The sequence below is a fragment of the Camelus bactrianus genome, chromosome 12, assembly GCF_048773025.1.
Source record: "Camelus bactrianus isolate YW-2024 breed Bactrian camel chromosome 12, ASM4877302v1, whole genome shotgun sequence".
NCBI classification, from domain to species: domain Eukaryota; kingdom Metazoa; phylum Chordata; class Mammalia; order Artiodactyla; family Camelidae; genus Camelus; species Camelus bactrianus.
This window is the reverse complement of record NC_133550.1, coordinates 13,375,417-14,503,594: the sequence shown is the minus strand read 5'-3', so window position 1 is coordinate 14,503,594 and position 1,128,178 is coordinate 13,375,417. Positions and strand designations below refer to the sequence as shown.

Sequence of the window (1,128,178 nt, the reverse complement as noted above, 5' to 3'; positions counted from 1 at the left end):
ACAGCTGAGGTCCTATGCCACTAAAGCTCTGTGGTTGCAGATACGTTGAGCATCTCCCAGGACCTACCATTGTCTTCTGGACCAAAAGACAAATTATTCCAAAAATCTCTCTCTCTTTCTTTTTTTTTTTTTTTAATTCCCAATCTATCGTGGACCAATGCTTTTATAAAATAGAATTTCAAAAATTACCCTTATAGGGAGATTTTTTTTAAGATATACAAAATACCAGTCTCAATTTTATTATTTTAAACTTAACAGACACAAAACTGTTCCATTGCTAAAAGGAATAATTTTCTAAACAGTTATTCTCATATTTTGTTTATATGTCTTTTCAAACCAGTAGCAAACCACGTGTGAGCCAGCACTGCTGAGTGGGCCCTCGTTCTAGGAAGCACTACACTGCTCAGCAACCATGGGCAAAGCTCATTCAACGAGCAGCCTGAGAACTCAGAAAAGTTAAGAATGCAGAGATGAGTGGCCTAAAAAGTAACATAGGAAGTAAGTTGATTTATTGAGGCTGTAGGAGGGTTTTTTCCTAGTGCCCATGCTCCTTTGTTTTTGTGCAATAAAGTTGGAGCCGAAATCCCAGCTGCCAACAGCTGTGTGGTGGGAAAGAGCAAGAGAGGTGCTGGGGAGCAGCAGTGAGGAGTGTCCCGGGGCTGGGAGGGGCTCTGCGGGCAGCCTCCATGCCTCCACACCTTCCCAGCTGCTCAGCAACTGTCTAGTGGGCCATCTCCAGAAGCCACCGTGGGACAGAAGAGAGAGTGAGCTTGAAAGTCAGTCACAAGAGCTGGTTTCAGCTCCCAGCCTGCTTCTACCCACCTGTGATCTCACCTCCTCCAGAGGCTTGGGTACTTAAAGTAATCGGAGTGTCTGCTTCTCCAGGAGTCAATACTATAAGGCATTGGAAAAAGCCCAGAACACATTAATAATTAAACACGCATAGATAAAGCTACTCTTAGATCCTGCTGGGATGACCAATGGTCCCACCTGGCCTGGACTTTCAGTGCTTAAACAGGACAGTCCCAGGCAAGTCAGGACAATTGCCAGCCTAGTCCAGGCATCTCAGGTCTGCACAGCCCTGTCCTGACCCTAACCCCCTCAGGGAGCTCTTGGTAAGAGAAGGAAGCCAAGCCTCAGCCCCTAAACACAGGAGGCACAAGGAGAAAACCAGGAGAACCAGAAGAAGAAAAGGAAAGTGGAGCCAGGGATTGAGATAGGTCAGTGAGACAGAGTTGCCTGAAGGCATGGATACTGAGTCAGGTCTGGGCAGAGAAAACAAAGGGTATATGGAGAAGGGACAATGGGGTCCAGGCAGGAAGCAGCAATGGTGTGGGAAAGATCCTTGGGTTGGGCATCTCAAAACCCAGCTTTGAATCCTGCGTCTGCCCCTTCCCGGCCTCATGGCTTGGACACTTAGCTCCCTGAGCCTCAGTTTCCTGGCCTGTGAAACAAGGCCAATAATCCTAGCTTCACAGGCTGACTCTAGTGGATAGCTGACCCAATATGCAAACTCCAGAGAGCCATGCAAGTGGAGTTCCCGCCCCCGCCACCCTCACGTCGTCTTCCCTGGAGGCTCTGGACCACGTGAGCTGAGCTCTCACCTGCTGCGATGCTTTTTACATCACTCACTTTCAACTCTTGGTATGAAGGATGCCCATAATTAAACCCTTCATGTGTGTCTCTACTGCCAATGAAATAAACAAGAATCTTCCCCAGGTTTATTTTACTCCCAGGCTGAATAGGGAGAAGTATTCAATTGGGATGAAATAAAAGAGTTTAGGAAACCCAGACAGCAGAGTTTAGGAAACCTCTTTGATCTCTGGCTGTGACTATCCCAGCACCCAGTGCCCACACCCCGATCTAACTCGTCAGGTGGTGACTCCCATGAAGCTCTGGGACAAGGGGGTGCCCAGCAAATGCTGCTAACTGAGCCTTTGGTGGAGGCCGATAGCTGTTCTCTCTTCCCTCCACACAAGAGAAAGTTGGCTTAAAGTGAGGCAAGAGAGATTTCACTTGTACTGAAGGAGTTGCTTAACCTCAGGTCAGTATTAGACAGTGGGTGGGGTTTCTAGGTCAAAATGCTATTCCTAAAGAAAACCCTTCAATTGGTTGGATGGCATGGAGCAGCAGTTTCGAAACTTGCTACATGTTGGAATCATCTGGAGAGCTTCAAAAACTTCGGGTGCCCGTGCCCATCCCTAGAGACCGGGATTTCACTCATCTGGGGGGCAGGCTGGGCTTTGGAATTTTTTAAAAGGTTCCAGGGGTTTTAATGGGCAGACAAGTTTGGGAATCCCCTGCCTGGAGGAAGCAGGGGGATGAATGAAATGGCATCTTGAGATTCCATTCAGTCTGAGAACAAAAGAATGATAGTGATCATTGTACTAACAGTTAACCTCTTACCAAGTGCTTCCTTTTTTTTTTTTTTTTAAATTGAAGTATAGTCAGTACAATGTGTCAATTTTCTGGTGTACAGCATAATAGTTCAGTCATACTTATACAGACATAGATTCATCTTCATTTTGTTTTTCATAGGTTGCTACCCGAGTGTTTTCAGCGGCCCATGCACTGTGCTGGGTCTACAGCATGGAGAGTCTCATTGAATCTAAAAACTAACATTGTAAGGAAGGGATTCTTATTCTTACCCTTACTTTACAGATGGGAGAGAGGAGACTTGGAGAGATAAAAGAAATTGTCCAAGAACCCACAGACGAAAGTGGTGGAATGGAAACGAGAACCCAGGCACTCCCACTCCGGAACCACATGTATTGCAGAAGAGGTGGAGTCTCTGGAGAGACAGGCGCCCCTTCCCTCATCTCCATGTCTCTTCACACCTGCCACCCATGCTGTCCTTAAAAGGTAAGTGCGAAGTCAGTTGAGGGCTCCAACTTGCCCTGCCTGCCTCCCAGGTACTGAAACCCAGAGCTGCCAAGAGGGTGAGGCCCAGGACAGCTATCAGCCACCAGATCACAGTCTCTGGCAGCAGTGGGAGGCAGAGTTCGAGAGGAGTTGCTGGTGTGACTGGCAGGGGCAGCTCCTGCATATCTGCTCCCCATCTCACCCTGTGTCGCCCACGTCTGGAGGAGGATAACACCGGGCAGCATAGAAGAGTGGCAGGGCACGGGGACAGGGGCAGGACCCCTTGGGCAGAGAAAGGGAGGGAGGGATAATTTCCCTACCAGCCCCCACCTGGGGAGGAGGGGAGAGCTACAGCCCTGGTGTAGGTATGGGGGCCTTTAATCTCCTTGAAATGGGAGCTTTTGGACCCCTGGGCCCAAAGGGAGGTGATGATGTGACAGGGATGAAGGAGAAGAGCCACAGGGGTGGAATCGAAGCTCCCAGCCTTGGCCACCCACACCCTCAGATCACTGTTCTCCCTGCGGAGTGTCAGACCCGGACAGGTGACAGACACCATCAGCCCAGTGCCTTCATTTTATGAGAAGGAAATGGATACAAAGAGAAGAAAGGACTGGGTCAAGGTCACGAGGAAAAGCTGGTGGAGTAGCTAGAACGAGAGCTTCAGTATCCTCCCTGCCCATCCAAAGGAGGACTGGAGGCCTAGGAGGAATTCCTGGCAGCCTCTGTGCCCTGGGAGGGATGGGTACCTGGGGAGCTCCACCTCCAGTTCCTGCAGGGTGGGAAGATGGTGCTGGGCTCGCAGGAACACCCCTGCTGAATCCTTGTCTTGATTTCTGGATTAGAGTGAGTGTGGATATTTGGGGCAATAACTAAGACTTCAGTCTCCTCCTCAGGCCCCAAACCAGCCAGGACCCTACCTCCGATATCCTTTTGACTAGAATCCCAGCCCACACCCTGGAAACCAAGGATCAGGCAGCATCTCTCACATCAAATCTAAGAGGGGCTCTTGGACTGGAAGTCCTCACAAGGTGTCAGAGCAGCCATGTGCGTTCTCATGGCCAAGGTCCAAAGATCCCCCACACCCACTGCTAACCCCCCACCCCCATAAAAACCCAGCTGCTCTCCTGAGCTGCCTCTTGGGGAGAGAAACAGTGTGTGCTGCTGGCCAGGTAATTAGCCCAGATGGGCCTTTTTAGGAGGTGAAGGCACAGGGATCCCAGGAGAGACACAGGCCTGCACCCGCTCCTCTGCCACGGCCATGGCTTTGCCCCCAGGCCAGCACCATGACCGATGCACCTCTGCTCTGGGGAAGCTGGGGCCTCATTGGGGAAATGAGGGAGGCAGAGGAGCAATTCCTCCTGCCCGTGGGCAGGCCCAGCTTCTCTGGGGAGCCAGGCACTTAGATGTGGGTGCTCAGGGTTAAGGAGAGACTTGACAACGCGTGGCCCAGTAGCTGACATATGCTGCTGGGCCGGGGACAGCATGTGGGAAAGAGATAAAGAGGGAGAAGCATGTGGGGCTGCATCAGGTTGCAGGACCCGGGCCAGGAGGCCTTGGCAGGGAGGGCCAGGTGAAGGGCTCAGCTCTGGTGCTCTGGGCAGAGTCTTCCCCGTGGCCTGCAGTTGGAGGGAATGCTGGCTGCCCCATGAAGACCCGTTCCTCGACACCAGGTGAGCTCTGAGCCGAGTCTCACCAAGGAGAGGCCAGCCCCCTGGCATCTGGGACTCAGCAAAGAAGGTCTTGGGCAGGGCAGCTGCAGCCTTGAACTGGGCTCAGCCCTGAAGGAGACTACTCTGAGGGACAGGGCAGCCTCCCCAAAGTGCCCTGACCCTCCCACCCAGGGAGCCATCAGAGCGGTGTCCTGGGAAGCACCCTGGCCAGAAGCAGGAGGCCCTGGCTCCAGGCTCCCGACACTCTGGGCCTCCATTTAGTCAGTCATGAAATGAAAGTAATGACTCTCTGCTCTGCCTATTGAAGAGAGAGGTTGGGAGGTGATTTAAGTAGAGGAAAAGACTTTATAAACAGGAGAGCAGAAGCACTGTGTGAACTGAGGGGCTACTACAGCAGGAGAAAGGCAAGTCAGGGGCGCTGGCTGCCGGCAGGCTCTGTAATTAACATCGGACAGACCTCTTCCCGTAGGGGAGGTTCACAGCTCTGTTTTACAGATGAGTGAAAAATAGAGCTTGGAAGTTAAGTCGCTTGTCCAAGGCCATGTGTGGCAGAGCCAAGCCTCCAACTCAGTTCTGTCCCAGTCTGGAGCCCAGGCTTGTGGCCCCACGGGCCATCCTGTGTCTGTTCCTGCCCAGAGCTCAGCACGTGGAGGAAGCCCTGACTTTGAACAGTTGACTCAGACTTGATCACATTTGGGAAATGGCAGGTGAAAACAGAGTGTGGAATCAGGAGCAAAGTCACAGATGCCACCACACATTGGTGCAAGCATGGTCCCCGGGAGGGCACTTTGCATCAGGTCCCCAGCCGAGGGGATGGTTTGTGCTGCACCATCTCCTTCCTTCCTGGTCAAGGTCATGGGCCTGATTTTGCAAGCTGGTGGGCCACAGTCTGGAGCCATGGACCACTGGGACACTAAGAAGTGCACAGTTGGTGACTTTTGCCTCCCCTGGCCTCTAAATGAGGCCCAAGTGTGAGGCCCCTCTGCCCCTCCCCTCATCCATCTCCTGGCCACCCCTTCCTGCCAGGCACTGCACTGACCTCTTCTGGCTGGCTCTGCCTCTGTCCCAGAGACCATGAAGAGTCCTCGGACTTAAACCCCCTTCCCTCTTCCCTTTATAGCCCAAATGGGCCCATCATTGAGGAACCAAAGAGCAGCCCAGCCCCACCGTCATGCCTCTGATGATCAGCCTGGCCCCTTGGCCTCTCCTGTCCCATAGCACCTGGGACACTCGTTGCCCCTACCACACTCATAAATCAAACAAGAACATCTTCCCTCCATTCAACCTGTGTGGAGGCCCTTGGAGGGCCGGCCTCACACCTGGGACAGCCCCCTACCTCCCCAGCACCCAGTCAGCCATGTACAACTCAGGAAGTCCGCTCTTGGTTCCTCTAAAAAGCCAAGCCACAGCCTGACAATCATACATGCCGATACTTGATAATACCTGACACCTGTGGACTGTCTTCAACTTTTTAAAACCCTTTCACTTATCTGACCCGACAGACAAATGGGCAAACGCACTGCCCGCAGACACACATCCCCCTGTGACTCACAGACAAAATACTTTCGTACAACCCATGACTCCAGATGGAAATGACACAAGCATTAAGCGTGAACTAGATTTGAAGACTGATGCAGTCAGAACCTGTCTGCTATCCCAGCCTAACCGTTGACTCTGCTTTCTGCTAAAAGGCGTGAAAACTAGAGCAGGAAGTGAGGTCCGGCACAGTGTCCAGAGGACCCAGCAGCAGTGCCCGGCCCTTGTTTTCCTACGACTTCATTCTCTCCAACGGATCCAGCATGGACCACTACCCATTCAGTCATCTCTCCAAACATCCATTCATTCTCTCAGCAATCATTAGCCAAGTCCCCACTTATGTCAGGCACCAGGCTACCCAAGAGGAATGCAGTGATGCACAAGACAGGGTCCATGGTCTAGAGAAACTCACAGATGTACTGAAGGAGGGGTCAGTTGTGTAAACAATGCCTTAGAGTACATTGGGATCAGTGTTTTTGACAGAAGATCAAAGGACTAGGGGCAGAAGAGGAAGAAAGGCATCAGAGAGGTCATTTTGAGCGGGCTATTGAGGGATGAGTAGGAGTGGGCCCAGTGGGTAGACAATAGGAGACAGGCACCCCCAATAGACAGGAAAACATTTCAAATATGGGTGAGGGAGTGTTGGTGACAGATCCCATCTGCTTGCAGAACAGGGGACATGGAGGAGGAAGACAGGTGATAAGGAGATGAAGTTGTGGGTTGAAACTGATGGTGGTCTCTGCGTGCTGTGCTGCAGTACTGAGCCTTCACTCTATGCGCATCGGCCCTCAGTGCTGACGGCAACTCAGGCCCACTGGACAGCTTTTACAAATCCAGAGCCTGAAGCCCCATTCTTGACTCCTGACCTCCGGAATCAGAATCTTAGGGAAAGTGGCCCAGGCACCTGTATTTTTTTAAAGCTCCAGTTTGCTTTAATTCTGATGGACTAATTTTTATAAAACAAGGAACTTCTTAAAGGACGAAAATTCTACATTTTTATGAAAGGCTGGGGGAACAAGGAGAGTCAGTCACTTGCTCTGTCTTCAGACCAGATGTCAAGTTTCATCTAGTCCAAGAGACTGGGCCCACCATTCAGCCTTTAGATGCAGGTGCCGATGGTTGCGAAGCACCACCAGAGCGATTCAAAGGGGACGGGGAGCTTCGAAACACATGACTGAGAACAATAAAAGGCAAAACCAGAGCCTGGGGCAAAATGTTCACAATACATAAATCTGATGGATCTCAAAAACATCCTGATGAACGAAAGAAGCCAGACACAAAAAGAATATGCTCTGTATGATTCCGTTTGTATGAAATTCTAGAAGAGGCAAAACTAAGCTGTAGTGACAGAAGGCAAGCCCAGCCTGGGCCTGAGGGCTGGTGGGCGACTGACTGCAAAGGGGCGGGAGAGCATTTTGGAAGATGGTCTAGATTTTGATTGTGGTTGTAGTCACACAGGTATGTATATTTGTCAAAACTCACTGAAACAGTCCTCCGAAAATGGACGCGTTGTTACTGTATGCAAATTACACCTCAATGAAGTTGATTTTAAAAAGGGGACAGGAAGAGGGGACAGGAGGACAGAATACTTATGTTGAAGACAATATGAGCTCTGGGCTGTTCTTTGGAATAGCTATTCCAAGGAACTTTACTGTATTGATTTGTCCCTATGTATACCAGGCCATCGTCCCCTATGGGAAGAGCCATGTTATTTGCATCTCTGTAACTAGCAACCTCATGCTACATGGATGAATTGGTGCTCGAAGAAATTTAAATAAATGAATAAAAGAAAGCTGGCCAACTCACCCAGGGAAGAATAGGTAACATGAAAAGAACAGCAGATTAAAGAAGGAACTCAGGAGAACATCAGTGCTTAAATATTTTATTTTTAATTATAAAATATTAAAATAATACAGAAAACAATAGAACAAACACCTGTGTGCTCACCACCAAGGTTAACCAGATGTACATCTCTCTTTCAATCATTTAAGTGTTATAGAGATCTCAATTTGATGACCATGGGAGAAAAAAAAAAAAAAACAGACACAGAAATCAACTGCAGATCTAAATGTGAATGATAAAACAGTACACCTTTTAGAAAACACCAAGAACACTGTCATGACCTTAAAGTATACGGCAAGGTATAGAACACAAAAAGCACCACACAAAATAAAAATAAAATACATAAAAAATAAAATACAAAAAAATAAAAAAACATTAAAAATAAAAATGCGTCATTAGCCATTATGGGGCATGCAAATTATAACCACAGAGCTATACAATGGTACCCCTTCCAAAAAAGCTAAAACAAAAGAAAGAAATTACCAAGCGTTAACAAGAGTGTGGAGCAACCGGAACTCTCCTACACCGCTAACATGGCCACCTTGGGAAAGTGTTTGGAGCAACTCCTGTAGCTCAGCACACCCATACCCTATGGACCCAGCAATCTCACTACTAGATAGACACAGAGCCGTTGAGGGCACACATGTTTTCACCAAAAGACATGGACTAGAATATTCACTGCAGCACTGTTCATAAGCGCTGAAAACCAGAATCAAGTCCATGTCCATCACAGTAAAGTATGCAAATAAATTGGGGTTTAGACACACAATGACGTACTAATGAGAATGAATTATCTACACCTGCACAGCTTGTTTGATAATTCTCACTATATTGTATTAAGCAAAATTGTATTAAGCCACAACCTGTATGCTTCTATTTATGTAAAGTACAAAAATATTTAAAACCAACCTATGCTGTTAGAAATCAGCATAGCAGTTTCTTGGGATGAGAAGTGGTTAGAAGGGAGCCTGGGGTGGGGGCTTCTGGGGATCATGGGAATGGATGCTGAAGGGGCTTCACATAACTGGTGGGAGAAGGGGCTTAAATGGTATAGAACAGCCCCTCAGCCAAGAATCATCCTATTTGGCTTTGGAGCCACCCACACATCCATCCTCAGCCTCTGGGATCTAGGTCCTGAGCACTCAACCCCTCACTCCAGCCTAAATCCTTCTGATGGCGATCTGGTACCCACTGGGGTGACAGGCAAGCAGATGGCAAAGGGTAAGCAGGAGGTACCAGCGTGGCCCCCACATCATGTTGCAGGAAAACCACTTAGATAACAAAGACCTAGAAGAGACCTGTGTCCAGCCATCTCCTAGGAACAAGGCCAGGCAGGGTGTCGTGTTGCAGTAAGCATGTCTTAGGTTGCATTTTAGGGAGGATTTCTGGCAGAGAAAGCAGATGTGGAGAGGGAATACTAAGGAAGGCTTTGCAGTTGAGTTCTCTATGGCTTTTAACACAAGGTAAGAGAAAATGGGTTGACAGCAATCAAAATCTCTGGTCAGGGGATGCTAACTTTTAATGTCCAGATACAAAACGCAGTTCAGAATCAGAAGGTCTCAGAAAGCATGACTTTCTGTGCATATCTTCAGATAAGAGGAGTCTGGGGACAAGTGGAACCATGACATAGGCAGGAAATCACAAGCAATTTAATGTGACTAGAGCACAGGATTTGAGAAAGGAGACTCGGAAGATGAGGCTGGACAGGTGACTAAGGGTGGGACCATGAGGAACCTGATCTGCATGCCAGGACCTTGGACTTCACCCTGAACCTTGGACTTCACCCTGACAAGTGTCAGGGCCACTGAAGGACTTGGGCAGAAGAGTGGCACCATCAGACCTATGCTTTGGAAAGAATACTTCGATTCAGAATATAAACTGGATTAGAAGGAGGCTCTTTGAAGTTCATTTAAAAAGAGAATTTAAATCCAGGAGAACTTAGATGTTTTCTATTCCCCAAGCTGCCGCCTAGTTTTGACACATTCTCAAACTCGGCAGCATATTAGAATCACCTAGTGAACTTTAAAGATATCTGTGCCAGATTCCACCCCTTGAGACCTTGATCGGATTGGACTATGCCTGACATCAGAAATTTTGAAAGCTCCGCAATGATTCTTGTGTTAAGTTGAAAGCTAGAATGTGCAAAGTTTAGAGGAAGTAAAGTTGCTGTTGCGCTCTTGGTGCAAGGAGGAAGGTATGGAGAAACTTAAAAAAAAAAAAAGAACAGAACTGTGGCTCAGCCACTCCTCGCCAAACACAAAGTGAATGGCTTCAAAGGCTCAGCATGCAGCTTGGGCTTGAGGGCATGTTGGGAGACCCAGCTCTTACATTCAAAGTATTTTAGCCCATCAGGTGAAGCAAGACTTATGGCCCAGAGCAGCGCAAGGTCTGGTGTGACAAACTCTGGTCAGAGGGCAAGAGAAGGGGGCCAAGCTCAAGGTAGGTCACAGAGGTTGGCAGAGAAGACAGAAACGTGTGACCCTGAAGGATGGATGAGTGGGCTATGTGGAGGAGGGAGAGTGGGCTATGTGTTCTTCCTTATTCTGTAAGGCCAGCAGCACTTGGTCAAGCAGTTACCTTGGAAAAGATGATATTAAATGAGGCGGACCAAGGCCATAGCTATCCTATATGTGCCTTTGTGCAGGTTAGATCAAGGTGCCCCCTCTGAAAAGATGCAGCCCCAGGGGAGACTTGGTGAGCACAGGGTGGGCTGAATCTCTGCCCCCCACCTCACCCCCTCAGCTGGAAGTCTTGGCAGTAAAGCTGCACAAACATTTGCCCCTGATGGGAATGCAAAATGGCACAATCACTCTTAAAAACAGTTCGGCAATTTTTTATAAAGTTAAAAACACCATATGGCCAGAGCTCCCAGCCCTGGGTTTTTACCTTAGAGAAATGAGAACTTAGATTCACCCAAAAACCTGTATATGAATGCTTACAGCAACTCTGTTTATAATCACAAAAACTGGTAACAAGCCAAATGTTCTTCAAGAAGTGAAGACATAAACAAACCACGGTATATCCACACAATGAAATATTCTCAACAATGAAAAGCAGCAAATGTTTGAGACACAAAACAGCTTGGATGAATCTCCGAGGCATTGTGCTGAGCGAAAAAAAGTCAATCTCAAAAGGTTACCCACTGTGTGATTCTGTCATATGACAGTCTCAAAAAGACTATAAAAAGACTCAGAGGGGGAGGGTATAGCTCAGTGGTAGAGCACATGCTTAGCATGCACAAGGTCCTGGGTTCAATCCCCAGTACTTCGATTTAAAAAAAAAAAAAAAAAAGATTGTAAAAAGACTTAAAAAAATCTATAGTGACAGAAAAAAAATCAGTGGCTGCCTGTAGTTAGAGGTGGATGGAGTGTGTGACTATAAAAGAATAACAAGAGAGTTTAGGTGGGGTGATGGAACTGTTCTGTGCTTGTGGCTTCACGAATCTATACATGTATAACTTAAAATTTGTAGACTAGAACATACCAAAATCCCCATTTTAATGTATGATAATTTAAAATATGGATAAAGAAAAGAGGAACATTTTAAACAATATCACATTTGAGGGGAGCGGGGGAGACACAAACTTAATAGGGCACTAACTCTACAAGACAAATGACCAGGTTTCTTCAACAAATAAATTATAAGGGATAAAAAAAGAGGAGTGGGAATCTATACCTATGAACCAAATGCAATGCATGAACATTACTTAGACTCTGATTTTAATGAAAACATTCATGAGACATTATGGGAAATGTGAACTCAGGTTGGATAGTTGATCATATTAAAGAATTAATGATTATCCTGTTAAGAGTGATAATATTATGGTTATATTACTTGAAGACTTTTTATCTTTTAGAGAAACTTATGAAAAATTATGAATAAAATGATATGATGTCTGGGATTTGCTTCAACACAATCTGGAGGGGAAGGAGGAGTGGGTAGATTAGAGATAAAACAAGAGAATGAGTTGGTTTGTAGAGCTGGGTGATGGGTACAGAGGCATTGAGTACACTGTTCTACTTTCATACTGGTTTGAAATTTTCCATAATAAAAACATTTATAAAGAGCCACTTTCCCTAAGACTGAATGTGACACCTTTCTTCTCTATTATAAATAAGGAGTTTTTGTTTTAAATAGCAGTTTTTCCTTCCAGTACACCCAAGTGAAGATATCTTTGCATATAGCTCAAATTTCTAAGTGGCTGGAGCCAAGTCAGAGTAACAGGAAGTTGGGTGGCAGGATCAGAATCCAAAAATAATTTGACGGTTTGGCACCTGAGCCAAAATTAACAAGATTTAACAGAGATTAATGTAAATCAAAACTCTACTTCTGTTGAAACAAAACAAGCCCTGCAGTTCGGCACGGGGAGACACAGACTCACAATGGCTTGTATAAAATGGCACCAACTCAGGATGGGTCAGCTGCAGGAAGGGGCTGCCAAACTCACCTGCAGGGCTGGAGGATGCACACCAAGAAGCCTCATGCCCACCCTGCTCCTGAGCTAGTCAGACCTCCTTTGGAGGGTTGGATTGGGTCCCAGAAGTCCAGAGTACGTCTATGAGAGAGCATGCAAGATGGCAGGGGCATGCCAAAGCAGAGAAGGAAATGGAAGTGTTCAACCTGGAGAAGGAATTTGATAAAAGGAAAACCATCCTCAAACATTTGGAGGCTCTCAAGCACAAGAGGACTTAGGGCTGCTCCCTTGGCCACAGAGAGGAATAACTTGGACCAATGAGTGCAGTCAGCTCAGTATCCTCTGTGAGAGAGAGAGCGGTTGTCCCCCGGGGGGACTGCCAGTTGTAGAACGGTGTTTCAGAGAGGACTCCAGTGTCTAAAACGGGAGCTGCTCTTCGTGGCTCCTGAAGTCATTTCTACCCTTAAGAGTCTGACTCCTCAGAAATCAATAAACACCGGTAACCCTAGAAACGACAGAAATATCTTTCATTTATTGAGTACTTATCTTGTTCTGGGAGCTGTGCTAAGCTCTGCTATGCAATATATTATTTAATCAGTCCATCGGTCAACAAGTGCTATGGAGGGCACATTCTCTGTCCAGTATTGTGCAACATACAAACAGCACATGACATAATCCCTCTCTTTAAAGAATTTGTCATCTAGTTGCTAATCAAAATTTTCAAACATATAGTGCAATATCTGTATGAATAGTTTTCATTTTATAAAGCACTTTTCATGTATATTATTTCATGTATTCCTTGAAACATCCCTGAGAGGCAGATATTATTTTTATTACATTAATGAATACTAATAGCTCATATTTTAAATCACTCTCTTCCTCTGTGAGTGTCCAGTTTCCAGTGTTGTTCAGTATAAGCCTAGCCTCAACCAAGAGAAGACTAGCTTTTTGATTGAAGTATAGCTGATTTATAATATTGTGTTAATTTCAAGACTAGCTTTTTAATTTTCTTTGTTTCTATGCCCCTCTTGTCCCAATAATGAGTTAAATTTAAAATAATAACCCATGTTTTCTAAAAGGAAGCAAATATTCTAGTCATCCAATAATAAATACTCCCTACCAGGTAAGACAAAAAACAAAATGTGTTAAATTATATAAGTTTAATTATCCATAAAGACTAAGAGAGAGAAAGAGGGATTTTTTTTATTTTTTGGTCTTGATTTTCAAGGAAACACAATAAGATGGACAAAGTCTGGTCCTATTTTAAAGTTGAGCTTTGGAACAAATGTTTACTTGATCTGAAGCAGGAAACCTTTGAACAAATCAGAGACAGAGGAGGAACGGGGAGAAATCCAGCTTAGAGGGAGCAATGGTGAGAATCAGTCTCCTGAAACAGAAGAGTCCCACAGACATCCAGACTGCAGCACCAAGGACAGGGATGGGCTCGGAATAAAAGTAGTCCTCCGCCATCAAATACCTTACCCCCTAGCAAAACTACACATGTGTTATTAGCAAAATATGGAGGTTATAAGCAGGGATTCTGGGGTCCAACTACCCTTATCCAAACCCTGTCTCCACCACGTGCTGTGACCTTTGCCACAGTGTGATCTTTACCTCTCTGTGCCCTATTTTCCTCTATGTAAAATGGGGATAATCATACCTAATTTATAGGATCATTGTGAAGACTAAATGAGTTACATGTGAAATTCTCAAAACAATGTCTGGGCAGGTGGTGATTACTAAATAAAACTTTGCTTCAAATAATAATTTTTAAAAGAATAAAAAAAAAAACTTTGCTTCATTTATTGATTTCCCAGAACCTTGACATCTCAGGATATGAGGGGAAAAGGGAAGTGGAGTGCTATAGACAAAGTCTTGTGGGGGAGAGTTGGCTGCCATTGAATCACAAGGAATAAGGATATAGAGGCAGCTTTTGACCACATTGTCTCACCACTGTGGCCCAAAGACCCAATAGGGGAGGTAAGGGAAAGCTGCCTCGGAGATGAGCCAGGCTGGGCACTGTAGTTAGCCAACTAGCTATCACTGAGCCATTTGGAATTCTTGGCAAGGACCCCTGAAGCCAGTGTGCCAGCCCCAGGGTGTGGCCTGCCCTGGGACAGATCCAGAAAGAGTGAAGCATATCATGGCAGTTGGGCAGATTATAAAGTCTGACACAGTTGGCTTAACCCCAGAGGTCCCCTCAGCACTCCATTCTGTGCTCACCTCTCACCCACTTCACACCTGCCTGCGAAGATAACTCCCTGCAGGCCCCATTTCCAGCGTGCTGCCCTCTGATTCAGCAAGCACCGTGGGTCCCTGTTATTCTATGAAACTCATGGAGCCAAATGCATTGTTACATACTGCAGTTTAGTGAAGAAAAGAATCTGGGTCTGTTCCTTGGCTTGGGTCTTCACCTCCCAAATCTAGGGATCAATCCCCATGTTCAAGGGCTGCAGGAGTCTCTGAATGACAGTTACCTCCTGGAGGCCTGAGTTCAAACCCTGGTCCTCCAACTCCTAGTGACATGATCTTTGGCAAACCGTTTAACATACTGTGTCTTGATTTCCATCAATAGGATGAAGATAATAATATTATCTATCTCATAGGCTTGTTGTGAGGATTATGTTATTTTACAACAGGTCTTGGTGCCTAACAAGCACTCAGGACACATTAGCGCTCAGCTAATAGGGTCATCCTTAAGTACAATGGCAGAAACTCATCTCTCACATCAACTAAACAATGTGCCCTCTTATCACCACGGTCTTCATTCTCCAAAGTTCCTGTGATATGTGTTAGTGGGGAGGTAGGGGGAGTGCATGTGTGTGTGTCTAGCTATGTGGTTGGTGAGGCAGGGCCATCGGGCATGTGCAGATGGGAAAACTGGGCAGACTGATTCAGCCCTATATTATAAATTGTATTTAATTCTAACTGAACAGCAATAATTATGCAAAGCTGGAAAGAACTGACAGAAACCTAGCCTCAAGCCCTAGGTTTCCTTTATACGTCCATCGCAAAGGATTACTATTGGCTGGCTAAGACCCTGCATCTTAATTACCAGTTTTTCAGGGGAAAAGGTACATGAAATAAATTTATAGGTATCCAAATACAGACTGCATTGACCTTGACTGTGAGTAACCGCATCTTTAATAAGGCAGAAGTCCTGGCTTGAAACAACCAAATAACTAGTCTTAACAGTGAAAGTTGGTAAGGCGCTCTAACACATGCATTTGCCAATTGCTCTCCCCTGTTGCTGGTGAGAGTGGATCGGGAGAGGTCAGCCTAGCAGCCTGGAGGCGGAGAAAACGTTTAGGCAGCTAACAGGAGTCATTATTTCAGTGATCTTAGGCACCAGAGTGTGGTGCTCAGAAACTCAGCCAGTGGGAGAAAGAATGTCTAGAAGAGACAGAGAAGGCAGGAAAGGGGATGGAGAGACTGGCCCAATTAGCACATCAACCCCTGGCCCCCACCACAGTCCAGCTTTTCTGAATGTCCCAGGAAAGAGTTTACAGCTAATCAGGCGGCAGCAAGCCAAGGAAACCCACTCCCCTCTGAATCCCTGCAGAATTTTCTAAAGAAATCTTCAGTATATGCCATGGGCTACCCACTGCCCTGGTCTTTCCTTTCCAGGGTCTTCAAGGGTCTCAAGGTCTTCAAGGGTTTCAAGGTCTTCCCTACTCTCCCCAAGGCATTAGCTCTTACTGGAAGAGAGGCATCCTCTCCATCCAAATCCCAGTCAAGCAGACAGCTGGCCAATCCCTCTGCCCATCTCAGGTCAGATTCCTGGGAAACAGACTGTGAGATGGAGATTTGTGGGCAGAAAATGTATGAGGAAGTGCTCTTAGGATCAAAGCTATGAGGGAGTGAATAAAGCAGGATTGGGGTGGAGGGCCATCCACTAGACACCCCTAATCCCTGCAAGACTGATCCTGCTTATTGCTCTTAGCCTCGCCCCACTCCATCATCGCATCTACAACTGCAGGCATGATTCTGGAGGTGGGTTCTCCCCCAACTTGGCCCGATTTTCCTTCAATGCTGTTAGCTCCCTCTGGCCCCCTTCACCCTGGGCTAAATTCTGTGTTACTCCCCACCCCAGCTATTCATAGCATCCCTACAGGACACTGATTCTGGTCCAATGATGAATGTTTCTGGGATTCTGGACTCCTAAGGAGCTCAAGTACTATTGGAATCCTTGCCTCAGACAAGCAGATTAATAAGAAAAACAAAATGCCCACCCGAAGAGAAAATGGACTAAACAAATGAAGAAACAATTTCCAGAAAATGAAAATTAAATCGCTAATAAGCATATTTACAATGATCAACATCATTAGGAATCAAAGAAATACAAATAAAACCTTAAAAATTGTCAAAAATTCAAAAAAAACAACACAATGTGTTCATAAGATGAGAAAAACAGAAGGTCATACATCACTTGGAAAAGTATCAATTGGTACAATCTCTCTGGATAGCAGTTTGATGAGGTAAATCAAAATTGCAAAGTGGCCTTGCAATTCCACATCTGAAAAGTCATCGTAAAGAATGAACAGGACAAGTGTTCAGAGATATGTTTTGACTGCAGCAGTGCTTATTAGACTGGAGAAAAACAGAAATAACATTTGCATCAAAACACTATGCTACGTCCATATAACGAAATATTGTGTAGTCATTAAGAATGATGAGCTCAGCCATGGTGACAGGAGGCAGGGTGCGGCTCCTGGAGGTCAATAGTGGGAGCCCGATGCAGAGTGGCAGACTCCGCTGGGCCCCAGGCGGCAGGATGGATGCTGCAGAGGTGACGGAAGTCTCCGAGGAGAGCTTCGCACTGTCTGCCATGGAAGCTGAGTTTGATGTTGTGGTTGGATCTCTGGAGGACATTATCATGGATGCCGAGTTCCAAGAACTGCAGAGAAATTTCATGGACAAATACTACCAGGAGTTTGAAGACTCAGAAGAGAATAAACTCACCTACACGGTAATTTTTAATGAATACCTTTCACTGAGAGAAAAGTATATTGAAGAACAGATAGTGGAGCAGATACCCGCATTCAACACGGCAGCTTTCACAACAACGTTAAAGCATCATCAAGATGAAGTGACTCATGACATATTCAATGTGCTGCTCACATTTACGGACTTCCTGGCCTTTAAAGAGATGTTTCTAGAGTATTGAGCAGAAAACAAAAGGCTGAGGACTGGACTTCAGCAGTGGTTTAGTGGTGACTTCCTTGTGCAAATCACCTGTACCAGCTTCCCAGAACAATCTGGGGCACTAGCTCCCACGTCCAGGCAAGGGAAGCCCTCTGATGTCATGGGCCCTGTAGTTGGGAAGAGGCTTCTGCTCCTGATGATGAGAGAATACACCTTGGGAAGACTGGCTCTGTCGTGCAGCTTTTTATTAGTGTTAAGCATTGATAGGTCAAAAAGATAACTTACTTGACCCTCCCAGGACTTCTGCTTTTTTCTGAAACACCTTCTTCTATTCAATAATCCCTGCCGAAGTAGACACCTCTCCAAGGTGCTTCTGAGAGTCTGGCTGCTCTGGGGCAAGACTGTGTCAAGAATTCCACCTGGAAGGCCCCTACCCCAGCATCTATGTTCTGTGTGATGGAATAACACCCTCACAAGCCCTCCCTGTCCCAAATGCCACAGGCGGCTTTGCCTGAATCTTCCGTGCGCTCACAGCTCCTTCTCCTGGGCAAGCACTTCGGTCCTTCAAACACAGCGGCCGACCCATGTGGAGTTTTTTACGATTTGGGGAGCACTTACCTAGGGTGTTAAAACAGCTGCTTCTGTCTTCAGACTTCTGAAACTCCTACTTACTGCACACCATTATGGGAAAGTCAGAACTAGTCTTGTCTATGGGAATAGACGAGAAAAGATGTCCTTAACCCAAAAGCTATGTGTGAAAATCAACTCCTCGTCTTGGGTTTGCAGGTCTTATCTGTCTTCTACTCCTGACCCTAGTCTTTTGAAAGAAGCCTATTTCTTTTTTAGTATCATTTTTGAAAAAAAAAATTGTAAATGAATACTCTAATGCATCTAGTAGATTTAATCTTAGAATTTCTATGATTAACCACTTTAAAATCTAAGTATTAAAGGGCTGTAATTTTTAGTTGTTAGTGCTATGGTGGCAAAAATACTTCACTAAAGTTACTAGTTTACTGGGCACAGTGAATATATGCTTTATATACTGTAAGAAGACTAAAAGGTACCCTTTTCTTATGGCATATTAAGTGTATTTGTGCAAGTTTGTTTAAAATCCTTTCTGGATAGATTAGTTGGTTATTTCTGGACTGGGGTGGGGGTGAGTTTGGTTAATATGTGATTCTTCAAGCTCTGTAATTCCAACTCTATTCTTCGTCCTGTCAAAATGGTGCCGCACTGCTCTACCTCAGCCTGAGGACGGAGGGGGAGCAGAGAGGTTTGGTAATGATGATCTTGTCTGGCTCTGGTCTAGGAAAATGTTTGGTAGAACATTACAGACCAAAAAACATGAATATGACACCTGTAGATAGAAGAAAAAATAATATTTTAATTCCCAATGTGTACGTTTGATTTTTTCCATGTAAAAATTAAAATCTGCACTGTAAAAGAAAATAATGATCTCCATCTATATTTGTTGTATGGAAAGATGTTATTTGGTAAATTTCTTCCCAGCTAAACTAAATTCTGTGAGAGCGGAGGCTAAATGTGTTTTCCACTCTATTTCTGGGCCTGGTACCGTGTCTGGAAAACAGTAATCACTCAGTCCAGTTGTTGAATGACTGAATGGGTCAATCCCACAATAGATAATGCAGCAACCTGTGTTAATGAAAGTTGCTTTCAATCTTAGGAAGTTCTCTTTGGCATCAAAGGGAAACACACATCATTATCAACATACTTCCCCTAGTCAGTCTCCCTGACTCTTCCGCTGGAGATCAGAACTCTCCAGAGCTGAAGGTGGGCCCACCCATGTCAGAAACCTAAAGAAACCTCTCTTACTAATACAGGAGCTTCAGGTTTGGTTTCTGGCTCCTCAAGACTCCAGAGAGCTGTTAGCAGCACATGCCAGAGCGGGGGCAAGGGAGGGCAAACAGGAGACCGAGAGCAAGTCAGCCGGCCCCGGCCGGCAGCACAGCACGGGGGTCACGAGTGCAGACTTTGGATCTGAGGCCCAGATCTGCTGCTTCCATGGCTAACGCAGGCATGGTCCTCTGCCTCTCTAACCCCCGCTTCCTCATCAGGAAAGTGAGGATAATTACCACCTGCCTCCCGTGGTAGTTAGAAGGATTACATGAAACAACAGGTACAAAATGCCCAGCGTATGACTCGCACCAGTAAGTACGGAACAAAAGCTAATTGTTTAATCGTGTTGTTTTTGTTAGTATGTCAGGACAGCAGCTGCATTTCAGAGTCCACCCTGTCCTCTTCAGGTGAGCCACTAGCTCACTGAAAGTCACAGTGCCTCGTACGTGCCCAGCAAGGAGAGGCACAGAGAAGAAGGTGGCACATTTGTCCCTCCAGGGAATTTCCATTCTCGTGCGGAGCGCAGGTGCTGAAACGAGTGCTGAAAACAGGACAAGTGATGAAAACGGGTTAACAGGGTCCTATGGGAGCCGAAACAGACATTCAGTGCCATGTGGCAGTCCGGGAGAGCTTTCAGGGGGCAGTGCCTGAGAGATCTATGATGAGAAGTAAGGCCTAGCCAAGTAATTGAAGGTGAAATGAGCATTCCTGGCAAGGAAGACAGATTATCAAAGGCACAGAGGCCTGAAGCAATAGGCTTGCAATGGAACTGCCCGCACCCCACAGACCATCGGCGCGGGTCTTGAAAGTCCCCACATAAGGCTACACCGTTTGCCTGGCTTGTTTCCTGTGTCTTTGCCCAAAATTAAAGGGCATTTCAAAATCAAATGAACTTCTAAAAATATGTGCTTTCCTGAAATTCAGAATGATCTCTGTCTGGCTCAGCAACTACCAATATGACTCTAGCCAAGCAGCCTTTCCCAAGGAGAGGGCTGAACGAGATGGCCTCTCGCTTGGGCACAGGGTTTCTTAATGGCAGTTCTACTGATATTTAGGTTGGATAATTCTTTGTTATGGGACCTGTCCTGTGCATTTTAGGATGTCTAGTAGCCACCAGGCTTCTACCCGCTAGATGCCAGTAGCATCTCCTCCAGTTGTGACAGCTAACAATGTTATCAGACGTTGCCAAATGTTCTAGGGGGGCAAGGGGAGGGATGGGATTGCCCCCATTGAGAATCACTGCTTTACTGACACCTAGAACCCTCCTTTCCTGCCACCCATCTTCTCCAGGAGTTGATAAAGCTGCCACCATTTAGTGATGCCACCATGGATTCCAAGGGTACAGATTGCTCCCACCATAACTTCATCAGTGGTTTCCTAGGAGAACCAACTAGCCTTCAGCGTTCAACCTGGGCTGGGCTGGAAGTGTTGGTGGAGATGAGTTTAACTTTAGCCACAGCAGAGATGTGCATTTGTGCAGTTTGCAGGCCAGAACTGCAAGGAGGGATGGAGATAAAATATGTGAAGAAGTATTTTCGGAACCCAAATGAGTTTTTCTCCGTCATCCAGAGATTATCGCAAGGTGTCCACATTTCTGGTCTTGGCAGCAGAGTATGTACCTGGGCTAAGGTGCTAAGAAGGCAGAGGGAAGGGGCAGTCCAAATCCCAAAAGATGAGATCTCTGGTGATTGGCTAACAGAAACCCCACCCAGCTCAAAGTCAAAACAGGAAGAGTCCTACAGAGTTTTACCTACAAAGTACCCACATTTTATATGCAAACTTGATCATCAGAAATCGAGTCTGGATTATCCACAGGCAGATTTTTCTGGGAAACAATCCCCTGATTTCCTTAGCTGAGCATTTTTTTGCAGCTGTTGATACTTTCTCTGGCGTGTAGCCTCCATCCCAGGAGGAGACAGAAGGAAATCATCTGAAATCTAAAAACACATCTTGGTCTCTTTAACATCAAGGGGTGAGTCAACAGGCTCTGAGAACAGGAAGGTGCTGTTTTGAGCATTCTTTCCAATTGAGACATAAGGGGAACAGGCAGAGAGGAATGGATGGGGACAGGATTGTGGTGGGGGGATAGAAGTAAGTCCTCTGTGTCATCACAGGAGGATGTACCACTCCACACCCAGGACAAGAGACGCTGAGCAAAGCAGAGCGAGCAAAAGAAATATTTGACCATTGATTCATGGCCCCACATCTCAGTTTAGGGTTCAGGCACACAAGTCTGTATTATTCAACAATCTCTATGAGCTCCCCTATGGGCAGAAAAAGAAAATGCCTTAGAGAATAGGAAAAGAATGGACAACACAGCACCAACTGACTGTCTACTCGAAAAATAAAAAGTCAAGTGCAAGCAAGCCCAAGCCCAGCAACTTAGGAGCGCTCAAAAACCAACAGAGAACTCCGCAAAGAAGTTATGTAATTGCTGAGGGGGCAGGAAGCGGGAGAGCAGGCAGGATGGGGTGAAGTTCCCTAGAGGTGCTGTCAGTCTGGATTAGAAGCAGTTAGGGCCGGGCTGAGAATATCCAGCCAAGCGTGGGATTAACTCCTTAAGCTCAGGTCCTGGCCTCAAGCTCACCTGCCTGGCTGTTCCTCCACAACCACCCAGCAGAGAAATAGCCCTCTCCATGGTGCCCTTCCTCCTGAGCCAGGTTACCCTCTCCTCTAAGAAGCTGCATGAGCCAAGACATGGAAGCAACCTAAATGCCAATTGACAGATGATTGGATAAAGAAGTGGTGGTATAGATATACAATGGAATACTACTCAGCCATAAAAAAAATAAAATAATGCCATTTGCAGCAAAATAGATGGACCTGGAGATTGTCATACTAAGTGAAGTAAGTCAGACAGAGAAAGACAAATACCATATGATATCACTTATATGTGGGATCTAAAAAATGAGACAAATGAACTTATTTACGAAACTGAAATAGACTCACAAACATAGAAAACAAACTGGTTATCAGAGGGGAAAGTGGGGTGAGGGGGATAAACTGGGAGTTCAGGATTTGCAGAAACTAACTACTACGTATAAAATAAACAGCAAGTTCCTACTATATAGCACAAGGAACTATATACAATATCTTGTAATAGCCTATAATGAAAAAGAATATGAAAAGGAATATATATGTATAACTGAATCAGTATGCTGTACGCCAGAAATTAACACAGCATTGTAAACCAATTATACTTCAATAATATATATTTTTTAAAGGATCTGTATGGATCCCCCCCTGCCTGTAGGTAGTGGGGTGGGGTGAGGTGGTGGTCTCCCCCACAAACAAAGACCTTCAGGTATAAGCCAGAGGCCGGGGAGTAGCAGCAAACGCAAGCATCCACTGTCTGAATATGAGCCTTGAGACCCCTGGACAGTATCCCAAAGAAGACTGAGCCTGTTCAGGGCCCGTGGTGGAGAGATTTTGGAAAACCTGGACCAGGCTCTGTAGCCTGGCTCGCTGCCTTCCCCTCCCTGATTCTGAATGCCGGGCTTCCTGGGAGCCCTTCTGGGCCCCCTCTCATCAGCTCCCATGGCTTAGAAACCACCCTAACTGACCTTATGCTGACGCCGTCCAAATGTGAGTCCCCAGCCCTGACAGACCTCCGTCTGAATCCACACTCACAACTCCAAGTGTAGCATGGATAGCTCCCCTCGGCTGTCTTGTGAGTAACTCAAAATCATCTAAAGCAGAGCTCCCGAAGTTCCTCCTCAGACCCATCCCACCCCTCACCCCCCACCCCCCACCTCAGTAGGTGGCATCACCAGCCCCCCAATAGCTCAGGCTAGAAAACCGGGCACCTTGGTTGAAACTCCCCTCTCCTTTACCTCCAGATCTCATCCATTCACAGGTCCTGTGGTTTCTCCAGCTCAGCCCCCAGTTTCTTCTCTTCATATTCTTATCACAACTTTAAGTTATTTGTTTGTCTGTTTACTTCTTCGTTGGTGTTGGGCTTTCTATGAACACGAGAAATAATATTCACTCACCAGTGCATCTCCAACATTTAGCCCAGTGCAGGAGAGTAAACACTTAATGAACAAAGATTGAATGAAGGAAGGAAAGAATTCATTATTAATGATTTCATCCGGGGTGAAGCATCTATCTCATTACTGGCCTGACACATTCCCAGATGGCCAGCCCTCTGAGCTGGGGCAGGCACTGAGCCTCCTCACCTGTCTCTCTTCCTTTTTCACAGTGGGGTACCAACCAGGAAAGGTACCTTCCTGCCCCCAAAATGAAGCAACAACTGCTAAGTCCCACCTCCTTCAAAGAGCCTTCCTGGGAGATCAGAGTAGGACCACCACAGTATTGCTCGACCAAGCCTGGATGTGGGATTTCCATACAAATCTCTTCAAGCCCCAGTAGCTGGTTTTCTTTGTTTATTTAACTGTCATTTCCCTTCTCTGAAATAAATTCAGCTTTGGCCTAAGATGAAAATACTGCCTCCCTGGCCTGGCCTGGCCTGGCCTGGCCAACCCTTCTCCATCATGTCTGTGTTTCCTGGGTACGCAGGCAGCCCGCCATGCCTGGAGGGCGTGGCTGCAGCCTCAGGGACAGTGTGGGTAAGCGGAGGAGCTCCAGGCCTGGGATCCTCAGATGTGCTCCTGGCTCAGACCCTCAGATGCTCTACAGCCCTAGGCAGGCCACTCCACCTCTCTGAGCTCAGTCTTCTCATTGGCAAATGAAGTTCTTGGCTTCCTGTGCCTGAGTCCCTTCCAGCCATGACCTTCTGGACAGCACTCCCAAGGCCAAATAACACTTGGGCGTCCTGGTGCAGGGCAGATGCTGGGAGCTTCCATGGCTGCCACACACACCCAGGGGCCCAGACTGCATGCAGACAGTGCTCAGGAGCAGGATGTTTCCTGAAGGATGTTAATCCTTGCCGATATGGGGAGGCCAGGAAGGTACAGCTCAGTGGCAGAGCGCTGGCTTAGCATGCATAAGGTCCTGGGTTCAATCCCCAGTACCTCTGTTTAAAAGTAAATAAACAAACAAACCTAATTACCTCCCCCCCTCAAAAAAAATAATTGTTGACCAGAAACAAGGAGCCTCTGTGGAAAATGTTAGGTTACATACAGATAGCTAACAGGTAATCTTTCCTACAAGGCTTCTCAGAACCTCTAATATGTTCTCCACAGAGGGAAGATTCAATGAACACGGAACCCCTTTTTGCAGAGTTCCCTAGCAGACCGGGGCTTGTGGGTCAGACTTTGAGACAGGTGACTATTGAGAAATCCCTGCAGCTCTAGGGTTCCGTCAGTTCACACTTTCCCAGGAAAACCTTGATGAGGGAAGAGCTTTCAAGATGTCAGCAGGAGTGGGGACCAGCACCAGGGCAAGAAATCCTCTGTCCCCAACCCCTCGGCACCTCAAGGGCCCCTCTGAGTTTCCCCCAAATAAGAAAAATCAAGGAAAGGGATGTCTGCGTGGTCCCGCTTTCCCCACTAAGAACTGCCCCCGCCCCGGCTCCTGGAGTGTGCCCCCCGCCCTCCCCCCAGTGCTCACGGAATAAATGAACAACCAGAGCTTGCTTGCCCACTTAGACCCCATACAATGGACAGTAGAGAGTAACCGCCTCAGTTTCAGAGGACTAGCCCTCAGTTTTCCTGTGGGCCGCACAGCCCACGTGGGACAGGACAGAGGAAGGCAGTCTAGTGGGGAGAAAGGCTCCAGAGAGACTCAGAGGCCTGATGTGAAACACAATGCACTTTATTGGCAACAGAACAGATGGGCAGAGGGGCCTGTGTGTTATGTACATCAGAACAGTGGTGACCATTCCACCCAGGGAGGGGACCCCAAGAGCAGCAGAAGGTGGTAGCTGTGGCCACACATGGACAATCACAGGGAACAGGCTGGAGCCAGAGCGAGAGCCTGAAATTCTCGTGGCTGATTTTGGCCGGGGATCCTGATGGAGAAGCGAGAGGCCACGGTCTTCTAGCCCCAAAGAGCGGGCCTGGAGGGGGCTGGAGTGGGGATGGAGAAAGGTGCTGAGGGTGTCGCTGATGTCGGAGCGGAGAAGCGGATGCGGATGTGGATGCGAGATGCCAGCGTGGCTGCCTTGCCCATGCGCGGTATTTATCTGGAGCTGAGCTGCGAGCGCTGGGAGATCGTGACGCTGCCTCCACGGGTGCTGCCAGAGCTGAAGCCTCCACCACTGACCCCTCCGCGAACCCCGGAGCCAGAGCCAAAGCCGCTGCCGCCGCCGAAGCCGCCGCTGCCGCCGCCAAATCCGCTGCCACCAGCCCGGCCGAAACCGCTGCCTGCGCCGCCTCCCAAACTGAGGCCACCGCCGTAACCGCCTCCGTAACCCCCCGCCGAGGCCGCCGCCGTGCTGCTGCCGGTGACCACGGCTGCGGAGGAGAGAACAGCGCAGCGTCAGCACCCGCGCCTACCTCCCTGTGTTGTAGTTAACGATCCCCGGGCCCAGGACGATTGGAAGGCGATCAAGGCAACTTTGCACCTGATGATCATTGTGATACGCTCTGACGTCATAAGGTGTTCCCCCCCACAGTGTTAAGTCATTATGAATTTTCCAATGGTTCCTTCTACGTACGGTCAACACTTGATGACCCCCTAGGAGATTATCCAGGATTTCTCTTCTGATTAACAGGCTCCCTATTCAGTATTCTCCATCCACCATATAGACCTATTAACAGTGCCCTGAACCCAGAACAATTACAAAAGCATGTCTACTGCCCTTTCCAACCCCAGAAAACCCCCTCCAACCTCTACAGAAAATTTTTTTAATTAGTTGCTTTCACCCTGTGTTAGGACAGATATTTCAGACTCAGTTCTCACGGTCATGGTTGCTTTGGCTACTTACAGATGCTGACAGCACTCTGGCACTCTCCAGACATCCTGTGTGAGAGAGAAGGATAGCTCCATCACAAAGCAAATTTCCAACAAGCCCATTGATGACGGTAACATATAGCAACCAAAGTAGGATTCTCTGGCCTGGCAAATCAGTACCCTCTCTCTACCCTTCCACTGGCCGGAACAGAGCTCCTGTGCACACAGGTTCCATGTGCGCTTTGGCCGCCCATGGAGGGAAAGAACTGGCCAAGGCAAGTGCTTCCCAGCAAGGCCCGTGCAAGGCGGGGGCCTCTTTCATACAGCAGGCCTCTGCTCCATTCACTTGGTCACTTATCTGGCCCTCAGCATGTGACTTGGATCAGGGAAGGTGGGGAGATGGACGCGGAGGCTCACCGGCACTCCTCGCCCTCCAGCAGCTTGCGGTAGGTGGCGATCTCCACGTCCAGGGCCAGCTTGACGTTCATCAGCTCCTGGTAGTCACGCAGCAGCCGGGCCAGGTCATCCTTGGCCTGCTGTAGGGCAGCCTGCAGCTCTTGGAGTTTGGCATTGGCATCCTTGAGGGCCAGCTCCCCACGCTGCTCAGCTTCGGCAATGGCGGACTGCAGTTTAGCATTCTGGAGCAGAGGGAGGTGGGAGAGGAGGGGTGAGCTCAGTGGAAGGGTCCCAGGGTCTCTGGGTCTTCGAATAGATTATCCCAAAGCAAGTCAGGCAACCTTACCTCCTCCTAGCACCTCTGTCTTCATCCAGGGAGATATTTCCCCTGGGGATTACCAGCCATCTAGACTAGCTTGGTCTTTGAACTCCTTGGAGGCCAATGCTACCTGAGAGGACCCAAAAGTCCCCTCCAGACCAGGAGTTCTGAAATCCTAGCCCCTACCCCTCACAATCAGCCTAAGCACCAGCATCCCTGGTCAGCCCACCTGCTTCTTGATGTTCTCAATCTCTGCCCGCAGCCGCTGGATCAGCCTGTTGAGCTCCGAGATCTCACTCTTGGTGTTCTTCAGATCATCCCCATGCCTGCCAGCCGTGGTCTGCAGCTCACCCAACTGGAGAATAGAAGGAGGGTGCGATGTTAATGCAGCTTTGCCTGACTTGTTTCTCTGTCCCTAACATCTACCCTGCCTCGAGGTACTTAGCAAGCACTTGTTTAAATGACATCAAGTGATGTTTCTGCAGGGACACCTCTGAGGCAGCAGGGTTGTGGTGGCAGAAGATTCTCTCCCTTCTAGTCTCTGAGCAAGCTGGAGTTGGTCCCATGTGGTCTGGCAGGGGACAGTGGAGCCACCTCCCCCAGGGGACAGCACTTTCTGCAACTGATGCTGCAGATGTTTCTAGATGTCTCCAGAAAGGACAACCAAGAGGGATCCACCCAATGGCCACCACCCAGCCATCCCATGGGCCACAGCCTCCCCAAGACCCTCAGTGGGTCCTCTGAGAGGTGGCTAACTCCCACCTTGGTCTGGTACCAGGCCTCGGCCTCGGCCCGGCTGCGGTTGGCGATCTCCTCATACTGGGCCTTGACCTCGGCGATGATGCTGTCCAGGTCCAGGGAGCGGTTGTTGTCCATGGACAGGACCACGGACGTGTCACTGACGTGGCTCTGCATCTGGGACAGTTCCTGCCAACACAGAGGGGACTGTTCATTCTCAGGCCCTCGGCAACAAGCACACAGAGGCCCAGAGAGGCTCCTGATCAACAGACCCATGCACTGCTTTGGCTCTGAATGTGCGTCTGCCTCACCTTGTCCCTCTTCCCAGCCCCTCAGAGAACCCCATGTTTGTAGTTCCTCCTGTAGAACCCCGACAAGGGGCCTTCTCTCTCGGCTCAGTCTTCCTGGGATCTACATATCCACTCTAAAAACATCTCACCCTCCCTCTCTCCCCTTCTTAGCAGGAAACATCCTCACCATATCATAGAGGGTCGTCAAGAAATTGATCTCGTCCATTAAGGCATCCACCTTGGCCTGAAGCTCCACCTTGTTCATGTAGGCAGCATCCACGTCCTGAGAAAGACAAAAGCATAAAGGCCTTATTCCCCCAAATAACAAATAACACACTGCAACCGCAGCAACAAAGAGTCAGGAGGACCAGGGCTGCGATGGCTCAGTCCTTTTCCGAGGCGAGTCTCCATGTAAAGGAATGATTCACGTCTCACTGGGATGGTAGAAGTTCAGTCCTACTCCAAAACTAGTAATGAATGATCTGGCTCCCTTAGAGATCTCTCCAGACTTAAATGCGCCTGGCTTCAGTTTTTTTGCTCCAAGTACCTGAACTTGGCAGCACCATGACAGTGCAATAAGAAGATTACCCCAACCCAGATGGAAGTCTGTGCCGGCAAGCCCCGGGAACCTCACACACAGCCCTTACCTTCTTCAGGGTCACAAAATCATTCTCAGCAGCCGTACGCTTGTTGATTTCATCCTCATATCTGTATGTTAAAAAGAAACCGCTGAGTTTGGGGCATGAGGTAGTCGTAAACACCACTGTTCTTTGAAACTCTGAAACTGCTTCTCATCCATCTTCTGTCCCTCTCCTATCCCTCTTAGATGAACTCATCCTTTCACCATCTTCCTGTTAGTTAAGAGGACTGACCATTCCCATATATTCAGGCACATGGTCCAGTTTTAGTACTAAAAATCCCGAGTCCTAGGAAACCCCTCAGTCCTGGGCAAACTGAGATGCTCGGTCACGACACCTTGAGTTGTCCCAGCATCCTTCAGATCCCAGAACCTGGACATTCCCCAGCCTGGCTCTGAGGAAGTGCTTCTTCAACTCTAAACTTACAATTGTATTTGTAAAGGACTATGCTTCAGGAAGGAAGGGGAAGGGGAAATCCAATGAATGAAGCCGTCCTCCATGAAGATAAAGAGAGGAAAGCAGACTCAGTGACAGCACTGCCCAGTGGGCAGGAGGAAGGCAGTGAGGGCTGGGACTCCCAGACAGGGTAGCCCACGGCATTTTTCTACCCATGCCCCTGTCACTCACTTCTTCTTGAAGTCCTCCACCAGGTCCTGCATGTTCCTCAGCTCTGAGTCCAGGCGGCCTCTCTCTGCCAGGATGCTGTCCAGGTAGTTCCGCTGAGAGTTGATATAGTTCTCAAAAATGGGGTCAAGGTTGTTGGTGCCTGTGATGGAATTTGTGCCCTGCTGCTGGAGCAGGCTCCATTTGGTTTCCAGGACCTTGTTCTGTTGCTCCAGGAACCGCACCTGCAATGCGTTGAGGGAAGCAACATCAGGTAACACTTGAAGTGGAGGTGCGGAGGGGCCTTGACTCAGGCCGGACTGGGTGTCAGTCTCTCCCCATCCTCCGGCACAAAGACCTAGAAAGCTTCTACTGTAGCTGGAGAGGGTACGGTTAGACAGTCACATCAGGCAGACCACTAAAGATGCAGCATGGCTTGGAAAGTTACAGAAGAAGGAGAAATGGACGGGGAAATTGGAAATCACCCCTGCCTGAAAGCAGAGGAATTGTAAAGGTGACCCCTTGGTGTTTCTGGGGATTTCATGACTCTACCCCAACTTCCAAAAATACAGTACTTGCTGCAGAAAGGTGCTTAAACCTCAAGGCATCGTTTCCATCTAAGGCACCCCTGACACTCCAGCCCCTCAAAGGATGGGAATCACTGGGAACTGATACTGTTGAAATGCTGTCATTGTCACAATGGGAGAGGCTGCTGGTGTGAGCTATCCTGGTCTGGAGCTCACAAGCACCCTTCCCTTGCTGACGAGGTTGACTAGGGATACAGATAGAGTTGCCAGCTCCTCTGCAGTCCCCTGACCCTCTTTAATCTCTTCTCTAGGGTGCCCACCTCTTTTGATGGGCACGGCGACATAGAGAGAACATGCTTTTTGGAAAGCCCCAGAGGGCAGCTTGTGTTTGAAAAGCCCCTAGATCTAGGTCAGACCCTTCCCTGCCAGAGGTTACGGCCCTCGCCCTGTGCTGCCAGCGCTGCCTGCACAGGCTCAGTGAGGCAGCAGGTGGGAAACTTGAGCAGAGCATCAGAAAAGCGGAACTTGAGAGTGTCCAGGTCCAAATAGGAAACCGCTGTCTTTCCCACTCACATAGCCAGGTGGACAAGCTCGTCAGCCCTGAGCATCTTCACAGACCCCAGAATGCTGCCTAACCCCTGCCCCTCCAGGCTGGCCCACTCAAGAGTGATCTTGCACATCTAAATCTCAAAGGCCCCTGCCTAGAAATGGGAGGCACAAGTCAAGTTCCCTCACCTTGTCGATGAAGGAGGCGAACTTGTTGTTGAGGGTCTTGATCTGCTCCCGCTCCTGGGCCTTTACTTGCCCAATCTGGGGGTCGATCTCCACATTGAGGGGCTGCAGGAGGCTCTGGTTGACAGTCACTTCCTGGATTCCCCCAGGGAATCCACCAGGGCCAAAGCCACCAGGCCCACCAAAACCACCAGGCCCACCAAAACCACCTGCTCCTCCAAAGCCACCAGCCCCTCCAAAGCCACCTCCCAGTCCTCTGCCACCACCAAAGCCACCACCAAATCCACCTCCGTAGCCACCTCCAAAGCCACTGACACAGCTGCTGCGCCCTCCCCCAAAGCCACCAGCCCGGGATCCACCAGCCACACTGATGGAGATGCTCTTGCTGCCACCCAGGTTGTAGAGGCTGCGACTGCCAAAGCCGCCGGCTCCGCTCCGGAACCCAAAGGCCCCTCCTCCGGCTCCCGCCATGCGGGCCACACAGCTCAGCCTGCTGCTGCCGGAGACCACGGCGGAGCGGCCAGAGAAGCCCTGGCTCCCGCCGCCAGATGTCTTGCTGACTTGTCTATTCATGGTGAGAGAGCTTGGCGAAGGGAAAATGCAAGAGTTAAGCAGGGCCCTGAGAGCCAGAGGAAGAGAGAGGCGAACTGAAGACCTGTGCAGAATAAATCCCTTTATATACACATAGGAGGCTGCTGGGCTTAAACAAAGGAGAGATAATTAATCTCAAGTAGTCATGGGTTGGGTTTGCCTTCAAGGCAATAAGTTTATTCCAAGCTACTAAACACACCTTAAAAATAATCTGAAATAGTAAAAGTGCTAAGGTGGCAGGCTTACCTGGCAGGGGTGGTGCCTGGCATGGCCCCGCGTTGGGCACGGCCACCTCCTAGCTTTGTCTGCCAGGATCCAGGAAGCATGCGCACCTGTCCACAGGTCAGCTGTCCCCAGCCCCGTCAGAGCTGGGCTCGGCTCTAGAAAGGATAGAGGGGAAGGTGGGGGGAGAGGGGGTTCTGGTTGTCAGAGTGATGGACTCAGGGAAGTATCTCAGTAGGAGGGGTGGTACATTTCACTCCAAAAGCCCACACTTGGCCACTGAGCGCCCACTGTGTGCCCAGCTCTGTGCTGGGTGCAAGGATAAGGTGATGACCCCTCTTTCTCCTTTCCTGGAAACAAAGCCCCGAACCATCACACAGCTGCCTGCTGGCATCCTCCCTCTCTCCCCAGGTGGAGTTCAGGAGGCTGCAAGTACTCAGGTTCATGACTATGTTCTGAGAAAAGAGGAGCGAACACTCTGAGCTTTAATGAGACAATGGCAAAGTTCAACACACCAAATGATTTGTTTGTTTTTTAAAATTCCCAGAGAAATTACACACTATTCTCAACTTTGAGACATCTCTCCAGCTTCCTTCCTTGTTCCGCCCATTTTTGGCACCTCTCTGGTTTCAGCCTAGGGTGCTGCAAATCCAAACGCCAATTCTACCTCCAGTGCAGTGAATATTTGCAGGTCACCTCACTCAGGCCAGGCCTGGAGTGTGTAGGAGGCACTGGAGACTCGGTTGTGAACAAGACACGGTGGGGGAGGGTGCCTGTGGGACCATCCTCTGTTGGAGGAGAATGCATGCTCCCCAGGGGGGTCTGTGGCCTCGATTTCCAGACACCACCCCACCCCCACCCCCACCCCTCAGCCTCAGGAGGCAGACGTGGTAGGGCCGGCCGCACTGCTGCACGTGTCTAACTCTGAAAGCCTGAGAATCTGCCAGTCTGAAGTTTTTTCAGAGGCTTAGGGACTGGGCTTGGCTTGTCCAAGAAGAAAGCCTTTCTGCGCTGCTCTGGAGCCGCCGAGTCAGTCACTTACCTCTCCAGGACAAGGCTTTCTCTTTCTGTCTGATGCACAGTAGCCCCTGCCAAGGGCGTGGCCTGTGTGACCTCCTCAGAGTAGGGGAACAGGAGGGAAGGACAGTGGATTCTTCGGTGCTCACTGGACAAGGCTGGGGATGACCCAGCACGGAGGAAGTGAAATTCTGTTCAGTGCCCTGGTTCTCACATTGTGCCCCCTCCCCTAGTTGTTACCCCGAAGCTCTGCCACATCACAGTCCCTTCCCCAGAATAAAACCATCAACTTTCCAGAAGTTTACAGTTTTGTTAATATACTGGATCCCTTGGTCCTTAGCACAGCCTTTGCCAATAATAGATGCCCGTAAAGACTGAAGGCACGAATTGATCAATCAATCAATTAATAAATTAATGAATGAATTTAGTCTTTCTATTGGATGACAACCAAATAAAACTAGGCAAAATCTAATTCAAATCCTGTGACATAAGGTAGTCAAGGTCATGAGGTTATCTCAACATAAGGAATCCAGACCTCTCAAACTTTGTGTTCAGATTTAAGAAAATATCCATGCAAAGTGAGTGTCATCTCCTCTCCAATGGAAAAAATGTAGGATCACAGTATCAAGAATCATTCAAGAATCCATGGGAGCAATCTAAATGTCCATCGACAGATGACTGGATAAAAAGTTGTAGTATATATATATACAATGGAATGCTACTGAGCCATAAAAAAAGAATAAAATAATATCATTTGCTACAACACGGATGGACCTGGAGATTGTCGTTCTAAGTGAAGTAAGCCAGAAAGAGAAAGAAAAATACCATGTGATATGCATATGTGGAATCTTAAAAAAAAAACGACACGAATTTATTTACAAAACAGAAACAGATTCACAGACATAGAAAACAAACTTATGCTTATCGGGGGGAAATGGGATAAGAAGGGATAAATTTGGAGTTTGGGATTAGCAGATACTAACTACTACATATAATATAGATAAGCAACGAGTTCATACTGTATGGCACAGGGAACTATATCCAATATCTTGTAGTAACCTACAACAAAAAAGAATATGAAAATGAATATATGTATGTTCCTGTATGACTGAAGCATTGTGCTGTACACCAGAAATTGACACAACATTGTAAACTGACTATACTTCAATTTAAAAAAAAAAAGAATCAGTCAAGAATCAATCAGTTGAGGGGTGGGGTATAGATCAGTGTTAGAGCACATGCTAAGCATTTGCAAGGTCCTGGGTTCCATCCCCAGTATCTCCATTAAAAAAAAAAAAAGCGTCAATCAATCACAGAATCAACTTGAAGCTGACTGGGCATTTGAGGTCACAAAATCAGCCACTGACCAGTACTGGGATCCCCTCTCTAGCACGTCTGACTAATACCTCTGATCTTCCACAACTGCTACCCAGAGATTATTGGCATGTGAACTTAGCCCAAGGCCCAGAGGCTGGCTATACACAGACACCTTCCTCAGCTTTTCTCCCTCAGAGGAACCAGAGTTTAAAGAATGAACCAAACCCAGAGCCGGACCAGCCCCTCCCCGTGACTAACTCCCTATCACCAAGTCTGTTTAAATACTCTGGGTTTCAGCCTCATTAACCATTGAAGATGGTCAGTCATCTCTGCTCCTCTGGTTCTCACAGAAGCATAGCTGGACGAGTGAAATCTCTGTCAAGTGTTTCAAGAAACATATCCCAGAAATTAGGTCATATTTTTTTCTCCTGGTATTTAAGTTTGTGCACTTTGGAGCCAAACAGACCCAGCTTTTACATCTCAGCTTTGTCACTGCATGTCCATGAGGGAGTTCTTTAACCTCTCTGTGCCTCACTTTCCTCATCTGCAAAATTAAGTTATTAAAGATACCTCTGTCAGAGAGTCACGGTCGTGCCCAGAAAGCACCCAGCACAGTGTAAGTGTTCAGTGTTCACTATTATTTTTCACTATTTTTATTTACAAATCACATGGAGAATTTCAGCTTTCATATCTGTCAAAAGAATGGATGCAATCAAGTGATGATTCTACTGAGAAATTAGCCACTGAGGCCTCCCAGAGAAAGTGAATGCAGCGGGGTGCTGGATAGAGGGAAATCTTGTCAGCTCCACGACTTGGGATGAGGAGAAGCAAGCCTCAGCTTCCGGCCCAACGAAGAGAAATCCACAAACAAATATAAGGAGTATTTACCTTGCGTGGATGTAATCTGTCGCTATGTGGTGGAGAGAATGGTTTTCAAGGCGCTCACGGTGCAGACAAGCCAAACAGTACAAGAGTTTGTAAAACTAAGTGCCGAGTTAGAAAAGCCATGAGAGAGGGGAATCACACGTGGAGGCTTCGTGAAGAATGAGCCAAACTTTTAAGAAGAGCAGAATTTGGATATTTAGAAGAAAAGGCATTTCAGCCAAGGCTCAGCATAGGGGAGGGTATAGCTCAGTGGTAGAGCGTGTGCTTAGCATGCACAAGGTCCTGGTTTCAGTCAGCAGCACCTCCTTTAAATTCAAAAATTAAAAAAAAAAATTAAAAGGCTCAGCATAAACAGGCACAGTTGGGTTCAGGACATGGAGACCGGGGAAGGCTTCTGTCATCTGTGGTGGCACCACATCTTTGAACACCTCTCCTTCCTTTTGGTTATTTCCCACATTGAGATCCCCACGTTTCTAGGGTAAAATCCAGAAAACACCTTCCCAGACTCCTTTGCAGTGAGAAGCCAGGCCCGTGACCAAGAATCTTCCAATAAGAGAGACCCTTGTGAGACCTGGATTCTGATGGAGACGATGTAAGATGGCCACAGAGACGACAGTCGATCTTTCTAGAGAGCGTAACGCGGGGTCGCCACGGGTAGAGATGGAGTTCTGTCATTTCGCCCCAAGCATCACATCACAGCAGCCATGGTCACTACCAGAGCAGCCCCCAGGGGTGGCTGGGGGTGCTTCCAAGCTGCACAGCCCCCAGAGATGCCATGAGCAACAATGTGTTTACTCAATTATTTTCTGTTTACATCAGACAGAACGGGTGTTCATATTTGCAAGTATGGGCGCTGATCCATGCAGTGATGGGGATCCATGCAGTGATGCAGTGATGAGGTGGGCCTGGCTAGAGCAGAAAGGAATTGTAGGAGAAGACGCTGGAGAAGTGGGTGAGAACAGGATGGAGGGCCTGCCTTTTGTGCCAGACGGAATGAGGCTGCTGCATGGCCACTTGTGGGGCCTGAAGTCCAGGGCAGTGGGTCTCTGGGATTTTGTTGTTGTTGGGGGGTGGGGGTAATTAGGTTTATTTATTTGATGGAGGTACTGGGAATTGAACCTAGGACCCTGCTAGGCATGCACTCTACCATGAGCTATACCCTTGCACTCCCACCCTCCACCCTCGTCTCTAAGAATTGTTAAACACATAGTAAAGCAAGATACATTTCTGCCCCACACTGGGGCAGAGCCCAGCCACTGCCAAAGCCCACAGATCCTCAGCCACACTTGTCATTCTTTTAGAGGGAATTTACTTGGAGAGAAATCTTTGAAAAGCAAAGTCACAACCATTGTTGTCATCAGCTGAACCTAGATCTGGGACCTTCCCAGCAGGTGGTGGAAGGAGTTGGGGGGAGAAAGTGCTTAATCTATTCTTATTCTGAAGCCAGATTGCAGAGAAGACATTGTCCACTAGGGGATAGGAAGCAAAATAGGGATTGGGAGTGCATTAGCAGGACTAGAGTGTCAATTCTGATTGGAGAGTCACTAGGGGTGCAAATGATGGAAGAGGAGGAAGCAATCCGTGAGTTGAAATCCTTGATAGTTGAGCCCAGCCCTCCAGGCTTGGGGGACCCAGTAGATATTTTGAGAAAACATAGCTTGCTTACACTCACTTTCAACACCTGGATTATTTGAAGCTTAATTAAATAACCTAAGTACCTTCTCCTTAGAGAAAAGAGTGAGTCACTGTGTTGCAGTGTGTACAATCAGAGCCTCATAGGGCGCTGGAGCCAAGAGGCTAGCCAGCCTATTCAGCTTCAAGGAAGTTACACACACACAAACACATACATACACACACAAAGCCTCTCCTATTTTTCAGGATCCTCATGGAAGGCAATTCATCAAAACTTCTGGCTTGCCCAGGCCAGCAAGGCACCACCCTGACCCCTAGTAAGATCCTCTGGGACCTAGTTTTAATGCATATGCTCCAGTGGGAGCCGGACTTCTCTTCATGGGATCAGAGAAGTTGGGTTGACCTGTCCACACATCACCATGGCACCCAACCCTCTCTGGATCTGGAGACCCCTTCTAACACCAGAAAATTATATTGTTCTTTACATAAGTCAGAACCTATACTTTCAGTGTCTTTTGAGAAGATATCTTTACTATGACTTCAGCAATACTTTTAAATAGAACTATCTTATAATCACAACCATTTGGAAATGGTAATAAATATACATGAAAGACATGCCGTTTATTCAGTCCCCAGACATTTGTACACGTTTGGACACTTAGAACCCTCACATAACACAGCAGCCACCCTCAATGAGGCCTGTCAGCCTCAGGTCTCAAACTCCTGCCAGCCGGCCTCTTCCACTGCTGGGCAGCACTGTCCCTTAGACAGGGCTCGCTGTCCCCAGCTGAGATTCCCTGCTGGACCACTACCCTGTGAGTGCTGTCACCCGCCAGTCTTCTTGCCTCTGTGTCCATTAGCATCTGGTCTTGGCAGGCCGTCAGTGGACGTGACCTGAACCCAAGTGGACTTGCTCTTGTCTGGCCTTTTGGAGTAACACACACCAACTTCCCTGGCTTCTGTGTGGCAACTCTTCTGACATTAGAAAATACCGTTGAATTTCCAGGAGCTGTTCTCTGGGTGAAACATACCCAGTTGCTTCTCCCAGCCTTCAGTACACATGGCTTCTCTTCACTCCATTTTGTTAATATACCTCTTAAAATCACAGTGCCTAATTAAAATAAAATGATCAGAGGTGGTGTAATGTCCACCAAAACTAGGAGGACCCTTACTGCCTTTGGTGTGGACCCTGTGCTTCTTCCAATGCAGGGGAGATTCTCTCCCCTTCTTTACCTGTTGGCTCACAACAACCCAGAGGGCAGAGGGGGTGGGAAGGCTAGACGTGGGCTTTACCCCTGTAAGCCCGGCAGTCCTGGGTTTGAATCTCGGCTCTGCCTCTTACTTACTGTGTGGTTTGGGGCAGTTGCTAAACCTCTCCAAGCCTAAGTTCCCTACTCTGTAAAATGGAAACAATAGCAGAGTAACCTTTCATAGTGAGAACTGAGTTAAATTATGCATGGCTGACACTAGGAATGGTACCTAGACATAATCAGTACTCAGGAAACACAAGTTACCATTTTTTTATCTCACTAATAATTTTTGTTTTTATTACATATTGAAATAATATTTTGATATATTAGTTAAATATAATATATTAAGTTAAATTCACCTGTTTCCTCTACCTTTTGCCATGTGGCTTCAACGGACCTGAAGAAGAGAAATTTATAAACTTCGTATGTGGTTCACATACTAGCTATTATTTTGTATTTGTCATTTTGTGTCGCTTTGGGATGTGCTTATGTCCTAACGTGACAATAGAGCCTCTTCTGTTGCTCTGGACAAACCACAGTTTAATTTAATGAATTCATTGCTCCTGTATTGACCCAAGCGCTTCATTTTCTCTATCATATTCTTAATGTCCTTCTTCCTCAGATGCAAAACATCGGCCCCGATCAGTCTGCCCTGCTTTCTCTCTATGTATGCAATGAATAGTTATTGAGTGCTTACTGTTTACCGATCACTGTTTCAGGCCCCAGGAATGCAGCGATGAAGTTCCTGCTCTTCTAGTGCTCACATCTCACAGTGGGGAACAGACAATAAAGAAATAAATACATGTTATGCCAGGCTGTGAAAGGCGCTATAAAATAAATGCAGCAGGAAAATGGAGGCAGACACGACAAGGGTGCTGTTTCATTGATGGTGGTCTGAGCGGACCTGAGCAGATACCTGAATGCAGTGAGGGAGCAAGGTATGCAGACATCTGAGTAAAGGGAGTGCTGAGCAGAGGAAACCAGAAGTGCAAAGGCCCTGAGGCTGACAGATGAGGTGTGTTTGGGGAGCAGCATGGGGACAGCAGAGCTGAAGCAGAGTGAGGGAGGGAGACAGGTGTCAGAGATGAGGTAGCTGGGAGACTGATCACACGGGACTTTGTGACACTGACTAAGGCTGGCTTTTACTCTGAGAGACAAAGCCATTGAAGGGTTTCAGCAAAGGCGAGCTACCAGCTGACCTATAGGCATATGAGTCTGGCTACGGTGTGAGGATGGATCCTAGGAGTCAAGGGGGAAACATGTGAGACCCAATCCACTGTTCTTAGCTTCCAGGACAGAAACTTACCTTCTGGTTTTAAATAACTCAATTCTACCTCCTGCTGCAAGAATAAACTGAAGGAACAGCAACCACAGAGCATTCCAGAGAAGATAAAGATAAACTAGACAATAAAACTGAACACGAAGTTTGCCCTGAGTAACCTTTTATTATAAAAGATTCTTCTGCGCTACAGGAGTTCTCCACCATATTTGTGCTAGAAATCCACATATTGTCCTTGCTGAGAAATTTATAATTTAAAAAAAAAAAACAGGAAGCTATTAAATAAGTCGCTAGAAACAAAAGGTAAAAGGGGAGGAGCAAAAGTTGTTAAGCAATTATCCAACCTGGGGAAGAGAAAGTTAAGAGGAAATTCAAATTTATTTTTTAGTGCAATGATTTTTAAAAGCATGGCTTTCTCTGCACTACAGAATGTAAGAGGGTCCAGCTGGACCTAAAGCAGAAAATGTGATCGTGGGAGGGAACAGGGTGACCATGAGATATCGTGTAAGTAACCTAAGGAGATTTAGAACCGATGTTTCATAGCCCCTAGCATAAGGCAGGTACTCAACAAATATTAAAAGAATGAGTATTACTGTGGAGAAGATGATCCTGCCAGGAAACGAAAGAATGACAGCAAACCTCTTAGTCCCTGGACCATTTCCTCCTGGTGAACAAGACTGGGAAAGGAGGCATAGCATTGCAATAAGCCTTAGCATGACAGCCACCTGGAAGGGCAGTGAGGTGCAGATGTGGCGGTTCCCAGACACCAGGCCAAAGCACATCATGGACCTAAAGGCCACTCCCTGAAGGCAGGTGGCCCAGAGTTTCCTCTTCATCTCTTTCAGACCTGTTCTCTCAGACACACCTCGTTCTGAGATTGTCTAGTTTCGGAACACAAAACCCAAGCCCCGCACAAATTGGATGATGGGAGAAGCCACGGTCTTGCCTCAACCCCCATCTCCAGCCTCCTTTCCACCACTCCCTGCTCTTAACCTAGCGTGATGCCCAGCTGCTGTGGCTTCGTATACACGCTGCGTGGTGCCACACTTCCCTGCTCTGGTACTCTTGCTGCCAAGAGCACCCTTCTCATCTGTGCCCCTGCACCCCTCGCCCCAACTCCAGGTCCACGCCCTTTTCACCTGGCTGACTCCTTCTCAAGCCTCATAAGTCCCCTTTGACAGGCCAGCCAACTCCAAACCCATGGACAATGGCCAGGATCCACTCCCCTGGACTGTTCTGGAAACTGAGGCCAACATGATGGTTTTCCCTCTTTTTACGTAAAACAAGAGTCCTCCTATCTAAACAAAAAGCAAACACATTCACGAAGCCACTTGCCTACAAATCCAAACACATTTATTCTAAGACACACGCGCATGTATATAATCTACAATCTAGCTTTGTGTGTAAATCATTAAATTCAACTGAGGAGGCTCTAAGAGACCTGGCAGTGACACTTGGGCTGGCCCCTCCCGCAGCCGCCTGCTCAGAGGGCCTGAGAAAGGCATTAACCTGCCCCGCCCTCTTGGCTTCTCGGTGTGGCCCATCCCAAGCTGCAACTTCCTGGTGGGTGAACTTGAGAAACCCCTCCCCAGCTTCCAGCCCTTGACTCCTCCTCTCCACCCTAGAAACTCAGAAAAGAGCCCATTCAGCATTTTCCCAGGGAAGGGGTGCAGTGGTGGGAAGTCAAAGATTTCCTGCTCTGACACACAGGGTGAGCCCCAGGACAATGGGGAGATTAGCGCTGGGGCTTGTGAAGGCCCAGGGAGGCTGCTCCTGGCAGAAGGCCCCCTGCCAGGAGCACAAACCCCTGAGATTAACCCTTCGCTGCTTTGCCCTGCTGCCTGTAGGAGACTGCCTGTACGAAGGCCCGGTGGGCAGGGACTGGCCTTGGGCAAACCAGGTATCCTTCAGTCTACACACAATCAGGGCCCGTGGGCACTGCCTTGGGGGGAACTGAAGTCTGAATGAACTCCCTGGGCAGTCGAGGGTGGGAGGCACCAACTGATGCCAGAGAAGCCAGGATAGTCTGCACCCGCAGGAGGAGGGATTTAGGTCAGACTGCATGAAGGGAGCTGCGCAGACTTCCTCTGAACAAGGAAAGATCACACTGCTCCAGGTATCTTGGAATAAGCCCAGTACAGGAACAGGCTGTTTACAAAGGCTATACCCAGACCCCCAGCTCTGACTGTCCAACCAGAATCTGCAGGGCTGGCCCAGTCAGGCAGCCACACCCTCCACTGCCCCAAAGACCTGCTCGCTCCCTGACTCTCCCACCACTCAGGGGCAGCAGCTCAGATGTCACCCCTGAGAGAATCACCTGAGGACATGAACTAGTGAGCACAGCACGAAAGCTCCATGAGAACGATGTGCTTTCACTTCTCCATCCAATATTCCTGACCTTGGTGATTCTGTGAACAATTCCTGAAAAGCTTGCGGTCTGGTGGGAAAACCCATGCCTGGAGTTCTGTGAAGACAGGGAGGCCTTGCTCGACCCTGTGTATAAATGCTCCGCTCCGTAAGCTCAGTAACCTCTTGCTCTGTATTCAGTAGAGACCCCTGACTGCCTCTCTGGTAGCTACCCTGCGCCCGCCCCTCCAGACTTGCACCCCTCCCCACCAGGTGCGCTGCAGCCTCAGCGCTGAGATGGCCCCGCGCTGATCGCCTGCACTGGGCCATCTTTGTGTAATTGTTGGTTACATGTTTCTGTTCTATAGACAGCCTCAGGCTCCGCACACAGCCCTTCTTTCCCAATAATCTGGGCAACTTAGAAGTAGAGACCTGAGAAAATAGCCAATGACTGTGATCTGGACAGACAGATCCCTCAGGCCCCAGCCTCCTTCACTGCCACCTGAATTCTGGAGACTTCTCCCCAGGGAACAAACACAATTGCTCAAAGTGAATGACAAAAGCGTTTATTGAAGATTCACCCGAAGATGGAGCGAGGGAAGGGAAAGAGTTGGACGGGACACTGAGTGGTTCTTGTCCTGACCTGATAGGGCCAGTTGCTGCCAAGTGATGGAGTTTGGTCCTGATGGAGAGGGATATCCGGGGTCTGGTAGGAGACGGCATTGGACTGGGCGGGGGCATGTGTGACCCTGATGATTCTGGAGATGAAGCTCCTGGTTATATTCTCCTCTGTCCATGGGAGGTGAAGAGTCAGCTGACACCTCTCCTGTTCCAGCTGGGTCCCCAAGCCCCAGTCAGGAAGAAGCTACCAAACTCTAAGAAGGCAGAGTCCACACCCTGGTACTGAGGAGACACTGGTAAGATGAGCCCCAGGAAGGGAGGATGGAGGTGGGGGTGAAGGAAGCAGAGACACCAGGGCTGGGCCGGGCTGGCCTCAGGGGCGGCAGAGACCTCGTCTCCTCTATCGGTAGGATCTCTTGCTCAGGGTGCTGGTAGAGATGATCTTGCCGCCGGAACTGCCACAGACACCACCACCAAATCCAAAGCCACTTCCGGAGCCAGAGCCAAAGCCGCTGCCCAGGCCAAATCCAGAGCCGCTTCCTAGCCCTCCACCGATGCCTCCTGCACCGGCAGCACCACCGACCACAGCTGCGGGAGAAAGGCAAGGACAAGGTTATTCCAACAGTGCTGGCAACTGGGAGTCTCACCCCAAACCAGGGTGAACGAATGTCCACAGCAGGGGCAGATGGTACTTACAGATGCTCACGGCACTCTGGCATTCTCCAGACATTCTGTGGGGGACAGAAAGAGCAATGAGTCACAGCCAGCCTGGAGCCATGCTTCATTCAATAAGCAGGTGGCAAGCACTTTGCCATCCTTCAGCAGCCCCTTTTAAGGCCTGAATGTGCACTTTTTTTCTAACACTGTCCTGGCTCGTAATGCACCAGCCCAGCCCCGAAGCAAGCGGTCTGGCTGAGGCGCCTTGGACCTCCTGTGGCCCTGAACTTCATTCCTCCTGTCCCCGCCCTGCCTCCTCCCCCTCACCGGCACTCCTCGCCCTCCAGCAGCTTGCGATAGGTGGCAATCTCAATGTCCAAGGCCAACTTCACGCTCATGAGCTCCTGGTATTCACGCAGCATCCGGGCCAGCTCCTCCTTGGCCTTCTGCAGGGCGGTTTCCAGCTCTGTGCGCTTGCTGTAGGCATCTTTCAGGGCCACCTCCCCACGCTGCTCTGCATCGGCCACGGATGCCTGCAGAGTCTGGCACTGCAGACAACAGCATGGGTCAGGCAGTCATCAGGGTCTTGTCCTCAAGACCTCTAAATCTGCCCCCTCTCCTGTAGCTACTTTGCTTGGGTTAAGATGTCAGGATTCTGTCTGTCCTTTTCCCCTGACTCATGCATTTCATTCACTCCAGTTGGCGTCCACCAATGCCCCCACCAGACTGATTAGATGAAAATGAGCGAAACCAATGAAAAAGAGCCAAGAGACCTTATTTATTGAGGTGTCATGTTATGTTAACTAGGATATCGCTGAAAAGATCTGGGCATGCTTATGTAAAGAGCTACAAATCCCCCGCAGACAAGCTCAGGCCCTTCTGGCCTGATGTCTGATCTGTTTGTCCACTGCGGAGACAGCTGTCTTGGGCCCCGGCCCTGTACTGAGACTGGGAGGTGATGCCTACCTGCTTCTTGATGTTCTCGATCTCAGCCCGCAGCCTCTGGATCATCCTGTTGAGCTCTGCGATCTCACTCTTGGTGTTCTTCAGGTTGTCCCCATATTGGTCAACTGAGATCTGGAGCTGCTGGACCTAATACCCCAGAGATATAAGGAAGTAGGTGTCGGGGTGTTTGGGTGGGGTCTATTCTCAAGTCAACTTAGCAAGAATAGCCACAGGTGGCAGGGATAACACAAAATGTCATGTAGTCTCAAGGCCAAACAGGACCACTGATGCCCAGAAGAATCAGTTGAGCTCTGACTTCTCTTGGGCTCGAGCTGGTGGTCGTCTGCCCACAGACATCAAAAGTAAAGTCCCAGGAGCCACTCCCAACTCCTGAGACATCCCTGACACCCACCTTGGTCTGGTACAGCGCCTCAGCTTCAGCCTTGCTCCTCTGGGCGATCTCCTCATACTGTGCACGGACCTCGGCAATGATGCTGTCCAGGTCCAAGTTCCGGTTGTTGTCCATACACAGGACCACAGACGTGTCGCTGACATGGGTCTGCATCTGGGACAGCTCCTGCAAGAAAAAAGTCTCATGTCAGGCCTCCTGAAGTCTTCTCTAATCTCTGACACCAGAAATCTGCTATCATCGTGGAAATGGCCATGCCACAGACTCAGATGGAAACAGACTTGTCATTCCCAATGTGTAGGGAGAAGAGAGAGGGGTAAATATCTATATAGAAGTCAAGTGGTTGGTGATGTCTCTAGACAGAGAAGTAATGCTTCTAGTCTTTACTGCTCCCTGGGAATCACAAGCCACTTAAGGTTGGTGGGCACTCGGTATGTTGTGTGGAAGGAAAAGAAATGGACCTAATTCACTAGAGAAATACTAGATGGCCCTATATTCTATCCCATGCACTCTTTAGCTCTAATCTTCTAAGACAGCTTCTGGTTTTGAGAACCTTTCAGTTGAATCCCTCACTTTGACTCTTTCTATCCATGACCTTGAAAGAGCCCACTGCCCTGAAGTAAGGGAGCTGGGGTCCTTTCAAAGAACTGCGAATTCCAACCAGCAGCCTCACAGATGGAAGAGTCCTTTCCCTGAATGGAGATGTGGGGATGGAGTCCTCACCGCAGCATAGAGGACCCTCAGGAAGTTGATCTCGTCATTAAGGGCGTCCACCTTGGCGTCCAACTCCACTTTGCTCATGTAGGCGGCGTCCACATCCTGCAGACGAGGGGGGAGGATAAGAGACAAGGTCCAGGCATTACAATAGGGAGCAGGGGGTGTGATGGGACACTCAAAGGTAGCACCAGATGAGGTGGTCAGGGACTAATCATTTGGCCTAGTCTGTCCCTAAAGCCACCCGCAAACATGGAAGTTAATTATCCAAGTGAGCTATTTTCACAGCCTTAATTCCTGGTTCGGTTAGATCTAGGCAGTACCCAGTTAGGTGGAGATGAGACACAGATAGACCAAACCCATGATTCAAGCACAAGACCACTCCTGGGGAAGCGGTGTGCTCACAGCAGAGCCCTACCCTCCTTCAGCCCTTACCTTCTTGAGGACCACAAAGTCATTTTCAGCAGCTGTGCGTTTGTTGATCTCATCTTCATACCTGGGGGTAGGGGTGACAAGAAAAGACAAAATCCCTGCAGTGAACTACTGTTTCTTGGCTCTCTCTGTCTATTTGGAAGAAATCCATCTAATTGGCCACATCTTCCCATGTGCAGACAGATATTCTTTCAACCTACATGTATTGAGTAAGTCCCACATATGAGGTACTAGCTAGGTCCTGATTTACTCAGAGAAGTGAAAACCAAACTTCAGAAAGACTGTTTTCAAGAGGTAAGACATGAAGAGGAAACCAGCAGTGATCTGGTTGATTTTATTTCCACAGAAGGGCTGTCCTTAGGCCAGTGGGTGCATCAGATTCTCAGGAGGGTTGCCAATACTCCGGTTCTCTTCCTTTGGTGTGAGAGTGACTTGGGACAGAGGGTTGGTCTTTTCTCAGCTCCATCCCATAGTAAGTATAATAAGAACTGCTATGCACGACACTGCAAATGAATGCCCCTCTGAGCCTTGATATTCTCACTTGTAAAAATTAGGGCTTGATGTGATGTCATAATGGGAAAAGATATACGTGAACAAAGGCTTTATCTCCGAGATCCCCCTTTATGTTTGTTTGTTTGTTTATTGAAATATAGTTGATTTACAATGTTATGTTAGTTTGGTGTTAGCAGGTACAAACTACTATATATAAAATAGATAAACAACAAGAGACCCTTGTTTTTAACTAATTAAAAAGAAAGGAGAAGATAATAAATCAGAAGTATTTTGGTGGGGGGACAGTGTAGCTCGTGGTAGAGCACGTGCTTAGTGTGCAAGAGGTCCTGGCTTCAATCCCCAGTACCTCCATTAAAATAAATAAATAAAAACTTAATTACCTCCTCCTTTCCAAAACAAACAAAAAGGAAGTATTTTTGTTTGAAAAACATAGTAAGAGCTACCATGTATTCAAGGTTCATTACATGTTCAGCCCTATGCTACCTGCTGTCTCTACCTCATTTAATTTCATTTAATTCTTACAACCTATAAGGTAGGACTATTATCCCCATTTTAAAGATGAAGAAAACTAAGGTTAGAGAGGTAAGCAAGTCAGCGAAGATCACACTAGTAAGTGGAGGAATCGGTCTGAAAACCAGATCCACCTAACTCTCCAGCCCGAATTCTTCTGATGCTGCTAAACTACTCTTCATCTGTTTGGTTTCTGATCTGAGTTGTGTGTGGAAAGCCCAGGTTTTCTGTTTGGGGCAACTTAGGATTACTAGACCTCATCCCATTAAAGAGTGACCATGTAGATAAAGAGGGCAGACTGGAGGTCCTTCCTGACCCCTTTAGGATCTCTTCAGAGCCTGGGGTTTTAAATGACTGGAGAGGAGCCCGGGGGGACCTGGGGCATGGCCGGGCAGATTTGTCAGGTGCTATCCCCTCCCCACGTACTTGGTCTTGAAGTCCTCCACGCTGTCCTGCATGATCTTCAGCTCAGACTGCAGGCGTCCTTTGTCATTGGCCAAGCTATCTAACTGCTTCCTCAGGGCACTGATGTAGGTCTCAAAGAAGGGCTCGAGGTTTTTGCTGGACGTGGTGGTCGTCTGCTGCTGAAGGAGTTTCCACTTGGTCTCCAGCACCTTATTCTGCTGCTCTAAGAACCGCACCTGTGTTTAACAAAGGCACCGACCAACTGATGAGAACCTGAAGCTTTGGCAGGAGGGCTGGCCAACACCAACCCAGTCATTCCAAGCCAATCAGGCAGCCCAAGAGCCATCTGAGTAGGGCTACCATGTTACAACTCCAGGCGCCATCCACTGGAGTCAACACGGTGGCCCCACTCCATAGCAGCAAATGGGCCACGTGTGTTGTAAAGAACAGAGCATGGCGGGAGCAGTGGGACCCAACTGTGCAGCAAGAACAACTTCCCAACCACAGGGATCCAGAGGCCCTGGGATGAGTTGCTGAGAATACTGAACTTCTATCAAATAATAAAAGAAAACAAAATTGGGAGATACAACCACATTCCGGGGGCTACTTCAAAGTGATCCTGACCCAAGGCAAAGGAATGATAAATTCACTGAAGATTTTTTAAACAAGCATACTTATAAATGGACCTAGTATGTCCCTGCGAACCTGTGCACAACTGAGTATATTTAAGATCAAACCCTAGACATATTCTGAGTCTCACTAGACTCACTCCTGCAAGGGGACTTCCCTGAACTTTCCTTCTAGGAAGGGATTTAGCCAGATAAACCAAGGTAGCAGCTTAGCATGACATTTTCACTGTAAGTGCTTCAGAATTGGAAGGAAAGCAGATAAGGGTGACCGATCACAGATTGAACTTAAAAGAGGAGATGAGGGGAGGTGAAACAAGGAATCACCAAACCCTTGATCTTGCTTTTACATCTATAGGTCCTAGAGTCACAATAAAGCCCCTTTAAGCTTCTATGGGTTTAATCAGACTAGCAAGAAGAGAAAATATTCCCACTCATCTACTCCAAGGTTGTTCATTCTTGCCCCATTCATCTAAGAAGACTCAGATTTTCATGCACAGAGAACCAGAGCGTCCTTGGCCAAATGTGCTGGACTCCTCCATTCAGTCATTCATCTATGGATTTATGACAGATCTGGTTACTGTCATCCATCACATATAAGCACAGAATACAGCACAAATGACTTGCATGGAGAAGGAAATGGACTACAAAAAAGAGAAGGAGAGACCCATCCCTTCCTCTCTTCAACCAGACCCAGAAATAAGCAATTTTGCCCAGAGTCATGAGGATGAACACGATGACCTGTGGAGATCCTGTTGGGACCTAGAATCGGCCATTGGAATTGGTCCCTTTCTCATTTGGAAAACCAACCTGGTTTTCTTCTGCTCCAGCAATGGAAGTGCCAACAATTAAATTATTATATTAACTCTAAGTTAACTATTAGATTAGTAACCACATTATTTCTGAAATCAAAATCTGAAAAAAAGCAGGGAAACAATGAACCCACTTTGTAGCTGGGGTGACTGGAACCAGAAAAGTTGAATGATTTGCCCAGTAACACACAGCACATCTAGGAAATCCAAATATTGAACTGCTTTGAGCAAGCCGTTTTCCCACCAGCCATGGGACAAAAGAGAAAGAGTGATGACTCTCCTTAACTAGGTGGAAAACAGAGACCCAGAGAAGTACACTGGTTTTCCCAAGGCTTGTGGCAGCGTCAGGTCTGAAATGCTGGGACCCAGAAGCCCTGGCTTCTACCACCTTGTCTGGCCAAGGGGCCACCTCACCTTGTCGATGAAGGCAGCAAACTTGTTGTTGAGAGTCTTGATCTGCTCCCGCTCCTCAGTCCGGACCTTCTGGATCTCAGGATCGATCTCCACGTGGAGTGGGGTCAGCAGGCTCTGGTTGATGGTGACCTCCTGAATCCCGCCAGCAGGGCAGACCGGGAAGCCAGCACCACCACGTCCACCGAAGGAGCCCCCGAATCCACCACCAAAGCTGCCGGTGCCAAAACCGCCGGTGCCAAAACCAGCACCAAAGCCATAAGCCCCCAAACCTCCAGCAGCCCCGAAGCCCACACCTTGCCGGGACCCGGCCACGCTGATGGAGATGCTCTTGTTCCCCCCGAGGTTGTAGAGGCTTCTGCTGCCGAAGCCCCCGGAGGAGCAGCGGCCCGCACCCCCAGACATGGAGATGGAACTGAAAGCAGCCTTCCTGCCCCCTCCTACGATGGCCGAGCCACAGCTAAAGCCTCGGGACCCGCCTCGGACACCCTGCTGTCTGGCAATCATGGCTGGAGAGAGTAGTGCAAGCTCAGAGTTGTCACAGAGAAGCGAGAGCGACCAGGCCACTGAATGCTGCAGCCCTAGCCTGGGTCTCTTATATGTGCTGGAGAGCAGGGCTTGGTTGCAGGGGCATAAAGGGAAAAATCTGAAACATCTCTGGGCTTGGCCTTTGGCACTGGCCCATCCTTCCTGCACCTGCTGAACGTGTCACAAACACACCTACAGAAGTCATTCGGAGGACACTCTCCCCCGGGGAGAAGCTGAACCGGTGTCCCAGGGCCTCCTGGGTCACAGCCCACCCCACCCCCCACCACCTGCACTTCCATCTCACCAGCCTCCAGGGGCCTCTCTGCTCCAGACAAATGCTCTGTCTCTCACTCTGCAGAATTTGGAAACCCAGGGCCTGGCTTCAAGTGCACAGCCTGCCCTTACCAGCTCTGCAAACCTACAGCAGGTCATTCTCTGGGGCTCGGTTGCTATAAATTGGAAATAATACAAATATTTGCCTTTGCCTCCTCTCAAGATGCACTGAGATTATGATGAATGAGTGCTTTGTAAACTGTCAGAGGCCGCACGTATATTTGTCATTATTACCATGACTATTCACTCCTCCATGTGCACTTGGCCCCAAGTACACATACAAAAAGGGAAATCCATATTCCAGCCTTCTAGCCTTCCAAACCTAGGTGAAGACTCTCTTCAACTTGGCACACAGTTATTGAGAACCTACCATGTGCCAGCTTCAGACTGAATAGAGGTGACTTGGCCTCAGACCTTCAAGACACGTTCCTTCTCTGAGGACCCCCATCTGTGTGTGCAGGATTCCAGGTCCGCGTTCCCCAGGCTGGGTCCTTACTGTGTGCATCCCGCTTCTGTTTGTTTGGCTCCACCGGGACAGAGCATGTTCTGTTTTCCCATAATGGTCCCAGCAATCAGGGCAGAAGCTTGTAAATGTCTTGGTGCTGGGGACCCCTTTGGCAGAATGGTGAAATCAATGAGCCCCTTCTCAAAGCAGGGTTTTCAAATGCAAAATTCTTAGTTTTAAGCCCTAGCTTAAATTCTTCCCCACTGAGGGCAGTGTTTCTGTGTTCAAATCCCACCTGCTGCCATAACTAGCTATGCAGTCTTGGGCAGGTCAGCTAACCTCTGTGAACCTATTCAACCCCTCCTCTCATCTATAATATGGGACGCCTGCCTAATAGATCATGAGAGGATGTTCCTATAGTGCCTGGCATTCTAAGCCTTTGCCATCACCATTTTTTAATTCTTTTGTTTGGTTGGTTGGTTTGGACTGCGGAGGGGGCAATAATTAGATTTTTTTAATGGAGATACTGGGGATTGAACCCAGGACCTTGTGCACGCTAAGCACATACTCCACCACTGAGCTATACCCTCCCCCCTGCCATCGCCACTTAGAGGAGAAATCGGATGACTCTGCATCCCTCCTCCTCTTCTCAATCCCTGATGAGACTGCTGTTCCAATCTGGGGGAAAGCAGTGATAAGAGTCTGCAGAATTCCCACAGGCCCAAGCTGACCCTGACGGAATGAAAGCTGGCCATGGCCAAAATGAGCAGCTCCTTCCATGCAAAGAGAGAGAGCAGGGTGGGCCCCTGGGGTGAGAAGAGGGTGGTCATTGGATCCAGGCCTTGGGGACTGGGCTGCAGGGAAAGCTGAGCTGGCGGGGAGCTCTCCCTCTGGCCATCTCCTCTCTTCCTACCTCCACCCGCATCCTCTTTCCCTGCTGTCCTCTCCCTTCTACCTCTGATCTGAACCCCTCCCCCTGTCCCCATCCATCTCGGTCTTTGCTGAGCTCTCCTTGCCCCTGCCCAAGTGGTCTCTAAGTAAACAGAGAGTGGGGGGCACTGTGGCAGGGAGGACAGGAGGCGCCGGGGCTCCATCAAAGGACCACGGGAGAAAGCCCGAGGGATGGTCCGACCACCTGTCATAAGCGAGCATTCTAGAGCCAGGACCATCTCCTGCAAAGGACAGGGTTGAACATCCTCTCATCCTTTCAGTGAGTATCTCCCAAGTGCCAGCTTCATGCCAGGCACTGTGCTGGATGCTTTTTATACATGTGATCGTGTAATCTTCCCAAAGCTCTCTGCAGTCAGTATCGTAGTCGTGTTCACAAACGATGACTTGGAAGACCCAGGAAGTAAAGTAACCCCCAGGGTCACACAGCAGGATGTGGTGGAGCCTGAACCCACAGCAGTCTGGTCCCAGAGGCTCTGCCCTCCCTGGCCTCTCACCCAGACCATCCTGCCTGGTATGGAGTCAGTCTGTCTACCGTATGCAGTGGCCAGTCCAGAAGTGGGCACCTGAACAAACCCGACTGAACTGACTGTTTTCGTCAGGTGGGCTCCAAGCGCACACACTTCTGGGATCTACCAATTTCCACCCTAACCACAGGGATGGGCACGGCTGGTGCAGCAGCTGCAGGAGCAGAGGGCACCTAGAGCCACTCCCTGGGGGAGCTGAGTCTTTGCTTTGCTGCCCCGAGAGGCGGTGGGAGGGTAGCCAGGACCGTAGCCTGAGCCGGGGCCCAGAGCGCAGACCCCTGGCTACCTCACCTGGGTCTCTGCACCTCTCACTCACAGCTCCATTCTCCTGGCTGCCCCGGGGGTCGATGAGGACTTTCATGGGCTGGGAGGAGGGTTCGCATCCACAGCTCCAAGGAGTCTCATGATGTGCCCATTGTGTCTTGTAATCTGCAGCTGTGACACTCCAACATGAGGAGAAAACAGTGTGTTGAGGTACTTCTCATCAAGTTAACTCTAAGCTGAGGGAGACGCCCCAGATGCCTGAGACAAAAAGTAAGATGAAGGAAAGGGAAGGGGGAGGGTGTAGCTCAGCGGCACGAGGTCCTGGTTCAGCCCTCAGTATCTCCATTTTAAAAATAATAATAAATTAATTAAAACTAAATAAAGAAACCTAATTATCCCCCCCATAAAAATTTTAAAAATTATAAAGAAAAAAAGAAGTAGGAAAGGCTACTTTGCTCTCCAGGTAGCAGGGCTCTCGTGTAGAGCTGCCGTTACATGCCGGACACTGGGTGCTTTTCTTGTAAAAGGTCCCTTCCTCACAACAACCCTGCCAAAGAAGGGCTGCTCTGCTCAGTTTAGAGCCATAGACCCTGAGGCTCAGAGAGGTTTTGTAACTTGCCTGAGATCACACAGCTGGGAAGCAGTGGAGGTAGGTGGCCAGTCCTGCCTGACTTCACAGCTTGTGACCTTAAGCTCTGCACCACAAGGCTTTATGTCAGAATCTGCAGGGGCGGAATTACACAGCCACTTAGACCCCGCAGCTTCTGGCCCATGAGAGCAGCAAAGGGGTCTCGGCCGGCACGCTGCATGCTCTGGCCTTGCTTTTGTCACGTGACTGGTTGTCTGGCTCAAGTGACCCTGGCCTTACAAGTACCCAGTAAGATGTGACACCACCCTGAGGGGCCAGTTCTGTGGCCTCCAACTCCCTAAATCCAAACTAACTAAATTACAAATCCTACAATAAACCCAAAGCAAAACAGGAATAAAGCTCTGGACTAGAGCCATGTTCTAGGACCCTGTTATGAAGTGAGAATTGCCAGAAGTTCACAAAATGCTCAAATTAACTGTAGCCTGAGAAAGTGAAGGGAGGCAGGTTCTCAGTGTGCAAGAGAGCGTTGACCGCCGCCGAGTGAGAGAGGCCAACAAGGGTTTCCTTCCCCAGGAAAGGGGAGGACGCCTCCTGCAGCACCGGGCCAGAGGCAGGGGATTGGACGAGGTGACTCTGCCTGGCAGCAGCGACAGCTAAAAGCTGGATCCCGCCCCACCCCCACAGCCTCAGCTCTCGTCCTCTATGACCCTTCCTCCCTCCACTGGCAGCCGTTCCCCCATCTTGTCAAAGAGGGATGAACCACCTGACGAGGGTGTGGAGTGGGGCGGAGGGTGTGTTTGCTTGGGGCTTGCTGGGTGAGGGCGGCAAGCCCTTGCATTCAGCCTTGGGATTACGGGGAGCCCAAGTCCTCTCTCGCTCTCAGCCCCAAACCTGTGTGTGCTGTGGGAAAGCACCCCCCCCCCGCCCTGACCCCATCCATGCCCTCTCTCCGGCCTTCGCCACCCTTGAGTCACTCCATGGGGAGCCAGAGCCAACTTGGGGATCAGAGATTCTGCAGAAAAGGATCAGTCAGCATGTCGGGAAGGGGACAGTGAGGGCAGAGGGAGGGTGGGGAGCCCTTAGAATGGCAAGGAGGTCTGTGCCCAGGGTCCCCCCTTTCCCAGGGGTGGAGAGCACTCCTGGTCTCCTACCGTGGGCCTGTGCGAGCAGGGTGGACCCAACATGTTTTGGCAGCAAAGCCATTCTTGTCAACGAAAAATGTTTGCCACTCCGGTCCCACAACTAGTAAGTGAAGCTGCAAATTCAAACCTAGGAAGTGAGTACATTCTAGAATGCTGTGCAGTTCTCCCCCCGGGAAAGGGAAGGATGCCTCCTTGCCACTGCTTTACCCAGAGTTGGTTGTGCTTGATATCAAATGTGTTTATTCCGATTGTGTGTTATTGTAATTTGTAACTTAGTTAAACATTCTATAAATTGACGAAAAATATATGCACAGCTCCATTTGTGAAACAGGTAACAGGGGAGATGCTCTGATTGGTGCAGAGGAGGGGACCATGAGCCTTCTCACCTGCTAGCCTCTCCCTGGACCCCCTGAGAGCAGCCCCTGGGTCCTGAGGCTCCAGGAATTCAACGTGGAAACCCCTGTGGGAATGCCCAGCGTTACACAAGTATTTCTAATTAACACGTTGTTAGTGAATCTTCCTGACCTATGATACAGTCTTTGAGTTTTGTGACATGATCATTAAAACTGTGTCTATTTAGTTTTTATATAGTATATAAATTGAAATATATATTGAAATATAATTCCAATAAAATTGCATCTTTGTTTTACTCTGACATCAGCAATTTTTTGTGCTCTCTCAGCTCATTTTCTCACCTATATAATGAAATGTTTGGAGTAAATTGCCTCCAATGTCTCTTCAGCTCCAACACTCTTACTTCTCAATTTCTTTTTCTATGAAGGCAGCATAACCCAGTTGTTAAGAACTTGGGCTCTGGAACCAAACGGCTTGGAGTCCACACCCAACTCTGCTATTTACTAGCTGTGTGACCTTAGAGAAGTTACTTAATCACTCTGTGCCTCAGTTTCCTCATCTGAAAGATGGGGATGATAATAGCACTTCTCCCACAGGCTGCTGTGAAGAGCGATCAGTTAGAGGGTGGACAGCAGTGCAGTGCAAAGTGAGCACTCACTAAATGCTAGCTGTTATTCCTATAAGGTGTTGTGCACCAGGCATGCTCTGCACTCCATCCCTACAGGACGAGAAGCATCATTCTGAAGCTATGACTGCCTCCCAAAGCCAAGGGTCGCCCCAGTTACTGAGGTGGAGCTGATTTTGATAAGTGCTAGGCCTTTGGATTTCTAAGCTGTGGTTTAGGGTTCAAAATCCCTCTGCTGGCATTCCCACAACACTAGTGGAAGTTTCGTGGGGCTTGTCTGAGCTCTTTGAGGGAGACTGAGTAACCAGGCTCAGAGTGGAGAGGACATCAAAAAGGGTCTATTCCACAAATCAAAACTTCTATGAGTTATTGCCTCACACCAGTCAGAATGGCCATCATTAAAAAGTCCACAAACAATAAATGCTGGAGAGGCTGTGGAGAAAAGGGAACCTTCTTACACTGTTGGTGGGAATGTAACTTAGTGCTGCCACTGTGGAAAGCACTATGGAGATTCCTTAAAAAACTAAATATAGTTACCCTATGACCCAGCAATCCTACTCCTGGTTATATATCTGGGGAAAAAACTCTAATTCAAAAAGATACATGCACCCCAATGTTCATAGCAGCACTATTTACAATAGCCAAGACATGGAAGCAACCTAAATGTCCATCAACAGAAAACTTGACTCTCTTGTCAAATATTAGTTGACTGTATATGATTGGGCGTATTTCTGAGCTCTACTGCATTGGTCAATGTATCTGTTTTTAATGACAGGACCATACTGTTTTGATGATTATAGCTTTATAATGTAGTTTGAAATCAGGAATTGTGGTGCCTCCAGCTTTCTTCTTCTTTCTCAAGATTTCTTTGGCTATTTTGGTACTTTTGTGCTTCCACAATAATTTTAGGACTGTTTTTCTATTTCTGTATTGGAATCTTGATAAGGATTGCATTGAACCTATAAGTGGTTTTGGGTAGCATAGATATTTTAACAATATTAATTCTTCCAATCTATGAGGACAGTGTATCTTTCCATTTATACATTTATTGAAGAAATCTTCTTCAATTTCTTTCATGAATGTCTTATAGTTTTCAATGTAGAGCTCCTTCACCTCCTTGGTTATGTTTATTCCTAAGTATTTTATTGTTTTTGATGCTATTGTAGATGAGATCATTTTCTTTGTTTCTTGTTAGTGTATAGAAACACTATAGATTTTTGTATGTTACTTTTGTATCCTGTCACTTTACTGAATTCACTGATTAGATCTAACAGGTTTTTGGTGGAGTCTTTAGGATTCACGATCATGTTACTTACAAATGGAAACAGTTTTATTTTTTCCTTTCCAATTCTGATGCCTTTTTTTTTTTTTTTTTTCTTGCCTGATTGCTCTGGCTAGGGCTTCCAGTACTAGTGAGTAGGAGCTGTGAAATTGGGCATCTTTGTCTTGTTCCTGATTTTGGAGGGAAAGCTTGTGACCTTTTACCATTTAGTACAATGCTAGCTGTGGGCTTGTCATATATGGCCTTTATTATGTTGAGGTGTATTCTTTCTATACATAGTTTGTTGATAGTTTTTATGATGAATGGATGTTGAATTTTGTCAGATGCTTTTTCTGCATCTATTGAGATATTGTTTGATTTTTTTTTTTTTTTTTATCTTTCATTCTACTACTGTGATGTATCACACTGATTGATTTGTGTATGTTGAACTACCCTTGCATTCCAGGGATGAATCCCACTAGATCATGGTGTATGGTCCTTTGAACGTGCTGCTGAATTCAACTTTCTAGCATTTTGGAGGGAATTTTTTGCATCTGTATTCACTGGGGATATTGGCCTATAGTTTTCTTTTCTTGTAGTGTCCTTATTTGGCTTTGATGCTGACCCCATAAAATGAGTTAGGGAGTTTTCCCTCCACTTTGGGTTTTGGAAGAGTTCAAGAAGGATTGGCATTAATTCTTCTTTAAATGGTTGGTGAAAATTTACTAGTGAAGCCATCTGGTCCCCAGATTTTCTTTGTTGGGAGATTTTTGATTATTGATTCCATCTCCTTATTGGGAATTGATCTTTCAGATTTCTAATTTCTTCCTGATTCACTCTTGGTAGGTTGTGTGTTTCTAGGAATTTATCCATTTCTTCTAGGTTGTCCATTTATTGGCAGATGGTTGTTCAGAGTAGCCTCTTTTGATCCTCTATATTTCTCTGGAATCAGTTGTAATGTCTCCTCTTTCATTTATGATTTTATTGATTTGGGCCTTCTCTCTTTTTTCCACAGTTAGTCTAGCTAAAGATTTGTTAATTTTGTTTATCTTTTCAAAGAACCAACATGTAGAGTTTTTTATCTTTTCTATGATTTTTCTGTTCCCTATTTAATTTATTTCTGCTTTAATCTTTATTATTTCCTTCCCTTTGCTAAATTTGGGCTTAATTTTTTCTCCTTTTTCTAGTTCCTTGAGGTGTAAAGTTAAGTTGTTTATTTGGGATCATTCTGTTTTCTTGATAAATGTGTTCATAGCTATCAACTTCCCTCATAGAACTGCTTTTGCTGCATCCCTTAAGTTTTGGTATGTTGTGTTTCTATTTTCTTTTGTCTCAAGATACTTTTTTATTTTCCTTTTAATTTGTTCTTTGATCCACTGGTTCAAGAGAGTGTCATTTAATTTCCATGTATTCATGACTTTTCCAGGTTTCCTCCTATTATTGAGTTCTAGTTTCATACTATTGTGGTCAGCAAAGATACTTGATATGATTTCAACCTTCTTGAATTTGCTAAGACTTGTTTTGTGGCCTAACATAGGATCTATCCTAGAAAATGTGCCCTGTGCACTTGAGAAGAATGTGTATTCTGTTATTGTCAGGGAAATGTGGATTTTTATTGATGACTGGATGTGAGGGCTGAGAGAGAAATCATCTGACTCCAAGGTGATGAGCTGGGAAACCAGAATCCAGGAGGAAGGGAAACAAAGGGAAGTAATTCTTGTTAAGGCCCTTCTAAGTCAGATGCTTTATGCATATTCTCATCACACCCTGCTTTTACAAAGGAAGAAACTGGGGCTCAAAGAGGTTAAGTAATTGGCCCAAGTTCACAAAGCTAGTAAGTGGTAGAGCTGGGATTTAAACCAAGGTCTATCTAGTTCTGAAGCACAAGATCTCTCCACTGAACACTCATCCTGCCCGCCCACAGAATTAACAGAGGGCTCAATAACATCAGGGGACGGGCTGACTCACAGGCAGCTGCTCAGTTGCTGGGTCCTACCATGAGCAATTTACATATTCCCTCCAGCCTTCTCCTTTGAACTCTGCAAAGGGGAGAGAACAGCCAAGGCCTAGAATGGTGATGGTCTCCATCTAGTGTGCTTTCAGCATGACTGAGGCATAATGAGTGCATGGTTGCTGCTGCCTCAACCATTGGGGAGCTAAACAAGGACAGTTTTCAGTTCCCTGGGCAGGACAGACTGGAGACACCGACAGCTAGCTGCAGTTGCCATTTATTGAGACACATCACAGGTACAGACAGGGGAGGTGGGTGTAGGTAGATTCAGGAATTGGGTGGGTCTGGTAGGAGACTGGGGAGGTTGAAGTGCCTCTGGGTACCACTCGTGACTTCTCTCCCTCCTCCCTCAGCCTGATCTGAGCCCAGAGTAGATGAGTAGAAGAGGTGCGGGAAGCTGGGAAATCCAACTTCCTCTCAGTGGTCAGAAAATCACCCCCAAATCACCCAAACACATCACTCAAGCTGGTGGCCTTAACCTCCACTCCCATCCTATTGTATAACCAGAGAAGCTGGGTAGATTTGAGACCTCCCCAAAATGCAGATTATATGCAAATACTCTGAATCTGTGGTCCCAGGGCTATTCCTGCTCCTAAAGAGGTAGGTGAGGAGGACAGCAGAGGTCGGGTAAGGGAGTGGGGACTAAAGGGGCCTTGGCTTGCAAGACAGCAGCTAATACCTCCGGCTGGACGTCTTGACCGTGGTGGTCTTCTGCAGGATGGAGGTGCCCCCAGGGGCGGGCCCTCCCTTGGCAGTGCTATAGCCCACATTGGTGCTGAATCCAGCCTTACTGGCTCCCCGACTCCCACCCAGGGAGATGCCACCCCCAAAGCCAGCTGCGCCGCCTCCGCACACAGTGGTGGAGTTGCCCGTCACCGCTGGAAGGGAAAGGATCTGGGTGAGGCGGGGCAGCCATGCTGGGAGAGGGCGGGGGCTTCCAGAAATCGGTGAGGGATGAGAACAAAATCAGACAGGGGAGCCTTGGAAAAATGGGGGCAGGGAGCTCATTCTCTGGGACCCTCTGAACCTGTCCCCAGGACTCAAGTGGGAGGAACGTGTGCTCTGGCCAAGGACAGATTGGGTGGACTGAGCATAACTGGGGCTGGGCCTGAGGCAACAAAATACTCACAGATGCTAACGGCACTGGGACATTCTCCAGACATCCTGGGGGAAAGAGAAAGGCCAGGAGAAGGGTCAGTGGTCCCAGAAGCCCAAGTAAAAACCCTCCCTCCCCCTCCCTCTGCCTTTACAGTAGATCAATTCGGTGGGCCTTGAGACTCTCGGGAGCCAGAGCCCGCATGACAAGACCAGGAGACACGCGAAGTTTGTGCATGTGGCCACCCTGGGCCAAGGGGCCCTTTCACCAGGTCCTAAAGCCAGTGCAGCAGAGAAAACAGAGCCGCAGCAGGTCGTGCAGCCCCATCCCCCTGCCCCTTTCCTCCACACATGGACCATAGGGTTCATCCTTGCTCAGGTGGAATGGGAAACAAAACTTATGCCAAAACAGAGCTGGCCGTTTTCTGGCTAAGGTGACATCCTTTACATCTCGCGCCTTCCCAAAGACAGAGATGATGAATTTTTTTCAAAGCTTCCACTGATGGTGGAGTCTGATGTTGGAAGAGAGAGTCTTGCTCCTATAGGCCTGCCAGACACCAGCAGGATTACTGATGGTCATGCCAGCCCAGGGGCCACATAGCAGAGGCAGCGAACACAAGTGGGAAAGTCTCCCACAGGTGACGAATTAGAAGCCCAGCTCCCCGGTTCCTCCCTTGTCCCCTTGTACCAGCACCAGAGCAGACTACACGGGATCTCCCACAGGGCAGGAGAGCCCTCTGAATCCGGGCAGGAGGGGCACCCACCGGCTCTCCTCGCTCTCCAGCAGCTTGCGGTAAGTGGCGATCTCCACGTCCAGAGCCAGCTTGATGTTCATGAGAGCCTGGTAGTCGCGCAGTAGCCGGGCCAGGTCCTCCTTGGCCTGGTGCAGGGCTGTGTCCAGGTCCCCAAGCTTTTTCTGAGCATCCTTTAATGCCAGGTCCCCACACCGCTCCGCTTCCACAATGGCAGTCTGCAGCTGCTGGCACTGCTCAGGGGATGAGAGATTTGGGGAACACTCTCCAGGGCCATTACCTTCATCTCTCTACCCTTAAGCCAGGCATCACCATACCCCCTTCCACTTCCCCCACCCCAACAAACTGGGAAAGAAGGAAAAGAGAAACATTCATCTGAGAGAAGAAATGTTATTACACAAACAAGATCACGTAGCACCGTTGGGAAAGTCCTTACTGAAGTCTAATCTTAGTCCCTCCTGTAGCTCAAACCACTGCCTCAAAAAGATAAAATAAATAATATAAATTTGCCATTAACCAAATGCTTTACTCTGATTTCGGGAGGAGCCCAGGCTTTTTAGTTATGCCTTGGATGGAGTCAGCAACTGTGACCTGGACTCCTGAACCCTCAGCCTCCTGCTCTGACCTCTTAGAGACGGGCTCAATCTCCCTGGGGAGGTTGCCCCACCTGCTTCACCACTAATATGCTGTGTGATCTTGGGCAAGTCCCCTCCCCTCTCTGGGCCTCAGTTTCCCCCCTGTAAAAGGAGCATGTTGATCTTGATGGCCCAGCATTTGAGTGTGCCCTGTCTATGAGAAGAACAGGTCTCACCCTCAACATGACAATGAGAAGGCCTCTCACCTCTGCCAACACCCAGACCTGACTCTCAGGCCCACTTCCAGAGGCTCACCTGCTTCTTGGCTGCATCCACCTCCCCCTGCAGCCTCTGGACAGTGCGGGTGAGCTCAGAGATCTCATTCTTGGTGTCCCGCAGGTTATCCCCGTGTTTCCCAGCTGTCACCTGCAACTCCTCGTACTGGAGGCCAAAGAAGTGGTAGTGAGCTATCAAATAGTTATAGGCCCACGTGGGTAAACACTGGCCCCTGGGCCCAACCCTCACAACTGGAGGCTGGGTGTGTCTGGCCCCAGGCCTCCAAGGAGCCCAGAGGCCCAGGCCTCTCACAACGGGGGAAGGTCTCTGTCCGGTCCCCGCCCACATCCCGGAGCCAGCCACCTTGATCTGGTACCAGGCCTCGGCCTCAGCCCTGCTCTTCTGGGCGATCAGCTCGTACTGGGCCTTGACCTCGGCGATGATGCTGTCCAGGTCCAGGCTGCGGTTATTGTCCATGGAGAGGACGACATTGGTGTCAGACACGTGAGTCTGCACTTGGCTCAGCTCCTGCAGAAACAGAAGTCGCTGCTGTCACCAGCGCCCCTGCCCCAGGGCTCCCAGGAGGCAGCCCAAGGATGAAGGACCAGAGCCCCAGGTGGCATCAGGAGGCCCGTGTCTTCCCAGTTTCCACCCTCAAAGGAAACTACAACTCCCAGGAAAGCTTTAAGTCTCTCCTGGAAAAGGGACTCCCAGGGTGATAGACATCTTTCTTTGTGTGGATTTGTGAGACATTAAAGAAGGGGAAAAGGAAGGTGCACTCAAGCTGGCGCTGGGCCCTGAACCAGCACTTTTACCAACTCTTTAATCCTGAGAACACCCTGTGAGGTTTGCAGGGCTGCAGCCAGCCCACGGAATGCTTCTGTGCAAATTGGGAAACAACTCTCCTCTGGGCGGAGGCAGCTGGGAGGAGGCAGCTGGGAGGTCCTGGAGAGCCTAGCATGGGTCTGATTCAAACCCCACTCTCCACTCAGCCATTAACAACCTGCACCACCATTTACAGTGGTCCTGACGTAGGTAGGTGAGGAACGAGGCTTGGAGTAGTGACACATCACCAGATTCAAGGTCATCCAGTCTGACTGAGCGGGGCCCAGACTGGGACCAGCCAGCTGAGCCAAAGCCCAAGTGAATTCTTCTACAAGACATTGGTGTTTATAGACCATGGTCATGTTCTCAGACACTCCCTGTGTTTCTGGGAACATCAGCTTTCACACCTAAACAGGTGTTTAAAGATGCCATGAACAGCAGGTTGGGTTTAAGTGTTCTGGCTTTGAGACTGGCTTTGAGACCAACTCCATCACTCGGTCACGAATGCATTGCTTCCCAGTTGGGCTCTGCCTCCATCTCTCTCCCGTGGTCCTTCCTGCCCTGGGCTGCAGACTAACAGCCCTAAACCCCAGCTCCAGTCGAACCCCTCATTCACTCAGTGCTCCTCAGTGGCTCCCAAAGGGAAGAGAATCTTCCTCCTAAGTCAACACCTTCCAGCACGTTGCGGTCTTGTCCACAGCTTTGCTCACTGCTGCCAGCGGGATTACAGCAGATACAGATAGAATAGTAGCAGCAACAACCCTCACGTAGGGCTGTTTCCTGTGGTCAGGCACTGGGCTGGGCACTTGGCAGGACCAACTCTTACCTGCCCTTTCCCAACGGCACAGAGAGTAACTCACCCAAAATCACAAACTATTAAGCAGGGAGCCCAGTCTCAAATCTAGGGAGACTGACACCAGAACTTAAGCTGAAAAGGACTCAAGTGGAGATAGAAATAAAGAGAGAAAGAATTACCTCTTGTAATAAACTATAATGGAAAAGAATTGGAAAAAAAGAGTACAGAGGCATACACATATATATGTGTACTAAATCACTTTGCTGCACACTTGAAACTAACATAGTATTGTAAATCAACAATACTCCAATAAAAAATAAAATTTAAAAAAAGAACTACCAAAGCCAAAACTGATAGCCTACTGACATAGAGTTAAATTCTCAAATTAAGTTGTCTCTAAAAAGGCGGAATGAGTTGGGAGGACAGCAGTGATGGTAGAAACCCAATCACTAAAACATCTGTGGTTTAGTGAAAAGACACGAGCTCTGAAAGCAGGCAAAGCTAAGTTCAAGTCCCCAGGGTGACATTCACCGGCTGAAGGACCAAGGGAATGAGCCACACGAGGCCTCAGCCTTCTTTTCCATAAAATGGCCAGGATAATACCTTCCTCACGCAGTTGATCTGAGGTTCAGATTCGTACACGTCCCATGGCGGGTGCTCAATAAAATGCATTATTTGCCTAGACTTCTCTGCAGGTCGGTCCAGAGGCAGGTGCCACAGATAAAACCATTTTGTCACAGCCCTGCACTGCCAACATCATCTTGCAGCGTCACCCCTCATCTCCCCAGCTCAGGGTCCCTCTATAGTCCTGTGCCAGAGCATGATCCTGAGCAAAACTAACTCAGAATTTCTAAGACAAAGAGGCAAATACTGTCTACCAGACATCACCAAGAGTGGATGAGCGTCTTCTGTCTAGGACAAGGGGACAAAGATACCCAAGTTAAACTTGATATCAATCTCCTATGAACCACTAGAATGAACTCTAAAACGTGTGTGAGAGGCATGGGGCCAGCCAGACTTCCTTAAGGAAAAGTCAAACCAAATAGATTTTCTTCTGTGGCTGTGTTATCCAACTACTAAAGGATGTCACAGATGTTATCTGACCAAGTCTTTTTTGGGGAAGTCCTTTTTATTCCCTCTTTTTGAAATTGCTTTTTTTCTGGCATTCTTAAAAATAAGAGAGAAAATGTGGGCCAGGTGATGCCACAGTTCACTGGATTTTAAAATAGCTGAGCCACTTGAAACCCAAATTATCTACCGGGGGGGGATGAGATCAGCCTGGTGGGAAGGTACCAGTGAAGATCTAGTTCTTGGGGCAGTGGGTATAGCTCAGCAGTAGAGCACATGTTTAGCATGCATGAGATCCTGGGTTCAATTCCCAGAACCTCTGTTTAAAGAAAAAAATCTAGTTCTTGGACTAAGGCCCTTTTCTTGGCTCTGTATGCCTTCATGTGTTTATCAGTGTTTTACCCTGAAATGTTATCAAATAACTAAACGGAAAGCTTACCAGTTCTGCGGATATCTCAAAGTTTGAGCACCACTAATACACCCACTTATCCAATTGGGCATCTCCAATCTATGGATAGACAATTAAGTTTCAAAGCATCCACACGGGGTAGGGTATAGCTCAGTGGTAGAGTGCATGCTTGGCATGCACAGGGTCCTGGGTTCAATCCCCAGTCCCTCCATTAAATAAATAAACAAACAAACAAGCATACCTAATTATGCCCCCCCAAAAAAAACAAGCAAAGCACCCACAATGACCTAAAATGATGGGATGAAGCCATAATAATATTTCATAGGAAAAAGGGAAATCATTAACTCTTGTATTCAGTTTCAAAAATTCAGCTGCCCAAACATAGGAAGCTGGAAGACAGTGGAGGCACTTGAAAGCATTCATGAGAAAAAATCCAGAGGACTTTTAAGGGCCAAACATTGCGAAATGGCTTCTAAAAATAGCACATAAACTAGTACAATACTAGTCTGCATGAACAGAAGCCTGTATCTGTACCCTTCCTCCCCATCTCTCTGCCTTCTGAATTCTGCACTAGGAACCCTACTTCCTCAACTTCCTCACATGCCACAGATGTCAGTTCCCTAATCATCCTAACCTCTAAATTGTTGTCGTACGAAGGACACATGTTACTTGGAAGACAGTTGGATATGTGCAGCCCAGACGGCAGAATCAGGGCCAACAAGAGAAGAAGTCACGGGAAGAAGTCAGTTTTGCAATAAAGTTGTTCAACAATGGAAGTGCCTGCACTGAAAAATAGTGAGCTCCCTCTCACCAGAAGTATTCAAGTCGAGGCTACACGCCCCCCTTTCTTGGATGTTAGAGAAAGGGCTCTTACACTGAGTGGAAGGTTGGCCTTGAGGTCCCTACCAAGTTTAAGAGTCTATGATTCTATGATCAAGTCACGTCAAGTTCAACTCCTCGCCCTAGTCTTCAAAGCCCCCTTGTTTCCTGGGACCCCTCTTGGAGTCCATGATGTACCCACTACCCACTCCTCACCTCCTATTCAACCTGGAATCTCAGTCCCCACTCTCTGCCCATCTCTGTTCCTTCATCCCTCACTCCATTGCAAACTGGGCAAGAAAGGGAAGAGTGTATCACGGTAGCAAGAGTCAGACCTTGAAGCCCAAGGATCAGGCTTTAATTCCAGTGCTGCCTCTTACTAGCTCGGTGACTGTGGGCAAGTTACTTGAAGCCTCAGGGGCCCTGACTATGAAATAGAGGCAATAAGAGTATCTGTATTACGGAGTGGTTGAGAGGATTATGTCAAAAGCTTAGCCCGGTGCCTGGCCATTAAAAGCACGTAATACATGGAAGCTAGCATTGGTTAAAAGTGCAGGCGCTCTCTTCTATCAAGTAAGTTGCACTGGTGAATTCAGATCAGACTTCCAGACGGGATCCCCAACGCTGTCTGTAAATGTAAGTGTCCCTGTGCATTGGCTATCTCACCATCTCATAGAGGTGACTCAGGAAGTCAATCTCCTCAGTCAGGAGGCCCACTCTGCCGTGCAGATCCATTCGGCCCATGTATGCGGCATCCACATCCTGGGGGTGAGGGAGGGGGCAGTTGGCTCAGCCCCCAGGGCTCTTGCCTCTGTCTGAGTCAGCCCAGCACCCTCACAGCCAAACCACCTGCCCCACCCCCTGCACCCTGCTCACCTTCTTGAGCACTACAAACTCATTCTCCGCACCAGTGCGCTTGTTGATTTCATCCTCATACCTGTTACACAGGGAAGACTCAGCCCAGTTCTGCCTTTTAAGACGCTGAACCCACTTGGCTTTATGAAATCCCTGATTGGTTTCACACAGGCCAAGAACACCTTTGGGGAGCAGTTCTGCAATGCAGCCAACCAATGAAGAAACTGCGGGTACAGTCTTTAAATATGTCTCCCACCCACTCTGAGGAAATGGGCACAGAATTTGTGCAATAATATGGCAATTGAGAGCAGCCATCCCTTCGGCTCAGAGCCCTTGGGAGGCTTTGCAGGAACAGGTGAAGATGTGTCAACCATGGTTAACCTTTGCATTCACTTTCGATAACAGGATGTCATTGAAAATAATTAACTTCTCTCCAGCTGCTTTTGCGTAGACTGTAAGGTTGGTATTTGCCAGTGTCAAGCAACTGGAAAAGTTATGAAAGTTTCGACCTTAAACATATAAATACATGTATCAACCAGTCATAATATGTGAAACTTATTTGCATCTTGATTCAAGAAAACCATATTTTTAAAACTTATGGCACCATGGAACAATTAGAAATTCAGTTGTTGATTGGATAGTTGATGATATTGAGGATTATTGTTTTAAAAGATTTAGGTGTTCTTATGACATTGTGTTTCTGTGTTATTAAGTTACGCAGATGAACAATGTGAATATATCCACTAAGATATTTGTGAATGAAATGACAAAATGGCTGAGATTTGCTTCAAGACAATAAGGGAAGAAAAGTGAGTAAGGGTACAGATGAAACAAATGAGTAAGGGTATAGATGGCTGTGAGCTGATGATTATTAAAGCTAGGTAATGAGAACATAGAGGTTCATTACACAGTTCTCCCTACCTTACGATAGTTTTGTAAATTACAAAAAAATACACAGTGCGACAATCTTCCAGGAAGCAATGGGCCAGGGCCTGAGCCCCAAAAGGAGGCAGCTGTATCTGGGCACGCCCCCAGGTGGGTCCCAGGATGTGGGAATGGGGGCCCCCTCTCGGGAGATTTCCTGCGCTGCCCCCTCCACATCTCCACATGGCCCCACACCGTCCAGCCCTCCTCACTTGTTCTTGAAGTCCTCGACGACATCCCGCACATTCCTCAGCTCTGAGTCCAGCCTCCCCCGCTCACTCAGGAGGCTGTCCAGGTTCCTCTGCAGGTTTCTGATGTAATTCTCAAAGAGGGGCTCCAGATTGTTCCTGATGACACCTGAGTTCTGGCCCTGCTCCTGCAGCAGCGCCCACTTGGTCTCCAGCACCTTGTTCTGCTGCTCCAGGAACCGCACCTGAGCCAGAGCAAGAAGGGTGGGCCAGCGCCATCCCAGCCCCAGGAGAGACCAAGGAGCGGGCCCACCATTAGCATCCATTCCCGACCAGAACATCACGGGGCAGCGCAGCCCCCCTGCTGTAGGGAGGAGTTTCTGAGAGAGCCATCGTTGCCGGGAAAGACAGTCCAATCCGATGACAAGGACTCAAGAGTTAATAAATATAAAAGCCCCAGCCCTGTCATGTACTAGTTAGTGACAGTCCAGTCACCTCTCTGGGTCTCCCACTCTCATGTGTCCTGGGTAAACTGAATGAGATCAATGTTTCTGAACCTTAATTCTGCACCAAAATCAATTTTTAAAAATGCAGGTGCATATAAAATATATGTGAATATAAATACACATATATACAGGCAAATATACATACAGAGAAAAAGAAAGCAAATGTGGCAAAACGCTAAAAACTGGTGAACCTGGGAGGAACGATATACAGGAATATGTTGTATTATTATTGCAACGTTTCTGTAAATCTGACATTTTTTTATTTTTAAAATATGAATGTGCAGCCCTATCTCTGTAGACTCAGAAGGATGCTCATGGTGTAAGTTTAACAGACCCCAGTGGGTTCTCTGCCCAGCCAGGGTTCCAAGACACAAGACATGGACAACCTGTCAGGCCCCCAGCTCCCAGGCCCTGATTTTGAGAGGCTGAAAGAGGGCTTTGCTTGTGTGACCTCTGGGACAGTCTCACAGAAGAACCAAAAGTCACTAGGGAGAAGGTAAGGAGGTGGGTGGAACAATTTGCTTCACCCTTTGCCATCCAGTTTCTCCAGATCCCACCTCCACAGCACCCCAGGATCACAGTCACATGGCCCCGGGGCACCATGCAGCAGGTGCACCAGCCAGGAGCAGTGACAAGACGTCTTAGAGCCACAAACTTGAGTCCCAGACTCACCTCTGCTTCTAAGTACCTGTATGATTCTGGACAAATCACTTGCCCCCTCCAGACCTCAATTTTCTCTTCTCAAAAATGGACACACTATCACCTAGTCTAATTTCCCCTGGGACACTGTGGGTGTCACATGAGAATGGGGACATGAATGCCCTCTGGAAACCCATTGAATCAATGTATAGTCATCCACCGGGATTTTCCTCATCATGGTCCCCGCTGCCTGGGAGCTTGGGGTGGAGGTAGACATTGCAGCAAAATGGACCTGGAAATGCCAGAGACTAGTACAAGAGCTGGCCCAGTTGGCCTGGAGGCCAGAGAAAGAATCAGGACACGCCCAATACAGAATAGATCGAACTCCCTACCCCGGGGTCAGAGTGACCCGGTGACCGCCATCCTAATTGTCCACCCCAAACGGAGCTTCATGGCTGGAACAGTGAAGAGGAATCAAAGAAGCAAAAAGGAGATTTCCCTAGGACCGCCCCCCCACCACCACTGCGTCCTGATCACATCTTTGTCCTTAGACCTCCTCCAAGACTGAGAGAACCGGGAGCAGATGGGGCTCCCTGGGGACTTGACACTCAAGCCTGTTTCCCCAGCTGTAAAATGACAAGAGGCAGTAAGGGCCACCCAACCCAGAGAAGCAATGAGGACAATCTGCTTGATTTAATTGTGCAGTAAAGCTGCTGTGTAACCGCACTAATGATGACCGAAGGAAAGGCTGCAACCCGGTCAAGCAGGGCGGAGCCAACAGGCCTCATGAGTGGATCAGAAATTCACCATCAACTACAGTAAAGACTGTCCAGCCATCCACATCCAGGCATCCCAGGCTCAGGCCAGAATTGTTCCAAAAGTCATTCCGAGGGCACATGTGCCGCAACAGCGTCCACCCGGCCCATCCTCTCTTGGGGGCCCGGCTCCTCCTCCACAGCCCCCCCCCCGCCTCCTTCCACCTCAGCCCACCTTGTCGATGAAGGAAGCAAACTTGTTGTTCAGCACTTTGATCTGCTCCCGCTCCTGGGTGCGCACCCGCTGGATCTCCGGGTCTATCTCCACGTTGAGGGGGGTCAGCAGGCTCTGGTTGACAGTGACCTGCTGGATGCCACCCGGAGGACAGGCAGGCCTGAATGTCTGCCTCCCAGCTCCCAGGCCCATATAGGCCCCACCACCAAGGCCAAAGCCTCCCGGGCCCCGCCCTGACGAGGCCCCTCCAGCCACACTGACAGAGATGCTCTTGCTGCCCCCCAAGTTATGGAGGCTCCGGCTGCCAAAGCCACCCGTTCTGGGGCCACAGCGGGCCCCCTCACTGCTGCCACTGCTCTGGGACACCGTCACTGAGCTAAAGCTCGTGTGGGCCTGGGACCTGCCCCCACCACTGGCAGAGCTGGAGCTGAAGCCCCCGTTGGTGGAGAACATCCGCCGAGACACGGAGGACTTCATGGTTGCAGAGGGGCAGGAACGCAGACCAGCAGAGCTGGGAGGGCTTGCAGTGAGCTGCTGGGCCACTGATGGGCTTTTTATCTTTTCCCAGCTGGGCTGGCTCCTGGGCTCTGCAGACACTCCTGCCCCATCACCCCAGGAAGAGAGGGAGGGGCCCTGCGGGCCGGGGGAGGGCCGGCTGCTCCCGGTTATCACCTGTGCTCCGGCACTGCGGCTAAGCCGAGACTGATGGGAGGGATGTCACCTTCTGCTCCCCCCTGGGGCACTCCTGACTTGGAACAGGATGACACAGTCTCCTACAGCCACCCCCACCGCCCAGTGGCTGGTTACTCTCCTCCCATCCAGCCCTGGTGGCCGCCATCAATGGGGCTCTGTTCTGTGGGGTTTGTTCACGGCCCCGGTCGTAAGCCAAGGCCCCAGGGCCCGGGGCTGTGCAGGTGGTAAGGGAGGAAGTGTTGGGCAATGGATGGTGGTGAGAGTGCCCAGACCTGCTCCCGTCCTACCTCCCCAGCCCACAGCCTCGTTGCCTCCTGACAGGTCCAGGGTGCGGGGGGCACAGGTGACAGCGTAAGGTGGGGGTAGTCTGTTCTTTTGTCATACGCTGGCAGACTGCTCGGCAGAGATCCTGTGCTGGGCAAAGTGGATACCAGGATAGAAAGAGGGTCCCTGCCCAACCTTGGGACCTGGGCACTTAATAAGCGGGTAGAAGGGCCTGGGTGCCCAGGCAGTGCCCCAAAGCCAGGAGAGGAGGAGGCAAAACACACTTTTTGGGGCCCTGAAGAGAGACAGGGAGGAGGGCCTCGACCATCGCCTGAGACCCCAACCCTCTGCCCCATGGCAGGGCCACCCTAGAAGGGCCCAGCCACTCTGGAGGGAGCTGGAAGTGGGCGGAGGACACACCCCATCCTGGCTGGACGTACGAACAGATCCAAGAAGCATGTGTTCAACAGAAGCCCAGAGAGGCCCCAAAACATTTCCATCTTCTCAGCCCACGGAGCCCGAGGGTCAATGCTAGTCAAGTGTTAGAACAAGGTCGTGTTGAGGAGGTGACTTTAGCAGTTGTCCCTCCTCACTGTCCTCAGCTTTCAGCAAGCAGATGGGCCCAGAGCGGAGACATGTGCCTGAGGGAAGGAGCAGAAACAGCGCTCTCTGTGGTCCTCACACAGCTGCCAGGCTAGAACTGGGACTCACATCGACTGTCTCCCCAGGATCCCAAAGGAGAGGACATGGGGCCATCCCCACCGCCCAAGGAAGGCCGGCAGAGAGCACGCCCGCTCCAGGCCCAGAGGAGCCTGTGGGACCCTCTCCTAGGGCCCCTGGGAGGACGTAAGTGGCTCCCAGTTGCCTGAAGAAGTTGAACCCCGCCTCCCTTTACGTGATGGAGTTGAGGGCACTCAACAGAACTAGTCCCTTAATGCCCATAGGGATTTTCCTCCCTGCTTGGAGTTAGGACACCAGACATTGGGGGAGCCGGGCTGGGAGATGAATTCCCACTGAGCTGTGTGTCCAAGGGCAACACTCAGCCTCTCTGGGCCTCCTCGCCTCTGCCTACAAGCAAGGCCATCCAGAGAAGCCCTTTCAAAAAACACTGGCCCAAGATCCCAGGACTGAGCCGTCACTTCCCACTGACTTTTGTCTCCGGTCCCTGAGGCTGTAATCACTTTCTCAGCCTCCCTTATCTCTCCCCACATGGCATGCGACGGAGAGACAGTGGTGAGTGGGGTCCCCCTGGGGAAGGGGGTGATGTCAGCCATCTGAGTCAGGCATAGCCAGCTTGGTGGGAGTTGAGTCGGCTGCAAACACACACTCCACTCCTCCCCAGAGACTGATACCCTCCTGTATTTACCTGGTGCTCTGTGCCAGGCTTTGAGCCAGGAGCTGGTGATAGCCGCGCAGGCAGCCCAGGACCGGCTCTCACGTTTACTGCTTAGAGACAGCCTCTGTCCCACCGAGCCCAGACAGCGCAGGAGCCACTGTGCCTTCTCGGGCCCGACTCTCTAATCCACCTTCATACCGGCCACCCAAACTCATACCTTTCTATAGCCAAGCAGTCACGCTTCCCTCCCCTGCTGCTGCCTGGACCAAGGGCTCCATCTCTGGACAGACGTTCCTCTGCCCAGGGTCCCTCCCTGCACAGGACACAAGGACAGAGAGGATAGAGCGTTGCTGCTGCTATAGAAGGGATGGGGTGAGATGGCTGATGGCATCAACCAAGCACCCAGTACGGATCAGGCTGGGTGCTGAGCCCAAGACAGAAAAGATGCAGCGGTGAAGAAAACAGCCAATGCGCTTGAGGAACCACCCAGTGCAGGGCTTTCTCACCCAATAGGAATGACTGTTAGAGTCGGCGTTTATTAAGCACTTACTATACGGCAGATGCTTTCCATGCAAATATTGCAACCAGTCTCCACACTAAGGATGCTCCTTTTGCCTCTTTCCCACCCCAGACCCATTCACCGACCTCCTTGACCCCTGTGGGCTGCTCCCTGGCTCTTTGGCTTCTGGAGAGATGGGGTGAGTTTGGCCAAGGGGGAGACACTAGCAGGAGATCTGGAGGGGGGCATTTCTCCTCTATGCCCTCCCTACTCGAGGGGTGGCAGCCTTCCTCCATGATTACAGCTTCTTCCAGTCCCCACGCCTCTATCACCTAGTCAGTCACCACTCTTCCTCTGTCTCTTCAGCTCTACACAGAGCCACTACCTCGTCCTGATTTTCCCAGGACTGTCCCACTTTAGCCCTGAAAGTCTCACACCCTGGAAAACCCCTCAGCCCTGGATAAAACGGAGGTTGGCCGCCCCGGGTTCTGGGGTGGCCATGGCTTCCCACTGCTGGCCGCCCCTGGCCTGTGTTCCGTCCCTTAGACACACCCACACCTCTGTAAGGGGTCCTTTCATTGAAGTCCATCTAGCTGAACTGTCTTGGGTGAACTGGTTTCCTTCCAGGACCCTGAATGGTCTCACCCCCACATGGCCCTGTGAGGTGGGTGTTATCATTATTAGTATCTTTTCACAGACAAGAGAACTGAAGCATGGAGAGGTCAAGTACTCGGTCAGAGTCACACCACCAGCAAATGGCAGAGCTGGAATTCAAGCCCAGGAAGTCTACTCCAGGGCCGTGTGCTGACCCACTTATGTCTCCTTCACAGAAGGCAAAGGCTGAAAAGCTTCTCCTTGGATACTTTTGATGGAGAGACCCATGGGTCTGAGAAAAGGGCTGGCCTCCCCCTAAAGCAGGGGGCAATGGCGTGACCTCCTGCAGCTCAGGTCCTGGTGCTGGGGGTGGACCCGGTGGAGAGGGGAAGAGGGACGGAGCAGTGCAGGAGCCGATGGGCTGCTGCGAGGGAGGGGGAGAAGGTGACCCAGCCCACAGTCCTGGCTTTCAGTAGAGCTTCCTGCAGAAGAGAGAAGGAGGAGGAGTTTCCACGGTCATGTTCAGACGGGACCAGTGATAGGATGAGAGCGAAGGGGCAGGGGGATGGGACATAGTTCCGATCCCAAGTCCCCATCAGAGCCCCCGGGCACAAGCTGAGCTGCTGAGCCCCATCCTGGATGCAGGAGAATAACCTGCCCAGAGGTCCCAGGCTAATAGGGAAGTTGAGTTCGAGACCAGAACTGGACAGAAGCAGAGCCAGGGATAGCAACAGGTGCAGCCAGGCTGTTCCAGGGACAGGGAGGCTCTGGTACCTTCTGACACGGGGAATTGGGGAAGTTTTCCAGGGAGAGGAAATTCTGGTGCAGACTTGGGAAGAAGGAAGAGTGGATGGAGGAGGCTGTCCTGGGTCAAGAATAGAGCATGCTGTGGGCAGTTAACCAGGAGGAAGCTACGAGAGATACTAGAAGTTCGGTGGGGTTGGAGGAGTTGGAGGGCATCCCAGGGAGTATAGAGGAAGGCAAAGGGGATCCCTTGATGAGCTGACTGGGGTGAGGAGTGAGATGCCCACAGGAGGTACCCAAACAGCCATAGATATTCCACAGATGGCCTCCTGAGGAGAGTGAGCTGGGCAGCTGCACAGCTTTTGCTTTGCTGGGTGAGCCATGCAAGCCTGGGCAGAGCTGAATTGCTAGAAGCAGTGGCAGAGAAGCTGCACGTTGTCATGGGGAACCTTCGTCTCTGCCCTTCAGCCTGTCCTCTAAATGCCCTTTGAACACATATTTAAGGCTACGGCTTAACGTCAGTGCTGAATAATTAACCTGCCTGGCAGAAGGCCAGTTTAAAGCTCAGAAGTGAGAGATGGAGGCTTACCACCCTGGGTAGAGCTGGAGCCAGAGCATCATCGGAAGAAGGGTCAGAGCACAAAAGGACCTCTCCACAAATCCCCATCTCCCAACCCAGGGTGACTGAATTAGCTGCAGGAGGCCAGCCTCTGGCCCTGGAAACCAAGAGCTTCAGAAAGGAAGAGCTGGCTCTCATGCATGGAAGAGGTTACGCCGGAGACACAAGAAACAGAAAGGGTGACCGAGGCACCGAACCCAGGAGGAGGGCACGATGGGTTTGGTCTTGTTTGTCAGAGTAGACCCAGTCCTGGCACAGTGTCTGGGGTATGGTTTGCACTCAGTAAAATTTACAGGAGGGGAAGGAGGGGTGGCAAGGAGAAAGGAAGACCCAGTGCAGGGATAACTGGATGCTGCTTTTATTTCACAGGAAATAAATGGACAGAAATACATAAATGGAGGCTCAGAGGCAGGTCAAGAGGATGAGGGCAGTACCCCTCGGTTCCAGCCCCCAGGCTCTGGTCAGTGGGCCTCAGGCCTCTCCCTTGGGATGGGGATGCAGTCTGACCAACCGAACCAGGAGCTTTCCCAGCCCAGTGGAAGGCTGTGGAGAGAGGAGAGGACGAGGCTGGCTGACTGGAGGACCGGGCGCTATCAAATCAGTATGCAGAGCAAGGCTGGAACAGCAGGCAGGTGGAATCCGGCTGACTTCTGCAGAGTCCCCTGTGGGCTGGCTCGGGCTATGGGCAGTGGACACAGAGCCAGCCCTGCAGGGATGGGGCTGATGAGGATGGGGGAGGCCAGGGGGAGCAAGGGACCTCTGAGCCACTCAGTAGGTGATGGATGTCTTCAGACTTGACTCAACCGTCTTCTTCAGGATGGTGTGGCAGGTGGAGCCGGAGCCGGAGCCAGAGCCAGACACAGAGCAGGAGCCAAAAACAGGGCCCTGCCCAGAGTCCAGGATAACATTGGAGCCTCCAGTCATGATGCTGGAGCCTCCAGTCACAATGCTGGAGCCTCCAGTCACGATGCTAGAGCCTCCGGTCACGACACTGGAGCAGCTGGACCCAAAGCTGCCTTTCCCACCTCCGAGTCCACAAGTGCCCGCCAGGCCACCACCTGCTCCTCCAGACACAGCAGTGCTGCCTCCTCCAATGGCTGCCAAGAAAGACACCAAAGTCATAGCAGAGTCCTCGACTCCTTGTGGGGACCCCTCTCCTGAAGTTCCCCGATACTCACAGATAATGACCTGACTGGTGCACTCCCCAGACATCCTGGGAGAAAAAGAACGAGAGGAAGAAACACTAAGAAGGGCTGCAGGGAATGTGTCCCCAGTTGTTTTAAGCCTCTAGAGCAGTTCACTACCCTCGGAGCAGATAAAACCCCCAGTCCCCAATTTAAAATCCCTCCGAACAAAATAGGTGCCCCTCAGGGGCTCCGAGCATCGGGAAATCTTTCAGCATCCCCTGCAGCAAGGAGAGTGCTTGTTGACCTTGCATCCTCCTCCCCCACCTCGGTGACATCCCCGGGGGCCCTCTGACCGGCCCTCACCGGCTCTCCTCGCCCTCCAGCAGCTTGCGGTAGGTGGCGATCTCGATGTCCAGGGCCAGCTTCGAGCTCATCAGCTCCTGGTACTCGCGCAGCAGCCGCGCCATGTCCTGCTTGGCGGTTCTCAGAGCAGCCTCCATCTCGGCCACCTTGGCCTGAGCATCCTTGACGGCCAGCTCCCCAAGCTGCTCAGCATCAGCGACGGTGGCCTCCAGGTTGGCGTTCTGGATGGGGTGTAGCAGCGAGGCTGAAAGCGGCTGTAAGCCCGCGCAGCCTCCCAAAGCACCTACTGTGGATCTAACTCCAAGGCTGAGATGAACCATAATCTCATGAGCTCAGAATTATTCCTGGCCACCTCTAGCTCCTCTAGGTCTGAGGGAAGATACTGCCTCTCCTGCTTCCTAAACGCCTGGAGTGGGTTGAATAGTGTCCCCAAAATTGTCATGTTCATCTAGAACTTCAGCGCCTGATCTTATTTGGAAAGAGGGTCTTTGCAGACGTAATTGGTTACAGCTCTCAAGCTGATACCATCCTGCATTCACAGTGAGCCCTCAATCCAGTGACTGGTGTCCCAGAAAACAATGAGAGGACGCAGAGACAGACACAGAGACGATGCTGTATGAAGATGGAGGCAGACGGGGTGGGAAGGGATAAATTGGGAGCTGGAGATTTGCAGATACTAGCTACCATGTACAAAATCGATAAACAGCAAGTTGATACAGTATAGCACAGGGAACTATATTCAATACCTTGTAGTACCCTATAATGAAAAATAAAAATGAAAAAGAATATATGTTTGTATATGTATGACTGAAACATTATGCTGAGCACCGGAAACTGACATAACATTGTAAACTGACTATACTTCAATTAAAAAAAAAAAAGATGGAGGCAGAGATTGGAGTGACACAGTGACCATACGCGGAAGAAAGCCCCCCAGTTCCCTCAGAGCGAGCATGGCCCACCTATACCTGAGTTCAGACTTCTAGCCTCCAGAACTGAGAGAATAATTTCTGTCGTTTCAAGCCGCCGGGTTTATGGTACTTCGTGACAGTAGTCACAGGAAACGAGGCCACCTCCTTTGCCACTTCCTCCCGTGATCGTCCCTGTTTCTTTCCATCCCCAACCTCAGCACCTTCCCTGAGGCACCTTCTCTCTCCCAGGGTTCTTGAAGCTCCTCCTGTCCTGTATGGGTCATTAGCTACAAGTCTCCTCTCGAGGGCCACGAGGTCCTTGATGTTGAACAGCCCCTCATCACATACTTTGTCCTGCTGTTGTCAGAGTCTATCAAACCGTGGACCTCAGTTTTAGATTTGAAAAATCCATCCTCTGCGCACGTCTCCAATCTGATAGAAAACTCCCAGAGGAAGGACAACATCCCTGTCTAATCCGCCGCTGAGCTGATTCAGCCTCATGTTGGGTTCAGGAGAGAAGGCGTCCCCTAAAGGCTCACACTGAGGTGTAGTCGGTTTACAATGTTGCGTCAGTTTCTGGTGTACGGCGTAGTGATTCAGCCATACATATGTATAAATTTCAATTAAAATTTTTTAAATAAAAATTTTTAAAAATAAGCTCTCATTACTCACTTCCCATGCCAGCACCCTATGAATGGGAACACGGTCTCCATTCCACAGATGAAGAAACTGTGACTAAGAAAGGAGGTAAGTGACAGAGCTGGGACCTTAACCCAGAGCAGCTGACGTCCAGTCCACCGTTCTTACCGTAGCCCCAGTTCAACAGGCTTGAGCACGAAAAGGAGGAGTAGGTCGGGGCTGGGTCCCCAAGAGGGATTCTCCCAGGAAAGGCACCCTGCTATGTGGGGGGACTGTGGTTCCCAGTCGTGGGGACATAGCGACTCTCCTAGGTACTGGCCGCTGGGCTCTGAGACTCCACACTCTTCACCATCACCGGGATGAACTTGGTTGAGAGAACAGGTTTCTGGGCTCCACACTTAGAGACAGATTCCCTCTTTCTGCCGGGAAACCCAGGAATCTGCATCTTATCAGACACCCCAGAAAATTCCGAAGGAAAAAATCTAAATTTATGAGCAAAACACTGTGGCAGCAAATTGAGTAATAGGACCTGGTCACCTTCATCTCAGGTGCTGCCTCATACTCCAAAGAAGAGCAGGTCAGGTTGGACAGGGACGGAGTCTGGCCTTTGAATGAAAGTTCTCTGTGCTCCGAGAACTTTCCCTGGGGGGCCCTGCTTGGGAGTGGCTTGGGGGTCAGGCCGAAGTGCTTGAGGAAACCACCTGACTCTGTGGTCTCAGCTCTCGACCCTCTGTTGATCCCAAAAAAACGATTCTTTGGCTTTTGGGAAAGTAAGCATAAAGGCACTTGAAAACTTAAAAATCATAATCTTCACATCTAAAGTAGGTTCTCCAGGAGGAGCTGGAAACCACCTCGCTGCCTTGCCGTCCTCTTCCTCCACCTCTCCCTGCTCCTCCCACGCAGGCACCACAGCATCACCTCCACCCCGACCCAAGGGGGCCTCGGTGCCCCACCGTACTGCCCGTGTCTCCTGCTCCCTGAGGTCCTGGCTCTCACCCTCCCCAGCAGGGGACCAGGAATTTCAGCACACAGCCTTAGAATCCCTGCTGGGCTTAAGGAGTAAGTGTCAAAAGAAGAGATGAAAAAAGAGAGAAATTAACACTGTTCCCCAAGTTGCCGAAAGCAAGAAGCACACCAGGACACATGTACACAGAATGCGGCATGAGGGCTGGGGCCGGGGCTGGCTGTGCGGAGCCAGTGCAGCTGGAGTCCACAGGAGGAGGGCTGGACTCCTCTTAAGTGGGGCTTGAAGTTCTCTCCCCACCAAATTAGCCAAAGTTCCAGCCAGTTATCAAGGTTTCACACAAACCCAGCAGTGACCCTGGCATGAAGCAGTGAGACGGAGGCCTTGGGGGCTCTGGGACCCTCACCTGCTTCTTGAGGTTCTCAATCTGACTCTGCAGCTTCTGAATCGTCTGCTGTAGCTGAGTGATCTGGGCTTTGATTTCCTTCATGTTGTCCCCGTGAAGCTGGGCAGACGCCTGAAGCTCCTGGTACTGAGGGGGGACAGAGGTGATACCATCACTGGGGAGGACCCTCACCTTTGACCCCAAGACAATAAGAAACACCATGGCCCCAGTTCTCAGCCTCCTCACATTTGGGCTGTGGGTTAAATGCTGAGACCAGAACATGGTGGGATATGCTTGAGGAAGTCCGGGCTTGTCGCCCGTGGTTTCCCTGCATTGCCTCCCTCCAGGAGAAGGGAAGCATAGTGCCCACCCAGCCCTGGAGCTGCAGGGAGGTTATCAGAACAGCCCAGTGGGGCTGAGGTGGATGACCACCCTGCGGGCGGGAGGGAGACCCAGCCTTCCCCAGCACGGTGCTTGCCCATAGCCCTGGCACCTTGGTCTGGTACAGCATCTCGGCCTCGGCTTTGCTGGTCTGGGCAATCTCCTCATACCGGGCTCGGACCTCGGCGATGATGTCTCTGAAGTCTAGGCAGCGACTGTTGTCCATGGACAGCACCACGGACAGGTCACCAGCCTGGGTCTGGAGCTGGCTTAGCTCCTGCCAGAAAGACTGACTCAGTGTCCGCCACCCCACCGCTTCCTTTCCCCTTTCCCCCAGGCAGGTGGGCAGAGTGCCTGACATCCTGCCCCCTCCTCTGGGGGCAGCCCTCACTCACGCAGGGTGGCACTGAGCATGCCCTGCCCTCTGCAGGGCTGTGTCCTTATCTGAAAGTAGGAACTGTCCAATGACTCCCGGACAATAAAGGAATATGTCCTGCAGGGCCCAAAGTCACCTGGTCCCCATCACTCTCTGATCACACTCCCCTCCCTCTCACTCCCACTGCTCCAGCCACAGTGGCCTCCTTACATTTTCTCAAAGACACCAGCAGGCTCCTGGCTCCCTTTACCTGGAATCTCCATTTCCCTGCTGTGTGGCTTTCTCACCTCCTTCAGATCTTTGTTCAAATTTTATCTTCTAAATAAGACCACCCTGACCACCCTATTTGAAATTGCCACCTGCCCTACCCCTTACATTTCCAATCCTCATTTTCTGTTCTAATTTTCCTCTTTTCCATTGCATTTGTCACCTTCTAACATACTATGTAATTTACTTATTCACTAAGTCTATTTTTTATTGTCTGTCTCCCAGTAGAAAGCAAGCTTCACAATTTTGTCTGGTTATTAGCTGCTACATCCCAATACCTAGCAATTCACATGGTAAATTCTCAGTAATTCTTTGTCAAATGACTGAATGACCGGGATCTAAGTCACATTAACCAGGCTTCACCTCTTGGCCACTCCCACTGTAGCCACCGGGAGCCTGCCCACCCTGTTCCTGTCCCTCGCTCCCTCCAGTTCTTGGCAGACCATCACTTCTGCCCTTGAAGAATGCTCACTTCTTCATATAGACGCCTCAAGAAGCAGATGTACTCGCTCAAAGCCTTCAGCTTGCCCTCCAACTCCATCTTGCTCAGGAAAACCTCGTCCACATCCTGGGGACAAGAAGACAGAAATCATATACCCCTACTTCTTTCAGGGTCCTATTCTGGTTCAGGAGTTCAGTTTACACACCGCCCAACATCCACCCCCACACTCATCTCTGAAGACCTATTTCTTCCTCCTCCAGCCCTGACCTGCCCTGCCCCCTTTTTAGCCTGACACTGGCCCACACCACCTTCAGGAAGCCTTCCCTGATTCATCCCAACCAGTTCTACTTCTTCCACTACCTCCCCACCCTCTACCGCAATGACATCCAGAGCTTGTCACACAACCCCTCAATCAGATCTTGTCCTGGGGTCTCTGTGTCTACACAGATGTCCCATTTCCCCAGGGGGTCCCTGAAGGCAGTGTAATAGCATGTTGTGCATGAGGATTCCCACCCACGGCCCTCCCAGCCCAGAACCGGCTCCATGAACTGTGGATGCTTAGGATTCAGGCAGAGTAGCTGACCCCACCCTCACCTTTTTGAGGACCACAAAGTCATTCTCCACCGTGGCGTGCTTGTGAGCCTCCCGTTCATATCTGCCAAGTAAGCATAGAAGAGTCCTGCCTGAGGTCCCGAGATCGGAGCCCGTGCCCCTCCTCCAAGCATGACCTCCCTGAAAATGCCAGTCTGCCTTTAGATGCTCTAAGGCAGGACACATGACCAGCCTGCTTCTTTTCCATCTGGAAGTTTTATCATGTCTTATGTCCCTTACTCTTTCAGCCCACGTCCCCTTAATGACATAAGGCCACCCTACGTCACATTTATAAGGCGTATTCAAACACTTCTCACTTCCCACTCACAATCATCATCTGAAGCAGGTATTTTGGATTGTATCAGAGAGATCACATGATGTGCCCAAGTCATAGATAACGAGGTGGCCCAAGCAGATCTAAAACCCAGGTGTCCCAGCCCCAATCCTGGGCTCTTCCGAGGGCCTGCTCCACCTCACATCGCATCCTCCCAATGGCTCTGGGAGGTAAGAAAGGCAGGTGACATTTTCCTGGTCTACAGATATGGAAACTGAAGCTGGGAAAGGTAGAAATCCCTGCCCAAGGCCACACAGCTATTCTGTGCTCACGGTCGCCAAACCCAACCCTCCTGTTGGTCCAGGGCTCTCTCTATACCACCAGGTGACCTGGAAGGGGAGCCCAGAACCACAGCCCAGCTGTGAATCACGCCACAGACCAGGGGATGGTCCCACTAAGTGGATTCCCTTCCACCTTTGACCAGAGAATATCTGAGTCACTGTAGCCCACAGCCTGCTCAACAGGAATTTCTCAAGAAAAAACCCACAGAGGCATTGTTTCAGTAAGCTCCTCCCAGCCTTGACCAGAGTTGTGGTCCTCGCAGCTGGGGCCTGCTAGAACCAAGGCTCTCTGGCCGGGCACCAGGGCCTGCGGGGCGTCTCACCTGCAGCAGGTGGGCGCCCAGACTCAGAGGGGATGCACAGGGGCTGGCGGGGAGGCCAGGCCTGTGTCTCTGGGAGCCAAGCAGTGGGAGACCCTCTGGCTGACAGCCTGATCCAAGCCTTCCCGGACCCCACCCAGGCCCGCGGGGACGTGATGGTTTGCCTACTTGGCCTTATACTCCTCCTCCTGGTCCTGGCAGGACTTCAGCTCGGCGTCCAGAGCCTCTCGGTCTCTCTGCAGCTGCTCCAGCCACTTCCTGAGCTGGGCCACATAGGCCTCGAAGAAAGACTCCAGGCCCTGGGGGCTGTCACTCACCCGCTGCTGCTGCAGCAAGTGCCACTTGGTGTCCAGGACCTTGTTCTGCTGCTCCAGGAACCGCACCTGCAGCACAGACAGAGGGGCCCTGAGGTTCCCGCCGGGCTCCCTGGGCACAGCCTCTGGGAAGCAAATCCTCAGCAACCCTCCAGCCAGCCTGGAGCCTTTTAGGCCTTTAATAAATATTTGCAACCACACTAAGTGAATTAGAATAACATTTGTATAAAGGGAATTTCAAATAGCACAGGGAACTATATTCAATATCTTGTAGTAACTTACAATGAAAAAGAATATGAAAACGAATATATGTAGCTACAGGTATGATTGAAACATTATGCTACACACCAGACATTGACACAACATTCTAAACTGACTCTATTTCAATTAAAAATCAATAAAAATAAAAAATAAATTTAAAAAGGAATTTCAAAATAATTAAATAGGGCCTTGGCATAACCAGAGGGAGTCCAGTTAGACCACAGGAGGGACTTCCTTGCTGCAGAAGTGATCAGAAAAGTGGTAGGAGATCAGACTCCCCCATTCCCAAGTCCATCGAGAACAGCTCTTCCAAGGGAGGCGCAGAGACAGAAGCTTAGCTGAGTTGACCCTCACCTTGTCAATGAAAGAAGCAAACTGATTGTTGAGGGTTCTGATCTGCTGGGTCTCCTGAGTTCGTACCACCTGGAACTGGGGGTCGATCTCAATCTTCAGTGGAGTCAGCAGATTCTGGTTGATGGTCACTTCCTGGATGCCTCCGGGAGGGCACAGAGAAAGTCCTGGCCCAGCGCTCCCCTCCCTAAACCGTACCCCTAGCCTTGCCCCTGACCCCCAGGCCCTCCCACGAGAGCCTCCTCGGCAGCCCCCAGAGGAACTGAGGCTCCTACTGCTGAAGCCACCCCTGCCTCGGCCCCCTGAGCGAGCAGAACAGGCTGAGTGAGCACTGAAGCCCCTCCGGACCCGGCAGGGAGAGAGAGACATGGCAGAGATTGATGGTCTCACAGCTGCAGACAGTCAAGGTGTGTGAGTTCCTGCCCCGAGGCCCCAGCACAAGACTTTTATCCCCTCCCGTGCCTGGGCTGGGCCTTGGAGAGCAAGATGCTGTTGACCTGACTGTGTCTGTCACTGGCTCCAGCTGACCTCTTCTGACACGCCTAAAGAATAGGTGCCCAGCACGTGCAGAGCCCAAGGAGGAGACCCAGACACTGCCCTCAAAGCACCCAGGCTACGGGAGGGATGGGCACTTCCCAAAGACCAGGAAGCAGCCAGAGACTGGGACTTCAGTGCTGGGGGATGGGGAGGGACAGCCCTGAGCAAAGTCTTGGAGGGTCATTCAAGGAAGGCTTCCTGGAGGAGGAGATAGGGAAGAAGAAGGGAGGCACATTCAAGGGGAGAAGAAGATGAAGAGGGTTCAGTTGGAGCACTTGAGCGCCCTGCTGATGATGGACAGAGGAGTGAAGCTTCTCAAGAGAGGATCTACGTACAAGAGGAGGAGAAGGAAGAGCCATTGCAGCACTGCAGAAGGTTAACAGAGGTGTTATTGTCCTCGTTGGCTAAAAGACACTCCAGGATTTGGAAATGAAACAGAAAAACAGGGTATCCAAGTCCCTCCTCTTGCCCAACCCAGCAATTATCCATGGGGCGCCACCCCACTCAGAGCAGGCATCTCCATCTAGAATCGTGGTGAATGGAGCATTTCTAAGCCCAGCCTGTGTCCCTTTCCACAAACACACAGCACCAGGCCCATCCACTTGGGTCCAACACTGCATTTGTCAGCTCACCCATCAGAAGCTCCCAGGCTCCGAAATAAAATGTACATTTAAAAACATACTCCTCCCTGGGGACTGGGAGCAGAAACAGGAGTTTTGAGGTTCCCCACAGGATAGATTCCGTCTCTGCCCTGGGAGTCTACCAATTAGAGGAGCTCCAGGTTCATGTAGTATTTAGTAAGCCTCCCACCAGCCGCCTCCACTGATGCCCTCCCTCTGCTGGCAAGGACGGTTGGCAGCTCTGATTTTTAGAAATTTCTAAGATTTTTCCTTACATGGAGGGATGGCTATTTCTTCCTGTCCCTCCCCCGTCTTTCTTAGAGCCTGATACACTATGAAGCTGGGATACTGGGACTTTTGATAATTCAGCTCAAAGCCAGGACAAACAGACTCGTCATAATAAACACTCAAGAGATGTGCTATGAGGAAGTCAGTCCTAGCAATGTGAACAGTCCCACAGATACTCCACCGCCCAGGCCAGGCAATGGTGAGCGCATCTCCCCTCCCTCCAGAGGATTAGAAGCCCCTTCCTCCTTCCCCTAGCCTCATCCAGCAGCATCCCAGAATGAAACTGAATGACAGATGACCTCAAGGAGAAAAGGCCAAGCCTTCTGTGGGAAGAATAAAGGTGATCGAGGATTAACAGACCCACGTGACTATATATAAAACAGATAAACAACAAAGAACTATTGTAGAAGAACTATCTTCAATTTCTTATAGTAAGATATAATGGAAAAGAATCTGAAAAGAAAATAAATATATGTATGTGTATATATAATTGAATCACTTTGCTGTACACCTGAAACTAACATTGTAGATCAACTACACTCCAATTTAAAAATTTAATTAATTACTTAAGTAATTGATTTTTTTGCTGAAGTACATTGAAATTAAAAAAAAAAAAAAAGCCAATCAAGGGACTGAAGGCCCAGGTGAGGAAGAAAGGAAAGAAAGGATCCTAGCAGAGATTTAGTTACACCATGGAGAGGGAAGGCAGCACAGAGCAGCCTCGGAGTCCAGAAAGAGAATCTGGGAAACGGGTTGAACCCCATCGAGGACCCACCTCCAGACTCTACCCTCTGGGGACAACTTTGCAGAGGCAAGGAGGGCCAGATGCCTTCCTTCCTTAAATGTTCTTGAGAAAGATCTCCATGGACTGGACTCCACCATCCCACTGCCCCCATCAGTACTGAGGTTGGAAGGCAGAGGTCACACTTGGAACAGGGCCTAATCTACCTCCCTGGAACTTCCTCATATTTGTAATATTATAGAATATTAGAGCCAGAGAGCTTCAAGGCCCTCTGGTCCAATGCCTTCATTTCACACTTGAGAACTCTGAGAACCCACAGGACATAGGGCAGGGTGCAAAGTCTGTGCTCCCTTGAGTAATTTCAGATTGCACCAGATGAGCTCTAAGCCTGCTTTGACCCAGCACTCTGTGGTTTCAGTGACTTGCTCAATGCCACCAATACAGCTGATCAGGCTGGAGCCAGGGCCCCCAGCTAGCTCAGATCACTGCCCCACAGAGCAGTCCACTAGACAAACCTTTGATCATGTCTCCGCAATGTCTGTCTTATCCACCCCTCCATCCAACTCAGGGTCTGGCTTACTCTAGGCACCCATAAGTACTTGTTCTAAGAGATGAATTCTTTTCCATGACAGTTACACCCAAGGACCTTCTTGAATTCCTGAGTTCTCAAACACTGCTGTAACATATGTCTTCCCCAATTTAAAAAAAAATAAAATCATGCAGTGATGGAGAAAATGACAAAAAGGTTTCGAGATTTGAATGCTAGGCCCCTCACAGCCTCAGTGATTTGTTCCTGCACACAAAGTTACACCAAGGGATCCTAATCGTGCAGCAGAAAAAGTACCAAGGTTTGCAAAGTGCAATAGAATGGGTTCTATTGAATGGGTCACACCCCCTGCTCCAAGTCAACCATCCTCAATCACACCTCATGTTCTGCAGCCCCTGCCCACCCTGGTCCCACCTTCAAGAATGCCCCTGGCCAGCGCAGCTTCTTGTCGCTCCCCGGCAGCCCCTTCCCTTACTGCCCTATCCTAAGTTCACCCCTGGCCACAGCTACGACTTTTCAACCTCTTTCTCTCTAATTGCTCTCAAGCCTGTTCTGCTCGTGCAGTTGATTTTTTGATCCAGAAGCCCTTTTATTCATTGACTCACCAAAATGCAATTGAACACCTTCTGGGCGCAAGGGCCTGTGCTGAGAGTTAAGAATTTAACAGAGAACAAGACCCAGCCCCTGCACCAAGAAAGCTTAGGGTCTAGTAGAGAAACAGACACTGAACAGGTAATCAGACAAGTATTTAACTGCAATTATGACAAGGAGAGAAAAGTACAAAGCATGAAAGGGGCCTAAACTAGTTTAACCCCTAATTTATTCTCAAACATGCCAAGGACACTCCTGCCTCAGGGCCTTTGCACTTGCTGTTCCCGCTTCCTGGAATGCTCCTTCCCAGACCCCCATGTAGCTGCAAGTCACCTCCCTGGGCTGCCCCAAACCAAAATTGCAGCACTGAGGCCATCCCTCCTCTGACACTTCTTATCACTTTCCCTGCTTTGTCTCTTTCCACTTAGCACTTGGCACTTCCTAATATACCATATACCTCACTTACCCGTTTTGTTTGTCATTCTCTCTGCACTAGGATGTCAGCTCCACAAAGGCAGGGGTTTGGTCTCTTTGTTCACTTCTGTATCCTCTGCACTCAGAACAGTGCCTATCATACAGTAGGTGCTCAGTAAATACTTGATAAGTGAATGATTCCCCATTCAATTCCATCTTGTTGATTTCCTTCCATTTTCAACCTCTGGAGATCCTCGTAACTCTCAATTCTGTTCTCCAAAGCATTGATCACTCCCCATCCCATGCCCCCCGCCCCAGGGTTGGGAGCATGCAAATACGGTCGTGTGTGTGTGTGTGTGTGTGTGTGTGTGTGCGTGCGCGTGTGTGTTATTGAGCTCCTGCTGTGGGCTGAGCACTGAACTAAATGATAAAGGAACTATAAGATGGATAAGGCTCCATCCCCACCCTGAAAGAATACACAGTCCCATGAAGAATACACAGAACAGGGGGAAGAATAGAGGGATTGCCCTGGTTGCAGATGTGAATGTTAGTGCAATAGTGAGAGAGTCTTCTATTCAACTTGATCCATTGTCTTGGAGGAAAAGAAGGACAGAGCCCTGTGGCATGCCACCAGAAACCCTCCCTCTGCAGTTTGACGTCGTCCCAGTGTATGTCCTTTGGATGCTATTGCTCAGCTGTTGGGGAATCCACCTGGCTGTACTTTCATCTAAGAACCTTACATATAGTACATATTTGATTGTAACAACTCTATGAGCCCTATTATTACCACCACCTTACAGAGGGAGGCTCTGAGGGAAAAAATAATTTGCCCAAGGCCACACAGCCAGTAAGCAGCCGGGCCAGGATTTGCACAGAGGCAGTTGGGCTCCAGAGTCTTACATTCAACTCCCTCACTGTGTTCCTCCCAGAGACCTAGGAATGTCAGTGTTGAAAGACACCTTAACCCAGAGACATAGAATGACTTACCCAAGGTCACACAGCAGATCCAAAAGTGAAACCCTTTCCTCAATATTCATCCCTGATCAATGTTAATTAAGCACTACCATAATTAAGCCAGACACCGCGCCAGCCCAGGTTAAACAAAATTTAATAGAAGTCCCTGCCTTTGAGGTATCTGCAGTCTGGAAGGGGAGCCAGGGAGAGGTGAGGAATCTGTGTGAAAACCAGCCAGTGCAATAAAGTGTTGGAGGCGCCACCGTAGATACAGGTACAGGTCTCATGGGTCCAGGTGTCTTCTTCAAGCAGGAGCAACAGGCATTCGTTTTGGCACTCCAGGGACAACTGAAGTCATCTCTTGGGGTCAAGACGAGGCTGGGCTATTTACACCCCTTCGGATCTTCCTGGCTATCACACGGGCAACGAAGGGGTTGGTCACCGTCCTGCCGTTTGAGGGCAATTGGACAGAAAAGGCTCAAGTAGTCTCTGCCTTCGTCAGCCTCCCCTCCCCCACCACGGACCGCCCATGATGTCCCCTGACGAGGCACCAGGGAAGCTTTCCTCAGCTCGGAATTTGCAGCTGAAAGTACATGCCAAATTCAGACCAGCATCTCCCGAATCTCTCAAACATCAGCCATTCCATTCAGCCTCCACCACCTGCCATTCTGTAATGCTGTAGGTACAATGAAGTACTTAATATTTTTCTTTAAATTGATTCAAAACCAATTTCTCTTTTTACTGAAGTACACTATACAATATTTTTGATTTTCTGTAATCAACAATGATATGACACAACATTGTAAAATGATTATAAATCAATAAAAATGTTAATAAAAAATAAAATAATTTTTTAAAAAATATATACAATGTGTTATTTTCTGGTGTACTGCATAGTGATTCATTTATATATTTTATACAGATATATTCATTTTCATATTCTTTTTCATAATAGGCCATACAAGGTATTGAACATAGTTCCCTGTGCTATACAGTAGGTCCTTGTTGTTTATCTATTTTATATGTAGGAGTTAGTATCTGCAAATCCCCAGCTCCTAATTTATCCCTCCACTTTGCTAATAGCCACAAGTTTGTTTTCTGTGTCTGTGAGTCTGTCTCTATTTTGTAAATAAGTTCCTTTGTGTCCTTTTTTTTTTTTTAAGATTCCACATATAAGTGATCAATTCACTTTTTTCTTATCTTGACCGTAAGCAATAATATCCTTAAAGATGTAGCTTTTGTGTGCTGGTTCTAAGTTTTCAAATTCACATTCAAATAAAACATAATTATAAAAAGGTCCAGCGTTCTTCCATGTGCTGATGGTTTACACAGAACACAGATCAATCCTGACCCTGTTCAAAACTCCCCAAAGCCAGTGAAGGCAAGGAGGGAGCAGCACCTATCAGACGTGGCCAGTTTCTATCTCGCCTGGATTACACCCCTCTTGGCCAGATGGGGCAGAAGGCGAGGGAGGGGATGAAAGGACTGCCCCTCACTCCGCCCCAGGCCAGACAGAGCACACCTACTGTGGCCTGCTCTGCCTGGTACCCTCCTGCCTGCTGAGCTGGGGGCGGGTCCTGCCCTCCTCACTGCACTGGTGATGCAGGAAGGTGGTGCCCATCCAGAGAATGGGCTTATTGCGACAGGGAAGGGGGGTCCCATAGGTGAGCCAAGCTGCTGCCTCCACAGCCCCTCCTTGCCCAGAGGCCCCCAAACCCCCAAGAAGGGCATTCCCAAGACAGAGGCCTTGGAGAGGAAGCATTTGCAAAACTCTGCCTGGGAATTCAGAATGTAAATGTTTGTTTTCAAGTTCCAGGTTGAGGTGAGAGCGCGGAGGGACAATGCCAAACTCTAACTTTGGAGTCATCGCCGTTTCCCATGTATAATGTGCTCACATTTTATGAAGCACTTTTCAAAATGCTATTGAGGACCCTCTGAGTGCCATTCACTCTGCCAGGCCCTGTAGATCCTTCATCCTCTTTAATCCTCACCACAATCTGAGAAGTGGGTATTATTCTTGTTCAGTCTACAGATGCAGAAACAAAAGCAACTGCCCAGGGTGGTGGATGCAGCTCAGTGACAGAGCGCATGCTTAGCATGCATGAGGTCATGAGTTCAATCCCCAGGACCTCCATTTAAAAAAAGAAAAAAGCAACTGCCCAGGATCTCAAAGACAGGAAGAGGCCCAGCCAAGACAAGGACCCAGATCGTCTAATGCATCCTGTCGTCTTCTCGCTCCTCTGAGACTCCTTCTGGCAATTTGCCTGTATACGTGTTTCCCTATTCAATGGAGAACCAGAAGCTTCCCCTCTGCTGGGTGCGGGGGAGAGAGGCCGGGGAGGGGACTCGCTGGGCCCCAGCGCTGGGCAGCAGGTGCTCCTGCTGTAACAGCTGACCATCCGCCGGGTTGGGACAACACCTCTCTGTTTTGTCATGTTTGCCATTTCCTGGGGTGTAAATAACTCCCGCCATGGCTGATTTCAAGCTACTGACATGATGTCACTGACTGCAGAGTCGGGCAGAGGTGAGGACGATTAGCTCTGGCGAGTTTGCACGATGAGCTGGCTCCAGCACCAGTTGGCCGAGGGTGAGGAAGCTGGAGGCCTCCCCGTGGAGGGAACAGTCTCAGACTGTGAGAGCCAGGAACACACCTCTAGGGGCAAACTGATGGTGCCTGGGAGAGGGAAGAGGGCTAGACTGAGAGGGAAGGGGGAAGTGTTCAGACCAGAAACCCAAGAGTCCAGACTTGCTCATCAGCAGTCACTGCACTCTGACGCAGTCAGTTTCAGTGGGTTTCCCGCTGCAGGCAACCAATCTTGATTTGGCAAATATTTATGAGACACGTTACTAAGGACAGCCTCCCCACACGCCAGAGGGTCAAAAGCCCATGGGGCAACTTTGAGGGGAAAGTTCCCAGAATTCCAACAACCCTGGGAAAATAAGGTCCAGGCCCCAGCAGGAGCTCTCGGACTGGGAGGTGGGGTTTACCTGGACCAGCTCCCTGACCTTTCTCAGCCTCTCTCCCCAGCATCCCACCCATGGCCATCTAAGGAGCTAAGCCCTGGGCATGGGGCGTGGGGCGGGGCTTGGATCTCTGCCCCCATCCCCAAGGAACCTCAGCCGGAGAGAATAGTATTTTCAAAACTGCAAGTTACAACCCAGGAGTGTGCAGTGAAATCAATTTAATGGGTCTCGAGCAGAGTGCTTCACAGGGGATAAGGCCTAATACTACACCACAACATTGTGTTCCCTATGTGTGTATGTCTGTGTAAGCGTGCCTGAACTGTGATACCAAACACATCTGTAACTAGGAGTCATTGTCTCAAAAAGAGGAGATGGTCCCAATCCCGAACACACACATACCCAGAAATAAAATGAGAACAGCATTCACTGTCAGGACTGGGAGATGGGAAAATAGAGGTTTAACCTCTTTTCCAGAAAAGAGAAGTAATGAAAGCAGGGTTGGGAGGGGGAACACGGAGAGTGGGCATCTCTCTCAATCTATCCTGAGAGTTATCCTCCTAATGTCCAATCTATCTCTAAGCCCACTGATGCCTCTGCCCTGCAGCCCACCAGCTCCCCAAAAGGAAAAACCATGGCCCCCTCCTCCACGTAACTACTGAGTCACAGCGGTGACAAGGACAGGAACCACTGGCTGGGTCCAGGTTAGGGGAAGGTCACTGGGCCAAGGAACACAGACAGCAGCATGCCGAGTGCCAGCAAGGCAGGGCAAGGCGGGACAGCCTGTGTGGCATGTGCCGTGGAGACACAGACTGAGTCTTAAGGAATGTAGACTCTAGCTAAGAAAATCTCAATACCACACAACTGGAGATTGACCTGACAGCAAAAGGACCCCACGTGTGCATAATACTTGCCAGTTGTTACAGGAGATCAGAGCAGAGATATGAACGGTTATATTATCCAACACTCTTGTTTCATAGCACAAGAAACTGAGGCCCAGAGAAAGCAAGCAACTTGCCAGGGCACACAGCAAAGGTAGGACTAGAACCCACTAAGCCAGGACTCATTTTATCCTGCAGTACAGAGCCATGAGACTAGGACAGAGACCCAAAAAGAGGACCCCAAGCCCCCACCCACACACCCCCACCATCCCAACAAGCTCATACATGCTATCATCCACCAGTAATATTTACTGGGCACTTCTAAGCGTCAAGCACTGCGCTTAGTATGCAGAGATACACGGAATAATCCCCTGCAGGTGAGAAGGGAGTGCACCTGCCGCCTTCCAGAAAAGGAAACTGGCTCTGTGACCTCCCTGACCCGCTCCAGACACTTATTACTGGCAGGAAGTTCTCAGGTCTAACCTCACTTCTTCCTGCTACAACATTAGCCCAGCTCCTCTTGGCCCCAGAGTCGCCTGCTTGCAGCCCTGGCTTACCCAGTGGGGAGGATGCTGGGGGCTACCCAGCACCTTCTCCTGGCTCCTGCATCAGCCCCTCCATTGTTCTGCGACTCCACCTGCTAAGGTGGCACAAAAGCTCAGGGAGCTGTGCCAGCAGAAACTTATGGGCAGGGAGGGGGCAGAGAGAGGAGAGGACCGGCAGGAAGATGTTGGGTGGGCGACTGGAGGGGAAAGAAAAGTCCCATCCCACCTACTGCCTGGCTTCTTAAAGTCTAGGCTCCTGTTTTCAAGATGTGGAGGACAGAAAAGATCCCAAGGCTGGTGGCACTTCCTTTTCTTTATGCAAATAACACAAATTCATTACTGAAACATTTAAAACAACAGATAATAAAATAAAGGTAGAAAAAATAAAAGTCTTCCAAAATACTACCACCTAGAAGTCGTTGCTATTAACATTTTGGTGTATAATCTTCCAGATTTTTCCATATGTAAATACCTTTCATTATTTATTCAACCCATATTTACTGGACACTTTCTACATGCCAAGTATTGTTCCAGCACTAGGCATAAAGTAGTAAACGAAAAAGATAAAAAGCTACACCCTTATGTAGTTTGCATCTTATGATTACATATATATGTGTGTGTGTGTCTATATATATATATATTCATATGTCTAGTACAGTGCTAAATTCTACCATAATGTGAACACCATTTATTCCTATAAATATGTATTTCCCAGAAGTGAGATCATATTACACTTACAGATTTCTAGCCAGCTTCACCCTGTCTGTGTCAATAAATAGACCCTTAATCGAAGGATTCATGTCGAGAATGACCCAGAGTATTCCCTCGCATGGATTCTCAGGACTTCTCATCAAGTCCACTGATGAGAAGTCTGGAAACCGCGTCTGCAAGTGCTCACGCGCGCACCCCGTAGACGCGGGAGCCAGCCGGCCGTTCGGTGGACGGTATAGTCTAATCCAGTCCTGATCCCAGACGTGTTTCCAGGATTTTCCAGGCACAGATCCGTTCCCGGCGTTCCCTTCCAGGCAGGAGCCCGGCTTCTCCCACTCTTGACTCCCCCTGCAGGCGGCCGGCGCTCTCGCAACTGGAACGGGACCTGGGGCCGGCAAGAGCCAGCGTGGCAGCAGTAGGTGGATCAGAAGCAGGGGCTGATGGTGATCTCCCTGAAGTCCTTTCTCTGCCACCGCCTCCCTGGCGCCTGGTGGGGATGTAAGGCCAGAGACCCCCCAAACAGGTCCCCAAATGGGGACCTAAAGCCCTAGTGATTTCTGGGCATTTTTCTAGACTTTAAGAAGTCTTGAGGGGGTGGATATAGCTCAGTAGTAGAGCACGTGCTTAGCATGCACAAGGCCCTGGGTTCAGTCCTCAGCACCTCCATTAAAAATAAATAAATAAATAAACCTGATTACCTCCCCCTACATAAAAATAAAAATAAGATCTTCATTTAAAAAAAAGAAGGAGTCCCAGCGGGCTTAAACTGCCTGGGTTCAGATGCTGTCTCCAATGCTGACTAGCTGTGTGGCTTCAGGCAAGTGACTTAACCTCTCTGTGCTTCTGCATTCTCAACTATAGCAAGGGGATAATCGTCCCTATTTCATAGGGTTTCTGTGTATGTCAAACAAGATGATACCCATAGAATGCTCAGAACAGCACTTAGCACAGGGTGGTACGCACTAACTATTAGCTTTTTTTTAATTACTATCATTCTGAGTCCCCAGTCACGAGCTGGCCTAGCCTACTAAAGGCTGATTTTCCTGGGACTCTTGCTCTGACTGTTGTCTGAGGACAACTGCCCTTCTGACCTGGGGCAAAAGAGAGCAGGGACACGTGTGTGAACATGTGTGCAAATACATGCCGGTTAGTGTATTGCAGGGAGCTGGTCATGAATGTGAGGGAATGAGAGTGAATGCGAAAAGAGGTACATGATCGTAGGTCTCCGTGTGTATGCGTACAAGTAAAAGTGAAAGTAGAGTTTGTGTGTGAACGTGTGAGCCAGCTCTGTGTGTGTGTGTGTGTAAGGGTGGGAGTGTGAATACATAGCTTCTATGAATGTGCTTCGTAGAAGACATTTGTGTACATCAGTGTGTAAAGAGGACGAAGGGAGAGGGGTGTGAATATGTTGTGAGATTGTGTGTTACGATGTGTGTGTGAGGGTTGCTGTGAAGGTCCACAGCCCCCAGCCCCAGCCCCACCCCAGGCACACGTCTGCTGGAGAGGGTGCTCCATCAGAGACAAAAATCCCCCCTACTGAAGGGTCAGTGCCCCTGACTTGATGGGGAACAGACTTGTTTTTCTCTCTTCAAGGCTCTCAAGTTTCCTAAAGAAAAGCTGCTGGCTCAACAGAGCCCAGCCTTAAACCCGCCCCACTGATCGAAACTCAGGAAGGAAACTAGCCCCAGCCATCCGCACACTGCACCCCACCCCCCTCCCCCGAGAATGCTCCAGTGGGACCCACACCTTGCCCCCCACCTCCTACTGGCTGCTCAGGCCCACACCCTCTGCCCGTTCCCCTAGCCTCTCCAAGGGCAGGGCACCCGGGGAGGCTCCCAGCCACTGAGAAGAACACTTAAGCCCCAGTGCTGGCTTTCAGAGCACTGTGCTTACCTGCCCAGGCAGGCCCTACCAGGGGCAGCTGGCGAATCCTTGCAGAGGGGAACTGGGGCTGATGGGGAGGGAGACAGATTCAGAGCCCACAACCAACCCCAGGGACACCCAGCTTTTGGAAGCAGGGGTTGAACATCAAGAGGGGTCTTTCCCTACTTTGAGGGGTTCCAGAGAAGACCTCTCTTCCAGGAAGTTGTCTCAATTGTTGATACTATTACATGTATCGAGAATCATTATCGCTTAATACACAACGACTACGTGCCAGGTGCTTTACATACTGTGCCCTTAATTAACCCCATTTTATAGATGGGGAAACCGAGATGCAGTCAAGTGAAATTACTTGTCCTAGGTCACACAACTAGGGGTGGCAGAGTCAGGATATGAACCAGGTCTGTCCGTCAAACCTGGACCCTTTCTCACATCTGTGCCTGCATCTGCCCATCTGTTCTCAGCCCGAATCAGCACCTCTGTTCCCCCTCTACTGGGTGGGGCGGGGATCTAAAGACAGAGACATGATCAGACCACACAGAACAACTCGGGGGCACTGTGGGCTGGGGCACTTGGCAGCCCCTTCCAGAGGAGGGGGTCATGGAGGGGCCCCAGGAAGCAAGCGGGAGAGACTGCTGAGTGGAGGGGATGAGGAGGGGGCCTCTGTGACACCTGGTTGCGGAGGCTGCATGTGGTTGCCTGAGGTGTGGCAGAGTGGGGAGTGGACGTGGTAGAATGAGGCCCGCCGGGACTGAGCCCCCAAAGTACCTGTTCCTCTGTGCCATCACTACCCCCAGGAGGCCTAGGCCAGGGGACTCAGATGCCAGGGAGCCCTAGTGCTCGGATGAGCACCTCCAAACTCTGGAATGTGCCAGAGCTTCATTCCTCAAGCCACCTCATTCCCAGCAACAGGGAGGAACACTCAAGGCCCCGGGGAAGAGAAACCCAGTGGGACTCCGGAGTGACCAGCCGAGGTGCCCAAGCAGCCAGCACAGAGAATGGGCACTTGGCTCAAGACCCAGGAGAGAAGAGATGAGCAGGGGCTGGGGATGGGGTAGGAGGTGGGAATGACAGCAGGACAGGGTAAAGGAAGGAGAGTGTCGGGCAGGGACTGGATTAAGGAGGGTAGGGAGCGGGGAGATTCTTTCCTGAGCCCAGGCTGCAGCAGAGTCCTTGGAGGAGAAGGCAGGGAAAACCTCCCCTGGCCCCAGTCCCAGTCCCCTCCCAGCTTCCCCAGGCCCAGCCAAGTGCCAGGTAAAGTTTGTGTCAAACCTCCTGAGGAAGCAGGGCTTCAGTACAGGGCTTCAGTTTTGGGGACTCTACTCCAGGAAAGTGACCAGTGTCACCCTCAACACCCCCCCTCCAGGCCTCCTGAAGGCCTTTTGCAAGAGGGAGGCACAGAAACTGCATCAAAGCCCCCTTTAAAAGTTCCTGGGAAAGCCTGGCCCCCCACCAGGGCGATGGGCGAGTGCTCCAGCAAGGGGGACTGAAGTCAGACCGCTGACACCAGTGAGGAAAGGACAAAGTACACGAGCAGGGGGCCTTGGTCAAGGACACCCAGGTCCGGCAGGGCGAGGCCGCCCCGCAGAGGCAGGGGAAGGCTCCAGGTGACTTTTTCAGAGTCCTCCCCATGCTCAACCCCCAGGAGTCCTTTTGTGCCAAACTGCAGACCAGAGCCCCCACTCTCAGGGACTTCTCAGGAGGACTCTGCTCTACAGAGGCTGGAGTGGAGGGTCTTGTTTCTGTTCAAGCCCATTTGCTACCTGGCCATTTTTTTCCCTCTAAGAGAAAAAGGGACTGGGAAACATTAATCCAACCCCGCGGGAGCCATGTGCAAATGAGGATAATGGTCCCAGCCAGTGGCTTATCGTGACAATTAAGTGAGGTTTCTAAAGGATTCAACACAGGCCTGGCACTGTTACTTGGAGGGAGGGAGCAGAACAGATGGGATCCTTATGACCATGGACGAAAACAAGCGACAAGGTCTCTGGGTGCCCCGAGGCTACGGAAGAGGGACTGGGTCAAAATGCCTTCAGCTCTGGCCAGGGCGGACTAGCTGGGCTCATTTGCATGTCATTTGCATGTGCCATCTGGCCACCGACGTTTGTCACTCCTGTCGCTTCAGAGCTTCTGGGCCCCACGTTGTCTCTGTCCCTCCCTCGTGGTCTATCCTAGACTCCTGAGGGCTGGAGGACCCCGGACGGAGAACAGAGTCCGAGCTGGGGGCCTGGGATCCGAGATGGGACCAGGCTTCTGCAGAGGGCCCCTACCGCAGCCGCCATACGGGAAGGCTGGCTTAGGGCGACCCCTGCAGGGCATTCCCAGAACGGAGGAGGAGGAACAAGCCAGCCTGCTCCTCCCCGCTCCACGTGGGGCGCGGCCGCCCAGCCCCTTTGCCTGTGACTTGCAGCGCTGGTCCCGGGCACCACGGAGCGTGGGGGTAGACCCCCCCCCCCGCCACCGCGCACCCATCCTGACAGAATCTAGAAAGTCACATCCCGTCCCGCCTCCAGATTAGCCAAGACCTAGGGGTCCACGGGGGTTGCAGCAAGCACCAAAGCGGGAATTTGGGAGCTCTGGGCTGTCAGCAGCACTCCAGCAACTCTCCTCCAGATACCGCTGGATCTGAACCAGGGACCCCCTGGTGTGTGATGACACGCTCAACCTGCAGCCCAAGATGGAAGGGAGCCTGGTTTTACTTTTGGAAGAATTTAGGAAACAGAGAATTGTGAAGAAATGGGAAGAAACTCTCACAGCCTGTACTGAAGGTGGACCCACCAAGGGGCCTCACCTCACAGGGCTGCAGCTACCTGGACTGAGGCCAGGACAAGGGAGGATCTCCCCTGAGTGGGGCTATTTGGGGGCCCCTGGGAGAAACCTAGGTCCCTGCCCATCCACATCAGTTCTGCCCACCCAGTTCAGCCAGGAGAACAACAGGGGAAATGCAGCGACTGCAACATTTGACTGGGGGGGAAAAAATGTCAAAAATGTTCTGAGCCTGCAGTTTGCTTGTTGACAGCCACGTAAGCTCCCAATCCCTGCTCTCCCCATGGGGCTCCCTCGGTTGGCCCCAGCGCCCCTGCCTTGGCTGGGCGTGTGAATGGGAGCAGAGGAGAGGGCAGGGCAGAAGGGTGTGTGTGTGAACAAGTGAAGTCATTCTCTCTGGGTGGCTCCTTTTAATTAGCACCTGAAAAACTCCCAGCCAGCAAAATTGGGTCTTGCCAACTGGGAGCCCCACCCTTCTGGCTCATCCAGGCCCCAGGAGGGGCAAAAGGGGGCAGGAAATCTGAGAGCAGGGGTCTCCTGAAGGCCGGGGCATTTGGGAAGCCTTCCCAGTCCTCTAAGGACCCACTGGCAGGACACGGCCACACTCAAGGGCCGGCTAGCCTCTGGGAAGCCTGGACTGAGTTGTTCAGAAACAGGCAAGTGGAGTTTGGCAAGGCATTGGTGAAATCATCCCCTCACCCCCAGCTCCCCCAGGGATCCAGCCCCTGAAGGTGACCAGCGTTCCAGCCCTGGAAGTTACATTATAGGACATTACATCCAGGTCCAGGCCTGGGCAAGACATTCTGGTCTCCCTCTGGCCATTTTGCAACATTTAAAGCAGAGTCACCTGGTCAAACCCCAGAATCCATTCCCCATGGTGGGAAGCAGAAGTTTACTCCATGAAGGGGACAGAGCAAGCCTCATCCATCTTCCCTCAGGACCTCCAGCCCCACGTCCAGAGGCCACCCTCTGACTTGTCCGTGTCTCTCCTCTCCCTCAAAACCCTCCTTCTGGCCACGGCCTGCTAACCTATCTGAGTCTGTGAGACCCTTCCAGTCTGGTGTGTTCAGGTCCCACGTGTGGCATGCGTCTCTCTGTTCCCTGGATCTGACACCCTCCTCCCCTATCAGGCTGGAGTCCCTAAGGACAGGGCCTGAGTCGCCTCCTTGCTCAAGTGTCCAACCCCAGCTCCTAGGATCAGACAACACACTGGAGGGATGCAAACCTGTGAAAATGGACATGGGGGCTGGAGGGGTGGGGAAGCTGGCACTGAGACCCGGGCTTCTCTGCATGAGGAGACAGGAGCACCAGGTTTGATCCAACTGCCACTTCTACAGAATCACTGTGGCCTCAGACATGGGATCCTCCATCTCAGGTCTTGATTCAGTAACCTTGGGGGTCCCTTCCAGCTTTGGCAGCCTAAGGTGCTAAAAGTATTCCCCTATGTTAATGGGGGGAGGGGACTCGAGGGCAACGGGAATCTGCTAAGTAGAAGACCAGCCGGCTGTGGCCATGGCTTCTCAGAAAAGGACTCTCCCTCCCAGAGCGCGGAGCTAGTTCCTTCTTGCTTCCCCAAAGACTAGAGAACCATTTCAAATATTCCCAGCTCCAGGGAGGGCTGAGGGTCTGGCAAGAGCTGGGAATGAAAAGCACAAGACGAAGTAGAGGGCAGCCCAGTTGTGTCAGATGAGTGAGTTCCCGATGCTACCAACATGGTGCCTGTAGCTGGTACTATATTATACATGTAAAATTTAAGAGGGTAGATCTCATATTAAGCATTCTCACCACAATAAAAATAAAATAAAAAGTAGAGAGAAGCTGCCTGAAAACTGTCCAGAGCCCAGGAGGATCTAAGCCCAGAGGGTTACCCCCAGCTCCAGGTGGTCCCCTTCTGGTTGCTTCCAGGGCTACCAGCCAAATCCTCACACCCACTGCCCTCCAGGATCCACCAGGCCAGAGAAGTGGTGTGGACAGGGCGGTCCTGCCGACCTCCTAACCCTCCCCAGAAAGCCAGGCCATCACGACCCCCCAAACACACGGAGCACAAATCCTTGAGGCTCAGGCTGTTGGGAGAGGGTGGGGCCCAATTTCAGGTAACAGTGGAGAAAGGATGGGGTGACTGCTCTCGGGGGACAGGGAGAGGCGTGTTGGAAGAATGAAAGCGTCCTCTCCCTGGGGCTGAGTGGGAGCCTGAGCAGAGTGGGCACCGCCCGACGCGGAGGCCTCCGCCCCCCACCCAGCTGGGCTGGCTGTTCCCATCACACCCTGGGCAGTAAAACTTGCTTTTACAGTTGTTGCGGGGGTTGCTGTTTTTCTGGGGGGTGCTGTTTGTGTCTGTGTTTCTATATGCAAACACACCTGGTCCTTGCATACGTACTGATGTCTGAAGATTGGTGTGTGTATGTGTATGTGTATCAGTGTGGGTCCAAGAGTGTGTTTGTGTGGGTATATTTATTCTTCTGGGTCTAGATCATTGTCGCTACTGTTTATTGAGTGATTACAATGTCCCAGGCACTTTCCAGGGTTTTTTTTTTTTTTTCCTTTAATCCTCACAACAACCCTGAAAGGAAAGGATTCTAGCTATTTCCATTTTACAGATAAACAGTTGGAGAGATTCGATGATAGACTCAAAGTCAGGAAAGTGCTAAGGGACAGAGCTGGGATGCTTGCCTTTCTGAAAATTGCTGATAATGTCTCTGTGTGTTCCACATATATGAGAATTTGTGCGTAAGATCCACAGGTCTGTCTCTATGTGTCTGTGTGTCTGTATAACCCCTACCTGCTCAGGTAAGTCTGCATATGTATGTGTAGGTCTGTATCACGGCCCAGGCCCTCGCCAGGCCAGTCTCAGTAGCTGGGGGTCACCAGAGTCTTAGGAACAATGACCCTCCCAAGAATAGTGACTGTATTTTCTGAAGCAGAAATCCCAGCTTGTGGTGCAGCTGACTCTGGGCAGAGAAATTTTGCCATCAAGACCGTGCAGGAAAAAACAGTGTGAGGCCAGCCCAGTCCCTGAGCCTGAGAAGCAAGGCAGGTTGTCTCCTTTGAGGAGGGGACAATCTGGGAAGAGCTCGGAGGGCAGCAAGGAGACAATCCCCCAACCCCGTCACTGTCACTCCTGCCCCTAACCAGCAGGTGGGAGTCCCGGAGAGAGGGGCTCTCTTCCCTGGGAGCCCCGTGCTCCGTCCCCTGCAGCCTCCCACCCCAGGCAGGGACCACGGGCTCTCTCTGGCCGGGCGCCAGGTCGGCGGGCAAGGGGGCCCTGGGAACTGAGGAGCCCGCGGCCCGCGGCGGGGGCGGGGGCGGGGCCAGAGCGCTAGGCCGGGTGGCGGCCGCTGATTGGCTGGGCCCTCGCGCTCCCACGGCCGCCGGGGGCCCAGGGCGGCTCCGGCTGGGCCGCTGGGTGACTCACCCTCCGCCCCACCCCTGGAGCTGGAGCGGCGCCCGGCCGCTCCCGCCCAGCACCCGCGGGCTGAGCCGGGACAGCCTGACTCAGCAGGAGGGACTGGGCCTGCCGGCCGCCCTCTTCGCGTCCTCCCCAGGGGCGAGGGGGTGGGGCACGTGTGTCCATCCTCCTGGGAGAATCGGGAATGGGAACCTGGTGCCTGTTCTTCTGGGGGATCTGAGTGTCTGTCCTTGGGTGGTCGGGACTTCTGTCCCTCTGAAATTGGAGGCTGTGTGCCTGTCCTTCGGACGGTGTCTCTTTTTTCCTCTCCTGGATCTTTGTGAGTCCCCCACAGATGGACTGTAGTCTTTCGGAGTCTGCATGTTGGCTTTTTTGGGGTGTCACTCCACGACCACCATTTCGAGATCATCTCGTACCCCACCCCCACCCCCTCCACACACACCCTGGACATCATCTCTGTGCCTCTGTCTGAGAGGGTGAAAGGCCTGGGCCTCTCTTAGTGCAAGGTCGGAACGGACCTGTCAGGGGCTACATCTGGAGAATTCTCCAGCTCAGGCTTTGCCCACGTCCACACTGCAGAGCCCCCGAAGGTCAGAGACCAGATGCTACCCTGAGATCCGGCTCCAGGTGCCCCCTCCAACTCCTATGGCCCGTTTCTGCAAAATCTCACAGTGATCTTGAAGTGTTCTCGAAGTGATCTTGATGTGTTCTCAGAGTGATTCCTTAAACAGTAAAGGACCCATATTTGTCCAGAGACTACTACGTGCCAAGCCCTATGCCAGGGGTGTTATGTTCACCTATGGATCCTTATAGCAACTCCAAAAATAAACAGGAGAAACTGAGGCAGAGACTGTGTCCAAGGTCATGCAGGTGTAGTGTATGAGAGTCTAAATTTGAACCCAGTTCAGCCTGGCTCTAAACATGTGCCACTGGCTGTGGCTGCCCCCTGAGCCCCTAGCTGATGTGGCCTCTCCCTGGCTCCATTATACTAACGCACACTGTGGGGAACCCGCCAGCTCCACAGGAGGCCCAGTTCTCAACCTCTCAGCCCAGGGTTTCTGGTCCCCAGGGAGGATCCCTGAGGGTGGTGAGAAGAGGTGGGGTTGGGAGCAGAAAGAAGCTGAGTGTCAGCACATGCGGGCTTTGGAGGAGGCAGCAGGGTGTATGCACCAGGGCCCCAGCAGGGAGAAGGCTGGGGAGGCGCAACCTTAGCCCGACACACACACATGCACGGGGATCGTGGGACCCCTACACATGAAGGCACGTACCCAGTGGCTTGTAGGTACAGACACACACACAGCAGTGTGTCACACTTAGCCGTGCCCATTTCACATGCTGCACACATGGTCTTTAGGATTGCCACAAACACAAACTCACTGTAAGGAATCAATGGAATAGTTACACACAGAGTTGCAGTGGTTTGTGGGTCATGTCTCACACACACACACACACACACACACACACACACACTATGAAAACCATCAGAAGGGACGTGATGGAGGAGTGGGAAGAGCATGTGAATTTGCTGCAGGAACAGAGTGGTCCCAGGGCCTGGCCAAGCCCCAAACCAGGAAGCCCAGACCCATCTCCCTCTGCTCTCTGGGCCCAAGACCTGAATTCACATACACACATACAGACCTGCACACACACACACGCACCTTGCAGAAGGCCTGCCCTGGCTCACATAGGTGTCTGTCACAAACATGACAGAAACCATGTAGGGTTCCCATAAGGGTGCACACACGGCCGGCACGCAGGCACGCAGGCACTCAGCCCTCTCATACACACATCCAGGCAAGACTCTCACGCAAACATCCCTGGGTACCAGTCACGCACACCCGGGACTACCCGAGGCCCCATGGATACGTGCATCCGACAAGAGAGAAATACAAGCGCATAAGCAGATCAATTGCACAGGTCATAACAGGCGTAATCGTGCACAGACACACGTCCCCTGTCACAAAAGGGATACCCCGACCTGCCCCTCAACCTTCCATCTTGGTAAAACAAGGCCCAGGCTTGCCCCCTCAACTCCATCCCCTCCCTCGCCCCAGACAGACCGTGCCCGGCCTGCCCTGGCCTGCTTGGGCGGTGCCCCGCCCGCTCCCAGCGCCAGCTGCCAGCTCAGCACAGGGCAGAGTGCCCCAGACTGATGGCTGCCGCTCTGGCTTGTCACCGGCCCCACCCCCTCCTCCCAGTCCTGCCTGCCACCTCAGCATCTGGGCCCCAGCCTGGGCTCTACCCAGCCCATTTCTGCAGGCGGTGGGCAGGGTGAATGGTCCGCAGAGCTGGGAGCCAGGAGGAGGGGGCCCACTGGCAAGACCCTAGGGGGAAGGGACAGCTCATCCGCAGCTTCCCCCCACCACCCCCCTGTTTCCTTCTCCTTCTCCAGAGTGACCTGCCCGCACCAGTACAGGGAACCTCCTGATGGCAGCGAGCAAAGACACTCAGAGCAAAACTCTCCCCACACGCTCCCTCACCCGCAGACATCTGTGCGCGCACAAACGGGCTCCCAAGCACGGACACACCAGCACTTCTCACAGTCCCACGACACACAACCCTGCGCGCACAACCACGCAGTGATCCACTCCCAGCCTGTCACATTCAGCGTCCCAGCACCACCAGACACACAAAACCCCTGCCACACACACAGCGTTGTGTGCAATCTCCGTAAGATATGCAGTCGGAAGCAGGGTTCCTGTGCATGTCCGGTCACACAGCCCTGCACAGCGTCACTAGGCATTTCTGACTGTCCCCGATACACTCGTGCCAGCTCCGCTCTGGGAGCGCTGGTTTTAGGGGGCGTATCTTTGCACGTCCCCCGCCTTGTGTTTGCAGTTCTAAGACATTGGGGTGGGCTTCATTTTAGCCCTGTTCTGTCCCTCTTCTGGAGCTACGACAAGCCTGGCTGGGGGCGATGTCACCCCGGCAGCCATGCTCTCCCACAGTCTGGCCCCTTGGGCGTGGGGAGAAATACACAAATTGGCCGTCAGCTGATTTGAGCCCAGGACTGCGGGATGCTGCTGCTCCTGAGGTGGATGAGGGGGTGGGTGGACAGGCCCTGGGCCAGCCAAGGAGGGGTCTGTGCCCGGGCCGGGCAGACCGGGTGCTGGGGGTGGCGGGCAGGGAAAACGGAGGCGTCGGGGAGGGGGCCTGGGTTTGAAAAGCAGCAAATCTCATAGAGCAGCCCAGACCCTGGAGGGGAGACAGGCTGAGGTCTGAAGCCCCCAGACGCCCTCTTCCCACACCCCCCCCCTTGGCCTCCCTCTCCCAGCTTCAGAGTCAAGCCACAGGCCTTTATTTTTTCTTCAATTGAAGTATAGTTGATTTACAATGTAGTATTAATTTCTCTTTTTTTTAATTTTTATTCATTTTTAAATGGAGGGACTGGGGATTGAACCTAGGACCTTATGCACGCCAAGCACACACTCTACCACTAAGCTGTCCCCTCCCCCATGTTGTATTAACTTCTGATGTACAGCAAGCTCAGTGACCCATTTGTACATGTGTAGATATTCCTTTTCATGTTCTTTTTCATTATAGGACGTTACAAGGTATTGAATATAGTTCCCTGTGCTGTACAGTAGGACCTTGCTGTTTACAGCAACAGGCTTTTTAAAAGCTCCCACTGTGGGCTGTGTGGGGGTTGGGGGGCTCCCCCTGCTCCTTCTTGATCTGCATGCTGGTAGCATGATGTGTTCAGTTTGTGAAAACTCATCAAGCTGCATACTTTTGACATGAGTACTTCTCTGTATGTGTTATCTGTACTTCAATGAATGTATTTTTTAAAACATAGATCCCCCACTGCGTACAGAGCTGTCTTTCCAGCTTGATGTAAACAGTCTGTCTGTTCCTGTCTGTGCCTGTCTGTGCCTGCGCACATACAATCTCCCACGTGAATTAGTTCTTGTCTCTGATGCCTGCAGTCTCTGTATGTGCGCTACCGCACACACGCACACACATGCACACACACACGTGCGCACGCACACGTGCACAAGGCTGGCTCCCCGCCTGTCTTCTCTCTGTGATAGTGAGGCTGCAACTGGAGGGGAGGGAGTGGGGATGTGTTCAGGCCTTCCTTTCAGTTAAACAACATATACTTATGATCACCTGCTCTGTGCCAGACACAGAGATACAGGATGCACTCCAGGCAGACTCGGGGACCCTCACCAAGCTTGCCGTCTGCTGGGGGTACTATAACGCAGAGAAAAGAGCCATAGCGTACAGGGGAGCCAGGGACCCAGCCTCAGAAGGGCCAGGAAGACTTACAGATGGGCCAGATGGGAGATGTGCATTGCTGGCAGGGGAGAGCACACACACAGACAGGGACATATGAAGGTGTGTGGCTTCCTCCAGATACCTGCAAGGAGCTGAGCTGTGGGGTTGGAGGGGGCGTAGGGGGAGTGGGTTGGGGCTGCAGAGGTGATCTTCAGCCAGGGCAGGCAGGGCCTTGAGTGCCAAGCTCAGGGGCTTGGGTGACTCCAAGGAAGGGATTTGGGCTGGGGTGTGACACAATCAGAACCAACCCAAAGGAGCCCCAAGGAGGAAGGAGCACTGACTGGGAGCAAAGATCCTGGCTCTGCCTGGACACACAGTGACTTCCCTCTCTGAGCCTCCACAACAGGGCACCAGGCCTCTGTGCTGCTGAACTAGGTGCCAGCTGAGTTCTGATGGGGCAGGGTGTCCCCTCCTCCAGAGCCAGGAATCCCACCCACCCCCAACACCTGCTGTGCTGCTCTTCCAGGATCCTGCCGATCCCACCCCACCCCACCCCAGCTCCACCTGCCAGCTGCCCTCGACAGCACAGCCCTCCCATCCTGACCTCAGCCAGCCCTGCTGTTGCAGCCTGGAGCCTGCCACCTGCTGGAAAGGTGGGAGCCAGCAACTGGCACCTGGCAGTGTGCTAGGGGAGCCCCTGCTGCCTCTTGCCTGGAACTCCGTGCAGAGGAGCAGAAGACACACACCTTCAGGAACAGGGCTGCCCCGCTACAGTCCCGGTGCCCTCAGCCCCAACTCCCCCACCACTGCAGCCACACCACAGCCACCGCAACCATGGCCCCTGGGTTGCCAGGTGTGTAGGGCATAGGTGGATGGGGACTAACATCCACTCCCAGCTCCACCGACCTAGCCATTCCCTGGCCCAGGGCTGCATCCCCCAGGAGGATGGGAGCTCCCTCCGATTTGCAGGAAAGCACCCTGTGGACTTCTGGTGGCCTGCAACCCGCCTCAGGTACCCCGGGAACAGGGAGGATGCTCTAAGGAGCCTGCAGAGCTGCTTCTCCCTGCTCCCCTGCTGCCCTCCAGTGGACACTTCATGTACCTCGTTTGCTCAACTCCAACCTCCTTCCTTCTGAGCGTAGCTTAGTCTGAATGCCCATCCTTCAGAGGTCCAGCTGCAGGGAAAAATGAAAATCTAGGGTTCTCTGTGTCCTTTGAGCCCCCATCACTAATACCAATGGTGCATTGAGGTGGGATCTGGTGGTGATTTTACAGCGCCTTTCATCTATTTCCTCTCAGTCCCTTCTGTGGTGGTGCAGGGTGGTGCTGTGGGAACCAAGTTAAGCTTTGTCTCTCTGACCTCAGTCTCCCTACTTTGAACCAGAGCCCAAGGATATGTATTCTGTGGCTTGTGTGGTCTTGGCCAGGCCAGTGTTTTTTCCTAAATATCTGAATTAACTGCCAACATTTTTAAATCAGGTGATCTCCGGTAAAAATCCAGATTTCCCATTTCTTTTGCAAAGATGAAAATTCTGGACATTGCTGCATGTCTACAGCTGGCAGGGGCTGAGTAAAGAGGCCGCCCCAGCCTGGGTCCAATATCTGGGGAGCCAGGACAGGGAGTAAAGGGAAGCCCACAATCCCCTTCTCTTCTCACCCAGCTGCATTTGGAATATCACCCCACATTTGAAGAGCCCTCATGCACTGGCCTGTGGACACCCCAACAGCTCTTCCCTGGGCCATCTGTACCAGCCCAATAGAAATATAATGTGAGCTACAAATGCCAGCCACTAATGGAATGTTAAGTTTTCCAGCAACCACATTCATAAAGTAAAAAGAAGTAGGTGGAGGAGGGAGGGTATAGCTCAGTGGTAGAGTGCATGCTTAGCATCCACAATGTCCTGGGTTCAATCCCCAATACTTCCATTTAAAAGTAATTAATTAATTAATTAATTAATTAATTAATTAATTAAAAATAATAATAAATTAATTACTAATCTATTACCTCCCCTCAAAAAAACAAGCAAAACTCAAACAAACAAAAATAAATAGGTGGAATTCATTTTAATAGTACATATATTTGATCCAATAAATCCAAAATGTTATTTCAACATTTAATCAATATTTCAAATTATTAATATTTTATATTCATTTTTTTCTCATACTGCCTTCAAGATGTGTCTTTTAACCTTATACCCAATTCAGCCTAGTCACATGTCAAGTCCTCCATGGCCACATGTGGCTGGGGGCTGCCTGATGGAATGGAGAAGCTCTACACACCCCCCAAGCCCAAACCAGCCACCCCTCCACCACAGTCAGAACCAGAGGCTTGCAGGAGGTGGAGCCCAGGGAAGATCCCAGCAGTTCCTGGAAGTGAGCCCAGGGCCATCTGGACAGGAGGACACAGCTCTGTCTGGGAGGGCACCTCCTTGGCCCCTTGGGCTCCTCACCAGGGGTCAAAAGGCACAGCCAGAAGGTAACAGAGCAGGACCTGCTAAAACAAGAGTCCCAGGGCAGGGGTGCCTCTGGCCCGAGGATTATCAGTAATTCTATTTGGTCATAATCCTCACCATTCCCTTTTACTGTCCCAACAATGAAACAGAGTGTCACATGCCTTTTTTATAATTGACACATCTTATTGTAGTGTAAAAGAAAATTAAACCACCCCGGGCCTATCTTAGATCTACAGTGAAAAAATAAAAGGCCAGCAGGCTTCAAAAACAGGACAGGGAAAGCACAATTCTCTGTGCGCAGGAAGAATATTCCAGCATTTTTCATGTGCAAACAGCATATATCTATCCAGCTTCTTATCCCAAACCCACCTTTTTTTTTTACCTTAGCGGCCTGGCCCTTGTGGTCATTTGAATTTGGACCTCCTAAATCAAAAACAAAATCTACGTCCTCTGTTCCAATAAGCCCGCAAAATAGACCAGTAGCTGGAAGGTAAGGGAGTGTCTGGGGAAATATCCAGAAACCAGGAGCAGGCTACAGTGAAGGCGTTTGGCTGCACCCCCAAAATCGCCCTCCAGGTGGCGCCTGAAGCCTGAGTAAAGTGACCCAGGGGCAGCAGCGTGCCGTCGAACTACCTCTGTTTCCTCCAACCCAAACCCACCGCGCGCCCACCGATATGGTACGCTCCTTTAATTCTGCAACTTTCCTTGAGGTTAAAAGGGTCTGGGCAGGTAAAATAATCCGGGAATAAAACATCTTCAGTCACGTATCCCAATCAGGAGAGGCCAGATTCGTCTCCCTAAAGCACTGCCTCCATCGATTCACTTCCTTGCACCCCACCAAAAAAAAATCTCCAGTGACACCAGAAATCAAGTACGAAATTCTGATATCTTGTACAGATTTCTGAAATCAAGTACAAATTTCTCAGCTCTTCATTCCGGGCCTTCATGTTTCACCATGATGTCCAGAAGCTAAAATAGCAGGGCTAGAAGATCTAGGGCTAGCAACCCTAGAGTCCAGCCCTCTTTGTTCAAGAAGAGGGAACAGAGAGGGGAGGGCTTTCCCAAACATCCCAGAGCAAGTCAAGGGCGGGATGCAGGCGTGGGTTGGAAGCCAGTTTGCTTATCCCAGTCCGTGCTCTCTGTGCTTGGCCTCCAGTCTCCTCTGGCAACTACACCCCTGAGACAGGCTGAATTAGCTCAGCTGAGAGTAACAGAAAAACCCAAAATAACAGTGGCTCAATCCAGACAGAAGCTTATTTCTGTCTCAATTTTCCAGTCATGTGGAAATAATCTGTCCAAGGCTAGTATGGCATTTCACGGTGCTGTGGACCCAGGTCCCAAATCTTTGCTCTGAGGAGGATGGCTTCCACTCCCCAGGTCACCTCATGGTCCAGTATAGCTGCTGAACTGCAGCCATTACATATGCATTCTTGCCAGCGGGAAAGTGGGCTGATAGCAGCTCACGCTCTCTCCCTTTAAGGACGCTTCTCAGAAGTTGCATCCTCCACCTTCTATCCCTTGGTCACATGGCCACAATTACTCCAAAGAAGGCAGAAAAATGTAGTATTTTTTTCTGGGTAGCCAGGTGCCCAACTCAAAAGTGGAGTGCTAACTACTGAGGGAAAGAAGGGGAACAGGGATCGGAGGACCACCAGAAGTCAACGCACTAAATCACCGCTGAGTCCACAGTGTACCGCAGCTCCTTACTCTGCCATGTATCAAGTGTCTAGACCTTCTTCCAGTGTCTGGCTCACCCCAGATGACCAATGAATGCTTGCATGCCCGAACACACCAAGTTGGCTTTTCTGAGATGTATGTTGTTTTTCCAGGTAAGCCGGAAGTAGTTGAAAGTCAAGGACTCTGTCTTAGGCATCTTGTATTCACATCTGCCATCCTCCTCCCCACCGTCTGGACACCGGGCACCGGCTGCTGGGCATATTTAGGCCAAGCCCAGCCCTAACTCTGCTCTTTCCACTCCTTTCCTGTCCCTTACAGAGGGGTGCCTAGGGTGACGTGGGCTAAGTCCTTTTGGCAGGGAGACGCTTTGAAAGAACAATACATCTGCTGTTCCTAGACTGAGCAAACCATTCTCTTCCCCAAAAGGAAGGCGTTTAAAAGGATTAAAATGGCAGAAAATAAATTTAAAAACAGCTGACCGTCAATTTGGAAATGGTTGATTCATTCTTTTATTGAATAAATTATTTCTTGATCACCTTCCATGTGCCTGATGCTCTGCTAGGTACTGAAGAGTCAGTTGAGAGGCAGGCAGACGTGAAGTAGTCCCTGACCCCAAGGAGCTTAGTCCATCGGGTAAGGCTGGTGCTGGTAAAATACCACCACAGATGGACAAATGACTACAACCTGCAAGGAGAAAATACAGGATGCTTTGAAAACTTATTCTAGAAATACCGTACCTGGCCTGTGGAGTCCAGAAGCTTTCCTGCAGAAGCTGCATTAGAGCTGCACTCTGCAGAATGATTAGAAAGCTCCTAAGCTTGCCGAGAGAAGGCATCGTGTTCTAAGCAGAGAACAGCATGTGCCGAGGCCCTGCGAGGAAGGAAGGTGATATGAGTGCCACAGAGCCATACCCTGAGGCCGAGGGAGCGCAGGAGAGGTAGTCAGGGAGGCCTGGGGCAGGCAAGTCTGAGCCTGGCCAGGCTCTGGGCCAAGGCAAGGCTTGGGGCTTCATCCTGGGCCTCATTAGGAAATTTAAGTAGGAGAGTCACTGAATGTGATTTGCATTTTTAAAAGCTCTCTTTGGCAAGGGGCCCAAAGGAATCTTCTGTGATGCAGGAAGTGTACTATATTCCAGGGGTGAACATAAATAGAAATCTGTCCAGCCCTTCTTGCATTTTATTGCATTTATATTATACCTCAGCAAGAAAAGAACAAAGAGGTCTATAAAAAGGAACGAAATTGTGCCGTTTGCAGCAACATGGATGGACTTGGAGGGCACTATGCTAAGTGAAATAAGTCAGACAAATAGTGTATGATATCACTTATATGTGGAATCTAAAAATATACAACAAACTAGGAGTAGAACAAAAAAGAAGCAGATTCACAGATATAGAGAACAAACTAGTGATCACCAATGGAGGGGGCAATCTGGGGTGGGAGAGTGGGAGGCACAAACTACTGTGTGTAAGAGAGGCTACAGGGATGTATTGTACAGCACATGGAGTAGAGCCAATATTTTGTAATAACTGTAAATGGAGTGTAACTTTTTTAAATTGTATAAAAAATGCAAAAAAATTTAAAATTTAAAAAAAAGAAAGAAGCAAAAAAAAAAAAAAAAAGCAAAGGGGCCTGTGACTGGCCAAGGCCAGCTCCCAGCCCCATTATGGCCCCAGAGAAGAGGTGTTGTGACCAGCAGGCCCACCAGGACCGCGGGGTTGGAGCTGGAAGAACAGTTCCTGAAAGAAGGGGGACGTGGGGGGAGGGGGTGTGTTCTGTTACCGGAAGCGGAAGGGACGCTGGACCAACAAAGCCACTCCCACCAGTGAGATCTGTGAAGAGGCGGCACAATGGCTGGCCCAGGGCCGCACCTACTCAGCCCGGCTGGTCCCGGTACCACCCCCCCGCCCCTCCTCACTGGGTCCTGCTCCAGCAGCCTCCTCCCTGCCCAACCCCTGACACTCTCATCTGTCTGGCCCTCATCCTGAGCCCACTTTAGAACCTCCTCTGCTAAGTTGATCGCTGACTATCTTAGCCCAGATCACCTCGGGTGGGCGGGCAGAGCAAACCTTGGAGTGACAACGTGTGAACAGTAGTCACAAATGCTTGGAAGACTCTTCCTCTCATTCCTGGAGGGAAGGAAGTGAGGGATAAGGCCTGGGTTCAATCCCCAGTACCTCCTCTAATAATAATAATAATTAATAATAATAATAATAATAATAATAATAATAATAATAATAATAATAATAATAATAAACCTAATTACCTCCCCCTGGAAAAATATTTTAATAAATAAATATTTTTTAAAAAAAGAAAAAGAAAACAAGCCATTTTGTTAATGTCTGTCACTAATTTAAATGTACATATACTTGGACTCAGTAATTCCAGGAATTATTCAGATATCTTCACCATGTTTGAGATGACATGTCTCCATGGTTATTAACTGCAGCATTGTTGTCATAGCAGAAGATTGAGAAAACCCACCAGCTGAGGACTGGTTAAATAAATTGTGATGGATAACTGCATAAGTGGAATATTACACTGCTATGAAAAAGAGTGAGCCAACAGGTCATATGTTGACATAGAAGGAATAGGTGTTGAGTGAATGTCAAAGCAAGACGTATAATACCATATAGAGTATAATGCTTTTTTTTAATTGAAGTATAGTCAGTTTACAATGTATCAGTTTCTGGGGTAGAGCATAATGTTTCAGTCATACATATACATACATATATTCCTTTCCATATTCTTTTTCATTATAGATTACTACAAGATATTGAATATAGTTCTCTGTGCTACACAGTAAAAACTTGTTTATTCATTTTGTATATATAGTAGTTAGTACTGCAAATCTCAAACTCCCAGTTTATCCCTTCCCACCTTCTTTCCCCCAAGCCCCCACTGTAACCGTTAGTTTTCTATGTCTACAAGTCTTTCTGTTTTGCAAATAAATTCATTGTGTCTTTTTTTTTTTTTTTTTTTTGGATTCCACATATAAGTGGCATCATATGGTATTTTTCTTTCTCTTTCTGGCTTACTTCACTTAGTATGGCTGTCTCCGGGTCCATCCATGTTGCTGCAAGTGGCATTATTTTATTATTTTTTATGGCTGAGTAGTATTCCATTATATATATCACAATGTCTTTATCCATTCATCTGTCAATGGGCATTTAGGTTGTTTCCACATCTTGACTATTGTAAATAGTGCTGCTATATAAATATTGGAGTGCATGTATCTTTTCAAATTAGAGTTCCTTCCAGCCATATAACCACGAGTGGGATTGCTGGATCATATGATGTCTATTTTTAGTTTTTTAAGGGATCTCCACACTGTTTTCCATAGTGGCTACACCAAACTACATTCTCACCAACAGTGTAGGAGGGTTCCTTTTTCTCCACACTCTCCAGCATTTACTGTTTGTGGACTTCGTAATGATGGCCATTCTGACCTCACTGTAGTTTTGATTTGCATTTCTCTGTAACTCTGTATAAGCTAAGTCTACCTGTACACGAGTATGTACCAAAGGAATTCTGTATATAGAAACTGTACCTGGAATGAATTACAAGAAACAGGTAACATTAGTCACCCCCTGGGAAAGAAACCAGGTGACTGGTGAGGAAGGAGGCCCTTTTGTACTTTAGAATTACATACAAGGGAACACTTACTAACTATTCAAAAACAGAAACAAGGTTAGAATCTCTGCGCTACATGTGATGTACGGACATATGACAAAAATCCAGTATTGTCAGAAAAGCACTGGCCAAAATGGCAGGACCCCACTTCTATCCCTTATGGTGAAACTCTACCCCAAATCTGCAAGCCTAAGGAGTGGATTTTAACATCTGCCTCGCAGGATCATCAGGAGGGTTGGAATGTGACGAAGCACAAGCTCTACCATCAAACCAGTATTAAAGAAACGTTCACGTTCCTCCCTCCTCGGTGTCCTCATCTACATGAGAATTGACGACCAGCTCCTTTACGTGTTTAAATACCAAAAGGTAAATGGGATGGTGTCACCTGAACATTGAATGTCCTCAATCACAAAGGAGATACACAGTAACCTGCAAGGGAGGAGAGAGGAAGGGAAAGGGAACTCTCCTTGGGGCTTTCCTGCCTTTCCTAGAGCCAACAGCCAGGGCGTGGAAGCTCCAGAACGTTGTTGGGGCCCTTGGCTGCCCTCCGTGTGCCCACTGCCCGGAGGCAGGGCCCGATAAGACAGGTGACTGGCTTCCAGATCGGGTGGGGCGGAGTTGAAAATATTGACTTGGGGCCTCAGTGGGCAAGAGGTCTCTCTCACTGGGTGCTGCGCCTGCTCTGAATTTGAACACCACCCTCCTGGCTCAGGTCACACACACGGAACAGAGGGCAGAAGGTTGGGATTATTCTATGCAGATCGTGGTAAAAATGAATTTCAAACTGAGAGGGGCTGCAGCAAAAGTTAAAGTCACTGCGCTAAATAACAGTGCGGTTAAGTTTTACCATCAAAGAGTGAGGCCCTTTATTGTGACAGAGTCCAGAACCCTGGCCCTGGTCCGGGGATTGGATTGGATGGAGCGGGTGGAGGAGGAAGAAGGCCTGGGCTCAGTCTGGAAGCAGCTCCATTGAGGTGGGCAGCTAGGGAGGTAGTGACATGGGCCCCAGAGCCCTGGGACACCCCCCAGCAGGACCAGAACCTGAGCTTCCTACCAGGACCAGGCTGTCCCTACTACTGAACCCTCTATAGATGTTTATTCTCCCTGGGTGTTTGGGAAAGTCTGACAAGGCCCCACCTCAGATGTGCTAAGGGCTTGTCCACACTCAGTCCAGCACTAAGGGGCCAGCGTGACTGCCTGGAACTCCATGGGTGGTGGCAGTGGAGCCAAGAGCCAGGGATGCTCTGCTCCACCCAGCTCTGCTCCTGCCCTAAACCCTGCAGACTGTTTCAGCAAGTAGGCAAGACCCCTCCTGTGAGGTCTGCGGGGAAAGAAATTAACTCCCTCCGGATATGCCATCTAAAACCTGCTCTGCCTCCCTCATGGGATCTGTTACACAGATAGAATGAAATGGCGTATTTGAGATCAGCTGGCTTCCAGCAAACAAGTCTCTCTGGGAACAGCCTGGAGGAGGCCAGACTCTTCCTCGGTGCCCCGCCACTTCCCAGCCCCGCCCCCAGCTTCTGATTCCCAGGGAGAGGAATCCTGACCACCTCTCTCCCACCCCATGGACAGACAAGGGCTGCACACAGCATGTGGGTTGGCAGAGCCAGCTGGGGCTTTATTCTGAAAAAGACACTTGATTTGGATTTATTCTGAAAAAGACATTTGAATTGGCCTTTAACTGGGGTCATGGGCAGGAGAGGGGAGCCCGAGAAGTCAACCCTCACCAAGGATGGGTTGAGGACCTGGGCTGAGCCTCAGGTCTCCCGTGCCAATGCCCCCCCTGCATGGCTCCTTCTGCAGGAGACTTTCACTTGGACAGGACATCAGATGACTCAGACACCAGCTTCCCATCGCGGGTCTCAATCTTCTTCACAACCACAGCCTTGGAGGAACTGGTGCGGCTGAAGGAGCCGGGCCCGACGGAGCCCAGGGAGCTCAGGCCGTAGGGGGCCCCATAGGTCAGCCCACCTGGTCAGGGACAGAGGCAGCCATGTGAGCGCAGGAGCCTATGGACAACTCAGGCACCATGCCCCCTTCCCCCTGCCACTCCCTACATGGTCCCCAGGGATGGGGAACTGTCCTGCTTCACTCCTCCAAGGAAGACCAGGAGCAGGGTGGGACAGAGCTTTGCTATTAGCTATGAGATTTTGGACAGGACTTTAACTGGGCCCCAGCTTCCTCAGCTGTACCAGAGGGAACTGTGTAGGAGCTGCTATGTAAAAAGCCCTGCCCTGCACCCCAGGACCAGGACACTCACCTGAGTAGCCACTGGTGGTCTTGGTATGGATACTCATGTTCTGCATCCCAGATTCCAGCCTGTACCCAGAAGACACATGGGGTATCAGGACCAATGCCTGGCCCCGTCCCAGGACAACAGAACCCAAGTCCTGCCTCTCCGCATCCCAGGTCCCAGGGGATGGGGCACCAGGGCCAGTCAAAGGACCCTCCACACCCACCGGCTCTCCTCGCCCTCCAGCAGCTTGCGGTAGGTGGCGATCTCCACATCCAGGGCCAGCTTGACGTTCATCAGCTCCTGGTACTCGCGCAGCTGACGCGCCATGTCCTGCTTGGCGGTTCTCAGAGCAGCCTCCAGCTCAGCCACCTTGGCCTGAGCATCCTTGACAGCCATCTCCCCACGCTGCTCAGCATCGGCAATGGCGGCCTCCAGGGAAGCCCTCTGTCGGGGGACGGGGGCAGGTAAGCAGGTGGAGTAGAGGCTGGTGGCCTCCCCCTGCACCCACCCTCCCTTTCCCCTCTTTTAGGGTCCCCCTTCCTTAATCTGGACTAATCAACTCCACCAGGCTCAATCAAAGAAAATGCTACAGGGGAGTGAGACTCAGGAAGCAGAATGGGGAAACATGAGCAGCGTCCAGGCACCTTCTCCGGCTCACACTTCTCACCTGGGACCCTGTAAGGTATTATCCCCACCCCCAACTGGACTAGATGTCAGCTTTCTAGACTTCCTTAAAGCACCAGAGCCCAATCTTACCCTGATATAAGACAGATATAATAAAGCAGGCTTGGGGGAGCCATCTTGGACCCCCAATCTATCTGCCCAACCTCCTTTGACCCCTGTTCATGGCCCCAGGGACATTCTCAGCCTCCCAGGGGCAGCAATCTGGACTGTAGCTGCCCCTCCGGCTCCCGACTCTGGTCTGGGATTCCTTCCCCAAACCCCAGTCTCCTCATCCTTTCTGCATTCTCTTCTCTCACCCCCGGACGTGGCCCAACACCCACTACCACACCCAGCCCAGCCCCTACCTGGCCTTTGAGGCCCTCAATCTCAGCCTGGAGTCGGCTGATGTTCCGGTTCATCTCAGAAATCTCCGTCTTTGTGCGACGGAGGTCATCCCCATGCTTCCCAGCCAGTGTCTGCAGCTCCTCGTACTGCAGGGGTAAAACAAGGAGTGAGGTTGAGAGGGGCCTGCCTGATCCATCCGAGGGGGAGTGCCCTCTCAGCCAAGCCACCAGAACTCAGGTCATCTCGCCCCCCTCCCCTCTGCACACACCACGGAAGGCCTTCCTCCAGACCTCCGGGCACGGGGACATCCCTGTCCCCCAGAACTACTCGGCAGCCCAGCTCACAGCAGGCAGAGTAGAGTCTGAAATCCTGTTTCCTCCGCAAGAACTAGGGCACAGAACTGGCCAGAAAAGGAGCGCCAGCCTAGAGACCCTGATCTCACCTTGATCTGGTACATGGTCTCGGCCTCGGCCCGGCTGCGGTTGGCGATGTCCTCGTACTGGGCCTTGACCTCGGCGATGATGCCGTCCAGGTCCAGGGAGCGGCTGTTGTCCATGGACAGGACCACAGACGTGTCCGAAATCTGCGACTGCATCTCACGGATCTCCTGTGGTGGGGAGGGAAGGTGGTGAGGCCCCAGCCCTGCACATGAGGAGCCCCCTTTTGCAGAAAGGCTTTCCGTACAGGACAAGACGGGGGCCCACAACAGAGGAGAAGCAGTGGGGAGTGAGGGCCAGGAAGAAGGTAAAGTTCCCGAAGGAGGAAGATGGGTCAAAGACCTGAAACCTGGAGAGAAGTAAAGATGAATTGAGGCCAGAATAAGAGGAAACCCGGCTTGGGGTGAGTAACCAGAGGGGCAGAGCCCTTCCACCGTCTCAGCTACCAGTATGGCACCCTATGGCACCCACAGAGGGCTCCCACACAGCCCAAAACCTCGGAACGAAGGCCTCGAGGACAGAGAAGGCCAGAACCGGCCTGTGTCACCACTCCAGTGACCGTGGACAGGCCATTTCAGTTCTTTGAGCCCATTTTCTTCTCTCTGAAATGGGGTAAAAAACCCTCCCTCCTCACGCAGGGGCCAGAACACATAGAACAACCACGCTGGGTTAATATTGGCGACTCTAATTATTCAGTGGTGGCCCTCATCTGTGGGTGCACTGGGGGCTGGGAGGAGCCTCTGACGGGACAGGGGAACCTCGGTCACCAGCACCAAGAACGTACCTCTTCATACAGCTGCCTGTAGAAGTTGATTTCATCAGTCAGCCCTTCCAGGCGGGACTCCAGCTCCACCTTGTTCATGTAAGCTTCATCCACATCCTGCGGGGCAGTGGGGACAGGAGCCCGAGTGAGTGCCCACACCTGACCCCAACCCAGGGACACCCGATGGCCTGGACTTAGAACCTCCTAACTAATTGCCCACCTCACTTTGTGGCCTGGTCCAGTCCAGTCTCTGCCCCATCACACACACATCCCCAGCCTAGATACCTTTTCCCCTCTTCCTCCTCCAGGAAGCCTTCTGGAGCCAGACACCCAAATCTACTCCATTTCCTTAACCATGTCCCAACAGCAATGTCCAGAGTTCTGTCCAAATGCACCCAACTACTTCTCTGTCCTTGTCTACCTTTCTATGCCAGATACTTAGGAGGTACCCAAATGTTGTCCCATTACTTAGTATTTCAGGACAGAACCCAGAAAGCCTCCAGTGTCTGGTGGGGGTAGAGGTACCTCCTCACCTTCTTGATGATGACAAATTCATTCTCCATGTCTGTACGCTTTTGGATCTCGTCCTCATACCTGGGGAGGGAGAGACTTAGAATCAGAGGATGAAGGCAAAGGTGAGCTTACCGTGAGTCTTTGGAGGGGAGCAAGAATATCTAGAAAATTCGGTTAATGGAAATGCAAGAAGATATGAGATGGCTGGTCTGCTGCCCCAGCCAGCTACTCTCTCCCCATCCTTACCCCCATACTATCATCAGCCAGTGGGGAGGCCTGGAGCAGGAACTCTCTCTCCAAAGCCATGAATACACATTGCTCTAGGCATAATAGTCATATTAGAGGGTTAGCAAGAGGGACTGACATGAGACCTCAAAACAGAAATTTCTGGAATGAGCTGGAAATCAGGGGTAAGGAAGAAATAGGGGCCAGGGCTGTTAGTATACAACAGAGGCCTGTTGGCTACCTCTCACTCCCATCTTAGGTTTACTACGTAAACATTAATAGATAATTTGTTGTCCAAATTTGGACAGTTCTGAGATTGAAGGGGGAGGGGAGGTGCTACTAACAGTTACACTGGGACAATGGGTGTAAACCTAGACTGTCCTGAGAAAGCCTTGTCCTGCGGTCACCTTAGTTATATAGGACTGCACTGCCCAACAAGCAGAGGGCCCTTGGGGCTTCGGACTCTGGTCCCAAGGGGTGGGTGTGGGGCAGGGCAGGATGCCTCCAGGTGGGGAGATGGCAGTGGGGAGGAGGCGGTGGGGAGAAGGGAGGCTCACTTGTTCTTGAAGTCCTCCACCAGCCCCTGCATGTTGCCAAGCTCCACCTCCAGCTTCAGTTTCTCCTGGCCCAGAGTGTCCAGCTGCCGCCGAAGGTTATTGATGTAACTCTCGAACATGTTGTCTATGTTGCTCCGGGCTGTCTTCTGCTGCTGCAGGAGGTTCCATTTGGTCTCCAGAATCTTGTTCTGCTGCTCCAGGTGCCGCACCTGCATGAGGAAGTGGGTAGCACAAAGGTCCACATCAGGCCAGGGCTCAGGGTCTGGGGTGAAGCCAGTGCTGTCTTTTCCCCTCATCCACTCCCCAAGCACTGGGGGCTCCAGAACCCAGGGGCCTGGTTAGCCGTTCTGGAAGGATCACCTATGATCTGAGAGAGACAGCATGGTAAGTAGGGTCCATGTCCCTACTAGCCATGTCCCTCTAGTGCTGGGCTTGGGGGGAGACAAGGGGTATACATGGTTGGAAAGGGATAGCTAAGAGTTATGTGGAAGCAAATGGGTCTTACTGACTTAGATTGTATATTACAGGTCAATAAAAATAGCCAGGTTTTGATTAATACTTGATATATAATTGAAAAAGAAAATGTAGATTGTTCATATCCAATAGTATTATCATCATCACTATTATCTGGAGTGGCTTTGAGGGACTCGTAGCTTAAAGGGAAACTTTAGCCCTACAGCCTGGAGAGCCTTGGCCAGAAGACCTAGGATTTAGCCAAACACTTCTACTGACCTGCGCTGCATAACTTTGAGTTGCTTCCCTTCTCCAAGCCCGAGACTCCTCAACCCTGCAATGGCCTGGAGGAACTCAGGCAGGCCTTATCAGGAGGCCCATCTCTGGGCAGAAGTCACTTTTCGCCCAGAAGAGGTAAGAGAGAGGTACATCTGTCTGCAGACTCCCTCTTCCCCACCTTTGAGATTCTCAACATCCCACCCCCACCCCAAATCCACAACCCTCTCCTCTTGCCCCAAACACAAAGGTCCTAGGTTCCTTGGGTTCGAGGAATCCAGATTTTAGGATGAAATGAAGGCATGTTGGAAGGGAAGTTTTTAAACAAAAGACTACACCAGTTCCAAGAAGAGTAATACATTTTTCTTTATCAACCCAAAGTTGCAGATTCTTTTATTTCCCCCTTCCCCCTTAATGGAGGCACTGAGGATTGAACCCGGGACCTCATGCATGCCAACCATGCTCTATACCCACTACTTCCCCATGAAATTTCTTTTAAATTGAAAGGACTCAGAAGGAAAGTGTGTTTTAAGGGTCTGGTCTAGATCCAGTAAATCCCTCTGTAAGTTGGTTTCTTCTCCAGCTCATTCTGCCTCAAGATTATTTTTTTAAAAATATTAAGTGGTTGTAACATTTAGCCTGATTAGACTGCTTAATGTGGGCCAAGCACTGCTAAGCTCTTTACATGCATTATATGCTTGAATAGGGGAGACCTCTTGGATTTAGGGATTAGCATGCCCATTTTATAGATGAGGAAATCAGATTTAGCAGGTAGTCCAAAGAAAAGGCAGAGCACTGGGAACCAGGACATCAGACACAGCCTGTGCTGAGCTACTCACTGGGAGGACCCCAGAGCTAGGAAAACGCAGTCAAGAAGTCAAGTCAAGGGTGTTTAAAGCCAAGGAACCAGCAAGCCCTCTCCAAAGAACAGAGGGCGGGTTTCCTGGTGGACTCCAATTCCCGAGGGCACTAATCTGCCCCAGAATTTCCCTACTTCCGCTCCCGCAACACCTCCCAGGAGCCAGTCAGCAGGCAGGGACCTGATCCTCCAGCGCTGGGGGCCCCCCGGGGCCCCTAAGGCAGCAAAACCCCAAAGCTGCAAAACCCGGCCTGGCTCCTTCCCTGGTAAAGTGCAGCCAAGCCTTTGGGGCAGGGCCAGGGTAGGGAAGGGGGACCAGGGCCGAGAGGGGAGAGGGGCGTTGGCCGATGGATGCCTTATCTGAAGTCATAAACTCTGGGGTTTAACAGGACACCAAACTCCGGGTGGGGTGTCCCACGCCCGCAGACTTTGAATCCTGGATAGGCTTTCCTGAAGCCAGCACTGGCGTCCCCGACCCCACCCTACCCCACCCCACCCCCCTCACCCCACCCCGACACACATCCCCTCCAACCCCAGATGCGAAGAGCTCCCCAGGTAGAAGAGCGGGTGGCCAAGACGGCAGGCCTCAGCCCCTCACCCCACAGCTCGGCCCCGCCCACCCCGCCGGCTCCCGGGGCCCCCCCTCCACCCCGCCCAAGTTATGACTCATCGCGATGCCCCCCACACTCTGGCCCTGGGACGCCAAAGGCCTGGATCGGTATTTGCCTGTTTGGATCAAGACACCCATTACCTTCTCCCACAATCCTATCAAACCCTAACTTTAAAAAAAAACTTTCTGAAGCCCAGGAGCACCATTGGGAAGCGCTTGGGGCAGGGCTAAGGGTGAAGGGTGACCCTGAAGCAGGAACTCCCCTCCCACCCGACAACCTAAACAGCTGGGACTCTTCCAGGCAGAAAGCTTTACAGATGTCAGAACTCAGGTTGGAGTGAGATGGGCAAGGGAGGGAGGGAGCGCCAAGATTTAGAGTCAGAAACCCCCCAGACGGCCCCCCTCATCCCTACCCCAGTGCAAGGGGAGAGTTGGAAAGGAGAGTGTCGCCAGAGCAGGTGGGGCCCAGCAGCAGGCCCAGTGGAGGCTGGAGATGAGCCCACGAGGGTGGGGTGACCAAGAGGAAGGGCTGGGATCCTGGTCCCGCCCGGGCACAGCCAGCCACGCAGGGGGAGACCTCACCTTGTCGATGAAGGAGGCAAACTTATTGTTGAGGGTCTTGATCTGCTCCTTCTCCTGGGTGCGCACGGCCTGGATGGTGGGGTCCACCTCCAGCTTAAGGGGGCTCAGCAGGCTCTGGTTCACCGTGACAGGTGTGATGCCCCCCATACCTGGGGCCACACCATAACCTCCAGCCAGGCTGGTGCCCAGGCCGCCCCGGAAGCTGCTGCTGCTGCTGCCCACCCGGGAGAAGGCCGAGGAGCTGATGCGAGAGCCCGGCCCGCTGGTGTAGGAGCGGCTGCTGAAGGACCGCGGGGCAGAGCTGGACACCTTGTAGGTCTTCTGGGTCACCCGGATGGACATGGTGGAGACTGGAAAGGAGGCGAGGAGGCCGAAGCAGGCAGAGATTCGGAGTCGAGAAGAGGCTTCTCGGTGAGGGACAGCTCCTCGAATGGCCTTTTATAAAAGAGAGCCCAGCCCAGGAGGAGGGGATTGGCCTTGTATCTGAGTGGCTAGGCCCTGAGGGGGCAGGGCCTAACCTGACACCTGCCACCTACAGGCCGGTCTCAGGTGGGGGCAGCAGAGAGCTGCTCCCACCCAGGAGCCCAGGCCAGCACTACCACCCCCAACCCCCAACCCCTGAGCCCAGGAAAGGGCAATTCAGTGAATGTGAAAGTAGGAAGACTACCAGCCTTGCACAAGCTCCCTGTAACAAAGAGACATGCCCCAGGTCCCCCCAGCCATTGCACCCGGACTCCTGGGTCCTGTCTCCTTCCCTCCGGTGGGAAACGAATGCACGGACTGGGAAGCTTAGCAAGAAAGGGGTCCCTGGCGTTTGGGTCTCCTCTGAGCAGCTGATACCCCAGAGACACAACCCCTCGTTCTTTGTGTTCTTCTTTCCACTTTATTACGAGGATCTGCCCAGGGTGGAGGACAGGACACCTGGGTTCCAAGTCCTTGAACCTGAGGTCAACCATTTGCCTGATCTCTCCTCAGTTATTGCTGTACAGTGTCAAGAGGGGCTGCATGAATATTTGCGGAATGAATGAATGAATGAATGAATGAGAGCCCGCACGTGCACACGTGCGCGCGCGCGCGCACACACACACACCGGCACGCACGCACGCACTGGCTGCCTTCCCCTCTGGGGCTGTAGGTGCAGGTTAAAGTGAGATCCAACACAGCACTTTTCCTGGACGCAACCCAGTGTCTTCCTCTCCTCCCAAGATCACAGGATTCCCCGGGCCAGGCTGAACACTGTGGGCCTTGCTGAAAGGCACAAAGGATGATAAATAAGGGCTAAAGAGGTAGGGAGGGGTTAGGAGAGCTCAGGAGAGAGGGCAGCCGCGTGGGGTCTTCATCTCATCACTCTCATTGCTGCTTGGGGAGTCTTTCCCAGAGCTCCCAGTATGTGAATCACAGGAAGGAAGGCAGGACTGTGGGGTGAGAGGGGGAATGTATGGGGGGACACTGATGTGAGTCAACCTGCAGCCACCTTGGCCCTCCTTCTGTTTCTCTTCCCAGGCCCCCAGCTGGCCCACAGAGATGGAGGAAGAGTCCCTGCACCTGTCTCCCTGAATCCATTATGAGAATGAGTCAGGAGAGCAGGTTGGGACACTGCTTGCACCTGCAGAAGACTGGAGAATGGGGCGCTGAGTAAGGCACCCCAGGCCTGGGTGGGGCCAGCTGGGGCAGGCTGTGGGTGGAAAGCAGGAGGTTTGGGTCCCCGAGGCAGAGATTCCAGCTGCAATTACCTAATGGCTAGGGCTGGATTCTCTGATAGATCCCGCAGGGCATGAAATGGGGATTAGGTGGCTCTTAACTGGAGAGACCAACAGGTCCCCTGAGGGAGAGGGAGGGGCGGCCCCCGGCCCCCAGCCCCCATCCCCCAGCCCACGGAAGGCAGAAGTGCACCTTCCTCCCCAGCCTTTTCCAGCACAGACACCCAGGGTTCCAGAGGACAAGAAGAGACACCCCTACAAAGGGACAATGAGACCCAGAAGCCCCCATAAATCCAAAGACAGACACACAGATAAGCTCCCTTCAGATCACACACATACACACACACAAAAGGACACACTTTGAAGTCCCTTCCAGAAAGACAAGCCCAGAGACTCTCAGAGGGGACATGATGACCACATCCCTTCCTCCCCTCCCCTCTTTTCTCCTCCCCACCGTCCCCAGGCTCTGGCCTCCTGCCACGCTGAACCAGGCAGAGGGAAATCCAGCTAGTACCTGTTTGCACCAGGCCCAGGCCGTCTCTCAGCCCCTTTAAACAATGCTTACTTTTCCAAGGAGTGATTTGAATGCAAGCTACCCTCTCCCCAACAGACACCCACACCGTGCAGGGCAGAGAGAGCTCACCCTCCGGAGACCAAAGGGGCCAAAGGGAGGGGTATGGGCCCGATGCCAAGCCAGGCACAGAGAAGGCGGAAGGAGAGAGGCAGGGGCTGGTCAGACAGGTATGACAGCCCTGGGGAGGGAGGACAACCAGCTCCCCACTTCTCCCCCACACTGTTGTCGAGCTGACCAGGGCCCCAGGGCAGACTGAGAGGGGAGAGACCTTGCCTGAAGTCCTGAGCACAGAGCTGTGACCCAGAGCACCCCCTGAAATCTCAGCCTCTCCACCCCCACCCACCTGGTTCCCTGGTTCCAGGAGTGTCTTTTGTTTAAGATGAGGACAAAGGGACCCTGTGGTTTTCAGGCTGTAGGGCCAGCCCAGATCTCACCCAGGGGGAGTCTCTCTTTGCTGGGCAGCCCAGAATATTCCAGGGCCAGAAGTGTTAGTGTCTCACTTGTCAGCTCCCTCTTGCCCAGAGACCCCCGGCCCCATGGGGCATGGGGCCCCCCATGCCCCAAGCTCGGTGCAAGAGAACAGGCGGGAGCTGCCCTCTCCAATGGCCCCTGCCTGGGATTCCGGGGTGGAGGCAGGAGGAAGGGGAGGCCCTGGGACGAAGACCAAGTGGTGAGGGAAGAGAAAAGCAGACTGGGGTGGCAGTGTTCTCAGGGACAACTCCCTGTAAGGCTGTCTCTGGCCACTGTGGTCGGCACACTGCTGCCCACTGCTGCCCACCCATCAAAAGAGAAAGTGTTTGGGGAGAGTATATAGCTCAAGTGATAGAGTGCACACTTAGCACTCACAAGGTCCTGGGTTCAAGCCCCATTACTGCCTCTAACAGTAAATAGATAGAGGGGGGAGGGTATAGCTCAGAGGTAGAGTGCTTGCCTAGCATGCATGAGATCCTGGGTTCAATTCCTAGTACCTCTGTTTAAAAAACTAAAAACAAATAAATAAACCTAAAATTACCTTCCCCCATTTAAAAAAAAAAAAAAAAGCAAAGTAAGTAGATAAATAAGCCTAATTACCTAACCCACCCCAAGAAAAAAGAAAGTCTTTTCGGTGACTGCCCAACCCAGATGACTCTGCCCCAAACTGCTTTTCCTGGAGATTAGAATAAAGGAGGAGACGCTTGCCCCCTCCTCCTCCATGGTGATGGTACAGGGTGACCCCAGGGGGCCCTGAAGCCCTGAGCTCCTGTGTCAAGGCTGAGGGCAGAGACGGGTGAGCGGGGTAGCTCTGATCACTACATCCCTCACAATCGTCGGAAAAAATGGTCTGAACCAGTTCTTCTCAGTGATCAGGACCCCGGACACAAAGCCAGGACATGCATAGCAGCTCTGTTCACTAGAGCCAGAAGGGAAACAACGCAAGTGTCCGCCAATCAATGAATGGAGAAGCAAAATGTGACATATCTGTATGATGGTGTATATTCTCGGTAAAAAAGAAGAAGCGCTGATACGGGCTACAACCTTGAAAACATGCAGAGTGAAGGAGGCCAGACACAGAAGATCACATAGTGCCTGATTCTATTTACATGAAATGTCCAGAACAGGCAAATAAATCTCTAGAGACAGAAAGCAGATCCCTGGTGGCCAAACCACTTCCAGGCTGGGCTGGTGGGTGGAGGGGGAAGGTAATTCTAAAAGTATGTAATTTCCTAGGTGGGTGATGAAAATGTTCTACCTTCAATTATGGTGATGGTTGCACAAGCGTATGAAAATAGTCAAAATTTTTGAATTGTACACTTTAAATGATCGAATTGGATGGCATGTGAATGAAAGCTCGATAAAGCTGTTACAAAAAAGAAAACCCACAAAAGCATAAATTAGCCACATATATAAAGCGGGGACTTTGTGGGCCAGCATAGGGCTCAGGGGATAGATGAGAAGATTTTGTTGAGATGCTGAAGGTAAGGTCCCCTGCCTCTAGCTTAGTAACCAGGGCAGTGTCCTCAGAGCACTGAAATCACTTTAGAAGATGAATAACTTAAAATCTTGTTGGCATGGAAATACCTGGGTTTAGCATCGAGGCAGCAAGAACAAATCGTTGAAGTGGGAAGCCACAGATGGTGGGAACACCCATCAGTAAGCCACATCATGAATAATAAAGGTGATTTGATTGTTGATTTTTGTGCCCTGTGCCTCAAGGCCAAAATTGTTCCTAGTCAACACTCAGTAAATGGTGACTGTTTGTCTTCATGATAAACACGGCTCTGATGACTAAAGCCAGTAGGGAAGAGCATGACCTGCCGAGAAAGGCAGCAAGCTCCCATCCCTAGAGGTCTCAAGGCCGAGGCGTGCTGACCAGCTGTCTGCTGGGTTCACTGTAGATGGATTCCAAAGTCAGGTAGGAGTTTGGACTAGAACTTCCAAACCCTCCCCGCTCCGAGAGCCTTGATCTGCCACCGCAGAGCCTTGCACTTAGATTAGACATCCACAAATGTTCCCTGAGCTGAAATTTTGATTTTGATAGAAGATGTGGTTAGAAGTTATTAGAACAAGCGCAGGGGAAAAGGCAGCAAGATAAGCCTTCTTGCAGAGGGAAGGAGACAAGCTTAACAGCCTGGAGATGATGAGGTGTCCTACCCGCCTTCTCATCCTCACACACTCATCTCCACTGATACCAAACCAGAAGAGGCCATCCGTCGGATCAGCAGGCAAGCCTAGCTCAGCTGTTGGAAGCCTTCCCTTAATTCTGGTTCTCCATCTAGAGCATGAACACCAAAAATCGCTCAGCCTGCATTCCACCTGCATTTTTTGAAAGCTTCTTTGGTGCAGCCAGAGCTTTGCACCAGGCTTTGGTTCTGCTATCCCACGAAGACCTCCAAGAATACACTCTTCTCCCCCCTACCCCACCCCCACCAGGAGGAAACAGCCAGAGTCCAAGTCCAGAGCACTGCAGGGTCCCTGCTCAGAAGGGGCAATAGGATGGCAAGTTCCCAGAGCCTGACACTCCACTGCCGTGGCCAGAGACACAGATGGAGACTGAAAGAGGACCCAAATGGGTCCCACCCATGGCAGTGAGGACAGCAGACAGGAGACCTGAGTGATGGGCAGTGGAAGGCGGGGAGGATGGGTCCCTCAGGAGGGAGTCACACAGCCCACCCCCCAACCCCCCCCCACACACACACACACAGCTCCACTGCAAGAAAAAAGCTTCCCTAAAGATGCCTTCAGGTTACCAGACTGGAGCGCAGGAGGGAGCAAGAAACAGGAGGGACCCGGGGTTCAGCTACAGCCCCCACCCTCACCCCCCCCACCCCCCAGCCCTGAGAACACCTGTGGCCTGAGCAGCTTGGCAATGGAGCTACTGTCCAGAGGTCTTTTGTTTTGAGTTTCCTGCCTGGCAACCTGAGGACCAAGGTGAGGAGTGAGGGGCAGGGGCCCAAGGCCTTTATTCCCGTCTGTTTTTGTTAACTCATTCATTCTTTCATCCATTCATTTGCTTATCAGGCACTAGCCTAAAAAGTTTGGGGAGATAACTTTTTGCTTCCTTTCCCACCAGTTAGGTATGGGTAGGAGCCTCCTGTGACTAAGCGAGGTGTATCCTGAAGGTTCCCATTGAAAGGTGACTGTTAGGAGCCCTTAGTCGTTAACTCAGTATATTGATGGCTGACTCTACACAGGGCACATGCTGGGGAGGCACTGAGGGAACTGGGTCCTCGGTGGCCTTCACTGTGTGCAGGGAGAAACAGATACGTAACGCCACTTACTGTAACACTGTGATAATACTTACATGGTCCAAAAATGGCTTCCAAATATTAATTCACTTAATCTTCATAATAATCCTCTAAAGTAGGTGCCATAATGCCATTTTTACCCATTGAGGCACAGAGAGGTTAAGAAACATGCCCAGATTTACCCAGCAGTGGGGTTCTTTCTCCATGCTCCTAACCACTGTATCATACTTCCAGGATCATGACGAGGAGCCAGAAAAGTGGCACGGCAGGTTAGCAGCCCAGGGACTGTCCTTAGATCAGCAAACTGGTACTGTCAGGGGCAGGGCCTGAGAGCGGGGAACTGAGGACAGCCCACTTTGACAGGAAGGGGAGCAGAGCATCAGCATGGGGTCCGAGGGCCCCCCCCCCCGAGAAGGCTGGAGGGCTTGGGGGGGAGTGGAGAAGGGTACCGAGGTGAGCTCCCTCAGTGCTATGTTGCCTGAAGTCAGTCTTGTCTGGAATGAACTTCTACATCTACATTTTTCAGCCTGTTCCCCCCAGCCCCAGTTCCTCAGAAAAATCTAGGACTTTGCTTAAAAAGGGAGCCCTCTGTGGCCTGAAAAATATCCCCCAAGCACCCCCTTAAAAACCCGTAACTAGTGGGTTTGGACCAGAACTTTTGAATGCCCTGATGCTTGCCAAAGAGTCCCAGGTGAGGGCTCACTCTAAAACACTAGCCCAGGCACCCACCCCGGCCCTAGATGAAGAAGAGGGCCCCCTCTTGCCCTCCTAAGACACAGGAGCAGTGACTTTTCCATGCCTGGTACAGAAGAGAACGTTGCACAATGTTAGTGGGGTCATGAAAAGTCATGGGCAAGGTGTGGTCCTCTAAGAGGAGTTCTCTTGTTCTTCAGATCTCATTCTGCTCCTTAGACCATTCCACGGGCAACGGTCACAGCCTACAGGAAATGAGCATTTGTGTATGGCAGGCTGCGGTACTTGAAAAGGTCTGCCTGGTATCAGAGGTGGTCAGGCCAGAGGCTGTGGGCGCCCAAGGCCACACTCAGACACTCAGAGGGCTGGTGGGCCCCAGGTATCACACAGGTATAGCCCACTCTTGGCACAGCCAGCAAGACCAGGCACCCTGGCTGGGAAGCTCTGGCTAGGGGAGAGCCATCTGTTCTGGTGAAGTGAGGAACTGAGGGAGGAAGGAAGGAATGGAATGCAAACAGCCAAGGCCCAGCCCACCTTGGAGAGAAGGCTCAGAGATGGAGACTCAGCCATCAGAGCTGGAAGCCGTAAATTCCCGTGTATTCTGTTGTAAATATCCAGCCTGACGTTACTCAACTGCCATAAAAGCAGCCACAGCCCACGGAGAGGCAGGACTGGTGGGGGGGTCTCCTCAAAAGGGCCCAAGGCCAGCCCTGCCAGCCCTGTCCCCACCTGCTGGAGAAGAAGGAAGTAAGGGCTCCGCCTGGTGAAATCTGGCTACACCTCAAACAAATCACACCCCTCTGGGGCTCGGCATCCTCCCTTGTTTTTAGGGGTTGGTATAATCAGCCGTCAACACTAGTTTTATGATTCTATATATCACTCAAAGAGTCTAAGGAATTTGGCTTCAATCTGCAAACAGTGGGGATTTTCTCCAAAGGGTAGAGGCTAATGATGATAAGCACTGTTTTCTGAGTATCTGCTAGGTCCTCCCTGGGTGCATGTAATTCACAGTCAGCCCCTGCCCTCAGGGCACACAGGCGCCAGGAACAGACAACTCCTCACAAGCCCACACTGTGCGCAGGCACCCGCTCTGACCCTACATGTGCCCTCACAGCTGGTCAGTCCCTTCCCTTCCCCCACTTACATACACACACACGAGTACATGCCACCCCCTCCTCTCCCACCCATCACAGCCACGTACACTCTTCAATGCGCATCGCACATGCCCCTGCGCACACACAGCCAAATCATTCAAACCCAAACACACGGATACTCATTGCTCAGGGCTCTTGATTGCAAGTGACTGAGACCCAACTCAAATGGACTTAAGCATGAAGTACTGTTTATTTGCTCACGCAACTGGGGACTTTGAGGGTAAATCTGGATTTTGGCACAGCAGGATGTGGAGCTTGGTAATGCCATCCAGACTATCTTACTCGCCTTCCCTGGACTCTCCTTCCCTCTGTGTCAGCATCCTTCTTGGTAAACCATGTCCATCTGTGCTCCAGCAAAGATGGTAACCGAAGGAGCACCTCTTTGCCCATCCTTCCAGCTGAAGTTCTGAGGCTGACTCTCACTGGACTGAGTTAGGTCACATGCTCCTCCCAGAACCAATTACGGTAGCCAGGGGACTAGGATACCAGACCATGAGCGAGGCCCCAGACAGGGGTGGTCCACCCCACCCATACTCTACAGAAGGGGGCAGAACGAGGTGATTCACCAAAAGAAAACGAAGAGATGTTGTACAGGTAAAAACAGCAGATGTTCGCTACTTACACTAATCCAAATGTACACAAGAAGATATGGAAATATGGAAGGCTGTAAGGTATAAAGATATTGGTGTACTTGCTGAGCCCTTGTATAAATATAAATACTGCCTGACCAAAGTCTACCCTCTACACTTATCAAGTGTAGAAATATTGAGCTCAGATAAATGAGTGATTCAGACATAGGTTATAGGACTTCAGAGGAAGACAAGAGCTGTTTAAAATAAGTTTGGCTTTCAGATTTTGGAAATAAAATGATCCTTAACTTACAAGAAGAAAAAAATTCGAAAAAAAAAATGAGTTTGGGCTCAATGGAGTTGAGCTTAGGAAAGAAAGATATGGAAATGCAATGAGTTATTGGGCAAGAACAGGATTCCTACGGAACAGAGCAGCAAAGGCAGGTGGCGGGGGGTGAGGCTAAGACTGAGGGTTTCAAAGAGCAGTGGAGTTTATCCTGTAGGTCACAGGGGCCAAGGAAGGTGTGGAGCAGAGGGATACGTGATTAAAGTGGTGCTTTAGGCAGATTCAGGGTGCTGCGATACGCAGGTTAAAGGCAGGGGCAAAAACTGGCAGGCGACTAGAAAGGGGGCTGTTGCAGCATACAGGTGGGAAGTCTTGTGGTGTGCCAGGAGCCGCACAGTGGGAAGACGGTAAGAAGGAAGAGCCAACAGGATATAGCAGTTGATTGCATAGATGAGTCCAAATGAAGGGAAGCAAGAAGGTGATTCAGAAACACTTCCAGTAGCTCCCTTCTGAACCCTAACACCTTCTGATCCCGCCAGACTGGTGCACACACTTGTCATGAACCACCGGACCTTCCCCTGCCATCACATTCATCCCAGCAGCATCAAGCCATAGCTCCTTGCGGACAGGACAGCATCATCTAGGATCTCTGTCTGGTTCCCATCTCTGTGCCAGCCTCTGCCTGGCAGGGTACCTACCCAAAGTGGATGTCGCCAAGTGAAGGTATAGCCCCTCCCCTGAACAGGCAGCTTACACCTGCCACCTTAAATTTGTTCATCACACATGCATGCACACACACACCTTCACGCCAGCAACCACAATGATGAGGCTGCCATGAAACCCTCCGTGGTCCTCAGCAGGGAATCCAAGCACGGGAGAACCCGTTTTCTCCCCTTTATCCTGCTGTGCTTGGAGAATGGGCTCTTGTCTGACTCTTTCAAGGGACCTGGACAAACGGGAGCCAAAGCAAGGAGGTGTCTGGGATAAAGAGATGAATGGGAACCACACTCCACAGACCTCTTAGATAGTTGTCTTTTCAGCTGGAGCTGAGAGTGTGAGCCCTGCAGAAAAGGCAGCGACTGCCAGGAGGAGGAAGGGACGTTCATCTGCGGGGCCCAAGGGATACGACTAAAACCAGCAGGAAGAAGCCCCCAGAGAGAGGCTTCTGCTCGCTGTAGTACGGAGCTCCCAAAAGTTCGAGCGCCGTACAAGTGCAGTCTGCATTGTCATCTGGGTAGTTGTGGCAGAAGGTCAACAGATGGGTTGTCAGGGCCCCAGACACGCATCCTGAGGCCCTATTATGTGCACTCCACACTTCCCCTCATTGAAACTCACGAAGACCCGACCAGGCAGGATGGGTAAGTGCCCAAGTCCACACAGCTGTGAAGAAAACTGGAATCTGAACCCCATGGACCCCTCACTAGCAGAGCTGACCCCCAAGGCTGTTGATTCTACTGCTGTACATCCAGGTATGACTGAAAGCCAAGGGCCAGTGAATGCAATCAAAAGAATCTTGGAGCCACTTCCTAACTGTATGAAACTGGCACTCTGCTTAATCTCTCTGAGGTTCCTTTCCCTCAGCTGAAAATGCAGCGACCTAAGATGACTGGTATGAACGTCAGGTACGGCGACAGTGCCTGACAGTTGTAGGTTTTCAATCAATGTCGGCTCGATTCTCACGGCCCCGCCTCTGTGTGCAGCCTCCCCCATCCCTTCACCATCTTCAAGACCACCCCATGGAACTTGTGTTCACACTCGCTTTGACTCATTTGCCTTGTGAGAACTGAAGTCCTAGCATTGTCTCTGCAGGATGGAACCGTGTCTCATGCATCTCTGCGTCCCCTGCGGGAGGTGCTCAGGTAGGGGAAAGCACTCATTCAGAAGGGTTGAGGGTAACTAGAGAGAAGTGGCAATTGGGGCCATAAGGAGGAGTCTATGGGATAGTAATAAAAGGACAGCATGCAAAACTCCGCCACCATGCAAAACAGAAGCTTGCAAATCCAGTTCCCAGGGAACCAGCCATGCAAACTGAGCCCTGCCTTTTGACACCCCCTTCTCTTCCCCAGCTGTGAACCCCAGCTCCTCTCCCTGTCGACCATGATGGTGGTGACAGTTGTGGTACTGGTGGAAATGATGGTGATAATAATGGCAGCTTTCATTTGTTGGGTACCCACTAAGGGTCAAGGTCAAATCTCTTACATATATTATTTGCAATCCTGAAATAATCTATGAGAAAGGTAACATTACCCCCATTTTACAGATAAGAAAACTAAAAGTTCTTTAAGATCTGACCTCAGATATGGGGTAAACCCAAAGCCTGAGCATGCTCTTTCCAGTGAAGCTCCTATAGAGTCAGTGTCCAGTCATCGACAAGGGAGGCAGTAATGTGGATAACCCAGAAGAAATGACCCCAAAACATTTTTCTTGTTTTATTTAGCAATCCAAAAAAGATATGTTACATTCATTCAAATAGTATTTGTTGAACAGCTAAATTACCTCTTCTACTTAGTGACTCAGACCGACTCAGAGCACACTTTCCCACTGTAAGGGAAGTTCTGTGAGAACAGGGACCTTGACTGTCTCACTAACTACGGTATCTACAGCACTAGGAAGTGCTTAGCAGGTACTCCACCAACATATGATGAATGAATTCACTAATGATTGACTTAGCCTGCGCCAGTGTGTGTGTGTGTGTGTGTGTGTGTTTGTGTCCATAAGAGAGGAAGTAAAAGGGAGAGTGGGAATGCAGCTCAGGTCAGGGGAAGCCCTGCTACCTACCACCCAATAACCAACATACTTCCTGGGATTCCCTCATGTCTAAGGGCTAAGATAACCTCAAAGCGGGACACGGTGACATAGTCATAGGTCTTATGACAAAGCTGCTGATCTGGAAGGTGGGAACCGACTCAGTCTTGGTCAGCCTGAGCCAGTTTAGCCCCAAGGTAGTGTCAGGCGAGCTCCCATGGCAACACAACTAGGTGTCTGTTTCTGCATTCCCAACAGAATTCCAGGCTGAGGCCAGGATTCCCCAAGGCATGGAGGAGGGAGTGCATGCTGCTCTGTCCTCCCCTGCCTCCCAGGTCTCCCAGGTGATTCACTCCAGAAGCCAGGAGAAGCTTGAGCTGCAGAAACAGCCTCCAGAACATGGGAGGCAGAGGAGAGAAAGCCCCACCAGGGAGAGGGCCGATTCCCTACCAGACCAGAGCTTCTGCTTCAGAAGTGTTTTGCTGCAGAAGTCAAACTCCCCAGACATCCACCTAAACCCATGGGGCCATGGCTCCCATGGCTCCCATGTGCATCCACATGAACCCTCCACTCCCAGTCACCCCTCCCCACCCTGGCCCTGTTCCACTTGGCAGCCAGCTCCTACACAAAATCTCTTTCCACCTGGTCTCTTCACCAGACTCGACCCTCCTCCTCTCTGTCCCTCCAGCCTGGCTCCACTCCAAACACCTCCTTCAGGAAGCCCTCCCAGATTTTCCCTTCCAGGCTTCTCCCTCCCTCAGTCCTCCAGGCTTCAGCCTGGGCTCTGACTCAGCATCCACAGTTCTGACCTGGTCTCCCAGAGCTGGGCAAGGGTCCAAGTACCCGCAATGGCCATTACCCTTAAGGTGGTAATGACAGCTTTTAATCCTTACGGAAACTGTGAAATAAGCATTATCTCCATTTTAGAGTTAAGAATACTGAGCAACAGTGTTCAGAATAGTTTGTGCTCTACAGTAGCAGATGGGAGAGGCAGAACAGGGCCCTACCTGCCTCCGAGGCCGCCTCCCCCTCCGGGTCTCACACCTCCCTCTCTCCCGATCCCTTCAGGATAGTACCATATGCCAGGCACTCCCTGAACCACAGACTTTTTATAACCCATTTAATCCTCACAATTAAACCTATGAGGAAAGTACAGTGAGCCTTATTTTTACATTAGGACACGGAAGTTTAGAAACTTTTAATACATTTTGTAAAGTCACATAGCACGTTAAGTGTCAAGATCAGAATTCAGCCCAACTCTTGTAGCTCCAAAACCCAGTTAGGTGCCCCAGTCCTGAATCTAACCAGAGACAGACTGAAGCTACAGGGGATAGGAACTCAGCTTCTTCAGGCTGGCATGAAAGCTCTGACTCCCATCAGCCAGCACCTCTGATAAAGGAAGATGACTTCCAGAAGGCCCGCAGAAGTTGCCCCTGCTGATCTGGGGTGGGCCCAGGAATCCCAGGGCAGCTGAGAGCTGGCTGGCTAGCTAGCTGACCTCCCTGCTCCCCACCCTTTCCACTCATCTGTGAGCTGACACACCCTCAAGTCCTTTCACTTCTGCAAATTCCTTCCACCACCTCCAAAGTGCTCAAGGTTTTGCAATGAAAATTAGCTTTCATTTTGAGAATTGTTTTCGACATTTCTTGGAACAACATAGAATTGCAGGAAAACATCAATCAGGGAATCAAATAACCTTGTTCTTTGTGTTCTAGTCTCAACTCAATCTCTAAATTGCTGGGTGACCTTGGACAGGTCGCTTCCCTTCCCAGAGCTACAGTTGTCTCATCTGGACAGTGAAGGAACAGAAACATTTATTTCTAAAATTCCTTGAAATTATGTTTTATTATTAATGACACTTAAATTAATTTAGTTTTTTTAATTGAAGTATCACTATTTACAATGTTGTGTTAGTTTGTGGTGTACAGCATAGTGACTCAGTTATATGTATTTTTTTCATATTCTTTTTCATTACAGGTTACTGAATGTAGTTCCCTGTACTATATAGTAGGTCCTTGTTGTTTATCTACTTTATATATAGTAGTTTATATCTGCTAATCCCAAACTCCTAATTTATCCCTCCCTTTCCCTTTCCCCTTTGGTAACAATAAGTTTGTTTTCTGTGTCTGTGAGTCTCTTTCTGTTTTGTCAGTAAGTTCATTTGTGCTTTTTTTTTAAAGATTCCACATATAAGTGATATGATATTTGTATTTCTCTGATTTACTTCACTTAGTAGAATAACCTCTAGGTACATCCATGTTGCTGCAAATGGCATAATTTAGTTTTTAGAACTTTGAATTTCCCAAAGCGGTTGCCATGTCATGGGGAAAGCATTAAGATTGAAATCACAGCTGATATGGACACTCAGCTTTTGTTTTTTCCTATATAAAATCAATTATGTGATGATAATGTTTGCAGGAGATTTTCTTTGCCCCTGTACAGTCCCTGTATGGGACTCCTGCTGTGGTGAGAGAATTCACCCTTCCCCCTGTCTTTTTCCCCCCTCTCCTCTGTTAAAGGGCGCCTGTGGCAAGTACACCCTCACCTGCCCTCCCGAGCCTACCTCAACTGCAGTACCAACCAGCGAACAGGGCAGCGTCTGCTCCTTTAAGGAACGCTTTTCTCCCATTTAAAGGAGCATCCCCCCTTCCCTAAATTTACTCCTGCTGTTCCTTGGATTAGATGGTCCTTCCTTCAGTCTAGCCTTTTCTCCCTTTCAGTGTGGCACCAGTGATTGCATCTGAAAGCTTCAGCCTTCTCATGCCTCCTCCTTCCCTCTGCAAGCCCAGCTGTCTTCTACGTGCTTCTGACACATCTACTGTTTGGTCTCTTTGTGTTCTTTGTTACTTCCGTGCCATGACATCCTCTCCACGCATTCCATCTTTCAAGGTGTGTCAAGTTCTTCACTTTTTTCTCTGACGGTATAGGAGGTGGGGGGAGTCAGCATGATTATATTTTTTTCCCAAAATCCAAATTTTTTTCAAAGTCCAGGAAGTTTTTTCTAATTGAAATCTAGCTGCTGTACAATATTATCTAAGTTACAGGCGTACAGTATAGTGAGTCACAATTTTTAAAAGTGTTACTCCATTTAGAGTTATTATATGATTATCTTTTAATGTAGAAAATGTGACCTGGACACAAAATGAAAAGAAATATTAAATTCAGTGAAAGTTTAATTTAAACATCGAAAGGAAGAAAAGGCTAGATGGAAGGAAGGACTGGCCAATGCAAGGAGTAGTGGGAGTAGAAATGAGGGGAGAGGCAAGGAGGGGATGCTCTTTTGCAAAAGGAGCTGTGCTGGGGCTTTTCACTCAGGCCTAGACTGGGTCAGGAGGGCCCAGGAGCCAAGACCCAAGGTAAGCGGGAGCAGCAGGCCTGGGGGGAGGAGGCAGACAAGAGCCAGGCAAGGCTCAGGTGTTGAGGAGATCCTCCCCGGGGGGGGGGGGGGGGGGGGAGGTCCCCAGGAGGAGCAAAGTTCTGAAAATCGTGCCCTGGGACGGCCTGAAATTCCTGGGAAAAGACTGAGTAAGGCAGGGTCAGGCCTCGGAGGAATGCAATTAGAGGTATGTATGCACAGCCCACCACCTCACGGAGAGTGAGCCATAAACCTTATCTCCCCACCTCCGGAGGGCCGGGATGGCTATCTCAGCATTCCCAGAGCTCGGGCTGAGTCAGCGCTGGGGGCTGGGAGGACTGTGGGCCCAGCATGTGCCTGAGTCAGCCCAGCGTGTGAGGTCCATCCGGAAGTGAGGCGGGAGCACAGGGGGGCGGTCAGGATCACCGGTGCCCACAAAGGCTGGGGGGCTCGGCTTCCAGAAGTTTCCCTCCCAAGAAAGTTAGGTCCCAGGGCTGGACTATGGTCCTCCTAAGTGGCCCTCTGGGGTTCATGACAGTGAATTTTCTGGGGCCTGTGGGTTCTCACTCTTTCTGTCACCATGAACTATTTCTCCAGTTTTAAAACCCGCAGTTGACTCACCCTCTCTCTTAGAAGACAGGAGGACCTGCAAAACCAAAGGGACCTGGATCCCAGTTCCAGCCCTGTCCCCCTCTCCCCTCCCACCTTGATACTCTGAGCCAGCCCCTGGATCCCGTGGAGGGAGGAGGAGAAAGGAGGCAGCGTTCCCTTGCTCTCTGTGTCCCTGAGAAATTCCCCACCTCCCTGCAATGTTCTCCCCCTTCTGGCAACCAGGTGAGATGCTCCCCCTCCCAGACGGGGATGTGCTGCTGTGAACGCCCCCCTCCCTGCAGAGCGGAGGGGGAGGTGACCTCATCCCCTGCCTGAGGCTCCCAGACACGTCCACTCTCTCCCTCCCGCCCCCTGGCCCTGCCCCCCTCCACCTCCGCACTCACTTTGTTCCAAGATGTCCTCTCCCAGGGCCCAGCCAGACTGATCTTCTACAAACACCACTTTGATCCTGACACTCCCCAGCTCAGAACTTCCCGTTGCCTTCAGAATAAAGGTCAAACTCCTCACCGAGGACCGAGCTAGCCTTTCCTGACTGGCACTAGCTGCCCCAGCCCCAGGGCTCTGCCCGTCCCTCCCTGGCACCAGCACCTGCTGAAACCTTACCCTACCTGCAGGCCCTGGCTGCAGCACACCCCATTCATTCTGCAAACATTTACTGAATGAAAATCACACACCAGGCACCTCCCCATGCAGCCTGCTGTAGTCACCACCGTTGGAAGTGGCCTCTCCCACAGAGACCCCAAGAACTGGCCTTTGTTACACCCTGGGCTGGGTTACACTTGCCTGAGCGCCCCTCCCTGATTGTAAACCTGATCCACTGGCATCGAACAGGCGTTGAAATCAGGCGAATGAGGTACTCTTCCATATTTCTTTCATTTGATCTTTGCAGTGATCTTGGGAGTTAAGTATCATTATCCTTATTTACAGATGAGGAACCCAAGGTTTAGAGAAGTGTCTTGTCCATCAAGTGGCAGTCCGGGCTCAAACCAGGGTCCCTGGGTCCTCACTCCAGCACCAAGTCACCTCCTCAGAGCAGGGTTGTGTCTTACACAGTTATGTTTCCCTCAGTACGCAGCGTGGGAATACATTTGATTCACGGAATGAATGAATGAATGAATGAATCTAAGATTCATTTCTACCCAGATGAATCATATTCTCCACTCTGATCCCTATTTTCTCTCCCCCACATTTGTTTTTCCTATCTTTTCCTCTCCCTCATGCTGGGCCCCCAGGAATCCAGGAGGAAAGAAGCTGTAATCATTCTCACTGATTCCAGGGACTGGACCTTGGACCCCAGGAAGGACCCCAGAGCCTTCCTGGAAACAGCCTGAAGGAGGACAGGGAGGCTCTTCCCTGCATCTCACTACCCAGCTTGATAGTCAGTCCCTCTCTCCATCCACGGCCCCAATCCTAGCAGGACTTAGGTGGGGCAGGAGGGAGCAGCAGGGCTCGCTGGAGAGCAGAGAGGGGGCGGAAAGGGGCTTAAAGTCAGTGATTCACCGCCCTGTGCCTTCCAGGCAGGGGAGTGGGGAGCACCTGGACACTCGAAATTCCAGTTCCTCCCCAGAGAGACACTTAGGTGTCAGTAAGCTGGACGGGGGAGGAAGAGCTGTTTATCCCAAACTACATGGTAACCATGGCAACAGAGGCCAGGGCCATCTGGGTAGGGAGCAAAGTCCTTGTCAAGGTGAGGGCCCTGCTGCCAGCCTGCCAATTGGGCCGGTTGCCCAGATCATGCCAGCCAGGCCTTCTCTGGCCGAGCACCCCCTTGTGGGCACAGCCCGCCCTTAAAGCTGGGGAGGGGGCCATCCTGAGGGAGAAGCCACCCATTTTACAGAAACACATGTTCCCATCCTCTCCTCACAAATCCTTCCTTGAGCTTCCTCTCTGGAGACCAGAGACAGACAAACACTGAGACACAAAACCAGGGGGAGCTCTTGGCCTCTGCAGTGAGGCAGAGAGGGAATGAACGGGGTACTGAGCCAGCTGCTGGGAAGGAGCAAAGTAGAGGTATCAGTCAAGGAAGGCTTCCTGGAGGAGGATAAGACAAGATATAAGAAGGAAGATGTCCTGCACTAAGGAAAAGACATTGTCTCCTCAGATACTGTGAGACCAGATGTACCATTGTTCTTTCTCCTCTGCTAGTCATCAGAATCATAAACTCTTGGTGCCCAAAGGGGCCCCCATGGCTGCCACCACCATCATTAACAATGTCTCCTGCACCCTTTGTCTGTATCCATTCCCACCCTTACCTCCCTCCTGGAGATGGAGGGGACACTCACAGTGCTCAGAGCCCGGCTCTCCACCTGCACTCTGACTTCTGCCCCCTTAGAACCTTCCTGTGTCACCCACCAGGCACCTCTCTGGTCCTGCTCCCCCCACCGCCATCCCAGAAGGGATTTTTCCCCTCTACCTGTGTCCATGCTCAAGTCCCTTCCTTCCTAAAGCAAAAAGAAAGGGAGAAAGGAGAGAAAGGAGGGAGGGAGGGGAGGAAGGAGGGGAGGAGGGAGGGAAGGAGGGAGGGAAATCATCCTTGACCCTTAATCCCTCTCTCTCTTCTTCCCAAAAGAAGAAGCCATATTAATTCCCAATTTCCATCTCATCCTATTACTCCCACCCCAGCCACCATCCATGGAAATGATTAAAACCACCCACGATCAACTAAGAGCCAAATTGGGTAGACCTTTTCAAACTTTCTCTTAGCTGATCTCCCTGCATGTTGGACCAGATGCCACAGACTACTCCTTTTTTTTAAAGATGATTTCCTTGACCTCCTGACATCTCCTGAATTTCTTACTATCTCCCTGGCCACTCCTTTGCAATCTTCATTCCTGAACACTGTTTATCTACCCACCACCTGGATCCGTAGTTCTTCATCTTTTTGGTGGGCCGTGCACCCCTTTGAGAATCTAAGGTGCAGTCAGAGATTGTCAGCATCTCCCAAGTAACTCAAGGGATTCATGTACTCAAGAAACCATTACAGAGGTCAGATTAAGAGGCTCGGCCATGAATGTTAGGATCCCCGGGACTGTGCTTCAACCTCTTCTGGCCAATCCCATCCACTCCCGGGGATGATGGCTCCTGGACCCACATCTCCGGACTCTCAGGAGAGTTTCAGACCCATGTTTCCAACAGCTGCCTGTAAGTTTCACTCAAGTGTCAAATTCAATAGATTTCAAAATGAAGTCATTATCTAACGCCGCCTTCCTGGGCTTCCTTCCTCTTGTAATTCCTGTCTGGTGGACAGCATCACTGCCTCCAAAGCAAGAAAACTGGGAGTCACTTGAAGTCCCAGAGACAGTATTATAACCTGCCTCATTCAGTTCTCATGAGACTAAACAATGTGATTTGTGTAACGCATGAAGGATCGTGCCTGGCCCATCATAGGTACTCAATAATTGTTAGTTACTATTAGTGCTATTCTTATTTCTTCTTTCCCCTTATATCTAATTAGACACTAAGACTTGCCAATTTTAACTTCTAAATTTCCTTTTAATCTATTTGTTTCCGTGTATTTCCACTGATTCTCCCTTACTTCAGGCATTCATTATCACTTGCCTAGATGATTGCAGTAATCTCCCATTTCCCTTCCTGTCTTTCCAAAACAGCAGCTAGAATGGTCTTGCCAAAATGCGATTCTGACCGTGACGCTTCCTTACTTTTAAGCTTGAGTGTCTCCCCAGATCCTGAAAGAGCAGCCCCAGCCTTTGGTGCCCCTCTAGGGAGCTTGCTATAAATAGAAGCTCAGACATCAACCCCAAAGAGTGTTATTATGCAAGGGTGGGGTGGTACCTTGGCACATGCATTCATAACACATTCCCTAGTGTAGCTGGTGCAAAATAAAATTGAGAGGCAAGGAAGGGCAAACTACAAGGCTTACAAAGCCCTCCTTGACCTCGCCATCACCAACCTTTCCCACTTCATCTTCTACCTCTTCCTTTTCTTTGCTACCGGCTAGCTTCCCATATATTCAACAAATATTTATGGAGCACCTAATAAGTGCAGGCACTAAGGACACAAGAGTGAGCAAAACATACATGGCCCCTGGAGCCTACTATTTAGTTAGAGAAAAAGACAGTAGCCTAACAATCACAATAATGAAAAAGTAAATATAAACTGCTATAAATTATTTTAGTGAGAGGAACAATGACCCTACAAGTGTATATTGCAAAGGAACCTGACCTAAATTTGAAGGAGTTAGGGAAACTTCCGTGAGGAAGCAGAACTTGAGCTGAGATATGAAAGATGAGTGAGTTAATAGAAAAGGCTGAGTAAGGGGAAGAGAATGATCTAGCTATAGAGAATTGCATGTGCAAAGGCCCTGGGTAATCAGGAGCACAATAGGTTCCACAAACAGAAAGATGGCCAGCGTAGCCATATTAGGAGGGAGAAAAGGTACAGGAGGAGACTGGAGAGGGAGGGAGGGCCAGACCACATAGGGCTTCATCCGCCACCTTAAGGTTTGTGGCTTTTACCCTGAGAATAACAGGACCTAATTAGATCTCATTAGATTGAGAGGGGTGACTTCATTTGTGTTGCTGGGTTTGTGTGTGTGCGTGTTTTCCAATCCTGCCTGCTTGCAGAGTAGAGAGCAGATTAGACCAGAGTGTATTCAAGGAGATCTGTTAGTAAACTAAGAGAGTAGCCACACAAGAGATAATACAATGATAACTTGGACTAGGGTGATAACTGTAGGTAGAGAGGAGCCTAAGGATTCAGGAGTCAGTTAGGAGGTAAAATGGACAGGATCTGATAATGGGTTGATATGGTGGTGGAGGGTGGGAGGTGTCAAGGATGACAACTCAGTTTCCCCACTAGATACCTCTTTGGATGGTGATGCCATTCCCTGAGAAGGGGAAAACCAGAAGAAAGTCGCATGAGTATCAGACAAAATGGACTTCAAAGAATATGACTGGGGTAAAGAGGAACGTCACATAATGACAAAAGGGCCAATTCACCAGGAAGCTATAACACTCCTAAAATGCATGCCCAACTATAGAATTTTTTAAAATATAGTATAGAAATTGAAAAAACTAAAAGGAGAAATAGATAAATCTAAAATTATACTTACAGACTTCAAGAAAGACTTCCTTTCTCAGTAATTAATAAGACAAGCAGACAGAACATCAGTAAAAATATAAAAGACCTGAAAAACACCATCAACCAATGTGATCTAACTAATAGTCTTAAAATTTCACCCAACAACAGCATAATATGCATTCTTTTCAAGTGCACATGGCACATTCATCAAGACAGATCATATTCTGTGCCAAAAAACAAAGCTCAACAAATTTAAAAGAAATGAATTCATGTAATCTATGTTATTTTACCGTAAGAGGCTTAAAATAGAAATTAACAACAGAATGATATCTGGAAAATCTCCAAATATTTGGGAATTAATCCATATATTTCTAAATAACCCATGGTGAAAAGAATAACTCACAAGGAAATTTAGAAAATATTTTAAATTACTTAGACATTTTGAGACATAGATAAAGCAGGGGATAGAGGGAACTTATAGCATTAAATACCTAATTTTTTTTTAAAGTCTTGAAATAAAAATCTAAGCTTCCAAGTTAAGAAAAAGAAAGGCAAATTAAAACCAAAGCAAGAAGCAAGCAACAGACAGGAAATAATAAACATAAGAGCAGAAATCAATGACCTTAAAAGTAGAAAAACAGTAGAGGAAACCAATGACACCAAAAGCTGATTATTTGGAGCATCAAAAATATTGATAAACCCTATGCCAGGAAAAAGAGAGAGAGAAGACGCAAACTACCTAGACCAGCAATGAAGGAGGGGATGACAGGTCCTACAGTTGTTAAGAGGATAATAAAGGAATATTGCTGCCTATGAATTTGACAACTTAGATGAAATGGACAAGTTCCTTTAAAAATGTAAACTACCAAAGCTCATGCAGAAAGAATTAGAAAATCAAAATAATTCTTTATCTATTAAAGAAATTGAATTCTTAGTTGAAAACTTTCCCACAAAGAAAATTCTAGACCCAGATTGCTTCATTAATGGATTCAAACACTTAAGGATGAAATAATATCAATTCTACACAAATTCTTCCAGAAAATAGAAGAGGAGGAAACAGTTCCTAACTCATTTTATAAGATCAGCGTTACTCTGATGCTAATGTCAGGCAAAAATGATACAAGAAAGCTATAGACCGATATCCTCCATAAACATTAATGCAAAATCCTTCCCAAAATATTAACAAACCAAATCCAGCAATAAATAAGAATAACACATCATAATCAAATAGGGTTTCTCCAGGAATGCAAGATTGGTTGAATATTTGAAAACAAATAATGTAATTCACTTTCTTGATCGACTAAATAAGAAAAATCATATGACCATCTCAATCAATGCAGAAAAACCATTTGACAAAACTCAACATCCTTTTATGATTAAGAACCCTTAGCAAACTACGAATAGAAGGGAATTTCTTTGACCTGATGAAGAGCCTCTACAAAAAAACCTATGGCTAATATCACTCTTAACAGTGAAAGAATGAATGCTCTCCCCACAATATCAGGAACCAAACGAAGATATTTGCTCTCTCATCATTTCTATTTAACGTTGTAATGGAAGTGTTAGCCAGTACAATAAGTCTAGAAGAAGAAATAAAAGGCATACAAATTGGAAAAGAAGAAATAAAGCTGCCTTCATTCATGAATGAAATTATATTCTATGTAAAAAATTCCAGAGAATCTCAAAAAAGCTACTGGAATAAAAGTTTAGCAAGGCTGCAAGATAAATGATCAATATACAGAATCAGTTGTATTTCTATATACTAGGAATGAACAATTGGAAATTGTAGTTGGAAACACAATATCATTTATACTTAGATTTAAAACATAAAATACCTTCCAGTCATACAGAATATGAGCAAATTTGTGTGCTGAAACCCACAAAACATTAATAAGAGAAATTACAGAAGATCTAGAATGGTAAGCTATACCAAGTTCGTAGATTTAATAATGCAGTCCAAATCGAAATCCCAGTAAGCTTTTATTTAGAGACTGAAAAGTTGATTCTATACATTTATATTAAAAAAAGCAAAGGGCCTAGAATAACCAAAACAATTTAGAAAAAGAAGAAAATTGGAGAACTCACACTACCTGGTTTCAAGGCCTACCATAAAGCTACAGTAATCAAGACAGTGAGGTATCAGAATAAGGATAAATATATACATCAGTGGAACGTAATCAAGTCCAGAAATAGACTTACACATCACAGATCATTAGAGAAAAAAAATAGCCTTTTCAGCAAACAGTGCCAGAACAATGCACAACCTCATGCAAAAAAAAAGAATTAACCTCAACCCATACTTCATGTCATAAGCAAGAATCAACTCAAAAATGTAAAACCTAAAAATATACAACTTCTAGAAGAAAACATAAGAAAAAAATCTTAATGATCTTAGGTTAAGTAAAGATTTCTTAGAGCACAAAAACCCATAGAAGTAAATTTTGATAATGGAATTATACCAAAATAAAAAATTTATCTCTTCTAATGGCATTGTTAAGAAAATATAAAGATATGCCACAGAGAGGGAAAAAATATTTGCCAAATACATTAACTCAAATGAATCATAGACCAAAATATAAAATCAAAAACCATAAAACTTCTAGAAGAAAACTGAAAAAAAAAATCTTTGTGACTTTCAGATAAGCAAATATTTCTCAAATACAGCACCAGGGCATGATCCTTAAAGTAAAAACTTCATAAATTGGACTTCTTCAAAGTTAACAACTTCTCCGCCAAAGACACCATTGAGAAAATGGAAAGACAAGGGGAGGTTATAGCTCAATGGTAGAGTGCATGCTTAGCATTCAAGATGTCCTGGGTTCAATCCCCAGTGCCGCTGCTTAAAAAATAATAATAAAAAATAAATAAATAAACCTAATCCCCCCACCAAAAAGGAAAATGGAAAGACAACCACAAACTAGGAGAAAATAGTTGTAAATCATATATATGATAAAGAACTTAAATCTAGATATATTTAAAACTCTCAAAATTTAATAATAAAAAAACCAGACAACCCAATATTTTTTTATGGGCAAAAGATTTGGACAGACACTTCATCCAAGAAGAGATACAGGTGGCAACAAGGCACATAAAAATGATGCTCAATATCATTAGTCATTACAAAAATGCAAATTAAAGCCACAGTGAGATGTCAATAAGCACCCACCATAAAAACAATAATGATAATAATAATAATAACAATAATAATAATAAAAGACAATACAAAGTGTTGGTGAGGATGCAGAGCAATTGGAGCTCTCATACATTACCAGTGGGAATGCAGAATGGTACAACTACTTTAGAAAACCATTTGGACACGACATTGTAAATTAACTATACTTCAGTGAAAAGAAAGAATAGTTTGGCAGTTTCCTACAAAATTAAACATATATTAATCATACAGTGCAGCATCCCATTCCTGGGTATTTGATCCAAGAGAAATGAAAACATAGATCCATACAAAGAACTCTACATAAGAATTTATAACAGCTTTATTTATAATTACTAAAAACTGGAACCAACTTAAATATCCACGTACTGGTGAATGAATAAACAACTTGGGGTACCTCCGTACAACACTGTGGAGAATACTCCACAGCAACAAACCACTGATACTTGCAATAACATGGATGAAACACAAAAACATTATGCTAAGTGAAAGAAGTCAGACACAAAAATGATTCAATTCACATGGCATTGTGAAAAAGGAAAAAGGATAGGGGCAGGCTGATGATCCCCAGGGCTAGGGGTGGGTGAGGGAGACTGACTCTGAAGGAATACAGCAGGACTTTTTGAGGTGATTAAACGTTTTACATCTTGATTGATGATGGCAATCCTACAACTGTATCCATTTGTCAAATCCATCAAATTGCATCCCTAAAAAAGGGTGACCATTACTGTATGCAAATTGTATTTCAATAAATCTGCATTTTTTAAAAACAAAAGAAAAAAAAATAGATGCAAGAAGATCCTAAGTTCAGCCTTAGATCTGACAAGTTAAAGATTTCCTTGAAACTTCCAGCTAGGGACAATATCCAACAAGCAGCCGGAGACAAAGATGTGAAACTCAGGGGAGGACTCTAGGATACTGTACCAGGTCACAGTGCCAGTAGTTCTATCTGGAAAGCCTTCTCCTTGACCCTTTGTCTCTCTAGAAGTTCTTGTTCTTTTGGGGGGGAGGGGGCAAGGAAGTTAGGCATTTTATTTATTTGTTTTTAATGGAGGTACTGAGGACTGGAACCAGTACCCCATGCATGCTAAGCACACGCTCTACCACTGAGCTATCCCCTCCCCACTCCTGTTCATTTTCTGAAACTCTGCCAGAGCATTCCTTCCTTCATGAAGCTCTCCATGACCCCAATCTTTCAACACCTACAATATGAACTCTCTATGAGCAGCAACTTTTTCTGGCTTTTCTTTGCTGGGTCCCGAGAGCCTAGAACATGGTTGAGACATGGCAGTTGCCTTACAAATAGTTAATGTGATACATGAATTATTCCTTCCTCTGATAACACTTCGGAACTTTTCATAGCACCTATCACGTTGTAATTTTTTTTGCCCAGTTATCTGTCCCTTCTAATAATCATCTCCTTGATTGTTACTGTGTATTAGTATTTATCGCTGTATACTCAGCTCACTGGGGAGCAGAACCAAGCTGGGAGACTTGAACCTCCATGCTGACGATTATTCCAGGAGGAAGCCTGCTATGCTCCAGGCCCGATCATGCACATTTAATTCCTGCAACAACACACGAGGAAACTGTAGGTCAGACAAGCTCACTGACTTGGGTACCTGATGTGAACAAGGTCATTCAGCAGACACACAACAGAGTTAGGACACAAATTCAGATCTGTCTGACTCCAAAATCTAGGCTCTTTTCCAATCCTTTCTCTTCCTTAAGATCCTAAACTCCATTATTTTCAGCACTTTCAGCCACCCTCGAATGACATTACCTGCTCTGACCCCAAGCTCTGACAGCCCCCTCTCTGACATGCCACATCTCAAGCTCTCTTGTCTTCTGGATGGCTTCTCCATCTGTCAGGTCAGCTCCCAATCCCTGGAATCCTTTTGCTTGGAGGTCTTCTGATTGCTTTTGTTTTCCTACTCAACCCACCCGAAGAGCCTGTCATTTCAGCAATGTTGTAAATCAAGATTCCTTTGCCCCTGAGTTCGCACCACACCTTCCCTCTCATCTCTCAGCAAGAGTCCCCCCAGATACATTCTTATGTGGTTAGTCTCATCATAAAGCCATGCGGTGTAGCCTTCACTGGGACCTCGAAACTATTCACATAGCTTCACGCACCATGGGTAGACCATGTGTTCCGTCACATGTGCCGCAAGCTCCTTCTGCTTCTGTCCGACTCCTCCGGTTGGTAGAGAAGCAGAAGCATATAGAGATCACAGATGCCAGATCCCAGCTCTGCTGCCTACTACTACTAGCACTTTTCAGGTTTCAGCTGTAATGTCAGTGTCACTTCCCCCAGATCTTAGGCTGGGTTAGTGGTTGCTGCTATGGGCTTCCGTCGCGCCCTGGACTTGCCCTGACGTAGCACCAAGCACACTCCACTGTCATTGCTTACTTAATTGTTGATCAGCCTGGCTAAACTGTACTATCCTAAGGACACCTTCCATCAACCTTGCTTCCTACAATAGGGTAGCATCACATTTTCTCCTTTTCTTCCAAGACAAACTTCTTGAAAGAAAAGTCTACGTTCTGGCTCTACATAGCACTAACCACTTACTCCTTGGCCTTTCCCCACTCAGCTTTGGTCTCCATCACTTTACCGGAAGTGCTCTGCTTGTCCCCAGCCTGATCTCTGTATGTATCTGCCCCTCCATGAAACTCCTCCTTGGCTTTCATGACAGCCATCTCTCCTGGTCTCTTCTGGGAGCTGGCAGGAGTCTGGACCTCCTCTCCTTTCTCTTCTCTTTTCCCTCTGTCTCTTCCTCCTCTTCTTGCCTCCCGTCCCTCTGGGCAGACTTTGCCCACTTCTTTCGTCTGATCTTTTCCCTTAGGCGTTCTCATCCACACCAGGGTTTTCCCCAAATCCTCCAGGTGTGTGGCTCCAGACAGGGCTACCACAGCAGGCTGTGCAGGTCGCTCAGTGCACCAGGGCATCAGGTTAATGAGGCAAGGAGGAGGCTTTCTCTGTCCAGCCTGTGCAAGGACCCCGAGGGCTAGCCTTGGCCCCACAAGCTGCATCCCATACCCCGCGCCTCTCTCAAGCTGCAGCCTGGTTTTCCTAGCTGTTCCCAGGACAGTCCTCCCAGACCCTGCTGGAAGGGCTGCCAAGTCCAGAGCCAAAGGGAGAGAGACAAAAAGAGACAAGGCCACTGATGGGATGATTTTGAGATGGGTTCTCAGCCACTCTGCTTTTCCACTTCACCCCCTTTTCCATAGACTCAGTTTCAGTTGTCCCTGTCCCATGCCCAGGACGAAAGTGAAGAAATAGTGATGGGCAGGGAGCCCAAGGCTAGAGGGTAGAGGGCAAAATAAGGGATCTGAGAAGAAAAAGAATGGTTGGGGGCACCCCAGACAAGAAATGATACCAGCTGGCTTCTTCAGCTATCAAAGCTCTTCCAGGCAGATTGTCCCATTTGATCCTCATGCAAACTCTCGGAGTAGGTATAATTTTAACCTTATTCTACAGTAAATTTGCCCAAGATCAGCCAGCCAGCATTGGGACCCTGAACCTAGGTCTTTTGACACCAAGTGCCAGGCTCATCCCTGTGCCCCACTCACCTCTCAGTAGATTGGAAAGAGGTGACAGACTGGGGGGTGGCATTGAGGTAATGGGGTTGTACCTGAGGAGAGACCAGGGGCACCAGGGGCGGTAGGGGAAGGGGAAGAGGTCCTAAGAAGAGGGGCGGCCATCCCTGGTGGGTGAGAGCCGGCTTTGCCAGAGGAGGCTGCAGGGGAGCCCAGGGAGCTGAGGGGGCTCTGGAGGGGACAGGTTTCCTGGAATCCTCTCTGAGCTTTCTCGCTGGAGATTCCTGGGCAGCTATGTGCTCCTCAGAGCCAATCTTTCCTTCCCCTATCCCTGGGGAATAATCTAAGGTACAAACCCAACTAAACAATGATATAAAAGTACCAGAGCATACTTTGACCTTCCCAACTTTGAGGGAAAGGGCCTGGCCGAACTCTCAGAACCCCTCCCTGACTCCACATTAGATTGGCAGATCCTAGGCCTCCAAATGGGGCAGGGGCACTAACTCAGAAATTCCCAGAGTCCTAAGAGATTCAGATGGAGTCCTGCTCTTACCCCAGCTGCAACCCCCATCACCCTATCTGCCTCCATAGCCTTTCTAACCACATTCCTTGGTCCCGTCTCTCTCCCAGAACCCCCTTTTCATTCATTGCTTAAGTTAAAATCATCTACAGAGCTCCCCCTGCATGCCAGACTCAGGCTGAGCAAGAGGGATTCCCACTCGGCCCCAGACCCCTTGTCTCGGGCCGCCCCATTCTGCCCCATTCCGTTCTCTTCCTCTAACGCTCTGCCCCTAACTCAGTAGCCCTTGGGGTCCTCCCGTGGCATGCCCGCTGGCACACTGGGCCCTCCACTGTGGGGAGCTGAGGGGAGCCTCCCAGGCTGCCCCTCACCGCTTTGCTGCCCCCAACAATCCCCACTGCAAGGACCTCTCATTGCCTCCAACACATTCTGGAAAGCCCTTTCTGGAGTCGTTCATAGTCCTTCCAGAAGATGATGGCAATCAGCCCTCTGTCCCCACCCCTCCACTTCCGCTTATCTGGGCTGTAGACCCCCACACTCACATCTAAACAACCCGCTCCTCAGGGTTGAGTACAAAATTTACAGCCTAAATGATAAAGCAAAGCCTAAAGGGCTCCAGGACTTCAGGATCCCCCAATCCCTTAATCCCCCCCACTATCTAGTCCCCAGGGCTGTGACTCCAGCTCTCCACAGGAGCGTGTGGGCAGGGGAGGAGAGAGCTGACTGCTCCCCTTTAGCGGGGTCATCTCTGAGTTTACTCAGGTGTTAAAACCTGTCTCTCCGGTTCCCAGCTCCCCCTCGGCAGGACACCGGAATGCAGGGGCGGGGGAGGGGAACCATTTCCCCTCCTTCAGGACCCCCCTGTGCTGAGCCTCTTTATTTGCCTTCTGTCTTTGTTCCGGCGGCCTCTCTCTCGGGATTCTGTTCCACCACCTCCCAGGACCCACCTCACCATCACCCATTCCCCTTCCCATTTTGCCTCCCACCACCCCAGAGCCCCATGACTGCCAACTTGGGGGCCTTGATCCTCAATCACACCCCTTCCCCAGTGCTCCCAGAGGCTCTCAGATGGAGTGAAAAGGCCCCAGCCACAGAGGAATCTGGTTGTGGTTGAAAAGGGCAGGCTGGTGCGGGAAGCCTGAGGTCGGTATTTGCCCCATGCTGCAAGAGGTCAGGAATGTGGCCACTAACATCAGAGATAAGACCTGGCTGGCACTCTGTTCCTCTGGCCCCAGGACAGAGCCTCCCCAGGCTTCCAAAGGTCCCAAGCAGTTGGAGTGGGGCAGGGATCTGAGAAAGATCTGGAGAGGAGCTTAGATAAGAATCCTGCAATCTGGGCTTTATCTCTGGTGGAATTCAAAGTCCCCCAGGGGTCTTAAGTGACTTAAGAAGAGATTTTATATCATGGAGGCATCTTTACAATTAAATTGCACTCGCCCAGCCTCCCCACAACTGCCTCTTGGATGCGTTGGAGATTTACTCCGCAGTAAGCAGCATTTGTTCAAGGAATAAGTGAGTGATAATTAACATTCACATCCACTGCCACCTAGGGAGACAGACTGGGCAGGCTTTATTCTCCTTTTACAAGTGAAGAAACTGAAGTTCGGAGTTAAGTGACTTCCCCAAGGTCACACAGCTAGCAAAGTACCCAAACTGGCTGACTCCAAACCTAGCAAAAATAGCAAAGGCAACACATCGCAGTTTTAATCTCTATACCTTATTGTGCAATTCTGCACAGCATGACAATTCTGGGGAAAGGTAAAGGTGAAAGCAGGAGAAACCTCTTTGACTGGCTAGCACCTCTAAGCTCCCAGAAACCTTCCATACAAAACTAGTAGGCATTCATTTGTGTGCTGATTTGTATGCCATTTTCATTTTGACCTTCAGCAGGCCCTGACCCCCTCCCCTGGCTAGCTCCCATCATGACCTGCCCCTGTCCCACTCCCTCTGGGTGCTGGGGGTTTTCCCCACCAAATGGTGCCAGGCCTGGGATGATTCAGGGCCAAGCCCCTCATCTGAGCTGTGCCTCCCCCCGGCTGGTCCACTGACTCAGCTACTCCCGGGGCAGGGCCCCTTTACCTCCCAGGCCTCCTCTCCTGTCTGCCCCCACTTCTTCAGTTCAGGTGGCAGCTCGATAAGAATCAATAGGTCCACTCCAGGGCAAAGAACACAGACAGGTGTGTAATGCCAGGCCCCGCCGGACAAACAAGCTGCTGGTGGTGACACACTTGAGGGCCCAGTATCTCAGGATTCCTTCAGCTCATTCAGCAGGGGGAGGGGGTTGCCATCCAACTTCAGGGGTGAAGGGAGAAGTGGGAACCTCCCTACCCCCATCCTTCTCACCCACATCCTGATATATGCTTCCTGTGGAGGAGACAGCCCCTGGGGACAGGTTTGGGATTCAGAGAGCCTTTGGAGGAGAGGCAGAGCAAGGAGGGGGCTCTAGAAAAGTCCCAGTAAGGAGGGGGAGAGGGCTGAGCCTCACTAGAGTGTTTCTAGGTGTGCATGTCTGTCCTCTCAGGCCCCATACTATGCATGACACATCACAATCTCCATTAGGGATTATTGGCCTCTTTTTACTGCTGCTCTCCCAGCAACTAGAACAGGGCCTGTCACACATATATTTGTTGAACTGTAAGTGCTCAGAAGTTATCTGTTTACCCAAGGGTGTAGGTAAGGCTGATACGCAGGTGTTCAGAAGGGAGGGCGCATCCCCTCTTCAAATCACAAAGTGCTTTGCTGAGGCCAGGCCTCCAAGGGAGCAAGTTGAGGGAAGGAGAGGAGGTTCAGAGAGTGAGTTTGTTTTCTGGAGCCTGAAAACAACTGGTGTGTGACTGTGTCTGTGGACAGTCCGCGCCTGTAGGATACGGGTGTGCAGGGCTGAGGGCAGGTGACAGTGTTTGGGAACCAATTGTGGTGGGAGTCGAGGGTAAACCAGCAGACTTGAGGCTCAGGATCGCGTTTCTCTTCCTCTCCTCCAGCCCCCAACTTTTTTTCACCAAGACTTCTGAGGCTCCAGGATTCGGCAAGATGCCCTCTGCAGGTGGGACCTGGGGCTGCAGGCTGAGGACAGCTACGGAGACTCACCCCCGACTCCACTGACACATTCCCCAAATTCTCAACCCGACTGTACCTCCTCTACCTGGGAGAGGGGGTACAATAACGTCATTTCCTGCCCTGAATCACAGCTGCAAGAGCCAACTTCACCTGCTGCCCTTGTCCGTCCCGGACCCGCTCCCTCACTCCCTTTCTCAGGAGGGGAGGGTGACCTTGGCAGGGCTGTGCTGAGAGGGCGGGGGGAGGCTGAGGAGGGCCGGGAAGCGAGGCCGCTGAGCCCCGCCGTCCACCTGTGACCCAGGCTTCCGCGGCGACGCTGGTGGCGGGGGCGGGGCCCGTCCGGGCCAGTCCCCACCCCCTCCCTCGGAGCTATAACTGGAGTTGCCGACCGGACTCACTCCACGGCCCAGCACCTGAGTCCTGGCCTCCCGCTGTCCTCGCGGAACAGACACCATGAGCTTCAGCACCCAGTCCAGCTTCTCCAACTACCGGTCCACCGGCTCCGTGCAGTCGAGCTACGCGCCGCGACCAGTCAGCAGCGCGGCCAGCGTCTATGCAGGCGCCGGGGGCTCGGGATCTCGGATCTCCGTGTCCCGCTCCACCAGCTCCCGGGGCGGCTGGGGTTCCGGGAACCTGGGCACGCGGATGGTCGGGTGTGTGGTGGGCGTGGGGGGCATCCAGGGCGAAAAGGAGACCATGCAAGACCTGAATGACCGCCTGGCCTCCTACCTGGAGAAGGTGAGGAGCCTGGAGGCTGACAATCGGAGACTGGAGATCAAAATTCGGGAACACCTGGAGAAGAAGGGACCCCAGGTCCGAGACTGGGGGCATTACTTGAAGACCATTGAGGATCTGAGGGCTCAGGTAAGGAGGTGTGGAGGCAGCAGCCCCCATTCCCAACTCCCACGTTTGACCCTCCAAGTTATCCACTCCCTCCCCTCTTCCCCTTCCCCCAAGGACGGGAATTTTAGGGTGAGGTGCATTCACTCCTCCCTCCTAGCTATCTCCTGCCCCGCCCCCAATTCCACCCGGAGGAGATTAGGAATGCCCTGGATTCCGCACGTTCCCCAGGCCACAGGGACCCCAAAGGTGGTGACTGGGCACTATAGGCCCTTCCGCAGGGGGAAGCTTTGCAGAGGAGTGGACAGCATGGAGAGGGTTGAAACAAGGCCCATAAAGAGGACCTAGACACACTGGCTTCTAGGGGAGAGGGGACAGTTGGAGGGGTTAAGCGGATGTGGCTAAGGCTGAGTCATCTAGGAGTAAACAGGAGGCCAACCTGTGGGAGAGGCCAGTGGTGGGGCGGAGGGGAGGGGGAGCTGAGCAGGTGCACTAGGGAAAAATTGCCAGGAGAGGCCTAGGGACAGGACTTCTGAGTAGCTGCTCACTTCCAGGCAGGCCAGCCAGCAGGGGCCTGGAAGGAGGGGCAGCTGGAGACTGGCAGCGTGGGAATTTGGGGCTGGGGAAAAGGAGGGAACAGTATGAGGTGGCACAGGTGGAAGGGGGTAGGCATACAAGGAGAGCCCCTAGTTAATCTGGGGACCAGGAAGGTTGTTTTACTTGAGACACATGACACCTTCCGCATACCCAGCCCGCCCCATCATTGACTTCCCATTCATGGAGCTTCCTCTCTCCACAATTCCCCCAGATCTTTGCAAATTCTGTGGACAACGCCCGCATCGTTCTGCAGATTGACAATGCCCGTCTTGCTGCTGATGACTTCAGAGTCAAGTAAGGCTGGGGGGCTAGGAAGCTGGGGTTAGGTGGGGGTTCGCAGTGGGATGTTTTTCAGCTGTGGGTGGAGTTCGGTGGAAGAGAGGCTCCATCAAATTAGTTCATTCATGGAGTGCAATTTAAGAGCACTGTCCCCAAGTGCCAAGAACAGTGCTCAGAGGATTGCCACCTTGGTGGCTTGCAGTGGGCATGGAGCTGCTCTTAGTGGGTGGCATGGGCTCAGAAGGTGCTGGGTCAGAGACGGGGCCCTTCTGATCGCCTCCACTCCCACAGGTATGAGACAGAGCTGGCTATGCGCCAGTCTGTGGAGAGTGACATCCACGGGCTCCGCAAGGTCATTGATGACACCAATGTCACTCGCCTGCAGCTGGAGACAGAGATCGAGGCCCTCAAAGAGGAGCTGCTCTTTATGAAGAAGAATCACGAGGAGGCAAGCAGGGGCCCCTAGCCAGGCCAGGAACCAGGGAGCCAAGACAAGTCTGGGGGGCAGGAGAGAGAGAGCAGCAGACCACCTGCAAGAAGACTTGCAGGGAAGTTTAGAACTACCAGCCTGAATGCTTCTTAATCAGACTGTTGCCATGCTCAGCGGGTCACCTGAATTAGAGCCTGGTGAGGTCGAAAGGAGGTGAGTGTGAGGATGAGATGAGGACAAAGGTGGAAACAGAAGTGAGAAACTTTGACTAGGAGTGAGAGGTGATGGAAGAGTGATGGAGGAAGGTAGAAGGAGCAGGTCTATAGATGAGGGACGGGTAGAGGAAAGGGAAACCACCTGTGAGTGATAGGCATGGGCAGTGATGGCTGGCATTTTCCCATCCGGAGCAGAAGACCCAGAACTGGCATTGCCCAGAGTACAAAGCCAAGAGCTTCCTCTGTTCTGTTCTCCAACCGAGCCTGTAGGCCTCCTAGAAGAGGCAGCCACAGATGAAGAGCCTTTCTGGAGCTCTGACACGGAGTCCCACCTCACTTTCGCACCCCTCTCCTTTTTAGGAAGTAAAGGGTCTACAAAACCAGATTGCCAACTCTGGGTTGACCGTGGAGTTGGATGCCCCCAAGTCTCAGGACCTGAGCAAGATCATGGCAGACATCCGGGCTCAGTATGACGAGCTGGCTCGGAAGAACCGAGAGGAGCTGGACAAGTACTGGTCCCATCAGGTAAAAGGGAAGGGATGGATGCCAGGCAAGGCACAGACGTCACTAAGGGGGTGCGGGAGGGAGGCCGACAGAAGGAGGGACCTGAGGACCATCTTATCCACCCTACAGATTGAGGAGAGCACCACAGTGGTCACCTCGCAGACCGCTGAGATTGGAGCTGCCGAGACAACCCTCACAGAGCTGAGACGAACCGTGCAGTCCCTGGAGATCGACCTGGACTCCATGAGAAACCTGGTGAGAGCCCTCATTCTTTCCACCTGCCCCAACCACACTTGGCCTTGACCTCTGTTGACCAATCTGGTCTCAACCCAAATTCTATCCTTTACATCCAAGTTCCTTTCACTCAGAGTTGTTTCTCGTTGCATTTCCCACTGCTCTGACCTATTACCCTAGTACCTAGCACATCCATAGGTGCTCAAAAAAGTTTCAGAGAGTTCAGGAAGTTGCAGACACTCCCTCCACTCTGTCTCACCTGACCCTCCTCCCTGTGCCTCTATAGAAGGCCAGCTTGGAGAACAGCCTGAGGGAGGTGGAGGCCCGCTACGCCATGCAGATGGAGCAGCTCAATGGGGTTCTGCTGCACCTGGAGTCGGAGCTGGCCCAGACCCGGGCAGAGGGGCAACGCCAGAACCAGGAGTACGAGGCCCTGCTGAACGTCAAGGTCAAGCTGGAGGCTGAGATCAACACCTACCGCCGCCTGCTGGAAGATGGGGATGACTTCAAGTGAGTGGGGCTCTCCTTCCCATACAAGCTGGGGTCAAGCTGCCACTTCTCCCCAAAGTCTGAGCTTTGGTAAGCTCCCAATAGGCCTGTTCATTGGTATCCACTGAGCACTGAACTGATGCTCTGTACACAGCCCAAGAAGAGAACAGACTAAGTATTGTCCCTAGCCCTTCTTAGAGCACAAGTGTAATTTGGCCTTCGGTTTCCCTTTGATGGAGGAAGGAGCCAAGGGGAATTTAGAAATACAGGCAGAGATCAGGAGGCTTTTTTTTTTTTTCTCTCTCTCTCCACTCTCCTTGTTTCCCTTCTCTCTGCGAGGCTGTTTAATAACTGGGGCTTGGTCTTCTGTTACAGTCTTAGTGACGCCGTGGACAGCAGCAACTCCAGGCAAACCATCCAGAAGACCACCACCCTCAGGCTTGTGGATGGCAAAGTGGTGTCTGAGACCTCGGACACCAAAGTTCTGAGGCATTAAGAAGGCAGAATTGATGCCCTCTGGGGAGTGAGGGGCCAATAAAAGTTCAGACGTTATTGCATACTACTTTGTGTCTTTGGCTGTTTTCATCCTGCGGACAAATGCCCTGACCCAATCATCCTATCTCTGATCAGGTAGAAATCACCTCTGAGCCCAGCGGTTTCATACGGGTGGGGAGTGGGCAGAGGAAGGGCCTGCGTTCTTGGAAACACCTTCTCAGAAAAAGGAGGGAGCCATCTTAGATGGGATGGGCCGAGGGCAGTGGGGAAACTACAATAGGATTGCAGAATCTTAGCTTCACAGAGATCTGGTGATCATAGGGCCCCCAACTAACAGGTGCTCCTTAGTAGAAATCTGAGCCTGAGAAGGTAGCGGAGCCAAGGACAGAGAGCAAAGGAAAGAGGAAGAGGGGAGACCAGAGCACACAGCTTGCCCTCCCCATCCCCGCTAATCTGTATGCTTGACCCACTGCCCAGGGCTTCTCCCCAGACCTCCCTCCCCTCCCACATTCAGTCCCCAAACCGATGGTTCCCTATGCTCTGCTCAATTAGGATATGATTTTGAGTGCTAGAGGTCTGGTTAGAAATGGAGTAAATGCAATCACCTCAGGGGAAGGAATAGTCTAATCAGTGGTTCCCATCTAAGTAAGTGGTGTCTCTAAGTAAGCAACCACTTAGGTAAAAACGGGCACCTTTAAGCCAACTGAAATGTCCCAGGTGTGTGCTTTTGATTGGAAGTGTGTCATCTAGTAGTGAAAACAATGGATGTCTAAAACTAATATCCTTTGACTGCTTTGATAATTTATCTTTTTACATTAAAAAATATAAAAGCATGCACAAAATCCAAAAGGAAAGAATAAGAAAAATATTTCCCATCCCAGTCCCGAGAGGTAACCATTGTAAAACGGTGTCTTAAACTAGACATACAAACATTTCATTTTCTTCTATAAAAAAGGTAGTGCTTGAAACACACAAGAATGGTGACCGTAATAGGATAGGTTTAACTTCTTTATTTTAATAATGAAAATTAACATATATGGGCCCTTTGTGTCTTTTATGAATTAGGTGTCAGTTTATAAAATATACACAAGAACTTGTGCTCACCTGGACAAAGATCATAGGGCCCCCAACTAACAGATGAAAGATCATTCTGTTCTACACCTTGATTTCATAAACTCTGCTTTCTTTCACAATATATCTTGGACACCTCTCTGAATCAATGTGTGTCTCTTTTTTCACTCGAGTGAATTTGGAACCTCTTCTACCTTTATTTCCTCTGCCTATTCCATTTACTAAAAGGAAATTCTTAGGCTAACATTGAGGGAGGAAAGTACAGAATTTGCAGTGACTATGCATTTGCAGTGACTATGCATACAGTTTTGATGACTTTTTTCCTATCCCATTGTCCAGATGAATGTTTATATCACAGAAATCTGCTCTTAATCTGCAATAAAGAATAACTACTACACTCCAAAGTCTTTCTAAAACTCAGAACCTTGATCTGTGTAATCTCCAATCACACTCAACAGACCAATTTGAGAAACGATGTTGAGGTATTTATTGACCTTTGCCTGACTAATTTGTCATCCTAGTCTGAGAAACATCCTACAAAATATGATATCATTTTGTAAAACTTTTATTGCATCTGAATAGGAATGATGTTGGGACCATTATTTCAGAAAGACTCAAGAATTTTCTCTCAGGTCTAACAACAAAACTATTGTTTGGTGGGGAAGGGGCTATTATATTTAATCTCCTGAACATCATACACCTCATTCTTTCGAATAAGCTACCTGGTACTCTAGTGTGTGGAGTATCAGTTTACCTAACCCAGGTATTCTAGTGCTGAATACCTTGGTCTCCAGTAGTTTTGCTTTTTCAAAAATGCTGCAATTCCTGTTAATTAATATGCAATTAATAGCTAATTAATATGTACAACATGAGCATATCTACAGGATAAATTCCTAGAAGCGATATGCTGAGCTGCCATATTACCAAATATTTATGAAGTGCCTACTTTGTGCCAGGCCCTGTGAGTATAGATGGTAAATAAAATGGATATTGCCCTCACTTCATGGAGCTCACAGCCTAATGGTCAAAAGTATTTTCATTTGTATTCATTCTTCCGGCGAATACTTCCTGACTACCTACTGTGTACCTACCAGCTGCTCTCCTAGGCACTAGAGACGCATCAGTGAACAAAACAGACAAAATCTCTATCCTCGTGGAGTTTATATTCTGGTGATGGGAGGTAGATAATAACTGTGATGGAGCATGTTAAGCAGGAGATAAGTGTTACAGGCCAGGATAGAGCTGGCAAGGCGGACTACAGTCAGGAAAGTGAAAAGGTGATGATCCTTGGATAATGAATCTCCCACTAAAATGGAAAACTTGAGGTTTTACCTAAGAAATACAGTGTGTTTACTCTGCAGTCTCTAACAATATGGGATCCTTGGAGAAAAGCTAAAGACAGCACCATTCGAGGCAGCCCTATGTCCTTGAGAGGCTCAGAGGACAACGGCAGGACAGGCAGCCCCTCAGGGTGCAGGGAAGCCCCCGGAGAGAGAGGGGGGCCCACCGAGGAAGCCCTGCTTCATCTGGGTTCCTGGGTACAAGCACCCAGAGGAAAACATGCTACCTGAAAGCAAGGCGCCCTAGTGAGGTGTTTCTCACCCTTCTTAAACCTTCCTTCCCTGAATAAACAAAATAATCACCTACCCCACTTCTTCCCTCCCATTGTCTCTCCAACCCCTACTTTGTCCCCCTGCTCCCATCTTTGCAGGAGTCTGCAGAAGATGAATCCTTGGGGCAAGGTAGCTGAGCTTCACCTTCTGAGATCTGTTTTAGGAAAGCCATCGGGGTCGTTTTCTTGCCCCGCTTGCCCCACCATTTTCCAAATGTGTAAGTGGGATATGGAATGTGCGTCCTCTGACCACACAGGTGCCCCCAGAGCTCTGATGAGCCCACAAGGGGTTGCACTACCTGGCTGGCCATCACTGGAATTTAGTCAGGAGGAATCTAGCTTTCCTCGGGCTCCTACGAAGGAGAGACTGATGTGGGATGGAGAGCAGACAGTCCTGAGAACACACTGACCCCGGCAAACAGTATGCGAAGTGTACCTGCCTGAGAGTAAAGCAGAAAGTCCCTGGCAGACCCCGAGCAGCGCTTGCCATTGAGTCAAGCTGATCAGAGAAATCTGAGATGATGCATCTGACTACCCCTCCCACCGGACAATGTCTCACAGTTCTCAGGGTGCTTATGCATTTGATCCTCACTTCAATCCTGTGAGGTATGCGAGGCAGTGGTTATTACTGGCTCTGGCCCAGGGAGGTGGGCACTGAGGTTCACAGAGATCAGGGATGTCCGAGGCCACAGAGCTGGAAGCTTAAAGCAGGAAACCACATCTCCAGATCAGTCCCAAGCTCTTTCCTCTGTGCATTACAACTTAACCCAGGGTTCTCAGCCCTGCACGCACCTTCGATTCACCTGGTGAGATTTACAAACAATACCAAGGACAGGTCCCATGTTTAGAGATTCTGACTCAGTTGTTCTGAGGTTGGGGCGCAGGCCTCCAGGCAAATGTTAAAAGAGCTCCCTAGGTGATTCCATTAGATGAGTTAAGGTTGAGTGTCAGACCCAAGCTGTACTGAGGGTCAGCACCATGGCCTTCCCTCCTGAAGCGGGAGGGAAAAGGAGGTCAATGGCCCTGGTGCAGTCTGGCTGCTTTGGCTCTATTAATGAGCTTAAGGAAGGGAAACAGCAAGTTCGACGTTTTAAATTCTTGGCTCAAGAGGACCAGGCTGCTTCTAAGACTTCCTAAATGAAGCTCTCAACTCCTGTAGCCATAGGGCTGAGGTAGGTGAGGACTGATTCTGCAAGCTGTTGAATTACAGGTTGAAATCACAACCTTGCCAGGTCTTATGGGCAAGCCAAGGGAGGGAGGAGGAATCCTAAGAATGGGCAAAGGGGCTTTGGGATATATTTGAGGATGCTGAATGCCCAGACCCCACTAAACCTCACTGGCTGGCAGAAGCAGCCCCTCCTTCTCTGTCTAATCAGGCTTGGAGACTCTGTAACAGCCTCACCTGAAGCAGGTAATGTGCAGTGGATGCCACAGACACCTAACGAGAGGGACAAGCACAAAATCTGACCCTAGAGGAGAAGACTCACAAGAATTGCAGAGATTGTGTTAGTTTACACAGACACAAACTTGGGGGATGTGGGTGGGGTGGGATTCTAAGGGTGCTAAACCAGAAAGAATAGAACGCAGGCTTAGATTGGGCTGAATTTCTCTATCTGGATTCAGAGATTCCAAACTCGGTGTGCTAACTCCAGCAGCTAGGAATGATTTTATCTCTTTCCTTAGTTAATTGGTTAAAACCTGGATTCAGGAGAGGTGTACAAGAAATGAAGCTGCAATACGAGAAATCCTATTGCATAACGCAGAGAAAGGAATCCGAACACTTAAGGAGAGAGGAATGTTGGAGCGGATTTATCATGCACTATCCATTCACTTACCCCTAAATAATTCCCCCAAGAGGGCCTAGGGGACAGGCCCTTCACTGAGGCATTGAGAAATATACTGATGGGAGAAGGGCTGTGCTGATTTCCCTCTACATGCTCAGGAATGAAGATGGACAGGCTGCTATGGACACGGGCTTCGTGATTTTGATAGCAATGATGGATCTCAGCATGAAGAGGCCAGGGGCAGCAGCTGACCACTAGAGGCAAGATGGGTTTGTTACCTTAAAAGGCAACAGGGTCAGAGCAATAATCAGAATGATCTGATCCACAGGAATCTTCGGCAGTAATTACCTGGTCATAGGGTTCTAGTTCTAAAAAAAATGGGAAGTCTATCAAAGTCACCTTTTATTTTTCTCTTATAAATGTGTCTACAAGAAACTCACTTCCAGTCAATGACGTAAGCATGTTGAACGTAAAAGAATGAAAAAAAAAAAAAAGATACACCATGAAACATTAATCAAGAGAAAGCAGAAGTGGCTATGTTAGTATCAAAGTAGACTTCAGAGCAAAGAAAATTGCCAGAGATGGAAAGACATTAATTAATGATTTAAAAAATAAAAAGAGTCAGGAGCAGTCCTAATGTGTATGCACCAAGCAGCTGAGCTGTAAAATATGTGAAGAAAAAAACTGATTGAACTGAAAGGAGAAATAGACAAATCCACAACTTTAGTTGGAGACCTCAACACCCTCTCTTACTAACTGATAGAACAACTAGACAGAAATCAGCTAAGCCATAGAGGAACTCAAAAACACCATCAACCAACAGGACCTCATTGACATTTATAGAACACGCCACCACCAACAGCAGAATAAACATTCTTTTCAAGTGCCCACTGGACATATATCAAGACAGGCCATATCCTGGGCCACAAAACAAACCTCAAAAAATTGAAAAGAATTTAAATCATACAGAATGTTTTCTCTGACCACAATGGACTAAAACTAGAAATCAACAACAGGAAAATCTCGACACTTGGAAACTAAACAACACACTTCTAAGTAATCCATGGGTCAAAGAAGTCCCAAAAGAAATGTAAAAACACATTGAGCTGAGTGTAAATTAAAATATAGCATATCATAGGTTATGGGATACGTATGAAGCAGTGTTAAGAAGGGAATGTATGCTCAGCTTCCACTTCAAGAACCCAGAAAAAACCCCAGCAAAATAAAGCTTAATCGATCAGAAAGAAGGAGATAAAAAGAGCAGAAAATTTGAAAACAGAAAAACAATAAAGAAAATCAACGAAACAGAACTATTTCTTTGAAAAGATGAATAAAATTGACATACCTCTAGCAAGTCTGACAAATTTTTAAAGAGTGAAGAAACAAATCACCAACATCTGCAATGAAATGGGAATTTTTTTGGAGATATAGACAAGATTATTCTAAAACTTATATGGAAAAGCAAAGGAACAAAATAGCTAAAACGGTTATGTAAAAGCAGGAAAAATCAGTCTCGATGATTTGACAACACCATATAGCTACAGTAATCAAGATTGTGTGCTATTGGTGGAGGGAAAGATACATAAATCAATGGAACACTGTAGATCAACGGAACACAAAATCAGGTGGACATATTGTGTGGATCTATTTCTGGTTACATACTGTATGACTTCATTTATATTCCATTATTGAAATGACAGAATTATAGAAATGGAGAACAGCTTAGTGATTGCCCAGAGGTTAGGGAGGAAATGGGGCCAGAGGGAAGAGGGTGTGGCCATACAAGGATGACACCAGGAATCCTGGTGGTGAGGAAAAATGTTTTCTATCTTTATCAGTGTCAGTATCTTGTCTGTAACATAGTACTGTAGTTTTGCAAGATGCTACCATTGGGTAAAGGGTACATTGGATTTCTGTTATTTCTGACAACTGCAGGTGAGTCCACAATTATCTCAAAATTTCAAAGTTTAATTTTAAAAAAAAACGGGTATGTAAAATGTGTTCCACTTCTTTGCAGTAAAAAATAAAATAAAATTAAGGTTGCTTTGTAATATTCAATCCTTACCCTAAACATGCTGGCGCACAACACACACACACACACACACAGATACACACGAACGCGCGCGCGCGCACACACACACACACATTTTTCCCTTGAGCCTTAAGATAGGAAAGTGCCCCCTTCTTATTTTAGGAGACTGGCTGTTGTTCGCAGGTGCCCCGGGAACCAACCGCGGGGCACTCGGCAGCCCTGGCCTGGATGCGGACCCAGACTCGGTGGAGCCAAGGGTCGGGCAGACGGTCCTGAGCCCCAGCAGGTGGGGACACCCAGGCGCCCCCAGCTGACTCCACCTGGTCGGACGAAGGTGTTAGGACGCAGCCCAGACAATGGAGGGCGCGGGCCAGAATGCGGCTTCCCGACGCAGTTTGCTCGGGGAAATGAGCCGAGACGGCGGGCGGCGCAGAGCCTGGAAACAGCTCTCCCAGCTCTAGAATGTCCTTTAAGGAGAGTTTCTGCGACCTAGGGTCCCGCTTCCTGCCCGTTCCCACTCGGACTGAGTCAACCTCCGCGTAGTCTCGGGCTTTGGCGCCTTCTCTCGGTCCCTCCCCGGACTCCAGTAGGCTCTCGCTTTGGCTGCGCCTTTCAGGGGAATCCCACCCCGACACAAAGCTTCTTTTTGTTCTGCCAGTTCCTCTTTGCCCCTCAGCCCCGCCCACGAGGGCTGTGGCCTTGCAGGAGTCCTCGGATGTGGTCAGGTTTGAGCAGGTGCCCGGGCAGCGGGTTGGCCAGGTGCTCGCTGCGGGAGATGGGGAGGGAAGACAGCTCCCGACCCAGGAGTGGCCGAGGCCAGTGCCTCTGAGAGGCAGCCCTCTAGCCAGACTGGCCAGCCTAAAACCCCAGGAGAACCACTCACTCTCTAGGTGACTCTAGACAGGTTCCTTACCTGTCAGTACCTTAGTTTTCCTTGTTTCTAAAATAGGGCTAAAGATAGTGCCTGCTTTTTGGGGTTGTTGGGAGGGATTAAACAAATTAACACATGTAAAGTTTTTAGGACCCTGTCTAGCTCACAGTAAGTGCTATATATACAAGGCTTGATATTACTCTAAGTAATTGAGCACCAGAATTGCCATGGCTTCTTCCCTGGTTCCATAAATTGCCCCTGCCCTCCCCTCTCTGGAAGGCCTGTCACAATCTGGTTATGCCCACTGGTCACCAGGAATGAGGTGTACAGACCCCCCCCCACACACACACACACAGCCAGTCCCCTCACCCTAGCTCCGGTGTCTCTCCCCTCCCCACCCTGGGGAAAGCTTCAGCTCTCCTTGGTGAAGAGGGAGAAGCAGAGGGATGTTCTGGCCCGACCTGGACTGGGTCCCCTGCCCAGAGTGTGAAAAGCTGGGGAGCTCCAATATCTGAATCCTTGTCCCAGCCCTGTCACTATTTCCATGACCTTGAGCCAGCCACCTTCTGGGACCAGTTTTTTCATGAGGGGGAAAAAAGATACTGCTTTCAGGAGCACACATTTATCAGGTGTAAGACACAGGCCTGGCCTGGCCTGGCCTGGCTACTTTAAGAGTTGGTGTGAGGATCGCCTGAAATAATGCAGGTAGAAGTGAGTCATGAAATTCCAGACAGTTCCATGCATTCTGTGGTCCTGTAGTTATAGGAGGCCTGCCAGGTCACTCCGTGCCTGTCTTCCCACTCCTCCCATCCCCCACCCAAGTCAGCTCCAGGAGATTATGGATTTTTTTCTGCTTTGTCCGCAGCACCTAGCGCAGTGCAGGGAATAGGTGGCCAGTGACTATGCTGAATGAATGAATGGTTCAGATTTGGCCTCTCAGGGAAGGAATCTTCTTTGTAGCCCTCCTGACATCTGACCTCTGTGTGAAAACTTTAAGATAGCCTGGAAGTATCTGAAAATATACATAGGTATAGAACAGAATCATTTTGCTGCTTACCTGAAACTAACACAATATTGTAAATCAACTATATTAGAGAATTAAAAAAAAAAAAAGATAGCCTGTAAGTGACTTTAAGATAGTGCCCCCATTTGGGCACTCTAGTTACTAGAACGTTACTGCTAGTTCCACTGGCTGAAATCTGCCTCTTTCTAACCTTCTAGATGCAGCTCTGCCCAGGAGAGTTACACAGAACTCCCTCCTCTGTAAGGTTTCATCTTACAGGGAGTGATTATTATTCTCCTAACCTATTTAGAGGGAGCCCCAAGAACTGTGTATGGATTTAGCTCCACCGCTGGCCCAGCCCCACCTGCCTGGGCTGAGCTGGGGAAGCACTGCTCTACATAGGAACATCTCAAAGGAATTTGAATGAATGAATGAGTGAATGAATGAATGTTTTCAGTGATCCTCTGGTCTTGAGGGGGCTGCCTCTCCCAAAGGTCCTGATCAGAGCAGCATGAAGTGGCTGGTGCTGCACTGTAGGAGGGATTCAGGGTGAACTTCGAGGGATTCTAAGGTGTTGCAATGCCCTGGGCCTAAAGCACACAGAGTTCTCCCCCACTCCACCCCAGGCAGCAGGGCCCAGTGGGCCCCAGCCAAATTAGCTGACCTTTCTCCATCAGCCAGCCCCTCAGAGTCTGAAGACATTCATTTACATTGTTGAGCTTCCTCCAGGCCCCTCCCACACATACCTGTGTTAGAGTCCTGCTTTGTGTCCTCTGCTGGAGCTAATGATTTACACTCAGGGCCAGATGAAAGGGGAGGGAGGAGGGCAGGCAGAGGGCAGAGGCTCTGAAGCCACCCTGGTGGGAGGAGTGAATTTTAGTCCCTTGTGGCCCATGTCCTCCACCCCAGGTTAGTTCCCCTTCACCAGACTTACAGTGCTCCTCTCCCTCTTCTTCCAAAAGCCACCTCAGTCTCCTCCAGGAAGACTTCCTGGCTCTTCCATTACTCTTCTCTTCTCTATGCCCATTACCCCGCCCTACCCTCCCTAATGTCTAAAGCACTATTTTTCCAACAGAGGGATATGAACAGAAGAGTTGACTAACCAGCATGTAAATATATTTTTTAAATAAAATGAACAGACTAGGGTAAAAGAAACTAAATCAGAGTGCATCCCATGTGGTAAAGAGGAACACTGTTATTTATACTGTTCCATGAAACTTGATATACATGTGGAAAGAGAAAGAGATCTGTTATATAGATTACAGTGGATTTTAATCAAAAAAGTTTAGAAGCCACAGTCTAGAGCACTTGGCCTTCTCCGGGTCTGAATACATATATGTGCCTTACCCATTCCTCTTCTTCTTTCTCCTGCCTCTGGACAGCATCCAAGAGAACTTTCTGCAGTAACAAAAGTATACTACATTCTATGTTGTCCAGTATGGTAGCCACTGACCACATGGGGCTCCTGAGCACTTGAAATACAGCTACTGTGACTGAGGAAATTATTTTTGATTATATTTAATTTCAATTAATTTAAATTTAAATAGCCACAGTAGTGGCTAGTGGCTAAAGACTACTATATTGCACAGTGAAGTTCTAGACTGTAAGCTCCCTGTGGGCAGACTAGGTTGTCTGGCTTACTCTTGTACCCCTGGGACCTAGCACAGTTCCAGCACATGGTAAGACACCAATAAACGGTGTGCAGGGGGATGTTTTTGCTTCTGAGACAAAATAAAAGTAGCCCCAACCTGTAGCATTTGCCAATTTCCATGATGTAAATATTCCCACCCTGGTCAATTTCAAGCTATTCGGTTTAATTCTGGTAAGCTAAATTCCTGAAGTTAGCAATCAGCTCTCACTAGCTTTTGAGTGAATGAGTGAATTAATGAACAAATAAACGAGTGAACAACCTACCAGGATGGGACTCTGCAGGCAGAAAACCAAGGGAAGGAGTAATAAGGAGAGTAGGGGGGTCTTGTAAGCTGTTAACAGTCATCTTTCTCCCTTTGTAGCTCCTCTTTGTACCAAGAAATAGAACCCAGAGGGAGAATGGTTGGATCAGCCTGTGGCCCCACTTCACAGCCACACATAACTTTAAGAAACCCCAAGGGCTTTCCAGCAGGCTCCAACTTAAGCCATTCTAGCTGGAGGAAAGTTCTATATGTTACAAGTTATTGAATGAATATTAAAGCACATGAAATGAATACTGAGCTCAGATAAGGCAGTTGCTACCATTGTTTAAAATTTCCAGGTACAGAAATCACACAGCCTCCCTCAATCACTTAAACAGCCTTTGTAATGGGAAGGTGCTAAAACTATAAATCTTGTTGTCATTTAGGAATGCTCAGTGCAAATGTTCATAGGCCCCAGGCACCATTTTCCACCTCCCTTTTGAAGGGCTTTTTACTCCTCCCCTGGGGTCACTCCTGCATTCCACACATGTTCAAGGAAGGAGGGGCAGGTCCCTACTTTGGGGAGAGCTTGAACCCAGGTCAAGACCTTTGCCCTAACTGATTTGAAAGACAGAGCATTCAAATAAAAATTCAAGCAACAAGATGTGAGACAAGGATACAAGAAAAGTCATGAGGTGAATTCAGAGCCAAGGAATGGCAGGGCAGTAAACGCTACAGGCATGTGGAGAAAGGATGGTGACTGTGATTCACGCAGAAGTGGAATCTGAGGGATGCTAGGGCTTGTGCACTGGGAGAGGTGTGCATTCCAGATGAGATAATGAGAACACAGTCCCCAAGATCAACTGTGTGCCTAGCACACAGTAGGTATTCAGTAAATGCATGTTCATAGGATCCCAGAGAATCTGAGTCTGCTCTTGGCTGTAGCAATGGCAATCCGAGAGAAAGGGTGGGCAAATGCCAGGTCGCAGGCAGTGAGTCCATCACCAGGGAGATAACCTTGGCCTGGCAGGAACAGCCAGGGCAAACAGTGGGGCTGAGCTGAGCCAAAAGCACAGACAAAAGAGTCTTGTCCCTGCAGCTACTACTATCTAGGGTGCCAACCCTCCAGCTGCCCCAAGACCTTGGGCCTAAATAAGGAGGTGACATCTGGCCTGCCGAACATGGCTCTGCCCAGCCAGGGTCTCAAAGGCCTGCTGCCCACCTAAGCGCTGACTGGCCCCTGGCCCAGCCGTACTCTGCTCCTCAGAGCTCTCAGATCCCTCAGTTGACAGAGCTAAGGGTGGCTGGGCAGTCACAGCCCCGGGCAAATCTAAACCTTCCTGGGGTCCCCTGGAGCTGTCTTCCAGGCCTCTATCACCTCGCCCCAGCCCTCTCCAGCAAGTTCTCTGGCTTATTCAAGCTCCCACCGGGCAGCACACATCCAAGAAGGCAGTACCATGTTGTTCAGTCCTTACCCAATAATTCTAAACTCCAGAAGGCGCTGAAGACCAAAAGTCCTTTGTAATTCACGTACCTGCAAAACCTGACACGAGGCTGTTTCTAGGTTTTATTTAGCCCATCTAGGGTGAAAGTTCGTACCTCTCACTGCAGAAACAGTAAATCACCTGATTCCATCATTCAAGATGCCACCTCAAACCCCACCATGGTTTTCCTAATACATCATAGACCGTACATTGCCTTTGTAAAGTCTCTCAAAGATTCTGAATCCCCATCTGGACCTCAGGGTTAGGTTAAGGGCTTGTGGACTTGCAGCCCAGACTTGAACTTAAAGGGAAGAGATTCCAAGCTTGAGTGCCTGCTGCTTAGAGCTGATGTGGCGACGGATCCTAGGAAGACAGTACAGGATGGGGGGACTTGGACAGCTCAGGCAGTGACTATTAACTCTCTGGGACACAAGTGCAGGGCTCCAGTGCTTTAACAACCACGCAGCAGCCTGGCGTAACACCTGCTGTCCAGCAGCCGTGGCCTCACCCTTTCCAGTGGTCAGACCTTGAGCAACATACTCATCCCCTCACCTGGGTTTTTTCATCGTTTAGGTGAACCCACCTTGGAGGAGCACCGAGCGGGAAAGAAAGGAACTGAAACACGTATCACACTGAAGGAACCCGGTGGGCATCAGCTACTTGGATTGTTCCTTCATCAGGTAAAGTCTTCCTTGACCGCCCTGTACGTGCTTGGCCCCTATGGGCAAGACAATGAATAAATTACAAGGTGAACCCAAGGAAAGACAGAACGTGCACGTACAATTATAAGTGAAATTGGACTGAGCAGATCAAAGTAAGATCTCAAGTGCTTGGCCTGGAGAAAAGGAAGCTTGGGAGGTAAGAAAGGTGCCCTGGGCAGTGTCAGGACTCCTGGGTTGGGTCAGGCTAACTCACCCTGCAAGTCTAAGGTCACTCTTTCCCCTCTAGGCCATTCTCCTTACTGACAAAATGGAGATTTAGCCTTCAGTCTCCTCTGAGTTCCCTTCTACTTTCTCTGATGTCGAATATCTGAAGGACTGTCATGGAGGAGAAGAGAAATTAGACCTGGTCTTTGTAACTGCCAGGGAGACAACCAGAGCGAAGCGTGGAAGGCAGGAGGCAGATCTCTGCTCCCCGGGAGACCTGGACATCCCATCCCCACCCCAGTGAGGCAGCCTGGGGTTTGGGCTTCGGGCAGGGAGTCACAGAAGGGGGCCATGCATCCCTGCCTGCCCAGAGGGTCTCGGATTCCACAGCTCAGCCTCAAGGGTGGCTTGGGGTGTGCAGAGTGTTTGCCAGATTACCAAATGGGCCCATCTGATCCCATCCCTGCAGCAGGCCTAGAAGACAGCGGGGCGGGAGCTCCCATTCCGGTCCTCAGGGAGGTGTGGGACTGAGGACTCTGGGTGGAGAGAGAAACATCCTCTGGGACTCCTGGATCAGGTATACATTACACGTGAAGGGAGGGGAACTTAGTTATCGTCGCTACACATAATACACAACATGCAAATTATACACCAAAGAGCAGATGATAATGACTGTTGCGGGGGTGGTTAGTGGTGACAAGGGCTGGGAGGGAGTTAGGGGAGAAGTCTGTGCCTCACTCCCCTCTCCACTGGGCATTTCTGTCCCCTGTTCTCTCAGTCTCTCATACACACACACACACACACACTCACACACACACACCTCTTTCCTCCTCTCCCCTCTGCATCCTCTCACCAGCTCCCCTCCCTGCCCAGCCCAGCAGGAGGTGCAGCTGCTGCCCTGCCCTGCTGCTGGGAAATGTAAAGTGTAGCAGGGCAAACACCTGACTCATCCACAGGGAACCACAAGGGTCCAGCCAGTTGGGCTCTGCTTTGTCACCAGAGAGGAGAGGCACAGCAAGGATTACAAAGAAGGAAGGAGGACAAAGGAAGGAGCAGGAGAAGGCACTTCCAGGAGGCGGTGGGCACCTGGCTGATAGGCAAGGATGAGTGGAATGTAGGTGTACAGAGAGGATGGGGGCCCGCGAGTGGCAATGGGAGCACCATGGAGAGTCATCTGCCTTCGTCCGTGGAAAACTCCCCTTCTAGAAGTAAAGCAACAGCCATTTTTGGAGGGGACCCAGGGATCATGGAGGTGGGGCATTGACTTAATATGAAAATGTCTCCTCCTCCCCCACATTTGGGAGAAAAATCTTTTATTTTTTTAAACTTTAATTTTATTGGGGTTTTGTTGTTGTTGTTTATTGTTGTTGTTGTTTGGGGGGGAGGTAATTAGGTTTATTTACTTATTTTTTGTTTTTAATGGAGGTACTGGGGATTGAACCCAGGACCTCATGCATGCTAAACAGGTACTCTATCAATTGAGCTATACACTACCCCCTGTTTTTTTTTAAACCCATCCATTTTCATTTTTTTCTTAAACTTCCACTTTAGACTCTACTCTTTATTTATTTATTTTTTTTGTGGGGGAGGATTAGCTTTATTTATTTATTATTTATTTAAATCTATTTATTCATTTATTCATTCTATTTATTCATTTAAATTATTTATATTATTAATTAATTAATTTATTTTAATGCTGGGGGTTGAACCCAGGACCTCGTGCATGCTAAGCATGTGCTCTACCACTGAGCTCTACCCTCCTGCCCCACATCGGGAGCACGTTAAAGCAGGCATCTCTGGTTCCTGTGCCACAGAGGAGCAAGGCTACCCCTTCACCTCAACACTGAAGGGCCTGCAGACAGTGTCCCTGCACCAAGTTCAGAGCTGAGTCCGGCGTCCCCACCCTTCCAGGCCTGTCCTGAAGGAGAAATGGGATGGGTAGGGGGAACCAGGACACAAAGAAAGGCAAGTGGCCTGCCCTGGGACAGAGAGAGGGATGAATGAAAATTCAAGGATCTGGAATCCCAGCATGCTTGCCCAAAGTTCTCTCCCTTTCTTCCTGTAACAGCAGCTTCAATGATCCAGGCCCAGATTCCCAGAAAGATATCTCTGGATGCCAGTCCAAGAGCCTGGCCAATGCCCCCATAGTTACAATCCTGGAAGGTCACTGCCTCCATTCCGTGTTTCATGGAGACATTCTCCCAGACCCGGAATCGGCATTCCAGTGAATTCCTCTCTTCCCAGGATTTGATTTCTAGAGGTCAGTAAAGCCTGGGTCTGGGAGTCACAAGAGAGAAAGGAGACATTCTGGGGAGCCTCTGTGAGTGCACTGAGCCTCTGGGATGTCGCCCCAGACCCAGTGAGCTTGTCTCAAATTATCCTCTTGCTCTTGAATTTCTGTGATCTGCTTTTCCATTCCCCACTCCCACCCTGTCCAGTGGGTTGAGGCCAGAGCAGGCAGAAGCCAGGTGGCACACAATGAACTGGACCCTTCCCTGCACGGTGCCAGGCCCTCTGGTCCAAAACAGTTCTTCCTGTACTGTGCCACCCAGGAGGCATGGAAGGCTTTGCAGTCCAAGCTCCACTGTGGACAGAACCACTGGCCAAGCATGGATCCAAGGTCCGGAGGATCCCGGAACTGGGAGCTGGGGAGGGGGGCATGTCTCTCCTGGCTTGCTCAGTCCCAGGCATCCTGGATCTTCACTCCAGGCATACTCGGGCCCCTGGGACAGTGGCAACAGCAGAGGGGGAGGAGTAGGGGAGATCAGAGAGCATGGGATCCTTACCTCTCTCCCCTGAACAACAGTCCATACTTTGCTTCCAGAATAATCTTTAAATCCACATCTGTCCTCCTCTCACCACTCCCTCCCCCAACCAACCCTTTCATGGCTTCCCATTGTTGAAAGCATAAAATCCGATCTCCTTTTTCCCACATTCCATCTCTCCTGCCAGCCTGTATTTGGTGTTTGTCTCTCTACTTAACTCTCCAGTCTCCTCCTCTAAACCCTTTGCTCCTTGACAGTGTTTCCTCAGCTGCCTCCTGCCCACCACTGTATTTCCCCCTACTCTTCTATTTCCTACATCCCACACTTCCTTCAAGGCTCAGCTCTAATGACACCGCCTCCCTGAAGCCTTCCCCATAACTCTGGCACAGGATGCTGGCACCTCTCTATGGACGCCTCTCATGAGGACCACGCATCAAGGTTGTTCTTTTAGTACTTGGGGTGCCTGGACCCATATGTCAGCTGGAATTGATTATTTGAATGAGTAATCGATTATTCCAAAGATGGTGCCTGCTCTACCCTCCTAGAAGAGAGGGGATAGAGCTGCCCACAGCCATAGTCAGTGACCCCCAGCGCAAACCCAAGAGACGTTCATGTTCATATAATGATTAAAGTGAGAACTTCTCCTCCAGGTACAGAAAGCACAGGACTTGTATAAGATGAGGAAGCCATAAGGGACACAAAGAGAGACCCAAAGATGGAGACCAGGGCTGAGGTAGGGGCATGGAAAGCACTTGGGAGGCAAAGACTCGTTCCTCTCAGGGGGGAGAATAACTTGCAGGGACTAAAGGGTGCAGAACCTAGTTCCTGGGAAAGAATGTGTTATTCATCCTAGAAGAAAGAAAATGGAACTTCCTGAAGGGGAGGGGGCGCTGATCTTATCTGACATTCACATTCCGGAGGGGCCCTGCTGCTGCTTCCATCTTAATTAGAAAATACCTGAGGATCCCCGCTAAGTGCTGGGAGAAAGGAATTCAGGCGCCTCCCCGGACCCCCACCCCAGTCCGCCTCCCTGCACCTCTGACCTCCAGGCCTGCTGGGTGGGTGGACTGGTGGGAGCCGGGGGCTCTGTCTGCGTTTCTGCTTCCTCATCTACATTAGGCAGAACCTTTAAGCTGGATTCCTTGAGAGATAAAGTGAGAGGATCTGGGAACTGTCAGGACTCCACTCCTGCGGGGGGAAAAAGAAATCAGAAATAGCCCCTGATTTCGGGATTTGCAGATACTAACTACTATATTTAAAGTAGAGAAACAAGAAAGTCCTACTGTACAGCACAGGGAACTACATTCAATATCTTGTAATAACCTATAATGAAAAAGAATGTGAAAAGGAATGTGGATATGTATGTATAACCGAATCACCATACTGTACACTAGAAACTAACAACTTTGTAAACCATTGTCAATAAAAAAAATTTAAAAATAATAATTAAAAAAAGAAATAGCCCCTGAGAAAACAGGCAATTCTCTGTCAGTCTACGCCCCCACATCGCCCTTCCCCCACCACAGCATCCTGGGTGCCGACACTTCACCCATTCGTCCATCCAGCTGTCCATTCAAAGTCACTTATTAGGTCCTACTATATGTGTGCCAGACACAGTGCTGGGATACAGATATGTCTGCGGCAGTCTCTGTCTTTGATAATATATGATAAAATCTAGCTATAAACCTGCTGTGAGTGGGTGGAGATGAAACTTTGTCTTGCAGATGTCCCAGAAGCTGTGACATCTGAGCTGGTCCTTGAAGGATCCATACAAGGTGAGCTGGTGCTTAGTAAGGCAAGGAAGAGCACTGCAGGCCGAGGAAAGAGCATGAGCCAAGGTCTGGACCCCACCCCCTCCCACGCATCCTCAGCTGACCTTCCTCTCTCTCCTCCATCAGATTTCTTTCTCACTTTGCTCGATCCTTCCCTTGGCATTCAAACATGTTCTAGTGTTGTCCACCTTAAGACAAACTCCCAGGACCACTACTCTCTTCACTAGCTCTCTGCTCCTTTTCATAGGCGCTCCCCTCCTTTACACCCCCACCAACTCCTCAGCCCATACCAGGCTGTCCAGGGCTCCCATCAGTGCAGGGAAGCTGCACTAGCCAAGGTTCCCAGAGACCCCACATTGTTAAAACCAGTGGGCACTTGATATTCCTTCTATTCCTTGACCTCTTAGCTTTCAGCAGCTGAACGTGAATGTTCCCTCCATGGAACACTCTCCTTCCCTGGTCTCCTAGATGCCTCCCTTCAGGTTTTCCTCCAGGTGTGGCTTCTCAGCCTCCTTCCTCAGCTCACTCCCTTTATCTGCTCTATAAATGTTGACATTCCTTCGCTTTGATTACTATGCCCTGTTTCCTTGAGTAATCGCATACAATGCCATAGCTTTAGTTGCATCTCCTACAGACCAAAGACTTCCAACTTTAGACGTCCAACCCAGATCCTCCTTCCGAGCTCCTGATTACTCTGTGGAACTTCCTAGTTGATGCCTCCTTTCAGATGTCCCTTAGGCATCTCAGATTTAACCTGTTCAAAACTGAAAACTGAATTATTCATCTTAGCCCTGCTCCAGCTCTTCTTAATTATTGCTCGTCTAAGTAAATGACATTCCATCCATCCAACTGCTCACACCCAAAACCTGGGATCCTATTTGACCCCTCCTTCTCTCTTACCCCATTCCTTTGCGTCTAATGAATTACTAAGTCTGCTTCCATCTACACATGGCGTCCAGGCTACAATACCTCCCTAATGTCAGGTCTCATGCACATATGACCCCTTCCCCTTCCTGCACACACCATCCAGTGTGGTCTTCTTCAAATACAAATCTCATCATGTCCCTCTCCTACTTGGAATCCTTCAGTGGTCTCACAAACATGCAAATGACATTTCCTGACTCTCCAGTCTCCACCATGTTCACCAGACTGCAGTGATGCTAGGCTTCACCTGGTTCTTCTAAACAGACACACTTTTCCAGCCAAGGGTCTGGGAGTGTGGTCCTCTCTGCCAGTCACATTTTCACACACCCACTCTATGCACATTCATTGCCCCTCACTTAGCTCCCTCCTATCTCATCCTTGAGGTATCTCTCAAGCTCTGACTTCCTCCCAAGGCTCTGGCTAAATGCTCTGGTACCCAGAAGCTGCTCAGTGAATCTGGAGAAGGGAGGTAGGACTGAGGGAAGAAAAGAAAATGCCTGGTGAGAGGGTGAGGCTCACAGCAAGGAGGTGTATGTGGGAGCAGGGGTGGGTTCAGTTCTCAGGTTGGAAAAGCACTTGGAGCTGCCTTTGGGCATTTAGTTTAGAGATCTGCTGTTGAGTTATTCTGTTTTGTCCCTGGCACTTCATTGTTATAAAGACTTGCTTTATTGAACGACAGCTGATGGCATTGTAGACCTGACTCCCGCTGGCCCTCCAGAAGCAGCACTCTTAAACATCAGCTTCTTCTGCCCCCCGGTGGCCTTCCAGGAGATGGCTGGAATCCGGACGGCAGTGCAGTTCTCTGATTCTCTGCCTTATAGCACCACCATCTGGCCAGAGCTGCTAATAGCTTCTTCACCTGCATTCACCACTCTTTTCAACTTTTCTGTTGGGCAGGGATCATAAAATCACGGCCTCTTGGAGTACAAGCGACCTCAGTGGAAAAAGTCCCATTCAGAGCTTATCTACGCTTGAAGTCCATCCTGGAGGACCATGCTAGAGATGTGGACGGAGTGGCAAGTGACCATGGCCCAGCAGTCAAGTAACTGGCAATATGAATGGCAGGTGTGGGGCCCCAATCCCTGACATCTCCCTTGTGCCCAAGCTCTCCCAGGTTTCCTGGTCCTGCTCCCTATCTTCCCCTCCCACCCGACACACCTCTCACCCTCCTTTATCTTGGATGGAAAGTCATCGGTCTTCTACTGGGTTCTCCTTACTGAGTTAGCTCAGTCCTATTAACCTATTAACACAATCTTTGATCTCTATACACCTGTCTCTCACCATGCTTTAAAAAAAGAAATATGTTTTTTTCCATATTACCAGAGCAAGATGTGCTCATTGTAGAAAATTAGAAAACAGAGATGAGCAGAAATGAGAAAATTGTTAAACCTCTAGAATACTGCCACCTAGCGGTAGCCATTGTTAATACCTTGATGTGTATTCAAAATCTTTTAACAGACACTTGTCTCTGTTTCACAAAAGTGAAATTGGATTGTACCCACTGTTTTGTAATCTCCTTTTTACACATTACATATATATAATGGGAATTTCTTCTTTTATTGAAGTATAGTCAATTACAATGTGTCAATCTCTGGTGTACAGCACAGTGTCCCAGTCATGCATATACATACATACATATAGTCATTTTCAGATTTTTTTCATTAAAGGTTATTACAAGATATTGAACATAGTTCCCTGTGCTATACAAAAGAAACTTTTTTAAAATATATTTTTATATATAGTGGCTAACATTTGTAAATCTCAAACTTCTTAATTTATCCTCTCCCACCCCCTTTCCCCGGTAACCATAAGATCATTTACTAAGACTGCAAGTCTGTTTCTGTTTTGCAGATGAGTTCATAGTGTCCTTTTTTTTTTTTCCAAGATTCCACATGAGTGATATTATATGGTATTTTTCTTTCTCTTTCTGGCTTACTTCACTTAGAATAACGATCTCCAGGTCAATCCATGTTGCTGCAAATGGCATTATTTTCTTCTTCTTTATGGCAGAGTAGTTTTCCATTGTATAAATATACCACAACTTCTTTATCCAGTCATTTATCAATAGACATTTAGGTTGTTCCATGTCTTGGCTATTGTATATAGTGCTGCCATGAACATTGGGGTGCAGAGTTCTCTCCAGATACATATCCAGAAATGGAATTGCTGAATCATATAGTAAGCCTATTTTCAGTTTTTGGAGGAATCTCCATACTGTTTTCCATAATGGTTGCACCAAACTACATTCCCACCAGCAGTGAAAGGATTTCTTTTTCTCCTTAGCAGTAGGAAGGCTCCCTTTTCTCCATACCCTCTCCAGCATTTCCACACCCTCTCCAACATTAAAATGGGAATTTCTTGCCTTGTCAATAAATATTCGTCTATCACGGTCACAGAAAACAAACTGTGGTTACCAGTGGAAGGGGTGGGGAGGGGTAGATTAGCAGTTTGGGACTAACAGATACACATTACTATATATAAAATAGATAAACAACAAGGACCTGCTGTATAGCACAGGGAACTATATTCAATTTCTTGTAATGATCTGTCATGGAAAAGAATCTGAATATACATATGTATGTATATGCATGTCTGAATCACTTTGCTGTACACCTGAATCTAACATTGTGAATCGAGTTTACTTCAATAAAAAATAAGAATTATAAATAAATAAATATCCACCTATGTAGATTCTAATAACATTATTTTTAAGGATTGACTAGTATCTCCTCAATGAATGGATATAGCATAATTTATTTAACCAGTCCCCAAATTTTGGATATTTACATTGCTTTTACTTTTCTGCTCTCATATACAGAATTGCAATAAACATCCCTCTGGACATTTAAAAACTTTTTTTGCATTGTAAGTGTTCAACTGTGAGGCCCCATAGATAGAACAGCCCTGCACCTTTTTCCCTCATGCAGAGACACACTTGCAGTCACTACAGTCCATCCCCTTCTCTCCTCCTGTAAGCAAGGGGCCAGTAGACTCACTTCTCGTCTAAACCCACCCACGTCCACTCTCAACTTCTCCAGGGCTCCCCTGTTTCTCCCTTTTCTTACGTAGGACATAAATCAGTATCCATCTGTGAATTCATTTAAAGTAAGGTGGTATTTTTACCATGGCTAGGAAGTCAGCCCGGACCTAAGCTTGAGTTTATTAGTCGTGAGTGTCACCGGGCTGTCAGCCTACCCCATGGGTGTGTCTGGGAAAGGGAAACTGTGAACGCCTCCAGGCAGGGCACGCCCTCCTCTGTCTTCCATGGAGTGTACCGCTCTCTGTGAATTACATCCCTTCACCTATGTGCCTCTCTGAATTCTGCAGCATTTGAATTTGAGACTCCCAAAGATACTATGCCGTTTGATCCTTAACAAGGACCTTGTAAGGAGGGCAGGGCAGTAGTCCACTCTGAGTTAGGTAATAAGGGGGAGCGTCGTCTGTAGAGAATTTAAAAACAACAATAAAACTGACCAAAAGTCTAACTGCTTTTATGATCTTCATGTGTGGACAATTCTAAAACCAGGTCAGTGATAAAATACCCACTGAGAAACTCTTTTGTTGGTCTAAGCGCTAAACAATTGCTGTGACGACTGTTGAGTTTTGATAATAAATGTGTTAAGTTTCAAGTGAAGACACTTTCATTACTTATCTTTCAGTAAACATAATAATATATATGTGGCGAATACCCAGTGTTTTCCATACCACCATTCATTGTGAGAGAAGTTTGTAACAGTTCAGAATTGTCCAAGCCCTGGCCCAGCCAGCCTTTGTGGTAACACATCTCCTAGGGTTTAAACAGTAGATGAGAAATAGACAACCACCACAGACAGCGATTGTAAAGAAACAGTCTTGGACTTACTCCAATTCTGCCATTCTGTGTGGACATTTAGAATTTTTACTTGTGTTTAAAATTTAAAATAATGACAGTGCAAACTGCAAGGTAAAGTTTTTTTGCTTGGTAACTTTAGTCCATATCTGAACCATCTTACTGGATTTGAATAATATCTTTTAAGATAATATTGTAAGTTGTTCATTGTTCTGAAGCTGAAGAGTGAATTGAGAAAAGAGTGAGTCTTTCTAAACATAATTTTGTCCTTTAGAGGAAGGAGTGTCCAGTATGCCGCTGGAGAAAGATATCATTTTACTTTTTTAGATATGTTTATTTATTGGCTAGTTCGAATTATTGTAAACTAATAATTTATTTCTTGGTTAATTAGTATTGTTATGGAATAATGTTTGCCCTATGTTTACTGCGTCAGAGTTCTCCAGAGAAATAGAACCAACAGAATATACAGACATATATAAGAGGAGGTTTACGGTAGGAATTGGCCATATAGTTACAGAGACCAAGAAGTCCCACAGTCTGCTGTCTGCAAGCTGGAGACCCAGGAAGGCCAGTAGTGTTATTCAGTCTGAGTCCAAAGGCCTGAGAATTGGAGCCTCGTGGTGTAAGTCCTGGTCTAAATGCAAAAGCCCAAGAATCAGGAGCGCCCGTGTCCGAGGGCGGAAGACAGGTGCCTCAGCTCAAGCAGAGAGAGCAAATTCGCGCTTTCTACACCTTTTTGTTCTATTCAGCCCCCCAGCAGATTGGGTTATGCTCACCTAAATCGATGAGGATGTTTGTTACTCAGTCTACTGACTCAAACGCTAATCTCTTTCTGGAGACATTCTCACAGACACACCCAGAAATAATGTTTTACTACAGGATCTGGGCGTGTCTCAGCTCAGTCACGTTTACATAAAATCAATCATCACAATGACAATTTTGAATAGTACAAAAGATATACAATGAAAAGTAAGTCTTACCGTATGATCCAGCAATTCTACTCCTGGGTATATATCCAAAGAAAACGAAAACACTAATTTGAAAAGATACATGCACCCCAATGTTCATAGCAGCATTATTTACAATTGCCAAGATATGGAAGCCACCTAAGTGTCCATCAACAGAAGAACAGATAAAAAAGATGTGGTGTATATATGTATACAATGAATACGACTCAGCTATAAAAAAGAATGAAATTTTGCCATTTGTAACAACATGGATGGACTTGGAGGGTATTATGCTAAGTGAAATCAGTCAGACAGAAAAAGACAAATACTGTATATTATCACTTATATGTAGAATCTAAAAAATACAACCACCTAGTGAATATAACAAAAGGAAGAAGAAAAATAAGTCTTCCTCCTGTCCCAGATGCCCAGCCCCAGATGCGATCACTATTTGCAGGTTTTTGAAGTATAGATGGATATAATTTAAATCCATTTTACAAATGAGGAAACTGAGACTGAGGGAGGTTGAGTGGCTGCCTGAGTTCACCCAGATGATGGAGCTAACAGGACTGAACAGAGCTTTTCCTGGACACCACACTGCAACCCTGACATCATTCCAAGTTCCTATGTATGGCCTGGATGTACAGGTTGGATTGGGGGCCCTCAGAGAGACAGGGCTGCACATGGAACCAGCCTGGCACAGTACCCAGCATTGGGCCACTGGGCACTACACCAGGAGACCTGGGATCTGGCCCACGCACGATTAAGCTGTGGTATGGTACTGGGCAAATCTCTTGATTTCCTCTCCTGTACTTCTCGGTCACTGGGCTATGTTGGGACTGAAACAAGCCAAGAAGAAAGATGTTTAGAAGGTAAAAGTGTTGTATGACTCATATGAGGAAGGGAGGAAGCAGATATTGGCGACAGGGTTAACTGTGTACTTTATACTGGACACGTGTCCTTGTTAAGCGTAAAGTTCCTAGAAGAGACTTGCTTCTCTTCTTTTGAAGAGAATGGACTCCCGATGCTCTAATGGGTCACCATCCCAGGGCAGATAATGCACCTGTCAAAGTGGCTCTGCGGACACCTAGAGGTTTGGGGCCAAACAACATACCCAGGTAGTGATGTTTCCTTCAAGGAGCAGCACAGGGGTCCCAGCCAGCTGGGGCACAGGACGGCTGAGCCAGGAAATTCAATCATGGAGAGCAGCCTATCTCCCCAAAGAATAAACACTTGTCCCCTGTCTCCCACTGACATTCTATGACTGCGCAGACAGCTCTGCATCAGCTTAGTCACTGCTGCATGACAAAACACCCCAAGACTTAGAGGCTTAAAACAACAACCATTTATAAGATCACATCTGTGCAATTTTAGCTGGGCTCAGCTGGCCAGTTCTTCTGCTGGTCTCACCTGGAGTTGCTCATGTGGCTGCAGTCACCTGGACCAGGATGGTCCAAGATGGCCTCACTCACATATACTACAGCTAGCTGGGGCTGTCAGCCAGGGCGCCTCAGTTCTCTTCCATGTGGCTCTCCAACAGAAGAGCCTGGGTTTCTCACCTGGCAATGTCAGGTTCCAAGAGAGTGATAGTGGAAGTTGCAAGGTCTCTGGAAGTCTAGGCTCCAGAGGTCACACATTGTCACTTCTGACATATTTGTTGTGTGCCAAAGCAAGTCACAAGGCAATTCCAGACCCAAGGAGTAGGCAGGAGATGCAAAATATTTTGGTCATGGTTTTCAACCTATCACAAGCTTCATAATCCATCATCCAACAATTCTCATCAATCAACCAGCTTGCACCTATTGAACGCCTAATATGCACTAGGTGTTGTGCACCATACTGAAGTATGAAAGAATTCTAAGACCCAGTCAGTCTATGTAAGAAAAATTGTGAAAGACTGAAGTGGATAAAAGATTACTAGGAGACTTTCACTGAAATGTTAGGCTTTGTCTAGGGACCCTTCAGTGTTACTTGATTTTGTAGGGGTCTACGCCTTTGATTTTTTTTTTTTTTTAATTATAAAAGTAGTTTATTTTAAAGACTCTAAATAGGACTTCAACATCTTGTTTTGGGATTACCAAGAAGATAATGTGTTCAGTCTAACCTTTGATTGTTATTGACTAGATTCATTTATAACTCTGCAAGTTGCAAAAACAGGTAGTAATACAAAGGATTTGGGGCCATAGAAATGCAAATGAATGTTGTCCAGTGAGATCAAACTGGTCTCTGCACAGTAGAAAAGATGATTCCAAAATTGCATTTTAATACGTATAGGATATTAACCAGTTGAGCCTATTAGCAACTTCATTTCAGCATCCTGATTGCCTATGTCTGCTTTTCAGACTCTCCTTTCAGTTGCTTTCAACAAACGGCAGGTTTTCTCCTTAATTAATGAGTTAAATAAAATCTTTGATGTGTGTCCACTTCATGTTTGTGTGAGAGTCATTACCTTTTTGAAAATTATCCTATAATACAGCTTCCTCAACTGTAAAATGATAATAATAATAGTACCTCCCCATAGGGTTGTTAGGCTGATGGAATTAGATAAGATATATAGATATATTATCAAAGTACCAAGCTCATAATAAATGCTTAATAATTAGCTGCTTTATTGTTATTATTATTATTATTTAAATTAGTTATCATTTAGTTGGGAAATCACACAAAACAACAGCAAAGAGTTTAAGCACATCACTGAGCTCTAAACTGTGTGGCAAAGGTTATTAATCCTGGTGTTCAAAACAGGTTAATGGAGTCTGGAGTCATCCAGGAAGGCTTCCTGGAGGAGGAGTGATCTAACTGGTCCTTGAAGGATGGGCAAGATTTGGAGAAGGAAAGAGAAGGCAGAGGATACCGGTCCAGGCAAGGCAAGGTCAAGGTAGGAAAGAGTATAACTTGATCAGGATCCATGATGGGTTCATCCTTCCCTCCTTCCCCTACTGCAGGTAACTTTGATTTGTCTACTAGAGAATATTTCACTATTCATTTCTCATTTATCCACAGACATAAATAATAAAAATATTAATCAGCTGAATTATTTTCTTGCCAATACCTGTCAAGTGCACACAACTACAGACTTGTAAACTATCCAGGGGCAGGGGTCAGGCCTTTAGCTGCTTCTCAAACATGCTTCAGTATTAAAAAGTCTGAACAGGTAGGTCAGGAGGAAAAGAAGGGGAGCTTGAGCCTGCTGCTGTCAAACAAGCCTGTCCTAAGGAGCAACCTGCCTGCTTTGCTAACTAAGTGCAGGGTTTGGGTTTGAAACACTGAGACGGGCTGGGACCTGAGACCTGGGACTCTGGCTGCAATGCTTGCATGGGAGGGAGCAACAGACTACAAAGGAACTCTAAAGGTCTAAAAATAACTGTGTGCATGCTTGGGGTGAGTTACCAACAACAAGATACAAAAAGACCCAAATCCCAAATGCCACTCCTGAGGTGTCAGGAGCAGAAGCAGGGGACTGTGCACACAGCACCACCAAGAGGGTCGGTAGACCCCCTAACCCACCCCTCCGGCCCAACCCCTGGGCCTGCCCCTACCCTCACCCCATTTAAGGGACGAGCTCACCCCTCCTCAGGAACTGAGCAAGGGAACCTGTTACTTGTTTTCATTCTCTCGTCCTACACCATGAGTCCCAATAAAGCCTTGCCCGAATTTCTCATCTGGCCTCTTACCAATTTCTATTGATTAAGGAGGCCAAGAACCCTAAGAACCCTGGTCGATAACAACACTACGTGGCAAATTTCTAGCCATAGTCTTCACCAGTCCCTCCCTTTGCTAACAGTCTCTAACCAGGAAGTGGAACGATGGCATCTTTGGTGGCAGAGGTTGGATTTGGGCAAGAAAAAGCCCACCCACACTCCTCAAGCAGAAATCCTCGTCAAAAAGAACACTTACAGTCGCTCTCGCTCGCTCTGTCGCTTGCCTTCTGAGACGGCCCGCACTCTGTCTATGGAGTGTGTATCTGCTTTTACTTTAAACTAAACACCCCACACTTCTCAGCTTCTGTCCCTCTCACCTTTCTGAGTTGGCCCACATTCTGCCTAAGCCATTTTCCCTTCTGAGACAGACTGCACTCTGTCTATGGAGTGTGTATCTCTCTAAACTTGCTTTCACTTTACCATGCAAAAAAAAAACATTTACCAGGCATAAGGCCTTGGAGGAGAGGAAAAACAAACATGTAAAATACCTCCTGGAGTCAATCATCTAATGCAGAGGATAGAATCAGCCCAGTACGTAACTAAATGGGAAGCCAGGCCAAAAAAAAGTCTTGGGACGATGTCTTGGAGTGGGTAGGGGTGCTCCTGCAAAGAATTTAGCAAGACTGAGAAGGCAGAGGCTACTCTAGGTGAAGAGAATAGTGAGGAGCAGTGGGAAAGCCCAGCAGCTGCTCTGGGCGAGGCAGAAGCTGGGGGCAACAGATAAGGCTGGAGCAGCAAGCTGAAGGCCGATTACACAGTGCTTTCAGCGCTCAGGAGTCGTGCCCTGGAAAGAGACAGGATGTGTATTATTAGAGTTCTCCAGAGAAAAAGGAACCAATAGGGTATATAGAGATCTATAGAATATATAGAGATAAATGTGGGAGCAGGTTTATTATAGGAATTGGCTCACATGATTATGGAGGCTGAGAAGTCCCATGATTTGCTGCCTGCAAACTGGAAAGCCAGGGTGGTGTAATTCAGTCCCAGGCCAAAGGTCTGAGAACCAGAAGCACAGATGTCCAAGGTCAGAAGAAGATGGATGTCTCAGCACAAATTCGTCTTTTCTCTGCCTTTCGGTTCTACTCAAGCCTTCAGTGGATGAAACGATGCCCACCGGGATTGGTGAAGGCTATCTCCACTCAAATGCTAATCTCGTCCAGAGGTCCCTTCACAGAAACAACAAGAAATAATGTTTTACCAGCTATCTGGGCATCCCTTAGCCCCGTCAAGTTGACACACAAAATTAACCATCACAGAGCCTAGCTTTTAGGAAGATTGATCCAGGTACCATGTGCTGGGTAGACTGGTTGGAGATAAAGTGGAATGGGACAATGCCTGAAGCAGTCCAGAGGGGAAAGGAGAGTCACAGCGAGAGCAGAGGTAAAAGGGGTGGAGTGAAAGGCATGGATGGGAGATTGGTAACCACCCCATTACCTTCTCCCTTGCTCACCAAGTTCTAGCCACCATGGTCTCCTTGTTGGATCTCAAACATGCCAGGAATGCCTCCACCTCAGAGTACTTGCCTTTGCAACCCTCTTCCCCAAATGGCTGTAAGCCTCACTCCCTCATTTCCTTCATCTCTACTCAATTCCCCTTGACCACTAAATATAAAACAGCACCTTTCTGCCATCATGGCACTCCCTATTTCTGTTACCTTGCTTTGTTTTTCTCCATGGCACTCATCACTGTCTGACCTAATATATATTTGCTTATTGTCTGCCCATTCTCTATAGGACTGTAAGCTCCAAGAGGGCACAGATTTTTTTTTTTTTTAGTTTACCATTGTATCCCCAGCACCTAGAACAGGACACACAGTATGAGTACTCAGTGAATAACTGGGTTGTTTTAGATGGGGAGGTTAGTATGACACCAAAGGTTTGAGACAGTGACATGGAATATAGTGGTACCATTAACAGAGATAGTTAAATTGGGATAGAAAAAAAGAGTTTGTTCAACACGGAACATGTTGAATTTGAGACTATGAGATTAATTGAAAATTCAGGACTAGTCCCAAGCAAACCCACAAGGAGGTGGAAGGCAGAATCCAAATCTCCAGAGTAAAAAAACTGAAAGGAAAAATGTTTAAAGGAGGAGCAGGACTGAGAGTCAGGTAAAAGGGGCATACCCATAAATGGACAAGGCCATAAATGGGAAAGTAAATCCCTAGGTCAGAAACAACAAAGAAACATTACGATATGAAACCGAATATATGTACGTATATGCATGACTGGGACATTGTGCTGTATACCAGAGATTGATACATTGTAACTGACTGTACTTCAATTTTTTTTTAATTAAAACAAAAATTCCGGTTGAATATAACACACACCAGGAAAAGGAGATCCGGGGTCAGGGCCATGAGGAAGAACCATTAGGCCCCTTACAGGCTGCAATTCTGTGCTGGCTGCAGGGAGCCAGGTAGGACTCAGCTTTAGCGAGCAGTCAGGAGCTGCCCTCCACAATTTAGGCCAGGGAGAGAAATCTAGTGTTGGAGGCATCTACTGAGCTCATCAGGAGCTGAGATATAAAGAGTGGTCATTTTTCTTCTGGCACTCTAAAAATCTTGTTTCTCTGTCTTCAGGCCTCCATAGTTCATGGTAAGCCCATGGTCATCCAAATGATCTTTCCCCTATATATGAAGTGTCACTTTTTTCTGAATGCTTTCAAGACTTTCTTGTTATCATTGGTTTTCAGCATGTTGACTATGATAAGCCAGTGAGGTTTCTTCCCCCAATATTTATGCTGTTTAGGGTTTTCTGAGTTTCTTGAATCAATCAAATGTGGAAAGTTCGGGGGTATTATTTCTTCTAATATTTTTCTACCCCATCTTTCTCTCTCCACTCCTTTCAAAACGTAGTATGTTATTATCTTTAGGTACTGTCCACAGGTCCTTGGGCTCTGTTCACTTTTTTCCCAATCTTTTCCCCCTCTTCCTTAGATATAATCATTTTGATTGATCTACCTTCAAGTATAGAGAGACTCCTTTCTAACACCTTTATTCTGTTCTTAAACCCATCTCATGAAATGTATTTCAGATACTGTACTTTTCAATTCTAAAATTTCCACTTGGCTCCACGCTACTGTATAGCACAGGGAACTATATTCAGTGGCTTGTAGTAGCTTGTAATGAAAAAGAATATGAGAAACAATATATATGTGTACAATGGAATCAGTATGCTGTACACCAGAAACTAGTGACACTGTAAATCAGCTATATTTCAATTTTTTTTAAAAGGTTAAAGAAAAAAAAAAAGAAAATTTCCATTTGGTTCTTTTTATTTTTTCTATTGTTCTGCTGAAATTTCCTAGCTTTGCATTCACGACAAGCTTATTTTAATTTAATTCAGTGAGCACAGTTATAATAGCTGCATTAAAATCCTTGTCTGATCATTTCAACATCTGGCTTATATCAGGGTTGGCCTCTGTTTTCTTCTCTCTTGAGGATAGGTCACATTTTCCAAGTTCTTCACATGTTGAATAACTTTGATTGTATCCTGTACATTGTGAACGTTATGTTGTGGAGACTCTAGATTCTGTTATAACCCTCTGTGGTGAGCAGAATAATGCCCCCCTCAAGGATATCCACATTCACACCCCTGGAACCTGTGACATGTTATATTGTACGACAAAAGGGAATTAAGGTTGCAGATGGAATTAAGGTTGCTAACCGGATGACCTTAAAATAGGAGGATTATACCAGATTATCCAGGTGGGCCCAATGTATCACAGGGGTCCTTAAAAGTAAGAGACTGTGGTAGAAAGAAAAGTCAGAGTCAAAGTGATCAATATAAAGATTCAGCACAATGTTTTTGGCTCTGAAAATGGAGGAAGGGGATCATGAGTCAAGGAGCATGAGCATTATACAGAAGCTGGAAAAGGCAAGGAAACAGAATCTCCCATAGAGCCTCCGGAAGGAATGCAGTCCTCCCAACACTTTGATTTTAGCCTAGTGAAACCCATTTCAGATTTCTGACCCAGAGCTCTAAGAAAATAAATTTCTGTTGTTTTAAGCTACTAAATTTGCAGGAATTTCTTACAGCAGGAACAGGGAACTAATGCATCCTCCAAAGATGTTCATGTTTTTATTTTAGCAAGCAATTAAACTGGTAGGACCCAAACTACAAACTCTCTCAATAGCAGACAGCAACTCAGATCTCAGATCTCAGTTCAAGTCTTTGTTTTTTTTTTTCCTCATCTGTGTGTGGCCTGCTTCATGCATTCACGCTTCAAGGACCAGCCAGAGGCTTGGGCAGAGTTGACACCAGAATTCTAGCTCTCTTCTTTATAGGATCCCCCCACTTTCGGAGAGCAGAGACTAAGTAGTGGCATCACCCAAGTATTCATGCCAAAAACTTGAAATAGCTCCCCTTCCTGTGCCCTTCACATCAAATCAATCACCAAGTCTACTTTCAGAATATATCTGCATCTATCTGTTTTCAATTCTACACTCGTATCTAAAGCCCCATCTTCTCTCCCCAAGATGACAGCAGTCAGGGTTGACTTATTCAGTAGGCACAGCAAGCACAGTGTCTGGGCCCCATCATAGTTTTAGTGGTCCACACAAATGTTTTAGTTTACTTATTTATTTATTTTATTTTTTATCAATTTTTTAACATAAGCATTGGTTGAAGGATGAGACAGATTTGTGGACCAAATTAAAGCACACGTTTTTGTCTTGTTTGTTTTATGAGGGGGATGTAATTAGGTTTCTTCACTGATTTCTGCTTGAAGGACATACTGGGGATTGAACCCATGACCTCTTGGGTGTTGAGCATGTGCTCTACCACTTATCTATACCCTTCCTCCTAGTTTATTTTTAAATTACAATAAAAAATAAATGTTTTAATGTATAATATTAATATATTGGTCTTTATACTAGGACAATCATAAAATATAAATTTTAATATCATTTTTATGGAGAAAAGGGTCTATGAAGGCAAAAGTGTCTAGAGTCCATGAAAAGTCACTATGGGGCTCTGGCAGGAACAACTTTTTAACTAGTCTTTTTCTTTCATTGGTGCATCCATATAATCCACTCTCTATTCAGTAAACCAAGTAATCTTGTTTTTTAAATTAAAGTATGACTTCTATACACTAAAGTGCACAAATCTTAAGTGTACTGGGGTGGAGGGTGGGAAGGGATAGACTGGGATTTCAAAATTGTAGAATAGACTACACTGTATAGCACAGGGAAATATACACAAAATGTTATGATAACTCACAGAGAAAAAAATGTGACAATGAGTGTATATATGTCCATGAATAACTGAAAAATTGTGCTGAACACTGGAATTTGACACAACATTGTAAAATGATTATAAATCAATAAAAAATGTTAAAAAAATCTTAAGTGTACTATCTGATGAATTTTCACACAAATATACATTCAACCTACCACCACCCACATCAAGATACTTAGTAATCCTTTTCAAAATTTTATTTCAAGTCATGACATTCCCTTGTATAAAATCCTTCCATGCTTTTCCAACCCATTTGGAATAAAATCAAACCCCCTAAACTTGGTTCACAGAGCCTCGCATGATCCAACCCCTACCTATTTCTCAAACTTCATCTTGTTCCGCTCTTCCCCCTCCTTCACCAAACTCCAGCTATCAACTCTTATTTATTTATTTATTTATTTTTTATTTATTTATTTATTTATTTATTTATTTATTTATTTATTTATTTATTTATTTATTTATTTATTTTTTCCAGCTATCAGCTTTTAAATTCCTCAACTTACCAACATGTTCCTGCCCTGGAGTTTGTAATATAGCTGTGAGTCCTCTACCTTCTCCGAAAGCTCTTCCTAAAGACATTCACAGGGCTTGTAATTCAGATCTGTTTAAGCGCCACTTACTCAGAGGCTTTCCCTGACCAGGCAGTCTAAAGTTGCACAAAATTACTCTTATCAAGTCACCTTAATTACCTGCAGTGCTTATCATCTTTAATATTTTATTTATTCACTGCTTAAATCGTTTATCTTTTCCTCACTGGGCTGTAACATCCTTTGGAGCAGTTCTGTCTTCTGTTGTACCAAAAAATGCCAACAGTGCCTGACACGTGGTAGGTGCTGAATGAAATTTTTCATTGAATGAAATATTATATATGATAAAATGTAGCATTAGCGAGAGAAAGCGTGGATAGCACTCGGCTGTGAAATCCCAAGGGCCAAGGTTCCATTGAACCTAGTCAGTAAAATGACAGATTGAGTTTAAGCCCATGGCAAGTAAGGATTCAGTATTTGTTACTTCCTTATTCTTTCTAAACATGCCCAATTAAAACCATCCTCATGCAATATTGGGTTTGTTTTGCTTTAACAAACAGCAATTTACAAAGAAACTCAGAATCCTCCCGTTCAGATAACTAATTGTGGCACGCCCGTTCTGAGTTCCAGCCCGCCTCCATTTGGTCCCAGAGAGGTGGAACCCGCAGGCGCAGCCCCGCCCCTTCCGCTGACTCCACCGGCCGGAAGTCTGCGGATCAGGAGACCCCGCCCCGAGCTCAGACCCTGCCCTTCGTCCACGCGTATCCTTACGTAAAGCGTGAGGGGGTTCGCGACAGCCTAGGCTCCACCCCTTTGGCCACATGTCGCGCAGGTCTTCCCGTCGGACGCCGCGCCACCTCGCGCTGCTTTACGAACCTAGAACAGCGCCGCCCCGCCTCCTGTGTCCCTCCTCACCTCCCCGCCCCCTCCCAGTTTCGCGTCTCCTAGCCCGACGCGATCGCTGTAATCACGTGACTGCCTCATCCGGGTCCTTTGCGTTCTCTCTCCCTCTCCCAACATGGCGGCCTCAGGTGAGTGAGCGGCCGAGCGCGGCCAAGGACCGGGTTCCCAGGGCACTCTCGGAACCTGATCCACTGATTCTGTGGAGTTAGCGGGCGGGTGGCACCGCTCCCTTTCGGATTTTAGGGCTGCGGCAGGCTGGCGGCTGAGCCATGTTAGGTTATCGCCTCGGGATGTTTGGGGGGAGGGGAAGGTGTCTTTCCCCTCCCCCCTCACACCCTTTTCACCCCGTCTGCGCGAGGTTGGAGTGGGGAGTAATGGTGGACTCTGGCTTGAGTTGGAGTGAGGAGGAAGCGCAGAAAGATACGCGGGAAACGTGAGGCCTTCTCATAGACGTGAAGCACTTTGCCCGCGTGGAGGAAGGAGGGAGGCGGTTGGCGCGCGGACGGGTGCACACTAGACCGGGTCTACAGGCGCGAGGCCGTTGCGGACGGGAGTGGGGGCAGGGAAATAAAGGGGGGGCAGTTAGAACGCGAGCGCGAGTCGGTGGAGGGCGGGGGGGAAGGCAGTGGTGCGCGTGCGCTGTAGGAGAGAGGAGGGTAGTGGAGACGGGCGCGCCTTAAAAGCACACGCGAGAGCCCAGATGGGAAGGTTTTACACGCCTGTGTTGCTCTCTTAAGTCCTTCCAGTTTCTGCTCTTCCCCTTTTAGAGTGTGGCCCGGCCTTTATATTCTTCCAAGGGTAAATGTGTTAGGTTTGGAGGTTGAAGCTACTAGAGGTAGGTGGGGGTGGGGAACCCAGTGTGTTTCGCCCACGTGTTGGAGGAGAGGAAGCCAGGGTGGAGACCTAGATTCCTTCTAGGCTTTTTTCTTATTCAGTCAACACTTTACTGAGTAAACTATATATGTGCCAGGCACTGTTCTGGGTATTGGAGCTACAGTAGTGAACAAGCTCAGGTCTCTGACAGCTTCCATTTTGGTTAAATTTTGATAGCTCCAATGTTGGGCTCTTTTTTTCCTCTTATTTTAAATAACTGTATAACTACTGGGGGGTGCTTTTAAAATGCTAGTGGCTGGAGTCGGTTTCTTTTTTAGACTTTGGGGGCGGGAATATCAGTAACACGCAAGTCTACTTGAATTACTAACGGACTTAGTACCATTCATTTTAGTTTGAGAGAGAGTCTTTTCCCTGGCATGACCCTGCATTCTACAAAACATCCACTGAACAACTTTTATCTCTGGACACTTATTTCTCACCAAGAATTTCTCTTTAGTATTACATAGAGATGTTTTTGAAAAATGTTGAAGGGATTGAGGCGCATTTCAACATAATACCTCTCATTAGTATAGCACTTGACAGTTGACCTAGCACTTTTGTGTATATCTGATGTTCTGTGAAATAATGTGGGCAGATGGTGGTATCTTCATCTGAGGAAGATGAAATTATTTGTCCAAGGTCACACTACATGCTGATGGCAGACTAAGGTCGAAATCTTTGAGATTTCTGACTCTTCTCCATTATCAACTTGGAAGTAACAAAATTGACTTCCATGTCATAAGTTTGGGGTGCCGCCTCAGAGCTCCATCTAAAGTAAAGTACTTACTTGGCCTGAGTTTGCCATCTTGATGGCCTGGTGTCATCGTTAAGTGAAAAGCCTATATTCCCTTTCTCTAACTTTTGTAGAAGTTTCAGAGGTGGAAAACATGTTAGCATTCGTGTCCTTAATTTTAGAGTTGATTGAAATCCAGACTGATTAAACGGATTTGCTTAGTGATGGTTACTCCACCCCCTTTGGAGCCCTCATCTCCTCTAATTCCATTCCATAAATGTTTTTAGCTTGTGTAGTATGCATAAGGGACAGTCTGCCCTTGAGAAATTTGGGATTTATCAAATTTCTCTACTATGAATCTTTTCCCATTGCATTGAGTTTGTTGAGTGACCAATATTCCTAGATGTGGCTGTATTAATGAGTCTAAAAAATTAGTGTTTTCTCAGTGTACTTCTTGATGATATCTGATGTCTTGTTGAACAAAACAGATCTTATTTTTGTGTGTGTGAAAATATATGATAAAATTTCATAGGCTTCTTGAGACCAAAATTCTTTGCAGTGATACCAGTATCCATTGTGACCCATTGTTAATCTTCAAGAGCTGGAAGTGTCCCAGAGCTGACTTGTATCTCTTCTTACCTATAGGGGATCAAATGTATTTGATATGAGTTAACGTTTTTTGAGACTAAAATGCTTTAAAATTGGAAATAATGTACTTATGCCCACACAAGGCCTTTCATTTGCCTAACACTTTTCAGAATGACAATATATGTTGTGTCTTGTTTGATTATTTTTGTAAAGGGGAGAGGATTCATGTCCAGTGGTTGTTTTCATACAATGCTGACCCTTATAGGTAAAAATAGTTTCAATGGTTGCCATTATATGCTTTCACATATTACCTGTTTTCCTATTCCATTCTCTACCATATGTTTGTTATTTTGGGAGTAAAATACCCAGATTCAGAAAGCCAAGGCTAAAACTTAGGAAAATTCAAGTACAGGTAGAAATACTAAGGTAAAACATAATATTTTTAATAATATCACTTGAGAAAAACAGCCTTGAGGTATATAATTCACATACTATGTATGTATGGCTTGAGATAGAGGAATATCCTACGACATTGTGTTAGTTTCAAAGCATCCTAGAATTTATTGTTTTCCTGATAGTGGGGGAAAGAATTGACTTCACGGTTTTGTTGTTTCTAACGAAGTGCTTGTTTTGATTAAACATGTTTATGTACATTTATAAGTACACATACCAAAGTCAGTTTCTTAGATTTGTAATGTATATTGCTATGGTTTATAATCGTAGGAGAATGCCCAAAGCAAGAAGTTATTTTTGAATTTTTATAGCTCCTCATAGAAGAAGTCGAAGTACTTTTTGTAGTGATCAGCATGATGTGTATTGGGGATTTATTTTGTATATTTTTATGTAAATGATCAAATTGAGGATGTGTGGAGACATGAGGAAAAGGAGATGAGGCATTTTCCTCAGATTGTGTCAAAATAAATTAGACCGAGAAGTTGAGTTCCAGTAACAACTGAGCGTGGGGGTGGAGGTGGTGGAGCTTATTAGTTCTGACTTACTCTTTATTATCTACTGTGTTCAGCAATAGTGCGGTAAAGGATGAGGCCTCTCAGTGTCATGACACTGCATTGTATGAAGCTTCTTTTCACGCTGGGCTCTAAACAGCAGTGGGTTAGTCTAGTTCTAGGCACCCTGATATTTGGATGGATTACATTTATATAATACTGTTTCTTTAAGGAAACGTTTGCTTAACATTAGTTTTTAATTCTGGACACCTTGGCAGGATTCTTTTCCAGAAACACCTATAGTAGGTGGACTTTTGTTGGCTGGCTAGCTCCTTTCACTCAGCATGTTTTCAGGGTTAATCCATATTGTAGGATGCATGGGTAATCATTCCTTTTTATTGCCAAATCCATTGTATCGACATCTGTATCTTATCAAGTCATCAGTTGGTGGGCACTTGGATTATATCCAGTTTTTTTGCCTTTTATGAATAATGCTACTATGATCTTATACTTGTTTTTGTGACACTTTCTGACATTCTTAGTCTGTAGTTTCTAAAACATTCAGAAGAGTTGATAACTATAAAATAAGTGACTTAGTCTGGCAAGATCTAAAATTAAGAAACTTGATTTTTGACAAAGCCTTATCTGAATGTTAAGAGCTCTGAATTCCTCTTCCTAAATAGGAGATAGTAGTTTAAGAAAGATCCAGAAGGATGGCTGCATTGTACAACAATTAGCTTTATTGCTTGAAGTACTTTAAGGTGTTTTCTGTTTTGTTTAAAGAACTAGCCGCCCATCCATAGATTTTATCACTCCAGTATTTGTCAGTTGTTGCTTTTATTACTAATACAGTGGAGTTGTAACAGGAAAACATTCTGAGAAAAATAAAGGAAGCGTATTTTTACATGCCTGATAATCCTAAAGACTTGGTTTATTGCAGTCACTTTTCTGCTAGTATACTTTGTATAGGGCTAACATTTTTGTTTGGCCACTTATTTATTGGTGTGAAAACAACACTTAAACAATGGTTCTCAACCATGGGCAGTTTTGTCTCAGCCACCCAGGGGACATTTGGCAATGTATGGAGGCATTTTTGATTGTCACACTGGTGTTCCCCCCCTGCCCCCCACATCTACTGGATAGAGCCTGGAGATGCTGTTAAACATACAGTGCACAGCACAGCACTGCTCCCCCAAAGAATTACTCAGCCTAAAATGTCAATGGTGCAGAAATTGAGAAACTAAGAGTTAAGCAGATTAGTTATAGCATTTGTGTATATATATATATGTATATATACACACACACACAACCCTGTTTATTGTTTCTGACCTAGGGATTTACTTTCCCATTTATGGCCTTGTCCATTTATGGGTATGCCCTGTTTTTGTATTTTAAGATCTTTTCTTTAACCTATTTGAGTATGTAAAGAGCTTCACTAGTATCTACTACTTAGTCAATAAATTACGATTGTAATGAGGCAAACAGGCAGTTAGAGGATTTAATAAAATTTTGGAGACTTTTTTTTTCCCTCTTAGTCCATGTGGATTAGGGCTTAAATAATTGGAATATGTTTTGTTTGTTTTATTAGGTGATTGGTTTAACTTTAATCAAGTCACATAAGATTTTTTAAAGTTCAATAAGAGTTGGACCGGTTTGATCATCTGTGTCAAAGGATTGATACCCCTAGAGCACTGAATGATACTTTAGTTATACAGAAGAGAACACTGTTGATATCCTAAACATGGAATGGACCTAGATGTTGCAGGAGCAAAAGAACATGGAGGATTTAGATAGCATCGTTTCTCAGTTACTGGAATAAAATGGAGCAAACATTTAGGTTTATTAATTTTACTTTTTAACGGCTTGTTTCTTTAAATCTTTTGCTTATACTGTGATTGAGCCGATGCTGCTGCTAGATTCGAAGAAACTTAAGTTAGGGATCTTGTGAAAGACTTTTAGCCTGTCTTTAAATGAAGACTATTCCCTCATCCGAGTGATTTCTCAACCAGAGGTTTTTGGAGCAGGTGGTCACAGAATCTGAGGGGAAAGAGAGCTGTGTTATTTGAAAAGACAGTCTAAAACAGTGCTTTAGTTTTTTTGGGTTTTTTGTTTGTTTTGGTCATATTTGATTTATTATTTTGAAATTACAAATAACATTAGAGGAGAGTATAAGGCTTGTTTATCAAGAGTCAAGGGGTAAAAGTTGAGAAACCCTGATTTAGAAAATTGATTTAAGTCAAAATCAGACCAAAGGGCATATTGAGTCCAGATTCTGCTATTTGGGTATTAGATACATATATAAAATAAAGGGGAAAGAGACACCTCAAAGTTTTAGTATTATGTTGAACTTGATCTCATTGTATGGACTGATTTTTCTCAGTGACCAGACAGATTAATGATTGAGTATAGCTGATGATACTAGGTTAAGCCCCATGAAAGTAAAGATCTCTAGCTAGCATCATACTAGTCCTAGACACTATTTTTGAATTGGACAACTGAAATAGCCTGTACACTATAAGCATTCTATCTCAGAGCTATGTGTTATGTCTTGTTCAAATTAACTTAATAAAATTTCCCCTAGGCCTTTGCATATGAGCTACAAGCAATATCAGTACTGTAGGACTCAACCTTTGCATAACTGCTTTCTTTTGAAGCATAGAATTGATCCAAAATATAACCTACTTGATCATAAGTGATCGTTTAGGAGCAGGGTTAGTATTAAGTCACTTGAGAGAAGCATGGAAACTTCACATTCAAGACCATCTTTTCTCTGTATAATTGTAGCCAAGTTCATCTGGTTTGTGCATTGAGACTTCAGGTTCATATTGTGTCTCGAAGTTTCATGATATTGAGAGCAAACAAGTCTTTATTTCCTAAAAATTGTATTTTAAAATAAAGGCAGGTACCACATGAGAAAGCAACCTTGATTCAGTTAAGCACATGGTGCATCAAGTTACAGATTCTTTATCCTCTTGGATTGAAAATTTGTTGAGAATTGGAACATGAGGAAACTCATGATTGTAAAAGCCATGAAATTGATCTTTGTTACAACAAAGCTGCTTGTTTTTTTCTTACCACGTAGTAGCTGCTCTCAGCAGCCAGTTCTAGAACTTTACTTAGTCTTTTCAGCTCTTCTGCATAAGCTGCTGATTGGTGCCGTCTTAGAAGCAGTTCTGAGGACAAGATAGTTAAAGAGCTGAGGTCAGTCCACTAAGTGGAGCCATTTAGAGGTTCCTAAAGATTTCATAATCAGGGAAAACATTTAAATGTGTTGATTCCTACGGATTTCTTATGTTTTCCCTTTTGTATAATATCTTCATATGTTAAGGTAGGGAAGGAGATCTTTTTTTCCCTAGATGGCAGAGAGATTGAACTGTGTATATGTCTTACCACTTCAGCACTTTCAAATGACAGTGAGTACAGCATTTGCCCTGGTTATGATAACCTGCCATAGAACTAATAAGCTTCTTAGAGACTGGTGCTTCTGTGGGAAGAGCCCTAGACTTGGTATCCAAAACCCCGGGTTTAGTTCTACCTCCACCATCTAGTATCACTGTAACTTAAGGATAGTCATTTAACCTCTCTGAGACTTGGTTTCCTTATCTGTAAATTGATAGGAATGATTCCTACCTCATGTGGTTATTTTACAAGTATGAAACAACTCTCAAAAGTGTCATATAAAGTATGTTATTAGGGATAGGGGTTTTGTTTTATTTGTGTCCCAGAAGCAATGAATGTAGTAACCTGTCTTAAACAGAAATAGTTGTTAAATTAAAAATTTCAAATGATAAACAAGTGAGTATAGTAGAAAATAAAAGTTTGCCCTGACCCGTTTCATTCCCCAGAATAAGTTTGAAAATCCTACTAGACTCTAAGCATAATGTGTATTTAAACAAGAGAGATTCACATTGTATGTATCCTGCAACTTTTTATCTTTTCACTTCTCATTGAACTTTCTGTGCTAGTGTATTGTGGTTTCTCCGTGTCTGCATGGAATTCTTTCATATAAATGTGCCATAATCTAAACCTTTGATGGGCCTTTATTGTTGCTTTCTCTGTAAATGTTTAACAATAGTACGTTGTACACTGAAGATATCCAAGTATTGATGAATAATCTTTCTCCTGCCTTTTTTAAAACAGCAAAAAAGAAGAATAAGAAGGGGAAGACTATCTCCCTAACAGACTTTCTGGCTGAGGATGGAGGGACTGGTGGAGGAAGCACCTATGTCCCCAAACCTGTCAGCTGGGCTGATGAAACAGATGACCTGGAAGGAGATGGTAATTTTTCTTTTGTTTTCCATCATGCTTGGAATTTTCATTACCTTCTAGGTAAAACCTATTCCATAATAATGGTTCCATTTGTAACTTGGAAGGAACTTACCAATTTATAGAGCCTGAAATCTTATGTTTATGAATTTTATAGAATTTTAGGTTTAGGCTATAAGAGTTTGTGATGGGGCTAAAGTTGGTGATTCAAGAGAGCTGAGTGGTAGTTGTGGCTATTTCAGTAACAGACTTTTCTCAGGGTACTATCCTTTTAAACCTTATTGTCCTTATTTGGAAGGCAAGGAATAGATTATTTCATTTTATGCTTAAGATATCTTCATGAAGTTATATTGCAATATAATCTATAAGCTGTTTGTTTATATGCAAGAGTCAAGGAATAATTTGTTCTAGGAGCTATCAGTGTGAAGTCACGTTGTCCCTGGGTAAACAAAAATAGTCTGAAGGAAAGGAATAGGAATAGGAATTATGGTGGGAAAATAGGGAAGAGTCATTGGGGTATCATTTGGATAAGTTCTGTGCCTTCAAGGAATAGCCAGGTTCAGGCAGGAACTGTAAAAGTCATTGAATATGATGTAAATCTGATCACCCATCATTTTTTTCTAAAAGCTTTCATTGCAGACTGAAGAATACTTTTTCTTATGTGACCTATTTTCATAATAAGAAATTTCATGTGGATCATACCTTCCATAAGTGTTGATACCTGGCGTTTTAATAAAGTGGGGAGGATAAACCTTGAAGAAAACACTTTGTCTAGCCAAAAAGTAGGAATATGTGAGTTGTTAGTAGTGGTTAAATATATTTGGAATGAAGGGGATCCAGATTTGAATCTTAGCTCTCCTTGGATTACCATCCTACTGGTTTACCATCTGTGTGACCTTGGGCAAATTACAGAAACTTCCTGAAATCTTAGTTCCCTTTTCTGTAAAGTTGGGAACAAACTCACAGGATTATTAAAAAGGTGGGATGTAATGAATATGAAGTTCCTGTTACATGGTAACTTCCCATAAACAGTAGTTGATATTTTCTCATTCTTTTGCTGCATAAAGAATGAGTTACCATGATTCTGTTAACAAAAGTCTGGGTCTCAAAAGGCCTTGGAATACTTAGAAACAAAGAGACAATAAATACTGGGTCTTGCATGGCTATTCTGATGCATGGCTTTTCAGAAGCATTTTTCTGATAAAGTACCCTTATTGCTGAACCCCTATGCTTTTTATTTGTTTCTTTCCTGATACAGCTTATTTAATACTTGGCACTTAGCAAAGATCCTCTTATTCTACAGTGGCTGTGAGGAAAATTTCTTCTAATTTCTTGTGTCCACTTTTCTATCCTAGTTTCAACCACTTGGCATAGTAATGATGACGACGTGTATAGGGCACCTCCAATTGACCGGTCCATCCTGCCCACTGCTCCACGGGCTGCTCGGGAACCCAATATCGACCGGAGCCGTCTTCCCAAATCACCACCCTACACTGCTTTTCTAGGGAACCTGCCCTATGATGTGACAGAAGACTCCATTAAGGAATTCTTTAGAGGGTTAAATGTAAGTGTAAGGGTTTTAGGCCATTAACTAGATATGGAGGTGACTGTCTCTGAATTTCTATGTTGAGAAAGATTCTGAGGTTGTGTCTAAACTTGGAAGAAATAGATATGTAATTAAGAGGTATATAAATTTATAAATTAAGTGGTGTATAGGTGTATAAATTAATGGGTATATAATTAAGTGAAGAATATTCTCATCCAATACCAGTCTTATCAGCAAAATTAATAATACCATATTGATAACAGAGAATTTCTCAAAAACATACACCCTTTCTTACTAAGAAACTTAAAGGTGGTATACCCAGTTAAATGTTGAAAGGTGGAAAGAAAGTTTCTCTGAACTCATCCAGTCTGTTAATGACATTCAGACTTATAACAAAAATACCCTTTAATATTTTATATGAATACATTTGACAGAGTGGATGTATAGTTCATATTAAGTCTGTTGACGTATAATAGAATTCCAGTGTTTATAGACTTGCTTAAAAAGCCTAAGGCAGGATATTTGGAAACACTGACCCTAGAAGTTTCCAGAAAGATGAAAATGATTATGAGATGCTCAGAAGTCCTTTTCCTAAACTTTGATTAAAAAATATTTAGGACTTTAAAAATGAAAGAATGAGTAATTCCAATTCTGTGGGGTTTTTCTCCAGTCTTTGCTGATGAGAAGACATTAAAAAGTAGATTTCTTCTAAGAATCTGCCCTCTCCTTCATTCTTGCTATGTTTTTTTGACTCCCTACATCCTGTTCTCTACAGTCAACTTTTATAGCTGGCTTTTCTCATGATTATTTTTGACCACTACTTACAAATCTTACTCTCTTTTTAATTCTGTACATCTAGAAGGCTGACCTGTTTTGAATTCCTTTCTAGTGACCTTTCTGTTGTAGAATGTTGAATAACCTTTAGCCTGTTCCGGCTTTTCACCTTCATGCTCTAGAGTTGGTCTGTAGCTACTTTCCTCTTTTTATTTTGTTCCTTTCCGTACCGTACTCATCAGTTGAGTTGAACTAGAATTTAGAAGCTACTGTAACAAAATCTGTATTTCAGGAGCCCAGAATAAAAGATCAAGTTAGTGATACAGAAGATAAACTTGAATATATGAAAAATATTGAAGAAATGAAGAAGTAAATGAAAGGGGTTGGAAAACAGATGTAAAAGATGGCAAGAAAATAGTCAAAAGTATATATAATTCAGTGGTTGACCGTCTCAGAATTCAGCAGAGGTGGGTACGGTAGGTGAGGGTTTACAATCCAATGTCTGACTTAGCAAAGCTATTAATACATGAAGACAGTAATGTTTTTCAGGTAAGTCGGGTTGCCAAAAAATACACTACCCAGAAAACTTGGGCAAAAATGGAGTAAATTTCTGAGAGAGAAATATTGGAAATTAACTAATTGTGGAACAGGCAGTTGCTCTTAATTGAAAAACAACTAAAAACTAGGAATGTAGAATGAGGCAGAAGTCAGGGGTACAAGGAATACACTGAACTTGGGTTAAATGCATATTGTTTGAGTTGAAAAGGTTTATTGGCGTATATAGCAAAGTCTCTCTTCCATCCCTGTGCATCAGTTTTCCTCCTGGAGACAGGTTCTTCTGTATTCTTCAGAGGAATCTATTGTATACACAGTGGTCAAAAAAAGAAAAAAAATGAACAAGAACATTGAATTGAGAAACATTTTTTGTTTCTTTACTCCTTCAGATCAGTGCAGTGCGTTTACCACGTGAGCCCAGCAATCCTGAGAGGTTGAAAGGTTTTGGTTATGCTGAGTTTGAGGACCTGGATTCCTTGCTTAGTGCCCTGAGCCTCAATGAAGAGGTAAATAAAATGGGTGAGGGGTCTGGGGCTGGGAGTTACAACTCTTGTGTTTATCAAATGGATATTTTTTAGGTTGGGTCAGTAGCTGTTTCACAGATTCCCATAATATCTACCAAGAAAGGTCTGGATTAATTTATCAATGAAACGTTAAACATTCAACATTTGCAAGTCACATTATCCACAGGGCCCAATAATTCAGGATGGTGTTTAGGTGGGAAATTGTGAAGAAATCCACTGTACCAAGACCTTAATAAAATCTCACATTAGTTCACTCACAGTTCTGCTTCAACTCCTGTGATTATGCTTTTTCATAATAAATAATATGATCAGATCAAGACAAATATAAAAATCATGTTATTTTAGTACCTATTTAGTCATGTTATTTAGTATTATCTCATTTTCAGGTAAGTAATGATGTCTGCTTTTTTTGTTTTTCTATTTTTAATTATAAGAGGGTTCAGAAACATTTCTCACCAAGATGTCATTTGTAATACATACTCAGGAATTTTTTACGGGAGAATGACAGTAAACATTCAGTCCTGCTGTTTTTTAACATTGAACATAGATGTTTTTCTATCCAGACACACTAGAGATTCAATAGGGAGAGGAGACTCAGCTGTTACTACATGAGGGAGAAATGGAAATTAAGTCTAATTGTAATAGTTATTTGAGTAATTGGTGAGGTGTATAGATTCGTAGGAGTCCAAGCTGGATATTGAAGCATTTAGATACCTGATAGTGGTGGAAGTTTCTAATCCAGGAGCTACTTATTTATCTCTAGTGACTTTAGAAATCAAACTAATTATATCTGGAAAGAAAAAGGGGCTCTTTTAATTCCAGAAACTCCTCATTATTTGTTGAGAAGGCACTTTCCAATGCCATTTGTGCCATAATTCTGTGGTCCATATTTACCATTGGACATGATTGAAAGCACCACCTCAAAATATTTTTCCTGTCTCATAATTGAGTACCACAGTGATAATTTGAAGCAAATGTTAAATAGGAATAAAAATTCATTTATTTGGTTAAATATATGAAAACCTAAAGTTGTTCCAAAGTTTTTCTTCTTGGGTCATTTTTAGATTTTTTTTTTTTTTAATGGAGGTCCTGGGGATTGAACCCAGGACCTCATGCATGCTATGCATGCATTCTACCACTTAGCTATATTCCCTCCTTTTTAGATTTTATTAACATTACTAATTTTTAACTTCTCAGTCTGGATAAGAGAAAGAATACCATACAATTGTTACTGTCTGAAGTTTGCTAGATTGACTGTTACGTGAAATGTTGTCATGGTCCAGACTTAGGAATTACTTGGTATTTAGAGAGTTCATCATAGTGGTATTTAATGTAATTTCAGCTATTCCTAACTAAAAATTCATTGTTAACCTTCTTCAACTGTAGATTCTAATATGAAATGAGGAAAAATCAGTAGAATTAATCGTGTTCAAAGTATGTAAATAATGATGAGAGAAAGGCAAATTGGGATATCGTGAAGGAACTGGTTTATCCAAAGATAATATTGAGTGAAAGACTTGAGATTATAAACAGAGCCCATGCTTAGTGCAGCTTTGCCAGGGCATAGTGGCATAGTAAGAGCTCTGTGAATGTTTGAATGCACAATTGCTCTGGACCCACATATGCTTTTTATTTCGATAGTTGTATGGAAATTGTTTTTAATTTAATACACTTGACAAATTGCCTTTGGTGGTTAAAAAGTTAAGTCTGTTCTGTGAGATTTGACTTGAAAAATAGTAAGGGTAGTTGACCTGACATTCATTTAAGTCCAACTTTTAAATGTTACTTCAAAGGGATTATTTCATATTCAAGTTTTTATAAAGGATTCTTTAGCCAACAAATTGTGGTGTTGGCTAGATTACAGTGTTTTTCCTTTATCTTCCTTCCCCCAGTGCTTCTGCTATGCCCAGACGTTCAAGGTCACTCATGGGATTTGTGCATAATTGGGCAAAAGGTTGGTTAATATGGTCCTATGCTCTCAGTCTCTAGGTAACAGGAGAATTCGAGTGGACGTTGCTGATCAAGCACAGGATAAAGGTAAGAAAGCTGCTGAGAATGTCTCCTGTTTTGTCATGGTCCTAGGATGACAAAGCAGAGGTGCCCTCACCAGAAATTTTTAATAGAGGTAGATAGTGGAGATCTCCCTTAATCTGGAGCAGTAGTTCTCAACTGAGGATGATTTTGCTTCACAGGGGACAGTTGTCAGTGTTAGACATTTTGGGTTGTCACAACTGTGGGAAGGGCTACTGACATTTAAAAGATAGAATCCAGGGACTAGTCCTGTAATGCATAGGACAGCCCCCCACAACAAAGAATTATGTAGCCCACATGTTAGTAGTGTTGAGAGATTGAGAAACCTTCATTAACCTAGATGAACATTAAATATATAATAAGTAGATGAGGTACCTAGCGGCACACTGGGCACAAGAGGAGCCTGGTTCATGTACATTCCAGGGGCTCCTGGCCTATGCAGAAGATGTGACAGATAAGCATTAAACCAGTAGGGAGAAATGTGAGGAAAGGAATCACTTGGTGGAGTTGGATGGAGAGTGCACTAATGAAGCCTGGGGCGAATTCATGATGACGCTGTGGTATGAGCCAGAAGTACAGTATACTGAGGGAAGGTTCTATGCATGTGAGAAATTCGGGCAAACGTTTCTGTGAGCTAACCTGTAGTTTTTTTATTTATATATCTGTAGACAGGGATGATCGTTCTTTTGGCCGAGATAGAAATCGGGATTCTGACAAAACAGATACAGACTGGAGGGCCCGTCCTGCTACAGACAGCTTTGATGACTACCCACCTAGAAGAGGTGATGATAGCTTTGGAGACAGTAAGTTCATTTATATCAAGTTAGTTTCTTCTGTTTTCCTGGGGGGGTTGTTTTGTAATAGAAGAAACGTGTTAGTGTAGCTGATTACATTAGCAGATGGCAAGTGTCTGGGAATAGTAGGTAGACATTTTTTAAGATGACTTTTAAAATAACAAAGTTCGTTTACTTCAAAAATACTAAATGTCTACCATGTACCAGATATTGTTGTAAGTAAGCTCAGGATATAGCTGTAAACAAAACAAAACCAAAAAATCCTGTTTTTGTCGAACATTATACCAGGGGAGAGAAAAATAGGCAAATAGATAAAATGCAGTCTAGAGAAGGAGAGTAAACAATGTCACGGGGTAGGAGTTGGAAAGAATTACAACTTTTACACCACCTAAATCCAACAAAGGTTTTGTAAAGCTTTTATGGGGAAACTGGTACAACTTTATTGAAATACATGAAGGAAGATTCAACACTGCCTTTATTTTTCAAATGGAAAGAAACTACTTTTCAATAAAGAAATGACTAAGGAGTAGTTTCTTCATATAATGGAATACATGATAGCATAATATGTAATGTTGGGAATAAAATTCAAATCCTACTATGTTGAGGGAGAAAAGGAAAAATATGTAAAAATTTGAAAACAGTATCATACAGTGTTGATTAATACATAAGTTGTAAAGATGTGTGTGGCAATGTAACCACCCTCATGACTACGGATGGAAGGTTGAGGGAATCCTTTAGCTGCGTCTATAACATACTGCTTTTAGATTTAAAAACTGAAATAAACATGGCAAAATGTTGACATCCACTAAACCTAAGTAATAGGTTCATAAGTCTGTTAAGATCATTTCTGTAGTTCCTGTATGTTTGGAATATCTGGTAAGGTTTTAAAAAATGGAAAGAACAACCTAAGTTCACAGACAATTTGATTTTGTGAGACACCTTGTGAGCTCTGTACCAAATATAATGGAGGAATCAGTGAGAGATTCTTGAAGAGAGTCCTCTTTAACCTAGTGAGATGTGGGAGAAGGAAGGAGTCAGGTTTATATCTGACTTTTAGATAAAGTCTTTGTGACCCAACAAAGCCTTGGAGAGAACTACCTGAAGTACTTTTACTTCAGCATTTATGCAAGAGGTTCTGTTATTAACAGGAAGAAATGGCTCTTGAAAGGAAAAGCAGACATTCAGACCAAGGGGTCCTGTTTTGAATCAAGGAACATGACTATTTTCTCACCTCAGCCCTTGAATTTAGAGCAAGCAAGATGGATAACAAGAAAGAGTGAGAGTGCAGTTGTTATCCAAAGCTGCCAAATTTGTAAGGCTAGGTTATGGCCCCCAAGGTTAGTTCTGACAACATGTTAGAGATCCCATGTTACACCAAGAAGGCAGTGATACCCATCCCAGGTGTTGAGCCCATAAAAGACATGTTGGGGTTGGGGACGGGGGTCGAGGTATTATGCTAAAGATCAGTGTAAAAGCTCAGCAAACACTTGTGTATTTCCTGACTAACTCAGTAACAGCATGCTAATGTGCTGCTTGTCTTCACTGGATTAATGAATGTCTGTTCATATAGACAAAATGATGTCTTTTGCAAAATGAAATCATTGTTTAAAAGGAAGCCATCATAAAAATAGGATCCTTCTTTGGCTTACATAAATTATTAAACTCAGAATGTTTTTCCGTTTTTTCAATTAGTTGATTTATGTTTAGAAATTGGGGGGTGGCTTCATGTAAAAATCTGGGTTTCTGACATGTCACCTGAAGCTAAATAGCATGCAACGATTTTAGTATTATAAACAACATTGCAGAGAACCTTCTTGAACTTGTCTTTATGGTATGTCCAGCTATTTGCTCAGGATAAATTCCTAGAAATTGAATTACTGGCCCAGAGGGTATACATATTTTTAAATCTTTGAATACATAGTTCTGAAACAACTTTCAGGGTATTTGTACTATTAAACCTCAGCACAAGAGTAGGAGTTGGCTTATTCCACTAAACTTTGCCAGTACAAGATACATCATTTATTTTAACCTTTCCGTTTGGGTGGTGGGAAACAATGTTCCATTTTAGTTTCTGTTACTGGTAATAGATAATTAACCAGTTGTCATGTGTTGCATTTATTTTTCTCATTTTGTTTGCCTCGATTTGTGGTATGTGTTTGGTACTCCCATACTAAACTTTTTAAGTGGTTTTTCTTTGGTATCAAGCATAAAAGATTCTACCTATATTTTCTTGTGTTTTGTGCCTACATTTTTTAATATTTAAGTCTTTAATCCTAGATGGTCATTATAGTATATACAGTAGTCCTCCCTTATCTGTAGAAGATACATTCCCAGGACCTTCCCCCGCCATGGAAGCCTGAAACCTCAGTACCGAACCCTGTGTATACTATGTTTTTTCCTATACGTACACCCCTATGGTAAAGTTTAATTTATAAGTTAGGCATAGTAAGAGATTGACAATGATGACTAATAGTAAAATAGAACAGTTATAACAATATACTGTAATAAAAGTTATATGAATGTGATCTCTCTGTCTCTTTCAAAATGTCTGATTGCACTATACTGTGCGGCATGGATATGCTGAACAAAGGGGTGATTCACGTCTGGAGCAGGTCAGACGGTGCAAGATTTCATCATGCTATTCAGAACAGCATGCAATTTAAAACTTAAGAATTGTTTATATCTGGAATTTTCCATTTAAAATGTTTGGACTGTGGTTGACACAGGTAATTGAAACTTTGGAAAGCGAAGCCATGAGTAAAGGGGGACTACTGTAGAGGGATTTTTCTCTAACTCCCTCCTAAGTTAGCCTGGCAACATTTATTGAATCACCAGAAAAGATTTTTAAAATAAATATCAAGAAAACTTTAATTCAATACAAATTTTTCCACCTTGGATACAATGTTATTTTTTTTTCAAGTAACAGACACAGCGGTAAATATGAACTCATGAAACCAAACTAACCAAATGGGCTGTCAGATTTCTTTCTGCTAATAGTGTCAAAGAAAAAGGAATGATGTTGCCTGTCGCTTTTCTCTCTATAGAGTATCGAGATCGTTACGATTCAGACCGATACCGTGATGGGTATCGGGACAGTTACCGGGACGGCCCGCGCCGGGACATGGATCGCTACGGGGGCCGAGATCGCTATGACGACCGAGGCAGCAGAGACTATGACAGAGGTCATTATAGAACAGAATTAAGTTAAATTGTTTTCTTTTTAAGAATTCTTTTCTTGCCTTTTCTTCTCTCCAGTATGATGATTGCAATTTGGGATATATTTACAGGCTACGATTCCAGGATAGGCAGTGGCAGAAGAGCATTTGGTAGTGGGTACCGTAGGGATGACGACTACAGAGGAGGAGGGGACCGCTACGAAGACAGATATGACAGACGAGATGATCGGTCATGGAGCTCCAGAGATGATTACTCTCGGGATGATTACAGGCGTGATGATAGAGGTAATTGTTTTCTTTTGCTTGCTTGATGAGCATACCACTAGAGAAACTAATTGGAAATTGTTCAATTATGTTTCAGACCCCTTAAATGGGCACAGATAGAATCTGCACATAGTAAAGGATGCATCAGAACATAACAGAGCATTGTTTACTATGACATAATGGAAGTAAAGCAAAGTCTAGTTCTCACCTGTCTTAGCATGTAGATTTTTCAATTAAAATTTAATTGAATAAACAAAGTAAAAAAGATAAAAACATTTGCCAGACATTCTTACAGTATGATCTTACTTAAAATAGGCAGTGTTAGCCCATCTTTCAAGTGAAGGAAATGAGACTGAAACACAGTCTCATAGCCAATAATTGGTTGTCACTCTAGGTTAAAAATCAAATGTTGCTTATTTCAGTGCCATTATAACAAGTAGTTGATATCATTAATTAATGGTGTGATGTCAGTGTACCTGTTCTAAAATTACTCCTCCAGTGTTATTTATGTAAAACATGTGTTAACAAATAATGACCTCTCAAAAAGTATTATAAATGGCCACCATTTGTGTTCTGATTTTAGTGATGTCATTTAAAAAGTAAGGTATCTGGCTCAGAATTTTTCTCTTTAATTATGTTTAGACAGCATATCTGGCCTTTTAATATCCCTGTCTTAGCCCTGACTTTGTGCCAAGTCTATATACATCACCTCTTATCCCCTGAGTAAAGAAGGTAGACATAGATGGCTAATAAAACAGTGAGGTGACAAAAGTCATCAGAGCCATATTGAAATTATGCAGTGAAGTCTTTTCCTCCTCCTCCAGACAAAAATTTTTACCGTTTCCAGTTTTTTAAACAAAACTTAAAATTGATTCTTAAATTCATTCCTGTTATCTATTTCCTTTATTTCCATGCAAGAAACCTAGAAATGATAGGTAACATACTTTGAAGCATTTGCTCTGCACCAACAGTTAGCTGAGTGCTCATAAAAGTATTTAGTCCTAAGTCTTCTGTCTGGTAGAGGTACATCTGTCATCTCCATTTTACTAGTGAGAAAAGCAGCGGATCAGATGTTGTCCTCATTGACTACTGATCTTTGCCTCTCGTGCCATTTCTTGCCTCCCCTAATAGCTGCACACCTGAATTTTTTTTTTTTCCTTTTTTTTCCTGGTGATCCTAACCCCAGCTCCCTCTTAAGATTTGCCCCCTTGTCTGTCCAGAATCCTGCCACTACTTCTGTTGACTTTATTGCTACTCCCAAGTTACTGACATTTCCCTGCCTCGCTCTGTTCTCACATTGGCCCAAGTTCTCTTTCTGGAACAGTATCTTACTAGGTTATTTTCCTCCTTTTAAAACCTCATCTCTTCATGACCTGAAAGATAGCCCTTTGTACCTCAGACATACAAAGGCCTTCTCTGCTCTGCCTCTTCAGTGTTGTCTCCCTTCCCTTCTACATTTATCCTGTCAGGAGCATGCTGAGCTTTCAAAGCCTTCACTGGCTTCCCCAAACACAGTGCCAGTCTTACAACTTTCATATGGGTAAATCTGTTTTGTAGAACTTAGCATGCTGTATTCTTTTTTACTCTGAGCCTCTCACTGAATTGCCGGCAGGAACTTTAAATGAGTTACTCATTCTGACCCCAGTTGTACCCTGTGTGAAAGTAATGGCCCCTTCACAGAGTTATATAGGTCAAAAATGTATCTCAGAAGTTATATAAACTGCCAACTTAAAACCTTATAGAAAATTCAAATATTCCTGAACATTACTTTCTTTGCTTGCAGGTGCATAGATATGTAGTTAAAGACACGCATGGGAATGATAAATACAAATTCAGCATAGTAGTTAGAAAACAGCACAGCCAAGCATGTTTTCATGGGAAGAATACTCAAGAGGCTTTGAAAGTTTTTGTGAGGTTTTACCACTTAAGCCAGGTGGTTGGTACACACAGGCTTCCTTTATAGCTTCTGTATCTTTTTTGTATATCTGAAAATATTTAGGATAAACACTGGTTTTGGAAGATACAGTTTCCTTGAAGCACTTGGGTTTATTTTGAGATATTCCGACAGCTTGGACCCAGGAAAAAATCAGACTCCCTTAGAGTTTGTATTCTGATGTTGTGTTGCATGCTTTACCCTATGAATCACCATCAAATTTATATTATACACAGAGATAAGAATATAAGAACTAGAGTCTTCTCCATCGTACTATTACAAGGTCTTTTTTAGCAAGATACTTCATCCAATAGTTTGTCAAAATTTTTTCCCCAGATACATAGTTCTCATGATAAAGGATTCCTTTACCTTTCACATTTTTATTCTTTCTAGTCTTTCCCTCGGTCTGAACTGCACCATGGATGTGGTAGTGGAAGGATTAATTAGACTTGGTTCTTTGGGCCTCCCATTCCCTAATCTCCCTTCCTGTCTTTGCTGGATTGGCTAGGCCACTCACTAGCCTAGAGTCCCCAGTAGCATTTCATCAGAGCTGTGTCTGGAAATCTGGCTTTCAGCCATTGGCTTCTGATGATTTTGAACTATTACTTAGAGTTTTATTTAACTTAGGTCCCCCCCAAAGACCCAAACTGAACCTAAAGCCTCGGAGTACTCCTAAGGAAGATGATTCCTCTGCTAGCACCTCCCAGTCCAGTCGAGCAGCCTCCATCTTTGGAGGGGCGAAGCCTGTTGACACAGCTGCTAGAGAACGAGAAGTGGAAGAGCGGCTCCAGAAGGAGCAGGAGAAATTGCAGCGTCAGCTGGATGAGCCAAAGCTGGAACGACGGCCTCGGGAGAGGTGAGGTTGTCTTCAGTTACAGGTTTCCCATCCTCACGTCCAGTGATGCTTAACCAGGAGAATTACGTTCCGAGGGGGCACTTGGGAAATTTGTGTGGCTGTTCTTGGTTGTCACTTACTGGCACTTATTAAGCATGGGCTGGGGCTGCTGGCTGGTCTGCAGTGTGTGGGACAGCTTCACCCAGAAAAGAGTTACTGCCTGTCCCTCACAATTTTCAAAAAGCCTCTTGGGCTTAAATTGTTTTCCACTTACTTTTATTTGTATATATGTTGGCGATATTATCTATGTGTTATTTCAGGATAGTAAAGGAGTGTTTATTATTAGAAGGTGGCATTGAATCCAATAGGAAGGAAGCCTTCTATAACAATGTTCTGAAAAACTTAGTTTTTCAGTTTTTAACGACTCGCAGGATTGTGCTACCTGTAAGGGAGGGGAGAGTTATAGATTATATAGGAGAATGTTCTTAACCCTAGCTGACTTGACTCCTGCTGAAATGCGGATTTCTCTGCTATCTAAAAGCAGAGCATTCCTCTGAAACCTTTTATAAGCCGAAATGGCATAAAGTGAAGAACCAATTATTTTAGGACACATCTTACTAACAGATAACAGCTTGCTGTGAAACAAACACTGAACCACTATTTTCACTCTTCATCTTTTCTTTTTTTTTTTTTTTTGGTGTAAAAGCAAAAATCTTCGGATTTCTTTTGGTTAGCAGCAGCAGGTACTAACGTAGGCTTTTTTCATGAAAGTGAAGTGGCATAAAGGAAACTTAGAAAAAAGCAGGCGATACCTGTATTTAGAGCCAGTGTCTTAATGTCTGCCACTCTCAGATGGTTTGAGGCACAGAGGTAAGTGTATTCACCCACCCATAGATAAACAGGATAAAATATTGATAAGCAGTGGTTCTTGAGGGGTTAGCATGGGTCCAAGGTGGCCTTCACAGAGTGGGACATAATGCATTTGTACATCTTTTGTACAGACATCCAAGCTGGCGAAGTGAAGAAACTCAGGAACGGGAACGGTCAAGGACAGGAAGTGAATCATCACAGACTGGGACCTCAGCCACATCTGGCAGAAGTAAGTCAGACCAGGGTGGGTATCATATTACTGCCCTTTTCTATAACCTACCCATAACCAAATTATGCCAAAACTTGGGCGTTTTTTATTTAGTTATGGACTCTTATTTGGGTTAGCATAGATTGATCTGAGTTTCATATCTCCTGCTCTGAAAAATCTGAGAAATGGGTACCAGAAGAGATTCAGATGATCTGTTTAATAATCTTCCACTAAAAGGTATACTTGATTACTAAATTTGTCCCTCTATTTAGGTCTTGACATTGGTTGGGGGGGTGTTTTTTATTTTGTTTATTGTTAACACCCCTCTCGCCTAGTGATTTTTAGGCTTTCTTCTCCCATGTCTAAATTAATTTGTACTTAAGCAATTCACCCAAGTGTTGTAGTTTTCTGGAAATTTTTCATACTGGAGGAGCCTCTTAGTAATAGGATGGTAATGCCTTTTTGTAGCCAGGTAGGAGGGTGATGGTTGGGTAGATTTGTATACCTACTGCTGAAGAGCTTACACTTAAATGTAGAAAGAAATCTCCTAATTTTAAGGTGACATTGAAAGCCCTAAAACATGCATATGCTCTGCTTTTCATAAATGTGATTGTATCACCGTTAGGGGTGTGTGTTGAGCCTCTGCATTACGGTTGATCAGTGCTTCATTACAGAAATTCCTTCATGTAATACTCATACCTTTTTTTTTTTTTCCTCAAATGGAGGAACTTGGTTCAAAGTACCCGCTGCATGCTCAGCGTGTGCTCTACCAACTGAGCTCTATCCCCCACCCCCCAATACTCCTTCTTAGGAGAGGTCAGTTGGCTATCCTTGGAGTGTCATTATTTTTCATATTTCTCTTGCATCAGTAAAACATTGTCTCCAGAGGACATTTGGACACCACTGGTTTAGTGATAATTTTATCTATTGGGAGCCAGATTGGGTCTGTTTTTTAAGAAGAATGATGGAAACTTGGGTGTGGGTCATTTTCCACTCTGTTGAGGCCCTGATCGATTGTTGTACAGTAAGCCTTTTTTCCTGATGCTTCGACTTTCCCATTCTGACTTCACAGATGCACGAAGGAGAGAGAGTGAGAAGTCTCTAGAAAATGAAACACCCAATAAAGAGGAAGACTGTCAGTCTCCAACTTCTAAGCCTCCCAAACCTGAACAGCCTCTAAAGGTAATGCCAGCCCCTCCACCAAAGGAGAATGCTTGGGTGAAGCGAAGTTCTAACCCTCCTGCTCGATCTCAGAGCTCAGACACAGAGCAGCAGTCCCCTACAAGGTGAGTCAGCTTGGAAACATAGCAGTTGATTGGCTATAGATTCTTCAGTGCTGTGTTATCATGGTGGAAAGCACCCTGTGGAGTGCTGGCCTCAGAAAGCATCTGATTAGTTCTGCTGTCTTTGCTCTTGGTTCAGATTGTACAGTGTGCTGGAGCTGGCGCATAAGAGCCAGTTCAGTTTTCTGGAGTTTTGATAGCTGGTTGACATCACTTTGGTGACTCAGTCTGCAAACACTATAAATCAGAACCCACCAGTGCCACATTTTGGCAGTCTGGTCTTGGGGGTCACTTCACTTCCCTTAGGATCCTCATTTTTAAAATACCAAGGATAAAATTAAACTGGCCTGATTGTGATGATTCTAAAGGACATGACACCTGGTGTTCAAATAATTGCTTTCATTATTATCTTTTACATATTTTAAAGTACAGCATTGAGTATGTATTTTGGATCTCTAAAACTTACACTGTACTTGAACAATGATTGTAAGTTTCTTACCTGTTCCTTCCCTAAGACAGCTGATGAATGTGATTACATGTTTTTCTTCTAGTGGTGTAGGGAAAGTAGTTCCAGCTCAGCCATCTGAGGAAGGACCAGCAAGGAAAGGTAAGACCAGAGAGAATAGGTTTTTCACCTAGATTGAGGCCAAAATTAAAAGGCCTCCATGAAGGAGTCACAAAATATTGAACTTCAGTGTTACTTTGCACTCATTTTGTGTTAAAGCTTCTTTGACTATCTACCTTTTCTTGCCACTAGAGGGCAGGAGTGGCCTCTTTGGAGAAAGATTAGTGCCCTGCCCTTTCCTGGTAGAACATTTCTTTGAAAGGGAAAAAAAGTACCGGAAGGAAATCAGCATGCTCAGTCCAGATTAGAAATGTCACCATCTGCAAGGCCAAGGTCACCACACAGCGTCATAGTCCTTATTTCCACTTTGCTTTTTGTGATGGCATAGCCCTGCAGTGGAACTTTTTAGTGGAGTTCATTCGGTGTGTGTCTGATGTCGAGGACGTGGGAAGAAGGGCTTAGGAAGGAAGTCTGGATTGGGGGGAGTTTTAATTTCCCTCAGTACTTATGGGCACACTTTTTTTCAGCTTAGGAGAAACCTGGGAGAGGGAGAGTGTTTGTTTTATTTGACTTGTTTCTTTTTGCATCTCGGCTCAAGCAGATGAAAATAAAGTAGATGGGGTGAGTGTCCCAAAAGGCCAAAGTGGGAACTCCAGCCGTGGTCCAGGAGATGGAGGGAACAAAGACCACTGGAAGGAGTCAGACAGGTATGCCCATTCTCTGTCTCTGCCTCCCTCCCCACCCCCTCCCTCTCCCTCCCTCCCTCACTCGCTTGCCATTTATAGTCTTTTATCTAATGCTAGATACCCATGTCTTTGTAAGTGAGAAGTTCTTGGTTTGCCAGGCATTGCCAAATGTTGCACTGTGCACCGGTTAAGTTAGCCAATACAGTCAGTTTCAAGTCCAAGAATCTAGAAATTACGAAATGTCCAGATAGCCAGGACTGTTGACCAAAGGTGCCTATTCTGTACCTCAAAACTGCTTGTGGGTGTTGGGAGAGTCCTCTCTTAAAGTTGCTCACTTCTGTGCAGGAAAGATGGCAGAAAGGATCAAGACTCTAGATCTGTACCTGAGCCAAAGAAAGCTGAAGAAAATCCAGCCTCTGTGAGTGTCAGACTTGCCCTCAACTTCTCTTAGTTCACTTTTGCCTTTGAAATCTTGTACATTTGGAGCTGCAAACAGAATGGTTGGGAATAAGCATCAAATTGCTTGTTTGAAGTATTGAAAGAAGCTTAGATTAGTTGTTTGTTGTTGTTGTTGTTTGTTTGTTTTTTTCCCTGATTCTACCTTTGACTACTGTGATCCCTTCTTCAAGATAAAAGGTGGTGTTTGCATTTCCTAAGAAACATGTGTCTCTGGCCGGCTCTCCCAAGCTACTCTCTAGTGGAGAAGCTAATGAGCAAGCAAGCAGATGTGGTCTGGAAAACCACCTTCAGTTTCCTGTTCCTCGGTTTTTGAGGTGAGAATTCAGGGGCTTCATTATCTTACCGCTCTTTTCTATTACAGAAGTTCAGTTCTGCAAGCAAGTATGCTGCTCTCTCCATTGATGGTGAAGATGAAAATGAGGGAGAAGATTACACCGAATAGACCTCTTCATTCTGTGCTTTCTCCTAGTCTCTCTACCCTGGAACATTCGAGAGCAAATCAAACCTCTCTCCAGACAAGACAAAATAAAACTCACCATCTCTTGGAGACCTTTCTTAACTTTTTTTTTAAAAAAACAAAACAAAACAAAATGAAATGAAATTCTTTTGCATGCTGCTGCAGCCTTTAAAGTATTGAACTGTGTAGCCAGAGAGACTTACAGCTTTTGATGGAAAAGTTGTGGTGCATTTTTATGACCCATGCAGTTGCTTGTGATTAGTGCCTAGGGGCCTCCATTTAGCAAAATGTCAATGACAGTGTCTGGAATCTGGTTGGGCAGTAGGGCAGGTGTAAGGAAAAGCGTGAGGTTTCTACCTTCAATTCTTACTATCCTATTGTGGCATACATGAATTCTCAAACACTGAATAAATTATCCATCCTTGGCTAGGTAGGTTTAATCTCTGATGTTTTAGTCTCCAGGAGGCTGCCAGCCCCTCCTCTTACTCAATTCTGAGTCACTGGGGCCAGCCTAGGGGGAGTTCCTTCATTTGTACCCCCCAGGGGGGTAGGTCGGAGCGAATCTGCGGGCCACTGAAGAATAGGGCTGTTTGGTGACCAAAATAAATGGGGAAATCGTGGTTTGAAAAGAAGCTTTGGAGGCTTGATGAATTATTTTGCACCAGTAATAGGGAAAATGGTATAATCTCCAGTAAACACATGAATGGTTTACTTCCTGGAGCAGGAAGCACTTAGGGGTCATGGGAATTCCAGTGTCTTTTATGTGTCCTAGTTTTACCCTTTCTTAAAAACTATCCCTTCTGAAAGTTCAAATATCTCCACATTCTCTTGAAATCTTGAAGCTTTAAAAATTGAGATTCTTGTCATCGTCCCATGTTCCTCCTGCTACTCTTTCCTATCCCTTCCCAGAGGCAGCTCCTACTTAGGTAGATCAGCCACTCCATCTCCTAGGCTTTCTCTACAGCCCCTGGGAGCTGTCCAAGGAGGATTCACTGCTTTTCCCAAGCACATCTTGGCTCCTTCATGTCTTGACTTTCCTTCATCCATTCCTGCTTCTGTGACCCCTTTCACACCTCAGAAAACTTTAGAATTACTGGTCTTAGGTGATGAGCGAGGGTGGGTAGAGAGGGGCAGTTAAATTGGGAGCCTTTCTTAACAACCTTGATTGGGCTTTCGGGGCTTTTTTTTAAACAGGTTTCCTTCTCTCCACTGAAATCCCTCACCAGTGTTTGGATTTATAATGTGGCCTAGACCAGTGTGTGGGGTTTGGGGGGGTTTTTTAGTGTCCCTTGAGAGAATAAATGATAACGGAGAGAACAATTTAACAAAAGTCCTGGCTTCTCTTGCAACACAATAGCTTTACTTGCCTGCTATTACGTGCACCTTTGTACTGTCAGCTCAGTAGATGGTGTCCTTACGGGCAACATTGGTACCTACAGAGAAGAGACACCTTGGTCTCTTGTTTGCAAGCCCTTCTCCCATCAGTCCTAGGTTAGACCCTGTCCAGCCACGCACGGGTGTTGGTTTGAGTGCTGCAGCAGTGAGCATAATGAATCACTTACCCAGTGGACATAGACACACCAAGTGAAGTAACTAAGTAATTGGCTTGGATTTCGCTAGTAGCTAGGAAATGGCTTCTAGAGATACCCAAGGTTGAAAGGGTATTTTTTTAAACCATTTGCTATAGGTGATGAAAAGGTAGGGTTTGCCCTCTTCATGTCTACTTCCAAATAGTTGTATCCAAAAAAGCTGTTTTTCCCCCATTCCTCTACCCTGCCACCCTGTTAAAACAGGGATTTATGACCTGCTTCTCAATACATGTAAAATTTGTACAAAAATATCTTCTATGAAAATGATTTGTAATCTGTAGACTTAATACCTGGGAGATGTCTTGAGATGTAAAATCCCATCCTTTGGGTTGTGGGTTTTTTGTTTTCTCCAAATAAATCCGATCTTTAAAGTTCATTTTAATGCTGACGTTTTTTGACGTGCACTCCACATTCCCAGTGTTTTTTTATTGGTCTTAACTTTGGATACTGTTAAATGCAAGTAGAGGGTGGTTTTACAAGAGGAACCTGTTTATTGAGACTAAAAGCCTAGGAATTTACATCAGCTCCCTTCCATCATATTTGCCTAGTGCTAACCTTTAATATTACTTGAGAATATTTCCTACACTTTATTTTAATCACATGAAGTGGGAGCTCCAGGGTAAATCCTCACGTCGTCCTTAAACTTGCACCCTTCGATCTGGAGAGGTGCTGTGTCTGCTTTCCCAGGCTGCACCGCACAGCTGGAGTGGAGTTACAGTTGACAAGGTGGTCTGGATTACGGCTGAGGCCACTTTCCTCATTTTAATCAGCACAGATATAGTGGGAATTTTCCAAACAGCTAAGGACAGGCTGTTCATTGTTGCAAGGCAGGAAAGAGGTTAGGTTAAAACAGTGGCAGAGAAGCCTTAAGGTCACAAGGGGGTGGAGCACAGAAAGCCACAGAAGCCTCAGTGGACAGCTTGGGGGACTCGGAGCCAAGAGGAAGTGTGGTGCAGAGATGGAGGGAGGTGGGAGCAGAGTTACAAAGGGGGCTTTCCTGGGCCAACCGCAGCGGCAGCTGCTCACGGGGTTTCATGCTGTTGAGGGATGGGAAGCTCTGTCCTGTGAGGGTTCGAAAGCTTTTCCATGTGGGTAAACAAAGTCTCCTGCCAGGCTGCCTGTACAGCCAAGGCAGTGCTAGGCTCACTGCAGCTCCCCCGCAGGAATCGGCCTCACTCACATTCTCCAAGCCTTCGTTTCAAGCCACTGCCCTCATTGTGTAATGCCGAGGGCTGGATAAATGATGATGGAAAAGAAAACGGTGGGAAAGGCTGACTGGAAAGAGGTTCACGTTGGTTGTGCACAGAAAGGGCAGGGAGGAAGGAACTCCCTGTATTATGCCCCAGCAGGTACTCTACATTCAAGGGAAAGGTAGGTGCCAGTATGCCCCCCATCCTCAGTCATAGTGCAGTGACTCTGAAGCCGAACTGTGGCAACAGATCCCAGGACTGGGCAGCCCTGTCAACCCACTGTACATCCTGAGCAACCAGAAGGGTACAGGTGCGGCATCAACTGGAGTCTGATTGGATCCACGTGTGTCCCAGTCCACACAGCCTAGTTTCTCCTAAGCAGAAGCAAACACTAGGCTCTGGATCCCAAGGCAGTGGGGGTCCCAGTTAGTGCTGAGGGCGTCGCCTCAAGTGCTAAGCGAGCTCACAGCATCTGGCTTCTCAGGAAGTGGGAGAGCTACACATCTGCTGCTGGGAAGCATTATTTCTCAAAAAAAACCTTGTTTCTCAGCAACCATCATAGCCCCCAGGGCCACATGTATGGAAGAGGGACTTGCCTTCCCTCACCCCCCAACCTCACCAAAAAGAAAGAGTTTGGAAGAGGCGAGCTGTGCTGTTCCCCGCCCAGCTGCAGCAACCTCCCGGTTGGACAATATACCCTCTGTCCTCAGCCAGGAGATCCGCCTCTGGAGGCAGCGCTGCCCCTCCCCCACCCTTCCTGGTTCCCAGAGCCCAAACCCTCCGCTGAAGTTCCCCTGACCTCTTCCAGCCAGATGAGCCCACACCCTCAATGCCTTCCTCCTAGTGTCCCCCACCCCAAGGATCTGAACACACTCGGTCACAGACATGGGATCACCCCAGAACATGGAAGGAGAGATTCAGCCTGCCATGCCAAGGTGGGCTGCCCTCTGCATAGTCAAGGTAAGAAAACCTGCAGGGAGGGCCTAGGGTGTTCCTTAAGGTGTTGCTTCACCTTCACTAACACCATCCTGGTTTTCTCCCTCCTTTCCCCCACTTCCTTTCTAAAGTTCCTTCTGCTCTGAGCTGGAAATCAGGATGCCTGGCTGGCCCCATGGGCCACATTATCTCACCCCCACCAAGCCACCTCCTGTATTTTTCACTCTCAACCTTCCTCATCAGCTTCCCTCCTGCCTCCTTTCCCCACCACCCTCCACCATCCCCACATTAAGAGCTAGAAGCAGGTCTGAGCTGGAAGTTCAGCTACCCATCTTAGGACCCTTTCCCAATTCCTTGGAACCTCAAAAGTTCCTCTTAGGGGCAGCAAAACTGGCATGAGTCTGAGGCTCTAGCCCTGCCCACTGCTCTGGGATCCAATCAAGTGCCCCTTCTCTGAGTCCCAGTCTCTCCCCTGGTACCTTTAGAGATCAGGACCTACCCCTTTGGCATGCATCCCAGGGCCCAGCCAAAGTCCCTAATGAACTCTGGGAAGGGCAAGATGTTAAAAGAGCTAGCCATAGTCTCCAAAGAAGTGAAAAAACTTTCATACCTCGGGTGCTTCGATTATAAAATCAAATCTTGCCAAAATACACAGGATGACCTTCAGCCCTGCCCCTTCCCCAGGAGACTCTGATCCCTGTCGCTCTCCTCAGGTCTTCTCCCAACTCCTGCCTTTCCCCTCCTCCCAGTGCCTCTTTACCTCTTCCCTTCCCAGCTCCACTCCAATCCCCCAGCCCTTCCTCCAGACCCCAGTGACTCCCGCTGCTCTAATTTCTGAAATTGCCTATTGGACACCAACTCAGTCAAGAGCAGTAAGATCAAGGCTCCCCAGTCTCCACCACACCCACCCCTCCCAAATGCCAGTCTCTGGGGGACCTGTATTGTAACCATCTGCAGCTTCACAGTCTCTTCCCTGCTGCCGGATTAGAATCAGGTGCTCCACCCCCTGGTAATCAGAACCAGACTTCCCAGTTTTTGCCAGAGGCTAGATGAGCACAGAAAGGACCTGGTTGAGAAATGAGACAGGGAGGGACAGAGGGCCTCAGTGCTGGCGGTACTGGCTGCCTTGAGCAGGCATTGAGCATTAGGCCTGGGCACTGGCTCCTTAGAATCCGCCTGCTACCACCCCACGCCCCTAGTTTTCATCATGGAAAAGCCAGTGGGAGGGTGAGGGAGGGAGAAAGGTTCAGGAAGTATTCACTGCTAAAGAACATTGGGAATCTTGGGAATGGGAGGAGACTGAGTTTCTACAAAGACATCTCTTCCCTCTACCTTCCCCGCCAGGGTGGTACAAGTCAAACCAGCCCCACAACCCATAGCTCAATTCCAGGAAGTTCCTATCCAGTACCAGATCCAGATACTGCAAAAGAAGTGAATGAGGTTAGACCACAGAATGAACTTCCATGTCCATTGGGAAGCCTGGGACTTGGGTTAAATGTGAGGAAGACTTTCTTCATAAAATTCTCCTAGGGAACGGGAATGACAATCTAGCCCCAAAGCAGGGCGGTAGATGGGCTGACTGGAGCGGCTTAGGAGTGGGGGTGAGAGGTTGAACTTGACGTGAAGGTCCTCAGCTGTAAGTTCCCTGGGGAGAATAGGTGGCACCTGAGAAGTCTCCTGTGATGGGTGCCCAGCAACTTGGGACACAAGTAACACCTGGTGTCTTCGTCTGAAGCCGCGATGGGTAGGTGGCGCTAGCTCCACTAGGCCAGGCGGTGGGTGGCCCCTGATTTGGGGGTCAGGCCCAATCCCAAATACACTTCGGTGAAGGGGCCGAGTGCCTTCTGGAACTATGTCCACCTTTTCTTCTGTCTGGCTCGTAAGTTTTTTCGCCTGTGTCCCTCCGGGTCGGTCTCTCCCCAACTCTGAGATTTTCCTGTCCCTATGTTCTGCGTGTCCATCTCTCTCGAAATCGTCCCCCATTTCTGTCTCCTCCTGTCTCCGAGGGTCTCTGCCAGTCTCTGCATCCCTCGTTCCTCCCAGCTCTTGGGCTCGTGGCTTCGTGAGAGAAGGTGGGGAGGAGAGGAGGGAGGAGGACGGGGGCGGGGAGCGGGCGGCACGTGGGGATTGGTGCCCGGGAAGGAGGGAAGGGGGAAGGAGGGAAGGAGGGAGGAGAGGGCGGGCGCGGGGAGCAGCGAGGGCGAGCGTGGCGCGCCCGTCCCGCCTCCTCCGCCTCCTCCGCCTCCTCCGCCTCCTCCGCCTCCTCCGCGTCCCCTCGGCGCGGGCCCGGACGGGATGGGCTGGCCCGGGGGCTCCCGCTGCTGCTGCCCCGCCCCGCCGCGCCCCCGCCAAGCCGGGCGCCCCCCGCAGGTGAGTGGCCGCGCCGCGCCGGGCGGGAGGGCGGTGGCCAGTGCGTCACGGCCCGGCGGGCAGTGCCGGGGGCGGTCGCCAGGGGGCGCGGGGCGCGTGCCTGCAGGCTCGGGCCGGGGGCGTGAGGGGCGCCAGGGTTCGGGGGGCCGCGGCGGGAAGGGCAGTTGGAGGCCAAGAAGGTGACCAGGCGGTGGGGCCGGCTCGCGGTCACTCCCCGGCCCAGGCGTCTCGCCTTCGCGCGTCCCGGGCGCACACACCGCCGGCCCGGCGCTGCTTCGTCCCGCCACGCACGCGCGCGCCGCCCCTCGCTGGCCCGGAACCTGGGCGGGAACTGGTGGGAGAGGGTGCGTGGGGGGGGCTTTCCTTTTCCACTTCACATCGCGGGAAACTGGGGCTGACCCCACTTCCAGCCCGGCCCCTCCGGCTTCTACCGTCAGTCCTCCAGATCCCCCTGGGCACACTCGCACACCCCGCCTTCCTTCCCTCTCTCCTTCCTTGGGCCTCAGCCCTCCTCCGCGGCTGGGCTCCCAGCCGCTCATCCAGCCACAGCTATTTCCAGGAAGGGGGAGTGTGGGTGGAGGGGTTTCTCCAAACAAACCCAAGGCTTCGGAGTGAGAGGGGGCCAGGCTGGGGAGAGGCTGACAGGCTCCGGAAAGTCCCAGGAAGGAGGAGGGTGAGGGTCCCAGGGGTCTGGCCGGGCCTTCCCAGGCCTGTCCCAGGGAGCTGCTTTTCCTGTCAGCACCGGCTGAGGGCTCAGAGCTCTCCCATCTCCATCTCACTTAAGAGGTGCTTCACAGGATGGGGAGGGACTCAAAGCCATGCTCCCCTGGCTTCCCAACACAGGGGCTAGTGAGCCATCCGCAAGGACAAGAGCGAGGGTCGAGGGTCGGAAAATGTTTGGGGCCTGTTGCCAGGTGAGGGCACTTTCAGCCCCTTAGGAAGCAGCAGTAGAAAGAAGTGTGCTAGAGGGGACCTGGTCAGGGTACCTGCAACAGGAGCGGAGACAGGGCCCCCACCACCACCACACCCCTCCTGCCCTCAGGGACTGGACCAGGCCAGGTCCAGTTGCCCACACTGGCCAGGGGCCTGGAATGTCCTGGGACCCAGCCAGGGCTGGTGGGGTGGGAGTGGGTTGCAGAGCAGTGCCCCTCTCCAGTTACAGGCTAGGCATCCCTCTGGCCAGGGTACTCTGGGAGAGACTTCCTGACCTGGGAGGAGAATCAGGGCTTCAAAGAAGCTTCAGGGTAGGCCTAGCCCAGACAGGTGGAAGGAAGTACCCTGAGTGGGCACATCCCAGAGGAGGCAGGGTGAGACCAACCCAGACGGGCACGAGGGAGGGAGGGAGCGAGCAAGAGGAAAATCTAAGGACCTGGTGGGAGAAGCCAGAGCTGGGGGAGCTGCCAGAGCCCTGGGACATTCAGTAAATACCCTGCAAATGGGGGGGCGGAGCACAATTGCACAGTCTCTCAAGCAACTGGACTGCTCGGTGGAGTTGCTGTCCAAGGCTTGGGGCTGAGGACCCCTAGGCTATTAACCCCTTATACTTCTGGAAGATTACTCCCCTCTTTCCAAGGCCCCAATCCAACTCCTTCCCTTGACTCCCGGGACAGGAAGTTGGCCATGTTCCCAGGAGGGAGGCAGGAGGCCCGCAGAGGCGGGTGTAGTATGTGTTGGGAGGGGGGCCTCCTGTCCAGTCCTTGGGCCCTGGGACAGCTGCTGAGGAAGGAGGGCCGAGCTGCGAGAGCCATGAAGGTACTACTCAGGCTTGGGGGGCCCGGGGGGGGGTGGTTAGATAGGCTCAGCCCAAGGGTCTGGGGCGGAGGGCCTAAGTGGCAGGGCTCAAGAGGGTCTAGAGACCAGAGAGGTGGGCTGAAATGAGCCAGGGAATAGGTGAGTGGAGGACTGTCAGGAGCAGAGCAGCTGGGGAGCTCTCAGGAGATGGGCCTCAAATGCCTAGGGCTGGGGTGGGAGAATGGATCACTCCTGTGGGCAGAGCAGTCTCTGGCTGGAATGTGGCCTTCCAGTGCTGGTGGTGGGGCCAGGGGGGCAAGGCATGTTGTCCTTTTCCTACTTCTTTGCTACCAGTGAAACTGAGGCAGGAAGCTGGCCCTCAGTCCCATTTTCCCTGACCCTCAGGATGCACTCCAGATCCTGGGCTGGGCTGGGGTAGTGATTCTCAGCTCTCCCTCCCTCCCTCAGAACTCCCCAGAGAGCCTGGGAGGCTGGCCTGGCAGGACGTGGTGTTCCCCACTGGCCCTTGAGTCCTGCACTGAGACCTAAATTCCCACCCCGCCCCTGCCCCGCCCCACCGGGGACTGGATCTCAGGATCCCACAGATCCCTCGATAGGGTCTATCCCTGGACATGGGGCAGCTCCAGTGCAGGGTTGGGTTGGGGGCAAAAGATCCTGGGCTGACACTCCCAGCAGGGTAGATCCTGGGAATCTGATCTCCTGGCCTCCCCCACATCCTCCCCCCCCTCCCACTTCCTGGAGCAACGACCTGCCCCCTTCCCGCCTGCACTCCCCTCCACTTCCAGGGCTGGGCTTCTCACACCAGCCAGACAGCCTACTCTCCACCCAGGGGAAGTGGCTGCCTCCGCCAAGCCGCTTCCAGGAAGCCCCGGGCCAGGCCCCAGCATTGTTTGGGCCCCCCAGCCGGCACCCCAGGCAGCCGGACACCATGAAGTCCAGCGGCCCCGTGGAGAGGCTGCTCAGAGCCCTGGGGAGGAGGGACAGCAGCCGGGCCACCAGCAGGGTAGGAGTGCCCGTTGGCTGGGCAGAAGAGGGGCAGGGGTGGAGGTGTGGGCAGCGGGGGAGGGGGCCAGCACTCAGGCCAGACCCTCTTCCCAATTTCAGCTTCCTCAGTCTTCTCCCCTTGTCCCATGTCCCCTCGTTACTTTACCACTTTGGAGTGGCCAGGGCTGTGGCCTGAGTGGCAGAAGTTTGGGTTAAAGCAGAACCTGGTGTCCCGTTTGGCTCCCCTGTCACATTCCCTGCCCTAGCCCTGGCCAGCCCTGCATCCAGGCAGCTCTACATCATTGTAGGACCTTTTTGGGTACTATTCTGGAAACCCAGAGGGCTTCCCTGGGCTGAGAAGTTTGTGGGAAATGGGGGAGGGGTGATAATGGAAGGGAGGGAGGTCGCCAGGTCTCAGGAGTGCTTTAGACATGGGTGGGGTGGGTGCTTTCCAGTGACATCATCTGTGTGTGCCATTAATGCCAAAATGCACCCAAATCTCCTAGTGGGTCTGGCAAAGTTGGTCCAGCCCAGAAGAATTCAGGTTAGGTTTAATCCAGCTGCTTCAGGGACAGCCAAGAGACCCAGGCTGGGGGCCCTGTAGGCCTCATCACTGCCTTTCCCCACATTTTCTCAGCCTTACCCCAAAAGAAGCCTCTCAGGGCTACATGAGACAATACTGTAGGGGTGGGAGGCAGGAACTGGAACACGGGAGGAGAAAAATGGGTAGAAGAGAGGAGGCAAGGAGGCAAATGGTCTCCAGAAATAGGATGGGAGGAATGGGACTGAGGTAGGCTTGAGCCACAGAGGGCATCTCAGCCTCCTTGCTCACTGCACTCTCAGAGGGGGTTTGGGGGAAGGGCCCAGGAGCATCTGGTCCACCCTCTCCCCCATTCAATGCTGGAATCCCACTTGAACCTCCTCAAGTGACAGGGTGCTTACTACATCCCGGAGCAGTAAGGCAACTAAATATTTCCCCCATGTCATGCCTTTCCCTCCAGCATCACCGCCCCCTCCTTACACAATTGCTGCCTGCCGCCTGGGTGCACAATGAGTAAACATGTTGTTCTGACAGTGGGGGGAGGAGGGAGTGTCAGCTGCCTGGAGCACGGGGACAGCAGGAGCCAGGGGAGCAGGCCTGGCCCAGGCCCCTCCTGCTGCCGGGTCAGTCTGGGTGCTGCATGACTGACACACTTCATTCTGGTCTGGACCCCCTCCCTGCTCACTCTTCACGGGGACCTCCAGCTGGGGAGGGCAAGATGGGAGGAGAAACAGGTGGGTGGCCTTCCTAGAGGAGTCAGAGAGCACTGCCCCGGCCAGGACGGAAGCTCTAGGGCTTGGATGGCAGTGACCACAGGGGTAATCACACTCCAGGGCCACGTGAGGGGCCCTTGGGGAGGAGCTGACCCAGCCAGGGTACGGCAAGGGTCAGGTTCCATGCACTGTTGAGGACAGGCCCTACAACTGCCCGGAAACAGCTGTGGCCAAGTGCATCCTATGAGTTTGGGAGCTTTATCAGGATGGAGAAAGAGAGAAACCATACAGTGCTCAGACCCCGGCCCAGTCCTGGAGATGGACCCACTGGGAACTGACACCTCTGTCTGTCTGTCCCTCCACCCCCAGCCTAGGAAAGCTGAGCCACACAGCTTCCGGGAGAAGGTCTTCCGGAAGAAACCGCCAGTCTGTGCAGTTTGTAAGGTGACCATCGATGGGACAGGCATCTCATGCCGAGGTGAGGGACCCTATGCTGTGACTCTGAGAGCGTCGCCTAGTGCCAGCAGGCAAACTGCAGAACAGAAACTGTACTGCATGTGCTGCCCCTGGACTGGGCAACATGGGAGCCGAGGGGAACTGCCTCCCCTCCAAACAGCCCTTGCTCCCCAAGACATGCACCCCCAGCAGCCCAGAGACCCAGGACTCTCCATCACCTTCCCACGTGACCTGTGACTAGGGCTTCCCTCCCTCCCTTCCCTGTCACCCCTACGCACCCTAGAACATTACCCCTGCTCCCCTGCTCCTGGCCTGAGCAGTAGTGCATCACTGCTATGTGCTTCCCTTGAACTCTGCCTCTGCTCCCCTACTCCAGCCAGCTCAGTACAGTTGGAGTCCCAGAAGTCCCAGGGTCTAGTTCCAGGGCCTGGAGAGATGGGAGAGGGCCATCCCTTCCACTGCCCTGGTAGGCCCCTGCTAACTTCTCTCTTCCCCTCCAATCCCCCTCTAGTCTGCAAGGTGGCAACACACAGAAAATGTGAAGCAAAGGTGGGTACCTGATGGGCAGAGGGAAACTGGGGTCCCTTCCTCCCCTGAAACAGGCTTCTCCAGCCAACTGGCATCAACCCTCCACCCTTCTCATCATTGGGGAACCCCTGCTGGGGTGGGAGAGGGTGCTGTTCTGGGCCCTTTAAGAACCACCCTACTCCACCCCCTGGAGGCCTGGCCCAGGCGGGTGGACAGCAAGACAGCGTTTGTCTTGGTGCTGTGCCCAGGCTGCAGCTGGCGAAAGGATGGGGGGTGGGGAAGAGGAGGAGAATAAGGAGGAGGAAGGGTGGGGTGGGTGGGTGGGGGAGTAGGATTTCAGAGACTGGGCAGCCGGATGGGCTGTGCCTTCCCTCTGGGGAAGGGTCCTCAGGATGCCTGAGTGGTTCTTGTCCTGGGCCCTGGAAAGGCTGGGCAGAAGGTGCAAGGTGTAGATAGCACTCACTGTCTACTGGGGACCTGAGACAGCCGCATCCCTGGGGAGGTGCCCTGGTCCTCCTCCTGCGGGGCGGAGGGTCCCAGCCTCTGGAGCTGGCTTGGGGGAGCTGTGTGCCCAAGGGCGGGGTCTCCCGGTGAAAGAGGCCAGTGTCCGTCCCTGGCCATGGCCTGCCTGCATGGCTCTATATATAACTCCTGCCCTGCAGCTGGATGAATGGGGGTCTGTGTGGGCAGGGGGCTGAGAGCCAAGAGCAACAAGTGGGGGGCCCGGGGGTGGGGGACCGAGAGGCCAGAGGGGAGGCTCCCTTAAATAGAGGAACCTCAGCTGCAGCCTGCGCCCATCTGCTAACAGCCCCTCCACCTTCTTGCTGAAGCTGAGGGATGGCCCCTTCCTTAAGCCCGGGAGAGCCCATTTCACGAGCAGCTTAGCCTCTCATTTGAGTCTCCTTCTAGGTGACTTCGTCCTGTCAGTCCTTGCCTCCCGCGGAGCTGGTGAGTGTGTTCTGGGGTGGGGTGGGGGAGGCAAGGAACCTGGCTTCAGTGTCCAGAGGTCTGGTAGCCACAGAGAGGGCCCCCAGGAGGTTACCTTGAATGGACTGCTGTGGACAGTGGTCATATTGAGGCAGTGGAAAAAATTTTGAGCCCTCTGCTCCTGTCCTCTTGAGCCTGCTGGGGGCTAGGACTCCTCCCTCTCCTCCTGCCCAGTACAGCCCTCACAGGGCCACGGGCAAGCCCGCCCCACTGCTCCCCTGCCTAGACTAGTCCTTGCTCCTTTCCTAACCACTCCCTTTTCCTCTCCTATCTCCCTCTAGCGGAGAAACACGGCCCCTGTGAGGCGCATAGAGCACCTGGTAAGGGGATGCTGGAGTGGGAGCGGGGCGGCGGCCGAAGCAGATAGCTCTGGGAATAAGGATCTAGGTTTCTTCTGAGGACAAAAGTTCATGGAACTCTGGAGTGGGGAGCCTAGAGTGAGGCACACACAAAGACGTGCATCATCTCATCTCATCCACCAGGGATCTACCAAGTCTTTGAACCATTCAAAGCAGCGCAGCACTCTGCCCAGGTGAGAGGTGCAGGGTGTGACCCCACATCTCATCAGCCCATGGTAGTGCCCCAGCAAAGCTCTCCAGGACAGCTCCACGCACCTAAGCAGTGCCACCCACCCTCAGGACCCAGGAGGCCTCACCTGTAGTCGGCCAGATACCCTTCCATCACACCAGCCTCCTGCGCCCACCCTCTCTCCTCTCTCCCCTCCTTCCCTTCTCCCTTCTCCCCTCAACCCCCGCCCCCGTTCTTACGCAGGCTTCGCCCCCTCCCCAGGAGCTTCAGCCTGGACCCGCTCATGGAGCGTCGCTGGGACTTGGACCTCACCTACGTGACAGAACGGATCCTGGCCGCCGCTTTCCCCGCGCGGCCGGATGAGCAGCGACACCGGGGCCACCTGCGCGAGCTGGCTCACGTGCTGCAATCCAAACACCTCGACAAGTACCTGGTGAGGGGCGGGGGCTGCCGCATTCAGCCAATGAGAGGGCTGGGAGGTCCAGATGGGCCAGGCTGCTCCCTGACGTCACACCAGCGGGGCGGGGCCCGAGTGGGCGGGGCCCAGGGTGCAGCCAAAGCAAACCTGGAACCCAGACGACTGACCGGCCTGTCAAAGCTAGTCTGGGCCTTGGTGACCTCCTCATTTTGGAGAAAGACCCTTACTTAAGGTCACAGCGGGTGACACTACCTCCACGTATCACCACATCTCACTGCCTGGGGTCACTTTCTCCTAACACCCCCGCTTTATTTGCAGCTCTTCAACCTTTCAGAGAAAAGACATGACCTGACCCGCCTAAACCCCAAGGTAGGAGGGCATTAAAACCATTAAACAGAGCCTCCCCCAGCCTCGTTATTAATAGTAGCAGTTGGCATCTACTTCTCTCTGAAGCACCTTCCCATATGACATGTCACTTGGAACACCCCAAAGCATGGTATCAACCCACTGCCTGGGTGAGGAAGGTGTTAAGGCTGTCATGGACAATCAACAGGCCCCTGACCTTGTCGCCAGGTCCCTACACCCTGTCCCTCTTCCACCCCCGCCCACCTCTCTTTGGTGACCACCAGCCCCAGTTCCACCCCTGCACCCGTCAGGTCCAGGACTTCGGCTGGCCTGAGCTGCATGCGCCCCCGCTGGACAAGCTGTGCTCCATCTGCAAAGCCATGGAGACGTGGCTCAGCGCCGACCCGCAGCATGTAGTCGTACTGTACTGCAAGGTGGGCTGGGATCCTGGGTTTGCAGAGCTGGAGTGCCCTCAGTCTGGGGCCCCAGCAGGCCCTCCATCCCTGTCTCTTTGTCCTCAGGGGAGCAAGGGCAAGCTTGGCGTCATCGTCTCTGCCTATATGCACTACAGCAAGATCTCTGCAGGGTGAGGCTCCCCAGCCCCAGAGTGCCCCTTTCCAATGACCTTTCCTCCAGCTGCCCCGTGATGAGCCCATCTCCTCTGAAGCCCACCTTGGTGTTCAGAGTGTCATTTACTCTAAACTTGACCTCTCCACCTCCTTTTTCTCACTTATACTTTACCACAGTTCTCAGCAGATGGTCTGTATGGGTGTCCTAGGGCTGCTGTAACAAAGTGCCACAAACTGTGTGGCTTCAGACAGCAGAAATGGGGGAGAGGGTATAGCTCCGTGGTAGAGTGCATGCTTAGCATGCATGAGGTCCTGGGTTCAATCCCCAGTACCTCCTCTAAAAATAAATAAATAAATAAATAAATCTAGCCACCCCTCACCATAAATAATTTTTTTAAAAGGCAGTAGAAATGTAATGTCTTAGTTCTAGAGGCTAGAAGTCTAGGACTGAGGTGTTAGCAGGGCCACACTCCCACCGAGACCCTGGGTAGAGTCCTTCCCAGCCTCTTCCCAGCTCCTGGTGGTGGCCAGCAATCCTTGGTGCTCCTTGGCTTGTAGATGCATCACTCCCATCTCTGCCTCCGTCATCACCTGGCCTTCTTCTGTGTGTCTGTGTGTCTGTCTCTCTTCTCTTCTTCTAAGGACACCACTCATATTGGATTAAGGGCTCGCCCTACTCCAGTATAACATCCTAACTTATTACATCTGCAGCGGCCCTATTTCCAAATAAGGTCACATTCTGAGGTACATATCTTTTTTTTGGGGGGGGGACACAATTCAACCCATAACATGGTCTTACTGTCCCATTTTACAGAGGAGGAAACTAAAACTCAGGGAACAATTGCCTGAGGTCCAACAACTAGTAAAGTGACTGTAGGTGGGGTGTCTAGTTCTCTTTGCCACCACTCTGGGCTTCCTCTAGACTTGGGGGCATCACACCTCTCTTCCCTCCCCTGGGGCTTAGACATGGGAGACCAGGATGGAGACCAGCCCCTAAGCCCCCACACTGGCCCCGCTCTCCCCAGGGCGGACCAGGCGCTGGCTACTCTTACCATGCGGAAGTTCTGTGAGGACAAGGTGGCCGCGGAGCTGCAGCCCTCCCAGCGCCGGTGAGCAGCCTGGGTGGGGGATGGGCTAGAGAAGCAGCTCCCTTCTGGCTACCAAGGCCAAGGTTCTGGCATTCATGCAGCACACCTTAATGGGGCGTTCACTTTGTGCCAGAGATTTTGCCAAGTGCTGAGAATGCAAAACCAACAAGATCACTGCTCTTGTGGGGCTTATTTACATACTAGTGGGGTCGAAGGCAATAAATCTGTGAATAAATAGACAAGATCATTTTGGATAATGACAAGTGCTATGCAGAAAATATAGCTGAGTCTTGTGATAAAGAGAGACTTGCAGGACAGTCAAATCCCACCTCTATAGCGTGAGGCAAAGATCTGGGGGAAAAGCAGTCTGGGCCGAGGGAACAGCAAGTACAAAACCTTGCTGAGACAGCAAGAAGGATTGAGGTTAGATGCAAGGAAGAACTTTCTGGTGAGCTGGAAGTTGGGAGGGAAGTGCTGAGGAGAAGGTGGGTGGGGTGTGCAGAGCTGAAATGGCACAAGAGGATCTCCAGAAGAAGGGGCTTATGTTCTCCTTGACCAGGTACATCAGCTACTTCAGTGGTCTGCTGTCCGGCTCCATCAGAATGAACAGCAGCCCTCTCTTCCTGCACTATGTGCTCGTGCCCATGCTGCCAGCCTTTGAACCTGGCACAGGTGCGTCCGTCTGGGATGTATTCCATGGGAATGATCTCCCGAACCCCCTCCACTTGGCACCCCTCACCCACCTTCTCCTTCTTGCCCCTCCAGGCTTCCAGCCCTTCCTGAAGATCTACCAGTCCATGCAGCTTGTCTACACATCAGGAATCTAGTGAGTGCTCTGTTCCAAGGCCCCTGTTTCTCCAGCCTCCCCAGACACCTGGCCTCTAGCTCCAGCCACTGCACCTGAAAACTAATACCATCACAGAATCCATTTTACAGATGGGGAAGCTGATGCTTACAGGTCTCTCACTAAGGCAGGGCTCGGTCTCCAATCTCCCAGCTCCCTCCTGACTCCTCACAGCCACCCCTGCGCCTGGACGCCTTGATTCAGCTCTGCCCTCTCTCTCTTCCCCAGTCACGTTGCAGGCCCAGGTCCCCAGCAGCTTTGCATTAGCCTGGAGCCAGCCCTCCTCCTGAAAGGCGATGTCATGGTGAGGGGATCTTGGTGACAGGGAGAGTCCTGGGGGTGGGGCAGGGAATGTAACCTGCCAGCTGCACGGTCTCTGGGAAACCATGGATTCAAAGCAGATTGGAGGCCAAAAGGGACATCCCCTTGATGGGGAGGTAACCTTGAGGTTGAGGCCGGGCAGAGCCATGACCAGATAGTCCCCCCAAGGTGGAAGCACAGAGGAGACGTAAGTGGACATGAGGGCCTGAAGTCCAGTCTCCCTCCCCTTACCTAGGTGACATGCTATCACAAGGCTAGCCGGGGGACAGACCGGACCCTTGTGTTCCGAGTCCAGTTCCACACATGCACCATCCATGGACCACGGCTCGCCTTCCCCAAGGATCAGCTGGACGAGGCCTGGACTGGTGAGTGGGAGACAAGTGGTGTGGGGGCTGGAGCCCGGGTGAGGGCAGGCAGGCGGGTGAGGGCAGGCAGGCAGGGGCCTGGCTCCTCACCGTCCACTCCCCACAGACGAGAGGTTCCCCTTCCAAGCATCCGTGGAGTTTGTCTTCTCCTCCAGCCCAGAGAAGATCAAAGGTAAGAGCCGCATCTTGAGGGGGTTGGCTGAAGGTCGTGTCTCCCTGCTCCTCACCCCCCACCCTCGGGCGCCGTTCCACAGGCAGCACCCCACGGAATGACCCTTCAGTCTCTGTTGACTACAACACTGCGGAGCCCGCTGTGCGCTGGGACTCCTATGAGAACTTCAACCAGCACCATGAGGACAGCGTGGACGGTGTGTGGGGCATACCTGGGGGTGGCTGGAGGTGTGGTTTTGTGGGGGCATACTCCTTCCTCCCCAGGCAGATCCCCCTCCCAGGAGACATCCCCTGAGCTGGAGTCTCCAGCACTGTCCCCTCATTTAACACACTTCATCTCTCTCCCTTTTTTGTCCGTTTGACCGCCCTCTCTCCCTGATCCTCTCCCCGCTCAGACTCCCCCACCCATACCCTGGGACCCCTGGATGGCAGTCCATATGCCCAGGTGCAGCGGGCCCCCCGCCAGGCTCTGCCGGCGCCCTCTCCGGAACCACCTCCACCCCCGCTGCTCTCTGTCAGCAGCGACTCTGGCCACTCATCCACGCTGACCACGGAGCCGGCCACCGAGTCCCCTGGCCGGCCGCCCCCGACGGCTGCTGAACGGCAGGAGCTCGATCGCCTCCTGGGAGGCTGCGGAGTGGCCAGTGGGGGCCGGGGAGCTGGGCGCGAGACGGCCATCCTCGATGACGAAGAGCAGCCCCCCGCGGGTGGAGGCCCCCACCTCGGAATGTACGCAGGCCACAGACCTGGCCTTAGCCGCCACTGCTCCTGCCGCCAGGGCTACCGGGAACCCTGCGGGGTCCCCAATGGGGGCTACTATCGGCCAGAGGGAACCCTGGAGAGGCGGCGGCTGGCCTATGCAGGCTATGAGGGCCCCCCCCAGGGCTATGCTGAGGCCTCCGTGGAGAAGAGGCGCCTCTGCCGATCGCTGTCCGAGGGGCCCTACCCCTACCCACCTGAGCTGGGGAAACCAGCCAACGGGGACTTTGGCTACCGCTCCCCAGGCTACCGGGAGGTGGTGATCCTGGAGGACCCCGGGCTGCCTGCCCTGTGCTCATGCCCCGCTTGCGAGGAGAAGCTGGCAGTGCCCACAGCAGCCCTCTATGGGCTGCGGCTGGAGAGGGAGGCCGGAGAGGGGTGGGCGACTGAGGCTGGCAAGCCTCTCTTACACCCGGTGCGGCCTGGGCACCCGCTGCCCCTGCTGGTGCCTGCCTGCGGGCATCACCATGCCCCGATGCCTGACTACAGCTGCCTGAAGCCACCCAAAGCAGGCGAGGAAGGGCATGAGGGCTGCTCCTACACCATGTGCCCTGAAGGCAGGTATGGGCATCCAGGGTACCCTGCCCTGGTGACATACGGCTATGGAGGAGCAGTTCCCAGTTACTGCCCGGCCTACGGCCGGGTGCCTCACAGCTGCGGGTCTCCAGGCGAGGGCAGAGGGTATCCCAGCTCCGGTGCCCACTCCCCACGGGCTGGCTCCATTTCCCCGGGCAGCCCGCCCTACCCCCAATCCAGGAAGCTGAGCTACGAGATCCCTGCAGAGGAGGGAGGGAACAGGTATCCGCTGCCCGGGCACCTGGCCCCAGCAGGACCCTTGGCATCTGCAGGTGAGGGCGCTGGGGCAGGGGGTGCCCAGGGCAGAGGAGGGTTCTGGAAGATGGTGGGGAAGGCACAGGGGTAAAGAGCTAAGCCAGACAGAAGAGACTTTTCCTGGCTCACAGCCCTTCTCACCTTCCCTGCAGAGTCGCCTGAGCCAGTGTCCTGGAGGGAGGGCCCCAGCGGACACAGCACCCTGCCTCGGTCTCCCCGAGATGCCCAGGGCAGTGCCTCTTCTGAGTTGTCTGGTCCCTCCACGCCCCTGCACACCAGCAGCCCAGTCCAGGGCAAGGAGAGGTACGCCGTGGGGCTGGGCTGCTCAGACGCCTCTTCGTCTGAGCAGACACTGAAGGCTGGGGGTGGGGGGCAGCTCACCCAGGGCCCTGCGTCCCTACTAACCACCCTCCCTCCCACCCTACAGCACCCGACGGCAGGACACCCGGTCCCCGACCTTGGCGCCCACTCAGAGACTGAGTCCTGGTGAGGCTGTGCCATCTGTTTCCCAGGGAGGCGCTGAAAAGGCTCCAGAGCTGCCGGCAAGAAGTGGGCCTGAGCCTCCAGCCCCTGGCCCCTTCTCGCCAGCCTCCCCACCCAGCTCACCCAATGACTGGCCTCAAGAGAAAAGCCCAGGGTGCCACTCGGACAGTGCCAGTCCAAGGGGCTCTGTGCCCACCACACTGCCCGGCCTCCGCCATGCCCCTTGGCAGGGACTTCGAGACCCCCCAGACAGCCCGGATGGGTCCCCACTCACTCCTGTGCCTACCCAGATGCCCTGGCTTGTGGCCAGCCCAGAGCCACCTCAGAGCTCACCTACACCTGCCTTCCCACTGGCTGCATCTTATGACATCAATGGCCCCACCCAGCCCCCACTTCCCGAGAAACGCCACCTGTTGGGGCCTGGGCAACAGCCAGGACCCTGGGGCCCAGAGCAGGCATCACCACCAGCCAGAGGCACCAGTCACCATGTCACCTTTGCACCTCTGCTCCTGGATAATGCCCCCCAACCCCCAGGTATAAAGGCCTTCAGGGGGTGGGGCCACTTCAGGAGAACCCTGTCTCACAGGGAGGGGCATGGCCTGGAAACCGGGGAGCCCCAGGGCCAAGCTCAGTCCCTCACTGTCCTAGAGCCCCCTATGCAAGAGAGCCAGAGCAACGTCAAGTTTGTCCAGGATACGTCCAAGTTCTGGTACAAACCACACCTGTCCCGTGACCAAGGTAAGAAGCCAGCCTGCCCCTGCATGCCCTCCAGGGCTCTGTCTCAGCTTTGGAGTCCATCCTTCCCTGTCTTCACCGGGCCCACTCTGGGCTGAGCCTCTCTCTAACAGCTGATTCTGGGCTTCTGGCCCAAGGTCTAACGCTGTCAATGCGCTGTTAACCCCCCAGCGGCATCCCAGGTGCTGGCACCACCTCTGTTAGGGCTAGAGGCCTGGGGAGCTTGGGTAGCAGAGTGGAGGGGCTACCTGGGGCTCAGTCAGCCACTGTGAAAACTTCTCCCGCCTCCCCCAGCCATCGCCCTGCTGAAGGACAAGGACCCTGGGGCATTCCTGATCAGGGACAGTCATTCATTCCAAGGAGCCTACGGACTGGCTCTCAAGGTGGCTACACCCCCACCCAGCGCCCAGCCCTGGAAAGGTACAGAATGGCCGAACCTGAGGGAGAAAGGGAGGAGGTGGGAGGGGTCCCAGAGGCAAGACAACGTGGGGTCACTTCTTAGTGGGGAGAAGCAGGAAGTGACCTTTCCTGCTCTGGGAAGAATCCCAGCAGGGGAGAAGCAGAACCTGGAATCTGATAAAGCCTTTCTCCCTCAGGGGATCCCTTGGAACAGCTGGTCCGCCATTTTCTCATTGAGACTGGGCCCAAGGGGGTGAAGATCAAGGGCTGCCCCAGCGAGCCCTACTTTGGTGAGAAGCAGGGGCTGGGAAGGCTGTGTCAGGTTGGTTCAGGGGGGCCAAGGGGTGTCAGGAGGGAGGAATAGACTAGGGGTTTCTGTGGGCGCCTCAGTTATCCTCTTGCCTCTCCCCTGCAGGCAGCCTGTCGGCCCTGGTCTCCCAGCACTCCATCTCCCCGCTGTCCCTGCCCTGCTGCCTGCGCATTCCCAGCAAAGGTGGGTGTCTTATCATCTGCCCACCCACCTCTCCCCGCCCACTGCAGCCAAAGGCAGAATCTCCGGGGCCTGGCTCCCCGCCTGCCTTCCTTCCCTCGGGACGGCAGAGGGCGCTCTCCAGCTCCCAGGAAATGCCCCTGCCCGCTGCTCACTCTCATCTCCCTCAGATCCTCTGGAGGAGGCCCCAGAGGCCCCAGTGCCCAGCAACATGAGCACAGCGGCAGACCTCCTGCGTCAGGGCGCCGGTACGGGCCTCTCCCTCCCTCCCTCCCCCTGGGCACCAAGGAGGGCATTGTTGACACAGGCACAGGGCACTGAAGGGCCTTGAGGTGGGTGGGCCCTGGCAGAGGCATCTGGGGAGCCCTGTACTGGGGGGGTGCTCCATGGGGAGGGACCTGTTAGGATGCAGATTCTTGAGCCTCCTTCCAGTATCTCTGACTGGGGCAGTCACAGAATCTGCCTTTTTAAGCCCCCTCCTCGCCCCCACAGCCTGCAGCGTGCTCTACCTGACCTCAGTGGAGACCGAGTCACTGACAGGCCCCCAGGCGGTGGCGCGGGCCAGCTCCGCAGCTCTGAGCTGCAGTCCCCGCCCGACACCTGCCGTTGTCCACTTCAAGGTCTCAGCCCAGGGCATCACGCTGACGGACAACCAAAGGAAGTATGTGTGCCTGGCCCCTGGGAACCCTAGGCGTGGGCTCGGGGGCCCTAGTTTCTGGGTGTGACCTTCCCCACCCTCCTCCTCACAGGCTCTTCTTTCGCCGCCATTATCCAGTGAACAGCATCACCTTCTCCAGCACTGACCCTCAGGACCGGAGGTGACCCTCCCTCCCAGCCCTTTCGCCCCACAGTCCCCAGCCCAGCTCCTCCTTCAGTAGCTACTTCCCGGGGCCATTCCTTCACAGTTCTTCTCCTCCTTCTGCAGATGGACCAACCCTGACGGGACCACCTCCAAGTAAGCCTCCCGGGACTGCGGTCTCCCCTGCCCAGCATGGCGTCCAGGCGCCTCCTTCCTCCCCAGTCCTGGCATTGCAGCCCCTGGGGTGATGCTGAGCCCCTCCCTGCTGTGCCTGTGTACCCCTAGGATCTTTGGTTTCGTGGCCAAGAAGCCAGGAAGCCCCTGGGAGAATGTGTGTCACCTCTTCGCAGAGCTTGACCCAGATCAGCCTGCAGGCGCCATCGTCACCTTCATCACCAAAGTTCTACTGGGCCAGAGAAAATGAAGGAAGGCCACAAGCTCCGAGCCCACGTTGACACTGCACCCCTCGCAGCACCCCACAGCCCTCACTTCCCTGGACCCAGGAGACCCAGGAGCCGGCCTCTCCCCTAGGAATGGGGAGCGGACATCGGCTTAGGACGCTGCCCTCCTTCCCTGCCCCCAGCCTGCTAAGCCAAGTGGACGGGCCCATGAGATGACCTTGCACGTGAGCAGATGGCAGAGATGGGTGTGTGAAGGGTGAGGAGGCATCAGCAGTGCAGCCCTGGAGGGGATCAGGATAGCCCCACCTGCACAAGAACATCAGCCCTGGAGGGGAGACAGGCCTTGCCAGCTCCACACAGCTGCAGGTCCCAGCATGGTGGGGGAGAGGGGTGGGGAGCAAGGCACTCCCTGCTCTGCCTCCCCTCTGAGCAGAGAGATCAGAGTGGGATCACATGAAAAGGGGGGAAAAAGAGTCTATTTTTGTCTAATAAAGAGTTTCTATAACATTTAGTTGGAACTGGAGTCATGCCTTGTTCCCAGGAAGGTCAAAGCCTCAGGTCTCTCAGGGGCACACCTTTGCCTCTTGGGGCATCCAGGCTCAAGCCCGGTCCATGGAACATACACAGCCCCCCACCCCCAGCCTAACACTAGTCCAGAAGCTCCCCCCGGTTATCAAACTCCCTCAGCTGCCCCCTCCTCCAGGCCTATCCCTAGACCCACGCACTAGAAAGGATTCTCCTGTCCTGGCCGTACTGATAAATATGGAAACTCCATCTTTATTGGCTGTATAAACATCTCTGGTCTGTACATACATTTCATACATCATAGTGCAGGGCCGGAAGGGAGGGCCGAAGAGGAGGCCCCAGCAGCACAACAGCTCCCCCCTCCCCCCAAAGCCCTGCCCACTCTGTGCAAACCAAGGCCAACAGCTCCTGCTCCCTCTCCCTCCCAGGAATCACTGTGTGGGAGGGGTCAGGGGTCAAGTGGGTAGGAGACCGGAGGGCTTGGGGGGGGAGGACACACCTAAGTGCTAGAATCAAACACTGAAGCAAAACAGGCAACTGGCACAGGCAGCAAGCGGGGGCAGGGGGCAGGCAAGGGAGTGCGGGGCCAGCCCTCTGGGCTCTCCCAGGGCTCTGGGGTCTTGCCCTCACCGCGCGGGAGAGACAGCCCTCCCCGGAAAATAGGGACAAGGGTGCCCGGGTGAGCCGAGGAGGGCAAGGGCAGAGAGGAGCACAGGCCCCAGTCCCCCCACCTGACAGCCCCTCTCTCACTCCATCAAACACGTCATGGGCACCATCTACGTGTGTATGGCTGGGGAGAGCCGGAGACTCGGATTCTCGGCGGGGCTGTGGTGCCTGAGCAGGTAGTGAGGGAGGAGGTGGGCTCTCTGAGGAAAGAGCAGAGACCCTCGAGTAGTCTTCTTGGGACAGCAGTCAGTGGAAGGAGAGAGAGGCCCGGGGAGCCCCCCTAGCCCAGCCAGGGGGGATGACAGCAGCAACTGGTTCACACGATGAGGACAGGGAACAAAAAATTCGAGGAGAAATACTGTGGTAAACGGGAGGAGCTGTCCTTCTCCACCCTCTGCCGAGCCTCAGGCCCCAGAGCAGCTGAAACAGTCACTCACTCCTCTCCCTTCATGTGGGCCAGTGGGCTGGGGGGGGGGGGAGCCTTGGAAGCCCACTGGACAAAGCCAGGGGGACCCACCAAGAGAGCAACACCATTCTTTGGGCCCGTTCCTGTCCAAGCAGGGACTTGAGCCCAGGGACTGACGACAGGGGCAGCACCAGGTCAGAAATGTGGGCACACAGGAGCTTGACAGGGGCCTGATCTGGTAGGGGCAGAGTGACTTCACACCCTCTGAATCCTCAGGGAAGTAAGGAACTGGTACCTGGTTCTGCAAACGGCGAGTAGAGGGAGAAGGGGCAGGTCCAGGGGAGAAGGCCCTAGCCACTCAATGGGTGCAGATCCACTTTGACCTTCTCCCCACAACTCAGCATCCCAATGGTGGGGAAGAAGCCCCCAGAAGGTACAACAGCATCCTTCTTCCCAATGATCTTGCCATTCCGGGTGAAGAAAACCTGTGGGTGGAGGTGGGGGAAAGAGTGGGGCGGGCAGGCTCTGGCCTCTCCCTTGAGGATGCTAGAGCTACTCTGGCCTCAACCCCATCACTCCCAACTCCCACCACCGCTGGAGAGAGACAGAGGGTGATGCAGGAGGTGACCACAAGAGGGCATCCTGAGGCTGGAAACCAGCCTCCCAAGCAGTCTCCCCAACTCCTGTGCCCACAACAGCACCAGGCCTTCCCCTCTTCCCTGGCTATTCCACCCTAACACCAGCCCTCGCCCACGCCCAGGACCCCTAGTCCAACCCCAGACCCACCCCACTCACCACCACCTTCTTGCCCTCGTGCTCCTGCTCTATCTCTTCCCCATCATCTTCCTCTTCCTCTTCCTCCTCTTCCTCTTCCCCTTCCTGGTGCAGGTACATGACATTCCGGACGTTCCGGACAGCTCGGGCAGTCGGGGACAGGATCACTGTGTCACAACTGTCATCACTGTCACCTAGGAAGCCAGGAAACAGGAGCGCCTGTGGCACTGCCCCCACCCTCTGCCCGGCCAGACTGGTTGGCCACAGCCACCCCACTTACCCTCACTGTCCAGAATGTAGTCCCGGGGGAACATGATTCCACAGCCCATAATGTCCCCTTTGTAACAGCGTGGCCCAAAGGGGTCCCCCACACCACTGCCATGGAAGATCTTCCCGTCATCTGTTGGAGGGAGGGGAGAGGACACACACTTGAAGGAGGGGCTGATGCCCTACAGCTCCCAGCACGGCCCCGGCTCCAGGCTGAAGCATCCCCTCCATCTCTGGCTCTGGGGAAGGGAGGAGGCAAGGTGAAACAAAGATGGAGGGGTGGGGGGAGGCCACAGTCAGTGGTAGAGCATGTGCTTAGTTAGCATGCACGAGGTCCTGGGGTCAATCCCCAGTAACACCACACAAATAAATAAATATGTAATTCTCCCCCCAAAAATAATAAATAAAATAAAATTTTTAAAAGATGGAGAAAGAAGCAGGACAAGGGCACTAGATTAAAGAGACACCTGTCCATCCACTCAAGGGGCTAAAGGGGAGGCTCCCGCAGGGAGTCAGAGAGGGGAAGGGGCTGAGGAGGGGAAGGAGAGGTGGGTCCAGGAACCCACAGCTGGCAGGCTTGTCCTTTCAAAAGAAAGCCCTAAAGGAAATCAAGCGGACCATAAAAAGAAAATGCAGAATCTGCAGGAAGGGTGCAGAGGGAGCCAACTCAGAGGCCTGGAATGTCCAGCTCGGGCCCAGATTCCCCCGCCCCTGCTCTGCTCCCCTGGCTTTTAGGGCTGGGAGGGAAAACACAGACAAGGAGAAAGTGCTAGCAGCTTGGGAAGGGGAGAGCGGACAGCAGCAGAGGGAAGTCTCTGCAGCCAGATGCTGGAGGAGAGGCCCTTCGTGTGGAGTCAGGAAAATGCTCCAGTGCCCCTGTATCCCCACCACCCGGCTTCCCCAGGGCAACCCCTCGCATACCCGCATGATAAGCCACAGATCCTCTGCTCCAGCCGGGGTGCCTGTTCTTGGGATAATCCTGTACCAATATGAAAACAGAAAATCCACGGTAGCACACACAAAGAGAGGATGGCGAGTGGCACCTGAACCCTCAATCTCCTGGAACAAGCTACAGCCCAGAGGGCTGCTCCCAACCCCACAGCCTCACTCCTTTAGGCCCTGGAGCTTGCAGGGGAAGCAGGGAAGGTGGGAAGGGTGTGTGGCTTTCCCGGCCAGGGCTGCAGGCTGCCCCCACCCCACATCCAGGCTTCAGTGTGCATGGTGCGGTCACGACACTCAGCTCCAAGGTCACTCAGGGTCTGTATCCTTACACAGCAGACACATACGACCGTGTCCTGTCTCAGGTTAAGACCTCTCTCTACAGCCCAGCCCCTGATCTCCCCAAGAGCTCCCAGAGCTAAGCAGCTCCACAGGCAAAAAGCCAGCACTAGCGCCCACCTTCCGGGCCAGTCCCAAGGCGATATAGCATTTCTCTCCAGGGTCCACGATCTCCACCTCAAAGTAGTGGCTCCGGGTGCTCAGCGGGTGCCGGGCTTGGGCCAGCCCCACATCCACAATGCTCTTGCCCTTGCCCAAGTACTCCAGCAGCTGTGGGGGGAGAGTGGGGGAGTGGGGGGCAGGCTGACATCCACCCCAGAAACCTGGGCCCAAGCCCAGAGAACCAGTTTCCTGGGTCTGAGTGTCCAGGGAAGGCCGGGGAGAACAGAGCTAAGGTGGGCCGGGGGAAGAGGAGGAGGCAGCACAAGCAAAAGAGCTGAGCTCCTTGTTCAACGTGGTGCCCACCTGCCTACTGAGCCGGAGACCCTCCCCTTGCTGTGGGGAGACGGGGAGTGCAGCACTGCGGACTGGATGGCTGAGCGCCGGGCCCACACGGGGCCCTGCACACTTGGCCATCACTCCCCCCCAGTCACCCTGCCGGAAAAGGTCCACCCAGGGGCCCTGAACACAGAGCAGAGGAGGAGGGAAGACCAGGCTGAGGAAAGGGCGCCTTAATGGGGATGAGGAGGACGCAGAGGTCAGGGGCCAACTCCAGACGTCGGTGGGGAGAGGGGGTGAGCTCAGAAGCCAGTGCTGCCTGGGATGGGGCTGACACAGTTTCTCAAGGTCTTTGTTTTACTTGGCTTTGAACAGAGCTGTTTGCAGCAGGGTCAGGGAGGTGCTGAGGGAAGCCAGGGAACCCAGAACGACCAGCTCTGCTCCCTCATCTAATGTGAGGAAGGGGAGTAGGCAGAATGAAGCTAGGAAGGCAGGCTTCCCTGCTCCCAGCCCCTCGTGGATCCTTCAAGCTGGAGCAGGGGTGTGGAGGGGAGATGGCTGATGGGCTCTTGGGGCTCTTCAGCCCCACAGTGATCCTGCCTGGGCATGACGGGGCGGCAACCCCCAGTCTGGGAGGATTTATTTATCAGTTGTCATGGTAATAGTGGGGCTGTGACTCAACCCTATCCCCTTTCCCCCACCCTCAGCATCACCTGGGATTCCTTAATCCCTTTTTAATTAGCCAAACTGCCCCTCAAGACTTTCTTCTACCCTCCCACCCCTCCAGCCCTGAAGAAAACTCACTCCCTGGGGACCTCCTCCACTTCTCCCTGGCGAGCGTTGGATGCTGGCCTCTCACCCCACAAAGAACTCTTGCCTGAACAGGAAAGGCATTATGCTCTCCTGCCGAAACCTCCGTGTCTTCAGCAGAGGCAGGGGCTGCATCCTCACCACCCACTTCGGAGAGGCCACAGAGGGACTCGGCCCCCTTCTCAGCCCTGCCACCTTAAATCTATCATACCCTCCTCACCAGAGAACTGATGGCAGGGGACCAGGGGGGGGCCAGGAGAAAAGCCAGAGCTGTACAGGAGACTACCTAAACCTTTCTCCTCTCCTTCCTCCAGCCAGGACCTTACACATTTCGTGCTCTTTGACACTCTGAGCCCAAGTCTTCATTGTCTCACACTGCTTTCTTTCATCAGAAAGGGGTCCTCTGCAGATGGTCTTCTGATTTACTGAATATTATTACGGTCCATGCTGTCAGAATTGTTTATGGTCCTGTGTGTTCGTCGCTCGGCCTGGGTTGCTCCTCTGTGTCTCCCCACAAAGCCGGGAGGGGTGAGGTCTCATGCACATTAACTAGCTGACACTCCACCCAGTCCAAGCAGCCCCCAGCCCACCCTCTCCATTCCACATTGCAGAACTGGGTGGGGGACCCCACAGCTGCCCTTGACCCACTCCATCCAACTGGCCTCGGCATAGGAAACACAGCGTTCTCTGCTTCCAGAGCCAAGAGACAGAGGATCCAGACCCTGATCCTTGGGAAAAACCCGCCCAACTATTCCCTCTGCCTCAGCCCGGAGGAGGGGAGGCGGCAGTGCTGTCTACGGACAGGGTGGGGAAGCTTCCTTGAGCTAGACGGCCAGGAGAATGAGACACACTAGTGTGGGGCTCTAAAACCCACCCCCCACCCTACAGAGCAGCTCAGACAGGCTGCTGAAACAGACTGCTGACCACCTGGAAGACTAGGTCACTGCACAATCTGCCCTCTTCATGAGAAGACTCACTCGCCCCTCAGGGTGTAAACCACCCCAATTCTTCTGATCCTCACCGGTCCACTCTCCTGCCCCTGGGCACAGCCCTCCAGATCCTTCTCAGAGCACTTAGAGCAGCAGGGTCGCAGGATGTTTGCCATCTAGATACAGCCTTGCTTGAGTACTCTCCTCCCCTCCTTAGACTCGAGCTGTCAGGAGCCCAGAGGAGATGGGAGGTTTAGCCCCTAGTCTGAATTGCTAGAATCTAGATGGTGGTCCCTCAATCTGCACCTCAGATGCCTCTTAGTTTGAAAGAGAATCAAACAGACCTGGGTTCAAATCCTGACCCCTATTAATTCCTGGCCACTAAACTCAAGCAAGGGACCTTCATTTATTTAAGCCTCAGTTTCTTCATCAATAAAATAGGGATGCCAAGACCTGCATCTCCCAAATCAGGTGAGAAGATAAAATGGAGTGTCAAGGGCTTAGCCTGGAGCCTGACCCCCAGCAGATGATAAATGCATGTGTCGGCCTCTCCCTAAATCAGAAAGTGGGGGTTATGCTGGACTACCCCAACGTTCCAAGGCTCCCTAAACATTAACAGTCACCCCAAAGCTACAAGAGATCGGAAGTGCCAGTCACAAAGATGGAAATGATCTTTCATCTCAGCCCTTACCTCCATCTAGAATGGCCCCTTGGGCCCCCGGAACTGGTCACTGTTTCCCTGGGACACATGACCACTCCCCAGATGACTCCACCCCAACTGACCAATTGTATTCCTCCCAGTGTTTCTCCTCAAACAATGCCCCATCAACAGGCATGTTCCTTTACATCTTTGGTGGCCACAGGAAGAACTCTTTCCTTAAGGCTCTCAAGACACCCCGTCCGCCCCCTCCACCTCTTTCCACATACAACCAAAGTCTTGAGAGGCCAAACAGGTAGACTGGCTGCCACAGCGCAGAAGCTGCAGACCAGAGTGCAGACAGCCTCCTGTGCTCCACCCCCACCCTCATGCCAGGAGTGCCTCCTCAGCCTCTTCTCTCCTGCTGGTATCCACCCTCCTCCTCTTGCCAGCAGAGACCCTAATCCCTCTTGACAGGAGCAAGGGAGGGCTCAGTGCCTTGAGGGCCTAGAAGCAGCTGAAACATGAACCAAGAACATGCTCCCCACCGGCCAGCTCAGGCCCCAACATGGTCTCCTCCTGGGTTGGGTCCCCGGAGGACCCCTGGGAAGGTGGGGCCTCATTCACTCCACTCTGTGTACCAAAGCTGTTGTTGCCCTGTCACCAAGGAGTTGTCAGAGGAGCTGTGACCAGGGAAACAAAGACAGAATGAGTTTAATCCCCCAGCACTATCTACTGCCCCCAACCCACAACACTGTACCTCACTTTGCAAGGCCTAGGGGCAGGGATGAGGGGCACTCCCATCCCTGAGCAAATGCAGCAGCAATTCAAGCACCCCCAGAGCTGTGGGGAGGGGGCCCTCTTTAGGAGGGGAAAGTGAGACCACAGGAAGCAGAAAAAGACTTCCCTCTGGAAATTAGCCAGGTCTGCTACACACAGATCCTCAGATCAAACAAACACAACTCAATGTTAACAACTGTTGACTCTGGGAATTCAGGGGAGGTTCACCGTGCTAACTCTAGAAATTTTTCAGTGAAAGGTTGGAGGGAAGAAAGATCAGGAGTTGAATTCACTCTTCTTCATGGGAAGAACCAGTGAGAAGGGAGAAGAGAGGATCACTGAGACTTCAAAACAGAGAGAGGGCGAGGAGTAAGAGAATTCCACAGCAGCCGAGGAGGCCCCTGGCTAGAGACACCAGACAGAAGCCCAGGGGAAGAAGGAACCGAAGCCCAGGAACACTGGGTTCACCTTATGAGAAGCAGGCAGGAAAGGAGATGTCTGGGTACAGAAGAGCAGACTAGCAGCATGCTTCTGACAGAGGGAAAGGCGGGGGGAGGGGCTAAAGAATTAATATCTGGGCTTAGTTTTTGCTACCCATTCGTTGTTTGACATTTGATCAAGTCTCTTCACTTTCCTGTCTGACTGTCTGCTCATCAGCAGTACAAGAGGACACGTGGGAGTGTGCGGGCAGTCCCAACAACTAGTGGGGGAGCTACCAGCACCCTGGGCCTGGGACCCAGGGATACTAAAGGTCCTATATATCAAGCAACTGTCTCACCTAAGGTGCCGACAGCCTCAGCACTGAGAAACCTGGACGGGATGGTGCAAAAGCCTCCCCCAAACCTTCACGGTTCCACAGGGTGCTCTACTGGGAACCTCACTCAGGGCAGGAGAAACAGGCAGCAACAATGGCAGAGGTCTGAGGTCCCAGGGAAGGGCTCCCCACCGAGGGGGACGTGAAAACAGGAAGGGCAGAGAGGAAAAACAGCTGTGCTAGACATCTTTAGAAGTAGGAGGCACAGGCATGGCCCAAAGACCTCTCCCAGGCTTCTCCAGGCTGACACCATTCTGACTGCTGGGTCAGAAATACAGTGGATGGTCAGAAGGGACACGAAGCAGGAGGCCAGGAGACCCACGGGGATGGCAGGGGCCGAGGGGCTGGAAGAAACTGGGTAAGTCACCCTCGTTTGAAAGATGGGGTAGTCGGCAAGCCGAGAAGAGAAGCAAAAGTCCTTCAGGAGGCACGTGTCCCAGTCTGCCCCAGAGGAGCAAGTGCTCAGGGAGTAGTGTGCCCACCCGACCAGTGGTCCCCAGCTGGGGTGGGGATCTGAGAGGAGAGCCAAGCGCAACAGCTTATGTCTAAGACAGAAACAATTCTTAAACATGTGGCCTGAGGGCATTGGGGGAAGGGCAGGGAGGAAGGAAGGCTATTTATAAATGTCTACAGGATTCTGCATCAATTAGAAAGGATTGCCTGGGAGGAGCAGGGAGCAGAGTGGGGACAGGTCCAGGCACGGAAAGGATGCCAGGAAAAAACTCTTGAGGAGAGGTCAGGGATGAGAGCTGGAACATCGCCCTGGCTCAGGCCCAAGTTCAACTCTGTAGATGTTGTCAAAATGATGGTGGAAGGGGAAAGGAAAGGAGAGGTGAAGGTCAAAGAGTGGGCACCTGAGGCAGCCACGGCAGTCCTGGGACCCCAATGCCAGAAGTGGGTGCAGAGCATTAGAAGCCGCAGGAGGGCACGCTTTATGCCATTTTCCTTGTGTTTGACTCACCTTGAACTCCAGAAGTGGAGAGCCTTGCTCAGAACCCTCTCCCACCCCCTGCTGCTTCTGTTTTGCTATCGAAGGCGGAGTTGAAAACAGCCCGGGTCGCGGTGAGAAGGCCAGAGAGTGGAGGGAGAGGTTGAGCCAGGAGCGAGAGGGCAGCAGAGGGACAATTCCAAGCGGGAGGCCTGAGCAGCCCACTGGAGGTCAGGCCCAGACCCCTGACTCAGCATCCATTCACTCCCAACCCAGTGTGAGGCACAGAGGGTAGGTAGGAAGAACTTCCCTCTCTCAAGGTCCATACGCTGCCCAAGAAAGTTAAAATCCAGGGAGGGGGCTAGAGCGGGTAGGATGAGATGTATAAAAAAGCCAGCTTTGGCGGGTCACTGAATCATCACCTGCCTCTACTCTTATCCTCTATAAAATGTAGGGGAAAGACACTGACGCTTATTCAAAAAAGGTCTCGAAGACCCTTCCTGCACCTGATCGGGACTCGTGACCACACCCGCCCCACAGCACGGTGAACTGAAAGCTGGGCCGCCTGGGCTGGGATCAAGCCAACAGGGAAGCCCAGGCAACCTGCTTCCAAGTCAGCCCAGCCTCTCACAGGCTGGCATGCAGGGCAGCAGGGGACACTACAGGCTGAAGGAACGAAGGAAAGTGAAGGAGGGCTAGTGCTTGTTCCCAGGGTAAAGCTACTAGCCTGAGCTCTCAGATGAAGGGGAACCAATGGTAAGGAGAACGCAGATCTGAACTTGAGAGTCAGGTCAGGGTGCCAGACTCTCCTGCCAAAATTCCCGCTTTCCAAAACCCTACAAAAGACACTGTCCTCACTCCCCATTCTAAACAACCCTGACCTGCTGATGTGGTCCTTGCGTGTTCCGCCCAGGCCTCCCTGCCCGCCCCCTACCACCCCCCGCCCCTTACTTACAGTTCCGCAGACCCGGACGTCGTGCAGCCGGCCCCACTCATCCTCGTAACTGTCCACCATCATGACGCTGTCGTCCTCGCGGCCCAGCTCGGCGTTGAGGTGCAGCCTCACCTCCTCCCCCAGGGAGTGCATGCCCACGGCTGGGAACAGCCCATCTGGGGACATGGGCATAATGGTGGAGCCCACCTGCAGCACGGGGAGGGAGAGAGTCGTCTCCTGGCTCACTTCTCCACAGCTCATCTAATTCTCACAAGGGGAATTTTGAGATGATGCAACCAATCATTATCACACACGCTGACAGACAGCAAAACAGAGGTGCAGAAAAGTTTAAAAAGCTGCCAAGCAGTCCTTGCCTTCTAGCTCGGGGGGTACCTTGCTCAGCTAGCACGAGTCTCCTGTCATGTTGCCAAGTGCTTGTGATATGTGTGAGTGTGTTCCGGAGCAGGAAAGTGCTGAGGCACAGATGCTAAGGGAAGGGGACCTCTTGGTCAAGGCCTGAGAAGGCAACTTTCCCAGGGTGGGAGATGGAGCTGGGTGGGGGAAGAGAGAGAACTGGGGTCTCTCCTACTTGCTCTTCTCCCAGCCCTTCACCATCACTGGCCTCTTGCTGAAGAGGGAAGGAAAGGAGAAGTGAAACGAGAAACACAAAGCACAGAAAGGACATGTCCTCAAAAGCATTTAGGTCAAAAACCCAAAGGGGACCTCCGGCGTGTGTAGTCAGGCCATAATCTCCCTCCCTTTTTTTCTGCTCAAAACCTTTCCCCAAATCACTCAATTTTGCCCATAATTTCTGCTCATCCTCTACTGTACTGCTTGGCCCTCTGCATCTATGACCTGATGAGTGTCCCAGCTTCCCCCAGGTAGGGGAAATGTCTTCTCCTACAGGCAGGAAACCTCAGGAGACCCTGAGGCTGGACTGAAGAAGATGGAAAACAAGCCTCCAGGACCCTGGGCAAGCCCCAGCCCGCAGACTCTTTCTTATCACTCACACAAACCCCTGGACAGCTACAAGCCACTTAAATCCCACTCAGAATGTTCCACTCACCCGCTTCCCATTTTTGGTGAAGAAGATCTGGGCAGTCTGCACATCAAAGGACACTGGCTCAATGCCACAACCAATCCGGTCCCCAGAGTTGCACTTTGATCCAAACTGGCGGCCCTTGGCTCGGCCATTGTACAGCCTGTGGACAGAGCAGCACCGACACAGAACCCGAGCCTGGCCTCCCAACTTCTCCCCAGTGCCAACAGCTGGGGCCTTGTCTCACTGCTCCCAGTCACTCTGCAATGGCATCTACCTATGTCCCCGCTCCATCCTCCCCTCTACATCTACAAACCTCCAAGGATAGCCATCAGGCCACCTTCCTGTCCTGATCAGAAATGTCTATGAAAACACCCCGAGACAGGTGAAGGAATGGACAAAGCCACCCTGAGGTAGACCATTATATCTAAGATCCCCAAATCCATAGGAAAGGGGTCGGGTTCCACAAGAGGCAACTCACTTGCCATCGTCAGCATGGTAGGCTACAGAGTCGGGCAACCAGCCAGGCTGGTGATCCAAGCTGTAGTACTGAGGGACCAGTCCCACAGCAATGGTGCCCCGGACCCCGCTGTCCACAATAGACACCTGGAGGGAGGAGAGCAGGGCACAGTTAGCAAGGATGGGAGTTAGACATCAAAAAGGGCTGAGGCTCAAAAAGACAAAAGACAGGGGAATCAGAGAAAAAGGGCACTGAGGGAGAACCAGGGAGGGTGGGGGCCCGCATTACCACGATTACTTAGAAAATAATTTCCAAGATATGGAAAAAGATAGGAGATGGAGTAGACGCCAGGCTTGGGTTAGGGGGTGGGAAAGGACATGGGTCAAAGTCTACCTAGATGAAGGGCAGGAAAGCAGAAGGGACAGGGTGATAGGACCCCAGGGTCCCTGTCAGATTAGGCACCATGCTATCCTATGCCCTTTTCCCAACCAACAGTATAATCCTGATGGAAAATTTGAAGGCCTAGATCAAGAATCTAGTAAAGGAGCTCCTTGGGGCTTAACCAACTCACCCCCTGCTCTGCCCACCCATTGCCTTGATCACCTCAAAATAATTGCTGTCCTTGGTCAGAGGTCGAGAAGCGACGTAGCAGCCAACTTCACCAGAGTTTCCATGGTAACTAGAGGAGGAAGGAAGGGGGAGTTCCATTAGCAGCCTAGCTCAGGAGTTGAGGGAAGGGCCTCAGCAACCCCAACCCCCATCCCAAGAGGGCCAGCACAGAGGAGAATCCGTCATGTTTCAGGACATCTGCGCAAACACCACAAGAAGATACTTGAGGTTGCCCACCCTTCCAGCTGCCTCCAGCCAGGGTCCAACCCACACCAGACCAACACAAGCCTGGCTTCTTCATTGCCAGTAGGGAAGAGAATATGGAGTCTCCCTCAGTTGCCTGTTAGGGTCTCACAACCCTGTCTAACCTCAATCCCTCATGCTGCAGCTTCGGCCCTTTTCCTCTGGCTCTGTCCTCAGGGAGCTGGAGAACGGCTAGTCTCTATCCTCTGTACAAAAGCCCTCCTAGACTGAAAGACAGTTATCCAGTGTCCCCTCCTCAGCTTTCTAGTCTCCAGGCTAAATAGCACTACTTGCTTCCTCCCTATGGTGACAACTTTTGTGAGAGAATGAGGCTCTGAAGGAGTCAGGGAAGGCATTCAAGCCAGAAAACGGAGAGAAAACAAACATAAACACAAACCAGGGTGTTGGAAGGTGGTAAGCAAGATGCGCTACAGGACTGTCCTTCCCAAAACAGGAAATCCACTGCCTCTGACATGGCCACTCTTCACCAGCCCGACCCCACAGACACAGGCAGGAGAGCCAGGCATTGCCCAGGCTCACTACAGTCCTCTCAAGAAGGCACTTGGGCAACTCCTGAGACCAGTAGCCTACAGTCTCTGATATGACTGCTTTCAGTGTGGACCAGGACAGAGGGACCCAGACAGCAGCGAGGCAGGTACAGCAGCAAGCACTGCTCCATTCAGAAAGCCTCCAGGGTCCACGGCACCCCACTCCCAGTACAGTCCTCTGCCTCTGAAAGAGCCCCTTTTCATCTCAAAGATCTAGCACAGAAAGGAAAATGTGGACGCACTTCCTGAAACTCACCTCAGAGTGTCTCCATCCACAAGAATGTGCTTGAACCTCTCCTGATATCGGAAAGCCCGGACCTCTCGGATCTCCCGGATCCGCCGGCGCCAATTCAGAAACCGGTAGTGCAGGTTGAGGTCATCCATCTTGTTCATGAGAACAAACCTGCCAGGGAAGATGGGGATTGAGGAGGAGGTAGCAGGGCCCTGAGCAAAGCACCTCGGCCTGCTCCGCCCAGAATGCAGAGAGGACACTGGACTGGAAGCCAGTGGCCCAGGTTGACCTCAACAGTCCCCATCTTCATCTTTTCATTCAGCAAACATTTACTGAGCTCCTACTATGTGCTTCTACTGTTCTAGATGCTACGGAGACAGCTGTGAACAAGAGGGAAGCTTCCATCCTAGTGTGGGAGGCCTAACAAACAATAAACAGACATGACAGGGTTAGAGAAGGAAAGAGCAGAGTAATGTGATAAATAATGGGGTAAACTCTGTCTCAAGAGTACCTTGGACAGAGGGCACAGAGAAGCCCTCTCTGAGGAGGTCACATCTGAGTTGAAAAGAAAAGGAGCCAGGCATGCGTCAAGCCCAAGAAAGAGCATCCCAGGCAGAGGGGATAGCCAAGACACAGGTCCTGAGAAGCAAGGCAGCTGGCAAGGTAGGAAAACAGAAAGGCCAGGTGGCTGGTGTGTAGGCAGTGTGAGGGAGGGAGAAGGTACAAGAAGAAGATGGGAGGAAGGTAGGGGTCAGACTGACGCCCTACAGACCATGTTAAGGAGTTTGAATTTTATTCCAAGTGTGATGGGAAACCTCTGGAGGGTCTGAAGAAATGATATGATTTTAAGGTTTATCAGATCATAAAGATCATTCAGGCGGCTGGTTGGAGACTAAATAATCATAAGATCAAGAACAGAAGTGGTGAACAGTTAATTAGGAGGTTGCTGTAGCTGCTCCAATGAGAGATGGCATCCCCCAAGATGGTAGCAGTGAAGATGGAGAGGAGTAGGATGACCCAGGTGTTTAATACACTAACAGCGCTAACATATGAATTAATGAATGAATGAATTTTTCCTGGGAACCAAAAGTGACTCTACTCCTCCCATCCCCCAAAAGGGTTCCATCAAGGCCTGACAGTGCCTTGCACACAGTAGGTGCTTAGGAAGCCTTGGCTGGGCCACATTCAATCCCAATGCGCATATTACACCCTTCTGCAGTTGCTACAAGCCACCACGTGGCCCAGAAAGATAGGCACCTGCGGGGCAGCCCTAGGACTGGCCTCCTGGGCACTCGGCCAGGGCTAGACCCCAGGTGGAGGCTGCCGCCCCAGACCGAGGGGCATCTGCTTGCCTAGAAGCCCACAGCTTTGGCACCGGCGAGTGGCGGCCGCCCCGGGCCCCGCCTCCACCCTGGGCACAGCCCGACCACTCAGACGAGACCGGGGAAAAGGGCCCTGGCTCGGCAGTGTGACTACGCCCTGTCTCCCCAGGCCCAGCACTGGGCCGAGAAGGGTCCCCAGGGAGGAAGCCAGTGACCAGAGCGCAAGGCCCCGCCCCTGACTCCGAAGCCTCCGCCCAGGACCCCCGCCTCCCGCCTCAGGCTCCGTGGAGACCGACCCGAGGCCTCCGGGACCCCGCCCCCGATCCCCGCCTACCGGGGCCGCCGCGTCCTCCTCATCCATAGGCCTCTCAGCTCCGCACTCTAGCTCTTCGGCCGCCGCCAACACACACATCCGGGTCCCCGCCCTTCCTACTCTCCCCGAGACCCGCCTCTTTCCACCGACCCCGGCCAATCTGCAGCTGCCGAGGATGACAGGCACCTGCAGCAGCCAATCGGAGTACATAGGCCGGGTCGGGCGCGGCCCGGTGTACCGGGTACCTAGGGCCGGGTAGGGGCTGATAAACCCGGGTGCCGAGAGGGTGGGAGGCGGCGACGTGGCGGCGCGGACGCCGTGCTGGGCGCCCCGGGCGCTGACTGGCTGGTCAAGGGGCGGATCCCGCGCCAGGCGGGGCGGGCGGGGAAGGTCACTACGCACCCACAAATACTGCGACTATTTCCGCACCGCTCAGTCGTTTTGTGTCAGACGTGATGCTAAAAGCGTGGTAGGAATGCCCTTTGAATCCATCAGCAACCTTATGACACGACTCTTACTGTTATCTCCTTTTTGCAGATGCAGAGCCTGAGGCTGCCTTCCAGAACTCGTGCGCCTGTTACCATATGCTTTGTATTCTCCCAAATTCTATCATTACCATGTGCTTGATAATCTCCCGAGCTCCATTTCGTGTCACCTTTAGTTCTTTCTGGGCAGAGCATTCCCTTCCCGGAGGAGAGAACTGCACCTTCAAGACTCAACGAACGCATCACCTCCTCTGTGAAGCCTTCTCTGATTCTTCCAGGCAAACTTAAGTTCTCCTTCGTCTGTTCACTTGGCCCTTGATCCCTTTTATTCTTACGTAGTATCATTGTTGGTTTGCTAGTCTGTTTTCCCCAGACCGTGACCTCCTTGGGATCAGAGTGAACAGACGATTCAGTTTCACCCAGAGCTTGATAATAAAAATTAGAGGATACACAGAGAAGAAGGGGAAAGTTAGGAGCATGATTATGAGTTCAGAGGTATGAATTCAAAGAGTATATTTGGTCAAGGGGTGGGTGGTTCTTCTAAGGTAATAATAGGGCTGGTAGAACTAGTGGATTCAAAACCAAGGATTTGGTCCTGATACTGGAGTTAATAGGAAGTTATTGAAAGTTTCTGAGCAGAGGAATTATATGCTCTATTTTCATTCCAGAAAGGATAGTCTGGATACAGAGCAAAGTCTGAAAACGAGGCAGTCCGTAAGAAACTATCACGGACTATCAGTGGTCCAAATAAAAGACCATTAGAACCCAAAACATCAACATGGCCATGGAAATGAAAACACTTTAAGACCAAATTGGGGGAACCACTAGGAAAGACTGACTAACAAGAATAGGTAATTTCATGAGAAAAGAGAAAAGAGTGGAGGACCACTAGGAAATTGCGAGAGTGATGAGACCACTGGCAAAAATAGAAAAGCTGAGGAATTGTTTGTGAGGGGAGATAGTAAGTGTGGTTTTAGATGTGTTGAGTCTGAAATGATGACAGGGGGAAAGTTCCCTTAGGCCCCTAGGGTAGGTCTTCTGGTTTATTTCCTGTATACTTCCTTGTGATACCTAATATTTTGATAGCCCTGGTGGTCATGGCAACATATTATGGGCTCGGAATTTAACCACAGATGCTCTGTGAAATGGCCCTTTTCTTAGTCCAAGTGATCATGCTTAAAAGTCCTTGAGAGTGACAACCCACAGCCCATGAAGAGGCCTTTTGGAGATGGATTTGCCCAGCAAAGGGTTCTAAGCAAAGACCTCCAACAACATTCTCAAAGATGACTAGGACATTGGTGACAGTGAGGCATGTCATAGAGGGCTTAAGTGAGATCTGGGTTCAAATCTGTGCTCCATCACTTCTCTTTGAAGCCTTGGTGCTCTCCTTTGGGAAGAACAATGAGAATAATAATATCACCCACTTTATAAACTTACAGTGGGGATTAAATGTAAAGTACTTGGCACAGTTCTTGGCATATAGAAAGTATTAGATAATGTAAGCTATTATTATTATTTTTATTATTATTATTATTATTATTATTATTATTATTATTATTATTATTATTATCCTCATTATCAGTAGTTCATGTGGCCATCCTCTACTAGACTGTGATCTCTTTGGAAGCAGGAGCCATGTCTTATTTATAACTATATCTTCAGCTCATATCATGAGACACACAAAGTTTTTGTTTATTTAGAAACTGAGGTCAAGCCACTACTATGATACATTTATACATATATGTATATACGATTTTAAAATAAGCTCTTTATATTGAAATACTTTTAGATTTCCTGAAATACTTACAGGAAAGTTGCAAAGACAGTATGGAGAGTTCCCAAATAACCCTTACCCAGTTCCTCCCATTAATAATATTTTACATGTCCATAGTACATTTGCCAAAACTAAGAATCAACATTGGTACATTACTATTAACTAAACTCCAGACTTTATTTGGATTTAATCATTTTCCATTGATCTCCTCTTTCTGTTCTGGGATGCAATCCAGGGTACCACACTGCTTTTGTTGTCATCTGTCTCCAGTCTCCCCTGGTCTGAGGCAGTTTCTCAGTCTTTCTTTGTTTTCCATAACTTTGACAGTCTTGAGGAGTACAGACCAGGTATTCTGTAAAATATCTCTTGATTTGGATTTGCCTGATGTTTCTCACATGATTAGATTGGAAGTATGGGTTTGTGGAAAGAAATCCCTAGAGGTGAAGTGCTTCTCACCTCATCATATCAGGGGGCACATGACACCCACAAGACATCACTGGTGAAGTTAACTTTAGTCATGTGGTTCAGCTGATGTTTGCCAGGTGTCTCCCCTGCAAAGTTACTATTTTTCCCTCCTGTCCTCTAGTCTTTGGGAACAAGGCACCAATTCTAGCCCAAGGGGGCAAGAGGTATTAAGCTCCACCTTCTGGAAAGGAGATTATCCACATAAGTTATTTGGAAATCTTCTGGAAGGAAGATTTGTCTCCTCTTCCCCACATATTTATATATTTATTCAATCAGTTTTTTGTATCAGTGTTATGGGTTGAATTGTATCCCTCAAAAGAAGAAATGTTGAAGTCCTAACCCCCAATACATCAGAATGTGACCTCATTTGGAAATAGGGCTCTTGCATATTTAACCAAAGTAAAATGAGATGATTGGTGGTGGGCCCTAATCTAATATGACTGGTGTCTTTATAAAAAGGAGAAATTTGGACAGATATGCACAGAAAGAAGACAATGTGAGGATGTGATGGCAGAGGCAGATATTGGACTCATGCATCTGCAAGCCAAGGAATGCCAAAGATAGATGGCCACCACCAGAAGCTAGGAAGAGGCAAGAAAGAAGTTTCAATGGAAACATGACCCTGCTAGTACCTTGATTTTGGACTTCAAACCACCAGATGTGTGAAATAATAAATACATCTCTATTATTTTAAGCCACCCTATTTATGGTACTTTGTTACAGCAGCCTTAGCAAACTAATATAATCAGTATGTACTGAAGGATATTTATTTTATAGCTTAGTTTATAATCAAATAGTGTATTAGTTATTGTGTTGCACAAATTGCTTTGACCATTGAGAGCTCTTTCAGGTCGGTTCTTTTTTTTTTTTTTTTTTTCAGGTCGGTTCTTATGTCCCTTGGGTAAGCTCCCACTCTTTTGTTTTTTGAGCATGTCTGTCCTTTCTGGGACTATAAGATACTTCAGCTCGGGTGTAGCTCGATTGGCAAAGTGCATGCTTAGCATGCATGAGGTCCTGGGTTCAATCCCCAGTACCTCCTCCAAAAATAAATAAACCTGATTACCTCCCCCTCCCCACCTCAGCCAAAATAAAATAATTAAATAATATGATGATAAATAAATTAAAAATGTTTAAAAAAAAAAAAAAAGATACTCTAGCTCATTTTGTATTTTCCCTTCTCCAGACCCAGAATCAGCCATTTTTAGAAGGAGTTCTGCTTCCTTTTATTGGAGAATGGTATTTAGAAATTAAGATCTGGGTGCTAGGTATGCTCCCTGCTGTCGGAGTGGCATCGCTCCTAGGCCCTCTCGGTGAGCAGAGGTAGGTAATATTTACATGTATACTCGCCCGTGTATGCACACACATTGACAGTTGTTTCTGTATCTACCCATGTTTATATATGCTAAACGTGAGTTCACACCGATGTCTCCTACTCTACTCCAATACCACAGGGTTCACTCTAGCCTTCCCCCGTTGCTTACCTGTAACTTCTCTCTCCGGCAGTGAGAAACTTGGCTTCCAATGTCCACTACTTATTTGCTGATCCCCAGTATACATGTAAAGCAGTTTCAAAAATTTTAACCCATAAGCCCACAAGTACCAAATTTATCAACTTGAGTACAGCGTTTATGTAGAATGTAGAGTACATCATTCATTTTATCTTTAGCCTTACAGTTTCCAGTCAAAACACTATTTTCCAAAGTTACTTAGGTCAGCATATTTTTCTCACCCCTTCAGTATGTTTATGTCATACATGTGTAATACAGATAGATTCATTGATCACAGTCTGCATTCGATCCTGGAATAACCTAGCATCCTGGTTGATTTTTAGGTGTTAAGTGTGTGTTGGGTGGACAGATATTAACTCTAAGCTCCCTGGGAGCACAATTCCTCCCTCTTTGTGTCCATATAATCTAGTTACATCCACATAAATAGATGCTCTATGAATCTATTGGTACTTTTGTTCATGTAATTACCCCCAAAAAGGCAAATCTCAGACCCCCAGTCATTCCTTCTTTCCCACTAACGATTCCCAGCTCCCAACCATCTGGCTGATTCCAGCCCAGTCTAGAAAACTGCTCTGCTCCTGTCCCAGTTCTCCTTTCTCTGATATCACTGGGACACTGGGAATCCAGGCAGAACACACATCATGCACGCACATACACACACATGCACTATTCTGCTCCCCTGCCCCTTTATCTTCATAGCTGTTACACAAAGATGTACTTTCCTATCTGAGATGCCCTCCACCCTCCCCTCTTCAACCAAACCCATCTCTTCTCCTAAAGTCTAATGTAAAGCCCTATTATTCTCCCGGAAGCCCTCTTTGATTTATCCTGCGGCCACATTTCCCTCTCTTATTGAACCCTGACTACACTCTGGGCCTCTCAGTCTCTCCAGCCTTTACTCTGAGAGCAAGGGGAGAAAGAGGAAAGGAGAGAGGAGGGGCCGAAGGAGAGAGAGAGCCAAGAGAGCCCCTGGGGTGGCCTGGGCTAGCTCAGAAGTACAGGAGCACTGGTGGAGCCTCCAGAAGCGTTACAATACTCCCCCATCACCTCTCCAGGCCATCCCCCAGGACTGCCTTTGCTCCCACCCAAAATGACAGCCTTTAGTTGTATGGATTCCAAACTCCTTATATGGGCTGGGAGCTGAGGGTTAAGAGATGAAGAGGGTATACGGCTCCTGTTCTCAAAGCACTCAGAATCTAACTGGGAAAATAAGACATAAGAAAAAATAAGCAAGATTTTAAGACAGCAACGCAATAATGTAGATGAATTCAGAGAAAGACAGATAGCTGGCCAAGCAGGTAGGGAAGAGGTGGTGGAATTTGGTTTGCAGGGAGTCGGGGAAGGGGGAGAATTTCATCTGTGTGAGCTGAAAACTTGGAGTGCAAGGGATGAAATCCCCTCTGAGCACCACAACCTCACTTCCCCTCAGACCCAGAGATGGAAAACTGCCAAACTGGTCCCCACCAGCTGGCTGAACCAGAGGGTACTTCCAGGGCCATTGTCCACAGGGCCATGGATGCCATATGGGGTGGGGACGGGGACATGGAGTACCACCAAGGGCTTTCGAGGAGGAGAGAGTCACAGGAGCCAGTACCGCATCTCAGCAGGACCAACGGGGAGGCTATGTGTGGGACAGATGGCAGCAACCTGAGGCTGGAGACCAGCTGAGGTTATCACAACAGTTCCCATCAGGCCCACACCAGACTTAGGCCACGTCATGATGTGGTCACTGAGCCTCCTCTCTGGGGCTTTCTGTCTGTGAATTGTGCCACCACTTGTCTTTCCTCAAATCTCAAAACGATCCAGGCAGATCCTCCCCCTTTTACCCCTGGTTCTCAACAGGAAGTCAGCACCTGAGGTTGCCATGGACTTGGAGGGACGGGCTGGGTGTAGAGATGCAGAGCATCAGAGACCAGGAGAACAGAGTGTAACCTGAGAAAGGAGGAGGAAGTTCTGTCAAAGTTAAGTGATAACACCTAAGTAACAGCCCTAGCTATTTAGCCTTTCCACAGCCCTGGCAGAAGCTTTCAGCAAACTTTCCTATCCACAGAGGCCGGAGTCCCCAGGATTTGTCTGCTTCTCAACCCACACTCCATCCTGAGCATCCATCATGTGCTTCAGATCCCTGCTCTGGGTGCTGAGGTGAAGGGTATCCCAAAGGAAGGAAAAGCAGAATTTAAGAGTCTCAGTCTGCAAGGCTGGTTAGACCCCAGGACTGACAGCACACCGTTCTGGACATCTGGGCTGGAGGCTTGGGGAAGAGGGGAGAGCAGGGCTGGGGTGGCAGGGGTGAGGCAGTACTGGGCGGTGCAGCCTGCTTAGACCACTTATACTGCAGCCAGGGACCAAACTGGGCAGGGGGGAGCAGTAACCAGGGGGAATGTGTAGGAGTGGCGGTGGTGATGTGGGAGGAGGGAAGGCAGAATTTGAGAAGAGGGTATTGAGAAGGCAGTGGTGGATGTAAGAGGCTAGCAGGGTACTGGGCTTCTTTGCAATATAACCTAAAAAAAGGAGTATAAACGCATTTAAAAAGCCACCTTTGGGATCTTGCAGGGAGCATGGCCATCTCTTCTCCATCCCAACTTCCCACAGGACTTTCCATCTTATTCAGGAGCAACCAGCTAGAGCCGAGGAGAAAAGCCCTAGTCAGAACCATGTGCAGGGCAAAATAAATAGTAATAAGGACAGGGAGGGGTGGGGGGGCAACAGGATGGAGTTCTCTGCTCTGCGGTCAGAGCTTGGGGCAGGGGGTCCCAGATCCTCCCAGAGAGGAGGATAGCTGCCCACTCCCACTCCCCCAGCACCCCTCCCTCCCCACCTGCCCAATCTGTCACTGTCTCAGGGCCACTGGAAGACACTGCTCCCCAAATGCTGGTCCCAGGGTAGCCCTGGGGGCAGGGCTGGGAGTGAAATTCTTTCTATTTTATATTTACTTAAAAGTTCAGGAAGCCCTTGCTGACATTCTTGCTTGGGGGCCCAGAATTTAAACTTAGTCACTGCCCAGAGCCCTTGTTTTAGGAAAGAATGAGATGGCCGTGGTTGCATAACCCAGAGCTGGGTGGGTGTGGGTTGCAGAAGGAAACGGTCCTTCTTCCTCCCTCTGAGAAGGAAGGCTCAGCGAGAAGTGCTGGGGATGGGCGGGGCACTGCCTGGAGAAGGGCGCTGAGGGTTGGGGGTAGACAGACCCATGCAGGGAAAGCCCGGGCAGCAGGCACTGAAACACTCAGACCAGACACTGTCCAATGCCCCCTGGACACAGCACAGCCAGAATAATCCAGAAAACCCAATGGATGATACTGGGTGGGGGTGGAGTAGGGGACAGATTCTGGGAAAGGAGAGGAATGGAGGGGTGGCCTGACCTGGATAAAGGACAGGGGTGGGGTGGGGTCTGCTCTCTGGACACTGTCCCTAAGAGCACCCAGAGTATGGGTTCCTCTGCCCACCCCCACCCCATAATTTCAGCAGACCGATTTCCGTCCCTACCTCTGAGGTGTTCAGACAGTTCTGCTCCTGCAACTCAGCCCCTCTGCAATCCTTCCGGACTCCCACAGTCCCAGACAGCGCTAGGATTTCTGACAGTTCATTCAAAATGTACCTTCCCCACCCACTCCCCATCTCACCCCTTGCTTACCCCAGCCCCTTCTGTCATTTTACCCCAGTCTAGTCCCCAACACCCACCTTCCCCTCAGTCACATCTCAGGGAGACCTTCTCTTGCCCCTCCCTCAGTTTTGTTCTTTCTCACCTCTTCCTTGGTTTATTTTCTCCCATCAGCAGTCAGTTCTCTGAAAACCCCACTCTCCATCATCTCCCCCTTTTCTCTCTTTCCACTGGCCCACATCCCTCCCATGACCGCTTCACCATCCCTTGTCCATCCACTTAAGTACTGTAACTTCTCCCTCCCCTGTGGAGTCTCACTCACCACACATACACCCGAAGTGGATTTCAGGTTTTCCCCTTCATCTCAACTCCCGACCTTTTCTTCTTCTCCCCCTCCCCACCCTCCAGTGCCTCCAGCCAGCTGTCCAGCTCCCAAATTCCGGGCGAGATTCCCAGGAACAAAGCAAGAAAAATCAGAGTAATTTGGGAAGTAAACAGAAACTGGGAAGGGAGGAAGTAGAGAAAAGTGGGGAGGACCCAGGTGGAGGGGGGGCCTCTCCAGTCCCACCCAGTTTAGGGAATGCCCCTGCCTTCTCCACCGCCCCCCTTCACCTGGCTCTTAAAGGGCCGGGCCCCTGCCGGCAGCTACTTAAGGCAGAGGGGCGGCGGCGGGCAACAGCTGCGCTACGACTGCTCTGGGAGGAGTGGACGGGGCAAAAATCCTAACCATGACCCCCCACAGGCTGCTGCCGCCACTGCTCTTAACTCTGCTGGTCGCTGCCTGCCCAGGAGGCGCCCTGGCACGGTGCCCAGGCTGCGGGCAGGGGGTGCAGGCAGGATGTCCAGGGGGCTGCGTGGAGGAGGAGAATGGGGGGCCTCCCGCGGAGGGCTGTGCGGAAGCTGGGGGCTGTCTCAGGAGGGAGGGGCAGCAGTGCGGGGTCTACACTCCTAACTGCACCCCAGGACTGCAGTGCCGGCCGCCGGAGGAAGACGAGGCGCCTTTGCGGGCTCTGCTGCTGGGCCGGGGCCGCTGCCGGGCGCGCGTGCCCTCGGGTGAGTCCGCGCCCCGCCCCTGCCCCGCCCACGTGAGACCCGCAAATCTGCCAGCGGGGTCCTGAAGGGATGCGCGCGGGCAGCCCTGCCAGCCTCTGGGTCCTGCGATTGACGCTTCCTCCTCCCCAACTCTGGGGGACAAATTTTGGGGGGTGAAGGGGCAAGTGCGGGAGCTTCTAGAAGTCTGGGGTGCGTCTGGGGGCCCTGGGGATAAAGCAGGGAGGTATCTGACCTCGCAACCTTTTCTGCCCCTCTGCCTATTTTCTCTTGAAGGGAAAGGGAGGAACGGAAGGGTTTAGGGACATGCCGTTTGCCACAGCGGCCCAGCTCTCTTAGCTCCCGCAGCTAAAGAAAGGACGTAGACATTGTTCCCAGCTTCCACTTGGAGAACGAGGGAAGAGAACTCCAGATTCCCAAATCCTGCGCATGTTGAGAAATATCTCCTGTTCTCCTATCAGGGTGTCCAAAGCACCTGAACATGGCGTGGAGAATAGACCATGGCCCATATCCAGAGTTCTTTCAGACTAGACTAGGGTTATGGGGCAGGGGCTGGGGCCCCCCCTCGGGAGGGAGGGATAGAGGTGGGAAAATAAGGAATCTGCCAAATCAGGATTATGATTTAAAGATTCTCAGAACCCTCCACCCATCCCACCCCACCCCACCCTAACCCAGAGAGGAGACTAGAAGACTGAGTCATTGGGTGGGTGGGACAGAAGTGAGTCAGAACCTGAAAGCTGGGGGGCAGCAGGAAGATGGGGAGAGCAGGAGATGCAAATGGCCCCCACTGGAGGCCATCTGAACTCCTGGTTTCTTTCTCAGGAAGGGATGGGAAATCAACTGGGAGTTTCTTTCAGTCCCAAATGCCTGGGTCCAGGCTGCTAGTGGTCCTCCTGGAAAGGGGTGGTCTAGGTCAGAGGAGGCAGCTGGGAGAATGGTCACAGTAGGATGCTGAATAGAGGGAATGAGGGGCAAGGTCTGAGGAGTGTGGAGGAGGAAGGATCAGATTCAGGACTGCAAAGGAAATGGTTATTCGGTTTGGGGTAGTAGGCAGATAGGAGCAGCTGGCTAGGTTGAGAGCTGGGGACTGAGCAGAGCTTGTCTCTGGACGTGGAGAGAAAGAGATGATCACTTCAGAGCTCATAATATCTCACTTTACAGCTGGGGCAAATTCCAAGCAGTGCCTGCTCTCCTCCCTGTCTTTTCTTTGCCCTGACACCCTGACTTTCCCCTCCCGTCCTGAGGTCTCCTCCAAGTCCCTCAGTACCTTTTGTGAAATTTTCTCCAGAGCAAAGAGCACCCTGCAGGTCGGAAGCAGGTCATTCTTGTACCTTTGCAACCTGTTCCCCCCTCCCCTGCCAGCGCCCTGATTAAAGACTGAATAGCGCCGGGTCCTGGATCCACTGAGTTTAAGCTGGGCTGAGCCTCAGGGAAGGGAGAGGTCCCCACTGCAGTGCCCCCAAAGTAACCATGTCTGAGGCCTGGGAGGAGTGGGCTGAGTCACAGCAGGGTCACAGCGGGGACACGCATTCCACTTGGGTCCCAGCTAACCCCCTCGAACCGCCATTGCTCTTCAGCCCCATCTCCCTGGCTTGGTGCACCCCCTGCTGGCCTCTGACGGAAAAGCCAGGTCTTTTCAGCCAAAGCCCAAGACCTCGGGATCAATGAATGTATTGATGTTTGCTTTCCAAAGTGCTTCTCTCTTATAAGCCTTAAAACTAGTCTAACGTCAGGAAAGGTAGTATCACCATATGTCAGAGAGTGAAACTGAGGCCAGGAAGGCAATGGTGGAGCCAGGTTCTAAACTCCCTCCCTACTCTAAAAGCCCTGCTAGTTTCCACTTGGCTCGGGCCTTTGAAATCTGGTCAATTTCTGGCCTCTCTTTCCCCCATTTTTCTTGTGGCTGTAGGGGAGAATCCTAAGGAGAGCAAGCCCCAGGCAGGGAGCACTCGCCCACAGGACGTGAACCACAGAGACCAACAGAAAAATTCGGGAACCTCTACCACTGCTTCCCGGTCCAATCATGGGGGCATTCAAGACACTGAGATGGTGCGTTTGGGGCTGGAAGCGGGCAGGAAGGGTGGGGATCCCTGGAGTTTCCCATCTGAGACTGCTCCCTTGGGCTTGGAGAAGACTCCCACATCAGTCCTGGATGCCTGGCTGGCGGGGCCAGCGGGCTTTGCAGCAGAGCTATACCTCCCCCCAGGGCCCCTGCCGCAGACATCTGGACTCAGTGCTGCAGCAACTCCAGACCGAGATCTACCGCGGGTCTCAAACCCTCTATGTGCCTAATTGTGACCATCGTGGCTTCTACCGGAAGCGACAGGTAAGGCCATTCCTCTCCTCCCTTGGTCTGTCAGTCAGTACAAGGGTCCTACCAGGGACTGGGAGAGGGGGACTTACAAAGTTGCATAAATAAGACCCTGCCCCTGCCTTTAAGGATCTCCCAACTTTAGGGCCTACACAAATACAGAGAATAACCAACCACAGCAAGGGAGAGGAGTTTGACTATCTCAGCAATGCCTAACTCAGAGGTTCACAAACATGAGGAGCATCAGAATCAGCGAGAGGGATCTATACGTGGGTGGCTGAGCCCTGCCTGCAGAGCCTGAGAATCTGCATGTTTAACATGGTCCCTAGTGATGCTGATGTTGTTGGTTTGGGAACCATACTTTGAAAGCTACGGTTCTGGCTTAGAGGGATGGGCACAATTTGGTGGGTGAAGAAAAGAAGCCATGGAAGGGAACCCAGCGGGCCTCACTGTCCTGAGAACACTCAGATGTTGCTGCATACTTAGACTACACACTCAGACTCAGGAGTTCACAACCTGTCCCCGACCCACGGGGCCCCTCTCATCTCCTGCTGGAGTCTTGGGCCGCACCTCTGATCCGTGTTCCTCTCTCCCCAGTGCCGCTCCTCCCAGGGGCAGCGCCGAGGTCCCTGCTGGTGTGTGGATCGCATGGGCCAGCCTCTGCCCGGGTCCTCAGACGGCAATGGAAACTCCCCCTGTCCCACCGGAAGCAGTGGCTAAGGCTGGGTGGGGGGCTGCAGGGCGCTGGCAGGAGCGTGGGGCTGTCATCTTGGGTTATTTGTTGAGTGATGAGTAACTCAGGAACCCAGAGCCCCACACTTCACCTTCAGGCCTTGCCCCATTGTCCTCCTCACCTCTGGGACCTCACACATGGAAAGATTGCTGGTGTTGTCTTGGAGTGTTAATAAAGCTGTGTTGGGGGTCTCTGGCCTACATCTCTGTGTTCACCTCTCACATTTCTGGAGTCCCTGGCCCTTCTCTCTACTCCTTGTCCAGCCCCTCATAGCAGCTCTCTTCTGCGGACTACCTTCAGTCCTGCCCACCACACTCAGAATGACGGAGACAGCCCCTGGTGGATGTTTCACACCCTCAAGCCTCACCCAACTACCCACCAGGGAGGGGGAGGCGGGGGTGGGGGCGGGGAGACAGAGGCCATGGCCTGAGTCTGAGGCTGTGACCTTGTTTCTAATACTGATCTTTGGACACAAAGGGAGAGGAAGGATTGACAGTTAATCCCCAGCGGGAACCCAACAAAGAGGAACTCTCAAGGCACTCTTCTGTTACTTCCTACTAAAAAGGGAAGGAAACTATTATTTACTGAGCTCTTACCACGGGCTAGGCCCTGGACCATGTGCTTTTACCTGGACTACCTCATTTTGGGCTTACAGTAACCTCATGAGGTAGGGACTTTCGCCCCTGTTTTTCAGAGGAGGAAACTGTAGCTTAAAATATTTGGGTCATTTGCCTGAAATTCCACAGCCAGTAAATGATCCAGGGAGGATTTAAATCTGGTTCTTCTGTATGTGACAATGACTGGCATTCCTCAGGTGCTGAATGTTTGTTTTCCCTCCTTTCTGCCTCCCTGCTAACCCACACCGGTGTGGGGGAGAGTTGGTGTTCAGGGGCGCTGGCGCCTAGCACTTCCTGGAGGGGCCACAGCACCACAGTCGTCACAGGTGCCAACCTCCTCAGACTAACGATCACACGCACACAGAGCTTTCAAGATGACAAGGCTCTTTCACGTTCCTTATCGTGGTTTAAGGGAGCTGAGTGCCCTGATACCTGAGGATGTTTCTGACTCCTCCCTAACCTTCAGCCTACTGGGAATGAGACTGGAAGGCAGCCACACCAGGTGACAGGCCTCAGAGAGGCAGAGTCCCCCTCCCCACGACCTGTATAGGTACAGAGCCACCATTCCTGCGGGAGGGAGCTAGGCATCTGGGTGGTGGCTGGGCCGTTTGTTGGGGGGTTGCGTTCATCCCTGCGACAGCCAGGAGAGCCTGTAGCCTGTAGCTGAGATGGCGCTGCCTGCTGGATGGTGACTGGATAACCTATAACCCCTCCTCCTGAAAGGACTTTGGTGTTTGGAGTTGTCAGAAGAGCTCAGTGAGATAAGAGCTCAGCCAGGCAAACCTGAAGGGAGGGAGGGAACACTCATTGGCCACCACTACCCAGTCAGGACTCACATCATGGAGCCAAGGGCGGCCCGGCGGCTGCGGAGGAGAGAAAGGCTGGGAGGAGATCAGAAGGACCAACCCTCCAGAGAAGGGGAACCCCGCTCTGGGAGTGCAGCCGGAGGTGGGGATGTGCTGTCGAGAGGGGGCTCCTGTTACCTTCAGTCCTTCCGGCTGTCCTGGGAGGCCAGCCTCTGCCCCTAACTACCCAGCTGCGGGAGGGAGGAGAGAAGAGCTATTCAGTGCCATAGCCTTGCCTTATCTTTATGACTTACCTGAGGGGGTGATTAGCGTAGCTTCCTGTCTCCTGGGTACCCTGTTTCCAGTAATGTCATCAGGCTCCCTGCTTGCCAGTGGCCTCCTCACCCCCTGCAAAAATAACTTCCCCTCTGATTCCCACCCCCTACCGCACCCCCCAGCCATGTTACTAGATCTTGACTGGTTGCGGGGCGGGGAGGCTACTGAGTACACAGAAAGCACTTCCTGGACAGAGAATGCCTCTGGGCCTGCATGAAGTGGCAGAACCTTAACTCCTCCCCTTTGACCCCTTCTCCTAGGAAACACTGAGACACACAGAGGCCCAGACTTGGTGCAATGGACCCGACATATGCAGGTGAGGGATGTCAGAGGTCAGAGATAAAAACAGACAGGTCCTAGAGAAGAGGGAAGGAGGGGCGAGGACTGGCTTGGTGATAAAGACAATTTGTCCTTGGGTTCAAACCCCACAGATCTGGTTAGAGCTAAGGGTTAAAGTGGAAGGGTTTGAAACACAGGTTATCAGGGTAGAGGCCAAAGACTGGCCAGTGAACAGTCTTCTGTTAATGGAGCTAGAGGTCAGGAGAGGAAGGCTGGGGTCAGGGAGGAGAGAATGCGGTCAGAGATGATGAGGTGGTTGGGGTTCAGACCTGGGGATGGGAAGGATATTTCCTGGATCCTCACTGCTGCCCTGGGAAGCCAGAGGGAATTAAGTTTGGGGGGAACCTCTGGGCAGGAACCCTGCTTGTTCATCTTTCCATCCCTAGCACTTAGCAGTGTGCCTGGCATAGAGAGAGGCTCCATAAATGTGTGGTGAATGAGAGGGTGACTGGCTGGAGGGATGTGGGCCCCGCCCCGCTTTGTCCTGTAGGCTGTGAAGGCACAGTTGCTGGAGCAGGCGCAGGGCCAGCTGACGGAGCTGCTGGACCGGGCCATACGGGAAGCCGTTCAATCCTACCCACCACAAGACCGCCCAGTGCCCTCCATCCCTTCAGATTCCTTGAGCAGGTAAGCGTCTGAGGAGACAGGGGCTGGGGCATGACTGAGCAGCCTCTCCATCCTAAGGACTGTGAGCTGCAGACATTATTTCACATGCCCTTTGCCAGCACTGCTGTGACCCTTACTTCAGCCTTCCCTCTTCTCCCCTTATTGCCTCTGCCTCCCTGACCCTGACCTTCCACCCGGTCCTGCCCTCTGGCCTTAACCCTGACATTCCCATACCGTACTACTGCCCTTGGCTCCCAAGTATTGACCTTCTGCAAGGCGCCCTGCCTTCTGCCCACTGCCTTCTTCCTTTGTGTCCTGACCCAGAACAACTGTCTCAATTCAGGACTCGGGAGCCATCCCTGGGGAAACGGAAAGTTTTCATCATCCGCAAGTCTCTGCTTGAGTAAGTCAGGGGTGAGGACATGGAATGGGAAGAAAAGAAAGTGCTTTGGCCAGGGGTCCAGAACGCCTCATTTCTCATCTTCAGGCTCTAGGTGGTTTGGGGGAGGACTTCGAGACAGTTTCTAAGGTTCCGTTTCTCCATTTGCCCTGGGTATGATTGTGGAAGAAAGGCCACTAGGATAAGTGTCTGGGCTGGAAAGGGCTTTGGACAGAAGTCCCAGCCATATTTCAGCCTTTAGCTGCAAGTTGCCAATCACTACGCCCCATCTCCACATGCGTACAGTGCCTGAGCTAGTCTGCACGGCCTTGCAGACTCTTCCACTGACATTCACGCCCCGTCCCTCTAGTGAGCTGATGGAGGTGCAGCACTTCCGTACCATCTACCACATGTTCATCGCTGGCCTGTGTGTCTTCATCATCACCACCCTGGCCATAGACTTCATCGATGAGGGCAGGTAGGCATCCCTCCCGCCCGGGATAAGCACACAGATCAGATCAGACCTCTGGGTCCCCAAGTGCTTCACCTGACACCAGCCTGAGCACAGGGCCTCTCTGATTATTGGACACATGTCAACATTGCTTCCGACAACCTTCCCGCCCAAAATACCCTCTTAGACTTCTTCCTTCTATAGCCTTGGGTGGCCTTTGGTCTGGCTTCCCAGGGTCAGCCCTCTGGAGACACTACGCCCCTACTCAAATAATTCCCAATTGGACCGTTGTCCTGAAGCAGACATAATGTGTATATACACACACACAAGCACACACTCCTTTCCATGGCAGTGCTGTTCAGTTCAGATAACCTCCACTGAGCCCCTTCTAAGTACCAGCCCCTGGGGCCAGAGAGATGAGAGACCAACTCCAGCCCTGTCTGCAAGGCACTCCCAGTCTTGTGGGAAAGACAGACACACACACCCAAGTGCCTTGGAGGGTCGCTTCCCCTACAGAGCCCCTCCCCACTCTGGGGAAGAGCCTCAGAGGGCTGGAAACCCCTGTGGGTGTCTGGATTTGCATGACCCTCGCCTCACCCTACACATGGCTTGGGAAGCAGTAAAAGGAAGAGAACCAAGGATCTGCATGTTCAGCAACAGCACTGCCTTTTGGTAAAATTGTTGTTGTTAATTACATGAGTATTACAAGGATCAGAAAAAGTTTCAAATATATGGAAGTGACAGTTCCCCCCCACCATCTCAGACTGCCCCCAAGAGGTAACATTGTTAATGGTTTTGAGAGTTTCCCTCCAGAGCATTTTTCATGAGTTCAAGTCCAGATATGTATAAGAACCAAGGAGATGTATTTTGTAGGGGGTTACATTAATGAGATACTTACTGCACCTATTGTCTCCTTTTCATTTCCAAATGACCTGTCTTAGAGATCTTTCTATGTCAGTCCATTGTTTTTAATGACTGCAGAGTCTGGAAGTGCCTGCTTTTGTTCATTTAATCCTTTACTAATGGGCATTAAGGTTGTTCCTAATTTTTCATCATTACAAACCACTCCTAACCTAAGCAAACAAAACATTCAACAACCTTTCTATTAACTCAAGTCTACAGCTCCAGCACTCCAAAATGACAAAAGTTTCAAAAATCAGAGTTAAACTTTAAAACCTCATATCTTAACACCAGTGACCTGTGAAGTACTGAACCCTTCTGCAACGCCATACAATTCACAAAGGGCTCTACAGGTCATTTGGAAGTAAAGCCATCCCACGACTGAGTCTCCTTGGGCAACACGCTGTGCTAGAAGTCCTGAGCAGCAGAGGTGGGGACCTCACCTTGAACACCTTCAGAGATGGGGAGCTCACAACCTTGGCAAGATGCCTCAGTTTATCTTCTAAGAGCTCCGGCTGCAGAGGAAGGGGACAAGGATGGGCCTCACATTTGTCTACTTTGTCTCTCCATCCCCACTCCAAGGCTGATGCTGGAGTTTGACCTACTGATCTTCAGCTTCGGACAGCTGCCCTTGGCGCTGGTGACATGGGTTCCCATGTTCCTGTCCACTCTGCTGGCGCCCTACCAGGCGCTGCGGCTGTGGGTGAGGTCTCAGGCCGGAGTGGCCTGGACGCTACGGGTGGGCCTCGGCTGCTTGCTGCTGGCCGCGCACACCGCGGTGCTCGGCATCCTCCCGGTCCACGTAGCGGTGGAGTATGAGCTCCCGCCAGCCTCCCGCTGTGTCCTAGTCTTTGAGCAGGTGATGGGCGGGACCAATGGTGGGGCGGGGCCGCTGGGAAGGAGGGCATTTGATAATGTATTGGTGGGGGCGGAGCTAGTTACTGGGGCGGAGTTCTTTGCAAGGGACTTGAGTGAACAAGCAGGCTTCAAAGAAATGTAAATGAAAGGATGAATGCTACACAAATAGAATCAGACTCCGCAGAGACACAAGGGGTTGGCTGGCTGGAAGCTCCACCCTTTCCAGTACCCCTCTACCCTCGATTCATGCCAGCAGCCATTTGTGTTAGACTATAAGACCGCCTGACTAAATGATAAAGTATGGGCTTTGACCGTACAGATTTTACAATCTGCCCGCCCCTCTCCCCTTCTCGAGAACACAGAGAGGTTAAGTGATCTGCTCAAAGCAACACAGCACCTTACCCTCTTTTCCATTCCATCTCAGGTCAGGTTCCTGATGAAAAGCTACTCCTTCCTTAGAGAGACGGTGCCTGCGACGCTTCGCGCCACAGGTGAGGCCTTTGGCTGGCCCGGATGGGAACTCAGTCCTCTTGGTTGGTTGAATGAAGCCAGCAGGTGCAAGATCCTCATAGAAGCTCCAACTTTCTAAGACCATCTTGCCCTCGGGGCACAGCTTTGGCATTCTCTTAGGTCCTACCTCGGAGAGATGGCAACTCTGCTGCCCAGGACTTCTGGCACATACTTATTTCCAGGTCTAGCCTGGAAAGACCCAGGGTATGAGAGCCTTGGATTAGGAAGTCAAAACAGGAGGAAAGAGTGAATGGGTGATGCAATTTGTGGGTGCCAAATGAAACTCTGGCAACCGCAGGTCCTGCGCCACCAAATGTGCTGCCTGGAATGGAAGCAAAAGAGGGGTATTAGCAGGTCCAGCTCTTGCTAGGTTTCATATCCCCTACCCGACCTCCATTCCATCTCTAGCTTCTCATCCATCTCCCCAACCTCTGTCCTACCCGCTCTATTCACCAGCCCCACTCCCTACGCCCAGCGTCCCTCCCACCTGTGTCCTCTCTCCTTTCCCCATTCACTGATGGACTCCTCTTACTCCTCCCCAGGTGAGGGCATCCGGGCCCCTAGTTTCTCCAGCTACCTCTATTTCCTCTTCTGCCCCACACTCATCTACAGGGAGACTTACCCCAGGTAAGACCCTGCACCCCCTTCCCCAAATGCCCAGGCCCATCAGGGACCTAGCCCTTCTACCCTCCTCTCCCTGAGATCTTTAGCCTCATCCCAGCCCCTGGCCACTCCCTCAGGAAGCATCCCATAATAAAGATGCGGAAGAAGTGGCAGGTAGACTACCCCTCCTCCTTCCCCAGGCCATGGTGACACAAGGGTGACTGACTGTCCTGGTTCACCCAGGACTGCCCCAATTTTAGCGCTAAAAATCCTACATCCCGGGAAACCCCTGAGCCTGGGGCAAACTCCAGGTGGTCGGTCACCTTAGTGGACACTCAAGCTTAAAATCCATTTGTCATCTTTGTTATGGAAGGTCCAGAGCGTTCTAGACCCCCACCTCCCCAGATAATCCTCCCAGGCCCTAGCAATTGAGGGAGTTGTGGAGAGAGGGCCCCAGATCCTGGGCCCCAGCCTGGGCAAGAACAAGATAAAAGGATGAAATACATACTATCCCCATTGCTGCTGCAGGACACCCAGCATCAGGTGGAATTATGTGGCCAAGAACTTTGCCCAGGTCAGAAGGTGGGATTGAAGGGTGGACTACTCGTGACTCATGGTGGCTGAGGGGCATCTCTGGGAGTGAAGTAGGGGAGGCTGGGGAAGAGGTCAGAGGGTGGTGCTCAGGGAAGAGGAGGCAGATGCTGGGCCAGAGTCTAATTCTAGAAGGAAAGGGCAGCTGCCAGTGACTCTTTTCAAAGTTTTGTCCTCCATCCCCTCCCCAGGCCCTGGGCTGCGTGCTCTATGCGTGCTTCATCCTGAGCCGCCTCTGTGTTCCCATCTTTGCCAACATGAGCCGGGAGCCCTTTAGCACCCGTGCCCTGGTGCTCTCCATCATGCACGCCACCTTGCCAGGTACACCCACCAGAGGCAGGGCTGCACCCTGGGGAAGGCTTAGCAGGGAACTCCTCCCTTCCCTCACTCTTAGTTTCAACACCTCACTCTGACTCTCCCCTGACATCTGTCCCCTCCTACAGTTGCTCATTGTCAGGGTCTCAGTTCAGATTGCCATCCACTCCCCACCTTCCAACCACTCTATCAACTCCCAATGGCCAGTGGCTTTGACATTCATCGTTATATCCCCAACAGCTGGCACGGGCTTCAGGAGCAAATGGATTGAATGAATGAATGCATCAGTTGGTGCATGATTAACAAATGATAGGAACCAGGGCCCTGGTTGCTGGGTGAGAGCTTCCTGAGGGGGCTCTCAGAGCTTCGTGGGGACCCAGGGGGGCCAGTCTGACCTGCAGCCCCTTGTCTCCACTCACCAGGCATTTTCATGCTGCTGCTCATCTTCTTTGCCTTCCTCCACTGCTGGCTCAACGCCTTCGCAGAGATGCTACGATTTGGAGACAGGATGTTCTATCGGGTGAGGCCTGGACCTGGACCACTTGAGAGCTGGATACAGCAAGGGCTAGGGAAGGATGTGGGGAGGATGGTGGCTATGTAGGCTGTCACCTTGTCACCAAACCAGGCGCAACCGCCCAACATGCCAAACACTGAGACGCCAAGGTTTGCAGCAGAGAAAGTGAGGAGGCAGCCAAGTGAGGAGGAGAGAGAACAGTATCAGATTTGCCTCCCCAAAGGCCAGAGGCTTGAGTTACTTATGAGATGAAGAAGCAAGGTGGTCTCAGGTGTGGGGAAAAGTGATTGAAGTGGAGAAAAGGTGAGGTCATCAGTGGTCTGAGTCACATGCTTCTTCATGGGATGTGTGTTAAAAAACAGAGGCACGTATCAGGTGGAGTTTTCAGCCCTCTGATGTCAAAAGGTCGTTCATCAGACACCTGCATAGGCCCAGTTTTAGGGTCAGTGGCTCCAACCAGTCTTAGCTGACTTGAACTAGACAGGAGCCAACTCCAAGTTTCCAGAAAACGTATGCCCCGTTACTATAGTGACACATACATCTGAGGGGTTATCTATAGGGGCCGGTTAAGGAGTTGGAAAAAAAATAAAGGCAAGCTTGGTCAGTGAAGGGAGGTTATCAGCAGAAGGGTTTTCAACAAGCTGTTCCCTCATCTGCTGTTCTGTAAGACAAGCTAGGAATCTCCCTCAGTCACCAGTTTCTGTTAACCCTATGGGGCATGGTTTCAACCTCAGCTGTGCTGTCAAGTCTCTCACAATGAGAAATGTGCTCCCCTGAGTGTGGTTATAATATCACCCAGCCACCTGGCCGGCCAGGACTAACTGCTTTTGTGGGGATGGTAATTTAGAATCTTCTTTTCCTGAGAGGGAGAGTCGGAGGGATGGTGGGGACCCCAGGTCCCGAAGAGGGAGTTAGGAGGGTGCTTGCTGTCTCTCTCCTGCCAGGAGCCAGCCCTTGTAGAGACGGGGTGCAGGAAGCAGGGGGGAGAAGCTGGGGCCTGGGCACAGATGGCCCTGAGGCTCACCTCCCCCTCCCCTGGCCCCACCCCTTCCCAGGACTGGTGGAACTCGACATCCTTCTCCAACTACTACCGCACTTGGAATGTCGTGGTCCATGACTGGCTGTACAGCTACGTGTATCAGGACGGGCTGTGGGTATGGGCTCTGCCGACCCCCTCAGCGCCCACAGTTAACGGAACCTCTCCACCTCTCTGGGACGTCCTCTCCTTCCCTTTTCCAGACCTAGAAGCCCCTTTGACTTCTGTCTGCCCTCATTCTACACAACCCAATGGGCAGAAAGTCCTTCTTATGATCTAACTTCCCTTTTTCCTTATCCTCAACTACACCCCCCCCCATAGGGCATTTCTCCCCTTCTTAGCCTTCTAAGGAACATGCCTATAGCAATTTTCAGTTACCAGGAATTCTCACATGCTACGCAATCTGCACAGTAACCCTGAGAAGTAAGTATTATCATATCCCCTTTTAAAAATTGCATCTAGTGGGGAGAGTGTAGCTCAGTGCTAGAGCACGTGCTTAGCTGCACAAGGTCCTGGGTTCAATCCCCAGTACCTCCGTTAAAAAAATTAAATTCAAACAAATAAATATGTAAATAAATAAACCTAATTACCTTCCCCCCCCCAAAAAACAAAAAACAAACCAAAAAACTGCATCTAAGGCCCAATGGACTAATAAAATGCTCTTAAATAAGACATGTCAGCCCTTCTGGCCCCAAATCCCATGTTCTTTCTGTTGTACTACACACACCCCTGGCTCCCTTATGGAGGGGGCTTTTTTGTGCCGGGAGCTTAGGGACACTCACTCCACCCTCCTCCCCTGGCCCCTGCCAGCTCCTTAGTGGCCGGGCCCGAGGGGCAGCCATGCTGGGCGTGTTCCTGGTCTCTGCAGTGGTCCATGAGTACATCTTCTGCTTCGTCCTGGGATTCTTCTACCCCGTCATGCTGATGCTGTTCCTTGTCATTGGAGGTAAGCCTGGCCTCTGTCTGCCACTGGAGAGGGGAGACTCCAGAGGGAGGAGGCCTGGAGTCCTGCTCCTGCAGATTCTAGACTGATGGCGGAGGCTGTGTGCCCAAGACAGAAGGGGGTTGTACGTGCCTTCTGGAGGAAGGCGTGAGAGTTGGGGGCCGGGAGGTAGGGGAGACTTGGGAGCAGGGAGGGAGGCAGAATCAGGAGGCAGCCAGGAGGTATCCTGGGGGATGTGGGAAAAGATTTCTGGCCAGAGAGGAGCATCTGAGCAGGGCACACACAGAAGGAGACAAAAGGGTGAAAACTGGTGTGAGGCTGGGAGGTTTAGTATGAGATCCAGGATACTGACATGTAAACTGAGGAATCCTGGTTTTACATGAGCCACCTGAGACCTCTGTGGGTTTCTGGAGCTGGGTTCAAGATCTTCCCCGATGGTGCCTTCCTGTTCCAACTCTTCCTTGTGCCGAGATGGGAAGGCAGCCAGGAAGACAAGATACAGGTATCTGGAGCTGGCATCCTTTCCTTCTGCATCAGGGTTGCTGAACTTCATGATGCATGACCAGCACACGGGCCCAGCGTGGAACGTGCTCATGTGGACCATGCTCTTTCTGGGCCAGGGCATCCAAGTCAGCCTGTACTGCCAGGAGTGGTACGCACGGCGTCACTGCCCCCTGACCCAGGTAAGGGACCATGACCCTTGTTCAGCTCCCCACCCAAGAGGACATGCCTTCGCTTCCCAACAGCCAGCCCCCTATTGTTGCCCAATTCAACAGCCATAATCAGGGGCCAGGGCCTGGTTTGGGGGTGAGGGGCTCCCATGTCTTAGATGTGCGGGATGGGCCCTGAGAGGGAACTTACTCACAATTCACCTTTCTCTGGCACAGACAACCTTCTGGGCGCTGATGACACCTCGATCTTGGTCCTGCCATATCTAGAGATCAGGGTACCCTTGCTGCCCAGATGACACCACCAAGTTCTCTGCCTGCAAAGCCTGGGACCAGGGCTCCTCTCCCCACATTCCCAGACATAGTTCTGAGTCAAGGGGTCCTGACATGCATGTCCCCAGCAGGGAACTCCACGGACTGAGATCTGCAGACCTGTGGGCAGGTGAGCACAGACTCAGAATGGCAGTGGCTCTGTCTTGAGCCCGCATCCCCAGAGATTGGGCCAAGGGCCCCCTCTCCCTCCATGGCTGTTCAGACCTGGGGAGACCTGAAGGACCTTCCAGATTTGTTGAATGTAGTGTAACTGAGAGCAGCTGAGGCCATCAAGGTCCGAGAAGGACTTGTTTCTTTCTTTGTACTCTTTCCAATACAATAATAAATTCCTTGTGTCTCTTTTTATTCATTCGTTTATTCACCCATTCATCATTTGTTGAAGACCCACTTTTGACAGGCATGATTGAAGAGTTGTGTCTACAGAGGCAAGACTTTGTGGGGGCAGGGGCTGTGGGTCTTGGGGGACATGCTCCCTTACCTTTTCTATGCCACCCCCATCTCCCCAAAATCCAGCCTTACCTCCTCTTCCACCTCTACTCCTTCAGCTCACATTCCCACAACCCTTTAATCCTTCTACTCCCGGCTACCTCAATATTTTAATTTCACGAGCCTCAGTTTCCACAGCTATAAAATGGACATTTAACTTTGGAGTGTCTCGACTGTACGGGGACATACCGTTCCCTCAGGCCCCTTTCCAGTCTACTCCTCAACCAAAGGCAACCACTTTCTGATTTTACTCTCATACATTAGTTTTGTTTGTTTTGCAAGTTCACATAAATAGAGCTCTACACTATGTACTACTGTATGAACGGCTTGTTTTGCTGAATATAATGTTTTTTAAGATTATTCCATGTTTTGCACATATCAATTATTTGTACTTTCCTCTTGCTCAGCAGTATTCCATTTATGACTATATCACAATATTTATCCATTCACCTATTGATGGACATTTCAGTTGGGTTAGTATGAATAAGGCTGCCATGAAGATTCATGTACAAATCATTTTGTAGGTACATTTTTTTCATTTCTTTTGGATACATACCAAGATGCAGAACAGCTGGGTCATAGAGGAGATTTTTGCTTGACTTTCTAAGAAACTGTGAAATGTTTTTCCAACATGATTGTATCATTTTACATTCCCACCAGCAATGTATGAGAATTCTAGCTGGGCATAGGACTTCTCACCAATGTTTGATTTTGCTAGACCATTAAAAAAAAATGTTTTTCATTTTGTTTTAGGGGGGAGGTAATTAGGTTTACTTACTTATTTATTTATTTATTTATTTTAGAAGCGGTACTGGGGATTGAACCCAGGACCTCGTGTATGCTAAGCATGAGCTCTACCACTTGAACTATACCCTACTCCCTCTTTGCTAGTCTATTTTAATTTTAGTCTTTGTAATGGAGGGTAATTTTAATTTACATTTCTCTGATAATCAGAGGCATTGAACATTTTTTCATGTGCTTACTGACCATTAGTGTATCTTTTATTATGAAGAGTCTGTTTGGAATCTGAAAAAAAGGATACTATGAACTCATCTACTAAACAGAAACAGACTTGCAGACTTAGTAAACAATCTTATGGTTACTGGGGAAAGTGGGTAGGAGGGGATAAATTTGGGAGTTTGAGATTTATAAATGTTAGCCACTATATATAAAAATAGACTTTTTAAAAAAGTTTCTTTTGTATAGCACAGGAAACTATGTTCAGTATCTTGTAATAACCTTTAATGGAAAAAAATATGAAAACAAATATATGTATGTATGTGCATGACTGGGACATCGTGCTGTACACCAGAGACTGACACACTGTAATTGTACTTCAATAGAAAGAAAGAAAGAAAGAAAGAAAGAAAGAAAGAAAGAAAGAAAGAAAGAAAGAAAGAAAGAAAGAAAGGAAGGAAGGAAGGAAGGAAGGAAGGAAGGAAGGAAGGAAGGAAGGAAGGAAGGAAGGAAGGAAGGAAGAAGGAAAGAAAGAAAACCATGGGGAAAAAAAAGTCTATTTAGGTCATTTGCCCACGTAAAAAATTATACTGTCTTTCTGTTGATTTGTAAGAATTACTCATATTGTCTGGTTGGGTCTTTTATCGGAAATATGTAATATAAATATTTTTCCTAGCTTGTACCTTATTTGTTTACTTTCTTAATGGTGTGTTTTGTTTTGTTTTGCTTTCCCCTTAACAGAGGCACTGGGGAACCCAGGACCTCCTGCACACCGAGCATGCGCTCTACCACTGAGCTATACCCCCACCCTCAATGGTGTCTTTTGATATTTATGCTTATTTTTATATTCTTAGAAGGATGGACAAGAGCCTTGTTACATAGTTTGTCTCTATGGAGGGACACAGTGCTGCTAGGGAATACGGAAGGTTGACAGGCAAACTTTTCACCCTTTTGTATTTTGGGCCATACAAAATAATATTTTGAGTATTATGTACTCAAAAAAGAAAATAAAAATAAAAGAGTTTAGGAGTATCTACACCTGGGTTGCTGCAGGCATGGCTATTTTTAAGCTTTGTAAATCAGAAATTTGTTACCTAAAAATAATTCTCACATACACTGACATCTATTCAAAGATTCTATATTACATCCACTGATCTATTTTTAGTCCAATGCCATAGTGTTTAATTACATTAGCTGTAGAGGACATTCTGGTATCTGGCATGCCAAATCTCCCTTCTGCTTTTCTTTTTCGTGTTTTTTCTTTGATATTCCTACGGACATATTTTTTCATATGGAGTTTAACATAATTTGATCCTTTTTTTTTTTTAAATCACTGTTGGCCTCTTCCTTATGACCTTGAAGAAATGAAGGAACACATGATGGCTGATGTCTGTATCATCAACAAGCTTAAAGAGTTTGGGTAACTTAGACCTCAGGATTGATGCTTGTCATGTAATAAGGGTTCATATTGAGTATTTCAAGATCATAGAAATAACTGTGGTCAGTCTTTTAAAAAATGGATTTGACAACGTATGTTTACATTTAGTTATTGTGTAATAAATTTTAACAGTTTTATTGAGATGTAATTAATATATATAAACTGCATATGTTTAAAGTTTACATTTTTCTAAGTTTTGAATAGGTATACACCCGTGAGATCATCACTACTCACTACAATCAAGATAATGAATAAATTACCCCTGAAAATTTCCTTGTGTCCATTTTATAATCTCTTCCTTCTGTCCATCTCTATCCACCCCCACCATTCCCAGGCAATCACTGATTTGCTTTCTGTTGGCATTAAATTAGTTTGCATTTTCTAAAATTTTGCATAAATGGAATCATACAGTAAGTATTCTTTTCTATCTGGCTTCTTCCATTCAGCATAGCTGTTTTTAGATTCATTCATGTGACATTCGTTCCTTTTTATTACCAAGTATCACATCACAGTTTATTCATTTAACTGTCAATGAACATTTGGGTTGTTTTCAAATAACACCATTACAAATGAAGCTACTGGGAACATTTATGTGTAAGTCCTTTGTGGACATGTGTTCATTTCTCTTGGGTAAATATCTAGAAGTAGAATGGCTGGATCCTAAGGTAGGTAGTACATTTAACTTTCGAAGAAAGTGCCAGATTGTTTTTCCAGGTGGTTGTACCATTATATATTCCCACCAGCAGTTCCTGAGAACTTCAGTTCTTCCACATTCCTATCAACTCTTGGAATGGTCAGTTTTTCTAAGTTTAGCCATTCTAATAGGTATGCAGAAGTATCTCACTGGGGTTTTCATCGCATTTGACTTTGAAATTATAGTTCTACTTCTGAACTTTCTATCCTGTTCCACTGATTTTTTTTTTCTTTTTGGTCTTTATACCAACACCACACTGTCTTGATTACTGTACCTATACAATAAGTCTTAAAAACAGGTAGTACGACCTTGTTCTTTTTCAAAGTTTAGGCTATTTGAAGTCCTTTAAGTTTCCATTATAAATGTTAGAATCAGCTTGTAAACTTCTTTTTTAAAAAAGGGAAAGAAAAGTCTGCTGGGATGTTGACTGAGATCGCACACTGTATCTGTAGATCAGTTTGTATAGGATTGACATCTTAATAAAATTGTGTCTTCCTACCCATTAACACACTATATCTCTCCATTTATTTAGGTTTTCTCTAGTCTACTTTATTAAGATTTTGTAGTTTTTAGTGCACAGGATTTGCACATCTTTTGTCAGACTTGTCCTAAGTATTTCATATGTTTTAATAATGATTTTAAATTTCAACTTTTGATTGTTCATTGCAGTGTACTGAAAACAACTGATTTTTGTACATTGTCTGTGTATCTTTAAACCTTGTTAAATGTACTAATTATTTCTAGGAGTTGTTTGTTTTTGAGGATTCCATAGGATTTTCTACATAGACGATCACATCATCCTCAAATAAAAACAGTTTTATTTCTTCCTTTCCAATCTTGATGCCTTTTATTTATTTATTTATTTTTTGCCTTATTTCACTGCTTAGATCCTCCAATACAACGTTGAATAGACATAATGAGAGCAGACATCTTTGCCTTGACTTTAAGGAGAAAGCATTCAGACAATATTGCCTGTAGGTTTTTCATGGATGCTCTTTATCAAGTTGAAAAAGTTCCTTTCTGTTTCTAGTTTGTTAAGAGTTTTTATCAGAAATGGATTTTTAATTTTGTGAAATGCTTTCTCTGCATCTATTGAGATGATCTTTTTTTTTCTTTTTTAATCTTTTAGTATATAAATTACATTGATTTAACATTCTGGAATAAATTCTACTTAGTGATGGTGTGTTAATCTTTTTATGTATCATTTGTTTCTATTCACTAAATTTTCAAAATGATTTTGCATGTCTGTTCATAGGGGCTATTGGTCTATAATTTTCTCATAATTCTTTTGTCTGACTTGGATATGAGTATAATGCTGGCCTCAGAATGGGTTGGGAAATATTCCCTTCTCTGATTTTCTGAAAGAGTTTATGTAGAATTGGAATTATTGTTTTTTTATTAAATGTATGGTACAGTTCATCAGTGAAGTCACCTGGGGTCATAGTTTTCTTTAGAGAAAGGTTTTTAATTTAAAATTTGAGGGTTTTTTTTTTTAGTACATACAGGATTATTCAGGCTACCTATTTCCTCTTGCATGAGCTCTAGCAGTTTAGGCTTCCAAGGAAGTTATCTAGTTCATCTACATTGTCAAATTTATGGGCAAAAGTTGTTCATAGTATTCCTTTACCATTTTCATATCTGTAACATTTGTCCACTCTCTCATTTCTATTGGTAATTGTGTGTTCCCTTTTTTTCCTGATATGTATTACTCAAGTTTATCAATTTTATTCATCTTCTCAAAAAATCAGCTTTTGGGTTCACTGAGTTCTCTATTGCTTTTCTGTTTTCCCCTTCATTGATTTCTGCCCTGATCTTTTAAACTTCCTTTCTTCTTCTTCCTTTGAGTTTAATTTTCTCTTCTTTTTACAATGTCTTATAGTGGAAGCTGAGGTCCTTCATTTGGGACCTTTTTTCTTTTATAATATAGGTGTTTAGTGCTATAAATTTCCCTCTAAGCACTGCTTTAAGTGCCTTCTGCACACACTGATGTATTTCATTCAGTTCAAAATACTTTCCATTTTCACTTTTGATTTCTTCTTTGTCCTGTGGTGGTTTCAAAGTATGTTATTTAGTTTCCTAATATTTGGGGGACTTTCCAGATAGCCTTCTGTTTTAGATTTCTAACTAAAGCCATTTTGATCAGAGAAAATACTTTGTATAATTGGCATCGTTTTAAGTGTATTGAGACTTGTTTTTTGTCCAGAATGTGGTCTATCTTGTAAATAGTGGGCACTTGAAAAGAAGGTGTATTCGATCTGTTGGGTGTTGGTTACAGTGTTCTAGAAATACCAATTAGGTCAGGTTTTTTGATGGTATTGTTCAAACTTCTGTGTCACTACTGACTTTCTACTTGTTCTCTCAATTATTAAAAGACAGATGATAAAATAACTGTGGATTTTTATATTTGGCTTTAGTTTCACATATTTTTGAAGCTCTTTTTTTAAGTTCATAAACATTTAGGTTATGCCCTCTTAATGAACTGACCTCTTTATCATTATAAAACAGCCCTTTTTATCTCTGGTAAAATACTTTGCTTTGAAATCTACTTTGTCTGATATTAATATATATCACTCTGCCTGTATTTCAATTAGTGCTAGCATGCTATAGCTTCTTCCATCATTTTGTTTTTAACCTATAGGTGTCTTTATATTTAAAAAGGAATTCTTGTAAGAAGAATACAGTTGGGTCTTGCTTTTTTATCCCATGCAATAATATTTCCCTTTTACTTGGGATATTTAAACCATTTACACTTAATATGATTGTGTGTATGGTTTAAATCTACCACCTTTCTATTGTTTTCTATTTGTCCCAACTGTTCTTTGTTCCCTTTTCCCTCTTTTATGTCTTCTTTTGAATTAATTATGACTCCACAGGTGGAATGAATGGCACATTTGACTTCTTGTATTTTATTGTATGTCCTTTCATCATTCTACGTTTTTGCTGTTTTGAGCAAGTCATAGATTCCATTCCCCCTCCTCTCTTGCTGTTTTGGATGTTCTACTATGCTTTTCCATTCCCTTGATAGTAATCTTCCTTCCCAGCACTGATAATCAAATACATATTTCTTCATCATTATTTGAAAATACACCAATTATTTCTTTCACTAAGATGTCTTGCATGACTGGGACATTGTGCTGTACACCAGAAACAGACACATTGTAACCGACGTACCTCAATTTAAAAAAAATCCATTAAAAAAAAAAGATATCTTATTTCCTGCCACTTCCACCTCAGTAAAAGAGATCTGTAGAATATTTTTACTTACCTCTCTCACTCTGCTTCCAATTCCTAGGTTTTGCTGAAATAGTATACTATTTATGGTTCTAGATATAATTAGATGCTTATCAATCTCCATAAACACTCAACAGGATAATATCTTGCCAGGTTTGTTGTTCACAGCTTGTTCTTTCTCCTTTTCATCTTCCTCTATCTTGACTTCTCTGTCATCGAGCCAAAGTTTTCTTGAGTATTTTCCTCAGGTGATATACAGGGTTGATACACTTTCTGAAACCTTTCTATCTCCATTATCTTTCTTTTGCCCTAACAGGTGAACACTTCCTCAGCTGGGTATGAGGTTCCGGGGTAACCATTCTTTTCTCAGTATCCCTACTTCTAGCTTCCAGTGTTACAGATGAAAAGTCCTGTGTCAATCTGATTCCTTTCCCTTTGTAGATAACTTGCTCTTTCTGTCTAGACACTTGAAAATATCTTTCTTTAACCTTGGAATTCAGGAGTTCCATGCTTTGATGTATGCCTTCTCTTTTTGTATCTTCCTGTGTCCTTTCAGCCTGCAAGCTCAGAACTTTCTTCAGATCAGCAAAATAGTCTTCTGTTTCAAAATTATTGCCTCTCTTCCATTTATGCCTTTTCTTTCTTTTGGAACTAATATATTTGAATGTTAGGACTACTGGATCTATTCTCCAAGTCTCATATTTTCCTCATTATTTCCATCTCGTATTATTTGCTCTGTGCTTTGAAATATTTTTCCACTTATTCTTCCAAGCCACTAATTTGAGTCCCGGCAGTGACCAGACTTCTTTCTTTCAATAAATATACTGATTTTTGTTGAAAATAAGACTTTTTAGTTCCAGGAAGTATTTTTTGGTACACTAATTTAATCTCTTTAACTGCTCCTAGTATTTTCCTAAGTTGTCACATACCTCTTCAGTGGTTCCTGTGCTGTCTGGCAGGCAGCAAAACCAACTATAATGACTTCATCCCTGAAGGGCCAAGGCCCTCTGAGTCATACTCTTCCAGAATCCCCACAGTCCTGACCTCTGCTCAGGCACTCTCCAAAGCTGGTCCCCAGGCTCCTGTGGGGTGAGAATGAGGACGCTCCTTATGCTAGCTCCACACCAGGCCTTCCCCATACAATCCCAGGTCCAGGAGCCCACTGGCCCCCGCCGCAATATGGCTAAAGAGAGGTAAGTGTTTGGAGAAGGGAGTGAAAATTCCCTTAGAACAGTGGTTCTCAAACTCAAGCATGCATTAGAATTAGCTCCGGGGCTTGTGAATATGGATGATTGAACAGGAGTTTCTGATTCATTAGGCCTGGGGTGGGGCCGGAGAATTTGTATTACTAACCAGTCCCAGGAAATGCTGATGCTGCTGATCCAGGAACCACACTTTAGATTCCCTGCATTAGAACACACCAAACCAAGCCCTCCTCCTCCTTCTTCAAAATTTTACCTTTTTTTCATGGTAAGGAAATGAATCCAATAGCAGGGAGGTATTGAATCTTCATTTTACTTTGGGTTCTTCAGTTTGTTCACAGTACGACTGAGCTCCATCCAGGGCCCCTCCTCCATCAAAGCCCTCACTGGCCCTTGGAGACCCTGACTCCCCATCTGAGAAGGGCACCCAGGGCAGGATGCCTGTAGGCTGGGCTGAACTGGAACAGAGATGTCAGAGGAAAAGCCTCCTTTGCGCAGGCTCAGGACCCCTTTCACCTGGCCGCACTCTAGTACCCAGAGGGCAGCACTGGAGCTGCCCCAGCCCTCCATCCAGGACCCCTGGGGTCAGTGGGGACATAGGGTAGGAAGTGCCTGGAAAGGGGGTGCACTGCAAGGCAGAGTGACCTGTGGCCATCCTCCTGCAGGCTGTGGGACTTCTAAGCCTCCATAACCAGGTGAATCAATTACTATATCTCTTCTTATATATATCTACATATATCGCATTATTCTGTTTCCCTGGAGAACCCTGACCAGTACAATGGTCATTTAGGTTGTTTCTACTTTATAGCTATTATGAATAATGCTGCTATAAACATTTGTGTGCACATTTTTGTGTAGATGTATGTTTTCATTTCTCCTGGGTATATACCTGGGAGTGGATTGACTGGGTCATATGATAACTCTATATTTAACCTTTGAGGAACTGCCAGACTATTTTCCAAAGTGGCTGCACCAGGTTACAATCCCACCAGCAGTGTATGAAGTTCCAACTTCTCCACATCCTCACCAACACTTGGCTATTTCTCTTATCATAGCCATCTTAGTAGGTACAAAACGCTATACGGCTGTGGTTTTGATTTGCATTTCCCTGATGACTAATGATGTTGGGCTTACTGTCGTGTGCTTATTGGCCATCTGTGTATCTTCTTTGGAGAAATGTCTATTCAGATCCCTTGTCCACTTCCAACTGGGTTGTTTGTTTTTTTTTATTATTGAGTTGTAAGAGTTCTTCATCTACTCTAGATGTAAGTCCCTTATGAGATACATGATTTGCAAATATCTTCTTCCATTCTTTAGGTTGTCTTTTCACCTCCTTGATGGTGTCTTTTGAAGCACAGAAGTTTTAAACTTTGATGAGGTCCAACTTACCTATTTTTTTCCTTCGGTTGCTTATGCTTTGGATATGTAAGAAGATTTTGCCTAACCCAAGCTCACAAAGGTTTACTCCTCTATTTTATTCCAAGAATTTTATAGTTTCAGCTTACATGTAGTTCTATGATTTATTATGAGTTCATTTTTGTGTATAATATGACAAAGAAGTTCAACTTCATTTTACATGTGAATATCCAGTTGTCCCAGCATCACTTGTTGAAAAGACTATTCTTCCCTCTAATGAATTGTCTTGGCATCCTTGTTCAAAACCAATTAAGTGTAAATGTGAGGGTTTATTGCTGGATTCTCAATTTATTCCACTGATCTGTACGTCTATTCTGTAGACCACATTGTCTTGATTACTATAGCTTTATAGTAATCAAAGCTTCCATTGTAATCAAAGTTCCGTCAGGACATGCTACTGTCTCAGCACTGATGTATGACAGTATGCACTGAATACTGCCAATTCAGGAAACTCACTAAAGCTTTGGTGTCCCAGGTTTTTATTGGAGCTTCATTATATAGCCCATGTGGTTGAACTCAGTCCCCTGTCCGCCTCACTCCCCTAACCCATGGAGGTCAGGCTGACATAATGTGGTCTAAGGAACCCAGCATGAGTCACCTTGTTAGCATAAACTATCAGGTGTGGTCTGAGGGGCCCACCTCCTATTCCTAGGCTGCAGAGAACTTTTGTCAGGAATGGATATTGGATCTTATGTCTTTTCAGAATCTATTGAGATGATAGTATTGTTTTTCTTTTTCAGTCTGTTAATATATTGAATTGCACTGATTAATTTTTGAAAATTAAGCCAACCATGAATTCTGGGGGTAAACCCTACATAATCATGGCATAATAATATTTTTCTATATTGTTAGATTCAATTTGCTGTACTTGTTTTAAGAATTTTTGTATCTATGTCATAATGGATATTGTTCTATAAATTTTTTCTTATATTTATATGGTTTTCATATCATATTCATATTTGGTGCCACATTCTAGGTAACCAGACACATCTCAATAAATTTTAAAGAATTCAAATTATGAAAAGTATATTTTCTGACTATAATACTTAAAATTAGAAATTGGTAAGAGAGATTTGGACAGTCCCCAAATGTACAGAATTTAAAAAACACACTTCTTTATAACCCTTGGATCAAAGTATAAATGAAAAGGGAAAATAAAAACATTTTGAACTAAATGAAAATAAAAACATATCAAAATTTATGAGACAAAGCTGAAGTGGTACTTAGTAATTTACATCACTGAACACCTATATCTGAAAAGAAGAAACATCTAAAATCAATGTCCTTTATAAACTGGAAAAAGAAGAGCACATTTTACCCAAAGGAGTTAGAAGAGAAAATAGTAAAGATTAGGGGAGAAATCAATTAAGTAGGAAACAATTAAGAAACTCAGTGAAAAATAATACAAGTTTTTAAAATTTTAAAAATAAATTTTAAAATCTTTAATATTTTTTAAGTTAATAAATTTTAAAAAAAAGAAAGAAAAAGAAACTCAGTGAAACCAAAGCTGGTTCTTCGAGAAGATTGATAGCAATAAACTTTTAACTAAACTCAACAGGAAAAAGAGAGAAGACACAAATCATCTGTATCAGGAATGAGAGACGTAACAATACTACAGATTCTACAGTTACTAAAAGGATAAAAAAGAAAACATGTTTATATCAATAAATCCTACAATTTAGATGAAAATAGACAATTTTTTGAAAGACGAAAGCTACCAAAGTTTAGTCAAGAAGAAATAACCCTTATCTACAAGATAATTGAATATGTAGCTTAAAATCTTCCCCAAAAGAAATCCCAGTGTCGTTACCTGGAAAGCACCACCCTCAGGTATCTCTTCCCTGGCAGAAGGGCACAGCACCACACCACCTCCGATTGACAGTAGAAACATTTAAACCTCTGAGCCAATTTTAAAATGTATGTGGGTATAAGATAAAGCTAAAAAAAAAAAAAAAAAGCTACAAACTAAGGAAATGTGCAAGTTAATTATGTTGGCACCAGAGAATTTGCTAAAAATGCACTTCAGGAATTTTTCAAAACTAGGCCATTAGACTACTGGATTCCTCTAACATGTGGAAACTGGATCTCGAGAACTAAAAAAGTCTCAGTCTAGGAAAGAAAGCACAGAACTGTTGCATTTGGGGGATAAAATTAAAGAGATGGTGGCTTGTGCAAACAAATGGTATTCCTCTTTAGAATAAAGTACGTCTTTTGCTTAAGAGACAGACACTTTTATTTATTTTTTTAAAGTTTTCTTTAAAAATTTTTTTTTCTTTTTTAAATTTTATTTTATTTTATAATTTTTTGGGGGGGAGGGTTTACTTATTTATTTATTTATTTTTAGAGGAGGTACTGGGGATTGAACCCAGGACCTTGTGTATACTAAGTATGCGCTCTACCATTTGAGCTATATCCTCCCCCAACAGACACTTTTATGACCTTGTCAAGAACTTTAGCTTTGCCCAGCCTCAGCTGCCTTATTTGTAAAATACGGGTTAAAAAAATCTGTCTAAAGGCCAAGGTTGTACCAGATGAGTACTTGTGCTGGCCTTTCAACTCCAAGACCTAAAATTCAGGGTCTGTAAAAGCATTGCCATCTTTATACAAAACCCAATCTGCAGGGTTCCTCTTCTCCACTTAACATAAAAAAAAAAAAAAAAAAAAAAAAAAAAAAACTCTCTAGAAAAAGAGATAAATCAAACAAGCACCCCAACTCTGTACCTTACCCCCACCTACCATCCCAGGTTATCAATCCATTCTTTCTACTGCCCCTGTGCTAGCTCCCAGGGGAACATCATTTTCTCCTTTGATGCTCTGGCCCTTTGTTTCCCTTCGCACAGTAAAGGTGGGCTGGGAGATGCAAAGGGATGTTAGTTTAAATTTTTAAAGTACACAAATATATCCAGTAGCAATGAACACACCTGGTGCCTAGACTGTGTTTTCTAACTACCATTCTCCACTAAAAGGAATCAGGGCTCCCTGAAGACACGGCTGATTGCAAGACTGGGGCAGAGAAGGGACAAGATAAGCCTGGAAGATTTTTGTTGTGCCAGAAAGAAAGAAAGACAGTGCTTTAAAAAAAAAAAAAAAAAAGTCATGTCAAAAAGACATGGGAGGGGGAGGGAGAGGGTATAGCTCAGTGGTAGAGTGCGTGTGTAGCCTGCACGAGGTCCTGGGTTCAATCCCTGGTGCCTCCACTAAAAATAGCAAATAAATAAACCTAATTACCCACCCCCAAAATTAAGATAAAAAAATAAAAGGACATGGGAGCCAGATAAAATGGGCTCTCTATGGTCAAAACTAGGACAACTGAGCATTACAAATAAGTTAAGGATAGAAATGGATTATAAGTTACTGAATAAAACAAGGGTCCATATTGACAATAAATATATGACTAGATGAATAACGAGAAAGGAAGGCTCTTCTTTATAGCTGAATGCCAACTGATAAAAGAGAGAGAAGGTTCGGGTTAGAAAACCACCATTTTGCAACCATCATGATAAACACTGTCTTGGGCAAGAATCGTGAGTGGATACTAAATCTAGGTAGGGAAAATATGAAGAGGAACAGAACATTTGCAAAATCTCAAAATGCCTCCTCACAGATTATTAGTTGCAAAGGGCATAATAATGAAAATGCTGGGGAGAAATCAGACACCGCCTTGACCACTTTTGACCGTGATCAGAATTACATCACCAGGAAGGAGCAGATGGACACTGTGGACCTTGTGATGTGCTCCTCTGAAAAGGACACACATGACTTAAGTCATATTCCAGCTTGGAATGCGCACCCTACATCCAGTCAAAAGGAAGCATCAGGAGAAAACAAACTGATGAACATTCTATAAAATAACTGGCCTGTATTCTTTAAAAATGTCAATGTCATCAATGACAAAGGAAGGCTGAGGAACTATTTTAGATCAAAGGAGACAAAAAGACATGACAACAAAATGCAGTACGTGATCCTAGACTGGGATCTCGTACTGGAGAAGGGGAAAATGCCATAAAGAGCATTGTTGGGACAATCAACAACTTTGGAATATGGACTTTAGATGAAAGTGTAGCATGGGGGGGGGGAGGTGAGGATATAGCCTGGATTCAATTCCCAAGACCTCCATTTAAAAAAAAAAAATGTAGTGTCAATGTTAAATTTCCCAAATCTGATCAATGTACCATGGTTAAGATAATAGTCTTGTTCTTAGGAAATATGCACTAGAGCATTAACACATACAGGGGCAGACTGCATGCAAACAACTCTCAAATGGCTCAGAAAAAAACTAAGTTATAGTACATAACTAATTATAAAGAAAACTTGTCAAAATGTGAAAGTTGATAAATTAAGGTAAAGAGTATATAGAAATTCCCTGTAACTTTTTTTGCAATTTTTCTATAAGTTTCAAATTATTTCAAAATAAAAAGTTTTTTTTAAGGTACATCAACAGAAGAGAAATAGTCAAATGAGGACCTAGGGCGCATTAGAACAGTCCCAAGTGTCCAGTCAAATTCTGACTTTCCTGCAGCTTGCTCCCTTTCACCCACTCTCCTAAAAAGACTCTCCCTCTAGCCTCCAGTGCTGCCACCTCAGAGGTGCTCCACCCAGCTTTTAGCGCCCCAGTCCTTGGTTTACCACCCTTGAAGGCATTGTCTTCCTTCCCTAGCCATGTGGAGGCTGGCCTCTTGAATATTTTGACCTTTTTAAACAAAAACAGAAACAAAAAGCCCATTCCAACGTTGTAACCCACCCAGGTGTTCCCAACATCCTTGTTTCCTATTTGATGGAAATATGATTTCCCCAGACCAAGGGCAAGATGGGTGACCGAACCTGTGGCGGCCTTCGCCCTTCCTGCAAGCGGTAGGTCCACAGCATATGGTTAATACCATGGCCTGATACTCACACACCTGTGAGTTATGTACACCTGTCAACAGAAGCAGGCTAGGCCCATGGTTAAGAGACAGAGGAAGATGGTCTGAAGCTGGCTGTAACTCCACCACATAAAAGTTACGCGACTAAGAGCAAGTCAACAAGTACCTGGAGCTCATTAACCACTCACTCAGCATTACCCACCTAGTCAGTACCAGACGCCATTCTGGGAGGCAGCAATAGAAAATCTCTGCTCTGAGCTTACATTCTAGTTGGGCGAGACAGGGAGAGGAAAAGTAAGTAAGTAAATAAGTGAGTGAGTAGGGATAACTAACTAAATCATACACAAACAAATACAGAGTATGCCAGATGCTTATTACATGCCATGGAGAAAAACAGGGCAGGTAAGGGAACAGCAAGGGCAAGAACAGAGGGTGAAAATGTAATTTTAAATCAAAAATTCAAGGAAGGCTTCACTAAGGTGGTGACATCTACACAAAAATCTAAAGACAATGAGGGAGTGACCATGTAGATGGATGAACACTGAGGCCAAAGGGGACAGCAGGTGCAAAGGCCCTGGGGCAAGGCCAGGCCTCGGATGAGGGATGACTGCTTCAATCAGATAGGCTCTCTGAAGGCAGGGAAAGGAATTACACACAGCAGGAGCTCAGTAAAAGTTGATAGGAGAGAGGAAGCAAGAAAGAGACTACCATGTTGGATTAAAAGATTTTGAGGCTGAATTTTGGGGTTGGAGGAAAAGAAGCATCAGTTCGATAAAGCTGGGGAAGAATAGGACATGAACTGACTTTATGTCCTGTCTTTCTAGCCTTCTCTTAAAAATAATCTCATCTCAGATGGAGATGACTCAAGGAATTTGAAGATTTCATTTTGGTTTTTGCTTTCCGGCTTTGCTTTGAGTTGAAAATAGGATTTTTTTTTTTTTTTTTTTTTTTTTTTTTTTTTTAGTTTGCCTTTTTTACTATGTTTAAGATATTTCTCAGATAAATGGAACTCTTAAAGATTAGGGCCTGGCATTCAAATTATTAATACTCTCAAAACAAATTTATTATTTGGAAGAAATCAGATACTATTTCTAACAAGAATAACAAGTTCATAGGGGAACTATTAGTAATTTATGAGTAGAAAACCTTTTTTCCCCCAAATGGTCAAGAGAACTGGGTTTGAGATTTAGATGTTCTTTTGCTATGGTTTATACAGTCTGTGTTGGCCTCTTCAAATAACTTTGGATGACTTTTACATGACCATGTTATTGTTTTCATAAATGGTATTTTTAGGAATTGGAAATAACAAAAAGTTCTGGTTAGACTTGCTACTTGTCCTGAATAACTTGTGTAGCTAAATGCCTCTTTCCTAAAAAGTGACTGAGAAGCAACACCAGCCCAGGACTGTAAGTGTCAGACAGATGGTTTTATGTAAGACAGCAGCAAGAACAGAAGATTGACAGTGGTTGGTTTGGTTGCAGGGCTTTTTTTTAAATTTTTTAACTTGGTTTCTGGTGTTTAAATTACAGAGGGAAAATTCTTATTTTTTTGATGTATGTGTGAAGATTTTTCAAGACAAAGTTCTGGTCTTAAGATACAATCAGTGCCCATTTTGTTTTCAGTGTCATTAAATTATGATTAATTTTAGAATGACTCCACTTTTGGTCTTTTTCCTCCTGCTAAAGATTTTGAGGAATTTTCCCCTCCTATTTTTAGCCTCTCTTACACCTGGCTTAATTTTTTTGTTTGGAGGGAAGGAGGTAATGAGGTTTGTTGGTTTGTTTATTTAGTGGAGGTACTGGGGATTGAACCCAGGACCTTGCGCATACTAAGCATGCACTCCACCACTGACTATACCCTCCCCTACCCATACCTGCCTTCAAAAGAAGAAGAAGAAATTTGCATTCTCTACATTTTGGTTGAAAGGCAACAAACTTCAAAATGTACCAAAATAATATAGCTGAAATTTTAACTTTATTATTTTCCTATTATAACTAACAGATAATCATTTTATAATAAAAGAAGGGAGCAAAAAATGTATAAAGAAGTTAATTTTTAAATTGCCTTTAATCCCATCCCAGAGAAAACTATTAATATTTGGGCATCTTTCCTTGCATCAGTCTTTTCCTATGTATTTTTGAATACGGCTCTCAAACATTACTATATATAAAGTCTTATATGCAGCTTTTTCAACATAACATTATATTAAAATTATTTTTCTCATATCTATAAAAACTCTCTTTGTAAACATAATTTTAGTGGCAGAGTAATACTCTATCATATGGATAGACCATCATTTATTTAAACATTATCCTAACATCAAATATTTAAAGAAGTGGGTTGAAGCACATAACTAAGATATTTTTGTTTTCTAGAAAGGCTGTTCTTAAGAACACAGGGAGGGGAATACACGGAGATGGTGAGGGTAGGGGGTGTCCAGGCCAGCATGGATACGGGGAGGCTCAGAGGTCCTGGCCCAGCCGTTCCAGCTCGTTCAGCAGGAAGTCCATATCAGCCCGCGTCAGCGCAGGGTTGGCCACGACCATGCGAAAGAAGTTGCCGCAGGAGCCGTGGGGCTGGTAGCCAATCATCATGGAGCCCTTCCTCACCATGCGCTCCTTGAGAACCGGGGCCACCTGTGGGAGGCGAGCTTCCCGCTGCAGCTGGGGGCCGGGTGAAGGGGCAGGCATCTCCCTCCCCCTAGCTACCTTGCAGAGGTAGCACTCCTTGCTCAGATCCAGCCGGCTGCCCCCTGCTCTACCTGCTGTATTCTCTCCCACCTCCTCGTCTCCAAGTTGTCACATGGGCCATTTTCTGCTAAATCCTGACTTTTCACTGATTCTCAACACTGCTTTTTCAGGTTAAATTCAAGCCTTCATCATCCTTAACACCTTCTTCTCCCCTTTGAATCCCTGTAATATTTTTGCTCTGTACCCTGTGATCTAATATAGAATTTCCAAGATTGCAATGAACACAGTTTTCAAATAGGTAACTCTTATTTTCTAAAATAATGACTTCTTAAAGGCAAAAACATTCTTGTCCTTTTGGATAACTGAAGCACCTTGTACCAATCTATCCTTAGGGACCAAGAAACATCTCCTGGCCTGACAGGGTTGTTTCTGACCCCAGTATCAGTGAGTAAAACTTCTATGATCCTTCTGCCTCACATCTCTGTCCTGGGCCTCAGCTCCCAGAAGAACGCCCTACACAGGGTCTAGGTACTGCACACTGGTGACTTCTCCTGTAATGCCCCTCTCTGACTCTTCTTACTTTCCAGCAGCACACCTCATTCCTCATCCCCACACTCACGGAAATGAGGACAAATGGGTATCGTCTTCCAGTTCACGTCCGCGCCTCAGGAGCAAGACTAGCAAAAGGACCTGCCAAACCACTCACAGCCAGCAGGGGGCAGAAGCGCACCAGCTGCATCGGTTCCCCAACCCGTCAACCAGCGCCGGGAGGAGAAAGCCTACCTTAGCCAGCCTTTCACTGTAATCCGGACTCCCCTTCTTACCCCGCAGACTGGGGGGCACGAACCAGAAACACACGTTGACAAATTCAGGCTGGGAGGAATGAGGGAGGGGAAGGTATAAGCTGACGAAGGAGATCCGTTCCCCTCTCATCACCCCTCTTCCCCATCAGGGCTTTGTGTGTGAGACAGGCTGGGGGTGGGTGGGCATGGGGATGCAAAAGGGCACAAGAATGGTCATACCTCCATGACCAGCTCAAACCCTTCCCGCTTCTTCAATTCCTCCACCAAGTACCTGCGAACAGAGTGAGAAATCACAGGTGGAAGAGGTAAGACAGAGATTCAGAAACAAGAGCGACCCAGAAACTGAGCCGAGAGATTCAGGAAAGGGGAACAGGGGATGGACCCCGGGGGAGGGGAACTGGGACCACCCCTACTCCTACCGGGCAAGAGCAAAGGCCTGGTCGACACGCCGCTCCAGCCCCTGCCCGCCCTGTGCCTTCCACATGAGCCACAGCTTCAGACAGTCCACACGGCGGCCACACTGCACCACCTTGTCTCCAGTATCCAGAGCCACATCGTAGAACTTGTCCTGCTGGAAGAGGTAGCTGGCCTGGGACCCGTGGCAGCGCTTGAGTAGGTTCTGTGGAGGGTAGGGAGACAGTCAGACCCCACCCTCTCCACAGAGGTTTCCTCCAGGGCTGCACTGGGGGACTCAGCTCAGCCCACGAGTGTCTTTCCCTGGAACCAGGCAGCACTGATGGGATGGCTGCCAGCTGATGGAAACTCCTTTCTCTGGGTTTTCTCCCAAAACTCAGAGTTCTTCCCAAATGACCCAGGATCCCTCTGATTACAACTTAAGCTGGGAAATTTTAAACTTGCATGAAGACAGCGGGAGGGAGGGAGCCCACTCCAGGGGATTAGAGGGGTCACAGATACTTGGCTTCAGATGGATGGTAAGAAGAACACAGTAAGGCCAGAAGCCCCTGTCAGGTGGAACAGAAGGGAAGACAGAGATCCAGGGTGGGAGGTGGGGCCAGGGCGGGGCAGGGGCAGACCCACCGAGGTGTCCCGGAGAAGAAGAGCTGAGCACTGCAGGCCTGCGGAGAGGAGCTTGTGGGGATTCCAGGCTACGGAGTCAGCCCTAGGGTGGGCACAGCAAAGCTGGGTCAGCTGGTTCCCCCTTGAGGTGCCCAGGCAGAACGCCCCACTCTTTCCAAATATCCAGGAAAAGAGGTTTTAGTCTCACTCAGCTCGGCAGTCAGGAAGAATTCCCAAATATAATGTCTGACCTCCCAGCCCTAGTTAACCATCTCTCCAATCCCCCTCCCGCCAGCCTCCCTCCCCTACTCCCAGCCGAGCTCCCCAGGCCATGACTACTCTCTGGATCAAGGATTTGAAGGGTGAGATTCAGGGAGTAGGGGGCCGTACACACCTCTGGATCCCATTCAGGAGATGTCTGTGTGTCTGTGACAGCAGGACGCTCCCACCCCAGGCAGCCTGTGGAGCAGAAGGAACAATGTGCGCCTTGGCCTTGGCCTCAGCCCAGCCCACCCCACCCTCAGGACCAAGTCCCACTCACATCCACGTGCAGCCACAGCCCATGACGCTGGCACACATCAGCAATTGCCTCCAGGGGGTCAAAGGCCCCCAGCACAGTAGTGCCAGAGGTGGCACTGACCAGGAAGGGCACAGCACCCTGTGACAAAAATGCAGAGGGAGAAAGAGGCAGTGAAGTTATCTCAAAAGCTACCCAGAGCCTGGTGCTGAGACCCAGCTCTACACTCTTTGTGTGCCTGACCTGGGCCCTTTAAACTTTACAATGTGTTATTGTCCCCTTTAATTTGCAAGTGAGGACACAGAGTCAAAGCTGCTAAGACAGTTGCCCCTAAGCAGAAGCTGCAGGGATGGAATTCAAACCCAGGTCTGTCTGATGGTCTATTTCCAAAGCTCATACTCTTTCAAAAAAATGGAATGCCTCACTGGAAGATCAAAATGCTATTTAAAGTATCCTAAATGTATAAAAGTTCATGAAGAAATTGAATTAGTGTTGAAAAAACTACCACAAAGGAAAGCGCAGGCCCAGATGGCTTCCCTGATGAATTCTACAAACATTTAAAAAAGAATTGATACCAGCTCTTCATGAACTTCCAAAAAACAGAGGAGGGAGCACTTCCGACTTTCCATAAGGTGAGTACTACCCTGATACCAAAACCGGACAAAACGTCACAAGAAAACTACAGAATATATCTCTCATAAATAAAGACATAAACATCTACAAAACACTAGCAAACCAAAATCAGCAACACATAAAAAGAATTATATACCATGACAAAGTGGGATTTGTTCCAAGAGTGCAAGTTTGGTTTAACATCCAAAAATCAATGAATGTAATACATCCCATCGATAGAATAAATGGGGAAAAACACATCTCAATGTAGTCTATTGGTCATCTCAATAGACAAAGAAAAACATTCAGCAAAATCCAACATTCTTTCATAATAAAAACACTCAACAAAGTAGGAATTGAAAGGAACTTCCTCAACCTGATAAAGAGCAAAACAAAAAACCCACAGCTAACATCATAACGGTGAGAGACTGAAAGCCTTCCGCCTAAGATCAGGAATAAGACAAGGGTGTTCACTCTTCCCACTTCGACTCAACACTGTGCTGAGGTTCTAGAAGGGCAAATTGGTTTAAAAAAATAAAATAAGAGGCATCCAGCTTGGAAAAGAAAAAAGCAAAATTATTTCTATTTACAGATAACATGATACTTTACTTAGAAGATCCCAAGGAATCCACTAACAAAACTATTAGAATTAAACGAATTCAACAAGTTTGTAGGTACAAGACCCATATTCAAAAATCAGTTGTGGGGGTAGGGTATAGCTCAGTGGCAGAGCACATGCTTAGCGTGCACAAGGTCCTGGGTTCAATCCCCAGTACCTCCACTAAAAAATAATAAATAAACCTAATTACCTCTCCTCCACACACACACAAAAAAAGTCAGTTGTATTTCTATACATTAGCAGTGAACAATCCAAAAATGGAATTAAGAAAACAATTTCATTTACAAGAACATCAAAAAGAATAAAATACTTACGAATAAATTTAACAAAAGACGTTCAAAACATACATTCTGAAAACTACAAAGCATTGTTGAAAGTAATCAGTGAAGACCTAAATAAATGGAGACATTCCATGTTCGTGGACCTGCACACTGAACACAATCCCTATCAAAATCCCAATTGGCTTCTTTGCAGAAACTGACAAGCTGATCCTAAAATTCAAATGGAAATTTAAGGGACCCAGAACAGCCAAAACCATCCTGAGAGAGAACAGTTGGAGGACTCACAGTTCCTGATTTCAAAATTTACTACCAAGCTACATTAAGACAATGTGGTCTATAGGACAGGCCTGCAGATCAATGGAACAGACTGAAGAATCCAGAAATAAATCCTCACACTTACTTACTCAACGGATTTTAACAAGGATGCCAAGACAACTCATTGGGGAAAGAAAAGTCTTCAAAAAATAGTATTGTGACCATCTGCATGTGAAGATACACACACACACACACGTGTATATATACACACATATGTACACACACATTTACACCTAAATACATAATGGAGGTATTTTCATACTAATAAATATATTCCCACCTTACTGTTTTAAATGGCTACATACTCCTCCAGTAGCAGCAGCAGAGGCAGCTAATATTTATATAGTGCTTCACTGTCCTAGGAACCTCATATATAATTCACTTAAGCCTTAAAACAACCCTATACGATCAATTCTCTATTATGCTCATTTTACAACGGAAGAAACTGAGACACACAGATACACCATCATTTATCTACTGATGGATAATAAAAGGTTTTTTTAATTTTACACTTTGCTCCAGTGCACACAATTCTAAGCACTTGTGCTGATAATTTATAGACTAAATCCTAGCAGTAGAACTCTGACAGTGGCTAGATACATTTTAAAATTGGACAGAAGGTGCTGGGACGCCCTCTAGATGGCTGTAGCGGTTCCCATGTCCCCCAGCGCGGAGGGGTGTGGACGCGCCTCCATGTTCCCACTGCTCCAAGCCCACACTCCTCACCACGGGCCCCTGCTTCCTCCTGAGCTTCTCCCTACACAGACCCTCCCTGCTTTCGGAAATCTTCCACGCTACACTTCAGGCACCCACTCCCTGTGGTGCCCTCTGGGACTCAGTGACTCAATCCTGTCCCCCTGCCTCAGGGTCCGAAGCTGCCCGTGGGTCTCAGCATAGTCCAAGGGAACCGCAGTGTCCTCACTCCCCCGGCTCCCCAGGGATCACTTCAGCCCACGGGGAAGACATGCACGGAGATCAAGAGGAGGGATGGGGGGAGGTTTGAGCAGGGACAGGGCTAAGAACCCTCCAAGAAAGGGACAGAGGGGTCCTGCTCCACTGCCACCGAGCCTCTCACTCACCTCGGCCTCAGCCAGACTGATCTGCCTCTCCAGATCCTCAGGGATCATTTTCCCTCTGGAAAAGAAAACTGAGTAGGTAGAGAAGTACTAGGTTCTCTAGGATAGGCGGCAGAACTCTTGAGAGCAGGGTAATGTGCAGTTAGCAATGCAGAGGCCACAGTGTTGATTTTTCCCAAAGAGGGGTAAACAGATCTCAGGGGACAGGATGGAGACTCTAGCAGGCACTGGTAGACAGAAGCGGCAATTCTGCGGGAACAGTAGGGAGAGAAGTCCACCGGGGCGTGGGCCTGAGGCCTGAGCCTCTGACAGCAGGAAGGTACGCTGCACCAGGCTGGGTCTGAGCCAGGCGGACAGAAGGACTTTCACCTCTCATCTGCCTTGACCATTCGGACACTGTCGGTGCCAAGTCCCAGAAAAGCAGCTCCCTTCTTGATGGAGTAATGACACTGTGGAGGAAGGCAGAGAGCAGGAAGGATGGGGAGGAGAGAGATAGGTAAAAGCTCAACAGATGAGACCCTGGAGACCAGGGCTAGGTAGGTAAAAGCTGCAACAGATGAGACCCTGGAGACCAGGGCTTCTCAAACATTCATGTGCCAAGAATCACCAGTGCATCTGGCTAAAATGCAGGTTCAGATTCAGTAGATCTGGGGTGGGGCCCAAACATTTCTAACAAGCTCCCGGGTGAAATTGATGCCACTGGTCCGTGGACCACACTCTGAGTAGAAACGGTATGGACCATGTCCACTGCACTGGTTGCCCCTCTGCTACCCCCAGGCACAAGACCGGGTGAACATGAGCATTTACTCAGCCCCCTTGGTTACAAGGAAGCACACCTGCCTGTGGCCAGGCTGGCCTTGGATGGGTCTGGGCAGGCACAAGACCTAACAAGTCTTGACTCATCTGGCTGGAGATTAGAATCAGGAGCCCAGAGTAGGTAGGCCTGTGCCTCTTCCCACCTCCTTTGATGTGAAGAGGGCCAGGGGTGGCAGTGCCCGGAGGCCCCTCTGTTTGCAGTCCGGGTAGCGCTGGTAGCGGGCCAGGTTCACAGCATACATGTTGGAGATAGAGCCACCTGTTACACGGAAGGGGTGTTGGCAAGAGGGAGGGGCAGTGGGTCAAAACTGGAGCTGGGCTCTCAGGATCTCTCCACCCAGAAGAACTGATCAAAGAAGCATGACTGGCTACAAAGCCACGAGTTCTGAGGACTGGACAAGTGGCATGCAGGTAACCCAGAGCAGCGGGATCTGCAGATCCCCTGACTGCCCTCCTCCTTATCCTGGGCTGATCCCAGGATCCACCCCCACCCCCACCAAGAGAGCAAGCACTGGAGCGCTGATCCCATGGACTGTTTGGCAAACACGAGGATACAGAGGACTGGGCAGTTTCTCTCTGGTTTGGCCAGAGCCCAGCTGGAGAAGTAACAAAGGAAGCCCTGCCGGCTTAGGGCAAGAGAATGGCAGGGGAGGAGGAACCCTTGAAAAGGCCAAAGAAAGGCCTCCTACCAGGGCAGAAGACCCCGTCCCCAGAGCTCCAGCCCACCAGGGCCCGGAGTTTCCTCAGCACTTCTTCTTCCATGAGGACAAACACGGGGGCAATTTCGTACGTGTACCTGCCAGGAGACGCAATGATGAGAACGGGAAAGAGACAGGGAGGGACACAGGACAGATTCTCAGGGGAGTCAGAGAGAAGAAGTGGAGAGAGTGAATGAGGGGAGGGTCCAAAGAGAGGACAGAGCTGGTGACAAAGAACCAAGGAAGGAAGGATGAGAAAAAATGAGGGAGGAGGCATGGGAAAGCTTGGAAAAGGGAGCCCGAAGGGCACAAGGGGAAAGACTTTGCCAGCAGAGCTTCCCAGAAAAGAGAGGGGGGCAAACACCATTCTCCTCCCCTCCCGTTGGGGTGTGTCTCCCACCAACCCAAATCCTCTATGGGGTGGTGGGAGGGGCCCTGGGACGGCTCACTGGCTGGTGTTGAGGCTCTCGGTGATGATGCGCCCAGCCAGGGCGTGGGGATCCAGCCCTGAGAAGAGCTGATTGAAGAACCGAGGGTGACCTGCGACAGGGGGCAGGGGGCTCAGAGTGGAGCTGAGGTCAAACTCCTGACACTCCTCCCTCCAGAGCCCAGCACCCACAGGTCTTCACGCTGTAGTGGATCACGGCCCGGCACCGCTCCAGGATCTGCTGCTGTGACTCCCCCTCGCCGCGCAGCTCCAGGTCCAGCAGCTGCTTCAGCTCCTCCGGCTCCTTCCACTCACAGACCTAGAAGGAGGATCAGGAGATCCTGGGGTCTCTGGGACATCCCACTGACCAGCCACCCAAATCACATCTCAACAGACACAAGACACCACCAACCTGCACTGAAAACAGCTCAGGGACAAGGGTAAATCAACACAGCCTCACCCAGTATGGAATCCCTGAGGCACACAGTGAGAGAGCGTTGACTTCTGGGGAGAAGCCTGGACAGAGGAGGAAAGTTCTGAGCCAGATTTGATGGGCAGGAGGAGGAGGGAGAAAATACCCACCTTTTCTGAGGCACTAGTCCCTTTCCGAACGACCTCATCCACCACAATCCCAAACACATCCTGGAGCAAGGCTTCTGCAGCCATGGGATCCCCATCAAGGGAGAGGAGTGGTTTCGAGTCAGCCATCAGGATAAAATCTATGAGTAAAGCAGGAGTTATTCCCTACTCAGCCTGTGGACCCCGCCCAGACCGAACCAGCAAGAACCTCAATTCCCTTAACGAGCCAAAGGCCCAGTCCTGTGGCTCAGGCCCAGCCTTCACCGTACAGACAAGGGCAAGTGAGAGCGTCCAGGGAGAGAGCCAGCAGAAGCAGGTGGGAAAGAAAAAGGCAGTTAGTGCTGAGCAGGTGGAATCCAGTAGCCACTGCCCACCTAAGGCAAAGATGAGAGGTTCACCTCTCTGCTCAGGTCTCTATCCAGGTGAGCTGGAGGCCAGGGACACAATTAGCTTTGTAGAATGTCAGGACCAGGGCAGCAGAGGGAGCGAGGTATAGGCAGCAGTCACGTGACCGTGACATCACGCTCATGACCCTTGCCCTAAAGATTTGGGATAGGGCCAGCAGGTTGAGATAAGTTTCCTGAATAATCATTAGCTGACATGAAGATGTAAGGCAAAAATATGTGCCACGTCCACTTCAGGCTGGAGAGGAGCAGACAGGAGAGCCAGCAGGAAGAGACGCTTCCTGCCATGAACCAAAGGGCCTGGAGTAGGGATGTGAGGGACCTCTGGCAGAGAGACAGGAGCGGTGGGGGGCAGAAGCAGGAAACTGCGACAGGTGACCCTGGAGACTTGGGGGAAGGGAGCCTGTGCAAGACAAGGGAGGTGAAACGGCTTAGGCAGGCCTCAGAGGCCAATCTCTTTGCATCCCAGCCCCCAGAGTCTTATCAGAACTGTCCTGATTTCAAAAGCCCTCTCCTCTAAAGAGCAGGAAGGAAAGGAGGTCACACTGAGGAAGCAGCTTGTTAAACAAGTATAATCCTGTGCCTCGTAGGCTAAGAGTACTCAAGAAACAGGGAGTGGCTGATCAAGGGAGTGCCAGCTGTGTTTCCGCCAGGGTGCTGGGGATAAGACACCACTTGTCCTACTGGGAGCACACAGATGCTCGTGCAATAGTTACAGCCCACAGCACGGCTGGATGCTGGTCCCAAGCTCAATTCAGAAGAGGAGATGGATGAAGGCTGAAGACTGGAGAAGACCTGCGGTGGGACTGGGGCTGAATCCTGAAAGCAGACAGGAGGAAGGGGTTGATGAAATGGAGGAAGAGAGGCATTCAGGGGCATGCGCTTCTGTTGGAAATGAGTGCGGCTGGTTCTGAGGTCAGTGAAGATGCCTGACTGGCTGGGGAAGAGGTCCGCAAGCATAATCTGGGAGCAAAGAAAGGCAGGGCAGGCAGAGCTGCACAAGACTATGGGGAGCCTGAGTGCCAACCAGGCCAAGAATCTAAATTTTATCCTGCAGAGAATCGAAAGTCACGTAGATTCTCTGGCAAGCAATGATGTGATGAAAATGATGCCCTCGGAAGACCAGTGTATAGCAGCAGGAGGCAGAAGAATAAACAGGCCGCTGCCGTAAGCCAGGCAGGAGGTGATCCACACGTGAATTAGAGTGGTGTTGGTAGGAAAGAACAGGCAGAGGAATCTGCAGGCTTAACTACTCACTGGATTACACTGAATTCAACCCCTCATCTGTGCTCACTCTGGCTTCCCTGACTGGTGGCAGCAGTGGGGCATTCATTGTAGGCGGAGAGGCTTGAAGGAGAGAGGCTAATAAAAACAGATACCATTCAAGTACTTGCCAAATGCCTCACTCTGTACTTAATATGCATTATTCTAATCTTCACGACCACTGAGGGTAAGTTTATTACCCACGTTTAAAGATGAGGAAACTGGGGGCAGGAGGGTATAGCTCAGGGGCAGAGCATGTGCTTAGCATGCACAAGGTCCAGGGTTCGATTTAAAAAATCTAAATTGCCTTCATTTAAAAAAAATTTTTAACAAATAAACCCAATTACTCCCCCCAAAAAATAAAGAAGCAGAAAGATAATAAAGATGAGGAAACTGAAATTTCTAAGACACTGTGTAGTGCATCCATTTAAACATTTTTTAAATAAATAAACCCAATTACCCCCCCCCCCAAAAAAAGATGAGGAAACAGATTTCTAAGACACTATGTATGTCCAGGTCACACAGCTGGCTCCTCATCACCAGGCTCAACCCCCTCGCTCGGGGCTCCTTCAGGCACTGAGCTTGCTCTGGTGCAAAGACCTCTGGGCCAGGATGAGGACACCTCGGGCCCTCAGTTTCTGTAAAATAAGGGGTTTTAAGAGAGAATCTCCAGGGCATCTGCTGGTGTTCATTAGCTCAGGCTGTTGGATGTGGCAAGCAGGCCAGGGGAGTGGAAAGCAGAGAGAATGACTGGTGAAGAGAGACCCCAGCTGTTCCCAAAGCTCTGAAGAGAGGTCTGCAGGGAAGACCCTGGCTCTGTCCGCCCGGCCCTTCTTTAGCCATCCCACCTAAGTCACTGCTCGGGAGTGAGATGTGGAGGCAAGGGCTCTGAACAGCCCGGGTTTCCTCCAGGGGTAAACAGGGAGGCGAGGCATCACCACCCTCACTCCCCATGGAATCCTGTCCTGGGACCTGAGAAAGGGAACAGCCCCTGCCCACAGAGAGTTTTCTTTTTTAAAAGCAAGAGAGACATTAACCCACAAGACAGAATAATAAAGCAAAGAAACATGAATAAACAGAAACAGCACTTTAGCCCCTGGTTGAAGAGATGCTAGAAGGACCAAGTAGGATTTGTTTAAAAATTCACAAGTTTTTCTGACTTCATGGGATCTCTAGTCCATAAACTCCTCTAACCATCAACTCACTCATATCTTTCTTTCCTTCACTTACACAACCTAGATTGTATGGTCTGTTTCAACCACTCTTTGTCCAAAATCCTCAACTCCCTGGCCCTACTGTCCTTCCACCAAATCACCTGGCAAAATCCCAATCCAACTGGCCAGTCCTTCTCTTAACAAATCCACCAAGACGGCTGGATTCTGCTAGTGAAAACCACTTAACCATTCACATTGGTTTTTGCCATAAATTCATGGTTTCTGTGCTCAATCCAATCAAACACAGCAGATTAAACACTTATGTTTACCACTACTCCTTCCTGAAACCCCACTAAAATTACATCAGTGAAATTTTAAATCCAGAAGAATAAAGCAAATGAGAAGAGAGACAAGAGGTGAGAGATGTCAGTAATTGCAGGAGGTAGAAAGCAGATGAGAAGTGGTAACTGGGTTAGCCAACAGCAGCAAGTCAACACCAGGCTGTCTACAGAGGGCTACACCAATCAGATACAAGCTGGTTCTTAGGGCGGAAGCCCAGAAAGGCTCAGGAATTTACAGCACGCGCTATCGTGGAAGACAGGAGGGAGAGGCACAGCTGTAAGCTTGGACACGACATGAAAATTTATATAAGGAACATTTAGACCCTCACTCTCCTCCCCCTGCTTATTCAGCAAGGCAACTACCCTCTCCTTTACTGACTTTTGAACAATCAGGAAGTCTGTTTTCTAGAGAGAGTGAAACAGAGGCTGGGACGTAGGGATGCCAGGCACAGCAGAAGATGAGGAAGAGGCACTGTACTGATTACAGGAGGATTAGAAGGAAGTTACTGATCATGTCAACCCCTTTCTCCCAGTCAGCATGCAGAATCAATGGCCAGGGGTAAACCCTCCAGGGCAGGAGACTGAAAGATTCTTCTCTGGAGAAACTGACCTCAATAGCCCCAGAGAAGGACCTGACATTTTTATTTTAGTCATCACCCAATCACCCAATCACCCAATCAGTGATGCCCACAAGTCAATAAACATCTATACACTTCGGCTTTCCAATATGTCTTAGCACCTCACTCTTAAATGTGAACCAACAGCCAGCCAGGGATTACTACACACTTCAGTAAAGCCCCTCACGTGAACCATAGATGTAAAAACAGACCAACTGAAAAAAGGCATTTGATGGAGGAGGAGAAGTTCAGGGAGCAGAAGAAAGCCTCACAAATTTGGAGAATATTGCATCCATAAAAAAAAAATAGGTTGCTCTCAAAAAGGAATACTCAGAGAACAAGGAGCTCTAGGATTTTAAAAATACGACAACTGAAATGAAAAGTATGACAAGTGAAATGAAAAAATTAGAAACAAAAATGATGTCAAGAAAATCACACAGAAAGATAAAAATATAAAGAGATGGACAATAAAAAAGAACTTTAGAAGAACAGAAGAATAGATTGAAAGTATCCACTGAATGACTACAAGACAGACTATAATACTATTTCAGAACAATGGAGGATCCAAAGACCTCCAGAGACAAAACTAGACAAACAAGCAAACCAAAACCAGGTCATAGACAAAGGACAGAGAATCTGACAACATCAAATCTCTTCCAACACCGGAGAGAGGTGAAGGGAATTATTCCCAGGACTGTCGTGAAGGTAGTGACCAACTTCAGAGGCAAAAAGCAGCGGTGACTACTCCACTGGACACGCCACACTGCCTGGCCACATCACTATTCTTCTATCGTCAGCTCTATCTCCAATTCTCTGCAGAAAGTACTTCACAAATTTCCCACACTTCTCAAATTACTGACCTATCAAACTTCTGTTTCCCTCTCTCATTTCAAATTTCTCATAGAAAATAGAAGCCATCCAAACTCACTCAAATTTTTGTCACCTGCACTCTGAATCCCCCCATCCCTTCCTTGCTTCCTTCCATATTTATTCAGTATCTAGTATGTATGCGCCAAGCACTTTGGTGGCCACTAGAGGTCACAATGGAGAGCCAAAGACCACAGCCCTGCCCTCCTGAGGGTCACAGGTCACAAACTGGAAGACCCAGGGTCAACTTCTACCCAGAGACATGGTTTTGTTTGGCTTGCATGGTACATTTTAAAACTTTAAAAAATAATTGTCAACACTGAAACTTCCAGCTTCTTGTGAGAAAAATCAGAAGATCTAGCAACACTAGGCCTGAATAAACAGCAAAAATTTTGTGTGGTTGGAGTTGCTCCTTTATTATTATATATTTGCATTCATTGTTTTCTTTTCAATTTTTAAATTTTTGGTTAAGCAACACATTCAGGTAGTTCAAAAAACAAAATACATAAAAATATTAGTAATAAAAAATCTAATTTCCACCCCATTCCATATGCTCTATTCCAGGTAATCATTTTTATCAGCTTCTTCGGTAACCTTTCAGAGTTTTTAACGCAAATACTAACAAATGTGAATATATATTATTTTCTCTTTTTTTACATAAAATATAGTATATAATCACTGTTGTGCATCTTGCTTTTCTATAGTTTACAATACATGGGCGATCTTAGAACATATAGAAGTTCCTCATTCTTTTTTTTTTAATATAACAGCTTTATTGAGGTAATTTATATATTCTAAAACATATTCTTTTAAATTGTACAATTCAGTGGTTTTTTTGTATAGTAACAAAATTGTGCAACCATCATCACTATCTAATTCCAGACCGTTTTCATCACCTCAAAAAGAAACCCATTAGCAGTTGCTCCCCATTCTCTTCTCCCCTAACCCTGGCAACTACTAATTTCTGCCTGTAAAGATCTGCCTATTCCGGACATTTCACATGAGTGGAAACACACAGTGTGTGTAAACTTCTGTGACTGGTTTCTGTTACTTAGCATGTTTTCAAGGATCATCCATGTTGTAGTGTGTATCAGTGCTTCATTCCCTTTTACGGCCTGATAAGGTTCCATTATATGGATACACCACATTTTAATTATGGTATTTTTCACCATCTGATGGACATTTAAGTTGCTTCCACTTTTTGGCTATTGTGAACAATGCTGCTATGAACGTTAATACACAACTTTTTGTGTGGACATATGTTTCCAATTCTCTTGAGTATGTACCTGGCAGTGGAATTCTAGGTCATACGGTAACTGTACATTTAACTTTTTGAGGAACTGGAAACTGTTTTCCAAAGTGGCTACACCACTTCATATTCCCATCAACAATGTATGAGGGTGTTGATTTCTTCACACCCTTGTCAGACTTGGTACTGTCTTTTTGATCACAGCCACCTGCATTTGTAACTTTGATAAGGATGGCCAACCTCCCTAGAGGTTGTACCAATGTATGAAAGTCCCTGTGTTCTCAGTCACAGAGCATGTAGTCAAACTTCCGAATCTTTTTAATTTGAGGAGGGAAAAATACCTTAGTATGGTTTTATTTTAGTTGAACCCCAGTATGAGTCAGTTTTGTTGTGGCAGCTGATGACTTCAAAACCCCATTGGCTTACAACAATGGAGGTTTCTTTCTTTCTCCATGGTTGACATTGGTGGTGGGGTTGGTTATAGCTCTGATTTGTGTGCCTTCATTCCAAGACCCAGGCTGAAGGAATAGCCCCTAAATGGGACACCACATTCTCAAGGCAGAGAAAAAATAGCAAAAGGCAGAGAAAACCATGCACCAACTCCTCAAGCTTCTGCTCAGACCTAGCATATGGCACATCTGCTCCTATGCGGTTGACCAACGCAAGCCCTGGTGCAGTAGGGGGAGGATGTACATTCCTCCCACAAGAGGGCACTGCAAAGCCCATGGCAATGGGTGAAGAGGGAGAACCCTATCACAGGAGGATTGGTCACAGGCCCTTAGAATTTTGCGTTCTGTTTCACCTCAGCTCACACTAGCCCATCTCACTCATCTCCTTAACTTTCTGGCTCTGCAGACACCTGAGTTGGAACTACCGACTAAAGGTTTCCTCTCCTTCTCCCTCAGGGACACCCTCTTGATTATCGCCCCTCATTTCTTCAACTCTCCTTCCCACTACCTCTTTCTCACAGCGTTGTGAATTGTCCAAACCTCTCACAACATGTTCTCACTCCAGCCGCCACCTCTTCACAGCCAACCTTCTAAAAGGAGTTGTCTCCACTCCACCTTCACTTCCTCTCCTCTCACACTTTCCTCAGCCCATCACCATGTAGCTTCCATCTTCAAGGCCACCAGGAAAGTCCTTGCCTCCAAATTCAATGGACACATATCATCCTTACCCTGCTTGACCCCTCTAGAGTCATCACACATAGTTTGCCATCCCATCTTAAAACATTTTCTTTCGCTGGCTTCCAGATGACTACCCCTGACCATTTCTTAGTTTCCTTTGCATTTTCACCTTCCTCTGGCCCTCCCTCAGATGCTAAAGTCCCTCAGGGGTCTATTCCAGGGCCTCTTTCATTTGTATTCTGCAACTCTCCCTGGACAATCTCACCGTTTCCAAGGCTACATGTTGCTGACTCCTCCATCCCAGACCTCTCTCCTGAGCCCAGATCCATGCAACCACCTGCCTAATCTGGAAGTCTCACAGGACTTCACACTCAACAGGTCCAAAACTCAACAGGTCATGATCAGCCTCTCAAATGAGCTTTTCTTGTGTTCCCTGACTAGGTGAATGGCACCATCTCCTCAAACCTGATTCTAACTGATCTCCTGCCTCCTCATTCTTGATTTCTTGACTGATTTTTCTCCTTTTTATTTAATCTTCAAATGCTGTTACATCTTTCTCTCTCACTCTAAAACATCAGCACAACACTAAAATCTGGATAAAGCTTCACTTTTTTCCTCTGGGCTATGTTGTAAAATTCTTTTCCTTAAAAACACTTTTAAGGGGAAGTGGTATCTTTACAATGGAGAAACAAAGTGGATACCATCTTACTCAAGTGCTCAAAGCTAACATCACCAGTAATGGGGCAGACAGATATTGTGGGCCTCCTGACATGAGGCATGGAAAAGAGCTCAACATCACTTATGTGATATTTCTACCCAAAATGCATAACCGGAATTTAATCGTGAGGAAAAGATACACCTAAATTGAGGATCATTCTACAAAACCGTGTAACCTGTCATTTTTTAAAATGTCAGTGTCAGAAAATTAAACAAAGACCAAGAAACTGTTCCAGACTGAAGGAAACTAGAGACATTATATCCAAAAGGAACATGTGAACTCAAATTGGTTCCAGGATACAGAAGAAAAAAACCTGCTACGAAGAACGTTATTGGAAGAACTGGTGTAATCTGACCATGAATGGCCTCGCAAACACTAGAATTCTTCTATCAGTGCTACAATTCCCAAATCTGAGCATCGCTTCATAGTTATATAAGAGGATGTTCTTATTCTTAGAAAACCTATGCTGAAACATTTAGCAGTAAAGCAGCATGATATATGCACTCACTCTCAGCCAGAAGACAAGACGGTCTGTACCCATGAGCATTTTTAGAAAAATAACAGCTTTATTGAGGTATGATTCACATACCACAAAGCTCACCCTTTTAAAGTGTACAATTCAGTGGTTTTTAGTATCTTCATGAAGTTGTGCATCGATCATAGTATTTAATTCCAGCACATTTTCATCACTCCAAAAAGAAACCTGTACCTATTTGCAGTCACACCCCTTGCAGTTTTTTAAAAACTGGAAAAGATGAAAAAAGTCTTCAAAATATTAAATGTGGTTATTTCTGGGTATTGGAATTATAGATGATTTTCACTTTCTTACTTATATACTTCCATATTTTTATAATTGTATATAATTCCACTGACTCACGTAATTAAAATAAAGGTTATTTTCAAGCAACATAAAAGATTAAGGAGGAATGAAGGGGCAACAAGAACTCCAAATTACAAATCGCCAGGTTTAAGGAATGACCCTATTACATCCCATGGTTTTGCAAGGTCTCAATCCACCAACATCTAACAGGTTCTACCAGGTGACAAAGGTAGTCACAGACTGCTCATTTCTACCATGCAACCCAGTTGGCCCTCAGAGAAAGGAACTGGTTCGGTGAGTTCAGCACACACTGACCAGTAGCTGTTGCCTGGCACTACCCCACATGCTGTGTCTGACTTGTGAGCTCCAGCTAACAGGCCAGGAGGGAGGCCGGCATGTTAAATAAAGGCTAGTTAACTCTGCTCAACTGGCCCAGGGCAGCCTTCAAAGACAAAACACTCCAGATCTCCTTAAGGAGATACAGAGCTGGTGCAGGAAAAGACTAATCAGTAATCATTGCAATACTTTCTGAAGAAGTGATGGGGTGGGCCTGAGGGAAAAGTGTGCCTAGGAAACCCAGGAAGGTCACACAGGAGGAGGCCTGCCTGAGGGCAAAGGGATTAGGGCAGTCACTTCTTAAAGCACTTCCAGCCAGGCTTATTGTTAGAAAGGGAAAATACTGACCTCCATGCTGTCTACCTATTAACAAACCCCACTGACTCACGATGAAAATATTTTCCCATAGGGCATAACTTTTGCTCTAAAAAAAGTTGAACAATAAATGAAAAACTAAGAGAAAGTATTTCAAAAGCATATGACAAGTGGAAAGTTAATATAACATAAAGATTTCTATCAATCAAAACAGACAAATGATCTACTTTTTTCCTTAACAGGCAAAAGATGTGAACAGGCAGTTTATGAAAACAATTAAAATGGTCAAAAAGCAAGAGATGCTCAACTTCACTATTAATGACATGCAAATTAAAATGATGAAATTACTATTTTTCACCTATCAAATTGGCAACTGTATAAAAAATTCATGGCATCCAGTATTGCCAAGGTTGTAGGAAATGGGGACATTCACACATGGCTCTGAGTGTGTAAATTGTTACAAACTTTAGAAATCAGATTTCAAAAAATCTATCAAAATTTAAAATGTATACATCCTATCTACAACTCTATATAAATACAAAAAGATAACTATATGAGGATGTTCATTACAGCATTGTTTATGAAACAAACAAAAAAAACCCTGGAATTAACCTAAATGTTCATGAGGATGGGTCTAGATAAATTAAAATACAATAGATGGAATACCATACAACGATTTTTTAAACGTGAAATGACTTAGAAGATGTATAAAATACACTTGTGATATGCGCTGCTCAAAAATACGTTCTGGATGAAAAAAAATTTTTTAATGAACACAGAAAAAAGCCTGGAGGTATATACACCAAACTGATAAAAGTGAGGTATGATTCACTTCAGGAGCACGGAATAATAGATGGGGGAACTAAACATTTTTTGCTTATTCTTTTGTATTGTATGGATTTATTAAAAATAAGCATGAGCTAATTTTTTTAATTAAAGATTTCTGATGCTCTGTCTCCATTTCCTCTGTTCAAGGACGATCTTAAGAGCACAAGGAATTACTGTCAACTGCTCAAAAAATGGAGTGTTCAGGGAAATGAAATCTATGTACAAAAAGTGGCTGCGAATTCTTGTCTTCTTTCATAAATAAAGATTGTTTTTCTTTTGGTATCTCCATTAATCCCCTCAAACAACCTGACAGCACCAACAGAAGATGGAACCTAAATAGAATAGACATCTCTTTCCATCGAGTGCACTAATGTACATCCCATCATAAGCAGTACCCCTCCTTAATAGCTAAAGTTGAGAACAGAATTTAAAGAAAGGCTCAATTTAAAGAAAGGTGATGCAGCGTAGCCGGGCCCACGGGCCACGCTGCATCACCAAGTCTCCAATGAGACTAGTCTCCTACTGAGGGGAGTCCTATGGCTGTTTCCAGGCAAGGAGACCAACATTAGATGCTGGACTGTCTGGAAAAACAGCTGAAGCGACATCAAGAAACCAGATGGCTTCAGGGTACGCGGACCATGTCAGGGCATCTGTTTCCAGACTAGGGTTGAGTGGACACGGCAGGACCGTGCAAAAAAAGTTAACTCCCCTCCCCACGGACGCGGCGGCCCTCGCGCTCCGCAGATCTGGGCCGATGGGAAAAGTCGGGTGAAGATGACCTCGACCGTTACGTGAAAAGGCCTGGTACGAACTGTTCTGGCTCTATTTAGGGCTCCAGGCTAGAAGCGACAGGGAGAACATCTGGGAGGAACGGAGAGTGACGGCGCTTCTTCGGGTAGTCCTAACCAGCTCACATAGCAAAATTGGTCACCGAACGTTCAGCCTAGAAACATAGGGCCCTAGTTCCTGCCCTCAACCAAGATGGCCGCTGGGGCGCGCGCGCATCATGGCGCAGGCGCCATGCCGCCGGCTTCCCCCCGCCCCCATCCCATCCTTCCGCGCGCCGGACCGCCCACTCACCAGCTGCACTCCCTTGCTGCGCCCTCAGCCTCACCCCCTCCGAGTCTAGGTGCCCCCGCCCGTCCAGGCTCCCGAGCCCGGAAGTGGATAGTACTGCTCAGCCGAGAGGGCTAGGGGGGGAGGGGGAAGTGCTTCCGGGGAAACGGGCCCCGGGTTGGTGTTTGTAAACTTGCCTCGGTCCCGGCGGGGGCAGCGGTGGCCACGGGGTTGGCACGGCGTGCTGGGGCCTGGAGGAGTCGCCGCGCGGCGAGAGAGACAGCGGAAGGCCGCGCCTGGCAGGTAGGAGCACGCCCCAGGGAGCGCAGCGTCGTCCGGGCAGACGGCAGCGCTTCAGCAGCCAGCAGGCCGTGGGGCGCCGAGCGGGAAGGGGGAGGGGAGGGGAGGAGGGGCTCGTGGCCAAGAGAAGGGGCTCGCGGGGAGGGGTAGGGGCCGCGCGCGCACCGCGGCCTGGCCGCGTCACCAGCAGGGTAGAGGGGGACTTGCTCGGAGGCGACGCGGGCGCGAGCACGCACCTTGCGCGCTCCTCTGCTCTCTCAGGGTGCGTGTGCGGCGGGCGCAGGGGCTGGCTGGCTGGCTGGCGGGCGGGCGGGAGGGAAGGTGGGAGGGAACGCGCAACGCTGGGCTTCGCCTGTCTGCCTTCCACCTCCGGAGCGAGTTTACGTACCTTCGGGCGGACTTGGAGAACGCGCACGTGTGGGCTGGCCCGGGCGCGTACTGCCAGTGCGGTTTCTGTCAGCTGCCCAAGCACCAGGCGATAGCTCCTGAGCTTTTCTCCACCCTACTTCTGGCATTCTTAATAGAGTGCGAGCTTCGCGGGCCGGCCCACTGGACACAAAAGCTCCAAAGGGCCTCCGCCCCCTTCCAGTTCTAAGATGGCATACCCAAGCAGTTGGCCTGGTGCGGTTCCTCCACCAGAGGCCCCAGTTACTTTTGCTCCTGTTGGCTACCTTGAGACGTTTCTTCTCTTGACCTAGAAAGAAAACTCTACAGGACTGACGTCTTCTTTCTGAGTGGCACAGAGAGCTCCTGGCAAAAAGAAAAAAAGTTCAGCCCACTACAGGTTGTATGGCCTGAGGATGTTACATCTAACAGCCCCGTCTCCCTTTCTAGTTTCAGGTTTCCGAAACAGATCGTGAACTACATCCAGAGAATTCAGCTGGAAAACCAAGACTGGCAGACTCTTTCTTTGAACAATAGGCAGGAGCCAGGCAGAGTCCAAGGATTCTTGGAACATCTATCTTACCTTTGGAGGACACTAAGTTCTATTTGAAGACAAAGGCAGTTCAATATGGCAGCAGGACTGAAAGGACACGAAGGAGTTGTTGCGTTGATTTGGTGACAGTTCTTCAAACAACAGTGTCTTAAGGAAAGGTGGATCAAGAAACTCCTGAACTTTTGGGTTGCATTAAGTGAGAAGTCAGCATGGCTCAGGTAAAAAGCTCTAGAGTCCTCCTTCAAGATCACTGGGAAGCGTGTTTGCAGTTTCACTCTTGAATGCTGCCTTAGTCAACATATTGACCAACCCAGGGAGCCAAGCTCTGTATTAAGCACCAGGGGGAGATCTAGAGGAAGGCAAGGAGACAGGCCACAGCCCCTGCCTTCAGGGAGCTTCCAGTCAAATGAAGGAGGTAGGCTTTACTGCATCACAGGCCCTGATGGGACATTTGCAAAGCAACATGTACTCAGTTTACATTTGGTACATTCACTCAGTGACGGTCATGAGGGAGTGAACAGTTTGGTGAATGCTTCATTTGTTTTTTTCAACAGGAATTTATTGAGCTCCTGTTATCTGCAAGGCATTGTGCTGGGGATACAAAGATGAATAAAATTGTCCCTGTCCCCAGCAAGCTTCCAGGCTAGTTGGGGTGGAGTGGGGGGAGATGGAGAAACAGTCTATTATTTATCTTTATATTCAGAACACTTTGTGTAGTGTAGTGGCTGGCCAGTAGTAGAGACTCAGTGAATCTGCTGATTGAAAGAATGTGCAATAATAGAGGTATGTATACATGTCAGAGGAGGGGATGAGCCTTCTGCCTGGACGAAAAAAGAAGATGAAATTTGGAAGGGTGCACAGGATTCTGCTAGATAACCAAGCAGAACAGAGAATTTGGACAAAAGAACTGCATAGGCAGAGGCTTAGGCATGGGAGAATGATGAGGTTAGGAGTACTGCAGGTAGTTTGCTAGTTAAGGAGGAAAGGATTTAAATAGGGGATGGTTAGGGGAATGTGATAGGTAATAATAGATGGGAACGTTAGGCTGAGGGAGTTGTTTCCTGGAGAAGTAAGCAGAGTGTGACTCAAGAACCTTTTATGCCTTGATGAGGAATTAGACTTTCTTCTATAGGGAATGGGAACTTTCTGAAGAATCTTAAGCAGTTGAGTGACGTCAGAACAGTGTATTTGGATGGTAATTACCATTGTCGGGATACAGGATGGATTGGAGAGACAGGACAACTTGATAGATTATTGTAGTCATCTGGGTAAAAGAGCTATATGCATACATCCGCAGAACTTCTCCCAGCTTTCTTCCAGGGACCTTCCCCTACCAGTCTCACCAGGATGGCAGCTTGATTACAGTAGAACTGGCTTTCTTCCAGCTGCATGCATAGCTTCCTTCTTTCCAGGCAGAGTAGGAGCCCTTCAGTTTCTTCTTCCTTTATCTGTTTGCAACCCACTTCACAGCATCATGTTCACTCTTGCTCTGAGAAGATTGCCTTTTACTAATTGCTAACTTTGTACTGGACACTGCTAAGCATTTTATAATCTTAGTTTCATTTTCATCAATCCTATGGGCATAGATACCATGATAAACATTTTGCATATGAGGAAACTGAGGCTTAAAGAGGTGATGTAATTTGCCCAAGGTTATACAATGCAAACAGCAGAATTAAGTTTTTTATCTGCAGACCTTTCAGTCCAAAGTTCTGGAAGGTGAGAGAGGGGGCCCCAGGGGTCCCAGGATATACTGATCCCCTAAAAGGCATTTTTTTTATAAATTGCTTATGGAAGTTTGCTCACCAACTGTTTCTTAAAAGTGTTGTTTTTTTCAGCAAGAAAATTATATTTTATAGTGCTGGCTAAACCAAGTCAGTTTGAAGAATGTAGCAGTGAAAAGAGGAAATTTTCCTAAAATCCCTTGCTTAAGTAATTTTTAAATTATGGAGCAGGGAATGTGGAAAAAGATGGGTATGCACATATATAAATGGCTGGGGGGAGAGAGTGTCAAAGAAAAATTGTATATTCAACTCCAGAATCCTTCGAAGTGGTTTAATTTTTATATCTTATAATTGACAACACTTAGGGAATTTAAAATCTAAAGGGAGAAGTGACCTAATTTTACTGATAAACATATTTATGGGACGTGGTAGAATATACATTTAGCACCAGTGAGGTCTGGCAACCAGAAGTGGGCTCTGTGATGCTGAGTGCCATTAAGAGAGGAAGAAGGAAGTTCCCCTGGAAATCTCCCATTTCAGTAGTTCAACAGGACAGACCCTTGTGCCTGCATACAAGACCTAGAAATACTTCAGAGTAATATGTAGACACACACTCTGTAACTAGCACAGTGCTAATGACAAAAGTGTCAATGACATTTGATTATTCACTTGATCTATATTTGAATGCTGACAGATGACAAAATGAGTAACTAGTTCCTGGTGAGATGAGTTGGAGAGGACTCTTGAAGGAAACAGGGTTTTTTGGTGAGGAGGGATGCTCCCTAGAGAGAAGCATTGTGTTCAAGCTGGGTGTGAAAGGTCGTTCTATGGAGGATGGCAGTCTGTTTTTGCCCTGCCCTGCCAGGTGACCTGACACCTCATCTCCTTTCAACTTAGGCAAGTCTCCTGGCTTGTGAAGGCCTAGCAGGTGTGAGTTTGGTTCCCACTGCAGCCAGCAAGAAGATGATGCTGAGCCAGATTGCCAGCAAGCAGGCCGAGAATGGAGAGCGGGCAGGTAGCCCTGATGTGCTGAGGTGCTCAAGTCAGGTACAGCGCTGGAGTCCATTGCGGCACCTGGGGGTCGGGTGGCCCGAGCTCGCTGCCAGGAGATGCCAAGCTTTGATTCCTCAGTGCTTCTGTTTAGGGATGTGGGAAAAGGGGATCCAGCTGGGGAATGAATGAATGAATGAATGTGGGTCTTTTAGAGAATACAGAAAATACTTCAACTCCTTAAAATCAGGGTACTTGAAGAGGAAATGGCTGAGTATTTTCTCTAAACCTTTGGGCAGGTGGTTTATTCTCATTTATAAGTTGTCGCAAAGCAGCTTTCGGCCTCCTGTCTTGTGTTTGGAGATGGACTGGGAATTTAGGTTTGATTTGTATTCAAAGGGCCACCGAAAGGACAGCGATAAGTCCCGGAGCCGCAAAGACGATGACAGCTTGGCTGAGGCCTCTCATTCAAAAAAGACTGTTAAAAAGGCAGGTAATGGGGTAATCCCCAAACTGGTACAGATTGGTAATAGGGTAATCCTCCTCTTTCTTTCTTCTCTGGCCCAACTGGAGTTTTCCCTAGATGTTTTGCTCCCTCATAGCCATGAGTGTGTCACCCTTATTCCACTCAGAAACCACTTTGGTAATTCATCTCTGCTCTCTCTGGAACATCCTTGTTAAGGGAAGGAGGGTTAGGGGAGCGTGAGGTCCTGTGGCAAAGGGGCAGGCAGACTACCTCTCAGGTGTATTCATAGTGTTGAGTTTGACACAGCAGACAGCTTACTCACCCCACCTCCTTCCTCAGAAGGTCTCTTAACTCGAAGAGATATGGGAGATGATAGCAAAAGAGAGGTTAATTTGTCCAGCAGCTGAAAATAGACCCAGAGGAGAATGGGGCAAGAAGGAGCAGAGGGATGGCCTCATGACATACCTGACTCTTGCCCCCTAGGTGGTGGTAGTGGAACAAAATGGTTCCTTTCAAGTAAAGATTCCCAAAAATTTTGTTTGTGAACACTGCTTTGGAGCCTTTAGGAGCAGTTACCACCTCAAGAGGCACATCCTTATTCATACTGGTAAGTCTTGCTTACATTCAAAGGGGGAGGATAGTCTATAGTTTGTATTATGTCTGTATAGCTCTTATTGGGTTTATTTTAAGGGATAAATACTGGAAATAGAGGAAGAAGGTAAGTGAATGAGGCAGAGAGAGTGTATGTATCTATTGTCACTGAGACCAGCAGCTTTGGGGACCCTTCCTCATTAGGTGTCTGCGCATTGCAAAAAGTTCCAAATTTCTGCAAAAATACTTGGAATGAGATCCCTGCCGTGTATACTCCCTGACGTTAGCTTCTCTCTGCGCCTGGGCCAGGTGAGAAGCCGTTTGAGTGTGATATATGTGATATGCGCTTCATCCAGAAGTATCACCTGGAGCGTCACAAGCGTGTGCACAGTGGTGAAAAGCCCTACCAGTGTGAACGGTGTCATCAGGTAAGCTCACATGTCATCCACTCACACCCACACACAAACTTTCTTCCCTGAGAACCAGGGCCTGGCCCCACTCCCTGCCTGACGAGGGGCCGCCCTGCATTTCTGACCATGATGGAGTTAGTACTTCAGGGTGACATGTATGTCTCTGGCCTTGTGCAGTTGATCATGGAGAGGGGCCATTAGAATAATTGTAATAATGATAACAGCATTTCTTGAGTACTTACTCTGTGCCAGGCACAGTGAGAGCACATTTGACATTATTTTATTTCACCTTCACATTAACTCCATAAGGTAGCTGTGTTGTCCTCATTTCACACATGGGGAAATGGAGATTCAGAGAGGTTAAGTTTCCCAAGGACACAGCAGATCAGGGGCAGACGAGATTCAGTTGAACATCAGAGCAGGTGCACTTTGGAGGAAGAGATACAATCTCTGCCCTGGGGGTCAGTATCTGATCTGATGAAAGTGTGAGAGCCAGGACCAAAACAAGACAAGAACAAGAGATGAGAAGTGATAATAACTAACACTTCCTGGATGCTTTGCTCTGTGCTCGTACATTGAATCTGCAAAACATTAGAATGAATGCTCCGTGAGACAGAGACTTTGTCCCTCTGGTCCTCCACTCCATCCTGCGCCTCAGGAACTGTACCTGTCTTGAGATAGATACTTAATAAACGTGTGATGAATGAAGCAGCCACTCTGTGAGTGGGTACTTTAGCCCGTTTTACAGATGAGCATACAGATTCAGGACTGTTAGATAACTTGCTTAAGATCGCATAGCTACTCAGCACTTGAGCCAGGATTCAGACTTCAGAGCTTGCATTCTTAGCCCCTGTGCACTCATGTCATCTGTGTCCATGCCAAGGGGATGTAGGATGGACATGTACCTCTCCTGTGTGAGGAAGACAGATCTAGTCAGTAGGTAACAGTTTCTCCTTTCAGGCACTTAACCCTCCCTTTCTTCTCAGTGTTTTTCTCGGACAGATCGATTACTCAGACACAAACGGATGTGCCAAGGTTGCCAGTCCAAGACTTCCGACGGGCAGTTTTCTCTATAGGCGCAAGGGGCCCTGGGTGGTGGGAGTGATCAGAAGAATCTACCGAAGAGCGCACCCCCTCTGGTCTGATGGTCCCACCACCACCCCGTCTGTACCTGTCCCCCTCCTGGAGGAGTGGACCCAGGAAACCAGAAGAGTGCATCAGGGGACAGCGGGCCCTAGAGCTTCAGCTCTGTAAATAATCTGAGACTATGAGTATCTCGGGGAAGTTCCTCCAGCATTCCTGGGTAGGGAAGTTAGTCCCTGGACCCTTGGCTGAGGTCATAGGTGGGGACTCAAGGTACAGGACCAAGACTGAAGTGTGGCTCCCACAACCTTGGACTCCAGCTGGCAGCTGAAATGGGAAAGATTGGGGAGAGGGATTTCTTTGTTCTGTTCTTGTTTTTGTTTATCCAAAAGCAGTTTCAGCAGGTGCAGTGTAGAAACAGGTAATATGGAAGTGTAGAGTCCTGGTCAAAGCAGGAGCTATGGCTGGTCCAGCCCTCCCCAAAATTGAGTTTTTAGTTGCAGTTGATCCTCAATGTTCCACAGCCCTGTACCTCACCTCCTGTTTGAAGGAGACTGGGATCAGGGATGGCAGCTGAGCTTACTTTGGCCTCCTTATACACTGAAGGGATAAAAAGAAGAACAGTGGGAGGAGCAGACAAGGGCTGGATCCAAGGAGAGTGGACAGGTACCTCTTATTTCCTTCGGGGAAGAGCAGGAGTTGTGGCCCTGGGTATTGTAATGGCCCATGCCACACTGGTACCTAATGGGGTCAGCTCAAGTGCCTTTTGGAGGAAACTTGGGTGTACATGGCCCATGAAGCCCCTTTCCTTTCTCTCTCTGGGCAGTTGATCTTGGAGATAGTTTTTTGGCTACCTCGCTGATGACTCCTAAGCTAGACAGAGATGTTGAGCAGGGAGTCATGGATGTCAAAGTGGGTTCTCTCCTTGTGCCCTCTTAGGAACAACCCAAGACTAGTCCCAAGCTGAGTAACAGCTGTTCAAGAAGCAAAGGAATTTGGTGTCCCCTGACATGACTGTTGAGCAGTGTGAGCTGTTCTCCCTGTCCAAGTCCTATCACTGTATTCAGGTAGAGGAGGTAGGGGTTTGGCCTTTGGTCCCAAAGAACAAGGTCTTGGCTTCCGTCTTGATGGCTGCCCCTACCCAACAAAGAACTGTTGGGGGCAGATGTGGGGGTGTGCTGCAGAGAAAAAACTGAGGAAGAAACCTAACATAGGTTTTATTCTTAACCAGATTCTTTGCTCCTCTCTGTTCCAACACCACCACCCTATCCGCCCCCAAGAAAGTGATCAGGGGTGTGTGTGTGTGTGTGTGTATATGTGTGTATGGTATGGTATGGTATGTGAGTGTTCACGTTTGTTTGCTTGAAGATGGCATATTATTGAGCCAAACCCTTCTCCAGCCCTCAACTCGGGAGGATGAGCATACAACAGCTTCTTCCCACACCCCCAAACCTGAAGGGTGCTTGAAGTCCCAGCAGGAGCAGAAGAACTCAGTTTAGGGGACAAGCGGGCTTTGTTTTGGAGTGGTTTTTTAGATTGATTCGACAGGCCAGTGGCTGAGATGTTTCTAACCTAAGCCCCTACGAATTTTCTATAGTGAAATAAAAACCTTGTTTCTCCTGCTAAGGAAAGGATCCTCATGAGAGGGTCTGGGGTTTGGTTGATCCCCAGGTTGTGGCCGGCCCCAACCTAGAGGGCGTGAGTAATCATGGAGTAATCATGGAGACTTGGTGAACCTGACCAAGCTGTCAGTGGGGGTCTGAGATGTGATTTCATTTTCCAGAAGATGTAGGGAATAGCAGCAGCAGACTCCTAGCTGCTACCTACTCTAGAGGTGATAACGGGGTGGGAGTGAGGGCAGGGGGGTCTCCATACCTCTTGGGTGTGAGGATTTCAGGGAAAAAGAAAACAGGTGTAGCACCCTTTAGATCTTCCCTGACCGCATTGCATCGGAGATCCTGTGGGGGAGATGCTGGGAATGTGTGTGCTGCCTGTGCTCTTCTGGTTTTATGTTGGCACTCCCATTTGATGGTCCAGAGACCAGACCTCAAGTCCTTGGACATATCCTTGGTCCCTGCAAGTAGGGCATCTTTCTGCATGTGAGCCAGCCCCCTCCCTGTTAGAGGGCTCTGCTGGGGGCTGGGCTTTGTCTGGATACATTTAGAAAACTCTTGTCTTTTCAAGAGCGCTTTGGAAAATGGGAGGCTTTGCTCCCTGCCACTTGCCGCTAATTTGTTTAGGGTTGGGGTGGGTTGGGAGTATGTGTGGAGAGAATCACACGAGTGATCTGTGCCCCTGCATGTACGAATGTGTGTTTAGGTCAGAATGTGCCCTGGCCTGCTGCAGGCCTAGGCATCCTGCCTGGGTGGGTGTGAGAAAGGGAATTTCTAAGTGTATGTGCAGAGAGCTATACCAGAACCACCCCTGCTGAGGGTGGGTGAGGGGGAAACTTGGGACCGATGGTTAGCTCAGTTGTCCAGGTGCAGATGATCGGGGGCCATGGACGTGTAAGGAGAGGAGCAAAGATGTGAAAGGAGTGATTTAGCACCCAGAGGGCCCAGGAGTCTCACACCCCAGGGAAACCACAGACTAAGACCGCTGCAAAGGCTTCTGGACCCAGTGTCCCACCCCTTCTGTGCGGGGGTGGGGGTGGGGGCGTCTAGCACTGGAAAGATGCCTCAGGTGTGTTTGGAGTGAAGGGAAAGGGAGGTAGGGCCGGCTCTCTGAGACCAGGACGTGGGATTTGGGGACCTGGGAAAGAGTAGCACCAGTTCCTGGGTGGGTTGCTGTTCCAGGCCCCACCAGCCCTGCCCTTCCCAGCACCCCAGATCTTTTCCGTCCACCCCCCAACAGCCTCTTGTCATCACTTAGCTACTGATTGTGCCCCATGGCTTGACTTAGGAGGGTTACTTGAGGTGCGGAGTCCCGCCACAGCTTTTAATCCTCTCCCCAGATGTTCTTTGCCTCTGTGTGGCCCTGGGGCTTTTATCATAACAACCCCTCCTACCCTTCCTCTCCACCCTTTTTTTTTTTTTTAATATACTTATTTTGCTATTGGGGGAGGGGATATCAAATGAACAAGATCACTTTTAAATGGTAGTTTTTATAAGATGTTATAAACTTGTATCTTTTTACCATTAAAGTGCAGTGTATGTTCCTTCGTGATATATTTAGGATATTTAAATAAAAAGAAAATGGGGCTTTTGTACATACTATCTCCTCCTTGGGAAGAATATCCTTGCAGGGAAGGTTTTCATGCGGCCAAAATGGTTTTCCTTTTTTTCCACCAACTGTAACCACCCTACAACTTCTAGCATCATATAAACTCCTCCTCTCCACAGAGTAGCAACCAGTAGAAGTAAAACACGATTATCAGTTCTGAATAAGAAAAACACACATGGCAGGACAGAAGGAGGTTAGACACTAGCAAAGACAGCGTTTCTCCTGCGTCAGCATCACCTGCAGATTCACTAGTCCACCCCAGGCAGCTGCTTCCCAGGTGGTGCATACTGACTTCTGCACTTTCAAGTTTGAGAACCTCTCCCTACCCTCAGGTGGCAGAATGTGGGACGCATGTGAGCTTTCCTGAGGCCCAGGCTCCACAACCTGCTTTGGCCTTGGGGTAAAGCAAACTGACAGCTGTGCTCTAAGGTAAGGCACTTTATTGTACACCTGGGTGGGATAGCCCGGCTCCTTGTGAGGTAGGGAAGCAAGGTTGCAGCCATAGGCCGCCCACTAAGTTGTCACTCTGAGAGTGAAGTTGACTGCGACCGTTCAGCAGTGGATTAACACCCTACCAGGCTGCTGCCTGATAGACCCCTGGCTTCAGTTCCCTCCATCCCAGAGAAGAGCCCTGCGGTGAGCATCCCTCCCCACTTCAGAGAGGGGAACTGTCTGTCTCTTGAAAGCGGGGGTTGACAGTGGTAGTGATGGCGCTTTTGTAGAGAGGATTGCTGTCCTGGGGAAAGAAATTGGTAATGATGAGGAAAAGTTCCAGGACTCCTCTTTTATCTAGTCCTAGGAGGCCGGCCTAGAACTTGGGCAGGCCCCCAGGAGCTGATGAAGTAGCAGAGGAACCAGGGTACGAGAGCGGAGGAGGCGCAGACCTAGTGAGGGGGCGTGGCCTGGGTGGGGTGGGGGTGAGGGCAGGAGGGTGAAGCTGAAAGCTGAGCCCACGTAGTAGCTCGGGACGGAAGGAAAGCCCCGCCCAGTGGGGTAGGAGGCGGAGTACCCTCACCTGCTTCCAGCTGAGCTGCTGCCGCTCTTTCTCAAAACGTCTGTATTCTCGGCGGTCGTAGATTTCTACTGAGAGTCGATACGCCAGGACCAACCCCAGTCCCACTGCCACGATGCCCCCAACGCAGCCCAGCACAATGATTTGGGTGTGGTCTGCTCCCTCTGTGGGGAAGAAACAACAGACTTCTGGGGGCTGGGGCCTGGGGATTGATCATTGGTCGCCCACAAGGCGTCCAGTGGCATCTAGCCTCCCCAGCCCTGCCTATCATTGAAAACAAAGGGACCTGCACAGAGTCCAAGGTTATCCTGGGTGCCTACGGCCTTAACCTTGTCCACTTGGTCCAGCACCTGCATTTTGCCTGCATTCATAGCTCTGCTTCAACCCACTGCGTGGTTTCCCACTTCCTTTACGTTGCAGCCCCAGAGTTCTGAGGCCCTACCCATCAAACTTCAGGGCTTCATTTGGCACACCCACAGCATTGCTGCCCACTTACTCTCTGGGGGTTTCACTCTCAACACGACCCTGCCTTCAGCTTCATCCTCTGCTAAGAAGAAGAAGAGCCGGTTGTCTTGGGTCCTCTCTTTGCACCAGCCGTCATCCAGGATAGGGGCCAGAGCCAGAGTCACGTTGGCATGGGCACAAGCCATGCTGCAATTCGTGGCCAGGGGACCAGTCCCAAAAGCCCCACACTCTGCACAGTCCCTGTCCAACGGGTGCCAACAAGTTACCAGCTGGGCAGTTGTCACCCACACCACAGGAAAGAAAGAGCAGGTGGTGGGAGTGGCTCAGCAAGCCCCGCTGTGCCCCTGTTCCCAAAGTGCAAGGCCTGAGAACTCACCTGTGTCTCTCGCAAGGCGTCTTGCAGCCTGAGCACTGATCACAGAGGGTGCCGTAGTAGCCGTCCGAGCACTGGCAGCGGTTGCATTTGCAGCGTCCATGCCCACTGCAGAGCCCTCCCTCGGGGCTGACACAGCCGTCCGTGTCCCCACTGCATTCGCATGCTCTGCCCGTGCGGTTAGCATGACAGTGACACACTCCACATTGGCAGCGGCCAAAGCCTGAGGCAGAGCCACACACATGGTGATAACCATATGCAGCGGACATCACATGCCACCACAGGCTAACCTGTTCCTCTGCATCCAGTTCCCTTCCCTGTGTACCAGACACCCTCCCAGCCCTACACTTGAATCTTTGATTCTTGCCCTTAGTGCCATGAGGTTTCTAGAGCCTAGATACCTTGGGGGAGCCACTCTAACCCCGTCCTTCTCCCCAAAGTCCCCAGGTACCTCCACAGAGGATGCCTTCATGTCGCTCACAGCTGGCATCATCACACTCGCACAGACGCCCAGAGCTCTGTCCACTGCAGGTGCAGCGTCCACACTGGCACCGTCCCCTCCCGCTGCACAGGGGCCATGTGCCATTGGGGGCCCGGCACCCAGATTCCAGATCTGGGGAGGACAGCTCAGCCTCAGAGCACTCACAGAGTCGACCCAGGCGGCCGGGGACACAGCTGGGAGGGGAAGGCGGGGAAGGAAAGGGGTGTCAGAGAGCTTGACCATCCCTTAAGCTGTCTTTCCCAGAATCCTATAAACCCAAGATCTTGTGAGAGTTGGAGAGAGATGAGTGGCTGAAAGGAGGCCAGAGTACAATGGAGCATGGAGGAGTAGGAGAGCAGAGGGAGGGTTTGGTATACCTAGGAAGCTTCAGGAGGTGAAAATCAGGGTGGAGTCTCGGGATGTCTATGAAAAAGATGTCTAGGGACACCAGTGGGAGGATGGAAGGCAAGAGAGGAGGAATACAGAGGCTGGCCATTTGTGGGGAGCCACATGGGTGAGGGGGAGCAGGAGGCCCTCACCTGCACACCCCACATTGTAGGTGCCCCCTGTCACTGCAGTGAGGAGCTTGGAGCTGGGTGTCAGTGCAATTACAATCACACAGTGTGTGCAACTCCACAGTCAGCTCCTCTGAGAAGCCACGGGCTCGGAACCTCAGCAGATGGGGCTCTGGGAGGCAGTGGGTAGCTTGGAGAGTAACCAAAAAATTCACCTGTGGACAGGGTGGGCAGAAATCAGATGAAGATCATTTGCATGTTCGTACACACCAAACCCACTGGTCACCCAGAACCTTACTCCTTAGTAAATTAAGGGATAGGGTCATGTTAACACCCATCTCCTAAAAACACGCTTGAGGAAGCTGCTCATTAAACCTCCTCAGAAAGGATGGATGGAGAGCTACCCATGATTTTTACATTGTTTCCTGTGCCTGCCCTTGTCTCCTGCTACCTGCTCAATTTCCCACTGCCACCCCACGCCCTTCCTTCTGCCTATCCCAGCTGGCTCTCACCGTCTGGTTGATTCGGACATGGTTGCACTGGCCCCGGTCACCTGCCTCACCCTCTGTCTTCTCAGGACCTCCACACTGAGATTCGTAGGAGATGTGGACCCCAGAAGGAAGTAGAGAGTGTTCGTGTTCAAGGGTCACAGTGGATGACAGGCTCTGTGGAAAAAGAGAGCAAGTAACCACATGAAGGCAGGACTCCAACCCTGCCCTCTCCAGCTGTTCCAAATTCTGCCAGAACCCTGCCCTCAGCCCACCTGGGAGCTCCTTCCATTCTGCCTGGCCCAGAGGAGTTTCTGCAGGAAGGACCGGTGATAACCTTGAGTGAGAACACATGATCCAGAGGCCTCTAACCCTGCATCTCAATGCAGCTGCAGCGAGGGCCTGCCAGGGGTCAGGGGCTGGCCAGGTGCTGTAAATAGCCAGTGCTGTTGTTCAAAACCCAAATCAGGACATGCAACCTGTGTGCATACAAGTTCTAAAGGAGGGTGGATTCTTTCAACTAAGTTTGTCCTGGGAAATTTGATATTGTCTCACATTTTCTCACCATGAGTTTAGACCATGATCCCTGTCACCAAAAAGCCTTTAGTCTAGTGGCAGAAATAAAACCTAAACCCAAGAAACACTTCAAAATTTGTGTGGTTGCTTCTACCTGTAAAATTCTACGGCTCCTGTGAAGAATATCTCTGAATTATTTATAAGCTTAGTGAAAGCAGGCTCCAGATGTCACACGCTTTATGTCCAGACTGACTGGAGGACAAGTGCCAGCCCTTCCATCTGTTATCTGTGAGACCTTGAGCAAGTCACTTAGCCTTCCTGGGTCTGTATCCCCATTAATAAAATAGGAATAATAGTTTCCAAGTAGGGGTTTTAGTGGAGTAAATGAGACAGCACACAGTACGTGTACTCGGGACAGTACTTGGCATGAAATAAAAGCTCAATCAATGTTCATTCCCTTCCTTGCCCAGAGCAGGGCTCCATGCTCTGCACAAATCAGGCACTTAAGGTTTATGAATGAAGGACTGAAGAAATGAGCTGTTAATGATGGCCAAAAGCAACATGTAGGTAGGAGCTGTGCAGTGTTACACCAAAAAGTGATCATTCCCTTAGTTCTGCCACCCCACCTGAGGGTCCCTTTCCACCTTTCCCCAATGCCCACCCTCAATCCTCTCCCCCAGCCCTGGCCCCTCACATTATAAGCGTCCATGATGAGCTGTACCACATTGCTGGAGTCCTCGCTCAGCTCCCCCACCGCGGACTTGGGAATCAGCTTACTCAGCTCCTGCGAGGTGAGGAGTTGAGGGGACTGGTGGGTCACAGCTCTAGGGAAATAGCTTCTAGGGGTCCAGAAGAGGGGTGCACATGGGGGAGGAGACTGTGTCTTTGAGGAAATTGAGAAAGGTTGGGGGTTGGAGACTGCATTCAGGTAGCTCTCACCTGGTAGACAGGCAGCGTGGCACTGGTGACAGCAAAGATGGGCTGGATGTTTGCTGCAGAAAGGGCCTGGGCTACCTGACCCACAGAGGGGTAGTCCTGGAGCAGGGAGTGGGGACAAGGTGAGCGCCCCAGGCCCCCTTCACAACATTGCAAGGGGCCCTCATCCCAGGAAATGCAGGAACCAGGGTTCCACCAGCTAGAGGGAGGGGTTGGGGAGTGGAGCGACCTGGGATTGTCTGAGTGGTGGGAGGACATGGAGAGGAGGAACTGCTGGGGAAGATGGCAGGGTGGTCTCTGGTCAGGATAGTGAGGCTGGGGGTGGGGTCCTGGGAGGAGAGGAGGTGTGGCGCCAATGGGGCGGGCGGGTGAGAGTGGCAACTTACAAACTCCGGGCTTCGGCTATAGAGGCCATTGCTGTCCAAGTGGCAGTGCCCATCACTGGGCATGAAAATGCCACCCAGCTTCCCATCCCCAGCTGTGTGGAATGTGTCATCTGAAGTGAACACCAGTAGCCGGGACACATTTCTCCAGCCAATCTGCTCCTGGAGTGGGGTGGGGGGCTAGGCTGTGCATCCAGGCTTGGATGGCCCTTGAGCCACCCCAGCCAGATCTATGAATCAAGGATTTGGCCAGCCTTGTTCTGAGTCAGTTTGTCCATCCCCCTGTCTCCAGCTCTCTGCTTCTCCCTAGCCCCCTAAACCGGGTTGCCCTAAACACATGGAGGCTTTCTTGTGAATTAGGAAAAAAAAAACACTTCTTCCTCAAGACATTTTACTCCAATGTACCAGGAAGTTGTCAAAATAAATATGCAGACTACAGGGACTATGATACAAAGGGCACCCCCTAGAATTGTGCACTGCACAACCACAGATGGCTGTTCTGGCCCTAAGCAGCCCTTCTGACTCAGAGCCTATCCCCGCCCCCTCACCTGGCAGAGGGCAGCCTGCAGAATGGCATCGAAGCCACCTTCGGGCAAGTCCAGGTTGCCAGACACACTCTGACGGCCCACCTCCTGCTCGAAGGCTTTAGCATCCCCGGTGAGGGACAGCACATGGTGAAAGCTGAAGGGCGGCTGGCAGCGCTCCAGCCGGGTGGGGCAGGGGTGGCGAAGCTTGGAGGGCACTGTGCTCACAAAGGGCAGCACTGTTTTGTCCACGAAGGAGCCAAAGCCTGGGAAGGGGGAGGCATGAAGGCGGTGCCAGAAGTCACTGGACAGCAGCAGGATGTGGGGAGTGGGGGCCACTGCCGAGGACTCAGGAGGGGAGTCCAAGGGAAGTGGGGGGGAGGACAGTCATAGAGGCAATGAAAGAGGGTGCTCCCAGAGGGCAGGGACCCAGGACCCAGGGGGGGGCAAAGGAGTGAGACCACTGACTCAGGGAAGTAGGGGATGGAGATAAAGAGGAGGACACAGTGGTGGGCAGGCAGGGGTTTCTAGAAGGCTGGGGAAGAAAGCACGGCTGTGCACAGTATAGCAGCAGCATAAGATGAAAGGGGATCTTGAACAGGGGAGGGATGAGAGAAGAACGTGCAGCAGGGATGATGGCATTTTGACCTTGTCCAGGGGACACAGGCCTGAGACAATGGCATTAGAGCAGTGTCCGGGTGGCTAGGTCTATCTGACCCTGGGAGCTGTCTGAACATGGCCTCTCCAGACTCTGGGCCTCAGTTGGCCTTCGTGAGAAATGAGTGGTCTTACTGGACAGTCTCTTAAACACCCTCCAGCTCTGACCTAAAAGATAGATGTCTTGGGGGAGATAAGCCAGGAACCTGTGGCCTGGTCAAGCCCATTAAAAACCGGGAGAGGGCAGGTGGGGCTCATGTGCGTCCAGGATATCGGCAGAGGCAGGGCGGCGGCTGGTTAGAGGCGGAGGGCCGGCAGGTGCTCTGCTCGCTCACCGATGCGCACGGAGTGGGTGACCTCCTGCAGCCGCACCAGCAGCGCGTGCCCGAGCTGGCGCACGCGCTCCAGGTCGTCCTTCATGGAGTAGCTCAGGTCCATAAGGTAGTACAGATCCACCGGATATCCCTCGGCTCGGAGGAAGCGGACCCGGAGTTTCTGGGGCTCCCCTGGAGGGGTGGGGGTGGCGGCGGGATCAGCGGGACGGGGTGGAATCCCAGCCCCCAGCCCAGACCCCCCGGCCCGCCGCCCCGTCACTCACCCGGCCGAAGTGTGACCCGGACCCGCTGCGGCGCGAGCTGGGTGGCCCCCTCGCCGCGGGTGCCCTGGCTGAGCGGCTCATCCTGCAGCACCTCCTGCCGACCGCGGGGCTCCTCCAGCTCCCCCGGCGGGCAGCCCCGGGCCAGCAGCTCCTCTCGCCGGGCGCAGCGCCGCGCCTCCGCCTCCCCCGTCGCCGTGAAGTTCTGCGCCGCAAGGCCAGGAGCGTCGGGACCCTAGCCGCCCAGACTCCTCGGCCCTGCTCCCAGAACCACCCTGCCCACCCAGGACACTCCCAAGCCCTTCCCCCGCAAGTCAGCCCCCTGAGCCCCTCTGGTTCCCTCCCCTCCCCCCTTCCACAGCACACTTGAACATCGTCCTTTCTTCCTTGGCAGAGCCCACTTCCTAGAGCACCCCTCCATCTCCTCCCCTATCTCGACGCCCCCTTTCCTCAGACACCTACCTCTCCCCTCCCCCTAGCGCCGCAGACTTCCTGCTGAGATCTCAGGGACCTCACCACCACTGAAAAAGGAGGAGCCTGACCTCCTAGCCCAACCCCCTCTATGTGTTCAGGCCAAAATCGGAAGGGGTCAGACTAAGCCCCACAGCTCCTGGAAAGGGGAAAAATAGGGACAGAAGTGGAGACGCTCCCCCCCCCCACAACGTGTGTCTAGTACCCCTGGGACTGGCTAGGAAGCCACAGGGGAAGGAAATGGTTAGAGTGGCTGTTCAGCTGGCCCAGGTGCCAGCCTCTCGTCTGGAGATTGGAGGAGATACACCTATACCCAATTGTCCCAAGAGCCCCGCCCAGCACCTCTGGCCTAGCACCTCCACTCTATGCCTCTAGCTGACTCTGAGTCTTCCCTTCCATCCGCCAGATTCACTATGTGCCTTTCTCCTGGATCCACTTAGCTCTAGAGCTCTGCCTCCTAGTGCCTTTGCCCTCATTTCTTATCTCATCTAACTCTCCATCTTCCTGTGAGAGAGACAGTTCTGCCCCCACCCCCAGCTCAGGCACCCCTAATGTTCTGCCACACCATGAGCCCTGTCTCTTTAAGGCATAAACAAAGAACAGCCTTGTTTGACCAGCCAGGGAGACCCCTGCTCCCCAGCATCCTTCTTGCCACTTAAAGGGTAGCTCAAGCCTTACCCCCAAAGCCCACTGATTTCCAACTCCTTCCCTTCTACCCTTCCAGCCACAGGCTGCTACATTCCTAGGAAGATACCCCCAACCCCAACAGACTCAGAAACCCAATCACACACATTCTGCAGTGGACTGACCCCCACCATGATAGTGTTTGGACATGGGGCCTTTGGGAAGGAATTGGGATTAGATGAGGTCATAAGGGTAGAACCCTCATGATGGGATTAGGGCCCTAGAAGAAGAGAAGCCCACCAGAGAGCTTGTCTGCAGCCCATCTGCAAGCCAGGAAGAGACCTCTCACCAGGAACTGAATCAGCTGGCCCCTTGACCTTGGATTTCACAACCTCCAGAACTGTGACAAATGAACTCTTGTTTAAACCACCCAGTCTATGGTATTTTGTTATGGCAGCCCAAGCTGACAAATACATCTTCTCACATGTGTACACCCACAATAGATCCCTCTCCCTATATACAAGGATGAGTTCCAACAAGAATGTACTTCCTCCAAATTCCTGGGCATGAGTCTTCTCCATATATACACAAACACACAAATGCAGACATAAACTTACATGCACAGGAGCAGCCTTGTGTGCATATATATGCACACACACATATATATGCACAAGCACAGACAGGAGTCCTACGTGCACAAACTCAGTCACACAAAGGACCGCAGAGTGCACGCAGAAATCACACATGTCCTCACATAGTCACACACATAGATCCAGGCTGCGCATACACAATCGCATGGTTCAAAGGCCACAGGCCCATCTTTACCAGTTGCTTGCACCAGGCACAGCTTGGGTGTGAGAGGATGCACTTCTGGCAGGAGGGAGCTGGCTGGCAGGACCCTGGCAAGGACAGATCAGGATCCCCCCATCCTGCGGCCTCCGGCGGAGATGAGGTCTTGGCGTCCAACTCACTCTCACCTCTGCTCAGGGCCAGCAGGAAAACAAGGGCCATTGACAAAGCCACCATGGTCTGTAATAGGATATAAAGGGGGACATGTGGGTCCTCAGAGAGGGTCCTCAAGTTTTTGACCCTCTGATCTTAGCCTGTGGTTGTCCCTCTCAAAACTCTACCCCAACTCTATCTCCCCGTGCAGTTTTACTTCCCCCTGTGGATTCAGCAGTTTCTTCAAAATGGCAGGAAGGGGCAGATGCCAGGCTTGGGTAGGGGTCTTGGAGAAGAGCTGTCCCTCCTGTGTGCAGACTTCATAAGGCCAGAGTGGGCAAAATGGCCTAACCAAGAGTCTGGAGAGTAGACCTGGAGGCACTATGGTCTGCACACAGGTCTATTCACCAAGGTTCCAAGCCACAGTGGAGAGAGCCAAACAGGAAGCAGACTATGTCTGGTCCTGCCTCAGTCACTTACTGGCTGGTATCAAGTCAGACTTTCTGGGCCTTAGTCACCACAACTGTAAAGTAAGGGGGTTGAAAGAATAATCTGACAGCCCTTGTAGCTTTCATAATCTTGGACTCGAAATAAGGGAAGAGAATCAGGGGCCCTAAATAAAGGGGGAAATCAGGGATTAGGAATGAGAGGAAAGAAAGCTGGAGCAGATGAGGGAGTGTGTGAAACAGGCAGGGAAAGTTAGCTGTACTTGATTGACCTGGTAGCAAGAGGAATAAAGATTAGACCATAAGAATAACTGTCTAAAGGTCTAGGATAATAGAGGAAGGAAAGTCAGGGTTGGTAAAATTTTCTCTTTCCTGTACTTTACACAAAGGGGTTCTAGATTGGAGAAAGAGCCTGAAGTCAGGGTAATTCCTGGAATGGCCTCTAGGGAACCCCAGGCAAATCTCAGAATTTTTAAAACTTATTAATTAAAAATGTGAATAGGCAACCCATTACCATATTTCAAAAACCAAAAAGTTAAATCCCAATGGCCTTTTTTACACAAATAGAAAAGCTGATCCTAAAATTTATACGGAATTGCATGTAGCCAAAACAATCTTGAAAAAGAACAAAGTTGGAAGACTCACAATTCTCACTTTCAAAACTTACTACAAAGCTGCAGTAATCAAGACAGTGTGGTATTGGCATAGGATAGGCGTATAGATCAATGGAAAAGAATTGAGAGTCCAGAAATAAATCCATCCCTTGATGGCCAATTGATTTTCAACAAAGATGCCAAACCATTCAACAGTGGAAGGAATAGTCTTCAACAAATGGTTCTGGGCTGACTGGCTATCCACATACAAGAGAATGAAGTTAGACTCCTACCTCACAACATGTACAAAAGTTAGCTGAAAATGGACCAAAGACCTAAATATAAGTTCTTAAACTGTTAACTCTTAGAAGAAAATATAGGTATAAATCTTCATGATTTTGGATTTGAATTCTTAGCTATGATGTCAAAAGCACAAGCAATGAAAGAAAATAGATAAATTGAACTTCATCAAAATTAAAAACTTTTGTACATTAAAGGACACTATGAAGAGACTGAAAAGACAGGCCACAGGATGGGAGAAAATATTTGTAAATCATGTATCTGTCAGGTACACAAAATACATAAAGAAACCTTCCAACTCAACAACAAAAAAAGAAACAACACAATTTTTAAATGGGCAAAGGATCTAAATAGACGTTTCTTTAAAGAAGATAGACAAGTGGCTAACAACGGATAAAAAGATGCTCAGCACAATTAGTCATCAGGGAAATGCAAATCAAAACCACAGTGAGATACCACTTCACACCCACGGGGATGGCTAGAATCAAAACAGAAAACAAGTGTTGATGAGGATGTAGAGAGAATGGACTCTTCATACATTGTTGGCGGGAATGTAAAATGGTACAATCACTATGGAAAACAGTTTGGTGATTCTTTAAGAGGTTAAAACACAGAATGACCCTAGGAAAATTTCACCTCTAGGTATATCCCTAAAAGAATTGAAAACAGGTGTTTAAACAAACACAAACTTGGGCAGGAATGTTCTCAGCAGGACCATTCACAATATCTAAAAGTTAGAAACAACCCAAAAGTCCACCAACTGATGAAAGAATAAACAGAATGTGGCACATACATACAATGAAATATTATTTGGCCGTAAAAAGGAATGAAGTACCGATACATGCTACAGCATCAATGAACCTTGAAAACATTATGTTAAACGAACAAAACCAGTCATGAACAATCACATATTATACAATTCCACCGATATGAAATAGCCTGACTAGACAACTCCATAGAGACAGAAAGTGGATTAGTGGTTGCTGGCAGTTGGGAAGGAAGGTAGGATGAGTGACTACTTAACGGGCAGTTTTCTTTTGGGGTGAAGAAACAGTTCTGGAACCTGGTAGTGGTTATGGTTGCACAACATTGTGTGTGAATGTGCTTAATACTACTGAACTGTACACTTAAAGTGGTGTAAAATGATAAATTTGATGTGCATTTCACCACAATAAAAAAAATCAAAAAGTTAAATAAGAGTGAGAAATCTCTCGTTCCCATCCACCCATCCACCCCAGTTTCCACACCTACTTGAAATAACCACTGTTTATTATTATCTTTTGTTGCTTATCATCTTTCTAGAGATTTTTTATGTATATACAAACTAATAGAAACACATACATACTCTTCAAAAGATAGAATCAAATGATAGAATTCTACAAATGATAGAAAACTTCACACCCAGTTTTGCATCTTGTTTTAACTACTTTTCTTGGAGAACCTGCTACCCAAGAAAATAAAGAACTCCCTTGTTCATTTTTACAGCCATACAGATTTCCATTGCATGGATGCATCACGTTATAGTTAGTCTCTTAGGATGGGAATTTACGTTGTTTCCAATTGTTCACTATTAGAAACAGTGCTGCAATGAAAATTCAGGTATTTATCATTTCACGTGCTTGCAAGTGAATCTGCAGGATAAATTCCTGGAAGAGGATTTGTAGAGTTAATAAATAGGTATTATCTCTAATACTGGCAAGCAGTGTCGACATAACCTCTTGAGGGGCTGCACCAGTTTACATCCTCATCAGCAGGGAATCTGAAAGGCCAGCTGACTCGTTGTCGGGAAGCATCTGCATCCTTCTCAGCCTGAGACTCAGTTTTAGATGCTCTGCGTGGAGTGAAGGGGTGGGGTGCCGAGTCGCTGACCACCGCCATCCTGCTCCCCACCATCTGTGACCCCAGGCTAAGTAGATCTATATTTAACGGAGCCTCCACCCTCCTGCGAGAGTCTGGCCCAGGGCTCAGCCTCTGCGTAACCTCAGCCTTGCTCGCTCTGCACGCCGGTGGTCAGGGGGGCTGGGGATGCCACAGCACAAAGCCCAGTTTGACTCATCTCTCACAGGTGGGGCTCTAGGCCACACTGCTTCCCCAGGATGCGACAGTCCCAGAGAGTCACTCAGCTCCCCTAAAGGGGGCCCTTGGTCTCCCCTCCCCAAACCCCTTCTCCCAGCTCTCTCACGTCTCCTCTCCTCGAGATACATGACCTACCACTTGCTTCTCTTAATCTGTCTCACCCTCTGTCTCCCTTGCTATTCAAAAATCTGATTACATCTCTTGGCGGCTTTTCTCTCCTCCCTTTCTTGACTGTTCTTTGTTTTACTTCCTTTCCCCCTCTGACCCTAACCATAGAATGGCAGAATCTTCCATTCCAGCCCCTTATTTTTGCAAATGGAAACCTGAATCCCAGAGAGGTGAGTGACTTGCTCAAGGGCCCCCAGCGAACTAAAGCAGAGTAGGGGCGGATGCAGGCCAGGCCTCTTCCTCTGTTCCAACCCAGGCACTATCTCCATGGAAAGCTGTGCCTTCTCCTCATTAGCCCCAGCGGGCTCTGCGTAATCCCCTTCTCTTTCCTCTGAGTCTGCTCCAGTCTTCCCTTCTCTCCCTCTGGGGGTGTCCATTTTCCTGGACTTAATTCTGACTTCAACACACACTTTATTGCCCCCTCAGCAGCTGAGGAACAGAGCATCTTCCCAACCCATCCAGATCTCCCAAGAGGTGGAACTCTTTGCTGCCCACTCAGAGTCACAAGGAGGGGACAGAACTGAGCTGCTGGGCCACAGGCTCCCAGGAGTGTAGGGTCTGTGGGAGAGGTTGGTGCCAGGCACAAGGCATTTAGCAGCGATAAAGCTAGGGATTAATATTGGGAGACCCCTACCTTGTCATAATCCTTGGCACCTGGCTGGCAAGCAAATGACAGCACTCACACATCCCCCACCTGCTTTTTCTCTCTCCAGACCCACTCTTGGGAAAGTGATGCAAGAAAGATGGGTGGGGGAAGGGAGGGCTTGTGAAACGGGAAAAGGGACAGGGGATCTTGGGAATGCAGAAAGGACTTCAGAGCCTTTCTCAAGTCTCAACTGAACCCTGGGTGTCTTCAGGTCAGAGCCCTCTTCCCAGGAGGTTGGGACCAGGTAGGGCCTGGGCCGGTAAAAAGAGGAGGCGGGAGGGCTGCTGCCCTGGTACTCACAGGTGCGTGCGGAGCAGCCTTTCCTTCCTCCGGCGGTAGCAGCAGTAGCAGCAGCCTTTGTGTACTGATCTGGGAGGCTGCAGAGGAGGAAGTGACACGCCCCGGGGTGGGGGAGACTTGGGGGTGGTGGGGGTGACTGATCTAGGAGAAGGTGGAGCAGATAAGGGTGAAACTGGGCCAAGGAAGTTGATGCTACAGGGACCTGGAAGAAGGAAGCAACGGAGCTCATCTATTGAGTCCCTGTTACAGGCTGGGTGTGTCATGTTAAAATTAATTCTCACAACAACCTCAAGACACAGGTGTTAACATTCCCCCCAGCCCTCTGATTTTAGAGATGGAGAGGCTTTGGGGTAAGAAGTAAAGAATTTTGCCCAAGGTCACATAATTAGCAACTAGCTCTTCCAGGTTGAAATCCAGGTCTGCCTGCCTCCCAAATTGATGAGCTCTCCACTTCCTCATAGAAGAACATGATAGAAAGACATATGGAGGCAATAAGTACTGGAGAGAGGAGGGAATTCGTGACTTGCTGATAACCCAGTGCCCACTGTATTACAGTAGGTGCTTAACTACATGGACTCTGGAGCCAGACTGCCCACGTTCAAATCCCAGCTCTGTTGCTTACTAGTAGTGCGACCCTAGGGTAAGTTACTTACTCTTCCCGTGGCTGTTTTCTCATCTGTTAAGTGGAACTCCTAGGATTGCCGTGAGCATTAAATGAGATTATTTCTACCAGTTGCTTAGAAGAGGACGGGCACTTACTAAGAGCTGGATAAGAGAATCAGTGGATGAGAAGTCCTGGGGGTGGAGAGGCTTTGAGAATTCAAGGTCCAGGAGTAGAGAGTATAGCTCAAGTGATAGAGCACATGCTTGGCATACACAAGGTCCTGGGTTCAATCCCCAGTACCTCCTCTAAAAATAAATAAATAAATAAACCTAATTCCCACCCCACCCCACCCCCAAAAAAAGAAATTCAAGGTCCAGAGAGCTGAGAATTTGGAGAGAGAGGCACAGGGCAAGGCTCAGAGGATGAGACTAGGAGGCCAGGGAGCCTGGGACAGGGGTAGAGGACACAAAATGGGCGAAGCTGGAGCAGGGCAAAAACGAGGCCCTCCGGCAGGGAGAAGAAGTTGAGGCCCACACTTGACCACAGGGATTTTTGAGAAGGAACTGGTTGTGATGTCTGTGTTCACAGGTCTGTCTTCTCTACAGGGACTGACTGAAGCCACAGTGCCTGTCTCCGAGCAGGTGTCCAGTGAACATCAGATGGGTTGGAGGAGTCCAGTTGCTGGAGGAGCAACTGGGGAGAAGAGGGCTCCTCTTCTGGGTGGGCTTCAGCTGGCTGAGACCTCTTGCCCTTCCCCCACAACCATGGTTGCCATGGCAATGACCCCTCCTTCCCCATAGGCCCTGCGGTTTCCTCTAGAGCTTCTTTCACTTTCTTCTTCTGCTTTTCCTCTCTCCTCTCCTCCCCTACTCCCACATCCTCAACCTCTCCCCCATATGCACAGGTCATTGGTGAAGACAGCCAGGCTCGAGGTAAGCAAGGCCCTGGGCAGGGGGTGGCTGTTGAGGAGGTCACAGAGGGCAAGGGGAAGAGTCCAGGGGCGCAGTGATAGAGGCCAAAGGAAGCGGGGCTGAGGCTGGGGTGTTGCAGGGGTTAAGGCATGCAGGGGCATGGAGAGATATTAGGACAGATGGTAACAGAGGGGGTCCTGGAGGGCAATTGGGTCATGGGGAGGGGGCGGGGTCAGAAGGAGCAGGGGCAGTGACTCAGAAGGTAACAGTGGGGTCACAGAGGGTGGGCGCCTCATGGGGTGAGGGGTTGGCACCAAACAGAAACACTGTAACTTAGATGCACATTGTGGTTCTTGTCTTCTGGGGCCAGGGACCCTCATGAGAACCAAATGAAACTTCAATGACCACCCCCCCACCCCACCTCCCAAGAGAAGGGCAGATATGCAGAATACATAACTGGGGTTGGGACAGCCGAAAGACCTTTGAGGCCCAGTCATACCTTCCCAGAGGTCCACAGGGTCCAATCCAAGCACCCATACCTGGTGGCTGTGGGAGGCCCAAACACTCAGGGTGGGCCCGTGTGGGCTCCTTTCCCCGACCCAGGTACGTTTCATCCTATTTCTTTAGTTCCCCTAAACTAAAAAAGCTGCAAAACCCACCCTCCTCACCCAGTCCCTCTCCAGGTCAGCTGGTCATTTCCACTACTTCCTCCTAGAGGGAGCCACATGATGTGAGTTTCCATCACTTTATTTTGCAAAAATAGAAAACTCAGCAATATGCAATACAGCGGGGTGGAGGGGCGATGTAAACAGAGGGGAGGGGACAGCACCCTGACCCCCCCAGAGAAAAAGGGGAGCCAGTGGGAATCTTATTTGGCAGCTAAATACAAACTGGGGATTGGAGGAAGAAGGGAGGGGTCATAGGGGCCCTGGGCTCCCCCTCCCAAGACCCCTGGAGGAAGGGGTCAATTCCAGGGTGTAAACAAAAGCTAATAAATAAATAGAGGCTTCCTCTGGGTCAGGGTGGGATCAGCTAAGCAGTGCCCACCCCCCTCTCCCTGGGCCAAGCTGCTCTGGGGGTCAAGGGGGGAAGGCACTAGGGGGAGAGGGATCCCTTGGCCCCTCTGTAGTGTAAGAGGGTCCCTGCCCCATGGCTGAGATGAGGGGCAGGGGGAGCCCAAGGCACATGACAGGGCTGGGGGCAGGGCCTGTAACGCAGGGCAGAGGGTAAACTCTGGGCCCAAGCAAAGAGGTGCAGAATGGACCTACATCTGTCCCTTTCACCCTCTGACCCCCCCCCCCCACAGAAATGCAGGGCCCAGCCTGCCCCACTCTGACCTGGCACGAGAATGGGGCACAGTGGGCAGCGTGCACCTGGCTGGTGCCTTACGCAGCATGAGGCACCAAGGGCGGGGGCAAGAGGGTGGGCTCAGCCCTCCCGCTATGCCCCACTTTTGGTCTCTAGTGTTCCTGTTTGCTCCCAGAAGCCTAAGCACCGGGCAGAGGAAGGGGCTGTGGAAGGGCAGGGTTTTCCTCCTGTCCTGGGGAGCCTGGGACCCTGGTATCTAGGGGCAGTGCTGAGGTTTTAGAGTCCAAACCCAGGCTCACCCCTCTGCCCTCTGTCCTGGAAGGAACAGGGTAGGCCCCCAAGACTGGGGAGGGAGCCGGTTAGAGCAGGAAGGGGATGAACACAGAGGCACCCCTGGAAACTTTGGCAAAAACAAGGAGCTCATTGGAAGGGATGGGGAGAGGGCAGAGCAGGTCCTCCCCCAGTCACTGGTGGTGTCTGAGAGATGGTCAGTCTGCTGCCTGGAACCCCAACCCCCACAGCAGGGGAAGTCAGGGGCCTTGGTCAGAGTGGGGGCTACGGCCCCCTTTGCCTTGGCCCCCCGGAACTTCGTCCTCGCTGGAGGCCTTGGGGTGGGGGCCAGGCTGCGAGGAGTCGTCCTCAAACATTTCTGGGTTCTCCAGCATCTCTCGGATCAGGGGAGGCATCGGGCCCGGAATCTCCATCTTCAGGGTAATGGCCCTTTCCGCTCCTGCAATTGAAGGGCAAGGAGGTTCACGGGGGCAGAGGCACAGACCCTTAAGGCCATCTCCCTAATCTTTCTCTGACTCCCCTCTGGGGGCTCCCAGCACAGGCCTGCCGCCTCTCTGTCACCGTCTCTCTACTCTAGGGTTGCCGGGGACCACCCCTCTCCCTGGAGCCCCTACCTATTTTCTCTGCTAAGCCTGCTGCCCATTTGTCCCATCCTTTCAGTCTGTCTCCTCAAAGATCACAGTGCTCAACTTCTAGTCCCAATGCCTAGACACCACCACCCCTCCTCATAATGTCTATAGCTTGCCAGTTGTTCCTAGGGCTGTTGTGTTCTCTTTTGGGGGGCTTTTGGGGGGGGTAATTAGGTTTATTTAATTTATTTATTTGTTTTTTATTTTAACAGGTACTGCAGATTGAACCCAGGACCTCGTGCATGCTTAGCTAAGACTAAGCTACACCCTTCCCCTGTCCCAGGGCTGTTCTTAATAACATTTACAACTATAACTAATATTTATCAAACATGATCTGCCAGGCGTCCTTCTAAACCAGTACTGTCCAATAGAATTTTTGCAATGATAGAAATATCTCCACTCTCCAGTGCACTAGGCACTGGTCACACATGGCTACTGAGAACTGGAAGTGTCATCACTGCACTGGAGGAACTGAATTTGTAATTCAGCACAGCTCTAAGCCTGCTGTGTGTTAACTCGTTTCATCCTCACAAAACTTAGGAGGTAGGTTTAAGTACCGCCCAGTTTGCAAACAGGAAAATGAGATACAATAAAAAAGGCATTTGCCCATACTGTCCACACTAGTGTGTGGCAGACCTAGGATGCCCATGTAGGCTGCCTGGTTCTCACCCATTCTGTTCTTGTCTCTGCCTGACCCTGGAGACCAGCAGCTCCAGGAAGAGAGAGGGGAGATTCGCTTCCGACTAACCCTTGGTGCTGATGCCCCGGAGGTCGGTGATCTTCATGAGCATCCTCGGGAACATGTAGGGCTGGCTGGGCCGCCGCCGCCGGGCATAGAGCCTCAGGGCTTCCAGCAGCGGTTCCTGTAGCTTGTCCACTTTTTCAGGTTCCTCCAGGTCCATGCGGTCTGTAGGGACGAGCCCAGGGGAGTGAGAGAGGAAGAGATGGGAAAGACAGTGACAAGCGACTGATCCCAAGTGGCCCTGCCCAATGGCCCTCCAGGTCCCAAACTCAGACCAGGAGCCCCACCCAGACCATGTCCCCTGCTCCACACTCTGTACAGTCACCCCTTCAGCAAGAGGCTTTCTCTAGTAAATCACTCTTGCCCAGACCTCTATGTCAGCACTAGTATCTGGGTCTCTTCAGCTCCCCCTAGCTCTGCCCCTCTTTTTGTCCTATGTCCCAGGCTGCCAGGGAGTCTGTACTGGAACTGAGGAGTCTGTGAATAAGGGCAAGGTCTGGGCCTGGTGGGAGATTAGGTATGGGGTGTGGCGAGAAAGTAGCCGAGCAAACACCAGAGGGCGCTCCCGCACCTCCGCAGATGAGGCAGATGGCACTAAGCAGCCCTGTCTCTGTGTCATCCATCTCCAGTGGCAGGAGCTGCCCAGCAAAGGCAAAGACGAGGTCTGTGAGGGGCCCAAAGCCGGCGTTGTGCATCTGGGTCCGGTTCAGGGTCAGCCCGTCGGAGAAGGTCATGGTGTCCTGCTCTGGGGTGTACCTTGTGCAGATCCGCAGCATCTGGTGGTGGGCGGGGGGAGGGTGAGTGATGTCTCTGGGGAGGAGCACGTAGAGGGGTGGGGAAAAGAGGGAATGAGGGGCAGGTGGAAGGTTAGGTTAGGTCCAGAAGGAGGGCCACCTGAAGCAGACAGGGGGAGGAAGGCAGGGAGGAGGAGGGTCTGAAGCTTGGAGGGAAGATAAGTCAGAAGGAGGCAAGGCATCCAGAAGTCTAGGATCAGATCTAAGAGGCAGAGGTTAAGACAAAAAGAGCTTGGATTCTGAGGAGATCTAGGGAGTCCTAGATTGGGAGAGAGAATGAAATCTATGTGGGTCAATTCCTTGGTCTCATATGAGGGTCAGGCTGCGGTGGGAGACAGGCCACAGGGCTTAACCTACCAGGATGTCCAGGCAGGCAGCCTTGAGCAGAGTGATCTGGTCAGCAATGCTGAGCCCTGTAAATCCAGGCAGCCGCTTGGCAAACTCCACAATCTTGATGATGCACTTGGTGGCCAGCTCGCTGAACTTGTCCCAGAGCCCCAGATCCAGCTGCACCCGGTGGTCCGCACTGGAGTTCTGTGGGAAGGACAGATGAGAATACAAGCTAAGGCCCACCTCAGGCTGGGGAGGCTGTCTTCTTTCTGCCAATCTCCCAAGCTCTCCCTTCTGCATTCAGATGCCCTCCTTGTCATCAGCCCCACCAGACCACGGCCTCCCACACAACCCCTACCCATTCTCCAAAGCCAATGGTCCCCTGCCCTCACTGGGGCCCTACCCACTCCTCACCGTGGTGTATTTGCCCAGCTGGCAGAGCGAGGGGAAGGTCTCCTGATGGGCTTTGCTGACCTTGGTGATGAGCTCTTCTAACTGGGGGCTCAGCTCATAGCTATCAAGTGACCCTTCTTCCTTCACCTCTTTCTTTTTCTTGTTCCGATCATTCCGCACAGCTTGGGAGGAGGCACAAGGAGAGGGTCAGGACCCTCAGAACCTCCCTCTGAATATCCCCTCTCACCCTAATTTAGCTCAGTCCTCATCAGGAACATCCATTCCCTGGGACCCCAGTTTGGACCTCAGTCTCCTCGTCTCCTACACTAGCTCCCATTCCCAGGCTGGCTCTCCCCAGCCCCACCCAGGGCCTGCAGCCCCTGCTCCCTCCCCAGGCCATTCGGCTCCATCCTGCCCTTCCTGTCACCCTGCAGGAGCTGGGGAGGGGGGGCAGGATATGCAGGCAGCAGGATATCCACTTATAGCCTTGGCAGCACAATGGCGCAGGGGGGGGGTACCCCAGATCCACCTCAGGCTCAGTCCTGGGAGAAGGGGAGGGGACTGCCAAGCCCCACCACCTTCCCCAAGAAACAGGGAATGTGCAGTGGTAAGCCCCATTCACTCATTCGGAGGAAGGAAGGGAGAATGGGAAGGGGTGGGGTCTCCTGGGTGAATGGAGCTAATCAAACAGGACTGGAGGGGAGGAGGCGGTACTCCAGGGCAGGCTGGATTTCAGAGGTCAGGGAAGTGGGGGTGGCCAGTGGGAAAAGGGTGGCAACCACAGGCTAGGACAGACTGCTCCTGCCCAGGCAGGCCACGGAGCCTACCTTCCTTGGACATGCCGACTTCAAAGCACTTCTGTAGCCGGCAGTACTGGCAACGATTCCGGGTCACCTTGTTGATGATACAGTTTTTGTCGCGGTGACATGTGTACACCATGTTCTTCTGGATGCTACGGCGGAAGAAGCCCTGGAGTTGGGAGTAAGGGAGGGTCAGTGAAGCAGGAGGCTGGGTGTACTAGCCCCTCACAGGCCTTGCAGGTTACCCCAGGTCTGACCCAATCAATTAACCACCTCTGCGCAAAGCAGCCCCCTCCCACCCCAGAGGGATACCCACTCACACACAGTGAGTCTCTGACCTCACTCAGTGAACTCTGGATGCCTGATGCACTTGCCCCCACCACGTACACACCTTGCAGCCTTCACAAGAGCTGACCCCGTAGTGGTAGCCAGAGGACTTGTCATTGCACACGAAGCACGGCTTGTAGACCCGAGGAGGTGGAGGGGGTGAGGGCGAGCTGGGCACCATCTCCTCGGAGCTAGTGCTCTGTGTCTCCACCGCTGGGGGGAAGCAGTGATGTGAGGGTCAGGGGAGAAGGACCCTTCAGATTTCTAGGCATCCTCATCAGACACCTACCCACCCATTCCTACTTCTTCCTCCGGCTCAGAGGTGCCAACACCCTCGCCACCACGGTCATTAAAAGTCCCAACAACCCATATCCAGTCCCCTAGTAAACACTTCCAGAAATTCCAAACAATCACTATAACTTTACCTCCCAGTCTGGCCATCTCCCCCTACAATGATGCCCTACATGAACTGCTCAACTCAAAGTCCAGGTCCAGGCCATTCTGGAAGTTAACCTCTCTGGGCCTCAGTTTCCACAGCTATAAAGTGGGTGTGTGGAGGGGTTATGGCCCATGGCTCTGAACTCCCCAGTCACTCCCTGTCATATCAGGCCCCTGTCAGGCAGCCTACCTCCTACCACTCTCCTCCACATGAGGCAATAGATCTGGGGTCAGTAGGCAAGTCAAGGCCACCTGTAACTAGCACTGGGCTAAATGACCCGCTGGCACACTCAGTAGTCTAGAACCTCATTTTTCTCTCAAGCAGTACAGGGTAGACAATCCTTGGGCTTATCCCTCTCACACCACCCCGCAAACAGCTGCCAATGTCCTTTCCCCCAGAACCCGCCAAGACAGTGGAGCAAATGGGACACAGGTATTAGGAAAGTAGGTTAAGGCACGTGCAAGAGCCTTATTTTACACCTGAAGAAACAGATCGAAAGAGGGAAGTGACCAGCCCAGTGCCACACCGCACTGCCAGCTAATGATGGAGCCAAGGTTCTTGGCTCTTCTGACCAGATCTCCATGGCCTCACCAGGAGTTAGAGAAGCTGGAAGAAGGGAGACAGGTATTTGCTCCGATTCTCAGGTCTAGAAGCTGTTGGGGGTGTAGCAAACCGGAGAAAAGTCAGGTGACAGTGGGTAAACAGGGCCGGTGGGGGAGGGGAGCCATCTCTGGACCCTCTCTGAGGGATGTTTTCACTCCTAAACTTCCCCGCAAGTACTCAATCACAGCTCCAAAGAGATCTCAGCCCACGCCACGCAGAGTGTGTGTGGGGAGGACACCCTCTGTTTGCGAGGCTGCTGAATAAATGTTTTTTGGCTGTGTGGTTGATCTTCAGAGGCTGGAAAAATCTAGAAATTAAATTATTCAACCGGTAAGACCTGTTGCCCAAACCTGGAGGGCCCAAGTTAACACAAGAAAACCCTAAGACCCTCCCTAAGGAGTGCCCCTTGCTTGCACCCACCTCACGAACACCTTTTTCCTTCTAACCCGCTGCAGCCAGCCCACCTGGTCAGAAGTCCACCCAGGCCACCAAAAGGGCAGAGGAATGCCCAGGATGTCCGGGTTCCGGGCCAGCTCCACCCTCCCCATGGGAGGGAAGCCCTCCCTGCCCCCCAACACACACAGACACTCGATTAGCATAAGAATCCAGCTGGAGAGAGATTCCCCAATGAACAAGGAGAGAGGAGGGGAGGGGAGGGGAGGGAAGAAGGGTGCCTGGAGTCTATTCAGCATGGAGCGGGAGATCCAAGGGGGCTGGTGCTGAGAGATGGGGGGCAGGCTGGTATGCCGGAAAGGCCAGTCCCAGTGTCCTCTGAGGGCACACGTGCTGCCCACAGGCCACTGCGTGGGCTGGTGCTCACTCGGCGCTGATGCCCTCCCTGCCCGCAGAGCGCTGCCTCATTTCCTCTCTTGCGAAAGGGCCTGGGTGCGGTCAGACTGGCATGGGCCTGTGCCAGCCAATTATGAGACTGGGGGCGTCAGGGAGACAGGCCCCCTGGGGGCAGCTTTTCTTGTCTACGTGGTACTGTCAACCCTTCTCAGCACCCTTCTGGCACACCCCTGCCCCTGAAGCCTAAAGCGCAGACTAGTGGCTCTGGTCAAGCTGGGGGCGAGTGCGCAGGAGGCTAATTGGGTCAACTCTGCTCAGATCCCCTTCTCAGCCCTGAGACCCCACCGTCGGGATGCCTGCCGCTTCTTGGCTAGGCAGGGGCCCCTGCTGGGGAGGAGGGGGGTGGGCTCTGGGTTTTTCTCCTTTTAAAGCCCAAATTGCTGAAATTGAGGAAATTCCTGGCCAGGCTGAGCGGAGCTTCAAACAAACTCTTTATAACCGGCTGTAAACACTCCCAGCTGCGAGGCCCAGGGCTGAGAAGCCTGGACTCACAATCTGACACACACCTCCTTGGAGGCACTCTCACACATCAACAACACACAGGGCACAAAGCAGGCACATTACCAGTGGGCTCCTGTACCCCAACTGGACCCTGGCACAGAAGAACCCCGAGGCAGACACAGAGGCACACTCACTCCAGCCACACCGCGGGAGGTGGATGCACAAGTGAGAGAGCGGACACACGACACCCATCACTCACTTCACAGTTGCAAGGGAGCAGCTCTGCCACCAGACAAACACCCACAGCCTGCCAACGCAGCACCAGGACACCAAAGCCACCAAACACAAACACACCGAGTGGTCCTCCCCTCAAAGGACATCTTTCCTCCCCAGGTTTAGGCACACAGGTCTAAATTAACTTTCTCTCTGAAAATGTGTGGAGCAGGTCTGAAGGCCACCAAGACCCTAGAGGCCAAAACTGTTGGTCCAAACTGAAATGCAAAAGCATATTGCCAGCCAAGTCCCACGGGCTTCTGTGGGCCCCGGAAAAAAAAAAAAGGGCCCCTGCCCAGCCCCCACTAAAACCCTTCCTGGGAGAGTCTTTCTGCCTCAGCACCCCTCCCAACAGCCCCAGTTCCCCATCCTATTGGGCCGAGAGAGGAAGGTGAAGAATTACAAGGATTTGGTGCAAGGCAGTAGTTCATGCTTTCTCCGCCCTTTAAATGCTACGTTTTTCACTCTTGCCCCACCCCACCCCACAGTACGGTCTCCTGTTTGCCACCTCCTCCTTCCAGTTTCCCAGTTGTTGAATCTGAGCAGCTCTACCCTGGAACTAAAAGACCAAAAAAAAAAAAAAAAAAAAAGTCGATCTCGTAAACAGCGCTGCCGAGTGCCAAGGAGCGAGGCGCGTTGGCGGGGGCTCGGTGACCCCGCGCACGCACTCCCCGGGCGCCCGCCCCTTCCCAGCGTGCCCCCCAGCTCCGCGTCCCCAGGCTACTAGCGCCATCCTAGCCCCCGGGAAATTCGGGGGTGTTCCAGGCTTCTCTCCCGGCCCCTCCCCAACCCCCACCCCCGCCAGGCACTTCGGCCCGGGCTTCAAAGCCGCCTCTCATCTGGACTTCATTTTTACTGCCTCTCAGTCCCCGGCTTTTTATTACCGCTCTGGAAAGGGGTTCCAGGGCCCCAGGCCTGGCATCTCCCATTTCACAGAGAAGGGAAGATGTATATTTGGGGACCCAGGACTCGTGTTCCTCGGCCGCTGCCACCTCCAGGCCACCCTTCACCATACACAGACTTTGCTTGAAACTTTTTGCTACCTACTGAAGTTGCAGGTTGGAGCCATAGGAAAAAGTGTACACAATCCTACACACATTTCCTAAGATTTCTTTTTTCAAAGGGGGTGGGGGCGCCAGAACCCAGCCTGGTCCCGCTGTGTGCACAACCCCTTCCACCCCGCACGCAGCACACACAGGATGCACGCTCAAGCACAGCACTTTCCAAAACCGCCCCCGCAGCCACGAAGGGCACACGCCCTCCCGGCCTCAAGCCACAAACATGTGGACCTGCCAACGTTGGCGGAGGGCGACGCTGCGTGGAGACCCCTACCTCCACACCCGCACCTCCTGGCCTTGGCGCTGCACACTCCAAGGATGCACACGCTCTGCAAATAATTTTTTTACACTTCCAGCTGCCCACATGGAAGCTACAAACGCCACCCACGGTCCTGGGTGCCATAGCCCCCCGGGGCCACTGGACATGCCGGCACAAACTACAAACGCACCTTGGCCTCTCCCTATTCCCGGGAACTCTGGAGTGGCATCAACCACAGGTCCTATCTATACACCCACCGTAAAAACACACACACACACTCCAACATACTACTGCACACACCCAAAGGAGTCGCTGAGGCCCCCACGTTTAAAGGGCCAGTACCTCTCTTTCCTACACACCCAGCTCGCACATGGAAAGGTTCAGAATCTACGCTTGCACCCCAGGTCCACCTTGTACACACGAAAAGAGCGAGCTGCTGCCTGTCCTGCACCCACCCCGCCACCCCCGGGCTCGGGTACCTACATTGCAGACTGGCTGGTTGCGGCCAGGCAAAAGACTCGAGTCCGGCGAAACAGGAGCTGCCGGTGGCTCTGCGCAGCAAGCCGGCCCCGGGTCCCGCCGCCCCGTACAGCCGTCGCGGACCCGGGGCAAACGTTTCCATGCAGTCGTACATCGCGACCCGGCTTGGAGGGAAGCTGGGTGCTAGAACACCGAGGACCCGCAGCCGATTCCCCCTCCTCCCCCGGCGGCGCCCCGCTCCTGGAGGGGGGGAGGGGGAGGGCTAGCATAGGGCGCCGGGCTGCATGGGGGGTAAGGGGTGGGCGGGGAAGAGGGGTATCCCCAGCAGGGGAAAGGGACTGGGCGGGGCGCAGAGCCGGGGCTGCCGCTCCAGCCGCGGTCCGGCTCTCTCTGGGCGCCTCGGCGGCTAGCACTGGGGAGACCTTTTGTAAAAGCGAAGCCCGGAGGGGTGGGGGGTGGGGCTTGGAGAGCGAAGGGGGCCGGGCACCAAGATGAGCAGAGCTGGGAGTGGAGCACGCACATACACACACTCGCATCTCGGCGCGCGCGCTTGCTTAGAGACACATCTGTGCATGCATTTATCTTGGCAGGCACCACGCATTTGCAAATATGCAATAGTGCACATGCATGTCTGCACGCGCATAAAATCAGAGGTGCACACACGTTTGTGCAAGCACACCTGGCTCGGGAGAATGCTTGCAAGGATTCTCCCTCCACAGCCCCGAGGCTTTGCAAGCTTTTGCACTTAGGCGCGTGCCCGGGTCTGGGATGGGGGAAGGAGTGGAGAAACCGAGCACACGCATTTCCCTTCTAGTTTCCCCCTCCCCCTAAACACTCCCTTTTTCGTACAAGTCAATACAGGCAGGGGTGTCAAGGAGGACCAGGGAGAGAACATGGAGATTCCCTGCGCAAGGCAGTTCTCCTGATCCCGGGGACCTGCACTACCTCCACCCCCTCATTCCCAGGCCTGGCTCCTCCCTCTCCCTCCGCGCGCGCGCTACAGGCCCGAACAGCACATTCCTGCGGCTCGGCGCGCGCGGCCTGCTCCTTCCTTCCCGTCCTCCCCACCCCCGGTTGGAGGGCCGGAGCGCGCTCCCGCCATGAACTCTCCGGGAACCCCCCTCGGGGCGGGTGGCCGGGCGCGCTCACCTCCTCCTGACCCGGCCCCGCCCCACCCCGCCCAGGCCGTCGCCAGCGCCGCGGCGGAGTCCCCCCGCCCCTCCAGCGCAGACCGAGTCTGCCCCTCCTAGCCGGAACGGTCCTCCCTCCGCCGCGGCCCGGGCCGCCTCCCTTCGAGTCCCCTAAACCCCATCCCGCGGCTGACACTCCCGGAGCGCCTCCGCTGTCTCTCCCAGGGCCCCTTCCTCGAACCTGACTTCACTTTTAGAGCACAAGACTCCCACCCCAAACTGTTCCTGCCGTGCCAACTGCGCCTCGGACGACACTGCCCTCCAGAGTGCCAACTCCCCTCCCCCAGAGTCGCTACCGTGCCAACCGCCCCAAAGTGCCAGGTACCCCTCTCAGAATAACTGCGAGTCTGGTCGGTAACTGCGCTCAAAGCCATCAAATACCGCCGCCCCCCACCCCAACCCAGAGGCACACTGCCCCTTCTCCCCTTCAATGCCACACTTAGTGCCCTTCGGATCTCCGAGGGCCGCCCCACTCTTCCCTTGCGGGCCCCTTCCGGGCACTGAGCGCCCTCGCCCGGCCGAGAAGCGGGTGAGGGGGGCGGGGGCTTGGCCACGTCAAGAGTTTGCCCTCGCCGGGCCGGGCCGGATCGGGGACCCTGGCCCGGGGACAGCGCCAGCGGCGGCGACTCCCGGAAACCGCCCCCTCCCCCCGGGCCCCGCCCGCCGTCCGCCGCCCGGCCGCCCGGCGGGCCGGCCCAGCCGGCTCTGTCAGCGCCGCTCACACGGGGAGCGCCGGGGGAGCGGGAGCGGCGCCCGGCCCGGCCCCTTCCCCCGCCCGGCAGCGGTGGCTGGGCCAGGGCGGGGCGCGCTTTTCTAAGAATCTGTTGTACCGGCTGAGGGGCGCACTGGGGTGCCGCAGGAGTGGGGCGCCAGTTTGGAAGAATAAAGAGCAGGAAGGGGTGCCAGAGTAGGCGAGGGAAAGGAAGGCAGGCGCGGAGGAGGGGCCGGGGTGGCTCCTGGGGACCGAGGGGGGCAGGGCTGGGAAGGAGGGCCTGGCTGGCGGATGAGGGGGCGCGGGGTGGCAGGGCCGACCGGGGGGCTCGATGCAGGGATGCAGAGGGAATGCAGTGCTCTTTGCAATCCTGCCTGAGCATCCTGTACTTACCCCCAGCCCCAAATACCCTATTCTGAATCCAGCCATCCCCCACAAAAAGAAAAAAGGGGCGATAGATTTCTGAATGGAACCTGGCTAGTGGCAAAAAAGTCACTTAAGTGCAAAATAAAGAGTACCCCCAAAACAAGGGGGAAAGAGTCCTGATCAGTCAACTCTAGGATGTCATTCCACCCCCCTACTCTCCCACCCCCGCCACCCTTCCCCCCCTTCGAAATCTGAAAGGTCCCAATTAAGTCAGGCCTGCCTGGTTGGTAATTAGAACCAGAAGTGGCCAGGCCACAGGGAGGGGGGTTGGGAGTGGGGCACAGGAGGAGTTGGGGGAGGGCTCCAGGAAGTCATGAGTCCTCAATAGCCCCCCTTTCTCTTTACCAGATGCACCCCACTCCTCATCACGCCATCTGTGTGTGCTTCCCAGGCACTGCAGGGAGAGGGGCCCTTAGAAGGGACCAGGCTTTGGAGTGTCAAACTCACCCTAACCCCCAAACCTCAAGACCCCATTCTAGACAGTCTTTGTACAGCCTTGAGGAGAAGGTAAGAGGATGGGGGAATCTAGTGCCCCCTCTTTCCCCCAAAGTCCCCCCAGCCCTTATTGCAGCAATTAGACCCATTAGCCTTCTAGCATTTCATGGGAACCAGATGTTCTCCACCAGCCTGGTGGGAGTATGAGGGGGGGCTGCTGCCTGACTCACCTCCTTCCCTATGATCCCCACCACCACGGCACACCCCTCCCAGCTAGAGCCCCACAAAGGTATGGCCCCAGTGGCAAAGAAGAGTTCTACCCCTCCCCCACTGATGAGGCTATTCACACTGAGTCTGGCGAGGTTACCCCTCAGAACTTCCACCACCCTGGCAAGGATGAGTTTGGCCAACTAGGGGCTGTGGTGGGTAGGGACAGCTAACTCCTTCAGCATCCCTCCTTTGCTTCCCTCCTGCCACCTTCTGGAAGGGGCTGGAGGATACCTGACTCAGAATTCCTCATGCTAAATTCTCCTTTTCCTTCATAACCTTCCCTCAAAAAACTGAAGATGGATATTTCAAAGCAAAGAAGGCCCCACCCCAAGGGTATGCCCTAACTTAGGAGTCCCACCTGAAGGGTGATGGGAAGGGTCTCTGGTGGAGGGGGCAACAGTGGAGCAGAGGAATAGGGAGGTGTGAAGGAGGGACGGGGCCCAAAGCAGGGCTGAGGAGTGCTGGGCAGGGTGGGGGCTGGGACCGGGTAGGGGGCCAGGAGAGGGGGGTGCAGCCTGGGCCCCAGTGGCGGCGGCTTGCCCAGCTCCCCCCGCCGGAGAGGTTTCCTGTTGCAATCAAAGCCCCGTTTGTGTCGGCCTGGAGCTGGAGCCCGAGCCCAAGCAGGAGAGACCAGGAGGGGAGGGGAGGGAGGCAGTCGGCTGGGGTTTTTTCCTGAAGGAGGCCTCGCTGCCGCCTGCTCACCACCGGGCCCGCCGGCTCACTCTCCTTGCCTCTCCCAGCGGCTGGATTCTCTCTGTGTCTGCGCCTTTTAGCCTTTGTAGTTCCCTCTCATCTTGCTTATGTCTCTGAGTCTCTCTTTTTCAGTTTCTTCTAAGTAATCTCTTTCTCTTCCTGTGCCAGCCTGCCCTGTTTTTCCATGTGACTGAGTAGGGGGCAGCCTGGGCTCCTTGCCGCAGAGACACTGTCCCCAAGTTCGGAGGACTAGCAGGGAAAGGTCCTCAGGACCACAGCTATCTCCTCAAGATGGGGAGGGGGGCAAAGCTTCCCTTCCCTCTCATCATTCTCTGTTCCCTGCAGTCTTGATAAAGCAAATATACAACGCACCAGTGTCACAAACACAGAGCTCCAAGGGGACACAGACACCAGGGTTTCATGCACGTGTGAGCAAGCACACCCGAACCTGCGCACACACACACACACACACACACACACACACACACACACACACACCCCTCTGCTCTCCCATGCACGCACTCAGGCCTGCGCTTGCCCGGGCAGCACATGCTCCCCTTCCCGCTCCCCTCCTCCACCATACGGTGGATCTGAGATGCCTGCCTTACCCACTCAGGCCCCTGGAGCACCCCCCAAGAGGTGGAGCAAGACTGCCCTTCCCAACATGAATGTCTCCAAGGTGCTAGGGACCCAGCAGCAGGAGCCAGGAGCCAATCCCAGGGAGAAGTTCCAGACTCCATCTCGGACCACACTCCCTCCCACAGACCAGGGGGGAGAGAGATTGAAGAGAGACCCAGACTCCAGGTGAGTGTGGCTTTGGCATCAGACTCCAGCCTCCAATTTCCCTCCATTAGACAGCCCAGCCAAGAAGGTACAGCAGGTCAGAGAAATGGGAGACTACTCTTTCCCCCTTCCACTGCTTTCCTGCGATGGGAGGTCTCTTAGACTCTGGGATCCCTTCCTCTCCCCCTTGCCTCCCTCTTATTCACCACTAGGTGCTGCATGCCCCACTCCCAGGCAAGCTGTCTGGACCCGGGCCTTTTCTGCCTCCCCACCCCACCGCCACCTCTCTGCCCAGGCCTGTCCCCCCGCTGCCAGCCACACCCTCCCCAGCTACCTGCCCTGGTTCTGGCTCCTTCCTTGGATTTCTTCTTTCAGCCCCCCCTCCTTCAAGGCAGGCTTTGGGGTTAAAGCCTAGTCTGACCCCTTTGCCTACCTTGACCTCACTTTGAACCATGACCTTGATCTCAAAGTGTCCAGGGCAAAGGGGCACACGGAGAACTTCACTGGGGCCTAGCTGCTGGCCCTCGGCATTCTCTCCCGCTCCCTCCTCACACCCGCTCCCTTGGTTGCCTAGGCCGGAACTTGGGAAAATCAAGTCCCAAGGGATTGAGTTGTACGATTCTCTGCAAGAAGTACATTCATGTAGGGAGGGTGGTTCCTTCCCACCTCCCAGACCCTGGGACAGATTCATGGAGTGTCAGTGAGGTAGGGGAAGCCCAGCTGAGGTTTCCAAAAAGGGGGGCTTTGTACTCTCCTGTTCACCTGCATGCCACCCAAATAACCCCTGATGAACTACAGACAGGCCACCGGCAGGCCTCACCAAACACCAGACACACCGTCAGCAGCCCTATTAAACACTGCCTCACTCCTTACACTGATTCTTTGTTGCACACACTGGAATTCTGTGTATGAGCCGCGTCTCAGGGACATGCTGTGCACACACAACTGCCTATGGCCCTAGCACACATGCACATGCCTCCTCCAGATGAACACACTCTTTCCAGTAGAGCTGCCAGCCCCATCCAGTCACCCCTTTACACACACACACACACACACACACACACACACACACACACACACACACAACCCTCTGAGTGCCCGCTCCTAAAGGCAGGGCCCCTTCTCTCCGCCTCTCTCTGAGCTTGTGCAGCTATAAAGGATGTGTCTTTGTCTTTCGGTCTTTTCTTCTCTGTCTCTGTTTCTGTCTCTCTGGGACTGTGCCTCTGCCCTGCTTTCCAGGCCTTCTCTATACCAGCTCTTATGCTGATCCTCTACCCTGCAGAGGCCAGCATCCCAGCCCTCCAGCTCACAGGCACCCACGCCTGGAATGGCATAGTGAGGAAGGACAGCTACCAAGTGGGAGGAGAGAGGATCCAGAGGGAAGAGGAGAGGGCTGAGGCTTGCCTGCTGTCAGCACTCAAAGGCTTCACCCAAAGATGGCAGGCCTGAGGGACAAGTAGGGATCTGCACAGCCTGTGGGCACCAGGCCAGACCTAGAGAGAGGGGAGGAGTCCAGACCCACATGGCTGGAGGAGAGGATGCTTCTGGAACACCCCCCCCTCCACCTCCCCAGGATTACTTATGGTACACGGGCTACGTTCTTTGTGGCTGTCTTCACCTTCTCCAGAACTAAGAGCGAAATTTCCTAACCTCACACATCCTTGGACACCTGGCACTTGATTCTTTTCCTCTTTTTTTGTTTTGTTTTGCTAGGGGGGGAGGTAATTAGATTTATTTACTTACTTATTTATTTTAGTGGAGATACTGGAGATTGAACCCAGGACCTCATGCATGCTAAGCATGCACTCTACCACTAAGCTACACCCTCCCCTCCTTTCCTTTCCTCTTTTTGCAGCCTCCCCCTAATTCAGAACAATGTCACCTCTTGACATCAGAGTCAGCTGACTGGCCTCCCAGACCCTTCACTTCCCAGCCTGGCTCCCCATATCCCCAGCTGCAAGCTGGCAGAAGCTTCTAATGTCACCAGACCCACGCCTGCCTGCCCCTGCGAAGGTGTTCCTGCTAGTTGACTCACCCAGGAGGCAATTTCAGAGCCCCAGATTTTCGGCATGTCACTTTCCCATCCTGTTTGCACAGAACTCTCATTTGCAAACATTTCCATTTGCTCCACATCCAAACCCTCTCTGAGCCACCTCTGTCACCTACTCTATTAGATCAACCCCCCAGCTCTGCCTGCCTTCCTAACTGGGGTGCTTTTCTCTATCATCCACCCACCAAGTGCCCTCCTGTTACCACCTGCCCTCATCCCCCAAGATCCCTGAGACTCACACAGAGAGGCCATCTCCTTGGGGAGGTCAGGCTGGCCCAGGCCCCGGAAGCTAGGGCTCAACATCTCGAAAGGTGGAGACCCCCTGAGTGCCCCTGGGAAGGCGAAGGGGAAGCCGGCCCCTGGGTAGCCAGAGCCAGGCCCCAGGGCACCAGCCACAAAGAGTCGCTCCTTATTGGTGGCCATGGCAGCTGCAGTGTGGGAGGCTGAATTCCCTGGGGTCTGCAGTGGGCGGGGGACTTCTTCAGCCACAGCCCCCGCCCATGCCCACTGCCCTGGCCTGGGAGGCTCCGTGCCCGCCCTGCCTGGCCTGCTCACTGGGTCTCCAAGAGTCCTAAGGAGAAAGAGAGGAAAAGGAGGGATCAGAGAACGATCACGCTGAGGTTCCAAGCCCCATTGCCCTCTCCCAGGTGCAGTCTTTTTCCTCTTTGCTGCTGGGGTCTGGACTGCCCAGGCTCAGGCCTGTAGGGGAGGCAGGACAGATGCTTATGCAGGCTCAGAGAAACTTTCCCCGAAGGGTAAATTGAGTTTCTAAGGTGAATGATAGTCTTCAGACTCCTGGCAGATAGGACTCCTAAGCTGAGAAGTGATCATTAAGTATCACCATGGGGCTGGACAACTGATTTAACCCTGACATCAATCCTGTGAAGTTGGAATTATGATCCCATTTCACAGATGAGTAAACTGAGGTTAAGTGACTGGTTTAAGGTTGCATGGCTGTAAATGGTGGAGCCAAGTTTCACACTCTATCAACCTGGAGAAAGCAAACATATCTCTGTTGTAGCTTGAGGGCACTACACCTCTCTGAAACACAGGCTCTGGAGCCAGATGACCTGAATTGATCCCCACCACTCGCCAGCTGCAGGACCTTGGGCATATTAATCTCTCTGTGCCTCAATTCCCTCATTTGTCAGTTGGGAATAATAATAGGGGCACCTCCTAAGGTTGTTTTGAGGATTAAATAATTTAACATATGTAAAATGTCTAGGATAATATAGGGCACGTGCTAAATGCTATATGTGTTTCACCCTATTTGTCTTGGTACCTTCTCTTCCTCCATACTTCTCTTTTTTTCATTTTTAATTAATTAATTAATTAATTTTTAAACGGAGGTACTGGGGATTGAACCCAGGACCTTGCACATGCTAAGCATGCGCTCTACCGCTGAGCTATACCCTCCCCACAATACCTTTCTTAATTTGCATTTCCTTCTGTTTCCATCTTCTTCAGTACTCCCTCTACCAGTTTCCTTTTCCAATTCTGTCTGTCTCCAATTACCTCTCTTCAAATCCACAGATGTTGATGGAAGCCCCTCTGTGTGCCAGGTAGGAAGGATGCTAGGAAACTCCTCTCCCTGTCCTCTGCTTACTTTGCTTCTCCATTTCTTCTGTCTCTTCTAGGAAGCCCTCCTGCATCCTGCCTGCCCTCAAATGTAGCATGCCACCAGGGATTTTTAACCTGAGTTTAGGGGAATGGGAGGGGGAGGGGAAGGAAGAAGGAAGGAAGAAGATAGGAAGTGGGAATCCTAGAGCCAGGCAGGAGGTCTCTCTCCTGATGCTCTGACAAGGGAAAGGTTGGCTTTCCCAGGAGCCTCAGAACCACCCAGCACTCTAGGAAGTTAGGGGCTGGGGAAGGAGAGTCACCCCAGCCTGGGCACCTCCTCTACCCACCAGAACCTTAATGGACTGAGATGAAAAAGGTCAGAAAAGAACCAAGAGAAAGTGAAACACATAGTGTCCTGGGGGTGGGCAGGCCCAGAGGTAGGTAATGGGTATTTCTGCATCTCTTTCCATCAGTCTTTGCTTCTAAGATCAGTATCTCTCAATCTTTGTACCTCTGCTTTTTTTTTCTTCCTTTCTTTTCTATCTCTCATCTTCCTTGGCCTTCAAGCTCCTGAGGGTAAATTGTCCTGCAGGTTACAGGAACTCTGACACCAAACCACCATCCTTCACCCAGTCCCAATGCATGAAATAGCCCCTGCCCCTCACTAGGCACCACCCACATCCACAGCACCCTGACTCTTCAGCCCAGTGTCTCCCCAAGCCCTAAAAGCTTCAGCTCCGAGCCCCCAGGGTCCCTCTCCTTTTCCTTCCCCTATTCCCTAAAGTCCTCATCCCTGGTTAAACCCAGGTAGAGCCAGGAGTTCGGGGCCCCTGAGGCCCCTGGGCCATAGCTCAACAGGCTGGGCCACATTCCAGGTGGATTAACCCCTCCAATGCCAAGGGTGAGAAGCTACTAGAGGTCCCCCCCATCCTCCCCAGACTGGCTTAGACTGGGAACCTGGCTCTGCACTCCAGCATTTATTGTCTTTGCTTCTCACCTGTAGGTGGGAAACAGAGACCTGAGGGTGGGGCAGGAGTACTTTGGGGGTCCCAGAAAAGGATGCTCAGGCTCCTGGTCCTTACCGAGGAATGAAGTTGGAAGTGAGCAAAGGACAGCCCAGGTCTCTCTGGCCTTCCTCCTATTTTGCCTCAGAGAAGGGACTTGAGAATTGAGTGAAGAGAGAAAGGGGACAGATTCATCCCAGTTCTGAGCCTTGGTTTCTCTGCCTTGGCTGTGAAGGGGACAGTCTGAAGTCCAGATTAGAGGAAGGGACCAAGTAATTGAACACAATGGCACAGAGAGTAAAAGAAAATCCTAAAGTAGGGACACAGAGGCCTGGGTTCTTTAGGGGACCTATGGAAGGGAGAATACACTTCTCTACTCTCAAGATGCCCCCTCAGATGGAGGGGGGCTGACTGGGGGAAAGGGGCCCTTACAAAGCTGTCTCTTAGAGCTGAGGTGGAGTTGAGGGGAAGGCATGGATGAAGGGGGCTGCCGGATGGGGGGGCGTCTCTCTGCACCCTGCCCGCTCCAGAGCCTGGAACAAAGCTGCTCTTGTCGGCTGCTCTCCACCCGCTGCCCCCCTCCCCTCTGTATAAACACGACCACCTTTTTCCATGACCCCATCCCCAGCCTGGGCGGAGAACCCAGGCATCCTCTGCTCTAGCCTGGGCCCCCAGCCGGCTCCCCAGGAGGTAGTGGTGGGCCCGGTTTTCCTGGCCTTGTGCCACCCTTGGGGGAGTCCAGACCCTTGAGTCTCCACCTCCCATCCCCAGGTGCCCTCCCTCTACCTCACTGGCCCCAGGGAGGGGCAGTGCCCAGGAGGTAGGCAGGCAGGCAGGCAGTGCCAGTGGAATGTGTGTGGGCATCAGAGGGCACGGGTAGGGTGGGGCAGAGGGGGGAACTGGAGGTGCCAGTTAGGTGGCTTTCTGAGCCAGGGGTGGGGGTGTGTGCCCTGTGCTGCCTACTAGGCTCTAAGCCACAGCATGTGTATGCATGTGTGTGTGTGTTTCTCTATTTGGGATACCCAGGCTCCAGGCACCCTGCACACACTGCCTCCTGCCCCCTCCCCTGCCCTGTCTTTTCTTGCCTCAAAGATATGGGACACCACCTGTGGTCATCAACCCCAAGTCAGCATCTGAGGAGTGACAGAAGTAAGGGCAGGAGCCTCAGACTTGAAGACCGGGATTGCAGCTGCCCTTGGACGTGGGCCTTGAAGGGGCACAGTCATCTCAGCTTCTTGTCCTACAGACCCCTCCTCAGGCTCCCCTGCTCCCCTAACCTTGCACACTCTTACTCCCTGGCCACCTGCAGAGATTCCCTCCTACACACTGAGTCAGGCTGAGGGAACTGAACTGTAAGTGCTGGAGGCAGAGAGGCAGCGTCCGCGGGGCTCCGGGACTGGGACTCCTGGATCCCCGCCCCAGTCTCCCTGATCTTCTTTTGTTGCATTCAGACTCCCCTCAAGAATACTCCCGAGGAGCCCCCCACCTTGGCTGGAGGGAGCCAAGACTCACACCCAAGGTTGGGGATATGAGAGAGGGAATCCTGACTGCGCTTCAAGGGAACTTCATAGACCCCTATCCTATCCACTTGTCTCTCCAAACTTCTGGACCCAGAGGGCCAGGATCACTTGCCTCTTGGACCTTTTCCTTGCCCTTTTGATGTCCGAGCTGTGCCATTCCACTAGAGAAGGAGGAACTTGAACCAGCGTGGACCAAAAATCCTCCCCTCAGATTCTCCAGGGGAAGCCTGAAGAAAGGCGAGTGGTAGACTTTCCCCGCAGGAGGAAACCCTGTCTCCCCTCCCACTCCAGGCACAAAAGTAGGGTAGAAGCCCCCTGGCTGAAGACTTCCCCCACAGCTCTTCCCCGACTCCTCACCGCAAAAAAAAAGGGTGGATAAAGCCCAGCTCTGGCCAGTCTGTCTAAAATCTTCCCCATTCCCTTCCCACATCAGGGCTGACCCCCAAGTCGGGGCCAGGAAGCCCCCCTCCACCCCCGCGGACGGCCGGACCAGTCCGGGGAGGGACTGACCCGCGTCGCTCCCCGGCGCCCCCGCCCCCGGCCCATCTCACCGGAGGACCCGGGCGTCCGCGGCGGCCGAGCCTGCTTCCCCGCCTGACTCACCTGGAGGGGGAGGGAGGGGGAAGGGAGGCCGCCGAGCCCCGAGGTCCCGGCGTCGGGCGGTCGCGGGGATGGAGCGTCGCAGTGGCAGGGGCTGGCGGTGATGGGGGGCTCTGGGGGGGCACGGGCTCTAGGCTGGGACGGTCCCGGGGCCTCTCGGAGCCCGCCCGCCCACGTGACCGCCCCAAAATATCCGACACATTTTCTCCCAAACCGCACACTGACTCTGCAGGCGGGGACACGGAAAATATTTTCTTTCTTTTTCTCCCTCCCCACCCCCCCACCTCCCTCCCAGCCTGGCTCCCTCCTCCCCCTCCCGCCCTCGCTCCTCCCTCCCCTGCCGCCTGCCCCTGCCCGGCTCCCTCCTCGGTGCCCTGGGGCTGGGGGGCGGGGGGTGAGGGTTGGGGGGTGGACTGGGCGGGGCGGCCCAGGACGCCTGGGTCTCTGCCCCTCCCATTCGCTGGGCTTCCGTGGCTCCGTACCCGGGAGGCCGGGCAAGGATGGCAGAAGAGGTCAGTGTCCTGGGCCCATGATGCCACCCTTTCTGTCTGGCACTTTTCCCTGTCTTGCCATTCGGGGGCACTGGTTGAGTTCTCCAGCCAGGCTGTGGTTCAGGGAGGCCAGTCTCTGTACCTCCCCAGGGTAGGCAGTGGGGGCTGTATCCACGTCCTCCCCGGGGTGGAGTGACTGCGCAGGGATAAGCCAGGGCAGATGCGACTGCCTTTACCCTTCGCTTAGCCTTCACCTGCAAGTCAAAGTAGTATCTACTTCCCCTTGCCTACCCAGGGAGCTCCTTTGGTCCCAGGAGCAAACTGGTTTAACTAGTGGAGTTTGTCGGGGGTGTTAAGGCCTGCGTTTAAGGACCTCCTCCCTCTCACCCTGCCTTGAGTAAGCTGTGGGAGTTAGGGCTCCTGGGTCCCTGGCTGACGATGCCGTCCCCACCTTTAGGCTTGGGTCTGGAGGGGAGAGGCTGGAGAGGAGGGCAGGAGGAACTGTAGCTGGGAGTGGGAGGAGCCTTGGGCTGGGTGTGAGGGAGAAAGCCCCAGCCCAGGGTGTGTGTCTGCCTTAACTAGCGCCTGCCTGCCTGCCTGCCTGCCTGCCTGCCTGGTGGATGCGCCACGAATGTTGTTGACTCTGGGTCTGTGTAAATATGTGCATGCGTGCGCCCAGAGTGTCAGTGTCTGATGGGGACATTCTCTGACTTCAACGTGACTGCTGCAGAGTGGGAACCCTGGGGTGTCAGTGTCCATTCTACTGGGGACAGAGAGAGAAGAGAAGGAGCCTGAAGTACAAATTCTGTGCACCCACAGGGACTAGGTGGGAGTGAGAAAGTGAAGGGCAGCAGGAGTAGAGGGGGCTGGGCTAGGCTGGAGAGATGCACCCAAAGGACCTTCCCCAGCAACAGTCCCGGGACAGCCAGCACTGGGGACACCAGCTCCTGGTCATGTCACATTTTCCATACTGGAGAATACCACCCTGGGGGCTAGGTATCCTCCTCCCGGGAATGGCCACTTTGGGTAGCCAGAGTCAGGTGAAGGGGAGGGGGAAAGAAGCGGCATGCTGTGGCTCTCTCTGGAGAACAGGAGATGTTGATGGGGTGCAGACAAGGCCCTCCCTTTCACTCTAGGGGTGGGAAGAGCTGGGAATAGGTACTCCAGGGTCCCGTCCCCAGGTGGCCTGGCTGCTGTTGACTTAGCTTGGTTACCCTGGGAGCAGTTCTCAGCAGTGTGGGAGGGGCGGGTGTCGGGGAGTTGGACCCAGGCGTCCAGGCTGGGGTGGGATGGCACTCTGCCTGTGTGGCAGGGATCCTGCCAGGAGACTGCCAAGTTAACCCCTCCTTCCCTGGTGGTGGTGGCTGGCGGAAGAAGGGCGGGCCCCGCTGTGGTTTGTGAATGTGGCCCTAATTCCCCCTCCCCCTCCCAGCACATCTGTACTTGGTTTACAGTGAATGAGTCTCCTGTCCTCATGAACCGGGCGAGGGCACCACTCCCTCCCTGGGCCCTGGCTGGGCATCCTGACACAGAACCAGACACCACCCACCCCTGAAATGCTCCCCCTGCTGGGTTGCCCTTTCTCAGCTCTTCGCCTTCTCCTTAGAGGGGCTCAGGGGCTGGCCCCCAGAGCTAAAGCTCTAAGACTGTGCAGCTAAGGTAGCAGATGGGGACAGAGAGGCTAAAACGGAGAACAAAGTCTTGAGTAACCTGGAAAGAAAGAGTGGGTCTGTCTCTGCCCTCTTTGTCTTGGTTTGTCTGTCTGTCTTTGTCTCTGCTGGGTGTTTGTCCATCCATCTGTCTTCGTAACTGTGGCTCCGCCCTTCTGGCAGCCTCTAAGGTCCCCAGCCAACGACAGCAGCCAGGGGGCGATGCCCAGGAAGATCCGCCCCATGCCGGCCCTTCCCCTTGGGATTGCCGCGCCTCCGCCCCCGCCCCTCCCCAGGACCCAATGACTGGGGTCTGTTGGCTGCAGTGGTTTGGAAGTCAAACCAAACAGCCCAGGCAGATTAGGGAGCAGAGAAGAGAGGCATTGTGAGGGATTCAGATGCTTCTCCTCTCCGTCTTGCATCCGAGCCTGTGTTCTGTCCAAAGATTCCAGGAGGAAGCTTGAGAAGGGGGTCTCCCACTCTGGAAACTGGTGGCGAGAGCTCCCCTCATTTCTCTTTCTCTTGGGTCATCTCTCCTTCTAGGCTCTGCTCTGTTTTGTAGTTGCTCCCCTTAGCCACCCGGGCAACTTGGAGAAATGATGTCTTGGGAGCCTGAGGACCAGGCTTCCCTTGCTCCCTTCATCACGAAGACCAAAAGGACAGGAAAAGGATCCAGACCTGTCTCACCTACCCCGACTTTGCTTTATCACCCACCTTTAATTGTCACTCTTGCCCCCTCCCCACCAGCATCCAGACATAGAATAGGTAATTTCCCCATACCCAGTCCAGTATTGGGGGGTGTCCTATGCCAGGCTCAGAGGTGGCTAGCAGATGTCTGCAGGAGGTGGAGGAGCTATGTTACAACCCCCAAGGACATCATTAAGGCACGGAAGTGCCATCGGGGCTTGGAGACCAGGGCACCCAGGGAGAGCATGATGAAAACATGTTTTGTACAACACGTGTCTTCTTCCCCTTCCTCCCCTAATCTTCCACTTCCTCCCCCTCAGCCTTCTCTGTGATGAGGCTGGTGCCAACCTTGCCCCGGGTGCTTGCTCAATTCTACCCCTAGTATCAGGCCTATTCTGCTGCCTGCTGGCTTGTTGGCTTTCCTGGTGAGTGAGTTTGTGTGTGGAAGGTCCTTACCAGCCTCAGAGCTGCCCAGGTCCTCGCATAGAATAAGGCCTTGATTTTGAAACACAGGATTTGAGGATTAGCCTAAACAACTCTAGGAATTTCTCCCCTGAACATGCACTACTCACCTGTTCAACAAGTCTTTATTAAGCATCCACTGTGTGCCAAGCACTGTGCTGGGCCATAGGAATCCCAAGGTGTGGTCCCTGCTCATAGTCTGTGGAGGAGTCAGATACTAACCACATAACCCACAAAAGCACAAGTGATAACCAATGTGGAGAGGCATAAAGTACTGTGAGAAGGGATAGTAGGAGGATTTCCCCTCTAGCCAAGGAGATCAGGAAAGGCTTTTGGGGGAAAGAGTGAGAAGGAGAATGGAGAGAAGGGAGGGCAGCAGAAAAGTATGTGCAAAGGCCCTGGAATCAGGGTCCTGGCTCCCAGCCACCCTGCTCCCCCAGAAAGAAGAGGTTCCCTCCATTCCTGCTTCTCACCTGGATTTGATATGCTGCAAGGGAGGGACGGTAAGTACCTCTTAATGGCCCAAGGGGGACCCTGGGACACCTGGTGACCCTTCCCTGGAATGATTCCACCCATGTTTTCATCTCTTCCTCCAGAAAGGGAAACAGAGGCACAGATAGGGAAGAGGAGTCCACAGGCTTAGGCCTGGGATTATACACAGAAGACAAGGCCTCACGTTGTTGGCAAATCCCTCAGGGGGAGGGATTCCTGAGTTTGCCCAGCTGGAGCCACGCCAGACAGAAAAGCCTTCTCCTCTATGCTGTTTGACCATGCACCCTTCCTCTCTCCGATCCAGCCCTGACCTGTCCCGGTCCCTGGAACGAGGAGCATGTCTGCCTCCACGGTTGCCCGAAGTGTGTGTGAGGTCAGTGCTCCAGGTGTCTGCCAGTCCCTGTGTGGGTGGGTGGAGCCGTCTGTTCTGTATCGAACCTCCATCAGGGATTACGGTGTTATCTCTCCTCTGTCCACTGGGAGGCTTCCAGCTTCTCCTGCCCAGACACCAAGGTTCCAAGTTTCTTCCTTTCTGAAGAAAAGGGATGGAGGGTCCTTTGGAGGAGGGAGCAGGCTTCTTTGGGGCTGTGCCTCCTCCAGAGCTGGCAAAGAGGTCATGGGACCAATGGGGTTATGTTCCAGCCCTGCTCTGACCCATTTTCCTCCCTGAGCCCACATCCCCTGGGGCCAGGGTGTTGGGTGGGGCCAGCCTGGCACCCCCGCACCCACACCTGGGACTTCCCTTGGATGGAAACTCCCAGAACCCTGGTATCCTACCTCCTCTGCCAGCTCCCACCAACCGCCTGGTTCACCTTCAGTCAATCTCCCTGTCTGCCAGCTCTCTACCAGACTACTACTCTCTACTACTACATCTCTGCTTTAGCCCTGAGGGGCCTGGAGGATGTGGGCCCACTCTGGGGCCATCTTTGATGTCTGGCTGTCCTTTCTAATGGACTCCTTTGAATAAAAGATTTGGAGCTGGGGGAGGAAGTTGGGAAGCTTTCCTTTGTTGAGCACCTACTCTGTGCCAGGCAGTGTGCTAGGCATTTACATTCCTCACTTAATCCACACAGCAGTCCAAAGAGGCAGCAGTTATTATCATCCCCATTTCATAGAGGAGGAAACTGAGAACCAGAGAGGTTAAGTGGCTTGCCCAATATCATACAGCGAGGAAGCAGCAGAGTTAACGGGGGAACCCAGGTCTTGGTGGTCCTGAGCTCTCTTCACCACGGCAGGCTTCCTCCTCTTCTGCAGCTGCCCATCTATCTGTGGGATGAGATACATGGGAAACTCACTTCAGTCCAATTCAGAAAACAGTTATTGAGCATCTGCTATATGCCAGGAACTGACTGGTGGCAGACCAGAAATACAAGGTAGGTCACTGTCCTCGAGATCTGGTGGGAAATGTAGGTGTACAGACTGGGGAGTATGTAACTTCAGCATAACGATTTGAACAAGGTGGCACGGAGCAGAGAGAGAAGTACTTTTCTCTTTCTGAAAGAGTACATAAATATATCATGAACAGTGTACAGAATAAATTGGAATAAAGTGAATACCTATTCAACTGCCATCTGGATCAAGAAAGAGTACTTCCTGCTCTGCAGAAGTTCCCAGGTGTCCCTCCCACAAAACCTCCCTTCCTTAAGAAGTAACCACCATCCTGACTTTTGTGATAATTATTTCCTTCTTTCCCTTTAGGGTATTAGCACCTAGGTATGCATCCCTAAACAGTATTGCTTAACTTTGTCTGTCTTTGAGGTTTATTTAAATGGAATGACACTGGATTACCCTTTTGTATCTTACTTAATTTGTTCAACTTCTTGTTTGTGAGAGAGAGATCCAAATTTTTGCCCATAACTGTCTTTTTTTTTTTTTTAATTGTGGTAGAGTATTTGGTTGTGTGAATATACCACAATGTATTTTTTTAAAATTCTATTGCTGGTGAATGTTTGAGTTGTTTCCAGTTTGGGCCATCATAATGCCACTAAGAACATTCTGGTACATGTTTCACAGTACCTACATGCAAGAGTTTTTCTGGGCTATAAAACTGAGTCAAAGTGCACATACAGGCAATCTCAATTTTATCAGATGATACCAAACTGTTTTCCAAAATGGTTGTACCACTTCCACGGGAAGTGGAACATTCTAACCTGGGGCAGGTATAAGACCAGGAAGACCCAGGTACTTCCTTCCCTAAAACCCTCAGTGGTTTTCCCTTTTCCTTGGAATAAGACCCAAGTCCCTACCATGGCTCCCAGGGCCCCTGCCTTGCTCTCTACCTGTGTCATCATGACCCTCCTCCTTGCTCTTTGTACTTGCTGCACCCCCCTTTCTGGAATGTTCTTCCGTCAGATATCGCCAAAGCTCTTTCCCTTGCCTTCTTCAGGTCCTTGCTAAAATATCACTTCTCAGCGGCATTTTCCCTGACCACTGAATTTTCGATGGCAGCCTCCAGCCCTCCTTATCCCCTTCTCAGCTTTAGTTGTCTCCACAGTCCAGCCACTTGGGTTCCCTTCAGCCTCGGGCAGCTCTCCTCTGATCTGCCAGGGCTTAACCGACTGTCTCCCCCCCGGACCTTTAAGGGCTATCAGACCTGACTGTTTCAGGGCTGTCTAGCTGCCCCTTCTGCCGGACCCACCTCTGAGTCACCTTTTATCACACCACCCTGGTTTTCCCCATGGTCATTTTCATGCTCTGAAATAAGCTAATGTATGTGTTTGTTTACCTCTTTGGTTTTTGTCTCCACCCTGCCCCACCCCTCACTTTCATGGGAGCTCCACAGGAGAGCAAATGCTGCCGCTTTCTTGCTCTGTCCCATGGCCAGCACCAGCTGCGTGTTAGATCCTCCAATAATAATTGTCAGGCTGGTTGTCAGTCTTGCGGAGACAGCCAGACACCCCCACCCCCACACCTGGGACTTGTCCTGTCCGGAAACTCCCAGAACCTAGGCCTCCTCCCTCTGCTGTCAGCTCCCACCAACATCACAGGCTCAGTCTCAGAGTATCTGTTGCTGCTGCTGCTGCCGCCACCACCCTCTGTCTCCTCTGGGGACTGTTTGGGAGCCTGAAGCAGCTGTTCTGGCCATCAGGGCTGGTGAGTGATGGGCAGGGGTCCTTACCCAGGCAGGTGTCAGGTGCCTGGAGCTCAAGAAATACTTTTTGATTGAATAAAGGGGAAGGCTTCAGAGTTGATCAGACCTCACCAGGTAGAGAAAAGAGAAAGGGCGCTCAGAGCAGAAGGAATGGTGTAAACAAAGGACTGGAGGTACAAAAGTGCACATCATATTGGGAGAACATGTTCTGGTCTGCTGCCCTTGGAGGGTTTTCAGTGGAGGGGAGGGGGTCAGGAGAGCACTGCCAGGCAGGCCTGAGAAGGAGGTCTAGATGGGAGGGTGGGGGGTGGATCTGAGCTCCTACAGGATCAGCAAGGCTCAGCAGTGTCTTAAGTTTAATCCTGTCCCCACCCCTGCTCCCCATAGTCTGCCCCTTTGACTCCACCCCTGCCTCCCCTTCACCCAATCCCCAGCCTGGCTGTTCCTGCAGCTGAATGGACTTCTCTCTGGGCCTACGACTGGGGCCTCGGAACAAGAAGGCCAGCCACCAACAGCCCCTTCCACCCTCTGGGCACGGTCCACCAGCTGCCTCTCCTTGTCTGTCCTGTCCACCCTCCACCTGTGCCTGCCCCTGCCCTGGCTGCCCCCCTCCCACCTGCTCCTGCACAGCCCACCCATCTCATGCAGCTACCTGTCCCTCTTGTCCCGGCCTCCTTGGCCCACCGTGTACCTGCTCCTGCCCTCCCTGCCCTGCTTGTCCTCCCTTGACTTGTCCCCACAGTTCCTGCATCCCATGCTGTGGTCCCCACTTGACCTGCTGCCACCCCTCTCCTTGCCCCATGTACGTGTGCTCTAAGGGTCGAGCCCCCTGTTCCAGCTCCTGCTTGGGCTGCAGTGACAGCTATGGCTGTGGCCGAGGTGCTGCCTGGGGACCTCTAGGCTCCACTGGCCGCTGCAGCTGCTGCTTCAGGGGACAGCGCACCTCTCGGCACTGTCTGATAGTCTAGCTTGGCTGTTGCCCCACTGAGAGATTAGAAGTCTCCCAGATCTCTCCTGCAGCTGCTTCCTCAGCGGGGAGGCAGATGCTCTGGGGGGTGGATCAGCTGGACCCTTCACCCAGGCCGGTGAGACAGCGGCTGGCCACCCAGAGCCCCGGTCTCTTCCTCAGTCCTGAGAGAGAGAGTGGACCACCTGCTTTGAAGTTAGTTTCTGGGCATGCTCCCGTTGGTTCCAGAACCTCCTCTTCTGCAACTTCTGGAATAGAAAGTCTTCTTCTCAGAGCCTGCCCCATGGCCCCTGAAGGTGAGCAAGTTGGCCATTTTCCCCTCTAGTCTGCCTCCCCTGCAGACCCTTCTTGGCTCATCTCTGCAGTGTGCATGGATAAGATGGGTCCTTCCTCTAGAGGTGATAGGAGATCCTTTGTCCAGGGGCCACTTTTCTTGCCCCATGGACCTCCACCCATCTCCTTGACTGACCTGTGAGTCTCTGGACCCCTTACCTCTCATTGTGAGTATGGTAAAGAAAGTCAGTGGCTCTTGGACCAAAAGAAGAGGCTGAGCAGAGGATTCCTGGTTCCACCCTCCCTTGGATATCATGACATCTTTCATGGTCCTTTGCTTCCAGGAACCTGGCACTCTCTACCTGGATGTCTTATCTTTCAAATCTTTCAGTGCTCGCCCAGCCTCATGACCTCAATCTTCCAGCAGTAATCCCATCTGTTACATCCATGCTCATCTGGCAGGGGGCGGCCGAAGCAGGGAGCCCTTGACTCAGGCGCCAGTGATCCCATCCATGCATAACTAGTTGCTAGATGTAAGTCCCCTGTCCCTGAGGGTGGGGCTGGGGGTTTGGAGAAGCCACCAAGAGGAAGCCGGAAGTGATAGGCCTACGTATCTGCCCAAGACTGGACCCTAAGCTAAGAGGCCCTAAGCACCCCTCCACATTTCCCAAGACTTCTGAGGCTAGCCTGCTTCAATCTTCTCTTTCTCGCTCCTTCTCTGGGACCCTTTGTTCTTTCCTTTCTGTCTCTGTTTCTCCTTCTGCTTATCCTTCCTTCTAGCTTTTTATACCACTCTCTCCATTTCTATTTCCTTCTTTCTGTCACCTGGACATTCTGCCTTCACCTCACTTGTGTCTCTGTATCTGTCTTCCCCACTCTATGTCCCTCTCTTTCCCCATCTAATTTAAAATCTATTTAATGTATCTATCTTTTGCCTTCCCCCTTCCCTGTCTCAGTCCATGACTTTGTGTTTGTTTTCTTCCTCCTCCTATCTCTCTCTTTTCTGTCCTATTCTGCTTCTGGGTGCAAGTCATTCTCGAACTCTTCTATTTTTATGTCCCTTTCTGTCTTTGTCTCTCTTCCTGTCTTCTGGGTCTAGCTGTTTTTTCATTTCCTATCTCTCTTTCTGCCTCCCCACTATCTAGCTTTCTCTCTCTCTGTCTCCCTAGGTCCTGCAGCTGCCTGCACACTAGGTCTCCGGTGTGCCCATCTCACTGCTGCCCAAGGGCCAGGAGGACACCAAGTCCTCCATTGTCTCGCTGTCCCTCACACCCCCATGCCCTGGAGTGAGTGAGGGCTGGACACAGCTACCAGAACAGTCCCTTCTTCCCCTACTCACTGTCCTGGCCATCCATTCTTACTCAGCTCTAAGCCCAAACCTTTTCAAAAATGATGTTTTTCTCTCAACTTCTTATTCTGAAAATTGACAACTGAAGAGAAAAAGAGTTACACACTTACGCTGCCTGTCCTGTATAAACTATATTTCAGGGTAGCCAAATAGCTCTACGTGGCGAAGAAAACTTATTTACAGAACTCCAGCTAATGTAGGGGGAATATGCAATTAGAAAAATCACCATTTTGCAACGGTTAATGAAATAAGGGATCAAAGCAAGAATTAACAGTGGATGCAGCCAAGGATGATAGTTGATGGAGAACTTTACTATGGAGGAATCAAGCTATCGCTCCCTGAGCCAACTGATGAATCTTAGTTTCACTAAATCATATACCATGTACCTCCTGATATGATGCAATCTGATGCACTCAGCACCACCTTTGAAGGATTCTTACCAAAGAAACAAACCAAAAAACTGAACATGATTCTAATCAAACCTCTAGAGCTAACCTCTATTTATTTAATGGGAAATGTGGTGGATGGAGGAACAAATTAAATGACATAACAAAGAAGTAAGGAAATATACCAGAACGTGGGACATTCCAAAGGAAAACTGAGCTGCTTTCTTCAACTAGTCAATGGCTGGGGAGAAAAGTGAGTGCAGACAAGAAGACAACTACTACATGGAATATGTGGGCCTTCTTTGGTTCCTGACTGGGACCACCCAATTGAAAAAAAAGATGTTTTTAGACAGTTGGAGACATTTAATTATGAACTGGGTATTCATGATGCCAAGGAATCAGTGTGGATTTTGTAAAAATGGCTTTGAGGTTATGTAAGAAAAGGTCCTTATTTTCTGGAGATGGATTGAAGTGATGTATTGAATTTTTAAGTGTTTTGTCAAATAAAAAAAGGACAGAAAGAAAGGAGTAGAAGGAATGAAGGGACAAAACCAATATTTTTGAATTAAGTATATAGGATTTCATAGAACTATGATCTCTACCTTTGTGTATGTTTGAACATTTTTGTAATAAAAGTTTTAAATGATATGCCTTGGGTAGCACGGTCCTAGTAACTCCCAGAGCATCCTCTCCACCTGCCCCAAAAGCCAGGACTTCCTCTGGAACTCCCCACACACAGACCCCAGCCCTCCTTGCCCTCTATTAGAAGTGTGTCCTAGAGATGGATTTGCACTCCCAAGCTGTCCTTTATCCCCTCCAGCCCTCTGCTGGCACATTTCCCATGTTTCAGGTCTTTCCCAGCTGTGTTTCAGAGCTCTAAGGGGCCAAGGGAACCTTAAAGAGTAAATATATTTTAAATAGGTCCCACAATAAAAACAATCCAAAATAATGTAATCTTCAAGTCTTCTTTTGTCAGGTGCTTCTGAGCAAAAGGCAACTCAGTAATGGAAGAACTCTGGCCTCCATCCTAGGAAAACAGAAGGCAAGGCACATAAGGCCATCCTGTCCCAGTCCCTGCCTTCATTCAGCATGACCTCCTCCCTCAAAAAAAAAAAAAAAAAAAAAAAGACCACCAGAAACTGAAAGACAGGGTGTCATGAGTTCAGGAGATTTCAGTCCAGGACCAGGATGGAGGGCGTTTGGGTTTCCCACCACCTCACTCACTGAATGACCTTGGGGAAATCATGATGTTTGAGTCTTCGTGTTTCTAGACAAATGCATGGGAACCAATATCCCTTTCTACTCTCTAGAAGTATGCCAGTTAGGGATAAAGGCACTTTGGAACTTGTAGGATATAAATCTTAGTTGTTTACTTTATCGTAAGAAAGTATTTCTCAAGATGTAATTCCAGACTGTCCCACCCTCTACCCTCCAAGCTTTAGTATAAAGAAAACCAACATTTACTAATCACCTGTGCAGATGGGTGAACTCATTTAATCTTCTCAGAAATCATGTGAATGTGGGATTGGAAGATCTGGGTCCCAGTTGACTCTACCTATTACCATGTGACTCTGGCCATGTTACTTAACCTTTCCAGCTCTGAAGGATAATAATAGTACCTACCTTACAGGTTGTTGTGACAATTAAACAATTCATCTATAGCAGCTGGCCTGGGACTTCTTAAAATAGACCTTAAGTACATAATAACTGTTTCATAAGTGTTACCAGCTAATAGAGGCCAGCACTTTCACAGTAATTTACATGGATTAACTTATTCACTCATTTATTCATCAAATTATTTTTTGATTGTTTTTTATGTACCAAAAAGTGTTTTAAATACTGGGAATACAAGAGAACAAAACATAAAAATCTGTAGGGAGAAGAGATAGCAAATAAGTAAAATAAATAGTGTGCCAGATGTGTTAGGTGCCTTGGAGAAAATGGAGCAAAAGAGAATAGAGATTTGGAAGGCAAGCAGGTAGGTTGTTGTGGGGAGGTGGTGTTGCTACTTCAAACGAGATGGCCAAGGAAGGTCTCTCTGATAAGGTGACACTTAAACAGAGAACTGGAGGAGCTGAGGAAAGGAAGCATGTTGATATGGAGGAGAACCAGAACTTACAGGGCACCGTGTGCAAAGGCATTGGTGCTAGCCAGTATAGATGGTGTAAAAGGAGCTGGGGGGGAGAATGGAGGGAGGTGAGGTCAGAGAAGCAGCAAAGGAACAGAGGACAGAGGGTTTTACAAACCTTTATAAAGATTTTGGCTTTGACGCTTAGTGACATGGGAAGCTATTGGAGGGTTTTAAGTAGATAATACTAAGGCTGGAGAAAGAGGTTAAATAATCTTTCCAATATAACACAGCTGGTAAGTGGCAGAGGGTGGGCATTCAGCTCCAAGGATGAAGTTAACCCTTAACTGCCACTGACCTTTAGCTGTTTTTATTTGGACACTGCTCTCCTATGACTGCAGACAAAGAAACTGGGACACTGAGCAGTCATGTGGCCAGACCGAGGTCACACAGCTAAGTGACAGAGGTGGGATTTGAGCTTTAGCCTGTCTGCAAGCCAGAGTCCAAGTCCTTTACACCACACTGCCTCCCTCAGGTGTCTGGGCCATGCTGACTTCTGGCCTGGAGGTCACTACAGTGGGAGCGGAGGGAAAGCGAGGAGCCCATCATCGGCTTAGGGCAGCGGTGTTCCTTAGGAAGCTCAAGCCCGGGCTCTGCGGGACTGCTGGCATTTTCCCAAGCACAGCTGTGCTCCCTAACCCATGGCACGGAAATGGGTCTTTATTTCCAGGTGACCCGGCAGGTATCCGGGAGTCGAAGGAGCGGGTGTCACGCTAGAGCAGCGGACGGGACCGAACCGAGAGCAGCGACCGCCACGGCTTCCAGTCGAGCCCCTGCCGGCACCCGAGTGGGGGCAAGAGGGCGGGGCGGGGGCGGGGCTTGAGCGCCGCGCCCCCGTCACGTGACGGGGCCAGCATGGCGGCGGCCAGAGGCCTACCGTGCTCCCGGAAGCAGGCCGTGAGGGGCGGGCGTGCTGCTGGAACCCGACCTGGAACCGGAGACAGAGGTAGAGCGGGCAGGGCGGCCGGGCGGCCTGGAGCCGGACGTGTCCGGAGCGTCCCCGCAGACCGGGGCAGCAGGTGAGACGGGGTCTGGGCGAGGCGCGAGCGAGTGTGGCGGCGCTGGGCGGGGGCTAGGGGGCGCAGGGGGGTGCCCTGACCTGGAGGATGGGGGAGACGCGCGCGCGTGACCCTGAAGCAACTGGAGAGGCCCGCCCCGGCGGGAGGGATACCCGGGACAGATGACGAGACACAGAGGGCAAAACAGGCTCCCCAAAGAGGATGGGAGGTAACACAAGGAAGTACTATATGCAGACGCTGTTATGGGAGAGGGCAGCAGCCCCTTAACTCGCAGGGCTGGGATTAGTGAAGGAATTCTCTTTGCTGTGCCAGGCCTGGGTGGGGCGAATACTCAGTCTTCTCCCCTCTCCTCTTACCCCTCCCTGTCCCATAATGTCCTAGGAGCCCGCTCTGGCGGGCCACTCCTCCCACCCACCCAACTGGTCCCTCCGGTCTGAGTTCTGGGGGAGTGGAGTTGAGGGGTGGGGAAGTGCAGTTGTCAGGGGTGTTGGGTGGAGCTGCATTCTGCTTAGACACCCAGCCCCTTGACAGTGCTACTGGGGCAATGGATGTGACTCTGAAACCTCCCCCTCTCCCCAGGTCGTCCGGGGGCCGGCCATGCTGGTGACTGCCTACCTTGCCTTTGTGGTCCTCCTGGCCTCCTGCCTGGGGTTAGAGCTGTCAAGATGCCGGGCTAAGCCCTCTGGAAGGGCCTGCAGCAACCCCTCCTTCCTTCGGTTTCAACTGGACTTCTATCAGGTCTACTTCCTGGCCCTGGCAGCTGACTGGCTTCAGGCCCCCTACCTCTATAAACTCTATCAGCATTACCACTTCCTGGAGGGACAAATTGCCATTCTCTATGTCTGTGGCCTTGCCTCCACAGTTCTCTTTGGACTGGTGGCCTCCTCCCTTGTGGATTGGCTGGGTCGCAAGAAGTCTTGTGTCCTCTTCTCCCTGACTTACTCTCTCTGCTGCTTAACCAAACTTTCTCAGGACTACTTTGTGCTGCTGGTGGGCCGAGCACTAGGTGGGCTGTCCACAGCCCTTCTCTTCTCAGCCTTTGAGGCATGGTACATCCATGAGCATGTGGAACGGCATGACTTCCCTGCTGAGTGGATCCCAGCTACCTTTGCCCGAGCTGCCTTCTGGAACCATGTGCTGGCTGTAGTGGCAGGTGTGGCAGCTGAGGCCGTGGCCTGCTGGATGGGGCTGGGGCCTGTAGCGCCCTTTTTGGCCGCCATCCCTCTCTTGGCTCTGGCTGGGGCCTTGGCCCTTCATAACTGGGGAGAGAACTATGATCGGCAGCGTGCCTTCTCAAGGACCTGTGCTGGGGGCCTGCGCTGCCTCCTGTCGGACCGTCGTGTGCTGTTGCTCGGCACCATCCAGGCCCTGTTTGAGAGTGTCATCTTCATCTTTGTCTTCCTCTGGACGCCTGTGTTGGACCCACATGGGGCCCCACTGGGCATCATCTTCTCCAGCTTCATGGCAGCCAGCCTGCTTGGCTCTTCCCTGTACCGCATTGCTACCTCCAAGAGGTACCACCTTCAGCCCATGCACCTGCTCTCCCTTGCGGTCCTCATCGTCGTCTTCTCCCTCTTCATGTTGACTTTCTCTACCAGCCCAGGCCAGGAGAGTCCAGTGGAGTCCTTCATAGCGTTCCTACTTATCGAATTGGCCTGTGGGCTTTACTTTCCCAGCATGAGCTTCCTGCGGAGAAAGGTCATCCCCGAGACGGAGCAAGCCGGTGTCCTCAACTGGTTCCGGGTGCCCCTGCACTTACTGGCCTGCCTGGGGCTCCTGGTCCTCCACGATAGCGATCGCAAAACGGGCACTCGGAACATGTTCAGTATCTGCTCTGCCATCATGGTGATGGCTCTGCTGGCGGTGGTGGGGCTCTTCACTGTGGTCAGGCATGATGCTGAGCTGCGGGTGCCCTCACCCACTGGGGAGCCCTATGCCCCTGAGCTCTAACCCTGTTTCAAGACAAGGGAGCAGGGATGGACCTTGAATCCTGCCTCTTTGGCGTTGTACAGATCTCTCTGTGACTGACTCTGCTACTATCTGGCCCCTCAACCTGTCCTGGGGCCCCTCCTGCCAGTGCTTTGGGTTGGGAAGCACATGAGGGTGATGGCTTGGAAAAGAAGATGCCAAAATTTGCCTCTGTGTTGCTCCTTTCCCCCTTTCCATTTGAAAATAAACACTTTTAATCGGTCATTGATTTGATTGACTCATCCTCACCTGCACCCACCTCAGTAGTTTCTGGTGAGGGGGCAGCTGGATATGGTGAGGATAGATGTGGGGTTACCAGCTTCTCTAAGACTGCCTCCAGCTTAAACTGAGCTGTGGAATTGCCTCTCAACAGAAGTGGATGGGAAATGCCTGAGGCTTCTAGGTCCTCCATATCTGGTTACCCTCCCTAGTTGCCAAGCAAAAACTTTGTGCCACATCTAGAGTGAGACAATCTTGAGTGTATGGAGTGGATGCCCAAGCCGTTGAGCAAAGATTCCAGGTGCTCGGGCTGCCTCAGTGACCACCCATTGGGGCAAATCTGCAGCCTTCCTGCAGGAACAGGCTTGCTGCTCAGCACGTGTGCTACCTGCCTTCTGCCTCTGTGGCTGTGGAGGCACCATCTGTCCAGCATCATCTGGGCCCTTCAGGTCCTGTATCCTTGCATGAAACCCAAGTGAAGGGCTGCTGAGGAGAGAGCAGTGAACGGCTGAGGGACTGGGACATCTTGTCTATACCTGACTCTTCCCCACCCAGAGTGAGTGAAGGTAAGGCAGCCATCAGGGCAGGAAACAGTACTAGTGGGAACACCAGTTCTGTGGGCCCCTCCCTGCCTCACCTCTGATTGTATCTGCCTTCTCTCCTCCCACCAAAACCTGGGCTTCTTAAGGGAAGCAGAGCCAGCAGTTAAGATGGGTGGGGATGCAGGGAGGGTAGGTCAAGGGAGAGTCCTGGAATGTGCTTGAGATGGGCATGGGACACCTACCTGTGCTGGAAAGAGGTTGATGACCTTTCCTTGGGTCCCAGACTACTTCCCAGACAGGAAGAGGTAAGACTTTTCCAAGACCTGCAAGTCCATACCTGTGCAGGGAGATAGCATCACCTGGTGCAGGAGGAATGCAGGGTGGCTGGGCTCCCGCAGGGTGAGGCCGAGCGAGAGGGATGTGTGGTGGTCTCAGATCCCTACTCAGGGGAGGGAAAAAACACATTCCTACACCCAGCCTGCAGGGAACAAGTTGAGGTTTAGTAAAAACAGGTATCTTTTCCTTCCCCCATCTTGAGGCTAAGACAGTCTATTGCAGTAACTCCACTTCCCCCTTCTGCCCTGTAAAGCTGGGCCTAGATGTATTTTATAATTATTTGTAGAGTTTCCTTCTCCCTCTACCATACTATGATCTCCTTGAGGACAGGAGGAAATTATGTCTCATTTGCCTTTGTCCCCCCATATATACACACAGTGGGGTGCTTTCCCAATGGTTGTGCTCAGTAACTGTCTGGCGAGGGGACAGGCTAGCTCACACCTGGCCTTTCAAGAGCTGCCCATTTGGGAAGTCTATTAGACTAGAATCCAGAGCCTAGTTAATGAGTTGTTACTTGGGGTGACAGTAATTACTTACTGATGGAAGCATGAGGGGGCCCCTAATTCCTAAGTGATAAGGACACAGGCAGGTAGAGGAGACAGACTAATGAGGTTCTTTTAGCTTTGTCCCCCTGCTGAGCTTTCTTCAAAGGAGCTGGTGACAGATAAAGTGGGGAGGGTTCTTCCCGTCAGACTCAACAGGTGTGAAGAGCTCGGAGGCATCTTAGGGATTTATCCATTTGTTGAGCACCTGCTGTATGCCATGCATTGTATTACTAGATGCTGGTGAAATTTTTCTACCTGAGAGGAAAATCCACTTAAAGGGCATTGTAGCAAATGGATGGCAAAGTCAAGGCTAAACTTTGCCTCCTGCTGCCTTCCCAGTGCCCCTCCTGTGGTATGTACTAATTCTGTCCCCTGGGCCTTCACTCTTTCCCCACCTAGCCCTGCTCCCTCATCCCAAGCCCTGTCCCTGGAGAAGGGCAAGAGAGTGGGAATGCTTAGCCGTGGCCACCTGGCCCACTTTTGGGTATTTGCCCATATGGGTCAAATGAGGGATTGATTCACCAGGTGCACGCAGCCTGCAAAATGCTGCTGGTGATACTCTGCTGAGAGGCAGCAGAGGGAAATGGTTAAGAGCATGGAGCCAGAGCCCGACTGCCTGGGTCCAAATTTATGCCTCAGTTTCCTTATCTATAAAATGGGGGTGATGGTATAGTTTCTACCCATAGGGCTCTTGTGAGAATTCAGTTAAGTGCTCAGAACAGCACTTGGCCCACAGTGTAAGCACTACATAAGTGTTTGCTTTCATATTTTATTTTTTAACTTTTTCAATCCAGCTGAGCCTAGTCAGATGTGGGTGGATGAGTGGATGGGGCTGTAACGGGGTGTAGAACTTTCCAATGCGTCCCAGTGGATGGGTGATTCCCAGCAGTGTTTATCCTTGGTCCAGGCCCAGAAAGCAGTGTCAAGCTATCTGAGAGGCCTTCTACTTTGGGGTATGTGCACAGCTGAGGAGGGTGTCAGTATGTTCCACTTGAACTCATTTCCTCTTCCTCAAGTGGGAAGGTCAGCTTGGTGTCAGACTTGATACACACCACCATCTTTCACTAAGAGGCTCCTGATTTTCTGCCTTTCCATCCAGCTGGATACAGGATTATTTTATTTGGAGCTTTTAAGTGATCCTGAGAAGAGAAACAGCCCAAGGAACCAGGAACCAATGGACAAGAAGGCAGGAGGAGTGGGGCATGAGCACAGTCCTGGGTTCTGAGGCTGGAGGATGACCTCTTCCTGGAAATTCAGTCCCTGCTCAGGGAGGAGAGAGGGCTGAGCCCAGCTAATGGCCATGACCCTTTGGCTGGGTCTAGGTTCCCCAACACTCTTCCCCTAACCCCAGTCCTGTGGTTCTCCCTGTCCCTTTTATGATTTTTTGCCACCACTTCCTCACAGAACCACAGAATAGAATTGTAAGGCAAACAAAAGTTTGTCATGCTTGGGATTAGACCTGATGTTATAAAAACACTGCACATTTGCTTTAAGTTTTTTTTTTAACAGTAAAGTTATGTGGGCTCATTATAAAATAGTCAAATGCAAATACAGAAATACATATTTACATATAAATACATATTTAATATAAATATGTGAATATATGTGTTTATATAATGTTACATTAAAATACATATATTTACATTTATATAGAAATATATTACAAACATAAATACATATATGCCTATAGAAATATAAAACATAAAAAAGGCTCCCTTAAGCCTGCTCTGTATACCACTGTTAAATGTTTGTAGTTTGGTGCATAGATTTAATATTTTTTAATAAAAATTGAATCATACCATTCATGCTGTTCTGTAACTTGGTTTTTTTTTTGTTTGTTTTACACAACAGTGTATCTTGTTTTTTCTCTTTTTAAAACAAAATTCACATGAGGACTATAACAATCATTTATGTATCTCTGACATCTTTATATGCCAGTACATATATGACATGCTTTGTTAGGCTGCAAAGTATTCTTAGGGCCTTTGGAAAGCATGTCAAGGCTGCTCTATTTGAGGCTGGCAGAACCCCTGGGAGGGAGTGATGTTATTGTCCCATTTCACAGATTAATAATAAATTGAACTGGGGCTAGAACCTGGTTCCTCTGTCCAGACTCAAGTTAAAAGCTTTTTCCACCATCTGCTGCCCTCTCTTTATAAACATCAGGGATTCAGGTGACACTGAATTATACACTTCAACTTATATGATTGGGCATATATATTCAACTGTGTGATTGGTCAGCACTTAAGTGGTGTCTAAAGAACTGCCTACTTGTTGTGAGAAGTAGAAGAGGCATAAAAACCCTGAGGAATTTAGAGTCAAGTAGATAATAATACAAATACATAGGAAAAAAAGCCCTAGAACACTTGTTACACATTATGTAAATGAGCACTGACTGCTAAGGTGTAAACAAGAGGAAATGAGCACTGAGAGAATGGATGTATCTCATTGATCATTTATGAACACCTCCTCTCTGCTGGGTCCCTTACCTTAGAAGGGTTAAGTACGTAATGTTTCTAACACACATTTAGCCCCTGCAGTAATATTACCATTCCAAAGCTGAGACCCTTTGGAGATACTGTTCTTGGGTTTGTTTGTTTTAAATAGTCTTCCCTGCTAGATTCTCAGCTCCTAAAAGAGGTTGATGATGAAGAAGAAAGAATAATAGAGAAGGATGAGTTCCCCAACAGAATTCATCAAGAAAAAGCCAACTGGAAGACGCAGAGTTTTAAACAGAATTCTTTGGTGGAGGGAGGGAAAAGAAGCAGAGCCTAGTGAATTCTTATGTTTGGGGAAGTAGTTAGTATAAGCCATTAAAAACTGTGAACTATCCCAGTGACGGAGTTTTCCTAGTTCTCCCCCTCGTCATTCACAGCCCCCACCCACCCCACCCCTCTATCCCCCATTCCCCATGGAAAAGATCCTCTGTCTTCCTCAACACAACTGATGGGAGGAGCAAGACTGGAAGGCAGAGAGCTGGAAGTCGCCACAGTATTCTTGTCAGTGCCCCCAGAAAACTCTATTTTTAAAAGAGTTACGTGAAAGGCTACGCCCTTTTCCTCTAGTAACCCAAACCGCGAGTTTCCAAGTAAGTTCTTTTTGTTGTCTAGCTTATTTCTCTTCCCGGGAAATTTAAACGCTTTTGGAACTCTGAAGATAAAGGGGAGGAGAAGGAGGCAGGGGCTGGCCTTCACGACAGCAACTAAGCGACGGGCAGCCCTACCTAAAAAGAGCGGGTGAACCCGCGCCCCCAAGAGGCCTTAACGCCCTGGGCAGCAAGACCCCGCCCGCCGGCATCACGTGACGGTGCGGGTAAACTACAACTCCCAGCGCGCTGCGCGGCCCGCCGGCGTACGCAGCTGTCTCTGATTGGTTGCTGGGGATATTTGAAAGGAGGGGCTGGCGCGGAAAACGTAGGCTACATTTTGGATTCTTACGGAGTACTCAGTCAAGTGGTAAGTCCTGGCTCTGGGGAGGCGGGCGATCTTTGGGACCATAAGGCCTGGAGGTACTCTTGAGCGTGTGTATGCGCAGAGGTGAATGGGGCTCCGGTGCTAACTTGAGGGAGAGGCCAGGAGGCTCTACGAGAGAGGGTGGAGAGACCTCGGGAAGTCCGGGTGGGCACTGAAGAGCTCGGTGGAGGCCTCTGGTGCGGGGCGTAGGTTGTTGGGATGGGTAGTGAGGCCGGGGTTCGGTGGGAGAAAAGAAATGCGGAAGCCTCGGTTTATAACAGAAGCCCGGCGTCCTGTCATGAGCTTTTTTCCAATAGGATTTCTGATGGGATTCTTTACCCCTGCCTTCCGGGGCCTTCAAGCCCTTCTCCCATCCTTCATTTAGTTCCGTTACAATCTTCTCCGCTTTCCCTAATCCGTCTCCTTCTCCCTAGCCCTCCGGCACCATGAGGAGCTTCAAAGGAGTCAACTTTGGGACTCTGCTAAGCAGTCCAAAGGAGGCTGAAGAGTTGCTGCCTGACTTGAAGGTGGGAGTGCTGTCTGGCTGTGGATACACCTGGCTTTCCAAGCGGAGCTGTTTTGTTTAATTTATTCGAAGAGAGATTAGTAGGAGATCTTCTCCTGAGCAATCCCATTTCTAGTTCCTTTCCCTGCCTCTTTTTCTCCTTTGGTAGCCCCATTCACATCTTCTCTCCTCGTAGGAGTTCCTGTCCAAGCTTCCAGCTGGTTCTCCCTGCTGCCGGTCTGATGTGGAGAAGAGACAAGCTTGTGATGCCATCCTGAGGGCTTGCAACCAGCAGTTGACTGTCAGGCTGGCTTGCCCTAGACACCTGGGGAGCCTGCTGGAGCTGGCAGAGCTGGCTTGCGATGGCTACTTGATGTCTACCCCCCAGCGCCCACCCCTCTACCTGGAAAGAATTCTCTTCATCTTTCTGCGGAACATTGCTGCACAGGGAATCCCAGAGGCTACACTCCGACTTGCTCAGCCCCTCCATGCCTGCTTGGTGCAGTGCTCTCACCACGCTGCTCCCCAGGACTACGAGGCTGTGGCTCGGGGTAGCTTTTCTCTGCTTTGGAAGGCAGCAGAAGCCCTGGTGGAGCGGCGAGCTGCATTCTCAGCTCGGCTGAAGGCCTTGAGCTTTCTAGTACTCTTGGAGGATGAAAGTACCCCTTGTGAGGTTCCCCACTTCGCTTCTTCAACAGCCTGTCGAATGGTAGCTGCCCATCAGCTATTTGATGCCAGTGGGCATGGTCTGAATGAGTCAGATGCTGATTTCCTAGATGACCTGCTCTCCAGGCAGGTGATCAGAGCCTTGGTGGGTGAGGGAGGGGGCTCTCCTGGTCCTCTTTCCCCTCAGAGGGCCCTCTGCCTCTTGGAGCTTACCCTGGAACATTGCCGTCGCCTCTGCTGGAGCCACCACCACGCCAGGGCCACCAGGGTAGTGGAGAAGGCCCACGATTACCTAAGGAACACCAATCTGGCCCCCAGCCTCCAGCTATGCCACCTGGCTGTCAAACTGCTGCAGGTTGCGGAGGGAGGACCCCAGGCAGTGGCCAAGCTTCTGATCCAGGCGTCAACTGTCCTGAAGAACAGTATGGAGGCATCGTTGCCCCCACTGCGAGCATTGTGTGACAGCTGCCAGTTCTTCCTCTCAGTCCTGGAGCGAGGGACCAAGGGGCGCTGTGGACCTGATGCTATCCTGGGCCTCTTTGCTTTTCTTGGCGACTACTGTTCCCTTATCCGGCATCTGCAGGATGGCGTAAGTTAAAGACCTAGAGGTAGGGTAGAAATGTATTTCTATAGACTCTATCAGGCTAGGGTCTTTGGTAAGATCTGGAAGACCCGGCTCCCACCTTAGTAAGCTGCTCTCTGGACTATGCCTGGCCAGCCAGCAGCCTAGTATATGCCGAGAGGGCAGTGGCTCCTCCTGGTGTCCTTCTTATTCCCAGGGCTGTGTCAGTTCTCTAGGACTCTGGGTCAGTCTTCAGCTTGCAGTTGCCTGCCCGTAAAACTAACCTTTCCCTTCCTCTCTCAGGTCTGTGGGGACTCCTCCAAGCAGCAGCAGGCTTTGGTTCAGATGTACTTTCAGGGACTTCATCTCTACGCTGTGGTGGTTTATGACTTTGCCCAAGGCTGTCAGGTACCATCTGGAATCACAAACCCTGGATGGTCCTAGGGTCTGGGGTTGCTTTGGCTTTGGATGTGGGGTGGGGTGGACCTATCACCTTGGACCTATTACGTCTCCTCTCACCTTTCTTGTCCCTTCAGGTAGCTGACTTGGCTCACCTGGCCCAGCTAGTGGAAAGTTGCAAATCTACTGTTATCTGGATGCTGGAGGCCTTACAGGGCCTGTCAGGCCGAGAGCTGACTGACTCCCTGGGGATGACCGGTTAGTGCCCTGGGACACAGACACAGGGTTCTTGGGAGGGTCATGACTCATTAGGCAGGCAAGTAGCACTCGCTGGATAGGTCTGATCACTGTGGGGGTGCCCTGTGGTTTTCGGAGGCAGTGAAAAAGATGTTTATAAGTATCAGTTACTCTATTTAAAAGCAATAGAGAAGTGATCAAGCTAACTTACTAAGAGAAGTGAAGAGGCTAACTTATTGTAGCAGATGTGATTTTTTTTTCTCATTGACTTTGAAATCTGATTTGGTATTTGTTTCATGAAATTGTAGAACATTGATAACTTAAATTTTTTAAATTGAAGTATAGTTGATTTATAATGTGTTAAATTTCTGGTGTACAGCGTAGTGATTCATTTATACACACACACGTATATATTTTTTTTTTCATTATAGGTCATTGCAAGGTATTGAATATAGTTCCCCCAATTTTTTTTAAACCAGGTAAAACATTCATATCTTTCAAAATTCAACTCTCACAAAAGGGCATACAGTGAAAAGTCCCCCTGCTGCCCCTAATGCTACTCACCCAAGTCTCCCTCTGCAGAGGCAGCTAATGTGATCGACTTCTTATGTATCCTTCTAGAGATATGCCACGTGTATTTCTATATGTACATATAAACCAACGGGCAAATATACTTTTCCTCACCCTTTTTTTTTTTTTTTTTAAGTTTTTTTTGTGTGGGGGTGAGGATTAGGTTTATTTATTTATTTATTTATTTTTAGAGGAGGTGCTGGGAATTGTACCCAGGACCTCGTGCATGGTAAGCATGTGCTCTACCACTGAGCTGTACCGTCCCTTTCCCCACCCTTTTAATTGAAATATACATACAGAAAAGTACTAAGATCATAAGCAGACAGCTTGATGGATTTTCAGAGAGTGAACATACCTTGTAACTGACACCTAGATCAAGAAACAGAGCATGACTTAGACTCCCAAAAACCCCTCTTTGTGCCCCCTTCTAGACCCCACACCCCAAAAGCAACCACTAACTATCCTAAGAGCATAGATTAGTTTTGCCTATTTTTATATTTCCTAATTTTCCCCTCATTTTAGAAGAAGCATGGCCCTTTGGTTTAAATCATATCAGCATAATGAGTTCAGTTACTAGATGGTTTTGGAGAACTTTTCATATTCATATTTTCAGGTTGAACCTAGCCACAGAGGTGAAAGTCACAAAAATTAATAATATGAAAACTCTTCCTGCAGAGTATGAAGGCCTGCTTTATTTTCTCCCAGCCTTCTATGTCAATAGCCAGGAAGCTGCCTAAACTAGAAGTCAGGAAAATTTTATTTAGTCAACAAATAGTTATTGAGTACCTACTACGTGTTAAGCTGTTCTGAGTACCTGGATATGTCAGTAAATAAAACAAAGATCCCTGCCCTCGTGGAGCCATGTTCTGGTTGGGGGAGAAATAAACAATAGAATAATTGAAGTATCAACATATTGGAAAGTGATAAGAAATAAGAGGGGAAAGAAAAAGGAAAGCAGGATAAGAAAGGGAATTAGGAGGTCAGGGTAGTGAGGGGGGCAAGTTACCACTTAACTAGATGGTCAAGGTGGGCCTCGTGGAGAGGGTGACCTGAGCAAACCCTGGAGACTGTGGGGGAGTTGGCCATGTAGACACCTGGGAAAGGACACCCCTGGCAGAGGAAACAGCCAGTGCTGAGGCCCTATGGCTGGAGAGGGACTGGCATGTTGTGTGTTGAAGGAATACCAGGGAGGCCAGTGTGGCTCCAGTAGAATATGGGAAGGAGAGGGAGGTAAGGGACAGGCCAGAGTGTTCCCCTGAGGCGCTGACCTTTGGAGCAAGAAGAAGACAGAGATTGGCATGTGAGGAGAGGTGGGCCCTGTGTGAGAATGAGGCCTTGATTCTTGTGAGACAAGTTCAGAGGGGCTGACTGGTGTGGGTTCGCCTTGCTAGAGTGGAGGGCGTGGGCTGGCTTGGAGCAGGAAGGGGAGAGCTGCCCGTTCTCCTTCCCTAGCGATGGGGGTTCCTGTCTGATCCCAGAGCTGCTGAGCCGACGGCAGTTTGAGCTTTTCTCTGCTGCGCCTCCAGCAGGCCAGGGCGGTGGAACCATTCCTGTGGTCAGCTGACCTCTCTACCCCCTGCAGCCTCCTACACCAGTAACTTGGCCTACAGCTTCTATAGTCACAAGCTCTACACCGAGGCCTGTGCCATCTCTGAGCCCCTCTGTCAGCACTTAGGCTTGGCGAAGCCCAGCACCTATCCTGAGGTGCCTCCTGACAAGGTAGGAGGACAGGATGGGAGGTTATGTTGGGGGGAGGTTATGTTGGGGGGAAGAGGGAGCTTGAGTAGCATGAAAGCGCCTGGCCAGGACCCTGCCCTGGAGTAGGTGTTAGGAGCTGAGTGTCAGCACCAGTACCTGGGCCAGTGTTTCCTAGACCTCACCTATACTGTTAATTACTTAATTTTTTGCTTGTATTGTTTGTTTTCTGAAGGAGAGGTAATTAGGTTTGTTCATTGATTTCCGCTTGGAGGAGGTACCGGGGATTGAATCCAGGACCTCTTGGATGCTGAGCATGCGCTCTACCACTTGAGCTAGACCCTTCCCCCTGTTTACTTACTTTTTTGATTGACTCACTTTTTATATATAGCCTTGCCCCAGGCCAGTGGTTCTCAACCTGGCTATACATTATAATCACCTGAGTGAACTTAAAAAAAAAGTTCTAAAGACTGCCCCAAGCTAATTGCATTAGAGTCTCTGGCACTGGAGCCCAGGCATCTGGATATTCTTTTAAGGCATTCCCCTAGGTGGTCCTTTGGGCAAGCAGAGTGAGAACCACTGTCATAAAGAAAGAGCACCCATGAAATGATGGGTTGGCTGGATTGGCAGGTGAGACGGGTCATAGAGGACCTTGAGTTTCACCTGTGAGCCTCTCAAGGATTTAAGTGGAGGCCTGGTATCAGATTGGCATCTTGGATGTCTCAGCATCACTGTGACAAATGAATGGAGAGTAAAGACAACACCTGACACCTAGGTGGCTTGCGTGGCCCAGGTAGAAAAGGATGGGTGTCTGAACTGAAGCAGCTTCCCAAGGGATGGAAAGAAGTTGGGTGGGTGCAAGAAGTCAAGGATTAACCCAGAAAGTGACTGGCTGGGAGGGAGGGAGAAGGAAGAGGCCAGGATGGTCTTGTTTTTCTGACTCAGGAGACCACAGCAATTTGCTTAGAGGAGGGTCAGGAGGAGGAGCAGGTTTTCAGGGTGTAGGTGATAGATATGTGAGTGGGATGGACCAAAGCCTGGGGTTGAGAGCACCCAGGATATTTAGTTCTTAGGTGTCTTCGGCCTCGGGGCAGTGTTTGGGCAGGAGGGCCCTGTGCACATACATACTATCCCATGGTACGGACTCATTGGTCTCTCTCCAGTTTGGTCTGTCTTCTTTCTCTGGTCAGTTGCACAGGTGCTTCCGGCTGCATGTAGAGAGTTTGAAGAAACTGGGTAAACAGGCCCAGGGCTGCAAGATGGTGACTTTGTGGCTGGCAGCCCTGCAGCCCTGTGGCCCCGAACACATGACTGAGCCAGTCACCTTCTGGGTCCGGGTCAAGATGGATGCAGCCAGAGCTGGAGACAAGGAGCTCCAGCTGAAGTGAGTTGGTGGGGAGGGGCACCACCATGTTTGCCCCTTGGCTAGGGCTCCTTTTTGCCCTCATGGTCATGTTCATCCTTATGTCTGAAAAAGGCACTGTTTCCTCCATTCATTGTTATTCATTCAGTGCCAACTGTGTGCCAGATACTGTGCTGGGTAGTAGGGGGACAGCGGTGACAGGCAATGTTCCTGCTTTTGCCACTGGAAACTTACTGGCTCTCAGCAAGCCGAAACGGGGACTCCTTGGCATGGGGCAGGGGTGCTGTGCTTCATGGGCTCCCGGGGGCTGAGCCTGCCCTCTCTCAGGACGCTGCGAGACAGCCTGAGTGGCTGGGACCCGGAGACCCTGGCCGTCCTGCTCAGGGAGGAGCTGCAGGCCTACAAGGCAGTGCGGGCTGACACAGGGCAGGAACGGTTCAACGTCATCTGTGACCTGCTGGAGCTGAGCCCCGAGGAGACACCGGCTGGGGCCTGGGCTCGAGCCACCCACCTGGTGGAATTGGCCCAGGTGCTCTGCTACCACGACTTTGCCCAGCAGACTGACTGGTGAGGAGGAAGGACTGGGGAGGCCACTCTTGCTTCTGGCCCTAGGTCCTCTTACCATCTTTGGAGCCTATTCCCCTCTCCACATCCCTGAGCACCTCCTTTAGTTTGTGGCCTGGGGAACGCATTCAAAGAGTGAGGCCAGCTGGCTGCAGAAGCCCCTACCCGGGACACCGAGGCAGGTACTCGTGGTACACCTGGCCTACGGGCATCTTCTCCCTACAGCTCTGCCCTGGATGCCATCCAGGAAGCCCTGCAGCTTCTGGAGTCTGTGAGGCCCGAAGCTGAGGCCAAGGATCGGCTTCTGGATGATAAAGCACAGGCCCTGCTGTGGCTCTACATCTGCACCCTGGAGGCCAAAATGCGGGAGGTGAGTGTGGCTGCTCTGGGGCCGGGCAGGACTGGGTCCAGGAATTATTTTCTCTGGGCCCCCAGCAAGCTGGTACCAGCTCTGTTTTTTACCCTGATCACCCCATCCAGGGTATTGAGCGGGATCGGAGAGCCCAGGCCCCTAGTAACCTGGAGGAGTTTGAAGTCAATGACCTGAACTATGAAGACAAACTCCAGGAAGATTGTTTCCTATACAGTAACATTGCCTTCAACCTGGCTGCAGATGCTGGTAAGGAATGTAGTGTGGTGGGACAGGGCCTCCTCTGTGGCTTCCTAAGAGCAGAATGGGGACCCCAGGGGTGAGAGAGACTACCCTGTGGAGTGGGAGGTGGGCACAAAGGACAGAGGCTGTTTTGGAGAAGAGGACCACCTTCCCCTAGATGGCCCAGGCTGAGAGAATGGCTGGTAATGGCTGGTCCCTGTCTTCTGACTTCCAGCTCAGTCCAAATGCCTGGACCAAGCCCTGGCCCTGTGGAAGGAGGTGCTTACAAAGGGGCAGGCCCCCTCTGTGCGGTGTCTCCAGCAGACAGCAGCCTCCCTGCAGATCCTGGCGGCTCTCTATCAGCTGGTGGCAAAGGTAACAGGGCAGGGCATTGACACAGACCCGAAACCCAGCTCCCTCACCTTTGGTCTGTGTCCCTGCTATGAAGTCATGTAATCCCGTGTGGGCTCTATCGCCAGTCTCCCTGAGTTTAAATCCAAGCTCCATGGCCTTAGGCAAGTTGCTTAACCTTCTAAGCCCATGTTTCCTTATTTCTAAAATGAGGGTAATAATAGTACTACCTCATAGCTGTGTTAGTGTTCAGTGAGCTAATGCATGGAAGATGGTGTGTGTAAATGGAATAATCATGTTAGTCATGATTATTGGTAATATCATTTGTGACCTGTATATTCAGAAAAAAATACATAAATACCTTTAGATACAGTTTTACATTTTACATGCAGCATCAGGAGGTTTCACAGACTTCCTGACATTCTTCCCTGGACCCCACTTTGGGAACCTCTGGAAAAGAACACTGCATATAAAGGATCTTTGTTAGTGTGGGCATTAGGCCCTGTTTCTAGCGGGAGGAGCCTGGGCCCTAGATTCGAGTCTTGGCTCTACCACATGCCTGTTAACATGAACTTAGACCAGTAACTTAACCTATGTAAGTTTTAGTTTCCTTATCTGTAAAATTGGGATCAGAGTTGCTATGAAGATAAAGTGAGTTGGCACAGTGCCTGGCACGTAGCAAGCACCCATTAAATCCTGGCTGTTGATGATGACTGGCGTGTGGGCTTTAAAATGGAAGGGAGGGGGTAGGAGGGTTTGCATACTCCCTCGCTGATGGCTGATGGGTGCTCTGTGGGGTAGCCACATTCCAGCCAGGCTGCTGGTCAGACCAAGGTCCCAAAAGGCAGGAGAGGAGGGGGTGGAAATGGAGGCTTGAGCACGAACTGGGTAAACTTGCTGCTCCTGGCCAACCAGCCCCTGCAGGCTCTGGAGGCCCTCCTGCTTGTGCAGATCGTCTCTCAGAGACTGGAGGACCACGCCAAGGCAGCTGGCTCCTCCTGCCACGTCACCCAGCTGCTCCTGACACTCGGCTGTCCCAGCTATGCTCAGGTGAGTGCCCGGCCTAGGGGGCTGCCAGGAGACCTGCCTTCGGTGACCCAGCTTTTCTCTGGGAAGACAGGATTCTGAAAGGATGGCTTCCCTGCCTTCTACCGCATTTGGCAGGAGGACCATAAAGTGTGGAGCGGTTGGGAGGCGGCTGTGGGAAGAGGAGACATCTTTCTCCTTCTTACTGCTAAAACAACTGTTCATTAAGTCTTACATAGTCTGCAGCTACCATATGCTGCTAATCCTGTATTTCCCAACTATTTCTACTTTTTTAATTGAAGTGTAGTCAGTTTACAGTGTTGTGTCAGTTTCTGGTGTACAGCACAATGCTTCAGTCATACAGGAACATACATATATTCATCTTCATATTCTTTTTCACCATAAGTTACTACAAGATACTGAATATAGTTCCCTGTGCTATACAGTATGAACTGGTTGTTTATCTATTTTATATACAGTAGTCAGTATCTGCAAATCCCGAACTCCCAATTTATCCCTTCTCACCCCCTTCCCCGTGGTAACCATAAGTGTGTTTTATATGTCTGTGAGTCTGTTCCAACTATTTCTGTTGCCCTAGTTGATGCTTCCTGCTCTCTTAGGGCTGTTACAATGTCTCCTAGCTGGTCTGGCCTCCAGTTCCTCCCATTTCCACCTCATCTACTGGCATAATCTTTTTAGGCACAGATCTGATCTTAGCTCTTTCCTGCTTAAAGGATTTTGTTGGCCTCTCCATCACCTGGAGGATACTGACCAGATCCTTTACTCTCCATCTCACACCTTCTCTAGTTCTGCTTCACACTTTCTTGCCTCTCCTGACCACGAACCTTATGCCAGTCTGTACCACTTACTTTATAGTCCTCGTCCATGCGAGGCTGTGTTAGTCCCTGTATCCTAAATGCACCCTCTCCCTCGCTTTTTTTTTTTTTTTTTCATTCAGCAAACCTGTCCTTTCTTTTCAAGGCTTAGCTCAATTGTCTCCTCCTTCATAAAGCATTTTCTCTGTCCTCTTCTTCAAGGACAAAATCAACCCCTTTGCCTGGGTCGCCACGCCACTAATGGCATTGGCTCATGATTACATAGGTATGCCCCTGCGCCACCCCCCTGCCACCCCCATTGCAAGCTGTTAGATGGAAGCTGCTCATCCAACTTCATCTCTCTAGCTTAGTGGTTAGCTGAAAGGCACTAAATGAACTTTTTAGTGAGTGAGAGAATAATTCCTATATAGACTATAATATTTGAAATAATTTCGTATTTAATTGGACATGTTCAACATTTTGCTTGGGGATGCTATAATCTGCTGTAATCTCAAGAGTCTGGCTGCCTCTCCTTACCAGCATGGTCACGCACCCCCTGATTGCTTCCTCAGCTGTACCTGAAAAAGGCAGAATCAAGTCTGAAACTTCTGGATCACACCACTGACACGTATTTGCTCCTTTCCCTGACCTGTGACCTACTGCAAAGTCGACTCTACTGTGATTGCCAGAAGGTGCCTCTCACTTTCTTAGTCTCTGAAGGTCCTGGGTATTGGAAGGACTTTAGGATTCTCGAGATACCTGTCTGGCTCCTGAGGTTTCCCTGGAGCTGGGGAGAACGTTCCAGGCCCTGCAAAGCAGCGCCCTCTCCTCGCCTTGCCCTCTCCCGTGAATCGTTCACCAGTGTTTCTCTAGGGGTCACAGCATCCTTTTCACTCTTTTCCAGTTTTCTCAAGGGCAAGGGGGAAAGTGTCCTGGGACTAGAAACTGGGATCACACAGGTGCCCTAGACTGGAAGTCCAGTGGGATTTCCACACATGAGCTGTGTGACTTGGCCCGTCTTGTGCCCTCTTGGGTTCTAGTTTTCTTTCCAGCTTTTATCATCTGAAAAGCAGGGGGCTGGTGACATTCAGGGGCATCTCAAGCTCTGAATAACCGAGCCAATGTCACTCACTGCTCTCCTCCGCCTCGCCCCTGCCCAGGTGACTGAGGGCGCCTCTCTGCTGCTGTCTGTGCTTCGGGACCCTGCCCTCCAGAGGTCATCCAAGGCCTGGTACTTGCTCCGCGTGCAGGCCCTGCAGCTGGTGGCCGTCTACCTTAGCCTCTCATCAGATAGCCTCTCAGCCTCGCTGTGGGAGCAGCTCTGTGCCCAAGGTGAAGGAAGAGGGTGGGTGGCCCTGCTTGCTCAATGTGTGTGGTTTGTCTGCTGTGGCTCTTCTCAGCCCTCATCCCCTCTGCTGTCCAGCTGCATGGACAAGCCTACCTAGAAGCTGCCCAGAGCAGGCCTGGGATAGCAAATGAGTTTCAGTTCGTTTGCTGACTCGAATTGATTGTTTAGTGACTGCCCAGAATACTACACTGACAAGGATTCTGAGACTCCATGAGTCTCAGGGGGAAAGAGTTGTGTGATTGATTAGCTCTGTCTGCTTTAGGTGCAGAAGGAGAGGGTGAGAGCATGCTTTGCATTTGCTGTCTTAATAGTTGGAGGTGGCAGAAGTTCTGGCCACATCATCTCCCTTCTTGTCCCTCCCCCCTTCCCTCCCTCTGCCCACTTGCACAGGCTGGCAGACACCTGAGATAGCGCTCATCGACTCCCACAAGCTCCTCCGAAGCATCATCCTCCTGCTCATGGGCAGCGACGTGCTCTCGACTCAGAAAACAGCTGTGGCGACACCGTTTCTGGACTATGGTGTGTCCAAGGAGGAGAGCTAATGTGGGAATAAACAGGCTGGATGGTGGGGCTGGTAGATTTGTCTCCAGAGGATCCAGGCTATGGATTCAGGTGCCATGTGGTGGTGATCTTGTCTCTCTCCTTTGCTACAGGTGAAAATCTGGTACAAAAATGGCAGGTTCTTACTGAGGTGCTAAGCTGCTCAGAGAAGCTGGTCTCCCTCCTGGGCCGCCTGGGTAGTGTGAGTGAAGCCAAGGCCTTTTGCTTAGAGGCCCTGAAACTCACAACGAAGCTGCAGATACCACGCCAGTGAGTATAGAGCCCAGGAGGATGCCGATTTCCAAATCTGAGTGCCCATGCCCTTGACTGTGGGGTCCCAAACTATTCCACAGATGTTATGTTTAGAGGGGTTGGTAGAAGAATGCATTCTGTGGCTAAAAGGAGGGAAATGCTGAGTTATTCAAGATTAGATGTTTTTATTTCCTATAGGACTTCTCATGTCCTCCAATATGCTAATAATTGTAAATCCAAAAGGGAGGTCTGGTGTACAGTGTTTCCCTAAATCTCTTTGCCTGGAGGATCCTCTTTGTGTGGAATCCAAAGATTGGGAAATCCTGTCCTCATGCACGGGGATGAGTTGATTTGAGAGAGGAGTGTAGAGGGTTTTCCCCAGGGAGCGCTGGAAGTCAAGGCCTTTTGGAGGCTGGAAAAGACTAATGGCTCTGCCTGGGAAACGGGCAAAAAGAAAGACTCTCCAGGGAAACAGAGTTCCCACCAATGGGTCCTCGTCTGCTCTCCCCACCAGGTGTGCCTTGTTCCTGGCGCTGAAGGGGGAGCTGGAGCTGGCGCGCAATGATGTCGACCTCTGTCAGTCGGACCTGCAGCAGGTTCTGTTCTTGCTGGAGTCCTGCACGGGTGAGCAGCCACGCACCCGCACCTGTGGGCGCTGGTGCGAGTGACACACGCTCCGTAACACATCTCTATACATCAAGGTTTGGTTCCTTTCTAAATCACAGCCTTGGCAGGAGGGTATAGCTCAGTGGTAGAACACATGCTTAGCATGCACAAGGTCCTGAGTTCAATCCCCAGCACCTCCATTAAAAAAAAAAAAAAATTACAGACTTACTCCTGGTCCCATGGCAAAGGTGCCTTTACTCCAGTCAGACCATGGTGTCCCTCCTTCAGATGGCCTGTCTGGGACTAAGCCTACCCGTTTCTAGTTTTCAAAGCTAATATATTCTGGCTCTTTAAATTTAGAAATTTCACTGATCTTTTATTTTTCCTATTTGACTTTTCAAAAAGGGTGGCATAGTTAGAATTTTCTTTGATATGGTTTGATAATTGTATTCTCTTATTCTCTATTCTGAGACTTTTCCATAAGAATATTCACTTTAATCTGACTTTGACGGTGTGGCTGCAAAAGTGGAGATGTAATAACGCTTTCAAACTCTCTTTCTTTACTCCCTCATGCTTCTCAAGTGGAGGAGGCTGGCTCTGGTCTTTTTTTCAAGATTCTTTCCTTGAGATTTTGCTCTACAAGTTCTCTCCCTCGAATCATGCATTCCTAGCGGTCTTTTAAATTTTACTTTAAATAAAATTTAACATTCAGTGCCTTGGATAGTCTCCACACTTGCCATGTTCAGTAGCCACATATGGCTGTGACTCCTGTATTGGGCAGCACAAATGCAGCATCCTCAGCAGGGCTTAAGCTAATAATAAAATATGATATTTATGGTACGTTTTTTCTTATCAACCATGTTTTTCTTTTTTTTTTTTTAATGACGGTATTGGGGATTGGACCCAGGACCTTGTACACGCTAAGCAGGCGCTCTACCACTGAGCCATTACTCACTCGCCCTCTTAGCAACCACTTTTACTTGTAGTATTTCACTGGACCCACACAAAACCTTGGAAAGAATTGGGAACATAAAGTTTTTTCATTTGTAAAATAAGAAAGTTGAGAACTTCAGTGTTTTGGGCCAGGATCACGGGGCTAGTCAGGGGCCGGAGCCAGGATTAAGAGCTGGGCCTCGGGTGCTGGCCTGCTGGCCTGAGCCACACAGCCTCTGAGCTGCAGGTGTGGGGGCTTTGTGGGCTGTGACAATCCGTTGTTAGAAGGGAAGAAGACACTAGGATTTTATAAGAAAAATAATAAGCCATACGGATGTTCAGTATGTTAGTATAGTAATGTATATGGGCAGTTAGTAAGTATATGACACATAATAGGGCATCGGCCGCTGGGGTCGCTCAGGAAGCACTGGTGTCATTTCTCCCAGTTTTGTAATTCTTGTTCCACTGTCCCTCAGAGTTTGTCGGACTAGCGCAGCACCCAGGCTCTGTGAAGAAGATCCACTTGCAGAAGGGGCAGCAGCAGGCCCGGGCGCCCCGCCCTCCACAGCTCCCAGAGGAAGAGCTCGTCCTGAGAGGCCCCGCCCTGGAACTGGTGGCCACTGTGGCCAAAGAGCCTGGCCCCATGGCACCTTCTACAAACTCTTCCCCAATCCTGAAAATGAAGCCCCAGCCCAGCCCTGGCTTCCTGACCCATTTGCCCACCTGTGACTGCTCACTCTGTGCCAGCCCTGTCCTCTCGGCAGTCTGTCTGCGCTGGGCGTTGGTCACAGCAGGGGTGAGGCTGGCCATGGGCCATCGGGCCCAGGGTGCGGATCTGCTGCAAGTTGTGCTAAAGGGTTGCCCTGCAGCCACTAAGCGCTTCACACAAGCTCTGCAAGCTTCCCTGAATCACAAAGCAGCCCCTTCCCCTGTCCCAGGCCTCTTTGATGAGATCTTGGCTCAGGCATACACACAGCTGGCACTGGAGGAGCTGAGCCAGCCATCAAACAAGAGCCTAGCGAAGGTCCTGGAGTCGGGGCTGAAGTTTGTGGCAGCGCGGATACCCCACCTGGAGCCCTGGCGAGCCAGCCTGCTCTTGGTTCGGGCTCTTGCAAAGCTGTCTGGCCTCAGCTCCTGCACTACCCAACTTTTTGCGAGCTCCTGGGGCTGGAAGCCACCATCAGTAAAGACCCCCTCAGGCTCCAAATCCTCTAAGCCTCGCAGCCAAAAACATTCTGGAAGGGGGCGCCAGCAAGTGGTCTCTGGTACCCTGCCCCTCTCAAATACCTCTCTGAAAGGTCTGGAAGGCCAAGGACCACCCTGTACACCTAAGCCCCCAGGCCGAGTCAGGCAGGCTGGAGCTCGTGTCCCTTTTACCGTGTTTGAGGAAGTCTCCCTTACAAAGAGCAAGCCTGAGGTTCCCAAGGCCCCCAGGGTGCAACAGAGGGTCCAGACACGCCTCAAGGTGAGGTGGGACTGTGGCTAGGTGGTACTGGTGTCGGATGGGGGTGGTACTGGTGTTGGGTGGGGGTGGTCCTGGAGAAAAGTCCTGCAGGTCAGGTGTCTCTGTGGAATAGCTTCCCAGGGCCTGGTGGGGCCTTTAACTCTCCTGTTTTTGTGGGATGCCTGTATCTTCCACAGCAAGACCTCGTTCAAGTACACATTTGTTTCAGACAGAGGGGACTTTCCTTAACTCTACAGTTCCTTTTCCCTTTTCATCCTTCCTCCTTATCTTCTGTTCCTCCTCTCCCTCCTTCCACACCCCAGAGTCAACTGCCTCTGATTGAAAGTGAGTGAGTATGTGGGAGGTTAATTCTTGTCTTCCCCAAGGGGCCTCTGTGGTGGTGCGTCCGCAGCGCCACCTGTTGGCAGACATTGTCACTGAAGGCCCCTTGGCCCTTCTCTTTTTCCCACCATCCTAGGTGAACTTCAGTGATGACAGTGACTTGGAAGACCCTGTCTCAGTTGAGGCATGGCTTGCGGAGGGACCCAAGAGACGAGGCACTGCTTCCCGTGGCCGGGGCCGAGCTAGGAAGGGCCCGAGCGTGAAGACTAGTGCAGTGGCCGCCCCAGGTAGTGCCCCTGGGCACCCTGGCCTCAGTGGCAGAAGCCTGAGGGCCAAGAAGGTGGCATCGGGACATTGTGAGGAGCTGGGCCCCGAGATGATGAGGACCATCCCTGAGGAGGAACTGAATGACAACCAGATGGAAAGGAGCTTTGAGATCCTCAGGGGCTCTGATGGGGAAGACTCTGCCTCAGGTGTGATGGCAAGGGTGGAAGGTGGAGGTACATGTTTTGGAGGGGCTGCCCTGGGGCCAAAACACAAGAAATAACTGGTGCCAAAGATGGAACAGAAAGAAAATTCTTTTGCCAGGTCTGGGATTGGACCCTAGAAGGGAGAGCAGAGGGGACAGCAGAAGGAGGGAACTCTACAGAAAAGTCATGTTCTCTAACAGGTGGGAAGACACCAGTTCCAGGGCCTGATACAGCCATGGGGGAATGTGAGGTGCTGAGACGGGATGTCAGCAAAGAGGAGCTGCCCATCCCTTGCCCAGACAAGGATCTCGGTCCTCAGCTCCAAACCCCCTCAGCCTTCGGGGCTGTCAGTAAGTATGCTGATCAGTGAGGTCTGGTCACGGGAGAGGGCAAGTCTCAAGGTCTTTTGATCCCAATGCCTTTCCAGTTTGTCCTTGGTCCTGGCTTTGGATCCCCATCTGGATCTGGTAACCTTTGAGCCTGGGTTTGAATCCCAGCACTCTCTACCAGCTGTATGCTGGTCACGCCACCTCTCTGAGCTTCAATTTACTTAGTGTAAAATGGAATTTGGGGAGGATGGAGTGAGTGATGCATGTAAATTGTGTAGCACCCCAGTTGGCACACTGCTCTTCATAAATGGTAGCTGCTATTTTCCTATGGGAGAGGAGATGAGCACTCGTTCTTAGAAAGTTCCTATCAGCTCAGAAGCCAGGGATTCATCTATAGTGAGTGTCTTGACCTTCCTCTAGGTCTGTCCACCCTGGATTCCATCTGTGACTCACTGAGCGTTGCTTTGCGTGGGGTCAGTCACTGCCCTCCTAGTGGGCTCTACGCTCACCTGTGCCGCGTCCTGGCTTTGTGCCTGGGCCACCGGGATCCCTATGCCACTGCCTGCCTTGTCACCGAATCTGTCTCCATCACCTGTCACCACCAGCTGCTCATCCACCTCCACAGGCAGCTCAGGTGAGTGCCCGCCATCCCCAAGACTTGTGCTGGGACAGACTGGAGGGGAGGGTCCAGACTTTGAAGGAGGGAAAACTCACCCCCATTTGTGTTGCCTGCAGCAAGGCCCAGAAGCGCCAAGGATCACTCGAAATAGCAGACCAGCTGCAGGGGCTGAGCCTGCAGGAGAGGCCTGGAGACGTCCCCCTGGCCCGCATTCAGCGCCTCTTTTCCTTCAGGACTTTGGGATCTGGTCACTTCCCCCAGCCGGAGAAGGAGAGTTTCCAGGAGCGCCTGGCTCTGATCCCCAGTGGTATGGTGACAGGCATCGCTGGCTCTGCTGTGCTTTCACACAGCTGGGTGAAGGAGTTTAAGGCATTAGTTAGTTCCCAGGCAAATGTATCTTCCTTATGGAAGGACATGTTATACTTTTCCTTTGGTTATTTTGTTGCTCTCACCAGACAGACATAGCTTAAATCTAAAAGTCTTTTTTCAAATCTCAATTTTTATATCAGCAAATTCAGTGTCCTTCTTCAGAGGTAAGTTCAAGTGTCCAGGGCCTTCCTGGGCTAACATGAAACACATTAACAGATGATTTGGCTGCCTCACTGTGTGCAGGGGCATTTGTTAATTTCTGTAGGGACAGAAAGAAGTACAAGATATGGTCTTTGTCTACAGGGAGCTATTGGGGCAAGGGAGAGCACCTTGAACTCCAGTGGCCAAGGAAGACTTCCAGAATTGTCTTGAGTGATGGCAGGGATTGAGTGCAGAAGACAGGGAAAGAAATTCCTTGCAAAAGCTGAAATAACTCTGGGCATGTCCTGTGTGTCAGGGATGACTGTGTGTGTGTTGGCCCTGGCCACCCTTCAGCCTGGAACTGTAGGCGACACCCTCCTGCTGACTCGACTGGAAAAAGACAATCCCCCAGTCACCATGCAGATCCCCACTGCCCAGAACAAGGTAGGTCTCCTGGGCCAGGGAGCAAAGTTGGGCTGGGGCGGGCTTCTGGTCAGGCTGTACCTGGGGGATGGAGAGGGGGTGACCGCGTGGACAAGCAATCTCACAGCCCCATCTCCCAAAGCTATCTCTGAGTTCGGCCCTGAAAGAGTTTGACGCCATCCAAAAGGAACAGAAGGAGAACAGCAGCTGTACTGACAAGCGAGAATGGTGGACAGGGCGGCTGGAGCTGGACCGTAGGATGGAGGTGTGTGCCCCAGGTGGGGTGGGGTCGGGCCTGCCCAAGGAATATCTTCTCTCTCAGGGCTCCCAGGTCTGTACTGAGCTACCTCAAGTCCTTTCTGGAAGTAAAGCCTAAATAAGAAATCCTATCACTTGGTGGGGTGTGGGTATAGGACAGCTCAGCAGTAGAGCGCATGCTTAGCATGCACGAGGTCTTAGGTTTAATCCTCAGTACCTCTATGAAAAGAAAAAAAAATGTGTAAAGCAAAACAATAAAGGCCCCCATTAAAAACAAAAATAACAACTATATCACATGGGAAGGACCTTAAACAAGAGCCCAAGACTTGAAGGGGTTATGGCAATGGAAGTTTTAAAAATAAGTACAAAAAAAAAAAAAAAAGAATTGAACCCCAAGTATCAGCCTCCCAGCCGCAGCTTTCAATTCATTTCCAGCTTTTGTGTTTGCCCACCTGTTTGTATTTGTCAAAATGTAATGATTTATTACAAATCGTCTTATCTAGACTCCCCTAGAGTCTCAAAAAATGAAATGTTTCTCACTTCTTGCCTTTCACGACTGGCAGTAAGAAATGTAAGACAGATCCTCTCATTGGAAGATCTATTTCCTCGTCTCCAAAATGTGGGTGCCTGTGGGGAAAGAAACTCTGCTCCCTCCCTGACCACAGGGTCTGTTCTGCACTCAGGTTCTCACCACTTCCCTAGAGAAGTACGTGCTGGGCTGCTGGAGGGGGCTGCTGCTGTCGTCCAGTGAGGACCCTGGCCCTGCCCAGGAGGCCTCCTGTCTACAGGAGTTGCTGCAGGAATGTGGCTGGAAATATCCTGACCCAACTCTGCTGAAAGTGAGTGGAGAAAGCAGGGGAGGGGAGGAAGAAGCCAGCCTGAACTCTGCCACCTGCCACTGAGGGTGGGGATGGGGAGCTATGGTACTTGCTGACCACGGTTCCCCCACAGGTCCTGCTCAGCAATGCCAGTACCCTCACCCCGCAGGACATTCAGGCCCTGGCCTATGGGCTGTGCCCAGCCCGGCCAGAACGAGCCCAAGAGCTCCTGAGTGAGGCAGTAGGACGTCTACAGGGTCAGACGGGACCAAGCAGTAGGCATCTTGTCTTAGTGCTGGACAAGGTAAGGAGCTAGGGGCCAGAGGGGCAGCGTCTGGTGGGCAGTGGGTACCTCCTCACCCTCACCGCCATCCCGTCTGACTCCTGCATACACCTGGCTCTGGACCGTAACCTCTGAGTGCCCTTTGCTCAGGACCTGCAGAAGCTGCCATGGGAAAGCATGCCCAGCCTCCGGGCCCTGCCTGTCACCCGGCTGCCCTCTTTCCGATTCCTCCTCAGCTACTCCATCATCAAACAGGTTTGGGGTTCAGGGAGTGGGGCCTGGAGGGGTTGGTGATTGGGCAAGAAAAGGCAGAGACCTGGAAGAGAAGAGAAGGTCTTAGGAACGGATCAGTTGTGGAAAGGGGCCTGGGGTTCGTTGGAGCCTGGGCCCTCTGGCCAGCTGGATCCTGATCACCAGCGTCTCCCTCTCAGTCCGGGGCATCGTCGGTGCTGAGCCAAGGGGTGGATCCTCGCAGTACCTTCTACGTCCTGAACCCTCACAATAATCTGTCCAGCACAGAGGAGCAATTCCGAGCCCATTTTAGCAGGTCAGGAGGGACAAGAGTAAGAAAGTGGGTGGGGAAGGGTAGATATAACACACGGACAAATGTCCTTTTCTCCAGAATTGACTGTTGCAGCCCACCTTCTCCCTAGTGTTCGTCTGCCCTCTCTGCCACGTGACCCTTCTCATGCCTACCTTTTCCCTGCAGTGAAGCTGGCTGGAAAGGGGTGGTCGGGGAGGTGCCGAGCCCAGAACAGGTGCAAGCGGCCCTGACAGAGCATGACTTATACATGTGAGTACTCAGGGCAGTGGGTGGGGAGAGGAGCAGTCCCAGGGGCAGGGGGTTGGGAGGATATCACCAAGGTTTGCTTTGGGTGACACAGGATACCTTGGGAGACACAGCAGAGGCCTGGCACTGCTAGTTCAGGCTCATCTCGCCTCCTTCTGCCTTAGTTATGCAGGGCACGGGGCCGGCGCCCACTTCCTCGACGGGCAGGCTGTCCTGCGGCTGAGCTGCCGGGCAGTGGCCCTGCTGTTTGGCTGCAGCAGTGCAGCCCTGGCTGTGCACGGAAACCTAGAGGGGGCTGGCATCGTGCTCAAGTATATCATGGCTGGCTGGTGAGTCTCGAGGGACAAAGTCCATCCTAGGTCCCCACCCCAAGTGCTTTCCCAGGTCTGAACCCTAAATCTTTCCTCTTTTGTGCCCCACCTTCCTCCCACTCTAGTTCCCTGGCATGTCTGAGCCTTTAACCCTTTGCCCTCTTCTGTCCTCCTGCTAGGACTGTGGGCCAAGGGACTTCCTCATTGGCTCAGTTTCTCTCTACTCACTCACCACCACCACCAATCATGTTTTCCTAAGTCTTCTGTTTTAGAGCCCTTACTTTGTATTTCTTCCTTCTCTTTTCCCAGCCCCCTGTTTCTAGGTAACCTCTGGGATGTGACTGACCGTGACATTGATCGCTATACGGAGGCTCTACTGCAGAGCTGGCTTGGAGCAGGCCCAGGAGCCCCGCTCCTGTACTATGTCAACCAGGCTCGCCAGGCTCCCCGACTCAAGTATCTTATTGGGGCAGCACCAGTAGCCTATGGCTTGCCTGTCTCCCTGCGGTGACCCCCTGGAGGACTCCTGTTGCTGTCAGAAGCCATGGGACTGTTCTACCTCCAAACTCAACTTGGCCCTTAGAATAAATATTTTAATTAATTTTCCCCAGTGTTTTATATGAAACATTTCATTTTGATTCAATCTTAATATAATAAAGATATATCACTTAAAAACCCGTTTTTTTTTTTCTTTCTTATTTTGTTTGTAAAACTGTTTTATGTAGTTCTTCTGAGAACATTTGAAGACAAGACTATTGCCCCCTTCCCATGATGTGGTACTATAAATAAATAACAGCTTGCAGGAATTCAAGTCTGAGTGTGTCTGCCTGGCTTGGCCTCAACAAAGCTGAAAGAGAGAAGTAACAAAATGTTCTATGTGGGGAAGGGGGCCCAAAGAAAGGTACAGATAGACCCATTGGGAGTGTCTTGGCCAGGTGCCCTCATGTCTATCCTGTCTCCCTGCCCTTGGATATCCTGGGAGTTGACACTAGCTTTAATGCTTTCCAAGTGGGTGTTAGAGTCGGCTCCCCTCCCCAGCATACAGCGGTTAGACTTGTCAGTGCTCTGCACCTTAGCAGCAGATTCTGGGGGTTTCTGCGGCTTATGTATATATATTTTCTCCCCAACTAGATTGTTAAGCTGGGAAGCACATATCTTACACTCTTACATATCGTTCACTTCTAGCACGAGGTAAAACACTGTATTAATAAACCTAATGCTGTACTTGTTGGTTGACAACGCGCCTCCTTCATGTTCTCTCCACCGCCAGACTCCCGCTTCATCTGCCTGAAGCACCCCTTTCACAAGGCTTCTCCCCGGACCCGACCCGGAAAACTTCACAAGCCCCTTCTGTGTCTTTTATCACTAGGTTTATACCACTCACGTGGAGTAACATACATTGCTTTACAAACACTGTGGTTATGGCCTGAATACTTTTAAGATTCTTAAGTTCCTTGAGCACAGGACTACGCTAGGCTTGGGATGTTTTGTTAAAAAGAAAACGCCAATATCCTTTCTATTCCAAGGCGAGTCACAAGAGAAGATTCAGCTCGATCTCCTGCTCCGGAACGGAGGACCATAGAGATGTCTGGCGCTGCGAGGCCTCCCCGCGCAGCCACCGAGATGCGCAGGGGACGGCTAGAGCGTTACTCTCCCGGCTGGCTTCCGTTTCCTTAGTCCTCCTACCCAACATGGCGCAGTCGGTTAACATCAGCGAGCTGAATCTGCCGCAGCTAGAAATGCTCAAGAATCAGCTGGACCAGGTGGGGATGGGCTCCACAGACACCCCTTTTCTGCCTCACTACCTTCCTTCCCACGAGTACTCTTTCGCTCCCCATTCCGCCCCACTTGGAGAGGCCTCCCTTTCCAGGTGAAGGACCCGCCCCTTCTCCGGCCGTGCCCCCCTCTCCCGCCATTCCCCACACTGACCCTCATTCCCCTCCTCTGTAGGAAGTGGAGTTCTTGTCCACGTCCATTGCCCAGCTCAAGGTGGTACAGACCAAGTACGTGGAAGCCAAGGACTGTCTGAACGTGCTGAACAAGAGCAACGAGGGTATGGGGTAGGCGCGTGAAAGCAACCTGGGGCATGTGGTGACCCGGCTTCTCTCGTCCTGCCTCCTAGTCCAGTTTTCCTTACCTTAGACTAGAGAACTATTGCATACCACTGCAGGAACCCTTTGCATGTTGCATATCTAGAATTGAAATGTACAGGACATTACAGCTCCTGTTGTCCCTGTTTCGGTCCTTTTCGTACAGTCTCTGGGCGCTGTGCTGTATTGAAACTCACTTTAACGTCTAAAAGTTGGAGCTGCCAACCTTCCCCACATGTTTGTTTTAATTGCTTTCACAGGAAAAGAATTACTCGTCCCACTGACGAGTTCTGTATCCTTTCCACAGGAACCGCTACCTTGCTCTCTCCTTTTCTCTCATTCCTACCCTGCAAAATGGAGCGGAAGGTTTTGATTACTCCAGAGTACCCCGATGATTCAGAGAATACCTTTATTATACACACTTGGTTGTTCTTTTGTCTAACCTGGGGTCAGCATCCAGCTAATGCCTTGTGAGCACCAAGGTGTATGTAGAATTGAGGTCTGATTATTTCTCTTTGCTGTGTGAGGATATAACCTAATAGGGAGATAAAACTGGTGGTTTACACTTTTACTAATGACTTAGAAAACAAACAACAGAAGAATAGAGGATATAGAAACAAAGGGATTGGCTCCGTTTATTAATCCTCAATTTCAGTTTAATTGTGGCTCTTATTCCTAAACTGTTGTTACTAAGAAACCTGGAGTGTGTCCACCTGTTGAATGTTTTATTTGAATGAGCAACTTATGACAGTAGGGCATCTGTAAACTACCTGAGAACTGACAGGCTGAAAAGGGAACACAGGAATAACAGCATAGTAGGGATTGCTTAAATAATGAATATTAAATCCATCAGAATTAGCTGGTTGATGGTTGGGGGTGTTAAAGGGGAGGTGAGGCCAGTTTTTCGCTTTTACTACTCAACAGCAGCAGGAAAAAACCATTCTATCTAGTTTTTCTGGAAGGGCTAATGGGGATTGTAAGAACTGCTTGGAGGGAGGCAGATGGATCAGGGCAAGAGAGAATGCCAGCATATGTGATTTTCTCCATAAGGAACCGACTTTCCCGTCTCTCCCCATTTGGATTTTGTAGACTTTCAGATTATTCAGTCCCTGTGCCTTTTTAGGAAAGGAGGGTCTTGGGAAGTCAAGCTTCTAGCTTCAGGGATTCATGACTTTTGCTGGGCTAGTTTTCCCTTAATCCTTGATTCTCAGATGTATGTCCCTGGGAAGCTACATGATGTGGAACATGTGCTCATCGATGTGGGAACTGGCTACTATGTAGAGAAGGTGAGTGGAAGAAAGCACATTGATGCCACTTTGAGGAGGTAAAGGGAGTTTAGGGGGAGATCTGGAGTGCAAAATGCAGGCTTCTCTTAGCCCCTCATTCACTGCTGACCTTGCAGACAGCTGAAGATGCCAAGGACTTCTTCAAGAGGAAGATAGACTTCCTTACCAAGCAAATGGAGAAAATCCAGCCAGCTCTGCAAGAGAAGCATGCCATGAAACAGGGTAGGCTTGGCTTTGGGCACCTCTTCACCCTTTCTGCCTCCATAATAAAGAACATGGATTGTAGTGTGAGCCATGGGGGTGTCGCCTTTGCTGGATTAAAACCATGTTTTTCTCTCTGCTGTCTTCATGTATTACTCTTTAGATGCTGTGCATTACATACCCACTATTTGTAGGTTCCTGGGTAGGGTTCTTGCAAAATTTAGAGGAAGAAAATCATGTCTGTGTTCTCTTGTCTGAGTTCCTATTTAATGTGGATGGAATGAGGGAGAAGATGCATGTAAATGAACACACAGGAAAGAAATATAGTCCTAACTAACTAGCTAACTACTAGCAATTACAGCCCTGGCTGCACGTTAGAATCACCTGGGGAGTTTAAAAAGAAAACCTGGGCCCACTCCAAACCGACTACATTTGACCCTTGAGCAGCGTATGGGTTAGGGGTGCTGACCCTACGTGAAGTGGAAGAAAATCTATACATAACTTATAGTTAGCCCTCTGTATCCTCAGTTCCACGTTTATGGATTCAACCAACCATTGATCATGTAGTACTGTAGTATTTACTGTTCAAAAAAATCCATGTATAAGTGGTCTTGCACAGTTCAACCCCGTCTTGTTCAAGGGTCAGTTGTAAATCAAGGGCGTGGGGGCGGAGGAATTCCAAGAATGTTTTTTAAAAAGTTTCCTAGGTGATTCTGTTATACAGTCAGAATTGAGAACTACTGTTCTAAAGTCAAAAATCTTTTCACGTTATAATTTTCTGGTTATATCTGACTCATTTAATACAGTATTTTGTTCAATTTTGTATTTGTTACCATATTTACTGACACGTTGTAGACTCTAAATTTGTGGTGTGCCCTCCACAGTGGATCACTATGTTAAAAGTTTTAACTGTAGTTGGTTGGTTACCTGTACTTAAACTTCCCTGTAACTTTTCCTTAGCTCTGGCATCTCCTCTTTAGCTCCTGACCAGGGTCTGACGTTTTTCCCCACAGCTGTCATGGAGATGATGAGCCAGAAGATTCAGCAGCTCACAGCCCTGGGAGCAGCTCAGGCTACTGCCAAAGCCTGAGAGCCTTGTTTCAGAAATGTGGCCCTCTTCAGGGGTCTGGGACTTTGTGGGCTTGGTTCCTGAAACGGGGGTAGAGAAGGGTCTTATGTTTAATGCTAATAAATGTGCCAGCTGGGCAACTCTGCACCGGGCAACACTCGTTGGTCTTTTCTTGCATTAAGTAAAGGACTGGTAATGAAATGGGAGGGCGGCGGTCGAGAGGGTGCGCCCTTCCCCGGAGCCTGATAAGCAGGGTGATGCAGTGCTCTTCTTGGAGGCTCCGCCCGTGGCCTTTCGAGGAGATGGAGTCAAAATTCTGCGCGTGGCTGCTGCTGCTTCTTGCGGGGCCAGTTGCCATGGGAACGGCTGGCAAGCGGAAGTGGGCCTTGCGGACGCTTCTTCTTCCGGGTCGGCGTTCTATCTTTCCTCCGGGGCACCTGCATGGGCTACCGTTTTCTGCGCGGTCTTCCTCTGCTGCTGCCGCCGCCGCCACCCCTCTGGGCCCCGCGCCCCACGCTCAGCCTGGAGTCAGTCCCACCCTCCAAGCGATCCCGGAGCCACCTCATGGCCCCAGCCCGAATCGGGACGCACAACGGCACCTTCCACTGCGATGAAGCGCTGGCGTGCGTGTTGCTTCGCCTCCTGCCTGAATACCGGGTACGGTCCGCGCAGACTGACCCATGGGCTGCCGGCGAGTCTCTGGGACGGACCGCGTGCCCCTCATGGGTTCCTGTGGTAGCTCAGACGGCCAGGGGACCCGTCCTCACCTCCGCGGCTCCCCGGAAGCCCAACATTAATCCTCGACCCGCGCGACCCCGGCAGCCCCCTCACCTCGTCTTTCCCCTGCAGGATGCAGAGATTGTGCGGACCCGGGACCCCGAGAAACTAGCTTCTTGTGACATCGTGGTAGATGTGGGTGGCGAGTACGACCCTCAGAGACACCGCTATGACCATCACCAGAGGTGAGTTCCCACATACCATGTTTCTTTAGCTTCCTTGATTTTAGCTTTCCTCAGTGCTCCAGTCCACCGTCGTGGTCCGTGTCAGCGAAGGGAACCGCCTCATGCTGGAAGGCAAACTCTTGTGTCCCACGGAGTACTGTCTTCCATCATTTCAGCTCTCTGCCTGCTTGCTCTGCACCCATCTACCTGGCCTGGGGACTCCCGGAGCCCTCGCATCTGCCCAAGTCTCCCTTGGCCCTCGTCAGTCCCCTGGCCCCTCCCGACTCATCTCTTTCTTCGGCTCAGTTAGGCTTTTCTTCCCCCAACTCCGTCATCACTCCACTGAATACCCCAGCTGAGTTTAATGCATTCATATGCCCTTATTGCCCACCTCAGATTGCTGGACCTCTATGATTGTGGTGGGTGGCGACAGTTCAGAAATATGTTGTCTTCCACATCATTTACGCTCTTTCAATGGGAAATCGTTCTTGTCCCAGGGTAGCCCGTTATCCCCAGTACTATTCTAATCCTTTTCCCCTCTCCTCAAGTCTGCCTCATCAAACTTCCTCAGTGAATGACCCTGCCTCTTTCCTTTAAAAGGAAATTTAGCTTTTCCTGTGCACACACGTCCTCACTTTCCCACTCCTGAACATGTCAGCTTTATCCTTCAAATTCAGGAAACATTGTTTTCTTCTCTTTGCCCCTTTTCCAGTTTATTACTTTCTACCCTGGGACTTCACCTCACAGTTCTCCCCGCCAGTACATCTACTTCCTTCCTACAGCAAGAAACTCTGCTTGGGCATCTCCCATCTTGAAAACAAAGGCATGAATAAAAACAAAACCCTCCCACAGGTACACCACACTTTTTGAAGTTGTTATATCTAAGGGGTCATGAAATTTTATTTTGTTCTAAGTCTTTTAAGTATTTCTCACCACCTCTGTCCTTCCCTCCCTCTCTTTTTTGTTGAAACATACATATTACTTTCATAATGATACCGGGAGGGAATGCTCCCAGTATTTACAGCCTGATCTCTCACCCTCACTTCTCAGGCACTCTTTCCTGGCCCCACATCCCTTCCAATTCATTCCATTCATTCGTTCGTTCATTCAGCCGGTTCTGTCCCAATCTCTCCACTGGAAATGCTTGTGGAAAGGGCACCAGTGACCTCAACACCAAATTCAGGTTGCTGGCTGAGGGTCTCACCTTACTGACCTCTTTGTGGCACTTGGCATTATTGACTACTTCCTTTTTTATAATGACTTTATATACTTTAAAAAACTATGCAGGATTTGACATGTAAAAAAATACATTTAACATTTCTGGAATATAGAACATAAAATGAACACCCATGAACCAATCTCCCAACTTAGGAACTAGATCATTACCATTACCTTTGTGTCTTTACCTGTGGGCCTCTTCCCTGTCCCATCCCGCTACCTCCCCCAGGAGTAAGCAGCAGCCTGAATTTTGTGTTCATCATGCCCTTGTTCTTGGGTGCAGTTGAGCACGTTATGTGTATCTGTTTGCGTCAACTATTTAGTTTTGCTTCTTTCTGAATCTTTTCTGGAGGGTAATTGTTATTAGTCTTTATACCTTATGAATATTTTATATTTTTGTATTTATTCCATATTTAATAATAAAAATCATTAGAACAATAAATGAGCTCCCTTGGTGATTCTGATGGACTGATATTTAGAAATTACAGCTGTAGTTTCTACTGCCCTAACAACTGTCATTCCTTTCCCTGCCCTCTGTCCCACTGCTATTCAAAGCCCTGCCTTCCTCCCTCACCCGACCCCTGCAGGTAAACGTGCATCTCTTCTCTGTGCTGGCTGGCACGGTGCTCTTCCTGACATGCACTGGCCTGCTTACACTCTCTCGGTGGCACCCCATGATCTACAGATAAAGTCCAAACTCCAACAAGGCCTGCTGTGGTCCAGCTTTATCTTTTGCCACTCATTCCTCAACCTAAACTGCCTTTCTTGCAGTTCCAGGAAGAGACCTGTCTCTTAGCCCTTGGACATGTTCCCTTTACGTGGATTGCTTTTTCTCCTTTACCCTTTGTCTGTTTGATGAACACCCACTAATTCGCCTTTCAGGAGTGACCTGAATCCTTTCCTTCCCCTCCCCTTTTCTTTGTTTATAACTAGAGCATTTGCTTGGTTGTTTGTGTGGGTGTCTTTAGGTGGATAAACTTGAAGGCAGGGACAGGGTCTTAGTTTTTCCATCTGTAACAGCACAACACAAAGCCTGGCGTGTGGTAAGCATTGAGTTTACCATTGCCGAACGAATGCATGACTGGAGTCTTCAAACTGGGGTCCCTGTAGGCCCCTGAGGACAAGCCAAAACCTTGCCAGCAGAGCTTTCTCCCAGCTCCCAAGGTATTCCCCCTTCTCCCCACCCCACTGTGCCTGCACGTGCGCACACACTGCAGGTTAATTGGGGCGACTCTGCCTCAGTCCCACCTCCCTGTGCTCCTCAGGTCTTTCACAGAGACCATGAGCTCCCTGTCCCCGGGGAAGCCGTGGCAGACCAAGCTGAGCAGTGCGGGACTCATCTATCTGCACTTCGGGCACAAGCTGCTGGCCCAGTTGCTGGGCACTAGCGAAGAGGACAGCATGGTGGGCACCCTCTATGACAAGGTGGGGACCCGAGGACAGAGATGCTCCACATGTGCATCTCCACCAGGCTGGCTGGCATGGCGCTCACACCACACTCAGGACTGGGCTCAGGTCAGGGTTCCTGACCCGTGCTGGCCCACCGCCCTCTCCCTCAGTTGGGCTCATCTCACAAAGGGATGGTTCACCTCTTTCCTGCCTCCATCCTGGGGTGGTTGTGAGAAGTGGGTGAGGTAATATATCGGGAAGGGCTTTGGAAACTAAAAAGCAGTGTTCCCCAGTCTTTTTCTTGACTTGACACACACATATGATCATTCAACAGCTTGGTAATAGAGGAGGTAGCTTGTGTTTGGAAGCATATGGCTGAGATTCTGGCTGCCCTGAAGGTGGAGGGCAGCATATCGTAGGCACTGCTATATTCGCCGGAGGCACACGACCAGGGAAACCAGGGAAGCCGGGCTGGGAAGGCTTTGATTATGAAAACCTCGGCAGGTTCTGCCAGCGCCTCCTGCAGGCAGCTCAGCAGGTGCCGGCTGTTGGGGAAGGAACAGGCTAGTGGCCCTGGCGTGCATGTCTTTGTGGGATGATGATTCTTGACCCTGCTTGACCCTGCTCCTCTGAAGGTCACAAGTCAAACTTCAGGTTCATTCAGCTCTGGTTTTTTGCAGGTAGGCTGTTGAGTTCAGTTCTGTCTCAACTTGCCTATCATCCCCTATGACACAGCATTCTTGTGACCCAAAAATGTGGAGAAGTATGAACAGTTAAATTGGAGCTTTTGGAATACTGAGGTTTCAGACTGGGTCAGTTTTCCCTTCTACTGCTGAGGGGTTTCTAAGCAATTGAACTAAATTATACCTAAGGTTTTTTAATTTTTATTGTTTTATTTTTTTAATTGAGGTGTAGCTGATGTACAATGTTATATGTTTCAGGTGTACAACATAGTGATTCACAGTTTCAAAGGTTATACTCCATTTATAGTTATTATAAAATATTGGCTTTATTCCCTGTGGTGTACAATATATCTTTGTAGTTTATCTTATAGTTTTTACCTTTTAATCCCCTACGCCTGTCTTGCCCCTCCCCCTTCCCACTGGTAACCACTAGTTTGTTCTCTGTGAGTCTGTTTCTCAAAAATTCGTTAATTTTTTGATTCCACATATAAGTGATAACATACAGTACTTGTCTTTCTCTGACTTATTTCACTAAGCATAATATCCTGCAGTTCCAACCATATTGTTGCAAACGGAACATTTTTTAACAGCTGAGTAGTATTCCATGGTATGTATATATGTGTGTGTACATATACCGCATCTTCTTTATCTAGTCATCTGTTGGACACTTTTTAAGTTGCTTCCATATCTTGGCTATTGTAAATAATGCTGCTGTGAACATTTGGGTGCATGTCTCTTTTCCAATTAGTGTTCTCAGTTTGGTTTTTTCTTTCTTTTTTGGATATATACCCAGCAGTGGGATTGTTGGGTCACATGAGAGTTTTAGTTTTAGTTTTTAGAGGAACCTCCGTACTGCTCTCCACAGTGACTGTGCCAGTTTACATTTCCACCAGCAGTGTACAAGGGTTTTCTTTCCTCCACATCCTAACATTTGTTTGTGGTCTTTTTGATGGTAGCCGTTCTGACAGGTGCGAGGTGATATCTCATTGTGGTTTCAATGTACATTTCTCTGATGATTAATGATGTTGAACATCTTTCATGCTCCTGTTGGCCATCGGTATGTCTTCTTTGGAAAAATGTGTATTCAACTCTTAATGTCCTTTTTTTTTAAGTTGGGTTGCTTTTTGGCTACTGAGTTGTATGAGCTGTTTACATATTTTGTATATTAAAGTTACACCCAGGTTTTAACTGAGCTTTGGGTTGGGGTCCAGACCAAGAGGTGCCAGGCATAGAGGAGTTCTTTTTCAGCTCTCCCTGAGAGGAGCACTTTTTCTACATACCACAGGTGTGATATATGGGCCTATTTTGAAAGGCAGTGTTGCATTAAACACTGATAATCCCCCAAATTCTTGAGGCATTGTCCTACCACCTCTTTAGGCTCAGGAGATGCAGCAACTGCTAATGCCATGTTACACATCGTGGGCTTCCCTGGGCCCACATCCCAGCCCTTGATGTCCAGTCCAGTACTCATCTTCTCCACCTGACTGGTGTGCTTAGCCAGACCCTCTCATGCCTCCTTAATTGGATTACTCAGTAGCCTACTCAGCCCACCTGGAGATTTACCCCCACCTCAGCCATAGGGATCCACTCCCACCAAGCCCCTTACAGAACTCAAGACCTTCCCATTCAGAAGTCAGCAGCCCCCTCCCCACACATGCCGGCCTTGGCTCAGGCTTTGAGTGGCAGTAGAGTGAGTACTGGATTAGAAATCAGGTGACCTGAATTCTAGCCCCAGCACTGTTTGCTCGCTGACCTTTAGCAAGCTGCTGAACTCCCCAGTTCCCCCTTTCCTCATTCAGCTCATGTTGAGAGATCATCGCACGGCTGTTAAGATTAAATAACAGTGTATATGCGTAAACTTTAAAACCTACAAAGCTTTGTGCAAGTGGTAGGCGCCCTCCAGAGCATTCCTCCTCCTGCTATCTTAGATATACGAGAACTTCGTGGAGGAGGTGGATGCAGTGGACAATGGCATCTCCCAGTGGGAGCAGGGACAGCCTCGTTATGCGGTGACTACTACGCTGAGCGCCCGGGTTGCTCGGCTTAATCCCACCTGGAACCAGCCCAACCAAGACACTGAGGTAGGGAGGGCCCCGGGGAAGAGCCCATGAGGTGTGTAGGGAGCTCCGGGGAGGAAATGAGAGTGGTTGCCCCCATCAGGCCATAGAAAAGTCCAGAGTTCCAGCCAGCACCCTGGTTCTCATTCCCACATAATTCCCAGGCCGGATTCAAGCGTGCAATGGATCTGGTTCGCGAGGAGTTTCTGCAGAGACTAGAATTCTACCAGCACAGCTGGCTGCCAGCCCGGGCCTTGGTGGAAGAGGCCCTGGCCCAGCGATTCCAGGTATAGGCCTGGGAGGAGGCACTGGGGCTCAGGAGTCAGTGACTGCTGGCGGGCTGCCAGTCACCAGGACTCCTGCTCTTACCCTAAGTCTTCTTGCCTTGCTCTGCTTCCCTTTCAGGTAGACTCAAGTGGGGAGATAATAGAACTGGCAAAAGGTGGATGCCCCTGGAAGGAGCACCTCTACCACCTGGAATCGGGGCTGTCCCCGCCGGTGACCATCGCCTTTGTTATCTACACTGACCAGGCTGGACAGTGGCGGGTACAGTGTGTGCCTAAGGAGCTCCATTCATTCCAGAGCAGGTGAGGCCCCAGGGGACCACCCTGCAGCCCTTCAGGCTTATTTCGACCCTCTCAGAGGAGGCCACTAACACTGCCTCTGCTACCCCTCTCCCAGTTCTTCAAGGCCTTCATTTGCTCCTAGCAGCTCCTTCTTTCTGCTCACTCGTAGGCTGCCCCTGCCAGAGCCATGGCGGGGTCTTCGGGATGATGCCCTGGACCAGGTCAGTGGGATTCCTGGCTGTGTCTTTGTCCACACCAGCGGCTTCATTGGTGGGCACCGGACCCGAGAGGGTGCCTTGAGCATGGCCCGCGCCACCTTGGCCCAGCCTCCCGCACCTGTGCCTCCCACACATCCCCTAGGCCAATAAAATTTCTTCCATCTCAGACTGACCAAGTGTCGCTCCATCACTGCCCTACACCATTCCAGGAACTTGCTGAAACCTGGGAGGAGTGCGACACCTACCTGTGCCAGAGCCTATGCGAGGTATTTTCTGAGCTTTGCTTTACAAATCATTGGAAAACCACCCAGTTCCTAAGGTTAAATAGCTTGACCAAATTCAAAACTTGAACAAATTCATCACAAGAAGTGATGAAACAGTGAAAGAGCCAAGATCTTAACCAAAAGTCAATGCCCTTTTTTTTCTTCACTATACCCCAATGCAGCGCCCTGGAAAAGACAGTCTTGTAATTGAGCAGAAAACAAAAAAGGACATTTTTTATTACTGGAAGTGGGAATGAGGGGAGTGGGGCCGAGCAGGGGGTGGCCCTGGGAGAGGGTCCCAAGGGGCAGAGATTGGGGACGTCTCAGTAAAGAGAGGCAGATCATGAATAGAGCCTCCGCCCCCAGCTGGGGGCTCTTGGGTTCGGCTAAGCACCGGGCTAAAACGTGGAAACTGGGCATTGACAAAGTACAAAGGGATGTGGGCAATCCGGCCTGTGGACCAGCACTGCAGAGAGAGGCGAAAGAAGAGTGTATCAGAGCCTGGGCCCAAAGAAGGCTACACTCCAGAGCCACACAGCAGCCGCGGCCCCCTACTCCTCCTGCTCCTGAAACCCCAGCAGCCTGGCCCACTCACCACACTGAGCAGAGCTCCTTTGCTGAATGAAGGATGGAAGGTGATGAGCTGGGCCTGGGCTCCTGGCTCCCCCTGAATAATGCCGCTAGGGGAGGAAGAAATGGTGAGTGGGCTGCTGGAGGCAGAAGGCAGGTGCAGTGGGACGTGGGATGTGGGTTTGGTAAAAGAAGGCCAGTGAGGAACCCAGACTTAACGGCCTGCCTAGCACTTACCAAGGAAGTAGCTCAAACACAGGGCTGTTTCGAGTGCGAAAAAGGAGGATGACTGGCTTCCCATTCTGGACCCGTGGATTTCCTATAAGAGGATGCCGGGATAGGAAGGAACTCAGGAGGCTGCATCCCAGGGCAGGGGCAGGGAAACTGCAGCCGGGGCATGGATACATGTGGTAAATGGAAGGCCGGCCTGAGCAAAGACCTTCCTCCCCACCTCTTACCTTTCATGAGCACAGCCAGCCGTTCTCCGCTCGGGTCCCAGACCATGGAGTGAGCCTCTCCCCCAAGTCTGGGTCAGAACAGCAGGTTGGGAGGGCTCAGTGTCATCCCTCCCATCTTTGTCCCACTGCCCCTCCCTCACCCACCACACTCACCTTTCCTCTCCATCCGGTGTTTGTACTGTCGTCTCAGACAGATCTGCTACGATCATTGCTGACTTTGCACCTCCAACGCCCCCCTTTCCCTCACCTGTGGATCAGGGCAGAGGCTCTTACATACAGGAAGCAGGCCTCTCACTGGTCCCCTGCCTCCTCTCCACCACCAGCATCAACTCGTCTTAAGTTTCCTAAGCATCTTTACTCCCCTTTATCCTTCAGAGCAGCATATTCCAGAGGGTTCCTGCCTCCCTCCGACTCCCCAGATCTTCTGCATCTGGGGATCTCCCCCAACTCACCACAACGTTCAGGGAATGATAAGGAGTAAATCAGCGGTTCCCCCAACACTGTGAACAGCAGGCGGTTTCCATCTGGGCTCCAGCAGCCAGTCTGCGGTCAGGGAGCAAAAAGCAAGAAAGGGTGGTCTATGGGAATATAGGAGGGGTATACAGGAGGGAGAGAAGTAGAGGAGGTGGGGGGGAGCAGGGCCCCCCTCCTCCCCAGCTCCTGGGACGCACAGTCCCCTCCTACCTGACATCGCCCTGACAGCGTAGGCCACCTCTCGCAAGTCCACATCTGGGCCTCCCAGACTCTGTGCCGGAGAGAGACAGGTCGCAGCTTAGAACCTCTGGGTGCCACAACTTGAAGTAACCTCCCTGTCAGTCCCAGGTCAGGTCAGGTCAGAGAATGGGAACGGGGACATAGGGCTGTGCTGCTGGAAGTTCCAGGAGCCTGGTGCCTTTCTCTGGGGCGTTCCTGCCCTCCCACTGCCCTCCCCCAACTCACCGAAAAACAGCTGAAGGAGTGGTAGCCAGGACTTTGCTGCCATCTGGGGACCAGAGCAGGTTGGTAACCCCACCTCCCCGAAACCAGGGAAGGGGAACACAGGTCTCTGTTGAGACATCCCATACCTGGAGAGAGGGGCAGAATGAGACAGGAGACTCAAGCATCCCTATCACTCCACAAGGGGCTGCCCTTCCTTAAGGTACAAAGAACCAGAGAGGGGAAGAAGCAGGAAAGGCACTTAAAACAGGAGGAGATACAGGGCACAGCGCAGCGTTAGAGTGCATCTTAGCGCTCTTAGTGCACTTCAGTCCCCAGGACCTTCGTTTAAAAATAAATAAATAAACCTAGTCGCCCCCTCCAGAAAAGTCTAAAAATAATTTTAAAGAACAGGAGGAAATAGGTTTATGTTTACAATGACAGCAGGTGGAATTTTACATCTGAGGAGTTGAGCTGGTGTAGCGCCTTCCCTGGGTAAGTTTAAAATTGAATGGACACCCCACAAAAAAATGTTCAACATTAAAAAACAAAACAGTGAATGGATGACTCTTCCTCTCCTTCCCCCAGGGTATTTCCCACCACTAGGTGAAGAAGGCTCTTTCCGACAGTAAGAGGAGTGGGGACTAACTCACCAGGATGGCAGCATCCACAGGTGAAGCTGAGAGCAGCCGCCCCCCACTGGGGGCCCAGGCCAAGCTGGTGACAGGTGTGTGCCCAGGGTGAGAGAGCACTTGGGCACAGCCAGAAGAGGGTCTGCCAAGGGGAAACGGAGTGGAGTGAGAAGAGGACAAGAAGAAAGCCCCGTGATTCTATTCCCTTGCCTCCTCCGGCTAAAGCTTCTGGATCCCAGTGGCCACTCTGAGCTCAAATCCAGGTTGGGGAAAATGAGTAAGGATCATGGAAAGTTAAAGAAAAAAAATTTTTAAAAAGGAAGAAAGGGCAGTTACCACCAGGAGTTCCAGGGAGGAAAATGGGTAAAAGGGAGTAAGCCTGAAAGAGGCAAAAACTTCTGGCCCATAAAACTAGAGGCACTGAGCTGGGGAGATGCAAGCTCTGATCCAGATGAGGGCCTTCTCCCCACAGGACCATCCTGCTGGAGCCTGGGATGATCCATGACATCACCTCAAGGTTCCAGTCTCATCTTTCTAGACTTACCTGCCACTTCCCAGAACTCATCCTGTGCTCCCAAACCTGTCTTTCTGCCTTTCCTTGTCAGAACTAGCTTCCCTCTGTGCTCCTGCATCCTTTTCTGCTGGTCAAAGATGGCCCTTGTGGCTACCTCCCCCACTAGGCTGGAACTAGCTGAGGGCCCCGGCTATGCTGGTCAGCCCTGAGTCTTCAGAGCCACGTACTTGGCCTGACAGGCACAGGCCACTGTCTGAATTAATGCCGCCTTGTCCCTCTTCCTCCTAACTAAAACCACCTTTAGCTCTAATGAGGTTTGGGGTCACCTACAACTTATCTTAGGTCTACAACTTATTCTCTTAACTTTATAATAAATCAGTTCATAGAGATCTGTCTCATTCTTTTCAGTGGCTCCTGTATTCCACTCAGTAGATGAACTGTAATTTATTCAGTCATGCCTCCATAAACGGACATTTCACTTATTTGTAATTTTTTATTACAAACAGTGCTTCAAAAAATATTCTCTAGATCTATTTCTTTATGTACTCATGTCATTATTTGTGTAGAAGAGTACTGAAATGGAATTGCAGGAAAAAAAAAAAGGCTTGCACCTTTCAAAACATAAATATGCCAGCAAATTATTTTCTGCAAAGTTTATACCACAATATACTCTACCATTTCCCTAATCCTGCTAGTACTAGATATTATCAAACATTTCAATTTTAATAATACTATCCTTTTACATGGGCAAAAAATGTCTATATATTCTAGTCTTTTTATGTATTTTTGCATCTAGTTCTTTTGTCTGCTTGGAATTTATGTATATATAGTGTGAAGAAGGACAAATTTTATTATTTCCTAAATGGATAGTCAATTATGCCAAAACCACTAAAAAAGAAAAAAAGAAAGAAGTCTAAATTTCTCTACTGCAGTGCAAAGCCAAATTCATCATGTATTAAACTGCCATAGTATATATATGTATGACTGGACATTATGCTGTACACCGGACATTGATACATTGTAACTGACTATACATCAATTTAAAAAAAAATTGCCATAAATTCTTAGATCTTTCCTGAATGTTGTTCTGTTACATTGCTCTGTTTGTCTGGTCTTATGCTAACAGCTTTCTCTGACTGTAACTTCATAAAATACTTTAATACCTGGTGGGGCCAATCTCTTCTGGATAGTCTTCCTTTTCAAGCTTTTCTTGGCAATTCTTCCACATTTATTCGTTCATAAAAACTCTAAATATCATTTTGTCTAGTTCACAAAAACAAACAAAACCTAGCAGAATTCTGATGGAAAATACACTTTACTGGACATCTTTATGATTACATTTTCCTACCAGGAATATAGCATGTCCCTCCACTAATTCAGCTCTTTTTTAATATTCTTCAATCACTTTCTTCAGGTGTCTAATAAATTAAATGTAACAATCTATTCCTAGTAATTTAAAGTAATTGTTGTACCTATTGTAAGTAGAGTGTTTTTTTCCACTGCAATTTCTCAACTGATTATTGTTGGTACAAAGGAAAGTTATTACACTTTCAGGTTCTTGGATCCAGCTGCCTGACCTAATAAATTCCTTATTAAATAGGTTTATTTTAGTTGAATCTCTTGTATTATCTAGGTATAAAATCATATCTCCAAATAAAAATAATTTTCTCTTCTTTCTCAAGACCACGTGTCTTTTTCTTGTCTCAATGTACTCACAAGAACCTTCAAAATTGATATTGATTAATAATGATGATAACAACATCTCTGTATTTATCTTGACAATATTGGAAACACCGTTAGTATTTCCTATTTCACTGTTTAATATGGTAGCTATTGATGTTGAGTATATACTCATGTTTAGGTCATCTCTTTGTATTCCTATTTACTGTATGTTTTCAACTGAAAAGTCTGCTTTCTGAGAAATGCATTTATTAATACAAACATTTTCTCCTTTAATTTGCTAATAAGTCATTTAAATAGATTTTCTAATGGTGACTAGTCTTTAATTTCTGGAAAATTCTTAGTCAAGATTTTTTTTTAATATGCTTTTGGACTCTATTTGCTAATATTTTATTTAGGATTTTAAAATCTATGCTCAAATATTTTCTTGTACTACCTATTGTCAGGTTTAGGGTTTAGGGTTACATTAGCTTTATAAAAATAAATCAGGATTAAAAAAATAAAAATAAATCAGGATGGATCCTGGGACAGAAAGAGGACACTAACAGAAAAAAGTCTCAAAAAAGTCTGAAGTCTGGTTAATAACAATGTACACATGTCAGTTTCTGAAGTTTGAAAAATGGAACATGATAATATCAGATGTTAACAATGAGGGAAACTGTGTGAAGGATGTACCGAAACTCTCTGTACTGTCTTTGCAACTTTTCTCAAAATCTAAAACTATGCCCAAATAAAGCTTATTAAAAAGAAAATAATAAATCAGGAGGCTTTCCAAATTATTCTGTGATCTGGATTAGTTCAAGTAATGTGGAGATTATCTTTTCTTTGACAATTAGATAGAAATCTCAGAAAACCATCTCAGCCTGGCATGTTTTTTAATGGTAGGGTTCATCCATTTTAATTCTTCTACAGTTCACTTTGGTAATATATATTTTGCTAGAAAATCAATTATTTCCTTTAGGTTTTCAAATTTATTGGTCTAAGCTTGCATATAATATTCTCTAATAAGTCTTCTATTTTCTTTCATATTTGTGATTATCTCTCCTTTCCCATTCTGAAAATACTTTGTGTACTTTGATTTTCTCTTTTACCTTAATAAAGCTGGCCAAAAGATTTTCTTCTTTATTCATAATTTAAAGAACCAGTTTCTGGTTTTATATTTAGTTCTCATGGGGATTCTTCCAGTTTCATCTGACAGTCTTCTAAAAGAGACCGTCTTTCCATTCCACGAACCAGAAGTACACACTCCCCACAATCCCAGAAGCCCTCAGCTCTATCCCTTTCTCTAGATTAGAGCTTCTCAGCACCTCCCCGTTGGCCTTAGGTCCTTCTCTTCCAGAGCCCTGGAAGTGCTGTGAGGACAAAGAACTTCCCCCTCCAAACCTCCTCACCACCCCAGCATGAACATAACCCTCTGGCCAAAGTAAGAGAAAGACTGCTGGGACTCACCGGGTAGACAAGGAGGTGGGGTCCAGGGTCCAAATGAGAATGCAGCTCTGACAGGCCACAGCCAAGACAGAGGCACTGAGGGGCTTCCAAGCTAGGGCCGCCACATTTCGCTGCAGCCGGTGCTTCAGGGAGGGGACTATAGTGCTGGGGTGAGACGGAAGGGGACCAAGTCAAAGCAGGGACACAAAGGCTCAGGGAAGCTGAGGGTAGTTGAGGAAGGAAACACAAAAAGAGCTGATCACCCTGGGTTTCGGGGCATCACAGGACAGAAGGACAGCATAGAGGCTGGATGTGGAAAGAGGACACATCCAGTTGTGGGCGCCCCTCCCCCCAACCCCAATTCTGGAAGGAGCCCTGCAGATCAGGCCTGGGAACTCAGGGCTCCCTGGGCCTCAAGCCTGGAGAGGGAAGTGGGGGCTGACCTATGGAAACTGAAGAGTCAGCCCGCCCAGTACGCCCCCACATACCTGTTGGCATTATACACACGGATTGAGTCATCTAGCAGGGCCACCGCGAACTTGTTGGTGTGGGGGTGCCACGCAAAGACCCTCAAGCAGCAGCTGGACCTGGGGCGGGGGTGAGCACAAAGAGGCTGAGCCTGCACCTCGCCATTCCCAGGCCCCAGGGCTCAGATTCCCTTCCACGTGAGGATGTTATTAACCTGCACCTTGCCATGCCTGGGCCCCGGAGCTGATTCCCTTTCACGTGAGGATGTTAATATTTTCACTTGTTATTTTATTCCTTTTTTGGGAGGTAGAAGGAGTGAGAATCGGGGAAGCAGTCAGGAAAGGGGTGGGAAGAGTCTCTGCCCTGGTTTCCCTCTCCCCAAAAGAAGTTTCAAGGTTCGGGACCTCCTTTGCGCAGAAGCCACAGAGCTTGTACACTCACCAGTTGGTGACTTGGGCAAATTCAGCGATCAGATCTTCGCTCCTGAGCTACAAGAACAAAGTAGACAGAGGATACACGGGGACAAAGGGAGCTTATCCCCTCAACACTCCTAGGGCGGAGCTGGACCATTCCTGCCCTCTGCAGTCTGCCCATCCCACCCTGACCTTAAGGGACAGGAAGTGGAGAGGGGACGGGAGTGGGGGAGGGCAGGGGAGGAAGCCAAACTTACAGACAGATGGGGGAACAGGGACCCATGGAGAGAGGAGGCCCATCGACAGAGGGCCAGGGCCCAGCTGGACGCCGTCTTCACCCACTCAAACACTGTGGGGTTGAGGAAGCAGTTCTGATTAAACCATTCACAGGGTTCTCACTAGGCACCCTCTGGGGTGACAGACGAGCAAGGATAAGCGCATCCCAGTTCCTCCCACCCACCAAGTGCTCTGGACACTCAGTCCGAGGTATGTGGGGTAGGAAGAGGGGGAGGAGAAGATGGTATCAGTGGAGACAACTGGGCCAGGAAATAGAGGGCTAAAGGAAAAGGCCACCAGGTACTGGGATGAATTAGGGAGACAATGGACGGGAGATGGCAACTATAAATCTAGAGAAGGCTGAAGGTAAACACACTTACCCTCCTCCTCTGAGTTTGCAATTTCATTTAGTACCCCAAAAAGGCCCACATCGCGCCTGATGAGGAGAGGAAGCTGCGAGTCAGATTACTCTGTTCCCTTCAGTCTCCCCTCTAAGTTCACCCATCCATCCATCCATTCATTCAATAAACATGGATTAAAAATAAGAACACTTAAAAAAAATAAAATAAACAGGGGGAGGGTATAGCTTAGTGGTAAATAATTACCTCCCCCCTCCAAAAAATGAGAATACTCACATTTAATAAGTGGCAACTGTGTGCCATGCACTTTATATTGTCCTTTCATTTAATCATCGCCCATTCTGCCCATTTTACCAATGAGGCAACTAACGTTCAGAGGGCTTTTAGGGCTTTCTACGCAGATCAAGGAATCAAGACTTGCCCTAAGACCATGAATGGAAAGCCAAGGAAGGAGTTAAGCAAAGGAATACACTGGTCACACTGGCGTTTTAGAAAGATCAGTCTAGCTGGAGGTTAGAGGGGGACAAGAATGGAGAGAAAGAGATGGATTAAGAGGTTATTCGGAAGATACATGCACCCCAATGTTCATAGCAATACTGTATACAATAGCCCAGACATGGAAGCAACCTAAATGTCCATCAACAGATGACTGGATAAAGAAGTTGTGGTATATTTATACAATGGAATACTACTCAGCCATAAAAAATAATAAAATAATGCCATTTGCAGCAACATGGATGGACATGGAGATTATCATTCTAAGTGAAATAAACAAGAAAGAGGAAGAAAAATACTATATGATATCACTCATATGTGGAATCTAAAAAAAAAGACTCTATGAACTCATCTACAAATCAGAAACAGACTTGCAGACATAGTAAACAGTCTTATGGTTACTGGGGAAAAGGGGCAGGAAGGGATAAATTTGGGAGTTTGAGATTTGCAAATGTTACCCACTATATACAAAAATAGATTTTAAGGAAAAGTTTCTTCTGTATAGCACAAGGAACTATATTCAATATCTTGTAATAACCTTTAATGAAAGAGAATATGAAAACAAATATATGTATGTATATGCATGATTGGGACACTGTGCTGTACACCAGAAATTGATACATTGTAATTGTACTTCAGTTTAAAAAAAAAAAAAAAGAGGCTATTCAGGAATCTAGACCAAAGTGGCCTGAACCGCTGGGGATGGAGAAAAGACAGATTTGACAGCTGGAGGGAGTAGAAGGCACAGGATTTGAGGACTAATTAGACATTAGTCAGGGAAAGAGTAATATCAAAGGGAACCCCCTAGATGATAATTACAGCAGCTAGTATTGCTCACAGTGAGCCAGGGCCGAGCTGGCTGCTTCACAGGCATCATCAAATTTTGCCATTATCACAACCCTCCTAACTAGGTATTGTCATGACCTGCATTTTTAGATGAGCGAAGAGCGTGAAGAGGTTAATTACCAAGGTGACCTAGGTAGGAAGTAGCAGAGTCAGGATTCAACCTGTCTGTCTGCCCCAGAGCCTACACTCAAACCACTTGCTCCTGTATGATTAGTAAGGCCACTCCTTGAGATTAAAAACGCAAGGAAGAAGCTGGTTTGGAGAGGGAAATGAAGAGACTTATTTTGAACCTGCTGAGTGGGTGAAGCTGGGGGAATATCCGACTCGGGGCATGGCAGACAAGTGAACACCCAGGTGTAGCACATCAGTTACAAGTCCAGCCCAGGACACGAACGTCTAAGAGACATCCAGAAGAGAAGCAACAGCTAGAGAGGCAGGAAGTGAGGAAGAACCCAGGACTGAGTGGCTTTTCAGACCATGAACTGATGTTTAACTTCACTCAAAGAAACATGCAAATTAAATTATAATGCAAGACCAAATATCAGAGTTTGATACTCATGTGTTGAGAAACAGGCACTCTCATAAACTGTTGGTGGGACTGTAAATGCGTATAATTTAAACGGAGGACTATTTGGCAATTTCTCATGAAATTACAAATGAAAAGATCTTTGAACCCAGCTACTTCATTTGTAGGAATTCACTCTACACGTGACAATGATAATAATAATAGCTAACACCTGAAGAGATTGACATGGGCCAGGGACTGTTTTCTAAGTGTTTTAGTCATTTAATCATCACTACTACCTTGTAAGACAGGTTCCATTTCACAGCTGAAGAAACTGAGGAACAGAGTGATTAAGTAACTTGCCTAAGGTCACACAGCTAAAGAATGGCATAGCCAGGAAGTGAATCCAGGCTGTATGGCTCCACTCCTACACATGCAAAACGAATGACCTGCGTATGAAATTAAGCACTGCCACCTAACACCTAACCTTGCTGAGGTGAAGGCTCAGAAAATGCTAATGACATGAAGAGGAGGCAGGGAACAGATTCATATAATCAAATCAGAAAGGAAGGCAAGTCACTGGAGATGAAATGGAACTACTGCTGCACAGCCTTGAGTTCCACCCTTGAAAGGACTGATAATTTGATACATTGAAGGAGTGACAGCTCTGAGCTAGAGAAAGCCTGGAGGCTCAAGGCAGAGGTGTGGTGACCTCATTTCCTCCAGCATCTGCAGACTACGGCCCAGGAGACCCTTTCTCACCAAATGTTGATGCATCTTTTCCACACTTGCTCCCGGTGATGGATAAAGGCAGTTCTTGTGCCATGGTCCAGCCTCCCAGGGGTCTTCAGTGGATCCTTAGTGAGGTTTAGGACAGGAAGATTGATCCACTATAGCCAGAAGTGAGAGGCATGACAGTGAGTCAGTCCCTTCCTCAGATCTCTGCTGAACTCCCTGACATCTCCAACTGTGGCTGGGCTAAGGGTGAGAGGCTCCACAGACCTGTTTCCTATTTCCACAAATAAAACACTTGTGGAACTGGGAAACAGGTCTTAGCTCCCTTATCCGTAAAACTAGGATAATAAGGTTGCTGCGACTATTAAGTCACATTATTAAAACACTGGAGAACACCTGACTCAGAGCCTCCTTCTTACAGAGCAATCGCTCAATAAACGTCAGTTTCTCTTCCTTTTCCTTCCCAGGAACACCACGGGAAAAAACGCTCCAGGTTGCGCCTTCCTAGTTTTCCCAAATACTGTCCCCGACTTTGCAGAAGTTCTTCTGCACCCTCACATCCCCTAGATTTGCCCTCACTCTCCCCATTCTCTCTAGGCTCCACAGATCCTCAGCATCCTTCATCCTCCTTCATTACATCCTCCAATCCCAGTTCTAAAATACATCCCAGCCCTTCTATTCTTCTCCAGCCCAGGCCAGGCTGTTTCCGGTCCTGCAGCCCGGGGACCGCGACCCCGCCTCTGTCACGCTGCCTCTGTTCCTCCATTCTCTCCGACTCCGCCCTCCATGCCTGTAGGTCTCCTCCCTCCTCGCTCTAGCTACCTGGCCCCGGAAGTCGGGAGGCGGACTCTCATAGCTACTCCCTGTCACCAGCTCGTTATTGTGCTCGTATAGGGTGACTTGTCCCCTTGGCGGCGGCGGAGGGAATAACCCCAGGGAACACATCTTCCCGGTCCCGAGCACGTCCGGAATCAGCAAACTCGCCGGATCCCACTCCTCTGACTCTTAGTTCCCGGGCTAGATTCGGATGCGTACGGGTAGCCGCCTGGGACAAACGGCGTTGCAACGCTCAACGGAAGTGATTGGAAGAGCAACGGAGACGAAGGATTCGTGCGCAGTCAAGGGACACATTTCCGGGGCGTTCTCGCGCGCCACCTGGCGGTCGGAGGGGGAGCGGGGCGGACGCGTCCCCAGGGCTAACCCCTAGTTAAGGGTCAGAACGGTGTTTTGTTTTGTTTTCCTGTGAGACTGCTATTTTTCCCAGCTCCAAATTCCCCAACACAGTCTCCCACTCACTCTCAGCGCTAAGAAAGCCCAAAATAAGCCACGTTCAGGGAAGTACCTAATTAAACCCTTCTGGGACTGTGTATCGCCCAGAGGAAAATACCGACTGTGTCCCGGGCCGCTGGCTGGAAAGCTGAGGGAAAAAAACCTCCGGAAGGAGGAAAGTCAGGCGGGAGACCTTGGGAGGGAAAGGGCGGCGTCCGCCAGAGCCCATAGGGTTAAGCCTCCTGGAAGGAAAAGTGGGAAGAGTTGGGAAATAACATTTCCTGAGCACTAATTATTGTAAGTGCTTGTATAATCTTTACAACAACCCCATGAGGTAGGTACTGTTAAATCAACATGAAGAAAGTGAAGCACAGGGAAATCAGACCTAAGAATATCAAACCCAGGCATTTTGACTTCAGAATAATAGTGAGGTGGAGAGGAGAGGAGCAAAATAGGTGAAGGCGATTAAGTGTTCAAACTACAAGGTATAAAATAAATACATTACAAGGATGTAATGTACAGCACAGGGAATATAGCTAATGTTTTGTAACTTACGGAGTATAATCTATCAAAATATCAAGTCACTAAGTTGTATTCACCTGAAACTAATATATTGTAAATCAACTATACTTCAATTTTTTTTTTTTAATGAGATTGATCTTATTCTAACTCCAAAGGATGGAACTAGCACTGGAGTCTAATGCAGAAAGGGGCTCCTCTTCTTAAAAGCTCCATGGCTTTGGAAAAATCGTTGAATTCTTTGAGATTCAGCTTTCTCACTTGCAGAGTGTTTAATTATTACACATGGTTGTTTCCCATACAGAATAATGGAAATGAAGCCATTTAATAAATTGTGAAGTGCTGAATAGATATTAGAGATTATTAGCCATACAACTCTGCGTAAAGTAGGTGACCTTGGGTGTTGGTTCATTCATTTAACAAATGTTAATAAGCAATTTCAAGCTCTGAGGACACAGAACTGCATAAGGCATAGTTCCCACTCCCAAGAGCAGCCAGTAGCATTCGAGAATCTAGGAGGCATTCTAGCTTAGCATTCTTGGATTCTGTGTTTGCTTCCCCTTTCTCATGAAAAGTTCCCCCCAAGAGAGTTATTCTGGGGTCAGAAAACAAGGGGCTCCAGAATGTTAACGGACATAGGACTCACCTGAGGATCTTGTTAAAATGCAGATTCTAGGGTGGAGAGTTGAAACTGTATTTCCAAAAGCCCCAAAGTGATACTGCACAGAAAACACTTTGAGTATCCCCTCACCCCTCCGTAATTAGTTCACCTGGAAAGTCACAGAAAACTTAAAAGAGAATGTTAAAAACTGGGGGTAGTTTGGAGAAATTGGCCGGAAAATATCTCCTTGTGAGCGGAAGCAGTACACATTTGAAGGAAAAGTGGGAACCCCTGACTGTGACAATTGGTAAAGAGCAGTGAGAAGCCACCCACAGTTTTTTTGTTTGTATCTTAATCATGACACCATCCAACCCGATACCCCAAGAACTCACTACAGCCTAGGCCTAGAACTTCCACCCTCCCTTAAATCAAGCCTGATTTTCACCAACAGACTGTGTTATAATTATCAGCTGGGTGCCTGCCTCTTACCCTTAATGTGTCCTGGAGAGAAGAAACATGTGTATTCATACTCCGCCACCGCCTCCCCCATACAGCTTATTTAACGTTTGCGGAATGGTTTTTCACAATTTGCAGATTCTTGGGAGGCTATGAAGTCCAGGCCTAGCGCACTCCCCACTAACTTCACCAGGGGGCGCGGCGGTCCCGGCGACACAGTTACTGTGACCCACCGCCCCGCGGGCTATGGACGCTTAGCGGACGGTCTTCACCCGGCCCCTCCCTGCGACCTGAGCAGGAAACCGAGGCACAGCCCAAAACTTATAAAGTGGGCCCCCCACATTGGGAGGCGGGAGGCATCGCGGGCGCCTGGGTGCCTGGACCCCGGCCTGCCGCCCCTTCCCGGGCGCGCTGAAGCCCGGCTCCCCGTCCGGGGGCGGGTAACCAGGCGAACATGGCCCGCCCATCGCTGTTTGTCCTGGCAGCGCGCCGCCGCTATTTGAGGCGGTTTTTATCTCCTAGAAACCAGCAAAACCCCAAGCGGAGTCTAGGGAAGATGAAAGGGGCCGAGGAGCCGGGGAGGGGAGGACCGCGAGGCTGCGGCGGGCGGGAGCTGGCACCGAACAGGCGGAGCCCGGGAGGCGAGAGGGCCAGGCCCTGGGGGGTCCCGAAGAGCCGGCCCCGCGGAGGGGGGCCGAGCCCGGGGGTCCACTTACGGCTGCCCCCTCTCGCGGCCCGGCTCCCAGGCGCCCCCGCCCCTTCCCCACGGCTCTTCCGCCGCTGCCCCCAGCCCGCGCAAGAGTCCTCGGAACTCGAATTTCTTCAAAGCGCCTTTGAAGCCCCGCGCCCCGCCGGAGGGCAGGAGATTTCGCACCTGGACGGGGGCGGGGTAGGAAGGGGGACGGCCGCCCCATCCCACCGCGATCACCGCCTGGGACCCTCTGACCCCTCCCCCGCTCCATTGCCCAGCGCCTCTTCCGAGCCCGCGAGGGGCACCGGCGGACAGGGGCTCCGCCTGCAGTCGGGTCCTAGCTAGGCGAGCTGCCCGCGCGCCCCTCCGCGCGGCGGGGGAGCCCTGGGGGGCGGGGGCCGCACAAAGCCCTATTGTAGCTGGGGGCTGGTCGCCACAGAGTGGCTTTTGTTCCTCCGCTAACTCCGTGGCCGGCACGACTGATTGCAGGCCCCAGGCCCGGGGCGGCTGACTTGCCAGGCGGGTCCGCCCGCGGGAGCCGCACCTCGCCCGGCCCGGGCCGCTCCGTGGTCCGCGCGGCGACAGCGGGGCCGGCGCTCTGCCCAGCCGCTGCCCCGGCCAGTTCTGCTGATGTCGAGCCCGAGAAAGAGCCGGGAAAGAAATCTCTCCACCTTCCCAACTCCGCAGAGAGCGCTGGGCGGTCACACACACACAAAAACAAAAAACAAAAAACTCCGCCGCGGGACCCGGCCGCCCGAAGTATTCTACCCCGGCCGTAACATGCAAACGGGCACGACACAATGCCCACGGGGACTCTCTGGTTTGCCAAGGAGAAATCCTGTGGCTCACACTTCTTCCCCTCCTTCCTCTTTTCTCACCAAGACAACATTTAAAATCGAACTTTTATTTATTAAATTAAAAAAAAAAAGACTCCATGAGGGCGTGATCCCCCGTCCCTTCCACAATATTACCCTCTCCCCAAGCTCCAGCGGCTTTAACCCTTTAACTTGGGGACCTTGAGGGAGCAAGAGACAGAAAAGGAGGATCCAAAGTCACAGGAAAGGCATTCAAAGGCACGAAGCGGCTTTAAAAGTCACTGGAGGTGGAGTTGGGAGCATCGGAAGTCCCAGGTTGGGACACACCCCCAAGTCGGCTTAGGGACTTATGTCCTCCTAGCTCTATAAATTCTTCTTTCTCATGGTTTCTAGGCACCAACCTAACACAGCGCCTGGCACAGAGTAGACAATAAATACTTGATTTCCTTGATCTGATCTCAGAGAAAGCCTTTCCCACCTATTCTTCAGGAGAGGCACCTCCAAACCAATGTCATCCTCCAGTTAGGTGGGCTTCCCCAAAGAGCATGTCTATGATGGCAGCTGCAAGCTCTCCATAACCATGGCAACAAAAGATTAACCTGATGGGGTCATAGTGTCAGGGGAGGGGCAGTGGAAGAACCTGCTCTGGGGTCAAGGGAGCTGGGGTACATTCCAGTCCTCCCCTCCATAGGACTTGAGGTTTCACAGCTTCTGGCCGGGTCTGGAAATATTAGGGATCGCCTAATTGTGAGATACCCCATCAACTCTTTAACAGAGATCTAGCTAATCAACCCTATTAGCAAAGATTCCATTAAGAGAAACCCCATTAACTGAGACCCTGATGATAGAAATTCTATTAACAAGATCTCCACTATCACTTTTTTTAGACAGAGATGCATTTGGCTAAAATTTCCATAGCAGAAATGGACCCCCTTCCCTCCCCGGCTCACTCTAACCTGACCTGTCATCATAACTTAGATAAATAGAATTATTATTATTACTATTCATTTCTCTTGGAACATAAGGGTTAAATATACAGGCCTGGGGGCAGCCTTCCTGACCCTGGGGTCACCCCATCTTTGGGATCAGATCCCCACTGGTCTGCCTCCCTCTTGGCACCCTGCTCCCTGCCAGGTCACTAACCCCAATCCCCAAGCTCTAGTCCCTAAAGAAGAGGCCACCAGGGGGCAATAAATTATCATCATCTTCATCATCATTGTGTTTGTTTAAAAAAAAAAAAACGCTCTAGAGCATAGAAGGCAGTGGACTGCAAAGTTGGGAAGACTGGAGCCTGGAAGCTAAGGGATAGTGGTAAATAAACTTAGGAAGCAGAAAGGATGCATGTCAAGTAGTTAGTGAGATGGAGAAATAATGTGTTGGAAGCCCAAATGGAGGGAAAGTGAGTTGGTGTGGAACAGAGGAGAGAGAATCTGAGCCTTGGGGAGGAAAGAATTTAAGAAGCCTGAGTGCAGAAATCAGGCAAGAGGTGAAGGCCTGAGATGGGAGTTTGCGGAAGGGGCTCATGGCAAGGGGAGGAATTGAGCTGAGGAGGCGTGCAGGGAGATACCCAGGCCCAGAATGGCAGGGGCAAGAGATGGAGAGGGTCCCAAAGGGCAGCATGCACGGGGCAAAGGGAATGAGGGGCAAGCAGTGGTCCACAGAGCCAGGAAAGGCTGGCAAGGCAGCCGAGGGGCTGGAGACTCAGATCTCCAGCAGGTTGCTCTGCTCTGGGCTGCCTTCGGGGGCTTTCTCCGGGGGTGCCGGCGAGGCCGAAGGTCGGGGCGGCTGACTGGCCTCCTCTTCCCCCGCGCTGCGGCCCTCCCCCAGCTCCTTGGGGCCGCTGGGAGGGGGGCCTGGGCCTGGCTCGCCATGGGTGCGCTGGTGTTTGCTCAGGTGGTCGCTGCGGGTAAAGCGCTTGGAGCAGAGCAGGCAGGTGAACTTCTTCTCCCGGGTGTGAGTGCGCACGTGGCGCTCCAGCTCGTCCGAACGGGTGAACCTCTTGCCGCAGAAGAGCCAGTTGCAGACGAAGGGCCTCTCGCCCGTGTGCCAGCGCAAGTGGGCCTTCAGGTGGGAGGCCTTGCCGTACACTTTGCCGCAGCCGGGGATGTGGCAGCTGTGGATGGGCTTCTTCCGCAGCCCGGCTGCTGCTGCCCCCAGGCGCTCCAGCTCCTGGCAGTTGGGGCAGTCGCAGGAAGAGCGCCCTGCTCCACTGCCCCCGTATCCAGCACTGCCCCCTGTGCCTGCACCTCGAGGGGTTTTGGCTCCAGCACTCCCCTCCAGCTGCCCGCTGTTGCCCACAGCCTTGGGCTTATAGACATCTTGGGGCAAGACATGCTGGGGCCCTGGTTGCAGGAGGTGGGGAGCTGGATAGGGGGCTGGATTCAGGGGGGCAAAGTCGGACGGGTAGGTGGGCAGCTGGGGGTTCAGTGGAGGCTGAGCAGGGCCCGTGGGCAGTGTCCCTTGCAGCCCATCACCCTGGCCCTGCCCACCACCTAGCCAGTTGCCCCCTGGGTGCATGTCCCACCAAGGTGTGGGGGCATTGCCCGGGCCCGGTGAGATGCCCGCATGGATACCTGCCTTGTACCAGGAGCCATAGGGGTGTGCCATGTCCAGAGAGGTGTAGACACTGGGCAGGCAGTCAGAAGAGCTGTGCCCCTTGGGCACTAGTAGCCCAGGGTCCTGGGTGCCCGTGGGCCCAGGGAATGAGTGGGAAAAGGGAGGGTAGTCATTGGCGTAGCCTGAGGTGGGTGCTGGAGGACTGCCTGCCGGTGAGAGGAGTCCATTGGTGCTTGAAAAGGGGGCTGGGTAGGCATCCCCCATGGCTTTGGGGACCGAAAGGTCACTGCCCACAGGGTATGGCTTCTTTGTGCCTGCTTTGCCCAGTGTCGTTGAGTCCCGCAGAGGGCTAGAGCCACCAAATTTGCTGCACGCCGCTGTCAGCATGGCCAGGGGACTGGAGCCATAGTGAGCTTCCTCCTGTGGAGACAGGGAAGCATTGCTTAGAGGGAGAAGAGGAGACACACAGGACTGTGACCCAGAGACCTGGAGAACTGAACAAAGGGGTCAAGGGAGAGTTGAAGAGGATGGGGAATTGAGGGGTGGGGGAGGGGCAGTGAGGACTGGGACCCAGGGCAGAGCTTGGGCAGAGCTCAGGCAGAGTCTGGAAAAAGAGCAGAGGACTAGGACTGCAGACTAACCCCCAACCCAGGAGCAGGAAATAGAGCTCACTGTGGCGCTGGGGGTGTGCAAAGGCCTCCGAGAAACAGGAGATGCTTCTTAAATGGCTGTGAGAAGAGCTGGGGTTAGAGGCAGCACCTGGGTGTGGTGAGAATTAGGGATCCTGACCCCTGGAAGTGGGTTTGGAACAGAGGCCATGGTCAGGGACTTGGAGAGGAAAGATGATGTTGAAAGAGCCGCGTGGGGAGAAGGCGAAGTCTTAGGGGACTGTAGTTGCTCCCATTCCAGATTTTTCCCAGCTTTATCCCTATTCACTTCCTGTCTCTACTTCATCTCTTGACTAAGGCAGTGGCCTGGTCTCCCTCAAGCCGTGTCCTCATGTCCCTGGTAAGGAATCTCTTGGCAGGCACTCTGGGACTGGGGAGCAAGAGGAAGAGACGGCGGAGACACTGGGACATTGAGAGGGAACAGGGCTGCCGCCAGCCAGGACTGTGGCTGAGGGAAGAATGTCTTTCAAGCGGGCACTGGGCACCTCCTGCTTTGTGGAGCCAACTGGTACCCCTTTGGGAGAGCTAGGAGAGCCGGAAGCCCTCACGCCCGCCCAGGGCAGGGAATTGGGGTGGCTAAGACACTGGCTCACAGCCACACCGCTCCATGCCTCAGGGTCCCCTAATGTGTAGAGATCACTCAACTGGTCTCTCTGCACCCCTCCAGCACAGTGAGTGAAGGAAGATATGTCGATGCGGGGCCTGAGGTCTTTTAGAAACCCAAATTGCCCCTCATGCCCATCATGCTGCTGCTACCAGGCCAAACCACCCTGAGATCACCATCCCTCAGGAGCCCACGTTACCCCTTCCTGAGTCAGTCTCGGGACACCCCAGAACGAGATGCCCTTCAGGATCCATGGTTGCCATAGACAGGCATCCATTGCTGAGAATCCCACCAAAAAAGATAATTGCAAAAGCTGGTCCTGTGCATTTCCTTGACTGAGGTCCTCAAAAAAACAAGTATCTGGTGCCTTCCTGGTAAAGCTGAAAAAGAACCCAAGAATCCAGGGTTCGCAGACCTGCCCGCCAGCTCCTAGCATGCGGTATGTGCGGTATGTGTCTGTGACACCAATCTGAGAGGAAGGGCTGGAGTCTAAAGGTTGGGGTGAGGGATGTGTGCAGTCACCAGTCCTGTACTACTCCCCAAATGCAAACCTGCTGCTCCTTCTGCCCAGTTACCTCTCTCTGAGGTCCTGTTGACCTCATGGACTCTCAAATTTGAGCCACCAAAAGCTTTCTCAAATCTGGCCATGGCAAAAGCCCTGGGTCCTTCCCAGCCAGGGTTTCCCCGGAGTCTCTCACCTCCCAAGCAGAGGGTGGGTGAGGCAGGGTAGCTGATGGGGCAGGAGGCAAACCCTAGCAGAAAGGCAAGGTAGAAACATGGGGTGCAAAGGAGAGAGGCAGAGACCCAGAGACTTCATCAGAGCAGAGGACCCTGTAGGGTGAGGACCTGACATAAAAGCCCCCAGGGACAGGAAAGAGAGGACAGAGGGGGAACTGGCCCAAAGAGGCCGAAAGGAGCAGGGACCCAGAAGAGGAGAAAGGGAAAATGACAAAAAGGAGCGAGAGAGAGGAAAGCAAAATAAACAAAGAAAGAGAAGGATGGAAAGAGACTGGGCAAGGCAGGCAGAGGAAAACAGAGAAAAAGAAAGGAGGGGAAAATAGAAAAGGGGGAGGGGGAGGAGGAAGGCAGATTTCCTACCTAAGAGAAAACCCTCATGGTGCTGGGCCCCAGAAAACCCCCAGACCAGGCCACTCCTCCCTCCTTCTCCCCCTGACCACCCCCTCCCCCTCTGCCTGCCCGCCGGCTCCGTTGGTTTCCCTGCGGTCGGTTTATTTTTAAAAACGCCGACGCCGTCCCCCCGCCCGGCCCTCACACTGTGGCCACAGGGGCCTCAGCCAAGCCCAGGGACCCCACCCAGCCGTGGGGAGGGAAGGAGGGGTGAAAGAAGGCAAGCAGCCCCAGACCAACAGGAGACCCCAGTCCTGCGGAGCAGAGGCCCCCAGGGCCCCTGAGGGCAGCAGAGGTGGAGCAAGGCACCAAACCCACTCAGAAGGTTCTGGAGGCCAAGAGCTGGGCAACCCAGCTAGGTTTCACCACAGCCTCAGTTTCCTTCTCTTGCTGCTTGGGCTTTCCTGAGAACTTGGGACAGGGTCCTGGCTAAGGGTTCTAAATACGTGTCGCCATACCTCATCAAATGTATTACTTTTCCCCGGGCCCAGGAGCCCACCTTCAAGTTGTTTTTCCTCCTACTTCCGCCCACCATCCATTAAAAGCAACAGCAAAAAATGCTTTAAGTGTGGAAAGGGGAATCTCTGGAGAAGGGACAAGATAAGGAGCTGTCCCAGCTCTCCCGCCCTGACAGGAGCCCCATCTTTCCGCTGCCCCTGCACTGGAATGCTCACTGGACATCTGAGGGCTGAGTGGCCGTAGGTTCTGGGCACCCAAGGTTTCTAGCTCTCCACTTTCAGCTTAGTTTCCCCACTTCCAAGTCCATCATCCCCATCTCTCCCCCATCCCCATCTCTCCCTCCTCCTTGCTCCCCTGCATCTCACTCAGCCCAGGTGACCCTCCAGAAAGCGTCCCTCTCTGAAACCCCAGGTTCCTCCCACCGCCAAAGAGGACTTACTGGTGGGGGGGGGGTGCAGGGAAGAAGAAGGTTGAGGGCACAGGTGCCCAAAAGATCAGTGAAAGAGACAGAGGGACTGAAAGCCTTGGCGTGGGGGCATCTCCAGCTCATGGGGAGTGAGGGACATGAAAGTCCAGTTTCCACAACACACGCCTCTTGCCAAGTGCTACCCCAATCCCGTGTCTTTCCAGCAGGCCTCTGGCCCAGCCCCTCCCGCAGGCACCAGTGCCACGCTGGCAACCCTGGCATGAAGCCCATGCCCACTGACACTGCCCTGGCCTTGGGTGGATGGACCCAGGATTTCCATGCACCTTAGTCCTCCAGCTTCCTCAAGACCAACCACAGTGTGTCGATGCTGGCTCAAGAGAAAGTCTCTTGGGGAGATGACGGGGTGAGCAGTCTGCCCTGGTTGCAGCAGGGGGTGGAGCATAACACCTGGGGACCCCCGGCTGGGTCATGGTGTCCACCCCCTTGGCTTGCATGCCATTCTCTCCAACTCAGTCACAAACTCACTATCTCCAAGCCTTACACATACACCATTCATCACTTGGGCTAACAGGGACTCAGAGGACCCAGCTTATACACACACACCTGTGCTCTCACGAAGCCAGCCAGGCGGGCAGGTGTGCTGCTTGACATTCTGACACTTACACGCAGGCCAGTGAACACAGGTATTAAGAGACTCCGGCTCCACCTCACACACACCTCTCCTGCAGGCTGAATGAGTCGGCTTTCGGTTTGGCCCATCACCCCTGGGACCTGAGCTAGTGCACTGTGACCAGGGATAGGGCCTTCAGAGGAGCCCAAGAATATGGAAGGTTCAAGGCTATTGATGGGAGTTGATCTTAAGGGAGAGCTCTCTGGTCCCAGATTCCTGCAGAGGGACCAGAAAGCCAGACAGAGGGTGACAGAGACAGAGTCAGAGACCCAGAAGCAAGAACTCAGAATATTTGAACAGGCTCTGAGTGGCTGTGAGTCCCCCAGAAGCCCTGACAGAGTCAGTGATTTCTCAAGCCCCCAATCCCTGACCCCCATGGTACCCTAGTTCCCTCCATCCCCAGTGCCAGAGGCAAGGGATGCTGGGGTCCCAGCCTAGAGGGGAAGTGGCCCAGTCCGCCCTGGAGCCTCCCACTCCCAAAATAGAGCTGAGTTTGTCTTTGGCTGAAAGCTAAATATTTGTGAGCCGGGCAGGCGGCCTCAGACCCTGGCCCTCCTCCTTGGTTGCCTCTCAGGCCTGGGCCCAGTTCCTCTGGCCAGCCCCCCCACATGCACGGACTGCCCTCTCTCTCCTCTCATTGCCCACCTCCTCTCCTACACACACCAGCCCAGAGGCCCAGCCCCCTCCCCACCTAAAAACCAGACAAGCCCCTGCTTAGGCTAAGAGTCCTGGGAGCCAGGACCCCCAAGGGACCATGGACTCAGTGCTACTCTGTGCCCACTCAGCCAGCCCTCTGGCTTTCTTTCTCTCCCACTGTCTGCTGCCAGCTTATCCATCTCCCACTCCTCACTTCCCCCTCCTCTCCCTCCTTTCTCCATCCTTTTCCCACTCCTCGGAGTTGTTGGGCTTGCCTGACCTTAGGGGTCCACGCCTTCTCCTAACCTAATCCCCTCTCATCCTCTCCTGACTGCTCTCTGACCCCTGGCCCTGCTCTCCCCTCCCCTTTCTCCTACCCACTGCTCCTCGCTCCTCTGACCCCTGGAAGTGACAAGCACCACGGCAACTGTCTGTGTGAGTTGGGAGGTGGGAGGTGGACAGGGATGCAGACCATCAAGATCCGATCGTGGCTGGTGTCCTCGGGGAAGGAGGGGTCAGTTACCTCAAGCAGGGAGGACGCCATCCTGAGGCTGGGGAACGGGTCCCAGGGAGCCAGGCAGATGGAGAGAGCTGAGCCGGAGAGAGAGGGAGAGGGAGAGGGAGGGAGAATGGGAGAATGGGAGAGAAGAGATCTAAAGTTAGAAGAGACTGGGGGGTGGGGGGTGGGGGGGCTGCTCTCTGTCTGTAGGGATCCACCCTCTAATTACAGCTTTCCCAGCGGAGAAGGCTCCGGATCCAATGAGCAGGGCGAGAGAGGGAGGCAGAGGGTCCAAATTTCCTGCTCCATTTGCTGAGCTCCCCAAAGAAGGGATCTGGGCGGGAGAGGAGAAACAGGGCTCCCCGGGATGGGGTGGAAGCAGGAGAGGGTAGGGACAGGGCAAGTTGGCAGAGCATGCTGGGGGGCGCTGAGGGGAAGGGCTGAGGGCACGTGGGCCCAGGTGTCCCACACCCTGCCCCCAGCAGTCCCATAGGCATCTGTGGGAACCCCTCCCAGACAGAGCTTCCAGTGTCCTGTACCTGGGGGATCTGGGGCTGGGTGTCCTGGGTCTCTCCTCTCTGGAGGTCTGGCACTGAGAGTGCTGGCAAGGGGTGGCCTGAGGGTCCCGGGAGGGCTCCGCTGCTCTCCTGGGCCAGCTCCACTCCTGTTCCCACTCAGGCTCTGATCCTATAGTCCTACTCCAGAGCCCTCCCTGGCTGCCGGGCAGCGGCGGCGGCTGCTGCTTCTGCTGCTGCTGCTCCTGCTCCCGCTGCCGCCGCTGCCGCTGAGGGAAGGAACAGGAGGGAAAAGGAACAAACCCCAAACCACTAATTAGAGATCCAGGGGGGGGATGGGGGATTGGGGACGACACTCACACAGAGAGACTGGAACACACTGACATCCACACTCATGGACAAACACAGGATGATACATGCACACGTACACATGTACAGTGCTCCCCACAGGGGCACAGCCGCTGTCATGAATGAACAGAGATGGACTCACACACAAATGAACACAGTGACATGGCCGGAGGCACACACACCACACACACACCAGAGCTGACCACAGAGATGCTTGCTTCCCCAGTCACCCACCTCTAAGTCAGGAGCGTGGTGTGTGTTGTAAAAGCCAGGAAGGGGAGTGTGCTCTGGGGTGGAGGCTTTTGCTGCTCAACCTTTCAGGGTCACTGAGGCAGGTTCCAGAGTAAGGCCTGGAGGAAGGGGCGGAGAAGTGGGGGAGGCTTGGCACAGGCTCGGGGCTCCCCAGTCTTCCTCCCAATGCCTCAGTTTCACTCCTAGGAAGTGACACTTAGGCCTACCTCACTTTGTGGGGCAGAAGCTAGATCTTCTGGTTCCGAGAAAATCTAAGGCAGGCAGGAGGGAGGGTGGGGGCAGAAGGTCATTGGGTCAACTCATCCATGCCTGAGCCTAGCCTCTTTGGATTAACCCTCCCAAAAAGATAGGCCCTCGCCTCCATCATTCCTTGCCAGTTACCACCCCCTAGGACCTTCTTGGCCACACATTAAATCTCCATCCTTTGATGGCCAGTTCTTCTCATGAGTGATCATGCTTTCCTGGGAGGGAGGGCCGGATTCCCTTTCTTAGTGCCATGCATCATTCCCTCTGCAGCAGGAAGAATTGAAGTTAGAGCTGAGGTAGGACTTCCCAACTTTGAGGAGAGAGAAATCAGGGAAGAGGAGAAAGAAAGTCAACTAGTTGTAAGAGGGAAATCCCAAAAGTCTATTAACTGAAACCTGGGCCTTGAGGTAAGTTTACAGGAGAGAGAGGACTGGGCAGCCAAGTGGTAGAACCTGCATCTCCCCCATGGAGGGGCCCAGCCAGCTGGGGTTGTTTTGCAAGTTATTCCCCAACACACCCCTTTCCTCGCTCCCAGCCCTGCCCATCAGAGGAATGGAGCCTTGTCCTTCCCCGCTCCCATCACTCCCCAACCAGTCCCCTAACTTTTAATTCCTGGGTGCCCACTTCCAGTCTCCTTTTGCTCTCCCAGCTCCCCCAGGAAAAGGTGGGGAGGGGGCAGGAGCATCTGGAAGTCCAGAGAGGGTTAACAGCAGTTTCATCAGTGGGCAGGAGCAAAGTTCAGAATAAGACCCGGGGTCGGGGGAGTTCGGGATTCCAGCCCCGTGATTTGGTTTCCCCCCAGGTACCCTTTGGGCCCAACTTTTGACAAGAGGGTTAGGGAACCAGGATGGCTGGCAGACAAAGGAAAAGAAGCAAAGGAAGAAACACAGAAAGACTGAGAGGCCTACAGTGCAAATGAAACAATCCAAGAGAATCAGGAGAAGCTATGGGATGTAACAGGGAGGAAAGAGAAGACCAGGTATGCAGCTTTAAAAAAAAACAGAGCGCATAAAAAGAAAGAAAGAAAGAAAGAAAGAAAGAAAGAAAGACAGACAGACAGGGGGGCGGAGGGTGGGAAGGGATAGACTGGGATTTCAAAATTGTAGAATAGATAAACAAGATTATACTGTATAGCACAGGGAAATATACACAAAACGTTATGGTAGCTCACAGAGAAAAAAATGTGACAATGAGTGTGTATATGTCCATGTACGACTAAAAAATTGTGCTGAACACTGGAATTTGACACAACATTGTAAAATGATTATAAATCAATAAAAAATGAAAAAAGAAAGAAAGAGAGGAAGAAAGAAAGAAAAGGAAGGAAGGAAGGAAGGAAGGAAGGAAGGAAGGAAGGAAGGAAGAAAGAAAGGAAAGAAAGAAAGAAAGAAAGAAAGAAAGAAAGAAAGAAAGAAAGAAAGAAAGAAAGAAAGAAAAAGAAAGAAAGAAAGAAAAGGAGAGAGAAAAGGAGAGAGAAAGAAAGGGAGAGAGAAAGAAAGAAAAAAAGATAAAGAAACAGGTCCAGAGGAACAAAGGTAAGGAGACAATGGCTTCGGAGGACAGGAGAGGGAAAACAGCCGGAGGCCTGGCCAGAGCCAGCGGAGGCAGAGGGTTAAAGCGGCCAGGCAGGTGGGGGGCGGGGATGGAGTATAAATAGTGCATAATTGTCTCCGATGATTACACGGGCCACCCCACCCGTCTGCCCAAGAGGAAGTGCCCGTGGTGGGGTGTCCCATGACCTCGCAGTCCCCCCACTGGTGGTGGGTGCTTCTGATCCTGAGGTGCCAGATGGACTTCTGGACCACCCCCACCCCCACTCAGAAGTTGAGAAGAAACAGGGGAACTTTGGAGAAATGACCGCACCGCCAGCAGAGAAGCCTGAGGCCAGTTAGATCAGGCAGGCAACTGAGGCAAAGGAGAAAAGTCTAGACTCCAGAGAAGAGACAGCAGGTGGGAGAGGAGTTGGGGCTCAAACTAGATTGGGGAGGAAAGGAAGAAGCTGACGAGGGAGTGGAAAAAGAGGCAGGATGAAAGGAAATGTGGGGTTGAGGAGAGGAGATGGGGGCAGGGGTGGTCAGCCTTCTCTTCCTCCAGGGACCTGGATCCCGAATCCTACCTGGGCAGGAGCAAGAGTGCTAGGGAAGGACAGGGGGAGCAGGGTGCCCAGGAAGATGAGAGCCAGGGCCCCTGATGTGTCAACCCCAGTAGGATCGTCCCTGGACATAGAGCCCCCTCCCAGGGATCTATGTCACAGCCAGGCAGATGGGCTGCCTGAAGCCCCCAGCTGCTTCCCTCAGGACCCTGGGTTCTGACTTCTTCCATGTCCTTTTTAAAGATAGTCCTGCAGCCCAGCTAAGGCCCTGCTATTCCTGGGTCCAGACCACCACCACCCCCCGCTGCCAGTGCCCCCAGGGGCTGGGGTCAGCAGCTGGGAGTCCTGACCAAGGACCTGCCTCCACCCTCGCAGGCCTCCCTCAGCCCAGCCTCCCAGGGGGTGGGGCAGCCCAGGCAGAGGCGCCATGTGGCAGGGGCGGGTAGAGGCTGCGGCTCTGGTCCTTCCAGTATAAACCCCCTAGGCATCTGGTTTCTATCCACCACCCCCCACCACCCTGGGGGCCCCTCAGCCTCCGCCCATGGCCACCCAGACGCTGAGCTCCAGAGATGGACGCCCCTGAAGGAAGGGGTGGGGTAGTGCCTTTCTGATCTTTCAACCCCAGGACTGGGCTGAACCACAGGGACTGCTCCCTTCCCTCTCTCCCCTTCCTAGAAGAATCAGGGTGGGATTTCTAGGTTAGAGGGGGTTGAATCTGGAACCCGCCTCAGTTCTCTTTAGCTCTTTTTTGAAAGGTCAGAGAGGGTGGAGAGAAAGTGAACACTGGGGACAGTGGGAGACTTCTACCTCCCTTCTCCTCAGGGACGCCCCCTCCTTCCACCCCGCTGCCCTCTGCCCACCCTCCTGGGCTGGGCTTCCTCTGAGGGCCCCAATCCGAAGGGACGCCTAACCCTTCCTTTGTTGTTGTTATGGGTTTGGCTACCCTACTAGTGAACAGAGAGCAGAGCCCCTGAGATACAGATCAACACGTCCTCTAATATGTACCTAATGAGTGACACACTTTCAGATACACACTTGAACACAGGCTGAATTACGAACATATATGTGTTCTGCAGGCATCCACACTGACACACACTGATGTATATACATTATCCAGATGATACTTACACCAGGACACTGATCCAACCTCCAGTCACAAAAATGCACAGTCCAGCATACAGACATGTGGATAAACTGACAGTCACCTACAATACCCTACCCAGGGACTCACACAGACTCACATCAACACACGCATTTATATGTACGGCCAATTTCACATTCATACACATAGGTCTATCATCACAATCTTACAGCTCTAGAAATCCCTGAGAGCCTCTGGAGGGGATTTAGGAACTCCTCTTCCTACCAGAATCTGGGCATCAGGGTGATGTGGAGGGCACTGCCGGTCCTAATAATTGCTGCCTGCAATTCCTGCTAGTCTAGGAACCTCCAGGTTACCTTTAACTCGCTGATCCTTTACTCCCCATATCCAGAGTTCAAAGACCCAGATGGCCCCAGCAAACTCCCTGGCCCTGGGGAACCCCGGCATCCCCACCCCCACCCAGACCCCCCCTGCTCTGCGGCCCCGCTGACTCATCTCTCCCTCTGTGGAGCTCCCCAACCACAGGGGCCTGGAAGAGAGGCTTGGAAAGTTGCGCTCATGTCCCGGGCCCCTGGTCTGGCCACTACCCGCCCCGCCATGCACCCAGGCCCAACCCATGTCTCCAGTGGAGTCACTAGTGACAGAGAACACAGAAGGGACAGAAAAGAAGAAGGCACCCAGAGACAGGGAAACAGAAAGACAAAGGGAGAGACATCAAGGGAAATAGAGATGGTGGGGATACAGACAAGAGACCCCAAGGGACAGCGGCTAATCTGAGAGGGTCCTCCAAAAGCAATGCAGGGAAACTTGCTCCTTGGGTGAGGGGAAGATCCACTCATAACCTTGGGATGTGGATACTGCCCAGTGCCTTGACATTCTGAGCCTAGGCTCAGGGAGCTTGGGGAAGAGAATCCCATTCTGGGGCGCAAAGCTGAGGACACAGGGAAGAAGGGAAGAAGTTCTTAGGAGGCCAGCAACCTCTGTACAGCATAGAAAAGGAGCATGGCTTGGAAAAGGAGCTCCCCACCCCAGCATTCACATATGCACATTTACACATCTGTGCATACTTCCCGCCCTCTCTGCTGGGTCTCCCCATCCCCTCTTCCAGTGCCCAGGCTGCAAGGCAGGACTCCTGGTGCTGGCCCTGGCTCCCCTCTGCTCTGAGCTTCAGTCTCCATAGTTGATATCTGAGCCCTGAGATAATATAAGCAGTTCCAGGGGAGGCAGATCAGAATCAGAAGGAGAAGTTCTGTGGGAGGGGGAGGAAGGAGCCAGGATGGCAGCGGACAAAGAGGAAAATGGAGAGAAAGGGAAGACTGAGTCCTGATCATGAAACAAAGGAACCTGCGCAGGGTAGGTGTTTCAAAAGGGTCAGTGTGGAGTTGACTCTGGTCATCTCGGGTCATCTCCAGGAAGTGCCTCTTTGTAAGAAAGATACCCTGGAATCCGATACATGAAATATATTACTTACTGTCTTTAAATAAAGAGAACTTGGGGTGATAGGGTCCTGATCAAATTTTCTATCCTTAGCAATGGGACTGAACAACCTAAGGCATGGTCCTTCAAAATCTTAGACACACTCCACCCCACTCCTCCTGCTTTCTCTGATTGGCTTTGAGTTTCCGAGGCAGTACAGTTTTTTAAAATGTAGACTGGACCCAAGGAACATTCTTTCATTCAACAAATGCTCAGCAAGCACCTACTTTGTGCCACGCAGGCAGGGCTAGTCTCAGGCATGCAACCACCAACAAGACAGACCCAGTCCTTAGCCTCACAAACCAGCAACCAACATAAAGAGAGTAAGTACTGGATGTTATTGGAGACAACAAAGTGAATCTAAGCCAGTGTTGGGGGAATCAAGGAAGGCTTCCTGGAAGAAGGGATGACTAGGTCAAGAAACTGAAGGATAAATAAGAGTCAGCCAGGTGAAGAGAGGAAGAATGTTATAGGCTGGGGGGTGGGGTATTGTATCCAAAGGCCCAGAGGTCTTGAGGGTTTAATGACATTTTGAGGTGCTGAAAGTTGAGTGTGACGAGAACACAGAAAGTGGAGGCTGATGGAGGTCTGATATAGCTGTGCAAGGAATCCGAACTTGATCCCCAGGGCAACATATGGGAATATTTGTATTTTAAAAAGATGACCCGGACTACATAAAAGATAATGGAATAGGGAATTAGAGCCAGGCCATTCTGGGCAAATCAGCCGTTTACTATGGTGTAAGATTGGGCAGGGTGTTTAACCTTTGACGCCTTGGATTCTTCTTCTTTAGAATGGGGAAATATAATACAGCAACTTCCCAGGGTTGTTACAAGGATTAGGAATAATACATGTGGAACTCTTACCACAGGGTTTGGCACTTAGTTGTTGTTCCATAAATGGTGCCTATTAGTATTGTCAGAGTTTGGAGGAGGGCAAAATTGAAGACCAATTTATTGCAGCAGTCCAGGCAAGAGGTGAGATGTGGCCTGTAGCAGCAGAGGGAATGAGAAAAAGTCAATGGAAAGGTGATATTTAGGAGGTTGTATGGACAGGACATAGTGACTGGCGGCATATAGGAAGTGTGGGAGAGGGAGCGGTCAAGGATGACTTCCCTTGATAAGTGTGTTGGTGTGGGCACTTGAACACAGGACATGCAGGCACGTTAGAGGGATCTGTTCAGTCCTGAGAATGGCCCCTGATCCCCAGCTGCTGGGAGTAAAGGGCCATGCTGTGTCTGCCACTTGGCCTCCAGCCTCCCAGGAGAACCCCCAACACACTCTGCCCTAGCCCCTCTTTAACTATTTCTTTTTCCCTTTTTCACCTAAACTTGCCCCACCCCCACCCCAACGAGGGAACTCTGTAAGTTCAGAGTCTGCATAGGCCACCTTTCTCCATCCTTCCTTTTTCCACCGCCAGGGTTAATGAGAGTCCTTGGGACTCAGCCACCACCACTACCACCTCCTCCCCACACACGCTCAATCGGACGCCCCCCGCTGGATCCCAAAGCAAGCACTGCTCAACTTTCTCCGAGGCGAGGTTTGAGGCCCTGTGATCCATTAAGCTAAGGCAAGACTGATGGTCTCAGCCCCAGCTCCAGCTGTTGCAGGGATGGGTGCCCCTAGACGGACAGATCGTGAGGTCTGTGGGTGTGGGGAGAGGCCGAGGACCTCCCAAGCCGCCTCTCGCAGCCTGGGCTGGGCTCAGGGCGGCCGGGGACGTCGCCTACCGGCAGTGCCTCAGTGTCCCCACATGTGCGCGCGCGGCTGGGAGGCGGAGGGGCGGGCCAGCCAAGGCCCGGGGGGCGGGGCGCGGGCGGGGCCGGCCGGGCCGGGCGCCCGGGCAGGAGGCAGCTGCATATCTGCGGTCCCGACCACAATTGCTGGGAGTCGCGTCCCGGAGACTGGCGGCGCTGACTCTGCCCGCTGCGGCCGCCGCGCCGATTAGAGCCCGAGAGAGAGCGCCAACCGGGGGGAGGGGGGAAGAAGGCGGCGGCGGGGAGCTCTGTGTGCCCCTTTCCCCTCCGCCCCAGCCAGCGCCCCCAGCTGCCCCGCCCAGTCCTTTCTCAACGGCCTGAACCGAGGACAGGAGTCCTGCCTCCCAGCCCTGGCTTTCTCCAGATCTGGATCCCTGGCGTCCTCCTCTGGACCCTGCAGAGCCCCAGGTCCCAAAGACGCTAGCATTTCGTGGACCCGAAGCTGCCAGCCTCTCGTGCCCTTTCTTTTCCTTGTCCACCCACACAGAGAAGAGTCTGAATCCCAGGACTCCTCCATTCCTCCATCCCTCGCTCCCCACGAGCACCCTTTAGGCAAAAGTAGTTCCGAGCGAAGAAGGGGTCCGACTCGAGAGAACAGGCATTCAGGGGCCAGAGCACCCCCTGCTGGCTGGCCTGAAGCCCCTGCCCCTCCCCCTCCAGCTGTGACCTCCAGCTGTGGTGGTTGGGAAGAGCTGGCCTCTTTGATCTAGGAGCATGGCCACCCCCTCCGGGCGCCCCATTAACCTCCATTATCCCAATTAGGCAGCCCTCCCAGTCCTGGATCCCAGCTTCAAAGCCCCCTCTGTGGGGAGAAGAGGGGGCTGAATCCTATGCTCCCCCCCAATCAAGCCACACCACTTTTAGACAAGACCCAGGTGTCCCAGTCCCCAGCTTGGGTATATGCTAGCAGGGCCAGAAAAGGGACCCCCCCCCAGGGGCCACCCAGATCCCCAATCCTTAAACTTCACTAGAAAAAGAACCAGATAAGAAAGGGAACCCTCTTTTGCTGGCTCTCAGTTTTCCTGCATTAAATGATCTAGGTAGCAGCATCCAGGTTCCTGGCTGACCTGAGCTTCCCATCAATTTATCCTGCTTTATCCATAGAGAGGGGAGCCAAGAGCCACCCCCTCCTCCCTTAATCCTATCTCAACACTCTCCCCCTCCCTCCTGGAACAATTTCCGCTGGGGGAGCCAGAGCAGGGCCCAGCACAGTGGCCGCTTCCTGGAACATTTTCCTGTATCCGAAACCGCGGCTCCCTCCCCAGGGACCGGCTGATCAAGGCCAGATGGGAGCAGGGATGGGGGAGGAGGAGAGGGAGCCAGGATCTCACCATCACCCCCTCCCAACATACATGCACACCACAGGGAGCCCCTGCCCTGACACACAAAGGCACACACCACATGCCACAGTCACACACCCATGGGCATTCATGGCGACACTGACAACCACAGGGGCCAGGTCTTAGAAGGAGACATATACATAGAAGTCAGATAAGTACATTCAACACACACATGGATGATCACAGGCTCTCTCTCCCCAGTTCCTTAGCCCTCAAAAGTCTCCTTGGGCCCTAGGCCTTCCCTGCCAGCTAAGGAGACCTTAGGAATCCAAGAATACAGGGTGGGACAGCAGGCAGGCCTTACTTAACAGGGTGAGGAGGCAGACCAAGACATCTAGGGCTGCCTGTGCCCTGCCAGAGAGCCCCCCTCCCCACCCTGTGTTCCATTCCTGGACAGTTCTCAGGCCTGACCCGGGAGAGAGAGGAACTCCGCAGTGTTCCCCTTCAGTGCTACCCTTAGAGCACTTTCTAGTTACTTCCAAATTCCTGCAGAAGACACATATGCTGTCCAGTGGACTCGGTCATGGCAACTAAGGGACAAAGAGAGGGCAAGAATGTGACCTCCAGGAGCCTGGGGGCCTGTGGCTCATAGGTGACAACCCACCCTCCAGCCCTCACCTCTGCTCCCCCGACCCCTTCTATCTCAGCCAGATTGAGAAGAGTATGGGAATGGCACCCCCAGCTCAGCCCTTTTTTTTTTTTATTATCAAAGTATAGTTGATATACAATAGTATGTAAGTTACAGGTGTACAATATAGTGATTCACAATTTTTAAAGGTTATACTCCATTTATAGTTATTATAAAATATTGGCTATATTCCCTGTGCTGCACAATATATCCTTGTAGCTTACTTTATACATAACAGTTTGTACTTCCTAATCACCTCACCAGCTTCCCTCTCCTCACTGGTAACCACTAGTTTGTTAGAAAATCTGTGAGTCTGTTTCTTTTTTGTTATATTCGGCTTAGCTCTCTCTTTAGCCTTATCCTCTTCTTCCCACTACCTTTCCAGTTCAGGGGCCTAATTCTTATATCCTGCACTTTTGTTGTTTGTTGGGAAGGATACAGATCTGGGCATGGATACAACATGGGACAAAGCATTGGAAAAGGATGCAGATACATAGTCTGCTCTTTTTCTGGAACATCTCACTTGTTTAAGGGAAATATTTGAAGTTGTAAAGTTCCAGAAAAATCCAGGATTCCAGGTCACCATGGGGGGATGAGGGAATGTGATAATCAGAGGGAGAACCAAAGCTAACCAGCCCGGCCCAAAGTCACTGTGTTCTTTCCTCATCCAGTGGCCTAGTTAGAGGCATATCCTTCTCTTTCTCAAGCTCACCTGGGGAGGGGATGCCTAAAGCCATCTTTTTTCACTTTTTAATGGTTTGCCTCTCAATTATCTAGAAGTCCTCTATTTGATGTAGCTATCATCTTCCACCTACCTATTTAGCCTGCAGTTCCTTGCTCCAGCTCCAGTATAAAAGCCTACTCATCATTTTAGTAGTCAGTAGGGTTCATTGAGTGGCTCCTTGATTGAAATAGAGAAAATGCTACATAGGACTCTCAGCACTTACTTTTCAGGGTCTTAACAACCTGTGTAGGGAAAAAAGAAACATGAAAAAGTTAGGGACCGTATTTGAAAGCATAGCTGACCCACTTTACCTCTCATTGCCTCTGTTTCCTCATCTGAAAATAAATGAATTTGGCTACATCTAATTGAGAACCAGTGACTTCCATGAGCACTAAGGTTCCTTTGTGGTTTATCTCAGGAATGCTAGAATAGATCTTTAATAATGAAAGTCATTAATAAAGAGCATGTTAATATGTCAAACAAGAAAAGTCACATTATCAATTTAATAGATGCTAAGAAAACATTTGACAAAATTCATAATGGCTATTCTTTTTTTTTTTTTAACAAAAGGGCTGTTCTTAATAAAACCCAATAGAAAAAAAAAATAAGATTCAACAAATGGTAGGAATTCTTAGTATTTTGGTCCCTACAAGCTCTAAAGTTCAAGGGTTCCTTTCTTGGAACTGAAATCAGATTTCCTGGAGCCAGGAGGAGAAAGGGTTCTGACTTGCAAAGAGTAAAACTAAAGATGCAGAGAGATAGGCAGCTAGGCATTAGGCACCCAGCAAGACTGTGACAAAGTAGTGATGGTCTCCCAAGGGTCCTGACAACAGGCCAACCAGGACTGCATTTCAGGTAAAGACCAAAAAAATCAAACATTGATTATTATCTCCTGTTATCTCCCAGGCACTGTGGGGTCCCAAGAAAGACAAACATTTTTAAAATACAACAACTCGTACCCTCAAGTAGCCCATAGGCTTAAATTAGGAAGATTTTCTTTTTCAAAGCATGATCCATGGTATGCTACCTGGGTACCCAGTACCCAGTAGGGCTTAGTACACAGGGCAGCAAAGCAGAGGCATTAAAACAAGTGGAAATTTTGAGAAAAGTTTTTATTTCATTTTTTTAAGCATTAAAGTAATCATTGTAAGAGAAATCAGAATTTTGTGTCACCTCCTTATTTGTACTTATTTTACCTTTAGTATTGTTTCTATCTTGAAGCCTTTACTTTAGAGGTGTGCACCACAATCTTTTCGGAGCTTAGGATCTGTAAGGGTCTTAACTCCATCCAGCTCAGCTCAGGTTTTTTCTGCGAAGGGAAAGGGGTTTCAGAGAATGGAAAACCTTTGGAGAAAGGGCAGTGTGCAAATAAATAGCTTCTAGACTTTCAGACTTTTCTCCCTAGATCCATGGGTCTGAAAGAAGAGTGAGCAAGGCTGCTCAGTACCACCAGGTGGCAGGAGTGAGCTGCCCAACAACTCCACCTATTACCTACTCTCCAGGGCTTGTTCTTGGGGCAGAGACTTGGCTGCCACCTTTTTGCAGGTGACAGTGGCAGAGCTGCCAGTGTTGAGGCAACGGCTGTGCTGGGAAGAAGCCTCAGAGGTTATGGTACTGATTCTGCACCTTCCCCCAATCTTGACTCAGAGAAGGCAATAACCTTGTCAAAGGTCCCAAAGTGTCCAGGCTCCTAGGCCAGAATTCATCAAGCAAAAGTCTATTTTTCTGCCTGACCCACCTTCCTACTAGCCTTTCACAGGCATTTCCTGAACATCTACTGTGTGCCAGATATGTGCTAGAAGTGTCCAAAATAGCATTAAACACAAAGTGTGCGATCTAGTGGAAGTGAGCCTGGTGAACAGCCACACAGCCACACATGGAGGCAGTTTGAGTAGTAAAGTCACCATCTTGGAAGTCAGACTAAGGTGTGGATTCAAGCTCCACCACTGGCTAGTTGTGCAAACTCTGAGCCTCAATCTCCTTGTCTGTAAAATGGGGGTAAATGACTTGCATAGGAGACTACCAAAATGATATATAAAAATTAACTGCCTAAAAAAAAAAATTAACTGCCTAAATTTTTTTTTTATTGAAGTCAGTTGATTTACAGTGTTAGTTTCTGGTGTACAGTATAGTGATTCAGTTATACATATACATATGTTCTTTTCCATTATAGGTTATTATAAGATATTGAATACAGTTCCCTGTGCTACACAGTAGGACCTTGTTGTTTATCTATTTTTTTTACTAAAAACTTTGTTTGTTTGTTTTTTGGGAGGGAGGTAATTAGGTTTATTTATTTTTAATTGAGGTACTAGGGACTGAACCCAGGACCTCATGCATGCTAGGCATGCTCTCTACCACTGAGCTATACCCTCCCCCCATCTATTTTATATATAGTAGCCTCTATCTGCTAATCCCAAACTCCTAATTTATCCCTCCCCCAACTGCCTACATTTTTATAAATAAAATAAATAAAATTCACTGTCTGCCTTATAGCTGTTATTATAACTGCTAAACGCTAGGCAGGCAGCACCCAGTTCAGTCTTGAGGAGACTTCCCAGAAAAGATGACCCCTGTGTAGAAACCTGAAGGGTTAGTGGAAGGTTTATAGGGGAAGTGGGGAGAAGAGGTGCCCGTGTATGGGAGGAGAGAGGAGGTGGGTAGGGAAGGAGTAGACAGAAAAACTGTGGGGAGGATGGACACACTCTCTGGTTCACCAGCAATGGGGACAAAGAAGAGGCTAGCTTCCTAGATTTGAGGCTGGCAAGGTCTCCAGGAATCAACATGCACTTAGTGAGTATCTACTCTGAGCCTCTTTCAAAGGTTATAAGGGATAATGAAGATAAATGGAAGAAGAAAAAAAAAAAAAAAAAAAGCCAGATCTTTGTTCTCATGAAGCCTACAGAAATTGGGAAGAAAAAGGCCCCGAACCTCCTACTCTAAGCCTGGCTAGCCTGACCTTCTCACCTTCCACCTTCTGGCTCTCCCTCTTCCCTCATGATACTGAATCAACACTTGAGTCTGGGTGACTGCCTAGAAAGTTCAGTGAGCGTGCTGCTCACTCCTTACGTTTTCACACCACACCACTCAAGTCTAGCTAAAATGAACGCAAAGCTCACCTTGACAAATGATCACATAATATCACTTATATGTGGAATCTATAAAAAAAAAATGACACAAATGAATTTATTTACTTATTTACAAAATAGAAATAGAATCACAGACATAGAAAACAAACTTACGGGGAGGGAGGGATAAATTAGGAGTTTGAGATTAGCAGATACAAACTACTATATACAAAATAGATAAACAACAAGGTCCTAGTACAAAGTTTCTAATAACCTATAATAAAAAAGAATATATATGTATAACTGAATCACTGTGCTGTACATCTGAAACTAACACAACGTTGTAAATCAATGATATTTCAGTTTTAAAAAAAGATACAAGCAAGTAAAAAAAAAATGGCAATCTATTAATAAAATCATATTCATAGTTTTTTCCAGGCTATCGTGACACTTCCCCTGCAGCAACTCATTTGATCTTTACAAATGCCTTATCCATCAGGCAAGTATTGTTAGGTCTTCTTATGAAGAATAGGGAAGTTTAGAGACATAACATGACTCGCCCAAGGTTACTCAGTTAATAGATGCTAAACTGGGGTCTCTCAGGTACCTGTATCTGCTTCCTCGTGCTTCTTCAGCAGGCTGAGGGAGTGTAAAAGGGCAGAAAGCAGTCTCTCTCCTTCACACTGGGGAAAGGATTTAACATTATGAGGATGCCCTGCCTGGGAATGTAGGGGATGGAATATGGGACAGGCATCTCCTCTGAGGAGGTACTATGTTGCGTCCTGAAAGATGTGAAGGTAACAACAAAGCCAAGAAGGAAAAAAAAGGGGAGCCCTGGCAGAGAAGAGAGCGTGCACAAAGTCAGGGTGGTATCAATGAGCATGACACCTTTGGAAAACTGTAATTAGCTAATGATGGAGGGAAGGAGCAGCAATTACAGGGGCCAGATCCTAAATCCTGAGTACTGCCTTGGTCATCCTAATGAGTCTGTGTTTATCCTAAGGAAATGGGGAGTCATTGACGGATGTGGAACTGGGAAGTGAAATGGCCAGATTGTTATCTTAGAATTATCACCATGAGAAAATATTGCACAGAACAAAAGACAACATGTAGGAGGATATTAAAAGCTTTGTGGTGTCAGGAAGATTCTATGCAACAGAAGTGATGAACTAGATATATCTATAGTAACATAGATAAATCTCAAAAAGAGGGTTGAGTGAAAAAAATAAAACAATGACACTTACAATGCAATTAAATTCTACATGCAAATTAAACACACCCATAAAACTAGCATATGTATACTCAAGGACAAATGAAGCACACTAGAATGATGCTTATAGGGAGGAGGGGAAGGATTCAGGAATGAAGAGGGAAAAAATGAAATGAACTAGAGAGGTGCCTTGGATGAACTCAAATGATAACAGTGTTAACCTAAAACAATAAAACAGCCAGGTATTTTACCAGCAAAATGGGTTTTTTTCTGGAAGAGCAAAGCATTGCAAGTCAGGACAAGCAATCTTTGCTGAAACATAGGCAAGTACTGAGAACAAAGGAAAGGACCCCTCTTTTATAGAGGAGACGAGGCAGTTGAGAGGGGCTGATACAAACAAAGAGCCTATTGAAGGAATCTGGGAGTTCAAAGTGTAGTAGCTCTTCACTGGCTGAGTTGTGACAGTCTCTAATTGGCTGGGCTGTTGCAGGGCAAGGAGAAATTCTTCCTTCTGCTAAGTAGTAACGTCATCAAGGGGTAGGGTATGAGTGCTCCCCTTTCTTGCCTTCTGATTCCATTTTGAATAAGGTTTCTGTTTATTAATTTTCATAGTAATGTACTACGAAGCCAAGAATATAATTAACTTGTTGACTTTGCATATAGATTAGGGGAAAAAAAGATTCTGTATTCCAGGCTCTCGTGTCTCTATTTAAAATTCTTCAAAATTTCTTCATAATCTAGAAGATAAAGTTCAAGGCTCTCCTGTGTCTAGAACTTATGTCCAGCAATACTTAGCTGCTTTGCCTTTGCTCTCTGTCTGGAATATCCTTGTTTCTGCCTTTGCTTTCAACTCTGGCTGCATATTGAAATGACTTTATAAGCTTTAAAAATGTATAAATGCAGAGAAAGATAAATACTGTATGTTTCCACTTATATGTGGAATCTAAAAAACAAGACAAACAAAACAGAAACAGACTCAGATACAGAGAACAAAGTAGTGGTTACCGGAAGGGAGAGGGCTGGGGTGAGGGGTGAAGTGGGTGAAGGGGATTAAGAGGTACAAACCATCAGTTACAAAATAAAAAGTCACAGGGTTGTAATGTACCACACAGGGAATATAGTCAATATTTTATAATGACTGAAAAAATGTATACATGTCTGAGCCTCAATCAATCCCAGAAGTACTGATTTAATCGGACTGGAGTGGGGCCACATATGGGTATTTTTTAAAAGATCCTCAGGTAGGTTAAGAATCACGATCTACTCAGTTCAGGTGTTTCCAGGCTGGATTAGGGGCCCCTTATCACTGTGCAGTTTCTATTGTCTGATTTTCTGAACAGTTCATCTCAGCCTAGTGGGATTGATTGAGCCTTTTATGTCTCACTCTTCTGCTTCAAACCTTGTAATGGCTTCCCTTTCCCCCAAGATAAAATCTAGACTTCTTAAGGAATCCTACAATTCCTATTGTTCCTGGCTTAACTTTAATGCATCCATCCATTCAACCTTTATCAGTGTCTGTTATAAGCCAGGCACTCCAGTAGACAGTGGGGACAAAGAGGCCAATAAGAACAGCACAGTCTTTTCTCTCATGGAACTTATAATTTGGGGGAAAAACAAAAGTTGAATGAGTAATTACAGGGTTATATGGACCCTACGTCTGTTTTAGAAATTGGGGAAGGAAGGATTCCCTGAGGAGTTAAGAGTTAAACTGGGTCCAGAAAGGTGATTGGAAGTTAGGAGGGGGTGGAGGGAGAAAGGGGTGTTCCAGGCAGAAGGAGCTGCATAATTAAGGACAATGGGTTGGGGATGATCACGGCATGTTGCAAGAATGAAACATGTATGAACTAGGAGGAGGAAACCGTGGCCAAACTTGAAGACCAGATGACTCAGAGCCTTACAGGCCAAGTTAAGGTTGGGGAATTTATCCCAAGGGTGCTGGAAAGCCTTGAAAAGGTTTAAGCCGGGAAGTATAATACAATCAGATGAGCTTTTTAAAGAAGACTTTCTTCGGGTATATAGTGGAGCACACACTGGGTTTGAGTGTTTCAAAATCTCATCGGCCTCTTCCTTGCAGATAATATTTTGGAGTCTTTTACTGGTAGTTAAATTCATCTGTTGTGACTTGTTTATGTTAGCCAAATGATTGGAATGTGATTCTATTTACAAACTCCTGGGAATGGCAGTGGAATTCCTCACTGTCCTTGGGTCATTCAGTAAACACCCTGAGGGCCCAGGTCCAGGTGCTGGGGATACCAAGATACAGAAAGAAAGAAAGATTTGATCTGCAAAAAGTAAGTTCTATTGCAGAGATAACAATAAAGTTAAAAGGCAACTGATGAGAAAATATTTCTAATATTTTTAAAAAAGGGTTAGTAGTATTTATGTATATTTTAAAATGTAAGATAGTATAGCAATTTTAGAAAACAGTTTAGCAATTTCTTATAAAGTAAAACATACATTTACCATAAGACCCAGCCATTCCACTCCTAGGTATTCTACCCAAGAGAAATAAAACATACCCACACAGAGGAGGGAGGTTATAGCTCAACTGGTAAAGCCCATGCGGGAGATTCTGGGTTCAATCCCCAGTATTTCCTCTATAAATAAATAAACCTATAAACCTAATTACTCCCTCCCCCCAAAAAAGCAAAAAACAAAACAAAACACCCCCCTCCCCCCGCAAAATCCCACACAGAGACTTGTAAGGGATTCATAGCAGCTTTATTCACAATAGTCAAAATACTGGAGACAACTCAATTGTCCATCAAAAGGCAGAGGGATGAACAAACTGTGGTATTTTCATAAATGGAATACTACTAAGTAATAACAGGGAACAAGCTACTGATATACCCAACAGTGTGGAAGAAGCTAGAGCAAAACAAAAGGTACATACTGTATGATTCCATTTCTGCAAAACCCTAAAAAAAACAAATCTAATTCTTTCCTAGAATCAAATCTAGAAATCAGAAAGCAGGCCAGTGGCTGCCTGGGGGCTGAGGTGAGGGATGGGTTGGTATGGACTGTTTGAGGGAATGGAGCATAGGGAACTTTTAGGGTAATGTTCTATGTCTTGATTGTTGTGATGGTTACACTGGTGTATATGTTTATCTAAGCTCATCAAAATGTACCTTGAAAATGGGTGCATTTTACTGTGTAAAAATTATGCCTCACTACAGTTGATTTTTTTCTATCTCAAAAAATAAAACAAACAAAAAGAAAAAATTTGACATATTTTAACAAAGAATTAATATCTAATACAATAAAGAGCTTAAGTCAAACAATTCAACAGAAAAGTGGACAAAGGACATGAAAGGACAATTTAAAGAGGACAAAATACAAATGGACAATAACAGAAAAGACATTTGCCCTTGTAAATCTCAACCAGGAGAAAAATTTCGATAATGGCATTGTCAGATTGACAACAATTTTCAAAACTGGTGAGAATTCAGGGAAACTACGCCTTTCACAGCATTGGTATGAGTGTAATCATAAATAGTTTTGGAAGATAATTTGGCAGTGTATCAAAATTTTAAATGTTTTTAATCTCAACTCTATAATTCCATCTAAGAATCTATACCAATAATCCAGTACTTCTGTGCCCTGGGATTCCTACCATACCTCAACTATTCCCTGGAGTAAATATTCTTTTTTGTTTGTTTTGTTTTCTTGTTTTTGGTAGGGGAGGTGATTAAGTTTGTTTACTATTTATTTTTTCTTAGAGGAGGAGGTACTAGAAATTGAACCCAGGACCTCATGCATGCTAAACATGTGCTCTACCCCTTGAGCTATCCCCTCCTCCCTAGAGTAAATACTCTGGTTTCCTCATTTTATAGATAAGGTAAGGAAGGAAGGAAAGAAGGTTAAGTGACTCACCCAAGGTCATATAGCTAGTAGGTGTCAGAACCTGGATTCACACCTGTCTCCAGAATCAGTGCTCTATACAGCTTTCCGTCTCCTAAATGCCCCACATGGGCATAAATATATAAATACAAAGATGTTTGCTACAGGAGAGTTTGAAAAATTATGAACAGATGAAACTAATGAAAAGATTTTCAGCATATTTTGTTAAGTAGAAAAAAAGCAAGCTATAGAATATTATAATATCTACTTCAAAAAATACCAGCAACAAAGAATATATGTGAATATAGCAAGTAAGTTCTCAAAAGAGCAAACATCATATGACATCACTTATATGTGGAATCTAAAAAAAGAAAAAAAGATAAAAATTTTGTTTACAAACCAGAAGTAGACATAGAAAATAAACTGTGGTTACAGGGCAGGGGAAGGGAGGGGAGGGATAGATTAGGAGTCTGGAATTAACAGATACACACTACTATATATAAAACAGATAAACAACAAAGACCTACTGTATAGCACAGGGAACTATATTCAATTTCTTATAATGAGCTTTAACAGAAAAGAAACTGAAAAAATATATATACGTATATGAATTGCTTTGCTGTACACCTGAAACTAACATTGTAAATTGACTACACTTCAATAAAAAATAAGAATAAAAAATAGAGAGCAGAGTTTTCACTGTTGTCTTTTTTTTTGGTGGGGGGGGTAATTAGATTTATTTATTTATTTAATGGAGGTACTGAGGATTGAACCCAGGATCTTGTGCTTATTAAGCATTCACTCTGCCACTGAGCTATACCCTCTCCTCCCCACTGTTGTCTTTATTGTCACACAAGAACAGTATCTAGCACATAGCAGATGTTGAGTAAATATCTGTTGGATGTATATAAATATATGTAAATACATAGAAAAGGGATTGAAAAGCTGCAGATCACACTGTCAACTGGTCAAGGTGGTCCCCTACCCTGGAAGAAGACAGAATGGTGTGTGTAGGGGGGTAGGATAATGATGTGAAATGTGCACATACCCACTAAACTGTTTCAATCTTATACAAAGACATGATGTTCATGTTACTTGGGTAGTAAAAAAAACCAAACAGACTTTTTAAAAGCCCCACAACAAAAGCAAAAAAGACTGACTACCTTTCCATTTAATTTCTCTGCAACACTTCAGGTAAGAAACAATATTCTCATTTTATAGATGAGGCAACTAAGGCTCAGAGAGGTTAGGTAACTTGCCTCAAGTTACAGTTTCTAACCCTGGATGTGAACTTTGACCTGTGGCTCCATGACCCAGATTCCCGTTCCCACCACTGTTTGTAAATGTACAGATAAGTAAGTGCAACAAAGTGTTGAAAGCTGCAAGGTGGAAGACAGCAGAGGTTGCAGTGGTGGCACATTTGGAGAAGCGTGGCCAATCCTACAGAGAGAAGGGATAATTCTAAAACGGAGTTCAGAGATGAAGCTTGATCTAAGACTTGAAAAGTGAGTTCTTGAACCCCTACCGGGGACAGGCACTTCAGGCACATACTTATATGTGTATCAGTGGATGTCCTGGAGGAGACCATTTGGACTATTTCATGAATCATAAGCAGTTAACTGGGGATGGCTGGAGCTTTGCTTATTTCTCTAGGTGAAAGGCAGGGCCTGGGAAGATTTGATTTGATTTGTACCAGATGATGAGCTTTGTCTTATCAATGAGCTAAGACTCCCTGGGGTCTATTTTGAAAAGGATCAACCTAGAGGCAAGAAATCCATTCTCTATAGTAACATCATCAAGTAAACAATGCTGGGGATGGGATGCCTGATTAAGATAGTAGTTAGGGATGAATGGACAAAGAAGATGTGGTGTTGTATGCAGTGGAGTGTTGCTCAACCTTAAAGAAGAATGAAATAACACCATTTGCAGCAACATAGATGACCTATAGATTATCATATTAAGTAGGGTAGGTCAGACAGAGAAATACACATATTGTGTGATGTTGCTTATGAGTGGAATCTTAAAAAAAGAAAAACAAGATACAAATGACTTATTTACAAACCAGAAATAGACCCAGAAACATAGAAAATAAACTATGGTTACCAAAGGGGAAAGTGGTCAGGGTGGGGGATGGTGGGGAGAGGGACAAATTAGGAGTTTGGGATTAGCAGATAAAAACTACTATATACAGAATAGATAAAAAACAAGTACCTACTGGATAGCATAGGGAACTATATTCGATATCTTGTAGTAGCTTATGGTGAAAAAGAAAATGAAAACGAATGTATGTATATTCATGTAGGACTGAAGCACTGTGCTGTACACCAGAAATTGACACAACATTGAAAACTGACTATACTTCAATAAAAAAAGTTAAAAAAAATCTTATAATAACCTATAATGGAAAATAATCTGAGAAATAATATATGTATAACTGAATCACTTTGCTGTACACCTGAAACTAACACAACATTGTACATCAACTATACTTCAATTAAAAAAATTTAAAAGATAGTGGTTAGCGATATGGAGAGAGAGGAAGGGATGAATCTGAAAGATATTTGTGGAATAAGATCATCATTGGCACTCGACTAAATACTGCTGTGAGTGAGGATTGGGGGCAGGGGTCTGAAGAGAGTACAAGTTTGTTGGGGAGAAAACTGGGCACAAGGTCCTTTAAAAAGGGGTCCATTGAGCAATTATACTTCAATTAAAAAAAAAAAGGGATTGCTTGTGTATGCATTTCCTCCTATCTTCTCCAGGATCTGGTGCCCTGTCTCGCAGAGAACATGTTCAGTACTGACTGAAACAACACAGCAGAGAGACTGGCTTTGGTCTGGGGTGGGACAGGGGAGCAGGGAATGGTTGGGGGTAAATAATCACATAAGCTGGGAGGCAGGAAGTTTTCCAGCCTACTGCCTCCCTCCTCAGCCTTGGTCAGAAGCCTGCCCCAGGGGGGATTGCTCCTATTTCCCCCAAGTCCCTTCCTTCCCTGCCTTTGCCACACAGTGTGGTGGATGCTGACTGGCTCAGACCTGGGTGGCTGCAGTGTGTGGAGGAGTGTCTCCCTCAAATTCTGTTACCACCACCCAGAAACGGATTCTAAAAAGGGGCCTCAGGAGAAGCCTCAGACTTCTACTCCCCTGCTCTCAATCACCAAACCTTGAGATGTATGGCAAGAGGTGGCACGTCTTTGGCACTCTGCCACAGGCTGATGTGGCAAGGGAAGCGGGGAGAGAAGGTGTGAACTCCAGCAGAAAGGAAAGGAGGTCAGGAGCCTGAGACTTGGTATGTGAAAGAAGAAAGGAGCCAGGAGGAATTTTAATTATTATTATCTAATTAATTATCTAATTTTTAAAAAACTATTTGTATTAATAAAAAATCATTTAAATCAGAATAGAGAAGAAAATGAATCTGATATAACTACCACCTGGACTTAACAATTATGAATATTTGCCCTATTTAGGTCAGTTTTTTTTTAAGTATTTTAGTATAATTTACACACATTATGAGTTGAACCCTTAAATATTCCAATATGCATTGCTAATAAAAGCATATTGTTATATCCATTATCATGCCCCCTAAATTCACAATCACTTCTTAATATCATTGAATACACAGCCCATATTCAAATTTTCCCAACTGTCTCCAAAATGTCTTTTTACCTTTGTTTTGTTCAAAATAGGATCACGTTGCATGTGCTTGTTTTGCTTCTTCAGTTTCTTTAAGCAAGAGAAGCTCTTCCTCCTCCTTTTCTGTGCCAATGACTTGTTGAAGAAACAAAGTGAGATGCCTTGCAAACTGCTCTACCTTTTGGGGTTTGCTTTGTGTTTTCACTTACCTTGTTCCTCCAGTCCCCATATTTTCTGCAAACTGGAAATTAGCTCTAGAGACTTCTGTAGATTCAGGTTCAATACTCTTGGAAAGAATATTTGTTAGTGTTCTTCACACTGCCTTACATCAGAGCCACATAATGTACATGACTGGCCTGGTTCAGTGTCTTTGAAGCTGCTGGAGGAGGCCAAGCCTGAGGGGATCTAGGCATTCAGCCACCTCTGGACCTGACCTGAAATCTGAGCTCTGAGGGACCCCAGCCTCTGTGGCTGCTGGCCTTAGCAGCACAGAGTGGTTTGAGGTCAGAGAGGGGGCACTCAGAGAAGCATCAGGTTAAGGTTGGCAGCTTGGAGTGGCTCAGTCCTTTGGCAGGATTGAGCAGAGGGTCCTGGGACAGAAATACTACACACGCAGCAGTGCCTCCCTTCAGCCCTGCTGTGTGCACCTTGCAGGAATGAGACTAACCAGACAAAATTGCCCAGGACTGGTGGCAGACTAACCATTCCAAGCCCTGTTTACTGTCCTGCACTGTCCTCTGTGGAGAGCAGGAAGCTTTCCTTTTTGCTCTGGGTCTTTTGGTGGTGGGCCTGGTGGTTGTGTGGCTCAGAGAAAATTCCTGACTTTGCTAGCTCAGTTTTTCTTGTTCTCAGGCTTCCAGGGTCTGCCTTAAATACTTTTTTTTCCCCATTTTATCACTTTTATTTTTTGTTTTTTTTAATTGAAGTATAGCCGATTTACAATGTGTTATTTTCTGGTGTACAGCATAGTGATTCAGTTATACATATTATATATGTTCTTTTTCATTATAGGCCATTACAAGGTATTGAATATGGTTCCCTGTGCTATATAGTAGGACCTCATTGTTTATTTATTTTGTATAGTAGTTATCTATGAATCCTGAGCTTCCAATTTATCCCTCCCCACTCCCTTTCCCCCGGTTACCTTAAGTTTGTTTTCTGTGTCTGTGAGGAAATACTCCTTGACTGATCGTAAACTTTAGAATGTCAGTGCTGGAAGAAACCTTGTGGATCATCTAGACCAGCCCTTCACTGAAGAATCCTCATTCTCCCTCATCCTTCTTACAAACAGCTACATGTAAGATGGTGAAACCAGGATGGTACCATGTATTTCCCCAGACTTCAGTCATTCACACTCCACTTCCACCTTCTTATTTTTATCATGATCAGGTTCTCCTTGTTCCGCAGTATAGGGATATTTTTTTCTTCATCCTAACAGTAACACCTGTGAAATGACAGGTTTGATATGTAGTTCAATTTCTTTCCAAAATTTTATTGAAAGCTTACGGAAATGTTCAATGCCCCCATACTTTGGGAAATGCTGGAGTAGAACAGGCATCAGTGAGTCCCACCTAACTCTGCCTTGAGACCTTGGTCGGACACACCTCTCAAGTTCTAAATTTATTTCCCCATCAGTAAGAAAGAGACACCATACTATCTACAGGTATTAGTTACTAGTCTGGCTGGGACTGCCTGAAGGTAAGTTCTTCCCGGAAGACGCCCAGGGACCCCTGTCCAGGCACCTCTGATCATCTGCTGCGGTGGGGGAGGGGAGAGCAGAGAGAAGCAGGCCTGGTAAAGGTTACCTCTAGGCTGGGCATCAGCGTCAGGGCAGCGGTGGGAAAACCGCTCTCGGAGGCAAAAGTCTGCGAAGCTCCCACCCTCTCCACATCTCCCTGGGCACCCCAAGAAGGCCTGAACATGGTGTTCCAGGGCCTCCCCCCCCAACAAGAACCACCCACTCGCCCTGGGGACAGTGAAAACTTCCGGAAGAAGAGAGAAGTCAGGTGTCAGGCCTCTACGAACTTCAGCTGGCTTCTGGGGCTCAAGGGAGGGAGGGCAAAGCAGGAAGGAGGGGTTTGCGGTTGGGGAGAGCCAGATGGTCCACCCATAGCCGGAAACTGGGGGTGGAGAGGCCCCGGCCCGGCCCACACCAGTCTTCCAGCTCCTTGCTGGGCCCGAGAGGCCGGCAAGCCCCACCCCGCTCCTCTGGGCACCTCATGGCCCTGGCGGGTTTGTTTATGAATGCAACTCCCTCCTTCCTCAGCCCGGCCCTCCGCCCGCCCTTCGGGTGGCCCCAATTCCGTGGGAGGGGGGAAACCGGGCCAGCCCCTGGCCGACAACCCCCCCCCGCCCCGTCCCCCTCCCCCCCCCCGCCCCGTCCCCCTCCCCTTCCTTCCTCCAGCCGCGGCTGTTGATGCCTGGAGAGGGCAGATCCTTTTTATAGACCTGTTGAGCCTGTCCGGGCCATCCTCCCTTCTGGGAGTGAGAAGCTGGGGGGTGGTGTAGCTCTCTCCTCAACTCTGGACTCTGGAGGGGACTCAGGGCTTCTTGTCCCAGGAGAGGAAGGAAAAAAGGAAACTGCTTCATTTTTTGGTTAAAAGAGGAACTTCTTTTTTCTTTCTAATGCTGAACTGCCAGGCAGGACCCCAGTCACCCTTGGGATGCAGAGGTCCGGGTCCGGGTGGAGTGGGGGTGACTGGTGAGGGTAACTTGGCAGTAAGTAAGCACCTGCTTCCTTCCAGGTCTGGTGAGCTGAGGAGCCTGAGGGGTTTGGATGTTTGGGGGAGGGAAATAGTTTGATTACGTGTTTGTTTCAAGCTGGAGTCCCTAGGGGTCAGATTTAAATGTTCAGTGATGCTTTCTGCTAGTTCTAGGCTCCTCTCTTGAGTCTCCCAGGGGGCTCTTCTAGCTCTCAAAAATGCAGATGGATCCTGGAATTAGTTTCTTAGCAGTTTCTCTTCCTCTTCCCCACCATGCCTTAAACCACTTCTCGTTTAATAGCTATAGTTGAAAGCTTACTGAGAGGGAAGATTACAATGATGGTAAAAAGAGAATTTGAATCATTTGTGTATTTTAATTTGTAAAATGTTCACATTACCAGATTCCTAAGTGGGAAATTGCTAAAAACAAAGAGTAGCTTCAAAATCAGGTTTAACTGGTGAAAGGCAACCAACTGAAGCTGAGCATCAGTCCTTGGCATTGTAATATCTGGAGATACATTCAGGATTTGGGGGACTAGGTTTCCCCTTCCATTTATCAAGTGTTTACTAGGTGTCAACTATATCCCAGGCCTTGAGGATACAAAGTGAAAAGGCATCATCCTCGCCCTCAGATTACTGTGTCTGGTTGGAGGAGATGTGACATTTAGATACCTCTAATGGACGTATGTGAAAAGCATGTGGGGAGGTTATAGATCAGTGGTAGAGCACATGCTTAGCATGCATGAAGTCCTGGGTTCAATCCCCAGTACCCTGGTTAAAACAAATAATAATAAATAAATCTAATTACCCTCCACCGCAAAACAATCAAACAAACAAAAAGAGCATAGTGGACAGAGTATTCAATAACTGGGAAAGACTTGTAGGAATGTAGGAAAGACTTCATTAGAAATCGTTCTTATTAAAAATAAGAGTTATGAGCCCAGAAGGAGGACAAGCTCAATGAACTGTGGTTCTGAACTTTGGAGACGCAAGAAAGCATACTTTTGGGGAAAACTTCAATAAAGAACAAAGTGAAGGGTAAGAGAGTATAATGGACAGTTATGGAAGATGATCCTGAATAGGTGCAGGGCAAACCACTGACTGCCACTCTGGAACAGTACTGCTTAAGTGGCTTTGAAGCAAGACAACTCTCAAATAATCCACACTGCTTTTTAAACACAGTCATTAGGAGTTATTTAAGTGATTTCATAAATGGTTATGTAGACACACTTGAAATAAGTTTATTTTTTGTTTTTTCATTTTGTTTAGTCTAAAGAAAATTGGTTCAGGTTTTCACAGATGAATTGGACAAGATGGATCATGTTCTTTTGCTCCTGGGATCTATCAGTAAACAAGCTTATGTTGAGGACATCCCTGACTAGGCAGGTTCCGAATTCTGTCTTGTCCTGGAGAAGCAAGAGAGAGTATTGTGAAAAGGATGATGGCTGTAGAATTTCTGAGTCTAAATCTAGGCCTTTTCTTCACTACCTGGAATTAAATCAAACCCTAGTTCCCATTTCAGGCTTAGACTAGCTTAGAACTGGGGAAAAAACACAAGCTTTGGAACCAAACAAAACAGTCATAGTTTAACTGAAGTATCTGAGCCTCAGTTTTCTCATCTGTATAAGAGGATGACAATTTCTTAAAATGGTTGAAACATTTAAGTAAGACAATACACGTGATGTGTTCAGAGGACTGCTCCAGAAAGTTAGTTCCTCCTCCCTCCCCGCCTGCCAGTTTGGGTGTGGTCTTTTGCTAAACACACTAAACAGCTGCTGGAATCTCTAGAGCTTGGTTTACAAAGATGAGTAATGCAGTTTCTTCCCTCCAGGAAGTTTCTTTCCTTCTGGAAGTTTCTTCTCTGAGTTTCTTTCCTTCGTGTTTCTTAATCTCTGATTTATAGACTAATGGAAGAGCTACTTTAAAATGCATATTCTCAAGCCCCACCTGAGAATCTCATTTAGTAGGTGTGAGATGGGGTCTAGGAATTTACCTTTTTAAAGAAACAGTCCAGAGGATATGGACAAAGACCCTGATATTATATTTTGAAAACCTTTGATCTGGGGAGACATGCTATTAATGGAAATGCAATGTGATGTTTTATAAAAAAGTTATAGAAGGGAATGATACTGAGACAGGAGGGAAGGGGGCATGAGAACTGTCCTGGAAGTATGGGCAGGATTTTTTTCAGGACCTAAAAGGTAAAAGTAAAACATTTTTGTAACTTAAATTTTTTTTAATTAAGCCCATTTTTATAAATAGTTACACAAGGCACTACTTTATTCACTTTAAGAACCTGCAGAAAACTTTGTGGAACTATTCTGGATTGGTATCTGGCACTACAATTCATTAGCTTTGTGATCTTGGGCAAGTTACTTCCCAGCCTCCATTTCTTCACTTACAAAAACACATATCTGTAATACCTACTAATATCTTACTTATGAGAATGACATAAGGAATGCAAGATGCTTAGCTGACCTAGGCACCTAACACTGTAGGAATTCACCTTCTCTAGATCTTGCCCAAAGCAGCAGAGGTCTGTTTTCGGGGAATCCAGACTTTAAAGACTGACGTGACTACCATAACACGAAGTGCTGAGTTGTAAGTTACGAAGTGACACATATAAAATCCAAGTGGGAAAGAGAATGTTATTGACAAGCCACCTAGGCTGCCATCACCGAACTAGGATAAAGGAGTGTTAGAATGGGAGGCCACAAATTCAGGTGTCTCAGGAAAAATTTTTAACCTTTGTAGTCGCAAAAAAGCTGGAACTCTTATCTTGCTATCGTGCTTTATGTCAGAGGGTATTTACAATTAAGGAGTGGGGAAGTGGCTTACAGGACCTTGACTCTGGGAGGTTCTCCAAAATACTGCAGCCTCGAAAGCAAGCTCTTGAAAAGTTAACCCGCCATTAAGTAGATAGCACTTTTGTCTGGGGGAACTTAATAAAATGGCGTTTGCTGGAGTCTCACAAAGACCTTGCAAACTGGTCAGCATTAACTGATTGTGTGAGCGCCCTCGCCAGATCTCGTTTCGCCTGCACCCACAGGGCTTAAACCACATTCAGAGGCGTCCGCCTGCCTGCCTGCCTGCCCACCCGGGAGGGGTGAGACTTGAGAGGTACTTTTAAGAGTGATTAAATGAAGACTCAAACGAGCCCTGGTGGTGAGGCCGAACTGAGCGCCGAATGGCTCAGCCCGGACACTTGTTGAGCCGCAGGACTCTGCGAAAGCGTTGCCACCTAACCACTGTAAAGACAGCCCCTGAAGAGGGCCAAAATGGCGACGGGCTCCTCTTGGCACAGCCCTGTTCCCTCCCTGACGACTGGCGGCTCTAGTAACGCCCATTGGCCAAGTTGGAGGCGGTGCCTGGATTCCCCCGCCGCCTCATTGGACTGAGTAACTGAGGGAGACGCCAGTTCTCCTCTGCCCACTCTAAGTTCCCGCCCTCAGAATGCACAGGGCGTTTAATTGGCTTTTAGTTCACGTCAATTTACGTCCTAGCCTGTCTCTTTTCAGTGTTAATCCAATCATAAATTTCCTGGCTGCCCGCCTGATTTCTGATTGGTTTTGATCGGCTTCATCCTATCCCATTCCTGTCTACTTCTTACCTCCTCCCACCAGTACTTTGCCCAGGCACGTCCAGGGTTCTGGTTGGTCGTTGTTCTGTCACTCCAATAAAAGCTCTTCCTATCCCTACTACTCAGGGAGCCCGCCTGGCAGTTGACTGGTTTCTTTCCAAAGCCTATCATCTCTAGTTCCCGCCCATCTTCACTTCCTGCATGTTTCATTGGTCTTTAAAACTGAGAGGGCGCTCTTTCAGGGCGGACACCACGCACGCAACTTTGTCTTACACGCCTTAGAGAGCAACTGAGTCTTTCCATTGGGTCATCTGCCCGTCTTTCTTCTGCAAATCCCTCCTTTCTCCCTCCCTCATTGGGCGGGGCAGCAGTGAAGGGGCGGGGCCTAGGCTGGGCTTGTGGCGCTCTGCTCCCTCCTCCTTACCCCCCCCCTCCCTGTCCGGTCCGGGTTCGCTTGCCTCGTCAGCGTCCGCGTTTTTCCTGGCCCCCCCCAACCCCCCCGGCAGGACCCCCTTGAGCTCATCCCTCAGCTGCCACCATGAGCGGTAAGGATGAGTCCACTCCAAGCTTAGGGGTGGGAGGGAAGTGAGGGGGCGCGCGCGAGGGCCGACCGGGCGGTCCCCGCCGTGAGGGGGGGCGGGCGGGAGGCGGCGGCGGCGGCCTTGGTCCCGCCCGGGGCGGAGGGAAGGGAGGGAGAAGGGGCAGTGGCGGGGCCTCCGAGGAGGAGGGGGATGGGCCGCCCGCCCCGGGGGAGGGGGCAGCGTGGCCTCGCCCGCCCCCTGCCCGCCCCGGCCACGGGGGACGGGCTTTACCCCCCACTACTCGGCCGCCCGCCTGAGGCTCCTCCTGCCGGGGGTTGGAGCCGCGGGGGCGGCCCGAGCAGTGCAGGCCCCGCCCGTGCCAACCGCCTCCCTGGTCCGCCCTCTGGTCGCCGCCGGCCCCAAGGCCCTCCCCAACCCCCCCTACATTACCCCTCCCCCCCCGTAGGTTACCCCTCCCCCCTACCGTCCCGCCCTTTCCACGCCCCTCACCCCGAAACCGCCCTTTCCCTCAAGGGCCCGCTCTCTGTCAGCCCTGAAACCTACTGATTTCTAACCACTGGACCCCTTTAGCCCCTTACTAGTGTTAGAAATGATTCCCCACTCAAAACTTTTTATCTGTTCTTTTCCCCTTTCTCCTCCTCACCTCATGTTACTTTTTACACTTGGATTTTTCTCTTTCTCCGTCTCCTTTGACCCTAATTTTAGCAAGCTTTCCATCCACCCACATGTTGTTTTGTGTCTTACCTATCCTTATTTTTTTTCCCCAGGATACTTTCACTAAACTCTTTCAAACATGCCAACAGACCTTCACATTTTCTATACCACAAGCATCTTCTCAGTGTTTTCTGAGTTTAATTTTGTGCAAGGGAGAATTGAGGCCCAGTTTTGGCACCACCGAGCCTAGTTCACGTCCTACTCGTCCTACAACTGTCCCTTATCCCCCAATCCTCTTTTTTTTTTTTTTTTTTTTACACTGGTGCCTTTCACCTCCCTGTTAGTCATTTCTGTTTCATCATAGCCTGTTTAACCTTTCCTCACTTTATTCTTTTCCTTCCCCCAACTTTAAGTTATCTTTTTCTTTTTAGACCAAGATCACTCCATGGATGAAATGACAGCTGTGGTGAAGATTGAAAAAGGAGTTGGTGGCAATAATGGGGGCAATGGTAATGGTGGTGGTGCCTTTTCTCAGGCTCGAAGCAGCAGCACTGGCAGTAGCAGCAGCAGTGGAGGAGGAGGAGGGCAGGTAAGTGATGATTTGGACAGAGTGAGGAAGGTGTTGAGAGGATGTAGATATTCTTAGGTGATTGTCTTTTCACGGAAGAATTTTTAGGAAAGTGCTAAACCATTTTATAGATTGGGAAGTAAGCACAGAGACAGGTGACTTGAAGATCCCCAAAGATGAGAATTTCAGTAGTACAGACAGGTCAGGTTTTTGTTTTTTTTATTTATTTGGGTTTTTTTTTCCTCTTTATTTGTCTGCATTGTTTGGCTGGTTGGTTTTTTTTGTATAGTGCCCCCTGGGCTGGTAGTTGGGTGTCATTAAACTCCCTCCTTTCCTCTCCCTTATTTCTGTCCAGGAATCCCAGCCATCCCCTTTGGCTCTGCTGGCAGCAACTTGCAGCAGAATTGAGTCACCCAATGAAAACAGCAACAACTCCCAGGGCCCAAGCCAGTCAGGGGGCACAGGTGAGCTTGACCTCACAGCCACACAACTCTCCCAGGGTGCCAATGGCTGGCAGATCATCTCTTCCTCCTCTGGGGCCACCCCTACCTCAAAGGAACAGAGTGGCAGCAGTACCAATGGCAACAGTGGCAGTGAGTCTTCCAAGAATCGCACGGTCTCTGGTGGGCAGTATGTTGTGGCTGCCACCTCCAACCTACAGAACCAGCAAGTCCTGACAGGACTACCTGGAGTGATGCCTAATATTCAGTATCAAGTAATCCCACAGTTCCAGACTGTTGATGGGCAACAGCTGCAGTTTGCTGCCACTGGGGCCCAAGTGCAGCAGGATGGTTCAGGTCAGATACAGATCATACCAGGTGCAAACCAGCAGATCATCACAAATCGAGGAAGTGGAGGCAACATCATTGCTGCTATGCCAAATCTACTCCAGCAGGCTGTCCCCCTCCAAGGCCTGGCTAATAATGTACTCTCAGGACAGACTCAGTATGTGACCAACGTACCAGTGGCCCTGAATGGGAATATCACCTTGCTACCTGTCAACAGCGTTTCTGCAGCTACCTTGACTCCTAGCTCTCAGGCAGTCACGATCAGCAGCTCTGGGTCCCAGGAGAGTGGCTCACAGCCTGTCACCTCAGGGACTGCCATCAGTTCTGCCAGTTTGGTATCATCACAAGCCAGTTCCAGCTCCTTTTTCACCAATGCCAATAGCTACTCAACAACTACTACCACCAGCAACATGGGAATTATGAACTTTACCACCAGCGGATCAGCAGGGACCAACTCTCAAGGCCAGACACCGCAGAGGGTCAGTGGGCTACAGGGGTCTGATGCTCTGAACATCCAGCAAAACCAGACATCTGGAGGCTCACTGCAGGCAAGTCAACAGAAGGAGGGAGAGCAAAACCAGCAGACACAGCAACAGCAACAAATTCTTATCCAGCCTCAGTTAGTTCAGGGGGGACAGGCCCTCCAGGCCCTCCAAGCAGCCCCATTGTCTGGGCAGACCTTTACAACTCAAGCTATCTCCCAGGAAACCCTCCAGAACCTTCAGCTTCAGGCTGTTCCAAACTCTGGCCCCATCATCATCCGGACACCAACAGTGGGGCCCAATGGACAGGTCAGTTGGCAGACTCTTCAGCTGCAGAACCTCCAAGTTCAGAACCCACAGGCCCAGACAATCACCTTGGCCCCAATGCAGGGTGTTTCCTTGGGGCAGACCAGCAGCAGCAGTACCACCCTTACACCCATTGCCTCAGCTGCCTCCATCCCTGCCGGCACAGTCACTGTGAATGCTGCTCAACTCTCCTCCATGCCTGGCCTCCAGACCATTAACCTCAGCGCATTGGGTGCCTCAGGAATCCAGGTGCACCAGCTTCCAAGCCTGCCCTTGGCTATCGCAAATGCCTCAGGTAAGGCTTCAATCTTTTGCATTTATTTCCGGAACTACCTAGCATCTCAGCTGAAACTATTGAGTCTAACGAAGGGAGTAGAACCTTTTGAGGGTAACAGTTTCTTGAGAGCAAGTCAGTTAGAGAAACAGCAATGATTCTCTTTAAATCATTTGAAATTGACATGATGGAAACTTTTTTATTTCTTCAGGTAATCAGATGAGAAAGGAGCACTTCTGGGCAATGTTCTTGGGGGTCTCTGTACTTCCAGTGCCTTTGGTGCTACGGAACAAGGGTTGGCAAACTTTTTCTCTAAAAGGCCAGATAGTAAATATTTCAGGCCTTGTGGGCTACATGTGATCTCTGTTACAGGTACTTTTTTGTTTGTTTTTTACAACCCTTTAAAAATGTAAAACTGTTCTTACCTTGAAGGCTTTATTTGGCCTGGGGGCTTACTCCTGTGGATAGGAAGTTATTATAAACTTAACCTATTTTTAGGACAGTAAGTCATCAGATATTTCTCGTGAATTGTAAGCAAGGGAACTGTGATACAATGGATTCCAAAGGATTTTTCAACAAAATAAGTTCCCTGGTTAATCTTTAGTTAACCAGAGTAACCTATCCTCTGAGCAAGCTGGTTAATCAAGGTTTAATTTTTTAAAATTCTACTTACCTTGAAAGTACTAATTTTTTTTCTAATGTATATTTGTAATAAGTTTCCTAGGTGATTCTCATACTGCCTAGGTAAGAGGAGCACTTCCTAGGTTGCTTTGAAAGTAGTGAATGGTTGAAAAGGGAGGGGAGAAAAAAAGAAAAAGGAGGGGAAAGAAAAGGAGTGGGGCTTGGAATGGAGTTGGGAGGTGGAGTTGAGAGGAGTTAGGAATAAGGAGAACTTTGTAGGGGAAAAAGAGTCGTCAGGGAAAAAGTATATATTAGAATGTATGTTGAGTCAGTTAACGCTACTATTCAGTCATTTATTTTGAACTGTGTTCACTGTTGGTTAATTTGAAATTTAAAACATCTTTTTAAAAAGGTAAAAGTTCATTTAGAATTTGTCATTTTAAATTCCATTGTCACAGAACTAATCTTAAATAAAGCACAATAAGGATACATATACATTTTTATATTCTGGCATGATATGTAGAAATGATGGGAAATAGCTTAATACCACTGAACATCTACTTCTGTTGGAGTATGTGTAGGTTTATTAATTGTTTACTTTTATTATAGTGTCCTCATTCCGTTTAGGCTGGTTCTTATGTAAGAGAGGATAACAAATAGGCAACCATATTTCCTGCCTCCTGCAGTTAAGGAAAATCCGTGGCGGGGTGGTCTGCTCACATTCCCTAACTTTCTACCATTCTTGTAGCATGTTTAAAATGACTACATTTTGAGCCTTAAGACTAATTTTCTTAGTGAATTGGAGATCATGTAATAGAAAGAGCTGGAAGGGACCTGAGAAATCATCTTATACAACTGCCTTTCTAGATGAGGACTTTGAGATACTGAGAAGCACTTTAGTGATGAGACTGCTTGCCATTAGTTCTAGTCTGATGCGTTACCTGTTAATTTTAACTTGGGAAGTGAGAAATCCTTTAGATTGTTAAAAATGTGTTAGAAAAGGTATCTTTGTTTCTTTGAAATTTAATGCTCTAGAGTTGGCGAGTGTTTTATAGGCTAAGAATTTGGGAGTAGAAATGGGAAAAGTTTAATAAAACCTGAACCCTACAGCCTGGAGAATTAGACACTTTCTAGGTAATCTACATTTGTGTATTTTCTCTTTGCTCTTAGGTTGTTGTATCCAGCAGTTTTGCTCTTCACAGGAAAGCAAAGCTGCGATTGTTCCAGTTAGTGTTAATTTGCAACTTTTAAAAGGTTTATAACTTAAGCCCTAAAGAACAGTTATGAAGGCACTCTCATTGCTAAATCATACTCTGGAGAAGTCTGCCATTTAATATGTCATAGGATAGAGCTACCTAGCTGTTATTGATGGTCTCTGAGCTTAGAAAATGCATGCCTTTCTGTAAGGTAGCAGCAGCGTGACATTGCTAAGGAGAGAATGAGGCTCTGAAAGGCCATTTTGTGAGAGTTGAGATTGCTTGCTTCATTAATAGTGGTTTCTGAACATACAGGTTTCCTCCTTTCTGGTTTGTCAAACTTGTGCAACGTTTTTTTCCCCCCTTCAATTGATCTGACTTTATCCTTAATGAAAGATAATAAAATCATTTCCTGGAATCTTAGTACTCTTTATCTGTTGCCTGGCTGCTACAAAGCCTCTCATTTTACTCCCTTTTCTGGTATATAGTTATTTTGGAAAAACAACCTCTTGGCAGTATGATGTAGTGGAAAGAGCCTTGGATGTGAAATCATGTTGTAAGATACAGATAAGTAGGTAGATAGCACTCTGCAAAGTGAGACATTATTATTACTTGGTTGTGGAAGACTGCAGCTTCCATGGTGTGCACTTAGTCTGTTTACATTTTTATTATTTTTAAAAATCTTCTAACCTCTCCTGTTGACTTTCACTGTTTACTTTTTTTGCTGAATATACACGCAAAGGCACAAACTTAGAACCAAAATAAGCCAGCCATCTCTGTATTCCTGTTTTTCGTGGCTCTGCCCCTGGTGGGTGGTAGTGAGGAAGGGACCACCCAGTAAACTGAGTTTAGTTTCCAGACAGTGAAATTATCTATGGGCTCTTAGTTTTTGTTGTTGTTGTTGAAGTTAGTAGCTTTTTCTTTTTTTTATCAACACCCTTTCCCCCTTTTCAGCACCCTTTCTTCTCATTTTGTAGTCATACTCTCATAGATCTAGGTTTTTTGTTTGTTTTAAGCTTAAAGCTTCACATTTTTTGTCAGTCACTGCTAAATCCAGAAAACTTCCCCCAGGTTGAGGAGGGGCCGGTTTTGAAAGACTGAGTTTGGATAACTTCGTGGGAGTTCTTCCTAATAAAGAGTGCAGGGCTGGGCTTTGGCAGGAGAATAAAACATATTTTCTTGATGGCTATAATTCACTCAAGAAGCAAATTTCAGACTCACATCTGCTCAGTTTTATCGAGGTTAGGAAAATGCCTCCTCTTAGAAGTTAAGTTGAATGTGATACCAGAGTTGGTTTGCCAACAGTGTCGCTAAACTTGGGGTCAGATTGCTGAGACCTAATTTGTTAAAAAAAAGTTGTGTTTTAGACTAGTGCATTTGAACATTAGTGATAAGTAGGTTTAGATGATTTAAATGTGTTCAAAATTACCATTCTAGTGCAAAAAGGTCATAGAAGAGAATTTTGTTTTAAAATATGCTTTTATCAAATACAGCATCAAATGTTTTTGCATCATTTGCTTTCTTTCTAATATTATACTTGATTCTTCGAGTGTAAGTGCTTTTTCATTGAGTTCAGTTTTAAGTAGAAAAGGTCTTCTTTAAAACCTAGGTGCCTTGATGATTTGAAACCACTGAGAAGGCAGTCTTCAGACCTTTTCAGTTGCTCCTATTTATTCATTCCAGTGGCTTTCTGTAAATGACGTCATTGTTAAATCACGTTGCATTGTGTAATGTGGCCATTTTAGTTCTTAATAACAAGAGCACAAGGGTGCCTAGTGTTTCAGAATTTAGTATCTCTTCTGTTCTTTTATCTCCTTTTCTGTTTGTTCTACTTTGTAAAGTAACATGTAAGTGTTGCCACTAGAAATTTAGTTCTTCTTGTTCCTTGCTAATTGTTTTGTTTTCCTCCTTGAAAATGTTTTAAAATGTAAGGTGAACATCTGTAGAAAAGTTTTATTACATAATGCTTTGTAAGTTATCGATTGGGTATCTATAAACATTAATAGATAATAATTAGTTGATTTTTTTTAATTTGCTGCTTAACTGAAAAACAAGCATATTTTTATATTTCTTGTGTCACAACAGTACTATCCTTTTCTCTGACATTTAGCATTATTATATGGGCCCTGGTGTGCTGAAGCATTATTTTAAAAGGTATTATGACCACACTGTGGGTAAGTTGTTAGTACTGTTAGATTTTAATAATTGGTCCCTTTAGAAGACCCTGAAAAAGTTACTGAAGAAAGTTATTTTCTTCAGAGTTGATTGCAAATCTGGGCTGTAATTTGAATTTGTACTTTTGCTCCAGTGTTTTTTAAACTCTGAGTGGCTTATGGAAACTGGGAAGTTTTACTTGTTTGACAAGTTTGGATGTGCCTATCTAATTTAGTATGAATTTTCTCACCCTATATGTACAAAATAAATAATAGTTTAACGATTTCGAAGAAGGGGTTAAAATATAAAATACTCAGGTCAAGACAAAGACTTGCCCTTTACAAAATGAGAGAACTCAGTTAAAATCTACATCTCTGAAAAAAATTTGATGGTTTTCATAGAAAATCAGATGTTTGCTGCAAATAATTTAAATACGGTTACATGCTGCTGAGATGGATCTTTTCAAATTATTCCGTATGTTCTTCATTGACTTGACATTGGATTGCTTAGAAGTTACAGCTCTTTACAAACACAGTACAATTAAACCAGACTGTCCATGTTAATAGCAGTTAAACGGCACGTTGCTGGAGCTGGAAACCCTCATCATCTCCAGTACCCATCTTTTGACAGCCTAAGGTGTAGCAAGATTCGGTGAGTTGCCGAAAGTCACTGACAGAATTTAGAGTGACAGAGATATTTTGACTCTCAGATCAATATCCTTTCCACTATATTACTACTTTCTTATCTTTTACTAGGACTTCTTTCAAGTAGGAAAATGAATTTTGTTTTTTGACCCAGTTCAGTTATTTTGAAGTGTTAAATTTGTAACTTAAGACAAATAATAGAAAAAAAGGACAAAAGGCATGGTTAATCAACAGCCTCTTTATAAACTTTGTTATGGATCAAAATTCGTTGTAACCAGAGCAATTAATTTGAATTTATTAAATCTGTAATTATAGTCAATGATATGATCAACACATTAGGAAGAAAGAAGCAAGACGGCAAAAGAGAAATCAGTGACTTACATAATCATAAGCAGTTTTTGAAAACATGAAGGTCAGCTGTGTCATACTGGGGTGAGGGAGTATTACTCTCTTCTTCCCGCTTTCCCTCTACAGTTAGGAAGATGCGATCTGTTTCCCTGACTGTTCCTTTCTTATTTTCACCCTGAAGTGCTTAAGACATTTTTATAGCAAACTTAGGTGTATTTAAAAAAAATTATCCTGATGTATTTGGGGATATCATTTAACAACCCTTTGAGATACTGCATATGGCCCGATTTTATCCAGGTTCTACATAGACAATGCATGATATTTCTTTTTTTTTTTTTTATTGAGTTATAGTCTGATATTTCTTATAGTCATCGGTGATATATCTGAAAATACTCTGCTTAGAATTCTTTGCCAATTTCTTGCACTCATGGAAAAATGTATTTTAATTTTATGCAGACCATTTTTCTTAAACAAGACAAAAAGCTCTTAACTCTGACACATAATAAATGCTCAACAAATTTTGCTAAACTTGTCTACGAATGAAGCATCAAAACTGGAACCCATTTCCACTGTTAACACTTTTGTATATAACTCTAAAGCCTGTTGGGGGCAATTATATTACTAAGTACACTGGTGTCTAGTAAATGCCTACGTAAGTTAGGCTCTTGAAATTCATGGAAACAAATAATATGGTCCCTTGCCTTCTTGGAGCTGTAGTTTCTATTGTGCTGTAGTTACCTACACTTGGTGCATTTTAGAGGGGACCATTTTTCACACAGCTAATCCTAGGGGTTGCAGCAAATATATGAAATAATAGGGTCCCACAGTATTTTGGACTATAGTCTCCTGGTACTGTGTTATATATTGTCAGGTTATTTATTTTTAATTAAGAGTGCATGCAGAAGCAGATGCATGGAAATAGGGAAGAGATTTGCATAAATATTGTGATGTACTTAATGGTATTTTTGTTTGGTCACTGTTAAATCCCCAGCATTTATGTATTTTTACGGAAAATTTGTTTAAAATGAAAGAATATCCAAAGTAATCTAGTTATTTTTCTAAACAATTATTCTTAATTGTTGTTAAAAACACATGAAATTTACTGTCTTAACCATTTTTAAGTATACAGTTTAAGTATATTCGTATTGTTATGCAACAGATCGCTACAACTTTTTTTATCATACAAAACTGAAACTCTGTACCCATTACACTCCTTATTTCCGCCTCCTCCGGGTCTGTTGCAACTGTTATTCTACTTTGTATTTTTATGAATTTGTCTACTTTAGATATATTATGTAAGTGGAATCGCAGAGTATTTGTCTTTTGTGACTAACTTATTTCACTTAGCATAATGTCTTATAAGCTCATTCATATTGTAGCATGTGACTGGATTTCCTTTCTTTCTTTCTTTTTTTTTTTTTTTTTTGAGTAAAGGTAGATTTATTTAGAGATACATACTGCATACATAATGCATTCCCATTATTGATGCTGCTGGGAGAAGCTTCAAAAGATGGAGCTGGGGAGATGATGGGGTTCTCACAGAGAAAGCTGTGGCATAGCCTGACCACTGAGTGTAAGGCAAGAGAAAGGCAAGTAAAGAGGTGTGGGAATTGGATGCTCAGGTTAAAGTAAAAGTAGGTACACACTCCATAGACAGAGTAAGGGCCGTCTCTGAAGAGGAGGGAGCCAAAAAGGGCCTGGATTTCCTTCCTTTTTAGGGCTGAATAATATTCCATTGTATGTTAATACTGCATTTTCTTTATCCATTCATATGTAATGGACATTTGGGTTGCTTCAACTTCTTGGCTATTGTGAATAGTGCTGATGGGAACTTGGGTGTGCAAATATCTCTTCGAGATCCTGCTTTCAGTTCTTTCTTTTGGATAAATACCCAGAAGTAGGATTGCTGGATCATATGGTAATTCTATTTTAATTTTTTTGAGGAAATTATATTTTGTAACTTTGCTTTTACTTCTATAAATAAACATTTTTAAAAAGTACATTTTTATACTATATTTTTAGTCAGAACTACATTTTAAGCTTTTCTATCTGAGCAATTTTTTTAAACAAAATTACTTTCAAATTTCCTAATCTAACAGAGCAAGATCATGAAAACAATATAGCTGATATCTGGCTGCTTTTACATTATTTAAATCTTGGATACTTGTGAAGTAAAGTGCTTAAAATGTAGCTCAGGGATTGAGATTTGAGACAGGACTTACTGCTGTTTAGGATTATACATGAAAAATTGTCATGATACACAATGTGTTTGAGCATGTTTTTAAAGATAAATTATTCTTAGGTAACTAGTAATTGCTTACCTCCTTGTTTTAATTACTTATGTATAAAAGAATACAGAAAGCAAAGATGGCTTCTTGTTGGCAAGCAGTTCCCTTTTGGGAATTAATTCAGTGACCCCCCCCGCCCCCGAGCCCCAGAAAATGGCAGTTGTCCTCTCATCGCAGTCAGTGGATATCCTTGTATAGGATATACAAGGATAGATATTTAGGAAACTGCAGCATGGCCAAGCATCTTGGTGAAGTGGTAATTAATCTTTTAGTCAAATACCTGGTCACAGCTGTCTTAATTAAAGCACTAACATATCATGACATTGTAATATTTTTAATTGAAATGTGAAGCAAATTCAGATGTATTCAGACTTAAATTACTGATGGTTCTTTGATTAATTCCTGAAAACATACTGATGACTAATTGGCTTAAGACTTAAAAATTTTATTGCAATAACTAGAATGGAGACATTATAAAATATTATCATACTACATTATCTAGATGTGTCTTACTATAAAAATTTAGGAAATAAGTATTTAAACTTTAAAGAAATAGGCACATGTAATAGGGGTTACATGAAATAGGCACCTTCGTTTCATGTACATGTTTATTAGTATTGAAAATTTTTACTCTGTTAGGTTTTAATCATTGCTTTGCTTGGCAAAGGAATTTGCTGCTGTTGAAAAGTAGTACCAGCGAAGAAATTTCCAAAAAGCTAAACATCAGACTTATAGCAAACCTTTCATTTTGTTTAGCTCCCCTAAAGCCTCAGTACTATAGATAGCATTGTCCAGAATTATTCTCTTAATGAGATTATTTCTGAAGGACTAATGTTGTATCATCTGAAGACCCACTCATAAAGGCAAGGGTTTCCAGGACCACAGAAGGGGATTGTTTAGAGATGCCTGGCATTTGCTCAGCATGCTCTACAATATTGTACCTAGAGGAAACATAAATACAAGGGTTATGTTTGGAAGACATAAGCTTCTGTTCAATTAAGAAGTCAAGTTCAGAGGCTTTTCTGGTTCTGGTTCAAAACCACCTTCAGGCCCATGCAGCTGCCTTCTAAAACCTGAAATGGAGGCTGATAATGAAACCTACTCCTGCACATGAATGGTTCTGTTTATAAGTGAATCCATATTGTGTTATGTCTCCTGTTTTTCTATACCCCACTCCACATTTACCCCTCTTTCTTTCTTTCTTTCTTTCTTTCTTTCTTTCTTTCTTTCTTTCTTTCTTTTAAATTTTTACTAAAGTGTAGTCAGTTTACAATGTTGTGTCAGTTTCTGGTGTACAGCACTATACTTCAGTCATATAGGAATATACATATATTCATTTTCATATTCTTGTTAACCATAAGTTACTGTAAGATATTGAATATAGTTCCTTGTGCTATACAGTATAAACTTGTTTATCTGTTTTATATATAGTAGTTAGTATCTGCAAATCTTGAACTCCAATTTATCCCTTCCCACCCCTACCCCTATTTTTCTAGTCTCCTGTGAGACATTGGTACTATGAACAAACTCAGGAGCTTGCTCAAGAATACTGTTTGTTACGCTGCTGTTAGGAGGGAAAATGAAATGACTATTTGAAAGTACGATATAAAAATCCACAAAACTGTTGGGAAGTTGGGAACAGTTGTTGGGAAAAGTTTTTCTGCTTGGCTAATACTCTTTTGGATGGGAAGTTATAGATGACTGACTATAACTGGGATCTTAAAAAAAAACTGGGATCTTAAAGCCAAAATACTGTGTGCGTGTGTTTTTTTTTTAATGTATTATTTTTGCAGATGAACATGTCTCACACCCTGTATAAGGTTGAATGGTTTAGCTGTGAGTGTACTCTTCAATCTGATGGATGAAATAACTCCAGCTCTGAAACTAGCAGTAATTGGAAATCCTTTGTGAAAGGAAAAGGAAGTTTGTCCTGAATGAGATATTTAATATGGACAGGGTAGAGACACACTAGGATCCAAATCATAACTTTACTTCTTACTGGCTGTGTGATTTAGGGGAAGTTCTTCATCCTCTCTGAGCTGAGATTTCTTTATTTGTAAAAAGGGGTTAGTATTAATAAATGAGGTAGATAACATGTAAGAGCACATAAACAAGTGCTCAACACATATCAGAGACTATGTCTCTGTAATTAAAGTTCCATCCCTGTAGTTCTCCCATCCAGTTAAAGGTAGGATTTTAATGACTTAGTTGAAGGCTACTCTTTCTTGTTGTTGTGTGCAGACCTTCATATTCTTTCTTGCCCAATATAGTCCTTGTCCACTGTTGTGAGCCTTAAACTACCACAACTACCAAAGGAAGTAAATTCCAGCTAGTATGCTTTGTTCTTTCATAAACCATTCTGGTATAAATAGTAGTTGACAATAGAGGTTTTTAGAATTACCCGTGGATTTTGTTTCTTTATCTCTCTTTGGCCTGGTTATGAAGTTGATACAGACTCTTTGCTAGAAAAACATTCTCCTTGATGAACACTTTAGCACTCCATCTAATGATACTGGGTTTCTCAATTTCTGTTTCAGTGAATTATTTTTCTGTTCCTATTTTCTTAAGAGTTGTTTGGTTTTCTGTACATTAAAACAATTTTGGTTTTTCCTTTTACCTTTCTAGAACTTGGTTTTACTAAATCACTTTTACTTCCTTTTCTACTCTCAGCTAATTCTTGTCTCACCTATCACATCAGCCCCTGCAAAAAAAAAAAAAAAAAACACTTAACACTTCAAAAATGATTATGAAATAATTTGAGACATGTAGGCAGGTATAAAGGATAACACAAATGGATATTCTTTTACCCATATCCCAGTTGATGAAACAATACATTGCAAATATTATTAAAGTTCACAAAATATGTCTGCCCTTTTAAAATTTTTTAAAATTTCTGCTGAATTATGTGGTTTTATCAAGTAATGGTTGTTTTGGTTGTGTGTTTGTACGCACTAGCTTGTTTTAATCTTCTGTTGCAAAAGGAAAATAGAAAGTTAAGAAACTGATAGGTCTGAACTGACTAATTAGTAGTTTTGGGATTTCTTGACTTCTGTTCATCTACAGAACAAGGATTATATCTGCTCAATTCTTTGGAATGATGTAGATTCATAGATTTTTAAAAATTTTTTATTTATTTATTTTACAATATCTTTTTTTTAATTGAAGTAGAGTTGATGTACAATATTATATTTACAGGTATACAATATAGTGATTCACAATTTTTCAAGTTTGTACACCATTTATAGTTATTATAAAATATTGGCTATATTCCCCATGTTATATAATATGTCCTTGTAGCATATTTTATACCTGATAGTTTGTGCTTTTTAACCTCCACCTCCATCTTGCCCCTCCCGCTTCCCTCTCCCCAATGGTAACCACTAGTTTCTTCTCTACATCTTAGATTCATAGATGTTAACTGCTCTTTGTACAATTTTAGTTACATCCGTGTTTTAGATCTTAAATGTGTATAGGGCAGGAACCACCTCTGTTTTTCTTTATATGGGGCTTGTTTGATACCATAAACATGGAAGTGCAGAATAAATGATCTAAAGAGAGAACACTGGTTGCTGACAAAGGCTGCTGATGTAAATTACAGTTCAGTGTGGGAAGTGGGAAAATTCAAAGCATTCACCTTATGAAGCTCTATAGGCTGAAATTAGAAAACTTATCTTTGAGGATAAGAAAAACATTTAAAATATATTTTTAAGTAACTTGTTTAAGTGATATTGGTAAAGGCATTAAACAATGCAGATAATACTGCAAGTAAAGTAAAAATTAATTGAAATTTATCCAAAGATAATCACTGTTGAAATTGTGGTGATCATCCTTTGAGCTATCTTTTTGTACTTTTGTGTACAATTTACAAAGAAATCTGTATTTTGTTTTATTAATACTTAAATAGGACCATACCATCCCCAATGCTTCATGATCTTATTGTCACTGAACAATGTATCATAAACATCTTTTCCGTAAATAATAATAAATACACATCTGCATCATCATTTTAAATGATTGTATGGGAATTCCATAGTATGTTTGTACTAGGATATGCTTAACCCTACTGATAAAATTTTTTTTCCTAAAACTTCATTGTTGTAAGCAATGCTTTGATGAACATCCTTGTTCATACTTTTTATTTTTTAATTTTTTTACTTTTTACTTCTTTTTTTTTTCTCATTCATACTTTTTAGGTTAAAATTCTATAAGCAAGCAATTCTACTCCTAGGTATATTTCTAAGAGAAATGAAAGTGTATGTCCACACAGAATCTTGTACACAAATGTTTATAGCAGCACTATTCATAATAGCCAAAAGGTGGAAACAACCTAAATGTCCAATGGATAAACAAAAGTATATCCTTTTGGTGGAATATTATTCAGTCGTTAAAAAGCAGCCAGATAGTGATACATGCTACAATGTGAGATAACCTAGAAAATAGTCTGCCAAGTTAAAGAAGCCAGACAAAGAAGGTCACATATCATTCTGTTTATGTGAAGTATCTAGAATAGGAAAATCCATAAAGACAGTGGTTGCCAGGGGATGGGGTGATGGGAGACTGGGGAGTGATTCCTTAATGAGTATAGGGGTTTTTCTGGGGTGATGAAAGTTTTGAAAGTAGAGGGAGGTTTTGAAAGTAGAGGGAGGAAAGTAGTTGCACAACATTGTGAATGCATTAAATACCACTGAATTTTATACTTTAAAATAGGTAATTGTGTGTGAATTGGTCCTCAAAAAAAATTTCTAAGCATTAGTGGTCAAAAGTTTTATACATTTAATGTTTTGTTATTTATAGCTAAACAGTTTCAGAAAGCTAGCAATTTATTGCTTTAAATTTTATTATTTTGTATGTGTGTTTTGGCTGTTTTATTTTCTTTTTTGATGTACAACATAATGTTCTAGTCATACGTATATATACATATATTCCTTTTCATATTATTTTTAAATCTTTTATTTCATTTTTATCATATTCTTTTTCATTATAGGTTACTACAAGATACTGAATATAATTCCCTTTGCTGTACAATAGAAACTTGTTGTTTATCTATTTTATATATAGTAGTTAGTATCTACAGATCTTGAACTCCCAATTTATCCCTTCCCACTCCCTCTTTCCCCCTGGTAACCATAACTTTGTTTTCTATGTCTGTGAGTCTGTTTCTGTTTTGTAAATAAGTTCATTTGTCTTTTTTTTTAGATTCCACATATAAGTCATATCATATGGTATTTTTCAGAAAGCTAGGACTTTATACTACCATTGATAATCAATCTTTGCCAGTATGATCTGGGGAAAAAAGGTACTTGCTTTAATTAGCACTGTCTGATTATTAGGGAATTAAATATATTTTCATTTATTATTTGCATTTTTTTCTCACTTTTGAGTTGCCTGTTTTCATTTTATTATTTTTCTGGTACTTTGTTTTAATAACTCTTCCTTTATGAAAGTTGTAATATTTTCCCTCATTACTACTTAAAATTTTTTTCCCAATTAGTCTCTTATTCTTCCAGGTGAATTGGACACATTTTGTCAGTTTCCCCTAATAAATTCTTCTGGAATTTTTTTGATTGACTCATATTATAGTTTCATTATTTTCTTATTGATCCTACATATTTTTTTACCAAGTTTAAGCTTAGTATTTTACAGTTTTCGTTGCTGTTGCTAATAGGATCTTTTCTTCTGTTTTATTTCTAACTGGCTCTGATTTGTGTATAGGAAGCCTATTGACTTATGTGCATTAGTTTTATAATGGCTATCTTACTGTAATCTTATTTCTTTCAATAGTTTTCAGTGATTTTCTTCAGTGATTTTCCAGGTATACTGTTATGTCATCTACAAATAATTTTACCTACTCCTTTCTAATATTTATACCTCATTTCATTCTTGTCTTGTTAAATAACAGTCGTAATAGTAGGGAATCCTTGTTTTATATCTTACTTTTGAAGAGATGATTTTTCATCACTGCATAGTATTGTCAAGTAGTTTGCACAATTTTTTTCTCTTTTGTCACTCAGGTAGTTTCAAATTTTCCTGTATTTTAAAGATAGAATATAATAGAGCATACAGTTTTCTCATTTTAAATCATTTCCTTAGAATAAGTCCTCAGGAGTTTGCTAGTTTTTATTCATTGCATAATCAGTATTAAAAGAGCAGAGAACAGAAAACTCAAAATATATTAAATAAAATGCATGCATCTGAATTATTCATTGCCGTATTAAGCAAAGTTGAAGGAAAACAATTTAAGAAAAGGAGTACACAAATGCATAAAAGAGCACCTGTTTATTTTTATGGAGTAGCATTTCCATCTTTTATCCTTTTGTCATACTGTCATTGGCAGTTTAAAGCTGTGATGTGTTTTTGTAAGACTGGGTAGAAATGAGAGTATCTGCTTTTAGTGCTTATCTGGTAATCTGGACAAATTAAGACAAGGGAGAGTCTAGATCTTATATTAAAAAGTAGCCTTGGAGTTTATGCCTAGGGAGGGGTTGAAATATCAGCTGTACTATATCAGATCATATGCTTGTACTAGGGGCTTTACTCATGCATGAACTTAGAGACCCCTGTCATTAAAAGGTACCCAACATGTAATTGCCTATTTACCTGGTCACTTCAGGGATCTCAGGATGGTATGGATCTGCAGTTACTTTTTTAATATTAATTCAGATTTTTATGCTTAATGTTGTTACTGTATTATTACACATAGGTAAAGTTTATTTGTGCAAATTAATAGTAATTGAGAGGAAGATGAAAAAGTGATAATAATGGATATTTTCACCCCCTTTTTGGTTTCCATTATTGTTAACAGTACTATAAATATTTTTTAGAATCTTGTTCACAGAGTATGATAGATGGCTACTATTACTCATTTTTCTTCAGGCCCTGAGGGACAGTCTCTAGGATCTTTCCCATGTACTTCTACTTTGTTTCAGCAGTCTTTCATGCTTTTATTATCACACAACATCTCCTTGCTATATTTTATCCACGAGATTTTCTGAAAACATGAAATTTTATCCACACTGTTTCTCCTTTCCAAATACACTGCATTCAGAACAGTTATTTCTGCATTGCTAATCAACCCCAAGCTATTTTTAATGGGAATTACATGTAATTTGAAAATTCTGATATGATTATCCTTTTTCAATGGTAAATCCAGTGGTTAGAAACTAAATGTTAGATTACTGTGCATTTTATTCTTTGTTTTACAGTATTCTTTTATTGCTGCTGTTTCAGACACTAGTGACTGAATTTGATGTTACAACTCCCCTAGATAAATTCAAAAGAACATACTGTGAGTAGTAAGGGTACATATATATAGAGAGAGAGAGATGGAAGAAAAAAACATTAAAAGTCACATTTAGCTCTCCTTTTATTTTCCTAATATACAGGGATTTATTGAGTACCTCCTAAGTGCCAGGAACAATGCTAGGTATGCTGTATATTAATTTTTATTTTTTAGCATAATATAATTATATCCTTTTTGCCAATGAGGAAAGTAGGACTCAGAGAGGTTACTCAGATAGTAAGTGGTGAAACCAGGATTCATACCTAGATTTTTCCAACTGCACCGTTTAGTGCATTACAGTATACGTAATAGCTCTTACTAACTTTAATCGTCAGAGGCGCTCAGTAATTTAAAATACCAGTTGTTGGATATGCACAGTTTGAAAGTCAGTTAAAAGAACGTGATTTAAAATCCAGTGAGGAAGAAGATGAATTGTGTTCATCTCTCCTTTAATCAGGGAAATGATGGAGGCATGAAATAGTCCAAAATTAGTTTTTTTATCATTCTCTTATTTTATCACCTTACGGTTCTTACTAAACCAAAAGACTATATTCTTTTAACCTTTATGCTTCTCCTCCACAGCTTTTCTCTGGTATATATTATATATTTAAATGGATTTTAAATCATACCAGTATGAATAGCAATCGGTAATTATAACTAGTTTTGGAAGGATGCTTAAGTAAGTCTCTTTCCCAGGAAATCATCACTATTCTGAGAGCTGGAGAAAAAGATAATACAATTCTAATCCATTTCTCTGTCTTAAAAAAAACAATCTTTAGTATGGAATAGTGTTGACAGAGTTGAGAAGTAGGTGAAAGTCTTGAAATTTACAAGAATTTCAGTATATTACTGATAATGATCAAATCTTCAATCTTTAGTTTTCTTGGACATGAAAAATAGAGAAATGTGTACCTTTGGATTCATGGTGGATAATATAAAAACTAAGAGTGTTTAGTAAGGAAACATTACCAAAACTTGGGGAAAAAAATGTAGTTTAATGGAGAGATAGCTGAATTATAGTTCCTCAAATGGCCCCATTTAAAATTTGTGCACACCCTCCCCCCCCCCCCTTTTTTCGCTTCAGCCTCTTCCCTGGGAGGGTGGACTTTTAAAACACCCATCTGTCACTTAGATACAGTGACACCTAGTGGTGAGAGAGCCTTTGCCATCATTATGTTGATTGCCCTGTACCTCTTGAAAACTACCCACTTTCTGAGATGGGAAGAACCAGTTGTTAAATCTGTAAAACACTGTTAATATACCAAAAAGTGGGGAGATGCATAGGCTGATTTTTTTTTTTTTTTTTTTTTGCTGTGTAGGTCTTTTTAATGATAAAAGTTGTATAATTACACTACAGAAAGTAAGAGAAAAAGAAAGGAGAAAGGGAAAAACAAAACAAACAGCACTCCTTTATTAGTCACCAATTTAGTGTTGGTTCTACCTTATGTAAATCTTAATGTATGTATTTCTTTAGCATAGCTTTCTTCTTAGTATGCATGTAATGTGTTTCTTGGTTTGTTCAATTATATAGTATAAACATTTTTTCCAAATTGTTATACTTCAGTTAATCATAAACTTTACTGACTGCCTAGTATTCCATCAGGTTACTTTAACAATTTCTTTATTTACATTTTAATCCACTTCTTGTATTGCTGTTGTAAATAATTTGATGAGTGTCTGTTCAAACGACTTTTTCCATAGTTGGATTTTTTTTAATGATGAACATTTTAATGGACTCTGACCTTTCCCCGAATAAGTTTTTATGTTTTTGCTTACTAGTGACATTGAATATTTTTCCTTCTGCTTGTTAACAAGTTGTACCAGTTGATTTGTCTACTGGCATAATATTCTTAACAACTTGGCCTGGGCTCTCTTTTTTTTTTAATAGAGAAATTCATTGTTTTTAAAGTTTACTGAGAATAACTTCCTCAAGCTCTTACTGGCTTTTTCTAATACAGGAGCTTTAATTTTTGTATGTCAAATGAATTCATCTTTTTTCTTGTGATTTCTTTAATGAATTTTTAAAAATGACATAACATAGATCTCTATGCTTTATGCCTTCTAAAAGTTTGATAATTGTTTTCTCTCTTCATATTTAAATATATATGTGTATGCATTTAACTCCTCTACCTTTATTTTTTATTTTATTTAACATGAAAAAATACATGAAGAAGGCAATCCATCATTTAAAGAAAACAGTATTAGTGTTTTTTAATTTCTTGCCAGGCTTTCTTTCAGACATTTTTGTAAACAATTGAACATTATCTACCCAGAATTTTTTTTTGAAATGTGATAAGGGTGGAGATATCTAAAGTTATTTTGAACATATTGTTTGTGTCTGAGCCTCCTGACATCTAGAGCAAAAAAGGCAATTTTGGAGATACATTTTCTCTCTTGTGTGTTATCTCATTAGAGTTTGCCTCCTTGACTGTAGCATCTAAAATAAGTGTGTGGCACACAGCAGAGGTGCAATAAAGATTTGTTGTATTAAAACAAATAAAAGATAAATATTTTCCTTCTGCCTATTCCTATGGTACCCTCCTCACTCCCTGGCAGTTTAATGTTTTTTCTTTTTAATTTTTCCCCCTTCAAACTCTTTCCTTCTTTTTTCCTCACTTTTTTTTTAAAAATAGTTTTTTAATTTAATTTGCTTTTTAAAATAGTTGTGTTGAGCTGTAATTTATATACTCTATAATTCACCCATTTAAAATGTACAGTTTGGTAGATTTTAGTATATTCACAGAATTGTGAACTACCACAATTTAAATTTAAGAACATCTTTATCACCCCAAAAAGTGACCCATTGCTGTCGTTCCCCGTTCTCACTCCTCATCTCTAGTCCAAGACAACCTAATCTAGTTGCCATCTCTTTGGATTTGCCAGTTGGGAGCATTTCTTATAGATGGAATCATAAGTATGTGGTCTTTTGGGACTGACTAAGCATAATGCTTTTAGGGTTCATCCATGTTGTGGCATGAATCAGTACCTCCTTTTTATTGCTAAATAATATTTCATTTAGTGGGTATACCAAATTTTGTTTATCAGTTCATCAATTGATACACATTTGGGTTGTTTCTGCTTTTTAGCTCTTAGGACTAATACTACTTTGAGCTTTTGTGTACAAGTTTTTGTGTGGACATATGTTTTTACTTCTCTTGGTTTTATACCTCAGAGTGGAGTTACTGGGTTAGATTTGGTTTTAATGAGTTCCTTAATCTGTATCTTTGAAAAATCTTAAAAAATATTTGTTGTCTCTCTTTTGTTCATGTCCCACGCAGTCTTGCTGTTTCAGTTATATCCCCAAAATGTTGAAGTTCCCTGTGTTCAGCCACTAAATCCTGCCTTTTTAAAATCCTGATTTTTTTTTTTTTATCCATGTCTTTCTGTACTGGAACCACTGCCCTGCTTTAGACCTTTATTATCTCTCACCATTATCTAATGGAATAGCCCAGAATATTCCATTTGTTTCTTCTAATATTTCCCTCTCCCAACTCTTAAATTTATCTTATTAGAGCATTTTATTAGTACTTTATTATACATTTTATTAGTACTTTATTATACAAATTATAATAAAGTAAATATTATACTTGTTGATTTCATTTTGTGTCTTCCAAGTGAGATAATGAAGCTGGGAAGCCCTATAATGGCCAGGATTATATCTAACTATCCCTAGAGCTTAATACAGTATTTGGCACATGTTCTTATTCTTATAGTATACTTGCTAAGTTAAATATTAGTCACATCTTAAAGATTTGATCAATATTGCCACCCTGCCCTACACACACCATGCTGTTTCACTGACATATGCTTTTGTGCATTCATGCTACTGGGAGTTGTATGAAACTGCTTCTCTCCCCATACTCTCTTTACCATCACTTTTAAAAAAAAATCAGTCATTTGAGCATCTGTCTCATCTAGTAATGTCTGTTTTGAAGTTTCTCTCTCCACCTCCATCCCCTGCTTCACTACATTCCTTAATGCTGCTTATAGTCTTCCCTCTGCCTGGGACGCCCTTCCCTTGCCAACATTCTTCACCTGGCTACTCCTATGCATTCTTTAAAGTTTGGCCCAAAGCTCAATTCCTTTAGGAATCAAGCCTTTTCTGAAATTCCAGACTGGAGAAATTACTCTTTTCAATTCTGGAACATATTTTGAATGGCTTTTACTATAATATTTATATCATTACTTTGAAATTATGTGTTTTTCTCTTTTCTAGTGAACTACAAGGTCTTTAACATTGAGAACTATTTCTTTGAATCTTCAGAGCTTAGTATAATACCTGGAGCAATAAAAGTAAATAACTGATAAACATTTCTATAGATTGCCTTTATGGAGTCCATGTCGTATAAGGCACTATAGGAATAAGCACTGAAGGAAGTTTATATGTAGTAAAGCCTATGAATTGTCATTCATACATGTGTATATGTACGTGTATAAAATATGCTGTGCTAATTCTCTAACAGGAAAGATGTAATATGAAGAAATAAGTTTAGAAGCTATATATATATATATATATGCGGATTTGTATAGAACACAAGTTACTGATGAATTAGCAAGGGATTGCATTCTGGAACAGAAGGAAATTTCTGGTGCCCATTCTTTACTCTTGTGTGGTCTACTTTAATGTAAAATTATCATCATCAGAATTTTTTGTTACATGCTTACCCTTACAGCATAGTTCTGGGAGTTGGACAAAGAAAATTAGACTCTTATCAATTTGACACACACACAAAATAGTGACACAAAATACTGGTAGATCATACTGAGATATAGGCTGTAGCCAGGAGAAATTTATGTGTGCTCAATATAATCATGACTTACTTTATGAAAACATAATTCCTTTTTTTTTTTTTTTTGTAGTTAGGCAGTGCATTTAGCTGTATGTACTAGAAAACCTATTGCAGGCACTTAACCAGATAGGGGTTTATTGTTCTCATACAACATGAAATCTGAAGGTAGTGAATTCAAGGTTGGTGTGGCAACACCAGGTAACAGTAGGAATCCCAGCCCTGTTTACTTTTGCCTTAGTATCTATGGGACAGTTGCCATGCTTGCAAGGCAGCTACTCCACCTTTGGTCATTGTGATCTCTTTCCAGACAATAAAGGAGGAAGCAAGCCTAGTTATTCCCAGTTTATTTAAAGAGCTTTCTTGAAAGTCTTATTCAGCAATTTTATTTTAATACCTGATTGGCCAAGACCTTGATACTTAACTACTACTTATCTGCAAGGGAATCTGGGAAGGAGAATATTTTTAACCTGGGCACCGTTACCCTGAACAAAATTCAGGTGGCTTTTAGGTAGAAAAAATGAAAACTGGGAACAAGAATTAGTAACTCCCATTAGCACTAGCACATACTGAAAACAGCACACATAGAGAGTGAGGAATCCACCGAATTATCTTCCTGTATCTCCCTCCTGAAAACAGAGTATGCTGATACCATGCACTTTTTAATATGATGTGATAAGAAGGGCATTTCACTTATTTGGTATTCTTTAAAACCCATAACTCCAGTCTGATGAGAAAACATCCGACAAATCAAAATTGACGGACATTCTATAAGATACCAGCCAGTATTCTTCAAAGTTGTCAAGGTCATGAAAGACTGGGACACTGTCACAGATGGGGGGAGCCTAAGGAGACATGACAACTAAGTGCAGTGTGGTATCCTGGATGGGATCCTGGAAGAGAATAAGAACATTAGTGAAAAAATTGGTGAAATCTGAAGAAAGTTTGTCATTTAGTTATCAGTGTTACATCAATATTAATTTATTGGTTTTGACTAATATACCTTGCTTATGTAAGATGTTAATATTAAGAGAAGCTGGATGAAGAATATACAAGAACTTTCTGAATCTTTGTAATTTTTCTATTAATCTAAAATTGTTCCAGAACAAAAAATTAAAATAGCTAGAGAAACTAGGACAGCAAAACCAAAAAGTCTACAATGAAAGCTTATATGTACAATGAACTATAAAATGATGGGAACAAGCTATAAGATCTATGATTATTGGCATTTGGGAAGGGAAGGAAGCAGAGGGAAGGCAACGGGGCTTCTGATGGCCCTGAGAACAGAATAACCTCTAAATCACAAGCAGGTATTCACTGAAGAAACATCTAGAATAGTAACTGAAAATAGGAAGGAGTTCTGCCCTTACAGGTTGAGTACAAGGGAATGGAGATAAAGTCTGACAACTTTGAAATTAACAAACTGAAGTTCTAATGCATAGCAAACTGAGGAGAAACTTCTAGGAGTAGAATACACTTTGAGCAAGACAGGGACAAAGAAAAGGACATGATAAAAGAGAACAAGCAGAGGGGTAGAAAGAATCAGTTGTGTGTTTCTTGTTTTGTGTCTTAAAATCTCTGAAACCATGAAACTTAAAAAAACCATCCTAGTTCCTACCCCTCCTTCCAGAATTTAAGAAAAACTCATTTAACTTTAAAAAATGAGTTTGATTCCATATAAAGTTACAATTATCAAAAGACAGCGATAGCAACAATGGAAAGAAGCAGAAAAACTTCCTAAGGCAATGAAAGGATCCTGGAAAGACATGTCCACCAAACAGATGAAAATTCAAAATAAGCTAATTTAGGAAATGATAGAAGTTATGAGAGAAAATATAAATTCAAATTAGAAAAATCTCAGAATTGAGGTGATTGGCGAAATGGAGAATTTGAAAAGAAGTGCTGGACCACACAAAAAGAATTAGGAATAAGAGAAAAAAATCATTTCAGAAATAAAGATGATAATAAAAGGAACATAAATAATAAGGACAACAGATAATGACTCAATAAAGTAAAAGCAAAGTAAAACAAAATCAAATTTTTATATGTAATAGAGGGAAGCATTTAAAAGAACCCCCCCCCTCCAAAAAAAGAGAGAGAGATAAAGGGGACTGGGGGAAAAATGATACGAAAAATAGGCAAAGAAGAACCAACATTCATGTAAACAGAGTTCCCGAGGGAGAAAACAACCTAAGCCATGGGACAGAAAGAAAACTTTCCCAAAATGTGCCTGGGGAAATCAACCCAGAATGGCCAACACCGAGACATAATCTAGTAAAACTGATGGACACTAAAGAAAAAAATCATTTGGGCATCCCAGCAGAAAAAGACCTAATCACTTATACAGGAAAGAAGTGGATTTTCACTAGACTTTTTGACAGCATGTTTAGTGTTGGGATGTAGTCAATTAACATTTAAGCGAATCAAGTAAATAAAACAAGAACCAAGAATTTTCTGTCCAGACAAATAGACTTCCGAGTATAAAGACCACAGACAATTCAATACTAACATGTGAGAATTCAGGATATAGTGTTCACATGATCTCTTCCTATGGAATCTACAAGAGCTTCAAATAACTAAAATGACTAGAGAACCAGATAATGGGAACCAAATACTAATTTCTCATTTAAAAAAAAAAACTAGGAATATTTGAATAGCTGATTCTAGATCTGGAGCAGGAAATTAACATCATACATGGGATATCTTGTCAAAGAACAAAGGAGCCAATTTGATGTTTCTGTGGCCAAATGTTAGAATAGCTTGAGCATCATTAAGGATAGTAAGTGCAATGAATGGATTGAAGCATCAAATACGTTTAAATCCACGAATTCATATGGATGCAAAAAAGACAGACTGCAGAGGGCTTGAGAGAGCTACTTGAGGTGGTATAAATATTCTGTATCTTGCTTGTAGTAGTGTTTACACTGCTTACTATATATATTTGTCTAAAGCATGGTTTCTCAACCTTGACACCATTGACATTTTGAACCAGGTAATTCTTTGTTTTGGGGAGGAGCGAGCTGTCCTATGCATTATAGAATATTTAGCAGCACTAGATGCCAGACATGACAATCAAAAATGTCTCCATATAGTGTCAGATGTCTCCTGGGGAGTATAAAGGCTCCAGTTTGAGAACCCTGGTCTAAATTTACTAAAAGGGTGAATTTCTTTTTTTTAATTGACGTATAGTTGATTTACAATGGTACGTTAGTTTCTGGTATACAGCATAGTTATTCAGTTTAAATATATATATATATTTATATTTATATATTCTTCATTCTTTTTCATTATAGGTTATTACAAACTATTGAATATAGTTCCCTGTGCTTTAGAGTAGGACCTTGTTGTTTTATCTTTTCTGTATGTAGTAGTTTGTATCTGCTAACCCCAGACTCCTAATTTATACTCACTCTTCCCCTTTCTATGTCTGTAAGTCTGTCTCTGGTTTGTAAATAAGTTCATTTGTGTCTTTTTTTTTTCCAAGATTCCACATATAAGTGATATCATATGATACTTGTCTTTCTCTGTCTGACTTATTTCACTTAGTATGATAATCTCTAGGTCTATCCATGTCACTGCAAATGGCATTATTTCATTCTTTTTATGGCTTAGCAATATTCCACTGTATAAATACACCACAACTTCTTTATCCAGTCATCTGTCGATGAACATTTAGGTTGCTTCCATTTCTTGGCTATTATAAGTAGTGCTGCTGTGAACGTTGGGGTGCATGTATCTTTTTTGAATTGGAGTTTTCTCTGGATATATGCCCAGGAGTGGGATTGCTGGGTCATATGGTAAGTCTGTTTTTAGTTTTTTAACTAGTTTTCCATAGTGACTGCACCAAATTACATTGTAAAAGGGTAAAATTTTTATTGTATGTAAATTATATCAAAAAACTTCATTTTTAAGAAAAGAAAAATTCATTGGCAATTTTTTAAGAAGTCTAGGAAACCAACTCATTATTTTAAAACCTAGTAATTGACAGAATCAAGCATTTATCCTGTCTCTCCTACATTAAACTGTACCTCAAGAGCACATAGATGGTCAATATAGAGATAGATTTGTGGGCCATTATATGTATATATCACTCCCAGTTGTCAGTTTCTATGCCATTAAAAGTACGATACTTCCTTTCCTTTTTCTTTAAGTTGCTGCCTCTAATTCACTTTGTTTGAAGTTTATTTTTTTATTTTTGGTGGGGGGAGGTAATTAGATTTATTTAGTGTTTATTTATTCTTAGAGGAGATACTGGGGATTGAACCCAGGACCTCATCTCATGCATGCTAAGCATGCGCTCTACCATTTGAGCTAAACCCTCCCTGCTAATTCAGTTTGTTTGGACTGGGAAACTAGAACAAGAATATTATTATTACTTAAAAATACAAAATACTATGTATTATTAATTATCTATTTCTGTTAATAGAGATGTTTTTATTTCTTGATTTGGGGCCATATTCTAGATACTCTGTTCCTCATGCGTAAGTGATGTTACCAGTACTCCAGTTCGGCATGGCTGAAAACACACTTTGTGATCTGAGATATACTTCCTTGAATTAAATCTGTTGTGTAAAATGAAACACATTCAGAAAACCCAGTGTGTGCTTAATATATATAGATACAGTTTTAAAATTCAGTCTTACTGTATTAATACTTAATTAATGTTAACACAGTGTTTCCAGAATCATTTCAGAAAGCAGATGAATAGGGAAGTGTATGGAAACCACTCTTTTGAAAATTATTGAGGAGGTTATTTCATCTTATTTTAGTATTACCCAAGTCTTTTCTCAGAGAAGAATAGGATGTTTGACTTACCATGTGGTGGTCTTGAAAGTTCATGACTTCAGCACACTTCTTCACTTTGAGGAAACTAAAAAAGTGTGTAACTGCCATGGCTATTTCAGAAACTATTGCTGGAGGCAACCACTGGCTTGGGCAAGACTGTCATTAAACTGTGCCTTTGGTTTATAGTTATTTTCATCATGGTAAGGAAAATCTTTAATTTATTTCATTGCTTAACCAGTGCCACATTTTAAGATAAAACTGTTCTTTTTCTAAAACTGTTATTAAAACAGGCTGGAAACGGATTCTGGTCTGATGTTGATGCTTTTTTGATGTTTTATCCCTCCTTTTTGTTAAATGAAATTGAGAATTGTTCATTTTCTCTAATCCCATTCTCAGTTTTCATATTTAAGAAAAAAATTTGAAAGCATTGTAGGGGTCCAGGAGGATATTAATGTTGACTGTCCATTCTGTAAGAATTTAAAAGAGGGTTTGAGATTCAGTTTTGGTAGACTTGATATTTAAGTATTTCTTTGTGTCCCAGTTTACTGAATGATGCCTATCGTGAATGTTATTCCTATGTTCCAATAAAATGGAGAAAGATTTGCCTCTTTCTAGTTGACTGGGACAAGGGAGAACTTTGGGGATTAATTAACTTCTTTAATTTTAATAGAGTTAGATTAGCTTGGAAAATAGATCAAAGAAGATGATTTGCTTGTACGTACCACAGTATTGTCTTCTTTCTAAAGACCTATTAGAGATAATTGGATCTATAGTTTTCATAAATTTCTCTTCTGAAGGTAATTTTGGTAGGTAACCACTGACAATACTAACTAGCATCCTACCTTGTCTGCTATTTGGGCTTATTTTAAAGGATATATTCTCCATCTTCACTAGATGGAGTTTCTACTCAGTAACACATACAATTTTTAAGGCAGAATGATTAAACAAAATATTGTGAAAAAAATACTGTGTATATCTTACTCCATGATTTGGCACTATGGTTTTCCCACAAGATATTTTCCTAATAGTATTAGCTACAGTGTGTTGAATGTTTGCTCTGTGACAGATACTATGCTAAGCACCTTACATGTATTATTTCACTTGTTTTTACAGTAACTTTATGAGATTGATAATATTTCATCCCAGTTTTATTGATGGTGAAATTGATAACTAGAGAAGATCACTGCCAGAAAGCTAATCAAACCATAGTTGCAGGGACAAATATCTAGGTCTGTCTTACTTAAAAACCTGTTCTTAACCCTGTACTCCAGTACTTCCCAGTTTTAGTTCTGCCAGTATCATGAAAATCTCAAACTATTCAAATTAAATTTATGTTAATGCCATAGGCTGGTGCTTAGAAATGGTAGAGTGAGAAAGAAAGCACAAGAAGAGCGGCTTATTGGATATAGTAACTCACAATTATGTTGATGAACTGAAAAGAGTAGAGATTAGCTACAGAGGTAAAGTCAAGAGCGTAGGTTTCTAGATGGTAAGTCTGACCTACCCATTTGTTTAGTTTCGTTCTTTATAAAATAGATAAAACAAAGCAGACCAATTCAACATTCTTCATTTATTGGAATCATAAATGTGGGTAGAGTCATTAACTTACTTACAAGATGCTTTCTTAGGTGAATACTTACTGATAGTAGATGTGAAAGCTTGAGAAGAATGTTATCTATTCCTTTAAAACGTTGCTTTTGTCTATTGTCCTAGACCGGTGCTTAAAAATGTCAAGTGTGACTCATTACCAATTTATAAAATCAATATACTGGGTCATGACCAGCAGAAAGGAAAAAAATTTAAGTAAAGTGTAGGAAATTTCAGAATACATAACTTATCATAAGCATTTTTTGTGAAACTTTTGTTTCAGTTGTGTGTGTATGTACTAGGTCACAATGTCAAGTATATTTTTTACTGTGGGTTGCAAGCTTAAAAAGTTTAAAAAACACTGTCCTAGAGCTTTGTGGCATTTATCGTTTTTAATTTAACCAGGACAGAAATTATAATGAGTTCATATAAATTTATCTTTACAAGCAAATGACATTCAAGTAACATAATAGAATGTACATGGTATTTTCTTCCTTTTTCTAGCATTCTGAAAAGCATCCAGTCCCAAACCAAAACCTTCCTGCGGTGTATTGCTAGCTATACAGAATTAACTTTGACCTCATTTCTTTCCTTTTCTCTTTGTGTCAAAATTTATAGTATACATTCCTGCTATATATTCAGTGCAATTTTTTATTTATTTTAGGAAGTTTCCCCTTTTAGATTTTATATGGTTTTGAGTTTGGAATCTCTGAAAGTTATTTTTAGTCATTTCGATTTGGTTGGTTCCTAGCACTTTAGCTCTGGGAAAGAATAAGAGATTTGTTGTATATCTTTCAGTAACAGTACATGATTTTATCTCATTCTTCTAAAGTATGTGTAGTATTCCATTGCATAATTTTATCATAATTTACTAAACTAGTTCCTCAGTGGTGTACATTTTGATTTTTTTTCAAGTTTTTTTTTTTTTTTTGTTATAAAGCTGCAGGAAACATTATTGTCACACATCTTTGTGTACTCAGTAATATATCCATAGAACATTGCTGATTAATGAAATTACTTTGAAGATGTGCATTTAAATTTTTAGTAACATTGCCAAATTGGCTTTCAAAAAGATTATACTAATTTATCACCACCTGTGTATAAAAATTATCTATTTCCCCATATCCTTGCCAATGCTCGATTAGAGTTTTAACTTTTTGTAATCTGGTAGGTGAAAAATTATAAAAAGTCCATTATAAATAAGTAGAGTTGCGTTTTAAAAATTGAGTGAGAATGGGGGAGAGGGTATAGCTCAAGTGGTAGAGCGCATGCTTAGCATGCATGAGGTCCTGGGTTCAATCCCCAGTACCTACTCTAAAAATAAAAGAAAGAAACAAACAAACCAACCAACCTAATTATCCCCCCAAAAAAAACCAAAATAAATAAAAATTGAGTGAGAATGAACGTGTTTTCGTATACTTACTTGCTCTTTGTCTCTTCAGTGCCAATTCTTGAGATTTCAAGTATGGACAGTATCACTGAATGTGGTTTCAAAGCTTGAAGAAATAGTATTGTAGGAGTAAGTTGTCACTGAGATACTTGGGGCTGTGATGACCTCCCCTACTCCCCACCTTGACCCCTTTACTCTCTTAATTTCAGGTGATCATGGAGCTCAGCTTGGTCTCCATGGGGCTGGTGGTGATGGAATACATGATGATCCAGCAGGCGGAGAGGAAGGAGAGAACAGCCCAGATCCCCAACCCCAAGCTGGTCGGAGGACCCGGCGGGAGGCATGCACATGCCCCTACTGTAAAGACAGTGAAGGAAGGTAAGTTGACCCAGCCAATTTCTTAAGAGTATAAAGAAGAAAAATTAATAGATCTAGAGGTAAAAAGAAAAGGATTTTTTTTTTAACTTTTAAGACTTAGCGGTGTTGCAGAGGGATCAGAGATAGTACAATACGTTTGATTAGGTTATATAGGGTGTTGGTTCCAGCTCTGATCCTTTTCATCAACTTTTAAGACCTTGGGCCTTCATAGGTGCCTGCTTTCTCCTAGAGATTAAGAAGTCAGATGGAGCCAACAGGTCAAATAATTGTTACCATATGTCTGTTTTGAGATGGTTTTAATAAGGTAGCTTGTAAAACAACCTTGTAAAGAAAAAGAAACATGTCTACTGTAGTGATTTTTTTTTACAGTGGCTGTATGAAAATCATGAGTTTTCCAGAATCTTATTTTCCCTCAAAATAGATAAAAGTGCTTATTCCAGGTAGAAAATGCTTCTGTCAGGGAATGTAATATGTTCTATGGAACAGAGTTCTGACAGAGCTTCTCCTTGGGATACCAGCTATTCAGTATTATCTCTGGAGAGTTCCAAGTTACATTCTTTTCCTTCAAGTCACTGCTCTTGACAGAGGATAGAAAGTCCCATAGTTTTTTAAATGCCTTTGAAAAAATCTGTTAAAATTTTGTCTCATTAAAAATAAGCACAAAAATAAGAAAAGTACCAAAGCAAAATAATTTGAACTCTTTGTAGGTTACCCTACTTTGCAGGAAAAACCTAAATTAAAAGCACTGAGTACAATAGAGTTTCCCTCTAACAAAGCTTAAAGTGGATTTAAATTTTTGAAGGAAATTGTCTGATTTCCACCTAAGTGTGATTTCATTTCTGTTGTTTTTTTTTCCCATCTGCTAATATGGGCTGTTAAAACCCAAGAAAAATCCCTCTTGGGAATCTCCCCAGGGCCCACTAATGGGTCACACATGGTACAAATTGGTTTGGGAAAAATATTTAGGATTTGTTTCATACAGGGAATATTTTCTTACATATCTTGAATTATAGTTAGCATCCTTATTTCTCTTTTAACTTTTATACAACCCATCTTTCTCTAAGACTGAAGTCTGATAATTGCTCTATCTTTTCAGCTTTTAATCTTCACGGTTTGGCTCTTGACCTTTATTCAAGGAGAAAAGTTCTATAGTTGTAAAACATGTTTTCTTTAAAGTTCTTCACCAAGTGCTTAAATGGAGAGACCCTTGGTTCATTAAGTAAGTTCCCAGCCAAAAACTCACCATATCACCACCTTCACAGTAGTGAATGGAAAATGCTTGTATTGAATCTTAAACTCCCAGAAGAATACAAGAAAATGCCTTACAGATTTCACAGGTCATCGTGAGAATGAATATCTCTTCATATATCAAACATCAGATTGACTAAAGATTTTGATACTTTTGATACTAAAGAGAAAGCTCTTTTAAAAACAAAAGTTTGGTTAGTTTTGAGTGGGTCTAGTAATTACTATGGATAATGTGATTCTTTACTTTTTGCCTCTAGAATGAATGATGAATAGTTGTGTTCTCACTTTCAGGGGCTCTGGGGATCCTGGCAAAAAGAAACAGCACATTTGCCACATGCAAGGTTGTGGCAAAGTATATGGCAAGACCTCACACCTGCGGGCACACTTGCGCTGGCATACAGGCGAGAGGCCATTCATGTGTACCTGGTCATACTGTGGGAAACGCTTCACTCGTTCAGATGAGTTACAGAGGCACAAACGCACGCACACAGGTAAGTAGAAAGTTGGGGAAGAGAGGGGTAGTAATAGACCAGAATGGGAAGACACAAAATATACTTAAGAAATAACTAAAATTTCCGAGCAACTTGCATTTGATACTGAATGTATGGATCACAAATGGAATTGGAGTTAATCTGGAAAACCTTAAAGAAGGAAGGAGCCAGCTTCTGAGTGGGATTTTTAAGGTCTTGCCTTACTTTTTCTGCTATATTCCTTCCTTTCTGAATATTCCCCAACCTTTCCCTATTTTTTGTCCCTCCAAAAACCAAAGGTACTCATTAGATTTTTCTTGTTTTTATTCACTTTCTAAGACTAGCCTTATCCGCCTTATGTATTTTGAAAGTAATGAATTGGATAAGGGACCCCTACTTCCTGAGATGTCAGTTTCTTATTTTCCTTCTCTTCCTTTACCTAGGTGAGAAGAAATTTGCCTGCCCTGAGTGTCCCAAGCGCTTCATGAGGAGTGACCACCTGTCAAAGCATATTAAGACCCACCAGAATAAGAAGGGAGGCCCAAGTGTAGCCCTAAGTGTGGGCACTTTGCCCCTGGACAGTGGGGCAGGCTCAGAAGGCAGCGGCACTGCCACCCCTTCGGCCCTTATTACCACCAACATGGTAGCCATGGAGGCCATCTGTCCAGAGGGTATTGCCCGTCTTGCCAACAGTGGCATCAACGTCATGCAGGTGGCGGATCTGCAGTCCATTAATATCAGTGGCAATGGCTTCTGAAATCAGGCACCCCGGGGTAGAGACATATGGGCCATACTCATCAACCCTGGGATGCAAGGTAGCATGGGTCCAAAAGACATGTGGGAGAGAGAGCCATGAGGCATTGAAAATGCATGGCAGTGGGAAGAATTGGGGGAGGGATACCAGAGAAGAGATGGGGTCCTGGCACCCCCTGTATCATCAGTACCTCTTTGAAGTGGGAAACATTAGTGAAAATTCTGTTGGTGCCACCCTTTGACGAGCATTTGTTTGACCCCAGTTTCTTAACACTTCTTACCCCAGCCTCCCCTTCCTGCATTTTCCCTTACCAGCTCCCCCATGATGGATCCCCCCCGTTTCCTAAAGCCATTATGCCTTGATAAATATATATGATCATTGAAATACTTTTTAACAAAAAACAGATTCTATATTATATATATATATATAAAAGATATATAGATATGCATTTGCAGGGGTTGGCTGGGAGGAGGAAGGAGACCATTCTGTGACCAAAATACCTTGGTCATTTTTTTTTTTTATATTGCCTTATTTCCTTATGGCTGAGCCTTGTTGTGACACATCAAGATTTTCTATAGATGTTGTCTTGGCTTCCCACCAGATTAAGCATTTATATGCTCTGCTTTTAGTTTATATATACATACATAATATTTTCCTTTCTTAATATTGTCTTTTAATTTGGGATCAGCTTCTTGTGCTCCTTTCCTGACTCAACCATTTCTGTCTCCCCTTCTCTCCCCTGATCATTCATGTTTTGTTTTTGGTAGTGGTCCCTGGATGAGGCACTTCTGTCATTCTTTTAAGTCCTTAGTCCCAGCAACAGAATGGAGAAGCCTTGAAGCTCAGGCGGATGCCTGAGGTAGCTGTGAAGAGAGTGTTCAAAATACTACTGACGCAGGCACCCTCTTGGCGCTGGAGAGTCCAAGGCACCTCTCTTCATTAGCTCCTCTGAGCATCAAGAATCAGAAGTCTTTCTGTGGAATTGTACAAGAGGCCCTTTGAAGGTCATAATCTGGGATCAGTTTGTATAAACCGTGAATGGTCAAATAATAGATAGGGGCTTTCAGTAGGAAAAATGATGTGCTCAGAAGCGGAAGTGACTCAAGTAGTCCAGTTCAGGAGTTTGTGAAGTATTTGGACCTTTGTACAACTGTCTTCCAAGGTAGCGCTAAGTTTTGATGTGTGGGCTTCTGAGTTCACATTCTGAAAGGAGATACAATTCCTCTTTTGAACATCCCCAATAGTTTCTTTCCCATTATGTTATTAAGGAGCATCATCCAACGAGCCTATTCTGAGTTTCCAGTCTGCAGAACTCCAGAGCATGTCCTAGTGGCAAGGCAGTGGTTCTTTGATCTTTTCCCTTAACGCTTCCTCGGATGGTTCCTACGGGAAAAGGAAGCACACACGATCATGAGGATGATAGCCCAGAACAAAAGGAAATCTTGTCTTACCACTGTGGTTTATAGGAGAGATCAGGAAAAACCATCCTGCTTTCTCCATGGCCTGATTCCTGAAGAGACTGATCCAAAAATTATAGCGGCAGGGAACTCTTAGTGCATTTGGCACTGAGATTTAAATGCAGCCAGAGTTGTCCTCAAGGCCCAGCCATTAAAACATGTCTCTCTCGACATTCTGGTATCTTGTCAGAGAGCTTTTCACTGTGAGGAAGTGTGGAAATGGCTGTGTGTATGTGTGTAATCTGTTAGGTTGGGGATAGGTTTTCTGTTAGCCAATACTATAAGAGACCTGCAATAAAAAATTACCCTGATCTGATAGAAAGTGAAGTGTTTGTGTATGACTGTGTGTGAGTGTGTTTGTGCCTGTATATATCTACACACAGATGAGAAATTATATTTGAAATTGTTGGAAAATAAATCAAATTCAGATCAAAATGCCTTTCAGGCCCATTACCTAGAAATCTATCTTAAAACCTGGGTATGTTCCTGAGGTCATTTCTTTGCTTGTGCTAAATTAGTTACAATTATGAACGGGGGATATTCTACTGCACTTTTAAAAGAAGAAACTATTTTTGTGTTTGAAAGTGAAACCAACATCCAGATCTAGTTCCTTTCATAAATCTTTTTACCTTGACTACAAATAGATGATGCTATGATTCTACTATATATTTTATATAAAATCTATCCAAATTAGGGTTTGGGTAAGTTTGTGTTGTTTAATCTGTAATACAATAACTGTTAATATTCTAAACAAAAGTTCCCTCCATTTGGTCCTTTCTCTGCAGACTCAGTACTATTTTTAACACTCAGGAACTATTGCAAGGAACTTTCTCCACATCAAATTCTAGTAATACTGAAGTAAAAGTCATTGATGCCCAGCCACTTACCACACCCTTTATTCCCACTGAAAGGCAGATCTCAGAACCTGTTATTTTATGTCTGTAATCATGTATAGGCATCTTCTGGAGGAAAGGGGCAGGATAACTCACTGGAGTGTGCAGTATTTAGCTAGAGCATTTCAAGGAATGAAATCATCCCCAGTATGAAATTATTAGATATAAACTAGCTTAGTGATGCTGAGGTCTACAAGCTTTTAAAAGATTATTTGATGATGTTTTTCTCTGGGATGGAATGCTGATTTACCCTCAACTCCATTTATTAGTATGAGAGAATTTATATCCAGTTCTTTCCACTTGATCTGTTTCCTTCTCACTAAGGAAGCTCCAGATCCAGTATCTTGTTTGGCCCTACAACTAAAGCAGCTTCTGCTTTGGTCTCCCAGCAGCAGTAAGCCACTCAGTCTTTTCCACTGGAAGTTAGGAGCCTACATTCCTTGAGTCAGGAGGTTATTGCTGAAAATCCCTTTCCCTGAACTTTTTGCCAGAAGTTAATGTAACTGACAGGCATATTGATTCTAAATTTTTTTTCATGAGTTGCTTTTTTATTTAATTTTTTAATGACCAAACCTTGCAGGGTCCGGGATGCCCAGAGGAGTGGTAATATTCCTTTGTCCTTTCAGGTTGCCCATCCACATTCACTGCTTATCATTTGACTGTCTCGCTTTTTACCCAGAGCAGTAACAGCCCACACCATCTTCCTTCAGGGACCTCCCAGCTAGCACCCTGTTTGTGGGTGCTATGCAGAATGCAATTTAATGGACATTTCTCAGCCTGGTTCAGAATAAATAGAACTCTTGATCCCAGGAAGTATAGACTGAAGTGTGGGGTAAAGATTATGTTTGGGGGAGGGTTAGAGACAAAAGCTGTAAATTACTATGGCTGATTGATTTATTTCTACTATATACATATATATATTTTTTGCTTTTGTATATCCTATATAGGAAACTAAGCATTGTATTTTTTTTAACAAATCTGAGAAAGCACTATGAACTGCAGATGTTTGACTTTCAGAATATATTTTGTATTGTTAATATCTTCACATTATGTGAATACTGGAAGCTGCAGATCTTTGCTAGGACGCAATAAATTTATATACTTTTTGAGGGGTTCTTCTAGGGGTGTTAATCAGGCCCCTGTTATGCTTTGGGGGAGCCCTGGTGCTACTTGCTTAAAGTTTTCATTCAATTGTGAGTACCCTGATGCCTTTTGGACCTTCGGATCAGATCAAAGGAGTTCTGATCCAGGTACCAAGGAAATGAGGATAGTCTAGCTGCCTCAAGTGAGGGGCCCTTTGCAGAGCTTTCCTCCCCCCTATTCAAAGCTGGGTAGCCTCTTGGAGTTGGGAGGAGAAATGTGAAATCTCAGAGTTTCATCTCCCTTAGAAGAAAGCCAGTAACTTATGTGCAAGGATGAAAGGTGACAGCAGTAGCTTTGGGGAAAGGGAGGAGGATATGGCACTTCTCCAGCCCCGGAAAACATTGCTTTTGAAAACTGCTGATAAAATATGGGTAGATAATTACTTTTGTTTGGGAGCCTGTGCTCTCTCTGGTGCCTCCCTTGGCTCTACTCCTGGGGTACAGACCTCACCGAGGAGGATGAGCAGACCAGCTTTGAGGCTGACCTGTTTCTTTTCTTTGTCTGCCTTCCCTAAACACCAGCCCTCAGGAGGACATTAAGCAGCCTTAAGCTTAAATTCCTACTCTTTCGGATTTAGCTCACTTGCCTTAGATTGGAGTCTGGGAAAGGGAAAAAATGGGAGTCCCTGGCTTCATTCCCCTCCTAGGTCTTCTCCAATTTGACTTCCCCAAACCCAAAGAGATTTCCTCCTCAACATTCACGATAAATGAGTATTTTGTCCCATTTTCCCCTTTCCTCATTATCAAACAACCCCAGACTTGTCCCAGCTAAGCAAGAAGAGGTGTGGTAATCTGTCCCTCAGCTCCCTTCAGTGTCTGAGAAAACACATAACAAATGGGTTTAAGCTGAGGCTGCCAATGGTGAGGACCTTGTTGATACCTCTCCTGGTGTGTGTATTTTCCTCTCGCTCACCCTTCAGGAATTACAGTGTGCCTTCTCCACAGAGAAATGGGATTCTCTAGCCAGCCCCCCCACTTTCCCAGCACCTGCTCTTGAACAGTGTGCTCAAGGGCAAGTCTTCATGTTTCTGATCACCCCTTTCTCCCAGTGGCATCCCTTAGCTCTCACCTGGAGTCTGGGGCACAAAGACTTTGGGGAAAGATGGGGAAATATGCTGAGACTGACCTGAGGAGACCCCTTCTACACACACCAATGGCAGCTGCCCCAGGGCCTGCTTACTCTTCCCGAGTTTGTCATCCTCTGGGAGAGAGGAGCAGTTCTCCAGTCTCTGGTGCCTAAAACAAGTTTATTTTTCTCTTTTAACACTGGCAATAACCAGTCTCCATACCACTGTTGCCTTTTTAAACCTCTTAATAATCTCATGCTGTGTTTGTTGTTGGTTCCAATCCAATTATCACCAGGGCTGTGTGGGGAAATACTTTTAAATGCTCTCATCTTTCTTGCTCTTCCCCCCCCCCCCCATCTTGTGTATGTATGATGCTAATCTCTTGTCTTAGTTTCTTCCTGCTCTTTTGTATCTTCCTTTCTTCCTCTCCCTCTACCTTTTGTCTCTGGGTGTTTGGGGGCTTTTTTTTTTTTTCTTCCTTTTTGTACAAAGATTAGTTTCAATGTAGTCTGTAGCTCCTTTGTAAACCAATTAAAAAAAAGTTTTTTTTTTAATAAAAAGCCATGTCTCTGGTGTGTTGAGATGGTTGGGAATGGGGAGAATATGGTTATAACTTCATATACTGAACCCAACAAAGGTTTCCAGCCTCATACATATGTTACATACATATTAATCAGCACAGTTGTCCTGCGCTTCACTCCCAGGTAAACAGTTTCAAGACCAGATTAATGTGCCACAACTACATAGAAATGTGGAGGACCCAGAGAAACAGGGGCACCCCCAGCCTTTTTTTTTTTTTAATAAGGTTTTTAGTTTAAAATATGTTTAAATTCAAAGGAAAAATGCAAAGATAGTACAGAGGGTTTCCATATGCCCCTTCCCCAGTTTTCTCTGTTAACAGTTTTATGATATGTTGTCAAAACTAAGAAACTGACACTAGTATATTACTGTAGCTAAACCCCAGGCTTTATGGGCTTCATCCACTGATGTCCTTTTTCTGTTCCAGGGTCTATTTCAGGATACCCACATTGCATTTAGTTGATATGTCTCCCTAGTTTCCTCTGTGACAGATTTTTAGTCTTTTCTTGTTCTTCATGACCTTATCAGTCTTTGGAAGTATTGGCCAGGGGTCCTGTAGAATGTCCCCCAATCTGAATTTGTCTGATGTTTTTCTCATTATTAGACTGAGCTTACAGGTTTTTGGGGGAAAAAAATACCACACAGGTAAAATCCCCCTCTCATCACATCCTGTCGAGGGGTCTGTGATAGCCACATGACATTGCTGATGACAAAACCTTCAGCACCTGATTAAGGTAGTTTGCCAGGTTCCTCCACTGTTGCTCTTTCCCTGTTCTTTGGAATTTGGTAAGTCTAGCCCACCCTTAATGGGGTTGATGGAAATTAAGCTTCTGTGAGGAAAGTGTCTCTTCTCCATTCATTTACATTAGTGGTGACTCATGTATATTTATTTTATGGTTGGGTTATAATCCAGCTCTATTTTTGTTGCTCAGATTGTCCCAACTTTGGACATTGGGAGAGCTTTCAAGTTGGCTCCTGTGTTCCTTTGATATGTCTACATCCTTTTATTTTTTTGAGCACTTTCTTACTTTCTGATACATATACTATATTTTCCCTACCCCAGCCTTGTAACAGCCAGGTCTCTAAGAGCCTTTGTTCTTTTAATTGAAGAATGGTATTTAGAAACCAAGATCTAGCTCCAACATGTTTTACGTTCAGTTAATAACAGCCTCTGTCTAAAATGATTGAATCTGGATTGTGGCCCTTTCTGAAAATGAAATCACTCTGACAGCCTTTCCAATTTCCCATCAGCCTATGGCTTTCTTCCCTTCCTACCTATCCAGGAATCCTTGGTTGATTGTACTATAACTACCAGCATTCTTGATTATTTTGGCTCATTTGACTCCCTGTGTCGGCTTTGTCAGTCACTCAGTCATTTGATTTCCTTATGTAGCCATTAACAATATAACATTTTAATACTTGACTTTACTGGAGGGTTTTTGTTTTCTGGGGAGGGTTGTTTATTTTGGGGCTTTGCAGCCTTAAGTGGGCCTTTAATAGTTCTGTCATCTATTCAGTCAGTAAACATTTATTGAGCCCTTACTATGTGCTAGGTTGAGCATAAAAAAATGAAATAAGAGAGACCCTGCTATCAAGTACTTCATAGTCTGGTGAGTGAAACATACCATTTTTCCCAATCCTGACCCCATTTTTTTTGGCAGATGATTTACATCCTATTTCATAGAGAAAGTGGAAGCATCAATTTCTTCAAACTTTCCTCTGTTCTCTCTAACAAATATCTATGTATTCATCAATACCAGTTTACCTCCTCTCTTCTTAGGAGAGAAGTAGTATTTTTCTTTTGCAAAGCCAATCCTGCCACTTGTTCTCTTAACCTCATTTTCTTTGACTTCTTTTTGTTCTTTGTTTGAATAGTATTTTCTCCTTTCATCTTCAGTCTCTCCTGGGTTCCCTTGTGTCAGCCTATAAGCGTGTTAAAAGATCCCACCTCACCTTTTGAAAAACCTTTCTCTTCAAGCTACTGATCTAGTTGTTTCCATTTCCAAAGTTAGTGAAAGTAGTTTACATTCCATTTTTCTCTTTTTTTCACCCCTCAGGTCACTTTGTTCAGCAACCCACTGTTTATCAAAGTGTTTCTTATCGACACCAGCACCCTGGTTGCCTAAATACTGGTGTTCCCTGTCCTGTGTCCTTTCCTTACTCTGCCTTTCACCCCTAAACAAGTGGCATCCACTCTTTAGCTATTACATGTATGTTGGTGACTCCCAAATCCACACCTCTCACTTTTCTTTCAACCTGGCAGCCTGCTCAGTGGACAGTTTCATCTGGATGTCCCACAGATCACTCGAAATCAACCTGTAAGAAAGGGAAACCATCCTTTGTGTTCCCCACCTCACTTAAACAGAATTACTACCCCTCGATCACTTATACTTGAAACCTGAAAATCATCTTTTAACCCTCCCTTTCATCTACCAACATTCATTTGATAACCAATCCTGTCAATATTACCAATACAATGTACCTCAGTTTTTTCCCTCTTTTATTTTTATTTCTACTGTTCTGGTACTCACCCTGGCTACTGCTTAGGTCTTGTAACTGATCTCCCTGCTTCCAGTCTCCCTGAGCCCCAGGCATCTATCTTCCACATTGCCACCAGACCCCTGCCTAAAATCCTTTGCTTTTAGGAAGAGTCTAACATTTCCAATCTGGTTCCAGTCTATCTCTGGGGTGATTTTCTGCTTCATATCTCATACCCCTTTCTTCTGCTTACCCCCATCCCCCCACCCCAGCTGCAACACACACACTCTGTGTTTATACCTTTATTCTTGCTGTTCCCTTGGCCTGTGATAATCACCCTCCTATTTGTTTTCAGTGTGTTTACCTTTGAATTTAAATACTGCTTTCTCTGTGAAAAAGGGAAAAGTGCCTCTGGGCACTTGTCTTCTACACTCTGGACAGAATTAGCTTATTTGATCTTTCTGCTTATATAGCTCCTTGCTCATACCCCTAGCCTGATACATACTTTCCTCGTTGCTCATTGACATATTTTCCTGCCTTTCTAGACTATGAGTTCTTGGAGGGCAGGAATCACATATTTTTGTAGGTTCAGCACTTAGTGAAATACCTTTCTAAGACTGGGACCTAACAGATACTTTCTGAATTGAATGAATAAACAACTCACTGTAGCTCTGTCGTCAGTGGAGTCAAAGGTAAATTATTGATCCTAATGAGGAGCATTGTGCATGTGGAATCCTGGAAGCCTTTCTTCCTATGCTGAAGTTCTTTCTCAGGACCTTGTTAATCCCCCAGCTGTCAAATTCTTACCCCTTCTCTCACCATCCCAACTCTAAACTTTGACTGCCCCAGAGCAGGTATATTTCCCATAAACCTGGCTGGAATGTTTCTATCTTGAGAGTAGTTATCCAAGGTTTTGGGTGAGGAGACTCTCCCCTCCTTACCTGATCCTTATCTTGCTCTCCTTTGGAGGAGAGTCTCCTGAGACACTCCTGACACAAGAAGCTATTTTACCTTCAACTCCTCCCCTAGTCCCAGACTTACCTGATCTGGGAGCTGGTGAAGGAAGACAGCTGTAACTAAGTACAACATTCCACCTCACTTGCAGGGCTCTGCAGACTCCCAAAAGGGCCCAACTAAGGATGGACACTTATCCATCTGCCTCTAGCCCTGGTCATACCACTCACTGCTGCTCCACACTACTGGAGCTTTTACCCTCTCCTTTCATGCAGGGTCCCCAGGAAAAAGGCTTCAGAATCAAAGGGTATATGTATAGCTCAGTGGTAGGGTGCATGCTTAGCATGCACGAGGTCCTGGGTTCAATCCCCAGTATCTCCATTAAAAAAAAAAAAAGTACTCAGACCCTCATCCCTGATGTAAGCCAGCCTATTCCCAGAAAGGGTTTCCAGGAAGCCACCAGGGGAACAGAAGGCTAGGAAAACAGGGAACCTGTCTCCTTTGACTCTAATTCTCATAGGAGCTAGCTGCTCAGAGGTGTGGAAATGATCACCAATCACTGGTTTCTCATTCTGGCAGTAATCTGGTGGAGTCGGACTCCTATCTGTCTCTCCATTGCAGCACAAGCTATAGACCTCTCCTGCCATCTCCATGCTGACATTCCCTTTACACACCCTGTGCCCTCCCTTCGTATTTTGCTGTTCCTGCAGCTTAATAGATATTGGAGATGTACTATGGATATTAGTCATCAGAGGAGGCCCTTCTGCCCCGTCACTTTGTCTCGAGTTTCTCCTATGTCTGCTGGCCTCTGGTGGTGATAGTTTGAACTGTTCTTTTTTTAGTTAATGGCCTGCTGGCAGGTAATGGTTCACATTTTCTCAATCCATATTAAAATATTGGAATACTATGTTCAATGGAAATACTTTTTAATTACTGAATTTTGTATTTTTTTAGGCATCATGGCATAATGCAAAGAACACAGCCTGAGTTTTAGAGTCAGACTTACTAGGTTCAAATCCTAGCTGTGCTATTTCCTTATCAGAGTGACTTTGGGCAAGTTACCTAACTCAGCTTTCTTACCTACAAAGTGAAGATAATAATAAATAGCTCTGTGGGAGAATTAGATGAGATGATTGTAAAATTCATAGCCTGAGCTGTGCCCTAGCTCAATAAAAGTTTGTTACCTTCTCAATAATGGTGATTTGTTTAGTGTGTGACTCAATGTGCTTTTTTTAAATTTTGGTACCGTAAAATTTACCATCACACCTATTTTCAATGTGATTTTTTATAACTGCTTTTCTGACTCTTGAGTTTGGGAAATGAGGTCAACTCTAGAGTGGGCCGTGAAGCCTCTCTGTGCCCAGGGAACTTTGCACATCTGAGCCCAGAAAATAAGGGCTAGAAGGGCTCTTGGGCACAGCTGAATGGCTCTGAGCACTTGACCTCACTTTGGTTTCCAGCCTGGGAAGGGCTGACGGGGCCCAGCACTTTTCCCAGGGTCAGTAAAAGGCAGAGGTTTGAAGTTAGGCATCACCAGGTTCTCAGTGGGGCCTCTAAGGCCCCCCTCCCACTTTACAGGGAAAAGAGGAGGTGGCTGAATAGAGGAGGATATGAGATTGGTTCTCTGTTCTTCCTTCTCCCTGCTTTCCCTCATACCCATCCTCTCCCCCACAGCAGCCGTCTCCCCCACAGAGACTGGGAAGAGGGAGGGGGGCGGAGTTGGGGACTGAGGGATCAGAAGCCCCGCAGTGCCCAGTATTATCTGAAGGAAGCTCTGGCCAGGGCAGCTGTGCTGGCTCATGCTCCCAGCTCCCACTGCCACCTCCATCAGCATGATGCTGGGGTGTCTGGGGCTCTGGGCACTGCTTCCCGCGGCTGTGCAAGGTGAGTGTCTACGGGGAGGGGCAGGGTCTCTCCACCTACCCATTAAGGGACGGGGCACTTGAAGCAGCCGCCACCCCTTGGGAATATGGTGAGTGGGGTGGGTGAGTGAGGGTGAAGGGTAGAGCCATGTGTCCCCCTGATGGAGATCAGGTTCCAGGTCTCTGCTGACCCTGTTTCCTCCTGTGGCTTTACCATGCTGGCCCTGGGATGTAAAACGTGTTTTGTCTCTCCTTTGGCTGCTATTTTTGCCCCTGCATTCACTCCCATTTGCACCCTCCCCTCTCCCCATCCTGGGCCGCAGCGCCCCCAAGCAGGCGGACCTGTGTGTTCTTTGAGGCCCCTGGAGTGCGGGGAAGCGCAAAGACACTGGGGAAGCTGCTGGGTGCGGGACCAGGCCCCCCCAGGGTTATCCGCTGCCTCTACAGCCGCTGCTGCTTTGGGATCTGGAACCTGACCCAAGACCAAGACCAGGCCCAGGTGGAGATGCAAGGTGAATGGCACAGCTTGTGGCAGGTGATAGCCAGGGTAGGAGAGAGGCACATGGAGGGGGTGGTGGCAGCTGAGGAGAGAAGTGGAATGTGTGGAGGGAAAGAAGAGCCCTTGAGAGGTGGAAAGGATGCCTCTGATAGAGAAGGGACACCCTCTGTGTTCCCACCCCTATTATGCTTGCTGGTGCACTCTCTCTCCCTCCCTTTCTCCCTTTTTCTCTCCTCCTCCCAATCGCACCCCATCAGGATGCTGGGACAGCGACGAGCCAGGCTGTGAGTCCCCCCACTGTGACCCAAGCCCCAGAGCCCATCCTAGCCCCAGCTCTACTCTCTTCACCTGCTCCTGTAGCACTGACTTCTGCAATGCCAATTACAGCCATCTGCCTCCTCCGGGGATCCCTGGGATTCCTGGTTCCCAGGGTCCCCAGGCCATCCCAGGTAGCCACCAGGGTGCTGGAGCCAGGTGGGGGCTGGGGCCCAGGTTAGGATGAGAGGTAGAACCAGGGCCAATTCCCACCCTACTCCCGTCCCAAGCTTCCCTCCTACTGGCCTTGAGAAGTTGGTTGTCCTGGTGACTGGGAGATAAGGGGGCTTGTGACCAGGATGGGGGTGGGTAGAGGAGAGGGAGAGGAGCAGAGGGCAGATTTGGGGCCAGGCTCATTCAGCCTACATTCTTGCCTTAACACACAGGGGAGTCCATCTGGATGGCGCTGGTGCTGCTGGGGCTGGTTCTCCTCCTCCTGCTGCTGCTGAGCAGCATCATTTTGGGTACTAGTCTGCCCCACCCCACTCTTGTGACCCTAGGACACTGCCCCCAAGTTCTGACCCCCTCCAGGCTCCCCGATCCCCATTACCTCCCACAGAGCCTCCTTCCCAGTCTCCATGCCCATGAACCCTGACCCTAAGGCTCTTCTCTGCCCCAGCCCTGCTCCAACGGAATGCCTGCCGAGTGCAAGGTGGGCCAGAGCCGGAGCCGGAGCCAGAGGCAGACCCAGACTCGGGCAGGGACTGGAGTGCCGAGCTGCCCGAGCTGCCCGAGCTGTGCTTCTCCCAGGTGCCCAGGGAGGAAGGGAGGGGGTCTCTAGGCACTCATGGAGGGTGTGCTGGGGAGGAAGCCCCAGTACCAACTGAGACCCACACCCAGCACCGTGTCCCCACCAGGTAATCCGGGAAGGAGGTCATGCAATGGTGTGGGCTGGGCAGCTGCGAGGCAAGCTGGTAGCCATCAAGGCCTTCCCCCTGAGGGCTGTGGCCCAGTTCCAAGCCGAGAGAGCACTGTATGAGCTGCCAGGCCTACAGCATGACCACATTGTCCGCTTTATCGCCGCCAGCAGGGGCAGCCCTGGCCCCCTGCCCTGTGGGCCCCTGCTGGTGCTGGAACTGCACCCCAAGGTGAGGCGGGAGGAATGTATCTGTGAGTGTTTGCCTGTGTGTGTATGTGGGAGGGGCGCTGGATGGCCACTGGGCCCTGTCCATGTTTATTCTTCTGCTTTAGACTGCCTCTTTTCTAGAGCAATAAAAATGATTTTTATTGTTTTTTTCTTTTTATTACACAAGCAATACTTGCTAAATTTTTTTTACTCATAATATATAGACAAAGAAAGGGAGAAATCAAAACAATTCATATTCCCAACCTTAAGGAAAACCACTGTTAAAGAAATACCTCCAGGCATAGCCCTCCAAACTCATTCATTTATTCATTCAACAAACACCTATGAACTATATGTCACACTTCCTGTACTAGGGAAAACATACCTAATCCCTGCCTTTTCAGATTTTATAGAGTAGGAGGGAGACAGAAGTGGATCAAGCAGACACAAAAAGAAATGTAAAGTGTCAAGCGCATTAAGTGGAAAGAGAGGTACTATAAGAAAAGAAAAAGGGGGGAGGGTATAGCTCAGTGGTTGAGTGTGTGCCTAGCATGCACAAGGTCCTGGGTTCAATCCCCAGCACCTCCATTAAAAAACAAACAAACAAACAAATTACCTCTCCCCAACAAATTAATTAACTAGTTATTTTTAAAAAAGAAAGAAAAGAAGAAGGATCTGAGACTCAAAGGGAGGACCATGGGCAATAAGGATGAGGAGGAAGAGGTAGGCGGGGCCAGACCACACCGGGCTTGAGAGCCTGCTAATGACTTGGGACTTTGTCAGCACCTATAGTTCCTCTGAAATCTTGAATTCTGGAGAGTCCCTTCTTTGCCTCACTGCCCAGCTCAGAAATCACTGCTTCTCTGGTTTCATTTGTTTGTTTAACTTTCCTGGCACGTGGAAGGTACTCAATAACGTTTGTAGAATGAAGGCCTCCTTTACTCCTTTCCCTTCACTTCCCGCTTGCTTCTTGAAGGCTGCTTTCCGACCCAACAGCTCCCCCAAGCCGCGCTCTGCTACAGGCTGACACCTCAGGCCAGGTGGTTCACGAGGGGTGCCCTTGCCTAGCCCGCCCTGCCTCTGCTGTTTCTGTCTTTATCCCAAGTCCTGTAAGGCAGTATGAGGTGGTTAACAGTGTGATGCTGGATTCAGACTGCTCGAGGTCAAGCTCTACTCCTCTCTCGCCAAGTGATTTCCAGCAAGTTTACTTGCCTCTCTCAAGCGCCTCATCTAAAACTGACAGGAATGCCTACCTCCCAGGTTGTAGTGAGGGTTCCAGGAGGCCTGGCACACAGTACGTGCTCAGGACCCTTGAACTAGAGATGCTGTTCTTCCTGTCACTCTGACTGATGCGCATTCTCCCACCTCTGCTGCCCGCTGCCTTCACCTGGATGTGTCAGTGTGTAAGTCTGCTGGGAGATGCAGGGAAGTCTGTCCACTGATCTCTGCTCCCGTGGGCGGATCAGCCACCTCAAGCTTTGTGTGTTCCCCCCTTCTCTCTGCTCCCCAGGGCTCCCTGTGCCACTACCTGACCCAGCATACCAGTGACTGGGGAAGATCTCTGCGGATGGCGCTGTCCCTGGCCCAGGGCCTGGCGTTTCTCCATGAGGAACGCTGGCAGGATGGTGGGTGAGCTGGGAGCAGGAAGCCATGGGAGTCAGGAGCCACACTGCTGTTTCTGATTTTCCCTTAGCTTGGAGGGGAAGGATTGGGTCAAAAAGAAAAAGGAAGAAGATCCATGCCCCTTCAGCCTTGGCTTCTCCCACAGGCCAGTATAAACCAGGTATCGCCCACAGAGATCTGAGCAGCCAGAACGTGCTCATTCGGGATGACGGGTCGTGCGTCATTGGAGACCTGGGCCTTGCCTTGGTGCTCCCTGGCCTCGCTCAGCCCCCAACCTGGGCCCCTACTCAACCCCGAGGCCCAGCTGCCATCATGGAGGTCAGTACTCTGGATAAGCGTAAGGCCCAGGATGGTGGTAAGGATGCTGATGAAGTTGTGGCAACAGTGCGGCAGCACCTGTCCCGTTTGGGACATTGCTGAGTCTGGTCAGGGGGATGCCACGTGGACCAGCATTGCGGTGAGGGTTGCCAAGGAGATGATTCTTGGCCTTCCATGCCTCGCTCTCCAGGCTGGCACCCAGAGGTACATGGCACCGGAGCTCTTGGACAAGACTCTAGACCTACAGGACTGGGGCACAGCCCTCAGGCGAGCGGATGTTTACTCTCTGGCTCTGCTCCTATGGGAGATCCTGAGCCGCTGTCCAGATTTGCGACCTGGTAAGGATGGATGTAACAGTGCCCCCCGACTTGTTTCCTCCCCCCATGCCCCATTCACCCATTCTAGACCCACCTACCTCCTGACCCAGGAAGCTCTGCCCTTCTCCCTCCTGGCCTTTCCACAAGGGAGCACCCTCAGGCTAGCTGACACCTGAACTCATGTGCCTTGTCTCAGACAGCAGACCACCACCCTTCCAACTGGCCTATGAGGCAGAACTGGGTAGCACCCCCACCACCTGTGAGCTATGGACCTTGGCAGTGGAGGAGAGAAGGCGCCCCTACATCCCGTCCACCTGGTGTTGCTTCACCACAGTAAGAGGCTACAGGCTGGTGGGCTGGGGACCTGGAGGGTCTCAGCATGGGCTTCAAGGACTTGTCTGCCAGGACCAGTCCACCTACTCCTGTCTCCGCTCCTCTCCCACCACTCCTGGCTCACGTTCAGCTGGAGCTGGGCCGACTTGCTCTGTCCTTCAGGTCATCCCCTTCCACAGTAGGTCTCACTCAGGCCATTCCTGAGCTGCACCTTCCTCTTGCTCAGTCTTGCCTAGTCTTTCTTTACTCCATCATCATTTTGCCCTGTTCCTCAGTTTCTTCCTCCAGGAAGCCCTCCTTGGCTTTACTTCTGCCCTGAGCTCTGCATCAAGATGGCCCCTCTCCTAGTACGCTGGAGCCCAACATTCAATCCAGTACTTCTTCATTTGTGTTTCTGCCATGACCCAATAAAAGCCAGAACTAGGTATAAAGGGTTAAAACAGTAGCCTAACTGAAATTTCAGGGTTTCCTAGGAAATTCATTTCCTAACAGGAAGCCCCTTCCCCTGCTACCAGATCTGAAATTTCCACCACCCAAGAATCTGTTGGGCTAGATAAGAAGGCCCAGGCATTGTTTGCAGAAGACCCTGATTGACTGAGAGGAAAGAGAATAATTTCCCATCTGCATGTTAAGCCATTAACCTAAATTAGCTCCTCAGAGGAAAAGGTGGACTCTCTGGAGAGAACCTGTCTCATATGGAGCAAGGTGCAAAGGGCTGGATATCAGTGATGAAGGCTGCAAGAAAGATCAGAAGAGGAGTGTTGAGAATAGGGCCAGGAGAGATACCTTTCACCCTGGGGCCACTCAGGGGGCCACTCAGGATCCTGGGGTCAAGCCTGCCTCCTGGTCATTCTTTCCAGGACCCTGGTGGCCTGAGAGAGCTCCTGGAGGACTGCTGGGACGCAGACCCAGAAGCACGGCTGACAGCTGAGTGTGTCCAGCAGCGCCTGACCGCCCTGGCCCGTCCTCAGGAGGCCCACCCCTTCCTAGAGGGCTGACCACATGGCTGCCCCTGTCTCTGCCCAGAAGACCATCTCTCAACTCCTCCCTGCTACTATTCTCCCTCGTAGGCCTTAGCTGAGTGTCTGTCACCTCAGTGTTCAGCAAGGCCCTTGTTCCAGAAATCCCCAACCTGCCTGTACCACTTCTCATGTGTAAATATGCAGTTTATGTGTAATCTATGTGCATGCAAACATAAATACGGAGATCGGACGCCTGTTCTGCTTCACCGCTGCCTTTCCTACTTGCCCAATGTTTGTATGCATCCTTCTGCGGGCTTCCACTCCACCGCTTCTGACCAGTGACTCTGGCTGGGTGTGCACAGGAAAGGGATAAAGTCAGCTTTCCTGACTCCTCATCCTGGGGCCGTCCTCCATCTCTGTAATCTTGCACACCTCCTCTCCCTCTTCCTTTCCTTCTCTTCCACGAGCCTTTATTTGGTGGAATCTCATGCTGGACCCTGGGGAAGGAAGGATGATAACAATGGAATCGCTTCTCTGAAAGCGTTCATTTTGCTGGGGTCCTGCGCAGTGTCCTGGGGGAATGTCCTTTCCTGAGGTTTGAGTGGGAAGACCTCACAGAGCACAGGACGCTTGGGCTGGGGCTTGAAGAGCAGGAGTTTTCCAGGAGTGTTGGGAGCAGGTGGGCATTCCTGGCCCAGTGAGGTGTACCATCACGTGGTGTAGGAAGAAAGTGCAGGGAACCTGGGTAGCAAAAGTGGAGGGCGTGGAGAGAGGAGAGGTGGTTGTGAAGAACTGTAGGCAAGGCTTTGTGAGCCATGCTGAGTTCTTCATTTCTCTTTTTGGATTTCTCTACAGGCTTTTCTTTCTCATGACAGGCCCTTTAACCCTGAGTGCTGCTCACCGTCAGGCCAGTTGCAAGAAACTGGTTTACAGCCTTGGCTCAGTTTCTAACTATCTGAGTTGCTTCCTCTTTCTAGGCCTCAGGTTTCTCATCTGCCAAACAAAGGGACTGGAGGCCTTCTGATCTAACCCCAGAAGAGCAATGGGAGGGCTTTGACATCACTCCAACAGGATTGTTTCCTGCTTAGTGACCAACTTGCCCTATGTTTTGGGGCAAGTTACTTAACTCTAGAAATCTCAGTTTTATCATGTGTGAAGTATGGATAAAGACACCTACCCTGGGCTGGGAGTAAATAAGTAAATAAACCTAATTACCTCCCCCTCAGAAAACAAACAAACAAACAAACAAAAAACAATACCCTGCCTTCAGGGTTGATTGAGGGTGAAAAAGAAGAGGTGCCAGTCTTGTGCAACACCTGGCCTTAATAGACATTCTGTAAATGCTAGAAGTTGTGACAGAGAGTTAAGATGGACCCCTTCTAGCTTGGCTTGCTGGAGTTCCGGGAAGAGCTCAGGGCTTGGGACTTACTTCCCTGCAGATGTAGATTTCAAATTCTCTCCAGACATCATCACTTGGATAGGCAGCCACCACCTGAAACTAAATACATCAAAATCCAAGCCCCTGCCTTCCCCTCACCGACAAGTCCGCCTTCTTCCCCCATTCTTACGGGCACCAACACCAAGTTTCCCCAAGGAAGAAACTTGTCCCTTGTCCCTTCTTGTGGCCCCAGCTCGTCCCACCATGTCCAGTCAGTTCTTGCAAGGGCAGGGTCTGCTTCTGGCACCATCCCCCTTTCTTTTCTCCAAGGTCTAACAACTGGTGCCCAGTTGCCCCTTGGCCACCTATTTCCCCCACCAATCTAGGCTAAACAGCACTCTTGGAATAATCTTTAAATATAAGTTTCATTATGTCTTGCCTCTGCTCAACAATCTACTTGCCTTTTTCATGACAATCCTGTGAGAACCATTTACAGAGAGGGAAACCAAGGGCTCAGAGAAGTTCAGAAATGTGTCCAAGGTCATACAGATTTTAAATAACAAAGAAGGGATTTTCAGCCATTAAAAATGTTTATGAAGACGCCATAAATTATTAGAAATAGATATGTCATGTGAAAAGAATATACAAATATATGTTGACAAGCCTAATGTTTGTTAAATCAAAAATAAACCTATGGTGGGGAGGGTATAGCTCAAGCGGTAGAGCACATACTTAGCACGCACAAGGTCCTGGATTCAATCCCCAGTACCACCTCTAAAAATAAATAAACAAACCTAAATACCTCCCCCACCTCCCCAAAAAAACACAAAACCTATGATCACAAGAAAAGCAAACAAACACCAACGGAAGGACATTTTTCAAAATACCCAACCACAAGTATCAAGATCATCAAAAACAAAGAAATTCTGAGAAACAATCACAACTAAAAAGAGCCTAAGGAGACATGACGATTAAATGTAATGTGATATCTTGGATAAGATCCTATAATGGAAAAAGGACACTGGGTAAGAGCTCAAGAAATCTGAATAAAGTGTGGAGTTTAGTTAACAATCATGAAGCAGTATTGGTTCATTAAGGTAACAAATATACCATACTAATGTAAGGTATTAATAATAGGGAAACTGGGTATGTGGAATATGAAAAGTCTGTATTACCTTCTCAATTTTCTGTAAATCTATAATTTGTTCTAGACAAAATAAAGCTCATTAAAAACAAAACAAAACAAAACTATGACCATCTTCAAAACTTCAGAGGCCATAAATACAAAGAACAAGGTTGTGGTAAGCATCACAAGGTTTACCTGCAGTATTTTTGAGTGAGTGTCTAGTAATGTGTTGTATTGAAGGGATCACTAACATAAAAACCAGAAAGCCTAGATTATAATCTTGGCTCTCCTGTCAACTCTTAGAAAAGTTTATTTAATTTTCAGGAAGTTGAATGAATGATTCTCTAAGTCATTTCCAATCTTATAATTCCATGATGATAAAATATTTAGTCCCAGTTGTAAAGATTACTTCACCAAATCCAGTATATTCCTAGTATGATATTGCCATGATGAGTGATGCTGAGCTCATGGAGATGCAGTATGCATGTAAATAAACTGTTTAGAAACTTGAAAGCATAAATCTCTGAGGAGAAATGGACTCATGGGAAGGAAACTATGTGGGGTGGTGGACAATGGGGAGAAGACTGATTTTTTCTTATCTACCTTTTTTTAACCTCAATTTTGAACTATTTGCATATTTTGCATATTAAAGTCATATATTCACTTATTACTTTTAAAAGTCTATGTCTAGAAAAAAAGACTAGATGGAAATATGCCAAAATATTAACAATTAGTGATTCTGTTTGGGTGATGGGACCTCAGAAGTAGTTTGCTTTTTCTTTCCAGATTTCTGTGTTTTCCAACTTTTCTTCAATTCTCATGAATTATTTATAGGAGTTAATAAAAGCATATAAACAAATTTACTATCACCAGAAAACATTCCTTAAAAAAACCACATGTGACTTTACAGTGCCACCCTTCGGCACTGATGGACACGACTTGTAGCTTATGTTACGTTTGTGGTTATGTTGTTTGCTGAAGTTATTTCATTTGTGAGCATTGTATTCTCACCTAGACTGTAATGAAAAACATGGAGTGTGCGGAGAACATAGATTATATTCCTTCTGGTTTCATTATAGCACCCAGTTCAGGACTCAGCACACAGCCTGGTGTACTGGAAAGATAGAGTCCTGGGTTCCTGACCTGAATTGGCCTCTAACTAAGGCAGAACCTGCAATAAACCGCTTCTCCTTTCTGAGCCTCATTTTTCGCATCTGTTCAAGGAGGATGCCATTCGCTTTTGATGTGCTAAGGTATGTTCAGTAAATGCTCATTGACCAACAGACCCGGTAGGAAAAGGATGCTATTTGGTCCCGTGCCACAGTTTTATATCTTCACCTACCTGTCATAGGCCTACCTGAAGTTCTTAGAAAGCAAGTGATAGGTGACTCATGCTGCTTCGCAATTTTATAGCGCCTTCCTTAGGTCTAGGAAAGTAACTACAAAATCTTCTATAGCTTCAACCTCTCTGAATGTCTCCTTCACTTCTCCCACCCATTACTATTTTTAAAAATTATATATATGAGAGAGGGGAGGTAATTCGGTTTATTTATTTGTTTATTCCTAGAGGAGATAGTGGGGGTTGAACCCAGGACCTCATCCATGCTAATAAGCATGTGCTCTACCACTTGAGCTATACCCTTCCCCGTCTCCCAAATTGAACCTTACTTTCCCTGGAGTGGTAGCTGTTTTTTCTTTCACATACATTGGAGGAAGGTAAATATTTTCCTTTCTGTCTGTTGCTGCATCCAGACCCTTTCTCCATCTTTCTCCTTCAAAAGCCCAAGCTGTTTCTCTGAAACACATATCATCAGACCACATGACTTGCTACTTCACCTTATTGTGGTCATTTACAGACCTCCTGGTCACTCCTGTGTATTTGTTAATATTTCAGCATCTGGCTCAAAATCTTTCTTTTTAATCACTACTTTTGTCATCATTCTTGGCAACTTAAGTCAACATGTGGATAATTTACTTAATCTTTTCATCTTGATCTTTTTACTTCCAACAAAATTTTCCTCCACTACTTCAGACACCAAGATCTGTTTCAAATTGTTCCTCTCTCTGGATGCCATTTTGTGATCTAAGCCTGGACACAATGCTTCCCTTGAACAGATCTCAGTAATGAATGATCTTAAAGGAAGCGAGGGAATGCACAAACAAAGGAAAAGCAGTCAAAAAACAATAGTTTGGAGAAAAAGTAGAATCCTGGTTCCTCCTCAGGAGATATATATAACAATCTGATACCTATCTTTAAGTTCTGCAGGAACTAAGGCCCACACCCAGGTGGAGAATGGAATGACAATGTTGGACTTTTCTGACCCTCAATCAACCAACCAAAGCTTGGACTCTATCAACCTTTGCCCCAATTCTATGCTGAATTCTCCTCAGCTCAAGCCCTTGCAGGAATATGCACGTACCCTTAGCTTAAAACTTTCCTAAATTTGATGTTCAAGGGAATACTGCTTTGGGAAAAATCCCAAGTGTTTTTCTTACTTGCTGTAAATAATAAATCCTTCCTTCTCTTGATCTCTGTCTTGGCTGTATCTTTTGGCTTGACATTCACCAAGAAGTAAACCCAGCTTTCAGGTAACAAGAGCTCATCCTCTCAATCACTACACTGTGCTAACTGAACTGTCTTAGCTAAGGTCAGTGTCTTGACCTGTAAACTTGAACACCTCTCTTCCTGGTTACTTAGGAACTTTGCTCCTTCAATTATCCTTTCTTTCTCCAGCAATATTATTTTTTTTCTCTCTACTGGACAATTCTCATCAGTTTACAAACATGCTTTAAACTTTCCCTCTTAAAAAGTCCTTCCCAAACTGCCCATTCTCTTATGATTACTGCTCCGTCTCTCTGCTTCTCTGTTTTCCAGCACTCCTTGTGAAAGAGGATTAATAAAATGGCCACATTTAGGCTAACAGATTGCTTATTCTTATGCTTGCCCTTAAAACGGTCGGCTGATCTGACTGACGAGTTGCTACTCACAATTTCAGGCCCATTGTTAAAACTAAAGCTAGTAATTTTACTGTTTCTGCTTTATTCCAATAATCGAAAACAATAATCATACTTGGTTTCTGAGTTGTTCTCCAGGGAGGTCACAATTCTGTAATCTTACAAAGTAGGATTACCAAGAAGACCACGCCTTGGGTGCTTACGCGTACTTACGAGATAAAGAGATCAAAAAGTGACAACCGCTAGGCTCTATAAAACTAGTCGCCTAGAAACATCATGACGCCACTCTAAGTCTTCTGATGAGAAAATGACTCTGTTCATTGTTATCAGTGCTTTATTGTTTCAGCTATGTCTATATAATCACACTACACCATCCCCAAGGGGGGTTCACAGTTTTGAAGGCACCAGCCTGCTGTGAGTCCCCTTTGCCCAGCAAAGCAATAAAGCTGTCTCTTTCCTTCTAAGCTCCAAGACCCTGTCTCCGAATTATTCTGCTCATCAGAGACAGGGCTGATCTTTCCGCAACACTTGGAAGACTTGCTTTTGTTTGCTGCCTCGATCTTCTCACTTTTCATTCGCTCCTCAGTTCATTGCAGGCAAAATTCCATCCCTAGCATGTAATTAAAACCATTCTTAAAAATTCACTATCCTTGCAAAATCCAATAGCCAATTCTCAGCCTGCATCCTACATAATTTATCAGCAGAATTTGACACATTTGATAGCTTCCTCCTTGAATCCTTTTTTTATACTTTTGGTTTTCTCCTTCGCTGGCCATTCATTCTTTTTTTCATTTCCTTTTTTTTTTTTTTTTTTTGAGTATAGATAGATTTATTTAGAAAGATACATACTACGTAGAGTGTAGGCTGTTTCAGAAGGTGAGAGGAAGGCCACAAGCTGTGCGGGTTGTGTGCTTAGGTTAAAGTAAAAATAGATACACACTCCATAGACAGAACCAGGCCATCTCCGAAGATGAGGGAGCGAGAGAGTGGTCATTCATTCTGTATCCTTTTCTCATTCCTCTTCTCTTGCCAGTTTCTAAATATTGGCAGGCCAGAGGCCAAGTGCAGGGCCCACTTTTCTACTCTGGCTACCCCTGCCCCATAGATGACTTTATCTAACTCCTTTACATACCCTGATAACTCTTTTTTTTTCTCTTTGGACAAGACCTCTCCCTGAGCTCCAGACTGCCAAATCCAATGGTCTTTTCAACATCTCCACTTGGATATCTGATAGGCATCTTCAACTTAACCTTGTACGAATGTACTTACATCTGCTCCTCTGCCATCTTCTTTATTTCAGTAAATGACCAATTATTTCCCAGTTACTCAGTATTCTTGGGTTCATCCTTGATTTCTCTATTTTTTTCATTTCTACATCCAGTCCAAATCTGCTAAGTTCTACCTTAAAAAAAAAAAAACAACAACAACAAACTCAGAGTCTGACCACTGCAGATCATCTCCACAACTTCCATCCAAGTCACCACATTCCTTCCTTGGACGACAGCAGTAGCTTCCTAACTGGGTTCCCTGCTTCCACTTAAACCAGCTCTCCCTATTTTGTTCTTTCACCACACAGTGGACCAGAATTATTATTATTGTTGTTGTTGTTATTATACCATTTAAACCATTTTTAAGCATAAAGTTTAGTGGCATTAAGTACATTCACATTGTTGTGCAACTGTGACCACCATCCTTCTCTAGAACTTTTTCATCTTTCCAAAACAAAACTCTGTGCCCATTAAACAACAACTTTCCATTCCCAGCACCTCCCCACCTCCAGTCCCAGGCAACTGCTTTCTGTTTCTATGAATTTGAATTTGACTATTCTAGGTACTTCATATATATATGGAATCATACAATATTTGTCCTTTTGTGGCTGGTTTATTTCACTTAGCATAATATCTTCAAGGTTCATTCATATTGTAGCATTTGTCAGAATTTCCTTCCTCTTTAAGACTGTATACGATTCCTATTCCATTGTATGCATATACCACATTTTGTTTATCCACTCATCTGTTGATGGGTTGTTTCCATCTTTGGGCTATTAAGAATAATGCTTCTATTAACTTTGGTTTACAGAATGATTTTTTAAAAATGAAAATCAGATCATGTCATTTCCCTGTTCAAAACCCTCCAGAGGCTTCTTTTCACACTTAGAATAAAATCTCAACTCTTTCTCATGGCTTATAAGGCTCTATGAATACTTTCCCATGGCTTCCAAAGCTTCTCCCCACCCCTTACTTTGGGTTAATTTTTCTACACAGTACACATCACTATCTGACATTTTATTATGTAGTTATATTCTACCTTTCCCATCAAGATATTACCTATATGAAGGGAAGATTTTTTTCTCTTGTGTTTTCCCCAGTGCTTAGAAGAGTCCCTGGCTAGCTTGAGAAATTTTTGTTAAATGAAGGAATAACAGAAGCATGATAAATAATTATGGATTTAATGAATGAGCTGAAACAAGCTTTAAAAGCATTATTTCAGTGCTTTTAGAATACTCTGTGATTAATTCTGAGGAAGAATTTTCCAACTAGCAGGTTGGTGAAGAGGCACATGGAGGATACCGGTAACCTATGAGGGTACAGCATAGAGGTTAAAATCATCTAGTCTAACAGTGTAAATTCTTCATGTGTATGAGAATCATGGTAGTAATACATGATAGCATATAATAAGTGCTTATTATGTGACAGATACATGGTTATCTCATCACAACTCTATGAGATGGGTACCACTGCCACTGTTTTACAAATGAGGAAATTGATGGTCTGAGAGGTTAAATAACTTATTCAAGGTCACACAATAAGTGTCAGAGTCAGGATGTGAATCCAGGTCTGTCTGACTAACTCCAAAACCACAATGCTCTAGTTGCCTAATCATTCATTCATGCAGTTATTCATTTAACAGCTTATTCATTGATACCCTCCTAGGTACCAGGCACCATGCGAAGTGCTAAGTGGTATTGAACACAGTCCTTACTTTCAAGAAGCTTACAGTCTAATGTAGGAGGCTAACATTAATCAAGTAATTACTGAATCATGTTTATAAATTGAGATAAGTGTGCTAAAGGACAGGTAAGTTTCTACCAGAAGCTACAACAAAAGAGCTTTACCTGACTAGGGTGACAAGGCAACTTCCCTGAAGAAAAGATCCTGGAGCTGAGAGCTGATGAATGAACAAGAGTTAATTGGGCAAAAGGGAGAGAGATGGGGAGAGCTTTCCAGGCTGCAGGGGCAGCAAGTGCAAAGGCCCTTCTTTGCAAGGAACCAAGATCTCCTGGAGGGATGAAAGAAGCCTAGGGACTGGAGGGCAGAATATCAGGGGTGACCAGTATGAAAGGAGACCAGAGAAGTAGCCGGGCGGCCCACTGTGGACATTACAGTAATCAGATTTTGAGTGTTCCTTTGTTGGACAAATTGGAGGAAACAGATACTCATACACTGCTGTTGAAATGTAAATAAATATAACTTCTATGGAGGGTAATTCATCAATATTCATAAAAAGAAAATATGTAAAATGACCTATCTTTGTCAGGTTATTTATTGCAATGTTGTTTTGAATAGCAGAAGATTGAAAACAACACAAATGTCCATTGACTGTTTACATCAATTATCGTACATTGTACATGGTACAAAAGAATAAAAGGAGATTGTGAAAAAGATGAGGGACACTCTGTACTGATATGGCAATATCTCCAAGATATATTAAGTGGGGGGAAAAGTTGCAAATTAAACTCTGCATAGTTTGCTGTTTGTATGTCAGTATTTGCTTGACTGTAGTGAAGAAACTGTGGAAGTAAATAGAAGAATCACAGGGTATGTGGGTTGGGGGAGGCTGGGTAGATGAAAAACAAGAGTGGGAGGGAGACTTCTCACTTCATACCTCTTTATCCTTTTTGGTTTTCAAATCATGTGACCACGTTACCTCTTCAACAAAAAATGAATGCATACATGTAAAAATAGTTTCTACCTTTGTCTTTAGGATGACGCAAAGCCATTGAATTTTAAGCAATGGGGTGACAGCAGTTGGCTTTAGAAAGACATTTCCCAGATTGCAATATGGAGTATGAACTGGAAGAGGGCCAGAGTGGATGCTGACAGGACAGTTAATGAGACACCACTTCACACCCACTAGAAAGCTTATATGAGTAAAGACAGACAGTAACAAGTGTTGGCGCAGATGCGGAGAAATTGGAGCCCTCACACATGGCCGGTGGGGATGTAAAACGGTGTGGCTATTTTGGAAAATAGTCTGGCTGTTCCTCAAAAAGTTATACATAGAATTAGCATATGACCCAGCAATTCCTCTTGTAAGTAAATATCCAATAGAATTGAAAACATATGGTCGGTGCATGCGGACCCACGTACCCTCCTAGTCAGTGGGCTCTCAGGGAGCCACAGAGGTCACTGTGCTGAGCGGGGGTGGGGACAGCAGGACAGCTTCCTTATCGCTCCGTGGAGCGCCTCCAGCCTCCCTACTGAGGCCACCCGCAGTGGCCAGCCTTGCAGTGATGTGTTCTGGCTCAGTGGCTTCAAAGACTCCAGCTGGATTCATTGGACTAGGCAACATGGGGCATCCACTGGCAAAAAAACTCATGAAACACAGCTATTCACTCACTATTTATAACATATTCCCTGATCCAAGCTAAGAGTGTCTAGGTTTGTTCCCTGATGCATGCTAAGAGTGTCTAGATTTCCCAGCGGAGTCTTCCCCAGCAGATGTAGCGAGAAAGTGGATGGAATTATTAACAATGTTGCCCACCAGTATCAATGCAACAGAAGCTTATTTTGGGAGCAAATGGAATTCTTTTAAAAAAGCGAAGAAAAGCTCACTATCAACAGATTCCAGAGCTATCAATCCTACGGTTTTGAAAGAATTAACTAAAGAAGTTGAGAAAATTGGAGCAGTTTTTCTGGAGGCTCCTGTTTCTGATGGTGTAGGGAGTGGCTCAGTCTGAAAACCTAATGTTTATGGTGGGAGGAGTCAAAGATGAATTTGCTGCTGCTCAGGAGTTGCTGGGGTATAAGGGCTGCGATGTGGTGTGTTATGGAGCCCTTGGGACTGGGCAGACTGCAAGGCTCTGCTACAGCAGCCTGCTGTTAGCTATTTGTATGATTGGAACTGCTGAAGCTATGAATCTGGGAATCAGGTTAGGGCTTGACCCAAAACTCTTAGCTAAAATCCTAAATATAAGCTCAAGACAGTGTTGGTCAAGTGACATTTATAATCCTGTACCTGGAGTGATGGATGGAGTTCCCTCACCTAAGAACTGTCAGGGTGGATTCAGAATAACACTCACGGCTAAGGAGCTGGAATTAGCATAAGACTCTGTTACTATCACAAAGAGCCCAATCCTTCTGGACAGTCAAGCCTATCAGAGCTACAGGATGATGTGCGAGAAGGGCTAGTTGAAGGGCTGCTCAGAGAAAGACTTCTCATCCATGTCCCAGTTTCTACGAGGGAAGGAGATGTTCTAAGTTTGCCCTTTGGCAGTGGACACTGTTGGAAACCAGACTCTGTCTTGGAGCCTCCTTATAGCTCACTCCACAGGTAAAATGAGTTTAATCAAAGATCAACTCTCTGCTTTTGATTGTCTAGGTCACAGTAAACCCTGGGCTTTTGTACCCATTTTGGACTGCTTATTCTTTAAAAAGAAAATCTATTTAGTAAATATATAATGTCTGAATTTTTTTTTTTTTTTTGCAAGCCACTGATTTTCTCTTAAGTAGCTGACTGACATTTTTCAAAGGTCCCTAAGCATCTTCAACTTACATACTTCAATCAAGGTATTATTTACTCCAATTTACAAAGAAAGTCATTTTTTTTCCCCAACAGGATAAAACCTATCTTAGGGGAAAGAAAATAAATCGGTTTGAGGAAAGGAGTTAGAAAAAGGGGAAATATAATGAATTACTACCTGTGTCCCTCAGAAAGTTTGTCCTTTTAACCAAGTGGTAGTATTCTTGTATTACTGAGGTTACTGATTCATTTTCCAGGAGTTGATAAAGCAAGAGAATGCCTGCCTTGCCCCATGTTATTTAATTTGGACTCTGTCACATTTATCTTGGTGTGTCCCTCTTGTAATAACTCCCAATACTCAGCAAACTTGTTTTTTATATTTTTGCTTCCTTGTGCATTCTTACTACATATTTTCTGAATTAAAGAGAATGACATGTTTGGAACTATTTCAGAGCCAAGGGTGATATGTGCTGTAGATAATTATTACATTATTCTAAACATAATTGATACAGAGTAGGACACTGCAGGCCCCCTCACCAACCCCTGCCTCTTGTTTATTGCCCCATGTTACTGAGGCTGTTGCCCCCAGGATCATACCCTTGCTTCTCCCTTGAATAGAAACCAATTATTCTAAGTCTCCGGAGGCAGCCACAAAGAAAAGAAAGAAGAACTGGTTAGAATAAACTAGGCCCAAGATGGCAGAGGATTTGCCTTCCAGTGGACCTTGAGCCTCATTATATATTCATCCTTCATTGTAATGTATTAGCATGCCAAATGACACACCCACCAGTGCCATGACAGTTGACAATTGCCATGACAATGGGAAAAGCCCACACAAGGACAGAAAAAAAGGTAATTGGCTCCAGCACACCCAGAAGGAGGATATGATGGCAGAAGCTTCCAATAAAAGTCCACATGGCCTGACCTGGAGCTGGAGCTGCCTTGACCAGCCGTCTTGGCTGATGGCTCCCTACTTGAACAATTTCTTTCCTTTTCCTTTTTTGAGTGATAAAACAGCTTTTCACTTTGTCCCTCTGCCTCTGTTGCAAATTCTTTCATAGCCAGTGGCAAGGACTCACACTTTGGTGGGCTTCTGAATTTAGGGGTCTTACTATCCACTAACATAACCATATAATTTTGAATTGAAATTAATTTCCATGCTGATAATAAACAAAAGAAAACATGTGTTCATGTAAAAACCTGTACATGAATGTTTAAAGCAGCAATATTCATAACAGGCCAAAAGTGAAAACAATTCAAATGTCCATCAACTGACAGATAAATAAACTAAATGTGGTATATCTAAACAATGGCATATTATTCAGTACTTCCTTAATAAAAATGAAGTACTGACTCATACTATAACATGGATGAACCTTGAAAATATTATGCTAAGTGAAAGAAGCCAATCACAATAGGTCATATATTGTACAATTTTCCATTTGTACAAAGTATTTAGAATAGGAAAATTTACGGGCAGAACATTGATTAATGGTTGCTTTGGGCTTGGGTGGAATGGGGGAGAGGTTGGGGGAGAGGTTGGGGGAGAGGTAAGGAGAGGAATGAGGATTCATTACTAATGGGTGTGGAATTATTTTAAGGGGGACAAAAATGTTCTAAAATTAGGTGATGGTGATGGTTGCAGAAGCTCACAATATGCTAAAAACCATTGAATTGTACACTTTAAATGGGTGAGTTGAATGGTATATAAACTATATCTCAATAAAGCTGCTTTAAAAGAAAAAGATAGGTTTAAATATTTAAATTATGAAAGGCATCATGCCTGTATAGATGAATCAATAATTTCTTTCAAACTCAATGATCTTCCAAGAAGGAAATAATGCAGATATAAATTGTTGCCCTAGAGTTAAAAAAAAAGAAAATATTCCAATTCATTTCAAACATTTAGAATGAACCTGATACAAAAATATATCAAAATGTGCTATGGTTACATAACTATTTCAATAAAATATATATAACAAAAATTTTAAAATTAAAAAAATAAAAAATTTTAGTTAAAGATGACAAACTCAGTATACAATTTTTCTTCTTTATATTTTTTGTATGTCACAAGTTTGGGATGTAATAGTTTCTCTAGGGTTTAATTCAGAGTATTTAATTTCTATCATGTTTTATTCCTTGACCCAGAGTTACTTGAAAGATTTTTGTTTGTTTTTTTAACTTCCAGATGTATATTTGTGTTGCCTAATGCAAATTCCTGTGCCCGACGAACAGTGAGGTCAAACAAACTGGAATGCTGGAGTTTAGATTGCAGAAAGGTTTATTTCAGGGCCAAATAAGGAGAACTGGTGGTTTGTGTTAAAAAAAAAAAAACAACACAACAACCCGATCTCCTCAGTGGTTTTGGGGGGAGAGTTTTTATAGGCAAAATTTGGGGCAAGGGCTGCTTTCTTCTGATTGGTTGGTGGTAAGGTAACAGGGTGATGTTCCAGGAATCTTGTGCTCAGCCCGAAGCTACCATCCTCCACCTGAATGGGGACCTTAATTCCTGCAGAAAAACTCAAAGATATATTGTTATGTATATTCCTTGAGGAGGAGCCGGGACCCTCCTTTATCACTACATAAATTGTTTCTTGACTATTCCTCCTTTGTTTCTGCATTCCCTCCCTTTCCTAATTAGCCGCTGTCTGAATCTGCTCTTTGAAACGCAGGGAAGGTCTAGGAGGCTGAACCCTTTTTCCTACAAACAAGAAACGGGGACACAGAAAGGCTTTTGTTCGTAGGAGGGCCCCACAGGGTCCTGCTCAGTTTCATTTGTATTTACGTTTTAAGTTGTGGTCAAAGAATATGGTATGTGTTACATAATTCTTTGAAATTTGAATATTAGTTGAGATCATTTTAATAAATGTTTTAAGTATGCTTAAGAGGAATAAACATTTTTTTTTAAACAAGTCAACTGTACTTACATCAATTTTTAAAGAGAATAAGTACTTTTAAAGTTTTGGGTGCATGGTTCTATATATGTTCATTAAATCACGCTTGTTAATTATGTTATTAAAAAAACATAGAGGCCAGTGCAGCAATCCAGTTGAGAGATGACGGTAGATTGGATGTAGAGAAGATGGAGAGAAGTGGAGGGATTCCAGATTTACTTGGCGAAACAAAACAGACCCTTCAGTGATGTTGGAGGGGGAAGAAGGTAAAGGCGAAGGAGAGAGCCAACAAGGATGAGCTCCTTGGTTCCTGGTTAATGGCCATTCCACAAATGGCGGAGCTATGCAACTGAGATATGGGAATCCTAGGAGAGATTAGAAATCTCTGTGTTTCCCCCAAGAATGTTTCTTTACTTCCTGCGGAAGCTCAGAGGGAGTCCGCAATATTGAGGCTTGGGGGTGAGCCTCAGCAGATCCCCGCCCTTCCTTAAGCGCTCTGTGTTATATATCTTATCACAGTATATTCACATTACAAGGTGTGGCACCCACAGTTCAGAGGTCAAGTGTTGAGTTTCTTCTAGGCACTTGGGGACTTTGCCCATAAGCTGGCCAGGAGAGAGGAATCTCCTAGCTCGTCCCTCCCAGCGCCACCCACCAGGGTTTTCCGGCCCGCCCGCTCCTACGCACCAGCCTCGCCCTACCGCGCCCGGCTCCTCCCCTACTGCAACCGTTGCCCTCCAGCGTAGTGATTGACAACTGAGTTCTCCAATCATATCGCCGAATGACCACATAATTACCAATTAGGCGATAGCAGAGACGGATGCGGGAGCTTAAGGTGAGACTGAGACCAGGAAGTGAGAGTGGAGGCTGAGAAGGACGAGTCAAGCCCAGGCAGTGGTGTAAAGGTGACGGGACATCTAGATTCCTGTTTTCTTCTTTCTTTATTCCTGGGTGAGGGGTCCGGTGGCAGCTGGGAGCCAGGAATCTCCATTTGCCCTTTTTAATGGGGAAGGGGGTGTGTCTACATATGTAAGCGTTTGAGGATCTTTCAGCCTCCTGCCTCGTTTTGCGTCGAGGCGGGTCCTTTTCTTAGCCTAGGGTGGGGGTCCTGTCCTCCATCACTCTCCCCCGGGGGGCAGTGAAGTTGTTTAAGATCCTTCGGCAGCATATAGGTGGTTAAAGTTTTCCGGAGTCAGTCTAGGAAAGGGAGATGAGTGATGGGGATAGCGAGATTCGCGGACTCTGCCCCTCTCCGGAGGAGTTAGAAACCTCCAGCGGTGGCCAGAGCTGGTGGAAGGTGGAGGGGCCCTGGGAGCTAGGTTCCTGCGGTTAGGGAACTAGGAACCGAACAGGTATTGGGGAGAAGGGACAGGTGGAAACATTGTGGCAGTTCTCTGAGAGCCTACTGTGGGGCAGGAGGCTTTGGAGTTGGGCTTGGTCTCTAAATCCCCTACCCATTTCTGGACTGTCAGGTTTTGCCTTTATTTCTTTCTCCTCAGGCTGGTGGAAACACCTGAACATGTGGAATCCTAATCCCGGTAGGTGTTTGGGGAACTCTTCTCCTGCCCCAACCTTTTTTCAGATGGGCTAGAACAAAAGCAAAGCCCTATTCCCCCAGGGTGGTTCTTCTTCCCAGCCCTGCCAGGGACGTTACCTTTTCTCTGTACTACTTATGTTTGTCTACCCTACCCTCCATTCTCCTTCCTCACCTTTCCATTTCCCCTTAAGTGTTGAGTGAGAAACGGAATTCCCCTCCCCCCACCGTTTGTTTGTTTGTTTGTTGCCAGAGGCTCTGGGCAGTTCTAACCTTAATTTATTCTTTGCTTCTTCCACCAGGGCAGCCGGGGCCAAATCCATATCCCCCTAACGTCGGGTACCCTGGAGGTTGCAATCCTGCCCATCCACCACCTGTCAACCCTGCCTTTCCTCCAGGCCCCTATCCCCCTCCCCCAGGAGTTCCCCAGGGGAATCCAGCTTTTCCTCCAGGTGGGCCTGGTCATCCTGTGCCACAATCTGGGTACCCAGGATGCCAACCCTCAGGTCCCTACCCCCCTCCATACCCACCACCTGCCCCTGGCATGCCTCCGGTGACTCCATTGGCCCCTGGCATGATGGGACCAGGAATGGTGATGGACAAGAAGATGCAGAAGAAAATGAAGAAAGCTCATAAAAAGATGCACAAACACCACAAGCATGGCAAGGTCAGTGCCTTCTGGAGCCTGGCTAGGAAGGGCTGCCCCCCCCACCCAAACCAGAGGGACTAGGGAGGCAGAAGATGGGCAAGGAAGGGGGATTGGCAGTCTGAGGACACAGGGCAGCAATTGTGTTGCTCTGGCAGATGATTTTCCTCTGTATAGGATTCCAAAGGGAGGGAATCTGATAATCTTGAAAAGAACTATTAGGCTATTTGGGCCTTCTTTCTGGGAGGGGCTAGACTTAGCCTTTGAATGGATATCAGAATCCGAAGTCCTTGTGTGCCTTTCTCTTCCCAGAACTTCTGCCCCTCTCCCTGACCAGATGCATGTTTTAGCAAGTTGGACACACCCACTGAGGTGGTCAAATGTCCAGTAATAGAGTCAGTCCTTTGAAAAAGCAGTCTTTTAATAAAAATTGACAAATAATGTGGCCCTAGTTCCCGGAGTTCTTTCTCTCCTTCAGCGTTCTTAGTGTTTTGTGTTAATTACATGGGCCTTTTTGTCCAACCACCCAGCAGGGAAACTGAGAGGAAGAGCAGTAGGTGACTCAGCCTCAATAAAACCCTGAGTTTCATGCTCAGTCCCAGGGCAAAGTATCTTCATTCCAGAGGAATATTAATTTGCAAGGGTAAAGGTAGCTCTCAGGACAACTCTGGAAAGACTGAACCAACCTCGATCTTAAGGAGGCCCAATTTACATTTTTCTGCCTAGTATTTATTTGCCTTACGGTTTTGGATGCTAATCCTGCTTCTGGATCTTTGGTAGCAGTCTGAGGAGAAGAAAAGGAGAAAGATTGAAAGGAGAGACTAAAAAATGTTTTTGATGACAGTTGTCAAGGGGGGTATGCCTGTAATGAACCTTGACTAGGACTCTCCCAGCCTCCTCTCCCACTTTCCTCACTTTTTTTCCGTTGAGGCTTAGGGAAAAGTAGAGATAGATGCACACACAGCTGCTGATTCTACTCACTTTTCTTAGACTCATAGCCACTAGGAACTTTCCATGCAGTTAACATTATAAGGTAGAAGCTGTTTCCTAGCACTATCCTATGCTTGTGCCTATAATTTATTCTTTGCTTAGGCATTGGCTTAGGTAAAGAAAGTTGGAAACTTGCTCCACATGCAGTGTGTTAAATTCTGTGCAATGATTTAGGATGGTTTCATCCATTAGTGTATGCTCACTGCTGAAGGAAACCCTTGTGTTTACTGTTTAAGGGACAGTCTGGTTGAAGACTCCTGACCTTCTTAGAAAGCAAAGGGCACTTGGGTGGAGGGGTAGGGCACCAAAGCATGTGTCATGGAGGGATCAAAGGTCATTGGATCTGATGATATCCCCTTTCCCCTTTCCCCTTGCAGCATTCCTCCTCCTCCTCTTCCAGCAGTGACTCTGACTGAATACAGGGCCTGGACCCTTCCCTCAAGTCTCTCCAGTTCTGCTCTCCCATCAAGCTTCAGATGCCATCTTGTACTGGGGGAATTAGCCCCGGTGTCCACTCCCCCACCCCCCCACCCCCCGCAATCTGAGTCTCACTCTGCTGTTCAACCCTAACTGGCTAGGGAAAATGGGAAAAGAATTGCCATGGGCGAGCAAAGGCCATCTTCTCACTGCTGAGATAAAACTTTTAGCTGATGAGTTTTGCAGAAGAACTATTTTTTTTTTTGCAGATGGTGAGATCTTTGAGCTAAATGCTAAAGACAAATCTAAGATCTGTAAAATGTGATTTTTTAAATTTCCTTTTGTAATACTTAATGACTGGGGAGGTGTTGTGGAAATTTAGTAATGGGAAAAAGCCCAACCTGTACCTTTCTTGTAATCGTGGCATGCTTCAGTGATTTAGTGGCAAATAAACATTGCCTAGCAGGACTTTGTTGATTGCAGTCACTGCAAGGCTGCTGGGAAGTGTAGCCCGTTTGGCTGATGACTGCCATTTTATTTTGGAAACTAATTTGCTTTTTAACTCAGCATGCTATCTCAGGTCCTCCTCTTCCTCTCCAACTGTCAGTCCAAATAAAGCTGTTTCTGTTGGTCTCTCTTCACCTGTGCCATTATCTTGGTTGGGTTTAGCACATTCTACTACTTTTGCTGCCCTTTTACAGACCCTTTAAAGGGTATCATTTTTATGGTAAGGAACCAGAGTATCATCAGAAAGACACCATACTGCCTCTATTTCTTAAGTGGGAGGGTCCTTCAGAATTGCTTCAGGCTTAGTGGGATGATTCTTTATTGTCTTTCATTTGATGAATGGATATAGGTCTTTTGCATAAGTTTTTGTATCTGCTACAGAGGTTCTCAACCCTGGCTGCCCATCAGCTATCAGAGAGTGATTTAGAACTTTGCCTAAAAGACTCTTGATTAAGAGTCCTTAAGGATGGGATCCTACAAATCAGTATTTTTAACCAACTGTGTATGTGATTCTGATGCACAGATAGAATTGAGCGCCACTAATTTACTAAATGTCATGCATGGTACTACATGTCAGGTTCTCAAAGATTTTCTGAGTAGAGGAAAAAGACATCTAAGAGACCAAATTAATAAAGATAGATGCTATAACACGCTGGAGAAATACCTAGGAAGGGAAGGAGGAGTCACAGATGACATCACAGGAAAGTGGCATTTCAACTACCTCTTGAAGCTTGAGTGTGAGAAGTATGAGTAGAAAAAAGTGAAAGAATAGATTTACCAGGTGGATATGGAGGGGAGCTGGGAAAGGTGTGTGCTTAGGCACAATCTAAAGCTCTACTGCATATTTTGGAATCCCAGGAATCCCAGTGAGGCTAAATTAATTCCCTGGGAAAGTGTTTACTGAGGAAATACTGTGTTCTGAGTGCTGAAACTACAAAGATGAGTAAGACAGTCCTTGCCCTTCATGACCTGCAAGATCTAATGGAGCAGATGGACATGTGAATATGTGACTAGGTTATTATAATCTAGTAAAAAGGGCCACAATAGAGATGATCAAGCAGTGAGGGGAGGAAAGGGAAGAGTGACAGTGCCACTGGGAAATGAGCGAGGTCTTGGCTGGGCCTCAGAATGAGTAGGAATTTCCCAGTTGAATAATCTCAGCAACGCCGAGCATCATGTGCCAGGCACCAAGTCCTTTACATTTATAACTTGTGTAGTAATCTTCACCGCAATGCTGAGATAGGCACCACGTTCCCATTTTGTAGATGAAGAAAATTTCAGGCAGGATTCGAACTCAAGCAGTGTGGCTCCTGCATCTGTGCTCTTAACCCAGTTGATTCCAGGCAGAAGAGGCAGTTCTGTGGAGGCACAGAGTTGGAAAAAGGCGTAGGATGGAAGTTCAGGAATTTCTGGGCGTGAGTTGCATGCAGGAGCCTGAGAGCAGGCAATGCTGAAGTGGGAGAGTTGGGTCTAGAGGAAGGAGAGAACTTGAGAGATGTTTCTGAGATGGGCCCCCAGCCGATAGAGATTGAGTGTGGGGCTGGAAGGACACGGAAGCAGTGTTTTTAGTTGGCTGGATTGCATCTGTGACTTGTCCCTGGGGATAGTTCTATGAAATAAACACTTAAAATAAATATATTTTAGAGCTAGCTTCTAATCTTATTAGGAAATTGAAAACCAGGGCCTGTTTTCCAGTGTCCTGGATTTGGGGGCCATTTTGATGTTTTTTTTTCCCCCCAATGACACTCTGTTTTCATTTACTCATCGGCTCTTCCTTTTTGAGGAGGAGAAGGAAGATGTGGGCACAGGGGAATTGTAAGGTGAAGAGAAACAGATGTTGACAAACAAACCAGAAATAAGGAGAGACAATGAGAAGGGTCTTCAGGGGGAAAACACAAAGAATCAAAGAAATGATAGAGAAAATTAACCAACCCCCTTCTTCCGCAATTTTAACCAAGGAGGGCCCATTTCCCCTTCCTGGTTTTTCTAAGCCACACGCAGAGCACCTTCTTGTTTTGTTGTTGTTCTTTCGAAAAAGTCTATTCACTTTGAAAGCTAAAAGTAATACATGTATTTGGGGGAAAACTAACATTTTTAATAGGAAGTTCAGTGAAAGGTAAGGTTCTCCTCTCTCAGATTTCTAGCTTCCTCCTCAAAGGCAACCATGACTACCAAATTCTTTTGGAAAATTCCAAAGCTATTCTTTACATTGTTAAATCCCCCTTCTATTTCTACCTCACATTGTTCCTTCCTTTATATCAAATAGGAGCATAGTACAGGGCCTCTTTTGGACCTCACATTTTCTCCTTTAATTATCTACCTTGGAGTTGATTCCATGTGTGTGTGTGTGTGTGTGTTTATGGATAACAGTGTTTTAACAGCATTCAGTTTATTCAACCAATCTTTTGTTGCTGGAATTTTAGAATGTTTCCAATCTTGCTGTACACTTTGGGGAACATTTTGGTGCATGTATCTTTGCCCGAGGTTGAAAAATTGGCTATATCTGGCTATGGACTTTTTTTTTTGAGGGACCAATTTCTGTGTAAAATATCAGACATTTTTAAAAAAGGCTCAGATTTCAAGCTGGAAACTCTAGCAATAGTGGGCCCACATTTCTGAAGACAGAAGTTCTGGCCCCTGACTAGTGGTCATTTCTTATAGATGGAGCCTGTACTTTCCAGTCTTCGTCCTTTCAAACCCCCATTGCCTTTCTTTAGGCCAGTTACATGACTTGGCTGGCCCCTGAGAACACTGGGTTAGTGCACCCTGTTTTGTGCATCAGTGTAAGACTCTAAAAATGGTGGTTCTCAAATGTTTTTATCTTATGTCTTCACCACCCTATGTCCATGAGAGGATCTGGGATTCTGCATTGTTTTCTTACTAGACACTAAGTACAGTAAGATTTCCAGCCAATTAATTAAAAATGGGATAGGATAGGAAACCCATTAGATCTAAAATACAAATTGACACTTTAGCTTTGGGGACCTCAACTCATGAGATGAGTCTTCAGTTTGCTGTCTTTTTGGAATCATTTCCCTACATCAGGTTGTTTTGTGGCCGTAGTCAGGTTCACTCACTTGACTGGTTTGATTCCCCTTCTGAGAAGAATTTATTGATTCATAAAATTATCAAGTATTGCTATTGGGTACGTCTCTTTCAAAGCTGGCTGCAACTGTTGGCCAGCTCCAATAGAAGCCATGTTGTTGTTAGTAGAGGATGTTATTTTATTAACTTTTAATTTGAGCTTTGTTTTGCCCCCCATATTGAGGTGATTTCATGGATAACCACTCACTTCCACCACAGCTCTCAGAGCCCCTGGGTATAAATGACCCAACCACGAAATCTTGAGGTTAATCTGTCCTTCAGCCCAGGCCTCACAGTAAGCCTGCTCCTTGGTTTGGTTTTTTCCGGGTAGCCTAATGTTTTCCTACTTCTTTTCCTCTCTTTCAGTATTTGTTCTGCCTCTTGCCTTTGCCAAATGATTGACTTATTTTTATTTCTATGTCATGTTCCTAATGCCCGCCTCATCATTTAGGGGTGGGAGGAAAGGCAGTGGAGTCCCCAAGCCTTATTTTCCACTTCAGAAAGCCATCTCTCCACTGAATTGGGGTTGCCCAATAAAACTTAACTAATATTAAGGCCAGAACTGACAACCCAAGAACTTGAAGAAGGTTCAGTAATAACCCTGTATCAGCCGTCTCTTTTGGTATCCTTCTTATTTTGTTTTGCTCCCTTCCAGGACTCTTCTTTATTTTTTAAACAAAAGTTTTAATGTGGAAATTTACAAATATATTCAGGAGTAGAGAAAGCAGTTTAATGAATTCCTATATTTCCATAATCTAGCTTCAGTAATGATCAACATTTTGCTAATCTTGTTCCATTCCATATCATATTTTTTCCAATTTTTATTCCAAAAAATTATTTTTTTAACTTTTTAAGAACAGTACAATGATCATCCATAAACCTAACACCTACACTCAGCACTTAACATTTTACCAAATTTGCTTTATTGATATACCTATGTGAACCATTTGAAAGTCTGTTCTATACATCATGACCCTTCACCCTTAAATATTTCATCATGTACTTCTTAAAACAGCATTTCTCCTACATAACCACAATTCCATTATCACACTTAAAATTAACAATACTTCCTAATATTAGTTAATATTCAGTTCATGTATGAGTTTCCTCAGCTTTCCCCAAAATGCTTATATAGCTATTTTTTTTAAAACCAAGATCCAAACAAGATCCAGATATTACATTTGATTGTTATTGTCTTTTAAATTTCTCCTTTTTCAGCCCCCTCGTTCTCTTCTATTACATTTTCTTTTTGAAGAGAACACGCTAGTTGTCTTGTAGAATGTCTCAGATTCTGAATTTGCTGATTATCTCCTTGATGTGTTTAACTTTTTCCTTCGTCCCTTGTAAATTTCCTGTAAATTGCAAATCAGTTCTGAAAGGCCTGATTAGATCAAGATCACACACTTGACAAGAATACTTAATAGGTGATGCTGTGTACTTATTGCATCTCATCAAGGACTACGTCAAAGTTGTACCATTAGTGATGCAAAGTTTGATCACGTGGGCGACTACCAGATCTTTCATTTATTTATTTATTTTTCAAGGAGATTTGCAAATAATCTATGTGGTGATATTTGGCACCAGGTTAATATCCTGTTCCCAAACTTTTGTTTTGATGATTGATGATGACACTTGCTTGAATCATTTCATTTTGGGCTGGTGAATGAATGGCAATTTTCTAACTCTTTCATTCCTCTACATTCATTATACGGAACGCAAAAAAAAAGTTTTCCTTTATCGACTGCCGATGAACTACAGTTCTACAGAAAGGGTAGATGCTTAATTCTTTCCTTTTAATGGCCAATTTTCAGAGTAAGGAGTTGATGTAAAAGTTACCTCCAATGTGGCAAATTAGTTTTTTTCTCTTTTTGAGTATCACTATAGACTACTGGGTTTTTCCTATCTCTTGTCATTCTCTCCTCACACATCCTATTTTCCCCTTGTCTCCTTTATCCATGGCGACTGCCAACTCTCCGCACTTACGCCTGGACTTTTCAACCAGCCCGCTAGGGGCCACTAGTTTCGTCTCGGCCTCCACGCTGCCGCTCTATCATAGACTTCGCCATCTGCTATCAGCTGTTGTCTCGCTGGTGCCAACGCTGTCCAGGGAGCCGCTCTAGGCTGTTGGGAGGCCGTCCGCATTGCGTGGGGAAGGTTTGGACGACGCAGTCGCCTCGCCGGCCCCCGGGGCGGTTAGCGCTTCCGGGGTCGGAGGGTGCGCGGGGTTGAAAGCGGGCCGCTCCGCCCCGTCCCCCTCCCAGACCAGCAGAGGCAGCAGCCGGAGCAGCCGCAGCCTGCGCCCTCTCCCGCCCGCCCGCCCTCCGCCCGCCCGCCCGCCCTCCGCCGCCCTCCACCCGCCCCGGGGTCTCTTTCCCCCTTCCTCCTCCTCCTCCACCCCCCCCTTTCCTCCTCCGCCCGCCCGCGGGGCCCCCCTCGCCTTCCCGCCCGCCCCTATTGTTCCGCCCCCGGCCTCCCGCCCTTCCCCTTCCCGCCCGCTCCCCTTTTCCCCTCAGTCGCCTCGCGCCTGCAGGTAAGCTTCAAAATTCTTCCTCCGCCTCCGGCTATAGCTTTATTTCTACTCTTGCCATCTTTCTTAGCGGGCTCCGGTCCTCGTCACGAGCCCCGGCCTCGCGTAGTCCCGCGTGAGCGCCTACCCTCTCACTCTGCTTGGCCGGCCATTCACGCGAGGCCCTGGCTCCGGCGAGGCCTAGTAGGCCTCGCGCAAGGCCTCCCCCCTCCCCCCGCCTTTTCCCGGTGGCGGCTGCGCAGGAGTCAAGGAGGGCGCGCGCGCGGTAGGGGGGGGCGGCGGTGGATTTGTTGGTTGAGGGGGGTGGGGGGAGGCGATGGCCGCTTGCTGGCCGGGCGGGTGAGCGCGGCTCCCCGCGGGGGTCAGGCGCTGGCGCAGCCACACGAGGAGGCGCTACTAGTCCGGCCCCTCCCCCTGGATCGCAGCGCCCCCCCCTGACCAAACCGTTTATTTTTTTCCCTCTTTTCCAGTGGAGGGGTGGGGGGGTGCATTTTTTAAGTGGAAAATGCTTGGGTGACCAAGGGGAGGGGGGCTGCTGAGTTAAAGAAAGGGTAGACGGGCTCCCAGTTACCGAGTTATTCGGGACGTTCTCTCGGGGTAACGAATTTTGAAATTACAAAACGCCTGCCGATACAGACCCAGAGCGAGCTATTTATAGGAGAAGGGGTAATGGACTGACTGCAGGATTAACAGCTGGATTCCTGGGATTGGGTACTCTTAACTGACCTAGTCTGGAGAGAAATACGACAGGGATTTCTCGGATGATTTGCAGTTGGAATTGCACCTTTGTGCCTTACCTCAAGAAATGGCTTCAAATAAGTTTTCAATTTTCTTGCCCTTTCGAACTTGCTTCATTGTGGTATTTGTAAAGTGCTTCCTATTACGTGTGAGTCGGGGTAAGGAATTAAACTGCCAAATTTTTACCATGTCTTAGTGAAAAAAAAAGTCATCCTTAACAGACTGAACTCTGTCTCTCCCATCCTTCCCCACCCCCAGCATTTGTTTTTCCATGAGTGAAAAGTGTTGAATTCTGGGATTTTGCCATCAATTAATTATATTCTGAAAATGGGGGAATGTGGTGCTTTGGGGATACACATCCCATCTTTTAAATAATCACACACTTGAAGCAGCCCTGGGGCAGCTTGCTGTATACAGAATGGTCTGGCAGGCACTTAAACACTTTAAATATTTAGAATATGGGCTTTGTTTCAGAGCAAAGTTAAAACGGTGGCTGGTTTTGTGAAGGGAAAACTGGCTGTAGGAGAGAGAACATTGATGTTGAGTTTTGAAGGGATGGATACTAAAAATGTCACTGGAGACATTTCACAACTTGGGGGAGGTTGTTTTTAAAACTAACATCTCTAGGTTCCAAGGAGATTTTGTAGGCTAAGGTATATACAAAAATGTTCTTTTTACATGTAATAAATTATTCTAAAGCAGAAATGTTAGGAACAGTTGTTTTAGAGGCTAGGTGGGGAAAGGGCTTAAGTAGGAAAGGCTCCTACTGCTGTTGCTTAAAACAGCTACCCAATTAATTTTTAGCAATATGTTTTATTTTGATTGTTTTATTTGGAAGAAAATTTAAGATTTAATAGACTCGAATAAAGAGTGACTGGGATCAGGTTAATACGCAGAAGAAAGGAAAATTGTCAAATTTTGAGTGACTGTCATTTGGGTTGAGAGAAGAGGACTCAAGCTGCAGTTAATGTATTGGGTCATTTCCCAAAGGGGAATATGGAACCCCAGCCTGCATAAAAGGCTTTTCAGATGATGCCTCTTTCAGTGAGGTTGTCGATTTAAATCTTTTAAAAATTATTTGTTGACATCTATTGACACTCAAAATTTCAATGTGAGAGACATCTTAATTTCTCTACCTAGAAATTGTGCCGGTAAGAAAATTTACATGTGTCTAGCTTTTAACCTCAGCTGCTACCCAACAGGGAAGCAGGTCACTGCCCTTACTGTAGTTGGTTGGTTTAAGGTTTGGCTTCATGATTTCCAGGTGTTTCTACATCCTTTTGAAGTTGATTCTGTTGAAGGAAAACTGGTGCATGTTCAGCAGTTCCCTTAGAACCATTGCCAATTGAAAGAATCTTTCTCATTTTGAGAGTCAGCGGAAACCCTACCATTAATGAGCAGACTGGAAAGTCGCCTTCCATCCTTTGTAACAGAACCTGAGCTGTTAATGCACTTGTGCTGGGTATATACAAGCCTGCCAACTGATAGGCTGTCATTTAAGGAGGAGAATCAGAAAACATTCATAATGGTTAAAATAACTTTGGGAAATATTTCTTCTATTGTTTTCATATTGTGATTTTGGTCGTCTTTGCATTTCAGTTTTTGGCTTTTACCCCCACCAGTGACCAAAGACTTGACCACTCAAAGTCCAGCTCCCAAGAACACTGCTCGACATGGACACCGGTGTGATTGAAGGTGGATTAAATGTCACTCTCACCATCCGGCTACTTATGCATGGAAAGGTATGCACCAGTTTGGGAAATTGGGTCATAGTAACTGCTAGGGGAGGGGCCAGGAAGAGAGGGCATGCATCTTGGAGCTCATCAGATTAGCACTGTGGGGCGCCTGGCTTTAGCACTCTTCTCTAGCAGAGTAGATGAGAGCGTGGTAGAAAAATGGACAGACTTGACTAGGAAGCTCCAATGAGCAGGAAAGGCTTAACCAGAGGCTAGAGCCAAAGACCGTCTCATGCCTGGATGAAAAGATTTTTCTCATGGATGTTGCTAAAGCTTGTAATAGGTAGATTTTCCCTGTCCAAACAATTTTGGGTAACTTTAAGATGTAATACATTTGGTATTTTAAAACATGATTTATATTAAACACATAGATAGCATTTAATGACTCCATTATTTTCAGAATTCTTCTTTAGCTTCTCTCATATTTTGAGCAAAGAAAAGAATAAGCCTGTCCATTCCCCTTCCCTATAAATCTTAGCTTTTTCATTGCTTTGAACTATTGAAAATTACTTTTTGTGATAATTAACACTTCAGGTTTCCTCTTACTTGACACTAGTTTTCTCCATTGCAGGAAGTTGGCAGTATCATCGGAAAGGTAAGAGGTTTACTTCAACCCTAATTACTAAATAGTTAGTCTGGGTTGAAATAGCAGTTGGAGCTCACTCTTGATTTTTCCTCTTACAGAAAGGAGAATCAGTTAAGAAGATGCGCGAGGAGGTGAGTTGTTGAGGGTGGGAGGTGGTTAGGGACTGTTGACTTGGGAAATTCAAACCCTTTAAAACAGAAGTAAAAGTTCTGTTTAATGAGAGAGGGGGTATAGTATAGTTCAGTGGTTAAAGTGCGTGCCTCGCAAGCACAAGGTCCTGGGTTCAATCCCCAGTACCTCTATTAAAATAGATAAATAAATACAACCTAATCCCCCCCCCAAAAGTGTACAGTGCTATATGTCAACTATATCTCAATGAAACTGAAATGAAAAAGAATTTTTTTAAAGCTGGGGGAGGATCTTAATAGAAGAAACTGGTATTTTTCTGGCTTAGTTATTTGTAATGACAAATAGTATGCTGGGAAAGTAGCTCTAGTAAGTCTTCAAGACTTTAAAGCAGCTTCTGTTTGTTGAGTACAAACATGGAGCAGTATTTGAAATGATGCCAACATTGCCTTGTGTCAGGATCATGTTTGTAGGTAGCTCCCTGCCCATCTTTCTTAGGAGGAGTTATGTATTACGTGTTTATATATCTTTTTGTCTATTTAACCTCTTCTGGCTGTGTTTTCTATCCAGAGTGGTGCACGTATCAACATCTCAGAAGGGAATTGTCCTGAGAGAATTATCACTTTGGCTGGACCCACTAATGCCATCTTCAAAGCCTTTGCTATGATCATTGACAAACTGGAAGAGGTTTGTTGTTTCCCCTTCCCTCATTCTTTATTTTTAAGTGGTTCTAGATAACTTAGTGATTCTCTGAGGGCTTTTAAAAATCAAGGACAGACTAGTTGATAAGAATCTGTAAATGGATCCTTTGCTCCCATTCATCATCCCCCAAATTGGACCATTTGTAGAACAAATATAGTTGGCCCTTGAACAACATGAGTGAACTGCGTGGGTCCAATTATACTTGGATTTTTTTCTGATAAATATATGCTACAGTACTACAGGGTCAGAGGTCAGTTGAATCCACGGGTGTGGAGCTATAGATAAGTTACACTTGGGTTTTCAGCTGAGCAGAGAGTGTTGGCATCCCTAACCCCCATGTTCACGGGTCAACTGTATTTTGAATGCTTTCTTTGGCAGCACATACGCTAAAACTGGAACAATACAGGGTAGAATAGCATGGCCCCTGTGCAAGGATGACACACAAATTTGTGAAGCATTCCATATTTTCCCAGTAAGAAATCATGGGGAGGTAATACACAGCATGAGGAGTACAGTCAGTGATACTGTAATAACTTTGTATGGGGGAGGGCATAGCTCAGTGGTAGAGTGCCTGGTTAGCATGCACGAGGTTCTGGATTTAATCCCCAATACCTCATTAAAATAAATAAACCTAATACTGCCCTCACCAGAAAAACTTTTTATGTTGATAAGCAATTACTAGATTTACTGTGATGATCATTTTGTAATGTGTTTAAACGTCAAATCACCATTGTGTGCCTGAAATAAAGTATTGTACGTTGACTATACTTCCTTTAGCAACAAAAATCTTGAATAGTTTTAATAGTTACATATTTTTAATCAGTCTGATACTGTTAGAGCTATACTTGGAAGGGAATGTGTTTTATCAGTTATCAGAAGCAGAATATCAATATCAGAAATTTTTTGGAAGAAACGGTTTTCTTCCAAAATGGATGCTGCGCAACCACTGCCCCAGGTCCAGTCAGCCTCCTCCCACTTCTGCAGTGATGCTGTTAACTGTGCAATTGACACCAAAGGCAGAGATCTTCTGGGCTGCTGCTTGATGCCTAATGGTGCCTGAAATCTTACCCTTGCCAAGATCAGAAATGTTATCTATTGACCTGCAAGACCTTGCTGATCCAGTTTGTAGCTTAAACATTCAGAAAATCTTTTCATACGCTTACAAATAAGAAACACATTGTTGACTTAAGGGCTTATGTTTCAGGAGTTGTACCCACTACAGAGTTCTACTATGTAGGCTGAGAAGTGATGTTTAAACCGCTTAATCTTCAGAAGGTTAAATTGAACTAGTTTCTAAAGCCATGAATTTTTGGATGCAGTATATTGTTACGGAAAAGGCTATGGGCTTTGGAGCCAATAGTCAGTTTCAAATCTGCAGCTTTTTAGATGTGATTGGGGCAGGTGTTCAGCCTCAGTTTCATTATTTGTACAACGGTAATGTTAACAAGGAATTAAAACAAGAATGAATAGAAGTACACTAATTAATCATTAAAAAGTGGTTGTTTGAATTTGGGTTGCATTGTTTCATCTTCCTCTTAATATTTTAATTTTGACTTCAATATTTTACTTTGCCCAGTCAACTCTTTAATCCCCCCCCCCCCCGAATTGCTTTCTCCCTACCAAGAATAATGCTCCCAGGGTGAAGGAAAATATATTTAGGGCTAAATCTGAGGTAGTTTTTAGTCCTTTGTAGCTTTTCAGAAATAGTTGGTTTGGAGAAGGGGTCAATATTTGAACCGTTGTCTTTGGCATATTGTGACACAATATATGTTCCTTTATAAAGGTAAGTGGTTCTTTTATGACAGTATGGGTTCCCAAGGATCTGTCTAAACTTCTTTATTTTTCCTGTGTTTCTTTTTGTAGGACATCAGCAGCTCTATGACCAATAGCACAGCTGCCAGTAGACCCCCAGTCACCCTGAGGCTGGTGGTCCCTGCTAGTCAGTGTGGCTCTCTCATTGGGAAAGGTGGTTGCAAGATCAAGGAAATACGAGAGGTTGGTAACTTTTGTGCTGTTTTTTTTTTTTTTGAAGTGTAAATTATTCTAAATGTGGTTTTCTCTTCTCTTTATATGTCTAGGAAAAGTTAGCATGTGTTGACATAAAGATTTTTATTAAAGTAGCAGTCCTAGAAGATTGTATTTTGATAATTGTATATATTTTTTCTGTTACAACAACAATAAATCAGACTGTGGAAAAGTTAACCAGAATTTTCAGCTATTGCATATGACTTGCTGGCAACTTTTCCATGAAGCTACATAAATCTTTTTCATGTCTAAAGAGATAATTTGCTATGTAATAATAGCAAATATTTTTCTTGGCCTAATTCCTAAACAGCAGGGGAAAATGGGAAGATACATTGGGATGTAGTTGTAAATTCTCCCTTTTAAATTGTGAAAGTTTATTATGAAAGTTTTCAGTTATATTTAGGGATTACTGAATTGGATGTTGGAATGAAATTTGAATGGCTCCTAAAGAAAAGCTAATTTGGTTTGAGTATTTGGGAGCCTGTTTTACATGCCATGTGAATAGGGATTTTGGTTTTGTTCACTGATAAATTCCAGGTACCTGGAATGGTTTCAGGCAGGTAGAATGGGCTTAATATAAATATTTGTTGAATAAGAGTGAAAGGTGGGTGATACTTGTGGGTATTTGGTTTGATGGCCCACAAAGCTGTCATTTGCTGAGAGAAACTGTCTAGAAGGACCTTTTTCTTGAGCAGGTTAAATTTAGCCCATTATTCAGGCTTATTCTCAGCTTTCAGAGGCTAATTTATTTATAACTGTGATTAAACAGTCCTATCTGGACTAAGGGAAGAATGAGAAGGGAGGATAAAAATGGTAAGATAGGGAGATGGTCACTGAGCTTTAGATTCTAAAGTTTCTGCTGGGAGATACTGGAGAGTATGAGCTATTCTCTGATTTTTGAATTTCTTTTTACCCCAAAGAGTACAGGGGCTCAGGTCCAGGTGGCAGGGGATATGCTCCCCAACTCAACTGAGCGGGCCATCACTATTGCTGGCATTCCGCAATCCATCATTGAGTGTGTGAAACAGATCTGCGTGGTCATGTTGGAGGTAAGCCCTCAGGCTCATGCTGAGAATGGGGGGAGGGTGATTTAGGGAGGCAGACTGATCTATATTTAGTAAGACTAGAATTAGGTGAGGCTGTTAGAAGCCTCCGGTGGGGGTGGGGAAGAAGTTCCCTGAGTTCATATTTTCCTTCCCCCAGCTTTGACTTTTCTTATAGTCCATGCAAAAGTAGAAACGGGGAAGCAGTGGTGATCATTTGGTTTACAGCAATTCTAGCAGCGTTGGTAGGGGAAGGTTCATTTCTTGGACTGACTAGACAAAGGATTTATCTGGGTTCCTGAGAAACTAAGTTAAGTTGCCTTTCAAATTACAATAGTTTGGCTACATGCAACTTTGATATATTCTTTAAATTAGTTTCTGTGCTTTGAGGCCAAATTATATTCAAAATGGTAGATAAATAGAAAAAAAAATGTATCCATAATGATGATCCTGAATGACTTACAAGGTCTTGGTAGATGCTATTCAACTAAAATAAGAATAGCAAAATTATAATTAAACCTTTTTAGAATTGTCATACGGAGTTGATCCCATATTGGTGAGAAAGGAAAGTAGAATTTTCAAGTAGAATTCAGAAAAATGTTGATTGAGCCTTTGAACTATTTGGATAGTTTTGTGTTATCCTAGATAACAACATTTGGGTATTTTATCTCCTATTTTGGCTTTATTTCCTGTTCATGCCAAAATGTAAGATCTTAATTACCAACTAAAATGTACATATGTACACATAGAGGTTTTTCACATTCACTAGATTTATTTGAACACATGGAAGTAATTCCTACGTTACTACAGGGGAGAATTCGTATGAGCTGTCTTGTCCGCAGACCATCTTACTGCTTTGAAGGCAAATAACTGCAGATGACTTGAGATTAGATCTAGCCAGAGGCAATGTTGGTAGGTGAGAGGATGGAAATAATAGTTGTTAATTTAACTGACCTGTGTGAGCTTAAGCCACACAGCTGAAGCAGCTTTGAAACCTTATCTCTTTTTGTTTTTTTCCCCTCTGACTCTCTCCCAGTCCCCCCCGAAGGGCGTGACCATCCCGTACCGGCCCAAGCCGTCCAGTTCTCCGGTCATCTTTGCAGGTGGTCAGGTAAGAAAATTTTTATTGGTGGGCTAGGGTGAACAAGAATTATATTTGAAATGTCGACTTTGCTAGCAGCACACCAAGCCACTCTGCATGCTTGCTGAAACCTGTACTCTGGCCATAGTTTGACTTGCTTTTAGTTTTATTTATTTTTTTTGTACTGGAGAAAGCTATGAATGCCACCTTATTTAATTTTTAGCAGGCAATGGAAGTTTTGTAGACACTCGGAAGAGGTAATTTATTTAGTAATTTAAGATGGGTTGGGTTAGAAGAAAGGGTTAAATTGCCTTGGTGTCACTACTTCTTTCCCTACTTCACCCCATCCATGCTTTTTTATGTGTGGGGTGTTCTTTAGAGGTCTGAATAAAGGTAGCAAAGAGTTGGACCTCTGAAGGAGATTCTTGGATGGTGGTCTCAAATTGGGGGATCCTGAAATTGAGTGTCCTACAAACTTCCCCTTCCCCCCACCTCACCTCCCCTACTCCTTCCCCTTCACTCCCAAACTCCAGTGTGTTGTCCCTGGGCTCTTAACCTCATAAACACTGGTATGAACCCACATGGCATAACTGAAATCAGGTGGGGTAAGGGTTCAGTGTCTTAATAGAAGGGGGAGAGCATGTTGGGCTGTGGTGCTGTGACCTTTGGTGTTAGAATAACACCAAAGCACCCCCTTGGCCTCTCTCCTCCTTCACTCACCTAAATTCTGGATCCTTGGCACATGGTGTATTCTGAAGTTAGATTTTTAGGACAAGGGCACTGATTAGCACTATGGTAGTTTTATGCTTTTTGGTTAGTATATGAGGAGTAGGTAGGTTAGTTTTTAAAATACTGGGATTCGGGTTGAAATAGTGACCTTCATTTTGGTAGCTTTCTAAGCTTAAGAGTAATGCTCACAGTGCCTTTTCATGGGGCTGACCTGTTAACAAGCACAGTTATTCAATTAGTTCCATCTTGTATTTGAACTGGGGAAGCACTTAAGTTCATCTCATTTACATTCTACTGAGTAGTCAAAACTGAACAAGTTTTGGGGGACTTAGTTTGTCGTGCAGTTCTGGAAGCTTTCACAAGAAGTTAATCATATCACAGTGTTAAACCTTGAGACAGTTTAGTACCTTGCTTTTAACACTAGCCTTGTACAGACGGGCTTGGTGAATGGGCTCCCAGTCAGTCTGGATAGTCAGGCAGGGTAAGCAGAGGCCCAGAGTCAGTGTAGCAAGGAGGTTTAGCTTTAAGTTTTCCCTTCTCCCCTGGAACTACAGGTTCCTACTCTCCTGTCAAACCCATTTGGGATTTATATAGAGTCCCATGCTGCAGAGCAGCAGTCCTCTCTTATTTACAATTCTTCCTTCATTTCCCTTTCCTTCCCTCCCCTTCCCACCTCCCCCTTCTTACCTCTTTGCTTTCCTTCCCTCCTCCCCTTTATTCAGTTGACCACCCTGTAAAAGTTTGCAGCTTCTTCCATGAGTGGCCCTGTCATGGATTATTTTCCCACGGGCCTTTTTAAATGGACCAGTTCATGCAGTGTCCACAGATGGACCTGTGTCTTTTGCTCCTTTGTGACAAAGTGGGCTCTGTAGGGGTTTGATTGAATCCCACACTGACCAGGAGCTGGCATCAGCTCTGTTGCCTTACCCCTTCATTCTTACTGAAAATGGCCCAGTTGTGCAGTGTGAATCTGCCACTAGGTAACTTTTTTTAAAATTCACTGATTGCAGCTCGTTTCAAATTGTGTTGTGAGCTCCTTTTTAAAGGAAAATTAAAAATTAAACAACTTTTTTTGTGTGAATTTCATGCTGGTGACAAGGTGCCGGATTGACAGCCCTGGAGACTGAAATCCTCTATTTATCCACAGGACAGGTACAGCACAGGCAGCGACAGTGCGAGCTTTCCCCACACCACCCCGTCCATGTGCCTCAACCCTGACCTGGAGGGACCACCTCTAGAGGTGAGAGGGGATGTTCAGTCTCCAAGGCTCACTCAATCCTTCCGCCTCAGCCGAGACTGCCAACACACGGGGGGCCAGTGGCGCTGGTGATTTTTGTGCTGTGGACACCACCTGTCCACGGGGACCTGGACTGACCCCCCCACCTCATTTCACACAGGCCGCGTAGCCCACCAGATGGTAACACCAACTCTTTTTTTCTTTTTTTTTTCTTTTTTTGTTCAACCCTCTTCCCTGTTTCCTACTCCTCCTACCCCATTTTCACCTTCCCACCCCCCACCTGGGTGCACTTTTGGGGGTACTGGACACTGATGTGAGAAGCTTCACATCCTGTTAACCAGTTGCTCCTTCCTTCCCCTCCCTTCCAGCTCTTCCTTGCCCCCCACCCCACATTGCCCTGAAGACCCAGCTCCCTTTTTGGGAGGTTATGGTGTTGGGGGGAGGAGGGCGTAGTGGGAGCTGCAAGTGCCTTTTATGGAGGGGAGGTGGGAGAAGGCAGGACTTAAAACACTTTTGTATGTGTATTCCTGTGGTCAGCTCCCTAGTGCTAGGGACCCAGCTAGCTTCTAGTGCACTTAAGATCTATAGGCAGATATAGAGAAAAATAAGATAGGGAAAGGGAAGTGTTCAAAACATGCCATGTAGGTTTGTGCAGATATAAATCATTCATGTCACCATGATTGGTAGAAGGGCTTGGGGGTGGTTGAGGGAAGAGACTGTTTTCCTCCTAGGCTGTCTTGGACACAGGGAGGAGGAAGGGGGCTTTGTCAATCGAGGCATTGTTTAATCCCACTTCCCACATTGTCATTAAGAAACAGATGTGTCATTTTGTCTTTGATTGCAGGGAACATGGCTCCCTTTATAGGCATCCCGGAATAAGCCATCATATTTAGGGTTTAAAAGAAGGCCAACTCGGGTCTGACTGTATTTGAGATACCATCTACTGCCTCAATCCCTGGCCTCCCCATTCTCTAGTTCAACTCTGGCTTCCTGGCTAGTTGAAATCTGTCTTTTTTCCCCCCACTGGGTGGCTGTCCGTGATTGGTTTTTAATAGGAACTGTTTTCCTCCTTTTGTAGGCCTATACCATTCAAGGACAGTATGCCATTCCACAGCCAGATGTAAGTTTTGTTTTCACTTCTTGTTTTGAAAAGCTCCCTTTCCCATTCAAAATTGTCTCCTTTCTCCACATAGGCAGAAGTGAGTTGGGTTTTAAACATTTACAGTATTGTTTTCCTCACAAGGAGAACCTGTATTTTGAACCTTAAGTAATCTTTAATCAGAACATAGTAACACCTTGTTTTTGACATTTAATCCCTGGAAATTATAATTTGGCAGGTTATTAGATTCTCATTTTTCCCATGTTCCAGATTACTCTAAAAGAGAAATGTCCCACATTACTGTCATGTGTTATCCCAGGGCATGGCTTAAATTGACAGTGGACTGTGCGTCTCTGCATGGAGTCCTTTCCATGGTAGGGGGTGGTGGGAGGTTGGGTTTGTCCTTGTGCACTCCTCAGTCTGAGGTGACAACTTAAAAAGCATCTGGAGGGGTGGGAAGGGTGCTTATTTATGTAGGAAGGGGTAGTAAACTGAACATTTGGGGATTCAACTCAGTAAAACCTTCCTTGTCACTAAAAACTCGAACTTAAATGTGCCAGTATTTAGACTTCAAGGGCATTTCTTTCTGCACTTTTCCTCTATCCTTACTAACCCTTTCAGGTGCTGAGCTTTAGATTTGGGAAGTTGAGTTTGGCTCTTGGTTAGTGGTAGGCCCCAGGAGGGGAAGGAGACTTAAAGAGGGGTGGTTTTACAATAGCCAGGGCAGTTTATATAGATGAAGAAAAAAGCTGTAGAAATCACGGGGGGAGTGCTAAGCCCAGTTTGGTTTCGTCTTAATCTCTCTCCTCCTTGCAGTCTCTCCTCATCTCCTTTCCTCCTCCCGATACTGACAGAACCCTGCATGGTGTGTTTTCCTTAAGCACCACTGCACAGTTTGTTTACCTAGCCTGTCTGTGCTTGTCCCTGGGGCAACTGTTGCAATGGCTGCAAACACCTTCATTAAATAGCCCACGAGGGGTTGGTTGTCAGGCGGGTGCTGCTGCTTTTCTTTCCACACACCCCAAATGCATTCATTCTCTTTGTACTGATACCCTATTTCTAACCCTTACCTTCATGTTCTGCCTGTCCCGAGGATTGTGATCCAAGCCCCATCCCTTGCCCTTTGTTGTAGTTTGAGTAGTAGCCAAGTTTGGGGATCAGGAGCTCTGCATTTTCAAATTTGAATGTGCTTGAGCCCTGGCTCTGTTTCGTTTCTAATGCCAACCTCTCTCCTGTTTCCTCCCTGCAGTTGACCAAGCTGCACCAGTTGGCAATGCAACAGTCTCATTTTCCCATGACGCATGGCAACACCGGATTCAGTGGTATGGACACCTCAGTGTTTATTTCTGTAAGGTGTAGTACAAGACAGAGGCCAGCCCCAAGGTCTCAGTTTGACATCTTTTTAAAGCAAACTTCAGTACCCAGCATCCTGCTGGTTTAAACTTGCCTGTTTGCTATGGCTAAACCGAAGGAGGTAATGTGTTTGTTAACTTGGTTTTCGTTTGGGGAGAGTTATTCTAAAAGAAAAAAGGCCCTGGAAGATTTGGGGTGAGGTCGGGGGATGCTTGTCAGGCAAAGGGTAGGCTGATACTTCTTGCAACCCATCCTCACTGCTGCCCCTTTGATCTGATTGGCACCCCCTTTCTCTCCACCAGTTATTCACAGACGTGGGTAGAAACAATCCATTTGTGCCAAATTGTGTAGTGTTTTTTGGTTTTGGTTTTGTTTTGTTTTGTTTTTTGGGCTTTTTTTTTTTTCTGTATAAGGAATAACTTGTCCGATAGGGTTAGGATGAGACCACCAAACTCATTTTCACTTGTATCTTAACAGGCATTGAATCCAGCTCTCCAGAGGTGAAAGGCTATTGGGGTAATGATTAAAAAAAAAATCTGTAGTATTCTACTGTTATATTAATAAACTGGTGGGAGTCTTGTTTCACTGCCCATGACATACCAGCAAAACATGCACATGGCAGAAAGGAGCCGAGAGCACAAAGGGGGTGGGGCCTGGTGCCCCTGAGGGTCCCTTGATGGATCTGGCCTACCTCCTTCTAAAAATGTTGAGTTTGAGCAGCCACAGCTGAGAGAAGGACTAGACTTGAGACTTAGCCAGCTGGCCTGGTTTAGTCCAGGTGTCATATAGATGGATATGGGTGTTTGCTGATAGGATTTTTTTCTTTTTGTTTGGAAAACAATAAAAGCCAGAACAAATTGAGCGAAAGACAGAATAAATCTGGAGAAATTAACTTCCCTCACCTTACTGCCATTTCATTCTCTCTGACCTTGAAATGTAGGTTAGGGTAGGGGTGGGGGGGTGTTAATCTGATATAGGTATATTTAAAGCAGCTCTGCATGTGTGCCAAAAGTCCATGGTACCCAGTAACAGGCATGATATTGGCGCTGGTGATAGCATCAGGTGAGAGAAAATTGGAACACATCGTCAGGAAATTCAAGCAGAAAAGGGGAGGAGTGCAGAAGGACTTGGTTAGATTTTGGTCCTGAAGATTGAGGATACCACATTCCCTTGCTCCTTGCTTCCATCCCCTTAAACCCTAATAGGCTGGGCTTTGCAGGAAATGGCATGAAATCAGCTCTTCTGTGTGTACAGAGGAACCTTTACAGCACTATTTCTACACCCCTCTCCCCCTCTTTCCTCCTTGGAGGCTTCAGAGTTAGTGATGAATCCCAACAGCCAATGCTGGGTTTCCAGTTCGTTTTCCTTCTGTTAGGTTAATGTGCAAATCAGTGGGGTTTTATATGCTGTGCATTGAACTTTTTTGCTCTCTTCTGTCTTTTAGCAGGTTTGGATGCATCTGCTCAGACTACTTCTCATGAACTCACCATTCCAAACGATGTAAGTATAGTTAATTGGGTTGCATGGGGTGAAAATAAGAGAATTGGTTTTAAAAAATAGAAGTTTTTTCAGCAGCATCATGCCACTTCTAATGCCTAGGAGGGAAAAAAAATAGGGTTTTTAGGCATCAAGTTTAATTTTTAAAACAGTATAAAATCCTGAATAAAAACTGATGTAAGAGATTGATAAAACTTTTGTAAGATAGATATCTTGACCCAGAAAGAACCTTTGTGTCTCAAATAGAAATTCCCATTTCCCTTTGCTTTTTATAGAATCTGAAGTCTTACCTCTAATGCATTTGTCCTTGGATGTTCTATCTGTGCTGTTCAACATGATAGTCACTAACGACATTTTTTGTGGCTATTTGAATTGAGAATAATAAAATAACTTAATTTCTCAATCTCACTGGCCACACTTCATGTGTTATTATAATAATTATGTTATTAATGTGTATTGGACAGTACAAATGTTTCTCAATGTTTTACTTTTTTCCCCAAGGCAAAACCGTTAGAAATTAGCCAGAATTCTTGTCAGTATAGTAAAGTAGTAATAGTGGCAGGAAGAATTTAGGCATCTTTGTTGACAAAAATGAAAGATACTTTTACCTTTATCCCAGCCATAGGGATAAATTAGACTTATCTTTGCTCTACTTCACTTTGTCTTTGGAGTTAGTACTCTGAGGAAATGAGCTTGATGCTCCGAGGAGTCCGTCAGCTCAGTTGGCTCTGACTTGTATTGATCAAGCAGAAGAATAGAGCAAGAGTCGATACCATCTGTAACTTAAATTTTTAATTTTAGAGTATTTCAGTAGAGTATGTAGGATACCTATAGTAGTTTCCATTGCCATGTTTATGGACCCAAGCTATAGAAGGCTGAGGGGTGGGATAGAATTCTTGGATTTAGCCATTGAGGCTCTTAATTTGGTATGCCTTGTTGTTTTTCTCCCTTAAGTTGATTGGCTGCATAATCGGGCGTCAAGGCGCCAAAATCAATGAGATCCGTCAGATGTCTGGGGCGCAGATCAAAATTGCGAACCCAGTGGAAGGATCTACTGATAGGCAGGTTACCATCACTGGATCTGCTGCCAGCATCAGCCTGGCTCAATATCTAATCAATGTCAGGTAAGAGTTCCCTACCTTTTGTGTTATTGATTTGTTGGGGAAAGTTACACTGTAATGTTAAGTGTGGGATTATTTATTTGTGGGGTGGGAGTTGGGAAGGGTAGAGATGGCAGGAGAAAAAGTGTAGCCCTACTTTTCATCCTTCCTTAGTGTAGCAGAAAAAGTAACCAAATTGTAATGTTTGCATGGGCTGGGGGAAGGGGAATGAATTGTTTGCATTTGACTTTTTATTGGTTTTAGGAGTGGAAAGGATGGAGCATGTCTTCCATCCACTGTCTAATATAAACTGTTATTTCACTGATTGGGTTTATTTAGGCTCCAGAACACCCTTAATTGAAATAAGGATAATGAAGTTATGTGACACCAGACAGTTTCTTGGAGGCAGTCATTACCATTTACTCCAAAAACATCCATTTTTCTCAAATTGCAAATGTGTTCCATTGTTCAGAGCTTGTGGGAAAGGGGAGGCACAGGTATTGGAAATACCTAGTGTTTTCTTTCTTTTTTCCCCATCTCATCTCATCTCGTGATGACTTCTTGAGGTTTTCTCTTATGCAAACCTAGCTACTGTTAGTACACATGATTGTAGCAGGACTATTCACAGTCCAGTGGCCATCCTACAAGGCATTTATATTTCTTGCTTTCTTAGCACACATGCTTAAGTCATGTTCTTAATTGCTTACTAACATTTTAAAGCAGTGTTAGTGACCCATTTCCCAAGGGGCTTACTATCCTTATGTAGACTTTGGCCTAGTTGTCATTTATCTCTGTCACACAAGTATTTGGTCTCTGTTGTTTGGTCTAAAAGTTTTATATGCAAGGGAAAGGATTTTTGTATGTATGAGGTCTATTTTTTGGCATGCTTACACTGACCATGTATTTATTCCATGGTCTTTTATCCCTTGGTTAAGAAATGATCAATTTTCCATGGTGATTCTGACTTTGCCTTAAGTCTTTGCATGTCTTGAGGTGTTTTCTTCTCTTTATGTGGAAAAGACTTTATTTAGATCTGCTTTCTTCTTCAGCTACCAAGCACATCATTTCTTAATGTTCAGAGTGAAGTGGTAGTTACTAACTTAGCATGGAGGCTGGTTGCAAAGATTTGTTCCCTTGTTTCTAATTGGAGTGGGGGGTTGTTAAGTAGTTAAGTAAGGTATTGGAAGCTGGAAACCAAGCTGTTTTCTTCTGCTTGGGTAGACTTGCCCTGAATATTGTCAGTGTTTCCATGTAACTTGCTTTCCTGACCCCTGTACCAGGACAGTGACTAAGTTGTAAGGGAGCGGAACTTGGTCCACCTTCGTTTCCTGATTTAGTCACTCTTCAGGATCATCCTTTTTAATGAAACTGTCCAAGCTATGGATTTGGGTCAAAAGTTTTTAAAGTTTCATTTAATACCAGGCAAGGACTAAGCATGCACACGGCTTAGTCTTTACTTTCTCATCTTGGCCCCATTGAACAAAAAAGCAAACTGGTTTTATTATGAATACTAAGCAAGAGAGATTTCTCTGTTTACAGTAATGGATTCTAGGCATTTCTGCTGATTCTGGCAATCCAAGTCCTTTTTTATGGATTGCAACTGTCCCTGGATTTAGGTAAACAGGATGGAGTCTTAGGAGGAGCCAAATAAAAAAGAGGAGCCTCCCTGCCTTTGAAGAGTTCTTGTGTGATAGGTTGTCCAGACTTCAGCAAATACCTTTAGTTACTTAGTCTCGTGGCTTAGATACATGGAAGCATTTGGGAGCTACAGGTTGTTACTGTTACTTAGAGCTTATTTTAGAAGTGGTATTTTTACTTTATTAAACTGAGATTTTCTGTAGTCCTTGAAGTTTCTTCTGGCTTTGTGGGGTCTATTTGAGAAGTATGGTCTTAAAAAAAAAGCCCTTTTCTCCCCTCCCTCTCACCAGAAATGAGGCTTTTCTAGTTCTTATCTGTGGTTCTGCTCTAAGCATTATTCTTTGAAAATGCTACATTCTTTGAAGTTTGAAATTAGTGACCTAGTTTGGTCTCTTGTCCCTTTCCATCCTAATATGTTGGTTAGTTTGCTGTGGAGATGGAAGTAAATTTTAATATTACAGGAAAAGCAATTTAAAAAATTCTGTAGATTAGCATCCGAAAGCTTCACAAGTAGTTGGTGGGTAAAACATTTGTTCCTTGTATGGAGATTGATGAGTACTCTTTCATTTTCTGCTTAAAATCATTCTGCCTTCTGGGTTGGATCAGTGTATCAGATATGTGGAAGTGTGTGATTTCTTTTCTCAGTCTGTCAGCTTTTTCTTCATCATAGCAGTTTTAAAAAGCATTGTGGAATGGAACTTGGCAAAATACACATTTTTTTTAGAGGGTGGGACACAGAATAAAAACAGCTTGTCAGAAGTTGGTATTAGGTCTTCCTAATTAGCAACAAGAGGCACTTACTGATAACTGAAGCGGTTTTTGTCCTGTACTTTTCCCTTTTGTGGTCTTCCCTTCCACCCACCCTTTTTTTTTTGTTCCTTTTTTCCTCTGTTACAGTTTAGAAAACGCTAAACCCTCCTCCCAGGCAGCCTCCGTCACGATCCCTGATCACCTCAGCATCAACCTCTCTCAACCCTCCACCCCTTCTTCTTCTTCTTCCTCCTCCACCACCACCCCCTCGCTCGCCACAGCGGGGACCTCCGACGCACCCTCCAGCCTCCCCAACCCTCTTCCGACCGCCCCTTGTGTCTCCAGTCTGCTTGGCATGAAACCCATCCCTCTCCTGGCTCTAAATGTTGTGTCTGCTGCTAAGGGTACCGGGGCTTCAGCTACCACCACCACCACCTCTGCCGTGCCATGTGTAACTAACAAACTGAAAAGCGAGAAACAGAGATTCTCCCCCTACTGATTGCATATTTGGGGCACCCCTTCAAATATTTCTTGGTTTATTTTGTTTTCCTTTGTTAATATTGGTGAGAACCAAACAATTGTGAGCTTGTGACCGTTTCCATTTTACTATTTTGGGGAATAACAGGGTGGGGGCAGGGGCAGTGGTAACCTGTGTTTAGGTTTAGGCCGTTTCAGCTGAGTGCCTGTTTCAGAGTCTGACTTGTTGAATTCTTTATCTAGAGCCTCAGTTCTTGCTCTTCTTTCTCATGTTACTTTTTGTAGCTTTATTCTGCCTTGCTATATAACAATGTGTTAGGCTCTATGTTAATGAATAAAAGTTTCTCCGTTAACTTTTTTTTTTTTTTTTAATTATTTCATGGTTAAGTTCCCAGCTGACCTTCTTGGCCAGATTTGTGTTTCTAGCTGTAATAAAGTTGCCACAGTGAGAACCTTAGTTGACTGTATGCTGTGAAGGAAAGAAATTATTTCTTTACCCAGAATGGGGAGGCAAATTGGGGAAAGTCTAATAAAGTTTGCCAGCTTCTGTCTGCATTCCTCTGAACTAGTATTACCCCTCTTCCTGCGACATTGGGTAAATCTTGAACAACCAACCTGTGACATTGCCCAGAATTTGACAGGATTCTGTCCAATCATCCTAAACCAACCCTGATTACTCAGCTCGGTTCCTTTACTCTTGCTGCTGTTCCTTGCCTTCAGTCTCCCCACCAACCGTGTCATAAGTGGAGGGTTAAAGACCTAGATTTGGAATGAACCTAAGATCAGCTGTTAAGTCACTGATCCACTTATTTATCATATTTAAAAAGCAGAGGCCCTGGGAGAATTTTAATTTGTAGATCACATGAGTGACTAGTTAGAACAGACAACTTGTGCTTTACTTTTACTCAAGTGTACTTAATCTCCCTGAAGCTTCATTCTTAACCTAAGATCATAGCTCTCTCTACGTAAGAGTAAGAATGCTCTAGGTATAGTGACAGAAGGCCTCTGATAGTCTCTATTCAGCCTGAATGCTTACTACCAGGGTAATGAATGTATAACGTCCTTCCCAGGGTTTAGAGAATCAGTGTGAAGATTTTTTTTTTTGTACTGATAACTTTATCCCACATCCCCTTTGGATTACATTGTTTTTTTAAAAAAAAAACAAACCCAGCTAATTACTCATGAGTGCTTTCAGTACAGTAACTCATAGTATTGTGGCCCCTCAGTCCCAGACAGTGAATAGTGTTACGTGTCCCAAGGCTGCGGGAAGGACTAGAGGGGCAGAGTTCATTGTCCACATAGGGCTTCTCTTGTTAGTTGGTAGTTGCTCCTTTACCATCTGGTCCAGCTCTTAGTAAGTTCTTTCTATATCTTGGTGATAACCATCTCCCCCAGAAACCTAGTTTTTATTTTATCTAGTTCTTGGTTTTAGAAGGTCTCTTCACCTAATGAGTACTCCCTGAAGGAGTGCAGGGAGGAAAATCAGTTATTTTAAGGGGCTGACTACCATCACCATCTCCAAAGGTATTTGGTGTTCAGTGTTTTAAAAGCTTACAGCTCCCCCATGTGGTCCTTCTAGCATCCTTAATGTAATATTTCTGGTTGAGTTTTTCCTTCTCCTTGCCCCTCTCCCTTCCCCCAATTCCTGCTCAGGCTGTGTATAAATTCCTGACTATTCTTTGCAAGTTCTTTTTGGTGCCAGAGTGCCACCACTTTCTTGCATGAATATAATTTTAGGAGGCCCTAGATCTAAACTATTTTCGGCAGCTCCTTTCTTGAACTTTTACAGTTTTCACTAAAATCAAGGCCTCTTTTTGTTGCCCTAGATCATGCCATTTTGAGGTTGGCAAGAATCTACCCCCTTTAAGAATTGTTTATTCCCCTTTATGCTGAGATTGAAACACCATTTCTGACTTAAACTAAATTCAGTTTGTAGTTGAAGGACCCATCTATTTCCTGGTCCCTGCCCCCACCCACCCTCTTTGGCCACCTTTTGGCTTTGCATTATTCTGGAAGAGATACAAATGGGGAAGTACCATTCATGCTCTCTTGACACAAATGGCAGTAGATTTAAAATATTTATGAAATTTATGAACTGAAACTTGAGTCTTAACACATTTAGTTCTATTCAAAATGGGAGCCAAGTCTTGCTGGCTCCCTAATAGTGAATCAGGCTGAACGCCGAACATCGTAATACGTTTCCTTCTGAGCTCAAAATTGGATTCTGGGGCCTCTGTTTGAAATGAAAGGCATTGTAGCCGGATATATTTGGATGGAGAATTTGACTTAAGAAGACCACAAATTTGGGAGCATCTAGAGTGAGCTAGAAAGTTGTTAAAAACAAATTATTTTGACTTCTACTTATTTAAGTCTTGAACACTAGGCCCAAAAACTATAGGTTGAGGCTAATTCTTGACCCATATTTGTTATACTTATTGCTGCTTGTTTAATGTGCATTAGTGTTCAAAACTAATCTCTTAATAGTGGTAGTCTTCACATTGATAGAAAAACCCAGGACTGATCGGTAGTAGCTTGGGAGGAACTAAAACAAGCTCAGCTGTTAAAAGAAAAAAAATTATGTTTCTGTGTATTGTGACCATCTAGGATGCTTTAGTGTGACTCATATTTTCAGACAGTGCTTAACATCTCCCACAAAGATTCTAAAGAACATAGTTTGAGGAATACCCACAATTAATAACCAAGGTCCTCGATTTCCTTTGTTTCTGAAGTAATCTGCCTCAGAAGGCTTGGATCGTAGGAGGTTACGGGACCATGGTACTGGTTAAACCAGGAAGTCTAAAGTGTCGCCCTTAACACTGAAACACTGATGATGTACTCTTTCACATTTTGTGAACCCGGCAAGTTTTGGAGGTGAGGTATTGCTGGGGACTCAGAAAACTAACTTTGAGTTTTTTTTGTGTGTGTTACAGGCTTTCCTCGGAGACGGGTGGCATGGGGAGCAGCTAGAACAATGCAGATTCATCCATAATCCCTTTCTGCTGTTCACCACCACCCATGATCCATCTGTGTAGTTTCTGAACAGTCAGCTATTCCAGGTTTTAAATAGTTTGTAAATTTTCGGTTTCTACACACTTTATCATCCACTCGTGATTTTTTAATTAAAGCGTTTTAATTCCTTTCTCTGTTCAGCTGTTAATGCTGAGATCCATATTTAGTTTTATAAGCTTCTCCCTGTTTTTTTTTTTTTTTTTGGCTCATGAATTTTTTTGTTTGTCATGGAAATGTAAGAGTGGAATATTAATACATTTCAGTTTAGTTCTGTAATGTCAGGAATTTTTCAAAAAAATTAAAAGATGGACTGGAGCTTTTTTTCTTTGTGAATAGAAACTGGATGCCACAGTGATTCATGTGGGTTTTTATTCCTGTTGTCTTGCTGTTATTTTTGCACCTTTTATCTCTCAAAAGACAAGGACCCTGCTTGGGTTTTGAACATAAGCCTTTATTCCAGTGGAGGGGAAGATGTTTTCTTCTGTTTTCCCACTCCCACCTTTTTCTGTAGCTGCTGATCCAGCATTGCAAAGCTATAGCAATCTGGCTGTTCTCTCGGGCCAAAAGGTTGGGGGTTAAATTTTCCTAGGACTCTCTGCAAAGAATAAGCATGTTCTTCCACTAGTGGGTGGAGAGGATGCACATACATACACATGGGAGCAGTTGGATGTGTGTTGCACTGGGATTCAGGTTGTTGAGAATGTCTGTCCTCTTGTCCAAACTTAAAACTTCAATCTCTTGTTTTTTAATAACTGTTTATTTGTACTCCCCTCTCCATAATAGGAATGGGTGTTTTAAGATCTGTCCTTCTACTAAAAATCCTTTAAGAAAGGTTGGAGCTGTAAGTGATGTTCATTTAGTTAGAAAAGCATAAATGGAGGAAGTAACTCCGAGTCCTCAGATGAGTTAGGATCCTTGGGCTCCAGACACTAACCATGTGAGCTACCCCATTCATTCACCAAAAAAAAACCCTCAACAGCTGGGCCTGCATGGAGTGGTTATATTTCAAGGTTTTTTCACAGGGGTTACAATATGACAGTCCCCACCCCAATCAGGCACCAAGATAAAAGCAGGGACTTAAAACAACACCCCAGTTCTTCAGCCTGAGCCATCACATGCTTTTCACAATCTCCTAGCCTCCCCCTAGGCCCTAAGCCAGGGCTTGGGCAGAGAAATGGAGGGACAAAGAAATTACATTGCCACCTGAGAAACCTCAGAGGGGAGGACCCAGCCTTAGCCTCCCTCCTCCCAAGTGCAAAATATGTAAACAGAGTAAACGGAAAACAAAAGTGCAGTCTAAGTGGCTCCCTTTCCTGCTCCTCAGGGCTTGAGCAGAAAGAGTATAGAGGAACACAGGGAAGCCTGTTTTTTCTGTTTGTGCCTCACCACTTGCTGAGCATACTGGGGTGAAGCAGGGGGGCCAGCTTGCCTGTACCCATGTCTCTAGGGCTGTACTTGTCCTTCATTTCCACAGCTGCCAGTATCCCTAGAGTTTTATCAGGTGACTTGGTCAGGGGTCAGTCTCCCTTGAGCCCTACTTAAGGCTGGGACAGCCCTGTCTTTGTTGATTATGTGGCGCATATATATTATTTATATAAATATTTCTCTATGTACAGGGGTAAGAGTGGCTTTCATGGAGGGAGGGAGGCTGGGGGCCGCAAGGCTTCACCGCTGTTGGTGTTGTCCAGTTCAGTGCTGTCACAGTCTGAGTCCTCAGGATTTGGAGGGCCCTGTGAACAAGAGCAGAAACACAGTGAGGTGCAGCCCAGCATCCCCTGGCAAGTACATTCCTTCAAGATCCTTCACTGAGGCCTTTGTAGTGACAGCTTAGTGATTTTACCGTCTCCAGATTTCAGTTGCTCAGGCCCTCCAAGGCACCAGACCCCCTAGTTTGCGGATTCCTCCCCTGCTGTAATTAGAGGCACCATGCAAGTAACCTTACTAGGTGCTCTGTACACTGCTGCTCTCTTGTTCTACCACGTGGGTCCGGGAGGAAACAGCTGCACATTCTGAGGGACTCAGAGGCTAAATACCTATCTTTCTCCTCAGTACCTCTCAGATGACCAGGCACCTGCTCCCTGTCCAATACCTAGTTTCTGTGACTCACCTGCTCCCCTCTGAGTAGGTCATGGTGTGGGGTGGGCAAGGAGCTGGGTTCAGGGCCAGTGACCACCTCTGAAGCAGGAGGGTCCAGTGGGATTTCTGAGCCCTGGGAGCACATGTCATCAGACCGCTCATCTGGCCGCTCGTCAGTGTTGGTACTGCCAACTTCAGGTGTGCCACTGGGGGAAGGCTCACTAGCTGTGCCTTCCTCCCCATCGGATGGATTCTCTGAGCTGAAGGTAGATAGTGACTGGCGCATGTTCAGGCCTTGAGGCCACCTGTATGTTGGAAAAACCAGGGTTACAGCTTGTCTCTGGGTCTCGGCAACCCATAAAAACGCCATTACCTCCTGATTCTCTTGCTCACCTCTGGCTTGACGTCAGCTCTACTTCACTGTCCACCTCTCCTTCCTCTTCCTCTGATGAGATACCACGTTTCTGCGAGAGAGATGAGTGGACTGCAGTCAAAAGCAGGAAGAGGTCATTGAGGATCCAGAAGGGAACATGGTTATAAAGGGTTAGGTGGGGAATGGCTTAAGATCAAAGAGCCCAACATGGGAGGTAAGTTAATGGACTTGAACCCCGGGGGGAGAGTGTGGAAGAGCTCAGGAACCATCCCATACTTTACCTGACTTCGGGTGACAGCAGCCCTGTACAGCAGTGCAGCTGGGGTCAAGTGCTGGGACCCAGCCCGGCTTCCTCCCCGTCCTGCTGTCCCTTCCCTTCCAGGTCCCAGCAGCCCCACATCGTCACCAGGCCCTACTGGTGGAGGTGGCTCCCCTTTGGCTCCCCCTGGTGAATCCGGGCTGGTGGAGCCGGGGGCCGAGCCCTCACTTGGGGGGGTGTCACCCCGGGCTGGAGGTGGTGAGCCAGGATCCCTAGCTCCCCCTGTTGCCCCCCGGCCGCGGGCTCCTAGTGCTGCTGACAGCAGATCTGGGGACGATGAGGACATCTTTCGAAGCAAGAGGTCATGGTGGAGCCCACGGAGGGCTGGAGGGCAGGCTTCCCAGGCTGAGAGTCCCCCTCCTAGCTCCCCTGGGCTTCCTGATCCCCCAGGTTCATGGGGTGGCACAGCTGCACGAAGACCAGGCAGATCCCCACAGCTGCCCTTGGCGCTGGCCTTGCGGTGACGAGTCTTGCCACGGCGACTCCGTCCCGGTGAAGGTGGGCCCTTAGCACACCCAGGAAGCCCCACCCCACTCAGGGCTGCATCTAGTTTGGGTAGCAAAGACTCAGTCTTGAGGATGTCTGGCCTGGTGGGAGAGGGAAAGTGCAAGATGGAGATTAACAGATTTACCACGTGCAAGTACTCCTTAATCTTGGACCGTATAAAGCACCTCTCTCCCATCTAAATACCAGTCTTTGTGGCATCCTTGAGCCCTACTCCTGCCTCTGCAGCCTCCCCCTTGCCATTCTCGAACCATGGCACTTGCAATCTCTGGTCCTACCTTTTGCTGTGGGGTGACAGCTTCTGCGGGACGTTCCTCTTCTTGATGAGCTTCTCCATCGTGTTCCCATGCAGGAGACCTCGGGAAGGGTGTGACTTCAGCAGACCAGGGCACCTCCGCTCCAAAGCTTGCTCCCTCCTAAAGACGAGACACCTCAGTTGGGCGTGTGACCAGGAAGGGGGCCCAGGCTCAGTAGGCTCTCTGGGTCAGGCACAGCTTCCTGAGGACGAGGAGGGATTTGGTGCCGGAGGGTGTGTATGGTTACCTGAGCAGCTCCCGTTCCTTCAGCTCCAGCTGCAACATAAGGGCATTAAGTTCCATGTACAGGTTGTTGGCTCTCTCCAGCTTCCGCTCATAGTGTTCCCTGATGTCCAAGGCGTGTCTGAAACAGGCAGAAGGGTCCCCGAGGTAAGCTGGCTTCACTTGGTGCCATCATTTATCCCAGTCTCTGGGAACTGGTCCACAGGCCCAGTGTGAAATCACCTTCCCAAACACAGGCACACACCTGAGCTCCTCCCTCCGCCGCATCACCAGCTCCTCTTCTAGGCGGTGTAGACAGGTCCCTTCAGACTTAATTTTTTCAAAGTGCAGCTTGACCTCTTCACGCCACTCTGCCTAGGGTGGAGAGACGATGAGGGGTGAGGGACATCCCTTCACCCAGCAGACCTGTAGAGCCTCTGCAGGGGCCGGCACCGCTGCAAGCGGTACAGTGTGCGTTGGAGCAAAAGGGAGTGGGGCGCAGGATCAACAAGACCAGGCGTAGTCCCCCAAGAGCCGATCTTTCCATCCCCATCAGCCCTTCTTCCCAGCCTCCCCTCAAAGGGCATCATCTCTGCCAAGAGGGGGCTAAGGTGTTCATTTTCCTCCCATGGCATACCTGAGACTTAAAGTAAGTCTCTTGGGGTGTGGAGAGGACATCGGCTGAGGCAATGTCCAGATGTAGCAGGATCTGTCGGAATGATGGGCGATTTCGTGGCTTGCTATTCCTGGAGGGTGTGGAGTTGGGGGAGAGAAAGGAATTTCAGGGAGCACCAGAAGGGAACTAGAGCATCCTTTCCCAACAAAGTGCATCCTGGAAAAATCCAGTCCTAGAGCATACTCTGTGACAAAAAGAATTCCCTGGTCAGCTCTCTAGGAAATGTTACAGGTTGTCCGTTAGCACATCAAAATCCTGCAGTAAGGAAACCTATTTAGTCCTGTTTCCCACTTGTTTGCCAAAACAAAACCTTATTCTGAGTAACTCCATTAAAAGGAACACACTTCGGGAAATGCTTAACCAGAGATTAGAAATCTTCCACTTTCCTTCACAGCCTAGGTTCCAAACAGAGGTCCAGCACCCTGGCCTTCTGAGTCCTAAGGCAGTCGACTTGAGGCTCAACCAGCGTGCTTAGGGCTGTACTGGTCCTTCACAGGCGCTTCATGGCCACCCTCTCTATACCAGACAGTGTCATCCCTATTTTGCAGATGAGAAAACAGAATCAGAGGGGATACTGCTGGCCCAAGGTCACACACAGCTTGTGCACCCCAGTAGAGGACTGACCAGTCCAACCTCTCAGGTCTTTACTGTAGTCCCCTTGATCGACTCTCTGAATCCTGGGGTCTTGGAGAGTCATATCTGGGAGCTCTGTCCCCCTTTCCCTGTTCAGGATTCTGGGCCTGGATGCCTGGGTCCTAGGTGCTGGCTAACCATCAGCAACACTCCTGTGCTTCTCAGCTTGGCCAAGCCATCCTTACCAGCACTGGCGAAGCAGGATTTTGAAGCCGTCTGGGCAGCTGGAGGGCACAGGCAGATGAAGACTGTTGCTTCCCACACCCCAGATGATGGCGGAGGAATCTACATCTTTGTAGGGGATCTCACCAGTCAGCAGTTCCCACAGGACTACGCCGAAGGACCTAGGGATAAGAGGGGACCTCACTTGGAAGGGGCTTCTAAGCCCGGCCTACAGCAGACTCATGTCACTTCTCACTCGGACCCTGGAATGACCGCCCCCTACCCCCATGCTGGCTGCCTGCCATTTTCAGTCCTCGGCCTGGCCCTCACCAGATGTCCACCTTCTCAGACACAGGCTCGTTGCGGATCACTTCAGGGGCCATCCAGGCTACTGTTCCTGCAAAGGACATCTTGGTACTCTTGTCACTCAGCTCCTTGGAAGTGCCAAAATCGGAGATCTTCACCACATCGTCGTACGTGATTAGCATGCTGGTAAAGAGTGTAGTCAGCTGGGGCCTGGGCCCCTCCACACACCTCATCTGGCTGCAGCAACTCATTTGGGACACCCAGAGGCAGACCACAGCACCCCTCCCTCCCTAAGATAGGACTGTCCCTTGGGAGGGCTTTCTGAGATGGCCACATGAACTTAGGACAGGGTCTGGGAGGAAGTACGTGGCCGCACTGACTTGTGTGGGGACACCTGCAGGAGACTACACACAGCAGCTTCTCCCTGCTTGCTCGCTTACTCACTTGGGGGACTTGAGGTCTCTATGGATAATCTTGTGTAGGTGCAGGTAGTTCATGCCACCAGCGATGCCCATGGACCAGTCAACCAGCAAGGAGGGGGTGACAGGGCGGCCAGCCCGCAGCACCTCATACAGCTGGCCCTGGGCGCAGAACTCCATAAGGATGCAGTAGCAGGGAGCCTGGGTGCACACGCCCCTGGGGACCAAACAGTGGTATGAAGGCCTCAGCCAGCCCAGCATCCACCTGATTCACACCTGGAACCCCCATCCCCACCCTCGCCATTTTGGCATCTCCTTTAGGAAGGGTGGGGTAGATCCCTGCTGCCCGAGTAGGTCCCTGCCCTCGGCACAGTACCTCGGCCCCTGCCCTGGACCTTACTTGAAGGTGATGATGTTGGGGTGCTTCAGCTTTCGCAGGTGCTTGATGTCAGTCTCCTTCAGGTCCCGTACCTTCTTCACAGCCACCTCCTCCCCATGGAAGCGCCCCAGGAAGACGGCGCCCTGGGCCCCTGAGCCCACCCACTGCAGGTCCAGGATTTCCTCAAAGGGGACCTCCCAAAGGTCTGTGGACAGGAGGCACAGTGCCACAGGCTCAGAGAGCCACGCTCGGGGCCTTGTGATGGTAGGCACAGGGGAAAGCATTGGGTTGGCTGGAATGACTCAAGGGTGAAGCTGTAAGTAGCTAAAATGGGCCGAGAAGACTAGTTTTGAGGGGACAGGGAAGGAAAGGAATGAGTGATCTCAAAAGAAGCTGCGGAGTCAGGGGCTGATGCAAAGATAGGGGACTGGGGAGAGAAAGGGTCATCAGGTGGGGCTGTCCAACAGATCTCGGGCTCAGGGAGACGGGGAGGGGCCCCCCTCGAGGACACAACCTACCTTCCTGCTGCTGCTTGTGCTCTGTGGAGTAGGCTTTGCCAATCATGGTCCAGACGGGGCGCAGGCAGCCGAAGAGGCCTTCCAGGAAGCCACTGCCACTCTGGCACTGTAGCCGCACCTCATCCGCTCGAACTCTGGACGCCCGACTCTCAGGGGACCCAGCAGCTCCCCCTGGGCCCCCTGCATCCTGCTCATGGAGCTGCAGGACACTGTTGGCGAAAGGCTCAGGGGGCGGCTCTCCACCTGGGGAGGGGCTGGGCCCGCCCCCACCCTGTCCCCCGAGCGGCACTACATCTCGAAGTACACACTGGGTAGGAGTCAGGTCCTTCTCAGGGGTGCAGTCAGAAGTGTCTGGGTCCAGCTTGCGCATGGATGCCTCGCTTAGGGTGGACACGAAACCCCCAAAGGAAGGGGAGGGTGTGCGGGTCTCATGGAGGCAAGCCATGGCCTCAGGGCCCTGAGGGGTGTTGAGCGGTGGGCCCTGTGGAAGAAAAGGAGGGAGGGGCTGTCAAAGCCACAGGCGCCCCAGCTCAGGATGCTGGTTCTGGAGACAGAGACAAGGGTTGGGGAGCTGGGCTCACAAGAGCTCTGCTGGAATTAACCCTTGAGCCTCACCCTTAGGTACCCATCCACCTCCATGTTTCACCTGGGACCCGTCTTAGGAAACCTGATAGATGCTTGAGAGGAAGCCTTTGTATTAGTAACACAAGGCTTCCCTACTCAGTGATGCAGGTAACATACCTAAGTATTGTTCTCAGGTAGACACTGGTAAAATACATCTCCAACTCAAGTATTATGGTAACAGACTAGTACCCTTCTCCCTGTAAATGACTGTAATTCACCTCTGGAGTACATATTTCTTTCACTTGAGGCTCACTTGCACATACATGTGTCATATAAGGGTCTTTTCAGACACATTTTACTTTGAGGCCCACCCTTAGGCACACAATAGTAACACACCACACCTAGGCCTCCCTCACATTGAAGCGCACACCGGGGACACTGGCAGGATTGCGGCTCAGGCATCCTCGGATGACATTCCTGGGCCTCACACTCACTCACTTGATACATGATACAGCTGAGAGTCTTAAGGCGCACTCAGGGCTCACATCTGGGTCTCCCTCCCAGGTGCTCACAGGTACACACCTGGGCTTCTCTGAGGTAAGTGAGGCTGTAACCAGTCACCTCCGTTATCCGCCCAGCACAGATAGGGGGAAAGGCAGAACCATCCAAGGAGAATGCAGAAGCTGTGTCTGGCTGAGCTGTAGCCTACTGCTTCATTCCCCTTAGCCCTCCCCATCAATCCAGCTACTCCCCTGGGGGTCAGTTACAGAAGGCCCTGAAAAAGCAACCATTAAAAACATCTGAATACTAGCTTTGCTTCTGCCACTCACTGACTGCATGACCTCAGGCAAGCTGTATTTGAGCCTCCACTTCTCCAGCTGTACAAAGGGATAAACAAGCTATCACCAAGGCACAGTGAATCCTTCAACCTACGCCAGTCTTGTCCAGAACTTGACACCAGAAGTCACCTGGCCGCCGATTTCCCTCCACATCTAGTCAGCAGTCCTGAGATGTAAGGATTCCTGAGGACAACAGTCCCGTTTCTCATAGCAGGTTCCTTCCTTAACCTCCTGCACCAGAGCCTCTGAATCACAACCGACGGGGGTGGCAGGAATCTACAATAAAAAGGGCTCACTGGGTGATGATGCATGCATATGGAGGTTTGGCAGCCCTGATGGTCTCAGCTCTTGTACCACTTAATTTCTGGGTCTCTGAAAGACTTTTTCAGCAGGTGTGGGGTTGGCACGGAATCTGACTATTTAAGACACACCTCAGGTGATTCTTATACCTGGCACATTTGAAAAGTTCTGACCCAGTGCCTTTGTATTCTTTTCTAGTTCCAGGTTACTGCCTTAATTTGGGCCCCGTTAGCAGGACAACTGCCTCTTAAATGGTTTCCAAGGCCCCCCACCCTTTTCTCCACCTTGCCTTTAAAATGATCTTTCTAAAGCACAAATTGGTCAGCACCCCTCTCTTACTTCAAACTCCTTTGGTAGCCCCCACTGCCCTTGGTGGGGCAGCCTCACTTCCATGCTCTGGCCCCTCCCCAGCCTCACCTCCCACAGTTGTTCCTACCCAGGCCTAACCAAACAGAGCCTGACGCTAAGCGACATCAGGCGTTTGGGCCAGGGCATCTAACAAGAGTAGTTAACACTTATGGAAGGCTGACTATACACATGAGTCTCTGTTATAGGTGCGTTAGCTCATTTAATCCTAAAAAGTTGGGTATCCTTACGCCCATTTGACAGAGGTCTTAAATAAACTGCCCAAGATGCTTCAGCTAGGAAGAGGCTCGAGTTACATCCCCAGTCTATCCCGAGTAGTGCGCGGCCTGGAAAGCGGTTCTCTTGTCTTCCAAGTCTCACTTCATCCTGGAAGTCTTCCTTCCAGTTCCTGCTGCTCTGCCTTAATGTCCCTTCTGGGCTGGCACAGCCCCCTGTGCTTCCACAGTCATGGCTCCCATTATCTTGGTGGCACAGTGTGGTGGGGCGGGCGCCTGGCTCCTCTGAGACCCTGGACTCCTTGAGAAGCACGAAGTCGCACAGGATCCCAGGGCTTCGAAAAGCACCTGGCGCGCAGCAAGGTGCCCAGTAAGGTGCAACCACTGCTCTACCCACCCCAGAGGATCGTCTCAAGGACCAGATGTACGCTACGTATGCATTAGCTCCCTCGCTCCATAGAACCACCCAGGGAAGGAGGTATTATCATTGGTCCCTTTTATATTCATGAGAAAACTGAGGCTCAGAAATCTGAAATCCCAGTCTCGGAATCCCCAACGTATCCCGCGAAATAAAGGCGGCTTCAAGAGGTGAGATGCACGCAGTCAGACAAGTGACAGGCCATGCAACGTGCCAATTCACCGGAGAACGCCTGCTAGAGGACCCGAGGTCTCTCGCCTGCGCCCCGCAAGCCGGGCTTCCTTTGCGGACCACTGAGAACGGAGGCCGGGGCTCTCAGCGCTCCGCCTCGGCTGGCCTGCAGGAAGCGCTGGCGGCATTGGGGCGCTCGTCCAGCTAGAAGCCCGAGGAAGGGCCCTTACGAAGCGGAGAGGAAGGGGTTACGGCCCCGGCGCCCCCTCCCCCTTCCCGACCTCCTTCCCGGCCGTCACGTGGCGCGGGGCTGGGGGCGGAGCGGGGGCCCGGCGGCGGGAGGAGGGGGGCCGGGTGGGGAAGGGGAGGGGACACAGCGGGTTGGGGGAAGCGCTGGGCGCTGCGGCGTAACCATGACGACTGGGCCCGAGGCGGCGCGTGAAGTCACCCGGACAAGATTAGCCTGGGGTCACGTGAGCAGCGATGGCGGGGGTGGGGCCGCGCCCGGGCCCCGCCCCTGACCCGGGCTGGCCCACGTGCTGATTGCGGGCTCGCGGGCCAGGACCCCCGACCCCGGCGGCCGGCCGCCTCTGCGCCTCCTCCTCCTCCTCTGCTGACCCTGCATGCAGGCAGATCCTCGGCCGGCGCGCCAAGTGGAGGGAGAGCTAGTGCTGTTGGAGGGAGGGGACTTAGGTTGGCATTGGGGGTGCGGTGTCACAGAGAAAGCAAGAAATGGGGGGACAGGGAGACTGGACACGAGAAAGGGCGACAGGCACAGCCAGAAAAGGAAGGCCTAGTGGAGAAACGGGGATGGAAACAGCATGAAGCGCAGGGAGAGTCGAACCTGAGAAGGATGGACTGAAAAACTGATTTTGAAAAGCAGAGTGGACGCTGAAAAAAGGAGATAAAAGGGGACTTAAAAACAGGAGATCATCTATGGCCTCCCCAATTCGTTTTCTGTCTAAAAGCTGAGTTCTGAGTAGGCACAACACCTGGCTCTTTAAAGGAATTTTTCAGCCTTCTGGTGCTTGGCAGCTAGGAGGTTCAGGCATAGAGAGGGTGACACGCTCAGAGACACTTGCAGCCCAGCCTCCCTTCACTTCCCCAGGGGCCCCTCAGGTATCCAGGGCCAGCAGCTGGGGAGACCGAGGGAAGCCATTTCACCTGTTTGCCTTTTCCTGCAGTGGAAGTAGCTGAAGAAGCAGGAGATGGGACCAAGGGAAAGGGAGGGAATCTAGCCAGGCTCAACGCCCCGCCATCCCTGGTTCTCAGGCCAAAGACAACTCTTCCAGATTGACCTGAAAGGGGTGGGGGGGTGAGGCCCCAGGGAGTTATAGTAAACTGGAGATTCCTTTCTCCCAACACACACCCTCTCTCTGTTTCCTTTATCTCTGACCTGCAGCTGTGTCCCACTGCCCCCCAGCTCGGCCTTGGCGCCAGGGCTTTGGGGGGGGTATCATGGCTAGGAGCCCCTGGCCCAGACATTCGGTCATCCTGGGGGAGGGGATCTGTCTCCCAGGCCATCAATTATGCAGAGCATGGGGGAAGGGCAGGGATGTGACAGGAGGGGGTGGGTGTCTCCGTCAGTCATTCTGTCAATCATATTTACCAAATGCTTATTGTGCAAAACTCTGCTCCAGAATGGGTAAGGGGACAGAGTGGTCCCTAAACTATACATCTTCCAGAGGAAGAGGCTCTTTGGAGTCCCTGGGAGGCCCCAATTCAGTTTCAGCTACCATATTTTCTGTTTGCTGGTGGTTCCCTTCAGGAGGTGGTAGGGGTGGAGTTGGGGCATAGTGCCCGCCCCCAACCAATTCCTCCTCCCAGGTTCTCCTGCTTGAGATGCTGGAGGCCTGTGGCAGGGCAAACTATTGAATCGTTTCTGGATCCCTCCTGTTCTAACAGCAGAACCTCAATGCCATGCTGCTCGTCTGGCTGTCTTGGGGGCTCAGTTGAGAGGCCATCTGTCTAAATCTTAGGCTCTCACACTGAGGCACTCGCCACTGTCTTGGCTCTTATTTTGCACTCAGGAAAAGGAGGACGATTCCCTTTCTCTCTTGAGCGGGGGGTGGGGTGGGGTGGGGGGGGTGGAAGGGACATCTTCACAGGGAAAGGAGACCCAAGACTGTGGAATGCTAGTTCCACCTCTGCAGGCTTTGAGATCCTGAGAGGATAAAGGACTCTGACCCTTCATGGCCAAGGCTCCAGGCAACTTGGCTGCAGCTTGTTTTTGTTTGGCTTCTTACAGGATCCATGGCCCTGGCTCCAGGGTTATTCTCAGATGGGAAGAACTACAGCTTTTCTATTGTGCCCTCATCATGGGGAGATGCCTTCCCTGAGAACCTGGGGAAAACTGAGTTTGCCCCTACTTACAGGCCCCCAGCCTCAGACAGGTCCGCCCCTGAGACTCCCTAGCTGCCACTGCCTCCTCTTCCACTAAGGTGAGCAGTGATGGGGATGGGAGAGAGGGTGCAGTACTGCTTAGGAATAAAGACCCAGCTTTGGATTTGGAGAGATCAGAACTAGAACCTCAGTTTTGGCATGAGTCAGTTCGAGGAATGTCACCTTTCTGAGACTCCCCACCCTACCTTATGGGGTGGTGAGGGTTAATTAAGATGACGTGGGGAATGCCGTGAACAAGTGCTGGGCTCCTGGCTTTGTCTTTCTGGTTGGCTGGACACCAGGTCTCTCTCTGTGGGTTCTGGAGGGGCCTGTCTCTTCTGTCTGACCAGAAGGGAGACTTGGTCTTCGACCTTCTACTTCTCCAGGACAAGTCTCGATTTCAGGTCCCAGGGGAACCAGGTCACAATGGCAGTGGTGTACTAGAGGTGCCCCCACCCCCAGTCTTTCCTCTGCAATTCTTACATGCCACCTCCTCCGGACTGATCGGATCCTCACCCCCTGGCCATTACGGCCCAGGATCACCCCTCAGCCCTACCCACTGAGGTCTGAGGGGAAGGGGAGGAGCAAGGTATGATGGGCCCAAGGGGTCCCTCCTACTCAGGACCTCAGGTCAACCTGGAAGAAGTATTTTAACAAATCATTGAGCTTGATGCGCCTTTAGAAAAAGCAGTTTCTAAGTAGGTGGAATTGTGGGTATTTTTATTAAGAAATTAAAAATCTATTTTAAATTGAGAAAGAGGAAATGAAAATTACAGACTGCCTATCTATTCATGTCAGCCAGCCTTGGACAGTGAGCTGCAGAGGTAGGGTGAAAAGCCTGAGAAGCAGAGAGGTTGGCTGAGGTCCTGTCTCTGCTCCTGGCAGGTTGGGCAGCCTGGAGTCCGAGGCTTCTTAACAGACCTCAGTTTCTTCATATCTATGTGGGGACAGTGGTACCTAATTCACATGGGGTAATGTACTAGGCAACATGGGTAAGAACACAGGCTCTGGATCAGACAGACCTGGGTTCAGATCCTAAGCTCTTGCCATATCCTTTTTTTTTTTTTAAATTTTGAACAGATTACTTAACTTCTTTAAAGTTTCAGTTTCCTCATCCCTAAAATAGACATGCTGATAACACTACCTCTCAGCATTGTTATGAGCAGTATTGAGATGATCCAAATAAAGTTCCTGGCCTAGTACCTGGTGCACAGGAAGCAGCCGATAAACATTAGCATGTGGAAAGAGCCTAACAAGCAGTAGTGGGTTTTTAATAAACTTGTGTCCCTTCCCTTCTTTCCCTCGTCTGCCTCTGCAGAGCAAGAGGCAGCAGCGATGGTACAGGTGGAAAGGGATGTGGACAAACACAAGGGATAAAAAGGAGAGTAAAGAAGGAAAAAACCAAAGGAAAAGGGCTCTTTATCCTGGATGATCCTCAGTCTCCTCTGGAATAGTGCCCCTGCCATCTTATCCCCTTCCCCCAACACACAGATGCCCCTCATTCTTCTGGGAGCAAATGAAGCAGGCAGACCAGTGTCTGTGGCCAGCCCATCATGAAGCTCCTGTGTCCCCTGCTGGCATCTCCACACTATCCTCCTTCTGCCCCGGCAGGGACTCCTGAGGGGGTTGAGTACCTAACTCCCTCTTTCTCCCAGCCCAGCAGGGCGAGGTAGGACTGCACATGATCAGCCACTGGGCAAGTCCAGGGTGGTGGGTACTAGAATTTAGCCAGACTAGCACATTATCACCTCCAGGAGAACGACGGGAAAACAGCAGTCAGTTTTCACAGGGGTTCTGCCATCCTCAGTGGTGAGGACACCCGGGAAGTCCTAAGCCACTTCCTTACTTAAACTTCTTGCCTTCTCTGCCCTTAACTGTGTTAAATTAGGGGATGAATATTTAGTTGTCCGTTTTCATGTGTGTTGGAGTTGGGGTATCACACCATTGGTCTTCCCAGCATCACCTCAGTCCCCACAGTGAGTGAGTGGACGAGTGACAGGCTGGAAAGGGCAGAGCTTTTTTCCACCCTTAGGTGTGAGACAGGAGAGAGCAGGCCCTAAAGCTCAGAGGAACTTCAGTGTCAGGATAGTTTCGAAGACCCAGGGCGTACTTGGGCCTTTTCCGTCCTGAATCCCTCCTTCTTGCCTTTCCTTGGTATGGCCCTCTGGCTGAAAATCAGAGCTCTCAGAGCCACGGAGTCCATCCTGTGAGTTGGAAGGGAAGTGGTATTTAGAGGGAGGCACTGTGGCTTGAGAGGATTCTGGGTGGGGGGAGAGACTTCACATCCACTCTCTCCTGGTCCAGGGCCACTCTCCTACTCTCTTCCCAAGAGGGAGCAGGTAACAGACCTCAAAGGTGGGACTCCTCCTTCAATTCTAAGGAACACCCCACTATTTCCTTCCACTGTCTATAGAGCCTCTGACCCCTTCTCTTCCCTCCCCTCAGCCAAAGGGCCGTGGTTATCAGGAGTTTTAACTTTGTGGAAAGGATTCCTGCTTATTTGTAAGCCAAGGAGTTTGAGGAGTGTGGAGGGAAAAAGGAGGTTCATGAAAGCCCTGGGCTGGGGAAATGGGTTAGGGGAGCCAGAGGAGATGGAGAGATGGAGGAGGGAAGGAGCCACATATGAATGGGGGAGGGGAGAATGACCATCACCTGGACATCCAGGAACAGGTGCTCGCTTCCTATAATCCTCAGGTGCAGCCCGCTAAGTGGGGGTGGGGGGGTGGGGGTGGGGTGAGGTGACGGGATGCTGGACACATGAGGCCTTGTCCTTCCTTTCCTTCCCTGAGGGGGCCAAAACTCTTCCTCCTCCTCCCCTCTCCCTCTTCTTGAGGGTGAGTGGGAGGAGATGTTCTCTTGCCCGCTGTCCTTTAAGTCTGTCCCCCAATCATCCCCCCACCCCCACCCCATACACTCCTTTCCAGCTCTGGAGGCCCTTCGCCTCCAAGCTGGGCCGCGGCATCCCTCCGCTTGGTTCCCCTCCTTCCCATCCCCACAGGCGTCGGGTCCAGGTTCCCAGTTCCTCCATCCCCAGTCTCAGCATCCCCGCGCCACCCTCCCCACACCCAGCCACATCTGCATCCCGACCCTCCCTCCGCACCCGATCTCGGGACCCGGACCCATCCCTGCCCCCCACCCTCCACAACTCGGCCCGGCTCTCACCTCGGGGGCTCCACGGCCGCAGCACAAAAGGCGGCGCTGCTGCAGCTCGGCTCCGGATGCTGCTCCCGCCTCCTCCTCCTCCTCCTCCTCCTTCCCTCCTCCCCCTGCTGCCCTCGACCGGACCAGGGGCGCTGTCACAGGCGATGCTCGTGCGGTGTCCGGGTGCACGGGTGTCAGCCCCAGCTTTCTCCCCCCACCCCCCGACCCCAAGCCCCGTCCCCACGCGGCTTGAACTCCCGCTCCTTCCAAGGCCCCCGCCCCGGGCCCCCCGGGACGGACACGCCCTGAGCGGGGGATGCTGCGCTGGAGCCGCCGGCCTCTTAAAGGAGCCCGCTGCTGCCATCCAGCGCGCTCCTGGCTCGTCCCTGGCCCATCTGGGCCCCGCACCTCCCTGCTGGTGGTGTGACCTGGGGCGATCCCACCTCCGATCTTCAGCCGATTCCGTAGGAGCCTCCTAAGACCGGTCTTTTAAGCTCCATCCTATATCCTGAGACAGCAGCCCCTCAGGTGGGACCCCCTCACCTCCACCAGCGATCTATCATTGCCTCCCCTGTCATATCGATCTTGCCAGCCTTCTTTCCCCTGTCACCAGTCCAGTTCCACTCAATTGGAATCCACTCAGTTCAGTGCCCCGTCCCCCTCCAGTGTTCCTGGATGACCCTTCGTTATTATTCCAAGATTCCTCTGGATCTCCACCCCTTTTCACAGCAAGTCCATCTCTTCCTTGACCCATACTCAGAACACTCATTAGAGTCAGGCATTTTTCGTGATCTTTCTCTTCAAGGTCACAAGATTTTCCTTACATATTTCAGCCCAGTGGCTGTGAAACTTTGGCGGAGGGAATGCAGCTCTGGGCCCCCAAACGCACCCAGATTAGTTCATTAGTCTTAAGAGGTCAGACGCCTCTTGCTCTCTAGTTGAGAGACCCAAGTCCCATGGCAGAGGGAATGAGGCCACCTTGTGCCTTAGTCCTTCTAATCCTGTTGTCCCATTATATTCTGATTCTCAGGCCCCAGAGGGGGTCTCCTGGCATAGGGAACCAGTACGGAAAGGTTCAGTAGGACCATTCTAAAAAGGCTTTAGAAAAGAAGCAGAAACCGACAGGCTGGGGGCAGAATTAAGGGGAGGGAAGGTGAAGGACAGCTTAGGAAAAGAAAGCAGTTTCTGTGAGACGAAGGCCCGAGAGCCAGGGGCTTAGGCCGAAGGCTGAGGAGGAACTGAGACTGAGATGGACTTGAACTTACAACTGCCCCAGCGCTCTGAGAGGCACAGCTCAGTCCCCTCTCGCGTCTAGGCCGGGCCCACCCTCCCAGACTGCAATGAGCCAGAAACCGACAGCTGCCTCGTCCCTGGGCCAATCACAACCTTTTCTCAAGAAAGAGGCGGTGTCAAGGGGGCTGACTCTTCCCTTGTCCCCGCCCCTCTAGGTGAAGTAACCAATCGCAATCCCCCTAGAGCAAGCAAGCGCAATGGAGAATAACCAATTACGCAGCGAAGCTTTTCGTGCATGCTTGACCCTGCCCCTCCAGCTGCGACAAAGACGGCTCGCGAGCTGCTGGGTTCTGTAGTTTTCTCGGGATCTGAAGGCGCTCATGCTCCAGTTCGCCCTCACTACCCCGCTCGCAGCCGCTTCCACTCTGCTAGTACGCATGCCCGGAGCCCCAGCCTAAGGGAGAGGGACACAGAGGGAAGGAGGCGGGGCGATATTAAAAAAAAAAAAACGAAAACAAAAAACCGCCCTCAGCTCGGGAAGCGACAGTGGAGGGGTCCGCTCCTCCCAGAAGGCGGTGCTGACTGCCAGGGCGAACCACGCGGAGGGTTGTGGGGCGGATAGCTCCCCTCCTGATGGAGACCCATGGAGTCGGGTGGGCGGGGGACTTCATATCCCAGCATGCCCCGCGGCGGGCCCGACCGGCCGCGACTCGGGGCTTGGCCCCGGCCCTAGCTCGTCGGCGGTGTATTGGGGCGCGTGGAGGCTGCAGTCACGGTGGCGCCCGCGGGGACGGAGGAGGGAATGAGTGAAGAGGAGCAGGGCTCCGGCACTACCACGGGCTGCGGGCTGCCCAGGTAAGCCGCCTCGTACTGATCCCTGCAGGGCGCAGAGCGTGGCGCGGTGCGGAGGGAGTAGCGGCGCGGCCCCAGCATGCACCTGGCCTGAGGGTTGTTCCCGGCAAGCACTGGGGTAGTGGGCCGTGGTTCCCGGCATGCACCCCGGCAGTGGCCCCTGCCTCCAGCTTTAGATAGTTTGGGGTTGGCCGGGTTCCCAGACCGCACTGGGGCACTGGGCTTTATGCCCCCGACATTCAGTGCATTTGGTGGGTACTGGGTTCCTGGCCTGCGCTGTGTCAGGGGACATGCGCTTCCAACCTGCACTGGGGTACAGGATCCCCCATCTTAACTGAGAGAGGAACAGTGCATTCCCCACTTGCCCAGGGGCAGTGGACCCTGCTTTCCCAGCCTGCACCTCTACTCTACATTGAACCCAGCCAATGGCTGCTTGAGGTCCCCTGGACCCTATGTCCCCCATAGTGTGCCTGGGTCTGATATGGCAGTGCTTGGCCAGGTGGGTGCAGAGAAGGGAGGTGTGATGAGGGTCTATGCACCTCCCCCCAGTATAGAGCAAATGCTGGCAGCCAACCCGGGCAAGACCCCGATCAGCCTTCTGCAGGAGTATGGGACCAGAATAGGGAAGACGCCCGTGTACGACCTTCTCAAAGCCGAGGGCCAAGCCCACCAGCCTAATTTCACCTTCCGGGTCACCGTTGGCGACACCAGCTGCACTGGTGAGGAAGGCGTGGGCAGCCTGGCTGGGGTGTGCGTTCACAGGGCCCCGTTGGCTTTATTACTTGGAGTCTCTTCACAGTCCTTTTCTCCAAGATCAGTGAGGGAAGGAGAGATTTCAGGGGGAAAATCACTGACTGGATTGGGAGAACAGGTCTGTGAGAAGGTGGGTAGGACTTTGGAAAGTTAGAGGAGCAAGTAGGACAGCCACAGTGATCCGGCAGATCATCATCCTAGAGGGAAAATTAAGAGGAGATAAACCAGAATCTCAGTGAAGTATTTGGGGGACCTAGTACCTGCTGCACTGGGCTCTGTTCCAGGTGCTTGACTTAATTCCCACTTAATCTTAAACCTTGGTGGAATCCAGTGATGTAGGTGGTAGTATCCTCATGTTGAATATGAGGAAACTGAGGCTCAGAGAGATTTGGTAACTGGTGCAGAGTCACGTGTCTAGTAGGTGGCGGAGCCAGGCTTTGACTGTAGAGCCTGTATTCTGTCTATCTTTCCAGCCATCTGTATTTATTGAGAACAGAGAAAGTGCTTCCCAGAGGAAAGTAAGGCAGAGAAAGAACATCCAGACAGGGTGACCTAGGAGCAGTTCTGCCTGCATGGCTTGATTTGGGGAGCTCATGGAAAGATAAGGGCCCTTCCTTCTAGCAGTTAGTGTAATATTTCCACTCTTGGGCAGGGGAGGTTGGTGAGAGGGGCCTTCGTTGACTCCCTCCAGCTGTGAGGAGAGAGGCTGTGGGATGCTGGTTTCTCTTCCGTCCTTCCAGTGACCTCCAGTATTGCCCACACCCCCTCTCTCAGGTCAGGGCCCCAGCAAGAAGGCAGCCAAGCACAAGGCAGCTGAGGTGGCCCTCAAACACCTCAAAGGGGGGAGCATGCTGGAGCCGGCCCTGGAGGACAGCAGGTGAGGGAGGATCAGCCGAGGCATCCTAGTGGCTCTGCCAGGAACCCAGGCCCCTGCACTAGCCCTTCTGCCCAGTAGGCTTGGCCTGGTGACACTGAACCACTTTTGACTTGACCTTTTCCTGAGAGCTTCCTCTGGACCCGAGCAGGATGCTTCCAGCACTCCTGCTACTGTGAAGGATTCTGGGGTGGGGCGGGGAATGACCAGTCCCAGTGAGGGGTTGTGACTGTGGTTTGGGGCCCAGGTTGGAGCCTTGGGAGGGAGAAGGGTGGAGGCTGAAGCTGGAGGGAGTTGCCCCCGGACATACTTCCTCTCTCCAGCAAGACGTCGTTCCTTCTTCCACACTGAGGTTGGAGTTTGTTGCTCCCATGGTTCTTGGGTAGGAAGAGACCCTCCTCCCCCTTTTCTCAGTCTTCTTGATCTAGTGTTTGGCAGCAAAGGATCTAAGGAGGAAGAGCTGGTGGTTGAGCTTCCTTGAACTTTTGGCTCAAGTGGGAAGGGATTTTCTCAGGGGATGAGCAGGTCAGGTGGACCAGGGCCCCCCACCTTCTATCCCCCACCCCTACCCAACATGGGTGTGAATCAAAGGCCCCCTTCCCCTCGGGAAGTTCTTTTTCTCCCCTAGACTCTTCACTGCCTGAGGACGTGCCGGTTTTTACTGCTGCAGCGGCTGCTACTCCTGTTCCATCTGCTGTCCCGACCAGGTATCTTGTGTCTCCTGACTGCCTGAGGGTGGGGGAAGGGGTCCTGACTCCTGGCCCCCCAGCCCTTGGCCCTAGGCTGGTCAGGCATGAGGAAGCCTGAGAGTAAACAGGATGGAATAGTTGGGGAACAGAGTTTGAAGAATTTGCACCAGCTGGTAAGCTCTTGGGACAGGAGGTAATTTATCATTTTTAAATAGCCATATGGATGATATTTGACCATGATAAGGGTCTTGCAGGCCCCAGTTTCTTCTGAGTTGGCCACAGGATGGTCCTGTGTTTGAGTCCCAACAGGTGCTTCCAGGGACTGGATATACAGCCCCTCCCACTGTCCTGGCGAGGTGATAATCAAGTGTTCCAGAAAACTGAAATGGGCCTCGGCCCTAGAGGAGACCTTGCTTGCTTGGGTGGGAGGGGGAAGGAAGTGGTCTTGATATTTGGAGAGACAGCTGCCTGCCTGGTGGGAAGTAGGGTGATGGCAGTAGGGGAAACCAGAGCAGGGCTTGGGACTCATGGGCAGCTGCAGGAGGAACCAGTCCCCTCAGTTTTGGCCCTGGGCCCTTTTTCCTTCAGGAGCCCCCCCATGGAGGTGCAGCCACCCGTCTCCCCTCAGCAGTCTGAATGCAACCCCGTTGGCGCTCTGCAGGTGTGCCCCCCCACCTCATTTCCCATGCATGCCTGTCTTCGCTTCAACCAGGGTTCATAAGGGAAGCTGATGTGGGGCCGTTTCCCTGTTCTGAGGGCTTTTCCCACCCCCTTTATTCCTCCTCTGACCTGGAACCTGAGGCTCCCAGTGTGGGGAGAGGTTGTGAGGACTCTTCTCTCACTCAGTCTTGCGCACCCTCGTTTCTCCCTTCCAAGGAGCTGGTGGTGCAGAAAGGCTGGCGGCTGCCTGAGTACACGGTGACCCAGGAGTCTGGGCCAGCCCACCGCAAAGAGTTTACCATGACCTGCCGAGTGGAGCGTTTCATCGAAATTGGTAACTGGGTGGAGGGGAGTTCTTGTAACTACAGCCCCAGCCACAGGCAGCTCCCAGCCTCTCCCTGCTCTCCTGGCTGAGACCCCTGGCTTGGCTTCTTCCTGGCACCCTATCCTGTCACCTTCTTCTGACCAACTAGGTTATCGGGTGCATGGCAGGTCCTGAACTCCTCTTTTTGATTGACATCCCTTTTGGGGACCATCAGCCCGAGTTAGAGCTGGGTGGAAAGCACTGGGTTGCTGGGTGTCATAATCCAGCAACCCTCTTCCCACATGCAGGCAGTGGCACTTCCAAAAAGCTGGCAAAGCGTAATGCAGCGGCCAAAATGCTGCTTCGAGTGCACACGGTGCCTCTGGATGCCCGGGATGGGAATGAGGCAGAGCCTGATGACGATCACTTCTCCATTGTGAGTGGCTTCGTGGGCCAGGCATCATGGTCCATCTTTCATGCCAGGGCAGGGGACTGGGGACTCAGGTCTCTGACTCAAATGTGAGCCTCTTGGTCCCAGGCGTGCTTCTGCCCATTTTCCTACCAGACCCAGGATTCCTTGGGCTTCAGCTGTAGGCCTGCCTGATGAGTGCTGTGCAGGAGCTGGCTGAGGGCAGGGGCCCTGTAGGCTTCCGCTACTGTAATGAGGAAGGCTGCCTGGCCATGCGGTCCACAGTCTAGTAGTTTGAGGGGGCCATACAGGGGTTGACTCAGGGGAGGCAAATGGGAGGAAGCATTATTTGGGCTTTTCTCTCCTTAGATGTTCAATGTCTGTTAAATGCCTGGGTCTCAGACATTCCCCATCTTGTCAGGGTGTGGGCTCCCGTCTGGATGGACTTCGGAACCGGGGCCCAGGCTGCACCTGGGATTCTCTGCGAAATTCGGTGGGGGAGAAGATCCTGTCCCTCCGCAGCTGCTCCCTGGGCTCCTTGGGTGCCCTGGGCCCTGCCTGCTGCAGTGTCCTCAGTGAGCTCTCTGAGGAGCAGGCCTTCCATGTCAGCTACCTGGATATTGGTATGGCTAGTTGGGGGCCTCAGGGATGGTGGGGCCTGGACCAGCGCAAGTACGGGTGGGTATAATGGTTCGGGAGGGCATGACAATGACATGGACGTACCCCTCCTAGTACTGCCTGCCTGCCCAACACTGCCTCCCTCTTCTCTCTTCTCTCTTGGTCTCCAGAGGAGTTGAGCCTGAGTGGGCTCTGCCAGTGCCTGGTGGAGCTGTCCACACAGCCGGCCACCGTATGTCATGGCTCTGCAACCACCAGGGAGGCAGCCCGTGGCGAGGCTGCGCGCCGTGCCCTGCAGTACCTCAAGATCATGGCGGGCAGCAAGTAAAGCCCCGGCTGGACTCATGGACATACATTCTTTGCTCCCTGATCTTCCCGCCCCGGCCCAGGCATCTGCCGAGCTCTGGCACCCCTTGGAGGTGCCATCTCTACCTCTGACACAGACTGCCTGCCTGCAGGCTGAGGAGGGCACAGGGCCAGGAGCCAGGGACCACAGAGCCTCAGCTGGCCCAGGTTCTGTCCTCATGTTACTGGTAATGACAAAGGGGAATGAAATCAGGCGGCTCTCCAATAAGAGCCCCAAATAAACGTGCTGCTTTTTGGATTCTTAAGCCCTGCTCTGTTTCCCTGAGTAGTTGGTAGCAGAGGAAATGAGCACCAGATCACTTCACCTGGTGTGTCTCCCAGCTTTGTTCCCCACAGGCCCCCATGTTTGCCTTTCTGGTGGCAGGAAGTTGGGTGCACTGATTTCTGGGATCCATTACCTGTGTTCCTGGAGAGTTTGGTTTGGTAGAGGTGGAGGGGGCTGTGCCTCTTGTCTTGGGACTCCCTCCCAGCCCTTTTAAGTCCCATACAGACAACAGACCCACACACTGATTCAGAAGCCAGACAGTTTTATTTGAGGGGATACACGGGCACTTTTGAGTGTGGGCCTTGCATGCAAAAATCAAAGGATGACGTTTGTTACTTCTTCCCAAAGCGCTGCGGGGCAGCCAGGCTCCAGAATGGGGAGCTCAGCCCCTCCACAGCTCGGGGACTCAGCCGTTTGTTGCTCCAGAAGCCCCAGGTGTTTCTGCCAAACCTTAGGAGAGATCCATCCTCAGCTGTAGGTCCTTCCAGTCCCCGCCTTCCCTAGTCCTCTCCCGTTCCTCTCCCTTTGGTCCTTGCCTTGCCTGTGGCCTCTCAGACTCACCTTTGAGGTTGAAACAGGAAGGCTGGACTCCGGCTGGTTCTCTGCATGGCCTGGAGCAGGGACTGCAAGAGTGACCCAGGGATCTGGGCATCCTGCAATGGGCGGGCTCCACTATCTTCCTCCTGTGGTACGGGAGGCACCCAGGAAGGAAGATGGGCAAAGGCCTTGGGCATTTAGGTCACAAGGGGAAGGGTGTGGCTTCCAGGGGCAAGTTGTAGGAGGCTGAAGAGCCATTTACTCAGCTGTGAGGACCCAGTGACCCTGGCAACCATGGAGAATCTCAACCTAGAGTACAAGTCTCAGGCTGAGGTAAAGCATTATGGTGACAAGGGAGAGGGGGCCAGTGCTCACTTACCGTGAAGATCTGGTGTCCTTCATCCGGGCCCCCTGGTCCTTCAGCGTGGCCCCAGTCCGTTACTAACAGCAGTACCACCAGCAGCACTGCTGCCCGCGTGAAGTCCATACTGCCAGCTGCCTTCCTGTGGCCACAGCCGCCTCTTATACCTGCTGCTCCCCTATTCCTCACCCCCCCACAGCAGCCTGAGGGGGGATCTAGAGCTGGCAGTGGAAATGCACTGCTCCGTTAGGAGCCGCCTGAGATCCTCCTGCCCCCACCCCCGGGACTTCCTGCTCTCAGCCTCCGGTCCCAGCCCCTAAGCCTGGAGTTACAGACTTTATTAGATGCATAAATCCTGTCTCCAGAGCTCAAGAAGAAGCATTAATTGCAGATGCTTTGTCAAAGCCAGGCCCTGGAGGGCCTTCAAGTTCTCCCAATCCCTCAACAGGTTGGAGAGCTCTAATCGATCACCTCCTCTCTTTCCTAACTTGTAGAATGAAAGCATAAAGTCCTGTCAGGCTAGGCATCATGTCCTGGGAAGGAAAGGGAAAAGCCAGGGTCAGAGTTGGTCAGGAAGCCCCAACCCGGGCCCTCCCCTCCGAGGCTGCAGTCAGGGCCAACCAGCCCATTCACATCCATGCGTACCTGCCTCTTGGAGGGTTAAAAATGGAATCACTGCTCTGAGATTTGCCTGTGGATAAAAAAGTGAGCTACAGAAAGAAACTAAATGGTTTTGGAGCCCCCAGAAAGTGAAGACCGCTTCAAATGTTTGTAGACAGACCCCACGTTCATCAGCGCCGCGAAGGGCCTGCCTCCCTTCAGCCGACAGGGCCGCCCTCGGCTGCCGAGGCGCTGCTGCCACCCTGTGGTCACGGCTCTGCACTGTCAGGCCTGGCCATTTCCTTCTGGAACAGAGCTCTTTGAAGGGTAGGGTGGATAGAAGTCCTGACTCCACAGAGTCCCAGAAAGGCAGGGGCAGGACACTGGGGCTGGACTAGCATTTTGTCCACCTCCTTCTAGTCAGTCCAGCCTCTGCCTGGCTCTCGCTCTGACTTACTGGGACAGGTGCCTAGAATCCCACCTTAGGAAAAATCAATCACTGCCTCCCAGGAAGCGTTCCTTCAAAGTCATCTGGTGCAGCTTCCCTTCTGATCCTGGAGTCTCTCCCTCAGCACCCTCACCAACATGGTTCTCTAGCCTGTGGTGGGGAGGGACCACGACACAACGGGCCTGTGAGTCAGCCTTGGGCAAGATGCTCAGCTCTCTAAACTGCAGTTTCTTCACCTAATACATGGCAACATTGAAGGGAACTCAGAACAGGATCCGACACAGCGCAAATGCCATCACAGTGTCAGCTATTATCCTCGCACATCCGAGTCCCAGGGAACTTACCGCCTCCTGAGATGGTCTTCAGACAGATTCATCCTTGCACCTAGCTGGCTTTCACCTCCCTGTGGCCTCCACCAGGGGTCCCAGTTTGCCCTCCTCTCACAGAACATCTCTCCTCTTTCATGCCTTTCACATGTTTGAAGACAGATTTCATTCTCTCACTCTAGAGTCTTTTTTTGTTCAAAGGGAAGCATCCCTCCCTTCTTTAAAGCAAGGCATCTGGAAACCAGCTAATACTCTGGGTAGGCAGCTTAGAGCAGGTTTTGATCTGGACGGTCTAGATACTCATTTCTATCAATGCAGCTGAAGTTACAGTGAACCTTTCTGTAAACTTTGTCTCAGATGGTCCCAAGCACAGAACCCAGCATCCATCGTCATTATATCTTGTAGCTTCAACGCTTCTTAAAAGGGAGTGTATCAAGTCCACATGTAGATGGTTCTTCTGCAGGAAATGGATCCTGCACCACGTTGAGGTCCTTGTCCATCCTTGTCTGACAGGAGCTCGGAGGAGCAGGGTGTGAGGCTGGGGTGCGGGGCTGCACAGTGGCCCTGGGGTCAGGACTGCTAATCCCAGCTCTTGCACTTCACCTTGTGCCTTGGGCAAGTGTCTCAACTAAACCTCAGTTCATCATCAATAAAATGAAGCAACTACTCCTGTTACCGAGAGGTTTTGTGAACAGTAAATGACTTGTTGAATGCAAAACTTCTAGTCCACCTAGCACAGAGCAGGCACACAATAAATGTTTACTCTCTGTTATTTCTCCAAACACCAGTTACAAGTGGATCTGAGCTGAGGCTGCATTCAGAAAGGGGCTGGTCTAGCTGCTGCTTGTGTCCAGGATGGAGGTGACTGGTCTTTCCTTTTGTTAGAAGTTGGAATGGGTTAATTCTTCTTCTTGCCTTCAGTCTCACCCCCACCTCCAAATCCTCTCAATCTTGGCTTTGGTATTTGGCTTTCAGCAACTTCTTTTACCACCTTCTGGCCTCTCATGTGATCCTGACCACAGCACAATGAATACTACCACTGCCTTTCCCACTCCCCTAGAGGAGCTCCCTATTTGTGTCAGTTGTACCACGTACCACCCGCAGACAGCATCTGAATCACCTCTCTCCTACTGGAAAGCCCTCAGAGGCCCCTGGCTAGCTCCTGGTCAAGTTCTTCAGCCTGGCTCTCTCTCCTACTGGGGGGTATCAAGGAATACAGAGATGCAGGAAGTTAGCAGTGAATGCCCTACACCTCCCCCCGGTTCCTGAGAACTACCTGTTTTTCTTGTGAACTGTCTTACCTGCTTCTAAATAAACGCCACCCCTCATTTCCAGACCCACCTCCTCCCCATAGCCATAAAACTCAGGAACCATGCAGTGTTTCTCTTCCTGTCTACATCTGTGTGCACTCGCCAGACGTGCTGGGAGCTTCTTGAGGATAGGGCTTACTAGTTTTTCATTGTTGGGAGGGGGGTGGGGACATAACACTGAAAGGTAAAAGGCCACTTGCCTTCAGATACCCTCTGACCGCCATCCACACAAAGCACACAGGTCCTCTAGTGAGGGCTCCTGTGATGCCCAGGGCAGTGCACAGACCCGAGCCTTCTGCTGTGTTATGTAATTTATATAAACCACCCACCTTCTCAAGGCTGTGTCTTCCCTGCATTAAAATGGAGGGATAAGAATGCCAGCTCCTTCTGTCCTAAGAAATGGGAGAGTGAAGATCTCAGACATGAAAACCCAATGAGTTTCCAGAGAGAATGGTCAGTGGGGCTTGTAGATCAGAGTATTAAAGCATCAGACAGAACAGTGGTTCTCTTGATAGTTTAATGTTATATTTGCAGCATAAATAAGGCACAATATATGTCAGGGCAAGGGAGAGAGGGAGAAGGCATGGCTGAGGGGGTAACTGCTATGTGGCAAGGGGAAGGAGGAGGGACGGTCAGGGAGAATAGAGCGAAGCCTCTGCCTCAGCCCCGTCCCGGGAGACTGTGAGAGCCTGCTCACAGGGATCATGCTGACGTGGGTGGAGGGGAGAGGGAGAAAGTTCTGTAACAAAACAGCCTGTAGCACTGCATCCTCCCACCTGTCAAAGTCCATTACTAGGGGCTGGGGAAACCCAGACCCAGAGTCAAGCTCTTTGATGAGATAGAGAGGTGTTGCTACATGTCAAGGATACACAGATGAACAGAGATATAACCATAGATACACACAGCTTTCTTTTTAACAGATACTATGTCAGGAGGCTGTAGCCTCCACTGTTGGGGCTGGAGGCTCATCTCCCTGCCTGAAAGGTGTGTGTAGTGGGTGGTGGTGGGAGAACAGGACAGCTGGTCCTTCCTGCCACAAAGAACATGGTGTGACCAGTCTGCAAGGGAATATGGGACAACTCCTGTCCAGACCCATGCAGGACAGGTTTTAGGGGTAAGTAAAAGGAAGACAAACCTAGATTTTGAGATGAGTGATGTTTAATGGGAGTAGAGGGAGGGACTAGAGGAAATGGAAAAATACATGTTAGTGCTAAGGCAGAGGATGGTACTTAAAATATCTTTGACACCCTGTAAGAATTTCCCAGCTTGCCCCTAAGGCAATGGTTCTCAAACTTTAGTGTGCATTAGAATCACTCTGAGTGCTTGTCAGAGCCCATCCCAGAGTTTCTGAGTCAGTATGTCTGGAGTGGGGCCTGAATGTGCATTTGTAACAAGTTTCCAGATGATGGTCCTGCTGGTCCTGGACCACCTTCTGAGAACCACTGCCCTAAGGGAAAGTCAATGAAACTAGTGCTCATAGCCATTTCTTACAGCTAAAACATCACTCACCAGTAGTTAATGCTGATGAGAGATCTCTCTGCTACCAGCTCCCATTAAAAAGATAAAATTACCCACACCAGCTACAATACAAACCTGCATCTACAAAGGACATAAGCTGCCTTAAGCTGCCCTACTCTCCCCAGCCTTTTCTCATTCTGGGGAAGAACTGTACCCCAAAGAGAGACAAGTGAACTGGTATGGAGGGTGGGAATGTTGGCCAGCAACCGCTTCTGCTCATTCCTGCTGGGCCACCACCCTGGGGTGGTGGGGATTTATGTCCATGTGCACATGCATGTGTGCAAACGGAAACAGAGAAATGAGTTCTATACTCTGAGGGGGATGATTAGGGTTGTGGGAGGGTGAAGTAGGATGGGGGGTCCTCTAATCTGCCTTAGGATCCTCACCTGTCCTACTCTTCCCTCCACCCCTGTCAAAAAAAAGTCTAAAGAAAGCAGAAAGAGCATATCAACAAAGGCATATGTGATATATAGCTAGCAGGACTGGATTCTAAACAGACTGGTTATGACATTAAAAAAAAAAGAATACATTTCCTTCCTGTGTATACAATGTACAATATTAATGAAAAATAACGATTTGGGGTTGGGAAGGGAGTTATGAACAAAAAAGGAACTTTGTGGGGAAGAGCTGTCTTAGGGCTAGCACCTTAAAAGGAGCCTCTCAGTGTGGGTGAACAGTGGGGTCTCAGAAACCAGAGAAGGGGTGTTTTGGTGTGTGCTTGGTGGTTCGGGCTGTAGATGGGGCGTGGTTATGGTTGAGCACCTTGTCTACCAGGATAGGTGGTGCTGGAGGGCAGTGAATCAGGAAAGAAACCAAGAACAACAGAACAGGCACAGGGAAGGCAGCAAAATGAGGTTCAGTTAGGCCATCTCCTCTTTTACTGCACTGAGAGTACATGGTCTAGGGCTTAGGGCTAAGGAGGGGAGCAGAGGCCAAAGGAAGCCAGATTTGGGATGTACAACCAATAGGGAAAGATGAAGTAAAGGAGGTTCTAGTCTTTCTAGTCCTTCCTAATAGTGTGGGAGGCTTTCTCAGACTTTTCAACTCCAAGCAAGCTTTCTTTTAAGACAATGGGGCATAAAGTCTGCAGACCAGAAGACCTGGTTCTGGCCCCTTCCTCTATGGCCTTGGGTCTCCAGCAGCTGTGTTCTTGAAGTAAAGTGGGAGATCTGAGTCCTGTGTTCACTCAGAAGAGTCCCAAGGCACCCACACTCCCAGCCCCTTTCAGAGTGTGTCTTCCCTCAGGCCCCTAGAAAGGCCATGGTCCTTAAGAAGGGCTCAGTGACACCCTCCATGGTGTTTGGTTCTGGTCCAGATGAGTCTGGAAGACGAAGAGCAGGGGAGAGTGGCCACACAGCTGCCTGAAAAACAAGGTAAATGAAATTCCCCTTGACTACAGGAGAGGCTTCAGCGTAAGCAACCGATCTGCTTTCTCGGTGAGACCAAGGGCCAACGGGTCCTGTCCTGCTCCTTCCTCACTTCACTGATGCTTTACTACTGAGGTTCCAGACAGTGCCCCTCATTTAGGTTCCTGATACTAACCTCCCAATGATGAAAATGAAATAAGGACTCAGGAGAATTAGACATGGGGACTAAGAAACTAAGACCCTCTACATAAATTAGCAATTCTCACAGGGACACAATGGCAGGACTCAAACTTCCTCCAAGGCCACACAGTGAGGCAGGGCCTGCGTGCAGCGACAAACTGATTCTTAACTTGAAAAACAGTTGACTGAAGGGGGAAGAAAAACAGTCAAGGGTCTTACGAAGGCTCCTTAGGAGTCATAAACTCAGTTAAGCTTTAGGGCAAGGCTACTAGTGGGAAATCAAGATAATAAAAAATGAAATACAACTAAGGCGGGAGAAAATCCCAGGGAGCAGCCGTCTAAAGGAGAAGTCCTGAGCACAAGTTCTGGCTGTGACATTTTAAAGGCAAGTGGAGTCCCTGGAGGTGGTAACCTGCATCCTGACCATCTGCCATGCCATTTGCTAGTCTGAGTCACCTCAGGGGCTGTTCCTATTGGGTCCTGGGTAGGGGAGGATGAGAAAACTATGTTTTCTCTCCTTTCTCTTCACCAGGTGTGGCTTGTTCAGCACCAGCTCTGAAAAGTAGGAGGGGAAATGAAAAACAAATACAGTAGAACATGTCCTCTGCCTGGCTCACCAATTTATCAGTCTGAGGAGATGGGACTCTTGTAGCTTAGGACATTTTCTCATTCCTCTATTTTGGAAGACAAAATAAGAGAGGAAGCTGGCAGTTACTTTGTATGTATGTACAAGACGGAGGTAGGAGAGCTACGGAAAAGGACATCATTGGCTTGGGCAGATGGCAGAAGGTGGCTCTGGGACAACTGGAAGGGTTTCATACTGAAGTGCTATTAAAGCTGACCTATCTATCCACAGGCCTCTGGCTTTGGATTGCTTCCTATGGCTTTATAGAAATTGCATAGTTCAGAGCCAAAGGAAGATGAGAAGTCTTAACAGGGAAGAAAGAGGGACAAGAGGGTTGAAATTCTCCCTCTGCAACCCAACTTTTCAAAGTAAGAATGGCTGAGAGCAATAGTCACCAGTTTCCCAAACAGGCCCACCCATTCAACAAGCAGGGCTCTTCTGCTGACATTTGTACTCCACCTCCCCTTCCCCTGCTCCCCCCATCCTACCTCATAATACTCAAGAAAACCCACTCAGGACCTTGGCTAGGAGGCCTTAGAGTCCTGGGGCTTGGACTATGGAGAAGCATTGCATTTAGGGGAAGGAGAGCAGAAAAGAGCTAAAGAAATGCTACAGAACCAGAGATCTAGTGGCTAGCCTCAGAGCCTGGCAAAAGAGAGAGAAGGTAGATCCAGAGGGTGAGGGACTCTTGTGAATATAAGACCCTAGCTAAGAAAAGAAGGCAGAAATGTGAGGTTGGGGGTGGGGGCAGTGAGAGAGTTCAAGAGTCCCCTACATGACAGTCTCCAGAGGGCTGCATCTGAACTAATTATAGAAGAGAGACAGAGGCCGGAATGCAGACGGAGGGATGAAGAGGGAGAGGCAGGAGCAGAAAGATGACCAAAAGGAGTATGTATGCTTTGGCTAGTAAACTCTTGTAAAACATAAAAGAATCAATCCAGTAACCTGATGGAACGAGCTTTAAACTACACTGTTCCTGTCGGTCCTGCTGATAGCTGGAGGAGGATGGAGCAGGGAGTGGGAGGGAACCAGCCAGTCAGATCCTGGGCTCTTTCCCTTTTCACTACCAAGCAATATCTAATAAGGCCACAAGATGAGGTTGCCAAGGCTTAGTGGTAGGTGGAAAAGATCCCACCATTGGACTGGGAAATTGCAAGAGACAAAACAAGGTACCCAGATAGCTCTGGAAATAGATGAAAAAGGACTAGAACTTTTGGGGTTTCATTTCTTTGTTTTTGTTTTGGTGGCAGGTAGGGAGAAAGGCTAAAGTTTACGGAAGAGCTGGGAAATAGCTACTTCATAAATCAAAGGTAATCTTACATTCTCCATCAGTCAATGTTTTAACTAGAATTCAGGAAGGGAAAAAAGGATAGATAAACAGCTACTGGGAGACAAAGTCCTGAGTCTGTGGGGTGGCTGGGGATGGGTCAGCCGGTGATCAACTCCAGCCTCCCTCTACCTAGCAGGAAGTGGCATGCTGTTAAGGATCAAGAAGGTGACAGCCACGGCTGAATAGGAAGAGAGGGAACTGAGAAACCCGAATCTTAGAAGTGCAAGGGTTAGTGTTAAAAGAGACAGGTACACGTGCATGGGCAGGGATGATTGTTCGGACCATCTGGAAAGGCCTTTGGCTGTGGGTACATCAGAAACTTCCCTCTTGGGGGATGATCTATGTGGCTCTGGGGCTGGGAGGCTCCTAGTACAGGTGTCAACGTACATGACGATGTGAGAAAAGCCCCATATCTGACCATTACTCACAACACATGATTCCCCCCCCTCTGCTCCACACTGCCACGTCCAAGGCAGATGGGAGAGGATAAGATGACATCTCTCTTGGCTCTTGGGCGGGCGAGCTCTGGCTGGGGACCTCTCCACCAGGGGAGGCATCATCTGCCCGCAGACTGGGACTGTGGGGTCATGATCACATGCGACTGTATCGGCATGCTCAGTTCTGTCCTTTGGCTGGCCATCTGAGTGAGGACTGAGGTGGCCACAGCTTCAGCTGCAGAGCGGACGCTGAGGCCATTGCTAGGGGCTGTTGCTGAGCTGTGCTGAATCACAGGGGCTGGAGAACCCGTTGGCTCTGAGCTTTCCTTGGGGCTTTCTGCTAGGAAGGAGGGCAAAAAGCAGAGAGCAAGTGGTTAGAAAACAGAACAGGGAAACAGGCAGAACCACCTTTTGCCGTAATTCCAAAAGAGCCCAAAGGAAAATGAAGCCCATCTTTTTAGGGCTTCCCAGAATCTTGGCTTCTATGCCATACATGGGCTAGGAAACGGGAAGCTGTGAGAAGGGAAGCAAGTTAAGAAAAAATTAACCTATCTATCCCAGTAAAGCAAATCCCTGACATGTTAGTTATGCTGCCTGGCTTCTAGGTCTTTGTGCAGTTCATTACCCCTACTGGAACACTCTTCCTCTTATTCATGTCTTTAAAGGTGATTAAAAATAGTTTGTCTCTTTTTAGCTGTCCTCTCTGATTAATGCTCACAACAATACAATCATTCTATTGTTTTTGATGTTCCTTTGCACCACAGGTAAACCTGGTAAATATCAAGCTACGATCTAATGATGTCATTATGAATGACCAGTCCTTGGCCAAGGTTCAGTTAATACAACAAACTACAAAGAGGTCTGTTAGACCCTCCTGACTATCAACTAGCTGGGAATTAATAATTTAACACATTTATTTTTGAGCTATGCCACTTCACCTAAAGTAACAATAACAGTTTATTACTAAACATAAATGTCTGAGCTGCATATAAAGGTAACTCCACATTGCTCAACAATCAAGGAGTTTTATTAAACATCAGATAGCCTCGCTGGCTATTTAGACAGAGATGTGTAGAATAAGGACAAACTTCCAATAATTGGTTGTATTTTTGGGCTCCTGATAAATGCCTGAGTCTCCTTACCTCCTCTGTGAGGCCCTCTTTGTTACAGTCAGGAAATTAACTATTTCACTGCTTGTGCTTTCAGAGTATACATTCACTTATTCATCAGATATTTACTGAGCATTGCCCATGTGCCAAGCACTGGAGTATATAAAGAATAAACAGGCTCCCTGACGTCAGGAAGCTCCCAGTCCAGGGACTCTCTGGGATATCTGTGCTTACCTTATCCACAGGTTGACATGTGTATGTCCTAATAACCCTAGGAGTCTCTCAGAGGCAGGAACAGTGTCTCGTTTGTCTTATGTTAGGTACCTACCACAATGTCTACACCACACGGTAGGAACGAAATACATCTTTGCTATAACAGACAAGTAATTTCAAAGATGGACTACCTGTCAGAGTTCTTGTAGAGACTGAACAGAAACCTTACTGTATGTAGACTTCATACTGATGACATACTCAGTCCTTGTCTTCCTTAGCCCATCAAAAGGATTTGAAATAGTTGATCACTAAACTTGAAACGCTTTTCTTATCTTGGCTTACAGAACACCACACTCAGCTATTCAGTTTGTTTTCCTCCCACCAACTTGGTTGCTCATTCTCAGTTGCCCTTGTGGGTTCCTTCTCATCTCTCTGACCTCTAAATGTTGGAGTACTCAGGGCTCAGTCCTGGGACTCCATGCTCTCTCCTTTGACAGTAACATTTCATCCAGTTTCATGGCTTTAAAAACTAACCATGTTCTGCTGACTCCCGAAGTGGTACCTTCAACTTTCCTCTGAACTGCCGACCCATACAACCAGCTGCCTGCTTGACAGCTCTTAAGCTTGACCTACAAGCTTAAGAGGCTCCTTAAACTTAGCCTGTCCAAATCTGAGCTCCCGATACATGCCCTTTCTGTACTTACCCCCATCTCAATCAATGGCAACTCCACTCCTGCCACTGCTCAGCCCAAAAAATTTGGTGCAATTTTTGATTCTTCTTGTTCTCACATATACTGCCCCATCCGGCCATCATCAAACCTTGTCACTCTAACTTCAAAATATATCCTGAATTAAATCCCTTCTCATCACTGTCACCACCACCATCCTGGTCCAAGGTTCCATCATCTCTTGCTCTTATGATACCCTCCTAAACGGACTGCCCACTTTTGCCCGTGCATTCCTGCATTCTCTAACAGAGTGATTCTGTTCAAAATAAGTGAGATGACTGCATGTCACTATTTCACTGAAAACCCTCTAATGGTCCCCAGTGTAGAGTAAAAGCTGAGGTCCTCACTAAGACTGATGAGGGCTTAAAGAAAAATGCTCTCATTACCTCCCCTACCTCATCTCTGAATACTCTCCACTCCCAATTCTCTCCAGTGCAGCCACACTAGTCTCCTTGGTGTTCCTAGAATGTGCCAGACACCCTCCCACTTTGGGTCTCTGCATTTGCTGTTCCTCCTGCTTGCTGTACTTTTATCCCACATTAATGCCTGGCTAACTCCCTTACTTCCTTAAGGTCTTTAGTCAAAAGCCACCTGATCTAAAATTTCAACCCTGCTGCCAACATTTCATATTCCTCTTCCCTGTTTTATTTTTAATTCCCAGCATTTACTCTTATCTAACATATTATATATTGTACCTATTTATCTCGTTTATTGTCTGTCTCACCTACTAAAATATAAGCCCCTCAAGGGCAGGGACTTTAATCTAATCTACTTGGTTCCCTATTATATCCTCAGCATGTAAAACAGTGCCTGGCACAGAACAGGCTCAATCAATATCTGCTTAATGAATGAATGTACCCTGAAGTACACATTAAAATTAAAATTTAAATAGAGATGTTTAAAATTGGTGATGTGGTTACTCTTTTTCTATGGGAACACATCTCTGAAATGATAAAGACAGTTAGTGGAAAAATAATTCAATATATCAAAATTTGATAGCCAACATTTCTAAGAATTTATTTAATTTGTAAGGGAAAATGATTAGCTTTTACTGTCCATAAGCAAATTATTCTCAGTAATTTTAATTTCAGGATTATGCTTATCCTGAGCATGACTCTGTGACCAGCTCCTTCAAGCACTATTTTATGTGTGCTCTGATTACCAACTGAAACCAACATTAGCCCATCATTAGAAAGACAAAAATATACCTCCAAATCTCAGCACTTAACAACCCCTGGGGTATTATCTGCTGTTATATCCTCTTGAGGTCACGACAGTGGCTTTGGAATAAGGAAGAGCTGAATGTGAATCTTGGCTCTGTCACTTCACCAACTGTGTAACTTCACTCAAGTGACTAATCTGAGTGCAGGTTTCTTGTGTATAAATGGAGGTAATATCTATTTCATGAGAGAACTGGGAAGATGGTTGAGTGCCTCACACAAAGCAGGTACCCAATAAATATTGCTACCCTTTCTCCAACTACAACAGATAGTTAGGATAACTACATTCTTCTCAAAAAAAGTTTTTGGTAGGACTTGTTGTTCCACAAAGGCTACTCACTCATCAGTCTGGACCCCCCAGAACATTCAGAATGTGGTTATAAAATCATAAGCAGTTGAGACACTCATTACATGCAGTTTACTGACTGACTGACCTTGCTTAGGTGGTGAGCCACTCACCTAAATAGCCTTGGGTCTTTTTCTGTAGTGCTGTGACTGGGCAGTCTTTATGAGCTAACAGTAGCTGTTTCAACTGAGCCACCTCATTGCGTAGTAATGTGACTTCATTCTGAGGAGGGAGGGAAGAAAAGAATATCAAGAAAATTCATGCTCCACTCTTGAATCCCACCGTGGCTGTCTCCAAAGCGAGGACAGAATGCTGCCTAGACTTTTTCCCTCAAATCTGGGAAAGATCCAGCAAGGCTTCAGAGAGTCCATGCCCAGTATAGCCATGAATTCCATGACAGGAGCTGCTTACAATTAAGGGATTTAAAATAGAAAAATTACTCCTATTTAGGATAAATATGATCATACCAAAATTAATACTGCATATATGTCCTTTGACTAAGAAAGCCTACTTTCAGGAATCTATTCAACAAAGCAGTCTACTCAAGTGCATACAATGTATACTGCAGCACTGCTGTTCTGGCAAAAAATCAGAAAGGTTATCAATATCCACACCTTATAATATAACCACACTACTACTGTACAGCTATTTAAAAAAATGAGGTAGATCCTCTCTATATATGACTAAATCTCCAGGAGATAACTGTTTATATGTTAAAAAAGACACACAGTCCCCCTGACTCCCTCACAAAAACTATAAATGAAGAAAATATTTAGAAATACATACATGTCTAATAGGCACACACCAAACTTACCTATACGAAAGAGAATGAGACTGAGAAAGGCATATTGAAGAGGGGCTTTATTTTTATTCTATACCTCTGTGGGTGTATGTATGTGTATTATATATTATACATATATATATATATGTATGTATGTTACATATGTAACTATATTACCTTTGTAATGAAATATCTAAAAAATCATAAGAAGGGAAAATAATATTCAAGGAAATATCTGGATTATAACTGTTCTATTTGTGCTTGTGTAGCTTTTTCTTTCCTTTATTAAGCTGCACTATCTGGGGCAAATTCATTTCCCTTTGGGTGTTCCACTATCCCCGTCAGATTCTACTGATGACTTAAAAGAGCACCCTGGGGCACTTAATCTAATTCCCTTCATCCAAATGGTCCTATGGATGACTCATTCTAGTCTGACTCATTCTATTTGGGATTAGATGGTGTGTGTCCTTTCCAGTCCCCAGGGAAGAGATTTCAACTCATACTGTTAAGAGATTCTTTCTGCATTCTTCCTGGCACATTTCTAGATCTGCCCTGGTTTAAAGAATTACCATCTTCTATTCTATCCTCCCACTTTTTCCTAGTTCAGTCTCACTTTCCAGACTCAACAATCCCAATAATCACCCAGGCCCCACTCACACTCAGCTGAATGTTCTGAGAAGTGAGTTCCTCTGCCTTCTTCTCAAGGGAGGACACCCATAGCTTCCGCTTTTGACGGCAGCGGGAGGCTGCAGCCCGGTTGCGCTCCAGAAAGCGCTGCCGCCGCTCATCTGGATCTTCATCCACTGTGCGCCGACGTCGCCCTCCAGTACTAGGCGTGGGTTGGGCTGGTGAGACCTGTTGCCCAGAAGGAAGAGGAGTTACTTGAAGGGAATGTCAGTCCTTTCCAAATTAAACCTGACGTTAGATTAGTAAGATCTGGTAAAGATCTGGTAAAGGGATGTACCAGTCTCAGTAACCACAGCAAGTCTCATCACTATGTCCCTTAGCTTCTCTTTTGTAGTAGTTCCTCATTCTGCCTCCCATTTCCTTTCAGTCTTCTCAGTTCCATACTTAGACAAACCACAGTTCAGTTGGAAACTCTGATTATTTCTGAGACAGACAGACAAAAATGAAACTAGAATCACTTTTTGTTTCTTAACAGGAAATCTTGTAGGCAGGGAAATTATAATCAGGAGAGGTATCAGGGGAACTTTTGGGGAGACTGTGGAGTAAAAAATTGGAGAATCACTGATTTGGACAAGCAATATATACAAACAACTGCATGCTACAAGTTTCAGAAAAGAGAAAAGATTTTACTATCAGTGAGTTATGGGCTGATACGAGATTTTACTATCATGGAGATATACAGATTAGTATATTCTTTTTATTTATAATCACTTACTAATCATCCTCAGCAAGAACCCCCTGCCCCCGCCCCTACCTTGTTTATTCTGTTTGTTTTTAAAGAGAAAAGCATTTTTAAATCCCTTTACAAACTGGCCATACAGGACTCCTTTGTTTTTAAACTTCAGGCTGATGTCTCTTGTCTCTAAAGCACTTTTGGATCATCTTCCTTTTGTGTTAGCTGGTATGTATTCAAAGAAGATAGACCAATTTTATAATAGCGGCCAAAATTAAAATATAGAAAGGTCAACCACCTGTATATAAGGAACTATGTAATGTAAAACAATGCCCCAAATAAATTCTCCCTGAAGCTGTTGCTATTAGGGAACACCTATATTGGTAGTTCCCAAATGCCAGAGCTCGCATCAGTTGCATAAGAATAAACATAAGCTTATAAGAAAAAAGAATCTTATACTCCACTTTCGGCCCTACTGAATCATCTTCTTCAATAATACAGATAACAAAGAGGTTATTTTATTTATTCAGACTAATATCATTTTTCCTAAAAGAAATTTCAAACTGAATTTAATGAGTTAGAGGCCTTGGGTCATTGCTTCCCACTGTACTAAGGGAAGTTCACATGAATTCTCTTGTGATTTTCAATCTCTTCTTTGTCCTGAGCTTACTGGCCCGCATGTAGAGACTGGCGCTTGAGGAGAATGGGGAAAGGAACTGATGGGTTCCTATTCTTGCACAGGAAACTCAGTAACACATGCAGGGAATGCAGGTGAAAGAACAGGCCAAGATAAAGAAAGGAAGAATAGGAAGGAAGGGTTAGTGGTGACTGAAAAAGAAGTCACATCATTTCCTCAAGAGGGAAAGTAGCACAACTTGGGCAAGGGGACTACTGTTTTACCATTTCCAGGGACTGGCATCAGAAGGGGTTACAGGAGGGTGGGCAGGCTTAGCTTCCAACAAGAAAACTCAAATGAAGGCTTCTGTTGTTGGCCAAGATTTGAGGCAGCATATGGTCATGAAATGTTAGGACATGTGGTGGTAACTGATGAAGCAGGTGGGTGACATCAGGAAAAGCGGATGGGCAAAAGACGTAACTCTAGAAACTGATCTCAGATTGTTGTCACCTAAGCAGTACAGACAATACAAAAAGCGAGGCCTATTCAGTTTTCAAAGAAACTTACTAAAACTGAGGCCTCTTTGAAAAAAGAATTGGGCTTCTAAATGGGATCCCTCTGGCTTTTTAAAGACTTTAATTTCTCCTGAAAAAAGAGATAAAACTGATAAGGAAAAGGTGTTTTTATGGGTGTTTGTTTACTGAGCCACCTTAATACTGTGACATCACATTTTATTAATATATTATTATCTGATTGTTGCTATAAATCTTAACAGGAAAGTTTTTTTGTTTGTTTGTTTCTTTGTTTTGGTAAGACTTAAGATGGGAGAGACTAGAGGAGCACCCCTTGGAGTACAGAGTGGTTTAAAGTGAGGTTCTGTCACATTTTTGAGGGTTCTGCACATATAGCAGTCACGTATACAAATAACCAAAAGGCAGAAAACAAGTTGAGACCTCCTCTGTGACAGTTCTGCATTATCCAGTCTGTTTGCATTAGTGTAACACAAAGATGGATAAAGAATAGTGCGTTTTGCTACTGTCAAACTGTCAACAAGAAACAAAGTGCGGGAAGATGCCCAGAAAGCCGAAATCCATCCTTTTCTCATTTTTCTGCTCCTTGAAAAATAGATATGACAGAAAGAGTAATGGTGACACAGCTTATTCCCCCATCCACTGACCTGTGGCTGGGCGGGGGATGGGGCGTCAGGGTGCTGGATGAGGATCTGACTTTGCTCTGGACGGGCTGTCACCATGGTGCTGGCAGTACCCACCACCATTCCACAACCACCATTGATTGAGGAGACTTGGTGGGTTAGGGTGGCTTTTAGTCTCTGTGGGAAAAGATAAGAAAAAATCGCTTGTCAAGGGTGAGACGAGTGGGCTTAGATTTTACTACTGACCAGTCAGTTAAAATTCCCACACCAATTTTCCCTTAAGAGAGGGATTAAAAGAAAATGACAGGGAGAGAGAATGTGCACATGGATCCCTAAAATGCCTACTCTGTTTCCTCACTATTATCCTGCACACAGTTGGAGGGTAGGGGTTGTTGAAGCAATGGAGTCCAGATGAAAGCTCTCTCCTGGAACCTGGCCAGGGGCTGGTTACACAGTTATTCACCTCTTGGCCAGCTCTCCTGCCCACTCATCCACCCTCCATCTGTCACCCTGGAACTGAAACAGCAAGAGTTCCACTCCAAACAATCTGTGCTGCTTCTTTTCACTCCATGGTCTATGTACCAGGCTCTAAAGGTGGAAGAGAGGAGACAGGAGTCATGAATCAGGATCCTTTCTTCTCCAGACCACACAACAGGGTGGGTCTTCGCTTTGCAAGCCCCAAAAGGTTCCCACGCTTGGCTCACTTGAAAAACTTAGGCAGATACCACTTCTTTCAGAAGCGCCAGCATTACCTCAGGCTGGGATGTACTCACCATCTTGGCTTCTGATGGCATAGGGTGGCCAGAGGGGGAAATGGAACCACTGCTGTTAACTGGTGGGCCAGGGATACCAGGAATGTTAGGCACCATGGACACAGGTCTAGCCAGCTGGATCAAGAGAAGGAAGAAAAACCAGAAGGGAACATAATACTACTGGTAGGGCAATAGCCTCCCCAAATGAAGTGCTGTTGAGACTGGCACATTAGGCTCTGTTCTATGCAACCTGCCTGTAGGACATGCAGAAACAGGCTGGGAAGTGCCTTCCCCCATGGAGCATCACAGGACAGGGGATCTAATCCTTTAGTGCTATGACAGTTGCTATGGGAAAGGCTGAGGCCATATCTTGAGGAAAGTGGTGGGCAATTTGTAAGGTACTTAGTGCCAAGTGAAATCAACCAGGCTGGCAAGACCAATTCCTAGACCAGGAGCCAATTGTCCAGATGAGTCTCTGTCCAGTGTTCCATAGCGCTGGCTTGGCAGAGGTTAGTGAAGAGTATGGGCAGGCTGCCATGCTCAACTAATACAGACCAGAGCCCACGTTTCCCTGGGGCTCATGTGTGTTTATGAGCATTCAGGTGGAAGGGAGGGATTAGTTTGTTGGTAGGGTTGGCTGCCCCAACTACAGAGCTCACCGATATAACAGAAGGCATCTGTACCGGAGGCCCTGGCAGCATAGGCATGGTCTGTCCATTAGCAAGATGCATGACGAGAGGGAGGGAGCCAGTGGGAGACCTAGAGGAGACATGAAGTGAAATGCTCATAATACAGACGTTTCTGCCAATGATCTTCCTTCTATACAGCAGATTTCCTAGTCTTTTCTAGTTAGGGTAGCATTGCAAAATCTTGACACTCTCATGGAAGTGGAAAAGGCAGGGAATGCTACTTATCTTACTTTATAGATGGAGAGAAATGGCAAGATCTTTACACCGTACAAATTAAGCAAACACCACTGAATTCAAGTGAATAGGAAGCTAATCCTATTAAGAGTTTAGAACAAATAACAAATAAACATCCCTACCACTGGTCTGTGTAACTTCTGTCTTGCCTTAGGCAAGGAAGACTTGGATCAAAGTTGTCATTTTGCAAAACTGAATTATGTCATATGATAGCCAAACGCGAGTAAGTTCTTGTTCCTTTCCACGTTTTGCTCTACTCTGCCTAAGAAAGCAGCTTTCCCTTTGTATTTTTCCTAGTGGGTCTGGAGAACAATAAACTTTAAGAGGCTGAATCCTGACAACAATCTCATAATCCATAGGAACCTAGGGACAGGATCTTAAGTCATCCCATTAGGAAATCTGTATGGGCCATGCTGGGAGTGAACACAAAACAGACAGACAAAATTAGCAATAACAAAGACGAAGAACCCTAACTGGGACTGAGGGGAACATCAGGCTTAAAAAAGATGACTTAAAAAAAAAGATGACTTAAGGGGTTTCAGCCTCTCATTTAGTAGTGTCCCCATAAACTCCCATATGATTGAGGCCAAGAACTAAATATATACTTCCCTGTGTGTCTTCCACCATTATGATGAACTTCCTAAAGTTCTAAGGATTCTTCTTATAGATTGAAGAAGTGTTAAACTTCCAAACTGGAAGTACACCCCCAAATAAATTACTTGCTTGTCTACTAAAAAGGTAAAGATTATGGGGGGCGATTTATTTTGAGAGACAATCTCAGTGACTTGTTTTCCTTGAGTATTCAGAAACAGTCTCCTTTGTATGTGTGTAATCTTCAGTGTTTTTGAAATAAACCATGTCATCTGTGACTAGAGATAATTTTACTCCTTCCTTTCTAACTCAGATGCCTTTTATTTCTTTTTCTTGCCTACTTGCTCTGACTAGAACTTCTAATACAATATTGACTAGAAGTGGTAAAAGTGGGCATCGTTCCCGATTGTAAGGAAAGAGCTTTCAGTCCTTCACTGAGTATGTTGTTAGCTGTGGGTTTTTCATATATGGCCTTTATCATGGTGTGGAAGTTTCCTTCTATTTCTAGTTTATTAAGTGTTTTTTTTTCTTTATCATGAAAGGATGTTGAATTTTCTCAAATTCTTTTATTGCCTCAATTGAGATGATTTTGTTTTTTTCCTTTATTCTATTAATGTGACATATTACATTGATTAATTTTTTTGTCTGTTGACCCATTCTCAAATTCCAGGAATAAATCCCATGGTGTATAACTCTTTTAATGTACTGCTCTGATTTGCTAGTATGTTGTTCAGGATTTTTATGTCAATATTCATAAACGATATTTGTAATTAAAAAAAAAAAGAAAGTCTCTATATTTTATCAAATAATTTCACAAAGAAGAAAGAGATTCAGGCTTTTCTGTTTCTCCTCACTCTCTTTACTTACCCGAGCTGCCTGTTGGATGGTGGAGCCTGTGTGATGACGGACGTTGGGGAGGGAAGGGTTGGGTGAAGTGGATCATAGCCCAAGTGGAGAGGCAGGGAGCCAGGGCGTACGATGGTAGGCGTAGGGGTAGAGATCACAACAGGCTTTGGGGCAACTTCCTGGGGAGAAGACACCAGCAGATCACAAAACGCTTTAAGGAGCTGCTAACAAGGAAATACATAGCTCGTAAAATCTAGTATAAATTTCCCGGCGAGAGCACTAGGGCTACTCACGTAAATTATGACCTGATTTAATTATGATCATGGACCCATACCTCACTCACCCATTCAGCAGGAATGCCGAGTTAAGACCTTTTGGCTAACTCCCTTTCAGGGATGATGGCTATATGAAGGAGATGACAGTTGGAAGACAACCTGAAATCTTTGTAGAAGCATGACAGTATCACGTAAATTCTAAAGACTGTTACAATTTTTCACAATCTAGATACTCTCATTCTAAACTTATGCTCAAGTGTCTGCTGATCTCTAATGGGAAAAGGCAGGTATAAGACTGGTGATAAGGCAACCCAATATCTCCTATAGACCCCTTAAAAAAAGGGCTATGGAAGTCTGAATAATGATCATGCTGTGATAAAACAAACTGCTTCCTACTGTTAGCCTGTTAGGACCTTACATTGCCTATGGCCACACTGGCCCTAAAAACATCTCTAGACAGCCTCTAGGGCCTGGCTGTTGATGAAACAGGGTGGGGGGGATAGTTGTAATGTTATGGAGGGAGTAGTTTTGAGATGTTATCAAACCAGTTCTGGAGGGAGGTAAGATGAGGTATGGATGCTCTATACACAATGGATATTAAAATTACCCACTGGTAGAACAGTAGTGACTAGAAGGAGGCATGAGGGGCTTCTGAGGTTCCGATAACATCTAGGTGCTGGTTACACAGGCTGTAAACTTTATGAAAATTCAGTAAGCTGTATACTTACAATTTATGTACTTTCCTATATGTGTGCTATATTTTAATAAATTTATAAAAATAATACTTCACAAAGAGTTTCCTTTAAAAAAACAATAATTAGAATCCTGGTAGACATTCCCTCTGAGTCACTAGAAAATTTTCCTTTGGGAAGACTTTTCTCCTGAATTGTTTAATGTCCAATTTATGAATTATGTGATTTTGCTTTTTCACTTTAAAGTACAACATATATACAGCAAAGTACATTGATCTAAAGGATAAAATAAAACTAAATGACTTTTTACGTATGTAAACTCAAAACAGAGCCTGTTTCCAGCACCCCGTGTCCCTTCCTAATCTATACCTTCCCTCACAAGAGGTAAACACTGTTCTCAGTTCCATCATCATCAAATAGTTTTGCTGCCTCTTGAACTTGATATAAATGGCTTCATATAGTATGTGCTTTTGTGTCTGAATTTTTTTGTTGTTGTTCAACATAACATTTGTGAGCTTCATCCACACTGCTGTGTAATCATTAGCCCATTCTTTTTTTAATGCTATGTGGTATTATTCCACTTTAGAAATACACTACAATTTATTCATTCTCTTGTTGATTCATTCATTCACTTGGATTGCTTCCAGTTTTTTCACTATAATGAATACAATTGCTATGGACATCCTCATACACCTCTTTTGGTGGACATATTAATTTCTCTTTTACACAGACTTCTAAGTGGAGTTGGTGGGTCACAGAAAAGGTGTAATTTATATAAACCTTCTAAACAATTAATATTTGTTTAAATATAATCAATCCTCCTGTATCATACAACACTTATACAACTAAAGCATCATAACTTCATCTAGCAATTAATATTTGGGATGACTCTTGGTTGAGAGTTCTACCTTTTCCTTGAGTGGTGGGGAGCAGGGGCTAGAGGCAGGGCTGTCAGGTGGTGATGAGTCCACCTCCACTGGCTCTTCTTCTTTGATTTTGATGTCTGGTGTAGAAGGCAGAGACATGTCTAGGGGCCCAGAAGCAGCCTGCTGAAAGAGAGAAATGTACATAGTTCAACCCCATGATTCCCTTCAGGTTAAATCCATATCTTTCCAGTTAAAAGATGAGGGAATGTACTTCTAAGAAGTTCAGCCCTTGGTCAAAGCACTGAACTGAAAGGCAAAGAAATGTGGAGCCTAGGTTTTAGTACAACTCTGGCCAAATCATTTAACTTCTCAGGGCTTCTGTTTCCCAAGTATAAAATGAAGTCATAACCTGCTTCACCAAGGGTGAATATTTATAATGACTTCAAAAGGGGAAAAAAAAACTTAAAGTGCTTATAAAGACCCTGAAAAGGGTGAGGGGGGAAATATGTCATTTGCAAATACTATGATTATATTATTTTCCAGGAAATACAGTGATTACTGAATCCAGTGTCTTCATATTCCCAACCAGCTCTGTTGGCTACTAGAGAGCTGTGAACACTTTTTCTGCTAAGCAGAATGACTAGATTACCCAAATATCAAAAGCAAACAAAAGCCGATTGGCTACGAAGGTACTGTCAGCAAGAGAGGAAATGTCTTTTCTGGGGAACTCCCCGTGCTTGATGGTGATCTCATCCCAAAATCTGGTATTAGAGGCTAGAACTTAGGAAGATAGGATTTTGGCGTAACAAAGAAAGGAAAGGCTGATCGTCTGATCAGTTCAAGATGTTAGAACTTGGTCCTAAGAGCAGGACGGGAGAAAACCAGAAACGAGGGAGTACTTTCTGGCAGTGGTGCAATCACCTCACAGAACTGTGGTGCTGTAAACGGCTTTGAAGGGAACAATAAACCATCTGAGATGATGGCCCTGGTAACTGCGCCACAACAGGAGGGCTGGCATTGCAGTTCAGTTTCATGACAAAGCGGATCCTTTGTTCTATTCTTCTCATATCCTAGGCTTCTTGGTGAAAGAGAAGCTTGTTTCTAATTCATCCCTTGCTACCTTAATCACTAGAAATTTGGTAGTTGAGCAAATTGAGGATAATTTGGTGTCTACTACATTAGAGAAGGTGGTAACGGTTCTTTCTCTCCCATCTGATGACTATGAGCAACAGCAAGGATGGTTTCATTTATGCCCTCGTTTTTCCTACAATGTTAAGATGTCACGCCCAACTGACCTAATTCTTGAATCCCTGAAGCCAGAGGGTTGGTGGGAAGGAGAGGCCTCTAAGTAAACACAACCACAGGTTTAAAATCTCCTAGGGGCATCTCCTAGAAAAGCTGTGGTTCAGGAAAGTTTTGAGCTCATTAAACATTCCTGGAGACAATTTTCTACTGAGCCTGTGCTTCTCATCAAGGGGAGGTGAAGACCACCCCTGTACAGGAAGGGAGAAACACCGAGAGATGCCCACTGAGTAATGGCCTGACCAACTATGAATGGCCTCCTTCCTGTGTCAACCGAGCTAAAATGGCAGTGGAAAAAACTTGAAGCCTTTAAAAGGAGGCTAATTTTCTTGAATTTGTCTATTATGAGTTTGGTTTAAAATTCTTTCACATCCTGGTAGAAAAAATTTGACTTATTTTTTATTTTGGGGGAGAGAGAAATGATGGGGGATGAGGTAAGGAAGCTGTAAAATAAAATTATACCACACAGGCTGAAGCAATGGATTGATGAAGGGCCTGGGTCTCTGAAGAAAAGAATGAGGAGACTGTGGCTAGTTTTGCCACTTGAAAGGAGAACTACAGATACATGCCACTGAGTTTTTCCCCACTTTCTTTTAGTTTGAGGGAGATAGCATGAAATGAAGTTCACAGAAAGCTATGGAACATGCAAAATGCCCAGTGATTAGAACACTTTATTCTTATAATTCAAGCTGGCTGGGAAAATCCTGAGCAAACTCTCTTGATTTACCTGCTATCTCCCTCTTAGAAGGAAAGGGCTCCCTTGGAAATTTTTTCTATGTCTTCTCTTTTCTATATTCTGATGGGATTCCATGCCTCACTGCACCATTCAATTGTGGGAGGTATATGTGTTAATAAAGTATAGATGTTTTGAGATAGAGATATTGGAATTTTTCTGAATTATTATGGAACATAGATCTGACTTTATTTATTTATTTATTTATTTATTTATTTATTTATTTATTTATTTATTTATTTATTTATTTTTCTGTGCGTGTTTTAAAAAAATTTTTTTGGACTCAAATTTGAATAGTGATTAATAAACCAGAATTCTAGTTCTAAAGTAGAATAAACCTTGATCTTTCCAATTTCCTTTCCTTTTTCACCAAAACCTCTTATTCCATGCAAACTATTTTTCTTTGACTCTGCTTCCTAAACAATTTCCTCTGATCTTCCAAACTAAAGGATTCTCTAGGGATTTGGAATATAAAGGCTAAAATCAGAAGCACAGCACCTCAGAATCTGAAGTGATTCCAACATTTTAATCCTCTCTACAACATCTATACTAAGTGGCACAGACATAATTGAACACACTTTGTGATCACTTCCACCTGCTGGTCCTACTTCTGCGTCTGGGGCACACAGAATAAGTTTAACCCCTCTTTTACATGAAAGCTCTTAAAGTAGTTGAAGATTCCAATTTTGTTCACATAAAATCTTCCCTTTTCCAAGCAACATTTCCTCAGTTTCTTTAAATGCTCCTGAAATAATATAATTTCTAGTTCTTTCTCTATCCTGGTTGTTGACCTTTGAAAGGCTTTAAAGAACATCCTTCTTTAAGCTCAACATCTTGACTATTTCTAGAGAGCTACCTGAAGGTAAGAGCCAAATACACTGAAACAAAGAGTCTAAATTCAGTAAGTGTTTATTGATTGGCCACTTGAATAAAACAGTACAGGTGAGAAGTCAGATTAGCTCAGAAAAGAGTGGGATTTGGCAGAAAAAAGATGCTACCTAAAAAAATCTGAGTAACTTATAATCTTTTTTTAAACATCTTCAACATATTCAGAAAATAATTTAAAAAAATAGATTACTGGATAGTACTCCATTGGAAGGGCAAGAAGACTGAATTTTGAAGAAGATCCAACACTTGTGCGGATCCATCATCTGGACCCCCTAAAGACCTGGATGGCTGACTAGGACTAGTGAGTACTATCTGGTTCTGTAGAACAAAGCCCATAATTTTGTGCTTTAACCAATTAAGCAAATTATCCCAGGGCACAATGACAGTTGCCTAGATCTGAACACCACCAGTTTTTCAGCAAAAGCCCCGCCTCTTGCCTTTTTTTCATCCTCATCTGCAGCTTTCTTGAATTCATGTTCAAAGGAGCTAGCTAGTTCATTGAAGAGCCCCACCTCTTCACAGTTCTTCAGGAATCTAGTCGGAGTAGGAGTCTGATCTGTAGACATGAAAAGAAAAGGAATTTCTATTTTAGTTTTGACCTGAAATTAAAACTTGAGAGTATAAAGAGAACATATTTTTATTTTTCTATTTAGACAGAACCTCTGTTTTAGGGCAAATTTGCTTTTATGGAGTCTAGTCAGTAAAGACTGGTGCTAGGCCACCAGAGGGTGTCTGTGCTGTGTTGCCTCAAGGCCAGCAGAGGGAAGACAGAACAATGTTTTGCTGTGACTATAGATATAACCACCTTTCTCCCAGAGGCTGGTTTCAGCTTCTGCATCCCCAAACAAAACAAAACTGCCCACCCAGGTGGAGTTCGTGAAACCTCCAGACTGGAACATCAAGTACAGTTAAGTGACATTTTCTCTTTGCACTTATTCCCTGCTAGGTCTGATGTAAGCAGTTTGAAGCAGATGGATGTTAAAAATCTGATGAGGAGAAACTGAGGATCAGATGGTTCAATCTGTATGCTAAAGCTAGCAAGTAAGAAATGATTCCTTGTCTTTCAGTGGTCACTGAGGTAAGGGTCTGTTACCTTCTGAAAGCATTCCAAGCAAATCTAGGGGCTAGGGAACAAGACAGCAAGATCCTGAGCTAGAAAAGGAAACTGCAAACAATAGCGCTCACTTCACAGAGACCTGGGCCCAGGGCGAATTCCGGAAACGAGGATATTTGGATTTATATTTACCAGCCAAAATACCCTCTTGGGGACTACACAAATCTTTCTTCAGCACAGTGCCTCTGCCCTTGGGAAGAGGAAGGTTCTTGGTAACCCATGGGAACTTTTCAACTGACATGAATTTCAGATTTCATCTTCTTTCTCCCCAACCTGCTTTTCTAGTTTTTTTCTCTTAGGTCAGTTAACTCTTGTCCCCTGGTCCTAACCCTATTATGACAGTTTTCCTTGGCATGCTTATCATCTCAGGGATTCATCTCATACTCCAAACCACTAAATTGAATGATAGGAATTGAACAATGTTTAAATGATATTTTAAGGAGACCTAAGATTAAAATCACTCCTTCTAGCATGATCAATTGGGAATAGTCCAGTGGGATTTTCCATGGAAACAACATAATTTTTTTTTTCATTTAAACAAAACCTCTTCTGAATCAGAGTGTTTGGAAAAATTACCACTACCTCCCAAAATAGTTTTAAAAGGTTCTCTAGCAGCTTTGGTTAGCCAATGATAAAGCCACTTTCCCTCCATCCCTGGGTGAGTGGAGGTAATATTCCCTTATGCTTAGAGAGTACTTCAGTAAGGGCACATAAAAAAATCACAACTCAAGTTGAACAGGACGGGGCAGCTAAGGGCATCGCTGTGCAGAAGAGGGCCTTTTGGATCTCTGATCTGAGGCTCATACAAACTTCTCCCATTCCTGAACAAACAGCCAAACAGCCAGAAAATTTATAAGAAAACCCTTAGACTGCTCTGATGATTCCAAAGAAATCAACAAGTGTTTACTAAATACTTTCTGTATTTTGGTGCTACATGCATACATTTGTGTGTACATTTGGAGGTGGTAAGAGATAGGAGTATAGGAGTTTTGCCCAAATATAAGACATAGTTCTTGCCCCAGAGAATTAAGAAAATGTTTTTTTAGGTGAGGAAATAAAATTAACATATACAGAGAGTATCAAAGTATATAAAAAGTAGGTACCATGTGCAGTAGAGAATAAATTTGTTGCAGAAACTAAAGACAAAATAATGACAGAATAAAAAAAAAATGACAGAGTACACAGGAAGGGTTTCAAGAAGCAGGACTTGAGCTGGAGCCTTAAAGAACAGCTTCTGACAGTAGAGAAAAGATTTAGAATATAAGGGAGTAAGCCAGGTGAAGGCACAGAGAGAGACAGGTTATGGGCACCAATATATAGATGAGGAGAAAAAGGTGTGTTTAGGTCAAGATAATCATGTTAGGTATATAAGCTGCATCTCAAGTTGGGTAGATACCATGGGGCTAGAGTATAGAAAGCCTGAAAACCAAAGTATAAATAGCCTTAAAGTAAGAGAAAATAGGATAATGACAGATTTTGAGCAGAGAAGAAGACTTTAAGGAAGTCTGGCTTTTCAAAAGAATGCAAGATGGATTAGAACAAGAGACTAGTCAAGGAGGCCAGCTGGGGACTATGGAAGAGCATAAGACAGTGGATGGCAGGAAGCACAGAAAGAAAGAAAAGCCAGAATTTGAAGAAAGAATAAAACAAATCAAGATTTTGGGAATACTGATATCACTGAATAACAAAGGAGAGGAATTGGCTCAGGGGACAAGGAGGTAAGTTTAGTCATTGACATGAAGACAAGACAGCTGAAGTGTGCAACTGGACAAGCACTCCAAAAGAGAATGCGAAGAGTAACAGGGAAACATTTTCTTTCCTCGGGAGTGTCCTGTATCAATTTCTCTCACTATTCCTGGAGACATGGCATAGGCCCTTCCACTCATTTGGAATAACCTCTCTAACTTGATAACCTTGCCCCAAATTCACCTTTCATAAACTTCTCTGATCAATTTCACTTAATATTAATTCTCTTAGCATTAATATTGTTTGTATTATTCACCTGTACTTGACTGCAAATACTAATTTTTTTTTCATGTACATATGCCTTGGCAATAACTTTAAGTATGTGTTGCCTACATACATGTTTACACCCTAGCTATCCTTTCTGAAGACCTCCCTCAGGGTTTCTTAATCAATCACAACGTCCCCCACTCAAGTCTTTTTCTGGGAATTACAATCCACAAACTCCCAGCAAAGTGCCTGGTGCACACGGTAGATGTTCAACAAATACCTGCTTAATTAATAAGGAACAGGAAATCTGTAGGGCAAGCCCCCTTCTTCATGTACAGAAATATGGGAGGAGATTCTCTCTTTCCTTCTCTGTGTCTGAAGCAGAATTTTGGCTAGTAGTACTCCGAGAAATTGTACCTATGTGAGTCATTAACTGACGTAATATAATAACCACCAACTAAATTCCCTATTGGTTGAATATCGAGATAAGCTTGTTTAACTCAGGCTAAATCAGAACCCCTCATGGTATCAAAATAAAAAGCCCACTTTGGTTTGTATGTCTGTCCAGCTGAAAATGGCATAACAGGACTACTGCGTGGTTTGAGAGCAGTTTGTGAGAATGCTCCTTTGAGAAAGGCATAGGTGAGCAAAACAATATCTAAACAATTATCTAAAACAACCGTTGAGAGGTTCCAGGTCACCCAAACTGGCTAAGAAAAGTCCCATTGACTAAATGTCTTGTTTGCCCTCACTGGTGTCTGGGTTCATGAAGGGAAGTTGAATTTACGAACTGACAATCTGCCTGCTCAGGGGAAAACTAACACCCGGTGGAAGAGAAGCAGCCAGGCTAGGTCGGCTTTCTAGCTTTCTTTTGTTCACCCCTTCCCTGTGGGTAGGGAGAAATGTCAAAGGCATCTTTTGTCTGTAAATCTTCCAAAGTCTTAATAAAAAGGCAAGGAGGGAACAGACTGAAAAAAGCTAAGACAAAACCTCAACACACCTACCCTCAAAAACCACAAAACCCAGTCTTGCATTAAAAACTGAGAGTGGAAGGCACAATAGAAACTTGGGAGCATTTAGTGTTCCTTTTTCCTGATTAAATGCAGATCACATAAGGGCTCTTAATGGGAGAAGGGGAGTATAGCTCCCAGTACATCTGGTCCCTGATATTAATCTTAACTGGTGATATCAAGGCACGTGGCTTCTGGGGCGGCAAATACCTGCAATGATGACTGAGTCAGTTCGGGCTGGGCCAAATTTCAATGTCATCTCATGCTTGTGTTTATGAACTGCCAGGTGGTCCTCGTTTGTAAATCTCTGAAATGAAACAGAAACGGAGATGTGAAAAAAAATAAGTGATTCAGTGCCCATTTAAAACGTCCTACCAAACAACCTGCAATAAGGTTGGTCCCTGGAAATAGGGGCTGGAGAAGGAATGGAAAGGAGAGAAAAATGGAAGTGATGGAGAAGGAGAGGATATGGATTAAAAATGAGAAAATAGGGAAGGAGAAAAAGAAGCACTAGAAAGCTGGGAGGAGAGAGAACGGGGAAGAGCGCAGCACCAACTGCTCTGTAATATCAGGTCCAAACGAGAGAAATGGACAGATTGTTGGTGAAGTGGGATCCAGGCAGGAGGCTCCAAATGAAAGAATAAAAAACAAACAAACAAACAAAAAAACACAAAAAAATCCCACGAAGGCAAACTCAGAGCAAACAAGGGGAAAATAATTTTTAATAATAATAATAATAATAAAGAAAGAAGAAGGGAAAGGCTGGGCACTAGCTGGTCATCACGAAAATAGGAAATTCAGAATGAAGCTCTCCATGGCGGGGTTGAATTGGACTATTTATGAGGGGGCTAACAGGGAGATAAATTATGCAGGATTAGGAGAACCATTTAACTTCCTGGACCCCACAGTGCTGCAGCAGGCGCCTGCCCAGCTATTTGGCTCAGGGTTTTAATGAGCCAGGATGGAGCTGTAGAGGACATAGGCCCAATGGCCAACAGTAATGGCACACACCAGCCCCATCGGCCAAATGCTGTCTCCCTTCATCGGGCAGCCCGCCTGGGCTCCATCGGCCATAAAGGGGCCAGTGCAATGCTGCTGGCTATATAATGGTAGAATACAAATGCAAGCAAAAAAATTTTCTGTTAGGGTAGGGAGAAGCCTGTAGGCAGGATGAGGGAAAGGAAAAGGAAGATGGTATAGATTTTATTTATTTAGGGGCTTGGGTGAAAGGACAATGAAAATGTGAGGCTAGGTCTGCCTCAGTTTATGACTAAAAGATAGGGTTACCGGACAATAATTTATGCTCCCACCCTTTCTTCAGAAGAGGGAAGTGAAGGGAACAGATGAACAGCAGTAATTCAAAAAAATGATACCCTCAAAATTCCCTTTGAGGCTGGCTAAGCACTTTCCTTCATTAAAACATGCCTGCAATACAGTAACAGCTTGGATGCTGCAGTTTCCACAGCTCCTTCACCAGCCAGGCTCTGAAACATGGTTCTGTTTGTCTTTTTGTTTATAAAATAATGACTGGTTAGTCCTCTCTTTTCACTCTCCTCTTTAGATACAAAACTTATCTTTAGAGCCTTCTTTCCACAGTTCTTCTTGACTACAAACCAGACAGGAGTCGCCCCATCCTAGCACCTATCCAGTTAAGAAAGCAACACTGAACTGTTTAAGTTTCTTTATTTTATTTAAAAGTAGCTTTCCCTAAATTTTCTCTGAGCCCTATCATAACTAAAGCCAGCTTAAGACCTAAAGTCCTTCCAAGCTAGGTCCATAGGCCTGAAGGGGTAAAGGGAATTTTCAATTAAAAGAATGAAGAACCAAGAAGTAAAACAGTCAAAAGAAGACTGCCTTAGTGGTTTCCAATGGGTCTAGGACAAAATCGAATTTTAAAGTGTGGCGATATTTAGCCAAGAACTTTAGTTTTCTCTATTGTTGGTTAACTGTAGGCATCAACTTTTCAGTCACAGATTCTTCCCTAAGGAAAGAAGGATGGGGATGGGGGTAGGGAAGGGAGGGGATAGTCTGTTAACCAGGGGTAGGATATTTGTAGATTAAACAAGTCACTGTGGAGGGTCTAGGACTGCCGAGTATTCAGTAAAAGGAAATGAGCAGAACCTAATCTACAGTGAAGGAAAAACACCATTTTACATGGATAGGAAGAGTCGTGAATTAGACAGGGGCATAAATTTTCAAAATTTATTGGTAATGTTATAACAATCTTTTTAAATAAAAATACATTTATAGATACTTCAAGGAAATATCCTGTAGGTAGCTTGAAAAATCTGGCACTATGTTCTAGTATATACAAGAATGACTTTCAAGCAAAAAGTCCTTTTCTACTATCAAAAACCTTAGTTTGCTCAAAACTGTTCAGAGAACAATTTTAAACCTTGAGGTTTTACACTGGTTAGGACTGTTTAATATTTTAAAAGGCAACTCCCCTTCTTGTTACAACTGCTCTGCACAGTCCTGACTTGCCTTTTTTGTCCTCCAGGTCTTGTTCCTCTCTGCTGCACACCCCCAAACTCCCTTCCACAACACCCCGTTCCACTTTGGGTTATTTATTTTTTTCCATATCAAAAGCTGGGGTCTGAAGAGAACTGAAGGTGGTTGAAGGGATCTCCCACCCAATAGCATCTCAGAGGTTTTGGTAACCATGATCACGGATAGAAAAAAAAAATTACACTTTTATTTTCACTAAACTCTAACTAAAATTTATTCCTAATTCATAATAGAAATTGTACCTAGTTTCTTATCATATTAGTTATTATAGATACCTCAAAATAGCCTTTCTACTCATCACTTTAAATTATGATAGTTACCAGAACTTCCACTAAAACTTATTTAAAGCAAGGATGAAGGTATAGCTCAGTGGTAGAGTGTATGCCTAGCAAGCACAAGGTCCTGCGTTCAATCCCCAGCACTTCCATTAAAACAACAACAAAAAACCTAATTACCTCCCCCCAAAAAGAGAACAACAATAAAACCCAGAACACTAAAAACTAAAACTTATTTAAAGCATTAACTTTAAAAAAGCACATGTATCACATTATCAAATATTTTAAGACTTTTTGATAACTGTATTTCAAAATAATTGCTTACTGTGTAATCCTGTATCTTTCATTTTACTGACTTAAAAATAGTATTCTGAGAAGGGCTTCGTAGGCTTCACCCAACTGCCATTGGGGGTCAATGACACAACAAAAGTCAAGAATCCTTCCTGACTACATCAGGTAGCATGCATACTTCAGAGGAGGAGGAGCCAGAAGGGCAGAATTTTAAGAAGCAGAGCACTGGCCTGGTCTTGGTTCCAGCCATCTCTCCCTGCTACCTCCAACATAATTCTTGCACAGCTAGAGTAGGAGGGAGAGAACAAAAGGATACTAAAGCTTTTTATCAAAGTGAATGTCAATCTCGCTATTATTTTCATTGTTCCCTATTCCCTCTTACTTATTAAGAATTAACTCAAGAATTCTCTAGGTCAATCTTGAACTGAATACTTAGGAAACCATCTCTCTAAAAGCAATTTCTCAATTAAAACATCTAAAATTAAGTGATAAAAATTTGACCTTATTAAAAATATAGATTATTCTATTGAATTAAATCAAATGAGTGGAGGGGCTCCCAAAAGGATTTTCTTTTTGAATTATTGCCCATTTAAAATCTGGCTCTCCCATTTGTTAATTCCCTTAACGGATCTTCTTTGATCTTTCCTATGACTAAGATTTTGGCAAACAGCCACTCAACTTAGGGAATACTGACTCTGGTTGTAGGGTAAATAATGATAATTTTCAATAAATGTGTAGATATTGACCATCTCCAAGACACTTGAGGGCTGATATCATTCAAAATGGGGGCTGAAGAATTTGAGTCATATTGGATCAGGAAGGCAATTTATAAGTCTTGGGAAAAGATCTGAATAGTAACACAAGTTTAGAGCCTTATTTGCTCAAGTAAACAAATCAGGACAGTTTCTCGGCATAAATGGGAGAGGGAAAGTATTATGTGCTAATTTGCACTCTATCTAGAGACCAAGATGATTTAGATTTGCACTATCCAATATGGTAGCCACTAGCTGCACATGGCTACTGAGCACTTGAAATGTGGCTAGTTCAAATTGAGATGTAATATGAATCAAAACACACAATGAATTTCAAACAGTACAAAAAAAGAAAAAGAGAATGTAACATATCTCATTAATTTTGATTACATGTTGAAATGATAATATTTTGGATATATTGGGTTAAATAAAATATATTATTAAATTTTACTTGTTTAGTTTTACTTTTTAATGTGGCTACTAGAAAATTTAAAATTACATATGTAGCTTGCATTTTGTGGTTTGTATTCTATTTCTTTTGGACAGCTCTGATCTAGATAACATGCTAGAAGATCTAATGGGAATTTTCATCATGTGCCAAACTTGATTCTTTCCCCCATGCACATTTTCTCTAAATGCAGCTTACACTATACAGCAGTGGTTCTCAACTAGGGGCAACTCTTGCCCGCCATGGTACATTTGGCAGTGTTTGGAGAAATTTTTGATTGTCACAACTGGGAGGATGCTACAGAACTCTAGGGGGTAGAGGTCTGGGATGCTGATACATATCCTATAATGCACAGGACAATGTCCCAAAACAAAAAATTATCTGACCCAAATGTCATTTGTGTCTCTGTTGAGAAACCCTGCTACAAGGTAACTGGGAAAGAGAGAAAGAAAGAAACAAACAAAAAAGCCTGTTTTTTAGTTTCCCTTGCCAAACTACCAACACATGTTTTTGGATCTGAAACTTGGAAGGGAAAAAACACAGGCAGAAAACTCCCAACCTCATTTCATAAAATGGCTGATGTACTACAAATCTGCAAATACTTAGGATAGGGAAATTAGGAAGATGGAGACAGAAGGCACTGTAATTGGGAGAAGAACAGACTAAATGAAATTCACGTGCACTGCCTTGTTAGTAACAAGAGATAACACAGAAGCAGCAAACCAAAACAATTTTGGTTACTTTTGATTTCACTCCCCAATGGAGGAAAAAGAAATAATGAGAAAAGAAATTTTCTTAGTTGAAGAAATGTTAAGAAGCATAAAAAGGAATGTCAGTCTTATGAGGAAGTCAATCTGAAAACTGGTATTAGTAATAGAATGGGCAGGGAAAGTACAGTTTTGGTAAAACACTTTCCATTTCTAAGAAGTTTCATTTTTCATTCATCCTTCTGTGATGAGAAACTGGAATCCCACCTCTTAGCAAACTGACTAAATAAACAGAGCAAAGTAAAAAGTTAGGAATGGCTTGAAGAACAAGCATGGTGGGAACTGGAAATCAGGAATCTATTTCACTAAATGAAATCTTCAAATTTTTAAATTTTTGGGGGGGGGAGAAGGGAGGTAATTAGGTTTATTTATTTATTTTAATGGAGGTACTGGGAATTGAATCCAGGACCTTGTGAATGCTAAGTATGCACTCTACCACTGAGCTACACCCTACCCCTCCCCTAGTTTTTAAATTTTTAAAATTGATGTATAACATATACAAACATCACACATCTTATGTGTATAGCTTAATGAATTTTTACATGCTGGTGTAATCACAACCCAGATCAAGATATGAAACATTTCAGGCACCCCTGAAGACTCCGTCATACCCCTCTTTTCTTAAGCTTTTAAAATGAAATAATTATATAAAACACTTAATACCTAGCAGACAGCATGAATTCAGCTCGGTCTCTCCTCTTTCCCTTTTTAAAATCTCAAAGCAGACAGGTATTGTAGTAAAAATTAGTTTTTCTTTGTAGAATAATTTGAAACAAGTTAATGTTTAGAGAGAGTTCTTTTTCTAATCCTGTTGAGACTAGTCTTCCAGAAGCTTTTTGAAAAAGCAGCACTAAACAGAATTGAAGAGAGAAGACTCAGGGCAAATGCGAGCTCAGGCCAAACTAAAGCTAAATTTTTGTCTGTTGACTCTGAGCCAGGGACAAGCATATGGGCATTAGAAATATAATAGTTTCAAGTTAAAGCCTTGGTAAAGTTTTGTGACCAATGAAATTTCTATGCAATATGCACTAAACTCCTAGCCAAAGTCATTCCTGAAATGTTGTTTTTGGCCATCATAGCTCCAGTTTCCATGTGGATTTGCCTCACATTTTAAAGTGCTTTTATATCCTGACCTATGATTAATTCACATCCCTTTCCTTGATTTAGAAGAGTAGACTGGGGGAAGAAGACAAATCAGAACACTTCAGTTATTAGGAAATGAGCCCTGAATGCCTAAAGTATCAGGGAATTGAGTTTATATTTGTGACAGTCTGAAAAGTCATTTATGCTAAAACCTAACTACCCTCTTCTCCAAAGTTTGTGGGTTTGGCAGTGCTTCATGGACAGGCTAGCTTTCTTTTATTATAGTATCTACACTTGGGCATATTCTGAAGAAAGAAAATAGTTTGAAAAAGGGAAATTGAGAAACTGTGGGGAGCAAGCTCTAGAATATAGTGGTATCAGTGCTGAGCAGGGTGGAAAGAAGCTGAGGTTTTTTTTTTTTTTTGATTGCTATTTAATTACTTCAATTGATCACACATTCTGAAAGAAGAAACTGGAAGATACGCAACAGTCTTAAGGCTTCTCACCCTCAATGCAGTGCTTCTATTCCCAATGCAAGATTCATTTATGTTTGGGAACAGGGGGAAAGGCAGAAGGGAAGGGACAAAATACATACACCTCAAAGCGAACATAACTTTCATTTGTACCTTGGTCAATCCTAGGCTCCTGCTTTCTACAAGATGCTGCTGTTTACCAAATGAGTCACACATCCTGCTTTGAATGCCTCATGGCTCTTGAATGAATCATTTCAAAGTACAGGATTGTTCAACAAATAAATACAACCACAGAAGCAGCAGCTCATAGGCTGCATGTGTGAGCAAGGTAATTTATAGAGGAAAAATAAGGACAGGAAACTTTTTCCCAAAATACTCTAAAAGAAAATGCTGTCAGCGGAATGAAGGAGTACAAACTAAAGGGAGGTGGGAAAACCCACCAAATTGTACCTAAGGTAAATTCTGCTGTCTGTGGATTGAAAAATTATCTGCTTGGGGAAGGCTGTCAGCGTGTCTTAAAGAGATGATTCTGGCAGCTGACTAAATCAGTCCATTGTAAAAAGAAGAAATTTTGAGAGAAGAAACATTATTTGATAGTTGGTCTAGCAGAGCACCCATCTGATAGAATATAAGCCCCTCAAAAACAAGAATCCTCATTTGTTTGTTCATGGAAGTATCCCAAGCACTTAGAACAGTACCTGCACACAGTAGGTGCTTAATAAACATTTGCTGAATAAATGTCAACTAGCATACCTCATTAAAGTGCTACAACACATCCCCAACTCACAAAACTCTTACCAATGTGTACAATGGTAGGAGTATTTTCATCATCAATATTCAAAAGGAGTGTTGATATTTTATTATTTTTTAAAATGTAGGTACTGCGGATTGAACCGAGGACCTTGTGCACGCTAGGTACGTGCTCTACCACTGAGCTATATGCCGCCCCCAAGGAGTGTTGATATTTTAAATACCAGCTCTTTCCTATGGAACTAAAGGGTGGACTCAATGAGGACCAAGAATTCTCTAATGGGAGAAGCTTAGAATTTCAAAAATTAAGACAAAAGGAAAAGGTCAAAAAGGCAGCAAAGGGGATTTAAATTACTGGGAAGAATTTCTTGACTCTGAGGGTGAGAGAGTTGAAATCATCCCCAAAGGAGATTGTATTTTTTAAATTTTTATTAAAAATTTTTTGGGGGGAGGTAGTTAGGTTTATTTATTATTTTTTTAATGGAGGTACTGGGGATTGAACCCAGGACCTCGTGCATGTTAAGCACCCGCTCTACCACTGAGCTATAACCTCCCCTTCCCAAAGGAGATTTTAAAGGAATGTAAAATGCATTAGTTTTCTGGTCCCCTTATATTTTTATAACTTTATTTTCTCCTATTCTTCCACTAACACTTTCCATCCAGGTCAGTCTCTACTGATCTGCAAAGTCCACTTGTTTTCAATGTTATGCCTCTACAGAATCCCCTATTCTCAGGCATGCCTTCCTCTCTCCCTTCAGTTTATCCAAATACTACCACTTTCCAAGGCCCAGCTGAAATTCAATTGCTTTTTGAAAGTTTCTCTAATGACTCTAGCCCTCAGCAGTCCATCATCCTGAACCTGTACGGCACTTTGAACAATCTGCACCATGTAATCTAGAATTCTAGTCTACATGGTCTCATGGTTTTATCCTTTAAAGTAGACTGTAAACCATCAGAAGGTTAAAAATATATCCTACACTTATTCTTCACCCTTCCCACCTATCCCGTATCTCGGGGCTTAACCCAATGGAGAGCACACAGTAGCTGCTCAATAAATTCCTTTTTCTGTGATTAGGTCAAGTTTTATATAGTGGTATGAGAATAACTATTGAAGAGCTTTATCACTTTTGGATTCTAAGACCTTTAACAGTGCACACTTTCTGAATGATCTGATACCTTTCCATCTCTATTTCCAAAGTATATTTTTCATTAAGAAATAAGTGAGAATCAGTGTATCCTCCCCACTATTTTGTTAGACATCAGATTCCCTATATTACAGAAAGGCACTTAGGACACTTTCAATATGCTAAAGTTATACTGCTGTTGGACACTGGTGCCGTGTCTTGTGGGTCAATCTACTTTCTTCGGGTATCTGATTCCATCACTGAACTTAATTTTATTACCAACTAAAATGCTCTGTGTAAAAAATGTCAATTTATCAATAACAACCTTTTCCTTCTTTACTCTTCAAACCATTAGTGGTAATTTTAACCACATCCTTTTGAGCATTTTCTTTTAGGATACCAATTACTTGAATTTTATTGAGCAGAATATCAGCATCCCACAGGAGTCAAGCAGTATCAAGAACTGGATTCCTTCACAGACATAGAAAACAAACTTACGGTTACCAGAGGGGAAGTGAGTGGGAAGGGATAAATTGGGAGTTCGAGATTTGCAGATACTGACTGATACATATAAAACAGATAAACAAGTTTATACTGTATAGCACAGGGAATTGTATTTAATATCTTGTAGTAGCTTACAGTGAAAAAGAATATGAAAATGAATACATGTATATTCATGTATGACTGAAGTATTGTGCTGTACACCAGAATTGACACAACACTGTAAACTGACTATAGTTCAATTAAAAAAAAAAGAACTGGATTCCTTCTTTTACAAAGTTTACCCTGGAGTATCTGACAAGAGGAAAAGGTGTATTACAATCAAATCAACAAACCAGTTAGAGGTTGAAGAGTGGGAAAAGAATATTAAAACTCAGAGTCAACATTGAATTGCTGAACCTTCATTCTTAGGATCTGGGATTAACATCAACACATTATTCCACAAAACACAGCCCAACAATTCAACTATTTCTCTAAGTAGCAGAAGTTTTAAACACTCATCCACACCTGATCATTCATTTTTATTTTCATTCCTGTTCCCCTCTCCTGATTATGACAAGTGTAAAAAATCATGAGCCCCATGGGTGGTGTCTTGTGCCAACTAACTTGCAGGTACCTAAGAACTCACAACAAAAAAGGAAATGAGCTCCAAAGTTCATACAGGCCGACTCCAACCAGGGACTGGGCAGTATAGGAAAGAGGGTGACAAATATAATTTCTCATCAGTTTAACTGGGAAAAGATTAGGTTATTTTATTTTTGAATCTTGCGTATTATGGGTTTGAGAAATATAATCTTACTTCAGGTTTCAATACACTTAGAAAGTCCCGGTCATCTCGACTTCTATGGTATTCCCTAGTAACACAGTAAAGCAGTAAGTATAAATCTTTCCCTTCTCCTTTCTCATGCTCTCTTTTTATTTTTATTGTGGTAAAATACACATAACACAAAATTTACCATCAAAACCATTTTAAGAGTACCGCTCAGTGGTACCAAATACACTTGTATTGTGCAACCATCACCACCACCCCTCCCCCATAACTTTTTTTATCTTGTAGAACTAAAACACTATACTCATTAAACAATAACTCTCCATTCTTCCTTCCCCCCACCCCCTAGCAACCACCGTTACAGTTTGTCTTTATGATTCTGACTACTCTAAGTATCTCATATAAGTGAAATCATACAGTATTTGTCTTTTTGTGACTTATTTCACTTAGCACATCTTCAAGGTTCCTCCATGTTGTAGCATACCGCAGAATTTCCTTCCTTTTTAAGGCTGCATGATAGCCCATTGTATGTCTATAACACATTTTGTCCATTTATCAGTAGATGGACATTTGGGTTGCTTCTGCAATTTACCTATTATGAATAATGTTGCTATGAATAGGGGTGTACAAATATCTCTGCTCTCAATTCTTCTGGGTATATACCCAAAAGTGGAATTGTTGGATCATATAATAATTCTATTTTTAATTTTTTGAGGAACTGTCATACTGTTTTCCTCATTGGCTGCACCATTTCACATTTCCACCAACAACGCACAAGGGTTCCAGTATCTCCATACCCTCCCCAATACTCATTATTTTCTGTTTTTTTGTTTTGATAGTAGCCATTCTAATGTGAAGTAGTATCTCATTGTAGTTTTGATTTGCTTTTCCCTAATGATTACTGATACTGAGCATCTCTTCATGTGCTGGTTAGCTACGTGTATATCTTCTTTGGAGAAATGTCTGTTCAGTATTTTTTGTCCTTTTTTAAATCACATTTTTTGTTGTTGAGTTTCAGAAGTTCTCTATACATTCCAGATATTAAGCCCTTATCTGATACATGATTTGCAAATTTTTTCTCCCATTCCGTAGGTTGCCTTTTTACTCTGTGGATACTGTCTTTTAATGTACAAAAATTTTTTAATTTTTGTAAAATGCAATCAGTCTATTTTTTTCGTTACTTGCACCTTTGGTGTCACATCCAAGAAATCACTGCCAAATTCAATGTTGTGAAGCTTTTTGTCCTATTTTTCTTCTAAGAATTTTATTGTTAGGTCTAACATTTAAGTCCTCAATCCATTTTGAGTTAATTTTTATATATAGTGAAGGGTCCAACTTCATTCTTTTGCAAGTGAAGATCCAATTTTCCCAGCATCATTTGTTGAAAAGACTGTCCCTTCTATAAATGTTTGGTAGAGTTCACCAGTGAAGCCCAGGAATTTTCTTTGTTAGCAGACTTTTAAAAAATTACTGATTCAATCTCCTTATTAGTTATAGATGTATTCTGATTTTCTGTTTCTTCATGATTTAGTCTTGATAGGTTTTGTGTTTCTAGGAATTTGTCCATTTCATATAAGCTATCTGATTTGCCGGCAAAAAACTGTTCATAGTATTCTCTTATTATCCTTTGTATTTCTGTTGAATTGATAGTAATGTCCCCACTTTCATTCTGATTAGTAATTTTTATCTTCTCTATTTTTTTCTTAGTTCACCTAGTTAAAAGTTTGTGAATTTTGTTTATCTTTTAAAAACAAATTTTGGTTTCACTGATTATCTCTATTGTTTTTCTACTCTCTTATCTTTGCTCTAACCTATTTTATTTCCTTCCTTCTGCTAGCTTTGGTTTAGTTTGTTCTTGTTCTAGTCTCTTAAGTTGTAAAGTTAGGTTGTTGATTTGAGATCTTTTTTGTTTTTTTATGTAAGCATTATAGTTATACATTTCCCCTTTAGTTCTTCTTTCACTGTGTTCCGTAAGTTTTGATATGTTGTGTTTTTGTTTTCATTCATTTTTAAGCTTTTCCCCCCTAATTTCTCTCGTGATTTCTTCTTTGATCCATCAGTTGTTTAAAAGTGTACTGTTAAATTTCCACAATTTTGTGTATTTTCCAGTTTTATATCTGTTGTTGATTCCTAACCATTCCATTGTGGTCAGAGAATATACTCCATATATCATATCCACCTTTTAAATTCTATTAAGACTTCATTTGTGGCCTAACATATGGTCTATCCTGGAAAATGTTCCTTGTGCACTGTTGCTGTGGTTAGAGTGTTCTATATACATCTGTTAGATCTAATTGGTTTATTGTGTTAAGTCTTCTATTTCCTTACTTATCTTCTGTCTGGTTGTTCAATCCATTACTGGGAATGGGGTTATTAAAAGTCTACTTTAATATCTATTTCTCCCTTTAATTCTATCAGCTTTTACTTTACATATTTTGATGGTTTGTCATTAGGTGTGTAAATGTTCATAGTTGTTATACCTTCTTACTGCACTGAAACTTTAATGAATATATAAATAATGTCCTTCTTTGTCTTTTGTAACATATTTTGATCTAAAATCTATTTATTCTGATATGAGTATAGCCACCACTGTGCTCTTTGGGTTACAATTTGCATGACATATCTTTTTTCATCCATTTACTTTCAACCTGTTTGTGTCTTTGGGTCTCAAGTGAGTCTCCTGTAGACAGCATATAGTTGGATCATGTGGGGTTTTTCTTTGTTTTATTGAAGTATAGTTGATTTACAATATTGTGCTAGTTTCAGGCATACAGCAAAGAGATAGTTTTATATATATATATATATATATATAGTTTTCAGATTATTTTTCATTATAGATTATTACAGGATATTAAATATTATTCCCTGTGTTACAGAGTAAAGCCTTGTTGCTTATCTATTTTATATACAGTAGTGCATATCTATTAATCCCATATTCCTAGTTTATCCCCCCTCTCCCCTGTGGTAACCATAAATTTGTTTTTGGTGTCTGTGCATCTATGTCTGTTTTGTAAATAGGTTCATTTGCATTATTTTTTAGATTCCACATATAAGTGATACCATATAATATTTGTCTTTCTCTGTCTAACTTCATTTGGTATGATACTCACTAGGTCCATCCATGTTGCTGCAAACAGCAATATTTCGTTCATTCTTTTTTAGATCTTGTGTTTTTATCCATTCTGCCAATCTCTGTCTTTTGAGTTGAAAGTTTAATCCACTTATATTCGAAGTAATTATTGATAAGGAGGAATTTACTTCTGTCATTGTGCTTTGTCTTCTATATGCCTTATAGGTTTTTTGTCCCTCATCTCCTGCATTACTGTCTTTTTTTTTGTGTTTAGTTTTTTATGGTAGTAAGTCTAAATTTCTTTCTCATTTCCTATTTTCTTCGTGGTTCCATGGGGATTACATTTAATATACTCAAGTTTTAATACTCTAATTCAAATGTATACCAGCTTAACTTCAATAACATACAAAAACTCTGTTCCTTTATAGTTCTCTGCTCACCTCTTTTAGTTGTTGATGTCATAAAATTACAACTTTATACATTGTGGGCCCCAAAACAAACTAATAATTCTTTTAAATGCACCAATCTCTTATATTACATGGAAAACAAGACTTGAAATTACAAGCCAATGTTACAATAATACTAGCTTTTACATTAGAAATTTTTTTCCATAAATGTACTACTGTCTTAAATCATGTAGAAAACAAAAAGTGCAATTACAAACCATTCTTACACTATTAATAATAGCTTTGTAACTGCCCACGTATTTACCTTTCTTGAGATTCTAATTTCTCCCAATGGCTTCAAGTTACTGTCTAGTATACTTTCACTTCACTTTGCAGGACTCCCTTGAGGATTTCTTGCAGGGCAGGTCTAGTGGTCACAAACTCCCTCAGCTTTTATCTCTCTGGGGATGTCTTAATTTCTCCCTCACTTTTGAAGGGCATTTTTGCTGGATATAGGATTCTTGGTTGACAGTTTTTAGTTTGAGCACTGCATGTATATTTGGTCTACTGTCTTCAAGCCCATGAAGTTTCTTATCAGACATCTGTTTACAATCTTATAGAGGATTCCTTGTACGTGATGATTCACTTCTCTCTTGCTGCTTTCAAGATTCTCTCTTTGTCTCTGGCCTTTGAAAGTTTGTTTATAATGTGTTTTGGTGCGGATCTCTGAATTCATCTTCCTTGGAGTTTGTTGAGCTTTTTGGATGTTTACAGTTATGTCTTTCATCAAATTTGGAAAATGTTCAGCCATTATTTCCTCAGTTTTTCTCTCTGCCTCTTCTTTCTTTTTCTCTATTCCCTCCCTCCCTCTTTCTCTGTCCCTTCCTCCTTCTCTCCCTCTACTTCTTGGACTCCCACAATGAGTATGTTGGTCTGCTTAATGGTATCCCACAGGTCCCTTAGGCTTTGCTTGCTTTTTGTCAGTATTTATTTTCTGTTCTTTACACTTGATAATTTCCAATCTCCTATATTCAAGTTCACTGATTCTTTCTTCTGCCTGCTCAAATACACCTTTGAATCCCTCTAGTGAATTTTTCATTTCAGTTACTTTTCAGCTCCAGAATATCTTTTTTGTTTCTTCTTAGATTTTCTCTTTATTGATATTTCAATTTTGTTCATACATTGTTTTATTGACTTTCTCCACATCTTTGTTTAGTTCTTTGAGCTTCAACACAGGTGTTTTAAAGTCTTTGTCTATCAGATCTGCCATCATGTCTTTCTCAGGGATGGTTTATGTTTATTTTTTTTTCCCTTTGAATGGGTCATACTTTGTTCTTTTTATACCCTGTCATTTTTTTTTCTTGAACACCAGGCATTTAAATCTAACAAAACAGTAACTCTGGAAATCAGATTTCTCTCCCCTCCCCACAATTTGCTGATTTTTGTTATCATTTTTGTTATGTTTGTTGTAGGGTATCTCTGTGCTAAGAATCAGCCTGAGGTGTATGTCTTCTCATGTCTTTTCTGATCCTTTCCCTAGGCATGCACACTTTCTAATTTTCCCCACATATGCTGTTAGTTGTTTTTGAATGTCTCAGACTTTAATGTCTGCCTCCCAAAAGGGGAAAAAAGTAAAAAATGAAGGGGAGAAAATGGGCACAGGCCCTTTAAATTCCCTAGAAGTCACTTCAGCCAGAGAGGGAGGGTCTTGTAACAATGTGAGGAGGTGCAACAAAATGGCTACCAGCCTACACTTCTGTGATCAGAAGCAACAATCAGCACCCTGAGAACAGATCCCTGATACTTAGAGGAAAGGGTCCTTTTTGCCCATCCTAATTCCCCCATATGCTAAGCTACTGTTAGGTACTTGCAGCTGAAATCATTCCTAACCAATACATGATGATCTTCAGGACACAGAGTTTTCCTCATTTTCTATTTAAGGAATTTAGAAATGGAATATGTGAAAAAATATCCCATTCTACATCTCTAAGAGTATTTATCAATTGTACCTAATGCAGAATTCCATTGTCATTTTCACATAGTATACCAAATAAATTACTCTATCTCACCATCACCTATTGCCCCAGGGCTCCTTAAAAACAATGGCTATATACTGTCTGGGCTTTTGGGAAGGACAAAACAGTAAGAGAGAGGCACCTTAAGATGCTGCTCTTGAAACTAAATAAGTTAAAGATCACTCTTCTCTACGGTATGGAGTTTTAGGCTTAACTACATCTTTTCTTATTCCTGGCTGGCCCTCTCCCTCCATACCTTATGGCACTCTTGGAAACTATGCTAAAGAATTAACAATAGATCCATTATCTTTCTTTAGGCGGCAGCTACTTACTTGGATGGATTAAATGCTCAATGAACTTTAAAGGACCAGTGCCCAGGAGTAGAGAAATCCCAAGGGCAATTCAGCAGGACTTGATCCTGTGTCAGTAACATAGCTAATTGCTTTCTCCGTAGCTCTTGCCTAATGGTAGAACTTTTAGTATTCTACTTTCCAGATGTAGCCACTTAGTTGGGGTACCATTAAAGTTCCCAAAGGGATAACTTTAGTTCTTAACAAAGCAAGGAAAGCTTTTTGGGTCAAAATGATTATCACACAGTCCTATTAAGTTCTTGTTGACATTAAAAACACATTTTTCAATCTCATCTTTCTTCCCAAATTCTTATTAAGATATTATGAGTCTTTGAAAAACATATCAAAGACTTCTATCTTCTAATTTCCAACAAAGTAAGTGTTGTCATTCCCAGATCTCACATATGGGTGGGAAGGACATAGATGCAGTGTGAACAGTGTGGACCATAACTGTGTTTTTCTCTTGGACTGCTGAAAATTTCACTATGGAAAAAGAATACTTTATAAACACTTCTTGATCATACAGGAGATTCTGAATGCTTATAACAAGTACTGAGCAAAGCATGTATGAGTCACAGTACAGAGCCTACAATAACTAAAACTCTGCCTTGTAAGGGTATATACAATTCAGTACTGTAACCATTAAGCCAAAAGAAAAATTAAACCTGGGGAAGAGAGAGAGGCTTAGAGGGAAAGATGGAGGGGAGAGGACAAGGAAAGCAAGATCTCAGTCTCCAAAACTGAGTGCTTAGTCTGTTGGAGCAAACTTACAAGATTACACTCACTCACTCTCAGATAATTCCAAAATGCAGCAATGCATTTTTTGTTTTAAACAAGTTATCAAATCTTAAGTGCCCAGAGTTTTCACATACACAGAAGAGGTTACAGGCTGGTAAAGAAACAGGCAAAGACAAAGACTCGAATGGTTTGGCAGTCTCTAGAATAAACCAGAAACTTGTAAGGTATACTGATTCTGTCTTGCAACCTTAATTTAGTGCAAAAAAAAAAATTCTTACCCTGATTTGCTGACATATTCAGTTGATTCATTATCTTTGTGTCTAACCTGGAACGTTTTGAAATAAAAACAAGCAAATAGCAAACTCATTAAATTTTGGATGTTTGCTTTTTAGCCATTAGAGATATATTTTAGAATGTTGGCCACTGAACAGAAGTCTATAATAAAAGAACACAGGCAGGTAAGGGGAAAGAATGGACCCTATGCTGCCTAACAGTAACACTTACCCACATGCTCCTTGACTTTCACAGTGATCCAATACAGCGAGAACATCCAATACTTGGGAAACTGCCCCTGCTAACCTCTTCAGCCTCATCTCCTGCTGCTCTCCATCCCAATTTGTGCTCCATCAACATCAAACTACCTGCAGTTTCTCTGAACATGCTATGCTGTTTCATTCTTTTGTATCTGCTGTTGTGTTACATGTTCTTCTCCACTTTCTCTGTCTGGCAAACTTTTATTTATCTTTCAAAACTAGTTAAAGCATCATTTCCTTCCTGAAGCCTTCTCTGACGTCTAACAGACCTCTTGATAACTTGCAAATACTTATATTATTCATTACATATATCATGTTACAAGTAACTGCATTTTTATGTGTCTGATTCCTCGATGAGAGAGTGAATACACTGATGTCTTACACATCTTTCTGTCACAGTATCTAGCATGGTGTCTAGCACATTGCAGATATTAAAATTTTTTAATTAAATCAAACCTACAAAAGCTAATGAGGGTCTGACTGAATTGTGAAACTTATTCATGGACTACTTTCTGAAAACCTGTCCCCAGACTTACTTAAGGTTGGAGGTACCTGGCAAAATACACAAAGAGAAATGCCTTGATATAATCTTAACAATGGCTCCTTTGTGTGCACTAAATCTCTCACAAGAGACCTTTGTGAAAACCCATAGTCAATTTTTTTTTAGCACCTTTATTGTGGTATGGTTCCTATACAGTAAACTACACATATTTCAGATATACAATTTGATGAATTTTGATAAATGTATACACCCATGAAATCACCGCCACAATCAAGATAGCTAACATTCCCATCACTTCCCAAGAGGTGCAATTTTCATTTATCCCTTTCCACCCCCTTTAGTCTCTGGTAACCATAAGTTTGTTCTCTATGTCTGTGAGTCTGTTTCTGTTTTGTATGTAAGTTCATCATTTGTGTCCTTTTTTTAAGATTCCACATATAAGCAATATCATATGGCATTTTTTCTTTCTTTCTGGCTTACTTCACTTAGAATGACAATCTCCAATTCCATCCATGTTACCTATAGTCAATTTTTGATTGTAGTCTAAAATGATAACAAATTGCTCCAATTACATAGAACCTCCCCCCATTATATCAGAATATAGACAAGCCAGGAGGTGGTAATGGGATCCTATTAACCTTCATCTCACATTACAGCAAACCCATCTGTTAGGGGAAGAGAAGAGAGAAAGGATAAATATAAAAGCCATTAAGCATACTGATGGTGTCAGGGAAAAACTAAGATTCTGGTATTCCTAGTCCTCGCTTCTTGGTAACAACTCACAATAACAAATTGCAGATTTCAACCATAGTGTGGTAGGCCAATAATGGCTCCTGTGTTAGTTTGCTAGAGCTGACAAAGTACCACAAACCTGGGGCTTAAACAACAGAAATTTATTGTCTCCCAATTTTGGAGGCCAGAGTTTGAAATCAAAACGTCAGCAGGGCTGGTTCCTTTTGAATGACATGAGGGAGAATCTGTCCTAGTTTCTCTCCTAGCTTCCAGTGGTTTGCCAGTTATCTTTGGTCTTTCTTGGTTTGTGGCAGCATAACTCTAATCTCTATTCCTGGGGTGCATGTCTGTGTCCCATTTCTTAATTTTATAAGGACACCATTTGTACTGGATTAGGGGCCTACCCTACTCCAGTATGACCTCATATCAACTAATTACATCTATAATCCTATTTCCAGATAAGGTCACATTCTGAGGTACTTGGGGCTAGGACTTAAACATGTAAATTTGGGAGCACACAATTCAACTCATAATAGCTCCCAAAGATATGTCCATGTCCTAATTCCTAGAACCTGTGAATGACACCTTAGATGATGACTCAATTAAGGGTTCTTAGATGAAGAGGTTATCCTAGATTATACAGTTGGGCCCTCAATGCCAACACAATTATCCTTATAAGAGAGAGGTAAAGGGAGATGCACATAAACAGGAGAAGGTGATGTGAAGACAGAAGCACAGACTGGAGTGATGTGGTCACAAGCCAAAAAATGCTGGTAGTCACCAGAAGCTAGGAGAGGTAAGGAAAGGATTTTTCTGAGAGCCTCCAGAAGACGTGTAGCTTTGTTCATGCCTTGATTTCGAACTTCTGGCCTCCTGAACTCTGGGCATAACAAATACAATAGATATTAAACCAACTATCAATAATCACTTTAAATGCCAATAGTCTAAATATGTCAATTAAAAGAGATTATGAGAGTGGATCAAAAAACAAGACCCAATTATATATTGTTTATAAGAAGTTCACTTTAAATATAAAGACATACATAGATTAAAAGAAAGGGGATGAATAAAGATATATTATGGTAACACTAATCAAAAGAAAGGAGAGTAGCTATATTAATTTCAGACAGAGCAGAATCCAGAGCTAGGAAAGTCATCAGGTATAAAGAGGCATTACATAATGATAAAGGGATAAATACTCCAAAAAGACAAAAAAAAAATTCCTTAATATATATGTGCCTAACCATAGAGTGTCAAAATACCTGAGGCCAAAACTGGTAAAACTGCAAGGAGAAAGAAATGAATCCACTATTATAGTTGGAGACTTTAACACTCCTCTATCAGAAATGGACAGATCCAGCAGGCAGAAAATCAGTATGGACAAAGGTGAATTCAACAGTACCATCAATCAACTGGATATATTGACATCTATAGAATACTTCATTCAAGAACAGCAGATTACACATTCCTCTTAAGTCCACAAAGAAGGAACATTCACCTAGACAGACCTCATTCTGGGCCATATAACATATCTTAACAAATTTAAAAGACTAGAAATCATACAATATCTGCTCTCAGACCACAACAGAATTAAACTAGAAATCAATAGCAGAAAGATAGCTGGAAAAATCTCCAAATACTTGGAGACTAAATAACACATTTCTAAATAACACATCAGTCAAAGAAGAAACAGAAATCTCAAGAGAAACTTTAATATAATTTTAACCGAGTGAAGATAAAAATACAACTGTACCAAAATTTGTGGAATGCACAAAAGTAAGGCTTAGAGAGTAATATATAACATGAATGGATATTTAGAAAAGAAGAATGATCTAAAATCAATAAGCTTTCATTTCAGGAAATTAAAAAAGAAGAGTAAATTAAATCCAAAGTAAGCAGAAAAAAATTAATAAAAACTAGAACAGAAATCAATGAAATTAAAAACAAGAAATCAATACAACCAAAACCTGTTTCTTTGGAAAGAGTAATAAAATTGATAAATCTCTAGGTAAGCTAACTAAGAAAAGAGAGAAGATACAAATTATTAATACAAATGAAAGAGGGACATCACTACAGACTGCATGGACATTAAAGGAAAATAAAGGAATATTATGAACAACTCCATGTCCACAAAATTGATAGCCTAGATGAAATGGACTAATTCCTTAATAGACACAATCTGCCAAAACTCATGCAAGAAGTGGACAATCTGCAAATGACAAATGCTGGAGAGGCTGTGGAGAAAAGGGAACCCTCCTACACTGCTGGTGGGAATGGAGTTTGGTGCAGCCACTGTGGAAAACAGTATGGAGATTCGTCAATAGACTAGGAATAGACTTACCATATGACTCAGGAATCCTGCTCCTGGGCATATATCCAGAAGGAACCCTACTTCAAAATGATACCTGCACCCCAATGTTCATAGTAGTACTATTTACAACAGCCAAGACATGGAAACAGCCTAAATGTCCATCAACAGATGACTGGATAAAGGTGTCGTATATTTATACAATGGAATACTATTCAGCCATAAAAACAGACAACATAACGCCATTTGCAGCAACATGGATGTTCCTGGAGAATGTCATTCTACGTGAAGTAAGCCAGAAAAAGAAAGAAAAATACTATATGAGATTGCTCATATGCGGAATCCAAAACAAAAACAAAAACAAAAACAAAAACAACATAAATATAAAACAAACAGATTCATAGACACAGAATACAAACCTGTGGTTGTCAAGGGGGAGAGGAGTGGGAAGGGACAGACTTCAAAACGCAGAATAGATAAACGAGATTATACTGTATAGCACAGGGAAATATATACAAGATCTTGTGGTAGCCCACAGTGAGAAAAAAAAATGTGACAGTGAATATATGTATATTCATGTATAACTGAAAAATTGTGCTCTACACTGGAATTTGACACAGCATTGTAAAATGACTATAATTCAATTAAAAATGTAAAAAAACTAGGGGGAAATAACATATAAAATAAAAGCAAAAGAAAGTATAAAATTAATTGTTAAAAAAAAAAGAAGTGGACAATACGAATGGGCCTATATCTATTAAATAAATTGACTCAATAATTAACAACCTTCCAAAACAGAAAGCACCAGGCCCAGATGGGTTCACTGGTGAATTCTAGTAAATACTTAAGGAGTAAATTAGACCGATTCTCTATAATCTCCTCTAGATGATAAAAGCAAAGAAAATACTTCCTAACTTATTCTAAAGGCCGGCATTACTCTAATACCAAAATCAGACCAAGAAAAGAAGACTACAGACCATTTTTTCATGAACATTGATGCAAAAATCCTCAACAAAATATTAGTAAATCAAATCCAACAACGTATTAAAAGAATTATACACCACAACCAAATGGGATTTATCTCAAGTATGCAAGACTCGTTCAACATTAGAAGATTAACTGATGTAATCCCTTACATCAGGCTAAAGGAGAAAAACCACATTATCATATCAATAGATATAGAAAAAAACATCTGACAAAATCCTACACTCATTCATGACAAAAATTCTCAGCAAACTAAGAATATAGAGGAGCTTCATTAACTTGATAAAGAACATCTACAAAATACCTACAGCTAACATTATACTTTATGGTGAAAAACTCAAAGCTTTCCTTTTAAGATTAAGAACAAAGCAATGATGTCCCCTCTCACCACTCCTTTTCAACATTGTACTGGACATCTAGCTAATGCAGTAAGACAAGAAAAGAAACGAAAAGACATACAAATTGAGAAGGAAGACATAAAACTGTCTTTGTTCACAGATGACATGGTCATCTACATAGAAAATCCAAAAGAATCAACAAAAAACTCCCAGAATTAATAAACGATTATAGCAAAGTTGCAAGATATAAGGTTAATATACAAAAGTCAGTTGTTTTCCTATATACCAGCAATTAAAAAGTGGAATTTGACATTAAAAACACAATGCCACTTACATTAGTACCTCTTCAAATTAAATACTTAAGGTATAACTAACCAAAAATGTACAAGAGCTACATAGGGAAAATTATAAAACTCTGATGAATGAGGTGGAAAGATATAGGTCAGTGGTAGAGTGCATGCCAGCATACACAAGGTCCTGGATTAAATTCCCAGTACCTCTGTTTAAAAAAGAAAAACAAATAAATAAAACTCAAATTACTTCCCCCATTAAAAAAAAAATGAAAACTTTGATGAAGGAAATCAAAGAAATAAATAAATCGATATTTATTGTCAGATCTTCCCAACTTGATCTACAGATTTAATACAGTCCCAGTCAAAATCCCAGCAGTTATTTTGTGGATGTCTAAAGTTTGTATGGAGAGGCAGAAGACCCAGAATATCCAAGACAATACTGAAGAAGAACAATGTTAATGGACTGACACTACCTGACTCCACGATACAGTATAAAGCTATGGTAATCAAGACAATGTAGTGTTGGTGAAAGAACAGATTAAAAGATCAATGTAAGACAACAGAGAGTCCAGAAACAGACCCATATAAATATAGTCAACTGATCTTTAACAAAGGAGTAAAGGCACAAAGGCATTTTTCTCAAGTGCATATGGAATATTCTCTAGGATACATCACATGTTAGACCACAAAACAAGTCTTAATAAATTAAAAAACTGAAATCATATCAAGCATATTTTCTGACCACAATGATATAAAACTAGACATCAATCACAAGATAAAAACTGGAAAGTTCACAAATATGTGGAGATGAACCACACTACTGAACAACCAATGGGTCAACAAAGAACTCGAAAGAGAAATCAAAAAATACCTTGAGGCAAATGAAAATGGAAATATAATATACCCAAACTTACGGGATGCAGCAAAAGTAGTTATAAAAGGGAAGTAAACAGTAATAAATGCCTGCCTAAAGAAACAAGAAAAGTCTCAAATAAGCAACATAACTTTACATTTCAAAGAACTAGAAAAAGAACAAATGAAGCCTTAAGTGGAAGGAAATAACAAAGATCAGAGCAAAAATAAATGAATTAGAGACTAAAAAGGCAATAGAAAAGATTAATGAAACCAAGAGCTGGTTCTCTGAAAAAGTAAATGAAATTGACAGACCTTTAGCTAAAATAACCCAGATAAAGACAGAGGACAAAATAAACAAACAAACAAACAAAATAAATGAAAATCAGAAGTAAAAGAGGAGATAATACAATTGGTATCTTAGAAATATGAAGTATCATAAGACACTACTACAATTATTAGCCAAAAAATTGGACACCCTAGAAGAAATAGATAAATTCCTAAAAATACACAACCTCCCAAGACTGAGTCATGAAGACATAGAAAATACGAAGAGGCGGTTTACTAGTAAGGAGATTGAATCAGTAATCAAAAACCTCCCAACAAACAAAAGTCCAGGACAAGATGGCTTCACTGGTGAACTCTATCAAACATTCAAAGAAGAATTAATACCAATCCTTCTCAAACTTCCAAAAAAATGAAAGAGGAGGGAACACTTCCAAACTCATTTTACAAGGCCAGCATTACCCTCATACCAAAACCAGACAAAGATACCACAAGAAAAGAAAGTTATAGGCCAATATCATCCCTGATAAACATAGACGCCAAAATCATCAACAAAATGTTAGCAAATAGAATTCAACAGTACATTAAAAGGACCATATACCATGATCAAGTAGGATTTATTTCAGGGATGCAAGGATGGTTCAACATCTAAATCATTCAATGTGATACACCACATTAACCAAATGAAGGATAAAAAGCATCTGATCACCTCACTAGATCCAAAAAAAAGCATATGACAAAATTCAACATCCCTTATGATAAAAATTCTCAACAAAGTGGGTATAGAGAGAATATACCTCAATATAATAAAGGCCATATATAACAAGCCCACAGCTTATGTCATACTGAACTATGAAAAGCTGAAAGCATTTCCTCCAACATCAAGAACAAGACAACGATGTCCACTCTTAACACTTTTATTCACAATATTGGAAGTCCTAGCCAGAGCAATTAGGCAAGAAAAATAAATAAAAGGCATCTAAATTGGAAAGGAAGAAGTAAAACAATCACTATTTGCCAATGATATGATATTATACATAGAACACCCTAAAGACTCCGCCAAAAAATTCTTAGAATAAATTAACTCAGCAAAGTTTCAGGATACAAAATCAATATATAAAAATCAGTTGCATTTTTATACACTAATAATAAACTATCATAAAGAGCAATTAAGAAAATAATCCCATTCACAATCACATTATAAAGAATAAAATACCCAGGAATAAATTTAACCACAGAAGTGAAAGACATGTATGCTGAAAACTCTAAGACAATGATGAAAGAAACTGAAGAAGACACAAATAAGTGGAAAGATATTCATGCTCATGGACTGGAAGAATTAATATTACTAAAATGTCCATACTACCCAAAGCAATCTACAGGATCAACGCAATTCCTATCAAAATTCCAATAGCATTTTTCACAAAAATATAATAAACAATCCTAAAATCTGTATGAAATCACAAAAGATCCCAAACAGCCAATGCAATCTTGAGAAAGAACAAAGCTGAAGGCATCACGGTCCCTGATTTCAAAATATATTACAAAGCTATTGTTATCAAAACAGTATAATATTGGCATAAAAACAGACACAAATATCAATGAAACAGAATAAAGAGCCCAAAGTAAATCCATGCATACATGGCCAATTAATTTACAACAAAGGGGCCAAGAATATACAACGGGGGAAGGACAGTCTCCTCAATAAATGGTGTTGGAAAACTGGACAGCCACATGCAAAAGAATAAAACTGGACTACTATCTTATACCATATACAAATGCTAACTTGAAATGTATTAAAAACTTGAATTTAAGACCTGAAACCATAAAATTCTTGAGGACAAAACATAGGCATAAGCTCCTTGCCATCCATCCTGGTGACTTTTTTTTTTTTTTTTTTGATCTGACACCAAAAGTAAAGGTAACAAGAGCAAAAATAAACAAGTGGGACTACATCAAACTAAAAAGCTTCAACCATCAATAAAATGAAAAGGCAACCTACTGAATAGGAGAAAATGTTTACAAATCATGAATTCAATAAGAGCTTAATATCCAAAATAAAGAACTCATATACCTTAGTGTCAAAACCCCAAACAATTCAATTAAAAAAATGGCAGAAGATCTGAATAGATATTTTTCCAAAGAAGACATACAGATGGCCAACTGGTACACAGAAAGATGTTTAATAATACTAATCTGTATCCATGGATACAGAGGGCCAATCATATGTGGAATCTTAAAAAACAAACAAAACAAAACCTCACTAAGCTTATAGATATAGAGAACTGATTGGTGGTTACCAGAGATGGGGGGTGGGTGGGCAAAATGGGTCAGGAGGGTCAAAAGGCACAAACTTTCAGTTATAAAATAAATAAGTCAGGGGATGTAGTGTACAGCATGGTGACTATGGTTAATATATTACATATGTGAAAGTTGCTAAGAGAGTAAAAGTTCCTATCACAAGAAAAAAAATTCTGTAACTATGTATAATGATGAATGTTAACTATATTTATTGTGTGATCATTTTGCAATATATATAAATATCAAATCATTATGTTGTACAAAACTACAATGAGATATCACCTCACAACAGCTAGAATGGTCATCATGAAAAAGTCGACAAACAATGAATGCTGGAGAGGGTGTGGAGAAAAGGCAACCCTCCTACACTGTTGGTGGAAATGTTAATTGGTGCAGCACTATGGTAAACAGTATGGAGGTGCCTTAAAAAACTAAAAATAGACTTACCATATGATCCAGCAATCCCACTCCTGGGCATATACCCAAAGAAAAATATAATTCAAAAAGACACATGCATCCCAATGTTCATAGCAGCACTATTTACAATTGCCAAGACACAGAAACAACCCAAAATGTCCATCAACAGGTGACTGGATAAAGAAAATGTGATATATATACACAATGGAATACTACTCAGCCATAAAAAATAAAGTAATGCCATTTGGTGGGGGTAGGGTGCAGGATATAGCTCAGTGGTAGAGCATGTGCTTAGTATGCACAAGGTCCTGGGTTCAATTCCCAGTACCTCTATTAGATAAATGAATAAATGAATAAATGAATGAATGAATGAATGAATAAACCTAATTGCCTCCCCTTACCAAAAAATAAAAAGTAAAAAATAAATGCCATCTGCAGCAACATGGATGGACCTGGAGATTGTCATTCTAAGTGAAATTAGCCAGAAAGAGAAAAAAAAATGCCATATGATATCACTTATATGTGGAATCCAAAAAAAGGGGACACAAATGAACTACTTATTATTTATAACTTAGCTGACTGATTTCTTGAATATGTGTAAGCACATTTGACTGTCCTTTATGATTGGATTACTGTATTCTGTTGATTCTTACTTTGTGGTTGGCTTTATTCCTTTGATAACTAGGTAAGTTTAAGAAGCTAAGGCTCTAAACTGTTCCTAGAAATAATGAACAGTACATATATGTAAATTTTAAAATAGTATTATCTCTCAATGAGTCGCTCTTCCTAGAATAAACTTTGTTTACCCCCCAAAAATCATTATGTTGTACACCTGAAACTAACACAATGTCATATGTCAATTATACCTCAATTTTTAAAAAAAGGAGCAAATACAATGGAGTAAAAATAATCTTCTTGACAAATAGTGCTGGGACAACTGGAAATCCACATGTAAAAAGTGAATCTAGACCCGGACTTTAAACCTTTTGCCTAAACTAACTCAAAATGGATCACAGACATAAATGTAAAACACAAAACTATAAACTCCCAGAAGATAACACAGGAAAAAACCTAGGTAATCTTGGATTTGGCAATGACTTTAGATACAACACCAAAGGCACAATCCATGAAAGGAATAACTGTTAAGCTAGACTTCATTAAAATTAAAAAACTTCTCAAGAGAATGAGAAGGCCTGGGAGAAAGTACTTGCAAAACACACATCTGATACAAGACTGTTATTCAAAATACACAAAGAACTCTTAATACTCAACAATAAGGAAACAAACAACCCAATTAAAAAATAGGCAAAAGCTCTTAACAGACATTTTGCCCAAAGATACACAGACAGCAAATAAACATACGAAGAGACGCTCAACATTGTATGTCATCAGGGAAATGCAAATTGAAACAACAATGACATACCACTACACATCTATTCTATTGGCTAAAATCTGGATCACTGACAACACCAAATGCTGACAAAGGTGTGAAGCAAAAGGAACTCTCATTCGTTGCCAGTGGGAATGCAAAATGGTAGAGCCATTTTGGAAGACAATTTGGCAACTTCTTACAAAAACAAACATATTCTTACCACACGATCTAGCAATCATGCTCTTTGGTATCTATCCAAAGGGGCTGAAAACTTATGTCCACACAAAAACTTCACATAGATTTTTATAGCAGCTTTATTTATACCTGCCAAAAATTGAGAGGGGAGGGTGTAGCTCAGTGGTAAAGTGCATGTTTAGTATGCAAGAGCTCATGGGTTCAATCCCCAGTACTTCTGTTAAATAACAATAAATAAATAAATAAACCTAATTACTCCCCAAACCAAAAACAAAACAAAAAAAATTATAATTGGCAAAAATTGGAAGCAACCAAGATATCCTTCAGCAGGTGAATGGATAAATAAACTGTGGTATATCCAGACAATGGTATATTATTCAGCACTAAAAAAAAATGAGGTATTAAGCCATGAAAAGACGTGGAAGCTTAAATGCATTTTAAGTGAAAGATGGCAATCTGAAAAGGCTACATACTGTATGATTCAAACTATATGGCTTTCTGGAAAAGGCATATAGCTCTGGTGACAGTATAAAGATCAGTGGTTACTGGGAGTAGAGAGGTAGGGGGGAAAGATGAATAGCTGGAGCAAAGAGGATTTTTAGGGCAGTGAAAATACTCTATATGATAATATAATGATGAATACATGTCATTATATACTTGTCCAAACCCATTAAATGTACAACACCAAGAGGGAACTCTAAGGTAAGCTATGGACTGTGGGAGATTATGATGTGTCAGTAGAGGTTCATTAGTTGTAACAAATGTGCCACTCTGGTGGGGAATGTTGGTAACAGGGGAGGCTATGTATGTGTGGAGGCAGAGAGTATGTGGGGAAATCTCTGTCCCTTCCTCTCAATTTTGCTGTGAATCTAAAATTGCTCTAAAAAAGTCTTTAAAAATGTTTAAGAAAAATCACCAAGGAAAAATATACAGCTTATTACAAGTTCATTGTCATAGAGTGCTCAGAAAAAGCCTGAAAAATTAAGCCTTAAGTAGAGTACTTATTGCTTATATTTCTAATGTTAAGACAGAAAAGCATGGCAGAGCAGAAAGTCCAGCTACCGAACAAGAATTGTCGTCTCTTTGACAGAGCTCCAATCCAATTATGCCCTAGCCACTGATTTTTCTATCACCATTTCCTCTTTGTTTCAGAGACAGCATCCACGACCTTTTGTTCATGTGGTGGAGGAAAATATTGCTTCCCAGAAAGGCTTAGCCCGCTGCATTTTACTAGATCAAGAAAAAACAAAAAGCCATCCGACTCTGACAAGCTGATTACTGTCTATGGAGGAGCAAAATGCTTCCCTTAGGACTAAGAGAATAGCCAACAAGGTACAATATGTTCAAACCTTTAACCACTGCTCTGCCATGAGCTGCTACATATGTGCACACAACTCTCTCTCCTCTGAGCATTCACATGCGTAACTGAAAGTGCAAGCCTCCATAAGGCCTTGTCTGGCTATAGCTTCAAATGCATATACAGTGAACGAATGCTGAAATAGTCTCCCCTTCTCGCTTTTGCAATTATCTAGGTAAAATTTAAAAGGGAAGAAAAGGAAGGGCTGAAGAGGGAATAGCTAAATTGTTGAATCTAATATGGTACCCTATAAAACATACTTCGACATCTAGACTCCTGAAAATTTTAGGTAACTTTTATTGTCCTCTCTCAGTACTAAGTGGGCTACAGTCTTTTCCTTAGTCCTAAGAAATACCTGAAACTGAAGTAAAATGACAACTGTCTGAAGTTATAAACATAAAACAGTGAACAAATTAATGCATACAGATTGCCACTGTGTAAAAAAAATGATGCTCACTGAAGTGATAGATGTCTGTACTACTATCTGCCCACTCTGGTATTATACAGCTAACTCCACCTACACACCACAACTGAGATCTTTAAAACTTGATTTCACTTGATTCAAATAACTTTTAGTAGTGAAAAGTTTGTTGTTGTTGTTGTTGTTCTGGTCAGTAAGCTTGAGAACAGAGACACAAAAAGGAGGTAACTGAAGCTAGCATTGAAATGGAGGACCTTTCTCTTTTTTAAAATAATCATCCATTCTATTAAGTTGTCATGGTCTATCTGATAATCTCTTAAGAGCCAAGTTTGTAGTTTGCTCAGTGGGTTGCTGCTCTGAATCACTTTTTTTTTTAATTAAATATTTACAGTTTTACAGAAACATTCAGCAGGACACACACACACATTTATACGCACAACTGATTGGCTTGTCGGAGGCATCCAGCAAAGTAAACAAGAGATCTTTGGAAACCTAGAGTAATCATTTTGGTAGTTTGTGACCTTGCCCAAAGAGGCATTCTCAGCTCTGAGGCCAAGAATTTGACTTCATGGTCAGAGGTAGAAAAGACGAGATTCCAGTCAGATATTTCCTGCACTTGAATGCAGAATTAGTTTTACATATTCCACAGTTATATAATCATTATCAGAATCAAGAAGGAAATGTATATTTTAAAAAACTTTCCAGTAAAAGATAAAGATATTCAGACAAAACATACAAAGAATACCTTAACTAAAAATATCAACTATAAGACTCTCCAATCTCTTTTGATCCTTTATGTGTACTTCTACGTATTTTTATCACAAATTATTTCACATAAATATTTCCATATATCTACTTAGCCATATTGTTTCACTTCCAATGATAAATGAAATGTCCACTGCATCAACACACCACAGTTCATAAGAGAAAAGGAAAGAGCAGATATGTGGAAGTGCTGCTATGAAGTCGAAGAAGGAAAATTGTGAGATGTGAGTGGAGAAGAATTCTAGTATTTAACAGTTAAGATCCTCCATATGTAGTCATATGTCCAAAAAGTCAGAGAATAAGCAAGTTAGCAATCACTGGGCAGATCATACATCTCACTACACTGGTAACATACTCCTAATCATATCCTGATCTCACCTTAGTCATATTTCCTCTTATTACCAATCAGTACAGCAGCCACAATCACAAAAGCCCCACTGCTACATGGCACTATGTAAAGCAAGACAGCCAAATACCATCCTTTGCATTTGGGAGAATATAGGCATAAAACTAAGACAAGGAAGGGAATATGAAGCAGGAAGTGACCCAGTCTAGAATTCACAAAGATGATACCACAATGTTTCTTTGGGCCTGTTAGCGGAGAATGCTGAAGCTATGATTTTTAGGTCACAGTTTTCTAGTTCTGTCTACATTTCTGGTTGGTCAAAAATTAGTTTTCTTTCCTATCTTAAAACCATGTCCCTGCTACTAAACAGTGGTTGTTTACCTCACAGAGAGTTAGATACATCTCAGCAGCATTTCTAGGCAGATAAAAAACATTACAGATTAATAAGACTAAGGCAGTTGCAGAGAGGGCTCTTCATTTTAGTAAGAATTCTTATCTTTTTGTACAGGCAGACTCAGCTGTTGACCCAGCTCTCTGGTATGGCAGCCAGACGTCTCTCTAGATCAGAAACAAACTATAGCCAGGACTTAAGTGATTGCATTTGGGCCATTTACCACCACTACTTACAACACATTTTTTTTTTCTATGCTAGATGTGCATATTTACATATGTATGGAAAAGAATAAGGAAGCAATTTATCCCAATAGAAGTGCTGGTCTGAAGTCTGTCTCAGTTTGTATTGCAGCTCCATCACACACACAAAAATTTTTTTAATGGAGGTACTGGGGATTAAACCCAGGACCACGTGCATGCTAAGCACATGCTGTACCATAGAGTAATTACCCTCCTCCTACAAAATATTATATGACCTTGTACAAGTTATTTAACCTCTCTGAGCCTTCATTTTCTCAATTATAAAATGGAGATAACATTATATCCTCCCTCAGGGGATTTCTAGGGTTAAATAAAATAGTATCTGTTAGTACTTCTGAACAATACATAAGAGCTCAGCTTGCTTTAGTTATTGTTGCTGTTGCTGCTATTATCGTTATCATGACATTGATAAAGCCAAATAATTCTCTTCGTATTTTGTTCTCTCCCATTTCCCCCATATGATCCCCAGGTGGCATATAATTTTCCTATACATTATATCTTTATTATTGTATTATCTAATTATTTTATTTTGGTGAGGGGGGATTAAGTTTGTTCTACTTTTTTAGAGGAGGTACTGGGAATTGAACCCAAGACCTTGTGCATGCTAAGCACGCACTCTAACACTTGAGCTATACCCTCCCCTCTTTCCTATAGATTATATAAACACATTTCCTCTAAGTTGTAGATGTATGTAGGCATACATAAGATGTTGGCCTGCACTAATTAATGTTAATCCTGAACGCTATGCTATAGAGCTATGCTATAGAGTTCATTTTTATCATAGTCAATTCAGTTCAGTAAGTAAGGAAATTAAATTAGTATTGAGGCCAAGACTGGAAGCTTCTCATATGAAGCCAAATTTAAAACATAAAGAGTCAACATCTCTATGAAAAGAGATCTTACCCAATAACAGGGAGTTAACTTTCCAAGTAGACAGGAAACTTGAATCCTAGAACTAAAGAAATCAGGTCACTCCTTTTCTCCCACATTTTATCAATCTAAAATTTTCAGGCCAGGACAAGGAGGAAATGTCTCTTTCTATCCAAAGAGAATTAAGTTGTTTCTAGTGTTTACTTGGGCCCTTCTTAAGATTTATACTTCTCAACTAGCTCCTAGCAGAAGGAAGTTGAGATAGCCCAAAAACAAAACTAAGAAATAAATCTGTTTATCTTTGACATCTCATAAGTTGCCATGTCTCCTTTGCTCAGAGTCCATTCCTCCTAAACCAGTCCTCATCTGCTAACCCCTAAACCTTTGAAAACTTATATTTCTTTATGTAGTCAATTTCACATCTGTGGTTAAACTAATTCATACTAAAGTGTGAATGACAGCTCCCATATTTTTCTGTTAACATTAATTTACATGAATCTTTAATTAATACAGAAGTACAGGAGTTTATTTGAACTGATTTTTTTTTCTTTCATTTTAACAGTTTTTAATGAAAGCTGTATACAAGATTACTTTATTCCTGCATCTTTTCAATTGTTTCTTCCTTGTATTTGCCCTTTTCCTTTCCTACTTGGCGAGACTTGGCTTTACGTTCGAGGATCTTTTTGTGGTCTTTGTCCAGTTTTAGTCTGGTGATAACCACCTTGCTGGGGTGAATGCCCACGTGGACAGTCATGCCATTTGCTTTCTCCCGCTGCACTTGTTCAATGTAGATGACATATTTCTCCCTGTAAACCTGGACTACTTTGCCAATCTGTTGCCCTTTGTAGTGCCCTTGTACAACCTGAACTTCATCATCCTTTCAGATAGGCATGGATCGAACATTGTACTTCTGTCTCAGCTCTTTGGAAACAGGAGAAGACATAATCTTTCTGTGAATGTGGGAAGGTGCATTGAAATGCCTTTTACGGTTCCTGCTTCGGTCAGAAGTCACGAAGGGATTGAACTTCATTTTGGCCGCTGGCATTTCAGCGATGGCCACGAAAGGGAAGAGCTGATTTTTTTCAATTACATATAAGGCTGCCCATGAGAGGGAGGGAGAAGAGACATCATTGTCTTCAACCTCAACAGAGGAAAAGGGATTACAGGCTTTACTTCCTCTTGTCTTGCCTGGCCCTAATATCTTGACTCCCCAGATATAGCCCATCCAGTGTTCATTCTGTCCTTGTTCCCAATATCTAGAATGAGTAAAACTGTCACCAGGCAAGCCAAAAACCTTAACATCAGAGAGACTCCCAGTAGAGACAAAAGGCTGGCCACCTAAATCTCCCTAGATTGAGTTTTGTATTTTTAGAGAGACAGAGCTGTGACCTCACCAGTCTTAATTTTCTCTCTTCCTTTCTCCAGCTATTCCCAATCACATGGTTATCTGCTCATAACTTTAAAAAATTAGAGGACTGCATGATTCTAACTATATGATATTCTGGAAAAGGCAAAACTATGATAGTAAAAAGATCAGTGGTTACCAAGGGTTGGGGTGGGGTAGAGGGGATGAACAGGTGGAACAACTGGGGATTTTTAGGGCAGTGAAACTATTCTGTATGATACTGTATCGGAAGATACATATTATTATACACTTTGTCAAAATCTATAGAATGTACAACAAAGAGTGAACTCTAATGTAAACTATGGACTTCAGTTAATAATAATGTATCAATATTGACTCATCAGCTATAACAAATGTACTACACTAATACAAGATGCGGGGGTTGAGGGTGGAACATGGGGTGGGTGTGTGGGAACTCTGTACTTTTCTCTCAATTTTTCTGTAAATGTAAAATTGCCCTAAATGATAAAGTCTACTAACTTTTTTTTTAATTAGAGGAAACACTGATTTATAATAATCCCCACCAGGTACACGGCTAATAAGAGCCAAGATAAGTAGTACAAGAGAAAAGCCAAAAGTAAAAAATTAAGACTATAGGGCTTGATCTCAAACTGGAGAGGACAGTGACTAAAGACAAGGAAAGAGACCTGAGGAAGTGAGAGAAGGAAAGACAACTCTTGTAGCATTTTTATAGTGGCTGGTGTGCAAAACACTAATGTTATCTCCCTCAGAGAAAGACAAGAGACGCCAAGCTTATATGCGGCACTGAGATACTCAGCAGAAAAATCACCACCATTAAGCCTCTGGCATACTTACGAGTGTCACCCTGAGGCCTCTCCCTGTGGCTAAGAAATCAGAGCTTGTCACTATAACCAAGTCTGCAACCTGTTCTGGTGCCAATCTTTATAGTAGATTGAGGTATTTTTCAGGAAAATCAAGGGATAATTGCCCAGTATCAAAAGAAGATCTGACCCTTGGGAGGAGAGAAGAGGCGTTCCTTTTGCCACAGATGATTCTCTCTGGAATAACATAAATGGTTCTTAGAGAGACTATGTATCTGATAAGCAGAGCTGCAACTCTGACAGCCAATCTGCTGAATGCTGAACAGAACTCAGCTTTCTACAGTGACTCAAAGGACACAGCAAGGCTGCAGATTTATTCTGCTGACTTTCCCTGCAGAGCTACTCAAGTTTTTCAAAGGCAAAAGGGAAGAACTCTTTCTTTCCAACCCAGGGAATTGCAAATTCCACCTGGGATCTAAAGCCAGAACTGTGTTTGCTCAAAATCTGACATCATCAATGTGAACAACAAGATTTAAAAGCTGGAATGATGACTGGCAATTTTAGCCTTTAGAGCAGAAGCTGGTTTAGCTCTTCAATCTGCCGGCAGAATCAGCAGCCACACAGGGCACGTGGTGTGCCAGACTGGGAATGGGCTAATTTCACAAAATTCATTCTCATTCTCTGTACTTTAACATGACAACTGCAAATAGTCCAGGTTCTTACCAAAGCACAATCTTAGGTAGCATACCTCACTGCATGAAGACATTTCAAAGTAAAAACACAAAGGCATCATCACAAAGAGATAAATCCCAAAGCTTCCATCTTTTTTCCATGAAGCTTTCCTTCTTAAAATCCTTTCCTTAACCTGATACTGATAATTATATGAGAAAACTTAAAAAAACAACATTTATCTATAGCAAACTGTTAATAGCAGCATTTCTCCCTCACAATTTGTATGTCGCTTCCTCAAGATGAGATTTTAAAATGAGAAAAGCTTTCTACATACCCTAAGTCGAAAGTAACAACCACATGCTGATTTATAGGACTGTCCCTCTGTGGTTAAATTCAACCCTCAACAGACAAAAGAAAACTAGGCTTGAAAGTTAAAAGATACCTGATTTGTTCAAAACCTTTTTTATGTTATGATACACAAAGATTAAAAAAAAAAAAACCTAACATTTAGAGGTAGTCAGTTTTATTTTGATTTGTAAAAAGATGCATTGCTGTACTGAGCAAGTACTTGAAAATAAGTACTGGAGCAAGGGAATTAATAATAACAAAATATAGCACAGAAAATTATAAGCAGAAAACCAGAATAATGCTGTTCCCCCAAAACAAAATACATAACCATTTTTAGAAAAATGAATAAAAAGAGGACAAAAATAAATGTTTTGCTCTATAAATAATACTGACAAACCATGTATGTCAATTTTTTTTGGATATAATCAAAAGTCTGAAGTTTAGCTAACTGAAATTTAGGTAAGTGTTTATTAACACTTGCAACTGTAACCCTTTCAAAGGGATTTACCATTTAGTTATAAAGACTCAAAAAAAAAAAACAAAACTCAGTTAAGATCGAAACCTGGCTCTAACCTAACTCCAGCTGAAGGGGCTTTTCTTGTATTATAAAGTCCAATTTAAAAGGGGCATTGTGTTTTATTTAAGCCACTAGCATATGGTTAAAAAAGCTTAAGTTTGCCCAATCACATCCTTTGAGCAGAACATTGAAGTTCTCTTATGAAAGAGCTTCCAGAGAGCATCTCTTGCACCTTGTTCATAATGCACAATTTATCGGCATTCTGTTTCCTTTCTAAATGGCCGGGAGGGAAGAAGAGCTCCACAGCCACTGTGTGTGGTTAGTTATGGCACTTTTACTTGTCATTGTACAAAGCCTGTTAAATATTTACAACACAGACAGCAATATCTAGTCCTAAACACCCAGTTGTGAGTTTGAATTTTTTTAGAAATAAATCTACGACAAGTTTTCCCCAGCAAAACGCCAGAAGACTCTCCTAACAGCTTCAAGAGACCCAGCGGGTCCAGAGGAGCAGTTATAGGCCATCTGGTGATTACTTATTATTATTTATACAGCACTGTAGATGTACACACAGATGTGTTATGAATCCACATACAGAGTAGGCCTTAACAAGGGCTTCAGACAAAATGCGACTGCTGAGCAAGGCAATCTGCATTAAAGAAACACGCTAACCAGACAGAGGGAGCACACTAACTGTTCTTCAATCTGCCACATTAGTTGGAATAGTATTTGATTAAAGAATGAAGAATTCTATATAATGATGTCAATATCTTGTAAATTAACAACCAGCTATATATATATGTATGTGGTTTTGCAGGGGTGGCAAAAGAGAGATTAATGAAGGACAGATCCAGAAGACACTTTATAAACTTCGCAGTTTGTAAGAGAAGGGACCAGTAAAGAACCTTTTCTTCTGACTTAGGATGAACTTAGGACGAACAAAGATAGAGGATTTTTTTTTTTCCTACCAGGAATGCTCTGAGAATAGTTTCTGGGCTCCCATTTCAAGTATTAAGTCATATCCAAGGAAAACAAGAGTGAATAATTGAAAATTTTCATCTTAATTTCTTAGGTATAGCTCCAATTATGTTTACATAGCCTTTTTTTTTTTTTTAGCAGACTGGAACAGGGATGCTTTTAATTTACTGTACTTAGTCACATAATAATAAATATAACACACACACAAAATAAAATAACCAGCCACATGTTTCTAAGAGCAAGTGTTAAGAGTGCCAGATCTGACATTAAAAAACTTAGGTGTAATTTGTTGCTCTTAACGTGTCTACATTTTTTTGAATCCCAGTCCCAGTTTTTTCTTTACTACGCATAACAGTGGTCTACTTCTATTACAAGATTACATAAAACTGCAGCATACTCAGAGTGGACTAAAAATTATTGCAAAATCAACGTATTATTGCAAAAACCAAGGTTAGCATTTGGCCTAATTGTGTATAATGCAGTGGATTTTTAGCTGCCTGACAGCATGCAGGCACTCTTACCAGATGGGAACTGGATGAATTATTGAATGAAGTATGAATTATTAAATAAAAATTTGAATTTTTTTAAACTCTTGGCAGGGCATGAAGAAGAAAGGCTTATTTGTTTGCCTGAAATTATCCTCACCTGTCGAAGCATGTAAAGACAGCATATATCATCATAAATGGCATTTATATACCAGAGTCATTTCTTCCTAAGTTATTCACCAATTCAAGATGTTCCCCTAACATAAAGAATTAGTAATCAGCACCAACCATTCTTCCTTGCTTTTCTTTTGTCCCAATGCCAGTTAACAGGGAAACTTGCCAAAGGGATAGAATTAAAAATCCAGAGTCCCATAGTACCAGTATGGCCCATTTAATGGGAGGGCTGGGATAAAAGGAATAGATTTGTGTTATATAAGCCATAAAACATACACCTTTGTAGCATGCCAGCATTTAACCAATCATGGAAGCTATTTGTTGCCTCATATATTACAAAGCAATAGAGATTTAAGGGATAATGTTCATGGAAGCAGAGGATACGAAGCAATAAACAGCACTGGAGGTTGGTTAAATGCCAAGTGAAGCCAGGACTACAGCATCATAAACATTATTCCTATTATACGACAAGATAAGGAGGTAAAGAAGCGGCCCTACATCCCACCCCATCTAGGACTCTACTGCTACTCACGGCCTTAGGAAGGGAAAGCAGGCCCGGAGGTCTACCAGCTAGTTATATGTTTCATGTTTCAGAAAGATATGAACAGAACCTCAACCTGTACCTAAATGTTCCCGAAGAGAAGAAAAGATCTGGTAGTAGATATCCTCAGGGAGGCGGGGGCATGGGGGGGGGGAGGAGACTAACAGTCCCTCAAGGCCACACTGGACAGAGAAACAATCAAAGGATTTTTCCTTAAAAGGACAGAGTTGATACAGAGTGGTTATAATAGAAACCTTTTTCAATGGCTAATAACAGGACGATACTAACTATCCAATAACATTATCTCCTCAGAGGAAATGTGTTCCTCTTCTTAAAGAAATAGACATTCTAAGCAATAAGCTTATAGGACCAGCTTCTGCTCAAAGACTTGATTATGGTAACCAGAAGAACTACTTAAATCTGCATAATTTGTACTGCAAATCAGTATCATGTGCCTGAGAGGGAGGTATAGGAATATGGAAATTGTTGACTCCTGGTAATAAAAATTGGACAAAAAGCATCCTAAAGGTAAACTATCTAACTGTATCCACATGAAATAATATCTCAAATTCAAGATTACATACATAGACATACTCATTTTTCCTGCTTCCATATACAATAGAATGGCTTTATAATCTACCTTCAAGTAAAAGTACCCTTGAAATCATTACAAACTTATAAGACTGCCTAGATTCAGCACCGAACGGTATTTGTATTATTTTAACAATAGAGGCAAAGCCATTTTATAGTCACAATGTTTTTAAACAGATGTTATCTTACAAACATTTCTAAAATGAACACAACTCAAATTCAACCAGCCCTTTACCACAGGGTATCTGGGGCTCTGTTGCCTTAACAACATTCTCCAGTGGAAGCTCTGTTAACTATCCCTGCTACCACAGTCCACAGAGAGGTATTAGCAGGAATATTACTTTCCCTGAGTTCCTCTTCATGAGTGTGATGAGGCCTCAAGAGAAACAGAGACTCAACAGGAGAATAGGAATGAGAGCTCAAAAACCCTATCACCTGTCTTTTCAGATAAGAATGCAAAGAACACAAACTTCAGCAGCCATCTTTTTTTTTTTTTTTCAAGTACATGTAGCATATTTAGAACTCAGCTGTGTCACATCAGACTTACTGTTGGGAAGTGGATCATGAACAGAATCCAAAAATAACAGCCCATTAAAGACCTAGCAACCAAAACATGTTTACGTATCCATTGAAAGCCGGGTGGTTTTGATTATATGGTGGAGAGCATAATCCACTAGTCTATTTTAGGTGAGTTTTCCTTTCACCTTCCCTTAATATTAAGGCATAAGTTGATTTCTGAGTTCAGGGGTACACAGGGTAAAATCTGGGCTAAGAACAGATATTTAAATAATGCAAGATTCCTCGAGTTGGTTGGTTTTTTATGAACCAGTCTCTTGAATTATAATTTGCTTTAATTCCTCTTCTTCTAACTGGTAGGAGCCACTGATTTTTGAGAATTCTATGGCAGTGACTTCTAAACATGTCTTGCAAAACTTATCATGGTCCTTATTACCCTTCCTGGGTCTTACACAGTCTTTTTATTATTCTACCATTTCTGGAGTAAAGAGTGTGAACCAATAACAGTTGATTATAAATAGGCCTGAAGGCTTCAAGGTGGCTCCAGAAGGACACCATTTTCAAGGGATATAAGGAAGCTGGATGACAGGCCAAGAGTAGTTCACTTTACCAATTTATCTTCTCTGCCAGATTTTCACTATTTCATATATCATAAAGCAATCATAGTAAATCTTGTAGAGATTCCACTCTAGAGTTATCTGTTACTAGGTACTGGGAGAAACTTGGAAGAAGACTAAATATAACTAAACTATAATCTCACCTGACCATAAAGTTTTGACATGCAAAGGAGGTAAAGGATGAATCATGCTACCGTAAAGCCTTAAACTGTAGCTTTTTATCCTTTTTTTTTTTTTTCTGTGAAACAAGTAACTTGAATCCAAAATAAGGCAACAATCTCCCTGAGTTCCATATTCACTGAGGAAAAAAAAAATTCTTCAGGACCTATGCCAGAGGTTATAACGAATCCTAATAAACAACATACCAACAAACAATTCAGAAATGGGAGGTAGAAGCAGGGGAAGGAAAAGGCTTATGGTAAACAGAACTCAACAATACAAGAAGGAACCAAAGTAAAAAGTCCCTGTTTTCCTACCTCTAGTCCAAAAAAAAATGCAAAATAAAAACAAAGAAACAAACACAAAACCCTTCTGCGATCTCACAAATTTCAGCGAAAACTACTTTTTTCTGATAAGACAGCCTGAAGAAACCCTACTTATATATTTCTTCCTCAGAGAGCTTAAGAGATGCTTTTCTATGTATTCCTTTATTTTTATCACTCATTTTTATTTCTTTAAGTCCTTGCCTGGGTAGTCTTAAGCACAGAATGTATAAGAGGATCACTGAGCAGCTTAAACAATAAGTGAAGAAAAATAAATGTAAATATTAGAAAAATAAATATTTTCACCAAAAATGTAGATTTTTAAAGTAAGCGACATAAGTAAAAAGGGTACCAGGTATCAATTATGTGAGTTACAGAAAGTACTATTATCAACAAATTCACACACAAAAATTTGGAGGAATCAGGTTCAGATATGTACTCCAATAAAGCTGTCTGAAAAGTGAAACAAATTTACTCTATTTTCCCAAGTGGTTTCCACTGTGAAAAAAAAGGGGGGGGGACATGCAATCAACAAATAATAAAGTTGAAAACTTTAACAAGGAAGGAAATAAACCCTATAATGCTAAATACTTCAGAATACAATGGCTTTCTTAGTCTTTTATGAAATCTTCAGCATTTACTGGAATTTGGAATCATCCTTCTGCCCATTCCTTGTCACCAACCCCATCTCATCCACCTCTCAAATTCCAATTCTTAGGAATCTCTGGAACTTAACTCTCTTCTTTTTGTCTAAGTATTTACAATGTTTAATAGAACTAGTTTGTAATCTCACATACTACCAGTAAGTGTCACTGGATAGTCACATGACATACTCCTAACCGAACAGAAATTCCACCCTTTAGGTCCCATAAAATCAGTTCATGAAGGTGAACAAAACTTTCTTAACAAAACTTTCTTTGTATTCCTTTCTTCATCCTTTGTGGAACATGACAGAAAGGGAGGGTCTAGGAATGAGCTGAGAAAGTGCAAAATGAAAAAAAAAAAAAAAGGCAGTTTCAACAAAATTACTTTATTTAAAAACTATATGATGAAAAATGTTGGACACATAATGTCCAAATATACAAACAATAACATGGCAGCTGACACAGAGAACAAGGCATTTCATGGCACTGGACAGGGAAAATAGCTGTGGAATCTTGTAGTTTATATATTGCTGTGAGAGATGGCGTTCTATGTTGGATTTGTCTTTCCTACATAGGTATTTGTCTTAGCTGCTAACAATGATCTTCTGGATCAAGAGTCAAAAGAAACATTTTTTTTCTTATTTAAAAAATCCAAAAGAGACTCCGGCAAATTGAGGTTCACAATGAATGGGTGCATTTTTAGCTGCCTATACAAATATGTTGAGCAGACTTTCATATCCATGAAGGATGAAGAGAAGATATTTCTAAACTTGTTTTGTATTTACATAAACAGCTTCAGAACGGAGGTGAGAGCAACATGTATTCCTCAACACTGTGTTGGGAAACAAACACCAGTAGAATAACAATATGAAAGAGAGCAAGGCAGATTTCATTATGGTAGAGTGCCTACACTTCCTCATAACTTGGATTTACACACTGCAAATCCTCTGATCTGATTACCTCCAGTGATCACGTAAAACACCGGCTTTAAACTCTATGCCTTAGTGATAAAACAGCCACTTTGATTCACAACGAGACATTCACAATAAAGTATATTGTAAACGTACCTGTCCACAGCCCGGGGCATTGCACACAAACGGTCTGTCGTCTCCCATATTTCATATAGCAGAGCGGAGCTGAAGAGGGGGAGGTAGGGGGAAAAGTTATGTTAAATACGCTGTAGTTTAAAAAAAAGTGCTTCAAAAATATCAAGCCTAGAAACAGGTGTTCCAAGAATGCCGTCTATCAAAGCTGTAAACACAGGCTACTTTGGGGAGACCCAATAGACAGGTGGCATATGATCTACTGTGCCTCAATTGAAACTTCTAATTAGAAAATTTTAGACCTAAGTAGTCAAGGAATTTCAAACCTTTTGCTAGATTTTTCCCTCTTTCTGCTACAGTATATAGCACACTTCTCCAGTCTGCTGAATTACAACCAGTGCAGTTCCCTACGTCAATAAATCCACCGAATGCTCAATGCGGAAGCCATATTTCTGTACTAGAGAAGACCAAAATTTGTCATTTAATTAATTAAGGGATTATAGGAGGGGTGCTCCATTTTACAGGGCCATAATCTGGCTCCCTGGTGTATAAACTACGAGACTGTTGGCAAGGGCCGTTTATCCCAGATTATTGCCAAAGAAAACAAAGCACCCATCCTATTGGGCTACATGGGAAATGATTGTCATTAATAAAAAAAGAAAAAAGAAAACCCTTCTCTCCCCACGGGGAGCCTCCTTCTCCCCCCACCAATCGTCTGTGGCAAATGGAGAAATATCGGTGCCCTTCCCCCTCTGATTCTATTTATGGCTAGGTTTTTAAAAGCAGCAATAAAACAAATGTCGACTCTTTGGGGGTTTACTGGGTGAATATGTTTCGGCTGTTTGTGCTGCTCTCGGCCAGAGTTCTTGGGCTGCTCTGTTGCAGCCAACAGATGTGTGCTGCTGCAGGGGATAAAAGAAATGGCACTAAAAGGCATCACCATCCATCCTCTCTGTTTCTCTGAAGAATTTAACATGGTTTATATTGTTGTTTTTTAATTATTGAAGCTAAACTCTTGAAATGTTGATCGAAATTCTTTGTCAAAGAACAATAAATCCAAATGAATGTGTTGGGGAAATTTCTCATATCCCATCTAGGAATAAAAACAGAGGTAGAGATGGATAAGGACTAGACATGCAAATCACAATAAAAATATTCCTAAAAGATAAACAGTATTTAGAAGGAGTGAAAGAGAAAAAAAGGGGAGGGACATAAAAATAGTCTTTATAAAATGAAATCCTAAAGAACATTTTCAAACATCCTTCTATAAGAGAGAGAGCTGTATGAAAGAATACGAACAAGGGAAGATGAAAGAGAAAGAACTACAATTTTCAATATGCCTAGAGATGACTTCAGAACTGTAACCAAATTTCAAATTTTTTTCTTGGAGACAAACCAAAATGTCAGGTTAACCTCAGTCAGGTCTCCATTAAAATAAAATGTTAAAGTATTAGACTGAATCTGGCAATCAGAGAACTGTGCTTAAAACTCAGAGGGCAGAGGTAACATCTCTCCTACTCTCTTAAGACTCACTCTGGGGTTGGAAATCCATATTTCTGGTAGTCTGATCAGTAATTTCACAACTAACCAGTGTTTACAATTGGGGGGGTGCCCCATAAAAATAGAAAGGGCTTCTTAGTCATCTTTCAGTGTGATAGGAACAGGGGCTAACTATGAAGGAAACTGACGCTGCAGCACTGCTGTAATGGAAGAGAGCCTGTGTGTACATAGGCGTACACAGATTTATATCACGTTTAGTCAGGATAAATTACTTCAATAAATTCTGTTCCTGGGAGAGGCCAGCTCAAACTGATGATTGGGTACTGGGAAAATGAGAGCTTTATTCTTCACATAGCCCCAGGACAAGGGGGTTTTCTGGTTGGTTTGTTTGTTTTAAATACATGAGGAATTTTTTAGCACTGTCTGGAACTATGACATAGTGCAAAAAAAAAAAAAAAAATACAAGTATATAACAGTAAATAAATGCAAAGACCAAGGCCATTATGGCTGAAAACTCAAAACATTTCTGGAAAGCAATTCATCTCTGGAAAAATTCCTAACAACTGCTGTGCTGGAGATAATTTCACTTCCTAGTCCCAGAACCAGCTTTCCTAAAATAATCACCAAATGAGAATTTTATTTCAACAAGGTCCTCTAATATAGTTTCAACCAGGAAGTAAACTACAAGGGCTACAGCAGATACAACATAAACACCAGGCAAGATTCCTTATTTTACCTTGCTTCTGTTATTTGAGGCTACGTTTTCTCAGTTTTCTACCTATTTAGAGGAGGAAAAGGGTCTTGACAGAGGAGTAGGGCAGCACTGGCATAGGAAGTGATTAAAAGAAATCTGGAATGGTTTTCTTCGAACCATAAAATCCAAAATTTAACTTGGTTTCGCACAATCACAATATATGGCTTCCAAATTTTATTTCATTGCATCCTTATTAGGAAATCAAGATGAAAAATCATGACTTTCTAAAAGTAAACCAAAAAAGGCAAAAATCAGTTTTGGGGAAAAGCATTGAAATGTAACAGAAGCAAGCATTTTCATGGCTCTCAAATCAGACCAAATCTGATGGTCACTAACTAGGATTTCCTGCTTCCTTCCCACTTTGCTGGCTTTTGTTTTGCCATTTTCACCAAAGGGAGATCACAATGGGAGGAAGAAGGCCCTCTTTCTTAAATACCCACAATTATTCTTAAATCATTTTCTCAATCTCTTGACCCTTTTCATTTCCATCATTCTTGCTTTTTGCTTTAAAGTGATGTCTTTTTAAAAATTTAAATATTTAACTATAATGACGTCTCCCCACTTAACAAAAATTTCCAATTAACATCTTTTTAAAAATTTCTCCTTCATTCCCACTCTGCTATATCAATTGCTGCATATAAAGAATGCTATTGCTTATTTCTATTTGATACTTAAAACAAATCTCTAATTATGAGAGGTCAAACTGATGCCTTTTCAAAAACAAACAGTAACACATTTCTATAGTATAAACAGACAGAGGCAAAAGGTGAAATCTTGAATAACGATGATGCCATTCACTAGGATTTAACTCACAGCCCATTTGTAATCGTACTGCTTAATAAGTAGATCACGTGTCTGGGCATGGCACTCAAGTCTGTCATCTGTTTCTCAGTCTATTCTTCAGGATGAAACTCAAGCATTTTATAGAACGAAGTAATATATGACAGACAAGGGATACACAATATTTAGGGACATTTCCAAGGGAAAGTGAAATGCTCTCACTGGAGATCTTAGAACAGGAAAACAAAGATGCATAAAAAGGCTGTCTGTCCTAGGGGCCAAGTTTGCTGAGGAAAGGGCTCATGTACTCAGAGTCACCAGAATGCATGAACAATGAAAATTAGCATTTACTTAAAAGAAAGTTACCTGAATTCTGGCAGAAAAGTGAAGAAAATCCAAGGTTTAGAGAATGATTTTTAATAACTGGGTCATTTCACAAAATCTTTATTAAATAGTTTCGTCAGAACCAGAAGTACATCATAAAATGGTCAATATGCAAATAAGAAAACAGATTCCTTTGCAAAAAGAATCTTTCATCTGTATCAAAGAAAAATCAGAGCTGGACAGTAGCTAAAGCAGTAAAAAACAGATTTTATTCAGGACGATTGCAATAGTGGGTAAGACACCTCAGTATATAACCAGACTCAGTTTTGAATACAGCATGGACAAGTGGGAATTTATAGCCAAGGATAAGGGTGGGGCTGGTGGCTGGAAAATTACTAAGAGGAAACATAAGGGATAAGGGGGATTCTGGTTAAACTAACCTAACAAGATTCTTGCTGAAGACAGGCCAGGGTAATCATACATCACCTAGGGGATGGTAGAGGATGAAGAACCTAATCAGATATGAGGTGATCAGATATTGAGGGTGGTAGGCTCTTGATAAACTGACAAAGTAGAGTTCTTGTTAAAATTTGGTTTTACAAGGAAGTACACAGATGGGCCTAAAGGAAGGTTCAGAAGCCTGACTAAAGTTTGGGCAAAGAATCCTTATCATCTTGCATGAAAGATGCCAAGTAAATGGTAAGAATGATGGCTTAATTTACAAATTCAATTAGTCATAGGTTGATCAGTGTACATATTAGATCCCTTACTATTTCTCCTATTCTTTATGGTCATTTATCAAATTCTTTTGCTAGTAATTCCAAAGTACACATGAGCACAAAAAAGATGGGTTAATAGTCATGGTAAAAGATTTGACAAGGAAAATGTCTGAAACTAATAACTACAATTTACTTTTTGAGTCAAAAAGTAAATTTAATCATTTAAAAATTGATTAATTCACTGAATATTCAGTGCCTAGCATATACTCTAGACCCTAGAATTCAACAGTGAATGAGACAGACAAGGTTTCTTGCCTCATAGTGCTTACTTACAGTACAGTATACAAAGAAGAGACAATCACAAAGAAGTTAATAAAATAATTTTAGATTAACAGCAGATAATTGCTGTGAAAGAAATGAAATGGTACTGTGTTAGAGACTAGGAGTGGACTACTTTAGTTTCATGAATAAAAAGGAAATGGCTATATTATCTGTGACCAAAAGGGGATGGGGCAGAATATAGAGATTTAGCTTAGAACTTCTGGAAGCCTTTCATTTCATAATACAGTTGATGTTCAATAAATATTTATTGATTCAATCTGAAGTCAATATTCAATTATTCTTTGCTAAAATTTTACAGTTATCTTGCAGAAAGCTTCTGGGTCCACAAAACAACTGCTATGCAGCTATCATGTATATAAAGCTATATATATTTAAAATACATATTTACAACGACTTTGTGTCGAGGCACTTTATGTGCCCACGCCCAGCCAATTCTATGCTTTTCTTATCATACAAATAACATAGGGGAAGCTCTACAGTTTTTAGTTAGAGTGTTAAAAATGGGGATGAGGGAGGTATTTGTCAAGTTAACCCTTAACTGACCCTTGAAAACAAAATCTAGATCAGAGCTGTTAGGATACATTTTTAAGTATAAAAGAACGTTTGCTAATCAAGGAAGCAACAGAGAGGGCACCTTAATACGGAATTTTGGGGAGTACATATTTGAACAATCTTTCTGGGAGGCACTCTGGCAGTATTTATATTAAGTGTCTTAAATTTTTTTTGTGCCCTTTGAACAAATCATTCCTCTTTCAGGACTTTATTCTGAGCCTAAAACTGGAAACATGGGCCATTTTTATATTAAAATGTTTATCAGTCATATTTATAACAAAAAAGGAAAATGAACTAAATTAAATGTTTAAAAAGAAAAAAAGAGTGAATAAATATAAATTAAGATACTGTCTTACAATAGACTACATTTAAGTTGCTAAGAATAACGCTTCTGAAAGCTATTTAACGACATGAGAAAATGCTATACGTTAAGTGGGGGGAAAAAAGCGGGATATAAAATCGCATACGTACTATAACTCCAAATCTATAAAAAAAACCCAAAATAATAAGCATAGAACAAGATGAGGGAATTAACATCAAATGCTAATAATGATTATCTCTGGATAACGGTATTCCAGATGATTTTATTTACTTTGTACATTCAGTACTTTCCAAAATCTCTACAAAGATCAGATTGCTTTTAAGAAATGAAAAAACTATAACATAATGACAAAAAAGAATTCTGATCGTCATGACAAAAAGTGTCTGAATTAAAAAAAGAAAAAAAGACCCAAATCTACTAGACTATTCTAAAGCACTAAACAGTTTAATATTTACAAATTATACAAAGTTGTTCATTCTCTACTACAAAGCAACATAACCACAGAACTAACTGACAAATTAAGTTCAAAAGAGACTACCAAAAAAATCTTTCTAAAAATATAAAATAACAGCGTCATATAGAAATAGACATGGTGGAAACTTCAACTGATACACAGGGTAAATCAAGCAGTTCAAGATAGTTCCTCCTTTGTTACCTTCAAGAACTCATTTTCAGAATCCTATGAATGCTCCCTAACAACGAGTATTACTTATACTAAACACTTAGAAATTGTCCCAATCATCCATTACAAAGGGTACAGAGAGCTGAAACCAAGTTTGGCAGGTACCGAATGCCTTATAGCTAAGCTACAAACAAGCTAAATTATTTATATATTTTTTAACCTTTTTTTAACTTGATTGCATTTTTGTGGGGTGGGAGGAAATTAGGTTTATTTACTTATTTTTTAATGGAGGTACTGGGGATTGAACCCAGGACCTTGTGCATGTTAAGCACTCACTCTACCACTGAGCTATACTCTACCCACAAACAAGCTAAAAAAATTTAGACAGGCACCCAAACAGAGCTCTTGAGGCTCCATTCTCTTCTGATATTTAAAAGAAAGAAATTAGATACAAACAGTTCTCTTCCAAGAACATAACTTTGAATACCAAGTTTCAGACTCTAAGATAATTTAGCTACTACTAAACAAAGAGTACAAACACTGAGGCTCTCCACCACAGTAATCTCAACATTTTATTCTCCATAGGATACTCTGTGCTGTTGTGACTTGCATTACATCTAGAACACTCACTTAAGGATAAAATTCTAATAAACATATGAACTGTGAGACTATAATGAAGGTTATGTGAACCCCAGAAAACAAAGAAGACTGAAGTTTTACTAGGCAGTAGATTATTTAGGAATTGACATTTCTGTTCATAAAATTCTGGGTTCATTTCCCACTGTATTATTTAGCATAACAACAGTTTAACACATATTATTTCATTAGTAGGTAAACAAACTGCCCCAAAAGGATTACATAAAAAGCATATACACTACTATAACCTTAAACTAATGAGCCTTTTGTAAAGCACTTTGCTAACTAACAGACTGGAAAACTGAGGTAAGAGTTACCAAAAAAATAGGCAAAAGATGGGTCAAGAGGTTGAAGTTGGACTGAATCCTAGTTACCTGTTCTCACATACTCCAAGGAAGATACAAAAATAAACATTATATCTTTTTATAACACCTGAAAGTTGTATGACAACTTACATACTGCATAACTACTTCTAACTGAATCACGTATTTCCAAGTTTACACACAACAGGTGTTTATCATATAAATGAATGTCCAGAAACATGAATTTGAGGCACTACCAATTTCTTGGAGCATTATTTTTGTCCAGGAAAACTAAGTAATGTTCATAGTTTTAACATTAAGTATATTTTATTATAATAATTCTTAGACTCATAATCCAGCTATAGTATATATCAAGGATTGGCAAACTCCAGCCCATGGGCCAAATTCAGCCTGCCATCTGTTTTCATAAGGCCCACAAGCTAAGAATGATTTTTACATTTTTAAATGGTTGGGAAAAAAAATCAAAGGAAGAAAATTTTTGTGACACATAAAATTATATGAAATTCAAATTTTAGTGTCCATAAGTAAAGTTTTATGGGAACACAGTCACATTTATTCTTTGCCTGTTGTCTATGGCTACTTTTGTGTTACAATGGCAGAGTTGAGTAGTTACAACAGTTTCACACCTGCAAAGCCTAACATACTGTCTGGCCTTAGTTTGCCAACTCCTGGTATTTATAATTATTATTAATTAAAATACATGGTTAAGATATCCTAATTATGACAAATGTCACAGTGACAAGTTAATTGTTAATAAGGACTTTTATAATGTGACTATTCAAGTACTAATTTCTTCTGACTTTTCAAAATTCAGAAATCAGGTTTTCTTAAAATATGATTAATTAAGCTAGCTCCACAATTCTCAATCTTTAGCATATTCACCCAGGCACCTTGTAAAATACAGATTCCTAGGCCTCCTGGATTCTCCTGGCTTTGGGGGCCCAAGAATCCACGCTTTAAAAACACCCTGGGTTATTCTGACACAAATGGCCAGTAATCCACCCTTTGAAAAGCACTAAAATGGTTGGTGAGTTTATATTCCTCCTGTAAGGTAAACAATTGTACTTTTCAAATTTGGTACCATAAGACAGCAAAGTGAGACACAGTGATCCCTATAGATCCTTGAGACTCTTTCAGAGAGTTCATGGATGTTCAAATCATACATAGGTAAAAGATCTATTTAAAGGGCAAGATAGGCCAATTCATTTTAATATAACAGAGTATTAAAAGTTCACAGATGTGGTTTCAGATTCTACGCAACAGCTAACCTTTAAGAAACTATCTTTTTTCAGATTTTGGTGTAGCATCAAAGAAGAAAGATTATCTACAATTACCTGAAAAGAACCTTTCCTTTTCCTATTACATATCCGTGTGCAGACATGTTTTTTTCATATACTTCAGCCAAAACAACATATCACAACAGACTGAATGCAGGAGCAGCTATGATAATACAGCTGTTTTCTATTTAGATAGTTGAAGCTCTTCCCCCAATTTTTTGAAACTATATATTTGTTATTTTAAAACAAGTAAATGAATACTCTAAAAAATTTCTCCATTTTAACTTCTAATATCCTAAATATAAATAGATACAACCATGATAAACAACAGCTCTTTGGCATCTCCAATAATTTTTAAAGGTATATAGGGGTGAGTACTAAGTCCGAAGCAGTTTGCGACCCACAGTTTGAGAAATAACAAACAGCAGAGTACCCTGGATTGATCAAAGAGAAGGTTAAAATTAATTTTTGGATTTCACGCTCAGACATGCAGGGACAGGTTTCAGAGAAAGGAGCCAGCTTAAATAGACCAAATAGTTTTGTAGCAAATGACTGAAAACAGATGGGAGTGAGAATTAGACTGAATCATAAGTTAGGCAACACATGGCCTAAGCTTAGACCCAATCTGGAAGCAGCTTAGTATAGGCAACTACTGACTAGAACTTTTTAAAAGTCTCTCCAGGCTTTTGGAGGATTCAAGAAACTATTTTGAGCTGTTCTCAGAAAGGTTACTAAGGGAAAAACAAAGATCCAACAACATGCTAAAGTGACAGCAGGAAGCAGAGTTAGAAATAACTAGAGAACATCATACCTATCTACCTATGCTTGCCCTCAATATGCATTTTAGAAACAGGAAAATTCCTGGAAACTAGCAGGCAGTCAAAAATCTAATGTTTTGTTTCATTTTTTTTCTTACTCATTTTCAGATAAAGTATGATCCCTAAAACAATAAACCAATAGCAACCAACCCCAAAACACTGACATTTAAGGATAAAATTTAAGCCTTCATGGATTTAATTTAAACAGACTGCAAACAACAACAAACCTGATGGACTTTAATATTAAACTCCAGTATGAGTTTGGTCCGAGATATGAAATAGTTACAATATCCCACAATGACAGTCATGGAGATGCTCAGGAATACTCAAGGAAAAAAAAAAACTATTTTCTAAGGCTGTCCACAAACTGGTAACACAGTGATCTATCCAGGGTATTCCAGTGTTCACTGACTGACTTTCAAAAGTGCCAAACACAGATATGCAAAATATTCACAAACTACTGCTTGATCAAAACTTAAAAAAAAAAAATTAAAGAAAATGGTGCTATGAGAGACATGTTAATACCAGAAATACCAGAAAAACCATGTTAAATAAAACCAGCATGGTGTTACTCAAGTTTGATAAAGCTTAAATAAACATTACTGGCAAGAAACTTGGTGCCAACACAAATCATTTACATCAATCGTATGTTATATTCAATATATCATCCTGTTTTTATAGTAAAATCGGGCATATTCCTGTTTCAAAAAGAATGGTTATGCTCTGGTTTTTAATCTGAAAAAAAATAGTGTAACTTTTCTATTATATGGTAAATGCTAAGCTCCAAATAAAAATCGACTAAGTACTAAATGTACATAAATATCCTCTATTTGCTATGTCAGAAAGCAGCACCATTCCAGATAAGAAGATATCAGTAGGTAATTCCACTCAAAGAAAACAAGTTGGGTTTTGGGAGAACGTGAGGCTACAGCAGAACAAAACTGTTCCCATGCAGGCCCAAGCCACGAGCTCACAAAGTAACTTTTCTACCCGAGTCGTGGCTCCTGCTAGACTTTCACAAATTGCATTTATTAAAGACAAATGCAGTATTGAATAGAAAAGAGAAACTTTTCATAGTCAGGTTTCAAATGTATGAGAATACTGAGGATTAAAATCACCAAAAGATGAAAAAGCTAACAAAGTGAAGTCCTGAGTTTGTAATGAGTTGTTCTCCTTCATAAGATTACTGCAGTAACTCACTTTTGGTTTAGTTGGGAATCTTTCCTAGATGTCTGCTTACAGTTTTAAAAGCCAGATAATAAATTTGTCTTCTCATAAAACCATCCCATTTTAACACTCATCCTTCCTCTCCAGGGAAGCCACACAATATATGTTTACTTTCAATGAACTTTGCTTCATTGTATACAAGCAGTGAGTACATTATTCAGATTAAAAAAAAAGTTTCTAAACAAAAGGACAAACAAGAGAAGGAAAGGAAACAAAATACTATGATTTAACAGAAGGAGAGAGAAAAAAAGAAAAAACCCCACACATTCTTTCAACAAAGTGTCCACCAGGGAAATTCTGAAGAGAAAATGTCATAATAAAATTTTAAGACATAAAATGACCCCAATGCAAAATATTTGTTGTTGCTGATTTTTGTTCTGTTTTTAACTCAAAGGAGTTATTATTTCTTGTCATTTATGTTCCTTATTTTTTGTTTATCCATTCCCACTGGGTCAGTAGAACCATTTCAATTTCATTTTCTTTACAGTCTATTTTTCTTCCTGATTCTTCAATAGTAAGTTCCTTGATCTAAGGTTCTATTTATGAATGTTTGGACTAGAAAGGACCTTGAGAGGTCATCAAGTCCATCCTTCTGCTTTCCAGTAGAATTCATAACTACAATCTCAGATGGATGCAAATGTATCAAAAGAAAATGTGTCCTGTCCCTAGCAGCATGCTACTTCATTCCACACAAATATTTCCATTCACAATTTGCAATTTTCTAAAAATGAAAGTAAAAATTAAAACCCCAAAAGAGGAAGGTGCTTTAAAAATGCATTTATCAGCTAAAATTGCTCAAACATAAATTCAACTATCAGGCTAAAATTAACATACAGGAAAGTTGTTAGTTGCCAACATAAAGTCTTTAGTCCCTAGAGATGTCTTCTGATATTTTATCTTTTTGGTAGTACCATTTTACCTTCATAGCATGAAAAACTTAAGACCAGCACACCAATAAACTATAATTATAAATAGCAATTATATGTATCATGTACATGTGTGTGTCTGAGTACATTTTTTTTCACATGTGGTGTAGGTTTTTATTCCAAACAGAAAATGAAAAGTTGGATCTAAATTGAAGATGTCAATATTATGGGGAAGCTACAGTACAAATGTTATATGGGCAATAATTTAATTCTTTAATATGTAACTTTAAATGTTCAGGAAATGATTTTTCTTCCTAAAAGAGTTTCCAAAACAAAATTTCATCTGATGGCAAAAAACATGCAACTATGAGGAAACACTGTTAAATCGTTCTAGAATTATTTTTTTTTAAAGGAAGCAGGACCAGAAGTCTTGGAAATGGGGGAAAAATAATACTTAAAAAAAAACAGGGACCAGGGACCATAAAGTCCAGAAACTATATTCTGATGAAATAGTTTCCTAGGAAGATTATAAAATGAATTATTATATAGATGGCTTATGAACTATTGGTAAGTAATGTAGTGATCTATAAACACTAGCATAAGACAGCTAAATAGTAACTCATGTTTAACTTTACTTTCTTTTTTGACAGAGTCACTAGCCTAGGAGCTGAGATAATGTTAGAGACAGATATATTTAGATTTCACCAGAACACCTCTTAATACTTCACAGGAAATATAGGTTAGATAACAAAACAGTAGGTGGATTCATAACTGAATTTTACCCAAAAGGTTGATTAATGGATTAATATCAACCTAATGATAGTATGCTGATGCCCTTATACATTTTTACCAGTGACCTAAAACAAAAGCATAGGTGTCATGTTTATCAAATTTAACTATCAATGATACAAAGATATGAGGAATGGTTAAGAGGCTAAATAACATTATCAAGCTAAAACAACAAACCAAAACTAACAAGATGATAATTACAGGGATAAACGCAAAGTCACCAATTACAATGAAAAAATTAATTACAAAAATTAATGTGATCTTAGGCTTTAAGAACAAAGGTTATCAAATGCAGTGAAAACAAAAACAAAAACAAAAAACCTGTACTCTCCCCTATACTCTGTATTGATCAGATTACATCTGAGATGTTGTATTTAGATCTAGATAAGAAACCCTAAAAACTCAGGCAATTAAGGTGATTGAACTTTATTAAAAACGTCACTTAAAAAATAGTTGAAAGAACTTCCCAGGAAGAGAAGCCTTAACAGGACATAACTGTCATCGAATATCTGAAAGGCTACCATATTGACAAGAAATTAGGTTTATTTATTGTAGCTTCAGATGGCAGGACTAAAGAGCTTCAGCACAATGTAAAGAATGTTCTAAAAGTAGAGCTCCAACAGGGCCATCTGTGAAGTAGGCATCTCTTCCTTACAGCATTCAGAAGTTAAAAGACCACCCACCAGAGATTCTAAAATGATGCATTTTCACATTTCATGAATATACTCGACCCTAAAAGAAGCCTGTTAGGTAGGGTAAGGCAACATTCAAAAATGAGAAGCTTAAAAATTGTTTTCTTTGAAATGCTTCTAGAGATGGAAGACTTTTTTTCATAAACTCTAAAATCATAGTACCACAGAGAAACCAACAACAAAAGAAATTAATACTTTTTCTTTTTTAATGAATGCTGAATTTGTTTTTCTCAAAGAAACAACATCTGCACCTTCTTCAGTACCTTTATCAAGGGATAAGAGACAATTATATGCCAGCCTGCCAACTAGTTTCAAGAAGAGAGCTGATTTTATTAGCTATTTACATGGCAATGCTATTTGCGCCACCTAAAACTTCCTTTCAAAAAGGCTCCTCCTCATTAGACGTGGATAGGAGGCTGCTGTAACACTGACTCCCTCCTACTGCAGCCTAGCAAAAACTCAGTCTTGACATTACAAAACAATAACTTGTGAGAACTTCAGAGCAGCTGTGTTCAGCCAGAGCCAGGGACTTAAAACAGCAGCTTGAGAGTTGGTTGAAAAAAAATTTTCATTTTGGGTTGGAAGTTGGGAGAGGAAAGAGGAGATATACAGTAACAGTATCCAGTAACATTTAAATAGCCATGGTAAACAAAAATGCTTAAAAGTTACAACACTGAAACTGTCACAGGATGTAACCTTTGATCCACAAGTTTAAAGATGAGCAGTGTTATCATTCTCTAGCTTTCTGCTAGGTGTTAACACTAGAGAAAAAATAATCTTGCACTTAATAGTGCCCGAGTCAAAGCCACCACAAATTCTAGGATGAAGGACTAAAACAAGGAACTTTGCTCTCTTGTTAGACTTTTGTATATGTGTGCTGCTGCCAGGCCAACTGTGAAAATATCTGAATGTGCAATACTGGAACCCAATTAAGTAATTAATTTTAAAAGGTCAGTAATTAATTGGTCTCAATGTGCTATAGGGGTAATTTCCTGGCCAGGAGGACAAATGGTTGCTGAAAACCAAAGGTTAGTATAAACATACTCTGGATTCTCTTCATATAACAACTTTACCAGTACTTCAGATGTTACTTTGTTTCCAAAAGTAAAAGGAGAAGAAAAGGAATGTAAAAGACAAATCTATGCAATAGTGAAGAAGTTATTAATTAATTGACTGTATTATTAGTTCGCTATTAAATAATACACAACTATCAAACAAAGGGCAAAGACTTGTCCCGTTTCTGTACAGAATTAAGAACTGGTAAGACTACTTAGTATAGCTGCCAAACTTTTCTTTAGCTTCTTTTCTTACAGACATGTTACATTTCGCAATAGTCTCCACTTACCTTATATCCTCCATGTTTAAGTACAAATTGTGTTTGATTTCCCCAACCCTTGCCTTATTATGACATAGCTTTAGTTTCTGAGTCTGGACACAAAGAAAAAACTGAAATTTTTCACTTTCCTGAAATATGTGTCCATTTTATTTACACCATTAAAAAATTACACTAACTAAAACTAACTGCAACCATCCAATTAGCAACTCTTCAAGAATATGAGTGGGTAAGACATACATTTAACAAAACAAACTTCAGTATCTTCTATATTTTTCTGCACTTAGAATACCTATAAAGACCGATGTCACTACATTACTTACACTACTGCAAAGTTTTTAAATATAGGAATCAAGTGAGCTTGCAGAGAAAACTCTGCACACCCTCACAAATCTACACGTATTATGACACAACCCTCAGAAATACTAAAATACCCTCTGTTAAGTGGAAAACAAACTTTTAAAGTTAAGAAAGTAGCAACGCGGGAATCTGGGTAGGAGGTGCCCTGGGTAGTAAACACCCCAGTCAGAGAACATAACAAGCAATTCAGAGCAACATATAACTCCCGATGGGGCTCCAACTTGGCCGATGAAGTCCCAAGCCCCTGTCCCCGAGTTGAGGAAAAGATGAAGTGTGGGAAGAGGAAGAGAGGGAGAAAGGAAATTAGAGTAGAAGCGATAAAAGTGTTCTATTTTTCTCCTTCTCTACCTCTATCCCTGCTTGCTTGCAGGCTGGTCACCAGACAGGGTGCCATATCCACCAAAAGCCCTAAATCCATTTCTCAGGCTTCTTCTGATACCTAGACTAAACACCTGTATATATCAGCCGTCTCCTAACCAAACACTTCCCTTACGCCTCTGAATTCCCTCATTCCTTTCCCAAAGTGATGTCTTTTGGCTACTAAGCTACCTATTAAGTCTTCCTAAACTCATTCACTTAATTTTCTCCAAATCTATACTTTCACTCTTATATCATGTCACTGATACTCTTTTTTATAATTCAATCGAAATGGCATGCTCTCACTTCCAGTGGTTTACCTCTCCCGATCTTTCAAGCCAAACCCAATGCTATATTTTCACCTACTCATCCCTACCTCCTGCCTATTACCCCTGCTTCTTCCACTGCCAAGCCTCTAACTCCACTCTTAAAAGAAGCCCTGGGTCTTCAACCAGTTTAGTACCCCTCCCCTTTCTCCCATTCCACCCCATTCCAGGCTCCACTAGCCTTCCATTCCCTCAGGATTCAACTCCCCTCTCCTTGCCACGCCCTGTGCCCCCCGGGGCTACTTACCCCAAGTTCTCCCCACACTTCAGGCCTCTGGCCCCGCCTTCCCCCCAAAGGAAGGAGGCGGGAGGAGGGAGAGAAGAGGGGCGGCACGCCTCAAGGTGAAGGCGACCACCCATTAGTGGTCATTGACGCCAGTCATAGCTTCCTTCTCTCTTATTGGTCGGCCTTAGCCTATGCCCCACCCTCTTCCTCAGACAGGGCCTGGCCACCGCCTCAGCGCCCCCGTCCAACACACACTGGGAGGGGAGACCCCAGCCTGGGACAGTGGGACTGGCCAGAGTTGATGGAGAGACTCCCGTCAGATCATGGACTAGTTAATATTAACAGGACTCACCCGCTGGTAGCTCCGTCGCCTCCCGCCCGCCCGTGCTCGGTCCCACAATCTGTCTCCAGCTCCTCCTTTCCCCCCTCAGCGGAGCAGATACTTTCCTCTCGTCCGGCCAGGCGCGCTCACTTCTCGCGAGATGTGGAGGGGGTGGAGGAAGGGCGAGATCCGCAGAGCCTGAGTTGGAAAGGGGCCGAGGGGCGGGGCTCTGGAAAAAGACTAGGCCGGACTTTCGGTGGGCAGGGCTAGGGAGGGAGGCTGAGCGAGTTGGGAAAGCGTTGGTCACACGTGTTTGGCTGCCGAGAGTAAAGGGGGAAAGAAAGAAAAAGAATGAAATGGAATCCTTACAGGTGCCTGTTGTAGTGGAGATCCAAAAGGTTCTTATTTTAAAGAATGAGATTATCTCAAAGGAGCGCACGTTAAAAACGAGACAAGATTATACCTCAATAAAGCTGTTAAAAAGAAAGGGGGGGGGGAACCCGAGATAGCTACGCAAGATGGTTCAGGGTTCCAGATAGCCAAGTAGTTTCATTTTCTTCTTTGCACTTACAGTAGCATCGCTGCAGTGTGTGTGACTGTATACAGAGGTAGGGAATGGTAAAAATTCAACCGCAGGAATTGGAGACTTAAAATGGGCAGATTGTTTCTACTGTCCTCCAGTTACTTCCTTAATGGCAAAGTGGTTTGAAATACCCTTAGCCCTAGAACTGAAGTGAATGTATTGGGAAAAGCAAGTGCCCTGCACAGCAATCCCAAGTCCGTCATTTTCTCTGAGTCTCTTTCCAATGGGACCAGCAATCGCATTTTACTCAGAGCTGTAGTGATCAAATGAGATAGTATATGAAACTTCTTGGGAATTAAAAGGCACTATATTTATTACTCAGCAAGTATTTTAACAAATACTTAGGACATACAATGTGCAAAGAACTGTTCTGGGCATGGGGAGAAGAGTAAACAGATCAGGTCCCTGCTCAGGTAGAATTTACGTTTTAGTGGGGAGGGGGAGATAGTTATTAAACACAAATATTTCAGTTAGTGTAAGAGTGCTTCAGAGTAATGAGAGATAGTGACTAAGAGTAGGATGGCAACTTTGCTCCTGGTGTTGAGAAGGCCTCTTTGGTTTTAATCGAGTTGAACTCTGAGAAAGAGACAGCCTTGGGAAGATTTTGGTTGAAACATCAAATTCACAGACTGTATTCAAAATTTTCTCATATGGTTACCAAGGTGGTAAATTTTATGTAATGTGGTTTTTTACAACTGAAAGTAATTTTTAAAATGTTACTGTAATTATAAGGAGAGTTGCCTCAAAATATTACCTAAGGAATCTCTTTTCTCTTAGGTAACTTTCTCTTGCAGCTTTATATTACTCAGCTTTCTGAACTTCCTGCCTAGGATCTCATCTAGCCTCGTAGCCTCTGAAAGGTAGAAAGAATCCAGGTGATTTCTTCCTAAGTAACAAAGATGAAACAGAAGAACAGAATCACTTAACTTACCTAAGTTCTTGTGAAGTGAATTGAGAAAAGTTGAGAAGAGTCCTGGCTTCCAAACTACTCTCCCCAAAAACAATTCCTACTTAAAATAATACAATGATTGAAACAGACCCTCAATATATATGGGAGATTTAATAACAGAAGGACCATTACAAATCAGAGAGGAGGTGATTCTGCAAATTATGCTAGGTAAATTGACTATTACTCTATACATACAATAATAAACAGAATAGCTAACATTTATAGATCTTACTATGTTCCAGGCACCATTCTAAGTGTTTAACATGTATTAATTCATTTTCCCCCAAATTTATATTTCCAATTCATCTCTCTCCCCTGAACTGCAGACTAATATCTCCAACTGCCTACTTAACAGATCCACTGGGATGTCTGATCAGTATTTCAAACTTACCATGTCCAAAACAAATTTTTCCTTTCTCTCCCACATGTGCCCTTTCCCTAGTCTTCCCTATCTTAGTAAAAGATCCCTTCATTGTTCCAGTTGTATTTTTTAATTGATATAATTCATATACCATAAAATTAATCTTTAAAGTGTACAATTCAGTGATTTTTTTTTTAGTACATTCACAAAGCTATGCAACTATCACCAATATCCAATTCCAGAACATTTTCATCACCTTCCAAAGAAACCCCATACTCACTAGCAGTCACTTCCCATTTACCCCAACAAAACCCTGGCAAACACAAGTCTACTTTCTGTCTTTGTGGATTTCCCTATTATAGACATTTTATGTAAATGAGATAATATCCTCAAAAAACTAAAAACAGACTTACCATATGATTCAGCAATTCCTACTCCTGGGCATATATCTGGAGGGAACTCTTAATTTGAAAAGATACATGCACCTCAGTGTTCATAGCAGCACTATATACAATAGCCAAGACTGGAAACAATCTAAATGTCCATCGACAGATGACTGGATAAAGAAGCTGTGGTATATTTACACAATGGAATACTACTCAGCCATAAAAATGAATAAAATAATGTCATTTGTAGCAACATGGTTGGACCTGCAGATCATCATTCTAAGTGAAGTAAGCCAGAAAGAGAAAGAACACCGTATGATATCACTTATATGTGCAATTTAAAAAAGGAAAAAGAAGACACTAATGAACTTATCTACAAAACTGAAACAAACTCACAGGCATAATAAACGAACTTATGGTTACCTGGAGGGAAAGAAGGTAGGAAGGGATAAATTGGGAGATCAAGATTTGCAAATATTAACTAAATATTAACTACTATATATAAAATAGATAAAGAACAAATTTCTTCTGTATAGCACAGGGAACTATATTCAATATCTTGTAGTAACCTACAATGAAAAAGAATATGAGAATAAATAAATAAATAAATAAATAAATAAATAAATAAATAAATGAAATAATATAATATGTGGCCTTTTGTATCTGGCTTCTTTCACTTACCATAATGTTTTCAAAGTTCATTCATGTTGTAATGTGTATCAGTCAGTACTTTATTCCTTTTATGGCTGAGTGGTATTCTATTGAATGGATATACCAATTTTTGTTTTATCCATTCATCAGTTGATGGGTATTTGAGTTGTTCCTGCTTTGGGGCTATTATGAATAATGTTACTTTGACCATCCATTTACAAGTTTTTACATGGACGTTGTTTTCAATTTTCATGATATATACTGAGGAATGGACTTGCTAAGTCATGTGGTAAGTCTGTGTTTAACTTTTTTAGAAACTGCCAAACAGTTTTCCAAAGTATTTGCATTATTTTACATTCCTACCAGCAATATATGAAGGCTCCAATTTCTCCCCATCCTCACACCATCACTTTTATTATCCATCATTCTGATTCTAGCCATCCTAGTGGATATGAAATGGCATCTCTTGTGGTTTTTAAAAAATTATTTTTATTTATTTTACGGGGGAGGTAATTAGGTTTATTCATTTTAATGGAGGTGGTGGGGATTGAACCGAGGACCTTATGCATGCTAAGCACATACTCTACCACTGAGCTATACCCTCATCATGGTTTTGATTTGCATTTCCCTAATGGCTAATAGTGCTGAACATCACTTCATATGTTTATTGGCCATTTATACATCTTCTATGGAAAAATGTTTATTCAAATCCTTTGCCCAATTTTTAATTGGGTTATTTGTTTATAACAATCTAGTTTGCATGAAATACAAATTACATCTTTCTACATTGTATGACCATCAACATAGATTTATGATTATTGTTTTATACAATTGTCTTTTGAATACTATGGGAGAGAAAGAGTTATTAACAAAAATTACATCATACCATCTTTTATATTTACCTACATAGCTATTTTATTAGTGCTTTTATTTCTTCATGTGGATTACAGTTACTGTCCAGTGACCTTTCACTTCAGCTTGAAGGACTCCCTTTAGTATTTCTTGTAGGTCAGGCTTGCTACTAATGGATTCTTTCCATTTTTATCTATGAGAATGTCTTAATTTCTCATTCATTTTTGAAGAATAGCTTTTCTTGATATAAAATTTTGGGTTGACAGCCCTTTTCTTTTAGTACTTTGAATATGTCACACTGCTGCCTCTAGTCTCCATGCTTTCTGATGAGAAATTGTATTGAGGACTCCTCATACATGGTGACTCACTCCTCTCTGGCTGCTTTCAAATTAACTTTTTTTTTTTTAACATTTTTTTTTATTGAGTTATAGTCATTTTACAATGTTGTGTCTCAAGATTCACTCTTAATCTTTGTCTTTTGACAGTGTGTTTATGATATGTGTAGGTGTGGATCTGTATGAAGTTTTCCTACTTGGAGTCTGTTGAACTTCTTGGATATGTAGATTGTTTTTCATCAAATTTGGGAAGTTTTTAGCCATTATTTCTTCAAATATTTTGTACTTTTTTCTCCTCTCCTCTCCTTCCATGGTACATTTTATGGCATATCACAGGTCATTTTTCTTCACTTGTTACTATTGTTTCTCAGACTGGATCATTTCAACTGACTTGCTTTCAAATTCACTGTTTCTCTCTTCTTTTACTCAAATCTGCTGTTGAGCCCTTCCAGTGAATTTTTTCATTTTAGTTATTGAATTTTTAAACACCAAAATTTCTATTTGGTTCTTTAAAAAATAATTTCTGTATTTTCATGGATATTCTCTATTTGGTCAGACATTCTCCTTTATTTAGTTTTGTAGACTTTTTTTTTTATAGTTCTTTGAATATATTTTATTTATTTGATTATTTTTAATTGAGGTAACATTGGTTTATAACATTATATAAGTTTCATGTGTACAACATTCTATTTTGCATTCTTTATACACTACAGTGTGCTCATCACCAAAAGTTTGGTTTCCAACTGTCACCATAGAGTTGATCCCCATCTCACCCTCCTTCACCTCACTCCCTCTCTGGTGACCGCTACTCTTCTCTATATCTATGTGTTTGTTTTTTGTTTGGTTTGGTTTTATCATTTATTTTTGCTTTGTTTTTACATTCCACATATGAGTGAATCATATATTTGTCTTTCTCCATTTGACTTATTTTACTTAGCATAATACCCTCAAAGCCATTTTATGTTGTCACAAATGGCAAGATTTCATCTTTTTTAGGGCTGAGTAGCATTCCTTTGTGTGTATGTGTATGTGAACATGTGAGTGTGTGTGTATCACATCTTCTTTATCCATTCTTGAATATATTTTAAACGGCTGATTGAAAGTCTTGGTCTAGTAAGTTCATTATCTGATCTTTCTCAGAGATAGTTTCTATTGACTACTTTTTTCATTTGTATAATCCATATTTTTTCTTTCTTTGAATATCTCATAATTTTTTGTTGAAAACTTGACATTTAAAATAATATAATGTGGCAACAATGTAAGTCAGATTCTCTGCCTCCCCCAAGGTCTGTTTTGATGCTGTTTGTTGTTGGTGGTGATTGTTTAATGGCTTTTCTGGAATAATTCTGTAAATTCTGTATTCTTTGTCATGTGTGTCCACTGACGTCTCTGCTGAGTTAGCCTAGTAATCATGTAATTATTGGATAGAGATTTCCCTAAATGTCTGGAACCAGTATATCTTTGCCAAGGGACTTTGAGTTCATGTCCGGTTATGCCTTCAACACTCAGCCAGGCAGTTTACAACTCTGCCTTAGGCTTCAGTTTCTGCTTATGCAGAGCCTCAAGTTTAGTCAACAGTGACAGTTTAAGGACATCTAAGGTCCTTCCTGACCATGCACACAGCCTTATAAATGTGCATTGCCTTCGAAATTTCCTGGAACATGTCAGAACATTCCAAAGCCTCAGTGGACATTGTAATCCCCACATTTTCCTTTTAAATTTTTGGTTAGTCTATTTTTTACCCCAACTGTTACCTGCCACCACAGAGGTTTCTGAAATTGACTCTGTAAACTGATTAGATTTAAAGATGCTAATGACTCTATTTCCAGTAGTAAAGTGAGCACTCATAGTCCATGATGTGAACTGGTAATAGACATATACAAAATATCTGTAAGATACTCCTAATCAACTACTTATGAGAAGCAAGGAGCTGGTTGACTGTGTATGTGATACTTCAAACATTTTTTAGATAACTAACAAGTATTAATGAGATTGGCTGGTTGCTCCTGTCACTGGACAAAGTGGTGAAAGAAAAGGATGAGCTCAGAGATTCAAATTTTCATTTCAGTTACCACATAAATGACCTGAAGTCTTCTATGTGTGCCCTTAAGGAGGTCCTCATGTCTCATAGCAGAAGGGCTGAGACTGTTGAAAATCAAATCCATAATCTCATTCTGTGACTAGCTGAATTACAACTCAAGTTGAATTCCCAGCCTTTCTGGGTGCCTACTGTTAAAGTGGGGATATTGATTGGGAAAGAATGGGATCCTTTAAGATGGGCTTAGGATGTGTGGGAAGAACCTGATGAAACTGGGGACATTGAGTCCCTAAATTCTGATGAGTCTTCTTTGCCATTGAAGAGACTGCCCTATTTCCAGCCTCCTACCCACAGTGGCCTTTCTACCTCCATTTGAGGGGATTAAACCTTCATTGCCTAAGGAAAGTGTAATGGCCAACCCTGAGGCAGTTTGCCTTGCAAGACAAGGCTGATTCTCTAGACTCACCCCCACCACTCCTCTTTGCTTCTGGACCTATAACTAGACTCAAGTCCCAGCAGGACCCTAAAGATGAGATACAAAGTGTGACCCCTGAGGCAGTATGCTACACTCCAGAAGAACTACTTGAATTTTCTAGTTTATGCAGACAGAAAGCTAGGGAACATGTGTGAGAATGGATACTAAGGGTGTAGGATAACGGTGGAAGGAATACAAAGTTGGATCAGGCCAAATTTATTGATACAGGTTTACCAAGCAGAGATTCTGCATTTAATGTTGCAGCTTGGGAAGTTAGAAAGGACTGTAACAATTTCTTTGGTTGGCTGGCTAAAACATGGACTAAAAGATGGCCTACAGTGATCAAACTGGAATAGCCAGACATGCCTTGGTTTAATGTAGAGAAAGGGATTCAAAGTTTTAGGGAAACTGGAATATTGGAGTGTATTCATCATTTAAGACTCACTCATACTGGGAGGGTCTAGAAGACATACTTTTCACTAATACTATGAGAAAAAGATTTGTGAGGGGAGCCCCAGAATCCTTGGAGAACTCTGTGATTGCTCTTCTCTGTAGGCCAGATCTTACAGTGGGCACTGCAGTCACTGAATTGGGAAACCTAAATGCAGTGGGAGTAGTTTGATCCTGGGATGGCAGGGACCAAGTGGTAGCACTCAATACCAAAGACAAGGTAGACATAGTTACCATAATGAATAGCAGGGTCAAAGCAGCCATCAGAATAGTCTGACTCTCATAGACCTATGGCATTGGCTATTTGATCATGGTGTTCCTAGAAGTGAAATACATAAGAAGTCTGCTAAATTTCTTACTTGAGCTGTATAAGGAGAAAAGTTGTAGATCAGGCAAACAAAAATCTAACCTGAATGATAAAAACAGAGAGTCATAGCCCTTCGGTCAATTCCCACACTTGAGCCAGTTTAGAGATGCAGGACCTCTTATATGAAGAGGGGGCTCAGTCACCTTCAGGAAGGACCATGGTACACCACCCCAAAATTTACACCATTAATCTTTCTCCCAGTCTTCCCCAAAGAGACTTATAGCCTTTTACCAAGGTAATTGCATTGCGGAAAAGGAAATAATCAGACCTTTCAGGGATTACTGGGCACTGATTCCAAACCGACACTAATTCCAAAAGACTCAAAACATCACTGTAGCCAACCAGTCAGAGTAGGGGCTTACGGAGGTTAGATGATCAATGGAGTTTTAGCTGAGCCCTTCTCACAGTGGGCCTGGTGTTTCCCCAAACCCATCCTGTGGTTATTTCCCCAGTTCCAGAATGCATAATCCCATTAAACTTACTTATTTGGTCTATGAAGAAGGCAAGTGGATCTTGGAGAATGACAATGGATTATCACAGGTGTAACCAGGTGGTCACTCCAACTGTAGCTGCAGTAGGAGACGTAGTTTCATTGCTTGGGCAAATTAACCTGTGCCCTTGTACCTGGTATGCAGCCATTGATCTGGCAAATACCTTTTTCTCTATTGCTATCAATAAGGCACACTGGAAGCTGTTTGCTTCAAGCTGGCAAAGCCAGTAATACACCTTCACTGTGTTACCTCACAGGTGTATCAACTCTCCAGCTCTATGTCACGATTTAGTTTGCAGGGATCTTGACTGTCATTCATTTCCACAAGATATCACCCTGGTTCTTTATGTCAATGATGTGATGCTTATTAGACCATGTGAGTTAAGAAGTAGCAACTAATCTAGACTGATTGGTAAGATATTTGCATGCCAGAAGGTAGGAGATAAAATCTGACAATTCAGGGGTCTTCTATTTCAGTGAAATTTCTAGGGATCCAATGGTGTGGGACATAGCAAGATATCCCTTCTAAGGTGAAGGATAAGTTGTTGCATCTGGCCCCTCCTACAACCAATAAAGACGCACACTGCCTGGTGGACTTCCTTGAATTTGAGGCAACACACTCCTACTGGCCCATTTACTGAATGACCCAAAAAGCTGCTAGTTTTGAGGGGGGACCAGAATAAGAGAAGGCTCTGCAACAGGTCTTGTGCAAGCTGCTCCTACACTTGGGCCACATGATCTAGCAGATCTAACGGTGCTTGAAGTGTCAGTGGCAGATATGCTGTTTGGAGCTTTTGGCCAGCTCCTGTTGTTGAACTGCAGCATAGGACCTTAGAATTTGGAGCAAAGCTCTGCCATTCTCTGCAGTTAACTACTCTTCTTTTGAGAAACAGCTCTTGGCCTGCCACTGAGCCTTACTAGAGACTGAATCCTTAATCATGAGCAACCAAGTTGCCAAGCAACCTCAGTGGCCCATCGTGAACTGGGTGTTACCTGGCCCACTGGGCCATAAAATTGCATGTGCACAGCAGGACTCTACGTCTAATGGGGGTGGTATATATGTGATTGGGCTTGATCAGGCCCTGAAAGCACAGTAAGTTACATGAAAAAGTGGCCCAAATACCCATGAAGCCCACTCCTGCTACACTGCCATCTCTCTCCCAGCCTGAACCTATGGCGTCATGCAGAGTTCCCTATGATCACCTGGCAAAGGAAGAGACTTAGGCCTGTTTTACAAATAGTTCTGCACGATATGCAGGTACCTCTCTGAAGTAGACAGTTGCAGCACTATGGCCCCTTTCTGGGACATTCCTGAAGAACAGTGGTGAAGGGAAATCCTCTCAGTGAGCAGAACTCCAAGCAGGGCACCTGGTTGTTCTCTTTGCTTGGAAGGAGAAATGGACAGGCATAAGATTATACACCAATTTATGGGCTGTCGTTAATGGTTTGGTTGGATGGTCAGGGACTTGGAATAAACATGAGGGGAAAATCAGTGACACGGAATTTTGGGGAAGAAGTATGTATATGGACTTCTCTGAATGGGAAAAAAAAAGATATTTGTGTACCTTCTGAAATGTCACCAAAGGATGACTTTAGCAGAAGAGGATTTTAATAATCATGTGGATAGGATGACCTGTTTGGTGGATATCAATAAGCCTCTTTCCCCAGCCACTCCTGTCATCACTCAATGGACTCATGAACAAAGTGGCGATGGAGGCAGGGATGGAGGTTATGCATGGGTTCAGCAACATGGACTTCCATTCACCAAAGCCAACCTGATGGCCACTGCTGAGTGCCCATTATGGCACTGTTCCTCGGGGTGATCAGCAAGCTAGCTGGTGGCAGGTTGATTACATTGGACCAATTCAATTATGGAAAGGGCAGCATTTTGTTCTTGCTGGAATAGACACTTCTTTTTTTAAAGACACTTACTCTTGATATGAATTTTCCTTCCCTGCACATGATGCTTCTGCCCAAACTACCATCTATGGACTTACAGAATGCCTTATCCAATGCCATGGCATTCCATTCAGCATTGCTTCTGATCAACGAACTCACTTCACAGCAAAAGAAGTGCAGCAATGGGCCCATTCTCATGGAATTCGCCAGTCTTACCATGTTCCCTACCATCTGGAAGCAGCTGGTTTGACAGACCATTGGAATGACCTTTTGGAGACTCAGTCTGTCAGATGCAATATCTGATTATTTTTGCTAATGTATAAATATAATTGATTTTTCATGTTGATCTTGTGTCCTATAACCTTGCTAAACCCTTAGGTCTAGTGTTTTTTTGGTGGACTCCATAGGATTTTCTATATAAGTAATCATGCTATCTATGCATGTAGGACAGTTTTACTTCTTCCTTTCTAAAATGTATGCTTTTCTTGCTTTTCCTTTCTTTATGCACTGACTAGAATCTTATACACAATGTTGAAAGTCAGTGGTGAGAGTAGACATCTCTATAATTCTCAGTGTACTTCCAAATGTTTCAAATGATTCACATTAAAATTTTTTTAATTCATGTCAAACTTAAAAGATACAATAGTACAAGTAACTTTTTTTCCCTGAACCATTTGAGATGATGTTTCATCAGTCCTGAATACTTCAGCGTGAGTCCTACCAAGTAGAGCATTCTTCTACATAACCACAGTTGAGCCATCAGAATCAGGCTGTATTGATCAATATCAGTATCATTGATATTGGATACATCACTACTATATAACCCACAGACCCTGTTCAAGTTTTTCCAATTGTACCCAAAATATCCTTCAGTGCAAAAGGATTCAGGCCAGAATCACATGTTGTATTTAGTTGTCATGTCACTTTATTCTTCAATATGCAACTTGTCTTGGTCATGGTCTTCCCTTGATTTTCCTGAACTTGACACTTTTAAAGATTATAGGCCAGTTATTTTGTAGAATGTTCCTCAATTGGGTATGTCTGGTATTTCCTCATGATTTGATTCAGATTACACATTGTTGTCAGGAACTACAACAGAAGTGATGTTGTTCTAATAGCATCCTATCAGTCTATATATTGTTTTGATTTGTCCCATTAACGGTAATTTTAGCAACTTTCATCCCATGGTTATGGTGATGTCTGCCAGGTTTCTCCACTATAAAATTATCCTTTTTCCTTTTGTAATTAATGAATATTTTGTGGGAAAGTACTTTGAGACTATGGAAATATCCTACTCCTCATCAAATTTTCATCCATTTGGTTTAGTATTCATTGATGTTTTGTGGCTTAATTATTACTGATGGCTTCTAAATGGCATTTTCTAATTCCATCATTTCTTCTACATTAATTAGTTGTCATTTTACCGAGAAACACTTTTTCTTCTTCCCATTTTATTAATTAACTTATTACTATCAGAATGACTCAGATTCCTGTTTTATTCAGTAGATTCTCATCTTTCACCGCTATTATTTAATTTGATGTTTAAATTGTCACGAATTTAGCCAGTGGGAGATCCTTCAAGCTCGCTTTTATATCCTTTTGAAATGATGTCCCCATCATTTTTTGGAAGCATAACTGACTTACAGTATTACATTAGTTTGAGGTGTACAACGTAGTGATTTGATAATTTTATACATTACAAAATGATCACCATAATAAGTCTAGTTACCATCTGTCACCATACAGAGGTATTATTGACTATGTTCCCCATGTTGTATATTATGTCTATGACTTATTTTATAAGTAACATATCCCCATCATTATTTGAGCATTCCAAACTTTGTCCTGGCACAACCATATATTTCAGGTTCATCTTGTACTTTCCCGCTCAGCCCCCAAATGAGCCCTTTTTCCAAGAAGCAATGGTTCTTTTCAGTGGAGAATTGGTATTTAGAAACCATAGATCAATGCTACAGAGTGTCACTATTTCCAGGTCCTTTCAGTGAACAGAATTAGGGGGAAATGTGCGTGTGTATATTTATACATTTCACCCTGATACCTCTAATTCTAACCTAATGTTAACAGGGTTCATTCCGATTTTATCCTTTTCCTAAGCTGAGGCCCTCTTCTGGCAGAAGAAACTGGCTCCCTTTATCCTCAATATGTTTATTTATTTCATGAATCCCATTTATATATAACTAATCTTCTGTTGCTGTTGCCGCCCATCCCTCCCCCGACCATGGATGCCTGCTTGAGCTCCAACACCCCATGCCAGGCTCCCACAGTGGTTCCCCCACATGGAATAGGAACCCTCTTTACCCTCCTCAGTCTCTAATGCACCACAATGGGCCACTGCTTCTGCTCATCTAACCGGACTCCTACATTCCCCACTTAATAGCTTTTAGGCTGAATTATTCAGGAAGGAAGGAGGGGGAAAGAAAGGAAGGTAAGAAGACAAGCGGGCTCATAATTACTTTTTAATTAAGGAGAAAAAAGGCCTCCAATCATTTTGATTCCTGACTGTCATTCACAGGAGTATTTTTGGCTACTCTTACCTGTGGCCAAAAGGAAATCAGGTTTCATTATCAAACTGAGTGTGGCTATCTGTGTCCATGATATTTTTAATAGTTTACATAGCTACACCAAAAAGAACCTTGTTTGAAGTTATTAGATATACAAATTCAGGGGACAAAATAGAATAGCTGGATCCAAGAGAGCTACCAGAGATTCAGTATTACTCTTTCATCTTTGACTAAGCTCCTCAGTACAGACTTCTAGCTGGAAGAATATGCCCCAGGCATTTATAGATAAGCCACGCCCTGCAGCTTTTTCACACTGAGTCAGGTTGAAGATTTAAGAGTTATCTCACAGGGAATGCCAGATCTGGACCTAAGATGGATGATAAATATTTTGCACCAATTCAGGAAGGCAGCAGTGTGAAAGAGCATGGGCTCTGAAACCAGACATTCGGGGTTCCAGTCCCTCCTATCATATTTACTAGAAGTAAAACCTTGCAAAAACTGCTCAGCCTCTTTGGGACTTAACATCTTCATTTCTAAAATGGAGCTTCTACTTCATAGGATTATTTAAGCAGATTAAGCAATACCCTTAAAACAGAGTCTGGCACTAGAGGTCGATTTGCCTTGAAACTAAAGACACTTTAAGTTTCAGGGGATCTAACTTGCACAGCCTACCCCCAAAGCCCTGTACTTAATTTTATATTTGTAATTTTTAAAAATTTTTCTTAAAGAGAATCCCCAAATTGTATAAACTTCAGGCCCTAGCCAACCTGGGTCTGTCTCTGTCTGGATGTAGTAAGTACTAGATAAAAGTTAGTTTTTATCACTTACATCAAATATTAAGAGTGGTCCTTTACGGTATTTTTAATTTTGTGCAGGTATTTTTGGTTTTGGTTTTTTTTTTGCTTTTAAGTTGCCCCACCTTGTAGAAAATAAACTACAAGTCATATTGTAGGATATTTCTTTCATTCATTCATCCATTAAAAAAAAATTTGAGTAGTTACTATGTCATGGGTGCTCTTGCGGCCAAGACTGACATGTACATAATTACAATGATACAGAAAGTGCTATAATAAATGGATGCATAGACACATAGAGGAAGGAACAACTAACTCTAGAGTAAGTTGACAAGTTCGGGCTTTTGACTGAAATATTTTAAAGGGTAAATACGAGATTTGGAGGGTAGAGGATTATTCAGTTTGAAGAAATAACACATTCAAAGGCCTTAATTCCTTCATTGAATAAATGTTTATCAAGGATCTACACTATGGCAGGCACTATTCTGGATGCTAAGGTACAGTGATGAACAAGTCAGGCCAACGGCTGGGCTTTCATGGAGCTTACACTCCACTAGGTAGGGTAATGTGATCGAGTGTTACGTGAGTGTATAAGTTTGTGTCCATTCCAAACCAAATGGAAGAGAGGCCTTTCTGAGAGGAAACATTTGAGGTGAGGCTTGAATGACAAGAAGGAGTCAGACATGAGAAGACTGGGGGCAGAGGCTTCACTCAAATGCAAGAACTATTAGTAGCAAAGGACCTAGAATAGCTAAAACCATTTTGAAAAAGAAAACAAAGTTGGAGGACTTACACAACCCAACTTCAAGACTTATATAGAGTTACAGTAATCAAGACAGTGTGGTTTTGGTGTAAAAATATATATATCAATGGAAGAGAAAAAACAATCTAGAAATAAACTTAACTGCATGTGGTCAACTGAATTTCAACAAAGGTGCCAAGTTAAATCAATGGAGAAAAGACAGTCTTTTCAAAAAGTGGTGCTGAAACAATTAGACATCTGTATGCAAAAACAGAAACACAACTCAGACCTTGTACCATGTGAAAAAGTCAACTTGAAATGAACAATAGACCTAAATACATAATCCAAAACTATAAAACTTCTATAAGAAAATATAACTGAAAGTATTCATAATTTGGGGTTAAGCAGAGATTTCTTAGCTAGGACATAAAAAAAAAAACCATAAAAAAACTGATAAATTTGGATTTCATCAAAATTAAAAATTTCTGTCTTCAAAAGATCCTGTTTAAAAAAATGAAAGAAAGAAAAAAAAAACCCACCAGCCGTGGACTGGGAGAAAATATATGAAAAACATGTATTTAATAAAGGACTGGCATCCAGAATACAAAAAAAGCTCTCACAACTCACTGAGAGAAAACAAACAACCTCATTTTAAAAATGGACAAAAGGTTTGAACATTTTACCAAATAAATAAAAAGATGCTGAATATGACAGCCCTTATGGAAATGCAAATTAAACCACAATGCTGTACCACCACACACTCAGTAGAATGGCTAAAATTAAAAACAAAGATAATACAAAGTGCTGGGGAGAATGAAGAGGAACTATATTGCTGGTAGGAATGCAAAATGATATACCCCATTTTGGAAAACAATTTGACAGTTTCTTATAAAGTTACATATACTTACCACATAACTCAGAAATCCCACTTCTGGGTATTTACCCAAGAGAAATAAAAACATCTGCCCACATATGCTCATGTACACATGAATGCTTGTGGCAGTTTTATTGTAAAAGCTCAAAAAAGGAAAATATCTAAATGTCTATCAACTGGTGAATAGATATACAAAGTATAGTCCATCTATATAATGAAATACTACTCAGCAATAAAAAAGAAAAATACATGCGACAACATGGATGACTCTCAAAAGCATTATGCGAAGTGAAAGAAGACAGACATAAAACTCCACATACTGTTTAATACCATTTAATGATATTCTGGAAAAGACAAAGCTATAGGGACAAGAATTAAATCAGTGGTTGCTAGGGGCTGTAGTAGTGGTGGTGGAGGGGACTGACTACAGAGGGCACAAGAGAACTAGTTGGGGTGATAGAAATGCCCTATATCTCAATTACGATGATTACATTATCATACACAACACCAAAACTCAACACACTGTACATTTAATAATGGTGAATTTACTATTAAATGGTTAATTATTCTTCAATAAGCCAGAATTTAAAAATAACCACCACTGGAAATGACTGTGGTTTTAAAATGTGTCCACAAATTCTACACTTGATCTTAGCCAAAAGGCTGAGAAACGGTATCTACACTTCAAAAGGTAGAGACTAATTCCACTCCCCTTTAGTGTGGGCTGGACTGACTGAGTTACACACTTCTAATAAACAGAATATGGCAGAAGGCGTGGTGTGTGACTTCTGAGAATAGGCTATAAAAGGCATTGCAGCTTTCTCCTTGTTCTCTCTTCGATCACTCATTTTGGAGGAAGTCAGGTACCATATTGTAAGCACCCTCACTAGCTTTATAGGGAAGCCCATATGATAAGAACCTGAGACTTCTTGCCAACAACCACTTGGGTGAGACATCTTGGAATCAAATCCTTGAGCCCCAGTCCTTGAGTCAACAGTACTACAGCCCTGGCCAATATCTTGTCTTCAACCCCCTGAGAAATACTGAGCCAAAGCCAACTAGCTAAGCCAGTCCTGAATTCTTGACCCACAGAAACTGTGAGATAATAAATATTTGTTGTTTTAAGCCACTAAGTCTGGGGTAATTTGTTGCACAACTATAGATACTAATATACTGAGATGAGGAGTAATATGAGGAGAAGTTGGAGAGGTAGACAGGGATCAGATCTTGTAAAGATTTAGAGGCATTGTGAGGACTTCAGATTTTATTCTAAAGCCATTAACAAGCCACTGGTGGTTTTATTCAGAAGAACAATCACAATTTCACTTTAAGTAATCATTTCACTATGAGGTGGTCAAGAATGGAGGCAGGGAGACCAGTTAGGAGGCTATTTCAGTAGTACAGGTGAGAGACAATGGTGGCTTAGACTAGGGTGGTGACAGTGGAGATGGATGTATAGAGTGAAGTAGAGGAATCAAAGATGAGCTTACAGATTTTTGGTTGAATAGTTGAAATGAGGATAACTGTAAAAGGAACATATTGGGAGAAGTGACGGATAAAACCAAGGCCTGAAGGAGTGTATAAGTATAATGTGTTTGAGAAACTGCAAATAGATTAATATGGTTGGAGTTTATGGTGATTGGATGGGAACAGAGTGGTGAGAAAGTTTGAAAAGGCCCTGTTCACCACTATAAAAATGTCTGAACTTTATCCAGTTAGCCACTGGAAGCCACTGAAAGATTTTTAAGCAGGAGAATGATGGATCAAATTCACACTTTAGGAAGATAACTAGCAGCAGCAATATAGAGTTTGGATTGAAGATGAGAGATATTGAAAACCAGAAGACATTCTGAGTAACTTTCTGATGTTTAGGAGACAGCATAGTACAGTAGAAAAACATAAATGGCTTTGAAGTCAGATGGACCCAAGTTCAAATCTTGGCATAGCAAGTTACCAGTTATTATGGGTTGAATTGTGTCCCCCCTCCAAATTCTTATGTTGAAGTCCTAACCCTCCAGTACCTCAGATGTGACCTTATTTGGAAACAGAGTCATTGCAGATGTAATTAGTTAAGATAATGTCATACTGGATTATGGTAAACCCCTTAATCCAGTACAACTGGTATCCTTATAAAAAGGGGAAATTGGGTCACAGACATGGATGCAGGGACAATGCCATCTGAATATGAAGGCATAAACCTATAAGTCAAGGAATGTGAAAGATTACCAGCAAACCAGTAGAAGCTAGGATAGAGGCATGGAACAGATTCTGCCTCACAGCCCTCAGAAGGAATCAACTCTGCTGACACCTTGATCTTGGACCTTTAGCTTTCAGAACTGTGAGATAATAAAATTCTATTAAGCCACTCAATTTGTGATACTTTGTTATGGCAGCCCTAGCAAACTAATATACCATCTGTGTGACCTTGGACAAATTATTTTATCTTGCTAATCTCTAGTATCCTAATCTGTAAAATGAGGGTAATTGTATCTATCTAATAGGGTGTCATGGGGATTAAATGAAATGGCATTTGCAAAACACCTGGCATTACATAAATACTATGTTACATTTGTGAAACACTAATGCTACCCACGGAAAATGGGACATTTTGGGGGAATTTTGGAAAGATTGACTACAACTATCAAAGTCATGCACAATACAACTTAAAAGGAACAAGATGGATAAAATGATCTTGAATCCCTTTTCCTGTTGGATTTCTTAGAGAGGAGTCCCAGGATTGTCTTGTTCTCTGTGAAAATGTGGCTTCTTCAGGGATAGAACACTAGTACAAGAACCAAAAGCACTCTCAAAGGCAGGAAGGTTGAGGCTCACTAACATCCTGTGGTGTGGTAAAGTTGGGAGGGGAAGGAGGTGGACAAAACTAGAGAAGAATGGGCCAGATGCCTTAGGCCTCCAGGTTTCCCAGCTCACTTCCTTAGGTAAAAGATTTAGGTTGGGGGTTGTCCTCTCCTTTGCTCTATAAGGGAAACCCAACAGAGGCCTCACCGGTCTCTGGAACGCCTAGTCCTTTCAAGCAGGGAGTCCTTTGCCAAAGCAAACAATCCCAGCTCTACGATTGTGCTCTGGCTGGGGTAGGGGAGAACAAAGATCCCTTTCTTTGCTTCCCCAACTCTATGGCTCCAGCCAAACGTACTGTTTACACAATCTTCCCTGGTGAAGAATTTGTTCCTTTTCTCTAGGTTACAGCTGGAAAAGATTGACTCCCTTGCCTTTTCCTTTCCCCAGACCCCTGGACAAGAAAAGTGTCCAATACCTGAAGCCTGCCACCCTCAGAAAAAAATGTCAGCACACTTAGGAGTTAACTCCAGGCCCTTTTGTGATGTGACAGAGAACCTCAAACTTTTAGTGGCAGAAAGCCTGTCTGGCTAGGAGAGGAAGTCTGGCTGGAGCAATCAAGAGCCTAGCTTGTCTTCATTCCAATTCTGTTTATCCCCCCCTTTCGCATTCCCCAAGGATTCCTAGGCTTTCCAAGGTCCCTTTCTAGGGGTGAATCAAATAATCAAAATTCGGGGCAGACTTGGGATCCTTCTTTAAAAAGATGATTAGGTGGGTAGGATTAAAATAATGTTTTCTAGTGAGAAAAGTTTTCTTTAGTCCCTAGTTTACTAACTCCAACAGCACGTATGTTTCTCTCAAGCCCCAAAACAAAACAAGGAGAAAAGGAAGCCCCAGAGTGGTGGAGTCTAATTTTAGCACTGGCAGAGAATCCTAGTGTTAAGTTACTCCTGGTAAATTGGCAACTAAGAAACAGCAGAGATAGAGACAATTTACAAGATCTAGGTCTCCAACAAGAGGTTTTAAAATCTAATTTCACTCATTTCTATGATATCTGCAGGAGGTACATCTCAAGGAAATGTGCCCATTTCACACAAGGGAAGGAACTTGAAGCACAAGAATTAACCAAAAGTGACTTGAACCCAGGATTCTTGGACTTTCAATCTGGTCAACTCCACAGGGCTAAGTTGCTTTCTGAAAATTTTATGGGTCTTTGCACTGTACAAATTTTCCCTGAGCTAAATCCCTACTGACTGTTCTCCTGTTGCTAAGGGAGTTATGGGCTAGGTGTTTGTTACCCTTTGCAGCTATGTTTTGGAAACTTAAAGTCCTTGCTCCAGCTGTTGGGAGATGGGGATGGAAAGGCCTTGGGGTACAAAGGGAATGCTAGTCGGCTAGGCTCAGATACCACACTTACACATACATACAAACACATCCCGCAACCACCCTCCCCAGCAAGATCTGCAGAGCTGGTTTCTGTAAAAGCAGCTACACAGTTCCTGGAAGGCTGTAATCCACAATAGTTAAAAATATCCATCTTGGGGGCAGAGCTAAGCCAACTAAGCTGAGCCTCCCCAGAAACCCAGGAAATGAACAGTGGGTAAAATGAACCCAGGGGTAGGCAAATGCTACCTATCTGCAAGATAACAACAGGGATGGTTGTAAGAAAAACAGATTAATCACCTTCACTGAGAAATCTAAAAAACACTGTCCAGATTTGTCTTTCCCGCTCGCCTTTAGCGTGATCCTGGCCCCCATTACCTTGTGGCATAATACAAAGAGCTTTGGTCATTGGTTTCTACTCTGTTCTATCACTTCCCAACTAACCTCGAGAACTAAGTCATGATTCTTGAATCTTAGTTTTCTCATCTGTTAAAACAAGGAAAAAATGTCTACTTCACACAAATGAAATAGCTATAGTAAAAGAGCACAGCATACAATTTTTGTTTAAACATCTTTCCTTGTTTAGCCTTCCTGAGTTAGGTTAGAGTCAATGAAGTGAGGAGGCAGAGGGCCAGGTAAGTCAACTTTTAAAGTTTCTTTTGGAAGACTGTACTTGTGTTAGCTTTCTGTTGCTATATAACAAATTACCACAAACTTAGTGATTTAAAACAAATTCCATTTATTATCTTACTGTTCTGTAGATCATAAATCCAGGCAGGTTTAATTACATTCTGTTTGGGGGCTCACAAATCCAAAGTCAAGGACTGGGCTGGGCTCTTACCTAGAGGCTCTAAGGAAGAATCCCCTTCCAAGCTTATTCAGGCTGTTGGCAGAATTCAGTTCCTTGCAGTTGTCGGACTGAGGTCCCATTTCCTTTCAGGCTGTTGGTTAGGGGATCAATTCCAGCTCTTAGAGGCCACTTACCAATCCTTGCATATGGTCCCCTCCATCTGTTAAGCCAGCAGTAGTGCATTGAATCCTTCCTTCAGATCTCTCTGATTTCTTTCTGCCACCAGTCTGAGAAAGCTCTTTGGTTTTAAGGGCTCGTGATTAGATCAGGTCCATGCAGATAATCTCCCTATCTTAGTCAACTGTGCCATGTAATGTAACATAACCACAGGTGTGATGACTCATCAAATTCACAGGTTCTGGAGATTAGAGCAGGACATTTTTTAGGGGATCACTTAAAAAAATTCTGCCTGCCACAGTACTTATTCAAAGGATGAAAGGAAATATCTTTTTTTGTGTAGGGAATGAAGAACAAAGTGGGAATAAACTATCTCTAACCATTTACACTAATAAGAGAATCCAAGCATCTGAGATGAGAGTCCTGACTTCATCCCTGGTATTCTATCCATCACATCTTCTGCCATCTCGTGAGTGGCTACTTTGGTCACAATGTACTAATACTCACAGTGTCTTGAGGTAAATGCTCAATAATAAAGACATTTTAAGGAATGCCTGGGGACTAAAAAAATCTCCCCATGTTTTAGTTTTTCCTCATCAAACAGTGTCAACACCAAGCTGTCCAACAATGTGTCCTAAGAATATGCGTTGGAAAACACATATTTTTAGATACGGCTCAAATAAGACAAACTTCATTGCTTAAAACTGGAGGACCAGGACAATATTCTCTGTACTCCTCTTCCTTTTTCTATTTCAGAATTCAACATGAATATTCCTTCACTTCATGTCTCTTCAGTGGAAGTAAGACACAAAGCAGCCTCTAGGTTCCCAGCCATCGACTTCAGCTAAATCAGCAGTGTTGTTCCTGAGCAGGTTTTTCATCCTGATGACCTACAAAGGCCTCAAACTAATAAAGCCATCCTGAAAAGGAGGCTAGAAACAGGTTCCTTATTACTGCTGTTTAGCATTTAGATGATTTTCAAAGGACATCACTTTCTTCTAATTAGGATGGCACTCCTCCCCTGATACTGAAGAAACACAACTGACTCAATGAAGATACTGAAGAGTAAGAAGAGGGAACCAAGGCTGCATCCCCCCTTCAGTATCCCTGGGTTTTATCTCTAGATGCTTTATGGCCAGACTTGCCAACCATAAAAGAGGGAGAAACGGTATAAAATGCCTGTAATAGGCTCTGAGCTTCATGGAGAATGAGAAAGCAAATTATAATCAATTTACATTAAACTTTGACGGCACCATCCTTTCCAAATACTCAAGGCACCTCTGTGTGTATGCATGGAATTCCTAGGATAAGAATTATTATCCCTATTTAGTAGATTGGGAGAAACTGAGGTCCTAGAGTTATTGATTAGTGATCTGCCCACCATCACAGTAGCCAGGGGTAGAAGGGAGATTAAACTAACATCCCTTGATTTCAAATCACATGAGCTTTCTAAAATTACAAGGGAAACAGAAAGCTTTCATTTCATAATGTTACCAAAGTTTGAAAGACCTTCAGAAAGTTTGCTCTTAGACCCTCTCTACTAACACATAGCACTCCTCTACCCCAGCTTGTTGACAACTTGGGTTGCCAATAATTATCTCTTGGGGCCTGAAACTAAGAGGATCCAGGTTGCCTTGACTCCTCCTGTAGAAATTTGCCTCCAACCTTCTTGCAAAACCATCTCATCATTCACCTCAAGAGAACAAGAACACGTGGGCCAACAGCTATGCTCTCTCCAAGCACCTGAGTTGTTAAGGAGTCAGCTAAATTCAATCCCAGAGAAAGGGCCAAGGAGAAAAATAAAACGCAGATGATTCGGATCTGATGTTTCAGTAAGGGGATTGGCAACAGAAGACTCCTACCAACGGTTCAAACCCAAGTGAACAGAACAAAGAGAGGGCTATCCCTCATCCCCAAATCTGTAGATACCTTCCACCTACTCACTGCTGGAGGCACTGTTCTTGTGAGGTCCACTGAGAGCCCTGAGGTCCAGAATATAGTTATTTGGGAATAGTATAGCCATCTGGCATCCCTTTTAACCCTTGATCACAATAGGAAAAGGGCAAGGGTGAATGACTTGGGGTGGCCTGCTTTCTGAGCCTCAGTTAACTCTGGGGTCACGTCTCTGCCCTAGGCTTTAATTTTATAGTCAGATTCAACCAAAAGAAAAGCTGTTGTGGTCATCTACATTATCATGAAAGGACTCTACTTTATATCTGAGTTCAAGCATGCATAAGATACAGCTTGCTTGAAGTTTAGCCTTTAGAAAATGTAAGTAATTCTTTACCTTTATACTAACTCCCTGTCCAAGTCTCTCTTGAGGCATTTTTAAGGGAAAAGGTTTATCTTTGCTTATTCTGCCCTTTCTTTCTTGCTTGGGAAAATAAGTCACCATCAACACTGGGAGAGTCCCACAAGACCAACAGGGTGATAGTCTTATACCCTGGGCTACAGCTCTGCTGGCGGATGTTCCTGGGAGAATCCTTTGATCTCTCAAAGTCTGTTTCCTCACTTGTAAAGGGAGGTGGTCGGTTTAAATGATTAAATTAAAATTTTGACTAAGATACTGCTGAGATGTCTCATGCTAGATACTTCTAGGTATACAAAGATGAATATGACAGTCCCTGCCTCAAGAATCTAACCTGGAAGATAAGGCACACATATGTGCACATAAACCCACAACTTACCAACCACCACAAACATTATAAAGGATGCTCTACAGCCCTTTATATGGGTTAATGCTCATTTGACTAAAAGCGGATGGAAGCCAGATGAAAGCTTCATGGAAGAGGAAGCATTTAAGCCAAGTCTTTCTGGATAACAGGGAGAATTTAAAAGAGGAAAGTGACTAAAATTCAGGTTAAGAAAGCAGAGATGGCCAAAGCACAAGGCCTGTGGATATGTAAGGACAGGAGAGCAGGGAAAGTATTTGAAAAATGACAAATAGTCCACTTTGGGTAGAGTGTACGGGAATAATGAAAAATAAGCTGAGAAAGTTGAGGCCAGACTATTTTTGAACTGGTAAATGGCAAAACCAGTCCTCTGCCTAAGGAGGATTGACCTGGCAGTAGTGGGGAGGAGGAAATGCTAGAGGACAGAGATGGGAGGCAGAAGGCCAAATAAGAGGTTACTGCAATAGACCAGGTGGGTGAAAATGAGGGCCTCAGCCAGGATAGTGGCAGTGGAAACAGGGAGCCCATTAGTCAAAACTTTAAGCCAGCACTGTAACTTGCTACTGACCCAATCCTCCCAGGTAACAGGCCATCCCAGGTGAAAATTATTAAAAAGGCACACTATCCTGAAAAAAGCTTTTCTGACCTAGAGAATGAAGAGTGAACACAGACCCAGGTTGAGTTTAGAACCATCACTAACCTCCAGGCAGTAGTACACTTTCATCAAGGCATTCAGCCAATTGTGGAAAAGAAATATACACAAGAGACTCAAGAAACATCTTAGTAATACAGCATTTATTATCTTCCCTCTGTCAAACCCTGAGCCAACCACTTTCCCCAGGCTGCCTGGGGAGGTACAGGACAAGGAACAAACAGGGCAGACAAGACACAGGAGAAAGAACTATGGGAGGTGGACATGGCTCCTTCACATGGCGAAGAGGATGAGAAAGGCCACCATCAGGCAAAAGAGCCCCATGGCCTCCGAGAGGGCAAAGCCCAGAATGGCGTAGGAGAAGAGCTGTTGCTTCAGAGAAGGGTTCCTGGGAGAAGGGGAGGAGAAAAGACTCAATTTCTGGTCCACACAAAGAAAAGGACAAACATCAAAGGTGGGCTCAGGGAGAATCCATCTTGAGCTAACATCTTATGTAATGAGTCTCTCAGGGTGACACCATCATATCCAAATTCTTGCCCTGATACATCAAGGGCTCTACAAATGAGGGGAGTGGACAATCCAAAATTCTACCATATAGCCCAGGTACTAACATTACCTCCTCTACTAGATCACTCACATCTTCATCATAATTTAAGATCCCTAGACCTGAACACTCAACTATCTAGGGCTCAGCCAGGGTGGAAGAGGTATCAGGGGTGGCAGAGCCTACCAGAGCAGTGTTTTCAAACTTTAAGCAGCAGAACCCCCAAATACAAAACATAAAACCCAAGTGTAATGGTAAAAAAAGTGGGGGATTTTAAAGTCTTGTTTGAGTGGTCTCCCCTTCATTCTCTAAGACAGTCCCTGGGGTGCACCCTCAGAACCTTAGAGCTTTACATGACACAATCAGAAAAATACCGTTCCAAGGGACAAGGGTGTCAAAGGGACAAACGCCTTCCCTCATTTCAAAATAATAAAAAAATTTCGGGCTACAAATGGTCTGTGGGGTTTAGAGATGAATCAAGATGGGAAAAAGGATCCCCAACTTTGAAAGTCACTATATAATTTCTATTTCCCTTACTCTGTCACCTCTGGAAGCCTTGATGGATAAGATAAAGCAACACCAGCTTTTAACAGAATTGTGCACACAGCAGCAGTCAGGCTTCTTGTTTCATACAAATCCTAAAAACATAAAACTTACTTCCCCAAGGACATTAAGAGAACTTGCAAGTCTCAAGAGGATTAATTGAGTTCTAACAGTGAGCTGCCCAGAGTTGGTGGGGACCAAACAGTCCCAAGTGGCAGGGAGCCAAGGGGCTGCGTGCAGAGGCAGTTTTCTCAGGAGTGACGGAGGGAATTCCTGGGGCTGGGGAAAAAGGCAGTGAAGCCACTCTGCTGACTGAGGCTCTGGGTCAAGGGTAGCATACTTTTTCTGTAAAGTGCCAGACAGCAAATATTTTAGGGTTTGTGGGTCACATATGGTCTCTGTTACCTTTTTTCCATGGCCCTTTAAAAATGTAAAACCTATTTTTAGCTCAGCTGTACAAATCCAGGCTGGGGCCCAGACATGGACCTCCTGCCTTAGTCTGCTAATTCCTACTATAAACCAAAGCTGTTCAACAGAACTTTCCAAAATGGTAGCCACTAGTCACACGTGGCTACTGAGCTACATTAAAAGTACACAAACTTAAATTGTATAATGAAAATTTACATTCAAATAGCCACACAGGGCTAGGGGCTACTGTATAGGATAGTGCAGGACCTAGCTCCCCAAATCTCTCTGCCCAAAGCTTTGGAAGCATCTCAGACAGCCAACAGAGGGTCCATCTTACCTGGCGTAACCAATGATGAGGCTCCCAAATACAGTCCCAATTCCAGCCCCAGAGCCAGCCACCCCAACTGTAGCAGCTCCAGCTCCAATGAACTTGGCCGCTGTGTCGATGTCCCTTGAAACTGCACTGGTTTGGAAGCCGCGGCTAGGAATAAGTGAAGTGGTCAGAGGACGCGCGGCTGCGAAGCTGCTATGGCTCTGTGAAGAAGAAGCAGGTAGAAAGTAGTTTTTAGGAAACCCCTTTTTTGCTTTGGAAACTTTTGTACCATTTAAGCCCTTTATGTTATCAAATCCAGTGATTCTTCCCCAAACAGAAAATCTTTCATCTCTCCAGAAAACTCCCTAAAATGCCATAAAGAATTTTTTAATGCAAGAGCTGGATGTCAAGTACCTTCAAGATTCAAGTATGGTCTAGAAACTTAGGACTGAAACTCTAGCCTGTTCTCAATGCCTTGAGGTGATCATCTTCCTGGGACTAAATGCTCCCAACTGAAGCCAGTAAACTAGGTCAGGTAATGGCAGTTATCAGCAGCACACGTGGGCATATGCTGTCAGTGGCAAAGCTGAAACATTAGGGCATATACAGTATCATATATGGAGTCCTCAGCACTCCCCCTACTGGTTCTGCCAGGTAACCCAGCCCATTCCTCACCCTCTGATGACAGCCAGATTCCACCTATAAAGTACCTCATCTGTTAGTGTCTCCGGTTGCTTCAGCACCACTGCAGACAGTGATCGGCTCAATAGTGGAGAGGTTCTCCTGATCTAGAGAGAATAATACAAGGCCAAGAAGGTGAAGGCAGGCTGTGGAGAAGTTTTAGGACCACCCCAAATTGTCACTCATGCTCCATTCTCAAAAGAGAATGTGGAATCATTCTTTTACTTTTAAGCAAATTCTGCATTCAGGAACAGCACCATTTCTCTTGTTTCCTAGGCTTCTCTATTGCTTTAAGGGAAGTCTACTTCTTTTTGGAAGAATTACCCACCCTTGCAGTACCCTTTTACAGGCCTTGAGAATGGGAAGAAATCTTGGCCTCAGAAACATTTACTTCTCTCAATAAAAGACCTATATATAAAGGTAATGGCCGGCCCATCAGAAGGAAGCCAATGACCGGAGCATCTTTCACTGAACACATCCTTCTGGAAAATAGGCACAAAAACCCATGCTCAAAATTCACCCCCTCCTGGTAGCCTTTTCTAACTCCAAGCCAGAGTGTTCGACGTAGACAACATGGTTGTTAATAGCCAGGACTTTACTCAGATAAATCTAGATTCAAATCTTAGCTCTATTTCAGCTGTGTGATCTTAGGACAAGTTACTTAAATCTTTCTAAGCCTGTTTTATCTTCTATCAAATGGGAATAATATATTTCAGGATTGATTTGAGGAGTAAATAAGATTATGTATACAAACTGGTAAACTCAGTGCCAGGCGTAAGTGCTCAGTAAATATCTACTAATAGCATCACTACTTGTCACTTATGAGTGAATGAACCAACTGCCTCTATCATCTAATAATTTGTAATTTCTTCCATGCTGTTGCTTCTGACTCAAATATTTTTCCAATGTGTATTTACATGTATTTTAGCTTCCCACCCAAATTTAAGCTTCCAGAGGGAACTCCTAGCTATGGCTCTCTGACACTCAGGATGAGATCCTGTACAGAGTGCATATTCAGTTCAAGTCAGGCAATTTAACTCATGTTTACCATTTTTGGCAGGGTTCCAGTTTACGGCAACACAGAGTTTCAGGATAGGAATAGGCTGATCTTGGTCTAGATTCTCATTTATACTCTTCTAATATGGTAGGATGAAAAGAATAAACTGGCCTTCATGTGATACAAGGTGGGGGATACCTGAGAAGCATTCATTCTCTCCTGTTAGGCTAGCACAGCAAAGACCCAGCTGTGAAGAACAAGGTCTGAGAAGGAAGAGACAAGACACTTCTCCTTTAGAACCTTCCCAGAAAAGGCATGTACTCACCAAGGAGGGGGTAGAGACGAACTTGGCGCAAGCGTACATTTTCAGGGGATGAGGGGCTGTGGCAGAAGAGCTGTAATTACAGAAGCAACACTGTAAATATTGTCCTTGCTCACCAAGGGACATCCTTATTAGCAAAAAAAGGTGCTTTGGAAAACTCAAATGACCCAGACAGCAGTGACTGACCTCAAGTCTTAGCAGAGATGGAATTAGAACCCTGAGGTCAAGATTTCCTCCACACAGCTTCCAAGATTTCCTTATAATTGATGTCCCCTGTTCTGAATAAGAAGCCACTTGGACCCAGCTTTAAGACCTGGCATCCCTTTCCACAGCTTCATGAGTTGGAGTTGTCAGACAAATTTTCCTACTATCTTTTGCCTAAGTTTTCCTCAGCTTCTTACTCAAAAAAAAAAAAAAAAAAAAAAAAGAAAAGAAAAGAAAAAAGAAAAACCCTTCTCAAGACTTCATTGCCTGGGCCTAACAGTTGCCCTTTAAAGACTCCTGGAAGATACTTATTGAAAGCTGAGGCACTGAAAGGATCTCCAACAGTCCTTTTACTGAATCACCTGGAAGTATATGATTGCTTAAAGCATTTCAATTTCCTACATTAATTTATCAGATGAGGCAGATTAATGAGGAACTCTGCCATGACTCTAATTAGCAATGACTGTTAAAGTGTTCATTTCCACTACCACACTAAGGGGTACTGAATTTTGTATCCCTAAGATCTAAAACAATGCTGACACTCTGCAGGTGCCTAAGTTGGTAGAACTGAATATATCTGAGAGAAGAGTGGGTGAGTTAAAGACCTACAGTGGGGTTTTTCCAAGTAAGAGGCCCACCTGAACTAGTTATCTGAGTGAAGGGATGGTGTATTAAAAATGCATATTTTGGGGTCCCACCTTAGACTTTCCTGGTTAAGATCTTTGGGAATAAGGCCCAAGTACCCTGTACTTCAATCAAATTTCCCAAATGATTCTTAGGTACACCAAGAGCATGGTGTCAAAACCAGTCTTGAAACCATGGTAGTGGTATAGCCAGGAGGTGAACTCTTCTCACTCTTAATGCTTTCTAATATGCTACAGGTTGAAATCCTGATTACTCAGTCCTGTTAAAGGACACCTTAAATGAGTTGGACTAACACTTTCCAGGATTACACTTCTGAATCCAGGATCTTTAGTTACTTTTAGACTAATGGATGCCTTTAACTCGTCCTGTCTAGAACTCTTGATCTCTGCCCATATGTAACTCTAACCCAATTGTGCTGCCAGACCATTCAGGTTTTCTTGGGTCAAAAATCCAAAATTTCTTTAAAGCTTTAAAAAAGAGAAGACTGTTCCCCACCCTCCCAGCAACAAAACCTCAAAACCATTATTTGCAAAATGGAGTTCTTAGAGGTTTACGTGAAACAACATATGGTAAGAGCTTGATGTGATGCTGAAAGAAGCCTGCATGAAGTGGAGATATCTCCACTGGCCACCTAACCTTGGCCAAGTCTGCACTTGTTGAGCGAGGGCACTATCCAGATTCAAAGGCCCTAAATCATCATGGGTTTGCTCCTCAGTGTAGATCAGCCAGGGAGCTAAAGGGCTCCTGACTTAACCATTTTCCTCCTTAACTTTCTTCTCTTGAGGACAGAGTCTTGGCACTCTTAGTAAACCCTTGATAGGAAACCTGGCAGGTGATTACTGTCCATGCTGGCCCCACCCTACCCTGTTGGGCTTGCTGCCTCTAACGGAATACCTACTAGCCCACGATTTGTTTTTCCCAACTTCACTGCAGTGGAAGGAAGAGAACGGCATTAGGAGACAACCAGTGTTTCTCAAGAAAGCGGTCTCCTTCCTGCCATACCTCTCCCACACCACAGCGTGCAGGGAGAGTTGTGTTTCAGCTGTTACGTTGACTTCTACTGCATTCACGGTTTACTTTTTACATTGAGGGGTGCTGACTAGGGAAGTTGGTGCCTTTAGACGATCTACTATCTCCATTGCTCGGCACCTTAAGTCCTGGGACCAAAAGTATGGAGTTTCAGGATAAGCACGAGTCAGGATAAGGAGAGCAGAGATAGGAGGGGAGTCTGGGGGTTGTGACAGCTCTGAAAGGGTAAAAGAGTGAGAAAAGAGCATTCGTAAGGAGTGAGCCGGGACAGGTGAAATGAGCACTCTGGGATACGACTTTCGCCAGCTCCAAGGCGCCCTCCCCCAACCCACGAGACATCCAAGATGGCGCCAGGCCCGCGCAGTTGGAGGTCACCGGCACACGGAAGGGGCAGCCCTAAGGCACGGGGATACCGGGGGCAAGGGAGGGCGTGAGGACCAGGGTGGGAGCATGCAAGGTAAGGGCCTCAGAGCATCCGCGCGAGGTGGGGAGCCCTGCGCGCCTGCGCGGCACAGCGCGGGCGCGAGGGCCCAAGGCCTTACCTGTTCCCAGAGCACCGAAGACAGAGGGGAGGGGACGGGGCGGGAATAGCGAGAGGAAAGGTCGGCGCATGCGCAGCCCGAATCAATGAGTCGCTCCTTCAAGGATAGAGTGGTTGCAAAGTTGAGAGTCGGCCCAGGCGCCACAGCGCCGCCTGCCAGCTTTGTGGCGGCATCCGGCCAGTCACTCCACCTGGCGTTTGAGACGAGAAACTGCAGGCGGAGCCGATACTGTGCAGAAATGAGGGCAGCTCCGCGGTGTAAAACGATCCGTAACGTGGCCTGCAATTTGCTCTGCACATGGTTTGGGATCTTGGACTTGCTTCACCTTTTCCAAGCACGCGCAGTCACACTGCAAAAACAAACAAAAAACCCAAAGCAACAACAACAAAAAAACTACCCAGAATTTCGGTTTAAATATCATACAATCGAGATTGCGGTTCAGTGTACAAAATATTTCAGGAGGAAAATGAAGTCACCGAATTCCTGGCTTCTGTCACCCCGGAATTCTGGCTTTATGGATGGGAAACTTGTTCAATGGGCGAATAGTCAGCAAAATGCTCCAGCTGCCTCTAGTGGCTTCGCTTTTATATCCCTCTCCCCTTCTTATTCCAGTGATCAGCTATGAGGAAAGCAGCATCAGCGAACCAGGAGATGGGGCTAAATATATTAGGACTCAAGAGCCCTGACCCTAAGCCTTCTTTCCTGAGTCCTGAGACAGTCAAGAAATAACGGGCATCAGTGACCTACAGTGAGGTTGCGAGGTCACCCTAGTGCCTGTGCCTCCGCGCAGGCTTCATCCTTGCGAGTTGAGATAAGCAATTCCCCCAGGAGGTGCTCTCATGGGAGCCCTTCGGCTTCTTCGTGCCCTTTCCTCGAAGATGTAAGGAAATAGGGGGCTTCCCGGCCCTCACCACTTCTTCTAGGCCTCTTTGTCTCCCAGAGAGGGTCTGACCGGTCCCTTTGGAAGGAGGTCAGCTAGGCCTACCCACTTCCCCTCAGTCAGAACCCCAGCCGTCCAGGCACTGTGCACGAGAAAGACGCAGCACGAGAAAGACGGGGAAAGCTCACCAAACCCCCATAAAAAATAAAAAATAAAAAGAAAGCCGCGGCTGTAAATAAAGCCAAATCCGCCACCCTCTGAGGGGCCGTTTGTCCTCCCCTCCTTGGCCCCGTCCTTCCCGCCGCCCCCTCCCGGCTCCCGGGCCCCGCGGCGCCCCGGCCCCGAGCTCCTCCATTTAATCGGATTTGGGAGAAGGGGAGGATAAATCACGGCAGCAGCTTTACGGTCCCGTAGGAGAGGCGAGCCGCAGCCAGGCACACCCCGGCCGGCGATAAAAACCGCCGCTGAAAGCCCACGGAGCAATTTCCCGGGACCCCGAGCGACGCCATTACAGGAATGTAATTTTGCCCGGATGAGGCCCAGAGTTTAATTATCCTCGCGGAGGAATTTCAATGCGGCCAATCCATCTTGCAGGCGGGCGGCAGAGGGATTTATATGGGCCCGTTATTTCACACCGATCCTCCATCTGCATTTTTATGGCCCTGAGCTCCTGAAAGGGAGGGGAAGGAATGGGGAGAAATCGGAGGAGCGGGCGAGGAGAGAAGGGTGAGAGACTTCCCGCCTTTCCTAAATCCACGATTCCAGTTCGATGAGGATTCTTACTGGTTCCCCTGAAATGCCCACATCTCCCTCCAGTTCCAGTTGTTGATTTGGAGTAGGGGTAGGGGGTAGCTGAGGAATGGGGCTAGGATCCTTGGAATTAATCAACAGGTATTTTACCAAGTACCAAGCGGTGCCAGGCACCGTATAAGATTCTGTGAGGAGAAAGGGAAGACAGGCTAGCAAGGGTATGCCCTGAAGTCCCCAGACACCCGCACCCCGCCCGCAATGAATTCCTTTTCGCTCTCGGCTTCACATCCTCCGAGGCAGAAAGTCCACGGTTCTTAGGAGCCGCCACCACCAACCGCTTGTTGCAGCTGTTCTTTGAGACAATTTAGACCCCTCTCAGATATCGCTAACAATCCCAAAGGAGAACTGGAGAAGGGGCCCGCGAGTAAGCTAAAGCTGGTTCCTTGCAAAAGTTGTCACAGTCTGCAATGTTTAATCCTCCCTGACCCCCACTCAGTGGTGGGCTCTGGATTCACACACCTGGGTCCCTAATCTCTGTGTGACCTTGGGCAAGCTATTTAACCCCTCTGTATCGATTTTCTTTTATGTAAATTGGGAATAATATTAGTGCTTACCCCGCAGCAAATATTGGGACACGTGGAGCTTTTAGCAAGGTGCTTGGAACTCAGTAAGTGTTCAATAAATGCTAGTAATAGTAATAATTATAATCGTTGTTTTTGTTATTAGTAGTAATAGTGTTGGGAGCATTGCAGCTCAATTCTGCTCTGCTCTCTGGCGACTTTATTGCAAGCTCCATGCAGTGATATCTCCTGAAAGAGACTCAAGTGTCACTTACTGAACTTTTTCACCTACGTAAATCACGCAAAAGAAATTATTTGACAGATTAGTGGGTGGAGATCTGTGGGGAGGGCTGAGAATCCTGGGGGCTTTGCCACCAGGTCTGAAACCAGATATTAAATTGATATGGGAATAGTGAGACTACAGAAAGTGGCTGGCGGTTATGTGCAGAAGGGTGAATTTGAAGCCAACAAAATATGATCCAAGAGAACATTAGCAAAAAAAAAAAAAAAAAAAAAAAAAGAGAAAGAGCGAGAGAGAGAACATTAGCTAAGGGTCTAGGGATCTTCTTAACCAAGGGCTTGGGAAAGGGTTCTTCCTTCACTTCACCGAGTGAAAACTGGGGTCCAGGAAGGAAAGGGTGTGGAGCCAGAACTATCCTTTCCAATCAATCCCTTTCTTTTCCTACCAGACCATGTAACAAGGTTGGCCTGATTGGCCAGTTTTCCTAATGACTGTTAGTGGCAGATTTTGACTGGGTAGCAGCCTCCCTGCACAGTGGTGACGAAGAAATGAGATTGATTTTTCCTTTCTTAGGATTGGTTAACAGCCCTCAGGGGGGCCAGAGACTCATTTTAATTGACTGGATAGGCTAGGAGGGAGGTCCAGCACCTCTCATATAGAAATTCTGAGAATTCTTTCCCACAAAGGTCACCAAGAAAGTGTCTTGATTGGCTTATGCATGTTTGCCTTTGGACTGAAAACACAATAGCTTAGAGAAGAAAAATCAAGAGAATCATGCCGGCAGGCATGCCACAGTTCAGTCTGAAACCCAGAGAGAGGGGTTCACAGAGGGAAGCATAAGAGTGATAAAGAGAGAGAGAGACTGGGACACAGAGAAACGCAAAGAAAAAAAAATTCCAAAGAGAAGAGGGTGGGTTTGAATAGTTCATTTTTCATTCCTGATGGTTTAAGACAAGGCTACTTTATGATGCATTTTGCTAGATGCACATGTTGCCAGTGTGCAGCATGGAAAGAACAGCTGTCTTGGAGGCAGGAGACTGGAAATCTGGTCTCAGCCCTGCTACTGAGTAGCTGAGCAGCTATACAAGTTACTTCACCTCTCAAAGCTCCAGTGTCCTCATTTGGAAAAATCAGGGGGAGAAGTAGGTGATCCCTAAGGTGCCATCCAATATAAACTTTCTAGGATTCTTTTTCTGTCTGATAAACAGGCAGTTTTGTACAAGTTGAAGTGGTAATTTTGCACTGCCAGTAATGACTATTCTTGAATCTTCTGCTCCTTTATTTATTTGTGATTGTTAATTTCAAGCTCTTGGGGCCAGTGGGCACTGACTGATGGATTTTCTACTTTCTCTTGCTAAATCAGTTCCCTTGGACAGCAGGACTGTGAGCTATCAGTAAACCTCCCTACTCCTGGAGAAAGAAAACAGTAGATGGAGAAAGGAAATGGGTCATTAGCATCCAGGCTTCCAAGAGAGGGATCAGTGGGAGAGGTGGTGACAGAAGGATGGCCAAACAAGTTTTTGCTTTGGCTTCAGAGTTCCTTTGAATTTGTAAGATGAATTTGTACATGTACTATGTATTTATCAGAAACAATGATTGAGTATCTATTTGAACAGGTTTGATCCCTGCTATTTTCTGACCACACACAGGCGAATCAGAAAATAAAATTCATTGTGATATATTGTGAAGAGCTAAGGACACTAAGCTAGAGATCTGAATTTAGATTTGGGACTATTGCTAATTAATTACGTGACTTTGAAAAATCACCTCTCTGGACTTCAGTTTTCTCAGCTGCACATTGTAGGAAAATACAAGATGATTATTAAATTCTCTTTTGGCTTTAAAAATAAATAGCATAGATCTGTTCTCCCTGGTTTGCCCTTCTCTTTTGTGACTTCAAGTAAACAACAAATATTAACTGAGCATCTACTATGTGCAAGGCATTGTTCTACGTATTGTTAAGTATAAAAAACGGAAAGCACAATCCCTTGCCTTCATAAGTTTGTAATCAGTAAGAAAGATGTATATATATATGTACATATATAACTAGAATATGCAGCAAGATTTAATAGGTGATGTGGGTTATAGGTGTTGAGGAGGCAGTGTCATTTCCAGCTAGAATGATCAAGGGAGCACCATGATTAAAGTAGGTTTTTTTCTTTTTTAAAAAAAGTGTGAAGTATTTGAGTCACATAAAATAGTGCCAGTAATGCCTATCATTTATTCAATAGATATTTTTTTGTGATCCTACTGTGTGCCAGGCACTGTTCTAGGTGCTGGAAACACAGACGTGAATAAAATAAGACAAGAATCCTTACCTCCCCAGGGCTGGCATTTTATATAAATTATGAAGCATAATAATAAAATGGACACCCATTAAACAACCCCCAATAAAATAAAAGAAAAAAATTACTAATACCACCCACGGGCCCCACGTGCATCTCTCCTACAGTAATCCTTGAATTTTATGTTTAGCCTTTCAAGGTTTTTCCTCATATTTTTACCATATTGCTTATTTTGGCCTTTTTTTTTAAACCGTTCTAGGAGCGATATAATGTTGTTTGTAGAATTCTTACTTGCTGTTTTTATTCAACATTATGTTTCTAAGACTCATTCACAAGTTGATGTAGGTAGCTATATTTTATTCATTTTCATTGATGTAGAATAGCTCACCAGTTTGTTGACTGATTCTCCTGTTGATGAAAAGTTAGGTTTGTTTCCAGCTTTTTGCGCTTACAAACAATGCTGCTCAGAACATTTTTCCTGGTGTACATGGGCAAGAGTTTCTTCAGAGTACATATATGTGAATTGCTGGGTTGCAGGACTTTAATATTTTCAACTTTTCTGGATAATGTCAAATTGTTTTCCAATATTTATGTCTACCACCATATGTAAGAATTTTGGTTGCTACCCCAATGTTCATAGCAGCACTATTTACAAAAGCCAAGATAGGAAACAACCCAAATATCCGTCGACAGATGACTAGATAAAGAAGATACGGTATGTATATACAATGGAATACTACATCAGCCATAAAAAAGAGTAAAGTAATACCACTTGCAGCAATAAGGATGGACCTGGGGATTGTCATTCTAAGTGAAGTAAGCCAGAAAGAGAAAGAAAAATGCCATATGATATCGCTTATATATAGAATATTAAAAAAAGGACACAAACTTATCTACAAAACAGAAACAGATACACCGACACAGACAACAAACATGGTTACTGGGGTTGAAGGGGATAGGAGGGGACAAGTTGGGAATTTGAAAATTGCCCCTCTTGGGGAGTGATGGGACTGTTAGCTACCTTTATTGTGGTAGTGGTTTCATTGGTCTATACATCTATCAAAATTCATCGAAGTGTACATCTGAGATATGTATAGTTTACTGTACAGGAACCATACCACAATAAAGGTGTTAAAAAATAAACAACAATGACCTACTGTAGAGCACAGGGAACTATATTCAATTTCTTATAATAACACAGTGGAAAAGAATCTGAAAAGAAAAAAATATATGTATGTATATATGTATAACTGAATCACTTTGCTGTATACCTGAAACTAACATTATAAATCAAACACACTTCAATAAAACTTTTTTTTAAAAAGACTATAAAAAAAAGAATTTTGGTTGGTACCCTAGCCTTACCAAATTTAGTATTTTGTCAATTTGTTGGATGTAAAATGGTGGTTTGAATTTGAATTTATTTTTATTTATTTATTTATTTATTTATTTATTTTTTACTGAAGTATAGTCAATTTACAATGTTGTGTTAATTTCTGGTGTACAACATAGTGATTCAGTTGTACATATATATATTACTTTTCATATTCTTTTTCATTATAGGCCATTACAAGATATTGAATATAGTTCCTTGTGCTATACAGGATTCTGTTGCTTATTGAGCTTATATTTAGTTATATTTACCTTATTACTAGTGAGGTTGAGCATTTCATATATTTATTGGCCACTCATGTTTCCTCTTCTGTGAAATGCCTATTCATGTATGTCTTTTTGCCCATTTTCCTTTTGGGTTATTTATCATCTCCCCATGGATTTTTAGGAATTAACAAATATGTAGCCTAGTCCTGATTCTTTGTCAGTGGCAGCTATCGACTTCCAGTTTGTAGAAGGGTTGAGATTCAGTAGAGGCTTAAAGGATGGATGATTTCAGTTCCAGCTCAGAGTCCTCATTTAGTTGGATTAATTAATTCTTAATTCATTCATCAAATATTTATTGAATGTCTAGTCAGACATCATGCTAGACTCTGAGAATACAAATATATCTCACATTTGCTCACCCCTTACCACTTCTAAGATCTCACCGGGGCCAAACGGCTGACATCTCTTGCTAGACCACTACAGGGGCCTCCCAGCTGGTCTATCTGATTCCAGTCTGGTCTTGCCACGGTCTGCTCTCCACACAATAAGTAGCTAAAGTGATCTTTTAAAATGTAGATCAGATCATGTAACTTAAAATCTCCTCATGGTTTTACTAGGTCCTGTAGAAGAAAATTCCAGGTTTCAGCTACAGTAGGCTCCTACTGATCCTCAGATGCACCAGTCTTGTTCCACTCAGGACCTTTGCTGTTTCCTCTGCCCAGATCATTCTTCTCCCAGATCATGCTCACTCTCTCATTTCATTTAGATCTCATCTCAAATATCACCTCCTTAGAGAGAACTCACCTTCCAATCTAAATAGCCACCACATTCCCTTCTTTATCTCATCTTCCTCCTTTGTTTTTCTTTTTAGCACTTACCATAGTTTTATTTTTATTTTTTATTGCTCCCCCCCCCCCCAACTAGAAGATAAGCTCCTCTAGTGAAGGGACCTCACCACTGTATCCTCAGCATTTAGAAAAGTGCCTGGCACATAATAGCCTCTCAATATAAATTTTAATAATTGAATAGTGGATGATAAGATAAGAGTCCTTGCCCTTGAAAAGCTGATAGTCTAGCAGGGGATACGGAGAATTAAAAGACAAATAACTTCAACACAGTGTGACAGTGTTATAGGAGGGAGCACTGGATGCTGTGAGAACACATAGGAAGGACATGTTATCCCATTCCTGGAAAGTGGTAGTCAAGGAAGTCTTCCTGGAAGAGGTGACATTTACAAGAGACTTAAAGGACTTGGATAGGGAGAGAATGGAAGGATGTTCCATAGAGAAGGAGCAGTAAGTAAAAGGCTTGAAGAGGGGGATTAAATGGTCTCTTCCACAAAAGGCAGATAATTCAGTGTGGTCAGAATAAACAGTTGTGGGTGTGGCAGGGTGCAGAGACTGGTTGTTAATGGCTAGATATTGAAGGATCCAAGCATCTGGGTTTTATCCAGAAAGCAGCCAGGAGTCATTTAAACAGGAAAGTGAGAAGCTCAGATTTGCATTTTAGACAGATCATTGTCGGTCTAGTGTGGAGAATGGATGAGAGGGTGCAGGACTGGGGGCATGGTCTGCGATAGGAGGCTGTCTTCCTAACCCAGGTGGGAGATGTTTGTGGCTTGAGCTCTGAGCTGACAGTTGGGATGGAGAGAAGAAAGCAGTGCTCAAGAGGTTTAGAAGGAAGAGCCAAAAGGCTTCAGTGATTGATTCTTGTTGGGGGGTGAAGGAGAAGAGAAAGATGAAGATGGTGCTCAGTTTTCTGGCCTGCGTCACTGAGTGGTACCACTCCCTGACTGGAAAGGAATCAGAAGGTTCTAGTGAGATGAGCAGGCCCACCCCTAATATTTGTGGGGCTCCAGGCAAGTTAAAAAATATAGCCTACATACCAAATGTCTAAATATGTAAAAGTTATAAATCAAAGCTAACAAACTATTAAATAAAACATGTTCTACCCTCTTATCTTGACAAATATATCAGTATCAGCTGGAAGATTTATATTTAGAATTCTGGGACTCTTCCAGCCCCCAGTCTGACTCTCGGGTTCTCTTTCCATTCCTGGTTCTGTCCCACAACCTGAGGGGCCTCACACCAAAGTCTGTGCTCAAGGCAGCCTCACATCGCATGTCCACCCACACTCAGGCCACCAGGGCTGATGGTGTGTCCCCCAGCATTTCCTTCCCTGTGTTCAGGAAATGGGACCCCAGGAAGAGGTCCTGGAAGTGGGCTGGGGGCTGTTTGGCAGGACATTCTGGCAACTGGAGCATGGTCTGGGAGCAGGGAGGCATGAGCTCTGGGTAGACACATCCTCTTGGCCTTAAGTCATCCTCCCTCCAGAGGAGGAGGCTTTCTAAAACAGGTGCCCAGGGTAGAGGTCCCTCTTGCCAGGTCTAAGGGCATGGACTCTGAAATCATAGAGACTGGGTTAAAATCCTTATTCTGATATTTATTTACTCTTCTTTGAACTTAGGCAAACTCTCTGAGCCTGTTTCCTTGCTCATAAAAATGGCAATAATCATATCTACCTTACAAGGTTATTGTGAGAAGCGAATAAGCTACTATGCTCAAAGCACCTGGTATTTAATAACCACCGCTCAGTTTACATTGTTTTTCTTCCCACTCACCACCATGTTTCCCTCAAAGTAACCATGGAGACTGGAAAAAGTATGAATTTTTTTAAAGTAAATTTTTCTGAAAGAAGTAGGTCCAGGAAAAAGGAGTTTATAAAGGAAACAGTAATAATCTAGGTAGTGGTGATCCCAGCTCAGGCTGGGGCACTGTGGGAGTAAGAGGAGGAGTAAATTGTCTTGTATGCAGATGAATGAAAAATGGTAATGGCGTAATCGCTTTTACAATCTGTTTGTTTTGCTGAGGGTAGCAGCTGGTTACTGTTTTGATTCTTGGTTTTCAGGTTAAGATCAGGGAAGAAGACGTGAATAATCTAAAAGAATAGGAAATCCAAATATAATTTCTTGGGGACCAGGAACATAATCAGAGAAACACATTGTTGCAAACACAGATAGATTCTGTCTTTCAAACACGGAGACTGACCCTCTTATTAAGTTGTTCTTGTTCTTGTTTTAGTTTTTTGTGTGTGTGTGTTGGGGAGGTGATTAGGTCTATTTATTTCAGTATTTTTTTAATGGAGACACCAGGGATTGAACCCAGGACCTCGTGCACACTGAGCACGCACTCACCACTTGAGCTATACCCTCCCCTCGATCTTGTATTTTTGATAAACATGTATAGATTCTTACCACACGCTGTCACTCTCGCTACTCCGGCAACTGGACTGCCCTCTCTCTCCTCAGCCATTCCAAATTCTACTCTTTCTTTCAGGACCACTCCTTCCACGGTAAGCATCCTTGTCCACCGCCCTTCCCACTTTCTCTGAGCTCTTCCTAGTCTATATCACCTAGAACTCATTCACAGTCTTAATATATTTACTGTCTCATGTTGTTCTCTAACCCTTTTATGTGTGCAAGTTTTGTCTCCCCGGTGAGGGTTTAAGATCATTAAGGGAAGGAACTACATTTCTATTTCTCTTTCATTTCCCATGGTGTCCGTGTATTCATTTAATATACATTTGTTGAGTTCCCATGTGCCTGAAATGGAGTTCAGGTACTGAGGATACAAAGGTGAAATATATATTTATATTTATTTTTATATTTCCTCTTCACTAGTGGAGATAGTAATGGACTCATGGTTTGATAACTGCCTGTAAAAGTGTTGAGCACATATGGTTCCTCTGTATAGGTTTGATGGGTTGCTGAACCATACTGCTTTTCAACTAGGCATTCAATAAATGAATGAATGAATAAATGAAATAACTGAATAACAATCCCTCCGTATAGCTGCTCCATGGATGACCTTCCTATATGAACCTAGTTCCAGCAGATTCAAACATGTAAGGCTGGTTTAAGGGGAGAAGTGCTCTTTAGAATCATCAAAACAGATGTCTTTTCACTGTCTTTTCAAGGCAGTGTTCACTCCTTCCCTTAAGGCCTAGTGATTAAATCACAAAGCGTTTTACAGGGATTGGTGAATACCTTTTGCCAATTTGTGTCATTCAGATTGGTGAGTTATGAGAACTGTGTCCATCCATCATAATAAAAACAGCTATTACTGAATACATATTATGTGCTGAATGTTTTGCTGATGTCTTTACAAGGATTATCTAAATCCTAATAAAAACCCTGTGAAGTAGGTATGATTATCATCCCCACTTTGCAGAAGAGGAAACTGAGGCACAGCTAGGAAGCAGAAAAGACAGGACTTGAATCTGGAAAGTCTGATACCACATTGTGCTGTCTACATAATGAACTGGGAGAGTAGAAAACTGAGTTCTTGAGCCAGCCCTGCCATTTGCTTGCTGTGTGACCTGCAGAAGTCATTTTAGCTCTCTGCTCTGCAGCCCTTTCTAATCACATAGCTAAAGAGCGACAGCACTAGTCTTAAAGCTTATTCTTTTGAATTCAAGCCCTGTGCTCTTTCCACCAGCCTCAGTTGCTTAAATCTGGTGGTGACCCCCTAAATCTCACCTTTCATCTCCTTGTAGTATTTAGAGACAGCTTGAGGAATTGTGTCACTCATAAGATGAGTATCCTTTTTTGCGAAGTTATATCTGAAGACCTTGATGGCTTCGTGAATGTCTTAGCTGATGGGGAGTATACAGAGAGCTGCAGAAGGAGCCCTGAACCCAATTTCTTCCTGTGACTCCATCCCTCAATTCCTAAGTTTAAATAAAAATATTTCCCAGTATACAGGATGCTTGTTATCATGGGTCCATTCAGAGAGCAGATGGCCAAAACCAGGCACTGATCAAAAGGCAGGTGGTGGGTCCAATAAATTTCTGAGTGTGGAGGAGCTTGATCAACACAGGCAAGAGACCGAGACCAGACCACACGAAAGAGCAGGCATGAGCTGATGTGAAAGTTTGACTTCTCTGTGGAGCTTCGACACAGAAACTGACGCTGCCCAAGTCCTCCATTTTGTCCCTTCATAGTTTGGATTTTTCCTCCCTTGTATGCAGACAAAGGATGAAAATTAGCTGAACAAGTGTGTATGTTGGCTGGCATCAGTAAGTGCTTTAAATTGGTATGCTTAAATAAAAAGTTGGTTTGCTGTACCCCTCATATTGTTATTTGATTCGGCTCTCTCTCAGTCTCCCTTGTCTGTGTATCAAGAGTAGCTGTGTGTTCTGCTCTCACCAGGGCAACCTCTGGCTGGGGTGCCTACTAGTGTACTTTCCTGGGGCTTCTTTAATACCAGGTGCCCTGGCAGGACTGGCCTTTATGTCCCTGCCCTCACCACCTACCCCAGCCTTCAATTTAATCTTGTCATTTTCCAGAATCATTTGCATGGTTCTCCTGTATGCATTTTTTTCAACTTTCTCCATCCCTGTATAAAATTCTACAGACCAGGGAGAAAAACCTGCTAAAGAGGAATCAATCTCTCCCCCCACCCTACCTCCTTCTCTCTGTGTCTCTGTCTCTGTCTCTCTCTCTGTCTCTGTCTGTTTGTCTCTCTGTCACACACAAACACACACACATGCACACACACACATGCCAAGTGACAGGCTGACTTCATTTCTCTAGTAACTTTACCATGCCCCCAAATGTCAAATCAAGATTGCTCCCAAAGCCAAAACTTAAACCCAAAAGCCCCCAAAACAACAAGAACCACAAAACCCCAACAACAACAGAAAGAGAGAGAAAGAACCACTTCCCTTCTAGGCGATGAGTCCACCTGAGGTTACTTAAGGGCTGAATTTCTGAAGCATCTACTTCTTTAGGCTGCAGCCTGGTGACCTTCAGTTTGGGCCAGTCTTCATGTGTATGTGATGTTTGTAAAGGTGTTTACCTTAAGCAGAAGGTAGCTTTAATTGTAGGTTAGAATTCTAAGTATGCATGTGGGAGAGGAAGTTTGGTGAGGACAAAAATCCTGTTCTGACCACTGGGGTTAGGGATTCAAAAGGAAGTATTGGTACCTGCCTTTCTGGGAACTCCCAGTCTTTGACAAGGGCGGGATCTCTGGGTCAGATGGGGTGAACCAGAGGAAGGAACCAGGGAACAGTTAAACTTTGTTAAACAAACCAGTATAACAAACAATTACAAACGAATTCACGCAGGGACATCCATTAGCTTGAAATGGAGAACAGAGCTGGGAAAGGAGTGAGAACATTTCTGCACGAGGGCAGAACTGAGAACATTTGGGAAAGCTGCTTGGAGGGAGAGGTGTGTGGAGTGGTGGGCTGGGAACCATAGCTGAGGGTAACACACTCCCCGGCCGCCTTTCCCTGGTCTCCTCCTTGAGAGCTGGGTGAGGTGCTCCCAGGGCAGGATCGTCTCTCCGGGTCCCTCCACCACCTGACCCCGCTGATCCGGCCTCCTCCTTTGCCATCCTCGGACCCCTTCCTCCACATTCACTCCTCCCACTCAGCTGCCCCTTGATAATTTCCTGACATCTTTTCAAATCCAATTATCGAATTAATTGACGTGCTAACCGAGAGGCAAACAGAAAGGGGCGGCAAACACCGGGAGGCTCAGATTTATCCTTCGGCCTTCACAGGCCCCGGCCGGGCGAGATTTACTGGGCCTCGAACGCGGCGACAGTTCAAACCTTTGATTAATCATGTTTTTCTCCCGGCCCCGTAATTTAGTTGCTCTTTTTCCCTCCCTGCCTTTTTTTTTTTTTTTTTTTTTTTATCAGTGGAAACAGAGACGGAGTCCTCATCAGCTTCAATTACAAGTATTAAGCCCCCGGACAGCACTTTGACAGAGAGGCGGCCAGCCCCCCCTCCGTCCCGCCCCCCTAAATCATCCCCGAATTAACATCACAATCGGCGGCTGGCGCGCGTTCAGATTTAAATGGTGGCATATTGTTCGCGGACGGTCTAGTTCAGACCAGCGGGTTCGCAGCTCCCGGCAGCAGCCCCCGCCTCTTCCCCCACCGCCCCCCTCCTGCCTCCTAGGAGGCTGTGACTCAGGAGCCGCGGGAGGCTCCGGCGCCCAGTCTCCAGCAGGGGAGGATGCAGGCGGGGATGGGGGCAAGCGGGCTGGTGAGAGGTGTAAGGTGAGGGGGAGCGAGTCAGGCACCGAGAGAGGAACTGCAGATGTGGGGTGGCGGGGAGAAGGGCCGAGGCTTGGTAGAGGAGGCTTGGTAGAGGAGGCTTGGGGAGGGCGGTTGAAGGGGGTTATGCAAATGAGTGCAAACGAAGGCACTGAAGCTGCGGGTTTGAGAATGCCACTGTATAGCCCTCTGAGGGAAGATTACGGCGGCCTTGACCCCTCGCAGGGTCTGCGGGACACCCTTGGGTGGTGGTGGAGTGGCCAGGAGGTAGGGAAATCTCTTGCTCTTTGAGCCTTGCGGTATGAAAGAACGTGGGGCAAGATTTCTCCGTTTCCTGGGATTATTAGAGAAAATTGGTCTTAAACTACAGCCAGGAGGCTTGAAGATAGGCCTCAGAAAGGACTTCCTTAGTTGGAAGATCGAGCTTGAGGCTGGAAAACCTCCTGGGGATTTTTTTTTTTTTTTTTTTTTTTTAAATAGAAGATCTTCGAAGTAGCCAGATTTCTCTGAAGGCGTTTTTGGGAAAAGATATGATAACTATTTGGCCCTGTCCCATGTGGAGGAGAAAAGGGAGAGTCATTCTCCTGACCCCATTAATCCTTTAAGAATGAAGGAGCTCAGGAAGAAAAATGTCAATCCAGGAGTCTAGGTTTCCAGATATTTTCATATCCACCTGTCTCTTCGGTCTTGCCAGCATCAATCTCCAGGACCCCATTTCTGCCTAGCAACATCACAACCAATCAAGATGCAATTAGGCCTGGCAGCTCGGCTCATCCTTAACTGGGATTGGCTGTTTGCAGTATGCGCATCCCAAGTTTTCATTGGCTGGCGGCCACCTGTATGGAAATAAGAATTACAAGGGAGTCTCAGCCCCTTCCTTGCGCTGTGGACCTGTAGCTTATTGCGCCGAAACCTGCAGGCTCAGAGCGGGAACTCCTGGACTTGTTTCTTGCCCTCTCTGCCTTCTCTTCCCCCAAAGAGATATCCCAGACTTTTCCCTCGGCGGCTCTGACTGAGGCCTAGTCAGAAAGAAATCCGACCAAATAACGCAAAAAATAAGGCGGATTTGTATGCTTTTCGCATCTTCATTACTTTCTCTCGGTTCAATGTCAAGATTTTGCCCCTTTCGTCCATGCCACGACAGTTCCTGATCCTTTCTCTCCTCCACGTCCATTCAAGGGGCGGCTACTTTCCTTGTGTAGCCCTTCAGCCCCGGCCCCCTGTTGCCTCAAATCCTCCCTTCGGGGTCAGCTCCACCAAATTCCTGATTGCTAACCCCTCCACCCTCCTCCCACTCAGGATCTAGACGCCTAGCACAACGCTCTAAAGCCCAGTTTAGGAGGGAGTTAGAAGAGGAGAGAACCTCCCCCCCTACACAAAAAAACCTTCCATCCTCGTTCCCCATCCATTTTCTCTGAGGGAGCCGAGTTTGACAGCGAATTCATTCCGAGCGGGGAGGGTGATTTATTCTTCAAATATACCGACAAGTGCGGGCATGATGGAGCCCATTAAAATGTTGGGAGATTGTTTTTATGATTGAAGTCTGTATTACTCCAACCATAAAGAAAGAGAGCAAGGAGTCATTAGCATTTTCATGATGGTGTATTTCTGCTTGTCTCCGCGCCATCACTCATCTTTACTGCCCGTCCCTTTGCTCTCGCTCTGCTACAACGAGGAGAGACTGCAGCCTGAGTTGGGGTTGGGGGTGGGGGGAGGCGGGGGCCAGAGATCCCCCAGCCGCTCTGCCCTTCACGCCAAATCCTCACCCTCTCTGGGACGCAGATCATGGGGTGAGAGGCTGAACGCAGATGACGTGCCTCAGCTTTCTCCTGTGGGCTTTTCCTGCCCCTGAATGGTGGGAGCAAGGGGGTCCTGCCCAAATGGGACTTGGAGATCTGGGCAGATCTGGGTCGGGGAAGAGGGAGTACCACTTCTTTTCTTTGCCTCTTCCCTTCCTGTCCTACACACCATTTAGAGCTTTCCAGGTTATCCAGATGGGGATAAAGTCAGGAATTCCTGACTGAGTGCCCTGGGCTAGAGACATCAGAGTTGGACGGGACAGAAGGAGATCCCAAGTCCTTGGGTTTGGAGACTGTGTTGGGAGGAAGTTGGGAGCCTGGTCATTTAGCTTCTGTATCTACTGCTCCCTAAAGAGCCCTTTGATATTGCCTGGAGGGGACGGAGGATTAATCCTTTTGTCTTTACCCCAATCCCCCAGCTCCTGCTCTCTCCTAATTCCTTAAATCCTTGACTCATGCTACCCAATCATTTACAAGACTCTCCAGTCCCCTAAGAAACAAATTCATACCCTCCATGAAAATAATGGAGCTCAAAGTAATCACTGCCGAAGTAAGAACTTGGAGGAAGTTGGTTATGGATGAAACAGTGTTTCCAGGTGCCCAAGAATTGTTGGAGCCACCTGCCCTCACCCTGGGCTTCTGATAAGACTCTTAACATAAAGAAACATTTATTCTAGGTGGGCACCACCTGCCTGCATATCCTATTGACCCAAGTGGTATGACGACACTTGAGTGAGAGTTAGTTGGTATAAAGGCTAGTTAAAGGGTGGTGGGAAAATGGAAGTATTAGCTCACAAGACATTAACAGTGATAATAATGATTCATGGACCGCTTTCCCGTTGGTCCTGTGCTTTCTCATGGATGTCTCACAACAACCTGAAAGGTAGGTTTTATGACTGCCTTTTCACAGATGAGGAGGCCAAGGATCAGGTGAGTGTGTGTGGACTACTTGAGATCACTTAGCTAGTAAACAGGAGAATCAATATCTGAAACTTGGGCTATCTTCGTTATCTGATACTGCCTGAGAAGTAGTTCAAGGTCTCTAAAGTGGAAGCTGGGGTGACTGATTGCCCCACATACTTATTTGAGTTCATAAGAAAGTGAGAAGACCATCTAGTAAGCATTAAATATTTTGAGAGAAATCTTAGTAGGTATATTTATCCTTGGATACCAGAGCTGGGGAGTTGGGTAGCAGTTAGCATTGCTGGGATTAACCCTCCTCTCATTCAGGGAACATTTATTGAGCACCTAATATGTGTCATCTTCTGATTGACCACACTGTTCCCTTTCACAGCCTCTTCCCCCAGTTGAGATGGGTATCAAATAGGGCTCTGGGGTCCAGGGCAGAGGTAGAGCCCCAGGTGGCTGGGCAGAGATGGATCAAAGCGGGGTGTGGAGGTGAGAGCCCCCCTACAGCCTGCGCAGTGCCCAGCGGCGGCTGCAGCAGTGGCCTCAGATTTACAGCTGCCCTGGTGCTGATGCCATAAAAGCAAACGATCCTTCTCTGTACTAATTTCTGTGTAATTAGATCTCTCCTGGCATGGAAAGTGGGGAGTAGGGGTGGCCAGGAGGGGAGGGTGCCAAGGACTCTTCACAGAGGTGGGAGGAGGGGCTGTGGGACACACATGGCTTCCTGTGGGGAAGGTTGGGCACAGGGATCTGCATGCACTGTGACAAAGATGGAAAATGCAATCATGCTCACATGGAAGGCCAGGAGGCAGATGAGTCCTGATATGACCACACCCTTGTACCCAGGATAGAGACAAAGCTGGGATCCCGCACAAAGATCCTGAAGCTGGGAGAATAATTCCTGGCAGGTCTGTGTACACATGGAAGGAACTGAAATCCTCGGAGGAGCTGCACACAGATTCCCCTGCAGGCAGCTAGATTCCAAAATCCCCCAGAGAAGCCCAAACAGCAAAGACTTTGTGCAGACCCATCACATTTACATCCACATTTATAAAACAATATATACATACACATTTACCTGCATGAAAGCAGACACTTCTCTTAGATGCTAAAATGACAGCATCTGCACTAAATAGGAACTCAAATGTTTGTTTCTTCCTCCGCCCCTGCCCATTGCTTGCCCACCTCTTAGAGGCAGAAAATTAAAGGATGAAAAAAGCCTTTTTTAAAAGCAAGTTTTCTTTAAGATACTTGAAGAGGGATCTTATTAGGCCAAAAAGAAAAACAAAAAAACTGCACAAGAAATGCAGAGGAATGTGGGGATGGTTAGAGGGAGAATGACCCTGGAATTTTGCCTTTCCTTGGGAAGAACAAATTCTCAGAGAGGAAAAGAAAATAGTTTTTATTACTACGAATCCCCCTACCCTCACCATGTGGTGACAAACAATGACCATGGGTTCCGCGTTCATGCCATTTGGAACAACACTTCTACCGAGCTAAGTATTCATTATGCACTGGAGTGCATTTGCGGAGGGACCTCAGAAGGCCTCTTATCCGGTCTCCCTCTGCAGCCCAAATTTCCTTCATGGTAGGCCTGCCAGGGAGTCAGCCAGCTCCTGCCGAAGAGGAGCTCTTCACTTCATAAACAGTTGGCCCCTGTCACTGGACAGACAGCTGTAATGATTTGACTAGTCTTCCGGAGAACTGACATCGGTCTTCTTTTCCATTTCAGAATATTCTGTTTCTAACTGCCTGTCATCTCTCCTTGAGTTATTCTAATGTTTTAAGACCAGTTCAATCAAAGCATTAATCGTCCCCCCACAACAGCAATAACAATTAGACACCCATTGGAAAATCAGGAGATTCTGATCTCCACAGATGACTGTCATGTACTTATCTTAAGCCCTTGTTCTAATGGGTAATTCCTGATTAACCTGAGTAATGAAAATGTATCACAATAAAGAAAGATTTGTCATGCCTTGTTATCACTTCATAAGGCTGTCCTTCTAGATACCTGCCATAACACCAGGATATTTCTAGCCCAATAAAACATGATCATGATGTGCCTGGCTAATAAAAAAGAAAAAAGCCACGTATTAAAAATATGTTTAAAATGATTTGCATGAGTGATGTAAATATAAACCACCACCATCATCATTGTCAACATCATCCTCAGTTTATTTGCCTTTTGAAATCCCTGCCCGACCTTGGAGTAGGGGAGATAAAGGAAGAGGGAGGCAGAAAATGAGCATCTGTTAAATGCTTCCCATTGCTAGGCACTGTGCTAAACACTCACAATCACCCTGTGAGGTGGGTATTATTATGCCCTTACAGGCGAGGAAATTGGGCTCAAAGAAGTTAAGTAACTTGCCTGAGGTCAGACTGCTAGTACAGGGGATCAGGATTTTAACCTAGGTATGTCTGATTCCAAAGCCCACATTTTCCCCCTTAAACTCGGACGGGTTAATTTTAATTTGATGCCAGCGGAGCTTCACCGAGTGGATCCATACACTGACATGACTCCAGTGAGGAGTATGTTGGCTCAGAGACCTCTCTGTTCCCAGATACCCAGACTTCCTGCCAGGGAGCCAGCAGTTCAGAGCCTGAACTCTGTGGCTTTTGTGCTCAGTGACATTACTGCCTTCACCCAGGGGTGCCCACGTGATTGTGGGCAGTGCTACACACATTGTCACTGTTGTACAGTGATACATTCCCAAAACACAGTGTCACGTTCACCCTACACTGGGACTCACATGGGCTGGCTGTTCCTTCTCTTCTCCCAGGTGGTGGTGCGCACAGCCAGCAGGGGTCGCCGGCACACCAGGAATTACCGCTTGCTGGGCCTGTCTCCTTCTGCCCTAACAGGACTGAATGTTCCTCCTCCTCTGCTCTTCTCCTAAAATCTCTTGCTAATCCCTCCCCTTTCCTGATTTCCCTTTCTAACTCTCCTCCCCCTCCCCAGACCCTAGATTCCTAAGGATGAGCGGGATAGTTGCCCTTTATGTGGCACCTACATGCCCAACCCCAACATAGAATAGAGACCAGGGATTCTGGCTGTCAATCCTGCTTTAGGGATCCCGGAGAGCTGGTAAGAAGCTTGGAGTGCCCAATTGTCTGATTCACCCTTGGCCAGTTAGGACTCTCCTTCCTCTCAGTGTTTCCCCAACCTATTGCTTTGCAGTCTCCTTTACATCACCCTGTCTGGACCATTCTTTTATCATACCATGTTCACGTAAGCTTTTGCCCCAAACATCCTCAGACCCCCAGGGTCCTTTAGGCTCCCGCATCTTGGGAGAACAGAAGAATAAAGGAGTAGGCAAATTTATGGTGGAGTAATCTGTGGCCTGTGGTTTTTGGAAGAGAAATCGTGGTTTGGGGAGAACAGGGGAGGGACCCAGGTACCCTGACTCACAACTGAAAGAGAGGCCAGGTGTCTGCTTCCCGCAGGAAAGCTGTGGCCGCCTTCTGGGAGTGGCATCTCTCTGCTCTTTTCTGCCTCTCCCCTCCCCTGCGGTAGCAACAGCGCCCCAGCTTTTCCATGCCCCCTCCTCTCTGCCGCCCCCTCCCTTCTGCCGCCCCCTCCCCTCAACTCCTGGAGCCCAGTGATTGGCGGCTGCCTGCTGCAGGGCCGGCTGGGTTTATGGCTTTGCGGCAGCTGGGGAGAAAGCAAGGCCAGAGACAGAAAATGGAAACCAACCAAGAAATGGAGAATGATGAAAGAGTAAAAGGGAGGGAGATGGAGACAGAGGCAGAGAACCCTCAAGGATAACAGATACCCAAAATCAAAATGATGAAAGAGACAGCTTGAGCAGAGATGGACACAGAAAATTTCAGAGAGGCCGATGAGAGATGAAAACAGTGTCAGAGGGATAGGGTGAAAGGAAGAGCAAAGCACACAGAAAGTCATTTGGATAAGCCCTGAGAGTAGAGATGTGCAGGGCTTTCCAGGGGGCCAGGAATTTCTGGTGGTACCTAGAGGGTGGGGTAGACTTCTACGGACTCCCAGAAATTTGGATACAAATGAGGTTGGAGGATCTTGCCGCTAATTTAGTTCACCTGTGCTCTGATTCATCTATTTTAGCCTCTCCATGTTCACCCCCACCTGGAATTTTAAAGGCTATTACAGGAATGTCCTCCTGCAGGATGACCCATGACCTGGTGGGGAAGGATCTTGTTCCATTTTCCATGGAATGAATGGGAAAACTGAGGTCAGAGATTTGGGAGTGATTTTAACATTAGAGCCACACTTTGTTGCACGTGGATTAACCTGTAGGGTTATTGGCTCTCTGTCGTGGCGCCTCAATTTAGCACATAACACATTTACCTTATGTTATAGTAATTTCTCTGTATATCCTTATTGCTGATATATAAGTAAGCCCCTTAACATCAAGATCTGAGCCTGCCCTTCTTTGTGGCTCCCACAGTGCCTTGTTCTTGTTTACTGAGTGAACCAATGAGTAGTCCCTGGAGATGTTAAAGCAGAGGTTGGATGACTACCAAGGAGGGATGTGGGCCAGGGAATTTCTGCACTGAATGAGAAGTTGGAAATAGATCTTTAAGCACCTTGTTGGTTTGGAGGTTCTGTCAGTCCATATATCTGAACCTGAGTGTGCTCTTTCTTCTCCTAGTTCTCCAGATATGCAGGAATAACATGCAAAGTGGAAAACCCCAAATTACAAAGTATCTGTTATGGAGAGGGCTCTGTACAAGGCATTTTACACATCTGATCTCATATAATCACCACAATTAATTTTCCAGGTAGGCGTTATCCTCATTTTGCAGGTGAGGGCTGAAAGAGATGAGGTGATCTGCTCCAGGTCACCTGGTTAGGACATATGACAAATTAAGTCTAGAGACCTCTAAAGCCTATGTGATTGCCTCAACACAGTGTTTCAACCAATTTGAGAGATTTCCAAGGTTTCAGAAAGGCAAAGCGGGAGTTGAGAAATGGGGGCAACAGGGAGGAGACATGGCTTCCAAATTTAAGGTTAGGAGAGAGATTCTGGGCTGTAAGCTGGGAAAAAAATCCACTTTTCTGAGTTAGAACAAGACATTTCTGCTCTCATCTGATTATCAACCAGACCTGGAGAAGGAGGGACTGGGACAGAGAAACCTGGAGATGGTGTATTAAGCAATGAAATCTCTTGCCATAGGTTATGGACTTGGGAGCATAAGACAAAGCTGTGCCTACAGAATGCAGTTTTGGGAATTTCAAGTGTTTACCCTTCTGCTGTGAGGGACGCTGGGAGTCTGGGGGAGTCTAGGGATGTCCAGGCTGTAGGGGTCCTATTCAGTGGCAGGGCTTAGGCAAGTGCTGTGCAGTAGAAATTTAATATGGGCCACATACATGATTTAAAATCTTCTAGTAGCCACACTCAAAAAAGTGAAAAAGAACTAGGTGAAACTAACTTCAATAATGTATTTTATTTAACCCAATATATCCAAAATATTGTCATTTCAACATGTACTCAATATAACATTACTTAAATTCCTTTTTTGGTATTCTTTGAAATCTGTTCTACAATTTGCATTTAACAAATCTCAATTTGTATTAGCCACGTTTCAAGTGTTCACTCGTCACATGTGGCTGATGACTACCAACGCAGGCAGCGCAGGCTTAAGCGTGCTTCACACCCGGCTAGTCAGAGGCAGCGGGATCTTTGATGTCGGACCCCAGACATTTCGGTTCCTGCCCTTGATTTTCCTTACATCTCGACTTAGGAGTCCTTGTTTTTATTTGAGTCAGGAGACATATTCCCAATCCTCACGGGTCAGAAGAATTGTGTATCTGTTGCAGGGTATCTATTGTAGGCCCTACGAAGTCCAGCTGCACAGTAACTTCCACCCGCAACACTCTCCTTAAGCGCCTCTGGCCGAGCCACCAACGACCTGCTGGCGGCTAAACCAACAGTTTCCAGGAATAATTTCCTCAGCTTCTCTGTTGCACCTGCTACTGCTAGCCTTTCTCCTTGATTCATCTCTCCTGCATTGCTTCCTTCTGTCTTCTCCATGACTGTGCATTCTCCAGCCTTCCCTTCCATGTTGATGGTCCCCTGGGTGCTGCCCTCAGCCCTCTTACCCTCTCACTCTACATGCAAGGAGACCTGGGTAGTCAGTCTTCATTCTTAGCACCTTTACTTTCAAGAATCTTGTCTTTATTGACAGCTCCAAACCCTCTTGAGCTCCAGACTTAAATATCTATCCAATTGCCTACTGAATCTCTCTCTCCTTTGAAAGATCCGAAAGACACTGGGAATTCAACAAGACAAAATTGCCCTGATCATCTTTCCCCCAAAGTATTATTTCTCCATTTGTATAATTAATTTGGTGAATGGCATCAGTTGGTTATCTGGCCATTGAAACCAGAAACCTGGGATCCCCAGGACTCCTTCTGTTCACTCCCCATATCTTATTATCAACAGGTCTCATTAATGCTGCATTCTGAAGAATTCTGCTTCTTTTCCTCTTGATAGTGCTTAAGATCGGTGCTCACCATTTTGACCAAGTTTATTACAGTGGGTTCTTAACTGGTTTCTCTGGACTTTCATGATCTGGCAATAGAGTGTAACTCCACAAAGGCAGGCATTCCTACCTGTTCATGTGTTTCCAGTGCCCCTGGCACATAGTGGGCATTCAATGAGTATCTGTTGAGTAAATGTGTAAGTAAATGTCTGTTAGTCCATCTTTCCTGTCTCACTTCCCACACTGTGTGTAATCTTTCCTCAGCAGCCCTACCTGAGTATTTAGATTTCTGAATGATTTTTCGCCATTTTGTTCCTTCTGCCTGCACACACTTGGCTCACACGTACTCAGCCCCTGTATGTATAACCCACGGGAAACTTTGTCGGCCCCAGTCTTGGTTAAGTAGCCCTTCCCTGTGGTCCCACAGCACAGTGTGCGCATCTCTAAAGTAGTGCTTACTTGTTTCCTTCTCTTTGTTGGTTTATGTTGACTGTGAGCTCTTTGAGGGCAGGGGTTTTTGACTGCTCCATCTCTAGTCCCAGCAACTGACCCATAAAGCACACTCCATAAAGTTTTTTTTAAATTAATGGATGAACTATCTCTATCCTACCTGGCATCACGTCTTGTTCTTTCAGGCTACACCTGGCATTTCAACCGTACTGGTAATGTTTTTAAAAGCTGGTTAGCAAGTCCAATAATATGCACTTTATTATTCTTTACTCCTGGTATATGGATATATATATATTCTTTTGTATGTATGAAACATTTTATTAAAATAATTAAAAATTATTTTTGGAGGATGGGCCCTATGTGCCAGTCCCTGTACTGGACTTCAGGGATGTGAAATGTACCAACACAGAACCTACCCTCAAGCTGCTTATAGTCGAGAGAGAAGAAAAACTTGTAAACATGATACAGTGTGTTTTTACAAGGTGCTCTATATGGTATCTCAGAGGACAATGAAGGAAATCAAGTAAGGCTTCATGGAGGAAGTGTCTTTTGAGCTGAGGGGAAAGCATGTATTCAGAGCCATGCAGAAGCAGTGCCTATTTCTGAGGACTGGTTCTGTAAAACCGGAGTCCAGGATTCCTTAGGGTAGGGTGGGAAATGGAAAGGCAAGTTGGTTAAGACCCTGACTCACACATTGAGCCACCTGCACATTGTGTTTCTATAGGTAGCAGGTAGCCACTGAGGTTCTTTAAGTGGGAAGTGATGTTGGGATTCATTCATCTCCCACCAAACGCTGACACCTGAGTTCCTATTTACTGCTACTTGGTCTGACTTTTCCTTTCACACTAGGGTCTTGAGCCCATTTGGGTCCATCACTTTCTGGAAGGATGCTGGGAAGCAGGAGGCAAGAGATGATCCACTGGAGCAGGGAAACAGTAGAGAGGCTGAGTTGCCAAATACCACAACATGAGTAGGAGAAAGAACTTGAATCGGAATCCAGCTGTATTCCCTCTCCACCCATGCAGTTGGTTACCCTCCCCTGAGTTCCCTGTGTCAGGGGCCATGCACTGGACCCTGGGGTAGGCAAATCATAAGTGAGGAAGAGAAATGGCTCTAAATTTCTGGGGAACTCCCAATCTGAAGGTGCAGACTGCGTATCGATAGACATACGAAGGGCAGAGAAAGGAATGGCTGGAAACTCTAGATACCCAGGTTGAGGGGGTCTGATGAGAGCCTGAGGAGCTTCATGGAGGAGGAGAGTATGGAGCAGGTTTGGGAAGGTAAAGCAGAACTGGGCTGGGGAGAAAGGAAAGAGGTGAGAATGAGCCATGTAGTTTTGGAGGTGGGAAAGCACAAAACTTACATTGCTATCCTCACAGGTGATTTTAGTCTGGCAGCCTCCTTGTCAACGGCGTCGTGCAGCTACCTATGTGGCTCCTGCTGGGGCGTGTGTTTGGATTTGCAGGGGCTGTGGGGTGAGAGTAAAGGCCCTGGGTCCCTGTTTCTGTCTCCCTTCCTCTTCTTTTGCACTAGAGGCCATTCTTCTGGAAGCAGTGTATCTGGGTTCCAGATTCTTCCCTCCCCAGCCTCCCCCAGACATAAATCACAAGTGATTTCATTAAATGCAACTCCTGCTGGGCATGTTGGCTCATAATTCCTCTCTGATTAACCCCCACTACCCCGGCAAGTTTATAGGCCAAGAGAGGGAGGGGATAAGGGGGAGGGAAAAAGGAGGGATGGGGGGAATCCCAGGCGGGTGATGGATGCCTCTGTCAGCCCAGCTCGTATTTATTAATAGTCTTAATACGGGAAGCAATAAAGGAAGAGAGGGATTCTATTAATTAAATCATTGTTATAATTAACTTTCATTAAAGGAGGATCAATAAAGAGGAGTTGAGATGGAGAGAGGAGAGATCCATTATCTCTAATTTCCTTGGAAGGGATTCAGGGAAGGAGATGGGGTTGCTAGGAGACAGCAATGTGAGAGAAGAAGGAAAGATGTAAGATGTCATCCAGGTGGGGCTGGAAGGGGGGTGGGCAGGATGGTTTCAGGTGGATGGAGAGAGGGAATGGTGGGGGTGGCCCACCCACGGGCCCTGAAGGGAATAGAAGGTGGCTGACAAGGGAGCTCCTGGGATGGAGAACAGGGGGCTGTAGGCACAACTCGTGCCAGGCACTGCAGAGAGCTGTGGTGAGCACGCAGGTCCTTAGTAAGTGCTTTATGATGCTGTGTGTGCATTTGTCTAGCTGTGAAGCTGGTTAGAGTGGATGAATGTGTTTTTGTGACTGTAAAGTCAGCGCGTGCATAGGCGTATGTGAGGATGGCAACACAGGGAGAGAGGGAGGCAGGGATGGGAGGAATTCAAATCATCTTTAGAGGTGCCAGGTTTGGAGCATTTTTTATAAGGTGGATGCTTAAAGGTGTGTACTCTTGACAGGAGTAATAGCTGTCCTTTGGTTCAAGGTATGGTGATGGCTGCTTTGGACAGTGATGGTCGCAGCAGTGGAAACCTCTTCCTCACTTCCAAGGTCTGCACCTGGCCCAGGACCCTGGGTCCCATGCTGCCCCACCCCTGGGACTAAACCCTTCCCTCCCCCTCAGTTTGCTCCCTGCCCCACTGCAGTATTCCCCAAGCCAGACCCCCCACATGAGACAAAGGGTCTGCACTCCCCTCTTCTCGCTGGTGGCCAGCAGGCCAGGAGGCAGGGTGAGAAAATACAGCCCAGTCTCCTCCCCAAGGCAGAGGGGGTCCCTCCCCCACCACTTGCCTCCCCACAACTTCCTTCCACCAAGGTCTAAGAGCCAGAGGTCTTGACCTTCTTTGCTCTAGTCACACCTCATGATAAGAACACATTTTATTAGAATAGTTATACATATCATATAAATATCTTTATCCAAACTACAGGCAGGGGGAGGGATATCGGGGGAAAGCTCTTATTGCTGAGGGGGAACCTGGAGAGAGAGGAGGGCCGGGAAGTGGGGATGCCTGGGACCACTTGTTCCCCCATCCCTCACAGAAGGCACAAATGCATTATTTCTTTCCATGTGAGGACCCTAGGGGGTGGCGGGAGGGAGGGACAGGAGATAAAATACAGAAAACCTCAAAAATACAAAAGGAACCCCCAAACTTAAGATCTAACGGTCTGGAAAAGGCTGGGCTGGGGTGTGGAAGGCAGTGGGGGAACCGAAAGAGAAGCTAGGGAAGCTCAGAACCGGAAGAGACCTGAAGAGGTCACTGTGTCAATGCAGGCCCCAGAGAAAACTCAGGTAAACAAACACAGACCGCAAACGAGAGGGCAGGGTGCCCCAGGAATTAGCTTCAGGGCATCAGATAGTGTGTGTGAGTGTGTGAGTATGTGTGTGGTGGTGGTGGTGGTGGGGTGTGTGCAGTGGCTGATGTGAGTGACACAAGCAACCAGGGCCAGGAGGGGGTGATTCGATTCCCCCTGGAGAAGGCCTCCTCCATCCTGATTCCTCCAAAACCGCTTTCAGGGGGTAAATTCAGCCACTGCTTCCAAGAAGGACCCCCTGCCTGGACAGAAGAGACAGGCAGGCGAGGATGAAGTTGGGAGAGCTTGGGATGAAACCACATGAGAACAGTTCTCAAGCAACAGAATATCACTGAGCTGAGTGTGCTGGAAAAGAGGCCTGAAACCTAAGTGTATGTCAGTGTATGATGTGTGTGTGTGTGTATGTGTAAGTGTGTATTTGTGCATGTATGGGGTGGGGGGTGTGGGATCACTCAAAGGTGAAGGGGTCCTGGGTGCTGAAAAAAAAGTGTCCATCCATGTGGTCCTCCAGGGCATCCTTCTCACTCTCTGCTGGGAAGCGTTCCTTACATACAGGGCACTCCTTCCATGGGGGGCTGGCAGAGCCCCCAGTGCTGGCCTCTGACAAGGGATCTACTGCAAAACCACTAAAGAGAGACAGGGAAAAGGAGAGAGTCAGTGGGCTCCACTGGCTACTTGGCTTGCAGACCTCAGGGAGAAGGACCCACACACCTGGGCTCCCCCAGATGACCCTGTTGCTAATGCAGCATCCGTGCAGTTCCCTCTCCTCTCCTCTCTCGCAGCGTCCTTCTCCCCACAATACTGGAAGCCTTAGTTTCCCAGCTCCCCGTGCTTTCTTTTCTTTAGTCCCTGCTGGTCGCTCTAGTACACAGCCCATCCCCCAACCTCCTGCTCTCCTCCCTACATCTCCGTCTGCTGCCTAATGAGGCTGAAAATGAGTCTGACATCGTCCTTCATCTTCTTGCTCCAGCCTGGAAGGATGACAGCATCACCCCTCCCTGTCCTGAGCCCATCTCACATCCAGGCAAAGCTGGGGTGATAAAATCTGGATGATAAAATCTCTTTCTCCCCGCCTTCCTCTCTTGACCTGTGGAAGAAAAGGGAAGGCAGGGGGGCAATCTGATATCTGAATCTTCCACCCAAAGGGTCCCCCAGGGAAGTCAGGGAAGAGGGACAGCATCTAAGGAGTGATCAGGTGGATGCTGGACCCAGTTTTCTCTCTGCTCCCGTCCCTAGGGGCCTTGGTCACCCCCTCCCTCCTCCCACAATGGAGCCTAGATACTTACCTGGTGGTCAGGGAAGGGTTAGGGGCAGGAGAGAGGGGATGCAGGGCAATTTGGGTTCCACGGTGGATGGTGCTAGAACAACACAGAAGCCAGTTAAAGGCAGGGGCTCTGAGTGCATATGTGCATTGACAGGATGGGGGGAGGATTACCGGAAGGCACTTGTTATTTGGAGTGGTGGGTAATTTTCTATAACTCCTTTTCTTGGCTGGGACCAAGAAGAGGTAGGCTGGGGTAGGGCATGAGGGCTGTTCACCTGGATGCCCTTTCCACTGGCATCCTCCCACCTCCCTCCTATTCTTCCCCCTTGGCACTCACCTGGCCACATCATAGAAGGCACTGCCCAGTTCCGGAAGTAGCAGGTTGGCCTCCTCACCCCCACTCTGCACAGCTGCCATCAGGACTGACTTCTCATCTTCAGCCTCCTGGGTACCAAAGGGACAGGGCTGGGTTTTGGGGTAGTGTGCCAGGAAAGGGGAGCAGCATGCTGGGACAGGTAAGGGAAGAACAATGGAGGCTGCGACACTGAACAGAGAGCTGAGTAAGAGTGAGGCAGGAGAAGTGCTTTGATGGGGGCCGATGGACAGGAGGGGAATGAGTGTGGGCAGGAGGGACGGGCAGCAGTAAGGCTAACTGGGTTTTGGGGTGGTGTCCATTGGGTGGCCTGGAAGAGAGCCTGGGCTGCCTCCTCTCCCCAAAGAGAAAAGGGAGCCCTGTATGGCTAAGATTCCCTGCTCTGGAGGCTGCGCCACCTGGATTTGGTCCTATCCCCGTCCCTGCCCCTCTCCCCTCTCTGCTCACCGAGTCAGAGCTACTGTCCTCAGCTGGCCCTGACAGGTGGGGGGCGATAGGAGCTGGCTGGCTGATGACAACCAAAGGGGAAGCCTCTCGTGTCCCCACAGGGGAGGAGCCCGGGTCTCCACGCTCACACAGGCCATAGGGCGGGAGCCTCATGTCTTCTGGAGACTCGTCCTCTGAGTCTGTCAGAGCCGCCGGACAGCCTGCGGGTGAGGGAGCGGGCAGAGAAGAAAGAAGGACATGTTGTTAGACAGTTGGATCAGCTCTGGCTTCTCTGGATGTGGGATGCAGTTAAATTAATCAGGGTCTGGGGTCTGGGAAGGAAAAAAGCAAAACCCTGAAGGCGGAGGCAGCTCCCAGAGGGGCCATGTGGAGCTTTCCCAGCCCAGGGAGGTAGAACCGGGAAGAAGCCACAAGACTGGGGGTGTACAGACTCAGCCCCGCGGCCGCCTCCTCATCCTCTGTGGCAGGGCCCTCACTCCACTTCTCATCTGCCACCTTCTCCAGGCGGGCCTCCAGCTTCCTCATGTACTCGAGCAGTTCCTGAAGGTGGGGAGGAAAGGTGAGAGAGAGAGGCCGGGGAGATGCGAACCATGCAGCACTGCACAGCCTTCCCTGGTATCCAGGATCAACTCTGAGCTCCTCAGGACTAGACGCCTTCACCAAAGGGTGGAGCAGATCCTCACCCCCAGGAGTCCTCCACCTCTGCCCACAGCAATCCTCCCCGTCCAGCCAAGTCAGCTAGGAAGAGGAGCCAGGGTCCCATTTTTAGCCTCTGGGCCCTCTTACAGACACCAGTTTCTAAGCCAAGGGATGACAAGAAGATACGAAGTTTCTAGCCCTCAAGTCCTCCACTCTGGCGTCCAGGGGGCCTGAGCTACCAGTTCTCACCTGCTTCTCCTCCTGGAGCTGCTCCTTTTCCTTCTGGAGCACGCGCAGGGCTGACCGCAGCTCCGTCAGCTCCCGCTTGCTCTCTGACAACTGCACCTGAGGGGAAAGGGCCAGGTGGAATCTAGAGCCCAGAAGTACCTCCCAGAACCTGGGCCCTGGGCCCTGGACACAACAACCTAGAACCATGGCTCTCCGTGCCTTTGAGCCTCTCTCGTCCCAACACTCTTCTCCATGAGTCCCTTGTATTGGCCACGAGAGACTCGCCTGAGTCCTAGTCTCTGCCTCCCAAGTGGGGACCTGGATGGCTGCCTCTGGGCTGGGCTGCAGAGGCCTTGGTCATAGCAGGGGCACTCTAGAACTCTCCTAAGCCATCCCTACTGGGCCCAGAATGTGTGCCGAGAGCAGAAAGGGACACCGCACGTTTCAAACCAACGAGGGCTGGGAGGTGTGCGAGTGGGATGCCGCCCAATAGAGAAGTGGGTGCCTTGCAATCAGAGCCCACGGCCAAGAAAGAGGGAAGGGGCGCTGATGCCTCAGGAGGCCCTGGCCTGGGACTCTCGGGGGGCTGGGTGCCTCACCAGGCTGGAGTCCTTTTCCCGGGCCAGTTCAGCCTTGAACACCTGGTTCTGGGTCCTCTCCTCTTGCACTGCTTTTTCCAGTCGGAGTATCTCTGCACTCAGCTTTAGGATCTTGTCTTTCTCGGCCTGGGAGACACCGAAAAGGAAAACAGGAGGGTAAAGGTGAAGGAAAAGGGATGCCACTGGCCACAGGACCATCCTCACTGTGTCTCTTCTTCATTTAACTGGATATTTGGGAGCGATTTTGCCTCCCTCATTCCCTGTATCCTCCCATCAAAGGAAGGGCCCTGACCGCAAAGCGCCTTGCTGACCAGGAATGGACATCATGGCAGGGCCAGGTGCCTAAGACGGTCAACATATCTGAACTGAGACGATAACCAAGGCAGGTGCTATGAAGATTAGGATCTAGACACCCTGCTTAGGGAGGGGTCACACTTGGACAGTGAACTGTCCCCACTCCTAAGTCCTCAAAGGTTCTCACCCCCATTTCTCTCCTCCCAGGGGATCCGACCACACTGAGGTGGGGCAGTAGGAGCCAGGAGTCTGCAGGGCCCCCCATCCCTCTACCTCCACACTCTGCAGCAGCCCTGCCCGCTCCTTGCTCCACTGGCTTTTTTCCTCCTTCAAGTGCAGACTGAGCTCCGCCAGCCTGCCGTTGACGCCAGCCACTTCCAGGCGGCTGCGGTGTAGCTCGGCTATGGTGCGGTCCCGGGCTCCCGCTGCGCTGGCCAGCTCCTCCCCAAGAAGGGCGGCTTTCTGCTGGCTCGAGGCTGCAAGCTCCTGGGCCCCTCGAAGCTGCTCCTTCAGGGGCTCCAGCTCAGCCTCAGGAGAAAGGAGGAGAGGAATCAGGGCTCCCAGTGAGTCATTGGTGAATCAGGAAGGTAACTAGGCTCCTTCCTCTCCCCCACTGCATCAGGACTCAGGTTTGGGTTGTTTAGTCTTGAGTCATGTCTTTCCCCCAGATTCATCTACAACCAGCCCTTGGAATGTTCCCTACTTCCTGTTGCCAAGGGGCTTCACTCACCACCCGCTGCTGGGCCTGGCTGAGGGTGTCCTTCATCTGGGCCACCTTGTCCTTCAGTCGCTGGGCCTGAGCGCTCTGCTCCTCCTGCCGGCCCTTGGCCTCCTGCAGCTCCAAATTCAAGCGACGGTTCTCCTGCTGTGCCACTTGAAGCTCAGCCTGAAGTAAAGAAAGGGGATCCGTATTTGGGGTGGCCAGCGGAATGGACCATTGTGATGAGAGAGGCCAAGGTTCCACTTCTTAGATTTAACACAGACTCACACATTCACCTCTGGCCAGTCCTCCTTGGTTCTCAGGGCAAAGTAACTCAGTCCTGAACATCCAGTGTCTAGCAGCACAGCCTGTGGTCTTAGGTGAATCTAGGAATCCCATGCCCCATGTCTGCTTCCCCACTCTTCTTTTTAGATCAAAACTCAATCTGGATGTCCTGTAGGCCCCTCCCACTCAGCATATTCTACCTCCCACTCCAGCCCAGTCCTTGCCACTCTTGATTCTGTCCATGGTACTACCTACTTCCCAAGTCACTCAGGCGGGATACCTGGTGCCATGTGTGACTCTTCTCTCCCTAGCAGCCCACAGGATAGATGCTTCTCCATCCTCCACCTTGTTCACAGCCATCTTCTCTTTTCTAATATCACCACGACCACGTCAGCTGAAGTTCTGGTCATTTTTTGTTTGAACTACTGAATAATCTTACAACGAGTTAGTTTTCCACAAGGCAATCAGATTAATCTTCTTGAAGTAGGTATCTTTAAGTATATGTGCCCCACTTGAAAATCATCAATGCCTCTCACTGCTTAGAATAAAGACTAAACTCAAGCTCCTCTATAATCTGATCTGGGCCTTACCTCAAACTCTTCACCCACACTTTCAACTGCCCTGAGTGTTCTGGACTCTAAGCCTTTGCTCATGTTTTTCTCTGTTCCCAGAATGGCCTCCCTCTCATCTCTGTCCACTCAAGTTCTACCGGTTCTTCACTGCTGAGCAAATGGTTTTCAAACCCTCCTCCAGAAGCCTAGGGTTCTGATGAAGCCATTTAGAGGTTCTACCAATATTTGGTTTCAACTTCTTCTATTTTATGAAAAATTATGTTAAAAAAACAATGCACACACTCACAAGTTAACACACTGGAGGTTACCGATCCACTCACATGTGCTTCCAGGTTAATTCATTTCTGTGCAAACCTCAGAATAAAGTTTCCATTGTATTTTCTATTGAAGTGAAGAGCAAATTGAGATTGCAAGGTGGACAGCTTGAAAACTGTTATCACTTGCACCTGCTTGTGTGTGAGACTCAAGGTGCTGTCACTACTGTACAATCACAACACAATACAGAAACACACTGGCTGCTGAGGCCGACAGAACAGTCATCCATGATTTTCAATTTCAAAGTTTGGTATCCATCAAAACTCCCTAATCGCTTCAATTACTTTATAAGTAAATGTTACACATTTAAAAAATTAAAAAATGTATTTTATTCTATTTATTTATTTAAAATTTTTTTTTCTTGGGGGAGTAGGTAATTAGGCTTATTTATTTATTTTTAGAGGAGGTACTGGGGATTGAACCCAGGACGTTGTGTGTGCTAAGCGTGGGCTCTACCACGGAGCTATACTCTCCCCTCTAGACATTTGAATTTATAAAGGTAAGTTTATAGTAATAATATATTGCTCTTATTTATTCAGGGAGGTTCCACATAAGATGTAATTGGGTTCTGTTGATACAAAAGTTTGAAAATACTAGACCAGTTTATGCTTTTTTAAAAAAGCCCTTTCTAATGTCCCTACCAGATGTGCCTCATCCACCTCTGTGGAGGATCATAACACTTTACCATACTTCTCTGCTGACACTTCTTATATTGCACTGTGACCAATCCCAATTTGGGTGTAAGGCTTCCATTCCCTAGGAAAGCGCACACAATGTCTTCTTTACATTTTTATCCTCTATGGATCCTGGTACTCAGAAGGGACTCAATAACACAGAAAGCACACCAGCTCTGAGCCCTTACCTCGCTTTGCTCCTTGTCTGCCTGCACTTCCTTCAGCTGCCCCAGGAGCTTCTCCTGTTCCCGAGTCAGGGCCTTCACCGTGTCTCTAACCCTGTGAGTGGTGGACGGAATCTTAGATGACTGACTGGTCACCAGAGGAGGAATGAAGGACTCGGACTTCGGTCTCACACCGTTCTGTTGGGGCTCCTCTGGGCCCAGACCTTCACTTCTTTCTGGGATGCTAAAATCCCCAAACCAAGATGATCCAGTTTTAAGCCCCAAGTACCCAAGATTACTGGTTTTAGAGCACAATCTAGAAATAAACAGTTGTTTGTTTCTCCTTATGCATCACTCTTTAATGGATATTCTGCTAATGGCTTTCCAGTTGTTTGCACTCAGTCAAGAGACCGGAATCCAGTCTTTTCCAGACAAGGGGCAGTCATTACTGATGATAAACTTTGATCTAGATCAGAAGTTGGCAGATGTTTTCTATAAAAGGCCTGATAGTAAATATTTTAGATTCTGCAGGCCACGTGGACTCTGTGGCAACCTCTCAACATTGCCACTGGAGTGTGGAAGCAGCCACAGGCAAGATGTAAATGGATGAGCATGGCTGTTCCAATAAAACTTTATTTATGAACGCTGGAATTCGAATTTCATATGATTTTTACATGTCACAAAATATTATTCTTTTGTTTTTCAACCATTAAAAATTGTCCAACCATTCTTACGTCGTGGCTGTACAAAACCATGTGGCAGGCTGGATGTGGCACGTGGCCCATAGCTTGCTGACCCCTGGTCTAGACAGTCCCTAATCTTTTCCAGATGCTCAGTGTGATCCCTACTTTTCTTTTCCATGATTTAGAACCTAGACATTTAGTATCTCTCAAGGGCAAGATTAACATATCCTGGACTGAAGAAGCCTCAGAGATCAACTCACCTTTTACTCTGGGTCTTGGATAGCATGCCTCTTTCCTTTAAAGAATTTTGTTTGTTTTAAATATCAAATCTACCAGTACTGAATAAAAGAAGCTGAATTATGTCATGAAAGAAGTGTTTCTCCTGGTGAAAATCTGAAGGACAGGCATGGGAGGTGGTCAATATTTGTGCTATTTGGTAGAAATAAGAGGCATCTGGCAGAAGAAAGAAATTTATTCCATGTGGCTCCAGAGGTCTAAACTAGGACCAATGAGTGGAAGTGACAGGAGGGTAGACAGCATACAAGAGACGCAAAAACCACAGCTGTCTGATATTGAAAGAGGCTGCCTTCTGAGGTGGTGATTTTCTCTCACATACCCTCTTAAGTACTTCACATTCCTCTCGATGCTAAGATTCTACGATTTGCACCTTTCTGCAGAGCAGGGCTCCTATGACATTTCTGGATCACCAGTTCTAACATTTCCTACTAGTGAGAACAGAGTCTAATCTCATGCTTTGCTGAGGTAAAATCTGAAATCCATCCTCTCTTGTCTTGCCTTGACCATTCCATGCATTTTCTTCTTCCAAATCCTCCACTCCTAGCTCCTGCTTAGCCTTTGCTGCAAAACAAATGGTAACCATGATTCTTTCCGAAGGTGAGGAATTCAGAATAGGTTAGGAAAGATGGGAGAGAGCTTGGCAGAAAAAGATACCTGCAGTAATTGGAATGCCCTGAGTGACACTGAGAAGGGAAAGAGAGACCACGTGAGGTGGAGAGCAGGTCTTGCCCGCCTGAAACGGGCGGCTGGGGTCCGAGGGTCACCGGAAGTGAAAGGAAGTAGTGGGGGTACAGGACGTCCCCTCACCTGTCCAGCTCCACCTCCTTTGTCAGCACTTTCTTACTGATGGTCTGGATGTCATCTTCCAGCTCCAGGATGCGGGCCACATGGTCTCCCTGTTGGCGGTTCAGGATGTCTCTCTCCTCTGTGAGCTCCCCATGGGACCGGGACAGCCCCTGGGATTAAGGTTCCACAAGAAGCAGAGAGACGTTGAGACACAGCTCTCAAAGAGTGGAGTAAAGGTTTAGCAGGAGAATTCCTAAGTTTGACTATCCACCCTCCTACCTGCTCACCTTCCTTGAAAATGAAAATGTAAGGGAACACTGCCACCTCCACCGTAACTCAGCTCTCGTGTTCAAAGAACTGAGTTTCGTTACAAATTTGGGATGTGTCTCTTGTCATATCCAGTTTAATCCTACTTGTGACCCCCAAACCTAATCTTTGATGCCAGAACCATCTTAACAGCCCACTAACATCTCCCCTTTACTGTCTTCACTGGGTTCATATTTTGGACCCTGGGGAAGCAGCCAGGCCCCTCTCCCCACCCGGCCCAACCCCCTCAACCTTGTACTGCTCCGTCAGCTCCGCGTGCTCCTGCCTGGCGGTGGCCAGAGCCATCTCGAGCTCCTGTACTCGGCTCCTCAGCTCTGTCACCTGCCCCTCCAGCTGCAGCTTTAGCTGCATCAGGTCATTCCTCTCTTGCTGGCTCTCATCCAGCTGGTTCTAAAGGGGACAGGATGAGAAAGGGAGTCTGCCTGTGAAGTGCCCTTTCTAAGGTGCGGATGCGTTTCAGGGCGGGGAAGTGCCATTGCTCCAGGCTATCCAGAGGCGAGTCAGGGGTGGCCCACCATCCAGGAGACATACAAGCTCCCAGTACTCTTAACTGCCCACCCTTCTTGTCTTCTCCCATTCAAAGCCTGGCCCCGACTTCGTCCAGCAACTGCAGGAACCCATCTGGCATAAGTCTGTCTCAATCCATACAGACAAATGTTACCCTGTCTGTTTTGGAGTCAGACAGATGTGGGGTTTAAATCTCCAATACCATTTTTACTAGCTAGGTGACTCTGAACAAGTTACTTAACTTCTGTGAGTTTCTCTCTTCATCTGTAATGTGATCCCTTAGCCTGGGCTGTTGTAAGGTTTGAGTGAGAGCAATGAATGTAAAACCAGAACGTGGGTAGGAGCTCACCCATCTCTAACTTATGTAAGACATAAACATCTTCTTCCTATTCTTGTGTTGATTCCATTATATTTAGAGGGTTCCAAGGGTCAGGAGTTTGTGTAAATCACAAATTACTCACTCCCACCTTCTGAGCCTTCTCCAGCCTGTCCTCTTGTCGGGGGCATGCGCTCCATCCCGACTTGTCCCTGCTCCTCACCTTCCTTCAGGAAGTCTTCCTTGCTAATGTCACCTCCACTCCCTAATTTTTCTCTATTTGGTTCGGTAGAAAAATAATACAAGCTACAAATATGATTCAAAATTTTCTAGTAGACACGTAAGTTATAAAAAACAGGTGGAATTCATTTTAACAATATTTTACAGGACCCAGTCTATCCAAAATGTTATCATTTCAACACGCAATCAATACAATGATTGAGATCTTTTACATTTTTCCCTACTAAGTCTTCAAAATCTGATGTACATTTTATCCATATAGTACATCTCAATTTGAACTAGTCACATTTCAAGCGCACACTTCCACTACCCACGTGTGGGTGGTGGCTCCGGTACTGGGTGGCACAGGGCTAGGGCCCTACCTACTGCTCTCACTTCTTACTTGTCCTGGAAGTAGGCCTCATTCTTTCCTTCCTCAGAACATTCTTTCCCTGAGTGGCTTCCTTCTACCCTGTGCATCTTCCTCTAGGGCCCAGGGTGGGATGCAGCCCTGGGAGAAAAAAGGCTCAAAAAGTTCTTATGAAATCTGGAGTGACGCTGGCCTGTGGCTGGCTTGCTCTCCTGCCCTACATGTTTGTGTCTGTCTATGTTAGACTGAGACTTTCTTGAAGGCAAGGCTTTGTGTACCTCCCAGGGAGGTCTTCGGTTGAGGCTACAGCGAGGGGAGGGTGAAGTGGGAAGGCGCCTCCTCCACCCTTCCCTGGGAGCAGCTCTGCTGCTCTGTTCTCACCTGCAGCACAGTTGCCTTGGGCACAACCAGCAGGATGTCAGAGCCACCATCCGTCTCCTCCAGGGTCACCAGTTCATCCATGGGCCGTGGCTCTCGGAACTGGAAAGGGGGGCTCTGCCCGCACACCCGGCCCTGGCGGTTCACGTATCGGAACTGGTAGAGCTGGGCTCCGGGTTTGGGCAGGTAGCTGGCTGTAGGAAGAAGAACAGACCCAGGACCCCAGTGTAATCCCAGGCCCTCGAATGCTTGGCAGGTCCCCCTTCCCCTTGGTGTGTTTTATGATCCACTGTCTTTGGCTCCCCTTGCTCCCTGTTCCATAGACTGTTTCCTCTCCTCTCCACCTCCCACAGGCTGTATCTGATCCCTGGGATATTCTTCTCCCTCCTTTCTGCCTAGCCCTCTCTTTCCTCTCTTTCCAAACCTACCCTACTTAATAATAAAAATTAAAAAATAATGATAGTTACCATTTACTGAGTGCCCATTATGTAGCAGGCACTGTGCTAACAGCTTTACCTGTATCATTTTAAATTCTCACATTGTCCCTAGAAGCCAGGCATCCTCTTTTACTGTTAAGATAACAGACACAGAGAGGTTAAGTAATTCACCCAAGGTCAAACAACTTTTAAGTATTGGAGCTGAGATTTGAACCCAGGTCTTTCAGAATCTAATGACCACCTTCTTCTTCTTCTTTTTTTTTTTTTTTTCCACTTTCTTCTTAATATACGATGCCACCTTTCCCTCTTCCCTACCCCTTAGTTTCAAAGGAGGAAGTCCACCTTCTTTTGGTAGGAGGTGGGATTAGTGAACCTCTACAGTTCTTCCATATCTGAATCCCTGATTCTGTGAAAACCCCATGATTCTATATCTATTGAGCCCACTATCCTCTTCCAAACCTCTATCCTCTTGACCTTTCCCTCCTGGTTTTCCACCTTCCCTTGTACCTTGGAACTGGACACTGGCGTGGATGGGGGAACCATCAGTTATACTTTCAGGCACCGAGGACCACACGAACGTGTGGTAATCCCGAACACAGGCAGCTTCCACCTGTGAAAACCCATGGTGGGAGAGGGGTACGGTGATGAACTACCAGCTCTGGATGGTGGAAAGGGCTGGGGGATTGAGCTGGGGGTGGGTAGGACGGTGTTGGAGTGGCAAGGATGACGAGAGACAGGGAAAGTGGGATGCTAATGTGTCAGAAGAGAGCAAGGCTAAGATGGGGAGGAGATGGGCTTTGCTGACACAGATGGCCTCTTGTCATTTGCGACATCTTTCTCCCTTCTTCTCTATCACTGTGAGGTTGAGAATCCAGGAACCAAATCATTTCCCTTTTTCCAACCAACCCATGGCCTATAAGCTTGAGCCAAAATGGGTTTCAGGGATACCTTGAAGATGCCAATCCAGTCACTGGCACTGGGCACGGTGCCTGGGGGAAGTGTGTAGTGACATTCCACCTTGGTGTTGGGAACGTAGGTCCGGGCTACATTCAGAAAGTTGACTCCACCTCGGGATGGTGCCCGGCTTAGTGATGATTCTTCCATTCTGCCCTTGAGATATCTGCCCTCCTATGAAACAAAGATTTAATATCTTAAAGTCTCCCCCTCCACATCTTTGCCCCTCAACTCTGTCCCTACCTACCCATAGCCCCTGCCACAATACCTAGAAACTCAGGCATATCTGGTTTCTAGCTCCTGAGGGTTACAGGACCCTTAAAAGGTATTAATCTTAGTCTCTAGGGCATAGGTCTGGCCTTCTGAGTCAGTACCCATCCTGCCTCACACTGCCCTCTTTGCATCATAGGCTCTTCCTAAAGTTAAGATTTCTCTAATTTCTGCTCCCTTTTCACAGCCCCAATGACCAAGCCCCAGTATCTCAGGATCTGCCCTCCTCAGTCCCTCCTTTTCCATCTCTTAATAGCCTTGGGCATTCTAAATTTTTCAGCCTCCATCTCCCCATCCCATCCCCCACATCATCTGACTCCTAAATTCAAAATCCAACTGAGGTGTGGGGCCCCCTCATTCTAAGTGGGTTTCCTTGCCCACTCCAGCTGTATCTGGGAATGATTTATGATGCTTGAAAATGGCAACTAATGTTGTGAGTCTTCAGAGCTGGAATATGGTTGGGGGACTCTCCCCATATCTCAGCTGTCTACTGCCATGAATAAAAGGAAGCTTGCACTCTCATTCCAGAGACAGGAAGAGGGAGGACATAAGGAAAGTAGGTTCTGTCCCTCAGTCTTTACTCCAGGAAGTCAAGAATTCTGGAGGCGGCTGCTTCAAGGGTGGAGTGAAACACTCAGCAGGAACATGCTGCTGTAGGGAGATGGAATGTGGGGGCCTGGAGCCAGGAAAGCCCCACCCCCAGGTAGGGAAGTAAGGGGAAATGTACACATAATGTTGAGAGAAGGAAAGAGAGTCCAAAAAGAACCTCACATTCTTCTCTTCAGGTCTTGCCAAGAGCAGGGCTAGAAACCTACTGTTAACCCAGCTCTGGTGTTTCCCTCCCCATTTTCTGTCTCCTCCCCTTAGCCTCAATTCTAAGTGCGTGAACCCTTCCATCTGCTTGGATTGGTAGTTGGAGGCATGCTACAGGATGGGATTTAAAGGAAGGGGTGTTCCAAGTTAGGTGGGGAGAGTTCATTGGAAAATATGGGGGTGGGGTGAGGAATGGTAACAACAACAATCAAGAGAACCCCTCAGCCCAGGGTTGTGAGATGCCCCATTATCTCTCCTCTTCAGCCCACTATCCTCATCCTGTGTCAGCCACAGCTGATGGATGTCCAATCAGACATGGCCATTAGTCACGTGCACACCCCGAAACATCAAAAACCCACACCAGGTTGAAGTCAGGGGGGAAGGGACTTTAAAAGAAGACAAAAAACTAAGTAGAGATGGAAAGGTGGGCCAGCTCTACAAAAAGGAGCTACTTCTCCCTCCAAAATAGAGACTGAATTGAAGACAAGAGATTTCCCTGAATTTTCATCTCTTTGAAAAATCCCTGCTTAAAACTAGTCCACGTTTTTTTTCCAAATACAATTCTTGTGGCTTTCTGAGAGGGGATGAATTGTCCTGAAGGATCTAAGCCTGGAGAACCCCACATACTCCCCACAAACAAAATTCGTAACAGCTGGAAATATCCCCCAGGCCTGAAAGAGAGCTCTGGGCACCTAAGATATATATATGTGCCAGATTCAGCCATCCCCCCACGCTGTAGGGCGCGTGTTCTTTGACATTCTACACCTTGGAAGGTTTTTTTCCCCCAGGGATTCCGCGTAGTAAAGGGCTTTGGATTGGTGGGGGTGCGGAGGTGGGGGTGGAAAGGAAACGTTTGTGGGGCCAAGTCCTGCCGGGCCGAGACTGATTAGACTTCAGCACCCCCCCCCCACTCCTTTAAGCGTATCAAGCTTTATAGAGAAGAACTGATAGGTAGGCGAGAACAGTGAGGGGGTACCCCCTTGATCAGGGCTCCCTTGAGACCAAGACTCCCAAAACAGTGGGGGTGGCTTCTCCAGAACGTAAAGCGTTAACACCCAAAAGCTCCTACATCCCCCTTCTATGTTCCCTTAGATTATCTTTTCGCAGACTGGAAAGTGGGGTGATCCCCCCATAAGTTCGCCCCCAAATTAGGCCAAGTTTCTTACCCCACAGACGGATCAGCTGTTCCCTCACCTTTCACCAACAACAAAAACAGCACTCCGACTCAGAGAGAGGAGGGAGACGGGTGGGCGCGAGGCCTTCTGGGGTTTGTGGTTCCTCCGTGCCCTTTTGCCGGCGAGCAAGCACAGAACTGGGACTACATATCCCAGGAGGCTGGGCGCAAGGGGGGGCGGAGTAGAAGGAGGTCTTGGCGTCCGCCTCACCGCGGCATCCTGGGAGACGTAGTTCTCAGTTCCATGGCAGCAAGCGAGGGTGTGGCAACCAAAGGACTTCACGGCCCATGATTCCTCAGGAGGGGGCAGGCTAAATTAGTGGCGACGGCTGGTTGGTAACGTGCGTGGTTGGGGGGCGGGGAGAAGTTACGGCTCTAACGCCCCCTGTTTTATACTCTGGGCCCAACGAGTTCAGGTACATGCTCTCGTTTACTTTTAACAGCAACCTGTGAGATAGGCAGTTTTATTACCTACTCTTTATAGATGAAGAAATTAAAGCCCAGAACGGCTACAGAATCGGTCTAAAGTATCAAAGCTATGAAGGTGGTAGAACACCAGGGTTGCACGACTACCAAGCGTTCTCGTCCCTACGTCACAGCTACTTACCGTTTAGGGGATAGGAAGCTAGTAACTGTGGTAGCAGTTTCTTCTTTGCTGCAACCCCAGGGACAGCCCTTGTGAAAACTGTGTTGTGCACCGCTGACGACTTTTTTCCAACTCGAGGGTTTCAATGCCAGGGGCCTGCCAATACTACACTCCTGGACTGAGCTACCCGGAGTGTCCTCTTGGTCCAGGAGGACAATCTATTGTCTGAGGTGGTGAAGGTGGGGAGAGGAGGGAGATGAAGCGAGAACAATCAAGTTGAAAAGGGAACCTGGCGTAATTCAGGACAGGTCACAATTCAGAAAGAAGACACTTAGGGGGCTAGTTAGCCCAAACCTTTTAACTGGCTTAAATTCATTGGGATAACAGTACACGTTGTTGCTCCTGTTTTTATCTAGGAGAGGTTAAAGATTCACACTCCTCCTACACCGGAAGTCGCTGGTAAAGACTTAGGCATCCTTCTCCCTCTCCCTCTCCAGACCCTAGGAGTAGTCTGAGGCATTCAAAATGATCTCTCTCTCTGTCTCTGTCTTAAGGGGTTACAGTCTAAGGATTGATTTGCACTCCTTGGGTGCGCGTTTTCATTCTCTGCTGCATTAAGTTAGGGAGCCTCTGCCTTTTCCAAATTTTGGGGTACTATCTTGCTTTTATGACTGAATAGGGTGTCTGGTGCCTGCCCTGGGGTGCCTTTCATCTGAAGATCTCCAAGCACTTAACAATAAGTCATTGGGCTTCACAAACATTAAGGTGACATGTCTGTGTCATTAGTCAGGATTTATGAGTTAGGGAACAAGCTGTTTGTTGCAGAGCCGGCTCAAGGTCCTGGGGTGTTTCAAGAGTGAGGCCTATTCAGGACCTTAAGTCTCAGTTGTTCATGGTTTTTGTCTTCTACCCAGAATAAAAGCTTAAAAGAAAAGTCAGTCTCAACTGGAGCTAAAAAAAATGACAACGTCCATTTATTGAGTGTCTACAATGTGTTTAAACTATGCTAAGGATTTTTCCATTTAATACAACAGTCTTATGTAGTATGCCCTATTCTTATCCCCATTTTACATATGATGAAGATTGAGGCACAGACAATTATGTCACTTACCTGGGATCATTCAACTAGTAAGTTGTGGAACCAGGATTTAGGCTTAACTAGTCAGTACACTATACTACCACCCCAGAAACTCCTGGTGTGGGCTTCTAACTACCTTTGTCCTTAGGAACAAAAGTGCTGTTGATCAGGGGACAAATGTTCACTGAGCATTTATGTACAAGGTACAAGGTGGTGTGAAACAGATTAATTCAACAAATAGGTGTGTGAGGTGCTATGCTAGGTATCCAATAAAGTTTGTTGAAGGAATGAATATAAAATAGAGATATTTAAAGGATGGCTTTGGATAGCTTAGCAGGACAGGATCTGGGAAAGACAAGCTTAAGTTAGGCTGAAGCAAAGATGCAGTGATGGAAATGTATAATGTTTACTGGATCCTAGAGGGTCATATAAGAACAGCACATCAATTTCAATTTTTTTTTCTTAAACTCAGATTATTAGTAATGACTGCCTGAAATGTTGTGTTGAGAAGGATTCTGAGGAGAGTGCTAGGATTAATTAGTAATGTGTATCATGTACTCTGGATGGAAGATGGCTGTTGTATTAGACTGACTTGTTTGAATTTATTTAACCTTACCTGCCCATGGCCAAGTGACTTGCAGTACCTCCTGTGGAAGGAGTGTATGTTTCATTTCATTGACTTTGGACACCATCATTTTTCATGTTTTGGCCAAAGGGATGTGAACAGATGTGACTCATGCCATGTTTAAGCATGTGAATTCACCCTTTCCTGTTCTTTTCTGCCACTAGAATGGGCATTTTCCACACGAGGGCTGCTTCTTCTGCCTGGGTCCCCGAGTGAGAAGACCTGCCCATGGCCTACATATGTGTAAGTCAGAAATAAATCGTTGTTGCTGTTAAGTCACTGAGATTTTGGGATTGGTTGTTATAGCAGCAAAGCTGACTAATAGCCATACTCGGATAATGGTATTAAGTTTGAAAGGTAAAAGTTATCAATTTTGAAACATCAAATTTTAAAGGTGAGTTTAAGCCAGGATATGGAGAATCTTGAATACTAGATGAGTCAGAGTCTGCTATGTATTTATCAGAATCTCTTTCCTTCTTTCTCTTGGACACAGAGCTGGACCACACTTGTCAGTTTCCCTCCATGTGATGTGTTGCACTTCCAGGCCTGGCCCTGGAAACCTCCCAAGGGAGATCCTTCGCATTCTTTCCTTTTTGGCTTAATGCATGTGACCTTAATCACAGTGACTTTGAATGCTAAATATTAAAGATGGTGGGCCACAGGTTGGAATTCACCTAGTTTCCTAAATCACTACTTGGCAGAGAACTGCCTACTAATTAGGAACATGTGTTTTGGACTTCACTTGACCAAAAAGAAAATCAATTCTTATTCTGTTAAACCACTAACATTTTGGGCTTTCTGTTTTATAGTAGCTGGTGTTTTCTGTCAAGTTAAAAGGTTTGGACTTGATTCCCATTAGGAGTAGGAAGTTAGTCACTGAGGATTTTTTAATGAGGGGACTAGTACTATAAAGATGAGTGGAAGTGACAGTTGTAGGGATTAAAGAATGCTTCTGAGTGAGGTGGTGAGATCTTGGGACTTTTGATGTTTTCAGGATACAAGCTAACTCCTGATGGGGCTGGGGGAAAATTGACGTGATCTTTGGAAGGCTTTCTAGAGGTGGGCGGAGGAGCTGCCACTCAATGAATCCTATCTTCCTGAAGTTTAGAGTCTCTTTTCTCTTTTGTAAAAGTCCTAACTCTGGTATTGCGTCATCTAGCCCAGTGCCTGATACTTAATAAATGTGGAATGGAAGCGGGTCCTGGGCTGTTGGAGTGCTTGGAGGAGCTACTGCTAGTTGAATGCCTAGTATGTGAGAGGTCCCTTTCACCCATCAAATCATCACAATAACCCTGCAAGATGCTACCAAATTTTACAGATGAAGAAACTGCAACTCTAAAAGGAACTTGCCTAAGATCTCTCAGAACAATCTTATTCTGAAACCCATACTTTTCCCATATGACAAGATTCTTTCTGAGAAAATCATAATGGCTAATATTTACTGAGTGCCTGCCATGTGCCAGGCGCTCTGCTGGGTGCTTTACAAACATACAGAAGCAGCTGGTGTATCAGACACTGTAGCCTGTTACTAGTGTTTCCAAACTGTGGACTCTGTGGGAAGTAGGTATCTTAGTCTGCTCCGGCTGCCATAATAGAATATCATAGAAATGGGTGGCACAAATGACAAGAATTTATTTCTGATGTTTCTGGAAGCTGGAAAGTCCAAGGTCAAGGTGCTGACTGCTTTGGTTCCTGACGAGGGCTCTCTTCCCAGCTTGTAGACAGCCAAGTTCTCACTATGTCCTCACGTGGAAGAGAGTGAGGAACGGCAAGCTGGCTGATCTCTTCTTATAAGACCACTAATCCCACCATGAGGGCCCCACCCTCATGACCTCATCTAACCCTAATTACCTCCCAAACACCATCACATTGCTGTTTAGGGTTTCAACGTATGACTTTTGAATGAACACGAACAATCAGTCTGTAACAGTAGGAAAAACATTAACATTATTTTAGGGCAAGGTTTGATTGTTTTGGACTTCTCTTTAGGACCCCTGACCCATTTTCTTTTTTCTTTTGGTTCTTTGGCTCCATTTCTTCAGGCTAGGTGGAAGGGTGGTTTAGGGTTCTCACTAATACCCAGGTCCTGCAGCTCCCCCTTCACTCCACGGACTCACAGACCCACTCTAATCTCAAAGTGTTCAAGTCACCTTAGTCTTTCCTTTATTAGTAGGGAGAAGATGTGGCTCTGAGAACTCATGCATCTACTTAATCTCATTCATTTATAGTTATTTATTCAACAGATTTGTAAATAAGCATTATGTGTCGACTGCTGGAATAATAGCCAATGACAGCGTAGCTTTCTGGTTTCAAAAGCTTTTTATGTTCCTGGGCTGATTTGATCCTCACAGCTGATACTCTGAAATGGCTTGTATAATTACTGTGCAATTTTTATCAATGAAGAAACCAAGGCTCAGAAATACTAGATAACTTGACGAAAGTCACAGAGCTAGTATGATATTCAAGAATTTCTGACTCCCAGATGCTTCCCTCTGTCCTCTACATCCATTGCAGTCCAAATTCTATAGTGCCTTATGCCTGGTTTCTTGCCCTGTTGGCCTCATTACCTTGATTTGTTTATTAGAGTAGCTATAACAGCTGCAGCAGATGACCTCCAGATCTCAGTGTCTTAACGTGATAAAGACTTATGTATCACATAGTCCAGTGTGGGTATTTGTGGTCAGGTAACTCAGGAATCCAGATCTGTTCATGCTGTGGGTCTGTCGTCTTAAATATGTGGCCTTGGGGTGCCCAGGTGTCATCCTGCCAGCAGATGGGGAAAATTAAGCACATGGAGAAGCCACAACCACTCAACTTCCTCAGCTTGGAAGTAACACATCACTTCAGCTTATATTCCGTTGGTGATAACCAGTTATACGGCCTCACCTCCCTGCAAGGGTGCCAGAGATTGAATTTAGACATCTGCCAATTTCTCTTTCTGTTAACCTGGGGTTGAGTCAACATTCTAGATTTGATTGAATTGTCCTTGGGGGAAAGGTGCCTCTGAAAAGAACTTTAGGTGTTGGTAGGGCGTTAGGCCACCTGCTGACTGATCATAGAAGTGGCCTTTTCCCCTTAAGAGGATGTTATTCCTGTGGAGCTAGGCCTTCCTGGCCACCTTTCTGTAATTCCAGACTTGCTCTTAAAGAAGATGGAGGGTGGTTCAGAAATTCAGGCGCTAGGAGAAACAGAGGAGCCAATCATAGATAAAATAAAGAATATGTGTGTGTGTGTGTGTGTGTGTGTGTAAATACCATTAAGAGCAGGCTGGGATTACAAAGACAATAGATGTTCATCTGCACTGTGCATAACATTTGCACATTAGTTAGTACACATAAAAATGCATAAAGACCCCCCCCAAGCCTCAGTTCCTCTCCTAATGAGGAATCTTTCTTCTCCTCTTTTCTGGTTGCACCCCCAAAACCCCTAGTTCCTGTGGTGTAAGGTTGGGCTGGTCATACTCAAAAAGAAAGTGGTTGGCCTCCCTCCTGCCATCTGGGGGAACTTCCCTTTGTGCCTGGGTCAGAGCTGTGGGGGACGGAGCAGCTGTTGAGACGCCAGGATCCCTGCAGAGATTGGCTCAGTCTGGTCTCAGGGGGTGCCCTTGTCTGTATCTATCTGGGTCCCTCTTTCTGATTCTTTTCACTCACAGATTGTGTGGCATTTTGGAGGGTGGAGTGCCTGGGCACCCAGCCCACTACATCCCGCCCCAATCTGGCCCTGGGCACGACCCACATGGTGCAGGCCATCAGCCTGGCCTCTTGCCCATCCATTATAGCCTCAGCTGCCAGACTGGCACAGGTATCCAAAAGAACTTCGACTCGGCCCTGCCCTCCCCCAGTTCTGTTCCTGGGACCGAAGTGGAGGAGAGTCAGATGGAGAGAGCACACTCTGGGGTGGGGAGGCGGAAGGGGGCATCTGTACCGTGGGGAGGACTGCCGAGGGGCTAGGCTGTAGTCCATGCAGGGCCACCTTAGTGTGTGTCTGGGTCTGGGGCAGTGTTGGGGGAGGTAGTACCAGTTGCTACAGCGTGAAGGAAGACTCCCTGCTAGGTCCTAGGAGATGTTTCCCTTCCTCCCTCTGTGTCTGTGCACATCATGAGAACTTGTGCATGTTTCCTGCCTGTGGGCACATCCCCTGGTGGGATGGTGCGCAGGGCTCTGAAACTGCAGGAAAGGGGCTTTAGCTATGGCCAGGTAGCACAGAGATGAACCTGGAGTGAATATTGCGTGTCAGGACATATGAATCTGTCCCATGTGGGAATGACATCCGTGGAGACTGCTGTTAGGATACGGGAGAAGTACAAGCATGGCTGAGGCACAGGGCGTCTTAGTCCTCTGGGATGGACCAACTCTACCTGCTCTCTGGGGCACATGAGTACCATATACACCGACCCTGGTTATGGAAGGCAACTCGTTCCTGAGAGCAGTGGCCTGTCCGGGTGTGGACTGTGTCTGTGCATGGGCAGGGAGGGATGCTCTTGGTGGGTGTGCCCCTGGAGAGTGCTGCTCATGCCTTGCCTTTACACTCATGTGAATTGTATGTTCACATAGGTGAATCCTCTGGAGAGACGTTGGGTGGGGAGGGGGTGGGAAGCCTGAAAAAGATGGGAGAATTTATGAGCTGCTTTTGTCGGGAGACAGTCGTAATGAAGAAAATTCAATTTTCTGCAGCTCGAAGAGTCAATATGTTAAATCTTGGAGAAGCTGTGGAGTGACAGCGGAATGGCAAAGTCAATGGGACGTGTGTGGGGGGAAGCCGTCTATCTGTGTCTGCAGCGAGGCTGCCTCCTCTCTCTACCCTTGAACTGCAGCTGGGGACAGGATGCAACCAGATACCTGAGTTCCTGGAACGGTTCTCCTCTCCCTTCCTCCTCCACCTCAGTGGCCATCTTCTCCTGCCTCCTGCTTATAGGGAGAAAAACTGCTCTTTCCCAGACCCAATCCTACCCTAGCAGTGCCTCAGGAAGTCCTTCTTGTAGTCTAACCAGCACTCTCTCTTGCTGCAGCTACTAATGACAGAGTGGCTGTTTATAGCCCAAAGTGATTGGTAGGAAAATTCTTTTTTCTTTCTAACTTTTCATCCCCACTCTCCCCTCAGCTCCTCCATGGCTGGCCTCCTGTTTCTCAGCAAGTTTCAACTTTTTCCTAACCAGTCTTTACCGCCTCCTTTCCAGCCTCCTGTTCTAGGGGGTTGGGGGGTGGGGTGGGGAGAGGGAAGCTGGGGATTCCTCTGTGAGCCACAGTGTCACCAGGAGCTGTGATTAGCCGAGCTGCTGGCTGTGTAATTAGTGTGTGCCCGCTTCCCGGGGGTCTGGTGTGTTAACAGCGGGTCCCTGTGGTGAGTAACGAGATCGTGCCCATGGCTGGTTGCACACGCTAATTAATTAGTGCTCCTCTGGTGTCGAGGAATGAGGAGGATCTGGGGGAGGTGGTGGTGGGGGTATCTCAAAGCCCGAGAGCCCAGCTCTTCGGAGTCCAGAGGTCACCTAAGCTTCTGCCAGAATGGGGGCATTCAGGCTGGTTTGTAGGGTTAGGGTTCAGAGATTTGGGAGCCCTGGCTGAAGAGAGGGTGAGTGTGGGGTATAGTTGCCTGGGCTCTTGGTGGTGGGTGTCCTGGTGCCCTGGGCGGGGCTGGGTCAAGGTGGTTGGAGGGGAGGACAGCTTGCTCAGCTTAGGGAGGTCTCCAGGCTCAGGACCTGTCTTAGAGCATCCTTTATCCAAGTGGCCCAGAGAAGAAGGGAGTGGAATGGGGAGGAGGCATTTCAGACCTTCCAGCCTCATTCCCGTCCCCTCTACCCTCCCTCATCTCATTAAGCTCAGCTTCTCAATCAGCCATTTCACACTTATTACATACTCACTGTGTGCACAGAGAGCCAAAGGGCTCTCTGACCATTCTCAGCTTTAACCACTGCCTTCCCCCTTGCTGCCCAGGCAAATACCCAGACTCCTCAGCTCCTGGGTTGATCTTAAAGCCTAGAAGCCTGGGATCTGGAATCTATATATTTGGGAGAAATATCATGGAAAACCTGAAGAAATGAGGGGAGGAGAGAAGGTTGGGAGAGAGCCTCATAATTTCCCAGTGTGATCACTTACAGCAGCAAGAAAGATTAAGGTGAGAAGAGAGGAAGAACTTCCAGTGAGCAGACAGCTCTACTTTTTTTCTGAGGCAGAAATCCTCCTTCCGATACAGGGAGGGATCGGGAGGAAAAGGGGCCCATAGAAGGAGATCCTCGCCCCTTGATCGTTGGGATTCAGCAAGGTGTGGCGGGGGTGAGGAATGGGAGACAAAATAGAGAAAACAGGCAGAAGAGAAGATGAGACTGCGGCAGGGGATCTTTGGCTTCCGTGTGGAGGCTCGAGTCCCGTTCCTGCACACGGTAATTGCTAAATTACCCGCCATCTGCTCGGCTCTCAGACATAAATTATCTGCGAGGAGAAAAGATGCAGAGGCTGCGCACGTTCCTTTCTCTCCTCCATACCCGCGCTAGGAACAGAGTGGGGGCTCTTCCCTCCTGCCCGAGTGGAGGCGGGGGTGGGTGGGACCACCTGATGGGGGACTAGTTCCCCTTGGTCTCTGCCTTCTTTCGAGGGGGAGTGGCTTTGGGGTGACCAAGGTCCCCGCGCTGCCAAGAGTCCTTTCGGACTTGGGGCGGGGCGAGCTGTGGGCTGGCGCGGCCCGGCCACCCGAAGCCCCTCAGGAGGGGGCGGGGCGTGCCCTAGTGGGCGGGGCTTCCCTCAGGTGTGACCGAATTGCCTCGGCAGGTTTTTCCCTGGTCACCCTCTTCCTCCCCAGACTCCCGCCCACCACTTTGCTTGTAGGGAGAAGTCTCTCCGGCTCTCGGTTACACTTGTCAGAAGAAAGAGAGGGAGGAGGGCAGGCAGAGGACTTGAGGAGAGACGAAAGGGGGGGCAAGCCTTCCTTTCATTTTGCTCTGAACCTCTCCCTTCCCTTCCAGATTCTGAAGAGTAGAAGAGATGTGAAAGCAGATATAGGGGAAATGACTTGAAATGGGGCAAATTGGCAGGATGCAGCAGGTTGGAGAGATGGAGGAAATGGGATAGTGGAGCCCACTAGGAGCTGGGGTTGTCTGGGGAGGTGGGCAAGAGAAGCAAGTGTCAGGCTGGGGAGGTGAGCCCGGAGGGTAGGGGAACAGGGTGGGAGGTGGGCAGGATAAGGGGGATCAGAGGGGTGGGGGAGGGGAGGGGAGTGATGGAGCAGGTGGAGGAGGATGAGATGGTAGATGGGTCAGGGTGGGGAGGTGGAAGAACCAGGATGGGGCAATGTCAGATGGAAACTCAGGGATGGTGCTGGTGGGGGTGGTGAGGTGTCAAAAAGGACATCTGGGAAACGATCAGAGTGGGGATGTCAGACAGCAGTTCAGAGAGCAGGTCAGGCTCTGGGGGGAACGTGGAGTGCAAAGTCTGTGGCAGAGAAAGTAAGGGTGTTTGTGGGTCCTTGGATGGTCCCAGAAGGGTGAGGGTAAGACCCCCAGAGTCTCTTCCCACTCTGAGGCTGAGGCCTGACTCTGGAGGGGAGTTGAGGAGGCCACTTAAGAAGCAGGGGTGAGGGAGCAATCCCTGACCCGTGCCCCAGCCCCAGCCACCTGCTGGGTGTGCCCATTAGGGTGGGAGTGGGCTGGGCCGCTTCCCAGCTCTGAGAGCAGAAGCTAGTGGGGTTTCTTCCGAGCTATTGTTTAGTATTCATGGGGCGACGCAATCTCTCCCACATCTGCTTAGCACAGCAAGTCCTGTCATATAACTGTCTCCCGCACTGTCTGTCCATAAAGAATGTCTCGGAATTGGTGTAATTCAGAGAAATTAATGACGACTTTCCGCGGGACTGCTCCCTGGGGGATGATTAACACTTCATCGTCCATCTGATGCGCGGGGCCCAGCGCTCCATCGCGAACATTTGGGCCGTGGCCAGCCGCATTAAAGGTTATTACGGAAAACGCGACCTGCAAACGGGCGAGAGGCATGATGGACCAGGAGGGGCGGGGGAGTCGGATGGAGCCGGCCAAGTCGGGGATCAAGTTTCCCGAGTGCACTCACCTGGGGGTCTGAGGCTGAGGGACCCGGGGGTTCCTGTTTCAAGGGCTGCAGGACTTGGGGAGGCGCTCATCACAGGGACTGGGGAAGGGAAGGAGATGCCTTTCCAAGGTGGACACGTTGCTGATAGAGGCTTTTCCTTTTAATCCTCATAGAATTATTGGGTAAATCTTATTAACCCCACCTTACAGGTGATGAAACTGAGGCTCAGAGAAGTTATGTAAGGTGTCCAAGGTAACACAGCTTATTAAGAGTCAAAGACAGGATTTGAACTCGGATCCTTGACTCCTGAGCTCTTGCTCTTTCCACCATGCCACTAGGCAGGTCTCACTCTTTTCTGTGTCTGCCTCATCGTCAGTCATGTAAGTGGCAGACAGGTACTCAAAAATGCTTGTTGAATGAATGAATGAATGAATGAGAGCTTTGCAGGTTCCACTTCCACGGTGTGGGTGAGGGTCCCAGAGACTCTGGAGGCAGTAACAGGAGGACAGCAAGGGAATTCCAGTTAGGTCAGAAAACAGGAAGTAGGTTTCTGGTGGGTTTCCCTGCTTGCCACCCTCCCCGCTGGGCATTCTAAACCCTTGGAATCTAGAGGTCTGGGCTCTTCATCCTTAATCAGGAGAAAGGAGTGGAGACCCATGTATGTGTCCATATGTGTTTGATGAGTGTAAGAGTATGTGTAAGTTTGTGTGTATATGCCTGTCTGTGAAAGTAGGAATTTATGAGTCTGTGTCTGTGTTGCATATGTGTGAGCGTGTTTGTGATGTGTGGGTGTGGATATGTGTGTATTTTGAGGGTATGTGTCTGTATGAGTGTGTGCATCGGTGTGTGTGGAGGTGCATGTGTGCATGTGATGTCCTGGGGGAGCCTGAAGACTCACAGCTGAAGATGTTTTTCATTTGCCCAACCTCTAGCAGGTTCCAGGATGTGGTATGTGGTGGGACTGAGGTGAGAGGCCAGAAGAGGAAGACTGTTTCTGCTTGGGGTGTGGGGGATTGGGTAGCCTGAGCAGGTGGGTGCCTCTGCCCCACCAGGGAAGGGGGGATGATGTCAGGGTCCCAGCTCTGAGAATGGGTGGAACTGGGCCCTGAGGTCTTCACTCTAGGCTTGAACTGGAAGCGCTCAGAGGCCCCGCTATGAGGGGAGGGTGATAAGGAGGTGGGGCCAGAGGGTGCCCAGACAGGGAGGGGTCGCATAGTCTCTGCTCCTCTTCTGCCACCAGGTTTTAGGAATGTCTTCTAATCAGGCTGCAAGTCCTAGCTCTAGACTCAACTCCTTCTGCCTTAGGGTGGTGGAGTTTCCGAAAGTCTTTGTGTGCAAACTTCTGATTCTGGTGGGACTATAACCACAGTGAAAACTTCTCTCTCTGGTCAGCACTGCCCAGACAGATCCAAAACAAGTGTCCTTGTCTCTTAGAGACCTGCAAGCTGAGGCTTTCAGACCCCTTGTGCTGGGAAGTTCTTCCCAAGTCTAACCTCGAATCCTCTTGCTGCAGTTGCACCCAGTTAAGCCCAAGGTGAGTTTGTGAAATTGGGACCTGCTCCCAACCCGGCCCCCTGGCATGGAAGCAGTTTCTTCTGCGTACATAGGGTCTGGAGTGTAGGGACACTGGGAGAATGGGGAGCTGAAGCCTAGTGGGGAGGAGGGCAGTGATCAACAGGACAATTTCAAAGATGGGGGTTCAGAGACCATGGGCTCCAACTCTATTACTTTACAGACAGGAGCCAGAGGACTCAGAGGTGGAAGACTCACTCAGTGTCCCCTGCTACATGATGGCAACCTCTGGAAAACACAGGCCTCTGCCTCCTGGTCTGGGAATCCTTCTTGTGTCCCATTTGGAGGACCTCAGACTCTGCTCCTGTTCTCTTGGTTTTATGGGGTTTGGGAGAGAAGGAGGAATACTTCAGCTAACTGGGGTGCTGTCCCCCTTCTTGCTGAAGCCTCTAGTGACTCCTTTCCAGCCTTCCCAGCTGGGCTTCAAGACCTCTCACCCACCGACACTTGTTCCTTCAGCTTCCATGCTCCCTCTGCAGGACCTCCATCTGGTCTCTTAGATGTACCTGGGCACCCGTCCCAGCATTCAGTCCTCCCTCCCCCTCTCCTAGCCTCTTTGTCTCTCCCCAGTAGGAGCCATTTCCTCTCCTCCTCTTCCAGCAGACTAGCCTCTCGGCCCTTTGCCATATCACCCCATACTCTCCTCCTCTGGGAAGTCTTCCTTGATTAATCCTCCTGTTTCTGGATCCCAAACATTCTGTTCTAAATCACTGACAGTGTAGCTGTAAGGCTCTCTGTGTTCTCTCTCCTCTTTCTGGCTGTGTGCTTCATCCCTGATCCCACCCCCACCCCCAGATGGAATGATGTCTCCATGGGCAGGGCTGTGTTTTCTCCTCCCTCCCAGGATCCCTGTTCATGCACCAGGAGGGTCAGGTCTGCAGGGTAGAACTGACTGAACCCTCCCCTGTTTTCTGTGTTCTGGGAAAGGCAGAGATAATGGCATCCAACTAGGTCTCATCCCGAGGGGGGAGGTGGCAGTGCAGACCCTTTTCGGTTTTTATCCTGGTGTTTTTTCTGGGTTAGGCCTCACCCCCAGCTCCCAGTCCTCTTCCTGTTCCTGGGGGCCTCTGGGCCAGTTAAAAGGGCCCCCTAGACTACTGCCCTGGCGCCCCTGGGATGCTAGGCCTGGGGTGGGAAGTGGCAGGCAGCTCCACTGTGATTTCTCAACTTGGACTTCACACTGCCTCTGACCACCTGTTCTTCCTTTGGGCCTCATCAGATTCATTTTCTCTCTCCGGCTTCTCTTCCACTCTCCCTTTCCTTCATCCAGCTTACTCCCAAACCCGAATTCTTTCAGCAAGCTCTTCTTTTCCTGAGGGCCTCAGGATTGACATCCTGCCTGGGGAGGAGGCGGTGGGATGAGCGGAGATCTGGGTGGAGAGGGTCCTCGCTCTGGTGAGACACCGGCTCTAGCTTTGGACCAATCGGTGCATTGGCCGCCACCTTGTGGCAGGCACTGAGAACTGCAGGGTTGGGGTCCTACCGCTGAGAGTAGGACCTACTGGTGAGAGAGCCAGGAAGTCCAGGAGGAATGTGCATTTTGAGGGTAGCAGGCCTCAGAATTCCTAATTGACACTGGAGGTTTCCTTAGGGAGCCTTTGAATTCTTAATTGACGGGGGACTAGAAACCTGGGAGGAAAGCCAAGTGGCAAGGACACTTCTAGATGGAGAGAGATAATTGAAACTCTGTCCTCAAGTCTCATACCTACTATTCAAATTCTCCCTTCCCCAAAGAGCCCTAAAAGGGAAATAGCCTGAAATGAAAGCAGGAGGCGTTGAGGTCTGATCTGCAGAAGAACTTCCCAATAAATTCCAAAGTGTATTTCGATGTCACTGCTTCTGATAGGTGCACAACTTTTTCAAAGTCACCCTTCCCCCCACACCCAGTAATTTGCCCATCTTTTCCAGGTTCTCTGATCTCCTCATGCTCAGCTCATTGGGACTATTCAGAAAAGCTCAGGTTCCTTAGCCTTCCCTATCCCAGCCTGCGTTGTGGCTATGACTAAGATGCTAATCTGGAAAGTCCCTTCTGTGGTCTAACTCCAATCCTTCCTATCACACTGGAAATGGAGAGAACCACCATACAGTTGGCAGAACTGCAGAGGGGAAGGTAGCCAGAGAAAGAAACCTGTGAGGAAGGTTCTGAGGAAGGGTAGTTCTGCCTCAGTTTCTCCTTCATCCTCTGCTGCCCTGCCTCATTGGATACTTGGGGATGAAGGGGATGGGACAGAGCGGTCCACCTCATGGGAGAACTCTCTCTGCTTAGACTTAAGGATTCACAGGTGCTGGGGGAAGGTGAACCCCTGAGTTCCAACCATGACCCTTGTTATTCTTGTCTGTAGAGTGGGTATGTGCGGACAGAAGATGGGGGATGGTGTTTGTCTCCATCAGCCTGAGTCTTTCTGGTCTCACCTAAGGCCCTTTTCTTTCCTTGTACCCAAATCCCAGTTACTCAGAAGCTCTCACAGTGGTACCTCCTCCTCCATCTCCTGGTCCAGCCCCCTTCCTTGTTGGGCTGAGAGTCACTGGATCCTCCCTACCATTTTCCCTCTGCTCCCACTGGCACTGCTTGGAGATCTTGGCCAGGAGCCCCGGCCCCCGCAGGCTCCAGGTGGGGGCTGTGCCCCGGCGCCCTCCCTCTGAGGTGCCATTCCTCCCCTGCCTCATTTGCTGCCGCTGACCTTACTGAGTTAAATTAAAAAGCAATGTTCTGTGTGCAGCTCCAGCCCCGTGGAGCTTGACTCTGGGAAGACGAAGACAATTACCGGCCCCTCCATCTCCCTCTCGTCTGGCTGCCTTATAATTTTTCCCCCCGCTGCCTGGTATGCAACATTTATGTTTTTAATAACACCAGAATGGTTTTGACCTTGGGAATTCAAAGCAGAATGGGCACCGGGAGAGGCCCCGACATGATTGGCGTTTGTCTCAGTCCTTTGCAGGGTGGTGGCTCTGTCTGGTGCCTCCTCAATCCTGGGGAAGTTTGGGACAGGGGGCTGCACCTGAGGGTCGAGGGGGACATCTCAAAAGCCAGAGTGGACAAGGTAGCACACGGGGAGGGGGAAAGATCGCGAGGGAGGGTTTGGTCTTTTCAGATTTCCCTTGGAGAATGAAAGTTGGAATAAGGTCTTTGAGGGGTTGGGATGTTTTTCTCCTCCTGTTTTATGAAGAAGGGGCCCTGGGTGGGGGAATGGTGTGGGGTACACGTACAGGGGGGCTATCTGGAAGGAGTAGGGTGTGGCACTCGTGTATACATATACTTAGCACAGAAGTTAGCATGCATTCCCCCTCTGCTCATCCCCCAAGGAGAGTGGAAGGAGTGAGGACCACACAGAAGACTAGGGTCATACTCTAAGTAGAACTTCCCAGCTAAGTGTAAAGGGAACAGGACAGAGCCCTCTCCTGACTTGTAGCTGGGTTTTCCTCCCTGTCCCTCCCACCTTTCCTTCTCTCTCTAGTCTGTGCTCACCTCTTCAGGTTACTCAGCTTTTGAGGTTAAAGGAGGGCCAGCGGCAGCAAGAAGAATCTGGAGGAGGAGGAGGAGGAGGAGGATGAGGATGAGGAGGAGGAGGAGGAGGCAGGCAGCTGAGGAATAGGAGAGGCGAGGAGCAGTGAAGGGCCTGGGAGACAGGATCACTGGGAAGAGAGAGTGGGGGACCCTGGGAGACCCCTCTCCTCCATCCGAACAGGGCTGTGGTAGGAGGGACCAAGGTTAGAACTGGGAAAGTGCTTATCTGTCTGCAGCTGGAGAAGCCTCTGCAAACACAGTGAAAAGCACAAATTGTAAAGGAAGAGAAGTTCCTCTCACGCAGTTCAGGAAGTGGGAAGAGGGGGCAGAGGGGTGTGCGTGCCTAAGGATGAGGGGGTGCATCTCTGTGCTCTGTGGTTAAGAGTCCCATGTGCATCAGTTGTGTATGGAAACATGGGGAAGAGTCTAGCTTTGACTTTTAAATTTTTTACTCTTTTTTTGGGGGGGGGAGGTAATTAGGCTTTTATTTATTTACTTTAATGGAGGTACTAGGAATGGAGCACAGGACCTTGTGCATGCTAGGCATGCACTCTGCCACTGAACTATACCACCCTCCCTGACATTGATGTTTTTAAACCAAGGATTGTGAGCTGGCTCTCGCCTGGAGCCTGTAATGTATACTTTTCTTTCAGGAGCAGCCACCAGGACAATGGGAAGACCCTTGTATTGAGAATCAAGAAAAGCTGGGTTCTAGTTCTGGCTTCCGCTGGGATCCTATGAAATGTCACCTCTTTGAGCTTGGGTGTCATTTGCTGTACAACCTTGATGGAAGAGCCACAGGGCCCTTCTGTGTCAGCAGCCCCATTGATGGAGGACCAGAAAAAGGAAAGGAGCTGGGGTGGGTGATGGTCTTGCCGGGGCCTGATAGCCAGAGAAGGGATGCCAGTGGAAAGGGCTGGAGGAGGAATCTCCTGAGTTCAGAAACCATGGGTTCTTGCTGGAGCAAGACTCCCCTAGCCTAGGCTGTCCAGCCCCATCTCAGCACCCAGGGCCGAGGTCTGTCTCTGCAGGGAGCGCCGTTCTCTGCCGCCCTCCTGTGGCTGCTGAGCCCTTCGCAGGTCGCCGCTGAGAAGGTCCTGCTTAAGTCCGCAGAGTTGCGTCCCTCGCCCCCTGGTGGCAATTGCGTATATTACAAGAAGCGATTTTGATTTGGTTGTCCAACAGTATTCCCCCGTCCCCCAACAATCTCCCTAGCTTCTGGAGGCACTCACGACCTCCTTAAGACTGGGAAGGTCTTCCTGAGGTTGAACCCACTATACCATTGCCTGACGTTTTAAGTTCTGCTTTTGGGGATGTGTGGGGGATAAAAGGGGCTGAGATCAAGATATTGAGCGAAGAGGGCAATTTCTCTTCTTCCTCTTGGGTTCCATCTACTACCCCAGCTTCCTAGGATCCTCGGGAGTTTTCAAAGAAAGACGTCAGGGTCTAGTGACATTCTTGGAGAAAATGGGTCTGGAGAGAACCAGGCATTATGCATCTAGACTTCCGTGAATTTGCACCTGAGCTCAGTCATCAGCGTCAGCAGGGAGATGGATTGGCAGGAGCCAGGAGGCAGGAGACAGGGATGATGGAGGGAGATGGCATATTTGACAGATGCTGACAGGGCTCGTTATTTGCTAGCTCTGGAATCCCCTCCCACCCACCAGGCTGCCCTTGGCCCTCCCCTTCTAGACTGAGTGCTTGTTAGTGACTGTCTTTGGGGGAAAACTCAGTGGGCCAAGCTGCAGTTGGGTGGGCAAGGGAGGGAGAGTGGGTTGGAGAAACATCAGGTAGATGATGGGGTGGAGTGGTTGGAATGACTGGGATTTGGAGCTGGGTCAGATGATCACTGGGGTGCTTGGAAGGCTTCGTAGGGGAAATTGTCCAGGTGGCAGACACTCAGTTGCTGGGGGTGAGTGAGGAGAGGGAATGGGGAAGCATATTTAAGGGAACTGAGCTCCACGGAGTTAGGTGCAAATTTGGGGAGAACTGGTGAAATGTGAGTCAATAATTTTATTGCGAATTTCCTATGTACAAGGAAGGATTATAGATGCTGGGGGGAGAAGCGAGGGGCACGCATATCTCCTGCTCCTTTTCCCACCGCCATCTCTTCCGTGGACTTGTTGCTTCACATGTGCCTGTCTGAGGGTGCAAGGAGCTGCTAGGCTATTCTCGACCCGGGATGATGCTAAGACAAAGCTCCCGGGCACATTTCTGTTCTTCACACCCCACCCCGCCCCCCTCCGGCAAAGCACCTCCGGGCGACCTCCCACCTCTCCTCGTTCCTTTGCTCCTAAAATGCGCAAGACGTGTGGATATCTGAGTGAGGAATGGGACACTTGGGTGCCCTCCCAGAATTTCCAGTGGCTCCCAGTAGGCGAACTGGTGTGGAGGAGGGGTAAGCTGCACGACCCAGAGAGGCTGGGGTAGCGGGCAGGGAGGGGCTCGCATTAGGAGTCGTGGAGAACGTTCGGCGAGGAGGAGAATGCTGCAGTCGGAGCCCGCGCTGCATCCTAATCAGCGCTGCGGAGGCTGCGCCGCGCTGCCGTCAATCTTTCACACAAAGGGCCGCCCGCCGCGGCCCCTTCGAAGTCCTCCGCACCAGCCCACCCGTAACCGCGGGGCAGTGCAGGGAGGTAGAGGAGAGGGAGGTGGACATACAGACAGGCACAGAAAGACCCAGTAAGTTCAAGCCAAGACTGACACTGTGGGACCAATACGGCAGAGTCGGTCACAGCACCCCGGCGATTAAGAGATCGAGACTCAGAGGGAACAGAGACAGACACTGGCAGAGTGGAAACGGGCAGACAGACCCAGAGACAGGATAGAGCAAAGAGAGGAGCATCCAGAGAGCAGAGAGAAAGATGGAAGACAGACGCAAAGACAGAGACACCCAGAGGCCAGAGATAGCAGAGACAGACAGGGACTCAGAGACAGGGGTTGGACCAGGGCTCAGAGGAATCCAAAAGCCAAGGACTCAGAGCCACATTCAGATCCAGCTGGGGCCAGGGCTAAGAAGATCACCCAGAGAGGGAGATAGAGAAGGGAAGGGAGGATATGGGAGCCAGAGGAGGGGTGGGAAGGCAGTGAGAAGGGGCAAGTAGAGGCAGCAGAGGATGGAATGGAGACCCTGAGTCTAGGACTCTGCTGGCTTCTCAGGACCTAGGGCTCCAGTGGGAAGAGAGGCTCTTTCTCTGTGTGTGTGCGTGTGAGCAGTAACACAGCAATTCAGGGCTCTATTCAAAATGCCAGAATCATCTGGTGCTGAACTAGACTTCCATACACCCTCCCTCTGCAGTGACTGCTCTGAGCAATGGAGGTGCAGCATGGGGGAGAGAACAGAAAAAAGATGGCAGCTAGAGAAAGACTGAGATAGGAAAAGAAATGGCAGAGCCTTAAGAGAGACCAGGGGGAGAGAAACTGACATTGAGAAAGGGAGTGGAGAAATTGACAGAAGACAGAGAAAGACCTAGGTGGAGAAAGAAATATGACAAAGGCGTGTGTGGATGAAAGACACAGAGAGGGAGGCAGTCTCTAACTGCAGGAGGCAAAGGGGCATGGAGAGAGACTAGGCTGTTGAGAAGAAGGCAGACTAAGGGGAAAAAGGGATAGCAGGCAGGGCACCTGTCTCCCCAGGGAGGTTGGGCCGGGATGAAACAACCCTGCGGTGATTTGGGGAGGCAGTCAACCGGAGGGTTTTTAGGGTGACTTTTTTTTTTTAGTACAAAGAACCTATTCCAATGGATGCCATCTTCTTCAAAGTAGCACTTTCAGCTGCTGCTGCTGCAGTTGCCTGGTCATTCCTGGCCTTCCCCTTTGGGGATCCCCTTTAGAGCCTGCAGTGCAGCTCTGAGCATCCTCACCAGAGGCAAATTTTTATTCTGTAGAGTGGATCTAATTTTTGAAAATAGCCAAGTTTTCTCCAAGGCTGGAGAGTAAGGTGAGCGCCCAGTTAGGAAGCAGTATTTCCAGTTAAGAACAAGGTGAATGTGGACAGACACAGCGGAGGGTATGTCCTCCTCCAAAGGGCCTCTGAAAAGTCATTCTGAAGGAGATACTTGCAGGATGCGACAGAAGGACATCTTCCTGGTGGCTGCTCGAGGACCAGTTTCATTTTTCCATCTGTCTGTTAAAACCAGGTAATAGTACTCCCAGGAACACTCGCAGCCTGACACTGGAGGGATGAGACCTGGCATTCGCCTGAAATATTTGGTTAAGTGGTTCTGCCCTTGGGGAGCTTACAGTCCCCTTTCCTGCCAATGTAATATTCAAAGTAACCTGGTGACACTCACCACTGCACAGATCAGCAAGTGCAAATTACTAGAGCAAATTCAGAATCAGAGCCAGTTAGTTCATCAGGGAAGGCTGCCTGGAGGAGGAGGGTTATATGTGGGCTGTGGAGGAGAAACCCAACACATGGAATAGGAAAAGAGAAAGAGCACCTCTCCCTTATGGAGCAGGAGGAGCAAACCCTAAGCCAGGTAGGGGATAGCTTTGCTGTCCTGGAATAGAGTTGGAGTGCAGAACCAGCATGAAGGGGAATAGAGAGGGGCAGATTTTGAAGGCAGGGCTGGGTGATCAGAATTTGCTGTGAGGGGAATTGGGGCCCGCTGGATGGTACACTGACATGTGTCAAGCTCTAGTATGTTCACACACAACTGTCTGGAGAACTGTGTATGCAAATTTGCATGTCCCCCCCCATCTGTGTGTGTGTATGTGTGTATGCGCGAGGGGTGGGGGTTGGAGGATGTACATCCAGGTGGCTTTTTGCCAAGTGGCTTTGTGCTCCAGGCTCTTGTCTTTCCATCTGCTTGTGTGATTGGCAAGTCGCTGTGTCTGAGAGCGTTTGTTCATTTGTGTGTTCCAGGTGGTCACGTGTGAATGGTATCTCAGTTGCTTTTCTGTGTATTTTATTTGGCTGCATGTGGTGGAGGGCAGCGTGTGTGTGCGAGCGTGTGTGTGTGTGTGTGTGTGTGTGTGTGTGTGTGTGCGCGCGCGCGCGTCCCAGTGCTCGTGTCTGTAGGAGTGGGGCCGGCAGGGAGCCCTGGCTGCCCAAGCATCACCGTCTGTCTCTCTCCCTCCACTGGCTCCATCTGCCCTCTCTGAGGTCGTGACAAGGAGGCAAACAGCAAAACGGCAAAATGCTACGCCCAGAAAGACCAGAAACATTGTAAGCCAAGCGCAGACTCCCGCTGCGGGGAAGAAACCCGCGTGAAGAGCCAGAGGGACCTGTGCACACAGGCCGCTCAGCGGATGCTCTCCTCAGAGCAGGTGCACTCACACGCACACACACTCAGGCACACACAGGCCTGTCACGCACAGGACACACACACTCACTCATGACTCCTCCTCCCCACCCCTCCTCTGAGCCCTGCCTTCCAACACCTCCAAACGCCTGCCTGCCGGGGTTTGGGGCGACGGGGCTGGGGGCGCTCGCTTGGACCTCGGAGCCAATTATCGGATGTCTAATTGCTCCTTTGGTCGTGGAAGGGTGTGTGTGTGTGTGTGTGTGTGTGTGTGTGTGTGTGTGCGCGCGCGCGCGCGCGCGCACGTCCCCTTCTTCACTCCTTCCTCACTCCCGCCATCTCCTACCCCTCTTCCGGCCCGCGGCAGTTTCCGAAATCGCCCGGCGGCCGAGAATTCATTAGCGGGGGGCGGATGTAAACGCAGCGCGGTGGAACGTTTTAATTAGGCCTGAACAATAAACAAGCTAAACGAGGCGCGCAAGGCTCCCTGGCGGGCCCTCAGCCTCCTCCGCGCTGCGCGGACTCATTACCGCTGCAGCCAATTTCATGCCAACGCCGAGCACGGACTGAGCCGGGGCGGGGGTGGCCAGGGTGAGGGTGGGGGCGCTCGGGGTCCACGGGGCGCGGAGCGGGGGCGTCGGGGGCGAGGACAGCGCTGCCCGGGGGCGGCCGGCTGGGCGGGTGCCCGCCCCGGCGGGGTCACCGCTTCCCATTTCTCCACTATCCATCTGACTATCCCAGTGTCCTTGAGATGAAGGTCTCTTCCCACACCAGCCGGCCAGAGTGAGCTTCTGGCTTGTTTACTCGGGTCTGTCCCTTCCTCCCCCGTCTCTCTCTCCCTCCCTCCCTCTCTCCCTTGCTGCGGCCGACTCCAGCTCCCCCTCTCCACGCTCTGCCTCTAACCCTCGGGGCCTCTTTTTGCCGCAGTCTCCGTGTCTCTTCCTCAGGGTCTCTCCCTCCCTCCCGCGATTTAGACTTTCGCCCGAACTTTATCTTCCCTCCCCCTGCCGCCGCCATCGCTCTCTCCTTCGCGTCGTGGACTCTGTAGCCCGTTTCTCCGTGTCATTGTCCTTCAGCTCTGTCTACACCCGCCTTGGCCTCCCGTCCACGTTCTCTTTCCTTCCGCCCGCTCTCTGACTGCGGCGGCCGCAGCCTCTGCCGGACCCCCTGTCGGTTTCCATCGGGGTTCTTTCTGTGACTACCCCTAGGTTTCAGGTGTGGTTCCTGGGCTTTGCCTCTGCCCCGTCCTGACTGGGGCTCTTTTGGCCTGAGCCACGCAGAGTTTGAGTCCAGCTTGTTTTCTCTGCCTTCCTTTTGTGAAGCTACAGGCATTGATTGCTGGCTCCCAAGTCCCTGCCAGGACGTCCCTGGCTGTGGGTGACAATGGGTAAGCAGTGGGCCTTGGACAGAGTTTGAATCCCAGCCCTAGTTGCTCACTTTGTAGCCTCTTAAGCTGGCCTTGCTCATCTGTAAACGTGGGAAATAATTTTAGGTGCTTCATGGGACTGTTGTGAGAATTAGAGCTGCGATTATGAATGTAACACATTTGGCACATGTACTCAGTACATATTAGATCATGAGTATCGTTCCTCCTTCCTCAATCTGCTCCTCCATCTCCTTAGCCTGGAGTTTAAAAAAGTGGTTCAAGGAGAGAAGAACCAAAATAATAGACTTTATAGGCCCCAAACCAATTGAATTATAAGGAATTTAATGTGGTGCATCCTAACAAATGCTCTGAGCTCTGAGCACCGAGTGTGGACAAGAAGGGAGGATGGGGATTGCAACTAACCGCAGAGCATAGGGAACCATGTGGATTGGTGCCCTGGACTGAGCAGATTCAAACCCAGGGAGTATGGAGGCATGCCCAAGGTCCAGGCTGTGTCAGTCCTGCAGCGGCTGCCCTCTGCATCTGCAGAGGACTGTCTCCGCGGGGAGGCTGCAGTGGGTCTAGGAGTCCAGCTTCCCCGATACTCCCACCCCAGCAGGAATTAGGCTCCTAGAGCTTGAGATCCACGTCCTCCTCTCCCCTCCATGCAGGACACACATGCGCATGCGCACACACACACACCTCCAGAGGTGCCCTGGATTTCTAAAGGAAAGCAATACGGCACAGGAGATTAATTCCCTCCAGCTGCCTGTCTCTCTGACACTAAACCTTACAGGGCAAAGTGTGGGCTCAGAATTCTATCCGTGCTTGGGTTTCTTTCTCACTTTCCTTCTCTCTCCTAGGGAGCAGAATCAGTGAGTCACACTGATTGCATGAGGGGAGATCCAGAGGGAGGAACACGGGCCCTGCCTTGAGGGGAGCTCCTAGGCAGATGGTAAGAGGAGGCTGACAGCCAAGACCTAGAGACACCGTGCTCTGGGACTCCCTCAGCAAATGCTGAGTTGGGAGTTGAGGGGGTCAAAAGCAACTGGGCCAAACCCCATGATTCTGGTGACAGGAGGCTGGGAATGACCAAAGAAGGGAAGATGGAGGAGGACAAAGAGGAAGTCCAGAAGACTTCCTGGAAGACAAGGGAAATGGTACTCAAGCAGTTAGCAGAGAGCTGTAAAATCGAGAGGAGAAAAACAGAGCTAGACCTCTCAGTAAGTCCATTGGAGGCAGATGAGGAAGAAATGTGTAGGTGTGCATGTGTGTTTGCTGGGGACTGTGTTTTGGAGAGGCAGAGGGATGGAGGAGGCAGGGTTTGGGAGGGCAGGATTTCTGGACAGAGGGGCTTGGGCTGAGATGTCTAAGTGGACCATCCCTCCAGGGGTGGGGTGTGATGAGTGGCAGTGGTGGTGGGGCTGTGGAGCAGCAGTGCAAAATGTCCTACATTGTAGCTCCACAGTGACCCTGTCCGGGGTTGGGTGGGCAAGATGCTGGGAAATCAGTCTGGCTTCCCTGGCTTTGATGTGTCCTCTTCTGGTATAAGGATGAATGAGCCTGGATTTCATGGGCTGGTGAGCCATGGCTGGTTGGAGACAGCTGCTCAGGCTGTGAAATGTGGAGAAGAGGCCTCTAGGGGTCAGGAGATAGAAAGAGGGAGAAGGGAGATGGGGATGGGGAGGAGTAATGGGGAGACCCAAGGCTTTGAGGCCTTTATCCTGGCTGGGCCTTCTATTCAGCCCTTTCATGAACTGAATAATGCATTTCAAAGCTAAAAAATCTTCAGTGAATTACCTGGTTTAGCCTTCCATCTTCAGAGGTTAAAATATTACTTCACCATTTCACAGATGAGGCCTAGACAAGATAACTAACTTATCAGGGGTGTCTTGAGCAGAACATGCTGAAAAGGACACCAGGAGTCAGGTCTTCTACCCTCTGGGGAGTCATCTCTCCTTTACACAGCTAGGCCCCAAGCTTCGCTGCTTCCCAAAGCAGAACCTGCATGAGTTGGCACTAGAATACAGTTTGATTCCTTGCTCTGCCACTTACCAGCTCTGTGAGCTGAGGCAGGCTACTTAACCTCTCTGTGCCTTCATTTCGTTATCTATAAAATTGTGATACTGGTACCTGCTTCTGTGGCGTGTTATCGGGGATGAAATGAGACTGATGGCAAAAGAACTGTGTAGAGTTGTAAAGGCTTATAAATCTACAGGTATAAGACATTTTAAATCATGCTCATCCTCATCTTTGATGTCTTTCCAGCTTTTACTCTCCACACCTGCTGGGCACATCAGCCTTTTGCCTCCCAATTCCTTTGCACTTTCTAGCCTCTAAACTCGACATTTGCTCTTCTCTGATCTTGCTTTATATTCTTGATCTTTATTTCTGCTCTCCTTTCCACAGGGGCCCCAGCACTTGAAGGACCTAGCTACACTCTGTTAACTTACGTGCATTTTTTTCCCCTCTCTGTCTGGGTCTCCTGTCTCTCTTCTTACATTCCAGAGATCAGGGCTCTGTCTTCTTCTCTCTTTGGACCCTTTCCCTTCCCTAGGACTGTGTTCACAGGGTGAGTTCAAAGAATGGACACTGAGAGGTGCAGAGAGGTGAGATAAAACAGAAGGAGAGCTTAGGGGACAGGACACCAGGCTAGGCCTCTGCATGTGGCCCTCTTACCTACAGGCTGTGTGATCCTTCTGCAGTGTGTTTACTGTGACCCTGCAGGGAAACGATCATCTCTCTCCTGGGGCTAAGGGTTAGAGGGAAATTATTTTTCTAATGTTTAGAGAGACTGCACTTTGCCCCATAATGTGGGACACATCATCTGGAGGTCAATCCCACATGAAAAGAAATAGCAGTCAAGAGAGGGCTTTCCAACCACTTTGCTGTACACCTGAAACTGACATTGTAAGTCGGTGACATTTCAATAAAAAATAAGAAAAACCAAGAGAGGGCTTTCCTTTTCCTGTTTGGGGTGTGTGTGTGTGTGTGTGTGTTTCCCTGTGTGCGTGTGCTTCTCTTCTCATTTGCTCTAGGATTTGCCAACCCTAACTCTAAAGAAATTCTTTTCAAAGTGTATTCCAAATGTCTTGCTAAAATGAAGCCCATCTCTTTAGTGGAGGCATTTTCTAAAGTCCAGGATCTGGTTCAGTATCTTTCATAAAAGATGTGTGTATGTGGGGGAGGAAGAGGGTAAAGGGTAGAATTTGGAGGAAAAATGTAATTACCCAGCTCCTGGCTTTAATTACACATAAGCCCTGGACATTCTGAACTTTATTAAAGTACTAAGTGTCCATGGGGGTGGGATGGACCTGGTGGGTTTTTCTCCCTGGTCTCCTCTGCAGGGTTCTCTGGAGGGTTCCCTTCTCCACCCTCCCTCCCCATCCCAGCCTTTGGCTACACATCATTTCATCTAGCTACAGGGGGCGCTATAAATCAGCTCTCTCAGAAGGATAGGTGTATCACTGGCCAGGTGTATCACTGACTCTCTTTATCTCTCCCAGGATCCTCTGGTTCCTTCTCTCCAAACCCACATGTTCTCCACCAACACCACTTTTTTGGTTAAGCCCACTTGGCTGTTTTGGTGGGAGGGGCTCTTTGTGCAGGGAGCTCCCTCCCTTCCTAAGTGGCTTACTAATTACAAACAGAGAAAGCCTGGTCTGTGAGGTTAGTCTGTCCCCAGCTCCCTGGCTTGGTGGAGGGAGCCAGGAGCTAGGGGATTTAAAGTGCAATTTCCTGTACCTTTTTCATTTCCTGCTGGGGGTTGTGGAGAGCAATAAGCAAGGTGGGTGGTAAGGACCAGAACGATGGTGGGGGATGGGCTGGGGGAAGGTCCTTCCATACACTCTTCTGCCATCTCCCCTTTTCCAGGTCTCAAGGTGAATTCTTTGGGGTTGGGGCACTTGATAAAATCAGTGCCTGGCAGTCCTTCCAATCCCCCTCTAACCTCACCAAGGTAAGGAAACTGAGGAAAGAGGAATGGGAGAGGATCCAGGTCCAATTATTAGCATTATAGGACACTATGTATGGGACAGGGAGGAATCTCAGAAAATCTTAAATCACTTGGATCCTGTCAGGTAACAGATGGGGAAACTGAGGCTCTTGGAGAGGGCAGGTAATCTGCCCAAGGTCATATATTTAGTGGTGGGCGGGGGTGGCTGGGATTTACCTTTCTCTCTTGACTTGGAGTTCAGCGCTCTTTCTTCAATCAGGGTGTGCATGCCTGTGTGTGCATGTGTGTGGGGGGGGTGGGGATGAGATGGGATAAGGAGTAGTGGGGTGTGGGGAGCTATCTGATAGGTAGGGCTCCAGGTCCTGAAATATTCCTCCTTTGGTGGGTCTTGTAGATGAGCATAGGAAAGTCCAGCCTTGGGGAAGGTTTTTGTGAGTTGGTTTAGGAAACAGACGGGTGGATAAAAAGGAGAGGAGGAGGCACTGTGACCCTTGGAAACGATTAGCCCCACATCTCTTCTTACCCTTTCCACAGTCAGAAGTGGATGGGGTGGGGGAGGGGGCACGGCAGAGGACAAAGGAGCCAATTATTGAGTGAGTGGATTAATTGATTAATTGTCCAGAAGCTTCCAATGCTCCCCCAACAATGACATCCCCTCCCCCCGGCCCCAGTCAGGCATGGCCTCGGTTGGCCTGGATTATTAATTAGGGCTTGAAGTCATTTAACGATGATTTCATTATCGACGTGCTGTCTGTCTCAGGCTCAGCCCTGTTGCCAGGGCGACTCTGATCGATTGCCTTCTGGTCTCCCCTACGTCAGCCAGCTCCTGCGTCTCCTGAGCCTGGGTGTTGGCGAGCACTCCCTAGCGGTCCCCTCTAGTATTGCAGAGCTTCCCAGTTGCCAGCTTTGAGTGACTCAGCCAAAAAACAAATCTAGAGCTCCTTCCGGAGTCCATCAGCTGGCCTGGAGCCTGGGCTGCCCAACCTTGGTCCCTTTTCCAGAAGTACTGACCTATGTAGCTGTTAACAGGGACCCTGGGGATTAGGCCTTCCTTTTCCCTGGCTTGTGAAGTCCCTCCTTTCCTGTCCCCTAGTGGCCATCTACCCATACCCCTTTGGGATGGTTGTAGGAAGAGGTAGGTGGTTGTCCCGCAGCCTGTGAATTTACCTCTGGGAGGCCCAAGCCAGCTGTAATAAGATTCTTCCTGCTGCTAAAGAGAGTCTTTGGGCTGTAGCTATAACCAGACACCTGGCCTCTGGGACCTTAAAATGTGACTGGCAGAGAAGGTGATGGAGAGACCCATTCCCCTTTCTGTTGTTTGAGTTGATGTTCTCAGGGTCTCCCCTCGCCCTGAGAGGAGCTGGGGGAGCTAGTCTTTGCAGAGGTCAGCTACCTCCTCAGCTCAAGAAAGCCTGGGTCCAGCTTGCCCTGCTAAGTCTTAGATCTTCAGAAACTTGGCTGGTTGCTCCATTACTGCTCCCCTAAAACCTAGATTCACACATGTACGCTGGCCTCAGAATCTCTATTCTATGCCTCAGTTTCTCCGTTTGTGGGTTTCATGTGTCTACCTGTAGGGACCTTTTAGGGGAGGTTGCCTGAAAGCATTGATCAAGATTGCTCAGAAGGTGCCTAAATGGTTGACCTCAAATTAAGGGACAGTCACTAGTATCTTATTTTGCTCATTCTTTGTGTGCTGCTTACTTAGCTCTCGAAGGCAGACATCTTCCCCGGCCTTACCTCTCCTCACTCTTCTCCAAGTGCTCCCTAACCAAAGTATGTCCCCAGCACTTCCTCTAGAACTTGCCTGCCTTGCTTGCCTGCCTGCTGGCCTCTATTTCTCTCTCCTCTGCCGTCCTCCCCCCTTGCACTGGTTGTGCAAGGCTGCATTAGCGCTGCAAAATTTAGAGCCAAGCTTCAGACCTCTTTTGATTGCCGCATTTTGGGGGAGAAAGGAGGGGAGGCAGGCTGGGTTTTCATATCCATGTAGGGGTCTCTGAGATCCCCCAGGTTGGCGCTGGGAGAGAAGCTGGGGGCAGCTGTGGCAGCAGACTCACCCTATCAGCTTTCTGGGCACATCCACCACCGAGCAGCACCTGAGAGGGGAACTGGCTCAGCAGTGAGCTGAGTGAGATTGAAGAGGATCATAAAGAAAATATATATCCCCCTCCCCGGCCTCGCTCCCTCCTCCTGCTCTACACTTGCCTCCTGCGCTCTCTTTGTCTTGCTTCCTCCCCCCCTCTTCACCGCATTCCTGTTTTCTTTGTTTCTTCTTTGCCTCCTTCACCTTCATCTCTGTCAGGCAGATCTGTCTGTCCATCGGTCTATCTGTCTGTATCTATGACTCCAGATATTTTTTGGTCTGAGTCTTTCTAGAACTCTGTCTGCCATCAGCATCTCTCTCTCCTGCCTCCCTCCTCTCTCCCCCGCCCCTCAGTCTCTGAGGGTCTCTCATACCATCACAGCTTTATGAGTTTCACCGTGTGTGCCTTTTAGTCTCTCCATCCCCATCTCCTCCAATCTATCTCCTTTTGCTGCCTCCCCCGTCACTCTTCCCATCTCTTGCCCTCCCTTCCAGCTCTCTTTTTTCGCTTCTCCTATCTGCGTCTCTTTCAGCCTCTTCGCCTTTCTCTGGCTCATACCCCTGCCTGCCTCTCATCTTCCCTCCTCCCCCCCCTCAAGGTTCAGATACTTCATGTGAAATCACCTGGATGGGCTCCAACTGTCAGGTCCCCCCATTCTGTACCCCCTCCTCCAAGAGAGATTTATGGCCCCAACTCTGCATCCTCTGCATTCCCCCCCCCCCAGCCCTGGGCCAGCTCTTTTCATTACCTGGTGATTATCTGGGGGCCCTGGCATTTCCCCTGCCCCCCACCCTCTACCCGGCAGGCAGTAGAAAGCACAGGGAGAAAGGGGACAGGGTTGCTTTTGGGACCAGATGCAAGGACATGGAGACCCTCCCCCTGCACCCGCCCTTCTTTCCCTCCGGCAGATGCACATCTGGGAAAATCCCAGCTTGAGTCAGGGAAAGACAGCCTAGGATCGTTGGAACAGACATAAATCAAACACCCAGATGCCCCTCCCCGACTGTTCTGTCATTACAGCCATCCTTCCAATTTCTGCCTGTCTCCTTCGCCTCTAGGAATTTTAGTTCTGTACCCTTGGCTGGGGCCACCATCCACTACCCAGCCTAGTGCTTGGGACAAAGGAGGTGCTCAATTAATGCTCCATGCCGGATGGAGATGCATTAGGGGAAGGTCACTGAGTTTTAGGTTTTCCTCTTTTGGAGGTTCTTTCTGAGATCTGGAGCAATTCTTTCTGCTCCAATGTCAATGCTCTGTCTTCATATAGTTAGTAAAAATTCTACCTCTTTAGGGTCCTGCCTTGACCCTCTCCTCCCCTCCCTCTTATCTCCACCCCAGTCTTTACTGCACCTCATTTAGGGTTTAAAGGAATAGCAGCACTGCCAGGTAAAGGCAGGGGTGCCCCTTTTTCTTGAGACCAATGCCTTCCTGGGCTGATCACTTGTCCATCCAGCCCTCAGCTTCTAAGTCGGCCCCTGCCATCCCTACCTCTGCCAATTCACAGCATTGCCTCTGTTTGAAGAGTAACGTTCTGGGAAGGAGGAGGCACCTTCCTTTGGACTAGTTAAGAGTCTTGGAAGCCCTGCTTTTGGAATGTCTAGAGCAGGAAGCCCTCCAGGCAAGGACTATATCTTTCATCTCTGTTTCCTCTAGCACAATACTCAGCGCCTATTTGGTTAGAATATGCTATGATGCTGAAGGACTGTCTCAGTCTTCACCTTATGGTGAAGCTTAACCTCCAGTTCCCTTTTAGTTTTCTCTCTGGAGTGATGGGAAATGTAGATGATGGGGCCCAGAGAGGTGGTGGCGGTAGAGCATTCTGGTAGGAGTGTTCTGGCAGAGGCTGGCGGGGATTCTGCTTCTATCCTTGTTTAAAGGATTCCTGAGTGGAGGTCCTGTAACTGGATCTGGGACTGGTCCCCACATCTCCACGTGTAGAGCTCCACCTCCTCACCAGCCTCTCCTCCAGCCAATCAAGCCCTCCTTCATACCCAGGACTCTGGAAGGCATGTTTACTTCTCAGTCCGTATCTTCCTGCCCAGTCTCCAATCAAGCTTGCGTCATTCATTCATTCATTTAGGTATGGGATCCAGGACCTCATTCTAGGCATGAACTCTACCATTGAGCCGAACCCTACCTAAGCTCCATTTAAACCCTCACTCTACCTCCTCACCCAGACAGAGCCCCACTGGGCTTCTGTTGCCCATCTCCAGCTTTCCTCCTGGATTCCAGGCTAAGCCACCTCTTTCACACTTTCCCACCCCCTTTCCAAAGCCTTGCCTCCCCCGGGGGGGCCCTGACCTTCTTCCTGGGACTGCTTGGCTGAACCCCTTCCTTACCTCTCCCTGGGTTTGGCTTGCATTTTCCTCTTCAGCTCTTTCTCCTCTGAGGTAGTAAAAGACCATGGGTAAGTGATTTCTTGTGGTTATAGACTTGGTGAGAAAGCAGGCTGAGCCAGAGAGGAAGGAGGCTGGGCCCAGAGGGCTCCTGGCCATGGAGATCCTGTGGGGTTTGAACAGAGGGTGTTCCACGATGCCAGGGCAGAACTTTGGATTGGAGGGTGCAGACCAGAGGCTCTGGGAGCTTGGGGAGGGCAGGCAGGTCTTCAGGGGCCCAAATGATTGGACTCCATTCTCCTTCAAACTAGAGGAGTCCTCCACAGAGCAGGTCCCAGGAAAATATGAGTTAGGGGAGGTTATTCCCTGGCCCTTCTCCTCCAGTGTCCTTCCCTCCTCTGCCACGCCCTCCCTCGTGGCCTTTCCTTTCTGGCCAGTGCGGAGCTTCCCTTAGGCATCTTTGTCTTTCCCACACAGTCCCGACCTGTATTATGCTTAGACATACTCTTTGAATGACTGAAGGTTCTTCCTCCTGGGTCTGCTGCCTCCTTCATGTTTTCCACCCTTTTCCACTTGAAATCCTGAAAGTATCTGTATCTCATCTTCTTAGGGAGGACATCGATGTGGGTTTTGTAGAACAGCGGCTCCAGTTTGATGAGGTGGTCCACAATAATGAGAGAGGATTTGAGCGTCTTCTTCCTAGATGCTCAAGGAGTTAGATACGTATTTTTACTGAAGATAGTCTCCCTGCCCTTCTTACCTAATATAAAAAAGCTGTGGTGGGGACTATAGGCCAGGTCAGGCTGTGGGAGGAAAGATTACCAAATTCCTTTGGGGGTGTGGCTGCCTGGTGGTCTTTAAAACACTGGATGAAGGCTTGTCCGAGGTCCCAAGTATATCGTAAATGAGCCAGTGCTAAATAAGCCTTGACACTTGATGGTCCTGTTCTCTCTCTTGGAATCTGTCAATTTTATGTACATGATAAGCTTATTTATTGATTGATAAAGGCTTGGAGGAGAAGCCTGAAATTGAACTGGCTTCCTGGGTCTCCAAGAGGCAGTTTGCTGCTATCACAAACACGTTTGCAACTCTTTAATTTCTAAGGCCCTTGGAGTCCTAAACAGTTCTCCTCAGCCCCCCATCTTCCCATACACTTTGGGCAATACCGCAACACCGGAAGCCCAGACAGCACTTATCCTTGCATGACACTTGTTTTATCGATTACACGTGGCAAATGTTTATTTCTAAGCTGTCTTCTCTTGCCCTCCAGCAGCTCTTGGGCAACTTCTCTCTATTATCAATTGATGCATGATTTATGCCTCCAGAAGGCAGACTCATTTTAACCTTAGTTCAAGCAAAATCACGTGGAAAGGCTAATTTCCTTTAAAAAGTACATTCCAAATGAATAAAAATGATATTTGGATTACATTCTTTTGGTTTATCCTTGTCCCCTTTTTTTTCTTTTATTATCACAGAAATCATGAGGCTGACTGGGGAATAGAAAGAACCCAGGAATAAGGGTAGAGTGTCCTCTAAAAAGCATGGTGGCGAAGACTCTTTGTTGAAGATTATGATACATGAGTTAGAGGGGGTCTTGGTGGAGAAATCATGTTGATCTATCTTTGAGTAAGAACTCAGGACTTTGAGGCATAATACAACTTTCATATAACTCAGATGATCTGGTGTCTTTCCTAAAACAAAACAAAACAAAACAGAACAAAACAAAACAAAACAAAAGAAAACGAAGCAATTGAATTTTCCAAGGGGAATGGTGGGGGTGTGGAGCAGCCAGCTAGGGCTATGAGAGGAACAAAGCAAAGTCTGGTGAGAGAGGATAGAGAGGAAGAGAGTTGGCCACCTACTTACACGCAGCGGGATGGTGGGCAGAAGGACACATTTAAAGATATGAAGCAAGACAGCCAGAGAGGTAGTTGCATTTCCTAAGCCACCTTGTGTGCAGTGCGTTATCCTGGGTGTTGGGAGGAAGTACATGTAAATGGACTCTGACCACTCGCAACTGCTAGTCTGAAAGTAGAGGCAGGACATAGTGTCACAGGGGACCACCAGATTCTATGTTTACAAGAAAAGGGAGGATCTGAGGGGAGGAACAGAACCAAAGCTGTTTAGCAAGGCTTCTAGGAGAAAAATGATTGTGGATTTGTGCTCATTGTAGACAAAGGCCATCCTGCGTAACAGCTGTTGATGGGAAAATTAGGGGGACAGGCTGATGGATTTCCTTCTGCTGTTTTCTCCTGAGGACTTGAATTAGAAGTTCTGGGTTGATAGGATGCAGGACTGAGAAAGGGGGAGTAGAGAATTGGGGGAAAGGAGAGAAGAACCGACTTTCAGTTTTGACATCAACATATCACATCGCTTTCTAATCCTTTAATTTCACACCCTTCTTGGCTTTTCCCAGCTCTCTCTCTGAATCCTGTTTGGAAAATCCGATTCTTCCTAGTAGACCGTCTGGTGACTGAAGAGCTCTGGAGGCTTCTGCTTCTGCTTTTCGATTTGTCGAGTTGATCATCCTGTTTGGTGTGCTAGAAATGTTAAGAATTTCCAAAACTGTATTCTAACTGAAATTAAACCTGGGAATATGTCAAACCATGAATGAGGGATGTTGGACTTAACACTGGGAGCTCTGGCTAGCTGATTGTTTACCAAAATAACGGTGTAATGATGGAGTGTCTTCATGTAGTGCAGACTCCATACATACTGAGGGAAGGAAGTAAAAATGTTTTGATCTACAACGACATGGGTTTTGGTCTGCATCTGGGTGGGTGGATTTTGTCAACATCGTGTTGGTGTAAATTTGGTCTGGAGTGTTTTAGTCTATATCAGGATGGGTTTTCACTGACGTGGAATTCAGTGTCAGACTGGGATGGGAATCGAGAGGTGTAGTGCTGGGGTGGTGAGGTAGGGAGTTGAGTTGGATGAGGTGGCTGTTTGGGGGCTGCCGTAGCTTTCAAGTTCAAATCTTGGTTGCAGCTAGCAATATCCACTTGCAGAATTATGGTTTCTAGCCTCAGAGAGAGAACATAAAGCAGCTTCTACCCTAAGGAGTTTTTATTTTAGAAAGAGGACACTCAGTATTCTCCCAAGTAACGTTCAAACAGAATGTAGTACAACGTAAGATCAGAGGTTGTTGGGGATGCCTGGTAAGTGATCAGCTGGGTGAAGTTGGAAGACTCCTGGGAGATGAGCTTGGATATTTACTTTCTTTAGTATGAGCTGAATTTGGTTACTCCAGCTTTCTTTCCAGCCTTTCAGGGAAGCTATCTGAGCTTTACTTCTCTCTCCCCAGGGGAGAAGTAACACCCTTCCTACTACTGAAGTGGTTTCTCTCTGACTGACTCTCTTACTTTTCTGTGCAGACCAAGATTGAGAATTTTTATTACTACTGTATTTTAGTATCTAGATCTGTATCCATATCTGTAGCAAATATTTAGCTGGATCTTTATAGTTGGACACACTCACACTGGATTTACTGGTTCAAAATGTGATGGAGTTTGTTTTGTTTTGTGTTTTCGGTGGGGGGCATGGACGGAAGACCTAAATCAGACTGAATTTTTTTGATCATAGGCAGGCTTCACACTGTCATGAAGATATAGCTTGAAAGGATGTTTCCCTGGGAAGCACTTAGACAAAAATGCCAAGATGGAGCAATTCCCCCCTCTTCCACACAGTCTTCTCAGACTTCCCTTGGTGCACAGAAGACACTCTCTGATCTTGCCAATACTGGAAAAGGAAGCCTTTACCCCTCTTATCTTCTACCAACTATGAAGTCATCTGAGATCTTGACATGCCTTTGTCTCTGATGTAAATATCATACCATTCATTTCTGTTTTAGGGATACCCTTTCCAGTGCCCGGTTTATATATCTTTTACTTATTTTAGGAGGCAGGGGAGAATTCACGAAATACCCTCAATTGTAAGTTCCCTGAGAGGGGAATTCTCTATTTGTCAGCATTGTCTTGTGCTGTGTGTAAACGAGTGTGTGGTAATTTGGAGGCAGTGGTGGCAGTGTTAATGATTTAGGGGGAAAATACATTGGTTTTGCTTGAATTCTTTTGCACAAAGAATCATTTCAGTGTCTGAATTTTCTAATTTGGAATTTGCCTTTGCATGTGTTTACAGTTAGTCGAAACCTGATTTTTAATAGTTTGAGTACAGTCTTTCTCACTTGGAAACTTTTTGTGGTTTCCATGAGAAACTCAAACCCATATAGGGATTATTCAGTTTCCACTTTAGACCCAACCCAAACTAAACAGATTCCATCTGGATACTAATTTACAAACAGCACAGGGTAAATGGTAGCAAATACAGAACATTCTGTTCTCTGTTCTGTACTCTTACAGCATAAGAGCTTTTCACGCATACTTCCCCATCCTCCTGAAACAAGTAAAATCCTATCCTATTGGTTTGATTATTGGACCACGCTTCCATTTGACTATGCAACCACTCCTCCTTTCTACACTGTAATCTTTTTTTTCAATTTTTTTTTGGTGTGTGTGGGTAATTAAGTTTGTTTGTTTGTTTATTTATTTATTTTTAGAGGAGATACTGGAGATTGAACCCAGGACTTCGTACATGCTAAGCATGCGCTCTACAACTTGAGCAGTACCCTCCCCGCCTGTAGTGTAATCTTAAACTTAGTCATTGAGATTTGAGTATCATATCGTGTTGCCTAATGGCAAATTAGATGACTTATTCTCTAAATTAAATAAAGCAATGAAAGTAATAAAACTCTGTGTTGTCTCTGTGCTCAGTCTTTGGACATCAAGGGGATGGCGCTGGAGCAGATAATAAACATCATCGATAACGTACTTTGTCTTGGACAATTTGAGTTACTTCCTTTGTATTTTCACATTGCTGTGGCTAAAGAGACTCAGACCTCTGTTCTTGATTCAAAATCTCTGACGTAGCAGAATTGACCTGGAGACACTGGGACCCTTCTCTGTCTGTGGCCAGTTGACTCTTTGTACCTCAGGCTTCAGCTGGGGAAGGAGAGGTCTGCTGGAAGCTTCGTTGCTCAGAAGCTTCACTGCATGCTCGGCTCCACGCCGGCACCCACTGCCCCTACTCCCTTCCCTAACTGGGTGTTCTCCCAGTTCCAAGTTCTAGGACACTAACCAGGGAAGAGCAGGGGACAAGTAGAGCACACTGGAGAGATCAGGTATCTGTCGGTGTGGCTAGAGAAGCTTCCTGAAGGAGGATCATGTTGGAAGAGGTTTGGGAAGAGAGTGTTCTAGGCAGAGGGGGACAGTCTGGTGAGGGCTGAGGTGAATGACAGCAAGATGTTCGTGCGTGGGGAAAGCTTTGTCCTGCTCCAGCAGAGAGCCACAGAAAAGGTGAACAGTAGGAGTACATGGTAGAAGAACAGTGAAAAGGAATCCCTGGAAATACAGTCTTAGAAGTTCAAATTTAACAGAGAGCAGGAAACTGCAGGTCTGGTTGGGAGAAGGGGTGTGTGTGTGTGTGTGTGTGTATGTGTATGTAAGACTTGAAGAAAGTGTCATTTTCTAGAAGGAGGGTAGAGGGCACTCACACCTCAGTTATCTGCTACAGTGCAGCAGCCGAGGAGAAGGTGATGCAGGGCGGTAGCCTGCTTCAAGGAAGGGCCGCACTTTCCAATGACTGCTAGGTGAATCTGAGTGGGATCTGAGAGATCTCATTGTTTAGAGTTACCAATTTGGTGAACCAGGAGGGTGGGCCAGAGGGTATGGCAGGAGGCTGGCCCTCGATATACAGTGTTTGCAAGCTGTAGAAACCTACTAGGTGGAAGTCTAGTGGGGACAAGGCGCTGAGTGTTTAGGTGACTTCATGTCAGCTGAATTGAATGGAGCGCTAGGATAGTGATCCCCAAATACCTGAAATGAGTATTTCAGTTGAAATTCCTTAGATTTAATCTAAATGTTTATGCAATTTCCCTGAATAAAATCAGGCTCCTTAGAAGGTGCTTTGCCAATCCCCTTGTCTTTGGGAATATCTGGAACTTTCTTCCTTTTGAAACTAAAATGGAAAGGTAATCCTTTATCTTCTCTCTTGATCTTCCTATACTGATAGCATGTCCAGAATACCCATTATTTCTTATCTGGAGTCCATATTCCGTAACAACCTTTAATAAAAAGTGAGGAGATGCCATATAAAGACTCAGAGGTCTATGCTGATGCCTGATGTCCGTTGGTCTTTGGGCTTATTTCCATGGATGATTAATAAATACTAAGAATGCTCTAGGTGTTATGAGCTCAGAGCTGGTCACAGACATGGGTGACATTGGGGAACACTATGCCAATTTTTGTTATTTTTGATACCAAGTCTGGTCTCTGGTTGTCAACAACAGTGTGACCCAATGATCAACCTGATGTAGCTGAAATCCTTTCTCTTGGAATCATCCTGAATTTTTAGCTCTGAAATGGGGTTAATCATGCCGACATTCTTCTGGTACTGGTTCTTCTGGGTTAAGGCTAAGGTGGAGATTGCCATTCTCTGGCAAATATTTCCAGTCTGCTCCTGATTGGCAGCCAAGTCTGGGGAGCAAATGGCCAAGTGAATTAGGAAGCTTAAAAGATGTTTTGTTAAACCATCCTCATTAAATTGGCACCGTCTGCCTCCCTACTCTCCTTTGTCCCAGTTGGGGCTGCCTTTGTGACAGATGTTTCCTAACGGTGTGTGCCGGCAGCATCTGGAAGCCTTGGGTGATGGCTGAGTTTTGGGAAGGCCAAACCTGGAGGTATTTAGGTTGTCAGGGAAATTGTAGCTGTCCTTTCTGCCGTTGGATCCCCATTTAAAAATCGTCTGCTTCCCTCTCCACCACCATCTTCCTTTAGTCAAGGAGAATCAAGGTTTCGTTTTCTTCTCTAGTACTTCCTAACCTGCACTGAAGATGGTTTTGTTCTTCTCAAGAATGAAGTAGTGGATAGAAAAGATTTGGAATAGAATGATGAAAGAATAGCATGATGGAAAGAGCCTCAGAAGGGTTATATACAGATATCTACAGATAATATTATCCTATATTTCCATGAAAGCCAAGCAGAATAAAATGGGTTAAAGTTGTGAGTAGGAGTTATAATTAGATATAAAATTGTATCTGGGAACTATTGGAATAGCTACAGGGATGCTTTGGAATCTCCTTTCTTGAGATGAAAATCTCCAAGCTCCAATCTCTTGGAAAATCTGGAGACATTTTGGCCCTAGATTAGATTAGGATTTTTAGGACATGGATATGGTTTAGATGGAGTGTTCAGATTTAATGATCCCACTACTTTCAGCTCAGGCCCATCAACATGTGTTTGGGAGGAAAGGGAAGATGTTGACAAGGGGTGAGTTGGCAACTAGGATAAGAACTGGCTCAAATTCTCCATTAATAGCTGTGGCCTAGAATTTATATCCTTTGTGGAGGCAGGGGGCTTCAGTGGAAAGAACATGGGCTTTGAAGTCACAAAGAACCAAGTTCAAATTCCAGCTCTTTGTTTTACTGGTTATATGATTCTGGGAAAGTTATTTAATCTCTCAATCTATAAAGTGGAATAATAATACTTACTTCATTGGGTTCTTATGGGGTTAAATGAAATAACACATGTGTTTTACTTGGAGCTCAACAAAACTCTGGTTCTCTTTCACTGCCCCCCTCCATGTTGCCCTAATCTTGCATGTATACCTGGTGTTCCTATTTTCCAGATACTATTTTTCTCTGCCTCTGCAAAACTTCCCCAATGCCTCATAGAGTTCAAGCCTAGGGCCCTGATTTATTAATTTGTGTTAGTCCCACGAAATGACAACAACAGTATGTAGTTTTTATAACCATACTAACACGAGCCAAGGTTGTGGTTTCTTCCCAGGCATTTTTACTTGCTGACAATTTTGGTTGTAAATCAAAGGCAAAGGAATTCTATTTTCCCACTCACTTCTCTGATCTGATCCTGATTTGGGGCTCGATCATTCTGGGTGGGATTTTGTTCCAAACATAAGTGATGGCAAGCTTGTTTATAAAGGTCATTCAGGGAAGGAGACTTAATAACCTTTAACTATTGGGACATTCTTGATTTCCTCCTAACTTTTAAGTTTCAAAAATATCAAATGTACAGAGAAGTTTCACGATTGGTATAATTAACACTCACTTATCTTTTACCAGAATCAACCAATTGTTCATATTTTGGCTACATTTACATGCTCTCTCTAATATAAACATACATATATATGAAATACAATCTACATTCACATTTTGCTAATTGTCCAGTATTGTTTTTTTTTTCTCATAAAATGTCTCTCTTCCCAATCCAGGGTTATGCATTGCTTTTCATTGCCATGTCTTTTTATTCTCCTTTAATCTGGAATAGTTCCTCAACCTGTCATTCCAGACATTGACAGTTTTGAAGATTACAGTTCTTCTGTAGGAAGTCAACTTTCTGTAGAAAGTTGTTTTGTAGACTGATTGTTTTCACCATTAGATTCCAGTTACACATCTGGGGCAAGATATACAAGAACATTCTTAAATACAGTGAGGACCATGTAGGCAAGGAGCATCTTTCCCCTCCTTGTTGTGTTGGCCACACCAAGTGCAATGATGGGGGTTTAGAAGATGCTTAATTGTTACTGAATGAATGAATGAGTGACTTAGGACATTCACTGCCATTTAGCTCCATTATTTCTCTACCTGAGCAGAGGGGGCAGAGCAGCCTCTCCTCTATGCTAGTCCCACTTTTATTATACATTTTTGGGGGCTTCAAAAAGGTAACCTAAGACCTCTGTTCTGAGACCACAGAGAGGGGGAATGAGATGGGTCCATTTGTGAGGTGAGCTGTGGCTTCTCTACCCTGGGTGGTGTGGTGGTGGTCACACTGTGTTGAGATATGAGAGGATGAGACAAGAGGATGAATAAGGTGGTTCTCCAATGGAAAGAAAAACACACAGAACCTAAGAGTACATGGCCTGTTTTCTTGTGGAGAGAAATTTCTTATTTAGGTTTCCAGATTTTACCATACTTCCTCCCCATTTGAATCCTAAGAATGCCAGAGTGAAAATTGATTTCTGTCCCTCCTCCTTTCCCAGAGGGGACAACCCCATAATTCTCTCCTTTTCTATCTTCCATCCACCACCCACCCCCAACACAAGCGTGTATTTTCTAACATTTATAAATGGTGGTTGGGCGGCCATTCTCTCCAGATTATTTATTGTTGAGAAAATCTATAACTCCTTGGACTTCTCATTTTGATGTAGGAGCTTTCATCCTTGTTGCCTGGGGGAAGGGAGGTTATGAGAAGTACTCTTTGCCTTCTCAAAAATGTGTTTTCAGGCTTCCCTTTGGGGCCCTTTCTCTCCTTAGCTCTTATCATCTCAGACATTTCTGACAGTCCTTCCTGAGGCATCTAGGGCTTGGGACTGAATTCATCTATTTAATTCTGCAAGGCTTGCTAGTGCCAGATTGTTCCTGCCCCCTTTTCTGAGAGTTTACCTCTCCCTGTCTTTGCAGCCCTTAATTTCACCAGTTTCTGGAAAAAGCGCCTTTCTCTTTCTGACAGCTCTTGATTATCCACAGTCATGGAGGGGATCATCCAAAAGAGTGAATGATACCGAGATGACTTTGGTTTGATTTTTAAGTGATTGAATCCTGGCTCAAGATAATCCATAAAGGGAACAGCTTCGATGAAAGCAAGCCACCATGTTACTCTCCCACGGGAGGGTGTATGGCATCTCTTCTTTGGTACCGAGAGAGAGAGGCAGATGGGAGAATGCCTCAGCCTGTGCAGCTCTCCTCGTGTTGCCAGAAGCACCAGGTATCTATTGAGAGCACAACTTCTCTCCAGGCCTCGTCTTCAAACTCTGGAGGAGGCCCATCCTTAGTCTGAGAACCAAATACTTAGTTCAGAGAACACGAAGAGGGAGGGTATAGCTCAGTGGTAGAGCACGTACTTAGCATGCACAAAGTCCTGGGTTCAATCCCTAGTATCTCCACTTAAAAAAGAAACAAAAAAGAAACAAAGAACATGAAAACCAGTAGCTAACATACAAAACGATCGCTTTATCTAGGGTTCCCATCACACCCAGAGGAAAAGCCAAAATCTTCACAGTGACTCTCAGGCCCTACCGAGCCTAAGAACGATCTGCCCTCCTGCTTTCTCTCTGACCTCATCCCTTGCTGATTCCCCCTCATTCTGCACCAGCCCTACAGGCCTCCTTGTGACTCCTCAAAAATGGACAGGTACTGCTTCACACCTACTGGGATGATTGTTATAAAAAAACAGAAAATAATGAGTGTTGATGAGGATGTGGAGAAATTGGAATCCTTGTGCACTTCTGGTGAAAATGTGAAATAGTGCAGCCACTGTGGAAAATGGTATGATGATTTCTCAAAGAATTAGGCATACAATTACTGTGTGACCCAACAGTCCCACTTCTGGGTATGTATTCAAAAGAATAATTGAAAGCGGGGACTCAAGAAGATATTTGTATATCTATTTTATTGCGGCATTTTTCATGACAGTCAAAAGGTGAAACAACCCAAATGCCCATCAGTGGATAAATGGATAGACAAAATGTGGTATATACACACAGTGGAATATTACTCAGCCTTAAAAAGGAAGGACATTCTGGAACATGCTACAACATAGATGAGTCCTGAAAATGTTATGCTAAGTGAAGTAAGCTGGTCACAAAAGGATGACATTGAATGATTCCTCTTACACGATGCCCCTAGAGGAGTCAAACATGGAGACAGAAAGTAGAATGGTGGTTGCTAGGGGCTGGGGGAGGGAGGAGTGGGGAGTTACTGTTTAACGGGTACAGAGTTTCAGTTGAAGAAGATGGAAAAGTTCTGGAGATTTAGGGTGGTAATGGTTGCACAACAATGTGAGGTACTTAATGTCACAGAACTGTACATGTAAAAATGGTTAAAATGCTAAATTTTATGTTATATATATTTTACCACAATAAAAATATTCATTTAAAAAATGGCCAAGGTCTTGGTACTTGCTCTTCTCTGAGATCTGCATCGGGGCTTATTCCCTCACTTGCTCCTGACTGTTGATGAAATGTCATCTCAGTGGGCCTTCTTGGGCCACCTATTTCAGAATTGCATCTCCCACCCTTTTCTTGCTGTACTTTTTCTGCAGCACTCATTGCCGTCCAACACAATTATGTTCTTATTTATTTGTTCACTGTCTGCTTCCTCCTGCAGGAATGTATACAACGAGTGGAAGATTTTGTGTTTTTTCTTTGCTGTATCCTCAGTGCTAAATAGTTGGGGGCCAGTAAATGTTTGTTGAATGGATGAGTGACCTTGACTATGACCAGAGAGCAGGCACAAACAGAAAGGAAATGGGAAGATTCCATTTTTCATTTGGCTTGGTTTACTAATTTCTTTGTTGGTTTTTTTTTTTGAGGGGGGGAGGTGCGTGTACACTAATTTCTTATTCTTTCTTTTTTTCTGTATTTTTTTTCCTTTTTAAAGCGCAGTATTTTATCCTTGTTCTTTTGGGGGGAGGGGGTGGGAGGGGAGGAGGTAATTATGTTTATTTATTTATTATTACTATTATAATTTTTTAATGGCAGTACTGGGCAGTCCTGGGCAGTATCCAGGACCTCTTAACACTGAGTCATACCCCACCCGCTGTTAACTAATTTCTTCTAACCTTGGACATGAGATTTGGACCAGGTTTCATGGTGGCTTTTGCTCTATATAACTTTTCATATGTACTCCTAACTGTTTCCAATTTGGAAGTGTCAGTAAACTACGTACACCACACAAATTATTATTATTTAAAGCTCTCACCCTGAACTCAAAGCCTCTGCTCTTGGATTCCTGACTGCCCTCTACCAGAATTGCAAGGGTGCTAAGTTAGCATTTTGGAAACTCTAGGGGAGCTCAGACATCCAGAAACTTTATACTTGTTTGCTTAGGAGACAAACTGGGTAGATTGGCTTTGGAATTTTCATTCTTTGGAAATTTTAAGGAGGATCAGAGAATTTACATGATTTGAGATCAGGAAAGAAGCTGCACTTGCATACAAGGGGATTGATATAATCTTTGGAGATGTTACTTTTCAAGTTCACTTCTCTGAATCATTGAGACCTGAATGAAAATAATCATTTAACAGCCTCATTAGCCTTCCTCTCTCAAGACTTTATCAAACTTCTAGCAAAGAAGCTCGCGCCCAAAGTATATTTGAAGCTATTCATCAGGAGCCATCAGGCCAGACTTCCTGACTGGCAGGATTCTTCTCTTTTTTTTTAATTTTATTTTTTACTGAAGTTGATTTACAATGTTAGTTTTAGATGTGCAGCAAAGCGATTCAGTTACACGTATATATATGTATATATTTTTTTCCTTTCTGATTCTTTTCCATTATATGTTATTATAAGAAATTGAATGTAGTTCCTTGTGCTGTACAGTAGGTCCTTTTTGTTTATCTATTTTATATATAGTAATGTGTATCTGTTAATGGCAGTTTTCTTAACACCCAACCAAGGGAACCAGTGGAACTTACTGCTTTGGACAAATGTTTTGGAAAGGAAAGGTCCAGAGTGAGGGCAGTACCCTTCTTAAAGACAGAGGAATGAACACAGTGACCTCCAGGACCAAGGAGAGTGGGTGGGGTTGGCTGGGAAAGCAGGACAGCCTGCAATTTAGTGGGTGGATTGTTGGATTTGACATGAGTTTTCTTGGCTACTTGGGATGGAACTTTTGTTTTGGAGTTTGGAATGAGCTCAGAGACTAAGAGAAACACTGGGAGGAGGCTGGGAGGGAGGGAGCCGGGGGCATTATGGAATTCATACACGCTGGCTTCCTGTTCCCTGGCCTCTCTCTGCATTTCTTTAAGCACCTCCCCTGCGCCAAGCACCTCCTTTGAGGGAGACTGTTTCCTAATTAAACTGAGATTCACAGACCCAGGGCCCTCATTAGGAAATGTCCTTAGGAAATTCTCTTGAAATAGATGATTGTGCATGTTCTAGACTCCTTTCCACCTCTGTTTGGCCTTTTCTCTCTTTCCAGAAAAAATTTCCTACTTCTAGGAATCTTAAGATTTAGTAGTCAGTCAGTGCATCTATATATCCATTTTCTCTGTCCTCTTTTGGTTGCCTGAGTACAATTATGAGTGGATCCATGTCCTGGGTAGAGAGGGTGGGGGTGGGAGTGTAGGTTTCAGTAGGAGGAGGTGCATGGAGCCTGACCCTGCCCTCTAGAAGCTTTTAGACTATAAAGGAATTTAAGGAACACACCCAGGACACCACCAGACTGAAAGGGAACCTTTGTTTCAGCTGAGCATCAGGGCTAGCTCTAAGTGCTGGTGGGATGAGGAGGAAGATTGGAGACTGGGGAATCAGACAGGATGGTTTAGGAAAGGCATTCTAGAAGTGGAGGAGGGGAAATTTGTAGAACAGGGTTAGGAAGAGCTATAGATAAAAACTGGACTGAAAGGAGTGAGGAGGGCATCCCTGGCAGGGTGAGTAACTTAGAAGGCCAAAGGCTTATTGTAGTGAGGGTGAGTCAAGATGTGAGGTGCTGAGTTAGGAATGGGGTGATGGGCCGGAGGGTGGGGGAGGGGACAGAATTAGGGAGGGGATCTGACAGCTGGGTCAAAGAGTCTGGACTGAATTCCAGATTATTGAAATATTTGGAATGATTGACTATTTGCAGATGATTGCACAGGGAAAAGGCATTTCTGAACAATGCATTTGCAGTAGATTATCTCTTTATTGTTATAGGCTGGATTGCAGGTAGACTCTCTCAGGATTCTCCGCCGTGTGTTTGCTTTTTCTTCTGTAAGGCTGTTCGTTTATTTATTTGTTCTGCTGGCTCTGTTTGAGTGATAAAATGTGATTATTTACTTCTCATTTGTTTTGTTTTTCAGGTTGCGTCTCTGGTATCTTTATGCTGTGTCTGTAGGTCCACTTTCACTCATCTTCAGTAAAAGAGGGAGGGGCCTAAGGACCACCTTGCGTAACAAAGTTGAGGGAAACAGACATGAATAAAATCTTTCCCATCTGCTTCATTATCTCGAATTGCTGTGTAATATTCCGTTGTGCTCATATAGCACATTTTACTTATATGTTTCTCTAATAATAGATGCTTGTGTTGCCTCCAGCTTCTTCCTACTACAAGCAGTGCTCTGATGAATGCCCTCATGCAGGCTTCCTGATGGACCCAGGAGAGAGTTTCCTTGGGGTATATACCAGGGAGCAGCATTGTTGGGTTGGAGGGTATTTACATACTTAATCCCACTAAGATTGTGCTTTGGGATGGTGGTCCCAGTTAGTTACACTCCCACCAATAGTGTGTGATAGTTTGTGTCTTCTCATTTAATCCTCATATTGATCCAATAAAGTAAGTGTTATTATTAATCCCATTTTATGGATAAGGAATCTGAAGCTTAGAGAGATTAAGCAAATTATCCAAGTTTATACAGTCAAGTAGAAGAGCGAGGGCCCAAATCCAGAATATTTGATGTAATGTTCTTCACTCTTACCACTGTCGTACCCAGTACTGCCTCTTCCAGAAATAAGATGAGGCATCCATAGACAAAGAAACTATTATTATTGTCACCATCATCATCATCATCATCATCATCATCATCATCATCATCATCGTCATCATCATCATCATCATCATCATGACTATTCATGCTATCTTCCTCTTCTGGGCTGGTTGGGCAGGAGACAAAATTCTCAAGGTTCCAGGAGCCACTAGAAGGGAACTGTGGCCTTCCTCTCAATCTCCATCCATTTTAGGAACCAGGGTGTTAAATGAAAGCTGTGCACAGTCCCAACACAGCCATGGGGAAGGAGGGGAGTATAGCAGAGTAGCTCACCTTGAGCTTTGGCATCAGATAATCTTTGTTCAAATTCTGGCTCCATCATTTACTGTCTCTGTGATTTGCACACTTTCTTTTTTAAAACTCATCTAAGCCTCAGTTTCCTAATATGTAAAATGGAGACAATAATAAGACCTGTATCTTAGGATCATTATGAGGAAGTAGAGGTAAAACACTTAATGTAGTACACATAGTAAACGTTCATACAGGTCAGCTATAATGAAATTGATGATGATAATTATGTTTGAACCTTGCATTTTTCAGTGCTTGGACTAACTCAGTAAGCCTAGGAACCCCCAAGGTGCTTAGAACCAGCATGTATGAGGGTGTCTAGTTAGAGTCCTTAGAGCCTCAAGACTGTTTTCACTTTCTCATGAGGGCTAGCTAAGAGGCTCAGGTTTTAGTGGATGACTTTAAGGCTAGACATTTACAAAGGCAAATTGATTTTCAAAGTTTGGGAACTTTGGATCAGATTTTAATATTAAATATTAGGTAGCTTATATTAAGGACACATTGTTTGCTAGGCACTGAGCTAAGTACTTTGCAAGTATTATTTCACTTAATCCATACAACAACCCTAGGAGGCATTTACTTTTACTCCAATTTGACAGTAGTGGAAACTAAATCACAAAGAGGTTACATAAGTTGTCCAGAGTCACCAAGCTATGAAGCTGAGTTGAGATTTGAACTTAAGCAGTCTACTCAGAGTCTTTACTTTTAGCTACTAAACTGTGTTGCCTTCCTGTGAAGGATGATTTTAGAATCTCTTCCCTTATAAATTTAGAAAAATGCCTTGTCAGTTGGGGTGGTTTAGAGTAGTCCTGGGAAATGAGGAGCTATTTGGAAAAGAATCTCCAGAGGGTGAGGATATGAAGTTTAAAAATGGTCCCCAGTGTCTTCATTATGCCTTCTTCTGTCCTCCCAAATGAGAACCTCTGGCTTAGAAGTCCTACCTAAATTACAGGGACTGAGCATGATACCTTAGAAAAAGTAGAGATTCTCTAACTGGCATGGGTGGCCCCCCATACCCCAAGGCAGCCTGATATTTCTAAAACAAGTATCCTCAAAGGCAGCGATTCTCTATCACCTATGTGTGACTTACACGTGCCATGAATTACCTGCGGTCAAGGTTTTATCACAGTTGGTTTTCCCGTCACACTTTTCATTTTGATTGCCTTCTACAAGGAATGTAATACCATTTATAATTTATCTGCATCAGATTTATAAAGGTTGCTTGACTACAAAGTACGGTTCTCAAAGTCAAGTAAATAGGAATTCTAGATTATGTGTTTTTTCAGATTTTCTCTTCTCTGTATATTTGCTCAACAAATACTTATTGAGCACCTAACTCGCAGTCTGGTGGAGGAGATGGACAGCTAAACTGGAATTTTCATACATTCTGAGAAATGGCAAATGGGATAAGCACACGGGCTGCGAGAGTATGTAGGAAGGGCAACCCAGCCCAGCCTAAGAGTCAGGGAGGGCTTCCTGGGAAAGTGATTTCTGAGCTGGGCTTTGAAAGATAAGTAGGAGTTAGCTAAGTGCAAGGGGCCAAGAAAGCATTAGAGACAATAGAACGTGGTATCTAGAACTGGGAGTGTGAACTGGGAGGGGACGAGGCGAGAGGAATAAGCATGGGTCAGATGATGAAGAACGGAAGCACCGTGCTAAGAAGTTTAGGTTTTATCCATAGGACAGCAGGGAACCACTGGAGGACTTTACGCTGTTGCTGCTGCTGCTGGTGGTCAGACAACTCAATCAAATTTATAGCTGAGAAAGAGTCCATGAGTTAAGAGTCGACTCTCCTTAACTCTAATTTGAAAAGATACATGCACCCACAATGTTCACAGCAGCACTATTTACAACCGCCAAGACATGGAAGCAACCTAAATGTCCATCAACAGATGACTGGATAAAGATATGGTATATATACAGAGGAGCATCACTCAGCCATTAAAAAAAAAGTGAAATAATGCCATTTTGCAGCAACATAGATGGACCTAGAGATTATCATACTAAGTAAGCCAGAATGAGAAAGACAAACACCATATGACATCACTTATATGTGGAATCTGAAAAAACAACACAGATGAACTTATTTATGAAACAGAACAGACTCACAGACATAGAAAACAAACTTATGGTTCCCAGGGGAAGGGGAGGGAGGGATAAATTGGGAGTTTGGGATTTGCAGATACTAACTACTATATATAAGGTAGATAAGCAACAAGGTCCTACTGTACAGCACAGGGAACTATATTCAATATCTTGTAATAACCTGTAATGAAAAAGAATATGAAAAGGAATGTGTACATATGGATAACTGAATCGCTATGCTGTACACCAGAGACTAACACAACGTTGTAAACAGACTGTACTTCAATTAAAAAAAAAGGATTGGCTCTCTTTATACTTCTCTTGTTTTTGAGTTGATCATACTATTGGGACTGGTGAGTGGCAAATAAGGGAGTCTAGGTGGATTTGTGGAGGAGAGGCCTGATCCAGTAACCCCAGGGTCTCTTTTTATAGTCTATAGAGAAGACTTATCCGTGTTGACATGATCTTTCTGTCTTTAAAAACCTCTGCCAACATTTCCTGAAATTCTCTCAAAACCGAAGCCTGAGGAGGGAGGAGAGTGTGGGCTGCCTGACTCTGTTTTCTCTGTTCTCCTCTCCTCATTTCCGGGACATCGCTGTGAATTGTTCATCTGAAGCCTTGCTCCCCATGAGGAGGGGACCATTTGAATAGCAGCAGGGGAGTAAGGGGAAGGCGGAACCACACGCCGGGCTCGTTCATTAAGAAAATATATTTGGCGTATTCAGACAATGGTTTGAGCGAGTTAAAAATAACTCCTCGTGAAAAATTAATAGGGAGTTATAAGTGAGTGTTTTAATACAAGCTCACGGAGCCAGGCAGATTCTCCAGGTGGCTGGCGGCTGACATCACAGATGGCACAGGGTGTTTATAGGGCACCGAGTGGCCAGTGAGGAGAGTTGTCTGCAGAGGTGAGCTCACCTCTTCTCCCAGAACCCTGGGGAGAGAGCAGACAGAAGGAATTGTTTTCGGTTGTGAGCTACTAAGCCAGGTGACTTATTTCTTCTCTCCCTAGCCATCACACTCTCCTAAGTGTGCACATAAAAACTGGTAGTGAATTTTGCCTGGTTGCTTTGGGTGAGGTTTATTGAATGTCAGAATTCATAAAATGTCCTTTCTGGCTCTTCTTTCTCAGTAATGGAGCCCTAGTTGGCTGCTGCATCCATTTCTTCCCTGTTTTCTTACCCAACAGCCAGTTCCTCGAGTTCTTGTAGGTAGTTACGAAGTCCCTGCCCCTTTCTCCCTCTTCCTCTCTTTTCACGGCGCCCTTGTGGTCCTTGGTGAGTAAAACGCAGGGTTGGATTGTGCATTCTTCGCCATCAGTACAGCTCAATGGATAATGCAGAATGAGAAGAAAGGCGGCCAAAGTGACATCTGACCTTGGCTAGCTGCATTTTGGGGCTGAGGGTTTTAAGACTGGGGGGACCAATATTTGTATTTTAAATCCAGATGATATTTAAAAAATGGTTCTGTAATTGCAATGAGGCCCTCTAGGCCGTGAATTAATGTGTCATAACTCACGCCCAAGCACTGCGCAAACATCCCGCATGTGAATTATTGCACAATAAATTCATGCCCTGTTGTGTCTTACAGCTTAATTAGTACATGAAGCTACATGAGTTAGACAAACCCAAATGGGATTATGTCATGTGGTGCGTAAAAAAGCAAAATGTTGGGAGGTATTTGGCACTTTTTTCCAGGGGGGAAGCAGGGTTGATTGTTCTGTGACGTCCTTTGGTGTCAGTTTCTGGGATATTTGGGCTGCAACAGGTGGCATGTGACGTCTGAGTTTTGGTTGGTTGGTTGAGTAATGGGTTCAGTAAATATTGTGCACCACATCTTGGGCGTTAGGGAAGGATAGCACATGGAAGACAAAATATGGCCCCTGTCCTTAAGGAGCTTAGATTTTGATGCAAGGGATAAAGCATAGCTGCAACATAAAGTAGGAAGTGGTGTCATCAGTTATATACAAATAAAATGTCTGGGGAATTCAGCATGGAGGATGATCATTTTTGGCTGGTACAGTGGAGAGAGCTGATTGGTGAAATCAGAGAAGACTGTGTGTGTAGGGGAATGGTGTTTGAGTTGGCTCTCTCAAGGATGGATAAGATTTTGCCATGCCCGGGGCAGGGAGAGAATTCTAGGCAGAGAGAAAAACACGAGGAAAAGCACAAGAGAGCGATGCAGTGTTCACAACAGGCTGAGTCAAGGGGCGACATGCACAGGTGCATCAGAGCCAGAGTTGTCCTATGAGCACAGAGCACTTTGGCTTTGAACCTCCTACCTAGGCTGAAAATTCTGAGGTTGGTTCTTCTGCTTGGTGATATCTGTACTCTTGGACTTCAGAGTTTTTTATATTCTGCTTTGGTCTACCTGCTCAGAAAGTGCACGGCTGAGAGCCAAGTGTGCCGGGTTCTAGTCTTGTTTCTGCTAGCTAGCCATGTGACCTTGAGCAAGCCGCTCAATTCCCTCAATGTCTTGCTTCTTTACATCTAACAGGAGAGGTGGGCGGTGGATTTCTTCTGGTTTTTCTGTCCTCTTATTCTCTTAACTAGATCTCTTCACTGGGAGAGCAATCTGAACCTGCATCCTGTCCACTTTTCACTATAACTCATTGTTGGAGTTTTAGGGGTACAATAAATAACACCCCATTTCCTCCTCCTATATTTGGAATAATCCAGATGTGGAGACAGACAGCTGATTAAACAGTCAGCTTTGGATTTGTAGCTGAATCTGCTTGCTAACAGCACATCACTAAACTGGACAGGCTCACCCCTCATCACAGGTGGTGCTGAACACGCACCCACCTCCTGTCACAGGATAGAGCCTCTTATATTCTTATATTTTCTCATGTATGAACAGATTGGAATGCATGTGTCCTGTGGGTAGGCTGGCTCTGGAAAAAAAAAAAGGGAAACCAACAGAAACCCAGGAGAAGCTGAGCTAGGCATGCTCAGTGCTGTCTCTTCAAATCACTAATCAAAGAGGTCACAGTGAGAGAGCAGGCGTGGAGAGAGGCTAGGAATTTTACTCTGCTCAGGGGTCCTCAGACATGAATGTGATACCAGCATCAGCTGGAGGGCTTGTTAAAACACAGATTGCTGCTCCCCACCTCTGGCATTTCAGGGTCAGGAGGGTCTGGATGGGGCCCAGAATTTGAATTTCTAACAAGTTCCTGGGTGATGCTAATGCTGCTGGTCCAAGGATCACACTTTGAAAAGCAAAGCTCCTGCGGAAGCCTCTACACATGTAAAGAGGGAAATAAAGGCTCCCTTCTAACACTTAGCGTCACTCAAAGCACCTAGATTAAAATACTGTTATCTGTGTGTCTTTACTTTCTTAATTTTGTCCCTAGAGTGGAGATCCTAGATAAGGAGTGTATCTTGTTCATTCCCCCACAGCATCCAGTGAGGCAGTCAGGCACATAATGGACATTTAATAAATACCTGTTTAATTGAATTGAACTTCATGCATTTCTTCGGTATAAAATATTCTCTTTCCTTTCAGGCTACATGGTCCTTTAAAATGACCTTCTAGGAAACTTCTTTAACAAACAGCATTTTTCCCAGTCCTTCTGGCGTCTAGAACTATATCCAGCCACTTCTAACTTTGCCTTTCTTCGGCTCTACCTGAGTCCTGGTGACTCTCCTGCCGATTTCATCATAATGGAGTCTTGTTCAAGGCAAGGACTAGGTTCTCTCCTTACTCTAGACCCAACAGTGAGAATAGTGTTAGTTCAAAGAGCAACAAGGTATAATCCAACCCTGGGGCAGGAGAATGCCTGTAAAGAACTCCTTTGGTTCCTCTCCATTGTGAACAAAAAATACTGCAAACCGTATCAGTAAACAAAGAATGCTGAAGCCATCAAGTCATCAGCGGCTGCCGCCGCACCCCCCCCCCCCCCAGTGAAGACAAGCCTGCAGCCCAGCCTCTGCAGCCACTCACAATGGTGCACTCTGAGCGGACTCAGAATAAGAAAGGACAGGATACTGTCCCTAGATAGCTAGGTGCTCATCAAAGGAATGAATTCAGTGAGCCAAAACGTTTGCTTCCTCCCATACATAGAAAAGTGCTAAATTCTCTAACTTGAGATGCCTGGTTTTCTTTAGTTAACAAGTAATCTTTTAGTGTTCCAACTACCTGGTCTTTGTTGTAAAGCTCCTATGTATCCTGGCTCCTCCCCTACCTCTTTGGAGCAGTCCCTCAGAGCCATCTGAGAGGCTGTCATACCAGGCTTGAAGGGGTTCGAGTCCTCAGAAATGTCCGCCAAATAAAACGTAACTCTCAACTTTTAGGCTGTGCATTTATTTCAGCGACGCCATCTAATCTCATGGAATTTGGGGAGGAGCAGGAAGCAGCAGAATTGATAGAAGGCCTGACCCACTCTTCTTGCCTTCAGGGAGTCCCCAAGGACTCGACCGGCTCCAGCGTTGGGCACAGAAGAGCCAGTGTTCTTCTGTTGGGTTTATGTATGAGTCCTGCCCTGGGACGGAGAGATAGGGAGTGACTCTCTCACTTGTGGGATTTCTGATATTCCCAACAAGGAGCAGGTGCCACCGGGGAAACCTGCTACAGGCAGAGTTACCCATATGCTTGACAGCTCCTTTAGATGCTTTTTCAAGAGACTAGGGCAAAAGCCTTGTGAAAGCATCTGAGTTTCTCTGGGGAGAGAGAATTTACTCCAAAATGGGGAGAAAGACTGGGACTGAAATAGGAGGAATTAGTAAGGAGACAGGGATTGAGACATCATTACTGTGGGAGTGGAAACCAAGACTGTGGTATGAGTAGAAACCAAGAGAGAGATGTTGGTCAAGAAATGCCTCCTGGAGGAGGATGCCTATAGAGCAATTGGGGGAATAAAAAAGGGATAGGCAAGTTGGAAGAGAAATGAGGCAGTAATTCTACGTTACATGGACCTTAGAGTCATGAAAGAATGAGACTCTTGGAGGGATGTGTTTTTTCACATTTGAAGTGGAATTTATGAGCCAGGTCTGTATTGTGTATTGTGCCATAGAGGGAGATTTCTGAATCAGGAAGGTATGAGATATGATTCTTGTTGCCATCTGGCAGATAGATGGACAGATAGAGATGGATAGATGGACTCTACCTGGGAGACTTGTAGGAACTGCTACAGTTATCTAGATCCTAGCTTTTCAAAGTATGGTCCAAAGACGTTGGAGCTTGTTAGAAATGTAGAATCTTAGACCCCAACCCAGACTGACTGAATCAGAATCTGCATTTTTAAACAAGCTCCTAAGTGTGGAGATTCCTCAAAAGACTAGGAATAGACTTACCATATGACCCAGGAATCCCACTCCTGGGCTTGTATCCAGAAGGAAATCTACTTCAGGATGACACCTGCACCCCAATGTTCATAGCAGCACTATTTACAATAGCCAAAACATGGAAACAGCCTAAATGTCCATCAACAGGTGACTGGATAAAGAAGATGTGGTATATTTATACAATGGAATACTACTCAGCCATAAAAACCGACAACATAATGCCATTTGCAGCAACATGGATGCTCCTGGAGAATGTCATTCTAAGTGAAGTAAGCCAGAAAGAGAAAGAAAAATACCATATGAGATCGCTCATATGTGGAATCTAAAAAACAAAAACAAAAACAAACAAACAAACAAAAACAAAGCGTAAATAAAGGACAGAAATAGACTCACAGACAGAGAATACAGACTTGTGGTTACCAGGGGGGTGGAGGGTGGGAAGGGATAGACTGGGATTTCAAAATTATAGAATAGACTACACTGTATAGCACAGGGAAATATACACAAAATGTTATGATAACTCACAGAGAAAAAAATGTGACAATGAGTGTGTATATGTCCATGAATAACTGAAAAATTGTGCTGAACACTGGAATTTGACACAACATTGTAAAATGATTATAAATCAATAAAAAATGTTAAAAAAAAAAAAAAAAACAAGCTCCTAGGTAATTTGTATGCTCTTTCAAGTTTGGGAAGCCCTGGTTCTTAGATGATGGATGGTAGATGTCTGGCCTTAAGTGAACACAATGGAAGGGTCTGAGGACTTTGGAACTGGGAGCTCAAGAGGAGGGGCCTAGGCTGAGGAAACTGAATTTGGGGAAGACGGGAGAGTGTGGGCCTTGGCTCACCTCCTCGTCTCCAGGCCTCCCACACCAGTCACTATGCCAGGGTTTGGCACTCTGCCTACCTTGAGAAAATGCCTGCCATGCCCATGCTGGAGCCTGCCTGGTCCTCAGGGGCTCCCCTAGGGCAAGCATTGCGTGGGTTGGGACTGCAGCCAATTTGCTTCCCCTATTTCATATGGATGGACTGCAAGGGACGGGGGATGTCATATATGTCATGCCCCTGCCTCAGGGTTGTACTGTTCCTTAATCAAATGAGTGACAATTTGATTATACTAATTGAGGAGGCTAGGCAGGTTGGAGGAATTGAAATAGAAATTCTTAACTATCTGTCATGGAAATTCAGATATTTTCATCTTTCAAAGGCTTTAAAGAGAGACCAGATGACTGGATAAGGGGTCATACCCTGGCAAGGGCCAAAGCAATGCTTTTTAAAGGATCTTTTGATGATTTTTTAATGGATTAATGACAAATAAAATATTTGCGGCAGATAATTCCAGAGACCTGGGGTGATAGGCAATGGAAAAATTAATGAGTAGGCATTTGAGGACATTTCTTAAGCTTTTGAAGGGTTGTGTATTTCATCCTCAATAAGAATGAATGACCAGGAGAGGTCAATATTGAAGGAAAACAGATTGAGATTGAAAATAAGGAAGCATTTTCTGAGGTTAGAGGGATGATTGAGGGAGATGGGAGGAGGAGGACTCTCTGGCCATGCACATGGCTGTATTGGATTGGTTTGGAGCGCCTCAGAAGGACTTCTGTCTGGAAATATGGAAACGTACAAAATGAACTCTCATAATCTTTTCTATCCCAAGGATTCTCCAGTCAAGTCCTTAAACGAGAAACTGGGGTGGGTATATGGTGTATGTCAGATGGTGAGGCACAGGGATGATGAATGTTTGAAGAAAAGAACCAATCTCATTAGAGCATTGAAATCATTGCTCAAAACTTCAAAACAGGGCTTGGATTTAGGAGAATAAGTTGCATCTTTGGGCTCAAGTAAGAGTTTTAGGTTATGGAAACCTAATATCCTTTCAGTCTCCATGTATTTATATTTTCTCATCAACAAGATTTTAAAGACTCCTCAGGGAAAAAAATATCTCTTTTGTTTATTACTTCTTTATAGCTCCAAAGCTCCAAACATGATGATGATAAAAATAGCTACCATTTGTTGAGCACTATGCCCTGTGCTTCGTTCTGAGCACTTTACACAATCATCTAATTGAATGCAGTAGTTCTATGAGGTGAGTATTGTTATTCTCATTTTATAGAAGTTGAAACTAAGGCTCAGAGAGGTTAAGTAATTTGCACAAAGTAAGTAGCAAAGCTAGGATTTGTGCCAAGTTTGTGCAAAGCTCTTGCTGCCAACTCCTGGGCTGTATACCCTGCACAGAGTAGCGGCTCCATAAGGGATAGATGATCATTGAAACTTGATGGTGTATTGAGAGATAATTGAAAGACAGTGAATAATTACAGCTAGTGAATAATTAAAAAAATAATTTCTGTTTGTTTTTTAGAATGTCATCAGAGACACACTTCGTGACACATGCAAGTTTATACTCAGACATTCCCTCATTCACCTTCAGTGCTCCACCCCGTAGGCAGGAGCTTGGGAAAAGGGAGAGGCTGGCTATATTATATTCACAAAGCAACTCACTGAAAGTCGTGTGTGTGTGTGTGTGTGTGTGTGTGTGTATACTATATGGACATATGTGTTTGCATTTGACTGGAAATATGCACCAAGGAGTGGGGAACGCTTATCTCAGTAGGTCTGTAAACATGAGTATATTTTTCAGACTTTTAGGGTATGAGTGTGGGGGTGTGTATGTGTGTATGTGTGTGTGCGTGCATGCGTGTGTGTGTGTACACAAATCCTGAAGGAGTTAAACCAGCTATAGGGAACTGGCTGCCTTCCACCCCAGCCCTGGTTGATGTGTTTGTACCAAACCCTGATATTTATTTTTCATCACCTCTCAAGGGAACCTCAATGAGTTTTCTTTCTGGGAAGTTTATGGCTAAGATGCTGGGCTGCTTTGGGGCCCCTATAAATCTTCTATAATCAGAGGAGGTTTGCAGAGAAAGAGAAACAGCAGCTGCAAGGCAATCCCCTTCTGTCTTTTACTTTCTAGCCTAGTACACAGTGGCCCTTGTATGTATACCACCCACATAAACACCCCCACTCTCCTAGAACCCCCTTGATGGAAGGTGCTAAGAGAAGCCATTTTATTTACTTCTTTGCTTCCAAGTGGGACTCTCTACTTGAGCCATCCCAGAAAGGGGAATTAAAAGTTATCTTAATTAAGAAATATAAAATGACAACCTATGGAATGGGAGAAAATATTTGCAAAAGATGAGACTGACAGGGGTTTGATGTCTAGAATGTATAAACAGCTCATATGACTTAATAAGAAAAAAAACAAACAACCCAATCCAAAAATGGGCAGAAGACCTAAATAAGAAATTCTCCAATGAAGACATATGAATGGCCAATAGGCATATGAAAAAATGCTCAATATCATTAATTATCAGATAAATGCAAGACAAAACTACAATGAGGTATCACCTCACACCAGTCAGAATGGCCATCATTCAAAAGTCCACAAAAGATAAATGCTGGAGAGGGTGTGGAGAAAAGGGAACCCTCCTACACTGTTGGTGGGAATGCAGTTTGGTGCAGCCATTGTGGAAAACAGTATGGAGATTCCTCAAAAGACTAAAAATAGACTTACCATATGACCCAGCAATCCCAATCCTGAGCATATATCCAGAGGGAACCTTAATTCAAACAGACACCTGCACCCCAATGTTCATAGCAGCACTATTTACAATAGCCAAGACATGGAAACAATCTAAATGTCCATCAACAGATGACTGGATAAAGAAGATGTGGGTATATTTATACAATGGAATACTACTCAGCCATAAGAATGATAAGATAATGCCATTTGCAGCAACATGGATGGTCCTGAAGAATGTCATTCTAAGTGAAGTAAGCCAAAAAGAGAAAGAAAAATACCATATGATATCACTCATATGTAGAATCTAAAAAAAAAAAACAAAGACAAATGAACTTACATGTAAAACAGAAACAGATTCACAGATATAAAATACAGACTTGTGGTTGCCAGAGGGGAGGAGAGTGGGAAGGGATAAAATGGGAGTTTGAGATGCAGATACTGACTGGTATATATAAAGTAGATAAACAAATTCATACTGTATAGCACAGGGAAATATATTCAATATCTTGTAGTAGCTCATGGTGAAAAAGAATGTGGAAATGAATATATGTATGTTCATGTATGGCTGGGGCATTGTGCTGCACACCAAAATTGATACAACATTGTAAACTGACCGTACCTCAATAAAACAGACAGACGAACAAACAAAAAACAAACAGACAAAAACTACAAAAGTATTAGAAGAAAATGGGAAAGAATTTTTTTTAACTTGGGGGAGGGGAAAGTGTGAAGCCTAAGATCCAGTTCCAAAAGGAAACCCCCCCACATAGTTAACTATGTTCTGTATGATAAAATACACCTTAAAATTAAGAGATAGATTACAAGAATGTTTGTAGCAGCTTTAAGTTGCCAAAATTTGGAAACAACCTGAATGTCCATCAAAGGTGAAGAAGCAACCGTGGCATATTTATACAGTGGAATACTACTCAGCAAAAAAGGAATGAACTGCGGATACATGCAATAGTGTGCCTGAGTCTCAAAATAAGTATGTTGAATAAAGTTAAGTCAAAAAAGAGTACATACTTGTGCAATCCCATGTATATAAAACTCTAGAAAATGCAAACTAATGACAGTGACAGAAAGCAGATGTGGCTACTTAGAGATAAGGAATGTGAAGGGCAAGCGAGAGGGATTACCAAGAGGCATTAGAAAACTTTGGGGGATGATGAATATGTTAAATATCTTGATTGTAGGTAAACATATAAAATTTATCAAACTGTACACTTTGAATATGTGCAGTGCATTATATTGTATCAACTTTTACCTCAATAAAGCTGTTAAAAGAGGGAAAAAAAGAAATCTAAAGTTGAGATCGTGAGAAACTGGGCATTTGTGAAACTGGGCATTTGTGAAACTGATTTCATTAAAAAAAATAACAGAATGAACTTTCACAGAGCAAGGGTGGTAAGAGGAGTCACATGTCTCTGTTTACTTTAGAAAACTAAGAAAAGCCTGTCTGAGATGCTCCTGGAAGCAGGAGGCAGGATAACCTGAACGTTATTAGGAGGCAAACACAGCATTGGGGCTCCCCTCCTCCATCTTCCAATGCTGCGAGTTGGGAGATTTTTTTATGAGGGATTTTTATGACAAACTTCACTTTACATTTGACATTTAACAGCATCTCTTGTCCAGAGAAGGAGGAAATACGGATATTTATTGACATATGGTGTCAGAAGATCGAGGAAAATTGACTTTAGAGACAGAAGGAGGAGGGTTTTCTCCCCTTCCCCAGGTATGCAAATTTCCTAACTTAATTTGTATAGCATATGCTTTTCTGTGCTTTGTGCTATTCTCAGTAATGAGATTAAGAAATCATTTCATTGTTAATGAAGAACTCAGTGTGGGGAGAGGGCAGATGAGAGACATATGGGTGGAGGCATAATGGGTACCCTGTCCTATTTGAACCATGTATCTGTCAAATAAGACCAGATGCAAGAGAACTGGGCATAAAATAGAACCTGAGCTGGGACCCAGGTCCTGGTTCCTGTCTTCCCTATTCAAAGCCTCAATCTTCTTCAGTTTTATTTTGAATTTCACTGGTCCTTGCACTTTGCTCTCTAATGATGAACAGAAGTTCAATGTCAAGTGATGCCCAAAGTCAAGAAATCCTTCCTGGGAGCTATGTCTTTTCCTTGGAGTTTCCTTCTCCCAGTCTCTGACTACTAAGATCCTACACAATTATCATGGTCCAGCTTAAATGTTACCTCCTTCCCAAGCCTTCCAGGATACCCCAGCCAACCTGGATAAACCCAGAAACAATTAATTTCTTTTGAATTCCTGTACTCCTTTGAGTGTTAGTCTTATCATCTGCTATCTTACTGTACACTGTCTTCAGTTGTGGTTACTGTGTATCTTTCCTTCCTCAATTGTAAGCTTCTGGAAGTGGAGAGACTGTGCCTGTATATTTTTATCTTCTCCCCATAGTGCTTTATACAGAGCTGAAGAATTGTTAAGTAACTTTAAGGAGTGGTACACAGTTGGAGGGAAAGAGGTTATGGGTAGAGATTTAGAAGTAGGGGTATTATGGATATTGATTAAGGATATTATTGTGAATCCAAGTCTGGATATGATAGATCCTACTATTAAGGGATTTTTGTCCTACTGGTAGATTTATTTTCATACAATTTATTTATTCATCTTTCATTCTTTCTCTCATTCTAATCTAGAGCTTTTCCTGGTAGGAAATAAACAATAAGCAAGAAAACAAATGTTCAAGTAATTATAGATCATGATAAATACCTGAAGGAAATAAGCAGGGTCTTGTAGTAAAGAGTAACAGAGAGTCTTCTTTAGACTGGGAGGTTAGGAAAGGCATTTCTGGTCACTGTCACATATTTACCCTACAGTGATGATGAGTTAATTCAGTTTATTACCTGAATAGCAATACTAATAAAATCAGTAACAAAATAAGAATAACAGCCTTCCCACCAGGGGGCGTTTCTGTTAACCCAACTCAAAGTCTGGTTCCTTCCTTGGTCCAGCCTCCCAACCTTCCGGCCTTGGGAAGAGGGGAAGAGGCGCCCTCCTCTTGCCTCGGCATGGACCCTGCCCCCTCTTTTCTAGCCTAGGAGTTGACAAGCAAAACAGATGTTAAGAGCTTTGATCTTACTAGCGACTTGGAGACAGATCAAGGTAGAGGCCTCTGAAATAATGCCCCAGGACGTGAGAAGTGGGAGAAGAAATGGAGACAGAGGGAGACAGAGAGAGAGAGGCAAATTGCTGTCACAGAGACTCCCTTTTATCTCCCACTTCAGTCTCAGTGGGTTCTGGGATCTGTTCTTCTTGGTCAGGGCCTTTAGGCTGTTGGGGAGGGGGAAGATGTCCTCCGAGTGACTTTAGAGACCCCCTTGGTCATTCCTGGATCTCTGCTCCAAGACTGGAGAGCATGCAGTCCACCAGTCTCCCAGCAGCTCTGGGTAGTTCTTTCATTATGGGGATCCTCCTTTGACCACTTGCCTTTCCCCTGCCTCCTGGCACAAGTTGGTAGAATTACTTTGAGTCTTGTAGAGGATTGGCCACGTTAAGAAAGGCTTGGGAGTGGGTGAGAATGTGGCCCTGGTACCCAGGGCCTTTACACCCTCTAACCCTTTCCAGACCCTTGCTTCCTGTTGGGATGATACATTTCAGTCCCTAGCTCAAGACTAATGGTTCCCCTTCTCACCAAGTGCTTGACTTCCTTGGTCATGCTGAGGGTCACCTCAGGCTATTGAGAGGGTCTTACTTAGGTTAACGTAGTTTCTCTAATCGAAGTTGTGGCCTCACCTCTCTTTGGCCTTTCCCCACCCCACTGGGACTAGCTTCTCTGCAAACGGCATCCCTGAACGAGGATGAAGCCCTGTCCCTGCTTTAGGATGAACTCTCCCTCTCTGCTCCATAATCCAGAAATGCACCTGGAGTACTCACATTGCTTTATTTTTTTCCTTTTTAAATAATTTTTTTCTTTTATCTTTTTTAAAAACTATTATTTTCTTAAATGTTGGTACTGGGGATTGAACCCAGGACCTCATATGTGCTAAGCATGTGCTCTACCACTGAGCTATACACCCCACCACATTGCTTTGTTTTAAGAGACGCTTGTTGGGGGAGGAAGAACTATGCTTCCCCTTAGCTGCTAAGGGCACATATAAGGCAGACTTCTTCTCATCAGAGATAGACGAGCACTTCAGAGTAGTGGTACCTACACAGCTCTTGAAGTCAAACAGTTCAGCTCATGTCCAAGCTGGGCTCCTTGCTGTGCTTGAAGCAGGAGGCATGCAAGACAGTCATATACCTTCTTTCGTCTACACTCGGGCTGGAACCTGAGATGAGCTGAAGTTGGTTTTAGATTTGATAAGGGACTTGATGCTATGGGTATAGGGTAGATGAGGTGGGACAGAAATAACACTGCTTGGAAGAGGAAAAGGAAGAGTGAGGCAAGAACACTCGTGGGGGCAGGGGAATGGTTAAGCTGACTCCTGAACGCAGGGAGCCCAGATGTGTATTGGGGACAGAGTTAATAATCTCTGAGACGTACCAAGATTCTAGTTCTTAGCTGGAAGTCCTTTCTGGAGTCTCTCTTTCAGTGGGCAGCAGCATTATTGGCTCCCTTCTTAGGCAGACAAGAGACGGCATGTAGCTCAGGGCAGGTCAAGGCAGATTCTGGTGCCAGGGCTGACATTAATGCAGGTGAATATGGGCAGATTTTTCCCAAGGAGCTTTGTTCAGAAGATGGTAGAGGGAGGAGGAGAGGATGGGAGATAGAGGAATACAGAGGCTCCAATGATTCTCTCCGGGTTCATCGGATTAAGGGATGAGAGAGAAGGGGGAACTTCAGTCAACATCATGGTCTCCACTATCTGCTTTACTTTCATATTTTATTCTTCTTCAACCACAGTCCAGTTCCCTGATCCTCCATTCTACATCATGTGAGTTTATCTTGTCAAGTCTCCCTTGAGCAAATACTCCTGTGACCCTTTTTATTCAGGGAAACATCCTGAAGTCCCAAGTCCCTTCCAGAAAAGGCTGCAGCACCAAAGCAGCATGTGTGTTGGGAATTCCTCCCTTAGACTTAAACTCGTTTCCTTTTCTGACAAAAGTGTTCTGCCTACCTCTCTGTTGCTCTCTCTTCTTCCTCTTTTCCCTTCTCACTAGGTCTATTTCTATCTATAGCCCCTTAGTGGAGTTGGGGAGAATGTTCTGCACATGTCATCCACTCCACCCTTGGATCTTCAGTCTTTTGATTCTCCCCCTGCAAACTCCCCTCTCTACTCCTATCCTCTTTAACTCCTGTCTACCCACTGCCTGGTCAGTTCTTGCCTTCTTCACCTATGACTCCAACTTTGAGGAGATGGGAAGGTAAGTTTTAGGGGCAGCATCTGTGAGGGATAGGGCTTTGGGCACAACAAGAGACACGGTGGTCAGACATCAGGAAGAACTTGAAAGACACTGACATGGGTGGTCTGAGGGGCAGTTGCCTCCTGACGCATCCTCCCTAATGGATGGGGTTGAGGTACAGGTGACAGAGATTTAAATAAACTGTGGTGAGATTTTGGGGTCAGAGCAGAGGAAATGCTTTGACACTATAGAATAATATTCCTTTATCCATTCTTCCTTTTCCATTTCTTAATTCAGACTTTGCTTTGTGGGCTTATAAGAAGGCAGCACGGACCGAGGTTATAGCCTGGGACTCCAACTCTATCCCAGCTTCAGTGAAGGATTCTTTCATTAGTCCATGTGTTTATTAGAACCATAGCCTCAGCCTCTGGCTTCACTTCATTAATAATTAGCTCATGTTTGGAAGTTGGGTGGCCATAAAAACATGGGCTTTTTTTTTTTTTTTAAGTGGAGGTGCTGGGGATTGAACCCAGGACCTCATGTATGCTAAGCATGTGCTTTACCACTGAGCTATTTCCTTCCCCTGAAAACATGGGCTTTTTGGTATGAATGTTTCCTTGTTTTGATTTATCCATTTGCCTAATCCTGGTTAGAGCAGGGACAGTAATGATAATAACAGGAGCAGCTATTTGTCAAGCACTGTGGTGACACTGTACACACTTCAGTTCTACAAGGATTCCATGGCATGGGTGATATTATTCTCATTTTACAGATGAGAAACAGGAGCTTAGAGAGGTGGATGTCCTTCCTCAAGGACTTATGTCCGTCTGATTCCAGCGTCTTGCTTTTACCCACCACTGTGTTGTGTCGCACAACAACCTTTTGGAGCTCTTTAGATTAAAAAGGCTTCTTATCTTTAGTTCTGCTGTTTGGTCTGAAGCAACATCAGGAAAATTTAAGATGTATTGACTCTCAAGAGTGGAAAACTCTGGTGGATTCTGAAGGAGACTGTGGAATACATGTGGTTGAGAGACTCTTTTGACCAAAGGCAGGGACCCCATTGGCTGTACCGAGAACAATATCTGGCATGTAATGGCAACTGTGGATCTAGAGAAGGGAATGCCCTTTGTCAGTTTAGGAATAGGGATACTGGGAAAGCCCAGGGTAACACCTCACCTCCTGTAAACTAGCCTTGGAGAGATGGTGGCTCTGGCATTATCTGGGGTCATTGGCAGAAATATGTTTATTTGCTTTCTGGATTACTTATGGCAGAGTTTGAACTCTCGACTGGCTTTCCTCAGTGACACTCTTCTTGCCCACCCCTTTCAGTTTTTCCTTCTGTTATCTACTGCTCTCCAACTCTCCTGAAGGGGTGTGAACATCTAATATTTATTTGAGTCAAATGGAATTAATAAGGTACACTTGCTATAAAATATTATGTAGTACTTTCTGGAATCTACATTAATTGAGGGGGCAGTCTTGGATAATCCTAATTAGTAGATAATCCAAAATTTAAACAACACAATGTCACTTTAGTTCGGAATTGACCCTGATGTAAGAATAGAAAATATCTTCTGTTCTGGGGATTCACAAAATTTCAGATCAAATAATGGAGCTTCCCTGAGGAGGGTGAAATCCTCTTAGGGTGATGGACACAGCCTGGCTCTCTGGTCCCCTTGTCCTCCCTCTGAATTCAGATTACTACAAATAACCTGCCTATGCAGGCAGGTTTTTTCTTTTGTTTATTAAATTAAAACACGATAGTAATTTGTTTTTAACTGTGCCATCTGAAAGAGAGATGGGTGTTCATGATGGCCAGCTTAGGTCTAGGAATGTGAGATTCTCAGTCACTGGAATCTGCAGCCCTTCACCTGAAGAGCTGAGGAAAATGCTCTGTAGCTGGTGAAGGTGACAGAATCAAGCTGCTTTATAGACCTGAGAGAACTTAAGTGAGGGGAGGATGTGGAAGGGGGGTAGTTGGAATAAGCAGGCAGCTTGGGATGCTCCTTGGTACTGGCTCCTTGGCAACGGTTACTTAGCAACCCTCATTCACCTCTCTTGGCTGCCTTCTCCCTCCACCCACCACCGCCTCCCTCTCAGTCCCCGCCACCCTCCTTAGCTGCTGCAAGGAGCTAGAGAGCTTGGAGTGAATGACAATTTGGAGAAACAGCCGCAGCCTGAAGATCTAAGAGGCTCTAAAGAAGATGGATAAGAAAATCGATGCATAATAAAAACTGCTGGCAAAGCCACCTTGACGGAGGGCGGGTGGCTCTCTCCTCCCACCCTCGTTAGTCTCTCTGGGCTCAAGGCTCCCGTCTTAGCCCAGTGTCCTCTGCTTCCTTCTTTCCATCTACCTTTTACTGGTTTAGGGAAGGTTGTTTGCCTTTGGGGTGGAAAAAGGGAACAAGGAACCCAGAGGAGAAGAAAAAGTATGAGTAGGGTCTATGTAGGGGTGCTGGGATAAGGGGCAGAGAGGGATAGGGTAGGGAGTATAGGAGAGAAGCTTTGAATGGAAATGAGTTTAAATTGCACCATAAAGTAATGCCCTTAGTCCAAAGAAAAACCTTAAAAGTAGAAGTAGGAAGTCACCATGTGAAATGGATGAAGATACCCTCTCTGCCCGATATTAAGGAGAAGTGCATAAGCAATCTTTTTGGAAGGGCTGGGTTGGAATCTGGCCTGATTAATTAAATAATGTATCTATAAGTACCTACTACTGACACATAGTAGGGATTTAACAAGTATCACTTTCCTTTCTTTCATAGACTCTAACGTTGGAGGAAAAGACATTTTAGAGGCCCATGTTGGCTGGAGAATTCCTGTGACTATTAATGGTTATTGCTTTTATTATCTTCCCATCCATACTGTGGTCAGGAAGTCCTCTCTGATATCAGACGTCACCCCATCCTGTTGAAATGAAAACATTTCATCAGTTAATCAACCCTTTATCTCTTGGTGTTGACTGAGCACCATCTGTGCTCCAGACACTGTGAAATAGGTACTAGAAGCATCATGTCTGTTTGTTACACAGGGTTTAGATATTATGCACCGAGCAGAATAGAAATTCAGTAGGGAATAGGGGGTTTCAAATGAGAACAGATATATGAGAGTGCTTTGAAAATTGTACAATAAGCCATAGTTGTAAGGGGTATTGATGAGGAGATTTGTTTCAGGATATGGAGTCCTGCACCCCAGTAGGGAGGAGAAGGGGTCCTGGGGTGGGGGGTGGGGTGGAACTCATTCAAAGCAGCCAGTCCTGTTGGGAGGAGTTCTGTGTTCCAGGGAGCTTTGCCAGCCCAAGATTTCAGGGCTGACTGGTGGAGGACTGAGATTGGAGCAGAACACTTCTCCCTCCTGGCTTGGGCTTATTTCACTTGTTTGCTTTCCACTTTCTCCCCAACAGGGGCTATGCCCTTTAGCAAGCCATCTCTTTCCTATCCTTCAAAGCATTCCCAAAGTTCCTTCATTTCAAGGATGCCTTTCCAGATAAGAGGAGAGCTGGTGACTTCCTTGATCTCACTATGACTGGACTTGGAACTCCCTCAGCCTCATCCCATATCCCTCATCCACTCCAGTTTTCAAACCCTGTCCTCCCTTTTCATTTCACACACATCTTTGTCTCAATTCTCAATTAGACTTATTTCTGATTTCTGTGGCAATTTATTATTCAATATTTCAGCTTCTAATTTTTCTTTTTAATTTTTTGGGTTCATTTGTCCTTTATTATATCATTATGCCTATATTATGAGACCTTAATGTGTAGGAAGCCCATCTGTGCTAATTTCTTTCTGTAAACCTGGCCCAGAATCATGTGCAGATAGGTGGTGAAGAAAAGTGTAATGATTGTAATCTTATGTCCTGCTGCCTCTTACATCAATTCTACATCCCACATTCCCACCTTTGTGATCTTCACTGCCTACATTGTCCCTTTCCAAGTCGCCCACTTCATTTTTTTATAACTCTGGAACTGGGACTTTTTTTGCTTGATTCTGAACATAAAACTCAAAAATTATAGAGGAGGAGGAGGAGCATCAGGCTATACAAGTTAGATCCAACAGACACACTCATGAAATTGTAAACTGGGTACCAGATACTAAGAGTACACAGTGTAAAAGAGGGCTTGGAATTAGAGGTTAGGCTCCCCTAGAGAAGTGTTCCTGGAGGAGGAGAACACTGAGTAGGGCTTCAAAGAAAGGAAGGGATAAATCTAGATAAGAAAGAGAAAAGGACATGACCGATAGAGGTCGGTGTAAGGATTTGGAGGTAGAGAGAGTAGGAACAGGATTTCTTTGCTTAAAGCAATGAGTGAGCACTGTGGAATTATAACATGAAACTTAAACTCTATAGCTTAAGCTGGGGGATAATAATTTGAAATTAAAGATAATTGTGAGCCACCACTGGCCCCTGAGAAGGGGAAAGGCCAGGATGACGGTGAAGTTTAAGGTTGTTGAGTTGGGAATGGCCAGATGGAAACTGGAAGCTCTTAGGAAGCTTCTTCAGTTGTCCTGATTCTGAGCAGAGACCTGGCCATTGACTTGGCTGGGGTGTGGGGAGAAGAGGGAGGTGGAGGGGAGGGGGTGAAGATAACAGGGAGCACATTGTTTTCCCAGAGCTTGCATCACAGACTTCTTCCCCTTGAACAAAACCCTGTTTTCAGCTCCTGCTGACTCATCCCTCCCTTTCCCCCTTCACCCCATTGGAGGAGCTCTCACAGCCCTGTTGGAGACCTGCTGCTGCTGCTGGTGGTGGCTGAGAATAGGAGAGGATGACTCCACTGGGCCAGGACTCCTGGGTTTTATCCTTTTGTGTTTCTTTGTTTGTTTTTAGACCCTTACTTGAATCTAAAGAAAAATGGAAAGAGCCTTTTAATCATCTCCCCTCCTTCCAGGATGGATGACCCTTGACTTATTCCAATTGAACAGGGAAATGCTAGACTCTCCTGAGCCTTCCTGGTCACTTCATTGCTCTGATCACTGTCCCAAGCTTTTTTGTTTACAATATCTGGGAGATGTTGGGAAAGGTACTGGTCTACTCTTTCCATATGCTTTCTCATGAAGTGAAATCCTCATAAAAAATCCTGTATGCTAGGTTCAGAATTTAAGTTCTCAGCTATTAACTGGTGGAGCTGGGGTGGGGGGCAAAATCACTTCTTCTGACTTCAGAACCACTGCTTTTTCCATGACACTACACTGCATTTCCATTCTGGAAATTCACTTCTTCCATTAGCCAGTATGATGTCTCCAATCATATTATAGGTACGATCGTGTATGTAAGACATTGTGCTAAATGTTTTGGGGGTGACAGAAAGAAAGTCAGAGTCCCTACCCTTCAGACGTTTGAAGTCATTTGGGGAAATACTAGTATATTTAAGTATAACATTGGGAAACCATACATTAAGGCAGTAAGACAATGCCCAGTGAGTGATACAAACAAATTAAGTGTTATTGGAGTTCTGAGAAAGCAGGGAGAATTGTGATGGGAGGCTAGGGAAAGCTTCATGGAAGTGGTAGGATTTTAAGGAAAAATTTAAAACTAGCCATGATGACATTCTGCGTGGTTGGAATGCACAAAGTCATGGAAGCAAGAAGTAAAAGGTATATTTTAAGGATACTAAACAGAGTTTTCTCTGAGCTTTTTAAAGTCAAGGAAGACATATATTCACATTTGCTTTCTCAACATGACAAAGATAAAGAAGGTAAGTGTTAAATGCATATTTGTTAAATGAATGAATGACCCATTTATCTGGCACTGAGAGTTCACATGAGGACCTTGAAAGAGATATAATTAGAACTGTAGGCTGTAGTGGAAGGGATGAAATGACATGCAAAAACTGTTAAATGAGATTATTCTTGAGGCACTGGGAAGATAACTTGGAGAAAAGACAGAGGCAGGGATATCAGTTAGGATGCTAATGTAGAAGTTTAGATGAGAGATGCTAAAAGACTAAGCCAGAACAATGGCATGGGAATAGACATGAAAGGACGGAGGTTTCACCATCGTTGTGAAAGCATGATATATGGAATCGGGTCACTGATGGACTTTGATGGGGTAGCGGTGGGGAGTGTAGGTAAGTTGGGAGAAGACGGGAAAGGAAAGAGGAGTCAAAGATGAAGCTGGAGGGTCTTAGCTATGGTGATTGGTAGAGTAGTGGTACCTGTGAGGAAAGTGAGGAAGTTAGAAGAGACTGGTTTTGGAGAGAATATGAATTACGTTTTAGATTGAGTTGCTGGTAGAGCCCCTAATAGGTAAATTTGTCATACATTGGGACTAGAAGACTAGAGAGAACGTGGCTAGGTATGGAGAGATAGAGTGAGAGCTCATCTATGTAGAAATAATAATTGAAGCTGTGAAAATGGGTGAGATAATTGAGAAAAGAAGTATCTAGAGGGGAAACTAGAAAGTTGGAGGTATCTTTGGGAAGGAGAGAGTACATTATAGGGCAACTTTCAATGTGTTTTGGTGTTGTTCCCAGCTTTTAACTTGTCTTGTTCTTGAGAGGTGAAGTTAAATAATTCTCTGGAAAAGTAACAGACCCTATGCTCAGCCCTCTGTCAATCTTCTGTTCTCCACTGAAGTCTGGATCTTGACTGGTGTAGTAATAGGGTGGCCTTTCATGAAAATTTTTAGCTCCTCTGGCTGAAACAGATGGAGCCTATCCTAAATAGATGTGTCTGCTTCTCAATTTTCAACTCCCTAGAGAAGAAGAAGTAAATACTTGGGCAGTTCTGTTCAGGCTAGCTTAAAGTGTTCATGCTTCGATGCAAACCTGTTTTGCACCCATTTATGAGAGACTAAGAACCTCAGTCTGGGAAGTGGGTGGGTGGGGTGGACAGTGATTTGCTCTTGAGCCCCAGACGCTTCACCTGACTTTTTCACAGCTCCCCACCCTTTTAACTTTTCATCTAGAGGTCTCAAAGCTCTAAACAAGCCTTGATCCTCCCTGACCCCCTGAGTCATCTTCTGCTTCCATTTTCCCAGATGTGGGGGAGGTAGTGGGACACTGTATTTGAGGATGGGTACTTGGGGTGGGTGGGAAGGTGAGGGGGCAGCCATGGGGATCCAGGCACCCCTTTCCAATTGCAGGGTGGGGCAAGGGGCAGGCATCAAGGTGGCTCTACGGAGTTTGGTTTCTGCTCGTCCTTTTGAGGTTGCTTTATGACTGAAGAGACTTGGATAAAGAGTCCGAGCTGGAGAAATTGAAGAACAAACAAAGCCATAAAAGACGCCGATAAAATTTCTCCCAGCTCAGAATAGTCTTTGGAGCCTCTCTCGAGAATCTCAGAGTAATCTGGAAAAGGCTAATTAACTCTCACAGCCCCCAGTGGGGACCGTGGCTGCACCAGGGCAGGACCGAGTTAGGAGAAGGGAGCATTGAGAGAAATTTCCCTTCTCTCCTTCTCTCAGGGGCCCAGGGGTTAAAAAATCCAATTTGGGTGAATTAAGACTGAGGGTGGGGGCAAGGGAAATGGATAATGGGGAATATTGCTATTTTGTAAGACTTAATCTTTTTGTTAAGGAGTGCTTGAGATTCTGGCGGCAGGATAAGTGATGAGGACTCTGAACTGGAGAACATTAAGAATGAAGGGTAGCTGGGTGGGGTTGAGAGGCTCTGGGACTGTGAAAATAGTGAGTATGCATGGGGTGGTATGAAGAATGGGGTGAAGCTGTCTAGACTCAGAGGATGGCAGTCTTGAGGGTGAGCAGATTTGAACTGGAGCTAATGATGCTAATGGATCTGTATTTGGGGACCAATAGAAAAAGAATTCTGGATGGGGGCAACTATGTGAGAAGAAGGAGAAGAGATCAGAGTGATGGTGAGATTAGATGTGGGGGTTAGAAGGAACATCTGTGTGAGAGAAGAGACGTGATGTTCTGGGGGGGGACTCTCAGCTGAGGTGAGTGGTTAGAAAGCTGGGGGTCAGTCTTCCCCCCTCCCCTCGACCAGCTGTTTTTCTGTTCTTTGTTCCAAGTGAATCAGTGAACTGGCCACAAAGAGAAATCTTGTGAGCTGATACGACTTAGAGGTGGGAGGGAAAGAGTTGATGGGGGAGTGTTTGAGAAGGGGGGCCGTAGAGACTGCCAGTTTCCATGGTAATGGCCGAAATCTTCATTTCTATTCTGATTTCTGCAGCAGGTCAGGAGAAGCTGTAAGGGAGAACTGCTACCTTTTCATCTCCTCACAAGAAACAAGATCCGGGATGAGGACGTTGGTGAGAGGAGGGGTCTGATGTGGGTAGAGTGTAGTTCCAAGATTAATTGAATTATCTACTCTTACTCTGGGTGCATTCAGGAAGTGTGTGGATGGAAAGATGCAGCAGAAGCCAGAGTTCCTTCTTACCGGTGGGATAGTCTGGGGTTTCAGGGAATCCTTTGAGCAGTGCCATCCTTACCTAAGTACAGACAGATGGGCCTCTCCTCTGTGCCAGAGACTAATTTGGCTACCCGCAGTCCAATGATCCTTCCTGAAATTTTCCTCGCAGCAATAGGAACCCATTTCTCACACACGGAGTCTCTTCAGCTCTTCAGGGAGCCTCAGTGTAGTCTGTCTGCTGTTGAGCCCAGGGCATTGAATCAGGGGAGCAGAAGTTGATGATGGTGGGTGGGTAGGTAAGGCCAGTGAAGAAGCTGTTGCTTCTATGGCTTAACTGTCAAATCTGTAAGGCCTGGATATTGTAAAAATCCTGGCTGTACAATTCTATCCACTTCCCCTGTGAGGACCATAGAGCTTGAGTGACTCACCGAAAGACACCTAGCATACTGAAAATTCAACCTTGCTTCCTGTCCCAGAGTCCCCTGACTTCTGCCCCAGTCATACCCCATTTGTAATCGGCTCTGAGTTGAAGCAGATGCCCAGATGCCCAGCATAATGAGATCATGTCTTAGGCACAGTAGCTTCTATGTGCTCCCCAAATTCCTTCCACCTGCTTGACTTGTCTAGTGACTTCAGAGTCAGGCAGCTGCCAAACCTGGCTCCTCCATCTTTGGATATTTGCTATGGGATGTGTGCTGAAAAAATATATGCCTCCTGCTTGTCTGTCCTGTGCTGAGTTCTTCTTAGCCATCCTAATATAGGATACTTAGCACCTAATATAGTCCCTGACTTAGAGGATCCCCAAGAAGTTACCTCCTCCAATAGGAATCACCAACTGTGGGGCTATAAGGGAATGCCTCTCACAGAGGAATTTCCCCACACCCTTCTTTTTTTCTCAGTGACCCAGCTCCCATCTGGTTCCACTGGTATCCTGGTGGTCCCTGGTTCTCTTGTTCCCGTGCCCCGCAATGCCTGTTTCTCCTCCTGCGGTATACGGTAGCTCCTGTGCCTTTCTCCCTTCCCCGTAGCTCTTGTCTCCTTCGTGTAGTCTCCTCTCGGCCTCCCCTCATCTCCCTGCAATGTCCCTCAGCCCTGCCTGCCCTCCTTTCCCTTCTCACTCGCCCCCTTACTTTATCAAATATTTATCAAGTACCTAGTTAGTGCCAGGCCTTCTGGTTGGTTCTGAGGGGCACACAGGCTCTGAGCAATCTGACGAAGCACAAAGTGCTTGGGCAATTTTGACATAATGGGATGAGCAAAGCCCCTTGGCCGTCTTCTTCCCAAGTCCTCTGTCAGCTGTTTAAAATTAGATTGACTCCAATTCCTTAGTCATGCATTCCAGTGTTTCATAATCCCCACAAATGGTAAGTTCTCGATGCCTAACTTTAGTTACTCCTGCATTTAGGGTCAGCCCTTGGGCTTTAGGAGTCAGTAAATAAATACATACATAAATAGCGGGCATCATGATAATAATACCTACTTCCCCATATCCTGGGATGTTTGTGAAGATTGGTTGAAATGATGGAGGTAATACTTCTTTAAACTTTGTGAATGTTACATCATGAGTCCTTCTCAGCTTTTCAGTGGAAATGGAGGAGAGCCTGTTTCTCCCACAAATAGTATAGCTAAGAAGATCATTTAAAATAATTATAATTGCATCCGCCTTTAGTCTTTTTGCTATTTACCCATTATTTGTAAATGGCAATTCTTTGATCTTTGTTGCCAGTGAGATCCAGGCCCCTTTAAATTTTTTTTTTTCTTGAAGAAAACAATTGCTTTTCATTGTAGTACTAGGGACTGAGGGCAGGCTTCAGACAGGAGCCCATAACCACCTAGGTATGAGGATATAAGTAATAGGAGAAATGCAGCAACCCCCAGCCTGACCCCAATCACGATGCAGTTCCTTGGTGTTTTCACTGGAGACAGGGATTTCTCTGATGACCCGGGAGGAGTCTGAGGATTACATGGGAGAGCGGTAGTGACGCTTTGATCCAGATGATGGATTTCCAAAGAGAAATTAGGAGTCTGACTAGGCTGCCCTGACTCAGGAAATATCATCAAGCTCTGTTCCTATTAATGACTTAAGAGCAGCTGCCAGATTCACCCCATTACCTTCGGAGGGTGGAGGCAGAAAGCGGGGGCAGGAGCTGCTCAGGGGCAGAGAACTTTCCTGGATCCAGGATCTTCCCAGCTCCCTGGAACCCTTGCTGTCTGAGCTTAACCTGATGGATAGGCTGCAATAGGGTATCACACATTGGATGGGTTAGCATAACGGTTTCAGGGCAACTACTTCACTTTTCTAAAGTTTCCTTTCTCCTCTGCCTACCTCCACTCTGATTCAGAGAAATGTGGTTTCCCAAACTCCCTCCTCAGCCCCCGTGATTGAGTCAGGGATTTCTTCCAGTTGTCTGGCTTGAGGCTTATCCCTTATTTTGAGGCAGGCCGACTTCACAGCTGGTACCTGGTAGAAACATTTACACATGGTGCCAGCCAGTGTTCTGTTGTGTGTAGCCGCTTCTCTAGCCCAAGTGTGTCTTCCGTGCCCCTGACCACAGGCAGAGCTGTCTCTTTGCTTCTCTGGCCTCTCAGAGTGGCCTTTTTTTTTTTTTCCTTCTTGGGAAGGTTTCCAACTTTGATGGTTGGTAGGTTCTTTCCACAGTTTGTTTTCATCCTCCAGCAGTTCAGTGCATCCCTTTGCTCCCTAATTCCCTTGTGGAGTGAGAAAATAGCTGCATGCTCCCAAGGACTCTGAGCCTGGGCATTTTAAGAGCTTGCCTTTCCTCGTCGTTGGCCAGTTCTTTCATCTGCTGGTTGCTGAGCAAGGAGATCCACGCATGGCCTGCGGAGCAGCTCCTAGTGACTCAAGATGAGCAGGTCGAGCTCAAAGGCGCAACAGAAACCCATTTGCAATGTGGTTGTTTTTCTTTCAAATCCTTAAGAACATAAGCATCCTGTATTATGGCAGAAGAGTAAAGTGGAGGTGGGTGGGGTTTGGGGTTGAGAGAGTTCCAGGTTTTATTTTGACTTCAGGAGACCCATTTTCCAGCATCTCCTCAGCCTAGGGTGGGCTTGAATCTTAGTCATATCTAGAGATTTAGTCGTATTTACATAGTAGTGTCATCTTCCTATGGCCTCTGCTTCCACTGTGACTTCTTCTTTATTGTGATAAAATATACATACCATAAAACTGACCATTTAAACCACCTTTAGGTGTGCGGTTCAGTGGCATTAAGTATATTCACATTGCTGTGCAACCATCACCCCCATCCGCCACCAGAACTTTTTCATCTCAAATTGAAACTCTGTGCCCACGAAGCAATAACCCCCGACCCTCCCGGCCCCAGCCCCTCGGTGCCTCCACTGCCATTTGCTTTAGCTCCTTAGAGCACCATTCTCACTGCAGAGGCTCTGTTTCTTCTTTCCCCTTGGAGCCTTTGCACGTGTTGCCCCTCCCCTTTGTGCAGTTGGCCCTTACTTTCATATTCTGTTCCGTACTTCTCCTGCCTCAGGACATCCTCCCTGGTGTCCTAAGATGCCCCAGCCTCTGTTACATGACTCCCCACTCCCGACGTCTGAAGTATTCTGCCTGGTGGTTCTTACCCTGTTGTTGCCTCTTTCTCTCTGGGTCTTAGTTTCCTCTCAGACTGGAGCATCCCCAAGTCAGGAGCCTCTCACTGAGATCCCTTCTGGGTCCGTGTACTTCATCCTGGATCCTTGATACTCACATGTGGTCTCGGCTCACCCAGGGGCTTGTTAGAAATGCAGAATCTCAGGCTCCACCCCAGACCTACTGCATCAGAATCTGCATTTTAACAAGAGCCCAGATTATGGCCGTGCGCAGTAGAGGGAGAGGAGCACTGCTGTAGGAGGGGGATAATTTATACTGTAGGTGTGCGTGAGTAAAAGTTATCTCAGTGACACCTCTGGACTAGATTCAAACTGTGTGGATGTTTTTGAAGAGGGGGAAAAAGGATACTGTGTGTCCTTTGAATTTGTGAGTTTCTATCAGAATTGCCTAGAAAGCTGGGACCGACTCTCCAAAGCTGAGAGCAGACAGGAGTCAGTGTTCTCAAGGGGAAGGCAGGGAACCCCCCACCCCCAGCTGTCTGTCTCGCAGGTAGAGTTCCCTAAAATTCACTCTGAGATTGGCTAATGGTGTTTGCCTCAGAAGTAAGCATGTATCCCCTAGCAGACATTTGTTGCTGAAGTAAGCTCTCAAAATAACCTTCTGGTTTCTGTCTCCATGGCCGGCGCTGATTCCTGTTTTGTAGGAGGGTTGGCTGTAGCTGGGAATGGCTGAGGGGCTGGTGTGATTCCCTCCTTCCTCCTCACCCCACGGAGAGGGAGTGCGGAGCGGCATGGAGAGTGGAGACAGGGCGTGGGAGTCAAACCTGTTCTCCACATAGCAATCGCCTCGGCTCACTCTCCGCTCTGACTCCAAGAAGTCGAGTGCACAGCTGGGAAAACCAGGAGCCAGTCTGAGTCTGCTTGGCTCATTTCCAGCCTCCATCTTTGTTCCCTCTCCCTTCGGGAATCAGAGGGAGTAGGTAACATTTCCCCTGCTCTTCCAGGTCCAGATGCAGGGGAACTGGGATGCACAGAAGCACAGGGTGAGGTGGGAGTTTGAAGTTTGTTAGGCTAGTGCCTTGCCCTTCTTGGTCACCTCCAGAAAAGGATGCCAGAAACGACTGGCCTTGCGGCTTTTTAGGTCTTGTATGGGATTATAAAGTAACTGGAGAGCAAAGTAGTTTGGGGGAAACTGGGGAGAAGAGGTGGTCTGCTGAGTGGGAAAGTTCCCGCTTTCAGATTCCGTTCCATCCTTCTGCTTTAGGACATCCTGCCTCAGGTCCTAAGATGCCACAGCCTCTATTACACGACTCCCGCCTCCTGACGGCTGTGGTGTTCTGCCTGGTTGCTCTTGCTCTGTTGGGTAATGAGAAATGGAAATGAAATGAGAAGTTTGCCCCCAGAGTCATGGGGAAAGATCACTCTGAGTCTTTCTAATGCTCTTCTGGGCTCCTGGGTCTCTGAATTTTGCTCCCTTGATGGAGAAGCGTGTTTCTCAGTCTTCTCCTAGTGGTGACTTCTAGAGCAGGGGCCTTCAGATCCCAGCCCGAGCAAAGGACCTCGTGTGTATCTCTTGTCATTGCCAAAAGCATTCACCCTTTGGAGCAATGCCCTTTAAGTTTTACCAGATGCTATAATCCAATCCTTGAGTGTGATTGGGTGACTAGGGCCTGGTGGTCAGGACCAGAAGAGGGATGCATCCCAGGCCTTTCAGAATATGGATAGTGAGTTTCCAGCATTTCAGTCCTTCAGAATAAATAGCAACACCCCTCGCCTCTCTCTTCTTGGGGGTGGGGGTTGCCATAGGGTTGGCCATTTCATCTGTGACCAGGATATCTTGCTCTTGTATGTTATACCAGCTCTGGGACCTCAGAACCACTGCTCTAGCTTTGGGTTCAGTATTTCTGTGTCCTAAACATGTTCATTTTCTCCATCAGGCTGAGGCCTCCCCGCATGCGAGGATCAGCACCTCCTATCTCTGGATCTCATTTCATACCAATGTCAGTATAGGATGACGAGGAGAGAATTTAAGGAGATCCCACCTTTCTACCTCAGGAAGTATCTAAGATGTTGATTTATAAGAGAAGTTTTGGAAAAAACTCCTCAACTTGTAGGTCAGGTCATGTTGGTTCAGTTGAGCAAAACTTAAGATGTGGCTGTAGCTTTGGGTCTGTATTCTGTCTTGGGTTTCTTTCTGGAGAAGACTCAGTGTTTTGGGCACGTGGAAGTAGAGGGTATTGGTGGTGACTGGGATATGGAGGAAACAGGAAATTTTAGCCAGGAGAAGCTATCTTAGGAATCTGTAATGAGTGTGTGTGTTGCTATTTCTTTTCACAGGCTGCATAATTTTTATGACCAATTATTCCATTTGTAATGATGCTGAGATAACAGAGATCCCATCTCACGCTCCGTGGCACCCGCCAGGCACTCATGGGAGGCTAGATGACACCACCCCTTACACAAGAATTGGAGCTAGAAGACACCATCCCTTACACAAGAAGTGGATGGCTATAGTGTTGCAACCGAGACTCAGTTCTAGCCAGAGAGATAGACAGGAGTCTAAGGAAAATTTTGTGAATGGGAAGGGTGTCAGATGCTGGAAGGGGAACATGGAGAGGACTCTAGTTTTAAAACAAAAGAGATTTACTGGGGATAAATAAAAACCTTGTCTTCGAGCCTAAGAATTTTGTGATCCAACATAGATTTTGATGATGTTATTTACAGATTAACAAATGAGCAGGTGTCTCAGGTTGTGGAGACAGCACCATCCCAAGCCAAAAGGAGCCAGTCTTTTCCCACAAAGGATTTCTCAGAAAGGTGGTTTAAGGAAGACGAGGCCCAGACTGTGGGGAGGATGCTCCTCTTGGGGCTGGTGGATCTCTTCCTTCTTACGCCTGACTTTCGAGTCTGGACAGATTTGATATCTCCCTGACAGATCTGGTAATTGGTCCATCAGGCCTGAAGGCAGGCAGGTTAAGGATTGACATCTGTTGGCTCCAACTGACTGGTCTGGAACATCTAGCCATTCCTGCCTCCATAGTTTTCTCCAGGATGTCTGCTTACCCTCTTGTCATTTTCTGTCTGGGCTTTCTTACCCATTCACTGTTAAGGGTTGGATATTTGAAGCCAGCAGGCCTGGGTCTGAATCCTGGCTCTGCTACTTAGTATTGTACTATTTAGACTATTTGACCTTATTTTCCCGTGTAAAATGGGTATAATAAGACCTACCTCTCAGACTATCTCTAAGGCTTATATAAAAGACTGTTTATTAAGTGAGGGCTTGACACTAAGCAAGTGCTTAGTAAAAGGTAGTTAACAGCGCTCTTTAGAATTCCCTCTCTCAGCTCCCTGGTCACTTTTTGGGAGAGTAGAGAGAATCAGGGAGAGAAAGAGTGATGCCCAAGTAGGTGGACATAAGAGGTTGACTATAAGAAAAACTGAAGGATAACAAAAGTGAGGGACACCATGGAGACAGAGACACGAAAATAGTTGTAGTTAGAGGAACAGACAGTAAAAAGAAGCAGAGAGAAAGTGAAAGATACAAAGATGGACAAGGCAGAGGGGAACAGTGAAACATAAGTGAAGTAAGAGAAGAGACAAAGTCAGATGGAAAGGCAGAGACACGAGTGAAAGCCAAAGACTGTTACAGGACAGAGATGGAGAGTTCATTTGTGGAAGTTGGCATGAATTTTCCTGCTTTCTTCTTGCCCCTTGCTGCTGTTGGACTTGGATTCCAAGTCCTGGTCCAAACTCCCATTCCTCCCTGCAATGTGGTTATTCCACTCCCAGCCCAGTCCTCACAGATCTGCCTCTAAGCTGAAGCTAGAGCAGCCCTGCCCCCTTCTCCTCTTTTTACTTTGTCCTGCACCATCTTATTTACCCAAGTCCTTAGGGATTTTTCATTTCAAACAAACTGTTTGGAGTGCAAAAGCATCATGGTGTCAGCCAGTCAGTGCAATAACCAGGTGTAGTTTTACAGTCGTTCCCCCCCGACTGTAACGGCACTTTCATATATCTCTGGCTGCGACAGGCAATTTTCTTTCAAAGATTGTTTTTTCTGGAGCCTGTGATTTCTACTCTCGCCTCCAACCTCTGGGATATTAAAACGGGGTCAGTGGCTCTTGGCGGGCTGACCGATTTGTGGTCATTCCCCAGCTGCTCTGTTCACCCTCCCTCTGTTGCCCTGTCTCCAGTCTTGGCATCTCCCTGCCTCTGCACCCCATCTGGTTAGAGGTGCTAGAGGAAATGGCTTCTGTGGTCTTCCATACTGAGAAGTTTTGTCATGTGTCTAACCTGAAGAGTTGAGGTTGAGGGGTTGGGGGGTGTAGCTCAGTGGCAGAGTGCATGCTTGGCCTGCACGAGGTCCTGGGTTCAATCCCCAGTGCCTCTGTTAAGGGGGAAAAATGGGTTGAAGTTGAGTGGGGTTGGGGTTGGGGTCCAGGAAAGGGTTCTTACCCCTGTTCTCCATGCTTCCCCCCACCCCCATATTGTTCTGGGATGGATCTCTCAGTTCCTTTCCACAAAAGTATTCTAGCTCATTTTCCTGGGGGGGAAATTAAAAAAAAAATGTGTGAATAGAACTAAGGTTTAGCATGACGGAATTTTTCTCTGCTAGAAACTAGGGGTGGGAAAGCTAGTATAATCTCTTTTTCTGGAAAATTTAGATACTAGTAGGAATTCCCATATAGATTAAGGGCTGCATTAGGGGAGACCGGGCATGTAGGGAAGGGATATGGAAACCTTTGTATTCCTGCTTCCCTGAAGACAAACTCTATATTCTGCTCTTGCTGCCAAGGCAATCTCTTCCATTGTTTGCTGTTCTGGTATTTGCAAGCCAGCAAAATCCCTTCCCCATCGCACTCATCGCACTACTGGGTTCTTTTCCCAGAAGAAAGATCTGTCTCTGCCTTTGGGGTTGCTCATTTTAGGGTTTCTCTGTTCCCTTCCTTGGCCCATGTTCTCAATCCTTCCTGGAGTCCAACTCCTGTTCCTCTTGCTTTGCTAACAGATCGAAGCCTCTTGAAAAATAACATGACACAACACACTCCCCCTCCTCACTCATACCACCCTTTGTTTTTATTAAATAAAAGTAAGTGGAGCTATAAGATGTGACTGGCCTGGATCCCGGCTTCATAAAACAAAACTAACACCCTCTTTATCAAGGGGCTGAGGCATCCAGAGAAGATTTCTTAGGCCATTTTGCTGTCACGTAAATGGGAATCAATATTCAATAAGCCCTTGATGCACTACACTAGCGGTTCACTTAATACCGGCTTCCAGTACAGTAAGTGGAGTTGATATAGGGAGGACTTGTTTGTAAAATAACACTGCAGCCTTCACCTTCTGGATATTGGACCTAGCTTCCCCTAGGAGAGAAGATTCAAGACTCTGAGCGAGGAGGAGTGTCATTTACCAATCTCGCTGCCTCAGGACAGACTGTCTTATAATCTCGCCTGACAAAGAGGCCAGACTCAGTGCTTTTAAAGCCAACCAGTCTAAGAGATCCTAGAGGTTAATAAGTCCACATTTCTATTAGGAAGTTTTCCACCGTGCCTGGCCTGATTGCTTTCCTCATCCTTTAATAAATTAGTCAAACTGATAACCCACTGATGGATAGAACTGATTCCATCACCTACATATGAGGGTAGATCTTCCAGCGCTCTCAGAGCCTGCAGCGGTTAGTAATAACCCCTCATTTCCCTCGGCCCCTGCGTTTGCCATAGGGGAAGACTGCTGGCCGGCTGGCCCCCTGGTGGATGCACGGCAGTTTTGGGTTTCTCCGTGTACAGCGACTGGAAGAGTTTGGTAGGAAACAGACCATTTAAATATGGTCAATTATTTAGTTTCCATTTTAGGACATCTTTGCAGGGAATCTGTAGCCTTAGGCCTGTTCCCCCCTACAACAGTTCAAAGCAACCATGTGCTAAGGAAAAGCAATCTAATGTCTGTTCAAATAACACAGATAAATATGTATTATGCAAAAACTCTGTATAATACATTTCAGAGCCAAATGGATTTTAGAAAATTTACTAAACATTACAAAATCTTTATTTTTCATTTTATTTATTGTTTTTTTTTTCCTTTGGGGGGTGGTAATTAGGTATGTATTTATTGGAGGTGCTTAGGATTGAAGCCAGGACCTTGTGCATGCTAAGCACATGCTATACCACTGAGCTATACCCTCCCTGCTATTAAACATTTTTGAATTATCTGGGCTGTTGTTCTCTATTCCTGGTGCTCACGGAGTATAGGAATTCACAATTTGGGGTGGACATGGGAACTGACAGAGATTTATCCTGCCTTATATAGCCTTGGCTATTTCTTCCCACATTTAGGGGGTTTGATAGTTTGGAGGAGCCTGAGGGTAGAAGACGTTTCCATCCACTACTGTTTGGGGACACCCTGGAGGAGGTCAGACTCGCTCTCTGCAGTGACTCTGTAATTGTCCCTGCAGGAGAGATGTCCTGCCTTAAGTCTCCTAGGGCCATTTTAGACCAGACTTTTAGGAAGTTTCCATCCTGTTGCAGGTAGCTTTAGTGAATCTAAAGCAAACGGCTGGCATTTGGCCTCTCTGCTCAGGCAGGAGTAGCAGCAGGGAGCTGTCCTGCAGTGTTTGCTCCTATTAAGTTGTTTTTATGTTTTGTCTTCAGAGTTCCTCACTTGATGCAGCCTAGTATTCTTGGGAAGAGACCAGCACAGAATACCAAGGAGTGCTGAGTTTAGAAGGGCACCCAGGGGCTTGAGCACCTGGCTTGGGGCTCGCCTGGCCAGTTTCTGAGGTATCCCACTGAAGGAGGCGGGTGCTTGCTGTTCTCCTTTTCCAAATAAGACGAAAAGAGATCTTTTAAAGTTGGAGGTGCTGAGGTTAAACTGAGCCAAGGACTTCCTGAGAGAAAGCACAACATGACTGACTCATTTAGTACTGAGTCCCTTCTGTCCTCCTCCCATGCCTGTTTTCTGCTGCTCTGTGTCACGTGCAAGAGCCAAGTGTGGTTCTGACATCTCTCATCAATTTCCAGGGTCGACTGGCTGGGAATCCCTGTGTCCCTCTCCCTTTCACGCACATCCCTCTTGAAGCTCCATATTAAAAAAAAAAGTCTGGAAGTGCTTTTCTGTAGTTAGAAGTGCTATCTTTGGTTAGACAGGAGCAATCTTCCCTGCTCAACCTCCTAACAAGCTCCCTTGCTTAATGAGTTCTGCACAGAGAGTGAAGCCAGACCAAGACTGGCCATAGAGCAGAGATTCTAGGGAATGGAACTCTTAGGGGATGGTGAGTGCTCAGATTACCTTCCTAGGGGAAGAGGTCATAGGTGAGGCTTAACAGCTTTCACCATTCTCCGTGATGGTTCAGCTTCTCCCAGCAAAGGGGTACATAGCCGAGTGTTGTCTTGAAGAGTCCTACCATGCTATATGCTAGCCTTTTCCTTTGCAGTCTGCTTTATACTGGCAATGGACCAGTTATCATGGAACAGTAGCATCTCAACAGAGAGTATTACCAATGACCAAGCCCCTCTTTCCCTCTGGTTAAATTCCCAATCATTTGGTACCTCTGGTGGTTCATTCTTGCCACAACTTGTGTTTTGGCATCAGTGTTCCCCCACGCAACAGCTGATGACATCTCTTGGCCTCCCCCATCCATTCAGCAACGCCTCTCCCCCCAACCCGCCTCCTCTGCCCGCTGTCCCAGCCTGTAACCCTGATCTCATTTCCTCCTACCTCTCACACCACTCTAAGACCTCTTGCCCCAACCTGCGCCTGGGCTCCTTTCTCTGAAGCCCATTTCGTTCCTTTGGAGAGCACTCTGATCTAGGGTCTCCCCTGAGCATTTGTACCTTCCGCAAAACCTTTGGGACCCAGAGGACTCCCCAGAGCGGAGGGAGGCTCTGGTCCCTGAGGTTGCCCCCAGCCCCTCAGTGGGGCGGATTTCATGCCTGGGTTGTGTGTTGTTTGTCTGTCTCAGACTTTGCAGCCCCTGAGGCAATGGCTCTGTCTTTGCAGGCTCAGGGAAGCCTTGGCAGCCAACAAATAATAAATAATACCCTGGTAACACCACCTGCAACTTGCTAATGAGTGTCTTTCCCCTGCTCCCTCACCTCTTGGAGGTTGGGGGTGGGGACCCCTGATTTCTGGGCAAAAGGATGCTTTCTCCTTTTTCCTGTCTGGGAGAGTTGAGGTTGGAGGGTGGGGGCATGTCCATCCTAGGAGCAGAAGAATACAGAATACAGAAAGTATGCCAAATAAAAACAGAGTATACTTCTAACAATTCTTCTGATTACAGAGTTTTGGTGAAATGGAAACCTTTAGGAGCAGGACAACGGGTCTGGGGCTCTTTGATTTCTCTGGGTCTTCTGGGCTTTGGTTTCTGGAGGGAAGCTGGGGAACTATTACCTGACCCTATCTCTTCCCCCAAGGAATGTTTTCCTAAGTCGTTGGTTCTCTATGTTTGACGCTTAGGAAGTCATCCAAGCCCATAGGTTAGGCCACTAAGCCATTCTACTGTCTTTTAGCTTTGGAGTATGAAGGTTAGGATACCAAAGGCAGTTTTCTTGAAGGCAACTATACCTGAAATTCCAGCAGTTGCTACTAGGTGAATCAGTGGTGATTTGGCTTTGGGTTATCTGAAGAGAGCAAGACAGGTAGGAGTCGTGTCCATTTATGCATTTTCAAATTGTTACTAAAAATGCCATTATTTTAAAGTACATTTTTGGGTGTAGGTTTGACTCTATTAAAAAGCTACACATGCCCTCAGGGAAGAGCTCTTTAAACTTCTGTGGCAGTCACAGTAGAAAAAAGGAGTGAGTGAAGGATGTGACTTTCTGAGGTTGTCTGTCTAACGATCCCTCCACATGGTTCACGGAATTAGTTTCTGGTCCATTTTTCTAAAGGCAAGCTTTGTGGTCTATATTAGAATGAGCCATTCAAAATGACTTTGGACTCACTTAAGTATAGCGGTGTCTGTGGAACTGGCGGGGGGCAGGTTGGGATGTTGTTATTTACCTGACCATGTAGCTGTCGGTGTGGTGTTACGGAGGCTCTCAAGTGGGGCAGGACTGGTGGTAAACAAATCACATTCCGATCTACACCCTATGGGTGTAGAGTGCACTGGATGACAACCCCCCCTTCTCGGTCTTAGAATCCAGGCTTTGCATCCACTTCTGGCCTGTCCTGACTCTGCTTTGCCACCCAGTGTCACACCTAAGACTTGAGTTTCCTGGAACCATCTTGTTCAGGCCCCTTCTTGATTCAGGGAATGTTTCCTTTCAGAGGAGATGTTTCCCTCACTTCTGCTTCTCTTTCCCAAAACTACCCTCGCCCGTGCCCACTCCCCTGTGCCTCCCACCAGTATGGAGGTGTAAACAGTCCTGTCTGGTATTTGGGGAAGATGAGCTCTGTGTTGGATTAATTCTACATGACCTGGCTTGTAGACAGCTGGGGGAGGAGCTAGCCTCCTTTTCATTCCCCTGGAGTCGGGACTCAAACGTGGGCCAAGGAGACTCATTTTCCCATGTGTAGGAAGCTGATGGGCCCCCCTCTACTGCAACATTTGGCTCCCTAGGTTCTCTGAGTCACCCCCTGACCCTGACCGTCTGTACAAGGGCTCAGACCCGTCGGGCCAACCTCATCCAAGAGGGCTTAATGAGCACCTGGCGGCTAAGAGCTTTGAGATCTTTCAGATGAAAAGGGCTGTCAGTGGTTCGGGGTTATTATTGTCAGGGTGGTGGCGGCAGCAATTACTCGAGATGATCGGGGCATCCAGCTCCCCCTGTCCCTCAAGGGAGTGCCAGGCTCTTGGGTGAATGGCAGTCTGGCTTGCTTTATCTGCTTTGGATTCTGCTGCATCTTAGCCTGGTTCCTTTTACTATCTGCCATCTTCCCTCTGTAGCTGGCCGGGTAGCACCGCACAAGCTCAGTAAACACTGAAATGCTCATTCTCTAGGGGGTGAAGTGGTTCTGAGGAGTGCAGACTGGCAGAAACCAGACTCCTCCTTTCCAGCTTCCGTGTCTCCAAGGGCCTGGATATGGAGGAGCATGCAGATGTTAGGGATGGAGGATAACCCCTCATGCGACCTTCGTCTCTGGGACTGAAAAGGGAGGGGAGTGGTTGGTGCAGGGGAGCTTGGGAAGTCCAGCTCTATGGGTAGGCATGAGAAGAAAAGGAAATGGGTTCTGACTACAGCTGCCCAGGAGTGATGTGAAGTGTATAGAAGAGAGAGGAGATGGGTCGCACCAGGGAAGGATTTTAAATGAAGGGAATTTTCATCTCTGACTTGGGGGGTTGAGAGGGAGGAGCATTCTGGAGACAGAAGGATGCTGGGCATAACTTTAAGGAATATGCGTTCTGAAGTGAATCAGTCCCCAGGCCATAACCATGTTCTACTTTTCTGCCTGGGAAAGGTGGGGTTTATGTTCCTGGCTGTAGTCGCTAACAAAGGTGGGTGATGGCAGGGTATTTCGAGGGCTAACTCAAATGAAGTTGGTGCTCATCTGCAACCACCTGGGCAGGGTGGGAGGGTGGGAGGAGGACCACTGGCGGAGAGACCATCTTATTTCCCATCTTGACCTTGGCCTCTGCACCTTTACCCTAGGACAGATATTCCTCTACCATTTCCACATACCCGATCCTCTTCCTTGGCAAGGAAGAAGAGTCAGATTTTCCTTGAGAAGTTGTGTTGTCCCATCCACCCAGGAAGTTATTTTTACCCCCTGAAATATTTGTAAACTTAGACAAGAGGATGCTCTTTTGTGTTTAAAAGCCTGAAATGAAGATTTCACACACTCTAACATCTTAAAAGTCTTACCTTAACCACAGATTGTCCTCTTTCCCTTACTTTTAAAGCCATAAAGTGTGAATAGTGCCATGTTCTTCCCTCACATCTACATGGGATAAGTTATAAAAAATTACCCTCCTAGTCTATAGGCCTCTGGGGTTTGGCCTATATCACTGTATTGTTTGCTGCCCAAAGTGACTATTGTTTGAATATACACTTACTGTATTTTACCCACTCAGAATTAAGTGATATTCATTACAGTTATTAGGGCTAGAGAAAAATGTTTTTAAAAAGTCACATGGCTTTGGGGAAAAGATATCACTAAAAAAGTTGTGATTAAGAGGGAGAAGAGAAAGATCAGGAATGGAGGGGAAGGTAGAGGACGTAGGGAGGAGAGAAAATGCTGGCCAGTGGATCTGAAGTATGGAAAGCTCAAGGAAAATGAGAATACTGGCCTTCCCTGAGGACAGGGCAGAAACAACTGGAACTTTCAACATGAGAGATTAGGATTAGACCAAAGGAAGCACTGCCGTACTGGGAAGTGGAATGAAGATGCTTCTGAGAAAGACTGCGGAGTCTACTGTTCTTAGAAATCCTGAGTAAAGGAACGTCGGAAGTGTGGAGGGAGCTAGTGTAGAAAGAGAGGAGGACTGAAAGAATCCCTTACCACCTCCTCCGGAGCTGTCTTCTGCCCTCCCTTATCATTCTGGATTGTCCAATCCCTCTGTCTGAAACAGATTTGATGACTCAACAATGACCAATTAGGCGTTAACACATCTATCTCTGGGGTTATCTAGCCATCTTTATGGAGAACAGGATCTTAAATCTCTGCTCAGCGGGACAGCTAGAGGCTTTGCCTAAACGGTGGAAAGCACTGTAGACATTTTTCATAATTATAATGACTTTTTACAGGGAGAGCCATAACTCTTGCTCCATCACTCCACTGCGAGAGAAGAGCCCGTTGCAGACTCTGTGATGTGGGGAATGGAGCCATCTGATGGCTGTCTTCTTCAGGCGGCCTGGGCTCTCCTATCATGAACAACTTCTGGGAGCAAAATTCACGAAGGAGGATAAGATGCTCTCTATTCTGGGTACCCCTCTAATGAGATGAGACAGATGGCAATTTCCAGAGGTAGACAGTGAGTGACAGAAGGTCAGGAAATGAATGAGTGATGTGCAGCCTGGCCAAGCTCCAAATGGCTGTGTGTGGAGAAGGGCATTTTGGGAAGTCATTAGCTATGGAAGTCTTCCTGGAGGAGGCAAACATGCTGCTGAAAAGGAGGAGATCATTCTTAGAGGAAATAGCCCTTGTGTAGAGGTGGGTACGTGTAAGGTGGGTAAGCAGAACAACTTGGGAGCCAAGATTCTATTACGGGTCATCAAGGGTCTTTCTTGTCATCTCAGTTTGCCAGTTGGTTAGTTAGCTCATATTCCCATCATGTCTCCTGGTGCTCCCCTGTAGAACAGCTCCAGCTTTTCTAAGAATTCATGACACCCTTTGAATCAGGCCTATTTTTCTATCTCACCGCCACTCTCTTGTCCTACCTTGGTTATAACTTTTGGGTTTATTTCCTCTTCACCTTAAGACATATGTAAGACTATGAGCATTCTTTCACATTTTGTTTCTGGTTTGAATTTCCCTCTACCTACCAGATAGACTTTTTCGCATCCTTCCAGTGGTCTGTGCTGTCCTCACTACACCATAGAAGCTCTCTGGGGCCAGTAAAGGACAGCCTGTCAAAGTGTAAATGGTGAGGCATCTCTGTCCTTTTCCCAAGCTAAGTGCCCTCAGAACCTTACCCTGACTGATGCCTTCCTTTGGCTGATTGTTAGCATCGATGCTCTTCTTAATGTTCATTTTCATTGATGTGTTGCAGTCTGTGCATCCCTGACAACAGGGCTGGTGTTTACATTTTTTCCTCCATTTCATGCTTCTCGTAGTGAAATTTAGAGTCTGAATTAATAATACTCCATGGTACCAGAGGTGAACAGTTACTTAGATAACTTGAACCGTGTAGACAACTTTCGTTTTTATGAAGCATGTTTAGAGAATTAAAGTATCCATATGGTTGCTTCTGTAAGCCTCTCCTTTGGTCAGGTAGATGAACATAATGTGATGGGTGTATCTTTTCTCATCGAGATTGACCTTTAATATACTCCTAAAAGATTCTTTCTTTGGTCATAACACAGAAAAAGATAGCTACTGTGCTTCTTTGATTCATTCCATACATTGCCTTATTTGTGGCAGCTACTACTCTGGACAAAGGATGCAAAATGAATACGACAAGGTCTCCCTTTTAGGTGCTTTCAGGTTGGTGGGAAGATAGACAAGTAAACCAGCACTTACATTTAGAGTGTGATCAGAGCTGTGATGGAGGTACTGGGATGAGGGCTAGACCTCTTACTCAGATGCAAGGAGGTGTCATTTACTAGCCCTGTTGGCAGAAGGAGGGGTGAGTGGTCGTGGTGGTAAGACTAAGGCTAGACGCTGGAAAGTCCTTCTCGATTAGGTTATGATTTCTTCATCTATGCATTCATGCTTGAACATCATTCAGGCACAAGGACCAACTCTATGCCAGTCTCTATGCTAGGTCTTCTTTAAAGCTGAATAAGATCAAATCTCTGCTGTCAAGGAGCTTGCAGTCTAGAGTGGTGGATAGAAAAATAAACATTTAAACCATAACGTGATAAGGCCCGAGGAAAGCTGACATTTTCTCAATTAAAGCCAATGGAAACGTTATGCTGCTTAGAAAGATTAGAAGGGAGAAAAAGAAGAGGGTAATTTCAATGACGTACTCTCTTACTCCTTTCAAGTCTGTGAATAGGTTGATTCAAATTCCACTGTGCAGTTTATTTATCATCTGGAATCCCAGCAGTTGAAGGATCCAGAATATATCAAACTTCCGAGGTCTCTGTCTGGACACCCTTCTTAGTTCAGGAAGCAATTAGTCTGAGAGAGACAGAAGTGAGAGTGTAGGAGCAGAATATATATCCTTTTAAAATAATTTAGTAACAACCCTAGGTAAGTGACCAATAATTTATAGAGTCTATTCTCTTTATAGAGATATTTCCTTGCTGCTCAACCCACAAGCTTGCTGGGTTTAGAGGATTAATCTTTGACATAGTAAATATGCTCAAGTTGTAATTCAGTAGCAGGGATAAAGGGAACTTAGACTTGTCTTGTATAAGGGAAAAATATTAAATGGATTTGTTGAGGAAGCGCTATGGTAGTCGTTACTGTCTCTTGTACCTTAGCATCGAGAGTTTCAGAACTGCAAGGGACCCTGGCGGTCCTCCAATCCAGTGTCCTTATTCTGCAGATGAGAAGACTAAGACTTATGGCACATGAGATGGTAACAGATCCAGGACTGGAACCCATGTTTCCTGACTCACACTTTAAGACTTTCAGTACTACACTATGCTACTGCATGTCACATTCAAACGCTAACTTTACTTGTAAGACTCCCCTCTCAACTTCCTTCCACTCAGTTCTTCTCTGTCCCTTCCTATTGTCTACTTTAGCCAGACCAAGCTGCTTCCTGGCCTCCTGTCCATAATACACATTTTCTGGCTTCTGAAATGTCCCTGAAGTATTTCTCTCCCCAGACCAGGCTACCTTAACTTTTCTCTCCCTTCTGTTCCTTTCTCCCTCTCCAACTCAGCTCCATAGTCCCTCTTCCAGGAAGCCTTCCCGAAGTAACTCCTTCTGTCTTGGAATACTTCCTGGCTCTGTGTCTTTTCAGCCCAGTTGTTGGTTTGTACTTGCTGCTTTGTTGCTTAATAAACTTTCTGAAGTCAACATATAGGTATTTAGGTTCTATCAATTTACTTAGATTAGGAGCTTTCTAACAGCAAGACCTGGAACACATAGTGGGATTTTATATCATTGCCTGACTAGCTGGGGTTGGATAGTATGAGAAGGTTAAAGCTACTTCTGTATTTGGGGAAAGAAAAGAAGAAAAAAAGACTGACTTAGGGATGGGTAGGTATGGTGATCCTGCTTTGAAGCAGGGCGGGGGATTTGAAATGATTTCTTTTTTGTGGGGGGAGGTGATTAGGTTTGTTTGTTTGTTTGTTTGTTTAGATGGAGGTACTGGGGATTGAACAAACCCAGGACGTTGTGCATGCTAAGCACACGCTTTACCTCTTAGCTATACCTTTCCCCTCCCTGAAATGATTTCTTAAGGTTATTTCCAGTCTTGGGATTCTGTACCCTTGTGAACCAACTTGGATATACTTTGGATACACCTTTACCTGATGCTGTTACCATTTTTGTGGCCTGTGTTAAATGAGACGACACCCTGCAAGTAGTAGGTGGAAGACTGGTGTCTCCACTGCATGTTATGAAGGAAAAAAAAAAAAAAAGCTGGTGAAAGGACTTTCCTATGTGGAATGCATTGTTAGGCAGAGCACCTGGCTGCCCAGTGGATGACCTCAGTTGCTGCCTGGAGGTCTCTACCTCAGGGAAGGGAGGCCCTGAGAGCCATTTTGACCCAGGTTCAAATTCCCTAGAATAAACAAGCTGATCTCTTGCTCCAAGGTCCAGTCAAAGAGGCTCCAGTGTGTTTATTGACTCTTGCATGTCCCTGCCCTGGAGAACAAACAAACAGCTCAACCTGACTCATTCCCTCCACCACCTCTACTCAGTTCATCGCTGGGGTTTGCCAGGAAAAATCCCTCAGACCCCATGGAAATAAGAGGTCCAATGGTGATGGGCCTCTCTCTGGTTATGTGTTCCTGCTCCGCTTTCCCACAGAACATTCATCTTCTCTGGAGGTGCAGAAGACCAGCAGTAACTTCGAATTCACTTGGCTTGGGCTCTCTCCATTGCTGGAGGCAAATCAGCTTGCTTCACTGGTTCATTCACTCAACAAATATTTATTGAATGCCTACTGTGTGTGAGGCTCTCTCAGGACGGGAGCTTGCTTACTTTTGCTATGGAGAATGCTGATACTTCCATCTTTTAACTAAACGATTTGAAATCCCCTTTCATAGCATCTTCTTGTAGTAGTGGTAGTAGTAGCAGTAGTAGTGGCAGTAAATACAACCTTTACTCTCCTTTTCCACCATTGGGAGAACTTGGCTTCTGAACTCTATCTCCTATCATTAAGTCTTTGATGGATCATTTCTATCTCTTGGGATATGTCCCCACCTTGCTTTTCATTGAACCCTGCTCCACATTTTCCTCCGCAGAAAAAGAGGCAGTCTTATGTTCATATTAGTGCTCAATTTATTTCTTCTCTTTCTTAGAAGGGACTCAACTCACACCCTCCCCATTGTTGTGTCTAGAAGAGTTCTGTTTCCTAAATGGTGTAATCACTAAAACAGTCCCACGTGATGTTAAGAGGGGTTTATTGAAAAGGTATTTCATGTTCAGGTCTGTTTAGCAAACATTAGACCAGGCAAAACTAAAACTCTTAAACTGCAGGACTTCTCAGATTCATTTTGAATCTCTAAGAGGGGACATAATATGCAATATTATTAGACTACAGAACCCTTTTTAAAGAAAAAACTTTATCAGTTTTTGGGACATTAGGGTTTCTTGAAATTCAGTTTGGGAAATGCCGATGTCGTGGAAGGAATATTGGACTAAGAGACAGGAACCTGGAATTGCACTCATCTTTCTAGGTGACTCTGGGCAAATCACTTCACCTCTCTGGACATCCATTCCTTTCCTTGGAAAGACAGGAGTCTTAATTAAAGGACCCCTCAATCCTCTCCTAGCTCTGCCATTATAGAATTTTCCCCTTATTATTCTGTTTCTTTCTTAATATGAGTTTCTACCATTAGTTTGAGAACCCTAAAGTTGGGTATTATATCTTTTTCCCTCTGTGTATCTTCCTGAAACATCTAAGACAGGGCCCATACAGAATAGAGGCAGGGGGTAGAATGCAAATACCCAGCAAGTGCTGGCCGCTGTACAAAGGCAGCCACAGGTAGGCCCAACCTCCCAAGAATCAGAAACTTTGCATCTAAGATAGGTATCTTGACATACCCATAAAGGACATATGAATAATGGAATCAAACATTAAATCAGTAAAGGACTACAGAGAGCTGGAATAAATGCATTTTAGACATTACAGGAAAGGAAAGCTATTTATGAAAAGAAAACATGGTTGTTTCATGTGCAGCTGAACGTCTTAAGGGAAAGCTCTGAGAAGTCTCCTTGGAAGAGAAGCGCATTGGTATCAAGTGAAGAAAGAGAGGGTACTCTCTGCTGTTGGGCTGGGTGCAGAGAGAGGGTCTCCCTGGTTCATGGGGCAATCAACTTGGCTGAAAACTCAAGGCAAATGAAAGAACACTTACCTGGGAAATGTGATGGAATGGACCAGATGCTGAGAATCAATGAAGGGGAAGAAGAGCTGTATCTGAAACACCCAGGAAAGTAGGTCAACACACATTTCACTGGGGAGGTTGAAATCTCAGGGTGCTTGGACAAGACACACACATACGTGGATGGTCTTGGAGACAGACAGATTCCCTACTGGGTAGCCCAAACCTTTTGCCTTCTCTTGCATTGGGTGTGATGGGCTTGAGTCCTAGATTAAGTTTGTGCCTCTGGGCACTGTCACTCACAGAAGATAAGGTGATGAGGAGAGACGCTTATCTTTATAGCTGTTCTTGTTTAATTTACATTCTGTATGTGTGTGTGTCTGTAGTCTGTATGCACCTGTCTGTGTATGAATGTGTGTTTATATGAGTAAATGTGCATTTGCACATGTATGTGGAAATGTGGCCATGTTTTACGTATTTTATGGGTTTGCTGTGTCTCTCTATGGCTGTGTCTGTTGTAAAAGGGTGAGGTTCAATTTTATATGTATGTGTGTAAAATGGTGTTTACACTACATGTGTGTTTGGATAGTGGTCTGTTTTATATATACGAGGCATGTGTTCACATGTATGTTTTATGTATGAACACATATGTATTCATATGTCTGTATTTTAGGCTGTATCTGAGTTACTTATTTTTACATTTCTTTGTCTTTGGGGTGGGTTTGTTTCAGTAATTCACTAAATATTCATCGAAAGCCTGCTATGTACAAGGTACACATCTATGTATGTAAATGGGGCATGTCTCCTTTTGCATGTACGTGTGGAAAGTGGACATGCACTCTGGTCTATGTCAACAGTTTTTAGAAATGTCTATGTATATCCTAATTTTCTTGTCTAACTAATTTTTCAGTCTTGCCCTGCATATCATTGGAAGCTCCCCCAAATCTTTTTGGAAAAAGCAGGTGACAACCAACCAGATGTAATACAAGCATCTCATGTGTGTATGTCCATGTGGAGTGAAATCATGCCTTGTTCATCACCCTCTGGCAATCTCCCCCCAGGCCTTTGTGCCATCTCACTCTAGGCACTTCTTGCTCCTATAGAGCTTGGAAAACTACCTCAAAGACTCATTCATCACTATGAATAAATAGCCTGGTTTCCCTTCCTGGTCTGTCCAACCAGGAAGAAAGGATGGGAGATAGTCAACAACAGGTATTAAGCTCTAGCTGTTTGAGAATATTCTTTTCTTTTTCTCTCTCCCTGGCCTCATCTTTTCTATCCTTCACCCAATTCTCCTAATCCCTCGAAAGAGTGGCACAAGGTTTTCTGTTCCCCCAAGAAACCAAAGAGAGAGCAAAAGAGATTTTGCTCCAAGGGAATCTGCTTCCATTTTATGGGGTTTGTCAATAATGTTCCTTCATTAAGATAGCATCTGAGCAGAATGAAAGAGGCCTCTGCTCTTCGTGAAATGAGTTGTTTTCTCTTGGGGGGGTAGGGGGGTATTAAATAAACCTGTTTTTTAAAAAAGTACCTCTGCAGCAAGGAAATGTGTTATTATTGTAATTGTCTAATGCTAATTATACTTATTACTATAATAACCATTTTGTTGTAACAAATGATGTAATCCTCTTTATTTCTGTCGCCGCCAGAGGCGAGTGGTGTGTCTACAACAAGAGGGGATTGGAGAGTGTTCTTGGTGGGGAGGTGCCGTCAGTCCAGTGACCGTGAGGGAGCTTGGTCTGGTGGATGGCTTTGCTGCTCAGCAGGTGGGGGATGCAGGCAGAAGATTACCTAGATTGTTTTACTCCCCAACTTCTCTCTGGAACTTCCCATTTTAGGCCCTTTCCTGAAAGTATTTAATTATTCAGTCCTTCATTTATTCATTCAACAAACACTCATTTAATACTTGCTATGTTTCTTATGTTAGAGTCGGCCCTGGTGATATAAAGTAAATAAGATAGGATCTTTACTGCTGGGAAGCTCACAGTGGTGGAGCCTGGTAGGCAAACACTATTTTCAGCGCTCTAGGATAAGTGAGCTATGGGTAGGTGTATTTAAAGTGCTCTGAGAGCATGCACTGTGTATGGAAGCTCAAAAAGCTGAGGTTTCTGGAGGAATGCTAAGACTTTGCCACACAAAGAAGGGGAATTGGTTATTCCCAGGACAGGGAACTCCTTAAGGTATGAAGGCATGTTGAAGCCAGTTTGTTTTGTAATATTAATATCAATAATAATAGTAGTTAATATTACTTCACATCAGACCCGGTTCTAGGCACTTGCATGTGTTAATTCATTATTCAGTTCATCTTCACAACAATGCTGTGAGGTAGCACTGTTGTGAAGATGAAGTAAATCAACAGATGGAAGGTGCTCAGAATACTGCTTAATGAGGGGTAACATTAGCTATTTATTATTGTTCCATTATTGCTATTTCTATTTAACAGATGCAAAAACTGAGGCTTGGGTAGAATACTTTGCCCTGTTTCACATATGCAGTGACCAGTAAGGCTTGGATTTGAAACCCAGCTCTGTATAGAGCCCCAGTTTTTAACCACTCTTATAATTAAGGTGTAGAGTGCATACTAGAGGGAGGTAATAATTTGTAGTGAGACTGCCAAATAGTTTGGGGCTAAAGTGTGAATGGGCTTGTGTACCATTACGGGTTCCCAAACAGAGGAGTAACAAGATCAGATCTGTGTTTTAGAAAGACAATTCCAGAAAACTGGGACTATGCGGACAGCTGGCCTCTGGGATGGCTAGTTCTTACTCTCAGTGTGTTCATCTCAGCGGTTGATACAGCTAACATGAGCCGCACGACTGCTTTAGTTGACTGTGGGCCATGGAGGAAAAAAAAGCTAGGGAAACTATCAGGTTAGTAAGATCTGGGGCAAGAGGCAAATCACATTTCCAAAGCTTCATAATCGGATTGTCTAAAGGGACAGCACTGTAGAGTATCGATAGGCCTTCACTTCCTTCAGTGGTAGCAGACAGTTCTGAATTTCCTTAATTTGTGGGTTAAGGCCTTGTCTGTCTTGCTCACCATGATCTCCAGTATCCAGCAGAGGATCTGGCAATAGTGTATGTTAATAAATCCATCACATGAATGACCATTCACTCTTCTGGAGCTCTGGGTATCCCAAGCTTGATGCTCCCACAGTAGAATTTTTTATTATTAATCAAAAAAGTTATCCCATCTGTTATGTACCCTTCTCTTCATCCATCACACACACACAGACATATCTTCTTCCTCCTTCTCCTGTCCTGTCCCCTTAAGTTCAGCCAGTTCCCTTTCGTGCAGTTTGAGGAATGGATCAAAAAGAACAGTAACAGTGGCTAACATCAACTGCATGCTTACCGGGTGCCAGGCACAGTCCTAAGCACTTTACATGTGTTAACTAAGGTCTCACAACAACTATGAGGCGATACTATTAGTATCCCAATTTTACCACGAGGAAATGGAGCTATGAAGAAGTCAGTAACTTGCCCAAGGTCACACAGCTGTTAAGTAGCAGAACTTCATCCAATACAGCAGTGCCTCTCAAACCTTAATAGGCATACAGATCATCTGGAACCTTGTTAAAATGCACATTCTGATTCAGTGCATCTGTGATGGGGTCCCAAATTCTGTGCTTTTAATAAACTCCCAAGTGATGCTGATGCTGTAGGTCTGTGAACTAGGGGGAGGAGTAAGGCTCTCCACCTAGTTTACTATGTCTCTATATCAACCGTTTTCTGACTCATGTTGTCACCTGATGTCGGAGTTATTTCCTTAATAGACAGGACATTTGTTTAAGACAGTTCTGTGAACCACAGGAGTCAGCTTCTCCCTGGGAGAGAAAGGGAAGTTGGCATTTGGCCGTTAGTATTAACACATCTGTATGATCCTTATACAAAGACCTGAGCCTAAGTGATGAGAGGGCGGCTCTACATTCCTAGGTGCAGGCCCTGCTTACTGTAGGCTCTGGGCACGTCTCCTGGTTGACGGCTGCTGGTGGAGGCACCTCCACCCCTATTCCACTGTGGCCGCTAGCTGAATTAGACCTAAGTATTTAGGGTAAAAGTGACCCAACCTCAAGGCTTCTGCTGTGGTCTATTGATTAACTGTGCTCTAGAAGTCCCCAAGCTCAGATGTCTGGATTTCTTGTTAGTCTCTTCCCAATGCACAATTTAAGAAGAAAAAGCAGAAAAGTATGAGAGAAAAGAGTAGATAAATACTTTTATTAACAAGTATTTATTAAGGCCCTAATATTAAAATACAGTGATTTTATTTTAACCCCCCAGGCCTCAGATTAACTGCAGGAATAGTGTTGTCAACTCTCTTTCTATAACTTTTCCTAATCAAGGCCACCTTCTCTTTTATTTCCCAGCAAGATGTACTTAGGAGATATACTTCCCAAGAAGTATGTGAAAGCAGACACATATTTCTGGAAGATTTAAAAAATGTTGTATTAAGAAGTCCAAAAGAAATTTTTCATTTTTCTATTAAGTTGGTGAGAGCCATGTCACAGTACTCTTGCCTCAGCCCAGATAACTGCAAGTTGATTATAGCCATTTGGGTGGGAAGCTGAACCTCTAAGTTCTCTTCAAACCTGAAGATTATCTGATTTCATTCCAGTCAGTTCTGGCAGCCTCTGGTGCTAAAGTGAAGCAGTTAAGACCCCATGGACATGATAACTCCAGACAGGTTTTCTCCTGGAAAAAACGTATGCAGTTCAGCTCTAGCAGAGATGGGACTCCCAGTGTGGGAAGGAGGGGTCTTAGTGTTGAGGGGTTTCTCTCATCCTCTCCATTCCTTCCTGGCCCCACGGCTCTCCTTGTAGTCCAGAAGCAGCTGTCTGATTGAGTGTTCAGCTTTCAGACCCTTCTTCAACTTTTTCTATTTAAATAAAAATTTAAAACTAGGTTGTTAGTTCATTCAGCGAACATTTGAATCTCCAGTACCTCCATTAAAAAAAGAAATAAAAATTAAAAAAAAGAAAATTATAAAGTAATATATATCAAGTAAAGATATCATGTTATTATAAAGTAACTTTCCGTTCTACATTCTGTGAAATTATTTTTGTCCTTTCCTCCATGTTTATAGTTTACAACCAACAACGTTCTCTTCCTTATTATCAAGTCTAAACTTTTCATTTTCCAGGATCTTTCTAGCAGCTGACTATGACCATCATCGCCCTAGTTTTTGACTTCCCAGTATGGAACTATCTGCACCAGCTGGGAAAACCTATTTCTCACCCTTGGCAAGCCTTACTTTCCTTCACTTGGGAGCCTTCATCCAGGCCATTTGCTTTGCTTTAAGGTTTAAGAGTTGCTTGCTTTAAGTGTTGACAGATTTAGCAAATAAAAATGCAGGATACCAATTAAATTTGAATTTCAGAGAAACAACAAATAATTTTTAATGTATGTCCCATGAAATACTTGGGCACAGGCATCCTGAGTTTTATTTGGCAACCCTCCTTCCCCTGTTCTCTTAATTTATCCACATGTGTCTCTTCCATTAGAACTCAAATCAAAGCTCATCTCTGCTCCTTGGCATGATGACTTAATAAAAAGAATATAGCCTTTGTAGTCAGTCACACCTGGATTCAAGCCCTGGCCCTCGGCTTACGTGTTGTGTGACCTTGTTTAAATCTCTTCATTTCTCTGAATCTGTACATTATTTTTCACAGCTCTTGTTAGGGTTAAAGTAAATAATGTTTGGTTTGTTTGCTTAGGGCTTACAAATTTATTAAAACCTCTCCTATCCAAAAGCTAATGTCTGCTTTGCCTGCCCTCTCTGCTTAGATACTCAACTTGTGTTTCCTTCAGTGTATTGTTGCTTAGGTTTTCAGCCTGGGTCAGGGTCCTGGGGAGGGGTCTTCTTTTTCTCATCAGCCAGGAGATGATCTATCGGAATCATTCCTTGTAACACCTAAGGCAGGGATCTACCCACAGGGAACCTCAGGGTAGGGGTAGACTGATGGGTTTCCATGTGCCTTTTTTTCCTGGGTGACTCGGAAGGAGCTCAAGATCAAGTCCTTTAGGTGCTCAAGAGGGAGTCTTCCAGCCCAGGTTTTCTTGCCACTGCTATGCTAGCTCTGCACGGGTTTTCTGAGTGGGCTGATGGTACAGAAGGGTGTGGTAAGAGGTGGAGAATGGGGGGGTAGCCAGAGTAATTGTTATTATTAGTGCTTTTCTTGGTGACTCAGATTGATTGTAAATACTTTGATTCATAAGAGAGAATTGTAGTGATGGAATACAGGTAGAAAGGCAAAGGCCTTCAGTGGATTTTATTTATAACTTCTGGTCCCCAGCCAGAGGACATAACTTCTTTTGCCCAGTTGGGCTCTTCTGTAGCCCTTAATGGCAGGTGGGAGGTAGAATCTGATGCCCCTGTTTCCTCTTGCCTGAAGCTTGCTCGCGGCCATCCCTATTGTAATACTTACTACTTCCTCTCACTCTAGCTGCTGGGGATATGGGTAAGCAGCCAGGTTATCTAGATCTCCCAGCTCTGATTTTTATCACAAGCCCAGGATGAAGGGAAAAAATCCTACACCTGACCAAACTCAGTAATAGAAGGTGGTTCCCCTCCCTGCCTCCTCTTCTCTGGTCCCCTGGAGCTTATTTCACTGGAAGAGAACGCAGGTTGATGTATTTTTAAATGGCTTTGATTTTATCACCTTGCTTAATGATTTGGCACGTTATTTATTAGATGGGGAGCTTCCCAGAGGGGCCTTGCCCATTAACGTATAAATAATGTGGCAAATAGTTCAATAGAGCCGTAAAAAAAGTGATTTAGAAATAAATTGACCTCTGTTTGTTACATGTAAACGAAGGCCCAGAGTCATAATGCATTTCTTGCCCTGAAGCTGGGATGGTGGGGTTGGGGTGGGAAGGGATGAGTAAGAGGCTAGTGCAGGCACTGGGGAGATTTTTTGGTCCCAACTCTTTTTTTCTCTGCCACGGTTGAGGGTGTGGCAGACGTGATGTGGGCTGCATCCGGTGTGTGTGTGTGTGTGTGTGTGTGTGTGTGTAGCGGGGTGAATAGATACCCATGGTCTGGGGCAGCAATCCAATTGGTGCGGATTGGGGAGGGGTGGTTTGAAGTGGAGATTTCTTTCTGGACACAAATCCCTGTCTATGATTTCATCATTACTAAGTTGACATTTAACCCAGGGAGGTGGAAAGAGAAGTAGATAGCTGGGAAGCAGGGGCTGTCTTGGTGCACTCCAGTCACCATGGGGAGCACCTTGGGTGGGGATGCTGTCTGGTTTCTCTCTCCCTAGTACAGTGTGTAGCACACAGCAGGCAGTCACTAGATGTTTATTAAGCACATATCCACATACCTACCATGATTAATGGAGGGAAAGAACGGTACAGATAATTTCTGAACTAGTGGTGGATAAATAAGGAGTAGAATAGTTAACATTCAGCAAGAACTTAGTATTCACTAGGCATCTTATTAATCAACTTACCTGTGTAACCTAGTGAAATCTTTTTTATGTTTAAATTGTAAAATATGCCACATATTCATTAGAGTGTATAAAGAATATATGTGCGTTTTAATGAATAATGTTGCATGTAGAAACACCCATGTAACCAACCACCACTCATAAAAAGAAAGAGCTTGGCCAGCAGCCCAGGAGCCCCTGTGTCACTTCCCTTTCCCAAAAGTAACTATTCTGTATTTTTTAATAATAATTTTCTGGCTTTTCATAATGGTTTTAGTACCAATGTGCACATCTGTAAATAATAGAGTTTTGCTCTTTTTTAAATTTTATATAAATATATTCAAATTGTGAGTCTCTTTTGTCTTACATTAAATTTTTTTTGTTTTGGGGTTTTTTTGGGGGGGCAGGTAATTAGATTTATTTATTTATCTATTTATCTATTTATAGAGATACTGGGGATTGAAGCCAGGACCTCATGCATGCTAGGCATGAACTTTACCACTGTCTTATGTTTTTTACTGAACATTTTATTAGTGAGAGTTATTCATGTTGTTGCTTTTAGCTGTAGTTTATTAATTTTCATTGCTGTACTTATTTCATTATGTGTGAATTTATGATATTTTATCTGTTCTACCACTGATGGACATCTGCATCCTTTCCAGTTTTTATCAGTTGAAAATAGTGCTGCTCTGAACATATTTGAACATGTAGCCTAGTGCTCATGTGCCCACGTTTTATAGCGGAATTTCTGGGTTACAGGGTATATGAACATTCATGTTTACTCAGTCATACCAAATTGTTTCTCAAAGTACTTGTACCAATTTTCGCTCTAACTAGAGTATCTGAGAGTTCCTATTGTTCTACCATCCTTGCCAACTCTTGGTAGTTTCAGAATTTTCCAGTTTAATCTTTATAATATCATATGAAGTTGGAGTTATTATTTTGCCATTTTATAGATAACTAAACTGAGGTTCAAGGTATTTAAGCAGCTTGCTCAGAGTTGTATAACTGGCAAATGGCAGAGCCAGTATTTGAATTTAAACCTGACCCCATCCCTGAGCTTGAAATCTCAATAGTTACACTTTGTCTTGATGATGAATACTTTGAGATTTTGGATAAATTATATGGCAAAACTCTTCTGCACATTTAACTTTTTTAAACCAATTAGAATTTTCTTCTTATATATTACAATATATAAAATGGACCATCCTTCTTTATGCTTGCTACCAACTTGTGCAGTGGGAAAGGTGGCTTGTTTGCTATGTGGAGTTGGGGGAGACATTTAAGGTTAAATATTTAACCTTAAATATCTGTCAGAGAGTATCTAACATGGAGTTGATTGTAGGATGTCCAGAAGAAGCTTCTGTAGGTGATCCAGACCATCCCCCTCTATAGGCAAGTGAAAGGTCTGTAAACAACTCTAGGTCGAGAGACTCCGCCCAGGAGCCAGAAAGTCCTTTTTTTCTTGCTTCTTTAATTTCTGCTGCTGTTTTAACTCTTCCCTTCTAGTTCATTCTTCCAAAGACAACCCGTAATATATGATCAAAGGCCCCTTTCTGGTTTCAGGGTATCTTGCTGGCTGGGCAGAGTTTCCAATAGAGTAAGGGCTTTGGGGTGTCTTTCATCCCAAGGGCTCAAAGCCTCCCACGGACATTAACCCATTAATCATCAAGCTGCTCTGTGAAGTTGAGAACTAGTCAGTGGGAGCCTCCCCCGCTTCCCAGGTAGAGAAACTGAGTCCATGACTTGTCCAGAACTGCCCAGGGAGTCAGAGTGGAGCCAGAAAGGAACCTAAGTGTCCAAGGAGACCATCTCCTCTACTGCCAGTGATTCAGGGCTCCAGGTTTCTGCATATTCAGCACAAAAAAGAACTCACTAGAGGATGGTGAAAGTTGAGGCCAATGTTTCAGAGTATCAGGCTCCTTTTTCGATTGCTGAGAAAGACAGCCTTGCTCAAGGAGATGTGTGTGCAATCTTTAAGACCAGGGCCAGGGTCATTCTTTTTTTTAATTGAAGTATAGTTGATTTATAATATCATATTAATTTCAGGTATACAGCATAGTTATTCAATATTTTTATAGATTATACTATATGTAAAGTTATTACAAAATAATGGCTATATTTCCCTATGCTGTACCATATACCCTTGTTGCTTATCTATTTTATGCATAGTAGTTTGTACCTTTTAATCCCATACCCCTGTCTTGCCCCTCCCCTCTTCCCTCTTCCCACTGGTAACCACTAGTTTGTTTTCTATATTTGTGAGTCTGTTTCTGTTTTGTTATATACATTTGTTTGTTTTATTTTTTTAGATTCCACATGTAAATGATAACCTACAGTATTTGTCTTTCTCTGTCTAATTTACTTCTGTGAGCATGATACTCTCTGGGTCCATCCATGTTGTTGCAAATGGCAGAATTTCATTCTTTTTTATAGCTGAGTAATATTCCATTGTATGTATATTACCATATCTTCTTTATCCACTCATCTGTTGATGAATGGGTTGCTTCCATAGCTTGGCTATTATAAATAATGCTGCTGTAAACATTGGAGGACAATGTATCTTGTCAAATTAGTGTTTTTGTTTTTTTTTGGATATTTAGTCAGCAGTGGAACTGCTGGGTCATATGACAGTTCTATTTTTAGTTTTTTGAGGAACCTCCATACTGTTTTCCACAGTGACTGCACCAGTTTACATTCCTATCAGTAGTATTCCCTTTTCTCTACATTTTGCCAACATTTGTAATTTGGAGACTCTTTGATGATAGCCATTCTGACAGATGTGTGAGGTGATATCTCATTATGGTTCTGATTTGCATTTCTCTAATGATTAGTGATGTTGAGCATCTTTGCATGTGTCTGTTAGCTATCTGTATGTCTTCTTCTGAAAAATGTCTATTCAGGTCCTCTGCCCATTTTTTAATTGGGTTTTTTGTTTTTTTGATATTGAGTTGTATGAGCTATTTATATATTATGGATGTTAACTCCTTACTGGTAATATCCTTTGCAAAAATTTTCTCCCATTCAGTAGGTTGTCTTTTCATTTTGTTGATGGTTTCCTTTGCTGTACAAAAGCTTTTAAGTTTAAGTCCTATTTGTTTATTTTTGCTTTTATTTCTTTTGCCTTAGGAGACAGATCCAAAAAATATTGCTGTGATTTATGTCAAAGAATGTTCTGCCTATTTTCTCTTCTAGGAGTTTTATGATTTCTTGTCTTACATTTAGGCCTTTAATCCATTTCAAGTTTATTTTTGTATATGGTGTGAGGAAATGTTCTAATCTCATTCTTTTACATGTATCTGTCCAGTTTTCTCAGCACTGTATTGAAGGGACTATCTTTACTCCGCTGTCTATTCTTGCCTTGTTTGTCATAGGTTAATTGACCATAGGTGCATGGGTTAATTTCTGGGCTCAGTTCTGTTCCATTGATCTCTGTGTCTGTTTTTGTGCCAGTGCCATGCTGTTTTGATTACTGTAGATTTAAAGTATAGTCTGAAGTCAAGGAGCACGATATCTCCAGCTTTGTTTTTTTCCCTCAAGATTTCTTTGACAATTCGGGGTCTTTTGTGGTTCCATATACATTTTAGAATTATTTGTTCTAGTTCTGTGAAAGATGTCATGGGTGTTTTGATAGAGATTGTATTAAATCTGTAGATTGCTTTGGATAGTATGAACATTTTAAGAATATTAATTCTTCCAATCCAGGAACACAGATATCTTTCCATTTCTTTGTGTCATCTTCAATTTCTTTCACCAGTGTTTTATAGTTTCCAGCATATAAGTCTTTCAACTCCTTGGTTAATTTTATTCTTAGGTATTTTTTCTTTTTGAATGAAATTTTAAATGGGATTGTCTTCTTGCTTTCTCTTTCTGATAGTTCATTATTAGTGTATAGAAAAGCAACAGGTTTCTGTACACTGATCTTGTATCCTGCAACTGTACTGAATTCATTTATTAGTTTTAATAGTTTTTTGTAGAGACTTTAGGATTTTCTATATATCGTATCATGTCTTTTGCAAACAGGGACAGTTTTATTTCTTCAGGATCATTCATTTTTGCATCTTCAGCTGTGCTTGGTACATAGAAACCTCTTAATAACTGTTTGCTGAGTGAATGTGTGAACAAATGAATGACCGGATGCCTGAATCTGTATTACTGATCTGGGCCTCCTCCCCACTCCCAGTTTTCCCTTCTAACACAAACATCTTTGGGAAAAGGCACAAACATGAGGAATTGAACTTTTAGTCAAACTTCTCTGGATGAGATGTGAACCTAGGTGGAGCATTGTGAAGAGGCGCCTTAGGTTGATAGTCTGGGAATGGAAAAGGGAATGCGGGGAGGAGTTCCTGTGACTCACTCTTACTTTGCCCAAGATCTACGAAGAAAACTAAATTTTAAGCTTATTACAGGAATTCTGTGAGTTCCTGGTGCTCACCTTCCAGAGTATGCATCTGGGACAGGCATCTCTACCAGTTATAGCCTTCATTCCTTCCCCTGCAGACAGCAGAGCTCTGGACCATGTGACCAGTACGAATGTGAATTTCATTTTCTCCAGGTACCCATCATTTTGATGAAATTCTCAGTGGGCTACTGTTTAGAGGAAGCGGTGAACACTTGTCATTTTAAAATGCTCTCAGTGTGCTCAGAGATCGCAAAATCAAAGACTCTTTCAGGGCTGGAGGAAATCCCTGAGGTCATGGCTTACACATCCCTGTGCTGCAGTGGAAGATGCCTAACTCAGTTTGGGGGTGAATTGGAGGAGAGTTATCTTGTTTAGAACGTTTGCATGTATGAGACTCCTTATGTCTAGTTCTACATATGACCCCATGTGTATATGCAAATCGCTTTAACTGTGGTATATAAGAATCTCTCCGAGGGGCTGTGTTGGGGTGGGGAGGTCCACATTTGTGCAGGCTACTTTGCTTCCTTTGCCAGTGTCTTTTCCTTTAGGCCTAGTATAGCTTTTCTCTCTCTTCAGACTCTCCTTCCCCTCACCCCTCACTTGATGCCAGTTGGAAATGCCTGAGGAATCTTGAGGTTAGGGTTGGGGGCATTCACTCCCAACCCTTCTCCAGGCCTGTCTTTATCTCAGCCACCCATCTGATCCTATCACCATCCTTAGGCGGGCTCCCTGCCGCCTGCGTTTATCTCCCTGTTTTATGATGTCACTTAATTAGCTCATACACAGTGTTTTTATGGGACAAACACGGCCTTGTTTGCCTTATAACTGAACTTCACGGCTCTGTGGGGACAGGTCAGGAAGTCTCAGCCCCGTGGTGTTTGGAGTTCAGGAATAACTGGGTCTTTAGGAACCTAGGAATTTGGGGGAATGGTCTGAATTGGAGATCTGTCTTCCATAAACCAAAAAAGAGTCACTTCTTCTTCTCTAGTTGCCCCTCCCACAGCATATGAATAACCCTATTGGGGACTGTAAAGCCCGTGCCAACCATCAGGGTCTGTCCTGAATCTGTGTTGTGCGTGTGGCTGTCATACTACATACATGGGTCCACAGATAGAATGGCCACTTATAGGGTAGTTGGAAGCCTCCTGAACAGCCACTCTAGGGGAATGAGATACTGATAGTAGGACAGACACTAAGATAGAGCTGGTGAGCTTGAGGTCCCAAGTGAGAAAAATGGAGAGGATCTCATTCCTTTGACAGAGGAACTTGCGGGCCTAGTGGGACAATTGGGGGTGTTGAACCAAACAGGAACAGGGTTTATCCAGATGCAATGCTAACTAGGGAATTGGGGATTACTGTTTATGCTGGTCTGTAGGAATGCAACGTATTTTGTGTGTGTGTGTGTGTGTGTGTGTGTGTGTGTGTGTGTTGTTTTGTTAGTTGGTTAGGTCAAGGAAGGTCTGGGAAGATATAAAAATAAACTATCCAGAATCATTCTGGAAAGATACATTCTGTCTGATTTTCCTACATCCCTAATGAAGGAGACCTGCTCTCGGCTGCCATGTGTGACAATCTTTTGTCCAAGCAGCTTTCCGTCTCCTCTTGCCCACAGAGTCACCAGGGGACCTACACTTGCACGTCTTAGAAATGTTCATAAGTGATCTCTTGATAAACACATAATTCTTTTCTCAGCTTTAGACAACACATTTCCCTGGCTTCGTGTTGATGAGTAACCAAGTATGTGTATGTGAAATCTGCATGGAGGGATGGGAAGCGGAAGCCAGTGTCAGTGTGGAGCTGGGAAGAATGTTAGTAGAGTAGTGATTGGAGGAGGAGCCACTAAACTGTAACTATAATAACTAAGAAGTAACGTAATCCTAATCTCAGACCCAGAGACTTCTTTGAATACGTTAATATGTTTTAAATTTAAAACTGGATATTCTAAATATCACCCCCACTTCTGGAATAGTCTGGATCTAGTTCTGCCTCGAGGCCAAAGATTAGACCAAATGATTCCCAAACTCACAGAGAAAGGATTCAATCATTCTGGGGCCCCTGTTTTGTTAGGATGTCTTCAGGAAATTTCCCCTAAATCTTCCTGCTGCTGCTTGCAACACCTTATGAGACTGGTGATGCTTACAGTTCATCTTCAATGTCCCCTCCTCCCTGCGAGCTTGTGACAGCACATCTCACCTAAAAAACCATTAGGCTCTGAAAGTGTTGGGACTGGCCCCGGCACGCCTTTGCCCTTCTGCGCTGTCCTTTCTCCGGATGACTTCAGAGAAGGTGAGGGTGGTGTTCAATGGATGCTCCAACCTTCCCCTCCTCTTCGCTCTGAATCGCCAATATATTTTCTCTGACAGTTTGCACAGATAGTTAAGATACCATGTAATTACTGTTGCATTTGAAAGCCAAACATAATTTATCTCTGACAAGCTCAGTCATCTTTGGGATGGCTTGGTATATGTGTATTTGTGTGTGTGTGTGTGCATGTGTGTGTGTATATTGGTTATGTGTTTTTGTGGGAGCATAGTAGGTATTAGGCTCTATGCCTTTCTCCCACTCAACTACCTTCCTTTACTGAATCAAGAAACTGGAGTACACGGAGCCCTGGAGGGAGAGACAAGGGTCCCTGTTCTCAGGAGACTCAGTATGTTGATACTCAGGCTAACAACAAGCACACAGACATAATGAGATAAGGGCAGAGGTCTGGGTAGTGACACAGGATGGAGAGACACTACTGGAAGCAAAATGGGTCTTATTGACAGAGGACTTCTTTCAGGAGGGGTTACGGGAGAGTATTTGGAAGAGGTGGATTGGGACAAAAGGGGGAGCAAAGGAGGGAGTCTTTGATGAAAGAAAAGAATGACTTTTAAGGTAGAAGGAGAGACATTTGCAGGAAAGGAAGCAGTTTTGCCCAGCTGAAAGGAAGTGTCTGAGTGAAGGAGTCGTAGGGAAGTGGGGGGTGGGGAGAGGGGTGTTCCAATGGGCAGAGGGATCAGAGTGCTGGTGGTGTTTCATCAAACTGCTGCTGGGAGGCATTTAGGCAGTGCCTTTGAAGCACTAGATCCATGGTGGGGAGGGAGATTTGCCCTGCAGTGAGAAATTGGGCTTGAAAAGAGCGAAGAGGGCAATGAAGAGATGAGGGCAGCTACTAGGAGAAGGCATGAAAGCCTGGGGAAACAACTATCAGGGCTTCTGAGCTTGTGCCAGGGGAGGGGGAAGGGTGACCAGTTCTTTTCCACTTCCCTTCTCATTCCAGTAGGAGAGTTTAAGGTTGGATGAGAAAAAGGATTATATAATTTTCCAAAGCAAAATGCACCATTGCATTATCTCTGTGCCCTAAAATAGGTTTGGCCCGTGAGGAGGGTGCGCGGCTCTAAGGCAGAAAGATGTGCAGGGATCGGGCTCATCTTCAGCCCCTGAGGTGGAAAGGGAGTGGGGGTAGTTGGTGTTCTTTAAGTTTTGCTCTCGGCGTCTCTGGCTCAGGCTTCTGTCAGTACAGACCTGCATCCCGGCCCCGCCCCAACTGTTGATTATACCCCTTGGGATGCATCATTGCTAGGAAAGCAGATGTGCCAGATGTGACATGTTTGAAAGAAAAAAATCCTTTACCTCTGAGCCTTGGGGAGAGCTGCTAATCACCATCTTGCTGCTGCTCGTGGGGAGGGCAGGGCTGAGGTAGGGTTTGTGCCAGCTTCGTACCCTCTAGCCCCTCTGCAGGAGGCTCTCCAAGAACCAAAGGGAACAGATGAGGAAGGAGAGACAGGAGAGAAGGAAGAGAAACTGCAGCCCATATCTAATGGAAGAGATTTGGGTTGCACAGTAGTGGGTGGGCTGCCAGTTAGGCCATCTTTCTGGGTTGGGGCAACTTATGTGTGTGTGTGAGTGTGTGTGTGTGTGTGTGTGTGTGTGTGTGTGTGTATGAGTATGGGTTTCTAGGAATTCAACCCAATGGCATCACTTCAGTTTATCTACCAGATTCTTCTGTAGGACCCCCGTGACTTCCTCCTGCTTCATGCCCTGCTACTGCCCACTAGTTATTCCTGGTTTTATTTTCTTCCTGTCCTGGGAAACTGAGCTCAGAACTTGCAGTGTGTTTTGTCCTTTGCCTGAGGGGAGCCTCCTGAGTCTTGCTGACAGATGTCTCAGTCTGGGAAGCCCCAGCATGCTTTGCTTGGGCCTCTCTGCCAAGACAGCGGCTGAGGTACCCAAATGTCAGGGCCCCGGTGCTTCAGCTGCTTCCCCAGCCATTTCGCGATGCTGATGGGACAGAGGCACGCTTCCTTTGGTAAGACTAGGATGGGTTAGGAGAAGAAATCCAAGAAAGACTCTTGGGTCTACTAGAAAGTTCTAGGTCTGAGGTCGAGGTAAAGTCACACAATACTGCCTAGTGCCTGGGGAATGGAGGTAATGGTGCTATGGGATCTACAATCCTTAGGAGTGGAGTTGATTCCAGAAAAACTTCTGCTCACATTCTTAGGAAGTGATTCTTGAGTACATCTTTGTTTAAGTGTTAACATTTCCTGTTTTCTAAACCAGATTCTAACTCTTCTAATCTGACCTCAAAGAAAGTGGACATCTGACCACAACATCTAGGCCTAGGCTCACCCCAGGACCTTTATGCATATAAGTTCTGTTGTCTCTACCAACTAAAAAAATCCACTGACTAAACCAAATCTCAAAGTAGAGTAGCTCTATCCCTAATCCCGTCCTTAATCCTGATCCTGAAATGAGCCCTAACTGGAATTCCAATTCTAACTCTACTTCTCAACCCCCACCTTTCACTGCATTGCATAGAATGGTTTGAGGGGAGGAGGGGCTGGGGAAGAGAGGGCAAGATGAGGAATGCCTCTGGGGAAAAGGAGGAGGAGGAGATCCAGCCAGAGAGACCTGGAGGAGCCAGTGTGGTATCTGGGAGCCCCGGGCATGATCCTGGCACTTGCCAAGCCGTGAGTCAGGACATCATTCTCCACAGCATTTTGTTGGGGGTGTGTCTGGGCTGGCAGCTGGTAAACAGGCCTGCTTAGAATGAGGTGCTTCCCCTCTGCCCCTCTCCCTAATTTGGGGGAAAAGGGAGAAAGCTTCTATCCTGAGGGGTCCTTCTTTCTTTCCTTTTAGATGTCACAAGACTCAAGCTAGGCAAGACTTGGCACTTTGTCATTGGTTGCAAGGAAATCATGGAGAGATAATTCACTGAGAATGCAGAGTCTTAAGGCTTCTAGATGTGAGAGGCGACCTAGTCCAGCCCCCTGAGTGTCATCCCCCTCAGGGACGCTGAGTTGCTCCACTCTGCCCTGTGCCCTCTCATGACAGGGTCCACGGGCTACCCCACCGCCCTCCCACTGTTGTCATTGCCAGAATCCAGATAGGCATCCACTGTGGCTGGATAGAGATCTTTATGGGGGTAAACCCCTGCCTGTGGATGAAATAACAGCTGGAAACACCTGGAACTTTTCCCCAAACCTGGTACCTCTCCCCACCTAACTTCAGTCACGATGAGTCAGTTTTCCATCTACAAAATGGGACCAGTCCTGACCCTTACTCTCAGAGAAGGGAGAGAAGGAGCAGGACACTAATGATTGTTTTCTGATGTTGAGGGATGGTTAGGGTTATTATTGTTTATTCCTTGGGGAAGCCAGACAACCATCAGCCTGACTCTAAACACATGTCGTTCAACACAGTCACTATCCTTAGGGCTCGTGGAAGCTCTGCTCCTTCCTCCTCTATCCTTAGCCCACATCTGCCAATCCTACTGTAACTACTATAGATAGGACTTGCGGGCAAGGAGGGTGCCTGGTCTCCTGATATAGTCCCTCTTGGCCTCATTTTCATGTCCTGGAGCAGAATTTACATTCCCTCCCATCCTAGATTTAGCTCCTGTCTCAGTCTCCTCCACAGTTTAGAGGCTAAAAGTCCTCCAAAACCAACTAGGAAGGGACAGTGGCAGGACCTAACCCAGATGTACGAAAAATCTCTAAATCTCCATCCTTTGAATGACACGCAATTCTCACTTCAGCTCAGCCTGTCAAACTCCCAGGTGTTACCCGTTTGGAAAAGACCAGTGTTCCAGCTTGCTGAGGATTTCAAAAATGCAGTTAGATTTAGAAAAATGTCAGAATGTATAAGTCAAAAGAGAGTTGGGGCCAGAGTTCCTGCCAGCTGCCTCCTTTTTCTTTCTCATAATGCTGAAATATTGTAGTAATAACAATAACTAACATTTAAATGGCATTTTAAAGTTCCAAAGTGTTTTCATTTATAGCCATGCAATAACCTTGTGTGCTTGGAATTCTTACCCTCATTTTACAGACAAAGAGACTGAGGTACAGAGTACTTCATGTGATTTCCTCAAGGTTACAAAACTAGTAAGCGATGGAGTTGGTATTTGATTAAAGTCTAGTGACCATGGCAAGGGGGCTAAAAGGGTACCCAACAGTGAAAGAGTTAGGGATCCCTTTCTGAAGAATTTCCAGGGTGGGGAATACAAAGTCTAATGAAGTCCCAGAAGTGTTCCAAACTCAAGGGGTCAGGATAAGATGGTCTTGGTGTGGGACCCAAAAGAAATGAGGTCTGAAAAATTACATCTAACTGCAAGGATGAGAAAATATTAAGAAAACTGGGAAAGAAATGCCATCATCTGTGAGCTGGATAATATTTTGTTGGTGAAAATTTGGATTTCCTAAGCAGTCTGATTTAGAAGGAAATTCCAGAGGCTACCCTGTCCAGGTCCCCACCTATAGGCCATACTGTCCATGTGTGCTTAGATGCCCGGTTCTTAAAGAGAGCAGGGGAACCCCTTGTGATGTTCCATCCACCTGTTACTAATATCATCTTAGGCCTAATCCAAATTCCTTTTGCTACTGTCCCAACTAGTTCTGTGTTAGTGGGAACGGGGTAGGCGCTAACTATATCTCTATCTATAGGGGCTTGGAAAGCTGTCTAGAAGCTTCCAGTATAATATCCATTCATGAGTTTATAAAGAGAATTCATCAGAATTCATACTTTTCAGGCTTCTTCAGCCTAAATAACACCAACTGCCTTGGTCTTTCTTCTCCCATCCAGCTTTTGATTCATACTGCTTGTTCCCGGTCTCTCTGGGTGGTCAAGGCTCCCAGAGCTTGAAGAGCTGTTCTTTCCTTCTACTCTGATTCAGGCTGTCCTTGCCTTTTTACTTCATCTGTTGTAAAAGCTTCCTAACAGGACTCCTGTCCTTCAATTCTCTCCCTTGTAATCATCCTAAACTCTGTCGCAAGATTTGTCTTCCTAAAACAGGGCCCTCATCACTCCCCTTTCTGTTCAGAAGCTTTGCTGGTTCCTGTGGCTACCTTGTTGAGTGCTTACCGTGTCAGACCCTACACTAAGGGCTCTCTAGGCATCATCTAATTCAGTCACCACCCCATCCCTGTGTGGTAGGGCCCTTTGTCTTCTCTGTTCAAAGATGAGGAAACAGAGGTACAGAGTAGTTACAGAACTTGTCCAAGGTCTCATGACTGGAAAGAGGCAGAGCTGAGATTTGAACCCTGGGCCCCTTGCGACCCAGAGCCCAAGCTCTCCCGATACTCTGTATATTTTAAAATATATATATCATGTCTCCTGATGGCATGACCTGTGATACCTGTCATATCAAACGCCATGCAAAGCAGCCTATTTAGCAGTCTTCAACAAATGCTTGTTGATGGTTATGGTGATGTGGAAAAAAGCAGTTCTATGGTGCACGTGATCAGGAGGAAGGGAGAGTTTTAAGTGTGATTCTCCAGTTTGCCTAGGAGAACATGGACTTTGTGACCCATGTGGACTTTGCTGACTCCTTTTCAAGAGCCCCAGTTGTGTGCAGAGCTCTCCATTCAGTGGAGGAATCCTCTGGGGCCTGGGCTTGATTTCTGTCCTTGGGAAGCTCCCAGGCTCATGGAGGTGACTCCACTCAGATCTAAGACACAGGTGTTTTTACTGAATTTGCATGACTGTTGCAGGTCCAGACACCACCCAGCAAGAGTTTGGAGGCTCTAGTTTGCTTGTGATGGTAGAAGGTCGAAGGAGATGGTGACCGGGAGACCACAATACTCTTTGGCATCTCTAGCTGTCCTTCAAGTTGTGTCACCTGGTTGTGACACAGGGAATTTGGCTGGGCTGTGTGGGTTGCCTCCACTGTGTGGTCTCTGGTGAACCACTCAAGGTGAGGGGTGCCAGTGATGATTTACCCCAGAGGCTGAGGAGATGAGAAGAAACTCCTCAAAGCCACGGGGCAACAGAACTGAAACTATAACCACAGTCTCAAATGAACCCACCTGAATGTCTTGGCCTTCCAAGGTGGGGGCGGAGAGGTGGCACCATTTCTATGTCAGAATGATTCCAATCACCACCCCCACCGCACCTCTTGCCCCTGCTGCCTGCAATTTGTTTAAGTGCCCTGCCCTGAAGCAAAAGCTGAGATCTCAGTTTTTGGGGAAAGTGAGGTGCAGCTTCGCCTGACAAATGGGTGGGTCCCTACCCCCACTACCCCCGCCCAGTTTAAGAGCCCAGGGTGGCTCCCTTCTAACACCCTCCCTCTCTTTATGGCCCTGCCGCAATCTTTGATGTCTTCTTCTCGTGAAGGGGTGGTGAGGAAGAAAGAAGCCAACCTTAGCCAAAGAGGCTCTGCCCATGGAGGTTCTCAGGCAGGGGAAGGGGTTCAAGGGAGGAGGGCAGGGATTTAGCATAAGGAGTAGTTGGTTGGACTTATGCTGAGCATCCTTCCAGATCCGTATCTCTCTGGGAGATGTTGACATTATATTCTGTTTCTTTCACAGTGTTAGACAGAACACAGCATGGGCTTTGGAGTGAGCCAAACCTGGGTTCAAATCCTAGATCCTCAACATCCTAGCTTTTGGACCTTGGGCAGGTTATTTAACCCTTTGAGCTTTGGTTTCCAAATCTGAATTGAGTAATAGAATCTTTACTTCATAGGATGTGGTGAGAACAGCATAAAATGTGTACATAAAGTGCCCAGTAGAGTGTCTTACAGTCAAACTTGTTCCTTTGATTAAAAGAGAAGTTCCTTGAGAGCTGGGATCTCATTGTCTTGCTCCCCTCCCCCTCCACATCCCTCCACCTCCTCCAGCACCACAGGCCTCTGCCTCTTCTCTGCTTGGATCGGGAAGCCTTTTTCCTCAGGCATCTCCCCTCCTTTCCTCACAATTGCACAAATCCCAGGGTCTGTGCCAATCTTCTTTTCTGTCCTCTGCAGGCCCTCATCTCCAAATCCCCTTACGCTGGAGAATCCTGTAAACCACCTCCTTCTCCACACTTGGCAACTTTTCCTCCTCTCTGCCATGTTCCCTCTCTCCTCCATTAAACTTAATTTATTTGCTTTGCTCCTATTCTTATCCATCTATAATTTTTATTTTATAACCACTCCATAATGGTCTGGGGCCATTCCTACTGAATCATCAACTGGTCTTACTTTAGGATTTAATTTGGTTTTGTTAAAATTACTAAAATTCTCCCTGGGCAGGTGTAGACCTGGCCAGGGCAAAGCTCTCTAGGCTGTTGACTGTGAGGCCCCTCCCCACTGGTAGATTTCCAGATTCTTCCATTTTTCATTCAGCCATAGGGCGGGTGAATGTTCCTCGTGTAGCAGAGTGTGTGTGTGTGTGTGTGTGTGTGTGTGTGTGTGTGTGTGTGTGTGTCTCCATGTAGCTTGAAGTATGGATGTTTCTTTTAGCTATGAGAACATAGGTTAACACTGCCTAGGGAAAGGGCTGTAATGTACTTGAAGTGGCTAAAGAAGCTGTCTACAAGTGGCCACTATACCTGCACTTGGGAATACAGACACATTCTATCAGGGGTCATTTTTCTTTTTCCTTTTTTTTTTTTTTGAAGTATAATCAATTTACAATTTGTGTTAATTTCTGGTGTACAGCATAGTGATTCATGTATATATATATATTCCTTTTCTTCTTTTTTCTTTTTTTAAAAAATATTTTTATTGAAATATAGTCAGTTTACAATGTTGTGTCAATTTCTGGTGTATAGCACTTCAGTCATACAGGAACATACATATATTTGTTTTCATATCCTTTTTAACCATAAGTTACTACAAGATGTTGAATATAGTTCCCTGCCCTTTCTTCTTTTTCATTATAGGCCATTACAGGGTATTGAATATAGTTCCCTGTGCTATACAGTAGGACATTGTTGTTTATCTATTTTATATATAGTGGTTAGTATCTGCAAATCCTGAACTCCCAATTTATCCCTCCCTATCCCCTTTACTGCCTGGTAACCATAAATTTGTTTTCTATGTCTGTGAGTCTGTCTTTATCAGAGGTCATTTTTGGTGTGAAATCAACAGCAATAGGTTTTAGCTGCTTATACCTTTACTTTGCCTTCAGGGAAATGGGGTAAGAAAAGGTTGGGAAAAATAGAATTTCCATTTAGATTTTCCAATGTATTACTTATTCCCTTGCATAAAGATATCTCCATTAGATGCAGAAATTTTAGCAATGGGGTTATTGGACCCAGAAGCAGTAGAAGAGGAAATAGGATTCAGAGAAAATGAAAATAACAAAATTAGAAAGAAACCTCCTGAGTTGGATGTCTCATATTTACCCTGGTGGTTGATCACTGACTATCCCCCAAGGCCACCAATACACGCAGATCCCTTTGAGAAGTAGAACTCAGGCTGAACTTCCCTCTAAGTTCCACGGATGTTTTTGTTTTGTTCCCCTGTCTGAAGAGAGACATTGTCAGTTAATCAGAGCATGTATCTCCCTCTGCCTGCCCCCTCCATAGTCCTGGGATGCAAGTGGCTATTTCCTCACCTCTGTCTGTATATCTACATCCCAAATATTTCCTAAGGAATTGAGAAAGAACTCTATGGTGGGAAAAGTGAACAGTACACATCTTTCCTGGAGAACCCATCAAGCTAGATCAGGGAGCTGTTGGGCAGAGTCTGTTTTGGTGCCTCAACTTCCACTCCCTTCCTGCAGTTTTGCTTGGCTGGAATCAACTGACATTGAGTCTGCCTGTTTGTTTTAAGAGAAATGGGAATAGAGCTGGGGTGAAAAAGAGTTAGCCTCCTACTGGGGATAATGCAGTGGCTCAAGTTCTCCTTTAAGGATCTAAGTTTTTGTTTTTGTTTTAATTTTGGGGGAGAGTTAATTAGGTTTATTTATTTATTTTTAATGGAGGTACTGGGGATTGAACCCTGGACCTCATTCATGCTAAGCACACACTCTACCAATTGAACTATACTTTCCCCAGCTAAGGATCTAATTTTTAATCTAGAGGATTGAATGAGGCCATCTGAGGCAGCCTAATACTGGGGGTTTGAAAATTGACATTTTCTCACCATCCTTCCTTTCCTTTAAAAAATACTGTAACTGGGAAGAATGTGATTATCCTAAAACGTTTTATTTTTTAATTAAGGAGGGTTCATTATGCTACCCGTCTCATCTCGTCCCAGAGGAGGGAAACCCTGTGTTCAGCAAGTTTGCTAGGAAATAATTATAGGTTCAGATCTTCCCCAGGCCTCGAAATTCAATTAAATTTTTTTTAAGTTGCTTGCAGTCACATGGTATGTATATGTGGATGCACGCGTGAGCGTGCGTGTGTGTGCGCGTGCGTGCGTGCATGCACACGCACATGCATGCCCCAGTTTTCCTCGTAACTACTCTGGGAATGGGTTCTCAAATGTGAGGTTCCTAAAAGACAACCATGCCCACACTCCCAAGCCCAATTTCTTTGGCTGTATCTATGTGAGCTGATATTAACATGATGAGAAATGCTGTGTGAAAGGAACCTTACCTTGTTTTTTGTTGGTTGGTTTGTTTTTGGCTAGGACTGCCCTGATTGTCTACCAGTCCCCAATTCCTGGGATATGTCTCTGGCTTGTACTGAATCAGGTCCGTGTAAATAAGTGGCTCTCAACCCTCACTGTGGATCAGAATCCACAGTGAACTTTTAAACAGTAAAGCTGCCTGCTCCCCGATGTATTTACTCAGGTGGTGTGGAGTGGGGTATTTTTTAAAAGCTGCTCAGGTGCTGACGTGCTGCCAGGGATGAAAACCACTGGAGAGATGACAGCTGTGTCTGGGTGGCGTGGATGATGTGGGGATTTGGTGATTTGTCCAGACACCAAACAGGGTCGTGGGGCCCAAATTTGATTGCCTGCACTGCCCAGCTCACTGTGTGGTTATTTTGAACAGTGTCAGCATAGGGGCAGAGTGGTTACCTGTCCCTTGTATCCAAACTCTGAGTTATATTTGAACGTGGGTGGAAACAGGAACCCACAGTTTCAGGAACCCATCACCTCTTTCCTCATCCCAAGAGAGGGGGCAGTGCTATGGTAGGACTGTCCCTGTTTATGTAACAAAGATTATTAGGGAAGATCGTGTATAGATGACACACTTTGTATGAACATTCCAGAAGATAGGGAGGTATGTGTGGGTTCATTGAGGCCACGAATGACCTTTCCCCCAGTTTAAAGAATATAGCTAAAAATCTCCAGGCCTTAGGGCACAAGCCCTCCTGGCAGCCAGGAATATGGAAAGAGGGAAGGCAGGGCTAAGTGAGGTCAGAGTCTCACCAGATAATAAGCCAAAAGAGACACGTCTAATAGAACCAATAAATGAATTAATAAAATAAATAACATAAATATGCCTATGAATCCCCATATATATTATCAGCATATAAACATATATAGGTTTCTGTATATTAGCGACTTACATAATGTGCGTGTGTGTGTGTGTGTGTGTGTGTGTAGATTTAAATACAGTGATATTTATGTAACTACACCAGCCTGTAGAACATGGGGGTAATTATGCAGATAGCTCAGGAAAGTGTTTTGAAAACTGTAGCCATTTGAAAATTTCACTGATAGCCTGATGCTTCCATTTAGATTTGTAAATGATGTATATATTTTTTATTTTGTATATGGATGTTCATATATATTATAGATAGATACAAATATGTATTTGCTTTTTTTTCAGAGAAGAGGTGCTGAATCTGTGTAGGTAGCTAAAGCGGTCAATTCAGACTCAAATAATCTGCTCTGTGGCTTAGATAATCTGCATTTACTAGTTAATGTGAATCCAGTTCTAAAATCTTCAATTATTTGGCGCTACATAGATATGACCCCTAAAAATCTGAACCAGTTAAATGCACTTCATTTTGCCTTTGAGAATGCAGGTGTGTGGTGAATGGTTAGTAAGATCTATTGCGTCCACTTAAAAAGAAGTTTTATTGAGATATAATTCACCTATTTACAATTATTCATCCAAGTAAAGTGATCAATTCAATCCAAATTTGCTATATTCAGAGATATGTGCAACCATCATCAGTCACTGTTAGAACATCTTCATCATCTCAAAAAGAAGCCCCATACAGTCTAGCTATCACCCATCCAGCCCCTGCTCCCATCCCTCTCAACCCTAAGCATCCGTGAATCTTTCTGTCTCTATGGATTTGCCTGTTCTAAACATTTCAAATAAATAGGATCATACATGTGGGTCTTTTGTGATTGGCTTCTTTCACCTAGCGTGTTTTCAAGGTTCACCCAGATTACAGCACGGATAATATTTCATTTCCTTTTATTGCTAAATAATATTCCATTATGTGGATATACCACATTTTGCTTATCTAATCATCTGTTGATGATATTGTGTCCACTTTGAATTATCCGCCCTCTTGAAGGGAGGCAGAGTGGAAAACTATCCAAGAAATGGCTAAGAGAAAGGATATTTCAGTTCGGCTTTGTGATGAAGTCAGAATCTTCTCTCTCACCCTTTGTCCTTCTCTCTCACACATAGGCACACGGGCAGGTGCAAGCATACATACATATTCACATTCACTCTTTTGTCAAACTGACCCTGTGTTCTTTCTGGGCTAGACTGACAGCAGCTGGATGGTTCATGGAGGGGAGGAAGCAAACCTAGGCAGTCTCCAGTGACAAGAATAGACCAGCACACATCATCCACATATGTGGAAACACACTTTTGTCCCAAAAGAGCTTGACTAAGAAATTGTTTACAAACCACTACAGGACCCTTAACTGATCTCTGTGACATTTCTGTTCATCTCCCAGTTTGGTTCTGTATCTGAACTGTGTCTCTCCAAACTGCCTCCAAGATTGGGGCTCAGAGTCACAGAGTGTACAATGACGGTGGGAGGGAAGCCATCCACTGTCATCTTCTTGTCCCCTGTGCATAGTCCAGGCTGAGCTGACTACAGAGTCCAATGGTGGTGATTTTTTATGAAAAAGAATATAGATGAGTTTTATTAAGATTCCCCTCTCTCTACATAAGCAAAACAAAATGACAACCTACAGAATGGGAGAAAATATTTGCAAATGATACGACTGACAAGTTTAATTTCCAGGATATATAAACAGCTCATACAACTTAGTAACAAACAAACAAAAAAAACCAATCCATCCAAAAATGGGCAGAAGATCCAAACAAGCAATTCTCCAATGAAGACATACAAATTGCCAATAAGCACATGAAAAAATGCTCAGTATCACTAATTATCAGAAAAATGCAAACCAGAACTACAATGAGGTATCACTTCACACCAGTCAGAATGGCCATCATTCAAAAGTCCACAAACAGTAAGTGCTGGAGTGGCTGTGAAGAAAAGGGAACCCTCCTACACTGCTGGTGGGAATGTAGTTCGGTGCAACCATTATGAAAAATAGTATGGAGACTCCTCAAAAAACTAAAAATAGATTTCTCATATGATCTAGCATTCTCACTCCTGGACATATATCTAGAGGGAACTCTAATTTGAAAAGATACAGGCACTGTAATGTTCATAGCAGCACTATATACAATAGCCAAGACATGGAAGCAACCTAAATGAATATCAACAGATGACTAGATAAATAAGTTGTGGTATATTTATGCAATGGAATACTATTCAGCCATAAAAAATAAAATAATGCCATTTACAGCAACATGGATGGACCTAGAGATCATCATTCTAAGTGAAGTAAGCTAGAAAGAGAAGGGAAAATGCCATATGATATCACTCATATGTGGAATCTTAAAAAAGAAAAAAAGAGGACACTAATGAACTTATCTACAAAACAGAAACAGACTCGCAGACATAGTAAACAATCTTATGGTTACTGGAGGAAAGGGGTTGGGAAGGGATAAATCTGGGAGTTTGAGATTTGCAAATGTTAACTGCTATATATAAAAATAGACTTAAAAAACAAATTTCTTCTGTATAGCACAGGGAACTATATTCAATATCTTGTAATAACCTTTAGTGAAAAAGAGTATGAAACCAAATATATGTATGTATGTGCATGACTGGGACATTGTGCTGCACACCAGAAATTGACACAACATTGTAAACTGACTATATTTCAAAAAAAAAAAAATACTCTCCCTTCCAAAAAAAGATTCCCCTCTCTCTGGGTTTGCTTAGCAACAGCTTAGCTTTAAATAGGCAACTCATTCTTCTAACTGCTTCTGTTATCTTGTTGGCAAAACCAAAGTGAAGCATATGAGAAGATAACCTGGCCATTGAAAAAGAGCACCTTATTTAAACCCAAGATTGGCTACTCATGGATGAAATAGAATAAAAGGAGCTTTTCTGAATTGTTCGGTCTCAAACATCCCACTTTATTAAATACATCCAACATGAAACCAACTTTTGTTGTTTCACTTGAATCCAAATCTCCACTTTGGTACAGGTATGTCGGAGGAGGGAGTAGAACTGCTCTGTTAGGTTCATGGATGCTGTTCTGTTTCATCTGCTCCACTGGTGATGCCATTAATCACAGTGTGGATGTACCAGCTTTCCAGTTTTCACTTGGGATTTATGCGGCTACATACTACATAGGTTTGTGCTAGCAAAATAAAGTGTGCCAAGAAGGACTGGACCAGATACCCATCTACTCATTCAGCAAAGATTTATTGAGCCCCTACTATGTGCCAGGCACTGTGTGAGGTTCTGGGGTAGTGGGAACAGGATCCTGTCTACAAAGTACTCACGGTATATACTTGTAGAAGAAATGGACATATTAACAGATAGGTATAATACAGTGTGTAAAGTGTTGTGAAAGAAGGAATGCACAAGTGTTTTGAAAGCACCTAACCCATCTCTTTGGGGTGGGGGCGAGGTGGTGGGGCTGAACTCTCCAGGAAGAGCAGATGAGGAGAGCCAGAACTTTATTTCATTTACCTTTGTACCTCCTAGTCCTAACAATGAGACCATGCTTGTTGAATAGATTGATCAAGGATTTATGAAGTCTCTTGAAATGCAGTGGCGAAAGCACTGTAAGAGGAGTCAGGAGGTCTGGGTTCTGGTCCAGGCTCCACGATTGCAGTTTGTGACTTGGCCTCATCACTACTTGTCAAGATGAAATTAGGGTAAGACCTTGGACTACTGCCAGACCTCCACTTCCCCTGTTAAATAAAATATATTGTTCCTTCTTCCAGTATGTGTATAATACATAAGAAATAAAAAATTTTCTTTCTATAGTCCATTCATAGGATAGTCATCAGCTCTCTATAACCCTGTCCTTCCCCAATTTTCTGTGAATCTTTTAAAAAGTATCTTAAAGTTATTTGGGAAAGTATAACTCCAGAGTGTTTTTCGCAAAAGCTAGGGCAGGTTGACTAGTACTGAGGAGGTTGGAACCTGGAGAAAGTGAAATAATACTAAAGAATCCATTTAGCTTACTTTGGCCAGTGCTGACAAACAGTTTAAACCACCCTATGCTTAGAGCAGTGGGGCAGCAGGCAGAGCCCAGGGACTGCGTTGTGTAGGAAGGGACTGTGTTCTTTGTGGGAAGACATATCTGCTTGAGTCCAGCAGAGAGAGAGAGACTGGCGGCCCAAATGTCCTGACCTATTTGGAACAGGAGGCCTCACAATCCTGCCGATCGCCTTACCTCTTCCTTTCCCTTATTTTAGGCTGAAGTGAGGAAATAAAACCGAAATGTTCTGTTCTAATCCAACAACTCACCGTTAAAGATGAAGAGCCTAACCTTTCTCATAGAATTCATCACTCTTTGCCTCTGGAACTCTTAAGCTCTTGCTTACCTCAGTTTTCTCCTCTGCAAAATGGGTTACTGCCCTACTTACTATTTTTTTTTAATGAGGGGAGGTAATTTTAGGTTTATTTATCTTTTTTTTTTTTTTTTTTAAAACAGAGGTACTGGGAATTGAATCCAGGACCTTGTGCATGCTAGGCAGGCACTCTACCACTGAGCTATACCCTTCCCCCTCCTGCCCTACTTACTATTCGATATACTTTACTTATATGTCACTTTTCGTAATTTGTAACTTTCACGTGATTAATATCTGTCCTCCTAAATTGACAGAGATATTCAGGAAGACAGGAATTGTGTTTGTTTTCCTCTTCATTTAACTCCTAGCATCTAGGACAGTGCTTCCACATACTAGTCACTCAATAAATACTTTTGAATAAATGGATGAATAGTATTGCCAGGATCAAGTAAGATGAAATATTTGAAATACCTTTGAAAAATTGTAAAGGTGAAATGTGTGTAAAGCATTGTTTCTAGTTAACTAGATTGTAAATTCCTTGAGTTTAGGAACCAAATATTATACTCTTTATTTCCCATTCAACACGGCAGAGCACTTTCCACATAGTAGGTAAATAATTACACCCAGCACTATAGTATTTAAAAGAAAGTTATATATGTATGTTCATGTATGACTGAAGCATTATGCTGTACACCAGAAATTGATAGCTTTGTAAACTGACTATACTTCAATAAAAATATATATACAAAAACAAAAAAGAAAATGATAATACTTGCAATAAACAAACCAAAAGTGCATTTAAGAAAAAAAATTCCATTTGCAATAGCATCAGAAATAATAAAATACTTAAGAATAAATGTAATAAAAGAAGTAAAAAACATACTCTGAAAATCACAAAACATTGTTGAAACCAAATTAAAGAAAACCTAAGTAAATGTAAAAACATCCCATGTTCATGGCAAAACTTCCCAAACTGATCTACAGATTCAGCGCAATACCTATATCAGAAACCCATTTGGCTTCTTTGCAGATAATCCCAGAATTCATACAGAAACTCAAGGGACCTAAAATAGCCAAAATAATCTTGAAAAAAGAATAATAAGCTAGGAAGACTTACATTTACTGATTTTAAAACTTACTACAATGCTATAGTAATCAAGAGAGCATGGTACTGGCATAAAGATAAATATACAGATCAATGGAATAGAACAAGAGTCCAGGAATAAACCCTCACATTTACAGTCAATTGATTTTTGACATGAGTGCCAAGACAATTCAATGGAGGACAAATAATCTTTTCAAGTGGTGCCAGGACAACTGGACAGCCACATGCAAATAATTAAATTGGACCCCTACTTCACACTGTATATGAGAATTAACTCAAAATGGATCAAAGACCTAAATGTAAGAGCTAAAAATTTAAAACTCTTAGAAGAAAACATAGTTGTAAATCTTCATGACTTTGAATTAGGTGATGGTTTCTTAAATAAAGGCATGATAAGAAAAAGAGATAAGTTGGACTTTATCAAAATTAAAAACTTTTTGCTTCACAGGACATCATCAAGAAAGTGAAAAAACAATCCACAGAATGGGAGAAAATATTTGCAAATCACATATCTGATAAGAGACTTCTATCTAGAATATATAAATAATTCTTATAACTCAATAATAAAAGACAAATAGCCCAATTAAAAATGGGCAAAATATCTGAATAGACATTTCTCCAAAGAAGATATACATGCCAGTAAGCACGTGAAAATATGCTCAGTATCATTAGCTATCAAGGAAGTGCAAATCAAAACCACTAGGAAGGCTACAATAATAAAAACAAGATAAATAATAAGTGTTGGTGAAGACTGGAAAAATTTTAACCCTCATTTATTGCTGGTGGGACAGAAAATGATACATCGACTTTGGGAAGTAGTCTGACAGTTTCTCAAAATGTTAAACCTAGAATTATCATGTGACCCAGCAGTTCCACTCCTAAGTATATGTGCAAGAGAAATGAAAACATATATTCACACAAAAATTGTATATGAATGTTCACAGCAATATTATTCATAATGGCTGACAACTGGAAACAATCCAAACGTCCATCAACTGGGTAAATAAAATGTAGAATATTCACATAATGAAATATTATTTGGCAATAAAAAAGGAATGAAGTACTGATACATGCCACAGCATGGATGAATCTTGAAAACATTATGCTAACAGAAGGAAGCCAGCCACAAAAGACCACATATCACATGATTCCATTTATATTAAGTGTTCAAAGTACGTGAATCTATGAAGTGAGAGAGTAGATTAGTGATTGCCTAGAGCTAGGAGTGTTGGGGTGGGGAACAGGAACTAATAGATAAAGGATTTTCTTTTGGGGTGATGAAAATATTCTAAAATTGGTTGTGCTGATGGTTGCCCAACCTGGTGAATATATTAAGAACATTGAATTGTGCACTTTAAATAGGTGAATTATATAGTAGGTGAATTATATCTCAATAAAGCTTTTATTGAAAAAAAGAAAATTATAATACAGTGTCTCCCCTTTGGGAACGTACAAGCTAATCAGAAAAAAAATTTTTTTTTGGTTTTCCATCTTAAAAATCCTGGCTACTCCAGTTTGAAAGTTGATTAATTTATTTTCTATTGGCTACTGTAGCTTAGAGCTTTGGAATTTAGGGTAAAGTTACAGGAAAGACATTAGAGGCGGTAAAAGGGCAGAGGACAAGGGCAAAAGGGAACCCAAGGAGCTAAGTGTTTGAGGAAAAGGTCTTTCTTAGCCAATAGAATAGGTAAGAACAGTGTCATCAAGAGTCCAAACATGAATATCTTGGATAGAGAGTTCTAGTTTTGGTTGTGGTGTTTGGAACTGAGTTGTCTCAGCCACTTTCTTCAGGTCCGAAAGACACTAAAGACATGAGCCATTGACTTCCTGTCCTTTTAGAGTCTCCCACATCTCTCTGAAGATCTGGATGATTGGTGGGTGTGGAAAGAACTTGTATCCATCTGGAGAGTGGAAAGGTGAGGAAGAGCTGGGGAATGACTCAAGGAGATTGGAGTCTAGGAATAAAATGCTATGAAAACCTCCCTAAGTATGTCATGGGAAGGACATCTTGATGACTAAATTGACTCCTACTGTGCTGCAATTTTGATTCTAGTCCTGGTTTCCTTCCTTTTTCCAGAATCCAAATTTCAGTGATGTGAATACCTTCGTACACATTTGCTCTAAACAGCCCCGCTGAACAGAGCCTGTCTTGACAGAGAGAAAGGGTACGGGGAGGTGTGAGAGGCAGAGAGATCTGGTGTGGGAGGAAAACAAAGAGTAGGCTCTGGTCTTTAGGAAAGTCTAATGAGGAAAACGATGCTCAGCTCTTGGACTTAAGAAACAAAGAATCCACAAATAGGAAAACTTTCCATATTTGAAAAAAATAAGCTTTCTGGATGAGAAAATGTTGAGCTAGATATTAAAGTAAGTTCAGAGTGTGAATTGGGGAAGCATTCCCTCCATTGACGCTGGGCCCCAACCACAGGAATAACCCCAACCCAGAGCTGGTTAGCTGTGACCCTTTGGCTGCATATTCTGGGTGATCTGATGTGACTAGTTGAAGTCTAGTTAAGGGCTGACTTGGGGGGCAAGGTAGGGGACACTTATGAAGTAGCGTTTTGGTTTAGGTCTTGACTGGAGAATTCAGTGCATTTGCAGTTGCCTTTCAGGGGAGCTGAAAAGGAGAGTTGGGAGCTCTTTCTGTTGTGTAGGTTACCTCCACCAAAACAGACGTGTGTTCTGCTCTCTGGCCAGCCCTGTTCTCTGCTCGTCTTATCCCAACTTGCCTAATTGATACCTTGGCCAATGGTGTCATTAACAATGCTTGAATAATAGCCTGACCGGCTGATTTCAAAATGGGAGAGGTGATTAATATGTCGGAAATCCTGCTGCGGGGAGCAGGGAAGGGGATGTCCTGAGGAATAAAAAATGAGGGAGGGGTCCTTCTGTGCCCCCCATTTCCACCCACTGTTTTCCACCTAAGGGAAGAACTTGGGGACAGAGTCAGATTTCCACCTCCTTTTTGGTTTGCTGATCCCTCTCCATTTCCCCTCCCCTGCCTCCCCCAACCGCACACGTTCTGACACCTACAAGCTCGTTACATGATGATGACCTATATTTTTATCTTTTTTATGAGCATCAAACACACATTGTCTTGCAAGCACTTGTGTTTTTTTCCCTATTGACGTGTGAGTGTCTTTGATGGTAATTTATTGTAGGGTTGAACAGCCAGGTCTTAATTGTACCCTAAAATTGCTTACCATTTTGATGCCTCCAAACCATCCCAAAATGTACCCTTTTCCTCCAGAAGGGTGTGGGGCAACCTCCTTTTAACTGTCTTCTGTGGTAGAATGTGGAGCTTAGAGAGAACATGAGGAAGAGAGATTCCCCTCTTGGGTTTCAGGGACGCCTTGGCCACCAACTTCTAATTGCAGTTGGGCTGTATGTAAGGTTTGTTCTACTCAGCAAAGCTGAACTTGGGTTTTGATTTGTGGCTCAGGTCAACATGGCTTCACTGGTTGCTTAGAAGGGTCAATGAGCAATTTCTACTCTGACTGTCAGATCCTTCAGGAAATTTCCATAGTGGCCACTTTCATCTGTGAATTCAAATGGAATTAGAAGTGAGAATGCTGCACCTTAACCTAGGGAGTCTGGGCTGTGAGAGGCAGCTAACCGAAAGCATAGCAGTCCTTCTGAAGTCATTCTGTAATAACCTCTAACTTCCACATCTGACCACTCCCTCATCTGGCTTAGGCAAAATTCAGCATCCCCTAAGGGGGAACAGAGGATAAGGAGGAAAATCCTAAGAATACAAATTTAGGCCAAGCAGAACTTCATTCTTAAGTATAATTTGAATTTGGACCCAACAGTCTTCTCTGCCCTGGCGTCACTTTGTCCCTCAGTACAATAAAGAGCACCATACACTAGGACACTCAGATTCATTACAGGAGGATGAGTCAATGACCAGAACAACAAGGAATGTAACCCACGTCTCATGGAAGTGTAAGGGAAAAATGGAGACTGAAGTTCCTACCTCTCTTTCTGGAGAGGCCAGCAGTGAGATCCAATGTTGACCCAGGTACTGTGCTGGAAACTGGTTTACCTGTGGACTGAGTCCTTGTTGGCTCTTGTTACAGACTCTCCATTGCCGCTGAATTCATTTGTTCTCTGTCTCCCACACATGACATTCACCACATGGCTTGCTGGTACTTGCCTCCAAACATTTATACAGGCCAGTTTCCTCCTTCTCCAATCTTAGGTACCATTTCTGTGTCCTCCTTGTTCAACCCTGTTCCTTTCCTCTCTGTCTACCTGGTCCTAAAAGTCTCTTCCACCATAAATCTGCCTCAATTGGCCTTACCTCCTAGGACTCCATTATTTTATAACTCTTCAATATTATATTATTTACACTTCTCTCTCTCTCCTATTGTCTGCCTGTGTCCATGAAGGGACTTTTTGTGGCCATCTGAATAAGCCTCCTGATGGAAAGCAAAACTATTACCACCAGCTTCTTAGGTAGATAAAAATCCCTTTTCTGTTAAAGACCTTCCTAAGAAGGAGACTATACATGTTTCCTTGGCCTCCAACTTTTATGTCCAGTGGAGTCATATAAATGCAGATGAACTTGGTAAAGACGTGCCTCCATGGTGGAGTCCAGGTGAAAGGTCATTTTCCTTATGATAACTTGAAGATTGTTCTCAAACTTCAGAAATTGAGTCAGTTATCTAGAAATTGCAAAGAAATACAGGACATCTGTCACAATTACCTGGTCCTTGATTACGTATAGAATAAAATCCAAATTCTGTGGCTTGGTCTTCAGAGCCCTCCATAGTGACACTGCGTATATTTACCTCTGCATCCCTTCACATAACCTAGGCTACAACCTCCATGGGTCTGCTTGAGGTTCTTGAACTTGTTCTACCCTCTTCTGCTTCCAGACCTTTGTACATACTGTTCTTTCTGTCTGGAATGCCTTTCCTTTCCTCATCAACCTATCAAGGTCCTTTCCTTCTTTTAAGTCCAACTTAAAATCTCCAGGAATACTTCCTAGATCTCTCTAGTGACAATTATTTCTGTCTCTCCTGTAACTAGGGTGTCACATTATTGAGCCTCTATAATAACATTGTTTTGTGCTAGAATCATTGATATTGGTCTCTTTAACTAGATTGTAAGCTTTTGGAAGGTAGAGATTGTGTATTTTTGAACTTTATATCTCTTCCTATGCTTAGCATAATGCTTTGGACAGTAGATGCTCAAGAAATACCAACTAATTGGAAAACAGGTGTTGTTTTTATGTTTATTTTGCTCTTACAGCTCTTCTCTAACCATGTCACCATTTTGTACTGTCCAAAGCAGTCTTTGGGTGTTCTCCACCTCTGCCTACTGTAAGAGCAGAGCATCTAAATTAATGTAAGTGCAGGTGGAACTGACAAGTTTGAGAAGACCCCCAAAGCAGATCCAGCTTTGGAAAGTTTCCGGACTGATTTGAGATTAGCTTTCCTGCGTGGGCAAAGGGCATTTGAAGAGATGTCCATGCCAAGCCATTCAGAGAGAAACCAGGATCAAGGGAGAACCATCTGAATATTAGAAGAAACTGATTTCTGAGAAAGGGATCAGTTCAAGGATTTTGTATGTCAGCAAAAAGGGCAGTGTGCTTGCTTAGAGGTATTCATTTCACTCTTGGCACCAAGCTTGTTTCTTTATGTTACAATAATGTCGCTGACAGCACTTTTCCTGTCAGGTGCCAGAGGAAGGGCTGACAGCTGTGCTCCCATTTGCTTGTTGGTAGAAGGTGAAGAGTGGGATTTTTTTTTTTTGACTGCTTATGTTCCATATGCTTAAGAAAAGACAGATCTACATCTCCCAGGTCTCTTACCAATCCCTCCCATCAACTGTTCACTCCCCCACCATCTCAGGTTTCCTGACTTCCAACAAGGTCTTTGCATTCTAAGATGAACTGTTAGACTGTTTCCCGCCTCTCTCATTGCTGATGGTCCACATGGGTAATTTCTTCAGTTCTAGTCCTCAGGTGCTCAATTTTGTAGCTTCTTTCTTGCCAAACTCTGGTTTATTATCTCCTCTTCCTCCTCCAGAAAGTCTTCTCAGACTATCTTCCAGAAATGTCCTTAACCTTTCCTCATCCTCCCCAGCATGGGTGGCTATACCTCAGCCCAGATCTTTTAGTGATGTTCCTGTTCCTCTGCATCTTGTTTTCCATCATACAGGGAACCTCAACATATGGATATTACTTTTCCTTTTAACTCTGTATGTACCCCCATGGCCTCCAATTCTTCCAGTCAGAGAAGTCATTGACTGGCTTTCTCTTGCTTGGAAAATCAACCAACATTAACAGGTGACAATAAAGAGAGATACAGAAGCTATTGACTTTCTTGATCCCTTCCTTCCTCCCTCAGTCCTTCCTTTCCATCGTTCCTTCCTTCCACAAATGCTGGCTGAGCATCTGCTATGTACCAGACACTACTCTAAGTTACCATGCTTCTCTCTGTATATAGCTTATACTCAGTGCTCTTTCTGAGTGATTGTTTAGATATTGGTTTGATATGGGAAATTACTTAATTGAATGTTCCCAATGTCGAAAGTGTGGAGGTCTCTAAAACAGAACAGAGTGAGGATTTCTCTTCTTTGTTAGCCACTCTCCCCATTCTTGGTATTGCTATTCAGCATTGGTCCCTCTCTCAGAACTTGATACAGAAAGTTGTTTTGTGCCTTATCCTGTGATGAGTTAGTCTGTCTCAACCATAATTTTAGCATTTACTGAAGAACTCTAAGAATGAGAGTGGGGAGACTAGGTATTCCTAAAAAACAGAAACCATGGTCCTTGCATTCAAGGAACTTAAAATACAACAAATGAGGCAGCAAATATTTCTCTCTCTGTCATAGAAAGACACACACGTGCTGGTTTATGCAATTAAACATTGTTGAAAAACTAAAAGGTTAGGTGAAATGAAGCAAAGAAGTTATCTCAGTCCAAAGAAAGACTCTTTGGAGGAAAGGGTTTTGAGCATCTGGGTTTTGAGGGGAGACTGTGGGAAATAGAGGCCATGAAGGCAACATTCTAGGGGATAGGAGACAACATTCAATCACAGGCTTAGATGTGGGAATGAGTAGGGGTGTGGGAGCTGGTGAATGGGTTATCTTGGCTGAAGCACAAGGTCTAAGTAGGAAAAATAAAAAGAAATTGGTTCAGTGAGAGATTAGGGTGGAACTGGCGAAGGCCCTAGATGACCAATCTAGGATAATGTGTCTTCCTTGAGCTGGAGGCAGGGAAATAAATGAAATAACTTCAGGAAAATTGAAATTTTTGTTCTTTCTCCTAGCCTTTGAGAAAAAGGGATCAAGGTTTTTGGAACTCTGACTACTTTCTGAGTGAGGCTCTGCTAACATAGGGGGAAGAACAAGACCAGTTATAATATAAATCTAAGGTCTAGTTTTTTCAAAATATTGCTTAAATTTCAGCTGGATTATTTATTCACATGGATTCTGTACTTCATTTTGTTTGGTTCTCTTCTGGAATCATAGAATGACCCTACAGAAATTAACTTACCTAGTCACATGCTTCTTGCATCCTTCAGTCTACCCATATTTCCTGTATAACCCATATTTCCTGTATTCCATGGTAAAGCAAAGAAACCTTCACACCTAGTATCTGTCCACTGATCTGTACCTTTCTGGATTGACCCTGCTTGAGGAGAAGAAATATTCACTGAGAAACTGCCTTTGGATTTTGCCAGCCTGTTAGAGGGAGGTCTTCTAAATCTGAGTCATGCTAATTACCACAGGGAAAGAGAGTCTCATCTCTAGAATCGCAGATTTTTATGGTATTTCCACCTTGAACCTCTGCTGTAATTTCCTCTGAAGCAGAAGGAAGGGATGGCCACTTTCCATATGACGTTTAAATATGGATGAGAGGGAAAAGATACTGTAATGTGCCCACCTCTTCCCTTTGGTACATTTAAGTTTAAAAGACAAAATACCAAGAAAGGAATTTAATTTTATAGAGAAAGAAAGAAAAGAATTACCAAACAAAAAAGAACTTCCCAACAAAGTGGATTATTGAAATGATCAAAGGAAATTGTATAGTCCCCTTATCTGAAGAGCTAGAAGAATTGGATCAATTACCAACCGTCTGCATGATCTTGGAGGTGATGGAGTGGATGAGGAGACCTCCAAAGTTCTGTCTTCAGGCCAAAGACTCAGTGATTTCAGAACAGGACATAAAGAGACGAAGCCAGAGTGACTTGAATCCATCCTTTCACACCTCTCTTCCCTATGGCCGCATGCACTTCTTGTTCCTCAAAAATATATTTTGCCTTTCTACGTCAGAGATGGAAGACTTTGAGGAAGTGAAAATGAAGTTTATTCAACCTAGATGTGCAAGTGGAATTTTGTGACCAATTCTGATATGATTTTCATATCAGTGGAATAGTCAAGGTGAATTTTTGTATTGACATTGGGTCGATTCTTTATTTTATGGATTACCTGCTTGGTGGATTTTTGCAAACTCCATGCTTCCACTGCCTTGGGTTTAGCAGAAACAACGTGTCAGAAAGAGCACTAAGGTTAGACACAGGTGGTATTTTTGCATGTGTGTGTATGGGTGACTTTGTGTAGATAAAGTAATGTGAATTTATTTCACTTTTTTGGGGGTAACGCTAATTACATTTTGAGCTAAATATTTATTTGGGAATCTGTTTACTGGTGGTCTCTACCAATAGACAGTAAGCTACATACAAGGCTTGTATCTATTTTGTACACCATTGTACACTCAACACTTAGCATAGGACTTGGCATATGATAGGCGGTCAGCAAATGAAGGAATTATGGGTCCCTCTGGTCTCATCTGCTGACTTGGATAATGATAAATGCCTGCTTTCCAGGGGCTGGGAGGATTCTATACTTTGGCAGGTGGAGGAATCAGAGATGAGCCACAGAGACTGATCGGATGTCCCCAGCTGAAGCTGGCAGCCCTGGGGTAGATCCCTTATTGACATCCTCTGCCCATCACTGGCTGCATCTTATCATAAGACCTATGGCATAGGCTAGGGAGTGATCCAGGGCAGGGGATGGGAAGAGGTAAGGCCTGGCTATCAGAGTAGACATCTTATTCCAGCTTCAGTTGTTCCAGATGTGGCAGGATTCCCAGCCCACTGACCTGCAGGGCACAGTGTGGGGTTGGTGGCATGAGTCAGAGCATAATGTGAGGCTGGTTATTTGGGAGTTTCACTCTGTGAGAAGCCGGTTCCCCATGCCTCAGTTCTCTGATGGCATCTCCAGGACACAGCCTAGGAACAATCAGTTGAAGAAGACAGACTGAGCACCTACACTCTTTTGAATCCCCTAGGATGTTGGCGGGAGAAGAATTTAAATGGATTTTAATGGGCAGAAGACAATTAATAGACCAGCAAAGTATCATAGAGTATTTCAATTGAAAGAAAGTTTGAGAGATCATCTTATCCATACTTCTGCATTAATTCCAGATAAATAAAAATCTCTTCCCTTGAAGATTTTCTGACCTATAATGTGGAGGCCATCCTGGGGCAGTCGAAGCTCAGGATAAATTCTCCAAGCTCCCATTTCCTTGTTCTCCTGGTGGGACTGAGTGGACGCACCAGAGAGATCTTGACATCTACTTCCCATAATGCTCTGCTTCTTCATACAGCGCTCAGTGGTGGGAAGTGGCTGCAGGTGCGGAGAGGCCCTCATTCTTGGGTCTTATTGCAGAGGGGACCTATGAATCTTGTAAATGTGATGACATCGGCAATGACAGACTCTTCAGCCGCCTGCTAGTCTGTAATTGAAGCCAGGAATTCAGCACACGCTCTGACACACCCAGCCTTCACTGTGGGTTCCCAGAAGCGGGTTCTTGCATAGCTACTAGACTGGGAGGACCCTCACTTAACCAACCCTCCCTGACAAGCTCCAAGGCCTCAGAGCTGAATCCTAAATTCCCAAACCAAGCAATAATTTTATCCCTCCTTCTGTTTCCATTCCCAGTTGTGCCTAAACTGTTCCTGCAAGTTATTCCCCAGTTTATTGCTAAACTCCCCAGTAAGTGAGATCCAAGATTCATGGTAGTATTATGGGACCATCTTTCATTTTGATTTGACTGAAATCTTTTTGTCACAATCAGAGCCTAAAATTGATCAAACCAGAAAGCATCTACACTGCTTTGAAGCCCCAGGCAAATAGGTTGGGGATTTCTCCTTCTGTTCTCCACCTCTCTCCATAATGAGACGCTTTGTTTCCGTGAGTGAATCGGCACTGATCCAGACTTCCAGACTCTGTGACAGGACATTTCAGCCCTCCCTCTGCCTCCAGGCAGGACTGAATTTAACTCATCCCAGACTAAGGGTGTCTCCTCTAGACCTTGTTTCAAGATTTCCTGAATCTTCGGCATCTTTTAGTTGAATTTTGCCCCTGACGTTTAATCTTAATTTCCTCTTGCAATTGCAGCCCATTATCTCTCATTGTGAAAAAGGAGATCTGTGTCCTTCATAACTTTTCAGCTAAAAGTGTCTCAGGTCTCTTACAATGCTTCTCAAATGTTAGTTTGGTCTCATATCTCTCTTCCTTATTCCAGAAAAGGAAAGTTAGTATTATTTGAAATTTGCCTCATTATCTAAACATTGCTGACCTCAGCTAGTATTCCACCTTTTTGTCACTACTGTTATTGTGCCCCTCCCCCGACATATCTCATCCTTTCTTTGGACTGAGGTTTCAAATATAGTTTTCTCTACCTGGGATGCCTTTTCCTCTCTCATCAGTCCTGAGCTTCCATTACTTCCAGACCCTGTTCCTTTCTCTCTCCCTCTCAAATGCATTTCCTAACTCTACATTCCCTTGCATTCCCAATCCTTCCAATTCCCCTGGCAGTAATGTAAAGAACTTCATTTAGCCGGCCTCAAGATCTGCCCTCACCTCTCTATCTTCAAATATGAAGTCCAGATGAGAAAAGCCCTGAGTAGCATACAGGAAACCAGCAGTATAGTGTAGAGCGATGTGTAATAGCGTGGAAGTCAAGAACCCCAGGGTTCTATTGGTGAGTCTGTAACCTTGGGCAATTCATAACCTTTCTGGCCTTTCAGTTAATTATTTGGACAAGAAAGTATTGCATTCAGCCATCTCTAAGAATGCTTTAAACTTGAAATGTTATGAATTTGTGGTTTTCTATCTTTCTTGGTCTTCTCCAAAATTATGGACAGAACTCCATGAGCAAGGAAATCACAGAATAGAAGAAGAATGAATTGAAAGACATAATTGGAACTCACAGAGGAAGAACCATAAGAAGACCAGGGAGAAAATGGCCAGTTACAAGCCAAGAAGAGAGTCCTCAGAAGAAGCCAAGCCTGCCGATACCTTGATCTTAGATTTGTAACCTCCAGAGCTGAGAAATAAATTTCTGCTGAAGCCAACAAAACAAAACAAAACAAAACAAAACAAAACCCTGATTGATAGGAGGGAAAAAGTCATTTTAATGTGTAGGTGGTGCTGGTAATAATGATTAGAAATTTGAAGTGAGAATTGGGGAGGGCAATTGCACCTCCTTATCCTCTTGCAATTTTACAAAAATTGTTGTGATCTGTTTTAGAAGGTAGAGAAGTGGCTATGGCCTAACCCTTACATCCTTTGCACAGTGACCCTGTATCCCAGAAATATGCTTGTTCTATGGTGGGAAGGTGGGCCTACCCTCACTAGAGTCACTAAGAAAGATACTACATTAAATATTTACTCATTTCTTCCTTAGAAACTCTGAAGATCTATGTGAGTAAAAAAGACTATTTCCATCTGGAACTAAGAAAAAAGTCTTCATTTTCTAAATGGAACTCAAGTTTCTTCTATGATGTATTGGTTGTTAAGTTTAATAACAATCTCTGTAAAATAAAAGGCTATAAAACCCAGTAATTTATAAGGTTATGTGGCTATGTGTGTGTGTGTGTGTGTGTGTGTGTGTGTGTGTGTGTGTGTGTGTGTGCATGCATATGAGCAGTTCATGTGATTTCCACTGTGGACTAGAAGAGGCTTAGAGAAATGTCATGCTAACCATGTCACTTATCCTAAGCAGGGACATACCACATTATTTTAAATAACTGGGCCACTTAAATTTTTTTAAAAAGGGGAACCCTAAAGAGCTGGAGGAGAGAGGGGAGAAAGATGAATATTTATTAAATACCTATTCTATATTAGGTATTGTGAAAGACTCTTTATAAACCACATTTGCCTAAATATAAGGTGAATTTTTATCTTCCCAAAATAATTTCTCCAAAAAGGAGTTGGTTTATATTTGAATCCTTACAAAGTCTCATGTTGTAGAATATATTGTCAATTACTTGATTTTGGAAAAATAGGTTCTTTTTTGGGAAGACACATTAGCCAGCAAAACAACAAACAAACAAAACCCTCCAAAAGAAAAAACAGAATCAAGCTAGTTTGAATTGCTTATGAGACTATGTGATGGACTCTATTAAAACAAAACAATACAAAAATCACTTCAGTTTCTGAGAACATGACAGGCTAGGTTATTTGAATCAACTTTCCTGCTGAAAACAACTAAAAATGCTGGATAAAATATTTAAAACATCTTAAAAGCATCAAAGAGCTGACAACATAGTAAGGAAATATCAGGCCAAATGTAATGGAAAGTGAACATTCAAAGTGGTAAGTGGAACAAAGAGGCCACTTTTGACCAGAAGGTATTTGCTGATCAAGGCAAACTTGAACTCTGGTTTTGATGGCTGGTCTCAGAGGTTAAACCTCAGAGTTGGCTAAAGTGAAGAGTCTAATAGGAGACACCTCCCACATTAAACTGAAAGATTACATCTTTGGGGTAAGAGTGAAATAGAAGTAAACCTAACCCTTCTTCTACCTCCTGAAGGACTGCAAGAAAGTGTCCTTGTGCTGAGCAGACTAGGGAGAAAAATTTTAAGCCAACCTGATTTGCAGCCAAATTTACATTACCTGGGTAATCAAGGAAAACCTCAAACATTGGTTTTAGTTTAAAATGATGCCAGACAAGTATTTCCCCAGGCACCTGGCAAAGGTAAATGCAAATCCTCCCTCAGTGAAGTCACCTGAATCCTAAACTTCAAAAATCCCTGCAAGTAATTATTCAAGGGCAATGAATAAGCAAGCATACAAGAAGGGAAGGCACCATGAATGAGAATCAGCAAAAACAACAGACAGCAGAAACAGATTCACAACAAATTCAGACATTGAAACTGTCAGGAATATATTAAAACAAACTTTAAAATAGTTGCAGGGAAAATATGAAAAGTGACCTAGTGGACTTGAAATGCAACCAAGTAGAATAAATCCAATGGCAGGTTGGATCCAGTTGAAGAGAGAATTGGTAAACTAGAAGATAAGTCAGAAGAAATCCAGAATGCAGCAGAGAGGAAAAAAATATGAAAATATGGAAGAGGGTTGAGAGATACGGAAGACAGAGTGAGAAAACCTGCCACACATTAGTTAAAGTTTCAAAACAAAAGGAGAGAAAAACAGGGCAGAGGCAATATTTGAAGAGATAATTACAGAATTTTCTAAAACTGATTCAAGTCACTAAGCAGCCCAATGAATTCTAAGCAAGACAACTAAAGAAATCCACATCTAACAAGTGTCAGTGAAACTGCAGAATATGAAAAATGAAGAGAAAAAGAAAATAAGAAGCCAAGTAAGAGACCTGCTTCTGGCCACGAAGAAGTAACTGATATGGAACTTGTCCTCCCACTGTAAACAACTAGAAAATATATATGAAAAGCTATTTTCAAATGTTGAGAAAAGAGGCAATGCAGGACTGTGATCCCTGAGAGAGGGAAACAAACAAGGTGAATCCTATAATCACCCTGGATTCCAACCTGGAGGCAATTTTTAAAAAACATCAGCAGCAGAGAAAGTGTGCATCAAGCAGAGAATGGTTGTCATTCAAAGTTGAGGAGATAGAAATTGGAGTTCAGGGAACCTGAGGCAGCTAGAACTGGTGGGTCAGAATACTTTAGAGGAAGGAGCTATGCAGAGAAAGAGCTCCAGAAGTCTTCATACAATCTGCTGGAATTTTTGGATGAACACTAGTTTGTGCATGGGTAGGGTGAAACTCCATGATGCTGAGCAAAGAACAACAGCTGGTAAATGTTAGTTGAACAATTCCTAGAACTTACACAGGGCTGGGAAATATTCAAATTCCATCCACCCAGAGTAGAGACATCACTGAACATCTGGAGTAATCAGTAGAAATTCCAGAAGGGTGATGCCTTAGTATTGAGGCTAAACTAGCCCAGACTCATCCCTAACAAAGCTTAAAAACAAGCCTCAAAAAGATAGTTTGTCTTCAAATAACTTAATGTATCAAAACAAACTTAAGCAGTTTTTAAAGGAGGAAGCAAAATACAAACACTCAGCAATGTAACATTCACAATATTAAAGTCCAATAAAAAATTACTAGACACACAAGAAGGCAGTGTATTTTGGTCCATAAACAGAAGGAAAATTAGACAATAGAAACAGACCTAAAAATGATAAACATAGTGGAATTAGTAGACAATGACCTTAAAACAGTGATTATAAATATGTACAAGGATTTAAAGGAAGACATGAACATAGAGAAGACAAAAGTAGAAGATATAGTTAAAATGGAATTTCTCTAGCCTGAAATACGATATCTGAAATGAGAAATTTATTGGATGAGCTTAACAGCAGATAAGACACTGCAGAGGAAAAGACCAGTGAGCTTGAAAACAGAGAACTATACAAACCAAAGCACAGAGAGAAAAATACTGAAAAACAAAAAGAAAAAGTCTCAATGACCTGTGGGGCAATATCAAGAGTTTAACATCCATGTAATGGAACAGAAAAAGAAATTGGAGATATAATGGCCAATTTCCCCCCAATCTGCAACAAACAAACAAACAAACAACAACTATAAACCTGTCTATTCAAGAGGCTCAGTGAACTTCAAGCTGGCTAAACATAAAGACAACTACACCAAGGCACATCATAATCAGATTGCTGAAAATTTAAAGGTGGCCAGAGAAAAAACAGATATTCAACATAAGGGAACAAAGATAAGAACTTTAGAGATGTTCCAGAAACAGTGTAAGCCAGGAGACATTGGAAGAGCATTTTGAAAATGTTGGGGGAAAAGTATATGACAATATAGAATTCTACATCCAGTGAAAATGTTTTACAAAATGAGGGTGTAATAAAGACTTCCCCCCAAGACAAATAGAAGCTAAGTGAATTCTGAGTGTTAAAGAAAGTTTTTCAGGCTGAAGGAGAATGATACTGGATGCAAAGTTGGACCTACAAGAGTTCCAGAAATGGTAAATGTATGGGTAAATATTAAAAGACTTTTTCTTCTTTAAAAATTTTCTTTAAAAAAATAACTGGATGTTTAAAGCAACAATAATAACAATGTACCATGGACTTATAACATACATAGAAATAAAATATAGGACAACAATAGCACGAAGGAAATTTAAGTAAACTGCTATGAAATTCTTATACGTGAAATGGTATGATATTATTTGAATACAGACTTTGATAAAGATGCATATTATAAATCTTTGAGCAACCAATAAAATGAAAAAGTATAGCTATTAAGCCAATAATGAAGATAAAAATGGAATCCCAAAACTTAAATTAATTCAAATGAAGAAAGAGGAAACAAAGAACAGATGGGAAAAATAGGCTTAATATTAATTATATTGATAATTATATTAAACATAAATGGTCTAAATATTATTGTCAGAATATGAAAAACATGACCAAACAATATACTGTCTACAGGAAATACATTTAAAATATAGAGACACAGATAGATCAAAAGTAAAAGGGTGGGGAAACAGTTGGCATATAAATGATAAAAAAGCTGGAGGTACTATATTAATCTCAGACAAAGTAGACTTCAGTACATAGAACAGCATCAGAGACAGAGAAGGATATTTCATAATGATAAATGGTTCAAGTCATCAAAAGGAAATCATAATAAATAAGTAGTTGGAAAATTACAAAGCATCAAATACATGAAGCAAAAACTACCATAACTGTAAGGAAAAATAGACAACTCCACAATTAAATTACAGATTTTAACTCTTGTCTCTCAGGAATTGATAGAACAAGTGGCCAGAATATTAGTAAAGTTATGGCAGGCTTGAATAATGTTACTATCCAATTTGATCTAGTTGTCCTTTATACATTATAACCCCTACTGACTGAAAAATATTTATTATTTTCAAGTACACATGGAACATTCACCAAGAAAGACCATTTATTGGGCCATAAAAGAAGACTTACTAAATTTAAAAGGATTGAAATTATACAAAGTATACTCTAATCACAAAAGAATTAGATTAAAAGCCTAACAAAAAGCCAGTGCATCTGGAAAACCCCCATATTTGAGAAAATTAATTATATTTCTAAATAGTCTGTGACACAAAGAGAAATCACAAAGTAAAACAGAAAATACTTTGACTGTAAGAAAATGAAAACACAATATATTAAAATTTGTGGGATGTAGCTAAAGCAGTGCCTAAATGGAAATTTATAACTTTAAATGCTTATATTAGAAAAGAAGAAAGGTCTCAAATCAATGGTCTAAGATTCAGTTTTGAGGAGCCTTAAAGGAAGAGCAAAATAAGTCTTAAGCAGGATTAAACAGTAAAGATTAGAATGAAAATCAATAATATAGAAAACGGACAAACAATAGAGAAAATAAATGATACTAAAAGTGGATTCCTCAAATAAATTAATAAAATTGATAAACCTCTAGCTAGACTGATTAAGAAAAACAAAAAGAAGACACAGATTACAAATGTCAGGAATAAGACAAGAGATATAACTACAGATTCAACAGACTTTAAAAGGCTAATAAGGGAAAATTATGAACAATTTTATATCAATAAATTTGACAGTTTAGATTAAATGGACAAATTCCTGAAAGATACAACTTTCTAAAACTGACACATGAATAGAAAATATGAATAACTCTAATTCTATTAAAGAGACAGAATTTGAAATTAAAAGCTTTCCCCTAAAGAAAACACCAAGTCCAGATGGCTTCACTGGTGAATTCCATCAAACACTGAATGAAGAAGTAACACCAGTTTATAAATTTCAGAAAATAAAGGAGGAGGAAACATTTTCTAGCTCATTTAATGGGGCCAGGATTACCCTGACATCAGAATCATACAAAGACATTATAAGAAAAGTAATCTACAGACCAATACTCATTAACATAAATACAAAAATTCTTAACAACATATTAATGAATTGAATCCAGCAAAGTTTAACATTTGAAAATCAATGTATTTCATCATATAAGCAAAAACATAGAAAACCCGTGTGATCATCTCAGTAGATTTATAATAAGTATTTGACAGAATTCAACACTAATCACTCTCAACAAACTTGAAATAGGAGGGAATTTTCTCAATATGATAAAGAGTATTTATGGAAAACTTACAGCTAACATCATATTTAATGGTGAACACGTTCCCTTTAATATCAGGAAAAAGGCAAGTATGTCAATTTTTACCAGTTCTGTTCAATATTATATTGGAGATCCTAGCCTGTGCACTAAGGCAAGTAAAAGAAATAAAAAGCATACACACCAGAAAGATAAAAGTAAAACTGTCTTTTGTTTGCAGACAACATGATTGTGTACACAGAAAATCCTAAAGAATCTAGAAAAGAAGCTATTAGAACTAGCATATATATGTTGCAGGATATAAGGTCAATATATGAAAAAAATCAATTGTATTTCTATGTATTAGCTATGAAAAACTAGAAAATGAAAGTTTAAAAAATATTATCTGTAATAGCATCCAAAAACTCCTTATTAACTGCCTAAGGATTAGTTTAACAAAATATGTGCAGGACCTGAACACTACAAAACATTACTGAAGAAATTAAAGAAGACCTAAATAAATGGAGAGATATAACATGTTCATGAATTGGAAGATACAAAAAATTTTTAAATGTTATTCTCCCCAATTTGACTATTAAAGAGACTGAATTTAGAAAATTCATTGCAATTTCAATCAAAAGCCCACCAGACTTTGTTTGTAGAAATCTACAAAAAAGCTGATTCTAAAATTCATATGGAAATGCAAAGGACCAAAATAACCAAAAACAACTTTGAAAAAGAGTAGTTGGAGAACTTAACTGAATTTAAGATTTATTGTAAAGCTGTGGTAATCAAAAGAGTGTGGTATTGATACAAGGAAAAACGATGGAATAGAGTAGAAAGCTCAGAAATAGATTCACACATTTGGTCAATTGATTTTTGATAAAAGTGCCAAGGTAATATAGGAAAGGATACTCTTCTAGCCGGTTGTGCTGGAACAACTGGATATCCATTGAGAAGAAAAGAACATTCAACTCTTATCTCACATCACACACAGAAATTAATCTGAGATGGAACCAAGACATTTCTAGGAGAAACCATAAGAGAAAATCTTCACAGCATTGGGGCAGGTAAACATTTCTTAAGACAGGTTACAAAAAGCATGATCCACAAAATTTTTAAACGGTGGATTTGATTTTGAAATTTAAAACCTGAAAAAAAAACCATCTGCTATTTATTTGAAAGATACTATTAAGCAAATGAAAAGATGATACACTTACCATGAGAAAATACTCACAAATACATATATCTGCCAATTCATTTGTCAAGACAAAGAAGTCTTAAAACTCAATAAGACAAACAATTTAATTTAAAAATGGGCAAAAGATCTGAACAGAGATTTCACAAAAGAAGATACACAAATGGTCAATAAGTACATGTAAAGTTGCTCAATGTCTTTAGTCATCATGGAAATGCAAATTAGAACCACAATAAGTTACCACTACACACTCACTTCAATGGCTCAAAATAAAAAGTCAAAAATACCACATGTTGATGAAGATGTGGAGCAAATGCAACTCTCATCCGCTGCTGGTGGGAATGGAAAATGGTACAACTACTTTGGAAAATAGTTTAGCAATTTCTGTAGCTAAACACATGCTTACCAGAAAATCCTGCCATTGCATTCCTAGGTATTTACCCAAGATAAATAAACATGTATGTTCCCTCAAGGACGTATATACAAATACTCATAGCAGCTGAAAACTGGAAACAATTCAAATGTCCATCAACTGGTGAATGGATATACAAGTTGTGGTATGTACACAATGAGATACTTCTCAGCAACAAAAAGGCAAGAACTACCAATAATGCAACTTCAGAATAGTGGGGAGCATATATTTGTATTTGAGTTTCCTCACATTATTCTACTAGCATTATTATGGTTTTCTTATTTATTTGCAGGAGTCTTTTGCACAGTCTAGATATTTGCTACTCAAGATGTGGCTCATGACCAGCAGTCTTGGCATCACCTGGAGCCTGTAAGAAATGCAGAATGTCAGCCCCGCGCCAGACCTATGGAATTAGGATCCATAGTTCTACAAGATCCTCAGGTGTTTATTCTTTTATGGTTCAAAATGTGCCTCCCTTGACCCATTATTTCAGGAGTTGGTAAGTATTATATTCAGCTACAATCGTATCCTTTTTGACTTAAAAGATTTTCATCATATCCTACTCTACAAATTTTATCTTTGTACATAAAGATCACTATTGTCATAAGTCAGCCCCTCGTCTGTTCCCTGGGCTATCTTAACTTCATTATGTCTTAGGGAGAAGAATCTAGGAGTGGGCTCTTTTCTTATGTGGGGCCACACTGTTGTTTTGTACAAAATCACATCTGAACACTGCTCTGTAAGCATTCTAGTATTCTGTGGTCCCAGTGCCAAAGAGCAGAGCCCTGCCCTCTGATGACAGAGATATAAAAGTAATGAGGTCAGTCCCTGCTTTGTGGGGCCTCCCAGTCTAGGGTCTCATTTGAGAAGCTATCTCTCCCTTCCTGTCTGTCTCTGTCTGTCTGTCTGTCTGTCTCTCTCTCTCTCTCTCTCTCTCACACACACACAGAGCAATAAAAGACTTAAGAACATTTAATAAGGTAATGTTTCAAAAGTGGCAAAGCAGCATAATGAAACTACATTTGTAACTGCTGAGCAGTCACAGAGCAATAGAGTTGTCACTGCTGGGTTGAGTTAACAAGGGAAGTCTTCCAGCAAATAGGAAGTTTTATGTGGAGTTTAAACAAACCAAAGTTTAAGTCATTACTGTTCAGTTTATTAGCTATATAATCTTGGGCAAAATGCCTCATCTTTCCAAATACCAGTTAACTCCTTTGTAAAATGTAGATAATAATAATACCTGCCTTAAAGGTTTTTAAAATACGTTAGCTGAGATGTTATATGCAAAACGTTTAGCACAGTGCCTGGCACATAATAAGTATTCAAGAAGTCTTAGCTATTATTATTTTTGTAAGGCTAGACATTTGAGGTATCGGAGAAGAGGAGAACATTTGGACATGTGGGCCAAAGGTTTTGCCTAAGTATGTCACATATGAAAGAGAAGAAGCAGGGAACCTGAACCGGAGAAGAGATCCCATGAGATTCCGTTTAGAAAGCCATTACATGGAGGGCGGGGAGTGGGGGAGGGGTGAGGCAGCACTCGGGTGCGTTAAGGCCAAACTGAGGAGCTTTGATTTGATATGATGAACAACAGTGGCTACTGCATAACAAGGGGACTCTATTAAAATAGCTTTTACGGATTGTTGATTTCTTACCAGTAACTGGTGAATTTAAAGAAGGGATGTGAGGAGGGTATAGCTCAGTGGTTAAGAGTGCATGCTTAGCATGAACGAGGTCCTGGGTTCAATCCCCAGTACCTCCATCAAATAAATAAACAAACAAACCTAATTACCTCTCCCACTAAAAAAATTAAATGAAGAAGGGAAAGACTAGACATGTGAAAGTATAAAAGATAAAAGATGGGGGGGGGAGGGTGGGAAGGGATAGACTGGGATTTTAAAATTGTAGAATAGATAGACGAGATTATACTGTATAGCACAGGGAAATATACACAAAATCTTACGGTAGCTCACAGAGAAAAAAATGTGACAATGAGTGTGTATATGTCCATGTATGACTGAAAAATTGTGCTGAACACTGGAATTTGACACAACATTGTAAAATGATTATAAATCAATAAAAATGTTATTAAAAAAAAGAAGATGGTTAGGGGTCTGTTGAGATAATCCAGACATAACCAGTTTGGTTCTAGACCAGGTTTAGGACTATGCAACAAATGGTAAGGAAGTTATGCCAGATTCAGCCTTCTGTCCTGAACAAGGGCCCTAGTGTAGCTTGTGGGCATGCACAGACCGGCCTCGCCTCACCCCTATGCTATACATCTTTTGTCCCCCACCGTGGGGCTTCCCTGTTGCCATCGATGCTTAAGAAACTTGTGCACAACACATAAACATACAAGACCCAGAAGTGCAGGGCAGTTAACACCCCAAGAGACAAAAATTGAATAATGGGAGCTTTTCCCTTCTTTCCCCTAGACAGACTATTTGGGGATGCAGGTGCTTCACATGGCCCATCTGAAGACATCTTCCCCATGTGAAGCCACAGCTTTTCAAGAAGCTATGGCCAGCTGTAACACAATCCTTTTGATTTGCTCCTTTTTCCTGCTTTGCCTTCCTAATCCTTCACTTTTGCTTCCCCGGGGTTGTATTCCTCAATAAAATATTATCCCATAAACCTCCGCTTCAGACTCTGATTTCTAGAGCCAAGAAATCAGAAGAGAGAAGAGTGGGATCTGAGAGATAAGGTGGAATAATGTGCAGGGCTTGATAATGTCTTGACTGAATAAGGTAAAGATTAAAGGGAATTTAAAAATTAGCTCCAAGTTTCCACAAACTAGAGCCCTGGGGATGGAGTACTCTTCATAGCAGTGAGGAAATGGGGAAAGAAGAATCAACTCTACTGCTTCTTAACATGTGGGAGCTTAAGGTGTCTTTATCATAAAAAGATGGTTCAAAAGTCTCTGGTCTCCTGGGTCAGAGTCCTCTCCCTGTGTCCTCTGATCATTATTTGACATGCCTGCCTTTGCAACGGGGACAAGCTGGGTTTGGCTCTCAATCCATCTTATGGAATAAAGTAACAGAATAAAATAATAGAAAGGAATGCAGCCAGGATGACAGATTTATGAAATCATCTACCCTAACTTCAGTTTAATGTAGCTTAACAACTTAAAAAACCTAATGAATAGACATATGAGGACCATCTCAAAAAAGGAAAAAAAGAGAGCAGACTGAAGCAGCAAAGCTGTTTGTCTACACTGGGCTCTACTGGGTCCAAGGAAACACCCTCCCCCAAACACACAAGCAAGTTGTGAGGCAGGAGGTTTCTCCTGAAAGGCATTCAAATATCTTTTTTCCCAGCCCATTAATCAACAAGTGTTAGCCCCAGTTTTGAGTGTACCCCATATGAAGTTCTCTGCAGGTGGATACTAAAGAAACAGTAGGCATCAGACATCATCTGAGGACGTGCAATATGGTGGGAGGTACAGGCCACATGGGCATGAAATAAACCAGGATACCGATGGACCAAGCCAGTCTGGCACAGACTGATGGACAGCTGCTATCCACTCCAGTGTAGCTCAAATGTAACGTGCTCAAAAGCAGAACTCATCTACTTCCTCTAAACCTGGTCTTTATTTTGTAGACCCTACTTCAGTTGGGGGCATCCAGTTGCCTATGCCAGATATCTGGTCATCTTTCTTGACTCCTTCCCCTCCTTTCCTCTCCCTCTCCACCTTTATTTAAATTACCAAACACTCTCCTTTTAACTCTTAACTACTTTTCAACTCTACCTCAGGGAGACAGTCTGTACTGATGTAAGTCCAGGCCAACAGTCTCCCAGTTTAGAGATCCCCATGGTGAGGAGTCCTTTCAGACTCACATTCCTTGTCTAGGTGAGTGACATACAACGACTTTCGAACCTAACAAAACTTGGAGCCGGTCTGCACCCTTGCATCTACGGGAAAGTAACACAGGCTCTTGAAGACGGCTGCGTATGTCAAACCAAATGGCAGATAGAAAAGGTGGTTGAGGGACCCAGGGGCCCTACATGATGTCAACACAGCCACATTTTATTGGACATTGTTAAGTTTTCCAAGACTTGGTGCTGCATGTGCTGGTCTCGGGAGAGTCGGCTGCCAGGGCCTTGGGGAGCCAAAAACTGGATAGATGAGCCTGACATTCAAATAAAGTAGTTTGGCACCTAAATTACCTGGATAATTGCCTCCTTGTAGTCCAGGGCCGCCTGACCCCCATACTTCTGGAGCCACAGGAAATCTGAGAGTCATAAGTGTCTGGGGAAAACTGAATGGGGCATCTGAGAGGGTGACTGCCTGCATAGGAAATGAAAACAGACTGTTCAAAGTGGCACATGAGTCACGTGCTCATTGGGGTGGGCAAAAAACCAACCTGGATGGGAGTGAGTCGGGGGCTCTGACCGTTTTCTCACTCTGCCTGCTTTTTGAACTTGGCTTGATTCATTCCCAGGTAACTCTGTTTAATATACAGTAGCCTTGCCGATAATTAAATCTCCATCCTCCAGGAAGCAGTCCCTACCTCTCCTCACCCAATATCCGTTTCTTGTTTATTCCATGGTTACATAGCACCAGGGGACTCAGTCTGTACTGCATTTATTTGCACTTACTTATATGTTGCTTTGTAAGTGTTTCTGAGCCATTTTTCTACATGTGTGCCGTGTTCCCTTAAGTGGATTTATGTTCTTTCAGAAAGTCTCTTCAGTAGCCATTTTCCCTTTTCCTTTTATTTGCATTTTACAACCTTGTTCATTTGATATTGTCTCATAAAAATCTCCATGTAACTTCTTAATACCTTTACCCACACATTGCCCTAATTTTGCTATTTGACTACAAGTATGGCAATCAATGCTACCTGTGCAGTCAGGATACAGTACATGTGCTGTGGGGTTTTTGCGTTATGAATGATCCGCTTTAAGAAAACATGTCTAGGAGATCTTTGCATCTAAAAACCTGGATTCCTTGTGCATCCTCTGTGTCATTGCCGTCGTGCACAGTAAGCTGAGCCCCTTCCTGTTGCCACAAAACATTGTGGACTTTGCCCTACTCTGCTTGGAAAACCCTGTGCCCTTCTGTGCTGGGCAAGTGAAGAAGAACTCATGCTTCAAAACCCAGCTCCCCTCCCATCCCACCTGCTCCCAGAACACATTTTACAAACCTTTACCAATCCCCATATCCATTTTATAATGGTTGTCTCTTTTCACATTGGTCTTCACCAAAATGCATACCTCAAGACCACAGCTTGCTCATCTTTACAACCACACCATCAAACACTGAATCCTCCACACATAAAATATTAGAGATACTCATAAAATGTTAGAGAACAAATACTTAGTGGATAACTTCTTGCATAGAGTGTTGACAGTTCTCTGCTCTAAGTCCCCATCCATCTAAGGAGCCTGCTTGGATTAATTGTCCCAGCTTCATTCTTCACATGCTTCCTTTCCCTCGAGTATCAGTGTCCAACTGGTCTCTAGTCTTTTTTTTTTTTGCCATCATCCCAACTCCCCCATTAACTGGCAGAGCCAGAATGGGTCCAGGGTGGTTTCAGTAAATCAGTTATTCATTTATAAGATATTTATTCCAATATTTATCTCACATTGCCGAGGACACATCAGTTAATAAAATATTCAAAATCCTTGCCCTCATGATGCTTATCTCTTAATGATTTAGTCTGAAGCCTGGACTGTGAGACAGATTGAGACTAGAAGTGAGCTATTTGCCTAAGTTGTGTGATAAATTCAGTTCAAAGTCAAATGGCTTTGTTTTTCCACTTGAATTTGGTAATTGATTTCTATCAGCATGTGGCTGTCATCATACTTCCTGGCAACAAACACTAACATACACAACCACACACTTGTCCCTAGCACCCACGCCATGCTAGGTAGACACTGGCACCTGTATACATACACTGCACTTCAGAAGTAGTACGATGTGTACACTCACTAATCGTGCCTTCACCCATACAGCAAGCCTCCCAAGATGCAGATTACACCTCCTTCCCCTCCGCTAATACACACCCATTCAGACACATTTTCTAATGTGTGCACCTGCAGAGCCACAAAACACACCTGCAGACCTCAGCTTTCCCTCCACGCTCCTTCCTTCTTTCCTGAGCAAGGAGTGGGATATGGAAACATGCTCCATTTTCTCAGGACCAGAAGCTCTTTGAAAACTATCATGTATGTGTATCAGACCAGTTTTCAAAATGAGCTGGGCAAACCCTGGGTGAAAGTAGCTTCTTTTAATTGCCAGTCCCCTTGCCTCATTCTCCTGGACAAAGCAGGACCCAGGAGCTAATTTGAGGCTGGAAACCATTTGAAGTGGCGCATCACGCTACGGGAAAACATGAGGGATCGCTATGGAGAAGGACATGAAAAGAGAGGAGCAGATTAGGGAAATGATGGCCATTCTGCAAGGTGCAGAGGTTCTGTTTCAGATATTCTCTGCCATTCTCAGTGCCCTTTACACAATTGCTCGGAATCTTACATTGCTAGATATCAATATGTCCACTCTGCCGTCTCCAAGTAGAATCCTAACCAGTGATAGGATGCTACACAACTCATCTGAAGGGAACTAATACTCAAAGACCATCCTCAGAAGGCCAGGCCTTTTTTATTTTATTTGATATTTGATTTTATTAAAATCTTAAAACAATCCAAATGGTAGACAGTACTTACCCCCATCCTGTGAATCAGGAAGCCAGGGTTCAAAGATACTAAGCAACAGTGGCATTGGGATTTGAACTCATGCCTGATTGACCTACGATCTTTCTTATGATCTGTCTTCTCATGTGCCAGGACTGACGTGAAGTCAGGGAAGTTTGAGCTTTTAGGGTTTTCTGGATTTTTTCCACCAGTGTAGGGGTGTGGTTTTAGCCTGTGTTCATGACACAGAGACAATGACCTGTAATAAAAGGGATCTGCATATATTGGCAGCTGGTAAAGACTTTCACAGAGATTGTCTACGACAACATATGCCTTTGTATGTAGTAGCTTATGATTTCTAGTTTTTTCCATATACTGAGCCCCTTTGACATTCACACAAAGGCCTCTGAAGGATGCAGTCCATACTTATTTTATATTTAAGAAAAGTGAAGGGGAGCAAAAAAAAAAAAGCATAAATATTTACTTCTCTCTCTCTCTCTCTCACACACACACACACACAACTTACTAGGAGCCTCTCACGGGGCTGCACATTTTCTCACATTCCATCTCTGTGAAATATTATTTTACCCATTTTACAGGTGAGGAAATATTTGAGTTCTATGATGAAACACTGCATTTAGCACTATTTTCCAACAAGCTCAACTAACTGGCATCGAAGTCATCTGATGGCTGAGTATAAGAAAGCTGCCCTGAAGACTGTCACCGAAGAGGGGAGTTGTTGCACTCAGGAAATGTTTCCTCTGTCTAACTCAGTCCCTGCTTCTGTAATTTCATTCTATTTCCTTGTGGGTTTTATTTCCTCAGAAAGGATGAGGAACAGCTGCTGGTGGTCCTGCGAATAATAACTCTTCGGAGATTGGAAACCTGTTATGCAGTTGAGGACGGTTATCTCTTGGTCCCCTTGGTTTCATGTTAGAGTGGACTTAACTCTGTGTTCCTCAGCAGAGGCTCAGAGCCATATATAAGCAAGACCACTCTTTTTAATTCTCTGGACCCTGAAGACGTATTTCATGGGTCAAAATAGTCTTGCAAGAAACTACTGGCCTGCCCACCAGTGGCAGGTGTGGGTCTGAATTGGCCAGGAGGACTGAAGACTGGTGACTTAATTTCCATCACATCTCCTGGCTTTCACCATCTAGCCTTCCTCTCCAGACTTAGGGCCCTTTCCTTGCTTCTCTCCACAGATTTAGGTCCACTCTGTTCCTACCGGCTTTTCCTGCTGCTTCTTGCAAAACACACACAGAGACACACACATGGTGTCTTGTATATATCGATTCATGTTAATCCTTTACTCCTTACCTTGATTTTCCCTGTGCAGTTTCTTCACATCTTTCCAGCACTTACCTTTGTAGCTCAACAAAATGCCTCCTGGTCTGTCCTTGTCTCTGTTTGCCTTGGTCCCTGTGTCATGAGTGCTGTCCCACCTCCCCAGTGGGACCGGACTCCGCCTGTAGGAAGGGTATATCCTCCTGCCTCTGGAGTTTCCCTCTGTTCCCTGAACCGGAGGTGGTCATCTCAGAAGTCAGTGACCTACACGTCATCTGATGATCCTCTAAGTCAGTGAATTATTTCTTGAATTCCTGTTTAGGATCTTGTGCTAATCCTGGATATGAATCTAACATTTGTCAAGAACAAATTTTTCTTGCTTCTGACGAGCTTAGGATGACAGTGGAAGTGTGAGAGGAAAAAAATATGATTCTGGGGATGAACACAATTTCTTGGGCCAATTAACTGAGACAGTTCACATGTTTATTATGTTTAAACTATTGGGTGATTAATTTAGGGAGTTTTATAGACAGTTTAATACTCTACTAGAATAAGGCATAAGCCAGTTTATGTAAAAGAAGAAACAACCCTGAAATATACCTACCTCTAATGATGAATATGATGAACGATGGGGACATTAAAGAAATTTCCATAAATTATATAGTTCAGAATGTGGTTACAAACAGTCAACTCTTAAACATTGGCATGTCAATTATCTTTAGGAAATTTAAAAACCTAACTTGACTGTTCCTTGCCTGTCAACATGCACCTTGGCTGCCCTACCCCAGCCATTCCCAAACTGGCATCGCAAACCCTTTCCAATGAACGCTTACATAAATCATAATTGCTATGGTATAACTCCTTGGGCAAAACCAAATTTAAAAAGTTTTCATTGTCCACTTCATTTTTATTAGCACAATTGATCAAGGGTTGCCTGAGATTAAACCAAGACTATTTATTGAGCGCCTGGGAGAGGAATGGCAGGGGTGGCAAGGTGAGGTCAGTTCAAGGCCACCAAAGAACTAAATCATGTTACTTGAAGTGGATATGGCTCTCTGGGTCAGCCCCAGACCTTCCCAGTATATAGCATGAAAGGGCCTTTCTGTTCCACACCTTTTCCTCTGAAAGCTGGTTCAGTCTTTCTGACCTTGCCTTGCCTGTTCTCTGCTTTGACATCTCAGCCTTTTCGGGACTGCTGCCCATACCTACTCATACAGAATAAAGCTCTCTCTCCTCCCTTCTTTGTTCCTCTCTTTTAGTTACTTGATGCATATGTATAATGCTAAAAATGCCTTCTGGTGTTGTCAGCTGTCATGTAATTGGTGATTTTAGTGGGGGGGGGGATGTGCTTTGATTCAGGTAGCCCAACGTAGATATACCATCAGCTTGCTCTTCTGTTTGCCTTTGCCTCCATTACTTTGTCTTTCTGTAACTTTCATGTATTCCACAAATATCTATTCAGTACTTACTGTGTGCCAAGAATTATATTTGTGGTTCAATAGTGATATGATGTTGCTGTTTCTCTCTGATTACCAGATATTTTTAAAAGCCCAATGAAGGAAACTATACTGGAAAAACATCCATAAGAGGAAGTTGATTTTTTCCCTTTATCCCTGGAGGCTTTGTTATTTGGGGGGAAGGCGGTGGTGAGAGGGCCAGTAATGCTGGTCAGAGGCTTCTTCCTCATCTTGGCTCTTGCCCTGGATAGTGGGGATAGGGCTGGGGTTGCCTACATTCATAGTCCCCCTCATACCTTCTCACCCTTTTTCTTGTGCCAGTCCCTCCCACCCCCACCAACCAAGAGGGAGTCTGTCACTCTAATTAAGCAGTCTGTAATCAACGAAGTCCCATTAAGAAATAATGAGGCCAGTAATGCAGTGGGTGCTATTGACGGGGGATTAGTGAAACTCATGTGGTTTCCTACAACTCCTCCACTTTCTGAGGAAGTGGTGAGGGTGGAGAAACTGTTGACTCAGCATTCTTAGCGTTAATCCCTGTGCTCTCCCCAATACTCTTGAATTCAACTCCGTGTGAAGTTGGATGTGTTAGATGGGGTATGGATCTGCCGTGTATGTGAGAGCATTGCTGGCAGGACCATATCACAGTCATCTCTGTATTCCCGGTGCTTGCACAGTGTAAGTGCTGGGAGAGGGTGGGCTGGAGGCACAAACTGAGCATAGGACCCAAGTGTCCCGCCTTCTTGCTCAACACTTTCCACGCAAGTTTGAAAACACGAACTGCTGGCCGGAAACCACAGCTGCAGGGTGAATCTGGGGCCAGGGGTCATGTCCATCATCTCCTTCCCTTCCCCAAACTAGAGTTCCCTTTCCTTTTGTTTCTTCTTCTGAGGATAATATAATCTTGGCAAGAGTTGATCATTTCCCACTTATTATGTGTTCATCTTTGCCATTCTCTCTGTTATCATTTTGGAATCATTTGCAGCAAGTCGTTTGTCTTGGCCCAGCTTGTTCCTATTACCCTGCATCCTTAGGCTTGTCTATCCCCTCACTCTAATATTTGGTGAGAGCTGGAATGAAACAAACCCTTCCTAATATCCACTCCTCCTAGAGAAACCCTTCTTGCTGGGTCAGACCCCTCAGAGAACACCTTCCCAGGCTGCATCACAAATCGCCTCCCTTGGCTACCAGTGGCTTAGTTTGCTACCAGAAGTGTGGACAATTGAGACAACAGAGAGCCCTTCCTAAAAGACAAAGGGCCTTGGAAACCTTTAGTTTAAAGGGTGTGGAGCTTAATCTCTGAGCATTTAAGAGGGGTAGATACCCCTCCCAGCCCTCATCCTCCTTGCTCCATAATGTCAGTGTTTGTACATTTGAGATACGTACTGGAAAGTATCTAACAACCTGTTCCCCTTCATCTGGCAGCTTACTGGTTCCATGACATGTCCCACAGCGGGGCAGGTTGATTGAAGAGTAGAAAGCCTTTGCTATTCAGGATATGGGAGTGGGGGAAATGGAGCCAGAAAATGTTTCATGAGACAGTGAGAGAAGAAAGGGAGAAACACCCAAAGTACAGCTGACCTGCTTAAAAGCAGGGCATATTTAAAGACCGCAAAGACTGAGGCTTTTTGTAACGTGAGTGGTGAGTATTAAAGCCAAAAGACCCCTTCTTTCAAATAGGGATATTCCTAAACCTACCAAGCAAGGGAGAATCCACAACATCTGTTGTGGTAGGAAGTTCTTCTGGAGTCTAACCTTAATCCCTCCCTTGGTCTGTTATTTTGCCTATATCAATGTGTTGCTTTGTAATTGTTTTTAAGTTGCTTTTACTGTGTACGTTTTGCCTTCATAGGTAAACTCCTCCTGGGCAGGACCTGACTCCAGAAGAATTTTTCAATCCCCACCAGCGCCGCCCCCTCAGGTGCCCATGTCAAGGGCTAGAGCAGAAGGTCAGGCACAGTGATTAACCAGCCACAGTTGAAAGCCCAGAAGATACAACGATCAACATCCTGCATCCTGCATCTGAGGACTTTGCTCCAGACTAAGGTGTAATCCAACCATTTCCTTTTCATAAGACAAGTATTGTCTGAAGGGATCTGTGTGTAATTTTGAAGGGAAGGGCAAACGGAGCTGCAGAACTCAGTTACCACTTTGCCTTGGATCTGAGCCTGTGAAAGGGGAAAAGAAGTGAACTCGTCCCTGAGATGGCTGAACAATCACAGGGAAAGAGCTTTAAGATTCATAGTAGAAAAAGGCTGATTGGAACCTTCCTTAGAGCAACTCCACTATTCTGGTTTTACCCTATTCCCACTCCTTGTCATTCCCACCTGTAATTCTGACTTGGCAGGAACCCCACACTGAATGTTCTCAAAGTACTTTGTAGACTTTAATTAGTTCTGTGGGAAGTAAGGCAAAACTCAGCCTTCATTCTGCCAACAGAGTTGATGGTTGGGGGAGTGGGGGGAGGGGGAGGGGGAGGGGGAAGGAAGGTAAGGAGAAGATGGACAACCAGAGCAGCCATGCCACTTACTGAAGGCCACGTGGTACAGGAGGAACTGGGGTTAAAATCCCTGAATCCCAAATCTTGGTAAAAAATCTCTTAGCCTTCCAGGTTCCTAAACAGGTAATGGGCTAATCCTACTAACCTATTTGCTGGGGTGTTGTTGATGAATGCTTGTAAACCCCATCCTAGATGATAGGTTTGGAAGATTGTTAAGGAAAGCATGTCATTAAGTCCATACTCACCCACTCCTCGGCAGATAGCCCTGGAGGGAGGTGGGTGTTAGCCAGAACTGGAGGGCCACCACTTCCATGGGGTGACGGAGATTCAACAACAGGAGAATTTTCCAGCAGGGAGGAAAATCAAAGGCACGTGTTGGGGGTGGTGGTGGGGGATGAGGAGGGCCTAAAATGAGTGACACGCAGTCAGATGGTTCAGAAAAGATCATCAAGAAATGATTGAATCCCACTCAGGTCACTGTGGATGGTGGCTTTCCTGAAACTCAGGATGTAAGTTTGGTAGTGGTTTCCTCTTCTCCCTTTCTAAAAGCAGAACACCTCTCCGAGGGCTACCGCAGGGGACTTGGGGGTCTGCAAATTAAGGGACATGTTTTGAGTCTGGGATTGCTCTGTGCTTCTCTAAGAGAAGTAGTTAAGGATTTGAGCTCTTAAGTCAGAGACCTAGGTTTGAATTTTTCTTTGTCACTTCCATCTGTTTAAACTTGAATTAGTTACTTAACTTCTCTAAGCCTTGATTTCCTTATCTGTAGAATGGGCCCAATAATAGTACTTAACTCAAAGGTTTGTTAAGAGGGCTAAATGCAACAGTTCAGGTAATGCCTTAGCACAAAGCCCAGCCTGTAATAAGCACTTGGTTCGCTTTAACTATCATCATCGCCTCACTCTTTCCTCTGGATGGGTCATCTACTTTGGAATTTATCCATGGTCCTTTCTTTGATCAATTCCTGATGGTCTCTGTGGCCTCTTGGCTGACTTCTCCCACCCTTAATCAATGAGAAGTCAGGGAACACTGATACTGACTTCTTTTTCATGTCATTTATGACAATGTGGAATTAGGAAGGTTAACCTGCTGCTGTAAAAAAGATTACATAGATTAACACAGCTCTACACACCAGATATATTCTCATAAATGCTATTAAGTGGCTATTTTTATGTTGAGTAATTTTTAGATGACTTTCTTTACGATTCTGAAGTAATATTCTCCTAGAAACAAGAATCACTGTTAAGGAAAGAGGAGCTAATATTTGAATGTGAGACACCGTCCATATCCAAGTCTAACTGAATCCTCCCAGTCACCCAATAAAGAGGTCCTTATTATTCCCATTTTATGGCTTAAACAACTGAAACTCAGAGAGGTTAAATAATTCATTCAAAGTCAGTCTTCTAGGGATGATGGAGCCTAAATGTGAATGTCATTCTGGTTCTGTTTTCTACTACAGCACACTCAAAGGATCCACACTCATGTTTCTCTTCAGATCATGTAAATCTTTCACCTTTTACATCACACGGTAAGTATTATTCTGCTTTTGTCAGTAGTCAAATCTGTCTACATTTAAACTTCTCACACAAATTCTAGAAGAACTTGATTGATCAATTCACATGATCTTGAATATTAATTTCTTTTTTAAAAATTTACCCTTATGATTCAAATATATGTGTATATATATTATACAACTTTAAGAAATTACCCACATTTCCTTCCACTAGTATGGTCTGTCAAAAGATGACTGTTGCCAGATTATAATGAGAACACACTATATGATTCCATTTATATAAAACTCTAGAAAATGCAAGCTGTTTTCTAGTGACAGACGTCAGATCAGTGGTTGCTTAGATAGGGCTGAGGCTGGAGGGGGAGATGGCAAAGGGGCAAGAAGAAACTTCTGGAGGGGAGATATGTGTTTATTATCTTCACTGTGATGCTGGTTTTACAAATGTATACTTATGTCAAACTTTATGAAATTTTAAAAAGCATATTAATAATCTATATACAGAAGTAATGCTTTTTTAAATGTAAAAATGGAGTGCAATTTCCCTACATCTTATTGTATATAAAACATATTGCCTTCTACACAACAGAGCAGAGCTGCTCCACATGACTGTGAGCTGCCCCTGGGCAAAGGCTGTGTCTTTCTGGTCCTCAATACCTAGCATCTAGTGCAGTGCCTGGGACATAAGTTCTTAGTAAACAGTGAATGGAAGTAAGTGTTTCTTAGGGAACTTACACTAAACCCATAAAATTCAAATGTTTAAGCCGCTTGCTAAACATCTATCAGATTGCCTCAAGTGGAAGAGCTACATCAAGAAGCTTGTGCAGACAGCAAAGGAAACCGTAAATAAAATGAACAGATACTCTACGGAATGGGAGAAAATATTTGCAAACGATGTGACTGACAAGGGATTAATTTCCAAAATATATAAGCAGCTCATACAGCTCAATATTTAAAAAACCCAAACAAACCAATAAAAAAATGGGCAGAAGATCTAAATGGACGTTTCTCCAAAGAAGACATATGGATGGCCAACAGGCACATGAAAAGATGCTCAACATCAAGAATTATTTGAGAAATGCAAATCAAAACTACAATGAGGTATCACCTCACACTGGTGAGAATGACCATCATCAAAAAGTCTACAAATAATAAAAGCCGGAGAGGGTGTGGAGAAAAGGGAACCCTCCTACACTGTTGATAGGAATGTAAATATTGGTGCAGCCGTTATGGAGAACAGTATGGAGTTTCCTTAAAAAAACAAAAATAGAATTACCGTATGATACAGCAATCCCATTCCTGTGCATATATCTGGACAAAACTCTAATTTGAAAAGATATGTGCACCCCAATGTTCATAGCAGCACTATTTATAACAGCCAACACATGGAAACAACATAAATGCCCATTGATAGATGAATGGGTAAAGAAAATGTGGTGTGCGTATATGTGTGTATATATATATATCTATATATATATATAGATATATATATATACACAATAGAATACTACTCAGCCATAGAAAGGAATGAAATAATGCCATTTGAAGCAACATAGAGATTATCATACTAAGTGAAGTAAGTCAAACAGAGAAAGACAAATATCATATGATACTACTTATACGTGGAATCTAAAAAATGACACAAATGAACTTATTTACAAAACATAAAGAGACTCACAGACATAGAATACAAACTTATGGTTACCAGGGGGGAAGGGTAGGGAGGGATAAATTGGGAATTTAGGATTGGCAGATACAAACTACTACGTACAGAATAAACAACAAGTTCCTTCTATACAGCACAGGGAACTATATTCAATGGCTTGTAGTAAGCTGTAATGAAAATATACATATATACGTGAATCACTATGCTGTATACCAGAAACTAATACAACATTGTAAATCAACTATACCTCAATTTAAAAAATGTTAACAAAAAAAAGAAACTTGTGCAGAAGTCAGTTCTCAGTGGTTCCAATTTTATATTTAACCATAAAAATGTGAAGAAATGTCACTGATTTACTAACTGAAGTTGCTCTGGTGTTGACCAACTTTGTGAATAGCCATATTTACTTGGAAGAAAGAAGTTCTAAGAGAACTGAGGACTGGTAAGAAGAACATCTATGAAAACAGCAAGTGTTTAAGCAGCAGACTGTAGCTGTCGGCTTAGTATTTTGATCTTGTTAATATATACAGATGGGAGGGTACATGTAACAGTGTATTCTCACATCTCACGCCTCCTATTCACCTCAGCAGATAAGCTTCTCTCCTACCTCCCCCCTTAAAACCATCTAACGCAAACTAACTCTCCCTTTGGAGGAAAACCCTATTCCAAATTTTGTGTTTCTCATTCTTTGCATTTCATTATGTTTTACTACATATAGGTCCTTTAACAATGTATTATTGTGATTTAAATGTGTTTGAACTTTCATAAAAATTCTATCATAATGTTTGAATTCTTTGGTAACTTGCTTTTTACTCTCAATATTATATTTATGACATTCATTCCATGGCATCATATATCTTTAGTTCATTTTATCTGCTGCATTATAGTTAAATAAATGAATATTTCACAATTTATTTAGCCATTCTCCTGTCAATAATAATTGGGTTGTTTTCAGGCCTTTGTTTTTACAAGAAATGCTGTTGTAAACTTTGTTTTATATGTCTCCAGGAATGCATGTGCAGAATTTTTTCTAGGCTATATATTTAAAAAGAGAACTGCTGGCCACAGGTAACATCATATTCAATGGTGAAAAACTGAAAGCTTTCTCTCTAGGATAACGAAGAAGGCAAGGATGCCCACTATCACTATTTCTACTCAACATAGTACTGGAAGTCCTAGGCAGAGCAATTAGACAAGAAAAAGAAATAAAAGGCATCCAAGTAGGAAAGGAAGAAGTAAACCTATCTCTGTTCATAGATGACATGATCTTGTATATAGAAAACTCTAAAGATTCCACACACGAAGAAACCTGTTAGAACAAATAAACAAATTCAGCAAAGTTGCAGGATATGAAATCAACCCACAAAAATCAGTTACATCTCTATACACTAACAATGAACAATCCAAAAAGGAAATTAAGAAAATAATCTCATTTACAATAGCATCAAAAATAGTAAATTGCTTAGGAATAAATGTATTATATATATTTAACTTTTCTGTATATTATGATGTTCTGACATCTTAAAAAACTTTCTGGCTGGGGAGAGACTAACCTTCCCAGGCTAGCCAAATTTTGCAGATAGCAGAGAGCCCAGCTGAAAGCTTGCCTTTGATATGCAAACCAACCATTTCCAGGTCATACTTCCTCTGTCTAGCCAGTGCAGCCCAGGAGGTGATATTCCTCTGCCTTAATCATCCCAGGGCCAAGAAACAGGCAATCGGAGACCATATCTATAACCCAAAGTCCACCAAAGTTACTCAAACTAACCAACCCCACAACTCAACAACAACAAAAATCCAATTAGAAAATGCACAAAGGGTTTTAATAGACATTTCTTCAAAGAAGATTTACATATGCCCAAAAAGTATATGGAAAGATGCTAAACATCATAATCATTATGGAAATGCAAGTCAAAACCACAGTGAACTATCACCTGACAGAAAAACAAAACAAAAACAAAAACAAACCCAGAAAATAACGAATGTTGGTGAGGATGTGGAGGAATTGGAGCCATAATGCCCTGTTGGTGAGAATGTTCAGCCACTTTGGAAAACAATATGGAAGTTGCTCAAAAAATTAAAAATAGAACTATTAAGATCCAGCAATCCCACTTCTGGGTGTTTGTCCAGAAGAGTTGAAAATAAGATCTCAGAGAGATATTTGCACACCCATCTTCATTGCATAACAGCCAAGATATAGAAACAATCTAAATGTTCATCAATAGATGAATGGATAAATAAAATGTAGAATATATGTATAATGGAGTATTATTCAGCCTTAAAAAAAAGAAGATGAGGGGAGGGTATAACTCGGTGGTAGAGTGCCTGCTTAGCATGCATGAGGTCCTGGGTTCAATCCCCAGTCCCTCCATTTAAAAATAAATAAATAAATGAATAAGTAAATAAATAAATAAATAAAACTAATCATCCCCCAAAATGAGGTGGGGGAGAAGGAAATCTCCTATGCTACAAAATGGATGAAATCTAAGGATATTATTTTAAGTGAAATAATTCAGTAACAAAAGACAAAAACTGCATGATTCCACTTGTATGAGATATCTAAAATAGTCGAAGTCTTAGAACAGAAAGTAGAATGGTGGTTGCCAGGGCCTGGGAGAAGAGGGAAAAGGGGAATCAATAGAGTAGAGTTTCAGTTTTGCAGGATGAAGAAGTTTCAGAGACCTGTTACACAATAGTGTACATGGAGCTATCACTACTGTATTGCACACTTAAGGTTAAGATAGTAAATTTTATGCTGTATGTTTCTGACCACACACAAAGAATGAATAGAATTGCTGGCTGATGCAGTATGCATATCTTCAACTTTGGACGATAAAGCTAAATTGTTTCCAAACTGGTTGTGTCGATTACACTGTCACTAGCAGTATTAAGGATTTATATCCTCTATATCCTCACCAACATTTAGTATTGCCATGCTTTTTAAAATTTGCCAATCTGTAGATAATATTAATTTGCATTTTATTGATTACTGTAGAGTTTGAGCATCTTTTCACATGTTTATTGACTATTTGGATTTCTACTTAAGTGAACGATCTAGTCATGTCTTTTGCCCATTTTTCTATTGTCTTGTTTGTCTTTTTCTTAATGATTTTTATCTTTATATATTATGTGTACAAATCCCTTATAAGTCATTGAGCAGCCGATATCTCCCAGTTTGTGGTTCGTCTTGTCACTTTTTAAATGGAGGATTTTAAAGAAAATTAGTTTTTAAAAGTAGCCAAATTTATCCGTCTCTTCCATTATGATTTACTCTATTTATATCTTGTTTTAAGAAATCTTTCTTTACCGTTAGGTCATAAAGACATTCTATGTTCTCTCCTAAAAAAGTGAAGTTGTGGTGGAATTGATTTTTGAAAAGATGTGAGAACTTGGAATGGGAAATCATCAAAAGAGGCATTTTTTTCTTTACATAGAAGGCAGATGCCAAAGGTGGTCTATCTATACCGAGTTTGAGCTGAAGTCGCTGCGAAGACAGTTGGTCTAACTGTGGGAAGGGTTTCCTGTCCATGAGGTTTTGCAAGGTTTCATTGACGTATCAAAGCAATTGAGTCTATTTCATTTTGTTTGGTGGTTGCTTGGGGGTTGTCAAACACTAGAGAGATTATAATTCAACTGGAGAGGAGAGGGGAAGAGTCAAGGGACAGACAGAGGGATTCTCCAGTTCTCAGTGAGCCTAAATGTATCAATAACAGGCTGAAGGCACAAACTGGACATAAGTGTGTGCCACTCTGTCCAGCTCTCTCTGTCTCTGCTGCCATACTCACCTTGTATCCTTCACCTGGAACTTTCTATCCAGTGAAAATAAAATAATCTCAAGAGAATAAGGTCAAAACCACAGTGGAGAAGATAAAGGTAAAGCTTTGAGACTTAGAAAAAAATAGCTTTGAGTGGAGGAAGGAGGAAACCTCTGGAGCTATTTGGATCCCTGCAGAGGACTTTTTATTTTTTTTGGTCTCATGATTGGATCAGCTGGGAAGTCCTTCTCTCTACTTAACCCAAGGTGGCTGCCCTAATGAGGAGGATGTTTCAGAAGGAACAGTGGACAAGGTTTAGGGAAGAAGAGACAGAAAGACTGCCGTCTAGAGCAGAGCAGAAAGAGTGGAGTGAGAAGGAAAGCTCAGAGGGGTAGAATGACAGAGGGTGACAGGGGATGAATGACACTCCTGGCTCCTCCAAAGGGGCATCGCTATCAATCTTCAGTTTTTCATCCTAGGCAGGTGAAGAGGAGCAAGAGAGGAAGGACAATGCAATGTAAATTATTGCACAGCCCTTGGCTTTCAGGGTACAGACAGTAAAAGAGATTTATGGAGTGGAACTTCGAGCATAAGTTTCTAGAAAATGCTCACACCACCTCCAGGCACACTTATCCACTACATTTGTGCACTCATGCATGCACCCTCATGTACATACACTGACACTCACACCTTAAAAACAGCATGTCTGCAATAGTGTGCAACATAATTTCACTGCACTTTTCAGACACAACCCTATCCATTCTTATGTTTCTACATAGGCTCCAGACTAGATCCAACCACTGATGTGGGTTTTGCTCAGGTTGACATGGTTTGGGAGGGGCACCTGTAAAAATGATGAGGAGTTGCAGAAGATCTGCACTAAGGATTTCAGATTGAATATGGTAAATGATTGTTCATGAGGAAGGGCATGGCGAAAGCAGTCTTCATGGAGGTTACTTTGTTAACTATATAGAAGAGGAAGGTAAATTTTGATTCAGTAGAAATGGAGATGGAGAAGGAGACCATGCCATTGAACAGGTGCAAAAGATGACTCTCAGAAACTTCAGGTGAAAAATTAGGATTGTAACTACAAAGACCAGACAGATTGAACCTGGGGTAATGCGTCTCTGTCTCCTGTCTCCTTCTTTCTATTTCTAATTTCCCGGGAGTCGATGTGCAGCCAGGAACAGGGGAAAAGGGATCTTTGATCTCATGCCCTTGCCTGTGCTAATGAGGAAGCCTGCCGCCCTGTCTGGGTTTCTCAGGGGCTCACTCAGAGGACTACAAACAAGGGCTTCTGAGCCAAACCTACGGCGAAGTCCTGACTGGTATGAATCAGCCTCTTAGATAAACTAAAAGAGACAAAAAGGAGGGGAGACTTGGGCTGCTAAGAGGGCATCTCAGCCATCCTCCCCTTCTCACCCGCCTCCTCGGCAGCCCCACCATGGTTGGCTCTTCCACCACCCTACACGGATCATGACCGCTCTTTCCTAAAAGGCCTTCTTTCTTCACTTGATTTCAATGTAAATGGCTGGGAAGGAACTCTGGGCATTTAACTTTACTCCCTTGTGCTTCGGTGGTAACACCTAGGACATGCATGCAGAAGTCTTTAGTATATTTAAAAGCAATGTTGAGTCATCTTAGAGCCTCGTCATAACAATAATTTGAGCTTTGTTTGTATTTATTTGCCATTTATTGGTTAAACCCTATGCAATTGCTGATATATTTGACAATTTTTGACACACAAAAACAATAATCTCTTAGGTTTCAACTGAATATTAAGAACCTACTGTGTGTTTAATCTATGAGGCACTTTGGTGTGATGGTTAAAAACCAGAGCCAAGCTGTTTTTCTTACCCCAAATCAGCTCCATCATCTGGTCTTACGTAAGTTACTTAACTTTTCTGTGTCTCCATTTCTTCATCCTAAGAATGAAGATAATAATAATACTTACTTCAAAGGGTTGTTGTGAGAATTACAACGATCTGTCACATATAAAGCCCTTAGAACAGTGCCTAACTCAAACCAGGCTCTATATAAATATCGACCATTTTTGCATGCTAGTCCCTGTTATCTCATTTAATTTTATTATTAAATATTTCCAGCATACAAAAAGGCATATATTATAAGAAAATGAACACTTATGTGCCAACCTTCCAGCTTAGAAATAAATTACAAATACAATGGAAGCCCTATGGGGTACCCTCCCCTATCGCATTAGTGTGGCTTTTTCTCAGCGGTAGCCTCCATCCTGAATTTGACGCTTATCACTACCATGAAAGGTTTTTAACACCTTTACTACATATGTCTCTAACATAAGCTATATACAGTATTGTTTTATATGTTTCTTAATTTTTATAAGTGGTGTCATACCATACTTATCCTTTGATTAGCTTTTGTTGTTCAGTATTGTTTTTGATATTTATCTGTGTGGCTGCGTGAAGCTCTGGTTTATTCATTTTAACTGCCGTATAGCATTTCAATGTAAAGAATTGCCACAACTTATTTAAGCATTCTCCTTTAGGAGAACATTGAGGATGCTCCCAGATCTTTGCTATTACAAACTCATTATTTAATTTAGTCAACTAATTGTTATTGAGAAAATGGCAAGTGTGGCTAAGTGGCATAAGGGTGGGGAAGAGTGGTCCATGGTTACTTTAGAGGGTTAGTCAAGGATTTTATTCTGTGATGGGAAACCCCCGGGAGGATGTTAAAAGGGGGAGTGGTTTATTTTTTAAAAGATCCTTATGGCTACTACCGTAATACCCAGGAGGTAAAAATAGAAGCAAGAAGACTGGTTAGCAGTTTATTGCTACAGTCTAAATGAGAGGTGGCTGTGACCTAGACCATGGCAGTAGCAGATTCTGTTTTGAAGGTAGACTTAACAAGACTTTCCAATGGATTTGGTGAGGATTATATAAAAGAGAAGTCAAGGATAACTTCAAGTTCTTTGCCTGAGCAAATGGATGAATGATAGTGCTATTTCCTTAAATGGGGAATGTTGCAGGAGGGGGTTTGGTGGGGGGGATTTAATACTTGGTTTTGAAGATGTTAATTTTGGGATGCTTATTAGACACCCAAGTGGAAATTCTGAATTGCAAGTTGGATATATGAGTGTGGTGTTTAGGTGACAGGTAGAAGCTAGAGATGTAAAGTAAAAGTCATTAGCATAATAATGTTTCTTGCCTAAATTCCCAAATATTTTCCTCTAAAGGTGCTGCATTTTTGCTTTTCACATTTAGATCTTTAATACAGTTGGAATTAATTTTTTCACACAGTGAGGGAAAAGATTTTAATTATCCACCATAAGGGTGGCCCATTTTCCCCAGCAGCATTTATTACATAGCCCAGTCTTTTCTCCACTGGTTTGAAATGTCATATACCAGAGTTTAAAAGCGCAGGTCTATTTCTGGGTTCTCTATTCTTTTAAATTGGTCAATCTGACCATCCCTGTGCCAATGCCACGCTATCTTCATCATCATCTGATTTAGTCAAGGCTTAGTGCAAGAACAGAAACAACCCTCGGTATTCCAAGCAGAAAGGAATTTACTACATAGAATTAAAGAAATTTGATGATTACAAAATTGTTAGAAGGGCTGAAAGAACAGGAGTCAGGAGGTGCCACTAAACTTGTTGGTTGAAGAATCTACCACCGTGATTGTGATCAAGAGTCCAGGAAGCTGCTGCTCCCACCGTCAGAGCTGCCAGCCCTGCCTTTATATACCCCAAAGCTTCTGAGAACAAGGCTGTAGTTGCTATTGACAACTCTTTTAGTCAATCATCCTTTCCATGTTTTTTGTTCTCAGTCTGCACCTAACTGGTTGGGGTTCCTGGTGGAGAGGCCCAAACCTTTATTCCTGGAGGAGCTAGCCTTTAGTGGTCCTACCTGCATTGGGGTGCGCTCATCTTCCATTAGCTCCACCCTGGGTCTTAAGCACACTTTCTCCTGCTCTCATTGCAAGGCAATCATTCTGTTTCACCCCAGCTGCTCCAGGAGCCCCTTTGCCTGTTGGTTCAGTGGCATGAAGAATACAAAATGGCCAAGAGGCCATAAATATCTCCTAGAAATGAATACCTCTAACTCAGCAGAATCCAAAGTTAGAGGAATGAGAGGCAAGAAAAATGTCCAAGTAGGTCATTTTGTGTAACAGTGAGAGAAATCAGCCCTATGTACACTCCTTAGTACCTAGATCTATATACATGTTCTGGCTGAGGGAGAGGTATTTACAAATATGACTTACCCAGTTAGTTTTATAAGGTAGCCTCCCAAACTCACAAAGTGTTGTCACCCAGCTGGCTCTGTAATAGAGTCTTCATAGGTCATTCTACCATTCCATAAAGCCTGTGGATGGTGGAATACATGCTAAAGCATACTGTTGAATTCTGTGAGCCTTAACTGGCTCCCTCAGGTACAGTGTCATTTGGCTCATTATTGGTCTGTGCTGCTGGCAGATTATCCTTAGGAGGCATAGAGTTGCCAGATCTAACCTGGTAAAAGAAAACTGTTGTGTTGTATAATTTCCAACCTTGTCCTCATAGCTACTGTGTTAACGAGCCCTCTTGACAAGCCCTGAGTGGCTGGATAAAGAGGCTTGACATTTACAGACCCAGGTCATCTTACCCACTTGATTATTGAGACCCGTCAGTGCCCTTTGGTGAATGAGCATTTACCCATTTGTAGTTTTGATGACTATCCCAATTATATCTTTATTTTCTAAATTTACTTTTACAATCATCATTTCCTTCCATCTGCTTCAATTGTGGGGAGATTCTATGACTTTTTTGTGTGTGTATAATTTCTTGAGTTGGACTTAGCTTTTTGTTTTTCTTTCTTCTTTTCTAATGTGTTAAGGTTATAAAGCCCTCTCTAGTGCTATGTTAGCTATATCTCACATATTTCTATTGTGTATTTACTTTATTCCATTTAAATATTATCTAATTTCCATTATTACTTATGCTTTAAATTCTTTTCTTAAAATTCCAACAGTATGGGAATTTAATCTTTTCATTATTGCTATCTACATTAACTGCTTGTGTTCAGAGAAATGTGGTCTGTAGAACGTTGATTCTCTTTATTTGTTAAGATTTGTTTTGTTGCCCAGGGTATAGTCAATTGTTGAAATATTCTGTATGTTCTTAAAATAAATGTGTATTCTCTAGTTGTTACTTGAAGGGTTCTATGTATATTCATTAGAGAATGCTTGTTAATTGTGTTATTCAAATCTCTTATGTCTTTACTAATTCTTATCTACCAATATACCAATTAACATAGAGCTGTAATTTTTTAAATCTCCAACTATTATGGTGAATTTATCAATTTTGTCTTATGCTTTGTTTTATGTATTTTAAGTGATCACGTAAAAGTAAATAATTGCTATATCTTCCTGGTGGACTGTTACTCTTATAATTACAGAGTGATTACATTTTTTAAATCTTAAAGTATAATTTTTTATTGTGGTAAAATATACATACCATAAAATTTACCATTTTAACCATTTTTAAGTGTACAGTTCAGTGGCATTACGTACATTCACATTGTTGTGCAATCATCACCATTATTCATCTCCAGAACTTTTTTATCATTCCAAACTGAAACTTTGTGCCATTAACCAATAACTTCCCATTATCCTCTCCCCACAGTCAATGGTAACCACTATTCTATGTATCTTAAAGTTTATTCTGTCCAATAGTAACGTAGCAATACCATCTTATTTAGTATTTTTTTCTATTTTTTAACTTTCAAGCATTCTATGTTATTATGACATATAACAGCACATAAATAAATTTTAAAATCCAATCTGACAATCTCAATCTGTTAATCGATGATTTAGTCCATTTATATTTAATGAGTTTACTGATAATTTTTGTTTTATAGCTATCATATTACTTTGTGCTTGTATTTTTCATGTCTCTCTTCCTGCATTTTATTAAATTGATGAAAGTTTTTTTAAAAATTCATTTTCTTCTTTACTAATTTGAAAGTTGTATATTCTATTTCTATTCTTTTCATGATTACTCTAAAATTTAAAAAATAATCTTACTGGCTTAATTGATATCCCTACTATGTTCCCAAATAATGCAAGAACCTTGGAATACTTCAACTCTGAGCATATATCTTTCATTTTATATGTTATCGTTGTCCAGTATTATAATATCACTTTTTTTATATCCCCAAATTAGTCACTATTACTATTGTTTGCCTTGTTTAGATATACCTAGATGTTTTCCAGTTTCTTTATTCATCATAACTATTCTCACAATTCTTATTTTTATCTCACTTCTTCCTTCTGGGTTGGAATTTTCTTTAGGAAATTTCCTAAAGAAAATGTCTTTAGTGGAAGGTCTATTTGTGTTAAGGAACCTGTTATGTTTGTCTGGAAATGTACCTATTTCATCCTTACTCTTGAATGATAGCATAGCTGAGTAAAGAATTCTTGATGAAAAAATTTTAAAAACTTAGAGCTTTGAATACATTATTCATTGTCATTTATTTTCTATATTTGCTTTCAGAAAGTCTGCTGAGAATATCATGATTGTTACTTTGACGATAATGTGTTTTTCCCTCTGCTTTTTAAGCTTTTCTCACTGAACTTGGAATTGTACAAGTCACAGCAACGTATATGAGTATGGATTTAATCTAATTGACCCTGCTGAAGACTTGTGCAATCTGAATCTGAGGATTCATGACTTCTATTAATTCTGGGAAATTTGGAGCCGCAATTTCTTTGAATGTTGCCTTCTCCAATTCTCTTTATTCTCTCCTCCAGAGCTAATTCTCCAACTCATCTTTTAGTCTCTAATATTTTTTAACTCTTTACCTCTTTGTATTATCTTCTGGACAGGTTCCTCAGATATCTCCTCTAGCTCTCTTTACTTATCCCTAGGTTTCTCTTTATTCATCCATTTAGTTTCTTTTTAAACTTAAAAAATTTGAAGTTTAATACACATACATAGAAGAGACACACAAAAAATATATTCTTGAATTAATTATGGTAGTTACAGTTACAAATCAAGAAATAGAATGTTGTCAGACCCCAGATGCCCTACATCTGCCACTTTCCAATCGCAGCTGTCTACCTCTCCACTAGTGGTAACCACAATCCTGACTTTCATGGTAATCCCTTTCTTGCATTAAAAAAAAAAAAAAAAAAAAAAGAAAGTTCTACCACCTAAGTATGCATTGCTCAACAATATAGGTTAGTTTTTATTTGTTTTTAAACTTTATAACATAAATGCTGTACATAAATTTTTGTGTCCTGGTCTTTGGACCAATATTACATATTAAATATCCACCTATATTATTTTTTTTATCTGTAGCTCATTCATTTGTGTGTGTTTGTGTATAATATGGCACTGCCTAATAAACCAAATATTTAACCTTTCTACTGCTATGAACATTTTGTTGTTTCCAGTTTGATGCTGTTATGAGCAATGCTGCTATGAACATTATGGTTCCTGTATACTGGCATATACAGACATGCATTTTTCAAGTTGTTTACTTAGAATTGTTAAGTCCTAAAGTATGCATACCTTCAATCTTATCAGATAACACCAAACTGTTCTTCAAAATGTACGAAATTATACTCCTATTAGAAGTATATGAGCATCCCCTTTGCTCAGCAATCTCACTAATACTTGGTATTATAAGAATAATTTTTATTTGATCTAATCTGATAGTTATACAGTAGTATCTCACTGCGGCTTTAATTTATAACTAATAATTTCACTAGTTACTAGTTAAATGATACACTGCTATCCATTTGGTTTTTATTTTTAGTGACCCTCTCAGATATGGTCTAGTGGTGTGGAACGTCCATTCATTCCCTTCTATTTACCTTTTCATATAAGAGGATCTAGAAAGCAAAACGAATAAACACCTACCTACATTTTCCAGTTTCTGGATACAAGTTTGATTCCACCAAAAAGATGTATTCGTGAGAGATTTAGAAGGTGGAAGCAAGGTAGGGGGCTACTTTTAGTGCTGCATTTATCTTTGTCAGTGTGAAAGGCAGGTGTGAGAAAGACAATGAATTGACTCTGACTTCCACTTCTCTAGCACATTCAATGATTTAAGCACCTAGTTCTCTGATTCCCTCCTGTTTAAAATACCTAGAGAGATTTCTTTTCAATCCTGAATCCTGACTAATACAAACATTATTGTAATTCACATAATCTGAGACATTAAGAAAGCCATTGTTGCAATTAAACTAAGACAAATACTTTCTTAACACTTAGAAATTTCTCTTCTGAATGTCTTTTAAATTCCATGCATTTCCACATAATAGCATCTTCTGTGACATCAAGAGCATTCATGTATGGCATGTCACAAGTGTGCTCCACACTGCCTCCAGGACTTGTTCAAAGTCACTGTCATTTCTTCTGCAAATTTTGATGCATATGAGCAAGCAACTACATCAAAAGGGTTGCCTAGCCCACAGTAACTATAGGAAATATCTTGATTTCAAAGATGCTAAAATGTGAACAAAGCCCACCTTAGAACTGATAAAATACGGTATATTTTTCATATCTAAAAATTCTACTTTGTTCTTTTTCAAATTTGTCTGGTCTTTTTTGATAGTATTTATTTTTAGTATTTATTTTTTCTTATTTCAAATATTATTCCTTCGTATCTTTAATCATATAAACATACTTCTTTTATTATCTGGATCTGATGATGTATTATCTTAAGTTCTTAGGAGCCCAAATCTGCTATTTGATGTGTCTGCTGACATTTGTTCTTTCTGATGGTTTCTTTGTTCCTTTGTAATTTTGATGTATGAGTTTATCTTAAACAAGACTTTATCTTAAGCAAGCAACTTCAAGCTGAAGGTTGAGGATCTCTCCCTTCAGAGAAGTTTTATTTGTTTGTTTTTTGCCAGGCAATCAAGTTTTATTTGTTTGCTTTTTGCCTGGGATCACTTTTAATATTAATTTCTCAGCTAAAGAATTCCTACAGCATACACATGTAAGAATTTAAACCCCAAACTGGCATCAAGGGGGTAAAAAAATCTCATAGGAGAATGTGTTTTTATACATTGGAATTCTTTCCCAGTCTAGAGCCCAGACCAAGATATAAACTTCCTTGTCCTCTCCTTTTACCAGGGATCAGATATTTTTCCTATTTTTCCTTTTTATTTGGTCCAAATTTTGATTCCTATCCCTATATGACCATTAAAACCTAAAAAAAAAAAAAAAAGCGGGCATTGACTGGAGAAATGGAATACAAATTACCAACTCTAAATTGGAAGAAATAAACAAGCCCAACTAAATCTAAAGTTTGTATGCCTGTATTCATAATATTTAAAAATTAATTCTGATTAGTACTTAACCTTAAAACAGAAACAAAACAAAACAAAAAATCCTCCCCAAACCCCCAATCCCTTTGGTTACCAAGATCTGCAACCACTCCTAAACACGCTGGAGGGAAGCTCCAGGATCAACTTTCATGTGTACTGTTCAAGTTTTCAGTTCTCTTCTTAGTTTTGGTCCCTTGGGAGATTTTTCTTTCTTTTTAGCGAGCTCAGCTTTGCATTTTATCCAGCATTTTTAAGTGTTTCATGGTCAACCATTCTTATTTGCTTTAATGCTGGAAACAAAAGTCCATCTTGTTATGTTCTACGAAATTTCCATGTAACAAATGAGAAAATTAGGTCTCAAGGAAATTAAATCACTTCCCGAAGCTTACACAGATAAGTGGTAGAACAGTTAGACAGCCTTGCTGTTTTCAATCTCCTGATACTACAGTGGTCATTCGTATATTTCCAGCTAATCGAGTGATTACATTCTTATCTATTATAACAGAGGATCTGAGTTAATTTGTTTTTTATAAAAATGCCGCAATGAAACTTTAATGAATTTCTGAATATTCTATTTTAAAAAAATAAACTTCTGGGCTTGGAAGCCACTTTAAAAGGATATCTTGTCCATCCCCTTGCCTCCAGTCAGAACCACCCTCCAACCATTCCTCACAGTCTTTGCTAAATGATAATTTCCTTGGGATCTAAGGTGCTATAGAAGAGAAACTATAAGTTCTTTTAGTCAGACTCTTAGACTTAGTGAGTCCCCCTGGCAGAGTTTTTCTGCCTTGTCTGAACTCATTCTTTCCTTCTGCACCTTCGGCCGTTCCTGTTCACAGGGGTGGGACAAGAGAGCCTTCCTTGTCCCCTTTCAATGGCATTTTTGCCCTCTCCCCATTACCGAGTAACCAGAAGCCTCTGTGGAATCACTCAGATCCTTTAAGCTTTCCCTCCTTTCTTCCTCTTTGGTCATGAATTTTTTTCCTTGGCTGTAACTTCTGGTGAGTTATCTCCCATTAATGATGCTGACACACAGTACCCAGATAAAGTGCTATATAAATGCTAAGTAATCACAGCCAAGCTTTGTGATACAGGTTATCTCAGACTGTTGCATTACGGGATGCCCCCAGTTGACATTCAGGATGAAGTTTACTTTCAGACTTTTCAGCTGCAGACTTTTTCTCTTTCTTTCTTTCATTCTTCCTTCCTTCCTTCCTTTCTTCCCTTCTTCCTTCCTTCCTTTCTTCCCTTCTTCCTTCCTTCCTTCCTTTCTCTTTCTTTCTTTCTTTCTTTCTTTCTTTCTTTCTTTCTTTCTTTCTTTCTTTCTTTCTTTCTCTCTCTCTTTCTTTCTCTCTCTCTTTCTTTCTCTCTCTCTTTCTTTCTCTCTCTCTTTCTTTCTTTCTCTCTCTCTTTCTTTCTCTCTCTCCCTCTTTCTCTCTCTCCCTCTTTCTTTCTCTCTCCCTCTTTCTTTCTCTCCCTCTTTCTTTCTCTCCCTCTTTCTTTCTCTCTCTCTTTCTCTCTCTCTTTCTCTCTTTCTCTCTCTCTCTCTCTCTCTCTCTCTCTCTCTCTCTCTCTCTTTCTCTCTTTCTCTCTTTCTCTCTTTCTCTCTTTCTTTCTTTCTTTCTTTCTTTCTTTCTTTCTTTCTTTCTTTCTTTCTTTCTTTCTTTCTTTCTTTCTTTCTTTCTTTCTTTCTTTCTTTCTTTCTTTCTTTCTTTCTTTCTTTCTTTCTTTCTTTCTTTCTTTCTTTCTTTCCTTTTTGCAACAAAATATTACGACAAGTGCCAGTGCTCTACTAAGAGCCTTCAAAAGAGAGCATGGCATTATTTGAAGGTCTGTCTGTTCAACATGCATACGTATGTGGAACATTATGGTATACTAATAGGTTTTCAGAACACTTTAGAATGCTTCTGCTTGGCAACCAGAGCAAATCCTCTGTATTGGGCATAGGGGTGAGGGTGGAGAGAGGCCAAGAGAGAAGAGGACCTAAGCACTAATTCTGGAGGAAATGAGTACACATCCCTAACACAGACGAACACTGGGTGTGCTTAAATATTAAAAAAAAATTCTTTTGACTACCCAATGCCAAATGGCCAATGAAACTGATCTTTTTCACTGACTTGACTAAAGTATTACATTGTGTAACTATAGTATAATCTCCAACATTTGTGTAGAACAAATGGCTATAGACCTGTTCATTTTCAGATTCATCGTCTGTATGACACCAACTCAGCTCTTGAAAGGTGAAATTTCAGTCATTAACCTTCTCAGTCCTCACAATATCAAATTTTTTTTGGAATTTTGTTATTTGAAACCAGAACCGAAAAATATTGGGGCATTTTGTTGACAGCTATGGTTATCTTCTAATTTTCTTTTCCAACAAATTTCTGGGCACCTGGACAACATTGTGATATATATGCTAAGATTATAGCTAGAAGGAAACTTAGATTTTATAAACAACTGTTACATTTAATGGATGAACAAACAGAGTCAGACAGAAAGTCACTTACCAAAGGATACTCTATTAGGTGATGAATGTGGTTCAATAATCCATATCTTTTGATTACTGCAGGATTCAGTGCACTTTCCTCTACAGTATACATGCTGTTGGGGGTTAGATAGTGGACTGATTTTTTGTAGTTCTTTAAAAAAAAAAAAGGCATATGGTGCTTGAAGTAATTAGTTAGCTAGTATTCTTTCTCATAGACAAAAGATAGATAAGATGGGTTAAACACCATTTAAAGTCTACTATTCTCTTAATTTTTTCTATAGTATGTGAAATGGGTAGCAGTTATGTCTTTATCCAGATCTGAAATGGTGTATCTTTGTATATGTACATTTCTAACATATATATGAATGTTACTCAACGTGTGTGTGTGTGTGTGTGTGTGTGTGTGTGTGTGTGTGTGTGTGTAGGGGGTTAGTATTATGCTTTCCTCTATGAGATGTGTGTTTCTCAGACCCTATCATCAGTCTACCTACTAATTTAAAGCACTAGTCTATTTGTTGATGCATCTTTTGCATGCTTTTCTAGAGTGTTCCAGAAGAAACAATCAGAACATATAAAGACATGTAGCTGCAGCCTTAAACACACACATGGAGGCATACAGACAGTCACATACTCCCACACATTCCTTGGCCCCTCCCTGGGCACTCCTGCTACAGCTGGCAGATCGTATTGCTACTTTAGGCTGGAACTGAAGCAGCCTGCTCTTTGTTTGATCTGTGTAGCTGGCCACAGATCACCCTCATTTGCTTGGAGTTTACTTCTTTCTAAAAGGTAGCCAGAGCAAAAGCTCATTCCCTTGTCAGCATTATTGTCACAAACACCTTCACCCAGAAATGCACATTTGGTTCGTCTTATAATGCCAGCTTTATAATTCAACAGCTTCCCAGCCTCTTCTCCCATGACTCCCTGATGCAGAATTTCTGCTCAGCCAGACTCCTGCACTCCCTATTCCATCATGTATCTTGTCCTCTCCAGTCTCTAAACTGCATAAACCATTGCCCAACTTGGGACACAAGTCTCTTTCCACTACTGCCCTCAGCCCCAGTTCAGCTATCCTCCCCAACTCTGTGTGATCTCCCCTCCTTGGGGGTTACTCCCATGTCTGATTCCTCCAGTCTCTTTGCAGCTCCCGCTCCTCCTCCTCCCCCTGCACTGATGTCCCTCACCTCTCCTGCTTCTCAGTCTTCTCATCTTCTCTTTGGATACTGAGGCCATGTCCCATCTCCCTGCACAGATGGGACAAGCCTCCCTGTGTGCAGGGAATGTCCTCATCTCTTGTTTTCTGGTGTCCCCTCCCCCAGTGCAGGCAGTGCCTTGTTTCTGGTAAGGTGTTGATTGACAGACCAGCTAGGGTATAAGCTCAGCCTTAATACCGCTCTGTTCTCTTTTCTTAATTAATTTGATGTGTTTGGCATCAGTTCTGCTGCTTGAGGAGTATTTTCTAGGAGGAGAGGAGTGTTGGAGGCCTTTCTCTTGTTCTTTTGCTTCCCAAATAGACTAGTATTTCAACCTGACAGCTCCCAGCCGGTCCTCTGGCGATGGAGCATTGAGTGTTTATTTTCCTGATGTTTTTATTCCAAAGTCTTCACCAGGGTCATGTTGTTGAAGTCTGCCAAATGACAGCAGCCTCTGACCCTGCTACTGAATCTGACTGCTACTGAATCTGACACATTTGACAGGTAAAGCTGTTGTCAGAAAATTATAGAATCCAAAGGCAAAAAAGAAGGAAAAAAAAAAAAAGTCTTAGAAGGTCATCTTGGACATATCCCTGTCTTAGTCTAGTACTCAGCCATTTCTGCTCAGGTAAAGTAGAAACGATCTAGTATTCAAAGTGCTACACAAGGGAAATGGCTGTCACACTCTTCTATTCCCATTCCATTACCTGACAACCCTCACCATCAGAATAATATGTTCCATTAAATGGACCCACAACCTCTTCTTTTGAATGTAAACCCCTTTCTACTTCAATTGTTCCCAGAAAGAGCATGATGGTGAATATAACCTACTATACACTTGAAAAAGTGAATTAGAAGATTGGACACAATCCAGAGAAAGTGGGCCAAGTGGTCATCCATGATGGATAATTCAGTCTTTAACCCAATCTACCATTCTTTCCAAAGACCAGGGTATAATTTCCAGATGGATTTAGCTGTTATCTGTGGACATCTAAAATCCCTCCTAGCTCACGATGGTAAGCAAGTTTCCAAGTTTAGATTAGTCTCACCCATAAATTTTAATGCTTTTTGTCTACCCACATCCCACTCAACAGCCCTTCCCTAGGAGCAGACTCAGAGAATGCTGATGCAGTCAATAGCACACACAGTTAATAAGGATCTATGTAATGCCAAGAAACTGTAAGCAGGAGGAAAATGTCATCTGGTTAATCCATTCACTTACCACCATATAGCTAGATATTTGGAAATAACCCAATGGAGGATTAAAGTTTTCCTTTATCAGCACATAGACAGCCCTAAAATCTTGTAGTTGAGCAGTATCCATGGACAAATTTAACTGCATCATTAACACTTCTCCGCACTTGGCATGCTGTAGCTGGACAGGCTTTCTCCCCACCTGGTGACCCCAAGGCTGGCGTGTGTCACTTGGCATTGGTTATAAAAAGAGATGCCAGTGTCTACAAAATACCAGAGAGTCTGGCAGGCACTCTAACTATAAGACAGCTGCTGTGATTTCTGTAGAAGTGAATGCAAAACAGAACTGTGGGAAGGAGACTGCCCAGTTCCTAGTGTTAGAGAAGTCAAAAAATAAGAACTCATTCCTGAGAGTAAGTCTAGTCTATAATCTAGGGAAGATGGAGGAGGAGGGGATTTGAGTGAACCAATTCAAAGCAATGTATCCTTATTACCATTGGAAAAATGCTTTCATACCAGCCACTTCTGCAAGGGACCATTTGGGGCCCTTTCTACACAACCTAGTGAATGAATGATGATTCTTTACTTAGATCTGGATATATATCAAACCAATAATTCAGAAAATCTGCTTAAAATTCTGAATTGTCTAGATCTATACTCTCTTGTCTATATGTCAAATTAAGTAACTAATTGCCAGAGTTCTGCTCCATTTTGTGCTATGCTATGTAGTTTCCATGACAGCAGCCCTAGTCTAGCTAATCTCCTACAACCCAAAATCACTGAACATTGTTCAAACCAATCCCCTACCCTCTCCATCTCTTGAACCATTAGTTGGACTGAAACAGCAACTAAGGCTAGGGAGAGAAATTGAAACCCAAGGTTAATAAGTAAGCCAAAAATCACCCCCTCTTTCCCTCTACAGGGGAAAGGCATCTAGGCTGAAGCAATCCTGAATCAGGGAGAGGAGATTTCACATTAAATCAAACTCAGGGTCTTGAAGATACATTGGACTAGACATTTTAACTACAGATTTGAAATTGTGTATATGACTTGAAGTTGTTATTGGACTGCTACCTAAGAAGAGGCAGAAGAGTCTTGGAGTCTCCTAGAGTTTTAATCCAAGGGATGAGAAAGATTACTAACATCCACTGACATTTACAAGGGCTGATGGAAGACAAAAATCAAGTTGCACTTTGTCTATAAATAGTGTGTTAGTCAAGGATGGACTGGGTGGCAATAATTAACTCCAAAATGTACTGTGGATCAAACACAATAGAATGTTATTTCTCTCTCAGGTAAAGTCCTAGGCAAGTGATTCTTGGGGGGGGGGTGCCAGCTCTCATCTACATGTGATTCAGGGATCTGGGTCTTCCCATATGACTCTGCATTACTCTCTAGGGCCTCAAAGTCAGCATAAAACAGAGAAAGAGGACAGAAAGCATGGGGGGGGGGGAGAGGGGACATCTTGTTAAAAGCTTTTGCCAGGAAATGGCATATACATTGCATTGACTAGAACTTAGTCACATGGCCACATCAAACTGCAAAGGAAGCTGGGGAATGTAGTCCAGCTGGAAGAGCACCAGATTTGGGGGAAACAGTTACTATAGAAACCAACCTGGGAAATCATGAAGAACTAATGGTTCAACTACTATAGAGAGCATATTTGTGAGAATATGTTTTTCTTCAAAAGGAAGATCATCATTCCCCAAAGATACTTTTCTCCAGATGCTGTGTGTTTATGAATGGGGTGGAGAAAAGATGGACTGGGGGAGAAAAGGAGAGGACTCCTGTAAAAGAACAGAGGTGACCACAATCAGGTGGCCATAAGGATGGACTAGCCCTGTAGCTTGCCTACTGAGACCTTCCACTTGCAAGAGACTAGTTTCTTCTACATGGAACTTCTGGCCTCTTGTGTAATGAAGATGGGCCTGAAACCGATAGGTCTTGGGAAGCCTGGAAGTGGACACAACCCTAAAAAACCTTTGTGTGACTGAAAAGAATCCCATGCTACTGGACAGAGACCAGAAAATCCAGTGAAAGCAGAATTGCCTGGTCTTTCAACACTAACAAAAACCATATTTTAATTAGATTAGTTCCAAAATGGAATTTAATTTTTTGAAGTACTTCATTCCGGTAGGATTAGAAGACGCATCTGGCAGCGAAGAGGTCGTCACAAGAAGAGTTCGAATATTTACAAACCAAAAACCAAAAAACACCCATCTCTCTCTCTCTGAGTCTCACTCACGGTGAGAGCAAACAGCTTCACAGAACCGGTCACTAAAGGCGTTTCCGGCAACTTGATCCCCTCTGTTACCTATATTTCTGGCTCTAGCTCGCTATTAAAAATAAAAGGGGATCTCTTTTCTCCGTCAGATGTCCCGTTCTGCAGCGACACTCTGCACTTAAATTCTGTATGTGTGAAGTGAGCCTTTTCCTGTTCCCCTAGATCCACTGGCGTTTTACGTTAAGCACCCTCCCCTGCCCGGTTTCTTGAGATGAGCTGGAACTCACGCTGGAAAAATACACTGGAGGAGCGAGGAGGTCTGTCAAATCCCAAAGCAAAGAGCAGCCAAGGCTTCCTAAGTAAAATGAAAAGGACTTGGGGATGAAAGAATGTGTTAATGTAGACACTTAGGGGTTGAAATTACTCTGTCCTTCCAATGCTATCATGAAGCTGGACTTCGCCGTGTGCAACTCTGGGGTTTCAAAGCTGTGAATTGCCGTCCTTGGGGGCTTCGGGGGTCCGTAATCCGTCAGTTCACTCCCGCGGCTCCTTCTTGCCCGGCCACGAGAAAGCCAGATCCGAAGGCTTCGAAGATCTGGGGGCCCGGGTGCAGCGCCCCGCGGGGGCGGGAGACCCTGGCCGCCCGCAGCAGCCGAAGCCCCGACTCTGCCTGGAGAGGGGGCACACTTCTGGAAAAATGACTTTTGAGAGTGAGCGGTCCTGGAAGAGCGACTGCGGGAAAGTTACTCGGTCCCTTAAAGTGGAGACGTTGTAGGGGAACCCGGCTTCTGGGAAGGGCGGGGAGGAGCTGGGCGGATGGCCGGTCCTAGTGCGGCGCCAACACATGCAAGTGTTCCGCTAGGAAAGTTTGAAAGTATGATTCTTCCCGTTCGAGGGATTTTTTCCCCTTTTAAAACTATTCCTTTCAAAAAAACAAAGACGTGGACGGGCAGGCGCCACCCGGTCTGGGAACTGCAGTTCTGACTCCTGCAGATTTCGTTTGGTTCAGATTGAGAAAACAAGAGACCTTGGGTCCCAGGCTGGGACGTGGGGACATCTGTCTGGAACTGCGCAAATCACCCGGGGTTTCTTCGGAGAGGGGCGCCCTCTCCCACCTGCCCAAAGCCTCGGAAGGTTCCGTGGAGGCAGCGGCGGGATCGCTGGACCCCAGATCACCGTGGGGGCGGGACAGAGAAAAAGCCCAGGGCCCCATAGCTCGCACCCCTCGAAGTCGCGGCCGCGAAAGCGCGGGCCAACGCACGCGGCTGCGGGGTTGGGGCGGGGAGAGGGGAGAGGGAGTCCCCGGCTCAGCTTCGGCCATTCCCTCCACTTGATTTCGGCTGGAAGAGGTCATCAGTTCTCGATGGCAGATGACGAAACTGCTGGGGAATTAGATAGGAAAACGGTATTTCCGAGCAATCTGAATGATCCTGGGAGAGAAGAAAATGAACTAATACGACTGAAGTCTAAAGAAAGATCTGGAGCGTGATTATGGCCCCACTGGCTTTTCCCCTGAGGATCCCCACCACCACCACCACCACCACCTCTACCACCACCACCGCCACTAGCCTGTACCTCCGAGCTAGCTCTGTCCCAGAGGGCAGGAAAAGGTGGTCTTTTCAGCCTTGAGATGGAGGATTCTCCACACAGCTTTAGATTCTTGAAACTGAAGCTACCTTGAAACCAAGACAGACTTTGAACTTATTACAGGTAAGTTTCCTGTTCAAACAGCATGGACCTCATTCTCCAGGTCACAGGAGGGTCACAGCTGCAAGGTTCTCCGTGGGAGAACTATGCAAGAAAACACTATCCCAGCGAAATCATGAAAACATTGGCACAACTCTTCCTCTCACCTTTTGATTATTTGTATTTGTGTAATTCAGGAAGAGGAGAATTCTGGTTGCTTGTAGAGACTCATCATTGCTGGAGAGGAAAAAGAAAAAAGGAAACATCTAACAGAGACCGTTGCAGTGTGCTGGGAGATGGTGGAACGGGTCCTCTGCACATTTTTCCTGGTTTAAAAGGACAGAGCCTGCCTTTCTGGGGCATCAGTTCCCATAAGGATATTGCTTCTGCTTCTGCGATAAAAGGCATAGAGCTAGATAAAGTTATCAAAACGCACACACATGTATATGTACATGGAGAAAGAGAGAGAACATGGGTTTTCTTTTTATGTCGATGGAAAACATATTTCTTGGCGCTCCAGTTTTTTCCAGAATGACAGAAGCTGGGTAGGACCAGTTTCCTGTATATAATCCTTAGGCTGAATATACATGCACTTGCAAAGTGAATTGAGGGCTTCAGCCCTCTTGACTTGAACTGGCAAACTCAGACCCATATTCCAAGCTGGGCAGAGCATCTGAGAGATCCCTCCTGGGTTCAGAGCCCTGAGAGGCCAGCTTGGAGATGAGAGGGGTGTCTCTGAACCTCACAAGAGGCACTCCTCTGTTTGGACCCGGAGGGCAAGAACCCCAAGACTAAGTGAGCAATCACCTTGATGGGGGAGGGGATGAGATTGAACTTTCTTCTTCCTGGGACAAATACATTTGGGAAACTTTTTTTCAAGGGTGAGGCTAAGGTTTAAAAGGTAGAGAGCCCACTTTTCTTACTGGCAATGTTTGGAAAGAGAAATTCACCATTGTTCATAAGCCTGTGCCTACTATTCAAAGTATTCTAAGAAAAAACTTAATACTGGAAATTTGTAAACCTACAGTGCACCAGGTTTAGAAGTACAACTGAAACATTTCCAACTGCATGGGGATATGGTCATCATTGGTTTCTACATAAAACACAATCATGCCATGTCTTATGTATTATATGAGCACATGGCAATAAACACATAGCCACCCAGAAATTGATACTGAGATCACTAACATCTGAATAATTTGCTTTCCTCCTTTACCCTTATGACAATTGAAATGTACCCAACTTAGCAGAAGTCTGTTCTCATTGTTCTCTGCCTCTGGCCTCCAGTCCTTCCATCCACCCACTTCTCCCAACTTTTTTTGAGGTGGGGTAGTAGGGAACCAGGGATTCTCTCAACTTGATTGGAGAAATCTTTGTAAGTGTATGGTTTTAAAAAACCACTTCCTAATCACAAGACTGGGCATAAGGGAAAAAAATAGTTTTTTTTTCTTTTCCCTTTTGGGAGGTATATCCTTTCCACGGGGGCAGGCAGACAGTCAGAGAGAAAAAAGGGAAAGCTGATTCTTGGTCTTGACAGAGGTGGCTGTCAACAGCAACAAAAATCCGGACTCAGGAGGTGTCCCTGTAGATCAGCAAGGAGCCCCTGGAGGCGCAGGGTCTAACTTCGAAAACCTCCAGATCGGTTCGCACCAGCACGCCCCTGAATGCCCAGGCCCCCGCGTCAGCCCGCATCTCCCCGCGCGCCCAGAGCTCTCCGGGATCTCATTGGAGTCTGCTCTGCCCCACAAATAAAAGTGCCCACCTGTGTGCTCAGCTATCAGTGCCCGCAGAGTACACGCAAGTGCATCAGTCAGGATGGAGGGTGTCCTTGTGCCTGGCTGGCCGGCTCTGCTCCAGCTCCGCGGGGAGTGGAGCGGGCGCTCCGAGGCGCGGGCTCTCGTCCCGCTGTCCTCCCGGGGCGGCCATTTATTGTCCGCTGTGGAAGCGGCTTTCGCCAAGCTTGAGCTTGGTCGGTGTCAGTGAAATCAGATACTAAATAATCACTACGCGTAAATACAAAACAAAACAACAACAACAATAACACCAAATCAGCCTACTAAAATGAACGAAAGAACTCTAGAAGACTTGGGAGCAATCCTGAAAGTAAAGAGAAAGGAATTAGATGTTGGCGCCGCGTTCCCAGGCAGAGCCAGGCGGCGGTCACCGCTCCGGCTGAGGGAACTCGCCACCCAGGCTCCAGAAGTGACCCGAATCTCCTAACATCTGCAGAAAAAAAAAATTACGCTGAAAAATAGTGCCAAAGCCGGGATTCTGCCAAGTTTGGAAAGATGGCAATTTGGTTTCTGGCAGGCGCATAATTCTGCTGATGGCTGGGGGGAAATGGGTCAGAGCATTATATGCTGCAAAGATGTTCCTGGGTATCCTCAGACATGGTGTCTTTATTCTCTCTCAAAAGTATTTTTAACAAAAAATTTAATAGAAAGCATTTTTGCCTTACATATGCCTGAACACCATCTCTGTTTAATAGCTAACTGCATCTGAGATAACACTGGTGGAGTTGAATTAACAAACATGTTTGTCTGTGTCCACATGTCTTTACCTGCTAAACCATAGGTGTACCAACCCCCGCGCCCCACTCCCCATACATATCTCAGCATGGGCATAAAGACAATTAAAGGCTTACATTTTTTTAATTTAAACATGATTGTGTTTAATATTTAAGGGAAATATTTTTAATTTTTTTTTTACAAAGACCACCCAATTATATGGAGATGAGTATCTGAGGGCACATATCTTATGTTAATATTTATCTAAAGTTCCCTTAACACCTAACAAGGCATATATTATATACTTATTTGTCTAGAAATAATAAGTCTATAATAGATGAGAGAGAGATAAATCTGTATTACTTCTTTGGAGAGAAATTCATTAATAAGCCAAGCACTGAAAAGAGAGTCACAAGTGCTTTAAATCACAAATGCAGAGTCTAGCAGAAAGGGATTTTCTTAAGACAGGGTTTCCTAAATGCCTTAGGAATAGCATCTCTGCAAAATTTGATGAACTTTTCTCCCATCCATTTGCTTATAGTGGCTCAGCCAAAGGAGAGAAGGTCACCACTGCATGTAGCTGGAGTTAGAGGATTCACGGGTCTCCCCCAAGCTCACCTCCTGTGTTTCCTTTCCTTTCACCCCCTGCCCCATCAGCCTGTCCCCACCAGCACCCCTGCCAAGACCAACCTGTAAAGTTCTCCATGCTATATACAAGCTCACGCACATTATCGCAATCCATGTTCCCCAGAATGTGTACTATCCAGTAGTGGCCAAAACCCAGGACTCAACGATCATGCTCCCCAGAAATGCTGAAGGCCATTAAGTGCAAGAAGCCTATGGTGGTATCTGTACCTTGAAAGATATTTCTTCTTATCTAAGTTAAATTTTCTCTGACTCTGCAAGTGAGTGTGGTAATCTTTGGAGAGAAAATGGATGATCCCATCCTCCTTTCTAGTCCTTTAGATTTCATCAACTTTGCTTCGTGTACAGGGCAACACCACAACTAAAAGAAAAAACAATGTTTCTAAATACTCCCTAAAGAAGGAAAAGTTTGGGTGAGAGAGAGGAGGCTGTGAGAGAGGGAAAATCTAACAGTCCCTTCCCTAAGGATATCATAGGGATAGTTTCCCGCCAGCCACTAAAACCTCACCAAATTATATCTTTTGGGGGAGGTGCAATTGATTGCCATCAGCAGGAATCTTGTCCCAAGTACCCAGACGCTCTAGCTCCCTCCTGCCTTTTTGCTCCATAGATTCCCCAAGCAAGATGGGCTATTTTAGCAAAGAGGGGTTCCTTCCCCTTCAGCTGAGTCTTGGGTTTTCAGTTCCCTCTTTTTTTGGAGACAGCAAATTAAAAGTTAAATTAAACTTTCTTTCCTTTGGCAAGGCATATTCTGAAGGTCCTTTAATTTCTTGTGTCCAGCTCAATTATTTGCAAATTAGAGTGATTAGAATGTACCTTCTGCTGTGAATTCTGAGGATGTTTGGTCACGGGGAGAAATAGGCTGTAATCCATTTAGGGTAGAATTTTACCCCTTCCTCGTGATAAAATATTCATACATCCTCCACCATCTGCCTCTTAGGACCCAGTAAACTCCAGGTCCCAGCAGCATAGTGGCATTGAGGGCAGTCTTTAACCCAGCTAGAGATAAAATGTTGAGCTCTTCAGCTATGACTTTAATATTTAGTCATTTTGGGGACAGGTTAAACTGTCCATTTTGATCTGGAAGAATGTTGTGTTGTGGTCCACAATCCTTTTGGAGAAAAAAATGTTATTTTCCATTATCTTGTTTTAAAGTAACTGGAAATCTTAGAGTTACACACAGAAAGAGAGAGGAAAGAAGGAAGGAGGGAAGGAAAGAAGAAGGAGGAGGAGGAGGAGGAGGGAGAGAGAGATTGGTCTGTCTCTTTTCTAGGATCCCCAAATTTAGACTTTAAATTATGGAGGAAATGATCAAAAGTGATAAATACCTTTTCCAAGCATTCAGTTTGTTGGCTTTCTGACCAAAAGGGCCAGTTGTTAGATCTCTGTAAGGAAGCCAAATCCAGCCCCCAGCAAACATTCCTCCACCTCTTCCCCAACCCCCATCAGCTGCCTTGTCTAACTTGAAAATGAACTTGGACTTCCCTCTCAGGCCCTAAAACCAGGAGAGATTTTATTTGTCTGTTTTTGAAGGGCTTTCTAAAAGGAAGAAAGGTGGGGAGGGCGGGGCAGAGAGCCTCTCCCACTGCAGAGGATGGGCTGGGGGTAGGGGTTCTGGGGAGGCGAGGAGAGGGAGATACTTTGTTAATTTCTTAACTCTGGGTTTATTCCCTGAACTTCTTCTGTCAAGGTGGGGGGTGGGGGCAAGCGACAGTCTGAGATGCTGCCAATAAAGAAAAGGGATTAGAAAAGGGATGGGGATGGGGCTGGGGAAGGAGAGGATGAGGTGAGTTGGGAAGGGTCTCTGTGAAAAGCTCAGGAGGGCTGAGAGGGCAGGGCTGGGAAACAGTGGAAGAAAGAGGGCTGAGGTGGGGACCCTGGAGACCACTGGAGGAGGTTTGCTGAGACTTCCCCATGGGCTACCTGATCTCCCTGCCCAAATCAAGTGCACCACAGGCATGGTCTGTGATTGGGGGCAGGCTGGAGGAGAATCCAGGAAAAAACTGGTGACAGCAGCCTAAACCCGGACCCTCATGTGGAATCCCTGCAGAACCAGAGAGGAAAATTTAGTGTGACTCCCCAAACCCAAAGCCAGCACCACAATCCTAAACTGACAGCAGAATGGAGTAGATTTCCCTGATGTCAAAGAGAGGGGTGTGAATAGAGCCTACAGGGAGGCAAGTTTGGGGTTGAGAGTGGAAAACTCCGCAACTAGGAGCAAAGGGATGCCTCAGCCCATCCCGGTACCATCTTCCCTCAAGCTGGGGACCCAAGGAGGAAGGCAATAAAGGCGGAATATGCCAGAATGGCAGCTGCTGTCCAGGAGGTAAGTTCCAGACTGGGAGGCAAGGAATGGGTGGCCCTCCTCTGAGTCCAGGCTGTGGGGGTGGAGAGATGAAAGCAGAGCAGGTTCCAGAGGGACCCGGGAGCCTGGGAGGGGCATCTGTGTCTGCGTGCTCCTTGGGCCACCCGGACCTTTCAGAACTCAGGGAGGTAGCAGAAAAGAGGCCAGGAGCGGACTGGGCAGGGCCAGGGAGCCCTGGATCAGGCCACTTTTCTTTCATTCCCCACCAATATCACCCCTTGCAACCCACCAGGAATTTCCTCTGAGTGTGTGGAGGGCACTCCCAGTTCAGTCACTATCCCAGGGGGCCCTCCCATAGGCCCCCCAACATCCCCAACCTTTCCTGTTAAGTGGTCTCTCCACCCCCAAACATCCCTCTTTCCTAGACAGCTCAAACCCTGGTTCCTCTGTCCTCCACAAATCTCTTCCATCCTGCCTGCTTCCCTGATCCTGGACAGGAAAGGGCCCCCCAAACTATGCCCGCCCACCAAGGCCCCAAGTCTGGGCGAGAATCCAGACCCCATGGTGGTGAGGCTCTTTGTTCTCCTGCAGCCTCAACCCACCCCCTCCTTTTTTTAAACTGGAATCTCTCCCATAAAAAAAGGGGGCAGGAGCTTGGGAGCTTTAAGCTCCCCCCCCCCCGCCCTGGGGAATATGAAGGAAACAGAGGAAGAAAGGAAATCAACTTTTGCTTAATTTCCAGAGAAGGTGATCTGAGCACTGAATTAGGGGCACACCAACCTCATTTCTCTCATCCTTCGCCCTTGCCTGGTATTCAAGTTACACCCAGCCGTCAAGTGTGTGCAGCCAGCTTGCACACTCTTGCTGCAAATGTCGCTAACTTACCCCTCCAACATGGTCTGTAACACAGCCGGCCAGGAATTCCACCCCTCAACTTTAGAAAGACACAGACATCTGCCTCTTCATCTTCCTGAGATTTTCCTGGGAAATGTCTATGTAGAGAGCAGGATGAGCATATAAATTGTGTATCCCAAGAAATAAACAGACCAGCAGAGATCTTTATTTCCATAGAGAGGATTTCTGGTGAGGGCTGGATATCTTCATGAATACATTTGGGCTGTGTCTACAGGGGCATGTGCTGGAACAGTGCATTGGAGCCTGCCCACGGTCCCAAACCCACAGGCCAGGCGCCCAAGCACGTACATTGCACGCGTGCGCGCGCACACACACACACATACACACACACACACGGACTTCCAGTGAGAAGGCACATTGAATATCTCCTTTATATGTTGGAGCCTTTGAAAAGAAGAATTTCAGAGTTGAACTTATCTGGGAACTCAGTCCGTAGAAGAAGCCAGAGTGGCTCCCGCGGCCTCGCCATCACAAATCTTCCTTTGAAAAAAGAACGGAGAACGGAGGAGCCAGGGGCTGCTCGACAGAGCTGGAGGGGCCGTTTTCCATTTTTCTTTGGTGTGACCAAATGCTCCATCCTTTCCTCCACACCAGCATCACAGATGGAGACCGATGGGTCCCATTCCTATTCGTTTCTCTTGATTTCCTCCAAACTAGGTTTGTAGTCCAGCTCCATCGCCCCATCCGCGAAGCCCTGGTGGGGCGAGGTGTGGACGAGTGGTGGGGAGGGAGCTTGGAAGCCGATGGTTTCAGCGCCCCGGCTTTCTGGGGCGGGATAGCCTCATCTCCTCGGAGATGTAATTACTATGTTTCTAGTGGTGCATATTCTCCTGGAGTGTTTAATTTGGTTTTATTTGTGTCTCAGCAAGATTCACATTTTTTTTTTTCGGGGGAGGAGAGGGAAGCGACCCCAGGCTTAAACTTAATTAACCAACAGGGCTCTACTTGGAGCCTCCCGCCCGCAGGCTGTCGCCGGGCCGCCTCCTTCACCGCTCCGGGCGCGCCCCAGTCTTAGAGCCGGCAGTTTCAGGAGGGAAAGGTCTCAGCAAAGAGTTGGGAATCCTTCAGAGCATGCGGACGCTTCTCCAGCACTTTCAACGCCCTGAGCCCTGAACTTTCCCCTCCAACCTTCTCACTCTCTCAAGTCTGTGGGGGGACTACATCATCTTGGGCTGGTCTTCTTGGCGAAGGGAACTTTTCCCTCTCTCTCCTTTCGTCACTAAATTTCGGCCGCATAGCGCCCCTAATAAATGGAATTGTGAAATTGCTGGGTTAATTAAATCTATATCTCATTACAAGAGGAATGGTTAATGCCCTTATATAAACCTGGGAAAGGACATACTATTAATTGTATTTATTGCTGGGCTACCTGCATCCAGAGCCTTCGCGCTGTTCTGCCCCCTTCTCCCAAAGGCTAGGGGAGGTGTCTTTGGGTTCTGGCCCGCAAAGACGCGTCTAGCGTTGGTCTAGACCATTCCTGGCCAGGGAGGGAGCCCCAGGAATGGGGTGGCCATTTCAGGCTCTTTGTTTCCCCGGGTGGTCCCACACAGCCTGGTCCCCCGTCGCCCCCAGATTCTCCACGCGGACCGAGACCCCGCACTTCACAGAAGGGGAAGCCTGGGCTTCTGCAACACCCCTGCACCTGCGGCTGGAAAAAAAAAAAAAAAACCCAGACCTCTCCACCCACCTACCCCCACCAGCCAGGCCGCAGGCAGACGCGGGGGGCCAAGGTCACACGACCCAGTCTAGACTAGCCAGGCCATGTTTGCTTTCCTCCTTTTACCTTGACCTTGGGACTCCAGAGACAGAGAAGCCAGTTTCCCAGCTAAGAGCAGCCTCCCAGAAAAACCCAGCTTCCCCTTGGCTCATCCCTCCTCCCTCCACCATCATCTCTCTCAAAATACACTCAAGCTAGCCTGCTTACGTTTCCAACCTTCCTGATTGGAAGAAATTATTTTTCCTCCTACTGCCAGCCCAGCCCGAGACCTGCTTTCTAAAAATCTGAGGTGACCCTTCCGAATGAAGATCACACTGATAAGGATTATGTTTCTTATCCTAACTCACCCATGCCAGGTTGCTCCCCATAGTCACTTCCCCCTGCAGGGAGAAGGGAGGGGGCCCGTGGGCCATATCTCAGTACAGACCTGGCCATTTGCTCTGGAGCTGGAAGGATCCAGTGGGTCCAGCTTAGCCAAGGGCTATTGCCTGGCCACAGTCCATGCACTGTCTGGACAGGAGCACCCAGCATTTAAAATCTGTGGCAGAGACACGAGAGAGGGAGATGCTGCAGCCCCTCTCCCCTCTTTTCTCTCTCTCTTTATTACCTCTTTTCCTCAGGGAGGCCCTGTGCTGAAAGGGAACTTGGCTCAATTCCACTGAGATGCTCCCTGGAAAGGGGTGCCTCTATTGAGGCACCAAACTGAGCACAGCAAGTCCGTTGGGAGACTGGGAGGAGAGAAGAGGTTTTTTTGTTTTTGTTTTTGTTTTTGTTTTTAGAAAACCAGTAAGTTGGTGTCAATTTTTTCTTTGAATTTTGGGCAATTTCAAAGCATCAAAACACTTCACATTAAAAAGGAATGGACCCAAGAATGCCACGGGAGCTAAAGTTGGGGTTATCCAGCTGGCAACTGCGCTGATTCCGACTCTGCCTGGCCCTTCAGCCTTTGGCCTGCAGGCTCGGCCCAGGCGGCGGGAGATCTGAGGCGGATCCTCGGCCCAGGCGGCGGGAGATCTGAGGCGGATCCTCGGTGCTGGGACCGGGCCTCCGGAGTCTCCCAGAGTAGCGCCTGGGAAATACCCCTCCAAAGAGACAGTGCTGCCGACATTACCTCATCTCACGTTTCCTTTTGTACGGGGATCTGAGAGCGCGTGCTCTTGTTCACATGCAGGGCTTTTTAGCTTTCCTAGACTGAATCCCCTTTTCTTTGAAAAATCTCACTCCTAGGCTTTTAATTTCCATTGTACATTTGCAATATCAGTCTATTCTATTGCCTCTGTCTCTCTCCTTTATTCTTTCTCAATTTTTCATTGAGAGCATCCCGCACTCCTTGTGACAATCGATGTGTGTGTTTGGGGGCTATTACATGCTTCCAGCCCTCTCTGCTCTGCTGGAGGAAGACCTGCGGGCCAGGAGCCTAGAGAGGGTCCCTCGCAGACAACTGGGGCTTTGGAGAAAGTGGCTGAAAGTCGGAAATGGAAACACAATCCCGGCATCAAAGTCTTGCTGTTCAGTGTCGGGTTCTTTCCAGCCGGAGCTCCAGGGGAGCCAGCCAAGGCAAGAGCCAGAGCTCCCCATACCTTGCCCGCGCGCTTCCGCCTGCTTTCCAGTTTGTTTGTTTGTTTATTAATTTATTCATTTATTTATTTAGGAAAAAATACAGTGTTTCTCCCACCCTTAGTTCCAAGCCCCAATCCAGTCACATCGATCTTTTTGGGTAGGGATCTGTCTCTCCCATAAGCCTCCTAAGCCTAGAGAGAGGCGCCCAGAAGTAGTCCTGATCTCTTCAGACCCCTTTGCGTCGGCCAAATTCAGCCTCCCCCTCCTCATACTCCCTCCCCAAGGCCTGCCAGGGGGCGTTGCCCTGTCCCTTTAAATCTCCCAGCTCCCTCCTCTTTGCCCCTCCTGAGAGCCAATCGACAGAGACCTCTTCTCTTTCGTCCCGCCCCACCTCCAGGGGTGGGAACCCCAGGAGACTCGGCCAAGACATCACGTGCACCGGCAGCGTCACGTGGACGCGGGAGGGTTGCGGAGGGGCGGCGGGCAGGAGCCGGAGATTTCTTAATGAAGTGTCCCCGCATGCGTAGAGGGAATGCAGGGAGGGCGGTGGAAGCACCAGCAGGAGGAGGGGAGGGGTGGAGGGGGAAGGGAGGAGGGATGGGGGAGGGGAAAAGGGAGCGAGGTGTCTCCCTAGCTCGCAGCCTCTGGCAAGTGGAGTTTTTAAAAAGCTCAAGCAGATCATGTCATGACGACTTCGCTGCTCCTGCATCCGCGCTGGCCGGAGAGCCTTATGTACGTCTATGAGGACAGCGCGGCGGAGAGCGGCAGCGGCGGCGGCGGCGGCGGTGGAGGCGGCGGTGCGGGAGGATCGGGGGGCGGCTGCAGCGGAGCGAGCCCCGGCAAAGCCCCGAGCATGGACGGGCTGGGCAGCAGCTGCCCGGCCAGTCACTGCCGAGATCTGCTTCCGCACCCCGTGCTGGGCCGCCCGCCGGCCCCCCTGGGCGCCCCTCAAGGTGCCGTCTACACGGACATCCCGGCCCCGGAGGCGGCCCGCCAGTGCGCCCCGCCGCCGGCGCCCCCCACCTCGTCCAGCGCCACCCTGGGCTACGGCTACCCGTTCGGTGGCAGCTACTACGGCTGCCGCCTGTCGCACAACGTGAACCTGCAGCAAAAGCCTTGCGCCTACCACCCAGGCGATAAGTACCCGGAGCCGTCGGGCTCCCTGCCCGGTGACGACCTGTCCTCCAGAGCCAAGGAGTTCGCCTTCTATCCCAGCTTCGCCAGCTCCTACCAGGCGATGCCCAGCTACCTGGACGTGTCGGTAGTGCCTGGGATCAGCGGGCATCCGGAGCCGCGTCACGACGCGCTCATCCCCGTCGAAGGCTACCAGCACTGGGCTCTCTCCAACGGCTGGGACAGTCAGGTGTACTGCTCCAAGGAGCAGTCGCAGTCCGCCCATCTCTGGAAGTCTCCCTTTCCAGGTAAGGAAGGGGCCCGAGCGCCGCCGCCGCCGCCGCCGCCGCCGCCCGGGACCCCTCCCCGCCCCGCCTGCCCCGGGGCTCCGCGCCCCAGCCACCCCCGCCGTCTGGCCCCGGCGTGCCGGCTCTGCTGGGCTGCCGATGGAGCCGGCCAGGCAAGCTGTGCTGAGGAATGCGTCGGGGAAGAAATCTGCTCCGACACGTTCCCCGGAGCTGCCCGGCCGAGAGTGAAGCAATCACAGGCGCCCGAGCGCCGGGCCGCCGGCTCCGCTCCAGTCGGGAGCTCGCCTCCTCCTCCCCCAGCGGGCTCTAGTCTCAAGCGCGGCTCTTGGCCCCCTAAAGCCCGCTTCCGGCCACGAATGGGGGTGGGGTGAGCCTTGGGTGCCTTGGAATCCCAAACCAACAGGACAAAACGCTCAACCCACCAAATAATTGGGGGAAAAAGTAAGAACCCCCAAACATTTTCTTTGCCTGAATTTCCAAGATCATTCAGGCACTGGACAGTTTGTTTGTTTGTTTTTTTTAATTTAAAATAGGAGTCTAATTTGCTGGTACTTACAGAAATGTAGGATGTTTTTTGTTTTCTTTTATTGATTATTTTAAGAATTCGGCCACAATTTTCCTGATTGTTCAAGAAGCAGGAGAGCTAAAATCTCTGGAGAGGTGTGGAGAGAAGGGAGTTCACATCCTTCTCCTGGGATATAATACTCTTTGCCTCTCTGATATACTGAGCTCAAACCCTGTGAGTGTTCACATTGCCAACTCCCCCAAATGTGGAGGAGTAAGAGAGTTACCCATGCCTTAGACACAGAAAGAGGGGAGTGAGAATGAGAGGTGGGGGAAAGGAAGACCTGTTCTGGAGGGATCTGAGGTCCAGGCCTGGGCTGGGGACCCCTCCTCTTGTATGGGGTGGGGGGTTGAAATTCACTGATATTCTGCTCCTTTTCCAATTGAGGCTATCTCTGAACAGGAGGGGATCCTGCAACCCCTCCCCCTCCCCAGGGGGAAAAGACCAGTTCCAGGTTTCTCAAAACCACACCAGGAGCTTTGGATTCAGTGGTGTGCAGAGAGATCAGGATTCAGGGTCTAGCAAATCCAGAGCTTGAATCTGCTCTAGCTATAAGCAGAGCTTAGTGTGAGAGGACAGACTGCCTCCATTCTGATATGTATAGGGGTCCTGGGGGCCTAGGATAGCCATGTATGTCTCTACGTACTGATCAAAGGGCCCGCCAGCTCTACATATGGACAGGGATATTTTCATTGGGAGGTATAAACCTAAAGACCCCTAAGGTGGGCCTGAAATTCCTCTGCATCCGGGATTGGAGCAAGGGCAGATGGTTTTAAAAAAAAGTCACTGAATAATGTTAGAAAGCATAGAAAATAACATCCTTGTCAATATTATAAGATTGCTTAATGTAACACAAGAGAATACCAGGGTGGGACCCATACTAGATATCCCCATTTCTGGCTGCCAGAAGACTTAAAGTGATAGAATTTTAGTACACGTTATTGTGCATTACTCAGTAATGACTAATATTTTGACATTATATGATTTGTTATTAACTACCTAATATGAAACGCATAATAGTACTTTTCTAGAAGATAAGCAACTCATGTGTAGACATACAATAATGTGTTGTGGAGATATGACGCTTTAATTCCCCATCTCACCAGACGGGAAGCTTCTTGGAAGATGGGGAACTCCTGGAGCATTGGTAGCCATGCTAAAGGGCTGAAGGGCAGAGGAGCTGATGCCCACCAGGCCCACCTTGGGTGGAGGCATGGGTCTAGAGCAATGGGCAATGGGTTTAGTGTGAAGAGGTGAAGAGAGAGCTGCTCTGGCATCCTGTGTATGCATGTAGGGCAAGGTGGAGATGAAGGATTGGAGAGAAGCTCAGAAATATCTTTGAGCAAAATAAACATCTTAAAGATTCCCAGAAAGAAAGAACCTGCAAAAAATAAACACTTTTTGGTCACAGCCTCCTAGAGAAAAATATCTTTGAAAAAAATACAGCCAAACAGACGTAATACACTTGCAAAATATAGCATGAAAGTGGATATAAAACACAGTGTGCCTCAGGAGCAGTGTGCTCACACACTCGTGTGGAAATAGAATCGGGCTGGTGTATCTCAGTGAGTGCAGAGGTCCAGGCAAAAGGCAGATGAAAAAGAAATTATCTTCAGGCACCCTCCATCTTCCTACCCACACAGAGATCTTTTAGAAGTAGTGAGATTTCCAGATAACTCTGTCTATGCAATTGTGGTTTGTTCGGCAGCATCTAGGCATAAACACTGCTGTCTCTCTTCAGCGCCTCTGGCTCTGAGAAACCTCATCTATGGCAGTCTGGGCTGGTGTGGGAGATGAAGGCAATTGTTCAGAAAGATCCAGATAATTAGGGCCAAGATGAGTTGTGGCTTCTTCCTTTGCCCAATTATACAGACCCTTGCTTCACTGCTCTTTTTTGTTTTTCTCCCTATAGTGAGGGTAGACAATTTTATTTTTTTATTTTGACAGAGAAAGGCAGAAATTCCAAGAGAGAATCAGAGACAAGAGGTGGGCTGGGTGGAGACAGGGAGAGACAGACACAGATAGGATTGGGGGAGAGAGTAACAGAGAGAAAGAAAGGGGCTCCTTGGGCCACACTGGAAGTTCCTACTGGCAAGCCTTTGGAGTTTGGTTGGGAAGAATGGCTAGGATTTCTAGCCGAACAGGCTCCCCTTCAGAGCCCAGAGCCCTATTGTGGGAGTGGGTGGTCAAGAGCGAGTGGGCAGTAGGAACTCATATACAGGACCCCAAGAAAGAGCTATGGCTGAGTATTGATCTGATTTTTTTATTTTCTCCTCAAAAGTGTCTATAAGGTTCCCAGGTATGAAATGGTGTGTGTATGTGTGTGTGTGCGCGCACGCACACTCCGAAGGGAGATTAGGGAAAGGCTGATTGTAAAATTATAGCCAAGTGCCCTACTTACTTTAGGCAGCATAGATACAACTCAAGGTCTGAGCTTCCAGATGTCTCCACATCTGTAGATTCCACTTCCTTTCCAGACAAGACAGCAGGCAATGAAAGGGGGCTTCTTTGAAAGGCAAGAGTGAATGTATCTCCCCAGGAGGCCAAAACAACCAGCAGTTTGGTCTGATCCACAAAAAAACTTGGCCAAATCAACACTTGGCATCCTGTAGAGAAAAATAGCCTGTTTAGACTGGTTACCTATTATTTTAGACTGATTTCTTGGAGTTTGTTGATTGAACCTCATTGGAAATTTATAGTTGGGGAGACCCAAAATTAGGTAGATAATTGTGAGCATTTCCAGAAAATGAAATAGGGATAATTATTTGGTTAATTAAGGAACCAAACCTCATTTTTATTCCATTTGCTCTCCAGGGAAAATGAGGTATTTTAAAGCTAAATAGTACCACATGACCTATTTCCATTTTAGAACTTACTGTGTCATTATGTTGAGTCAAAAAAATCTAGATTTAAAATCTGGCTCTGACACTTCAATTATTTTACCTACTCTGAGCCTCAGGTTCCTTATCTTGCAAAATGAATTTAATAAAATAAACCTGAAAAAAATGTTCTGAGGATTAAAAAAAAAAAAAAAACCTCTTGGTACCATTACTCACCCTCTGTTTTGCTCTTCTTCCAGAATGATCTATTTCTCAAATCATAGTTACATCTGTGAAAGTAAAACACACTTGAGAACTGAGAGACTGAAAAATTTGTCTGGTACAAAAAAATCCTTCTTAACCTAAAGGACATTCTCTGTTAAAGTGAAGTTATTTTGTTTTTCAGATTAAAAAAAAAAAACTTGGCCTCTTCCTACATAGGCAGAGAGAAGTGACAAGTCCAAAAATTTCCCGAGAAATTGTTCATGTTGTCACGAAGACAGCCACACCAGGCCATTGAAGCCGCTTCTGTCTCCTATATTCTTTCCGTGCCCTTCACTCCCCCCTGCATCCTGTGTAGACAAGGCTCCCTGGGAGAGAGCAGACCCAATGGGAAAGGAAGTAGGGAAGGTGTTTCATGAAGGTGGGGTGAGTACGAGCATTTCAGGAAGAGCTTTGTGTCCTCATTCTGGACTATCTACACTTCCAAAGGGCAGTAAGAATGAAGGAGAAACCCCAAATATTCAGTCCTCCTCATGTAACAATTACATTAAAAAAATTGAGGGTGAACTAGATAATCTCCCTAGTTCCTCACTTCCCCTTGGAAGTGTGGCTATGGCTTTTTTTTTTTTTTCCTGTGCCCTTTTATTGACAGAGGTGAGGGTGGAGTGGAAGGAGGGATATAAGTGACCCACATTGCCTTTAGCTCCTGTGGAATTCTTAGCACATAAAGAAATCGAACTAGTAGTGGGATGACAAGGAATTTAGAGTTCAGGATTAGGATTCCTGCATGGGATGGAGACAGTTTCTTTCAGTCTTGGAGGAATGAAGAAGATAGCGAATTGGAGCAGAATTTGTTGTTTTGGTGAGTGGACATTTGTGGGGGCAAAGAGGGGCATTGATTTCTTTTTATAGAAGACTTATGTGAACAGTAACCCAAGAAGGGCTCTCCTGTGGGCACACCCTGGGGTGTGGATTCTTGACTTCTAAGGACCTGATTCCCTGCATCTCAGTGCCAGGACTTCCCACCTTGGATGTTGTGGCTCACAACATTGGACCTCTCATGACAATGGACCTCTCGGGCAGTCTGGCTTCACCTGGAAGCTTTTCTTCTTCTATCTATTGGTGCAGGCCTCAGATTTCTAGTGCGGAGCCAGTGACCAAAATTATGAAGCCATTATGTGCCTGCTGAAGCTGTTTCCCTGCCCACCATGCCATGCCTTGCCCTCCCTCAAACACGCAAAAGAACACCTTCCTCTGATAATCGGGCAGAGTATAAACTGACTGATGCTCAAATGATCTAAGTGCAGGAAGGAAGGGTTTGCCTGAATACCTGCAATCCCGCAGGCTGGCAGACTGGGAAGGGATTCAGAGGGACCCCTTGAAGGGTACAAGGGTTCTAATTAGGAGAACTGTGCAGAGCCATAATGGAGGCTGAGGCAAAAGGAAAAATCAATAATACTGGCCCTGTATTTATTGACAATTTTGATATTTTGTTCATCATGGATTTTTTGCATTCATTTATATGTGTTTTAAACATTGCATTAAAATATTACTTATCTTGGTTATTAAGGTTTGGGCACCCCCTACTTTAAAGTTTGCTCCAGAGGCAATACCCCAGAGGTCTCACCTTGGTTGTGGCCTTGCTAATAACAGAGGTGCAAAGGATTTGAGGACAGTTCTCCCACCCTCTGAGTCCCCACAGGAACCTTGTGCCTGGCCCACCACGTAGCTTCAAGGCCCCTCGCCAGGTCCTGGGTCCAGCCCGTGACTCACTTTCTGCTGCCCCCGCCTTCTCTCTCCCCCCAGACGTGGTTCCCTTACAGCCTGAGGTGAGCAGCTACCGGCGCGGGCGCAAGAAACGCGTGCCCTACACCAAGGTGCAGCTGAAGGAGCTTGAGAAGGAGTACGCGGCCAGCAAGTTCATCACCAAAGAGAAGCGCCGGCGCATCTCAGCCACCACAAACCTCTCGGAGCGCCAGGTCACCATCTGGTTCCAGAACCGGCGGGTCAAAGAGAAGAAGGTGGTCAGCAAATCGAAAGCGCCTCATCTGCACTCTACCTGACCACCCACCCGGCCACCCGCCCCATGTATTTATGTCGCTGATTTGTATCATATCTGAACCCACCGAAGGTCGCTTCTCGGGTGCAGACAAATATTTAAAGTTAACCAGAAAGAGGAAAGGCACCGCCGAGGCCGAGGCCGGAGGCAGAGAATATCAGAGGGTGCGCTCTGCCGCCCTCTACTCCCCACCCCATCCTCAGCCTCCACCCCTATGCAGTTGGGACCTACCGGGCCTTTGCTTTGGAGGTGGGTCTAGGTGGGCTGTGGGAGGAAGGCAGCCAGCCTCCACCCACTCTGGCTGTCACTCCTCGCCTGGCCAGAAAGCTGAGTGGCAGTGAAGAGCCAGATCATTCCAGCCAAAGCAGAGCTGGGGAACCCCAAATGACCCCATTCTTGCCACATCCTTTGCCCAGGCAGGTAGACGACCCTCCTGAGTGTGTGATGCGGGTGCAGGACCTGGTGAGCTCCTACCTTCCTCCCAGTCCGTCCTCCTGCTCCCTGTCCCTCCGGCAGGCACTCCTTAGTTAGGCAAGATTTCCCAGTTAAGATTTTCTGCATATTTTAAAAGTTACATTAATATTAATGGTAAGTATTAGGGATCTGGCATTGTGATTGGAATACAGACAGCACTTAGGTTTTCTTTCTTTCCTATCTGTTTCAACAAAAGCTGGAATTGGCCAAGGAGCCACCTACCCCCTCCCCAACCAAGAAACTGAGTTTCTCTGGAGGCTCCTTTGCCCCCTCGGCGGCCTCATCTGTTCTGTTTGGCCTCTTTTCTGCTTCTCAGTCAACATGCAGACATCCAGGGAAGACAGAAACTCCCTCCACGCTGCTAAATATGTCTTCTCTCTTTCTCTTTCTCTCTCTCTGTGGTCAGGCTGAGGATCAGGCCAGGCACAGAAGCAGAACTTTTTGCTAAGGAAAAGAAAAACTGCTCTTCTAAGGGGATGGAGAGTAGGTCCCCCAGCAGAGTCCCTCTCCAGTTACTTCTTCATGCCCACTGAAGCACTAGCTGAGAAAGCCTCACACTTTCACTTTTATTCATTGTCCGGAGGAAAGCGGTTTTAGTCCAGGAGGCCAAAATAACTGGCTCCCAATTAGCCAGCTAATGTAGATGCTGCATAACATTTCCCTCCTCAAAGGCCAACTTGGTGCTGGGGGGTCGGGGGCTCACTTCTCCTTTCCCACTGGCACATTACAAAACAGTGTTCTTTTGAAATGTTCATCAAAAATAGGCTTTTAAAAAAAATGTCGTGTATCTGTATATAGTATTGTGATGTCTGAATGACAATGTACTGAATGCAAAAAGGAAAAAAAACCCACAAACCTGTTTTTAAAATAAAATCTTTTTTTTTTTTTGCCTTGACTTTATCACTCAGATTCCTTCTGAAACTCCCTCTATCCACTGGCTCCTCAGGGCTCTGTTGCCCAGACTGAGCCAGGATGGGCAGGGGAAAGGGTATAGATATCACCCCCAGCCAGGTAGATCCCAAACTCATATTTTGCTCCACTTGAGTTTCTTAAGTGAGTTATTCAGGTTGTTGTTACTATCTAGACAGGAGAAAACTCTTTCCTATCCTGATGCCCGAAATAGATGAGTGTATCTTGGGGAGAGAAGAATGTAATCAGCAACTGGAAAGGCCTGGGAGCAGGTGAGTGAGGTCACTTCGGTTAATAGTTGGGGCTCAGATCCAGACCTGGATTCTGAGAAAGTGACATCCTAGCTGGGAGCTGGATGCTCTGGCAGAGGCAGCGGTGGCGGGGCGGTGGCGGCAGTGGGGTGCTAACTTTAGGCTTTTGGGGCCCTACTGCCCCAGAGCATCCCACATCCCTCCAGACAGTTCAGAGCTGGAACTCAGAAGGGGCCTCCACAGCCTGCCCTGCTGCCCTGCCACCTCAGCCTTCCCAAGCTGCCCTCTTTCCTTCCCCACCAACCTCTGTAAGAAGTCAGGGCCACTGGGGCCCCATGGACTCCCACTTCATGCAGCCAGCCTCACTTTTATTCTGCAGCATCCCTGGGAGCCCCAGTCTTCCAGGCAACCAGGAGCTGTGTAGACTCTGCCACTAATTTGTTTTCCCTGTCACATCCATCTGAGCCTATCTCCCTATCTGGCAGAGTTAATGAGATCGTTAAGTTGTCAGGTTAAGAGACTTTTAAAAAGCAATATAGCCTAAAACAATGTTATCTCAGATTAAATCTTTACTGCAGCAATTTTTATTTATATATAATATTTTCCCTCTCCTGAGACACAGAAAAACTGGAGGCACTGGGTTGGAAATCAGAGTTCTCTGATTTCCCTTTGCCAGATGGCTGAAGTTCTTGAAATTTTATTTAAATAAATATTTCCGGAGGTGAAACACACCCATGCGTGCGCACGTGCACACACGCACACACACACACACTCACTCCAAGTCTGAAAGACAAAGAGCCCGAAGAACTCGCCCTCTGCAGAGGCTCTACCGCTGATGTGACTGCCAGCCCTGTTCCACTCCATTTCAACTCTGGGTTAACTGCCAAAGAATCAAATGCTGAGCAAAATGGATTTAGGAGGTAATAGGTGAATCTCCCAGGAATAAAGTTCATTCTTAATTCTGTCTTCCCTTTCTCTCCCCACTCACCACCCTAACCTCTTTCCAGAACTTCTGTCTCCTCTGAGGTGGACAGAATTGAAGATTAAATGTGTGTGTTTGGTCAGAAAAAGAAACCGAGTAGACAAGAGGCCCGGGGCTCCCTTGATATGGACCCCTACCTGCCTTGACTTGCGGGTACATTGGGTAGTCCCATAACACAGCTGTAGGCATAGTGGAAGATGGAGACTCTGTGGGGAAAGAGAATTCTAGAGTTCTCTGAGGCATCCTTCCACTTTTGCATACAAACCCACACGAAGTCAAATAAACAAGTCTTCCCACACGGAGGGACCCGCCCTCAGGGGGTGATGGAAGAAAGAAGAAAGCTTGCATAGGCTCTTTGGGGTTGCACCGGGACGCTGGTGGCCGGGATAAGCACTGCAGTCCCTCTGAGTCCCTGTGAGCCCCAGTGTGCCAGGGGGTTAACACACCTCTCGTGCACCAGATTAAATACACCTGGAGGGATTTTGGAGGATTATCATGCCTGGATCATTCTGGAGATGCCTCTCCCATAAGAGTAAGTAAGCATGAGAATGGAAACTTCTGTGTGAGGCATGGATTGTGTGAATGTGTGTTCTGGGAAGATGAATTTGGGAAAAAGTAGGATTCCTTCTCTGATCGTGTTGGTCCCTTGCCTTTCCTTCCTTCAAGAGTTGACGTTCTCACTGGGGAACTCTGTGAGACATTCCTGCGATGGGGTGTGCTGTGTGAGTGTAGAGACTCTGACCAGTGGAGAATTTTCTCAGCCTTTACCGCCTGTGTGCATGCATTTGTAGCAATGTTGTCAACCAGCACTCATCTCAGCGTGTACAGTGTGTTTTTTTCTTTATTCAAATCTATAAAAAGCCTTTCTTCCCAAAGCCAGTCTCCTAGTGTCTGTGTGAGAGTGAGGATGCTATAAATATGAGGATGCAAGTGGATAGAAAAGGTCTGAAGGGCTATGAGCCCAGAGGCATCCCGGGAAATGGACAGCCCTTCTCCTCTGGGACTGAGGCTCCTGTCATCTTTCTCATAATCCAGTGGCATTCCGCACTCCTCGTGGGCCTCCCCCATGACAGGGCTGGGGGACCTGGGTGAGCTGGGGCCTCACAGGACTCTCCGTCTGGAGGTCACTCTACCAGGCAGCTAGGGAGGGCTCAGTTAGATCTTTTCCTGAGCTTGGGGGAAAAAAACCCCTTCCCCAACCCACATCTTAGTCCTCAGACCTAGGGCCAGCAGAACGGGCCTGTCAGCCAGTAGTCAGTCCCACAGCCTGGAACCCACCTGAGGGAGCAAGGCCAGCGGTTCTTGGGAGATCCCTCCACGACTGTCTCCAGACCATCTGCTCCTGAGGCTGATCCACAGGCGGCTGGGTCAGCAGGCCAATGTGGGTATAAGGTGGGGGACATTCCATCTCTCAGAGGACTGGAGCTGGGGACCCTGCAGCAGCTCCCTCTGTTCAGAAGAGAACTCCCCACCCTAGGACTCATCTGGGTCTGACTTGGATGATGTCGGGAGCCCACTCCACAAAACCTCCAAGTGCCAGTGCCGGTTCAGGCAGATGTGTTTCCAGGCCAGCGCTGGTGGAGTATTGAGGGGCTCTGGGGAGCCAGGGGCTTCTGGGAGGAGGAGGGGGCCAGAGCCTTTCTGCAACCAACCAGGCTCTTCCTCTTTTAGCCTTGACCGTGACTAGGTCTTTCTGACCTTGACATCACAGGGAGCACAAGGAAGGGGGGAGGGTGGAAAAGGCCTTGATCTTCCGGTGGCCAGAGAAGGGGAGGGCCCCTCGCCCCCTTGACGCGCCATCCCCCTTCCCGCCAGAGCCCGCCGCCTCTGTTTACACACAGAGGTGTCGTCTCCAGTCTAGACAGGGGCGCTAATAACGCCCATAAAAGGCGGCCTCTCCAGAGATGCTCTGCAACTTGGCTCCCGTGCGCCTACCGCTGGCCGATGCCTCCGCCTCTTCCGCCCCGCCCTCCTCAGATACCTCCGCTGGGCCTGCAGGCCGCCTTGGGGAGGGGGAAACCTGGAGGGTTTCTAGAGGCTGAGAATCCCCACCCTGAACACTTCTGAACCTCCAGAGGTAAGTGGATCCCTGCTTCCCCAGCCCAGCCAGCCTCGGGGTTAGCGGTACATCCTCCCAACCCCACCAGGCTACCCGGTGGGTTGCCCCTACACCAATTTGCCTGTTCCTCCTCCCTTCCTCAACTGGAGGCTTGGATTTGAGAAGCAGTTTGTAGCCGGACAGAGTAGACCCCAAAGCAGATCTCAGCCCCTCCCCAGAGCTAGGTCTGGCCAGAGGCCATGGTCACAGGGAGCGGCTGGCTGCAGGGCTGAGGGCAGACTGGGTCGACCTCACCCCATACCGAGCTTTGAGGTCCACGGAGACCCGGCCCCAGGCTCCCTACCCGTTGTTCTTGCTGGCGGCTGTAGGTGTGGCGTTTGATGAGAGGGTGCCTTTTTTTTTTTTTTTTTTAAACTTGGTCCCCACACCTTTCCTGACAGTAATTCACTAGGCGGAGGAGATCCTCTGCTGGCGGAGGGGGAAAATGTCAGAGCCCTGCAACTATTTAACTATTAGCGCGCCGAAAGGAGGGTGAAAATGGGGGAAGATGACTCATTTAGGGATGCTCAGGTGAGGGATGGAGGGATGGTCTTCCAGATATTCCTGCCTGGAACCCCACCCCCACCCCTTCCCCATTTTCTGAGTAGCAATCGGTCTGAGATCTTGCGGTGGGAGGGCGTCCCCGAGGAGCCACAGAAAGCTCGGTGGAGGTAAGGACGCTGCTGACCCCAGGTCGCTTGTGTTAGCATGATAGCCTGACTGGGCCCCCTCACCTAAGTTACCTCTCACCACCGCCCCCCACCTAGTCTGCAGAGCCCTGGAAGGCAGCACCTGGGGAAGGGGCCTCCTAATCTTCTCCTTAAGTCCTGGGCACCTAAAGGAGCCCTCGGAGCCAGATGACCCCTAGATGAGCTGGTGAAACGACAAAAGAGGAGACTCAGCCCCCTACCTCCACCCATCTGCCTTGTCTGAACCCTACAGATTCTGCCCCAAGCCTGAGATGCCCCAAAGGGGCGACACAGAGAGAACTGAGGGGTCAGGCCAGGGCCCAGACCTTCCCCATCCCTCGTTTTTCTCTCCCTTCTCCCTGACCGACCAGCCCAGCTGCTGCTCACCTCCCTTCAGGGACCCAGTCTTTGCCTCATTTGCATATGCCGCAGAACCGCTTTGCGCAAACTAGCCAGTGACCTTGAACTGGGCCACTGTGGCCTCTCGACTGACGGGAAGAAGGTAGCACCGCGCGGAATAATTCCGACCTCGGGTGGGCGGGGAAGCCCCAATTACGGCCGCTCACAGCCGCTCGGCGGTGGCCTAAGCCTCCGGCAGCCGCTTTGCCCCCGCGACCAGAGCCGGCGTAGATTTCGTAGTAACTCCTCTCGCCTGGCTCGGCGGTGGCGGGTACTCAATGCCCCGCGCGGGGGCCGTGAAGATGCCGGAGAGACGGAGGCTTAGAAAGAGAAGGTGCGGGAGAGGCGGCGCGGCAACCAGCTGGTGGATGCGAGGAAGCGCGAGGGCTGCCGCGGGTCTTCAAAGAAAACCTTGGACCACGTCCTGGCCTTCAGTTTTAATTAACCCCTGAGTTAATGAGCTTGGTATGGTTGAGCCAGGCCAGCTGCGGCAGGAACCTGTGGTCCAGTGGCCAGCAGGCAGTCACTTCTTCTAACCGTACGATTTGATGAATGTATGGAAGAGTGGGCGCACAGTTCGCTCCTCGAGTCCAGAGCCTGGGTCTGGCCATTACCGTTTTTGCATGTGGGCTGCGAAAAGCCGGTGGATTAAACCCTCTGGAAGCGGCTGCCCAGCACCTTGGGCTGCAAGTCCTTCCTATTCTCCTCACCCAGTCCCAGTCGGCTCCTGGCAAACAGCTTTCGCGGAGGCTGGGTTTAGATCTAAGGCTTCGCACCAGAGCCTCCCGTCGGCCCCGGGGACCCAGGCTGGGAGCGGAGCTCTGAGGCCAGTTAGTCCAAGCCGGTTAATGAAGGGGCGCCTGAGCTGCGTGTGCGGCGGGCCGCCTTAAAGGCGAACAGAACCGCAGTGGTGCATGAGGAGGCTGGGCGTCTAGACTGCCTGGGTCCTCGCCGGGTCCTGAAAACTCCTAGGTTCATTGTGAGCCTCGAGGAGCAGGACACTAGGAGTGTAAATTTTGCTGGTGGTCTTCTATAGCTCTCCCTGAGAGGAATCAGGTTCGGCGGCACGGAAGCCAGAGGAGTTTGTGCGTGTACCAGTGCTCAGAGTCTGAAACATGAGAAAAATGGTCTTTTTTGATGGGGCCAAATTGGGCTGGGAGAAACTGCATGTCTGGAAGAAGGAAGCCTTCACTCCATCCTCATTTCCCCGGCCTAAGCATCTGCCGCCCTGTGGCCGCAGCTCTGCGTGCTCAGCGGCCTGGAGGGGAGGGCAGCGAGCAGAGCTCCGGGCCTAAGATGTGAGCTAGGGAGGGATGGGGAGAGGCTAAGACCATCCTCCTGAGGTTCCTCTTGTAGGAGGTTGGAGCCATTTGGGAGAGAAAAAAAGAATGGGGAGAAGCCTCTACCCCATAAGGACTAGTGATTGCCCGGCAAAGCTCAGTTCGGCATCCCCCACACCAACAATAGCGGCTCAGCGCGATGCATGGAGGCCTGGAGGCCTGGAGATCTCGCCGCCGGCGCAGTGTTCTGATTGAAAACAGCAACGATATTAAAGTCACACTCTGTTTATAACCAAAAATAACCCTCAAATAAGTTTTTGAAAAATTAAAATTTCAGTAACGCTCGTTAATACATCTTGAAAGGGGGGCATAAATAAGACGTTGGAAATGCCATGACGTGGATTTTGCAGCGGAGGGATGATCCTCTGTGCAGTCGCTCAGTCCCTTAATCAATTAGACACAAAAAGGCTAATTCAGGCGGTCTCCTGCTCGCTCCTCGGCGCCCCAGCTATCATGGTTCTGACTGGAGATGACTGAGTGGGGCTGGCATCCCATCGCTTGGCCTCGGTTCCGGCAAGTGGTCCCGGCGCGGATCGGGCTTCTGGGCGCGGGTGGGCAGTCTGGCAGGCCAGGGCAGGGAAGGGGAAGCGGGGCGAGGGGCGAGCGGCGAGCTGTGAGCTATGCCCAGCAGGGAGACGCCCGCGCGGGCACATCTCTTTAGAAGTGAGTAGCTTTGGTTTGGGATATGAAATCGCCGGGGGGAGCTGTGGAATTCAAAGAATCTGCGTTTCAATCTGCCGTGTCCTGTAAAAGAGAGAAAAAGAGAGAGATGAGAATCTTCTGCTTCAGTCTGCTTTTGTAGCTTCCACTTACTCTCAGATATTATACTTTTCACTTACATGGGTTTCGTGCTCCCATCTTCTCTTGGATTCTGTCATCTCTAATTTTCTCTAAATCTTCCGGTGTTTTCTCATAATTAGGCTTTTGCTGAACTATTTATCTCACCTGGTATTACTTAAAGCCATACTTTGCATAGGAGCCTGAAATAGTCACATAAAAATCTGAGTATTTTGTCTACTAGACCCCAATAGAATACACCTAGTTTTGAAGGTTTTTGTTTCTTTTTTCACTTTAATCCACTTGGCTGTGTCTGTGGACTTGGTTGAGAATGGATTGTGGTTTCCAGATGTCGGTTAATTTCACCAATGGCCAGCATTGTGTTTTCAGCCTTTTGTGGAAGGAGCTGCTGAGCTTAGCACCATAAACATAATTTTAAAGTCTCAACAGGATAATTCTCCAGAGTTCTTTCCCTCATTCCCAGAACACCTACTGGAATGGTTGGTGTTATCTGATGGTCCCAGTGGCAAGCTGGGCTGGTTGTGGGATGTGGGTGTCTCCTCTGCAGTGGGAATCAGAAGTCTCTTGGGCCAGCCAAGCCCTGCTGGGAGCCCAGAGCCTCTTCCTGCAAAGACTCCAAAAGACACACACACACACACACACACACACACACTCACACACACACACACACACAATCCTCTCTAACCCACAGAGGTCATAGGGAAGAGTAGTTCAAGCCCCAAATTTTCAAGAGCAGGCAGGCAAGTTCTTGTTCAGCTGAGCACTTCCTTTTTCTGCTTCTGCCTCCCTTCTGCATCCCTCCTCTAATAGGGAGTGAAGGTGTGAGGCGGGTGGCTCCCCACTGGTGAGTGGGGAGGACCTGGCATTAACACTTCTCCCTGGGCCCTTCCAGGAGGAGAGGACACCAGGTGTCTCCCCAAATTCCTGAGGAGAAAGAGCCGAGGAAGAGGAGTACAGAAGTAGGGCTGAGAGAGACAGCGGCAGGGAAACCTGTCTTTACTCACACCTCACCTCTACTGTAAATAAACCCCTAGCCAAAGGGCTCATCCGTCTCCTTAAACAGCCAGTAAACTTTATATGACACAATATCTAATAGTAATTTATTGGGGAGATACTGTAAATTCCAACGGTTTTAGTTAATAAAGGAGCTAATTAAAGAGGGACGGGCTGTGCTTGGCCAGCTGTTGGTGAGAAGATAATACACTGGGGTGGGGGTGAGTGCAGGATGCAGAAGTGTGTATGTGCGGGTGTTTTTGGTGAGGCTGGTTTTCCTCTTTGCCCCGTGTCGGGCGATTACCTCGCTCTCTGCGTTAGGTTTTATATGATTTTTTAAAAACCAGAAGCCAGCGAATAAATCTTCCCCAGCAGTTTGTTCCCTCCGCTGCCCCCCCCCCCCGCCAAGATTGGGGAAGGGGGAAGTTGGAGTTGGTGCGGGGTGGGGGGATTCGCTGTCCCCACCCATCCCCCTGGCAGCAGCGCCCACGTGAGCTGGACGGCCAATGGGTGGCCGGTGCAGGTTTAACTATGTTTAATGTCAGATAGCAATAAAGTAGAAGCTGCCGGTTGGGCCCCGCGGAAATGGGCGAGCATAATCTCCTGAATCCCGGGTTTGTGGGGCCGCTGGTGAACATCCACACGGGAGACACCTTCTACTTCCCCAATTTCCGAGCGTCCGGTGCGCAGCTGCCCGGGCTGCCTTCGCTGTCCTACCCGCGCCGCGACAACGTGTGCTCGCTGCCCTGGCCGTCGGCGGAGCCGTGCAATGGCTACCCGCAGCCCTATCTCAGCAGCCCGGTGTCGCTCAACCCGCCCTTCGGCCGCACGTGCGAGCTGGCGCGCGTGGAGGACAGCAAGGGTTACTACCGAGAGCCGTGCGCCGAGGGCGGCGGCGGGGGCCTGAAGCGTGAGGAGCGCGGGCGCGATCCCGGCCCAGGAGTCGGGCCCGGAGCAGCGCTGCTACCGCTGGAGCCGTCGGGGCCGCCTGCGCTCGGTTTCAAGTACGACTACACGGCGGGCGGTGGCGGTGGCGACGGTGGCGCGGGACCCCCGCACGACCCGCCCTCGTGCCAGTCGCTGGAATCTGACTCCAGTTCGTCCCTGCTCAACGAGGGCAACAAGGGCTCCGGCACAGGCGACCCCGGCAGCTTGGTATCGCCTTTAAACCCCGGCGGCGGGCTCGCAGCCAGCGGTAAGAACCCCGGCCCACTCGTGAGGCTACTCTGGACGGGATGTCTGACCAGGGCGGGCAGTGTAGGACTGAGCTAGGGCCGCCTGGGGCGACAGATTGTGGTGAGGAAGCAACTCTTTAAAAAAAAAAAAAAAAAAAGGAGTGGTGGGGGAGCCCTATAAACATGTAAATATCCCTATAAAGGAACTAGAGAGATTCCCTTTTTCATGGCCTGCAACTGGAGGGGGCAGGGAGCTCTGGAGAAAGGGGATTCTGACAGGGGGATGGGGACCGAGAGCCTGGTCCTTGCTCTCTCGGGGTCTCTCTCTCCACCTTCCCACAGGCCCCCATTACCTGTTATTTCTTTTCTTTTCTTTTCTTTTCTTTTCTTTTCTTTTCTTTTCTTTTCTTTTCTTTCTTTCTTTTCTTTCTTTCTTTTCTTTCTTTCTTTCCTTTCTTTCTTTCTTTCTTTCTTTCTTTCTTTCTTTCTTTCTTTCTTTCTTTCTTTCTTTCTTTCTTTCTTTCTTTCTTTCTTTCTTTCTTTCTCTCTTTCTTTCAAGAGAGGTCTGTGGATATGGTTTAATCTTGCCACTCACTTATGTCTGTTCTAACAGATCAGGGACCCCATCCTGGAGGATATGAGAGGAAGGGGCCAGGAGATCCTGGAGAAGAAGAAGTTTGGGGATAAGTGAGAGGATAGGAACATAGAAGGGGCAGGGGTGCTGCAATGAGAGGTAGGTTTGGGGAGACAAGGAGAAAGAGTGAAAGGGAAAAAGGAGCATGATAAAGGTGATTAAAGGTGAAGGAGTTGGTGGGGATGTGGGTCTTCCTGAGAGAGGAGACAGGAGAGGACCGACCTGAGGTTGGGCATTAGGCCAAGGTGAAAGGGGCTGGGGAAGGACCGAGGGCACTGGGCTTGTCACCTCTTGGTCCTCTGGCCAACCCTGCTGCCGGTTCTCCACCCAGGGGCGCCCTGGTACCCGATCCACAGCCGCTCACGGAAGAAGCGCAAGCCCTATTCGAAGTTGCAGCTGGCGGAGCTGGAGGGCGAGTTTCTGGTGAACGAGTTCATCACACGGCAGCGCCGGAGGGAACTCTCAGACCGCTTGAATCTTAGTGACCAGCAGGTCAAGATCTGGTTTCAGAACCGCAGAATGAAAAAGAAAAGACTTCTCTTGAGAGAGCAAGCTCTCTCCTTCTTTTAGGGGGCAAGACACAGCGCCAGCCCCAGACTGAGCCTGGCAGAGAGCAAGAGGGGGCACTGCCTGGGACACAGTCCCCGCTTAGAACGCCAGACGTCTCTGGCAGGTCCTCTCTGGACGTTCTCTTGTCTGTTTTGTTCGCGGTTCCCTCCCACACACCCCCAGCAGGCCCTGCCAGATCCCAGAGAGAAGGGAAGAACTCAGCCAGGGAGAGAGTAAGCTCACTGCTGCAGGCAGGAGGTAGGGGCAGGGAAGGCTGAGGCACTGGGGAGGGTCTAGTTTGATGTGGGACTGGGGCATTGGGCTGAGGATCTGGAGGAAAGTTGACCCAGGCACCTCCTCCCACCACTTTCCTTCCATGGTCTTAAGTCTATCTGCCTGCAGGGGTAGGCGAGGGTAGGGACAGTGGAACCAAGGCTCCCAAAACTTGCAGTTGTTGGGGTGAGAGGAAGGAGTGAGAATAGAGGATCAGTAGAGAGAGCGGAAGGGGTCTAGGTAGATCTAGGAGGGCAGGAGGAAGTGGAAGAACCTAGGAGGAAGTGTGGTTTGGGAGAATGGAATGGTCCACAATGCCCAAGTCCTCTAGCGTCTGGGTCCTCCAGGCCCGGACCAGAGCAGGCAGATGCATAGATACTTGTCAGACTCGGCTGTGGGCAAGGCGATCATCACCCTTATATCCACTCTAGGGCAGGCTACTCCAATGGTCTCCCAGTCCTCAGCCCTCCCCCCAGCGCCAGCCTCCTGCCCACCCATTAGCTCACAGGGGTTCTGCCATCCACTCTTCCTGCGCCAAGGTGGCTGCTGGCCGGAAACTGCAAGAGGGAAATTGAGAGCTGAGTAGACGCAGCCTCAGGTTCAGTAGCCACTCCAAGGACCCCCACCTGGCCCTCTGGGAAGCCCAAGAGGCTATGAAAGGAGGTTCAAAGCGCAGCATTGATTGCCCAGGAGAGTTTCAGGCAGCGGGGCAGATTCTCTCTTCCCTGCTGGCGTTCACGGTCACGGCCGGCCTGAGGCTGGACTGGCATAATTTATGAGGCAGGAGGAGAATCCGCCCCTAAAGGGGCTACCGACTGCGGAGGCCCCCTGCTCAGCCAGGATTTCCCAGGCTGGTGACAATGAAGGAGGGGGGCGCCTCAGCCCTCCCCAACTCCTTTCTCTCTTTTACCCATCCCCATTCCACTCACCCCCCCAACGTGGCCCTTTGTCTCAGGATCCGCTGCCTCCGCCCCCAGGCTGGGGAGCCGCTGAGTACAAGGATCACAGCAGAGAGAAGGGCACATCCCCAAAACCCACTGGAGGCCAGAGAGTGGCTTCTCCAGCCCAGAGCCTTTTATTCATAGCCCCCTTCAGGCCCCAGCCCCAGCCCAGTAGATACCAGGCTGGCTTCCAAAAGAGAAGCAGTGAAGGAGCCAGCCTGCCTTCTTGCAATCCTTTTTATCCCTCTTGATGGGTGTCCCGCGACCTCCCATCTGCTGACCCACCCTTGCCAGGAGCACGAGGGTGAAAAGCAGGGGGCTGATGGGAGTTAAACCCAGTTCGGACATTGTGAAACTGGCCTACAAGCTTGGAGTTCTTCCCACCAGGGTGTAAGTCCCTTATACCCCCTGGAAAGGCGATCCACAGGAGCCCCTCACTCTCCCACCAGCTTCAAGTCTCTGTACAAGATTGTGCAAACATACAGGCACAGTTGCCCAGCACACCACTGGGCCCTCACCACTCTCCTGACTGTGCTTGCAAGCAGGCAGCTTCATATCCCCAAATGCAGCCCTGCAGAGTGGCCGTACAATCACATGCCCCCATCCCCCACTGGGCACTTGCCACACTTTCCCACCCACATAAATTTGTTTCACCCAAGTACAAGTTTGCAGAAATCACCACCATCCCAGCTGTCTGCACATTCCCCTGTGGGCTGGCCCTGGGTATGAGGCACTCCTCTCTGCCTGGTCACCCATGGACCCCTTCATACAGCTCCTCCTGTGCTCTCTTGGACTCTGAGGTGCTGGATTTGAGCTCTACCACTCTAGCCTCTCACAGCTTAATAGAGAGACCAGAACACTCCAAAAGGGATGGGGGGACAAATATATGCAATATTCTCTTCCTGTCGCTTTAAACTTGACTTCCGTGAACTTCTCTGTCAATTTGTGTCCTGTTCTCTGTGTCTGCTGCTAGTACCTTGTGTAATCCCCGTGGCTAGATGCCCTCCCCTTCCTCCCTTCCCAGCTCTCAGTAGTGTGCCCTCCTATTCAAACATCTGTCTTTAGCACGTTTTCCCTTCATATAGTCCTTGTACAGAGTTGTTTCATCATATTAATATTAATAATAATAATTAAAACATGACTGTATGATGATGTGATTTTTTTGACAGAAAAAGTTTAATCTGGATCCCTCCACATGGTTTCCCCTGCCCAGAAAGAATGGGATCCCCAACTTCCTAGCTGTTCCCCACTTTATTTTCCCCAGCTCAGGTGAATAATAAAAAATTAATAAACATGTAATAATAAAGGAAGTGCAGTTGCAGGGGCAACAAAAATATATGAGCAACCAAGATCTGTTGATGAGCTGTCATCTCCAGTCCCAAGCAATTACTAGCAGAGAGAAAACTGGGGGACAGTAGATTGGTGGGGGAGGAGAGGGATATCTGAGGAGTCGTAGGGCTGTAAAAATTATGTGGACAGCCCAGAAGAGGCTTAAACTACCTTTGGGACCACGAAAAGGAAGTCCAAGCTGCAGGATCTCCAAGAAGCAAAGCCATGGTAGGGGCAAGAGCAGACTGGACCTGGGGTGGTGAGAGCACCATGGGGTATGGGGCAGGGGTTGGTGGTTCTACATTTCACCCTCATGGTCCTAACCCTGTGGCTTCACTCTTGAGAGCACATTTGGTGCACTTCAGGATGATTGGAGAGGGTACTAAAGAACCCTTGAAGCTGGTGAAATAGGCTCCACCTCTGTCAGTCAGTGACGCCCTCCAGGCCATGCCAGAAAGAGGCCCAGGTCCAGGCCGGAGTCTAGTCCCCACTGAGCCCATGAGCCCTCTGCATCTCCATTTCAACCCTTCCTTGTGGATGGGACACCCTCCCTCTTTCTCCACCCATGTGCCTCTGGTCCCTGAGTTTCCTTCTCACAGCCTGGCTCCAATGATGGAGTCTCCTCCAAATTCCCCCTCCACCCCCCTGGGCCTGCTCGGAATAGCAGGAGCCCCCACAGAGCCCAGCCTCCCAGCCACACCTCTTGCCCTGAAATCTTTCTTTCTCTTTCTCCCCTCCTTTCTTTACTACTGCAACCAGAAAAAGTGGCAAATTTAGAACAAATCCCATCATCCCTTTGCCCCTAACCCCCAGCTGAGTGTACAGCTGAGGGGTTCAGGCAAAAATGAAATCTCAAGTTTTGGGGGTACTCATATAAAAGGTCCACAGAGTGTTGGGGAGGCTGGGGGGCTAGATAGCTTCTGGTAGCAGTGAGCAGGGAGAGGGACTGGGTGGCTGCTCCTGAGTCTGAGTAAAGGTGGGAGGGGGGAGTCTGAATCTCAGTGAATCCAGGCAAGAGACTACCCTCTTCTTAAGGAGCATCTACACAGGAAGATTTAACAGTAAAGACATTGCTGGCTAAATTGGAAAGAGGGACTTTAAGAAGATCAGGAATAACTGGCCTTTAATTTATTCCCTTGATTTATTCCCAGAGACACTGCAGATCTGGGAGAGAAGGTTCCTTGTTCAGTGTTGTCTACACAGGCCCTGAGACCCAATAACTGGGGAAGCTGTCAGAAGGGAAAACACTATAGCCTCCTCCCAACGGCTGAATAACAAGTCCTTGGGTCTCCTAGCCAAAGAGAAGGTCGTGGTTGGAGCCACAACTCAAATACCAAGGGTGCGGCTGAGCTCTGGATATAGGCAAAGATTGCATCTATTTTGCAATTGTCTGATTTAAGCCCTCAACCACAATTTACTCCACTGATTTAAGACAAAGCACCCTGTGTCTTTAACTGGGTCTTGAGGGACAAGAAAAGAGGGTAGTTATTTGGAATATTCAGGTCGAAAATAATTTTGCTGCTGTGTATTTGTAAGCTAATACCATGCAAGTGGGTTATGTATATAGTCCTGAATATCCATCCAGCTCTACGCCACTCTGACCTGCATAGACACAGCTAGTGTATTTAAAGCTACTATCAAGCGGGCAGAAGATGGGCCCAGCAGCCAGGGTTTCGTGGATGCTAATGAAGCCTGAAACCTGGCTCGAGATCGATGGCTCAGACTCAGAGCCTAGCAGGGACAGCCGGACCCGATGTTTGAACAAAGCAAACCCCCGGGACCTTGGGTTCCGGACCAGCTGGAGCTCCCGCCCATCCTCCCCGCCATTACCAGGAAAATAGCGGGTTTGTGGCCCCCAACCCATGCGGGAAACGCACCCTGGAGCCCCCCAACCCTCTGCGCGGCGGGCACATGGAGGCGCCGAAGTTTCCTCGGTGTAATTCAGCTGGAGGTGGGCTGCAGGCCCCGGATCCCGCTGCCGCGTATAAGCTGAGCGTTAAGCCCGAGAGGCCGCCCTTCTGTGTCTGCCTCCGTCTAGACGGAGCTGCCGGTTTTCCGTGGAAAAGAGTGCCTCCCGGGCCCGTCACCACCGGGCGCTCCGCACCACGGCAGCGCGGCGCCGAGCTCGCGATCGCCGCTCAGGGGAGGCCCCGAGACAAAGGCCCGCCAGACGCCGGTGGCTGACGCGGGCGCCTGGCCGCTCGCTTCCCGACCCGCGCCCGGAGCGCTCAGTGACCCGACCCGGTGGGCAAGGCTCCGGGGCCTCGGTCCAGTTCCCTGCCCGCCCGGCCCGGCCCGGCCCCAGTCCCGGTGCGCCTAGTGTCCCGGGGAGAGGAAACCCGGCTAGCCTCCCAGCCCCGGCCCCGCCGCCCCGCGTAGCTGCCCGCCTAACAGCGCCGGCAGCTCTGGTCGCCGCCCGAGGGCAGCCGGCCCCCGCGAAGGACGGGATGACCCCTGCTGGCCGCAGCCGCGGAGATTGCCGAGCCCGGACCCGCCCAGCCGCTGGGCCCTGAGCCCAGGGGGGACGCCCCGTTCTTCGAGGGTGACCTCGAAGAACAGCCCGAGTCCGAGGCGCTGCCGGGCCTGCGGGAATCAGGCCTTTCTCCTAAATGCCCTCCCTCTGTTGGGCACGCGGCGTCCCCACAGCGGCGGCCGGGCCCCCTGCCGGGCTCCTCTCCACCTCCGCCGGTGGCTCTGTTTCAGGCTCCCAAAGCCTGTGCCGCCCGAAGGAGCCTGGCACAGGAGCCAAGGAACTAGGTTTGGCCGAGACCAAACGTAGCGGACCTTTAGCCAGAAACCCAGTCGGTTGTCTAAGGGTGATTTCTCCTCTCTGAGCTGGAGCCACTTCCTTCACACTCTGAGATAAGCCTGCAGTTTGTCAATTTCCCTGACCCAGAGTAGAGAAGATCCTTTAAGGACAGGTTTGTGCGGGTGGAACTCACCGGCAGTTCTTGCTAGGATAACTCCCTGTGAAAGATGCATAGTTAACATTCAGAGCATGGAAAAGATATTCCACAAAAAGCACACTTGGCCACACTGCAGACATAACCAATATATTGAAACGGTCTAAAATGCACAGCGATCTCTATTACATGTACATTCTGGGCATGGAAAATATATTTCTCTAGAAAATATACATACAGAGGCACTTTATTGTATGGGAATGCAACCTCTGGGGAGAAGACTGCATATAGCATATATACCCATCACATGTAAAAATTCATTTACATATATAAATAGTACACTTGCTACTACACAGGGAAGGTACAGTCCTGCATCTATGTAGCTACATGGGTGTGTACACTCCAAAGGGCATATAAAATCAATACATGGAAAATGAACCCAGATATCAATATATTCACATTAAAAACTTCATGGAAAATACATCATATTATTATATAGACACAAAGTACATATCAACCCAATGTGTGAAAAATATATTCTGTAAATTATGTTTACATACATAATGTATGTGTACCAAATACATTGAAGTGCATACTTTGGGTTCACATATTATTGTATTTATAATACACATTTCTCTGGCGATCTTAAAAACAGTAGCAGGAGGAAGCTCAGGCATTGGCAATGACATTCTCCATCAGCTAAACCTCTTTTCTGTCCTTCTGTATTTCTATTATTTCTATCTCTTCAAAACCCCTTCTATGTCTACATGTATTATTTATACCAGCAGTCTCCTATCTCTATTTTCCTGTTGCATGTCTGAAGTCTGGATCTATATTTAGAGTCCTAAGTCCTATTTGCAGCAGGGTCGGACTGCATAATCACGCCTTATGGAATTAGCATTGTATAATTACATTACCCCTTCTGTCTCAGGATGTGTTCTTCTAGACCTAATATAAATATATTATAGAGTTACTCTGGGCTGTCAGTTAGGAAAGGGAGAATCACAGCAATCTGGTGAGGTGTGTAACAGACAGGTTCCGGGTGTGTGCTGGGCATGAAAGAACTCCTTGAAAGCTAAGGTTTGTTTAAATTTTTAAAAATTACTTATAAAACTCAAGTCTAGGGAGCAGCATGAAGCAAAGGCTGAATCTTGTTTTCTATGCTCTTCTCAAATCCCAGAGCAGCCCCACTCTGTCCCAGCCAACCAAGAAGAGGATTCTGGCCTGCCCAGCTCCTCAACTCCAGTTCATCCTGAACCTTGGCCGGGTCTACACAAGCAACCGGGAAAGGTTATCCCATAACCCAAGTTTTTTTTCAACAAAACCCACTCCTAAAGCTTTTTCAAAAGGTAGTAATAACTTAAAGCATTTTCTGACACATTTTCTGACAAAACAGAGCTAACTCTGTTTTGGCTATCTAAAAATTAGTCCCACTTGGGTCTTTCTTTAGCAGCTAAGAATCCAGAACTACCTGGCACATGTGTATGGAAAAATTCTTTGAGAGACAATGCACTCACAGCTGACAGAGATATTGTTTATGAGTTGATGGGTTCCGTGTAGATGCGGCCATATTTTACTGTCCAAAGGAATCAATTAATTAGTGCCTCATCAGTCTCCCTGCCGGCCGCTGCTTGGCTGAGCATGAACGGCTGAGATAGATGTGCGTGGCCAGCTCACTGGTCTTGTTAACAAGCCTCGTCATAAAGATGGAGATGATAAGGACAGCAAAGAAGCCCCGGTGGCCTCGAGGAGGGGGGCTTCGAGGTCCCAGCCCAACAGTCCATGGGGCAGTGGCAAATTGGAGCAGCAGTAAATCGGAGCCAGCCGGAGCGAGCCCAGTGCTGCTCCACCTCCAGCACCCAAGCATCCAAGCATCTGATGGGGTTTAGCTAGTGTTCTCCCCTTCTGGGGTTGTCATGCTGTGACTTGAATAATTCCCTCTCTCCTCCCCTTTCCTGAGTTTTTCCTTTTCCTCATCAAGCCCTACATTTTAAAAAGAAGAGTTTTAAAATAAACATACGTAAGCCTCTATTGGTGAATGCCTCTCTTGCCCTCCAGCCGTGTTTGTTCGTGAACATGCAGCCTTCTCCTTTCCCCGCATTTCTCTGCACGGTTCCTTTTCATCTCCGTCTGGTGCTCTCTTCCCTCCTTTGGCTCTCTCTCTGGCTTCATGGTTGCTTTTTCTACCAGGTTGGTATTGGCTCAGCCCAGTGAGCTTGTAAAAATAATAATACAAATACCCTCTGGTTATCTCTCAGCAGAGTAAACACTGCCAGATAAGCCCAATGGAAAACAAAAAACAAACAACGACAATAACAAAACACCCCCAAAAACCCTTGGATGTAATTGCTGGTTTGAGTTGCAGCACTTAATTTTGTTTATTCTCACCAATGTGCATACTTAACAGAAAGACATTGATATTAAAAGGCAGGGGGGAATTAATTTTACTTTTATAGTCATCTATTAAGAGCAGAAGATGATCTGAGTCTCCTTTAAAGGGACCAAAATAGGGGGGAGGGAGAGAGAAAGAAAGGGAGGGGGAGGGGAGAAATATGACTGAAGGCGAACAAAGATCTTTGCCTGAAGAAACAATGTAACACTAGACAGTACCATAAAGTCTGGGAATGTAAGAACACAGGACTCGCTCAGCTTCCCCCATTTGGAATCCTGTCCCTTGCACTTCCTGCTGAAATCCCAACTCTGACTATACAGCAATTTTTAGGGAAGAATTCATGCAATTATCTGGATAATTGCAGGGGGAGAGAGAAAGCATTTCCCTTTGATTGTCTGATCCTCTCTGGTGTCTGTGCAGAGGAGGAGGAGAAGAGGGGCATAGGGGAGAAAAGGAGGTGGTAGGGTCTCCCAGTATCACCCTATCCTTTGCAAGATGGCTACTCCTAAACCAAGGAGGTCCTAGGCAGGAGCCTACAGATTCTGGAACATACTCAAGGAGGGACAGAGGTTCAGTTTCATTTTCTAGGATATTTGCTTGGCTTTACTTTGCATAGATCTGCCTTATCCAGTATTGTAATTATCACAAGTAAGCAAATAATAGATAATTATAGGGGTGTCCATAATATCATTTATTTTATAGCCACACAAAATATGATTAGAGTCAATGTCGGAGGCTTTGTTGGAGCCTGGGAGGCAGCAAGAGGCAAGGTAAAGAGGCCCAGATAATCTATCCCCTTTCCTACTTTTATGTGTGTAGGAATCTCTAGAAATCCCCAATTCTCTAAATTCCCTCCCCAGATGTCTTAAGTGAAATCTCTAGGATTTTAGGGGCTGAGAGCTCAGGGAAGGGCAAACAATTTGCCTTAAATCTCCCCCTCAATCTCTAGAACAGTGGTCTCTGCTTCCCTCATGCCACCCACAAATAAGGGCTTCAGCCTCAGTTCAAGACCACTAGTGTCACAGAGACTTGGCAGGTGAAGCCAGTGAGAGGAAGACAGGGTCTTAACAAAGCCAAGTTCACTGCCATCCTTAAGTGGGCACTGGGCCCAGAGTAAGCCCCCTTTGATCCTCAATTGGCCTTCTTTCCTGGACCCTCTTCCCCAGACATACCTGGATGGGGCAGAAGCCAGGCTAGGGCTGTGGAGATAGTTGGGGTGAGGATGGGAGAGTATTGAAAATATATTTTCTTGCTTCTGGGATTCAAAAGATCAGAAGACTGTGGGAGAGAGAGAGAAAGAGATTTCAATAGAGTGCCTGCCGCTGGGCAAGAGAGAATCCAGGGAAACCATGAAACCAGCAGGCAAGAATCAAAGGAATGAGTGAAAGGAAAGGGGGAGGAAGAAGAACGGCAGGGGAAAAAAGAAGGAAGGAAATTTAAAAAAAGAAAGTGCAGGAAAAGGGAAGAAAAGGACAGAAGGGAAAAGGAGGAAATGAAAAAAAAGAAAGAAGAGAACAGTTTGACAGAGAAAGAAAGGAAGCAGAGAAGCAGAGGCCAGGGTCGCCATGGCTCTGCCTGGCTGCCTATAGCGGTCTGGGTGGGCGGGGGGTGCCATGACAAAGTGAAGGTCAAGTTAGCATCGTACCTTATAAGGAAGGCGTCGGTCCTCCATTTCGGCCTCTCTTTCTGCCAGGACGCGGCCATGGCATTTCTGGTCTTGTAAACCCTGGACTCTTTGGGGCCTTAAAAAAAAATAAAGAACCCCCCCTCCTTCCTTTATTGGGGGTGAGCTTGGTCGGCTGGGGGAGCAGTGGACAGAAAAGTCAGCTAATGAAGACTCAGGGAAACTTTTCTCTCCTTTTCTCTCTCTCTGGCTCTGCTCCCGCCAGCTGGGGCCCCCTCCCTCCCCCTCCCTCCCTCCCACTCTCCCTCCTTTCCCCACCCCAACGCCTCTTTTTCTCTCGGTATCTCTGTCTTTGGTATCTCTCGCCACTGTCTGTAACTCTGGGCTCTGTCTCTCCACTACCCCCTCTCAAATACAGCAGCCTTCTAAATCCGTTTCATTCCACCACCAAGCGGAGCAGGACGTAAGAACTGGAGAGAAAATTAGCCGTCACAAAGAAAAGTTCATTTACAGCTTAGATGTCTGACAATTAAGATTTCCTACGAAAACCAGGCGTACACTCGGTAAGGAGGAGGGGAAGTCAGGCAGCACGAGTAGGGGAGGGCTGATGAGGTAGGAGACTTGGATTTATTTATTTCTCAAATACAAAGGTAGAAAGAAAGGGGGAGAAGCGGGAAAGACAGAGAGAAGCGTCTGAACCCGGCGACTAGCAAAGAAGGAGGCTGCAGCCCGGGGATCAGGAGACAAGCGCCCCGCGCTAGGATCCGGTACCGCGGCTGGGATCTCCGAGCCTTGAGACGGCTCAGCCTAGGCCTTGGGTGCGGAGAAACAAGTTTATTAGATATTTGTTGGTCTGAGAGGTGGGGGAAAGGCAGGAATGGAAGGAGGCAGGGAGAGACAGACTGAGTAAGGCGGCGCCGCAGCCGGCCCGCCAGAGGGAAGAGGAGTTCCGGAGCGGCGGCGGCGGCCCGGCCTGCGGGCTGCGGGCTGCGGGCAGCGGGCGGACTCAGCCAGCCGAAGGCGGCGGGAGAAAGGAGCCTGAAGTGGAACCCTTGATCCTTTCCCTCCAGGGTACCAGGGTAGCACTAGGAGAGAGAAGGGGTTGGGGGAGCAGGGAATATGAATGTGGCATGGGGGTGTCTAAAAAGAGCTCATCTCTTCCAAGACCTCACAGCTTGTTTTCTGCCTGCTTTGCTTCCACGGAGCCCTTTTTAGGCCTAATCACCGCTTTTTAAGTGTGAATTCTAATGGGAAGGGAAGGATGCTCAGAAAGCACTGATGGGGGCTTCTAGTTAAATCTGATGCTCTACAAACTGCTAATGGGTTGTCACCTCCACCCTTCTCAACTGGATCAGTCCCCTCCCACTTGACCTACCTGGTTGAAGGTGCCTAAGGGCTCTCTGGGACCTGAAGTGGGGCCTGGGGCCCTGGTAGGAGCAGCCAGGAGCAGTGGGGGTGGTCAGGGAGCTCTCAGGCCTCCGTGCCTGGAGCCCTCCCACCCTGTGTGCTGATAATGAAAAACAAAGGGGGAGGATTTGATTATTTCTGCTGGTGTTAAATGATCCTGGCTTTCAAAAATAGCCTCTGACCCTGAGATCTAAGGTGATAAGTGTCTCTCCCACAGACACTTAATCTGGGCAGACGTCCTACTGCCTGGGCTCCAGGGGCTGAGGTGGTGGCCAGGGTGAGGACATTTGCTGCCAGGAAGCCCCAGAGAGGGAGCGGCAGGCCCTCTCTGGCATTCTTTGGAGTTCTGTGGAGAGTATTTTTAAAGGTCAGAATGGACTAGGGAAGCCCTTTCTGATGTCCCCCGCTCAATCCTAGGAAGGGGAGCCCCAGGAAGGGAGGGAGTTTACTAGCTGGGACATTTCCCCCTAGTGTGGAAAAGATACAGATAGTCAGATTTCACCCTGCAAAAATGTGTTTTGTGTCTGTGACAGAAAATTGGTAGCCACTTGGGAGATTTAGGGACTTGCAGGGAGTGGAGCAGGGCCAGATGCTGTGGCGAAGACAGGCTGAGGTTTGATTTAGGGTGAGTGGAGGAATCTGAGAGGGCAAAACTAGAAAGGTATGACCCAAACCCATTTCCTCAGAGAAGCCAAACACACACACAATGGATCCAATATTGGAAAACACCAGATGATCTGCTTCGAAGGGAGATAAACAGGCCAAGCGGATGCAGGTTAATAAAACCCGCAAGAGCCCAGACAGGAACACTTAAAATGCCCCAGAAACAAAGCCTACCATGACAAATTCTCACCCCACATACAAATACATGCACCAGAATGTTCCCAGGCACAGAGAGACCTTCCCCATCTTGGGACCCCACCCTCAGACACTCAGGTGTACCTGCCCAGCTCTAAGAGCAGGCACAAATCTGTACCTCCTTCTAAACCTACCCACAGAAACCCCTGGGGGCCAGGGGGCAAGCACTCAGCAGCACACACTCCCCACAGAGCCAGGCCCGTGTCTCCTGAGCCTCAATAATGCACGATCCATACCCGGAGATAAACGTCTAGACAATAGACGTCTGTTTATGACAACGAGGCTCTCCAAGTTTGGGGCCAGGCGATAAATCTCTGGCGAATCTTCCTGTAACTCAACTTCTGGCTGTAGTGACGGGAGAACCACGGAGACCGCAGAGAGGAGAGCAGCAAAATGGGAGAGACTTTTAAATCAGGAGCTGAAGGCGACTTCCCCACTGGGGCAAGGGACTGCAGGCGGCCACACTCGCCCCACACGGCAGGTCCACACTGTGGAAGCTTTTGCAACACTGGCGAGTCAGGCTTTCTGGATCCTCGAAATCAGGGAGAAATGTGCAGGCAGATGGCAGGGCCTGGAGGCTGGGATGGACCCACAAACCATTCTTGCTGCAGGCAAATGGTCTTTTTTGTGAGTGACCAGAATCCTCTTGCCCTGTGTCACCTGAATTTTTTCACTCCATGCCTGCCTCTCTCTCTCTCTCTCTCTCTCTCTGTCTCTCTGTCTCTCTCTTCTTTTCCTTTTTGGATTGATGGGCTGTTCCCTTTTGCATTTTCAACCCAGGCGTCTGATTACAAGTAAAGAGCCACTGAAGTTGATCTCATAAAAATGCCGCGAGCTTACTTTGATCTGGGAGGACTGGGTCCGAGCCTAAGTAGGCGCTAAAGCCAGGGAATGGCGGCTCTGGCCAACCCGGCCTCCACTGGGCGGCGAGGTTGGAGATCCGGGTGGCCCAGCAGGGCAGTCCTGCCCAGAAAAGGCATTTTTCTGTGCTGCTGCAACTGGGTTTGGAAATCAAGGTTCAATGGTAGCGGCTCCATTTCCAGACTGCTTTTAAGACATTTCCTTCATTTTAGAGCATTTGGTGAGGGGGCCAGTGAAACTGGCTCATAAAATGAGACTTTTATGGGGAGAAATGGGGTCGCATTGCTAGCCTCCTGGGACAATCCCTCCTCGGAGGAAGGAGGGTGTGGTTGCAGGGGGCGGAGGGGTTGTCCTTCTCCCTCCCCTTCTCCTGTCCAGGGGCCCGAGGAGCCTTGGAGCAGTGTCCCCTTAGGTGGTCTGACTTGGGGCCATAGGCTTAGGGCAGTGGCTAGGGCTGAGAAAAGACAGGGCGAGAAATGGCAGTCCCATTCCCTTCTAATTCCCTGGCTGGGGGTGGGAGGTGTCCTGGGATGCAGGACAAACCATTGGCCTGAAAATCCCCAAGCACATTAAAGGAATTATTAAATATAGTGGTATATTGCTCCAAGGGAAAGAGATTTGTGTAAAAATGTACAATCCTTACCAGCCTAACCTGGGAACCGCTGAGGGAGTCCATGCTCTGTTTGCTTATCTTTTTTATTGACTCCACACGGGACTGAACTTACAGACCAGAGCTCTAAGGGTCCCCTTTCTCCAGCCTGGATTTTCCTCCCAGTTCATAGTCTGTGGGGTGGATCCTTTTCCCCACCACAATCCGCTCTCTCCAGAGCAGCAGCAGGAGATGGACAAGCTGCCCGGGACCCCAGTACTGGGTGGGGGGTGTTGTGCTGGGGTCAGGAGATGCTGCCCCCTTCTGAAGCCGCCTCTGGTGTCTGTGTGTGGATGGGAAGGGTGCTGGAGACTGTCAGGGCCCTGGCCAGAGTACCGGGGCAGCTACCCAGACCGCAGCTGCCTACTAGCCGGCAGTCAGGCAGCTGACTGAGGCCATCCAGAGCCGGTGGGGCTGGCAGTATGGCCCTGCCAAGGAGGGTTTTAGGTAAAAGCTGGAACTTCAGTAGATGGAGGGCTGACAGGTGATAGGCACCCATGAGATAAGAAGGAAAAATGGCCTCTGCTCCATGGAATGGGGCTTGCCGAGGCTCTTGGGAACCGGTTTGTGAACCACTTTGGGGTCTCATGTCAGGGGAAGCTGTGATGTCCAGGGGTGCAGGCTGAGGCAGGCAGCTCAGTCTTTGCCTCAAAGTGACCTGGACACCAGGCTGCTCGCCCACACCCCCACACTGTGGGCATTTTTGCCCATCAATGCCTGACTGACCTCAAAAGCAAGCTCCAGTTGCTGGGATATTTTTTTAAGTTATTGAAAAAATTAAAAGTCAGACCAAAACTAGAAAGAAAGAAAGAAAGAAATTTGAACTCTGTGCTTTACTTTTAGAGGGAAGAATATTCATGTTCAGAAGCTTTTATTGGGAGACCCTCAAGTTTCCTGAACATTGACTCCTTGGACATTCTTTCTTGCCTTTCTTTTTTGTTTCGAGGAAATAGAGCCGCCAGCAGCTCCTTGCAGCCGCCTGGCTCACTTTTATGGTGGCCCTGGAATAAACTTTGGTGGTCAAATTCAAGTGCTCAGGCCCACAGCTGTCTCCTTGCAGGAAGCGCACCCCCTCCCCACTGTCGGTCCTGGCGGTGCAGAATTTGCCTTGGGCCCCATGAAGCCCCTGATCCCAGGGTGGAGGAGGAAGCAGGGCCCTGGGGGGAAGTGGTGAAAGCCAGAGCTGAGACTCTGAGTCCTCATCCTTACCTCTGCAAGGGATAGGGGTACCTCTTACCTCCCTCTTGTCGGTTCCTAGCACTGTTTGGGGAGCATTTTGCCTCCAATAAACTCAAGTTTAATGAGAAGAGCATGAACCCCATAAAAGCCATAGTCCATAGTTCCCCATCATTATAATTAAAAACGCTGGCCCCAGCTTACCCTATAAAAAGGGGTAGAGGAAAGAGGAAAAGCAACAGATTTTTTTTTTTTTTTTTGCAGCCCACTCTTTAGCAAAGCCCCAGTCTAGTTCCTCTTTGCCCTTAGTTAAAGTCTGGCCAGAACTAAAGGAGGGCTTGAGGAAGCATTGCCCAGCAACGAATGGGTGGAGGGGTGCTGGAGGCCTATCCCTGGGTATTCCAGAGCCACCCAAGAAGGGAACCCCTGGCCAAGGCGGCTCCACCCCAGGTTTTGCTCTAAAGCAAATCTGAGGAGGGGGGAGGATTGAGAAAGAATGATTGGGGGGCTTTGTACATGGGGACAAGATACCATTTTTTGTGTATTCCCCATCTGGTGTTGGGGCCTTAGTATTTCAACAAGTTCAGCAAGGAAAATTAAAGACAAATAATATTTTTAAAGTGGACACAAATTTTAACCAAGAGTTAGGGGTGAAAAGAGGGTTTGAGCCATTTCTGGCTTTTCCTATGAGCGAAAGGAGCTGAGTCTTTGGGGGTTTCAGCTCTTCCCCGCTGCGGACCCGAACAGAACAGATTGTGCCGTCACAGCTCCTCCTTGGATGCAAAATTGCTTTTTGCTCATGGGCAGTTGCTCTGGTACCCAGTCCAGAACCTTTCAATAAAGTGATTTTCAGCTGCCCAGTTGTGTCCTGTGGTGCCCAGAGGGATGGGAGGCCAGAGAGGGCAGAATCACTGAGTCCATCCTTGGGTCACAGCCATCCAGGAAGCTGGCAGATGTGGAGGAGGGAAAGGCAGGGCTGAGAAACAGGAAAGAGGCACCAAGGCCTGGCTGCAGCCCTGGGGAGCGGGGGAGTGGGGCTGGGGGTTTCCACTAAGGAGTGGCCCCTGGTGCTGCACTGCCAGCCCAGGGTCCTCAGCTCCCTTCCACTGCCCTGCTGGTCTATCCCAGAAACCTGTACCCAGCCCCACTGTCCACCTCAGAGCCCCTAAATCACTCAAGTATATGAGCCCCAAACCCAGTCCCTCCACCGTATCTTTCCTAAACCCCGACACTAGGCTTCTTTGCAACGCACAAGCTGAGGCTGAACCCCCAACCCAAAGGGCCCCAGAAAGAGAAGATACAGGGCTCTCATTCCAACCTTGTTCTCCGGGGTTTGAGATTTAAAAATCCACAGTGGATGTAGCTTTCTGCACATTGATTGACAATAAAGGCAGGCATGAAATATTCACCCAGGGCCACTCTCTCATGCTAAATATTTAACACAACATTAGAGAAGGTTTTTCCCAGACTTCGCCAGGCACCGGCTGGGCGGCTGGCTCACTGCTTACCACTGTTTATGACTAATCTGAGTCCCCAGCCGCCGGCAGCACAGCAAACCAGACAAAGTTGGGACACTGGCTTACTGCTGGGCCGCCTCACCTTTGGGAAACTTCAGATACTCTTCCTGGGAGTCTCTCCAAAGGGGAAAGGGAGTCTTGATACCCAGCCCTGGCCGGGAAAAGAATCGACTTCTTCAAACTCTTGTAAACAGGCGCTGGCCCTCTTCGGGTAGATGGGGTAAGAGTCCCTGAGAGTTGGGGAAAAGGATTCACATCTGTGGCGGAATCAAGCAGTGGGGAAAGAGGTCCTCATCCCCACTCCAGTCTTGGGCTGATCACGGGGAGGAGGCAAGTCCCCCCCCCCCATACGTGAGAACCCTCCTCCTTCTCCCAACCCTAGGGAGAAAAAAAAAGAGCAGCAGCTAGAAAAAAATACAATTACCCCCTCCCAGCCGCCGCCCCCGCCCATCCCACCGCCCACCCCACCCCAACCCTCTCTCTCCTCCTTTGCTCACTCTGTGGAATGGAGAGGAGGGGAGTGTCGAGAGAAAAACGAATACAAATCTGCAATTGATTTTCATAATGTTTCTGCGGTGTTTGCAAACCAATCGCCTGAACGTCCCCATCTTACCTAAGAGAGAACCCCTCCTACGTCTGCGAAGTGCTCCGAACTGATATATGACAATATCTACTTTGGATCACGTGCTCGGGGAGAGAGACTAAGACGGATAACGCGTCATCTCGCCTTCCCAAATTTTCCCCCCTCGCTAGACCAGGTCCAAAACCTCCATCTGGAGCCGGCAGGAGAAGAGAACGATGTTTAACTCGGTCAACCTGGGCAACTTCTGCTCGCCGTCGCGCAAGGAGAGGGGCGCTGATTTCGGCGAGCGAGGGAGCTGCGCCTCCAACCTCTATCTGCCCAGTTGCACTTACTACGTGCCCGAGTTCTCCACGGTCTCCTCCTTCCTCCCCCAGGCCCCCTCTCGTCAGATCTCCTATCCCTACCCGACCCAAGTGCCCCCGGTCCGGGAGGTCTCCTACGGCCTGGAGCCCTCCGGCAAGTGGCACCACCGGAACAGCTACTCCTCCTGCTATGCGGCGGCCGACGAGCTTATGCATCGGGAGTGCCTGCCTCCTTCCACCGTAACCGAGATCCTCATGAAAAACGAAGGGTCCTACGGCGGCCACCACCACCCCAGCGCCCCGCACGCAGCCCCCGCCGGCTTCTACTCCTCAGTCAACAAGAACAGCGTCCTGCCTCAAGCCTTCGACCGTTTCTTCGACAACGCCTACTGCGGTGGCGGCGACGCGCCTGCCGAGCCCCCCTGCCCAGGCAAGGGTGAGGCCAAGGGGGAGCCCGAGGCGCCCCCGGCCTCGGGGCTGGCGTCCCGGGCTGAGGCGGGGGCCGAGGCCGAGGCCGAGGAGGAAAACACGAATCCCAGCTCGTCCGGTTCAGCCCACTCGGTGGCCAAGGAGCCGGCCAAGGGAGCCGCCCCCAGTAGGTAGCAGCGGCCGGGAAACATGCGGACAGGAGGGAGGGAGCCAGAGAGGGAGGGCGAGAGTAGGGGGGAGGCGAGGGGAGCGGGGACGGCCTCGTGTTTTGGGTCAGTCCGATTTTATGTGGAGTTTTATAAGCATTCAAAGGATTTTATTATAACCTACAAAGCCCTCTCTCCCAACGACTCGACTTTTTACGATGGAGAAGGGGTGGGGAGGGAGGGAAAAGGGCTCTTTGGAAAAGCCGGGTGAACCCCCTCCCCGTTATCTCCCTCGGTCTGTGAAATTTTTAAAAGCGCCACCATAGCGGGTGATATTAACTTTGATCGTGAACTTAGAGGAGCATTTAAGGAAGGATGGGGAGCCGGGCTGCCGGGGGGTGGGAGGGAGGGGAGGGGTGGAGGGGGAGAAAGGGGAGGGCAAGGGAAAGACCGGGAGAAACTCAGAGAGGGGGAGTGGTGGGGGAGAGAGGCAATGGAGCAGAACCTGAGATCGAGGAGGCCAACCAGCACTGCTCTGCTTCTTTTAAAAACTATTTTTGAAATGTTCAAACTCTGTGTTCGCGGGTCCTTGAGCAGAACCCGGAGTAACCCGGGGTCAGCGGCGACAGGGGAGTGGGGGCGAGGCGGCTCAGGGGTCCACTATGCTCCAGGCCTGGGTCTCAGCGCTCCTCTGCGGCCCTCGGCCTCCGCGCCCGCCTAGCCCGGCCGCGGGGAAGGCGCGGCCCGCCGGGCGTCCCGGGGCGTCAGGGTCCCCGGAAGCGGCTCTCGGGTGTCTTTGGTGCCTGCTCGCTCGCTTCCTCCCCGCCTGCCCACGACTCTCGCCGGATCTCACTTCTTCGCGCCTGTTCTCCGCGGTTCCCCCAGATTTCTGGGTGAGGGGGGTGCTGGGTTTTCAGAGCCACAAGGAGGGCAGCGTAGGAAGGGGCAGGGGAGCGCGGCTGAGCAGGCGGGGGGAGCGCACCGGGGCGCACTTGGCCCCGGCTAGCTTCCTCGTCCCCCAGGCTCCGTCAGCTCCGGCCCTCGCCGGAGGGGAGGGGCACGGGTCCCGCGGTGGCCAGGGACGGAGGACGAGCTAGCCCCGGCAGGGGGTCGAGGCTCGGCCCGCCGCTGCGTCCGCGGGAGGAGAGCCGGCCGGCCTGGCGGGAGGGCTGCCCGGCGGTGGGGCAGGGAGAGGGGCCGCCGAGCGCTCAGCGGGCTGGGGTCGCTCGGGTCTCACGTGTCTCTCTCCCCCTCTCCTCGCACTTGCCCCCTCCCCTCCCCTCCAGACGCCCCCCGCACCCGCAAGAAGCGCTGCCCTTATTCGAAATTCCAGATCCGGGAACTGGAGCGAGAGTTTTTCTTCAACGTGTATATCAACAAAGAGAAGCGGCTGCAGCTGTCCCGGATGCTGAACCTGACGGACCGACAAGTGAAAATTTGGTTTCAGAACAGAAGGATGAAAGAAAAAAAACTAAGCAGAGACCGGCTGCAGTATTTCTCGGGAAATCCTCTGCTGTAACCGCAGACCGGGCCCTTTTGGGGGAGGGGGAAGAGGGGGAAATTATTTTATTTTATTTTTATTTTTTATTTTCTAACTCGCCTTCTTCCCGCGGGTGGAAAACTGGACTGTGGCCAGGGCTGGCCCCACTGCCGTTGCCCGCACTTCTTTCCGGAACCTCCTTCACCTTGGTCTGACTCAATGAGGGACAGGGACCGGGCCTGAAAAGGGGGGTGAAGGAAAGTGACCCACGGCGAGTGGACACCGTTGGCGCCGAGGCCAAGACTCTATTTAAAAGAAAACACACCTCGCGACAATGTCTTGCTGCTCCGATTGGGTGGGGGAGGGGCGAGAGTAGTGGGCGCCTGAGCCAAGCAATCCTTGAACTAAAAGCCTTCCCTTGCCCAAGTGAGAAGATCTAGGACACCGTGTCTGCGAGGGGAGACTTCCCGGGCTCCCCGCCCCCACCCCACCTCGCCCCACTGCTAGGGGGCAGCTAAATGTGATCCCGCCTTGCTGTGAAATTTCTGTACCTTCGACCTGGTGTTAGGTGTGCAAAGTCCGTGTCCTACCTCCGTCTGCGCCCAGGCCCCGCCCGAGCCTAGTCGTTCTCCCCTTGAACGTGTAGAGCCCTCCTTTGAAATTTCTTAACTGGTGCATTGAGGTTTCCTAACCTTTTTCCAAGCCGTGCCCCACTCCATGAATTTATAGCTATAGTCTATGCAGTTGTTACCTCCTTTTTTTTTTAAGGAAAAAAAAAGATTGGGGTGGAAGAGGCACTAAGGAGATGGTATTGGGTGCCTCCCCCATGCTGGGGTCTGAATTTTTGTAAATAAATTTCACACGCGTTTCTTTCTACCCTAAGGGGATGTGGGGAGGACTCGCCTGGAATGAGATGCGAATCACCCATCTCCATGTGCGTGAGTGCGTGTGTAGTACGTGTGCAATCCCCACCCTGCTCCCGTCCCAGAGGGATTGCTGTGAATTTTTTTTCTGGTGGCAAATAAAGATATTTCATCCTGTTCAATATTATGATTTTATTTGACCCTTTTATTAGCCCCTCTCCTCTTAAAACCCTCAATGCTCCTGAGGCAGAGGAGGAGGCAGGAGGGCAGAGCCCAGCCGATGAAGAGGGCATGTGAAGGTGAGGTAGGCCAGAGCTGGTGGGCCTGCACCCCCTCTCCCATGGCAGGGGCCAGTGTGGCAGTCCTTCCTCCTGCTCTCAAGCTGAGGCCATTCCACACTGCTCTCAAAGCTCTCCTTTCTCACATGCAGCTCGAGCTGTGTCCAAAAGCCCTGCAACGCTTTCCGTTTAAGCACACGTTTGTTGCGGAGTTAATTGTAACCATCATCGAATTTAAATTTATAGGAATTTTCTTGGCTCCATCGCCCTCCCGCCAGATGTCTCCGTCTGTCGCAGTTAAATGTGTAAGGTTGAGGGTAGGGCTTTTTTTTTTTTCTCTATGAGAAGACTGTATTGGAATTTTTATATAGAGTTTTGAGAGAGAGAAGGGAGAGGGGGAGAAACCAGGCCCCTCCCTTTCCTTACCACTCGGCCCCTGAGGGTGGGAAGGTGGGGCTGGGCCCCTTCCCCTCTAGCACAAATGGCCAGGCTCCTCCAGACACAACAAGACCCTAGGCTGGGGCCACCCTGATGTTTATACATTGGTCTCTTGGGGTAGAAAGCCCCAGAGATTTGTTTGGTAGGAGATTGGCTTGGGGTGGGGCAATGGGGGAGGAGGTGACCCTTGAGGACCGTCGCCACACCCGTCTGTGTCCGATGCATGTTTCTTCTGTGTAAAGATAACCACAGTCCTTTCAGCGCGTTCGTGAGGGCACTCTGAAGGTCTCTGTTCCAAATTCGTTATTTGGGGGCAGAGATTTAGAACCAATTCTCTCATCTTTCCCCTCTCTTTGGAACTCTTCTCTGTAATTCAAAGAAAATGTTTTTGTCAATACAATTCTGTTGAATGAAAGAAAAAGCACCATGACTCTGGGCTATTGCGTCTAGGTTCCGTCGTTTTTGTTGAGAGGGGTCACTGCATTTTTGGTGTCTGATTCTGTCACTTGTAAATGTGGGTCTTGAGACAAAATCTGCATACTGGGGTGTATATGCAGCCCCACAATTCCCTCGTGTGCCCACACACAAATATTTAAGTCGGATGCCTATGGGTGCACATGAAAAGAAATATTATTTGTACACTGTTGCCTGTAGTATGGAGTAAAATTGACCATATGCACATCTAGGGTTTGTGTCCTCTGACATGTGTAACCACTGGCAGTGTTTAGTGCGTGTCAGCAGGAATGCAACTGAGGATCCTGTGTGTCTGCATGTGTGTGCTTGTGCACGGGTACAAGAGGCTTCTCTAGGTATGATGTTTATCCACTCATCCAGTCATAAGAAGGAATATTAGCCTGCTGGACGTGTTTCCAAATAAGATGGGATGGAGATAACTATACAGAATGAATCTGTATATAAAGAATATAAAGAATCTGTTTATAAAGCAAAATATTAATCTTCAAATGGCCCCTGATTTTGGAGAAAAATATTTAAAAGCCAAAGCTACCACCTTCCCTGCAATGTGCAGCCCAGAAAAGATTCCCAGATCTAGAAGGGGTTTCTGAAGGAATAGGGGGTGGTGTCATAGTGAAAGAAAAACAAAAGCATCTATGGCCCAGGTCCAGGAACCTGCCAGTCCTTGGCGACCTTCTAAAAATTAGAAAAAAGAGGTCTCTGTCCCCCAAACAAACCCACCTTTGGGCCCCCGGGATGTCCAACCCCCACTTGCCAGGGGCACTCTGGGCCCAACCTCTTCGGGTAATCCCCTCCAGCCCTGGCGCTGCCAGGGAACAAAAGAGCCTCGTCTAGACGCCGCCATAAAGCGCCCCCCGCGCCTCTAAACCCAGTTTCATTTTGCCCTTAACGACCCAGTCTGGCCTGTGTTAGAAAACGCTTCCGCCCTAAATAGTAAACAAACCCGCAGTGGACAGTCTTGGCTCCCCCAACACACCCCAGACCCCCACTCCATTACCCCCTTGCCCACATTCCCCCCTTCTTCTCCTCCAGCCTTTCTTAGCTCCCAGCCCCCCATCCCCTCCACCCCCACCCCAAGTAAATAAACCCGAGGCCGAGTTCAAAGTTTCCCGGAGCTAAGGAGGAATGTTGGTTGTAAAAATCCAAGTTTATAGCGCACGTGGGAGTTTACAAGGGTATTAAGTGGTGTCGGCTGAAAGAGCACTCTGGGCCCCTCCCCCTCCCACTGTGGGCTTTGGGGGTGCAGGGGGACCCTGTGGGACTTGAAAGGAGAAGTTGGTTGGAGCCAGCCTTGGGTTTGGGGTTTCTTTGTCACTCAGACCCCCAGGTTGCTGGGAGATGGTGATGCAAGGGCGCCTTGGAAGGTTCCCAAAGCCCCACCAAGCTCCTCTAAGAGAAAGCCCACAGATTCTAGGTGTCTCAGATGGGGTGGATGGGGTGCCCTGCTTTGGGGAGGCAAGAAAGTTGCAGACTAGTTGTCTGAATGGTGAATGGAGTTGGGGATACATGCAGCCACTAAAGGAGGAAAAACTATCTGGGGCCAATTTCTCGAGTGGGTTGAAGGCAGAGAGGGTTTTTCTTACTACGGCAAAGAAGAACTTTGAACTTCAAGGAAGTCAAGGGCACCACCCCTTCCCTCTCCCCGCCCCTCTCCGGAATCTGTAGGGCAATTCGTTTCTGGGCCAATATTCCCTCAAGGGGGCAGCCCCTGGGGTTTCCTGGTGCCCCAGGGCTGGATAATGCTGTTTGCTGAACCCTCCCAGCTCAGAGCCCGCCAGAACTGTGTGCACGCGACTGCACTCTTTATTATTCATATAAACCTCTGGAAAAGGCAACGCCTGGGAAGTTTTTATAACTTTGTTTGGCATAAAAGTTTTACAAGATTCCTCCCCCCTTTTTAAAAAACTTTTTTAAAAAAAGTTTTGGTCTTGCCATGGAATGAAATCTCAGGACCTTTGGGAGGCTGGGGAGAGACCGGATCTGGGGCCCCGGTTTGGGGCGTGGGGTGTCTGGAGCTGCATCTCTGCCTAAGGCAAAACAAGGCTTAAAGGTTAGGATTAGTCCTTCCTGAGTCCCGCCTTGGACTCAGCTTTGGGGACTACTAGGAAAGTCCTGGCCACCCTGCTGTTGAGACACACCCTTACAGACCCCCAAAGTTTAAAGTGTCAGCAAGACCACATCTTCCCTGTTGCATCCTTTTGTTCTCCTGTAGACATAGTTTTCTCTCTCTCTCCCTTCTTCCCTCTCTCTTTCACACACGCGCGTGCGCACAGGCGCGCGCACCCCCCCCCCCCCGCATACACCCTCAGCCCACTGCATAAAGTGGAGACCCATAACCTTGACTCAGACCGCCAAGTTAGGAGAGTCTGCTGCACACACAGCCCTGCATCCCTGCCTGCTGCAAAGTCCACAAAGGGTTTGATGAAAGACAGAATTCAAAAGGACAAGAAATGCCTGCTCAGAGGTTGCAGTGGTTGTAGGATGAGGGAGAAGGAAGGCTGGCCGGCTGCAGTTCAGGAGCTCTCAGAACAAAGGTGACTGTGCGGGGACATGGCCTTGGGCTGCTAAGCCCGCAAGTGACCCTTCGGATCTGCCTTCAACCTGGAACTGACAGAACCCCACTTCTTCATTTCCCCTAATTCCAGCCTTGGGAAGGCAGGGGGGCTCAAACTGGGGCCGTTTTAATGTTCAGCTCTGGAAGTCAGGACAAAGATGGAGCAAATTTTCCAAAGACAGGCCCGGTGGATGAGGCTTGTTCAGGACGATGGACTTGAGGATACCTAAGCCCTGGAGTCGGGTGCTTCAGGGAGCCATCGGAGCCTGTCAGGATGTGCCCCACTGTCTGCTTTTCCTCCCCTCTAATGGCGACTGCTGAGGCCTGGCCGCCAGCCGCTGACAGCCCTACACTTCGCCTTGTGAGGAGCCGAGTTAGGGCTGAAAGCGGGAGAAGGTCAACTCCAAGCTTGAGCATCGGGGCTGGGGAGGGAGGCTATGGAGCCTGCTGCCCTTCCCCTCACTGAGCCCAGTGCAACCAAGAAAAACAAGAAAGGCTAGGGGTGAAAGTCAAGGGGAAGGAAAGCATTAAGGAGGAAAGAAAAGAGCAAAGAATAAATTGTATAATAAAGAAAGAAGGAAGGAAGGGAGACAATTCATTAAGAATCAGAAAAAGAGAAGGAAACAAATGAATTGCAGAGAAAAAGAGAAAGAAGCAAATAAAGAGACAGGAGGAAGACGAAAAAAGAAAGGAAGAAAAGAGAAAACAGATCTTCAAAAAGGAATGTAGCCGGTAAGGGAGGAGCGGTCTTTTCTCCGGAGGAGGTCGGCCGAACTACAGCCTTGACTCCGGTTGGAAACTCGACCTAATGGGCAACGTGGGAGCAAACCATAAAGCGGGGAGCAAAGCTCCCCCACTCAAGACATCCTCTCACCCGTCCTCCTCCCAAAGCTTCTCTTGGATGTGTTTGTGGTCTGGTTTCAATTCAGGAGGCAAAGTTAAATAACTGACTGGCTTCGGCAGGGCAAGAAAACAGTTGTGCTGGCTATCAGACCTCTGGATGCCGGGATCGAAGGGAGCACATTTTGGGGTAAAAGTGAATATTTCTGGCCCTGTACATATAATTAAGCGCAAATCAGACACGCGTCTAGGCGGTAACCTCCATAGCATCTGGGGGCAAATGTGTACAATGTCCAGATGTGAGAGTGACTCTGATGGCCCGGCTGCCGCCAGGGTGGCGGCAAGATCCGGAGTAGACCAGAGGCCCCTCCAAGCGTCCTCGGCCTTCCACTTTCTTCTTGTACCTGTTTGAAAATCTGTTTGGGGAGTTTCTGCGCATTCTGCCTTTTGCCTGGGATTTCTCTGCTCCCAGTCAAGCAGGGGGCAGGGCCCCGGTGTTAGGGAAGAAAAAAAGCAAATCCTTCCTTCAAGTTTTGAGAAGAGATTGATTTTTCTGGGCCTCCAAAACAAGAAGGAAAAACCTGCAGTTTTCACCACCGGTATAATTTGGTTTTCCATTTCACGTGAAGAGATTTCAGCAAACACGCTGCTATAATTATTTTATTTTATTATTTTACCCCAAAGCAACATGCTTCCTTTTCTCTTCTCATCTTTGGAATTTCCTAGATGACTTTCTTAACATCGTGGGGAAACTCCACTAATTTTTCTTGGAGAAATCAGGGTGTCTCTGGGGTGCCTTAGGGGCTAGGGCCTGGAAAACAGCCGAGGTTCCTTTCTGTTTGTTGAGCACGATGCTTTCCTTCTTCTGTTTTCATGTGGGGACCCCTAGCCCCTCAGTCCTCAGCCTCCCCTCTGGAACCCCGCTGACCATCTTAAAGTCTGTGAGGAGCACCCTCCACCTATCCCTTGCTCACAGCCCTACAGGCTGTGGCAGGAGGCCCAGTTCCCCATCCCTGCTGCTCTTCCAGGGTCTCTGTACTGGGAAGAAGAGTCCAAGGGGCCAGGGCTCTTGGAGTTGGGGCATTCATCAAAATATAGGTGCAGCCTGAGCCCTGCTCTGGCCTGACGCCCCTGGATTCTCACATCCTCAAGTTGAGGCAAGAAGAGGGAGCCCCTGGAGTCAGGCATAGACTCGGCACTCCCGGAAAGTTGGGGAAATGGCTTAACAGAGTGACTAGCCACACAGACTCCTCCTGGACCCCAAACCAGTTCCCTAGAGGTGCAGGCCTGAGGATTTTAGCCCTATGGGGCAGAGCCAGTGGGTGCCTGGCAGCGGAGGCGGCAGGCCTGACGGCCGTGGCAGCCTGAGTGCCTTTGAACGCCAGGCCCGGACAATAGGATGGAAGCAGCCTTTGCTTGTGGCCTCCGGAAAGACGGAGCCCAAGGGGGCAGGGCTGGGACCCACATCCCACTGTACTGTATCACACCGGACCCGCATGAATGCTCCCCTCTCCCCATCCTCACCCTCATGTCTTCCTTTCGCTTCCGCTGGGGCAGAATCCCAAGTCTGCAAAAACCCAACAAATTATTCAAGTCTGCGTCTTCGGGTTCTTGTTTAACAGCTCCGGGTTTGCGTTTATCCTGCGTAATTAGAGGCAAACATTTGTCCCACCGGGGGTCCCACTTAGGCTGATGAATTTGATTTCTTTTTTCATTAATAGGCCGTGTTTATCATACTTTTAATTATTTCAACTTTAAACGCTATTCGTTCTTGTGAGGAGATGGGAGTGGAGGCAGGAGGCTCCTTCCTCCTGGGGGGATTATTTCCATTAATAATGGCAAGGATTCTGAAAGCAACTCCAGTCCCTTCCAGGGCTGAGGTAAGGAGTGAGTCTGGGACGGGGGTCGGCTGGGAGGGGGAGACAGGTTGCCAGGCCGAGTGACTGCTTCTCTCCCGCTGGTTCCTCAGGTTAAGCTGTGGGGCTTGATGTTTTTGAGAGGCTATCTGGAGTTTGTCTCCTACACTTTGCCACCTCCCTCACCCCTTCCCGGGTTGGGCTGGGCTCAGACCCTTCACCTTCAGAGACTCTTCGAAACCTTCCACAGCCCCCAACCCCAGCCGATCCCAGCCTGGCCTGGGCAGAGGCTCAGGGATTGTTGTCCGGCCCCCAGCTACCAACACCAAGAGAAAGACCAGGGAAAGCTGAGGTGACCAAGCAGCACCTGGGTGTCGGGGAGAGGGCCCAGCAGACCCCAAAATGCAGGGCAAGGGCAGAGGACTGGGATGCCAAACTCCAGGGACAGGCACACTAGGCAGGAAAATAAAGGAGATGTGAAAGAGAGGGGAGGGAACCCCCCAAAGCCATATAATTCTCAATTGCTTTGGTCTTTAATTTCATCGCCCCATAAATGAGGAAATATCAGTTCCCATACTAAATTTTTATCCCCGGCTGATAAATATGATGGGGAATTTTCGTTGGGTCCTCGTAAAAGCGAACAGTTTCGATCAAACTGGTGGGGAAAGACTTATGCAGATAATACAAACAGAGTGGCCATAAAGTCTCCGAGTTTCTCGCGGGGTGGGCGGTGGGACAAATGGCTCCCTGGATTGACTGCCGCCCAGGCTGTCCCAAGTCTCGTCTGGGGCCTAAACAGCCTAACCTTGCCCGGCCCAACCCCCTGTGCCGAGCCCACGGCAACCCCTGCAAATGAAAACACAAAACCATTTCAAATCTCCCCAGGCTGGCCCTGCCAGCAAGTCACATATTACGCATTTTCTGCCAGTTTTCCCGGGGTTCAGGTACCCCTGCGCCTTCTCTCTCACCCTCTGGATGAGAGAATTCGGCAGATTTCTTTCTGAAGTCTCCTTCTAGCAGCCGCGGGCTTGGGCCTCCCTAGAAGCGATCCAGCCTCCTTACTCCACACCAGGGCGACCGGAGCTCGGGTCCTTTCCTGGCCAGGCTCCGGCCCTTCGGAAAGTCAAAACCCAAGGCTCGGTCCAGGGGAAAATGCGGGGCGACCGGAAAGACAAGTTATTCTCCAGATTCCGTTTCCTGAGGAAGGGGTGGAGAGTTTAGTTCGCTTTGGGAGAAAGGCGATGAAGAAACGGAAAGAACTATTTGAAACGTACCCTGTCCCTTAGTTCTCTCTTCCCTTTATTAAAAAAATAATAACCACGAAAATAGACTGGTCCCTCTTCTCCTCTCAAAAATGCCCCCAGCTCATTCGCTCTGTAAAGGACCTTGCTCCGGGTGGGATTTTGTTGCGTCTGTTGTCCTGGTTTCCCGGTTGATACGTGACTCCCCCAAACTGCCAGAGGACCCGAGGTTTCCCTCTTTCTCTCTGGGAGTATTCCCTGTTTTCGCGGGGGCAAGGTCAACTGGAAAGCGAGGGCCACAAGGGCCTGGAGCAAAGCAGCCGAACCGACTCCAAGGCCAAAGCCTTCCTGCCCCAGGGTTGATAACCCAGGAGCCGCCCATCCAGCCAGGCCCAGGCCGCAATCTCCGGTCGGGGAGCCGGTGCCTTTGATTGCCGTCTTCCTCCTCCCGAGACCCCTAAGTCCTCTCGGAACCTCCCTCTCCCAAGCAGCCCTGAAGTCATCTTGACCCCCTCCCTGGCCCGCCCCAGACACTGGAGATTCCCGGTCAGTCCACACAGGGAACTTGCAATTCAACCAGCTTCCATGACGGGCGGTCCCGAGCTGAGCTCCCAGCCCCAAGGGCCAAGCCCGACGAAGGAAGACGCAGGAGAACAGAAACTTTAGTTCTGTTTGGGATTCCTTAACTTTTTCTCTCCCTTTCCCTGCCCGCTGGAGCCCTCCCCCACTCCTCACCCCACTCCCATCCCAGGGGAAGAAGCGGGGGGCGGGGGCCAAAGCAAGGAAAAGGGGAGGTGAGGAGAGGGGAAGAAGTACCTGAATCGTGTCTTGACCTTTTAATTTGAATTTGACTGTTTTGAGCCCCGAGTTGCCTCGCTCTCTCACTCTCTCCCGCACTTCCCCCCTCTCCGCCCTCCTCTCCCCAGGAGTTACAGGCTAGTTCCCGGGTAAACAAACCCCATTCTCCCTAGAACCCCCCCCACCCCCCTTCACCCGCCTCTTGCCCCTGTCGCCCCGGGGGCCCTTCCTTTGTTCGTGGGGAAGGGCTCCGGCGCCCCTACCCCGAGGCGGCTGCTAGGTGGCGCTGTTACTCCACGCTGCGCGCTCCGCCTGCCGACAACTTGACCCCGCTGACGTCACGGCCGTCTGAATCATCAAGGCCATTTTCAAATCCCATTGGTCTAGCCGTCACATGGTGAGGACCGAATGCGCGGATAATTATGGAGCTGATATTTCTCCCCCTCCCCTTCTTTTCCCTCCTGCCCCTCCAACCGCCCCCCCTCCCGGATGGGGAAAAAAAAAGATGTCAGCTCCTCCGCTGTAGTATTGCTCCTTAAAAACCCCTCTCTCTGAAAATGACATGCCCTCGCAATGTAACTCCGAACTCGTACGCGGAGCCCTTGGCTGCGCCGGGCGGAGGAGAGCGCTATAGCCGGAGCGCAGGCATGTATATGCAATCTGGGAGTGACTTCAACTGCGGGGTGATGAGGGGCTGCGGGCTCGCGCCCTCGCTCTCTAAGAGGGACGAGGGCAGCAGCCCCAACCTCGCCCTCAACACCTACCCGTCCTACCTCTCGCAGCTGGACTCCTGGGGCGACCCCAAAGCCGCCTACCGCTTGGAACAACCTGTTGGCAGGCCACTGTCCTCCTGCTCCTACCCACCTAGTGTCAAGGAGGAGAATGTCTGCTGCATGTACAGCGCAGAGAAGCGGGCGAAAAGTGGCCCCGAGGCAGCTCTCTACTCCCACCCCCTGCAGGAGTCCTGCCTCGGGGAGCACGAGGTGCCCGTGCCCAGCTACTACCGCGCCAGCCCGAGCTATTCCGCGCTGGACAAGCCGCCTCACTGTGCCGGGGCCAACGATTTCGAAGCCCCTTTTGAGCAGCGGGCCAGTCTCAACCCGCGCGCCGAACATCTGGAGTCTCCCCAGCTCGGGAGCAAAGTGAGTTTCCCTGAGACCCCCAAGTCCGACAGCCAGACCCCCAGCCCCAATGAGATCAAGACCGAGCAGAGCCTGGCGGGCCCCAAAGGCAGCCCCTTGGAAAGCGAAAAGGATCGGGCCAAAACCGCCGACTCCAGCCCAGACACCTCGGATAACGAAGCGAAAGGTAAGGCCGCCTGGGCCGTGGCCCGGCTGGGACGTTCGGGCACTTGGTCTTCGTGGCTGTGGCCAGGGCGGGGGCAGGGAGAGGGTTGGGCCGAGGAGGCCCTAGATGGCCCTGGAAATGCGACCCCGGCTGCGACTAGTGTCTGCTGAGAGCCAGGCTGGTGGCGCGTCATTTGGCTAGGGAAGGTAGGAGGCGAAGTGGAGGTGCCGGGCCGACAGCGGCCGTGGGCGCCGAGACAGGGGTGGTGCGCAGCGCGGGCAGTCTGCAGGAGCCTTGTGCTGCCCAGGGAGGGTGACCGCTCCCGGGCGCGTGCTGGCTTTGGTTTGCTTGCTCTGCACTGGTGTCCTGGGAGGGGTGCGGGGGGCTGATGTCCCCCGGCTCAGGTCAGAAGCTTGCAAAACGCTTAAAATGGCGATCTTGGGCCAGGGACTAGGGAAGGCTTGGGAGAAGGGGGACTTCCTTTACTGCGTTTTCTCAGTTGAAAATTGTTTCCAGTGAAGCGCGATTTGTTGTTTGTGGATCTGATTTGGTCGTGTGGTTTGGGCTCCTGCGGTTTTGGGCTCGGCCGGGGGCCTCCGGCAGCCAGGCTGGGGCCGGAAGAGGTGGAGGTGAAGGGCTGCCCGCCACGTCCCTCCCTCCTCCAGACGCCTAGCTTGTGTATGGCGTTGGAACAGGGCATTTGGAATGTTCTAAGTTTTTTGTCTCCCCTTTAAATTTTTTTGTTTTCCTTTTTTTCTAATTACATTAAATTTTTTTTCCTGTTGGTTTCCAAAAGCAGCTTACAAATGAGTGGTTGGGAAATTTCTGTGTGCATGGTAAATGGTTTTCTCCTGAAAGGCAGTGTGGCTTTAGTTGGATTTCATTGTGATTTTGGTTGGCGAGGGAAAAACCTAGCCAGAGCTCAAGCTCAGGGTTCAAGATTCATTTCTGCTGCAGAAACTGGAGGCCTTCAGGATCTTTCTCTGCCACCTGGAGAAAATGTGGAGGAAACGGGAGCAGTGGAGGGAGGCTAAGGGGACTTAACTTGAAAAGTTGGAGAAAAAAAAAAAAGCATCAGTAAAGGCCCAACTGGCAGTGTGGGGGGTAAACCAGCTCCCCATGGCTCCACTGGCTACTGGAGGCTGTGTGTGAGGAGCTCTTTGGGTGCAGAGGCAGATGAAATAGTGAGAACTGAGCAGACTGGGGGCGGCCTGGGTCTTGTTGCGTTTTGTATATGGATGCGGTGCACACGCGTGCCTGGCGGCGACCTGGTGTCACACTCACACACACTAACATATGCCCACTCACACATGCACACACACTCTTTTGGCGGGCAAGGGCAGAGCCTCACCCTCTTGGGTCTCCTCTGCAAATCAAAGATGGCCTGGGCAAATACACCCATGGAGACCCTCCAAAAGATGGGCATGGGTGAGTTCACGAGGGTGGAGGGAGGGAGGCACACACCTCCATGAAGCTTTCACAGTGCCACGTGTGCAGCACAGAGGGTTTAATTTTATACCCTCTCTCCATACCCTGAGCTGGCTTGGGGTGCAAATGCAGGGTATGAAGAGCTGCATTCTAGCCCCACCAAATGCAAAGTCAAGTTTAACAAGCTCACCTCCTAACTCAAACTGCCCCCATGCCGGTAGGCTCCCCTTTCTCTCCTGCCCTCCCCATAACAATCCAAACCCTCCCACCTCAACTAATCCCTCTCAGTCTGTACTCTGACTGTGCCCTTCTTGCCTCCCCCACCCCATTTTGGTGTCTCCACCAGGCCAGAAGCAAGGCTTTGGGCCAGACTTCCCCATTTGTAATTTCTCCCCTTTCCCCTAGACCCAACAACCCCAATGAGAAAGTAAATGGCACAGAGTTAGAAGTGGAGAGCCTTTAAACAATTTGGCAGGAGGCTGCAGGTGCAGAGGCAGGAACAGAACTGAGGACATTAAGGAGTGTTTTCAACTACAGCCTCAAATTTGCATTTTTTTCTGGAGCCTCCTGGTTCCCCTAGGGCCCCCACCCCACTCTCCATCAAGACAAGGTCCAGGAACCAGGTGGTTTCATTTGGCATAGTAGGGGAGGCAGAGCACAGAGCCATCAGCAGAGTCCTTTACTCGGTGTCCCTCTCGGGTCTCTGGACCATGGATTCTTCCCTAGAAAAGATGGCCAAGGTCTCTGCTGCTAGAGGAGCAAGACTGGTCCATTGCAGCAATGTGAGCCAGAGGGAGAAGCTGTCAATAAGATAATGGGAAACATACACTGTACTTATAGAATCTCCTTATATAAATAGATCCATGTGAACATCTCTCTCTGTGTATGTACATACGTGTAGGAATGCATATTTCTGCAGAGATACACATGGACATGCACACAGGTGTAGCTACCTAGGCAAGGCAGGAGAGTTTCAGGAGGCTGCATGTCCTCAAGATCTCTCTCTCCCTTGACCTTAGGTCTCTGGCCAGGGCAGTTGTCTGAGGACCCCTCAGCATGCCCAGAGCTGTTGCCCCTGACCTCTGCTGCCTGCATAAGCTCCCTGCCTCAGCTACTCCTGGGAGCAATGGCCAGGAGCGGTAGAACTGGCAACGGGAGACCCAAGTTGGGCAGAGTGGCTCTGTGGCACTTCCAGGTGGGAGCCAGGGCTGAAGGTCTGGCGCAGAGACGGCTGCCATGGACTCTGGCCGCAGAGACCGGGGCGACATCCCTCCACTGAGTTGGAAGGGGTCAAAGCTCTCTGGGAATTGCTCTGGGCAGTGGGGGGTGGCCTCTGTCCCCCTGGCCTGAGGCCTGGAAAACACTTTTCCTTCTCTTTGGATTTTTCCAGAGTGAAAGGAACCAACAGGAGGGAGGGCCTGGTGAGGCTTAGAGCGCCCACCAGGGTCAGCAGGCTGAGGGAGAGCGGGAGTACTCAGAACCTGCTCGGTCAAGGTGGATTGGGGTGATTTAAATTCAATAGATGCCTTGGAGGCAACCATCTTCTGTCTTTCTCCCCTGTAAGTCTAGACCCCAAAGAAATTCTAAGAGCCCTGAGCCCAAGAGGACCCCACCAGCCAGGCCTGTGGGGTGAGAACGCTCCCCTGCACTCCCTCAGCCGCCCCCACAGCAAGCTGGCCACTGTGCGCTGTGAGGGTTTGCCTCTTCGAGGGATACTTATGTAAATAATGTTATTTTTAACAGAGGAGATAAAGGCAGAAAACACCACAGGAAATTGGCTGACAGCAAAGAGCGGAAGGAAGAAGAGGTGCCCCTATACTAAACACCAGACGCTGGAATTGGAGAAAGAATTTCTGTTCAATATGTATTTGACGCGAGAGCGCCGCCTGGAGATTAGCAAGACCATTAACCTTACAGACAGACAAGTCAAAATCTGGTTTCAAAATCGCAGAATGAAACTCAAGAAAATGAACCGAGAGAATCGGATCCGGGAACTGACCTCCAATTTTAATTTCACCTGAGCGCACGGAGCTCCCCTCCCCTTCCCCTCTCTGCCCCCCTCCTTCCTTTCCCCGCCCCTCCTCCCTTTGTGCCTGGTGGTATATTTTTTTTCCTCCCTGAGTATAAATGCAACACGCCTGCAAAAAAGGCAAAGACCTCAGACTCTCCTTCCAAGGGACCTATGGTTCGTGCTGCGAAGATGCATCCACCTACAGCATGAGAAATGGGGTGCTGGGGTGTAGGGTGTGGTGTGCCCGCATAGATGAGGGTGGGAGAGTGGCTGGTGTGTGTGTCAACCCCTCACTCACCCACGCACTCACACACAGCATCCTGTTCTCCAGGCAAAGTTAAGGTCGAATCCACCTGATTATAGGGGTAAAAAAAAGAGGGAAAAAATCAACCAGAGAAGGTCTGTAATCTCCCAGAGCACAGTCAGAATCGCTTCTTCCTTGCTGCATTTCCTCCTTAGAATAATAGACGTTTTGGAAAGTTCGGCTAGTGTTTGTGTTTGTCGTAGCGTCCAGCGCCTCCACCAAACCCTCTCCGTGTCTTTACCTCCCAGTCGCTCTGAGAATCTGCTTGAAGTCTCGTATTTGTACTGCTTTCTGCTTTTCTCCCATCCTCCCAGCACCCCCACATCCCCCATTCACTGCCATCTCAGAAATTCCATCCAGAGGAACAAAAAATTTTTTTAAATTAAAAATAGAACATAGTGAAGCAGACAGAATGCCCCTCCCCCAAATATCGCCCTGTCGCTGTCTGGGAGTTGTGTTATTTAAAGATATTCTGTATGTTGTATCTTTTGCATGTAGCTTCCTTAATGGAGAAAAAAAATCCTAATAAATTTCCAGAATCGTAATCCTCAAATGGGTGGTTTTTTGTTTTTAGTGTTTTTTAGCGACACCCTCCCCCCAAAGAGGCTGAGTGTGTGGATGTGTGTTTTGTGTTTGACTCATCTCCTAGAGCCTTTCTAGAACGTCTCTTGGCGGGTTTAATGTAAGTGAGAGACCATAACGTTGATTTAAATATTATCCAGGTGACCACAATAAGTCAAGGTCATAAAACAGTAATGTCAGGACGGTCTTGGTGCGCGCGAGAGGTGGATTTTATGATCTGCAAATATAATGTGGTGCTGCAGTAAAAGATGCATTTAAAGGTGACTGGAGGAGGGAAAGAGGCAGAGAGCAAACTGCAATCTTGAGGAGCAGACGGATCTGATTGCCTGGGGTGCTGGGCCAGGCGCACCCCACCGTTGCTGGGGGGAACCCCAAGAGCCCCCCACCTATCCAAGGAGAGGAATAAACTTAACCGCCGGAGGGGGACGAGGAGCTCAGCCATCCCCCCCACCCTCGACAGCAGCAGCAGAAGCGCGGGCAGCGACAGGAGGAGGAGGAGGCAGCGACAAGGTAAGAGAAGCGGTTTCTTGTTCTTCTCTTGGCGGCGGAGTGGGGACTAGCGGCGTCCCCAGGTGCCCGGCGTGCAGCGGGCAGAGCAGGGAGGAAGGTGTTTCGGGTATCCGGGCTTGCTGAGAGCCCAGGCTTGCCTTGTGGCGGCTCGCAGTGGCCATGAGCTCCCCCTCCCCGGCCCGTTGCTGTGGGGTTCGGTGGTTAAAGGGGTAAATTGGTGGTTTTTGGCTTCTTTCTCTACTCGGGCACTTAGGGTCGCCTCGAGGTCGACACATGGGTCTAGGTGTCTGGTCGTCTGCTGGCGGGGAGCAGAGTGAGGGTGGGCTTGGGAGGGTTGGAGCTTGAAGCTTAGGTTTTTCTGCTTTCTGCTGGTTTGGATGTGAGCCTTAGCCAGCCTCTCAGTCCCCACTCTCCCTGGCCATGGGGCTTTGCCAGGCAAGTGGCCTGATTGGAAGAGGCTCTGGAGTGGTTCGGCCACACATAGCTGAAGGGAAGCCAGAGTCCAGTTGAGAGAGGGACAGGCTCAGAGGGAATCCAGGAGGAGAGCACAGGAGAGCCAGAAGGGCAAGGCAGCGGACCCAACTCCAGAGTGGAAGGACACTCCAGCTTCCCCCCAGGGCCAGGGCCAGAGGCAGGGGAATAGCTCCACTGCGGTGCTGGGGGCGGGGCGGGGGTTTGGCGGCTGGAAGTCCCATTTCACCAGTCTCCCTGAGCGATTTGCTTAGACCAGAAGCTGATGAGGCAGTTAGATCCCCCTACCCATCCAGCCACCCAAAGTCTACTCTCTAGTCCTCAGGGAGATTGTGGGGGCGGAAAGGGGGACGGGGCTGAATTTCTTCCTTCCCCAACCCCCTTCCCTTCTCCTCCAGATAGATGCAAAGCTGAATCTCCCGCCCTGCTCGCTCAGCTGATCTGTGGCTTAGGTAGTTTCATGTTGTTGGGATTGAGTTTTGAACTCGGCAACAAGAAACTGCCTGAGTTACATCAGTCGGTTATCGTCGAGGGCCCCAACCCACCTATCCTGCTCCTTCCCTCCCCAGTGGGACTGCCCCCCAGCCCCCTCCTAGATAGGGCAAAGTGGGTACAGACTGAGGAGGGCGAGCTGTGAGTGGGGCGGCAGGACAAATCTGGAGAACCCCGCTTTATACTGTCCACTCCCCAGCCTGTCCCAATCCCTGTGATTGAGGGAGAGGAGTTTTTCCTGCAGCTATTGTTTCCTGGGCCCAGCTGATGGAGACAGACAAAGAAGGTCTAACCAATTCCAAGGAAATTCAGGAATTTGAGTAAGAGGTGGCCTGGAGGGCCAGCTCAGCTGGGTAGCAGGGTGGGGCAGGATGATCAGGAGAGGGAAGAGCACAGAAAGAGAAGGGAGGCCCTGGAAGGCTTAGCTTCTCCCACCTGCCACCTCCAAGGGAAAAAAATCTGCCTCCCGTTGGCTGGGGCTGGAGCTTCTCCTTAGAAAAGTGGGGTGCCTGGGGTCCCAAGAGTTGGGGAGCTCTGAGCACTAGCTCAGTCTTCCCCTTCCATAGCTCCATCCCCAGGAGAAGGGCATATTTAGGGTGTTAGTAGGTTAGAGGAAAGCCATCAAGTCCAAGTAGAACCCCCCCCCCCACCCTACTGGGAAGCATCAGGGCAAGAATCTGGCTCTGGTCTCTTTCTGGCTGTCTGCTACCCGTAGGCCTTGGTCTGTTGTGTCTGTGCCTGTCAGGCAGCTGCTTGTCTTTGCGCTGTGTCGAAGTGTCTGGGTGAACGGAGGCTGCCAGCACCCACCATTACCATATTGTTGGGGAGGTTGTTGGCTGATGCCAAGGGGAGGAGGGGAGGCTACTGGGCTAAGGGGGACTCTGAGCAATGTGCAACTTCGCAAAGATTCTTCCCCTCCTTTCTCCCTCTGGCTCCTCACTTCTGGCCCTGGTTGCTAGAGAGAAGGCTCTTCAAAGAGGCTTTTCTGCAGAGAAAAATGGGGAGGGTCAGGAAAAATGGGGAGATCCACCCCTGTTCTCAGGGAGACTGGGAAAGAGAAAGCCAAAAGGAGAAGGACAGGTTCTTGGTTCTCTTACTTTGGAATTATTATGATTATTAAAACATTGTAAACTTTCAGACAGGGGAACAAAATCCTGTCCCTCTAACAAAATATATACATGAAGTTCTGTATTCGTGCAGTTGTCTGCTGGGGGGATATATGTAACCTTGAATGAGTGTAGGTCTCTGTTTCTAGATCTCTGTCTCCTCCAGGCTCTCTCAGACCCCCTGCATATATTTTTGTGCATCCTCATATATTTTTTTTCTCTCTTGTACAAAGAGACCCCAAGGAGTCTAGGGAAGAGAATAGGAATAGAGCCTTCCTTCTCTCTAGCTGAAATTGTCAGTCTGTCTGTCTGTCCCCCAGCCCTCTGTAGGGGGAAAAAATCTTTTCCCTTGGAAGGAAGTGCTCAAATCTCCCTGTGGCTTCCAGGAAGATGGGGAGATTTTCAGAGGAAGGCCAGCTGGTGTGAGGCAGGCAGGGGCTTCCCTGGTTTGGCAGCTCCTAGCAGTCTCTGAGTTTTCAGGCTGTCAGAAGCCCGGGGCCAGCTGGAGTGAAGGGAGTCTTAGGCAGGGGTGGGGTGCTCTGGAGTGCCTGGCTTGGAGACAGCGTCCCTGATGGGCCGAAATTCACCAATGAACAACTTCTGAGCTTTGGGTCTCTCTGCCCCAATTTCCCTTTCAGAGCTGGTGGGCTTTTGAGGGGGGTGGCCACAGAGCCATGGGTCTGGGTGTCCCCCCTACATCCTGAGGAATGGGGTGTGTTCTCACAGGGCCAAGGTGAGGGCCAGTCTGGTGGCCAGAGTCCACCCTGGGGCCCTGGGGCCATGGATCATGGCTAAGGCGATGGTGATTATTTATTCGCTTCGCTGGAAGGGAGTCTTCAAAAGAAACAGCGTGAAGAGGAGGGAAAAAATTATCTCTCTCGTCTGCGGATATTAAGATGGATTTTTATTTCTTAAAGGACCCTCCCCGCCGAGAGCGCATAAGCGTAAACTTAATATATGCTCCGCAGCCCAACTCCAGAAATCGCAATAAAAGTTAAAACCTCCCCTACTGGTTTTTTTTAATTATGATATGGGAAAGAGGAGCAGGATTTATAGAGCTGAACTCTCGGCGTGTGAGTGTTTAAGACTTGCGGGAGAAGGAGGAAAAGGCAAGAGCTTGCCAAGGAGAGCCTTGGTCTCTGAGATCTCTCGTTGGCTGCGGGGGCTTGGGCTTAGCCGGCAGATCCTCTGTGGCCTCCTTGGGACCTCGGCTCCCCAGCACCCTCCACCAGGGCCCACCGCCTGGCCTCAGCTCGCTGGGAGATGCCGCCCTTCTCCGGAACAGGTGAAGGGCAGCGGGGCCGGCCGGGGACAGGGGGCGGCGGGTGGGAGCTTCAGGACAGTGGGCTTTGTGTGGGTCCCGTGCATGGGAGGTTTGCAGCCCGCCCGAAGTAGGACTGTGGCCCGAGGGTGGCCAGCGCGCTCCTTGGCCAGGAGGGGTGTCCGGCCGGGTGAGAGAGCACGGACAAGGTGGATTGTGTGTGGACTTTGGCCTCAGACTGAGCAGAGCGGGCTCCGGGCAGAGGCCAGCGGCGAGGCAAGCAACCGGATGTTGAGTCTGTAGGAAGGACCTTGAGGTCTGTTTGGTGTTTGGGCTGCCGAGGGGCGGCGACCCAGAGTGTGGAGCGCGCAGTGCGCGGGGCGCGGCGGCCAGCGTGGGCGAGGCGGCAGGCCCGGCACACCTCTGCAGCTGCAGGGCCGGGGCCGGGACGTCTGAACCGAGGCCGACCAATGGTCAGAGCATGAAAAATAAATGCAGTCGAGGGTCTTTCTTTTCCACATAAGAGGTCCTTTCTTTTTTCTCTCTTTCGGAGATACCTGGATTTGGTCCAGAACAGGTTGCCCGCGGGAGGGCCCGGCGAGCGGTAGCGCGCGAGGGAGGGAGAGAGGGAGGGAGGGCGAGGAAGAGGGAGGGAGGGAAGGAGGGCGGGCAGCCGCGGCTGCGGTGGCCAGGGCTTCCCTCCCCCGGCGGAGGCGGCTGCCCTGCATCTGTGGCCATGGGGAGCCGAGGAGCAGGTAACGAAGGCGCTTCCCGAGGCGGGATTGGACCAAGCCAGAGGGACCGAGTCTTCCGGGCCTCTGCCCAACGCCCTGGAAGGGAGAGAAGGTAGGGAAATCGGCGCCCGCCGGCCTGGCAGAGAGGCCTCGGGGAATGTTGAACCTGTATTTGATTTAAGGCTCACACTCATGTTGTGAGTCTGTCTGCCTCCGGAGACGCGATTTGCCTGTCTGTCTGTCTGTTCATCTGAGACAGCCCAAACCCTATGCTGTCCTTCCAAAGGTTGAAAAAATCGGGAAAATTCGTCGGAATGTGCACTTTCATTCATTGGATTCTCTGCAACTCAGCGGGGCTAGTTGCTGCGCCCCCCCAGTTGGAAGGGAACATCCCTCCTGCTTTCTGGATGCCGGATCCTCTGGTTCCCTCCGCCATGGGTTGAGTTTCCGGCTCTAGGTTCTCGGGTTGCCCTGAGGTTTGAGGCCAGACAGCTCCCAGTCTGGCAGGGAGGGCGGGGGAGAGACTAGCGGCTCGGGCCCCTTAATTGTACTTCGGACCCGTATTGTCTCTCCTTTCGCCACCTCGGCTTCCTCAGTCTGGGCTCCAAAGTCACTGCAAATTTCCTTGCGACACACACATCACACAAAGATCAGGTAACCAGGCGCCCAGGGCTTCGGGGACTCCAGGCAGAGGGCACCCCTGGCTCTAGGGGCTGCTCCCCCTCCAGCTACTCCCCAGGCTGGGAAACCAGACGGGGTTGGGGGAGCCGGAAATAGCCCCGTTTGCTGCGGGGCGGCAGGGCAGGGGGCCGGCGGGAATGCAGGCCGTGGCGTTGAGAGGGCCACGTTCACAGGCCCTAGAGGTTTCACTCCCGCTGGGCTTAGGGGCTGGACTCCTGGTGTGTAGGGATCCGGGATACCCACCTGGGGTGGGGGCAGGACGCGGGTCTCCTCGCGGCAGGCCAGGAGAATTCAGTTTCTGCTTCCAGCGCAGGCCTGAGCTAAGAGGAGTTGTGTGTGGGTGTGTTTTTCCCAACAAAGAGGGATCAGGAGAGAAAAGGGGGGAAAGTCGAGGGGAACCAAAGAGGGGGCGGGGAGGAGAGGGCAGCGGAGAGGTGAACTGAGCCCAGTTCAGGGGGAGAAGGAAAATGAAAGCAAATGGAGCACGCGAGGCCTCCTCCGCGCGGGCGGTGCTGACGAGCCTGGAGCGGGCGCCCTGCCTGTGGCGGGGCGGCAGGGATGGCCCGCTGGGGCACCGGGAAAAGCCTGTTTTAAATTTAAACCGAACTTGACGGTGTGGATTGAACCGGAGGGAATTTAAATCACTAAAAGGGAGGTGCAGGGCAAGGGGAGGGGATGACTCTAACCTGTCTGTCTTTCTGTCTGTCTGTCCTTCCCATGGTGGTACTAGCTTGCTCTCAGCTGCACAGGTCTGAAGTGATGCAGTAAGGGGGCCCCTCCCACTTGAGGGGCTCTCCTGGGCCCAGTGCAGTCTTTTGGGGTCAGAGGAGCGCTCTGAGCACCAGAGTGAATGCAGAACTGCTAACTAAAGCTGGGATTTCCCCATCCCAAACAGGGACCCCCAGTGGCCTCTGGTCCCTTGGGTTGCCCCATTGGTGCTGAGGCAAATTGAAGGGAGTGGTGGGGGTGAGAGGGAGTCTGGGTAACTGGTGGGAGATTCAGCAGGAGTAACAATCTGGGAAGACAAACCACTCCTTCTTGGTGTCCCCACATCCGTCACACCCCCACACCTACAGGCCTGGACTGGGGGGAGCTTGAAGGCCTGCCTTAGAGCCCTGACCTTCCACCCCACCTCCAAATGCAGAGAATGGGGATACAACCCACAGGCAGTTGTGGAACCGAGAGACCTCAGCCTGGTGAAGTCAGGGGCTGCCAGCCGCTTCCAGCCCCCCTCCTCCTGGCCGCCTCTCTCAGCAAGGCCTAGGCAAAATGGGGCATTGGTTGGGAGGGGGCTGTGGGCGAGGCCTGCTTCCTGATCCACAGCTGTGTCTGTGTCTGAGTGGGGAAGGTCTGAGTTCACGCTCTGAAAGGAAGGTGACAGTCTCCCCTCGGTTTCACAGGGAATTTGACGGCAGCGGAGAGCGTGGGCCTGGTGATCCCAGCTGCCCCACTGCTGCTGTCTCTGCTGGGTGGGCAGGCAGGGTGGGCAGGCCGCTCCAGTGCTGCAAAGAAGGCAGTGGCAAAAGGGGGTAGGAGAGAAAGGGGCATCTGTTTATAACCATTATGTCTGGTGGGGGCCTCCCCAATAGTAGAGGCCCATAGGAGAGGGGCTTTGGGGCGACTTTCTTCTAGGAAGACTGAGATTGGGGCAGATGGGCCCTGTTGCCTGGAGAAGATGCAAAGGAGGAGCGGGCGTGAAACCTTCTCCTTCCACATGTCTTCTTTGCTCCTTGATGAGAGCGTGGCTCGGCCCCCAGCCGCCTGGGCAGCTGCCTGGACCAAGATAGGGTTCCATATCCCAGAGGCCTGTTGTACCCACCCCAGCAGGTCGCCCGGGAGGGGCAAGAGAGGAGGCCTCTTCCTCCTTTGTGTCCGGACAGAAGTGGCCGCTGCGCCCGGAGCCGGTCCCGCCGCAAAGGCCCGGCCGGCCAGCGGGCTGCACAATGCCACGGCTGCTCCGCCAGCCCGCGCCCTGCCCTGTCCTGCCTGCCTGTCGCCGCCCTTCCTCCAGCTAGCTCTCCGCATGCCTTCCTTTCCCTGCTCTCCTCTCGCTTTTCATCTTGCCTCCATTCTTTTCTGGAATTCTCCCCTCTCGCTTTCTTTCATCCTCATCCTTCGTTTTCTTCTTTCCTTCCTTCTTTCCTTCCTTCCTTCCTCTCTATGGGCCTGGAGCCGTGCTTCAGTCGTGCTGTCTCAGGCTGTCTCAGGCTCAGTCTCTCTCAGCCTCTGTCCCTTGATATCCTCTTGGTCGCAGTCTGGCCCCGGGCCCTCTGAAGGCTACACATCTTTGCTCAGCGCTGCCAGCAGCCACCTAAGAGCCAGGCAGGGTCCCCGGCTCCGCCTGGGCTGGGGGAGGTGCTGACGGCGTTGGGGATTTGGAGGAAGCCTCCGCAGGGGGACAGGAACCTCCTGTCTTTTCCTTGAACTAGTGAGGGAGAATTTTTGATTGACAGCTAACCCAACTCCATCAAGGCCAAAGAGATATTCTGTCTCTTGCTGTAATTTGGATTTCCCAGACCAGTCCAATCCGGGGGAGGGGAAGACAGAGCCGCCGAGGGTGAAGAGGCTGAGGCCCTGGGTCGCCTCTTCCCAGCCGGGCACTTCTCACATCCCCCCCATGCGTCGAAATCCCAGCCCCGCTTGACCGAAAAGGAAAGAACCGGAGAAGGGGAGGAGCAGGGACTGGGGAGGGGGCCTGGCAGGCTGGGGTCAGTGCTTCGGGGCTGCAGATCTACCCTCCCCCCCCTCAACTTTCCTCCCTCCCCAAACACACAAACTACACTCTCTGGGACACCTCTCTCTCTAGCCCTTCTCTTCCCCAGAGGAATCAGGTCGACAGAGATGCAGGAAAAAAGCAGCCTCCACCCCCACTCCTGGCGTTTGGTCCCCTCCTAGGGACAGGAGTGGGAAAGAAGGGCAGGCGTCTCAGGTCTGGGAAGCCTTGTCCTTCCCTGCTGCCTCAGAGCCTGTGTCTTAGCCTCAGCTCCTGCCTGTCTCCCCTAGTGCAAACTGAACTCCTTCCTGCTGACCGTGGAATTGCACCCCTCCTTCAAACTCACTCTGCCATGCCTAGGGTGCATCTGTCTCTGGGGACATCACCTGCCCTTCTCCTCCACCCCCAGCCAACTTCCCTGCCCCCTCTCTTGCACACACACTGAGAATTTCCTGTTTGCCTAAAGCCCACCTTGACTAAACCACCATGAGACAGTCTGAGGGAAAGCAGAGGGCTGGGCAACGAACCCCCAATTTGAGGAGGAGGGTAGCAACCAACTTACTGGGGGGAGGACTCCAAGTTGTGTGATCTTCCCTACAATCACACTGCCCCTTCCAGAATTCCTGCTTCTGACTCCCAAGAAATTGCTTTCCCCCATTCCTCTGTAGCTTTTTTCTCGTTCCAAAAACAGCCTACAATTTTATTTAATGAAAGACACATTTATGAACAATCAAATGATCCTCATAAAATTTTTATTGAAGGACGTAAAAACAAGCTACTTGCCCACGACTGAGGTCGCTCTCTTGCCTTGCCCGCTCTCACCCTGGCTCTCTGCAGACAGAGCCCTGTAGTGACTTCTTTTTGGGGGGACGGGGGGCAGGATGTCTCAGAGATGCAGTTGAGGGCAAAGGAGGGTGAACAAGCAGCAGGGATGGGGTCACCCCACTGAAGTTGTGTAGACCTCTCCTCCACTTCTTCAGGCTGGCAAAGAAAGATAAATAGATACAGACAATAAATTTAAAATGAAGGCGTTTGCATATCTGTGCCAAAGCAAAGAGAGGACTTCTAGTAACAAAGGTGTACAGGTCCCGAGGTCCTACCCCTCCCACCCGTGGACCACCTTCCCCAATCTTTCCCTACCCTAGATTTGGGGGGCTGAATTGGCCAGTGGCAGAAGGACGCTCCCCTTTCCCTGCTTCCCTCCCTCCACCCCAGCTTCCGCAGTCCCCTCCCACTCTCCCTCCCTCGCTGCTGCTGCTCCTGAAAGAAATACATACGTACACACTATTTAAAAACGCATTTTTAAAAGCCACGTTCCGAACTGACAATCTCTGATCTCGGCTCGCGCAGAGACTGCGGGAGCGTAGGGGCCGACAGAGACGGATTACGTCAAGAAATAGTTCCTCCACCTACCTCGGCCGGCCTCTCAGCCCCTGCGGGTCTCCCGCGCCCAGCTCGGCCCCGGGGGTCCGGGAACCCTGGCTTCAGGGACTGGCATTTTCACCCCATTAAGAAATCCTCCTGGGGGTGGGGGCGGAGGCCATCTGCTTATGGGTGGACATGGGCCAGGGGGTTCTCTGCTGAGATGCGAGTTGTCCTGAGGGGGTGGCCAGGTCCTTGGGTCCAGAGTGACGGACCCCCAGGAAAACGCAGGTCGCGGGGATCAGCAGAAAGAAGGGGGTGGGAGAAGGGAAAAAAAAAAAAAAGCCAGGAAAAAAAGCCCCTGCGCATTGATCCGCGCCGTATTTTTGGGTAAATACGATCACGTGGGGGCCAGGGAGCCAATGAGCTGCGGGGAAAAGGCTGGAAAAATAATTACCTGCCTTGATTGTTCTGTGAGCAGATAAAAAGTACATATACAGTTCATACAATAATCTTATGTATGTAAAACCCTGTTACGATGTCGGCGACGGGGCCCATCAGTAACTATTACGTGGACTCGCTCATCTCTCACGACAATGAAGACCTCCTAGCGTCCAGGTTTCCGGCCACGGGGGCTCACCCCGCGGCCGCCAGACCCAGCGGTTTGGTGCCGGACTGTAGCGATTTTCCGTCCTGTAGCTTCGCGCCCAAGCCGGCCGTGTTCAGCACGTCGTGGGCGCCCGTGCCCTCGCAGTCGTCCGTGGTCTACCACCCGTACGGCCCCCAGCCCCACCTCGGCGCCGACGCGCGCTACATGCGGACTTGGCTCGAGCCGCTGTCCGGCGCCGTCTCCTTCCCCAGCTTCCCGGCCGGGGGCCGTCACTACGCCCTCAAGCCGGACGCCTACCCCGGGCGCCGCGCCGACTGCGGCCCGGGCGACGGCCGCAGCTACCCGGACTACATGTACGGCTCGCCCGGGGAGCTGCGCGACCGCGCCCCGCAGACCCTGCCCTCGCCCGAGGCGGACGCCCTCGCCGGCAGCAAGCACAAAGAGGAGAAGGCCGACCTGGACCCCAGTAAGTTGGGAGCAATTTTCCTTTACAACCCGCGCGGGAGGGGAGGGGAGGACGGGCGGGGGGGAGCCGGATTACAGCCCCTCGGAGCGGCGCAGGGAGCGCGGGAGAGGGGCGAGGGCGAGGGGGCGAGGACTCAATAAAAGCGAATTACCTTGGGGAGCTTTTAGGGGCAGGAAGGTCTGAGAAGGGGGCCTAGGGAGCCAGGTTGGTAGAGGGCTGAGGGGGATTCCTCTCTCAGGAGCTGGCTTTGATGAGAGCCCCCGCCCCCACGCCCCCAGTCCAGGCTTTTTGGCTCAGTCGCTTCTTTCGAAGAAATGCAGACAGGGCTAGGGGATGGGGTAGGGGCGAGGTTCATTTTATGGTTTGAGGTGGGATGGAGGAGAGATGAGGAGGACACTGGGGGCAGAGAGGAAATAACCCCAGGGAGAAAAGCTACCCCTAGCTCCTAGACAGCATGGGGGTCGTCATCCCACTAGAGATTCATAAAGCAGAAGGTCCATGGGCTTCTCCCCCAGGAGCACTTGGTGAGGGGTTTGGGGTCTTTCACAGCCTGGGAACTTGGAGAGATCAGGACTTTCAGAGTTGAGGGAGATAAGTGGGGTCCCAGTCTCCTTAAACTTGAGAGTCCTCTTCTGAGGGTCTGCATAAGAGAGGGTTAGGAATGGGGGTCAGAGGTGAGAAGTGGGGAGAGGCATCTCCCCAGATTAGAGAATTATACACATACACACACCCCAATCAAGGAAACAGGAGCCTTTCTGCAAAGAAAGGCAGGAGTAGGTGGGGGGACAGGTGAGAGCTGCAAGGCCAGAGAAAGAGGGAAGAAGGGGAAACAGCAGGGGAGGGGGTGCAGCCCCTGGGTGTGAGGAAGTGTCTGGGGGAGTCCCAGGAGGGGGCTGCAGGAAATCCTTTCCTCCAGCCCCATAAGGGGCCAGGGCCTAATTATACCCCTCTGAAGGCTTCCCTTCTTGCCCTCAGCTACTCCCATAAACCTGAAATTGGAGGCTTGGCTCCTGCAGAGCCTGTCCTGGGGCTGGCAGGAGAGGGGCACTGGAAGCCAAACAGGGGAGCTAAGATATAGGGGAGTCTGTCCCCAAGGCCAGCAGCTCCCTGGGGAGAAGAGAAAGGCTTTTGCCATCCCAGCATCACCCTGTGAATTCGCCTCAGCAGGGTTGAACTCCGAGAGAGGGAGAAGGGCGCTGGAGAGGGTAATGAGGGGCTTGGAGACTCTCAGGGTCAGGAAGCAGAACTGCTGAAATTTCAGGACTTGGTCGTGGGCTGGGAGGATGGGAGGGGGCAGGGGAGGAGGGAAGTGGGGAGGAGAGAGACCTCGCTATAAAAATAAAAAACAAGAGAGAGAAGCGTTTATGGGCCTATGAAACGGTTGGGAATTTGGACTTTTTATGAGGATATTCTCGAATTACTACTCTTGAAGCTGAGGACCAGACTGTAGAGGCTTTGATAGCTTCGATTTCCTATAGTTTTAGGTGCTGGAAACAGAGGAGGGGGGGAGATCGGAAGGGGGGAGGATGCAAAAGGAGTAAGGGGGGAATTCCTAAAGCAAAACGTGTCCAAATTCAGGTTCAATTATTGGGTTTGGGGAGCCTGGCTGAGCCTGGGGGTGGGGTGGCAAGGGTCCTGGGCTGGAAAGGGGCTCCACTGACCCCTGCCTGTGTTTGGCCCTCCAGGCAACCCCGTGGCCAACTGGATCCACGCCCGCTCCACGAGAAAGAAGCGCTGCCCCTACACCAAGTACCAGACGCTGGAACTGGAGAAGGAGTTTCTCTTCAATATGTATTTAACCAGGGACCGTCGGTACGAGGTGGCCCGGGTTCTCAATCTCACTGAGCGGCAGGTCAAAATCTGGTTTCAGAACCGGAGGATGAAGATGAAAAAGATGAATAAAGAAAAAACCGACAAGGAGCAATCCTAAACCCTGCCCCAGCCTGCTGCCTCGGCACAGCCAAGGGAAAAACAAAAAAAACCCCACAAAAATACCCCAACCCAAGCGGGAGACAGCACGAAAAAGAAAAGGAAAGAACAAGATAGAGAAAAGCCAATCAGCTTAAAAAGAAAAAAAAAAAAGGAAGGGGAAAAGGAAAACTCTTGCAATTTGGGAGGGTTCAGTGTTGAGAAATTGGTGTTTTAGAGTTAGTTCTACCCAGCGAGGAGGAGGAGGCGGGGAGAGAAACCGCTTTCTCTTCTCCCAGCGCAACTGAAATAAATGACAGACACAAATGTGATTTTTTTTCTCCTTTCTTCAGAGAAGCCAGTACTTGAATCGCTATATTTCTATTTTTTTTTTCCTGTATCGTATTTGGTCCAGGCCATCAGTCCTCAGGCCTGGGGTGCTCTGTGTGCAGATTTTGTACAGAAAAAAAAAAAAGACACACACACACACACACAAGAATGCTTCCCAGCCCAGGAGCTGAGGGGCGAGGGTCGGGGACCGTGCCGCAGGCTGGGTCCGGCGGCGGCGCAGGCCGGCGCCTCGAGCGTGTACATAGCAATGTTTCCTCTCATCCTTAGAGTCCGTCCTGTAACGTGCTTCTGTTTGTTATGGTAGAACAGCTCTGTGTTAATATATCGAAGTCACTTAAAAAACAAGAAACCCAACCGCATCCAGTTCTCATTATTTCTCCTCCCTGTGGCTCCCAGGCTGCTGTTGTGGAGGAGGCAAGTGTTCAGGTCCTTTGGGGGAGGCCGAGCCAGGGAAGGGGCTCCCTGTACTTCGGAAGGGCAAGTGCCCTCTGCTTCTCTCCAGACAGGGTGTGATGGAGCTGAGGGCTCCCAGAGTGCAGTGGAGGCTGCTGAGGCCCAGGTCCAGCTTATGCCTGCCTAGGCTGGCTGCCCGTGAGTCTCCTGGTAGCTCCATGGAGTCCCTGAGGGATGAGGGCACGGCAGGAATGGTTTTCCCTGGCTGTAATTAATTGTAGTAATTTATGAGTACATGAGATCAGAGGGAAGAGATAGGTGAAGTTGAAAGTTGGGTGCTGGGTGAGGGCCCAGGTTGGATTCTTGCTTGTCTGCATGGTGCTGGTGCTTCGAGGGATGGCTGGAGGGGAGGGTACTAGGGAGGGTGAACAGTGAGGAGGACCGAGCAGGCCTCAGGGAGTGGGACAGGCACTGGGGATTGCATTGAGACTAGAAGAAGTAGGATGCAGAGAGGGAGAGAGAAAGTAGAGAGGGCACCAAAAAAAGGAAGGAAGGAAGGCAGGAAAGAAGGAAGGGAGGGGGAAGGAAGGAAGGGAAGAGGAAGGAAGGGAGAAAGAATGGGAGGGAAGGGGAAGGGAAGAAGAAAGGAAGAAAAGAAAGAAGGAAGGGAGGGAAGGGGAAGGGAGGAAGGAAGGAAGGATAGGAGGGAGGGAGGAGAAAACCAATGCAATCAGAATTAGATTGTTTCTACTTCTCAATGTGTTCTCAGCTCCTCTCTCTTCCCCATCTCCTAGTTCTCTCTTTTCTAGTCAATCTCCATCTCTCTGTCTCTCTGGTGTTTAATTTGAATGTTGATCTAGGGGTGACAGGGTTAGGCTGAGTGGCAGTATTTCTGGGGGGATGGTGCAGATAGGACCCAAGGAAGCTGGTCAGGGATTAGCCAGGAGTGAAGTGTTCCCTGGTGGCTGTGGGACCCCTGGCGCAGGGATGTGGGGATATGTATGTAACCGCCCGATGGGGCTGGTCAGCTGCACAGCACCCCAGAGCGCCTTCCCCAGAACCGGCAGTTTTCATCTGCTAATCAGAAGCAGACTTAAGCTGCCGGGTATGCCTCAGCCCGGCGCCCCCTTTCTCGGAAATCCCCCAATCTGGAAACTATTAAATTCAGACTGCTTGAAATATAGCCCTTTAATATCTCAGGCTGCCCATTCTGGTGAGGGTGCAGGGTGTTGCTCTGAGTACTCAGGGAATGGCACAGTAAAAGAAAATAATTGGGGAGCCCAGTCCCTGTGCATCTCCCCCGATCGCATCACCTTACAGGATTGGTGAGGCACTTGCAGGGACCAGCCCCTTCCCCATCATTTGAATCTCCTACTCCCTCTTTCTATTAAATACTCCAATTCTGGGGGCTGGAGGAAGGTAGGAAGGGGTGAGCATTTTGTTTGGATAATATTTTGAGGGGGGACAATCAAAGGTCACAAACAGGGCTTGGTTTTCCCAGTCGCTGAAGCAGCCTCTCCTCTTTCCCGCTTAAGAGACCTCCCCAATTCCAGAAGCGATTGTTTTCTTGGTCCTTTTGAAAGATGCTTTGCCTGTAGTTTTCTCTCTTTTCTCGCCTCCTCACTCCTCCCCTTGGCCATGTTGCTGCTGTGGGAGCCTGGCCTCGGTTCCACACCGGGAGGAGGAAGGGACACCCGTCTCCCTCTGTCCCGTCCTGACCGCCGGGTCTCAGGCTTCTCTCCCAGCCCGAGCTCAGCGGCGTTTCCGGGCCTCCACCCCGCCCCTGCTCCAAGGCCCTGTCGCCTCCCCTCGTCCGTCCGTCAGCGCGGCCTGCTTCCTGCAGCCGCTGGAGCCGGCCTTACTCAGGGCAGGAAGGAGGGCCCTGACCAGAGCGTGGGATCCAGAGCAGGCCCACCCGGCCCAGACCACTGTTCAGTACCAGCTCAGACTACAGCCTGCAGGTCAGGATTGGATTCGATTTTTATTTTTTGCAATTTGTGAATTCAAACCACAACAACACAGCACACATCTGGGGAAAGAAACGAACGCTGGGGTTGGGGGGGAAAGGGGCTAGGAAACGCTCCCCTGCCCTAATCTTCCCCTCCCATCTCTCCTCTGCTCCTTTGTCAGAATCACAAAACCCTAAAGGATGTTCCACTTGGAAAGGCAGAGGATAGGTACATTTCCGCGGCCCCGAAATGCCACTTTTATGGCGCTGTTTGTCTCCCTGTGCTGGATTCTGAATGGGGCCGAACAAAACAGCAGCGCGGAGCTGGCTAGACGTCTGGGCTTAATTGTTTTATGGTTTAAATAAGGTGGACACTCTTTCCTTTGAAATCGGATTATAGGAATGTTTTGTCTATGGCCCACGGAGAACAGGACCTCACTGGCTGGGGGGGAGAGGTGGAGAGAGCGCGCGTGAGAGAGAGGGATGGGCTACAAACCAGGGGGCAAACAGCCGGGAGAAGTCAGAGTCCCACCCCAAAGTCCTGCAGGCGGCGGCGGAATAGGCAGTGCGGAGCCGGCAGCAGGGTAAGAGGAGCGAGGAGTTTAGGGTACGCCCCGCGGGCAGGCGGTCGCGGGAGCTTCGGGGCGTGCATCTGCGTGCGCGGAGGTGTTGCGAGGCCAGAAATGCGCCTGAATGCGGGGGAAATCGTGGCAGTTCCTTTGCAGTGTCTCTTAATAAGGGAAGGGAGGTGACAAAAAGAAAATAGTGTGAAATCTTTGACGAGGTTTATTTCGAGAATTTAGAAAACAAAAGAACATTGGTCCGGGGGAAAATCCCTTCTGGGGACCCCTCGCGCGCGCACCCATTTGGAAATTCCTTCTTCCCACTTCCCACCTTTGGGCCAAGCCTGGGGACCTGCTTGCTCTAGCTGTTGGCCTTTTCCCGGCCGGACTGCATTGGAGCAAGTGGACGCGAGGTGGCGCTGTTGCTCAACGTTAGAGGCGGCGGCGGTGCCCCCGGCCGGCCTGGCCGCGCTGACATTTGAGGCCCGACCCCGAGGAGCAGCGACGAGAAGGCCCCGCACCCCGGCCCAGCCCGGCCCCTCTGGCTCTGAGCAAATCAATCGTCTCACCTGCGAGGTGTAAATAAATCGCGAGTGGCGGCGGGAGATGGGCCCTCGCTCTGGCAGCAGACTCGGGAGGCTCAGGAGGGCGGGCGTCGAAAATAATCGTTTTGCGGAGGAGATAAGCATGAAGCAGGCAGCGCGTAATTAACACGAAAAGGCAGAATGACCCGGACAAACGAACATAAATCCGTGGTACCTAGGAGGGCGGTGCAGGCCTCGGGGCGAGGGACAGAGACGTCCCAGCAAGGATGGCTTCTTGCGGTTCCTTTATTTCCAGGCTCCGGGAGCGAAATCAACAAGAAACGTGTAAAAGAAAAAACAATCAAGTGAACGAAAGAAAGAGAAGGCGAGGGACACCACCCCCAAAGGGAAAACCAAGTCCAACCAGGGGTTTCGGGACTGAGGGGCTCTCAGAGCAGGCGGTGCTGGTGGCACACTCGGGACAGTCGCATTCCAAGACACAAAGGCCCAGAAGAATAGCTCTGTGGCAGGGTTTTCGCTGGACCATAAAATGTCGAGATACCCCCCACCCCCTAAAAGATAAGGCGCAGGCCCCAGAGTGGATCCCTCCTGCCCAGCCTCCTTTTTCCAGGAGGGGAAGGGAAAGCATTTATGACAGTCCCCAGTGACCTAGATGCTGGGAGCCCAGAGTCTGTCTCTCCTTCTGCTTAGTACCCGCAGAACAGGCTCAGAGAAGGCAGGGCTGGAGCCAAGTCGGGAGCATGCTCTGGTAGTGGAGGAGAACTGTGTCATGCCTTCCACTGTCCTGGACCCTGGGGAGGACTGCAGCCCTGGCACAGCCCTCCGCTGACCCTCCCCTCCTGCTGCTCCAGGGCCAGAGTACTGGGTGTCGCAGAGTCTGGTAGGTCCCTAACTCAGATTGAGGTGGGTTCTTCCCAAATTCAGGGGATCCTACAAGCCTTCTCTGGCTGGCAGCACCAGTGACTCTCCAGTGGGAATTTGGCTGAGAGTGGCTATTTCCCCAGCAATATTTAGTTAATAGAGAGAGGGAGGGTCTCATTCTCTCTACACCATCCTCCCAGCACTTTCATTTCTTCCTCCATCCCCAGAGCTGGGCTCTGGATAGGGAAGAAAAAGATCTGGTTTTCTAACTGCTTCCTTTCCGCGTCCAACCCTGAAACCCCAGGATGTGGAAAGAAAAGAGGTAGCACATTTTTGTTTTCATGATGCAAAGAGCTAAATGTGTGTGTATGTTTATCAGGTCTTGTTTTCATATGTGCATAGATGTGCACGTGTGTGCACAGTGTCTGTGAGGTGACAGGGGTACTTCCTGGCATGCACGATAGTTTAGTGAGCATGCATTTGATGTTTTGGGGGGTGAAAGGTAGCACATACAGTACGTGTGTATCCCGAGTGTGTCCCCGTGTTGCCTGTGTGTAACAACCTCACACACTGTGGAGGAGGAGAACCAGAAAAATCATTCTTATTCATCTTCTTCATTCATCTGCACACAGCACACATGGCCACAGCTCTCTGACTTTCTCCCTTTTCTCTCTGTGTTAAGTCCACATAACTGTAGACATTTATGGCCAGAGAAAGGTGCTGATGGAATAAGGTTCTTTTATCCATTAGAATTAACTTGAATTTACCCAGCCTTGGGGATGGGGTAAAAAAGCCCAGAGAAGTGTGGGTAAATATTTAAAGAGTGTCTGTTGACGGTTCCCATCCACATCCTGGCCTGGGCAGCCTGCCTGGGGAAGTGGGGGGTGCAGTGAAGCCAGTGGGACACTATAGTCCCCGAACTGGCATTTCCTATGGGGTTAGGGTATGTGGGGACAAGGAAGAGGCCTGCTCTATTCTCCCCCAACCCAGATGCAAGTAGTCTCCTGAGAAGAAAGCTCCTGGATCAGGCCAGCCAGAAGCCAGGGACCCACCAGCTGCCCTCTCCTTCTCTGTCTCCACAAGCAGCTTTGCTCTCAGAGCCTCCAGGCAAGCTCGTGACATGGCTTGGGCTTCCTGCCTCAGACAGGAGCTGGTGTCTGAAGGGGCAGTGCAGCCCTAACTGGGTATATGGGGTGCCCCCTGCCCTCTCCATTACCCACAGCAGGCAGGCAAGAGATTCTCAAGGATCTAGGAAAGAAAGGGTAGCTTTCAACCCTGGGGAGGGGCAAGAGACATAGAGGGCTCTGATGCGTGAAGTGTTTGGGGCATATCATGTGCTTGTTCCTCCTCAGAGTCCCCAGCCTTAAGGACCCCCTGGGGAGCCCACCTTTGGGGGTTAGGGGACCTGCTCTCTCTTGTTGGCCTTCAACCACCTCGGGGGTCTTATACCTGTTGAGGTAACCTGAGTTGACCTGTTGGCTCAGGTATCTCTCTTTCTCTAAGAGGAAGGAAACGAGAAGGGGGGAGAGGCACCTTCAAATCTGAATGCGCACCTTGGAAAAGCTGGCCCTAGCCATTAGCTGGGGTTGGCTCACCCCCCCCCCAACACACACATATACCACACCCCCATCCCTCCCCCTTCCTCCCCTCCCCTTGTTCCAGGTCCCCCCCAGCCCTGAACCCCTCAACCCCCACCCCCCCCCGCCCTCCATCCCTTCCTTCCTTCCTTCTCCCTCTCTCTCTCCCTCTCTCTCTCTCTCTCTCTCTCTCTCTCTCTCTCTCTCACTCTCTCGCCTGTCTTCATGTCGTGGATTGATGAACGCGAATCGCGTGTAAGCGCCGCCACCGCCGGGAGTCTGAGGAATTCGCCTGGGCTGTTAAAGGAAAGAGCTAAGTGCGAGAGCGCGAGCTCTACCTACCGACAGTGAAGAGAGCCGCCGCCACCGCCGCCGCCCGCTCGCCCGCCGCCGCCCGCGCCCAGCCCGGGAGCTGCGCCGCCCCGCCGGCCGCCGGCACCCAGGCGCCCCCCACCTGCCCAGCCCGGCCCGCCGCCCCGGGAAGCCGGCCGGCCTGGGGTTCGCTCCCGGGGGGAGGGCAGTTTCGGGGGTCCCGGGCGGGGGAGTCGGGAGCCAGAGGGGAGGGGGCGGCGGGTTTTCATGTGCCCAGCATGAGCTCCTACTTCGTCAACCCCCTGTTCTCCAAGTACAAAGGCGGCGAGTCCCTGGAGCCGGCCTATTACGACTGCCGCTTCCCGCAGAGCGTGGGCCGGAGCCATGCGCTGGTGTACGGGCCCGGCGGCTCGGCGCCCGGCTTCCAGCACGCCTCGCACCACGTCCAAGACTTCTTCCACCACGGCACCTCGGGCATCTCCAACTCGGGCTACCAGCAGAACCCGTGCTCGCTGAGCTGCCACGGAGACGCCTCCAAATTCTATGGCTACGAGGCGCTCCCCAGACAGTCCCTTTATGGGGCTCAGCAAGAGGCGAGCGTGGTGCAATATCCCGACTGTAAATCCTCCGCCAACACTAACAGTAGCGAAGGACAAGGCCACTTAAATCAAAACTCGTCTCCCAGCCTCATGTTTCCATGGATGAGACCCCACGGTGAGAAGCCTTTTCTCTTTCCCCCTTGGTCTCCCGCGCTCCGGGGTCTTCCCCCCCTCCCTTGCCTCCTTTTTGTCTGCCCTCGCTTTCCCTCCTGGCTTGGGGATCTCTCCAGCCCCACCCCCGGGCCTGAGTGGGTTTCTGGAGGTTGGGAGGTTGCGCTGGGGGTGGGGCACGGGGCTTGCCTGGGAGATTTGGGGGATTGGGGTGAAGGTGGGGGAAAGGTGGTGTCTGGGTGCAAAGGGTTAAAAAAATCGTTTCTCCACCTCTGTCAGTCAGCCTGTCTGTCTGTCTCTGTCTCTCTCTATCTCTCCCTCTCACTATCTCTAGTCAAAGTTGGGGAGGTGGCTGGGAAGGGCCCGAGGACTCTGAGGTTATCAGCCTTTGGAGAAAGCCAGTTTCTCCATAAGGCAGAGAGCCTCAGTCCAGGGCAGTGGCCAGGCTGTCTTGGGGCCAAAGGAGACCCCTGCTTCCTTCCCCTTGCTGGGCCAGAGGGTGGCGGGACCCCCAAGGACAGGTGCTCTGGCTCTCTGGGGTACCCACCGCCTCCTCTCAGAGAACTAGACTTAGGGCCACTACCCCAACTTTGCTTTACTTCCTTCAGTTGGAGAGAAGAGAGGAGAAAAAAGAGGCAGGAAAGGAGGGAGGCCATGCAGATTAGAGGGCTCTGAGGTCCAGAGAACCCTTGCCAAGCTGCCCGCAATCAAAGGCTTGTGGGGTCTTCCCCCTGAGACCCTCAGGGCAGCTCAGGTCATGAGCCCCTCCAAGGGTGGCCCCTCATAACCCAATTTCGAAGTAAAAGGGGAAGCAAGAAAGTGACAAGTTCCAGCGGGGATGGCCCGTGATTTATTTGCTGGTCTCCAGTTAGCAATCAGGCCAAGCACTGATACATTCTAGGAGATCAATTATTTTTCTTCCTGGCAAAGCATTAGGTAGAGAGGTCCGAGGAGGGGCAGTGAGCAGAGACCCTCTTCTTCACCCCCACCCTTTTGCCTTCCTTTTGGAAACAGACTCTGTCCCCAGCCCTGCTCACCCAATGCCCCTCTGCACTTGTAAACAAAGCTGCAAGAGCCAGTTTCCTGGGACTTCAGGCCTGGGGGGAGGTACTCTGCAGTGCTACCCTGGCCCCTGCCAGCCCCCAGTTTCCAGGCAGACCCCAGTCCCTGCCCCTACCCTCATCCTACCTCCCCAAGTGAAGCCAAGCCAAAACAAACCCTCAAACTTTCCTGCCCTTGCCTGCTTTTTGCTCTAGCCTTTTCTGCGGGAGGGAGGGAAACTGGGGAGACCAGAGGGGGTACTTCAGGGGAGGAAGACTGACAGAGGAAAGCTCAGCCCCCACCCGTACATAACCAGACTGGGGTTCTGTTCTGTCCAGCTCCGGGGCGGCGCAGCGGAAGGCAAACTTACAGCCGGTATCAGACCTTGGAACTAGAAAAGGAGTTTCTCTTTAATCCTTATTTGACACGAAAGCGCCGGATTGAAGTCTCTCACGCCCTGGGACTGACTGAGAGACAAGTGAAGATCTGGTTCCAGAACCGAAGGATGAAGTGGAAAAAGGAGAATAACAAGGATAAACTGCCGGGAGCCCGAGATGAGGAGAAGGTGGAGGAAGAAGGAAACGAGGAAGAGGAGAAAGAAGAGGAGGAAAAGGAAGAAAACAAGGACTGAGCAAAAAAGAGAGACACCCCCCCCCCCCTCGCCCTTAGCAACTCCCTTGAAGTTTCGTTTTATGGTAGCGGATAAATTGAGAAGTTTACGACTGTCATTTGCTTTTATAGAGAATAGAATGACACTCACAACTCTAACTACCTGTCAGATACTTGCAGCTCTGGTTTTATTACCTTTGGACTTCCCTCGATCTTTATTTGTCTGGGGGCTGGAGGGGGGAGATGGAGACACTACGAAAAGTTCCGAGTCTCTGTCTCAGTCTTTGCCCCAACACACACACTTGTCCCTCCCCCGACCCTTCCAAGTCCTGCCTGGATTTTAAGGTCTGAGAGAGACCTGGCCTCTTTGCCCCTTCTCCCAGCCCCTTCTTGCCACACTCCCACCTCCCTACTTCTCTGATAGTTATTTTAGAGGGGAGCCCCCCTCAAAATGTGGAAGAAGACTCGTGGCTTTGTTTTCATGCTAGGATTAGTGTATTAGATTTACTTTTTTATTTTCAAAGGAAAGAAAAAGTGAAGGAAGGAAGGAAAGGAAAGGGAAGATGTTTAAAGACATTTTTCAAATGATAGCAAGGAATATCCTCTCTCCTTCCCTGGGGCTCCCTGCTTAGACAGACCCCCTTGACTTTCTCTAGGAACCTGGTGGAAACCTGAAGGAGATGGGGGTCTCCCCCTCCCCCCTCCCTTTCCACAGGGTAGATAGAAGCCTGTAGTCACCGCTAAGATCCTACCTAGCCATCCCATGGTCACTCGGGCCCATGCCTTCCCCCACTTCGCTGTCTGATTTCTGTTGTTGGGCCCACATTCCTCTGAGCTGCATCAGTGTTAGCGCTCAGAAACCACCATAATCATGAAAATAATAATGATGATAGTAATAATAATACTGATAATAAATCTTTAACATACTACCTAAAGGGAACCTGCAATAATCTTAAAAACACAAAAAAAGAGAGAAATTTTTAAAAATCCTGATACAGGAGAAAAAAAGAGAAAAAATTAAAATGAAAAAAAAAGAAGAAAGAAACTTCCAACATATTTTATCACTACCTATAGAGAGAAATCCTGCTTTGAGAGTATTTGTAATGCGGTTTTGTTGTCGTTTGTTGCTGCTTATTTCACTAAGAAAAACCCAACAACTGAGACTGCCTAGCCCGCCGGTCCTGTGCGCTTTTATTGTGCTTCTAACCCCAGTAGAGTAGAACTAAATTGCACTGAATGTATAGTTAACTCTGTCTTGAATTCTCTGTTTATGCAATGTGCTCGAAAGAAAAAAAATGTTAAAAATATATCTATAATAATAATTTTGGTCATTTGTCTTTATGTCCAGCTATGAATGTAGATTTTGTGTCTCGGCAGCCCTGTTTCTGGTCCAAGTACTTTGTATTGTATACGTGAGTCATAATTAAAAAAAAGAGAAAAAATATTTGAGGCTGGAATGGCTGACTTGCTTTTTCCCCAATTCTCCTCCTGCCCATTCTCTAACACCTGTCCCCTCCTCATCCTTTTGCAACACTCTGGTGAAGGTCTCCTCCACTGATCTGACTTTGGTTAGAGGGAACTCATGTGGAGAGGAGCAGAGGAGTTGAGAGAGCAGGCTGGGCTGGGAGGGCAGGTGGAAGTGGGGAGGTGGAGAGGATGGGAAGAAGACCGGTATGCTCTTGGGAGAACCTTGGCTCCAAACAAATGGGTTTCTGAATGCCAGGATCCCAGTGGGAAGATAGCATCTTCCCTCCACTGATCCACTGTCTTCATCCTGGCCCTGGGCTGGGCCCAGACCCCAAATCTTCTCCCAGGCCCTTTTCGCAACTAGGCCTTTTTCTTCCAGGGTCTGGGGCTGAGGATGAGGTTGAGGCAATGGGGTTCCTTCTGATCTCCACACACCCCCAGGGCCAACCCTTGGTACACAGCACCCAGCACTACAACATGAACAGGGTGGAAACAAGGTGAGGCTCCAGGCAGCCTGGAGGGCTTGGCTGGAAGATTTCTTCCAGTCGGGGATGAGGGAGCTTAAGCTTGGGGGAGGGCAAAGAAGGGGAAGGTGAGTGAGCTGGTACACCAAACAGCCTGGGCCCACATTCTGGAATTCAAATTTGGCCAGCCCAGAGCCATCACTGTCACCCAGCCCGCTTGCACCCACTCCAGCCTCTGTTCTGGCTGTTTCAAGCCCACTCCCAGTTTCACCTTGGCAGTTCCTGCCCTGCCCTCATAATTTGGGTCATTGGCCTGGGGCAGGGTGGACCTGCTGAGTGGACAGTTCCCCACCCCAGCCACAGCAGGGTAAGGACAATCTTCACTGAATTCCTCATTCTCCAAAATAAACGGTCAAAGGCTAAGGGATTCTGGGGGCAAGGGGTCTCTCATTCCTCCCTGGAGGGTCCTAGTCAGAGAAATCTGTTTATGCCTGTAAGATTCTGGCAAATAATCCCAAATTCCAAAGATACAAGTCGTCTGATTCAGTCGAGAGGGGGGAAAGAGGAGGGGATGTGATCTGGTCTTAAAAACCAGATCCCCAAAGAGTGAAATATTTTTGAGACCAGATCTCTCTCTCTCTCCCCTGGCCAATGATTTCCCCAGACTTAGGCCCAGACAGACCCTTGTTTTGTGTAATTTCACCCGCGTCTGGGTCCCTGGCTCCCACGCAAAGTGGTCCTGAATACAGGATTGGATCAGGCGTCGTTAACGGGGGACTCCTGCAGCCCGAGAGAGGCTGCGGATTGGAAGCGCAGGCGGCGGGCAGCCGGGAACAGATTTGAGCAGCTCTGGGGGAAGTCTTTCGGAACCTGGGGTCCCTGCTGCCAGCCGCGGGGCCAGCCAGGTAACCCCTTTGCTGCGGTAAACACCGGCTACCCGCTGGGGAGACCCGAAAAGAGAGCATTTCGCTCCGACCGCAGGCCTTCCCATGGGCGTCCAGACTCAGCGGCCGAGGGCCGTTTCATTTTTAAATGTGGAATTATGATTGCTACTAATAAAAATCGCTGGCTCAGTAGCCGAATGGGTTGACCGTGCACTAACTGGCTTCGAAGGACCTCGCCGAATTTTCCCCATGCCAAATGTCCCATTCATCCCTGGCCCTGCTCAGCCATGCCCGTGGCCCCAAGCCCGGCGTCGGAGGGCGGGGTGCGTCTGGCGCCCGGCAACGCTTGAGATGCTAAGCCTCGGGTGGGCCAGACCAAGAGAGCTCCAGCCACCCCCTCTTGCAGCATCCGCCCCCCCACCCCGGTGCCCACCGCCTCTCTTTTCTCGTTTGGAGAGAAAAGGAGGCAAAACCCATTTTATGGGGGAACTTAATTGCGAGCGGGATGCGCTCTCTTTAGAAACGCGTCCTCCCAAATGCTCCCGCCGTCCCATTACCGGAATGGGGACCATTCGACTGCAGCAGATAGGACTTTCTCCTATTCTTTACTTTTTTATTAGCCAATCAAAGTGGCTTCCGAAAGCTATTTGTGATTTGTGAAAAATAGTATCTTTCAAAATGCTGAGTTAAAGCATCTCGCTCATTTCGCCCTGAATTTATTATTCTAATCTCAACCGTAGAGACGGGATAATGCAGCTATTAAGTTGGGGGGCAAATTCGTTTCTCTGAAATTTTTTTTTTTTAATTCTCGGCATTTTCTCTCCCTCCCCACTTTACTGCAGAGGCAACGGAGTTGGGGGCCTGCGGGGGATCTCGGGGGGTGAGGGAGGTAGTGAGTGCCCTAAAGGGCTCCTTGGGGGACCCTGGGGTGGGAGAATGGACTGGCCTCCTCAGCCTCATCTTTCCTAAATGAGATGCCCTGTAGCTGCGAGCCGGCTGGAGAGTTACCCCGCCCCACTTAGAGCGAACCCAGGACAGGTTGTGCCACAGACTAGAAGTAAAATTTCCGGTGAACTGCCCGCAGCGCTGTCCCATTCTCCCCTCGACCCATTGTGAAAAGCTGGGCCAGAGCTTCCTTGTCGTAATTTTTAACTACCTGTTATAAAATTTATGGGTGGGTTTGTAAAAGAAACGAGGTCCCTACATCCGGCTGAGGGAACTGCTTCTCTTACCGTGAAGGAAGTTTGGGGAGGGCATGAGGGACCCCCTGTTGGTTGGGGTGGGGCACCCAGCCATGGAAGTCCCCATGCCAGCTTGATTCAGGACCAAGGGAAGAGCCTTTGGGCCTTCAAATCTCCAGCTGGTGGGGAGAGTGGCTGGGTTATGACTGGCTGGCAAATAATCTCTATGGGCGAATTTATTCTGGGCTCCCCACACTGGGCTCATTGTCAAAATTAGGGGTCTGGAGAAAGGTGGGGGTGGGTAGCGCCTCAGAGTTTAGCATGGAAGGTGCAACTTAGAGAAGAATAGGTTCTTTCTTCAGGGCTTCCAAGGTGTGTCCCAGCTGCCCGGACATTGGAATTTTTCTGAAAAAGGCAGGCGGGTGTGGGCCACCTGACAAGACAGAAAAGCTTCCCACCACCTTGCACCCAAAGAAAAAGAAGTGGGAACCAAGATCTTGGGTCTTAATTTGATTTTTAATTCTAAAATGATTAGAAGTAAGCTGCCATCTGAACCTAGGAATTGAGGAGACCTGACACTAGGGATGGTCTGGGGGGATGTCATTTTCTCTGAGAAAGGAACCTGGGGATGAGGCGAGCTTTGGGGGTTCTGGAGGTTGGCCCCCATTCTCACCCCTCCTGCGGTCTCTGCAGGACTGCCCAGGGCAGGTCTAAACCCTCTCTGCTCTTCAGACCACGGCCAGGTCAGGCTTGGCGATGACGCTTCCAGCTTCCAGCGGCCTGCCCCTCCCATTTCCATCTGGGCTGGAGTTGGGGACTGCCAGGACGGGACACCCCTTGGGAAGAATGCCGTTCTCTTCCTAGAAAAAAATGGTAGCGGTAGGGAGCGCATCCCTTCTCAGTCCCCTCACGCTGCTGGCCGTCACTGCCCCAATTGTCATAAACCTTTGCAAAGCTTTGGTTTCCCCAGGTTAAACCTTAATACACCATTTATTAAGGAAAATATGTAAAAATTCTGCATGGCAAAGGGAGGCAGCCGACTCCGTGCCCGAATCTTTCCTTCTCTCCTCTCGTGTCCCCCTTTTGCCCTTTCGGAGCTGACCAGGAGCAGCCCGCCCGTGGGGAGTGGGCGGTGGGTGGGGGTGGGGTGGGGGGTCGGGGGATGCTCCCTCTCCAAGAGAATTGGGTAAACATGGCGACCGCGGCGCCCATTTGCACACGCTACACAAATGCATCGCATTCCCGGTTGTTTGCAGAAAATTTACAGCTGAGTAATAAAAGTTTACGATCGACTCACAAGTTGGATTGGCCACAAGAAGTCATGTGGATTCCATCCATGAACGTGAACTTTTTATTGTGGTTTGTCCGTTCGGAGCGCTCCGCAGAACAGTCCTCCCTGTAAGAGCCTAACCATTGCCAGGGAAACCTGCGCTGGGCGCTCCCTTCATTACGAGTATTTTTTTTTATTAATCTGATTAATAATTATTTTCTCCCCTCATTTAATTTTTTCCTCCCAGATGGAATTGCCGGAAGCTGGGAGCACCTAGGGAGGGGGGATGGGGGAGCGGCAGGAGTAGAGGGCACCCCTCTCTCCCTTCTCGACCCTCTAGCCCCCCAAGGGGCAGGAGGAATGCGGGAGCAGGAGTTGAGACAGGGAGCTGCATATGCCTCCGCCCCTCCCCTCTCCCAGGCTCTCCCTCCTGCCCCCTTCTCGCAACTCTCCTTAATTTTATTTGGCTTTTTGAATATTGGGACTATTTTTTTTATTTTTAAATTTCTATAAAGTACATAAATGTATGTGGAGCTGAGACAGGCTCGGCAGCGGCACAGAATGAGGGAAGACAAGAAAGACAGTGGGAGAGAGAGAGGCAGAGAGAGAGGGAGAGGGAGAGTGACAGCAGCGCCCGGTAAGTGTTTCCTTATTGGTTCAAATATGTAACTAATGGTCCGTAGCTGGGTGGCGGTTTCAAGATAAGGACAGCAGCGGCTTGTCTTGGTTAGAGAGGAGAGGGGGCTGGCGAGAGGGTGGGCGCGTGGGCAATTATGGGGAGGAAAATGGGGGGAGGATAGCAGAAACTAGGTTAAACTAGAATATAGTAGTGGGGGAAGTGTGTTGTTCCTATGTCACTGTGTGCTGAAGTTGGGGGTCGGGGGGCCAGAGGACTGCGCCAGTGGGGCTCAAGGCCAGTAGTGCGCCGACCATGTATGTCCTTACCTGTTATAATGGATCTGCGGCCTCTTGGCTAATGGGACTGGGACAGAGGTGGCCCGGGAGCTCAGACTTCAGGGCAGGAGAGAGAACTTGTAGGTTGTAACCATTGCCCCCAGAGCAAAGTCAGCCCCCCAACCCCCAAACAAACTTTCCAGCGCCCCCTCCCTGCTCCGCAGCCTCCTCCCTACCGGAGAGCGCGACCGCTAGAGCTCACACATGCGCAGTGCTGGCCCAGGGCCGAGCCGCGGAGCAGGAAGAGCGCGCAGCTAGGCGGGCGGCGGGGCCTGTTAATTGGCAATTAGGGGGGAGGCTGGTGGCTGGTGCGCGTCAGCGGAGGGGAGAGCGTCCGCCCACCCCCTGCTCCCACCCCTACTCGAGCGGATGGAAAGATGGGAGGTGCCCTGCGCTGCGGGTGGATGAGTGGGGGTGGGGGACTCGGTACTCAAAAGCCATCTTGTGCTTGGAAAAAGGGGGCCAATCTGCCTTCTCTCTCTTCCTGCGCGTCGCCTTCCACCCCCAACCGCGGCCACCCCACCCAGGGTACCCACTGGGCTGCTTCTCCCGCCTCGCCTGGCTGCTCTGGTCTGGGATCTGCCCTGTCTGGAGCGGAGGTGGGAATTGGGGAGGCCCCAGGCTGGGTGGGGATAGGCCCAGGCCTCACTGGCGGGGCCTCCTGGGTGAGCGGAGGCAGTGAGGACTTAAGGCGCGGCCGGTTTAAGGGATAGGGACGTCAGAATTGGGCGGCCCAGAGGGTCCTGGGCGCTCGGGATCTTCCTAATAATTGGTGCTAATGGCGTGTTGTATAGTCTTAACCCAACACATATGGTTTCATAACACAGTGGCTTAATTTCTTCCAAATGTACGTGGCCCTGAATGTGTTGCAGCTTGATATATGACCCCGCCCTGCTCCCTGGCCTGGGTCCGAGGCGGCCCCTATATATATGTGAGCTTCTGTTTATAAAAGGCGATGCACACAGAATTGCTTACACACCCAGGCAGACACACCCCAGAAGAGGGGAGGGGCGCACATTCCTGGAGAGGTCCGAGAGTCTGGGGGCCAGACTCACCTTCAATCCAGGCCAAGAGCACCCCCCGCATCCTCTCCCAACGGCGCGACTTGGCTTCTCCAAACCCGAGTGGGGGAGGGGATCGCTCCCTGATTTCCTGTTTAAACCCCCACCGGTCGCCTAGGGGGTGCGGGGGGAATAGCCTACTTTTATCAAATTCTTAAAAATATAGTTCGATTGCATTCAAATCAAACCCCTTGGGCTGGAGTTGAGGGTGAATCTTCCCTCCCCTCCCCCCATAATCCCCTTCCCTTCCTCTCCTGCCCCCCCAAAATTCCCCTTTCGCAGCCGACATAAAGGCCTCTGAGGTATTCTCCCTGGGGAAGAAATGGCATTTTCTCTCCCCCTCCCCCCCCCAATAGGACTTGTGTGTGTCGGCAGAGGCGTCTGCCGAGGGGCTAATTTCGCGTTCCTTGTTTACGATCGAGAAAAGCGCTTGGCTCTCCCCAAATGGGCCCAGCCTGCCGCCTGCTCCGGCTGCGGCGCGCTCTCCCGCCGCTCTGGCCGGGCCCAGGGGCTGACGCCCCGGGGAGCCAGGCCGCAGCGGCCGAGACCCCGAGTCCCTGCGCCCTGCAAAGGGCAAGGGGAGTACAGTGGGCCAGTGGAGGAGCCCCGGAGGCCTGAAAATGGGAGCCTTTCTCCTGGCGTACTATGGGAATCGCGGATCGGTGAGGCCTCTGTTTCTCTCTTTCGCCTGTATTTTGTCTGCCCCCGCCCCTGCAGATGGCCCCACTGACTTGGGGAGGGGGGCGGCATAAGTCTCCTTTGTTCGTGCAAGGAAGACAACAGTTTCCGGAAAAGGCCACTGAGGCCAGTGGGGATTCACCTGGAATACTAGAGGGGCCCCCTCCCTTTGGAGGGGTGGGCCTGGGCAAGGCTGGGGTGTTTCTCTGGGACTACCAGGATCTAACCTATTGTGGTTGGTGAGATTTCAGTACTAGGGTTCCTGGTTGTCTGGTTGAAAAGCATCATCCTGAAATGTCCTTATATAATATTTTAATGAATTGATTTTCTGTCCCTTCCTGGCTAGAGTCTCGCAGGCCCCCACTCGTTTCACCCCTAGAATCTTCCTCATGAGACAGAGGGATGCAGAGAAAGCATTGCAGTGGTGACTGGCCCTGATTTTCCATTTTCTAGTCTGGCCAGGGGAAAAACCCAGCCCCAAATACCAGCCCCTTCCCTCCTTACTTTCGATTTTCCTTCCCTTCTCTCTCTCCCTTGCTGCTGCTCAAACAGAAGCAAAAAAGGGGCCACCAGTGGTAACCCTCAGCCTCCTTGTAGACCAAATTCCCTGTAGACGAGGTCCTTAGAGCAGGAGAGCACTGCTGTGATTATCTAATATTAGCCAGGGCGGCTGAGAATAGAAATCAGGCTCAAGGACTCTGCACACCCAGGACTAAAGATGGGCAGAAGCCCTGAATCTGTGGGTCAGGATCTGAGGACACTCCCTGGATCCCAGGGTGCCCAGCACTCCCTTCTGAGCCCACTCTTTGGGCACCACAGGCCTGCCCCTTATGGGGCTTTGTCAGTCTTGCCATGGGCTGTATTTCATGAGCCAGCTCTTAGCTAAGGAGAAATGGGCAAAGCAAACCCTTTCTCTCCCTGGTCTGACAGTTGTGATCCCCACGAAGAATACGGCCTTGTTTGGAGAAGGCAGTCTTGTTGGGTTGGCTGTTGTGTTCCAAAACCAGGCTTGATAGCTTTATACATTTATTATATACAGGCTCAAATGTACCGGCGCAGACTTACGCGTGAATATATATACAGACTCATATTTCCTCGGTGGTTAATTGTATATTGCCATGCCTATATTCGCTCAAACACCATTTTATGTGCGTGAGAAATTTTGTTAGCCCTCACTAGATGGGTGTGTGCTCAAGGAGGCACTGGGTGCCCGCTGTGCATGCTCTGCTGAAAATGTGTGTGTGCTGGAATCGGAGTATGCGGGATTCAGTCACCAAGGGATGCCACAAAAGCTTTCTCAGACCTGATTGCCTTTGCTGTCCAAGTAGCTGTCCAAGTAGCCAGGCTGGGGAAAGACTGACTCCCTTCTGCTTTCTCTCCACACCTCCTTGAAAACTTCCCCAATTCAGGACTGTTTAACCAGGGGAATGCAGTTGTGTTGACAGTGCGTACTGTGGGGCTCTTTCGTGGAGGAGGTAGGCCTGTGAGCAGTTCTGAGCAGTTGCTGGGCCCTGGGGCTTGAAGCCTTGCTGAGGTGGTGCAGGAGACTGGAGTGGTTAATAAGGTGGCCTCTGGGCAGTGGTCTGGGGTGGCTGCCGGTCAGGGTGTCTGGACAGGCCGGTGGAGAAGGAGAGCTAGAACCGGTAGGAGTGCGGTGACCATATATCTCCCGCCCCTGTTTGCCCGGCTCTCACCGGGCCCCAGCTTTGCCTGTGTCATCTGTGGGGCAGATTAGGGGTTCTCTAAGTTCCCCCAAATGCCCAGATCTGGTTACTGGTGGGACTTCATTTTAATCCTCTCCTTTACATAAGCCGGGAAGACGGCTGATGGGGAAGTGCCAGAGAAGAAGCTGGTTCTGGCCGCCTGTGGGCCTCGAGCACTGAGTGTGGGCTGGGGCTGGGAATTCCTAGCCTTTTTCGCTCTGGGACCACGGAAAGACAGAGCAGGGTGGGTATCAATGTCTGTGAAAACCCCAGTGAAAGAAAGTAAGGACAGGAGAGGAGCTGGCGGGGTTTTCCTCCACTCCCTAGGCAATCAGGTTCCTTGCAAGAATCTCCTGTCTAGACTTGCTGCGGGTGCCGAGGTGAGCAGCTTTCTCCCACCTTCTCTCTGCCGCGCACTGAAGGTGGCCTCGGGCTTTTGGGCTTCGGCCACCCCCCGGGTGCTGGGGTGACATTACCCACAAAGTGTGCCCCTCACCCGGCCCACGGCCTCTGCCACGTCGCTGCAGTTGCCCCTGTTTATTGTGTCTGTGAGTTGTTTACTTGTTTTGTCTGCTGCCACCCTGCGTCAGAAACCCGCCAAACCAGCAAACTCACCCAGAAGAACAAAGTGCAGCACTATCCTGAACTCCCTCCCCTTTCCGGCACCCTGCTCCCGCCATTACCTCCTCCCTTACTCTCTCTTTCCGAGGGGAGGAAGCAGAAATCGTCCTAAAATAGGGCAGCTGTTTATAGGGTGGGGGAATTATGGGGACACCATAAACCTCCCGGTGGTGGAGAGACAGAGCAGCCTTCCCCTTGCCTCTGGCTTTTCTTCCCTCCCCCTGGCAACTGCTTGGTTAAGGGGGCCACATTCATTGAAAAAGTTGAGTCCCCCTCACCCCACTCCTTTCTGCAGGAGGCTTTCCCTGAGACACAGGTTGTTGGGTTTTAAATCAGGATAATGTGGGTGGATTCATAAAGCTAGATAAAGAATGGCACTCTCCTCTCACTCTCCCTTCTCCTCAGCCCCCCAAAATAGCAGTGAATTTAAGCAAATCCTACAAAATTAAATTGCCCCTTCACTAAAGATCCTATAAATCTCCAATCCCGCCAGGTGTAGAGTCAGAGAGGCCGCTGATCGCCTCTAATTTTGCTCCTGGCTATCAAATCTAAAAGAGTATCATCAAAGTAAGTAATATTCTCCTTTCTGAAATTAATTCCCCCTCCCAATCTCTCTCCCTCTTTTCGCCAGCGCAGATTAAATGATTCTTTCAGATCTGCAAACAATAAAGGATAAAATTATTTACAGGGAAATGAGGATGATGTTTCATTGTTGGCTTATTGTTCCAGAACATAATAACATTTTATTTTCAAGTGGAAGAACTTAGACCAGAGGAAGAAAAAGGGGAATGGGGGGAAATAGTGAGGGGAGGCAAGGCACCCACACACCAAACTCGTGCTGTATATAACTTTTATGACATTTGTAATTTCCTCATGACAACTCACTGTGACGTCATAAATGCTGTGTTCTTGGGTTTTACAGTTCTCATAAACCTCCAAAGTGGGTCCAAGCAGTGCTAGGTGTGGAGGGATGTAAGAGAAGACAGGAACTTGGGGAATCCTTTAACCTCATTCTGGGGACCAAAAATATTCTGAATATTCTGGATTTTCATTTTCTCTTGGGCCAAGCAGGGCTACTTGCTTTGCCTCCCTAAAATGTCACTCAGGGTCTGAGTTCCCTCCCCATTCCCAATGGGGACTAGATACTGTGTCCTAAGGCTCTCTGTCTGCCCTCTCCAGAGCTGATATTCAGCTGCTTGGGATAGAGGTGAGAGGCTGGGGGTCCAGGCCCCAAAAGCCAGAAATGATTTCTTCCAGAGGGAGCCGCAAGGGGTTCAGGGCTGAGTGTGATGGGACAGAGATGCTTAAGATCTGTTTTACTTTTTAACCCTCAGCCAGAGAAGTGAGTTGAGAAGCCAAATGCTGGTGTGGTACGGGAGTCTGTGTCAGCTGATGGTAGCAGCATTAAGTGGAGTGGTGGTAAAGAAAGGTCAGGCAGAAATCTGGAAAGAGAGGGAGAGGAGAAAATATGACATGAGTTAGCAGAGCCCCTCCATGTACCTTTCTTCTCTGTTTAATTGCAAATAAAGCAAAAGCAGCTTGGGCAGCCTCACTACCTCTCAGCTCAAAAGAGGAGTCACCAGCCCAGGCCTCTGAGGTGTTTAGGGCAGTTCTCAGGAGCTTGACATGCCCCATCTGGCCTTTTCCTCCTCCCCGCCTCCCTGCTGACCCCCAACTCCATTCAGCTGGCCAGACTGGGCCCCGTCCCCAGAATATCAGCACCCCCAAATGGGATCCATTTCCAGGTTGGGTGTGTCAAATTTCACTTTTCTCCAAGTATCTCCATGCCTGAACTTTGAAAGGAGAAAGAGCCTTCTTTTTCGGAATGCAATGCGTCTATAGGGGGTGTGGGCTCAGACAACTTCCTCACCGTATCTGTGAGCAGCTGGGGGTTCCTTGGGTGAGCTATGCTTTGGTGTCCCCAGGCAGATCCAGTTCCCTGTGGTCAGGTTCTCTGGTGGACTAGGAGACTCTCTTTGCAATCCTTTTACTCTGGATTCTGTGGAGATCAAAGGAGCTCATACACAAAACAGTAGACATTTGGAGTAGGATTTATTTTTTAAATTTTTAAATAAAAAAAGTCCAATCATAAGCCAGTCGAGCCAACTGAGCAGTCACTCCAGAACAGCAAAGCCTTAACCAAACAGTGCAATTGTGAGGTGAGATGAACAATTATTGAAACTCAGCTTTCACTGCAAGAGGGATTTCAGCCCTCGCCCAGTGGCACAAAAGGGGCCGGTGGGTCAAGGGCTCCTCTCTGGCTCTGGAAATCGAGGATTGAGGGGGTAGGTTGGGCAGCTGCAGTGGCTTCCAGGCAGCCAGGCGCTCAGGCCGAACGCTGAGTCCTGCGGCTCCAGTGTCCGTGTTCCTGAGCAGCCTCCGGAGGCGCCGAGCTGTAGTTGGTGGCGCCGGCAGCCAGGAATGGAGTGTATCTGTGTTTGAGGCTTGGTGAATCAGACATCCGCGCAGAGTTGGGGGATCTGGGGAGAGAGAGAAGACTGGCAGAACACAAACTAAGCAGGACCTCTGGAGAAGACTGTCCCCAAATAAAAATTCCAGATCTCACCCCCACTGTCACTTTAGATACCCTTCGCCAAGAAAATAATATATTTCCCAGAGCAGAGTTGAAAGCAAATGCAGGCAAGGTGAGGCCTGCCCATGAACCCCTCCCAGGCCAGGGTCCAGTCCCAGCCACCCTCTCCCGGGTTCAGAGCTACACAGGCCCCCAAACCTGGCCTGGAGCGGAGCAAGGCTGGAGTAGGAGCCCTTCACTCGCCCTGGGAAACCTTCAAGTGGCCAGCCTCCAATGCAACCCTTAACTTTGGGGACTCCAGGCCAGTGACTGCCCCCTTCTCAGGCCCAGGGCGACTGCAGTATGTTCCTCTCCTATAATTAGTGCTCATGAAAAGCATGTGTTTTGGATGGGGAGGAGTGGAACGGTGACCGGCAACTTTCTCCCTTTATTCCTTTTCTGTGTTTTTTGAATTCTGTTTTCGAATCCACTAATTCCAGCTCCGAAAGCGAAAATCCGTTCTTGCCGCCAAACCCCTTCGGAATGCTTGATTCCCGAGGAGGCCGAAGGGGCAGAGCAACTCACAGACCTGTGGGCCTGATGGGGGTGGGGGGGTTTCTCTGAACCCTCTGATTTCTCTAGGCTTGTTTTATAGAAACAAAGAACAAGTTCTCCCCCCTCCTTCCCAGGACTTGTGCATATTTACAGAGCTCAACTGCAGTTTTAATAAAACATCTGTTCTTGCTTCTGCTGATGAGTTTCCATAATTGTTTTCAGACAAATTTAACAGGAAAATATAAATATATTTAGAAAAATCCAAGTCCCAGCTCTTCTCCCATAGACACTCGTTCTTTTGCAAAAAAAAAAAAAAAAGAAAAGAAAAAAAAAGAAAAAAAAAGAAAAGAAATAAAAAGAAAGAAAGAAATTAACATGAAATGAAAAAAGGAAAATAAAATCCAATGGAGGGAAGATCCGGCTCATCTGACCTGCTCTCCCCCCTTGGAGCGAATCCTTCTAGCAAATTTCTGCTGCATAATTAAAGATCTAACTGAAAGAAGGTGGCTTCTTTCCTCAGGAACGGAAGGTGATGGAGGGAGACTGTGCTGGAAATTAATTTTGCCAAAAGTCTTTAAGCAGTGGGGGAATTTATTTGTATTTCTGCTTCCCCTTCTCTCCCCCTTCCAGCATTTCTGCCTTTTTCCCCCAGCAGCTGGTTCCTGTTCATTATAAATCGGCGAGACCTTTCAGTCTCTGCCCTCTGTTTAGGGACGTAATAAAACACTTAACTTTCCGGGGCTGAGACTTACATTCTGCTCCTCAGGTCGCCCACCCCCGCGCCCACCGCCTTTAGGCCCCAAAGGAGACTCTTTCCAACTTTGGGGCCCCTTTCACCTCCAGACCTGGTTTAGGAGGGGCTCAAGGAAACCCAGGCATCCTGGTTGGGAAGCTGCAACACATGCTTCCCCAGAAGCCCTTTCTTGCTTCCAAGATCCTTCCTTCCCTTACCCACCCATAAAAGAGATTTAAAAATACATGGAAAATCAACACTCATTGAAAGCGAAACCTCATTAAGACATCCTATCTTCCATCATTCAATTTGTTGAACATTGCAACAATTTAATATCTTGAAGGAAATATCACTGACATGATTTATCCCTCCAGCAATCTCTCTCTGAAATGGGGGGGGGGTGATGAGGAGGGAGGGTATTTACTCTCTCTTCTGGCCTGTCCTGTGTGTTGCACAGCTACCCCTAGGGCAGAATTGAGGCTGGAAACTCTGAGAGCAGCTACTTGTGTCCAGGGGTGCACTGGCTAGTCCCTTAGCTCATCCCCCTGGGTCTCCACTCCCTCCCCAGTTCTCTCTCCCTCTTGCCCTCCAGGGGGCCTGGAGCCCCAGCCAGCTGTTGGAAACCTCTGTCCAGGCATGTCATGAATTCGAAGACAGCTGGATTCTAGAGCGAAAAGCAGCTCAAGCTGGTGCTGGTGTCTGTGTACCTGCCATGTCACCCCAAAATGAGACAACTCATCTCAGAATTTCTTTCTTAATTTCAAGAATCCTTCTCTAGACTTTCACTGTCTCCTTGGGGAGAGGAAAGTATGGTCCAAGAGGGGGAACCTTTATAATTACAGGGCGTTTTTCCTCTGCCTTTCTAAATACCAACAATTTCCCTCCTCTCTGAAGGATTAGGGCTGCATTTTGAAAAGCTAACACCAACTGTTTCACAGGAAGACTCTTCAATCCCATAACGAGGTTCATGCATTAACTAACATGTCTCCATCAGCTCCTACACACTGTCTGCTTTTGGGTTCGAAACTTTATTTTTCCCCCCTAGCGACACTCCAGGGAAGCCTTAACGTTACAGAAGATGAATAAACGAGTTTTTTCCCAGCGTAGTCCCGTTTATGGCTTTATTGCTACCCATTGATTACTCCGCTTTGTTACACAGAAGGAAAAGATCATAAAATCTGGCGACATCCGGGTTCTTGTTATAGCCAGTCCCCCCCCCCCCCAAAATGGTGAGGGGAAAATATGAGCTTCCACTGCTCCCTTTGCTTGTCCGACCACCCCACTCTTTGTCAACTCAAAGTATTTTCAGCCTATGTTACGATATCAAATTAAGTTTGGATTAATCAGGGGAAAAAAGCCCATCTGCACACCTTCCGCTGTTTCTGTTCGCCCATTGCGGCTCCCTCAGAAGCCTCGGACTCAGCTGCCTTTCCCTAACCTTCTCTTCCTTTTTCTCAGCCCCAAGGTGGGAAGAAAATAAGAGTAGGGGCTGCTGAGAGGCCCGGACCCCATCAGGTGTGGCTGGCCCTTGGGTGAGAGCTCCCCAGGAAAACTAGGCTAGAATCTCCAAGCCCCAGAGCTCAGGTCCAGGAACACCTCCCTTGGCAGGGCAGAGTCTGAGGGGGCAGGGGCTTCTGACCTGGGTGGGGGCTTGAGCCTGCAACATGCTCACTGTCCATCAGAGCCCCATCAGCCTTCTTTTTCTGGCTGGATCCTAGTGAATTACCCCAACCGGCCCTGGCTGGCTCCAAATCATAAATTCTCACCAACATAAACAGGAGTTGATGTGTCTAGAAAGACACTCAGAGTTTTCTTCTTTCCTTCTTCCTTCCTTTTCCTCTCTCTCCCACCTTTTACTTCTTTCTCTTCCTTGCCTATTGTATTTTTTTCCAATAAATTTTCCCTTTTAGGCAAAAATGCTGCAGGAGTTTCCCCAAAAAGAGGGTCCTGAGGAGGAGGTGGAGGGGGGCTAGGAGGAAGAAGCAGCAGCTCCTTTGCACACCTCACCTTCGCCACTGCACCCTGAAGTCTCGCCCTTCCCTTGTAAGACTTAGTAGCTCCCCACTTGCCCCCTACACCCCAGACTCTCAGACACACTCTCCTTCCTCTGAGCATCCTGTTTTATGCAACTTCTTTCTACTTTTGATTTTTAAAAAATTATTTGGAAAAAGATATACTGGTTTAGTGATGGGGACTCACACCATGAAGTGTCAAACCAGGATTTCCTGTAGGATTTCTGGGGATCCCCCTGAGCTGAGAGGGAGCTCCTCCTCCCATGGGGGAATCAGGATGTAATTTTAGAAGGGAGCATATATAAAAGATGAAATCAGATTGAACATACAGGGATTTCTCCAGCCCTGGCTCTGGTCACAGCACAGCAAAGTTAACTGGGGCTGAGAGATTTGCTGGGAGTGCAGCTCTCTTTTTCTGGGCCCCAAGGCCCTGCTCACGAACATTCACCCTTCCTTCACCTTCAAATCAGTTACCTTTCATATATATTTTAAAGAAATCCAAGTCTTACTTTCAAAGCACACACTTAGTCTCAACTAGGGAATCAACAGAAGCAGAAGCGATTTTTTTCCCCCTTCTTGACATCTGGCTTGCGATTGGCTGGAAGGGGGTCAGCTGACTTTGTCATTTTGTCTGTCCTGGATTGGAGCCGTCCCTATAACCATCTAGTTCCGAGTACAAACTGGAGACAGAAATAAATATTAAAGAAATCATAGCCCGACCAGGTAAAGGCAAAGGGATGAATTCCTACTTCACTAACCCTTCCTTATCCTGCCACCTCGCCGGGGGCCAGGACGTCCTCCCCAACGTCGCCCTCAATTCCACCGCCTATGATCCAGTGAGGCATTTCTCGACCTATGGAGCGGCCGTTGCCCAGAACCGGATCTACTCGACTCCCTTTTATTCGCCACAGGAGAATGTCGTGTTCAGTTCCAGCCGGGGGCCGTATGACTATGGATCTAATTCCTTTTACCAGGAGAAAGACATGCTCTCAAACTGCAGACAAAACACCTTAGGACATAACACACAGACCTCAATCGCTCAGGATTTTAGTTCTGAGCAGGGCAGGACTGCGCCCCAGGACCAGAAAGCCAGTATCCAGATTTACCCCTGGATGCAGAGAATGAATTCGCACAGTGGTGAGTTTTACAGCTCCGAGATATAAATTAAATAAACTGAACTGGCTTTATGACCGGCTTCCCTAGAAGAACGGGCGGAGAGAGTTTTTTATGGCCCCATAAAAACAATCACGCTCGTCTCCTCGCCGACGCCGAGACAGGGCCCCCTCTTCTGCCCCCTCTGCTCGCCTCCCGCTTGCTCGCAGGGGCCTGGCCCCCTCGGCCCCTGACAGATTGGAGGGCTCCAAGGCGAGCTGAGGGGGCAGGAACAGGGCAGGGGATGAGGGGAGGGGGTGGGGAGCCCCCCAAAGTCAGTCAGGCTGAGGAGAAGGAGGGGGAGAGGAGGGGACAGAGAAGTGGGGAGAAGTTTCCAAGGAGCTAGGGTGCTTGGGGAGATGGGGGAGCCAGTCGTTAAGAAATGGGGCCCTCATCCCCAGTGTTTGGGGCTTTTCAAAAATCAGCTATTATACTTACAGCTTTCTGCCTGGTTCTGCCACCCCCCTACACACCTCTCTTTGGGACACACCTACCAACCTATGGGGGGGGGGGACTGAATGAAGTTGGGATCCTGGCTGTACCCCCAGTGGGGGTGGGGACAGGACAGAGGGGAGAAGTCTGGAGCCTGAGGCGGCCTGTGAGTTGCTGGCCAAGTTAGGAGGGTCAGGGCTGTGCTAGGCTAAATCGTCTGCGGAGGATGCCTTGCTGATTGTTTTTAGTGTGTTTTGTGCCCGGATCTCTAGGGGTCGGCTATGGAGCGGACCGGAGGCGCGGTCGCCAGATCTACTCGCGGTACCAGACCCTGGAACTGGAGAAGGAATTTCACTTCAACCGCTACCTAACGCGGCGCCGGCGCATCGAGATCGCCAACGCGCTGTGCCTGACCGAGCGACAGATCAAAATCTGGTTCCAGAACCGCCGGATGAAGTGGAAAAAAGAGTCTAATCTCACGTCCACGCTCTCAGGGGGCGGTGGAGGGGCAGCGGCTGACAGCCTGGGCGGAAAAGAGGAAAAGCGGGAAGAGACAGAAGAGGAGAAGCAGAAAGAGTGACCAGGACTGTCCCTGCCACCCCTCTCCTGCTCCCTCGCTCCCCCCAGCTCCCTCCTAATCACACACTCTGTATTTATCACTGGCACAATTGATGTGTTTGGACTCCCCGAGACAAAATTAGGGCGTCAAATATGGACCTGAAAAGTCAACTTTGGACCCCCCTCCCTCACCGCACAAACTCTTTCACCAGGCGCCTCCTCCTCCTCGCTCCCGCTAGCTCGTTCTCGGCTTGTCTGCAGGCCCCTTCCCCCGCCCAGGCCTTGGGGCTCTCCCCAGAACCTCGCTTCAGACTCCACAGATCTTCCTCCAAACGAGGACTTGGCCTCCCACCCCTTCGGCGCCCCCCACCCCCGCCCCCGCGCAGAGAGCCGGCTCCCGGGGCCCGGGGGCCTCCGCTCCGGGGCCTCAGGGCCCGGCCTGGCCGCCGGGGAGGGCGGGAGGCCCAAGGAGGGCGCGTCGTGGCCCCACAGCAACCCCCAGGGCCTCCCCGCAGCCCCCGCCCGGCCCCTCTGCCCCAGCAAATGCCCAGCCCAGGCGAATTGTATTTAAAGAATCCTGGGGGTCATTATGGCATATTACAAACTGTGACCGTTTCTGTGTGAATATTTTTAGCTGTATTTGTGGTCTCTGTATTTATATTTATGTTTAGCACCGTCCGTGTTCCAATCCCACCTTAAAAAGAAAAAAAAAAAAAGAGGGAAAATTACAAAAAGAGAGGAAAAAAAGTGAATGACGTTTGTTTAGCCAGTAGGAGAAAAAAATAAATTAAAAAAATCCCCTCGTGTTACCCTCCTGTATAAATCCGACCTCTGGATCCGTTCTCGAATATTTAATAAAACTGATATTATTTTTAAATGTTTATATCGGGGTTTCTGTTACTTCGCTCGCCCGCCGGCCTCGGGGTGAAAGTTGGAGCAGGCTCCGAGCGCTCCCGCGTCTGCCCGCCGCCTGTGAGCCCCCAGCCCCCTGCACGCGCCTGGCCTGGCCTGGGCTCGGAGCCCTGCCTCCCGGTTCTCCCAGTGATCACGCTGGGGGGGGCTGGGAGGCCTCTCTGGGCTCCCCACGCAGAGCAACGCACTCACCCCGCAAAAAAGGCCGCATGGGGTTTCGTTGCGGGTAGAGGGGGAGCCCGGGTTGGTCGGATTGGCCTCCAGCGCCACACAGGCCTTTCTTCCTGTCTTTGGTAGTCTGGGGTCCTCGGCGGCTTCTGAACCCCGAGCCCCCAAAGGCCAGAAAGGACGCATCATCCAGGCTTCGGGTCACCCCCGCCCACTCCCCGGAGTGATGAGGGAGGCACTGGAGCGAGCGGGGCAGCCCCCGGCCCGCGCCAGGCCGACTCTTGCGAAACGTGGCGGAGGCGGAGAGCGAGGGGAAAGAGGAGACCGCGGGATCTGAGCCCTTCCGCAGGGATTGAGCGATTCAAGGACATCTCGGAAAAGAAAGCCTGGAAAGTGAGCTCTCGCCTGCTCTGGGACTCCTGACGTGGCCAGAACCAAATTCCTTCTTCCTTACAGCCCCAGCCCCAGTCTGGTTCCTTACTCTTTCTTCTTCCCCAAACTCGGCAGCTGAGGATCACAGCCAGACCCTAACCCTTCCCCAGCTCAGGCCTTCTTCCCTAACTCAGCCAGAGAAACCTGAGTGGACCTAAGGGGTGAGGTAGTGAGGGGGTCTCCCGGAGGGAAAAAATCCTCCAGTTTTCCAGACCTTCCAGATCCCCGCCAGCGCCCCCTCCAGCGCCTCCGCCAGCGGGGGGGCAGGAGGGGGGCTTCCCCTGGCAGGGGCGGAGATTTCCTGGGGAGAGGCAGGCAGGAAAGAATAAGACTTGGGGCTAGGGGAGGGGGTTCGGAAAGGGGCCGAAAGGCTGCGGAGCCCCTGGCCCCAGGCTGTGACGGTTGCCCAGGCGCTTGCCCTGCCCACCCCCATCTCCCCACCGCCAGCCAGGTCCTTTCGGCACCTCCAGATAGCTCAGAAATTGCTCTCCTGTGAACTTTCTGGACCCAAGTCCCTGAAAAACCTGGTCCAGAGGCCTTTTCCCCAAAGGGCACAAAACAGGCCTTTTTCTCTGCCCTGATCATGTAATATTTGTGGAGGCTTGAATTTTGCTTGCCCTCAATTAACATCTAGTTTCTAACCAAAATACCTGGCATAGGTACCACACCAGGGTCATACACAGGGATGCAAAGCAGTCCTCCAGCCCATTGTGTGTGGTTCTTTATTCATCCACCCACCCATATCCACACCCACACACAATTGAAAATGGTCTTGTTGCCAGTCTGGGATCCCTGGCATGATGAGGAGGTCTACTCATTTCTCCCTGGCTCCTCACCTCCAGGCTCATCCCAGAGTCCCAATTGCTCTTAGCCCCATGATCCCCCTGTCTAGTTCTGCCCACCCAGGACCCCTCCTCCTGGGCATCTCATCTGTCTGTCTCTAGATGCTGGGCTCACTTTCCCAGGATGACAGGCACCTCCTCAGCAGTAGCAGGGCCGTGGGGCCTCCAAGGAAAGGGTTCTCTACCCTTGCTTTAGAGAACCTGAGATAAGCTCCCCCCCTCTTACCTTAACCCTCTTCTCTCAACCATTTTTGAACATTGAAAGGCCCTGGGGCTTTTGGGCTATCTATTACCCCTAAACCCTCTGTGCATCCTAATGAAGCCTCATCTCTCCTTAAAATTAAATACAAATTAAAAGGCATTGGAGGAGTTTGTTGCAGCAACACCCAGCTTCTCCTCTACAGGGTAGAAAATCCAGCAGCCTGAAGGCCAGCTGGTGAGCCAAGCTGCAATTCCTCAAAGTAGGCACCAGGTGTCGCTGTGGGCTCGTTATCCCAGCTACCCCCCAATTCCAAGAACCATTTTTTTTTTTCTCCCCCTTCTCTCTTTCTCTCTCACTCCCTCTCCCCCTTGGTTGGGCTTTGCCAACATATCAAGATGCGTTTCGCCGGCTTCCATCACTAACCTCCCGGAGGTCATCAAGCCAAATTTATGAGTGGCCGCTCGAGTCACGTGACTCTATTTAAGGCTCCCTTATTTGGGAAGAGCGCATAGGATAAAGAAAGAGATATCTCCACCTATAAATTGTGCACTTTGGAGAACAAAAAACCCCTCAACTTCAAAGAGTCACAAATCACCCTTAATCAAAAAGGGTGCAGAAATTTTTTTTGGGCCCTCCCCGCCATGAGCTCCTACGTAGCCAATTCATTCTATAAGCAGAGCCCCAATATCCCTGCCTATAACATGCAAACTTGTGGGAACTATGGATCGGCCTCAGAGGTGCAGGCATCCAGGTACTGCTACGGCGGATTGGACTTAAGCATCACTTTCCCACCGCCTGCGCCTTCCAACTCTCTCCACGGGGTAGACATGGCTGCCAACCCCCGGGCTCACCCCGACCGCCCCGCCTGCAGCGCCGCGGCCGCTCCGGGACACGCTCTGGGCAGAGATGAAGCGGCTCCTCTGAACCCCGGGATGTACAGTCAGAAGGCGGCTCGCCCAGCGCTGGAGGAGCGAGCTAAGAGCAGTGGGGAGATCAAAGAGGAGCAGGCGCAGACAGGGCAGCCCGCCGGACTGAGCCAGCCACCGGCCCCGCCACAGATTTACCCGTGGATGACCAAACTGCACATGAGCCACGGTAAACTTTAGGACTTCATTTTGCGCGCTCGGGTCCGCCTGGGTTTTATAGGCCATGCGGGGCAAATAAAGAAAAAAAACCTGCGGCCATAAATTTTACGATCCAGGCATCAATGGCTCGTAAAACTGTCCACTAAAAGGCTTAGAGGCTGTGTGCGCCCAAATTTACGACGACATAATTGGATCATAGGAACAAAACGTGTATAAAAGGCAATATTCAATTTTTGGGGGAGAGGGAGGGAGTTAAAAAAATAGAGGGATCTGAAGGGTGAGGAGCAGCGCGGGGCTCCAGAGCGGGGATCCCCCCGCGGTCCCTCCTCCCTCCCCTGCGGAGCCGGCTCGGCCGCCGCTTGCCGCTCCGGAGGATTCCAGCGACTCGGGAGGGGCGGGAGGGGGGTCCCCGGTGCTCGGATCTCGAGGGTGCTTATTGTTCGGTCCGAGCCTGGGTCTCCCTCTCCCCCCCAACCCCCTCAGCCCCTCCGGCTGCTGAGTGAAGGCTTCGGCGGAAAGTTTCCTGCCTGGGTGGAGGCGCCTCTCCCGGGGCCAGGCAGGGCTGGGCCGGGCCCGCCTGCGGCCCGCCGGGCCTGTCCTGCCCCGCTCGCCTCTTCTCCCTCTGGCCGCGGTGGGGGCCTGGGGCTGGAGTGGGGACGCTGGGGCGCTGCACGCTATTCACCCCTTCCTGGCTTGGGGGGGTTTATATTCCAGAGACGGACGGCAAGCGTTCCCGAACCAGTTACACGCGCTACCAGACTCTGGAACTGGAAAAAGAATTCCACTTTAACCGCTACCTCACTCGCCGCAGGCGCATAGAGATCGCCAACAACTTGTGTCTCAACGAGAGACAGATCAAGATCTGGTTCCAGAACCGCAGGATGAAGTGGAAGAAAGATTCCAAAATGAAAAGCAAAGAGGCTCTCTAGAGGCAGTGGGGAGGCCCGCCGAGAGCACCCCGAGCCCGCTTCGGTCGCCCGTCCTTTTCGGTTCTCCTCTCTAGATATTTTGGGGCAAGGGCGGGGGCTGGAGCATGGGCTCCCGGGCCTCACAGAGAAAAGCTCTTTCCCTTGGCATTCCACATCCCCACCGACCCCAGGTTCCCGCGGGACTCCCCTCAGTTCTGCTCAGCACCGAGATCCCAGGACAGGCTCCACAGGGGCTCCCTCAGAGGGCTGTGGCCGAGGGGCTGGTGCTGAGGGATCCTCGGCCTGGGTTGCCTCTCAGGATTCCTACCCCAGCCTGGCGCACCCGAGTCCAGGTGGGCCTTGTGGGCACGACAGGATCCGCGCCCAGACCCTCCGGCCTCGCCCTCTCCTTTGTTTTGGGCTTGGGCACGGCAGGCAGCTGTGGGCTTGGTGAGAGAATGGTTGTGCCCAGCAGAGTCCGGCACCAGACTCGGGGTACTTCCTTGTAGGGATTAAACTCGATGTTCATTTTTAAAACAATTTGCATATGAAAGGGGGGAGATGACTAAACATCTGCCTAGGGCCCCCTCAGTTGCCCTATGCTCTCTAAACCTGCTCCCCCACCCCAAAGCCCGGGAACCTCTCCAGCCTGCGCTCTCTGCATGCCCTTGCAGGCCCTCAGCCTCAGACCGATAGCTAGCTCAGCTAGTGGGGTTCCCTGCTACTGGACCCCAGCAAGCGGTCCTAGAGGCTCCTGGCTGCCCAGTAGTCCCCGCCACGACTTTCTGTGTCCTTCTGCCCATCGCTGTTGTCCAACTATTTATTGACTCCAGGTCTTTCCTGAAACTATATTTTGTCATATCAAATAAAGACAAAGAAAGAACAGGACTAAAGATGCAGCGACTCCTCTCTGTTTGGGGGTGTGTATTGGGCAAAAGTGTCTAAATGGGCTGTGGGGTGTTGGGGGAGGTCCACAGCCTTTAAGCCTCTCCTTTAAAGTAATTTTTAGGAGCCTCTAGGAGTATTGAGAGGAGGGAGGTGAAACTGAGCTCCTTACTGACCCCTGACTTCAAGAAAGACCTCTTGGGGAAGTGGAGGGCACCCAGGCCAGGCGGCTTTTCCCATGCTGTGGCTTTCCAAGGCATTCAGGCCTCTGCACCCACTCCCACATTGGCTGGGTGGAACTGAGGCCTCTAGAATGGCAATGGCCCCCCACTGCATGCCAGAGCTAATCTGCAGGGACTGGTGGCTCCGTGATGCTCAGACTCAGGCCCTTCTGGGCCTGTGAAGGTCTCTCCCAGGGCCAGGTGGTCCCTGAGGGGACTCCCTGGACATAGAAGGAGGGCTGAGCCCTCTGCCTTGGGGCCCCTTTGGTCCCCAAAAGATGCTCAGAAAGAGTTGGTACTGCTGGGTAGAAGGGCGCTGGGGGAGTCGGAGGAGGTGCGTGAGCTTTCTAAGGTATGAGGAGAGAGGAGCAGTGGCAAAACCTGTAGGGTGTACCTGCTGGGCAGGAAATGTTCGGACTGTCTTCCCCACCTCCTAGGGCCTAGGGCTATGCAGGACAATTAGCTGCTAAAGAAGCTGCATAGACCAGTGCCTGAGTCTTGTCTCGCGTCTGTTTGCCATCATTTATCTCAGTCTCTGGGATTTTGTGTAGAGGGGGAGGGTGGGTTAAAGTGAAGGGGAAAAGGCAGATAATTCAGGTGATGCCTGAGGCTGGTCTAGGCCCACGCTCTGCTCTGCTCCGCTCCAGTCTCCTGGGATGGGATGGGGGAGGAAGTACTTTATAGGAGAAACAAATGTGGGAAGGGTCCATAAAACTTTACTGCATTTCCTCTCCTGCCTCCCACGACGGGGTGATTTCCTGGAGCCAAGCCTAGACCCCCCACACTGGGGGCAGGGGGGGGCACAGTTCAGGAGCTGGGCTAGAAGGCTGTTCCAGCAGCCAAGAGGGAAAGGGAGCTGAGAGACTCTGGGGAGGGGCAAGGGGAATATTTATGATTATTAATGCTGAAGCTCCTTGAATTTATTATAAGAACTGACTTCTCTGCATCCTACTGCCTAAGCTGCCAGTCTCATTTTATTTTTTTGAAAGACCCAAGAGCCTTGCCTCACCCCAGGCTAGCACATGGGAGGTTTCGACACATATGTACTGAACTGCACCCATGGCTACACCCTTCCCCTTCTCACTGCTCTTGGGCCAGGTTAGGGCATCCCCGGAATGTCTGTCCTCCACCAGCGCACAGCAGTCAGCCCAGCCGGCCCAGCACCAACTCATCTCCTCTCTCAATCCCCCTCTCTAGCAAATAAAATGTGTAATTTTCTTCAGGGAGTTATTTTAATTTTTTCTCCATGCTGAGGAAAACTATTGGGCGAGCAGTGGAGCATGGAGAAGCACTAGCGTCTCCAATGGGTAACAGTTAACTAAGAAAGAGGCCGTGGCGCCCACCATCACCCTCCCAGCCTCCCTGGCTGCAGAGGTTCTCTGCTTCCTTGCCTGGGGTTATGCACTGCCTGGGGTTGGAGGAGAAAACCAGGGAATTGGCCAGGGGTGGGGCAGTGTTGCTCCGACCACCAACCCCACCATGCACTGACTGCCTCCTCCCCACAGGGTCTGAGCCTCTTCTTCCCTGGAGGAGCTGGAGGACTGACTCGAGTCGCGGCCAGGCTTGGGTAGGCGCAGCTGTGCCTGCCAGTTTTCCGCCCTCTGTCATAGTCTGCAGGCCTGCTCTCAGGCCCCAGCGGCATCTGCGACCACAACCTAGACAGAGGCCACGGACAGACTCCCCTGCACTGGGAGTGGGTATAGCCCAGACCCTAGCTTTCTCCTTGAGCAGAGGCTTCTGCTTTGGAGTCTGGGGGTGGTTACCCCACCAGCCAGCCTCCTGGAACCATCTCCAAGTACCAGGGTTTGGCATTGCTCTGGGGGACTTAGTGGAGGGGCTTCTGGGTCCCAAACAGAGACCGTGGAGCCTGCTTCTCCACTTTGCCCTGGAACCCACCCCCTTTGGCAGCGAGAAAGAAGGGGAAGAAGCATGACTTACCTTCCCGGGGGAGTGGGAAGAGGGGGACACGTCCCACTCTGAGCAATTAGAGGAGAGAGGAGGAAAAAAATAGGAGAAAAAAATATCAACACGACCTCGAAGGCGACAGGTCCTTATGGAAATAAGTAAGTAAGTAAATAAATAAATAAGGATCCACCCTCTCCCCCCTCCCCACCCTGCAGGGGGGGTGGGGGTGGGGCAAAGGAGCAGCACAAGGCCTTTTTAGTGTAACTGAGCATTAGAGAAATACGCACAGCTTCTATGTGAATTTAGGAGTTTGAAACTTTTGGAGGTTATTTATGTGAATGGCCTGAAGGCAAGCCCATGAGTGGCTCTTGGGGGACCACGTGATGTCATTAAACCAAGTTTTATGGTGTAGGGAGAGCTGACAAACCCACAATATATTTACATCATATATAATCTTAACTGTCCAGCCACGCAGCTGCTGGTGAGGTTTAATGCTAGGACAGAGGGCCTGGCAGTTAGAGGGGATTACGGCGCTGGGGATGGTGGTGAGAGAGGTTACATCTTCGCAAATGAATCCCAGGCGAACGCTGTAAGTTAATTTTCTCTCTCTCTCTCTCTGACTCTTTCTCCCATTTACCTAACCCTCCGTCCCCAGATAGGAGGCAGTCCCCACTCCTTAAGGGGAGGGGAAGCCTCCCCAGGCCAGGGTGGGAGAAGAAGAGGAGAAGCCGCTTGGAGGTAGGAGGATGGGGAGCTTGTCTCCCCAGACCAGCCCTCTCCACCGTCAGCCCTTTAGTCTCTCCAACTGCAAGTCAACTGGGGTAAAGAGAGGCCTGGGTTCTTCAGAGCTTTGCCAGGTCTCCCTGACCCCCCATCTTCCTCCTCAGTTGGGAAGAAAGACAGCAGCAGACACAGGGTTGTTCGGTGTTTGTAGGAATGTGGAAAATCTAGGCGCAAGCGCAAAGGGCCTCTGGGGCCCTTGGTCTGGGAAGGGGCCAGTTCAGCTCTTGGCCAGTGGCCCAGAGTCCAGGCAGGGCAGGCAGCTGTGGAGGGAAGCAGGGAAGGACGGCTTTGGGATTTCTGGGCCCACAGGCTGCGATCTGAAATGGCAGAAGCATCGTAAAGGTGGCATGTGGAGCCTAGGGAGTCCCAAAACACTCTCTCCTCACCACCCGGCCTAGGTGGGCAGCTGTCCCAGCCTCCACAGATTGGGGTCTTAGTTTGTTTGGGGCCAGTGAGGGTTCATGCCTCCCCCTCCCTCTAGCTGTTGGGGTTTTTCCTGTCACCCTTAGTGTTGGCCTGTGGTAAAGCTAGGCCCAGGAGGCCTAGAGGCTCCTGCTGTGAATGGGGAATAAAGGGGAATGGGAATGGAGGCAACGTTTTTACTAGGCTGGCCAAGAAAGTCCCCCAGCCCAGAGGAGAGAGTGGCCTCTGGGGGATGGAGCCCTCGGACCTAATATGGGCACGGCGCCCTGGGGCCATTCTCAGGCTGGGGCTCCCTTCAGGTTTCTAGGAAGAAACTGCAGGGACATCAGGCACAGAGGCACGTGTCCTCCACACCTGCCAGCGTGTACCCTCCCTATGTGTCACTGGGAGCTAGGAAAGGGACAACCTAGGAACTCAGGTTCCCCGAAGGGGCCAGGGATTCAGAAGAGGGTGACTCATCTAGGCCACCGGAACGGGGAGGATAGCGCCAGATCCGCGCGGCCGCCGCCGAGGGCCAGGGGCTGCTCTGGGGGCGAGGGGCTCTGGGCGCCCGCTGGGTGGACAGGTGCCGTTGGGGGACTGGGAGAGGATGCCGTTAGCGTGCCACTCCACCCAAGGGACTGAGGAAGAAGCAGAAATCAAGCAGAGGCGGAGAGCCCAGGGTAAAGTGGGGAGGGGGTGGGCAGAGACCCAAAGACACCTGACTTTGGAGCCAGAGCCCAATCCCAGGCTCTAGGGGGCTGTCGCCTGCGTGAGAAGCACGGGTGCCCAGGCGCTCAGGTGGAGAACTCCCGGAAACCCTTCCCTCAGGGGCCTCAGTCTCTCCACCTGCCTCCCTTGCCCGCCTCCCTCCACCCCTTTATTTCCTGTCTTAGAGCTAGGATCCCAGCGGTTCTCCTCAGCAGCCCACTGGAGAAGTTAACTCAGGTTCTCCTTCCTCATTATCCACCCTTCTTGACTCTCCCGCTCCCCACTAGTCTGATTTTGAGTGTTTCTGGAAACTTTCCATCCAAGCAGCAGGGAGATGGGAGTTTTCCTTGGTCTATAACTTGACTCTTCCCTTCCCTCCGGCCTCCCCGGGGCTTCTGGGAGCGAGTCTAATGGTTTTCAGCCAAAAATTTAACCAGGGCCAAAGCCCCACACCCAGGCAAGACTCGCCGCCTTCCCGAACCCTGACCAAATCTCAGTCCCAGTCCCTTCCGCTCAGTGTAGTGGGGTGTGTGAGTTTGCCTCTGTTCTACAGATTTACACAGCGTCTCTTGTGTGTGTGTGTATGTGTGTGTGTGTGTGTGTGTGTGTGTGTTGGGAGGGGTTCTATGACTTCCTCATCCCCCTTTTTGTTTCTTAGGCTCAAATTCCCGTTTAAATAACCCACCTTCTTCCCACCCCAGCAATAATCGATCGTTCTTCCTCTCAAATAACTTGTCTCAGCCAGTTTTTTTTTTTTTGCTGTTTTGTAGGACAAATATAAATGGAAGTAGTGTAAATACAAACGGGCCTTGAGATTCTTGGTTTTCCCACCCCTCCCCCACGCCCGAATTTGAGGTTTCTCTTGTGGGGGGGCTCTTAGTCCATCAGATGCCAAGGTTCCCCAACTAACCCGGAAAGCTTCTAATTTTGTTCCTAGGTCTTTAACCCTAGAAGAGGTCAAACAACCAATCAGAAATGCGCTAAGCAGGGTCACATGGCCTCCACCAACCAATCAGCCAAAGAGTACTTGGGTCTCTCTCTCTCTCTCCCTCCCTCTCTCTCTCTCTCCCTTCCCGTGGACTCCTTTTTCTTCGTCCCACCTCCCCCTTTAGTTCCTGGGTCCTCCCTGCCTCTGGTGCGGAGGGAAGAAGTGATGCTGAGAATATTTTAGCTCCCTCCTTCTGCCCCTGACCCAGCTCTGAGGAGGCTTTGGCTTGTGTCCTCTAGTTCTAACAAAGCTGTACCTCAAGGTCAATCTCAGTTGTAAAGGGATCTGAGGTTGTGGGGTCATCCTCTAAATTATTCCCACTTTCTCCCATGTGATCCTACCCAATTCCCTGGACTTTATAGAAATGCATTAGGCCATGTGGTGGATGTGGATATGAACTCCAGGCCTGAATTCCAATTCTGATTGTGATTATTCCTTATACACTTACCTTGCACAATTTTCACTCTCTTCTGATCCTCTTGGGGGCAGTGGGGTGATTAGAAGAGACCTATTTTGATTTATCTTTCTGGAAATACTTTCTGGAAGCCATTAGCTTTATCAAACTGCTTCTGGCATGGTTGGGGAAGGGAGCAAAAGTGGAGAGTTTTTGAAGGCTGTGTTTGGTAACTTTAGTTTGTTGAGTAACTTTGAGCCAGTTGAAAGAAGGATTCTGGAAAAGGGAATGAGCACAGAAAGCCCTTCCCCCTCCCCACCTGCCATATTAAACAGTTGACAGATTTAAGTCCTCTTCCTTTCCATTCTTTTAACAAGATATGATGATGATAATGATGATGAGGATGAGGATGAGGATGATGATGGTGTGATCCTTTGTCCTGGCCAGTGGCTATCAAAGGACACAGCCAATGAAGATGTGAATTTCTGTGTTTATGTGGGTCAAGTCAGAGTAAGCAATGGGTGATAAACTATTTCTGAGCAAGAGCATCTGATGGCACAGGGAATGTGCATATACGGCAGAAGTGCCTGTGTCTCCTGAATGCTGGGCTGGGCCCTGAGCCAACTCACTTGTGGGTCCAGACCCAGGCGTTTCTCCCCCAACCACACCCCACCCCCATCTCAAAGGCTTAGTTTCAGGGTTAATTTTCCCATTGATTTCCCCTCCCCTCCCCTTCTCCTCCTGATCTCCTGCCCTCCTTGTGCTGAGTGAGGAGCAGGAGTTCTCATGGGCTGTGTCATCCAGACCTCTAAGCCTTCCTCTGGGAGTATCAAGGGTGCAGGAGTGGGAGGGATAGCCCAGTTTGAGCTGGGCTTTGACAAACCCCCTTGCTAGTTTGTCTTCTAGGTGGGGATGATTTGGGGACAGTGCCACAGGCCAGATGGGAAGGATTAAAATGAGAAGTCAGAGGGAGGGCAGCTTGTCTCAGAAACCATTGAGCCCCTGCTTCCCAAGACACCTTCAACTCCACTGCTCCATTGGCCTCTTTCATGAGTTAGAATTAGAGCAGACAAGCTTAGTTTTTCCTGGTAGTTGGTGTGATAATCTTGCCTGAAACCAATCCTCATCTCCAGTGTGGATATCTCATACTGGAGTTCTAGATCCCATGAAAGTAAGGAAAGAAAGACAATTTGGGGGTAGGGGATATTGGCTCTGTCTAAGCAAGCACTGGGAAGAGAGATTTTTATCACCTCAGCTCCTCTTAATATCCAGGTAAACTTTATCTGTCTCTTTGGCTCTCCCTCTCTGTGTAACTGCTTTGCACTGAGTTTCTGAGCTGAAGCATCATTGTCCTGGACTTCAATTCTGGGTTTTCTTTTCCCAGAGAGACAAGTGCTGCTCTGAGCCTCCTCCTCAGTGGAACTGCAGACTCTGGAGTCCTTAGAGATGGAGAAGGGAGAAAGGGAGTCAGGACTACCAGCTAGGGCTTTCTGGCTTTTTGAGATTCAGTTTAAGGAAGAGACTAGTCTGCTAGAGGGCCAAGAAAATCATATCCCTTTTATTGGGTCCTTGTAACCCAGTATGGTGTGTCTGTTCTGATACTTCCCTTCACTGCTTTGATGGGGCCCCAGGAGCCCAAGGAGTCTGAACTGAGGAACTGGGGTGATAGAGATCTCTTTGTTCTTCAGTCCTACAGAACCCTGGGATCCATTTCCTTCTCCCATTCCTAGGAAGATTCACTGTGGGGGTGGGGAGGAGATGAAAACTGGGACTTAAGGAAGTTGGGCTAGGTAATCCAGGACCTTGTTCAGCCTCTGATGATGAGGCCTTAGAAGCTACAATGAGAGGTCAAATAGAAGGCTCTGGGTATACCGGGGAGCCAGTGCAGGAAGGAAGGTACTTCTCCACACTTGACACAAGTGCAGAGAAATTTCTGCCATGATCTGCAGCCCTATATGGGAGGGGTGGAATGTGTGGGCTCAGTTCCCTGGGATCCCTTCAACACTGCATGCGCTGTAGCTCTCAGAGAGGTAGAGTAGGTTGGGCTCTCACTTTGAAAGATTCCTACTTCTCCCAGTCCCCAGCCTGGAACACTACACCTGAACACAGAAAAGTATATGGATGTGCCCAAGTGTGGTATGAAAGAGGTCAGAAGCCCAGGCTGGACACAGTAAACCAGCCTTAAACCATCTTCCGGTCCTTGCCCTGGTCCATTCTTCCCATCAGCCCAGCCTGGAGACCATTTGTCCTCCTCTCCCCACTCCTGCCCTCAAGCCCTGGGCAACTGTTGAATTTCCTCCTTTCTGCCTCCATGGAAAACCAACCCCCTGGAGCAGCCCCCACAGATGGTGGCAGCCAGGCTCTTGGTGACCTTTAGTGGCCTGTTGGCCTGTTAGGTTGTAGGGGGCTGGAAGGCAACGTGGGGCTATGAGGCCAGACCCTTATCTGATCAAATTCCCCTTTCCCAGCTCTTCAGGCTCCAATTCCAAATATCTCGGGGTTGCTTCATTGCTCAGACAGTGAAGAAATATCTTGTCTAGTAAATACTTCTTTAAAAAGTCAACTTTCCGGTTGGAAAACCCAGCGTGTGTATGTGTGTGTGTGATGAGGGAGTAAGGGTCAGGTCCCTCATTTTAGATTATGTCTCTCCCCCTCCTCTGGGTGGAGGATGGGGCGTGGGCTGAGGTTTTATTGAGGGTGCTTTTCCTGTTGGGAGTAGAGACCGGGTCATAAAAGCCTAGAGGAGGCTGTTTTGATCTGGTGACTTCTCAGGAAGTAGCATCTGAGCTTTTGCTTTGTAAATCACTCTCTCCCAAGCTGGCCAGCTAGATTGGATTGCACTTCCCCAAGCCCACCTGGGGCCCTCCTTACCTCCCCTTCCCCAGTAAACCAAAGAAGCAAAATCAAAGAAGGTCCAGGCCCCCCCCCCCCCAGATCCTCTGCCTCCAATAAGAAAAAAGCTCATTGGTGATTTCCCCCCCTCAAAATCCCTGATTTGAAAATCTTTTGCCCATGCAGATGTTGGTCCCCGAACCCCTCAATTAAAAAGGAACTAATATCAAAGGCAGTCAGCTTCTGAGCCTGGTGGTAAATGCCACGAGTCCTGGGGCCTCTACACTCTTCTGGGGCCCAAACCCCTTCTTGACAAGCTGGGACTTCTTTGGGTATATAAGAGAGAGCTCATGAAGAGAGGGGATGGGCTTGAGGTGTACAGATGACCCCAGCTAGCACCGTGTGACTGGGGGAAATGCTCTGCAGTTTGTGACTGGATTTTATGTAATTAAGATGGGTGCAGGGGTGTGTGTGAAAGCCCACAGCCTTCTGACATCTCTAAGCCCCAAACAAAATCATATTTTACCTAAATGGCTCCATTTTGTAATGTTAATGAGCCTTCCCCTGCTAAAGACACCCCAACTTCCCATGGGTCCCTCCCCTGGAGCCTTGGGCTAGAGAACTGAAGAGGAAAGAAGTAAAGAGCCCTCTACCTTCTTCTCAGTTCAGGCTGCATCAGGTCAGGCCCAAGCGTCAGGGCTCCTGTCTATCGCCAGAGAAGTGCCCCATATGCTGGAAATGAGGCCATTGATTATATGAGTTCTTGGGCCTTCTGACCACGCACTTACACAAGCTCCACTTTACTCTCATTTATTTCCCAGAGAAGTCTGGGCTGGGGCATCCCAGACCCACAAGCATCAGAGAATTTCCCTCATTCCTAAGACTTGATACAAATACACGTGTCTTCATAGAAACCTGAGCAATCCTGCAGGTGTATATGTGAAAATGTATTTAGAGATCACTCTGTGTGTAACAGGATGTATGTTTTACATCCCTCTGTACTCCACATTTAAATGCAGATTTATAGATCTTTAGATTTATAGATCCACAGCAAACATAACAATCCTCTGTCAAATTCCTGTGTGTACATTACCAGTCTCTCTGTAGTGTTGGATGTATAGGCTGGGATGTATTGGTACAGCTCTCTCTAAATATCTGGACGAATATTTGATGGGTTTTTCCCTTTGGTTGGAAAGAATTGTGCATGTGTTATTCAATCTCTATTTTGAAAATTTTATCTAGATTTATGCAAAAGTCCCAACTCATAAAATAGCTACATATTGAAGCTACATATTTGGATGTCTTTATAGTCTTTGCAGTTTTGCTACAAAATTAAATACTTGAAAATATGTTTACAGATGGTTCTATAATGCATTTATCTATGTGTTGGGGCCTAGATCTCCCTCTAGAAGGATTTAAACTTACTGCATCTCTCTGTCTATCTTTGTGATCAATAAAGACATCAGGTGAGTAGGGATAGGGAACAAATACCTTTTGGCTATTTTGCTTATTAAAGAGAGTGTTTCTGTTCTCAATTGTCCAAGTCGAGCCCAAGTGAGTTACCTGCCCTCTGAAAGCCCACTCTAGGGACCACAGCCTCTCTCCAGGCTGTCCCTGTGACCTGAAATTCCAGCCCAGGGCTCCCCAACCTGCAGGACCTCCCAAGACAGCCTCTAAGAAGGGACAGACAAGGAGAGTCCTCTAGCTCGGTTCTCTTGGCTCCCAGGGTGGAGAGGCTGACAGAGGCATCAGTCTCCCCCACCTAAACTGGGCCTTTGAAATTTGGAAAAAAAGGGCCTTCGAGTCCCCCACTATTTTTGTAAGGCGCCCAAATGGTGCCAGGGTGGCTGCCCGACCCATAGATGCCCCCTCCCCAATTGTTTTTGGTGCCCGGGGCCCAATTAAGCGGCCGCCTCACTCCCAGCAGCCGAGCTCTTATCGGCCGGGATTGATGCCTCCGCGGCTCCTGTATATCATTTCCAAGATTTTTTCTGTCCAACTCCTCGGCTCCTTTGGCTTCCGCGGCTTTGACTAATGATTGCTACAGATGCCAACGTCTCCAGAATCCTAATAGCCAAACAGGCGGACTCTTATTTACCCGGCAACATTGCTGGGAGGGGAAGCGGGGCTGGGGGAGCACGGGTTGGGGTGTTGCAGGTCCGGGGGGACAGGGAGAAGGTGGTGACCAACTCAAGTTTCAGTGAACTTCTTCCCCCGGGAGAAAGACATTCCCATAACTCCCTCCTTTCCCTGAGGGAAAAATAGAATCATAAAATACTGCTAATAGGAACTCATAGCTTGCCTCGTAGGAAAGGATCAAAGAATGAACAGGATGTGGGAGAATAATCAGAGAGGTGTTTATTAGTTGTAAACAGATGAGAGATTAAGGGGAAAACCAGCGGTTTAGGGAGGAAAAAGAGTTTGTTTTTTCTTCCAAAGGAGAGAAAGGGAAAGTCAGTCACAGTGGAAGAAGGGGCTTCTTTTCTTTATTTCCTGTCTTTGCCTTCCTCTTGCCATTGCAAATCTAGTCTTCTCATCGATGGAAATTCCTCCCCTCCTTCCTCCCTTCCTTCGCCTCACCTTCGGTTCCTCCGGCGTGGGGATGAAAGGCGTGTGACTGGACCCTGGTGCGCGCGGCCACCTCCAGGAAGCTGCTCGGGTGCCCGCTGGAGCTGCCGGGGTGACCGGGCCTCTGTCTGGGGCTGGGGAGCAGAATCAGACCCAAAGGCCAACTGCAGGCTGGGGGCCGCCAGCCCTGCAGCCCCACCCGCGCCGAGTAGCAGAAAGTTGCGGCCGAATTTGCTTCTCCCGGAGCTTCTGGGCCGCCGGCGGGGCCGGGTCTTTGGGGGAAGCGGCTGGAGCTCCCAGCCGAGTCCGGAGCCGGGCGTCGTGCTTCCTCGAGTCTCAATGCAGACCTTCCCGTACATACACACCTCATTCGGGTGAAGAGAAAACACAAAAACGCGGAGCAGCCCGGCTCCGAGCCCAGGCATGGAGTGCTAACTCCAACACGGAACATTTTTCTATCAGAGAATAATGGAGCACAAAATAATTCTGCAAGGCGAATGGGCAGGAGCACAGTGTGAGAGCCCCACGTGCTGGGGCGGCCGCGGAGAGGGCCGCGCCGCGGAGCCCGGGAGGACCATTTCGTTGGAGTGTAGGGCGAGGCCGCAGCCCGACCCGGACCCAGCCGTCCGAGGGCCAGTCTCTAAATTATAGCCCTTCAGGAGGACTTGGAAATGCAAAAAAAAGGGAACCGAAAGATTTAAACAGTCGGAGGCAGAGGCGTCCCGATGCGGCCAAAGCGAAAATCAATCACGTAATTAAAATGGGGGAGAGGGCGAGGCCCGAGGCTCGGGGTCCCGGGTTCCGAGGAGGCGGCCAAGGTGCGGGCCAGGGCGGGCGAGTGCCCCCGGATGGGTCTCGCGCGCCGTGGCCGAAGCGCCGTGGGGCTGCGGGGAAGTTTCTAACAGATCGCTATTGATTCCCGCTTGGCTGGGAAGAGCAGGCTGTGTGTCCTCTCCCAGGCCGAATCCTGAAGCGACCCGATGGGCTCCTCTCGGGCTTTCCCATTTTTATGGGGTTGTGGCGTGTGGTTAAAGGCTGCTCTCCAGATCCCAGTGGTGCCCCGATTTGTCCAGGCAAGTTTGTCTGAGTGCAGGTGATAACAAGACGTTGCCTCCGGGTTTGAGGGGATGGAGGGAGGTGGCACCCTAGTTTTAGGCACGAACATGTTGTCCTCGGCCTTGATTCTTCCAACCCAGAAATCAAGACTTGCCTTTGAAATGACTCCCATCTATGGGCTGAGGCTTGGGCGGGAGGTGGGTTGCCTTATTAAGGGGAAACTTGGGCCTGAGCTAACTGGATCCCTGTGAACAGGGAAGGAGAAGGAACAGTTCCTAGAAGAAGAAAATAAGGTACCCAGGGAGCTCTGATTGTGAAGGACGGATATTCTTATTATGGAGGTTAATAATGATAATGATCAGGTGTGGCTGGGTAGCCGGAAGAGGACAACCTCTCCACCACCCTTTCCCATAGAGTTTTCTCTGGAGAAGTCAACGGCTGGCTCCCCAGCTTGGCTGTGGTTGAGGAGACTAAAATAAAGACCTTCCCTCCCTTTTCCTGCCCTTTCCTCTCCCATTGCTTAAGAACTCCAGAAAAAGAAAGAAACTTATAAAATCGCTATCACCTCCCATCATTTTTCCTCTGATCTCTCCAGTTCATTAAAATGCATCTTCTTGGGCATTTTGCTTTTGCCGGGTACCCTTCTTATGAGGTTCAGCAAGCAGTTACCCGACCAAGTCTCTATGAATTCTGTTTCTGACCCTGGAGGACCCCCCTTGCCTGCTTCATGGAATTCTTCCTCTATCCTTCACCTTTCCCAGTCTCTGCCTTCCTTGGTCCCGGGTGCCCCATTCCCTGGGTCTCCACCAGCTCAAAGGCCCAGAACAGATTAGAGCATCTTGAGATGCCCTCATCAGCCCCCAAAAGGCGTCCCAGCTTCCTATTGGCTTCTTAATTCTGGGAGCACCAGGTCAGGGAGCTCTCAGTAAGCTACCCTAAAGCCAGCCTAATTCCTGGATCTTTCAAAACCACACTTAGACTCCTTTACAAGTAGAAGTCCTTTCCCCCCTAACAGGAAAGTTCAGGTTAGAAATCTTCAGCAGCGCAGGCTTCCTGCAGCCCTAAGTCAGAATTTTCAACAACAACAACGGCAACAATAAGAAGAGTTAAAGCTGCATCAAAGGGAGAATGGGACACCCCAGCCCAAGTTTTTAAGGGGATACAATCCAGCAGCCATGGACCAGAGTGGGGGTTCAGTGAGGCCAGGATGAGTAAGGAAGGGGGTGGGGAACCCAACCTCTAACTAACAATTTCTCCAGCATAAAAATGAAACATCAAATTCGTTAGCCCAGGGCCTTCATTTTTCCTCTTCCACATTATAACTAGTTATTGAACTCGCTGGAAGATCTAAAGGCCATTTGCGAAGAGACAAATTTCAATGGAGTTTCCCCATCAATAACCCCATGGCAGTGACCTATTGGAACAAGTCAAACACCCGAGGTGAAATGCAGGTCACTCTGTCTAACCAATATTAAAATGCGGCCACTTTTTAAAAAGCCACTTTAAACGAGATTTGAGGAAAATTGAATTCCAAGGAAGGCAAAGCAAGGAGGGGGAAATCCATGAGAGAACCTTGCCTATGGTCTCCGAACAAACAAGAGAAATTCATCTTTAATATTTTAAAGGGGGGTAAATTAACATTCCATGATTGCTTTTTTTTTTTTTTGAGACTATAAGCGATTCCAGGAGGAAAAAAAAAGGTTGAGTATTTTCTGGTGACACGTCTGGGTTATTAAAATCATTTTAGACCAATTCATTACTTTTACTGACAAGAGATTTAAGAAAAAATCAATTAAGCATTTGCATATTCTTTTGCATACATTAGCCCTGCCTGCTGGCATTAGAAAGGGACAAAAACACATATATATACATACACACACACAAACACACAGGCGGGGAAATGGAATAAGAGTCCTGCTTTAGTTTGGGGTTTTCAAGTTGCTTGGAGGAAAAAGTAAAAATGAAATGAATTACTGGATTGTATACCCTCTAAAAGTCAATTTCTTTGAGGAAAAGGAAAGAGACACATTGCAATTTTTAATCTCTAAAACAACAAAAACCGGACACACAAACACAAATCCTGCACTTCTGAGAGCTGGGGATGGAATGACCCTCATTTTCCTCCTCTTTGCCTTCCAAATCCTGAGTTGGTTCTCCCACTTATTTTTCTCCCTAGGAAAATCCAGGGAGTCTGAGAGGTGAGATTTTAATGCAGCACAGAATCTGTGGAGCCGCTGAGGTCTCTCAGCCGGCAGCTTGTTACTGGGGAGGGGAGGAATATGGGTTATCCAACGGTCAGTATGGTAATCCGGGCACAATAAGGCCTCGCACACAATGGACACATATTTTTCTTCAGCGGTGTCAGAAGGGAAGCGCTTTGTACTGAAACGTGTTTCCAAAAGAGAAACTAGATCAAGATTTAGAAAGGAGATTGGAGCGGTTGTGTGTGTGGAGGGGGAGGGTGGCATTTGGAGAGCAATTGTTTGGAAGCTGGCAAAAGGTGATCAGAAAAAATAAAAAATAAAATTGGGGCAGAGAGAGGTGGAGGGCAGAGCCGGGGCTGGAGATCCTTGGGCTGGTGAGGCAGGAGGCAGGAGGGCAGAGCACAAAAGGAGATACAAGGATTCATTGCAGGCAAGAGCCGCTTTAGAACCACCCCCCAGCCCTATTAAGCCAATGCTAAGTACAGGAGCCCTCCGAAGGGATCTTATTTCTGTGCTTGCAACAATATTCAGGTGAAAATGTTTGCATGTATGTGTGTGGTGGAGCCTGTCTTGCTGTTTTCCCCATGTGATAGGCGACTTCCTTGCTATGAAGATATGGGAGACTAAAGAGAGTATTTTTTGGTTAATGATGTAGAGTGTGGACATCTTTGGGGGAACCTCGCAGATTTCACTTTCTGAATGTGCATGTTGCATTAGCTGTGCAAACCTGGAATGAAAAACTTCACATATTTATGGCTGCATAAGGAGGCATTTAATACATTAATAAATATTAATAGGATGAATGCATATATATTTGTTAGCAATAATAACCAAAAACAGATTTGACATTTGGTTGGAGCATCTGAACTCTCTGGATCTACTTACACATACTGGCCTGAAGTGGGTTTCCTCCTCCCATTCCCTGTTCCCTGGACCCACCTGCAGGAGCTCAGCATCCTGGGGCGCGCGGGAGTAGGATGGGCAATGCATTAGGAAGGACTCCCTAACAAGCCCAAGAGGGTGTAGAGATCGAAGAAAAGCAGGTTGAGACAGGGGCAGGGCTGGTAGAAGGTAAATGTGAGGACTGGGAGGAGGGGAGCCAGGTAGAGACCGAGAATATTCCGGGCCAGGATAGGGTGGGGCAGTCTGACCCAGGTGTGGGCCTAGCTGGGAGGATGGGGGTTGGGCAGGAAGGCTCTCTCCTCCAGCAACCTTACCCCCACCCTACTTGAGCCCTCTAGAGCTTTGACTCACCCTATGGGGCAATCTGGGGCTGGGTTTAGACTTTTTATGTAGGTCAGCAGTCAGCATTGGTTTCCCTTTGCCACTTCTAGCAACTTATGATGAACCCCTCCAACAATAATTACAAAAAATAAAATCCTCATACACCACTCTCAACCAAGCAGCAGCCTTCCCCTTCTCACAGTCTCAAGCTCCTCTTCCAACCAAACCAGCCAGTCCTTGCATGCAGTGGGTCCCGGGCAGGAGTGGGCAGGAGCTCTCAACCAACTCTAGAGATTTGAGAATCTCCTCTAAGAGACGGTCAAACTCTAGGGAATTCTGGTTCTCTCACCCACTTGGTGGCAGGGGGTGGACACTGTCCTCTTGGGGAGAAGATATCCAGGGACCCCAAGCACTGGCTCCTGGTGAGCCAGGGGTGAGGGTAGGGGGCTGGAGCATTGCTGGAGGGAAGGTGGCCAGGGGCCCAGGCAGGGGGAATCAGTCCCTTTTGGCATCGGCTGTGGCCCAGCTCCCATTTCACCCCTCAGGGTGAACCCTAAATTTGGAAGTGGGGACCTCTCTAGCATCCCAAAGGTGGTGAGAGACAGGTTGAGAATCTCCCTTCAGTCTCTCTCTCACAAGGGTTTTATTTTTTTTTCCATTTTCCCTCCTCATTCCCTTAATTGCAGATGTTCTAATTAAACCCTCAAATAGTTGTTATGCCGTTTTAAAAGGTACTTATTCAAGTGTCAACCAGGCTGGGCTGGGAGGAGGCAGCGTAGGGCGGCGAATTAAAGGTAGATTGACTAATCACAGCGGCGATCATAATAATAAAATCAGAGGGAAAAAAAATCACATTACGACTTTTCGTGGAAAGGAGGGAGCAGGCAGCCAGCGGCCGCCAGCCCTGCGCTGCCGCCGACACAAAGAGTGCGGGCGATTCCGCGAGACTGATTTATGACGTTTTACAGCCCTATAAAAGCTGTAGCGACGAGGCAAGCGCTCCTACCACCGCTGGCAGATTTAGTCTAATAAATAAAACATAAACAGTTAACTTTATGTGTCACTTTTATTGTTATCAAGTAAAATATAGCCGAGCCCCGGCAAGCTATGATTTTAAACTATAATTGTTATCAAGTACAACAAGGGGACCCGGCTCCCTCCCTGGGCTCTCCCTTCTGCCACCCCCCCTCCCCCAACTCTGAGTTATGGGATCACTTAATTGGAATTGGTGGCATGACGTGGCCACCCCTAGCTGGGGGAGGGGGGGTCCTGAAAACATCTCTTCCTTGCCCCCTCCCTCCTCCATGGCCCTGCCACCCCACCATCAGGGTATCCCTGTGGGTGGCTTGGCAGAGAGAGGGGAGGGGGCAGGAAGGGACTGAAGACCCCCAAGGCCTTCCCAGCCTCCCCAGAATCATGAGCTCACCCTTCAGCTTTTGGAAGGCAGCCTAGAGCTGGCCCTTGGGGATACGTGTTTACATGTAAACACGTGTGTTACATGGATACAATCCCTGGCCGGAAGCAGGATCTACCCACGCAGGCCTCCCTCTTAGCTAGGTCTGCTGTGTGTGGAGATGGAAAAAGTAGTGCTCCCAGGGCCATGGCTGGGTACCAGGGCACTGACCCCCGGCAGATTGCTCTCCTCCCTGCCCCAGCTCCTTAGGAACCAGCCTTAGTGGTAGTTGTCAGAAAGCAGCAGGCCAGGCGGAATGGAGAGAGGAAACAGCAGCCAGCAGAAGAGATCCTCTGCTCCGGTCTGGGCAGGGAGGGTCAGTGGGTACTCGGGGAGGGCAAGGTTTCTGAACTCTGCTTTTGCCAACCACTTCCTGTCTCTCTTCAGCGGGGGCTCAACCCCCAGACCTCCAGAAATGACGTCAGAATCATTTGCATCCCGCTGCCTCTACCTGCCCGGTCCAGCTGGGACCCTGCCTCGCCGACCCCATGGCCAGAGGGTTGGGTGAGTGTGTATGGGGAAGGGGGCTGGACTCTGGTATCCTTGGATGGGGGGCACCCCAGGCTCACCAGCCTCCTGGGCTCAGCCTGGGCTCCTCCCCATCCAACCTCCACTCCAGTCCTCATTTAACTTCCTCTTCCTGCGAAAGAGGGGCGCTGCCCGATGACCTACACGGACTGAGACAGGATCGCCATGAATGGAGACCTCTGGAAAAGCTCAGGAGCAGAGGCCCAAGGTGCCCACCGGAGGCCCAAAGGGAGACCTTGGGAGGGGGCTGAATCACAGCCTCCCGACAGACCCCCAGTGCCCAGGCTTTGGAAGGGAGCTGGGGGCTTCCCATCTTCTTTTGCAGGGGAGGGTTGTCAGTCGGTGGGGTGTGCTTTGGGGGCACCCCAGCCCCTGCCAGCTAACCCCACCTCACCACCACACCACCCCCCAGCACCACCACCACCACCACACACAAAAAAAATTGGATACATTTTGAATAAAGCGATTCGGTTCCTTATCCGGGGACTGGGTTGCTCCGTGTGATTGGCCGGCGGAGTCACATGGTGAAAGTAACTTTACAGGGTCGCTAGCTAGTAGGAGGGCTTTATGGAGCAGAAAAACGACAAAGCGAGAAAAATTATTTTCCACTCCAGAAATTAATGATCATGAGCTCGTATTTGATGGACTCTAACTACATCGATCCGAAATTTCCTCCATGCGAAGAATATTCGCAAAATAGCTACATCCCTGAACACAGTCCGGAATATTACGGCCGGACCAGGGAATCGGGATTCCAGCATCACCACCAGGAGCTGTACCCACCACCGCCTCCGCGCCCTAGCTACCCTGAACGCCAGTATAGCTGCACCAGTCTCCAGGGGCCGGGCAATTCGCGAGGCCACGGGCCGGCCCAGGCGGGCCACCACCACCCCGAGAAATCACAGCCGCTCTGCGAGCCGGCGCCTCTCTCAGGCGCCTCTGCCTCCCCGTCCCCAGCCCCGCCAGCCTGCAGCCAGCCAGCCCCTGACCATCCCTCCAGCGCCGCCAGCAAGCAACCCATAGTCTACCCATGGATGAAAAAAATCCACGTTAGCACGGGTAGGCAACTTTGCTTTTTGCTCTCCCCCTCCCTCCCCTCTTCCCCAGCGCTCCCCACCCTCCTTGGCCCCCTCCGGCCCCGTCCTCCTTTCTCTCCTTCCCCCTCTCTCTCCAGGAGCGACTCTGGGTTAGCACAATTGAACTGGATTTACGAGCGAGAATGGGTAATTACATCCCCCATAAATTTTATGGCTTAGCTACTCTGGGCAGTCCGAGCCATGTGCTACGATCTGTTATGTATGTGTGAAAACTATGCTCGCTTTCTAAGGGCGCATAAATAATTCAGTGTCGTTACAATGAGGATTCCCCTCTTATTACACTACAAAGTCTCCAGCTTCCTTCAACTTCTTTATAACCCGTTTAGCTTGATGACTTTATTTCCACCACCCCCTCCTCCTGTTCCACGGAGCTGAAGATGGGGTGAGGGTGGGGGGCGGGGAGCCTGCTGCCTTTGAACCCCACTATTTGCTTTTCCCCTCCCCTCCCCCCCAGTGAACCCCAATTATAACGGAGGGGAACCCAAGCGCTCGAGGACAGCCTACACCCGGCAGCAAGTCCTGGAATTAGAGAAAGAGTTTCATTACAATCGCTACCTGACCCGAAGGAGAAGGATCGAGATCGCCCACTCGCTGTGCCTCTCTGAGAGGCAGATCAAAATCTGGTTCCAAAACCGTCGCATGAAATGGAAGAAGGACCACCGACTCCCCAACACCAAAGTCAGGTCAGCGCCCCCGGCCGGCGCTGCGCCCAGCACCCTCTCGGCAGCCACCCCGGGCACTTCTGAAGACCACTCCCAGAGCGCCACGCCGCCGGAGCAGCAACGGGCAGAGGATATTACCAGGTTATAAAACATAACTCACACCCTGCCCCCACCCCAGGCCCCCGTCCTCCCCTCACACACAAATTGACTCTTATTTATAGAATTTAATATATATATATATATTTTGGTTCTTTTCTCTCTTCCTCCCACCTTATCCCTTGTCAATTCCAAACAGACAAAACAGATAAACAAACAAGCCCCCTGCCCTTCTCTCTTTTCCACTGTTAAGGACCCTTTTAAGCATGTGATATTGTCTTAGCATGGTACCTGCTGGGGTTTTTTTTTTAAAGGCCATTTTGGGGGGGTTATTTATTTTTTAAGGAAAAAAAGCTGCAAAAATTATATATTGCAAGGTGTGATGGTCTGGTTTGGGTGCATTTCAGGGGAAATGAGGAAAAGAAAAAAGGAAAGAGATTTTAAGCCAATTCTCATCTTTCTTCTCCTCCTGCTCCTTCCCCCCTCTTTCCTTAGGCCTTTTGCATTGAAAATGCTCCAGGGGAGGTTAGTGAGGGGGAAGTCATTTTAAGGAGAACAAAGCTATGAAGTTCTTTTGTATTATTGTTGGGGGGAGCTGGGAGGAGAGTGGGGAAGACAGCAGACAAAGCTAAATGCATCTGGAGAGCCTCTCAGAGCTGTTCAGTTTGAGGAGCCAAAAGAAAATAAAGATGAACTTTCAGCTCAGAAAGGGAGTCTATAGGTAGAATACCCTCTCCCCTCATCGTGGTTATTGTGTTTTTGGACTGAATTTACTTGATTATTGTAAAACTTGCAATAAAGAATTTTAGTGTCGATGTGAAATGCCCCGTGATCAATAATAAACCAGTGGATGTGAATTAGTTTTACGTCAGTGTCTGATGGTTTCTTTCCCCCCCCTCCTCTTTCTGGCCTGGTAACATCCCACCTTCTCTATATAGCTGCCTAAGTTTACTCTAAACAAACACACCAATCTTAACTCCAGTTTCCCAGTGTCCTCAGAAGGACCAGCAAATGGTAGAGGGGATGTGGAAGATTAGGGCTGATCTCTCCCTGAGTTTGCAGAGGCCAGGCTCTCTTGGGGGTACTTAGAGTGGAGCTGGGGGGGGGTTCACTTTTCTATAGTTAAGCACAGTGCCTTCTTTTGTCTATTTCCCTCCCCTCCCTTCTCCCTTCCCTCCGCTGAGTAGGCCTGACTAGTTTGCAGACTAGAAGGCAAGTGTACAGAGTTGGAGGGAAGAAGAGTTTTCATCTTTTGGAGCTCTTTAGGGGATGAGGGACTAAGGAAGATGCCCTCTCAATATGCCTGTTCTTCTTAAAAGAAGAAACATTTTGAGCTGGTGATTCTGAAGCAGCAAAGTGACCTGTCAGGATGGTTTCTCTGTTTGTTTAGACTTGGAAAGAAGGGTGAAGTGGAGGCCAGAGGCCTGGGAGGCCCCCTTGCATGGGTAGGCCTCAAAGCCTGATGCCTGGAGATAATGAAGCACTTTTCTTTTTCCCCCCTAACTTTTATTGTGGACCTGCCAGGTGTTGAGAAAATACACAGAGAGAGGCAGGGACCACCCCTCTTCCTAAACCTCCCAGGTCCCCGCAGGGCTTGGGGACAGACGGAAGAAGAGTTGCCTGGCTGTTAAAAAAAAAAATGTTTTTTAATTATTTCCTTGGTGGAGGAGGCGGGGTTAAACAAACAAACAAAAAAACTGAGCTAGACTGCCTGAATAATTAATTTAAGCCAAAGTCTCCAAAGAATTCAGGCCCTAAGCAAGGCTTGCTCAGATTTTTGCTTGTTTGTTGGGAGAAGGTGAGGGGATAGTTGGTGAGCTTCTCAGGCAGTTTGTCCAAGTTTCAGGATGGAGGGCTAATCAGAGATAGAAGAAGGAGGGAGAAGAGACCTGGGGTATGTAGGGGAGCCAGGGATACAGCTGTCCTCTCTCCCCAGATTCCGGAGTGAAATGTAATAGAGAAACAAAGTTATGAAAATCTGGTATGCTTTGGATTTATTTCCTCTTGAACCACTTGCTGGCTGGTACTTTGTGTGTGTGTACGTGGGTGTGCTGGGGGGAATCACTTGGTCCTATAGGTCTACTTTCTCCTCCCTCGATGGTGCCCTGGGGACAGCAAAACATGCTGTCTACAGTGTGAGGAAGGAGGGCCAACAATTATCTGGAGTGATTTTATGTAATCAAGTGAATTAGGGGCCAAATAGGACTGTAACTCCCATCATCTTGAGGGAATTGACTTTGGGGCAGGAAAACGGGGTCTAGCTGTGCTTGGGAAAAGCGAAGGAAGGTCTGAGGGGAGGACCTGTGTATCTTTCCAATCCCGTAAGGAAGCTGAGATGGAGAGAGAAGGGGAACTGGAAATTAAGAGCCATAGCCCTTTCCTAACTTTGCTCGTTTGGTTTTAGGGAATTTATTTCCTCTCCTCCCTAAAGTAAAAGAGACGAAAGCCAGGAGGGGGAAAATCACTATTTTTTTTATGTCTTAAGCTTCTCCCTGAACTTGCTGAAGGGACACACTCTTGCTCAGGAAGAGCAACATTAAACGATTGGGGTAGTCCTTTTATTTTTCCTTCTTTAAGGGCTTCTGTTTTCCCTTCCTCTCCACACACACACACATAGTCACTCTGTGTGTATGTCTCTCTCTGTCCTTCTCGGTCTGGAAAGGGGAAGCATCAGACATCCATAGTTTGTGACAAATAAAATAAAACTCAACTCCCTTACATTTGAGTTTTTGAAAACTCTGGCCTCTGGCCTTTCCTCCCATGGGTTCTATTCTCTCCTCTTTCCCCAGACCTCTCCCTTGCCTTGGACCTGACCACCCAGAATGGGATCTGGCTGCCGGGGAGGTGTGGGATGTCGGATGTGGGGGGCCAACCTGGGCCGGGGCCCCTAGCTCCAGCTGTCTTGGTCCCCGCCGCTACTGCTCCACGGGCTACTGCTGCAGCCTCACTGGGAAGCTGAGGGTCGGGGCTTTTATTGAAGTTGGGTTGAGCAGTGGGGAAAGGCTGGGGGGGGCAGGGAGGACACAGCCCAGGTTCACGGGGAGGACACAGCATTTTCTCTCCCATCGCCTTTATATTCGGCAGCGCCTCTGACCTCTCCCCCACCCCCATCTCCGACCCTCCCAAGCCAGCCCTGGCTCAGCCCCTGGTCTCCAGATAGGATGCCACTGCTTTTGTAGGGCTGGGGATTTCTTGCCCCCAGTAATGGGAGAGGCAAGGCGCATGAATGCCTGCTAGCGTATTGTGTCTCTCTCTCCAATGGCTAAGTAAAAAAGAAGACGGGGTGAAAACAGGCGACACCAATCTTCCAAGGTCCTTCTCTCCAAGCACCAGGAGATCCCCACAGGTCAAACATCCCCTTGACATGTAAGTAGTTAGCACTGATCTGCTCTGGGGGCGAGAGCCCAGCAGTTTCAACTCTATCTCTGTTTGCCATTCAATTTTTATCTCAACTCCCGGTCTTTGGGAGGGAAGGCGGGAAGTCCAATCAGGAACGGAGGGTTTCTGCTTGGGACAAATGGGAGTTTCTGTGCCAAGTTGTGTACCTGGGGAATGAAGAAACTTGGCTCAAAAAGGAGAGAGAGTGAGCCGAGAAAGTGAGCCTGGGGGTGGGGGGAGGACTGGCAAACTTTGTTTCTCTGAGGGCCTCTCACTGCCGCTTGTGTGAAGTTTCCTACAAAGTTTTCTTCTACAATCTGTGCATCAGCTTTTTTCCAGCATGGACTGGGCGGATTGCAATCCAGAGACATCTTCCTGCTGTTAGATGTGTGTATATGCATGCATTTGGGGCAGTGATAAGGAAGAGAAAACAATTAGAGGGTTCTCTGGAGCTTGGGGCCAGGATGCTCTTCTACTAGGCACGGTTTGTCTGCTTCTCTAAGATTAGGAAGACTGACTCTGAAGGGGGTCCTTGGGATGCAGGCTGCTATGGTGGGGAGGAGCAGTGAGCTGGGGCAATCTCATCATCTTTTTCTCTGCTTTTTGCCCAGTGCTGGGGGAGTGTGGTTTACAAATTCACTTCTCATGGTTTTACACAGCTTCTATCCGGCACCCCAAATTTGGAGAGCTAATTCTTATGAAAATGTTCCCCTTTCAAGAAATCCTCCTCAGGCTAGGAGAAAGCGATGGAGGAACTCCCCAACTCCAGCAGCCATCAGAACAGAGGGAATATTTATTACCTCTCTGGGTATCATTACCTAAGAGTACAATTTTATGAACTTCCTAATCTGTTAGCTTGATTTATCTGGGTGGGTAGGGGACCAAAATAAACATGTGGGGGATTTAGAAGGGAAAAAAGGTCTTTGCCTGTGACCAATCTTTCTGATAGAACTGACCATCCTCCTCGGCCTGCTTTTTCTGCATCCCATATCGCTAGCCCCATTTTAATTTTTCTCCTGCAGCATGTGGCTGCATTGAGTATCTGAGTTTTAGCTGCCAAGATCTTGAGAATTAAAAATGGTAGGGTGCAGTGTTTGAACTGGAGACCTGAAGGGCTCCCTCAGCCACCTTAAAATATGTGAGACTCCAGGAGCTTGGACCCCTTTCGGATTATTTGGGGAGCAGAGAGAGACCAATGTCTGCTCATGGCCCCTCAGGTCCAGGAGCCTCTTACCAGATCTAGCTCTCCCTCCACACCTTAGGATTTTCCTGCTCTTCTCTCTGGTGTCAGCTCTGTAGATTTTTGAGCACAGGGTCCATCCAAAAGCCAAGCCCACACCCATGCAAGCAGGGATAAAGTCCTCTACTATCTTCCAGCCTGCCGATCCCTGCAGGCCCAGCTGGCTGATACATTAGGAGGCAGGGGAGACAAGGATGGGTAGGAAGGTCAGAGTATGTTTGAGTGTGAAAAGGGTTACAAAATTAATAGAAAGGGACTATTTTAAATTTCCAGTCCCCATCAGCAATTGCCAGATTCCCTAAGATGTAGGGTCCTCTAGGATGCTGCTCTGCCAGTCGTGTTGGGTTATGGGTCCAGCCCAGAGCAGCCTCACCTCTACTCACTCCTCCTTTCTGACCTGCTTCCCAGCATCAGAGATTGGGAGAGGGAAGTATATTTGAACTTCCGGGCGGAGAAACCCTAAATCAGAGCGGGTCAGAGGCACTGCCAAATAGCCCAACTGTAGGCTCCCGCTCCCCAGATCTGGCTTCTCAGGAAGCCGGGCGGAAGAGAACGGGGCAAAAAGCGGCTGCCTTCATTCGGGGGTCCCGGCTCCCCTCCTCGGAGCGGCCAGGGTCTGGAGGATCACGAAATGGGGCCAGCCTGTGCAAAGGAGAGATGCGAGAGGCCGGCGGCGGCCCAGCTCCTCCTCCGGGTTCCACGCCGCGTCCGCTCCAGGCGCGATGTCGCCTTCAGCTGGGTCACGACCCCGGGCTCTCAGGGCGGACAATAGGACGCGGGGCGGGGGCCGCGGGCTGCGTGGCCGGCCGAGCGGGTTCACTGCGCGGTGAACTCCGCTCCACCTCTGGGGTCTCGGCCTTTAGAGCCCAAGCTTCCTTTGCTCTCCCCAATTCCACCGTCCATTTTTTCGTGGAAAATGGAGTGGACTCTCAGTCTCTCCTCAACCGACCAATGTCTCTCCAAATAAGGAGATCCTTTGGAAATGAAAGGATCGTTTTCTCAGAGTTACAAGAGCAGGGAATGGGACCCTGTCAAGATTTTTGTGGGAACGCGGAGAGGAGAGATCTAATTAGTAGCAGAAGCATTCTCAAACCGAAGCTGGCGACTCCAAAGAATCCCAGGCCATCAAACCAACTGTCTCCCTCCATAAGAGGAATTCCAGGCAGAGAATGGGTCCTCTACCCACCTCCACCCCAAATCATGGGAAGAATTGCCTCCTTCTTCCCCTGGCCTTTGTCTCTGGCTGCCAGGTTAGGATTAGGGCTCTTATAAAAGGGGAGGCACCTTCTCAGATCTGAATGACGGTGTAGGGCTGTGTTATCCATGGGGTGTGGGGGTGGGCTGAGTCACTTGGGAGATGTCCCCTGACCAGTTTGTTCTTGTTCGGAGAGCTCTTCCCCACTCAACTGATCGCCTGGCTCCTACTTGTGAGCGTCCCTCTGGGCGATAACACGATGTTTGTAACTTTGTACATGTGGCATCTTTCCTCTCAGCTGGAACAGACTTTGAAAATTAAGGTTACAGAGCAAGGGTTGAGTTCTAGCTGGAGGGAAAAAAAAAAAAAAAACAAAACCAGGCAGACAGTTTGGGTAGAGCAGAAAACAGGGGAGGTATGGAATAATCCCCAGGTGCAGTTGCTCCCACTTTTAGCTGCCTCTTTTCAACCCCCACCTCACCCCTGTCCTGCCTGACCAGGCTCAGAGGTGAGATGGGGAGATGTGGACCTCCCAACTGTAAACCTCTCTTTTTGGACTCAGTCTCTCTGATGATTTCAAACCATTTGGGCACGTAGCTGCCTCCAGTTCTGTCTGTCTGTCTTTGCTCAGCAGTTTCAAAGTCTCTGCCTGGAATTTCTGCTGCTTTCTGCACTCTATGTCCCCTCTCTTGCTCCTCTGCCCCTCTCATCCTGCAATAATCGCCTGGGACAATCTCCAGCCCCAGTGCTCCTCCTCGCACTCCCCTCCAACTGAGAAAGGAAGAAGAGGAACCAAAAGGTAGGGGGTGGCAATCTGAAGGGACAGCTGAGGTTCAAAGGTTCCTGGCTGAGCTTCCAGTCCAGGTCACCTTAGGGGCTGATCTGACCGCTCCAGAGCGGCCCCTGGGCCAGCAGCAAATAGAACAAGGTTTTATAGCCTGGGGCAGATGTTGGCTCACCCGGATTCCCCCTTTATCTCTCCTCCACCAAAGAGGCTCCAATCCCCACTCTACCTTTGTTCTCTTTCCTCTTTCCCCTCCTCCCCCTCCTCTTCCTCCGTTTGATCCTGCCTTTCCCCCTCAAATTATTTCTTTAGATCTGGAAGCATCTGTTCCTGCCTGCCCCTCCCCCCACCCTCCTTCTCTCCTTCCCCCTCCCACCCCCTCTAGCAGTCAAAGAAGCCCCCAAACGGAGGGCCTCTGGCCTCTAGCCTGTTCTGCTACCTCAGAGCCCAGAGCCCAGGGCCCTTTGAGGCCAAACTTTGAGACCCCTCCTTATCCTCCAGTCCCTTTCTTTTCATTCTCCCAGCTGGAGAGGGTCCTGGAATTGCACAACTTGAGGCTTGGCCCCCAGGACCCTGTCTCTTCTCTCACTGAGACAGTTATCCATTAAATTCAGGTAAAAGCAAGGAACCTGAGGCTGAAGGGTTTGGTGCTGAATTATTTCAGTAATTGTCCCAGTTCTCGGCTGGGCTTTTTGGGACTTCAGATTTTGAACATATCTTCATAGTCTGACCACAGGGGGAGGTGGCCTTTTCTAACCTCTCTACCTGGTCAGTCTTTATCACTCTCTCCTGCTCAGTCTTTATCACTCTCTCCTGCCCCTTCCCTTGGTTGCAAAGTCATTTTCTAAGCAATCAGAATGCCCCTCCATCTGTCCCAGAATTCTGTAACAAACTGAGGAGAACAAGGCAGTGTCCACACTGTGCACATTGGAGGACTTCTTTCAACTATCTTCCAAAAAATAAAAAAGACACCAAAAAAAAAAAAAAAAGACTCCTTCACATCCTCTTTCCCTCCACTCATAACCAGGAATATATGGTCTCCAAAGCCTGAAGGAGAGAGGGCAGACAGTAAACCCAATTAGGGCAGACAGTAGCCTGTCTTTTCCTCTCTTAGTCCAGATAATTCAGGTTCAAGATTTTTCAACTCTGCTTGGTAGACCTGTCCCTAACAAGAACCCACCTTATATCCCAGAGCAGCAGAATAATCCCAAGGTCATTGCCATAAGTGCCCACAGTTGAAAACTGGTAGATGAGAGTAAATCCTCCTCCCTCCCTTCTCTCCAGCTCCATCTTGAGATTCAGCACTGCCTGGGCTCCTGCCCTGTATTCTCTCCTTGAATATCGATGGTTGGCCAAGAGCCCCAGATTCACGCTCCCTGTGGCTCAGCCACTCAGTTTCCATGGTGATGAGAGGCAACTGAACTACCCCCAACCTCAACTGGTTGGATAGACTGACACCAGCCAGGATGTTCCCTGAGGAAACCTGATCTAAGAAAGATACAGGAGATGGGAGCCTGTATTTTGTTATAGCATCTTTGCTAATTAGTCAGGATGGAAGAGGGAAGACCAGGGAGAGAGTCCCTCCCTCCTGTCTGTAATATCATACAGTCCTTTCTCTCCACATATGTGATTACCTAGAGGCACACCTCAAAACATACACGACACTGATGTGCAAAGACCTCAACACATTCATTCCTTCTGTTCATATATGCATGGGAAATGACTTTACTGAAGATGTGCATGTTTGTACGTGTGTGTGTGTGCATGTGTGTAGAGGCTATGAGTGACAGAGAATAACATCCCAAGTAGAGAACTTAAGAAGTAGGCTGTTTTACTTATCACTGATGCCACTGGTGACAGAGGCTTTTGCTGTCCCCTCTTCCCCATACACTGCTTTAAAACACCTGCCCCTTTGCTGAAGGTCATGTGACCTAAGGATTCATCCTTAATCCTGCAACCTGGCTCCATAGGCCTGGGGTGGCTATATAAGAAGGAGGCAGGAATCAGAGGTGTCTAGAAGATTAGATTCCTCACTTAACATTCTCACTTACATGTCAAAGTTAAATCAAAACCACCAACACTTATCTAAGCCTCCAATCTACACTATTTTGCCCATAGGCAGGACCTAGGAAACCACCACCACCACAATAGCAGCAGCAGCTACAGAGTACCTCCTAGGGTTCTTAATTGCCTTGGGATTAAGTGGGTTAATGTATAAAAAGCACTTAGATGAGTGCTTGACATAGAGTAAGTTTCAGTAAGTGCTATCTGTTGTTATTATTAACAATAATAGGCGTTTTCTTAAGTATTTACTATGTAACATGCACTGTGCTGATGTGTTATCTCACGTGAGACTTACAATGGCACTGCAAGGAAGTTGTTATATCCCCATTTTACCCAAGGGGAAGCTGAGTGAGACCCAAGAGGCTAACGATATGCCCCCTGGCAGAACCAGGACTCCAATCAGACTCACCTGACCCCGGAGTGGACACTCGGAACCAATTCTTTGCCCATGATGGACTTGAGGACTGGCTGTTAGGATGGGACTGAGTTTGGCAGGGAGCCCTGATGAGGATGTGGCGACAGTACAGGGCAGGAGGAACCTCGAGTAACCTGGGTTTTCCTCCTTGGCGTGGTCTTGCCTTGACAGGTTCTTGTCCTCGTCAACAACAGGCTTTGACGCAGTGGTCCACACACATGTTGGTCTTAGGACCCTTTTACACTCTTACATATTATTAGACTCTCAAAGAGCTCTCTTTATATGGGTTATACCTTTCAACATTTGCCTTGTTGGAAATTGAAACTAGAACTATAAAAAAAAAGTCCTTTAAAACAATAATAAACCTATTACATGTTACCGTAACTTTTTAGGAAAAATTACTATATTTTCCAAAACAATTGAGTGAGAAGAATGTTATTGTTTTACACTGAAGCAAATCTTTTTTAATGTCTAGCTTAATAGAAGATGATTGGATTCTCATATCTGTTTCTGCATTCAATTTGTCGTGATATATTGTTTGGTTGAAGTATATGAATTACATGGCCTCATGAAGATATATAGTTGGAAGAGAAAGGACTTCACAGAGCTCCTGAAAGGATATCTGGGACCCCCAGGGATCCTTGGGCCACACTTTAAGAACCACTAATCTAACCAACTGAGATAACCAGAAATCACTCCATAACAATTCTCCTGGACACCTTTTTAGCTCTTTAGTGGTACTTCTAACTCCAAAACTCATCATCATTTCACTAGTCCATGCTGTATTTGAATTCTGTTATCTTGTGCAAGTTACTTAATTTTTCTATCCCAAAGATTAAATTATGTAGATAGATAGATGATAGATAGATATACATATATGCAAATATTTATATGCCATGTATGTTACAGGTGCACATTCATTATTTTTAGTATGAATATATAGAGTAAAATATAGATTTATAGATAAAATAGTTTTTATATGTTTAGCCTTGTGTGACCTGAGAAGCTTAGCTATTCATATCAATCTAGGTTTTCAAAAGGGGAAGCTGAGCCAAAGAGGGATGATGTGACTTGCTGAAGATGACACGCTCAGCAAGTGGTGGACAGGAGACCAGAACTCCTGTCCTGTGACTTTTGGGCCTGTGCTGCCCTGCTCAGGATCCCTCTCTCTAAACACATGGCTGCATAACATGCATGTAAAGGTGCCTGGGTGCCATACACAGTTTATGGATGTATTTGATGGTTTTATTTATCTGAACATATCCATGTATGGGAAAAAAAAATATCATGTATCCCTGTGTGCAAAGTTGCAGTTTTATTGAGGGTACAAGTCACCAGCCTGCCAATGTTTTTCCTTCCTCATCAAACCCTCTGTATGATTGTGGCCCTGAGCTTGATCTGTCTAATTTCAGGGGCTTCTCTTCCTTCCAAGTCTCCTGTTGGTACATTCTCATCAGAGGTATGTAGATAACCCAGCTCTTCACATGAGCACACAGAACATGAACACCTGGAGCTAACAATTTGATCTCCTTCTTTTTTTTTTCCTGTACATCATGTGCAACACACCTTTGCAAAATAAGTGATCTACAAGTGTGCAACCAAGGGAAGCATAGCTGTGTGAACTGAGGTGTGTATGTGTCTCTGCAGATGCAAATGTGGAGCCCTTGGGTGTCCATGTACTTGTCTAGGTAAGCACCATGCCAATGTATGAGCAACTGGAGCCTCAGTAATTTCATTAATCTGATAGGTATTTATTCACAAATTCCGTATTTTATGGCTGTATGAGGCTCATGTTTATGCACGGTCCAATGAGAAGAACCCTGGGTGGGAATCAGGCTGCCGGAATTCGAGTCAGAGCTTTCTGCTCCCAGTTGCCTTAAACAAATCACTTACTCAGTGAGAGCCCTCCACTTCCTCATCCACATAATGGGGGGAAGTAATTTTCAGTTGCATCTCCAGATGGGAAGTGTCGTGGGGAAATAGCAGGAGATGCCTGTGTGAATGTGATTCTTTTCTACAATGGAAAAATCCAGATAAAATCATAGCAAGAATAATATAATAAGACACTCATATACCCATCACCTCACTTTAACCCTGATCAACCCAGAGCCAATCTAGTTTCATCTAGATTAAACCAACACTACCTCCTTTATTTTGAAGCAAATTCCAGACAACACATCATTTCTTCTATGAACAAATAGATGAATTTCTCTAAAAGGTAAAGATATTTTTTACAACATAACTACAGTAAGATGATCATACCTACCTTAAAAATTTCAGCAATTTTTTTCCCTCTTAAAGAGTGAAAAATGTCTAAAAAATGCAGAGAAGCTGACTGCCATGTGCCTTGTGTTCAGGGTTGATAAATGTCAATAAGGGAAAATGAGAAGGATGAGGAGGAAAGGATGGAGATTCCTTTTTTATATCCCTCCTAAAATCCCAGTTCACCTCCAGAAACTCATTAGGTCCACTAAAAATGGGCTGAGAGGGTACCTTGGAGATCTAGATGTGGTGGAGGCAGCCAGAAGGGATCCTTGGAAAACACTGCAGACTTCATCTTGGAAGAAAATAGTTGTTGAGCCAGAGGGAATCGGAGCAGAGGGCCTGCCCAACCATCCTCCAGTATTAGATTTCACCTTTGGCTTGCCAGGCATTTGAGAGATGTCTGAAGTCTCATTGGAGTTACTGATCTCCAAAGACATGAAGATACATGTAATAGCACCCTCATACAGAAACCCGAAAGGAGATGTGCACAGAGGCACAGGCAAACCCACCCGTTCATACACAGGTCATGTACAAACACATGCAAACACTCAGGGACAGAGGCAAATGGACAAGCAGATACAAACTCATGCATGTGGGACAACACAGAGACACAAACCCAAACACTCAGGCATGTGTGAATATGCAGGGATACAAACCTGCAAGTCCTGGAACAAAAACACAAAAAGCCAAACACAAAAGTCCAGAGGCATGCAAATACACGTTGGGCCATTTTTACTCATGACCAGTTAACATGACCAAGCCCCAGTTTAGCTGGTTCCTTCCCTCTCATTCTATCCAATGGGCTAAATATTGGCCAAAGCTACAGTATGAGTCACATTCATGCAAATATGCACCTGAGAGAAGTCATCCCAAGGTCTTCTCACTGCTCCTGCCAGCACAAGTTTTCTATCCCCCAGTCTTCTCTCTTCCCAAAAAACAAGACTAAGAGTAGTGTGGCATGGTATGTATGGGTGCATGTGCCCTTGTGAACACACGTTCCTCTGTCCTAACAAGTCAGCTCAGTGAGAAGGGGAAGGATGCTGGCCATGTTCAGACTGCAAGTCATCTCGGGCTGACAAGGGAACATTGCTTTGCCTACATTGTGCTATAGCTGGAGGTTAGACTGATTTTTCACTGACTTGATTGACCCAAGTGAGTGTTTTGGAACCTTATAGGCATGATCTGAGAGTGTTTTCTCTGGGCCTGAGGTCAGCCATCAGTTGTCTGGGTTTGATTTTTTTTTTTTTTTTGAGTGAATTTACCAATCAATTCAAAGAATAATGGCGATGGAACTGAGTGGATCAGGTGGTTGACTAGGCCTCTCATGGCCACAGAGTGATTCTGAGTCAAAAAGGATGGACAGGATCTGACAGTTTAAATATAAGATCCATCAATTAAGCAGAGACAAACCAGTGGGGCTATTTGGCACTATATTCACCAAAACCAGCCAACTGACTAAAATGTTCTCATTTCCAGCAATTTTGCAAGATGCAGCAGCAGCAGCACCTGAGAGTCAGGGAACCCAAATGTGTGTGCACTGAAAGCTAGATCTACACTGGCACTGAGAAGCAGAAAGGGCTGTGTACATGGCTGTACATTTGGAAGAATAAAGTAGTGATGCAAGGCTGTGTGTGTAGCTGTATGAGGCCATGTATCTGGCATTGTGTGTATACTTTATTTTTCAATATATATTTTATTTATTATTTTATTTTTAGGGGAGGTAATTAGGTTTATTTATTTTTAGAGGTGGTTCTGGGGATTGAACCCAGGTCCTCATGCCTGCTAAGCATGTGCTCTGCCACTTGAGCTATACACCCACCCTGGAATTGGGTCTGCTTAAAACTAACCTCACTGGCAAGAAAGTAAAGTTTGTGTAGCATATCTGGGGCTTTCCTTTCTTACAGAATCACAGAGTGTTAGATATTGAAGGGACCTTAGAGCTCATGTGGAAATTGAGGCTTGGGGAGTTTTAAGTGACTTGCCCAAGGTCACACTGTGCGCGAATAGCCGAGCACATTTAGGCACCATATTAGGTAGCTAGGGCTGCCATAACAAAGTACTGCAGACCAGGTGGCTGAAACAGCAGAGTTTTATTTTTTTACAGTTCTGGAGGCTAGAAGTCCAAGACCAAGGTGTTGGCAGTGTTGATTTCTGTAGAGGCCGCCCTCTGTGTCTTGTAGATGGTGTTTCTCATGTGGTCTTGGCTTCACACGATCCTTCTGTGTCTGTCTGTGTCCTAATCTCTTCTTCTTAGGACACAGGTCATGTTGGATCAGGGCCCACCACTCTGTCCTTGTTTCACCTTAATTATCTCTATAAAGGCCCTCTATCTGAATACAGTCACATTCTCCAGTAATGGGGGGTTAAGACTTCAACATATGAATTTGAGGGGACATGATTCAGCCTGTGGCAGACACCAAGGATCTGGGCCCCCAGTCCAGTGATATTGTACCCACATCAGTGATCTGGTGGATTTTGTTCCTAAATTGGTTCAGTTTCGTTTTGTTTCTTAAAGATGGGGGAATTGTTGTTTGGGGCCAACATGAGATTAAAGAATGTTTTCTGGAGTCAAGGCTCAGTGGGAACCTGAGTGAGCACTGACTAAGGAATCTAGGATTAGACAGACCACCCAACACTGGGAAAAGGAAGCTTCTAAACAGAATCTTTGGACCAGAAGGAACCTTGTGAGGTTAACTTGACCATGTCAGGGGGGTGAGAACTTACCTGATGTATCCGGAGGACATAGGTGTCTGACAACTTTCACGGCTGACAAATTCTTTTGTACGTATAATCAGCATTCCTCATGCTAAGCTCTACCCTCTTCCCTTGCCTCCAATCCTCAGAATTGGATAATAAGAGAGGTTTTCCTTTTTTTCCTTTGAAGCTTGAGCAAGGCTTGACAACTTATTAAGGAAAATTTTCTATTCAGGACAGCCTCTTTCTCTCCTCATCTGAGGCTGGAGGGAGGATGTTAGAGGGGGGGAAAATGCTTACCCCTTTGCAAAAATGCGCTGAGACCTGCAGCCTCTTTCCAGGTCTGGGCCAGCTGTAGGGAGTGTCTTGAGATGAGCTTACTCATAATATGGAACAGAAACAGGGTCTTCCCCTGTTTATTTGAGAGGCTCTCTGATTTCACAGAAATCACAAATGGGCTCCAGTGGGATTGTGGTGCATGGTGTGGGTATGATAAGGCATGTGCCAAAAAGTGGCCACAGCCAGGCAAGGGGATCCATATTATCATGATGGTTGGTGCCTATTTTCTCTGCCCTGGAAAGCAAGCTTGGTCCTGGGTTTTGGAGGAAGCAATTCCAAAAGTATCTAGCTGAAATGCAGAGAGAGCCAGGTGCAGAGTAGTGTTGGGAAGAATACTGGTTTGGAGATCAGAATGCCTGGGTTCTAGCCTCTGTCTGAGCCTCAGTTTCCCTTCATTTACAATGAAGTGGTTCAATCAGGTTATCTCTAAGATCTTTCCAGCTCTGAGACTCTAAGCAAAAACTAGAGGATGCTGGGGGGCAGGGAAGGAATACTCCTTGTAGCAAATCAAATGATGGACTATGTGTCTCTGTGAACCAAACCAGGCACAGAAAACTCTCCATCTTCATTCCAGAGTTGGTGGGGGTTGGGGGAGTGAGGATGTTAGCTGTGGTGTCTCCTCATTTGACAACTCAACCTTTCCCGCAGGGCCCCTGCAGACACACCATGGGGAGCTGTCTCCCTTAAGGACCTTACCCCTGAGGGGATGGAGGCAAAGACAAGATGGGGCAGGACAATGGGGAGGGTGTCTGCAGGATACCAGCAGCCAGGTAAAAACAGAGACATCAGCCCACTATCTGCTTAGTTTCAAACATCAGAATAAAGGGATTCAATTTTAAAGCTTTCATCTGAAGATAATGGATAATGAGATGCAGGATCAGCCTTATGCAGTGATGCAGCTTAAAGCCCCTGGGAAGGCTCTGTTTTTCCCCTCCCCAATTATCCCGCCACTGAAATGCCTTAAGTTCCACCACTAGAGCACATGGTGTTAAGCGCAGTCTTCTGCACATCGCATCCTTTAAATACAAAAGCACCGCTGGGATACTTTATCAAACAAGGCTAGAACCAGAAAAGTAGTGATTAGAGGGGATGCTCAGGGAGATGAGGGGCTCTGAAGATTAATCTCTAGATACTTCTCAGTTTCATGTTGGCTGAGCCTTGTGAGAAAGCTAGACTCTGCCCGGGGAAGTGGGAACTCAAGGACTCCCCTAGAAACCAGGTGCCTGAGCTATGGGTATATTTCCAGTCTTCGAAAAGGGCTGAACTCTAAGTGGTGAGGCTAGTCATTAGGCTGAAAAATCACAGGGGCTGCCAGTAAAGCTGAATTCAGGGAGATGAAAATTCTGAGTGTTACATGAGCTTGGTTTGGCCAGTGGAGAAGCCAGTGTAGAAGTGTCTCACGGAGTCGCCTCTGTATGTCCAGAGGATGCAAAACTATTTCGGAAAAAAATTTTTTTCATTTCCATGGTTATCTGCTGTTTATTTAACCCAGAAGGCATGATTTGGAACCGTTCAAACCTAGCAGATGGGGAAACACACAGCCAGGGTTCAAACCTGGCTAAGCGACCTTGGGCAGGTGACTTAACCTTTCTGAGATTACGTTTCCTCATCAAATTCAGTATAAAGCACCTGGCATATAGTAATCCTCTATAAATGGAAGCTATTATGGTTATGAGTATTGAGGGGGCTTCAGGATACTATCCATGAATTGGAACTGAGTCATGGCGTGAATGATCATCATATCCTGAACAAATCAGAAGCCCAACCCTGATAATTCACACATAATCCTCACACAGGAATAGAATCCAGTTCTTTTACAACTTAATTTGACCCCTCAAGAACCGGTCATAGAAGAAATAGAAAGAATTCTGGCCCCCTCCTAGCAGCATGGAAACCTGAGGTCTCGGGCAAAGATGGCTTTCCCCACAGACAGGATGGGTGGTTGCCTTCATGATATGGTTTAAGAAAAATACCACTCTCACACAAATCTATACTGGGCCACCTGCCATGGGTCTGAAATTCCATCATTGTAGCTATGTCTTTCCATCTGGGCAATGGCTCCTGGAGACCGCTACCAAAAAGCACATAGTTTCCTGGGAGAATGTACAAGTGAACACATTGGTGAAGGTTTCCTAACCTGACAGTCTGGCTCTTACCCAGTGGAGACTGGGCTGGGAGTCAGGACCAAGTAAGTTTTGATAGGACTGGGGATATGGAAAGGCCAGAGGCAGACAGTGGAAAGTGTGAGCAGCAGACAGACACAAGGACTAGAGAAAGAGGAAAAGACACCACATGGGCTAGAGGACCCGCCGAGAATGTCAGCTCTGCCACCTATGGTTTAGAGAGGTAAAAAGTAGATTCAATTCTAACTTCTCTGGTTCACCTTGATATTAACTCTACCCAGCCCTTGCACCCTCCAGCCCAGACTGGCTTCTTTCCCGGAGCAGTTGTATACTTGGGCAGACAGGTGGAGGGCTGGTCTCAGTGTCTGGGCAGTCTGAGCAGCAATACCCAGGATCTCAGTGACAGGCCAAGCAGCTCTGTCTCTGACCAAGACTATCATGACATCAGCTTCACTTTTCCACCCTGGCTTGGGGCCGAGTGATGAGTAACTAGGTTTGTGCTCTGCAGATCCCTGGGACTCCAGGAGGCCTTTTTAGATGGTCCAAGAGTCCACCCAGAATCTGTCATCCAAAAACATATGTCTGGTTTGTGTTTTAATTATAACCTCTGAGAAGGTAGGAATTTATATTTAAATATATATATATATATACACACACACACACACACACATACACATATATGTCTTCCTTCCTTCCTTCCCTCTTTCTTTTCTTTCCAGTTTCAAAAGAGGCTAGTAGATAAGTGAGGCCTTGCATCTCTGAGGTCTGGCCTAAATAATCTGAACGCCACTGATGTGGATGTTACATTTGCAGGACAGGCCACACTCTTACACTTGATTCAGATGTTTTGGCATCAGAGCAGCACAAACAAGTCCTCTCTCTAACCTGGTCTGCCTCTAAACTCTGTGCAAGGCAGTTTCTGCCCCCCAAAGAGCAATGGGAGAAGTAAGAATTTGGTTCCTCCCACATTATCCTAAATATTGCTGTGATGTCAGGGAAGCAATATTAATATCTGCCACTCTCTGGGCCTCAGCTATTTCCTAACAGGGATGGAAAACACTGGGAATGGGAGAGGAGAGTTGGGACTGGGAAGATGTTGGTAAGCAGGTGTAAAAAACCAGGAGGGGTTCTGTGAATGCTCCATCTCTGAGAGGGTGACTTTGTGGATGGGAGGAGGAGAGGAGCTGAAGGGTAGTAATTAGCTTATTATTGTTTCCCCTGGGTGTTGTGAGAATCCCTTAGGAGACACTTGTAAGAAAGCAGAGGGAAGACAGTAAATACACATCTAATGATATGCTAAATAAATTATTATTGTTATTATTATGACTCTTATTATAGCAATTGCAACTTGCTCCTTGCATCCAAGTTTCCACCAGAGATGGGAATTGGTCCCCTTATAGTCAGGCCTCTGCTGCTGCCAAGATGCCCCCAGACTCCCCCCACCCTCAGGAATTAGTGGAGTAATTGGGCAGTGGAGACCAGGCTTCAGTTAACAGCCACTCTCCCGGTTTCTGCAGGAGAGCAGATAAGAGCTCAGCATAAGCCTGCAGGGCCTCTGTCCGACGTCTGTGCTAGGGAACGAAAGAAGGAAAAGGGCTTTGCCAAGAATGGCAGGGCTAGCCGGGACCCAGACTCCCAGAGGGGTCACTGCCCAGGAGGAAATAAAGAGAAGTCATGGCGTTAAAAAAAAAAAAAAAAAAAAAAAAGAATGGCAGAGCTTACACTTGGGGAGGAACTTCCTGCCTCCCAAACAAGGAGACCAGGGAGAGCCAAAATAAAGGCAGACAACTGGGGATGGGTCACAGAAAGGTAGGGTAAATAAATATACAAACTAGGGCTCCATAGCCCTAGTTTCTGGGCTTCCTGGCTCCATTTAATCCCTGCCACTGTCAGCAACACTGTGTCCGTGCGTTCGCTGGAAAGAGAGCGGATTATTTTTACCAGCATCTCAAAGGAGTGTGGGACCCAGAAATAGCTAAGGGCCATTCTAGCCCAGGTAAAGGGACCCAAACTCTCTAGGCGAAACAAAGTATGGCCAGTGTCTCTTCATTTCCTGCCTTTTTGCCAAAGACAATTGTTATTTGAAACCCACATGTTCTGAGGTTTACAGTAAACTGCCCCCACCTCCTGGCCAGAGCCCAGACACCTGCTCCGAGTTTTGCTTAAGCAAACGTATGTAAATGCCAGCCCCTCTGCTCTCTCCCTGCATTTCCGCAAGGAAAGCATCCACCATCCCTGTGGGTGTTAGGTGTGTGTGTGGTGGGGGTGGGTTGGGGGAGCTGGGTGTCCAAACCCTGGGTGAACTAGAAATGAGATTCCAGGTTAAACTTAGCCCCCTCTCTGGACCTCAGTCCCTCACCCAGACATTGGGCAGATTGCCTCTAAGTGTCCTTAGGGAAAAAAGGAACCAAATTTGGGAGTGTCCTCCCTGCTCCAAACCTGAGGGGAAGGGGGACCCTTCCCTGCAGACCTGGATCCTCACTAGATGGGGAAACTCTGAACTTACCTATCTCACCCCACTCACTGCCAGTGACCGCCTGTCCCCAGATTCCCAGAAGGAACTATTCTATAGAGACCAAAGCAGGGGGAATGATGACAATTAAGAAATAACTATATGAAATGACCTGATTAGGGGGTGTTACTCTATTAGAAAATTTGTGAGCTTTTTAAAGTTAAAAAACTTTTTAAACATTAATTCGAATCAGTTCGGTAGCATCCTTGGAGCAGGGCTGAGGCATAGAGGCCTTTCCTCCGCCAGGCAAGCTGCCTCCACTGATTTATGTTTGTCTTATTTGTGTATTTCTTAATGGATCAAGTGGTGGTTCCTCTTTGGGCCCCTCAGGCCCACAGGCAGCTCCATCCCAGCCCAAGTCCCAGCTCTAGCTTAGTTTTCATATACTTGGGGGTCTGGGGAGCCAGGAGACTGAGGATGAGGAACCTGCTTTGCCCTCACCCCCATTTCTTGGTTCTGGGTACCTCATTCCACCCCCCAGCCCCCCAACTCAGGCTGGGGCTACTCTCTTGCCCTGGTACTAACCATGACCCCACCAGCGCCCACTGCGGGCAGCTGCCATGTGACCCCCAGCTGGCTTCAGCCGTGGTACCCGGATGCCTGCTAGGCTGTGGTGGCTGAGGAGGGTGACTCCCTCCGCCAAAAGCTTTTGGATTGATTGCCTTTAGGTTTGTTTATTGCAACAAGTATGTACTGGGAGACCCCTTCTGTGTCAGGCAGCAGAGAAAGTCCCTGCCTTGGAGCTCCCATCCAGTGGGCAGCGGTGTGTGGAGGCTGGCGCTTGGCTTTTAACCCCAGCCAAGGGAGTCTCCATGCTCTTCCCAGAATCCTGGAGATCCTGGAAGCGCAGCTGGCCTCTGAGACTGAGAACAGAGGAACTCCTTCACACAAACCATTCAGCAAAGATGCCTGTGACTCCCTAGTTTAAAAAAAATGAAATGGAGTTGGGGGCATCTTTTTTCCCCTGGGACGGTTGGTGGCAGGAGAACTGTGGCTCCCAGGCTTGGTGGCGCCTGGAAGGGGGCCGGCAGGAGAACCAAGGAGATAAGTAGAAGTGAGGGATAGAGATTCAGGTCCATGTTCCCTGCTCATTAAAGTCAAATTCTCCCCATAAAGGCCCCAGACAGGGCTGTTAGGGAGCTGGAGGGGCTCCTAGGTATCCAGAGAAGGGGAAACCCCAATCTGGGGAGCCACAGAGGAGTGGCCCAGTGGAGCAGAATTAGGCCCCCGAAGCCCAGGCCTCTGAGAAAGGAGAGGTGAGAAGGTCCTCCCCAAAATCCCATCAGAACAGGCCCACTACTGGAAAATTCACCTCAATCCACCAGGCTACCCAGGAGCACAGGAGGCCCAGGTGAAAGCAAGCTGTATTTGGTCACATTACCTCGATTTCCTGGCTGTACCACCAGAGAGATGTGGCAACAAAAGGGCACCCCACTTCCTGCTCTGTCCCTCCCAAATTTCTTCACCTCTGAAGCCCACTCTTTCAGACCCCAAAATTAGGCTTCAAGGGAAACGCACCAGGGGTGAGAGTGGGGCTAGGCAGTAGCTGAGCTGTAGGGCACTAAAAGTCAAACAGAAGGCCCTTTAAGGCCTGCCCGCTCTCTCCCTCAGTGGAGAGCATTCTGTGGGTTGTACAGTAGTTCACTGCCTCCCCTTCCGTAAGACCCAGGCCCTCTCTGCATGAGCCCCTCACAAAACCGGTTTCCACTTTCCTCGGTGGGTGCCGGGCTGTCGTCCTTCCTCCCTGAATGTGCGGAGCCTCAATCTCCTTCCTTTTGCCTCCTCTCCTTGAGGCTTCCTATGCTCTGTTTACCCTTTTGCAACTCCATCCCTCCGTAAGTAAAGAACTCTGCTAGATGATTTCCTAGATGGCCAGATACAGCCTCTCGGTTGGCTCTCTGGAAACATTTCCACGAACAAGTCTCTCCCAGCCCCTGCATATAAATATGCCTGTACAGAGATAGACTGGCCTAAGCCCCAATACACACACATCATGAGATAATTACACCCTTATATACATACGAAAATCTCTATAGAGTTATATTCACAAGTGTCTATAACTCTAGAGAGATAGCAGCATGTACATATAGGACTATAATTACTTATGTCTATTTTTATAACTATGTAGTTATAAATAGATATGCCTATATATAGTGATAATAATATAGAAATATCTCCGTAGCCATATATGGCTCTAAGTGAATGTTCTAACTACTCTATATCACAATCAATAAGTGTGTATCTTCTGATACATAATTCCAACGATATACATTTATCTATATAGCTGCTCAGAGAGATAAATCTGTCAGGATATCAAATGTCCATAAAGCTGGATGGCTATAAGAGAGCCGTATATTTTCCCATATATAAATCTGGTTCCTGTAACTATTGTATATGCACAAATATAATGGAAATAATCATATTTTCCTCAAGCGTAAATCTGTAAATACAACCACAGCACATTTAGGTATGGTTAGAGATGGAGCAATATTTTCTAGACATCAGTCTGTCAATAGAGCCACCAGTGCCTCCAGAGAGAGTTACAGTGGGAGTTATAAATAAACTCTCCAGATGTGAAGGGATCTGTAGAACTAAGTGTAAACACGGCTCTAAACCGGCCTTCCTTCTTTGTGAGATGTTCCGTGTGAGAGCACAGTCACACAGGACAGGGCGCAGAGGTGTCTGGGCACTGATAGTTTCCCCCTAAAGAGGTCTGGAGGTCGCTGGATTTGGGGAAACCAGGCGGGAGTTGGTGGAGGGCAGCCCAGAAGCCCCTTCCGTGTCAATCTCCTGGTGGCTGGGAGCTCGGGCAAGTGGAGAGGCCTAGGGGAGAAAAATGAAGCAGAGTCTGGCTTGAGTCACTTTCCCTCGTCTTAGGCCCCAAATCCGTGCACCAGGGAAGCCCCGACCAACCGGAGGATCCGAGGCGAGAGAACAGGAGACGCGCGGAGGCTGGGGAGAAGGGGCTACAGGCCCGCCCGCGGAGGCCGAGACCCGGCCGGGTCGTCAGCCCGCGCCGGCCCGCCGGGTGCCCCATCGCCCGGGGCAGCTGCCTCGCCCGGGGTCGCCGCCTGGACCGCAAACCTGGGCCCTCTCCGCGCGCCCCGCACTCTGGCGCTTCGACCTTTGTTCTTGCCTTTTATTGTTATTTTGCCCGATTGGTTATCGCTCCTCCACCCCGTGTGGTTTTCAAATACGAGGACGCCCGCCCAGAGGTCTCTTTCAAATCTTTGCGTGTACACTGGCCTTAAGTGACTCAGTGGAGAGTGCATGTCTCCGTCTCTTTTCAGACTAGATGGGTCACCGGCTGTTGAAAAAGAATCCAAATCTCTGAAAAGGTTTGTGACTTAAAAATTTTAAAAAGTTCTCACGCTCATTTGTTATGGTCTTTCTTTCTTTTCCTTTTTAAAGAAAGTTGGCTAATTTGTGTTTTTATATTTCGAGTTTTTTTGCATACAATTGTTTTTAAAGGGAGGGGATTTCGTTAGACCCGAAACTGAAACTGTGGGACGGCTTCCTCCCAGGCGAGAGCGTCCGTCGTATCCCTACACCTCTGACTCCATCCATCCTTCCTCAAATACATAAATAAATAAGATTATCAGAAATTTGTACCTGGATTGAATGAGGCGGACGTGGAAGGATCCAGGACCGTGCTCTTCTCTTCCTTTATGGAAATCCGCTCCGCTCCAAGCCCGGGAAGGAAAATTCAACGCGCCTCAACCCCTCCCTTCTCTCTCTCTCTTTTTTTCCTTTGAAAAGACCCCAGGAAGGCAACTTTCCTGGGGCTACCGGAGCCCCGGGCCTCGCTCTCCCCTCTCTCGGGCGGCCATAGGTGTTTTTCTGCTTCGATCTCTGCCCAGCGGCTGGTCCTCCCGGGCACCCCTGCCGCTCACCCAGCCTGGACACCGGCTGTGGTCATCGCTGCATCCATCTCTGCCCCTGGGCTTGATCCTACACGCTTGGCCCTCTCTTTAAAACAGGGGCTCTAAAGAGTTCCCAAAGCCACTAACCAACCCCCTATGTGGGGTTCTTCCCCTCATCGCACAAAGCAAAAGCCGAGAAAGAGAAGCGGGACAGAGCGGCCTCCTGGCTCTCCCTCTCCTCCTCTGGCCGGAGGACCTCATCTGGGGTGAGGGGTTCCCACACCCAGCCCCCCAAGGGCATAGGAAGAAGTTAACTTCCTTCCTTCCTTTCTTTTCTTCCCCCAGTTGCTATAATCACCACTCCTTCCACTGTCCCCTCCTCAAAATATCTCCTTCTGCATTTTATTGTTACCCTGCTAGGAAGGGATGGCTAACTACTGTTTTTATTGTTATTTTTTATTGTTCTTATGAGTGTTGATTTGTTCACCAGGTTCAGGGGACAGCAGCCTGGCCCAGAGGGAGGCCTGCTTGTCACACGTGCATGTGCACACAGACACACACCCCTCCTAGCACAGTGCACACATTCACAGGTATATACCCACAAATACCTACTCTATTCAGGCTCCTGAACAGCAATTCAGAGGAGGCTGGCATCCTACCCCAGCACACAAACAACACGTTGCCCACGCACACCAGCATTCAGACCCAACCACCATCCCCAGACAGATGCCAAAACCCACACAACGCACTTGAAAGGAAAGGAAAATATGTAAGAACCCACTTGCAGAGATCCCTTCTCTCCCACAACCTGGAGGGGCAAGTCAGGCCTCTGTCTCTTCCCCCTAGTCTCTCTCTCTTTCTCTCTCTCTTTTTTTTCTCCTTGTTTACAGCTTCAGAGAGCTCAAGGCCCATAAATCTTGAGGGGCCTACAGAGGCAGAGCACATTTGTATGCATCGTTAGGACTCGCTAATACCTAAGCCCATTAACGAGCGTGTTTGCGCGTGGTTTCCGGTGTGTATTAACTTATAGTTAAATTCTGGAGGAAAGGGCATTGTGAATTAACATATACCAAATCCATCACGGGCTTTTGTCATATCAGATTAGTCAGCCATGGGTTTGGGGGGGCCTAAGTTGCCTGAGTCCGGGTGTACCCACCCTCTAAGAACTTTCTGGTGCAACCTGAGGGCCTAAGGGAAGACAGGACATTCCAACCCCAGCCCCAGAGATTTAGATCCCCTAGGCCAGTAGCTGCACGTCTTCGGGACGGTGGATGGGCAAGGGACCCAGGTCTGGGAGGCCGGAGCAGGCGGCGGAGGGAGGCAGGCGAAGGGACGTCCCGCCGGCAGTCCGTGGTTGTGCTGGGACCACTCAGTTGGCGGCTGCTGGGTTGTCATGTCTCCGCTTTCCAGGAGAAACCAGAGGAGAGGCAAGTGGAGTCGCTGAACTTTGATTAAACCGAAGAGAAAACAGTAGGGGGAGATTTAAAAACAAAAAAACAAAAAACGATTGCAGGAGGAGGAGGGCGAGAGACCGAGCAAAGGAAGCTAGTCTGGCTCGGAGAGATCTCTGCAAGGGGCTGGAAGCTGGGCCTTGTATGAAGGTCTTCCATTTGCCCACCCCAGCTTCTCCGCCCTAGCCAAGGAGGGTAATTCCAACCCTCTTTTAAAAAGAAAGAAAGGACAAAAGGAAAAGGAAGAAAAGGTAAAGAAAAAGAAAATCCTATCTAATTACACGGCATGTTTCGGCCAGGTGTTCCTGGTTCCAGTGACTCAGATCCTATTGGAACCCCAAGGATCTGTATAATTGGGCCTGTATAGACAGAGATGAAGGATGCCAGTTCTAGAGGGAGGAAGGGGAGGGGAGGGTCCATCTCTAGGGGTCCTGCAGAAAATGCCCAAAACCAAACAAGCGAAATTATTGTGTCCGTGTGGATCTGGTTGCCTATTTAAATAAAGCAATCGGGGTGGGAGTGGAAGGGGGGGTATACACGGACGGGCCGGGATGGAGCTGGCTGGCAGGAGAGAAACCGCTCCCCCCACCTTCCTTTGCGAGAGCGGCTAAGGGGCCTCCGCGGCGGGGCTCGGGCGGCCGCGCGACGGGCCAGGCCGGGGCGGGCCGGGGCCGGCGGGGGGAGGGGCGGCGGGGGTGGGGGCGGGCCCTCCCCGGGCGCTGTGAACTTTAGCTGGGCCGCCGCCTGTCAGCCCCAGAAAGCGTTAAAGGTGCAGCAGCCCGCGCCAGCCTCCGCAGCCGCCTTTGTACGCGTGATTTATGACTTCAATCTTGGTTCACCGAGAGTTCACACGGCTTTCGCTGCTGTTGAAGGTTAAAAGATGGTCTTCGCTTGACAAGTGGGACTATTGAAAATTCCTTCTTCTTCGTTTTTTTTTTTTTTTTAAAGAAGCGAAGAGCGGAGGCTTAGGAGAGAGAGAAAAAATTGGGGGGTGGGTGCAGGGGACAGGGGTTGCAGGTGGGGAAAACGGTAAATCAGAAAAGTTCGCCCCCCGCTACATTTAGGATTTTTTTGGAGCTAGGATTTGGGAGTATATGCGGGGGCAGGGGCGTAATAGGAGGAGCGAGGGAAGGGATTTTGGGTATCTTTGGAGGCCAAAGGAGTGGCAGTTTTAAAAACACAACTCGTGCTTCCACAGTGAATTATCTGGATAACTTGGATCACACCTTACTGATCCTCCTCTTGAGACCAAAAGTGGGGCCAGGGAAGGAGAGAGCTTGGGGTGAAGGGCGGATGTGTGGCCCCCATGGTAGTAGGTGCCCATGAGGTGTGCTTGGCTGACCATTCACGTTGCCGGTAGCAGCTTTTCAAGGGCAACTTTGTACCCATCGATTTGGAAAAGGGTGCTTTTTGGTCCCAATTCTTTCAACTCCCTTCATCCTGCAGATTTAGCCTGATGTGCATATTTGATGCAAATGATAAGGCTGATGGAAAAAGTAGAACTGGGGTTGGAAATCCTTTCTAATACCACATCTCCTTGGTCCCCATCTGCTGGCTCCTTCTTCCTTCTAGCACTTTGAAGAGAGTGGTTCCATGGTAGAGATGGAGGTCAAGGATCTCCTAAAGGCCAGAATATAAGGCCGTTGAGCAGTTGCAAGAAAAAGAATCTGTCCTTCTTGTCAGATTCCCTGAGCGAGAGGAGATTCTCTGGAGCTGGGAGGATGAGCAGCTCTTTGAGGTTCCTTTAAGATATTTATAAATCCCCTGAAGTGGGAATTTGGGATTGTGGGTGTTGGGGAGGGGAGCAGCTGAGAGCTGGTTCTGATGTTGAGTATGCCTCCCTAGCCCTGTTTAGGCCCACCCCCACCATCGTTGATACCTCCCGCGTAGATGTCTTCTCAGGTCCCTCAAACTCTGATCCTGGAACAAGGGCATCCATACCAGAAGGGATGTTCCCTGTTTCCCTTCCCGCATGGAGTTGGAGAGGCCTTCCACCACAATCTGAGGGCTCCTGGGCAATCCCCATGAGAAGGGATGGAGGAGGGGGAAGAGCAAGCTGGCCACACCTTCCTGGGACACCCAGCACCAGCCCCTCCTGCACCCCATATACAAACAGTAGAACAGGCAGCAGGGAACAGGGAGAGCCCAGAAATCCAGAGTCCAGGTTCTAAGGTCACTTTGGCAGGGATGGCCCTTTGGCCTGGGGAAGAACTGAGAGGCAGTGCGGCACTGAGTTTAGAGGCTTGGGGAGGAGGTGGGGATAGCTGTTGGGAGGAATCAGCCAAGGAAGCTAATGAATGTGTTCCAGGTTTGGGTTGAGAAACAGAGGAATGAACTTAAGGGCCTCTAGGAGTAATGGCTGTACCGAAGTCCCTTTCCCACCCCTTCTGACTATGTTCCTCTCTGGAAAATAATTTTAGTGGGCTTGTGCTAATCTGCAAGTCTGGAATAATTATGAATTATTAATTCATAATTAAGACTGTTGATTGTGACCATTGCCCTCCAGTGAGCTCATTGATTTCCTTCTCCTCTGTGAAGCACATGGCAGCCTCTGTTGGCCCCTGTCCTCAGCACAAGCAAACCGAGGCCAGCCCATTGAACTCATCCCCTATGTGGAGTGGTTGCCTCATTACCAGTCAAGCCGCATTGTACCTCACAGAGTATTTGCACTCAATAAACTACCTCCCATTAACTTCAGATTTCAAAGTCTTCTCTACATAGGATTGGCTCCTAGAAAGATGGAGCGGGGACCGGAATTGAGACCCCAACCAGGGAAGCAGCTGGGCCAAGCTTTGTGTGGAGACAGGGATTAAGGCCTGGTGGCAGGACTCCCAGGTGCAACGCTCAAGTGATCTGGGATCAGGGATGGACACCCTGCCTCCCCTGCCCTGAGGTGATGCTGGCCTCCCTGAGCCTTCTGGGGACCCCTGAAGATGCACCTTTTTCCTTTTCCTGACCTCCCTTTCCCCCAGCCCGCTCCCCTGTAGGAGACAAAGGCTTCAAAATACACTGCACCCTGGGATCCCTGGGATAGCTGGGGACAGGGAAGTGGGATCTGCCAGTTGTCTCACATCTGTAATGGCCTAGGGAGGGAGAAAACTAGATCCCATGAGATAATAGGCCTCTGAATCCCTGCCTGCAGCCCTCCTCCATCTGCACTGAGACACCTGTCTTCATCCCCTCTGCCCTCTTTTCCTGCCCTCTCAAAATGCTGGTGGGGAGGACCAGGCAGCTCCCACAGCTGCACGTAGAGAGAGACAGAAGGAGGAAATGGGGAGAGGGTTCAGATCTCCTACATCCCAGGACTCTTACCTCTATTCCTCAAACTCAGCTTGACACCACGATGCCAGGGCCTTCCCTCCTCCCTCCCACAACTCTCTCTCGTGGAAGAGGAGCCCTTTCTCCCTCCCTGAAGTGAGGGCTGCTCTAAGAACACCACCACCTTCCATAGGACATTTGGGGACCCAACCCCTATGCATCTCTCAGTGCATGTCTGGTCCAGGGGAAGCCAGTGGCCCTGCCAGCTCATCTCCGCTTAGTGCCCTGATGGAGTCATCTCAGCCACCATCCCAAAGCTCACTTGCTCTTCCTCTGGGCCACCCTGGCATCCCTGAGTTTCCCCTAAGCCAGGAGGCAGGTAGGTAACCCATCCAGAGAGTCCTCTGGAGCTGGTGAGTATATTTTAATTTACTGTTTGATGGCAAATAAAGAGACCTTGGGAAAAAAAGGGAAGGAGCAACCATGCCTGGCGTCCTCCCTACTTGCCCCTCCTCTGGACATTGGCTTTCTCCATGAAACAGTGCACTGTTGTTCTTGGACAACCATTCTCCACCATCGCCTTCGAAGGGTTTGAGTTTCACCCTCCGTTCACCCCCATTAATCACCCCAGCAGCTAAACATCACCCAGCCCCCTCTGGCCCTTTCTCTTCTTCTTGCCCTTAGTATTCATGGCGGGCATTCCTCACTGCTGCGTGCCTCACAAAGACCCCTCCTCCGACACAGGGTCCCTCCCCCTCTCCAGCCACCCAGTCCCGGTGGGCACTACTCACCGGCTCCTGACATTCAGACTGCCAGCTCCCACTCTAGGACCCCATTCACTTGCCACACCCCCTCCTTCAGGTACCTCATCCCATCCCCACATACTCTGTCCAGTCTCTCCCACCCACCTCCACTCCCTCCTCCATGCCCCATCCACGTGTAGTGCCTTTCTCCACTTCTCCTTGCTTCTCTTTCCCTTCCCCTCCCCCAAGATATTCCCTAGGCCCACAGATACTGGCTTTGAAGCACTTCCCTTCCAGCCTTGAGAATCTGAGAGGCAGCTTTTAGCACAGTGGCTAGAAGCATGGGTTTTGGATTCAGATCCCAGATCTGTCAGTTGCTGGTTGTACAACCTTAGGCCAATTACTTAACTTCTCTGAGACATCCATAAAATGGACATGCCCACCGACCTTATGGATTTGTTGTGCAGATCAGATTAAATTTTATTTACATAGATCCAAGCATTCAGCAGGAGCTTGATAAATGGTAGTTATTAATATTAGAAGCTTCTTGTTGTTCATGTATGACTGAAGCATTATGCTGTACACTAGAAATTGGCACAACGTTGTAAACTAACTATACTTCAATAAAAAAATACATATACTGAAAAAAGAGAAAAATAAAGAAGTTTCTTGTAAGGAGAGAAAATGATGCACTTCAGATTCCAATAAAAGTGAGGGAATTGCCTCCTTCAACATCTGAAAGGGAGGGATACCAGTCATAGAGTCTTGCAGATCAGCAGGGCCCTGGACCAGCAGTCACTCTCTTCTATTAGCCCTTGAGGGTCTTATCTTTTGCCACACATTGAACCCCCGCGCCTCGTGGAGTTTTAAGAAATACCGATGCCTAGGTCCAACCTCCTGAAATTCTAATTTGGTTGGTTTGGAGTAGTGCCCAGGCATCTGGATTTTTAAGAACTCCTCAGCTGGTGCTAATTTGTAGCCAGGAGTTGAGGTATGGGCCCTAGGAAATGATCCAAGAGGTGGGAGGAGGGCTGTCACATTGCCCTTTTCCTGTCTGTGAACCAGGCGCAGAGAAGGAAGGACCCTCAGCACAGAGCTTCTTCTCAACACAGGGCCCTGCAGCAGCCACTCCACTTCAGCCACTTCAATCAGTGGGGGGGGGGGGGGCTGTCATATAGGACTGGCTTCTCTTGAGATCTCAGAATTCCCGACGCCCATCCTTTGCTTTTCCTGCAACTATTGGGATTTTGAAAGGGGCCACCCCAAGAGGAGACAGGGGAATGGACAAATTGACCTCTTTGAGGACCTTCCCTCATCAGAAAAGGATATAATCCCCAGACCACCCATGACAGAGGCAGAGGCGGTTAGTGGGAAAATCTGTAGTTACATAGTAAATGGAGTTTCTACCTGGTTGCTACAATAATAGGCCAAGCAATTAGGATACAAGTTTCCAGGATCTTTTCCTCTATTTCCAAAAAGATAAATCACCCCCAGGAACAGAATCTGCATATTGTAATTAACTGATAAATATTTCATGCCTGGTTCAAACTTTCTCCTCTTCTATTTAATGGCCACAAACTTGAGCACAGAGGAAACCAGGGAGCAGGGAGAGGGAGGGGAGGGAGGCCCCCATTGGCTTTGGGGGAGGGTGAAACTGTCTCAGCTGCTTCATCATCTACTTTCCTCCTGTGCCTTTAAGGAAACATTGCTCACCTGAGAAAAGCAGGTCCCAGGTGGTAGGGGGTATGACTTGGGCTTCTTGGCCTCAGCCCTGACCTCCCCCAGGAGAGGCAGATCTCTGGTGACCTTGGGGCACTGGGAGCCGCATGCTTTGGAGTCCAAGTACCTAGTGTTTAACTATAAGCTCTGTTCTGCCATTTATTAACTGGTAGGCTTTAGGCAATTTACTTAATTTATCTGAAACTCAGTTTCTTCATCTGCAAAACAAACATAGTAATCTTTTCCTTGTAGGGTTACCTGTGCCCAGTAGGCTCTCCAATACATGATAACTACTTTTATCAGCGATTACAGTTTATCATGAGTAGTCACCCCATGGCATTGCATTGGTACCCCTTCCCTCACCCACCCCCACTCCAGTGTTTAGGGCGCTGAAACAGTTGAATGCTTACAACGAAGGTGGTGAATACCTTACCTCATCTAATCAATACAACAACCCGATGAAGGACATATATGATGATCCCTATTTATTATCTGTGTTATGCAAATAACTGGTGCCTGTAGCAGTGTCTAACCGAGGGTCACACAGGGAAGTGCTTAAGAGCACAGGCACTGCAGTCTGACTATAGTTTCAAAGTTGGGCTCTGTCCCTTAATAATAGCTGGAGGATGCAGAGTAAGTTACTTAACCTCTCTAAGTCTCAGTTTCTTTATCTGTAAATTGGGAGTATTAGTGGCACCTGGAAGGTAACTGTGAGACTTAAGTATGAAATGCGCCGGCAGTGCCTAGCTCAGTCCTGGCACACATAGGTGCCCAGCAAATATCAGGCATCGTCATCACAGTCCCCGTTGCACCATCAGTGGCACTCAGCAACTCGACCGTGGTGTCTCCTGCTCTTGGGGGTGCTGGGAGGTTAAGTGTGTGCTAGGGTTCTCCACAAGCCACAGAGCTGCTCTCTCATTAACTCCCCCTCTCTCCCCATGCACACTTCAGTACTCAGGACTTGGGAAAAAGGACACTAAACAGATTATGACTCCATTTCTGGAATTAAATCAAAACTCAAGACTAACTCAATTTGGCTTCCGATGAGAGGGAAAGGTTAAAAGGGAGTGAGGAGGCGTCTGGGTGTACTCAGAATTGTAATGGGTTCTGGGTCCTTGCTCCCAGCCCTCCGAGGGGCCCTCGCCCTAGGGGGACTCCCTGGGGTGGAGGAGCGAAGGAGCCTTAGAATTCTGGGTCACCTGGAAGTGATGAGGTCCACGATCTTTTCCCCAAGGGGAATCCTCTCCTCACTGGCCTCAGTCAGCCCAGCCCTGGATCCTTCAGGATCCCAAGACTGGATGGGACTGGGGCTTAGATGGGTAGGTGGGCCTCAGTGGAATGCAGAAAGAGTCCTGCTTGCAGCGTCACCTCCCTGGAGGAATACCTGCGCTGACATGCTTCTCCTCAAAGACATCTAAGCAATACTGATATTGTCATCTTCTAGTCAGATATACTGGTTAGATGGGCCAAAACACTATGACTTGTACTTTTGTAAACGTACATTCTGCACATGAATATCCACCCAGCTCTCATTGACTCAGATTATTCTGAGCACTGTGAACTAAAAAGTAAAAATCTATTTCTACTTAAGGGAGAGTGGTAATTTTCCTCAGTATTTTCTCCTTTGCTGCTAACACTCTCTATGCAAGTTTGGAAAGACTGTATTTCCTCTTATACAAAAGGGGAAACTGAGGCTCAAGGAGACACAGTGTAGGGTCCAAGGATAAATCCCCAAAAGAAACCAGTGCCTCGGGGGAGATCAGGCAGGGAAAACCCCCACCTCGCCCTTCACCTGGAGGCCCCAGGCCTTTCCAAAGCCCGGTGGGGTGGGGATAGCGCCTGGGCGGCCGGCGCTGCGGAGGGAGGTACTCCGGGGCTCGCTAAGCAGCGGGGCCTCGGGCGAGAGCGTCGCCAGCGCGTCCTCATTCTGCGATTACTGTCAGGGGACCATCCATCAGCGCCGCCCGGGACGCCCGGCCAGACTGCCCGCCGCCCGCCCGGGTCTCTCCAGATCGCATTAGCGTGGGGCGAGGGCGCGCTGCGGCACCGGCTGCGGGGAGAGAGGCGGGCCGGCCACGCTGGGGGTGGGGAGCCTGGGCACCGCGGTGGGGCCACCGCAGGGGCAGGGCACAGGCTGCTTTAGGGCTCCTCTCCTTGCAGTCTCCTGGCTGTGGCGTCGAAGGTCGAGGAATGGGGCGCTGGAACCAGGGAGCAGTGGGGGATGGGGAACCCAAAATAGAGAGGGCTTTGGGGGTAGTGGGGGACGAGTAGGGGGATAGATCACCAGAAGCAGAAAGAGAAACACCTGTAAAGGGAAAAACAGGAGTAAGTTGGCGGAGGGGAGAGGCTGAGAAAGGGAAGGCAGAGAATGTGGGTTAAGGGGGAGAGAGGGATTTAAAGGGGGAGAGAGGGATTTAAAATGGGAGAAGAGAACAGATATAGAGAGAAGATGGGTGAACAGGGGACCAGGAGTGAAAAAACCTTAGAGATAATCTGGTGCAGCCCCTTCATTCTACAGATGGAGAAACTGAGGCCCAGAGAGGGGAATCTCTTATCCAAAGAGCCGCTGCAGTTTCTGGCTGGGCTCTCGGCCCCCAGTCTCATTTATTCATTCAATCCATGTGTTTTGAGTATTTGCTCTGCTCTGGGCACTGGGGCTGCTGAAATGATGCAGGATCAGTTCCGTCCTTCTAGAAACTGCAGTCTTTTCTCAGGGGGTAGAAGGGGTTAGCATCCGGAAGAGCTCTTCCACCCCCAGCCAGGTGGGGTACTCTGAATTCAGCTCCCATTGCCCTCTGCTGTTCTGTCTCTCTCCCGGTGGAGTGTGGTGGACCACGGAAGAAACCCCCTCCTCCTCTTTCCACCAGTCTCCCCAGAAGCTGAGCTTGAAAGCCAACTCTCCCACAACCCTCCCTACTCAGTTTGTCCTCAGGGGTGCGCAAACCCCACAGGTTGCAGTCAGATTACAGCAAGGCGTGGTAAGTGGGATTCAGGTTGGACGGGAAGAAGTACTTCTGCACAGTCTGGAACCATTTTTTGCCGAGGCTCTAAAGCAGCTGTCCTTCCTTGAGGGTGGAGTTGGCACCATCTGCCAGGGAAAGACTTGTCTTCTGCAGTCAGATTCTCTAGTCTGCCTTATATGAGGCTTCATCCTGGGCATATTGGGGGTTCCAGAGAGCCTGGTCCCTGTCCATGGGGTCTGTGCTCTGGACATGGATGAACTGACATCTCCCTGGCCTCCTCCCCAATCCCTGCTAGCTCTGCAACATCAGAATCCCTGAATCCTTGGCAACCTCCAGATCATCTCATCCTTCCGCCTGCCTCTGGGAGAACTGTGTGTGAGTGGTTGCATCTAACACTCCCCAGCATCCCTCCTTCAGCCTGTTTCCTCATGATCAGGAAGTGCATCCTTGTGTCTAAACTTGATCCCTCCACCCCCATGATCCATCATCATCACTTTGATGGGATTTTGTTACTACCAGGGCTGCAGCAGTGCATTCTTTCTCAAACACCCCTCCTTCCCACTGATACCCAGTCGTCAGTGGCCAGGTAGGGAATGGGGATAGCCTCCCTTCAAGAGCTCTTGGAACTTTTCTTTTCTCTATTTTAAACCAGCTCCTATATGCTCTGAGGGGGTGGTTGTCACTTTAAAGAAAGGACCATCAGCCCCAGTCACATTCAGAAGAAGGCAAATGTGAGGGAGTTTCTAGTCCCAGCCTCTGCCTCTGTGCCAGCCCCTAAAGAGGCAAGGGGGTCAAGAAAGGAGAGAACTGAACAGAGCTGGGACATGAGCAGATTTCCTGTCCCCTCTTCCATCCCCGGTTCCCAGGGATGGGGCCCCACAGAACAGGAGAGGTAGATACTCTTGAAGCTCTGTACTAAAGATCAACAGATGAATTTCAGCATTATTCCTTCTTGAAGGCAAAGTGATGCCCTCAGGACTTAGCCAAGTGGAAAAGGCTGGGAAAGAGGCTATTTCTGCAGCTGCTGACACTTTATCCAGAGGAAGATGTTGGTCTCACCCCAGGAGCAGTGCTGGAATCTGAGAGGTTGGGACAGTGAAGCAATTCTTCCCAGGGCATGCTGGCTGAGGGGGGGTGGAACTCCCAGGCCAGAAAAGCATCCAAGGAAGGAGGCCTTGGTAATAACTCTCTTGTGTCTCTGCATTAACTCCACATACATTGTCTCATGTGATCCTCCGTGCCAGGTTCAGCGACTGGCACAGAATACATGCTTGTACAGACGGATGAATGAAAAGCCGTGGGAGGAAGGTCACGATCCTCAATTATAGATGAAGGAACAGAGGCACACAAAGGTTAAATGACTTGCTCAAGGTCACATGTCTCATTGGGACAGGGCCAAATTTCAGGAGAGAGACACTTCGGTGGTCAAGGGTGCTGGAGAGGACGGAGGCAGGAAGGGAGGGAATAAACCATCAGCCTAGGGGACAGAAGAGAGCTCCGTAAGAGATGACTCCCTGAAAAAGATGACATTTTAGACCCTGCAGCTTTAAAAATATATCATTGAAGGTTGATATGTAGCATATACACAGCCCTGCAAAGGATCTGGAGAAGTCAAGGGGGAGATGGAGCCACTGAAGACCAAGAGAGAAAGTTGGCACTGAGAGTCTGGACACGTCTCCCCCAGATCTTTTCTCATCCCTAAATGCTGTGTGACATCAGACCAGCCAAGCCCCTCTCTGAGCCTCTAGAGAATGGAGATACCAGAAGAGGAGGAGGGCACACATGGGCAAGAAGGGTCATGGTCTTCAGGGTAGCAATTGTAAGGCATCAAATTCCCATTTCCCTGGAACTATTCTTTGTTTTTATTATTATTGTTGTTGCTGCTGTCTGATTTTATTTATCTTATTTTTTCACAAAGGAAATAAATGTACATGATTGAAAACTCAAAAGGCACCAAAAGTTACACAGTGACAAGTAAGTCTCTCTCCCATCCTCAGAACTACCAGGCTACCTGGTCCTCTCTCCATTATAACTACGGTAACCACTGCCTTATAGAAGCCTCCAAAGATATTTTCTATTTCTCTTGCCTTGTATCCTGAAGTCACCACAAAGCTGAGTTGAGCACTGAGGTTCTGGGGAGAGAGGTAAACGGACACACCTGGACTGGTGGGGCCTTGGAGAACCAAATACTCTCAGTTTCCCCTCCCACCCAGGTGAGTGGTTGCACGCCTTAGGAGCTCAGAAGCCTTGCAGGTGAGAGGGGAGGGGGCAGGGGCCTAGGCAGAGGCAGGAATCCTCTCCAGGGCTCTCGTGTTCATCTGCCATCCCAGGACCCTCAGTGTCCGCCTGGCTGAGGCATCACCAGTTGGGTCCTGCTCAGGTTCTCCAGAGAACAAGGCTTCACAGTTTCGCTCTACTACCTGTTGCACTGTTGGGAAGTCTCTCTTTATGTCTAATTGCAATTCCTTCTACTTTAAGTGCAGCTCTTGGTTGTTGCATCTGTCCTCAGTGGAGATGGAACATCTTCTTTGAGATGATGACTTGGTTCCCTCCCCCCACTAACATATACAATAACATACATCCTTCCTGTGACCTTGAAGTCCTCTGAATACCCATCCACTCCTCATTTCCAACCACCTCATTCTTTTTTTTTTTTTTGAATTTTTTTTTGAATTTATGTTTTTTTAACTGAAGTATAGTCAGTGACCAAAGTGGACTTTGGGACAATCATATCAAAGAGATATGCCAGGCAAGAATGAGGTGGTTGTATTTCTACAAGATACTGAATTTCAGCTTCCGGGCCCTTCTCACCATGTCAACCATGGCCACCCTCATCCAAGCCACACACACCTCTCACTTGGATTAGTGCCAGAACCTTTCAGCAGGTCTCCCTGTATCTTCCCTAGCCCCTCCCTGCAATCTACTCTCAACACAAAAGACAGAAGGCCCACCTAAGGCTTGAGAGGGGTATAGCTCAGTGGTAGAGTGCACACTTAGCATGCACAAGGTCATGGGTTCAATTCCCAGTATCTCCATTAAAATTTTTTAAAATAATAATAATAATAAATAAAACTAATTACCTCCCTCCCCCCAAACAAACACTGAGATGATGAAATCCCAACATAAAGCCAAGTCTTCCACCAGACTCAGGGGGTAAATCCAGGCTAGTCCCTTTGCCAACAGAATCTCCCCATTTTCAGTGATGGCCTCGCCCTACCCTTGTGCACAATTTTCTCTTCCTTGGCTTCCATCCTCTGCTCTCTTCATGCTCTCCTTTTCTAGGTTGTATATTTTCTCTTTCCTTGAAGACTGAGAGCTCTCTGGGGGCGGGGCTCAGTTCCTGTCCCTGGGATCTGTCCCAGCATCCAGGCCCCAGGCCGTGCAAAGGTCAGCAGGCCTCAGTGCTGCCCAGGAACAGGCTGACACGCAGGCAGCCTGACAGCCCTCCCCGGTCCCAGGCTCCCTGAGCTAAGGGGAGGAGGTTGCTGTCTCTAAAGAGGATGTGATGGACAGTTATTGAAGGCACTCAGCTGGGGGCTCCACTCTTGTCTTCATCGGAGCTGCCCTCAAGGAAATCATAACCAGCTCTTAAAAACACGTTAAGACCAAAGCTGGTGTGTGTGTTTGAGCAGCGCTTCAGACAGCTGCTTAACACGGGGGCCTCCGGGCCTTTGATTCCTCCACCCTTTGCCTGGCCCTACCCACCCCCCACCACTCCTGATCTGGCTGGTGTTTATTGGCCAAGACGTTGTTTAAATCACTCTCTTTTCCTATAAACATTTCACTTGAAATGCCATTTGCGGCTCCAGAAATTCATCTATCACCAGCTCAGGGGTGTCCTTGCAGAGCCTCGGGGTGATGGCTCCCCATCTCTCTCCTGTCCCCCGTCATCCCTCCCCCCGGACCCACATTCTCAGGTTTCACGCCATAAGAACAACTTCCGCTCAGTGTAACAGGGCACTTAGTGCCAGGATTATTTATAACAGTTGAGAAGGCAACAGGCTACGGGGAACAGCCCAGCCCACGGACACTGTCTCTTGCAAAGCTCAATAAATGAACCTGCATCACCGTTTACCACCTGGTGTCTCGGACTCCTCTGTGTTTCCTGCTGTCTTCAGGGGGACGTGGGGGGATGGGGGGACAAGGAACTGGACCAGGTCAAGGCTGTCCTCAGAGTTTAAGGTACTTATAAGCCAGGCCCTAAATAAAGTGACCCCCTCACTCTACCTGGACTTCCTGCCTCTCATTTCTGGCAGGGTACTTCCCTGCCTCGGGCAAGTACTCCTTTTGGAAATGAGCTGTCCACAGAGGCTTGTTCTCCAGCAGGGAGCCCACTGCCTCCCCAGGAGAGTTGGCATCATTCAACCACAGTGGCAGAGCTGGGAGTCAGGTTGGGAAAAGCATCTAATCGGGACAGGAATGGGGGTGTGGGAGGTTCTGGGGTATTTGTCCAAGCAAAGGAGGTTTGCATTGGCTCCACTCAGGCTGGAGTTGGGGTAGAGGGATGGATGAATTCACTTCCTGAGGACTGAAAGCTTTTGGACCGTCTTTCTCCTCCCCAGCCATAACAATTCATGAGTTGTCCTAATTTGAAGGCTCTGCTTGTATTTGGGATGGAGGATCCGAACCCACTGAATGGCTCCTCTCTCAATCTCATCTATGTGGTTAGCGTTACTTGAAAGAAAAGCACCATTATACCTCCTAGTCCTTCCCAAAGACCTGATCCAACCCCTCTCCAGACACTGGGGCACTGCCACCTCCTTCCCTCCACATCTATGCCCGCTCACTGAACTGGGGAGGCTCCTAGGTGAGTTCCAGGGAGAGTCAGGTGAGAAACTTCTAGAAAGTAGGAAGGGATCAGGGTCAGACCTAAGGTGGGGCAGGCAGGGGAGCAACCCTGGTTTGGGGGGGTCAAGTGATACCCCTTTACCAGCCAAATGAAGAAAAAAAGTTCTCAGGGGAACACATGACTCCATAAAATAAAGGGACATAATTGGGAGCGATATCTAATTTATCTATTGAATGCCTCCTACGTACTCTTTTATCACTTAGATGGACAGAATATAATTGGTGTGCTGAACGCCATCAATCTCAGGGCCTGGGCTTCCTGTGCTGGCTACACCTATTACTGTCAGATTATGACACTGTAATACCAAGATCAATGACATTTTAAACGTGCTCCAGTTATGGGCAATTGCTGACAATAAAAACAGTGACAAATTGATGAAACTTGGGCAGCGATGATCTGGTGTCAAAAATAAACCATAAATAATCTGCTTTCCAAACTGGGAGAGGTGCCTGGGACACCAGCTTAGGGGGAAAAGGCCCAGAGAGAGCAGAACCCATCCCACCTGCTTCGGCAAACTCCCTCCAGGCCGGGCCGCAAGGCACCGACGGGGAGATGGAGAGGCAGTCCTGGATCAAGGCCTGGAGCCCCTTCAGAGAGAGTTCCCGTCACTGAGACTGGGAAGTGCCTGTGTGTGGCTGCCAAGGCGGGGCTGCATAAGTTCACAAAGATGCTGGTGCGTGGTGGTGGGGGGCCCTGCCCACACTGAGGGATTTGGGCTAACTGGCCGAGTCACAGAGTCAGACTTTATCAACGATAAAGCGAGGAAAGACTTTGAGAGTCTCTCCTGGCAGAGGGTCGGGCTTAGTCCTCCAAATTGGCTGGCAGAGGGGCCTGGGTCCTCCCTACTGCACCTCCACCTGCCCCAGCATTCTTTCTCCAGGCTGCCACCCCCATCCCTTTCCAGGAGGGCTTTGATGTCCAGGGAAGGACTTACAACAGATGTGTTCCGGGTGCCCAGCACCATCGCAGTGGGAATGAGTTAGAGGCATCTTCCTCTTGGGATCATGGAGAAGAGATAGAAAAAGAACACGGAAAAAAACAAAACAAAAACAACCAAAACCCCCCCCAAAACATGATGTATGGTTCCTTCTCCACTTTTAACTTATGTTAGCGGTTTCTCAATGAAAGGTAGCTCCAGGGCTGTGTCCAGCAGAACTATTTTGAGGTGCATTAAGGCAGACCCTTCTCCAGTTCCTCACTGTGTAGTTTTGCTCTCACATATTTTCCTCATTTTAATAATCACGATGTCTTAATGTTGGCACTACCACTAATACTAGTACAAGCTTTACCACTATGGGGGAGCATTTACTGAGCAACTACTGCATGCCAAACTCTGTCCCAAGTGCTTTACACATATTATTTTTAATCCCCATATCAGTCCTTGGAGACGAATGTTTTTCTCCGTACTTTAGAAGGGAGGCTACAGAGGCTCAGGGCTTTGGTGACTTCCCTGAGGTGACACAGCCGGTAAGCAGGAGAACAAGAGAGGAATCTAAGATGTTGACTCTAAAGCTCATCTTTTTTCCACCGTCCCTTTTGCAGATAGTTTTCATCCCATTTTACAGATGAGGATCCAGAGGCTAAGGGGCTCCCTGAAGGATCTAGCTGGTCAGGGACAGAGCTGGAACTAAACTTAGCTTTTCTGACTCTTTCTGTACTGCATCTGTGCTCTTCCTAGACATACCACAGCAGTCCCCTTCCTCAGGAGGCTGTTACTCACTTGGCCAAGTACTCCAGCCCTGCCCCCTGAAGGTAGCGGGTGGCTGCAGTCTGCTTGACTTCAAGCAAGCAGTGTTGGAATCCTCACTCTGCCACTTGCCAGCTGTGTGACCTTAGGCAATTTGCTTCACCTCTCTGACTTTCAGGTACTTGTGAGAATTTAAATGGTATAATGCATATTAGAGAAATGCAAATCAAAACTACAATGAGGTATCACCTCACACCAGTCAGAATGGCTATCATTAAAGAGTCCACAAACAAATGCTAGACAGGCTGTGGAGAAAAGGGAACCCTCTGACACTGCTGGTAGGAATGTAGTTTGGTACAGCCATTATGGAAAATAGCATGGAGATTCCTTAAAAACCTAAAAGTAGACTTACTTTATAATCCAAGAATCCCATTCCTGGGCATATATCTGGAGGGAACTCTAATTCAAAAAGACACCTGCACCCCAATGTTCATAGCAGCACCGTTTAAAATAGCCAAGACATGGAAACAACCTAAATGTCCATCAGCAGATGATTGGATAAAGAAGTTGTGGTATATTTCTACAATGAAATACTACTCAGCCATAAAGAATAAAATAATGCCATTTGCAGCAACATGGATGGGTCTGGAGATCGTCATTCTAAGTGAAGTAAGCCAGAAAGAGACAGAAAAATACCATAGGATATCACTCATATGTGGAATCTAAAAAAAAAAAAAAAAAAAAAAAAGAAGAAGGAAAAAAAAAGACACAGATGAACTTATTTTCAAAATAGAAATAGACTCACAGACATAGAAAACAAACTTATAGTTAGCAGGGGGGAAAAGAGGTGGGAAGGGGTAAATTGGGACTTTGAGATTTGCAGATACTAGATACTATACGTAAAATAGATAAACAACAAGTTTATACTGTATGGCACAGGGAACTATATTCAATATTTTGTAGTAACCTATAATGAGAAAGAATATGAAAATGAATATATGTATGTGTATGTATGACTATTATGCTGTACATCAGAAACTGACACAAGATTGTAAACCGACTATACTTCAATTTTTTTAAAAATGGTATAATGCATAGAAAGCATTTGGCATCAGAGCCTGGCTCATGTTAAGTGCTCACTAAATGCAGCCATTAGAGCTATAACCTGGGACAGTGGCAGAGAAGTTTGACAAATGAAAAAGTCAAACAGAGAAGAGACTTACTGGGAGAGGGTATAGCTCAGTGGCAGAGCGCGTGCTTAGCATGTACGAGACCCTGGGTTCAATCCCCCGTACCTCCATTAAAAACAACAACAACAACAAAACACACTTCCCTCCGCCACCATGACTATTGACATTAACTTGAGTATTCTTTTCAACTAAATGATCCTAAAGAGAGGACGTTTGAATTTCTTCTGCAAGACTCTCCTGATCATAGATGAAAGAGCTTGCTGTCACTGGAGGGCTTCGAATGAGAAGGGACCTACTGGGGGTGGAGGGGCACACACGGAAGTCCTTGTCACCTGGGGTGCAGGTGGCCAAGGGCCACACTGCAGTGGCCGCCTGGTGGAAGTATCACAGGACACACAAGAAGCCTCTCTGAGGACTATAGAGGTTCTTTGAGGGCAAACATCGTTTTTATATCTTCTTTGACGGCAAACATCATTTTTATTTCAAGACATAAAAAACATACAATGTAATAAAATGCAAAATTTGTATAACTTAAAAACTAAAACTTAAGGCTTCAGAAGAATTTGGTCCTTAGTGAGGGCCCTTCAAGCTGAGCCCCCAGACCACTGGGGTCTAATTCACTCTTCTCTCACTAACTTCAAAGGGCAGAAAAGTTTGAGGATCCTTATGTTGGAGGCAGAGCCTGGATAAGAACCAGGATTTCCGACTTTGTTACTCTTTTTTTTTTTTTTTTTTTAAGACTTTCCATTTCTTTTTTTGAGGGGGGCTGGGTAATCAGGTTTATTTACTTAGTGGAGGTGAATAGGTACAGAACCCAGGACCTCGTGCATGCTAAGCATGCACTTAACCACTGAGCTATACCCTCCCCAGTCACCCCTTAAAAGAGCAAAACAAACACCATCACGACTGTTTCCGCCTTCCTGCTGTTTAACCTTCAAGTTTAGCATTAAGGACATGAAGTACTCAATTTAAATCTATGACAACTTATTTCCGAGTCCTTCCTGTTTAATGATTACTAGCCAAATCACTAACTATCAACCTGTTGAACAGTCACACTTTAAAGAAGGCGGCAAAGCAGAACACTTAAAATTGGTTGGATTCTTAAGGAAGAACCCGGAGGCTACCTGTCACTGAAAGGCTTTTAAGTTTTATGACTGAGGAAGGAATTTGCCCATCCAGGTCTTGTGGACCCATTCCTCTCCTGACCGCACCCCACAGTCCTCTGCAGGTGCCCTTTGTTGGCCCAGCCTTGGGGCTGCCCAGGGCTCAAGGCTTCCGTGTTCTCAAAGGGCCTTGGCATGGCCCCTGAGTCATTAGAACACCCACAAAACACACCTCCCTAATGCTCTGTTACCAACCCAGCAGCAGTCACCACCGTGGCTGTCTTCTGGTCTTTCTAAAGTTTTACTTTCTTCTTAATGGTACAAGTAATATACGCTGATTGCAGAGAAATCTGAGTCTAGATAGCTGAAAAGGAGAAAGAAAAAAGTCCCCAGAGTTTCCCCACTAAGGAAGCTCCTTGGTTAGCTGGGCAAGGCACATGACTTTGAGTCTCCTCCTTTTAAGGTGGAAGTCTACATGATGTGACTCTGTTCAGTGTGGGATTCAGGGAGGTGGTGTTCTGCAGGGTATATTGCTCTTATAAAAATCGGAAACCTGCCCAGGTTCAAGGTGGAAGGGGACTGGTCACAGCCCAGTTGGAGGATCATTAGGTTGGTCCTTGGGTGACTCTCGGCTTTGGATCCAGGGAACAGGGTACCTTTTCAATGGATCCTACCACTCTTCAAAAGGCAAACTCATGGAGAAGTGGGCTGCCAGGATCCTGGTCAGCCCTTCCAAGATTTTTTCTTACACCTACTCCACTACTTCATGACAGTAAAAATTCCCTGAATAAAGAACAAGTCTAAATTGCAAGTACCTTTGGGAAAGGGAGTCTAGTGACTTAGATTCATGACAGCTCAATTTCTCACAGAAGGAAATGCCTTACTCTGCCAGATTAGACAAAACTAATGTGCCCCCCCTGGTACTCCCAAGAGAGGAGCAGTGGGGATGGTAAAAGCATTCCTGCCCTCAAACCCAGGAATGATGTGGGGAAATGCCACTTAGCCATACCCAGGACTCAAAGAACTCCTAGGCCAGGTGAGGGGCTGGAAAGAGGAACAGAGACAGATAAGGATGGAGCCATGGGCTGCCAGACTCAGTTCAGGAAATCAGTGCTGAGGACAGGGAAAGTGTGGGACAGGGAAGGCTTCCAGGGGAGGGGGGTGTGTCTGAGGAGGAGAAAAAAGAGATGAGCAGCGAACTGTTTAAAGGTGAATTGGCAGCAGAGGATGGGTGATAGCTGGGCCTGGGACAGGGGGCTGGGGGCTGAGGAAAGGGAGGGGTGGCGGCAGCTTTGGGGGAGCTCTCTGCCAAGGGCAACCTTTCTAGGTGACGGCCAGAAATCTGGGTCTTAAGAGCAGGAAAGCAGGTTATATTTTACTTCCTTTGCTGAATAGAGAGATTGGATTTGGTCAAGAATAAGTCCCTAGGAAGCAATTGTGAGCACCCCGCCTGTCCATCTTGTTGATGAATCTGGAGTGGGAGCAAAGTAAGGAGTGTGGGCGTCTGACAGGTCTTTATGATTCTAGAATCACTTATTACACCTTCTTCCTCCTCCTCTGCCTTGGCTAATGGGCTGTGGGTACCCACCGCGCAGAGGGCAGCAAGACATTCATCGTGGGTAATGCAGAAGCTCGGCTCTGCCCTCCTGGCCTTCTGAGGAAACTGCTTTTTAAATTTGGTTTGTGTTTTCAGCCCCAGCAGGAATGAACCTTTCCCTCCTCCAATCTCTGAGTCCTTCCAAATCCTTTATAGCCTTAGAGCTGAAGAACTGGGAGTCTGGTCTGCTCCCTAACAACCTTGTGTGCCACAGCCTCATTGCCTTGGCCCAAAAAGATGGCTCCTGGATGCATCTTTCCCTGCAATCCAGCTTCTCCTCTGGGACTCTCATCTTGGAGGCTGACACCATCACCGGGTCGGTCACACTGGGCTGGGAATCTGGGAGTCATCTTGGATTCCTCCACCCCTATCAACCTCTCTGAGTCAACAGAAATTTATTATTATTCGATGATGCAGGCCCTGTTCATGGTGCTGAAGAACAAGACAACTCCCTGCCCTCTCCAGCTTGCAGATCAGTGACCTAATGTGTGGGTTCTACCTTCTGGACATCTGTTACCCTCTTTCCCACTGTTACCATCCTCGGTCCTCCCCATCACCTGGAATCCTCTGCTTAGTCACCAGAGTGATCTTACAAACCCAGATCTACTCTTGTCCGTGCTCTGCCAAAAACGTCAAATGAAGACTTCATTTTTAAAAATTTGGAGTGAAAAATCAAGTTGTAAATTATATCATAAAAACTGAACAACTTTATAAAAAATCACTAAAGCAATATAATATGTTTTTCATGGATCTATGTATACAAAAACAAATTCATGATGGTGGGGCATCTGGTAGGGAGGAGAATGGTACTGGGAGGGGGAAAAGGGCACTTCAATTTTACCTGTTTATTTTATTTTTAGAAACTCCAGAGCAAAGTTGATGAAATGTTTTTAAAAATTTTTTTAAATTGAAGTACGATCAATTACAATGTGTCAATTTCTGGTGTACAGCACAATGTCCCAGTTATGCATATACATACATATATTCATTTTGATTTTTTTCCTTAAAGGTTATTACAAGATATTGAACTTAGTCCCCTGTGCTATACAGAAGAAATTTTTTTTAATCTGTTTTTATATACAGTGGCTAACATTTGTAAATCTCAAACTCTCTTAATAGTAGCTTGATAAAACCTTAATTCTGGAGAGTGGGTACAAGAGTGACATTATTCCATTTTTAGTATTATAGAAAAAGTTGTCAAAATTTAAACCATAAAATCAGGGGTCCCTCAGTGTCCCCACCCCTTCAGCCTGACATGAGCTTGGGCCTTCATGAGCTTGTGCCAACCTCCTCTCTACACGGAATACGGGCGGTTTCCCAAAAATGCCACAGCTGCTCTGGCCCCTGGGCCTTTACCCAGGCTGCTCTCTTCTCTCGAATGCCCTTTCCTGCTTTGCTAATTCACTTCTGCCCCGTGGCTGCTATAGGGAGCTGGTTAGGACAAGGGAAGTAGGAACGTTATTGGAGGACAATAATTTCTTGTCCTGGTTTGTATTCACCTGTGGCTAGAGAGACAGATCACCTGTTTCTTTTTATTTAAAATCTGGTTTGTTTCAAAACTGTTATCAGTGAGGGGGAGATGGAAAGAGTAAGACCCTCCACAGAGCCTTCCCACCCTCCAGTCTTCCCAAATAGCCCAGCCTGGAGGCAGAGGATTCCCAGCAGAATAAGGAAAGCTGATAACCTCATTCCCTGATCTGGCTCTGTAAGGATTATTGTTGAGCGTTCCCTGCTGCTATTGGAAGAGCTTCTTTAGTGCAGGCCAGTGCCATCCTGTGCCTAGAGGGAAGAAACTCGGTCTGAGCCTGATTTGACCACAGCTCCTGGTGGGACGCTGAACAGGCACAAAGAATGGCCCAGAACATCCTCCAGTGCCGTTCTGCCCCTGATGTCTATGTATCCTTTGGGATAGATTTAGTATATCCTCTCCCACATCATCCTTGCTTCCCCCCTTCACAGACCAGGGTAAGTGTCCCTCCTATGCCTCCTCTGGTCCCCTCCCACAGCAAATGTCGTTTCCCCTTCATAGCACACATCACCCTGAATTCCAGCTGCCTGTTATGTACCTGCCTCCTGCATCAAGTCTTGCTCTCCAAGAGGGCAAGGATCACGCCCGTCTCGTTTGCAATTGCATCTCTAGCACCTGCAGCTCTGCCTGGCTCATAGTAGGTGTTCAAGACTTTTTTTTACTCTTTTTTTGTTTTGTTTTGTTTTGTTTTTTTTAATGGAGGTCCCAGGGACTGAACCCAGGACCTCATGCATGCTAAGCGCACACCCTACCACTGAACTACATCTTCCAGCCAAGACTTTTTTGGAATGCATGAATTCTCTCCCTCATTGGACTGTGAGCATGTTGCTGACAAGGACTATGTCCTGGCCATCTCTGGATCCTCAGTGCCTTGTGTAGTGCTTGGCACATAGTAGGTGATCAATAAGTATTTCCTGATTTGGGTGACTGGACAGACCTTGGTTTTTCCCCTTATAAGGTGGGGAGAGAACCGCTCTCCTCCCCTAACTGTGTCAGGGCTGGTGGTTGAAGCTCTGGGGCCCTTCCTGCCTTCAATGACCATAGATACAAACTTTTAAATGGTACAACCGGAAGTGGTAGCTAAGTGCCTTGATCCAGGCATCTCTCCCACAGACTCAAATATGGGTGGACTCCTTTGGAGAAGGGGTGCTTCAGGGGCCCTCTCCACTCACTTCATTCTCCAGCATCATTGAAGAGCTTACTGTCTACCCTGAATCTTTCCTGAAAACCACACAAGTCTTGTTTCATCTTACTCTATTCTTAGGGAAGATGTGTTGTAGCCAAATGTATCAGTTCCTCAACTAGACATAAAACATATAATCTGTTCTACTTTAGGTAAGTTTCCTCACCTGTAGCTTTCTTTTCACATTTGTATTGCCATTCTACTTCCAGATCCAGTCTCCTCCAAGAAATCTTCCCTGATTAAGCCAGACATGCTTTAATTATCACCCCCTTTCCCTATATCCCAATAGCACTTGAAGTTTGTATTAGTTCCCGATACTGTTTGTGTGAGTTCTGTCTCCCTAACCAAACTGCATAATCACACACTATTTTCATCAGGTTTGATAGATGATCATCACAAATTGACAAGAAGAAAACAATACATACCAAAAAGAAAGCAGAAGAGGATTTTTCTTCTTCTTCTTCTTTTTTTTTTTTTGGTTTTTTTTTTTGTTTTAACCTATAATTTGTTACCTGGTGCTTGTAAGCTCCTTAGTACAATGAGAAAAGCACTTGATTTCTGCAAAATATTTCAGGACATATAAAGTACACATAAATACTCAGGAATAAAGATCATGACTTTTATTTGTATTATTTTTCTTTATTTTATTTTATTTTATTGAGTTATAGTCAGTTTATAATGTTGTGTCAATTTCCAGTGTAGAGCACAATTTTTCAGTTATTGTATTTTTCTAATTCCTTCACTCCTTATCGTTTGCCTAAAGTCCTTGGTTTAAACCCTGAGTATTAACTGGATGATTCAGGTTTGGATTGTTGTCCACCAAGATCCCTGGATCCTCTTAAGTCAAAGAGTTATGCCCTGCAATGGAGAGATAGGTAGGGGAAGGACCTTTAAATGTAACTCGTGAGAGGAGGTGGTTCTCCTGAGCCTCAGGCTCCAGGCTGTGTGTATATGGTGGGAGGGAGGTGAGTAGGGACAAAACATACATACTGAGCTGGTAGTTTCCGGCAGGGCTGGGGGAGCGGGGAGAGGGGAAGAGAGCAGTCTGGGCCAAGGCCAGAGGTGGTCCCCGGGGAGTCCTCAGGGCAGGCAGCCGGACGTCTCTCCATCCTCCCCGCCTGACGGATGGGTCTGCTGCTCAGGCACAAGCTGTCAGGCCAGGCCGCTGCCAAGGCAGAACAGTGGCGCTTCTGTGCGCTGTACTCCGCGCCTGGAGAATGCGGGCCTCCCGGGAAGCCGAGGGAGTGATGGAGAAAGCAGACGTCCCAAAGCAGGAGCCGTGAGGGGCGGGAACCCAGAGCCGCTGGATCACAGGAAGCACGTCTGCCTCCTCGAAACAAGGGCCACTGGATGCCAGCGGGGAAGGGGGTGGGGGGGTGGTAGACAACCGTGGGGGAGGCCGGGGGAGGAGAGGGGGGTGGAGACTGCAGGGAGGACGCTGAAGGAGGGTTGGGGTGAAGAACTCAGTCCTTTGGCCAAAAGCCCCCTCCCCTTTAATAAAAAGAGCCATTTGCCTTCAGTTGCACGACGTTTGTTTCCTGCTCGGACGCTCAGAAACCTTCCCACCTCTTCCCCGACCCCTCTGCCTTCTCCACCTCTGCGGGCATCTTCCGCAGCCTGGCCAGGCCCTCCACGCGGACGAGATCCCTGCGGCTCACGCTCACGCAGATCCACGAGGCTCTGCGATCCGCCCCCGGCCGGGCTCCGACCCCGCCCGGCAACCGCCTCCCCCTCAGCGTTAATTAAAACTTGCGAGATGGAGAGGCTGGCGCGGGCGGCTCCGTTTTATTTGCAGCATCTTTCATGCTGCTGACGATCGTAAAGGGCTTTAATATTGAAATATGGGCCATTTTCCCAGCTCCAGCCCTCGCCGAGCGCTCCCCACACCCCCACACCCAGCCACCCCGCGCTTGATGAAAGAGCCCCTGCAAATCCATTAAGAAGAGATAATTGAAAACTCCGGGGTAATATTTAAGGCCTCGCGCCGACGCGGGGTGGAGGGCCCGGCTGCGCCCGCCGTGCCCGTGGGTGCCGGTGCGCGCCTGTCCCCTGCGCTCCAGGCGGCCAAGGCCCTGCGGCCTCCTCGAGGCCTCCTGACTGTATTCGCCTCACTCCCAGCTCTCAAAGGGCCTGCTCTGCGCTTCCCTGGCTCTGAGGAAGCCTTGCCTGGAGAGACAGCTAGTTCCATAGCGTGACAACTCACACTTGTGAAAGAGGGCTCAGGGGCACGCGCACTTTGGATGCAGCATCTTGCCCCACTGGTCCAGTCGGGATTTGATGCCTCGGCCTGAGGACTACTTGGTGCCTCTGTGCACCGCGTTAGCTTCTGTTTGTGATGTCAATCCTGTACTTGCTGTTCCTCCATGAAATCCACCCCAGTTCCATCCAAAGATGGTGCCCCATGGCGTGGAGTGGGTGGGAGTATAGTCACCAAGACTGCCCAGGAAGTGAGCTGGTGATAAGGACACACAGGCTTATTATACTGTTCCATTTTTGTCTATGTTCTCAATCTTCCACCAAAAAAATTTTAGAAAGCAGATTGAGTGTTTACTCCACCATCTCCTACAAAGTTGAGCTGGCTACCTCTTGTCCTGAACATTACTGTCCTTCCGCACCTTGTGTTCTCATTACTGTTGAAAGTCTGTCCCACTGCTAGGCTAGGACATCTTGAGGACAGGGATCAGGTCTAACTTCCCTTCTTAATCCTTGCTCCTGGCTCAGGGCCAAGCACATAATATGTGCTCAGTAAATGGCATTGATTTTTTTGTTTGTTTTGGGTTGTTTTTTTTTTTTCAATGGAGGTACTGGGCATTGAACCCAGGACCTCATGCAGGCTAAGCATGCACTCTACCACTGAGCTGTACCCACCCCCATAAATGGCATTGAATTAGCTGCTGTCTGCATCCCTAGAGGTCTCCAGGTTTTCCAAATCAGGATGCTAGCACCTGGGGGCAGGGGGCAAAGCATGAAAGAGGGGCAGGCTCTATGAGGGTGGGCTGGGGTTAACGTCTGTTTCCTATAGTGACTGGCTCCAGGATGTTCCCACAATGAGGTGAAGAGGTGGGGGAAGGGCTGAGGACCCTGTGGTGAACGACGATATAGGAATCCTTAGGTCTCTACCTGCATCCTTTGGGATGCAGCTGGGGGAGGGGGGGGTTCTCTGCTCCATTTGGTCAAACTCTGTATGAGTCTGGTTCTACTGTGAATTCTGTTAAGGTGTGATTGTGAGTGCCTGAGTGTGTGTGTGCGCGTGCGCGTGCGTGCATGTCTTGAGTGGGAAGAGGGGAGAAAAGAGGAGGGGAGGAGGTTATTTTGTTCAAAAAGCTTGACTGGTTTAGGCATTTCCGTCAATCCCCTCTGGCCCCCTACCTCTGCATGGTCTTTCCAGAACTTTGACCCCTCTTGGCCCGGACCTCCCCACCACAGCGCCCAGCACCCTGCCAGGGGTTGTACTCACAGGAAGGCACCACTGAGGGAGAGGCCATTCCTGCTCAGCTCCCTCCCCCATGTTGGTCCCTGAAGCCGTGTGGCAGGGATACTATCTGCACAGCCAGGATGAAGTGTGTCCTTTCCAACTCTCCATTTCCAACTCCTTGTTAGAACCATGAAACTTCAGAGCTGGATGGTATGAATGGACATTGGGTCTAATCCTCTCTTAATATCTCTGGGGCAGCTGAGGCCCAGAAAGCATATTTATGTGAGACCACTGGGGACAAAGCCAATGATGGATGGACCTGCAGCAAGTTAGAGGCAGAGTTCAAATCCCAATCTCTTGACCTACTTAAATGCACACAATTAGAATTTGTAGTGCCTTTGCAAACAGTATCTCATTGAATTCCCACAAACCTATGGAATTGTATTATAATTCTTACCTACACATGAGGAAAAGGAGGCTCAGGGAAATTAGTGATTTGTCTAAAGTCACACACTGGCAAACAACAGATCCAGGATTTGAACCCCAGCTTGACTAGCTCCAATTCCAGTGCTCACTTCCCCAGTGTCCACCCCCCCACTGCCCCCCCCCCTCCAGGTCAAGCTGGACTCTCTTCATTCCTGGGACACCTGCAGCCAGAGGTCATTTCTTTCTGCAGCCCACTTCCCCTGCCCAGGGCAGTGCTCTTTGCCCCAAATGAAAGGGGTAGCAGTGTCTCCATTATAATCTTGGGCACTGAACTCCATGAACTGAATCCACACAGAGCCTGGTCTCCTGCACACAGCCCTGCTCCTGTCTGTGGCCACTGAGGCCTCTGCCATAAATCCCCAGGTCTCAGCGCATAACCATTAGCAAGCAATTGGGCTCATCAGGACGCCTTTATGAGACTCAGGTCAGATAAATGGACTGCCGGAGGTCAGGAACAAGGGATCTCCTCGCCCAGACTGGCTTCAGAGGTGTCCCCCCACCCCCAGAGGCCGGCAGATTCCATGTGACTTGCAGCTGCAGGTAGCAGAGGGGGTGTTGCCATAGTGGGGTAAAGATGTATCCCCAGGTAATCCACATTCGTGGGAAGAGAATGACCTGGAGGTGAAAAGCCTCAGATGGCTCACAGTCATTAAGGCTGGAGTTTCCACACACACACACACACACACACACAGACACATCCACAAACATGTACACTCTGACACTCCATCTCTGATTCAAATCCTGACTCTTCAGCAACCGCCCCCAGCCCTGTCCACCTCCATGCTGGCCTCACACTGTCCCGCCTTAGAGGTGATCTCTAGATCAGTGCTTTTCAAACACCCCTGTGCCTACAAATGACTGGGGATCTTGTTCAAGTGCGGATTCCCATTCAGTCAATCTGGCCTGGAACTGGACATTGTTTTTCTAATCAGCTCCCAAGTGAGACAGCTTCTCCCAGGATTTTAAACAATGGTCCTCCCATATTGAAGGGGCGAGAATGGAGGAGGTGGGAGTGTACAGTTTGGAAAAGCTCCTCTCTCACCACCTCTCCCAACCCTGGAGGTTCCGCTATGCACACCCGGAGCACTGAGCTGCTTCTGGAATGCTGTTCTCCCATCTTCACATGGCTCCTTCTCGCCCTTCAAATCTCAGCCCAATTCTCTGCTTCCTCAGAGAATGAATGAATGAAGAACTTCCACGATGAGAAGTCGTGTGGAAAAGAGTCTCTTTTGAGGGGGGCTGAGATCATAGACAATTAAAGAAAGCTTTTGGAGGAAGGAAAACAGGAGGAAAAGAACATTGTACGAAAGACTTGGGAGATATGACACAAGGAAAAGGGGGAGGCAAGTGCATCTGGGTAACAGGTTGGCCCTGTTGGTCCCAGCTGCCATGACAGGGGTGGGGGAGGGCCCTGGAGGAAGAGGTCCTGGGGGTGGGGACAGGTGCTGCAGGGTCTTAAAAACTATGGTGGGCAACAGGAAGGCTATGGTCCTCCCCAGACCTCATGGGCAGGGACCTTCATTTATTTCTTCTTTCCTGTGCTTGACAGATTCTTCCTGAGCCTCTGTCACACGGCAGATACTGTGCTGGGTGCTGCCCACACAGGGATGAACACAATGCCTCTGATTCCTGCCTTCATGGGGTTTACAGTCTATCAGGAGAGACTGACATTAAACAAACTAAATTGTTAGTGTTGGGCTAAGTCTACAGAGAAGTACACGATGAGGGGTGAGATGGTTGGGGGAGAGGCTTCCTTAGGGAATGACAGTCAGTCACCCAGAGTCCTGAGGAGTGGGGCACGTCCTCCCCAGCCCCCTGATGGCCTCAGCATTTGTCCTGGACTTCCCACATTCCTCTGCACGGCCCCTTTAAGAGGCACGTCTCTTTCCTGAGCAAAGGAGGTTCTGGGCACACTGCCGAGGCTGCCAAGGTTGTGGGTTATAAATCAACGCTGGCACTCCCTTGGCAGTGGGCTCTCCTCTGAGCTGCCCAGATGGCGGGCAGGCCTGGGGCTCCAGGGGCAGCCAGGCACGCGGGAGGGGGGAAGTGGGCAAGGTGGGGACACAGCTGGGCCACGGGCCCCAGTGGCAGCTGCCCACCTCTGTCTAAGGGCCTTGGGCCAGAGAAAATGCCAAGGTCCTTCTATGCCAATCACGGGGACTTTCTGACTCCTGAGTTCCAGGCTGGCACAGGCCTTTGAGGTCATTGTCCTCACGCCTGCCAGTGACCCAGGCGTCACAGACATCCTCCAAGACCAAGGGCTGTGGGTTTTCCCTTTTGGATGACTTCTTGGGGTCACAGTCGGCTCCAGCATCCAACCTGAAAGTTCTACCTCTGGTTTGACTCTCTTCCCTTTTGCTGTAGCCAAGATGTGCTCTTTTACACTCCGAAGGCAGTAGCTTCCCATTTGGTGGGGGCTTTGGGGCTGTGATGACGGGCCCCCACTGCCTTCACTTGAAACCTTCTGGAAAAGCAGGATAAGAAGCTTTCTCAAGGTCAGCTGGAGAAGGTGGAACTCCACCCTCCTGGGGGTTGCCATCCCTCAGCCACCTTCACAGGTGCTGTGACAGAGGGAACATATGTCACTTCCACCCCAGAGGGCAGTGACAACGTCTCAGCAGCCACAGCCCCACAGAGCTGGGCTCAGCAGGCCTTGACAGAACTGGAAAGGCAGCCTCTCTCCTGGGCCTGAGCCTGGGCCTGGGCTTGGGTCTGGCTTGTGTGCCGAGGGGTGGAAACAAAGCCTGGAGGCCCCTCCCACTGAGGAACAGACAGGCTTGCCTGCGCTCTCCCTCCCCTACCCCCAATATTCAACAAGGTTTCTAGAACAGTGGAAAATTCCTGGGTTATAGAACAAGAGAGATTTCTGGGATGTTCTTGTCCTCAAATTCTCCTGTGAAAAATCAGGGCTCACCCGGACTTAGAGAGCCTCTTATATACTCATTGTGCAGATGAGGAAACTAGACCCAGAGAAATAAACACAGGCCTTTTAGCATTCAGGTTATTCCTACTGCCCCACATTTGCCTCCTGAATAGAGTCCCCCTGCGCCACCACTAAGCAGGATACATAAGGCTCCAACTGTAATAGAGGAGACGGAGGTGAGCTAACAAGCAGAACTTTCTCAGAATAGTCATCTACAGAAAAGGATGAGAAACAAAAATAAAGGAATGGAGTTCTCCAAAACAGTGGGGTGGGAGAAGGGAGGGATGGAATCAGGAGTCGGGTTGGAATTTTGCAAAAAAAGGAAATCAAGAAAATGGAGGAGAAGGGGGCTGGCACGGAGCCCAGAGCAGGGCAGACAGGGGGTGGGGCTTCCAGGGTTCCTCACCGAGGACTTCCAGCGTCCACCTGTTCCTGGCCTCTGGGTATCAACAGAAGTTTAAATTCAGGCCTTACCTCGGCTGATTCTCTTGGCTGGTTCTTTGCTCTCCCGGGATGGCTTATCTGGCTGCCAGCGTCATTTGCCTCCTCTAATTTGTGTTTAAATTAAAGTTCCCACAAAACAGGGGCTTAATGTGCTATTACTGAGAGCTCCTGGCCCCCCTGTTGCTTCAAAAGTCGAGGAGAGCTGGAGGGAAGAAGCCACTGTGCACGCATCGAGGCTGATCCCACTGGAGGAGGGAGCTGGCGACAATGATCCTACTGGGTGTCTCTCCAGTCCTTGTTGCTCTCTCTAAATGGTGCCTTCTGGGGGCAGGGCAGAGCAAGTCATGCTCACAGAGGGCTTGGGGATCGACATAGGGCCCTGTCATAGGGCTCCCTGTAGGTGGTCACCTGTTTTCAGGACCTTGGCAACAAGGCAGGGAAGATGGGCAATAAGAAGAGGGTGGGGGTAGAAAATAAGAACAAAGCTTGAGGGTCCATTTTTTTAATAACACTTACACAGAGTGGTCAATATGCCTGCATGTCCTAAGGACCTCATAACCGTAAGCTCATCTGTCTCCAGGTAGTTTTGTCATTATCATCAGCTCCTTTTTTTTATAGGTGGGGAAATGGAGGCACAGAGAGGTCAAGTAACTTACTCAAGATCACACAGCTAATAAGAGGTAGAGCCAAGATTCAAATCCTTACAGTCTGGCTCCAGATTCTGCCTAGGCTGTCCCTTAAGCTGAGATTTGTCTGTCACCCTGCCAATCCCTTGATCACAAAGTGAGCCTTCTCTTTGATTGTCAGGGCAACTGAGGCAGAGTGAAGCTCCTTTCTGCTCCCTCTTTCCCTCTCTGAGCCACAAGATTCCATCTATAAAATGAGGATAAGGCACTTGGAGGGACTAAGGGGCTAGGAAGGCTTCAGGTGACAGCTTGTCAGAGTGGCCATCATGGGGTCCGTCCTCAGTCATTATTCCTTCCCTTTGCCTAAGCACAAGCCTTCCGGCTGCAACTTTCTGCATCACCTCTCGATTCTGCTTTCCAGGGTGCTTCAGGCAGTGATTCCTCATTCCTCAGTGAAAATCCCTAGGGAGTTATCCCCTATTTCTTAGTCCAAAACCTCTCTCTTCCTCCAGGGAGCCTCTGGAGAAGAAGTGTAATAACTGCCCGTCACCCCTCCCCCATGTAGACCTAGGTGGGCCAGTCAAGGTCCCAACAGAAAACACATGATATTCAAAAGGGCTTCACTGAAGAGAGTTTAATGACATGACGATTTTCCAGTTATAGATAGTATTCAGGGAATCAATAAGGGTAGAAACGGTGCCAGTAAAACTGGGGTTGGGGAGAGTGGCCACCCAGCCAAGCTGGGGCCACTGCGGAAACACAACCCCTGCTAGGACTTTAGGCAGACAAGGGAGGAGGTGGGCAAGAGACGAGGAACCGAATACCTTGGCTCCTCTCTCCCTTCCCTGCCAGGACCCCTGCTGGCCAAGTCCGACCACAAAGGAGAATTCAGGAGCCCAGGTGATGCAGTCTGCGTAGGGCAGCCTCCAGGGCCAGGGATGCCCAGAGAACAGAGGCAGCAAACCAAATCACCCGGCCCACTCCACCCGGGATTCCCTTAGAACTGACAGCCTTATCTCAGCAGCTTTATTGCCGCGTTTGTCGCTGCCTGCAGCCAAACAGTGACCCAGCTCATAAGGAAGATGGGATCCAGGCAGAAAGAAGCTGGAGGAAAGGGGGCTGCACTGAGCACGAGGAGGGTAGTGACATCAAATGGAGATATAAGATGACTCTCCCACCTCAGCACTTGGTACAAATCACTGTCACCTTGCTCCTGCCTCCCCTCTCTAGACCGTAGTCCCTGTAGGGCGGGGATCTGGCCTTGTCCATCCAGGACACCCAGCATGGTGCCTCTTAGGTACATAATCAGAACTTGTTGAATAAATAAAGGGCTAGCAGGTAAATGGATGAACAAACCTATACACTGTTCACGTGCACACGCTGGGCCCACATCTGGGAGCACTGATGAGTGAATCACACAGCTCCTACAGGAGTTTTATTTCCATCATGCGCCACCTCAGATTTTCCATGCAGCCGTTCAGTCACTGGCCGCCCTAGCCCTCTGAACTGGCCAGCGGCTGCGCTTGGATAGCACCCGTTCAAACGTGCAGTGACTTCATTGGGCTCCTCTTGATGAGGGAATCAGGGAAACAGCAAGTTCCTTCATTGCTCACAGCAGCCCTCCTGTGCGCTTTCTCCGGAGAAGTCTCGATCCATGGCAAACCGTCTGTGGTATTCCCGGCTGGAGCCCTTGGCAAGAGATGGGAGGCGAGAATGACAGTGCCAAGGAGGCAGCTGAAGGATCGTCACCCTGGGAGCCACAGCTCTGCCTTGCTTTTTCCAATGGGCCATAAAGACTGAGAGAGGCAGGGGGAAGGGGAGCGGGGGTGGCCAGGAAAACACACTCGAGTTCCCAAGTGGAGTCCCAGTGCCAAGCCCACCTCGTGCAGTGATGACGCACAGACTCTAGGGCGGGGGGCTGGCTTCACAATCCTTGCTCCGCCACTTGTGGGCTGTGTGACCTCGGCCAAGACCTTGGGCCTCAGTTTCCTCATCTTAAAAAACATATGTGATGACTACTAATACCTACCTCATATGGTGGTGGAAAACAGATGAGTTCATCACCATGAAATATTTAACAGGGTCCATGGTCTGCAGTCAGCCATACATAAATTTCATCACATAAAATTGAGCAGGACACTCGGGTTCTAGCCTCACAAACTTTTTTCTCCTGTAATAATAAGCCCAGCCTTGGATACCTTTTATGTTTGCTGTAAAAAGTGAACAAATGCATATGAAAATTATAACGTGTTAAAGTTTTGTTATTTGTCATCAAGTTCGAGTACGTGTCTTGATTTAGCAGGGGTGGGGGGATGCTAAAGGGCTGTCAATCATCAGCTGCTGCTGATCTGCCTTGCTGCGGTCCCCTTCTTGTCAATGTCATCAGCCTTTGGCTTGTTCAAGCCTCTGGTTGACAACATCCAGGCCTCTCGTGGTCCCTCCCGCACAGCAAGGACTGGAAGGAAAAGGCTTTTGAAAGCAAAACTGATCCTTCCCTTCCTGCCCACGAGGCAGGTGTAGACAGCGGACACAGGCTTCGTGAGAAGAGCTGGCGCCGCCACCTCAGCCCTCATTGCCTTTGGGCAGGAGGGGAGGGGATGAGCCAGAGCAGGACAGGGGAGGGCAGCCAGGTCCTCTGCGTCCCGGCCTCAGAAGGAGATGAATTTGTCCTTGTTGCGGAGACCAGGGGATGAAAACAAATCCACACCCCAGAGTCCGTACAAATGTGCATGATTGATTTCAAATAGTTACTTAATCTCTGAGTCAGTTTTTCTCATCCTCAAAATGGGGATGATATTACCTAATTCAAAGAGTGAAAATGAGTGAGATATATAAATCCCTTGGTATATGGCTAGTCCAATACATGGTAGCTACTACTAGCTTATTTTTTTATTGTAGTTGATTTACAATGTTGTATTAGTTTCTGGTGTACAGCATAGTGATTCAGTTATACAAATATATATGTATATATCCTTTTTATTTTTTTTATTATAGGTTATTACAAGCTATTGAATACAGTCTCTGTGCTACACAGTAGGACCTTGTTGTTTATCTATTTTGTATATTATAGTTGTATCTGCTAATCCTAAACTAATTTATAATTTATCCCTCCCCAGCCCCCTTTCCCCTTTGGTAACAGTAAGTTTGTTCTGTATGTCTGTCTCTTTCTGTTTTGTAAATAAGTTCATTTGTGTTTTTTTTTAGATTCCACATGTAAGTCATATCATATGACACGTATCTTTGTCTGTCTGACTTACTTCACTTAGTGTGATAAACTCTAGGTCCATCCATGTTGCTGCAAATGGCATTATTTCATTTTTTCTTATGGCTGAGTAGTATTCCATTACTATATATATACTGCAGCTGCTTTATCCAATTATCAATGGACATTTAGGTTGTTTCCGCGTCTTGGCTACAGTAAATAGTGCTGCTGTGAACATCGGGGTACATACATCTCTTTGAATTAGAGTTTTCTCTGGCTATATGCCCAGGAGTGGGATTGCTGGATCATATGGCAAGTCTACTTTAAGTTTTTTAAGGAACCTTCATGCTGTTTTCCATACTGGCTGCACCAAATTACATTGCTACCAACAGTGTAGGAGCGTTCCCTTCCCTCTACACCCTCTCCAGCATTGTTTGTGGCCGCCCTAACTAGTGTAAGGTGATACCTCATTGTAGTTTTGATTTCACTAGCTGATATTTTGCGTTCTCTGCACACCATTCCCTCTGAGGGAGGGAGAAGCAGCGTTGCTTTCCAGACTAGAAAATGTGGTGGCAGCAGAAAGTGATGTACAAGTCTGCTTTTTTATGTATTCTTTCTGGAGCATGTAGTAAGGACCTCATTTGTTCATTCATTCATTCATTCACCAAATGTTTACAGAACTCGCCATTACTTTGCTCATTTGTATTTTTCTTACTCTCACCACTAGAACTGCGAGGCTCACAAGGGCAGGGCCAGCGTCTGTTGGGTAACCTGGGTGCCTCGTGCATACTTGCTAGGTGAGTGAAAGGATGGAACTCGAAGCCTGTCTGCAACACTGGGATGGGCTAGGCAAGGAGGTGGGGCATCAGGCCTGGCTTCTAGGCTCCATCACACCCCTGAGAACAAAACTTTCCCTTGACCTTGGAGCCTCCACCGACCTTCCTTCAGCTGTGAGATACTGGCGGATCACTGGAGACCAGACTTGGGGAACCTCTTCTGCACTGAGAAGGCATCCATTCATCTCTGTGTCTCTGAAAGCCCCGGAGAAGGGTTTGAGTCCCCCACTCTGAGGAGCACAGCAAGTGACCCAAATGCCAATGGGTGAGAATGGAGGGGGTAGCCCCCTCAGTAACTCACTGAGGGAGGAACATTCCAGCTGAGCATGTGTAATTAACACAAAAGGAGGCATGTTCCCAAGACCCTGCTTTCCCAGATGTTGGCTATTCCTACACTTAAGACATACCCATTCTTGCCCACAGACCTCGTTTGACATGATCCAGGCTGTCTAGAGACATAAGAGTTACGGGAGAATCATAATATCCAAAAGGAAAAAACAACCCAAATATCCATCAGCTGAAGAATGGATAAACAAAAGTGGTGTATCCACACAATGTAATATTATTCAGCCCTAAAAAGACACGAAGCACTGATACACGCTACAACATGGATGAACCTTGAAAACAATACACTAAGTGGAAGAAGCCCATCACAAAAGGTCACACAGTATGTGATTCCCTTCATATGAAAGTTCAGAATAGAGAGATCTGGAGGGACAGAAAGCAGACCAGTGTTTGCTTAGGGCTGGGGTATGAAGCGGCCTGGGGTAGTAACTAAAGGGTATGAGGTTTCTTTTAGAGGTGATGAAAATGTTCTAAAATTGACCATGGTGATCGTCACACATATCTGTAAATATACTAGAACCACTGAATTATACACTTTAATGGCGAATTGTATGATGTGTGAATTATATCTCAAGAAACTTGTTTTTAAAAGAGAGAGGGAGAAAAAGAGAAGTTGAGATGGAACAGGAGGGCCGTGATCAGGAACAAAGCCCAGGCACTGTCCGTCCTGGCCGTCCCCCAAGCCAAAGCCTGCATGTCACACAGGCAGTGTTATGGTAGCCCCCAAGCCATGACTTGAGAAGATAAATTGGCCACAGAGGCATGGAGCTGGGTCCCTTCTCCCCTGACAGCTCCCTCTCTGTGTTTTTTCTGGCACAAGAAACATTCTGTCTTCTTGTATAAATAGGGGAAATTTATGACAGTTTTCCCCTTCTCCTCCCTGGTGGGCTACTAGGAAGGGGCTGGGGGTTGGGCGGAGGGAGATATAAATGTGGAAAGACTAGAGGGAGTCAGGGATCTGGGCTCTGGCCCCAGCTCTGCTCTGACCATCTGGGTGAGGAGGCGGCGGGAGCAAAGGTGCAGCCCGCTCATTCCCAGGCCCAGGGAGGCGGGTCTCCCAGGCAGGCGGGTCTCCCAGGCAGACATCCAACAGGAGGGACTCAGGGGAAATCAAGGAAACACGGTTTGGCTATCCCAAAGCTTTATCAGAGGAGACACTGGCCCCCTGCCTGGTTTGGGTTATTTCTGCCCTTGCGATTTGTTGAGGCAGCAACCTCAACCTTTGATGTTTTGGTGGTTAGAGGACTCATCTTGGATTCAGAAAATGACAGAAAAACTAAGTGTCCAACCTTAAGCAAGTCACTTCCAGTCTCTGGGCCTCATCTGTAATTTAAAAAAAGGAGGGGAGGGGATTGAACTTTCAAGCATTTTCACACTGGTTTTAACCTTTTTTTTTTTTCTTCAAATAAAACCTGATGTAGCAACACATCTAACATGGGTGTCCTGCTGAGCTTCTTGGGTTGAAGCGAGGGTGACGTGGGGAGACACCCAAGCCCCCTGTGGTGACGTGAAGGGGCTTGGCCAAGCATAGGATGATCTCCAAGGTCCCCTCCATCTCTCAGGTGGGAAGGTGTATTGAGATGGATGATGGCAAAACTTCTATAATAAAGAGGACCCCAAACACAGTCACATATAGAAAACAAGTTTATTTCTGACAGAACACTCTGGAAGGGAGCAGTCCCAGATGGCGGGGGCTCTGCTCCACCTGGTCAATCAGGAACTTGTTCCTTTCCTACTACTGCTTTGCCCCCTCTTAGGGGTTTCTCCTCAACCACACAGTCAAAGCTTAGTCTCAGGCAAATCTGGTCCAGTTCACGAAAAGGAGAACTTACCCAACGTCTTAAAGCTCTGATGGCAGCTGGGAAATGGAGTGTCCATCTGGGAGGCTCTCTACCCTCAGGGAACAAAGAGAGAAGGGATTTAGTGGACAACTGGCGGTCTTAATCTAATCCAGGACTCAAAAACTCAGCTGAGCCACCTTCTCCTTCTTTCCCTCCCAGAGGAGGGGAAATAGAACCCACAGTCCAGAAAATAGTGTGACCCCCCCATGAGGTCCAGCCATATACCCCAAGATCAGCAGTCCCAGAAAAGTGACTTGGAGGCTCTTCCAGAGGGATTACCCTTCCATCTACCTTCTTCACAAGGATGTGAGAAAAGCTTCCATCCCCACTGCTCCTCTGCCACTCCCTCTCTTGGTCCCATCTCATTCTCCAACCCCTGTCCCCAGTCACTAGGCGTGACTACAAATACGAGGGTGCAGGATGACCTGAACTAGGAATGGAAGGTGAGATGGGGCCGGGGAGCTGGGCTTTGCAGGTAGCCTAGGTGTGGTTTTGGTGGCAGGCAGACCCAGCTACCAGAAGTGTGACCTGAAGTGGGGATTGAGCTCTCCGAGCCTCAACGGAATCTTCTGGATATAGGAAAGACAGGACCACTTGTCAGGGTTGCTATGGGCATGAATCAGGATAATGGATGTACCCGGCATACAGTAGGCCCTCAAGAAATGGCAACTGATTTTACTGGGTGACAGCAAAGTAAATCTGATCCATACCCTCTGGCCTCACCTAGCCTTTGCATGGCCCTTCTTTCATCGCCTTCTTTGCAAATGCACCACTCCTGCCCTCTTCTCTACTTCCTATCCTCATTACCTTCTTATCTGAACCCTGATCTGTACTTTCCTCCTCCAGGAAGTCTTCGCTGACTGAAACATTCTCACTCACCACCCCCACCTCCATCTTCCAGCTGCCCCATGGTCCTGGCCTCAGCCTTGTCCCAACTCTACATGGGTCCTGCCTCACCCTTCAGAAAGTCCCACCTCCCCATTCAGAAAGTGTGCAGCAATGGAAGGGAGTTAAGATTTGTCATCAGGTAGATCAGAGTTCAGATTCCAACTGTGACACTTTCTAGCTTTATGACTTTGGCAAGTTACTTCATCATTTTGGACTTCTCCACTTTCTACAACCTCTCGAGTGAGGTCAGGTCTGGGGGCCGGTACATAGTTAGAGGGTATTTAGTAAATGTTAATCTCCTCTGTTCTACCCAGTCTCCCCCAGCCCACACTCCAGAGACTGACTCTTTATCAAAGGGAGATATTAGACCAAGAAAGTAATTCCCCCAGCACGGCCCTCCCAGGGAAAAAGAACTGACTTTCCTTTGAAGTCTGTGGTCACTGAGAGGGAACCATCAACCCAAGAGCCAGAGCAGAGGCCAAGGAAGAACTCAGGTGTCCCAGCTCCCAGGGCCCCCATGCCTCATTCTCCCCCTGCCCTCACAGCATGCGCCCCAGTTGTTAGACCAGACTCAGGGATGGGGGTGAGAGGGCTGATCTCATCACAAGCTCAGAGAATCCACTGAGCTCTTAACCTCTAAGAGGTTCAGTGCCCCAGCTCCAAACTTCCCAGATCAGAAAAGCAACAACATCAATAACAACTGATGCTTATCCAGCACTCCCTACAAGACCAACACTGTTCTAGGCACTTCGCACATACTAACTCACTTAGTCCTCACAACAGCCTACGAGCTGGGTACAATTAAGTCCACTTTACAGATGAGGAAACCGCAGTGTGTGAGGTTAAGCACCTTGCCTGAGGTCAGGCAGCTGGCATAAGGCAGGGCTGAGATACAAAATCAAGCAGTCTGGCTCCAGAATCCATGCTTTTAACCACTATTCTATCCTAAGAGCTAACATGTACTGGTAGTTTCCAGGTGCCAAGCACTGTGGAGAACACAGTACATGGATTTCATCTAACTGAGAACAGCCCCCTGAGCTGCCTTGCCTCACATCTCCACCCTCCCCCACCAGCTCCTCCTTCTCTAGGTGGGTTTTTGAACTATTAGCCCTTTCCTTCACAAATCTTCTTTACCCCCACAGCGCACAACCTTGTGCCCCAACTACTCCCATTCATTTCTCTCTCTTCCCCTCCCCCTGACCCCTAGTCCTTCCTCTCCCCACAACGCCCCCACCAAACCTTTTCAGTCCCTCCCCAACATCCCCAGCTGATTCCAATGAATTTCACCTAAAAAGACCTTCAGACGGTCCCCAGTCAGGCCCCTACTGTGCCTTGATCTCACACCTGCCTCGGGGAGGCCTGGCAGTGGCTATGCTGGAGTCAGAAATAAAATCCTCCTCCTCCTTCCCCACCCCTACTTCCCATCACTCATCTGGGAATCCAGGGCGAAGAAGGGAGCTAAAGTGCAGAGCATTCATTTAATATTAACAAATTGAAATGAATTCTTTTAATGCCAATTAACGTGGAGCGGCCCCTTATTAATAGTAATTTAGATTCATACTTGGGAGAAGCAGGGACAGGGGCTGAGCCGAATGTGCCCAGAATGTCAATGTGACGCCTGCGCTGGAGACTGAGCGGGAGGGGCAGTGGCAGTGTTACTTCTGCCGAGTTGGGCTGTTTGCCTCAGAGGAACAGACAAAGTCACCAGGGGCAGATCTTTAGGAAACAGATCTCTCTGTAGTTTGATTTTTGTACCTGCAATGCATCTGAATAGACTGAAACCGTATCACATCATTTTGATGGTTTACTTCACAGTAACGCTAGGGAAGAATGTCCTCAGAGCTGAGATTTACCCCTAAACTCTGCTAAACCAGACGCCACTGACCCAAAGCGATCTCATCCCCAGGCCAGTTCTCTTTCCTTCTTTGTGTCATTTCAAAGCCAGAGCTGGAGATCAAAATGGGGTCCCCCAGTCCCTGCCACTTCCACCTTAATCAGAAGTAAAAGGAAAAGGAACAAAACATTGTCTCTCTCTTTTGGGAATCTTCTCCCAGGAGGTAAGAGAACCTACAGGCTGACCTCAAGCTAACAGCTTACATTTAAGGGGGGGGGGGGGAATCTGCTTGTACTTTTCTTAGAATTTAGGGACAAGGTGAGAACTGAAAACTCAATTTTATGTACCAAAGAGTTGCCCAGAATAGAGCCAAGGAGAAAGAGCTTAGTCCTAATTTAAAAGGCAAACAGAAATTCTGTTTTCCCTGGTTTTGCTGGCTTAGGCACTAGAGGTGCCCAGAACCAGAACCCCAAGTGTAAGCTCTGACCCAAGTAGGACATTTTCTTCTTCCCAGGCATCCCTCCTTGGCTGGATGGGTGAGTCAGATTTGAAGCTAGGAATTGTGGCAGTTGAGGGGTAAGACTTCTGAGATGGAGGAGGCAGGAGGGCAAAGGGGACTGGGGAAGGGGAAGGGGAAGGAAATGTACAATATGGTGAAGTTTATAAAATATAAACTTTAAAGATGGTTTAACATACAAAAGATTGAATTTTAAGAAAAGGTCAGATTTTAAAAGGAGATAAAATACATCAAAATGGAAAGATTAAACTACAATTGAGGACAATGCATAAAACACTTCAAGTAAATTGTTCTTCAAAAGAGGAAGACTTGGAATGAATCAAAAGAGACATCATTCACACCCCCATAGAGTTTCCCAAACAATAAATTCATTTACAAAACAAAAAGTGAAATCCATACAAAACTAACCCTTGATCCACACAAGGAGAAAAAAAGAAACATCCTGGCAATGCAGTAACAGCTGAAAAACTAGTGAGGGAGGAGAAAAACAAACGAATAAACTTGAAACATGTTAACTGATTATTTGTAAATATTGAAACTGGAAGATGGGATGGAGAAAGGCACAAACTTGGCATCATCAGAAAAGTGAAACTTTCAAAAACATAAGGTGTAACTCATCTCCAAAGGAAACTCTCCTTAAGGAGAAGGTTCCTCTCCAAAATAACGGAATATAAAATTGATCTAGTAAGTACCACTCACCCTCCAAAAAAGGTATATTAATCTAAACTTAATGTTTCCCAAATTTGAAATTATACAAAAGGTTTGGGTTTTTTTTTTCCAACTAAGAAAAATAAAATCAGGTTTAAATCGTCTAATGGGACAGGAAGGGGGACGTTGTTTGCAGGTGCCAGAAAGGATGGGGGAGGGGTGTTTGTCCACTTACCCTGCTCTGGAGCGGCGGCCAGGACAGAAAAGGGTGCGGGACCCCGCAAAATCCTGCATGTTGGGGGAAAGAATTAAGGGATCCCGTTGCCATGCACGGATGAGGAGGGTGGAAAGACTAGGGGTACCCATTTCCCCACCTCCGCCGCCTCCCTCCCTCCTGCACCCAGGCCTTAGAGAGCTACTGAAAGTTACAAATTGCTTCCATTATTAGCTCATCCCGGGCGGCCTGGTCATTGGCCAAACCCGGACCACGTGGTCTCTCGTACCAATCGATCGAATTTCTAGTTGCAATTCTCTGTAAGTCCCTTGGCTCTGGGCAAGGAAGGGGGGGAGCGGTGGCAAGGGGACAGGGGAGGGGCTAAGGAGGGGGATCTCTTCGCCCCCTCACCCTCCCTCTCTGCCTTGTCTAGGCCCTGAGTGTCACCCCAGAAGGGGCTGAGGGAATGTTGTGGGTTGGGACACACGGGGGAAGGCGCATACTGGAGGAAGCGAGAGACGTCGCCAGGGACCCAGGGCTCTCTCCTTCCAGTTCCCTGAGCCCCGCGGCCCCTCTGGCCACTCCCTCTATAGCGCCCAACCTGCCCCGGGCAGCCTGACCCGGTAACCCGATCGCTCCTCTCTCCGGATCACTGCTGCGGCCCCCACTTTGGGGCACATGCACCCGAGTCCTGCTTCCCAGGGCGAGCTCTGAATCAGGCGCCTGCGCTCTCGAGGGCGCCCTCCCCACCCCGACGGTGGAGTTTGCGCCCCTCCTGAGACAGTTTGAGAGAAGGACAAACTTTTGAGTGGAGAAAAATGAAGAGGAGCCCACCCGGAGCAGGTGAGCTGGGTCTGGGAGGGGTGCGCTTTAGCCTGAAAACGATCTGTCTTTCCCTATCTCTGTCTCTCTCCTTGTTACTCCATCCCGGCTCCCCTGCCGGCAGATACTAATCTGCCCGACCTCAGAGGAATTTGGGCTAGGGTTGAGCTGTCAGATGAGTGGCACGAGAGCAGCTTTCCTCCTGTAAGTTTGGGGACTAAGGTGGCAGCTGGCAGAGGAAGAAGAGTTGCTTCGGAAACTGGAGACAACAAGAGAAACTGGGGGTCTAGAGACCCATAGAGTCTGAGGGAAATCAAACGCAACTTGCAGGAACTTCAGAAAAGTTTCTGAAGAGAGATGGAGAAGAGAGCAGAGTAGGAGTTTTGAGGTTTAAAGTGGGAGGGAGGCCCCCCTGCTCCTTATCCTGAAGAACGGATGCATTTTTTTGTTTCCCAATCAGGACTGATTACACATGTTGAAAACCCCGGCCAGGTCCTGAACCTGCTCACCCAACAAGCTCTCAGAAACGCTTAGAGATCCCCGAAGGGCTTTCACGGGGGAAGCGGGAGAAGCACTAGCCGAAAATACTAGTTGTCAACTCTGCGGGGAAAGGAGCGGGGTATCACCACAGAGCCTCAGCCCGGGACCTTCTAGAGCCCCTGCTGCCCCGGGATCTTCTGCTGATTTTAAGTTAGGAGTGACATAAGAGAAGAAACAACTCCCAAATTTCTTCCTCTTCTTTTCCTTTTAATTCCAATTTGACTCAGAGACCCATTTCCCTAAATTGGAATCAAGGGAGGTCTCCTCCCCACCCCCCAGCACAACCACCTCCCTACTTTCTCCAGCTCACGCAGGAAGGCAGGGAAAAGAGCCTCCTACCCCCCCTACCCCATGCCCCCACCCCGTCCCGTGGCTGAGATAACCCACCCCAACCTCAAAGAGAAGTCCTGGGAGGAAGAAACGGAGGAGGCTCTTCAAAAGGGAGTCAAGGACAAAGGGTGGGTTCAGAGGGCTTGACTGAACTTGGGGGCCCCAGGTGGAGAGCTGGGGGAGCGGGCACGCCAGGGAACGGGGGCTGGCCTGCATGGTCTGGGAAAGAGGGCGAGCATGCAGGCCGCGGCAGGTGCACTGGCAGAGCCAGGGGAAATCTGGAGTCCTGTGGGGTTCCCGAAAGGGGAGGCCTGGCATGGGTGGAGGGTCTCTGTAGTGCCTGAGGTTTGCGGATCTGACTTGGGGAGCGGGACAGAAGGCAGCCGTTGCACTTGGACCACTTCTCAGAAGGACCGGGAGGGGCAGTGGATCCCAGGAGGGAAAATTCCCACAGTGATCGCCTGGTGTTTCTGGCCCGCATCTCAGAAGCACCCAAATCACGCAGGCCTTTGTTTTCCCTGCAAATAATCCAGGGGCTGGCCTGGCACCTGCTCGTGAGGGAGATCTGCAACTGGGCCCACCTAGCTGAGAGGTCCAGGAGGGCCCCAGGCGGCACTGCCTAGCGGTCTCTGGGAGCGTGGGCCTTGGGAGGGACATGTCCAGAGGCAGGCGTGAAGGCAACTGACACTCAAATCTACACCCTTTTCTTTCCTCGCATCCTGTGGCCCTGTGCACCTCTCCAGCGCAGAGGAGTTGGATGGAAGAGGTCGTCCTGCCCCAATCCCCAAATTAACACGGGAGCCCGCTGGGGCTTCTTTTGTGGGCCCCCCCCACCCCCAGCTCTGGGTGCACGAAGAGCGGGCCCCTGGCTCTGGACTTCGCCTCTCCCTCTTTGATGAATCCAGTCTTTTTTGCCCCCAACTCCCCAACACGCACCCCCCCACACACACACATACACTTTGTGGAGCTGTCTCTCTTTTACTCTTTTCTTCTCTTCCTCTTTCCCTTTTACTAGGATTGATGGAGTGACAACAGTTTGGCAAGCGTCCCCTAAGCCTGTAGTGGGCAGCTGTGGACCCAGCCCTGACTTCTCAACTAGGGAGGAACAGCCTCATTCCTGGGCCCTTGAAATTGACCCCCACGTGGAGGGAATTTGAGAGAGAATGGCGTGAAGGTGGCTAGGCTGACAAAGGACAGAAGCCCTGATCTGGGGAGGGGGCAGTTTTACGCCATATGCCTGTTGCAGAGAGAGAATTTAGAAACAAAGGGAGATGGAAAGGAGGTCGCGGAAACAGCACAAAGGACTGAAAAATCAAGAGCAACAAAGAGAAAAGACTGGTGAGGGAAGAAAATACTTGAGAATGCCCCAGTGCTGGGGGCAGAGGAAGGGACCCAGGAGGGAGGCAGGGGAGACAGATGAAATAGAGGAATATTGATAAAGGACAGAATGAAGCAGCAAGATTAGTTTGTTGTATGAGAGAAAAAAGCAGAAAGGAAGGAAAGAGAGAGAAAGAAAAGAAAAGAAAAGAAAAAGAAAGAGAAAGAAGAAAAGAAAGAAGGAAAATAGGAAAAGAAAAAGTAAATGAAGGGGAGAAAGAGAGAGATGGGTGGGAAAGGAGGAAAGCTAGGAATAAAGAAGGAAGGAAAAGTAAAGGAAGGGAAGACTAGAGAGAAAAAAAGTGGAGGGAGGACAGGAAGAAAGCAAACGAAGGAAGGAAAAATGAGAGATAAATATAGAGAGAGGGAAAAAAAGAAAGAAAACAAGGAGGGAACCGGGTTAACAGAAAAGGGGTCCACACTCCTGAGGAGCAGCGGGAGGGAAGGAGCCAGGAGGAGGGTTAGTGGAGGCCTCAGCAGGGGCTCCCAAGTACCCAAGCCGTGCGGACCCTGGCCTCCCACCACAGCCCCACTGCCCCCGCCCCGCCCCAGTGCCCACCCCAGGCGGCTGCAGCCGGCACCACAGGGGAGGTGGAGGCAGAGGCCAGCCTCTTGAGACTCGCTTCTCCCTGACGTTGCCCAAGCAGCCGAAGAAGTAGCCGATAGAGTAGCAGGAGTTCCTCCGGCACTCACACGTGCCCGAAGTGGGCCTTAAGGCTCCGCAGGTCAAGATCTGGTTCCAGAAGCAGTGTTAGAAGCAGAAGGAAAAGTTTAGAGAGGGGTGGATCTCTCATCCCACCCTGGCTCAGTCTCCTGAGCTGCCTCCCCTCTGACCCTGCTGGCCGAGGCTGTCTGTGGACCGGGCCGCTTTGTACTGCCATGCTCTGGCTCTGCGATCTTGGCCCTCGGTTGGGTCTCTCTGTCAAATGAGCCCTTTGCACTGGAGGGTTCTTGTGTCACTTTGGTTAGCCTGCCTGTATATGTGCAGGTGAGAGAGGGGTGAAGATAAGGCCTGGTCCATTCTGGGAAGGGCATCTTCATTTTCTTCTTTGGTGAGAAGGAAAATCTTCCTCCTTTGCCATCTTTATCACCATCCCTGGCTCAGAAAACTACCTTCCAGAACAGGGGATTTCTCCAGGCCAGAAGCGGTTGAATTAATCTGTAAAGGGTTTGGTGTGAGGTTTACAGATGCTAGAGGAGCCAGAGGAAACATCTTACTCTGGGAAGAGACTGAGGACATGCCTTCCTAGAGCAAGCGGACGTTAGGTCTGCAGTGTATTTCACACACACACACAGTTTAGTTGGCAAAATGGCTTTAGAGTCAGCCTGTGGAGATTAAGTGGAGGTGGCTGTATGTCTGCAGCCTCCTGGGCCGATGCTCCCACACCCTGTCCGTGTGCTCCAGCGGCAACCGCTCAGTTAAACCCAGTTAGATGACTCCTTTGTTTCCCCAAAGTGGGTTGGAGCAGGTCACGGAGGTCAGCATGTCTTCCAAGGGCAGCGTAAGTCTTGAGGGTGGGCTGGAGGACCCTGAAACCAGCGGCTGGAAAACCGCGTCCCCAGTAATCTTTGCAGTACATCTCAGGGAGGCCCCCGCCTGGTACTTCCAGCGTGGATTTTAGCTTTTCTCCCGTTTCTCAAGCTGCCTCTTTCCTTCCTTTATCTTTCTTTCTCCACCCCCACCCTCCACCTCTTGCTCCCTTCCTTCCTTCTCCTTGTTCTTTCCTTGTCTGTCTCTCGCTCTCTTTCCCTTTTCATCTAGTCCAGGCTGCGGCTCCGGTACTGCCTTCGCACCCAAAGGCTTTGCTCTGAGATCTTCAGATAAGTGAAAACGTGCCTTGTCCTCAGGAGCTCATTACCTGGATACAAATATGGGGATTGGAAGGTGAGAGGCAAAATGGGGAGTAAGCTTTGCTGATCGAGTACCGGGTGAATCAACTCATTTTCTATATCAATCACGGTTAATGCCGTCACATCCCTGTGGCTTACCCCAGAAACCCTTCCCCATCTCGCCCTACTGCAGGCCACAGTCAGTCTGCCTCTGCTCACAGGGATGGCATTACTGGTGCCCCCAAGGTCGTTGCTCTCCTGGAGTGACTGAGGGCCTACAATGAGAGCTCACCTCGGTGCAGGTGGGATGAGGTCAATGATGCCAGGTCAGAGCCTCAAACTGTTAAATAAGCAAAGCCTATTTCCCTATTCCCAATGGGGTCCTTTAGGGGTCCTTTTTCCCTTGGATGGAGAAGCTGGTGGATTCTGGCTCTTGACCATCTCTCTAAGGAGTGCCCCTGATTAGCTGGGCCCACCTCCACCCCCCATCTGCTCAGCATAGAAGGGAGGCCACTCACTCCAGGCCTTGGAGGGGATGCAGACTGTCTGCCCAGAGCAGCTTCCTGACCCCATCCTGGCCCCTGCTGGGAAGGAGGGAACCCAATTCACAGGACCCGGAATCTTGAAACTCCACACAGACGAGCCGACCGCTGGGGCTGTATCCTGGAGCCTGATGCCGGAAGCAGCTTCTGCCTTTGGCTTCTCCTTGCTGCCTCAGCCTCTGCTCTGTTCAGCTGGCTATTGTGTTTTTCTCTCTCTCATTTAGGGGTGTTGGGGACAGGGAAGTGAAATGTTTCTCTTCATGCCCCTAGTCCTTCCCCATGCCCCCACCAAACCTCAAAGCTGCAGATAATAATGGACTGCAGCTTCCCGCCCTGCTCAGAAGCTACTCAAAGAGAATTCAGATTCTCTTCTGGGCAGGAGGAAGGACAGATGCTCCTTCCTCAATCCTCCCTTGCTCATTGATCCATTTGAAGGGCATGTGTGGGTCAAGATTGAGACTGGATGGCTTCAGTTGGTATAAAATTAGCATTTTTATCACACCAAAGGCTGAGATTTCTCAAATCAAGGAATAGGAGGGTTTCCGCCGGACCCATGCCTTTTCTCTGGCCTCTCAAACCAGTAATGGTGTAAAGGTTTGTTGAAGTGGAGGAAGAGAAGGGAAATGAGCAGTTTGCTCTATCGAGAAATCAGTAGCCAGCAGGAGGGTATAGCTCAGTGGTAGAGTGTGTGCCTAGCAGGCAGGAGGTCATGGGTTCAATCCCCAGTACCTCCATTAAAATAAATAAATAAATAAATAAACAAACAAACAAACAAATAAATCTAATTACCTCTCCAGCCCCCTCAAATAAAATCAATTTAAAAATTAAGAAGTCAGTAGCTTCCACTGTTCATTCCACTGATGTTTATTTAGTACCTGCTATGTGCAAACACTGTCCCTACCTCAGTTTGTCATGACGATCAGTAATGAGATTTTTGCTTCAGTGTGTGTGGACAAATATATGTAAATAAACAAATCAATGGAAAAGAAAGTTTGGATTTTGATTGCCGTCTTCCATATGCCCGGTCTCAGAGCCCCCATCTTCCCAGCTCTAGCTCCCTAGACCCAGTCAGTAAGAAAACAGGATGGCTCCAGGGCTCATTTGTCTCCCCATCTGCAGAAACATTAGAAAGGGAGCAAGAATCTTGCACTGGGATCAGCAGACATGAGAGCCCTGAAACACAGATTTGGGGATAGTGGGCAGAAGGGTCCCCCAAAGATACCTTCCCATCTTTGAGGTGTACATTGTCAGCGTGGGGGGCTGATATGTTTCTGTGGGTTTCTGAGCAGGATTGCCTTGGCATAATCACATGCCTGAAGGTGACTGCAAGGGTGTGTGTGTGCAAGTGAGCTGAGGGGGGTAGATGAGTGTCCCTGTACCAGGCTTGTGTGCACTGGGCCCAGACGCCTGACTGGAGCAGGTGCATGGGGTGGGGGCGGGGCGAGGCGGTGCACAGACCTGAACATACCTCTGCATACATGATCCTCTGTGTATCAGAGAGCGTGTGTACCCGCTGAATTATTATAAAATTACACTGACCCTTACAGAAAATCCATACGAGCCTCGGCCTTTCTCCCCCGACCTCGCGACCTCTGGGGTGCCTGAGGAAAGAGATGACCCGGTCACCGCCTCCCCTCAGTCAATGAGTCTCTCTCCATTAGCATAAAACATGAATCTACTGGCAGCTTGACAAATTATAACTAGCAGCCAGAGTTTTGCCAACTGGCTGGCTTGGGCGCTGTCTATTTATCATTGAAAATGGTAAATCATAAGAATCCAGATGACTTAATTATTCAAATCCACCCAGGACCCAGAGAAGCTGCAGTCCCGTCAATCTCAGCCCTGGGCTCAGGGAGAGGGCAGGGGGAGAAGGCTTTTGCTTAGGAGCTGGGAGACGCGGGTTCCATCACTGCCCCTTTCCTCTGCCCTGCCCGGCCAGCGGGGGCTTCCTCTGCAGCCCATTCCCCTCCTTGCCTCCCTGCCCACCTTCCTGGGCAGAAGCCCTGCCAATTGTCTGGGCTGCTGACCTTCCCGAGGCTCGACCCTCCCCGCCTCCCGCTGCCTGTCCTCTAGGCTCCTGTTGTGTTTCTCTGACTCTCTTTGTGTGGGTATGCGGGCTTGCTCTCTCTTTCAGTGTTTCAGTGCCTTCACTTTTATTTCCTCTCTTTTTCCTATTCTCTTCACCATTTCTCTTTCTCTCCCCTCTCCCTACAGATGGACGCTGACCCGCATACTCACACACACACACGACCTCTCTGATGGAGGATTGCCTGCGCCCCAGCCCCTTTGTTCTCACTGCCCCAGAGATGCCCAGCCCGGGATCCCCATGCACATGTACTGCGCCCCTCTAACCCAGCACTCCCAGTCCTGGAATGTCTGAATCCTCTCCGCCTTGGAGCCACATGGAAACACAAACATCAATGGATGATCTGGGCTTGTTCTGCCTTTCAACCCCCACCCTATACACACAACTTTTCTGCCCCTTTCTTCTGTGGCATTCTGCATGGCTTGGGAGGCTGCAGACAGGCTGTTGGAGATGGGCCGAAGCAGAAGGCAGGCCTGTGTCCCAACTAGGCTCACCTCGGGCTGTCCCTTTGCTCCCAGCGTGGAACCACCACAAGCCCTAACTGAGGGATCACTCAATGTGAGTTTTCCCAGACGGAGAAGAAAATCGTCTACAGAACAAGTCCCAGATCTAGAGGTCTGCACACGGGGCTTCTGGGAGCCCTTTAATCTCTGAATCCTTTCATCTTTGTATCCCTCACAACCGAGTATTAATATGTGCTCCTAGGCCTCCCAGGCCTGGGCCCCAGGGAGTGTTCATGCTCTCGGCCCCCAGTGGGGGAGGCACTGGACAGGGCCAATGTCCCCCCGTGCTGGTGTTGCGCCCACCCAGGAGGACAATGTGGATGGCAGGAAGGGTCACCAGAGGCCCCCTCTTTGGATGGCATCCTGGCTTGTTCTGGGGAGGCTTGGTTCCACCCATGAGGACCCCAGAGCCCTGTCCCCAAGAGGCTCCTCAGAGCCCACTTCTGTGTCTGCAGACTCTTGTTAGCTTGGCTCCAAGTGGCTACGTCAGTGTGCGTGACAGCACACCTTCAGGAGTCCTTGTGCTGGAACAACAAGTGACAATGTCCCCACCCACAGGGCACCTGAGGAAACAGTCCGCTCACTGCCCACAATTTCACTTCAAGGCCTCTGAACAATGTTGCTCTCAATAGAAATGGGCCTTGCCATATCATAGAACTCTAGAGAAGGAGCTGCTTGTTTCTGCTACTGAGCATGTGTAAGTTCTTCCTTGAGTCTAGCCTTCTTTGCCTTTTGGGGCAGAGGATGGAGATGGTCAGGAATCTTGGGAGGGACTCCCCCTCCTCCAAGAGAACATATATGACATATAGGGGGCCCTTATACACCCAGCACTTCTCCGCTGCTAAAACACCTCACCCCCGCCTCTTTCCTTCCTCCCCAGCTTTCGGAGCCAGGTTGATATTTGACAAGGGCAGTGTGGAGGGGTGAGACAGGAGTGAAGAGGATCAAGATTCAAAAGCAAGCCAGCAGCCGGACGGCAGGGAGATCAATAAGGGAGATAGATTGGAGACAGAATTCTCACACTTGTTTTTTCTGCTGGCTCAGCGCCCCCGCCCCAGCTCCTAAAAGCAGGTGGGGGACAGAGCCAAGGCCTGGCCTCTCTCTGCCCTTCTAACTCAAACAGGTTTCTAATCCCTGGGTAGAGGGTAAACAGCCTCCGAGCACGGCCAGGATTAACAACAGAAATGCCGCTAAGGTATTTTGGGCACAGTTCCCTGCCCCCACTCCCACCCCATGTTACTAATTAGCCCGACAGCTTGGGAGAAGCTTGGGAGGAATAGCTAGGAATGCCTTTGTGCAGCCCCAAAAGCCCAGGACTGAGCTCTGGACAGTGTCTCTGGGGCTGGTCCAGCTGAGGGGGACAGAGGGATTCCCGCCCCCTCCCCACTCACTGACTCCCAGATCAGCTCCAGGGAAGACAGTGTGATTTTCCTCTGCACCCTCCCCGAATCCCCCGGTCTCCCCTTGGCTGTTCACAGCTGGGAGGCAGGTGGGGGGCAAGCGGGAGAGTGGAATCAGCTCCGGAAATCAAACGACCCAATAAAAAATTAATTGTCTAATTAAAACCACGAGGAAGCCCCTTGCCAGAGTCTGGCTCTGAGTCGTCAGGGCTATAAAGGGTGGGAAAATGAGTCTCAGCTCCTAATAAATTCCTGATTTGCAGCTTGGTCTATCAGCAAAGGAGTGAGAGCACTGAGACTTCTACCAGGCTAGGCCTCTTGGAGGTCACGCCATCCCTCCCCGCACCCCCGGCTCTGACAGTCACACCCACTACCACCCCACACACCCAGCTGGAGCCCAGAGACTCTCCAAAAGGGACAGAGAAGCCACTGCTAAGATGGATCCTCAGTCTCCCTGATCTGGGACCCACCCATTTCTTCCAGGTCTTTCTTCAGGAAAGAAGACGTCCTGGAAACTTCTTCAACTGGAGAGTCCTTCATTTAGGTTAACTGATAATTGTTACAAGCAGGTTGCTGCGTAGGTGCGTTCTGATCTCCCCGTTTTTGTGAAAAATACATTTGCATGTAATCCACCAACTGACAGCTGCCCTCAAGCTTGTGCTGATTTTTGCAGGTAAATGACAGGGAACCAGGCAAAGAGATGAATCCTCCTCCCCTCACTCAAAAAGGGCTGTGCACACTCTGCCCAGTTGACCAAACCCTCTGGAAGAATGAACAAAGAGCTAGTCCAGAAAGAAGGGCAGAGTCAGGCAACTCCCGAGGGGAGGTAGGGATCCCACCCTGGATAATCATACCAATTTTTCACTTGAGTCTGCCCCATGCCTCTCTTCCCTCCCTCCCTCGGCAAAAGCAAATGCACTGTACATCGTCAGGGGCATTAGGTCATAACAGAAGGAGGAGGAGGAAGCAGCACATAGCCTTCAACATGGTAATACATTATTTTATTATACAGAATAGTATATGGGAGGTGTACCTGCGATTAGCTTCTTTAAACAAGCAATGATCGTCCTTCAGAGCAATCACCTTAAGAGGCCATTTGCTTATCCCATATGTACCTCTATTGATTAAAACATTTCTGCAAAGACTCCTTTAAAACGGATTTTATAGCCATTTCACGCAATACTCAAGACAACTGTCATTAGCTAGGAATTAGTTTTTGACTGATTCCAGAAAAGCAAAGGATAAAGATTTGTCACCGATAAGGACATTTAAAAATTGTGTCACTGAAGACAATTCCCCAAGAGGAGTTACAAGACTTGTGTCGTGGCGGCCTTGCTGGAAGAAGGGGGTCCCCCCAAGGTGACTTCTTGGAGGCGGCCATGCTTCCCGCTGCGTTTCTGTCCGGCCACATCTGGAGGGTATTATTTATCATTCCTGATGATCGTTCTTTCCTTCACCTGGTTGTTATTTTTCATCCTAAACAGTGAACTAAGGTTTCCCTAAGAAGGAGAAAAAGGGAAGGAAACAAATTCCTGACCCCCATCTGGGTCAAGATCCCATTTCAGATTTCAGCAAATTCCCATGCACAAGTGTCACCAGGGTGGCTGAACCTTTCTGCTTCCAAGAAGCCCAAACCTAGAGACAGGAATATCGGAGCTGACTCTGATTCACCTCCTAGTAACTGCAGACCTACTCAGTGCCACGGGGTCTTTCCACAGGGGTTACTGTTTTTCAGCCTGGGAATTTAAGACAGTTTTCCTTCCCCAATGGATGGAATTTGTCTTTCGTTTTCCCTGCTACCTAGTCTAAGACTGCAGGATGCTCCGTGGACCTGTTGTTCTGGGAGACACTCCAGTTTCCTGGTACCCACGTCTCAAGAAGACTTAACTTTGGGGATCATTTTGTCCACTTATCTGTCCCCCAGCAAAGCCTCACTTGAATATTCCTGGTTCTCATGTTGATCAGCTTGGGCTGGTAAACAGAACCCTGATCCAAAAAGGGTGTGATGGTGGCCACCATCACACAACGTAAGGTGGAGGGGGTGGGCATGCACACCGAATTCTATGTGAATGGCACCACCTAGAGTTGTGCTCCAGGAGTGCAGTGAGTGGTGGTCCCTGGAGCTGAGTGGTGCTGCCACCCTGCAGCCCAGAGATGCTGGCAACTTGTCCGCCTTGTGCAGCATTCACGGATGAAAAACCTACATCTTGACAACTAAAGTGTCAACACCTCAGTCCCTGAAAAGAGGCTCAAAGTGGAGACCCCCTCCCGTCAGTGACGGCTGTGAGATCTAGGCTCAGGACACAGCTCACCAATCTTCTCTCCATCAACTTCAAAGGCAGCTCCAGCCCCAGGGAGGACCTCCAGGGTCTGGAGCAAAGTTGATCCCACCCAAGCTCAATGTTACGCAGTGGTGTTGCTTGAGCACAGTTCAGGCTGGGCTAGAAATAGTAGCGAGATATGGATCCCACTTGGGCTAGAGCCCGCGGAGGGATGGGAGTGGGTAGTGGAGAGGTAGTCACGGTCCTCAGAGGGTAGAGTGAACGTTTACAATTGCCCAGGCCCCTCCCTCCTGGCCCCGCCAGAGCAGGCAAAGCTGCTTGAGCCTCCTCACCCGCTGCCAAGCCCATCCCACCTGGATACCCTTCTCCATCCTCTGCCTAGCCCGCCCCTTCTCTCCTTTCAACTTCTTTCATACGTTCCTCTCCCAAAGAGTCTTTCTGAAAAAACACACTGGCCTCGGTTATTTCCACAACATCCCTCTCAAGCATTCCCTCGGCCTGCAGGGTCATTCAGACCCTGAGCCCTCACCTCACTCCTTTGTGTGTCCTATTCACCCCGTTATGCCAGGACATCCCCGACTCACAGCTCCCAAGGCTCAGCCCTCAGAGCCCCAGGAGAGCCACCACATCAAAGGCTGAGACTCCAGTGCTCCGAGGAGAGGGTCAGCCGGTCAATAGCCAGCCTGCCCTGACGGGACTCCTCCACGCAGGGCGCCGCGGGCCATATTAAAGAGTAGGAGTGAAGAGTCTGGTCTCCAAAAGCATCGGGTCTCATAGGGCCAAAAAAGACCCATTCTTGCCAGATTAATAAATAACAATAATAAACCTGACCATGGAGGTGAGCCTTATGGACAATACATTTCAGAGGTGGAAGAAGGTGCCGTCTACTAGGGTCTCCCCAAAAGACTCCCAGAGCAGGTCAGGTAGGAGCTGCCCTTGCAGCCTCTCAGAGGCCTCTGGGCTGCTGAGCAGTCATCATGTGTGTTGTCCTTTGTTTCCTAGAACATTGGCCATGGGAAGATGAGCTCCAGCTGAGAGCTGGGGCAGGGGTGCATCACTGAGCACCTACTCTCTGCCAGACACTGGGTTGGGCACTAGGAACCCGGGAAGAGTGAGGGAGTCCATGCCTTCAAGGCTGATGGTCTATATGGGAAGAGAAACTGTAAACAGAACTTTATAAGGCAGTGAGGGGAGGACCAACACCGGAGGTACAGCCCCCAGGCATCATGGGAGCACTGTGCATACACGTAAACCTCTCATGGGAAAGGGGAGAGGAAGGGGGTAGTGAAGGCATCCTGAAAGGGGGGCTAATGTAAACTGTAAGCAAGTGGTATCCCTTCTTCACCCCACACCCCTCCCAATGGAAGGTCACCTTTCACCCTGAGAAGAAACCACTGGCTTCTTCAACCAAGATCACAATGGGGTGTCAGCCATCCAGCACACTCTCACCTGCCCTCCGGGCAGAGTATTCAGATGTGAACTGGGCTTCCAGTTGGCTCTGGGTGCCTCCCTATCCCATCTACCCCACAGTCCATCCCATCCTGCCAGCATCACGGCCGGGTGTCCTCTGAATCCCAGGACTGAACAGAGCCTGGGGAGCAGGGAGGGAAGAGCCTGCCGTCTGCTAGAATGACATGCTCTGCAGCCCCCTCCTTTGTGCCCTTGGGGAAGATGTCCCTGCTTCCCCCTCATCCTCTGTCTGGATTCAGCTCCCACCTCCCACTGCTGCAGCCAAGCCCTCCTCTCCACCTTGGAAGAACGCACCCCTCCTCCAGATCCCTCCACGGGAGCAGAGTAGGAGGGAGGCAGCATATGGCCCCATTCTCCTTGGCCTGGGCGGGCTATTTTAGAAGTGAGAAACCCCCTGGCCTGGTCCTACCCTCTGGGGAGCAGCCTCCCTCCCCTCACCACATTCCCCAGAAGTTCTCAGACTGCGCTCCATCCTTCGGCTACGTGCAGTTATGTGGTGAAATCACTGCTTTCCTGCCCTGAGGCACCAAAGCTGGGAAGGGAGCCTACTCAGACCTTTGATGTAGGCACGTTTTAAAAAGCCCACCTGTCCCCTCTCTTCCCAGCCCCCAGCCTGAACTGCTGGAGCCCCTCATCACAGCTTTAAATCCCAGGCTACCCCCCGACACGGCCAGGATCGGGTCACACATACCCTCTCCCGCTGGGGGAAACCCAATCGTGCTCACTTGGGGACATCTGTCTCCAGTGAGTAAGGAGCTATCCCAAACTTCAGTGGTTCTGTGACACTTAAAAGCTTCAAGCAGGAAGATCTGCAATTTCTCTTGGAGCAGGGCCTGTGGGGAGGGTCGCTCAAAAACCTTCGTTTGATGTTGTGCTTTCATGGTTGCGGTTTGATCCAGATGTTCCCCACTTGTGGGATTTTCTCCTTGGGGAGGAGGAGCCCTTGGCTGTGAAGACATTTCCGTCATGTGCACGTTTGGACTGGGATAATTGGGTGGGGGTGCTCATCTTGCTGATATCACCCCTGTTCTCAACACCCCTGCCCTTTCTTCCAAGGATCACATCCTTTCCCTTCATATCCAAAGACGAGAAGAGGGCATTGCCCTAAGGGGGCATTCCCAGCTCCCAAACTTGTAGGCTTGCTGTGTCACTGTCCAGAAATGGCTCTACCTCTCTGTTCTTCTGGCTCCAGAAGATGGAGCTGGAGTTGGCTCCCAAAGATGGTTCCCAGATCATGGGGAAGAATAGGAGAGGGAATTCAAGAACCAGATTTCTGGCCAAGGAACAAACAATTATCTGAGATTGTGAATGGAATTGCACTGAGAGTGATGAGTCAGGGCTCCTAAAGAGGAAGTAGCCAGGGTTGGATCAACCCTACATGGGTGTAATTAAACTTTCCAGACTCACAGGTCCCTCTGCTCCGACCAAACTTGGAAAGTTTAAGGCCATCCCTCCCCAAAGGCTTCACTAAAACCTTGGAAACCTTTCCTTCAACCTTAAGAGTCTTCAGAAGTTCTTCCTGCTGTCCAGCTTCAGTCAATGCTTGCTGTAGCAGCAGGTGGCTTCCCCAGGGAAGGTGCATCAGTCACACTCAGTGGTCCTCTAAGACCCTCAGCATCTTTCTAGATACCTCTGCCTTATGGAATCAAAAGAAGAGCTGTCAACTCCATCAAAATTTAGGTTGCTCCTGGAGCTGTGCTGGTGACCACATATTCACTTGGGTCTTTGCTTGCTTTGTGGAGGTCACAGCCTAATCGGGCATGTGGATGTTGAATGAGAAAGGACAGAAAGACCAAAGAAACTCCAGCCCTGCTGGACCAAGGTACCAGCCTACAAGTGGACCCTAAAGGACTTGCATCGGCCACAAGGTTGGGTAAGTGGATTTGTCTTAGGGGGAGGGGCCTACGTGGGGAGAGACAAATCCTGGGGGGCTTCTTGCAGGAAGGGGAGATTCAGAGGAGGCAAGAGAGGGTGAGAGCCACTGAGTGGACCAGGAGGACCCAGTTCTAGGGGGAACTGTGAGAGACAGGCCAGTGGGAGAAGAGAGAACTGATTCCCTATTGAATTAGGGAGAGGGGAGGGATGGAGAGAGAGGCAGGCACAGGAAGGAAGTGGGAAGATGGGAAAACTCCACATAATGTCCCACCTGGAGAACTGGGGCGGCTGCTTCCCTTGCTCTGTGTAACACGGGGGAATGCATGTTTTGGGGATCAGCTTTTCCCCTGGAGGCCCTGAGGGTCAGTTCTCAGGCCTTGTCCTCCCCTTGGACTTTGATCTAGTCAAGCACAGATGGGTCGAGTCATGATGATGAGGGGGCAGGTGGCATTGGGTCTCCTCTGAATTTTTTCTTATTCCCCCATGTCCTCTCTCTCTTAAGCAATAATTTCTCGTTTCGCTTGGTCTTATATACCCCATATGTCTGTAGCTCAGAGAATGAAGAAACACTCCATCATTCTTAAGCTGGGCCTTGCCACCTGCAGGCCCTCCCCTCCAACACATATGTTCACACAACTGGGGCAAGTGGTTAGCTTCCCCTTGGCCCCCTCTGGCCCCTCTCCCCCACCACCCTTCTCATCTTTCCATCTAGAATTAGAGCTTTCTCTCCTGCAGGGAGGTGGGAGGGGTGTAGGCAGGGATCCACACAGCTGGATAACAGCTGGGAGAGTCCCACCTGTTCTGTGCACTCACAGTGGCTCCCTGGAGGGGACCAACGACAAGGGGGAAAGGTACTGGGAAATCGTGTGGGGAGAGGGGGGCTCATGAAGCGGGGTTCTCTACCTGGTTTGCTCTGGTCTGGTCTGGGGGAGGTCAAATGCTCAGCAAGGCGTCCTGGGTCTCAGGCAGGCGCTGGCGGGGTGAAGCAACTGCCCGCTCAAGCCATCTAAAGACTCGGCCTCCCCGCCCGCCTCTCCTCTGCCTCTCCCACTTGCTGTAACTGTGGAAGCCAAGTCAGGACACGCCTGTCACAAGTGCTGCCCTCATCCCTCCCTGTGACTCCACTTCCCCACCCTGAACCCTTCTGCCCACGCGCAGATCATCCCCCTGCAGGGCTACTAGAGTCTGACCCCAACTCTACCCCAAACACAGACCTGTTCCCCAACCCCCACTGGCGCTGTGGGTGAAGCTGCAGTGGGACCAGAGGAGATGCTCCTGTCTCCTCTCATGAGGGGCCAGCAGACCCCTAGCCCATTCCCAGGATCACCACTCCCAGGCTGGCATGAGGAACCTAAGAGGGGCAGGGCCATGCAGAAGACCCGGGGCGCAGCAAGGCCCCCACCCTCTCCTTATTAGCGCATGTAAACCTAAGAACCTCCCCCCAAATGTGAGGGTTCTGCTTCAGGGCCATGGAAGACCTCCAGCGCCTGCGGCTCACCCTCCACCTCCTCAGCCCTACCATTGCCGTGACAGAGCCGTCTGGGCAAGCTGACCCCCAGGGTGGGGCTGAGGGGTTTGGGTGGGAGGACAGAAGGGAGAGACACTTTCTTAGTGTTTCCTGCAAAGCCTGCCAGGTTAGAGATGCCACTATCTGGGCCCTGTGTCAGACCCAGTGGGTCACTCCACTGAAAACCTCCCCGGGGTGTGTGTGAGGCCACTGAACTCATTGGAGCTGATGGATAAGATGATGGCCAGCAAGCAACTGACACAGAGCCCCCACTATGTGCATGGCATGGGCCTGACTCTGGCTAGGGGAGACAGCAGGGTGGGGAAAGGCCATTTTATTGATCTTGCACTCCATAACCACACTAACCCGGAGAGGTACATATTACAAACACTGGAACCGTATGTTTGTACAGAACCCCATAATCTTACCCTCACCCCCTTCCAGACATGTGATCATATATGGAACTCAGACATACGAGCTAGATGGAAGAACTTTCCAGAGCATGGGTGGTCATGGGTAAAATCATCAGAAGACCTTTCCTCTTGGAAGGCAGTGAACCAAAAGAGCCCAGACTCGCCGCGCCAGGGGTGAGGTTCAGCTCTGGTCTGCAGGCAGCGGCATGGCCGAGATGACCTTTCAAGATCTTACCCAGGACAAGGCAGAAAGGTGGAGGTTCTAGTAGAGGGGCTTGAAGGGGAGGGGACACTCAGAGGGACAGACAGACAGATCAAGGGACTGGAGGAGTGAAGGGGGGTTGAAGAGCAGGGTTCAGAGATGAATGGTCTTGACTGGACTGACTGACGACACCCGGATGGATGGATGGCGGCTCAGGTTTGTTTACTGGCAGCCCCCAGCCCGCCATCACCCGCCATCACCAGGGGAGAGGAATGGCGGCTGGCACATCAGAGGGCTCTTAGGGAAGCTCATGGAGATGATTTAGATGGGAATGAATCAGCTCCATATGGATTAAGTGTCCCCGCAAATCCCAGAATCTTACAGATGAGGGGACGGGGCAAGGGCACTGGTGGGAGGGGAATGAGGAGGGGGCAGTGAGGAGCTCATGCTGGGAGACAGGCCCGGAGCCAGTCGGAGGTGCCCTTTGAGGGCACCTCCCCAGGGCTATCTATACCACCGCCTCTCTGGCTTGGGACTGGGCTTTAGGAAAAGACCCCGTCTATTGGAGCATCCTCTCTGGGTGAGTTCCTGTCTGTCTCCTCTTGCCTCTTCTCTCTGAGTCTTCATGTGTCTTTCCATCTTCACTTTTCTGTCCCTCTCCTTCCCTATCCTCACCTTCCGCTCTGTTCCCTTCTCTCCTTCCACTCCCCCCACCTCTCTTCACTAGAGGTGTAAATGGCGTGCAGCTGACACGAAGTTCCTGTTCCCTCCAGCCCTTAGTTCTGCCTTCCCTCTGGCTGCAGCCATGCTGCCTGGCCTTTCCCCCAGGCTTAGGGTTGAATGGGGAACCAGGACGGTGGTCTGAAAAGTGACTTTCTGGCTACAGAAAGTTCTTTCTCTTCCTCCCTGTCCACCTGGCCATCAGCCCTTCCTTCTCCCAGTGCTAGAGGCAGCTTGGCTGGAGGAGCCCACACTCTGCAGACAAGGGCAGTTTGAGCAGACCCCGCATTCCCGGTCACCCGCTGGCTGTGGGGTTATGGAGGGCACCATCCCCCCATGCCCCTCCCCGTGCCCCTCCCATGCCCCGCGTGGAGGGCCCTGGAACTGACTGTGGTTATGAAGCCGGCTGCCATGTGGATGACCTGGATCAGAGCACGGGGTAGTCATATATGACAATTGGTTGAAATATCACAGCCGCTCTTCCCCCCACCCCCACGGGTGATCTATGGGCTGCGTGCCCTGTAAAAATTATTTATCGGGGCCTCAGAGTGTTCTGATTTAGTGCTGCTGCCTCTGGGGCCGAGGGGCCTGCCTGTCCGCCGGAGTCTAAGCGTTAAACGTCGCTAAAAAGTTAAACGGCCAACGTTGGGGGCTCACTCGAGGAGGCGCCATAAAGCTGTCGGAGCTGCTTAAATCAGGAGCGAGGATTCCCCGGGACATCTTCTCACCATATGCCGCAAGCCAAGAAGGCTCTCCTCACCCTGCTGCGCTCACCCAAACACAGGCCAGGGACCACGTGGGCCAAACCTGGGACCCAGCAGCAGAGGACGTCATGCTTGACCTCCTGCAGGCCCTCCTCCAGCATCACCGGGGCAGGGCCCAAGTGGGTAAGAGGCCGTGTGTCCAGCCCTCTGCCTCTGGCCAAAGGTTTCCTTGTTCAGATCCAGTTTTTAAGGGCTTCCAAAGAAAGGCAATGCATAGCCTTTTCCAGTGGCCTTGTGGATCAGTACTTTCCCGGTGTCTCCTTCCAATCCACGTATCTGTGGATGGAATCCGCTGGAACTCAGTGTGCAGGTTTGGAGTGGGTGCTCTGTCCAAGCCGGCCCCGTGACCTCTGGTCTCCTTTGTGCCCCCCACCTCCTCGCACTCGAACAGCTCTCTGAAGAACAGAGCCCTACCTTTGACCACTGCCCTCCATCAGGCACCCCTGGGTGCCAGTCTGACATTCAGGCTCGCAGACAGTTTTCCTGGCAGAACCCCAGTCCATGCTGCCACCGCCCGGCCGACACAGAGCAAGCGAGAGGGAGGTGGGTCTCCGCGGCTGCCTATCACGCCTTCTTTCAGCAGCAGTAAAACTCACCTCTTAAAACCTCCGCTTGGGTCCCTAATATTTGCCTGGCTATATATCTCCGGTGATATATGGACAGAAATTGCTTGTAAACGGCTATAAAACCTCTCAGTTGAGCTGGGGAGGAGGTGCATGAGGTTGGGCATGGCCCAAGCTGCAAGAGGATTGGAAGCTGAGGCGCTGCACCAAGTACCCCAAACTCAACCCCAGATCCCAGGGACGAGGGGGTGAGTGTGGGGCCCTCAGGAGAAGGATGGAGGGAGGAGACCCAGGGGGATATCTTCAAGCCCCTCAGGTGGTATTATGGGGCTGTTCCACCTGGCTGCTCCGATGATGTGCTGTGTGGCCTTGGGCAAGTCACTCAGCAGCTCTGTGCCATGGTTCCCTTCACTAATGACACCCACCCAGGCTCAGTGAGGAAACACACAGAGAATTAACCTATGCTCTGAAAAGGAAGAAGGTTGCATATATTGGGCACGACCCCCGGGGGTGCTGGTGCATCACAGGCTGGTTCCTTTACCTAATCACCTCTAATTCTGACAATACCCTGTCATGTAGATACCACGGTCACTGTGTCGCGGATGCGAAACCTGAGACTCACAGAGGTGCACACAAGGAGTTGTTTCCAGGGACCAATTCCAGAGCTGGTGCCTTTCCACACAAGAGAATGAAATCCTGGCAACAGGTAAGACTCTACGGGGACTTCCAAACAAGGATGTGGGGGGCATTAAGAGACCTTCTCTCCTGGGTCCCTCCTGTTTTCCAGGGAGCAGGCCTCTCGCCCTCCAACACTTCTATTCCACTCTCCCCAGTGCCCAAGAGTCAAGGTTCCCACAGCGTATTCCCAGTCACTATGCCCCATTTCCCAGAGAAACTGCTCCCAAAGTGGAAGGGGAAACCTGGGGCTTTGTGGGAGGCCAGTGCCCTCCACTCAGGAGACCAAGAGAAATGGGTCTTGGGTGGGCCAGGGGAGGAACAGCCTTCATGGGGAAAGCTCAGCAGGTATAGACCCAGATGGCCACAGTCCCAGAGTCCCCAGTCCAATCCCCATCAGCCCCAGCCCCTGGGTATCCCTTCTGGTTACGCCAATCCCCACCCTAACCTCCCCGAGTCCTCTGCTTCCCTCTACCTTGGGTCCCCCTCTGGTTACCCCACACTCTCCTCCCACAGCACCCCCCTGAGAGGTGCTGCTCCCCACTCTGGTTATTCCACCCTCCCCTTCCCCCCACAGGGTCCCTCCAGCCCCTGGTGGCCCCTTCCCTCCACCATGAGCCCTAGTTCTCTTCATCCTCTCTCCCAAGTCCCTTCAACCCCTGATTGCCCTCTATGGTCACCCACCCTTTCCCTCCCTCCCAGTGTCTCTCTTGCTCCCAGACGCCCCTTCCTTCTGTGACCCCCAGCCCCTACGTTCCCCTAGTGAACCTCTAGTCTCTTCTCACCTGCCTCCAGGACCCCCAGCCCCTGTCCTGCTCTTTGTCCTTTTCTTGTGATGAACTGGGACAAACAGTAGGAAGGCCGCCCTCTGCCCCACACCTCCCTTTCCCTGGTGGCTCCCACCCCCCACCCCACTTTTCTTTAAGTTTCCAAATCAACCTTCCTCCAATAATAATGATAAAGCAGGAAGCCGGGCCGGAGGACAGTGCAGATTTTTCTTCTTGACACGGAGTTTCCGATTAAAGGCAAAGGGACATAAATCCTCCTGCGTAATTGCTGTGCTCCAGCTTGGAGCCACTAGGAGGGGAGGCTCCCACCCTTCTGCCCCTGCCCCTGGGAGCCCCACCCCCATCCTGAGCAGGGCTGGGTCCCCAGAGCCTGGAGCTGGGCTGGGAAGGGGGAAGGCAGTGGTGCAGTGTCGGCAAGGCTGTGGGAAGGGAGGGGCATAAACCCAGCAGGGGCCCCTGCCTTTCCCTTCCAGAGGTCCCAGCCTAGATGGACCTTGGCCCATGACACGCCTCTAAGCACCTTTCCCCAGCCCCAGGCAGCCCCTCCACCCCTCACATGGAGAGCATGCTTCATATTTTGGCAAAGCTTCTTGGCTTCCATGATCTCATTTGATTCTTATAAATTCTTGAAAATTATTAAACAAATATCAGAAGGAGGAAGGGGCCCTGAGTGACCGGCCAGCACAACTCCCCTTGCTTTACAGATGGGGAAACTGAGGCTGTAGAAGGGACTGGCTAGGGGCAGAGCTGGGACTGGAATGCTGTCCCAGCCCCCTCCGAACTTGCTTTCTCATAGCAGGAGGGCCTGACACTGGTGAAACCTATTCAATTGGGGCCCAAATAGCCGCCTCCCAAGCGGTGTTCTCACTCACCAGAGAAGCTTTTTTTTTAAAAAGCAAGAATGCATGTTCTTATACTCTAAGATTAGGAAAAGAAGACACTAGAAGTATGTGTGCATTGCTCAAGGTCCAGGGTTAAGGGCAGAGACCGGAGGCCTCACACCTCCTACCTCTACCTTCACACTCATTCTCCTCAGAATTTTACCCCCAGATTCTAACCTCTGGTGACTCTGCAGGTGGGACTCTCAGCCTGGCCAGAAAACCTGCCTCGCCCACTGTGAGAGCCACAGAGCCCCGCCCAGAGCCCTCCCCAACTTTGCCCCTTTGCCCCTTCCTTCTTTTCCATCCCCGCTGCCCACTCTCGTCCTCCACAAAGCCCTCCTGATTTGGAACCCTCAGTTCTTTTCCTCTGTTTCTCCGTGCTCTGAATATCTATTCCCTTCCAGCTATTCCTAAATCAGGTTCTAGCTGTAAGTCTCCTCTCTCATCAGACTAACAGAATGGGCCTGCGTGTCCTCCCTCTGAACTGCCATTGCCAACACCCCATCACCTTTCTCTCCCATACCCACCCCCAACCCAGGCCCAGAACAGATCTGTACAGTAGATGTGTATATAGATGTGTGTCCTGGGAACCCAGCAGTCCTGTCTCCTTTTCTATCGGTGGACATTTCCACAGAAGCCCCAGGATTCCCACATCAGGTGTAAACTATCATGGCTTCTGGGTTTCCCTGGCCCTCTGGGGCCATCTGGTCTGCTGTCCTCCCAGACCCCACCCCTCTTTTCCCCTGCATCTCAAGTGAGGAGAGCCCTTTGGCTGGGACCCAGGAAAAGAGAAGTTCACATCTCTCACATCCTCACTTTGCTTACCCATCTGTGAACGAACCTGGCCGACTCAGGCAGGGCCTCCCAAGGTCTAACCTCTAGGTGCCCTGCCTGAGCTCTTCGGACATCCTGACAAGTTGGCAGATGACTAGATCCCTCTCCTGGGCCCTGACTGACATCCTCCGTGCTCCCCCCAACCCACATCCGTGCCCTGTGCACCCGCCCTTCCCTCTGCCACAACGAAACTGAGTGGGAGTAAGGTCGGGGGAGGGCTTTGGAGTCTTCAAAAAGCATGTCCTGTCTGGGTCAGGAAAGAAAACAAGTGCAGGGGGGCAAGCAGCCAGCTTGGGGGGTCAGGTGCTCCTGCAGGGAGCCCGGGTGGGGCACTCCAGCACGGCCTGGGCCGCGGAGTCCTGGGCGTTACTATAGGCTGTGGGGATGTTATTCTAGATCCTGGATGCTGGTGTAAGGTTCAGGATATTCCTGTGCAGTTGGATGTTGTGGTGGGTTTTCTGGGCTTTATGGTAGGGTTTTTCTGGAATTTTAATAGGGTTAGTCTAGAAGCCTGTGCTCCCTGAGCTCGGACAGGGAAGAGAGCTAAGGCTGTAAAAAATAAAACAAAGACAAAATGCTGGGGGTGGGGAGCAGAGATGGCCCAGGTTTCCAGAAGAGGAGGGTAATCTAAGGCTGCAGGGCAGGGAGCCCCTGTTCACCCCATCTTGGTATTCAGGTCCCAAACTTTGGCCAACAGCCTCATTTGTTGACAGCAAGGGGCTAGGAGTGGGGAAGGATCCTTACTCCCCTGGGAGTGATTGCTGGCCAGAGACTGGGCATGGTCCCAGCTTTCAGTAGAGAGGAAGGAAGGACCAGGGAGAGGGGCCTAGGCTACAGGATGGCCCTCCTAGGTGTGTGTTCCCAACAGCTCCCACCTCAGGCTTAGAGCCCTGCCTGGGGATTGCTGAAACAGGGGAGAATCTGGAGGAAAAAATAGAGACCCTTCTCCCTGAAGACTCCAGTCTTCCAGGGATGACCCGGAAGGGTCCAAGACCCTCACCTTGGACTCAGGCAAATAAATGGAGAATTCTCTTGCAGCTTAATGATGGAAAACTTCTTGAAAGATGGGAGTTCAGGGCACGGATTTGGCAGAGAGGTGGGAAGGGAGGGGGTCCCAAGCAGGAAGAGGCTGAAGGCCGTTTCAGAGGTGAGCGAGGATGAGGGGGAATCCAGAGACTTGGGCTGGGGTGAAAAGAGTCATTCACTCCTGTATCCATCATTCACTCAGCAAACACTTGCCAGGGCAGCCATGTATCAGGCATGCTAACAGGACACACAGAGATGAGTTAGGGAAGCAGGGACAGCAACTTGGAGAGGTTCCTAGAAACTTGGTTCTTCTCCCCAAATTTGCAGAGTTCTCCAGGTCCATGCTAGCCAAGTGTCTATATCTCCACGCCTCTCCAATCCTAAAGATGTCCATTGCCCATAAGTCTAGCTTCCTTCTTCCCCAGGGTCTCATCTCTGCCCCAGCCCTCGCCCTAGTCCCTGCCACTCAAATACACTCTTTTCCTCTGGGCAGACTTTGGAGCATCTTCTGGGCCCCAGCTACAACAGGAGGGATTGGGGTTAGACTGCGGAGCACCTTCCCAGCAGCAGGGAGGGAGGAGCTGCGCTGGAGACCAAGCAAGAGTTGTGTGAGCGCCTGAGTCCGGGCCTGAGATTCTCAGCCCTACTCTGCATCGTGCTGGGAGAGGCATCATTCATCCGCCCAGGGGTGGAGATGGGGCAGGGGGAGGGGAATGAAAAACACCCACAGCCCATTAACCTACTTTTGCAACTTCATTAAAACAGAGTCTCCGACATGTCGCCATAAATTGTCTTCTGAGGAAGAAGCCAGATCCAACATCCAGTTCTAGCGGTGAAGCTTCTGAGAAGAGGCTGGAATAACCAGGGTGGAAGGGACGCTGTAGAGGGTGGGGGCTCACTGAGTGACTTTGCAGGCTGGGCCAGTCTGGCTGCCTATTGCAGACTCTCCTAGGTGGGCAGGCCTCTGGGTCAGGGCCAGGGAGGGGATTTTCTGTAATATTACACAGTTGCTGCCCTGATCAGGAACCCTTATAGCAAAAACAAGGGTTTACTGTATAGCACAGGGAACTATATTCAACATCTTGTAATAAACTATAATGGAAAAGAATTTTTTTAAAAAGAATATAGATATTGATATATATATGTATAACAGAATCACTTTGCTATACACCTTAAACTAACACAATAGCATTAAAAAAAAAAACAAAACCCTTATAGCTTCCTGGAGTCCCTTGTAACAAATCTGAAAGTTCCTCTCAGCCTTTCAAACCCTCCTTTAAGAAGCCCCATTCTGGCCCAAAGCTCCCTTCTCCAAGTGTTACGCTCATGTACAGCAGACCCCAGCAGCCTCCAGGCAGTAGTGTGAGGCCCGAACCACCCTAGCTGAATGGGGGGCTGGGCTCCCACTCCTCAGCTGGCTGATCTGGAGCCTGTCCACATGGGAGCAGTGACTGAGTGCCCTGGCCCTGGAGACAGACTGTCAGGGTTCCAGTCTGACTTTGCCACTGAAGGATCTCAGCCAAGTTGTTTAACCTCACTGTGCCTTAGTGATCTCACAGGAGTAATGACACCTCATAAAGTTATGGAGTCTTAAAAGGGACGACCCATGGAAAATGCACAGCACTTAGGACCTGGCCCATCCCAGTACATTAATTATGTACTTATTTATCTAGGGCTTCACAGGCCTGAAAAGGACCTTGGAGTTCCTGGAATCTGAGCATCCAGTTTTATAGATGAGGAAACTGAGGTCCAGAGAGGGGAAGTGACTTGGGTCAGAATTAGAGCCCAGATTTCCTTTTACCCAGTCCAGGGATCTTCCCCCAAACATCCCCTCTGGTCCTCAGCGTCTTCCTTTATGTAATGAAGGTATCAGAGTAGACCAGTGGTTTCATTTCTTTATTATTATAATAATTATTACTATAATTATTACTATTATTCTTATTGCCTTAGAAGCTCTTTTCAAACAATATGCCTAAAGGCGAAGGTGGACTATTCTGGAGAAGATAGTGTGGTATGAGCAGATCTGGAGCCCGAGCAGCAGTCCCTCCTTCTACCCTAGCAGCAACCTTGGAGGCCCGCCAGAGAAACCAGGGCGTCACAGACCCCAGGTCAAGCCCCTAGCCGGGATGACCTCAGGGTTTCTGCCACTGGCACTCTGGGAGGCTGGTGCCCCCAAAAGAGCAAGAATGCTTTAAAGTCCCACTGAGAGAAGATGGTCCTGAAGAGAGACTGCGGGGATAAGCTTGTTTCTACATCATGTTTGCACTGAAAAGGAGCGGACGGATGGAGTGGACCAGAGGGCCTGCGCAGGGACACAGCGCCCTGAGCGCCTCCACCCTCTCCACGCTTCCCCGCTCTGAGCCGCCTGCACTCCCGCCATAGCTGCAGCCCAAGAAAACATGGCCATAAAACAGACATTTGCTTTAATTTTCACTTGAAGGGGCAATTTAGCACAGGCTGTTTGCAAGCTGTCGGAATTCTTTATGAGGCTCTATCATGTTTTCCCAAAATTCTCCCCCCAAGCGGCTCCCCGGGGTCAAAGTTCATACATAACTATCTAGGGGGGAAAGGGGTAGGAGAGAGCATGGGAGATTGTGGAGAATATATATTTTTAAAATCAGATCAAGCGTGGCTGGGAAACTAAGACCGAGAGAAAGCCAGGTCAGGATAGCGCCTGATCAGAGGCGAGCGCTGTGTGATTTTGCCCGGCCCTCTGCCCTCTCTGGGCCTCCGACAAGCAGAGGCCAATCCCGGTCATAAAAATGAAACATTGTGACTCAGCCCTCACAGACTTATTCACAGTGACCTGGATGTTCCATTCGATTCACAACCAAACCAATCTCTCCGGATCCTGACTGGCATTTCTGTTCTGGGTTCTTGCTAGTTCTCACTTAGGCCCCAAACAAGCAGCTGGCCCTTCTCTGTCCTCAATCTCTCCCTCCTGGTCCCCAAACCCCACTTGTTTTCTAGGGTCCTTCTTCCCTAGGAGAAAGCGCTAGATTTTATCATATCCTCCCAACTGTTCCAAGGAAGGGAACCCAGCAGCCCGCCTCCTCCCCAAGCTGGGCTTAGTTCCTCTCCCTCAACTTTCCCACAGTTTGTCCCCTCTTCTCTCAAGAGCCCTGGGCTGAGAGGCATCAGTAGGAATAAACCTCCCACACCAGAAACAGAGAAGCTCCTCCCAGGTCTGGATGCCCCAGGGTCCTTGGAGATCACGGGGTGCGGAGGGGCTGGGAAGCCAGATCCTCGGGTCCCCTGAACATATTCCAGGTCCCCTTCAGCTCCCTGAAAAGAAAGTTTCCTGACTCTAAGGTCTTGTGGTGGCTGGGGCCCAGGAATTTGGGGGTGCTCTCTAGGGCCTTCATCCAACCCTCTCCCAGGGGTGACATGGGAAGGGAAGGGGAGCGAGAGGCCATAATGTAGGACAGGGGTCTTCCACAGGGGTCTCCCCTCACTCAAGACCCCTCCCCCCTCCTCACATTTCTGAGGAATTTTCCTGGCCACTGTGGACAACTCCAGCCTCAGAGTTCCCAGGGAAGGGTGACGAGGCCAGGGGACTGTGTCTCAGGCTGGGAGAGATCCCAGAGGTCAGGTCAGATGGGGGGCAGGATAGAATGGACACCACGCGAGCCTGGGGTGTGGGAAATCCTGTGATCCCTGCAGAGCAGCATCTGCACAGGAGGTCCCCAGAGGAGCAAACTGGAAGCTCACCAGGCGTTCTGCAGCCCAGACCTCCCAGCAGGGACCCCACTAAGGCCAGCTGCCAAACCCCTCCAGCTGATTGCAGGAGAGGTGAGTGTGGGTTCTCCCAGGTAGCAATCCAGGAGAGAAGAAACAGAGCAGGGCCCCACGAGGAGACATGAGAAGGGAAGGTTTCCCAGACACACAACTCCCCAAAGAACTGAGTCGCTGGATGGACTGTGTGCATGATGTAAGCTTCCACCTACTTAATCTTCTCCAGTGCCCCAAGGTAGCCTTAAACATTCACCCTAGTTTTCATATAAACAAACTGAGGGTGCAAGAGGTAAAAGAAGTAGTCCAAGGTCACCCGGATCTGCCTAGACCTGACACCAATCTGCTTTCTCTCTGAGTCAGGAGCTCTCAGGATCCTTGGGTTTGATTGCCATTGACCCAGTCACCATCCCCAGCCTCCTCACCCTCTATGTTGAAAGGGGCTATCTGTGCATCTGTTTGAGGATGTTTGTCTTCATCCTCATGACCACAGAAATACAGCATCTTAGAGCAGGGAGGCCTAACATCCTTGTGGTACAACTGGGTAATTGACACCCAGAGAGGATAAGTTGCTTGCTCAGGATCACACAGCCAGGAAGAGCCAGAGCAGGGACCTGACCCAATTCAGACGGATGCTCTTCTCTGGAGCCCGGTGCTCAGCTGTTTACACATGCAGATGCCAGGTACCATGTTGGCACCCGGGAAACAAAGATGAATGAATACAGGCCCTGCCTTGAGAAGCTCAGAAGTGGGGGGAAAGGGCCCTCCCAGCAATCTGTAGAAAGACTTATCCTCCAAATGTCAAGGACATGCTACGGAAGAAGCTGCTGTAAGCCGAGGCAGTCCAAAAGGCCTCCTGGAGGAGGTGGCCTGACTCAGTAGAGATGTGCGTGGGAAGAGGGCACAGCCTGGTGATTCAGGCAGAAGGAGGAAATGTAAGCACATAGCAGCTGTCTTTCTTTAGGAGGACTATGGGAGACCGGGCTGGGAAGTCAAGTTGGGACCAGATCAGAGAAGACCTTGAATGCTAGGCTAGAGAGTCTGAGCCTCACCCTGTGGCTACCAGGGAGTCATGGAAGGTTTTCATCCAGGGTGGGAGGGGGACTCATGCAAAGGGATTACTTAGGGAATTTACCCTGGAAGCACTCACAGGACAGACTGCCAGGGAGAAAACATGTCGGTATATCTGTGTGTCGTCTCTTGGGATGGGTGAGAGAGTGTGTGTGTGTGTGTGTGTGATGCTAAGATCAGGAAAACCTGGTTTCACAAAACTACCCCTGTCTGCTCTAGGGGGGAGATGATGGATCGCCAGCTCCCCGCCCCTTCTGTCTCCCTCATCACCACCTAGAATGGGCAAGAGCGTTGCCACCTCCCCCAGACACTCCTCAAGCCTGTGCCCCAGCAGGCATAGGAAGAAACATACCCTTCGAGAAGCAGAGACATGCACCTGGGATCAGAGTGAGCAACTCCCCACTTAACACCTCCCCCAAATCTCAGGACAGTAGTGAAGGGCACTAGGAAAGGGCAGGGTGGGGGCCGGGGACGGCTGACCATTCAGTAGCCCATGAGCTCAGAAGGGCAGGGGGACTCAAGTTCAGCCAACCGGGACCCATGTAAACACGGGGAGAAGGGGAAGCAGAGACCTCTCAGAAGAGGGGTCCCTGAAGGCATTGGGAGCCCCCCTGCCCCTCGCCTGCCTGCTCACTGTCCTCACTGCAGGCATTGACTGAAGTAAGGCGAAGAACTGTCTTACCAGGACAGCTGTTTTATTTTGTCCTCCTTTGGGACCCAGGGTGCGCAGCGGCTCAAGGCCACCCCTTCCCCCTCTTCCTTTTGCTGAGAGGCCCCCAGTGATGAGGGGACTGCGACTAATGAATCCTGGTGGGGGGGGTCGTTACTGAGACCTGCAGTGTCGATTACTAGTGATCAGCGATTATCACAGCCACACTGTCACGTCCACTGCCTCCAGGGGAAGGGGGCTAGTGAGCAGGACCCCTGCTGCTGTTCACCAGCGCCCTGCTCTCTCTTCTCTGATTTCCCTTCTTGAAACCCATGGAGAATCCTAATTTGGGGATTCACAGGATCTAGGAATCAAAATAAATCTTGGAGAGATCCTGTTCCCTCTGTAACCAGCTGTTTGCCCACTCCCAGCCCGGCACTCCCAGCCCAGCACTCCGCCCAGCAGGCACCCCCCCCCCACTGGTGAACTGTTAAAGACGTGGTCTACCCAAGACCTCGGTGCCACTGTGGAGAAGCTTGGATAAGTTCTGCCATCTATACAAACCCCGAGGTCGTCCCCACCCCTCCCCAAGCCAGCTGAGACCTGGAGCCTCCCACACTGTTCTCTGACAAGCTTCTCAAATGTCCGATTCCAGGGTCACCCAACCCCACTCCTCCAAGAAACCTTCCAAGTTCTACCTTCAGCCCTGCTACTCTGACTCCGGCCTTCTTCTTCTTCTGCAGCTGTTTGCTAAGAGCCTCCCACCGGGCAGGAAAAGGATGATCTGATTCACCTTCTAAGAAGTCTTCCAAACCTCTACCTCCACATTTCTGTCTTTTGCGAAGTGTACCTCGTCCCTGACTGCCAGGAAGTGCTCCTCCGTATTTAACCTGAACCTTTCCCTCAGTGGGAAGGACTTGGAGAAAGGTCATTTATTCAAAGTTCTATCCCAGCTTCCCAGGTCATTGATGTTATAACTGTGATGTGCTTTCTTTCCCTCTATCAGCTTTCAGAAGCGCCCTCCCCACTCCACAACCCCGGCCAAGGCCCCCACACGCCCATCACCCCAGAGCAGTTCAGGGAATGCCTGCCTCCAGGCCTGGCTCTAGATCAGGATGTCGGCCCCAGCCCCAGTGGAGCAAGCGGGGAGCCGTCGTACACCCCAGACCAGCCCAGCCCAGCCCAGGCTCCAGAAGGAGGTAATCAGCAGCTGTGCGGTCCCTGTCCCCCAACAGGTACAGCTGAGCAGCTGCATCCATCATCAGGGGCAGCTGCCAGAGAAGCGGAGGGTCACGTGGCCCAGCAGGACCAACAGGAGGGCGGGGGGGGGGGCCATGGGGGCCGGGGATTGGCTGTTCTGTAGCCGGAGAGTCAGGGCTATAGGGGATAACCTGAGAATGACCTTGTCGGGACGTTAGCCCCCAGTCTCTGCTCATCCCTAGACACCCCTCACCTTCCCCCAGGTCCTGGCCTACAGCCTCCCAGCCGCCCTGGCCTTGGCATTTACTCTCCTTCTTCAGTACCACTTACCTAGGGTGCCAAGGCCCCTCCTACTCGTTTTTTTTTTTTTTTTTTTTTTAAGGAAAATGGCCTCTCGTGTGCTTAATGGGTCTGAAAAAGCATGTGCAGGTGGGAGGGGGCAGTTTTCTGACCTAAGAGGGGCTGGTGACTCCATGAGAAATACTGCAGTTTGAAGGGAGAAAGGAAAGGAGGGAGGGGGGGACATGTTTGGATGGAGGAAGTGTTAGTGCAGGTGCATTTTCTCTAATTGCCTGCGTTGGTGCCAGGACGTGAGTGTGAAGGAGCGTGTGCTGGCAGCCGTGTGCAGGCGCATCGCGTGGGTGCAGCCCGGGACGTGTTTTGCATACTTGCGCTGAAGTGGGTACCTCCCCACGTGCTGCAGTGCACTTAGGCAGAGACGGGCGTGTTGACCTTGATCTTGTGTGTGTGTGCGCGCGCGTGCACGAGCGCGCACTGGTTCCTATTCACATGTGGTCCCAAGTAGCTGAGCCCCTCCAAACACACTGCCACAATGGGCTTTCACCTTGCCTGTTTCTGACCCAAAGAGGGGAGCCCCCCACCCCTCAACCTGCCTGCGCCTGGGACCCCTCAGCACATCCCCCAGCTGAGTGGGTAGGGGTCCCCTCCCCAACTCCCAAAGCCACAGGTCAGGGTGGCAGCTGGTGGTGGCAGCAGAGAAGAAAGGGAAAAGAGAGGAGGGGCAGCTTCCCCAACACCTGTGAAGGTTCTTCGTTATATATGCAAATGTCCTCATTAGAGATGCAGAGCGCTTCCCAGAGCTAATGGCTGCTGCAGCCATTTCTGCGTGGGAGCGCTGAGCAGAAGGAAACTGGCTCAGGGAGAGGAGGAGGCAGGACCACTGCTCTCTAACTGAGCCATGCCAAGCCCAGTCCTAGGCAGTCCTGGGGGTGGTGGTGGGGAGCCCATGGAGGGGCAGGCAAAGCGGAATCAGAAGGCACAGCCCTGGCACTTGGCACTGCCTGGGCCAGGACTTGCCAGCAGGGGCCTTTCAGGAGGGCTATAGACAAATGCACAACCCCCACCACCTCCTCTCCATCCACCAAGCCCAAAAGCCAGGGTGCCCCTGGGTCTGGGAGCAGGTGACACTGGCTCCTGCTCCATTGGACACTGGGCAACTTACAGGCAGCCTGCCTCCTAGGCCTCGCTTCCTGCCACCTCTGCCTTCGAACCCTGGGGCAAAGAATCTCCTTGATGCCTTTTTCTGTCACCCAACCATGAAGAAAGAGCCTGATTCTAGTCACTGCTGCCTCTCACCCCATTGGACATCCATTTATAGACCAGCCACTCCTTGGGGCTGCCTTCTGCCTTGTCACCTCACAGCCACCAGCACAGCACCAGAGACAAACAAAAACACACAGTCAGCTCACACGCGCCCTTGGAGATGCACAGTCACTCTCCTCATCCCAGGGGACTGCGCTGTCCCCTTTAGGTGAACCTGCCCTCAGACACACACCCACACTTAAACGGTCCCCTCCAGCTTCCACTGTCCTTGAGCACAGCGTCACCCCATTTTGGGGAAAGAGTCCACGGAGACGTCCCTTGCCCTGCCCCCCACCTCTCCTTTCCTTGCTTCTCCCTCCCCCTCCCATCCTCCTCCCTGGGCACCCGTTTGCCAGGGTTATTTATAGAAGCAAGCGATAAATTCAGTGTGTTTCTCGGCGCGCAAAGCTATAAATAATGGCACAGATCATTAAACCCCAAGAGCAGGCCCAGCCGCCCCGCAAACAAGATGAAGTGCAAACCACCACGTGAGAGGGAGAGAGGGAGGTGCAAGGCAGAGCCCCAGACCCAGGGCCAGCGGGCCACAACCTGCACCCCAAGGCCTGGTCTCCATGAACTTGGGCCTCCCAGGGGCCTGCCTGGGTGGGCACTAGGGGAGGGGAGAGGAAAGCTGGGGCCTGGGGTTTCAAGCTGGTAAATGGGCTCACCCCCACGTCATTTTCACACCCTCCCTCTCCCCGTCTTCACCCTCTTTCCCATATCCCCACCCTCTGCTTCTCTCTCTGCTTCCCTCACTGTTCTCGCCAATGTTTTCTTCTTCCAGGTCTCTCCTCTTCCCCCCACCTCTCTCTCCATCCTCCTTCCTCCCTCTTTACCTTCTGCCCATCACCTCTTCCTTCCATCCACCTGTTCTCCTCCCGGCCCTTCCTTCTCCCCCACCTCGAATCCCCAGGCCCCAGGAGGGGCCCTTATCCCACCAAGGAGTCCTCGGAGGCAGAAAGTCCCCCGTCAGCAGAACGCTGGCGCTCGCTGCTGATTCAGTGTCTGTAATCTCCCAGGCGGAGGCGGCTGTCGCAGGGGGCGGGGAGGGGGGCCAGGGAAGATGGATGAGGAGTCTAAGAACAAAATGGCACGGACACCAGGGACAGACTCCAGGCTGAAGGAGGTTCCAGGGAGCGGAAGCAGAGCCCCAAGCTTCAGCCCAACCCCACCACCACCACCAGCTGGTTAGCGGAGTGAAAAAGTGCTTTCCTGGTATAAGACATGGCACGTGGGAAAGATAAGGCAAAGGAAAGGGGCAGAGGGGAGCAGGCAGGGGCGGCCGAGAGGCGAGGCCACAAGGAAGCCGAGGGACACTGATAGAGGGAGGACCCCATCCAGTCCCACCCCCCCACCCCCCCGTTCCAGTGTGGACCCCAGGCAGCCATCCTGAGTCTGGGCCACAGTGTGGCAGGTTTCGGGGCCCTGACCACGGCTACCACAAGCCTCCTTCACTTTCGGGAAGTACCTCTACCCTTTGGGGTTCACCCAACCTGACTCGGGGCTACCCTTTGCAGGTCTCCCTCAGCCCCCGCTCTAGGTCACCTACATTCTGGGGTCTTTCACCCCTTCCCACTGGGAAGTTCTTACCACTTCCGGCTTCAGCTTGGGCCTCTCTCTCGGGAGGGCAGAACCTACATCCAACATGTGCCATAAGGCCCCCAGAAAAACCAGGCCATGCCTGACTCTTTGAAGCCTAATCAAACCCAGGGATTGTAGTCGGCTCTCTCCTTCCCCAGTGATGTCGGGCAAATAGACTTCAGATGGGGCAGCGGGGCTAAGACGGGACATCTACCAGAACCTGTGGGCACTGGCGGCCGGGAGATGCCAGGACAGGGTGGTCGAAGCCTCTGAAAGTTGAGGACCTCTGAGCCTCAGGAAGGCGCAGCCTGGCCTTGTGGCCAGGGGTGGGCGAGAAACCCTTGGAACCTTCCCGCCTGCCCCTGCCCTCCGCACCCCACAACCAAAGCGGCCATCTGCTCCGCTCTCCCCCCTGTCGGCTGCTTTGATGCAGAGCTCCGTTATTTGCCTGAGAATTTATAGTAGGAGCCGGGACAGCAGCTAAATCCCCCAGCCACAGAGGTAAATCAGCTGCCGCGATGGGCCGGAACGAGGGAGCTGTCGGGCCGGGAGGCAGCACAGCAGGGCTGGAGAGGAAAACACTTGTCCCTGCTCCCTGGGGATGGCAGCTGATAAATCCCCTTGGGCACCGATTAGGGCTGGCGGCCTGACCAGATCTTGAGGGCTGTTGGGGCTGGTGGCCGAGATTACACCACAGCGGGCAGTGCCCACAGAAACAGGCTACAGCCAAGGGACAGGACGGACCACAAGGACTTCTCAGAGCAGCTGGGTGAGTAACAATGGGCGGGAGTCCAAAACCAGTTTTCCCAGGAGCTGGGTGGAGCAGTGTCACCACCTAGGAGGGCAAGCTCTCTAGAACCTGGGCTCAAATCCTGGCTCTGCCACTGATGAACTGTGAGACCTGGGCAAGTTGCTTATCTCCCTGGGCCTCAGTTTTCCCATCTGTAAAATGGGGCTGATTAAATGAGGTGATACACATACAGTGCTTGGAGCAGTGCCTGACACCATATGGTTAGCAGGACTGTTACACAGAATATACTCTCCAGGCTCAGTTAGACCCGGACTTGTGCAGAGAAAGGACAAGGGACCATATGACCTTTAGAGGAAACTGGGAGTGCCACGGTGATGTTTAAAGAAAGAGGGCCCTCCTTACCCCACTTGGGAGAAAGTGAGAATAGCTTCTCCCAAGGCCACTATTGATGCAATCCTGTGGCTAAGAGCACAGGCTCCCTGGTCACACAAGCTGGCCTTCGAGTTCCAACACGTATTAACTGTGAAATCTTCAGCAAGATATTTCCCTTCCCTGCACCTGACCATCGTCATCTGTCCAATGGGGCTAAGAATACTCCTCACCCCACAGGGTTACTGAGAGAGTTACATGCAACCAGACATAACTGAAGGGTTTAGTGGTGCCTTGTCCATAGTAAGTGCTCATTAAATTTTAGTCTTGTTATTACTACTATTTCATCAAGGGAACGAGGGCTACGCAGTGGATCCTAAATCCAAGCAGAGAAGTTCATAGGGAGAGAAAGGAAGAGAGCTGGGGGGTGGTGAAGGC

General features: G+C 47.2%; 41 protein-coding genes, 10 long non-coding RNA genes, 3 other non-coding genes and 4 pseudogenes across 168 annotated transcripts; 33 read left to right on the top strand and 25 right to left on the bottom strand.

The window, feature by feature from the left end:
* The first annotated feature begins 17,008 nt into the window (after positions 1-17,008).
* On the top strand, positions 17,009-17,594 carry LOC105076371 (ADP-ribosylation factor-like protein 2-binding protein pseudogene; annotated as a pseudogene).
* Positions 17,595-25,025: 7,431 nt separating this feature from the next.
* On the bottom strand, positions 25,026-31,026 carry KRT3 (keratin 3). Its single transcript, XM_045523607.2, has 9 exons — positions 30,368-31,026; positions 29,130-29,350; positions 28,512-28,572; positions 28,052-28,147; positions 27,599-27,763; positions 27,066-27,191; positions 26,539-26,759; positions 26,156-26,190; positions 25,026-25,682 (listed from the first exon to the last, which is right to left on the bottom strand). Exons 1-9 carry the CDS (start codon positions 30,935-30,937, stop codon positions 25,408-25,410), a joined length of 1,770 nt encoding a protein of 589 aa, XP_045379563.2. The 5' UTR covers positions 30,938-31,026; the 3' UTR covers positions 25,026-25,407.
* A 10,427-nt stretch (positions 31,027-41,453) lies between these two features.
* On the bottom strand, positions 41,454-48,543 carry KRT4 (keratin 4). The gene is made up of 9 exons (XM_010964346.3): positions 47,962-48,543; positions 46,131-46,345; positions 44,685-44,745; positions 44,259-44,354; positions 43,539-43,703; positions 43,148-43,273; positions 42,509-42,729; positions 42,221-42,255; positions 41,454-42,112 (listed from the first exon to the last, which is right to left on the bottom strand). The coding sequence occupies exons 1-9, from the start codon at positions 48,463-48,465 to the stop codon at positions 41,925-41,927; spliced, it is 1,611 nt and encodes a 536-aa protein (XP_010962648.2). The 5' UTR covers positions 48,466-48,543; the 3' UTR covers positions 41,454-41,924.
* Positions 48,544-57,190: 8,647 nt separating this feature from the next.
* Positions 57,191-68,280, bottom strand: KRT79 (keratin 79). Its single transcript, XM_010964347.3, has 9 exons — positions 67,703-68,280; positions 65,592-65,812; positions 64,477-64,537; positions 64,267-64,362; positions 60,047-60,211; positions 59,723-59,848; positions 58,845-59,065; positions 58,115-58,149; positions 57,191-57,863 (listed from the first exon to the last, which is right to left on the bottom strand). Exons 1-9 carry the CDS (start codon positions 68,177-68,179, stop codon positions 57,658-57,660), a joined length of 1,608 nt encoding a protein of 535 aa, XP_010962649.1. The 5' UTR covers positions 68,180-68,280; the 3' UTR covers positions 57,191-57,657.
* Positions 68,281-72,793: 4,513 nt separating this feature from the next.
* Positions 72,794-81,171, bottom strand: KRT78 (keratin 78). The gene is made up of 9 exons (XM_010964348.3): positions 80,762-81,171; positions 80,001-80,215; positions 78,901-78,961; positions 78,337-78,432; positions 77,334-77,498; positions 76,862-76,987; positions 73,942-74,162; positions 73,630-73,664; positions 72,794-73,548 (listed from the first exon to the last, which is right to left on the bottom strand). The coding sequence occupies exons 1-9, from the start codon at positions 81,125-81,127 to the stop codon at positions 73,220-73,222; spliced, it is 1,614 nt and encodes a 537-aa protein (XP_010962650.2). The 5' UTR covers positions 81,128-81,171; the 3' UTR covers positions 72,794-73,219.
* Positions 81,172-112,176: 31,005 nt separating this feature from the next.
* Positions 112,177-119,526, bottom strand: KRT8 (keratin 8). The gene is made up of 9 exons (XM_010964351.3): positions 119,103-119,526; positions 116,323-116,531; positions 115,561-115,621; positions 115,049-115,144; positions 114,270-114,434; positions 113,848-113,973; positions 113,043-113,263; positions 112,844-112,902; positions 112,177-112,554 (listed from the first exon to the last, which is right to left on the bottom strand). The coding sequence occupies exons 1-9, from the start codon at positions 119,442-119,444 to the stop codon at positions 112,394-112,396; spliced, it is 1,440 nt and encodes a 479-aa protein (XP_010962653.2). The 5' UTR covers positions 119,445-119,526; the 3' UTR covers positions 112,177-112,393.
* Positions 119,527-150,055: 30,529 nt separating this feature from the next.
* On the top strand, positions 150,056-153,991 carry KRT18 (keratin 18). The gene is made up of 7 exons (XM_010964352.3): positions 150,056-150,705; positions 151,490-151,572; positions 151,849-152,005; positions 152,563-152,727; positions 152,836-152,961; positions 153,227-153,450; positions 153,805-153,991. Exons 1-7 carry the CDS (start codon positions 150,295-150,297, stop codon positions 153,923-153,925), a joined length of 1,287 nt encoding a protein of 428 aa, XP_010962654.2. The 5' UTR covers positions 150,056-150,294; the 3' UTR covers positions 153,926-153,991.
* Positions 153,992-187,117: 33,126 nt separating this feature from the next.
* EIF4B (eukaryotic translation initiation factor 4B) lies at positions 187,118-213,476 on the top strand. Of its 4 annotated transcripts, none has more exons than XM_074374819.1 (15): positions 187,118-187,275; positions 194,426-194,563; positions 195,907-196,115; positions 197,816-197,932; positions 199,933-199,987; positions 200,650-200,784; positions 203,820-203,957; positions 204,063-204,236; positions 206,776-207,004; positions 207,985-208,082; positions 209,134-209,347; positions 209,896-209,951; positions 210,511-210,616; positions 210,941-211,013; positions 211,416-213,476. In XM_074374819.1, exons 1-15 carry the CDS (start codon positions 187,263-187,265, stop codon positions 211,494-211,496), a joined length of 1,836 nt encoding a protein of 611 aa, XP_074230920.1. In that variant the 5' UTR covers positions 187,118-187,262; the 3' UTR covers positions 211,497-213,476. The 4 variants fall into 4 exon arrangements, with proteins under 4 accessions (XP_074230920.1, XP_074230919.1, XP_074230918.1 ...); XM_074374818.1 differs by having other exon boundaries at positions 210,508-210,616; XM_074374817.1 differs by having other exon boundaries at positions 207,985-208,097.
* Positions 213,477-215,099: 1,623 nt separating this feature from the next.
* On the top strand, positions 215,100-233,610 carry TNS2 (tensin 2). Of its 11 annotated transcripts, none has more exons than XM_074374809.1 (29): positions 215,100-215,250; positions 221,956-222,064; positions 222,554-222,591; positions 223,480-223,518; positions 223,839-223,877; positions 224,040-224,089; positions 224,347-224,518; positions 224,822-224,872; positions 225,133-225,282; positions 225,370-225,434; positions 226,443-226,526; positions 227,065-227,177; positions 227,271-227,331; positions 227,578-227,653; positions 227,906-228,035; positions 228,142-228,207; positions 228,290-228,403; positions 228,602-229,813; positions 229,949-230,099; positions 230,224-230,813; positions 230,928-231,017; positions 231,309-231,434; positions 231,611-231,703; positions 231,829-231,906; positions 232,074-232,151; positions 232,396-232,564; positions 232,653-232,721; positions 232,829-232,858; positions 232,988-233,610. In XM_074374809.1, the coding sequence occupies exons 1-29, from the start codon at positions 215,176-215,178 to the stop codon at positions 233,124-233,126; spliced, it is 4,257 nt and encodes a 1,418-aa protein (XP_074230910.1). In that variant the 5' UTR covers positions 215,100-215,175; the 3' UTR covers positions 233,127-233,610. The 11 variants fall into 11 exon arrangements, with proteins under 11 accessions (XP_074230910.1, XP_074230907.1, XP_074230906.1 ...); XM_074374806.1 differs by lacking the exon at positions 215,100-215,250 and adding an exon at positions 217,438-217,596 and having other exon boundaries at positions 225,160-225,282; XM_074374805.1 differs by lacking the exon at positions 215,100-215,250 and adding an exon at positions 217,438-217,596.
* A 244-nt stretch (positions 233,611-233,854) lies between these two features.
* SPRYD3 (SPRY domain containing 3) lies at positions 233,855-256,339 on the bottom strand. 6 transcript variants are annotated; one of them, XR_012510591.1, is made up of 15 exons: positions 256,208-256,338; positions 255,771-255,859; positions 254,825-254,908; positions 254,141-254,219; positions 246,445-246,591; positions 245,392-245,467; positions 244,810-244,934; positions 244,356-244,491; positions 243,311-243,496; positions 237,140-237,289; positions 236,663-236,720; positions 235,755-235,874; positions 235,496-235,668; positions 234,996-235,185; positions 233,855-234,605 (listed from the first exon to the last, which is right to left on the bottom strand). XR_012510591.1 is itself a non-coding variant. In XM_074374820.1 (14 exons), the coding sequence occupies exons 3-14, from the start codon at positions 254,862-254,864 to the stop codon at positions 235,051-235,053; spliced, it is 1,425 nt and encodes a 474-aa protein (XP_074230921.1). In that variant the 5' UTR covers positions 254,865-254,908; positions 255,771-255,859; positions 256,208-256,338; the 3' UTR covers positions 233,855-235,050. The 6 variants fall into 6 exon arrangements, 4 of the variants coding, with proteins under 4 accessions (XP_074230921.1, XP_045379482.1, XP_074230922.1 ...); XR_012510592.1 differs by having other exon boundaries at positions 233,855-234,494; XM_074374820.1 differs by having other exon boundaries at positions 233,855-235,185.
* On the top strand, positions 248,164-251,394 carry LOC123619504 (uncharacterized). Its single transcript, XR_012510593.1, has 3 exons — positions 248,164-248,296; positions 248,593-249,035; positions 251,239-251,394. It is a non-coding gene; the product is annotated as an uncharacterized LOC123619504 (long non-coding RNA).
* Positions 256,340-256,412: 73 nt separating the features above from the next.
* IGFBP6 (insulin like growth factor binding protein 6) lies at positions 256,413-260,181 on the top strand. Its single transcript, XM_074374823.1, has 4 exons — positions 256,413-256,938; positions 258,845-258,984; positions 259,142-259,261; positions 259,844-260,181. Exons 1-4 carry the CDS (start codon positions 256,614-256,616, stop codon positions 259,964-259,966), a joined length of 708 nt encoding a protein of 235 aa, XP_074230924.1. The 5' UTR covers positions 256,413-256,613; the 3' UTR covers positions 259,967-260,181.
* A 141-nt stretch (positions 260,182-260,322) lies between these two features.
* On the top strand, positions 260,323-273,560 carry SOAT2 (sterol O-acyltransferase 2). 4 transcript variants are annotated; one of them, XR_012510590.1, is made up of 16 exons: positions 260,390-261,544; positions 261,978-262,033; positions 262,547-262,683; positions 263,006-263,065; positions 263,412-263,519; positions 264,975-265,251; positions 265,675-265,741; positions 266,303-266,387; positions 266,892-266,937; positions 267,146-267,275; positions 267,692-267,789; positions 268,839-268,937; positions 269,630-269,765; positions 270,300-270,445; positions 270,650-270,872; positions 272,948-273,560. XR_012510590.1 is itself a non-coding variant. In XM_010964355.3 (15 exons), the coding sequence occupies exons 1-15, from the start codon at positions 261,436-261,438 to the stop codon at positions 270,698-270,700; spliced, it is 1,605 nt and encodes a 534-aa protein (XP_010962657.1). In that variant the 5' UTR covers positions 260,390-261,435; the 3' UTR covers positions 270,701-271,108. The 4 variants fall into 4 exon arrangements, 2 of the variants coding, with proteins under 2 accessions (XP_045379481.1, XP_010962657.1); XM_010964355.3 differs by lacking the exon at positions 272,948-273,560 and having other exon boundaries at positions 270,650-271,108; XR_006728134.2 differs by lacking the exons at positions 270,300-270,445; positions 270,650-270,872; positions 272,948-273,560 and having other exon boundaries at positions 260,323-261,544; positions 268,839-269,242; positions 269,630-269,766.
* A 13,444-nt stretch (positions 273,561-287,004) lies between these two features.
* CSAD (cysteine sulfinic acid decarboxylase) lies at positions 287,005-306,924 on the bottom strand. 6 transcript variants are annotated; one of them, XM_074374787.1, is made up of 16 exons: positions 306,792-306,922; positions 297,161-297,265; positions 295,503-295,639; positions 295,113-295,239; positions 294,943-295,033; positions 294,485-294,591; positions 293,939-294,054; positions 293,349-293,428; positions 292,983-293,037; positions 290,101-290,217; positions 289,954-290,018; positions 289,581-289,662; positions 288,962-289,161; positions 288,762-288,813; positions 288,523-288,612; positions 287,005-287,685 (listed from the first exon to the last, which is right to left on the bottom strand). In XM_074374787.1, exons 3-16 carry the CDS (start codon positions 295,626-295,628, stop codon positions 287,512-287,514), a joined length of 1,482 nt encoding a protein of 493 aa, XP_074230888.1. In that variant the 5' UTR covers positions 295,629-295,639; positions 297,161-297,265; positions 306,792-306,922; the 3' UTR covers positions 287,005-287,511. The 6 variants fall into 6 exon arrangements, with proteins under 6 accessions (XP_074230888.1, XP_045379589.2, XP_074230890.1 ...); XM_045523633.2 differs by lacking the exon at positions 297,161-297,265 and having other exon boundaries at positions 306,792-306,924; XM_074374789.1 differs by lacking the exons at positions 297,161-297,265; positions 306,792-306,922 and adding an exon at positions 306,619-306,622.
* On the top strand, positions 306,759-316,303 carry ZNF740 (zinc finger protein 740). 3 transcript variants are annotated; one of them, XM_074374797.1, is made up of 7 exons: positions 306,759-306,897; positions 307,729-308,049; positions 310,453-310,602; positions 310,945-311,034; positions 311,495-311,618; positions 311,912-312,030; positions 312,999-316,303. In XM_074374797.1, exons 2-7 carry the CDS (start codon positions 308,041-308,043, stop codon positions 313,086-313,088), a joined length of 582 nt encoding a protein of 193 aa, XP_074230898.1. In that variant the 5' UTR covers positions 306,759-306,897; positions 307,729-308,040; the 3' UTR covers positions 313,089-316,303. The 3 variants fall into 3 exon arrangements, with proteins under 3 accessions (XP_074230898.1, XP_074230899.1, XP_045379595.1); XM_074374798.1 differs by having other exon boundaries at positions 310,421-310,602; XM_045523639.2 differs by lacking the exons at positions 306,759-306,897; positions 307,729-308,049 and adding an exon at positions 308,056-308,246.
* A 42-nt stretch (positions 316,304-316,345) lies between these two features.
* On the bottom strand, positions 316,346-331,956 carry ITGB7 (integrin subunit beta 7). Of its 7 annotated transcripts, none has more exons than XM_074374783.1 (16): positions 329,829-329,971; positions 325,183-325,386; positions 323,266-323,467; positions 323,003-323,173; positions 322,035-322,276; positions 321,490-321,648; positions 321,107-321,202; positions 320,862-320,951; positions 319,927-319,965; positions 319,676-319,828; positions 319,188-319,378; positions 318,619-318,842; positions 318,171-318,390; positions 317,826-318,034; positions 317,333-317,493; positions 316,346-316,473 (listed from the first exon to the last, which is right to left on the bottom strand). In XM_074374783.1, exons 2-16 carry the CDS (start codon positions 325,381-325,383, stop codon positions 316,468-316,470), a joined length of 2,364 nt encoding a protein of 787 aa, XP_074230884.1. In that variant the 5' UTR covers positions 325,384-325,386; positions 329,829-329,971; the 3' UTR covers positions 316,346-316,467. The 7 variants fall into 7 exon arrangements, with proteins under 7 accessions (XP_074230884.1, XP_074230886.1, XP_074230882.1 ...); XM_074374781.1 differs by lacking the exons at positions 316,346-316,473; positions 329,829-329,971 and adding exons at positions 316,741-317,053; positions 331,843-331,956; XM_074374780.1 differs by lacking the exon at positions 316,346-316,473 and adding an exon at positions 316,741-317,053.
* A 118-nt stretch (positions 331,957-332,074) lies between these two features.
* On the bottom strand, positions 332,075-352,866 carry RARG (retinoic acid receptor gamma). Of its 6 annotated transcripts, none has more exons than XM_074374791.1 (9): positions 352,554-352,866; positions 348,158-348,489; positions 337,022-337,170; positions 336,658-336,799; positions 335,852-336,012; positions 335,465-335,641; positions 334,885-335,089; positions 334,320-334,478; positions 332,075-333,381 (listed from the first exon to the last, which is right to left on the bottom strand). In XM_074374791.1, the coding sequence occupies exons 2-9, from the start codon at positions 348,339-348,341 to the stop codon at positions 333,182-333,184; spliced, it is 1,377 nt and encodes a 458-aa protein (XP_074230892.1). In that variant the 5' UTR covers positions 348,342-348,489; positions 352,554-352,866; the 3' UTR covers positions 332,075-333,181. The 6 variants fall into 6 exon arrangements, with proteins under 6 accessions (XP_074230892.1, XP_074230891.1, XP_074230893.1 ...); XM_074374790.1 differs by having other exon boundaries at positions 352,606-352,828; XM_074374792.1 differs by lacking the exon at positions 352,554-352,866 and adding an exon at positions 352,115-352,235.
* A 125-nt stretch (positions 352,867-352,991) lies between these two features.
* LOC123619506 (uncharacterized) lies at positions 352,992-363,096 on the top strand. 8 transcript variants are annotated; one of them, XR_012510588.1, is made up of 5 exons: positions 353,016-353,114; positions 355,286-356,394; positions 356,488-356,756; positions 357,638-360,737; positions 362,203-363,096. XR_012510588.1 is itself a non-coding variant. In XM_074374803.1 (5 exons), the coding sequence occupies exon 5, from the start codon at positions 359,930-359,932 to the stop codon at positions 360,440-360,442; it is 513 nt and encodes a 170-aa protein (XP_074230904.1). In that variant the 5' UTR covers positions 353,016-353,114; positions 355,286-356,394; positions 356,488-356,756; positions 357,638-359,476; positions 359,909-359,929; the 3' UTR covers positions 360,443-363,096. The 8 variants fall into 8 exon arrangements, 6 of the variants coding, with proteins under 6 accessions (XP_074230902.1, XP_074230903.1, XP_074230905.1 ...); XR_012510587.1 differs by having other exon boundaries at positions 361,884-363,096; XM_074374803.1 differs by having other exon boundaries at positions 357,638-359,476; positions 359,909-363,096.
* Positions 363,097-365,403: 2,307 nt separating this feature from the next.
* On the top strand, positions 365,404-367,788 carry MFSD5 (major facilitator superfamily domain containing 5). 2 transcript variants are annotated; one of them, XM_074374796.1, is made up of 2 exons: positions 365,404-365,595; positions 366,175-367,788. In XM_074374796.1, exon 2 carries the CDS (start codon positions 366,193-366,195, stop codon positions 367,543-367,545), a length of 1,353 nt encoding a protein of 450 aa, XP_074230897.1. In that variant the 5' UTR covers positions 365,404-365,595; positions 366,175-366,192; the 3' UTR covers positions 367,546-367,788. The 2 variants fall into 2 exon arrangements, with proteins under 2 accessions (XP_074230897.1, XP_010962661.1); XM_010964359.3 differs by lacking the exon at positions 365,404-365,595 and adding an exon at positions 365,665-365,803.
* A 144-nt stretch (positions 367,789-367,932) lies between these two features.
* ESPL1 (extra spindle pole bodies like 1, separase) lies at positions 367,933-392,956 on the top strand. 3 transcript variants are annotated; one of them, XM_010964360.3, is made up of 31 exons: positions 367,933-368,348; positions 373,092-373,184; positions 373,359-374,417; positions 374,694-374,798; positions 374,927-375,047; positions 377,179-377,315; positions 378,482-378,675; positions 378,982-379,221; positions 379,444-379,588; positions 379,699-379,837; positions 380,046-380,185; positions 381,077-381,211; positions 382,575-382,694; positions 383,163-383,334; positions 383,741-383,869; positions 384,004-384,160; positions 384,657-384,766; positions 386,158-387,146; positions 387,604-387,940; positions 388,138-388,287; positions 388,687-388,900; positions 389,002-389,192; positions 389,712-389,839; positions 389,961-390,083; positions 390,760-390,915; positions 391,028-391,198; positions 391,328-391,432; positions 391,609-391,724; positions 391,887-391,970; positions 392,132-392,296; positions 392,588-392,956. In XM_010964360.3, the coding sequence occupies exons 2-31, from the start codon at positions 373,104-373,106 to the stop codon at positions 392,787-392,789; spliced, it is 6,315 nt and encodes a 2,104-aa protein (XP_010962662.2). In that variant the 5' UTR covers positions 367,933-368,348; positions 373,092-373,103; the 3' UTR covers positions 392,790-392,956. The 3 variants fall into 3 exon arrangements, with proteins under 3 accessions (XP_010962662.2, XP_045379496.2, XP_074230880.1); XM_045523540.2 differs by lacking the exon at positions 367,933-368,348 and adding an exon at positions 372,598-372,660; XM_074374779.1 differs by lacking the exon at positions 367,933-368,348 and adding an exon at positions 372,611-372,660 and having other exon boundaries at positions 387,604-387,754.
* A 967-nt stretch (positions 392,957-393,923) lies between these two features.
* Positions 393,924-397,079, top strand: PFDN5 (prefoldin subunit 5). Its single transcript, XM_010964361.3, has 6 exons — positions 393,924-394,041; positions 394,229-394,331; positions 394,629-394,660; positions 395,580-395,654; positions 395,771-395,876; positions 396,869-397,079. Exons 1-6 carry the CDS (start codon positions 393,970-393,972, stop codon positions 396,943-396,945), a joined length of 465 nt encoding a protein of 154 aa, XP_010962663.1. The 5' UTR covers positions 393,924-393,969; the 3' UTR covers positions 396,946-397,079.
* A 134-nt stretch (positions 397,080-397,213) lies between these two features.
* MYG1 (MYG1 exonuclease) lies at positions 397,214-404,168 on the top strand. Its single transcript, XM_010964362.3, has 7 exons — positions 397,214-397,581; positions 397,774-397,886; positions 400,349-400,508; positions 403,084-403,236; positions 403,377-403,499; positions 403,618-403,799; positions 403,948-404,168. The coding sequence occupies exons 1-7, from the start codon at positions 397,366-397,368 to the stop codon at positions 404,144-404,146; spliced, it is 1,146 nt and encodes a 381-aa protein (XP_010962664.2). The 5' UTR covers positions 397,214-397,365; the 3' UTR covers positions 404,147-404,168.
* Positions 404,169-404,466: 298 nt separating this feature from the next.
* AAAS (aladin WD repeat nucleoporin) lies at positions 404,467-416,328 on the bottom strand. Its single transcript, XM_010964363.3, has 16 exons — positions 415,376-416,328; positions 414,581-414,708; positions 411,994-412,049; positions 411,595-411,686; positions 411,366-411,412; positions 410,945-411,043; positions 410,478-410,621; positions 406,856-406,976; positions 406,227-406,351; positions 405,972-406,032; positions 405,740-405,830; positions 405,441-405,534; positions 405,288-405,355; positions 405,067-405,148; positions 404,855-404,939; positions 404,467-404,725 (listed from the first exon to the last, which is right to left on the bottom strand). Exons 1-16 carry the CDS (start codon positions 415,496-415,498, stop codon positions 404,498-404,500), a joined length of 1,644 nt encoding a protein of 547 aa, XP_010962665.1. The 5' UTR covers positions 415,499-416,328; the 3' UTR covers positions 404,467-404,497.
* A 2,672-nt stretch (positions 416,329-419,000) lies between these two features.
* LOC123619528 (transcription factor Sp7) lies at positions 419,001-451,072 on the bottom strand. 7 transcript variants are annotated; one of them, XM_074374773.1, is made up of 9 exons: positions 450,586-450,976; positions 449,925-450,224; positions 440,150-440,188; positions 438,227-438,339; positions 437,122-437,272; positions 427,649-427,764; positions 427,091-427,335; positions 426,576-426,643; positions 419,001-421,880 (listed from the first exon to the last, which is right to left on the bottom strand). In XM_074374773.1, exons 8-9 carry the CDS (start codon positions 426,594-426,596, stop codon positions 420,606-420,608), a joined length of 1,296 nt encoding a protein of 431 aa, XP_074230874.1. In that variant the 5' UTR covers positions 426,597-426,643; positions 427,091-427,335; positions 427,649-427,764; positions 437,122-437,272; positions 438,227-438,339; positions 440,150-440,188; positions 449,925-450,224; positions 450,586-450,976; the 3' UTR covers positions 419,001-420,605. The 7 variants fall into 7 exon arrangements, 5 of the variants coding, with proteins under 5 accessions (XP_074230874.1, XP_074230875.1, XP_074230876.1 ...); XM_074374774.1 differs by lacking the exon at positions 440,150-440,188; XM_074374775.1 differs by lacking the exon at positions 440,150-440,188 and having other exon boundaries at positions 450,104-450,224.
* Positions 451,073-455,476: 4,404 nt separating this feature from the next.
* On the top strand, positions 455,477-490,497 carry SP1 (Sp1 transcription factor). Its single transcript, XM_074374772.1, has 6 exons — positions 455,477-455,607; positions 456,690-456,847; positions 457,182-458,697; positions 485,965-486,133; positions 487,673-487,872; positions 488,295-490,497. The coding sequence occupies exons 1-6, from the start codon at positions 455,601-455,603 to the stop codon at positions 488,606-488,608; spliced, it is 2,364 nt and encodes a 787-aa protein (XP_074230873.1). The 5' UTR covers positions 455,477-455,600; the 3' UTR covers positions 488,609-490,497.
* An 8,002-nt stretch (positions 490,498-498,499) lies between these two features.
* On the top strand, positions 498,500-513,591 carry AMHR2 (anti-Mullerian hormone receptor type 2). Of its 2 annotated transcripts, XM_010964367.3 has the most exons (11): positions 498,500-499,059; positions 499,361-499,549; positions 499,794-499,985; positions 500,238-500,315; positions 500,471-500,601; positions 500,709-500,939; positions 502,428-502,542; positions 502,686-502,858; positions 503,049-503,196; positions 503,372-503,508; positions 504,369-513,591. In XM_010964367.3, exons 1-11 carry the CDS (start codon positions 498,975-498,977, stop codon positions 504,504-504,506), a joined length of 1,617 nt encoding a protein of 538 aa, XP_010962669.2. In that variant the 5' UTR covers positions 498,500-498,974; the 3' UTR covers positions 504,507-513,591. The 2 variants fall into 2 exon arrangements, with proteins under 2 accessions (XP_010962669.2, XP_010962672.2); XM_010964370.3 differs by lacking the exon at positions 499,794-499,985.
* A 173-nt stretch (positions 513,592-513,764) lies between these two features.
* On the top strand, positions 513,765-517,581 carry LOC105076378 (3-hydroxyisobutyrate dehydrogenase, mitochondrial pseudogene; annotated as a pseudogene).
* A 1,777-nt stretch (positions 517,582-519,358) lies between these two features.
* PRR13 (proline rich 13) lies at positions 519,359-522,789 on the top strand. Of its 5 annotated transcripts, none has more exons than XM_010964372.3 (4): positions 519,359-519,470; positions 520,065-520,103; positions 520,402-520,766; positions 522,113-522,789. In XM_010964372.3, exons 2-4 carry the CDS (start codon positions 520,085-520,087, stop codon positions 522,149-522,151), a joined length of 423 nt encoding a protein of 140 aa, XP_010962674.1. In that variant the 5' UTR covers positions 519,359-519,470; positions 520,065-520,084; the 3' UTR covers positions 522,152-522,789. The 5 variants fall into 5 exon arrangements, with proteins under 5 accessions (XP_010962674.1, XP_045379545.1, XP_045379543.1 ...); XM_045523589.2 differs by having other exon boundaries at positions 519,376-519,400; XM_045523587.2 differs by having other exon boundaries at positions 519,415-519,516.
* A 5,311-nt stretch (positions 522,790-528,100) lies between these two features.
* On the top strand, positions 528,101-549,551 carry PCBP2 (poly(rC) binding protein 2). 27 transcript variants are annotated; one of them, XM_074374744.1, is made up of 15 exons: positions 528,108-528,273; positions 530,608-530,750; positions 531,316-531,339; positions 531,429-531,461; positions 532,027-532,143; positions 534,022-534,153; positions 535,104-535,232; positions 536,251-536,337; positions 538,184-538,276; positions 539,352-539,393; positions 540,622-540,694; positions 541,203-541,241; positions 542,173-542,225; positions 543,177-543,346; positions 545,858-546,639. In XM_074374744.1, exons 2-15 carry the CDS (start codon positions 530,682-530,684, stop codon positions 546,207-546,209), a joined length of 1,413 nt encoding a protein of 470 aa, XP_074230845.1. In that variant the 5' UTR covers positions 528,108-528,273; positions 530,608-530,681; the 3' UTR covers positions 546,210-546,639. The 27 variants fall into 27 exon arrangements, with proteins under 27 accessions (XP_074230854.1, XP_074230857.1, XP_074230853.1 ...); XM_074374743.1 differs by having other exon boundaries at positions 528,109-528,273; positions 530,631-530,750; positions 542,170-542,225; XM_074374742.1 differs by having other exon boundaries at positions 528,110-528,273; positions 542,170-542,225.
* TRNAA-CGC (transfer RNA alanine (anticodon CGC)) lies at positions 531,555-531,632 on the top strand. The gene has a single exon. It is a non-coding gene; the product is annotated as a tRNA-Ala (tRNA).
* Positions 532,521-532,627, top strand: LOC123619533 (U6 spliceosomal RNA). The gene has a single exon (XR_006728186.1). It is a non-coding gene; the product is annotated as a U6 spliceosomal RNA (small nuclear RNA).
* A 625-nt stretch (positions 549,552-550,176) lies between the features above and the next one.
* On the bottom strand, positions 550,177-564,698 carry MAP3K12 (mitogen-activated protein kinase kinase kinase 12). Of its 2 annotated transcripts, XM_045523694.2 has the most exons (16): positions 564,497-564,698; positions 557,612-557,758; positions 556,388-556,560; positions 556,080-556,288; positions 555,583-555,766; positions 555,208-555,399; positions 554,788-554,946; positions 554,481-554,639; positions 553,624-553,732; positions 553,252-553,361; positions 553,012-553,128; positions 552,747-552,884; positions 551,927-552,551; positions 551,666-551,736; positions 551,304-551,577; positions 550,177-550,926 (listed from the first exon to the last, which is right to left on the bottom strand). In XM_045523694.2, the coding sequence occupies exons 2-16, from the start codon at positions 557,633-557,635 to the stop codon at positions 550,828-550,830; spliced, it is 2,643 nt and encodes an 880-aa protein (XP_045379650.1). In that variant the 5' UTR covers positions 557,636-557,758; positions 564,497-564,698; the 3' UTR covers positions 550,177-550,827. The 2 variants fall into 2 exon arrangements, with proteins under 2 accessions (XP_045379650.1, XP_045379646.1); XM_045523690.2 differs by having other exon boundaries at positions 556,080-556,560.
* Positions 564,699-566,229: 1,531 nt separating this feature from the next.
* Positions 566,230-571,478, top strand: TARBP2 (TARBP2 subunit of RISC loading complex). 6 transcript variants are annotated; one of them, XM_045523577.2, is made up of 9 exons: positions 566,238-566,563; positions 567,110-567,279; positions 568,088-568,190; positions 568,799-568,894; positions 569,465-569,537; positions 569,753-569,870; positions 570,149-570,276; positions 570,671-570,927; positions 571,038-571,478. In XM_045523577.2, the coding sequence occupies exons 1-9, from the start codon at positions 566,511-566,513 to the stop codon at positions 571,303-571,305; spliced, it is 1,266 nt and encodes a 421-aa protein (XP_045379533.2). In that variant the 5' UTR covers positions 566,238-566,510; the 3' UTR covers positions 571,306-571,478. The 6 variants fall into 6 exon arrangements, with proteins under 6 accessions (XP_045379534.2, XP_074230871.1, XP_074230870.1 ...); XM_010964393.3 differs by having other exon boundaries at positions 566,246-566,563; positions 570,671-570,872; XM_045523579.2 differs by lacking the exon at positions 566,238-566,563 and adding an exon at positions 566,636-566,811.
* A 265-nt stretch (positions 571,479-571,743) lies between these two features.
* Positions 571,744-575,425, bottom strand: NPFF (neuropeptide FF-amide peptide precursor). The gene is made up of 3 exons (XM_010964394.3): positions 572,415-575,425; positions 572,060-572,181; positions 571,744-571,948 (listed from the first exon to the last, which is right to left on the bottom strand). Exons 1-3 carry the CDS (start codon positions 572,520-572,522, stop codon positions 571,831-571,833), a joined length of 348 nt encoding a protein of 115 aa, XP_010962696.1. The 5' UTR covers positions 572,523-575,425; the 3' UTR covers positions 571,744-571,830.
* A 154-nt stretch (positions 575,426-575,579) lies between these two features.
* Positions 575,580-657,264, bottom strand: LOC105076295 (cyclic AMP-dependent transcription factor ATF-7). 8 transcript variants are annotated; one of them, XR_012510583.1, is made up of 13 exons: positions 656,795-656,878; positions 641,653-641,721; positions 600,219-600,315; positions 596,369-596,487; positions 593,051-593,191; positions 591,197-591,354; positions 589,475-589,574; positions 588,837-588,950; positions 588,088-588,240; positions 585,592-585,789; positions 584,267-584,375; positions 580,529-580,877; positions 575,580-577,959 (listed from the first exon to the last, which is right to left on the bottom strand). XR_012510583.1 is itself a non-coding variant. In XM_074374737.1 (12 exons), exons 2-12 carry the CDS (start codon positions 641,698-641,700, stop codon positions 580,657-580,659), a joined length of 1,458 nt encoding a protein of 485 aa, XP_074230838.1. In that variant the 5' UTR covers positions 641,701-641,721; positions 657,126-657,264; the 3' UTR covers positions 575,580-580,656. The 8 variants fall into 8 exon arrangements, 7 of the variants coding, with proteins under 7 accessions (XP_074230838.1, XP_010962700.1, XP_045379610.1 ...); XM_074374737.1 differs by lacking the exon at positions 656,795-656,878 and adding an exon at positions 657,126-657,264 and having other exon boundaries at positions 575,580-580,877; XM_010964398.3 differs by having other exon boundaries at positions 575,580-580,877.
* TRNAV-AAC (transfer RNA valine (anticodon AAC)) lies at positions 607,837-607,909 on the bottom strand. Its single transcript has one exon. It is a non-coding gene; the product is annotated as a tRNA-Val (tRNA).
* On the bottom strand, positions 632,372-633,002 carry LOC105076294 (large ribosomal subunit protein uL24-like; annotated as a pseudogene).
* Positions 657,265-672,383: 15,119 nt separating the features above from the next.
* On the bottom strand, positions 672,384-672,538 carry LOC123619539 (U2 spliceosomal RNA; annotated as a pseudogene).
* A 7,921-nt stretch (positions 672,539-680,459) lies between these two features.
* ATP5MC2 (ATP synthase membrane subunit c locus 2) lies at positions 680,460-964,505 on the bottom strand. 2 transcript variants are annotated; one of them, XM_074374736.1, is made up of 5 exons: positions 964,498-964,505; positions 684,145-684,218; positions 682,852-682,929; positions 682,166-682,362; positions 680,460-680,721 (listed from the first exon to the last, which is right to left on the bottom strand). In XM_074374736.1, the coding sequence occupies exons 2-5, from the start codon at positions 684,181-684,183 to the stop codon at positions 680,607-680,609; spliced, it is 429 nt and encodes a 142-aa protein (XP_074230837.1). In that variant the 5' UTR covers positions 684,184-684,218; positions 964,498-964,505; the 3' UTR covers positions 680,460-680,606. The 2 variants fall into 2 exon arrangements, with proteins under 2 accessions (XP_074230837.1, XP_010962781.2); XM_010964479.3 differs by lacking the exon at positions 964,498-964,505 and adding an exon at positions 686,562-686,645 and having other exon boundaries at positions 684,145-684,214.
* On the bottom strand, positions 712,402-727,082 carry CALCOCO1 (calcium binding and coiled-coil domain 1). Of its 3 annotated transcripts, none has more exons than XM_010964403.3 (16): positions 726,932-727,082; positions 724,677-724,856; positions 724,236-724,338; positions 723,295-723,485; positions 721,733-721,891; positions 721,196-721,344; positions 719,433-719,523; positions 717,429-717,584; positions 716,972-717,226; positions 716,405-716,530; positions 715,827-715,922; positions 715,370-715,478; positions 714,939-715,138; positions 714,456-714,562; positions 714,141-714,212; positions 712,402-713,480 (listed from the first exon to the last, which is right to left on the bottom strand). In XM_010964403.3, exons 2-16 carry the CDS (start codon positions 724,830-724,832, stop codon positions 713,303-713,305), a joined length of 2,148 nt encoding a protein of 715 aa, XP_010962705.1. In that variant the 5' UTR covers positions 724,833-724,856; positions 726,932-727,082; the 3' UTR covers positions 712,402-713,302. The 3 variants fall into 3 exon arrangements, with proteins under 3 accessions (XP_010962705.1, XP_010962706.1, XP_010962707.1); XM_010964405.3 differs by having other exon boundaries at positions 713,233-713,941; XM_010964404.3 differs by lacking the exon at positions 714,141-714,212.
* LOC105076298 (uncharacterized) lies at positions 727,267-878,035 on the top strand. Its single transcript, XR_006728163.2, has 4 exons — positions 727,267-727,355; positions 729,393-729,471; positions 866,525-866,731; positions 877,465-878,035. It is a non-coding gene; the product is annotated as an uncharacterized LOC105076298 (long non-coding RNA).
* LOC141579370 (uncharacterized) lies at positions 878,102-882,127 on the top strand. Its single transcript, XR_012510578.1, has 2 exons — positions 878,102-879,640; positions 880,212-882,127. It is a non-coding gene; the product is annotated as an uncharacterized LOC141579370 (long non-coding RNA).
* HOXC13 (homeobox C13) lies at positions 913,375-921,218 on the top strand. Its single transcript, XM_074374727.1, has 2 exons — positions 913,375-914,194; positions 919,607-921,218. The coding sequence occupies exons 1-2, from the start codon at positions 913,459-913,461 to the stop codon at positions 919,861-919,863; spliced, it is 993 nt and encodes a 330-aa protein (XP_074230828.1). The 5' UTR covers positions 913,375-913,458; the 3' UTR covers positions 919,864-921,218.
* On the bottom strand, positions 927,201-947,416 carry LOC141579369 (uncharacterized). 3 transcript variants are annotated; one of them, XR_012510576.1, is made up of 5 exons: positions 941,988-942,245; positions 940,634-940,730; positions 940,161-940,266; positions 938,617-938,811; positions 927,201-927,745 (listed from the first exon to the last, which is right to left on the bottom strand). It is a non-coding gene; the product is annotated as an uncharacterized LOC141579369 (long non-coding RNA). The 3 variants fall into 3 exon arrangements; XR_012510577.1 differs by lacking the exon at positions 927,201-927,745 and having other exon boundaries at positions 936,731-938,811; positions 940,634-941,697; positions 941,988-947,416; XR_012510575.1 differs by lacking the exon at positions 927,201-927,745 and having other exon boundaries at positions 936,731-938,811; positions 941,988-942,224.
* On the top strand, positions 928,891-933,664 carry HOXC12 (homeobox C12). The gene is made up of 2 exons (XM_074375937.1): positions 928,891-929,987; positions 930,933-933,664. Exons 1-2 carry the CDS (start codon positions 929,378-929,380, stop codon positions 931,169-931,171), a joined length of 849 nt encoding a protein of 282 aa, XP_074232038.1. The 5' UTR covers positions 928,891-929,377; the 3' UTR covers positions 931,172-933,664.
* Positions 947,591-951,962, top strand: HOXC11 (homeobox C11). 2 transcript variants are annotated; one of them, XM_074374728.1, is made up of 2 exons: positions 947,591-948,560; positions 949,827-951,962. In XM_074374728.1, the coding sequence occupies exons 1-2, from the start codon at positions 947,879-947,881 to the stop codon at positions 950,057-950,059; spliced, it is 915 nt and encodes a 304-aa protein (XP_074230829.1). In that variant the 5' UTR covers positions 947,591-947,878; the 3' UTR covers positions 950,060-951,962. The 2 variants fall into 2 exon arrangements, 1 of the variants encoding a protein (XP_074230829.1); XR_012510579.1 differs by lacking the exon at positions 947,591-948,560 and adding an exon at positions 948,968-949,433 and having other exon boundaries at positions 949,827-949,964.
* Positions 959,756-964,491, top strand: HOXC10 (homeobox C10). Its single transcript, XM_010964407.3, has 2 exons — positions 959,756-960,670; positions 963,821-964,491. The coding sequence occupies exons 1-2, from the start codon at positions 959,920-959,922 to the stop codon at positions 964,096-964,098; spliced, it is 1,029 nt and encodes a 342-aa protein (XP_010962709.2). The 5' UTR covers positions 959,756-959,919; the 3' UTR covers positions 964,099-964,491.
* A 5,006-nt stretch (positions 964,506-969,511) lies between the features above and the next one.
* Positions 969,512-974,495, bottom strand: LOC105076301 (uncharacterized). The gene is made up of 3 exons (XR_835995.3): positions 974,356-974,495; positions 970,473-973,923; positions 969,512-969,644 (listed from the first exon to the last, which is right to left on the bottom strand). It is a non-coding gene; the product is annotated as an uncharacterized LOC105076301 (long non-coding RNA).
* HOXC4 (homeobox C4) lies at positions 969,522-1,029,859 on the top strand. Of its 5 annotated transcripts, none has more exons than XM_074374733.1 (5): positions 969,522-969,660; positions 1,026,998-1,027,114; positions 1,027,260-1,027,346; positions 1,027,753-1,028,197; positions 1,028,690-1,029,859. In XM_074374733.1, exons 3-5 carry the CDS (start codon positions 1,027,308-1,027,310, stop codon positions 1,029,043-1,029,045), a joined length of 840 nt encoding a protein of 279 aa, XP_074230834.1. In that variant the 5' UTR covers positions 969,522-969,660; positions 1,026,998-1,027,114; positions 1,027,260-1,027,307; the 3' UTR covers positions 1,029,046-1,029,859. The 5 variants fall into 5 exon arrangements, with proteins under 5 accessions (XP_074230834.1, XP_074230831.1, XP_074230830.1 ...); XM_074374730.1 differs by lacking the exon at positions 969,522-969,660 and adding an exon at positions 991,517-992,101; XM_074374732.1 differs by lacking the exon at positions 969,522-969,660 and adding an exon at positions 994,016-994,141.
* On the top strand, positions 974,531-977,993 carry HOXC9 (homeobox C9). Its single transcript, XM_074374734.1, has 2 exons — positions 974,531-975,380; positions 977,066-977,993. Exons 1-2 carry the CDS (start codon positions 974,843-974,845, stop codon positions 977,308-977,310), a joined length of 783 nt encoding a protein of 260 aa, XP_074230835.1. The 5' UTR covers positions 974,531-974,842; the 3' UTR covers positions 977,311-977,993.
* LOC123619526 (uncharacterized) lies at positions 979,995-983,727 on the bottom strand. Of its 2 annotated transcripts, none has more exons than XR_012510580.1 (2): positions 980,875-983,727; positions 979,995-980,710 (listed from the first exon to the last, which is right to left on the bottom strand). It is a non-coding gene; the product is annotated as an uncharacterized LOC123619526 (long non-coding RNA). The 2 variants fall into 2 exon arrangements; XR_006728174.2 differs by having other exon boundaries at positions 981,113-983,727.
* Positions 983,879-987,642, top strand: HOXC8 (homeobox C8). The gene is made up of 2 exons (XM_010964409.3): positions 983,879-984,552; positions 985,928-987,642. The coding sequence occupies exons 1-2, from the start codon at positions 984,117-984,119 to the stop codon at positions 986,218-986,220; spliced, it is 729 nt and encodes a 242-aa protein (XP_010962711.1). The 5' UTR covers positions 983,879-984,116; the 3' UTR covers positions 986,221-987,642.
* Positions 990,692-993,366, bottom strand: LOC141579373 (uncharacterized). The gene is made up of 2 exons (XR_012510581.1): positions 992,410-993,366; positions 990,692-991,054 (listed from the first exon to the last, which is right to left on the bottom strand). It is a non-coding gene; the product is annotated as an uncharacterized LOC141579373 (long non-coding RNA).
* HOXC6 (homeobox C6) lies at positions 1,000,716-1,005,316 on the top strand. Of its 2 annotated transcripts, none has more exons than XM_074374735.1 (2): positions 1,000,716-1,003,430; positions 1,004,126-1,005,316. In XM_074374735.1, exons 1-2 carry the CDS (start codon positions 1,003,031-1,003,033, stop codon positions 1,004,455-1,004,457), a joined length of 732 nt encoding a protein of 243 aa, XP_074230836.1. In that variant the 5' UTR covers positions 1,000,716-1,003,030; the 3' UTR covers positions 1,004,458-1,005,316. The 2 variants fall into 2 exon arrangements, with proteins under 2 accessions (XP_074230836.1, XP_010962713.1); XM_010964411.3 differs by having other exon boundaries at positions 1,001,914-1,003,430; positions 1,004,150-1,005,316.
* HOXC5 (homeobox C5) lies at positions 1,007,484-1,011,308 on the top strand. The gene is made up of 2 exons (XM_010964410.3): positions 1,007,484-1,008,086; positions 1,008,791-1,011,308. The coding sequence occupies exons 1-2, from the start codon at positions 1,007,633-1,007,635 to the stop codon at positions 1,009,003-1,009,005; spliced, it is 669 nt and encodes a 222-aa protein (XP_010962712.1). The 5' UTR covers positions 1,007,484-1,007,632; the 3' UTR covers positions 1,009,006-1,011,308.
* A 12,550-nt stretch (positions 1,029,860-1,042,409) lies between the features above and the next one.
* Positions 1,042,410-1,054,833, bottom strand: LOC123619512 (uncharacterized). The gene is made up of 2 exons (XR_006728155.2): positions 1,051,615-1,054,833; positions 1,042,410-1,050,825 (listed from the first exon to the last, which is right to left on the bottom strand). It is a non-coding gene; the product is annotated as an uncharacterized LOC123619512 (long non-coding RNA).
* A 28,805-nt stretch (positions 1,054,834-1,083,638) lies between these two features.
* On the bottom strand, positions 1,083,639-1,093,569 carry LOC123619511 (uncharacterized). 2 transcript variants are annotated; one of them, XR_006728154.2, is made up of 4 exons: positions 1,093,377-1,093,569; positions 1,089,246-1,089,303; positions 1,085,060-1,085,240; positions 1,083,639-1,084,719 (listed from the first exon to the last, which is right to left on the bottom strand). It is a non-coding gene; the product is annotated as an uncharacterized LOC123619511 (long non-coding RNA). The 2 variants fall into 2 exon arrangements; XR_012510582.1 differs by having other exon boundaries at positions 1,088,703-1,089,303; positions 1,093,377-1,093,514.
* Positions 1,093,570-1,093,686: 117 nt separating this feature from the next.
* On the top strand, positions 1,093,687-1,118,171 carry LOC105076307 (uncharacterized). 3 transcript variants are annotated; one of them, XR_006728153.2, is made up of 5 exons: positions 1,093,687-1,094,198; positions 1,108,280-1,108,410; positions 1,112,410-1,112,561; positions 1,113,161-1,113,287; positions 1,117,551-1,118,171. It is a non-coding gene; the product is annotated as an uncharacterized LOC105076307 (long non-coding RNA). The 3 variants fall into 3 exon arrangements; XR_006728151.2 differs by lacking the exon at positions 1,112,410-1,112,561 and adding an exon at positions 1,112,039-1,112,141 and having other exon boundaries at positions 1,093,693-1,094,198; positions 1,117,551-1,118,169; XR_006728150.2 differs by lacking the exon at positions 1,112,410-1,112,561 and having other exon boundaries at positions 1,093,718-1,094,198; positions 1,117,551-1,118,162.
* Positions 1,118,172-1,128,178: the final 10,007 nt, after the last annotated feature.

What these genes read in the sequence shown, in the direction of transcription:
- CSAD (XM_045523633.2), bottom strand. Translation starts at nt 295,628, where the DNA reads ATGGCTGACTCGAAACCACTCCTCTCCCTTGATGGGGATCCCATGGCT. An exon ending in CCCTCTTCACATCAAAGGAG is followed by an intron (nt 293,429 to 293,938) that starts GTGGGAAGAGGC and finishes CTTCCTCCACAG; the next exon opens with TGTCATTACTCCATCAAGAA. An exon ending in TTCTTCTCCGGGACACCTCG is followed by an intron (nt 289,162 to 289,580) that starts GTGGGTCTGCCC and finishes TACCCTCCACAG; the next exon opens with AACCTACTCAAGCGCTGCCA.
- AMHR2 (XM_010964367.3), top strand. Translation starts at nt 498,975, where the DNA reads ATGCTCCCAGCTCCCACTGCCACCTCCATCAGCATGATGCTGGGGTGT. An exon ending in GCTGAGCAGCATCATTTTGG is followed by an intron (nt 500,316 to 500,470) that starts GTACTAGTCTGC and finishes TCTCTGCCCCAG; the next exon opens with CCCTGCTCCAACGGAATGCC. An exon ending in TGAGGAACGCTGGCAGGATG is followed by an intron (nt 502,543 to 502,685) that starts GTGGGTGAGCTG and finishes CTTCTCCCACAG; the next exon opens with GCCAGTATAAACCAGGTATC.
- ITGB7 (XM_074374781.1), bottom strand. Translation starts at nt 325,383, where the DNA reads ATGGTGGCTTTGTCAATGGCCCTTGTTTTCCTGCTGGCCCTGAGCAGA. An exon ending in CACCCACTCCGTGCGCATCG is followed by an intron (nt 322,277 to 323,002) that starts GTGAGCGAGCAG and finishes CCCCCTTCCCAG; the next exon opens with GCTTTGGCTCCTTCGTGGAC. An exon ending in GAGAGTGAAACCCCCAGAGA is followed by an intron (nt 317,494 to 317,825) that starts GTAAGTGGGCAG and finishes TCTTCCCCACAG; the next exon opens with AGGGAGCAGACCACACCCAA.
- SOAT2 (XM_010964355.3), top strand. Translation starts at nt 261,436, where the DNA reads ATGGAGCCAAGGGCGGCCCGGCGGCTGCGGAGGAGAGAAAGGCTGGGA. An exon ending in ATCCGCAAGTCTCTGCTTGA is followed by an intron (nt 263,066 to 263,411) that starts GTAAGTCAGGGG and finishes CCGTCCCTCTAG; the next exon opens with TGAGCTGATGGAGGTGCAGC. An exon ending in TGTATCAGGACGGGCTGTGG is followed by an intron (nt 268,938 to 269,629) that starts GTATGGGCTCTG and finishes GGCCCCTGCCAG; the next exon opens with CTCCTTAGTGGCCGGGCCCG.
- NPFF (XM_010964394.3), bottom strand. Translation starts at nt 572,522, where the DNA reads ATGGACTTCACGCGGGCAGCAGTGCTGCTGGTGGTACTGCTGTTAGTA. An exon ending in AAGGACACCAGATCTTCACG is followed by an intron (nt 572,182 to 572,414) that starts GTAAGTGAGCAC and finishes CCCGTACCACAG; the next exon opens with GAGGAAGATAGTGGAGCCCG. An exon ending in TTCCTGTTTCAACCTCAAAG is followed by an intron (nt 571,949 to 572,059) that starts GTGAGTCTGAGA and finishes ATCTCTCCTAAG; the next exon opens with GTTTGGCAGAAACACCTGGG.
- ATP5MC2 (XM_074374736.1), bottom strand. Translation starts at nt 684,183, where the DNA reads ATGTACGCTTGCGCCAAGTTCGTCTCTACCCCCTCCTTG. An exon ending in TCGTCTCTACCCCCTCCTTG is followed by an intron (nt 682,930 to 684,144) that starts GTGAGTACATGC and finishes TATTCTCTCTAG; the next exon opens with ATCAGGAGAACCTCTCCACT. An exon ending in CTCATCATTGGTTACGCCAG is followed by an intron (nt 680,722 to 682,165) that starts GTAAGATGGACC and finishes CCCTTCTCCCAG; the next exon opens with GAACCCTTCTCTGAAGCAAC.
- PFDN5 (XM_010964361.3), top strand. Translation starts at nt 393,970, where the DNA reads ATGGCGCAGTCGGTTAACATCAGCGAGCTGAATCTGCCGCAGCTAGAA. An exon ending in TCGTCCCACTGACGAGTTCT is followed by an intron (nt 394,661 to 395,579) that starts GTATCCTTTCCA and finishes CTTGATTCTCAG; the next exon opens with ATGTATGTCCCTGGGAAGCT. An exon ending in CTGGCTACTATGTAGAGAAG is followed by an intron (nt 395,655 to 395,770) that starts GTGAGTGGAAGA and finishes CTGACCTTGCAG; the next exon opens with ACAGCTGAAGATGCCAAGGA.
- HOXC10 (XM_010964407.3), top strand. Translation starts at nt 959,920, where the DNA reads ATGACATGCCCTCGCAATGTAACTCCGAACTCGTACGCGGAGCCCTTG. An exon ending in CTCGGATAACGAAGCGAAAG is followed by an intron (nt 960,671 to 963,820) that starts GTAAGGCCGCCT and finishes TATTTTTAACAG; the next exon opens with AGGAGATAAAGGCAGAAAAC.
- ESPL1 (XM_010964360.3), top strand. Translation starts at nt 373,104, where the DNA reads ATGAGGAGCTTCAAAGGAGTCAACTTTGGGACTCTGCTAAGCAGTCCA. An exon ending in ACTTTGCCCAAGGCTGTCAG is followed by an intron (nt 374,799 to 374,926) that starts GTACCATCTGGA and finishes TTGTCCCTTCAG; the next exon opens with GTAGCTGACTTGGCTCACCT. An exon ending in AAGCTGCAGATACCACGCCA is followed by an intron (nt 384,161 to 384,656) that starts GTGAGTATAGAG and finishes TCTCCCCACCAG; the next exon opens with GTGTGCCTTGTTCCTGGCGC.
- KRT3 (XM_045523607.2), bottom strand. Translation starts at nt 30,937, where the DNA reads ATGAATAGACAAGTCAGCAAGACATCTGGCGGCGGGAGCCAGGGCTTC. An exon ending in ATTTTGTGACCCTGAAGAAG is followed by an intron (nt 28,148 to 28,511) that starts GTAAGGGCTGTG and finishes TGTCTTTCTCAG; the next exon opens with GACGTGGATGCTGCCTACAT. An exon ending in CCAGAGTGCTGTCAGCATCT is followed by an intron (nt 25,683 to 26,155) that starts GTAAGTAGCCAA and finishes TCTCCTCCGCAG; the next exon opens with CCGTGGTCACCGGCAGCAGC.
- LOC123619528 (XM_074374773.1), bottom strand. Translation starts at nt 426,596, where the DNA reads ATGGCGTCCTCCCTGCTTGAG. An exon ending in TGGCGTCCTCCCTGCTTGAG is followed by an intron (nt 421,881 to 426,575) that starts GTAACTGACCCC and finishes CTGTCTCCACAG; the next exon opens with GAGGAAGCTCACTATGGCTC.
- TARBP2 (XM_045523577.2), top strand. Translation starts at nt 566,511, where the DNA reads ATGAGTGAAGAGGAGCAGGGCTCCGGCACTACCACGGGCTGCGGGCTG. An exon ending in ACGGGCTGCGGGCTGCCCAG is followed by an intron (nt 566,564 to 567,109) that starts GTAAGCCGCCTC and finishes ACCTCCCCCCAG; the next exon opens with TATAGAGCAAATGCTGGCAG. An exon ending in CCATCTGCTGTCCCGACCAG is followed by an intron (nt 568,895 to 569,464) that starts GTATCTTGTGTC and finishes TTTTTCCTTCAG; the next exon opens with GAGCCCCCCCATGGAGGTGC.
- IGFBP6 (XM_074374823.1), top strand. Translation starts at nt 256,614, where the DNA reads ATGACCCCCCACAGGCTGCTGCCGCCACTGCTCTTAACTCTGCTGGTC. An exon ending in CCGGGCGCGCGTGCCCTCGG is followed by an intron (nt 256,939 to 258,844) that starts GTGAGTCCGCGC and finishes TTGTGGCTGTAG; the next exon opens with GGGAGAATCCTAAGGAGAGC. An exon ending in GCATTCAAGACACTGAGATG is followed by an intron (nt 258,985 to 259,141) that starts GTGCGTTTGGGG and finishes ACCTCCCCCCAG; the next exon opens with GGCCCCTGCCGCAGACATCT.
- MFSD5 (XM_074374796.1), top strand. Translation starts at nt 366,193, where the DNA reads ATGCTGGTGACTGCCTACCTTGCCTTTGTGGTCCTCCTGGCCTCCTGC.
- CALCOCO1 (XM_010964403.3), bottom strand. Translation starts at nt 724,832, where the DNA reads ATGGAAGAATCATCACTAAGCCGGGCACCATCCCGAGGTGGAGTCAAC. An exon ending in ACTGGATTGGCATCTTCAAG is followed by an intron (nt 724,339 to 724,676) that starts GTATCCCTGAAA and finishes GGGTTTTCACAG; the next exon opens with GTGGAAGCTGCCTGTGTTCG. An exon ending in AGCTGACGGAGCAGTACAAG is followed by an intron (nt 721,345 to 721,732) that starts GTTGAGGGGGTT and finishes CCTTAATCCCAG; the next exon opens with GGGCTGTCCCGGTCCCATGG.
- HOXC4 (XM_074374733.1), top strand. Translation starts at nt 1,027,308, where the DNA reads ATGGAGACCTCTGGAAAAGCTCAGGAGCAGAGGCCCAAG. An exon ending in CTCAGGAGCAGAGGCCCAAG is followed by an intron (nt 1,027,347 to 1,027,752) that starts GTGCCCACCGGA and finishes TTTCCACTCCAG; the next exon opens with AAATTAATGATCATGAGCTC. An exon ending in AAAAATCCACGTTAGCACGG is followed by an intron (nt 1,028,198 to 1,028,689) that starts GTAGGCAACTTT and finishes CCTCCCCCCCAG; the next exon opens with TGAACCCCAATTATAACGGA.
- PCBP2 (XM_074374743.1), top strand. Translation starts at nt 530,682, where the DNA reads ATGGACACCGGTGTGATTGAAGGTGGATTAAATGTCACTCTCACCATC. An exon ending in TTGGCAGTATCATCGGAAAG is followed by an intron (nt 531,340 to 531,428) that starts GTAAGAGGTTTA and finishes TTCCTCTTACAG; the next exon opens with AAAGGAGAATCAGTTAAGAA. An exon ending in CAATATCTAATCAATGTCAG is followed by an intron (nt 543,347 to 545,857) that starts GTAAGAGTTCCC and finishes CCTCTGTTACAG; the next exon opens with TTTAGAAAACGCTAAACCCT.
- ZNF740 (XM_074374797.1), top strand. An exon ending in TGCTGAGGTGCTCAAGTCAG is followed by an intron (nt 310,603 to 310,944) that starts GTACAGCGCTGG and finishes TTGTATTCAAAG; the next exon opens with GGCCACCGAAAGGACAGCGA. An exon ending in AGTGTGAACGGTGTCATCAG is followed by an intron (nt 312,031 to 312,998) that starts GTAAGCTCACAT and finishes CTTTCTTCTCAG; the next exon opens with TGTTTTTCTCGGACAGATCG.
- KRT18 (XM_010964352.3), top strand. Translation starts at nt 150,295, where the DNA reads ATGAGCTTCAGCACCCAGTCCAGCTTCTCCAACTACCGGTCCACCGGC. An exon ending in TTGAGGATCTGAGGGCTCAG is followed by an intron (nt 150,706 to 151,489) that starts GTAAGGAGGTGT and finishes CAATTCCCCCAG; the next exon opens with ATCTTTGCAAATTCTGTGGA. An exon ending in TGGACTCCATGAGAAACCTG is followed by an intron (nt 152,962 to 153,226) that starts GTGAGAGCCCTC and finishes GTGCCTCTATAG; the next exon opens with AAGGCCAGCTTGGAGAACAG.
- KRT78 (XM_010964348.3), bottom strand. Translation starts at nt 81,127, where the DNA reads ATGTCTCTCTCTCCCTGCCGGGTCCGGAGGGGCTTCAGTGCTCACTCA. An exon ending in AGATGCTGTACCAGACCAAG is followed by an intron (nt 76,988 to 77,333) that starts GTGCCAGGGCTA and finishes GTCCCCCCTCAG; the next exon opens with TACCAGGAGCTTCAGGCGTC. An exon ending in TTGAGAACCTCAAGAAGCAG is followed by an intron (nt 74,163 to 76,861) that starts GTGAGGGTCCCA and finishes CACCCCATCCAG; the next exon opens with AACGCCAACCTGGAGGCCAC.
- HOXC12 (XM_074375937.1), top strand. Translation starts at nt 929,378, where the DNA reads ATGGGCGAGCATAATCTCCTGAATCCCGGGTTTGTGGGGCCGCTGGTG. An exon ending in CGGCGGGCTCGCAGCCAGCG is followed by an intron (nt 929,988 to 930,932) that starts GTAAGAACCCCG and finishes TTCTCCACCCAG; the next exon opens with GGGCGCCCTGGTACCCGATC.
- MYG1 (XM_010964362.3), top strand. Translation starts at nt 397,366, where the DNA reads ATGGGCTACCGTTTTCTGCGCGGTCTTCCTCTGCTGCTGCCGCCGCCG. An exon ending in CGCTATGACCATCACCAGAG is followed by an intron (nt 397,887 to 400,348) that starts GTGAGTTCCCAC and finishes TGTGCTCCTCAG; the next exon opens with GTCTTTCACAGAGACCATGA. An exon ending in CTCCATTCATTCCAGAGCAG is followed by an intron (nt 403,800 to 403,947) that starts GTGAGGCCCCAG and finishes GCTCACTCGTAG; the next exon opens with GCTGCCCCTGCCAGAGCCAT.
- HOXC5 (XM_010964410.3), top strand. Translation starts at nt 1,007,633, where the DNA reads ATGAGCTCCTACGTAGCCAATTCATTCTATAAGCAGAGCCCCAATATC. An exon ending in CAAACTGCACATGAGCCACG is followed by an intron (nt 1,008,087 to 1,008,790) that starts GTAAACTTTAGG and finishes TTTATATTCCAG; the next exon opens with AGACGGACGGCAAGCGTTCC.
- KRT8 (XM_010964351.3), bottom strand. Translation starts at nt 119,444, where the DNA reads ATGTCCATCCGGGTGACCCAGAAGACCTACAAGGTGTCCAGCTCTGCC. An exon ending in GTGGAGGACTTCAAGAACAA is followed by an intron (nt 115,622 to 116,322) that starts GTGAGCCTCCCT and finishes CTCCCTCCCCAG; the next exon opens with GTATGAGGACGAGATCCAAA. An exon ending in TTGAGGGCCTCAAAGGCCAG is followed by an intron (nt 113,264 to 113,847) that starts GTAGGGGCTGGG and finishes GTCCCCCGACAG; the next exon opens with AGGGCTTCCCTGGAGGCCGC.
- RARG (XM_074374791.1), bottom strand. Translation starts at nt 348,341, where the DNA reads ATGGCCACCAATAAGGAGCGACTCTTTGTGGCTGGTGCCCTGGGGCCT. An exon ending in GCTCTTGTGAAGGCTGCAAG is followed by an intron (nt 336,800 to 337,021) that starts GTGTGTACGTGG and finishes TCCCAACTCCAG; the next exon opens with GGCTTCTTCCGCCGTAGCAT. An exon ending in AGCTGGGCAAATACACCACG is followed by an intron (nt 335,642 to 335,851) that starts GTGAGGAGTGGG and finishes TCCTTCCCACAG; the next exon opens with AACTCCAGTGCGGACCACCG.
- HOXC6 (XM_074374735.1), top strand. Translation starts at nt 1,003,031, where the DNA reads ATGAATTCCTACTTCACTAACCCTTCCTTATCCTGCCACCTCGCCGGG. An exon ending in GAGAATGAATTCGCACAGTG is followed by an intron (nt 1,003,431 to 1,004,125) that starts GTGAGTTTTACA and finishes GATTGTTTTTAG; the next exon opens with TGTGTTTTGTGCCCGGATCT.
- TNS2 (XM_074374807.1), top strand. Translation starts at nt 219,217, where the DNA reads ATGTTCCCAGGAGGGAGGCAGGAGGCCCGCAGAGGCGGGTGTAGTATG. An exon ending in AGCCTTTGAACCTGGCACAG is followed by an intron (nt 227,178 to 227,270) that starts GTGCGTCCGTCT and finishes TTGCCCCTCCAG; the next exon opens with GCTTCCAGCCCTTCCTGAAG. An exon ending in CAGCGCCCAGCCCTGGAAAG is followed by an intron (nt 231,435 to 231,610) that starts GTACAGAATGGC and finishes TTTCTCCCTCAG; the next exon opens with GGGATCCCTTGGAACAGCTG.
- HOXC11 (XM_074374728.1), top strand. Translation starts at nt 947,879, where the DNA reads ATGTTTAACTCGGTCAACCTGGGCAACTTCTGCTCGCCGTCGCGCAAG. An exon ending in GGCCAAGGGAGCCGCCCCCA is followed by an intron (nt 948,561 to 949,826) that starts GTAGGTAGCAGC and finishes CCTCCCCTCCAG; the next exon opens with ACGCCCCCCGCACCCGCAAG.
- KRT79 (XM_010964347.3), bottom strand. Translation starts at nt 68,179, where the DNA reads ATGAAGTCCTCCGTGTCTCGGCGGATGTTCTCCACCAACGGGGGCTTC. An exon ending in TTGCTTCCTTCATCGACAAG is followed by an intron (nt 65,813 to 67,702) that starts GTGGGCTGAGGT and finishes GCTCTGGCTCAG; the next exon opens with GTGCGGTTCCTGGAGCAGCA. An exon ending in CTGGAGAGCGAGGAGAGCCG is followed by an intron (nt 58,150 to 58,844) that starts GTGGGTGCCCCT and finishes TCTTTCCCCCAG; the next exon opens with GATGTCTGGAGAATGTCCCA.
- HOXC13 (XM_074374727.1), top strand. Translation starts at nt 913,459, where the DNA reads ATGACGACTTCGCTGCTCCTGCATCCGCGCTGGCCGGAGAGCCTTATG. An exon ending in CTGGAAGTCTCCCTTTCCAG is followed by an intron (nt 914,195 to 919,606) that starts GTAAGGAAGGGG and finishes CTCTCCCCCCAG; the next exon opens with ACGTGGTTCCCTTACAGCCT.
- SPRYD3 (XM_045523526.2), bottom strand. Translation starts at nt 254,864, where the DNA reads ATGGAGAAGAGATGGCCATGCTCCCTGCAAGATCCCAAAG. An exon ending in CAAGTCCATGGCAACCTCAG is followed by an intron (nt 246,592 to 254,140) that starts GTGCTGACTTCC and finishes CTTCCCTGGCAG; the next exon opens with GTTTGTTCTCATGAACAAGA. An exon ending in ACGAGGGCAAGAAGGTGGTG is followed by an intron (nt 235,186 to 235,495) that starts GTGAGTGGGGTG and finishes CTCCACCCACAG; the next exon opens with GTTTTCTTCACCCGGAATGG.
- LOC123619506 (XM_074374801.1), top strand. Translation starts at nt 359,930, where the DNA reads ATGGACTTCTCTCTGGGCCTACGACTGGGGCCTCGGAACAAGAAGGCC.
- MAP3K12 (XM_045523690.2), bottom strand. Translation starts at nt 557,635, where the DNA reads ATGTGGAGGGAAATCGGCGGCCAG. An exon ending in CGGCGGAGGGAGGAGCTCAG is followed by an intron (nt 553,129 to 553,251) that starts GTGTGTGCCTGT and finishes TGCCTGTTTCAG; the next exon opens with ACACGCCTTGGACATCAGGG. An exon ending in GAGCTGACGTCAAGCCAGAG is followed by an intron (nt 551,578 to 551,665) that starts GTGAGCAAGAGA and finishes TCCAACATACAG; the next exon opens with GTGGCCTCAAGGCCTGAACA.
- SP1 (XM_074374772.1), top strand. An exon ending in GTGGAGGAGGAGGAGGGCAG is followed by an intron (nt 456,848 to 457,181) that starts GTAAGTGATGAT and finishes ATTTCTGTCCAG; the next exon opens with GAATCCCAGCCATCCCCTTT. An exon ending in TGTAAAGACAGTGAAGGAAG is followed by an intron (nt 486,134 to 487,672) that starts GTAAGTTGACCC and finishes TCTCACTTTCAG; the next exon opens with GGGCTCTGGGGATCCTGGCA.
- KRT4 (XM_010964346.3), bottom strand. Translation starts at nt 48,465, where the DNA reads ATGATTGCCAGACAGCAGGGTGTCCGAGGCGGGTCCCGAGGCTTTAGC. An exon ending in TTGCTGCCTTCATCGACAAG is followed by an intron (nt 46,346 to 47,961) that starts GTGAGGTGGCCC and finishes TGTTAAACACAG; the next exon opens with GTGCGGTTCTTAGAGCAGCA. An exon ending in TCGAGAACATCAAGAAGCAG is followed by an intron (nt 42,730 to 43,147) that starts GTAGGCATCACC and finishes TGTTGTCTGCAG; the next exon opens with TGCCAGACTCTGCAGGCATC.
- HOXC9 (XM_074374734.1), top strand. Translation starts at nt 974,843, where the DNA reads ATGTCGGCGACGGGGCCCATCAGTAACTATTACGTGGACTCGCTCATC. An exon ending in GAAGGCCGACCTGGACCCCA is followed by an intron (nt 975,381 to 977,065) that starts GTAAGTTGGGAG and finishes TTGGCCCTCCAG; the next exon opens with GCAACCCCGTGGCCAACTGG.
- HOXC8 (XM_010964409.3), top strand. Translation starts at nt 984,117, where the DNA reads ATGAGCTCCTACTTCGTCAACCCCCTGTTCTCCAAGTACAAAGGCGGC. An exon ending in TCCATGGATGAGACCCCACG is followed by an intron (nt 984,553 to 985,927) that starts GTGAGAAGCCTT and finishes TGTTCTGTCCAG; the next exon opens with CTCCGGGGCGGCGCAGCGGA.
- AAAS (XM_010964363.3), bottom strand. Translation starts at nt 415,498, where the DNA reads ATGTGTTCCCTGGGGTTATTCCCTCCGCCGCCGCCAAGGGGACAAGTC. An exon ending in CGTGTGTATAATGCCAACAG is followed by an intron (nt 410,622 to 410,944) that starts GTATGTGGGGGC and finishes GTCTCACCCCAG; the next exon opens with CACTATAGTCCCCTCCCTGA. An exon ending in GTGTTTGAGCTACTTCCTTG is followed by an intron (nt 404,940 to 405,066) that starts GTAAGTGCTAGG and finishes TTCCTCCCCTAG; the next exon opens with CGGCATTATTCAGGGGGAGC.
- PRR13 (XM_010964372.3), top strand. An exon ending in AACACCACAAGCATGGCAAG is followed by an intron (nt 520,767 to 522,112) that starts GTCAGTGCCTTC and finishes TTCCCCTTGCAG; the next exon opens with CATTCCTCCTCCTCCTCTTC.
- LOC105076295 (XM_074374737.1), bottom strand. Translation starts at nt 641,700, where the DNA reads ATGGGAGACGACAGACCGTTTGTGTGCAATGCCCCGGGCTGTGGACAG. An exon ending in TGACTCAGTCATCATTGCAG is followed by an intron (nt 596,488 to 600,218) that starts GTATTTGCCGCC and finishes TCATGTCTACAG; the next exon opens with ATCAGACTCCTACTCCGACT. An exon ending in CATCCCCCGCCCAGCCACAG is followed by an intron (nt 585,790 to 588,087) that starts GTCAGTGGATGG and finishes TCTGGGCAACAG; the next exon opens with GTCTCACCAGCCCAACCCAC.
- EIF4B (XM_074374816.1), top strand. An exon ending in CCCTGAGCCTCAATGAAGAG is followed by an intron (nt 197,933 to 199,932) that starts GTAAATAAAATG and finishes CTATGCTCTCAG; the next exon opens with TCTCTAGGTAACAGGAGAAT. An exon ending in CACTGGAAGGAGTCAGACAG is followed by an intron (nt 210,617 to 210,940) that starts GTATGCCCATTC and finishes ACTTCTGTGCAG; the next exon opens with GAAAGATGGCAGAAAGGATC.